Source organism: Wyeomyia smithii, chromosome 2, assembly GCF_029784165.1.
Source record: "Wyeomyia smithii strain HCP4-BCI-WySm-NY-G18 chromosome 2, ASM2978416v1, whole genome shotgun sequence".
Lineage (NCBI taxonomy): Eukaryota > Metazoa > Arthropoda > Insecta > Diptera > Culicidae > Wyeomyia > Wyeomyia smithii.
In genome coordinates, this window is record NC_073695.1 from 234,700,296 (window position 1) to 235,741,513 (window position 1,041,218).

General features: G+C 39.1%; 10 protein-coding genes, 1 long non-coding RNA gene and 1 other non-coding gene across 53 annotated transcripts in view; 7 read left to right on the plus strand and 5 right to left on the minus strand.

Annotated features, from left to right (window-relative positions):
• The window catches only part of LOC129719497 (glycerol-3-phosphate phosphatase-like), a 393,537-nt gene extending 251,337 nt beyond the window's left edge, over positions 1 to 142,200 (minus strand). Inside the window, exon 1 of the mRNA XM_055670875.1 lies at positions 142,190 to 142,200. The gene's annotated coding sequence lies outside the window, so the exon portion shown is untranslated. The remainder of the gene's footprint in view (positions 1 to 142,189) is intronic.
• A 103,683-nt stretch (positions 142,201 to 245,883) lies between these two features.
• On the plus strand, positions 245,884 to 246,390 carry LOC129720475 (uncharacterized). The gene has a single exon (XM_055671963.1). The coding sequence runs from the start codon at positions 245,884 to 245,886 to the stop codon at positions 246,388 to 246,390; it is 507 nt and encodes a 168-aa protein (XP_055527938.1).
• Positions 246,391 to 263,657: 17,267 nt separating this feature from the next.
• LOC129726056 (U1 small nuclear ribonucleoprotein 70 kDa-like) lies at positions 263,658 to 264,767 on the minus strand (the record flags this gene model as incomplete). The annotated part of the gene is made up of 1 exon (XM_055682621.1): positions 263,658 to 264,767. A coding segment is annotated over one exon (1,110 nt), but the record flags the coding sequence as incomplete, so codon positions are not given.
• Positions 264,768 to 336,155: 71,388 nt separating this feature from the next.
• Positions 336,156 to 862,285, plus strand: LOC129720695 (nephrin). 4 transcript variants are annotated; one of them, XM_055672270.1, is made up of 24 exons: positions 336,156 to 337,775; positions 358,734 to 358,792; positions 625,570 to 625,722; positions 625,806 to 625,985; positions 756,761 to 756,913; positions 783,659 to 783,832; positions 786,290 to 786,580; positions 794,882 to 795,049; positions 796,591 to 796,722; positions 806,774 to 806,910; positions 809,970 to 810,123; positions 810,285 to 810,422; positions 816,738 to 816,902; positions 817,073 to 817,216; positions 817,381 to 817,515; positions 827,927 to 828,007; positions 829,437 to 829,637; positions 842,421 to 843,011; positions 843,339 to 843,530; positions 846,429 to 846,572; positions 846,934 to 847,079; positions 847,176 to 847,290; positions 847,399 to 847,574; positions 858,061 to 862,285. In XM_055672270.1, the coding sequence occupies exons 2-24, from the start codon at positions 358,744 to 358,746 to the stop codon at positions 858,598 to 858,600; spliced, it is 4,359 nt and encodes a 1,452-aa protein (XP_055528245.1). In that variant the 5' UTR covers positions 336,156 to 337,775; positions 358,734 to 358,743; the 3' UTR covers positions 858,601 to 862,285. The 4 variants fall into 4 exon arrangements, with proteins under 4 accessions (XP_055528245.1, XP_055528242.1, XP_055528244.1 ...); XM_055672267.1 differs by lacking the exon at positions 846,429 to 846,572; XM_055672269.1 differs by lacking the exon at positions 846,429 to 846,572 and having other exon boundaries at positions 847,009 to 847,079.
• Positions 862,286 to 876,225: 13,940 nt separating this feature from the next.
• Positions 876,226 to 876,297, minus strand: Trnae-uuc (transfer RNA glutamic acid (anticodon UUC)). Its single transcript has one exon. It is a non-coding gene; the product is annotated as a tRNA-Glu (tRNA).
• Positions 876,298 to 877,790: 1,493 nt separating this feature from the next.
• Positions 877,791 to 971,514, plus strand: LOC129721659 (ryanodine receptor). Of its 38 annotated transcripts, none has more exons than XM_055674461.1 (32): positions 878,206 to 878,298; positions 903,141 to 903,191; positions 903,273 to 903,660; positions 911,487 to 911,690; positions 912,880 to 912,894; positions 915,948 to 916,025; positions 928,528 to 928,716; positions 928,779 to 928,978; positions 929,040 to 929,564; positions 929,625 to 931,695; positions 931,754 to 931,834; positions 932,771 to 932,870; positions 933,856 to 933,965; positions 934,025 to 934,122; positions 934,193 to 934,417; positions 945,769 to 946,527; positions 946,590 to 947,321; positions 947,378 to 947,515; positions 947,808 to 948,017; positions 948,080 to 948,373; positions 948,425 to 951,005; positions 951,063 to 951,200; positions 951,386 to 951,678; positions 951,739 to 952,406; positions 952,466 to 953,646; positions 953,705 to 953,941; positions 954,141 to 954,253; positions 966,454 to 966,547; positions 966,607 to 966,858; positions 966,939 to 966,956; positions 967,045 to 970,548; positions 970,608 to 971,514. In XM_055674461.1, exons 3-32 carry the CDS (start codon positions 903,607 to 903,609, stop codon positions 970,821 to 970,823), a joined length of 15,378 nt encoding a protein of 5,125 aa, XP_055530436.1. In that variant the 5' UTR covers positions 878,206 to 878,298; positions 903,141 to 903,191; positions 903,273 to 903,606; the 3' UTR covers positions 970,824 to 971,514. The 38 variants fall into 38 exon arrangements, with proteins under 38 accessions (XP_055530437.1, XP_055530441.1, XP_055530431.1 ...); XM_055674459.1 differs by lacking the exon at positions 878,206 to 878,298 and adding an exon at positions 878,406 to 878,697; XM_055674465.1 differs by lacking the exon at positions 878,206 to 878,298 and adding an exon at positions 878,406 to 878,684.
• Positions 923,343 to 927,828, plus strand: LOC129721665 (glutactin-like). Its single transcript, XM_055674516.1, has 6 exons — positions 923,343 to 923,472; positions 925,588 to 925,977; positions 926,037 to 926,561; positions 926,617 to 926,991; positions 927,057 to 927,387; positions 927,465 to 927,828. Exons 2-6 carry the CDS (start codon positions 925,639 to 925,641, stop codon positions 927,629 to 927,631), a joined length of 1,737 nt encoding a protein of 578 aa, XP_055530491.1. The 5' UTR covers positions 923,343 to 923,472; positions 925,588 to 925,638; the 3' UTR covers positions 927,632 to 927,828.
• A 6,111-nt stretch (positions 971,515 to 977,625) lies between the features above and the next one.
• On the plus strand, positions 977,626 to 982,560 carry LOC129721663 (zinc finger protein 431-like). Of its 2 annotated transcripts, none has more exons than XM_055674499.1 (8): positions 977,626 to 977,750; positions 978,108 to 978,536; positions 978,599 to 979,138; positions 980,747 to 981,154; positions 981,207 to 981,510; positions 981,566 to 981,846; positions 981,909 to 982,196; positions 982,259 to 982,560. In XM_055674499.1, exons 1-8 carry the CDS (start codon positions 977,748 to 977,750, stop codon positions 982,520 to 982,522), a joined length of 2,517 nt encoding a protein of 838 aa, XP_055530474.1. In that variant the 5' UTR covers positions 977,626 to 977,747; the 3' UTR covers positions 982,523 to 982,560. The 2 variants fall into 2 exon arrangements, with proteins under 2 accessions (XP_055530474.1, XP_055530475.1); XM_055674500.1 differs by having other exon boundaries at positions 977,641 to 977,750; positions 977,864 to 978,536.
• Positions 979,520 to 980,482, minus strand: LOC129721668 (transmembrane protein 60). The gene is made up of 2 exons (XM_055674520.1): positions 980,346 to 980,482; positions 979,520 to 980,282 (listed from the first exon to the last, which is right to left on the minus strand). Exon 2 carries the CDS (start codon positions 980,273 to 980,275, stop codon positions 979,850 to 979,852), a length of 426 nt encoding a protein of 141 aa, XP_055530495.1. The 5' UTR covers positions 980,276 to 980,282; positions 980,346 to 980,482; the 3' UTR covers positions 979,520 to 979,849.
• Positions 982,561 to 983,834: 1,274 nt separating the features above from the next.
• On the plus strand, positions 983,835 to 987,606 carry LOC129721662 (uncharacterized). The gene is made up of 6 exons (XM_055674498.1): positions 983,835 to 984,004; positions 984,118 to 984,417; positions 984,475 to 986,481; positions 986,541 to 986,719; positions 986,786 to 986,953; positions 987,018 to 987,606. The coding sequence occupies exons 2-6, from the start codon at positions 984,264 to 984,266 to the stop codon at positions 987,450 to 987,452; spliced, it is 2,943 nt and encodes a 980-aa protein (XP_055530473.1). The 5' UTR covers positions 983,835 to 984,004; positions 984,118 to 984,263; the 3' UTR covers positions 987,453 to 987,606.
• Positions 987,607 to 996,135: 8,529 nt separating this feature from the next.
• LOC129721667 (galectin-4-like) lies at positions 996,136 to 1,025,605 on the minus strand. The gene is made up of 6 exons (XM_055674518.1): positions 1,025,176 to 1,025,605; positions 997,775 to 998,495; positions 997,263 to 997,710; positions 997,006 to 997,188; positions 996,847 to 996,926; positions 996,136 to 996,491 (listed from the first exon to the last, which is right to left on the minus strand). The coding sequence occupies exons 2-6, from the start codon at positions 997,799 to 997,801 to the stop codon at positions 996,393 to 996,395; spliced, it is 837 nt and encodes a 278-aa protein (XP_055530493.1). The 5' UTR covers positions 997,802 to 998,495; positions 1,025,176 to 1,025,605; the 3' UTR covers positions 996,136 to 996,392.
• Positions 1,024,539 to 1,025,605, plus strand: LOC129721669 (uncharacterized). Its single transcript, XR_008727444.1, has 3 exons — positions 1,024,539 to 1,024,697; positions 1,025,187 to 1,025,340; positions 1,025,456 to 1,025,605. It is a non-coding gene; the product is annotated as an uncharacterized LOC129721669 (long non-coding RNA).
• Positions 1,025,606 to 1,041,218: the final 15,613 nt, after the last annotated feature.

Below are 1,041,218 nucleotides of genomic sequence, written 5' to 3' on the forward strand. Positions count from 1 at the left end.
AGGTGTCTGATCAACGTAAAATGTCAGCAAAATGTCGATTTGACCCCAATTCCCCTATAATACTAAAATTGGGTTATCTGCTGACATTTTACGTAAATCAAGCACCTACCAATCGATTTCTAAGACTTTTTTACTCAAAATAAGATATAATTTGATTATCACTTTTAGATATTAGCGAATTACCATTAATGCTCAAAAATAATCGATATTATTTTGCTTTGTGAAAAATATACTAAAACTATGCCAAATGCGGTTTCGTAGAATCACCGTTTTGAGCTCAGTTTTTGTCCGATTTAAGATCTGTTTTTTTTTCAAAAGATGGGTAAAAGGATGCTAATATGTGGACAAACTCTTAGAATTTTGATATTTGGCCTCAAAACAAAATGGCCTCGAAAAAATCACAAAAATTACCGGTTTCTCAAAAATTCGAAATGGCGCCATTGTTGTCCCTTAAGTTGAAATATGTTCAAGCTCGGGGAAATTCAGTTTTGCATAAAAATACACAAAACAATTATATATAGAAGCCAAGGCAGAAAAAAAGTCAATTTTTGTTGCACTGTGTTATAGCTTAATAAAATAAAGGGACCCACTACAGGTTACTTTACCCTATATTGATTTGTCAACAGATAAAATTCTTACCCTGATATCAATTACTAAATTAACAATTAAACCAACGCAGAAAGTTTCTCAAGCAACGCAGTTTTACTTTATAACAACATTATAACAACATCACAAACAACATTAAAAAATCATTGCGGGGTGAATAGAAACATGTAACATTTCTTTCAATGAAAAAGTGAATTATTCATTTATTAAAATGGTATTCACACCCATGATAGACCCATGTTTTAAAGCTTTTATATTCGCTCAAGACATTACAGTGTTTTATGTACACTGCAAGATATAACGGAGACGGTTTCTATTCACCCCGTTTTACGGTAGTAAACATATAAGTAAAAGTTTATTTAAATCAAAACTAATCGGATTACACGGACTTAATAATTGGGCGGGAAATAACGGAATAATAATACCAGTTTGATGCACATACATTTTAAGTATAATTATTGAGCAAAAATCAAATCAAATGAAATATTTTGTTGAAAAAGTAATTAGGAACAGGTTTTTGAAATTTAGCCAATTATTTCCACTGCGATTCCTTCTAACAATGTTTCGTTTAGTTCTAATTACATTCCATTTTTCACGCACCAATGTTTCCAACACCAGCAGTGTGACGCTGTCTGTCATCATAAATTAAAAATAATAATAATCAACCAGACAGAAGTTGTCAGTTTGTGAACTGATCAGTTTAACCCGAGCCGCCCAGTCGTCGATTACGCATTGATTAATGAAGACAGGCAACGTGCGCCACTCACATCAACGAGCGGAGTTTACAGTCTCGTTTTTATTCAAACAATGGCAGAACAAAAAAAAAAAAAACATTCCACGTTTTCAGCCAGTCACGTATACTTTCTACACCATGCCATCATCCATCTGCGACTGGTAGTGGCACATTTTTTTGCTAAGGGGCATAGCAGCAACCAATGCAGACAGCGAATAGAATTTTTCCGGAAAACTTTCCATCAGAGAAGTATGAAAAAGAAAGGATTGAAAACAGATCCATCACCGGTTGGTGCAATGTAAGGCTGAATTTTGAAAAAAAAATATAGATCGAGAAAAAAACAGGATGACACTTTACTCCCGGAATCCATCTTTCTTTCGACTCCAATCGATGGAACATAACTTGAAACCCATCACGGTACCTGAGCTTCATTAGCATGCTTTTATGCAGCAACTTTCTCGCACCCGTGCCCGCACCGCAAGCGTCTCCACAAAAGTATTACGCCGACACCGTCGCCGCCGTCGTTGTCACCAGTCAGGACAAGCAAGCGAGTAAACGGCTATTTAATTAATTACTGGACCAAATTGAAATTGACACACGACCGGAGAGCAGGGAAAATATTTTCCTCCCGGAGTGGGAAGCTGCCGGTTCGTCACTTTGTAACCATCACACGTTACAAAATGGTGACGTGACTAATTGTACTAATTACTGACCAAACAGCACGGCCATTGGTCAGTGTCAATTTGGGCTAATTATGCAAATGTTTCTGTAAATTGATGTTTGGTCGTACTGCAGTAAAATTTGTGCGAAATGAATACAAATAACCGTCAGCTCGAAGTTGGATCACGAACGTGATTCAAAGTTCAATTTTGAAAATAACGCTGGGATGTTTTGAAAGCTTGTTTCGGTGAAGCTTTTCATCGTGTACAGATACAGTGTAGTTGTCACTCCATCCAACACCGCATCATATTCTAACCTCAACTCAGTAACATCTCTTTCCGAACCCTCCCCATGTAATAGGGTAATGTTTCACCGCATCGAGTGAGATAAAAATGCGTGATTTATTAGACCAAATTAGGGCGCTATGTTCGTTCATCAATCACACCTCGGGGCCGGGTGTTAGTGGGAACCTAGCGGAGATCTTCACTCCAACCACAGAGGGGTAAGTGGGTCAGTGTTCTTTCTTCTTCAAGTGCTTAACGGTTCACCGGAGGTAATGAAATATTCTATGGAAGAAACATCCGAAGGGTTTGTGCAAACCATACATTTTATTCTCCCGTCCTGAATGGTCTCTGATTGCGTGATTTCCACTACTGTTCGAGAGGCCCTAATGTGAGGAAGGGTAGCTGTGTATGTGCATGTGTGACTGCACGGAGTGTTCATCAGTGCCTGAGAGTCTGAGGTTTGATAGTATATAATGGAGGAGGCCTCTCCGCTAGACGCTAGACGCTAGGCGGCCCACAGAAGAAAGCGTAGAGGTAACATGAACAAGGGTTAGCCAGAAGATTAATGTGCGGCTGAGATTTCGTTTCCAGCTTTAGCAGGATTTAATACATTAAAGATTCGGGCGAATCAATGAGCTTTAAAATTTCCTATTTATAGAAATGGAAACCTGAATCAATATGGTTCGATATTGTAGTGTTTAGTGCGTAAAATTAATGTCGATAAACGCTCGTTGCAAGACACCAGTAATTAAGTTTCACATAAACTTTCATTCAACTGAGCCATCCGGGAGCGTCTGATCTGGTTCGCACAGTTTGCTGCTTTCGCAACAAATTGCAACAAGATTTCCATACTGTTTCCAGGCTACCATTATGGCGTAATGAAAGCAGCATATCTTTCTCTAGCCCACAGGCAGCGTCTTCTAATTCGGGCGTAATGTAACGATTGTGTTATCATCGAAGCAGCAGAATTGCCCGGCTTCATGCTGTGCAAAAATTCGTTTAACGATAACGGCAGGAGCTTCACTGTCGCCCGACTACATCAAATAACAGTATTTTAAAATTAAATTTTAATAACAACAATTAGTGCCAAGCAATTACTGCTTCCGGCATTCCAACTCCTTATGTTTGTGAGATGTTTAGCGCTAACATATACCATGTCGCCTTGATGTCACAGTAGAACAGCAGAATGTTTTTCATCCCCACGTCTCAGGATATAAACCAATGATGAGGATTCAGTTTCTGGCCGTCTACGGCCCTTCGCTAGCAAAGTAATCTTGAAGATTGATGTGACAATTTTCCAGAGTAAGATCCCGAAATAATTGTACATTATTCTTTATTCGTTGAATAGTGCTGAAGCCTGCTTCTTTTGTCGTAAAAAACAAGCTTCTCAGGTGGAGTGAGTGTGAGTTATGAGAGTTGCACTCATCAGCAGCTGATGAATTCGAGTGACGAATGTCAACATTTTTCAACTTAATGCAAGTCGAAAAGGAAAACGGACTTTTCAAAAGCATTCGGTATTAAACTCTCAGCTCAGCAGAGTTATTTAATCTTTTATGTTGAGTGAAAGTTGATTTCGACCAGAAATGAGGTTTACTATATTAGTAGTAGAAGCCGCCATCTTACATTCGAAAATAATATCTGGAGTCAGTTCCCGACCTCTGAGAATTATTTTGGTTCAGGAAATGCTCCTATTCGGTGGTATTTGGCCATTTTAGACTGACTTCAGGAACTAAAAGTCGTCATCTTAACGACTAAAGCCGACTTTCGGCCTCTAGACATTATTCCTATAGTAGGTGACAGCCACCACGAGATGAAGGTATCGTAGTCCTGGTGAGGCTGTATACCAAACCCTATAACACTACGATTAAAGAACAAGATAGATGCATAGTAAAGATCAATCGGTAAAGATCATAGCAACGAATACGTACACGAGCAAGGATAAACGATTGGAATCTAGGTACTTAGAACGTTCGAACACTCTAATCGCGGCAATCCAGAAGGTTCGGTGGCAAAATTCCGACGAAAGGAACTTCCATGCAGTAGACACTCCGTTCAAGTATCACTCCCACTACATTGGCGGCAGGGAAGCAGAACATCGCGTTGGTTTCGTAGTGTTGGGTAACCAGCAGAAGAGAGTCATCCGGTGGAGGCCCGTGGATGACCGTGTATGCGTGTTGAGGATTAGGTGTGAACTCTTCAACTACGGCCTAATCAACACTTACGATAAACCCGATGACGTTGAAGACGAGTTCTATGATAAGCTCGAGCGGACTTATGATAAATGCCACTACGTAAAATCGTTATCGACGATACAGACTCCTGCTTCTAGATCGATCATGTTTGGTCGACGCTTTTCGGATGTTACGGTTGTTAGGTGTTAATGGAGACCGAACATCGACTCTGATCACTATCTCGTCGTTTGTTAGATCCAACATCTAATGGTTGTAAGCGGATAGCATGTTAGCTGAGTACGCCGGAGAGCTGGATCAACGTATCGCAGGTCAACAAGAGAGGGTAGAAAATATTAATGGACTGTGGGAAAAATTTATAAAGTGCCATCGAAACGGCTGCGAGAGAATTGGTAGATATGATGCGTGGGAAACAGCGTAATGGCTGGTTCTACTCCGACAGTGACGATCGAAATAAATTAGACTAGAAGCCGTATGCTAACAGCGGCTGCACGTCAAAACAGCGAGAGATATAACACCAGAGCTGCCGAAAAAAAAATTCACCGTCGGAAACAATGCGTACGACGAGAAACGACATGCGGAATTTCTATAGAACAGTCAGAATGCCACGGGCAGTAACTTTCCTTTGCTGCTCATGTTTAATGACTAGGACGAAAACCTGCTCACTGATTAACCGATCGTTGCAGCCAGGTGGAGGGAACACTGTCGGGAGAAGTAGTAACAGTATGAGAATAGGTAGCGATGGAGGACCAGTAGAGCCACCAACACGGCGGTTAAAGGCGATTCGAGAGCTGAGAAATGGCAATGCCACTGGGACAGTGGGACGGGAGCTCAAAATCGTGAACTTTTTTCGTTTACTCTGATTTTATTGGCATAGATATATAGTATATAAAAAGTCTCAAAGAATGACAACAAGTTACAAGATGTAACTTTCCAGTCTTACAACTGAGAGAAATAGAGTCTTCAGCAAAGTTGTAGATAATGTTTTAGTAAAAAACACAGTAAAAATTACGCAACTTTGAAGAAGACACAAAAACGATAACTTCTGTTGGACCGAGTAATTGCTAAAAAGTGTTGAGAATACCAATTGTCGTACATCCCCAAATCGCATTCAAGCAAAAACTAGCAGACGAAACCTGTATAAAATGAATTACTATCATAGGTTTTTGTTACTATCTACAACTTTGCATAATTTCTCTAAAGTGTAGGACTTAAAAGTTAGTTTCCGCAGCACTGTGGTGCGACGGAATGTCGAACTAAAATACTTTCTGATAATAGTATGTCAAAAATATCAGCACTTGAAGAGCAAATGAAAAATAATCACGATTGTGAGCCTATTTTTGGCAATATATGCTGAACATACGGGTTCGCCACAGAAGGCAGAATCACGAAAGGCAGAAGCACGAAAGGCAGAATCATGAAAGGCAGAACTCTATGACCGTGCACACAAGAATTTCGAAGGGCACGAAAGGCAGAATCACTGATAGCAGAACCTGACTCACGATAGCCAAGTGCGTGATGGCAAATTGGTGCGAATCCTGGTCACGGTATCAAAGCTGCTACTCTACATTTATTATTTGATATTATTTGGTAACCAGACATAATAACTAGTCACACAGCAATGATCAGTTTTGATAGGGGGTGCAATTCAAGCCTAATTATTAGATCCGAAACGCGCAAACTGGTTTGGCTCAGCTCCTCAAGACTCTCATGGCATCGCGGAGACTAATCTTTCGATGTTAGGTATAACTTACACTAGTCTCAACGGCTTGTTGGTTATAATTAACATAAAACAATTCATGCGGCGAAGACGCATAATCGAGGGCAAGGAATCGAGGCGGCACAAAGCCGCCGTGGTTTCCGCGGTCCGAGCCGGCCGCCGACCCGCCGTCGGAAGCGGCGGCCTCTCGCATACAAACAACTGATCTATTGGTTTTCTAGGATTATTAAAACAGGCTTTCTTTCCCTTAGTTAAGTCCGAACGAGCGGTAGCGAGTAAGGACAGCATACACTTGGACAATAGAGTCGGCCAAAGGCCGCCAGTGTGTGTTGTTTAAAAGAAAATAGACCATTCTTTGATTCTGCCATTCGTGCTCTTTGTGATTCTGCCATTCGTTATTCTGCCTTATGAAATATTCTGCCTTTCGTAATTCTGCTTTTCGTGAGTCTGCCTTTCGTGATTCTGCCTTTCGGTTTTCTGCCTTTCGTAGGAGACCCGAACATACTAGTCTTCCAAATGCTACAGTTTTTAAGGTATTAAAAACAATCGAATTTTAAGGACTGTTATGAAACGGTGTACCTCCAAAACAAGAGAGTTAGAAGAAAGGAGTCTCCAGCAGAGTTTGTGTGACAACATTATCTACCACTTCGCCAAAGATGATCGCTACCGTGGGGATTCAGGATTACCTTCCATGTGCAATTCAACTGTAGCGAACATAACGATTTAATACACGTTTCATATCCCCATTTTTTAAAATTGTCATATCGAAATTTTCGCAAAGATTACACTGGACAACACAGATATGGCCCTAAGGCTCAAACTAGAAAAAAAGGAAACATTATAGGGTTTTAACCTTTCTTGTAAATTTTTGGGCCTCCAGCCATTTACATGTTTTCAGAGACCTAAATGAATTTTTTCGTAAACATAACGTTGAAGCGACGTAAGTTGACGCGTTTTGGTAACGGCTAGGAACACCAAATTTCATCGGCATGGTTAAAACGCTGTAATCTTTCTTGGGAAGCTATTTAGAGCTTTAGGGCAGCACTTTTTCGCTTTTGACGAACAGTTTCATAGATCAAAGTGGAGCGGTTTTCATTAGAGATGTAACTCTAAGCCACGCCATGAGAGCTAAAATCTCCCAAATTAACCGTGGCGAGGGAAGGAGTTCTATACTATCAAAGAGCAGCCTCTCGAGCACATAGCTCGACAGAGCACACCCGGCGAAAGTCACGCGGAAGGAGTCTTATTTGGGCCGGAAATATACAACCCAGTGGCCTGGATATTCTTCCGGGTATAGACTCACCCCATTGGATGAGGTCTTTTGAAGGTGCTTTTCCTACTCGCGGTACCTTGTAAACGCCTGGATCGTACGAGAGAATCAAGTCCAAAAGTAAATATAAAAATTGAAACCGTAGAAAAATAACTACCGCTATTAGCCGTTTTACAAGGATGATGCTTCTGCTGCTGCAATGGCACTCTGCACTGCAGGCAATTATCTACAGCACAACACCGATTCGAATAAAAGTACATGCGCCGTAGCAGATCGAATGTTGATGTGGACTTAAACAATGCGCGTCTGTTTTCTTTTGTATAGTCTGGCAGCTTAACAGCGGAGCGGGGAACACCGACTTTGTCTCCTCTGAGGTCCAGTAAATCATACTCTTGCAACAGTGATAGGATATGCCGCTGCTGCTATTGCAGTTACCTGCTGCCACGTAGTTAGGACCGTCCTAAAGGCCATTCATTAGTAAACTCATTGGTTTGAGCAGAAGCAATGGCAACTGGGGTTGATTTCTCTGGATATCGAGAATGCCTATAAAAGTGATTCTTGGCCATTTTAAATTGTTTTCCAGAAACTGGGAGTCTTGGAATTCAAAAAGGCATAGTAGATTGATTTGCGGGCTGTGAGAATCATCCTGGAGCCTCCCAGCCGGCAAAATTTGAAGAGCAGCAGTAATGGTTAGCAGCTTATATGAAGAATTTTAATACGTATTTCTTTTTTTTTTTTATTCTCGCTTATTTTCCGTCGGTTTATTTCCGCCACTGTTGTTGTGCCAATCACCGACGCCCGGAGAGGCGACTCCACCCAGGACCCTAACACACGACCCGTTGATTAACGGACCGGCGCCAACGGGTTTACTTCCTCATGCGATGGGAGGCGTGATCCCAGAGATTTTTCGCCTCAGAAAATCTCCCGGTGTCGGCTAGGATTGAATCTAGACCAGCTGAGTTGGTTGTGAGTGGATCACGCCACCTCACAACCATCGACACCTATGTCGGCGATGGGATTCGAACCCAGGCGTCGAGCGTGGTTGGCGGAGACGATACCAACCATGCTAGGCCCCCGCCCTGATACGTATTTCTTCATTCAGTAGTTTTTTCTCTTGAACAGACGGCCAATTCTAATTTGAAATAAAATATTGCCTAATATAATGCATGTTCAACCCTTGCCACAGCTATTTAAATTTGACACAACTCCGAACACAAATAGTGCGAAATAATATGTTCTACTTTTCCTGGCGGTATAGAACTTCCAATGTTTAGCTTGAATTTATGCAAATTGAAATCTTCCTTGCTAACCTTTGCGCGCTTCGTACATATGCATAAACCAGAGCGTAGACGTAGAAATTCAGCAAAGCTTAAAATATTGCTTCGTCAAGTGTATCCTGCCAGTTTGCATAATTCCTCGCGATCCGCTCGCTCCCCGTATGTCGGCAACGAAAGTCAGGCATATTTCGGGCCGCTCTGCCAGGCAAGGACAAGACAGAACAGGGCCAGGACACACGGGTGCCGCTGCTGTTTTTCTTTTGGTGCAATCGGGCGAATTTCAACATAGCAAACACACTTCGCTCTCGTTCTTCTAAAATGATAACGCAAAAGCTTTTTGACATGCACGAGAGAAAGCATGTGAAGGCCGTCTTAATGCGAAGACGGCTGCTGAATCTATTCTTCCAATTCGAATGTGGATGTTTTGTGGCCTTCAAATATTCGGACAACGTTAAGTTGATTCCAATGTTACGTGTCATCTTTAGTGTATTGTTTTAGTTTGTTAGAAGGTGTGAGTCAGACGAATTCGAAACAATGCCGGGACGCAAGTATTATCTCTTTATTTGGGTGGCCTCGCAATTTGACAGGCTAAATCAGCTATGAGTGCCAATATTTTGACAACTAATGTTCATTGTTCAGAAAGTCACCAGAACAGGTCGAGGTTAAGTTTGTGTTTGATTGTGGACACAATTGGAAACTGCAATCAGAATAAGTCAATTGTTGAATTCTGAAATTCATTTGCATTTTAATGAGATGAAGAGCTTTCGGCCGGCTTCAACAACATAATTTGAGTTCATTTTCAACAACAAGGTTGTAAAAAAAGTTACTGGTATACTAATGTGTTTTGAAGTTCAAATACAATGCGTCCCCATCACATTTTAAGCGGAGGAAACGTTTGGCGATTTGTGGACGATTCTACATTGTTGTTTGAATGCAACCTATAAAAAATGAGTTCTGACAGCAAGTAATTTTATCATTTTATTCTAGGTTTAGAGCTACAAGTCTACTACTTTAGACTCAGAATATTTCTTCAAAATCCCCTGCAAATAGTAACAGGTCCATAAAGTAAATTTGATGATACTGCTCAAACGATTGCCACTTGTTTCGCTTAGATATAGCTTCATACCCTACATGATCTCCCATTCACTGGTCCACAACGAGAAGCATCATCATCGGGTGAAGCACCTTGCAAACATACCATTATTATTACTCCTACGACAGGGTTCCGCCTGCCATCATGGGTAAATTAGTGTCCTATATTTACTCTCCTGGACCCACCGAACAGCAAACAAACCTTGAACCCGTTACTACGCCTGCCGTACACCAGCAGCTTTGGTTCACGCTTATTTACGAGCCGTAAAGGAGACAGAATACGAATGGCGGCCTGAACGAGAGGTGGTAATTCACTATACCAGCCAGATTCACCACTACAGTAAAGCTGAATAATAACCGTAAACCAAATTTATCATCAGTCGATTGCGAACGATTTTTTCCGCACACATTTTTTATTATCATTCGACCCATAAAGCTGTTCGAAACGTACTCTGAGTAGCTTTCATTGAGTAACAAAAAAGTGCTTTACTAGACAAAACGCTAAAAAAAAAAAACCATCCCATCCACTGCACTTGTAACTTTTCGTCTGGGGTAATATTAATTTTCATTTGTTAATTTTGATTTCTTTGAGTTCTTTTTCCAGTTGGCTGCCAACTCTATTATGACGAACGCATTTCGGTTACACATTTATCATCGAAAAGTTGTTCGGCCTTCATTTGTTTTGTAGCCAAAAAGCAAACAAAAAAGCGATATAAGCCTCTACAAATTAATATCCAACCGGCTTTCACGTGCAATTTCGTGCTCGTAAGTTCACAGTCAATATGGAGTTCATCCCGTTGTTGTTTCGCGTGGTTGGTTTAAAGCGACATAAGCTGTTGTTTTTCGCTAGGCAATATTTTGCGTAGCCGGGCCAGGAGAACTCAAGCTGTAAATTTCGAATAAAATTCATAATTCATAGTACGAGCGAAATGAAATATACGCGGCAACCGCCGTGCACGGAACAATGTATGTAGATTTTCGGGGAGTGTTGGATTTTCACGATGATGATTTTTGTCATTTGGGATTATCGTAAAAGCAAAGAGAAGCAATGTTAAATTGGGTTTCTCTTGGGAAGCTGCGGAATCTAGTTCGTAAAAGGTGGAATGTTGGAATTCGGGGTAATGATGTTTATTGTTCATAACTGACCATGCTTCTCCACCGCGTGTATTTCATTCGATTCTCATGCGAACTGCGTCTTCTCTAAGTAAACCATCTGGTTGCAACTATTGCGACGTTTATAGCACCGCAGGCAAACATGTTTCGTGTACATGTTGAGCCAAGTTTTCCTTTCCAGCCAAATACCTGCCAGCAATTAGTAGTGTTCCGAACAGCCGGCATCCGGTTGCTGCCTTGTATACTGCGTATGCGCAACAACTTTTGATTAGCGAAACTTTGACTTTCCGAATTGGAATTGCTGTGCGAGCTCCCGGAGCAAGTGTGCAAACGTTCAAAAACTTTGTTGCAAGTCACAAACATATTCAGAGTCGACGTTTGCGACCGCAAGTGAAACTTCTAAGGAACAGAGAACTCTTGCGCTGTTGTGCTGGGGCGGGTTTGGCTATGCAGTAGTGGCACCCACACACACACACACAGTCAGGTAGCCGGGCTGAAGTGACGGTCACGCAAGCAGTCAATGCATGCATGTTTGGCACTAGAAGTAACTTCAATCCGGGATGCAAACAAATGCACGCTATTAGAGTGGTTCCCGTGGTGCTACAATCAGTGGTCTTTAATTGGTTATACACTATCCCATGGATTTTGTGATGATTTTTACCGAACCATTGACCACGTTCGTTATTTTCTCCGCACTTCCGGGGACCTTTGTGTAGAAGACCCTGGTAAAGGTCTTAACCAGGTGTTCCCAAATCGAGCTGCGCGGAGCACTTGATGTTCCGCGAAACAGTTGCAAGCAGAGCCTGACAAAGTCATTTTCGATTAATAATTATCAGGTTATAGTGACGTTTTGACCCGTCGCTTTCAATTGAAAAGCTGTTGTATCGTTTTCGAGCACTTTGTGAGTCACAAGAAACCGAATCGAAAGCTCTTGCTTTGATTTTGATAACTAAAGGGCTTGAAATTGATACAAATGCTTTTCAATTGAAAGCGGAGAGCATCACCATCACTCTCTCAGTCATCAGTTTCATTTGAAATGATCCGTTGAACAACAGACGGGAAAGAGAGAAAGAAGTGATTCGATGACAGTAGCCGAAAGGAATCAAGTGAAAATGAAACTGTTCGAATCGAAATGACAGCGCGAGATATTCAGTTTCATTGTTTTGTTTCGAACATGTAGAGCCCTGGTTGCAAGTGCTCCCCGGCTCTGGAGCTCAACTTGTATACGTTTACCAGCCGGGTGAGTCTGAGTCGTCGTTAGAGCCTCGAAAGGACAGCACTCATAGTTGATTCGTTATTATGGTATTGACATTTGTGTTTGTGGATATCTCTCCGTGCAAAATATGTGCTACAGATTAATTTTCTTCTAACTGCGGTGAGATTCCACGCTGAGTCCACGCTGAAAATCTTATTATCATGTTTTGAGCACTTTTCAAATGTTTTATCAATAAGCTCATAGAACTCCTCCTTCACGTAATCGAAATTATTTGTCGGTGCACATGCATTGATCAGGTTATAATTGAAGAATTTGCCCTTGACTCACCACACACAAAATGGCCACTAACGGGCATCCACCTCATAACCCGCTTTATCTGTTTTTTTTTTTTTGTATCAGGAAACCGACACTTCGTTCAACTCTGTCGTAGATGTAGTATTTGAAGGTCGTTAGCGTGACAGGATCTAACGCTCGGAACTCGGAACCTACTGTCTGCGGCGAGCGCACTTCTTGGATGGCTACAACTTCCATCTTCACATTTTGCAATTCTAAGATGCTCACGCGTGATTGTTCGAGTTGAGTTCCGATGCTTCGAGTATCCTATTAGCCTGGGTCGATTCCGATTGTTGCCGCCGTGGATATATGGGTCTCGCGATACACCGCATTCCATAGGTCAGTCGTCCGCTCCGAATAAGATGCAGTTATACGCCGTCCAACATGGAACCATTACGGAAACCCTTCTGAATGAACATACCACCAGAATTTCCATTGGGGTTGAGGCCTGTTCTTCACTAAGGTTACTTGTATTCCAGTCAGCACCTTAAGGAGTTTGAGGACGTTCTTGCTAGATGTGACAGTTCGCAGCGGAGCATTGATTTACGATATAGCTAACCAGCCTGCATTCTTGAATCCATTAACTCAGCGAGTAATTACTTGAACGAAATTCTTGTGTCCTGTTGTTTTTGATTTTGTTCAATGTATGTTTCGTTGCAGAAAACAAGGTTTTGTTTGTAGAACAAACGTTTTCGTGGAATAAACTAAATTATATTTTCAGTGTAAGACATGCTGTCAGAATTACTGGATCTACTCAGAACTACTCACAAATTTAACATTTGTTCTGATTTAGTCTTTGTCGTGCCCCTCAGTTTTCCCTTGTAGAAGGCTGAGCTATAATAGCTATAGCTAATAACAGATATTTTCATGTTTTCTACGCTGATTTTTTTGGGCGGGCTTTCAATATGGTAGTTACAGAAGGTTTTTAATACGGCATGTTTTTATTAAGGTAGCGCTACAGAAATCCGCGTAAAAAATCGATTTCTAAATTGGTTTAGAAGGTACTTGGTTCAATCGCGTAGTCCGTTGCCGCACTCAGATAACAAACAAAATCCATTTGTACAACATTCTTTCACAACTCAAAGTAGCATGTTCTTCAAATAAAAAAAATCACAAGAGATATAACATATTTTATTTATGAAAACGATAATGTTTCAAAAAAATTTTTAGAATTAACCATCGCTAACCCACGATACAACACATTATATGCCACTTTATACCACTGTCACAGTGGAATAAACGTCCACGACGAATATAAATTGCTCAGAGTAAAGAAAATTCATTTGTTATTTTTCAGTCCGTTTTTGTGTACACTTTCTGTTGAATTATATACCTAAAGTTGACCTTTTGTTCTGTGTTGCTACGTAAGTGCATAGTGCTTGTATTTACCCAGAATTACTTTTCTCTTACCTTCTTTATCGATCTTACCATCGCCTCAAGCATGTTACCAAAGCGTGGATAAAGTTTCCAAAGGTTTAGATAAGAGTTTTTTAATCTGTAGAGAAGATTTTTTGTGTGGAGGAGCCTGAGGATAGAACCATGCGTAGGTCCTTTGACATTAAATGACTTGCTTCTAGTAAGTTTCGATCTTTTCTTGTAACAGGAGCAAAAATTGTTTACAAACCTTTTCCAACCGTTTTTGATTTGAAAGTGATATTCTATCAACATGTTGTGAATAACTGCCAGGAAATATAATCCCATTTTTGATATGAACGGAAAAGGAATTACTAATATGTAGCACCCAACTGCCCAAAAGCTCATCCAATTGAAACTTTCGGGGCTTTGACGTAGGCGAAGCTAAGGAAACACATAAAACCAGCAGAAAATGAGCAAATTTTAAGAATTATTGGCCGAAAGAGGTGAAAATGGTCGAAAAAAGCACTGCACAAGAAAGGAGATTTGCAGTGGTGTTGAGAAAAAAAATTAGAGAACTCGCGTATTCTACCAAAAATAATACCAGCGGAATTAAAATTTAAATTAATAGCTTCTATATACAGTCATCCCAGTATTATGGGTCAATACACTTTGTATTGGTTTCTAACGTATGTTAATAACTTGTAATAGTCAAATTGAAGTTTCCTGACAAGTAGGTTAAATCCCTACGAACGATAAGTTCTAATTGCGAAAGCAAACAAATCCTAACAATTAAAATTTCAAATTTCTAACAGTGTTGAGAAGTCACCATTTGTGATTGGACACAAACACTCATCACTTACTAATATTTATCATAAATACTTAAGCTACTAACAAATCCCCCTCTTAAAAAAAAAAGTTTGGTGAACGTTGTTCACGCTCACTAAACGTATATTTGACTATTTAAAGTTATTGAAATATGTTTGAAACCAATACAAAGTGTAGACTGGCCCTTAATACTAGGATGACTGTATTTTGTTTTATTTAAGAATGAAGGTGTATTTATAATTTTCGAAACAGTCTATAGAATGCTAGCCTTGTCGTCTAAAACTTAATACATTCAATTGATGTCAATTTAAATCAATAGGGCTGAGACAATGTTTTATTTTAATCATAGCACTGTGCGCTGAAGTTCCAATAACAGAAACTGAAACTTTCTTTTCTAGAAGTTGTTGTTAAAATTGCCAAAGTCGATTTTCCGACTAATGTCGTACTTTGAAATTGGCTTTTTGAGGGAGAACACTTTGTTGTACTGGAGAAAACTTAACTTTATTGAACAAAAATTTACAAAAGTCATCTTAACACTACAAGTTACACACGCGATCTATAACTATTCGAAAAAATCCTCATCTATAACTATCCCTTAAGATGCCAGAGTTTTCATTAAAATTAGAGAAAATTTATTTATTTTCCTTCTGGCTCTAACGGGTCCTTTTGTTGAACACATTACAAATGTTGTTCATTCTTTTATTAAGTCCTAACGTTAGAAAGAGAAAGTAAACTTCTAATGCGCCTTGGTCCCTTCACATGGGAGTGGCTTATCCTTATCATAACTCCATTCTAGAGGTCTCGCGCGGATCTAGCATGCTCCTAGTCAGCTCGATCGTGTCTTATGGTCTGTTGCTATGCGATCTTATATTTTTGCTCGCTTCTAAGCGACACTAAATTATTCAATTGTAAAAATATCGCTTTCGGAGCGACAGAAACTGTAAATAGGTTGTATAATTGCAAAGTTTTGCGCTTGTTCGCTTGATTTTCAATAGCCCGCCTAAATTGCCCGCTGCACTCAGGCTATTAACAACAATAATAATTTAGAGAATTGTTGCACATAAAAGCTCCACAGCTTTCTGTATTTTATGTAAATAATATCGACGGATTTCGAAACTGATGATTTTAAAATAACTAAAGTCTATAGTTTTGTAATATTTGTTGTTCAATTTATGAAAACATTGTACAATGACAATCGCAATTAAGAATATCCAGCGGCTATAATTCTATACTCCCCAACAAATTTGTTCGAATTTACGACCAACTCGTAATCATACTGGCTCAGGTTGGCTCGATTCTGCCGATCGTCCCCCCTCATTTCATTAGCACAGCATTTACATTCAGCCCCAGTTTAATCACGGATCGCCAATTAAATATCGTGAACAAACACTGCAACCATTTTGTCCATTCGAACGAAACGTACTTTAAATCGCACCAAGCCAAGCGCTGGTACCCTATTAAGCAAGTCAGGTGCAAGAAGAAAATCGCTCCTTCAAAACTGCATTCACCGCTGCATCACTACCTGCACACCGTCCAGAATGACATTCGAATTCGCACGATCAAGCCGACTTTAATTAATGAATCCTGAAGGGATTTATTGATTGCGGGTAATTGATGAATATAAATTGCCCCTGTCTGACGGCCGTGGTATGGGTTGCCGTTAGTCGGGCTGCCACTGCTGGCGGGCAAAAAGAATATGCAAATACGAACGGGTTAAGCCGAGATTGAACACGTACTGATTAATTAGTAATCTCGTTGTACTGGAGATGCAGCATTTCAACTCGGAAGCAATATTTTGCGCCATTTAAATAACACTTATTGGCAGCTAATCCGGTGTTACTAAGTTGTCCTGAAAACCGCATCGAGCGGAAGAAGCATAAATTCTATCGACAAACCGCAATAAATTTCATACCAATTTTTCAGCAACTATTTTTTACCGATTATTCTGCTGCAGTGTGCGTGGCGCCGATATTCGTAGTGGCCCGCAGCAGGTCAGCTCATCTTGTTATTGCACGGATTGGAAATTTCCACCAATCCGTTAGTCGGTTAACATGATACTATGTCTCATCTATGTGCTGATTCGATCGAACACACACACGCACACACGATCAGCGGTTTATTCCGGCCAATTTATTTCGGTTTTTTCTGTGTCCCACACGTGCCAACCGGACGAGCCACCGAACCCGTCGGGCAGCTCTTGGGCAAACCAGAAACGAACCTCGGCCGCTGGCAAATCAACATTTCAACCGGAAAAACTCGCGACACGGGTTAATAAATTATTTTTAATTGGTTGCAAAAAAAAAAAGAATCGCGATGACAACAAACTGCGGCACGGAAAGCACGAGTGACCCGAGATAAATAACAAAAAAAGCCGGCTGCGGGTCCTGATTTTGTTTGTTTGCTTGAGTATGTGCGAATGCTCTTTTTTGCAGTTGATTGGATCTCTTTTGTGCTATGATCCCTCGTTCGGTGCGTACAGCGCCAGACGGTAAACAAATTGACGGCCGGTGGGATGAGTTTTGGCCTCATATTGTCAGTTATCTTTGTTAGCCTCCGAAGCTGGTCTCGAGGTAGGATGCTGGCCTAACAAGCCAGTCGTCGTAGGTTCGAGTCATGACTCGGGAGAGACTGTTAGTGTCAGTAGGATCGTAGCGCTAGCCCCGCAATTGTCCTGTACACTTAACGGTTGGCTGCGAAGTCTGTGTATAGTAAACAGAAGGTCAAGTTCCGAATCGGAATGTAGCACCAAGGCTTTGCTTTGTTGGGCTGATAGTGTGGTTATTTTCATGATATTGAAGCAAGATAATTTTGAAAAGTAATTTACTGAAGTCTAGTCTGAAGATCAATATTATTATCAGAATTTCGGTTCTCAAAACTGCAACCGAGAAGAAAAACTAGAAAGTAGAAAGTCGCAACATTTTGTTGCGCGACAATCGGCGACCTTGCAGGTTCAAAGTGATGACGTCATCTTGAGAAAAGTTTCAGTGGAAGTGAGAATAATTTCTAATTTCCTCATATCCGGAAGTCGCGTGAGTCCTGGTCGCATCCGGAAGCACCAGCCACGTTTCTCTGATATGGCGAATGTATCACAACAAAATCCACGCTCGCCTGAGACAAGCTCATGCGCACTGAAGGCACACACGCTTGGTGACAGGAGGCCCAACTCTAGTGAGTTTGTGTTGTCCTGGGCCAGATCAGCTGTTAACGGAGGCAATCGTTTTTGGGTGCGTTCGCGCTATGTTTATCTTGCCGTCCCGTAATCCCGATGGGAGTGTCACACGAACGGGTTCTAGCCGCGGTGTATTCATGGATGACGTCAAACTTACGCTAAACCGTACACGGTTTGGCAGATAACATTTACTCTGTGTCTTGTTAGTAGTGGTCAAGTACCGAGGATGAATTTTTGGTTACTACTCGGGAACAGTTGGACTTTTGGAAGTGAAAAAGACTATCTCTGCAAGAATTTTGTTACCATATTTTGTCGTTTGAAAACTAGCGTCATGGAAGCTGAAATAATATCGACAGATATGCTGAAATGCTCACAAATGTCACTACGTTTCCGGGAGATGATAATATCTAGTATTCTTTATTATTTAAGACTTAAGGTGAAACCTCATTGAATCCAAAAATGGCCGACTTCGAGTCACCACTTCGAATTTTCGAAAGCACAAGATTCGAAAATAGTGATTGCGTTCCCTGTGAAAATGCTATTTTTGTTTGCTGTGGTGAAGCAGACATAAAATAGAATTTTCATAGGGAACGCAATAAGTATTTCCGAGTCTTGTGCTTTCGAAAATTCGAAGAGGTGACTCGAAGTCGGCCATTTTTGGATTCAATGAGGTTTCACTTTAAGCATAGCATCAGACATCGGCTCAGATTGCGGAAGTCCTTCCAATTTTTAATCTTGTTTAAATTTTACATTTGGGTGTTTTACTTCACGCTTTAGTCAACAATTAGTATTATATCAATATTCAGGTATTGTATCATAATCGGACCATTTTAGACTATTTGCAGGGTCGGTAGATTTCAGTCACATCTTCACCATTAATATCGCATGAAATGATGTAACAATACGTTTATCGGAACAATTTATTTGTCTAGATTACACAAACAATGATACATATCGAATCGTGATGTGAATTTATTCAAATATATCAATTTTTTCTGATCATAAAATTTTTATCATGTTCAAGCCAAAAATGTATCATGTCACCATGGACCAGTCATTTCATTACCGATCAATTGAAATTCGAGCTATTTAGGTAGACAATTTAGTCACCTAAAACTTTTCTGAATATTTTAAAACGGGCACTCTCAAGGAAGTTTTTCTAACAGGTACTATTTCATGAATAGAACATTGAATCCATAATTTTATCAAGCACAGGTACAGTGGAGTGGTGAAGTCTTAGAAGTAATCTGCTCTGATCAAGATACAAAACAGGCATCCGCATCACCAACAAGTTCAACTTCAAAGCAAATATTTCGCACAAGAAGTGTGTCTACATAAATATTAAATGATAAGGAAAAATTCGACTAAAGAACACACTTCAATCTTCTTATGTGTTCTTGCTCCAAATCTGTTATCCAACGCTATAGTTGACCTTGTTTAAATAATGTCAGACCGAAGAATGCCCCGAAAATCAACTTTTTTCGAAATCTTCAATTTTCAAAAAAAATTGTAACCTTTGAGCTGTTTAACCGATTTTAAATCTTTTGGCGCCGACTGCGACATGTCGACTTTTGAGCCACTCTTATTTCAGAACCCGAGAGCCCAAGCACAGTTTAAAAACTTGACACCGATGAGGAAAATTTTCCAACGTGTTACCATCAAAAAGGTGACATCCGTGAGATTAATTATCAATTAGGTGGAGGTCGCGGTGAAACTCTCGGAAATTATATAAATTTGCTGCTAAGAGTATAATCTCAACCAATTTTCCAAAGAAAAGGTAGATATAGTGCAATTGAAAACGAACGTGCTAATTTTCACAATTTCTGATAGCAAAATGATTTCACTGCAACCTGGTGAGGGTGACATCCACAATTTTCCACCCCGGGTGTTACCCCAAGTCGTATAATAATGTTATGGTTCCAATATCCGCACTGATATATATCATACAAACTCGCAATTGATGCGCAAAAACAGCATATCCGTACTATTTTGGAGGCGATATACGTACTGAGGAATAATGGTATGCAATTCATTGATATACGTGTTTATATACGATTAAATGCGATACAACGTGATTTGTTTCACACTGTCTTACAACTCTAAGCCTACAATCGTAAATCGGTAAGACCCCATGATATACAATTAAAGATGAATTTCTGCGCATGATAAAAAGCGTGTTATACGATTTCGACTTCGTTGAGCTACATTTGCGATAGTTTTCATACATTGATGCACGATTTGTGGTTGACTGGGACCCGGTCACGCTAAGCCACTAAACTGCTAAAAAATGTTCTCCAACAACAACCGCAAAAAAAATTAAAAGGTAAATGAATTAATTGAGTTACGAATCGCATAAAAAAAGCTTCTAAAGGAGAAAACATTAGATAATCCGACACTAAACTCAAATTCATAAAAAGAACGTTTGAAAAGGTCAGAGAAGGTTAAAAAATAATCACCTCAATAGCTTCTGCCCTAAAAGACCAAAGGGAAAATGTTTCCAAATTAGGTTTAGAATCACGAAATAATGCTCAAAAGCCCAATTAAGATAAAAAAATAGTCCCAAATTAGGCTCTGAATTGTGAAAAATGTGCTCTTGAAGCTCAGAAGAGGCTCAAAAAAGAAAAAGGACCCGAATTTAGCTCAAAAGAGCGAGAAACTATTTCAAAGGCAAACAAGAAAAAATGATCCTTATATAAGCTAAAACTCACGAAAAGAACGCTTCTAAAGATAGGCAAAGATAATGCAATGAGCCCAAATGAAGCTTGTCAAGATCAGAAAAGATGAAGTGAAAAAACTCCTACATTAAGTTCAGAATTGCAAAAAAAGTTTCCTGAGGCATAAAAGAAAGTTAGCTAAAATTGAACGCTAAACCGCGAAAAACGCATTAAAAGCCGGAAGGGATTAAAACTGGAAATGATCTCAAATTAAGGTCAGAATCACGGGAATAACGCTTTTTAAGACCAGGAGAGAAAAAAAAAAGATCCTAAATCAGGCTGAGAATTCCGAAGAAACGCTTCAAAGGTCAGATAAGATAAAGAGAATATGATACCAAATTAAACTCAGAACTCGGGCAAAATTAGAACAAGCCGCAAAAGAACCCTTAGGCTAAGACAAATCAAGTTATGAGCCATGAATAAACATTACTGAAGGCCCGAAACAGAAAATGGATCCCTTTTTATGTTATTAGGTACATTAACTAATAATTGACCTTTCAGTTGGTATCGAGGTACGATGCTGGCCTAGCAAGCCAGTCATTGTAGGTTCGAGTCTCGACTCTGGAGAGACTGTTAATGTTAGTAGGAACGTGGCGTTAGCCCCGCAATTGTCCTGGGCATTAATCAGTTGGCTGCGAAATCTGTGTATAAATAAGCAGAAGTTCAAGTTCCGAATCGGAACGCAGCACCAATACTTTGCTTTACCTATTAATTATTCGAAGTATTACCCATCGATAGCCCTAACTCAAATACTCGAATTTGCTTGTTTTTGAATCATTCCCAAAGCATGCAATTACTTGGCGGGTATCCTTATCACCGATGCAAGCTGTTTCTGCGTTTGACATGAATACTCATCGATCAATTCCTCCAATTCAACGTCTTCCAAGATTTTAATCCTTCTTAATGCGAACGGTCAACAACATCGAAATTTCCGTCTAAAGCAACGGAACTAACCACTAAGAGCAGTGTTTCCATGAACTTTTTTTAGCTCTCGATGCGCTTCAGCCGTTGTTTTCTTTGAATTCAATAAGAAAAGTAACATTTCACACAAATGACGATTATTTGGCTCAAAATCAAATATTTTCACACAACCAAAAGTAAATGACACCACAAAAAAATCACCATTAGCTTCAAAGTTAGGGACCGATTGTACCACACCTCGCACCATAGTACCCTCCCCTCTTCTAATAATAGTGCGCTTTTCATGAAAAACCCTTAACTGCTTTTAAATATGGCTACAAATACATATTACCTAGAATAATACAATATTTTTGAAGAAAATTAGTCAAAGGAGCAGTGAAAAAAATTCTATTCAACATATCTGGCATTGCCGCTTAATGTTGTCAGATATGTTCTTTTATGTTGTTTTTATATTTGAAAAATTAAAACAATTTTTTTGGCAATGGCGATTTTTTCCAAAATTTAATTCGATGGTGTGCACTTTTGTAAGCGACCAATATTTGCCACCACCAACTTTCTGCTGCTTCAGAAAGAACCGGCCGCTTTGCCAGCCAACGCACGAATCAGAAATTCAATTTGATGGCGTGCGTATGATACCGGTACAGTTTTGGAATGAAAATGATGGGGTGAAATTATTTAAAAGTTATTTGGAAAGAGGGAGGAGTTTAGAAGAATAGGGAATGGCAAGGAAAGAAAAAACAACATCAACAACAAATCGTTTACAAAGTCAGATCGATTGTACCCGTTAGTGTCGGCTGTGCTTGGGTAGTGATTGGTTGCTCGGTATGCTTTAGACAATCGATGTTATATACCAATTTTTCAATAGTGTATCTCAAACAATAGGTTGTTTTTGTTACATAATTTTAACCGTAAAAAATATTCTGATTGGTTGATGCCAAAACCTCAATACTCTTTAAAAAAGATTATGATATATAAGCGCTTAAAACCTGACCTATTTTCCCTGGTTTTCCCTGGTTGAATTACTAGATTTTCAAATTCAGGTGCCTGATTTCGAAATAGACGTTAGACTAACGTCAAAAAACAGAAGGATTGTTTGCAAAGCCACGACCGCAAGGTTGACGTAAAACTACATAGAACTATTCGTTACAACACTTGCATTGTTGCATTCGAGAGTGATCGCTAAATCTTTGAATAATAGACACTAGGATTACGATGGACTTCCAACAGTTTATTCATCATTAATAAAATAATACTAAGTTTATCCAATTCTAATAAAATAACTCACTGGAAAAAATATGATGGTCCTGAGAAAATTCAAAATGGAGGGGTCGATTCACGGCGTATGAATATCATCCTGGTTCCGGAAATCATGCTTGTCTTTTCTCCTCAGAAAACCTCTACAGTGCAGGAGAACATCTTGCACTGCGAAAACAACTGCTCTAACACTAAAGAGCAAATCAACGCTCATGCTAGAAGAGAGTGACAAACGATTTTTATCTGCTGAGCTTCCTGAAAGCACTGCGGTGAAATCTCTCTCTAGCGAGACAATGAACTATGGTTTACCTACTTTCTCACACGTGTGGACATCACGCACAATAATTATAATGCAGAGCTATCTGCGGTGCGTTTCACAGTTAGTTTCTTGAGCATGGCAGAAGAGGAAAAGAGTTTGGGAGAAAAAAAAAAGACTGCGTTGCTCGTGCCGCTCGTGCCGGTCGAATTTACTCTGGTGGAATTCGTTTTCGCAGTGTAGCTACACGAGGACCGCACTTTTGCCCGGTAGGTTTTTTCACCTTCCGGACTACTCGCCAGTGGACACTGTTGTGTACTACTGCGTTTTCTATGTAGAGTGATTCACCCCTCTTGTTTCTATCAGATGTGGGGTGAGCTGGAAGTGTGTTTGTCTCTCTGTAAGCCGGTTGAGACAGTTTTGAGTGGAGAAAAAAGCAGTGTAGTGGAAGTATTTGCTACACGCAGGCACATACTGGAAGGAAAGTGCGTGATGAATTTTTTCTCATCTCCTTTCACATACTAAGGAGAATGACAAGCATGCCAGAAATACTCACTAAAGTTGGTACTTTGCCATTTTAGGCTATTTTCCAGAAGCAGAAATCAATATGTCGGAAACCTGAAAAAACCTGGAAAATCAGGGAATGTCAGAGAAACTAGAAAACAATCCGGGAAAAATTTTTCACCGAGACGCAAATTTTTTAAACGGCTCTCTAGCGCCAAAACGGATTTTTTTTAGCGTAAAAGGCTAACGCGGTATCTTTACTGTTTGGTTTTTGCATCCGATCGAACACTTTTTTCACCGGGATTTCAGAGTTGCATTCATCTACGTTGCACTTTTTTGTGCTGAATACTGAAAAAATCAGGGAAATTTATGTTATACTAGCTGATCCAGCTACCTTCGTCCCGCCCTCTTTTGTGTTTAATTATATTATATTTTTTGCGATTTGTTTATAGTCATCAAATGCACGGCCATAGGATATGATCAAAGGCAAAAGACAATCGTTTGAAATGGTTGGTTTTATCGGAATGACAACATCCTCGCCTTTTGGCTTCTGTACACCACCTCGATTCTGAAAATATGCATATTGGGTAGTAGTCGATTATTTTCAGCAGTTTTTCTAAAATCAATCTGATTCCGGAAATATCCATATTGGGTGGTATTCAGTTATTTTGGTTGTTTCCCAGAAACTGAAAGCGGTCATCTTCGAATCCATCTTTTAAGAAGTACTGGCCAATGCTCCTACGGTTGATGCTGCCACTGCAAAAATGCCACTTTTTACTAAGCGAAATGCCGCTGCACCTGCCGCAGACGCTGCTACCACCACTACCGCTGCTGGTATTCACTGCCGGTATCCGCAAATATGACCTATTCTAATTGAATTTGTCCTTTAATATATGATACTGACCGTATTTCTGTGCTATCCTCGACATTGAGATTAGGGTAATCTTCTGATTGCACAGGGAAAAGCTGTTTTGACGTTGACAATTTGACGGCCGACCGGCTTTGATTGCCTGTATTCATAAAACGTTCGTGTGTTGCCCAAAATACGGCAGAACCTTTCCATGGTGCTAATGCTGCCGATACCGCACAAAGGCAGTTTTTTTTATTAGAGGAAGTAGTGACGCTGTACCTACCGCTGACGTATCTACTGCTACTCAGTTAGGACCGACCTAATGGCCATCCATTAGTAGACTGACTACGTTGAGCAGAAACAGGCCAAAGAGTGCCTTACCGGTTCACTAGGTATTATGTTCTGTAGACCGTGTTTGGGAAAGCAAGCATTAAGCGACCAATCAGAGGTCGAAATCTGCGTTTCAACAAGGTTTAATAAATTTTTAATAGTATAACAGTTTGAATAACCAAATTACTATTTGCTGTATTTGGGCGGATGTATAGATGATTTTTCAATCGATTGCTGAAAGAACCAAGAAAATCCATTGAAAACTACCCGACTTATAAGCATTTGAAATATTTTTTTTTTTCCTTTTCCGTTTTTAGATTTTTACGTAGATTACGTAGATTCACGTCAAAAAACCAAAAAGGCCAAAAAGAAAAAGTAAATGTACTCAGTATTCAATAAACATTTCTAAAGACCAGAAGAGGCCAAAAGCAAAAATTTTAATTAAGTTCAGTGTCACGAAAAACACATTTTTGAAGAAAATTATCTATCATTTAGTTTAGACGCTTCAAAGGTCAGACAAGATTAAAAAATGAACTGATTGCAAATTATGCTCAGAATCGTGAATAAAAGCTTCAAAAGGCTATAAAAGGCCATGTAAATTTATTGAATAAGAAAAAATGGCCAGATATGATCTGAAAAAATATTTCAGAATTTTCAGGATCACAAATTGAGCTAAGAAGTGCGTAAAAAAGCTGCTGAGGCCAGTAAAGATAGATAATGATTCCATATCAAGTAAGTTTAAAACACTTTAAAAGCCTAGAAAAGGCAGCATCACGAAAAACGCTTGTGAAGGTCCGAGAGGGCCCACATTAAAGATCCCACATACAGTTCAAAATCGCGAGAAAATGCTTTAATAGGCCAGAAGAAACCAATAATAATTTGATTCCAAATAAAGCTCTAAATCACGACAAACGCTTCCGAAAAATTAAAATATTAAAACAACATCAATAGTCCAAATATTAAAACGAATTTTCTAGTCAGTCGGATCGAAACACAAGTAAAAGAAAAAGCTGTTTGTTATTTTCTTCCCATTATTTAAAAAATGGGCAACTAGATTCTTGATGTTTTCTTCAATGAAAATACGGCTTCGTTGTGAAAAAATATGCAAATGGCTTGGCGGGTAACTCCTATTACCGAAACAAATCGACCAGCAGCTATTGCTGGCGCCATCTGTTGACAAACATCGAGAACTCAGTTGCGCAATTAAGCAAGAGTGTATGTGTTAAAAATATAAAATTTAAATGGACAAATCTTCTGCTTGAAAAAGAATATTTGTTCAGTAATCGTTCATTCAAAGTTATCAAATAAACTTCCAACAAAAATCTGTTAGCAGCTAGAGCGAATGAATACTTGATTAGATGGAAAATCAAACGTCCATTTCACAGTTTCCTCCATCGCTAGTCGCACCTCCTACCTTCTTCAGGCTGCAAGTGAATTACTAATTCCTCCCTGTGAAATCACGGAAAACCACACCGACCGATGTTATCTAATTTATTATTTACTCTCCCACCAACCTAGGCTCTGAGCTATGAGGGGAAAACGTGTGTTGGTAATTTTTGGTTGAATATTCTCTTCCACGTTCGCACCGAGCAGAATAAACCACAAATTGTTGCTGCCGCTTCATAAGTTGTCGCTGCTTCGATATGGAGGAAGATTTTCCCGAGATTTCAAGAGGGAAACACAGGAAAGGACTTACAAAAGAAGCGAGCTTCCGTGCGTGAGAATGAATTTCAAACCCTTCCTTCCTTCAGTCGGTGTCGTCTGTCTTTTAAAGGGTTGGCGTTGCTATCAACACGTGTGGTGTTCATTGCTGACGCAATTTAGGGCTGCGAGCGAGGAGGCCCAGCTAATGGCGTTGGTGATTAAGATGGGCGGCCGGACGGAGAAGGATATCCAGCGGAAATGTACGACACGAAATCCCTTCCTATCAGAACAGTTGAGTGCGTACGGGTCATAAAGCGGAAGGGGACAAATACCTCTCAGTTTGATGACAGATTGACGTTGATGGGTAGCGTGATTGGTTTTAGGATTATTCGCATTCCGGTGAAGTTAAGCTACAGGGCGTAAATTCGCTCACCTGTGGTACCCACGGTTACGGTTGAACGTCGCAGGTCCTGTCAGTGCATGGATGAGGATAATTTGGAAATGGCGAGCCTCCGTCTGTAAATCTTGCTGCCATCTGCCGTCAATGTGAACGTGTAGAGCTGTCCTGGATTGTCTCTTTGGTGTCCTTAAGGGAGCAAGTAGTAAGAGATAAATGAAAATTGATGTGCGATCTGATGCGTTGGGGCTTTTTTACTACAGATGAGCTTACTAAAAGGGATAGTTGGACCCTGGGGGTAGAATTGCTCGTTTCACTTGATCGCACAGCCATTTGTAGTCTTTATGTGTTCAATAAAGGACAACTACACCGAGGGATATTATTTTTCCAGGATGGTGGGCGGTGAGGATGCGTCAGCTTTCCACGGAAATAGCCCGCCTTGAAAACAAACAGCAACAATTACTACTATTTGATCAGTGAAATTATACCGAAAGTTTGCCTTCGATAACAATATATTGCCGATAATTGAATGGATGCGAATCAATTGGGCGTGATGTTACAATGTGATCCCAATTCGGTGCAAGGATGGGCATAATTAAAATTCCAGTCACGTATCACCGGGTTACGTTTGTACTGGCTTTGTTTCGTTTGAAGGTGTGGTTAGGGTGGAAATCGACTTCAGATTGTGTTGTGTCCTTGTTATTAGGCCTATCATTCAAATTACCATTTTTAACTTATTGTTCGTTATTGTCTCCTGCATTCGAGCTTTTATCACAGGCAAAAAAAGTTTTAGCTATCGTATTCAAAGGAGATAAAATCACAGGATAGAAACTTCAACGATCGAGCTGCTGTGAAACTGGAAACTGAAGCTTTTATCGTTCTTGTTCACATTCTCGCAATCGAGTATCACGAGCAAACCAATCAATCCAAATCAATATTGCAACAGCAATAAAGCAGATTACTTCCGGTTTCCCGGATTCGTCCTGTCCGGCTTCCGAAAATCGAATTGATTCGGTCCCGAGCCCCGATGCGATGATGTTGGCAGCGTACAATGCACACTAATGACCTTGTTTTCCGGGCATCATTGGATCGGATACCGACCGACAAACGATGATTACACCGATGATGGTGATGCAATAAAGACCGTCCACCGATCAGGGAGGGGGGCTAATAAGGAGATAGAATGAGGAAGATGACCCCTTCCAGTGGGTCTGAGATTAAACGCAATATGTGGCACGATGCGAATAATAGAAGAAGAGATGCCTAAATTGATTTTCTACTTCTAACGTGAGCTGCAAGCAGTGACGATGGTTGGACCGATGCAACAGTGGAAAACAGTGCACAAAGTTGACAATTCACTCCTCGTTATATTGTTTGCAATAAAACATAATAGTTGACGGATTGTTGTCGGGAAGTTTCTGTTTGCACAAAATGTTGACATCTTGGTGCTTCTCGTACGTAACTCGGCAAAACGTGCTTTGGTTTGGGAGACCGTGACATTCAAATTATGGCATAAAAATATTTTATGTTGTTTCTATCAACGTCAATTGTATTGCATTCTACGGGAATATGAATAGTCGAGGAATGTGGGGTTTTTCGAGTATATACACCAGAAGTAAGAGATTATGCAATTGGTTATAGAGTATTTTTACGCCAGCTCATCTAAATTTATTCGTACAAAAAATAACATGTTGATTAAACATTAACAGATAATTCTATGGACAGGCAGACAGAAAGGCAAGTGTTGAACCACTGTAACGTGCAAATGTGCCAATATAAATTAGATTTTCAACCATCTGCTCGAACTATGGCAACCGCAATGAATGGACTCTGTGGTTGATGGACTACCCATAATCTCACATTTCATTCCCCGACCTCGTCACCTTCTCTCGCAGTTCATGAGGGATGAGAAGGGGGTTGTTGCGCAGCAGTGGTTGACAGTTGAGCAGTGACGATAAAATGGCTGAAAACTTTTCCGCAATCAGATATTGCCCGCTCAATCAAGCTAATCGTCATGGTAACCATCGGATGGGGTGGGTTTTATTCCTGCGATATGTGATAACAGACTGCAGTTGATGTTGTAGTAGTTTTTTTATGTAGAGCACAGACGATCCTTCCGACCGGTAGGTGGCTTGTTGTTGCGGAGGTTATCATTCTTGGAAACCTTTCAAGAATTCAAAAACGAAAACGGTACCGGTCATATTGTCTTTCTGTTATACCCATAAGAAAAGAAAAACACCTTTTCGCATTGAAGTTTTTTTAATGACAAATTGTTAAGCGTATGGTGCGAAATTAAATAGCGGTGAAAAATGTTGATTTTGGTTTATTTGTCTTTACTGTCGATGTAGTTTTTCCAATATGCAATTTAAAATTTCGTAAGAAAATAATAACACACAAACAAACTGAGCGCCTATGGGGAATCCTCTTTCACAAAGAACAAAGAAAAAATTTCTTTCTGATCGTTGGACAATATTTTTGGCATTTTGAGACAGGGGACTTGTAAAAAGCTAATCAAACTTGCACAGAAGGTTGGTCCCATGAACCGCTACGGATTCCCAATAGTCTCATTTTTTTACATGTTTCCGAGTTAATGGACTGGGGCGTTTCATACATGCTTGCCCTAACAGTCGCGTAACCCTTTCAAACTAAGAATACTTTTCTCTTTAGACTATTAAACATCGCGATCGTAGCTTATTTACTCGAAAAATTGGTCGAGTCTAAAGTGTACGTAAATTGGTAACCATGTATTATTAACAATGATAAAATAATGCTTGGATTTCGTCCCGTTTCACCTTAACCACGTTGTTTTGAGAAAACATCAAAATTCATTCAAAACAGTGCCATATTTTGAGATTTTTGCTTCCGAAATTGTATTTTTTACATTTATTTGAACATTTAAAGTCTGTACCTCGTATACAAGTTTTCCCAGCTTCGAAAAGCAATTTAAAAAAAAGTATTCAAGAAACTCGAAAGCTGAACAACTCTGAGTAGATTAGAGTAGATGAGTAAATGTTTTGTTGTTTTTGAATCAAGAGGAAGACTTTGAATAACCCACCTAATTCCAGAAAACACATATCTAACAAAATAAAATAGTATCTTGCAGTTATTTTTCATATAAATGCAATTAAACATATAGAAAAGTTTTGATCAGTGTATGTTGAGCTTGTTTGCTTTTAATCCTAAACTTCAGCTTGATTTTTTAAATTTTTTTATGTATCATCAACTTATTTTTAGTTATTATTAATTTTTTTCCTAAATTTTTATTTAATTCTATTTTTTTTAACGTTTTGCATTTTTTAATTTATTTCAACTAACCAAGCTTAAGGGTCATTCCGTACGACGTTTATACGCAAGATTACGCATTTTTTGTCAAAACTATTTTATTTCTATTTCCTACAATTTATAAACGTAAGACGTCCGAGAAATAGTGATAAGTGATTTTGGACGAAAATGACCCAAAGAATGGATTCATATGGAAAAAATATAGTTTTTTACCAGTAGTGTTGCCAGATAGATTATTTTTGTATTTCAAAACTAAATTTGCATTATAAGGCAAGTGTAGCCATTTTTATGCTATGTTTGATATTCTCATCTTATTTCTCGGAAAATTTTACGTAAGAAACATTTATCACTCCGAAGTAATATGGGCCGATCTCGAGATATAACCAGCGCACACTGTTTCCAACGGTGCAAAAACTTGATCGAAATTATGTTGACCCAAAAACATTGACTTTAGAGCCGTGACGTCTTCAGCAAAATTGTTCCATTATTATTTCTCCATGTTATAGAACTTGCAATTGCATGATTAATGCACTCAACAGTGAGAAACGAATTTTATTTTCCTCATTTTGGAATATAAAAATCCTTTTTAGCAAATTTTCAAAGAAACAACTTTGTGGAAGACATCATGCTACTATCTATCTATTTAAATGGACTTTTGTGGAGTTTTCTATAGATTACTACTAAAAATCTTATTTTGCTATTTAACTTTTTATAGTGATTTTCTACAATTTTTGAATGTTCTACAAAATTGTTTGCCACAACGAAACAAACGATATCTCCGTAGAAAGTTTATTTTTATCTCGCAAATATTTTTGGTTGTTGACGATTTTTAACTAGAATAATGCGCTAATTTACACTAATTACTCTCAACTCAAAAATAATGATTTTGGAGTCATAGTGTCTTCAGTAAAGTTGTTCTATTAATTATTTTCCATTTTGTAGATGTTAGAATTTTGTGATTAATCTACCTAAAAGTTTTATGAGTTTTTTTTCTCATTTTTGCATATGAAAATCCACTTTGCTGAGTACAGTTTTAGCACATTTTATAAGAAAAAACTATGTCGAAGACACTATACTTGTATCTGCTAATTTAAATTACTTATCGTGAAGTTTTCTCTAGAATGCCCTTTAAAAATAAATATTTTAAATAGGATAAAACACACAAGTTCACCGAAGAAGGTTTATTTTTATCTCTTAAGTCTATTTAGTTACTAAAGATTTTCATTAAAATAATGCACCTATTTATTTACAAATAACTGCACAGGAGACAGCGAGAGACAAATGCCTATATCTGGATTAAATGATGTTTTACTTAGAACTTAAATATAGAAATGGTTTAGTCTGCAGATATTTGAAGATTTTAAAGATATCTGTTGGTAAATTAGTGCATTGTTTCAATAAAAATCAATAACCAATGAAATATGAGAGATAAAAATAAACTTTCTTGAATGAAATTGTTTATTTTGTGAAAGCAAACAACAATGTGGAACATTGAAAAATTGTAGAAAACCTTTGACAAAGTTATTTCTTATAAAATGTGCAACAACTTTGCCGAACAAAGTGCATTTTCATATGAAAATGAAAAAGTAAAATTCGCCTCTCACATTTAATCACAAAATTTCAACTTCTATAAAATGAAGAATATTCAATCGATCAACTTTCCTGAAGGCACTATGGCTCTAAAATCTATTTTTTGGGTCAAAATAATCTCGATCACGTTTTTGAACCTTTGGAGACAGTGTGCAGCGTTGCAAAGCGAGCGAGAAGCAAAGCCTTTCTCCTCTTTTCCGCTAGAGAACGAGACATATGCTACCCTTCTCAAGTCTTTTACACACACGCTTTCGAGATACTCTTTCTTCTTCATGCATTTCCCTGAGTAGCAGCAAGCATACACCGACACGCAAAAACTCTTTTGTATTGCTACTCAGCGACAGTAGAAGAGTAAGCGAGTTACTGCTAACGAGTAGGAGTACTCGACTAAAATTGCTCGACTAGGAGGAGTGCTTGAAAAATTGTGCTTGAAAACAAAAATGCTTTCTTCATCTACCCGGTTTTGCTTCATGCACCGACAGCCGAACGTGTGGGAAGAATCTGTAAAGTATCGCATACTGTAAAATATCGCATACTGGATACTGTGCTCGCAGAAGGGGACTACACGCGAGTAAAAGAGTAGGCGCGCGTGTATGATCTCGGGAGCGAATGCGAGCAAGGAAGACAGCGTGAAAGAACGAGATATAGCTTAATTGAAGAATACTCCAGTGTGTGAGATCGGTAGCTACGAGTACCTCACTTGAGGTGTTGCATGCTTTTTATGAGTGAGACTGACAACACTGGATATAACATTTTTACGAAAATAGTTCTGAATCTCGTATTTAATTTTTCGTAAAAATGTTGTATTTCGATATTGGCTCATATTACCCCGGAGTGATGAGTGTTTCTTAAGTAAAACTTACTGAGAAATACGATGATTAAATTAAAAATAAAAATGGCTACATTTGCCGAAGAATGTAAATTTAGTTTTCAAATACAAAAATAAATCTATCTGGCAACACTTGCGGTCAGACATATTTTGTTTCCGGATTCCTCGGTTTATTCTCTTCGAGAATCATATATCAGTTTTTGTCGGGCGTCTCACGTTTATAAATTGTTAAAAAACATTAATTACGAAATTTACTGTTTTTTAGCTGTTTCTACAAGCATCGTAGCGCCTTACGGTCTTCAGAAGAGTTTTTCCCAGGAAAATTTCCTACAAATATCATGTATTGATATTTTTTTAAGAGCCAACTTGACATCTCTAGAGAATAAGTATTGAAAAAGTGGATTTTCCCATATAAAATCGTATGGAAACTTTAAAAATCAGGCGCAAATCGGGCGTTTCACCGATCGATCTGAAAAGTTACAAAGTTTTTATGGGACCCATAAGGAACACGAAAAGTGCATGGGGGCTAACATTTATTTTTTGTCCCACCCTATTGGCCCATATTACCTCGAGGTAATAAGTGTTTCTTACGTAAAACTTTCCGAGAAATACTTCGAAATTATTAAGTTAAAAAAAAAATAGATTCATTTGTCGAAAAATGAAAATTAAGTTCTTAAATACAAAAATAATATTTGTTTTTGGATTCCTTGCTTTGTTTACTTCAGGAATCACTTAGAAGTATTTTTCGTACGTCTTGCATCTATAAATTGTAGGAAACAGAAAAAAGTGGTTTTGACAAAAATTCTATTATCTTGCAACAAAGAAGGGGTCCCACAGAGCGGGGGGTATATCAATCGACACCAAAATTGAGGTTTTTCCAAAGTGACACAAGATGAATAATTCCCCCAACTTTGGGTAAAATATGTGATGGTCGTATCTAACTGTAATGTACACTTCGTATGGAATGACCCTTATATTATTATTGCCGGAACCGGGAAGATATTCATATGCTGTAAATTGACTCCAGTTGCCATTCTCAATCTTTTTAGGGCCCTGCATCATTTTCAGAGAGTTTAGCTTAGTGTTTATAATTCAAAGAATTCGGTGTCAGTCCCGAATGCAAAAATGCAACAGTTTTGGGTATACGTCAATCTATCGTTATTAATTTTTCCGTTAGATGGCAGTAGATAGACAGATAGATGGCGCACTCTCAGTTACGCTTTCGAGTGTTGCATATTGCAGCTATGCGACTGAAGCACAACAAAATTCTGTTTGTGCTGGGTGCAGATGGAGATCAAATTGATTTTTTGAAGCCGAGTTCACAACTGTGTTTGTTAAGGCGCTCCAATATTTTGAAGCATCGTTTCGCGGGGAATTATTCCACAGCCATTTTGAACGTTGAAATTAATTCACGAATATGGGGAAAGTTTTAAAATCGATTGATTTTTGATCTAATAATAGTATTGTATATATCGAACTTATTTTCCAGTAACAAGACGAACCATTTTTTTTTAAATTGACTCTCTTGGACTTATAAATTTTTGAGCTGCGGGCAATAGAACGTAGGGGAAAAATTGACCTTCGAATTTCGATTAGCGGTAGGGCGCAAAAATTTCTTTTTCTTGAAAAATGTCCTCATACAACTTCAGATCAATCGACTTTCTGGGACTTGTTGAGCTGAGATTTTTCAGCTGGGAAACTTCCACATTTCACTTGTCCTATTCTCATTTTCACTTCACTGTCAATCTTACTTTACAGAGCTAATTTTTGTCACCTCACTTTAGGTGGAATCGGGAATAGGTCCAAAAAAGTGAGTGAGGATGAGAGTGGAATTAATTAAAACGGATTTTAATTTGCACATGTGAATACGACATCACTGAAAAAAAATGGAACAAATATCATACGGCGACATCACTGGATAGGAATGGAACAAGCACTTCAAACACATTTCAGATTTAATTCTAGCGTAGATGAAGAAAATTTTATATATTCGATCAATTGTTTGTTTTGCCCTTAAAAGAATAAAGCCTGTGCCACCCCGATAATGGGAATAAAGCACTCTGACAACACAGTGGAAATCTGTTTTCACACTGTAAATTAGACGACTGGCAAATTTTGATTGCCAAGATTTGTGTTGATGCCAAAACAAGTCAAAGCTTCATCGGCAGAGGTGACCGTCTGTGTCCCACCATCTGCTAAAGACTGGAACGCCCAAAAATTGGTCGACTTCAAATTGGTGTATTTCTGTTAAAAATGCATTAAAAAAAGCATGAAATGTTGCGTTTGGAAGTTGAGTGTATATACAATGGTTGCTAAAATAAGTTTTCACCGGTTGCTGTAATCTGCTTACAAAGTTCGACCGTGGGTGTCGAATCTTATGTGAAGTTTGATTTCAAGCAGCTTCCGGGACAGGAATTTTATACCGTACCAGGAAAAGGAAAGGTGGCCTAAATTTTCAAAACCATCAAACTATCGAAGTTCCCGAAAAAATACCTCGTCTGGCAGGCCATATGTACGTGTGGTCTAAAAAGCGGCATTTTCATCAGTACGAAACCGTCAATCAAGAGATCTACGTCCAGGAGTGCCTGGAAAATCGGCTGCTACCATTCCTAGAGCAACATAAAAGGCCTGTGCTGTTCTGCTCGGACTTGGCAAGCTACCACTATGGGAAAAAGGCGATCGAGTGGTACGATGCAAACAAGATTACAACCCTCTTAACAGCTCAGCTTCCCGCTCTTTCGAACAGAATTGAGACTTGGTCAAACGAAATATCAAAAAAAAACTATTAAATCCATCGAAAACGAGCAGCAGAATAAATCTGGCTGGCGTTTGGCGACGAATAAGGTCGGTAAGACCACTGTACAAAATTCAATGAAAGGGGTTAAGCGGATGGCACGGCAGTTTGGATTTGGCAAACCAAAATAATAAACGAACATTTTTTCCTTTAAACATGTGAGTTTAACTACCAAAATTAAAATAGGAAGATTTTTGTATTACGAATTTTGACTGAAAGAAACGATTTTTTTGTTGACCAATTTTTGCGCGTTCCAGTCTTTATTTAAGGGATTTGTTGGGACCGGAAATAGACTCGACAAGTCTGCTACCTAGTAGCGGTTGCTGCCAGCTACTATTAACTTGGGATCGTCATTCTCTCCATTCACTAGTAAAGTTTTATGGTTTGACCTAAAGCAGGCTCTTATATATCCCAAAGAGCAGCGATGGAAGAAAACCGTTTCTAGCGATTTTTGAATACATATAAATCTCCTTTGTGGTGCATTAACATCGCTGACAGTGTGCGATATACATTTACTCTTCTCACATTTGCAAGCAGATCTATGTGTAAGACGAGTTACGAGGATTGCAAAGGAGCACCATGTATATAGTATCCCTGCTGGCGTACTCTCTTTCTCTTCCTTCGCACTATTCGCCTCTTGTCGTGACTGCTAACAACAACATCTGTATCTAAATGTGCACAGCTGAGTATATGGGGTTAGTCGCAATATGTACATATGATGAACAAAGATCATTCATGATCATTCAGCCATTTGAAAAAAATCGATTTTTTTTTTAAAAACTTCGAAAGATTACCTGAACAACGAAACCGGTCATGGAGGAATCAGAAAAAAAGCTATTTTTTTCACGGGGTACATCTTTTTTGGGAGAAAAAGTTATTATTTACAACTTTGCCAGGTACACTATAACAATCAAATAAACCTTTTTGACTGTAAAAATATTCTTAATTCCTCATACAGTGCTCTATTGGTTATTAAAAATATGTCTACAGTCGAAACGGTTTGTTTGATTGACATAGTGTCTTCGGCAAAGTTGTAGATAATATTTTGTCCTTTCAAAAGAAAAATATTCTTTTTAAAAAAACGATTCAAACAATTTGTTTTTTCAAAAAAAAATTTTTTTTTTAAAAAGATAACTTTTTTTTCCTAACTTCTAAATGGTTTCATGTTTTGGCAATCTTTTTTAGGTTTTATTAAAAAATCAGATTTTTATAAAATGAGCTCAATTGAATACATAATTATTTTTTAATTTTTCTTCTTACTTTATTTTTCAATAAATGATTTTTTTAAATGTATTTGTTTGGAAAGACAGCATTATTATCTACAACTTTGTCGAAGACGTCACACCAATCAAACGAACCGAAGTACTTTTTTATTTTATACTCATTTTTCACTATATTATGAATTATGATGTATTCGATGCTACTTATAGTGTATATCATTATACAGGCTATTTCGAGAGACTAGCAATCAATTTCATTAAATAAATTCTAAATGTTTTAAACTCCGCCTTCCACAATTGTAGAAACGATTAAGTCCCAGAGAGTCGATTTTTGCAATTTTTTTTTCAGATGGCACCAATTCTCGACGTTTCATGCGTTTCTAAGTCATTTGGCATCAAAAACCATCGAAAACCGATTTTTTTGGCTATGAAAATACAGTAATCACCCGGTTTTATCTGCCCCCGTTTCTATCACCTTTTTCACCCAATTTTATCATCATATAATATTGTATGTCCACCATCTCCGAAACTCGCAATTATTTACAAGTGCCAGTTCCACTGTCAATTAAGATACAAACTTTCGTCTTTTAATGTCTGTAGACAGTATCCTCGATTAATTTTTATTTTTAAAATCATTGGTGTTGTTTCAACTATTTCATCGATTTTTTCCCTCTCTAGTTTTGCTCAGGCCTATCGGTCCAAAAAGCCAGGGATTGTGACTGTTAGATACGTTACGTACGTCATGGATTTGTTTCTGCTTCTGGGCGAATGAAGAAAAAGTACAAAAAGTCTCAATTTTCATGTGTTTTGAAATGTATTGAAGAGATATTTTGTGAAAGGGCTATCAGTAAACCACGTAAACACATTTTGGGTCATTTCTGATCCCTCTTCCGTAACCTTAAAAAATAGCTGAAACTAATTTTTTGAGCTGCTTGAGATATGTATGACACTAAGAGAACAACTTCACAGCTTAATGCAAACACTAGTACCTAACCTACGAACTAGTAGTGAAATTTATGTTTTACTTATATGAGAGCCCTCCCTCTTCCAGAGGAGGGAGGGGTGTGAAGTGACCATTGACATATTTCTTACTCCTAATAACCTCACCATGTCAAATTTGGTTCCATTTGCTTGATTAGTTTTTAAGTTACGTAGAAGTTTGTGTTATATTTGTATGGAAGCCCTCCCTTTAAGAAGAGGAAGGGGTCTCGAGCTACTCTAATAACCTTTTCCGGCCTCAAAAACCCCTACATAAAAATTTTCACGCCGATTAGTACAGTAGTTTCCATGTCTATAAGGATCAGAGAAGCAGACAGACGGATAGAACTGCTTTTTCATATGATTCGATTTCTTGTAGTAATCAAAATCGCTAATTTTATGTGTTAAATTATTGGTTTACCATCTTTTATAACAAAATAATAATAAAAAAAAATTCCCAATTTTATCACTTTCCCTATTTTATCACTCCAATCATCATCAAGGGGGTGATATAATCGGGTGATCACTGTATTTGCAATGGTCGACTAAATTGATTGCCCGGTTTTGTAATGGAATTGCTCTGATATGAAACATGATGGTGCAACATCGGCGTGTTATATTACAAATTACGTAACGCTGAAAATCTAGATTTCAGAACCCCCCCTCCTATGTAACCATAGGTAGCGTTCGACATGACTCCCCCCCCCTAAAATTACTTACCACTAATCGTCTGACCCCCCTCTGAAATTTTCAATTTCGAGCAAACATGATAGTTACGTAACTGTCACTACTACCCCCCCCCCCCCAACCTCCCTCCCTCCCTTCTACGTAAAAATAAGTAACGCAGTGATTCTTTGTAAAAAGTCAATCCGAAAGGAAACGATAAAAAAAATAAAATATTACACGTAGGTACCCTGAAACTTATTGTTGCTTGAAAAGAATTATTGTTATGTTTACTAAAAATCTTAGTTCAATACGACTAAAAAGAATTTAGTTTTACGAGATAGGTTCAAGCATTTGAATGTCTACTATCAATCACGCAAATTATGCCAAGCTTGCGTTTTTTTAAATTTATTTTTATCAGGTAGCCACCTCCTCTCTCTCTCCTCTTAGCACTACCTCTGAAATTAGTATGAGGAAAATGTTCCATTCACCAAATCATAACCAAAACAAGAGGTAGATAAATTCTTCGACATAACCGCGAGCTTAACGTAGGATAGTTCGGTTAATTGAATAATAGCAAAGTTTGGTACCTATTAATTTCTGTATTACCTGCTTAAGCAGCCTTTTTTTTAAATGAATGAAACAAAAAAATATTATATAATATCATGTTTCACACTACTCCAGCAGTTTTTCATTAATTGGTGTAGCAAACCTGCTGAAAACAATCGTTGCCCAAGTAGTCCGATGGCCTAAAATAACTCTCCCTCCCGCCGTCACCATACCACATCATTGCTACTGCGTCACTGTGATGCGAAGCGGACAAGTCAAGTTTATAATTCTCTTTTGCTATCGTTTTTCCTCGTGCGACGAGCCACGTACGGAGAAAAAAACACAACGAGTTGCGCGGATCATTCTCTTCTAAGAGCTGTATATAGTCTAGTTATGTATTAATTATTTCCGAGTGAGCAATGCATCAACATTTTGTTACGTACTGAGAGGATTCAAGTTTATTCATTACTTGAACACATCGCAATCTGTACACTTTGAGACAAAACGACAATCGGATCATAATCGTTTCGTTTCCATCGCTGCCAAAGAGTGCATTACCGGTCAACTAGGTATATTATTCTGTCGACTGTGTTATGGAAAGCAAGCACTAAGCGACTAATCAGGGGACGAAATCTGCGTTTTAACAAGGGTAAACAATTTTTAATAGTACAATAATTCGAATAATCAAGTTACTTATTTTACATTTGGACTGATGCATAAATGATTTTCTAATCGATTGCTGCAAGAACGAAAGATGTTTGTCGAAAACTGACTGTATTTTTTTTTTGATTTTCATTGTACACTCTTATGCAGCGAAGCTTGCTGAGAGACGCAGTTCTACGTCAAAAGTAAAATGAAGTAATTTATTGTCATACTTTATTCAATAATTTATTTTATATTTATTTTCGGACATTTTTGGACAAAAGTACATGACTATTAGTCGGTACCATCTCTGCAAACCACGCTGGTGGCCTGGGTTCGAATCTCAACGCATATGAGTCGATAGTTGTGGGGTGGCGTGATCCACTCACAACTTACCCAACTGGTCTAGATTTAATCCTAGCCGACACCGGGAAATTTTCTGTGGCGAAAAATCTCTGGGATCACGGCTTCCATCGCATGAAGAAGTAATGTAGTTGGCGCCGGTCCGTTAGTCAACGGGTCGTAAGTTAGGGTCCTGGGTAGAGTCGCCTCCCCGGGCGTTGGTGATTGGCAACACAATAGTGGCGAAAAAAGGCAAACGACTATTAGGAGTGTGTTCCTTTTATTAGCTAAATTGGTATATTACCAATAGATACGTTGAGTTCTAAAAACCATCAATGTATAGGACGCCCATGAGATGAGGAATAATAGTAGCATTTTTCCCTGATGAAGAACCAACCGGTGTTGAAACGTTGGACAGAAACAAATAATTTGTTCCAAATTAAAAGACCGCTAAGCAAAAATCCCCCGAAATCAACAATACGGTCGATTCCCAAATTATATAGATATTTTGAGCTATGACATTAAAAAAAAAAAAAAAACATCGTATCAAGGGTCTTATTCTTAATGTAAATTTTGGCATGAATCGCGCAGTTGACGAAAGACCTGTGATCTGCCTATAATCGCATACCAGTCCCATCTGGAAAATCGTCAAGTTTAGAAAACAGCGCTTTAAGATATTTCTCTTGTTTTGGATATATCTCCTGCTTGTGGTGAGCTATTCTAATTTTTTCGACATGATGTAATGAAATAGACCTCAATCATAACTTCTTCATTGAAGAATTGCCTTTGTCGCGAAAATTACAATGAAAAACAAGGAAGAGACTAATATGCGATTATTTAGGCCATCGAGTAGCAAAATAATCGTATACCAGTCCCACTTTCAACCACTCGGTGTACTACTCTATATTTTTCTCAAGTATTTTGAAAATGGGCAGACGTTTATGGCCACAGACAGCGTCTAAATAATCTGCATGGAGAATGGCGGAAACATCCACCCATTACTTACCCCGACTTTAAGGTCGTCGTTGAAAAAGCAAAATATAAGGTTGAAGTCTTACATATGCTACTGAATAATATCCTTCCTTATGTCTTCAGTGTTTCGAAAAACTTGCTGAATAAAATTATTCCGCATTAGCCCGTGCATTTAGCATATCGGAAAAGTGGTATTGAGAAAGGGAAGTTTCCAATTTCATTACAACAGTGACTTGACGGAAGACGACGGTGATGAAAAGAGGTACAAGCTGTTTTTAGCTAAGCAACCAAAAACTGCTGATTTCTGACAATTTCAACTTGAAAAATTATTTGAAGTGAACAGATCATCCACAGGAAATTAATCCCTTGCAGAAAGCAGAATTGCTCAAGGTTTATCCCTCTGATTGACGAAACCAATAACCTTTCGGAAACGAACTTTCAGGAAAAGTTGCAGTTTCAGTGTCTACTTAAAATTATCTTTTGTGTTGAATTTATTTGGCATAACCTTGCAATCATTAATTTTAATGATTTGTAGCAGTAAAAAGCTTGAAAAACAGCACCAAGTATTTATTATATGGATTGTAGAAGAAAATATGGCCATACTCAGGAAAAACATTTGGTGGGACTGATATGTGATTATTTTCAAGATGGGACAATTTGACCTCACATTTTTTTCGGACTTTCTTCAAATAAAATCGCTAATAGAGCAAGAAATAGATGGAATCTGATATTTAACTCAAAAACGATGAAAACCCATATGGTACTGGTATGCGATTATAGGCAGTGATGGCTGTTTTCAAAGGCTGTAGGAAGAATAAGCGTTAAGAGTAAAACACAGACTGCTTGGCACCTTACCTTATTTGCCAGATTTCGTCAGCGTCGTCTCGCAAAAAGGTCATTACTGCGAGATGGGCCGTGGCTGGCCTTTACCTACCTACGCCCGGCGACAGGAAAAAAAAAGGTCATCATTTCAAATCTGCCAGGAATTTTATCCAAAAATGTGTGCCAGATTTTAGCCAGACTTTTGATTTTCGTTTTGCCAGATGTTATTTAAAGCTTAGTGGCAACGCTGGTTATAAGCAAAAATCCCTGTGAGTGCTGGGAATGAGAAACCATTGCACTGATTGACTTAAGAAAATCGAATGATGTAATTATCAAAATCAAACTTAATTATACCCTACCAGAAAGAATCGGAGAAAAACAATTTTCTTGTCCAATTCTTCATCCTGTCCTTTGTCTATTCCTATAAATTTTAATTAATTAGCTGTTTACTAGTAGTTTTCTCGCGGACACACGCTCGTTATTTACTTAATCTACGGTGTTACGGTGTTTACTTTGTAGGTTTTTTACCATGTTTTATTCTCAACGGAAATGGAGCGTCGAATTTCAAATCCGAATGCTTAAGCAAGAATACAGTAGCGTTTCCATGAAATATCTAAAAATTGCTGAGTGCATCGGAAGTGCTTATAAATCATAAACGCGCGTGGCTACTATTTCAGAACCTGTCTGTGAGAACAGATTGTCTAAATTTATTCCTAATGCGAGAAAATAAGCTCGTGCATCAAGTGCATAGAAAAGGATATTATTGTCCATGGGAATGGAATGCAAAAAGTTTATGGGTATAAAATGTTTCCTATTCCCTGAAAGGCCTGTTCATCTCCTCCCACTTACGAGCCGTAAGTCATCTAAAAGAGATGACTAACGCCAGTCAGCTGCTGGTTTATAAAAATAATATATAATATATTTCAAATCGTTGTTCGTGATAATTTTCAATGATAAAATAACAAAGTATACTGAACAACTTTAACCTTGAAAAATAACGCTTGGACGCCATCACCAGAGCTTAAAAATAGGACCGTAAATAATCACACTTCACAATCTAAAAGTTAGAGTTCAGTGTCCTAAGTCTTGCATCGAAAATCGAGAATCACGAATGCAATCTCTTCATTCAATATTTACCATCTAAAGTCCAATATTCAGAAACTAGAATGCTGAGTTTAAAATACAGAATTTGAAAACCGGAATCCAAACTGAAAAATCCAAAACCCAAAAAACGTAAAGCATCGCTCAGAAACCCGAATTTCGAATCCATAATGCAAAGCTTAGAATTAAAAATCCGATATAAAGAACCAATTAGATTTGAGGGATGGTATTCTGTTCTGTTGGAAGATTGTCGTTATTAGTCCAGAGTTCAAAATCCGGTCTTTAGAATTAAGACTACCGAATCTAAAATCCACAGTCCAGAATTTTCTGTAAGATCTGCGAAACTCAGCATTAGTCTAATTAGCACAGCACAATTCCACAATTCAGTAAAAAATCTGTTAATTAGCTTGATTTTGTATCCGAAGCCGTTAAGTACTGCAAATTTCGAAAAACAAGTGATAACGCTTCGAGCAAAGACTAGCGAATTTTCCGAGTTACACAAATTGCAGTTGGAAAATTTAAGCCCGTCTTCTATTTACGCACTCGGAATGCAGATGACATCAATTAGACTGCGGTCAGTTTGGCCGAGATGCGTATCCCCGAGAAATGGAACCGCATTCGGATGGAAATGCTCGCTCGCACGCTAGTACCAGTTTATTTATAGCTTCACGGTCGAACTGGCCAGTGACCAGGGATGAACCCCTCCGGGGAGCTTTAGGCTTCGCCTTGACATCCACGGATAGAACAACGTAAAACTATGCAAATTCAACCTTCCCAGCAGAACCGGTATGCGGAGCACATAAATCAAACTGCAAATATTGCAATTTGCTCAGTCGATCATGATGACGGGTAGGAAAAATATCGACATGGTGGCAGCAGTGCACCTGAACTGAAACCGGTGACTGTGTCAATTCGTCGTTTTAATCCCGCTGCGAGAAACAGGCACCAACTATGCTATGATCTAGCGAACAACGCGGCTCACGTCATACCTCTATGAGCACATTGGATTTTGGCGCAATGCCAAGCACCAATTAGCAAGTCAAAGCAGTTGAGATTGATTCAAAGTTCAAAAGGGGTCACGACCTGCTTTCGGACAGTTGGAATGAGATGTAATGTATGAAATGTACCCCGGACAATTACTTCAAACTGCTTTTTTGTTTCGAAAATTTTTTGATGCACTCCAAAGATATCAACGGAAGAATACCATCTTAAGTTTTATAAGAAACATAACCAAAAAGTATCAATACCAAGTTGTCGCACCAGAGCTGTATAAGATGTCGCTTTGTTTCAAACTATAGTAGGTCGCTCAACAAAGAAACAACTTGCAGACTCTTGAAGCTAAGCCATTTTCACAGTCTCAACAAATGGGGAAAAACATTTATTCTCTAACGACGAAAACAGCACAGAGCTTGCCTTTTCCAAACCAAGATTCCAAGATTATTGTTCTAGGGTTTTTAGGGGAAATTCAATCCACTAGCCGAGTATCAGCTGAAGATGACACGAAATAAAGCGATGGAATTTCAAATAGTTTGTGTTGCTCGCTCGCATTTTACACGCTTCATAACTGCCGTTGTTTTTCGCTTTAATATTGTCACTACCGAAGTCCGCTATTATATTCGACCAAACAAGTGAACAGATGGGGAAAAACTTCATCAATGTTCATACATTTTGCTTGTTCAGCCGTTGAACAAACAGACAAAGCTGACCTACGTCATCGACCGGCAGCACCGGGCGCAGGAGCACAGCATTCAGATTGTAATAATTATTGCCCACAACAAATGGTCAAACTTTCCGGCCCCTCCAGGCAAAAAGGTTACTCTAGTTTCGCTTTCGTGAAGCATTCGGAATAAATACTAGCAGCGGGTAACTGCAGACGACTGTGAAATGTTAGTAGTTAGTAGGACGGCCCGTTGAATTAAAGTTCGAAAGATCATTTCTTTAAGTCAAGAAATCGAATGCTGAGAGGGCAAACAGCAAATCAATAATTCTAAGCCAAAAGTTCAAGTATTCAAATTCCCAGAAGTTCAAAAGTTCCTGTCAGGATAGACAGAATGCTACAGCAGTTGTCAGTCTACGAGCAAACAATTAACAACATTCAAATTCTGCATTCCGCATTAGAATGTGTATATCAGAGAAACCGGCTAAATTGTTGCCGAAACCAGAAATAGCCATTCCACCAAATCTCGCACAAAATCAGCACCGTCGGAGGAAATCGGCCAAAGTGTGGCAAAAAGTTGGCAGCTGTCAGAACACCAACCAACCGATCTATTCCTGTCGATTGATTGCGGCACACAACCCGTTCGGTGCATTCCCGGCTAATTAGAGGAATTTGCGTCAAACTTGGTAAATTAGTTAACTTTTTGTGTCCTGCGGGGTCCAGAGCGTAGTTGGCACCTCGAAAGCTATTGTCGGTGACTGGGGGGCAGCGAGAGAAACTTTCGCGGGATGAAGAAACGAAATCAGACGTGTCTCATCCTGGACGAACTTGGAAAGTTTTAGACGTGCCTAATTATTCTCTTTAACAGCGCGAGGGAATAGTTTTTACCATTTTCAGCATCGTTACATTTAATGAGATCATTCTTCGTTATACATTCGGGTGAATGCGGTCCAACACAGCTACGCCGTTGTTCTACATTCGATATGGATGCGGTGTATCCTGCCGGCGGTGCCCTGACCGCTGCTCAACTTACAGTAATTTAGTTGATTCCTTGCGTCGTTCGCCTCAACCCCGCTCCGGTTTACGTGAAATATCTACTAGCAGCGGGCAGCACAGCCAATAGAGAAGCAATAAAAATTCTCTTAATTTATTTTATCGCCTTTCCATCTTCACACCTAGAGCGATTTCTAGCACTTGCTCCTTTGTGCTTCCCCTTCGGGGCAAAGCGTTTTGAAGTATAGTGTGGAATCTGGATCCGATAGCTCCCTCTTTCCTAATTAAGAATCTTTTCAGGTCAGCAGCTCAGACAGTCCGTGAAACCGGGCAGCGCACTGGCTACATGTCGGGAGAGGTCAATAAAAGGAAAATTTGTATATCCGACCCGATGTGTTACGGGTGCAGGAAACCTGGAAGGAAGATCGATTTAAAAAGTTAGTTCGTTAGAGCGACGATGGTGGCAATAACCGTTGCTCGTTAGGACCGGAAAACACGGAAAAACTACTACAGAAGGTGCTTTTTTTCTTGCTGTTGCATTGGGTAAGATTGTATCATATTGGTTCCAAGCTGCTGAAAATTTAAAAAATAAAATCATTTATACCTGACATATAGTGGCGTTGTGTTTCGGCGGCAAAGAGAAATATGTGGGGATTAAATTTTAAAATGTTTCCTATTCACGACATCTGTATTATGTTGTGCTCTTTGATCTGAGGAATTTCTCATGATGATGGAGACGCATGATAATGTACTTATGAGGTGCAAGGTGATTCTATTCTAAATATTCATTAAAAATGTAGATTGCCTAAAATAAACTGTAGCTGTATTATGTTTTTGTTTACAATTCGTAGACCCCGTTTTAAATTCCACAATTCACAGAATTTGGTTAAAAACCATTTTGTTAATTGATAAAACGCTTGAAAAAATATATTTTTTTCGCAGTTCGGATTATTAGGAATTGAAGATATAGTGAATTGTTGTGTATATTGTGAAGAAGGAAAATTAATTATCCAGATTGGTAAAGTTTGCCACCCTCTAGACCCCTCCCAGCTTTCGTGAGACGCAAATATGTCTGTGTTTTTTTCAAATTTTTCAAACAGTTTGAGCAAACACTGGGAATTTTCATATGTATCAATTGATCCATGCATCAAATCATGTCAGGTGGATGAAATATGTTATGTAAGAGTGAATTTTGGAGTTTCCAAATTATTACAGTACAAATTCAGAAAACTACATATTTTTATAAAATATCAAACAACAAAACCGTTCTTCAAATTTTAGGATCTATATTTTTGCGGTAAGATCTCTGAATCCATACGCGATGAAAAATTTATTGTAGCATGCAAACATTTCGAGAAAAACCAATTTAAATTCACCAAAGTACGTATTTTCATGGAAACCTGATTTTCCCAGTCTCCCACGGTAGGTTTCAACTTAGCTCTTCAATTTTCAAGCTCTATATTTTCAGAGTGACGTCTCCTGAATCCAAAGATGGTGAAAGATTTATTCTAGCATGCGCAGATTTGGAGAAAACCAAGTTTTCATAAGAACTCGTACTCTAGTGTATTCAAACTCGTTTTTCTCTAAATCTGTGCATGCTAGAATAAATCTTTCAGCATCTTTGGATTCAGAAGACGTTACTTTAGAAATATAGAACTTGAAAATTGAAGAGCAAAGTTGCAACCTACTGTGGGAGACTGAGAAAATCAGGTTTCCGTAAAAATACGTACTTTAGTGAATATAAACTCGTTTTTCTCAAAATATTTGCATGCTAAAATAATTATTTCATCACATATTGATTCGGGAGACCTTACTTCCAAAATGTAGAGCTCAAAATTTGAAGAACGTTTTTCTTATTTGAATTCTTATGAAAATTCGTAGTTCTGTAATTTTGTACTGAAATAATTTAGAAACTCCAAAATTCACTCTTGCATACCATATTTCATCCACCAGACATGATTTGATACATGGAGCAATTGATACGTATGAAAATTTCCAGTGTTTGCTCAATTTGTTTGAAAAATTAGAAAAAAACACAGACATATTTGCGTCTCACGAAGACGGGGAGGGGTCTAGAGGGGTGGCATCTTTACCAAAACTTAGAACAACTATTCCCCTTGAAGAAAAATCCAAGTTTTCCCAAATCGGCCGTTCCAGTGTTGAGAACGAGCATTTTCAAAAAACAAGTTCCGTCCCGGGTCTTTATGGGTTAAAAGGTACGAAGGCCTCCTACACGGCCTTACGGTTGATACCGATGATATCGATGTCGTCCGCAAAGCCAAGAAGCATGTGAGATTTCGTGAAGATCGTATCGTTTCTTTCTACCTTTGCTCTTCGTACTGCACCCTCAAGAGCGATGTTAAACAGTAAGTTGGAGAGCGCATCCCCCTGCTTCAGTCCATCCAACGTTACGTTACGCGGCTGATGTCTCGCCAGCTATCCGCACGCACGATTTTGATTCCTCCAGTGTCATACGACTCAGCTTAATTAGTTTCGTAGGGAAACCATGTTCCAGCATGATCTGCCACAGCTCGTTTCTTTTCACTGAGTCGTATGCCGCCCTGAAGTCCACAAACAGATGGTGAGTCGGTAAGTTGTACTCCCGGAACTTATCGAGGATCTGTCGCAATCCGTCATGGAACGCCCTTGTCGAAAACCAGCCTGGTATTCGCCAACAAAGGATTCCGTTAGCGGTCTCAATCTGAAGTACAGGATATGCGGAGTTGAGCAACGTTATCCCTTGATAGTTGCCACAATCCAATCGATGGCCCTTCTTATAGATAGGGCATATGAGGCCTTCCAACCAGTCGTTCGGCATTTGTTCATCTGCCCAGATCCTTAGTATTCTCTGGTGGATCGCATTGTACAGCCGCTCGCTTCCCGCTTTTAGAAGTTCTGCCGGGATACCGTCCTTCCCAGCGGCCTTAACATTTTTCAGCACACTAATCGCCTTTTTCACCTCCTCCTGTGTTGGTGGCTCCACAGCTTGTTCGTCACTCATAATCGTCATCCTGTTCCTGCTCTGCTCATCCGGCTCCTCACCGTTTAATAGCGCCTGAAAAAGCTTCTTCCACCTGGCTGCAACCGTCGGTTTATCAGTAAGCAGGTTGCCGTCCTTGTCATTACACATGACCGGCACCGGGAAATTTCTGCTTCTGACTCTGTTGACAGTTCTATAGAATCTCCGCATGTCGTTTCGAGCATAGCTGTCCTCTGCGCTGGCGAGCACCTGCTCCTCGTACTCGCGCTTCTTCCGACGGTGGTTTCTATTTTAGGCAGCTCTTGCCACCCTGTACCTCTCTCTGTTCTGACGCGTTGCCGCAGTGAGCATGCGGCTCCTGGCACGGTTCTTCTCATCTGTCGCTCTCCGGCAATCTGCATCGAACCAGCCATTAGGCTGTCTTCCACGCGTCGTACCTAGCACCTCTCTCCAGTCGTTTCGATGGCGCCGTGAATACTGCTCCACAGCCCATTTATGTCTTCCACTCCTTCCTCCTGCTGTTCCGTTGATCCAGCTCTCGTATCCTGCTGCCACGCCATCGGCTTTCAACCGCTGAATGTTGAAACGCGTCGTCCTCTCTGTGCGAGATTTCAGCACGTTCGACAACCGTGCGCGGATCTTACAAACGACGAGATAATGGTCAGAGTCAATGTTTGGTCCCCAAAAAGACCTAACATCAGTAACATCCGAAAAGTGCCGACCGTCAATCAGTACGTGATCGATCTGGGAGCAGGCTTCTCCATTTGGATGCCTCCAGGTGTGTTTCCGAATATTCAAACGTGGAAAATAGGAGCTACATATGGCCATTCCTCTGGCCGCGGGATAGTTTATCAGCCTCAGGCCGCTTTTAATTGGTTGACGAGTGGAGGCTATGACTTCCAATGACCGGACGGAAGTATTCCTCTCTCCCAACCTGTGCGTTTGCGTCTCCGATGACGACTTTTACGTCGTGTTTTGGGCACTCGTCATAGGTTCGCTCAAGCTTGTCTTTGACTTCATCGGATTTGTCGTTTGTCGGTGCGTAGGTGTTGATTAAACTGTATTTGAAGAATTTGCCCTTCATCCTCAACACGCATATACGGTCATCTACGGGCCTCCACCGGATGACTCTTGTTTTCTGATTTTCCAGCACTACGAAACCGACGCCCCGTTCCACTGCTTTGCCGCCACTGTAGTAGATGTGGTACTTGAAAGAAGTGCGTGCAATAGGGTCTACTGCACGGAATTTCCTTTATCCGGAATTTGGCCACTGATCGCTGCGATTTCGACTCCCTGCCGCTGTAGTTCTCGAGCAAGCAAGCCAGCCCGCGTCGGTTCATTGAGAGATCGGACGTTCCAAGTACCCAATTTTCAATCGTTTACCTTAATCTTTTTCCGTGTTCGTAGCCTAGGTCGTTGCCGATTGATCCGTTCCGTATTTCTAAATTCGTTGTTCGTGGTTGATGAAAGGTTTCGGTATGCTACCTTACCAGGGTCGAGATACCTACATCCTGCTGCTGGGGCTGCCATCTTAGGTGTAGCTGGCGAGGATACAGCATTCCATAATTCAGCCGCCCGCTCCGGGTCAGACGCTGTTGTACGCCGCCCCTATGGGGATACAACCGCGTACGACCCCCTTCCCAGTCAGCATATGACCATAGTTTTCACCGGGGGTTGGTTACCCGATCTCCGCTAAGGTTACTCATATTCCGGTCGGCACCACGTGGAGGTTAGGAGGTTAGGAGTTGCTGGACAGAGGTGAATGGCCACATTAGGGTCTCAAGTTACACGTGTCCAGCCCTTTGCCAACGCGCACCCTACGATTTGGATATTGCTACATGTGATCTTTAATGCGGGATCACTAACGCCTGCATGCCCAGCTGTACCCTGAAGGAGAGGGTTGTGTGTAGCAACGTGGCCTGGTAGAACGAAATGCTCAATAACCTTCACCGTGAGACTAGGCGCTTGTTCAACAGGGCTTAAAGCATATCTAACTGGGATGAATACAGAGCGTCACTCAACAAGTACAACGCTAAGATACGCAAGGCTAAAAGAATTTGTAGGATCAAATTCTGCGAGGGCATTCGAACGATACCCGAACCACACGACTCCAGAAAGCGATGTCCAATGGCAGGAAAACAAAGAGAAGAGTACTCTCACCGTCACGCCTAGAGAATCGCTGCAGGTTCTTATGAACACGCACTTCCCCGGGTTTCAGGTGGACCGAACAACCAACGTCGGAGCAACAGAGTCTGAGAACACGGCGTACAACATTCAACGACTCAATTCCGCTCTTTCGAAGGTTGTTCACGGAAGCTTTAATCAATTGGGCATTGACCTCCATTAAACCTATGAAGTCTCCAGTATCAAAATGCCCGAACTACGATTCTCCCTGGACTATATCACAGATAGCTGTCCAGATAGGAAAGTCAAGGTGATTTTTACACCGAAGGTAGAAAGAAAAGACAAAAGACTACCTAAGACCTCCATATCCATAAATCTCACATCTACACTCTTGAAGTTGATAGAGAAAATCGCAGCAAGCTATATTCGCCATAGGTTCTTCAAGAACTCGCTTGTACATAAAGATCAACACGCTTACCACCCTGGTAAATCGACGAAAACTGCTCTTTAAGATTAATAATGGCATACTGACTCTTATCGAAAACTCGCTGAAGTATGCGCCTCTCTTGATATTGAAGGCGCTTTTGATAATACTTTCTGTGCTTCGATCAATACAGCTTTCCTGGAGAGAAGAGTTGATAACACTACAATGAGCTGGTTTCATAATATGCTATCGAGCAGAGAAATCACACTACATTGGGAGATGCATCAATCACCGTTCCAGCGACGAAGAGCTGTCCATAAGGGAAATCCCTCTTCCCCCTGCATTCGTCACTGGTGGTTAATGTACTATTAAGCAAGCTAACCTAGCTTAGCTATGAGATTGTTGGTTGTGCCGATGATGTAGCCCTCATAATTCGCAGAAATTGTGACGCAATAATGTTGAACCGCCTTTCGACTGCACTAGATTGTAACTCCTCTTTTGCTACTCCCGCTACTCAGTCGCAAGAAACTCTACGAGCCCTCAGGGCCGGCTCGTCCATAAGGAGAGGTCAGTTTTACGAGAGGAGAAGAAAATAACCTGTTTTAGTTTTCTGGTTTATTTGGCACGATAAATTCCCTAACAGTTTCCTAATGTCCCTACTCTATGTGACTTTATAAATTGACTTACGTGTTACGTGTGTGTGTATGGTCGTGTCTGGGCCCGCCGTTTGCCGCTGTCACGCTGCTGCCTGCCGCCTTGAAGTTGCCGTCGTCGCCGAGCCGTGGCTGTCGCCGCTGCTAACTCGGATACACCTGCTCCCGTACTTCCTGGTAATATACCAGATCCACTCGGGTACTGACGGGTTCGGCCTGACGATGACAATAGCCGCTCCACCGGTTGCTACGACACCTGCTCTCGAACCTCCCGAGATCTGTCCCGATTCGCTTGTGTGCTGCCGGGTGCGGTCCGATAGTGAAACTAGCCGCTCTGTCGGTTGGTTAACTCCGCTGCCTGGCTCCTGATCACTCCAATTCGAGGTTAACGGACCCACTAGGCCGGAAGGTATGAACTTCAGATCGTTAACCGCTCGCTACGAAGTTCGTTCCCTACTGCCTCGAGAATATTGTTGACCGCGATGAACCGCTACTAAGTTATCTCGCGAATACGAGCCAGGTTGGTATAATCAGCTCTGTGATGTCCAAAAACGTGTTCAGTGGTCAAAAGCGCGGGTTTAATATGCGCGTCCGACTAACTTGATGGTCCAATACCTTCTCCCTATGTAGCTAATATAAGCTGGATATTCTAACGTATATTTTATTATTAATTTTTATATTTGACTTTTATATTGGTGTTTATGATATTTTTATATATGTGTTAATTTTATCCCCTGGCTAGCTATTTAAGTGATTTTCAACCCATCAGACTTGTTTACTAATTTAGTATTGAGACCGGCTATGAAAATAGCAAAAGGTCACAAGATATTACCCTGAGTTGGTGCACTCAAGAGGGGCTGAACATAAATCCCGCTAAAACAGTTATTGTACCCTTCATCAAATGGAAAAAACAATCTGTCTCTTGGGTGTTTAATGAGCTTATGTAAGAAAGTTAAATACCAGGATATAATACCTGGATATTATATTATTGGATATTTCTGGACAATAAGCTGAATTGGACGAACCAAATCGGCTACGCAATCTGAGAAGCACATTATTTGGCAAAACCTGGGGAATTGGTTCTCTACACAACCATTGCGCGGCCTGGAATTTCCAATGTCGTCCTCGTGAGGTGGCCAAAGGTAAATGAAGTGACAGCCCAAGCAAAGATTATTAAAGTTCAAAGACTGGCTTGTCTCTTCGTTACCAGTACGATGCATACCACACCAACGGCAGGTTTGGTAGCCGTGCTCTGCTTACTCCCTCTACATTTTTATGCGAAGAAAGAGGCAGTGCTTGGTGCGCAAAGGCTTAAAATAAAACAATCTTCGAAGACGATCAGGTTGATCGCATTTTAAGGGAGTTTAAACTCACACCATTAGTGACCAAAGTATCTCGACGTTCCAAATAATGTGATTGAAATCAATTGCCATATGTGGAGCAGAGATGGTCCTGCGGTTCCATCAAGCATCATCTGCTTTTAAACATATGGTTTACGGGCTCGATGCACTATTCCAATGGGTATATGGCCCACAGCTTTTCAGGCAGAAGTGTACGCTATACTCGTCTGCTCCAACAAAACTTAAACGTAACAGACACGCGAAATCTTTTCGAACAGCTAAGCTGCACTGTTGGCATTCATGCTTGTCCTTTCTCCTCAGAAAATCTCTAGAATGCAAGAGACCATCTTGCACTGCGAAAACAACTGCTCTCACACTAAAGAGCAAATCAACGCACATGCTAGAAGAAAACGACGGCTAATTTTTATCTGGTGAGCGAGTATTGTGCCGTCTCAAATAAATGTTGTGTAAAAAAAAATCTGGTGATCTCTCTCTTGCGAGACAATCAACTATGGTGTACTTTCTCACACGTATGGACATTACTCACAATAATTACACAGCAGAGTTATCTGCGGTGTATTTCACAGTTTGTTTCTTGAGCATGGCAGAAGAGGAAAAGAGAATGGGAGAAAAAAATAGACTGCGTTGCTCGTGCCGGTCGGGTTTACTTATGTCGAATTTGTTTTCGCGGTGTAGCTACACGAGGACTACACTTTTGCCCGGTAGGTAGGTAGGTTTTTTTCACTTTCCGGACTACTAGCCAGTGAACACTGTGGTGTACTTCTGCGTATTCTCTGTAGAGTGATTTACCCCTCTTGTTTCTATCAGATGTGGGGTGAGCTGGAAGTGTGTTTGTCTCTCTGTAAGTGATTGGGACACTTTGAAGTGCAGAGAAAAGCAGTGTGGTGAAAGCACAGCTACACGCAGGCACATACTAAAAGGGAAGTGCGTGGTGAATTTTTTCTCCTCTCTTTCCACATACTGAAGAGAATGACAAGCATGTTATGACACTTAAGTCCTCAAAATGGGTGTTCGAATTAGTTTGGAAGTGCAGCGCAGCACTACAGGAATTATCCCAACAGAACCAAGTACTATTGTACTGGGTACGTGGACACTGTGGTATTGAAGGCAGTTAAAATGCTGACTACCTCGCAAAACAAGGATCAGAACAGCAGTTCATTGGCCCTGAGCCACAAACATGGGAAATGCTAGCTAGCCAACACACAGGGCTGCAGACAAGTTAAACACTTCATCTCTCCAAACCTAACTAAGAGGATTCTCGGTCTCAAGCGTGGTGAACTACGTCTTTTGTTACCTTTCAACTCCATATCAGGTAGGTATGGAGTTTAAATTTCAAAAAGGTCGCTTGTCTCTTTGACTACCATATTGGAGCATAGCATTACTACCAACCAACCCTCCTCCATCAATGAGTACGGGTCTGTGTACAGAATTGAGGCCAGATTATCACCAAAACGGTCGCAGTGGCTCTCTAAGTCCCAATGCCCTTCAGGCATACAAAAAAATATCAACATTCCAGCTCTTGTTAGCACCACTTTTACTCAACATTTCTTGGTTTTTCCAAATTCAAATAGTATAAAGTTTGTTAAGTTTTGTGCTTTTAACTTAGAAGATTTGAGTATGCAAGAAAATTTATTTGATCAATTTTTGGATTTGTTATAAAGTTTTTTTCTTATTTGCTAATGTGACTATGATTCATCATTCTGTTTTTCTCCTACACATCAATATAGTTGCCTGAAAAACTCAATTACACTATGTAGAGTTGCTTTGAAGTTTCAATACCGGCTCTGTCTATTTAGGAGTTTTTTTTATCATTTTTCATCAAGTCGTTTCTCGAAGCGGCTCCCTTTTTTGTTGCCAAGCAGGAAACCAACTCCGGGTGGATTTCCCATTGAACCTTTTGAACGACTCGAATCGTCCAGGGAATGCAATTACTTTCGATTCGATTCGATCATCTTTCGCATTGATGCGCTTACAGTAGGAAAAGGTTGGATGAACCTTGATGAATTTCACCAGCTCTGACCGGCTGGTTGGTAGGGAAAAACTTTTTCACTCATCCTCGTTCCCGGCGATGGCGTTGAGACGATTTCTCCCTTTCTAGGCGACATGACCGCTAACATCACCAAATACATGGAAGCCCACCGGTGAGGCGGAAGTTTCGCTAGAAGGAATTTCACTGCAGGCTTTGGTTCAGAGGCAACAATTTGCATTCACTAAGCGAGAATTCGATATGTCACATATTTTCTCCTTCTCCCAATCGCACGCTCCGCTCCCTCAGTCGATGATGATGTGTTGATGACACTACTTTCTGTCCGTGGCCAGGCCGCCGAAGGCAACCTTCCTGCATACTGGAGCAGCCACCGAGATTTATGAATGCTGCTTCAGCGGAGGATCATCACCCAGGATAGGCGAAACATCAAAGTCAGGATGATATTGGAATTTTCCCGCCTTCCTCGTCGGTGGACCGAGCTCGAATAGAGAAAAAAAATTATGCATATGACGCTCGTTCGCATCAAGGTATATCGTCTCTCGTGATAGGCTAAACGACAGAGATAATGACTTTTTAATGCCTTTCCTGCAAAATGAAAGTCAAGCTCAATTGTCCCTTTAATAGGACGTAAACGTTTAATGAATTTAATACCGGATGAAAAATGATCCTGCCATGAAACGAGAAAATTTAATCTCAAAGAACAGGCAGCCGTTTTCCGGGAAGATCAAGAGGCTACCGGCAATTGTGATGGCCTAAACTTCATACTCAATATTGATTTCGAAGTAAAAACATCTCTCATCCGTAACCCAAATCGAAAAAGATGTTGATATTTGAATTTGTGGATTTAAAAAAGACTTTGTCTTCTCAATTTCTCAGCGACGGTCTTCGTTTCGCAATACAAACAAAAAAAAACACGCCTGTAAACAGTGAAGTAAAAAATCCTGGATTACTAGAAGCTAATTTTCAGCATTTTCAATTTTCCGCCGTCGCCGCCGCCGGCAACGCCGACAAAACGGAATGGAAAACTTTTCGAAACATAGATAAAACAACTGGATTAACTGGGTAATCCTGTCGCACCTTGAGGCGAAAGCGCGGTGGAAGCGAATGTCTCCGGCTGAATCACCTGTCGGCTCGGGTCGGTCCACAGAAAACTGACGGGGTGTCTTGGAAGAGAAAATAGAACACGGTGAACGGTTACAGCCGGTGGTGGAAAAGTATCTGAAACTTTTCCACGCATTGCGTTGATTCAATCGGATGACAAAACGCAGGTTGTTTGTCTAGCTTGAAACTGGTTTTTGCTTTCCGAGATTTATTTTGTTCGAGATTCGTTAGGAATTCGATCTTGCAGTTTATTTAAAAAAAAAATGTTTTGGCTCTTAGAAACCAATTGGCAAGTTATACTTGGTAAATCTTGCGAAACGGGCGACTTTGGTGCCAATAGCATCTTGTTCGTTTCGTTGATTGTTGAATGCTTATTGAAAATCGTTTTTGCATGTTTGGAGTGTTGTATTGCCGTCGTCATTGACAATCATTTGTTTTTAAAATTTGGCTGAGTTCATTTCTTTTTTAGTTCAGGTTAAAATTTATTTTCAAGTTAAGACTATAATTTACTTTGTGGATTTTGAGACTATAATTTGTTGTGTGTTTCCACCACAAAAACCACCGGAGTAATATTCGTAACCGTTCAATCTTTCGTTCTGGCCGGAGCCATCTTGGGCTTTAAAAGTACATCTTTCGCACCGCTTTCTGCGAAGCGTTTTGCGCGGCCCCGAAAGAAATGAAACGGAAACTTAAAAGCAACCCACAGGAGGAATGCCGTAAATCTGCAGTGTAAGTTTTTACTGCTGGTTTCGGACAGGAATTCCGTCCCTTTTTGGCAACAATCTGATAAAATTCAAAGATTTCCCTCCCGCAGCCCTGATACGAACGGTTCGACTAGACGGAGGGAAAAACAGCTCGTAATCCTGAGAAGTATGTTCTGCTTGCGCGAGAAAGCACACCACCTAGCAGATTTTGGAGGGCAGTAGAAATACTAGGGAGGTATGGGAGGTAAAAAAAACTATTTCACCAGTTCAGCCAATGCTCAGTACACACATCGTACCGCCGGTAACCGGTGATGGTAGCTTCAAAAGTGCTTCTTCTTTTGATTAGGATCCGGTGTAAGTTGCTCCCTGGTAAACGGGGAACGATGCACTTGCGAGTTTTGGAAGCGGTCCAGCACGCTGTCGACCCTTTTATGTCTAGGTGTGTATGCGAGTGGTAAGCACATGTCCTTCAGGATTTATACACAGCTATGCTTGCACTCAAGGTTCTTCCACAATGCTGGCGTTGATCCAGTTGTAGCTCCAGTAGTTTCTTGTCGCCTACCACTGAGTTGCCTCTCTTTAAAGTAAATCTTGATTGTCTGGCTAGTTTCCGAGTGATGGCGAAGCTGTCTGATAGATAGAGGAGAGTTGGAGTTCGAATAGGTTCAGTTAGCGTCTGAAAACAAATCTGTTCAGAGAGTTATTTTCATACTGATCTTAAATACTTCAGAAGTAGTGTTTACATATCATAACGTTCTCAACTAAGCAAATATGTTTGCGCACAGTTTCACTTCAAACGGATTCAGTGGAATGTATGAACTCATATCACCAGTAAAGTTATGCGTTAGCATTGATTTGAACTCAAGCTTCCGCAACATCACTCACGTTGCGAAAGGTGTAAGTTAATTGATTCCATCCAGAACGTTGGTTTTGTAGTGAAATTTTTCAAAGTAATTTGAGTGTTGATATGTTGATATTAGATGCAACAAGATCAAGAAGTCGCAAACGAGGCCAAGAAACACTTTCATTTGTCAAAAAAGAAAATTTTATTCAACATTAATTATCGTTTAATTTCTTGGTGGCTGGTAGCAAAGCAGAAAATCCCTTCTTGCGTGCAATCATACGGTCGTGCTGCTGGAGGAAAAGTTGAATTGTTGTGATTGTGAAACGAACAACGCAAACTAGGTAGCAACATACCACCAGGAAAGATGAAAGAAACGGAGCGCTGCAGCTGCCGAGAACGCGCAAATTTGTCAAACAATCCTCCAAGGAATGCCACAGTAGGAAAGTTTTTATAGCATGAGCCAATTAGCGAACGGGTGAGCGAATAGTTTCAAAGGTTGCTGAAAAGTGAACTTGTAAATTGCAACCACAACATGTTTTGTTTCGTGTGTAGAGTTCACATTTATTTGTTTTTGCAGTTCTAGAGTTCTGCTCCTGTTTCCTTATCTGAAGGATTATAGTTCACAGTTAGTGGTTGAAAGAGGATGTTTGGTAGTAGCGAGTTCGAAACAGTGTTGACCGCATAATTTGATTTACCTGAGTTCACGAGCAAACAAACAATTTGTCAAAGCAATCACACAAAGTACACACCGATTTCGTAGGGATCACCGGCTAGATTCGAAATCTGTGTTATTTGTAATCACTCAGCCGGTTATTGCAGTGGAAGGAAAACATAGAAACAGCTTCGATTTGTTTGTGCGTAGCGTACTAAAGATGTAATGATGTTTGCGATAGGATGTCTTAAATATCTACTTAAAATTAACAGATTTGTGTGTCATGACTAACTATAGTAGGTACGCTTTATTTAGTTTGAAGAATTATTTTGAATCATTTCTGTTAGTCATGTAATTTAAAAATTTTCGGGAAATTCAATTTTCGATGCTAACAAGTTTCTAAGGTTATTGTAATATATACAATAAAAAATGCAAAGTAGTTGAAGAGGTTGTTTATAAAACACGACCGCAAGATTAACATAAAATTACTACAGGCCTGTATTATGTCAATGTACTTCGTGCGATAGTTTTGGGAATACGACCAATACGTTCTCAGTGATCCAAAACCGTTTTATTGTACAGAAGGTAACATTTTTCTACCACTCGCGCACTGTATTCTAGTTAACCCTAGAAAATCATTTGAAATTTTGAATCCAGTACTGTCCAACATGCAGGTATTTGAAAACAAGAGGCTCAGAAGAAAGCCGAAATGAAAGCCGAAAAGATAGCAAAAACTTAACTGCGAAAAAAACAAACTTGAAACACGAATTCGTCCATCTGGTGGTGTGATCTGGCAGTTCTCATACGAAATCTTTTATTTGTAAAACTAGATGAACCTACGCCCTTGAATTCTCAGACTTTGAAATTACAGCCTAATAATCTTTTACCCTTTTTAGCCCAAAATAACAATTATTAGGCACCCAACAGCTTAACTAGAGTAGGGTGTCAGCTCTATTATCGTCCGGGGGATTACTGAAGTCATAGAGAACTAATCTCTTGCTCTCAAATATAAAGAACCACCGTGCAAAAAATTAACGCTCAACAAAATCATTCACCCCTGACGATAATAGGACAACCCTTCAGATGATATAGTCGATACCCTATATATCTAACTAGCTGACCCGGCAAACTTCGTCCCGCCTATTTTAGTGTTTATTTTAATAGTTTTAAATATTTCAAATTCATTGATTCCTTGCGATTTGTTTATATCGTTTGAAATTATTGGTTTCATCGTAATGACAACATCCTCGACTTTTGGCTTTTGTACATCACCTCAATTGCGGAAATATATTGGGTGCATTTCAGTTATTTTCGTTGTTTTCCAGAAACTGAAAGTGGTCATCTTCGAATTCAAAATGGTGTCCAGGGTCAGTGCTTGGCTTCTATACATCATTTCGATTACGGAAATATCCGTATGTAGTAGTATTCGGTTATTTTCGGCTGTTTCCCAGAAGTTGCCATTTAACAATTCAAACTAGTGCCCGAGGTCAATTATTGGTCACTTCAGGTTATTTTTTAGAAATTGTAAGTCGCCATCTTGAATTTTGAAATGGCATTTGGAGACAATTTCTGGCCCCTGAGCGTCATTCTGGTTGAAGAAACACCCATATTGGGTGGTATTTTGTCATTTTTGGTTGTTTTCCAGACACCGGAAGTCGCCATCTTACATTTAAAAATGTTGTCTGAGGTCGATTTGTGGCTTTAGTGCATCATAACAATCCCGGAGATACTCATATTGGGTGGTATTTGATTATTTTGGGTGGTATCATATTGGGTGGTATTTTGTCATTTTTGGCTGTTTTCCAGACACCGGAAGTCGCCATCTTACATTTAAAAATGTTGTCTGAGGTCGATTTGTGGCTTAAGTGCATCATAAAAATCCCGGAGATACTCATATTGGGTGGTATTTGATCATTTGCCGTTGTTTTTCAGAAACCGGAAGTCGCCATCTTGGATTTCAAAATGGCATTAGGAAACAATTATTGGCCTCTGTGCGACAATCTGGTTGAAGAAACACTTTGGTCATATTCGGGTGTTTTCCAGACACCGGAGATCGCCATCTTACGATTCGAAATGTTGTCTGAGGTCGATTTGTGGCTTCAGTGCATCATAACAATTCCGGAAATATCCATGTTGGGTGGTATTTGGTCATTTGCCGCTGCTTTTCAGAAACCGGAAGTCGCCATCTTAGATTTTGAAATGGTATTTGGAGACATGCCAATAGAAGGAAGGGAACCATTATAAATATATTTGTTATCTCTAAAAACATTCACCTGCCAAAATTGGTTCCATTTAGTTGGTTAGTTCTCGAGATAAGTAGAAATTTGTGTTTCATTTGTATGGAACCTCTCCCTCACAAAAGAGGGAGGGGAGTCGAACCATTATTGACATATTTGTTACCTCTCAAAACATTCACATACCAAATTTGGTTTTCTTTGGTTGAATGGTTCTCGAACTGTGCAAAATTCGTCTTTCATTTGTATGGAACCCATCCCTTGTAGAAGAGGGAGGGGTGTCAAACCATTATGGATATATTTATTACCCCTAAAAACATGCACCTACCAAATTTGATTCAATTTACTTGGTTAGCTCACGAGATGTGCAGAATTTTGTGTTTCATTTGCATGGAACCCCTCCCTTCCTGAAGACGAAGGGGTGTCGAACCAATATGGACATATTTGTTACTCCTAGAACATTCACATGCCAAAATTGGTTTCATTGGCTTGGTAAGTTTTTGATATGTGCAGAAAGTTGGGTTTTATTTGTATGAGACCCCTCCCTTTCAGAAGAGGGAGGGGTCTCAAACCATTATAGGAACTTTTCTCGGCCCCTGAAACCTCTACATAAAAATTTTCACGTCGATCGGTTCGGTAGTTTCCGAGCCTATATGGATCAGACAGATAGACAGACCGCATTGCATTTTTATAGGTATAGATTTAAAGTGAGAATATTCGTAACGTAATTGATATTATGTCTTATTGATATTGTTCGCTTCATTTCTGAGGTTTATTCCACTGTAGGATGACTAATCAAAACAGGAATTTCATCCAGAGACCGAAAATCGTACCCCCAGACGCCATTTTGAATTGGGGGATGGTAACTTCCGGTTTCTGGAGAACAGACTAAAGCGTCCAGATACTATACAATATGTGTAATTCGGGTGAAGGGACGATGCAAATAGCTTTAACCCATTCCCGGCGGGTGATACCATATGGCATCACCCGACATTCAAACTTTGATCTAAGTTAAACAAATCTATTTGAAAATTTGCACAATAAAACTATTCAGTATGGTTAGAGAACAGATTGATCTTTAACATGCAATACAATTTGTGTCAATTGTGAATATGGTTGATGAGTAATCAGAGTTTGAAGTTAAATTTTTTACCTATAAACTGATAAATTCTCATGACACATCCATCGCTACGCGTCTGCATATGATTTGTATGGAAAATGAATGACGATATACCCCGTAGACAATACATTAACTGGTGCTCAGTATACAGGAAAAGAGTCTGGTTAAAATCCGTCAAACGAAATTTACAGAGTTTATATATAAAGATGCCCTAGTGCACCGAAGAGTAAATTTGAGTATCGGTAGCTGGTATCAGTCTCAAATTATTCAAACCTTATCCACGTTATATAAGAATGATTCCCTACTCTGTTTGTCCTTGAACAATTTTATTAAATGCGTTACATTATAGAAAAAGTAGGAGGGTGGTATTCAAGACACGACCGCATGACGTTGGACTACGGTATTCTTATATTCCATTAAAACAAATAATAGAGAGAATTGCAACTCTAGTATTTGCTGCAATTTTATCTAACAGTGCATTTCTGGATGCTGAGACGCTAAAACGTTATAAATAATAATATATACTAAAAGAATGGATATTTTTTATTTAATCGCTGTCATTTCATACATATTCGAATCAACCTTTTGTTTGCTGCACTACCAAGACAATCATTTAATTGAGCGAATTGGTAAAATTTTCCTATCTAAGCAAAAAGCAAACTTTACGAAACTATCTGAAATTGGAGCCCAGAACGATTCAGCCGAAAATTTTAAATTTGAAAATTGTTTGACATTTAATCGATAAAACTCATGCTAGGTTAGTTCCAGCCCAGCATATAACTTCATGTATTTGAAAAAAAAAAAAAAAACGTTTGGTTCAATAACTCAATATACCAAGAGCTCAATCACACGTTTTTCGGTAGTTGTTATCAAGGTTTGGGCGAGTGACAGGAAAATATCTTAACTTGTTCAGTTGTGATTTAGAGCATTTCTAATTGTTTTGTTATTTTTCACGATAGCGACAAGTTTGTTTCTTTCTCTGTGTGCAAGAAACAAAATCAAAACCGCGCACCGAGAAACAAAAACGAAAATTTAATGAATGCTCATTGAGAAAACTTGCAACTCTTTTTACCAATAACTTATGATACACAAAAGAACCCGTTTTGATCTAAATCAAATTTGATCATTCATAGGTAGTAATTTTTCCTCGATGAATAAAGACTGGCTGAAGAAGTTAAAATCGCTGCTGTAAAATCAAATTCACAACTGTGTTCGTTAAGACGTTTTAATACGTTCAATGACAATAATAATCTTCGATAAACACCCGCTATAGTTATTCACACACATGCTATAACTATCTAAACACGCGTTAAAACTATTCATACACACGCTGTAGCTATAGCTATCCATACACACGCTATTCCTTTCCATACATCCGATTCAACTATCTATACACACGCATACGCTATCCAACCATGTGCTATTACTATCCATACATACGCTATAACTAATCATTACACACGCAGCAGCTATCCACACACAAGCTATAACTATCCGTACACACGCTGAAGATATACACGCAATAGCCATAATATGCTACACATGCTAGTGTCTTACACACGCTATAGCTAGCCATACACACGCAACAGCACCATCCCTATCATCGCAAATGTCATAGCAATACAGATGCACATACGCTATATGTGCACACTGCACACACACCCAACGTTTTCACCCAACGATATCTGAATTGGATTACTGCTGGTGGGGTCCAACTCAGATCGAAGGAGCACCGAACTGAATGAAGAAATGCAGCTTCCCACTACCTCCGCCGCTGCTGCCTGATACCACCGCTGCTGATTATACAAGACCGGCCTGGTGGCCTTTCACTTGTTAACTGATGACTGCTATTTTTTTTTTGATTAACAATATTTTATTTCTTATTATTTTAACAATTTCTGTTCTTTGTACATTTTAATTGATACACCTAAGTTTTCATCTTTGTTTAATATTTTTATGTTTTTGTTTCCTTCGTTTGTTATTCCTTCTTTACATTTTAAGTGCTCAGCACATTTAGTTTAATATACACTCTGTCTTAATCTTAATATATGCTAAACTACAATTTACCGAGTTCGATACAGGTTATTAATTGTGTCATATTCAGACGCGAGACAGTTTTCTTTGAACTTTTGTTTTCTTATTGTTAACTGTTCGTTAATTGTTTTCATTTCAGCTATTTGATGTGTTGTTCTGTTGTTTGTGTATTTTGACAAATTGTAAATCATTCTAAGGGATTTGTTTGGTATAATTTGCAATTTTTGTTTGTGTGATGCAGCGCAGCAGTCCCAAATAGGAGAGGCATATAAAAGTATAGGCAAGATAATTTGTTTGTAAATGGCTTCCTTATTTGTGATTGAAAGTTTAGAATTTCTGCCTATTAGAGGGAATAGTTTTTGTGTAACAGATTGACATTTCACTTTAGTTTTTTCCGTGTGACTTCTGAATATAAGTTTTGAATCCAGGGTGAGCCCTAAATACGTTACTTCCTGTGTCCAGTCAGTTTGTTTTCCTTCGATGGTTATTTTGCAGTTGTTTGGCGGTTGGAGTCTTGTAGATTTGTTGTACGGAAACAGAATCACTTGCGTTTTACTATTGTTGATTTTAACTTTCCAGGTTTTCATGTAGTCAGCAATGGTGTTGATGTAATCTTGCAGTCTCCTTGTGGTGGCTTTGGTATTTCTTCCCTTTGCCATAATACACGAATCATCCGCGTAGAGGGAAAGATGGCAATTTTCAGGTGGTTGCGGTATGTCTGCGGTGTATATATTGTATAATACTGGACCGATGATGCTGCCCTGTGGTACTCCTGCAGGGATGATGAAACTTTGGGAGTTGACGTCACCGAGGTTGACTCTGAATTTTCTTTCTTGCAGGTAATTCTGAATGATTTTTATTAGATATATAGGGAAGTTATACCTGTATAACTTATAAATTATGCCTTCGTGCCAGACGTTGTCAAACGCCTTCTCTATGTCCAGAAGTGCCATCACGGTCGATTTAGCAACAGATTTGTTACGCTTAATATAATTCGTAACACGAAGAAGTTGTTGTGACGTCGAGTGCCCTTTCGTGAATCCAAACTGTTCTTTTGGGATAATCCTATTATTGTTTATGTGTTGGAGTAGCCTATTCAGAAGCAATCTCTCAAAAATTTTACTCATGGTAGATAGTAAGCTTATCGGGCGATAGCTTGATGGTACGGTAGGGTCTTCGCCTGGTTTACGTATGGGGATTATTTTGGCACACTTCCAGGACGAGGGAAAATATTGGAGGTCCATGCATTTGTTAAGAATATCGACCAGGTGTGTGATTGCGCGATCACTTAATTTCTTCAGGAGGATATTGAAAATTTGATCAAAGCCTGGGGCTTTCATGTTTTTGCAGTTTTTGATGACTAGTTTTGTCTCTTCAATGGTGATCTTCTTATTGGGAGGAACATAACATTGATTGTTATGTAAGCTGTTTATAGCTTCTTGTACTACCTGCTCCATGGGGCTTGTTATTTCGAACCCCAGTCTATGTGAAGCTATGAAATGCTGACCAATTGCTTCTGTTTTTTCTAGATTGGACAGTAATAATGTATCACCATCTTTCAGAGGAGGAATTTGTTGGGGTTTTGTTTTCAAAATTTTTGCAATTTTCCAAAAAGGTTTGGAGCGGGTGTCTAGCTTGTAGATGTTATCTTGAAATTTTTGATTTTTTAAGTTATTTATTCTCTCACGGATTTTCTTCGGCCGGGTTGTTGAAGTACAGTTGAACTGGAGCGCGACCGGGTAGTGGTCGGAGCTTAGTTCAGCTATCGTTTCCGGGATGCTGATGTGTTGTTCGATGTTTGTCAGGAACATGTCAATCGTGGAGGGGTTTCCAGCAGGTGAAAAGAAGGTTGGTTTCATCGGGGCGTTGATGGTATAGTACCCAAATTGTGAATCGTCGGACAGGAGCTCACCATTTTTATTTCTTCTGTAATTCCCCCACAATTCGTGTCGAGCGTTCAAGTCACCAGCCACTATGAACTTGTTTTTGAATCGCGTGATTTTGGCTAAGTCGTTCTTAAATCTTCCGCTGTCACCATTACTGTTGAAACACTGCCTAGGGCAATAGGCTGCAATTAATATTAATTCACCAATATCTGTTGTTAACACTAGCCCAAGGGCTTCAATTACTATGGTTTTATAATGGGGTTGCACTTTAAACTTAATGTTATTTTTCACTGCAATCGCTACACCACCCCCGCTCGAGTGTGTTCGATCTAGTCTTACGATTGTGTATCCTGCCAGGGAAAAGTTTGTGTCAGGTTTTAGATGCGTTTCTGTTATCACTAGAATGTCGATATTACGGCGATCCAGCAAATCCAGTAGTTCAACTGACTTCCGCTTAATACCACGGGCATTCCAAAGTAGCAATTTAATCGGACTAATAACCATAGTTGAGTACGGATTCACCAAGTATACGCACTTGTTCGAGTCGCGTAGAGCACTGTTGTAATTTGTCACCCATTTCATTCAGGATCTGTAGTAAGTCAGCTGGTGTGTACTTGAGCGGAGGTACACCGGCTGATTGATTTTCATCAGGTATAGACTGAGGTAACTGTTGAAAACCCGGAGGGGAGCGATTTTCTGTTCTCGATCGCCGGTCCGCCCCTTCTGCATGCTGCGGTGGTGGTTGCATCGCCGATGCCGCCTGTGTTATTGGCATTTGTTGGTTTCGGTAATTCGATTGAAGTGTTGGATAGTTGTTCTCGTCGAATACTGGAACTGGTGGTGGAAATCGGTCTCTTCTCCTCCCTGGTTGATTGCTTGTTGATGCTTGCTTCCGGATGTTTTTATATTCTTCTCGTTTTTTACAGATTCGATCAGAGGCTCGATGGGGTCCATTACAGTTGGCACACTTGTAATCTACTGCTCCTTCGATCGGACAGGAATCCGAGGAGTGTCCGAGAGAGCAGAAATTGCACCTTGCTTTAAGCCGGCAGTTTCGGGTGCCATGTCCGAAATTCAGGCACCGCATGCATTGTGTCACTCCGTTGCTCGTTGCCCGGTAGGCCTCCCAGGTGACGATGATATCCTGAATGACTCTTATGGCTTTTAGCGCTCCCAAAGTTATTGTTCCCTTCTTGAAATGGACCAGATAGAGGCAATCTCTATATCTACTGGCAGTATCGTGTCTGGCCATCGGGAATACTGCTAATGGTTGTAGTTTGTAGTGGAGCTCAAGGTCCATTTTAATTTCAGCTGCATCCATGGCAGGCAGCCCTCGAACAACTGCTTTGAACGGTTTTTCTGACGGCAGGTCGTGTGTAAAATATTCTGCGTTGAGTTGATTCAGATATTTTTTAGCTTTTTCATATTCATCTTTGGAACGTATGACCACCTTGATGCCGATTCGACAAAGTTTTAACTCCGCTTTGATCTTCTTGGCTACTAGACCTCTTTTCAGCTCCTCCAATCCGATGGACTTTACCATCAAGGGCGGTAGTTTCATGTTGGTTGTAACGAGAAGATTGTCTTGAAGTTCTCCGAATCCATTCAGTTCACTATTGTTAATAGCGGTGTTTTCTTCAGATAGGGCGCTGTAGCGATTCTGCGATACAGTTGATGATAACTCCTCTTCATTTCGTTGCTTTTTTGGCTGCACCTGGTCAGGGGTACTGGCTGTGATGTTGGCAACCTTTGGGCTGGCTGTACTTCTTCTTCGGCGTTTACCACCCATATGTGGTAGTTATGTAATTGCGCGAAACACGGACGAGCGATATGATACTATACTATACTACACTAATGAACCGATTTTAAAATATACACACCCGAACTGCTCAAGAGCGATGTAATGAATCAATGCCATCAAAGACTGCTATGAGACGACACAGGCTATTATATAGCCCAAAGCAAGAATCCATCCGCGAGCAAACAAGAAGCGAGCTTGTGATTGGTTGAATGTGCACGACTTTTAACACAACTTTTAACTAGTTTAGTATCGAAAACATATTTAAATTATTATATGACAATCCTGCGCAATATTTCCCCTATCAATCAAGCCATTGGTGTTAAGAATCTGTTCAGTGGTAATGATAAAAGAAGCATTTTAAAACGGTGTTGAAACACCTGTTGCAGCTACCGAAAGCGAGCTCGTTATTGGTTGAAAGCTGTGAGACTGTTTACAAAGTCAGATCGGTTGTATCCGTTAGTGTCGACTGTGCTTGTGAAGAGAGGTGGTGATTGGTTGCTCGGTATGATTTAGACAATCGATGTGATTTATCAATTTTTCAATAGTGTATCTCGAACAATAGGTTATTTTTGTTACATAAATTCAACCGTAAAAGAATTTCTGATCGGTTGATGCCTAAACCTCGAAATTCTGAAAAGAAATGACTGATATATAAGCGCTCAAAACCTGACCACTTTTCCCTGGTTTTCCCCGGTTGAATTACTAGATTTTCAAATTCAGGTGCCTAACTTCGATATAGACGTTAGTCCAACGTCAAAATAGTAAAAGGGTGGTATCCAAGGCACCACCGCATGACGTAGGACTACGGAATTTTTTCATATTTCGATGCTTCGGAGAAATCGTCTTCTGCCGATCCTTCGCACGCTTCTGGGAATTGCGCTAATACATCATATACATATGACGAAACATTACGTACAATTCGTACAAATTCTTAAAATATTCGCTTATTCACTAAATGAAACTGCTTTGCAAACTGCTATCGCTGTAAAACTTCAGTTTTCCATAACAGATCTTTGGGTGAAATCGGTACGGTTTTGGAATGAAAATGATGGTAAGATGTTTGAATGGTTACCTCTCATGAATTTCCAGTAAGTGTGTCGTGTGTACTAGAGCAAGTAAAACAACAACAACAATAAATCGTTCTAAAGACAGATCGGTTGTATACTTCAGTGTCGACTGTGCTCGGGAAGTAAGGTAGTGATAGGTGGCTCGGTATGACTTGAACACTCCAAGTTATTTACCATTTTTTCGAAAGTGTTTCAATCAATTGGTTGTTTTTGTTACATCAATTCAATCAATAAACTGATAAAAATCCCTGATCACTGATCACTTTTCACTGCTCACTTTTTGCCATGGTTGAATTTCTTAATTTTGCAATTTAAGCACCTAACATCTAGATAGACGTAGTCCTACGTCAAAATGTAAGATGACCATGACATCAGACCTTTGAATCGTCACCTTCATGAGTGAATCTTCAAGCGACGATGATGCAATATAACTTCGACTTCGGCCCGATTGAATACCTGCTTCGTTTCACACCGATCCTTTTCTCACAGTTAACACAAAAATCGTCTTTCTCTCGTTACGCTACGTTGCATTGCTTCCCTGCGTGTTGTTGGTATTCGTCACTTCGGAATGAACTGTTCGAATTTTGGGTTCAAGAGGGCAGCGACACAAAAAATGTCGAGCACATTGCTCGGCGCTTGATGCTTCCAAATTCACTTTCAACTGCATGACGACGATAAACCGAAGCAAGGTGTTGTAGGTATTGTTGCGCCTAAGACTCTCTTCCTGCCAAAGAAGCTTACCATCCTGGTTGGATCCTAAAGGCGATCGGATATCCAACCAAACTCTCTTGCTTCGAGCCGTATGTACCAATCCGCAGAACGAATCGAACTGTACACCCCCCTCCCCCACCCTTCCTGATACCAAACTCCCTGCCAACCCCTTTATTATACAGAAGTCAGTCGAAAGTGCAATTGGTGAGACAGCGAGAAATGTCGTGTTTGCCACCAAGAAGGCCCGCGGTGCCAGATACGTTTTACGGACAACATCAAAAAGTGCATACGATAAACTGTTGCGAATGAAAAAATTAGTTGATGGAACGGCAGTGGAAATCATTCCACATCCCACGCTTAGCACGTCACAAGGGGTAGTGTACGACGCGGATACTATCGAATTCACTACCGATATACTTTTGGAAAACCTCACTGGTCAAAGAGTTGTTAACGTACGAAGAATAACAAAACGTGAAAGTGAGTCAATTCGAAACACCCCGCTGCTAATCCTAACTTTCAGCACATCAGTTTCGCCATCGTATATTTACTTTGGGTTAGTCAGAGTTGCAGTCAGAAGGTACTACCCCACTCCATTGCTCTGTTATAATTGCGCCGAATACGGTCATACGCGAAAAAATTGCCACAAAGATGCGGTATGCCTTAATTGTTCGACCACGCATAGTTCATCAAGAGAACAGCCTTGCACACAAAGACAATACTGCTTAAACTGTAAGGGAGCGCACGGTCCTACAGACAAAAACTGCCCAATATATGAAGTAAAAGCACATCATAAAAATAAAAGTAGACATGAACTTAACTTACGGAGAAGCAAGAGCAGAATTCAGAAAAACGAAAAACCCGAACACAACGCTAGCCAAACGTGCAAAGGAATATCTCAAACGGAAAATGCTAAAGACAACCAAATCAAAGAATTACTTGATGAACTGGAGAAAAGGGAAAAACAGGATGCCGAAACAAATGCTCTGAAAGAGGAGGTTAAAAAGTTAAAAGAAATTATATCAAACATAAGAAACTCAAGCAGGCAGGAAAAACAAATCGAATTGCTAAAGGAAGAGTTAAAAAAACAACGCGAGGCCTATAAAGCCAACGTAAAAGAATTAGCCACACTAAAATCCAGTATAATTTTGAACAAAAACCAATTATCTGTAACCAAGCCCACACAGCCAAAAGAATTACAACCGCAATCCAAAAAAGCCAAATTCATTAACACCAAAGGAAATGACAGCAACGAAGAGGAAGGCAGACCTACCAATCCACGAAACAACCAACCTTCAATACTGACCAGAAGCCGGAATAAGGACACGGAAACCCACTTTACACCATGTACACAACCAAGAAAAACGGATATCAATGTCGGACCATCTCCCACAAATAGCGTCAATGAAATGGACGTCGAAGACGTCGAGATTTCAGATTAGAAAAATTCAAACCAAAACACACAGAAACAGACCAGTTGAACTCACCAAGACCGACTAGAAATCTTATCTTAAACCAAAATAATTCACAAAACACCCAACCAACTCCAACCCTTCAGGCACTAGAAGTACCACCTAGTGATGATCCTAGCGCTGTTAGGGCACCACCTCACCAACCAATTACCTTTCCATATTATCCTTCACTTACCAGCAATATGCAGATCGATCACTCAACCAATCAATCTGAAGCGACATCTGATATCAAGGATACATCCCAATTTTCGAGCCATAGCGACTTTTCTATTTTAATGGAAAAAAGAGGGTCACCAATTGCCCTCCAATGGAATGCCAATGGTATCAGACAGCAGTGGGATGACTTACAGCTCCTGATTAACGATAATCCACCCATGTGTCTTGCCCTGCAGGAAACCCACCTAAGAAGAAACCACAACCCCAATAATTGGACCGGCAACAAGTATTTTTGAACACAAAACTACGGGAACAATTTATACCAGACAATCGCCCTAGCAGTTAGAAAGGATATAAGATACACGCAAATCAACATCGATTGTCCGCTTCTGAATGTTGCCATCCGATTACACGGTGTGGTGCCGGTAACGGTAGTAAATATCTATCTACCTTCAGGAAAAATACCCGGTCTTCAGAGCCACTTATCTAAACTTATCGAAAGTCTGGAACGACCATTTATAGTTATGGGAGACTTTAATGCACACCACACTACATGGGGCGCAGTTAGAAACGATAACAGAGGCAACATTATAGCAGATGTAATCGAAAACACTGACACTCTGATTCTAAACGACGGAACTTCAACCTTAATTAGGGGAACGCGTAAATCGGCTATCGATTTGACAATAGTATCGGCAGATATAGCTAGGCAACTCAGCTGGAGTATAGAGAAGGACTCGTTTGGAAGTGATCACTTTCCAATTCACATCAACCACAATGATCAACCCCCTACCACAACAAGGAGACGCAGATGGAAATTAGAGGAAGCTAACTGGCAGGAATACAACGACTTAATTTATGAGTCACTTGATACCGAACGAACGTTAAGTATAGACGAAATAACTAGCGTGATAATAACAGCAGCAGAAAACAGTATTCCAAAAACTTCGGGAAAACCCCACAGGAAAGGAGTTCATTGGTGGAACCCCACAGTAGAAACAGCTATTAAAAAAGACGCACAGCTCTGCGTAGAATGAAAAAAACCCCACCGGACCACCAACTAGCAGCTGAGCGTCTACAAGCTTTCCAAGATGCCCGAAATGAGTGCAGAAAAGCCATCAGACAGGCCAAAACTGAAAGTTGGAAAAAGTTTCTCGATGGAATTGACATCAACGCATCAGTACCTGAAATGTGGAGACGAGTGAACGCTTTAACTGGCAAACGACGACAAACAGGGAGAACAATTCAGAGAAACGACGGCACATATACCAATGACCCACTGGAAATTGCTAATTTATTGGGAGACTACTTTGCGGAGCTCTCCGGCAGCAAATCCTATTCAGAGGAGTTTCTAAAAATCAAGAAAAACAAAGAATTGAACCCAATCGTGTTCGAAAAGGAACAGGAAGGACAGACGTCATACTACAACCAAAATTTTTCCATGGATGAATTACTTTACGCCATCTCAAGCTCCAAAGAAAAATCCACCGGACATGATAATGTCGCGTATCCGATGCTTCACAACCTACCAGTACCTGGTAAAGTTGCATTATTGCGATCAATTAACGACACATGGCAACGTGGTATCTACCCGGACAAATGGCGCAAAAGCATCACTATCCCGATACCGAAACAAGGTAAAAATTCAGGCGGCCCCGCTGATTTTCGACCGATTAGCTTAACAAGCTGCCTTGGCAAAGTTGTTGAAAGAATGGTCAATCGAAGACTAGTCTGCCTACTCGAAGAAAAAGAACTACCAAACCACAGGCAGTTCGGATTCCGGAAAGGACGTGGAACGGGCACGTACCTAATGGCCCTCGGTGACATCATCGACCGTGCCCTTACCGAAAATTTGCATATTGACGTAGCCACCCTTGATTTATCGAAAGCATACAACTGTACCTGGCGACATTCAATTCTTAGTCAATTAAAAGACTGGGGTATCAAAGGTAACAAGGGACATTTTATTCAAGGCTTTCTAAGCGAAAGGCGCTTCCAAGTTGCCATTGGAGACTCACTGTCATCATTAAAACAAGAGATTAACGGAGTCCCACAAGGATCAGTCCTAGCTGTCACACTATTTCTAATCCAGATGAATGGAGTTTTCGAAGACCTACCAAGTGGCATTTACATATTAGTGTACGCTGACGACATTATCTTAATCGCAACAGGCCCTAACGCAACCAGAGTACGTATCAAAATAAAGAAAGCAATCAAAAGAGTAGCTAACTGGGCCAAAAAGGTTGGGTTCAGTATGGCAATCGAGAAATGCGCCGTTACCCATATTTGTCACCATCATCACAACCCTTGGGGAAGACAGGTAGTCGTAAATAACGTAGTAGTCCCATTGAAAAAAAACAATTAAAATCATAGGCGTCACGATTGATCGTCATTTAGATTTTAAGGCACATTTCGCGAATGTAAAAAAAGAAGCACAATCACGTAGCAGACTTGTACGCACCATTAGCCGACGACATCAACAGGGAAATAGAAACTCACTGCTATTGGTTGGAAACAGCATACTCACCAGTAAACTGCTATATGGAATCGAAATAACAGCTAAATCCTACACTGCCTGTGATCGCATAATTGTAACATTCGACATTTTATGGATTTTGCGCTTTTTATTGGGAAATGCTCAAAATAGTATGTACTTTTCAAATCTGAAAAAATATGCTTATGTTTGTTTGAAAAAAATTGTAAAAAATAGCAAATTGTTTTGTCACGTAGCGTAAATAACCGCATAATTGTCACACTACTTAACCTTTTCAACTAATTTGTCATAAGAGCTTCCATCCAAATCCACATCTGCATCCTTTGGAACTCGGAAGTGATTCTGGTCCGGAAACCAACCACCGGTGATCCGTTTCTGATGTTTAGCTCATGCTTGTTGAATACAAGAAAAACTTCATTTCCACTGTGATAAATTCCAAAAGTAGCTTGAAAGTAACGGCATAAAAGTATCATTGCAAAAATTTCCACCAATTTGACTTCAAAAGTAGTGTTCAACGTTTACATAGTGTAAAGTAGTGCTTTCTTCGTGATACTAAGTTTAGTTGAACTGTCTATTTGCAAAAATATATTGGGAACAATGCATTTAAGGTCAAAATATAAAAGTGTCATTTGCTCGAACAACCAATTTTGCAAATGTTACAATTATGCGGTTATGGGCAGTACAATGATATGATAAAAATTCTTAGTCCAGAATATAACAAAATGATAAGGAATTGCTCTGGATTACTACCAAGTACACCAGCAATCAGCAGCTGCATTGAAGCAGGGACCTACCCGTTTGAAGCAGTAGTAGCACAATCCATCCTTAATAGAGTAATCGGATATTTAGAGAGGACAACTGGCGACTATGACCCTACAGCAGCCGCTATAAGACCTGTTCTTGATCGATACCCCGCGATAAAAGTTCCCCCGATTCCTCAATTACATCGAGTAGGGGATCGTAGATGGGACAAAAAAAGCCCGAAAATCGATCTTTCCAACCAAAAACACCTCCGTGCAGGAGACCCACCCAGTAAAGCCCAAGCGGTATTTCAAGAATTAATCAGAAATAATTACCCATATCATCAACAAATCTTCACCGACGGGTCAAAAACAAATGATACGGTTGAAATAGGCATATCAAGTAGCACCATTTCCGCATCCCATCAACTACCAAACGCTTGCTCAATTTTTTCAGCGGAAGCGGCGGCCATTCATGCAGCCATAACGGGCCCAGATCGAAACGAAAATGAGCCAACCATCATTCTCTCCGACTCAGCCAGTGTGTTGATGGCTTTAGAAAAAGGATCCTCTCGACATCCTTGGATACAAGCAATCGAAGAAGCATGCACAGCTAATATAACTTTATGCTGGATTCCAGGACACACAGGCATCAGCGGCAACGCTGAGGCAGATAAATTAGCGAATTTAGGCAGACACGCTTCATTGCTAACAACAGAGGTCCCAGGCATGGATATTAAAAATGATTTCCGGAACAAAATCAAATCCGCAACAGCTGAAAATTGGCGAACGGAACAAAATCAATTCCTTAGAAAAATCAAAGGTGATACAGAAAAATGGACTGACCGACCCTCACGCAGAGAACAACAGATTCTTTCCCGGCTTCGAACAGGACATACATTGCTTACACACGGAGGGCTATATGAAAGCGGCCGCAGAAACGAATGCGACACTTGCAAATACCCACTAACAGTCGAACACATCTTGGTGAATTGTCCGGTTTATCAGGAACTACGAGCAACACATCAGATCGAATATTCAATAATAGATGCCCTCTCCAATGACCCAGTTAAAGAACAATAAACATTAAACTTTCTACGGGATGCCGAAATCTACGATCTCATATAAATTTGTTATATGATTAAGAAGTATCCCCATCAAATGTACATATTATTTCTACTATCACAGAGTGTCGAATGACCACAGGGTTAAAAACACTCTTTAATAAAAGCAATATCTATCTATCTAAAATCATTATTTGTGATACTATCATTATTATCATTATTTTTATTATTATTATTATTATTATTATTATTATTATTATTATTATTATTATTATTATTATAATTATTATTATTATAATTATTATAATTATTTTTATTATTATTATTATTATTATTATTTTCATTATTATTATTATTATTATTATTATTATTTTTATTTTTATTATTATTTTTATTATTATCATTATTATTATTATTATTATTATTATTATTATTATTATTATTATTATTATTATTATTATTATTATTATTATTATTATTATTATTATTATTATTGTTATTATTATTATTATTTTTATTTTTACTATTATTATTATTATTATTCTTATTATTATTATTACATATTATTATTGTTATTGTTATTATTATTATTATTATTATAATTATTATTATTATTATTATTATTATTATTATTATTATTATTATTATTATTATTATTATTATTATTGTTATTATTTTTATTATTATTATTATTATTATTATTATTATTATAATTATTATTATTATTACTATTATTATTATTATTATTATTATTTTTATTATTATTATTATTATTAGTATTATAATAATAATAATAATAATAATAATAATAATAATAATTATTATTATTATTATTATTATTATTATTATTATTATTATTATTTATATTATTATTATTATTATTATTATTATTATTATTATTATTATTATTATTATTATTATTATTATTATTATTATTATTATTATTATTATTATTATTATTATTATTATTATTATTATTATTATTATTATTATTATTATTATTATTATTATTATTATTATTATTATTATTATTATTATTATTATTATTATTATTATTATTATTATTATTATTATTATTATATATTATTGTGATAATTTTTATGAATATTAATATCAAATCGATTTTTATCATTATTATCATTATCATCATCATTATTACTATCATTGTTCTCATAATTGTTTTTTTTACCGTAACAATTGTCATTATTAGCATTATAATTATTATTATAATATTGTTATTAATAACATTGGTTTTAGGAGTCCTTTCATTCCTTCCCATTCAAAACATGACAATGGGAGGTGATGATACGTTACTTATTTTATTAGCGATTCGATTAGAAGTTGTCTATCGATGGCCATCGGTCGCTTCGCAATGATCCGGGGTTTTTTTTATTTCACCCGCTTGTTTTCTAACTAGGCCAATTTTATCAGCAAGGGCAGCATATTTGGTGCGAATGTGCCTTATGAAATTGTTTATATCCAATTTATTCTGAACGTAAGAACACCCTCACTCTTTACAAATAGCTTTATCGCCATTCGAGATCACATAGTTCATTGCTATTTCGCTCATCGTCACACAACCGCGCTTTCTGCTACCAGCAACTGCAGCAACAGAGCCTTGTCCGCCAATAGTACTAACTCCGGCACGATCCATATTCAGTGACGATTTCAATGAAACTAAATTCGATCGTTTCAGTTCTAGAATGACACAGCACAGACGATGACGATTAAAAAAACTGACTTCGTTCTGTTAATTCGTCAACTGAAGCAATTCGTGATTTGCAAGCGAAAGAGGGAGGAAAAGGAGAGAGCGAAAGTTTACTTTTGTTATAGTCATGTAGAACCCGAAGAGTGTTCATCCTCACTTCGACAAACTCCAGCCGAGTTGAATGTTCGGAGTATCAATAGCAGGTGGTGAAAGAGAGGGTTTTCATATTCTTTTGTTGAGAACTCATTCGAAATTGTTGAGGCCTGCATGATATATACAAGAATTTTTAAGCTGTCCGAAATATATTTTAGACAGTGTCCAAAACATGTTGTCTATCCAAAATGCATTGAAAATGTTTTATTAGAAACATCTTTTGATAGTGATTTATGGTGTATGCTTATATGATCGATGATATATACTTGTGGTTTTGCTTGCATGTTTTGAGCTACCATTTTTTGTCATTTGATAAAGATACTTACAGTTACATCTGGATGACTACTTAGTCTGTCCAAAATAGTTGAATTACCCTTGTACCTAAATGTGGGAAACTCATTTTCACAACTTCAATTAAAGACGGTTTTAGTTTTAAAAAGGAAATGTCTGTATGACGGTGCTTCCCATACAAACGGGAGGTACAAAAACTTATAATCCTATCTTAAATCTTAAGCTCTCTTCATCTCTCTCTCTCTTTCTCTTATTTCTATCTTTCTCTCTATCTCTCTCTTTTTCTCTTTCCTTTTTCCTTTCTTTTTCTTTTTCTCTTTCCTTTTTTCTTTCTTTTTTTCTCTCTTTTCCTCTCTTTTTGTCTTTCTTTTTCTCTCTCTTTTTCTCTTTCTTTTTTCTCTTTCTTTTTTCTCTCTTCTTCTCTCTCTTATTCTCTTTCTCTTTTTCTCTTTCTTTTTTCTCTCTTTTTTCTCTCTTTTTTCTCTTTTTTTCTCTCTTCTTCTCTCTCTTATTCTTTTTCTCTTTTTCTCTCTCTATCTCTATCTGGAGATACTCTCTCTCTCTATCTAGCTCTCTCTCTCTTTCTCGCTTTCTCTTTCTCTCTCTAGGTCTCACTCTCTAGCTCTCTCTCTGCCAGTATTTTTGTTTTGTTAATGAATGCTAAGTTCTGCTTTCGTATGCGTTTCGTATGAACGCAGAAAAACATCCTTGTTATTAAAATTATCATTCCGGTTTTGGATAGAATAGTGTAGTAACGAAAGGAAAACAATATTTTCTTTCAACATTTGAGAAGCAAAGGCTTAGTATTTCTTATCCCGTGGATTGTTGACTGATTTTATTGTAATGACTGGCGTCAATATAATGGTAATATGATAGTATTCCAATTAGAAAAAGCTTATCTGAAATATTGCGTGTTATGATTATAGTGTGTTTTTTGTTGTAGCGAGAGGGGTTATTTTTCGTGACAAAATACCAGAAACCATACACTCCGCCGCAGTCGTGGAGATGCAAAGATAAACTCGGTCTCGGCGTGACAGTTTAGCCAGAGATTGAAAGATTGTTCGCCCGTTTCTTTTATAAAACCGCACTGCAAATCGGAATAGACTTTCTTAAGTTGATAAATAGTATGATTAATCTAATGACTACGCAATGCATACCTTTGAAGGTACGCAATGCATACCTTTGAACCCGGAGTAAATCATGTGTGATGATAAACAAATATTTCAACACCTGGATGCTTTGGGTAGATGGTCTTTACGCGAGTATCTCGACAAGAAAGATACTCACCGTTCGTCTTCGTAATAAGTCAACTCTACGTGCAACATTGTTCGGTTCTGTCTCTTACCACGGTGATACGAACCTTTTCTTTACATCGCAGTCGTGGAGATGCAGAGGTAAACGTGGTACAAGGTAAACCTTCTTCCCCACCATAACGACTGTAAAGACGTAGTTATGGATCTATGAAAAGCAGGAGCTACGTGGTTCTTTGTGCAACTTCACTGGCTACGATCCATCACAGAGGAGCAACTTCGAAATCTCAAGTTCAACACCTACATAAAATTTATAAATTTCAATGGTGCAAGATCCAATTGCAGTAATTTGGTAGTAGAATCCGAATCCAAACAAAAACAAAAGGAATATTCTAATTACATACAAGTAGAAAATATGTGTCCATGACAAAATAAACAGATAGATATTTCTAGATATCTTAGCTTAAAAACCATAAAAAAATCCCGATATTCAGAAAAGTTCTTGGAAAACTGTTGGAAATCATATAAACTACAAGTTTCTGTGGCATAACATTCTACTGAATGATTGATCAGATTGAACGGTATGCAAAACAGTAGTGAATTAACTACTGGCTCAGACTTGAAAATAAGTTTTAGATAAAGAAACGTGGCACAACTAAAGGTTTAATGCAATTATTATTATTAGCACCAGACGCTTCATTATTAATTTCGAGTTGAAAAATCTGCTTTGTTTAGCAAATGAAAAAATGTCGCCCAACTCAGAGCTTCCTCACCACTAGACGTAAGTTCTCCATTTGTACCGTTTTAAGCGTATTTTTCAATTACTCGCTTCAAGATAGAAAGTGCTAATTACGAAATACGATAATTTAAGCACCCGGGTTTCGGGAACGGGTACACGGGTAGAAATAAAATCTCGAAAACGGGAGAAATGACACATGATTTCATGATTTGGATGTATTTTCATGGTATGAATATACACCATGAGTGAAGACTCATGGTTTCATGAGCCAATTGTTCGTAACGCACCCCGTGCGTTACTGTTTTGCTGACATCATATGAGCGATTTCGCATGGAACCATGATTTATGGGTCATGAAATTTAGCATTTGAATCATGAAATCGGGCGTTCAATTTATGAAATCTTCCTTTGACTCAAGAAACCATAATTCTGTCTTATGAAACCATAAGTTGCGAGCCATGAAATATAGCATTTGACTCATGGAAGCGGGTTTTCGATTTATGAATTCTTGCTTTGGTTTGCTTGCTTGCTATGGCATTAGTCACGAGTCATGCAATTTAGCATTTGACTCATGAAATCAGGCGTTTGATTTATGAAATCTCGCTTTGGCTCCTGGAACCATGATTTTGATTTATGAAATCATGAGTTGCGAGTCAGGACATATAGCATTTGACTCATGAAATCGGGTGTTCGATTTATAAAACGTTGCTTTGATTTAGGAGTTCCGGAAGAGTTGTTAGTTCCGCAACTTTATTTAAATAATGGTCATCGCGTGTTCTACCTGTCCAACTCATCAAAAATACGCGGAAGTCAGGTAATTAAATACAAAAAGTAAGAATTTCTGAAATATTGTTAAGCGTGATTCGCAAATCGTGTAATGTTATGGTGCTTGATTGAACGTTTCCATTTCAGGCTGGAATGTATATGAAGTGCATGAAAAGAGTTCTCTGTTATACTCTACAAATTATCAAGTCAGATACGGGAGATTGTCAAGCTATATCTGGTAGCTCAACAGTATCGTTTAGTAATTCGATATACACGGATGATGGCTAGATTAAAATATGGGTTTACACGTACCATCAGCTTTCAAGTAAGTAGTATGTCTCTTGAGAATTTCCGTTCCATAATTGAAGCCAGCCAACACTCGAAGGTTCAGAATCGTTTTGTTTGCTGTAGAGTGATTCTTTAACCCATTTTGGCCCAGCTGTTCGAATTACCAAACGTTTTGTTCAATATATCGAACACCTGGGCCAAAATGGGTCGTTCGCATGCCGAATGCAGAATATGTTTTCAAAGACAGTGTTTTTTACAGATGTATCTTAATGCTGAATGATAAATGGGAGAAAGTACAACGACAACCAACGATCAGCGGTTTCCAGAAATGGTGAACTTTAATCCCGAAAGTGATATTGTAATTTAGCAGAGAATATAGAGTGGATTCTACCAGATGATCAAAACAGCTTTCCAAGTTGAGATCTCGTACTTCACCGACAAACTCCTACAAGTAGATATGTATGAATTATTTCATACTATTTCATATTATTTCATAATCAAAGTATCTATAAAATTATAAGTAGGTACCTTGAAGTTTTTTCTGTTGCATCTATGATGCATTTAATGGAAGCCATCCTTTCTTCACCGACTAGTTTTACGCATTATGGTTTCAATTTTTCAACTTTATTCTCAAAATTTTGATTTCTCAGAAGAGTAAATCTATGTTTCACACTTCCTTCATTTCACACCACCGAGTGTTGATGCTTGCGAGTTTTATCTGCTCCCTAAATCATGGACACACACTCCTGTTCACGGTCTCATTCGCGTGCACTCGCCTACTCGCGAGAACGACCAGCCAAAAATAACTGTTTCAAGACGCATCGGAATGGAGTGGCGCGATGCAACGGAGTGGCAAAAACCATACTTCGACAAGAAGTTTCAAAGTACGATGCTGGCCTAACAAGCCAGTCGTCGTATGTTCGAATCCCGGTTCAAGAGAGACTGTTGGTGACAGTAGCATCGTAGCGTTAGCCCCACAATTGTCCTGTACACTAACAGTTGGCTGCAAGTTCTGTGTCAAATGAACAGAAGTTCGAGTTGCGATACGGAATGTAGCACCAAGGCTTTGCTTTGCTATTTTGGTAGTCCGATACCTTACACGTTGCAGCATACGGTACTATAAAAAATTTTCATCCCACACATTTAAAATTTTTTGCCGGGTGTCGGTAATTTATTGCCCACTGAGTTTGGTAAACCGAGATTTGCGAAAAAATGTGACAGCTGTCAGTTTTTTAACCGAGCACTCAGTGGTGCCATTCTCAGCAATAAATTACCGAGACCCGGCAATAAATTTTAAGTGTGCACCCTTGGCTGTCGGGGCACGAATAAAATCTGCTTGGCAGCATTTAAGTAATTGACAAATCGCATGCGTGAATCGGTGAAGGAAGCATTTTCAGACACATTTTTTCAAGCCCTCCTAGTCAAGTACTTTTATTCGAGTACTCCTACTCGCATGTCTCTACTCGCGTACGCGTCGTGAGTAGAAAGACAAAACAGAATTTGCGAGCGGTTTTATGTTGACTACTGCTCTGGCGATTGCGTAAATAACAAAGCGTTTCTCGAAAGTGTGTGTGTGCAAACGATTGGAGAAGTCAGAACAGTATAATGTCGTAGACAGTAATTTTGACCTTTCAAAAAATACTCCGTAGGACAAAACATTTTTTTAAAGTAAAAACCCAAAAATATAATTATAAAATATACATTTAAAAAAAAAACACTTTTCAAAAATTCGATTTTTTTTCTTCGAAAACGACACGCAATGTGCAAATTTCTTTATAAAGACAGTTGCACAAATAAGAATGAAAAAATTTCGAAAAATCGATTTTTTAAATTTTTTTAGTGTAAATTTCTACGTAAGGACAAAATTATTATCTACAACTTTGCCGAAAATGTCACACCGATCAAATCTACCACTCTGGCTCTAAACATATTTGTAATTAACAATACCATTTTTATCTAAACCGTAATCACAAATTAGTCGTGATTCAAGAAAAAATAACTAATAGCACAAACAACATCTTTAGTTAATTATAGGAACACCTGTGCAAAGTTTCAAGCAAATCAAAACTGGTCAATAAAAATGGTTGCCTTTTTTGTGCACCATACCGATAATTCTGGTTTTTTTGTTGTTTTATGTTTAGACAAAATAACCATCTGCTGCTATGAGTCAAACAAACCGTTTTGGCTCTAACAATATTTCATAAGATTTTTTTTTACTTCTGAATTATTGGTTTCACAAAGAATTGACATGAGTGGTTTCAAAAAGTTTTTTTTCAATGAAGCAACAATTTCAAATGTTATAGATCGATTATAGTTAGGTAAACTGTGTAAATGTAGTAAAAGCTGTTCCTATCTGATGCTTAAATATTTATAAGTTGTCATCAAAATGTCGCCTCAGCTCCTCTAAGAAAGCAATATGTTGAACATCATGGACATCCTTCATCTAAATCATGGACTGGACATCTTGAATAGTAGAACTAATGTTTGACGTTGATGGTTGCTCTGAACTGGGCTCCTTCGCATTATTGTGGAAAATATCAACAGGGTCTACTTATAATGAAGTTGGTCACTCAGTTATTTGTTCCTTGGTGGTGGAGATGAAATCGAATTTACAATCGTCTATGTCAAGGCGCACCAACATTTTGAATAAGATGTAATGAATGAACAAGAAAATTTTAACTCTTTATTGAGTATTCATCCTAAAAGGACAATTTGTTTTTTAATCCAATTTAGGATATGATGCTGATCCCATCTCTGTGCTATTCCCAACAATTGAAAGCTGTTTTCGCACTAAAAATTTGACGGCAGACAGATTTTGATTGCCAACACCCCCGTTTGTGTGTTGCCAAATTTTTCACTGTAGGAATTGCCGCTACCACACAAAAGCAGCGTTTTTTACCAGAAGATGTAATACCGCTACACTTACCGCTGACGCTACTACTATTGTAATTGTCTGCATTTGGGCTAATGCATGGATAATTTTCAATTGATTGCTAAAAAACGACGTTAGTGCGTTGGAAACTAAACGGCTTATAAGCATAAAAAAAACACAAGTTTGGTCCCCTTTTCCGTTTTTACATTTTCATTTTCACCTCAGTGTGCCTGATCTTCCAGAAAAACGTAGTTCTACGTAAAAAAACAAGTCTTTATTATTCTCAATTCAGTGATGTTCCAGTTCCAAATTTCCGCTAGCGAAATTCGTAAGAAAATCCGGTTGGAGAACACACAGGCATTTCACCAATCTGGCGGGGCAAATAAACATTGCCTTCCCTAGGACGAACAAATCCTTGTGGGCACGACCGTTATTTCCACAATATTGCTAGCCGATGTGACGAAAGGCATCGCAGAAACCGCGGGGCACTGGTTTCAAATCATTAATAGGCAAATGACACTTGCCACACAGCTTATTATCCATCATTTCTAGCAGCAATAACAACAACGAGTTTACATTTCTAGCGATGGGACTTTAAACTGGGCTTGATGGAAAATACAAACTTTACGACTAGCTATTTGTATACGAGCACTACGTAAATAACCATATTATATTATAGACCTGGTATCAGAGGTTGTTTACTTTTTTGTAGCCTTTTCGATCTCCAATCCGATTTTTTTCCGATCGTATGTTCTCTGCCACAGTTGTTTTAACCGCACTTGATATTATTGTGTTAAGTTAATTTACGCAACCGGACACTCGTCATATGTTTTATGAACACTTTCACTCGCGAAAACCTTGTTTTGCACATGAAATACGCTAGTCCACCTACGATATTAATCACGGTTGCTAAACTTGCAATCACTGAATATACCGGCGCGCAGTTTGACAGATATGTGTTACGTTTATAGCAGTCATGAGTCGTATTTATGAAAACGCTCTGAGTAGCTCACGATATTCAGAATCCAACTTATGGTATCATGAGTCATGACTCATGATTCTATGAGTCCATGCGAAAGCGATGTGTTACGCTCTTAATAGCCATGAGTCACATTCATGAAAATGCTCTTCATAGCTCATGATGTTTGGAGTTGAGATCATGATGTCATGAGTCATAGGTCATGATTTTGTCGGGAAATGTCATTCATGATTTCATGACCTAAAAGGTCATGAAAACGGGAAAAGATTTTTACCCGTGTATCAGCCGCATTTCAAGTCACTGCAGTCAGGGCAAAATCACCCAAAGTCGCCGGTTTTAATCACAACTTCTTCAATAGAGAAACCCGGCGTACACTCGAGATGAAGAGCGGAGAAACACAAGTAGTGCACCACTTCCTACTTGTGTAGTCATTCTTCCGTTCAGGAAGATTGTTTTTGCACTGAATCTACCATAGCAATACCCAACATTCGAGTACCATTACAGAAAAATTATAATGTCATCTGCGCTTTCACCGCTGCCACTGCTGCTGCCCTACGCCTCCCACTAGCCGGAAGAAAAAGCAGACAGCGACTGAGAGGACCAACAACCCGACCGAGCTGAGAGCTTTTCTTCTGTTTATGACTTACTTACTCGGGTTGTCAACGGCCTACCATTCGAGCAAATAAAAGTGGCTTTATGACAATAACAGCCCACGGTCGCTGCCTGCCTGCCATTGATGGTCGCGTTGTGGTCTTGTTCTTTCGTTTTAAGTACTCTCATCTGCCTGGAGTCTGTTGGTCCAGCATGCGGAAGTGTGCGAGAAATGTCAGCCAAGAGGCGGAAAATTGTTTGTTTTAGTTAATTGGAACGCACAATGTTAGTATTTGTCCGGGATTAGCCCGGCATTACTGCGCAGAAATGCAGCTTTCTATAAATCCAGTGCTTAAGCATTAGAAAAATCGCTACTCGATGTATTAATAAAATATATCCAATATTTTCCACATAGTAATAATCAGATCCAATCTGTGCGCACATTTTCCACGATTTAGAGGTGATCCGAAGACTCTTACACATCATCAATCTGACGTCGATGGCTCATAAAACCGAACGGGCACATCCATTATCACAAATTTCGTCCATATTGCGAACCGGCAGGGCTCATATGACACAAAGTTTGTCTCTTGCTCTCGAAAACTTCATCAAGAGCTCGTAAAAGCTGACAACCGGGTATTACGAGCCTTTCGCACGGGAAAGTTCCCCATTACTTTGCACTTTTTCGACCAATAAAAATAAAATAAAATAAAATAAAAGAACGCACCACCGACTGACGACGCAGCGAAAAAGTTCGAACTCATAAACGTAACGAATGACAGAAAACTTTTCCGGTCGCTTCCCACTACCAGCGGTGGTGGCCTTGACTTGCTCCTCCCGTGTCATTGTATATTGACCAACTAGCCATTGACAGACCGGAACCATTTTTACGGCAGATAAAAAATCAGTTAACAACGAACAGACTAAATATTGAATATTGAATTTAATTATGGTCTATTGATCCATAGCATCGACTTGGAAAAACATATCGAAAATAAAAAAGAACAAATAAAAAGTGACAAAAGTGATAAAAATGAAAAAAATTTAAAATTATCATCGACCAAAATGTTGTTTGTCATGTGCGAGAGTGATTGGTACTTCGAACACGCAAATTGCGCTCATGAAACAATCCATCATCTTGCCTTTTTCGTAACCTCTCTTCACTGAAGCTGGGGCAAAAAAAGAGACTCTCTGTATTGTTTTTGACGTAGGACTACGTCTAACCGCACTATATTGAGATACATTCTGCGGAAACTATAACCAAGGTGTAACGTTGGAATGAAAGATTTCAAACGGCAATACTGATGTAACCACAGGATGGATCACAATAACCAATATATCGCTGAATAGATAAAATGATGGACAATTTTGTAATTCTTCAGTTATCGTTATCACTTCATTGTTAAACAGTGAAAATCTCATAAAAGTTTCAAGGTCGAATTTTCACAAAAAATGTACCAATCACATGCAAGCACGCCTAGCACAGACTTCATGAGTAGACACCAACTGCCTGCTGAGATATCCTGTATAACAGTGGCAAAAAAATTTTGACAGAATCTCCCCGTCCCAATAGGTCAACCAACGTTTGCTTCTATGAGCCTACACTATTTTGATGTCTTGAAAGTGAAGCTTTTTCGGAAAGTTCGTGACCACCTCCACTATCAGACAGGTTTACGTTCTACTATTAGAATGTTTTAAAAACTGATGTCTTGAAGGAAAACATGCTGGCACAGGCAACAATACTGCCCCGAGCAATGTAGGAATAGAGCGCTGGTCACTCGTCATCTGTTAGTGCAGAAGAACTCGATATTCATTTGTGTGCAGTCAAGCCAAAAGACCACATTGCTGCTGTCGACGCACAGTGAGGCGTGTTGGGTTAACGCGTAGGTGTCGTTTCACAATCTGGAACACAATCGAATTGCCGTTTGAATGGTCTTCTTCTTCTTCTTGTTTCGTATAGTAGCAAATATCAGTATTCATTATAATTATTCGGGTGTCGCAAAATACGCTGCACCACCGGGGACAACAAAATTCTGTACGTTTCGTAGAGGTAGCCGAGGCAAAAGTATATAAATTCGGTGCAATCTGCAGATAAAACACGTTGTTTAGTTTTGAACTCTACACTCTGTTTTTCTCAGATTTATTAAAATAACTGAATATAGAGTATTTAAAAGAAAATGGAGAACCAAAATGCTCCGTAAAGAACCTTCAAAAGGTAATTAAACGAGCTGTACTGATGGTTATATTTTGCAAGCTTAATGAATTTAATGCAATATGATCCTATTTGCATCCTGCGGTGGCGGTATAGAGGAAAACCAAATTCATTTCATCTTGATACTAGAGCTCCCACATTTATATTTATATTTTTCAATGAAACGGTTCTCTCTTCATGACTTTTTTCCATTTTTTAAACGGCCAAAGACAACATTAACCGGAGATATGGCCACCAATAAACTAGTTTTAGTTCTAAGTCGTTTGAAGTGTCGCTTTATGAAATTAGGCAGACGACCTAGATACTGATATTACCATCCGAGTAATTAGAGGCATGATCATGATCATTATATTACCGGAAATGTTCCAGTCAATTCTCAGGAATTGTTTCAACGGTTCCATACGCTTTGGCAATATAAAGAACCAAAATACCTTTCTTTTGGAGGATGTTGAGCCTAAATTGGTTAAAAAAATCAAGAAAACTGGGAAATGTGATTAAACATAATCGCTCGTTTTTGACACATGTGTGCGAAAATTGAACCGTGCCGAAAGTAAAACGAGCTCTAATTAAACAGAGCCTTAAAAGGAAATGTAAAACTATTGTAGTCCTACGTCAACAATGCGGTCGTGTCTTGGATACCACCCTCCTACTATTTTCCATGTGAAAAACTCATTCATTGCTCCATTAAACAGCAACATTTATGGCTTTGCGTTTTTTTGCCTTCTTCCTTTTCTGCCGTTGCCTTGCAAGTGGAGCCTCACTGTCTGCCGTTCTTCTCCCGGAGGAAAATGACAAAGTTTCCGCATCCCCGGCACGTACCTATTGCGTCTCGGTCCCAGTTTGCCGTCGGGTGGATTGAGCCAGTGCGCGCAAAATAAGGAGCATCCGTTCTTCAAAGCAACCCATTCCCGCATAATTTTTCGGAATTTATTCCCTGCAGCAGAGCTACTTTGCCGCATTTAATCGTCGCTATACAGTGAACTGGGGCGCTTCGTACGCACCAATTTATGTCACATAATTGACACATGTACAGCATCTCGCATTTAATAACCTCTTCAAACTTCCGGAAGTAACAGGGCGCAACCGCACTTCAATCTCGCGACAAAACCCGACGTCTGCAAGTTCGTACACGAAGCAAACGCAATTGTTAAACCGTGCTTTGTGATGAAATCTATTCTAGTCCGGAAGGCGCATGGGAAAGTAATTGCAAACATGTCGGTACAATTTTCGACTCTGTTGTTTCGGTGCCAGGGGAGATCAGCCATAAACTCGTGTGCACTGCTACCGAGCAAAGAACGCTTACGTAATTGAATTCTATTCATGCGGTTAGGGCAATTAAACTTGTATTAAATTACCGCTAGATATTAAATTTTATGTTTTGATCAGAAACCCAACCTGCTGCGGCTGCACCGACCGGTGAAAATCCCTTGTGCAACCTCGTCGTGCCGTTGTTACCGGTTAGCAGAATATGGTTCTTGTAATGAGTTTTTCTTGAAGGAGGAAGGCGAATTGAGCTGGGAAATAAAATTGAAATAATTGTTCCATTATCTTGGGTCAAGGTCGTAAGCTCGCAAGTTGAGGAACCAACACATTTATTGTGTCGCTGGTAGACATTTTGGGAGCGAAAAAAAGTTATCTTTCTTGGCTTGAGGAATAAGCGAAAGTGGTTCAAATTTGGGAAAAAAATGTGGAATATGCAAAAAAAAAAAACTGAAGAGGTTGTGTATGAGACCCGTTTTCCAAATTATTTGTAACCCAATAATTTGAGACAATTGAAACAGTCATTTCAAATCGAATAATATTTAGAGTGTCCATCTCGGGACGATCCGGGTTGGAATTTTCCGGGATTCCCGATTCCCGGGAATTTTTTTATTCAAATGCCGGAGTCCCGTAAAACATGTTCTGCAATGAAAATTATTGGTAAATTTCGAAATTGTGTACACTTCTGGGAAATGTTGAGCAAGATTGCGTAACCATTTGCAAACCCGGCCCTTAAACCTTTGTCTATAAATATGCTCCTCAGAGTGCTAATAGAATGTATGAAAAAATTTTGACCTCCGAGTCTATCAGATTTGTGGAAGTGAAGCTTCAAAGCAGTCAAAGATGATAAAATACTACAAGGTACAAGGATAAAATACTACCAAGGTACCTGGACCATGATTATAAAAAAAATGTCCATCAAATCCAAGTGTAGGGGTCTATTCTTGAGGTCATTTTACACCTCTGGTTAAATTTGAAAAAAATCCACCGACTTTATCTCGAGAAATCTCCATGTGATAGTTAATAAATTTCAAAATAATTTTTATTCGATTTATGCAATATCATCGAAATTTATCCAAAAACTTGCCCAAATCATTCTATACCAAAATATACTTGTTGGTGTTGTTACAATTATGATAATTCACCACTGACTTAACTCTCCAAATTGACTTAAGTATGTTATTTGTATGGCTTAGTAGCTCTAGTTTAATTTAAATGTTACTCTCTGTGAAGTGAATGGGGAAAAATGAATCATTGTGTTTTATTACAAATCCACACACGTATACATATAAACACACAAATTTTGAAAATTATGTATTATATTTTCTCTATTAGAAAGACAAGCGCTGCTAAATGTTTGGCTTTTACCACTTTATCAAATTAAATTATGGATAGTGAAAGAACAGTGTATAATAAGTGGTTTTCTTTTTGTCTCGAGCATGGGTACAAAGAGACAATTTCTGATTCTGCCAGAAGCTGAGAAAAGCTACAACCTCCGTTCTTTTTAAAATACCACATCACTAACCCTAGAAAGATAGTCTGCGTCAATTTGACTCCTCGATTTAGTGACATTACTCTCTTCGTTTTCAAATAGTGCGAATATGTTCACGTTTTTCAAAAAACTGAATTCTGGTATTTGTTATGTATCGTTGTGTTACCACCATAATGATCACTCAATATTGAATTTTAACAAAAACTTGCATTTCAAATGATTTGAAATTTATGCATCGATTTCACGTCAAAATAAGATTATCTTTCCAGGGCTAAGTAAGTACCCTGTACCAGGGTTCTGCAGAGACACTGGAAGAGGTCTTGGCCATCACAATGAACAAGCTTCCGAGCCTGTTCATTTCAACGTGATTTGGCAACTGAACAAAACTCCAGATTTACAAAGATCGCTTATTAAGTGCCTTGATTGAGTATAACAGTAATCACATGGGTTAGTCTATACTGCCTTTCTTGCATGGTTGACGTGAAAGCCAATATGTCCAAAATGCACTTTTTTGTTGATTCGACTTTCTTGTTCTAAAATAAATACAATAATACACACTAAAAGAAACTTTTTTGTTCTGAAACAATTGGTTTTACTCCGTGCGAAATGCAACTGTTTAAAAAAATCGTATTATTTGATACACAAACCAGGAGAAGGAGGCTAAATTCTCTTATTGTATATAAATTTTTTTAAATCACTCTTTCTAATTAGGAAAATATAATATATAATTTTCAAAATTTGTGTGTAATATATATGTATACGTGTGTGAATATTTGTATGTGTTTGTGAGTGCGTGTTTGGGTGTGGGTTTGTATGAAACACAAGTTTAAATTATTTTTTTCCCATTCAATTCACAGAACGTAACATTTAAATTAAACTAGAGTTACTAAGCCATACAAATAACATACTTAAGTCAATTTGGAGAGTTAAGTCAGTAGTGAATCATCATAATTGTAGCAACACCAACAAGTATGTTTTGGCATAAAATGATTTGGAATGCGGACAAGTTTTTGGATGAATTTCGATGATATTTCGTGAACCGAATACGGATTATTTTGAAATTTTTCAGCTAATTTTAAAAAAATTTTAACCAGAGGTGTAAAATGACCTCAAGAATTGACCCTTATACTTAGATTTGATGGACAATATTTTTTTATAATAATGGTCCAGCGGGGCACCGTGATATAGGTATGAAATGGTGATGTGGGACTTAACACTGTAATTATTTTAATTCTCAGCGCAGCGTCCCCTTAATTTTTTCAGAACTATATTTAATTACACTCGAAACTTCATTTACACTTGGTGATGTTGTGCCTGTAGTGTTTTTCTGTGTAAACATCATTTAACAATTACAACGAAGTTTAAGTTTAAAAAAATTCATTCTTGTTCTTTGTTTCACAAGTTTGTTTCATTTGCCAACAAATACATTCACTGTACTACGAAGACAGCAAATATAAGTATATTTTTTTGTTAGTAAAATAAAAAATAAAAATATATCTAACAATGTTAAAAAGTACAAAAATTCAGAATAGATCCTAGTAAATGGACAAAAAATTTACAAGCACTCGCAAGCTCTTACACTTCTAGAAATTAGTATTTTTAGGAACTTTCTCGTTCGATATTATGTCGGTCACGATTATTTAGTGAACATCGAAGATAAAAAATAAATAAAAATAATTTATAATCGTTGCAAACATGTTCAATTCTTGTTGAGTAATTTATGGTTTTATGGTAATCATATTCATTAGACAATCTTTCAATAAGTAGCAGCATTGTAGTTTTGATTGCACGCGAGCAGAAGTCGTGCCCGCTGTAATGATAGACAACGAGAAACTAGCGGCACTCTGCTCCACATATACTCTACGGTACTGTTGCTTCGGCCAGCATGTTTTTTTTTTTCAAGACATCAGTTTCTATAACACTCTAACAGCAGGTTTAGAAATTGTTCAAGAAAAGGGGCTGTTTCAAACTTTTCGAAAAACCTTTACATTTAAGACATCAATTTTTGTTTTGTTTTTAAAGAGACTTTGCCTAATTTTACATTCGCCTCTGCATCAAATTAGTCTAGGTTCATGGAAGCAAACATAAATTGACCTATTGGGACGGAGAGACTGCCATTTTTTTTTACATTGATACTGTGCTTGGTTGATGTGCTAGGAATACTCGCATACTCGATTTTTACCGCTTTGCAATGAAAAAATAATGATAACTAGTGTATCACAAAATTGTTCAACATTTTATCTATCCAAAAACATATTGGTTATCCGTCATGTGGTTATGCTGTTCTTATCGTTTGAAATCTGACGCAACATTTGTCAGTTTCAATTCCAATTTTACAGAATGCATACCAGTATATAAAACAAAGACGTAGTCCCACGTCAAAAGGAAGTAGTTAATGAAATTCTCATAAAACGTTAAGATCTGGTATTCTCTTGATTCTTTTTAAATCAATTTTCTAAGACCTGAAAAAATTCTCGAACTGGAGAGGCCCTTGGTCCTAAGTCCCAGATTCTTCTTCAAATAAAAAAAGTTTTTTTGACGGGTCACACAAAATCCAAAACCAGCATAAAAAATCGATTTCAAAAATATCATTAACAATTCTGCGCATTTTTTTTTAAATTTTGCATGGAAACTTTCTCCGAGAACACGAAACTTTTGAGTCCTACCGCTGAAAGAAACTCGAGTAGTAGATTTTCATTGGCACCTTAATGCAGCTATTCATGAATTTCCATCCATCAGCGCTCCCGATTTTTTATATTGAAAACAGTTATCAGTTTCTTTTCTTTGAACTGACTTTTTATTATTTTTATGATTTTTTTATGAATTCACATAAATGAATCATTTTTTAAATTTTTTCTACTTTATCCCTAAAAATCCAAAATAAATAAATGGCCGCTTTTTTACTTTTCTTTGCAATTTTGTTATTACCCGGATCCTGGAATTTCCCGGGAAATCAAATCTTTATTTCCCGAATTCCGGTTATCTGGAATCCATCGGGTAATGGACGTTCTAATAATAATAACCTTCTTGAGTGCATCCGTTTTTAAGTTATTTTGAATTTAATTGGAGAAAATTAGGAAATAAACACTATACTATACATTAAATCAGAAAAGTTAAAGAGGTTGTGTATGAGACGCGACCGCAAGTTAACGTAGAATTACAAAAGTTGGTTTAGTTTCAATATATTTCTTGCAATAGGTTGAGGAACACACTCAGTTGGAATTAATCAATTTGATAGTTTCACTAATAATTCCCCTTCAACTTCCTCTAACGCTAAGATTACGTGCTAATCTATTTTAATTACAGAAAATAGAAAATAGATTTTATGATAAAAGCCAGGTCCTACTGCTTGAGGGAATTAATTCGTTCACTCGCTCATTTGATTGCAGCCTTCCATAGCGGGTCGAACCAGCCGAATAAACCGGTGAACAGCACTAGTAATTTGAGATCATTTTCCACAGCGTTAGATTTTGGCTCTACAGCACAGTGCACAGTGGGGAATCGCTGGCCATCGACCCAAAATTGAAAATGCAAGTTTCAATTAAATTTTATTTTTCCTATAGTTGTATACTATTGAAGTGTTAGAATCCAAATTTTTGGAGCATTACGACAAAATTTGAATTTTCTATGATTTTTCAAAGTATACTGAGTCAGCGTTTTTTAGCGTTCTTGGAAAAAATGCAATTTTGCGAAACTTGCTGGAGCCTCAAGGGTAACTTTAATCTTGATGACGTCTAAGGTAAAGTTGTATATAATATAGTGGAGAATAAATCCTCATCATTGGACAATGTATAATCTCGTTGTAATACTCAAAAAAATTAAGCGGAATAAAAAAATTACGTATTTTTTGCATAAAACAGCGTTTAAAGTTTAGACGGCAGGGTTTGGCACTATTGGCACTAGTTTTAAAAGATAACTTGGAAGAAATGCTTTGAAATTCATCTAGTCCGATCCTGCGCAGAGTTGCGCAGAGTACCCTTCTTTCGAAGAAAAACAACTAGCGTTCGGCACATATCGGACTTTAAAAATGTAAATTTAAATTGCACACTGCAAACCGTCAACAAAATAACAAATAGCTCGTATTAGTTTGATGACAACAACGTTTTCAAACATGTTTCAGTATAATTAATCACACTATTTTCATATTTACAAGTTTAACTCATCTATATTCCGATAATTAACGAAGTATCAAAAACTAATCATTGTTTATGTTTTGGATCACCAGCACTGAGTACCAAAATCATGTTTTAAGTTTATATCATACCAGTCACATGTAAAAACAATCGTGTAAGCATAAACCATGACATAATACATCGCCTGCTAATTTCTACAGAGCAAATAGTGAATTATTATTTTGACGTTAGAAACTGCTTTTTGAAAACCTTTCCTTAAGATATTAAAACTGTATTGAAAATAAACACAAAAATGAAGATGAAGGTAGAAGTGAATGAAAAGAAGAATGCGATAAATAGAAGCAATGTAAAATAGTCAATTTGAAAAAAACAAGTCATAAGTGATTTTGAACACAAAGCATATTTTTTAATTGATGTTTTTTTTATTTTCTTTATAACTGATTAATATTTTATGTTTTTTTTTTATGGCATATGAAAGTCTTTCAAGCATCATGTATTTTATTTTCCAAAAGATTGAAACCGACGTAAAATTTTCCTCATATAATATATATAAATAACATGAAAATTTCCCTGGCGTCAAAAATATGCATTTTCATGCAAAAATAATATCAAATTCGGACTCAGCATCCCAATATTGCATAAAAACCATATATTTTCCATGATTTGAAGACATTTTTTTGCTTGGCCAGCATTTGTATGGAGTCGCCCCACTGTGCAGTGGTCCAATAAGGCAAAAAGTGGAAGTTAATTCCATAGCGCCTTTCACCTTCAACCCAGCTTAAAAGTGTCTTCGGAACAATTGTTTGTATGAATGACTCACATAATCGCAAATTGAAGAAAAATATGAAAAATTTACTATACTAAAAATAAAATAAGTTAACTTTTTCGTGTTAAGAGATAGAAGAATAGTTAATTAAGCAAAGTTGTAGAAGATTCAAAAATATGAAACTTTGTTGAACAAATGAAAATCTTACCTGTTTTCCGAACAAAGTTATAAAGTATCGAACTTACTTAAAAGTTAGTTTTTTGTACTTAACTTTCGTAGTTGCATTTTACACGAAATTGTTGTTCGGAAGAATTGTTAAGGTATAAAAAACACACATTTTTGTCGAAGACTATATATCTCCAGGACTTTTCCTTACAAAGTTATATCATATTTTATATAATTTTTCGATAACTACAAGAACGTATAGGTTGGAAAGGGGCTAGTGGAATCATAATCTCTATACTTTTCCTGGAAGTTAAGCTGAAGTACTACAAATTCCTTTAGGCTCCATTTGTTCCAATCCACCCATATTAGAGAACGGCGAGCATATGTTACAGTAGATTTTCATATATCAAAAACACTAAATTTTATGTGTAAAGATATAGAGGAATGCTTTATTCAGCAAAGTTTTAGAACGTGCAAAACTATGAAACTTTGCTGAACAAACAAAATTGCTATCTTCATTGGGTACAAAGTTCCAGAGTATATTCTATAAAAGTTACTTGAAAGTTTTTTTTTTTTGTACTTAACTGTTGTTATTTACATTTTACAAGAAAACGTTGTTCTAAAGAATTGTTTAGGCATACAAAATACACGTTTTTGTTGAAGGCCACATATCTCCAGGACTTCTCCTTACAAAGTTAAGGCACATTTTAGCATATTTTTTCGATAACTTTAACAACGTATAGAATAAAGATTAGGTGGATTGGGACGGATGGAACTTATAACAGTTTTGAGTTCTCAAGCTGAACTTCGAGAAAAAGATTGACATCATGATTTTATTTGCCCCTTTTCAATTTATACGTTCATAAAATTATTGAAAAAATAAGCTCAAATATTCTATAACTTTGTAAGGAAAAGTCTTGGAGATATTTGACCTTCAAAAAAAAAACGTGTGTTTTGTATGTCCAAATGCTTTTATGGAACAACGTTCTCTTGTAAAATGTAACTAACAAAAGTTAGGTGCAAAAAATAAACTTTTAAGTAACGTTTACAGAAAATACTCTGCAACTCTGTACCGAAAAAAGATATGATTTTCATTTGTTGAGCAAAGTTTCATATTTTTACACTTTCTATAACTTTGCCGAATAAACCATTCCTCTATCTCTTAACACAAAAAAGTTAGTATTTCTGATATATGAAAAACTACTGTAACATATGCTCGCTGTACTCTAATATGGGTGAATTAGGACAAATGAAACCTACAAGAGTTTATAGTACTTCAGCTTAACTTCAAGGAAAAGTATTGATATCATGATTCCACTTGCCCACTTAAAATATGATATAACTTTGTAAGGAAAAGTGTTGGAGATACATAGCCTTTGACAAAAATGTGTGTTTTGTGTGTTCCAATTATTCCTTCGAACAATACTTTCGTGTAAAATGTAACTAACAAAATTTAAGTACAATTAACTAACTTTTAGGTAAGTTTCATGTAATATACTTTATAACTTTGTACCGAAAAAAGATAGGATTTTCATTTGTTCAACAAAGTTTTATATTGTTGGATCTTCTACAGCTTTGCTGAATAAATTATTCTTCTATCTCTTAACACAAAAAAGTTTTTTATAATTTTTAGTATAGTAAACTTTTCATATTTTTTGACAATTTGTGATTATGCGGGTCATTCATACAAACAATTGTTCCGAAGACACTAGTAAGCTAGGATGAAGGTGAAAGTCGCTATGGAATTGAGTTTCACTTTTTGCCTTTTTGGACCACTGGGGTCCTGAATACTACGATCTTTGTTTTAAGGGAAAGCCCTTCACAGGTACGTAGTGTTGTTATTAGATGGTGTAATGTTTTACGAAAAGACGTAGTGAGGATATGGTTATTGTTGAACTCATGTCATTGAAAACATCTCCAAAACCAGCAAAAACGAGCTTGTTTTCGAAATGCGCTTGTAGTACCCTTATATGACTACTTTCATTGTAACTTATTTTCTAACATGTTTCGTGTGTTACTTGGGAAGTCTCTGAAATAGTTGTATTTGCTGGGGGCACCAAAATTCACAGGAATTTTTCCAGCTTGAGCTCTAAGGCAATTTGTGTTCACCAAAATTATATTTCTGGGACAATAAGCGCCACGTTTTTGAACCGCTTGGAACAAATGTGGAACTGCAGTCACACATTTCATAATTCACCGGGTTGACCGCCTCGCCGCTTGTCTTCGGTGCCATCTTACCGATATACTTGTTGACGGTTACACAGTTGACGAAAAACTAGTGTACTTTCGCGCACAACGTTCGTCGGCATACCTGCAAACAGTATGCAACCCAATCCGTCATCTTTTTCAAAATCTTTCATTCTATCATCTACGCCGTACTGCCTGTTTGTTATGTCAGTCCTCTCAGTAGGTAGGGTAGCGAACGGCTTCGGCAGTGGTTTTCTTCGGTAGGTTTTCTGCAGCATTCTTATGCAGAAACCTGCCGAAGAAAACCACTGTCGAAGCCGTTCGCTACCCTATTAAAAGAATCGCTCGTTTTTTTTATTCCTACACGTAGCAGTTTTGTTCTTCGTCACATCGCAATACCGTTCAATCGAATTCGAAAGTTATAATATGTAGTCGTGGCAAAGAAGGCAAAGACAAAGGAAAGACAAAGTTCCGTTCATCTCGTGCCTGGCTTCATTTTCGTAAGTCGAGATCGTCGAAAATTTTGCGCGTTGGTGCTGGAGTGTCAGTCGCTGTGGCGGCTGGAATGAAGCATCTTGCTGCAGATGTGTTGCAACCAGAGATAATAATAAAACTAGAATTTTCCTGCGTCATCTGCTTTAACAAAATCCTGTTGAATACTTCACTTAAATGCCTGGTTAAGAATTGTTTTACGTGAAATTCGATCCAGCAGCCGCTCAAAATCTGTTCAAATCCAATATGGCCAAAGACCAATGAGTAACATTAATATCGGTTTCCGATATCATTTGTTTAAAAAATACCTGAGTAAACTAAAAAAAGGCTCTGCCGATGCGTATTTTGTGCCAATAGATGTGTAACATAAAAAAAAACAGAACAAATAACTTCCCCAGTTCTATTGCAAGCCTCTACTTTATTTGGAATACCAAGCGCTTCCCAAAATACCAAAAGTCTTCCCGCTTTCTGGGGAAACTTTCTCGAATCGATCAGACGGCACTGTCCATTTATTCCCGCCCATTCGTAAGGTTCAGCCGGGCTGAAAATAAAAACTTTGCGCTTGCCGTTTGTGCTAAAGTTGCGCTCCTGTGGGGGCCGACGAGGCCTGTTGAATCGGTTTGGACAATGCGACGGGACTTTGATTGTGGTTGATGGTTTGTGATAAAGTCGGACGTTTATGTCCAGTAACGATAAATGAGTTTGATTGGTTTTTGTTATTTATCCGTGTATTGAAGGACATCAATCGGCTGGATAATTTATTGTACTTTTTTTCCTCGCAAATCAATGATGCAATGTCGCACGATACGGGGAAGAGAGAACTGATCAAAGAAAAATCCTCCAGTCGAGTTCCATTCGCCCGTTTTGGGTTATACTTCCGATTAGCCGTAGTTGATCAACTACCAAATTACCGAATCCGGTCGGAATCGAAGGGTATAGCGGAAATTGGACATTCGTTTGAAGCTGACATCCATTATGCCTAGTTTCCTGGCAGTTTGTATTCTGCCATGCTGGGATAAAATTTTGGATTAAGGGGTCCCGCCTTGACCGGAGACAATCAGTTGAAAACAGGAGGAGAAAAGAAAGAAATCGAGCGTCTGATCGATTCGGTGTCTTGTTTCTGTCCTGTTGTTGGTTGTAACAAAGCTTTATATAACTGTGGACTAATCATTGTTCCAATTATTCAAAAAGTAATTATCGATGAGATCCTGCCGATTGTGGGATGGCGGCATTTGTGCGCAAATAATCGAACAGTTTCATCGGGCGGTGCCCAAGCTACCCAAACCATTAATCACCGTTCTAATTGCTAGTGACGTTTGACGGTGTCGTTTGAACTCGCCTGTAAAACCAAACGACGTATAGCCAAATGCACACATTCCGTGCGCTCGTTCATTGCCATTGTTTTCAGCAGGAGCCCGACAAACAAATCCATCGTCCGCTGGTCAATAATAACCTTAATTACTGCATACAAAAGTATGGATTCGTTCGCGTTCACGTGTTCAACGCGTAATTGGTGATTATGTAAATTTAATTACATCTATTTAGCTCACTAAAAAGGGTAGCCATGCATGGTATTATTTTGAGGCTGTAAGCTTCAACCGAATTTGACGTAACCGACGTCCTGCGGTTGTACAGGGAAAGATCAAAAAGGCACGAAACATGATTGGTAACAGTGCAATTTCGCCATATAAATGTAGACTAGCTTGGATGTAATTTGATAATGAAGAATTATTCTGGGGAGTTGAATATCAATTATGAACCACAAAGACCGAACATCATTACAAACTCATCGTATGAGTAGCTGGTGAGTTAAAAAAATGGTAATTATTATTATTTTCACGTCCTAATATTGTGGTTTTGTTTATTCGACCATTGAATCATTGATAAATTTTGACGAAAAGCTCAAAATGAAAAAAAAAAAAAAAATCCGGACTGTTCCACCTGCACAAACATTCTTCGTAATCTAATTTTATATCATAGTCAGCCTCGTTTGCACCTGCGACAATTCTTTTGTGCAACAGAAGTTTTCCCTTCTTTCAATGGCACCGGAAATTGACAAACAGTAAAGCCTTTAATTTCCTGTATATCAATGCAACACCAGAGCAAAAAACACACACACAGCAACAAGTCTTCCCGTTTTCCCGGCTACCGGCAGGAGAAATGAAAAATTCTGCGCCACCAATTTCAATCCTGCAATACGTCGAATCCGATTAGGACCGTCGAAGCGTGGCCGAAATTCAATCTGGTAGATTTTAGGTGCCAATTTCGGCACGTCAACAATCCGGCCAAGTTGGGTTGAATTTCTGACAGTTCTCTTTCCTTTTCGACAGTGTATCCGAATTCCGCCTAAGCAGCGCTGCCTACCCCTTTGCTTCGATTGCTAACATGGTCGGTTTGCGGGACAAGGTGTCAGAAAGATATCTTCGTTATTTTGCTTGCTTCCTAATGGCATCCCTTTTCTCCCTCCCGCTCCCAAATGCCATTAGTGGCGAAGCAGCGACGCAAGACCGGTAAGCTGGGTTGGAAAAGTTCATGCTGTCAGTCAATACAAATGGAAGTTCGTTATCGTAACGACGAAAGGACACTTGTCTTGATCGGAAGTTGAAGCAGTCGGTTTCTATGGCAGCACGCAAGAAAAGGGAACCCAAATGAAGGCGAGAATGCTTCGTAATCCTATTTACCGCTGGTAAGTTGAAACTGTTGTCTGTATTACCAGATCTTTGAGTAGCTATTGGATGCATATTTAAATGTCAGCGATTCGATGACCACGCGCCTCCTTGGATTGAAAATGCAACGCGTCGACCTTATGATTGATGGCGTAATTATTTAAATCGATTCGCTGGAAGCAAGTTTCATCGAACATTAAAGTTGACTGGCACGAAGGCATTCGAATGAATTATTCGCAAAATCAACCGAAATTGATGCTCAGCGCAGCGGAATACCTTTTCGCCGGCGAAGAACAAAACCATTATCATGTTTAATCTGCTTGCGAACCGTGAAACGGTCCCAGCATCCGAGGCAGCCCTAATGAAGGTTCAATATAGGGCGGGCAAATAAATTATGCAAGCACGATGTAAATAATGAGGAGAGATTAATTCAATATTGGACAGCAGGTTAATTAAATAATAGCGAAAACCTCGATAAAGTGTAAGTGAATAGAATTAACGCCCGAGTAAAGCACGAAAATAAGTGGAGGGTTGAGCATAATTGCACAGATGAATATTTAAGGAATTTAACTACATTTTACCCTCTTAATCATAATTATCTAGCTTTGATGCAAAATTGATTAAGCTTTGTTGTTGTGTATTCTTCCGAAATCAATAAAAAAAATCGATAAATGATGCTTTGAACTTATGGAATGTTTTTAACTACCGATGTGTACAAGCTGCGAAACTGGCAGCATTCATAATTGATAACTTTCACATATGCGAACTGTAATACAGTATCATGCATATCAATGAATTTACCTGGCATTCAATTCAGTGAAAGCTGCTGTAAATATGTACGTTAGGGGTTTGTGTGTTCAACTCTGATTGGCGCCATGCACCAGAATGCCCTGTAGGTGTCGTTTTACACGTACCCGAAACGCTTTGTTCACACATTAGCAGAAGGATAATTCAATATATTATTTACGATTGTTGATAATTCCAGTCCGCAGTCGGCAAGCGGAGCGGCGGGTGATAACCGGAACCGGTGATTGTTTAGGCTCTGAACCGGTGCCACATGGGAATACAAAGCGCATGCTATACACTATTATGCACCACGCTGAGCACTGGGCGACCGGGTCACGTTCCTGCAGCCGTATTGGCACGATACGTGACATTAATTTTATGCCATTTTCAATTGCAACCGAATAAGGCTTCCCTCATTAGCAGAGCTGGGGGAATGAAATGAATAATGATTAAGTAGATTGCCGGAGTCGTGTTGGCCATTTGCTGCAGGGATTGGGCACTGGAAAATGGATGTTCGCATGAAGGCTGGAGCCGATACGATTTTACGATCCGAGTTTTGTTTTACGATTGTCGTCTAGACAGTAGTTTGAATGATAAACTTAAATAACTCATAAAATTCAACCTGGCTTTGCCTGCATCGTTGACAATTAATTGTCTCCTGTCTTCACAGCAGTGAAAGAAGTAATTAAGCTTACGCTACCAAAATAAGGTTGTAAACGGGCATAAAATACAACTTTACAGTAATCCACAAATTTGAATATCTGAAGTTAGTAATTTGAAAAGGCAAACTAGTATCTAAAAGGAATAGAAGAAACACATTTTCACATAGAATTACGTCTTACTTTGGTAGGATGTTATGCAACAAAATCGAGAATGAAGTGAAATGGAAAAATTAAATTTGTTACCACGGCACAGATGTTAGGGATTTATATCTCTTTGGATAGAGAACAAATTTCTCCAATTTATAAAAGAAACATTTTTCCATGGTAAGGTGGTTAAATTTCATAGCCAATTTGGTAATAATTAAACCAATCTCACAGACGACGCAAGACGATAGAATGTCACATAAACGAACTCTCAGTGAGGAAGAAGCCTTGCTGACGACAGATTGGAAAAGAAATTCTCCGTTTTCTATCCGCAATGCTCTGGAAAGTGGTAACATTAACTGTTTCAAATAAATAATTTTGGTGTACCTAAGAGCGCATTGGTGTTGTCAAGATAGTGACAGCCGGCAAGTTTGTTGCGGTTGCGGATTGCCATTTGCTTATGACGCGGGATGATTTACGTTTTTTTTTGTTATTTCTAGCAGTCTATTTCGTTAAACTTAATTATCAAAGTTTATCCTGAGTTGTGAATTTGCATTAATCTGGCGGATTATTCTGTGTTACACTCAATTACTCAATCACAACAACAAACAAACAAACAACAAATCAATTAATTAACAATTCATTCTTCATTTTAGCGTCACTTTTTAATCACTTGGAATAAATACAGAATTGTACATTTCATAAATTGCCAAGTGAGAAAATTCAGTATTGCTTCAAGACCGTGTTTGTGGCCCTGAGAAGGACCGATTATACTGTGATAGTGTTTATTTCCTAATTTTCTCTAAATAAATTCAGAATAACTTGAAAACGGATGCATTCTAGAAGGTAATTTTTATTACGTTCTAACGTTTGCCCTAAAAAATGGACAAAAATATGCCGATTTTTCATGGATTAACCTTCACACGCACCGACGAAACTACGCATGCAGCATCAATCATATCGACCCATGAGTGAGCAGAAAAAAATTGACAACTCTATCTGTCGGTATCTAACCGTGATGGCGAAAAAAGTTAAGCTACTCCGTTTAGAAGTGTGAGCGTTCAAAGAGCGGTACCTCGTCGCGCCGAAAATGGATTTCATGCGGCGGTTCGTGAACACTGGATACGTCCGTTCCGGCATCTACAACATCTTGGCACTTGCGGATAGCCGACCCTGTCCCTGTGCGACAAGAAGCTTCAGAGGATGCTGAAGAGAAAGACCGAGGGAAAACTTGTTAGTAAGTGCAACCGGCCAAACAGTGAAAAAGTACCTGGTGAACATGGACATACATGTCAGGAAGCAGCAGTCCCGTCCACTAGTCTCGGAGCTGCAGGCAGTGACGCAGCGACAGTGCCTGAATGAGATGGTCAAGTCAAGGCGGTGGTGATGGCGATGAAACCTATCGTACCCTGGATGGCAACGACTGGCAGGGCATTTCGTATTTTAAACGAAGGAAGTGAGCACCGAGATGAAGTTTATTTCACACACCAAATTCCCCAAGAAGGTGCTGTTGTGGCTGACAATCAGCGAGGAGGGAATGTCATAGCTGCTCTTCTTCAGCTCCGGACTGGCCGTAAACGAGGAAATTCATAGTACGAAGTGCCTGCCGGAAGTTGCGTCGTTCATCAAGAAACACCGCGAAGACGCGGTGTTCTGGCCAAATCTGATGTCGGCCCACTCCTCGAACCGAGCGGCTGAAAGTCGATGTGGTATCCAAGTTGGCGAACTCGTCCAACGTCCCCAAGTTGCACCCTTGGCAAACCTGAAGCGAAAATCTACTCCAACGATTTTGTCGCGAAAACTGAGGAGGAATTGATAAATAGAACAAAGGAAGAACTCAGAAACATGCCTACACACATGTTTTCGTCCACCATGGCGAATGTACCGGTTAACTACCGGACGGCCGTTCGCAAGTGCGTAGATCTTTTTTGCGAGTAAGCTAACGTTGCGAGTAACCTTCTATGGAAAAATTATCAAATTCAATTATCTATCTTAGTTATTTTTTACCATCATCCAAAAAAGTTTATTTTTTTACCGCATACGTTAGTGGCTACGATTTAAAGAAGTGCCAGCAATACGATCGTCAAACAACAAAGGAGGTTTTTCGTGTTGAAAGCTTATCACATTTGAAAATACTCAACATCATGTAACTGCGTAGGCACCAGTCGTTGAACAAATCGAGTACCGTAAACTGGGGTGACTTTGATCACTTTATTGAATGTATCTTAGATATTTTCAGAATATACCTAATACAATATTGTTTGATATTTTTAAAATAAGTACTGGCATGCATTGAGCAAGATCCAGTCACTACTTCAAAAGTTTAGCAACAATTTTGCTGTTTTTAAACATGCTATAAAATTTTTACACCATTCATTATTCCGGAGTGACTTCGAACACTTCATTATTTTGATGAATTTGAAGTAAAATTTTGTTACTTCAATTAAATTGAACAGCCCAAAACGACTTAAATGGGTTTATAAATATGGGAAGCAATTTGGGGATATCCACATTCTACGTGAACAGTTTATGTTGGCGAATGTCCAAGATTCATAAAAATTTTTTAGAACATATATGATTGATTATCCACGGAGGGGGTGAATCATCAAAAACTAGTCCATTTGGAATACGGCTTTTGCAAATGCTCAAATTTCCATATTGCTTTACGTATTGAGTTGTTGTTAAGGAAAAAATATGTAATACTCTGTGAATATTAGTGAGACTCAACATTGCCTTCGAGAGAAAACTTGCAAAAATAAAAATGAAAAAAAATTGTTATAATATTTGTACATCTTAAGAACTAATATGGGAACAAAAAAAAACTTAACGTATTGCAACTTGTTGTTATGAATCTGCTTGAACCGATTGTTTGTATGCATCAAAATTCACAAAAAAATGCACTGTATTTTCAATTATTATTTTAGCATGAAAAACACTCTTCAGATAGTAGGAAATGCATGAATAGTAGCAATGTAGACATATATCAACACAATCAGTGGAGATTACCACAAATCCCAAGCACTACGAGCGTTTTTTCAACACAATTTTAAAAAAGAGGTAGGGTGATCAAAGTCCCCCCGCTGATCAAAGTCACCCCAGTTTACGGTAACGTTTGAAGTCTACAACAATCATCATGGTCTCAATAATTTGGAATATTTTAGTATCGTCTGCTTATAAAAGTCGTGTGCCAGATGGTAGAACTTCAGTAACATCAAAAAAGTTTAAAGTAAAAAGCAGCGGCCTAAAAATGCTGCCCCGAGGAACACCAAAATTGTTGCTAAACCAGGCGGATAACGACATTCCCAACTCAACAGTAATCTTTCGGTTGGGAAGATGAAACTGAGCCATTTTACAAATCCAGTTGAAGTTTCGAGCCTGTCACATTTGGCACAATGCAATCGAAAGCAGCTTTTAGTTCCGTGTAGACAGCATCAATCTGAAGACCACGATCCATACCGCACAAGTGAAGTGATGTGAATTCAAGACGGATCGACTAGGGTACCGCCCCTGCTGAACAGTAAGTAGAGTAGATGGGACTAAGAAGAAAAAACCCGTCTGATTGCCTTAACTTCCTACGGAGAGGACAAACGCCACAAGCATGTGGTGCAGCGTAGGTGATAGAATGAGGGAATTCAAAAAAGAAGCTGTACTAGAGCAGTACATTCACAAGCATGTGGTGCAGCGTAGGAGATAGAATGAGGGAATTCAAAAAAGAAGCTGTACTAGAGCAGTACATTGTTTGTAGGTATTACAAACGAACGTCTCGCGCGAAAGTACATTAGTTTTCTGTGAACTATGTAACCGTCAACAAGCATGTCGTTAAGATGGGCACCAAAGACTAGCGGCAATGCAGCCAACCTTGCAAATTATGAGGTGCGTGGCAAAAGTTATACATTTGTTCCAAGCGATTAAAAAATTGCGCAGAATGTTCTTGAAAAAAAATTGTTTCTCTTTTATTGATATATGTAAAATAAAATTTGTGATTGGGCTATTTAGTTTAGCTTCGGCATACCGTATGGTTCGTTATATCATAAAATACACGGTTTGTACAGCAAGAAACCTGATTCACCAACCGTTCTAACCGATGCATAAGAGGGCGATCTTTCTGATACCGTTCGTGTCGCTGGCGTCTGGGGATTTCTGCTGACTTCGCATTGTATAAAGAAGCTCGTCAAGTAATTCCTAGATCACAACCAAATGAAGACCAAATTCAAGAACACCACTCCTGGAAAAGATTGGATCTACTCATTCCTGAAAAGGCACAAATTAGTTTCGCGCTTGTCTCAAAACATTACGCGAAGTCGTGCCGAAGTCTTGAGACGATCAAAAATTATTTCGACAATCTTGCGACAACTGTGGATGGGGTCCCTCCGGAAAACATCATAAACTATAACGAAACCAACTTTTGCGCTGATCCGGGATCGAAGCGCGTCGTAGTGCAAAACAAAGGATGCATTCCAAAACACATCTTTCTTCGACTTCTGAAGAAGTCTTTGGTGAAAATCAGGAAGAATAATGGAACCAATATGAAAGCTGGGCTTAGAGCGTCTGGAATTTCCCGTTTAATAAGAAGGCAGTGCTCAAGAACCTCCCCGGCAATGCTGATGAGCCTAAAACAGGAGAAACTGCAGTCACATATTCGTTTTCAGAACAGCTGATTATAATGATGAAGCAAGAGCGTTTCGGACTACGGTTGATTGATGTTCAGCCAGGTTCCAGTGTTAGTGAACAGCAAGCTCAACATTTATTGGCCAAGAAGGTTAAAGTTGAGACAGAAGATGACGATGATGCCCATGCCAATGTCGTTAACCCTTCGAAAGTTAATGGCGAAGCGAAATCCACCAAGAAGGGTTCGATGCTAGCAACTTAAAACCATCGTCCGTTGCAAAATATAACCAACAGGAAGTAGCAAGCAACCATATCTCTATCATCCTTTGCAAGTTTTTTTTTTCAAATCGAGAAAAATAAACATGGTTATACAAAATTCGAATATAATTGAACCCATTTTCATATTGAGAGTTCTTCATGCAATACTGTTGTAAATTAAAAAATCATGAACTAACCTCTGAGGTGAAAGTCTATGCTTCTTATGTACGTTTGTATGGACTAAAGTCTAACGATGCGAAAGGCCTAAACTGAACAAAAGGAGTCTACGTGGTCTATTCATAGCCCTTTGAAAAATTATTACCACGATACATTTCAAGTAACATATGAATTGAGATCTTTCTAACATTTTCCTTAATTATTCCAGCATTATCAAAGTTACCCGAAAACGAAAAACTAGTCATAGGTTACAAAAAATTATCAATAGCGTAACAATACTGAAACAATATTGATGGATTTTGATATTGTACACGCAAAACTTTTCCTTATTACTTTAGAAGAAATAGCGCAAAATTGCCTCTTAGGTAACAAACCTACTACTTAAAAGGCAATAAAATTCTTCCCCAGTCAAGTAACAACACATACTATCATATATTTAGCACGTGTAACGGGAGTTCGACTAATAATAATAGTCGTTTCAACCACATGCAAAATTTTTTTTCGGCATTTGAGGTTGACGGTTGAGATTCTGATTATGTGTGGATGCAGGGGACAAAAATGAACCAGATCGTTGCATCAATACAAATGCAGCGAGTGAAGTCTTGCCAACACATGCATTGCGGTGCTTGGCTGTATGTTCTCCTGCAGAAACACATACAAGCGTGTTGCCGTCATAAGTTACTTTTTAGTTATTACTTTTTGTGTAAAATGCGCAGTCATAAGACACAATAAGAAATAAAAAATTGCCCTAAAGTATTTTGAACATACGAAACCCGGAGTGAATTCTTTAAAGTGGCATATATTTGAGTAATATTTGAAAAAGCTATCAAAGTTTGCCGCTTTTACGGCACGATTTTGTGATAAATTTTGATGCAAAATGACGCCATTTTGAATTTTTGAGAAATCGAAAATTTTCGATGTTTTTTTGACGCCATTTTGTTCAAAACCCAAATATCAAAATTCCAAAAGTTTGTCCCCATAATAGCATGTTTTTTTTCTCATATTTAAAAAAAAAACAAAAAATAAATCCGACAAAAACTTATTTCAAAACAATGATTCTGAGAAAATAGTTTTGGCATGGTTTTAATATATTTTACAAAGCAAATAATATCAAGTATGTACAGCAACCAGTTAACCACGCACTTCTTCACATAGCCAGAAAGTAGTCATTCACACCAGTTAACGAGGATATTGATGATCCGGACCTTCATGCTTGTGGAGGATAACTTCGATTTCAGTGAAACTTCTAGTCGTTTTAGAAATAAGATTTTACGTTCGACAATTTTGTAAATTTTTATTTATTCTACTTAGGACACTACTCATGTCAGATGGAATACAGACAAATACAAATAAAAAACTACAGTCGGCAGTAATCAGGTGTCTTTACCAGCCAGTAAGCTCTGAAGTCATCAGCCTAAACCAACCTGCACCATTAAGGTACAACACGACAAACGTCGTTGAAAAATAAGGAAAATAATAATGGATCCAGGTTACTGCCTTGAGGTACGCCGAAATAATTACTGAACGGATTAGATTCGGTAGCTCCAAGTTTGATGTTTAGTTGTCGAGCTCAGATATTACTCCATCCATCTAACCGCATTTGTTGCCACCATTAGACAGTCCATTTTTACCAAACGAGTCCGGTGATTCACTTTGTCGAATGCAAACTTCAAATCGGTGTAAACTGTATCGATCAGAGCTTTCTGCTCCATGGACTTAAGACATATACAGGTATGGTTTTTTGCTTTCGATTTTCCAGGGAAAAGCCATGTTGGTCTTGCGATTTTGCTGGCCGAAACAGTTCTTTGCTTCCAAGAATCTAAAGCTGTTTAGATCCCGCGCCTCGCGTAGTCAAACCGCGGTAATTTGGTACATTTCGCTTATCCCCCTTTTTTAACCGCCGGAAACATAATTGATTTTTCTTACCTCTCCGGAAATACTGCAAGCGGGAGCGTTTTGTTACAATATATCTCAGCGGACTGCAGAAGGTCGTAGCGCATTTGATCGGAACTACGGCAGGAATTCCATTTGGTCCGAGTCCGATCGATGAATTCATTTTTTTGATGCCATATCAAACTTTCTTGTCCGTGAATTCACCTGTATTTACACTCAAAGCTCGTCCTTCATGACCAAATCAATTGGCTCTTAAGTAACTGCCGTGACATTAAACACATTAGCAAACTGTTTATCAAACAGGCACCATATACCGTCCGTATCGGTCGAAGGCTCATTTTACAATAATATGCTTGACGGTAAGCCAGATTCTTTCTGCCTATCATTTACGAATTCCCAGAACCACTTGGGATCTTTTTTAGAGTATTTTGTAAAGCACCCGATTACAGCTCTTTTATTTCGAGTTGGCGTAGTGAAACCTTTTTTTTTTGATTGAGTTGCGATTACCTGAGAATTTTTAATGAGCACTATCAGAGATAGTTGACACACCCGGGGCGGCTTTGGGCGCGGGCGGCAAACAGAAACAAATTCGGGAAAAAGCAGCGTGAGGAATCTGAACTGCTTCGTTTACGTCATGTGCGTTGTAAAGCGGCGTCCAGTTGGCGCTCATAGGTGCTTCGTGATTGGCCATACAATCTCATTATTCACTAATATTTATTATAAATACCTAAGCTACGCTTCGTTCAGCTGCGCATAGTTCGCTTTCCAAAAATTCAGCTGTCTGTGATCGATATCGTCTTTAAAAATTGTTCGGATCTGGCATTTAAAAAAAACTAGAATTGGAGGGTGCAATGGATCAATTGGTACTAGATGGAGGGGGTTTTGGTGTTGAGATTGTCGGTTTAGGAACAATTATGGGTTTTGGAGTTATTGATTTTTATTTTCCAGGTGTTAGAATATTCGACAAAAACATCAAGGCCCTGCTAAAGTTTGTTGGTAGTCTCACGAGGCATTCTTCCCTTAACGGCGATTACAATGTCGTCTGCAAACAGAAAGACCACGCAGTCATCATCTAGGAAAGAAATGCCGAAGGTGTAGATACTGTACAGCAGAGGGCCCAGCAGACTGCCCTGCGGAACCTCTGCTGGGATGGATGAGGTGAGATATGGTCAAAAGTTGAAGGTATAGAGCTAGTATGGGATCATCCCGGGTTTGCGAAGCAGTGTAATCTTGGATATCTCCCAAATGTTTGGATAATAGCACAATTTGAAGCATCTGTTGAAGATAGAACTCAACAGCAAGTAAAACTTGTCACTGAGCTTTTTGAAACCATCAAACCCGGAGGTCTTTATGAAGAGCAGCAAAACTTGAGCGATGAACAAAAATCGAAAAATTTTTGCTTGTAATATTTTTACATGTACATGTTATATTTCTACATTTTTTTCTCATCATCCCATACGTAGAATTGATATCCACCGCTTAATCGTCATTCGTTCCGGTCCTGCACAAGGCGAACGGCAAATCATTGCGTCAATTCGGCTGGTCATTTCGACTAGAGCCAGCCCGGATGCTGCTGGTCGCTATCGAACTACTCCCGGACTGTGAACGACGATGGCCGATAGGGCGAGAGTAATTTATCATTAATGAGTTATTCTTTCGCAGCGTGCCTCTAATTCCCCGCGCACATTCCTTTAGGATCACTGTTTGGCAATTTGTTCGCGGTCACTCGTTCGATGGGAAATGCTGCAACGGTGCTGGAACTGAAAAAAGGGCGGGGTAGGAACGGGTGGCACGTTGGTGCGGTGGCACGTTCCGCTATGACGCACACGCAAACCGAAAATGCTTGACATTTCAATGGATGATAGATCTTTTTTCAATCCTTTTTGTTGGGGCGAAACGTCTGTATCGCCTGTGAAAAATGGCAAAATGAACGGAAGCCATCGATATTTGCACTTCATTTCGGCACCCCATATTTCACTAGGCGCTTAATGGGGAAAAAATTCCGCGTGAAGAGAACGAGAGAAAGCCGTCCAGCTTTGCGGAGTTCGAGTTCGTGCGCCGGTTCGTGGTGTACGTAGTACGGAAGCTGGCTGATGATGGTGACAGGACAAATGCTTGCTAATCTTTGACGTTTGTCATGACAGATAGATTCCGGCCTTTGTCTTGCCGTTATTTTTTGTTTGAAAGATCTAACAGAGGCTGCTGTTAGTTTTCTAATAATTGGCTTGAAGTTTCGAAATTCGTTACAGATTTTTCGATGATTGGCTCATGGACAACGTGCGTAACAATTCAGTTTTCTTGGGGCTGTCAGAGCAGAAGGCCACTAGATGTGAAGTATTTTTTCTGCAAGCACTTCACATCACGTCCGAGGTTGGTTCTGACATCTGTCGCACGAGAGTACAAGCTGGCACGTAAAACTTTGCTCTTGTCATGTATGCTTGCTTCGAACATGAAAGCCAAAACCAACGGGATTACCAGCGCAGCCATACGTAATTAATCGAATTATCATTTCGAAATTTTTTCTGCCATTTGTGAATGTATTGCCGGTATTGTGGTGAGGTGGAAAAGCACCTCTCCTCCCAGCTGCTGCTTACTTTATAATTTTCCAAGTGGGATGGCATTGATAGGATTTTTTTGTTCATTTATACGGGATGTGAGTGAGCGATAGAAAGACAGGCATGGCGAGAAAGAGAGTAGAGTGAGAGACAAAACCTGACAGCAGCTCTAGGAACGAGCAAGCCAATCATTAATATTCATGATGTTCAATTTTGTGAATTCGTGCCTTTAATGCGTATGCATAGAGTGTCTGCTGGGAATAGTGCCACCGCAGTGTCCGCTAGCCTGACCTCGGGAAGCTTCTCGATGGCGTTTCATTCTAGGAAAGATTTACGAAAAGAGCAGAGCCTTTGCCGGTTCTATAACATATCCAATCGACTAGAGAAGAATATGTGCGAAAATTGTCACTGTCTTTGTGGGATGAAGCTTTGGTAGGAATTTAGTCCAGTTTAGACTAATTTACTCTCGGGACAAAATTAAAGCTGAAGAAGCGACAGTGGATAGAGGGATTCCATGTCACTTCACTCAGCCGTTGGCAGTCTTTTATTCGAGTTTTGTTTAGTTAAATGCTATATTGACAAGAATTAAACTATTTCTCTTATTTTATTCATTGGTCAAACCTTAAATCTTTTCAAGCAGATGTCTGGATTTTTTTTAAAATTCGACTTTGGAGAGTAACTTAAATTACCTATGTCACTCCACAGACGGATTTGCGCGAAATCCCTCCAAACTTTATGTCAGAATAAGACCGAATTGCGGTAGCAGTTGCTCCGTGTTTATACGATAGTTAACCATAATCGGCCAATGACTTTCTCCGTTGGTGTTTGAGGTTGAGGTTGAGGGTAAACCCACAATAAAGAGAATACGACAGAGAAAAACGGATCCTGTGTGGCCTTGAATGGAATCAGATAGAAAAGCGATAAATTAGTAGCAACGCAAAAATATGCTCCGTTTGGGATTTCATATCCTGCCCGCGAATGGTTTCGCAGCAAATCTGTGTCGTTCGACGGAGGAATGAAGGCGTTGGGGATAATCAATTTAGTGATTTAGTTATCGGAGATAAACCGGAGCAAGAAAACCAGTTGTGTGATAACGGCCATTAATTCGGTTCCGTTGTTGTTCTTGCCAGGCTATGAAAATCCCTTCCATACGAAAATAATTTGTTTCAAAAGTTATACTAATCATAAAGTTTCAAACGTATTCTTTTTTGTGCTCACACAGCACCAACTCGGACAAATGAAACTGCAGCTAAAATTACGCAGCCAAACGAATGGACCCATAGAGCCAACCCAGAGGTACCGGCTATCGAACCAGCTTCCAACTGCATGCTCACGTGAAGAAAAAAGTTCTCCGCTCCATTGTTTGATTAGCTATAAACAAGGAAAACTTTATTCCAGGTGGAACGAAAATGTAAAAGTTGTTTGATTCAACACTTTGGTGGATTGCGGTCGCTCTGCTCCAACTGGTTTTCTTCATTTTCCAGCATGGATTTCTTCCACACTATCTACACATCTGGCAAAAAGGGCATGAAAAGAATGAATTATGCATTTTTCACCGAAAGAGTTGCCTCCAGAGAGCCAGGCTAGGAGTGAAAAGTTTCCAACTAACCTCATCACCATGAGAAGAAAAAAACTCAAGCACGAACCTTCCATCAAACGGGGTTAACCACTATAACGCAGGTGAAATAAATTGTTTCTGGGAAAACGTTGCCGGTGCAATGAACAATCACGTGCATGTGTGTTTGTGTGTGTTCAAATCTAAGTGCACAAGATGGAAAAGTTTTCCAACTTTTCTCTTGATAAAACCAGAGGAACACTTTGTAGTATGGTTATGCTGCATTTGGGAATTTAATTGAAATACGGTTTTTCCGAGAATGGTCCTATATTTTATCCTGCAGAGAATGTCAAAATCTCCGTTATTTATTCGTTATTGTAATACCTGCAAAAATAAAATCTCATCAATGTAAACGTTAGCTTGAAAGTGCTCTCTCCAAAACTTAAGCCCGGTGTAGTAGATTGTAATACTCCGTAAACAACGGGTCGTTGTGGTACGAAAGCGTACCAAATGAAGATAAAAGGAACAGTCCGAAAGTAATAGCCCTGGCAAATGCAATTTCACGATGCTAAGCTTCCCATCCTCCCCGTAGTAGGTATACGGACTGACTAGGAGACCCCTTACACGACACACTTTCATTGCGTCCGAAGCCGAGAAGCGGTCGGTTGCAGTCGTAGCGGGAAGGACAATAGCAAGCAGCTAACTGTTAGATCTTACCCTGCGAGCCTAATTTATGAACTCGTAAAGCTTTTCAGACTGTCTTGTGTGCGGTGCGGTCCAGTGGAGAACAATCCGCACTATCAGCCGAACCTCAAAGGCAATATGCACTGCGAGGACTGTCTGTATATAACTACCTATCGCTAGCCGAACGCATGGTTCGATTCCCGAACGGTGTACGGTGTCATTGGAGATACAAAATAAGTTTGTCATATTGTATGACAGATATTTGATGTTTGGCTTAAGCGATTCGATCTGAGAGCACTTATTTATATAGTAAAAGTGCTGAGTCCTGATGTAATATTTATTACAAGAGAACAGACAAAATATAGATTTCCTATCGCATCGGTTTTCTGGAATGCGCTTGGGACAATTTTCATCTCTTCTCTGTTTGTTAGTGGAAGACTGCACAATGTTTGCTATAAAAACTTGCACTATGAAGGTGTGTTTATACTACGAAAATGACTTGTTACAAAGGCAGGACCCAACCGTACGGTTCAGCAAGAAAACGTCAGCTGTCAACATTTGTACAGTACAAAGATGTTCTCTTACAACAGTTTTATGGTGGGTGATCTTAACAAATTAACACATTAGGTGCGTACGATAAAGAATAAAATTTGTTTCTAAGGCCACACATATTGTCACGGTTCGATAAATTGATTGCCTACTAAATATGCTTGTTAGTTCTTCATAGAAGCGCCGGTTTTTATGTCAAAAATCTTGTTGGTTGATGGCGAATTTCGACAAAGTCCAAGTGAGGATTCGGTATACTAATTGCGGATTGACTATTAGTAACACAAAGTTCGATTTGGTTTCTAAGGATTAAAAACACTGACGTATGGAGGGATTTAAAATATTTGGTTGATTCAAACGCAATTAAATTGTACTTGGTATTCGTTTTTTATGCAATATAATTTTTGTTTTCAAGAAGGCTGAATTATAATTGAATAAGCGCGAAATTATGGTTTGTTACATTACAACATTTTAAAAATTCAGTGCAATAACAAGTTGAAGTGCTATCGAATTTCAATATACACATATAAATACATCATTTCAACAGTCATAGTGAATCCTAATTGCAAAATTACATTTTTCTAGCGCAAAACAAGAAAACATTCAACCTTCGTGTCGTTTGTTTGGTTGTTTTAAAAAAGAGCGGCTTTAAAATCGATTATGATTATGTTTGCACCGCTGTGTTCTCGGCGAGAGCGAGAATTATGGTGAATTTGCGTATGACAAAGGCATCGATAGAACTGTTCAATAGAGTGAGAGAGAGTAAAATTATTTAAAATCTTGTCAACATTTGATTCAAACAATATTACCAAATTTTAATGAGGCACTCTGATAACAAAGTGAAAAGCTCTTTTCAAATTGAAAACTAAATACACCCGGCAGATTATGATTACCTGCAACCCAAACATGTTTGTGTGTTGCCAAAATAAGGTATAGCTTTTTAGTAGAGAGATGCTGCTTTTTACAAAAAGAAGAGCCGCTGCCAAGGATGGAAAAAATCGTATTGCATAACAATCATTCAGGTATCATTTCTGAACTTGCTATTCAAATGCTTTTAATCCCAGCAAACCATCGCTATTAAAAGTTACACATTCTCACGCATGCAAGAGACAACTTATAGCAAAGAAATACATGGTAGCTTTCTTTGATGATTTTGTTTCAGTATTGCCTGCTTTAGGGAGAGCGAGCAACATATAGCGAGCGTTTCACGAAAGAATCGTATACGATTGCACTCGAGCGATCGCAGTGATTCTTTCAAATGTTGGTTGCTTGCAGGCGTAATTCGGTTACTCCACGTCGTGCTTTCACCGTGATTTACCGCGATAATTCTTAGTGATTTCAAATATCACATGCTAATGCACCATTCTTCCGTTTCCGTAAGCATTGACGATACCTATTTGCTCCGGTAAGCAAACAGTTAAACGCAATCTAACGTTCATTTGGATTCAAAATTTTGTATCACTGGCGATAATATCTCAAGGATTCTCGCAATACCGTTGAATGCAAGTGAACTTGGATACAATAAATACTATCGTGTTTGAATCATTCAGTCTTCTTCTATAGTATTCGGAACTCTTAGAAGCGAAAAACAATCAGCAGCGTTTCTATGGAAAACTTGTACGCGAGTGGAAACAATTGAACGATACCTGATGAATCAAAGAACACGTTTGTATGAAATATTGCTAGTGAGTGAAAATTTCCATGCTTGGCCGCTGCACCTACCGCTGACACCGCTACCACTACTGCTGCTGGTACCCGCTGCCATTGAAGATTTCCGCTGCTGCCACTGCTGTTACCTGCTGATACTTAGTCCTAGTGGCCATCCATAAGTTAAATGGTCGGTTTGAGCAGATACAGGCTCTTATATAGTCCAAAGAGTGTGATCTTAGTCAAGTAGGTGTATAATTCTGTCGACCGTGCTAGAGAAAGCAAGCATTGAGCGTCCAATCAAAGATCGAATGTGTACTGCGTGTCAACAGGCCTTGACAATTTTCAACTGTACAATAGTTCGAAGTATAAAATTTCCATTCTGCATTTCGGTATATGTATAGATGATTTTCTAATCGATTGCTGAATTCGCTTCATGTTGATTTTTCCCGAAGAAGTTTTCGTTTGAAAATACTACTGGTATGTGGCTGTAAAATTTCTATTTATAAAATAGATCCAAGAATTCTCTATGGTCATATGACATAAATCTGGGTGAAATTGATCATTTCGTTATATTTGAAATGTGCTGCAAATACACTCGGTTGGTGCCTCCGACAGCTTAATTGCATGGCTTATTTTATACCTGTGTAATCGATCACTTCGTGTGAAATCGGAAGCGTGCAACTCAACCCCGTTTATTAATTTGAGCAGTGTATCTCAAGGAAGCAACTTGGCGCCGTTGCTTTTTACAATATTTTTAAATGATGTAAACTCATATACGAATAGGACCTAAAACAATGTCGTGAAGCTTCTATGCACTTCACTTTGTCATCATGCATTCACTTTGTCATCATTTGTAGCAGTTGTTGGATATATTTGTAAAATAATGCCATCGTAACGTTTGCGGTAAAAAATGGAATTTTTTCAGATGGTGATGAAAAGACAGATAATTGAGTTGGATAACTTCCCCATGGCTCATTCGTTGTTTTGCTTTCGTCTTGATTAGACGCAAATTGTTTATCTCCGTTTGATTCGCAAAATAACAATACACGAGTTATCGTACGGGTGTTTTTTTTTTCCGATTAGTTCTTGTGTGTCATAACAATAGCCTGCAATATATCGGCAGAAACATCTTCTGCACACTGGTAAGGGCAGGCTACCCCGCCAGTGATCTGATACGCAGCTGATATATCAGCAAGAATAATTCTCCCGCACCGCTGTTACCCCGCTAGCAGCACGGACCATCATACGATCGAGCGAGTGGAAGTCAACTACAAGTGGCATCTACAAGGTCGAGTGTAAGATACGGCCACTGTGTCACAACACGAGGCTGGATCGTCATTGTTTTTTCTGCGGAGACACTCGATTAATCCAACTATCAGCCGTGAGGTCGTGACTTAGACGTTCGGTGAAGTATTCACTTTAGAATTTTTATCATTATTATTAATATTATTATTATTATTGTTACTATTATAATTATTATTATTATTGTTATTATTATTATTATTGTTATAATTATTATTATTATTATTACTATTATTACTATTGTTATTAGTATTAGTATTACTGTCTTTTTTTTATTTTGATCCATTGTAGTTTGAAAAATTGTTTTAAAAATTTAATATCAACTACTTGATCCCCCCACCCCCCCACATTCGAATATTTATCGTTTGTGTGCGGTAGAGCGTAACGCTCCCGCAAAATGGACGACATGCAGGTGCAACTATTCCTGGATGTGGAAACAAATGGGGAAGAGATTGAGATCTCCCCCATCAATTCCCCTCTACCTTCCCCGCTACCTAGCCCCGTACCAAGGGTACCGGCAACACGGGTGAAAGCATACCCAGATGCTTCGAAAGGTCCGTTCGTAGTTTACTTTAGGCCCATAAAGAAGCCTCCTAACATTATACAAATAGGCAAGGACCTGGCAAAACAGTTATCGGCCGTAACCGAGATTACGAAGGTGAGGCCGAACAAACTGAGAGTTGTCGTGAGTTGCTTGAAGCAAGCAAACGAAATTGCTAGCTACGAGCTCTTTACAGTACCGCGTGTACATCCCTGCCAAGGACGTGAAGATCGACAGTAAGGTTACCGAAGGAAGCCTCACGGTCGATGACATTTTGCGTCACGGGGTTGGCTGCTTCAAGAACCCCCTGATTCAAGATGTAAAGATACTGGATGTCAAGCAATTACATTCAGTATCCATCGAAGAAGGGAAGAAGAAATTCCTCCCTTCGGATTCCTTCCGTGTAACATTCGCCGGATCCGCACTGCCGAACTACATCTCTTTGGACAGGGTTTGTCTGCCTGTACGCCTGTACCGCGGGTCATGCATTGCCAAAACTGCAAGCAGTTAGGTCATACAGCCACCTACTGCTGCAACAAGGCACGCTGCAGCAAGTGCAATCATGCTGAGACCGCTTGCAGTGAGGATACTGCGTTCCCTTAAGGAACGATCAAAGCGCTCTTTTGCAGAAATGCTTAAGAGGGCTGAGCCACCCTCGACAGGAAACATCTTTTCCTTTTTGCCAACCGATGAGGGTACATCTGACGATCCCGTCGAAGGGTGTTCTTATGCCTTGCCAGAGGGATCTAGGAAGAGGAGAATGCTTAACTCTCCTAATCTATTCCTATCCTAGCGGAATGACCAATAAGACAACACAAAAAGGAAGCGGTGAAGAAAAACCGAAGCAAGTACCCCCCGGTTTTAATTTCAAATCAAACCAGGAGTACCCACCGCTTCCTGGGGCACCAAAAACCCCTCTTGCACCCATTTCTCGATCAGAAGACATAAAAGAAACAGGGTTCATAAAATTCTCTGATATTGTGGACTGGATATTTAAAACATTCAACATACCAGATCTTCTTCAAAACATTCTTCTTGCCCTTCTCCCTACAGTGAAAACCTATTTGAAGCAACTCACAGCAACTTGGCCCCTCATTTCAGCTATCGTATCTTTCGATGACTAATACGTCGAAAGAGGTTAGGAATTTTGTCACTGTGTTACAGTGGAACTGCAGAAGTATCATCCCCAAATTCGATTTATTTTCACATCTGATAAACACATACAATTGTGATGCGTTCGCGCTCTGTGAAACTTTTCTCAATTCAAATGACCAACTTAATTTTCACGATTTCAACATCATTCGTCGAGATCGAGACTCACACGGTGGAGGGGTACTTTTAGGGATCAAAAAGTGCTATTCTTTTTTCAGAATCGACCCCCCCTCGATCTCGAATATTGAAGTTGTTGCCATTCAAACGAATATGAAAGGAAAAGACCTTTGCCTTGTTTCGTTATATATTCCCACATCCGCGCGGATTGAACAGAAGCAACTCCTTGATATAGCAGAATTGCTTCCCGCACCTTTTTTGATTTTGGGAGATTTTAACTCTCACTGTTCGCTATGGGGGTCGCTGTACGACGACAACCGATCTTCTTTAATTTGTAAATTGATCGACGACTTCAATATGACACTTTTGAATACTGGGGAAGCGACACGTGTACCTAATCCTCCAGCACGTGAAAGCGTGCTTGACCTATCCCTCTGCTCGACATCACTAGCGTTAGATTGCCAGTGGAAAGTAATCAACGATCCCCACGGTAGTGATCATCTTCCAATCGTTATATCAATTGCTAATGGTTCAACTCCTCCGAACCCAATCAATATTTCCTACGACCTTACACGTAATATTGATTGGAAGCGTTATGAGTCTATTATAGCGGAATCTATCGAGACTCACGAGGAACTTCCTCCGGAGGAAGAATACGCGTTCTTAGCTGGCTTGATAATCGACGCCGCGACTCAAGCTCAGACGAAACCGATACCCGGGGTAACGATTAGACAGCGCCCTCCCAACAAATGGTGGGACAAAGAGTGCTCTGAGCTGTACGTGCGAAGGTCCGCGGCGTATAAGGACTACCGGGAGTACGGCACTGTCAACCTGCTTCGAAAGTACGAGGCACTGGGCAGGCAGATGAAGAGCTTAGTAAAGGCGAAAAAACGCGGGTACTGGCGGCGGTTCGTAAACGCGTTGTCGAGGGAAACAGCGATGAGCACTCTTTGGGATACCGCCAGGCGCATGCGGAACCGTGACGTTTCGAATGAGAGTGTGGAGTATTCAGATCGCTGGATACTCAATTTTGCCAAAAAGGTCTGTCCGGACTCTGTACCGGAACAGAAAACCTTTCGCGACGCGTTATTAGTAACTACGGAAGAGCCTCCATTTTCGATGTTGGAATTTTCAATGGCTCTCCTGTCGTGCAACAATAAGGCTCCAGGGTTAGATAGAATAAAATTGAACCTGTTGAAGAATCTACCCGACTTTGCAAAAAGATGCTTGTTGAATTTGTTCAACAAGTTTCTTGAGCTAAATATTGTTCCGCATGACTGGAGGGAGGTAAAAGTCATTGCTATTCGGAAGCCCGGGAAACCTGCCTCTGATCACAATTCATATAGGCCGATTGCGATGCTCTCTTGCCTCCGGAAATTAATGGAGAAAATGATTTTTACGGTTAGACAAATGGGTCGAAACAAACGGGTTACTTTCAGATACTCAATTTGGCTTTCGCCGGGATAAAGGGCCGAACGATTGCCTAGCGTTGCTTTCTACTGAAATTCAACTAGCCTTTGCTCGAAAAGAGCAAATGGCTTCTGCGTTCATGGATATTAAGGGGGCTTTTGCCTCTGTCTCTGTAGAAGTTTTAAGCGCGAAACTTCATTCGCAGGGACTTTCACCAAATTTTAATAACTTTTTGCTCAATTTGTTGTCAGAAAAGCATATGTATTTCTCACATGGCGATTCGACAACTTCCCGAATTAGTTACATGGGTCTTCCCCAGGGTTCATGTTTAAGTCCTCTCTTATATAATTTTTACGTCAATGACATCGATGAATGTCTTGCAAATTCATGCACGCTAAGGCAACTTGCAGACGATAGCGTTGTATCCATTACTGGTAGCGAGGCTAGCGATCTGCAAGGACCATTGCAAGATACCTTAGACAATTTGTCTGAATGGGCTCTTAAGCTGGGTATCGAATTCTCTCCGGAGAAAACTGAGCTGGTCGTTTTTTCTAGGAAGCATAATCCAGCTCAGCTGCAACTCCTACTAACGGGTAAAACAATCACTCAGGTTTTAGTCGCTAAATATCTCGGGGTCTGGTTCGACTCTAAATGCACCTGGGCTTGCCATATTAGGTATCTGACACGAAAATGCCAACAGAGGATTAATTTTCTTCGTACGATTACCGGAACCTGGTGGGGAGCCCACCCAGGAGACCTTCTAAGGCTTTACCAAACAACGATATTGTCTGTAATTGAGTACGGCTGTTTCTGCTTTCGCTCCGCCGCGAACACGCACATTATAAAATTAGAGAGAATACAATATCGTTGTTTGCGTATTGCCTTGGGTTGCATGCAGTCGACCCATACGATGAGTCTTGAAGTGCTAGCGGGTATTCTTCCTTTGAAACATCGTTTTTGGAATCTCTCTTACCGGTTGCTAATTCGATACACAGTTATGAACCCATTAGTAATAGAAAATTTCGAGAGGTTGGTCGACCTTCAATCTCAATCCAGATTTATGACTTTATATTTTGACTATATGGCGCAAGATATTAATCCTTCTTCATACGATTCCTCCAATGTCGCACTTTTAGATACTTCTAATAATGCTTTATTCTTCGACACCACCATGGAACAAGACATTTCTGGTATCCCGGATCAATTGCGACATCAAGAGATCCTTAAATTTTTTTCCTATAAGTTTAAACATGTTAGTTATGATAAAAGGTTTTACACTGACGGATCTAATCTAGATGAGTCCACTGGCTTCGGTGTTTTCCACGAAAATTTTACCGCCTCCTACAAACTCGATGCTCCTGCTTGCGTGTACGTCGCAGAACTTGCCGCTATTCAGTACTCTCTTGGGATCATCGAAACCCTGCCCATAGACCACTACTTCATCTTCACAGATAGTCTCAGTGCCATTGAGGCTCTGCGATCGATGAAGACTGTGAAGCACACCCCGTATTTCCTGGGGAAAATAGGGCGGTTTTTAAGTGCTTTAACAGATAAAAATTACCGGGTTACCTGAGCGTGGGTCCTTTCTCATTGTTCCATTCCGGGCAATGAAAAGGCTGACGCTTTAGCTAAGGTGGGTTCTATTGATGGCGATATTTATGTAAGACCAATTGCTTATGATGAATTTTATAGCATATTGCGTCAGAGAACACTCAACAGTTGGCAATCATCATGGAACTCAGATGAACTGGGACGGTGGCTACATTCCATTTTTCCTAAGGTATCGACGAAAGCATAGTTCAAGGGGTTGGATGTAGGTCGGGACTTCATTCGCGTGATGTCCAGACTTATGTCCAATCACTATACGTTAAACACGCATCTCTTTCGTATAGGGCTTGTGACAGTAATCACTGCGTTTGTGGCGATGGCTACCATGACATCGAGCATGTTGTTTGGTCGTGTACCGAATACTGTGGTGTTAGGTCTGAGCTTATAGATTCCCTTCGGGCCCGAGGAAAACAACCGAACGTACCCGTTAAAGACATTCTGGGAAGCGGTGATCTCTAGTACATGACACAGCTATACGGGTTTATAAAAAATGCTGGCATTGAAATTTGATTTCTTTTATCTATTTGCTAGAATACAATTTCTGTCACAAACTGAAAGAGAATGATACACACGGCTGGAGACACTAAAACGAAGACTCGGCATCTCTATTATTACGCAGACCCCTCTGACCAAAACTGCTCAAATAGAACATCACTGGTTAGCCACGTACAATTGAATACATCCTGTAATATAAAGTTAAAAACAAAATTGTAACACCCCTCCTCTCACCTTAAATCCCCACTAGCTCGTAGTCGGCCGCGAGAATAAAAAAAGGCCTCCCTCTTTTCCCTGCTAATTTAGAATTTTAAAAAAAATGTACTTGGCTCAGTTAAACATAAATTGTATCGTGCCGTGTCAAAAAAAAAAAAAAAAACTTTCCCATGTAAGATAATCATGTTAGCTTCCTCACAAAAAAATATTACGTCCTTGCGTGCGGCCTTTCGGCAGTTAACGGAACATTCGCCATGGCGGACGAAAACATGCGTGTAGGCATGTTTTTAAGCTCTTTTTTCTTCATTAATTCCTCCTCCGTTCTAGCGACAAAATTGTAGGAATAGATCTTGCGCTTCAAGTTTGCCCAGAAATTCTCGATGAGACGCAGCTGTGGGACGTTGGGCGGATTCGCCGATTTCAGTACCACATCAATATTCAGCCGCTCCATCTCCTTCAACGATCGCTTCGAGTAGGGGGCCGACGCCTAATCTGATCAGAACACCGTGTCTTCGCCCTTATGGTATTTCTTGATGAACGACGGAGCCTCAGGCACTTTGTAATATAAATTTCCCTGTTCACGGCCAGCCCGGATCGAAAGAAGAGCGGCTTTGACATTCTCTTCTCGCTGATTGTCAGCCACAACAGTAACTTCTTGGAGAACTTGGTGTGTGAAATAAACTTCACTTCGGAGCTCACTTGCTTCGTGGGAGAAGTGAAATACGAAGTACCTTGCCAGTCGTTGCCATCCAGGGTGAGATAGATTTCGTCGTCCATCACCACTGCTACGTCGCGATTTGCCGGGAAAATCGACTTGACCTCTTATTCAACCGCTGTCGCTGCGTCATTGCCTACAGCTCCGAGACCAGTCGATGGGATGGGAAACTCGCTATGAACTCGCGTGAACAACAAAACTTGACCCTATACGGTGATCGATGCAAACTTATCAATTTTGCAGGACGACGGACAATTCAGCAGGCAACAATTGTCGCTAAGCTTCTGAACAATGATGCTGAATGCATATACTCGGTAGGTTTTCAACGGATTTTCTTCGTTCTTTCGGCGGTCGATGAAAAAAATTATCTACGCATCTGGTGAAATGCAGACTTTTGTAAATTGGTTATGCAAACTATTGAAACTATACTACTATACTATTGAAATGTATGCGATTCAATAATGATTTTCCCAGCACAGTCGACAGGATACTGAACCTAATTAACCTAGAATGCACTCTAAGGGCTTATAAGTTTCTGTTTATGGCTAAAACGGCTGAGAAAAACACAAATATCAATATGCAACACGTAACCGCGTTGCGAGGCTGAAAATGTGGCATCAGGGAAGAACAAACTGGTGTTTTCAAGAAAGATTTTTTTTGTAAGAAGTCCATGTTTAATGAGAAAATACATAAACATCATCAACCGAATGAATTCTGTGCAACTTCTGAAATAGGTTTTTCAAGGTTAAGGTCTGTGTCACATAATTTTATGAGTATAGATTTTTGAAAAAAAAGTACAGGTTTTCACGCTTCCAGCACAAACGAAAATTTGGTAATACTGGCATAACCTCCTTCTATCTGCTTCCATCCGACACGATCAGAATTTTTTGCCGCAGCCGCACAGCTGTAATATGCTACACGTAAAAAAGCAAAGCTGGAGTACAAACGTTTCGCTGTCGTAACTTGACCTTTCCGTTATTTGGATTTGGATTTTGTAGCCAACTATTTCAGTATGCAGGACAATTGCGGGGCTAGTGCTACGATTCCATTGTTACTACTGTTTTTGTTGGTAATCGGCGGGACACGCGTTACTTGAGACCCTATTGTGGTCATCCACCCCCGGTGGAAATTTTGGTCGTATGCTAACTGGGAAGGCATACGGGGGTGGCGTACAACAGCGTCTGACCCGGACCGGGCGGCTCTAACATAAAATGCGGTGTCTTGCCAACTATGACTAGTGCTGGGACTTTTAACCGGATATATTCGTGAACCGGTTATCCGAAGTTCGGATCACGGATGGGAAAACGAATACTATGCGGATGTCAGGATATCCGGATATGGATAATCGAACCGCAATTTTTTTCTGCCTTTTGAAGCCCGTTCAAATAAAACGTAACGCAAAAAATGGCTTTTTCAGAATCCCCCATCCTCTCGTACGTAATTATTTACATAATTCTCATTTAACTATGTTCGGATACAAAATCCGGATATCCGGATAACCGGCTAACTAACCCAGCACTATGACGGTAGCACCGTCGCGGGGCCATGTATCGCAGCCCTAGTAAGGTAGCATACCGTATCTGAACTACTACGAACAATACAGATGATAATACGGAACGGAATAATTGGCGTGGACCTAGGCGATCGAAAAAGTACAACGATTGCTGGAAACCCGGTATTTGGAATGTAAGGACCCTACTCGAACCGGCACGCGCAGGTATCCTGGGTTATGAGCTGGGGAAGGTGAATTTGGAGGTCGCAGATATCCACAAAGTGCGGGACGTAATCCATGAGGGAGAACGTGAATACCGGGCAGTAGTTCCTATTGCGAACCTTTGAGTACCACATCTACTACAGTGGAGACGCGAAAGCAGAAAGAGAAGTCGATTTCGTACTAATTGGAAGCGTGTTATTAGATAGAGGCCGATCGGCTTCTTCCAAAAGATTAACGGAATCAAAAACCGAAACGTGTCAGCCCCTGTCATGTGCAACGACGGGGAGGGGAACCTGATTACTGATGAATCAGAGGTTGCAAGACGTTGGAAACGAAATTTTAGTGTGCTGTTGAATGACAATGAAGACAGAGGCGCCGAAAGGGGCAGGATGAACATTGAGAAAGATGGACAAGCTGTAGAACCACCAACAATGGACGAGGTGAAGAAAGAGCTGAAGAACTGCGAGGCCGCTGGAAACAGCGGCATTCCCGCCGAGCTTTTCAAAGTCGGGAGCGAACAGCTGTATAGTGTCATTCATAGAATCTTGCTGAACATGTGAGCCGATGAAGAATTTCTCTCGGACTGATAGGGAATCGATAGCGACCGCAAACAGGGTCTTTTACGAATTGTGTAAGCAGCTCCTCGGCATGCCTGCAAACCCGTACAAAATGAGCACTCTATAAAACACTGCTCCTCCCGATGGCCCTTATGGCCATGAAGCATGGACACCACAAAATATACTGATCAGCGTGTTATTGGTGGTTTTGAGCGTAGAATGCTTGGCGGCAAACTGAAAAATAGTGTTTGACGCAGACGCATGAACCATGAACTATACCAGGTATACAAATGGGTGGATATAGTCAAGCTGATAAAGCAGGGCAGGTCACCCAGCCCACTGGGCATGTAGCTAGAATGCTGGAGGAACAAGAGAGGCCGTGCTGTCGACGAGGAAGCCCGCGTGATAGGTATTAGAGGTAACTGGAGGATAGCAGCCTAAGACCGAGTGATATGACGACGTATTCCGGATTCGCCACTGGACCGATAATCGGTTTGTCACCATAAAAGTAGCGTAAGCAAGTCTCTCCTGAGCTGGGATTTGAATATACGGCGTCTGCCTTGATAAGTCAGCATCGTACCTCGAGACCAGCTTCTGCATGATAAATTGTTGCGTGGCTTAGAGTGCTACACCTCCTGCTATCTGCTTCTAGCCGACATTAGAAGAATTTGATTGTCTTCTTACCGAGCTGCAACACGATATAACGTGTTATTTTGCTGTTTGGCTGAGAGTTCCATTGGTACAATTTTCATTCCCTAGTAGCAATATTGGTTTTATCAAAGTTTTATAGTGTTTGATACTGCAAATAAGCGCATTGATATAACCAGCTCTGTTACTTGGGCATTGCAAATATAAAATGAGATTCATGTAGAGTACGTTCTTATTACATACGAAATAAAATCTTTTTAAGTCTTTTAAAACTGGGGAAATGACATAACTCGAAAAAAAAGTCGGAGCCACTTATCAGATAGGTCTAAACCAAACATCGCGAAGTGAGATGGTATTATGGTAACAATCTTTCTGAAACAAAAACCAGACAAGATAAAGAAAGAACGTGGATATCTCTCTGATCCTGACGCATTAACACGATAACTGATGATTAACGTGCTTCGCTAAAATTGATAAATTCGTATCAGAACATGTATTACACAGCATTCAGAATGATGAAACGTCTTAAAGATGACGGTTTATTCGACTTCACTGCAACATTTAGAACTCCATTATCATGTCTGTCACCAAACAACGTCAGCACGAGCAGAATTTTTTTGTCCCCCAGCCGCATAGCTGCAATATGCAACACGCAACAGCGTAATAATCTGTTGCGAGGCAGAGAATACAGTATCTTCAGGTTTCTGTTTCTATCTGACACGAGAAGAATTTGGTTGTTTTCCTTCCAAACTGCATAACGATAAAACGTGTTATTTTATTGCGTGGCTGAGAGCTCCAACAGTACAGTTCATGCTTCGAACATTCTTATTACGTCTTCTTAACATACAGAAACGCATATCTGTCTGTCTGATCCATATAGACTTGGAAACTACTGCACTATTTAATATCCGATTAGACTGCATACTATAAATAAATTGCAATGTCAATCTTTGGATGTACGCGGGATCAATTTGAAGTTTAAATAGTTTTATTATTCAAATAAAGACGAAAATTGGTACGACGAAGTTTGCTGGGTCAGCTAGTATGGAAAAGTCTCTTTGCGTCTGAAAAAACTGGGCAAAAAAAAATTGAACGGAAAACAAGCTGGTTATTGGTTGGTCACTGTAATCGGCGTGCGACCAAACCGAACCAAGCACCATTTCTTTTAAAATTGGGTTTTCACACTAGTGGATGTTGTTTTTTTTCCTGTGTGGACTCATAACTGCGACCAGAGCTTAGATCTATTTTGATATTGCCCAGGTGTTTTCTGTGCTCTGCACTTCATATTATTGGCAGTATCACTATTGAAGTAAGTGATACGCTTCGTATAGTTCTTTTTACGCTAACTTTGTGGTCGTGGCTTTGCACACAACTCTTCTGATTTCTTTTGATGTAAGTTTTTAGAGATTAAGGTGATTCAAACTCAGTTTAAGGTAAACCTAAAACTTGTTCGAATCAATTAGATTGGGTTTCGAGAAAGTAATTCAAGATTTTTTATCATTAATTTTTATCACGATTTTCTTACTCCACTGATCAATTTCACTCCATTCCACGGTACTAAAAATGTGTGGACAAAAGTAATTTAATGTAGTAGAATAATTCGACATTTACAAATAAAAGACGAATTATTAGCTCAGACACAAGTTTTGAACAAAAAAGGTTATCTCGAATGCTGTACAAAAAAAGAAAATATTGTTTTATTTTTTAAGGCTATGGTGGTACAACCGAACTATTTCCTAATAAGCAATCAATTTCATCTGCATATTTAACCCAGTCTACGCTTCCGTTCGGGTTCCAATGGTATGTTTCTTCATTGTATACACTGAACCTCATCTCTATCTCATTGTGTCTCACTTTTCTCCTCTGTCCCCCACCTCTCGCCGTAACAACAAACGCGCGCCCTGGCCTTTTGGTTCTCATTCTGAAAGTTGTGTGCATTCTGCTGGGTACGATATAAATTAGGCGATAAATAGTCCGTGCTTTTAATAATCCCGAATGAAATGTGTAGGTGGCATGCAATTGCAGTATTTGGTGGTTTGCTCACAATCGCCACATTTGCGGTAGTTACGAACATTCGCTCGAATGATTATTCGGGAGTTGGGTGTGTGCTTTGTGCTTACGACGACGCGCCGAACAGTTTGTGAGGGGCAGAACTGCTCCGATTGTTAGGTTCGGTCTTGTTGTTTTTATATGATTAATGAAACAACGGCGGATCACGTCATTTGAAGAAAATAATTGGTACGAGCAAGCGTGGTTACTTCGGAAAATTCTGAAGTGCATCAATCGAATCATGATTTTCAAGCATTGTGAGATGTTTTCTAATAGAAGACATGACATACACACAGCTAGCTTCAATGTTGCTAATGGATTTTTTTTATTTTATGCAAAAACTTTTACTCAATCAGTTGCACTATTTGATCATTTAATGTCTTTGTCAGATCTTCGACCCACATAGAACCAAATCAGAGCTAGTCAAATTTGCATGCCCTGTTCAAACAGAGTGTTCAAAATTTTTATTGTAAAAATCAACAAAACCGTGACATCCGATGGCGGCTGTCCGCGCTAACCGACTCAATTGGAATTCGTTCGGAACCCAAACGCAGGCAGGCTCTCGCACTTCGGGTCGATTTAAATCACGTTCCACGGTGACACTTGGGCCAATTTCGGTCGAAAATTTACCACCATAGAGGTAGCCATAAAATACACAAACAAGCGCATACACATTTTTCCGCTGTGTTTCGCCAGTAAAATTTGTTTACTGTTATTATTTGCAATGAAATATTCAGATTTATTCGATTTTTTACGTTTTCAGCACGTACCCCATTCGGTTGAACTCCTACGAGGTCGGCCTCGATATGTGGCGCCCTGCAACACACGGGACGCTAGCTAGCCGAGGGCACATCGGGAGCAACGAATGTTCGGGACAGCCCCGGCTAATGGAATTATGACGTACGGTCGAAGGTTTGCAGATGTTTTATTCTGGTACCGGGGCTGTGAACGCGTACATAAATAAAACATGCGTAACGATAACGATTTGTTAGTCTGGTTAGCCAATGGGAGCATTAGAAGAAGTGGTTCACGGGGTTCCGGGACGTACTTGACGGGCCCTTAGAGTAACTTCGTATGTTTGGCATGAAATTTGCTTCGATTGACTGTGCGCTGGGAGAGCTTCTAAAACATTCAGACAGAGGTGATTCTGTGTGAATAATTCATCCATGCTCATGGGTGATTTAGTCCTTGCGAAGAAAAAGGATAGAATTATGGTGAGTAAAGCCACATGAAACACTGTACAGTAGATTAACAATAAAAAAATACTTCCTTTATACCCACCGTTCATTACGTTTGGCATCCACAGTTTTGATGGCGACACGCATTTCCTTCATCATTCGAAAACGGTAGACGATATTCACCTAGTTTCTTAAAAGTGTTAAATGTCTTAAAAGTCAAACAAACCGTCCTGGTCTTATTTTTTTCGTTCTTCTAGAAAATTTTAAATTTTTATTTCTTCATTATCGAACAACCTTCTAGATTTAAAACTTTTGATTTTAAAGACTGATGACTTTTAATATTTTTAAGATTTTTACAATTTTTTTCTGGTGAGAATAGTTTTTCAGTGAGAATAAATACAGAACTTTAGCGATGAAACTTTTTTTAACTAGAATATTCTAATTTTCAACTGGAAGAACCCAACCAGTTTTCATTGTTATTTTCCATTTGACAATAATTATCATCCGAACTGTTCAATACTGCCAACCAAATTAAGAAATTCAACAAAGGAAGCATTTACATAAAGTTCAATGCACTGAGAACGATAATGTCTTTCCTCGTGCAAGCACAATAAACCATCTTTAAAATGCAGATAACTTTCATGCTCGGCAGAATCTGCCATAAACAATATCAAAACGGCATCAAAATTACGCAGGCTGCAATGGCCAAACCTTACCCCGTAACGCTATAATTATCTCGATCATAACGGTTCCCGGCAGCCCGGCAAAACCAGTCCAAGCAAGGCATTTGCCACATGGTGACTGATTTGACCATGTTCGCATGCATTACCGCTTGCATGTGCCGTATAAATAATTACCTGTCCGTCCGAACATACTTGCAACCATTTGGTGTTAAGGGCGACGACGACGGCAGGGGAATGCGAAGACAACGGAAGGAATCCTTCTTTCCAAATATTGGTCAACACGAGACCGCACCGTTGTTGCAGTGTGAAGCAACAGCTAGCAACCAGCAGCAGCACCAATAATCAGAAAAGAAAAACACCAAAAGGCATTCCCCGGACCGGTTTTACGGTACGAAGAACAGACTAATTCCTGCTCTACAAGTGGACTTTTCATCCAGCTGCTGCAGATGAGAGATGTGTTGTGTTGTGTTTACGATTTCGCCTGGCTAAGCCATCGGAAGTGTGACTATTTATTATTCCTTTAAATCTATGTAGTTTACAAAGAGAACAGAGAGGTTTACAGAAATCCTGCAGAGATGGGGTGGGATGTTTGCGTACTTTCAAGAATTCAGTCCAGCCTAACGCCACCGGGTAGCACTTGAGAGGACGTTCAGTTGGTGGACGGTGCAATCCGTGTAAAGGAGGGGAGGGTACGCTGTAAGTGAGGTTGTTGTTGTTCCTGTCACTAAGTCCCTGCTAGGCTCTAAAGTTATGAATAATTGCAGCTCTGCTGCGAACTGTTTTAATCTGAGAGCTTCTGCTAATGGGGTGCACGTTCATCAACGCACAGTCAGACGGCTAGTGTTAATGTTTTGCTGTTTCTCTGTCTACCTCTATCTACGAGTTTCAAACCCCACAAGAATTATTTGATTAAAGTGATTTGTATTAATTATATGATGTTTTTAAATAAGTCAAATTTTTTAAGTGAAAAGTATTGTTATAAATATTACTTAAGAATTTAAGATCGAAAGCGCAGCAAATTAGGACAGTACTGTATATTAATGAATCACCTGTCGGGTAAACTCTACACTGCTATTTGTCATCACAGATCTGCATCTGCGGGACGGACAACATTTATTCGTCCATTTAAAACCAGTTTCTGCAGGAAATGGAAGTGACCGAACTATGAGTGGATGGCTATAATTATTGGTGTATACTTTTTTAACATGAGCAGTAGCAGTTCATAGAGTAGGATAAATTTTTTTCGTACGGACTGATCAAATATTAATTTCTAAGTATAAAAAAAAAATTTCACCGCTTTCATCACAGTTTTATAATACATGCATACCCACATTCCGCCCTGGAGCGGTGTCATTGTGATAAGTCAGGATAGGCAGGTGCCACGCGCGCAGCTACGATATGATAGCAGCTGCTTTCGGCGTGTGATTCGGATGCGCAGGGAAGACCAGATTGTCAACATAAAGGAGGTTTTCTTGTCTTTTCTCCATAGCTAGTGTTCGCAACCTGTTTTCACCAAGCTCGTTGCTTTACGATGTACCGTAAACTGGGGTGACTTTGATCACCAGGGTGACTTTGATCACTATACCTCTTCTCTGAAAATGTGGTGAAAAAGCGCTCGTAGTTGCTTGAGATTTGTCGTAATCTTCACTGATTGTGTGGATATATGTTCGCATTGCTACTATTCATGCATTTCCTGCTATTTAAAGAGTGTTTTTCATGCTAAAATATTATTTGAAAATAAAGTGTATTTTTGGCGATTTTTGTTGCATACAAACAATCGGTTCAAGCAGATTCAAAACAACAAGTTGCAATACGTAAAGTGTTTTTATTTTGTTCCCAGATTAGTTCTTAAGATGAACAAATATTATAACAATACATTTTATTGTTATTTTTGCAAGATTTTCCTCGAAGGCAATGTTGAGTCCCAATTTTCTTCACAGCGTATTACATATTTCTTCTTAACAAAAACCCAAGACGTGAAGTAACATGCAAATTTGGACAATTTCATAAGTCATATTCCTCGTGGACTAGTTTTTGACGGTTTTAGACCACCTTCTCTCTCAGTGAATAATCATTCATATATATTCTAAAAATTATATGAATCTTGGACATTCGCCATTATAAACTGTTCACGTAGAATGTGAATGGCCCCCAAATTGCTTTCCATATTTATAAACTCGTTTATGTCGTTTAAGGCTGTTCAATTTAGTAAAAGTAGCAAAGTGTTACTCCAAATTCATTAAAACAATGAAGTGATCAAAGTCACCCCGGAATGATTATTGGTGTAAAATTTTTAGAGCATATTTAAAAACAGCAAAATTGTTGCTAAACTTTTGAAGTAGTGACTGAATCTTTTTCAATGCATGCCAGTACTTATTTTAAAAATATCAAAGAATATTGTTTTCAGTATATTCTGAAAATATTTGAGATACAATCAAAAAAGTGATCAAAGTCACCCCAGTTTACGGTACCCATCAAAGCAATAAGCAAGCTGCGAATTGAACAAACAGTTTTCTACTGATATAATTGCCGAAATTATTGGGAGGCTTTGAAATAATAACTTTTACAGTTGAAGGTCTTGCAAAAAAAAATCATACGAGATGATCGATTTGGGAATCTTTTTATCAGCATGCTTCTGGCGATCGTGCGTTGAACTTTATTCCTGTTATTTTGGTTAAGATAATGGCGTTGAAAAAAAACTTCGAACATATCTCGCACATGTTGTCATCGTGAACAAGAGCAAAAAATAAATAACACCGAGATAAAAAAAGGAATAGCGTTGATAATAATTTATATGCATGTTACGACGATTGCATGTTAATGAATGTTGATAAATAACACATTATTATTTTTGTTATTAATTATTCGAATTAATATTATTTATTAATAATTATTTGACGACATTCTCACTGTCACTGGATTTGTTTTTTGGAAGCTTGATTTTTTCTTCTCCTTTGGTTATGCAACATTTCTAAAACGGTAATTTGTACAATAAGCAGATAAGTTGGGTTCCGTATTATGGGTACAAATGGGGTTGAGTGGTTGCTCAGGAACATTTATTCAATGCTCTTGCGCAATGTTTCTAGTTTTGACGCGACACAGTGCGACCACAGCAGCTGTTCTTATATGTTGATGCAACCTTCTCTTATTATACAAGAAAGTGAGAAACAAAAATCAGCGCGTAAAAAACACTTCTATTAAATGATCGCAATTGGCACATGAAATTCTCTCTTTATTACACAAAAACTAAGTGACGTATAATCGAAACTTGAAATGGATTATAATGATAAAGATTTGTATTATCTGTAACCAGTCGATAAATATAAAGTTATCTACAAATAAACTACTGGAAAAATCAAAATTTTCAATCAAGCCGTTCAGAAAACTACCAAATTCTACTATTCTGACATTATAAAGTATCTTCAACGTTAAATGGCTGATTATTTTGTTCCGCATTACTATTATCATCTAGCTGGACTGTTCGTAGTAATTCAAATTCGGTATGCTACCTTACTAGGGTTGCGATACGTAGTTTCGTGACGTGGCTTCTGTCTTAGATAAAGCCGTGTAGGTTGGGATAGAAGTTGCCTAACATCAGCAAAAACTATATTTATAAAAGATCAACTAATATGGCGACGTATTCTGGATCGTTAATCGGTCAGTCGCCGCAAAATTAATGTAAGTAAGTACATTACAAGGCACAGAAACTAGTTGCATAACATGAAATTTGAACTTTGCTTTTGCTGGCTTGCAAAACCGGCAAATCTTTTAACTCTTTTTGACTCTGTAAGAAAATACAGTAGAATGTGTACGCGATTTACTCTGGTAATTAAATAAATATAAATGTCAAAAATAAATCTTCAGAAAATTTGCTTACTATTTACGTTTAAATTTCAATTAAGTCACTTTTTCAATTCGGTGGCATACTTGAATGGCCTAACATTTTTTGATAAGTTTCGCGCCCTTTCCGTAGCATTTGGTCACAAAATGTCAATCCCCCCTGTAAAAACGTAGCATAACATACTTCCCCCCGCTCGAAAACGCATAAGAATACTTACTGTAACAAATAAAAAATAATAAAAAAAAATCACCGTGTCATTCACTGTATTTAAGTCTTTATCACTCATACATTCAGGACTGTATTTCATATGATGTGACCTTGCTCTGTATTCATGTCTTCTGCTTTGCCTTTTGTTACGAGGAGAGGTTGGACGTATATGTATATGTATATGATCGTTCCATTAAAATGCTATGTCGGTTTTAACCAACCCCTCTCTTCTATTGAAGATATTACGTCATTTAATTATGCTCCCGTATAAAAAAGTAAATAATATATGGATCGTTCCATACAAAGTGGTTAATTTGGACACCACTATCACGTTTTTGGCTCAAACTTTGGGGAATTTTTCATCTAGGTTCACATTGGAAACATTTCAACATTTTGCTCTGTTAGACCCCCTCTTTTTTTTAAAAGGTGGCGGGAAAATCTGCAATCAGACCCCCTCTTAGTTGCAAAATAACGCATTTTTTGTTCAAAGTCTCCTTTTTTTTCCTTACAATTCATACACGTACGATGTTCGAAAAATACTGATAGATGATTTAAATTGATAGTGTTTTTTGGGAAATTTGATAATGTCTATGAAGTTAAATTATGTCAATGAATTTTAAGAAATATAAAATAGAGATTTTGAACAAAAAAAGCGTTTTGTTACAGCAAAGAGAGATGTACTTACGAAATTCAGAACTATTTTCGTGAAAATGCTATATCTCGAGATTGGCTAATATTACCTCGGGATGATAGTTGTTTCTAATGTGAAATTTTCCAAGAAAAATCGTATTCCGTAATTATCAAATTTAAAATCAAAATGGCTGCATTTGCCGAAAAATGTAAATTTAGTTTAAAAAAACAAAAATAATCCATCTGGCAACACTTCCGGTCAAAAATAATATTTTTTCTGGATTCCTTGGTTTATTTTCTTCAAAATTCATCTATTACTATTTTTTAATTACGAAGTTTACAACTTTTTTCGTAAAATTGTTATATCTCGAGATTGGCTCATATTACCTCGGGATGATAGTTGTTTCTTGTGTGAAATTTTCCAAGGAACACGATGAAATTATAAAATTTAAAATCAAAATGGCTGCATTTGCCGAAAAATGTAAATTTAGTTTTCAAATACAAAAATACTTTATCTGGCAACACTTTCGATCAAAAATTATATTTTTTCTGGATTCCTTGGTTTATTTTCTTTAAAAATCATCTATCACTATTTTTCGGGTGACTTACATCTATAAATTGTAAAAAAAAAAATAATTACGAAGTTTACAACTTTTTTCGTAAAATTGTTATATCTCGAGATTGGCTCAAATGACCTCGGGATGATAGTTGTTTCTTTTGTGAAATTTTCCAAGGAACACGATGAAACTATCAAATTTAAAATCAAAATGGCTGCATTTGCCGAAAAATGTAAATTTAATTTTCAAATACAAAAATAATTTATCTGGCAACACTTCCGGTCAAAACTCATATTTTGTCTAGATTCCTTGGTTTATTTTCTTCAAAAATCATCTTTCAGTATTTTCCGGACATCTACGTCTATGCATTGTAAGAAAAAGACAAAAAATGGCTGCATTTGCCGAAAAATGAAAATTTAGTTTTCAAATACAAAAATACTTTATCTGGCAACACTTCCGGTCAAAACTTATATTTTTGCTGGATTCCTTGGTTTATTTTCTTCAAAAATCATCTATCAGTATTTTTCGGACATCTTACGTCTATGAATTGTAAGAAAAAAAAAAAGATTTTTAACGAAAAATGCGTGACTTTGCAATAAACAGGGGGTCCCACAGAGCGGGGGGTATTCCAATCGACACCAAATTTGGGATTTTTCCAAAGTGACTGTAGATGAATAATTCTCCCAACTTTGAGCAAAACTTGTGATGGTCGTGTCCAAGTTTGTGCTTTTTCGTGGTCACTTTATATAGAATGACCCTTATTATTTATCCGTGATTGTGTGCAATATAGTTTTACCCTTCCTTCTACACGCTTACTGTTATACTATGCCGAGCTCTGTTTCTCCTACCAAAAATCACCGCTTTTAATTCTCTAAAGAATTTTCGTTGGGCGTCTTTCTGGCCAGTTTTCTGATAAGAGGTTAGTTTTGCCTCGTTCCCTCTATCACATATCGCCAAATATAATTCCCTGGAAAAGCTCCGGCGATGGGCGTCCTGCCAGTTTTATTATAAGAGGGATTTAGGGGCCATCCGCATACCACGTGGACAGCTTTGGAATGGGGGGGGGGGGGGGTATTGGGTAATGTCCACGGTCCATACAATTTTTTTAGAATTTATATGGGCAGTTGTTCATGGAGGGGGAGGGGGGGGGGTCAAAATCGTTAAAAATCTGTCCACGTGGTATGAGGATGGCCTCTTATTTTTTTGTTTAGAGGTAGTCACACCAAGATCAGGAGGGTAAGTGGGGGTAGCTTGAGAATAAACCCATGCTTAGATGCTTTTTGACATCGAATGGCATGATTCTACTAAAATTCGAACCTGTGGCCATCCGCTTGAAAAAGCGGACTCTGTAATCTTGCGGTTACGCAGCTCCTCTTTTTAATCTTAGTTTAGCACAAACTTTTGGCGTAGACTAGGGCTCTCAAGAAGTTAGGTTGCATAGGAGTGTAAAATGAAAATCTGAAAACGGAAAAAGGGACAATTTTGTCCATTTTTTAAATGTTTGAAACTTAATCAGTTTCCGACCGATTTTCTTCATTCTTACAGCAATCGATTGGAAAATCATCTATGCATTCTCCCAAATGCAGAAAATTGTAATTTGATTTTTCAAACTATTGCACTATTGAAAATGCCAAGCCTTGTTGAAACGCAGATTTCGACCTCTGATTGGTCACTTAATGCTTGCTAACTCTAGCACGCTCCACATAATTAAATAATTAGTAAACTCTTTGGGCTATATAAGAGCCTGTCTCTGCTCAATCATTTTTTCAGTTGATGGCGATTATGACGATTCCAATTAAGCAGCAGAGGGTAGCAGCAGTAACGGCAGCAGGTAGCAGCAGTGGCGGCAGACGGCGTACGCCACTAAAACGCATAATTAGCCTTGAAAATGGAAACGGAAGAGTTTATTTGAAACGTAGATATTGATTGATCTGATTGATCACTCAATGATTGCGTTTTCTAACACGGTCGACAGAATTATATATTCAGTAAACCATGAATGTACTAACGTATGCGTTAAATGAAATAACCTATTTTCGGATGGCGGTAAAAAAATAACTAACACGTCATCGACCTTATGGGATTTCTTGTTGAGCGACGCAACTTCCGGCTGGCACTTCGTACTATAAACTTCTCCGTTCACGGCCAGTTCGGAGCGGAAGAAGAGCAGCTCTGACATTCCATTCTCGCTGATTGTCAGCCACAGTACCACCTTCTTGGGGAACTTGGTGTGTGAATAAAACTTCAGCTTGGTGCTTATTTTCTTCGTGGGGGTAATAAAATACAAAGTGCCCTGCCAGTCGTTGTCATCCAGGGTGAGACAGGTCTCGTCATCCATCAGCACCGACACTTCGTGTTTTGCCGGAAAAATCAATTGGATAATTTTATTCAGGCGCTGCTGCTGCGTCATTGCCTGCAGCTCCAAGATTAGTAACTACTGCTTCCTGACATGTATGTCCATGTTTGCCAGGCACTTTGTCACTGTTTGACCGGTTGCACCGACCTCCCGGCCCAGCGCACGCAGCGATGTAGCCACTTTTCCCTCGGTCTTCCTCTTCGCAACCTTTGAAGCATCTTGCCGCTCAGGATCGTCGGCCGTCCAGAACCGGGCTTTCTCTCAATGCTCTGATTGTTTTTCAATAGTGCCAAGATGTTGTAGATGCCGGAACGGTCGTATCCGGTGTCCACGAACTGCCCGTTCATGGTGCCCGTTTTCGACGCAACGGGGTACCGTTCTTTGAACGCGCACACTTCTGAACGGAGTAGCTTCACTGTTTTCGCTATCACGGTTAGAGTTCGACTGATAGAGCTATCAATTTTTTTCTGTTGACTCATGATGATGAGTATGTGTATGATTGATGCTACATGCGTATTTTGCATTTTTTTTTATTATATCGCCTGGATCAAAAGGTTTTGAGAAAAGAATTTTTGCGATCTCTAGTCACCTCGTACACCAACAGATCTCTGCTGAAAATAGTTTTGGCAGCTCTCCCGTCAGGCATTCTGGCTACATGTTCAGCCCACTGAAGCCTCCCACACTATATTACCTTCACTCTTTTGTGTGAATTTGCAAACTACGGAAATTAAAAATATTTTCTTGAGCGTCTTAGTAGAATGATATACAAAATCAGAAAAAAAGAATTATGTGTACGGACTAGTAATTCAATATTTACTTCTCAAATTTCTAGTAGAGTTAACTTGAAACTTAAAATTCAAACTACAGAGCCTTAGCTGGTTGCGTAGTCTATAGAGGGCCGTGTTCGCAGCGGTAACTCGTCATGTCACATGTCACGAGCGTACCAAGATAAACGAGTTCATCAACTACTTCAAATCGTTCCCCATCAATCTCCACTTCAGCGTCAACGCCGCCGGAGTACCCACGCTCCCTACCGGCTACTATGTACTTAGTTTTAGCAGAGTTATACTGAGTCTCAAGCTCGCCACTACCTCAATGAAAAGCCTGAAGCCTCCTACCGCTGCACTGTGGGGCAGAACCCGAAAAGTCGCGACAAAACTAAAAAAAAAATGAAATTCAATTTTTCATGCCTCATTTTATTTTCTACTTGCGGTAGACATGTTATCGACTGGAAATCATGATAATTCACTTGGAAAAATAATTTAGAAAATGTGCTATAATATTGTAAAAGTGAGGATTTACAAGGCTTGTGAAATGGAAGAAAAATTTTTTTCAGATATTTTCCAGTAGGGCATGCAAACACTTAGAAATTAATTAGCTAACTCATATGATCCTCATAAAAATGAGTATAAACTAATAGGTAATGTGATATTAAGACAGTTTTATTAAAAATAGGTTCGTAGGAGGCATACTGTGTAAAACAAGTTTTTTTCTGTAATTTTTCCTCATTTTCGGCAATATGAAAAACATAAAGTTTTACGTTGTTCTGCTAGGACACTGTTATTGTACTAAAATACAAGGTATTGGCTAGTACTAAACCAAAAATCAGCTGCTACTAGTTGCGACGTACCGAGTAATTCGAGTTTTTGCAACGATTGTTTTCATGTCAATTCATGTCCAGTAGTATTAAGACCCCTCGGAAATAATTATTAGTTCTAGGAAACAGTTTCTTATTGGGTGAACAGTATTTTAAACAAAAGTAAGCGTTTAGTGTTCGTGTTAAATGGTATAAGATTAAACAAGAGGAGCTTTTAGAAAGGGAACAGGACCAACTAATCTTTAATTGAACAATGTTCCTATTTGAAACATTCTATCACGACCAATAACATTAAAACTATATTTTATATTCTTTATCAAATATGATGACACATCATAGGTTGACAAAAAACTATACAAAGGCAACTACAAACCTTCAATAATTCATTTCATGATGACTCGAAAGTTTGAATATACCTGAAATTGAAATGAATGTTCAGGATTCGAAAAGTTGGATTCGATTTACTTTAAACACTGCACAGGGCTCAGATCTCAGTACTGGAAATGACTTTTGGCAAATGATTGGTTGGTTTTGTGTGATGAATGGTTCTTAATATTTTGTTTCCATAAGATATGCATTTTTTCTTCATTAGTGAATTTTCTTACACATTCAGAGCATAGAAGCTGTCGATATACTCTTGAATTTTGTGATAATGTTTGTAACTGTTACACTTCGAACGTTTAGTAAACTTTAAATGCTTTGTACTGGTTTCATAATAATCGTAGCTGAATGAGTTAACTAATATTTCAATGTTGCAGTGTTGATTTTCCTTAGCAAAACTGTGAAACAACTCAACAGTTAACTCTGTGAGATTGTCAAAATTTGTCTCATTCCACCGTATGTAGATTTATGTCCCAACTGTGTGATGCTGATGTCCAAAAAAAGAAAATAATTCACTCAACATATTCACTGTTTTGCCGGAGTGAGAGAGTATATAATTGAAGCGTGAGGGACCGACAGCACCAACCATCCCTGGTGGATGGTTGGTTACAGTTTTCATTAGGGAGCGAATTTCCATGTCCGAGCACACGTGATGCAACGGACGCGGTTTATCCAAACACTAATCGGTTTTTCTCTCGTTCAAGAGAGCGGAAGCGGGAGAAATCCTACCCTCAAATAATGCTACTTGAATTTCCCAACTCATGGCAAAGAATCTTCTTTGCGTGACTGTCAAGCTGTTCAGAAGGGGCCGCAGCCCTACGGCACGACGTAGTTTGTTTGAAGATAAGAAAAAGGCGACATGCATTGCGGCGGTAAATGATAAATGTTCGATAATATTGACAAACAGTTTAAGCACGTTATTCGTGTAAGTTTTGAACATATCTGTCACGTGGTTTGTTGATGCATATAGTATTAGAATAAAAACCTGCATGGAAGCCAGCGGCACAAATACGACTGCGGGTGAGTTAGGCTTGATGTCGCTATACGCAAACACAGTCGTAAACAATAGAGCGAAACAATCTTGCATGAGAGCCAACCAAAGGAACGTTAGTATAGCGTTATTCGTATGTTTTCAGAGCGTGAGTGTTTTCGTCGCTTTGTATCTCTCTGTCTGTCCCTCGTTCGGGAAAAAGTCAGTGTGAGTGTATTTCCACTTGGATGCTGTATAGACGCTCTGCGGTAAAGCTTGTGCTTCTGCTATCATATCGAAGAATGCGAAAATCCATACAATGCTACCAACACTTGCCTTTGGATTGCGAATATTGCTGCAAAGAACGTTTTGCGTATTAGCGAACTTCTTAACTGTGGATTGTTTGGATATGAAACGCTGTGAATGTGCAAATAAAATAAATAAATTATTTCAACGATTATTGGCTTTTCATTATACTGAATCAACTACAACCAAGTACGCGTAACGAATCCACTTGTAAACCGACCCCGTCTGTTTACACATGTATACATCTAGTCTCCTCTCCGTAGCGTAGAATTTCACAACAAACTCAACCCACCCAACTTAATTTATTATTTGCCCTCGAAACCAATCTTCCAGGGAAAGGGAAACGCGTAGAGTTGATTTCCGTTTCCAACCTCGTAGGCGTGCTGATGTCCGAGCACTTTATTATTGAGCTAAGCGCAGTGAAGAAGCTATCGTGCGTGAAGTAACAAATCCAATCCGGCACGTATTGCCACCAAATCGGAACAGAGCGGCTGGGGGGCGGAACGTGAGCTGCGGTTGGCCAGCTGAGCCAACTGTCGCAGATGATACCGACCGACGTCGACGTTGCCGTCTATGCTTGGGTCCGAGCGGATCGGATACACCGGAATCCTTCCGGTGTCGGCGTCAGCGCATTTACTCGCACGTCGATAGCGCTAGGCAGGCAGTCGGAACACAGACGGAAGGAATGGTTTTCAATTTACTGATGAATTGACACTGATGGGGGAACGTGATCGGGCTGGTCGGGGGGTCACTAGGGATATTTATTCGGCGTTTGGGCGTTGAATTGAGGTATTTGCCTCGGATGCTTGATTGTGTCGGAAGCGGATTTTGAGATCAGTGACATCTGTATCTTCTCCGCTCTTAGTGTCTCGCTCTTCATACGTCGTTTGGAATGTCACAGTGGAGTGAAGCTCTTATGTTGATGCTTCCGAAGGTTGAAGTGCCTACAAGAAGCTTTTTGACTTATGAATGGCTCGACATGATCGTTACAATGTAGTTAAATTACAGTTCTGGCAGAAAATATGCGCTGTGCAAGTTGCTGTGTCCAGCTTTTGACATTCCATATGAAACTTGAATAGCTAGACATAACTTTTGAGAGAGGCTGTTTCAGTGCAATGAATTTGGAAATTTCTTGTATCATAAAAACGATTTGTTACATTGATATATAGCAGAATTATTTTCAATATACTTGCTGCTGATAACCATTACGATTTCTTCAATAAATTTACGTAAGCTTTAAATTTGATCATAAAATGTTGCTGTTGAGATTCCAGCGAAAAGAACAGACAGCATTTCGATATATTAACGTGTATTTGAGGTGAAAAAACGTTAAAAAATTCCGACCAAAAACAGGTAGAAATGGTTGAATAGCTATTATCTTTCAATTTTTTCCGGTTTGAGCTTATGGAATGCACTTTTTTTCATTTTGTTGACCAGTATAATAGAGCAAGACTGTCCGACGATTGTTGGTACAACCCATACTTTTTCCACTCGATTCATTTCCCAACACTCCAGTTCGGGTTTCGGTTTATGTTGTTAAAGTCGTTCATTTGTGAGCAGCATTCTAACAGCCCTCGGGGTCTGCTGGGGAAAAAACCTAACCCACCTAGCTTCAGAATAAATCACCTGACATAACGAACAATTATCCGCAAAAGTTAGTTAACAAAATACGATAATGTTCGACTTGAAGTCGTACAAGGCCTGGTGACATTTTCAACCTTCTGCGGCCCCGGTGACAAACGTTAGTGTAAACAATGAACTTGCCACAGGAGATAGATTTGTAGCGATTTGAGCTGAACATTTGCTGGTTCGTGTTCCAGCAGTGATTCCGCCTCCTGCCCGGCTGTGTGTAACATTTGTGTGTAGGAAATGAGATTTCCTGGGCTGATTCTGAATTGGATAATTAACACTTGCGAAAGTACGTGCTGTTGTGTATATATACATAATGGAGAACCAGTAATCGCTCGCACACACCAGCAATTAATGCCCGATCCGGTCCGGCAGAACGTCTTAGAGTAGAAATTATGCTATCGGGAATGAAATCCACTTTTGGGACGTGAACTGCAGTGGGCATCGCACGAGCAGGTGGGGGAACCGTCATGGGAACCTGCACACCCAACTGATGATTCCATTGTGTTTTATTCATTTGGATGCGAACAAACTTCTGCGCACAGACTGTTCTGTCCCCGGTCGCTTATTTTTCGCTCAATCTTTTCCCCCCCTACAGCAGACGTTGCCTTGTTGGTTGGGAAGAATATGTTCTTCTGTTGACGCTAGGGGATGTCGGTGGCCCGGCAGCGGCGAAGGGTTCTTTCTGATCTGCCCGGGTTCAATGACGTTTCGTACACAGATGTTCATCAGCATCAATAGGCTACCCTTCTCGAGAGTCCTAAACTGATTTAAAGTAACAGTTCTACTCGGATTGATTCTTCGTTAAAGTAAGCAAGCAAACCTTTCCCGAAGCTTAGAAGTAAAGTATACCAGGGGGAAAACTTCACCCAAACAACAGCATTCCTACTGATAGCAATGTAAGTCATCAGCACAAAAAAAAGGAAAAGGGACAAAGTTTATCTCCATTCTGGTTACACCGACTGCTTTATATCGCTATCAAGCCGGGAAAAGTGGACCGACGAAAAAATAGCGAAACGAATAAGTGGAGCACATTTAAGTGCGACAGACGCAGACAGTGTCGTCCTGTGTCGTAGGATCGCTGGTGTGGAAAGGGGACAATCATGATTAAAAATGAAACAATATTCTCCCTACCTCCGTTGTTGCCCGGACCGGAGCGGAGTCTTGTCGTTGTCAGTGCGAGTCAATCTCAGAGGAAGAAGACAATCGGTGTACCTTGCGGTTAGCGCTCTGTCGTGTCGTGCACTCGAAAAATGAAACCATTCGCTGTATCGCATCGCAGTATAGCAATTATACTTAGCAGCATCTCCATCGCCGGATAAAATTTGTCGGAAGGGTGAGTAATATATCAACTAAAGGCGAGCAACCAACCAGTGGTGGACCAGCGCGAAACCCGGGGGAGTGTCTAGAGCTGTCAACACTTCTAATATTTGACGTAATTGTGTGTTTCGTTTGCGATGCTAGAATAAGATTATTCTTCGGTAGCAGTGGCGGTAATAACATTGAAATGTGATATTTGATGACTTTGGATCGGGGGAACTTGCTGGTTTTGTTGACTACAATAATTTATCACTTCAGTTTTGCGTGGGAGAGTTATATTACATTACTTTATAATATCATTATTTGAATTGGTTTATGATAATATTTATGACCGTCAGTTCAAATTCTCATTGAAAAATAACACATTTATTATTTTAGTTGAATTGAACGAAAATAATATGACACTAAATCAAAATACGTACTGAAACCTGGGTGGAAACGCAATCAATATGACTATTGAAGTAGCATTCTATATCATGCGGTGTGGTAGCGTGTTAAACTAAATTACGTCTTTCAATGTAAATGTTTCCATCCGTTTAAGGCAGTTTTTACTATGTGTCTTCACACTGTTCATGCTCCGTGAAAACTCTCGTGTAGTTTTTGTAGGTTATATTGGTTTCAAATTGCTATAGTCTTTTCATCTGCAAATTCACATATTAATTTCTACGATGTACAATTTATGAATTATGATTTTTGAAGTAGTTGATGACTGAGCAAGTCGGGCAGATTCGGATCGATAGTTCGGATCGGAAGATAGTAGGACAAACCTGACGACAATAGAGCCGATATCCTTGTGCAAATGAAAATTAATTATTAAATGTAGCATGAAATGTTAGGACATATAAAAAAGATCTCGATTTTCATTTTCTACCAACTGAAGTTTATAAATTTCAATACATAACATGCAAAAGAATAATAAAAAAAAATTCGAGAAACATATGGTGAGTGCCAGTTATGTTGAAATGAAATGCACTAATATAAGGCAGATTTATTGTATGCCATAAGTGATTGTTGTGCTGCTGAATTGAAATAAAATATTAGCGCGTTACAACGAAATTGAACGAATTGTGTTTGAAACATCAAATTTACTCGATGTTTCTGAGAAACAACATTGCGGAGTTTGCTCAGACGTGGCCATTCCTTTCTAAAATTATTCAAAAAATGCAAAAAATAATATGAAAATTATGATTCCACACTGTGTTCGTTATGCTACGTTGAAGCAAAATAAAAACACATGAGAAAATACGTCGAAAGTGGTTGTTGTGCTGCATTTTGCTGCTGAAAACATGAACTGAAACGAAATATTACCCAAGCCCAAATAGAGCCCAAACACGAGTCTCCGCCACTCTATGTCCATTTATTTCTATCCGAGCGAAAGCTCCGGTGACTAGGAGAGCTGAGAGTGGCGATTAATTAATGCTCTCGAATCCGAACTCACCTATGTCACTCGCGCACTGCTGAATACCTCGCGTGATCGAACTGACTTTTTAAAGCTTAGCCTAAACCTAGATAGAAGACTGCTACTTTTCTGGGTTCTAACTATTTCAAACAGTGTAATTGTAAACCTTTTGGATAATGTGGAAGGAACGTTGTTACCGTTACATCCGCCCCCGCTTTAATATGCTGTGAGCCTTCTTAAAAAAAGAATCGCGTCGGCCTGCCATGCTGGTAGGAACGATATTTTTATAACTCTCTAAATGAATTTAAATCGTTTGCTCGTGCAGTTACTCTTTGTTAGTCTTCGTTAAAATCAGTCTGTGTTTTAATGCATACTTACAAACTACTTACAAATCTCCCGGTATGCACTTCTCCCCTTTCAGTCCGTTTTACGTTTTACGTCATTCGATTGCGTTCAATATCTAACGATTTTTTTTAAGGTATTTAGATTATATACATACACACTTGCATAAAATTATATTTATTCCAATTTCTTTTTAGATTTATATACACATTATTGTTTGTCTGTATATTTAATCTGTTTTATTTTAGTTTTTTATCCGGCCGTTTTGGTATATAAATCTCATGTCATGTTTATTATTCGATTTCGAAGCTGGATTCTTCTTCACTTCCTATAGTATTGTAAATCTCTTCCACTTTTTTCTTAAATTCTGCTTTATTTTTCGCTAATTCGTGCCATTCTGTTTCTGATATCTCCATTAGTTTGTTTTTGTCTTCCCTAATCGTGTCATTCCTTGTTTTCGCGGGTCGTCCTCTCTTTTTTCCGTAAATTCCAATCTTTCAGCTGATTTTAATGGGTGTCCTTGTTCTCTTCTTTGTATGTGTGCCCAGTATTTCAGCCTCATTACTCTTACTCTATTCACTGCTGTTTTACCATTTAATAATTTTGAAACCCTTATTCTACCTTTTGGCCTATCCCTAGCTAATTTCAATAATTCCCTAATAATTTGCAATTCGTATCTAGCAACCGATGTTCTATTCTTTTTAACCCATGCCGATGATTTGAGGCCGTAGGTTATTGCCGGTAATATAACAGTCTTGTCTATTAATTTTGCTATATACCAGCTTGGTTTAATTTTTTTCATAAATTCTAAAACTACCTTTGTGGTATTGAGAGCTTGTCTACATCTAATTCTTGTTGAATTTGGTCTATCCAATGTCTCCGTAAAATATGTTCCAAGGTATCTTAATGTTTGTATGACTTCATATTTATCGTTATCTATTTCAATAATGTCAGGAATATTTCTGTCTGAATTAGGCTCCCTTATTAATATTTTACTTTTATCTGTATTTAATTCTAATCCTACTTTACTTAATTCTACTTTTAATAATATAATTATTTTTACAAGTTCATCTACATTTTTAGTTATCAGTAACAAATCATCTGCAAAGGCTAGGATAATTGGGAGACCTTTGTCATGCAACTCTAAGATATTTAATGTTCCTATCTTTTCCTTAATCTGTTTTGGACAGCTGTTTGGACAGCCTTGTTATATTCCTCTAGATTTTATTGTTTGATTGCTTTCTATGCCTTCCCATCAAATACTTGTACGCTCAAAATTTATCGCTTGTCTAACTCTATTGATAATATGCTGTGGTACATTTAATTCTTGTAATATATGTTCTATAGATTCTAATTTGACATTATCGAATGCTTTGCTTATGTCTAATGAGCCTACTATTAATGTTTGACCTCTATTCCAATAAGCTTCTAAATATCTTCTAGCATAGTACATCTGATCGTCCGTAGATCTATTATTAACGAATGCTGCTTGGTGGTATCCAGGGTTTCCTGCGTACTCTCTAAGTCTTCCTGCTAGCCATGTTGCATATATTTTGTAACCAAGGTTACATAGTGTTATTCTCCTGAAGTAAGATGTCAGATATGTTCTTTTTATTCGTTCTCCTATTTCGAAATCGTTCAATCCGTTGAAAAACTTTATGATTTCGGTTTCGTTATGATCGTTTATTCTCTTTTTAAGGTCTTGTTTTTTCTAAAAAAACTTCTATGTTCTAAACAACTGAGTATCTATTCCTTTTTTATTGCTCGTCTTATTTTAGCTTTTGCTTTCATTAGTGCTTCTTTTGCTGCTTTTCTGTGAGGTGTTATTGGGTTCCCTTTTGTTTTTAATACTTTTTTAGCACTATCGTTGATCTTTCTAACTAATTTTTCATATGCTTCAGTTTTTTCAAGATTTTCTACATTTATTTTTGGTTGGTTGTTTAGAATTTCATGGTATTTCTTTTGAGTTTGTTCTTGTTGTAATGTGTTGGGCTGCAATTTCATTCGATTTTTGTTGCTCTTGTTACATTTAGAACTATTTCGAATTTTAATGCTAGCAATTTGCAATTTGTGGTCGGTAACCGTGTTCGAATTAATTTTGACCCAAAAAAAAATTATTTTAGAACAGTAGTGTCTTCAAAAAAGTTGTTCCATCGATTCAGTGCAACAAAAATTGACTTTTTTTCTGCCTTGGCTTCTATATACAATTTTTCCGTGTATTTTGATGCAAAACCATATTCCCCTGAGTTTGGCCATACTTCAAGTTAAGAGGCAACAATAGCGCCATTTTGAATTTTCGAGAAAATGGAGATATTTGGTGTTTTTTCGACGCCATTTTGTTTGAAAGGCAAATATTAAAATTCTAAGAGTTTGTCCACATATTAGCATCTTGTTTCCCTTCTTTTAAAACAAACAGATCTTCAATCGGACAAAAACTGAGCTCATAACGGTGATTCTATGAAACTGGTTTTGGCATGGTTTTAGTTTGTCTTATATTGATTAAAAAAGTCTCAAAAATCGATTGGTATCGCTTACACTCTTGATATTACAATAAATAGATTTTAAATAGGCTAATCTAACGGCGAGATGAACCTATTTTAGTATTGTAGGGGAATTGGGGCGAAATTGATATGTTGCTGACACACCTACCAATCGATTCCTGAGACTTTTTTACTCAATATAAGACATAATTTGACTACCACTTTTAGATATTAGCGCATTACCATTAATGCTTATACATACGCGATATTATTTCGCTTTGTGAAATAGTTACACTAAAACCATGCCAAAACCGGTTTCGTAGAATCAGTTTTCGTCCGATTCAAGATCTGCTTTTTTAAAAGATGGGTTAGAAAATTCTTTTTTTATTACTTTATTAAGGTGGCTTTCAGCCACAGGCTGGTTCAATACCATCTTTTTCACAAAATGCTAATATGTGGACAAACTCTTGGAATTTTGATATTTGGCTTTCAAACAAAATGGCGTCGAAAAAACATCAAAAATTTCCGATTTCTTGAAAATTCAAAATGGCGTCACTGTTGACCCTGAAGGTGAAATGTGTTCAAACTCGGGAGAATTTGTTTCTGAATCAAAATACATGAAAAAATCATACATAGAAGCCAAGGCAAAAAAAAAGTTGCACTTGTTGTTTTGTGATTGAACCAACAGTGAGAAACGATTCCAACTTTTCTCATCTTGGAATTTAAAAATCTGCTTTGTTCGGCAAAAGAAATAACTTTGTTGAAGACATTATACAGCCGTTATGTCTTCAGCAAAGTTTTATTAATTATTCTCCATGTTACAGAAGTTGGAATTTTGTGATTAACCCACCTATAAATGGGAAACGAATCTTATTTTTCTCTTTTCTGCACATAAAAATCCATTTTATTCGGTAAAGTTATAGCAAATTTTGTTAGAAAAAGAAATGAGATAGATAGCAATAAACTTTATTAGATGAATTTGTTCGTTTCGTCATAGCAAACAACATTATATAATATTGCAAAATTCTAGGAAACCACAAGTAAATATTAAATCGGAAATATTGATTTTTAGTGATAATGTACAGAAAACTCCACAAAAGTCCATTTAAATAGGCAGATAGAAGTATGGTGTCTTCGACAAAGTTGTTTCTTACAGAATGTGATACAATTTAGCAAAGCAATGTGATTTTTTATATACCAAATTAAAGAAAGTTATGGTATAGTGTCTTTGGCGGAGTGTAGATAATAATTTTGTCCTTCAAAAAAAAAAATCTGTGAAAAAAAATTCAAACTGTTCTGCAAGATATTATAACTTTTTCTTCTTGATTTCTTCTTGATTTCTTCATGATCGGACCGTCCGCGATGTTTAGGTAATCTCTTGTAGTTTTCATAAAAATAAGATATACGAAATATGGGCTTTTTCCAATAACTCTTTTATACAACTTATTTCCAAAAATGAATTTCTTTCAAAGTGTGTATTTTTTCGGAAAGACGAAATTATTCAAATCTACATTTTTGCCGAAGACGTCACACCGATCAAAGACACCATTTTGGCTCTAAAATTTATTATGGACAGCGACATAACTATGAAAGCTGCTCAAAAATGAGTCGTGTTTCAAAAAATTTCTATATTTTTATGATTTAGGATATTCTATAATATTATGATCTTTTAAAAAATTACGCGATTTAATTGGATTTATATTTTTGCTGAAGATTGTAAAACGCTATATTTGGAAATTACAAAGTTATTTCTTTATCAGAAGTAAGAATTTTCATGCAGAAGATTTTTTTCATTGAAACAATCGAAAAGACTTATATTTTTTTGAAGTAGAATAGACGTACTTTCAGAACATCGAAAAGTTATCGTATTTTTGCGTACTGCTGAGTAATTTGAAGTTAAACTAACCCTTGAAAACCGTTAATGGTTGAATTACTTTTTATTTTGAAACATAGCTAGTTGAAATCAGTTCAGTTCAGCAAAAATGTGTATTTCTATTTGGTTAATAATTTTGTAGAAGGTATAAAATATGTAGAAAATCCAGGGAAAAAGTTATATTTGAAATTATGATTTATGTGAACTTTGCATATAAAACTTTTTATGTCTTTTTTAACATAAGAGATAGAAATCCGACACCTTCGACAAAGTTGATTGTAAAATCATTTCCACAACTTTTTTGAAGTTACTAGCTGTCTATCTCACTGTCCTGAAAAAATAAATTTTCCATATCACTTCAAGGTGAATTAATCACTAAATCGTACATTCTAAAAGAAGCACAGTAAAATACATAGAAACTTTTCTGAATAAAGTATATCACTAAAATCAAACTTGAAGACGCTATTAATTTTGCGCACGAAATCAGCAAAATAAATCACTGTGCAACAGCATAACATAGCATCTTTTGCACCTTGAAACGTTTATGCAAAGTTTCAGCCAAAACAAAAATGATAGATTGAATTGGTTGCAATGTTTTTTGTGGCACTACCGTACAAAAGTGTCCAGTCGTCAGCATAGTGTCGCACCGCAGTACTTTTCCAAAGCCTGCTTCTGTGTGTTTTCTTTAGAGTGATTTTTGTTGCGCTCAGCTGTGGTGGGAGCAGCAAGTGTATAACTTTCTGCTAGCAGCAAAATCAATTCGCAAGGCAGAAAAAAAAATTCTGTGCAAAAAAATCGCTCTACGCAGTGCTCATACTGACTGAGAAGTGAGCGGTGAATATTTATTCTATTCTTTCCACACACTGAGGAGAATAACAAGCCAGCTTTCAATATTTCATTCCTTTCGACTTTTGTCCTTCTTAGGCACTTCATGTTTTCGTCGACTTATCTTGCCTTTTTATTTTTTATTCTTAATTACTTTCTATTATGGTCCCGCGTTTGCTAAGCTAACGGGCGGGTCTGTCATTTTTTTTAATTTTTCCTGTTAAAAGTCAATCTTTATATTCGTTTACTCTAAAACTACTGAACCGATCGGCGTGAAAATTTGTATGTATCACACAAATAAAACACAAATTTCTACACGACTCGAGAACTAATCAAGCAAATGAAACCGAATTGGCATGTGGGGGAGCAAGAAACATCTTTGCCTCCAACTCTGAAAAAAGGGAGGAGGGTCCCATACAAATGCAACAGATATTTTAACCAGTACAGGATGAAAATTATCACTCGCGTTCTTTTTTTCGCAAGCCGATTCCCATTTTAATAGGCCAATTCTGAACAACTTTGTATGACAAACTTGAAATCCTCAAGTAATACTACAGGTATACCTCGATTTTACGCACATTCTCGTTTTTGAAATGTGCGTAAAATCGAATTGTGCATAAAATCGAATCACAATTTTTAATTTTTTATAGCCCAAATTTAACTTCCGTGATTGGAAATGTGCAAGAAAACATGTAGGGGTCATCCAATCAGTATGTAACGTTCGAAAGGGGGGTTGGAAAGCTTGACAACTCATAGAAACAATATAAGGGGCCAAAAAATAGAATGACATAGGACTATAGGAGCGGGGTCAAAGAAGGTTAATATTTGCGTTACGTAATTAATAGACGTTCTCTAATGTGCCTTGGAAAACTCACCCAGAACATATGCAAAATGCTTGAAAATAATCACTTAAAACAATAAAATGGGCGCGTGTGTATGTGAGTATATATGTGTATGTGTGTTTGCGTGTGTATATGTGTGTGGATGTATGTATGTATGTATCCGTATATGTGTGCGTATTTGTTGTGTGTGTGTGTGTGTTGTGTTTGTGTATGTGTGTGTGTGAGTATATGTGTGGCTCACACATTTATTTTTACCCACATGCTAATGCTAAGGAGGCATTAAAAACAGTTCCTCTAGCTTGTAACAGTACACATTTCATATAAAAGTTTCAGTAAATTACTCAAAAAGAGATTGTGTGCGTACGACGTCAAATATTTGTTGAAATTAGGACCTCAGAAGGGCAATAAAATCACGTTTCACGGCAACCTGAATTCAATCATATTTCAATAAGCAGTACTCAATCATATTGTATTTTGATGATTTTGAAGAATTTAGACAACAACAAAAAAAAAACAATTTCGCACGCTTAGCCTTGGGGCTAATAGCGGTCTCAATCAACTAGATTAGTCGAGAGAATTCGTTATCGATATTGTTTTTGGCACATTTTGCATGTGTGCGATAAGTACAACGATACACCGTGCCCCAGTGCTGAGTCGTTTAAATTTTCAGCTCGAAAAGTTCTACGACTCGATCGGGAATCGAACCTGATATCACAACCGTGTGGGAGAGCTAGCCGACCGACATCGCTAACCACAGAGCCACGGGGACCAAGAATTTAGATGCTCATTTCGAATCGAGTTTAATAGCTTAGTAACTGACTTCGTGAATGCATCCGTTTTTAAGTTATTTTGAACTTAAATTAAGAAAATTCCAAAAATGAACACTAAATTATACGTTGATCAATAATTGAATAAATTTTTCCCTCTAATTAATTTTTGTTAAAACAATACATTAATTTCGAATGATAAAGCTCTTGGCGATCAACTTTCTGCAGGCATCCGTTTATGAAATATATCAATGTTAAGTTTGAAAAATTTTACTTTTCTAATAAATATACATTTTTTGTGAGTTCTTTGTGGTGCTCCAGCCTCAAATAGAGATTTGAAATACACGATCAATATATCTCAACGTTTCATCGCTGGTCAAGGTCTAGTTTGAATATTATATATTTGGCGTAAAGTGTGAACAAAATTAATCACAAATATTTCTTGATTTGCTTAAAATTTTTAAGCGCCAATGAATTTCAGTTGCTGCTTTGTATTTGAACATGATAATATTATTGATTTATTATTCCATGAAGCACATCTAAAAAAGTAATTAGACAGTCTCGAGCTTTAAATACTGTTCACGAGGTTTCAATCATAAATCGCAAGTTTAAAAGCCAACCAAACAATGACGTGCCATTATGTTGATGCATCAATCGCATCCTGCTGTAAATCTTTGCTCTGCCCCGTTGCTTTAACTTCAACTGATTGTCCGACACAATTCCGACCCAAAATAGCTATCTCATTCCTTCGATGATTGAGCATCTTGGTTCGGCTGGCACACGGCGTTGCTTGGGGCCTTTTGTCAGGTAGGCAAGATCAAATTTTCTGTGATTAATAGCTGCACACACTCGGTAGCGCACTAAGCGAACCGAAAGGTGACATGATTATCCTCGAAAGGGTGTAGCATCATAAATATTCGATTTGAAATAGCACCCCGGAACCCATGTTGATTAATGGGACGCAAATGATTAATGTACAGCCGAAAGGGGACAGTTTTTGGAGCAGTAAAAACGCAGAAATTCAATCTCCCTTGGTAATTCTAGAAGATGTGACTTTTCTTTTAGAAATTCATTGCACTATAAAAACTGACATCTATCATCACAACAAGCCGTAAAATTTCGTAGGCCCGTTGGATCACATAATTCGAGAAATCTCTTTCGCCAAATTGTCATATAGATCTAATAATCACCAGAATCTTCCATCCAATAAACTTAGTTTATTCAGTTCTTGGCGCGAACACAACACGAAGAAAAACAAATCAACTTGCACAACGCATTGGCCCCAAAATGAGTCTTCTTCCCGAAAGCACGTTGAATGCAGCTGAGAAATACGACTGTCAAAATTTATTGTAAATGGCTTCAACACTAAACTAATCACCATAAATGCATTCCAAATAAATTGTTTCTCCTATTCGCCTGCCAGTCCGTCGTTCCGGCTTGCAGTAAGAAACTTGAAAACCCCCAAATGGGAAGAAAAATAAACCATTAAAATTTTTCAAACGCATGAAACAAATCACACTTCCACAACATTTAGTAGCTCTTAACACCCCCCCGTCTCTTCACACCGCCCGCCTAGATTTTCGGCTGCAGTAAACGTGAATGAATGGATGGCGCTCATAAAGTAGGAGGAAATATAAAATAAATAAACTCGATCTCGGCACGCCACACCATTTGACATGCAGTTACAAAAAAATAGACATGTAGTAACGAGCTGGGAGAACATTTCTATTCAACACGGCACTCGGTGAGTGCAGCCGAGCCGGTCGGCCCCTTTTCCATGCCCTATAGGCCGGCGACGGCTAGCTAGCCAGTAGCAGGTTCCATCATTTTCTTCCAGGGCCTGTAATTTATCGGTATGGAAGGAGGATTCGGTCGGCTGGCTGAAAGTGAAGAAGAAATTTACTTGGATGCTGCATCGTAATGTAGTTTTACTTTCGTAGTTGTAGTTTTCACTGGTATTCGTCTGTAAAAGGAAAGATTTTATGTTATTTGAATTGTAACGATAGTGTTATTAACATGTTCAAATGAATTTCAAATGTTTTTGGGTTGGATAAAACAAAAACACTAAGAATCGCTTCTGTGCGCTGATGTAGGATAATTATTCAGCATCAGCGGTCCTATCGATTTAATTGAAGCGGAAAGCACCTTTCTGCAAGAGAGTATTTGATTCCTTTCGTAGACAAACCATGCAAGTTGGTTAAGGACGACGATGCACATACCGTCGCGCCATTCCAGGTGGCAGAAATCCAGTTCCATCGTGTGAATCATTAGAAGACTAACAGTAAGCTCTAGTTTTCGAACCAAAACGTCAGCCATCGAGGAAGAGGCGAACCACAACCGCAAATTACCATCGGCCAAACGGGAAGGATGCCAGCGCTTTCCACAGGTTAGCTTGGCTACTGATTGCAGCAGCACACCTGCACCGTTCGTTCTAACATACTTCTCTGTCTGCTACCTACCGACAACCATCGACTTTGACCATACTACTCCGAACGAGTTAGGTTTCTGAGTTTCACAATGAAGTCGCGATCTCCCGCTGGGACTGAGTGCATAACTGTGCGTTGAGCCACATGATTAGTAGAATGCGTCTTCATGCAGTCGAAGAGGATGCAAGTTTGGTTGTACAATTTGTTTCGAAAAAAGTATCGTCAGTATTAGAAGTTGATCTATAGGTACTAAAATCGATTGTGCGGCGATTATTACAAACTGTCGTTATGTTTGATACTCTAACAGATGCCGTCCCACCAGGTGCTGCCAACTATCACTTTTCTAAGCGTGCAATTGTATTAGCATTTACCGGAAAAGTTATCAATTTTCTGCAAACGCCACGGCTGCTCTCGGCGCTCTCCAGTAACGCAACCAACGCACGGTTCATTCTAATTTGCTAGCTGTCAATCAGACGCTTCGATGAAATTCATCCGATTTTCGTTGATTGATTTTATTTTAAAAGCGTCATAGATAGAGCGCTGACAAATAGGCTTTAGGGTTCGGCTGCGTTCCGGCTGGTCTGGTCCTACACAGCAAATGGAAAGGCGTAAATTTAAAAAAAATCTGTTATGGCTAGTTCGAGACTGGGCTTCTTTATTATCGTACAAAATGGTGTGAAGGTTCTCAGGATTGAAGAAAAAAAAAATTCAGCATCTATACTAATAGTTGAGAATAGATTTTATTCTATTCCTGAATAATTTCCGGTACACTTTAGAAACAAATACTGGAGGAAAATAATTATAAAACAGGCATCCAACAGCAGTAAACAGTTATCCAACAACCGGTATTATATGCAAGGATGTAAATTATCACTCACGCTCATTTATTTTTTTGCAAGCCGATAGCTCATTTGATAAGCACATATCTGAACAACTTTGTATGACGAACTTGAAGTCCTCAAGAAGTACTACAACGTTGTCGAAGAGAGTATTGCTCGTACTCACGGTACTTTTACTGTAAGCTTGTAAACGATTGTTGTCATTACCATGTTTTAACAACGTTTTTTGTTGTTGAATCTACCACCGACAATAATTTTACCATGAAAAACATTGTCAGTGACTTCTAAATGTATGGGAAAAATGCCTGAAAAAATGCTGTTAAGATACATAACGACCCCCCTTTTCATGGTAAAAATGGCAAAAACGATGTTTTTTATTGTTCTGGACAATGATATTTAATGTAAAATTGATGTATTTACAATGAAAAACATAGTTAAATTATGGTATAGCTATGTACAATTACAACAATTTTTAAGGTTTTATAAATGTTTTTTTAATGTTATTTTTTTGGGGAGATAGAGGAGCTGTTTTCAATGCCTCCTTAGCTTTAGCACACACACATACACACACGCACACACACACACACACACAAACACACACCCACAAACACACACACACACACACACACACACACACACACACACACACACATATACGCATACATATATACACACATCCACACATATATACGCACATACACGCACATACACACACATACACACACATACACACGTACACACGCAAACACACATACACATATATACAAACAAACACACACGCTCCTATGTCATTCTCCTTTTTGGCCCCTTACATTGTTTTTATAAGTTGTCAAGCTTCCCAACCCCCCTTTCGAACGTTACATACTAATTGCATGACCCCTACATGTTTTCTTGCACATTTCCGATCACGGAAGTCAAATTTGGGCACGTTTCTTTCCATTAATTTTGAACCACATGACCAATCTTTATAAAATTTAAAAGTTGGGGCTTTTATGGGTAGCTCGATCATTTAAAATCAATTTTGTTAATATCGGTTGTGTAGTTTCAAAGATAATTAACTTTCGTGATTTTCACACTTTGATAAATAACATACAAACTTTCATTTGAGATTGATTGAAAAGTTGCGCATACCTTTCGACCCTTTGGAGCACTTTTATACCTTCGGTTTTGCCAGTGATTGCTATACCTTTCTAGAAGAAAGGCAAAACATTTCAATTTTGCAACGAATTTCAATAGGGGAACTGCTCCATTATTCATCGCAGCCCATATATACATCACATACAAAATGAAAACACAATTGAAAACAGTAAAAAACGCATATTTTCTAACTAGACAAATCTGCTATTCCATGGAATGGATTCTTCTTAGTTCACTTTAGATTTCTCATAAAGTAGAACCCTCAAAAACTCACTTAAAAGCTTTTAATTTGATATTATAGTCGGGCATCTGCATTCGAAAACTCATTTAATTCAATCACCTACCTCAGGAAACAAAATCCGCGCATTGTTCTGTACGGCTACAACGGGACTCGTTCAGCAGCCAACCAAAGCTTTTTTCATCACTAGCGGACCACTTTTTATTTTAATCACTAAACAAAAACACTCATTACACTAAGAATACTTTAATCTTTGAAATTATTATGAGGTGAACCATATTTCCAAAAACAAGCTTGAATTAGCAGAAATATATGAGATGAATTTCTATAATTCCTAAATTTCAACTGGATGTATTTTCATCTGTTTTCACTTAACACGAAAAAAGAATATTGAAAATGTTAAATTATTCCGACATAGTTGACATAAAGCGAAAGCACTGCAGTGGTTACCTAGGTTACCAATTTTGCACGTAAACAACTACAGCGGATATCTAGGTAACCTACTACGACGGGCTGCGGCTACGTTCATTCATGGTAATGTGATTTATTCATGATTAACAGTGTGATGAATATAGGAGCGTTGTGAGATGAATAATTGAGCAGTGATTCGAGTTTTGAGATGGATATGGAAACGTTGTGAAAAATGGTTTGTTTTACAAAATTCAGGATAAATCTAGCTAAGTTTACTAAATATACAATGCTGAACGATTCCATAAGAGCACGTAAGCGTATTTTGTTTATTTGTTCAATGATTTCGTGAAATTTTGGTGTTTAATCCGTGAATTCTTTGTGAAAATCGGCTTGAAAAGATGAATAATGGAGCAGTTCCCCTAGAAAAACACGCATTGTTTGTTGAAGTTGCTTACGACGTTGTTATATTTTCTACTCCGTTACTGCGATAAATCGTGAGAAACTCAACATAATGTTTGTGTACGAGCCATTTTATTGCACGAGAATTTTCGAGTATATCGCATAGAAACCGTATGAATGAAGAACGTGCTACTTACACTGATTAGGAAAAACACACACATTTTCATAGATTCTCGACTACCATATTATAAGCTCATGAGAAACGCATCAAGCTAAGGATAAAAACGATGTTTATGGTTTTCAAATCTAGCAAATATGGCATATTTTATGGCAAAAATGTGAAATGCTTTCAAAAAGTTTATTTACCTGAGTTAATTAACATGAATCACGAAAGAGATCCGTGATTGAGGGTGATCCATATTTGTGGGGGAAGTGTATCGCCCATTATCTTCTGCACAGTGGAACTGTCAACTCAATCCGCCATTTTCTTCCACCAACTATATAAATCAGTTGTTTTTTATAGTTCAGCTACTTTTCTTCATCTTGCTCTTGATTATCGCCCAATGTTTTTTAATTGGACTAAAAACCTGGACAATTTGATCGGTTGATAGCTTTTTCGATGATATCAATTCCATTCTCTTGTACTAATAAATGACTTCCGGGCTGAAGTGGCAGCTGGCCAAGTCAGGTCAGAACTTCACCGGACCGTCATGTGACTAGATGAGGGATGTTACGGAAATCTGCATCCGATCAGCAAATGCGGAACATCCGCGTAAAAATTGACATCCGCATTCGAATTCGAATCCTCATCATACCATGCGGATATTGGGGAAAAAAAAAATATCGCTTCATGAAATTTTGTAGAAAAATTTTCCTTGCCTATTAACTGCTCGCTCAATAGCTTTTGCACTGGGGAGGGACATGGTCATGTAAAATAAGCAAAATAAAACACAAGGAATGCTACGGATATTCGCATCCGCGAATGCGAAACATCCGCATGAAAACTAACATCCGCATCTACACCTGCATCCGTAATCACATATCCGCATCTGCAGATGTCTGAAAAATTACATCCGTAACAATCCTGGACTGGATGAACGGTAAAATTCGCAGCTGGAGGCACTGTTCCTTGTACACCTGGCCATTCATGGTTGATCTGGTGATGAAAAACTTGATTTTTTTTTGTCACAGCTGCAAATCCCCTGCCACACCATCAGCTTTCGAGTGAACTTGTCAATCTAAACCGCTTGACGACATCTTCCTTGCGCTTGGACATATAGAATTTTTATCCTGAGAGCTGTGGGTAATCCATTTTTACATATGTCTCATCATCTATTAAAATGCAGCCGTCGATTTTGGTCAAGACTTTCTCAATACAACACCCTAGCGCGGCGTTTTGCAACGAGATTCTGCTTGAGGGTTCTGTAGGGGGTTTTTGCTGGAGTGGACCGCCGCAGGCCTTCACGCCGACAGATTCGCTGTACTGTGCCGAGAACTTCTTAGCCAAATTGCGCAGGGTGATCTCAGGGTTCGTCCGAACTGCTCTGTAGATGCTTGTCAATCGTTCTACTTCTGTAGTTGCTGTGAGCATCGGAAATTTGAGGCACTTCGCAATTCGCCTCGCAATTCGCAAGGCGCCACAGTAAATAGAAAGCTACGACCAAATATTAAGTGAAGCTAACTTTAAATCAACTTTAATTCGCATGCGTCTGCAATTACTAACTGCGCTCGGAAAGTACACAACTGCTCTCAAAACCATTAACTCGGCACTAGCTGTCCTCGATGGCCCACAGTCGATCACCGTAGGGGTTTGAAGCGTCCTCGTGTTTTAGAAACAAATGCGCGCGCATTGGAAGCCTGTCGCGTGAGTAGAAAACAGCCGTTTGACAGCGTTATGTCGGTATTTAATTTGCAAAAATGAAACAGACCAAAGATTCTGGTTTTATCTTATACGAATTCGTCAGGAGGGTGCTGTTGAAGCTTGTACCAAAAGGTAAAGACATCGAATCACTATCCTTCGTATCATTTAAAATCGAATTGGGCACTTCGCTTAAGCAGAAAGCTCTTGATTCCGAAACATGACCGAAAGGACTTCTGCTTCGTGAATTCGAAAACTATGGAATACTATCACTATCAACGCACATTATCACTATGAACACTATCAACATTCTGCTGATTTGATGCGACGATAATGGAATGCATGTCAACAGAACAAAATGTAAAACTATATCTTTTACTCGCTCTGCCAATCCAATCCATAACCAGTACATTATAGAAACAAAAGCGCTCTAACGTGTCATGACTATCTGCGATCTCGATGTGACCATTGACGAAAAGCTCAACTTCAAAGACCATATCGGAACTATGACTGCCAAAGCTTTCTCTGTACAGTACTGGGGCTCTAAAATCACTCTATTGCTCGTTGGTGCGCAGCATTCTGGAGTTCGTCCACACACTACCTAGGACAAAACCTCCCAGTTGAACGCGTGCAGAAGAAATGTGTACGGTTTGCGTTACGGTCATTCTCTTGAAACGACCCTGTAAAACTTCCCCCTCACCCTGATGCCATATCTGTTAGCCAGATTTGTTTTTTTGTTTTTGATTTGCTCCCAGGAGTAATCGACTGCTCTGCGTTACTCGAGGAAAAGGGCAATAAATATCCCTTCTTGTCGTTTCCGAAACTATACTCTACTGGATACTCGCTACCTCAAAACCAACTATGGATACGACAATCCCTTAGAAAAATGCATTGATTTCTTCAACGATCTTCATTAGAATTTTAATTTTAACATGGTTAGAAGAGTTTTAAAGAATCGCGCAAGTACCACAAACGTTTTCGTGTCTCACTGTTGAGTGGATTAACCAGAAAAGTGCAGCGTCTGTAAAATGGAGAATATTTAATGCAACAACTTTGTGAAAGATATTGCGGCTCCAAGATCCTTTTTTTCTCGCTTATTTTCCGTCGGTCTAGCTCCGCCACTGTTGTTGTGCCAATCACCGACTCCCGGGGAGGCGACTCCACTCAGGACCCTAACTTACGACTCGTTGATTAAAGGCGTGCCGCGTGATCCTAGAGATTTTTCGCCTCAGAAAATCTTCCGATGTCGGCTAGGGTTAAATCTAGACCAGTTGAGTTGGTTGTGAGTGGATCACCCCACCCCAAAACCATCGACACCTATGTCAGCGTTGGGATTCGATCCCTGGCCACCAGCGTGGTTGGCGAAAACATTATCAACTACGCTAGGCCCCCCGCTCAAGATCATTTGTTTTGTGTCTAAATAATTTCGATCACTTTTTTGTAGCTTAGAGCATAATTTTGATTTCCGGAATCACCAGCTTGGAATTCAACATTGAATTCGGAGTCAATTTCATGCCTCTGAATATCATCCTGGATCCAAAAATACCCATTAAATTATACTTCTTAGCCTTGTTTCCAAATCTACGAACAAAACAATAATACAATAGTGAAATATCATAAAATCACAATTTTTCGCATTCTTGTGGACGCGTATAAAAATTTCAAATCAATTGTTGCAAGAGTGAAGGAATTCCGTTGAAAACCGACTGAGTTATGAGCATTTGAAATTGGACAACTTTCGTGACGCTCCCGTTGTTTAAATTTTTAATATTGCACTCTCTCTTAGAGTGTTACCAAAAGACTTTTTTTATTCCTTTATTAAAGTGGCTTCCGGCCATAGGCTGGTTAACCACCGACCGGTTTTAACAAAAGACGTAAATGTACGTCGAAAGATAAAACTTTTGAAAATAGTAAAAGTTGTAGTAATTTTTATAAGAGATGTAAAAATTGTAAAGTTGTAACTAAAAACAAGAAGAAAATTGTAGAAATCCTAAAAATTGTAAGAACTGTGAAAACTGCATTGATTGATTAAAATGTGAAAATAGCAAAAATAGGTGAAATGCTAGAAATACAGTAAGGAAAAATTAATTGAGGACAGGCTAAACTATCTTGAAAAACATTACACTGCTTGTTCCAGGAATAAATTACCAACCATAAATGGTTGAACTGCTGACCTGACGGGACACGTTAGCAACTCGGCAATCGCTCGTGGCTACCAATTTATTGATTTGTGCGTTAATTTTATCCCAAACTGCTTACTTAGTGGTCACTTTACACCCATTTGGGGGGCAGTCTAGCGTCCGCAATAAAAATGCGAACTAACCACACATTTAAAACTTTCGGTATGGTTCTATCGTTCGCTGTTAATTATGCAAATGTTATTCCGTGCGGTTTTACATCGGGAATTGATTATTATTGCCATCATGAATTTAAACGCTGTGGGCGGTGTGCATTTGTGGAAATATATGCTCCGGTTTGTTGGCATCTGCCGCAGGCTTCGCCAGCTAGATTCATTTGTTTGTTTATTTTTAGAAAAGTTTGTATGCGTGATGCTTTGTATACACAGTCTTCCTAGGCCATGCTGTCGCTGTCAATTGAGCTACATTAAGCAGAAAATCGCTCCGTCGCCGTCTTCATTCGTTCCAAAAGCGCGCCGTGTCTTTGATGTAGTAAAAATGTCGTTCAAATCCCAAGTTGGTGCGAATCTAACAGCTTGAAATAGCGTAGCAAGCATATATCTAGCAAGCAAATTAGAAAACAGTACGCCTCATTAGCATAATCGTCATTTGAAAAAAGTTTTCCCCGAGAAAATTTCCAATAGACACAGAATTATTGCAATTGGTCAAGACCCAGCTGTCGAACTAGCCTTATTACGATGAAATTTGAAAGTAAATTTTTAACTGCAAAACTTGACCCATCCAAGTAAATGTATCAAATCAAAGCGGATTACATCGAATAACCATCCAAAAGTATCCCTCTTCGAAATTTGTCACATTATGGTTCCTCCAAGCCCGCTGGCAGGATAAATGACTGCCATTGGCCGGTGTTAGAATAGACTGTTGGAATTTGGTACTACATCAATATAACGTAGAACTTGTTTTATGGACCGGAAACACACCCCACCAAATAGCAGTCTGTAACTTGTGTCAGACATTGGTTCGGTCGGCCTGACACTGCGAGCGAAAGCCTCGCTTTGCTGATGAGTTCAATCAAGCGTTTTGTCGGTGTGATGAGTGGTGTTGTGGTGAATTATCTGCGAATCTGACGTTAATTTTTGTTTCTTTCATTCGGTCCCAACCCAACGGAGTGGAAATTCAGTGGAATAGTGATTGATATATGTTTTAATGGTGGGTCGAAAAGTTTCCTACCACTTTTTCTTTAAATAATGTTGTTAGTATCCGTATTCGTCACTATAGATTTGAGCTTTTTCTTGATTTTCGAGAGGCCTAAGCTTCCATTAAATTAACTTTTCATCCGTGAAGAGTACCGAGGCTTTACGCGCTGTTCCGCGGAATTTTTGTTATTAGAAGAGTGAGAAAATTTTCATTTCGCATCATCGTCTGTCTGAATCTCGGTATGAGACAAGCCAAGTGCTGTCGTCACGGCACGCGTGTTTACTCAGGACCTACGAAATGTAAATTTCACAGTAAGCCCCAGCCAAGCATCGAGCAATGAGGAAGGGAATAATTTCTCATATTTTTATTTATAACGTACATATTTGCAATTCGAACGCGCCTCACTGGAGCACTTCAATCTAGGCGCCCGTATTCCCAGTCTCTCTTTTTTTCATTCACACTTAGGCTAATGACATACAGAGGCGTTGAGAAGCGTTGAGCGTTTGAGAAGCGGAATAAACAGAAGCGTTGGGTGAAGCTTCCTATGACATACTGGAGCGAGCGTCGCAAATGCGTTGTATTGTCATATTCCTAAATTCCATTATCGGTTTTGTTTGAAGGAAATATGAATTCGTTCAATGGAGATTTTTTTTGCTTCTTCAAGCACGGTAAATTACGTTTTTAGTAAACATAGAAATTTTTTCATGAAATAAAATAATATTGCTGAAGTGTGTTGCGCTACAGACGTAGTAAAAAATATAAGAAATTATTCTAAATTTTAAACCCGTTGACTCCGAACAACGTTCAACTAGTTTATAATATCTATTAGGATTTGAAAAACGCATGAATCACAGCTAGTTACTCAGCGGCTTTCATTTTCGCGACCAAAGAAGTTCAGCATGCTAGATTCCTGGTCATTCGAATTAATACTCGACAATATCAATAAAAAATACCAGTGTTATTTTTCCGACGACCTGAAAATTTTTCCCGATAGTATTTTCTATCCTTCTTTTTCTCTTTTTTAAGATTTAAGACCAAAATAAAGTAAATATAAAGTACCTGGCGATATCAGGTTTAGTCTGAACATGGTATTACTGCACTAACATTTTCTAAACATTTTGACATTTTTTAAATGAAAATGTATTTTATTTGCCTTTTTTCAATTACCAAACCAAAACAAAGCAAATATAAAGCACCTGGCGATGGAAATGTCAACGAAGAAGTAACAAAATTTTATGAAATAATTAATCAAATTATATCAGAAAATGTACCTCTAGAAAAAAAAGACGAACGAACACCAACAAATATCCAGTGTGGTTTAATCCACAATTGAAGAACCTAAAAAATAGAAAACAAAAAGCACATAAAATATACAAAAAAGACAACAATAGCGAAAATCTTCAAAATTACCAAGAAGTTTGCTGTCAACTTGACGCAGCCATTAAAATTGCACATGAAGAACATAATCGTAAAATCGAACATCAAATCAAGTCTTGCCCTAAGAACTTCTTTAATTACGTAAAAATCAAACTAAAAAGTAACAACTTTCCATCACGAATGCATCTTGACAGTAATGTAGGACAAACTAGTAATGAAATATGTAGTCTTTTTGCCACTTTTTTTCAAGAAATTTACACCACATATGAAGAAACAGATCGCGACCGCGAATACTTCTCGTATTTTCCTGAATTTTCGAATTCTTTATCTGTCAATCAAATATCTGAATTCGGAATTCAAAACGCACTTAAAAATTCAGACGCTACGAAAGGTCCTGGACTTGACAGAATAGCTCCAATTTTTCTCAAAAACTTGGCAGAAGAACTATCTACACCCTTACAACACCTTTTTAACATGTCCCTGAAGAATGGAATTTTCCCAGAACTCTGGAAAACTTCATATTTAGTGCCAATTTTCAAATCTGGCGCTAAATCTGACATTCGTAATTATCGTGGAATTGCCATTATGTCATGCATTCCAAAATTATGTGAATCAAAAATTAATGAAAAAATCTTTCAACAAGTAAAACAACAAATTACAACTCAACAGCACGGCTTTTACAAAGGCCGATCAACTACCACAAATCTTTTGGAATTCATAACTTTCACTCTGACTGTAATGGACAACGGTAACCACGTAGAAGCTCTTTATACGGACTTTAGCAAGGCATTTGACAGAATCGACATACCATTATTGCTCTTCAAGTTCGAAAAATACGGAACTGAAACAAAATTTTTGGAATGGCTGCAGTCATACTTAACAAAACGAACACAAATAGTCCGCTTTCAAAATTTCTTTTCAAACCCAATAGAAGTAACTTCTGGGGTTCCTCAAGGTTCCCACCTGGGCCCTCTTCTTTTTATATTATACGTAAATGACATTTCCTTTCTTCTTAAGTCAATACATGTGCTTGTATATGCTGATGACATGAAGCTCTTTATAGAAATAACCAATGCAGAAGACTTCGAAATATTCCAGAATGAAATGTTTTCTACACTTGGTGCATCAAAAGCCTATTACAACTCAACATTAAAAAATGTAATTCATTAGCCTTTAGCAGAAAAACAGTAACACCACCTACAAACATTTTCTAAGGAAACCAACCAGTAGAAAAATGCAAAATCATAAGGGACCTAGGCGTAATCTTAGACTCCAAACTTACATTCATAGAACATTATAATACAATTATCAACAAAGCAAATAGTATGCTGGGCTTTATAAAACGCTTCGGCCACAATTTTCAAGACCCATATACAATCAAACTATTATATATTACATACGTCCGACCAATTCTGGAATACTGTAGCATTGTATGGAATCCCTATATTGCCACACATGAAGAACGCATTGAATCTGTCCAAAAACAATTTCTTTTGTGCGCGCTTCGTAAGCTAAATTGGACATCATTTCCCTTACCATCATATGAAGCACGCTGCATGCTTATAGACATACAAGCACTTAAAGAACGCCACGATCTTTCAATGCTTTATTTTATCAATGACATTATTTCTCAACGCGTGCATTCTACTCAATTATTATCACAACTAAATTTTTATGCACCCAGTCGTCAATTAAGAAATCGTAAAATATTATCGGAAAATTCTCACAGAACAAACTACTCAAAAAATGGCCCAATAAATCGCATGATGCGTCACTATAATCAGCACTGCGAAAATATCGACATCACCATGGGCAGAAATCAAATAAAAAAAAAGGACTAACTACTGCAAATAATGTATAGAATATAAGAAAACATTGTATTATTATAACTGTAGTCTACATTTGCTTGACGAAATGAATAAATAAATAAATAAATAAATGATCAGATACCAAAATAGAAAGATTTAGACTGAATATGGTATTACCGCGCACGTATACGCGCGTCAAAACACTACTCGTTCTGTTTCGCCGCTCCAGTATGACCGGTTTGAGCGTTTCATATAGACGTTCGAAGAAGTAGCTCAGACGCCTTTGCGACGCTTTTTGCTTCGCTTCATTTGACGCCTCAGTATGTCATTAGCCTTATACGTACACATTTCGATGTACAGCTTTCATTTGTAGTCCGGTTTAATTTTCTATACCATGATTAGCCAACTTCAGGGGTATTACGGGTTAAACTGTCGTTTTATTTGCATTGATTGCCTCGGAACAGAAGTCCGCTGAGCTGTAGCTTGTTGACTCGCTGGCTACTAGCACTAAAATTTGTTTGACTGCTGACGATTTGCATTGTGAGGTTATTTTACATACTAATAAATTCAGTTTTAATCAGCGTCAGTCAGCTGAATCTGTAATCATTCATTGCTGAGTGGAATGAGTTGGATTACTGAAATAGGACGAGACTAGCAGCGTACATTTTTTGTTGTGTATTGTTTCGACGTTATGATTTTCGGTTATCGTTGTCAGTACGTTATCCTAGTTATCAGTACGCTAGTCTATGTATTTGGTTATTTTTGGATTATTCAAATATATCAACAACTCAACTAACGATTTCAGAAGGTGTTGTAGTTAATGTAATGTTTTTTAAATTAAACATAGAAATGTAGTTTGTTTTTTCACTTGTGTCGCAATCTTTTTTAAAATCGGTTTACTTGCAAACATTTTTTCTATGCATATCTTCACTCGGTTAGCTCGGTTAGCATTCAAGTTCAATTGTAATCTATTTAAATACCGGACAAAAAATATAACCAGATTACTCAAGATTTAGAACTCATGTATATCAGGATCCACAAATCTCATGTATATCAGAATCCACGTCACTTCAAGACCGAATTGACAGATCAGTGGTCTCTCATAAGCTGTTGAAATGTGGTAGAAAGATTCATAGATCGCCACATGAAAAACGAACGGAATTCCAAAGGAGGTATTGGAAAATTATTTTTCTCAATGACCAAGCTCCATCACTTATTGCAGAATCGGCATGTCTACGTTGTGTTACACTGAAATCAGAGCAAAACAAAGCCTTGGTACTACATTCCGATTCGGAACTCGACCTTCTGTTTGTCATACACAGACTTCACAGCCAACTGTTTTAGTGTACAGGATGATCGCGAGGCTAGCGCTGTGATTCTACTGACACTACCAGTCTTTCCCGAGCCGGGGCTCGAGCCTACGATGAGCATCGTACCTCATGGGTTAACCAGGTGGACACTAAAATCATTACAGTTTAAATTGGGAACCTAAATTTTTATTGGAATTAATTGTTTCTAATAATTCATGACAGGTTTTATAGAATGCGTGAAGTTGTTAGTGTAGCTATCATTAAAACCGAAAACTGTTTTAAGATTCAACCGATGTAAAAGCATTTGATTAATGAAGGGTGTATTGTTTCTATGACAAGCTCTCTACAACTTATGAATTTCACTAATTATAATTACCACTCACCAGAAATAATTTCATAGTTGTTTTAAAACAATAACATTACAGTCAAGTAATTTTACTGCTCTTAATAATATAATAGAGTGTTGAGTTTCAAATATGCATTTTATATAACCGAATTAAATCATTAATTGAAAATACGATGATATTTTTAAGGTTTACCCACTCCCATTAGTTTTTTTTTTGAATGATGAATAATCAAGCATTTTTGTGGTATTAGGATCTCGCTGTCTTTTGAAATAAAAATGCATCATTATTTTGAAAAAAAAAAAAACAAGTTTCCAATAAATCGTTCAAAGTGTTGCCCATCGTTAGCTACAAATTTGTTCCATCTTTCTAGCGGAGCTCGAATAAAAGTGTTCGTCTTTTGAAGCTATTCACGAACCAAGCCATTTTTTATGTCTTCATATGAGTTGAATCAGTCAATCCATAAACCTTCGAATGGAACAAGTAAACCTGGAGAATATGACAAGCAAGGTAGGACATCCCGTTTGAGCGATTCAATGAAAGTTTCAACGACTTTCGCAGTATGCGAAGGAACGTTGTCATACAATAGAACCACTTTTTTGTACCTATGCTTGTGTTGTGGCCGATTTTCATGCAGTGCTTGGCTTGATCGCATTGAGCTGGTTCCTCAAATACACATCACAACCTTCGTAGCGTGTATATTTGGCCTAGCTGATGGCGTTGAATGAACGGGCATTTTTTCTTCTTTAGATTGCTGTAATAAATCCATTTTTCATTACCCGTCACGAAGCGATGAAGAACACCCTTCCTTTTTTGTCACTGGAGCAGTTATTTACATGCGAAAAAACTATGCACAATGTGCCATGACTTTAAATCATAAGAAACTTAAGTTCCTTGTTTTTGTTTATTATTCATTCTCAAAGCATGCAATCACTTGGAAATAGCTTGTCGGGTTACTTTTAATACCGAAGCAAGCTGTTCCTGCATTTGACATGGATCCTAATCAGGCAATTCCTCCGTGGCCTTCTTTCGCGCGGGCAGTCATCAACATCGAAATTACCGTCCTTAAAGCGACATTGTTTTACTTGGAGTAGCATTTTCGTAAACTTTTTTCTAACTCTCAATGCACTTCAGTCGCCGTTTTGTTTGGATGAAATGAAAAAAGTAACACTTTTGATGAGATGAAGAATATTTGGTACAAGCATAGATGTTTTCATGTAACTGGAAGTGATCTTCTTAAAGAGTTCCAAATTTCTTGACCTCCTTGATTTTTCTTGACCTTTTGTCCAAGCTTTGCTATATTACTTTCGTCATTTATCGTGTTAATAATTCAACTATGCTGCGCTATTCCTGAAGAACTCGTAAAACGTTTTTTTACACGAACTCGTTGAAAATTCACCGAAACATGACTTGAGCGAATTTTTGTTGTTAAAAAATATTTCTGCGAGTAGCTCTTAGAGTTAGCAGTTGTTAGCGGAAAGATGAGCAAATGGAATTAAAATAACGGTTTTTGACGTATCACATTATTCATTATAACAGTTAATAATTTTCTAGGTTTTTACGTGTTAAATTTGATTTCATTGACATGAAATTAGCTGATTATTAAAAATGCCACATGCCACATGGCGACCGTGACAGAGCCTTTTTATGGCTAATTGACTACCCAAGTAACACACGTTGGTAGAGAATTGTTGACGTTGCCTATTTGATGACCTCAATATCACCAGAAAAGCGCAAAACATGAAGGTAGTAGAACAAGTACCGATAACTGCATGAAAGCAAGCCAACTTGATATAATTAAGTGGCAAAATACATCTCGGGTACTATTACGGCAATGCGCAAATCTGTTGCTATGACAACTGTTAACCAGCGCATGCGCAAATGTGTTGTGTCTGCGCTGTGCAACTAGATCGACAATTGCTTTTATCAGTGTCAGTCTTAATTGATTATAAAATGATGACAAAAATAATATTCAACCTTTCAAAAAGAGTTTTTAATGAGCATGAGCATGAGCATGATTGACTGCCCGCGGTTGCTACTCCGTTATTGCCAGATCAGCTGTAATTACACAAAGAACCAACAGATGATGTTTGGGACCAACATGCATCCTCAATGTGTAAAAACAGGTGACCTAAATCTTTATATTAGGCAATACCAGCGCCGGCTGCATCCGAATGCAGGTCAAAGAAGGAGTTTGTATAGGAATATGTTGACGTGATACTCGCTTTATTTGAAGCCGAGAACACCTTTGCACTTCCACGAGAAATCACTGGGATTTTGGATAAAGGGGAAGGTATACAGCAGGGTTCGTTTTGGTAAACGATGCGCTAATGTCGGGTTCTTCAGAACAAGTGCCGCGTCTACAAGTTTATTACATCCGCCACGATATTCATAATGTGATTCGAACTTATTTAGTTTGACAATGTAACACTGCAACAATAAAACGTACGCGAGGATACAGGATTTTTGACTAAACCGAGACAACTTAAAATAACCGTATATCTCCTCGTAAGGTGATGCTCTTTATACCTAAAACTATTGCGCGTTGTTGATCCATCTGTAGATAATACGACCTCATGGAAGGTACCGACGCGGGGGTTGAAATGATATTTATCGACTGAACGAAATCTACTTCGATTTCCGATGTAATAATTTAGATGCAACGCGCGAGCAGTCTCCGACTTAACGTTGATGAAGATGAGAAAGATATGATGAAATATCTGGGTTCACTTCGCGAAATCACCACACGCCGGAAGTCCATAAATCAGCAAAACTCGCCCGGGCTGAATACGCGTTTACACCGAAGCGTTACGAACAACCGCTTTAACGAACCCTTAACGAACCCGGCCGACACATACGCGCAGGAACTCGGCGTTTACGTCGATTATCTCTTAACAACGTACGCCTAATACGCCTAATAAATATGAAAATTGGCAATTCTCCATGCATCCAAAGCCTCAACAATTTAATAAAAGCAAATATACATATAAGCCTGAATATATTTTTAAATTTATTGACAAAGTGCCGAACTAGTCATAAATATAACAAATTATGTAAAACAACTGGTCAAAAGCTAGAACAATCAAAAAATCAAAGCATATGATTCCTGAGAAACACATACTCCAAACTCCACAAACCACACTAACAATTTGTGGACAAAAATAAAACTTGTTACTGAAACCCTGCGGAAAAAAAATACCGCGCAGACAATTTCAACGTTGAAATCAAAATCTCTCTGTATCTGTTTTCTCACATAAAGTAAAACTAGAAACAAGCATCAAAATATCACTTTACAATACAGACAAGACAAAACGTATACTTAGCTTTCATCTCTTCATTTTCCAGTTGTTTTCATCGTTTTTGGACTTTTCTTTAAATGGAAGTACAGTGGCAACATGCATGTATGCCTTCACACACTCGTTTAATCCATACAACATTTCATTCGTTGAAAAGAGATAGCACATAAACACTGTAAACGGCGATGCATGGTTTTGATCTTATTGGCAAATTTTCAGTTCAAGTTTAATTAGATACCAGCTAAATATAATTTGCACTATGCCAATGAATAAATCCCTAATGAGCATTCAATCACTATAAAACTATGTGGAGCAGCTGCTCGAAAAACACTCTCTTTATTGTATGTAATAACACCACACACTCCACACTTTCAAACCGTCGCCAAGACAGCGATAGAAAAAAAAAAAAACAAGAAAAAAATAAAAACTTTGGTGAATCTAAAAAGCAACGCAATAATATTCAATTTTCACAATTAAATTCACTTTTTTTTGTGGAACTTCACATTTTTCGCACTCAGCACATTTCAATAGAACACCTGTATATATGTTTAACAATTCTTTAGGTGTAAAATAACCGAAAATCACCAAACAATGTGATGATTTCAAGCAGGAACCAGCTGGCCAATCTTGATCACGGCCTCGCACAACCATCCGCGAACTTTTCCAAGAAAAAACAATTTTAAATTTAGAAAATAAACTCACTCCGCGATAACATCTATAACGAACATGCACAACTAAATTAAACAATTTTTCTTCCGATATAACATGCGAGCGAAAAATTTTTGCGTCCGATTTCGGTCATGGCTTGCTTCGACCACGACCAGAGTTGTTTCTTTTAATAACAAAAAACTGAAGTGATATTGGTTACACTGTAAGCGTTTTGTTTATCTTTTGATGGCGCGTTATGACCCGCTTCGAATAAATGTAGCAATCGTTCATACAATTTAAATATTGATTTGATCAAGTAATTTCCAGTTGGGTGTTGAATGCTACGACTATTGTACTAAGGAAAAGCATTTTACAGGTACGTAGTGTTGTTAATAGATGGTGTAATGTCTTACGAAAAGACCAAGTGATAGTGATTGTCATTCTTGAACTCATGTTATTAAAAACATCTCCAAAACCAGGAAAAACGAGCTTGTTTTCGAAATGCGGTTGTATTATTGATGAAAAACAACTTCAAACACAATATAATAACACATGTTTTCAATTGCGCTTGTAGTACACTTATATGACTTTTTTCGTTGTTACTTATTTTCTAACATGTTTTGTGTGTTACTTGGGTATAGATAACACTGCTTAACACAGGGGCACTCCAAAAGCCCAAACCGAAAAAATAAGATTATAGCTATTCAACCATTCATGTGAATTTAAGTGTCCCTAGCCATTGCTGTTTTTTATAGACTTAAATGAGTTTCCTCGTAAACATAATGGTTAAACGATGAACCAGCCCCACCCCCCCCCCTTGGGTGATTTTTCGGTTTTCAAAAAGGCCCATCTTCAATCGCTTTTCGCCACCCCATTTTTAAGTCCGATTGAGCTGAAATTTTGCACAGGGTGTTTTTTCGAGCAGGTGAACATTTTGTATAGGTTTTTTTTTGAAATTCGAGATGACCATTTTGGCTGGCACCCTACTATATACTCAATCAATTGTTTTTGATTGTTTTTTTGCACTTTTTTGCTTTGATCATCGACGTGTAGAGGTAGATTCATGCAGATATGTTTTGTATGTATTTTCGGTTGAGAGTAGAGGAAAATAAACTAACTTTTTTACTAGAATGTTTGTAAACATACAGAGGATTTCTTGTTCATACGAATGTGTTTCTTAACAAAATTTTTGAGAGGCTCGGGTTTATGTTTCGGAGAACATTGTACTCTGTTCGCATGGGTCTTATTTGACAATATTCGACTATCAGTTTAGATGTAATGGAAATATATGATGTGGTAAAACCCTTGGCTGTCCGAAGATTAATTTGCTTCTTATGACAATTATGTCAAATCGGTGGATAATAATAAGCGTATAACTAAACTATCGATGTATACATTCACCCCTGACCTCAAAACATAAAATAGTAAAATTGCTATATAAATAATCTAAAAATTCAACTGATAAAATACAATTTAAACTCAAAAGTCGGAAAATCACAACAGCCTCAGCTCTTATTAGCTCTAAAAATTCATACCTATAACATAATCAATTATCGACCCACAACATCTAACAGATGTATCCCAGGGTCTCCCTTTCCTACTAAAATTTCCCATCTCCTGTAACATTTATGAGAGCACGTAGAGTTCTCTGCGGTTCTCTTGAGTAATTGTTGGACTAACATTCCTTTTCCGTTCCCCAACAGTTTCAAGGACGTGGCCAGGGCGGTAACAGTTCTCTGGAGACATCGGTAATTTGTTCTCGTAAACAGAGTATAGTTGCTAGCACCAACTACGAAGTTGTGCAGCTGTTTATGCTATGCTATGCTATCTTGAAATTATTTTAAAATTGTTTAATAATTTTAAATTTGTAATAATTCTAGAATAATTTTGCAATCTTTTCAGAATAATTTGTCTTCATCATTTTAAAAACATATTAAAATTATTTACATTTTGACATTTTCTAAATTATTTTCAGAATCACTTAAAACTATTCATAAATCATTTGGAAATCATTTTGAAATCGTTATTGACATATTTTTTTTTTTAAGAATCACTCACCAGCCAATACATTTTGACAGTAAGTAAGTTACCTAGTAATATAATTTTAATAACCTGTGAATCATCAAAAAAATGTAACAACGTTTGATTTCATTTTTTCACTATTAACTGGTTAGGAATTCTAAAACTCTGTTTTAAATTTTGAAAATAAAAGTTTTTTTGTTTTTATTAAAAAGGCTTTCAGTTTGAAGCTGGTTCGCCTCTAACAAATTAATGCTTTTTTTTTATATTACAGAGTTTTCTCATAGCATCCCCGTTCAATACTCCTGCATTTAACCATTACCTAGTAAAATATTGGAAGGGCAGAAGATAATAACTCCCGAAATAAATATAACACTATTGACCTAAACATACTGGAGATAAATCCGCACAACAAAATAGGGGCTTGTTTTCTCTTCCCATAGAAAGCAAAATAAAGATCTGCATTAACTTGTTTACGTCTGGCACGTTTATATTTTTCAGCCTTAAGCAGGTATTACACGATGCAAATATTTGCTATTTTTGGTACGGATTTTATTTTGTGCAAATAAAAATCGTACCAAAAAATAGCAAATATTCGCTTCGTCTAATACCTGCTTTAGAGATAAAGATTATACCTCAGCTGAAGGTTAAATTGTTTTTTTGATTCATTCTGTGTTTCAAATTAAATTCAGTTGCTGTGTATAATTATTTTTATGATTGGATAAAAAAATTCAGTAAGGCGATTTTGCAGTTATTTTTATAGACGTTTGACCGTTCGAAATTCAATTTTCGTTACCGTACGAACCGTAAATATTCACTTTCACCCTCGTTAAGTGGAACCAATTATTTCGCATAAATTCGCAATTCCCCGGTTAATCTATGTCTGCAACCCACATCAGACCTGGCCATCATAGCCACGGCGCACGATAAGCCAAGCAAGCGGCACCCATCACGTAGTATTCGCTTTTCATTCATCAAATTTTCACATCCAATTAGAGACAGTGCAACCGAACGGAAGCCCATCTGTTGATCTATTCGTGTCGGGGATATTCACATTATCGGTGGCATTGGATCGGATGTCTGTTTCAGAGCAGTGACCCTTTTCGGAAACAGGAAAGGGATATTGATTTGACGGAAAAAAAAAATCATTACTTCAACACTGCCCTAAATGTGTACACGCTTGTACTTGAGCTAGTGCAGAATATAATTACCTGGAGAGAAACGAGCAGCGAAGGGCTCCAGGTGAAGCAGCCGTTCTCCCACAGAAATATTCAATTTAATCACTGTAAATATTATAACAGATATTAAAAGCCACAGCCATTGCAATTCTCACTCATTTATTTCAATTAGTAACAGTAATGTCGGGGAGGGGAAATAAAAAAAAATATTGCAAACAAAATTAGTCGTTTTACATGGTTCCGATCGTCACGCCTGCCTGCGGAATCATCAAGCGGTAATTAATATCCTGCGAAATGTAAATACTCGACCTGCATTGATTCGGTGGTGTGGAATTCTCGTTAACATTATTTTTGCACCACCGCCACCGCCTCTTCTGCCGCAACCGCTACTACTCAAAGAGTTGAACACACAAATTGTGATTATACTATTAAAACCGTCTGCCAGGCGGCAATAACGTGTAACGTGTGACATGTGCGACATTCTCTCTACTCTACGTACGTAGGTAGAGGAAAGCCAGCGTGAGTTCAAAGGTGCCATGAAACACACAAATAATCGATTGCAGAGGGTGAAAGAGGCGAGCACTTCAGAGGAACGGTGTCTAACTTCACGCTGTTCTATCGCAATCGAAAGCTATAACTGCGGCAAAGGAATAAAGCAGTAACATCTTTTTGAACTGATTGCAAACTGAGAGCACCTCGGTTGCAGGCTGCAGCCGGGAGCCAGTTTAAGTTACGTAGCATCGGGGAACCTGCTGCGATATGTTTGTGTATGTGCAGGTAGGGAAATCCAATTTCACAAGGATGACACGGAGGTGTGATAATCGTTAACGAAGAAATGCACAGGGAGCGGGAACCGAACAGGGTGATAAGTAATCAACCTCTTTTTAATGGATTTGGCATACGTGTGACATACATCTATGAGGCAGGAACTGGTAGGGGAAACTGGTGCACGCTTTAGTGTAATGGAAAAAGGATAATCCACGGTAGAATTAATGTCACTTACAGACGGAAGCTGCCGATCAAGGGAAGAGAAAGATAAAATTTACTATGTTTTACCACAACTGAAAGATTTTTGGAAAATAAATCGTGTTTCTATCGGGTTTTTTGAAGGATTAATTGAATACTGTTATCCGTTTGAGGTTAAAAATTCGTAGCTTTCCGTTACTTTTATAGATGATTGATGGTTTGAATATCCCTGAGCCATAAACCGAAAAAAAAACTAGGGAATAAAAATCACCATCCTCATTATTGCAAGCTATATTGAAATCGAACAGGAACGAGTGTAGTTGTTTGGTAATTTTGTAGAGAATTTACCAGAATAGAGTAAGTTATAGGATCTATTCATCAATTTTTCATTACGCTGTTACGTAAAGTTAATCAACTTGTTTAACCCATGCTGGCACGCTGCAGAAAAAACTTTCAAAAACTTTTGTCCCCATTGCCTGGCGGTGACAATATGCTTTCGACATAATGAGAAACGAACAATGGAAAGGACGACGTTCGCTCGTTTGAAGGTGGCCAATGTGTAAAATATGTGTATCTGCTTGCTGTACAGCTACATAGTAGAGAAAAATGCCACAATAAATTTATGACAGCGTGAAGTGCCGAAGTGGCATTTGCACTGTACCATATTCCAGCCATCCATTTGTCCAGCAACCTGCCTTTCACCTCTGGGGATTCATCAGGTGGTAAACACAAGGGAACTGTTTTCAATGTCCCATACACTGCTGCTGGTCGCTCTACATGAAGTGGAGCTTCCGGTTACATGAGCAACACAACAACAACCCAGTGGCAACACAAATCAGCGGGAATGAGAATAATTTTTATTACTAGAGAAATCTGTTTCGGATCGTTCCTTTTAGCACTGGCACGAAGCGCTCGCTAGCGGTTGCATTAACACAGTAAAAATGCTCAACTGCAGGTTGGCACGCTTCAGGGAAGCTCCGTGTGGACATGTCAGCTACATTTATATTCTCGTGGCTGAAATTGAAATAAACGCTGTCGGTTTGATTAAATAATTCAGCTTTTAATGGGCAGTACCGATGATAACGAATACGGTTGTTAAAAGTAAGTTCGCTTTTCACTGTTCCTAAGTAAGACTGGGTCAGTCGAAATTAACCGTATCTAAGGGTACAGTAAAAATAATGTTAACTGCAGAACCGAACATATTACAAACGTAATTTGCAACTTGCATTACTTCTACTTCGACTAAAACAGGATTTACGAAGCAACGAACAAATGAAGAAACCATCAACAATAAACCCAATTTTAGTTGAACAGCATCGTACACGTTTTCTATAAAATCATTCGTACCTATATCATAAATCAGGTCTTTAACCTGCGACCGGAAATGACATTTCCACTTGGTCACAATTGCAGATGCAATCATGCGTTTCATAAAACTTCACCGCCCATGCGAGCAGTTCGAAGCACAGCAGGTAGTGTGAATTGTAATCGTTTCTTTAAAAAAAGTGAACATATTAATGAGAACGAAGATGCAACGAGGGGTGAGCGTTTCTACTTTGAGCTTAGGTATATACAACTTAATCATTCGCCGAAGATCTTTGATGCTTCGGCTGAGAAAAGATCACAATCGGGACTCCCATCCGCGGTTTGGATCCCGACGATGGCAACCAACGTTGTGCGTGAGTGCGGCCACATTGATATTAATTCATCCGATTGTTGGCGGCCATGTCATGTTGCGTGACCAGGCGTGAACCGAGCCAATGAATAACAGGTTTTACAGGCCTGCACCAACCTGCTCGTTGTTGTTCTAGTTTTTGCGATGGTTTTAACTTTTATGAATGAAATGTCCGTATGGGATGCGAAGCATAATATGTGGTGGTTGTTAATGAGTGATGCACGTGGAAACTTCGCTCGGTTATTACGTCAAAGGAGAACTGATGTCGAGATTTGATCGTGGGAAAACTAAAAGACAGTCGTTGCCGTTGTTGTGAGATTCCTCTGATTGACATTGTGGTTATATTATTGACCCGTTCGCGAACAAGTTGCTACTGATGTTATCGCCAGCAACATCAACGTAGGGGGAAGCGGCTGTTGTGCAGAAATTACTATTATTGCTGCAAATAACATGTTGAAGGCTATTATGGACTGTCGATATTAACATACGTGGCAAATTCATTTGAAAAAAAAAATCACAAATCGTTTTTAACTGTCTGTACAAAGCAACATTGTTATGGTAGCTTTATTACACAGCAGTATACTTTAAATTTATCGATTAGTTCATTGGTTAGAAGACAATTTTCTGTCTTCTTATTCAAATAATTTTGAACATTGAAGGCATAAGAATTCTAAATTGATTTAAAGTATCATGCCAAAGATTGAGCTTGCTTGAATTTTGGTGCTCCTAGCGAACTCGGAGGTGTATTAAGTCTTCAGAGACTTGAAAAAAATTTCCCGCAGACAAACGTAGCGAGCATTTACTCTGTGGTCTTTTGGCGCACTTCCAGCCTTCTGAGGGGCACCAAAATTCGCAGGAATTTTCAACTCTGTGCAACATCATTCTAATTCTTTCTCGCTCATGAGATTTTTCATGATTTAAAAATCCTTAACGGGTTAGTGTAGACAACATACTTTGTAAACTAATTACTGTTAACTATTGCGTTTCGAAAAAAGTAAAATTTAACATGGAAGAAACGATTTTTTTTTTCAATATTTCACTATTCAAAAATTATTCGAAGTATTTTTTTGAATATTAATGAAAAGAAAGAAAAAATTTATGATGAATTATTTTTGTTAGAATATAGAGAAGTGATTTTTTTCTTTAACTTCTCAAAGAAAAAACACTGCATTTCGAACGACTGCAGTACGTGCCACGATCAAGATAATTATAAAGAATTGTCTCTGTGTGTCTCCATATGCTGAGCAATATGATATTTCGTCGTAACTGGTTATAAACTGGCTATAATAGAAGGTACACGTAATATTTTTTTGTCTCCTGTGTGCCTAGTGCTCTAGTTGCTCTGAAGTACCATGTAAAAATGTATGGAACAAGCAAAAAAGAATATAAATTTCTAATTCTATGGATCGTTACACGCATTAAACAATCGATCTACGTAAAATATATAGCGAAGCAAAGCCTAGGTGCTACATTCCGTATCGGAACTCCAACTTTTGTTTATTATGTTTTAGTGTACAGGACCATTGCGGGGATAGCGCTACGAACCGGGACTCGAACCTACTCGAAATGCACATCGCAATAGGTGAATACATTGATAGAGATTTAAATCAGAATGTGTATTATACACACAAAAATCGTGATGCTTCGGTGTAGTTCGGCTTAGAGCGTTTAGGGTTTTGGGACATATGAACGATGTGCCATCCCTAAAAACGCTGTCTGCAGTCAAAACAGCCATTAGCAATGTTTTTTGCCACAGAATTAACTGACGTGCCAGTAACGTAGAACCAAATACGTATGAATTGTCATTTTTGATTTGGCTGAAACTCTGCATAGATGTTTTTATGGGCAAAATATGCCTTCTTAAGCCATTGGGTGTTTTTTAATCGCGAGTCGTTTATGAGTAGCTATGTAGAAAAAGTATGGAGGATTACAAATATTTTTAGAGCCAAAAAGGGTTTGCTTTATTGGTATGACGGCTTCGGTAAAGTTGTAGATAATAATTTTACCTTTGTAATAATCTAATTTCTTTTTCAAAATATTACAAAAGATTAGCTTAACCCTCTAGTGCCCAGTGCCGCCTTTAGACGGTCTTCAGTTGAAAAAGCTTCAATCAATACTTAAAAAATGTTTATAAAATTTGAAAATGTTTTTTTTTCGAAGTCCGTCTGAAAATTAATTTGGGCACTAGAGGGTTAACGTTGATTGCTGTCCAATCATGGAGAAATGAGAAACAAAATAGTTGGAATTTTCCAGAAATTTTTTTTGAAGAGGTTGTGTATGGGACACGACCGCAAGATAACGTAGAGTTATGACAGCCTGTCTAATGTTAATGAATTTCTTTCAATAGGTTATGGTTGGTGATCTTGAATATCAGAATGGCATATCCACACGAAGTACGTTTTCGTTTCCTTTTTTGATGCTCTGTTGCCAATATGTTCTCAATGTGATTACCTGCCTGCTAGAGTGCGGGTAGCTATCGCAAACACACAGCAACAGAAAACGTATTCTGAGAAAACAGTAAAATAGGCAGTACTTTTAGAACGTCTTACGTCGAACCTACGACGACTGGCTTGTTAGGCCAGCATCGTACCTCGAGACCATCTGGGACACCGTGAATCAAAAAAATTAAAAAGAAAACACAAAATTGTAAAAAAAGAAACATCTGGAAAAAATTCATTTTCTACGAATATGATTTTTTTTCTTCCAAGTTTGCACATTTTAAGCACATTACAATCCCGACATTTGATGCATGTCCACTCAAAGTATCAGACATCAAGTTTGGGGATTATTTCCCACAACGAGTGTCTGTGTATGATAAAGAAACATTTTTTGCATCTAAACTGTTTGTCTTCGGTAAAGTTGTTTAGGTCGTACTTCCGGAAAAAATTCGCGCTCATTAAAAAAATAGAATTTTTTGAAAAAAAAAAAATCCAAAGTGTATTTTTTTAGATTGTCAAAATTATTATCTACAGCTTTACAAAGACACTATGCCAATCAAACGAACTTTTTTGGTTCTCAAAATATTTGTGATCATCAATACCTTTCCAACATAGCATTTTTAAATAGCTTCTCAAAAATGAGCGTGTTTAAAAAAAAAACCAATAGCACAAAATGGCATCTTTTGCACATAGGAACGTTTATGCGAAGTTTCAGCCTTTTTTTGTGGAATTGTACTATTTTTATTGTTTTGTTTTTTTGACGTTGACTAACGTCTATATCGAAGTTAGGCCCCTGAATTTGAAAATCTAGTAATTCAACCAGGGAAAACCAGGGAAAAGTGGTCAGGTTTTGAGCGCTTATTTTGCAGTCATCTATAATCAGGTTTTCGAGGTTTTGGCATCAATCGATCAGAAATTCTTTTACGGTTAAATTTATGTAACAAAAACAAACTATTTTTTGAGATACACTATTGAAAAATTGGTAATCAATATCGATTGTCTAAATCATACCGCGCAGCCAATCACTATCCTCTTCCCAAGCACAGTCGACACTAACGGATACAAACGATCTGACTTTGTTGTTATTGTTGTTGTCACTTTCTGTTTCCGATGTTTATGCTGCTGCTAGCGGAAAAAAACCTTGCAAATATGCATCTTTTTGTTGGTGTTAATTTTACGACAGCGGCCGACGCCCCATCATTTTAATTCCAAAACCGCACCAGTGACATGTGGACGCTAGGTGTTAGCAGCTGAAAGGAGGAAAGACAAAAGTGTACCGGTCATCTCGTGCCGGTTTCACCCGTTATGCTGGTGGCTGTTAGTAATAAATGGCACTGCAAAATACTAAAATGGCTGAAATTCTGGACGGATTACCAGTAAACGAGAATAATCGGCAACTGGTACCTTTTGGTGCCTCGAAATTTTGTTATAGAAGCGGCTAATTGAATTTTCTGTTTTATCAAATGCTGCTGCTAGCGAAAAAAACCTTGCAAAAATGAATGTTTGTGTTGGTGTTTATATTACGACAGCGGCCGGCGCAGCTTTCAAGAAACATTTGTCTCTACCATTTCATCATCTATGTAGCCCCTCCTTCTTTTTAATTATCTGACGATGCCTTGGTATAAAACGTATCGTTCGAACATTTCACCCCATCAGTTTTATTACTAAGCCGTACCGGTTACATACGGACGCTATCTTGGAAGAATTCTGGACGGACTAACCAAAAACAAGGATATATTCGACAACTGACCCCTTTTGGTGCCTCGAAATTGTGTGATAGAAGCGGCTAATTGAATTTTCTGTTTTACAAAATGCTGCTGCTGGCGGATAAAACCTTGCAAATATGCATCTTTTTGTTGGTGTTAATTTTACGACAGCAGCCGGCGCCCCATCATTTAGATTCCAAAACCGCACCAGTAACATGTGGACGCTAGGTGTTAGCAGCTGAAAGGAGGAAAGACAAAATAGTACCGGTCATCTCGTGCCGGTTTCACCCGTTATGCTGGTGGCTGTAAGTAATTCATGGCTACTGCATTATACTAAAATGACTGGAATTCTGGACGGAATAACCAGTAAACGAGAATAATCGGCAACTGGCACCTTTTGGTGCCTCGAAGTTTTATAATAGAAGCGGTTAATTGAATTTTCTGTTTTACAAAATGCTGTTGCTAGCGGAAAAAACCTTGCATAAATGCATGTTTGTGTTGGTGTTAATATTACGACAGCGGCCGGCGCAGCTTTCAAGAAAAATTTTTCCTTACCATTCCATCATCTACTTAGCTCCTCCTTCTTTCTAATTATCTGACGAAGCCTTGGTATAAAACGTACCGTTCGAACATTTCACCCCATCATTTTGATTCCAAAACCGCACCAGTGACATACGGACGATACGGATTTTTGTAATAAAGGTTTACAGCTATAGTAATTTGCAAGCAGTTTCGTCTAGTGCTAAAACGAATATATTGAGAATCTTCGCAATGTCTCGACACATGAACATGATTTATAAGCGCAATTCTCGGAATACATCGAATTTGTTAATTCTAATGTTTGCCTTGTCATTTCATACTACGAACAAATGCTTTTCTAATTCGAATACCTGGGAAGCGGGGATGCCAATATAAATAAGGTTTCATCCATATATGTCATTTATATTATTTATTAATTATTGTTCAAAGCGCTCTAACGTCAGCAAATAAGAAAGCACTGTTAGATGAAAAATATAGAGTCCTACGTCATGCGGTCGGGTCTTTAATACCACCCTCCTACTATTTTAAATACATGAAGTTATGCTGGGCTGGAGCAAACCTAGCTTGAGCTTTATCTATTTAGTGTCAAACAATTTTTAAATTTAAAATTTTTGCTTGAATCGTTCTGGTCTCCAATTTCAGATAGTTTCGTTGAATTTGCTTTTTGCTTAGATAGGAAAATTCTACCCAATTCGCTAAATTAAATGATTGTCTTGGTAGTGCAGTTACGAACGAAGGTTTGATTCGAATATGTATGAAATGACAGCGATTAAATAAGAGAGATCCATTCTTCTAGTACAGCGGTTCTCAACCTTTTTTTGTCCGCGTACCCCTTGGGGATATTTTCCATATCGATTGTACCTCGTGGTTTGGAATGTTCTCGCAGAGTGGGAGAAAATAGTGGTAGATCATGTTGTGGTAGTCTAGTTCAGGTTTCAAATTGAAATAAGGTTTGTTTGATTGCTACAGTCATGTTTTAAGAGCAAGATTGAACAATAAATGAAGTATTATAAAGAAAAATTGCTTTGTCCGCCATTACTGATTTTTATTTCGCGTACCCCCTGAAGGCCTTCGAGTACCCCCAGGTGTATGCGTACCCCAAGTTGAGAACCGCTGTTCTAGTATATATTATAATTTATAACGTTTTAACGTCTCAGCATTCAGAAATGCACTGTTAGATAAAATTGCAACAAATACTGGAGTTGCAATTCCCTCTACTATGTGTTTTAATGGAATATAAAAATACGGTAGTCAACGTCATGCGGTCGTGTCTTGAATACCACCCTCCTACTATTTTTCTCCAAGTTCGGCAAACAATTTTTGGGTAGCTTATAATGTGTAGTTTTTATATAAGAAAATCAGATTCATAAAAACTTAGTTTTCAGTGATATTCAGTTTATAGTTATAGTGTTGTTTTTTTATAATTTTTTTTTTGAAGCACAAAATTACTGTCTACAACCATCTTGAAGATGTTATACCAATCAAACTAACGTTGTGACTTTATTTCTTTTCTTTTTTCTGGAGAATTTTAACTTTTTCGTTTCTCACCTCTCCATGATCGGACAATCATCAATGTTTAGCTAGTTATTGTAGTTTTTGTTAACAAAAAAATAGGTTTTTTAGATGAACCCGATTTGACTCTGAAAATTTTTGTATTCATCAATACTTTTTCTGCATAGCATTTTTACATAGCTTCTCAGAAACGAGTCGTGATTCAAAACCAATAGCACAAAATGACATCAACCAAACTAAAAATGGTCGATAAAAAAGGTGGAAAAATGGTCAATTCATGTTGAGTAGTTTATGGTTTTTATGGTGACCATATTCATGAAATAATCTGTTAATCGTCATTAGCAATAACATTGTAGTTTTTCCTTGATTGCACACCAATGGAAATAGTGTACCGGTGCGATGAAAGACCAACTCCACCTGTACTTACGGTGTTGTTGCCTTCACCAGCATGTTTTCTTTCAAGACTTCAGATTTTATTAGGTTCTAACTGCAGGTTAATTAATTATTAGGAAAATGAATAATTTGAAACTTTACAAAAAATCTTGACCTTCGATATTAGTCTTAAGTTCATGGAAGTAAACATTATTTGAAGTGTTGGGACGGGGAGATTCTGTCATTTTTTTAATACTGGTGCTTATTATGGGAGTCACTTCATAGTGAAAACAGAGTGAAGTGAATAAAGCCCTATTACGGGACTCATGTGAGTGAGAAAAATGTCGCAAAGTGACATCTGGGTTATTATGAGTGTCATATAAGTGTAGTGAAAACGGAAAAAGCGACGTTTCGCGTGGAATTATTTCACGACCATTTTTAACGGTGAAATGATTTCACGAAAATAGGGAAGTTGATACAGACAATAACACAGTTGGTGTCTACCAGGGCTCACACTTTCGAAACAAAACAATGAAACTGATTATTCCGCGCTGTCATTTCGATTCGAACAATTTCATTTTCAGTTGATTCCTTCCGGCTGCTGTCATCGAATCACTTCTTTCTCTTTTTCCCGTTTGTTGTTCATCGGATCGTTTCAAATGAAACTGATGACTTCAATTGACGGAGAGAGAGACTTTTTCATTTCCTTCAGCGTCTCAATTGAAACTAGCACCGCATCACGTCGTTTGATGATAGTTTTCTGATTCCGCAAGCCGCATTTAAAACGGCAATGGCATCCAATGAATACGTCACGCAAATTCTGATCAACATTTCGGAATTTTTTCCGCAGTTGATCACTGGTGCTGCGTAACCACTTCGGATTGGGAAACTGGTTTTAGTGTTCTCCGTTTCATATCGTCACGGTTTTCTTTTCCCCCTCGTCCATATATTTGCGCGAAGTACTGTGTGGAAGCTACCTGTCTTCGTTAGCGCTTGTTTTCATTTTCGATTGAGAATCGTCATGTGAGAGTGACGGTGATAATTTTTTCTTTCAATTGAAACGCATTTGTATCAGTTTCTAGCCCTTCAGTTGTCGAAATCAAAGCAAGAGCTTCCGAGTAGTCAGGCTCTGGTGTCTACTCATGTCGTTTGTGCTGGACATGCTCGCATGTGATTGGTTCATTGTTCGCGGAGATTTGTGCTTATCATTATTTATAAATTTTCACGGTGTAGCGATGAAATAATAATGATAACTAGCATATTACAAATTGTCCTTCATTTCACATCCAACTTCCAACAACATGTTAAGTAATGTTATCCATGATACGGAACATTTGTCAGTTTAATTATCAATATTAAAGAATGTACTACAGTGTAGAAAACAAAGACATAGAAATAGTTATCGGTTTCCGTTATACTCTACTAGAAAATTTTTTGGAAATAAATATTGAAATTCAGTCCGCGCAAATATATATTTCGACTGTGACATCTAGCAGAGTATAACGGAAACCGATAACTATTTCTTTGATTTCTCAATCATTCTGCTAAGACGCTCGGTATAGATTTTCTAAATTTAACAAAGACATAGTCCTACGTCAAAAAACTTGTTAATTGTTCACCTGCCCGACAAAAACACTCTGTGCTAAATTTCAGCTCAATTGTACTTAAAATAAGGTGTCGCAAAGTAAATAAAGTTTGGCATTTAAAAATCCGAAAAATCACCCAAGGAATTGTTTTATTTTTTTTCTGATGATGCAAGATCCCAACGCTTCACGCATTTTTAAGCCATCTGGGATCAAAAAAATTAAAAGAGTGTTCGAAAACCAAAATTTGATGTACCCCACCACCCTTGATTGAATATGGGTCATTCCATACGAAGTGTACATGCCACTTGGACACGACCATCACAGATTTTTTTCAAAGTTGGGGGAATTATTCATCTACTGTCTCTTTGGAAAAATCCCAATTTTGGTGTCGATTGGAATACCTCCCGCTCTCCAGGACCCCCCTCTTCATTGCAAAGTCGCGCAATCTTTGTCAAAAATCTCTTTATTCTTTTTCTTACAATTCATAGACGTAAGATGTCCGAAAAATATTGAGAGATGGTTTTTGAAGAAAATAGACCAAGGAATCCAGAAAAAATATAAGTTTTGACCGGAATTGTTGCCAGATAAATTATTTTTGTATTTAAAAACTAAATTTACATTTTTCGTCAAATGCAGCCATTTTTATTTTAAATTTGATAATTTCATCATTGGATTCATTGGAAAACTTCACATAAAAAACAACTATCATCCCAAGGTTATATAAGCCGATCTCGAGATATAACAATTATACGAAAAAAGTTGTTAATTTCGTAATTATTTTATTTTATAATTTATAGACGTACGACAACCGAAAAATAGTGATAAGTAAATTTTGAGGAAAACAAATCAAGGAATCCAGAGAAAATATTATTTTTTCCCGGAAGTGTTGCCAGATAGATTATTTTTGTATTTTAAAATTAAATTTGCATTTTCCGGCCAATGCAGCTTATTTTATTTTAAATTTGATGGTTTCATCGTGTTTCTCAGAAAATTTTACTTAAGAAGCACTTACCACTTTGTGGTAATATGGACTAAGCTTGAGATATAATATTTAAAAAAAAAATTAATTACGAAACTCAGAATTATTTTCGTAAAAATGCTATAAATCGAGATTGGCTCATATTACCACGGAGTGATAAGTGTTTCTTACGTAAAACTTTCCAAGAAATACGATGAAAACATCAAATTTAAAATAAAATTAGCTGCATTGGCCGAAAAATGCAAATTTAATTCCAAAATACAAAAATAATCTATCTGGCAACACTTCCGGTCAAAAATAATATTTTCTCTGGATTCCTTGGTTTGTTTTCCTCAAAATTCACCTATCACTATTTTTCGGGTGTCTTACGTCTATAAATTGTAAAATAAAATAATTACGAAATTAACAACTTTTTTCGTAAAAATGTTATAATTCGAGATCGGCTTATATTACCTCGGGATGATAGTTGTTTTTTATGTGAAATTTTCCAAGCAAGACGATGAAATTATCAAATTTAAAAAAATAAATTTTTACAGATCTCTCAGGGCCAAACTTCAAACGCTTTGCGCCACCGCATTTTAGATCCGATTGAGTTGAAATTTTGCACAGGGTGTTTTTTCAAACAGGTGAACATTATGTTCACCTACATACCACGTGGACAGATTATCAACGTTTTTGACCCCACCCCCTCCCCCTCCGTGGTCAACTGCCCATATAAATTGGTTTGGCCACTACTGGCCGAGTTCCAGAACTCGGTTCCGGGAATGGTTCCGAGATCTAGCTTGCGGCATATCAAAGAACTCGGACAGAAACGGCCATTAGTCGTCCAAGTGGCCAATTTCTGATCACCAATAGTGTTTTTTTGCAAAAACTTAAAGTTTGATATGTCGCAAGCTAAGTTTCGCTACCGTTTTTAATCTAGCCTGTGTCTCTGGAAGGGTACTTACCCCACGGTTCCCCTCGATAAATCCGGAACAACGGAAAATTTCGGAATGTCCCCTACTGTCCAAAAAACTATGATAAATTTGTGATCTTTTGAAAAAGGTTCGATCAAAATCGGTTCAGAACTTGCGGAATGGCAGGTAAGAGAATTTTTATTTTTTCGGCTCTGGAGGGGTCGGGTACGCAAGTGTTAACTGCCCAACCATTTTTGCAAACAGTTAAAAATTTTAATTCCATTTTTTACAAAACACTATACTGATGAAAGGTACCACAAACTTTCCTGAACAACCACTCAACTCGACACAACCCAACGAATCTACCTCAATGACGTCCAATAGAAGATTTTTTTGGGATTTTAATTTTATTTTCCTAAAAAAAGAAAAAAAAAAACTGGAGATCAATGAACTGAGAACTGCATTCGAAAATTCGACGTGAATGCAGAACAACACTATTGTTCCGGTATCATAAGACAGCTTAGTCGGAAGGCCTGTAACGGACCTTTCGCAAATGTTGAATTTTTTTTTCGCTCATAATGAATGTATCATCAAAAGAAATAAATCAGTTTTCTGCAAGTTCATCCACCTATATTGATAGCAGGAAAAAAATTCCAAATTTTTAGGTATCGCCAGTTATATCCATCTAATTTCAGACAAAACGAAAAACAATTGAAAGATCTCTCTTGGAATATTTTAGCCTTTTTAACAAATTCACTAAGTTTTTTTTTTTGAAAATGATCCTTTTGTTACATTTTCTAGTAGCCATAAGTTTTTAATTGCAACTCCAGCTCATTTATCCAAATAATATGTTAGTCACACACTCGGTCCACACATAACAAAACAAACCGTCAACTCCGTTCCAGCTCGTAATTTTCCCTGGTATGACAATACGTCTGGTGGGGATCGTACAGCCAGCAAGGAACACATTCCTTCGAACCCAAGGCGGCTCTGCACTGCTGCTGATGAAGATTAATTCCAGCATTTTCTTCCAACCGAGGAGAATAGTTAGCCGATGAACGACCGAGGATGTGAATAATGAATTCATTGTCCGGACGTTGTTCTTTCGGTCAACTGTCTGCAATTGCGGCTTATCACACCAGCCAACCAACTCAGAATCGGCTGTGGTTGGACAATTCGATCTTCGGAATAATGCAGCGCCTGTTTACCTTGTCACAGTTAGTTTGTAATCCTAATCCCTGCTGCCAGGAAATTGTCACATTTGCATAATTTACAGCGAATCGAATTAACGTTTGACTCTCGACTGGTGTCTGAGAATGTCCAAAATTTGTCTTGATAAAAATCAACTGTTAGCTCTGTTTTCATCCTAAGGGAAATTTGAATATGATAAAAATAATGCCTAGCAATCGAATGGATAACCAAACCATTTTCGTACGGTGTCTGGCGTTGGCAGGCGCGATGGTTGAAATTGTGCCTACTTGAACTCTTATTTAACCGACAAAGCGCGTAAACATTCGCTCCAGCAAGGTGCCAGACAAAAGAGCGCGTCGAGCGATGATGCTGTTCAAACTTCAAGTTGACATGTGTATGAAGTATGAGGGCAAAATATGAAAATAAAAAAAAAACTGTCGACAAAAAGTCATGTTTGAGTACGAAGAATAATTCCTTTTTTCCTCTATCCGGTGATAGTAGAACTTTGGCTTAGAGTAATGAAAAAGTGAACTCGCACACCGAGTGGGTAGAAAGTACGATGCAGCTCACAGATAAAGGACAAAGCGATGTTGGCTCGAGGAAAACTAGGTTCCCAGCCAGGGTTGAATGAATTTTTAAAAAGGCTCGTAGACGGGAACGTGTGTACAACTGAGTGCTACAAAGCAACCTCGTGGGGACTGACTGACAGGAGCAAGAAGCGAGGCAGGCAAAAGTAGTCCCAGGACCATCCATCCACAAAAACCGTGCGGACAAAGTGGCAAGGAGCTTAATTATAATGATTGCACGTCGGCCGGTGCTCAGTCGTTATTCGCGAGGATGGTCGTTAGGGAAAAATGTGGAAACGAGAGATGTCCTCATCCGTGGATGCCAGAGTTTATGATGAAGCCGTTGGAGGATAGTCAGGTTCGGTAAGGACAGTTTCAACTGGCAGTGGTCCATTGTGTGTCGACTAATTGAAAACGAGTTGAAACCTCCGAGCGAACGGAGCTTTCTGAGTGGCAAACACAACGATGGGGAAACATTTTGGTTTACGATGGAGACGCGTGATGTTTCACAAACAAAGTTAATTCATTTAATGGACTCGCATCCTGCTTCGAACAAAATTTGCCCTTCCAAGCTGATGATGTTAATTTCCATGCGATAGTTTACTCCCTCCAGGAGGGAACTAATCCAGGCTGGAGACGTGTTCTGCTTGCCAAAACAACAACAGAAACATTCTAAGTTGCACCAAAACACTGATTTAATCTGAGGGTACTGAGGGAATCAATACCTTCCGTTTCTCGTACAGGGTAGAGACACAGCGCACACTTGTTATCCACTGCTGGCTTTTGCTAAAGACTCTTCATGCATGCGACCCCAAAGGACTGAACATCCTTGCTGTGCTGCTTTTCCCACCGATAGTAGCTTCGAAGAAAAATAACTCCGAAAGACACTTGCAAATGTTGCTGTTTTTCAACATGGCCCATCAACCAGTAAAGTATGTTATCTTATAACACACTAGCTGGACATAACGTGTGCTCGTGTATGTGTATGAGTACTTTCGTCCTTGTTGTGGTTATTTGCTCGACCGCAGGCACACCAAGTAATGTTTTTACACCCTCGATACAGTTTAAGATTCCAATATCCTTTACCGGATTCGGGACGACGAAGGAAAATTCGATTTTCTAGAAAAACGATGACTTACTGGATGCTAACTTGCTGACCAAACTTTTGCCCGGGGCAAAATTTATCCTTACGCTCTGGTTTTACTGTACATAGCTGCCGAGGTGATGACATTTAAGACGAAAGATTTAAGTTGTCGGTTTCACACCGCAGGCGAAAATCTATTCGCATCATCAATTAACTGGGAATTGTTTTGAAGCCATCGTACCGAAAGTGAGAATGCCAACTTAATACCACCTCAATCAGCACCTCATAGTAGTCACACTCACGCAGTAAGTCATCACACTCGCCCACCCCGCTCTTGATGGGTTTCCACTTTGGATTATTTGCACACAGCTAACATATGTTAAGTACGACCAAAACGTGACTCTATCTACCCACTCGGAGAGTGTGTTTGGTACCTTTCCTCTTGCAGTCGGAACCTCGTCGGGTGATATCGCTGGATTTTTTTTTGGTTATAACAAATTGGAATAAATACAAATTATTTTTTTTTTGAAAATAAAATTTTAATGCCTATCTTTTTAAGATAATTTATTACAACAATGTTTGTGCTATTAAATATCAATTAGATTTGGCACATTCAATTAGAGAAATCACTAGCAGTTTAGCAGGCTCCTACACACTTTTGTCTGTGTACCTTGCTCCAAGAGTAATTGAAACTAATTCAGCTTCCGTTTATTTGCCCGAAGTCGCAAAAGTTTGCCCCCGGAGCCATTCCGTTCGAATCACAAAACCATTTACTCGATTGAGTCAAAAGATGAGCGCAGGACAACCCAGAACTGGTATGCATAAATAAGGATTAAAATTCATAACCATTCGACCGGGTTGGAGAAAAACTTTCCGGAAAGGCGATGGCATACACGAAGGCTACGAGAGCTGAAAGGGATGATCACAAGCCATTGTGAAAGTTGAATAACAGTCTGGAGAGAAACTTTATTATTCATTGAAAAATTGCAGTTCTGTTTCAGTTTGAAGGTCTTCACATATTTATATTGGTATAGGTATGTACATACTGCAGCTGTTGTACGGGAAACGGTTCGGGAGAAAAGTACGGCGAGGGGGTGGGTATTTGTACAGGTGAAAGCAACTTGCAACAGAAACAGAGCGAAATTGTTAAAATTCAATTTGCAAAGTTTCCTGTCGAGTTTCCTTTCCTTTAGCCAGCACAGTGAGATGAGGGGGTGTCTAAAGAGCATTGCACTGTGAAAGATCGCTTGACCGATGGATGTAAGTTGTTTGCATACTTCGGAAATGCTTGAGGACCAGCTTCCCGAATGCTGTGAACGCCAATTGTTTGCTTTATTATTGGACTAATTCTAGATTAGTTAACTAATTTATTTATTGCTAGCGGTGTCGCGTAACTTTTGTCACCAAGCTGTATATGTTGTTGCTGACAAATTTTCCTCGAGGATAATAGAATGACAGAGCCAGCAATAAATTCGTATCGCATGTTATGATAGCTAGGAAAACATCCATCTTGTTTACATTATTAAATTGAATGCATTATTCTGCGCTGGCTGCCACGGTTTGGGGTGTAAAAGGTGCTTCCGTGTGACGGTGGGGAAGTGCCAGGGGCAACAACAACCAAGGTCATCCCTGCTGAGCGTAATTTATTTTTGGTTCAACTAGAGGAAACACGACGAGCACTAACTCGGATAGCTGCCAAAGCAGCTGAGTGATGAAGAAAAACGCTTTTGGGCGCCCTTATCCGAATTTCCTGAAGTTATCGTGTGGCAGAGAAAAAAAAATTGGAGTTCAGTGTCTATTTACAAAGAAAACGCCAAGCTCGCCCGACTGGCAGCATATTGCATTCCACCCGTCGCTTTGTTAGTTTGAAAGCAGAATAAATGTGAGGAATATGAGAAACGAAGCAAAAACATGCAGCGGGTTGCATTTTCGTTTCCCTTAACTGAGAAGCACACGGACATTCATGGATGGTTTACCATTTCTCCGCTTAGTACATATGTAAGGAAATGGTAGGGGAGGTTGGTCTGTCAGGCAGGTCAATAAACGAAAATGATTGCTGTAGTTCCCGGAGAGATAGCTCTAAAAACATTGATATCGAATCTTTTTTTCGAATGCACCATGACATGATAAACTTAGAACTAATAATCGATAAGGGTATGAATCCATACACACTCCAAGCAACATCCCCTACACCGGCAACGTAATCCACCCGGCTGCAGAAGTCAGCATTTCGGAAAAGAACAACACTCCAGGCGCTGAAGCTAATGGTGCACAAAGTGGATGCTGTTCTGCTTCCATCGCAGATGTACCTCAGCCAAAACTTCATCGTGGGACTCCCTGCCATCTGGCTCGACGCGGCGCCATCATCCCGCCTCTTGTCTATTGAAATTACCGAACAACAATGGCAGAAGGTGGCGTTCCCGAAACTCGAAAGCAACCCGTCCGGATCGTCAATCGCGTAGGCCCCAAAAGGCATATGTTCCGCAAAGTACGACACACGCTGGTGGTTGCCGCGTTTCGATTGGCCTTCCAAATAGCGAAATCGTTTGTAGGCCGGCCCATCAATGAACGGCCTTTGCACCTGTCGGACTTCGATTGTTTGCCGCGAAACCGGTTCTTTCATTGTCCTGGGCGTCCGGAAAACTCTCATCTGCTCGGAACGGTGAAACCACAGCCGCGGATCGGACAGAGCAGAAGGCGAAGTTTTTCGTGGAAACTTTTGATCAACAGCTGGTTTGCTATCGATTTAGTCAATGAAAACGGAAGAGACTGTAAAATATCTGGCGTTTGATTTTGCAGTGTACTGAAATGCTGCTATGTCCTGATCGAAAAATAAACTGGACATTATAATTTTATTTTTTTCAGGCTGTTGTTTGACGGTTTAAAAATGTTGATGATAAATAATAAAACAATATTTGGTTGGTACATTCCAGAAATCATAATGAGATAACTTTTCCAAGTCTTACAAGCCGGATCCAGTTGCAATTGTGAATTGTGTCGTCATAACGTCAGAAATCAGGCGTCAAAAACCAAAAATCAGCCTATTTGAATTCTAAAAAACTTAAGATAACACACATTTTATTGCACCACAGACACCCTCTTGAATTTTGAATCGACGCCAAGGAGGTAATAAATGTGGAATAACTTGCATTTTTTTGTTAACTTGGATCCATAACTGGTAACTTTTTTCTTGAGCTTGGGCTTGAATCGACCGCACTTCTGAACTACCAGCTTCTCTGTGATTTATCTTTTTTTAATTCACCATTTTCATTGTAAAACAATTCAAAGATTTCCACTTTGTATAGATCGATAACGACGCCGGCTACGTTCTTACGGTCGGTTAGGGAAGGTAACAAGGAAGTGTTACAATCGTTGCCAGAGACCGATTTAACCTCTGCATATCTAATGACTATAACGGAAAGGTAGGTTACTTTGTTCCCGTGCTCAGTGACAGATGTTTATACTTGTACCCATCCCTCTATCCACTAGCCTTGGTGCTACATTCCGATTCGGAACTCGACCTTGTGTTTATTATACACAGACCCTCTATCCACTAAGTATCGGCTATTTTAACTGTTTAGAGAGATATTTAGCGTGAGGGAAGGGTCAAATAGGGAAATAAAAGGGTGCTTTAGAATAAACCCAAGCGTATAGGTCTCTCTGATATTGAACGGTCTGATTCTACTAAGATTCCAACTCATGACCATTCGCTTGTTAATGATAAATAATAGAACGATTTACCGGTGGTAAAGTATTGCACAGATCTTATTGAGACCTTTTTTTTTCAAACTAGGCTGTTCCAATTGCAACTGTTATTTTTGTACGTCTAAAATCAGAAACCAAGCATCAAAAACCAGCAATCGGCATATATAAAATTTCACTCATTTTATTGTACTGCAGTCATTCTCTTTAATTTAGGGTTGATGGCAATGATGAAATGAAAATGAAATAAATTGGATTTTTTACCCAAGATCCACAATGGTTATTTTGTTTCATATTTTAAGTTGATATTTGCGAAATCGAAATGGCCTTAGAAGTAATTTATTTAAAATTTTGATGATTGCAATTACCTGAGAACGATTGCACACACAAAAAGTGTATACACAGATCAATAAATTTCGATTTGATATGGATCAAGTCTAGATAAACATTGGTAGAAATGAGGAAAGTCAGGATAAAATAGCAGCAGTTTAAGATTTTTAAAATGATCAAGACTAGAGTTTTCGAATGATATACTGCCTCTATTCGCATAACAGTCCTATGTAAAATTAAGGTGTTTGCTTGTTTCTAGCGAAAATGGGTCAATTTTGGCATGCTTTTCATGAAAAGCCATTAAAAGCGTAAGATTTGATTCTCAAAACCTCGATTTTAATTCTATTCTTGAAGAGGGCTATTCTTCAAATGCATGCCAATAAGAACCCATTCCCGCAAAATACAAAATAAAACACACAATTTTTCATAAAACTGTTATGCGAATAGCGGCAGTATACTTTTCAATAATAAATATTTTCGAAACCAACATTATGCGATGAAACCAAAGCCTGATGTTTGACGCCATTTTGAAATCCCATTGGCAACTCCTAGTTACTTCAAAGCTGAGTAAAAGTAAGAAAAATGTTAGAATACTCTCTAATATTTACATTTCTGGAACCCGGAGTATATTCGAAATTTGATATCAGACGCCGCGCCGCACAGTTGAACAAAATCAAAAATAGTAGGACATTGATGTTTGTGACGAAACGCACGGTTTTAGCGTTTCGATGTCTTCTTTTTGCTTAAGGGGATGTAAACCCAAAATAAAATAATTAACCTTTTTATTTCTTGATGAACTTGATAACTTTCTTCCGAAACATTTTAGAACTAGCTATTTTGAGCAAGCTTGGAAAATTTTATCTCTTAACCTGACGCGTTTATAAGGTATAGGAGTAAAGCACCTATTTAAAATGTGTTTTTGCGTGATAACGCCCTTATCTTAATTCTGCCATTGTTCAAGTGTTCTATAAACTTCAAACTAAGATTAATTGTCACATTTTTAAAAGAAAGTGTTGCCGCTCATCTGTTATATCATCAAACGTGTATGGCTTACGATTTAAAAAAAGTTGATTAAAAAATAGTTAAATTCCAAAAAAGATGCAACTTAATTTCCGAATTATTACTATTAATCCACTTCGATTCCAGTATGAAATATATACACAATTGGATGGAAAAAGTATCCGAATAAAATGAAACTGAAGGTAGCTGCCAATATCTGCCTTTCCGCAAGATATGTTCTCTTGAAAATTGTGTCATAAAATTGCAAAAACAGACATAACTCCTCCAAATTAAGAGAAAACGATACACTTTCTTCTAATAAAATGTGACAATTAATCTTAGTTTGAAGTTTGTAGAATACTTGAACAATGGCAAAATCAAGATAAGAGCGTTATCACGCAAAAACACATTTTAAGGGGGTGATTTACTCGTATACCTTATGAATTTGTCAGGTTAAGAGATAGAATTTTCCAATCCTCCAAAAACTTGCTCGACATAGCTAGTTCTACTAGGGTTTGCAATCCCGGGAACGATTTCCCGGGAATAACCTTTTCCCGGGATTCCCGCTTCCTGGGAATACAAATATTGATTCCCGGGATCCTTAAAAAAAATTCCCATACAATCTTGCAATAATACTAAACATCGTATCAAAACGCGAAAAAGTAAAGTATAAAGCAGCTTCAAAGTGTCTATTCTACGAAGCAAAAATTCAGTAAACGAAAAATTGCCTTTTTTGCTTGTTACTACACTATTAAGCGGATAGTTGCTTGATTTTTATCTTTGTTCATTGACAACAATTTTTGAAACCCGTAAACTGATAAAAAATGGAAACCCGTAAATCAATGCGACCAGAAATAAATAAATTTATAAAACTCAGTCAGTGTAATTTGGGTCATGGCCACGATTATAGACATAGACATTCAAATGCTTTAAAACCTGCCTGCCTAACATTCAGCTCTTTTTTACACACTAATGGTATTGGACACTTCAGTTTCTGATAAAATGTAGCAAGCTGGAATCGGCGATTTAAAAGTATTCTAGAGATCTGGCACCAGCAGTGATTCAGCGAACTTAAGTAAAGTTTTACAGAAGAAAATTCCATTATTTGTGCTTGACGAAAAATTGTCAGCGGATCTAAAGCGATAGTTCGGCGATACTAATACTCTGAAACCTACTCTTTTGCTAATATTTGCGACAAAAATCACTCATGAATTTCCGAAGTGATCTTGAATAAGTTTTGTTTTTTAATTAGTTTTCCATGCGAATTGATAAAAAAAAATGTAAACGATTGTTTAAACCTTTTAATAATAAAATTTATTTGAAATCTCATTTTTGCTGAGAATTTTTTTCCATTCCAGGTTCCCGGGAAATGAGATTTTTCATTCTCGTTTCCCGGGAATTCAATTCCCAAAAATATTGCAAACCCTAAGTTCTACTATGTACCGGAAGAAAGTCACCAAGTTCATCAGGAAATAAAAAAGTTAATTCTTTTATTTTGAGTTTACACCCCTTTAAGCAAAAACTGTTAACTAAACAAATAAAGTACTCGTAAAACTTAGAAACTTTTTAAAAGATACCGAAACTCGAAAGCCATCGTCACAAACCTACTAATACTAATCCTACTAATACAAACTCACTAATACTAATCCTACTAATTTTGATTTCATCCCACTGTGCGCTGGTGTGCGGTTTCGGATAAATTGTAAAAAAACTAGAAAAATATTCAAATACTCCTCAATATTAGTATTTCCAGATCTGGAATGACACCCTGAAACTGAAACACGCTGTTTCGAACTCAAATGTGCCAACTTCCAGTTTTTGGAAAGCTTAATAGTTAAAGAGGTTGTTTATAAGACACAACCGCAATCTAACGAACAATTTCAACAGCTTGTCTTATGTCAATGTATTTTTTGCAATTGGTTTGAGAACACACTGGATGAGGGTTAATTAATCCAATAGTGTGAAGCGATAAATTTCAGTTTAAATTTTCTTTCAACTCTCTTTTTTATTAATTGATTGAATGATTAATAATTGTTTAATTAACTTGAATCATTCGAAAATAACGTTGAAGGTTGCTGATACACAGTTGTAGGAAGAATATCACTTAACAAACAACAGCGTAGGTGGAACTGAATTCAGCACAATTATAATGTTTGCATTAAAAACATGAACTTTTTTCGGATGGTGATAGAAAAAAACCATGACAGATAATTGATTCTAATGAATTTTCCATGGAAGGTAATTATATAGGCTCACTTGCAAAGGCAATTCCACGCCCTTTCGAGTGGCTTTCCGGGAGTTTACCGGAACATTCGCCATGGTGGACGAAAACATGCGTGTAGGCATGTTTTTGAATTGATTCTTCGTTTTATTTATCAATTCCTCCTCAATTTTCGCGTCAAAATTGTTGGAGTAAGTCTTACGCTTTCGGTTTGCTTAGAAACTCTGGATGGGATGCAGCTGGGGAACGTTGGGTGGGTTGGCCGACCTGGTTACCGCATCGATTTTCAGCCGCATCACCCCTCCAACGTTTGCATTGATTTGTGGGCCGACTTCAGATCCGGGCAGACACCGCGTATTCGCCCCTATGGTATTGTTTAATGTACGCCCTAACTTCCGGCAGGCACTTCGTACTATAATAGATTGTCAGCAACAGCAGCACCTTCTTTGGGAAATTGGTGTGTGAAATGAATTTGATCTCAGAGCTCCCTTCCTTCGTGGGCGAAGTAAAATACGGAGTGCCCTGCCAGTTGTTGCCATCCAGGGTGAGATAGGTCTTGGCGTCCACCACTACCATGACGTCGCGATTTGCAGAGGAAATCGACTCGACCATCTTAATCAACCGCTGACACTGCCTGCAGCTCCGAGACCAATGGACGGGACTGCCGCTTTCTGATGTTCATGTTCGCCAGGTACTTTTCCACTATTTGGCTGGTTACACCGATCTCCCGATCAAGCGTACGCAGCGATTTAGCCACTTTTCCCTCGGTCTTCCTCTTCAGCATTCTTTGGAGTTTCTTGTCGCTCAGGGTCGTCGGCCGTACGAACCTCGTGCCGTGCCAAGATGTAGTAGATACCGGAACAAGCAAACCGGTGTCCCTTTTCCGTACGATGTCCGTTTTCGACGCGGCGGGTTCTTTGATCACGCACGCTTCTCAACGGAGTAGCTTCACTGTTTTCACCATTACGGTTAGAGTTCGAGTCAATTCTTCTCTGCTGACTCATGGGTTACTATGATTGATACTGCATGGGTAGTTTCGTCAATGCGTGTAAAGGTAAACCCATGAAACATCGGCTTTTTTGGAGCATTTTTAAATGCAAACGTTAGGACTCAACAATTTTGTCTCCGGACTTCTGATGAAGTTTTACTTACAGTCGTGAAAGTCCTACATTTTTTACCAACCTTAAAATGCACAGAGGTAGTTCTTGAAGCTTCCGGAATTGATTTTTTTTTTTAAAGCAAATCTTTTAGAAATGCATTAAATATCGAGATCTGATGTTATTTCATTAAAATTTGTTTGAAATTAAAAAAAAAATTCAGAGACATGAAAACTTTTGCGTTGGGAGATTCGAGCTGCATCAGAACCCACAAGAGATCAAAATACTGTAACTTTGACCGCTTTGAGGCTCTACTTCCCGAAGCCCGATTGAGCACAAATTTGGCATGGGAAATTTTTACGAGAAAACATTGTTAATCTTTAGAACTCTATCGTAAATAAAATTCTCTACCGTAAATGAAACAATTGAAAAAATAATCCTTTTCCCTGAGAAAATTTACAATTGTACCTAAATCTGCAGATTTATAACCTCTCGCTCAACAATATCCATCGAAAAATATGTCGCTGTTTAAAACGCTGATACTACCTCATTTCATCTTTAGAGATGTTGTGCACCTAAGTATGAGCCAGAGTTTGATGTCTAAGATGAAAGTGGCTCTAAATGACTGTGCTCGCTACGTATATATACAATATAAACCGTTACACATCTGTTCGTCATCTCCAGAAGGTTTTACTAGTATGCCCTTTTCGTAGGTTCTATGAATTTAGAACATGCATGTTCCTTCTTAAGCTTGCCCAACGTCAGACACCGGCGTACCTCTACAACAGCGGTTCTCAACCTGGGGTACGCGTACCCCTGGGGGTACTCGAAATCCTTCAGAGGGAACGCGAAAGAAAAATCAGTAATGGCGGACAAAGCAGTTATTCTTTATAGTACTTCATTTGTTGGTCAATCTAACCTCTAAAACATGACTGTAGCAATCAAAAAAGCTACAGTTTAATTAGAAACCTTAACTAGACTACCACAACATGATCTACCATTACTCTCTCCCACTCTGCAAGAACATTCCAAGCCAGGGGGTACAATTGATATGAAAAATATCGCCAAGGGGTACGCGGACAAAAAAAGGTTGAGAACCGCTGCTTTACAACAAACTTTCTGCTCTACAAGGAACTCGCACGCGAAAATATATGGTTCCAACCCATCGATCTTCGCTGTACGGTGAAACATTTTTCGTGAGAGGTGTGGTGTATTGGAACGCGCAACCCAAGCAGCAAAATTTGTTTCGTTTATGAACTTTGTGCAACACAGCAACAAATTCTTATGCGAAATTAAGTTGCAGTTACATCTCAGTTTCTTATACAATGACAAAAAAAGCGCAGGAGGTGGAGCCAATTGCAACATTTTCGTTGTTTCAACACAAGTTTCAAGAATGAAACCGCAATGTGTATAAACTAATGCATGGAATTTGATAACAACATGGTAAATGCTGCATGGTAAAATTTCAGCTACGAAGATGCATTGTAGCAGCAACTAGAGCGCAATAGAAACTCCATGGCGTTGTGGTAAGAATGTAAAATGGCAAATGGTCAGAATGGAAAGAGATTGTCTGTATAGCGATTTATCTATGATTATCTCCAGAAATTTGAGGATTCAACTCCAGTTATCAATTTCCATTCACTTTTCTCGTTTGTACTATTTACGTCATTTGCTGTAGAAACACTTGAAAGTTCATGGCTTAGTTTTAATTATTGCTTTCCTTATCATGCTAATGGTCATTACCAGTTTTTATTTTGTTTCTTCAATTCATCAGTACCTTAGCGTGCTAATGAAATTCAAAGCAATTTATCACATTTCGTTTTAGAGACCCACATTTTTTTGACGACTTCTAGTCCAAGTACCCAAAAGTTACAACGCAGAAAATAACCTCATCTCAAAAACAAATATAAGGCGAACGATCGAGCAAAAGTTGCTGTTACATGGCTTCAGAACATGACAGCAACTTTTAGAAGTATTTTTGTGTGTTTGTTTTTTTTTGTATCTCGCAAGCATCACGTAGGCAACTTATATGCTCCATCCACTAGATCTATTCAGTAAAGGTTAGATTTCCAAATGCCGTTTACACGTTTTAACAACAAATCCAACCTCGCGAATTACGTTGTTGGTGTTAAGATTTTTGAAGCAGCGATGCAACTTTAGTTGTTGCTTGTTTCTTTACAATTTCATCGTAGTAACAAAAAATGTTTCTTAAAACTTCGGAATCTCATTAGTGCAACAAATGATCACAATTTATTTTTTTATTATGTTTCAATTCTTTTGCGCCCTAGTTGCTGCTACGATGCATTTTCGTAGCTGAAATTTCATCATGCAGCATTTACCATGTTGTTATCAAATTCCATGCATTAGTTCATACACACTGCGGTTTCATTCTTGAAACTTGTGTTGAAACAACGAAAATGTTGCAATTGGCTCCACCTCCTGCGCTTTTTTTGTCATTGTATAAGAAACTGAGATGTAACTGCAACCTAATTTCGCATTAGAATTTGTTGCTGTGATGCACAAAGTTCATAATCGAAACAAATTTTGCTGCTGGGGAACCCTACGTCAAAACACACATATATCGGCATTTTTGTGAACAAGGTAGAAGATGAAAAATGATGTCTCAAAACTTGGTATCGCAGATAAATTTTATGTTCTGAATATACAATCAATTGCTGCTATCGATAATTTCACTGGTCGAATAAGCGAGAAAAATGCCCTAGAGCTCAAACTGAAAAATAAAGGATTATAGCTTTTAAACTGTTTCTGTGAATTTGGTGCACAGAATCAATTGAAAGGTTACAATCTTCCATTTTTTGACTGATGTAGAATTACTTTTTGCGGCAACATTCTGGGTTAGAGATGGGAACTGAAACGCCGAGAACATCGATGAGAGAATGCGATGAAAGAATTGCTATTTTCTCAAAAAATGTATTTAGAAAACAATCGACTTTCTTTTTTCTATTAATTTGTACACCATTTCCAAACAATCCAGAATTTATCGTAAGTCGATTGGATTTGTCTCTAATTGATTCGTATGGGACAACCTATTCTGTTATATTTTCCTTTAAAGCTCGTGATGGCACAACCCATGACTTCAAAATGTAAGTTTTTTGAAGCTTAACAGCTTTGCCGAACACTTTAAAGAGCTAGGACGTCCCTAAAAGTATTATTAACTGAGAATCATTTTTCTCTGCCAACTCTATCAGTGTATTGGCGTCAGTCAGATTTTCATCAGAAGTAACTACTGTAACATGTTGCAGATTCTGTCCACGCCTATAATATTTACCTACATTTGTTTGCTCAATTCAGTAGAGTGTACAAACTGAACACGACAGGTTACTTCCGATGAAAATATTACTAATGCCAATACACTGGCCTAGTGTTAGTAGAAAAAAGGTTTGTGAACATTTAATTCGAAATACTCAATTTTAAACTTTTTAAGGAAATCCCAGCTGTTCAGAGTCTTCGTCAAAGTTGTTAAGCATCTAAAACACTGCACTTTTAAGAAGTGTAGTGCATTGAAAAGCTAAGCAGAGACAAAACCAATTGATTCCGGTAAGTTTAGGATTTTTTCAGGCTCTTTTTTAGGTTCTGCTGGACCTTGTTAACGAATCTTTACAAACAGGGCACGTGCCTGAAGTTTGGAAGGAATCTCTTGTGGTTCCTATCCCCAAAATTACTGGGACGGATAAAGCCGAAGAGTTCCGCCCCATTAATATACTGCACACATTAGAGAAAATTTTGGAGCTAATTGTTAAAGGCCAGCTAATGCATTATTTAAACAGTAATGATTTGCTGATCCCAGAACAATCAGGTTATCGAGAGGGACACTCTTGTGAGTCTGCATTGAATTTGGTGTTAGCAAAATGGAAAGAGAAAATCGAGGCTAAAGAAACTATTTTTGCGGTGTTTCTGGATCTAAAACGCGCTTTTGAAACGATTTCTAGGCCCTTATTGTTGCAAACATTGAAGCGCTTTGGTATCGTAGGGGCAGCATATAAATGGTTTGAAAGCTATTTGTGTGCTAGAACTCAGAAGACTCGTTTTTATGATTCTGAATCAGTTTCCATTGCTAATACACTGGGTGTACCGCAAGGAAGTGTTTTAGGGCCCATTTTATTTATAATTTATATTAATGACATGAAGCGAGTTTTACGGTTTTGTGATGTGAATTTATTTGCCGACGACACTGTTCTGTTAATTGCGGCTAAAAACCCAAATGATGTTGAAACACTTTTAAACCAAGACTTACAACTTAAGCTAAACATTAGCAAAACTAAATATTTGATTATTTCTTCGGCCAACTCCAGACCAGACGTAAATATTGCAATTAATGGTGAGACGATTGATCGCGTGAATGAGTTAAAATATCTTGGAGTAATCATTGATGACAAGTTAACTTTAAAGCCTCACATTGACAACGTTATCAGAAAAATGGCTAAAAAATACGGTATTCTGTGCCGTTTAAAAAATGAATTGACTGTTAGTAGTAAAATTTTGTTGTATAAGTCAATCATTTCACCACATATAGACTTTTGCTCATCCATCTTATTCCTTGCAAATAAAACACAAATATTGAGATTACAGCGGATACAAAATAAGGTAATGCGATTAATATTCAGATGTAATAGATACACTTCCTCGAGTTTCATGCTGGACACGTTGCAATGGCATTCTGTGAAGCAACGAGTATATTTTTTGACAATGGTGTTCCTTTATAAAATTTTTAATAATATGCTGCCTCGATATTTGTGTGATCGAATTGATAGGGGAAGTGATTTTCATAGGTACAACACTAGAAACGCGGAAGACGCTAGAACACCACACTTTTTATTTAGTAGATCACAGAACTCTCTGTTGTATAAAGGAATTAACTTTTTCAATTCGATGCCCAGACAAGTGAAACGTGCAGCAACAATGGCGGCTTTGTATCTCACACATAAAATCTGTTTTGTAGACAGATTTCAGTATATTTTTTTTTTTCAAATTTATCTGGTACACTAAGTTATTATGTTCATTGATGATGATGGATTTTTGTTTGAATATAGCTAATAATATTAAATAGTAGAGTTAAAAAAAAAATGAGTTGACTACACATGTTTGAGCCACGCGCGCGTAGACTGACATAGACAATCTGGATACTGAGTACATCAGGGTTAAACCCCTGAAATTGAAACAAAAGGCATACCGGGTTGATAAGTTGCTTTTTTGGTTTGTAATATTATATATATATTTTCATTAAGATTTTTAATATTTATCTGTTTTCACGATTTAGAACAAAGGGTTGGGAGAAAAAACTGAAGAGGCTTGGGTTTGCCTGTGGACTGTATAGCTCGTTATCGAGAACTATAGTATCATAGGATCTCTCTCGTAGTTTTGGATCGTTATCCAGAACCAATTCTGATTAGTTAAAGCTCCTAAATGTTAGGTTCGATTCCTAACCAAATCCAGATAATTTTTGGGTTGGAAACGTTTTGGATAAGCCTTGGATCAATGATGTTATTGGAAAATCGTTTTTTTTTTTTTCAATTTTCAAATTATTGGTATTCTTTTGAAGGGTTACTATGTCTGTATTAATAACCAGTCCGTTATTTGTTTGCCTACTGGTTACATTGTATGTCTCTAAATAATATTTTTCTTAGATAAATCGACCAGCTCAAACCGATGTAGGGGTATGAGGTGGGGCCATCATCATCATCATCCAAATAGAACTAAAAAACCTTGGTTCTAGATAATCGATCACTTAGCCCCGCCCCAAATTAACTGCTTAAAAGACGGCTGCATGATTGAGCTGGAATTTTGTGTGGGATTTTTTTTAAAGATGTCACTTTTGAACCCTACCACTATTCGAAATGCGATAAACAACAATTTGAGTGTTGTTACTGATATTGACTGAACTACGCAACTGTTTACTTAAACAGCCCGTGTGTTGCACGGTGAGCGGTGTCATTAAAATTAGCAGGAAAACACTTCATCTTTCTTTTATAATCTCCCGCTCTCATATCCTCATTACAAGGCAGTACATATAGAACAGAAGGTTGAGTTCCAATACGGAATGTAGCACCAAGGCTTTGCTTTGATACATAAATGTGTAAAATATACTAAAACATAAAAAAGTATAAGGTTGTATCCAAGATACGACCGCATAAATGACGTAGAACTACGTACACTATTAACAAATGCATTGAGTGTTTCGTTACCCTAGTAACACAACTGGTTTTATCAAAGTTTCATAGCGCTTTTTTGGCTGTATTGAGTGCTATAAAACTTTGATAAAACCAATATTTTTACTTGGGTAATGAGTTATAATGTCTACTAATGAAGGGTTGTGAATTTCGTGAACCGGATTCAGCAGTTAGCAGAACGTGCCGAGTTAAAAACCATACACAGCACACACACACAAATCATACCATATCATAGACACACACACATCATACCATATCATACAGACACATACACATCATACCATATCATACAGATACATACACAATATACCATATCATCATACCATACACACATCATACCATATCATACACACCCAGCAAGCAAGCGACCAATCAGAGGACGTTATTTTTATTTCAACAAGGCTTGACAATTTCCAATAGTGCAATAGTTCGTAGATTCAAACAACATTTTTCTGCATTTGGGCAGATGCGTGTATAATTTTCCAATCGATTGCTGCAAGAATGAAGAAAATCGGTTGAAAACCAACCGATTTGAAAAGGGACAAATTTCGTCCCAGTTTTTCAGTTTGCATCCCTGTGTGGTATGCTAAAGTAAAACGTAGTTCTACGTCAAAAAAATATGAACGCTTTAACATTACTAATGCAGGCTCATGACATAGACGAGACTCTAATTAAAGAAGTAATCCCTCATACCTCAGTGGTGTTTTCGTTTATACGTTCGCATCGATAATGCCTGCTCCCACACATTTATCCATAGGATCATTCAGCTAAATGGACGCTGTGTGATTGTTTACGATCCGTGTCCGAGCCCCGGTCGGCGTTAAGTGGTGCTGCTCCGATAAGGTAAACAACCTAAACATTCAGTGCTAAGCTTGTGTACTGTAGGCTACCGACCGCCTAAGTCCTAAGTGCCTGCAACGAAAACAAAGCGGATTTTGCAAACCGAAAGGCCAGTCGAACTCATTTGTTTGGCTAATTGGAAAAAAAGAGATTGTTATGTCGATGACCCACGGTAGAAGATAGCAATCAGCTGTCGCGATATGCGAAAATCATGGCTCTGCTCTGTCAGTAATGATATGAGATATGATTATGTTTTCATTAGATTCGATTTTCTTCGTAAGCATTCTGTTATTCAAATGCATATGGTTGCGGCATTCTGAACTGCCACGGCATAAACTGATGTGTGCACTTTTTGACGGGTTTCCACTTTGTAAGTTGTGAAGATTACATGACTAAGTTCTCTTTCCGGCCAAATTTGTGCCCAATTGTTCGGCCGTCTCCAGCAGTTTGCCACCAGCTGCATTTAATCGGCTATCGTTTAGTTTGGGGCTCTGGTAAAAATGTTTTCACACGTTCCAACGACCGGGCTGTGTAGTATTTCGGACGTTGAATGGTTAAACGTGTTTTAAATCGGCTTTCCCGCACTAGGCCATAGCACTAGATGGGTATAGTGCGTGTTTTTCGGGGTTATAATCGATTGGTCAAGCCTGGCTGCCATGGGGACACCGCCTGGAGCCTCTGCCACGCAATCGATTGGAGCTTGTTGCTCTCCAATCGGTCGGCCAGGAACGGGTCATAAATCTTGCAGTCGTCTGGTAACGCAGTAGTGTCATTCTGAGCCCGAGAGATTTATCAAGCTGATAAGATTGCCCAGGGCTCCAGTCCGGAATTCTCCGGCCAAGTACAAAATTCGTTAGGTCTTTACGAAGGCGATCGGTGTTAAAGGTTGACTAATTGCGGGACTCGTGGGCTGTTCATATTTCGGAAAGTGTGCTAATTTTCGTGGTGCAAATTGGCTGTTTAATATTTCAGTTCAACCTCGTCGGTTGTCTAATTTATAACAACATTTCTTATCTGCATGTGCACTAGTTATCGTTCTGATTATTAGTGAAAAGTTCACTTCTTATAAGAGATAAGAATGACTAATAACACTGTAGTTTTAGTTCCGATGTCGATCACTATATTTACTATTTAGTACGAGCCTTGTTTATCCTTATTCAATAAGACTCAGTGAATCTATAATGTTGAACTCACTAATTACTGTATTTACATGTAGAGAGAAGCTGTTCTTCACTCCAGAAAAGCGCCAGCTCGAACTAGAGGAAACACTAGAGTCACTTTGAATAATACACAAGTAGTTTTGCTACTAGCAACACGGAAATCAAAATCAAAACAGTTCTTCAATATTCGCAAAATTGTTGACTTTGCAGTCAACGATAGCTGCATTAATGAATAGACCTAGGTTTCCAGGTGGCCTGTTTACACGTACTAACATACACACATACATCCGCAAACCGACACTATTTTATCTCAGCTCATACACATTGTAACATAGAGATTTAGAAATCATCTGCCAGTGAAAGTACCACTTGATTACCGATCATTTGATACTGAACAGAAACGTTTATGTTGCTGCATACATGAGGGAAAATCCAATCAAGCCCGATTGTCTTGTCTCTCAATAGACTCTCATTGCAGTAGCAACAGCAGCAGTACACATTTAGGTGTCTGTGCTAAAGTGCTTTGTAAACCGGTCCGGCGACACAGTTTCATCGATATTGCATCGGATTGTCTTTGTGATCGGCACCAGCCTTCTACCTCCTCTCCCCGTGCAAACTTGTTGCAGTCTTCGGAAAAGTCAGCATTCAATATGGGTGTCCTGTCTTACACGCACGCTCCTGTGCAAGACCTCTGGGCTGCTTGCTTTCGTTTCGTCTCCTAGCATTTTCCTCTGGCCAGAGAAGAGATTTTCACAACATTGACCTACAAAAATAAACTCCCTCGACTGGTGTAAGCTCCTGGCAAGCTCAAGCGGTCGATTACTGCCAAGTTCAGCATTCGAAGCGAAAGAAGTCGAACCGAAGACCAAAACCCATCCGCATTTCCGGCTGTTTGGCTTTCCCTGCCATTAGAATGGACCCCTAAGCTGCAAGGGTTACATACATATCCGCAGTGCAATACACCGGCAACGACGACCCGCTGGGAGCTGCAACATCAACATTAGTAGCAGCAGCAGCAGCAGTAGTAGCAGCAGTCAGCTACCAACAGAAGGACGACGGAAATGGGATCCACAGGAGATTTATTTTCGTTTTCGCTTGATTTCTTGCCCTTTCTGGTCTCGGGCTCTGATCGGGAGAAAAAGTGTGAACTTGCACACTTCCGATGCCTGGCTCCTGGTGGATATGTATTGAGCCGTGAAATGGAATCATTTACAGCATCTGACGTTTAGTGGCTAGCCCCGTTTTAAACGGTAATGATGCTTTCGGAGATTTACGCCGGAAAACTATTCGATGATGAATTGGTTCGCATACGCGGTTCGGTGGATTGGATACTAGAAATTTTTGAATCTCTCGTTATGATGATGCTGTTATTGAAATGTTTGAGTAGAGTTATAGCCTTCTTTTCTCCAGACACCCATACCAAACATTTGGGAAAGTATCATCAATACAAATTTTTACTATTTTTGAAATAGCCGATGTTAGTTTGTTTGATCCGCAAATATAATAGTCGTCTTTCAGGAGTAGTTGCAGTATTTAAAATTATGAAAATAAAACCGCATTGTCTTTTACAACCGGTCCTGGTGCAATCAATCCTAACCAAGTGTCAAAAACATTATTTTAAGGTAATGTCATTCAAAGTTTTTTTTTTGAGTGAGTGCGAGCTTTGGTTCGACCGCGAATTCGCGAATAATGTCGTTGCTGGTTGCATACAAGGCTGTGATGCAAGATTACAGTTGTATTCGCAAACTTGCATGAAAATCGCTCGTAAACAAGTTTTATCGTTGTTTCTGTTGTTGTGGCCTTAGGCTTAAGAGACTTCAACAAAATCATTCATTAAACGTCTTCACATTTAATCATAACTTACAAGAATCATAAAATAGCACAAAAGCTTGACAAAAGCTTATTAAAAAAAATAATACAAATATTGTTACCAGTGATGGCATGAACTTGTGCAAAGTTGAGCTCAGTAACACTTTTTCAGATTTGAATCCAACTTGAATCTGCTTCCTCTCGATAGTTTGAGTTTTTTTGCACCGCACACTCTGATCGATTGAGTTTGAATGCGTGCAATGCATGCAGTGCACGATGTATCCAACGATGCAGGCGATGATGTGACGCGTTGAGTTTTGTTTTTAGATTGAATTTATGCTTTCAAAGGACAATGCAACAAACTGTTGCAGCAGACGCGGCGCGAATTTCATCGCAATTCGATTTGTATGCAATTGTTGTTATGCAGGATTCAAACTCAAATCCAACTAAAGTGTAACGCACTGTTAGTAGGGTTTACGTGCGAACCGAAAATAAATGTTCAAGCAAGTTTTAAAACTCACTTGGATACGAGTGCAAAGTTACACTGCCTACTCTGATCGTTACACATTGCAGATAACCAACAGTATTTGAAAAAAAAAATATGTTCAATGAATTTGTATGTTTAGTCCACAATATCAGCATGTTATCAAAAAGTACGCGCAGGATTCATAGCCAACTCTTCCAGAAGCTGCGATTCTGCCGAAAATCTAACGATCCCTGGGTCTCCGATCAAATATAAGCGAATGTTTTGTAACTGAATGACATTCAAGTTTCTCTTTAACTCAGAGTATATATTAGGGTGGGGAATCGTTATATGGAAAAACCGAAACTTGATAGCAGAAAGCCAGAACCAAGTTTTTTCTGTTCTATCTTGGGCCCCAAATAATCCTAAATTTATTAGTAGTCGATTGCTTTTGTCTCCGCTTGGCGCATTGCATTTTAAATCTATATGGAGATTTGTATGGAAAAACCAACTTTTTTGCATTTTCCATTCTTAATAGCTCAAAATGGCTCAAACCATAGGTTTCATCACTTCAAATGGTAGGTTTTTAGATGCCTAACAACTTGGCCGAAGACACTAAAGAGCTAGGGTGTGCCAAAAAAATGCTAGAGCTGTTCAAAGTTGAGTATGTCGAAATTTATGTTGCGAATCATTTTTTCTGCCAACACTGCCAGTGTACCGGCGTCAGTCAGATTTTCATCAGAAGTAACCTCTGAAACACGTTGTAGATTCTATTTACGCCTAGAATATTGACCTGAATTTGTTTGCTTGGTCCAGCTGAGTGTATAAACTCGTTACGACAGGTTACTTCTGATGGGAATCCTACTGACGCCGGTACATTGGTAATGTTGGCAGAAAACAAGTTTTTCTGCATTTAAATCGACATACTCAATTTTGAACAGCTATAACTCTTCTTAGGGACATTCTAGCTCTTCAGTGTCTTCTGCAAAGTTGTTAGGCATCTAAAATACTATACTTTAACATAATTTAGTGCATTATTAGAGCATTATTGAGCTCTCTAGAGAGATAAATGCAAAAAAGTAGGTTTTCCCATATGAATTTTCATACAAATTTGAAATGCAATGCGCCAAGCGGAGATAAAACCAATCGACCTCAGGTAAGTTTAGGCTTGTTTGGAACCCCAAGAGGAACCGAAAAAACTTGGTTTTGGAAAATCGATCACTTTTCTCCACCCTAGTATATATTGTCTAAATACGAGCACCAGGAACAACAGAATGTAGAACACAGACAAGAAGTAATTTTATTATAATAATAATTCATAAGATGATAGGTATTAGGAAAGAAAATTTAAAAATCGGACGTTGTCAGGCAGTAACTTGAAAAAAAAAACGCAAGTAAAGATGTAAACCGCGAGCTGTTACTTTGGACACAGGTCAGACTCGAAACCGCTAGGAGTTTTGAAAAAAATATAATGTTGCAGTATGCAACAGATTACAACGATGTTCATTTGGAGGACGAACAAAACGCTTTTGCAGCCTCTTAATCCTATCGATATAAGTTGTCTGGCGTGGCTGACGACCTGCACGGTCAACAATATTGGCTCGATGCGGCTCAAAGGTCAATTTATCATCAAGTAGTACCCCAAGCTCATTATTTTTTTAACACGAGCCAGAGGTGTACGTCCGATTGTAGAAGTAGCTTCTATGGGATTACTACATCGATGAAATAAAACCACGACACTTTTTTTGGACACTGATAGTCATTAGGTTTTTTTGACACCGATCCTCAAAAATACTCAAACAGTTCTTGTAGCTTTTGAACGTCAGAAAATTTGTCAACGACCATAAAAATCTTCAGATCATCAGCATACATCCTAAGCCTTACATCCGCTTCCAAGACGGGCTGCAACATCATCATAAACAAAACGAAAAGGAGCGGTCAAAAATCACTTCCTTGGGGAACGCCGAAAATGTTTGTAAATCGTCGGGATATGAAGGATTCAAATGCAGCTTTCATGTCATTTCACCTGCTTTTCGTTTTCAATATGAGCGATACAGCCTTAAGTGAAACAAAGCAAGTTAGTTGTCACGGAAAGACCAAAATAAAAACCTAAATTAATCCACCTAGCGGTCAGACCCAGCCTTTCTCATTCAATTTTTTATTTGTAAAAATAGATTTACTTAAACGCTTCAATCCAATAAATGTATATTCACACTTTAGGCTCTAAAATATTGATGTTGTAATCTTTACATATAAAAATGCAGTCAAGTCTGTCTGTCTGATCCATAAAGGCCCGAAAACTACCGTACCGATCGACGTGAAAATTTGTATGTATGGGTTTTTGGTGCCGATAAAGGTTCCTATGACAGTTTGAGAAGGGAGGGGTCCCATACAAATGAAACATAAATTTCTGCACAACTCAAGAACAAACCAAGCAAATAAAACCGAATTTGGCATGTGGATGTTTTAAGGGGTAACTAATATGTCCGTAATAGTTGGATGAAACACAAATTTGTGGACATCTCAAAAACTAATCAACCAAATGGAACAAAATTTGGCAGGTAAATGTTTTTTGTGGTAACAAAGATGTACATAATGGTTTGAAACCCGACTCCCTCTTCTATAAGAGAGGGATCCCATGAAAATGAAACACAAATTTCGCACAGCTCAAGAACCAATCAAGAAAATACAACCAAATTTGGTATGTGAATGTTTTTAGAGGTAACAAATATGTCCATAATGGTTTGACGCCCCTCCCTCTTCTGGAAGTACATGTTTCTTCACAAATTTCTGCACATCTCGCGAACTAATCAACTAAATGGAACCATATTGGCAGGTGATTGTTTTTAGTGGTAACAAATATGTTCCATAATCGACCTCAGACAACATTTTGGATTGTAAGATGGCAACTTCCGGTTTCTGGAAAACAGCCGAAAATGGCCGATTTCCACCCAATATAATAATATCCGGATCTAGAATAATACACAGGAGCTAAAATCGACCACAGATAGCATTTTAAATTCTAAGATGGCAACTTCCGGTTTCTGAAAACAGCAGAAAATCCAGAAATTGTCTCCAAATGCCATTATGAAATCCAAAATGGCGACTTCCAGTGTCGGAAAAACAGCGGCAAATGACCAAATACCACCCAATATGGGTATTTCCGGAACCGTAATGATGCACTGGAGCCACAATTCGACTTCAGACAACATTTTGAATTGTAAGATGGCAACTTCCGGTTTCTGGAAAACAGCCTGAAATGGACGATTCCCAATAAATATTAGTATTTCTGGAACCAGAAAGATGCACAGAAGCTAAAAATTGATCACAGACACAATCTTGAATTTTAAGATGGTGACTTTCGGTGTCTGGCAAACAGCCGGAAATGACCAAATACCATTCAATATGAATGTCTTCGGAACCAGAATTACGCCCAGATGCCAGAAATTGATTTCACAGGAAATTTTAAAGTCCAAAATGACGACTTTCGGCTTCTGAAAAAAATTCCAAAGTGACCAAATATCACCCAATATGAGTTTTTCTTTAACCAGTACCCTAAATACCATTTTGAAATCCAAGATGGCGACTACCGGTTTGTGAAAAAAAGCCTAAAATAAACAAATACTATCCAATATGAGTATCTCTGGAACCAGAATGATGCAAGGAGCTAACCATTGACCTCAGGCACCAAATGGCAACTTATGACAACAGTCGGAAATGACCGAATAATACTCAATATAGATATTTTCGTTAATGTGATGATGCATAGAAACCAAACATTGACCCTGGACACTATTTTGAATTTGAAGACGACCACTTTTAGTTTCTGGAAAACAAGCAAAAATACCTCCCATGTGGGTATTTCCGGTGTCAGATTGATGCCAGAAAGTCTGCTGATAATGACAGAATAACACCCAATATGAATATATTCAGAATTAAGGCGATGTACAGAAGCCAAAAGACGAGGATGTTGTCATTTCGACTAAACCAATCATTTCAAACGATTTGTTATTTGACTTTGATCATATCCTATGGCCGATTCGTCGTGCATTTGCAGACTTCAAACAAACTGCAAGGAATCAATGAACTTGAAACGTTCAAATAGTACGACACCACATTTAAATTATGTTAAGGCCACATATATCAATCAAAGCAGGTATAGTTTTAAATAGCCTTTGAATTTCTCTTCTTTCCATAACTTTTGAGCCACATACCAAATTGTTATGAAGTTTGTTATTTGTAAGTTTGAGAGATGACTCGTTCGTATGACACTAGTTATGTTCAAATAAGTCATGTATTCTTTGAGAAAATAGACTTTCGTTGTTTTATTAACAATTTAATACATAACGGTTGCTTAAGGTCGATTATAATCAAATGAAATGGGAACGTGTAGGGCAGCCAAACTTTGAAACCACGCGTTTAATCATTATCAACCCTTAACTAGCCCGCTCATCTGATCATAATAATCAAATCGGTTGTGTAGTTTCTGAGATAATGAAGTTTCGTGTTTTTCACAAGTCGGCACATTACAAATGAAGTTACTGTTCGGTTACAGTAAAATTCAATAGGGTCTTCTGAGGCAGCTAGACCATTCATTTGACACTAACTTTGTGGAAATCGGGTCAGCCATCTCTGAGAAAAGTGAGTGAGTCCAAGTAGTCTTCGGAATATGTTCCTTTGCATAGCTGGATTTCACATTTTTAAACATAACAGGCAAAGTAATAGTCCGATTGCAAAACAAATCAATAGGGTCTTAGGGGGCAACTAGACCTTCAATTTGACACTGATTTTATGAAAATCGGTACAGCCATCTCTGAGAAACATGAGTGAGATTAAACAGTCTTCAGAACACGTTTCTTTTCATAACTTTCGAACCACAAGCTCAATCTTTATGAAATTCAAAATTTAAGGGTATTTTAGGTAGCCCGTTCTTTTGAGACCAATTTTGTTCAAATCAGTTGTGTAGTTTCTGAGATATTGATGTTTCATGATTTTCACATTTTTAAACATAACCTCTAAACTAAAAATCCGATTACAATAAAATTCAATAGGGTCTTATGGGACAACAAGACCTTTCATTTGCAATTAATTTCATGAAAATCGGTCCAGCCATCTCTGGGAAAAGTGAGTGAGAATAAAAATCTGCACATACACACACACACACATACACACACATACACACACACACACACATACAGAAAATGCTCAGCTCGTCAAGCTGAGTCGAGTGATATATGCCATTCGGCCCTTTGGAGCACTTTTATACTTTCGGTGTTGCAAGTGATTGCTAAACCTTTCTAGGAGAAAGGCAAAAACGTTTTGATCAGTTGAGATGATACTTTTTGTGTGAAACAGCAAGTGATTACTGAGAATCATTTCAAATAATTTCAAGCAGGCGCTTATTGATCTTCTACAATGATAGGAAAGTTTTTAGTGAAGCACTACTTCAGAGGCAGCACCATTAAAATCACACCGACTTCATCCACTTACTACCAATATAAACTCCACAACTCCACTAGTATTTGATCACGCAAGAGAACTTCTTAGTTGGGGTTGCTTAAAGGTTTATGTTTGATCTCGCCCTCAATCTGAGTAAAACTATATCCCAGAACTATTGTAACAAATAGAACTGAAATGACTATTGAAACAAACGACATCTGTTCCTTACACGTGCTTACTGAAGACCCCCCCCCCCCAAGTCGACAAACGGCTCCACAACTACGGCACCGGCTTCAACTGGTCACTTAGCTTACTTACTTCCTGATTGTATATCAACGGCCGACTTAAAATTAGCTACGCCTGTGGCGCTGCATCTCCCCCTTCCTAATGAGACGTAAGCATCTTTAGAACTGCTTGGGACGGTTTTCCTAACTCCTCCTGAGGGATCCCACAGAGTAATTGTATTTGCTGCAAAAATTCGTTTCAGACTTTGTTTTTGCTAGATTGCAGGCTGCCCAATTTCCTATTAACCTGTCAGTCATTGGTATTGACGGTACGATGTTGTGGTTATGGTATGGTTGATAAATGACTGGGCAGTACGTACCATTCTTGTACTCATAGGCATAAAATTAACCCCATTGCGATCCTTGGCATCCTACCCAGCAACTCCTCAAGCTATGTCCATTTGTATCTCGGTAACGGACTGACGTACAAATAAGGTTAATACATCAGACGAAAAAAATTTCAATACAAATTTATTCTATACGTTTCTAATGAAAATTTGCACTTTCTTACTTATTTTTCCACTGCACATCTCGGGAGATAACTTCTTTGGACATATGCTCCACATTTTGGTCATCTGAGCCGTTTAAGCCGTTAATCCGAGCCGTTTTAATGGGCCCCGATGGGCCAGAACTGCAGGCAGTTGGGTGGATATAAGTTTTTTTCGATGAAATTTACGTTATTATCGCGGTACCACTGGATGACTTCCCGACTATAGTGTCAAAACTGACCAAAAATTAACGGGAATCTCATGGTCTTTAATGTAAGGTAGTACGCGGTTTCTAAGGTTTTCTTCCTTGTACAGTTTTTAGTCCATCGTCTTATTCGTCACGAACACTTTGGTCTTTGCTCCGCAGCTGCATATCTCTAGCCAAATCATCAGGTTTTTGGTACTATAGACCGTTCCGATAATTATAAATACACTTACGATCAACCGTCATTTCAAATAACGTGCAGTATTCAACCAAACGTTGGCTGCGTCCTGTTGTTTACATCCAAAATAAACAGATGCTGTCATTTTTTCTAACATTTAGTGCGAAATTTTGAAAATGCGTGGCCTTTCTCTCGAGCAAAGAAAGCGAATTGTGCACAAATGGGGCACCGTGAGTGGTTTTTCTATAAGAAAATTAGCCAGAGAAGAAGGTATTAGTGTCGGAGCAGTTCAAACCGCATTGCGGAGGTATTGTGAAGAGTGCACATTTACTGATGCCCTAAGACGTGGTAGAAAACCCGGGCCTGTTGATCCCACAATGGACAAAAAGGTTAAGGAATACTACAAGCGGCATCCTTCAGTATCAGTACGAGATGTGTCGAGAAAGCTTGGAACCTCGGCGAGTAACGTTGTGCGTGCCAAGGGAAGAATGGGTCTGCAGACCCATCGGAAGAAGAAGCAGCCAAAACGAAATCCAAAATAAGCTGAATCTGTGAAACCGAGAGCTCGGAAGCTTTATGACAAACTTCTGACCAAAAAAATAGAGTGTGTTATCATGGATGACGAAACCTACATAAAACTGGACTATAAGACTCTGCCAGGACCGCAATTTTATACATCACCGAAGGGAAAGGATGTCGCTGGACCAGTGAAAGCCATTTACACCGAAAAATTCGGCAAGAAGGTAATGGTTTAGCAGGCCATTTGTGAATGTGGGAAAATATCTCGTCCACTCATTACGAATGACACAATGAATGGTAAAATTTACGTGAAAGAGTGTTTGCAGAAAAGGTTGTTACCCATGGTTAAGCAGCATAACAATCCTCCAATCTTTTGGCCCGATCTTGCTTCCTGCCATTACTCTAAGGATGCACTAGGGTGGTATAAAACAAATAATGTCACATGTGTCCCAAAGGCGATGAATCCTCCAAACTGCCCTGACATTCGCCCTATTGAAACTTTTTGGGCTTTGACCAAGGCAAAGCTGAGGAAATTGTCAAACCAGCGGACAATGTTGAAAAATTTATAAAAGATTGGCTTAAAGTGGTAAAAATGGTCGGAGAACACACTGTGCAAAAGCTTATGAGTAGTGTTAAGAGAAAAGTTAGAGAACTCGCGTATCCTACGAAAAATAATCACAACTTGAATTTAAACTGGAAAGAAAACACTTATTATCTATATTTCAGAATAAAATGACCCGAAAAATCCTGTATTTTTTGTTTTATTCAAGAAAGAAGATGTATTTATAATTTTCGGAACAGTCTATAGGTCAAAACCTGCTGGTACAATTTCCGAGCTCGTTGAATTGTCAACGTGGGTGTGCAGATTTTTTTCTCTCCTCTTGGCTTCCGGCGAAGATCATGGCAATGAACCCGTTGTGGGACTTCGGTCGTATGCTGACAGGGAAGGGAGAGACCTTCTCGGAGAAAACCCTAACCCTTCTGAGTTTTCCAGGTTAAGGTTAAGGGCTCACAACAGTGCCTGCCCCGAAGCGGACGTTTGAATTTAAACGTGTTGTCTCGAACGTTAGCCATGATAGTAGCCCTAACACGAGACTCGATAACGTGGTTCTAGTGAGGCAATTCACCATAATTACACTACGAACAAACAAAATATAACACGGAACATTCTGGACGGACGTAGGTAATGAAAAACGGACCATGAGTGGAAACGTGGTACCTGTAACTGCAAATTACTTAATTTTGTTGGCATAGACAAGGTGCTGCTTGAACAGTCAGAAGATCGGCATCGTGGCTCTGCAGGAGATCTGTCGCAAAGGTCTGAAGGCGTTGAGAGTCCGTAGTGGCAAAGCCCAGTTCTACCAGAGTGATGGGGCAACCAACAAGCTGGAACCTGTTCGTTTTTGTGTGCTGGGTAGAATGTAGAACTGGAAGGCGATCAACGAGAGGAACAGTTGAGGATAAAAGGTAGTTTCTTCAACTACATCATCATCAATGTGCACTGCCCGCATCAAGGTGGACCTAACGACGAGTAGGAATCGTTTTACGCGCAGTTGGATGCAACATACAACAGCTGCTCGCCACGGGTCATCAAGATCGTTCTTGGAGATACGAAAGCCCTGCTGGATAGGGAAGTGATGTATAGACCGATGATAGGGCCTCACAACCTACACACCGACACGAATGACAACGGACGATAATGCATGAACTTCGTAAGTTCCCTAAGCTCTAAGCTGCTGAAGCAGGATTGCATCCAGTCTTCGACATTGCGTATACGGTACGCTGCCGTCAACTCGACCTCCTCGATCGACTCTAGTGTTATGTAGTAGGCAAAGCCGAAAATCACAACTCCTACAGGGAACCGGGCCGAGGATAGAACCTCGCGGAACTCCTGCGGTGATTGGGATGCACTTCTGACCCTCCTCCGTGTTGACTAGTTTACAACTCGATCCTGGGAGTAGTTTTCCAGAATCCTGTACAGCGACACCGGTACATGGATATGGATATTGCTGAGCGCAAGCGTTATGGATTCCCAACTGGCGCTATTGACGCATGCTTCATTCTTCTAGAGTGACTTTTGCGGAATAGCGAATAGCTCTGCGCAGTAGACGGAAAGACCTAAGGCCTTTACTCGAAAAGAAAAAACGCACCAGACAAAAGTGTATTATGTTTCAGCATAACGGGTGTTAAATAAAAGATGAGAATTTTTTCAATCACATATAAAAAAAATTTTTTTTTCATCGATTTCAGTATTTTTTATTAATAACATAATGTATTTTCTTCAAAAAAATATCAGTGAATGTTTGAGTAAGGGCCGAGGTCTGCTGTTCGACGCAACTTTGTTGCGATTCTCTCACAAGAACGTTGTACGGCACTTCCGTCCATTTTCCGGATACAATTCCGGATTGAAACTTGAACTTGTCGCTGGAGTAGTAATTATCATTTCCTGGAATATGCGTTTTGGACAGCGGAAAATAGCTTTCGTCGTCCAGAACGAAAGACGTACCGCGGTATTTTTTGGTCATCCACCGACGCTGTGTTTTAACCGTCTCAATCTGCTCCTCCGTGTACTCCGGCGACCTCGTCTTATTCCTGCAGACGATTCCTTCCATCTTGAGGGTCCGAGGGATCAATACGTGGGAGCAGCCATATTTCCGACCGGCGTTACGCAGGCTGGTTGCGTCCTTGTTGTCAAACAGCTTCTTTAACGATGTCTTCCTCTGCTTCGACCACTTTCGACCTTCCGCTCTACGTTCAGGGAACCCAGGATACGATATACCGTACTGACAGGTACATTTACTTCCTTAAAATGTGTCACCGTGAACTTTTTTCCTTGCTGGAAATGCGTTCCGTAGAACCGTACAATGCGTTCGCGGAGCACGTGCTGTTTCGACGCCATCGCTTTGACTAAATCCAAACGAGCAAAACTAAACACGCCTACTGTTTCTAGGGAGCCCAAAGAGCAATTTTCTTGGAGAAAGAAAATTTTACGCTCTGTATTTGAGTTACTGAAAGGTATTGAAAAAATTCTCATTTTTTATTTAACACCCGTTATTTACTTTATTCAATTTTCTTTCCGTTGCTGAAAGTCAGTTCGTTTCCCTTAAAACCCCTCAATACATTTTGTGCCATGGTGGAGCCGACCTTTTTTTGGTCACTTTTTTTCTTAAACTCTCAGTCGTTGCACCATGGACGATTTTCGAACTTTGGCCTTCTCTGGTTGGCGGTTCCTGGTACAAAAACAAAGCAATCCACCTGGCATGATGCCAGGTCCGACAAAAATAATGTCTAGCCTCCGTGGGTCCACAGGAAGGGCAACAGACGCTTCTGGAGGCACTCAATGCGGTAAATCTCGCTGTTGATGGTACCCATTGCGATGTACGGTTTGCTCAGTTTACCGTATTGACAAACCTTTGGCCTGACTGAGCAAGTATTCTTTGACGAATTTGTGCACTTTTTTTGCATCTGCCTTGATGCAGGTTTCGTCATCCATAACTACACACATCGGTTTCGTTAACTTTCTAGTGGCCAGTACCGCTTTTAGACACGCTCAGGTGAAAAAAAAAATAAAAAAAAAGTTAATTAAGATTCAAAGTGATTTTACCGAGGTCCTTCTAAAACATAACTTGGGCACTAGAGGGTTAACCACCAATAATCAGCTTCCTTGAGCGGGATTTGGCCTCCGTATTTTGTTGATCACGCCGGTTCATGGTTTGCCTTCCGGATCTTGAATACATGGAGCCCAGCTCGTTTCATGGTTTGCTGAACGAACCAGGAGCACTTTGCATTCAGTGCCGCGTTGGGAATCGAAAGGTTCGGATTACGCTTGAAATAATCCAACATTTTCTGGGCCTTCACAGGGTCAGCTGTCTTCGATTCTAACCCGCCGCTCGGTCGTCTGGGACTTCTTGAACGATTTTACCACCCGATACACAGTTGAAAAAGTGATTCCCAGTTTTCTTCTGATCCGTCTCATGGTCGCAGTTGAATCTTCCATGACGGCGCGCAAAATTCTCTGGCGATTTTCTTTTTGTTTTGACGACATCTCAATAACCACTAAACCTAGAGTGACCGTCCGGTGACGGTATCGTATTTGTTTATGTCAAATGTCCTAAAAATGCATGAAACGTCGGGATCTGGTGTTATCCCGATGAAACGACTTCCTGGGACATAGAAATTTTAGAGCAGGGCCAACAGAAAGTTTTCCAGCCCAAAAAAAATCCTCAAAAAATCCCAGAAAGTCAATTTTTTCGATTTTTCTAGATAACACCAGATCTTGTCGTTTTATGCATTTTCAAAACATTTGTCTTTAAAAAATTCGACACCAACAATCGTTCCAGTTCCAGTTCGATATCGAAATGAACATTTTATGAACTTCATCAATCAAAATAGGAAAACTTGAACCTCTTTGAGGCATAACTTTTCCAAGTCCAATTGAGCTGAACTTTTGTATGAGAATATTGTTCAAGAATACGAAACTTTCGAACCTTTCTGCAAAACGAAAGTCAAACGTCAATTTTTTCCCATACAATTCAAGTCATTGCCACCCTACTATGCACGTGTAATTTTTGATCATTTCGAAGAAAAGTATTGAAACCAAACCACACCCCTCCTTCGTCTAAGAATTGAATTGGTGTTCCGCGCTTGAGCCTATCTGGTCACTTTAACTAAACCGATTGTTATGAAATTTTGCACATGTACATTATTCCGAGGAGTCCCCTGGCGGTTTCCCAGCCTTCGGCAGAAAGACCAATCTATTCCGATAAAGGTAGGCATCCAGGTACCTCTGCATGACTGCCCGGAATCGCCATCCTGATTGACAGGTTAGAGATTCCATCCGATTCTAGTGCCTTGCTCACCTTTAAGAAGTTGGCAATCACGATGAGTTCCGGGTTCGTATTGGCATTCACGCATAGCCTATCGAAGCAGGCACTCTTTGCCCTTATCGTACTCTTTAGCACCAATCTTGAAGATCCGAATACTCTGTTTGTCTGTTCGCACGCACTGCGATTTTTATGGATTTCTATGGATTTCCCCTGTTTCTTCTTCTTTTTTACGGATTTCCCATATATTTGTAAATCCGTAGAACTGAATAAATCCGTAGATCTACGAATAAATACGTAGATCTGGCAAGCCTGCTTCCCAGATTGTCGAGTCCTAGGTATGGTGGTGTCACACGCCCGCGATAGTAAGGCAATGGCCAGCAAACGGGTTGCGCTTTTTTCTCATTGCCTTTCATTGCCTCTTATTGCTGCTTTGAAATGCGATGTCTCCCACCCGCGGACGGTTGGAGTTGGCTCTACCCGTCACTTACTTCACGTTGTTTTCTACACTATAGCAAACCGACTGGTGGTCGCTATTGGCCATCGTCTACTCTCTAGTTCGCAATCAGTTTTGGGCTGGAAAACGTCACGTCGTAATCGACTGCGCACCATTTCTGGTGTAGGTACTTGACGTTGCACACTGTTTCCAAAGCAGCAAAAACGTGATCGAAATTGTTTTGACCCAGAAAATATGATTTTAGTGTCTTCGGAGAAGAGGTTCCATTAATTATTCTCCATGTTATAGAAGTTGCGATTTTGTGATTAATCCACCTAAAAGTGAGAAACGAATTTTACTTTGCTCATTTTTGCATATAAAAATCCACTTTGTTCGGCAAAGTTGTGGCAAATTTTATAAAAAATGACTTTGCTGAAGATACCATACTTCTATCTGCCTATTAAAATTGACTTTTGTGTCAGACACATTGGCATTAGGTTGTTGAGTGCGTGAAGACAACAATGCAAATCAGCGTCATAATTTGAAAAAAAAAAAAAATAGAAATTGAGCGACCGTAACCGTGCTGAGTAGTCGATATTTGAGCGCATGTTCTCGAATGCAGGAGACAGCGAGAGACAAATGCCGATGTCTGGATTGAATACTGTTTGACTTATACTTTAACATAGAAATGGTTTGGTCTGCAGATATTTGCAGATTTGGTAGATATTTGTCAGTGAAATAGTACACTATTTTAATAAAAATCTTCAATAACTAAATAAATATCGGAGATAAAAATAAACGTTCTTAAGAGAAATTGTGTTTTTTGTTATAAAAAACAACATTGTAGAACATTGAAAAATTGTAGAAAATCACTATAAAAAGTAATGTGGTAAAAATAGATTTTAGGGGGCATTCTGTAGAAAACACCACAAAAGTCAATTTTAATAGGCAGATAGAAGTATGGTAACTTCAGCAAAGTCATTTCTTATAAAATTTGCCACAACTTTGCCGAACAAAGTGTATTTTTATATGCAGAAAAGAGCAAAGTAAAATTCGTATCTCACTTTTAGGTGGATTAATCACAAAAACGCAACTTCCATAACATGAAGAATTATTAATAGAACCTCTTCTCCGAAGACACTATATCTCTAAAATCATTTTTTCTGAGTCAAAACAATTTCGATCACGTTTTTGCTGCTTTGGAAACAGTGTGCGTTGGCCAGAACTAGGCTGGGCTTTGTCAAAGCTTCCTCACTCAACAGCCCAAGCGTTGAAGTCGCCCACCACCATAGATATCATCGTCAATCATCTGGGTGAACCTCTCGGTAGATCAACGGAGCGGAGTATAACAACAGCAGTAGAATACTCCGTTCACCTTCGTAACCGCGCACCTTTCTCTTGAGGTTGACACAACCTCCTGAACCGGGAACCTGCTCGTTGTCCATATGGTCGCCATACCGATCCTGAATCTGATCCTGACACGTGTGAAATGTTTGCACAGTTTTTCGCCTCTGTGTTTGCTGATAATACCGCATCCGATCTCGACGCTGAGGCTGCTGCTGAGTCTGTTCCTGTCGATTTGGTTGACCTGGATTTATTCCACATCTCTGCAGACATGATAAAAGCCGCTGCAAAAAAATTGAAACATTCGTACTCTGCAGGACCCGATGGAATCCCGGCAGTTATAATAAGTCGTTGTGTAGACGCTTTAGCCGAACCCTTACGCCATATTCACAACAAATCTTTTGAGCAAGGAGAGTTTCCCACAGTTTGGAAACATTCTTACATGTTGCCGATATTTAAAAGCGGGGATGGTCGAAACGTTAGGTACTACCGTGGCATTACTAATCTTTCTGCTGCATCAAAACTGTTCGAAATAATCGTGAGTACGTTTATGCTCTCACGTACAAGGAGTTATATCTGTATTGACTAATACGGTTTTATGCCTGGCCGCTCAGTAAGTACGAATTTGCTTGACTTCACTTCGACTTGTATATCGCCCATGGAACAAAAAGCTCAAACCGACGTAATCTATACAGATTTGAAAGCAGCGTTTAATCGGATTGACCATAAAATATTATTAAAAAAAATCTCACGGCTTGGTGCATCGCAGAGGTTTGTCGGTTGGCTTAGTTCATACTTATGTGACAGAGTTCTACGAGTGCACATTAATTCCTGCTGTTCGTCACAGTTCTCGAACACCTTCGGCGTTTCACAAGGTAGCAACTTAGGGCCGTTGCTGTTTACGCTGTTCTTCAATGACGTTTCCTTGCTGTTAGATGTTGGTTGTAAACTAGTGTACGCAGACGATCTTAAGCTGTATTTGATAATACGCTCCATCGACGACTGTTGGCGGCTACAAGGGCTTTTGGACAAGTTTGTTTATTGGTGCCGCAAAAACTTGCTAAAGGTCAACATTAGTAAATGTCAAGTAATGACCTTTCACCGCAAAGTGAATCCAATATTATTCAACTATCAAATCGATAATCAAAACCTAACAAGAGACCACGTTAGTGACCCTGGAGTTGTAATGGATACGAAACTTACGTTCAATCTGCATCGTACTAATATAATCGCTAAAGCCACGAGACAACTTGGTTTCGTTTCGAAAATTGCTCGCGACTTCAGGGACCCCATTGCACAAAGGCGTTGTATCGCTCTCGTTCGGCCACTCCTCGAAAATGCTAGCTTGGTTGGTTGTCCTCAACAACTAGTCTGGAATTTGCGACTTGAGCGAGTGCAGAAAAGATTCGTGAGAGTTGCGTTAAGAAATCATCCGTGGCGTGACCCGATTAACCTACCTCCGTATCCTGACCGTTGTCGTCTTCTTGGGATTGACACATTGCAACGGCGCAGAGAAGTTCAACAAGCGGTGTTCGTAGCTAAAGTTCTGAACTCTGAAATCGATTAACCAAATATCCTTTCCAAATTGAATTTCCGGGCTTCACAGCGTCTTCTTCGCTCTACTGGACTGCTCCAACCTAGCTGTCACCGTACTAATTTCGGATTTAACGACCCGTTAGCTTGCTGTATTCGATCATTCTCCAAAGTGGAAGACCTTTTTGATTTTGGCACACCATCACACAATTTCGCAATGAGAGTTCGTCGTAGTTTTTAAGTTGAATTGACAAGTGCACATTCATCAAGACTAATTTTGTCAGATGAATTTTTTACACATAAAGAATAAAGAATAAAGAATACCGGGCTTATCCGCAACCTAGCTGCCATTTCCGAGAGGAATGCGGTAGGGGTCCGGTACGAGGACGATGCTTGGAATAGCAGCTTCTGAGGCGCGTAGCCTGTACCACTACATCTTCTGCAAAGCTTAGACTCTTTGCACGATCGAGATCTACGCCCGCTCTCAAAGCACCTGTCGCAGAAGTCAAGTTGCTGAAGACACCCAGGGGGCATACCGCCCAGCTGACCTTCAGTCTGGCTATCTTCAGGCTTCATCGCACCCTTCAATGTTTTGTACGTAGAACCCTTTGCGGAGTTCCAGGATCATCTCACCGGTATGAGATCGACGAACAACATCCAAGGTCCAAGCACCAAGGTCTTTGAGCTTGACGTTGCCTCTCATGGTCTTCAAGACTTCTGAGTACTTCAGTGTTCGCGACTTGTTTGGGCGTTGAATGCCTGTGTGGCTAAAGCGATTTGGCTAGCCGGTCTTCTGCGTGATCTTGGTGTTGAGATTACGCAATTGGTGACGATCTCTGAGGACAACCGCGATTGCAAAGGTATGGCCTGGAGTGTGAACGAGCGAAACGTATTGCCATCAAATACCATTTCATTCGCGATCATATCGCAGCAGAACGCATTCGAGAGGAATCTCCCAAAGGCGCTGGATGTTGGATGATTCGAAGGTCATAGAACACTTGGGCTCCATAATCAAATAGAGTGGGCATTGTCAAGCTGGTCTTGAGCAGTTGACAAGCGCTCATGGAGATGATTTTCAGTTATTTCCAATCTAGTCGTGCAGTCATTGGGATCGTTAGTCAACTAGAACTGCCGAACATTCAATCATAATAATTTATCATGATTTTCAATAATAATAATTTATTGTGAACCAAGTTCGCATTTCTTTCAATTTTTTCGCCCACTCATTTGGCGCTCTTCTATGATTGACACCTACTTTACCTTTGCGGTAATCCACCCTTGCCTAAGATCACATGAAATACATGAACATAAGACGAGCTGTCGTCTACCTCTTCAGCTTTTTTTTTTATTTTCAGGGAATTATAAGGGCTTCTTTTTTCATTTTTAGCGTTCTATTTAATGAGCAAGAATTGATTGCACTACAAAATCGTCAGTTCGGGCAAGGTTCTTTAAAAAAAAACCTGAAATTGCAAACAAGCATCTTTCAGACAGAACGATTATGTTTTTAACTTGTAACAATGTATGCATGCATGTATGTATGTACATTGTACAACAATCAGCAGGAGGATGAATAAATAATAAATCTTTTTTGATTCTGCTGCAAGCAAACTTCTAAAACCATCCAACCATCATTCTTTACAATAGAAAAACCATTTCTAAACTACTTCACTTTGCAGGTCATAGTCAATCCACCGCCCTACGGATAAAACATATTACTCCAGTCATTCGCTTTGATTTCCAACCATACGCGTAAGCTGATAGTATATGACTAACGCAATTTTAAATATTGATCTTTTCGATTCCGTACGCTTTGTTGACTCTGAGGATGTGGATGGGAAAGACGGAACGTTCGCGAAGCGAAATTCCATACTCCCATTTTCAATGTCAACTGCCAGCCAGAAGCAATCCGATTACATAACTGCTTTGTCAATATAACTCAAACCGTCTCGTTTTCCTTCTGCTGTGAAAGTACTACAAAAATGCATGTCGTTCGAATAGTGTGTCATGTTTGCAGAAGCAAAATCTCGCAAGATTCTGTTTCCATTCCTCGCACTGTGCCCGTGGTATCTTGTAAGGCGCATACATCCTTCTGCTCTATATGTAGCTGTGTATACGCATTTGCCAGTTAGCAGCATCCATAAAGCTTATGCTTCTTTCTGTTTCCCCTCATCCATCATCGAGCACTGATCAGGACTATGCATGCTTTCTTCTTCGGAGATATTCACTCCGGTTTATATCCACTAAGAAGGTAGCTTCAAAGTCCAGCATCTCACCCACATCCCCACTTCAACCCTTTTCGGGACCACTGTTCTTGGCTACTGGTGCACACCTTCCGGGAACGGTCGGAATCGGAATAACAGCAGTAGGTGTGTTCCAGCTCGATGCCTGTCAATATTGGAAAAGATCTCATTATACGATACATCAACTTCAGTTTCGCAGTCTTTGGATTTTGATCCGTGACGAGGAGTAAGTAGCTTCGGTGCAGTTTTCCGTCTGTTTGCCTCGGGCTGCCCCCGATAATGGCAAGCGGTGGAGACGTACGGTGGTATGTTTATTTTAGGCCATTTGCTACCATTTTGTAGATAGGTACACATGTTTGCTGCTCACTGTCAGCTGCACAATGAAATTCATGAACCTGTCGAGAGAATTTCGTTCTAAATTTGGGATTTTGGGTAATTCTGTTCGTTGCGGTACTTTCGAGCAACGCGCTAGATTTTTCAAATGAGGTCATGATCAGAGCCACCGGTGGGAGATAAAATCGATTGCAGTAGAAGTGATAATTTATTTCTTCTAATCATCGCATTTGTTGGTTATGCAGGATCACATTAAATTTGTTTGAAAAAAAAAAAAAAAACAGAAATTTCCTTCGCGATATGTTCTATTTTTTCTGTTAGATGTAAACTAAAAACAGGAAATAGGATGAAACAAAAAAAAACGAGGTTTGTTGAGTTGACGTGTTGCACTAGTATCGGAATCGACTGATAAAAACTATCTCTGTAGTCGTTAGCAAATTCAGTCGCGATGTGCACCAAAAGTTGAATGTAATAATTGGAGGGTGACGGATAATGGCCTTGAAAATATTAAAAAAAATTGTCATATATCCTACTTTTCAAAACATTACAAATTTCACATGCTTCCTTGCTCTCCACCAAACTGGAACCTCCCCTTGTGGCCCACTCCAGCATGGCAACCTATCCAGCAAAAATATCCAACAAAACCGGTTTATTTTCTCTGATTCATGGCAAACAACACTTTTTATGAGTTTTGAAGCGTTCTTTTATTGCAGTTCGCTTATTACATATTAATACAGCGAAGGTTCATTTTTACTTAATCAACTCCACTGTTCCAAAACAGATGAACTCGTTCCAAACTTTTCCACCTACGCAGCAGGCAGCGCCTTTACCTCCGCACCCTTACTTCGAGCATCGTTCGAACATGTGAAAATTATTAATTCCATCTCTCACCCCCAACCCCGTAGACACATACACACACACACACGCTTAGGCTCTTCCCTGTTTGCGCCGTCAAATTCGACAAAACTGCTGTAATTTGAAACATACAAGTTCTGCCTGTTGAAGAGCACTCCGTCGAAACAAATTGCAAATAAAGAATGAGACATTCGACTGGGGGAAGTATTGGGCAGCATTCCAGTTCTTTCCCCCTTCCTACCCCCCGCCCAGCAGCCCTGGTGCTGGTGAAAATGAAAAATTCAAACCCGAGGCTTCTCCTATTGCTTCGGGCGAAAGGAAAATGAACACTTGTGTTTGCAAACATGCGAGAAAAGTTCAATAAAAATAAAAATAAGGATTTATGGGCTGTCGATGCGAGGCGGCACCGGAAACGATGTGAACCCATGTGCTTCTACGGTTGGTCGGTGTAATGGATCGTATACACGGTACAAGGGTGGGTGAGAAGGGTATGGCAGATGCGGTTCTGCGCCCGCTATCTCTCTCTCTCTCTCTCTGCCTGGGTAGGTAGATAAACGCCTATAAAATAAACAGCAGTTGTTGTGAACTTCAGCGCCTAAGTATGTGACGGAAAGCTATCTAGTATTGGCAAATTGAGGCAATAAAAATGCGTGCAGACTAGAATTGAGACCACGGTTTGGGGACCGATCTAAACGGTTGATGCAGCGGGGGTGGGTGTGTGTGTGATGCTACACAAATTCGAATGAATTAGAATTAATGGCATTCGAGCTGATGCCTGGAAGGACGGAAAGGGCATTAGGGAAGCGCGTTCATGAAGTACACTTCCGGCAGTGTTGTGTTTGTTGTTTCCAGTTCAAAATATACATTCCATTTTTGTTTCCTGGATTTAATCGTCCGATTGCTTGTCTGTGGAGTCACAAACACCGAAAAAGATAAATAACACATCACTCCAGCTTATTTGGCGTTTTAAGTCTCTGAATAACTATCGAACGCACCTGACATTTCCCTCACAGTTACAGTTAGCATCGTCATTGACTGTAATGATCGTTTTTCCCCTCCGCACAGTCCCACCGCGTTTTCGCCGTAGGTGTCGAAAACAACTTGCAAATTTTCAACTACTTCTGGATCTATAAATACAATATTGCCAGCAGGAAAAGGCTAGGTTCGAACCATTTTCCTTCTTTTGCCTGTTTTCTGCGTATAGTCTCCCTAGCAATGACTTTCGGGAAATGCGCTTCCAGAGGCGAAATGGCAAACATCACAAGTTGCTGTCTCGACGAACGAATGGCGCTTGGCTGACAAGGTGATTAAATACCACGCGCCCGGGAGGATGCACCCATTCCAGTTCAAGGAGGAGATGCCGTGCGTTCGAGTCTAGTCCCGGCTGTCAAACGGTTTGTCGTCGTCGGATGGTCTTAGTGCAGACGGAAAAGCACAGAGCTTCTGCCAGAGAACACAGTACTACACGTACTCACGTAGTGACTTGCGATTATTAGCATCAAAGATCTTCCGCTTTAGGGGGCTGCCTGAAACGCTACCGATCGGGGGCAAACGGTGCCATTTGCAATTGGTTGTCACAATTTAGATGCGGTGACGGGATTTTGAGAGGTAGTTTATTTGATAAAAATTGCGTTAACTTAAACTATGGTTTTGACGTAGGACTATGGCTTACTACTTGGGCTATGGATGAAACATAGATTAACAGAATATGGCAGAGTAGCTTTTGCCTGGTAAGGGTTGTTCGAGGCACCCAAGAACACAATAATTTGTCGGTAAACTGTTGTCAAGTATTTTTGAGATTCACAAGGCATATTATTTATTCAACAATCAATGAATTTTATAATTGTGTTGCCAATGGCAAGCTGTTCCTGCATTTGGCATGGATTTTCATCGAACAATTCCACCAAATCAGCTTCTCCGGAGGGTTTTAGTCTTCCTTTACGCGGACAGTCATCGCGGAGTTAATCATGACCCGTAGTTTCACTCAGAGCAGCATTTCCGTAAACCTTTTTTTAGCCCTCGATGCGCTTCAGCCGTCGTTTTCTTTGAATGTAATGAGCAACATTTCTCACAAATGACGATAATTTAGCACACAATCAAACTTTTACACACAACTAAAAGTAGATGGTGCCACAATAAAATAACACCTCAGATATGTCAAAATCGACTAACACTTACTACTGGAGTCATCTATTGTCAAACAGTGAGAGCTTTGTTGAGCACCTAATATATTTTTGGATCTATTGGACGTTGAAATCGAGGCGGAATGGCCGCACATGACATAGACAAAAGTGCTATTTTACCAAGACGGAACTTGACCTTCTGTTTATTTATATACAGACTTCGTGGCTGACTGTTTAGTGTACAGTACAATTACGGGGCTAGCGCTACGATCCTACTGACACTAACAGTCTCTCCCGAGACGAGATTCGAACCTATGACGACTGGTTTGTTAGGCCAGCATCGTACCACGACCCATCTGGGAAGATTGGGCCCAGTTATGCTGCTATAAATTGGTGATGGAAAATGGTTTATTCCCACTACCTAGAAGCATTCTGAGTTTCAGCTGGTCTAGTAACATTTTTTTTACAATCGGAAGAATTTCGACGTAAAACACGTCCTACGGCAACATATACAGGGGTCCAATTGAAAAAACCGAAAACATCGAGAGCGTCACGATAATTGCCCGCTTTCAAATGCTCTAAACTCACTCAATTTCTGCAGTAATCGATTTGAAAATCATCATTGTTAACGGATTCAGAGTGCTGCTCAAGCAGTAGAGCCCCGTTAGTTTGGTATCGCGGCTCTGCAGGAGATCTGTGAAAGGCGAGAAGATGTGGAGAGGCGGTAAGGCGGTGGAGCAATCAACAAGCTGGGAACGGGTTTTTGAGTGTTGGCAGAATGCAGGACCGCGTGATCCTCCGAAAGGCATTCAACGAGAGGATGTGTTTGTGGAGTATTAAAGGTCGTATCTTCAACTACAGCATCATTAACGTGCACTGCCCGCACCAAGGTAGGGAAGTGATGTATAGACCCGTGAAAGAGCCCTCACAGCCTACACACCGACATGAACGACAACGGCCAACGTTGCATCAATTCCGCGGCTTTCCGAGGCCTGATGATTAGAAGAACCTCTTTTCGTCGCAAAGATATCCACAAAGCCAGGTGGAGATTACCTGACTACCAAACAACAAATTAAATTGATCACGTTTTCAATGATGGCCGCTTTTTCTAGAACATTATAAACATACACTCCTTTCATGGTGCGGATTTACACCCACTACCTTGTAGTAGTACATGTGTGCTCGAAACTATCTACGGTATTTTACACACAACAAAATTGTCCAGCATATGATACAGTCGATTGAAACCAACTCTGGCAAATAACTGCACGACTACACTGCCGTTCTACGCATATTTGTCCCATGTTCCAAATCATGCAAACGAGAAAAACGATGTTAAAGTTTTACGAAACTTTTACGCATTGTGTCAATGTGACAAATGCAATTATGGGCTTCTAACCAGTTTTACCTTGCAATAGACTGTTTTCAATAAATCTAGTTGAAGGTTTTTCGATTTAACACTCTTTTCCATAAAAATACCCACTGGGAAAATAATGCCGAGAAATTTGCATTTCAATATGTATTTTCTACGCATATCAGTCCCACCACGTGCATTCGATGTTTACCAATACAAACTGGAATACAAGGCTGTTTAACCTTTCACGAAAATGATCACGCTAATCTTGTTGTCTTTATACGTAAGTGATGATAGTCGAGATGAAAGTTTAGTTAATTAAATAAGTATCAGATGACTTACCATTACAAAGAGAAATTGTTTTTTAGATTGCCCATTCCTATCATATTTGAATGTTGTTGGGTTTTCACTATTTTGGCTACACACAAAAGACAGTTCTTACAACTTCCAATTAGTATGAATCTCATGCGTTTATCTTCTTTTATTCTCGAAAAGGAAGAGCATTCATATTACAAACCAGCAAACATGCGACCATTTTGTTGATTATAATCAGAATTATCTTTTGTGGCTGGCCCCGATTGCTGTACACAGATTACGAGGTACCCGTACTCATTGATGGAGCAGTGTTGGTTGGTAGTAATGCTGTGCCCTAAATTGATACCGCATAATCAAAGAGACAAACGACCTTTTTGGAATTGGAATTCCATACCTGATTTGAAGTTAGAAGGTAACGTCCGAAGAAGTAATACCTAGTAAAGGCTTCACACTGCCAAAGCAGGTGAGCTAACATTTCAACTGCAAGGTTGCTGAAGCGGCAATTATCGTATGAAACAATAACGATGTTCTTTAGGTGGTAAAGAGCAGTGCAGTGTCCGGTAATAACTCCCGCGTAGAGACGCAGTTCACCACGCTTTAGATCGAGAAGCCTTTTGGTTATAGCAGGGTTTAAAGAGATAAACTGTTTAGCTTGTCTGCAGCCCTGTGTGTTATTCCACCGGTTAGCTTTTTCTAGCGTTTCCCAAGTTTTGAGTTTCGCTTGCGGGCGGATTTGAAGGTACCCAGAAATAGCTAAGGGTAAATGAATTGCTGTGCTAATCCTTGTCTTGTGGGGTAGTCGGCATTTTCACTGCCCTCGATACCACAGTGTCGAGGTACCCAGTAAAGTAATCAGTAGTAGTTAATTTATAGGCTTTGCGACGGCAATCTACGCCAGACAAAGTTTGTGGTCAGAAGCGGCGGTCTCTTACAAGCTAAGATGCTATTGAAGGTATTTCACTTTGAGTATAAATTTTTTTATTGACACCGAAAACAAACAGAGAAGAATATATTACTTTTTGTGTCTCATAACAACGGACTACTTACTGTGGCTATAGTAAGTAATAAATTTAAAATAACGGTATACTTCAGCTCAGGGGTCTTAAATTTTAGAACCAATTTTTTGATTTTGTCCAACGTTTCGACATCGGTTGGTATCTTCATCAGGGAAAAATACTAATTGTTCTTTGTCCTGTGGCTTTTTTGAGCATACCAACACCAACACTTTTTGGTATAGCTCAGTAGTGCTAACATTATTGCTTGTGGTGTTTAATTTCTGTTGTATTCAAAAGTCTGTTCTAACGGTTGCGTTTACTGCAGTGGTTTTTGCTATTGAGCCACAAAATGAAATCAACTCCTGGAGTAGTTCAATACTGGATGTTAATACCAATGTTGCTCGGTTTTATTGAAAATTGTACTAATTCTACACCATTCTGAGTTTCAGCTGGTCTAGTAACATTTTTTTTTACAATCGGAAAAATTTTGACTTGGAGACGTCTTACGGCAACATATACAGGGGTCCAATTTCAACAACCGAAAACATCGAGAGCGTTACAAAAATTGTCCACTTTCAAACGTTTTAAACTCAGTAAACTTTTGCAGTAATCAATTGGAAATTCATCTAAGCACCCGTCCAAATGCAGAAAATTGTAATCTGATTGTTCGAACTATTGTACTTTTGAAAATTGTCAAGCCTGGTCGGAACGCACTTGCTGCCTTTCCCTTAAAAGGGCGACAAAATAGAATACCTAGTTGGCCGTGAGTGCACTCGTTGGGTTATATAAGAGACTGTTTCTCCTCAAGCAAATCAGTTTACTAGCAGCAGAAAGCAGCAGCGGACAGTAGCAGCGATGGCAGGGGGCGAAGGTGGCGTGGAGTAGCAGCAGGCAACAGCGGCGGCGGTAGTGATAAGCTGCAGTTCCTACCTCTTTCAGTTCGGCTCTTCTTCGATCTGAGTCGGACCCCACCAGCGGTAATCCAATTCAGATATCGGTGGTTGAATACAGCCAGAAAGATAGCGTGTGTGGCTAGCTATATAGCGTGTGTACATGTCTATAGCGTGTGTGCATGTCTATAGCGTGTGTGGCTAGCTATAGCACCCCTTTGCGTGTTTGGTTAGCTAATGCGTGTGTCCAGCGCGTGTGTGTGCATATCTAAAGCGTGCGTGGCTGTAAAGCGATTGAAATTTTCATATATAATTGGAAATAAATCACCTAATGTTGAATTTAAATATCTCAGTAAATCATTCAGAACTAAGTAAAATGTTTTCCATGTTGAATGATCAATGAATGGCATTGACAATCATAATCAACATTTTTGAAGTAGAATACTTCTCTCAGGAAGTTCGACTACATAGGGATGTGAAATGAAAATCTAAAATCGAAAAAAGTGAAAAATATGTCCAATTTCAAATGCTAATAAATCGGTTAGTATTCGATGGATTTCCTTCGTTCTTGCAGCAATAGATTGCAAAATCTTCTAAGATTCTTCCCAAAATAAGATAATTGTAATTTTTTTATTCACACTATTGTACTATTGAAAATAGTCAAGCCTTGTCAAAACGAAAAATTCGACCTCTGATTGGTCGTTATATGCTTGCTTCCCAAGCACGGTCGACAGGATCATATACCTTGCAATTGAAAACATGCTATTTGGCCTATATAAGAGCCTGTTTCAGCCGGAGCTGCTCATAATAGTTCTAGACAGCGACAACAGCAGTCGTCCTTCCTTAGCAGCAACACTAGCCCTGTGGTTGGTCACCACGTCTCAGGAGCAGCGCGGTTTTTCTCAGCGTGTGTCGCCAGACAGCCATTATTCCCCCCGTGTTGGGGCAGCATGATGATTGCCATCAGGAAATCCAATTTCGGAAATCAAAATGCCTTTTTTAAGGCAAATAAACAAGTCATTGAAAGTTAATAATTTTTGTCAACGCAAGCAAGCATTCTGTGTTGCATCCTAGCAATTCAAATTTGTCGCACCCGTCTAATTTACTGAATGTGAAATAGCTTCCACAGTGCATGTTGTCCGTGTATCTTAATTCACCCAATGTTAGGGCAGCTTAAAGGTTGTAATTAGCAACCGATTTTGAACCGCAACATGCTTTTTCAAGGCAAATAAAAAAAAAAATTGAAGGTTAATAATTTTCTGGCATCAACGCAAGCAGACATTCTGTGCGGGATGCAATCAAATTCTGTTGTAGTTGTCTAATTTTTACTTTCACTTTATTTAGTAAACCCCCACCTGTAGGGGCAGCGCAAAGGCTGCGATCAGCATAACCGACATTGAATAATTAACTGCCCTGTTAGTACGCTTAACAAAAGCAGTTAGTTTGACTATGCAGAGCTAATATGAAGTCGTTTCAATCAATCAGCATAAACAGAATTTCGTCGTCTCCCAGCTGCCAAGTTGCAACATGATGCAACACGCAACAGCGAGCAAACGAAATCGCTTGATGTTACAAACCGCAATAAGATACGGGTTAAAACCGTTGCGTGTGTGAGAGCACCATCGGTGTTTATTCGCTAGATACACTATCTACTGTCTACTGAACGCAGTAATCTGCTTACATGCGACACGGGGACGGGAACATTTTCTTCAACCAAGCTGCACAACACGTCACAAAACATGTTATTTTGTTGCTTCAATAAGAGTGCTATCGGTCCGGCTCGACAAGAAATCATTTTTGTGCATCCGTGCTACGAAACTGAGGAAAAACTTTAGGAACTGAAAAAAGAAATGGAGCTTATCAGATGATCGCTCTGAGCCGGAATGAAGTCACACATATTTTTCAAGTTATATCATTCCACCACGTACGTAAAATAATTCATTCCTATTTTCATCCCTATATAAGAGCCTGTTTTAGTCGAAGCCGCTCATAATAGTTCTGAACAGTGACGACAGCAGTCCTCCCTTAGCAGCAGCGGGAGCGAGCAGTGGGTACCATCGATAGCAGATAGCGGCCACAACTGTGGCATGGCTGCGGATAAGCGTAGCAGTTTCAGCGGATCTCACCATCGATAGCAGCAGGGCCAGCAGATGCAGGTACAGCGGATACCAATGGCGGCCACAACTGTGGCATGGCTATGAATAGCGTTGCAGTTGCTCAGCAGTTGGGCCAGCGTATAGCGGCCACAACTGTGGCATGGCTATGCATAGCGTAGCTGTTGCAGCGGGTATATCAGCATCGATAGTAGCAGGGTCAGCTGATGCAGCGACACTCCCTTCACTAAAATGCTGTTTCAGCGTGGTAGCGGGAAGCATCAGCAGCAGGCTTGCATGAAGTGAATACATCAGCCAGTAACTTTCTCTAAGGCCTCTGCCATAGTAGACGCGAAAAGCGGCGCGAACCGATTCGCTCGGCCGTAGGTTTATCCACAGCTCTACTGATGGCTGTACATTAACCTACAGCCGAGCGAAACGGTTCGCGTCGCTTTTCGCGTCTATTATGGCAGAGACCTAATGGGAAAGTTGTATCATTTTGTTCAGAAGAATATTATTGTCGGTAATATTACAGAGATACGATTGCGTAAATCCGATTTTGAATTGAACAATTGTTCTTTTGAGAACAAATAACACACTTATTTGAAGAGTTAATAGCTTTTGGTAAGAATAGCAGTATAGTGACAGCCTCAGCGGTAGATGCAGATGCAGCCGGTACTTCCCTGAGGCCGATGTAAAGGTAAATGGGAGCAGCACGGCGAAACAGTTGGGGTAATGCTTAGACGCGCGTCATTTCTCGTTCTTGATATTCCCCACATGAATTGACGCGCTTTCGTATGATAGCGGTGGTATTAGCGGTAGATGCATTTGCCAACACTTCCTCCAGTAAAGCCGTGTCTAGTTTTCAATGTGAAAACACCTTTCTCATTGTGTTGACCGTGCGCCTTAGTTCTCACTATCGAGGTAACACAGAGATGTAAGATAAACACTACATCCTATGAAAAATTGAACAATTGTCCTTATAAGGACAACAAATGAATTAATGAAGATTTAATTTTGAATTGGAATACTTCTCTCTGGAAGTTCGGCTACATAGGGATGTGAAATGAAAATCTAAAACTGAAAAAAGTGAGAAAAATTTCAAATTCTAATAAATCGGTTAGTTTTCGATGGATTTCCTTCGTTTCTGCAGCAATTGATTAGAAAATCTTTTAAGATTCCTACCAAATGCATGAAATTGCAATTTTATCATTCGAACTATTGTACTATTGAAAACTCTTAAGCCTTGTCAAAACACAAAATTCGACCTCTGATTGGTCGTTATACCGCGCTATCCCAAGCACGGTCGGCAGAGTTATGGACCTAGTAAATTGGGAATGCATCATTTGGCCTATATAAGAGCTTCATCAGATAATGAACAAACATTTCATCGGATATTAAATTGAACAACTGAAATTTGAAGAACACAAATGATTATTTGAAGAGTAAATATTTTCTCGTTTGGCGCTATAATCCAAAGTTAATTATCTTCATCTACATGCATACTCTGATTATTATTACGTGTTTGCGTCGCTTAGTGTTTGGCCACGGTCATGCAGAAAGGAAATAACGGCGCGATGCGATTCGGCAAGACGAAATCTGTTGAAATGTATAGCTCTACTTCGCCTTAAAAAGAGCTGTACATTTCACCACGGTGAGGCAAATCGCATCGCGCCGGCATTCGCGTTCTGCATAACCGTAGCCTTTGTTCCGTTCCCGTTTAATGCTGTCGTATTAAATGTGCATATTACAATTCGGCAGCACCTCAACTTCTCATTTGCACAAAATTTAAAAATATTCAATGAACTTCATTCAAAATATCAGACAAAAATAAATTACAATACTGCCAATGAACGGTCAACGTTTATTCACTAGAAAAAATGACTGACACGCAAGCAGCCGGGTTATCTTTCTTGTAAAAGTATTCTACTTCAACCTTGCGGTCGTGGCTTTGCATACAACCTTCTTGTGATTTTTGACTTCAGGTAAGCCTCAAAGTTAACTGAGTATATTTGAACATTTATATGAAGAATTTTTGAGCCAGTGAGCCTGAATCACAAAATCAAAAAATGTTATTTGAACTCTTGTACTATAGAAAATGCCTTGTTAGAAAAAACTATAGAAAAAACCTTGTTCGTAATAAACATAGTTAACCAGTGCATTCTCGGTTAACTATGTTTAATACGAACAAGGTTCAACAATTTTGCGCTCGTCTATCACCTCTTCGTAGCCGCTGACTAAATTAAGATATCTTTGTGCAACTTGATACAAACGTCAGCCTCAAAGCAATTCAACTTTATTATTGTTTGGGATACGGCAGCAAGCGAAACCGCATAGCTACACATAACTTCTGTTGTCGTTTATTGTGGTTACCGGTGCCGGCTGTACAGGTAAACGTCATCTGGAGCAGAGAGACCCTTAAATTAACCCCAATTGAGTGTATCCCCAAAACTATTGCAAGAAATACATTGATTTAAGGAAGGCTGCCGTATAACTCTGCGGTCGTGTCGTATAAACAACCGCTTAAACTATTTTATTATTGCTTTTTAAGTTACAACTTTCCGCTTACAAAATGTCTGATCAAACAAATTAAAAAACAAATACGATTAAAAAACAAACAAAACAAATTGCAAAAATCAGGTAATTTTTCATTAAATTGTAACAAGGTATCCAGGATACGACCGCATAACCTAGGACTACAGTATTTTTATCACTATCAGCGATGTTTCGGCGAGTGGTAGAAAAAATTTCAACTTCTTCAACTATATAATTTAGGGGCGTTGAAAAGCGCCATTGCACAGTGTTTCATTTTGCTGATTTCGTGCGCAAAATTAATAGCGTTTTCAAATTTGATTTTAGTCATATACTTTAATCGGAAAAGTTTCTATGTATTTTATTATGCTGCTTTTAGAATGTACGATTTAGTGATTAATTCATCTAGAAGTGATATGGAAAATTTATTTTTTCAGAACAATGAGATAGACAGCTAGTGTCTTCGAAAAAGCTGTGGCAAATGGTTTTACTAGCAACTTTGTCGAAGGTGTCGGATTTCTATCTCTTATGTTAAAAAAAATATAAAAAGTTTTATATGCAAAGTTCACTCAAATCATAATTTTAAATATAACTTTTTTCCTGGATTTTCTACATATTTTATACCTCCTACAAAATTATTAGCGAAACAGAATTACATATTTTTGCTCAACATTTGATCTAGCTATGGTTCAAAATAAAAAAGTTATTCAACCATTAACGGTTTTTCAAGTGTTAGTTTAACTTCAAATTACTCAGTCGTACGCAAAAATACGCAGATAACTTTTTGATGTTCTGAAAGCACGTCTATTTTATTTCTGAAATAATATAAAATCATTTTTGTAATCGTCGCCTACGCTGAGACCAGCCGCTGTTCTGCTTGCTACATGTCAAACCAGTTTCCAGTAGGTAAACAATCCTTTTGCTGCAGTGATCAGATAAACAACAAAGGTTAAATTTCTGCATGCAAGCTTTAATACGTGACTACTGTTGCCAGCTTTGTAATCATTGAATTGGTCGCACGACACCACAGTGGAACGAAAGAATAAAGACGGAAAAAAGTTAAGATTCTGACGAGTGTAAGTGTTAACAAAAACGAGCTGCTATAAATGCTTTAAGTCAAACTTACCCTAATACTTTTTACTGCCTGAAATTATGAAAAAAATAAAATATCCTACTTAAAACTAGGTGAATAATTCAACGCATAGGAAACAATGTGAAGCTGAAGTATGCCAAAACTGACGATTTAGATTACTGTTCTAAGTACGGTCTGAAAGCAAGGTAAGTAACATACAATAGCTAGCTGATACGTTGTTGAAACTAAAGTAACGACGTAGTTTTTCGTCAATGTTAAACGTAGGTTTACAAAGATTATTTTTCCTGAATAAACTTCCTCACTGCGACCAGAATTGCTGATCTATTGTGAGATATGCAATATGAAATTATTAGCGTATTAGCGTTTTACACGTTCACTGTTCTCCTATACCGAGCCTCGTTCCTCCTGCCAAATATCACCGATTATAACTCCCTGAAGAAGTTTCGTCCGTTCGGCCAGTTTTATTGATAAGAGGGACTATTTTTTTGTTAAGAGGAAGTCACGCGAAGGTATTGTAGGTATCAGCGTAAAAAGGGGAACTGGTGGGGAGACTGAGAATAAATCCATGCTTAAAGTCTTTTTTGACATCGAGTGGCCTGATTCTACTAAGATTCGAGCCCACGACCATCCAAAGCGGACTCTGAAACCTTGCGGCTTCGCAGCTCCCCAGCAGCAGAGATTCTACTGTTCAATAGTTTTTGGTGGCCCTGAAAAGAACTATTCTTTAAATAAATAAAATCCTAATTGCTGACTGTTTTCGTTTTTTTATATACCTATGCACACGGAAGTAAAGTGCCTATGCACACGGAAGTAAAGTGCCAAATAATTTCAGCTGAACATTTTATTCCATTATTTTATGTTAAATTTTTTTTTCAAATCAAAAACTTTTAAACAGGCAATTGAAAAAGCATTTTCAGTTGAAATGCTGCATATCGATTGATATAAATGCAAACGTTCTTCAAAGCGCAATCGAAATAAAAGCTTTCTGAGCTCGAAGTAAAATTAAATAACTCTCCGCTCTGTTTTTTATTTCAGAACAACCTAGACTCGAACAACGCGAACTTTACTTACAGTACAGCAGCCACTACTGGAAGTAAGTTTTCCATGCAGTAAACGCCGAACCGTTGTTGGGGTTGGGTTGAAAATGAACTCGACAAAAACGAATGTTATCACTTTAATCACCATCGTCAATGTGTTTGGTAAACAGCAGCAGGCAAACGCATTCACATTGACGACAGCATCGAAACGAATGGAGGAGATTGGATGTTGGTAGTATGTGTATACAGTCGCAGTTTCTGTCATGGTTTCGGAGAAACGACGAAATGCAGGCAAATGACACGACGAAGAAAGCTCCGGTTTTCGGCACGTGATGCCGTCTTTCACAGCTTTTCTCCTGCACTGGGCACGGTCAGGGCTGGGGTGATGACGGCGATAATGATGATGGAAAAAGCATAATAGTGCGAAGATTTTTGCAAGTCAACTCTCGTATTGTGCGCTACTGCTAGCTGCTAGTGTATTTGCATTGATGATATAAATGAACGACTTTCCCTAAAATGTATACATCGGTTTATGTACACATGAGTTGGAGTTTTTCTTCGGAGAAACATTCGACCTGGGAGCATGCTTTTTTGTGCTGGTGAACGTGGAAAATGTTTTTTCTTGGAACCGGGTCAAAAGATAACGCTCAAGATTAACATGTTTTCGGGTGTTAATGGGCAGAAGGAGCCAGAGTCGTCAGTATAAAGGTGCACAAAACGATTGGCACAATGTTTGACAAAATGGGATTCGATTTGGAGAATTCGTCGTCCGCATTCCCGCTTTCTCCGTCGAGAGTCGTGTCTAACTTTTTGCATGACACGATGGATTGAATTGAAACTTAAACGAGCGAACATGTAGATGTGTATAATCAGATTGGAAAGCGGTTCGTGGAGAGAGAGAGATAGAGGAAGGGGGCGACGTTTTGCAATCATGACAAACCATCCAGTTCAGCAGTTTTTTATATTCATTGCATAACATCAACACGCACCCGATGACAACCTTTTTTATGTGCGTATGTGAGTGACAGCAAAACGCAGGTACATACGCTAGACAACGGCGGAGTTGATTGAGCGAAGCGAAAAATCGGTTAATGCTCACGCCAGAGTTACTTCGAATGTTCTGAATTATTAAGTTGTGCTTTAATAGGTGGGGTTTACGATATGTTTCACGCATTAGTTTTTACTGAATGCTATAAAAAAACTTATATGGTAAAACCGTAGTACCGTTGAGTCGGGCAAGCTACTGAAACAGAAAACCCAAACTGCTGTTGAATAGAAAAACACATCAATCAACGTCAGTCGGGAAAAAAAACTGTTCACCTCCGAAACATGGTAAAAGCCTGCAGCTGTCGGTGGGATTTTCACTGCATTCGCACTGCCTGCCGGCCAGTCGAGCATTGGGTGTGAAAACATTCAATTTGGTCGGGTATTCAAATTGTTGCTCAATTTGCTGAATCCGCGTGAAAATGAACCTGTTGCCAGGGAAGCCTTGCGATAGTCCGAATGCGGATCGGTATCTGCAACAGTTCCGATGAAGTTAGTGTTGACGGATCTAGGCAACCATCGCCTTGATGGAGTGCAACATCATAAAGCTCTTAGCAATTGGTTGTTATGTAGTTTGTATAGCAACCAAATGAAAAATAAAATTTTCTCATTACTAGTTCAACCTCAAGCAAGAGTAGACGTCTTTCCCTTTTGTTCCCGAAGATTCCCTGCCTAACTGTAACAGGTTGTGGAGCCCAGCCGGAAGCTCCTGATCGGAAAATTGAAGCGTGAAGAGTTTGCTGTTTTATTTTTTCTTGAAGAGATGGAGTGGGCAAAGATCGTCAAGCTGAGTAATTTGAACTACCAATCATGGTCGTTCTCTGTGAAGGCGTTGCTGCGGAGGGAGCAGCTCTGGACCTACGTAGAACCAGGAACTCCTCCGGACCCATTAACGACCGCATGGAAAGAGGGCGACGAAAAAACGTTGGTCACGATCCAATTGATGTTGGATGAGAGCCAACACGCACTGATTCGTGACAAGACGACGGCGAAGGATACGTGGAAGGCGCTGAAGGACCACCACGAAAAGACCTCGCTTGGGCAGCGGGTGACGCTTCTCCGGCAGATCACGAATCAGAACTTTAAGGTAGGTGATAACATGGAGACCTACTTGTCGGAAATCGAGAAAATGTATGCCCGTCTCGAAAATTCCGGATTCGAAATGAAGGAGTGCCTGAAGGTGGCGCTGATTCTGCGAGGACTTCCGGAGTCGTTCAATCCGCTAACGACGGCTTTGGAAGCGCGGAACGAGGACGAGCTCACTCTGGCCCTAGTGAAAGTAAAACTGATGGACGAAGCGGAAAAGCTCCGGAAAGGTTCCGGTTTTGATGAGCAAGCGTTGCGCATGGGTGGAACACGTGCGTCGCAAAAAGGTGCAGAGTGCTACCACTGCGGCAAACTGGGACATCGTATGCGGAATTGCAAGGCATTCCTGGCTGAAAACAGTGCTAAAAACGATAGGAAGAAAGAAAAGGCCAAGGCTAAAACAGTGCGCGAGAGCGGCTCAAAGTCGTTCACGTTTATGGTACGGTCCGGTCAGCGTGAGGACGATAGTGCGTGGGTGATCGATTCGGGTGCCACGTCACATTTGGCGAGAAATCGCAGTTCCTTTGTGCGTATCGATTAGAGTGTTCGTCCGGAAATTTCGACTGCTGATGGTAAAATGCTGCAAACAGCAGGCGTCGGAGACTGTAAAATCAACTGCGTAAATGGACGTAACGAAAAAGTGTCGATAACGTTGACCGGTGTGATTTTTGCCCCGGGACTAGAAGGCAATTTGATTTCCGTGCCAAAACTCGCTGAAAAAGGTGTTCGGGTGGAATTCAATGCAAATCAGTGTAGGTTGGTTCACGACGGGTTGGTAGTTGCGACGGCAGATCGCATGGCTGGCTTATACCGACTAAACGTGGCAGAAAAGATGCTGATGGTTAATGGCAAGCAGCATAATTCTGACTGCCTGCACACGTGGCATCGACGATTGGGGCACCGAGATCCGGATGTAATTGGCGAAGTAGAGCGACTCGGATTGGCCTCTGGGATGAAAATCAAAAGTTGCGGAATTCGGCAGACTCGCGAGTGCTGCGTTGAAGGGAAGATGGCACGGCCACCGTTTCCCAAAGCAGTAGAGAAGAAAACGGAAGCAGTTTTGGATATCGTGCACAGTGATGTTGCTGGTCCTATGACAACATCGCCGGGCGGGTGCCGGTATTACATGACAATGATTGACGACCATAGCCGCTACACGGTCGTTTATTTCTTAAAGCAGAAATCCGAGGTAGCTGACAAGATTCGTGAGTATGTGAGGTTCACTGAGACTCAGTTCGGTCGAAAACCAAAAATCATCCGTTCAGACCGAGGTGGCGAGTACACTAGCAACATTCTGCGAAAATTCTACATCAATGAAGGAATTGAAGCCGAATTTACAGCTGGGTACGCACCTCAGCAAAATGGCGTAGCTGAAAGAAGGAACAGGACATTGAATGAGATGGGACTGTGCATGCTGTTGGACGCTGGCTTACCTCGACGTTTTTGGGCGGAAGCCGTTAACACCGCAACGTAGCTTCAGAACCGATTGCCGTCATCAGCGATTGGTTCGACACCGTACGAGATTTGGTTCGGCCAGAAACCAGATTTACAACACTTGAAGATCTTCGGTTGTGATGCATACGTGTGGGTTCCACCGCAGAAGAGACAGAAATTTGAAGGCAAGTCCACTAAGATGACCTTTGTCGGATACGCGTCGGATTGTAAGGCCTATCGGTTGCTGAATAAGTCAGCTGGGCAAATCGTTACCAGCCGTGACGTACGTTTTTTGGAACTCGACGAGAAGGACAAGAGCATTAACGATGGGACAACCCATGAGTTACCAAATGAATCCACCAACGAAAACAAACATATTGCGGTACCATTGTTTGATCGTAGACCTTACGAGGATGAAAAAGATGAATTTTTCGAATTTGATGAAGAAGACGAGCATGGTTTCGACGAGGAGGAAGTGCAGGAAAAGCAACCTTCAAAAGCTCCCGCCGTTGTGCCGCTGCAGGAGGAGCAACCTGCGGAAACTCTTGGTGCACAAGGTGGCTTGCGACGATCAGAGAGAGCGAATTGCGGTGTCCCACCGGAACGATATACTGGTACGATTGGTTTGGCAGTTAACACGTGCGCAGAGCCAAGAACGTACAACGAAGCGATCACAAGTTCGGCCAGTGCAAAGTGGAAAGTGGCCATGGATGAAGAAATTGCATCCCTACGTGACAAAGGAACGTGGACCCTGGCCAAGTTACCCCAGAATCGCAATGTTGTTGGCTGTAAGTGGGTGTATAAGTGCAAAGAAGATGAGTCCGGGAGAATTGTGCGGTACAAGACCAGATTGGTCGCGCAAGGCTTTTCCCAAAAGTTCGGCACCGACTACGATCAAGTTTTTGCGCCAGTTGTAAAGCAGATCACGTTTCGTACCGTGCTGACGATAGCAAGCAAACGGAAATTGATCGTGAAACACATCGATATTAAAACCGCATATCTGCATGGCATCCTGCAGGAGGAGATTTTTATGAGGCAGCCTCCGGGATATTCGATCGGCGATCCGAGTACCGTGTGCTCCTTGGAGAGAAGCCTGTACGGACTGAAGCAAGCAGCGCGGGTTTGGAACCAGCGGGTTGTGACTGTCGGTATAATTTCTATTTGAGAATGGTGAGAGCATCGTGCGATTAGAATAATATTCCAGTAATGTCAAGAAAACTCAGGTGGGATCTGATTACCAGACGTACCCCTCCCACCCTATCTCTGATGAAGCATGCAGCCGCAACGAAACAGCTTCATCCCACCCACCACCAGGGGGCGGAAAATGGAACTAATCTGCAGATGGGTGGTGATAATAAGGCGAAAAAACTTGAGAGAGTAATATTCTTGGCGCGAAAAACTAAGGCTATTGGTCGTGAGAGCGAGGACAACTAGAAGGGTTGGTCATTCCAATTCCAACCGCCTAAAAGATAGGAAGTTACTTTATAGAAAAGTGGAGAAGTGAAGTTCAAGGAAAAGAGAAGAAGGAAGTTTATTCAATAGAAGCTTGGAGAAGGAGAAATAGGCGGTACGCAAAGCAAACGACAGGACCCCGTATTTTTACCCTGGAATCGATGCCCATCGTGCATCACCACCACGCCGCCACGACGCCATTGCATTGCCGCCATCACCAGCCGCTGTTACCCACCACCAAAATTTACTGCTACGGTTGCACCCGGCAACCTCGCCCAACCGTTACCATCAGGCGACCCACCAGACCGCTGACCGCAGTCCCGGCTTCAAAGAAGGCGCGCCACCGAGTTTCGAGGTAGGAGTAGGGTGATTAAGGAATCCAAAAGTGGAGATATCAAAAATAAAGGGGGAAGTTTTTGTGAAAGAGAAGTCACAAGTGTTTTCTTGGCAATAAGTCGCGAACCTGTGCCGACCCTGAGGCTTGTTTGGGGGTTCTCATAATTGCTAAATAGCAATATATCCCGTTAGTTACAGGATTGATATGGTATTGAAGCAAATGGGGTTCCACCCGTCATCGGCGGATCCGTGCCTCTACTTGCGGATTACGGACGGTGTGTATACGTACATACTGATCTACGTGGACGACATTGTTATTGCAAGCAGCACGATGCAGGAGTATCGGTGATTGGTCGGTGCATTGAGCGAGAGTTTCAAGATCACGGAACTGGGCGACTTGAAGTTTTTCCTGGGAATCCACGTTTGCCAGAAAGCTGACCGGTTCGTGTTGGATCAGAAGTCGTATGTGCTAAAGATCCTGTCGCGGTTCAACATGGAGAACTGCAAGCCTTCTCGTGTCCCGATGATCACAGGTTTCGTACAACAAAAGGAGGAGGATAGCGACTCGTTGGCAGATGGACAACAGTACCAAAGTCTGATCGGTGCTTTGTTGTACATTGCTGTCAATACGCGCCCAGATATAGCCATCTCAACTTCCATTCTCGGGCGGCGTGTCACCAAACCACCATCGGCCGACTGGAACGAGGCGAAGCGGGTGCTTCGTTACTTGAAAGGTACAGCAGACCACGTGCTACACTTGGGTGGCGCAGGTAACCTTCAACTGGAATGCTTCGTCGACGCGGACTGGGCTGGTGAAGTCGACAACAGGAAGTCCAACACGGGCTACATTTTCAAGTACGGTGGCGGACTAGTTGGATGGGGAAGCAGGAAGCAGACGTGCGTATCTCCAGTACCGAGGCAGAGTATATCGCACTGGCAGAATGCTTGCAGGAGCTGCAGTGGCTGCGTCGATTTGTGGACGACCTGGGCGAGCATCTGATGTTACCTATTGTCGTCAATGAGGACAACCAGAGCTGCATTGCGCTTGCAGCATCAGACAAAACCTCAAGAAGATCGAAGCATATCGACACCAAGTACTGCTTCGTGAAGGATTGATCAGAGGCTGGTATCGTATCTATTCGGTACTGCCCCACGGAGCAGATGGACCTTCTCACCAAACCTTTGGGTGCAGTGAAGCTACGACTACTTCGAGAGGCAATCGAAATTCGACCACATGATGTTGAGGAGGAGTGTTGACGGATCTAGGCAACCATCGCCTTGATGGAGTGCAACATCATAAAGCTCTTAGCAATTGGTTGTTATGTAGTTTGTATAGCAACCAAATGAAAAATAAAATTTTCTCATTACTAGTTCAACCTCAAGCAAGAGTAGACGTCTTTCCCTTTTGTTCCCGAAGATTCCCTGCCTAACTGTAACAGTTAGAAATCTACCCGCAAATCGGTGCAACTATCGATGATACGAAGTGATTCGATCTACTCGTAGTTTCGCGTTCCATGGACGCGTTGGAATTGATTGAATGTTTTGCTCGAGCAGAAGTTTAATTGCAATAATATTAATTGCAGATAAATTAATTTTTGACTGCTTAAGAAAAAAAAAACAGTACAATAAAGATCAAATCCACTAGATTGATTTTCATTACATGTGTTATTGAACTCTCTTCTTTCCCCGGGAATCCAGCAGAAATCCCACAACACAAACGAAAGCTTTCCCATTCCACCGAATTATTTGCACCCTGAATTAATTGCTCTTTTCCTCAGGGGGAGAAACGTACTTATTTTGTATCACAGTCATTCGGTTGCTGCTTTGGGTACTTTTCCCCCCACTGGAGCAGTCTGACCACCAGCTAAACTTTTCCGTGGCACAGGAAGCTTCATTAGCTTCTGTTGGGAAGCAACCAAAAAAAAAATGAAGCGGTGGAACAGGTCAGCCAACGGCAAGCAATAGTCTCGGGAAAGGTGGCGAGAACAAATGAAACAGATAATGTTATAAATTGGAATTTATGGATCAATCGGTTGCTCCTTTCCTGATATTATCTTACTCCTAAGGATCTTGAAGTTATATTCGCCACGTGGAGCAAGTCTCTTAGGCATTGATATAAAACTAAATTATCGTTCGAGAACAATAGGAATATGTGTAGAACTTGGAATTTTACTTTTGAATTTACTTTAAGCTGGTGTTAGGAGCTTGAAGCATTTTATTATAAATATATTATATCGAGCTTTTACAAAACTCCACCCACGCTTAGAAATCATGCCAAATGCATTTGTCTGGCTTTGTGTACATCTCAAGAAGTTACGAATTGGATAACCTTGCCCAAAACGTGGAAGGACTAGAGGAAGTTGGTCCAGTGCATCATGCAAATCACGTTCACTCCCAGATGCCCGGTTAGTTGTCAGAATTGGCATTTTTCATGCTGCATTTACTGCAGACGGTTGGACATTGCCTCAGATTCATAGCGCCACCACAAGCAGCCAGTAACGACAATCGTCTCAAGCACGTTCACCAACAAACGGCAGGATCAGCCCGTCTTAGTCAACTGTAAGTCGTGCAATCCTCCCGATAGCTGTCGTCTTCTCTCATCGAATTCACAGTTTGTCTATCGTGCTAATGGTGTGGCATAGTTTTGCTGGCTGGTTGAGGTCGCGATTTTGCTTTCCTTGGACGCTACGCCCCCCAACCCCAGTCACGTACCGACCGAACCAATGCTACTATTTCTGCGGTATCCAGTGATCCAAACGCTGATGCAGCAGTTTCTAGTTTGACACTTTTGAAAGGCGCTCAGAGCCACTCAATATCCCGTCTAAACCGCAGTGGATTTAGCCGCACTTGTGTATCGAGATGGTCACAATATCCGCGATGCCACATTCGATCTGCTGGTTCTTTTTTTTCGGTTCTAACAGATAAGCTAAAATCTCTCTCTTTATTTCTATTGAAGTCGCTCTCATGCTAGTCAATTTCGCCAATTTATTAAAAAAATGTTAAATTTTAAATCACCTTTGAAAGTCAGAATGTGATGACATAAATAATTTATTTGATACAGTAAGCTCCAGCTACTTTTCCAGTCTGTTTGAAAATAAAAGATTAGAAAAGAAAATAAAAGAAAATAAAAGAAAAGATGCATTTTGCGATCAGAATCAAAACACCGCGCAAACCTAACACGACCAAGTCACCTAGAAGTGAATATTTTCGAATACCTCTACCACAACTCTTGCAATAATTACAAAGTAGCAATAAAACAATTGTTTGCTAATTGTGTTCGTACGAAGCAAGAAAAACTAACAACTCTTTTAATCCAGCTAGGAAACTTGAAAACTTCATCGTCCTAACGATTCTAAATCGCTTCTGTTGCTGCCGCCAGACTCGGCCCGGACCGGCATGCACTACTAATAACTGTAATTAAGCAAACGCAGATCATTCCGAGACAAACAGAACTATTTGCCACTTTTCCGGCTAAAGCGCGATGTCATAAACGCAACGAGTGAAGAAAAAAAATCGGCGAGAAGGGGAGGGGACCTGTTTACAGAAATAGCGCAAATTTAAACTTTTCTCTTGCTCAGTCTCCGTTGTTCGTGGCACCCTGTAAACAACGCGTTCGTTGACGACGTTCAAAGGGAAAACTAGCCCGGGTTAGCTGGCCTACAATCCGGTTGGTGTGGTACCTACTACTACTGTCGGAAAAGCTTTGTACTTGAAGGATAAAGTTTTCGCAGCTGCCTCAATGCTCGTAAAGCGTGATTTTTTTCTCCCTCTGTCTGCTCAATTGAAACTTTTCAGTCGGTTTGATTTAATTATAGTTTAAAGTTCTTCGAATGCTTTGCCAAGCGGTCGACCCGTGCGCTGCTCTGGAATTGCCTTGAGTGGGTAAAAAAAAAATTAAAACTCCATCCATTTTATGCCAAATCAATTCTTCAAGCTTTGAATTCTACACAAAATGTTTTAAGATGCAAAGAAAAAAAATGACCTGACTCTCAAGATGTGGGTTTGGATTCGAAAGGAAGGATTTTCAACTGAAGTTAGGGCAAGATCTACAACAGCTGGAAACTCTCTAATTATGGTTGTTTCGCTAGGAGTTTCTGCATCTGCCAGACTGGTAGCGCATCGTTAGGCGGAAGAAAAATTACTACGAAGCCATCCCAACAAAATAAAGTACAGTGCACCAACGATAAGTGTTCAGCTTCTTTGTGTAGTTTAATGCAACGAATTGCGCTCTTATGTTAGTACAGTTTCGAACAATTAAACAGATTATTGTCATTTGTGATTTTTATATCGTGTCGTTCTGCAAACGTATCACTTGTTTATACTAATCAATTATGGTTTGTTGCTTCTAGCTTGTTATTTTATACATTCCACTTATAATTTATAAATGTTGGTGATTCTGACTTGTATGGGAATTTGTATGGGAATTTTTTTGCATTTCCCATTCTTGAGTGCTTAGCAATGCTTCACCTATGCACTACATTGCGTTAAACTAAAGTATTCAGATGCCTCACAACTTAGCCGAAGATACTCAAAAGCTAGGATGTACCTAAAAAAGTTAAAGCTGTTCAAAGTTGAGTGTGTCGAATTAAATGCTAAAAATCATTTTTTCTGCCAACACTGCCAGTGTACCAACCTCAGTCTGAATCATGTTGTAGATCCTACCTACTCCTTGCTTGATCCAGCTGAGTGTATAAATTTGATACGCCAGGATACTTCTGATGGAAATCCTATTGACGCCGGTACACTGCTAGTATTGGCAGAAAATATGATTTTCAGCATTTAATATGGTACATTCAACTTTGAATAGCTTCAATATTTTAAGGGACATCCTAGCTTATCAGTGTCGTTGGCAAAGTTGTTGGTATATGAAATACTATGTTTTAACGCAATGTAGTGCATTAATGAAGCATTACTGAGCCCTCTAGAATGTGAAATGCAAAAAAGTATGTTTTCTCATACAAATTTGAGATGCAATGTGCCAAGCCGATACAAAACCAATCGACTTTCGGTAAGTTTAGGATTGTTTGGGACTCCATACCAAAACCAAAAAAAAACTTGGCTCTGGAAAATCGATCGGTTTTATCCATCCTAATAGCCAAACACCATTGATTATGTCTATTTTCAAAATCGTGATAAAGTTCACAGGTCGAAAATCAACTTCAGACGCCATTTTGAATTCCAAGATGGCAACTTCAGGTTTCTAGAAAACAACCTAAAGTGACCGAATATCATCCAACATGAGTTATTCTAGAATCGGGAGGATGCTCAAAAGTCGGGTATCGACTTTAAATGCCATTTTGGAATTCAAAATGGCGACTTCCGGTTAATGTGAAACAGATAAAATGGCCAAGTAGAATCCAATATGGGTATTTCGAAGCCGTAAATAACCTCCAGGCATCATCTTGGAATCCAAGATGGCGACTTCGATAACTGAAAATCCAAATCCAAGGTTGGGTATTTCCGCAATCGGAATTATGCCCAAAGGCCGGAAATGAACTCTAAACAAAATTTTTGACGAAGATGGGGATTTCCGGTCTTTGAAATATAGCTCAGCATGGCCAAACACTCTCTAATATGAGCATTACCGGAGCTGCTTATAATTCACAGACGTCATTTTGAGTTAAGAGATTGCAGCTTCCAGAAAGCAGGCTATGAATATAATCCAATCGGGCTGTTCCCACGGTCGGGATAGTGCGTAAAAGCCGGAAATCAACTGGTACTAAATCCACTTCCAGTGTTTGTGAAACAGTCTTAATTGATCAAATGCCCAATAAAGATATTTTTAGTACTGGGAAGCCGATTTTCGAATTAAGTTATCTTTATCATCTCTCTCTCAAGTCAAAAAAATTTACTCGAAATGTCCTCCATTTTTCTTAATGACATCCTCCAGACATCGTCGAGAGCAGAGCATGCCTTTCGAACGCAGTCTACCAGTATCGACAACCGCGTGCACGTTATTATAGTTCGTTATGACAATCGAATAATTCAACGGGTTACGGTCATGTCTAGAGACTACAAACTTTTCGACTAAAACTTTATGTTCTCAGTTGTTACCCAGTTCTTTGAAATAACAAAATGTTGGTATCCTAGGCAATTTTCGTGATGGAACGCACAAATCAATTTGCTCACATTTGGCGTACGTGCAAACCGTGCAAACCTTTCCATTCCGCTGCTTGGGACCATCCTGTAGAGAATTCTTAATGTAACAACTTACTTACTTTCCTGGTGAAACAACCCTCAGGATTTCACCTGAGTCATAATGTTACGCCAACGCACTCGGTCCATGGCAGCTTGTCTCCAATTTCTGAGCGTCCCACATTTCCGAGATCTTGGTCCAACCACCTAGCTCGTTGCGCGCCTATACGTCGGATTCGAGACGAACACCATTTTTGCGGGATTGTTGTCCTGCATTCTTCCAATGTTCCGCCCATTGTATCCTTCAAGCTTTAGTGACTTTCTGGATAGCGCGCTCGCCGTAGAGTTGCGCCAGCTCGTGGTTTATTCTTCGCCTCCATACGCCATCCTTATATGCTCCGCTGAAAATGGTTCTAAGCACACGTCGTTCGAAAACGGTTAGTGCTTGCGAGTCTTTCTTGAGCATTGTCCATGTTCCGTAAAAGACAACCGGTCCTATGAGCTTCTTGCATATGGCGCACTTGGTACGGGGGCGAAGTTTGCCAAACCTTGACGTCTTGTGGAGTCCGTTAGAGACCGGCACGACTTTCAGCTACAATAGGGCTGTGGATTTTTCTGCTGCAGTTGTTGTCTGACATCAGAAATGATCCGAGGTGCACAAATTTGTCAGCCATCTCGGACTCATCTCCGTCGATCACTACGCTTTTTTCTATGTGGGCTCATCACTGCGACCAGAGATTAGATCTATTGGGATATTGCCCAGGTGTTTTCTGTACTCCGCACTTCATATTATAGACAGTATCACTATTGAAGTAAGTGATACGCTTATCATTCATATCCGTGCTTGTGTATAAGTTTTACCTTTCCGTTTCAAGCTTACTGCTCTACCATACCGAACTTCTGTTCATCCTTACAATATCGCCTAATTACAATTCCCTGGAGAGAACTTTCATACGTTACTCAACAGGGGAACTGTAGAATTGAAATTGAAGGAAGGATACGTTGTGGGGAACCTGAGAATAAACCCATGCTAAAGCCGCACGTTTCATAACACCTCTAAGCGTAATGTTGAATAGGAAGCCATTTTCTTCCATATCTCCCCATAGCTCGTCGATAGTATCGTAGACGGCCTTAGAAACGATGAAAAGGTGGTGCTAAGTGACTTGGTATTCGCGATACTTTTGAAGGATCTGCCGCAGCGTAAAGATTTGGTACGTTGTCGATCGCCCATTCACAAAACCGGCTTGAAAACTTTCCACAAGTCTTCGTGGTAGCGGCCAGAGATGGCGATAGATGGTCTGGGAGAACACTTTGTAGGCTGCTTTGAGAATTGTGATCGCTCGATTGTTCTCACAGTCCAACTTGTCGCCTGAAATATAAAATGTCTCTCTCATCCGCTGTGCTGACGAAATTGTTCCTCTTACCGTCTTAGTCCTCAGATTTAGGATTGGGCATTTAGGATATTGGATATCTGACTATCTGACTATTTAATATAGCATGTGCATGAGCATGATTGACCGCCCGCGGTTGCTACTCCGTTATTGCCAGATCAGCTGTAGTTACACAGAGAACCAATGGATGATGGGATTAACATTCATTCTCAATGTGTAAAAACTGGTGACCTTAATCTTTATATTATACCTGACTATGGATTTAATATATGGGAATAAGGGTTTGAGATGCAAAATTCAGAATTGTGAATTTAAGATCTACAAAACACTACGATCTGAGTTGCAAAAGAGCCCGCCTCTTCGTGATGCAACTTGGGTACCGGTAAATGGACTCAACAACCGCTTGCATGATACGCTTCCTGATGACACTCCGTTAATCATACATACGCGAGGCATACGGACGCGAGGCATAGTACGCTAGGCATAATAGACGGCAGGCATACGGACACGAGGCATATGGACGCTAGGCCGAGTAGACGCGAGGCCGAATGCACGCGAGGCCGGATGAACGCAAGGCCGAAAGGACACAAGGCCGAGGAGAAGTGAGCCGGAATACGGTATTATCGTCATCATCATCACAGCCAGACATGTATTTCGCTTCAGAGTGTCATTTGAAAAGCAATACACTCGCGGCCTTCGGCCGACTCGCTGTCCGAGCGAATGATTTCCTTGTTCGCTACCGCTCGTTCAGACTTAACTAAGAAAGAAACTCTGTTTGAGTAGACCTAGCAAACCAGTAGATCAGTCGTTTTTGTGCGAGAGGCCGCCGCTTCCGACGGCTGGTCGGCGGCCGGCTCGGACTACGGAAACCTCGACGGCTTAGTGCCGCCTCGTTTCCTTGCCCTCGATTATGCGTCTTCGCCGCATGATTTGAAAAAAAAATATTATGCCCAACCTAAACTCTTTAGAAATATATTTACACTTGAACAACACACATAGAGTAAAACATATCTGAGTTTAATGTACAGTTAATTGAATGACGCTTTTCGTCAATCATCGAAAGTGCAATATGTTTTTCAATGGACAATCTGATGGATATTTTTGTATGGATTTCAAAATTCACTCTACCACCTACGACTTGAGGCTAGTGAACTTTGCTGCGGTTAGGGCAATGGTCATTTGAAATGACTATTTTGCACGTTGGAACATTCGGAAGCGCACCTGGAGACACCACATGCTGGTCGACGGCCGGCACATTTTAGACGTCATCGATGTGCGGTCTTATTGGGGAAAAACATCGATTCGGATCACTATCTCGTGGTAGGCAAGATTCGCGCCCGACTGTCCAACGTATTTGAATCAAGATCGAAGAATTAGATTTCTGATCATCCAGGAGCTATCACCGGAAGAAGTACATTCGGAAAGTTGATAGATGAATCGAAAACCGTTGAAGTGGATCTGAACGAGTAGTGGAAGCACATGCACGACGCGCTCAATGAAACAGCGCGAGAGGTGATAGGCATTCGGGTGGGAGCTGCGAGTAGTGGGTGATTTGATGCTGAGCGTTATAAGTAATGAAAGAAAAGAAATACCGATGTAAAAAATATTACGATCGCTCTCTCGTGGAGATAGAGAGTTAGGTCACCAGGCACGACAAGAGAAGCTTCTATAGAACTATCAACGGAATTCCTGCCATGTGTAATTACAAGGAAAAAATCCAGATTACCGAAAGCTCGCAAGTGGACAGGTGTTGGAAAGAACACTGCGAAATGGTGTGGAACGGTCAGGAAGGTAGGAGAGTCGTCGATAGCAGGTGAAATTTCGGACGCGTTTGTGGCGTTGAATGGTTTGAAGCAAGAGGACGGGCCCCAGAACTTGCTGTTCGGAATAGCCTCAAAGGTGCTGTACGAAGGGCAGATGTGAAGAGAAGCGGCCCCATCACCATGAAGTCTCTCATGCTTCTAGGCTTTACGGACGACATCGATATCCTTGATGTTAGTTATAGACCTGTGGAGGAGGCCTTTACGGCTCTTACAAGAGAAGGGGCGGCGAGAATCGAACTCACCATAAACACTGCTAAAACAATTGGGCTCCGCAGCCTACAGATCCGCACGAAATTTGCGCTGTACAAAACACTGATCGTTCCGGCGCACAGTGGTGGAATAAGGCAAAAAGTGGAATTTAATTCCATTCCAGTATTTTCGAAACAATTGTGTGTAGGTATGAATGATCCGCATAATCGCAAATTACCAAAAGTTATGAAATGTCATGATGTCAATAGTTTTCATGAAATTAAGCTCAGGTACTATAAACTCTTGTATGTTCCATTTGTCTTAATCCACCCATATTAGAATACGGCAAGCATATGTTACAGTAGGTATTTAAAAAATACTAACTTTTTTGTTTTACGAGATGAAGGAATAGTAAAGTTTTAGAACAAACAAACTTCCTATCTTCATTGGGTAAAGAGTTACAAAGTATTTTATATGGAAGTTACTTAAAAGATAGTTTTTTTTTGTACTTAACTTTTGTTAGTTACATTCTACAAGAAAACTCTGTATTGAAAAATCATTTGAGCATACAAATCACACCTATTTGTTGCGAACCACACATATCCGAGACTTTTCCTTACAAATTCATAGCATATTTTTTCGATAACTTCGATAACTTCGATAACAACGTATAGAATAAAGAGTGGGTGGATTGGGACGAAAGCAACTTTTAAGAGTTTTGGGTACTTTGAGAAAAAGTATAACATCATGATTCCATTTGCCTCTTTTTACCTTATACGTTCCTAAAATGGAGATCGGCGAGCACTTGGAGTCCTCGAGCGTAAATCCTTGCGTTTAATATTCGGTGGCAAACAAGAAAATGGAGTGTGACACAGGCGAATAAATCAGGAGCTGCACGGAGTACGCTGATATTGTTAAACTGATGAATCACGACAGGTTACAGTTGGCGTATGGTGGATGAGTAACCGGCAATGATAATATTGTCGCCCCAGTAGAAAGTCGAATTTTTAGACTAGCGACATTCGATTTTTCTCGCATACCGTACATTATACTTAACGTCGGAAATAGTGCGCTGTATAGCAAATCAAATGCGCTATACAGCGCACTACTTCCGATGTTAGGTATAATGTACGGCATGAGAAAAAAATCGATTGTCGCTGGTTGACAACTCCAGTTTTCAACTAAATGCATAATATAATGAGTCGACTACTTCGAGGAGGACCTCGCACTCGTTGGATGTGTGCCGTCGACGAGGATCTCTGAATATTATCGAGAGGGAAGAGAACCTCTTGAATATTATATTTCAAACTTTAGATTTTGGATAGTTAATTTTGGATTTTGAATTGTAGGTTCTAGATTTTATATTTGGTTTTTGGAATCCTGTAGGCTGAATATTTTTTTCTGAAACTCGTTCCTTTTTTGCACCCTGCGGGAATTCGTGGGGCGCCGTTAGTGACGTCGGTGTGGCGAATGCTACCGGAGAATCAGAAACATCATTTGGCAGTGAGCCCATAGCCTAAAGGTTGCATGTCCTCTCTATTTCGTGCTTATTTATCTTCATTTATTCTGGTGTAAGCAGGAAGTGAGAGGTAAGCGCTTCTTGATTTATGAATGCTAAGTCACCACGTTGAATCAGAAGTAGCTATACCTCATTTTTGAGCAATAAATCAGAACCGCGTTAGTTTAAAAAAAATGGCGAAGTTGCAGTTTATTTACGTGCAAAAATTTAAGATAATCAAATAATTTTTTATGCAGTCAATAAATTAGTTAAAAACAAACATTCTGCCTCGGAAGTAAACTGTTAAATTAATCCGAAGAAATGCTTCCCAACATGGGAAGCTACAATACTTAAAAGCAATTTTCTTAACAAACTGGACGTAAACAGGCTCTTCCAAGATATCGACTACTCTCGCATCCATTACAAGGGAAAGGTTCGGCATAAATATTCTAATCAAACCACCATCGCCAGCTACTGCCACGCTGTGTTTTAAATTTATCCAAATCACTCTCGGCGGAGCAATTTACGCAAATATAAAGAACCCTCCCACATTCGATGATCGCAGCCGGAGCCAAAACAATGCCGACTCTTTTCTTCTGGTGCAAACGGAGAAACGCGTAGAGGGGATGGAACAAAACCAACCCGAATTGTACCTCAGTTCGAAAAACCACGCACCGCGGGGCTGCGGAAACATACCGGAGGCAGGAAATATCCCCTTCAAAATGGAGTTATTTACGCGATTTTATCACTGACTCAAATCTGGATTAATCTAACCGGGCCATTTTTCGTAGTTATTGCTTTTATTGACGTGTTTTGTTCGTAATTTTTTTTTCGGCACGTCTTTCACAAACGACTGGTTCAGCAGCACTCGAGACGCCTTTCAAGCGGAGGTTGTTTTCCTTTTATTTTCACGCCAACAGGCCGGGCAGCTGTGTAAGGGTCGGCTCGGTACCACTCGACCCCTGCAGCGCAAGAGGCAAGAAGTGTTGAACTGAAATCTTGATCAACTCTCGAAGGGGATGCAGACTTGCAGAAATTCTCTCGTCGTTCGCAATTCTCGGCTCTCTGTTTCACTTTTTTTTTTCGTATTTTTTGCTATTATCATTCAATAAGAACAATAATTTCTCGCCTTCCACTGCACTCTTTGTCATTTCATTCGTGTACGTGATTTTTTCGTTCACTTCAACTGCTCTGTAGCATTCGGATTCAATAAACATTGATCATTGGTAATCGTCCATAAGCATAATCTTCTATTTGGCTGCAACCACTCGCAGTTCTTCTCGTTTCTGTTATCTACTAACAACAGTAATAATAAAAGAAAATCCTCCCGAAAACCGGACACGGCGCGCGAGTATCTGCTTCGCCATATCGCCACGGCCGTGAATGGTTGCCAAGAAACAAATTTATTCCATTTAGTGGAAAATATAGCGAAGATTGCTTCATTTCCGTTTCTTTGAATAAATCCCTGCTGTGTACACATCTGCATTGCAGAGTTGCGACGATAAAATACCACCGCCGACGGATGCTGGCATTTTTGGTTGATACTTTTGCTGGCAGTCGAGCGATTCCCTCAAATGGGAAATCTATCGCCCGGTGAAGCTTTTGTACCGGCAAACGATGGGAAATCAAACACTCGAGAGCGTCTTCTAGTCTAGAGCTCGCACACCGGCACGTGATGCAGCTGGAACCGAATATATTCTTTACGAGTTCACCTGTCATTAACACGACTCGAACTCATCCTCGAACGATTTTGGAAAACCGAAGTTGTTTGCTTGGAAGAGCGCCGTTATGAATAAATTGCGATGCATGAAAATTCCATAACAAAAGTTTTCCAATTTACTATTATCCCTCTGCCGAAGCAATCGAGCCTAAAAATGTCAAGTTAAACAGTTAGAAGCGAACGGAACGGAGTAGAAGAATTCGAAAACTTATTCAATTAGGGTTCGACGTTGGCACCGGAGAGCAAAGCGGACGAAGCGCGAGGTGATGCTCCAATGTCGCGTTCTGGTCGAGAGTGGAAACTTCAAACTTTCGCCAAAATCGACGCTTGGTTCAAAGGCGTTAGGCGGCTTGGAAACGTTGGACAGCGTCGTCGGAAGCTTTGTTTTTAAGCTTTGAATTTTAACACTGACAGAGTGTTGATACAATTTTCGTTCCGAAACAGATAATATCAATTGTTTCAAGCATTAATTTTTAGTAAATGTATTTAGGAATTTTGGAAAATATCCAACGTGAGACTTTCCATTTGAGTAATATAAAACAAATTTCGAGCACCATTGAAACGAACATAATTTGACATGCAATGTTGATCCGGCAAAAATTAAACTGACGATGGTCTAAAAAATCCTTTGCACTCAAGTTGCACCCAGAGCGCAAACAGGGGAAAGCATTTTTTTCATAACAAGTGTCATTGCCGCTTTCGGTTGGCTGCCTTCAATCTTCATCAATCAGTGCGGTTTCGTTTGGCCAAGCACCTGCACTTGACGCGGGTGGCAAAATCGTTTCTATTTTGCTGATTCCACCCGGCACTTGATACTCGTAACTTGGACTGACGTTAAATCTAGCCCCCCTTTGACTATAGCAACCGTTGCTGCGCTAAGGAAAAGCAATACAAGTGAACTCATGAAGGAACATGACTTTTCCATCGGAAAGGATAACAAATTGATCGAATTTGTTGCACTGACCGCAGCTACACGCTGCAGTTCGCAACTTTTGGCAGTTGATTTTCCAAGGGACTTGAGCACCCTTAGCATTTTGCGATTAAATTTATTTCATGTGCCCAACCAGGACGATTTTCTAGCATTCATATTTTTGCGTTGTTTTATGGCACAGAACAAAAGAACACCGCAGATTAGGGGGCCATAACTCGAGAACATCGTATATCTTCGCAATGAAAAATTCAGCGTCTGTGTATATTACGGGGCCCTTTTCCGTTGACTCCACCAGCTTAGGGAGCGCATTTGTCATGTCATCACCATACACCACATTATCGCTTCTATTCGAGCACAATGCGGATGGAATAAGCTCTGCTGATGGTGCTAGAACAAAAGATTTTTCCTTCGAATTATACGAAGCTTATCGTCGTCGTAGCAGTAATGACCACAGCGACTTCCCCTGGAAGGATCTTCTTTTATTTTTTTGCTCTTTCTCCCAGGAAGAAGTAATTTCGACGAAAGTCTCTTTGCTTTGGGAATGATGTTGCAGATGGACGAAGATGATTGGTCAAATCACGAGATGACGATGCAATATGTCCGTTCGAAATGGAAAGCCGTGGAGCAATTTACATCTTTGTAGGAAATTTTGATGCGTTGTAAATCAGAGTAAGTTTACTCGGGGATTTCTTCTAATGCCAGCAGTATTACAATTTATATTCAATTTGGAAAGTATTTTGTAAATTTTATCGGGTGGAAATCAATGCACAGAAATTGTGAAATTGGTGGAATCAATGCACAGAAATTGTGATATGAACTTTTCGAAATCGATTGAAAACCAAGTGTACTAGCATGAAACTTTGAGATTTGGTATTCTAGAAAAAAAAAAAATTAGAATGGCTATATTAATCCTCAAGACCTTTGCTAGAAACTTGTGATACATAAGTTCTCGTACTTGGGGAGAAAATAACGACCACCCGGAATTTTGTTTCTAGAATAATTTAATTAAACAAATTCTACTTGAACCTAATCTTCTCGAACCCCGGAGAGAAACACTTCTTTTCCGATTCTAAAAATTGGCTTCGTTTCTATCACCCAGACTTGTCGTTTCCCCTTCAGAAAATCACTAGCACGTAGAGGAATTTCTCTCACTGCGAGAACAAAGCGACGCACAGTGCGTTGAATGTAGGGTAAGACGGGACAAAAATCAGAACTACACGATTTTGCCAATAAAACATGTTGATGTAACAAGGAAAGTTGTTCATTACCTTCAAAGCTACTAAGACAAATTACGAAACGCTAGAAGGAAGGGGGGGAGGGAAGTTGAGTCTGCGTTACTTATTGTTACGGAGGGGGTAGGGGGGGGGTTTGCTCGAAATTGAAAATTTCGATGGGGGGTTAGGCTATTCAGCGTTACGTAATTTTAAGGGGGGAGTTATATCGAACGTTACCTATCGCTACATAGTGGGGGGGGGGGAAAGGAGGTATGAAATCAAGATTATTTGCGTTACGTAATTTGTGTACGACGCCTAAATGCATGAACGTCTTATGTGATTCACTGAATCACCAAACTGTCCCAAACGCCAACACGCTCATCCTATAGCAGAAACCGTTAATCTCTTTGTAAAAGATGTAGGGGAAAGTAGGTAAAGACGGACACTGCGGGTAAGATGGACACTTTTAATATTTCTCAAACTAGAATGTATTATGATAGTTGAGTGATGCGAATACCTTCTTTATAGTGTGTTAATGCTTTTGAGTTGCATTATCGGTTTTTAGCAAGCAAACTGTCAAATTTGTAAGTAAAACAAAAAATATTTTCGTGAACGCGCAATTTGATGTAATTTTTATTTCACGGAAAATAGTGAAAAACTCGTGAAACTTACGTGTTTTCTTTTGTTCACAATAGTATAGTGATTAGCTAGTCTTTCCTCGATTTTCTAGTGAAAATCCAGCAGATTTTCGATGTTCCGATGAAGAGCTACGATCGTTTGAAAAATTTACAACCAGGTCGGTCAAGACGGACACACTAAGGTAGGGAAAGATGGACACACGGTTTTTCCAAGAATTTTCACATGTAGCATCTGTTGTGTACTACAGATGTTCACAAAGTACACCCGCGAGAGAAACCAGCAGATATTAATCACTGAGCAGTTAGAACAGGCCATTTAGGCGGAGAATTTTCGCCTTCATCGGAACCCATCCTCTCAAACTGTGCACGTGATGTATAGATGGACTCTAAGAACGTAGAGTAATGTATGGCCATCACTTAACACATAAATCAAAAGAATACTTAACGTACTACATCTTTTTTGTGAGTATCCACCTTTACCTTCGTAGTGTCCATCTTACCCACCCCAAGTGTCCGTCTTTCCCAACCATGTCAAAAAACAGCAATTTGTAGTCTTATTTTTGAAGACCCAAAACACATAAAACTTGGAGGAAGTTTACTAATACCAAAAATGATTATGAAAACAAATGACTTTAAGTTTCAATTTGTATGACTACTGCGATCTAAATAGCAATACCTAAGTAATTATTTAGATTAAACATTAGGGTGTCCGTCTTTACCTACTTTCCCCTACATTGTAACGAAACCTGTAATTTCTATGTCTTAGATACTTTTACATAATTTCAAAAATGACTTAAGCGCCTTTATAACGAAGAAAAATTTTTTTTTAGGTATTCTATTATGTATTATTTTTATTTTTATTTTTTTTAATATTTAATTAACACAGAAACAAACAGTTTTCAAATTCTTCAGTTGAACCTCTAAAAAGCTTCAGTTAAAGTTTCATAGTGATTTTTTCGAAGTCCGTCTGGAAATTAATTTGGGCCCAAGAGGGTTAAGGTTATAGTTTTCTTATCCCTTCCATTTCGATTATTGTTCCTCCTTCACGATTTGTCTTTACTGGGAATCATCTTCGCCGTTTTTCATTTCGGGTTGAGCTTTTGAAAAGTTTCTGAGGACGCCCACGAGAAGGAATGTTGTTTTTTTTTATTCTCGCTTATTTACCGTCGGTCTAGTTCCGCCACTGTTCTTGTGCCAATCACCGACGCCCGGGGAGGCGACTCCACCCGGGACCCTAACTCACGACCCGTTGAATAACGGACCGGCGCCAATGGCTTTACTTCCCCATGCGATGGAAGGCGTGATCCCAGAGATTTTTCGCCTCAGAAAATCTCCCGGTGTTGGCTAGGATTGAATCTAGACCAGTTGGGTTGGTTGTGTGTGGATCACGTCACCTCACAACCATCGACACCTATGTCGGCGGTGGGATTCGAACCCAGGCGTCGAACGTGGTTGGCGGAGACATTACCAACCACGCTAGGCCCCCGCTCAAGGAATGTTGTTGTATTCATCATTAATATTCTCATCGAATCGAGGAAGAGCAAGCGGTGACTTCAACCAAATTTCATGCCTTTTCATGAAATACTTTTTTGTTCTATTGCCCTACTCCCACTTCGAGTTCAATTTCGAACAATATACAGCAGAAAACTTGTGCAAATTTTCATAAACCTACTCAACTGTGTTTTTGGTAGAGACAACTCATATATGCAGTCAAAACCAAGTCTCTCTATCAATGAAATATATTGCAATAATCTTGATTGTTATTTTCCAGTTCATTTTATTGGAATACAAGTTAAGTTTTACCAACGTTTAGAAAACAAACGACAATTTAGCAAGAAATGTGAAACTAATGATTGCTCTGGACGCTGACGCTTGCTATGCTTGTTATAGTATTTGTGATGCTTCCCAAAGCTCACCAATACTTGTTGTGAACCCAGAAGGTATCTGTAAATACATCCAAATAACAAAAAAGGAAAACAATTTTCGTCTATGGCTTAACGCACTGTGCGACGCACATACTTGAATTGTAGCGAATTGTATATATCTGAGGATCTCCTAAAAAAGAGAGATAATACACCGGTGTGAGCTTTCTCACACGAAAGTATATCACACTCAATAAGTACACAACAGAGCTTACTGCAGTACTTTCACTATTTGTCTCCTCGGCATATCTTAAATAAGGGGAGTATCTAGGTAGGAAAGTATATTGCGTTATTTGAACAAAAAAACGATAATCTTTTCTACTCCTTGAAAAAGGTGAAATAAAGTCACCGAAACTGTCGGATAAAGAAACAAAAAATCGTTTTTGCTTCTATACACGGTCTGATGAAGCCGATAAATCTACAAAGTTATTTACTTTGCTTGGAAAAAAAAATCTTGCCAACCGGTACACGTGTTTTTTGAATGTTATTTTATTTACCTCAGTAAAGCACACCGCGTGTACTTCTGCGTATTCTTACTAGGGTGATTCACCACTCTTTATCGGAAACTTTATCGTTACTCTTTTTTTGCGGCCTACACAAATTCAAAAAGTCTATTTCCATTGACAACATTTTTTTTTCTTTTTACAATACTCTCCCGCACAATGCGCCGAATCGCTGTTTCTCTCTCTCTATTCCTCGCTATTTCTCTCTTTATCTATCTCTATCTATCTCTATCTCTCTCTATCTATCTCTCTTTATCTCTCTCTGTCTCTCTATTTATCTCTATCTTTCTCTCTATCTCTATCTCTATCTCTATCTCTATCTCTATCTTCTTTCTCTCTATCTCTATCTCTATCTCTATCTCTATCTCTATCTCTATCTCTATCTCTATCTCTATCTCTATCTCTATCTCTATCTCTATCTCTATCTCTGTCTCTATCTCTATCTCTATCTCTATCTCTATCTCTATCTCTATCTCTATCTCTATCTCTATCTCTATCTCTATCTCTATCTCTATCTCTATCTCTATCTCTATCTCTATCTCTATCTCTATCTCTATCTCTATCTCTATCTCTATCTCTATCTCTATCTCTATCTCTATCTCTATCTCTATCTCTATCTCTATCTCTATCTCTATCTCTATCTCTATCTCTATCTCTATCTCTATCTCTATCTCTATCTCTATCTCTATCTCTATCTCTATCTCTATCTCTATCTCTATCTCTATCTCTATCTTTATCTCTATCTCTATCTCTATCTCTTTCTCTATCTCTATCTCTATCTCTATCTCTATCTCTATCTCTATCTCTATCTCTATCTCTATCTCTATCTCTATCTCTATCTCTATCTCTATCTCTATCTCTATCTCTATCTCTATCTCTATCTCTATCTCTATCTCTATCTCTATCTCTATCTCTATCTCTGTCTCTATCTCTATCTCTATCTCTATCTCTATCTCTATCTCTATCTCTATCTCTATCTCTATCTCTATCTCTATCTCTATCTCTATCTTTATCTCTATCTCTATCTCTATCTCTTTCTCTGTCTCTATCTCTATCTCTATCTCTATCTCTATCTCTATCTCTATCTCTATCTCTATCTCTATCTCTATCTCTATCTCTATCTCTATCTCTATCTCTATCTCTATCTCTATCTCTATCTCTATCTCTATCTCTATCTCTATCTCTATCTCTATCTCTATCTCTATCTCTATCTCTATCTCTATCTCTATCTCTATCTCTATCTCTATCTCTATCTCTATCTCTATCTCTATCTCTATCTCTGTCTCTATCTCTATCTCTATCTCTATCTCTATCTCTATCTCTATCTCTATCTCTATCTCTATCTCTATCTCTATCTCTATCTCTATCTCTATCTCTATCTCTATCTCTATCTCTATCTCTATCTCTATCTCTATCTCTATCTCTATCTCTATCTCTATCTCTATCTCTATCTCTATCTCTATCTCTATCTTTATCTCTATCTCTATCTCTATCTCTTTCTCTGTCTCTATCTCTATCTCTATCTCTATCTCTATCTCTATCTCTATCTCTATCTCTATCTCTATCTCTATCTCTATCTCTATCTCTATCTCTATCTCTATCTCTATCTCTATCTCTATCTCTATCTCTATCTCTATCTCTATCTCTATCTCTATCTCTGTCTCTATCTCTATCTCTATCTCTATCTCTATCTCTATCTCTATCTCTATCTCTATCTCTATCTCTATCTCTATCTCTATCTCTATCTCTATCTCTATCTCTATCTCTATCTCTATCTCTATCTCTATCTCTATCTCTATCTCTATCTCTATCTCTATCTCTATCTCTATCTCTATCTCTATCTCTATCTCTATCTCTATCTTTATCTCTATCTCTATCTCTATCTCTTTCTCTATCTCTATCTCTATCTCTATCTCTATCTTTATCTCTATCTCTATCTTTATCTCTATCTCTATCTCTATCTCTTTCTCTGTCTCTATCTCTATCTCTATCTCTATCTCTATCTCTATCTCTATCTCTATCTCTATCTCTATCTCTATCTCTATCTCTATCTCTATCTCTATCTCTATCTCTATCTCTATCTCTATCTCTATCTCTATCTCTATCTCTATCTCTATCTCTATCTCTATCTCTATCTCTATCTCTATCTCTATCTCTATCTCTATCTCTATCTCTATCTCTATCTCTATCTCTATCTCTGTCTCTATCTCTATCTCTATCTCTATCTCTATCTCTATCTCTATCTCTATCTCTATCTCTATCTCTATCTCTATCTCTATCTCTATCTCTATCTCTATCTCTATCTCTATCTCTATCTCTATCTCTATCTCTATCTCTATCTCTATCTCTATCTCTATCTCTATCTCTATCTCTATCTCTATCTCTATCTCTATCTCTATCTCTATCTCTATCTCTATCTCTGTCTCTATCTCTATCTCTATCTCTATCTCTATCTCTATCTCTTTCTCTGTCTCTATCTCTATCTCTATCTCTATCTCTATCTCTATCTCTATCTCTATCTCTATCTCTATCTCTATCTCTATCTCTATCTCTATCTCTATCTCTATCTCTATCTCTATCTCTATCTCTATCTCTATCTCTATCTCTATCTCTATCTCTATCTCTATCTCTATCTCTATCTCTATCTCTATCTCTATCTCTATCTCTATCTCTATCTCTATCTCTATCTCTATCTCTATCTCTATCTCTATCTCTATCTCTATCTCTATCTCTATCTCTATCTCTATCTCTATCTCTAACTCTATCTCTAACTCTATCTCTATCTCTATCTCTATCTCTATCTCTATCTCTATCTCTATCTCTATCTCTATCTCTATCTCTATCTCTATCTCTATCTCTATCTCTATCTCTATCTCTATCTCTATCTCTATCTCTATCTCTATCTCTATCTCTATCTCTATCTCTATCTCTATCTCTATCTCTATCTCTATCTCTATCTCTATCTCTATCTCTATCTCTATCTCTATCTCTATCTCTATCTCTATCTCTATCTCTATCTCTATCTCTATCTCTATATCTATCTCTATCTCTATCTCTATCTTTATCTCTATCTCTATCTCTATCTCTATCTCTATCTCTATCTTTATCTCTATCTCTATCTCTATCTCTATCTCTATCTCTGTCTCTATCTCTATCTCTGTCTCTATCTCTATCTCTATCTCTATCTCTATCTCTATCTCTATCTCTATCTCTATCTCTATCTCTATCTCTATCTCTATCTCTATCTCTATCTCTATCTCTATCTCTATCTCTATCTCTATCTCTATCTCTATCTCTATCTCTATCTCTATCTCTATCTCTATCTCTATCTCTATCTCTATCTCTATCTCTATCTCTATCTCTATCTCTATCTCTATCTCTATCTCTCTATTTCTCTCTATCTCTGTCTCTATCTCTATCTCTATCTCTCTATCTCTCTATCCCTCTATCTTTCCATCTCTCTATCTCTCTATCTCTCTATCGCTCTATCTCTCTATCTCTCTATCTCTCTATCTCTCTATCTCTCTATCTCTCTATCTCTCTATCTCTCTATCTCTCTATCTCTCTATCTCTCTATCTCTCTATCTCTCTATCTCTCTATCTCTCTATATCTCTATCTCTCTATCTTTCTATCTCTCTATCTCTCTATCTCTCTATCTCTCTATCTCTTCATCTCTCTATCTCTCTATCTCTCTATCTCTCTATCTCTCTTTCTCTCTATCTCTCTATCTCTCTTTATTTCTATCTCTCGCTCTATCTATCTCTCTCTATATATCTTTCTCTTTCACAAACATTCTCAAAATTAGCAAAAAAAACGGTCACATGACAAACTATGTTATTGATGGGTTATGATTATGCTATGCTCTCCTGCCCGGAATACTACACGATGTCGATCCGATTTAAACCAGCACCGTATAGAAAGGCTGTTGGGGCCACGCACAAATGTCAATTGATTTACTCGAAGCAAAAACACAAAAGTAATCACATTTTAAACTGTGGACTGCCTCAGGCGCGAGGAAATCCTGTCTCTAAACAATCTCTCAGCTCCCGGTTCTCTAAACCTGAATATACTTAATATAAACACATACTGTTCATATTGGTTTCCTTGTGAGTTTTTATTTTTACAACCTTCTGATAACAGTGTTCGCCGGTCAGTTACGCATATTAAATTAAAACAGGGCCATGATCGATTATGGTACAAAAACAGTGCGTTGGGTTGGTATCATGCTCCTAGTGATAAATTTTCAACATTGTAATGTGTAACTAGAAAAAAAAATACCCAAATTTTGACAGTTAGTACCGTAAACTGGAGTGACTTTGATCACTGGGGTGACTTTGATCACTGTACCTCTTTTTTGAAAATGTGGTAATAAAGCGCTCGTAGTGCTTGGGATTTGTCGTAATCTTCACTAATTGTGTTTTTGTGTGATTGTGACATACGTCTGCGTTGCTACTATTCATGCATTTCCTGCTATTTGAAGAGTGTTTTTCATGCTAAAATGTTATTTGAAAATTTTTTTTTTTTTGGCGATTTTTGTTGCATACAAACAATCGGTTCAAGCAGATTCGAAACAACAAGTTGCAATACGTAAGGTTCTTTATTTTGTTCCCAGATTAGTTCTTGAGATGAACAAATATTATAACAATGCATTTCATTGTTATTTTTGCAAGTTTTTTCTTGAAGGCTACGTTGAGTCCCAATAATCTCCACAGCGTATTACATATTTCTTTTTAACAAAAACCCAAGACGTGGAGTAACATGCAAATTTGGACAATTTCATAAGTCATGTTCCTCGTGGACTAGTTTTTGATGATTTTAGACCACCTTCCTTCTCAGTGGATAATCATATATCATATATATTCTAAAAATTTTGTATGAATCTTGGACATTCGCCAACATAAAATGTTCACGTAGAATGTGAATGGCCCCCAAATTGCTTTCCATATTTATAAACTCGTTTGAGTCGTATTAGGCTGTTTAATTTAGTGAATGAGTGAAGTGTTACTCCAAATTCATCAAAATAATGGAGTGATCAAAGTCACCCCGGAATGATGATTGGTGTAAAATTTTTAGAGCATATTTAAAAACAGCAAAATTGTTGCTTAACTTTTGAAGTAGTGACTGAATCTTCCTCAATGCATGCCAGTACTTATTTTAAAAATATTAAACAATATTTTTTCGGTAAATTCTGAAAACTACACGTTTCAAAAAAGTGATCAAAGTCACCCCACGGTAGCACATTTTGTCATCTTCATTTTGTGAAAAAATAGATTTTAAATAAATAGATTTTTGGAGATATTCAACCACACAGTGCCCAAGTTATTTTTCAGGAGGACCTAGGTAAAATCACTATGTATCTTTATTAACATTTTTTAAGTATTTATTGAAGCTTTTTAGAAGTTCAATTGAAAAAAAAAATTCTAGTGTGCATATTTTTTCTCAAACCGCAATTTTGTCGCCTACAACTTTGCTGAAAACACAATCAAACAAGCCGTTTTTCTAATAGAAAATTTTTTATCCATTAGGTCCTTTTGGATAGGTGCTTTTGAAACAGCAGTCGCTAGTCAACATGAAGAACTGATATCATAAAATTACCTTTTTATCGAAAAGGAATAACTGTGAAAAGTTTCAGCGAAATCGGAAACGATCGATCAGCATCGATTTGCGAAGTTGCGTGGATTACCTCTGATATAAGTGCTAAGTTCTCACTCAACCAAGGTAGCTCTTTGTGGTGCTTTCTTACTGTTAGCGAAGCGGAACTACCAAGAAACGTTTAGTGAACGGATACTGGCTCTTTATGAAAAACTAGGAAAATTCAAGCTATGACTTTTTATTAAATATCATCGATGTAGCGCTAAACGACGAACGTTGAGGCCCATTGATGAACGACGCACAGAATAAGAGGAGAGGGCCATACCTTGACGACACGCCTTCCGGTCGACGACGACTTGTTCTGAAGAACCACACGGCCTACACGGGATGCCAGAAGCAGCACACGGCTCACACACGGGGTAGAAGGCCTCAGATCCAGGTGGACCGCATGCAAAACGCCCACGTGTTCGAGCGGCCACTCGTGGCCAAATGGTAAAGTCAACGGGGTAGAGAATGACAATCCCGATAGTCGCCCTCTGACGAACGTCGATCCTCGACACTGGGATTGATGACACTCCAACTCGGGGGATCGTTGAATTCTTCAGTAATTTACATAATAAATCTCAACTACCGAATAGCTTTGTCATCTATGGCCAAGTAGTGGGATTTAAAAAAGAGTTTGCGAACCAACAAAACACTTAACTCCATGAAACGAAATCTCGGTTCTGCTGTTCACCTTTGATCGTGCAGTTGAATATGATAGATTGTTTACGCTTACGGAAAGTTGGCACAGAACATTTTGCAACTTTTAATTCGAGTAAGTTTAAAGTACACCAAAATTCACAGCTTCACTTCGTACCCCATGATAGATTTTCAAACCATTACATTGGCATAGATGAGTCACCATTTTGCAGTAGAATTGCTACGTCGTTAAAGCAGAGTGTGAACAACAGCGGACCTAATGTGCCCCCTTGGGGCACACCAGAACAAAGAAAAAAAAACCTGTTTCATTTGAACCAGCTCCAGTAATCTGTAGCTCAGATATGATGAAAGCTGTTACACATCCTATTAAATACTCCTATTCGAGATAATTTAGCAAAAAAAATATGTCATGATTTACTGTATCGAATGCAGCATTAATGTTGGTATACACTGCGTCAATCTGTGCACTGTTATCCATAGCTCCTATACAAGTCGTAGTTAATTCGCATAAATTACTTCCTACTGATCGCTTTGGGAAGAATCCATGCTGGGATGGACTGATATAATTTATGCACGAACTAAACAACACATCTTTAACAATGGCTTCGGAACACTTTGAACCTGCTGACAATGATGTTATTCCACAGAAGTTAGAAACGTCGGTCTTATCGCCTTTCTAAAACTTTTTGCGAGATAACACATAACTAATGGATATTAGAAGCTGGTAATATGGACGAGCCCAATGCCCCAAGCGGCCCAATGACAACGCTGGGTGCATGAAGTATTGAATACACTCCAATCTATTTTTTTAAAGCCACATTCTCCTGTCGGTAGGTAGCCGACCGTGCATACAAGACAATTCGAAGCAACGCAAAAAAAAAATCGCGAAATGTGCATAATAAGGCACTGCCATTTATTCACACTGTAAACCATGAGATCGCAAACAAAAAAAAATACGAAAATAAAACAGAAATAACGTAATGTGGGGAGGAAGGGTAATTAAAATAATTACGTAACGTGATATTTTATCAAAATTGAATATTTATTATAATTTGAGCGTTAGGTTAGGTATTTTCGGCTGAGCAGTCTCAAAAAAGCAGAACGACTTTTGTTTTTTACTTTTCGACGTTTCGGCACATATCAGTGACATCTTCTGGGAAAACTACAGGTGTTTATTAACGAGTAGCTAGTTTGAAATATAAAAGTGATTAACAAATAGGCATTTGTTGCTGCAAAAAAACTTGGATGTAAACCAATTTCATACTTATTATTAAAATATATTGAACCTGCTTTCGGTTTTATAAGCAGTTTTGATTGGTTTTTAAAACTACTGAAAGAATTCAATAAATCTAAAATTGTTTCTAAGTTATTTTTTTCTATCCTCAACTTCATCTTTGTCTTCATTATGATTATCTGCAGCATTATAATCATCACCGAAATTTATTTAAATATTGACTGGGCCGTTATAACGACCTTGGCTACCTCTGACAATAACGTTTTGCAGTTCAAAGCTTCCATTTTCTTCCAACGCATTCAATTCTCTCTTCTGAACGAACCACAGAAAGAATCTTTCCATTACCATCTGGTGAATATTTTAATCGATTGCCCAGCCCCCCAATTGTCGTGGAACCAAGATACCGATTCCTGCTGACCTGGCGCTAGAAACGGGAACTTCTCTGCCCCGTAGCTAACCAACGTCAACCCAGTCGTCCGTGAATCCGCTTCCCGGTTCTATTACGGGCGGGAGATGTTTACTTTGCCATCCAATCGCCCGAAGGTAAAATAGCAATCAATTTGGCGAACGTTTATTTTACACGTGGTGAAACGGCCACGCGCTGTGCAAGATAAACCAAAGGGCTCTGATTCAGCAGGTCTCTCTCTATCTCGCTTCTCTTATTATTTTTTTTTCGTCGAATCTATTCCAGTGCCTTCCGGGGCGGACAATTTCCCTAATCGATACCGCTGTTCGAGGCAACACGCACCAAGTATGCGTTTAAAGCGGACCGGTGAGATTGGAGATCTGTACCCGGGTTATTGCACTAGGTCATGTAATTATGGAGGCGGAATCTCAATGAACCTTTCATGCGGAAAATACGTTGGGTAGATTCGGGGGAAATCACAGAATCATCTTGTTTGAGCAGAACCGTAACCTACTTTGGCAGGAGCGGTTCTTCACCCACCCCGCAAGCGAAGCAATTATGCGGTTTCTTGAGGAGGATAGAAAACCGATTGGCAGGATTTGCCCATCACGTGTTGGGTTTGGGATGATTTCAGTTCCCCTGTAAGGGTTGTATAAATTTTTAAAATTCAATCCTTTTCAATGACAAGCTAAACGTGGACATTAGTCAGTATTCGTGATATTCTCATACCACCGTAAACAGCATGGAATTGTTAAATATCGACCGGATTCAACTCGCTCAATCCGCTAACTCCACAAATCGACAGAAATTTAATTTTATTCCGGATCTCGCCGGGCGGATTTGCAATATTTGCAATTATTTAGAACCGGCTAGTGCACGGACTGGCAAATCCACACACTCTCATACGCACACAGAGACGTTCAACTGTTGCAAATAGGCTATTAACGAAATTGCCTATTAATACAGACTGTGTGTGCTTACCGGGCAATCATAAGACCGGGCAAACGGCCCGGCATTGAGTGGAGGATATCAGCCCGCTCGGCACTCGGAGTTAGCCAAAGAATTTGTTTCGCCATTCACCAGCAGCCTCCCACCGGCCAACGAACGACGACGGGCGGCTGCTGGTGGGTGGGTCATCAGCTGATGGGTTCTCGTAATTGTATGGCTCGATCGGGTTGCGCCATGAAACAGGAACTGGTTGTTTACAAATCTCACTCAGGAAGCATCCCGGGTGGCTTCCGATTAAATTATACACCAGATTCAATTTGAGACCGGCCAAGCTGCTGCTGGTCAGTAGTTGGGACTGTGCAGTAAAGAGCCGAGTTGGCACAAAAGCTCTGCATGGCTAATTTAATTAAGCAAATTTTATGGTGTCCGCTAGTCGATAGCGTAGTACATAGATGATTAAGCTGGAAAATGTGTTTTAAGATGCAAGACCCGCATCAACTGGCCCAACTGCTATCGATGCTGAGATCCACTGCAACTAGTACACCATCCATTGCTATGCCACAGCTGGGGCCGCTATTCGCCCGGTATCCACTGCACTGCTACTGCCGCTGCTAAGGGAAGACTGCTGTTGTCGCTGTCTAGAACTATTATGAGCGGCTTCGACAGAAACAGGCTCTTATATAGGGATGGAAAACCTATCGATAGTAGATGGAAATCATCGATAACTATCGATAGCCATTTCAGTCGATAATTCCCATCCTTACTTTTATACAGACAAATAGCAAATTTAAAATGGCAAGTTCTATGATTCTGTCGACCGTGCTTGGGAAGCAATCATATTAACAACTAATCAGATCAGTCGAATTTCGCGCTTCAACAAGGATTCTCAATAGTATAGTTGCTTGTCCTGATTTGGACTTGATAATTTTTGAATTTTGATTATGCGTAAAATTAATTTTTATGCTGATAATGAAAGCTTTTCGGATGTTGTGCTCATGACTGAAGGAAAAGTTAATTCAGTTCGTTCTGAGACACGGAGATGAAACCAAATATATATCTGTTCCGAATTTCTTGAAAGTGTAAATTGATTCAAGAGAAAATAATAAGGACAATTTGTTGTTTAATTCTATGTCTGATAAGATGCCGATCACATCTTGCGTTATCATGGCAGTGCGAATAAAGAATTCCTTGGGGGAAATAAACACTGAAAAGTTTTCCAGAACGTTCTTTTCATTGGATGCATTTGCTAGTGTGCCTGCTATAGCTTAGAGACAGCATTTCACTAAAATGCCACACTGCATCAGCTGGCCCTGCTTATATAGATGCTGAGAACAACGTCAACCGCTGCGCTATCCCCGTTGCCACAGTAGTGGACGCTTCTGTTGCCATTGGTATCCGCTGCCCTGCATCACCTGGTCCTGCTATCGATGCTGAGACGCGCTCCGCTATCCGTTGCCATACCACAGCTGTGGCCGTTATCCGCTGCACTGCTACTGCTGCTGTATCCACTGCTGCTGCTAAGGGAGGACTGCTCCTGTTGCAGTCTAGAATTATAATGAGCGGCTTCGACTTTTTTTTTTGACTAAATTTCAATATATTTCTTCAGTGTTTTTTTTGATGGAACAATAGTTTAACAGTGTAAGTGTTTTGCTGTCTAAGCATTTCATCTTTAGTTTTGATTTTTTTTTTTTAAATAATTGTTGCTTATTGATTGGATTTTGGTAAATTTTGTGATGTTTTTATGTTTTTGTGTTGTGTTTTTTTAAATTTAAGAATTTTCAAATAACCTACCTACTTATTACTACTTAATCCTACAATGTACAAACTTAAAAACTATAACTAGCGAATAATCGCATGTTCTGAAGTGGAGCACCTCCCTCCATATCTCATACAGTAGCGGTCGAATTGCTCTGCCAAGCTAACCAGGTTTGCAAGCTCATGTACCTCGCTTGTTCGCGTCCAGGGGGGTAGGTTCAATATCATATTTAAAATTTTGTTTTGCACGCGCTGGAGCCTCAGCCTGTGTGTCTGGGCACAGCCCTTCCAAACTGGTACTGCGTACTCCAACGTGGGGTAAATAATCTGTCTGTAGACAGCCATCTTATTCCTCCGGCACAATGTCGATGTCCTACGAATCAGGGGGTATAATGCCCTGATGAGGATGCTGCATTTGTTCACAGTCTTATCGACATGTGCCCGAAAAATCAAATGACTGTCCAGAGACAGACCAAGATAAACAACCACGTTGGACCACTCTATGAGGGAGCCACCGAACCGTATCCTGCAATCGTCAGCAGTAACAAGCCTGGGCGATCTCGAATGTGGAAACAAAATGACTTGGGTCTTAGCCACATTGATCACAATTTTCCAGCTGGTGTAGTACTCATTCAGAGCATCCAGGCCTCCTTGCAGCCTGCGTGTCAGAGCGCGGATGATGCGACCCTTATACATGATCGCGGTATCATCCGCGAATTGGGACAACACTCCACCCCCCGGGAGAGGTGGGATGTCCGAGGTGTAAATGTTATACAGGAGTGGTCCCAAGATACTACCTTGGGGCACTCCTGCATCAATGTTGAGTTGCTCTGAGCACACATTGTGCAAGGAAACCCGAAAAGCTCTGTCCGAGAGATAACTTTTGATGATCTTTATCAAATATATCGGAAAATTGTGTCGATGTAGCTTGTACACCAGGCCATCATGCCACACATTGTCAAAAGCCTTTTCAATGTCCAAGAGCGCCATTGCTGTCGTCTTGGACACCGACTTGTTCCGCTGGATGATGTTCGTAACTCGATTGAGCTGATGGATGGTGGACCTGCCCTTGCGGAAACCAAACTGTTCCTCAGGAAGGACACCATTCTCATCGGTGAATTGAAGCAGGCGGCTCTGGATCGACTTTTCAAACAGCTTGGAGAGGGCAGAGAGTAGGCTGATTGGACGATAGCTCTTAGGAATAGAAGGATCTTTCCCCGGCTACAGTACTGGGATGGCTTTAGCTATCTTGCACATTGAAGGGAAGTAGCCAAGCTCCCAGCACCGGTTGAAAACACGTGCTACAAAAGCAAATGAGCCGTGGCTCAAGTGCTTGAGCTCGAGGTTAAATGTGTTATCAAAGCCGAGGGCCTTTATATTCCTAGATCCCCTCGCTAGACCGATGAGCTCATCCGCCGTCACTCGGGGACCAAACTGTTCGAATTGTCGACCATGGAAACTCCCTCAGAAACAGCCAGCTCGAAAGGGCTGACGATGTTTCGCCCCAGATTGTGTGACGACACGAACTGCTGCCCCAGCGCGTTTGCCTTTTCAACAGGTGTTATGAGTAGTTCGCTCTCCCCGGACGGAACAAGCGGAGGAATGGGTTTTGGTCTCTTTTTCAAAATTTTGGTTAGAGATCAAAAAGGTTTTGAGTTTGGTGGAATCTGGCGGAGCTTTTGGCCAAACTCGCGGTTCCGTAGATCTTGAATGCGTTCCTGGATAACCTTGGTCAGTCGGTTGCTCATGGTCTTCTTGGATCGGTCACCAGTTCGTTGGTACTGGCGTCGATAGATGTTGCGCAACCTTATGATGTGTTCAGTGGTGCTGTCGATATGGAGGGCGGTACTCACCTGAGTTTGCTGTACGGGGACCGCCGAGACACGTGCGACGGCGATCGCACGCTGGAGGGTGTCCAACGCCTGGTCGATCTCCGCTGGAGTGTTCAAGGGGTGATCGGTGATGGTGTTCTCGTCGACGATACGCTGAAACCGGACCCAGTCGGTGCGATGGTAATCTCGCCTAGGCTGATTGGCCACCGTCTCTGCAGTGGCACCCAAGGTAAGCACCACCGGATAGAGAGCTCCTCGAACACCACTGGAACCTCGAAGATTGCCATGTTGGACAGGAATATGTCCAGAACAGAGCGAACCCCGGTCCGGGAGATTCTGGAAGGGCACTCCGGTGCCAAGATGTTGTAGTGCCCGGTCTCAAGGTCTTCCGCCAGGATAATGCCGTTCCGGTTTCGTCTTCGGTTGCCCCACACTTCGTGCCTAGCGTTCAGGTCTCCAGCAATGATGTACTTCGCTCGCCGCCGAGTCAGCTTGGCCAGATCGTTTCGTAGTTTAGCAGCAGTACCGTCTCGGGTGGTGGTTTGCTTGGGACAGTACGCTGCGATGATGATGATTGGGCCGAGCGAGGTTTCAACTTCGACCCCGATGGCTTCGATAGTCTTAAGTTGGAAACTCGGCAGCAGGCGACGCTTGACGTTGCTCCTCACAGCAATAGCAACTCCTCCGCCCCCTGCACTGATCCTGTCTAGTCGTACCAGCTGGAAGCCCGGAAGAAAGATGTTAATTTCCGGTTAGAGATGAGTCTCCGTAATGACGGCAATATCGACCTCCTTCTCGCCAAGGAAATTGAGAAGCTCAACGTGTTTGTTCCTAAGGGAACAAGCATTCCAATTCGCAATAACGAAAGGCTTATGGTCCATTGTTGGAGACTAGGGCGACGATTGCAGCAAGCTGCTGGCTGCGGGTTTTATATTTACGCTGGATTTCGAATGCAGCGGAGATGATTTTGACTAGTTCCTCTGTTGATAGTGGAGGGTCATCTTCAGTAGAACCAGCAAACGTCCCAGAGGTAACGCCAGCGTATGACAATCCGGGAGGCGGGGTGGGTCCTTGGTTCGAGAGAGCAGCAGCGGCGGCGAGACGGGGCTGCGCAGAAAATTTCGCAGCGGGGGTGCTACGATTCGGTTGGCTGTTATTCGGGAGCGGAAGCGGTTCCAACACGGGGACCACATGTCTGGTCCGGATCGGTGGAAACTGATCTGGTGTATGAGCCGGAGGAGGCTTCCGATGACGTCCGTTCTGGTTGGCTGTTGACGCTGCCTTACGAATGCGAATAAATTCCGCACGCTTCGGGCAGCTACGGCTGGTGGCACGATGGTTTTGGTCACAGTTGGCGCATTTAGGCTCGGAGTCATCAGGTTGAAGGCAGGTCGAAGAGCGATGCTCCCCAGCACATTTGTCGCAGCGCGGGATCATTCTGCAGTTTCGTGTACCATGGCCGAACCACAAACAGATGGTACACTGGGTTACGTCACGGTGTTGAGGACGATACGGTTCCCACTGGATGATGGTGTGGAACAGATGTTTGATATTACGCAGTGTACCGATAGACGTGCTTCTCTTAGTGAAGTGTACCAAGAACAGCTCATCTCGGAAGGGGTCGTCCTTGACGGTTTGGGATCGGCGATTCATCGGAAAAACCGCTTCCACTTTAAGGCCAACCTGCTCTAGCTCGGCTTTCACTGTCGATGCGGCCAAAGCAGGCAAACCACGCAGTACCACTTTCAGTGGCTTCGTTGCTGGGTTGTCATGCGTGTAGTAGGGCACCTGGTGCGTGTCTAGAAGATCACTCACTTGTTGTACTCCTCCGTGTTGGAGCACAGGATTTTGGTACCTTTGCTACATTTTTTGTAGAGAGGTTCCAGCGATAAATTGGCAAGCTCCGCTTGTAGCTTCAGCATATCCCGGAGGGGGGTGAATAGCGGGGGGACCCGCTCTTTTTTAGCGATGGGTTCGCTGTTACCATTTTCTACCGGCAGCAGTGCAAACTTGTTATTTTGCAGCAGCCGATTCGTTTCTGGGTCCGACGAACCGAGGGGCACGGCCTGCTTGCGTTTGTGTTTCGAACCGGTGGACGTTTCTGCAGCAGATGAATTTTGGCTGTCCATTGTCTTCTTCTTCTTTTTCACTTGGTGGAAACCATCGGTCGACTGCTCCGCGCAGTCACTGTCGGATATATCCTCTAATGGAACAGGAAAGAGCGGCTTGTTGCCAGCCATGGGAGTACCCTTGGCGAGATCCAGAAGATACTCCAAGGTACTCGACGTAAAATCCAACGCGAAAAGAAACTTGCAAAATGGAATACGGAGAACGAACGTACTAAGCAGCGCAAAATTATATCGACTATACTGCTCAACACTCTAGCAGAGAATGATGAATGATGAGCGGCTTCGAGTGAAACAGGCTCTAATATAGGCCAAATTGCACATTTCAAATGGCAAGGACTATGATTCTGTCGACCGTGCTTGGAAAGCAATCATATAACGACCAATCAGAGGCCGAATTTTTCGTTTTGACAAGGCTTGACTATTTCCAATAGTACAATAGTTTGAATAATAAAATTACAATTATCTGCATTTGGGAAGAATCTTAGAAGATTTTCCAATCTATTGCTGCAAGAACGAAGGAAATCCATCGAATACTAACCGATTTATTGGCATTTGAAATTGGACATATTTTTCACTTTTTTCGGTTTTAGATTTTCATTTTACATCCCTATGTAGCCGAACTTCCTGAGAGAAGTATTCTACTTCAAAACTGAGTCGTCTTTAAAAATCTGTTTATCTTTGGTGATGATATAGACATGTGAAAGAACATTTCCAAATGCAAAAAAAAAAAAAAAAACAAACAAACAAAAAGCTGGAAGCAACAACTTTGATTCTTTTGTTCAAAACTCTATTTTTCTCCAGATATGTCTTAAGAATAATCTTTCAAAGGGGGTTTGCCCCATAATTGTTGAGCAACTCCATACACATGTTAGAGTTTTAGTATTGTTTTTTAATTGTCACTTTTGATTTGGCTGTAGCCAGTAGATTCAGTTTGTTTAACCGGTGAAGAGGTTGTTTATAAGAAACGACGGTAAGTTAGCGTCGAATAATGACAGCCTGTCTTTTATCAATCTATTTCTTGCAATAGGTTTGGGAATATGATCGATATGTTCTTAAGTGGACAATCATTTGATTGTGAAGTAGCTAATATTCTTCTGCCTCTCACGCGTATTGTTATATTCTGTAGTTTGTTCGCTAGTTGATATGGGCAATTAAGCAGCTGATAAAGTTAGAAAAACTGTAAAAAAATTTTGAAAACAGAAATTGAATCATCCCACATGACATGAAAATGGCAGTCTGCAATGAAGAGACAAGAAATTTTCAGCCAGTACAGCTATTGAAAACGGCAAACAAACATTTCGTTTTCTCTTTCACATTCTATCGTCTACGAAGCACCTTTTTCTTAAAGAGCTTCTCTCCAAGGCCTGGTAAAAAGGAAGCAAACGAAATTTTAACTTGATTTCTATTTTTTAGTCAGAATCATACAAATGATAAAGTGGGTAAAGAAGGGAAAGGCGGAATCCCGTCCATCTCATGCCGGGCTTCCCAGCAGACCGAATTGATCGTCTGCATTGCGAAAAATATTTTTCTTTTCAATCACGGGTGCTGTATTTTTCTACTAGGACGCTAACAGTCCTTAGTAGTAAATAGCACCTTGTTTCTTGTTAGTAAACTCACAGGTATTTCAGTTCTGAGACATGGAAAACTCATTTTAAATTATTTCAATTGAAAACATCTGGTCGCCCTCAAAAGGACGGTTGGTTTTGGTTTTCACAAAGCTGAGAACGTGCCAGTATGATGGTGCTTTCCACACAGATGGGATATCTAAAATTTTAGCACAGTGGTAGGCCATCTTTAATCACCAGTACGCGGTCCACCGGTTTTCTCTGTTTGTCCGTCCACTATGGAAGGCTGCGATATATTTGAAATCGCTGTCTGCTGCGCTGCAATTTTTCAATTTCTCAGAAAATCATTTTCTTGTCACAGGAATCAGATGGGCAATTAAAATTGAATTTCCGCATGCTAGCTTTTATACTACTGAGAGTTATACTTCCGGTGAGCGCGTCGAACGAGCAAAAACATCAATCGTAGATAACGAAAATATAGCGTAGTTTTTATCACTGTCAGCAACGTTTTGGCGAGTGGTAGGAAAAAACCTAATTTAATCCACCTAGCAGTGCAGAAACCTTCGTTATACTAACTATTACTACATATAAATTTGATATGCCAGTAAACCATAAGTCGTTTAAAATTAGATTCAAAAGATAGTTTTCCAGGGGGTGAACCGAACAACATCACTGAATCTAACCTCGATGAGGTTCTCACATACATTCTTAACACCTCAACGGCTTCGTTTTCAAAAATCGCGAGACCCAGAGAAAAACATAATGATTATCGAATATATCCTAAGAATTGCAGCAAAGCGTTAAATGTTTTGTTACCAAAGAAAAGTTGCTTGAATCATACGTGTGATTATTTCAGAAATCAACAAAAAATTTGATAAAACCTGTGAGGATCAAGTGCTAAAAGATTTCATTAAAACTCCTATAACTGCTGTTGAAATGTCAATTCCCAGTACACATCAGATGATGTTAAGAGTTGTTAAATTAATTCTATTTCAAATGCATTTTTCTAAAATTAAAGTTTTTCGCAAGACTTAAGAATTTTGACTGTTTAAAGTGTACTCGGGAACGTAACTCTTATTGGAGACCTAGGCTGTATGGTAAAATCTGAAACACTTTCAGAACTTTATAAAACTTGCTGCCAAAAGGAGGATCGGGATAACATGGATACTCTATTTGCACTGACCTTTAAATAAATTTATAATAAATTTAGAAAACAATATTTATATTATACAAAAGCGAAGTGTATCAAGTAAACGAGAACCGGATTAAAAAAAATATTGCAGTTTCCTTTGAAATCTATTGAATATTGTTAGCAATTAGTTTTTTTAAAAAAAAAAAAAGGGTTAATTTATTTACACCAGTTAGAACGAACTACACAGGGTATTAAAATTATACACAGATATCTTTCACTCTTAGTTTCTTCTGAGAAATAAATAGTAGTTGAAAATAGGGAGAGCGAGAGAAAGAGAGATAGTGGTTAAAAAAGGATAGAGAGAGAAATGATCCAAAAAGTAAAATATTCCATGTTTAAAAATTCTTTGGTAAATATTTTAAAAATCAAGCAACCAATAAAAAACTCGCTCAGAATGATTTTCAAAAGGGTTTGGAGCATCCATTTGCTTTTGTAAACACTTAAATCAAATAATGCATTCTGTGAGAGGTGGGATTTATTTTTTTTTATTGGTTTTTGATATACTACACATATAAACAAAATATTTACAAATACTAACGTACATACACACACACACATGTATATAGGCAATGTTCATTTAGACGAACTGAGTCGATTGGTATACGACACTTGGCTCTCAACAGATTCATTTTGTGTTTAAAGTGTTTAAACCCTATGTTAAAAAATACTCTATGATCAATATCTCAAAATCTAAGCCAATAATCAAAAATACACTCGGTAGCATTCTGGGGGAGCACAGCAGCTTTCATTTGCATATAAAATCATCGAAATCGGATATTGCGTCCTATAAGAAAGGTGCGTTAGTATTTTGCGTCACATACATACAGACAACATACATACACACACACATACACACGAACAGACATTGCTCAGTTCGTGGAACTGAGTCGAATGGTATATACCATCCGGCCCTCTGGTCTTCGGATCTATTTTGCGTTTTTCGACCGATTTAATAACCTTTGTTTAGTATAACAAAGGTAAAACAAAGGTAAAATATCAACTTCTTCAATTATATGATTTTGAGATCATTAAAAGTGCCATTGATATTTACAAATAGTGTAACCGGCGAGATTGTTTTGTTTATCGTTATAACCATGTGGCTATAACACGAGATGATTCAGGTCCTCTTGTAATTTTTCCTCACACACTACCAGCAAGTAATCAACACATGTTATAAGTAAACAAACGATCATAGACACACGCTACCAGAACACGCACAACTATAAGCAGTGACCAAACACCTGAGAGCGAATGCACTAGATCCGGATCAAATCACTAACATGCTCGGACATGTTCAGAGCTGCTGTGCAGTGCGGTCTGTTAGTTGCCTTTGTTGCACAGTGTTATTTTGCCGTTTTCGCTCTATTATTTGAATAAGTGATTCAACTGTTGTTCGTCGCCATGACATATGTTCAGATATCAAGATATCAAAAAAGCATCTTTTAATGTAGGATGGTGGGTGATTAATCTACCTAGAAGTGAGATAGAACATTATCTTTTTAATCAGATTAACATAGACGCATGGTGTCTTCGACAAAATTTTAGGTACCGCAAGCCGGGGTGAGTTTGTGCTATGCAAACCCATTGTTCATCAGCCATCTCATGGCGATCACAAGATAAAACTTTCTTGAATAAGTTTCCTCGAATACCTAACTAAGAAAGACTAGGCTTCAGACCCGGAAGAAAAGACTGACAAGTCTCGGGTTGGATAGCACAAACACAACCCGGCTTATGGTACCTAAAATCTTGCCGAAGACACCACTTCTAGGTACATTAATCACCCATCATTCTACATTAAAAGATGCTTTTTTATTTAACTTTATTGTATATAACTTTATCGAAGACGCGATGATTCAGTCTCATAGCTGAAGCGAGATTTTTATGTTTTGACCTGTCCTAACCAACAATATGACTCCCTCCTCGCAAAAGGGGGACGATCGCGTAGACACGAATAGTTATTGTATCTCTGAGTATCGCTTACATAATTGATATTACATTAAACATATTTCATTTACATTCTACGTGGATCAGACACCTACCAATCGATTTCTGAAACTTTTTCACTCAATATAAGACAGATTTTAACTGCCACTTTTAGATATTAGCGCATTACCATTAATTCTCATACATACTCGATATTATTTCGCTTTGTGAAATATACTAAAACCATGCCCAAACCGTTTTCAACTCAGCACTGGGGCACGGTGTATCGTTGTACTTATCCTACACATGCAAAATGTGCCAAAAACAATATCGATAACGAATTCTCTCAACTAATATATATAGTTGATCGAGACCGCTATTAGCCCCCAGACTAAGCGTGCGATATTGTTTTGTTTAACAAAATGCTAATATGTGGACAAACTCTTAAAAGTTTGATGTTTGGCTTTAAAACAAAATGGCGTCAAAAAACATCGACATTTTCGGATTTCTCAAAAATTCAGAATGTCGCCACTGTTGCCCCCTAAGGTGAAATGTGTTCAAACTCGGGGAATTTTTTTTTTGCGTCAAAATACATAAAAAATCATACATAGAAGCCAAGGCAAAAAAGTTGTTGTGTTTTCAACGCAATGAATAATTGTAGCCACGTAGCAGCCCTCTAATAAGGTATTAGACCGAAACGACATATCATTATTACTTTTAAAGCGGAAAAAAATTGGATTGGCATTTCAACTTCTGTGTTGGTTTCAATCATATCTAACAAATCGCAAACAAATAGAACGCTTTTCAAACAAACTCTCAAAAACCCATTGAAGTCCCCCTGGGCTAACATTTAAAGTGTCTCAGGGTTAACATTTGGGTCCACTTCTTTTCATTTTGTATGTAAATGACATTCCCGTCACAATAAAAAAAAAACATATTTATTTACGCAGACGCCATGAACTCTTCATAAAAATCAGTATTTCTAGCGACGCACACGAATTTCAGAAAGAAGTCACTTTTTTTTGTGTGAACCCCACTGCGACCAGTAGTTGTTGTTAGATCTATTGTGGCATTGTCCGGACGTTTTTTTTGTTTGCACATTTCTGTTTTTTTTTATCATTTTGCAGTGCTACTTATTGAGAAGTAACCTGCTCCGTGTTATAGTGCTTTTTGTCTTCTCCTTCAGACTTAGTAACCTACTTCCTTCTTTATCGACCTTATCATATCCTCCTGCAGGCTATCACTCTAAGAACATATACACGCTATAGTCTATGAGATTATCGAAGCTTTAGACCAGTGGTTATTTAAGTCTGGAGGGAAGTTATAGTACTTTTTGTCTTCTCATTCAGATTTAGTAACCCACTTTCTTCCTTATCGATTCTATCATATCCTCCTGCAAGCTATCACTCTAACAGCGTAGACGTGCTATAGTCTATGATATTATCTCGAAGCTTTAGACGAGAGGTTATTAGATCTGGAGAGAAGATTTTGTGTGGAAGAGCCTGAGAACCCATACTTGAAGTCCTTTTTTGCGAACGAATGGTTTGGTTCTACTAAGATTCCAACCTATCAGCATTCGCTTGTCAAAGTGGACTCTGTAACTTTGCGGCTACGAAGCTCGTCAAGAAGTCACTTCATTCTACGCTTGGTGCAATAAAAGCATACTCCAAGTCAATGTAAAAAAAATGTAACGCAATCAGTGCTGATAAAAGTCATTTTCCCCAGCAAAATTCTTCGAAAATTACAGCCAGTCATTTTCAATTTTCACTTCCAATGGTCACAGCACTCTTTCAGATACACTAGATTGTCGTTCTAGTAACGTACTGTTATACTCAGATGAAATAGATCGCGCGCATCGTTCACGGTTACGGAATAACATTTGACGACAAATCCAACCAAATGATCTTCACCTCAAAGCGAAAAGAAAAACAAACAGTCCACTCAACAAAATGAACCTCACCGAAACAGTGCGTCTTGAACTGTCCTACAGATCAGACGTTTTTTCGGTTGCTTGTGGACTGGTCTTTGACTGCCTATAGCTTCAAAGTTTGTGTGTTGTCAGTGTGTCTTTTAAAGACTACCTGAAAATTATTTCCCATCAGTCTTTCTCAAGACTACCTACTTTTGAAATTAACATTTGTTTTAACTTTTTTCGTATCACCTGAAATGGCAGGACGAAAAAAGAAACCACGCATCGCTGCGGGGAGGAAAAGAGAGGCATCTCTTTCTGACACTTCGAGTATCTGTAGTGACAATCCTTTTGATATTTTGCCTGAGCAAGAAGCTGGTGAAATGGAAGTAATTAGTAATGAAACTATACAAAATGTAAAAAATTTAAAAAAGGAGAATGTTCCACCTATTGTGGTAACTATTTCTTCTGAATTTAATATATTCAAAAAGGAACTTTCAACGTTTGTTTCTGACGTTAAAGTTACCTATCAAATTGGCCGTAGAGGTGAATGCCGCTTATTAGCCGACTCAGTAAAGGGTCGTGATCGTCTTGTTCAGTATTTAACTGACAAGATGTACAATTTTTTTACATATGACACCAAGAACGCCAAGCCGTTCAAGGTTGTCTTGAAAGGTCTCACCAACGATCAAACCGTTGATGAGATCAAACTTACTTTGACAGAATTACTTGGCATAGCCCCTACCCAAGTAATTCTAATGAAACAAAAATCACGAGGCGAAAACAGTCAGAGAACTGGAATTTCCCTTGTTAATTATTTAATTCATTTTAACCGCAATGAGGTTAACAACTTAAAATTTTTTGAAAAAGCACATGCTTTGTATAATGTGCGTGTAAAGTGGGAAATTTATAGGAAGTATGGCGGAGGTGAAAAGCATATCACCCAATGCCGTACTTGCCAACGTTATGGCCATGGTTCCAAATTCTGTAACATGGACCAAAAATGTCTTAATTGTGGAGACTCTTCTCACAAAAAGGACACATGTCCTGTGAAAGAGAGTAAAAATTTTCGGTGTGCGAATTGTAACGGCAACCATATGTCAAATTTTTATCAATGCCCAGTCCGTTTAGCAATTGTTGAGGCAAGGCAAGGTAAACAAAATTCAAAACAAACTTCAAAACAAAATTCTCCAAGCGTACCAGTGACGCATAGTTTACCTACTCCTTTGCATACCCGTTTAACATATGCACAGGTTACAGGTAGTTCGAACATTCTACCGCCTAATGTTGGTAGTTCGAAAATGACCGCTAATATGGGTAAGCAAAACACGCTAGAAAATAATTGCACACCTATTACCCCAGCTAATATTGCTACCGAAAATATTTTTTCTTATGTCAACTGCCTGGGGCCTATTACGGCAGGTAAACTTTCTTTTTTGCAACAGGCAATGTTCGATCTTATGAATGCCATGTTGCAGGCAAAATCAATGTTTGAAGCCATTCAAATAGGCACAAATTTTACCAATAAAATTGTTTCTAATTTAAAATTTAGCAATGATTTTAAATAAAACAATTAAAATATTAAATTGGAATGCTCGCTCATTAAAGGCCAATGAGAATGTGCTTTTTAATTTTTAACAGTAAATAATGTGCATATTGCAATTATTACTGAAACATTTTTGAAACCTAACATAAAATTAAAATATGATCCCAATTACGTGGTTCATAGATATGATAAGATTCAGGGTTCCGGCGGTGGAGTTGCAATTGTTATTCATCGCCGAATCAAACATCGTGCTCTTCCCCATCTTGAGACAAAGGTTATTGAAACTTTGGAAATTGAAGTTCAAACTGAACTTAGGATTTTATTCATTGCCGCAGCATATTTACCATTTCAATGCACACGCGAGCTCAAAAATTATTTTAAAGGTGATTTACAAAAACTCACCAGAAATCGTTCGAAATTTTTCATAATCGGCGATTTTAACGCTAAACATCGTTCATGGAATAATTCTCAAAGTAATTCCAATGGCAAAATTCTATTCAATGATTGTTCTTCAGGATACTATTCTATTTTGTCTCCGAATAGTCCTACATGCTTTTCTTCTGTAAGAAACCCTTCAACAATTGATTTGGTGCTTACAGATCAAAGTCATGTATGTAGTGATTTGATCACACATGCTGACTTTGATTCTGACCATCTTCCAATAACTTTTTCTTTATCACATGAATCAGTTTTAAACCCTATGAGCTCTGTTTTTAATTATAACAAGGCTAATTGGGAAACATACAAAACTCATATTGAGAGAAATTTCAATACTGAGCTTGATTTGCAAAACGAAGTGAATATTGATTCCGCTTTGGAAGCATTAAAATGTGCAATTGTTGATGCCAGGAATTATTCTGTTCCAAAGGCTCAAGTGAAATTTGATTCACCAATAATTGACGAAAATCTTCAACTTCTAATTCGTTTGAAAAATGTCCGCAGACGTCAATATCAACGTTCTCGTGACCCTGTTTTTAAAACTATTTATAAAGATTTACAGAAAGAGATTAAACATAGATTTACTCTTCTGAGAAATCAAAATTTTGAGACTAAAGTTGAAAAATTGAAACCATATTCAAAACCATTTTGGAAGCTGTCGAAGATTCTTAAGAAACCTTCAAAGCCTATTCCAGTTTTAAAAGATGGTGAACGTTTTCTTGTATCCAATGAACAAAAGGCTCAAAGACTTGCTCAGCAGTTTGAGAGTGTTCATAACTCAAATTTGAATTTTGTGAGTCCAATTGAAAATGAAGTCACACGTCAATTTGATTTAATTTCTTCCCAGAATTTTTTACCTGCAGAAATAATTGAAACTAACCTGAATGAGATTAAATCAATTATTAAAAATTTCAAAAATATGAAAGCACCTGGTGACGATGGAATCTTTAATATACTAATCAAACATCTCCCTGAGAGCACAATGGAATTTTTAGTGAAAATTTTCAATTGCTGCTTCAAAATTGCATATTTTCCCAAATTATGGAAAAATGCAAAAATTACTCCCATTTTAAAACCGGATAAGAACCCAGCTGAAGTTTCAAGTTATCGACCAATCAGTTTGCTTTCTTCAATAAGTAAACTGTTTGAGAGAATTATTCTTAACAGAATGATGTCACACATCAACGAAAATTCAATTTTTGCAAATGAACAGTTTGGATTTCGCCATGGGCATTCCACAACTCATCAATTGCTCAGAGTTACTAATATGATACGAGCTAACAAATCTGAAGGTTATTCCACTGGAGCTGCTCTTTTAGACATAGAAAAAGCATTCGACAGTGTTTGGCATAAAGGTTTGATTGCGAAATTGCAAACTTTTAATTTTCCGATTTTCCTTATCAAAATTTTAAAAAATTATCTTACTGATCGAACTCTGCAGGTTGTCTATCAGAATTCAAAATCTGATAGATTTCCTGTCAGAGCAGGTGTACCTCAAGGTTCAGTCTTGGGGCCAGTCCTGTACAACATATTCACTTCAGATCTTCCTGATTTGCCTCCAGGATGCACAAAGTCATTGTTCTGCGATGACACAAGCATTTCCGCAAAAGGAAAAAGTCTTCGTGTCATATGCAGTCGATTGCAGAAAAGTTTAGATATTTTTTCTTCCTACTTGCAAAAGTGGAAAATCTCTCCCAATGCTTCTAAAACTCAAATGATAATTTTTCCGCATAAGCCTAGGGCTTCTTTCCTCAAGCCAAACAATAATCACGTTGTCAAGATGAATGGGGTTATTTTAAGTTGGTCCGACAAGGTTAAGTACTTGGGACTAATTTATGATAAAAAACTTATTTTCAAAGAGCACATTGAGAGTATACAAGCCAAGTGCATCAAATATACGAGATGTTTATATCCTCTCATTAACAGGAATTCTAAACTTTGTTTAAAGAACAAACTTTTGATTTACAAACAAATTTTTAGACCAGCAATGCTTTATGCTGTACCGATCTGGTCAAGTTGCTGTTCAACAAGGAAGAAAACGCTCCAAAGGATTCAGAATAAAATTCTGAAAATGATTTTGAAGCGTCCTCCTTGGTTTGGTACACTCGTATTACATAGACTTACTGGTGTTGAACCATTAGAAGCTATGTCAAATAAAATTATTAACAATTTTCGACAAAAATCGTTGCAATCCTAAATTGCTACGATAAGCTCTCTTTATAGCCAATAAGTTAGCAATTAAGTTAGTTGTAAGTTTACTTCCCCTTTCCTGACAAGTAGGTTTAAATCCCTACGAATGATAAGTCCTAATTGCGAAAGCAAACAAATCCTAACAAATAAAATTACAAATTTCTAACAGTGTTGAGAAGTCACCATTTGTGATTGGACACACATACTCATTATTTACTAATATTTATCATAAATACTTAAGCTACTAACAAATCCCCCCTTTAAAAAAAAAAAATAAAAAAAAAAAACCTCACCGAAACACTTTTTCACTGACACTGACCGATGCCTTGACAATCTTCGTTAACTGATAAACTGATTTTGTTGTCTTGCTTCCATCGCATGAAATATAATGAGGTGTTTTGACAGTTAACTTCCATGCAAAAAGCGGGAAAGGAGAACTCTGAAAGGATTGTAAAAAATAACGTTTATGGATGCTTTTTTTCACTTTCACTCAAGAGTGTCAACAAATATCAACCCTGAACGCAATAACATTCAGTCGAAAAATTTAAATACCACATATCGTAACATCTCTAGGAAATGAGCTGCGTAGTCAAGCTAACTTTTGCTGAAAACTATAACTTCATCATAGATAAAGCAAACAGTATGCTGGGCTTCGTTAAGCGGTTCAGCCACAATTTCCTAGACCCTTTTTTCCTGTTGGGGGGGAGGGGGCGATTTGGACCACTGCGTCCATTTATTTGAATTATTGTGGTATGCCCCGGTTTGCTGTATTGCGCTTCAAGCTTGTCTACCACTTATCGAGGAAGTGATAGACGGCGAGCTACAGCGATATAGGCGCCAATCGGGAATAACTTGTTTTATGAAACTAGTCACCATGACTGGCGGCGCAAGCCAGATTTCCTTTGGTTCTAGGGAGCCCTTATTGAGGTACTGAAGTCTGCGTCTGATTAGTGCTCCGCAATTGCAGAGAGAAGGTTACGAGGTCTCGCTTTCTGAGTTGCATAAGCGAGAAATATTATCTTGGGTGAAACCAATTCTCTGAAGATGATGTTTGCTCGGACAGTGAACAGTTATTGGGCCAGTGAATACACTGATCGCTTTTATCGAGACTTAGGAACTTCTGAGAAATGTTTGCGTTTGGTGTTATAAATCTTTTTGATTGATTAGGAGATTTCACTGCCTTCCAATTGGCTGTAATCTCCCGTTGTTTCCATTTCTTCAGCTCAGCCTTCAGGACACAGTCTGAGATACCAAAAAACGGTCCTGGACCGACCGAATCTGGCGAGTTCATCAGCAACTTCATTGCCCTCTATTCCGCTGTGACCAGGAATCCAGTAAAGATTTACAGAATTCAACTGGCTCATCTGTTGTAGAAGGCAAATGCAGTCCCAGACGGGCTTTCAGGACCTTAAGTGCTAGGTCCTCGCGCATCCCATACTGAGCGCGAGAGTTCATACACTGAGTATGGGATATCGTAGTTGGATCTAGATTCCGTCCAATCACTGTTCATGTTCGTTGCTGGTACAGCAGGTAGGAGATTTAAGATGTTCAAGTGATCTATCTTATCCCCGTCTAGTATAATCTTCTGTCTTTTGAGCTTGTGTGCACTTTTCTTGGCCTCTCGTTGAACGTGTTGATTCAAAGGAAGTAGATTGAGGATAGCTTCTAATGCTTTAGAAGGTATACTCCGCATTGCTCCGGTAGTGGCAATACAAGCTAGCCACCTAAGCTTATCGTTGCTGTGGTTTCCTTAGTTTTTGGTCACCATACTAACGAAGCGTAAGAAATTCGGTGCCTTACTATTGCTGTGTACACCCACATTACCATTTTTGGTAATGGGCCTAAGTTCTTCCCACCATCTTGGAGCAAACGCACAACGCTGAGTTTGCCTTGCCTATTATTGAATCTAAGTGTGCATTCTAGGTTAATTTAGCGTCTAGGATTACACCGAGATACTTAACTGAATCGCTGTATTTGATTTCCATCCCACTAAGATGAAGAGACTGCAGGTGCAGTTTTTTTTCTTTTTGTGAAGGAAACAATTGGTGTTTTTGCTGAGTTGATGCTCAGGCCTTCTTTTATACACCAAGAGCGTGTAAGGTTTAAGGGCTGCTGCATCCTATCTGATATCACATTGTCGAATTTACCATGAACCACTATAACTAGGTCGTCAGCAAAGCCCACAACTTCAAACCCTTCTGCCTCAAGGCCCCTTAGAAGGTCGTAACCCACCAATGACCATAGCAAGGGAAAGAGAACCCCCCCTTGCGGGCAATCTTTAGTTGCAGTCACGATGGTTGACGACTCAGCCAGCTCTGAAGTTATTTGTCTGTTTGTGAGCATGCTATGAATCCATTCGACTATACAATTATCGAAATGTCTCTTTTTCATGGCTTGTGTCATCGAAAAATATGAGGCATTATCAAAGGCCCCTTCAATGTCGAGATATGCGCACAGGGCAACTTCTTTCAAAGAGAGGGATTTTTCTACTTTGGTCACAAGCGGGTGTAACGCTGTGATCGATCGTTGATTTTCTGGCTTGATTAGCAAACTGAAACTTAGATAGTGGATTTTTAGTCACGTTTTCAGATTTTAGGTATGTATATATATATATATATATATATATATATATATATATATATATATATATATATATATATATATATATATATATATATATATATATATATATATATATATATATATATATATATATATATATATAACTTTCTCCATCGTTTTCAGCAGAATCGATGATACACTGATGGGTCTGAGTGCTTTTGGGAGTGACTTGTTGCGTTTCCCTGCTTTTGGTATGAATACTACCTTTACTAATCTCCATGCGGAATGTATGTGGTGAAGTATTAGTCTTGCCTTGAAAATCTCCATAAGAGATGGGATTAGTGCTGATCCTCCATTTTGAATCATGGCAGGTAGAATACCATCTGCACCTGCTGGGTTGGTTTCACAGTTTCCAAAAGTGGGACCCGGAAAATGGGTTTCTATAATTAAACCTAAAGCTTCAGCAGGCGTTTTTGTGTACGACATTCTCTTCAAGGTTTCCTAGCCCATTCGAGTGGACTTTTGCGAGCGTCTTATGAAATCTCGCCACAGTTGGGGAGCATTCAATACTTTCGCAAGTGTGAACCCAAGATTTTCGCTTGGATCTCCTCAGTTCATTATTGTATTCGGTTAGAGCTCTCCTATACGGAATCCAATCCGACGAGATTTTTGCTCTGTTAAACAATTTTCGTGCTGTTTTACGAAGCTGCTCGAGTATGTCATTCCACCAGAGAACTTTCCTGGTGGAAGTGACAGTTTTTGTAGAACAGTTGTTGTTAAAGGCGGAGATTATCGCTTCGCATACTGCTTTTTAGGTTCACTCAAGTTGCTAAATCGATCTAATTTTTGTAAAGTTGCTGAATCGAACTAATTCTTGTAAACATGTTTTTCGATGTGAATTCCTGCGCATATTGATCCCAGTTGGTTTTCCTCGGATTTCTATACGCGACCTGGTTCGATGAACCACCCTACCACTCAAAACAAATGTGTATATGGTCAGACTTCTAGACCCGTACACTATCAAACTATTGTATATTATATATGTAAGACTTAATCATCTCCCAGTTGGTATCGAGGTTCGATGCTGGTCTAACAAGCCAGTCGTTCGAGTATATATTGTTCAGGGGAGACTGTTAAGGTGCCGCCACACGGACGCTAATTCCCTTAGTTTCTAAGTCATACTTGATTGTAAAAAGCATGTTTTTCATCACAACACGGGATTGTACTGTCAAAAGCTATAACATAGAGACCCTGAACTACTCCGGCATGTCCTAATAGTTCATAGCCTACTATTCAGTGATGAAAAAAATGCTATTTACAATCAACTAAAGCAGGTATTAGACGACGCAAATATTTGCTATTTTTGGTACGATTTTTATTCGCACAAAACAAAATCTGTATTAAAAATAGCAAATATTTGCTTCGTCTAATACCTGCTTAAGACTTAGAAACTAAGGGAATTATCGTCCGTGTGGCGGCACCTTTAGTGCCAGTAGGATCGTAGCACTAACCCCGCAATTGTCCTGTACAGTACACTTAACAGTCGGCTGCGAAGTCTGTGTATAGTAAAACAGAAGGTCGAGCTCCGAATCGGAATGTAGCACCAAGGCTTTGCTTTTATATGTAAGACCTATAGTGGAATATTTTTATCTCATATGGGATCCTACTGCCGCCGCACACGGAGAACGCGTAGAATCAGTCCAAAAACGATTCCTTTCATACGCGCTTCGCAACTTAAATTGGCCTGCATTTCTTCTGCCGTCGCATGAAGCACGTCGCATGTTAATTAATCAGCAAACACTCAAACAGCGCTGGGAATTCGCAATCCTGTTCTTCGTCGATGAGATTATTACCAATCGTATTGACTCACCTGCATTACTATCACAACTCAACTTTTATACACCCTCACGGCATCTTACACAGTGAAAAAATTCCATTTGTTCAAATGCACATAAATGAAGCATTGGAAACCGTGTAATATTCCGTGTGGCATTATATTCACATGCAATGTAAATGAATATATTGTTAATTTGCATGCATATTTATATTCAAAGCATATACAAATTCACCTGATTTCAAACGGTTCTGTATTGTTTATTATTAACGGTGTGAAATTGTATATGTTTTTCACTTTATGTGCTACAAACCGTTATGTGCTTTCATTTGTATTAGTTGTAAATTTCATTTTTTGGTACTGTGTAGAACAAGAAACCTTTTTTCCGAAAAACAGTGCAGAACAAACTATCCAAAAAATGGTCCATAAATCGCATGATAGGTCAGTATAATGTATACAATATCAAAACGACACATGAAAAAATAGAAATAACGCTTAGCAAGTGAGAAAAACATTATGAACTTTATAAGTAACAAGCGTAATGAAATATTGTATGTAGTCTGCATTTGCTTGACGAAATAAATAAATAAAAAAAAACAATATTATTTGTCATCACGCAATTGTAGAGAAAAATCTTTAGAATAGAAATTAAAAAAAAGTGTTTTTTTTTTTTCAAAAATTCATGATGCACTGTTTGGCACCATTTGTTGCACGTTTTATATTTGTCTTGGAAAACGAAATATGAAAGTGTGCATATGAATTCCAAAATTTTTGATTTCAATTGTTCTTCTTTTTGAGAATTTTTTTTCTAGAAGAATATGCTATTTTTATTTTATTTTCTACAACTTTCTCTGATGACAATCATTTTGATCGGATTTGTAGTTTCGATTTTTAAATAACAAATTAGTCAATTTTTGAATATGACCTTTAACAGAGAAGTCGTGATGCAAGTATGGTAGTTCATCTGGACAAGTCGTTTGAAAAATGCATTTTCTCAGTGTTTTGAGTTGGAATTAAAGTTTTAAAGCAGATTTCAGTAATGATTACCGGCAGGTTGAAAGCGGTAGGTAAGGCATTTAACATAATCAAATTTCTATATAAACATCCTGAAAATATCCCAGTTTCCCCCCAAATATACGTAATTTGCATCTGTTTTTGTTCTGTTATGTGTTTTGTTGGCTAATCAAAAAAAAAAAAAAAACCCAAAACCTTCACACCTTCCTTTATGCGGTTCTTTCACTGAGGTGAGTCGAATATTGTTCCCGTTAAAAACAGCTACGGCAATTGTGAAACTCAGAAGTTGAAAATTTGAAGACCACGTGATTCTCTCTTTAACCACCACTTGTTCTGTTGGCAACATTTTCTACTAGCCCCCCCATGTCAATGGTCACGTGGTTCAAGAACGATCCCTTCACTGCAGAGGACGCTTTCCCCGAATAGTCTAGACAAATTCGTTTAGTGGCTGTTGTTTACTCTGAAGTGCCTGTACATCTACCGAATTTCGTTCGGCACTACGTGATGAATTTCCCTGCCAAGTCCAATAGCGCAGCAGATCAAATTATGGCGTTTGACTACCGTGAATAAATCACCCAGAAGAAATCCCTGCTATGCACAACACGTTTCTGCTCGTCCTGTTTATCTATCGGCATTCGACAGCGCCGCACATGCCGATGTACAAGAGTGGAGAACTTTCCTAACTAGCCGGGAAATCCACGGTACGTGAGGGATGAAAAACAAGCATAAATATATCACGAAATGCACATAATAGAACCTAGGAAACTAATCGAGTTCTGGCTGCAAGATGTCTGGCTTGCCATGCGGAGAAAAATCCACTCAAGAACAGCAGTGCAAGTGGCCATGCTAACATACCGAAAAACCACCGGTAGAAATTAAACTTACTACGAACGCAGTTAAAACTACATGACCGGCAATAGCAAAATACTCACTGCTGTATTTTCCACAAAAGCAAACATACCCCGCGCCGGCTGTGCAAGAACGAACCATTTGCGTTGAGCCCAACAAAGCCGTAAATGTATAAAAATATGCGTAAAGCCAGCCGGCAGAAGCGAACAAATATTCGCATGTTTTTTTTTCTTTTTATTTGCCCGAGTACGCCTGAATAATGCCAACATTTCTAACCTGCACGCAAAACAAAGACTCGAGCATGAAACCGCTTTTTACGGATGCGAAAAGCCACCACAGCACGGCGGGGCCAAGCGACGGCTGATCAAAAACGATTCGCCCCAATGTAAGCCGGAACCATTCATCGGGAACGGATTTAGGTTGTTCTAGGCTCGGTTAGGATAAAACAATATTTGGGTAGTGCACACAACGTTGGCACCACCTTGAGAAGGAGGGGAAACGGATGAAATATTATTTTTTGTCGTGTCTTCCCATTGTGCACCGTTTTGTGACCCCGACCGAACTGTGACCGGAGTTGTAGCCATACGTTATGATTATGCAATGAATTTTACTGTCCATTCGGATCACTCGGAAGGATCAGATTTCTTATCGCCCTTACTCAACACCTTTGTATGATAATCGTTGTTGTTTTTTTTCGATGTCGATTATGGTATAATTTACTCTTTCCTTAAGCAAGAGTCAGCAATTAGTGGGGCCATTACTCAGCCTGGTATGAGCCATGCTTAACATGTAATTTGCTATTCAATTTTTTGTACCACGAGCGGTAATTGACTGTATCTTTTGAGGAGGTTCTAGTATACGAAAACTCCTAACCGTACCTTCTAAACTTACAATGAGCCAAAATACAATGTAGTTTCAGCATGGAAAATTTAATTTCTTTAAATAAATGAAATTGTTTTACATCTAATTCTAACTTCATAATAATCTTTGATATAATTATTTCACCTCTTACAGTGATTTGTCAAGCGTAAGTTAGTGTACTCTCCCAGAACGTCCGACAGAAGAACAACTGTTCAAGTAATTAAGGAACGGAACATCAAGAAAAAAAAAAACAACTACAGCAGAAGACTGCTAAAGAAGTTATGAATAGTAATTAATTTAGAGTGTGAAAAGTCGATGCCGCGAAATAGGGTGGAAACAGTGCAGTTTTTTTCGCATTCGATACGCAACTAATTACCGCCTGCAACTGGAGCTACTGTTCGACTAAAACCGTCGTTCCAGCTCATACAGTTTGATTTATGCGTACCCGGTGGGCTAATTCTGCAAGGGAAGGTGTAAAAAAATGAATTTAATAATAGAAAATGTATCTAGCACAGATTGTGAACGATTACCATAATCACAGTGGAAGGGACTCATACGTAGCTAAGTGTGTAAAATTTACAGCTATAGAGTAAAAGAGCTTTTTCCTATCGAACAACAATATAGTTGAAATAGGGTGGTTTACCGGTAAAACAAAAACCGGTAAAACCGATATTTTTTTCAATACCGAAATACCGGTATTGGAGAGGCGAAAAAACCGGTATTTTCGGTATTTTTCTTAAAATTGAAAAAAAAACTTGTCACAATTTTCATAAATTATTGTAGGGCTAATGAATGCTACCAACTTAGGTAGGTGTTAAAAATCATATGACAGTGTATATAATAAATACATTTACACAAAAGCAACATTGAACATAAATTTATTTACTAAGTAAAACAGCTAATCTCTGTACACACTCATACTTACAGGGGCAACTAGTGAGTTTCGAACCTACTAGTCAACTACAAATTCTGAAAATCATAGTTTGAGGCAGCAATCACAATCATGGTCGCGAAAAAACGCAAGTCATTATTCGTTTTGTGCTATTTCAAGGTAAAACTAAAAAAATTAGATAAAAATATAAATTTGGATTAGGAATTTATTTTTTGTTTGGCATCTCCGTGTGCATTGCACAGGTTGAACCTAGTTATGGACAAGTTGCTCCTGATACAAAGTGTTTAGAGGATGAAATAATCAATCAATGAAGAATTTCATCCTAAAAATAACTGTCACTTGAAAAATTACATTTAAATAGCTATAGCATGGTCAAAGCTTCGTCGCCCATACTGCAGAGGATTTTATTAACCATATTTCTAGCTGAGAAAAATGTTTTCTCAGGTTCAACTGAATTTGGACGAACTGTTCAAACAGACAGATCCGAATAGAGAAGTATTTACCTTCGGTTCCTTTGGATTCTTGTCTGATCATCATTTTATTTTCTTCTTCATTCTCTACTCTTCATAACAGTTTCAGTTTTCCTAAGAATTTTGAAGTTATTCACTAACTTAAAACTATGTTTGGCGATGTGAAAGAAAATTGAACGACAATTGAATTTTTTTTGTTCCTATGAGTTTCGAAATTATGTTCTTCATAATCATATCACACGATTCATTCATTGAAATTTTCCAAACACTGTTAAATGTATCTGGATCGTATACCACAAGAGATCAAAACAATGGTCGCAGTGCACATAGGAGTATTTCAGTCAAAAAGCTGGCCAAAATACGAAAAAAATAATTTAAGTGTTCCTCGTGCTATTGATCCTTTTTGCATTCTCTGATACTTACTACATTGGATGCAGCCCATCTTGAAATTTTCTGAATTGTTTAAAAACGACAGTAACCATCATAACCTTGGTATTAGTTAGAGCCCATGTATAAGTCACAAAATGTTCTACCAGTCGGGAATCTCGCCATGTTTTTTTTAGTTTACGAGATTTTGACAGCAAAAATAAAAACAAAACATTCAAATACAGTACTTCCAGCTGTTGAGTTTTCTTCGTTAGAGTCAAGAGAGCTGGTCTAATGAATTATATTTTTAGAAAATACTAAAATACGTATATTTTAAAACGTTTTTAATAGTGTTGTTTTAAAGCAACATTGCACATTTATGGGTTAATCATGAAATTGTAAAGTTGGTCGGAAGCTTCACATTCATGTCGGCCAAGGAAAGGATTGATTGCAGTGATCGAAGCAAGGGACGCAAAATGCAAATGCTAAGAGAAAATGTACCATTGGATGAGTTGAGTTACGCAGTTAACATGACTCAATAATCTACTGGAAGCACTGTGGTTTCCAAAATATCCATGTCCTTTTGAAGCGAGTGATTTAAAAAACGCTTTAAAAGTAGCAGAATCAACTATTGGCAAAAAAGTATTCACCAGAACAAGCTCTTACTATATGTGTACTTTTTTCGAATTTCAGAGTGATGGTGATCTAACTTGACGAAAACTTGTTAATAATAAGTTTTTATGTCTAAATATAAAGTTCAATAGAGATAAAACCACTTTAAAAAACATTAGGAATGTAAATAATAAACAATGTAAATGATAAACATTTCAAAAGGTACTATCTGCTTTCATCGTTTTTCCGAAACGTCTTTTCATTTTGGAAATGTTTAGCTTAAGTAACTCTCCCAAGCGTGTTTTTTGTTCAGATGCTAGAGTAATCCCTCCGCTATCAACTTGTGCAAATAACGTGTCAAAAAAGATGTTTAATAAGTTGCGGTGATTGAATGAAAGTGACCGATCAAAAAATCGATCAAAGCAGATAGACCTTCTAAAATGTTTCTCTAGATTTGCTATCTGAAAACTCATTAAAAAAATTTTGGCCAAGTTTTTGTTCTACGTACTCCTATGTGCAATGGTCTAAATCTTACAAAAAAATCTGGATCGTAATAAAGCATAGGTACTCATAAATGCAAAACCATAGTTATGCAGTGACACGTCCATAGATGCAACCTGAGACGCTGAGCAAAAAATAAATTCAAAATCAAAATAACAGTCGAATCCCTTTATAGCGACATCGCAAGGGACTGTCGTTATAGCGAAATGTCGCAATAATACGAAGAATGTTTGCATATGTAGAACAGAAGGTATGGTCGTTATAGATTCAGTGATGTCGTTATAGAGAGATTCGACTGTACTATTGTCGCAATAAAGAATGACAAGTATTAGTTTTGGTATGCCGTTATAGAGGAAGGTCGTGATAGCGAAATGTCGCAATAAAACGAAGAATTTTAGTATGAAAGAGAAGGGACTGTAGCGAGATTTGTCACTATAAAAAGTGTCATTATAGAGGGATTCGACTGTAATGTAGATTTTTTAGTTTTATTTTAAATAGTAAGTGAGAATAACTTGCGTTTTTTTGCGGACATAATTGTCATCACTTCCCCAAACTATGATTTTCAGACTTTTGTAGTTGAACAAGTAGGTTAAAAGAACACGAGTCGCCCCTGGTTTGCATAAATCCGAAAAAATGAAAATACCGGTTTTTTACCGGTTTTCATTTTTCGGTAATACCGACCACCCTAAGTTGAAATGAAACATGATAGTTTGTTCATCCTAACACAGATGTTTGACAAAAAAAATAGAATTACTAAAATAATAATGATTGCAGAAAATCTATTTATAATGAAAGAAAGTTCGAGGATCCCTATTATTTTTAAAATTCATTTCAGTTTTTCCTTACAAAAATAAACAAATCTTTTTTTTTATTTTTGCCATAACTGTTGCTGGAAAACAAATTGAGTTATCACGTAACTATTTTTTTAACTCGTTATGCTACACCAAACATACGTTATATCGAATCATGTTTTTATACTAAATTCACCAGAAAAGTGACTTTTATTGCTGTTTTGAGTTTGATTCACTAGTTAAGATTATATTTTATTATTTATTTTTCCTACTAAAACTAAGGATTGATTTGTCACAACAGAAACTATACTATAAAAAGCCATAAAAAACGAACATATTTGAAAAATGTATAACATGTTTTATGTGCTATTTAATGTTTGTTTCCGATTAGCTTGAAAAGATAACTGGTTATCCAAATATTTTTAGATGCTCCGCAGTACATGTAAAGTTAATTCAAATTCAAAAATTTAAAAATTTCGTTATATGGAGGAAAGTACTACTAGTATTAAATTTGAAAGTTAATTGCTAACAGCTTTGAGCTATAAGAAAAAAACCAAAAGCAAAGAGCTAAAATTAAAAAGGCAAAAGAATAAAAATCCTGAAGCTGAAAGTTCAAAGCTAAGAAATAAATGTTTAAAGCTAAAAGCTCAAAACTAAGAGCTAAAAGCCAAAAATCTATAGCTAAAAATTAAAAAATAAAATTTAAAAACAGGTAACCAAAAAGTAAAAGCTAAATGCTTAAAGCTAAAAGCTAGAAGATGAAAGCTGAGAGCTGAGTAATAAAAACTTAATGTAAAAATTTAATAATCAATAGCTTGGAGCTAGAATATAATATCTGAAAACTAGAATCTGAAAACTTAAAACTATAAGCTAAGAACTTAGAGCTAAAATTGAAAAGCTAATCGCTTACCTCTCAGGGCTGAAAAAGAAAATCCCTTAATTAGAAACTCAAAGCAGAACGATAAAAGCAATAAACAAAAAACATAAAGCTAACTTTAAATTTTAAATTTTAGTGCAACGTAAGAACTCGCGAATAAATATTAAACGGGACACAAACACTTATAGTTCTTACAATGTAAAAATTATCCTTTATACCGACCGGTTTCGGGTAAGCTGTTACCCATCTACGGGGCGATGTCCAACTAATTAGTAGGAGAGAGTTACCATTTCAGTTTGGTGAGGTGGAAGAGAGGCGATAGTATGGGAGCATCATCCTCGTTCATAAGCGGCTGTTCCGATGTCATGATATGCATCGACTCCCATGCATTAAGTTGCGACGCTAACAAATTGGAGCTAAAAGTTCAAAAGTAGAAACTAAAAGCCAAAAACTAAGAGCTAAAAGCTGGAAACTAATAACTAAATCCTAAAAGTTGAAAGCTAACATCTTAAAGCTAAAAGCGAAAAGCCAAGAGCTAAAAGCTGAAGGCTAAAAGTTATAAGCAAAATGCTTAATTCTAAAAACTAAAATCTGCAAACTAAACATTAAAAGCTAAGAGCTAAAGGCTAAAATCTATAAGCTAAAAGCTAACAGTTGAAAGCTAAAAGCATAAAGCCAAAGCTATGAGCTAAAAGGCGTCGTACACAAATTACGTAACGCTAAAAATCTAGATTTCAGACCCCCTCCCCCCTATGTAACGATAAGTAACGTTCGATATGACTCCCCCCCGTCAAATTACGTAACGCTGAACAACCTGACCCCCCTCAAAATTTTCAATTTCGAGCCAACATCGTAGTTACGTAACTATCCCTACCACCCCCCCCCCCTATGTAACAATAAGTAACGCAGGCTCAACCCCCCTCCCCCACCTTCATGCGTTACGTAATTTGTGTACAACGCCAAAGCAAAAAACTAGAAGCTAAAAACTTAAAGCTTACAGCTAAGAGCTAAAAGCAGAAAACTAGAAGCTAATAGCTGAAAGCTAAAATCTACAAGCTGAAATCTAAAATCCAATAGCTGAAGGCTAAAAACTCCAAAAGCTAAAAGCAAAAAACTACCAATTAAAAGCAAAAAGTAAGAGCTAAAACCTAAAAACTTAAAGCTGAAAGCTTCAAGCTAAAAGCTGAATGCTCTAAGCTATAAGCTGAATGCTAATTTCTAAGAGCTAAGTGCTAAAATCTACGAGTTAAAGCTAAAAACTGAAAACAAAAATCTCCAAGCTAAAAGCTGAATGCTTGACTAAAGCTAAGAGCTTGACTAAGAGCTAAAAACTAAAAGCGAACAGCTAAAACCTAACAGCTAAAAACTGCAAGCTAAAAGCCAACAGATGAGACCTAAAAATAAAAAGCTTGAAGCTAAAAGCTGAAGGCTGGAAGCTGAGAGCTAAAATCTACAATCTGCAAGCTAAAATCTTCAAGCTAAAAGCTAAAAACTCTTGAAGCCCAAAGCAAAAAGCTAGAAGCTAAATGCTAGAAGCTAAAAGTTTAAAGCTAAAATCTAAAAGCTCAATGCTGAAAGCTGAGAGCTAAAAACTCAAGGCAAAAAGCCAAATCCTGCAAGGTAATAAAATCTATAAACTAAAAGCTAAAAGCTAAGAGCTGAAAGCTAAAATCCACAATCTAGAAGCAAACAGTTGAAAGTTGAAAGCATGAAGCTAAAAGCAAAGAGCTTAAAGCTAAAAATTGGAAGCTAAAAACTTAAAGCTAAAAGTTAAGGGCTATTAGCAAAAAACTAGAAGCTAAAGGCTGAAACCTTAAATCTACAAGCTGAAACCTAAAGCTAAAAACACTAAAAGCTAAAAGCAAAAAACTACCAGCTAAAAGCAAAAAGCTAAGAGCTGAAAGCTATAAGTTATAAGCTATAAGCTATAAGCTATATGCCAAAAGCTGAATGCTTAATCCTAAACGCTGAAAGCTAAAATCTACGAGCTAAAAACTGAACGCAAAAATCTCCAAGCTAGAAGCTGAATGCTTGACTAAAGCTAATAGCTTGACTAAGAGCTAATAACAGAAACGGCTGAAATCTGAGAGCTAAAACCTACAAGCTAAAAGCTAGGCGATGAGAGCCTAAAATAAAAAGCTCGAAGCTAAAAGCTGAAGGCTGGAAGCTGAGAGCTAAAATCTACAATTTAAAAGCTAAAAGCTAAAAACTCTAATAACTAAAAGCAAAAAGCTCCAAGCTAAAAGCTAAAAGCTCAAAGCTAAAACCTAAAACCTAAAACCTAAAAACTAAAAGCTAAAAGCTAAAAGCTAAAAGCTAAAAGCTTGAAGCTTAAAATTAAAAGCTCAATGCTGAAAGCTTAAGGCCTAAAACTCAAAGCAAAAAGCCAAATCCTAAAAGGTAAAAGCTAAAATCTACATGCTAAAAGCTAAAAGCTGAAAGCTAAAATCTACAATCTAGAAGTTAATAGTTAAAAGTTAAAAGCATGGAGCTAAAAGCAAAAAGCTAAAAGCTAAAAATTAGAAGCTAAAAATTAGAAGCTAAAAATTTAAAGCTAAAAGCTAAGGGCTAAAAGCAAAAAACTAGAAGCTAAAAGCTAAAAGCTAGAAGCCGAAAGCTAAAATCCACAAGCTGAAAGCTGAAACCTACAAGCTAAAAGCTCAAAACTTTAAAAGCTAAAAGCAAAAATCTAGCAACTAAAAGCTAAAAGCAAAAAGCTATAAGCTAAAAGCAAAAAGCTAAGAGCTAAGAGCTGAAAGCTGAAAGCTAAAAGCTATAAACTAAGAACTTAATGCTAAATCCTGAAAACTAAAAGCTAAAATCTACTAGCTAAAAACTAAAATCGAAGATCTTCAAGCTAATAGTTGAAAGCTAGAAGCTAAAAACTTAAAGCTAACAGCTAAAAGCTAAGAGTTAAAAACTACAAGCTAAAAGCTTAAAGATGAGAGCTAAAAGCTAAAAGATGAGAGCTAAAAGCAAAAAGCTAGAAGCCTAAAGCTGAAAGCTAGAAACTGAGAGCTGAAATCTACAAGCTAAAAGCTTAAATCTACAAGCTAAAACCTAAAAAACTCTTAAAGCTAAAAGCAAAAAGCTAGGAGCTAAAAGCTAAAAGCTAAAAGCTCTAAGCAAGAAGCTCGATGCTGAAAGCTGATGACTAAAAGCTCAAAGCTAAAAGCTAAAATTTAAAAGTTTAAAGCTTAAAGCTCAGAGCTGAAGCAAAGTGCTCAGAAATAAAACTGAAAGTCAAAAACTTAAAAGCTAAAAGTTTAAAACAAAAAGCTTAATCAAAACTAAAATCTAGCAGTTAATCCCTAAAGGCTAAAATTTAAAAATAAACGCTGACACCTTAGAGTTAACTTAGTTTTAAAAGTTAATCGTCAACAGCTTAGAGTTCAAATATAAAAGTTGAAAAGATTGTTGTTAACATCCCAAAGTAAAAAAAAACATAAATTCAAAGCTAACAGCTAAGAGCTAAGTGCTAAAGATGAACAGCTTAAAGTTAAAATTTAAAAGTTAATAGTTAGCAGCTTAGAACTAAACACTAAAATTAAAAAGTTAAACGCTAGAAGCTTAAAGCCTTAAACTGGAAGCATGAAGCAAAGAGCCAAAAGTAAAAAGCCAAAAACTAAAAGTTAAACGTTAAAAGGTAAGAGCTAAAAGCAAAAAGTCAAAAGGTCAAAGTTAAAAGCTAAAAGCTCAGAGCTAAAAGCAAAAAACTAAATCAAAATGCTAACAGCACAGAGCCAAGAACTGAAAGTTAGAAGCTAACAGCTAAGAGCTAAATACTGAAAGTACGAAGCCCAATGTTAATACCTTAAAGCAAATAACCAAAAGCTAAAAAATGAATACTTATTAAAAAAAGTTAAAAGCTGAGTGCCAAAAACTTAAAGATAAAATTGAGGAGTAAATCGCTGACAGTTTAGGGTTGAGAGATGAAAGCTAACAACAAAAAGTCAAAATCTGAACGCTTAAAGCTAAAAGCTATATACTTAAAGCTAAAAGCAAAAGCTACACGCTGAAGCAAAAAGTCAAAGCTAAAAGCTAAAAACTAAAAGCTAAAAGTTAAAAGCTAAAAGATTAAAGTTAAAAGGTAAAAGCTAAAACCTGAAGCTAAAGCTAAGAGTTAAAAACTTAAAGCATAAAGCTTAAAGATAAAAGCTAATAGATAAAAACTTAAAGATTGAAGTTACAAGCTAAAAGCTCAATGCTAAAAGCTAAATGCCGAAAGCTAAAAGCGAAAATTTAAAAGTCAAAAACTAAAGTTAAAGCTCAATGGCAAAAGCCAAAAGCTAAAAGCTTAGTGCAAACATCTCAAAGCTAAAATTTAGAAGTAATCGTGAACAGCTTAAGGCTAAGAATTTAGCGCAAAAAAACAAAAAGCCAAAAACTGAAAACTCAAAGCTAAACGCTATGAGCTAAAAGCTAAAACGAAAATTTTTAAGTAAAACGCTAACAGCTTAAATCTAGAAGCTGAAAACTAAAAACTAAGAGCTTTTTTTTTTATTCTCGCTTATTTTCCGTCGGTCTAGTTCCGCCACTGTTGTGGCCAATCACCGACGCCCAGGGAGGCGACTCCTCACCCAGGACCCTAACTCACGACCCGTTTTTATTAACGGACCGGCGCCAACGGCTTTACTTCCTCATGCGATGGAAGGCGTGATCCCAGAGATTTTTCGCCTCAGAAAATCTCCCGGTGTCGGCTAGGATTGAATCTAGACCAGTTGGATTGGTTGTGAGTGGATCACGCCACCTCACAACCATCGACACCTATGTCGGCGGTGGGATTCGAACCCAGGCGTCGAGCGTGGTTGGCGGAGACGTTACCAACCACACTAGGCCCCCGCTCTAAAAACTAAGAGCTGTAAGTTCGGAGCTTTAAAGCTGCAAGCTAAAAGTTTAAACCTTAAGCTAAAAAGCAAATGGTAAAAGCGAAAATCTAAGCTAAAATCTGAAAGCTAAAAATAAAAGCTAAAAGCTAAGAGCTAAAGTTGAAAGCTAGAAGCTGAAACTAGAAGCTAGAGCTTGAAACTAAAAACAATAAACTTGGAGCTAAATACAACTAAAAACTAAAAGTAATGAATTAAAAACTAAAAGTTTAAGTTTTAAATCTCAAGCCTAATGCAAAAATTCTAATTCTAAAACAGTTACAAATTTGAACCAGAAAGGTTAAAACTTAAATCTAAGACATTACATTCAAGAGCTAAAAATTGTAAGCTTAGACCTAATAACTAAAATTAAAAAGTTAAAAATAAAAAATGGACACCAAAACCTCTTAGTTTTTCGGCTTAAAGCTAAAAACTTATAGCCAAAAATTAAAAGCTAAAATAAAAAGCTAGAAGCTTAAAGATAAAATCTAAAAACTAGAAGCTTTAAGCAAAAAGCTAAAATCTGAAAGCTGAAAACTAAATGCTTAAAAGCTAATGCAATAATTTAAAAGTAATAGCTTAGAGCTAGAAGAGAAAAGCTGAAAGCTAAAAGCTAATGCTTGAAACTCTAAACTAAAAGCTCAGAGCTAAAAATTAAAAAAGAATCGCTTACAACTTATGACTGCGCAATAAAAACTAAAAACAAATAGCTAAAAGCTAAAACTAAAAACTAAAATTAAAAGCTTAAAAATAAAAACAAAAAACTTAGAGCTAGAAGCTGGAAACTAAAAGGTTTAACCTTAGAGCTAAAAGTTAAAAGCCTAGAGCAAGAAGCTGAAAACTAAAATTAAAAAGCCAAAACTTAAATCTAAGAGTTCATGTTTAGAGCTCAAAAATATAAGACTTAAAAAGATCTAAAAAATAAATTAAAAATTCAATACTGGGCACCGCAACGTCAAAGTTAAGAGTATAGATCTAAAAGGTTACAGCTAAGAGCTTAAAACTAAAAGTTTAAAACTAACAGTAAAAATTTGAAACTAAAAACAAAACCTAAAAATCTTAAATCTTGAAGCTGAAAGCTGAAGGCTGATATCGAAGGCCTTAAGCTGAAAGCTTAGAGCTTAGAACTATAAAGTAATGGTTGAGAGCTGAAAGCTGAATATTTAGAGGTTTAAGCCAAAACCCAGGGGTAAAGAGCTAAAAGTCAAAAGCTTAAAATTTTAAGGTAAAAACTAAAAACCTAAAACTGGAAACAAAAAGCAATAATCCTAGAACTGAAATCTTAGCCCTAATTTCTGTAAAACTAAAAACTAAGATCTAAGAGCTAAAAAATAATAGCTAACATTGAAACGCGGTAACCGAAATTCAAAAGTAAAGCTCAAAGCTAGAAGCTAGATGCCAAGAATCAAAATCTTAAACAGTATAGCTAAGAGCTCAAAACTAAAAGCTAAAACCTTAAAATTAAGATCTAAAAACTGAGAGATTAAAGCTTTGAACTAGAAGCTAAATTTGAAATGTTGAAACTGAATACGGAAGCGGGAAGTCAAATACTAAAATCCAAAGGAAAACATCTCGTAATTTGGTTCAAAAGAAATATTTCAATTTTTTTTCAATTTCATACTACTTACTTACTTTCCTAGTGAAACATCCCTCAGGATTTCATCTACGTCGGTCCATGGCGGCTTGACTCCAGTTTCTTGAGCGTCCTACACTTTCAAGATCTTGCTTCACTTGGTCTAACCATCAAGCTCGTTGCGCGCCTTTACGTCTTGGACCGGTCGGGTTCGAGACGAACGGCATTTAAGCGGGATTGTTGTCCGACATTCTAACAACATGTCCCGCTGGTAGGATTTATTGAAGATCATGCCCCGCATGTTAATGGTCCGAAATTCCAGAACACCTTCAAGCGCAATGTTGAACAGGAGGGAGGAAAGACTGTCGCCTTGTCGAAGCCCCTTGCGTGTTTCAAACGGGCTTGATCATACACCCGATAATTTAACATTGTACTGTACTCCATCCATCGTGGCCTTAATCAGTCTTGGGGGCTATCCACATACCACGTGGACAGCTTTGGGGGGGGGGGGTTGACAAATGTCCACGGTCCATACAATTTTTTTTAGAATTTATATGGGCAGTTGTCGTGGAGGGGGAGGGGGGGGTCAAAATAGTTAAAAATCTGTCCACGTGGTATGTGAATGGCCCCTTGTTAGTTTCGCAGGAAAGCCATTTTCGTCCATAACTTTTCAAATCTCTTTTCAATTTCATAAAATATTTAAAAAATGAGAATCAAAATTTTAGGAAAATCGTATGAATTAAAGAAAAAGCGTATGAATTTTGCAGAAAGAGAGCTTGTCAATGGATAGAAACATTAGATTAGTCATCATCGAAAATCGCTTCAAAGTTGCATTCATTCGGAGAACGATTATCTACCAAAACCTTTTAAAAACAACACGTAAGCCAATAATTAAACACTGCAACCTGAACATTGCAGGGTGCACAGTATAAAGGAAAGGTTAAAACCTGAACTGGCTTCCAATTATCAATTCTTACATGAAAGAAGGAACTAGGGCAAACGGAAATCATGACAGCAATGAATAAGTAGAATAACCAGTAGAAAAAAACACAAACTGTAAAAACAAATTGTCAAAAAGCTGTCATTATGGTAAATTAGCAACAAGACAAGAAAGCTTCCACCAGCAGCTTGTTAGGATGCATAATAGAAATTACAGTTGAACTCTTCGGGATCACTGTGCACAGACGGTCCTGCACAGCCTCGAATGCACACGGAATCTACGAGCCGTAAAAATAATGAAAAATAATTCATGCAAACAAGAGTAGACCTCCGGAAAAAATCATTCCTTGCCAAAACGAAGATAGTTTGCTTTGTAGCACTCTATGTCTAAAATTTATTTGCCGCCAGCCTGGCCGGTTCCCGAGAGTAAATAAAAAGGCCAAAGGGAAGATTTTGCTCGTTGAACCTGCCTCGAACTACCCCGACTGAGTCATAGACCCACAGCCAACCGTTCACTCTTTCTCTCTCTCTAGAAAAGTTGCCTGCGTCCGCAGCGCCATCCTCCGAAACGTCCGAAATAAAGCATTGCTCTCGAAATGAAAGCATTTCTCCCTGCCCGTTGTCTAGCTTCCAGTGTGCACTGCACCGTTCCGCACATAAGAAACTTTACTATTTTCCACCGGTTAGTAGATGTTGTTGAAAGCATAGCCTTTATTTGATTTATACAAAAGACATTTATTGCATTTTTATTGTTGAACGTGCATAGAATGAACCGAACGCAGTTTCCCATTCTTGCTAGCAATTTTCTCCTTCCCCTGAAGTCGACAACTGCATTCGCATCCCGGGGCAAATTACACGTTGCGAAAATGTTGGGTTGTAGTTTTTCACGTCCGACCGTTCGTCCGTCCATCCGTTCGTACATCCTAACGTACATCCTAAGTCCACTGCACAATTGAATGAAGAATGACCTTCTTTTACTATGTAACGTTGGCCTTTGCCATCGTCGCTAATGGACCAAATTGAATTACTGCAGCAAGTGCAGTAGCGATTTCTGGCAGCAAATTATGCGACATGCAAAGAACACGTATAGCAAGCCAGTTGTCCAATCTGTTGAACAACGATCTGACCTCGAAATGTAAATGATTCCTGCAAGGCCGTACCTGGTACAGTAACGCAGCAAGATGCCAACAATTTTTCTCCATTTTCTGCTGCCGCATGCGACTAGAAGAGGCTACTGGGTGAAAGCCCTCAATTATAAATCAGTCCAAAAGTTCAGTCGTATAGCTTCCCGATTCCAGAGAACGGGTTGGCAGGTGATCCAGCGGGCTCTGACGCGCGGCACCTGGCCTGCATGATTGGATGATGATGCTGTTGATCAAAATCGATCGCCGTTTTCGCCGAGCAAAAAGCGGCAACGGCAAAACGTTTACGAGTCACTACCGGTTTTTTTATATTCCGGTCATCCGCCGGTGCTGCGCAGAGGCTGCGAAGTGTGGCTCGCGACGACGACGACGGCGACGGTGTTGCTGGCTAGCAGCTGTCAAAAGCCATAAAATCTTGAACTGAACACGCACCTTGACGCGCGCACGAGTGAAAGAGGGAGATGGCGTTGAATGAGTTACGGTTTCAAATGATTTTTCCGCTAGTCGCGTCGAAGTGCGATCTGCAGTTTGTGTGCGCAGAGGTGATAGCAGGTTATTTGCTACAAATAATTCAAAGTTAAGTGCTGAGACACACTGGGGAGAAATAAACATTTGTTGTTTGTTTCATGTGTGAATCTAATTCACTAGATCTTACTTTTAATAACGGTAATGTTTTTTTTTTTTCGTTGTTCACTTATTTGTTCAGTTTGTTACTTGATTTCCTTTTTCCTATTTAATATAGGAAATAGTAAAAAGCTCATACAAAACGAGGTTATTACTCTAACAACCTAAAAGCGACAAATATTTTTTTTAAGAAGAACTGTGCATTAGTTGCCATGAAAAATATACGACTTAGCTTCTGAAAGTGTTACCATTAGTATAAGCCGATGATGTTTCTTATAGTGAACCATTTTAAAAGGGTATTCAGGTCTGCTGCGCTTAAAAAAAGCTTAAAAATGATAAAAACAGAAACTAACATATATAACAACTAATCACGTATGAAAAAAAAACTTTGCTCAATATGAAAAAAATAATTTTTTTAACTCTACAAGAGCACCCAAAATAATTCTCAGATTCATGATTTAAATGAAATACCTAATTTAAATAAAGTTGATATTTAAATAAAGTCAACAATCTATGTTTTTTTTTACACGTATGACATTATTGACATTTTTAACATATTTAACATATCATCTTAGTAGTTTTTGAGGATTTTGAATAATAAATCGAAAAATGAAAATATTTTTTTGAAAACCATGATTGTTGGACTAATTTGTCACAATTATTGGAAACTTATCCATCTTATTTGCAGTACAGCCGTATTTCACCAACAGCTCCAAGAGAAATCGGAAATCTTCCTCATTCAATAGATAATAATAGATTATCTAAAAGGGTACCTGTTGAATAGAAAAGCAGCAAAGATGTTTTCTAGTGTTCAATGAATAAATTTGTTTTGACATATTTCTGATGAAATCTGAGTGGAATCTAAAGTGAAGTGAAGTTTTCCTAGAATGACCGGAGGTAACAAAAAGCATCCTTGAATCTGCCTCTGTTGCATTTTTCATTTCCGCATAGGATCGGACAAAACTCCTCTGCAAGTGAAAGCTTCGTACTACGCTGATTCTATCTGGAACTCCTTCGCGTTTCAGAGCGCCCCACAGATTTTCGTGGGTAAGTCTGTCAAAAGCTTATTCGTAGTCAGTGAACATCAAATCTAGGAACTCTTGGAATTCATTGACCTGCTTTAGGATGATGCGGAGCGTGAAAATATGGTCCACACCGGATCGTCCAGCACGGAACCCTACCTACTGCCGGCGAAGAGTCGCGCCATACAGTTAAACCCGCCTTCTTGAGGACCTTAACTAAGACGCCCTGCATCCAGTGGGCCCGAAATGTCGCGATGTTCCAGATATTTCAGAATAGTTGATACAGTATTCTCGAGGATAGCATAGGGTCGGAAACTCTGCTGATACGCGATCGACTGCGGAAGCTTTGTTGGATTCCATACAGCTGCTTCGCTTTATCTTGCTTAATATCTTTTATCTCTTGCAGTGAAGAGGCCACAGAGTTGACGCGACTGAAAAGTCACTCCCCTGGCGGATACTGCCGAGATGTTGATGGCTACAGAAACTTGAAGAAGTTTTCGAATGCTTAATTTAGCATTTCAACTGGTCAGTGGAGTCGGTGAGTAGCTGGCCGGCCGCGTCTTTCACAGGCTTCTTTCGTATGAGAACGCGGATATTACCAGCTACGGTTACGGCTCTCTTCCTTTCATGAGCCAGGGGGTCCGCCCATGCTCGTTTGTCACGTCTACAAGAGCGTTCAACTTCCCTCTCCAGAGTCGAATACCATTGACGAGCTTCGTTCTTGGCTCCTCGGAATTATTGCCCGCTCTTTCGCGGCATTTGGTTCTGTCCGCTCCTCTGTCTTTTGTCAGGTTCCATTTGCCCAGATTATTTTTGCTAGTCTCGTTAAAGGCGTTCGTGATTGTCGCCCATTGTTGTTCTACGTTACCACCGTTCAGAATGTCAACTGCTCTGATCTCTAGTTTACCAAAACACAACTTCTTCACAGCTGGATCTTTTAGTCGGCGCGTGTTATAAAGCTTCCCGAGCCTATATCTCCTGCTAAATCCGCGAGATACGAAGGCGAATACAATTCCTATTCTTGTCCTTTGTTTCGTGCTAAAAGTCGTTGCCGTAAAATCACTCCGTAATCTTTCTCTGTCGATTTCTGTGACGACTCGAAGGAGTTTTGGAGACAGAAGGTGATTTACCTGAATTCTCCTATCCCCGTGATGGGACTGCCATCTTGGGTGTGGCTTCTGTAAAAGAACCTTTTTAAATTCAGCTGCTAGATGCCAGTCAAACACTGCTTGAGCCGCACCTCCATGATGAAAACGATCGGGTTGGCAAATCATTTCCTCACTCTTCCATAAGTGACCAAGAATTTGACGCATCTCAATCTGTGCATAATACCGTAATCAAGAAAGCAGAAGTTTCATCTATTGTGGTAAGGAAACCGTTGCAAATTTCAAAGCTTTTTGTTTAGACCATTCGTGCATAACTTTCGGATGAGAAAGTTAATTCACAAATTATCCGCCGAGGCGATGTTTGTATTTGGCTTCATCTTCCTTAACATCTTTTACAGTATTTGATTGAAAAGATGTACCTACAAACTATGAGGCAAAAACAATAAGAGACCGGTTAAGACTGCTTTGAAAGTCTACCAAATGAGCAGACCGTTGATGAAATTAAAGACCGTTTAACAGAATTATATGGTTATCTAGATGAAGAGAAAAAAAAACCTTGGTTTTACCCCCAGTCTAGAAATATTGATGAAACAAAAGGCGAATGCGAAAATGATTGAAACTGGAATACACCAGCAAAATTAATTAAATTTTTATTGTACTGAAGTAAAATTTTTAAAACGTAAAAAAACACATATTTCATTTAACGTGCCTATAAAATAGGAAAATTTTAAGAGACATGAAGGCATCCATAATCTCACATAATGCCGGAATCACCGGGACTATGTTCAGGAAACTCGTAACTTCCGTAAATATGGCAAAAAATTTCTTTATTTGTGGTGACTCTTCTCATAAAGGACATCTGTCCCTTGAAAAAAAAAACTGCTAGAAATTTCGAATGTGCAAATTGTGGCGTTGTAATGAAGGTAGGTGTTCAACGCAACCTCTTTTCAATACTAATCATGTGAGTCACTTTCAACTGACAGGCTTCGTGGGATAAGGGAGAACTGGGGAGGTGGCTACACACCAAACCTTGATTTCGGGGGTTGGATATGGGACGAGATTTCATTCGCATGATGTCTCGGGTGATGTCCAACCACTACGGGTTAGATGCACATCTCCTGCGTATTGGGCTGGCGAGCAGTAATCATTGCGTTTGTGGATCGGGGTATCAAGACACTGAACACGTGGTTTGGGTGTGTGCTGATTTCCGCGGCGCCAGATCTCTACTTTTGGATACCCTCAGGGCCCGGCGGAATACAGCCCTATGTGCCAGTTCATGATATCCTCGCTCAGCGAAACTTGCCATACATGCTATTTGTTTATAGCTATTTGAAGAGCATCAAGGTGCCCATTTAACAGCGAAAGGAATCTCGGATAAAAAAAAGAACCCGGAGCTCGAAAAAAAACTCTGTTAGCCTCCCACCACGGATTCTAATTGACGGTGACAAAATCGAGGTGGTAGATGAGTTTGCGTATTTGGGCTCACTAGTGACCGTTGACCGTTGACCGCCCAGGTTGGTAGGGAAGCGATGTATAGACCGGTGATAGGGCCTCACAGCCTACACACCGACACGAACGACAACGGCCAACGATGCATCAACATCAGCTTCCCGAGGCCTAGTGATTAGAAGCACCTTCTTTCAGCACCAGATATCCACAAAGCCACCTGGAGATCACCTGACCACCGTACAACAAATCAAATGACCCACGTTCTCATTGATGGCCGATTTTTCTCAAACATTACAAACATACGCTCCCTCCGGGGTGCAGATATCGACTCAGACCACCACCTAGTAGCAGTACATGTGCGCTCAAAACTATCCACGGTATTTCACACACGTCAGAACCGTCCTCCCCGGCCAAACATCCGGCAGTTGACAAACCCGCAGGCTGCAGAGAACTACGCGCGCTTACTTGAGGAGACACTACCTTCCACGGAAGTGCTTCGACTCTCGACGATGGATGGGGGAAGTTACGCTCGGCCATTGGAGAGGCCGCATTCGTGGCACTAGGTGTGGTATCGTCGAGCCGACAAAATGCCTGGTTTGACGGGGAATGCCAGCAAGCGATGGAGAGGAAGAAAAGAGCTTGGAAAAATTATCTAAGCATCGCCACAAGAGAGAACGCGGCCGAGTACCGACGAGCACGAAATAAGTTGACCACGATTCTGCGGAGGAAGAAGCGCCAGCAGGAGGACAGAGATCGTGAAGAGCTGGAGCAACTGTTTCGGGCTAACGATACACGCAAGTTTTTTGAAAAAGTGAACCAATCCCGTAAAGGCTACACACCGAGTCCAGATATGTGTAGGGACGTGGAAGGAAACCTGATCACAAGCGAGCGCGAGGTGGTTGATAGGTGGCAGCAGTTCTTCGATGAGCACCTCAATAGCGGAGCAATGGAAGGAGGCGGAAGGGAAGTTATCCTTGGAGTGCCTACATACGACAGTAGTATCCCAGCTCCTGATATCCTGGAGATCGAACGGAAAATCGGGTCACTTAAGAACAACAGAGTCGCCGGAAAGGACAGGCTCCCGGCAGAGCTCTATAAACACGGAAAAGAGGCACTAGCAACGGCACTCCACTGGGTAATCTCTGGGGCCGTCTATCTCCTTTAGCGAATGTATTCGTAGGGCAGTATCAAGCGGGCTTTACACAAGCACGCGCTACTACGGATCAAATTTTCACTCTCCGGCAGATCCTTCAGAAATGCCGAGAGTACAACGTGCCCACACATCATGTTTTCGTGGACTTCAAAGCAGCGTATCATACAGTCGATCGAGACTAGCTATGACAAATAATGCACGACTACGGTTTTCCGGATAAACTTACACGACTGATCAAAGCTACCTTAGACCGAGTGATGTGTTACGTGTGCGTGTCGGGGACACTCTCGAACCCCTTCGAAGCACGCAGAGGGTTGAGACAAGAAGATGGATTATCCTGCACACTGTTCAACTCATACAAACTCAACTCAACTCATAGACGGGAATCCGAAGCACACCTCAAAGCTGGTTTCAAGGAGAAGGGTATGTAGGTGCCAGCACAGGCTCCCAACCTTAATCCAATCGAGCATCTTTGGTCAATTTTAAAAATTATGGTCCAAGAGCAAAAACCAACAAGCATCCAGCAATTGCCTGTTCACCAGTTTCACCTGTTTTTACCTAAGTAATAATAAATTGAACAACAATTAAGGCTGATACAAATTTCGAATTCTTTTTGTGTCCAAGGTTATCAAAGCAAGCAAAGGGGGTGGCAAAAAATAAATAACACCGAGACAAAAAAAAAATATCTTTAATCAAAGTTTGTGTGCAAGTTCTGACGTTTGTAACTTGCACTCAAATAAATGTTGAAAAATAACATTTTTTTATAATTATCATTTATTTCGCTTGTCTTTTGACGACACTCTCGCTGTCACTGGACTTGTTTGGTACTAAATAAAGCAGTTATGCTGTCGGAAAACCAATAAAAATGAACAAAACGGTTAGAGCATTTTTTCTTCCCCTTTCCAATATTCAAGATTTATGAAGGAGGGGGGGGGGGAGGGGGTGACATAAAATGAAAATAGAATTTGTAACGGCCTAACCGTGTTTTAATTTTCTAGAGATTTTTTGGAAGAAATCTAATTTTCCACTGCAGTTGGAGAAACTTTTTTTGCAAACTGTATATCCTCATCAAAATATTTTTCAAAAGTTCTTTAAGCTTCTTGGTGAGAATTTTTAACAGATTATTCGAATTAGCAGTTGTAGAATGATAACATATTTGCAAACGAGCACTTTGGTTTTTTCAACGAGCATTCGTTTACTCATCAGTAACTTAGAGTAATATGATATGAGCTAATAAATCTGAATGCTATTCCACAGGATGTGCTCTTCTAGACAAATAAAAGGCATTCGACAATGTTTGACCTGAAAATTTCATAGCTCAAATGACAAATTTCAGTTTTCCTCTTCACATTACAAAAATGATCTAATAGATTGCCTATCAGAAATGGTGTACCTCAAGAACGTATCTTGGGGCCAATCTTATATAATAATTTTACTTCTGATCTTCGTGATTTACCACCGGGATGAGAGAAATCTCTGTTTTGTAATGGTTCAAGCATTTCTGTAAAACGAAAAAGCTTTTGTGTCATATAAAGTTGACTGCTGAAAAGTCTAGATATTCTCATTATACTTGCAGAAGTGGAAAATTTCACCTAATGCATCAAAAACATAAGGGTCATTCCATACGAAGTTACCATGGAAAAGAATAAACTTGGACACGACCATCACGGATTTGGCTCAAAGCTGGGGAAATTATTCATCTAGGTTCACTATGAAAAAATCCCAATTTTGGTGTCGATTGGAATACCCCCTGCTCTGTGGGACCCCCCTCTTTGTGACAAAGTCAGGCAATTTTTGTTCAAAATTCCGTTTTTCTTTTTCTTACAATTCATAGATGTAGGACGTCCGCAAAAATATTGATAGATGGTTTTTAAAGAAAATAAATCAAGGAATCCAAAAAAAATATAATTTTCGACTGGAGGTGTTGCCAGATAGATTATTTTTGTATTTGAAAACAAAATTTACATTTTTCGGCAAATGCAGCCATTTTTATTTTAAACTTGATAATTTCATCGTGTTCCTTGGAAAATTTCACGTAAGAAACAACTACCATCCCGTGGTAATATGAGCCAATCTCGAGATATAGCATTTTTACAATAACAGACAGTATCGTTGTTTGGTAAAGCCTTATAAGGTCTCCTGGATGGGCTCCCCACCATTGTCCGGTTATTGTACGAAGAAAATTCACTCTTTGTTGACATTTTTTCATCAGATACCTAACGTGACAACCCCCGGTGCCTTTAGAGTCGAACCAGACACCAAGATATTTGTGTACCAAAACCTGAGAAATCGTTTTACCCATTAATTGTGTTTGAAGCTGAGCAGGTTCATGCTTCCTAGAAAAAACTATTATCTCAGTCTTCTCCGGAGAGAATTCGATACCTAGCTGTAAAGCCCAAGCAGACAAATTGTCCAAGGTATCTTGCAACGGTCCTTGCAAATCGGCAGCTTTGGCTCCTGTAACAGAGATTACACTGTCGTCTGCAAGTTGTCTTATCGTGCATGAATTTGCCAGACATTCGTCGATGGCATTTACATAAAAGTTGTAAAGAAGGGGGCTTAGACATGAGCCCTGGGGAAGACCCATGTAGCTAATGCGAAAAGTTGCCAAATCGCCGTGCGTAAAATGCACATAGGTGTCGATAGTTGTGAGGTGGCGTGATCCACTCACAACCAACCCAACTGGTCTAGATTCAATCCTAGCCGACACCGGGAGATTTTCTGAGGCGAAAAATCTCTGGGATCACGCCTTCCATCGCATGAGGAAGTAAAGCCGTTGGCGCCGGTCCGTTAATTAACGGGTCGTGAGTTAGGGTCCTTGGTGTGGAGTCTGCCTCCCTGGGCGTCGGTGATTGGCTACAACAGTGGCGGAACTAGACCGACGGAAAATAAGCGAGAATAAAAAAAAATGCATGTGCTTTTCGGACAACAAATTGTGCAAAAAATTGTTCAAAATTGCATAAAATCCTTGTCGGTGAAGTTTACCCGAAAGAGTGTCAATAGAAACGGAATCAAAAGCCCCCTTAATGTCCAAGAACGCAGACGCCATTTGTTCTTTGCGAGCATACGCCAGCTGAATATCTGTTGAAAGCAACGCAAGACAATCATTCGTCCCTTTGGCACGGCGGAAGCCAAATTGAGTTTCTGATAGTAGACCATTTGATTCGACCCAATGGTCTAAACGACGGAGTATCATTTTTTCCATCAATTTCCGGATACAGGATAGCATTGCAATCGGCCTATAAGAGTTGTGATCAGAAGCTGGATTCCCTGGTTTTTGGATGGCGATCACCTTCACTTGCCTCCAATCCTGCGGTACAATGTTTTGCTCCAGGAACTTATTGAACAAGTTCAACAAGCGCCTCTTGGCATTGCCGGGTAGATTCTTCAACAAGTTGAATTTGATTCTATCTAACCCAGGCGCGTTATTGTTACAGGACAGGAGGGCAACTGAAAATTCTGCCATCGTAAAAGGTGATTCAATCGCGTCGTGGCCCGGAGACGCATCGCGAACAATGTTTTGCTCAGGAACAGAGTCCGGACATACTTTCCTGGCAAAATCAAATATCCAGCGACTTGAAGACTCCTCTCTTTCGTTGACCGTTACGCGATTCCGCATTCTTCGGGCTGTGTTCCAAAGAGTGCCCATCGATGTCTCCCTCGACGTCTCGTTCACGAGTCGACGCCAATATCCGCGTTTCTTTGCTTTAGCCAAACTTTTAAGCTTGGTATCAAGCTCCGAATACCGTAAATAGTCGCCAGGTATACCTCCCTTCTGGAAGGCCAAAAAAGCGTCGGATCTTTGCGTGTAGACATCGGAGCACTCTTGGTCCCACCACGGAGTGGGAGGCCGTTCTTTGATCGTTACGCCGGGATATTTCTTCGTTTGGGCTTGCAAAGCGGCGTCGAGAATCAAGCCCGCGAGGAGGTTGTATTCTTCAAGTGGTGGATGATGTTGAATCGACTCGACCGCTTTTGAAATCATTTCCTCGTATAACTTCCAATCGACATTCCGTGTGAGGTCATATGTTGTCCCGTTTGTAATTGAAATAAGAATAGGCAGATGGTCGCTACCGTGAGGATCGAGGATTACCTTCCATGTGCAATACAACCGTAGCGACGTCGAACATAAGGATAGATCCAAAGCGCTTGAGCGCGCTGGAGGTTTCGGGATACGTGTCATTTCACCGTTGTTCAAAATAGTCATGTCGAAGTCATCGCAAAGGCTATAGATTAAAGAGGAGCGGTTATCATTGTAAGGGGAACCCCAAGCCACACCATGAGAGTTGAAGTCTCCCAAAATCAAACGTGGCGAGGGAAGAAGTTCTATTAAATCAAAGAGCAGCCGTTGCCCAACCTGTGCTCTGGGAGGAATATATATTGAGGCAATACAAAGCTCTTTAACTTGTATTGTCATTTGACATGCGACAACTTCGATGCCTGGAATCGAGGGGAGGTTAATACGATAGAAAGAATAGCACTTTTTAATCCCTAGAAGTACTCCTCCATATGGGGTGTCTCGATCAAGGCGAATAATATTAAAATCATGGAAGTTGAGATCAATATTTGAAGTAAGCCAAGTTTCACAAAGGGAAAATGCATCGCATTTGTTTTTATTTATCAAAACTTTAAACGAATCAATTTTTGGTAAAATACTTCTACAATTCCACTGTAAGACAGAGATAGAATCCTTCGTATACGCAGATGAATTAGGCATCGAAGGATACAATCGCTGCAAGGAGGGGCCATTGGGCAGTCAACTGCTTCAAAAATGATCTAACTGTTGGGAGGAATGCTGTAAGAAAAATTTTAATCGGATCGAGTACATTGAAATTTTCAAAAATCCAGTCCACAATGTCAGAAAATTTCACTAATCCAGAGTTTGTTTCATCAACTGGATGTGCAAAAGGAACAACTGGGGTTTTAGATGTTCCTGGCAGTGCTGGGAACTCCTTCTGGGACCTTCAATTTGCAAGCCCAGGAGGAGTTTGCTTCGGTTTTTCCGCAGCACTGTTTGGTTTGTTTGTAACCTTCATTTCACTTTGAGAAATCTTAGGACCTTTACGGGGAAGTTTAGGAGAAGAAACATTTTTCCTCTTCCTAGACTCCCCAGGATTGGCATAGATGTTCCCGCTAATGAATCGTCAGAATCGGTTTCATCAGAGGACAACAGATCAAAGGGGTTCGATGTTATGGAAGAAGTGGTCACGGTCTTCTTCAGCATCTCAGCATAAGAACGCTTTGAACGCTTCTTAAGTGACCGCTTGATTTTATACACCGGGCATGTGGAGAGCTCATGCTGGTTTTCCCCACAGTGAATACATTTTTCAGCATTACACTGCAAGAATCTTCCGCATGAGTCTCCCCACACTTGCTACATCGTGCCTTATTGCAGCAGTAGGCGGCTGTGTGGCCTAACTGCTTGCAATTGCTGCAATTCATAACACGGGGTACATACAATCGCACAGGCAGACGAACCCGGTCGATCGAGACGTGGCTAGGGAGTGCAGATCCGGCAAACGTAACGCAAACGAGTCTGACGGAGTGTAAACTTTTTTACCGTCGACGAGAGACATGGACCGCAATTGCTTACAATCCAAAATCTTCGCCTGTGTTTCGGTATTTTTGAAGCAACCGGTTGCGCTTTTTAGGATACACTCGACAGACAGACTCGAATCGGTTATAACACCGTCGATCTCCACGTCTCGTGCGGGTATGTAAACGCGATACTCGCGTGTGAAGAGCTCAAAGCAAGCGATAGCATTGGCCTGTGCCAGATCACTGACCACGACACGGAGCTTGTTAGGTCGGACCTTGGAAATTTCGGTCACGGCATTGTACCCCTTCGTCAGGTCTTTAGAAATTTGCAGTATGTTTAATCGCTTTGAATTCACTCCTGCCTTCGGACGAAAATTAACAGTATAGCTGCCCTGTTGAGATCCGTCCGGGTAAAGCCTGGGGCGAGGGGGACTGGAGAATGAACAGGGGAGGGGGTAACAGAAGGGTCAGGGTCAAGGGGGTTCGGGGATGGTGGCACGCGAGGCGAGGGATCTATATCCATCGCGCTAAATGTAGCGCACTAGCGCCGACAAGAACACGTACCTATTTACTTCTTCCTTCCAGCAGTGGTTGTCCGATCGTTCGAAGCTGCACCCAAAGCAGCCAGCAGCACCAATACAGCCACCAGCAGTGAGCCGGGTGTGAGATCACTCAGCACAGCGACACGGACTCGACTGTCAACTGATGGCCTTGAATTAGAAAGATCTATTCAGCTGGTATTTTGCACCAATACAGCCAAAGTTGCGAGCCGGGTACAGAACGTAGCGACACAACTCACAATCTAGTTGGCCTTTAGCGTGAATAATACACTCTTTTGTTTGGCTATTCGTACACACGGACCGGAGTGTAATAGAACGACCACTTTGCACGTCCGTTTCTGTCGAATGTTCGACGCGGAATGAAAGTGCTTTTTTTTTGTTCACCAAAAATTTATTTGACACAGCACAACACAATATTATGTTTAACGGCACCAGTTTATTTTTAATTTTATTATATTTCATCTTTGACATAAACATCGTACAGACAATTTAACTTATGTACTAATTCTTAGTCTAAACACATATTTCGACACACCGAAATCAAACATGTTTATTACATCATTAAAATAATTACAACAGACATCCATTGGATTATTCATTCCATAGAGAGTGCGGTGATTTGTTCGGAGGAAAAACTCAGGTTGACGTGACGTTGACGTCGACGTGTTGAATTGCAATTTTTCAAGAATGTCCGCGCAATCTATTCGATCTGTTAGCACATCAAATATTAGCATACGTTGGAGGAAAACTCGTCTACTCGACAATGTGGGCAAATCGATCAACATACAGCGGCTCTCATACGATGGTAGGTTAATTCTGTCCCTCCAATTTGGAGATCGAAGCGCATATCGGAGAAAGTGTTTCTGAACTTGTCCTAACCGGTTGATGTGTATTGCATGATACGGCGGCCACACTTGCACCGCATATTCCAGGACACTGCGCACGAACGAGCAATACAGTATCTTTAGCGTGTAAATATTGTCGAAGAATTTCGAATTTCGCTTCAAAAAACCCAATAGGGAGTAAGCTTTAGCCGTGATTGCAGAAATGTGCTCCGCAAACCTTAATTTGCTATCGACAAGCATTCCCAAATCTTTCACTTTGGTCGTGCGGGTCAAGCTCGTTGACGCCATTTTGTGCTCGAAGACAATCGGTGCACGCAAGCGGCTGAATGAGATCACGCAACATTTGGTCACATTGACTTCCAATTCGTTTAAGCCACACCATTACAGAAGCATGTCGATATCCATTTGGAGCGCACAACAGTCAGCCTCTGTTGTGACTACACGGTAAACCTTGAGGTCGTCAGCGTACAATAATTTCGGAGATTTCAGCTTCGTGCAAAAATCGTTTATAAACAGTATAAACAACAGAGGGCCCAGAATACTGCCTTGAGGTTCTCCTGAAAGAATCTCAAAAGGTGTAGAATATGTTTCACCTACCTTCACCTAAGAATTACGTCCGGTAAGGTAAGACGAAATCCATTGTGTCAGCCACTCTGGAAGTCCTATCCGCTTGAACTTTGCGACAGCTTAAGTATGTGGCACCTTGTCGAATACTTTGGCGAAGTCAATGTAAATCGCGTCAATTTGCTGCCGTTGCTCCATCCGATTTACAAGGGTCGAAACATAACTCAACACATTTGTCGAAGTAGAACGCCTCTGAACAAATCCGTGCTGATCAGCTGAGATAACGTGTTTAACAGATTGGTAGAGCAGATCGTATATCTGGTATCTTACTCTTAAAGTATTTTGTGAACTAAGAGCAAATCGGTGTCGGCTTCGAGCTAAACTATATCTAAAATTTGAACTAACATATTTCTTTTAATCAATGGTTGGTTGTTATTGAATGAAGGTGCACGAGGATATAAAATCAGCAGGAATAAAAGACTTTGTTTCAAGAATTAACTGTTAATTTGAAACGAATATTTAGACCAGCAATGTTATATGTCCTGATCTGGGCAAATTGTTGGGAATATAGTAAAAAGGGGCTTCAAAAGATTTAGTATAATTTTTCGAAAATGATATTGTGGTGTTCTCCGTGCTTGAGCACGAATGAACTATGACAAGCAGGTTGAAAAAAATTCCTGCAGTTACATTCAACTAACTGCGAAAACAATCCTAATCCATTATTATGATAAAATTTAAAATATATATAATAGTGGTGATATGTCACCATTTGTGGCAGAACACACAATATAAATTTTAAACAAAAGTAATAAATCGCCTCATAAAAAGAACAACTTACCGACACGAACTTGGTTTCCTGGTTCTAATTTTGGCTAATGCTTGTATAAAAAAACCGCGCAGAGTTGTATCCACTGTATGCACTCAACCCTTTACCCTAATTGTGCGCTCTTTTTGTTTTAGTGTTCGCTCTAAACCCGTTTCGCGTGGCAATTTTCGGGTTCTGACTAAACCTGCTGCCGAAACCGGTTTATCAGGCAGCAGGACTCACGGCAGCTCTCGGTTGCAACCTAGAGGCACCTGGCGAAAGCGTTTGCTGACTCCACCGTGACGTGGCGAGTGTGTCGCTGATCGAAAGCACGCTTCCAGACGGGCAGGTGCAGTAAGGCATTCTCTGCCGGGATACGCGTTGATGATAAACATTGTTTCGCGATCAGTTTAGCGTTTTGCACAAAATTGTAGAAAAGTATGGTTATTATTCCTAAACTTTGAATCCGACCTTTGTGTTATCATAACAATAATTGTAACCGAGACCACCCGAGTTATGTTCTGCATTCCGTCGGAATGATGCAATACATAAATACATCTGGCATCTGGCGCCGACTGTGTTGGACCTCACGCACCCGTCCCGTTACTGTTCTGCAGCGCAATTGAAACCGCTTGAAAATTGTTCTTCTGCAAAACAGCCAAACAATGTTTTCTCTCCGGGTGTAAGACCCAAGAAGCCACTTGAACTGACCCTTGACGGGTACCAGTGTTTGTCCCTTCTCGTTGTCACAACACTGGTAAAATCAGTCAAAGCAGATGGTTTCGCTAAATAAACAACTCCCCAGCAACACCGGGTGGGACTGGGATTTGCCTGCTGTCTGCGTGCGTGTGCTTGTGTGCGTGTGCATCGCACCAGAAGCCCTCAAATTAGTACGGTTGACAGAGTTAGAATTAATCGTAAATTACCCACTGAAAGGAAGCAAAGAAAAACGACTGCACAAGAAAGAAAAGCGTTGTCGTTTAGCATCTCCAGCATCTTTCATCATTATAATTGTGATGCTTTGCCCCGGTCATCATCATAGTCGACATCGTCGTCGTCGTCGTTGTCGTTGTCGTAAGAAGAGCATTCAAATGGTCGAGGTTTGTGTCCTCCTACAACAAAGCAGGGAAAACTCAGCATGATATCTTCATCTGCTCGGTTGCTACTGAAAAGATAGTAACAAAGTCTCCGGCAAAGTCGAATTCGTCTACCGGTCGTCGGTCGGTCGTGTGTATGTCCTATGCTGCTTGTTGGCTTCACTACTGTTAGAGTCTACGTTCGATATTGTTCACTGAACTTTTCTACTAGAATTACGAATAACATTGAGACTAGTAGTATTAGGCTTAACTAACGTTCATTTCAGTTGTTTGGGTCCTATCTTTTCGAAACGAAAGCAGGAGCGGTAGCTTTCTCTAACTGAAATGTAGGCATCGAATCCTTCTAAACATTTCAGTTAGAAATAGCGAATAATGCTTCTAAGCCTTTGGTAGTCATTCAAGAGGCACTACACATTCTCTGGCAACCGTAAAAGCACCGAAAAACTTCCAGAAATTCCACACTTGAGCGACCTCGAAATTTTCTTTTACGGACGCGCGCTGGGAGACAGTATTTTCTTATCCTCGCTGCTATGTAGTGCAGTTTAAACTACCCGTCATCATTCAACCTTTCAGTCGGATTTGTATGTTTGTATGAAGCAACAAAACAGTTCACCGCCACATGGCTCGAAGTTTGGCACATTACCCCCATGAAGTATGAAGTCTCAACTCAAGCAAAAACTCATGCGACAGGGTGTGCAAGCGTCTGGAGTGCAAAGAAGACTTACCGATAATTATCTTGCCTCGCATCATCGTCATCGTGTACCGTGTCGAGGGAAACCGACCGAGCAACGGGTCCCTCTCAGCAACTGTCGGCCCTCTGTATTATTTATTATGTATACCATCAAACAGCAATTTTTTTTCTGGTTCCCTGGACATCATCTTAAAGGAATCTTAGCAGTTTTGGCAAAATTTGTTCCCTGAACCACCATAATTAGACACTGGCTCCGATGGCAAGACGGGCAGGAGAGAATAAAGTGCACTGTCCTGTCCTGTTCTGGGCCGAAATGTGGTGTGCACTTGTTTCTTGTGTTGTTTTTTTTTTTATTTCTTTTGTTTGTGGTTTATATGCAAAAGCTACGTGACGTAACAATATAAATTCGGGACAACCGGCAAGCAAAGCTTGGCAGGAGGGATCTTCGTAGAAAACCGACAAAATGCTGCCATTTGATAATGGACGTTGAGTGTTTCTCTTCCCTGTTGTTGTTTGGCCCAGTTTATTGAACTTTCTTGGGCGTGCTCCTGGAGAAGACAAATGGGTTTTATATGACACGTATCCCACCGACATAAGGTTCATTTGGTTTAAGAGTGAATTTTCTTGATCATTTGAACCGTTAGCACGGTTTTCTTCAAGCAATCAGTAGTCCTAGAAAATATATGCCATTAAAGCTGAAAAAAAAGACAGAAAATAGTTCTAAGTTAATCTTGAGACAGTTCAAAAATGAATCTAAAAAGATCGTAAAAAATTCTACATGAACAGTTCATGGAAGATTTTTGACTCTTCTAAGGATTGTTCCAGAATTCTTCTCAGATAATTTCAAATTGTTTATTTCGATTCTATAATGGTTGTAGAAACCATTTTTTTGAATATAAACCATTTACAAACACGCTCGAATCACCCTAAAATTTTATATTCACATTTTACAATTGTTCTAGAATAGTCTTACAAATATTTGAGGATCAATAAAAAATCCTCCAATGACAGCATGATTAAAAATTAAATAGTCTTCAGCTAAATCTTTTTTCACTCGGCCTCTTTTTACCACGTACCAAAAGTAATGTAAAAAACAAAGATTTGGCTGTTCACGGCTGTAGAATGGCCAACATCCCCAATATAGGTATTCGGAACCGCGACCTGCAGCGGTTTTTGGCAAACTTCCAAATATGGTCAAATAGCATCCAATATTGGTATTTTTTTGGTTCAAGGAAGAGGTCTAAAATGGTATTTGGCCAATATCTACAATGTTCCAAAAGTGGAACTGCAGACATAATTTCGAAATCCTAGATAGCGACATCCGGTTTCTTCGAAAGACCCGAAACGGCCAGTTAGCATCCAATACAAGTATTTCCAGAACCAGGATGATTTCCAGAATCGCGATCCGACCCCAGAGACTATCTTGAAATTCAAGATAGCTGATGAGCCAGTAAATAATAAAAAATAAAATATAAATAATTGTAAGTTTTGATAGCCGCCTCACCGACTACGCCTGGTTTGACTTATATATAAATGCAAATATACTGTCTCAAAATGGATTCATAATTTACCACTTCTTTATGACCTTTAGTGTCCTAAAGGTATCACAGGAATGAAGATTCTCATATCCGGCTTGTTCCCCTTTCAGCCACTTCGTGCAATTCAGAATCCGAACACATTCCCATTGTGTCCTGCCCTAACTGAGCAATTAAGAAAAATGTTGCGTTTTCCGCTCTAAAATAATATAACCGTATTTATAATAAAAACCTGAATCTTCGAAAGAATTAGTCCGCTAGGACGCGAATTTACGGGAGTTGTCATCGCAGCATTTTTTTTTGTAAGATTTGGACCACTGCGACCATTATTTTAATCTTTTGTGGTAATCATCGCAGCTATACCTGTTTTTATAATTTTAGTTTCAATACCCGGCGCTCTACTTTCGATATCGCTGCAATTATCAAGGGCTTACAATCTTATCCTCTTCGTTCTGGAAGTTTATTCGGTTGTAGAATGGCCAAACACTCTTTAATATGAGTATTTCAGGCCAAAATCTGACTCCAAAAGTCATTTTGAATTTTAACATGGTGATTTGGAGTTTCTGGAATGGCCAATTACCGTACGGATTGATAAGAAGAAAGGATAACCCTCCTGCCTTAACTCATGAAGAAGTCCATATTCTTCGTGAATTACGGTAATATACTGATTGAATTTCTTGATTTTAGGCCCTCGGTCATGTCTAGAAATCAGAAGTTGAGGTCCAGAGACCGAAATATATGATGCTGACTCTCGTTGGTTGGAGTGCCGCCCTTACCAGCTGCCTTGCAGTTCTTCAGCTCTTTCACTGCTTTCATAACCTCGTCCATGGATGGTGGGTCCACAGCTTTGCCATCATCCTCAATCACCATCCTGCTTCTTTCGACTACGCTGTTTTCTTCACCATTCAACAGCACACTGAAGTGTTCCTTCCAACGCCTGGTCACTTCCGTTCTATCGGTAATCAGGTTCTCCTCCCTATCGTTGCACATGACAGGGGCTGACACGTTCCGGTTCCTGATTCCATTTATCTTCTTGTAGAAGCTTCTCGCATCGTGCCTAGAGAAGCAACCTTCCGCCTCCGCAAGAATCCTCTCCCAATGCTGTCGTCTCTTCCGGCAGTGGAGTCTTTTTTCGGCAGCTCTAGCTTCCCGGTATCTTTCTACGCTCTGACGAGTCACAGCCGTGGCTAACATTTGAACTCTGGCGCGGTTCTTTTCATCCGTCACTCGCTGGCACTCGGCGTCAAACCATTCATTGGACGTGGTTGTCGCAGATGTACCCAACACTTCTCCCGCTGTGGTGCTGATTGCACTGTGGATATGCCTCCACTGTTCATTCAAGCTACCTCCAACTTGATCCTCGATCTGCTCAGCAACCTTCCGCAGGTACTCTGTAGCCACTTCTCCAGTTGATAGTCGCTGGATGTTCAACTGTATCCTCCTTGTCGTCCTGGATTTTAACACGTTGGACAACCGGGCGCGAATGTTGGATACCACGAGATAATGATCCGAGTCAACGTTTGGTCCTCACATCTGTAACGTCTAAAAAGTGTCGACCATCAATCAGAATATGGTCGATCTGGGAGCAGGTCTTTCCTTTTGGGTGTCTCCAGGTGTGCTTACGTATATTCCGGCATGCAAAATGAGTGGCTCTGGCTGCAGCGAAATTGTCAAGCCTCAGGCCGTTGTCGTTCGTAGCAAAGTGGAGGCTTTCTCTACACATCACGGGGCGGAAGAAGTTCTCCTGCTCGACCTGCGCATTTGCATCCCCGATGACGATTTTGATGTCATGTCCTGGGCACTAATTATACGTTTTTTCCAGGAGCTCAAAGAACTCCTCCTTCTCTTTACCGGGTTTATCGTTGGTCGGTGCGTACGCATTTATCAGGCTGTAGTTGAACAATTTGCCCTTAATTCTCAACACGCATATACCGTCACTGATCGGCCTCCATCTAATGAAACGCTTCATCTGTTTCCCTATGAGCACGAAACCGACTCCCCTCTCTGCTTTCACGCCGCCACTGTAGTAGATGTGGTACCTGAATGAAGTGCCCGCAATAGGATCTACTGCCCGGAAATCGCGTTCTTCCGTTTTCGGCCACCTCACCTATGGCAGCAACCTCCACATTCACCTTCCGCAGCGCGCTAGCCAGGATACCTGCCGGCACGTGCAGGTTCGAGTAGAGTCCTTACATTCCAAGTACTGAGTTTTCAATAATCGTTGTCCTTCTTCGTTCGCCTAGGTCCATGCCGATTATTACGTTCCGTATTTATATCTGAATTGTTCGTAGTATTTTCCTTCGGTATGCTGCCTTACTAGGGCTGCGATACCTAGTCTCGCGACGGGGCTACTGTGTTAGATATAGCTGGCGAGGCACCGCGTTTCGTAATTCAGCCGTCCGCTCCGGGGCAGACGCTGTTGTACGCCGCCCCTAACATGGGGATACAGCCGCGTGCGGTCCTCTTTCCCAGTCTGCATACGACCATAGTTTCCACCGGGGGTTGGATACCCGATCTCCGCTAAGGTTACTTGTATCCCGGTCGGCACCTCGTGAAGGTTGGGATAGGAGTTGCTGGACAGAGGTGAATGACCACAATGGGGTCTCAAGTGACACGGGCCCAGCCGTTTACCAACCATACATGCAGCATTGATATGGTAGCCAAAAAGCAAAGAAAAAACGACTCAAGTCAAGTTCGAAAAACTGCAAAGGCTTGTTACTACTGCTAATACAGGGGCAATGAGTATAACTCCTTTCAAAACCTGGGTTCTCTTCTTAACCTTCTGCCCTTATCTCAAACTATCGACTAGATGCGGTAAAAGTGCAATAAGACACTGTCGTACAAATGATTTTTTTGAAGAAGACCTAAATGGTCACCTACGCGTTTTAAAGAAGTTTTTTTTTTTTTCAAAATCCAACAATACTAAAAAATGGAGATCTGATCTAATGAAAAAAAAAAGTATGATTTCAGTAGTAAATGGGAATGTAGTGGGCCCGGTACTGACGGCTCGAAAATGGGAAAGCTGGGAGTGAGAGCTGGCATAAATAATCAGGCCCTGGAGTTAGTCTTTCAGTGGCGATGGAGAAAATGGCCCACGGTTTTATTCGCTGCATAATATCACATTGAGACAAGGCCTTCAATCACGATAGTGACTATTAAAACACAAAGTAGTTGTCTATACAAAAAGGCCTAAGGCAAAAGAGGACATAATGTCTTCAACAAGGAGGTCAGTTGACTCAGGTTGTTGTTTAAGAGTAGTTCAGAATAGTTGTTGTAGGTAAGTATGAGGATATATCTAAATAATCTTAAAAATAGTTCTTCGAGTAACAATTATCTATTATGTCAAGATCCTTTGCACATTATATTTCCTAGCATATAACTTTCCTAAGCTGATTTTTGCTATGCTCTCCGACAGCGCGTGTAGCTCATGGTTCATGCGCCTTCGCTATTCTCTGTCGTCCGTCTGTACTCGATCGTAGATAGCACAAAGTCGTTTCGTCCAAAAACCTCAAAGGCGTTCAAGTTCTGCGCGAAAAATGTTGTTCTGTCCATTTCGTCCTATCAGGGTTACGTGAAGCGTCATCTTGTGCGTTGTTGCCCTCGAGATCGAAGTGTCTTTCGAAGTGAAAAGTAGGTATGATTTCCAGCCTGGATGCGTCTTTGGATCTCTTTGCCGTCTACAGAGAATTGTGCTGAGGGGCTGATATTGTTCTCCTTGGAGCCTCTCGCTCGCACGTATTTCATTTTATTTTATCCGCCTTGTCTGGCTTCGATTTTCAGTCGGGCGTAGGTCTCCTCTGTCGTCGTAAAGTTACGTGTTATGATGCCAAAGTCATCCGCGTAGTCCAGGAGTTAGGTCGAACTTGCTAAAATTGTGCCCCTCGTAACAATGCCCGTGCGCTGGATAACATGATTCAACTCAAGAATATCGCTTGCGCCATCCGGTAATCCGTTGTCGTGCAAAATTTGCCATAGCAGTTCTCAATTGACTGTATCATAGGCCGTGAAGACAATGTAGATGTGATGCGTTGGCACGTTTTATTTGCGGCATTTCTGTAAGATTGGTCCGTGGTGCTGCGGACTCCCATAGAACTCGCTTGGTACTGGCCCACGACCTTCTGATTAAAGATAATAGACGACGGAACATGATCTCCGAGAATATTTGGTCGTCGGCATTGATAAGCAAGATGCCGCGGTAGTTGCGGTACTCGTCCTTGGTCGCCCTTTTTAGGGCAGACGACTCCCTCCATCCTCTTATCTGAGAGCTTTTCTTTTTCCCAAATCCTGAAAATGACCTATCGCAGCGCGCTAGCCAGCGCTTCTCCGTCTTTGCTGGCGGCTTTGTTGTTTTTCAGCTTCTCAATGATACACAACGAACTTTATGAAAATTGGGGTCTGGTACTCAGTCATCTACTGTTCTTAGATTAGTTCCTGTTTCACTTATGCTTGCTGTATAGCCATTTAGGCGTCCATTGAAGTACTCCTTCCATCTGTCGACCACCTTACTGGCATCCGTGGATGTGAACTTTATTCGCATCTAAGTAGTGGTCCGAGTCAATATCCGCACCACGATTGGTGCGTAAGATGCGAGTAGCTACCGTAGAGTTTCTCCAGCTGCGCGTAAAACGCTTCCTTCTCTACATCTGGGTTTTCTTCGTGAGGCTAGTGCACGTTGAGGATGGTGTAGTTGTAGAATCGGCCTTTTATTCACAACGTACACTTGATAGCGCGACTCTGCATCCTGTCCAGCCCTATAAAGCCGGTACCCAGCTCGAAGGTGGTGCCGTCGCTCTAGCAGTACTGTGTCCTGCGGCCAGAAATTCTTTGTACCTTCTCTCCTTCCCGGCAAAGCTCCCGGAGGGCAACGATGTCGAAGTGGCGTGGTTTAGGCTGATCCAGCAGGATCCGGCTGGGAAGTTTGGCTGCCGATTGCTCCGGTTCGGGCTTGCTCCTTGAGTGTTCGTATCCCAATTTTTACGATGTGGACGTAGGGATTGCGCTGTGGACCACAGTGGGCTCTATTCTATGGCAACTAGAACATGATGAACTGCTGATACGCCCTGCCCAGTCGTTTGCCAAACATAATTTTACTAGGAATCTATAATCTTTGACAAATGATATTAAAATATTTTGAAGTCAATTCAAAACCGATTTTTCTATCCAACTGATTCGCTTCCTTAATAATTCAGAAGAGATTTCAAATTACTTGAGATGTAATATTCATTAACCTACTTGAAGGTTTTTGGTATAATTTCATTTTCATATAACTAATAGTGGGACATATCAAACATATCATGAAATGATTTTCGTCGTTGAGTGAAACTAAAAAGTTTTTATTTTTTTAAATTCATAATTCGAATCGATAGACGAATACTTTTTCGGAATTCTTCAAGCTCGTTTTTTTTTAAATTTTAAGCTATGGTCGATACATACAAAAATCACAGAAAATAACAATCGACTATTTTGTGCTCTTACAGTCGTTTAAACCGCATGTAAACCTTCTTCCTTCCTATGACAATCAAACCGTACCCGCTTGACTGACCGCTTTCAGATATCACTTCAAACCAGTGCAAAACTATATTTTCCTCCCTGTGGCAGTAGGTCTCCTCTTTAACTGGGTTCCAGGCCACTGTAAAACTGAAAGTAGCATTAAAAAGCCGATTTACTACGATCACCCAGCAGTTTCATTATTCCGGATCTCTTCCTTTATGGCTTCCCGGTGGCATCGTCAGAACGGGACCGCTGAAGCTAACTGGGAAGTCATAAACAGTATACGACAATCAAGGAATTTATCGAAGCTAAAAGTATGGAAAAAAACTCAGTGCTTTTCAAGTTACACACCAAACCCTGCCAAAGCAAGTGCAAAAATACGTCTCGGGAAAGTAGCTGAGGTTTGTTACTGTTCCAATTTACTAGAAATAACGTGACCCATTTCCGGTTGGTAATTATATAAGGCATCAAATTTGATTACCCTGTAATGATTACACCAGACATTATTAAATAGAGGAACAGAATAAATTCATCTTGAGGTTGGTAATGCTTTCAATTGGTGCGAAATAAGAAGTTAGACACTATTTTAGATTGAAAAAAAAAACATGTTATGTTTGTGTGAAAAAAACATTCTGCTTCCCATTGTACTATTTCTTGTTTAAAACATTCACCTATCAAAGTTAAACCATCGAGATGTTGTTTCGTGATAACAGTTTATCATATAAAATCTCAATTACCTTTCCGCAAGCAGGTATAAATAAAGTGGCTTTTATTGAAATGATATTCTCGATAAAACTGTAAATTCGCTGATCACGAGAAAAAAATACTTGTGGAAACAATTGCCTCAATCAAATATGTTAAACATTATTATATTAGAACTTACCGACATATATAATGAATGTAGCAACTTTTAAAACACTTGTAAAAATTTGGTGGTGATAAAAATGAAAATACAAAAGTAATGAGCAATTGGAAGTGTTATAGTTTTTTAATTTCAAATTTTTTTTTTTTTCAATGATATATCTCTTAGGGGCTATCCACATACCATGTGGACAGATTTTTTATGGATCGTGGACATTGCACATATTCCCCCCCCCCCTCTAAAGCTGTCCACGTTGTATGTAGATGGCCCCTTATAGTATTGAAAAGCATTTGAGATTTGAAGTATCATATCAAGGATAAATAAAAACCTAAATTAATCCACCTTGCGGTCAGACCCAGCATTTCTCATTCAATTTTTTATTTATAAAAATAGATTGACATAAATGCTTCAATCCAATAAATGTATATTCACTCTTCAGGTTTTAAAATATTGATGTTGTACATATATTTACATATAAAAATGCAGTCAAGTTTGTCTGTCTGTCTGATCCATATAGGCCCGAAAACTACCGAACCGATCGACGTGAAAATTTGTATGTAGGGGTTTTTGGTGCCGATAAAGGTTCCTATGATAGTTTGAGACCCCTCCCTCTTCTGGAAGGAAAGGGTCCCATACAAATGAAACATAAATTTCTGCACAACTACATGTTTCTTCACAAATTTTTGCACATCTCGCAAACTAATCAACTAAATGGAACCAAATTTGGCATGTGAATGTTTTTAGTGGTAACAAATATGTTCCATAATCGATCTCAGACAACATTTTGGATTGTAAGATGGCAACTTCCGGTTTCTGGAAAACAGCCGAAAATGGCCGATTTCCACCCAATATGAGTTTTTCTTTAACCAGTATGCCGTTCAAAATCCAGAAATTGTCTCCAAATGCCATTATGAAATCCAAAATGGCGACTTCCAGTGTCGGAAAAACAGCGGCAAATGACCAAATACCACCCAATATGGGTATTTCCGGAACCGTAATGATGCACTGGAGCCACAAATCGACTTCAGACAACATTTTGAATTGTAAGATGGCAACTTCCGGTTTCTGGAAAACAGCCTGAAATGGACGATTCCCATTAAATATTAGTATTTCTGGAACCAGAAAGATGCACAGAAGCTAAAAATTGATCACAGACCCAATCTTGAATTTTAAGATGGTGACTTCCGGTGTCTGGCAAACAGCCGGAAATGACCAATTACCATTCAATATGAATGTTTTCGGAACCAGAATTACGCCCAGATGACAGAAATTGATTTCACAGGCAATTTTAAAGTCCAAAATGACGACTTTCGGCTTCTGAAAAACAGTCCAAAGTGACCAAATATCACCCAATATGAGTTTTTCTTTAACCAGTATCCTAAATACCATTTTGAAATCCAAGATGGCGACTACCGGTTTGTGAAAAACAGCCTAAAATAAACAAATACTATCCAATATGAGTATCTCTGGAACCAGAATGATGCAAGGAGCTAACAATTGACCTCAGGCACCATTTTGAATTGCTAAATGGCAACTTATAGGCAACAGTCGGAAATGACCGAATAATACTCAATATGGATATTTCCGTAAACGTGATGATGCATAGAAACCAAACATTGACCCTGGACACTATTTTGAATTTGAAGACGACCACTTTTAGTTTCTGGAAAACAACCAAAAATACCTCCCAATATGGGTATTTCCGGTGTCAGATTGATGCCAGAAAGTCTGCTGATAATGACAGAATACCACCCAATATGAATATATACAGAATTAAGGCGATGTACAGAAGCCAAAAGACGAGGATGTTGTCATTTCGATAAACCCAATCATTTCAAACGATTTGTTATTTGACTTTGATCATATCCTATGGCCGATTCGTCGTGCATTTGCAGACTTCAAACAAACCGCAAGGAATCAATGAACTTGGAACGTTCAAATAGTACGACACCACATTTAAATTATGTTGCGGCCACATATATCGATCAAAGCAGGTATAGTTTTAAATAGACTTTGAATTTCTCTTCTTTCCATAACTTTTGAGCCACATATCAAATTGTTATGAAGTTTGTTATTTGTCAGTTTGAGAGATGACTCGTTCGTATGACACTAGTTATGTTCAAATAAGTCATGTAATCTTTGAGATAATAGACTTTCGTTGTTTTATTAACAATTTAATACATAACGGTTGCTTAAGTTCGATTATAATCAAATGAAATGGGAACGTGTAGGGCAGCCAAACTTTGAAACCACGTGTTCAATCATAATTTATCAGTTAATCCTCAACTAGCCCGCTCATCTGATAATAATAATCAAATCGGTTGTGTAGTTTCTGAGATAATGAAGTTTCGTGATTTTCACAAGTCGGCACATTACAAACGAAGTTACAGTTCGATTACAGTATAATTCAATAGGGTCTTCTGAGGCAGCTAGACCATTCATTTGACACTAAATTGTGGAAATCGGGTCGGCCATCTCTGAGAAAAGTGAGTGAGTCCAAGTAGTCTTCGGAATATGTTCCTTTGCATAGCTGGATTTCACATTTTTAAACATTACAGGCAAAGTAATAGTCCGACTGCAAAACAAATTAATAGGGTCTTATGGGGCAATTAGACCTTTCATTTGACACTGATTTTATGAAAATCGGTACAGCCATCTCTGAGAAACATGAGTGAGATTGAACAGTCTTCAGAACACGTTTCTGTTCATAACTTTTGAACCACAAGTTAAATTTCTATGAAATTCAAAATTTAAGGGTTTTCTAGGTAGCCCGTTCTTGAAACCAATTTTGTTCGATTCGGTTGTGTAGTTTCTGAGATATTGTTGTTTCGTGATTTTCACATTTTTGAACATAACCTCTAAACTAAAAATCCGATTACAATAAAATTCAATAGGGTCTTATGGGGCAACAAGACCTTTCATTTGCAATTAATGTCATGAAAATCTGTCCAGCCATCTCTGAGAAAAGTGAGTGAGAATAAAAATCTGCACATACACACACACACACACACACACACACACACACACACACAGAAAATGCTCAGCTCGTCGAGCTGAGTCGAGTGATATATGCCATTCGGCCCTTTGGAGCACTTTTATACTTTCGGTTTTGCAAGTGATTGTTATACCTTTCTAGGAGAAAGGCAAAAAGAAACAGTTAAAACTGACTACCATTAAACTTATTTTCAATCCCTGCTTGCAACATGTAGAGCATCAAGATTGCGCTAACACGAGCCAAATTGATTATCAGTGGTTTTCTCTGCTCTTATCTGTGTCGATTACCATACCTACCTGTGCTAAAGGGCCAAACCATCCCGGCGGCGTCGTAGCGCCAATCAACCTACAACAAACAACCTGTCGTGAAGCTACCGCCACCGGTAAAAGCAAACGCTTTGAAGAAGAACTTTTCTATTCCTTCTGGCCTTCCTTCGTAAACGAAAACGCGTGCCTTGTTTCTGTGGAGAATGAGAGCACAAAATGTAAACCTGCTACTGCTGCACCTACGTCAAGTGTTGTTTTGTTGTATTATCCGCCATGTAGCGGAGAGGAAAATGTTATGTTGCACCCGTTAGCACCAGCTTTGGCGCGACAGCAGCATGTTTCAAAACATGTTGTAGAGTTAAGGCGTTACGCGACGCGACACACAGACTTGCGTCACGCGTGTTTCCGTGCTCTCGCACGTAGAAGTTGCAGAGGAGTGTACGAGCGTGGTGAGAGCAAGTGCCTGTATCGTCCTTGTACGTTGACGTCGCGACGGCGGCTGGACCTGACCGCCGTACGCGCGCGGATGATGAGACTACGACGCCGGAGCCGGGACGTTCGTCTCAGCTTCGGGCTTTTGCCGTTTCTGCTCTCGTGCTTCGCGCTGCTGCCTGCCTTGTTGTAGCAAGCGGCAGCGGCTGTGGGGTACGCCTCGGATCACCTCTCGCGACATCCGAACGATTAGTACGAGCTGAATCTTTACGCCGTGACGACGTTCCGCTGGGGGAATGCAGTACGGTAGAACCGCGCGTTAGATGTTGTTTTTTCTCCCTCTCATGTGCTGACATTTCTCGGACAGTCATTTATCATCTGTGTGCTCATCATCCGGGAACATCCGGCGAAACTAACCAAAAGGATTTTACAATTAACAGTGCCAACCACAAATCGGGTTAAGGATTTGGGATCCAGCGGTCGCATCGAACTGGATTTCGGGTTTTGATATCGTGTGAACAAGTGATACCATTCACAGCAGGAGAGAAGGACCTCCTCAAAGCTGGCTGCCAAGTGAAACCGTTTATCCTGCAGTGAAAAGAGAGGCAGACGGACAGGCAGTCAGTCAGTCAGTGGTTCGGAAAAGTCACTGCGAAAACACACAAATACCATCACAGTGGGGGAAAATCTGAAAAACACTGTCGTTTTTCGTGAAAATTGTTTTGAAGTGCACGGCACCGCAGTGATGTTTTGAGGGGCGACAAACGATGGATGGTGGATGCTGTGATAATGATGCACTAAGAATCGCTTAAACGAAACCAATCAAGTGTTATCTGAAGGGAAAATTTCCCTGTTTTTCTCACCCAAAGCGGTGGGTGTGTTTGTGAGAATTCTCCTTGGATGCTGTGTGTAGAGATATGCGGAAAAGTGTGTAGCGGAGAATTCGCGATAATTTTGCTCGAAACACCAACACTCTGTCGGAGTTCCTGCAGGGATGTGGGCATCCGTGGTGTAGCGTGCGGACGGAGGTGAATGCTTTTGACATCTGGAATAGTTCTGTGTTAAGGGCGAGTTGCTCGCGTCCGCAGAATAGTGCACAATCCGTCTTTCCTCCTCCCGGAAGTGTACGGCTAATCGCAATAGTTAAACAAGTGTAAAGCCATTACCCGAATGAGGCTAATAGTGAAACTGTGAAAAATGAGGGTGGATTTAGTGAAAAGCCTCTCAGCTGTCGTCGTTATCGGATGCTGATAGAAGATTTATGATCTTCGCTCGTCAGACGGTGGCGGTGAAATAGGGAAGAAACGAGCAGTCGGGTACTCTGATGGTGACACCTTCAGCTGGAGTCTGTGTCCAGCAAGATGCGCTAGAGTGACGAAGTGAAGGAACGAGCCGAAAAAAGGGGAGGAATTCGTTATCGGTGCAGTGAAACACAGAATACAGTAACAACACGGGCAGAGAATAACGCTGAAGTTCGTGTTCTCGTGGAAAGTGTGTATAGTGGGGTTGTGTATCGAAAAAGAAAAGAAGCAAAAAAAAAATCAACGCGATGGCGATGAAAAAGGATATCTAGAGAAAATCAGCTGGGCGGAAACTGTCTCCGGTGGAAATTGTGGCTTTCGAGATAGTTTCACCTTTTTTGTTTGTTATTTCGTTCGTTATCGGTTCTCATCTGTGTCATCTGATGAGCTTTCATTTTTCGGTGTGAATTTTTCCATTCCGATCGGTGTGAAAAGTTGTGACCCCGGTAGTGTTTAGCTACGTGTCAGTTTTGCTCTCTGTCTCTATGTGTCCCAGTCGATGTTTCGGATTATTGCAAAGTTTTGAAGCTACTACTGCACAGTAATTTCTTCTTGGTTTGTTTTTATATCAACTAGGTGAGTTGTGAAAATAAGTTCGTGTGAGGCATATTTATGGGTAATTGGAGGATTTTTTTTTAAAACCGATAGTACTATTTTTGGATTAAGCCTTAAGATTTATATCTGTGTATCGTACTTCATCGACGTTTTTTTAAGCTCACGTACGACGTAATATCTATTATATTTTTCTCTGAACACGGCTATATTAATGAAAGAATATGGAACTTTTCTGGAAAATATCTTCCATCAAGATTAAATTTGGGTGAGATTAGTTTGTTAGCTAGTCATTGCTGTTCAGTCTATGTTTTATCACTAGCCCGATAAAAGGCTGCCTAATTCGTAGGTCGTAATTCTTAGTCGGATAAAAGCATGCCTAATTTTGGTATTCATGGTCCACTGCAATGCCTCTAAATCGAAGATTAATAGAAAAAAAATGAAAAAATAATATACTCAATGCGATTCGAAATCAACATTGCAACGTACATTATTTCAAAGTGAATCAAATGGACTTTTCTTTTATAGGGTTTTATGAAAATTGTTACAGAAACGAGCGGTGAATCACAATCTGCTTCGTCTTGCTCTACATTTTGATTTTAGAATACAAATGTAGTTGCGAAATTTCAAATTTGATATAGTCACCATTACTTTGACAAATTTTCAGAGATTTCCGAGAAATAAAATCATCTAATTATTTATTTTTATTAAAATTGTGTAAATAATTCAAATAAATTAGTTCATTTTATTAATTCGATTTGAAATAAAAAATGTTATGTTAAATTTGAATATATGTTAGCTCAAGAGATTCTCGACTTTCTCGTCCAAATGGCATTTTGATCTGTAAATCAATATTATTTCCACTGAATAAAATATTTCTCACCTTTTCTTTGTTTGTAGCTTAAAGGTACAATTAAAAATACTTCAATTATTTTGGTTTTCCATTCATTGCAATAAAAAAAATAAGTGAACAAATTTTGCAAAGAAACCAGGGAGTTGAATTTTGACTAAAAGTAACTAGTGTTGGTGTATTTTGTGTAGATTTTCAGTGCTTGGTTTCGATTACTTCAAGCTGTAATATTTTTTTCCCCAATATGATATTATTCCCTAGTAATATTTTTTTGGCTGTCATATTTTCTCGTCTTAATTCTTGGGTTATCTTGGGAACCCAAACTGTAATTTGATTTGTTCAATGCTCTATTTGGTCAAAAAGTGTTTTTATTTCCAAATAAACGATTCATTTTTTAACCAAAAGTCGTAAAATTGTTACAGAACTTCTATCCATCTATGATGTCATCTGTAAGTTTTTGTTGTCTTCAATTTAATGAAAAATAATATTATCTTAGTTTGATGAAAAATAGTTTTATAATATACATGATACAACTAGCTTTTCAATACTTTGATACAGAAATTATCAAAAGTTGTTACATTTATTGGTTGTATTTTTTCCTCTTCTGGATAGAACCATACTTAAACTCAATTGCTGTCAACTTGACTTTCCATCAATTCAACGAAGTATTTCTCAATATTTTGGCTGTATTTTTTACGAGTTTGGTAAATGAATTGTTCGAAAATGGTGGGAATAAATTTCTGGATTTAAAGCATCATGCATGCCCAAAAAATATATTTACGAAAACTAATTTTTTTTTCGGAAATTGTTAGTGAGATTCCACAGTATAAGTAAACTAAGCAAATGGCAAACCTAACGATTAGCTGAGAAATTTCATAACCTAAAACCATAGATGGTGGAAAGGTGGCGTTTAATTAGACAGGTTCGTGTACTACGAAAACTGATCTTTTTTTTTCTTCTTATAAAATATGTAATCAAAAAATGGCAACACAAACGCTAATATATGAATAATTTTTTTTAAAAGTATTAGAAAAAAATCAATTAAAATCTTAAACAGAAAAAAATAGCTTTACTAATAAAATTTCGTGCACCTTCAATATTTAAACAATTTTTCTTGCTCTCTCATTCTCAATGACAATTAACTAGTAGTAACGACTAAACCTGGTCATGGGCTCTCAGCCTCATTCGACAGGTTTTCTTTACGGTGGCGAATCTGCCTGTTGCTGAATGCCGCCTTAATACAGAAATAAAAAAGGAAAGGTTTTTTTCGCAGATTATATATGTTTATTTGTTTCCTTGTATAAAAAATTTATTTGACTGGTAGTCTCCAGTTCAACTAAACAGTGTGAAAAACAGAAGATTAATCGATTTTAAAGCTTCTAACTGCGTGTGAAAAGTTGGATTAAAATAAAAAAATAAATTTATCTGAAATAGAGGACCATAAAAAACTCATAAAATATGAATGTGTTATTATAAATTATTGCTAACTGACTAAATTTAGACAAACATTAGAGTAGTATTCATACGAAAAAAAAAACAACGTACAAAAAATTCGAATCAATTTCAAGTATAGATTATTATCAGAGCTCCTCTCTTCCCAATAACTTACGTTTTTCGTTGATTAATGTTCTCCGATCCATGTTCTTCGTTACTGTAGGTTTGTGGTCATTTTGGTAATTTTATCTGATTGTCTGTGAGGCAACCTATTTGAAAATTTTGGATATTATTTAGAAAAGTGCAGTTTCAAGGCACATATTCGCATTTTCATAAATGCATCTTTGTAAGAAATTTGAGACCAGTATGTCAGTGATTAACAAACTATTATGGAGTATCGCTCTTTGAGTTAGTTAACAAATATGTGATTGTTTGAGTGCCTAAGAAAATGGCTAAAAATTACGAAAAATTTTTTTTAAGTTCCTGAAAAATTGTATGACGCCAACAGCACAAAATTGTAGTGAATGTAGTGAAAAAGCTATTGAAAAAATAACGAGACCAATTTATTGGATGATTTTGTGCAGCTCATTAGGGGCCATCCACATACCACGTGGACAGCTTTGGGGGGGGGGGGGGGGGGTTGGCTAATGTCCATACATTGTTTGTAGAATTTATATGGGTAGTTGTCCACGAAGGGGTATGTGGATGGCCCCTTATGCGCTATCAATATTGCCTATACCATGCTGTAACGGTAGGTCAAAAGCAGATTCGGCCATTAACAGTCACTGAATAAGAAGAAACAAATCGTTTTTTCTTGTATACACGGACTGATTAAGCTGATAAATTCGTTAAACTAACCGTTTCAGTCGTTTTTTAAACATATTTACGCATCGAGAAATATATCATTTAGATGCATTCAAATTGTTAACACGACAAAGTTACAAGATTTGGCCATCAAGATTTGGTGAACACTGAATATTGGGCCTTTTTTTTCTAGTGATTAAGGAAACATAAAAAAACGAAGACAATTTTTTTCCTGTTGCATAGTAATGCTTCGTCTCCAACCTATGAAAGGCAGAAAACGCCACCTCACCCGGCGCCTACTTTTTGATCAAACCGTTACACCATGTTCTACTCATCATGACCCGTACCATCAAAGTTTACCTTACTAATTCGAAAAAAAAATCAATCTAGCAATCAGTGCTTATAAAAACCATTTTTTCTAGCGAAGTTTTTCAAACATAACAATTATTTTTTTTTTCAATTTTCACTTATGATGAACGAAGCGTCCTTTAATAGAAATTAGATTTTTATCCGTGTAACCAGCTGTCATACTCTCATGAAATATTTCACGCGCAGCGTTCACGGTCACGCAATAAAACTCGCAGAAATCAAATCAAATGATCTTAACCGTTCTTTTGGTGGTCCCCGAGGTTCTCTGGTTAGATGTGATGTCGGTCGGCTAGCTCTTCCACACATGGTTGTGATATCGGGTTCGATTCCCGATCACGTCGAGGATCTTTTCGAGCTGGAAATTTTCTCGACTTAGCACTTGGGCACGGTGTATCGTTGTACTTATCCTACAACATGCAAAATGCGCTGAAAACAATATCGATAACGTATTTTCTCAACTAATCTAGTTGATCGAGACCGCTATTAGCCCTTCAGGCTAGCGTGTGATATTCTTTTGTTTGTTTGTTCTTTTGGTAAAGCGAAAATGAAAATCACACAGCAAGCGTCAATAAAATAACACGCTTACATTTATTCCAAGAGCGGACATTTTGGAGATGTTTTCTTTCGGGGAAGTACTTTTTCTTTCATCACTAGTCGCGTAATGCCACAAATCGAATTAACAAAATTACAGTTTACACAATAAAACTCAGAGTAATGAGTTTTCAGAAAATTTTGCATGAAAGTGAAATATTTTCCTTGTCATGGTAACACTAACGTTCATGATTGCTGACAAATATTAGCCATGATTGCGATTGTGGTCGGTTTTAGGTTTCTGAGCATCACCCCGATTTCTGAAGTAATTATTTGGTCATTTTTTGGTCATCTAGAACTTCACAATAGTGTTTGGGTTGATTCCCGGTTTGTAAACATCGTCATAGATCCGAAAATATCCATTTTTGTTAATTATTTACACTAAGGTCGCTTTTTATGCGATTTTTTTACGCGGGTTTTTTTTACGCGGCGCGTAAAAAAGGATTTCGGAATTCGCGCGTTTTTTCACGCGGATCCTGGAGTTTACGCGGTTTTTTTACGCGGCACGTATCCCTCGCGTAAAAAGCGACTTTAGTGTAATTGTCTGAAGTTGATTTCCGACCTTAGGGCATCATTTCAAATCCGGAAACAATCATATCGGGAGATATTTGACCTTTTTAGGTCATTCTCCTGTAATCAAAAAAAGTCACCAAAACTGTGTTTGGAGTTAACTTTGGACATCTCTCTGGTTCCGAAAAAAACTCATATTAGAGGATATTTAGTAATTTTATGCTGATTCCAAAGGACCTCAAGATGCAATCATGGATTTTAAAATGCGTCTAGTGTCGATATCTCGGTACCGGAAGTACTCATATTAGTTGGCATTTTGTCATTTTAGGCTGTTTTACGGAAACCGGGATTTAAGGATGGCGTCTGGGGTCGATTACACTGGTCGACAAAAGCGAAAAACAAGTTGCCCTGAAAAGATTATAACATTTTACTCATTGCTCTGAATTTTGGTGGCCCTAGTAAGTGCAAAAGTGCGTCAAAAGGCCACAGAGTAGTTACTCGCCAGGTTCATCGCTTCTACGTTTGCGTATAGGAAAACTCATTTAAGTCTCTGAAAAAGTAATCTTTGCTAGGGGCACCCGAATTCATAGGAATGGTTGAAAAGCAACAATCTTTCATTTTTTAAGCTTGAGTTCTAGGGAAAACCTGTGTTTAACAGTGTTATCGGTTTCTGAAAATGCTTATATTGGATAGCTACGATTTGTCAAAATCTGGTTTAGAAACAGGACTCTAAATTTGTCAATAGTACAATAATTTGCAGTGTATAAGCCCACATTTCCGCATTTTGGTAGACGCTTAGTTGAATTCTCTTTCAAATTGCTTTCGGTATTTTAATATGCGCCCTCGTCCTAGAATGTTACCGTAAGACGTAATTCTACGTAAAATTAAAAAAAAATAAAAACATAGTACAAACGAATACAAAAAAACGGTTATAGGTACCGTCTGTAACTAGAGCTGTGAAAATGACTGCATTCCAATGTGTAGGTTAAGCACGTGTTTTAACTTTTATTCACTTTTCTGGTATCAGAGTGTTTTGAAATGTTGATAAAAACATTCAAAACATGAATTAGCTGTTCTACCAGTTGTGTAATTGTTCCGCATAGCAAAAATTGCAATGTTTTCAGAATAAAATGGACCGGAAAAAATATTTCGCGAAAAAAACCTGAATGAAAACACTTTTTGCATACACTGCTTTTGTAATGGTATAAAGCAATTGATCATTGCACAATGATGTCACAAAAAGGATGAAAATGAAACATTAACATTTAATTTCAGGGAGCTTTGTTTACATGGACTTGTAAAATTTTCGAATCGGATTTTGGATTTTTTCAGCATGGCGCTCCCTACTCCGCTCTTCTTCGTATACATTTTAATTGATTTTATTTCTAACAGCACAAGCTGACTAAACGATCTATCGAAACAAAAATTCTAACACAAAATAAACAAACCACCCTAAACTGTCGCAAAAGTGAGGTTATCGTGAGTTGCCAGATTACAGGATAGTAAAAACAAATAACTTCCTATATGGCTTAATATAATCGAATATCACAAGAAACCAATCCAATTTTCTAAAATTGAAATATGTTCGAATTTAAAATTACGCAATTGAAAATTCTTTGAAAGACTTCAAAAAATGACATTTCGAAAACAGCTCGCCACGCTGATAGCACTAGTAAAAAAAATACTGTGCCAGTGTTTGCATTTTACGATTTTCGACCAAATTCTCTATGTATTTGCTCAGAAGTGTGGCGTCATTAAATGGAAAATTGAAACTTTGCTACAAAGCCTTAGATGTCCAAAAAATGCTACAGATGTTGAAAGTCTATGTCGAATTAAATGCTGAAATTCATTTTTTCTACCAACACTACCAGTGTACCGGCATTGATAAGATTTCCATTAAATTAACATGTACACTCAGCTAGATCAAACAAACCTATATTCGGTATATCATGTACCGATATATTTTTAGGAGCCAACTGGACATTTCTAGAGAATAAGTTTTGTTAAAGCATGAGCATGAGCATGGTTGACCGCCCGCGGTTGCTACTCCGTTATTGCCAGATCAGCAGTAATTACACAGAGAACCAATAGATGATGCTTGGGACCAACATGCATCCTCAATGTGTAAAATCTGGTGACCTAAATATATTTATCAGGCAATACCAGCGCCGGCCGCATCCGAATGCAGGTCAAAGAAGGAGTTTGTATAGGAAAATGTTGACGTGATACTCGCTGTATGGAAGCCGAGAACACCTCTGCACTTCCACGATAAATTACTGGGATGTTGGAGAAAGGGCAAGGTATACAGCAGGGTTCGTTTTGGTGAACGATGCGCTGATTTCGAGCGTCGGGTTCTTTACAACAAGTGTCGCGCCATTGAGTTCATTACATCCGCCACGATATTCATAATGCGATTCGAACTTATTCAGTTTGAAAATGTAACACCGCAACAATAAATCGTACGCAAGGATACTGGATCTTTGACCGAATCGAGACAACTTCAAATGATCGGATATCTCCTCGTAAGGTGATCCTCTTTATACCGAAAGCTATTGCGCGTTGTTGATCTATCTAAAAATAGGCCACTTGAAATGTATAAACACGGAGTCTCTCTAGGTTCGGTCAACCGGATATTTTCTATATAACAGATCGACTAACGACGTCTCTCGTATTCTCTTCGTCTGCTCTAAAAAAACGATCCCGCGAAAAACACACCTGAAAAACGGAATATAAAAATGATGCGCGCTTATTACGGAAACGAACCATGAGTATCTTTCTTGCCAAACACCTCGATCCTCTGCGTACGACGCGCGTGAAGTAGCCTTTACCACTTGTAGCAACCAGCTATTTGTTAATCTCGAGTACACGTTGGCCGCGATTCTTTGGAAGGTATACATCGCGTTTTCGTTAGTCACGATATTTATCGACCGAACGAAATCTTCGGTGAGACATGAAAAAGCATCTGGGTAAACTCCGCGAAATCACTTAAATTCGAAAACGTTCATATGAGCAAAACTCTCTCGAACCGGAAACGCGGTTTACACCGAAGCATTACGCACGACCGCTATTTTTCCTTCTACCGACGCAGACGCTCGGGGATACGACATTTCGATGTGAATGTTACCTATTTAATAGAAAAATTGGCAAAGTTTTATGCATACAAAGCCTTAATAATTTAAAAACGAAGTTATCCATATTGACCATTCTATATTCTCAAGTTTATTAACAAAAATGCCGAACCAGTCATAATTGGAACGTATTATATAAAACATCTGCCCAAAAGCTATAAAAATCGAAAAAGTGAAGCATAAGATTTTGGCTATCATTACTGCACCATAGTCCTCAAAATCGAACGTATTTTTTTGTTGTTGATAAACTGTACTTTCAGAAAAATACCCCTTTGATGCAATGAAAATGATGCTATGCGCTTAAAAATAGATTCAAATTTCCTCATTTTTCTCGACCAAAAAGGTATATAACCCCTTAAGTCATGAGAATCTGGGTCGCGGCTTAAAGTTATATGCAACACTGGAAAATCGAAAAAAGCAAAGCCTTGGTGCCACATTTCGACTCGGAACCCGACCCTCCTGAACGGGCACATCGCAAGTGAAACGGTGTGAAACTGAATTGTAAAACAGTTCACGTTTGTATACGACTTCCTCAATAGGACTGCCATGGACGACTTTCTCTCACATATGCGCCTGAATTCAAGTTGTCAATCATCGACAAATATCACTCAAAATGTTAACGATTACATTCCCCCTCCGTGCATAACGAATCATATCATTTGACGCTAACTACGAAATTATCTTTGCTTCGAGTACTTCTTATGACTTTCGGAACCTCATTCACCTGACAATTCTAAATAACAATGCTCCTCTATCTGGATGTTGATGGCGCTTCGAGCGCTCTTTAGTAAGCCCAAGACGCAATCCTAAAAACGATCTTTTTCGACCCCTCTTCAATTCCTTCCAAGTGCGATTTCAAAACAAACAAAAAACAAAGCATTTCAAAAACACTATGAATAAAAATGCCACTTATCTGCTTCATGACGATCCGCTGGCTTCTTTTTGCACATTCCCGGGCAGCAGTAGAACCTGAACCGAAAAACTTGACCAATTACACTAATAAGAAAACAACTTTTTCACCAAAATCACACGTAGAACAAAACCGCACACATTATCCAGCTAGCCTTGTTGTCAGTTTCAAACCACACAGTCATGAGAAGTAATACAGAACCCGCTGCAGACTACGGTGGCGTAGTACCTTTCCATATGCCAATTCAGCCAGTTCATCAATGATTCTTCACGGAACTTAAGTGAATATTCCGCATCAAGCACAACACAACAAACATTCCCGAATAAACCCACTTCGCAATAACACCTGTAACTTACACGCACTATCCTATTAAACCCCTGCGAATGCTTGTGATTTTTTTGTTCATTTACTAAGATTCATTCGGAATCTCTTTTTACATTTCAAAATTGTAAGATGATATATTATTATTTTAAGCTTTACCATAATAAACGTATATTACCTGTCTTCGTAATACAGCGAATGTAGTTGAAGGCAAATGAAAAAAATTGTCAAGCAAAAAATAAAAATGTAATTCTCTAGAGAATAAGTTTTGTTAAAGTGGATTTTCCCATAAAAAATTGTATGAAAACTTTAAAAATCGCAAAAATATAGTTCAATCGATCGATCTGAACAGGATCCATAAGGAACACGAAAAGTGCATGAAAGCTAACATTTATTTTTTGTCCCACCCTGCTGCCCAGTTGGTAGAGAACTGAACCGGTGAGTTGTGTGGCTTAAAAGTCGTCCACATCACCATTCAAATTCGTTAATGTTTCTCAGTGTGATGCAGGATACCATGTTTTATTATTTCTACGGAGCGTTTGTCCCAGAGAGCAACACAAAAACAAGAAGTAGTGGCACCGTAACAAGAAATATTTGCGTCCTCCTTTCTGCTGGTGAAGTTAGCTTTATGACTTGACACCGATTCTCGTGGGTTGCAAGCAAAAATTAAACACACGTATCAAATGATTTTACCTTTCTGCTTCGAGGCGAGGAGCGTGAAAACTGAACTGTTCGCTTGCAAAAATTAAAAAAAAAAACTTGCAAGCGTTATGATTATTGCGTTACCTCCCCATACGAAATTTCTTTGTGGTTATTAGGGACGATGTAATTGACTGCATTTGTGTATAACTGCGTTTTCTAAAGTGAACTCCATCATGAAGCGCTTACGCTTCTGTCAAAATGACATTAACCAACAGCAACATAGCTTCTAACTCTCATCAGTGGAGATTATTCCACTGTTGGCTATAAAACTGCTGTAACTAAAACTCATTTCGGTACGTTGTCCAGAAGCCAGCTCAAGCCGATCGTACCGGTTTTTTCATGACTAAATGCAACTACGCACTCGATTCCTTACACAGCAAAGCAGTGCCATTGCGCAACGGCAACCCAAATAGCACTCGAGTTGAGCCAGGTTGAGCAGACACTCGTTCACGAGAACAGGCGGTATCACTTACCACTCGAGCGAGCGTCCGTCGCCGTCATCATACACATATCCGTCGTTGGCCAAGCAACTTCGGCTCTCGGAAATGGTAACTTGAACCCACGTCCGCTTTTTGACGTGCCATTCGTTAGGTAAAGTCAACGTCTCTTTTGTCCCACATCCTCATATATATTTTAATAACCTGTAGTCGACAAGTACCTGAGCTGTGGCCATCTAGCGCACAGACACATGTGTGTTTGTGTGTTCCATATAGTATAAAGGGCATTCACTAACCTAGAGATGCATCAGCAGATCTCGTTACAATTATGAAACAATGAATGAAGAGATCAAACGAAACGGAAAATATCCCCACATCGGGAGCCTTGCTCTCAACAAGAGACGTTTCGAAAAGGCTCACTTCTACCGACCGAAATCAACTAACAATCACACTAGCAACTAGACAACAAGATAAAAAAAGCGCCGTTAGGAAAACGATACTTTGGCTACTAGCTGTAAAGGTTTCTGATTTGAATAGAACCGTTCGTCCGTTTGTTCGTAATGTATGCCAACTTTGGCTTTGACTTCACTCGGAACGGAACGTTAGAATGCCTATGCGGCGACGAACCCCCAGTTTACCGAGATTGATTACCACAGAAACAGCAACACACAGAAAAAAAAACGAAGACCCACGCTCAACATATCGAATATCGCGAGGAAATCGACGACGGAATCGGGGAAATCAGATCCGAATTGATTGGTTGTTGTTTGCCGATAGAGCGATTCCTTTTCTAGTTTTTATTTCACCGAGTGAGAGAACCATTTTGTTTGATTGGTCTTCGGTTGCAGCACCGGCACAAACGGCGTACCGATCCAATCTGGTGGAGTGATTTCCGGCTGAGTTTTGATTGACTTTGAAGGTAGCGAACGATTTAAAAGGTCGTTTCGATGAAACCTAATCTTTTTTTTGTGACACGCGGTGGCGAATGGTGACGAAATAATCCTTTTATCAAAGTTCGTTTGAACGACTTCAAAGCATGATTTCGAACAAATAATGATGATTATTCGAATAATAATTCTTTCTTCGATTATTTTAACTTGGGCTGAGACCCTTTGGTAGCGCAGACACGCTTGCAAGCTGTCGCGAATTTGTGTGCAGTGTGCTTATGGACCTTTGTCCCCTTAGCTAGCTCTACCATTTTCACTTTTCAATCCTTGTCATATCACACCTACAGGCTAAATGTTGGAAAAAAAAACAAAAGAAGCACACAAAAAATGACTCCCACAGAAAATGGGTAACTGGAGCGCACGCAAACCGGCACCCCAGAACTGGCAAGGATGAAAGTTCTTGTTGTCTTCTGCATTCGGGTAAATTCTCTGCCAGCAAAAAAAAGGGGATGCGGGAATGTTGGAAATCCCGCGCAGAGTGCAAAACAAGAATAAAGCCAAAAGCTTAAGGGACTGGAAGGGAAGGCAAAATGTTATTCCGCACTCTTTCGCCATCGCCTGTGGGGTAGGAAAATACACTCCCAGTGAGGTTCCTATCTTGCTGTCATCAGTCATATTTTGAACATATTTTTTTCGGCTCTACATAAATTTACCGTAGTGTCTCGCTTCGCTCTCTCAGCAAGTCTTTCTTCTGCCTCGGACTTATCGTGGGTGGGTGGAAGAAAACTGACCGTGAATATTTTTTCCACCGGTTTTCGCTTCGACCAGGCTGTCATGTAAAATGATTTGGGTTGTCTTTCTCAGCAGGGAAAAGGTTATGAATTCGCGTATTACAATGAACTTAAACACAGTGTTCCGATATTACACCTCAATACAGGGTCTAGTTTTTGCTTAGTTCGATGTGAAATTGTTTAACAAACAAATATTACTTTAAGGTGGATAGGCATTCTTATTTTTTCATTGTGTCGAAAAATATTTTCCACCGCTCCAGCCGGCAATTTGTTTGGCTACTTTTGACAGCTGTCAGGGTGGAATATGTATGAAAGATAATTTACTGAACAGATAGATATTGCTGAGCAGTGTGCTACATTAGACGTTTATTGTTTCTATGACGAAAGTCCCGCACAAATATTGTGGGTAATTCCTAAACAGATAATGATACAGACATTTTCGTAGAAAGTTCCTCCTCGTCGTCGGGACGAAAAATTTCGCTGCATATTTCATACGGCAGGAGCAACGAGAACACGGGATTAGATAGCGCTCCGACCGGGGCACGTTTCCCATTAGCGTCTCAGTTCATCAGCAAATTGGCGGGCTCCCTGCTCCTCAAAAAATGTTCCCGAACGAGAGGCGAAAATTTTGTATGAATCGCACCCCGATCTTATCGCCACCAACGCAGTCATCTTTATCATCATTATCACTGTCAGTCATCATGTTTTCCTATGACTTGACTGACAGCAAGGAGCAGAGCGTCCGTGTCGCTCCCCTTTCTCCCGACTGTGGTTGTGTCTAGGCAAGTCTCATCATTTCTGGATCCAGACATGATTTTCTATGTTTTACAAAGTTCACTAAGTAGGGAAATAAATTCGGGTTGCGTTGAAATTCTTTCAGCGGAGTTTCGTCATAATTTTCTTAAAAGATAGCTGATGGAAGTCAAAATAGCTTTCTTGCTCTAAATGAGTTTTAATTTGAATCAAAGTGAGTCTTTTTCAGGTAAACATATTTCTATAAATTAATGGCATCAAATTGTAGTAACAAATAATAATTGAAAATTTGAATATAACATTGGAAAAATATTGTACAATTGGTTATTTATAAAACCAGGTTCGATCTGGTTCATTCCTTAAATATCTTATTACTCCGACAAATTTCATTATCAGGGTTATCATTAAGTAATTTGATTTCATTCGGTAAACCCCGCTGTATTGAAAGGAATTTTTTCAATGGTCTAAATTTGCTTGTATATTATTCGCTCATATTCTAACGCTATGAGGTATATTTGTAAGGCAGTCATTAGTTATTGGTTCGGTGGTCACATGCTTAGAATATACGATTCAATTGCCCAAAACATGTTGCAAAAGTTTCTCCTCACACAGAAAAATCTCTTGATATGAGCCTAATAATTTATTCAGGATATAAAAAAATGGACAACTGAATTACTTATAAATATGCTCATTATAATTTACATACTTATCAACTGTACAAATTAAAACCCGCTATTTTTTTCCTATTCCGAGGCTTTACTGTGAGAAAATAGTTACATTCTTATTGGTCACTTGAGGTCAACCGTGGAGAGCTTCATAAGCAGTGATTACGGCTTAGCAGTCATGAAACTGTTTTAGAACGACAAGGATTTAATTCGTCATGACGGCGACATTTCAACGCCTGGTTTGCGTCATTTACAAGAAAAAAATAATTTTAGTCCAACTAGGTTAAGCGGTTTGCTCCGGAAGCTAGTGATAGATTTGATTGGTCAGTATCATTCAATAGTATACTAACATTGCAGTAGTACTACAAACTTAACATTCATCAAGATTTAGAGAATTAAAAAAAGACGCAAACCAAGCGTTGAAACATCGGGACGAAATAAAACCGTGTTATTCTTAAACAGTTTTATGATTGCTAAGCTAATCATTGCAAATGTTACAATCTTATTTAAAATCTCATTTAAAAATGTAGTCTGTCGCTAGATAAATCTTTTCACAATTTTTCTGGCAGATCATGAATTCTGTGTCGGATAAACTGCTAATTTTTTGACACTATCTATGAATACAGTCAATTTTCAATCTCTACGAAAGAACGGAAGTATGGGTTAGCAAATCCATGTGTTAATTATCAGAAGAGCGATGTCAGATGAATGCAGCGACTTCCGCGCTAGGAGACGTCCCGTTTCACTGTTTCCAGATACGTTTTGACGATGTTTGCAATATGTGATCAAGCGTTATCGAAAGAATCACTTTGTCATGTCTTTTCCTGTAATGTGGCTTTGGCTTAAATGCATTATTTGTCGTCAGTAGAGAGCTCCTTTTATGGTTTCAGCTCCAATTCTGTGTTCACGAATTTTTCCATAGTTTCATGATCAGTGATGTCGAAATCACAATTTTCGTTAAAACCATTAACGATAAGTTTTTTCCGTCTTCGTCATGAGTTTCAATATTCGATGTGCCTCGAAAATCAAATCTTCAAGCCTTCTTTCTTTATCGAATCATAAAAATGGAACTGAATATTTCGAGCAGTCATTTCGATTTGAACAGTTTCATTTTCGTTTAATTCCGTTCGGCTACTGTCATCGAATCGCAATGAACATGAGCTGTCAAACAGGTTTGATTACGGCTTTTTTTCGTGTAATGTTCATTGGGTCGTTTCAAATGAAACTGATGACTGTCTCGATTAACGGTGAGACTGACACATATTATGAGTCTTTCCTTTTTTTCAGCATGTCATTAGAATTCTTCTAATACCGCAAGCTGCAGTTGGAACGGCAGTGGGATCCAATACGTACGTTACGCAAGTTTCGATCAATATTTTGAAAGATTTTGCTGTTGATCACTGGCGCCCCGTTGTGAAACTGGTATCGGCGTCTTCCGTGTCATATCGTTACGAATCGTAGGGCTCAACATTTTCGAAACAAAACAATGAAACTGATTATTCCGTGCTGTCATTTCGATTCGAACAGTTTCATTTTCACTTGATTCCTTCCGGCTGCTGTCATCGAATCTCTTCTTTCTCTCTTTTTCTCGTCTGTTGTTCATCGGATCGTTTCGAATGAAACTGATGACTATTTCAGTTGACGGAGAGAGTGTTGGAGAGAGAGACTCTTTCATTTCCTTCAGCGTCTCAATTGAAACTAGCACCGCATCGCGTCGTTTGATGATAGTTTTCTAACACCACAAGCCGTTATTAAAACGGCAATGGCATCCAACAAATACGTCACGCAAATTTCGATCAAAATTTCTTATTTTTTTTTCGCTGTTGATCACTGGCGCTGTGTAACCACTTTGGATTGTGAAACTGGTTGGTTTGGTGTTCTCCGTTTCATATCGTCACGGTTTTCTTTTCTGCCTCGTCCATATATTTGCACGAAGCACTGTATGGACGCCCCCTGTCTCCGTTAGCGCTCATTGTCATTTTCGATTGAGAATCCTCATGTAAGAGTGACGGTGATAATGTTTTCTTTCAATTGAAACGCATTTGTATCAGTTTCTAGCCCTTCAGTTGTCAAACTCAAAGCAAGAGCTTCCGGGTATTTTTCATGTGACTCACGAAGAGCTTGAGAATGATACAAAAGCTTTTCAATTGAAAGCGATGGGTCAAAGCGTCACTATAACCTGATAACTGTCAGTTGAAAACGACTTTGTCAGGCTCTGGTTACGATTTTCGTAACTCACTCTTCCCTCTATATGCGTCTCCGTCGGCGCTCATTGTCATTTTCAAATGACAATCGTCAAGATATGATGACGCTTTTAATCTCCACCTTCAATTGAATTAAGTTGTCAAAATCAAAGCAAGAGCATTCGAGTAGTTTTTAAAGTGATGGGTCAAAGTGTCACTATAACCTGATGATTGTCAATTGAAAATTAGTTTGTCAGGCTCTGATTATAGGTGAAAAATACGTAAAATACGATTAGGTAGAAGTTTTTGAGTTTTTCTCCAGTCTCTTATGTGCTAATCACTTATCACCAAAAGCAAACTTGTATGCAAAAATATCAGTTTTTGACGTAGAATTACGTCTTACGACAAAATTCCGAGAGAAAGGTGCAAAATTGAAATCCAAAGATCAAAAGTGTTCCGAATACTTTTTGTTCTCAAATGCTTGAAACTCTGTAAATTTCTGACGGATTTCCTTCATTCGTACAACAATCAATTGTAAAACTAGGTACTCGTCTACCGAAATGCGGAAAATTGTGGTTTGATGATAAAAAATGTAGACCCTTGTTGAACGCATATTTCGACCAATCAGAGCTGAAAACAACGCCAAATACCAGGCAAAAAATACAGTCTCAGTCAAAATCAAACTAAACAACCAATTGCTACTTTTCTTCTCCAGCACAACTGATACTAGAGTATACAAACGATTTGACTACTTGTGAACAATTTTGCGACAGTTATTTTCTATGACATTTCCTAGTCTACGAGGCTTCTCCTTCGCTGAGAGTTTCCCTCGAAAGCCTGGTATGAAAGGTAGCAAACAGAAATTTCACTCTCATTTTCATTGCTAAGACGGTCTTATCACAGTAAAGGGAAGCAAGGCAAAATTCCGTTCATTTTGTGCCGGACTCGTCTGCAGCACGCCCGTGTATCTGCTGGTTGTTATAGATAGTTTAGTAGCTGTCAAAGTACTGAAAAGGCTGCCGTGATAACAGGAAAACTAGAATCATCCCATCCAACAATTGTGACTGGCACTTTTTAGCGCCCCAAAATCATTTAATTGAAATAGTTGTTTTTTTGCTACCACTCGGCAATACTTTGCTAATAGTAGTAAAAATGGTATTTTCGAAGCAATCTCGATGCAAAGTAACATGCAGGATAACAGCTACAGTACTGGACAAAAAAAATGCGCACCTGTGATATGTTCAAACTTTCTTGATTTAGGTAGAATCTAAGGCAGATGGATAATCAAAGTGTTCTAACAAAAGACAGTATTGGAGGTGTACTTTCGAAAAATGTTAGATAAAGCGACATGAGAACGACATTTAAACATAAAAAGAGCTTATATTTGAAAATTGTCATTTTTCTTGTTGACAAAATAAAGTACGCATTATAGTGATTCAACGTTCAAACTGATTTTTTTTTATTTTAGTATTTAGTTTGGCCACCTTTAGCTTCAATCACGGATTGCAGGCGTCGAAGCATACTTTCAACGAGGTTTTTAATATGTTGGGAGTCGATATTTGTCCAAGCTTTTTCCAAAGCTTCAAACAGTTTGTCGGGGTTGGTGACATCTCCCTTGTCGACATTTTGATCCAAAATCGACCACAAATTTTCTATCGGATTTAAGTCCGGGCTTTGTGATGGCCATTCCAATAGCTTGATACGTGAAGCACGGAAATACGCAGTGGTTTTGTGGGCGGTATGCTTAGGATCATTGTCTTGTTCAAAAGTGAACTTCTTCTCTAAGCCAACCTTTCGCGCCGACTCTGTAAGATTTCTCTTTAAAATGCTGAAGTAATAGTCTGCCGTCATTATGCCATAAATTTTCTCAATATTACCAACACCCGACCAAGCAAAGCACCCCCACACCATGATACTGCCACCTCCGTGCTGCCCGTCTTCTGAATATTTTTATCGGCAAGTTTCTCACCAGGTTTCGTCCAAACTCGTGCTCGTTGTTTGTGGCCAAAGAGTTCAAATTTACTTTCATCGCTCCAGATAACCTGTTTCCAGAACTCTATCGGCTTGTCGATGTATTTTTTAACGAATTTGAGGCGTTTGATCCTGCAGAAATAAACCTCAGCCAAAAATGTATGCTGAATACGAAGTAAACAAACCTGTTTACCTTTCGAATCAAAGGTCGTCGTTGGGCAAATCCACTCTTATAACCCATTTCCTGTAGTCTTCTGCGCACAGTTCGTTCAGAGATATTAAAATCAGCATTTTCACGAATCACTCGGCTGGTTGCGAAAGGATTTTTTGCACTTCTCGAGAAATTCGGCGATCATCGCTAGTTGTAGTTTTCCGCTGCCTTCCTCTACCGGTCCGATCGGCTACGCTTCCCATTTCTCCATGCTTTTTGCATATTTTTCCTGCTCCTGCTTCACTTAAATCGTATTTTCGAGCAATTTCTCTATAAGAAAGACCTTCCCGACGGTTGTTAACTAGAAGTTTACGAACATCTACGCAAATTTGCTTTTTCCCCATCTTATCCAATTGTACCGCGCGCTAATAATGATAAACAAATAATCAAACACATTGTTTCGACGTTTCTCTGCAGCAATAGAATCTTATTGGACTTACGAGGAGTGGGACACAATAAAAATAAATTATCTGAGCTGAGAAATAGTTAACTGATGATGATATAAAGAATGCGTACTTTATTTTGACCAAGCGAAAATAGAGCTTAATTACAATTATGCTGAAGTGTGAATTTAATATGCAATTCTTTGACAAAATTATTATACCAATCGGTAGTATATTAGAAATACTACAACTTATCCGAATTCATCGAGTTCATATACCTTATATTAAAAAAGATACAGGAAGTTCAACACTAGGATAATGGGTGCGTACTTTTTTTTGTCCAGTACTGTAATGTATACTACATTTTGAATTTGTTGATTGATAAATAATTTCAGAATCTGCTTATTCCCGCTTGAAACGTAGTTACTGTAGACCCGAATATACTACCCCTTTTATAAACCAACCGCTACCTGTTGTTACCTTCATCCACTCAAAGTGCCACGTATTCGATTTGTGACTTTACTCAACTATATCGGGAACAAGCCTAATAATACCTAATAATTTTACCCATTTATTTTTATGTTTTAATCGGTCGTTTTTTTTTAAACTTTTTCTAACTTATAAAGGCATCACATGTTCTATCATAATTTGTTTACGGATAGTCTTATAGGGTTCCGCAAGGTAGCAACATGGGGCCTTTACTTGTCGCATTTTCGTTAATGATGCTATGCTACTGTTAAAAGTTCGTTGTAAGTTGGTATACGTGGATAATTTGATAAGTTTTATGTGGTAGTCCGTACGATTGACAATTGTCGCCATCTAAACCTGTGCTGAATGTTTCCGTCGACTGGTGTCAGGAACTGGCTAGAAATTAGCGATCATGTTCGAGTACCGCATTGATAGACTTGAGCTGAAAAGAGTTAACTGTGCGTGCGACCCTTGGGTTTTTAATTGATGCCAAGCTTAACTCTTTTCAGCCCAAGTCCATAAATGCGGTACTCGAATATGATCGGGCTTAAAATACGGTGAAATGTTCTAACCTCGTATTTTTAAATGCTAACGACGAAAATATTTAGCGGAGCTTGGACTACCAAATACAAGTTTGAATCAATCGCGTATACCAACAACAAAGGTCCCATATTGCTGCCTTGTGGAACTCTCGATTTATTGTGAACTGTGTCGGAACACAAAAACCAAGTTTCACGCGTAGAATCCTACCATATACGACTCTTTTGACTGCGATTAGCTACATTAGCTTGTGTTAATAATGCAGAATTTGTACGAGAAAAAATCACTAAAATTCATTTGGAAAGAGACAGTTTCTTTTTTAACTCTTAACAGTTATCATAAATGAGAGACTAATTTTTCGCGAGCTACTATTCTCTAGAGCAAAAACTGTGCAAAATAAGGAGACACATTGATTGGTTGATTAAGACTTGAACTTTAGTGTGTTCAGTGCAAGTAATATCTTGTCAAATTCGAGTTAGGATTTTGGTTTTCTCTCAGACATTCGAAAAAGGTCTTTATGAATTGCTCTTTTTTTCTGGAGTATTTCCCACAACTTTAAAAGAACCCAAAAATATACACGAGAGAAAAGAAACCGTTCACTGTCTCGATGCAGACTGCCAAGATAAATAATTTTGCCTCAGACATGCTTTGCATGTTCTAATCATAAAAATCGCTTCTTCGATTAATAATGCCGGCGATAAAATCTGCTGCAACGATTTAATCAACTTCACTGAACCGGAGATACTTCATGATGACAGCTACAACGAGTAACATTTCCTTTTTTTCTGCATGCCGTCCGAATATGAATCGCGTGACTCCTCGAGGGCGCAATTTTCCTACTTGTACTATCGTTGTTGCTGCTTCTACTAGAGCGCAGCAGTGAACGTTTTCATTAGGCGATGTTTATCCGAAAAAGAAACCAGCGCAGAAGGTTCTCAAACTTCACGAACGCTTTGTTTGTGCTGTCAGAACGCAAACAGAACAGAACCGGCAGTGGTGGCTTCATCAATGACATCCACTGCGATGAGAGTTTAATTAAAAAGAAGGCAACTTATTTGTGTTGGAAAATTGAACGTTTTGCAATCGTGGTTTCTTCCCCCGTCCCACAGAATCACTAAGCTGGGACAACTTCTTTCGCGCTATTACATAACCGGTTATAATTTCATCCCCCAAACTATACAGCAGCGCCATAGTATGCAACCACTCAGCGAACTTCGGTAACTAAAAACTAACAACCGAAAAGTGCCAGCGGAAAAAGTCTTCGTTTCCGTTTCAAGATGGCTCCCGCAAAAAAGACGCACACACGTGCTTCAGGTTCTTCCGTCGTTGCTGCTGGTGGTGCACAAAACCTGCTGCCGGTGCTGCCGGTGGGATAAAACATATCTCAAAGAAAACCCACAAAACAGAGATGTCATGGGAACGTGCACAGTGTTCCATTGTATGCGAATGTAGATGTATTCAATGTAATCTGTCGTATTTTATTCTCCCCTACAAGACTTTTTCCCACCACTAAGTGCAAACCACAATCACCTTCGTCCACTACTCTGGTGAGTTGAAAAAAAAGTTGACGATTGTTGTCTAGTTGAAAAAGTGACACACCGAGCGGAACCGAGAGGGCCGATGAAGGAATCATGTGCAGCCCACGCGGAACCGCCACCGGTCGGGTATAGCAATGGATGGACATGGTTCGTTGACACGGCCGGGGTAACGGTGGCGGTGCGGCCAATACAAATTTGTTTTATTAGAAGCCTTCCGAGGTACCCAGAGATTACGGTCATATATTAGCGTTGGCGAAATCCGACTTGCCAAGCAGGAGCAGTTTGGAGAATCAAAGGAGGCTTTAAGACTGAGCTTTGAAATTATACGAGAGTTTTGATTTGATTATAAATACCTAGGTAAATCCCATAATGTATAATCTGTCGATACGGGTTACAGAGCAAAGGTTATTCATTGATAAAATCTTTTTAAACCGAAAACGGTAGCTAATATTGGTGAAAAAAATTAATCATATTCATTAAAAACAGTAACTCTTCCACAAAACTAATTTATTCCCCCTATCTGGTCTCGTTTTTAGGAATACCAAAATGTCTCATCGGAGGTTGCAGATCGGAGCCATTCTCACATTTCTAACAGGTAAGCGAAAGCCATGACTTTCAAGTGACTTTTTAGCATATATGGAGAGTTTACCCAAAACATACAACGAAAAAGGTTCAATCGAACCCAAGACTCATATCTGTAACATGATTTTTTGTTCGGGTTTCTCCCTTTTGGCATCTACCTTCTACCCGCATTCCTTTACATTTCGGGCTTTTGCTGTGTTTTGTTTCGACAACCGTCAGCTACCAAAAAAAAAACAAACTAGCGCACCTCACTCTTGGTCGGTTGGTTGAAGTTGAAAGTTGCTCCTTACTATCGGAGATGGAGCTGTTTCCCTGGCAGCAGCGCGTTCTTTCTAGGTCCCATATCTCCGGTTTCGGACAAATGAGTAGAGCACAGTTTGAATGGAACCTGTGCGATAGGGCGATGTTATTCCTGGTCCACTTGAAAAGCGCCCACGTTGTCATCGCTCCTGTCGTTATCTGCCGCTCCTAATTTGTAAGTACACTTGAGCGCGCGTTAGAGCTCGGAACACAGACAGGTGGAACGGCGAAAGGGACGTCAGAAGAGGGATCACATTAATTACTTCCCCATCCAGCGGTTGGCGACAGGCCGACCCGGAGCAGGATTGTCGCTATGGGATGCGACAACTGGAAAGGAATGTGTCACCGGAATAAGGATTAGGCTCTCTTTTATGGCTGCCGCAATGGCAGTTCGATCTTTGATCCGACCCGATTCTGTTTCGATGAATCATGAACTTGCTTTCGAGGTGTGTGTGTGTGTGTGTGTGTGTGTGTGTTTTGTTTTTATTGGAAACTATAAGCGCTCTCTAATGCTTCGAAGCTGTTAAAAGCACTTTGGCTTAGCTGCCATTTCCGAACGTGAAATTCCGCTGAATTTTGAAGTAGATTATTTGTACGATAGAAATTGTTGTCAAAGTTTATCGGCGGCTTCGCTTTTCATGCTAATTATATTCTGCTGATGGGCGTCTTAGTAGAACTAAATTTAGCTATTAGACTATAACTTATAACTCTTATTCACGCTCATTTGTAGTGTTAAAATTTCTTTTTTTTTTTTGAAGTTCGAAAGGATTAAAATATAATTTGCATTATCAACGAATACTTTAGCTATAAACCGTTTGAGTTAAATCGAATTAGCATTATTAATAATTTGCATCGATTAGTGTTCACTACAATCCACTCGTCCGTTAGCAATCCGTGTTTGATCAAAATTTGCATAGTTTGGTTTATTTTCTATTGCCTTTCTATTGCTCGCAAACATTTAAAGTATAATTACATTTGCGGCAAATAAAGATGGTTTTTGTTTTGATGATTTGAGTCTGCAAGACGATTCTTAATATGTAAATTTCTGTTTATACAAGAGACGTAGGTTCATTATACCTATCATGGAACCGGTCTTTGAATGAATTATTGTTGCGGAGAATTTGAAATATATGACAGATTCTCTTATCCAATTCCCTCCTGCGTGGAATCAAATTATTCTTCTGTTTCGGAGTAATGTAAGCAATTACTGGGTAGATTATTATGAAAGGCTTCACTCAGTTTACGTTTGGAAATTTTACTCTCACATTTTACGTAACTGGAAGTTCGTCTACAGGTCTAAAATTTATTTACGATGGCTGAATAGTCTTTGCAATACCCATACTGGGATGTAATCTTCAGACAAAAAATGAAATAAGTTTGTGGTAGTTTCAGCATAACGGAGTCAAAGTTTAGTAGGACAACACCGGCTTACGATTCGGGTTTTTTGTATTCTATCGTCTGATTAAACATTTCCAACTTTTTAAACCATAATGTTAGTTATTGAGTGAAGTACAAATATTTAAACCTTAATTCACCATGAAAACAGTGCGGAAAAAATAGAACCATCTTGTATAAATTTACTTTGATACACATTTGACAACCCTTTGTTTTGGTTTTAACAACAATAGAACTTGAGTCAAAGAGTGTACGCTTGAGAGTGTGATCGGTTTTAACCTGTGTAATTTTGCCAGTATGGGTCAATCGAATCATATTTCGTTTGAGGAAAGGGTGAAAATCGAAGCCTACCATGATGCAGGTCTCTCAAACACAGAAATTGGTAGGGAAATCCGTCGAGCACATAAGGCTGTTGAAAATTATCTGAAAGTAGCGCAAGTTTTCTACGAAGGATAAACAGATAATTCAAAGAATTGCAGTGAACCAAAAAATCACAAGTGTTGTGTGCAAAACCACGACCGCAAATTGAAGTAGAACCACCTAACAAATTTTAACAGTAGGCGCAATTCCAAAACTAGTAGAGAAAAATGTTCAATTTAAAATTGGGTATGATCGCATCTCTGTACTACCCCGACAGAGGGAATAAGGCACTCTGACAACACAGTGGAGATCTTTTTTTATACTGTAAACCAGAAAACTAGAAACGAGGCAAAATTTCTCCGGAGGAAATGCCGCTCCCGCACTGTGGACCAATTAAAAAAGCTGGTCAAAAGTCATTTTCTCGCGAATGTTACATTTTATGGTAATGGTGTCTTCGGGAATGTTTTAGAGTAAAACAGACCCTGCTTTGGACATTAATAATTTCGTGATAAATCCCCCCTACAAGTGAGTTATAAAAATATTTTCTCGAAAAACTAATAATTTTGACTACCGTTTTGGAAAAGCTTTCCAAAATAACATAACAAAAAAAAAACTTTGCTGAAAAAACTAGGTACCTGTATCTTAGTTTAAAAAAAGGTTAAAAATTTTAGTTTCATTCCACTATACCTTTAATATTCTCTCTGAACTTTAAAAACAACATCGGACCATAATTTTTTATGTGTTACAGCAGACTGTATTTCGTAATAATTAGGTTTCTATCTATTTTTCTCGCAAAAAAAGTTATTATATGAAAACCTACCGTAACATATGCTCGCCGTACTCTAATATCGGTGGATTGTAACAAATGTAACTACCAAGAGTTTATAGTACTTTAGCTTAACTTCAAGCAAAAGTATTGACATATGATTCCAGTTGCTCCTTTAAACCTATAACTTCTTGAAGTTATAAAAAAATAAGTAAAAATATGATAAAACTTTGTAAGAAATGATCCTGGAGATGTATGGCCTTTGGCAAAAATGTGTGTTTTGTATGCCCTAACAATTCCTCCGAACAACACTTTCTTGTAAAATGCAACTAACAAAAGTTAAGCATAAAAAACACTAAATTTTATCAAGTTCCATATAACATACTTTATAACTTTGTACCTAATGAAGATAGGATTTTCATTTGTTCGACAAAGTTTCATATTTTAGAATCTTCTACAACTTTTTTGAATGAGCTATTCCTCAATTTCTTAACACAAAAAAGTTAGTTTATTTTTATTTTTAGTATAATAAACTTTTCATAATTTTTGGCGATTATTCGGATCATCCACACAAACAATTGTTCCAAGACACTATTTAGCTAGGATGAAGGTGAAAGGGATTATAGAATAAGGTTCACTTCATGCCTTATTGGACCACTGTGCGCTGCTGCTACCGCTGTTGCCACTGGCTTCTGTTGAATTATGTTCGACGGACGTACCATCCAAGAATAAAATGATTTATTGGAACAGAAGTAGGCCCTTACATAGCGGTGTTGAAAATTTGAAACCTCTCCCGTTTTGTAACTAACTCCTTTCTTATGTTAAGTTTTGTCTTCTCTCTGTTTCGGCCAACGTAACATGCAATAAATCTCATTTTATATTGGTAACCAGCGTAAAACGGTCAATCGTTGAGCTTTCACCAAGACTGCAAATCTTCTACACTGCAAATGAATATTACAGAAACAGCATTTTCACTGTCTCAAGTTGAAACTACCTTCAGTTTTACCGGAGTCAATTTTCAATGAAAATCCGGTCATCACAAGAAATGAGATGTTTGATATAATATCGAAATTATTTGATTTGAGCCAAATAATTGCATAAAGTCGATGAACTATATAAGCATCTACAATCTCAATCGCATAAACATCGCTAAAGCAACGCAGCGTGTGCGAAATCACAGAAATGCTGCTAGGTAACAATCACTGTCAACCGATTGGAGCTGAAAGTTTCTTTTATTCTCAGCTCGTTCGATGAAACCTGAAATTCAAAGATTTCAATTTCAATCGGAAATCCTTTCATGACAGTGAAAGTTTGCAGCGCTGGCTCTCACACACACAACAATAAAACCCGCATCGTGATGAGACTTGAAGTTCAAGTGCTACCGAAGTTCAATTTGCCCAAATTACGACACCATTGTACAGGAGTGGAAGCAAATAAAATTTTACAGTCAGAGTGCATACAGATTAAACTAACATTTCGCTTTGTGATTCTAATGCAAAACAAGAAAATGCTTCTTAAAAGATTGATGTTTAATTTGAAATCATATACGTTGCTGATCCCATCTCTGTGCTACCCCAACATCAAAAAAAGTTTGTGTTGTTGTCAAAACAAGTCAGAGTGTCTCATCATCTGTTAATATAACGATTTATTTGATCCGAAGCAGCGTTGCCATTGTGCCAGATAAATCTGGATTTTGCCAGATTTCTGTTTGCGCGCCAGACAAACAGATAAACCTCAGAATCTGCCAGATATTTGTAAATGAGCCAGATATTTGCCAGAATTCATCCGCGTCGTCTCGCAAAAAGGTCATTACTGCGAGATAGGCCGTGCCTGGCCTTTACCTACCTACACCCGGCGAGAGCAAAAAAAAGGTCATCACTTTCAATCCTTCCAGGAATTTTATCCAAAAATGAGTGACAGATTTTTGCCAGACTTTTTATTTTATTTTGAAGTAGAATACTTCTCTCAGGAAGTTCGGCTACATAGGGATGTGAAATGAAAATCTAAAACCGAAAAAAGTGAAAAATATGTCCAATTTCAAATGCTAATAAATCGGTTAGTATTCGATGGATTTCCTTCGTTCTTGCAGCAATAGATTGGAAAATCTTCTAAGATTCTTCCCAAAATAAGATAATTGTAATTTTATTATTCACACTGTTGTACTATTGAAAATAGTCCAGCCTTGTCAAAACGAAAAATTCGACCTCTGATTGGTCGTTATATGCTTGCTTCCCAAGCACGGTCGACAGGATCATATACCTTGCAATTGAAAACATGCTATTTGGCCTATATAAGAGCCTGTTTCAGCCGGAGCCGCTCATAATAGTTCTAGACAGCGACAACAGCAGTCGTCCTTCCTTAGCAGCAGCACTAGCCCTGTGGTTGGTCACCACGTCTCAGGAGCAGCGCGGTTTTTCTCAGCGTGTGTCGCCAGACAGCCATTATTCCCCCCGTGTTGGGGCAGCATGAAGATTGCCATCAGGAAATCTTTTTGAAGGCAAATAAACAAGCCATTGAAAGTTAATAATTTTTGTCAACGCAAGCAAGTATTCTGTGTTGCATCCTAGCAATTTAAATTTGTCGCACCCGTCTAATTTACTGAATGTGAAATAGCTTCCACAGTGCATGTTGTCCGTGTATCTTAATTCCCCCAATGTTAGGGCAGCTCAAAGGTTGTAATTAGCAACCGATTTTGAACAGCAAAATGCTTTTTTGAAGGCAAATAAAAAATAATTGAAGTTTAATAATTTTCTGGCATCAACACAAGCAGACATTCTGTGTGGGATGCAATCAAATTCTGTTGTAGTTTTCTAATTTTTACTTTATTTAGTAAACCCCCCACTGTAGGGGCACCGCAAAGGCTGCGATCAGCATAACCGACATTGAATAATAAACTGCCCTGTTAGTACGCATTCACAAAAGCAGTTAGTTCGACTATGCAGAGCTAATATGAAGACGATTCAATCAATCAGCGTAAACAGAATTTCGTCGTCTCCCAGCTGCCAAGTTGCAACATGATGCAACACGCAACAGCGAGCAAACGAAATCGCTTGATGTTACAAACCGCAATAGATACGGGTTAAAACCGTTGCGTGTGTGAGAGCACCATCGGTGTTTATTCGCTGGATACACTATCTACTGTCTACTGAACGCAATAATCTGCTTACATGCGACACGGGGACGGGAGCATTTTCTTCAACGAAGCTGCGCAACACGACACAAAACATGTTATTTTGTTGCTTCAATGAGAGTGCTATCGGTCCGGTTCGACAAGAAATCATTTTTGTGCATCCGTGCTACGAAACTGAGGAAAAACTTTAGAAACTGAAAAAAGAGGTGCAGCTTATCAAATGATCGCTCTGAACCAGAATGAAGTCACACATATTTTTCAAGTTATATCATTCCACCACGTACGTAAAATAATTCATTCCTATTTTCATCCCTATATAAGAGCCTGTTTTAGTCGAAGCCGCTCATAGTAGTTCTGAACAGCGACGACAGCAGTCCTCCCTCAGCAGCAGCGGGAGCGAGCAGTGGGTACCATCGATAGCGGATAGCGGCCACAACTGTGGCATGGCTGCGAATAAGCGTAGCAGTTTCAGCGGATCTCACCATCGATAGCAGCAGGGCCAGCAAATGCAGGTACAGCGGATATCAATGGCGGCCACAACTGGGGCATGGCTACGGATAGCGTTGCAGTTGCTCAGCGGCCACAACTGGGGCATGGCTATGCATAGCGTAGCTGTTGCAGCGGGTATATCAGCATCGATAGTAGCAGGGTCAGCTGATGCAACGACACTCCCTTCACTAAAATGCTGTTTCAGTGTGGTAGCGGGAAGCATCAGCAGCGGGCTTGCATGAAGTGAATACATCAGCCAGCAACTTTCTCTAAGGCCTCTGCCATAGTAGACGCGAAAAGCGGCGCGAACCGATTCGCTCGGCCGTAGGTTGATGTACAGCTCTACTGATGGCTGTACATTAACCTACAGCTGAGCGAATCGGTTCGCGTCACTTTTCGCATCTATTATGGCAGAGGCCTAATGGGAAAGTTATATCAGTTTGTTCAGAAGAATATTATTGTCGGTAATATTACAGAGATGCGATTGCGTAAATCCGATTTTGAATTGAACAATTGTTCTTTTGAGAACAAATAACACACTTATTTGAAGAGTTAATAGCTTTTGGTACCAATAGCAGTATAGTGACAGCCTCAGCGGTAGATGCAGATGCAGCCGGTACTTCCCTGAGGCCGATGTAAAGGTAAATGGGAGCAGCACGGCGAAACTGTTCGGGTTATGCTTAGACGCGCGTCATTTCTCGTTGTTGATTTTCCCCACATGAAACGACGCGCTTTCGTATGATAGCGGTGGTATACGCGGTAGATGCATTTGCCAACACTTCCTCCAGTAAAGCCGTGTCTAGTTTTCAATGTGAAAAAACCTTTCTCATTGTGTTGACCGTGCGCCTTAGTCCTCACTATCAATGATAAATTTAAGAATTGCCTTATAAGGACAACAAATGAATTAATGAAGATTAAATGTTGAATTAGAATACTTCTCTCAGGAAGTTCGGCTACATAGGGATGTAAAATGAAAATCTAAAACTGAATAAAGTGAGAAAAAATTCAAATGCTAATAAATTGGTTAGTATTCGATGGATTTCCTTCGTTTTTGCAGCAATCGATTAGAAAATCTTTTAAGATTCCTACCAAATGCATGAAATTGCAATTTTATCATTCGAACTATTGTACTATTGAAAACTCTTAAGCCTTGTCAAAACACAAAATTCGACCTGTGATTAGTCGTTATACCGCGCTTTCCCAAGCACGGTCGGCAGAGTTATGGACCTAGTAAATTGGGAATGCATCATTTGGCCTATATAAGAGCTTCATCAGATAATAAACAAACATTTCATCGGATATTAGATTGAACAACTGAAATTTGAAGAACACAAATGATTATTTGAAGAGTTAATATTTTCTCGTTTTGCGCTATAATCCAAAGTTAATTATCTTCATCTACATGCATACTCTGACTATTATTACGTGTGTTTGCTTAGTGTTTGGCTACGGTCATGCAGAACGCAAATAACGGCGCGATGCGATTCGGCAAGACGAAATCTGTTGAAATGTATAGCTCTACTTCGCCTTAAAAATAGCTGTACATTTCACAGAGGTAAGGCGAATCGCATCGCGCCGGCATTCGCGTTCTGCATAACCGTAGCCTTTGTTCCGTTCCCGTTTAATGATGTCGTATTAAATGTGCATATTACAATTCGGCAGCACTTCAACTTCTCATTTGCACAAAATTTAAAAATATCCAATGAACTGCATTCAAAACATCAAACAAAAAGAAATTACAATACTGCCAATGAACAGTCAACGTTTATTTACTAGAAAAAATGACTGACACGCAAGCAGCCGGGTTATCTTTCTTGTAAAAGTATTCTACTTCAACCTTGCGGTCGTGGCTTTGCATACAATCTTCTTGTGATTTTTTATTCAAAACTTAGTGGCAACGCTACTCACGACTACGAGAGTACACACGAATAAAAAAAAAGAAAAAAAAAAACGCGAGTAAAAAAGTAGACACGAGTAGGAGAGTAAACGGAAGTGTGTGCGTATTAGGGTGTCCCAAAATAACGTTTTGTCTGATAGTCTGGGGGCTCAACCAGAGGATTATTGGTTGAGGTGTAATGATAAAATTTTGTATGGCGACAACTCAGGAAACTGTTTAGTCCACGTGCTATATTGGGTTTTATGAAAAAAAAAAATCAATTTTCCAATGTTTTTTATTTCAAAATTTGTCATCACTTAGTAACCCTGTGAAACCGAAACCAAGTATATTTTTGCGCATTCCTTGGAGTCTAAACTAAGAGAAAAAAATGCTACGGTTTGCTGTGGCATAGCTTAGCTTAGCTAAAAATTCTTAATTCTGGTGTTTTCTGAAATTGAACCTTTGAAAAATGTGCTAAATTTCACGTTAGCAACCATCCTATAACACAGTAAAATGGGGAATTCAATGGGGAAAAACGTCCTAGAAGACACAAAAATCCTACCTTGAATCGTTGTTGAGCTATTCAAGTTTTATTTTGAAAGAAAATTTGAAAAATCCGATAATCTTCAGTGTATGCAACATCGAGGCAACCATTCTTGACATTAGTTTGTTTGAATCTGTATCAATATACATAGTAGGAGTGAAGGCGAGCAAGAAAGAAAGCGAAAAAGCACGAGAATCTGCTTGGATGGAGAATACTCCAGTGTGTGACAGCGGTAGCAACGAGAACCTCACATGAGATGTTGTGTGCTGTTCATGTGCGAAACCAACAACACTGATTTCAAAACGGCTAAAAAAATTTCAATAGTACAATACACTGGGGTCTTTTTTTACGCGGTTTATAAATATGCTTTTTTATAGAAGACCTTTTCTGCGCGATTTCTCACAATAACGCGAATGATTTTTACGCGATTTTATTAAATAACGCGGATCATTTTTACGCGGTTTGGAAGATTATTTTTACGCGAAATCCAATAAGTTTAGTATAAGTAAATCCAATAAAAAGTAATTGAAGTGAAAAAATGTAGAGAGTAAATCGTATGATAAATGAAAACAGGGTTATCTGTTTTTATTTAATCTAATGAATGTAAATTTTGAATTTTATTGCATGGAGTTTTTTACGCAATTTTTTAAAACTACATGGTTGTTTTTCTTATACGCAGATTTTTTCAACACGGTAAAATAAACCGCGTAAAAAAGACTCCAGTGTAGTTTGAAAAAAATAGAAATAGTCATAAATTACGTAACATTTGAGGGGGAATATTTGCAGTTTTATGACGAAAAGTGACGAGGGAGTGGGGGGGGGAGGGGGCAGGCCAAGCTTACATAGCTAAATAAAAAATAAAAAATTTAGGTTTTCCTGATTGTTCTTTTTTGTTTTATCTGCTTAGGGTCGTTTTTATTATTTTCTTGTCTTTTCTTGTTCATTTACGATAAGGTAATCGCTCCATTGTTCATCTCAACAGCTAGGTGCACCTATGTTCATCTTATTTCTTTCATTCGTCCAATTTACCGTCTAATTTTTAAAAATTTTAAAAATAAATCTATTTGCTTCTCGATTTTGTCAAGTTGTTTTACTTTGCTTCAAGTGCAAGTTTTACTTTGCAAATATGGTAAAATTTGACGATAAATTGATCAAGGAGGCGTGATGAGGTGGATATAGGTACTGAGAATTACCCTACAAGGTATTGTTTTGATAATACAATTTGCAAAAAAAAAATTAATGGGGGGGGGGGGGTGTAATTAGGCTTCGTTAATATTTAGAAGGGGGTCTGACGAAGCGCTACGATGGGGGAGAGGGCGAGGTTCAAAAAACTTTCAAAAAAAAACACGTTATTTATGGATGTTTCCAAATAAGCATTTGGAATTGGGCATATTTTTCTTCTGTTCCGTTTTCAACTTCCCAGAACCCAGAAATCACCATCTTGGATTTAAAAATGACGTCTGGAGTCGATTACTGGCATCTACATTCTACATCCCATATTGAGCGATATTTAGCCATTTTAAGTTGTGTCCCAGAAACCAGAAGTCGCCATCTTGCCATTTGAAAATGACATATTTGGAGTCGAGTTCTGGCTTCTGGACATCACCCCGGTTCCTTAAATACCCATATAAAATGATATTTGGCCTAGCAAGCTATTTTCCATACATCAGAGGTCGCCTCTTGAAATTCAAAATGGCGTCTGGAGTCGAGTGTTTTGCAATTTTATAATCGAATACTTCATAATAGAATATCATGGAATAGAATACTATAGTTATAGTATCGACGTGTACAATTCTAGAAATGTAACAATAAAATATATCAAACGTACCTATCAACGAATTGAGCAATTATTTTCAAAGTTATTACATGAAAAGTTACCTAAATTTTTCATAGAACCAGAGAATCAATTGCGCCTCCAGATATGTAGATATGTATTGATGAATTCGTATGAAAAAACATTTGTTGTGATAAAATCAGTGGCAATATCATGAAATATCGTTTGTCGTATTATTTTTCAAATTATTTATTTTTTCTCCAGTCCACAAATGCACTAAAGAAGATTATTAATATTGATCAAAGGACATAGTTGTGGACGAGTAAATTATTATTTACTCTAAAAGTTGATAGCCGAATTCAATGGAAACCTTGCTATTTTTCAAAATTTAAGAAAATGTAGCATTTTCAATCATCCAAACCTGCCAATAGCAGCAAGCAGAACAATCCGCCCGTCTAATACCAGAATTCGGTTACGGCCGATTAACCACCGGCGTCGTCGTCGTCTCCAGCAGCCCGGACCATAAATCCCTACCGAACCAAAACATCGCGAATCTAGCAAGAAATAGCCAATAAATGCTGCCGAAACCACGCGCACCATTTCTAAACATCCACTGGCTGGCTGACTGCTTCTGGTGGTTCTATAATATTTCGGATTTAAAATCCGAATGCCGGCGGCTCAGCGAAGCGCAAAAGCAGCAGCAGCCAGCAAGTCATTAAACTGTGAACAATCGAAGCGCGTGGGTTTTCGTTTTGCAGCCAGGAAACGAAAACGAAAGGATGAGAACACGGAAACAGCGCAGCCGGCTCGGTTGCGGCGTATGTGTATGTGGAGAGGCAGAAAAAAAAAAAATAAAACGGAAGAATTAAAATCTTGAACGCGCAACGAACCGAAAAGGCGTTTGAGGTTCGACTTGGGTTCGGATCGATCGAGAAGTTGATTTTTTACGCGCTTGAGAGGCTCCCAAAACGTAATCGAAAACGATGCCAATTTAAATTCTTCGCAGCATAGTCGAATGAGAGCTGTACAGCACCAAGTGGATCAACATTTGATTATGCTTGACTGAGTGCAGGTAATTGTTCTAAGTGATTAATATTTTAATACGCTCCAAAACTAGAAAAAAATAAACAATCTCCGTAAGTTCAAATGAAACGCTTATCTGTTGAGCTCTTCAAGCCAACAAACTTATTATCAGATCTAAACCATCACACCAATTGACGTCACCGGAACGGTGGATCTATTCGGAAGCGAACTCCCCACAGGGTGTCGGAATCTGTTTTTGCGCGCAACCTTTCCGAAACCGAACGTAGCAACTTTTTCCAACTTTTCTAATTGAATTCAACTTACGCCGACCCGCCGCCGTCTGAATGTATGTCAAGCCTGTTTAAAGTGTGCGACTGTCCTTTGTTACGTGCTTATCTTCTTCGTCCTGGTCTGGGCTGTCCATCAGAAAGCTGGAAATCATTTCCATGCTCCTCCGGGGGAATTCCCGCTGGGATGAAATCGACTGAAGAAGCCCGAACGAACGCAAGCGAGAGGGTGGATGACTGGAAGATTTATTGTAATAGTTTTTATTTGACTTTTATCAAGAATTATTACACCTCCAGTCCGGCTGACTGGCAATCCAGTTCCGGTCCGGCTGACCCCGGCAGCTGGCCTTCGAGCTTGTATCGAGCGAAGCACGTTCGCAGAGTAGGGCTTGTAATTTGAACCCATAATGAAGCTCGCCCGTTTGTGGAGTCTGAGAGTCAGCCGGTTTTGTCGCGAACCCCGAGCCACGCAAATTCTCATTTTTTGATGAATTTCCATTTTGTTTTCTGGTGTTGAAAATGGAGCTAGATAAAAATTAAATTATTTTCATTCCCCCGGTGGCCTTCAACTGGCAGCTGGATAGAAGCTTTTAACCTAATTGCCGCATTAGCGTGCTTCTTGTGTGTTACGGATTCTTTTTGTGGTACTTTTTTATCAGTTGATTTTTTAATAGGTAGTTTGCAACTTTTAAATTCTGTTAACGCGGTGTACGTGTTTGACGGAGTAAGATGAGGATTTTTTTATAATTGGCTTGAGCATTTTGCTCTTGATTCATAAAAAAGTCTTTTCTTAGGAAATACAGAATTTACAACCAGAACTATTTAGTTGATACACATTGTTATTCAGCGAAATAAATCGAAAGCAAGAGCTTTTTGCTAGCTCCGTTTCACAACGGAACAGTTTTTTATTATAAAGAATTGATAATCAAATTCGTTTGGAATGTCTCAACCAAAGTTGAACATTTCGCGCAGTCATTTCGACTTGGTTAAATCGGAATCAATCGCATTATATTATGCTTGGAGAGAAAAAGAGATCAAAAGAGAGCTTGTGCTTGCTCAATCACTTCAGCTGTCAAAATCACTGCAGGAACATTCGAGTGACTCACATGAAAACTACTCGAATGCTCTCTTGCATTGATTCTGACAGCCAAAGTGGTTAAAAAGGAAACAAATGATTTTCATTTTAAAGCGAAGGTTAACAGCATTCGCTTGATTTCACTCAAAGTTGTTTATTTTAAATCCCCAAAACCAACTAATTGTACAATAGAGAAAAAATCCAAAATTTCATACAACATCGCTCAAAAATTCCACTGAATTAACCTACGCCAATGTCAACACCAGTGGAAACCCCGCAAACTATTGCACTTGAACCGAGGATCAAACGGCCAAACCCTGACCAGGGAGTATGGACATGAAAGCAATTACTGTGTGACATGGGTCGGCCCTGCCTCGGCACGTATATTGTATTTTCTCCGCAGTAAGAAAACCGGTTCTCCATTTTGGGGTCGATTGATAAAACAATCAACTTCAGCCGGCGGGGGCGGACCGCAGCTTGAGAAAAGCTTTTTTCACCTCATCCACAGGCCGGGATAATGACGCTTGAAACGCCTTCGGCTTAGTCTAATCAACCTCAAAATCCGCTCCGTTTCCCAGTTGCTATTTCATACACTCTACGTAATCATAAGCGAAGACCGAGTCCCTCGGTTCGGGTGGCTTAGGGATTGTCACTTTTCCCCACTAGCTTAGCTGCGAAAATTGCACTAGCGAACGTGGCCCGCTAAACGCAATTAATCACCGCCTAAAATTAACTCCCAACATCCTAGGCGAATGTAGACAGCAAATCTGTACCGAACATTCAATCAAGTCACATCAATATTCTAGCACGAAGCAATAAAACAGATTGCCGCGCCAATTCCGGTGCCACCCGGTCCTCCATCCTCGGCTGATTTATTCGCTCCTACTGAGCGCGGGGGCTAGACAGGACATCAGCTAGAGCAGGCACTAATGACATTGTTTTCGGACATCACTACTACTCCCTAGTTCTCATGTCGTTGTCGTCGTCATCACCATTGATCGGAACCGGCAACAAACTCGTCGAGAGTCGTGAAGAAATAAGGGACTAGAAGATGTTCTTTTCCAATAACACAAGCCAGTGACTATGTCCGCTACTGCGATATGTGCGATACCATATATGTCGGTATGTGGGACTGTGTGAAAGTGAGAACACAAGAACCAGAGCTCCGACTTTGACTGTCCCACCACCACCCCACCGCCCACTTTCTGACTGGAAGCAGAAGAAGGCGCAGATTGAAAGCGATATCATGCGGATGTCTAAATTGATTTCTGCAGTTTTCCAGGGCAGCAGCATGCAAGGGACGACTGACCGCGTGGAACTGACGGTGTTGAGGGAGAAGAACAATAGAATAGTGTATGAAGCCGGAGATTTGCGCTATATTGGTGCAATAAAACGTGCTAGATGGGGCTGTACTTCATACACTGCAGCAGCAGCGGCGGAATGCAGGGACGTGGGCTGCATCGCTCCTATGGTTCGATGTTTGACTTTCAGCGTTTCCCAAGCTTGACGATGTTACATTATTGCAATTACATTTCCATCTAGAGTAGAAGTTGCCGCAATTAATGGCAATAGTGTCCCATTTCGGGTGATAGTCGGGAGCATTGTGGGAGATTTTTTTTTTGCTCCTATTCAAACAGTTGGAATGAATCGCTCTGTAAAGGAGCAGCTCTGTCGTCGGAGGCTATCGGCTATTGGCGCAGTTTTTTCCTCAGATGTCCTAGTTTTTCTGTTTGAGTTTTTTCCAATCGAAGAAATAAGCGGAAGGATAGGTTTTGTCCTCACGTTGAAAGTAATTTGACAGATCGTAAATCGTTTGTGAAATTAAATCTAGATTGATTTGTATAGTTTTGCTCTGGGCTGTATTTCTTTTCTCATCGCTCGTGATATTCGGATGGCCAGATGATGCTTATCCTGTGATTAGTTTTACTCGGAATGTTGTTTGTTTGTTTGTTTGATTTTTTTCAGCTATTTTTCCGCAGATTGAGGTCAGCCTGTGACAGCTGCCTGCGAGGAGAAAAACATTCAATTTACTTCGTAAGGCAATAGACTCGAACTAATCGTAATCGGATCAGTTGTCAAGCGGTGGCAGCGAACAGAAGAGTTGCTTCTAGACTAGACAGCGAATAATTAGTGTAGTAGTCTTATGAATGAATTCAATCTGGTTTTGGCTTGTTGCGAACATAATGATATTCATAAATTTTCCTATAAAAGCTTCCATACTAATGAATTGAATGAAGTGTAACTTGTACCAGTCTAGCTTTTCAACTATAAACCAACTAATTGAGTTCAACGTTCTCTCTCCACAGCTTAATTTCAATTCTATCTTCAATTTTTCAAGTACCGGCCAATTTCTAAGAAATCGTGGAAACTGAAATAATGACTTTATTTTCTACACATGCAAATGTGAGAATAGACAGAATATAGAAATGAAACATTTGAATGCAGTTTGAATGAAACATAAACGAAACTGATATAAAAGTGACAATAGACGAGAGAAAGTGGAGCCCAATGTAAAATTTTAATTACTTAACTGCTAAATAAGGCCATCCACTGGAGCTTACTAGGAAGAAAGAAAGACATCGCATTGTTAGCTCCGTACACTGCGTTCTAATTGGTTCATCTGGGCATTAGTGCTAGCTGTAATTTTAGACATTTTATTTCTCAAGACGAGTGGTCATTTGTTGGTTATTTATAGTGAAAAAAAAAACGCAGCTATGCACAGCAGGTGAGAGTTAGAGTAAGAAATTTCTACTTCGGAGATAGAATAGCCAGTGTATCAATAAAACGAAGAGTAGCTTCGAGCGTTACAAAGCACTCTTTCGCTAGATTCATTTCACAACTAATTGATTTCTATTTCTATACAAATTGGATTCGCCTCGTAATACCTGCTGATGGCGTAGAAAAATACGGCTAAGTAGAATTAACGCTTTGACACGCAAACCGTTCCGGGAAAATTGGTTTGTTGGAAACCTCGAAAATAGTAATCAGTTGTGTATTTACGGCGCTTTTTGTTTGTACAGCAAGAAATAATCTCTTCTAGCTTAGAGAATATAATCTGAAAAACATCAAATTACAAAAAAAAATCGAAGCACTTGAAGAGAAGTAATATCTGTTGAGAGTTTTTTAAAGTTGTTTTTTAAGAAAAATGCTAAGATTTTTTAATTAAAAAAAAATAACAATGCCAATAATAACAATTTCTCTCAACATTTTTGTAATAGACAAGCTAATTATGCATAGACATGTGGTTGAGAATTAATCGACGCACAAAATTTTATCATATCGTTTTAGATTTATAAATGACCAGCTTTGGTTCACAATGAAGAAGCTGTTAATATCAATAGAATCGTAGCGCTAGCCCCGCAATTGTCCTGTAGAAACAATTGACTGCGAAGTCTGTGTATAATGACAGAAGGTCAAGTTTATTCACCCGAATATTTGGTTGATACCTTTTATAGCGAAATGGTTTTAGAGTGAATAACAAAAATTTCACAAGGAAATGGCTTGCCTAAATTTTCAATAAAAATAAAAAAACACAATATTTCGCGTCTAAAATTTTCACATATGCCATGCAAAGTTTCCAGAAAAAAAATGTCAAAATTTGAAATCTCGTCTTTCCTTATGCCAAGAAAACTAATAAAGTCAGACCGCAAGATTGACGCAAAACTGCATAAAGTCGTGAGTTATAATATTGTTTATTATTATTAATACATATTTTTCGAGGCATTTTTTGTTCGTCCCGAAAAAGGACACTTTGTTGTTTTCATCAAAAATCGCATACGTTGTTCGGAAATTTCTGCTACGATATGACCGTCCGTCGCACCATTCGTTGGTGAAATGATTCGATTAAGCCGAAAGCAGACTCTCATATAGGTTCCCATGTACTCGCCGATGTCAATTGATTGCAGCAAGAATGAACGTTGAAAAATAACGGAGTGATAATAACACTGCACATTAGACGGTCCCTATAAAAAAAAGTGGCCAAAATTACCAAAATGCGATTTTCATATTCAGGATGTTTTGAGCACATGATTTTGTAGTAAAGCAAAGCCTTGGTGCTACATTTCGATTTGGAGCTTGACCTTCTGTTTTATTATACACAGACTTCGCAGCCGACTGTTTAGTGTACAGGACAATTGCGGGGCCGGGAACCCACGACAACTGGCTTGTTAGGCTAGCGTCGTACCTCGAGACCATCTGGGAGATGATTTTGTAGTATTTTATCTATATTTTTATAATTTTTGAATGAAATCTTGATACAAAAAACGGTTCATGTTGAAAAATGCCTTCAAAGTTACCTATTTCAGAAATGGAGAAAAATAGTTTTTCTGAATATTTTAGAATATATAAAACCCTACTAAAGCTATCATGATATGTTCACATATGATTGGAAGCTTATAAAATTAGTTTCCTACAACAGGATGGGTAATGGATTTCAACCCTACAAAGTCAGTCGCAGGCCACATTGAACATTTGCGTAATTTTCCCAATTTTGACCATCAAAAACATCAAATGTAAGCACGTGTAAGCACAGCACCTGATAGTGTGTCTGAGAGCCCTACTTGTGCCCTTCAAGAACATGTGTTAAAAGTTTGCGGAAAATTGCGTTTTGGTAGAAAAAGATGATTAAAAATTTTCCATTTTTTTTGCAATTTTTCAATTTTTGGGTGATTTATCAACAAAGTTTTCCGCATATTTTAGCAATTTGGTTCAAAACACACTAAAAAACATGAAATTATTAGATTAATAGGTTTATTAGAATATACGTTGTTTAAAACATATGTTAAAAGTTTGATTAAAATTTGCATTTTTGTAGAAAAAGATAATTTAAATTTTTTAATTTTTATGTATTTTTTTGGAGCTTTATGGAGATTTGTCAACGTATTTCATAGCAATTAGGTTTTAAAATTTACTGGAAAAACTTAAAACACTTAAGTAAAAAAATATTTTTTTCATATTGATTTTCGCATGTATCTTTATTATTTTCAATCTTTTTTTTTATCAACCAAAGTTTTTTCTGAAATTTATTTTGTTAACCCATCACTACATCGCTGAGAGACTTAGTGATTATCCATGTGAAATCATACTAAACCAAATAAAAAAGTGAATTATTATCCCAAAAATGATTCCCAAAGTTTGTTTTATGAAAACACGGCCATGAAACACCACATGCAAACTTCTTTCTTACATACTTTACTTACTTTAAAGGCGACAGACCGATTATCGATCCAATGCCGAATCCAGAATACGTCGCCATGTCCCTCGGTCTTTGGCTGCTATCCTCCAATCGCTCCTAACACCTATTTCGCGTGCATCCTCGTCGACAGCACACATCCAACGAGTTCGGGGTCTACCTCGAAGTCGTCGACCTCTATCGGGATTCCTGCTAAATATAACCTTCGCTTGACGCTCATTCGGCATTCTCGCTACATGCCCAGCCCACTGAAGCCTGCCGTGTTTTATCCGCTTGACTATATCCGCCGATTTGTATGCCTGGTACACTTCATGGTTCATGCGTCTGCACCAAACATTATTTTCTAGTTTGCCGCCAAGGATTGTACGCAAAATCCTACGCTCAAAAACACCAAGAGCTCGCCGATCAGCGTCCATGATTCATGGCCGTAGAGGGCCACTGGAAGAAAAAGTGTTTTATAGAGTGCAAGTTTAGTTCGGATTTGCAGACTGCAGGACCTTAGCTGGTTACGTAATCCGTAAAAGGCCTCGTTTACGGCTGCTATTCGCCTCTTTTCCTCACGGCTAACCTCGTTGTCACATGTCACTAATGTGCCCAGATAAATAAATTCGTCGACTACTTCAAATGTTTCCCCATCTAGCACCACCGCAGCACCAACCTCCGACGGGCTACCACGCACTCTGCCAGCCACCATGTATTTCGTTTTGGCAGAGTTTATGACAAGCCCTAATCTCGCAGCTTCTTCCCTGAGAGGTCCGAAGGCCTCTTCCACAGCTCTACGGTTGATACCAATGATGTCGATATCGTCCGCAAAACCGAGAAGCATGTGAGACTTCGTAATGATGCTGCCGCTTCTCTGCACACCAGCCCTCCGTATAGCACCTTCCAATGCGATGTTGAACAATAAGTTCGACAGCCCGTCACCCCGCTTCAAACCATCTAACGTCACGAACGAGTCCGATATCTCACCGGCTATCCTGACGCTTGATGTAGAACCTTCAAGGGTGGCACGTATCAGCCTAATCAGCTTTGTTGGGAAGCCATGTTCCATCATAATCTGCCATAACTCATTCCTCTTGACTGAATCGTACGCTGCCCTGAAGTCTATAAACACTTGGTGCGTCTGCAAGTTGTATTCTCGAAATTTATCGAGGATTTGTCGCAAGGTAAACATTTGGTCCGTCGTGGAGCGTCCCCCTCGAAAACCGCATTGGTACTCGCCAACAAAGGTCTCCTGCAACGGCCTCAGTCTGTGGAACAGGATGCGGGAGAGAATTTTGTTCACGGTATTGAGAAGTGTTATGCCCCGATAATTGCTACAGTCCAGGCGATGGCCTTTTTTGTAGATCGGGCAAATGAGATTCCTAACCAGTCCGAGGGCAATTCTTCATCAGACCACACTCTCAGCATGATCCGATGGATGGCACGCTACAGCTGTTCGCTCCCGACTTTGAAGAGTTCGGCGGGAATGCCGTCCTTCCCAGCTGCCTTGCAGTTTCTCAGCTCTTTCACTGCTTTCTTCACCTCGTCCATGGATGGTGGATCCACAGCTTGCCCATCATTCTCAATAGTCATTCTGCTCCTTTCGACTCCACTGTTTCCCTCACCGTTCAACAGCACACTGAAGTGTTCCTTCCAACGCCTGGCCACCTCTGTTTTATCGGTTATCAGGTTCCCCTCCCTATCGTTGCACGTGACAGGGGCTGACACGTTTCGATTCCTGATCCCGTTGACCTTCTTGTAGAAGCTCCTCGCATCGTGCCTGGAGAAGCAACCTTCCACCTCCGCAAGAATACGCTCCCAATGCTGTCGTTTCTTCCGGCGGTGGAGTCGCTTTTCAGCGGCTCTAGCATCTCGATATCTACCCACGCTCTGACGAGTCACAGCCGTGGCCAACATGTGACCCCTGGCGCAGTTCTTCTCCTCCGTCACTTGCTGGCACTCAGCGTCAAACCACTCATTGGGCGCAGCTGCCGCAGTTGTACCCAACACTTCTCGCGCTGTAGTGCTGATCGAACTGTGGATGTGCCTCCACTGTTCATTCAGGTTCCCTTCAACTCTTTCCTCAATCCGTTAATCAACTTTCTGCGAGTACTCTGCAGCTACTCCTTAAGTTGATAGCCGCTGGATGTTCAACTGCATCCTCCTCGTTGCCTTGGATTTCAGCACGTTGGACAGCCCGGCGCGGATTTTGGCTACTACGAGATAGTGATCCGAGTCAACGTTCGGTCCTCTGAACGACCTCACGTCTGTAACGTCTGAAAAGTGCCGTCCATCAATCAGAACGTGGTCAATTTGAGAGCAAAGCTCTCCATTCGGGTGCATCCAGGTGTGCTTACGTATGTTCCGGCGTGCAAAATAAGTGCTACAGATAGCCATCCCCCTAGCTGCAGCGAAATTAACAAGCCTCAGGCCATTGTCGTTCGTAGTAGAGTGGAAGCTTTCCCTACCAGTTACGGGGCTGAAGAAGTCTTCCTGCCCGACCTGTGCATTTGCATCTCCGATGACAATCTTTATATCGTGTCCTGGGCACTCATTGTATGTCTTTTCCAGGAGCTCATAGAACTCCTCCTTTTCGTCATCGGGTTTCTCGTTGGTCGGTGCGTACAAATTTTTTAGGCTGTAATTGAAGAATTTGCCCTTAATTCTCAACACGCATATACGGTCACTGATCGGCCTCCATCTAATGACACGCTTCATCTGTTTTCCAAAAAGCACGAAACCGACTCCTCTTTCTGCTTCACGCCGCCACTATAGTAGATGTGGTACTTAAATGAAGTGTCCGCAATAGGATCTACTGCTCGGAATTCGCGTTCTCCCGATTTCGGCCACCGCACCTCTTGGATAGCTGCAACCTCCACATTCACCCTCCGCAGCTCTCTAGCCAGGATACTCGCGCGTGCCGGTTCGAGTAGAGTCCTTACATTCCAAGTACCGAGTTTCCAATAATCGTTGTCCTATTTCGTTCGCCTAGGTCCATGCCGATTATTCCGTTCCGTATTTATATCTGGATTGTTCGTAGTATTTAATATTCAGTATGCTGCCTTACTAGGGCTGCGATACCTAGTCTCGCGACGGGGCTGCCGTCTTTGATATAGCTGGCGAGATACCGCGTTTCATGATTCAGCCGCCCGCTCCGGATCAGATGCTGTTGTACGCCGCCCCTAACATGGGGAAACAGCCGCGTACGTTCCCCCTTCCCAGTCAGCATACGACCAAAGTTTCAACCGGGGTTGGATACCCGATCTCCGCTAAGGTTACTCGTATCCCGGTCAGTTACAGCCGAAGTAGAAGCTGTGTACCGGATATGTCGGCATACAGCATAAACAAATGGAGGTTCTCATGGTCGAACTTTCCAACATTGCAGTCTGGTTTTTCATACACAAAATTCCATTGAGTTAACCATCAATCTCAAAACTACTCCCACGCGTAAACCCGCAATCTCACACATTATTGTTATGCTCTTGAATCATGCGGCTCATATTTTATGGCTGACTGATTCTAGTTCATACCTTTGAGTTGGTCTGATTGCTTGTGTATGTGGAGGAAACAAAGTTTTAGGTGTGCTTTACAGATCTGAAGTTTTATTCAAGGGTTTTACGAAGAAGCGAGCAATGTCTTACCAGGAAGTTAATAAGATCGATTTAGTGAGTTTTTTTTTTATACAACCTAGAACAGAAAATGTCATAAATCATTGCATTGAATTGATCAAGCATCGTTTTAAAACAGTTTTTTTACAAACAAGACCATAGAAAACTGTATCAACATTTGGTGGCTCTACAATCAAGATTTGCTAAATCGTTTCGTCTTCAGTAGTTTTGTTTGAATTGAATAGCTTTACAACTTTGCTGAAGAAACCATATCTCTTGGATGTTTCTATCAGAAGTTAGATTCGTGCACCATCTCTGCAGTCAAATCGCGAACTAACTCTCAAAGCCATAAGAAGCGTTTTACTATTATGTGCATCTTTGCTGAAAACAGTAATCGTTCGTCTCGTTCCAGTAACGAGTTATTTACGTTTATTCGAAAACACAAGACATTTGCCAAAGTTTACGTGGTTTATAGACAGCCCCATGTCAGTACAAAACTTTTCTCATATGTCATAATCATCTGCAGTGGAAAACCAACAATTTAGCACAAAAAAATGAATTTAGGCCGGAAATTTCAATTTTCCGACCATTGTGCACTGTCCCGAGTTTAGATTTTCGTTTTACACCCATACCCCACAAACCTTCCTTGTAGTCGTAGTTCTACGTCAGTTTTTTAATGTCAGTCAATTTGAACCTTTACAGCCAAAATTTTCAAAATCAATATAGCGGTTCTAATGCCCTGAACTCACGAAGAGGAAGTGGATACTATCAATAATCTATCCAAAGCATTTTTTTATATACAAATAGAAGTATTCAAACCGGTTTATCTTGTACAATAAACCTTTCAAATGCATCTAGAGGCCCTGTTCAGGTTAGCTAATTAAAAAGTGTTATACCTTCTTCCTCGAAAAATAAGGAAATATTGAATTTTTTAAGTGTATGAGGGTCGTTTTATACCATTAGGCCTCTGCCAGGCTGAACGCCAACGCGAGCGATCGGGCGTGATTTTTGCCGTAGGTTAATGAACAGCTCTACTTACGGCTGTTTATATACATACGGCAAGAATCTCGCCCGATCTCGCGTTGGAATTAAACATGGCAGAGGCCTTATAGTTATCCGCGTAATAAAAAAGTTAGGGGTGTAGTTAGGGATGAGCAATAAAATAAATCGGCAGTGGTATGTGATACGCATATAGATTGTGGAACAGTACCACCGTCCCCCGTAGTTTAATTGGTCAAAACACCATACTGGAGACAGTGAGATTGCGGGTTCAAGTCCCGTCAGGATGCGGTATATTTTTCCAAATCTGTATCATATTTCCAGTTCGCTTATATTTCGCTTTCCTTACTGCACACATTGTCTGCTTAATGAATTTGAATGTTAACGGGTAAAAGCCGTTATTAAAAATAGAAATTTAGTTCTAGAAATTTAGTTCGTATTTTGAAATTGAAAGCAAAGGTTAACAGTGGCACCTGACGATTGTAAATTGAAAATATTTTTGTGCGCTGATTGCGACGCTGAAGCTGACGAAAAGAAAAGAGTATTAATTTGCGTCAATCTCCCTAAAGTTTTACACAGTTCTCTGATTATTATGTATCAGCTGAAAGAGTGTAAATTTTTGAGCGAAACGTGATTTTTTAAAAAAGGTTTATCGTTGTCCTTCGATTTTTTAGTAAGGAATGAAAAACTGCCCGAAAAGTTGTAAAATGACAGTTCGCCCATGTACCATACATGGACGAGCTGTCATTCAAAACATTTGGAGCAGTTTTTTATTCTTCATTTAAAATTGAAGGACAACGATAGACATTTCCCAAAAATCAAGTTTTGCTCACAAAACGCATCTTTTTCAAATGGTATTTAAAAATTGGTGTAGCTTTAAGACCCTATTCGCGTTGACGGTGTTATAGATATTTGTTTGATTTTTGCATATGAAAAAGAAGGGTGAAAATTCTTTTGCTTTCGTCATTTCGCACTTTTTGACAATTACATACGAGAGTTCGCGTAGGTATGAACTTTTAACGCTATCAACGCGAATTGAAACAGTCATCAGTTTCCTTTAAGACTGCATGGCGCTGAGTCCGAGTGGATAGATTACACCGCAATCTCACACCTGTATATCCCGCGATTTGATACAGTTCATTTAATCGATAAAAATTACTTCACGTAGTTAATAACATTTCAATTTATACGAATATCACTTTTTCATCACTCCAAATACGACATTTTTACAGAATTGTGCTACAAAACAGACTCCAACATTTTCTCCCTAATTTGCACTTTATTCTTAAATTATTTATTCCACCTTACTTAGCGTTAATAAATAATAAAAAAAAGTGTTCACGGGGTTTTGACCACTAACTTGATTAACTGCCCTTCAATATGTGAAAAAAATGCGTTTTTATTTCAAATTGTGTAATCAAAATCGGGTACTCACTAACAAATTCGAAAACCAAAGTTGGGATTGCCATTCCACTGTTGATAGCGATAAGTGGTGGAGTGAAGTACAGTAGCAACGAGTAATGTTGTCATGGTAACCGAACAAAACTGGGTGGTAAAATATCATTTTCCAAATTTATCCGTAGAATGGGATGAATTTGACCAGTGGATTGAAATTGACTACTTAAAAATTCGGAATAAAAATTATTGCTCAATAGATACTGATTTTACGATATTTACGAGAATCATGTAAGGTATCGAACGTCTTTGTCAGTGGTTTTCTTTGGAAGTTTTTCTGCTGCAATCTAATGCAGAAGAGGGCCGAAGAAAACCACTGACGAAGACGTTCGATACCCTATATATCAAACTTAACTCTTGAGTCCCCGGGGTTATTTTACATATTTTCGTAAAATTTCTCTAACTTCCTCGAAACTTAATCAAATTTGATTGAATAAGTTTCAAAATGCCATTGATTCTATCTAAAATGAAGTAAATTCATGGTAAATTACTTAAACCTAGAGAATTCAGTAGAGTTTAATGAATGTACCACTTGAATCCCTGATCTCATTTTTGAAATTATGGATTGAAATCGATCGAAGGATGACAAAATGACAGCAAGACTAGTCAATTTCATCTTGTAAGCCCCAATGGATAGTTCGTAACGTTGTTTAAGTTTTCAACGGTCTGTGATGATCAATTCTAAACTGATTTATTTCAACCGGTAACCAAACTCGTTTGATAGTAAAAATCTTAATCGTGTTTCGATAACCACGAGGATGGTAATCCTGTCTGCTACCATACATCTGACGCGTTACCAACATCACTGGCTATGACGCCCGAAATAAGGACAGCTTACCTGTTTCTTGTATTGATTCGGGCAAAACAAACAAATGTTGACTGAAGAAGAGAAATACGGTTTTATTTAGTCTTAACGTGGATCAAATTGCTACTATCTTTTATGTCCGACGTTTCGGTCCTTGAACTTGGCCTTCCTCAAGAAATATGAAGTTGTACCGGTTTTCGTTCAGCGTATCGTAAAGCTATCGTACGATGAGCGAAAAACGGTAAAACTTCATATCTCCTGAGGAAGGCCAAGTTCAAAGGCCGAAACGTCGGACATAAAACATAGTAACGTTTTGATCCACCGTTAAGCCGAAAAAAGCCGTATTTCCCTTGGAGTAATATTCAGCATATTCAGTCTGTCCCAAGATAATGTGAAGTAAGTTGTAACGACGAATATAGTGATTTTTTAGTGAACGTTACAAAAATAGGTATTTTCAGTTTTTTTCAACTTTTTTCTATGAAAACTACACATCTTAACATTAACAAGCAACTTGAAGAAATAGAAAAAAATAATAACAAATAAATGAACATAGTTTTGATTTTTTTTTTAACTCGTCTCACAAACTCATCGGTTTGCTAGCAAAAGGGTGTAAGTAGAGAAGTCTCTAAATAATTTAAAAGTGTCGACGCAAATTTTATCAACTAAGCACCGTCATTAGATGTTACATAATAACATAATAATAACATAATGAAACATCATTTGTTTACATTTTGTGACTAACGTCGGTTTGAAAGATTACGCAGGAAATGATTTTCAATAAAAATACCCAGAGGGAGAGATGAGCGGTGAGCATATTGTGAGACAAAAGAACTATCATAATCTAAGCTTAACGAACAGGAAAAGTAACACAACATTAACGGGTATTGTAATCAGCTACAATGAAAAACGTGTTCATTTTGATACTATTTTTGTTTTCTATTGCTAAATTATGAGTTAATAAAGCTCAAAAATTTCATTATTTCAGTGATATTTGCGCACCTTTTTGTGGTTAAAAAAGAAATATTCAACTGTGATGAAATTACACATAAACATACAATTTGACACCTCCTAGATTTTTGTGATGTCGAGTCGAACGAAAGGATTTCCAAAAGAAAGTCTTTAGTCTTTAGTGTGTCTTTAACAGTAGCTGGAAGTAATGAAATGAAAATGAAACTGATCGAAGTGAAATTCACTACGCATAGTGTTCAGTTTCTTTTTAATGCTTCTAAAATGTGAATTTTATGATATTTTTACCTTTTTACGGGCTAGGTTCTGGATTTTTTTTAAATATTTGTATTGTGGTCTTCAACATTGCATTTAAACCATTCTGGCCTCAACTGGCAGTCTTTTTGTTCTTTTTCCGATAGATAGAAGCGTCACTTCTGACATTCTATGTTTAATCTGTGCTTGTTTTCTTCTTTCAAATTTTTTAACTTTTGAAAGGGGGCTTCGTCGCTATTCTAAAATCGTTTGGAACTATTTTTCAGCTTTTTCTGGCAAACTCAAACTATAGTAAGAATAAAAGGGATTTAGTAACAAAAAATTTATTTTTCGAAAGCCGGAGAAACACTGACAGAAACCAGAATGGATGCTGCCTCACGGGTGACTTAATTGGCCTCACAACATTTGCTTCTGTAGCTTTTTGGCATTCGCCAGAAAAAAAAATTAACATATTCTTTTCTGACCCTGCAGCTAGCAAATGATTGTCTACCACATCAAAAGTTGCCGTCTGTATTTTTCACACCCTTTTGCAGTTGATTGACAGACGCTGGGGCAAGGTTTTTTTTTTTCATTCAATAAAACTGGGGTAAGGTTGACGATGACATCATTATTTTTGACAGGAGTTGTATCATTCGCAGTTGATATTGAGTCAAGTGAGACGCTTTAAATTTGTCTCAGTTTTGTTGCTAATTTTGTTTTGATTTTGATTTCTCAATGACGATTGAAATGTTTATTTTTTATTTTGTTCACATAAATATTTCATTATGTAGAAAAACATCATGATAGTATTTTTGAATTTAATTAAAGTAAAATGAAGAATTTAATGCAAACAAGAGACATTTTTTGACATTCCTAATTTGTTATTTTCCATGCAAAGCGTTCCCTTAGTTGTAAATCTATTAATTGGGTGAGTGTAAATCGACGCTTCACCTAAACTTTCTTTCTAGTGACATCAGCTCTGCACAACGGCATTGAACGCTCATTCTGTGCTGTGAATGTCGATTACCAGCGTGATCCACTTAACAACAGGCCACCCAAACAGACACTTCTCGCAAACCGCAATCCTGAACCGAAGCATGACAAGACCGATACACCTGTCCCGGTCATTCAGCCAGCCAAGAAGCGAGCCTACCAGAGCCACAAAAATGAAACCTAAACCAATCACCTCGGTTTCGTAGCCACAGCAACGACGACGATGACGACGACGAATACGACGTCGACGTCGATGACTGAACATGTCACTGTGGAATAGAGCCCGGTGCGTATCGTAAAGGCTTGAAAACGGCAGATAACATCATTCAACATCAGCGGTCACATCATTTTAATTGAGCAAGATAACACTATTGGCCGTAAGCGGCACCGAAGGCGACGTAAAATATGAGTACGTGCGACTATCAAATAGGACTGCGGTCGACGACGACGACGCCGATGACGAGGATGAGACCGACGGAGAACTCTCCTGGGTCAAATCATGCCTCATCGTGAATGATAATGGCCACCCCCATAGTCCCGGGTGCCAGAGCCAACTCCGAGGGAATCCGATATCTCGGAACCCGACTAGCTGGCAAACCGTGATGCGCCACCAGACCGTGCGAGATGATGTGATGCATCAAGGGGGAAAGCCAAAACCACAAATTACCATCAGCTGGTGCGGGTGCTCAGCTGCACTCAACTTGCAAGGATTACTAGCAAGCACTTTCGGTAGGTTTGTTGCGAACTGGCAGCGAGAGGGCACTCGGTCGGGGTCGCTCGGTTACCATGCCTATCCGTTTATCCATCAGTCAGTTTTGTACTAGTTGCAGTTTGTTTTGTTACCTTTAATGGCGACCCTGTTACGGATGAGGATGCGTGGCCGTTAGCAACCCGAACGCGCGGTGGTTTCGGTATGACTTTGGCAATGGGGGACTTGCGGGAGTAGCCCCGGCTCTAATGCAGTTGGTTTTGCGAGCGCAGGGTTGGTTGCACCTTTCGCATCGGTGCAACTCGTCACTTTCGACCGTCCTTTCCAAATGTGCAAAGAAGAGGATTAATTTGACTTCCACTAGGGGTTTGGAGTTTTTTTTTCTTGTTGGTCGGTATGCTGTTACTGTTGGGGGGATGTTACCAACGAATCCTAACTCGGTTATGTTTGCTGTCATGCACTCGAAGTGGTGATGTTAAATTCCTATTAGGCATCTTGTTCGGTTAAAACTAATAGCAATTTGATGGGTTAGTGAAGTTGTACTGATGTTGGACACAGCAATAAATGAATAATTAAAATTTAAGCCAACTCAATGCTGTTGCAACTCGTTCGTACAGAGGATTACGTTTTTTTTTACCTTTCAGATTTCAGAGATCTCTCGACCGATTAGAAACAAAATTAGTGATAAAAAACAGGCCTCCTCTTGAAGGAGTGCATTTTCGACTAGTTTCAATCATTTTAGTGGTAAATCTATGTTCATCGATAAAAAACGAAACTTTGGGTCTAATCGAATGCAGCCTGTTGAACCCTTTAAAATAACTGTACCCACATTTTCGGCTGCCGAGTTTTAGAATGAATCTAAATTAATCAAGCTTCAGATTCATCAGCGCAACCAACGCTTCGTAAGACCTTACTCAAATTAGTTCAGTCATCCCTCATCTGTTAGCATTTCGATACGCATCCAACAAAATGTCCAAACAAATTATGGATACATCATGACGTTTGACGTAGGAAGGTGTCTTACCGTAAGGGTGCAAGTTCAATTTTCTCTTCGCAACTCATAAAATGGTTTTTTTTAAAGGTTTTAATCAACTATAGCTAAACCGATATCAACCACATTTTTAAAGTTCTTGCATCAATTTAATCGTGCTTCATATAAAAATCGTATTAGTACAACATTACTGAACCTAATAGTTATTAGCTAGTGCAAGTTTAATGTAAACTAAACTAGCTCATTTCGTCTTCTGCTTTTACTTCTCCCATCTAGTGAAAAAGTGAGAGCAAAAGTTGTTCTCAACATTTTTGTCATGCATTTTTTCTATTTTTTGTTCACTGTCGACTCCCGATTTCAGCTCGACTTACTTATAAATAGATGAACAATTTCGTTACATACTGAATGACTTTACGGTTGCAATTTTTAACTTTTAAAATTTCAAATTTACTAGGAGAAATAATATTGATTACTGGAAAGCTTGTATAAATGAAATTAAAATTTGTTGTAATTTCAAGCGAAAATAAAATTCATCAGGCTATGGCAAACAAATAACAAATAACAAAGTTTGTATGAGAAAAACCAGATCACAGCGATTCGTGGAATGTTTCAAGTTTTTTTTTCCTCTCAACTTCTTACCGGTAATGGCATAATAGTCTCCCCCCCCCTCTTCCTGTGATATAAAAAAACTCCTGGATTTTTGTTCCTCCAAATGCTTCGTCCTACTAAAACCAGCTCACACGAGCAGCATCACAGTGGCACCAGCAGTGTCACTTTCATTAGGCCACCAGCGTCATAAATTATTTCCATTTCATTTAAAAATTAGGCCCTGCTAAGCAAGCAGAAGCACTTTATTAAAGTCTCCCCCGGGGGTGGTGGAAACGACACAAGCCATACTTCAGCTGATGGTTTGCAACATATGCCCGGCAGCCGTTGACGGTGGTGGTAGCACCCCAAGAGGACAAACTGCGAGGAATTCTGCTTGTACCCGAACAGAAGTAGGTAGTAGGTAGTAGGTAGTTGGTACACTTGTTTGCTCCAGCACACATGCACATGTAGCGGCGGCTCTGCCACGATAAAGTTTTTCGGTTGTCTTCCCTGTTGACGACGACGACGACAACAAGGATGAGTACGATGTTTCGGATTGCACGCGCGGTGGAAAGCGTAGGTACCTTAAAAAGCGATTATTACATTTTCCCATCCCGCAACGGTTGGCTGAGCAGCTGGAAGTTCCAACCAGCGCCGTCACCACGCGGAACAAGTTATGCTGGTCCCAAAAATATACCGCTGTAATTTATTGTGCTGTAAATGTCTCTATGCGTGTTTGTGTGTGTTCGTATGTGTGAATTTTCCTCTCGTGCAAACCGCAAAACAGTGACAACTTCTTCGGGCGAGTTATGCAATTGTAGATGGCAAGCTATATTTACCTCCTCTTCGCAGTGCGGTTTGCAATGGTGCATCTTTGCAGTTCAGTTCAAAAGCCAGCCAGCAACGGCCAGGATTGATAATCTTTCCATTAAAGAAGACATTTTCATCGCATTTCACTCCGACGGCCACCAACAAAGTGACATCGGTCAACTCACTTCACCACGTTGTCCATAATCCGTTCTACGTCCGTCTGGTGGCGATGAACAATGGCCATGTGTCGTCAATCAACCGCGTCCGGCTCAGGAATCCTGCTCTGCATCCCATCGTGACCAAAGAGCATGTGCTCCAAGCAAAATCAGACTAATTCAAATCAACCGGAAACCTTTGGTCCCGTCACCTTTGACTTCAGCGCCAAGTCATGGGTCACTGGGCTGATGCTTTCTCTTCAGCTGGAGCTTCAACTATAGTCACTCCCGGTGTGCGGTTGGTAGTGGTGCGCAAAATTAATTGATTAACATCTCCGATAACGATACCACCCAATTTGGTCGTGTGTTGGTGATGTTGCTGGGACACCGTATTCCGGGGCCGGGCTAATGTATGCCTCTCATCTATTACTGCGCGATCGCAACCGGAGCGATAATGAAGATGATTAATTTGATAAATTACAACATACAACTGCGGCATTGTATGTCACGGTACGGTTCCTTTTTGCACAGAGCACAAGGCCACAATCCTGATATACCTACACACAGGTGGTACAGGTGGGAATCGCTGTTGGCTGCTTTGTGTTATGTGAGCAGGATGTAATCGAGTTTGTGTGATGGGAAGATGCTTGAGCCCGATCGGTAGGATTGGGATTAATGGCAATTGTTACCGAGAATCGAATACAAGAGTGATTGTGTGAGCTTCGGGAGATTACCACCCGCGGTGCGCACACAACCGGGAGCAGGGGCAATCTGGCGTGACGGTTCGCATTTTTTCGACATCTTACCACGCGAGGTGCTAACCGAAAATCTCTAGAAACTCACAGCGGCGTCACGATAGATTAGGAGGTTTTCAACGCGCTAACAGCCTAGTTGTTTCTGAGTGGGCATTGCTTATTCTTATGATAATTAGTTCAATTTTATAAAGAGAAGAATTTGAAACTGAAAACTCTTGACGTATTTTTCCGATGAGTTTTCTATTTCCGTATCACATTCTATCTCAGTCATATAGACCAAACCTGTTAATAAACTCTATAAAAATTTACAGTTTTATCTAAACGACATATATTCTGATTATGGTCGTCTATAGCAACGGTTGATCAAGTTGCGAAATTATTTCCTACCTGTGATTTGGTGCCACAGCAGTTATTTTTTAATACTTCATTCGTTAGGAATGAATAGAGAATAAGATCAACTGCGTCTCGAAATCAAGGCCGTAGTGTGGCACCATAACCTTTTTTTCATCGAGTACAAATCTCGTTTGTGGAATATCTACAATACATCTACAATAGACAACTTTTATTTGTCCATTTTTTTACCACTTGTCGTTATTTCCCAATTGGTCCCCGTGGCTCTGTGGCTAGCGATGTCGGTCGGCTAGCTCTCCCACACGGTTGTGAATGACAACTTGTGATATCGGGTCCGGTTCCCGAGCGAGTCAAGGATCTTTTCGAAATTTTCTCGACTCAGCACTGGGGCATGGTGTATCGTTGTACTTATTCTACACATGCAAAATGTGTCAAAAACAATATCGATAACGAATTCTCCCAACTTAATATTCTGGTTGATCGAGACCGCTATTAGCCCCCAGGCTAAGCGTGCGATATTGTTGTTTGTTGTCGTTATTTTTTAACTCTCTAGCCTTTGTTTTTAATTACTCTGAAATATATTTTTACGATTTGGTAGACTCAATACACCAGTTTTGGTTTTGATATTGACATGATGTATTTTCATTTTATTCTTTGCTATTAACGAAAACCTACAATTTTTTTGTTGCCCTTTCTTAGTAATACTTTTTTAAGTATTCATTGGATAACACAACTAAAGTTTTTTCTGGGATTTCTGATATTTTTATTGGCCTCTAAGACCATCGCTTCTTTGTAATAAATTCTAAAACTCCAATGCATTTTGTAGATAGTTGCATATTTCTTCGAAATTTTGTGTTCTCTTATTACTTTAATAGAATTTTGAATTTTTTTTCTAAAATTATTGTAACAGAACAATATAGATCATAAAGATCCCTGACAATGCTTTCGTATTCAGGAAAGTTTCGACTCTAGATGTACTGGTAAAATTATTTTTCGGAGAATTTCTGGTGTAAATATTTGATATCTTTTAAATCTGGGGTTCCCAGATCTTTTGCTCGGCGGAGCACTTTTTCAAGCTGAAATATGAACTAAATGGATAAATTGATTCGAAAACGCAGGTTGTGTAGTGTAAATCAAGTCTCTGCTGGAACTTGTCACCTTTAGCTAACTGGTTTACGACTAACCTTAGATCGGGTCCCATCCTCGGTGGGAATCTTGCCCGTGCGCTAACTTAAAAGACAATGTCGGTAATCCTCTGTTTCCCATATTGAGCAGCGCATAACTGCGTCTGATTCAGAGCGGACGGATGAGCTATGGAATGCTGAAAGTACCCTACGACAAACAATTTGGATTTGCACTTTATAATGTCTATTGACTGTGAATGGGATTGGGTTGCTAAATGGTTGGACACGGGTAACTTGAGGTCCTTATAGCAGCAGCTCCTCTCCCATCCTCCAGCGGTGTTGACCGGGGTACGAGTTACCTTAGCGCAGATCAGGTAATCAATCTCCGCTGGAAACTTTGGTCGTATGCTGACCAGACCGATGTCATGGCAACTGTTTCCTGAAGCCGCCGCCGATGATGATGGCGCTAGTGTTGAAAATATGGTCATCATTGTGCCGCATGTGTTACTGTACAGATTTTTTTCGTGCTTCTAACTATATTGAATGTAGGGCTATCCAAAACGAGTTGAAACATGTTTGAAAATGACCATTTATGTCCGGCACAAAATCCATAAAACGTTCAAAACAAAACAGTCGTTCTTCGCTTTTTACATACCTACACATCACTTGCATCAACAGTTGACCTCGCATGGACGAAGCATATTCGGCTGTTTCGCAAGCACTGACAGCCTTTTGACGTATAATCGAGCCAGAGAGCCAGAGAAAAACGGCTTCAAGCAACATGTATGGGAATGACGTTCGTGACAGGGATGTGATGCTGACGGGGAAGCGTGACTGTGTCCCCATGTTAGGAGCGGCGTACAACAGCGTCTGACTCGAAGCGGGCGGCCAAATCATGAAATGCTGTATCCCGCCAGCTACACCTAAGATGGCAGCCCCATTAGCAGGATGTGGTTATCGCAACCCTGGTAAGGTAGCGCACCAAAACCTCTCCTAACCACGAATAACGAATTTAAGAATATGAAACGGAACAATTTTAGAATCACTTCTGCGATTTAGTATGCTAAACATTGCCAGCGAATCAAATATTTGGTGGTTCTTTGATCCAGCAGGACTTAAAAAGAGATGCGCCTTCAAAATTATATAATTGCACCCAACACAAACGGGGAAGATTTAGTTACTTCTGAGCAACATTTTATTACTATTTGTGTCTTATGACAGCGCATTAGACACAAAAAGTAATAACCAACAAGTAGCAAAATATATGACGGCTACACGCTTGTATGTGTTTCTGCAGGAGAACATACAACCAATAACCGCAATGCATGTGTTATCGAGACTTCATTCGCTGCATTTGTATTGATGAAACGATAAAGTTCATTTCTGTTCCCTTTATTCACACATAAGCATAATCTCACCCGTCAACCTCAAATGTATAATTAGATACACCAGTGTTTCGTTCCCCAGTGTTTACTTGTAATGGAAATATGTAATACCGAGTGACCAGAGTTGCCGGAGTTGCGAATGTTATTCTAGATGGGCACGAGTTTTGTATTTTCAAACAGGTCCAAATGAGATTCCATGAAGCGATGAGTGTGTGTTTCAGATAGCTCCCATGAACGCAAATGTGATTGTGATGTGATGTGATGTAATTTCAAGATGCATATGAAGTCTTTGAAATCATCAACGTTTGCATACTGTATGATGGGGAAAAATGCTGCTTGGCAGCTCTTGTCATATTTTTTCTCTACTCCGTATGCGTACAACAAACCAACTAATACACGCACGCCGGATGTATTCGAGATAGAAGGAACTAGTAACTAGTAACATGTGAATTGTTGACTGGAGATGTAAAGGGAGCATTTTTCGACAGGGAAAATTATGCATGCGATTGAAACGATCATTATTAGATTACATATGAGAAAAAAAAATCCGAACAAACTTTCAGTTCCCAAAAAAAAATCTTGCGCAACTTATTTTTCTATGCTTGTTTGTTTATTTAAGTAGTGTAACTCATTAACAAACCTCATAAGAAAAACTAAACTCCACATCGCGCTGATTTCCTGATCCTCTGGGGTACTTGCTTTATAGCTTCCTGAATTCCGGATGTTTCAATTGTTTTGAGCTCCTTCTTGATTTTTCGATCAAACAATCGACGTTTTTTGCTCTGTAACCTTTATGGTAGACCATTCGCTTCAAATTTGCCCAGAAAGTTTCAATAGACTGCAGATGTGGCACATTTTGAGTATTGAATTCTTTCGGAATAAACTCGATATTGCCTTGCCGCAAATCCGCTCAAGTTGTGACACTTTTCTTTTTGTGGAAAAGGATTTCTCGATTTGTGTTTCGATATCATAGACCAAGTTAAAAGTTGTTAATTTTTTTTCCTCACACGTTAGTCGTACTCCCGTGACATGTGCAAAATATGTGAACTTCGTTGTTTTTTAAGTAACAGATTTGTTACCTTGAGGGCCATTTTGCGTTATTGCTTTTAAAGTAATTAGGAATAATTTTGCGTGTCGAGAATATTTTTTCGAATGTTCAAAAATAAATCTTGTTTTAGTCTCCAAAATATAAGCCAATACCATTCCCTAAATTCTGGAAAACAAGTGTAGACATGCACTATTTCTTAAATCATCGGATCCCGGATGTAGAAAAACTGCAATTTTATTAAGCTGAAAAATAGTATTCAAACATGGCTACCGAAATTGCACCTTTATTTCTTAGCAACGTCGAATAAGGGGCCATCCACATACCACGTGGACAGATTTTTAACGATTTCGACCCCCCCTGCCCCTCCGTTGACAACTGTCCATAAAAATTCCAAAAAAATTTTATGGACCGTGGACATTTGCCAACATCACCCCCCCCCCCCTCCCCCCAACAAAGATGTCCACGTGGTATGTTTTTTTCCTTTCTTGGCCTCTGAAAAATAATTTATAGATCAAATGTCTTTATACGAAAACATAAAATTTTGTTCAATACCTTTGAGTTTTTCGACAGTTAAAATAATGGCAACACGGTTTTAAACATTTGACAGTCCGAGCAATGTTTGTGAAATCACTGTTTGGATCTTTAGTTTTTTTTTGTTTTATCGTTGGTTGATCTTAAAAGTTCCATTCATGTGCCGTTTCTGTTGCAAACTCGGAGCGGATTGATTGTGTCAACAAACGGGTCTTCAATGATCGCGATGACTAAGAATCAATTGATGCTGGAAGCGGTGATCGCGCCAATAATGTTTTGGTTACATTATTATTATAACAAACCAGACGTAATATCAGTAGGATCCGCAATTGTCCTGTATATTTAACAGCCAGCTGCGAAGTCTGTGTATAACAAACAGAAGGTCGAGTTTCGAATCGAAATGTAGCATCAAGGCTCTGCGTTGCTTGAACTGTACTTTCCCTTAGAAAGTAACATAGCTTACTTGCGAAAAAAATTACGCCATTGCAAGCGGCTTTCCGGCAGTTAACCGCAACAGCCAACATGGCGAACGAAAACATGCGGGTAGGCATGTTTTTGAGTTCTTTCTACGTTTTATTTATTAATTCCTCCTCAGTTTTCGCGATAAAAATTGTTGGAATAGATCTTACGCTTCAGGCTTTCCCAGAAATTCTTCGTGGGACGCTGCTGGGGAACGTTGGGCGGGTTTCCCTACTGTACTACATCGATATTCAGCCGCTCCATATTCTTCAACGGTAGTTTCGAGTAGTGGGCCGACGCCAGATTCGGCCAGAACACCGCGTCTTCGCCCTTACTGTATTTCTTGATGAACGGACGCAACTTCCGACAGACACTTACCATACATTTTACCGTTCACGACTAATCTGGAGCGAAACAAGAGCGGCTTTGACATCCCCTTCTCACTGATTGTCAGCCACAGCAGCGCCTTTTAGGGAAAATTAGTGTGTGAAATGAACTTCATCTCGGGGCTAACTTCTTTCGTGGGAGAAGAAAACTACGAGGTGCCCTGCCAGTCGTTACCATCCAGGGGAGGTCTCAGCGTCCATCACCCCCGCCACGTCGCGTTTCACCGGGAAAATCGACTTGATCATCTAATACAGCCGCTGCCGCTACGTCATCGCCTGCAGCTCCGAGACCAGTGGACGGGACAGCCGCTTCCTGATATGTATGTCCATATTCGCTAGGTATTTTTTCACTGTTTGGCTGGTTGCACCGACCTCCCGGCATCCTTTGGAGCTTTTTGTCGCTCAAGGTCGTCTGCCGTCCGGAATCGGGTTTCGTTTCGATGTTTTTATTGTTCTCGAATAGTGCCAAGATGTTGTGGATGCCAGAATGGGCGTATACGGTGTCCACAAAGCGCCGCACCATGACCGTTTTCGACGCGGCGGGGTAACGTTCATTGAACACGTTATTTTTGATCGCAGTTGCTCCACTGTTTTCGTTATCACAGTAGGAGTTCAACTGATAGAGCTGTCAATTTTTTTCTGCTGACTCATGGGTTACTATGAATAATACTGCATGGGTAGTTTCGTCAGTGCGTATGAAATATGAACCCATGGAAAATCGTCAATTTTTGACCCTTTTTCCAATACAAACATTGATTATACAATTTTGGCATTTCATCTGAAAAATATTGAAGTAAAAATATTGAAGATCCTAAAACAATTGAATTTAAAAACAAAAAGTGTTCTGAAAAGAAACGGTTATCTAGGATTTTTTTTTCAAATTTGGCTTTTGGGTAGACAATAAGGTTGTCTTAAAAATCTTCTGAGCAAATGAAAATGGTCACTCTCAAGGAAAAAATCTTTTTATAACGAGAACTTTTTCATGTCCAGTATTTTTGACGTTTTTGATTCCAAGTGCTCATGCGTCTAATCGAGGTGTGGTATTTCCATGGGTTGGAGAAAAATTGGCAAGGGATAACTTAAAGAAAATTGTCTGATATTTTTTTTTTAAATACATTGAAAAATTTCATTTTAGATACCACACTGAATTTTTTTTTGTAAGGTAAGCTTTTTTTAAGAGTGGTAATTTTGAATTGTTCAGAACAGTTTTAAGCGTTATTTTAAATTAACTGTTACCTGTTAATTTTTCAGCCATAAGGTTTCTTTTTTTTTTGTTGGATTACACTGCAACCAGTAGTTTTTTAATCTTTTGTGGCATTGTCCAGACGTTTTTGTTGTTCGCATATGTTTGTTTTTCGTTCTTTTACCCTTTTGCAGTGCTACTTATTGAGAAGTAAACTGCTCCGTGTTATAGTGCTTTTTGTCTTCTTCTTCTTAGTAACCTACTTCCTTCCTTATCGAACTTATCATATCCTTTTGCAGGCTATCACTCTTACAGCATATAACGTGCTATAGTCTATGATATTATCGAAGCTTTAGACCTGTGGTTATTAAGTCTGGAGAGAAGATTTTGTGTGGAAGAAACTGAGAATAAACCCATACTTAAAGTCCTTTTTTCCAACGAATAGCTTGGTTCTACCAAAATTTGAACCTGTCACCATTCGCTTGTCAAAGCGGACTCTGTAACTTTGCGGCTACGAAGCCCGACAGCCTTAAGGTTACAGAGTCCGCTTTGACAAGCGAATGGTCGTGAGTTCGAATATGAGTATGTTTGGTTATGATCGCTCGGTGTCAGAGTATTCTAAGGCTCCCTCAGGCTAAAATCCAGAAAAAAGGTCAAACAGTTGTATGAATACCCAGGAAGGTCCGTTGTAGTCGTTAGAGATGTAGAGGTAAACTCGGGCTCTGGCAACAACTGTTGTAACACCTTCTTCTTTCCTTCCCCAATGACCGTAAGGACATGGTCAAAAGCGGAAGCTACTGAATCGTTGTACATTGGAGATGATAAATGTATTCCAAATATCCATCTGTATTTGGTTCTTTGTGCAACTTCACTAACTAAGATCCATCACGGAGAAGCGAATACGACTACTTGCGGTCGTTCAAGCATTCGACATAGAGAAAAACTGCATAACTTTCGAACTAGCGAACTATTCACTGAATGTAAAGCAGCGGTTTGACTTCCCATTTCCACCAAACCAAATGTCAAACAACAAACCTTCACACGCGATTCCAATAACACGTTCGAATGTAAAACCCCTCCAAAGCACATTGAGCATTAAATAATAGGTATGCAACTGTCGTGGATTGCTCTAGTTACAGCAAAAATCTGTTACGAACTCTCATCTATAATTATAAAAAATCGTTGTTTGAAATCGCGTATGACAGCGGGCATCCATCATACCTGTAGCCAATGTATTCTCAACATACTTTGGCCGTTGTCCCACTAGTGAAACCGCTGTTGTGTGCTAATTGGAGTTTGACATCGTGCCAACAACGTGTCGCAAATCTATGCCAGCAACCTGTATGACAGCGGCAGAGCGGCGAAGGTTTCGGCGCCCCCCTCCCCCTCCAACAGAAAGATTAAAACAACAGATTGACATAATTTTCATTGCAACACCAATTGCGATCGGACAAGTTACAAAGTGTAGTTGCAAAGTCACTCGACACCAGAGCCAGGGCTCCCAGCTGCATATTGCTTCCCGACATCCGGGTTCACGAATCACGAGATCAAGGGAACAAATTGCAATATTTGCATTTTGATTAATGTGTACTCCATTGGCGGTAAACATTGCTGCTAGGTTCGGGGTAAAGCCCTGCCCGCTGGTTCGCAAATATCCTTTGAAGCCTATAAACAAACGTGCAGGCAGGTTCGACCCAGTTCGGTTTACTGCCGGACTGTTGGCAGCGCGATATGTATGTATATATATAGAAAGAACAAAATTGATGTCATCCGCATTCGGAACGCGGTATAAATTTCCCTCCGAACGGTTCGATTGAAACAAATGCGAATAATGGGCGCGAGGGGGAAATAGGGGTTGAAAGAAGAGCGCACGTCCCAGTTGCGTACTTTAGTGTTACTTTATTTGCTTAACATTTGTCAACATTTATGGCGGTAAATATATGCAGTTTTGTTTGACTTCTTCTTCGCAGGGCGACAAATGATCGGCCTATCGAGTTGATGTTTGTTCGAAAACGAGTGAATTGGGAAAAAGTTATTTATTGCTTGCTACCCGTACTTTGATCGATTTCGTCGGAAAACAAACCATTCACTTTCGCCACGTAAATTTACTGGCAATTGGGCGGAAAAGAAAATATTAAACTTCCAGTTTTCAAGACTGAAGAGATTCCAGCAGCGAGCTTTATTTTGCTTCACTCAGCCAGAACAAAAACACTTTCACCGATGCCCGCGCCATTATTCAACGAAACTTTTCATGAGTTCGCCTTTTTTACAATCGAACCCTTCGTCTATCGTCTTTCAGGAGAATTTCGGAACTATGAAATCGACACCGAGCGCCAAAACACTGATAATTTTTCAACAAACTTCGACGGTCGTCAGAAAACACAAAATTTAATGAACAGAAAGTTTCGAATGAACACCTACACGCAATGAGTTCCGGTCAATAGAGCTGACACGAAACGGGGGCGGAGAAGACGACTCTTTTTTTTTCGCAGCAACGAACACAAAAAAAGCGAACTAACTTCGGTTGGATCCGAAAGTATCGCCAAACTTTTGTGCAAGTGTTTTTCCACAGATGAAAAGTTGCTAGTTTCTCTATGATTCGCCGCAACCCGATAGAAGCGAATGCTACGGATCGCCGCATGAAGATGTTGGCATTTTGCGATAAGCTGCCCAGTTTTTTTTTCTAAGAGAAGACGATACGTCAAAATAATGATACCTTTCCTTCAGTGTCAGGGTTTTTTGCGAGTGTGACCAAAGTTAAATTGCTTCTGCTCAGCGCGCAATCGACAGCTAGAAAGTAATTTAGGTTCGATCACTGTCTCTCTGTTGGAGTGTTCGATTCGATCAAACGCAAAGTCGAAATTGAATTTTCTACACGTTTAGAGAAGATAGAATTTTATTCTCGGTTTTTTCTTTGAATCTTGATTTGAATTATTTAATACTGTCTATAGGATAAAGAAAATAGGAGCAAAACCTTTCAATTATGAGTCAAATTTTGTGATAATTTAACTATCGCGGACTAAAATATAAATACCTCACCTGTAACAACATTCATAAGCGTAAATGGGGAAATAAAATGCTCAAAACGCCATCCGTCACGTACCCTCGAACGCCATCAAATGGCACACGCAATAACGATTTCCCGTTTTATTACCAAATTTTCTCCTCCCAGCATCCGCTGCGGGTAAAACGATTCCGAAAACATTTCGATAATATTATGAGTTCATCAGATTAATTGACGCTTGTTTCCTGCGGTGGCGATCGCACTCGCATTTCAAACAAAGTGCCACTTCTTGGCCCCTCGTGGCCAAGCATTCAGTGACGATCAGTGAAATTCATCAATTTGGACTTCCTCTCGCGTCCCGGGGGGAAGAAACATGGCCGCTCACACGCGGGGTCGGCTGGCAAACATATTAAATAAACACTATCATTCATTTGGACCTTTTACAACCGCTTTACGCGGGCCGTCTAATTATAGCCAGGAAGAACTGCCACCCGAGAGCGGCAGCACGTGCCACTAATAGCCACTCCCATTGGAACAGTGTCGGATTCTTCTTGGCCATTGGACCAATAAACCACCGCCGCACGCAACAGCAGTCGGTTCGACTGGATTGGACGATGTCGAGCAGCAGGCAGCGGATGAAAAATGCGCCTGTCAAAAGTTACTGCAAACGGCTCTCACATTGAGCTAATCTCCATAAATGCATTTCACATAAAGTGTGTTGGCCCATCGACCCAGCATCCAACCCTCCTTACAGAAGCATCGGAGGTAAACAAAAGATGCGAAGAAAAAAAAAAGTAACAACCTATCCAGCAGTTGTTGGACAAGGAAAATCAACTATCGTAGAAGAAAACGACGAACGTCGTACATCCCGAGTGCTAGTGAAACAAATCACATTTCTATAACTTTCGTCCATTTGTACGTTCGTGTTTTTGTCAGCACGTCAAGCGACGCGCAGTGAAATGCAGCTTGCCATAGTGACTCCTACTGGTGGGTGGCGGGTGGTAGAACGAGGGCTATGGGGATAGACGATACTTGATGGTGCACTCATAAAGCTGCGCGAGATGAAATAAAACAAATAAACTGGCTCGGCTTGCCTTCGATTGTACACTGGTAGAACATTTCTATTAAGCGTGGAAGCATTTGTTCGAAACAATGGCTCAATGGGAGGTGGAGTGTTAAGCTCTCCCGGGACTGCACTATTTCGACGATTTCCACACTGGATTTTTGTTTTCATAGCACCACCACTTGGGTCGGAAAGTTTTACGGCTGTCGGGAATCGTTAGAAAAACACTCTTGATGCCGCTGGTATACAACACCGGGGAGCAATAATTTCGGAGGTAAAACTCAACCGGTTAAGGAGATGGTATCAAGTTTCGCTCCGGTTGTTGGGTGTTGTAGTGCAGTCGTAAAAACGAAACTAGCCAATTTTAACAGATCATATTCGAGGTAATAAAAGACAGTTGACTGTCCTGGACTGGGAGCTGCCAACGCCAATTAATCTCACCGAATGACAAAAGAAAAAAAAACACAGGGAGAGAAATGGCTGATTGTTTCCGAGAATCGGGACTAGATTGCGGTGGTCGGTCCCTCCCCTCGGGCGATGTGAGAACCTTAACGATTAAAGTTTCCTAGAGTAGCTTTATGTGCAAAAGTGGTTTTATTTTTTATTAATTTACCGGGGCTCTAAAACTTCTGCGACGGCTCCGAGACCACATTCACATTCACCGCTCATGTTGTTGAGTTCCGGCGCCGTGGTCTTTTAGTTTTTGTTCTTGTGCTCTTTGGTTGTTTTTAACTTTGATTCAATTTAGTTGTTTTGAATGCGATGACTGACGCAGCCCTCAGCTGTTGATTTGCTATTCTGGTTGAAAATTTACTTGTTCCAGTCACTAGTTTTATCACGAAATTTTGATGAGCTATTTTGGTCCAACTGTCATCAACCAACAGTAAATCGTCCAGCAAGTACAACCGCGAAGCAATTTGCAACGTTGTTAAACCAGCCAGTCTACACCCATTAGAGGCTCACTTGTCGCTTTGTTGACCCATGTTTCTATCTCGCTCGGTCCCCCCTCCCACTTAACCCGGTATGCACGGAAAATATTCGCGCGATAACCGCGTAAACCAAAATCAGTCGAATGGTTCCTAAAACCCCCTTGCCAGCATCGGGGGTTGCGCTGGCCACGCAAATTTGTTTTGCGTCCGAGGGTGTGCAATTAACAACTTTGGTTGCTTTGGCTATGCCGGAAAGGAAAAAAGGCTGCTGCTCGTGATAACGTAATTATTTCTGTCGAATTGGCGGCCGGTCAGCTCGCCATCACTTTCGGCAGCGAAAGCCGAAAACCACGCCAAGTTCGCATGTAGAGTCGCACACTGCGGCGCTACAATAAAATCTGTCCCCAATTAGTTGATTTATCGAATACGCAGTGCACGAGTTTTGGCAGACGGCAGAAGAAATAGTGGGAAGGAGGAGGAGGATGAGGGGGGTATAGTCTATAGAGTATGGGAAAGGTTAAAAGCTGCAGTTTTAACTAGCTGCCAGACGCACGCGCGGGCTGAAGGTGGACACGGCGGTAATGATTTGATGATTTTGGGATTTCGGTTGCTCACAAGCTCAGATGACCGCACATTGAACGGGAACGCTTAACGGTTTATAACTGAACTAGACCGTAATTTAGATTATACTGGAATAGGATGGTTTTTGAGCAGACCTTGGTTTGGACTAATTTGCGTATGTCGAATGTTCGTTGGTTAGTTGTATCAACAGTATGAATCTAGGTTTGTTATAAGTTTGTATTAATCTATTTGAAGAGAAACTCCAAAAACTAGGATTTATCAAATCAAGTCTGCCATTCTACATTAAGTATTTCTTCAACCAATTCGGTTTCCTATTCAATCACACATCTATTGTTGAACGGTTCCATCGATTTGGTCTTCAGTTTGTTTTGTGTTTGGTTTCTTTTGGGCTTGACATCTTTCTTGCCTCCCATGCATTCAGCTTCTTATTCATCCACTCATTCATTCAGGTAGTCTTTCTTCCGATCCATTTTTTCATATTCCATTCCATCCATTTTTTCATATTCCATCTTTATTTGTCTCTCCGGTTATCACATAATTCCTTTTTCCTTCTGATTTCTATTTCTTAGCTTTTGCTCTTATTATAAAATAATTGCGGGTAATTTTCATCGACTATGTCTTATTATCAAATCACTATTTGCTATGCTTCTCATTCATTGGCTTCTTATCTCTTAAATTGCTCATCATTTGAATTTTTAAAATAGGTCTCCCATAAATTCGGCTATTTATATTTATTCAGTTTCCTTCCAATTCGGTTCCAAACAATGGCGTCGAAACAAGAAGCATGGCGCAATTACGTCGGACAGTGCTTACCGAACTGCACTAAAATTGCGGCGAAATGTTCACGGCGTACCATTTTAAAAGCGAAAATATTCTTAATTCGACTGTGTATAACCACTTGCATCTCTTAGCAACAATTCGCAAGAAAAGTAGCAACAATTCGAAAGAAAAGACCGGCAAAAGTAATTTACTAAAAAGGGCTTTCGTCATGGCGGACGAAAACATGCCTTTTTGAATTCTTTTTTCGTTTTATGTATTAATTCCTCTCCAGTTTTCGCGATAAAATTGTATGAGAAGTTTCTCTGGTTTGCCCAGAAATTCTGGAAAGGAAGCAGCTGGGGGACGTTGGGCGAGTTCGCGGACTTGGGTACCACATCGATATTCAGCTGCTCCATCTTCTTCAACGATCGTTTGCCGATCGTGAACTGACGCCAGATCCGACCAGAACATCACGCCTTCGCTCTAATGGTATTTTTTGATGAACGAAGCAACTTCCGGCATGCACTTCGTACTATAAATTTCTCCGTTCACGGCCAATGCGGAGCGAAAAAAGAGTGGCTTTGACATCCCCTTTTCGCTGATTGTCAGCCACAGCAGCATCTTCTTGGAGAACTTGGTGTGTGAAATGAACTTCACCTCGGAGCTCACTTTCTTCGTAGGGGAAGTGAAATGCGAAGTGCACTGCCAGTCGTTACCATCCAGGGAAGGTCTCGTCGTCTATCACCATCGCCACGTCTCGATTCAGTGGGAAAATCAATTTTGGCCGCTGCCGCTGCGTCATCACCTCATTACATAGCTCCGAAACTAGTGGATGGAAGTGCACTAGTGTGGCCATTGTCCTTGTTCGCTAGGTACTTTTCCACTGTTTGACCGGTTGCACCTACCTCCTGGCCAAGCGCACGCAGCGATGTAGCTACTTTTCCCTCGGTCTTCCTCATCAGCATCCTTTGGAGTTTCTTGTTACTCAGGGTCATCGGCCGTCTGGGCTTTCTTTCGATGCTCTGATTGTTGTCCAATAGTGCCAAGATGTTGTAGATGCCGAAACGGGCGTATCCTGTCCGTTTTCGATGCGGCGGGGTACTATCCTTCAAACTTGCACACTTCTGAATGCCATCACGGGTAGTGTTCGACTGATAGAGATTTTTTCTACTGACTCATGGGTTACTATGATTGGGTGTGAAGGTTAGCCCATGAAAAATCGGAAATAATTTAGCTATTATAATTCTTCATAAATGATGATACAAAAGTATGCAAAGCACATTTCCAAGCTTTCGTTTCGTGCTGTCGGAGAATTTTTTTCCGTAATTTAAACTTATTATTTTTTTTCTGTTAAGAATTTTTCTTTTATTTGAATCCCGTTATTTTTTTTATTTGCTTAAGTTGTTAAACATAATCAATTTGGCAATGTCGATGTGGAATGTATTCAAAAAATTTCATTGGAATTGGAGGCCGTTACGAAAAGTAAAACAAGAAGCCTACAGTCGAGTGCTTGTATGGAGATAAGTGACTTTTCTCCTACGCACACTATCAAACTTGTAAACACAGCCAACACAGAAAATTGTGGTTCCGGCTAACTTGTGCGACACCTACTGGACATATTCCGCAACAGAAAAACTTCTAGTCTTTCTGGTGTTTTGGCAGCACGACGCGCAACAACTGTCAACTAGCAATACTCAAAAAGAGCGATATGCGGAGAGAATGTTGTGAGCCAAACGAATGTGTGAAAACCCGAGCCAAACGAACAAGAAAGATGATACATTAACAGGTATTGCATCAGGTACAATAAAGGATATATTTACTTCACACGTTTTTCATGTTCTTTTGATAAACAATGAATTGAGAACGATTCAAAATTGCTTTATCACAGTGATTTTTAACTGGTGGTTTACAAACCTTTTGTATAATCAAGAAAATATTGATCAATTATGGTGACAGTAGATAAAATTAAACAAACATTAAATTTAACACCTTCACGGTTTTTGTGATGCGTTCAACAGTAAAAAGCATACCAGCGCCAGCACTGCTGCGGCTGGAATATTCCGCATAACTCTAACTTATTTGAATTGACTGTTATTTTGATCCACGAAAATAAATTGCGTAGTACCTCTGTTTATCTGTAGTATAAAGTTGCTTTTCTTTTCTCCAAACTATAAATCATCGCATATCATTGTTTCTGCTTTTACCACTTTTTGCTATTTTTTGCGGATTACGTTCAGCAGCCGATTTTTGGTCACGAATAAAAAGTATATTCAAAACCAAGTTTCGAACAACCAATAGGGATTCAATTGAATATTTGTCCCTCTGCTCAAAACGTAGCATTGTAAACAAAACAGCGATAAGATTTTCTCAATGCGTGGCACTAACACATTCGTACGTAAAAAGGTCTAGGTTACTAGAAGGGCGCCATGTCATCCAAGTAACGCTGGTAACACTGAACATCCTTTCGCTTTTACACGAGTTTAACATGTTTTTGCTTGATTGGAATGACACTAATGACACTGTCGCCACTCCATATAGAGATAAATGACTTTTCACCTACGCACACTAGTAAACGTGTAAACCCGTGTAAAGTTGCTTTTGTTTCTTCCAACCTGTAAATCATCGCATCTCGTTGCTTCGACTTTTATCACTTTTTCACCATTTCTGGTCGGTTATATTAAGCGCCTTCTTCCGAATTCTGATCACGAATGAGAGAATTTATTCAGAAACAAGTTTTAAACATATAATGAGTGTTCAACTGAGTTTTTGTCCAGCTGCCATAGCATTGCAAACAAAACAGCTATTTATAAATATTTTCCCCAACTAGTGGCACTAACACATTCGTACATAAAAAGGTCTATACCGGCACTTTAGACCTATCTACGTACGAATGTGTTTGTGTCAACTCGCTGAAGAGAACATAAATGAATCACTATTTTGTTAGCAAAGCTACATTTTTACGACTAGACAAATATTCCAAATATACAAATATAACACTTATTATAACTTGGTTCTGAATAATCTTTTCAATCATGACTAGGAATCGGGAGAAGCTGGTGAATACAATCGACCAAAAATGGCAAAAAGTGATAAAAATTCGAAACAACGGGGTGCGATGACTCACAGTTTGGAGAAAACAAAAGCGACTTTACACGGCTTTACACAGTTACTAGGGGAAAGTTACAGCGTAGGAGAAAAGTCTGTTATCTCTCTAGTTGCGCCTTGTCTTAAGTCAAAATCAATGCAAGATCATTCGAGCAGTTTTCATGTGATTTACAAAATGCTCTAAAATGAAACAAATGTATTTAATTAAAATTGTTATTTATTTTGTCGGGCTTTGGTATGTTTTTCATGGCGAAAATGCGCTTCTGAAGATCAAAATTGGAAATTATCGCACACTAAACTTAGAATAGCGAGAAATACTTGTGAGGCCAGAAAAAGCTCAGAGTAATCTCAATAATAAACGGTGAGGAGCCGGATGAGCAGAGCAGGAACAGGATGACGATTATGAGTGACGAACAAGCTGTGGAGCCACCCACACAGGAGGAGGTGAAAAAGGCGATTAGTGAGCTGAAAAACGGCAAGACCGCTGGGAAAGACGGTATCCCGGCCGAACTTCTAAAAGCGGGAGACGAGCAGCTGTACTATGCGATCCACCAGATAATACTAAGAATCTGGGCGGACGAACAAATGCCGAACGGCCCTATCTATAAGAAGGGTCATCGATTGGATTGTGGCAACTATCGAGGGATAACGTTGCTCAACTCCGCATATAAAGTGTTCTCCCGTATCCTGTTCTTCTGATCGAGACCGTTAACGGAATCCTTTGTTGGCGAATACCAGGCTGGTTTTCGACAAGGGCGTTCCACGACGGATCAAATCTTCACCCTGCGACAGATCCTCGAGAAGTTTCCGGGAGTACAACTTACCGACTCACCATCTGTTTGTGGACTTCAGGGCGGCATACGACTCAGTGAAAAAAAACGAGCTGTGGCAGATCATGCTGGAACACGGTTTCCCTGCAAAACTAATAAAGTTAAGTCGTATGACACTGGAGGGATCAAAATCGTGCGTGCGGATAGCTGGCGAGACATCAGCCGCGTTCGTAACGTTGGATGGACTGAAGCAGGGGGATGCGCTCTCTAACCTACTGTTTAACATCGCTCTTGAGGGTGCAGTACGAAGAGCAAACGTCGGAAGAAACGGTACGATCATCACAAAATCTCACATGCTTCTTGGCTTTGCGTACGACGTCGATATAATCGGTATCAACCGTAAGGCCGTGGAGGAGGCCTTCGTACCTTTTAAGAGAGAAGCAGCGAGATTGGGACTTGTCATTAACTCTGCCAAAACGAAGTACATGGTAGCTGGCAGAGACCGTGGGAGCCCCCGTGGTGTTGGTGCTGGGGTGGAGATAGATGGGGAACGATTTGAAGTGGTTGACGAATTCGGTTGTCTTGGTACGCTTGTGACATGTGACAACGATATGAGCCGTGAAGTGAAACGACGAGTTGCAGCTGCAACAGGGCTTTCTACGGACTGCGTAACCAGCTAAGGTCCCGTAGTTTGCAAACTCGCACAAAACTAGCGCTGTATAGGACGCTGATACTCCTGGTGGCCCTTTACGGACATAAAGCATGGACGCTGAAGGAAGCTGGTCGACGAGTGCTCGGAGTTTTTGAGCGTAAAGTTCTGCGATCGATACTTGGCGTAAACTGGAAGATGGAGTGTGGCGCAGACGCATGAATCACGAGTTGTACCAGGTATACAAACTTGCTGATATAGTGAAGGTAATACAGCGGGGCAGGCTTCAGTGCGCTGGACATGTAGCCAGGATGCCTGACGAGAGAGCCGCCAAAACTATCTTCAGTAGAGAACCAGGAAGAGGCTATCGACTCCGTGGTAGGCCTCTCACGCGGTGGATGTGCGCGGTGGAAGAAGATGCACGATCTGCTGGTGCTGGGAGACTGGAGAACGGCTGCACAACCAGAAGAAGCTGGACATCTCTAATTCGTTCGGCCCTAGACCGGTGAACGGTCCGTTAGCCAGAAAAGTAAAGTAAGTAATCTCATTAATAATTGAGATCAAAAAGCCAAACAAAACACATTTCAAACAAAAACAGAAAAAATAACAGAAAAATGTTTCTAAAGGACACAAAAATCCAAGAAAACATCACAAATTTAGTTCAGAATAGTAACTGGATGGCTTTGAAAGACCAACCAAAAAAAAAAAAATTAAACAAAAACCGAACTCAGAATGGCGGAAGAACAATTCAGACGACTGGAAAATGTAATTCCAAATCGAACTCAGAATAGTTCAAATGCAAGCCAGAGGAAAAATCACAAGGGTTGTTTGCAAAGCCACAACCGCAAGGTTACATTACTCATATTGCGTATGTTTGAAATTTTGTGCAAAAGAGAAGTCGAAGTGCTACTAAATTTCAGTTTGCACATACATCACTGAACAAGAATTTGACGAACACTATGCAACGCAAACAAGTTTCAACAGTCGGAGAGCATGCAGATTAAAATAACTTTCATTTCTAGCGCATAACGAGAAAATATCATATCTTCAATAATTTGTTTATTGTGTTTATTGTGTTCAATTATCGGATATCGGATAATCCTCACGCAATTCTAGCAATCTACAAAGGACTTGTCAGAAGCAAACTCGATTTCGCACGTGTCGTTTGGCGGCCTTACTACGTAACTCACATTCAGCGAATCGAAGCAGTCCAGAAAAAATTTGTTAAGTTTGCTCTTAGGAATCTCGGGTGGAATGGAGAAGAACTACCTCCCTATCCGGACTTGTGCTCTCTGGTGAACTTTGACACGATAAACTCACGACACAAGATAAACGACATCGTCTTTTTTACGAACATTTTATCCGGACGCACTGACAGCAAACTTCTTGCTAAAAGATTAATTTTTAACAACAGTCAAGTCACGCTTCGACAACGTAGAACGTTTGACCCTCCTTTCCGATCCAGGAATTATTCGCAGAACGAACCAACTACACGATTTATGAATACCTTCAACACACTGCAGCAGATCATCAGTATTGAAATGAGTACATCAGTGTTAAAACATAAGCTTAGTTTATACTCTAAAGGACAACTATATTAGTGTTTTTTTTTCATTGTTTGACTAGCATTTTACCAACCTTATATTTATATTTTTGTATGTAACTAACCTGTATAAGTGCAATGTAAAACTTATTTTTAAGAATCGTTACCCATTCTTTCAGCCAATATTCAAATTCAAATACAAATACGAATACAAAGTGTGATGGATATAATGTTGATCGCATCAGTGTGCTTAAAGGAATTGAAGCATTTTGCTGATAACACAGTTGATGGCAGTTTATACACGGAAAGTTTCACGGTCCATATATTTTGAATGCTGCACGCTACTGCACAAAGGCAGGTTTTACTAGAGGAAGTGCCGCTGCACCAGCTAGCCCTGCCACTATCGCTGCTGATACCCGCTGCAACTGCTGCTGCTATCCGTTGCCACAGCTGCGGTCCCTATCCGCTGCCACTGCTATCCGCTGCCACTGCTATCCGCTGCCACTGCTATCCGCTGCACTGTCACTGCTACTGCTGACTGATGTAGTCGCTGTCTAGAATAAATATGAGCAGTTTCGGCAATTAGCAATTATATAACGAACAATCAGAGGTCGAATTTTGCGTTTTGACAAGGCTTGACAATTTCAATAGTGAAATAGTTCGAATAATAAAATTACAATTTTCTGCATTTGAGAGAGTTTTTAGAAGATTTTCCAATCGCTTGTTGCAAGAACGAAGGAAATCCATCGAAAACCGATTTATAAGCATTGGAAATAGGACATATATTTCACTTTTTCCGGTTTTAGATTTTTATTTTACATCCCTATGTAGAAAACTTCAAAAAACAAATGATCTCAATTTTTTAATAGAATAACGGGTGTCAACTAAAAATTTGAAATTTTTTTGAGGTTCTCTTACTCTACAATGAAGACGCTCAGAGAGAAATGAGAGTGTGTATATGTAAGCTCTCTCTCTTCATTTTTTGCCAGTATTTTTTTTTTTCATTTATGCTTGCCCAGTTCTGTTCAAAATGGCGTCGAAACAAGAAGCATTCTGCAAGTGAATTGTACAGTTCGCTATGAACTGCACAATGATTTTGCTCAAAAGTTAATGGTATACCATTTTGAAAGCGAAAATCTTACGGTTTCCTGCAAACTTCAATTCATATGGAAGGGTTTGGATGGTATTGTTATCACCCCTTATTAGCCGAAACCTTCGTTCAAAACAAGGTACTACGTTATTCAATAGTACAATAGTCAGTCTCATAAAATCACAATTTTCCGCATTTCGGTGGACGCTTAACTAGTTCTAATTGATTTCTGCCAAAATAAAGGAAACCCGTTGAAAACTGGCCGAGTTGTTGGCCAGTTTTCAACGGGGGAAATTGGACCATTTTCGTGACGCTCTCGTTGTTTTTGGTATTTCAATTTGCAAATGAAATGATCAAAAATAAGGCTGCGAACCACGAAAAATGCTCCTTTAGATCAGACTGTGGAAAATAGTAATGATCATGAAAAAATTATTATTATTTAATTCAGTCTAAAAAGAATAATAACAAATAATCAAGGCACAAGTAGTATTCGAAAAAAACAGTTAAATACTATCCCAAAAAAATACTGATAGTACTTAACATAAAGAGAATACAAACAAACAATTATAACAAAGTTCGAGTGCGTATAGAACGAAAATGAAACGTCACTAAAAAAACTCAATCTCTGTCGCAATTTAGACCACTTATAATGTTACCTCATACTCGTGTAATATATTATTTGTCTGAATAATATATTATTATTTTATCGTCCGAATACCGCCGTAATTTAGTTATTTTATTTTCGCAGCTTACAGCAGATTACCTAGTGGGTATCTCCATTGAAAGTCGGTGAAACTTAGACTTTATAGTATAATTATGCTATCAAAATCACTGAATCAATCGAATAAAGGACGATACAATAGCAAATACTCCTGGGCAACAAATTACCCGGTGGAGACCAATCAGTCAGTCAGTATGAGAACGATAATTCCCGTCCCTCTGCCACTTCACGGTAATTCATCTGCTCTGTCTCTGTCTATAGAGGACAGATAATGCGAAACGAATCCAATTTATATAATAACAGGAAAATAAAACATGAGCTGAAAAGGGGAATCCAGCGTCACCATAGCGAAAAAGGGTACGCTTTGTTTTATTGATGGATTGGAGTCCAACGGCAGAGCAGTGCCTTGCCAGGGACTTGCAGTGGTATAATCCGACGGGAATTACTGTTGAAGTGTGGGTTAAGCCGACAGGTGCCGATAATTCGCTTAAAGTTTGTAACGCTGGAATTCTATAAAGTGGGGAACTGAATCAGTTGGCTACTAAATTTTATGTTTTTCCTTGTTCTTTTATGGTTTTTACAACTCATTTATATCATACTATTTCTATCGTCAGTTGCGTGAGACATATAAATAGTTTTCCTTCGTCCACGACACACTGTTTTCGATACACGACGTGACTTGTAACACGTCCCTTCCCTGGCGATTAATTATTAATAGCATCAATTTTCATATGCGGCTGATTCGAAATAAATCAAGCAACGACCACGAGGTCCAAATCATAATTTACAGCTCCCGAATCGTTGTGTCGCATCACGTTCTGACCGTCGTCGGTAGGAAAGCTGATTTTAAACGTGCTAAAAGATTCACACGTTCTGGGGTTCGTTGGCCAGGGACACAGGAATCGAATCGATGCAAAAACACTCGCCGGTACATAATTCATCATAATTATTTTCCAAAGCAGCTCACTGCACTACTGCCCCTCCGGGGTGGGACTGACAGCCGAGCAAACACACCGTGCGATGCCCCGGGCTGCTGGACTGTCAACTGAGCAAACGTTTGATTATTATTAGAGACGATGTCTGGGGGAAACTGGGTTTTGAGTACCGACGCAGTTTTATGCTTTAAATAACATGTTACTATAATCGGTGTCGTGTGATAAAAGAAAACTATCATGGAACTAGGCGAATGTTGTTTTTTGTACCCTGTTGACAAACTTGATAAGTGAGGCGAGAATATAGAATAACGAGACACAAAAAAACCTAAAAAAAAAACTCACCACTCAACCGCAGAACTACATTAAATTCATGCTGGTCTTACTGTGTGCATCAGTTAGGTATCTACACATGCGACGGTGGTGATGAAGATGATGATGATGACGATGAGTATGTTGCAGAACCGTCTCTTGCCACTTTCTTCATTTGGCTGACAATTTTTTTCCAGCCCGAATTTAAAACTTCTATCTGGCTGGCCTCTCACTTTTCGGAGTTTTTTTTGGTTTTGGCACCGTTCTACAGTTGTGAGAGAAAAAAAACATTATTTTGGAAAATAAAGTGTGATTTAATTTGTAGTCTCTTCACAGCTAACTATGAAGATAATGATGCCATTGATAAACGTGAATCCGAGCAAAATGCAGTGATGTGAAAACACGAGCTCATCCCAAGCATAACTGTCCAGTGCTCACATTCCACCCGTTAGTTATCCCTGCGTGTTCACATTTTTTTCTCTCGCTCCCTGCTGCACGTAATCCACACGCAGATGTTCTTCTGCCAGCCGAGGCCAAGTTTACTCTCTAGAAGGATACCGATTCGAATAGCGCGGCGGGATGACGATGGAAACGAAAGGCACTTAAGAGGATAGCGTGAGCCGGTGATACATGCATCGTCTCTCTGCTGCTGTTGCCGTGCCGGTTTAGCTTCAGCCACTTCGGGTTGTGCCTGTTGAAAAGCGAGAATAGATGCATGGCACAACATCGCCAAACACTTGCGGACGGTCTCAGTTGGGGGCAGTTTATGTTTGAAAATAAAATAATATACGGGCACTACTGCGCACATGTGGCCCCGGGATGGGTTTGAGAATTTTTTTTCCGTTTCGAGTTTCGTATTGGACGCCGTCGATCGGTTGCTTGGAGAACGCGCGAAGTCGCTTCGCTGTAAAAGAACGTTGCAATTTTTTTTAACAAAAAGGTTTTCCAAGCACACCAATCGATCTCCCGAAGATAATCCCATGTGTGTCTCTATTTGCTTTACCTATGTAAGTGTGTTTTTGTGTTGCCATCGCGTAACCCGGAAGTACGTTAGCAGAATTCACGAATTTGTTAGTGACCCATTTAAAAACGTTTCAACTCCTGGGATGATGTTTTATCATCACAGTACTTTACTTTGTCCAACAAACAGACCGCCGTCCATTGAAAACGTACCAACAGTTATGAACCGCCAATTAGTGAAAAGACTTCTAACCTCTATTTCTTTGTTTCCTTTTCCTTCCAGGTAACGCATTACGATTCCAACCCCCTAGAAGACGCGGACGACCGCTCGTGAGTTAACTCAGCTAGTCCGTTTAAACCCCCGGTTATTACAAAACAAACTGCGCTTGCCCGCCCTTCCCCGGCCGCTAATCAAATTACCCTGGATAGTAATTTTTCGTGTCCAACGATCCGAGAATAAACTTAAATTTATCCGTTTGCCAGTTCTACATCGGAGGAGCATCAGAACGCCCGAAATCATCAAGATGAACGAATTAATTGTCCGCTGCTTTCCAAACCTGGCAGCGGAAAATCAGTTTTTAATGGTCTTTTAGGTTACGCCCTGGCGTCCGTCCCCTTGTCCCCCGCGGAGGGGGGCTCGGTAACCGTTTTCGGGTGGCTCGGATTACATAGCTGGAGAGTTATAAACACGTCACTATTAATGCCGATGCCAACAACTTCCGGCTGATCCGGGCTAACGTCTTTGATTGGAGGGCACGCAGCAACATATGTACGTACGTACTGTTGGGTTCAGCTTCCGTTCCGGGGCCAGACGATGGGGATTATATGATTAACAATTCGTTAACGAAAGAGTCGGGAGCACCTCGTAAACTCGGTGATGGACTTTCCGAACTTGAGTGATTGTTGCTCCAGCAGTTTTTGGAGGGATCGGTGATTTTTAGAGAGAAATTAATCGTTGTCTTTCGATTTTTGAAAGATGAATGAAAAACTGCTCGAAATGTGTTGAATGACACTTCGTCCATGTACGGTTTATAGGCGAACTGTCATTTAACACATTTCGAGCAGTTTAATTACACTCAACACAAAGTTAACCCATACTTAAGTTCTGTTGATCTCGAATGGCTTGCATGTTCTGAGATTTGAACCCAAGACCATCTACTTGACAATGCAGACTCTCTAACCTTGAGGTTACGAAGCTTTCCTAATACGTCATATATTTGATTTTATAAGTTAAGTGTCAGTTCAAACAATCAGTGTCTCACACCATACTATGGAACACAACTGTTCCTATTTGTCTAATTATTTTAGCCATCATAAGTTGATTGCCGGAAGTCACCGGCTTGGAATTCATTTTTAAATTGAAGTTCTGAAGTTGATTTTTGGTTTGAAAGCATCCACAGGGTTCCAGAAATATACATTTTAAATGGTATTTGGCTGTTTCAGGATGTATTACAAGGACCGAAAGTCACTATCTTGAATTTTAAAATGGTGTCTGAAGCGGGATGTTGGTATCTGGGCATCACTCTGTTTTAACCCAGGTCCGAGTAGAATAGAGGAAAATTCTTTATACGGCCCGAGCCACTACGGCTCTAGGCTGCTGAAGTAAGTAAGTACCTAGAGTTGGTTTTCGGCCTTGGTCTTTATTCTGGCTCCGAAAACACTCAAAATAAATGTTATTGGCCATTCTACAGTGCAATACACTTCAGGAACGAAGAAAACAATGCAGATTGCGGCGCTTTCCGATCTCTTACTGATGCAGTAAACCCCACTGCGACGTGAGAGTTACGAAACAAAAGCCAGCCACCAAACAATACTCTCTACTGAGTAAATGATGACGTGCGATAAAGTGTACAAGCGATACAAAATAGCTATTTAGAAAGGCCGACTTATACGTCTTGCGGTGGTGTAATCGGAAACGCATCTGACCGGAGATTAGAAGTTGTGGGTTCGAGTCCCACCTGCTGGACTATATTTTTCGTAAATTTCTAAATAACTATTTCCCCAGTTAGTACATTTTTCAATCATCAGCTCCACATTTACTGCTTGAAATAGAAATAAAAATAGCTTGACTTGCATTATAGTCATTAAAAATAAGAAAGACATCATTAGACCAGCAGATGGTAGGACACTGACGGCCCTTTTCTCGGAAAATTTTTGACTTGCTTTGACAATAACACAAACTCGCCAGCCGTGTCTAGTATGAAAACAGCTTTCCACTGTGTTGTCAAAAAGCTTCAATCCGCGCTGTCAGGGTAGCACGAAGAGGCTATCAGCATTATATCCGATTTCGAAATTGAATAACAATTGTCCTTTTTAGGATAATCAAACAAATGAATTTAAGATTAAACATATTTCTCCATTGGTTTAGCGCTGGCGTTCCGGATTGCACCTAGTGTTGAAATTTGTTAAGTAGTTCTCCGTCAGCCTTTCGATTGTGGCTTTGCACACAACACACACGATTTCTTTTCGGAAAAATAAGATGTTTGTTCTTAGAATAATGCATAACGCGCTCAATGGTGTAATCAGCAAAGTATTACACTGCGTGAAGTAACCACGCAATGTTGCATTACGTGGAGTAGAGGAATATTTAAACTTAACAAATTCTGTTTTACGTAATCTACAAATGTTCCCTAAATCAATTTTATCTGTTATGAATAGGACTTTGCTTTCAATTGAAGCTAATTTGTTTTCTTTTCGAGCGGTTTGTGAGTCACATGAAAACTACTCGATTGCTCTTGTATTGATTTTGACAGTTAAAGTACTCGAAAAGAAAACAAAGGATTGTTTAGAAGTAAGAGACTCATTTGCAGATTGTTTGGTATATAGGCAATAATAGAGGGCCGATTGCAGCAGGCAAAACTAAACGAAAAATGTAAATAAGGTGATAAGGTGAGTTTGAGGCTCATTTAAATGGTTGAACTAGGAGAAACGGAGATTTTGAACATAAATGCGCAGATTTAATACAATATTGTTAAGAAACTTTAAGATAGGTTCATTCTACGTCACTTTTGGTAAAGAAAAACCCAAGGTGCAATGAAGTTGCACAAAATGCCGCTTCGGACACGGCGTGTGTTAATTTATGGTGTTAAAGTCAAATTTTCAAGTGATATTTCTCGCTATGGGGCTTTACTTCGAGCTCGTATACGAATACCGTAATAATAAGACGAGTAATGAAAGATACACAGTTCACTATTTATTTTTTGTGAATATCGCAAGTCACTTTGGATATATCGGCGGTCAATTGCTTTTTTATGACAGCTACTGTTATTGTAGTTTCTTCGTTTTTTCACACATTTCATCAAAACCCAGTTTAGCCTCTTTGCTCTTAATACATTTTTTACAGCCAGTTGAACTCTAAATGTATTTTTTTTTATCTCAATCTAAAGTCGTTCTTTCTATTTTTTCAGTTTTGCATGTCGTAAATTTTGTTGATACGTTTAACGGGGTTATTTTTGGCAAAACTCACTTGTTTCTCAGAAAATAGTTTTCTTGTTCTAAGATGTCGTAAGAGGGGCTTCTTAGCCGCAAGATTACAGAGTCCGCTTCGACAAGCGGGCGGTCAAGGGTTCGAATTAGTAGAAGTAGGAAAAGGTCATTCGATATCAAAGGACTTAATCAGGCTCCTCTACACCGAAAACTGAAAACTTTTGAGGCCTGTACTTTAAAAAAATGCATCATTTTTATCCGTTTGAAAGTTTTTTTGTCCGTGGATAAAAATTGATAAAAAGCTGGGTGTAATAGGGGACCATCCACATACCACGTGGACAGATTTTTAACGATTTTGACCCCCTCCCCCTCCCCCTCCGTGGACAACTATCCATATAAATTCTAAAAAAATTGTATGGACCGTGGACATTAGCCAACCAACCCCCCCCCCCCAAAGCTGTCCACGTGGTTTGTGGATGGCCCCTAGTTTGGCGTGTATTATTTACAAAATTTTATAATAATCGATTCAGTAGCTATCAAGATGTCATCGAAACAAAAAGAAGGGCCTTCACAGGGTCAGCTGTCTTCGATTTTCTTCCACTTCAAGCCCGCCACTCAGTCGTTAAGGACTCCTTAAACGATTTTACCACCGGAGACACAATTGTATGGGTGATTCCCAGTTGTCTTCTGATCCATCTCGTGGTATCTCAATAACCACTGAACCGATTGTTATGAAATTTTTCCCATGTATATAATACACTCAAAACTAGTCAGCTTTTCATAAATTTTTATTCACGGACAAAAAAGTTACAAACGGACAAAAATGGTGCATTTTTTTTAAGTACAGGCCTCATCTAAACCTTCGGAAATTTTATCTAAGCATAGCACGTTATACTTTCCAGTAACAAGGTGCCGAAAGCCGGAAAATCAGGGAATGTCAGGGAATTCATTTTTTGTTCAAGGAAATTAGGTAATACCAGCGAAATTTGAAAAACAATTTGGGGAAAATTTTCCACCGATTCTGTTTTTAAACGCTCTTTAGCTCTAAAACGAATTAATTTAGCGTAAATGGCTAATGCGGTACCTTTACTGTTTGGTTTCATATCCGTTCAAAGACATTTTTCACTGGGATTTCAGAGCTGCGTTCCTTTACGTTGCACTTTTTAGTGCCGAACGCTGAAAAATATCATGGAAACTAATGTTTTATTTCAGGGATTATAAGGGAAAATAAAATTGTGAAAACGTTTTCGCCACCCTAAATGACTTGCTTAAGTGATGATTAGGTCGATGAAGAAGATAAGAGAATAGTAAATCTGAGGAAATACAAGCACTGTAACAAATACAAGGTGAGGCAAGAAAAATGCGAAAATCTAATTGTATTTTTAGTTTTGAAACATCATAATCGATTATTTTAGGCAATAATATCAAAATTTTCGAGTTTAGTTATCTCTATTATGTTCTTTCAAACAAATTTACTCGATATGTCTTGCATTTTAATCAATGACATACTCGATATAACACTGGAAGCAGAGAGAGCCTTTCGAACTAAGTCCTCCGATATCGACAACCACTTGCACATTATACGACTCACTTCAAATTCTTCAAACTAGGATGAGATGTTTTGTGTATCCAAATACGTTGAAAAATGATGCGTGAAATATATTAATCGTTTGTCAAGTTGAAGTTTTTTGGCCATCTGCAAGAACAAAGTGGGATGACCTTTTATCATTTGGCTATTGGTTTAAGTTTGACTAATAACGTGTGTTTCCTGTAAATTTATCTCTCTGTTTGAATTATATTCAAATGGTAAAGGAACAAAAAATTCCATCCGACACATTATTTACCAAACCAAATAAAAACCATAACCTCTTTTGCTAACATCATGATTTTTGTTTGCCACCATCGAAATCGATTAGCCATACAGCCGAATCTCAATGCGCTCGCATCATCGTCGATTTTTGCAGTGAATTTGTTTGCAACTCAGGTTAAAATTATCCTACTTGATTTCGTCTTGTTGCGCACCAATTTATCTGTGAATGCCCGTGCCGGTAGGCAACTCACACACACGCACACGAAAAATATTGGCAGCCAAAGATCGAAACGTGTCGAAATTTAGCCCACAAAAGTGCATCGTTTTTTTTTTTGGCAGTAGGGGTTTTCGATCTAACTTCGAACCTCTCGAAAAGTAATTAATGGCCTCTATGTCGATGAGTCGATCCATCGGTTGGCTTGGTATCATTTGATGAGCTGGTTGTTCTTCTACTGGCCTGCGATTCAAGTTGGCTGGCTGGGATTTGGGTCGAAGGGGTTTTTTTTTGTTTCCGAGCGGTCGGTTTGGATAGGGTGGTTATTGAGCTCTAATGGATACAATATTCTCTGGATAATGGCTGGGGTAATGGCAATTGAAGGGTGAAGACCATGCTTGTGGAAAGAGCCGCAATTATCACTAATATTCGGACTCAACACAGCGTATGTGGTCAAATATTTAATTACATTAAGCATTTTCATGGCAATTGAACTTCAAAGACCTTCAATTTTTTTTATTTTTTCAATTTAAATCAGCCTCTCTCAGTTTAATTTCTTTTGCCCTTAACTGCCTTCCTGAGCTTCCGTTATCCCGTCACTTTTTCTCCACAATCTGTTTAGCAATGCAGAACGCGAACATTCGACCCAAACAAAGTGAGCAATAAAAACTCGTTTAATTTACTTTTCCTTCACAGCCACAGCCGTACCAGGAGAAATAGAACGCCTTTCGATTCCGAACCGGAGCATTTCATCTACTGAGCTCCGCAGGAGAGTAGGTTTAATCCGGGCAACGAAATATTTTCTAATTAACATTTAATTCCATCCGTTTCGTCTTAGCTAGTGACGGCGTAACCGAGGGCAAAAGGTCACCCGGGAGCCAGAATGAAAGCTAGGAAAAGTTTCCGTTGTTGTTTACTTGTTCCCGTCACGGTTCAGTTCACTGGAACGAACTTTTCACTTTCAATTGTTGCGAGCCGCAGCAGACACTCTCCTCAGCGGGGGTCCGAGCCGGTTGCCTTTCTTCACCTGATAGCTCTTGAGCATTGCGTCAATTTTTGCCGGTCAAAAATAACCCACTCTAACCTGTGCTTAGGCGATTCGAACTACAGACTCTGACGGAGGAAAATTACTCACTGTAATTGGCCTATCATTTTCCGGTAGAAAACTCGACCTACAAGACGGTCGGACGGCAGCAAAATAATGGCCACGACCTTCAACCATGGTTCAAAACTGCCTGGTCACTCTGGCGAGCTTGTTTTGTGCGCAGATTTGAAAATCGGTGCGATGCCCTTGGAAGAGCTATTTTTCGAATTGCGAGTTCATTTGCGGGGACTAAGTGAGCGGTTTTTTTTTCACGCCACTGCGACTCAAGGCACGGCCCTTTTCCTCGAGTCATCTTCGACAGCTTACTCGAAGAAGCCGAACTGACCGGCCAAATTTCGATGACGGCCGAGAAGACGAATGAATACGCCGCGAAAGCCATCACCGCAGACCAAAGTTGAGTTTTTCGGCGTTCGCAATAACCTAGCGAAATAATGGCGACTCGTGCTATCTGCCTTTGTCCGCTCCGACCGCTGTCGCTTTTAGTCTTCCTTTATATTAATTAGTACGAATAATAAATGTTCCACCCACCGCAGGGTGCTCGTCCTTGTGCAGTGGAACTTTAGAACCGCTTTTTAGTGTCGAAATTTTACATTGCTAAGTTGAGTTTATCACATTGAGAGAATTTATCAGAATTTTCCTTCAAATGAAGTAAATATCATGGAAAATATATTGCTATCATTTTAAAGAGCACCTTTTTCACTGCGTACCATCAGATTCAACATTCTAACGTCATTTGAGAAAATATTATAATTAACTTGACTTGATGAGTTTTGACACGCAGCCAAGGCCGAGGGATAGGAAGCAACCCCCCGTTGTTGAGCCGACCAGCGGGAGTATTATTTTCATCCACTCAGCAGGTTCAGCCTGCTAGCGAATATTCTAATTTTAACGAATTTCGTTGCAACCTTGGTTCCAGAATCGTTCCGACGAAAGCGAATAAACAACCAAAAACCAAAAACCTTATCTCCCGAGCCGCACGTTCCTTCCGTCACCATCAGTCTGACACGTCACGTTCATCCACCCGCGAGGCACTTCCGCTGTCGCTGTGCCTAGAAGTGATGTGGAGGATCGTAGTTGGGGGTTGGTGTGAGGCAAATATAACGCTGACAATCGCCACCTTCGGGCGGTAACAACGCTGGAAAGAAAGAACGACAGAAACGAAACGAAGACACATCACCCGGGAACCCATCAACAGCAGCAGCGACTCCTGGTAAAGAATTATTAATGTTTCTACCACGGGGTCCACCTTCCGGCTTGTACACTCAACAACAGCCAGCCGTCAGGATCCGGATGATGTTGAACTTTTTCTTCCGTACCTAAAGCCGCCTGCCGTGCCCAACTGTTGAAGCTGCCACTCTGTCTCGCTCTCTTTTTCTCTGTATCGCTCTCTCGCACGGTTCGGGAGGTTTTGAAAGATTCATGCATGCAAATAGCCTGTCCGCACGCAGTGTAAATGGGCTGAGTCATTTTAGCTTTGTATGGGTCTATCCGGTACACCAGCAGCCTCCCCATCCGGAGAACCTTGATTGTTTCCCTAATTGAACGTAAAAGTTTGATGAATCACACTGTAACGAATGTTGACTGACGGACGCTAGAATCAGCAACACCTGCTGCATCTGTCAGCAAATCAGGTTAGGCCCGGGCCGGGCATTCAACTAACGGAAAGTTTTTCCCAACTTCTAGGACACTTCGGAGTGATCCATCTTCCTGGTGTTGTTGCCGAAAAATACCACGTGTGTTGTTGACTAAACGAATTTCAACGCCTGGATGTTTGTGTAGAGTAATCCCATGGCAATCGATTCCTGCGAAAAATCGGACATCGACTTTCACTTCCACCCTACCATAGAATTGTAAATAACATTTCCCAGCAGCAGTAGCAGCAGTACCTACCCATCACCACATCTAGGAGAGATTCTGCTGAATAAATAAAATTATGGAAAAATGAATCAAAATAAGTCACTTCACGTCCGACGACTGGGCGAAAGCTTGAAGATTGAGTGCGAGAAGTTTCGCTTATGCATTGCAAAACAGATCGTTGTTTGCAGTTTACCCGTGACGGGCGGGCGGATCCTGTTGCGGATGCAAACCAGGAAGCTGGCCTGCACGGAGATAATAAACTATGCAAATTGGAAAAATTGTGCCCGTCTCGATGGCGGTTAGCTCGTGGTCTCCTTTCCTTGCGAGAAAGTTAGTTAAGAATTTGAACCATACCGGAAATGAAGTGCGGGAAATGAATTTCTCTCAGGCGACGGAACTGGGTGCGAGCTTGCCGCTGACTGCCGCTAGTTGTGCTCAAGATGGAACGTTTTACAATTACTGTCCGTTTGTTCCATTGGCCGGGGCTGCAAGGCGTTTTAGACTCGTTAAGCTTTATTGTGTAGAGTAAACTTTGATTGGTTTGTTGCTATGGGTTTTTCTCCTTTGGCGAATTGATCAATGTGATGCGCGTGAAATTGATCTAAGCTAAGATGAGGAGTAACGAAACCATGGCAGGTGTTTCTTTGGATAATAAAGATACATTTTACAATAATTACAATAATGTTGGAATTTAATGTGTGCTGGTAGCAGCTGTTTTCACTTTTGAAACCATGCGAAATACGTTTTTCTGGATTTTCACTAATTTCATTTTACGGTGAGCTTGCTACAAATATTTGCTGGGTTCATAGGCGTAGTCCCCCCCCCCCCCTAAATGTTGACATTGGTGCAGAATTTTGTTTTCAATAACTCTAATAGCACAAAACGACATCTTTAGCCCATAGAAACATTTGTGTAAAGTATCAGCCAGATCAAAAATAATTGATTGAAATGCTTGCACTATGCTGCGTGGAATTGCACAGGTTTTTCAGTTGATCCACCAAGGATATTGAAGCGGCAAAAGTACCGGGCAAATCCGCCTGCATCAACTAGCTTGGAGTATTGGAACCGAGCTGTGACAATTCTTTACCTTGATTCTCTTGTAACCTCACTGGAAACACGGTTCGATGAAAATAGTGCACCTGCCTACGCGTTGTCCTTGCTGCATCTCGCTAACGTAATACGCATGTCGTTGGAAGAGTTCAAGCGTAAAACCGAAGGTTTCGTAATTTTTTATGAAGTTGACAATTTTGTTGGAGAGGTGGAAGTTTGGTACACCAAAGCCGCTTTTTACGCGGGAGATACATGCCGCGTAAAAAAAAAAACCGCGTAAATTCCAGAATCCGCGTAATAAAACCAGCGTTAATTCTGCATTCCAAGTGAAGGTCAACCGAAATCCACGCAAAAAAAATACCGCGTAAATTCCGGAATCCGCGTAAAAAGAAACCCGCGAAAAAAACCGCGTAAAAAGCGACCTTAGTGTATTAACATTCCAGCAGCATGAGAGAAGACCGTAAAAACTTGGAAGAGTTGGATCTTATAGACCTGCTAGCTAAAGTCCGTTCTTTTTTCCCTGCGACTGAGAAAGCAGTTAAAATTGCACTTGCTCTACCATGGAAGCATACACGATTGAACGCTCGCTCAGCACATTACGTCGGGTGAAAACCTGACTGAGGTCAACAATATTTGAACAGCGGTTGAGTGCTCTCTGCTTGCTGAGTGTTCATCGGCAGATGGTCACCAACAATCGGGAAAAGACACATGAACCGTTTCCGGAACGTTTGACGTTTGATGCTCGAAGTTTTTTTTTTTTTTGAGAATCTTGACTGTGTCTTCAATCTTCACATCCTTGGGAAGCTTTGACAGGATGTAGTTGAGATAGCGGCTGGGCGAATGGGTGTCCAGCTTCCGGAAAAGTAAACGTACCTTCGCCGCATCATTCAGCTGGCCTGCATCGTTCTCGAAGAGGTCCTGGTAGCGGCTAAACAACAACGTCCGAACGTAACTCCGTTTTCTTCGTCGAAGACAAACTCGATGATGTTCGAAGAGAGGGACTCTAAAATCTGCTCCGGATTTGATACTGACGCTGCTGCTGCTGGACCGCTATCCGCTGTAAAATTTGGGCCATCTTGTGAATCATATCTTGAATTCCCAGTTGCGGCTGCTGATCAACTCAATCTCCTGCCATGTTCGTGGATTCTTGAGATCCTCGTCGCCAAAATAATATGTCCAAAGGTTTAAATGAATTTAAGAGTTTTTAGTAAAGAACATCTATTTATATTCGAGGTTGGACACATCCAGGAAAAGTTGCACCTGCATGTCGTCCATTTTGCGGGAGCGTTACGCTCTACCGCACACAAACGATAAATATTCGAATGTGTGGGGGTGTATCAAATAGTTGGTATTAAATTTTAAAAACAATATTTCAAACTACAATGGATCAAATAAAAAAAAGCTAGTTTTAATAACAATAATAATAACAATAGTAATAATACTAATACTAATAATAATAATAATGATAATAATAATAATAATAACAATTATAATAACAATAATAATAATAATAATAATAATAATAATAATAATAACAACAACAACAATAAAAATAATAATATTGATAGTAATAATATTAATAATGATAATAATTCTAAAGTGAATACTTCACCGAACGTCTAAGTCACGACCTCTCGGCTGCTAGTAGGATCAATCTGGAAGTGTGTCTCCGCAGAACAAACAATGACGATCCAGCTTTGTGTTGTAACACAGTGGCCGTGGTCTTGTAGATGCCACTTGTTGTTGATTTCCACTCGCTCGATCGTATGGTGGTCCGTGCTGCTAGCGGGGTAACAGTGGTGCGGGGGAATTATTCTTGCTGATATATCAGCTGCGTATCGGATCACTGGCGGGGTAGCCTGCCCCTACCAGTGTGCAGAAGATGTTTCTGCCGATATACTGCAGCCTATTGTTATCGCACTGCACAAGAACTAACCGGCAAAAAAAAAACACCCGTACGATAACTCGTGTATTGTTATTTTGCGAATTAAGCAGAGCTGAACAATTTGCGTCTAATCGAGACGAAAGCAAAACAACGAATGTACAAGTAAGGTTATGGAAAGTTATATTTTCTTGCAAATGCTAATTCAAAAAAATATTTTCAATTGAAAAATACAAATACTAATGTCGGAACTCTAATATCAAGATGAAATGAATTTGGTTTTCCTCTATACCGCCACCGCGGGATGCAACTAGTATTGTCATATTGGACTAAATTCAATTAGCTTGTAAAATATAATCATCAGTACAGCTCGTGTAACTACCTATGTTGTCCCCGGCGGCGCAGTGTATTTTGCGGCACCCGAAAAATTATATTGAATTCTGATATTTGCTGCTATACGAAACAAGAAGAAGAAGAAGACAATTCAAACGGCAATTCGACTGTGTTCCACGCCTCAATGTGCGTCAACAGCGGCAATGAAGTTTTCACTTGGATTGACTGCACAAAAATGAATATCCAGTTTTTTTGCACTGATAGACGACGAGTAACCAGCGCTCTGTTCATACATTACTCGGTGCAGTACTGTTGCCTTCATATTCTCCTTAAAACATCAGTTTTATTAACATTAACATATATGTTAACAGCAGAACGTAATACTGTCTGATAGTGGAGGTGGTTACGAACTTTCCGAAAAAGCTTCAAAATTCGACCTTGAAACTTTTATTCAATTTTCACTGTTTAACAATGAAGTGATAACGAAAATTGAAGAATCACAAAATTGTCCATCATTTTATCAATCCAACGACATATTGATTATTGTGAACCATCATGTGGTTACGTCAGAATAACCGTTTGAAATCTTTCATTCCGACGTTACATCTTGGTTTTAGTTTTCGCGGAATGTATCTCGATATAGTGCGGTTAGACGTAGTCCTACGTCAAAAATTGGTAATAAAATTCAACATGGATTTGATTTATCGTTAAAACGTAAGGGTCAAAAGTCATGCATTCATCATTTAACTGAATGAGACTAAGTTTTTAGCTTTCTCTACGAAGCCAACAAAACTATCATAAATTCGAGGATAGACACTCCACAAACCTAATGAATTAACAGAAGCTCTGGTTTCGAATTTAATGCCGCCTACAGTAACAATATATGTGTGTTAATGCTCCTTCGAAAATGTTCCCATCAGTTGGAGACCCGAAAAACGCTTTATTCCAGTGCACGCGAACGCGACTGATGCTGGCTGCTAAACTGCCATCGCGAGAGCACATTCACATCGCGCACTCTCCCCCGTTCCCCGGCATGGAATCCCCATAAAAACGTAATCATTTTATAGCACATTATTTTACAAAATTAATTACAACCATATATGGCGTAATTGCTGTTATCGTTTGTTTGATCCCTTATTTATAGACATATGTATGAACACCGCTTTTGCCACCAGCATCCAGGAAGCCCTGATGGTGTTTCCCCCACCCGCGCTGTTCGATTAACGTAGGCACACCAGGTTTGCCGGTGACAGCCATCATTCACACCCCTGACGAGTGACAAGTGTGTCGTGTCCCTACTAGCGTACTAGCGCCGAACGGAAAATTAGCTTGATTGATTCGAGCCAAACGCCGATCCGTCTTGCCTTCGCTACAGAACATCAGCGTGTCGTTCTTCGAGCTGCGGGTGGGTTGCAGCGTGACTGGAGCTTACTTCACACAATTTTCTATATAATAGATGCACCAACTGGTACGCACGATTTAAAGTGTCATTAGCTGAAGTGAAAAATTGGCACTTTTCCACCGAGCTACCGAGAGGCTTCAGACTGCAGTCGGGTGGAAAATTAGCCGGGAGGGAGAAAGGCAGAACGGGCGCGTGCTCCGAGTATCCGTGTGCCGTTCCACGCTGCTGGATCGGGTGGTTTAAATACTCCGGCGAAGGACTTTGCTCTGATAATTGTTAATTTTAATTTATTTCAATTGCTACTCGAAGTTATGTGTTCTGTTAAACTACATTTGTCGATGGTCCTAGTAGAGAGAAAAGGCGACTCTAGCCAGCAGCCGTGAGGGGGAACCTAAACCACTTGTGCAACTGTTCGATTCGTAACCATTTGTTACAGGTGTTGTACAAATTTAATGTTTATAGGAAGGGCAACGTACAGGTACAGATATTGAGAGCTTATCTATCTCAAGTGTTAATCGAAAACACGTAAAGATTGAGTAGGTTATTGACATAAAATCAAGCAGAAATGACAAGTAACGCGATTGCAACGTTTCATTCCCAGCAAAGAAATATTTCAAGAAATATTTCTATCGACTGAAATGTCAAAACCAATTTTGCGACCGTTTGCATAAATAAGATGTGATTCAGCGAATCAATTTAAATTCAAGATACCTATTTTTAGCTGAACAACATCTTTTTGAGTTCAGGTTTCATGTCATCACGGATCTAACAAAATCTGTCGAAGTGGACGGTAAATGCCAACATTATCTTACTGCCATACAATTAGGGCACCGTACCGCACAGAAACAACGAAGCAAAACTCTTCCATCGAAATGCTCCTCCCCTATCGCAAGCCCTAACAAGTGTCGGTTCCCGAAGAAAGAAATGATATCACACGGAACGCGTCTTCGCGTACAAACTTGACCCCCCTTCCCCAGCAGCAGCAGCAGCAGCCGTGATGAAAGACGCTCTCCGTGACGCCGTATCTCGTTGCTAGACAATTAGCATCAATTAAAATTAACGCCTTCTAGTCTGACTAATGCGAGCATCACTCATGCGGCATCAAGCTCCGAACAAGACGAGACGATGATGGAAGTTCGTCATACCACCGAAGACTGCACCGAGAGCCAGGCTAGTAAGGACATTGACTCCTGCCAGCTGTTCCGTGCCGCACGTCAGTTACCGAAAATTTTCTCAAGTGGAATTATTACAATCATCACTATCACCACCATCACCATTATCATCAACGTCGTCGTCCGCATCACATCTGACCAACCACCGCCAATCAGCTCACAGGCCCGTCATCTGCATCCGAGGGCGGAATTTAATGAGTGACATTACTCAATCTAACCGAAAACGCCATCTCAGAGGCCCTCATTTCCGCCGCCCTCGGTGACCTCCGAATGTCGACACACCGCAGTCCGCATTAATGTTTTTAAATTTTAATGTACTTTAATTGATTTATTGTTTGCCGCCATGTTCTTTATCTCACACTGCGCGAGAAGCTCCTTTACGGTCCCGGTAAAATCGAGAAACACGCGAGGGATAATTTTTATTCATTTACGTCCACCGTTCCCGAACGGGTCCGGAGGTGGAGGGCGGTAGCGATGCAATTCGGGGGCGTGGGGATTAATTAAGGCTACCCATTGTATATGGATTCGATTAATCTTCCGAGGATCAGCAGTTTGGGATCGGTTGGCGTTGCCAGAGTGCGGGTGAGGGGCATGAGTTATTATCCTTCACCGCTGGCAGAGAGCAACTTTTTATTTCGAATAGATCGATCGTTTCCCCCACTTTCCATGTGAATATTTTATTTCGATTTATTGGGTTAATTGGAAATTGTGTTGTTTGTTGCGCGGAACGAGAATTCCCAGGTAACCAATAGGCACTTAAATATGCAGTATTTCTGCTTAATTTTTGCATTTCGTATGCTTTCTGCTTTACATTAGCAGTTTGAATGCGTAGCGGTTGTATAACAGTATACGCAAAGCCATTGTATTGCTCGCTGTTTGATTTCTGCATTTCGAATACCTAAAGGAATTTTGATGTGTTGTATATAAAGTGCTTAATTAAAGCCAATACAAAACAGCTTTATACCAGCATCTCAAGTGCATCATTGAGAAAGTAAGTTAAGTATTTGTAAAGCTGATATCCGACAGTGATCATTATTATTTATTGTTTGGAAACATGAATCCATCAAACAAATGGAAAACAAAATTGTGAATAGTGGTACATTCAAGCGAAACGTGAAAAAATACGTTACTAGTGATCCATCCTGACTAATGACTGATGAATACTCAGCCACGGTTCGAAAATCAGCTGAAGTCACCCAATTTGAACCATCTGTGCACTTTTGATGACAATGCTTACGAATCAGATACCCTTCATTCCCTATACGACGTCTTGTGCAAGCTTGTAGCTATTAAATTCACAAAAAAACGGTTTTTATACCATAACTACACACTCTAGGTTCGGATTGATTCAAAAGAAATGAAAACAGGTTTGACAAATAAGATTGTACTATATTCAATAAAAAAACAAAGGAATTTCAGATGCATTTGAAATTATTCGAATTTAAGTTGAAGAGAAAACAAATCAATCGTTGTGTAATCGTATCACTACTCATACTAGAAGGCCCAGAGTCGACGAGTTCCATCTGCACCATTTTCGAGTTGCTCTGTGTCATGTACATGTAACACTGTTGATTCATAACTTTCCTCCTGCTCGATTTCGACCTCCTCCAAAACTTCTTGCTGTCCGTTGGGTTCACGAAGCTTTCGTTTACGTGCTGCAGGTTTGCGTGATCCACCAAGCTCCTGAAGTCGCTGCTTCGCGTTGCGCAAACAATGGTGCAAGCATGACTTGCACTCATCCATTGAAAACTCCGGGTCCGATTGCAGCACAGTCTGGTAGAATAGCTTAAATTTGCAGAATGGTATCTTCCGTACCAATTGTTCTTGATCTTGAGTCGATTTACGTCCAGTTCCTGTCCAAGAGCATTCCAGAAGAAAACCGCGGTCGAAAAAGGAATCCATTATCTGCAGGCAAACCGATCCTCCTTTTCCCGTGTACCGCTGCCGGCCGTGCAACTGACCAATCAAGGCGAGCAAGGATTTTACGAACTCGTCCTTCTTGCAGTTTTCCTCCAACAAGTCCAATCCGCGTAAATCTTTCACTGGTTCCATCGGCATTTCCTTGACTTCGACAGCTAGCTGCTTGCACTGTGAATGTCCTGCACAACCAAACGCATCCAGTTTGGCATTGGCGTGAGCGAGCAAACTCAAGCTTTTGTTTAGCTTTGTTTTGCATCAGTTGCATCCGATGTATCTGAATAAAATTCGGGTGCAGTCTGTGTTGTTTGCCGGGCCGCATCGCAAAATGTTTTCGCCGCATCATTTTCGGAATTCGCGCGAATTGTTTCGAAAAGCGCAGCTGCTGCTCGCTTTTTTGCGCCACGCTTCGGAATAGCACCCGAAATATATATATATATATATATATATATATATATATATATATATATATATATATATATATATATATATATATATATATATATATATATATATATATATATATATATATATATATATATATATATATATATATATATATATCAATTGAACCAAGAGTTGAGCTACATGTTCACAAAAATTACTAAATTGATGCTTACCGGAATTGCCAAAAAGAATTTTGTGCAGAATAAAAATAAAATAACGTAATCAGCACTTCGAGAGTGAACTTATTACCTTTTACTCAATCAGAGCTGTCACTTTGCGCGTGTACGCTGTGTGTATGTATAGATGATACTCATGGTAGCGTCGAGGGTAGCGCATTTCGATACCTAGCGGAACATTTCAATGGGTCGTATAAGCAATAACTGTTTTTGAGTTGAGTTTTTGTCTTCAATTATAGCATCCATAACATACTTTTTAGTATTTTCAATATCAGAAATAGAAAAACAATAATGTTTTCACAGTATTATGAAGAGTTTGAATCGAAAAACATAGAGATAGACATTCATTGAATAAACTCAAAGCAAGCCGCTTTTCTTTGTTAGGACCTTTTCAAAACGTCCTGCTCCATTGCCGCTAGCTATTATACTGAGAACATTGAAGAATGTGAAGGGCAAAAGCATGAACCGCTTTCATATCTTTCATAGGCTAGTGGATAAGGACGACGACTACAGACACACTGATCACCACCGAAGCTGCGGGTTCGATTCTCTCTGGAGGCATCTGTTACAAAAAAAACGTAACGTAAAATGCATAAAATTAAGACAAGGACATCAAATAGAAAATTACTGTAAGAAATAGAAAAACGTAAAACCAGATGATAGCGACTAGATGACAGCGGTGAAAAATATTTTTTTATTTTGCTTGCAATTTTTGATACTGCATTAAATCAGCTTTTGGAATGCTAAAATCTCAGCAATAGTTCAGCATTCAAAATACCAGAGTCCCAAAAATAGTTCAGCATTTCAACTGCGGTCACCTAGCTGTCATACACAGATGCTACCAACTGAAGCTACCAAAAGTTGGTTTGTGTCTTCGTTTGATGTGGTGTAGCATTTGATGGGCAGCATATTGGGCCAAAACCGGTTTCTAAACAGCACTTAAGTCGACTACAATGCTATTCCGCATTTAATCGATTGCCCTTATGACGAATATAGTGCTATTTACATGCTATTTTAATGGCTTATTGGTTACCTGGGTTGTTGCATGTTGATTCATATTTTCATTGACAGCTTCCAGATTGAGTAAGTGTCGTTGGCTTTTTTTATAGTTGAGAAATTACGGGTGAACAGAAAAATTATGCAAACGAATTTCCCGAAATTCTGTTACTTCATTAGCAAGTAATTCAATTCTGTGCAACTTTTACTCCGGTCATTGACAAAAAAACAATGACATTACGAATGTCGGTTCAATATCGGAACCAATTGCTCAGTTCCTCCCGCGCTTAACGCCCGAAACCGAGAGTAAGTACCACAGTAATCAAATTCAGCGAACGGACCGATCATCAAGCCGGTACTAATGACCCTAATCTGGTGCGATGAATGATTCAATTAAGCACGACCGCGTAGAATTAAATAAAATTGAATAATATTAAAACCGGCTGCGCTGCTGCTGGTTCAAGGATTCAGCCGTAAAATGGACAAACGCGAATCCACGGCCATTCGGTTGGCAGTGGCAGCTTAGCTTACATTCGTCGGGCACACAGGCAGTCTTTTACCGAGCGAGTACCGCGCTAATTATTCCGAGCTGATCCGGAATAGCGACAGTGTGACTGATTGGACCGTTTTATTATTCACGATTCAGAACAGGAGATTGTCTGCTGCGTTTTAAGACATTTTTGACGGTTCAGCTTGTATTTAATAACTCACAGCTTTGTCCATTTTAGTACACTCTAATAGGCTCTCGTTTGTTTAGGGTGGGTGGTCCCTAATCTACTTCCCCGACCCTGTAAATCCTGAACACACCAAGTAGCGTTATTTCTGCCAGTCCGAACAACAAACATACGATAGGCTGAGTTTTTCTTCCATCAAGCCTGCCAGCAAATAAAACACTACCAAGAATTTCAATCCTACGCAACCATTTTAGGAAGCGAGAAAAGCGTTTGTCGTCAGGCTTTCGTCCCAACTTCATCACCCCCCCTAGTACGAAACTGCAAATCTTTAACAGTTAGAAAGCAACACAAACACCGACACTTATACATACATACTTAAACTGAAACATAAAGGCACACCAAACCAAGAGGCGAATAATGAAATTTTGATGCTTCTTTCCGCCATCTTGCACACGCTGATTGCGATTATGCTTCCACTGTGTGCGCGCGCGAGCGAAAATCTCCCGGTAGTAGCAGCAGCAGCAGCAACAGCATCCTTTCTTGCCATGGTAGAATGTCACGCTGACTGTCTTCCAAGCGGAGGCTTCTTCCCTGCTGACTGACGTTCCACGCTAGTACGACTCTGAGAATCCTTATTGCGTAGTAATAAGATACGCTACGCGCACTGGCTGAAGAGAGCGTGATTTATAAATAAGCTACAAATTCATTCGCTGTAATTTGCGCTAGTAGGTTGCCGTAATGCGAAAACGAAATGTGGATGTGTAAATTGAAGATATGAAACCTTGTAGTAAATGGCAAACATTGGAGTGAACTTTGTTTTATGCTGGTGGTAACAATAAACTAGTTTGCTTTGGATGAAGTTTAAATGTAGTTTTGGATCAAATAATGGGGATAATGAAAAACAATTACGGTGTGTGTATCTTTCCATCGTTGCGATGGGGATAGTGAACGTTTATCAGTAGCGTTGGTAACTGTAGATGGATTGTTATGGCTTGGTACTGAATGTAGTTTCTGATGCGTTTTTTTTCTCTGTGTGGACTCGTGATGCGTTATTTTAGACAAATTTCCATAGCCTTACAGGATATGCCTAAATTATCTGTCTTGCATCTAGATTCAATATTGAACGAGCCAATTGTATTGCATTAAACAATTATTTACTCTGAAGACAATCTAAAAATCCCTGTGAATTAAAACAATGAAATATTTCACTTTCATGCAATGTGCATTCTCTCTACCTTCGTTTTCTTATTAACAGTCAGTCGCAGTGAAAACGTAACAATTTGATTTTCACCGTTTCAAATTTTATGGAAATTTATCACTCTGAGTTTCATTACTTGAGCTGTAATTTTGTATATTCGGTTTGTGTACTGTACAGTGGCATTACGTGACTGGCGATATGTGAGTTAGTTTTGATGTGTCATTTTGATAACGATTGTTGTTCAATTTTCATTTTCGCTCTACCTAAAGAACGGTGAAGATCATTTGGTTGGATTTTCAGCAAATTTTATTGCGTGAGTATGACAGCTCTTTACACTTTTTCTGAGAGGGTGCTGCATCCAGAGCCTAACAAAGTCATTTTCAATTGACAATTATCAGGTTATAGTCTTTGTGAGACACATGAAAACTACTCGAAAGCTCTTGCTTTTACTTTAACGGTTGAATGGCGTCACTCTTACATGACGGTTCCTAATTGAAAATGGCGATGAGCGCTGACGGAGACAGAGGGCTTCCATACAGTACTTAACGGATATATGAGGTAGAGGGAGGAAAAAAATAGTGACGATATGAAACGGAGGACGCGATAGTGATCAACAGCAAAAAAAAAATCTCCGAAATATGGATCGAAACTTGCGTGACGTATTTTTTAGATGCCATTGTCGTTCCTACTGCGTTTTGCGGTGTGAGAAACTGATGAAACTTTTTTTCATTGTTTATTGAAAAAATCGAAGAACAACAATGAACATTCTTCAAAAATAACGTTTTGCTCAAAAAAAGCATCTTTTTCAAATGATAAAAAACTGGTATAGCTCTAGGACCCAATTGAGAAAGTCATCAGTTTCACTTGAAATGACGCGATGAACACCAGACGGGAAAGAAAGAAATAAATGATTCGATGACAGTATCCGACAGGAATGAAATGAAAATGAAACTGTTCGAATCGAAACGACAGCGCCATTCAGTTCCATTGTTTTCTTTCGAAAATGTAGAGTCCTGGCTGCATTACTCACTTTAGCTTAGTGTTTTCTACAGCTTCCCAAGAGACATTCTTTGGCTAAATAAACGTTTTTATAACTAATCTTTATCAGCTGACGGCTGAACATAGGTCGAATAATATTTTTCTAAGTGTTTAATCAGCTTTTAGTTATTCGGTTTTGGAGAACTGAAGCCGAACAAGGGCTTAATAAGAAATAGCTTATCCATTTGAAAAACTGTTTTAGATGCTGATCGATTATGTAGAAGCGATTATTCATTCTTTGTACAGCTTGTAGAAAAACTCTTTTACAGCCAACAGTAGCTGTCTTATAGTCTAAATAAGCGCTCATTTGACAATTCCATGGCTATAATTGTACCCTGAAAGAGTGCTTTTTCAGCTTTATTACAGCTACGATAAATATTTTTATATATATTCGTCTTAATAAGACATTTCTTTTATTGTTTTAGCGATTTGAACACATCTAAATCTTTTGATTTTTTGCATATTGGTGTGTATTTTTTATCGTTTATTTTTATATTATTGTTAGTGAAAATTACTTTTTTATTACCTAATTACTTTACTGCCAGTCTCGAATCTCGAACTCGTGCTCATGAGGTTGTTGGTAGAACACGTTGCCGATTAGTCTATTTTGACATACATGCATATGTATCGATTTAACCCGTACATCTATTTCGAGTTTATTTCATAAACAATTTTAAATTGGCTGTATATAAACTGAATTGTAGCTGAACAAGGCTTCAGCGTGTTGTACAAATGTAGCTGAGCAAGCGCTTCAGCATTTTGTACAAATGCAGCTGAAAAAGCGCTTTAGCATTTTTACAAAATGCTGACGCGCTTGTTCAGCTACAATTCAGTTTATATACATCCAATGTAACATTGTTTATGTAATAAACTGGAAATAGATATACGGGTTAAATCGATACGTTTGCATGTATGTCAAGATAGACGAATCGGCAACGCGTTCTACCAGCAACCTCATGAACATGAGCTCAAGATTCGAGACTGGCAGTTAAGTTATTGAATACTAAAAAGATATTTTTTTCACGAACATAATTTGTTTAATTAAGACGAATGTATACTTTGAATTATATTTATCGTAGCTGTAATAAAGCTGAAAAAGTACTTTTCAGAAAGACAGAATGTGCAATTTTAGCCATGGAATTGTTATATAGGAGTTTATTTAAAATATAAGCTAGCTACTGTAGGCTTTAAAAGAGTTTTTCTACAAGCTTTACAAAGAATGATTAATCGCTTATACAGAATCGTTCAGCATGTATAACAGTTGTTCAAATGGATGAGCTATTTCTTATTAAGCCCTTGTTCGGCTATTTAGGAAGCCGACTGTAACAAGTAGCTGATTTAGATTAGATTAGATTTTATCTATTCTAATTCCATTAGATTTTATCTATTCTAATTCATCCCACTAACCACTAATTTTCATATTTACAACTTGGGAAGTGCTACAGAGCACTGAAGACTTCTCCTAACAACATTTGACTACATTACGGGTTTCAGAAATTCGGTAACGAAAATCACTTTGCTTGATTATTTAAATGCGGTGCGTTCATATGTTTGTTAAGGATACCTAAACCTTGTTTGCTGGTTCGTAACCTGAATGATTTTCCTTTTCGAGCATATAAGAAGATAAACGTATGAGATTCATACTAATTGGAAGTTGTAAGAACTGTCTTTTGTGTGTAGCCAAAATGGGGAAAACCCAACAACGTTCAAACATTGTATGATAGGAATGATCAATCTAGAAAACAATATTTCCCCTTTGTAATGGCAAGTCATCTGATACTTATTTAAATAACCTATCTTTCATCTCGACTATCATCACTTGTGTATAAAGACAACAAGATTAGCGTGATCATTTTCGTGAAAGATTAAAGAGCCTTCTTTCCCTAGTACGAACTTTGTATTGGGAAACATCGAATGCACGTGGTGGGACTGATATGCGTTGAAATTACCTATTGGAAGGCAAATTTCTCGGCATTATTGTCCCAGTGGGTATTTTTCATGGAAAAGAGTGTTGAATCTAAAAACCTTCAACTAGACTTATTGAAAACAGTCTATTGCAAGGTAAATCTGGTTAGAAACCCATAATCACATTTGTCACATTAACGCAATACGTAAAAGTATTGTAAAACTTTAAAATCATTTTTCTCGTTTGCATGATTTAGAACATGGGACAAATATGCGTAGAACGGCAGAATAGCGGTTTTCAAATTGAAATAGCTCTTAACCAGCCAACAATCAAATAATGGCGTGTAGTATTTCACAAGTTTTTAAAACCTTAATTTTGTGCTTGTTCAGCTGATAAATCAACCAGAGCGTTGTAGCAATCCGTTTCACCTGTATGCAGACTTTATTCAGCTATTTTAAAATTATTAGCTGTTTTAGTCAGCCCAATTGTTTGTTGGGTTCAGCTTTGTACGGCGGCGCACTCGATTGGATGTCAGTGTCTTACGAAGTGCATAGTAGGTACGATTTCCCGCTTGAATGCGTCTCCCGATCTTTTTGCTGGTGTTGTTGTCAGTGGTCACGAGCGTTTCTAAGTACACGAAGTCGTCTACCACCTCGAGCACATCGCCGTCTTCGATGATCCGGGGTAAAATGCTAACATTGTTCTTCTTGAAGCTTTTTCCCTTCATACGCTTTGTTTTTGACGCATTGATCAGCAGTCTAATACGCTTAGCTTGCGCTATTAGTCTGGTGTAGGTTTCTGGTCCCTGGTTGCGCGAGCTCCCATGAAACCCGCCTGGTACTGCCCCACGAACCTTCTGGTTGAAGAATTCGAATAGAACTTGGGAGAGTATTTTATAAGCAGCCTTGAGAGGCGTTATGCCACGATAGTTGCAGCACTCCAGCTTGTCGCCCTTTTTATAGATGGGTCAAACGGCCACCTCCATCCACTCTTCCGGTAGTTTTTCCCTTTCCGAGATTTCGGAAATGACCCAGCGCAGTGCTCTAGCAAGTGTTCCTTTACCATGTTTATAGAGCTCACCCGGCAGACCGTCTTTGCCGGTGGCAGTGTTGTTAGTCTCGCTCGTCAGCAGCATGTAACACCTTATGTGAGGTTCTCGTTGCTACCGCTCTCACACACTGGAGAAGTCTCCATTAAAGCTATTTCTCGTTTTTTTTCGTTTTCTTTCTTGCTCGCATTCGCTCTCGAGATCATATTCACATACTCCCGTCTACTCTCCTCGTGTGTATTTGTGTGTACTCGTGTGTACCTACACCCCTACTCGCGAAAACGACCCGCCGAAGACAATTTTTTCAAGATGCTTTGCACTGATTGCAGAGGGACAAAAAAATAGGGTATCGGACTACTTCGGCAGCGGTTTGTTTCGGCAGGTTTAGCATAAGACTGCTGCCCTACACGTGTCAGTATGCGACATTTTACATATTCTTCGCCCCATTGTCGGCTGTCGGTGCATGAAGCAAAACCGGGTAGATGAAGAAAGCATTTTCGTTTTCGAGCACAGTTTTTCAAGCACTCCTCCTAGTCGATCAAGCAGGAACTCGCGTACTCTTTTACAGTCGCTGAGTAGCAATACAAAAGAGTTTTTGCGTGTCGATGCACGCTCGCTGCTACGCAGGGGAATGCATGAAGAATAAAGAGTATCTGGGAAGCGTGTGTGCAAAAGACTTGAGAAGCGTAGCGTATGTCTCGTTCTCAAGCATAAAGTAGAAGAAAGGTTTTGCTTCTCGCTCGCATTGCAACGCTGTCCGGTGGCTCTGTTGTCCTTCAGGTTTCCAGTCTTCTACCTTACGACCACCTCGTTATCATTCGTGATGAGATTACCTTCCACATCCTTGCAAAAGTCGGCTCGCGGCCACCGTCCTCTGTATATTTTCTCCTTTCCGGCATAGCTCCTGCAGCGCTACGATGCCGAAGTGATGGGGTTCCAGCTGATCCAATAGGATCCTTTCGCCATCTTTGATGTTTAGCTATCTACAGTTCAATTTTCCGAGCTTCCGAACGGTGACCTTTGTTGGTCGCCTAGGTCGTTACCGATTGTTCCGACCCGTTTTTTTCTTCTTGAATATTCGTTGTAAAGTGGTTTTTGTCTTGTCACCTTACTAGAGTTGCGTTGGCTAGTCTCGCGACGGGGCTGCCATCTTGTGTAGCTGACGAGACATCGCATTTCTTACTTCAGTCGCTCCTCTGGAGTATAGACGCTGTTTGAGCCGCTCCTCCTAGAGAACAGGCCTACCAAGTATTTGGTTGGGGGGTGATTGTGTAGAGCTCACTACGCATCTCCTGGCGCTAACTAACTTCTGTTGCTTGTTCGGGGGTAGTTATTCATTATATTCGCACCTAACCTCCATATCTAGAGGCCGCTTCGCTATCCACAACCTGCGACCCATTCGATTTCTTGCAGCTAGGCTGTGCCTATTGGAACTCACATTGAAGATGTGAGAAGCGTGTTGAGCCCTGTGAGAATCTCTACGACACACGGAAGGGTGCTGCATTAACTTTCCACTTTCAAATTAAAAGAGAGTGGTTATAATTTTCTAAACATCCGGGGGTAAAGGACTGCTGTCCCATCTCTCATTCTTCCTGGAGAGGAAATCTATAAATAATCACGCAAAACTCACACTGCGACAGATTGTTTGATTAATGAAATGTATCGCTTGCTGGTGGTACTGCTAGATGAAGAACTCTTGCAGTAATATATCTCCCACCCGATCCCATATAACCAACACTGTCGGTACTTACATTCGCACGCACCTGTGGGAAAAGCGAAATATTTTAATTAATTACCTCCAAGCCAACTGACAAGAAGACTACTGCTTTCAGGCTTGGGGAGAGGGAGGAAGTGAAGAGACTAATAAAATCCTTAGGGCTGCCGTCCAAAGATTCACATTTAACCTCGCCTGCCCGCCCGACCAGTCGTTCCGGGTGGCGGTAAGGGCTGTGCGAATGCTAAATGAACCATAAATCTACTTCAGTGGACGTGAAAGTGCCATCTTACCCGTCGACGGTGGTTGCGGTATCGTGAACTAAATTGAATCCAATTTAATAAATGTTTGACCGCCCGCCCGCCTAGATGGATCCACATTTCGACCGCAAAGCATTGCGCTGGATGCTATTGCGCGAGAATGCTGTTATTGGATAGAAGCTTGAAGTTTACAGTGATGTTGTTTGCATTAGAAGCCGCATGATATTAATTACACATGTGTAGGGTGTATGTTAGCTTCGAAAAAAATTCAACCAACCCTTCGGGATGTGTAAAAGTGGTTTCTCCCCCCTAGAGTTGTTTGAAATTTAAACGAAAAGTTTAAAGTAGTCCCCAGGCTTGTACCGCTCGACAGCCAAACCCAGGTCTAGGGGTTGTCTTTTTGCGATTCGTCGTCGTAACCTTCATAAAACCCCCACTCTGTTCGGTGAGATCAAATGTGGTTGGAGGTTGGAAGTAATTTCGGAGTGCGGTGACGACGAATCGTCTGCAGCCCGAACGGTGGGGAGGGCTTGCAGACCAATTTAGTCCCAAATAAACATAAACGGTCGTCGTGCTCTCACTCATATTTCGTACGACCCACTCGCAATAGTTCTTACCGGAGATTGTGTGTGTCAGCACCGAAGGCTCGACTAAATAATTGAGTAGGCCTGAAGCGTAAACGAGCAAATATGATTTCGGGTTTTTCGGGGGGAGGTTTGGCTATGATTGCGTTTTAGATCGAGGCTGGAAATCCAAACTAGGTGCGGTTTGCTCGCTTTGCGTGGGCGCTGCCGTACATGAAAGTCCAACGCTCCATAATTTGTTGATGGGTTTCAACCGCTTCCTGATAAGTATGGTTAAACGCACATTAGCAGATAATTTTCGCTAGAATCCAAAAAGTTACTCCATGCGAGATAAAAAAGAATGTCTACGGTCTCGATATTCTGCCTAACGGCTTTGTCCTTACAAGCAGTTTATTTTTAACTAGAAGCGAACCAGGGTTTCTAACTGAAAACTTCTAAACTGGAAAAGTATTACACAGCTACAAGCAGCAGCGTCTGCGGTTGGAGCCGAAAATGTGTCCCATTTGTGGCACTGCAAACAAGCCGCCATGGGAAACAAAGTTTTCCTGTATCACCAGGATGTGTTGATGTGTCAGCTGAAATTTTCGAATCTTAAAACTGTGTGTGCTAGAAGCATCCTAGGGGTGAGGGAATCTGATCTGATTATTTCATCATGAAAAAAAAATCGACCCATATTCTGCGAATCAGTGTCGCGTCGTTTGAGTTTATGTCAAATTATAACTTAAGAAAGCGCTGAGAAAGTAAAACGTAGGATTTTATTCTAAAATTTATTACTTGTCAACCCTGCTGCTGCTGTTAGATTTATTTCTCTGCGAAATATTTAATATACTGTCACGTGTTCATGACACGGCCCAGACACGAACCAACTTCATTTTTACAACCCGTTATAGCACCGTTTATCCTACACACTGACATGGATTTGTCAGCTCCGGGGGTTTATTTCTGCTGTGCACGCAACTAGCGAAGACATGGTAGATTTCATGCTTCGACATCGACTTGCGAAATTTAAACTAAACCTATGAAAGACTAAATTTAAAAACACTCCTTTTACTCTCGTTTCAGGTGAGTGTTGCTGATTGTCATCCTCCAACTTTCAACGTTATCTGTACCTGTGTAAGTTTCCTCGAACCTGATTAAATAATTCTGATACAATTTTGGGAAAGAGGAATTCTGAATAGTGGAACCCCATAATCGTTATCATGATTATTCTAACCGAGAAGAATATTGTTGTCTTCAAAATTCTAGGTTTGATGATTTTTTTTTGTATTTTATTGTGCTGAAAATAGGTTCATCAAGTCTTCGAAATTATTATTTGACTTGAATGCGATTATTTAGCTTCAAATCGAATGTTTCATTTAACATCCACAAAAAAACATTTTTACACAAAAGAAACATGTTTGCTTACATTTCATTGCAAACTGTGAACTTGTTATAAAATAATCGAACAACTGCATCCACTATGTAACCTACATAAAGCTGAAATGACACAAAGCCGTGTATAAATAAGCATAAAGCTTAATACAATCACCAGATAGGGTATTAACAGCACATTTTATGCCGAGTGCCATAAAATATTAATGACCATATTTATGTTTGTTCAACTCGATTACGTATCGATTTATTGACAATATGAAACCTTGGCGCAATCAAGTTTTAGAATTTGTTTGCTAGTTTTTTTGACGTAGGACTACGTCTAACCGCACTATATCGAGATACATTCCGCGAAAACTAAAACCAAGATGTAACGCCGGAATGAAAGATTTCAAACGGTTATACTGATGTAACCACATGATGGATCACAATAATCAATATGTCGTTGGATTGATAAAATGATGGACAATTTTGTGATTCTTCAATTTTCATTATCACTTCATTGTTAAACAGTGAAAATTGAATAAAAGTTTCAAGGTCAAATTTTCACCAACAATGTACCAATCATATGCGAGCACGCCTAGCACAGACTTCATGAATAGACACCAACTGCATGCTGTGATATCCTGTATAGCAGTGCCAAAAAAAATTTTGACAGAATCTCCCCGTCCCAATAGGTCAACTAATGTTAGTTTCCATGAGCCTAGACTATTTTGATGTCTTGAAGGTGAAGCTTTCTCGGAAAGTTCGTAACCGCCTCCACTATTAGACAGTATGACGTTCTGCTGTTAATAAATATGTTAATGTTAATAAAACTGATGTCTTGAAGGAGAATATGATGGCACAGGCAACAGTACTGCACCGAGCATTGTATGAATAGAGCGCTGGTCATTCGTCGTCTATCAGTGCAGAAAAACTCGATATTCATTTGTGTGCAGTCAAGCCAAGTGAAAACTACATTGTCGCTGTTGACGCACGGTGGGGCGTGGAACACAATCGAATTGCCGTTTGAATTGTCTTCTTCTTCTTCTTCTTGTTTCGTATAGCAGCAAATATCAGAATTCAATTTGATTTTTCGGGTACTGCAGAATATGCTGCGCCGCCGGGGACAACAAAATGCGTTGTTTATTTTTTAACTCTACATTCTGCTTTTTTTCAGAATTATTTAAATAACTGAATATGGTATTTGAAAGACAATAGAAAACAAAAATGCTCCGTACATATCTTTGAATAGTTAGTTAAACGAGCTATACTGATGATTATATTTTACTAGCTAAATGAATTTAGTCCAATATGACAATATTAGTTGCATCCTGCGGTGGCGGTATAGAGGAAAACCAATTTCATTTCATCTTGATATTAGAGTTCCGGCATTAGTATTTGTGTTTTTCAATTAAATTTTTTTTTTGAATATGCCTTTACAAGAAAATATTACTTTCCATAACCTTACTTGTAATTGAACAACGCTATGCAAACATAAATTGCCGTGGCTAATGTTGTGCATCACTCTTGCCCAGTTTATTTTCGAAAATAACAGACATATAACCTTCAAATATGATATCTTCGTTGTTCTTTGGTATCTTGAAACTAATCAAATTTTTTCTGATTGATTCTGTATACTGATAAAATGTTTAAATTGACCTGAATTGAATGTTAACATGTTCATAAAATTCTATGTCAATTTCAAATTTTCTGTGAATATACATTTTCTACTAAAACTGTCATTCATTATCTATATTTTTTCCACGAGCTTGTAACTGCAGGAAAAAAATTGATGTGACATCTTTGCCGCTTTGTGATCGGTGAGTGAGCCAACTTTAACAAGACAAATAGATATAGAAAGAAGAAGTTTAATTTCTACTAAATCGTACTCAATTAAATATTTTATAGAAGGTTGCCTTTTCGCGTATTAAAGAAAATTCGCTGTATTAGAATGAAAGGTATTCATCAATAGTCTGGGAACCAAATTTAGGGGGAAATTTGGGTCTAGAGCTCTATAGCAATATTTTAGAGAAAAACTTTCTTCAACAAAGTTGTTACATATGATAAAGCGCTTATTGAAAAAGTATCAAAAATTGGGGTGACCAAAATTTTCAATGCTATCAAGTAATGCGGTCGTGTCTTGGATACCACCCTCCTACTATTTTACGTAGAACTACTTCTTGCAGAAACTTTCAAAGGGATTTCAACCAATCAGAGCTGAAAACAAGGTCAATTACCATGCAGCATGAGTATTTCCGGAACCAATACGATACAAAGACTCCAGAAATTGACTTCAGACGTCATTTTGAAATTTACCATGGCGATTTCCGGTTTCTAGCAAACAGCCGAAAATGACGAAATACCATCCAATACGGCGATTTTCTTCATCGTAATGATGCACAAAGACAAGAAATCGACTCCAGATGCTATTTTGGAGTCCAAGATAGTACTTTCCGGTTGCTGGAAAACAGCCAAAAATGGCCAAAGACCATCCAGTATAATTATTTTCTGAACCAACAAAATGTCCAGAGTTCGGAAATCGACTCCAGTCACCATTTTCCAAGGTGGCAACTTGCGGTGTTTAAACATTAGCCAGAAATGACCAAATAACACCTTATATTAGTATTTCTGGAGCCATGATGATATTCAGAGGCCGGGAATCGACCTTAGATGCCATTTTGTATCTTTTCAGGACTATAACATTTCCAGAGAGTTATTTTATTTCTATTGGACAAAAGGTTTTGATATAAACATATTATTACATGATAGTCTTTGATAACCTTAGCATGTGTCATTTAAAATTTTTGAATTATTCAAATAATTCACGAGAGTAAGGCCGATGCTATAATGAAAGCAAAGCAAAGCAAAAAATGTTTTTTCTCAGGTGAGGAATAATATCAACAATGGGAAAATATGTGTAACGGTGTGCTTCGTATTTATTATGGCATCGGGCTTAGAAAAACAAGAAACGAAGGACGTTGCCTATGTATGTTCTAGCTGTATATGAACTTTCATAAATGGTTTATTCATGAGACAGTTTCAGTAAAAAAGAGCTCAGCAGTCAGTAAAGTATCGTATTGCAGTACATTTCCAAAGCCTGACCTAGACTATTTTGATGTCTCGTAGGTAAAGCATCTCTGGAAAGTTTGTAACAACCCTCATTAATAGACAATTTGAGGAACTGCTGCGAAAATGTAATAAGAAACGAACCGAATATAAATATTGAAGGGAAACATGCTGATACAGGCAAAAGCGAACTTGGTAAAACACGTTCTTGATGCTCGTCTTTGGCTCGGCACGCAACGGATAAAAAACGAAACCACACAGAGAATATCTCTTTTTGAATCTTTTCAACGGTTGCATGCACACTAGGCTGTCCCAAAAAAATCGATGTTGAAAAAGTCAAGGTGCTCAGCCCTTAATTGAAAGATAATGTCATTGATAGCATTTTTGTAGAACATTTCGACTTTCTAAAAAATCGTTTTCAGGTTGCCCAAACGTGATTTATGAAAAAATGACTTTTTCAAGCTACAAAACCACTCTTCCGCACTATTTTCAGATCTGTTCGATTCCTAAATTTTTCCATATATTTTTTTATTTTTGTGGGATTGATTTTGAATATTTTACATGGTTTGGTTCAGCATCACATTCAATTGTTTGACTCCCAGAGCCCTTTGAACATCACAAAAAATGAATTTTTCTCAAAATTTCCAGATAAAGCCATCAAAACACATATAAAAATTTTTTTTATCAAGAACTGAAATTTTTACTGCAAAGCGGGATTCAAGTCAAAAATTCACATGAGAAAAGATCCTTGATATCATATCGGGGGGCTGGGATATTGGCGTTTTTACATGTAATGGAAAACCATGCATTTTATCAAAAATGCCACTAACGCTTAATATCTCCATTGCTCAGTGCTTTATTTTGCCGTGTGTGCGTACAATTTCCTAAATAGTGATTCAAATGTTGATTATAGCCATAAGGTATGTTCGGAAAAGTTTCAGGATACTGAAAATTGCATCTTTTAATGTAGAAAGATGGGTGATCAATCCACCAATGAGTGAGATAAAAAATTTACTTTTTAATAAGAATAAAATAGACGCAAGGTGTCTTCGACAAAGTTTTAGGTTATCTTAAAACAAGAAACTTTAACGAAGACATCATGTTTCTATCTCTTACATATTACGAGCAACATTGAGTTTTCTATTAGAAGGTGTAACAACCAAGCCCTCGTTGCGGCGGCGCCGTCAACGAACGTCGACGGGATGCTATTTGAATCAGATCGATCAGTCGACGGAAAGAAGAAACGTCAAAAACGAATACCCAATAGTCATTGTTCGCCGTTCGTGAAAAGTGAAGGCACATTATATTTCCCTTATCTGCAAAATTAGACGTTAAATAACTATCGAATTGCAAATCAAATTATATAAACCGCTAAAATTTAAACCATCCATAAGGCATTGCAAGTAAGCATGAATTTATCTCTAGTACTTTATAAAATGCAAACTTAAAACTAATGTGAAAATTGTGGGTTATAGTCGAACAAAATAACGCGGCTAGCGATAAGACTTCTACCGTTTGTCAAAGGTTCTTACACTAAAATTGTAAGTACAATTAGTATTAGCTTTGAACGTAAAAATAAAATATTTTCTTGAATTTAGCTTGAAGCTAACGCTACGATAAAAAAGTGTTTGCTCTCGGAACTGTGTACATAACCTCCCACCCCCACAGAAGGCACTAAAAATCACAATTTTCGTTCTAACTTTTTCCGTAGATTTTTCCGAATTTTTAAACCTTCTACTAAGTTATCAGCCATCTAAAATTTCATTTGTTTTCTGAACATTGTTATTTTTTATCCCTCAAAATAAAACAGTTATTTAACATATTTGTTAAAATGCATAGTTTTCCATTACATAGAAAAATGCCAATATCTCAATTCCCCGATAAGATATCAAGTTTCTTTTTTCATGTAAATTTTAGTCGTGAATCCCGCTTTGCAATGAAAATTCCAGTTTTTGATCAAAATTTTTTTTTATTTATGTTTTGAAGGGTTTTATCTAAAAATTATTAGAAAAAATATATTTTTTTTTGATGTTTAATGGGCTCTGGGAGTCAACAGTGTGAATGCAATGCTGAACCGAACCATGCAAAATATTCAAAAACAACCGCACAAAAATAAAAAAAATTATGTAAAAATTTAGGAATGGAACAGAATTCAAAAAAGTGCAAAAGAGTGAGTTTGTAGCTTAAAAAAGTCATTTTTTCATAAGTCACGTTTGGACAACCAGAAAACAATTTTTAAGAAAGTCGAAATGTTCTACAAAAATGCTTTTATTAACATGATCTTTCAATTTAGGGCTGAGCACCTTGACTTTTTCAACATCGATTTTTTGGGACACCCTAATGCACACCTGGTTGGAATATATTTTCACATACCTTACGCAAAATTCAGTGCAACCAAAAAATTTAAGTTTTTTTTGAAACGTGTATTTATCAAAATTTCGAGCAGGGGTCTGCTGTCATGTTTTTTTTTTGTTTCTCTAGTGTCTCGAGACTTCGAATCGAAACAAATGTTTTAATGAAAAAAATTTTGAAAAAAAAACAACGTAAAATACTCGACAGAACCGTAACCTCTATACTGCAACCAAAATAAATTTGTGTCTATAACAAATCTCGTTTGAAATAAAAACCTTGGAGCAAATCGAGGGGATACCTTGGCCACTCTTCTTTCATGTTGCATGGAGCGTGAAGCTGTTCTGAGACATTGCTATAATTTTCGAACGGGTCATCGTGGGATGGAATTTAACAGTATTTGAGCCCTACTTTCAAGCGAAATTCAAAGGTTAAATTTTTCCCATATGTTCTATGGGCTCGAAGCCCAAAATTTTCAAAGTAACAGAAAGTCGAATTTTTTTTCGAGATAACATCAGATGTCGGTGTTTCATGCATCTGGCACATACAAAAATTTTCGATATGAACGATTTCATGAACTACATTGTTTTTTCGTCGATCAAAAAAGTAAAACTATGACCGCTTTAAGACATATGTTCCCGAAGTCCGATTTAAGTGAAATTTTGCATGGAGATTTTTTTCAAGAAGACAAAACTTTTGAGCACAACTTTTAAACGAAAGCCGAAAAGATGATTTTTATTGTCACCCTAATGCTGATACAGGCAATAGCAAAGTTGTTTTAGCACACACAGGCTTTGTTTTGCTCATCTTCATCTTAAAAAGAAAGAGTTTTCTTCCCTCTCAACAACTGCGAGCTTACATTCAATGTGCATCACACCATCTGCTGTAGAGAGAGCGCAGAGTAATAGTTTCTCTGACGAAAAAAACGCGCCTAATTTGACAGAGCAAAAATCCAGTGAAACTCTTGTAAATTGCTCATCCGCGCACGCAAGAAAAATGAAATAACGGTGACCAACTGAGCATTGCGTTACCGTTCTCTTTGCTCTGGAGTGCGGCAAAAACAGTATAAAATCGAACTTTCTGCAAAATACGCACCCATGGTGAGTAGTGCATCTTCCTATAGTATTAAATTCGAAAACGGTTAGGATGTGGCTTCAATGTGAACCTAAATGTTTTGATATTTGGCCAACTTCTCTTCTAGTAAAGGAGAAGCTAACGAAAACTACTCCCTCTTAAACTGAGAGAGTAAATAAATGTTTATCCCTAACACGTGATGATAAAGAGTGATAAGGAACTCTGCGACGGAAATACTCTACGCCTAAATGTGGATAATAACTCACTTTGTGTGAGAGAAAGTCTAGTTCTCCAAGGGGTTTGGCAGGTAGAAAAGGAAATTTGGGCAAAAATCAAGAGAACGGAAGAAGCCTGAGCACACACAGCACTGTGAGCGGAGCCACAATGTAGCTCTTGATTTTTAGAGCTTTTCTACAATTGCATGGAGCGTGGAGCGGCTCTAAGACATTGTTCGTTTACCTTTCTTCACTTCGTGCCGTCTTCTTGTATTCTGATTTTCGTTTGCTATTTTACACGTTGTTACTAAAAATCCATACGATACACTAAGGTCGTTTTTTTACGCGGGGGATGCGTTCCAAATTTGTATGGGCCCGCGTAAAAAACGACTTTTTTGAGTTGCAAATATAACCAAGAAAATGTTAAAACCTCGATTGAATATGATAGTGGCCAATCGAGAGACCAAAATTCAATATTTTAAATATTGAGTAGGATAATCGCTCCATTATTCATCTCAACAGCTTGGTGCACCTATATTCATCTTATTTCTCTCATTTGTCCATTTTACCATAAATTTCTACAAATTTTTGAAAGTAAATCTATTTGCTTCTCGATTTTCTCAAATGGCTCAAAGTTTTACGTTGAAAATATGGTAAAATTGACGATAAACTGATCAAAAAGGCGTGGTGAGATGGATATAGGTACTGAGATAAATATAGGAGCGGTTACCCTATTTACACCAAAAATTGTAATTTATTTTGAAAACTGATATATGATCACTCGTGGGCTAAAACGGAAAACGTGATTGGAATGAGGTCGATATCTTGTACCGTTTTTGAGTGATGAAGGAAAGCAACCCGCGTAAAAAGCGACCTTACTGTACTTATAAACCTTGAAATTCGAACCCACGACCACCCGCTCATCAAAGCGGACTCTGTAACCTTGAGGCTACAAAGCTCTCTTAAAGTTTTAAGGTGGAAGCCGCAAACCTCTCTGTGCTTCGCAGAGGAGGCCGCGGAGCTCTTTGTAGTTAACAAAAGAAACCGCGGAGCCAAAAAGGTTGATAACCACCGCTCTAGACCTGTATGCCTTGTAGTTTCTATTTTTTATTTGAGCATGATGAACGTCGCATAATGTGTACATTTTGTTTGATTCGAATTGCTTGAAAAAATAAAATAGTTGTGATTTTACTATTAATTTTCACTCGACTTTGTGAATAGATTTTAAGAGTCTCCTGCGAAAAGTGAAAAATTAAAAGGCGGAGTCACGATAGATGGAATTCTTGATGCTATAAACATTAAAGGCATGAGTGTTTGATGAGGCAAAATCTCGTAAAGCGCGGAAAGCAATCATTATTTATGTTAGTTTTTTAATATTTTCAAGATCTATTTCATGCGATTTAGAACTGTTAGTCATGTCCACATGTCCATATTACAAAACTTTCGAAGTAAATTTTGAAAAATGCATATCTCTGAGCGTAAATAATTAATTTTTGCCCATTTTTGAGCTATTCAAAATAAATACTCCAAGGTATACAGCCCTAGAGGTTGTATGAAATGGTGACGTTGGACTAAGTGTATACATTATATTCTGCGATAAACTGTTCATAGGCAACACTACCGTTTTTATTTGATGGTCGTTATTGTAAAACTAACGATGCATGAATACATGAAAATTTTACCCTAGTAGTAGTTGTGAAAATTCTCATAACTCTTATCTTCAAGCATCTATAGTTCTGAAAAGAACCGATTTCATAATCTTCAGTATGAAATTCGTGCTACAGAACGCTGATGATCGCACCACCACCGGTAGTATTGAATACAGTAAGGTCGCTTTTTACGCGGTTTTTTTACGCGAGTTGCTTTCCTCCTCAATTACTCAAAAACGGTACAAAATATCGATCTCATTTCAATCACGTTTTACGTTTCAGGCCACGAGTGATCATATGTCAGTTTTCAAAAAATATCACAATGCAAAAAATATCGTATGCAGCTCTCGTTTCTCAATGTCGCGTACTTCTAACAGCTATACTCCACCCGCTATTGTGTGAAAAACTAGACTGAAGCTGAATTTTCTACACGCGGTCTTTTGTATCGAGTTCAGCGTAGATTTTTGCCATTAGGGCGTGGCCACACAGCGTGGAGAAAGAGGAACAAACCAAAACACTTTGTTGAGTCAAAATATGTAGGCAGTGGAAATTATTTCGTCCATGTTATTGTTATCTGTGCCCGGGAAGCAAGCCAATAACGAGGGAAATATATGGGAAAGGGAAATATATGGGAAAGCTACACATTTTATCTATCCACCGACATATAAATAACAAAGATAACAACTCTTTTGGTTGCAAGAGGCTGCCGCTTTCAACGGAAAGTCGGCAGCCGACGCAAACTGCAAAGATTTAGCAGGTTTTTTTGTCACGCTGGTTTTCACTGTGGATAATGCGCCTTTGGAAAAAAAATGAAATGGAGGTTCTTAGTGTAGGATTTTGAAAACATAAATTAGTTCAAAATAGTTGAAGAGGTAGTTTATAAGACACGACCCCAAGTTGATGTTACAATAAGTTTTGGAATACGATCGATATGTTCTTGACTCTATGGATGAAAAAACTAAAAGAAATTGTGTGATACACTTTGGAGTTATTTTATAGTAAAGTAGCTAAACTTTTTTTGCCTCTCGCGCATACTGTTATATTAGTTTTTCTATCTGCTAGCTGTTATGGACAACTTAGTAGCTGATACCGTTCTGAAAATGGTAGAAAATTCTGCTAAGATAATAACAGAACGAGAATCATCCAATACGTCATGCAAATGGCAATCTGCAATGACGAGAAATAGAACTAAATTGCCCGGCGCAATCCAAAATCATTTAATTGTGAAGTAGTTAAGAGTTTTCTGCCATTCAAGCAAATTTTAATATTCTGTTGTCCCTCTGCTAGCTGTTATGGATAACCTAGTAGTAGATTCTTCTGGAAATGACAAAAATGCTGCCGAGATTTTTATTTATTGCATATTTCTTGGTCCTGTCTCCAACGATGATTTGCCAATTTTGTAAAGTAAAGTTATTGCGTACCAATCATGAGTGCTGTATTATCTTACTATGACTAACAGTTCCTAGTAGTGAATAGCACTCTGTTTCTTAATAGTGAACTTACGATTACTATAAATCTCAGATGAGGAGAGCTCATTTTTACTACTTTAGTTGAAGATATGTGGTCGTCCTTAGGAGAACGGTTGGTTTTGGTTTTCACAAAGGACATGCCTGTATGACGGTGCTTCCCATATAGACGGGAGATTCAAAATCTAGCGCTGTGGAAGGCTATCTACAATCAGTAGTGCGCGGTCCGCTGGTTTCCTCTGTTGGTCGTCCACTACGGAAGGTTACGAGATATTTCAAGTCGCTGGTCCATCCAGTTCTCAGTAAATCATCCTTTTGCTGGAGTGATCTGTTATATAATGATTATATTTATATATGAGAGTTATCAAGCGAGCAAAAACGACAACAATAAATCGTTTACAAAGTCGAATCGTTTTTAAACTTTAGTGTCGGCTGTGCTGAGGAAGGAAGGTAGTGATCAGTTATTGAGTTAGATTAAGATTGACACTGACAGCTTTGCCTTCTTGTGAAAACTAAGTGAGCTCTAAGCAGTCGAAAGTGGATAATTTCGTGATAATTATGATGTTGCCGTAAGATGTAATTCGACGTCAAAAATCGACCATTTCAGCTCTATTACTCATGTTTCAGGATGTGGATTAGAAAATTTCGAAATTGGCACTATTAGAAAAAATATTTTTTTAACAAAAACTGGATGTTTAAATCAAAACTATTTCACGTAGAACATGTTCAACGACATCTTACGAAACCAAGATCATTTCAAAAAAAAATAAGTCGGTTACCAACCGTCAGTTTCAGTTCCATGATCTGAACCATCGCTGTAATTTCTTTTAATGCAAGTAACCACAAGATGTCACCATAAACTATAAATAATTTCGAAACTATGACCCAAATTTGTTTAGGTCCCACCAAGTATCCCGTTTTCTATCAATTCAACTTGCAAACCCGCGTTGTAAATATCTAGTGCCACCACTGCTTCCAAAACCACGTCGCCGCGACGCTAGCAGAACACAACAACATGGAGTTTGTGTGTTTCTGCGGATTGCATGATTTTCCCTTGTTCTACACTCCCCCTGAACGGGAGAACGCAATCCGGTGACGATTCGTTTTATTTAATGTAGAGTGCTGCTGGGTTTTTACTCCTGCTGACTTTTTTTTTTTCTCCAACGAGACTTTTCACACATCCTTTCCAACCCTCTCGGGTTGTGCGAATTTTGCAAGGCAAAACAGGGATGACAAATGCTGCTATGGTCCCGGTTGTTACTTGGAGTGGAGCGTTTTTTTCTGACACCCCGAACAAGCGAGCGAACGAGCAGCACCAGGACACGAAGAAATGACCGTGAACGATTAGAATAAATTTAAATTTTAATAAAGATATTTTCCCACCGGTTGTCGTCCCGTCGACGCGCTTTTACTCGAAATGAATTCAGTTTAGTGTGGGCACGTGAGGGGCGATACGAGACTGTGCGATTTACAGTGCCAAAGGTCATATCACTTTTCTGGCTAATTATAATACAGTAAATAGCGGCAAGATGCGGTTTCAAGCTCGCTGAGCTTTATTCGCATTTTTTGAGTGGCAATTATCGCATTTTGATCACAATTTTGACTAACGATGCGGAACCGGGTAATTATGTTTCCACAATTAAACAGACCCGGGTGACCGAAAACCGACACCGCACACAAGTGGAAAGCAATCATGCGTGCTGTGCAAGAAAAAAAAAGGTCTCCTAGGCGGTGATGCACACAAATTTATAGAAACCTTAAAGGGCGAACCGAGAGAGACAGTGTTTGTTTCACCACAGTCAGCGTTTTGAATGGGGGAAAGCAACAATGTTTTTGTTCCCTCCGATTCAGGTATTTAAGACAGTTTCCCACCGGGTCGGGAAAACAATGGTAAATTGTTGTGGAACAACGGAACAACCGTTTCAAGTATGCCCTGCTCACCCACATCTACCGCAGCACTCTGGAGGAGCATAGCTTTTTCTTGCTGTCGGTAGCCGGCGTTCTTGCACACCTACGCACCGCTCATCCGTGAAATGTCGGTCCACGCTTCACCGAACCCCGATCCGACTAGCGCACTGGATGGATTCTCGAGTATCTCCTCGATTGTTGTAATTAACTGTGGGTACTGCTAACTTTTTTGCAGTATGTCACCCGGGTACAGTTTCCTTATCAATTCAAAACCGGACGGAGATTTTTGAACCATTGTGTTGGAGGACCATATCGAAATGTGTAATTAGGTGTAACTGTTCCTTTTTGTTTCCCACTCAGATTGCAATTTGCAAAGCACTTTGATCTATTCTTAGAAAATTGTTTTTTTTATAAGTTTTATTGGAATGAAAAAAAAAAATAAAACTCGTTTCAGTCATCACTTTTGTGGGTCATCATCGGGAGGTGTTTTCTGAACAATAACACAAAACCAGTCGAATTGCCAACGACAATTAACACGCCATTCTCTTCAAGCACAGCATCATCGTCGCTCGAACTTGCAATGGCACAGTTTGTTTTTTATTACACTTTCCCATTCCCGTTTTTACCATCTCATATTTATGTCACGCCGAATGAACAATTAATGCGAGGTGTATGTAAGGTATCGAATCTCCTGAGGTTCGAGGTGCCCGAGTCCCGTCGGCGGTCGGACGCCACTTTGCTGAAACGGTACCAGCCGTCTGTCGCCACTGCAAGATTGCGGAAAAAGCTCAACACGTGTGCAATCCGGCGAAGGGTCGTAACGGTACCCCGAGCTGGCTTAAAGTAGCTCGCGCCACGGTCATCGCGCAATTAATGTGCATTCACGAGCTCCGCTTACACACTCTCACATGAGTGACGCCCCAAGAAGACCATCAGAGATCACTCTTAACCAGTCGGTGAATATTAATCGCACAACTGTTCCCGTTCTGGTGCCTCTTCGGGTCGCTGACGGGCGCCAATTGATTCCCTACCGGCGGCCATCCAGTGAACCCTTTGATATAATAAATGATCCCCGAGTTGTTTTGTTGGGGCTAAGGGCGAGGACGACGGCTCAATCAAATGGAAAACTGATAGCGGTCTGTCAAGCTTCGGATCCAGTCAGAGATCACTAATGACTATGATGCTGATGCTGGCCCATTCCCCACGGACTCGCCAGAGGCCGTCGGTCAATGCGTAGCGGGGGGTAGACACTTTTTGCCTTTTCGTATCCATTCCAGCCCAATGGACACGGATTGGAATCAATAATTTCGCATGAAAGTACACGCATCGTGTTAGGGCACAGGGAGAGGCAGCGGATGGGGTCCGTTCGCACATCTGCAATGCATATCGGACGGTCCCCAGCTGAGTCTTGATAGCAACGATGGAATGACGGCCGTTTTTAAGTGTTTGTTGATGCTGTGCGTTCGTTTAGATAAAATTAGACGGAATCTAGTTGGATGCTGGCTTGTGCATGTGGTTACCTCATGTGGCGGAATGTGCTATCCGGAGCACAATTATTGGAATTTTTCACCACGCGTAACGTTTCCAGATTAGTATTATTAGAGCGAATAACGATCGCAGTGGACTACTAACCGGTCGGTAGCCGGGAAGCGTTCCGGGACCTAGATTCCCATACGAGCGAAGCTTATGCGTCATTAGTCGTGAACAACGACGGGCGCAACATTTAGATGCTCATTATGTTATCGTTGATGGCTCTCGCTGGTTGGCGCACTGTCAGTTCAACTAAAAGGCGCGCTTCTATACGATGGCGTTTTGTTTACTTAATAGTTTCTGCATGATCATTATTTAAATTCCAATTACATATGATCAATGAATAATTTGTACTATCGGAGCAAAGTCTAAAGCATATCGATTATCAGGAAATTAGACCTAGATTCAAGGAACTTTACTAATAACCATTGAGTATGTTAGAATTGGTTTTCTCCTAGGACGTTATTTAAAGCTAATCAAAATGTTGTTCAGGTTTCTATTCCTAATTTTTCAACCGCAGTTAGTTCTGTTACTCTTATATTCTTAGTTTGCCATTCTCAGCAAACATGTTCTTCCTGAACTGCATTTATAAGTTTTTTTCTTTTTTGACATTTTTAAAATTAATAAAATTTGCAATGTTACCCTTAACTAAGCTTGCGATTTGGCAGCAGAAATTGCACTGTGATACTCACTTTTTTTCTTACAAACTAAAGCTTTGCTGTCGACAAAGTAATGTCGATATGCATTAGTACAGAACATTAGTACTCACTCTGTTAGAATTACCTACCGGTAAATTGTTAGAATTACGACCGCACCAAGGTACATAATACAGCAAGAAAGTACAGAGACAAATAAGAAAAATAAGAAAATTCAAATAAACGAAAGAGATTTTTTGAGTAACACATAAAATAAAGGTTATATCATTCTTCCGGAATGGGGAAAGTTGTATACCTAAAAAAATATGCCTAATCTTATAACCCGACTACGGTGCCGTCGCTCGATCCTTTAAAACTTGCGCATGCGAAATAAAGTTTACATTTACAGTAATTGGAGCCTTTTGAAGAAATAATTAGCGGTTAAACGAATGCCTCAGAATTTTCTCCAATGTACAACACAATGACTGTGACGAATGGACATTTTTTTTAATTTACTTACAATAATACAACTCATACCGATACCGAAACTAAAGTCCTTATTACAGAAGTCTATAGTCAGGTGATATTTCATCAAATCAATAATAAAAAGAACTAACGGAAATAATCAGAAATATTCCACAAGGAGACCTTGTTTACATAACCAGTTAAAATCAACACAGGTTCAAGTTGAAAATACAAATTGTACAATCCAAAACAAGCAAAAAACAAACAAAAATTCATAAATGTCGTATAATCGAAATGTAAGCCAAATTGTAATAGATTTTTGGTGTAACATATTAGAAAAGGTTACAGAGCGAAGCGTTTCCATGTCAAATGATTTGGAAATTCGCCAAAAAATATATCGATCATCTTAGATTTGGCTGAAATTTTGCTACGTATTTGGTTGAGCAAACTGAATATTTTTCATTTCTAATAGAGCATTACAAAAAACATACACCATGAAAAAATATCATTTCGACAAAAAATATAATCTTAACATTGAATGTTTATTTACAAAAAAAGTTAAATATTCTTAATTGTTTTTTCCTAACGAAACTTAAAATAACGAAACTTTCAATTTTCAATACCAAAAATTTTAAAAGTATTTATATTCCGATGATTGTAAACAATTAAAATAGTTATTTTAAATTGCATTTGTCTCTAAGTTATTTTGGTTTTATTTTGAGAAAATTAGAAAATCAACACTAAACTATACATTAAATCATATAAGGATATGATTATCCTTTCAAGTTAATTGTTTATTGAAACTTGCCATTATTTCAAAATTTCCAATAAAAAGTCATGAAATGTAAGACAAATTTACTCCTAAAAATCAATTTTCAAAGAATTTTTCTTTGTTAAACTGAGCTTTTCGATTCAAAATAACTAATTCAATTGCTTGAAATCATTGGAATACAAATATTTAATGAAATTTTAAAATTTACCTTATTTTCAAAATTTAATTTATTTCAATAAAAATGGTTATTTATTTCCTAATTCTATACTTTGTATCAAGAGTTTTGTTATAACTTCCAGTTTGTTTAAAAAACAAGAATTAAGAAAAATCAGCACTAGTTTTTGTAAATTAATATCAAGTGTTAACAATGAATTTTTTGGTAAAAAAATTTCATTGCATGTATTATTTTGAAATCAGAAAAAAGGAATTATATTTTTTCATTAAACTCTACTAGAAATTTGAGAAGTAAATATTGAAAATATTAGTAGTCCGTACAGATACGTATTTCGATTGCTACATACAATCATCATCAGTGCGTATGTCAGCTGGTAAAGAACAAAACGTTAATTCTGTTTTTTTTTATTTGTAGTAGGTAAAAATTGGAAGTCTTAATCGAAGTTAGGGAGTGAATTATGCGGTCGGTTGTTTACCGTACCATGTCTAGGGTTTTTGGGAGCATTATTGAATAGCTGAAGGGTAGATGAAGAGTGGTTTAGCAAAATATTTTCAGATTTGTGTTATTTTGTCTACACCATTCTTCCGAAAAGGGGCAAAGTTGTAATATACTTTTGAGAATATTGAAATTCCAAGGATGTAATATGATTTTAATGGTAATTCCAAATAACAAAGCAACCAACTTTCTAAATGCATCCGTTTTTTTTAGATGTTTCGTGAGTTATTCGTAGCTCTCCAGAAACAAACAAAGATTTATTGAAATATACGATGGATGTAACAAAACTCATTTTTCAACATTAAAAAGATCGGATGAATAATTTAGGAGTTATTTTCATCCTTCGAAATAATCACCGACATGGAAATAAATCTCCAAGAATGTGAAAAAATTCTTAACTTCTAAACTATTGATTTAATCTCTTTGATGTCAAAGAATGAGTTGTATTATATCGATAGCATATTTTAGTAAAACTACATCTGTCATTGAAAACAACAAATAACTCACAAAATAGCGTATTATCATAAGAAAACTGATTTTTTCAAAACTTAATGATGAGTTATTTAAAAAACGAATGCATTTAGAAAGTTATTTGTCAAAACCTTTATGATTTAAAATTACTATTAAAATTATATTACGCCATTGGGTTTGGGTTGCACTCAAAAATGTTGAAATTGAAAAAATTCTTTGGAACTTAAATTTTAAGTACAGGTCGGACTCGATTATCCGGAACATAAAAAAAAATCATTCCGGATAATCGAGTTTTCCGGATAATCGAATCACAGAAAAAATAATAAAAATATTTCCGATTAGCGAACACAAAATATATATTAACTTTTTTTGTTTTACTTGTGATGATGCAGTGGCGTGACCAGATATTATTTCTGAGGCGAAAAGAGGTGATTTCTTGAGAAGGATAAAAAAATAAATTGGACATTGATTATTTTCACTTATTTCGAATTTGTCCCAAACTTTCCAGAAGTGACATGAACGGTTCAAATATGCCAGAAGGGATGGTAAAAGTAAAATTTCGGATAGAAAATTGAAAACGAACACCAAAAAAAAAAATGAAATTCCGGATAATCGAGCTTCTCAATAAATTAATGAATTTAAATAATTATTTTAATCGTTAAAAATCATTGGACCACAATTATTTTGAAAAATTTTGAAATTTAACTTCTCAATGAAAAAAATCATTTTTCATTTCTTTTTTCTGGACTTTTTATCAAAAGTGTTGTTGTTACTTAAAGTTTCTTCAAGAAAAACAGAATAAAACTTATTTTGTAATTTGAAATATGGGGGTTTATAAATAATTGTTTTGGTATTTTTTTTCATTGCCTGTATATTTTTTGTGAACAGTTTTTCTGTACATGCAATGGTTTACATGGAGCTTAAAAGCTTTAAACCGAGCTTGTGCTACAAATGCATTCGTCCTTTCTGAAAATTAGTTTTCAGTCTGAAAAATTCCTTCACCCGCGGAAAATAACCAGTTTGCGAAATCAAATTCGTGTGCAAAGTGTCAAAATAGTCATTATTCGACCATAGCTCATTTGACTTGAAAACGCTCTACACCATTCTTCCAAAAAAGGGAAAAGTTGTAGTACACTGATCAAATGACGTGCATATTCGTATTAACAGTCGTACCTATTCGTATAACCCGTATACGGCGCCGTCGCTAAAACCTTTGAAGTTCACGCACACAATGTAAAATTTAGGTTTACGCGTGCCAATTTGTCAAAGATTTTTCAAGTAACACATAGAATTAAGGTTACAACATTCTTCCATAAGGGGAAAAGTTGTAGTATCCTTACAGAGCACGTGTCTATTGATATAACTCGAATGCGGCACCGTCGTCAGTAGGCTGTCCCAAAAAAAATCGATGTTCAAAAAGTCAAGGTGCTCTGCCCTAAATTGAAAGATAATGTTATTTATAGCATTTTTGTAGAACATTTCGACTTTCTAAAAAAATGTTTTCAGGTTGTCCAAACGTGATTTATGAAAAAGTGACTTTTTCGAGCTACAAAACCACTCTTCTGCTCTTTTTTGAAATCTGTTCGATTCCTAAATTTTTCCATATATTTATTTTTTTTTATTTTTGTGGAGTTGTTTCTGAATATTTACATGCTTTGGTTCAGCATCGCATTCAGTTATTTGACTCACAGAGCCCATTGAACATCACAAAAAAGTAAATTTTTCTTATAATTTGCAGATAAAACCTTTCAAAACACATAAAAAAATTTTTTGACCAAGAACTGAAATGCGGGATTCAAGACGAAAATTTACATGAAAAAAGATCCTTGATATCTTATCGAGGGGCTGAGATATTGGCGTTTATGCATGTGATGGAAAACTATGCATTTTGCCAAAAATGCCACTAAAGCTTAATATCTCCATGGCACAGTGTTTTATTTTGCCGTTTGTGCGTATAATTTCCTAAATAGTGATTCAAATATTGATTATAGCCATAAGGTATGTTCGGAGGAAGTTTAGGATAATCAAAAATGCATCTTTTAATGTAGAAAGATAGGTGATCAATCCACCTATGAGTGAAATAAAAAATTTACTTTTTAGTCAGAACAAGATAGACGCAAGGTGTCTTCGACAAAGTTTTAGGTTATATTAAAACAAGAAAGTTTACCGAAGACATCATGTTTCTATCTCTTATATATTACGAGCAACATTGAGTTTTCTAATAGTAGGCACTAAAAATCACAATTTCTATTTTACCTTTTTTGCAAATTTTTTCGGAATTTTTAAACCTTCTACTAAGTTATTTTTTATCTTCCAAAATAAGACAGTTATTTACCATATTTGTCAAAATGCATAGTTTTCTATCACATAGAAAAATGCCAATATCTCAGCTCCCCGTTAAGATATCAAGTATCCTTTCGCATGTAAACTTTCGTTGTAAACCCCGCTTTGCAATGAAATTTTCAGTTCTTGATCAAAAAATTTTTTATTTGTGTTTTGTAGGGTTTTATCTAAAAATAATTAGAAAAAAAAATTTTTTTGGTGATGTTTAATGGGCTCTGGGAGTCAAAATCTGAATGCAATGCTGAACTGGACCATGCAAAATATTTAAAAACAACCCCACAAAAATATATGGAAAAATTTTGGAATCGAACAGAATTGAAAAAAGTGCAAAAGTGTGGGTTTGTATCTTAGAAAAGTCAATTTTTTCATAAATCACGTTTGGGCAACCTGAAAACAATTTTTCAACAAAAATACTATAGATCACACTATCTTTCAATTTAGGGCTGAGCACCTTGACTTTTTGAACATCGATTTTTTTGGGACACCCTAGTCGTCAGACTCTTTGAAGCTTTCGTACGCAATATACAATTCACGTTTACGCGTGCTGGCGTAGCGTGGCGTAATGAAGATCCAGTAAATTACTCCAGGAGTATTCAAAGAATGAAATGTTGCATGAATGTATTACTGGGTATAACACCTAGGCACAACGGCTACCAGAATCTTTGATCTTTTTTTTTTTTTTACTAATTATTAGAGTGCCAATGGAATGTATGAAAAACATTTAATCTTTGAACTTCGTTTAGAAGTAGGCCTCAAAACATCTTTAAGTCATTTGGCACAAAGATAAATTGTCGATAATGAAATATGATTTTTTTTTTTTGGAGAAATTTGACTGCTTGGAGGTACAATTTCCCGAGCTTAAGCTGTGGTTCCAAAATAAAGTGGCAAAAAACGGTTAGGTTAACATGAAACTAAACGCTTTTTCATATGTAACAAGTTTGCAGAAGTAAAATTTTCTATAAAATATTCCTTATGGATTCAAGATCCAAATTTCTCCTTACATTCGCTCTCTGAACCATTGTGCATTCTTCCGAAAGGGAAAAGTTGTAGTATACTCATCAAGCGACGTGCCTATTCGTATAAACCAAATATGTTGCCTTCTTAATTTTAGGGTCCTGTATTATTAATTGGAGTGCCATTTGAATATATAGGAAAAATTCGACCTTCAAATTTTGTTTCGTGGTAAGATTAAGTTTCATCTTCTCGACAAATGTCTCGAAAAGATTGTTCGAAAAAATTTCGATATGAAACATTTGTTTTTGAGCCAAATTACTTACGAATGCAAACGTCGATATTTGGTGCTGTTTCGAAAACATTTTTTTTTTGGACAAAGTAGATCCAAGAAGTGACATTTGATCGCTTTGAGGCACGCATCGCATCGTCCGATCGCAAAGGCTGATTTAATGTTTTAAACCGTAGCGTCGGGTTTATAATATATAAGTCCCCGTACGTACGTAGTCTGTTAATAGGTTGAATTTAATAAACACATTCTATTTAATCCTCATTTGCTGACAAACTGGAGGGAAACAATTCCCTTTTCTAATTTGTTCTTTTGTAGCCTTTTACTATTTGCGTTTGTCATTATCATTGTCACCAAGAACGGAAAACCTTATCACTAATATTTTCTTTGTTGCCAACTCACTTTGCCACCACGCGGCCATCGTTGTTCTCCATGGGAAACAAAGTGTCTAGTATCAGCACTTTTTCCAGTGGAGGAATGAAGGGAACGTCTGTGGGGATGGAACTTTTGAGGCTATACCAGGTTCTGGAAAAAGAAGCTGCTTCACGATTGCGTTGAAATCTTGTATTGAAACATTTTTTAAAAAGACCAAATTTTTGGAATTTTTTTTACTAAAAGAGATTTAAAAACCCGATTTCTGTTGGCACCCCACTCTATGTTATGCGATATACAACATTGCGAATTTCGAATGTTGTTCTGGAATCGACAGTTGACTGACCTATGTAACAGTTTATTTAAACAACACGTTTGTTGCACAGTAAACGGAATCGCTGATGGCAGTAGGAAAACGTTTCAGCTTTTACAGTGTTTTCTTCCATTTTCTTTCTACAATATTCTCACACACTCATTTCCACTACAACGCAACCCGTAGTGGGAATGAGTGACTTGAGTGCGCCGAACCAATGTTTTTTTTTTTTTCAATCTTGTTTTGTATGACAGCTATTGGTTTAGGCTACGTTTTCTCAACCTGCCTCGTTCGTTATTATTCTCAAAATACACCTTTTTTGATTAAAAAAATAACTTGTTAGCTTTAGTGGTATCCGTTTTGATGTCTATTTGTTGACGTCCTGTCAACCCTGAAAGCAGATATTTTCAATTTCTGGCTATTGAGTTTAAACAAAAACTGAACTCGTGAGTATAAACATTGTATGAACGAAAAGTGTGTGTTGATGTTTGGCGATTCAGTCAAAGTCTTAAAGGTTATACCCACTGAAGGTCAATTAAATTTTTTATCTTTTGCCAATTAAACAGTTGTGAGCTTTACCACTTACACTATATTGTCATTGCTTCAACTATCTTTTACTGTCTTTTTTCACCTAAGATTTTGGAAACTTCCATTAGATTTATTTCCATATAAAAGTGCGCCTGCGGTGATAAAATTCTAGTTTGATTTTTTTAACTAAAGACGTTTTGACTACTAAGTTATTTCAAATGTTGGCCGAACAAAACGATCAGATCTCAATTAAGAGGATCTCACACTGTCACATTGATAGCAGGGAAGAATTTTCCAAAGATGGAACTTCTAAACATGTTTCCATGTACTACACACAAAGAGGTTGAAACACCCAAACAATAATTATCCTATATCATTCACACCTGCTCACACTCCAACATAATAATCGTGTCTAAGTAACGACCAAAGTGATACCTCTCCTTTTTATCATTTGATAACTTGGTGACAACTTATCGATACTCAATAGCCCTCTCATGAATTCCTAAATCCAGCCTTTGTTTACTCTATAATTATTAATCATACAATCTCCACACATACAAACACACACATCAACTCATACGATCATATCGGAGCCTTCTTTCTACTGAACCAAACGATAAATTTCCGCCTGCTTTACACCCTCAGGGATGAGAGTCTTTCTCCAACCCCAAGCCGGCCGAACATTCAAGTGCCCTCCAATCCATTTATCCGTCCCGCCATTCATTCACTCATGCATTCATCATGATAGATAACCCAATAATACCTCTAATAAATCATCAACCGAATCGCTCTCATCGTCGACAGCTTTATTTAAGATAACCGGCAGCAGCAGCTATGAATCAATAGCAACGAATTGGGTTCCGCATTTCCTTTGGGGGCGCAGCTAGCCGATACCTGTTGGCGGCTGGCTACTAACGGTGGCTCCCTTATCGATTAAGGATTTCCTTGCCGGGGAGAAAGTGTTTTTCCATTCTGATTTATTTGCCCCAGAAAACTCGGTCCACGGTCGCGTTGGACGGTGGAAACGCGTTACCTGACCCGGCGACTGCTGAGCTATGTTTAATTAATGAACTAGCGAGTTATAAGAGCGAATTCTCGGAAATGTATAGGTCCATCGGTAAATCTCCTCATCCGGAGACACATCCACAGAGCTTCGGAAGTGCTCAAGAGGGTATAAATTATTCAAACAAAGCATCTTTATTTTGCAGAGATTTGAGCTCACCTGAATTGAGTTACGCCATCCGGAATCCAAGCTGAGTCGCCTCCGAGTGGGCGGTCAGTCAGGGTCCACACGCACTCGGGTTTCTTGCGAAGGCAGGGTTCTCCAGGGCCCCGAGAGGTGGTTGGACGTTTGTTTGCCTATTTTCGAACCTTTCCAGGCCAAAGTATTTGAATAGGCAAGCTAGCACGAAGGTGAGATTGTTGTTTTCGCAGCTTGTGGATAATGCATTGTGGCTGTATCAGAAGCAGGAGGAGGTACTAAGGAGATCAGGGATGGATGAAGATGGTGCGAATGGGAGAACACCCACGCACTCCGTGGTCTACAGGGGCTTTAACTGTTTCTTATTTCGAAGCCCTGCTTGAAATCAATGCCGCAGTGAGCCTCGTCTATTTCGACACTTTATAGTTCGGATGGAAGTGAAATAGATGAAGTGGTACGATAGCACGGTTTCACTGTAGGTTCGTGTCTTGTGTACGTACATCGCACCGTATCTGATTTATGCGGATTGCGGATATAAGTATGGCGTGCGGCTCCCCTAGAGACTGGGTCAAGATGAATAGCAGCAACGCTTTTGCGGACGAGTCAATCGGATTAGCACTACTAGTGATTCCCGGTGTGTGTTAGCTGATATGAAAGGATGGGTGTGGTTTTCTCTGTATCAGGAAAGGTATTGAAGCAGGAGGAAATAAATCAACCAAGAAATCACAGATGTTGTTTTCGTGTCCATGGCGTTAGAGCATCGCTCCATAGCAACGCAATCAATCATTTCGAGCTCGGTGTGTTTGTGGGCTGTGACAGAAATTGGCGAGGGAAATCGATTCTACATCAAAAAACGGAGGATGTGCTGATTGGACAATAAAAGATCAATTCATCGCTCGAATGGTCAGCAGGGAGCGACCAGTTTATTGAAGCAGCACACGACCAGCAGATTCAATTAGCTGAAAAAGTAATCCTAACTACCGACTGTGACTTTTCTGTTTATCTGTCAATTCCGAATCGAACAAAATAAACGCAAGAGCATTAATTTCGCAGACTTCCCGGCTGAAATCACGGACATAAAATCGGTGTCCCGTTCATCGCTGCCGGAATCCGGTTTTGATTGCCCTCGCTGACAATCTAATCTCCGGGATAAGTCCTGCGGATGTAACAAACAACTTTATGATGACTCGAGCCTCTAATGACAACCGGGACTCGTCCTGTTTTTCTGCTATCAACAAACAAACACATCCTAGATGTGTGATAACATCGTAGGAGATCTCTCACATCGCTCAAAGTAAGAGACACCTTCGAAATCACTGCGAGGATTATTTGATTTTTTTTTAATCCGAGCTACCCACACGCAAAAAAAAACTGACAAGTCTAGGACAGTGCGTTAGGGCCTAATCAAGTGTCATTTCTTTATTGCGTTATTTACTCTAATGGTTGCGATTTATTAAACCTGAGTGTGACCTGCACATGGGCAGCTCATTACTTAAACCGCTGATGCGCAGTTCGTGAAATTCCGATCGACAGTGCGTGGGTTAGTTTCTCCCTTGGAGGAGGTGCTGAAAAATCGTCGCTAATGAATGGTCTAGCTCAAATGACTCGTTCAATGGCATTTGGATGCTGTTTAAATAATAGATTTATTATTTAAATTATCTTTGAGTAATATTTCAAAACAGCGATGGGCCATATGTTCGATGACTGTAAGTTTTGCTTGTGAAACTGAACAAGGTTTCCCTCGCGTTTTTAACGTGTGATTTTATATTGTTATTCTGAAGGTGCTTGAATTGTTTTAATATTATTTGTTCAGCTCTGAATAAACAAAATTTTATTATAGGTATGTGTTTTGCATTATTCCTTCAATTCTGTTTGGACAACAGTTTGAAATAGTTTTGCCTAACTATAATAATCACTGTTTTAGCGTATCAAATACACCAATTATTCTACGAAATGAAATAAACACTCTAAGAACTGGAAAAAGTGGGTTGCAAGTTTGGCGGTACTATTCAGCCTAGTTGAACACATATTTTGACTAATCGAATATCAGTCAAAACTCTCAGTGAAGGCGGGCTGCAGGCGGTTTACTCGACCCTCCGGGAATTGGAGCCCGGCACAAGATTGTCCTACTGACCGTGATCGAAATATGGACACTGAGAAGAAAAACGAGTATACAGGAATACGCTTGTCGCGTAGTTTTTACCACCATCGGCAAATGTTTTTTTTTTATTCTCGCTTATTTTCCGTCGGTCTATTTCCGCCACTGTTGTGGCCAATTACCGACGCCCAGGGAGGCGACTCCACACCCAGGACCCTAACTCACGACCCGTTTATTAACGGACCGGCGCCAACGGCTTTACTTCCTCATGCGATGGAAGGCGTGATCCCAGAGATTTTTCGCCTCAGAAAATCTCCCGGTGTCGGCTAGGATTGAATCTAGACCAGTTGGGTTGGTTGTGAGTGGATCACGCCACCTCACAGCCATCGACACCTATGTCGGCGGTGGGATTCGAACCCAGGCGTCGAGCGTGGTTGGCGGAGACGTAACCAACCACACTAGGCCCCCGCTCTATCGGCAAATGTTAACTACTGCAATCAAATGATTTTGGAGCGCTCAAAAGTTCCTTTGGTGTTGTTACAATAGTGATCAGAAATTGTTCAATTTCTGACGCGGAATAATCCTCGTTTTCTTGTTATCTCTGACAGCATTTGCTGCTATTACCAGCACGGTGAAGAAGTGTTCTACCAACATCTAAAACAGCACTCTGCTTTAGAGTTATCAATCATTTAAAAAAAGAGAGTTGAGAGAGAATTATAATCTATAATTTAACGCCAGTGGAGTTAATATTTTAACCTATTACATAAAGAACATTGACTCAAGACAAGCTATCGTAGTTTTAAGTTAACCTGACAGTCGTGTCTCATTCACAAGCTCTTTAACTATTTTGGCTTTTTCTGCTGTTTTATTTATTTTTACTATCTCAACTTTTTCTATTGATCTTTTGCGTCATTGAATGGCCTGAATCTCATAAGCTTCGAACCCTTGACCAACTTGCTTTTCAAAGCGGTCTCTGTAACCTTGCAGCTACGAAGCTCCTCCCTTCTGGATAAGTTGGAGTGTAATCATTTTTTAAAAAAATATTAAAATTGTATTTTCACAAGAAATTCTAATAATGGTAATGATTGATGATGAATGTTTATGATGATCGTTACACCCTCACAAACATAGACTCGGATAAAGGCTACAAAAACTTTGATAAAATTGCAAATTAGCAAAAAATCTGTCAATAAAAACGTTGTTCGGGTCACGCACAGACAGGGCTCCACATTTTGGAAACATAGAAATGAAACTGAATATTTCGCACAGTCATTTCGATTCGAACAGTTTTATTTTCATTTGATTCCTTTTGAGTGCTGTCATCGAATAATGATGAACATATCATATGATGAACGCTGTAAACCGGGTTTGATTACGAGTAGAAATACTCAGAGAGAATGAATGAATGGTGGGCCAAGAACTGACAAAACCTGAGCCAAACGAATAAGAACGTGTTTACTTCTATACGATTTTCTTTTTCTATCGCTAAACAATGACTTAAAAGTGCTTTGAAATGGCAAATGGTGATTCTTGATCGGGAGTTTATGTACGTTTTTATGGTTAGTAGAATAATGATCAATTGTAGTAAAAGTGTAGAAAATCAAACGTAAACATAAAATTTAACACCTCCAAAGTTTTTGTGATGCGCCTTTTTCTTCCTTTGGACTTTCAACGTTATTACCGAATGAAAAACATTGTGTCAACATTACACTTTGAGAATAGATCTTGCACCTCTGACGTATGAAACCTTGTTGCCAAATTCATGGTTTTCAACTGATGATTGTTTCAATTGACGAGAGACAGACGCAAATTATAACTCTTTCCTTTCACACCTCTTTTTAAAACTGCATCACTTCATTTGGTGATAGTTTTCTCATGCAAAAGCAGTGTTTAACCGGAATCAATCACATTATATTATGCTTTGGCTGTTCATCGATCCACCACAAGCCGCAGTTTGAATGGAGATGGGATCCATCAAGTAACTACCTAATTTTGGAAGATATTTTTACTGTTGTTGCTGATGATTATTGGCGCCTCGTAGCCACTCAAGGTTTTAAAACTGATATTGGTGATTTCAAAAATCTTTTATACAGGAAAATCTATGCTTATAAAAATGGTGTTCAATCAATGTCTGTCTGTCTGTCTGATCCATATAGACTTGTAAATGACTGAACCCATCGGCGTGAAAATTTGTATGTAGAGTTTTTCTGGCTTGGGAAAGGTCTTATGTTAGTTTGAGATCCCCCCCCCTCCTCTGGAAGAGAGGGCTTCCATACAAATGCAACACAAATTTCTGCATAATTTGAGAACTTATCAAGCAAATACAGTCAAATTTGGCATGTGGATGTTTTAGGAATCAAGAAATGTTTCTATGTTAGTTTGATATCCCTTCCTGCTCTGGAAAGAAGAGCTCTAATACAAAGGAAACACAAATATCTGCATAGCTCGAGATTGAATCAAGTAAACGGAACCTAATTAATCATGTGGTGGTTTAAAAGAGCAAGAAATATTTTTGAGGCAACGCGACACCCCTCCCTTCTTTAGAAGGGTGGGCTGCCATACAAATTATACAAACATATCTGCTTAAGTCGGGAACTAATCAAGCAAGTGGAACCAAATTTGACATGAGGAGGATTGTGGTGGCAAGGAATGTTTCGATGATGAAATTACACTTGTCCTACTCTGCAGGGGGAATAACAAGTTTTTACATAACTCGAGAACTAATCAATCAAATGGTACCAAATTTTGCATTTAGAGGTTTTGGGAGCAAGAAACATTTCTATTGTGGTTCTACACCCCTTTCTCCTTTGGAAAGGAGGGTTCCCATGCCAATGAAACGCAAGTTTCTACATAACTTGAAAACCAATCAGGCAAATGGAACCAAATTTGGAATATGGGGATTTTGGAGTACAAGAAATGTTTCTGTGATGATTTGACACCCCTCACTCTCTTCCTTAGAAGGCAGGGGTCCCACACAAATAAAACACATATTTTACCCATTTTTTCCGGAATTAGTTTAAAATGATCTAGATGATCCACAGAAGCCAAACATCGACTCCAGAGACCATTTTTAATTCTATGATGACGATAGTTTGCTTCTGAGAAACAGACCAAAATGGGCTAATACAGGTCGGACTCGATTATTCGGAATATCGAAAAAAAATCATCCCGGATAATCGAATCACAGAAAAAATATTCAAATTTGCGATTAACGATTTCTATTTTACTTATATGATGCAGTGGCGTAATCAGAAATTATTTCTAATGCGAAACTTCCCAAGATTCTCGAATACCACTCAATATGGATATTTTCGTAATTAGGATGATGCTCAGAAGCCTACAACCGACCACTTTAAATTCTACGATGACGGCTTCCGGCTTCTGGAAAACTGCCCAAAATGGCCGTATATCATAAGAATATAATAAGAGTTTTTTCGAAATAATTTCCAATGGTCAGATGATAACTCCACATTTCAATTTAAATCTAAGATGACGACTTCCGGTTTCTGAAAAACAGCCCAAAATGACTGAACACCACTCGCTATTGGTATTTCCATAATCAGCACAAAAGCCAAAAATTAACCCCAGACGCCTTTCAAAATCTTTTCAGCATTTCCAGAGAGTTTTTTCATCAGGGTGTCGAAAACCTGGAAAAATCAGGGAATGTTAGAGAATTCATTTTTCGATCAGAGAAATCAGGAAATATTAGGGAAAACTGGAAAATATTCAAGAAAAACTTTTAAACCGAGACGCGATTCTTTTTAACGTGGGACAACGTCTTTGTTTACTATACTGGGATGCATTCTGTAAAATTGGAAAAGAAACTGGCAAATGTTGCGTCAGATTTCAACGTTAATAACAGCATAACCACATGATGGATAACAATAACCAATATGTTGTTGGATAGATAAAATGTATAACAATTTTGCAATATGCTAGTTATCACTCTAATTTCATTGCTAAGCGGTAAAATTGATAAAAAGTTTCAATAACAAATTTACGTGAATGAACCAATTACATGCGAGCATTCCTAGCACAGACGACGTGAATGGACACCATCCGTTCCCTGTGATATTCTCTGTATCAAAATCGAAATAAAAATTGACAAAGTCTCCCCGTCCCAATAGGTCAATTTGTTTTGGTTCCATGAGCTTAGACTTATATGATGTCTCGAAGGAAAAAAGTTTTCCAAAAAGTTCGAAGCAATTCCCATTCTTGAACAATTTCTAAACCTGCTTTCAGAACCTAATAACAACTGATGTCTTGAAAGACAACATGCCGGTAAAAACAACAGTACCAGTGGAGTAAGGATCTGCAGGTCTCTCGTCGTCTATGATTGTAGCGGTACTATTCTATTCGTACTGCAGCGGTAGTATTCGTATTCGTAGTGGTACACTTTTGTTCGTACATTTCTATACATGTGCAATCGAGGAAAAACTGCAAGGCTGCTGTTGATGGTGATTGGAAGTTTCTCTCATAAATATGATTACCATAAATTACTCAACAAGAATTGTACATTTTTGCAACGGATATTTATTTAATTTTTTCTTCGATATTCACTTAATAATCGTGACCGGATAGTAGTAAAGAGTAAATTCCTAAATATATACATTTATAAAAGAGTAAGAGCTTGTGAATGCTTGTGAATTTTTTTGTTTATTTACTAAGATTCATTCAGAATCTCTTTTTACATTTTAAAATTGTTAGATGATATATTATTATTATCCTAAGCTTTACCATTACAAACGTATATTAGTAGTGTAGCGAATGTAGTTGTAGGCAAATGAAAAAAATCGACAAGTAAAAAACAAAAATGTCATTGTGGACTGCAATGGTTTTTTGCTGGAGCTTGTTAATAATTTTGTTTAAAATATCTACTTATGTTTGCCAACTAATGAACCTTTGTAAGGGCTTCCAATTATTCTGAAAGTTAGATCCATATTATAGATTTGATTTAATCAGAGTTAAATAAGACAACAACATTCATTATGATAACGTAAGTATTATTGGATTTGGTTTTTGAGGATATAGAGTTGATTCTGACTTTACGCATTACGAGAAATTCTTGGTGCTTCTTCAACAAGCACGATATGCTTGTGCCTTCTCAAATAAATATTTGCACAAAAAATACTACAGGCATAATATCGTCAGATGTAAACGATATTCTTTCGAAAGTTGTGAGTGTAAAAACTGATTTATTATTGATTATTGAAGAGGAGAAGTTTGTTTCGAACTTATCATGCAGACTATGAACAAATCGCAAGGTCAATACATATTTAAAAAAATGTGGAATCAATAAAAAATTTAATTTATCAAATAAAGAGAAAAAATGGACGGGATGAAATTTTCCGAGTCAGCTAGTATTAAATAAAAAGGTTACGAAGAAAAATAAAATAGACAATTTTTACAATATTTCTTTTATGTCCAAACATATTTCATGTGATGTCACACAATTTTCCTTCCTACCTTTTACGTTAATATCGTTCTTAATTCCCTATTCGCCGTGCACGCGTGAAGTATTTATGAAAGCACCTGTCTTCGTTAGCGTTCGTTGTCGTTTTCAGTTGACAATCATCAGGAGGTAGTGGTTAAACTTCGCTTTCAATAAACAGCGATCAGCTAATTGCAGTTTGTTTACAATTTTTGACAGCCACTGGTATGTTCGGACGGTCACAACTTGAACACAATCCGGATAGGGAATGCGTGAAAAACAAAAGTCATCCGATTGGTTGTTCTGGTATAGCGAGTGCCTATCCTTCGTACAACAATAAGATAACACTTTTAATATTTTTGCCTACATTAAAAGATTTTGTGCCTGATTGTGTTTTTATTCTGCTACTTGAAAAACAACAACAATAATAAACGTTCAAACCGTGACACGTCACCCGTGGATTGCCTCATTGGAAATCTTTTTTTTCCCTTAGCTGTCAAACTCATTGCAAAAGCATTCGAGCAGTTTTCATGTGACTCAAAGTGCTCGAAAATAATACAATTGTTTTTCAATTAAAAGCGACATTTGATAGAGTCATTACCATAGTTACTGTATATTTTACTAGTCTGGCGGAGTGGATTCCAGATAACCAGTTCAAGCTGTTATGACGATAAGTCGTATAGAATCTAAATTGACTGGTTCCCGTTATAACAGTTGAAATTGGTTCCCGAATCCACTACGCCAGATTAGTAAAATGTATGGTAAAGTCATTACCACCTGACGATTGTCAATTGCTATCACGAGTGACAACAATTAGGTTGTTAGGAAAATGCTCCTCAAAAGCGACAAACGTACGCGTCGTTTGTTTTTATTATTTTTTCGAACTGTTGGGAGCACTGCATTGGGCACAACGACCATGGAGCCTGCTTCCAAGCAATCGACATCAACGTCAGAAAATATGCTGCATGATAACTACACTACATAGGCGAACATAAATGGTTTAGGAGGAGATCAATGCAAGAGTTAGAAATAATAGAGGGAAAATTAAAGATTGAAAAGAGTTCGGTATTTATCAGAAAATCGCACCGAAACGTGCTTGATTAAGACCGTTAAAGAGGATATAATTGACGGTGTACTTGCGTTGATTGAAATGAAGTGAATTTGATAATTTAATTCCGTAGAATAGGGTTAAAATAATATTACTATTATACGCGTAACAAGGACTTGAAACTTACAGCTAGAGAAAATTAAAAATGACAAAGAATTCAACCACAGCTAAAGAAGATAAAATTAACGTAACAACACAGAAGACGTGAGTGACTGTAACATGTAGATTATTTGCGATTTCTGAAACTAAACTTAAAATATGAATAACATTTTCTGTTGCTGAACTGATACTGAGCTATGAAAGACTCAATTAACGAAGTGGGAATAAAGAAACTAGAATTGTAAATGATTAATACTTAAATTGTAGCTAATCTTTGCTTAGCTTGACTGACTGTACATATCAATGGTTACACTCCCTGATTGATCCGAATCAGTAAAATTGCACAATGATTCAACTGGTGTAAGTTATTGAAACTTGAATTGTAAAAATAAAAAGTGAAAGCTAAATGTACATTTATCTAAATAAAATTTTAGCTTTGATCTGCCATAATAAGGACGATTCAGAAAAAGTTTCACATATTCAACGGAGTCTGAGCACGAATCCTGAGTCTTATCTCGTGTGCAAATCAAATTAACTAACTGAAAAATAAATTGTAAGAGTTTTTGCGGTGCTCACAGTTCACTACTCACCACCTTTTTTTTTTTGTTAAATTTTGGGACAATTCCAAATTATGATGTTAGCAAGAAAAGTTGCTACAAGTAAACAATTGTTCTGTCACACTCGGTGGAGCATCATCCCACAACTCAACCGCCGCAAGAGTCAAAGCAACTCACCGAACGAGTGGCCCCTAATGCGATTATTATCCCTGCTCCGGAGCCGTACAGCTGACGAGACACAAAATTCCTAATAAAGCGATTTCCCCCACCGTATCGAATCTGGAATCGACGCAATTTCGATTCTGCCTCGAGCGCTTCGGCGAATCAAATCCCCGCAAATTCCGCATCAAACGGTCCCGGGCAAAGCTAGAACAATAATGTTCCATCCACAATGGCAACCGGCGACTCCACATCCGGTTCTTTCGTAGAAGTGATAGAAGAAAAAAAAAGTCGTCCGCTAGATTGCTAGCGTTAAGCCGATTAAACAGACCGAGCACAGTTCCCTGCATAAGGATCCAACCAATCAAATCATACAAATCGCATCCGCCGTCAACTTCTAATCGGCCAAATAATGGTCATGTTCATGTGATTATTTTCGGGTAGCTGAAAAAGTCCGCCTCTCGGCTCGACAACCCACAACCGAAACTTCATACGAAACAACAAACTCCGAAGTCGAAGATTGCGATAAACTTCGAAAAGGAAGACCGAGGGAAAAAGAGACACATAAAACACCCAGTCGATTGTGTCTTTCATGCAGGGACAGGGACCAGGTGGAGCTTCGTCGGTTCGGCTGCGAACCGGCTTCACCGGGCCTCTCAATCATTAATTCTAATATTTTATTTTATTTTATTTGCCTTATTAATGGCTTCTTTTTTATGGTGGAGGTGCTGGCTTTGGGCTCAGCAGAAATTAGAAAAAAGCGACGCACGACGACGGAGACGATGGCAGCAGCGATATTTCCCGAAGGCGCGTGGGTGAAACCAGTCGAGTTTTTGATTGTAAACTGATTATGATTCATACATGGGGAGTTAATTAGCTTGAGCAGCTTTGATGACCAACAGGTCGCCTTGCTCGGTGAAGTTTCAGCGAAACTATAGCTATGGGAAACGAATAGTAATAATTTGAGCTGTTTGAGCTTCTTTTCCCTATGAGAAAAAAAAACTGCCATGTTCGTAACTTGATAGTCAACTGATTGTATATTAAAATCCGCGATTCAATGCCAGCTATGAGCGCAAGATTTACCCACTATATATAAAATTCACAACTTGTGTGAGAAACCCAACGCGGTGCAATATGCGCAGGATTAGTTTAAGATCCGCTGAAATATCTCAACTAGCTTATTGTTGTCTACTTAAGTTCACGGGCAGGTAGAACTTGAAATCTGATTTGGTTAAACCTCAACTTCAAGCTCGAAAAAAAAACACACAAAATAGGACAAACACCAAACCGGTTTTACGACCACGCTTCATTGAGCCGAAAGTTATGAATGAAAATGTGGCTTTAAGGTGCTCGCTCACCCCGACCATCATAGACTCGGATGAATAAAGAAATCAGCACAAGACATTCGCAGCTCTAAAGCTCTCTTCTTGAAGTGGATTCTGGTGTTAGTGTGCGTGCGTTTCAGCTAGATATCCGCTTAGCTTGTTGTAGCGTGTGGGCGGACGGCTTTGCAACTCCCACCCACAGTACAGGCTTTTTGTTCGGACAAAATCTGTGACTGCGCTGAGGCCCTCATCGGTCAACACTTAATTGAACTTATCAAGTGACCTCGCAAACATTCGTCGTCTCTTCTCGCCAGAAGTAATAGCCCATTGAGGAAGCTCTGAAAGACATAATGAAGTATCTCACACACCACCGAAAAAAGCTCCTTGACATTCTACTGATCAATCTTCATGCCGAAGAATGGTACCCTTTTTTCCCCAGTACGGCGACGGTAGCAAATCGCCGTCCGACGATGTCCAGCATCGGATGGTGACCAGCCGCTCAAGTGGACCCTAACGTGATTATTTCCGTCTGCAATTGAATTCAGTCAGCTTCGCACCTTTTGTGTGGTGCGCGACACAAGTCGCGTGGGTCTCGCACCGCAACGCCATTAGCGACCTAATGCCAGCGATTTTCTCCACTTCTGAAGTACCTGTCTACCCACCGTGGCAGTAATTTAGCACAGGTATGGCACAAGCCAAGCCGGGGCCAAGCTGGGCCTGGCAATTTTACCCACTGCTAAGCACTTGCTGCTGAATGAATGAAGCAATCGGCTGTTGGCTGTGTTGTTTGCAGTTGTGCGCGGTAGTCACCAGCCGTGGTTAAACGGTCAGACCCGGCCAACACGGGTAGGGTGAAGTGATTTGAAAAATTACCTTCTGTCAATCAGCACATCGGAACCGGGCCGGGCATCCCAGCCACTTTTGAGACGCAGAAAGTGCGAGAGAAAAGAGGGAAAACAAAGCACGACCGTTCGAGGGTGAATGATTCAATTAGTGGCAGCAGGGCAAAACGCAGCACCTCCTAGGTGGCGCCTGCTGGCAAGACGGTCAAATTTGCAGCCCGCGCTGGGGAGCCATTCAAGTAAACGGTGGATTGCTTGCAGTAAAGTTGTCATGATTCGGAGGTTTCGAACGACGTATCAACTGGACTCCCCGATGGGCTCGTAATCGCACCTTAATTCGATTTATTCTGGTCTTTTATGGACACAAATTTTCCTTATGCTCTAGTTTTCACTAAAAAGTAAAAGCTCTTTTGCTTGTTCAAAAGTCTATGTCTAAGGCTGATTTAACATGCTGAAGTCTATATTTTGTACTGTTCTGATAAAGAAACAAACAGTTTATCGTCGATTTCGTGATCGTTTTTCTTTGAATATTTGGACACAAATCGAATAGAATAAAATCAAAGAAAGTTGAACCGAATTATTGAAAATCAGTCATTTCCAATTGACAATCGCTAGGTGATAGTGCCACTGTTAACCTTCGCTTTCAATTGAAAAGCATTTCTTTCCTTTTCAAGCGTTTCAGCTGTCAAAGTCAACACAAGAGCATTCGAGCAGTTTTCTTGTGACTCGAACTATGAAACAAATGATTTGTAGTTGAAAGCGATGCTTAACAGCATCACTATTCGCCCTGGAGAAGTGGATAATTTTCTTCTCTCTCGCTGATTGAACGTATGTGAATTTTGGGAAAAAATACCAAAATGATTACTATCGCATTCACTATTGAAGAAATTCCTCTGCACACACAGAATAAACAAATTATAAGTAACAGCACCATAACTCCGTCAGAGCGAATTGCCTGATAATTGTCAAATGAAAATAACTTTGTGGCAGCACAACTTGTATTGATGTACCATAGAAGTATGAAGAAAAATACAGAGGTCAACAATGTCACGAAAGAGGCCTTTAAAAGACAGAACTTAGACACAAAAGAGAATGAACACAGAAAAACCCCAACATGAACACAATATGAAGAACAAAAAGCACAAAAAAGACATACAAGTAATACTATTCGGGCATAAAAGCTAACTTCAAGTTAGCAAAGTGGTTCGAAAGTGGCTCAAAAGGCCCAAAAGCAATAAAAAAAGAAATTGGAATGAATTTAAAATTAACACCAAAATTCTTGAAAAAACAAAAACAATAAAAAGATACAAAACTCAACATTTTCAGTTCACTGATGTTGAAGTTTAAACTGAAAATCAACCGCCCGAATGTCACTTTCAAATGAGTTCATGCAAATTCAACGTGTTGCCACACTCTTCTCGCTCACGGTTGGAGCGAACTACGATAGATCTTTGCACGATGCACGTTGACGTCACAAAGGAAACAAGGCATAGAGATTCGAGAGTTTTTTACATGCACTTTTTCTATCGGATTGCTTTACTGTCCGGTGGTTAAAAAAAAATTATATATTCATAATTTCATTTCATTTTTCATATTCATAAAAGTTGTTTTCACTTCCAGTAGCACAAACTAACTAAACGACAAATCGAATAAAAATTTTAACACCTTGTAAACTAACCTTCCTGAACTGTCAAAAAGTGAGGTTATTTATTGTGTGCAATGATCTAGAGAAATATGTGACTTTTCACCTATGCACACTATAGTAAACGTGTAAAGTTACTTTCGTTTCCTCCAAACAGTAAATCATCGCATTTCGTCATTTCGATTTTCCATTACATTTTGCCATTTTTGGTCGATTATGTTCAGCAGCTTCTCCCGATTCGTGGCCACGAACGAAAAACTTATCCAGAATCGAGTTCGAAACATATAATAAGTGTTCTACCACATACATAAGACATACGTAACACTCAGGAAGAAATCTTTTAAAAAAGTTGGTACAAAATGAACTACTCGAATGGTACCATACTCTGAATAAAATCACTGTTTGAGTAGTTTATGAAGGCGATGTACCTGCGCAGCCCTGCATTTGTCTCGTTCCCACTCGAAAAATGCTTATGAATTTTGTGAAGAACTTTTTGCCAGTTCCTTATGGGCTTTTCTTCGGGACTCGATAAAACCCCAAGGAATTTTGTTCATTATTTGTCGAGCAGTTGGACAGGATGAGGTACGGAGTACTATGTGACAACGTGTACCAGAAAAAAAAACGCCAGTGTTACGTATGTCTTATGTATGTGGTTCTACTTAATGTTTGTCTAGCTACCAAAAATATAGTATTACAAACAAAACAGTGATTTGTTTATGTTTTTCTCATAGAGAGGTACTAACACATTCGTGCGCAAAGTAATCTATTCGTTCATGCTTCAGGCTTTTTTGTTGTTTAATTTCCGCCTTTTTCGTGAATCATACAGACGCGAAGCTGCAAAACGTCATCGGTCGGAGTGGAAACGAAAGGTTGCCTGTTCGAACAGTTTATTATCATACAAAAACCTCACACAATAATGTAGATTTTTATTGATTAACAGAAATTTATCGTTCATTCAGTGTTTCTACAGTTTTTAGTCAGAAACTTCCTATCGGTGCACAAACTTACTCAAAATAGATATTTGCAGACTTTTGCCCGCAAGAGCAAAATTTTTCTAAATCAACGATAGATCTTTTGCAGACTTCAAGCAGATTCTTCCGGTTTTTCGAGCAGTTGCAGAGCTTCCGAACTTTTGGCATCTCGAGCCTCATGAAAGGCAGTCAAAACAAAATCAATGGAAGGCGAACACAGCAGAAGTTTGTTCAATGAGGATATTTTCTATGGCTAGAAGTTTCAGTTTTTTCCAAATACAATTCCACATACCCAGGCTTTGAGAAACTAACTAAGGAAATAACAGATTGACTCATTAAAAAAGTTGAAGAGGTTGTTTATAAGACACGACCGCGGAGTTGATGTAGAACACGACAGCCTGTCTTATGTCAATGTATTTCCTGGAAAAAGGTTCGGGAACACACTTAATTGGGGTTAATCAATTAAATGGTCTCTCTGCTCCAGATGACGTTTACCTCTATAGCCGGCACCGGTAACTACAATAAACAACAGCAGAAGCTATGTGCAGCTATGCGGTTCACTTGCTGCCGTATCCAAAACAAGAATGAAATTGAATTGTTTTGAGGCTGTCTTTTGTATCAAGTTGCACTAAGATATCTTTTTATCAAGCTATAGACATGGACAGACACGCTAGACATGCACACGCTATACAGCAAGCCACTAACGCTATAAACATACACACACGCTACGCTACCCGAAAAAAAATTTACGATGTATTTTGCGGTGAGAACAGTGAACGGACAATGTTTTGTATTGTAACCATAAAAAATATGGTATTTTTACTGTAAGTTTGCAAACGATTTTCTTTGTTACATATTCCACCGACAATATTTTTACCCTTTTAAAAACGTTTCTCGTTGTTACATATACCACCGACAATATTTTTACCATGAAAATCATTGTCAGTGACTTCTAAATGTATGGGGAAAATGCCTGAAAAAATGCTGTTAAGATACATAACAACACCCCTTTTTCGTGGTAAAAATGACAAAAACAATATTTTTTATTGTTCTGGACAATGATATTTAATGTAAAATTGATTTATTTACAATGAAAACGTAGTTAAATTATGGTATGACTATGTACAACTACAACAACTTTTAAGGTTTTTTTAATGTTTTTTTCGGGTATACAGTTAGCCTCGCACGCTATATAGCAAGCCACGCACGTTAGCCACACACGCTATATAGCAAGCCACACACGCTATGAACGCTATAAAAGTCGACATTTGTGTTTCGACAATGTTCAACAATTTTCAATAGAACAATAGTTCGAACAATCAGATTACAATTTTCTGCAATTGGCCGAGTGCCTAAATGATTTGCCAATCGATTGCTGCAAAAATGACAGAAATTGGTAGGAAACTGACTGAGTTTAAAACGTTTGAAATTGGACAATTTTCGTGACGCTCTCAATGTTTTCGGTTTTGAAATTGGATCCCTGTAATTGTTGCCGTAAGACGTATTCTACGTCAAAACAAGATGCTCTGTTATCCTAATGTAGCTGAATTACCCTCACGGCTCGCACTTTCTTTGCGGGCCGAAAAAAGATCCATTTGCTTTTCCAAAAAAAAAAAACATTCTTTGCTGCGTCACGTTACGAACAGTGTTTCCATTCATATTTCATTAGAAACGAAAACATCGGACAGGTGCAATGACTGCCATTAAAAGCCTGTCAGTAGTCAAGCTTACTGAAGGTGTTCATGTGGTGAATGCGAAATTGGTAAACAATCAAAGCAAGCTCAAAAACAAACACAGTCGGTTTTCGTTTCGGCTTGGTGAACACAAATTAAGTTGTTGACTATGACATTACACGCAGTCACAGGGAGAGGCTTGTTCAATCGTGTCATTGTGATTGGGTCGAAAATGTGTAGCCATGTTGCACATAACAATCTCTCTCCCGAGCCGGGACTCGAACATACGACGCCTGGTATGTTAGGCTAGCATCATCGTACCTCAAGACCAGCCGGAAATACAACACAAATGACATAAATAATGAAGAGACTCCAATTGAATGCCGAACAATAAAAGGGGAAACAAATGAAACAGAAAACAAACACAAAGGGGCATAATGAAAGCATACAATGGCACGTATAACAGATTCCGTCCAAAATAGTCACAAATGAATTATCAAAGAATGATACTTCGGAGAGACAGAAAAAAGCACAAAATGGACACACAGGTAGTGTTAAAGAAACCACAAAAGAGATACAATAAAAACATAAAGATCACACACAAAAGAGAAACTTAGGGGGATTAAAAAAACATTGCAGTGCTATACAAAAGCACCAGAGATACATGAAAATGAAAGAGGAAATTCAGAATGATGGCAAAAAAGTACAAACAATATTGAGAATTAGAAAATAGACACAAAACTGAACGAGATTTGTACGGACGCATAGACGATTTTGAAGTAGGATAAATAGAGCACCAAATATACAACTACAGTATATGAAAAATCATTGTGGTCCCCGTGGCTCTGTGGTTAGCGTTGTCGGTCGGCTAGCTCTCCCACACGGTTGTGATATCGGGTTCGATTCCCGATCAGGTCGAGGAGCTTTTCGAGCTGGAAATTTTCTCGGCTCAGCACTGGGGCACGATGTATCGTTGTACTTATCCTACAACATGCAAAATGTGCCGAAAACAATATCGATGACGAATTCTCTCAACTAATCTAGTTGATCGAGACCGCATTAGCCTCCAGGCTAGCGTGCGATATTGTTGTTGTTATATGAAAAAGGTACAAAAAAACAAAACCATACAAAAGACACAAACTGAAAGAGAATTAAAACGCACAAAGAGACAAAAGGTTCAAAAGAAACGCAACAGTAACACAATAGGGATGTTAATAAGACAAAATTGGAGCACACCCTAAACAGAAATGAAACGCGAATGAATTCAAAAAAGGTACAAAAAATCAATAAGAAAAATATCCAAAAGATACACTTCTATAATAAGCCATCAAATCTAAATAAAATTCATCGTTGCACATAAGACGGTCTCCATATAAAGGAGTGGCCAAAATGACCAAAATACGAATTTCATATTTAGGAAGTTTCGAACACATGATTTTGTAGTTTTTGATCTATATTTTCATAATTTATCAATGAAATTTTGATACATAAAACGGATCATGTTGAAAATCGCCTCCAAAGTTACCTCTTTCAAAAATGAACAGAAACAGTTTTTCTGAACATTTTGGAACAAATAAAATCCTACTAAAACTGTTATGGTATGTTTGCATACAATAAAGAGCTGATTTTATTAGCTTCCTAAAATCGGAAGAGTATTTGATTTTAATCCTGCAGAGTCTGCCGCAGGCCACTAGAGAATATCGAGAGTTTTTCCTAATTTTGACCTTCAAAAACATCAAATGTAAGCACAGCTGCTGATAGTGTGCCTGAGAGCTCTATTTGTGCTCCTCGAGAACCGATGTTAAAAGTTTGCGGAAAATTTGCGTTTTTTGTAGAAAAAGATGTTTGAAAGTTTTTTTATATTTTTTTCTTATATTTTGAATTTTTGGGTGATTTATCATCGAAATTCTTCATATATCACTCCTATTAGGTCCAGACACATACAATGAAAATGCGTAAAATTAGTATGATTATTCGTTTTTATACACTGATAATGTTTTTTTTTGTTTCGAAAAAACTGAGTTATGCCTCAATTCACATGGTTTATGGACAGCCCCTTGTCACTACCATGCTTTCTCATATGACAAAATCATCTCACTGGTTCGAATCCTACTAGCGGGGACGAACTCTGGAGTAAAAATCGGCGACGAAATAACGGAATCATTTGTTGCTACTTCCGGGGTTGCCCAAGGTAGTCATCTTGGCCCGCTGGTGTTTTTGTAATATTTCAATGATGTACTTCACTCGCTAAAATGTCCCCGCTTTGCCTTCGCTGATGACTTGAAACTGTTGAATGAAATTAAAAACGTCGAAGACGCTACTCATCTCCAACAACAGCTCAACTTATTTGCCCGCTGGTGTAAGTTGAATTGCATGATACTAAACCCCAACACATGCATTGTGATAACGTTTACCAGAAAGCACCGCCTACTGTATTTCGATTACACGTTTGATGGGTCTCCAATACAGAGAGTCGAACACGTCAAGGATCTTGGAGTCCTCCTTGATTCCAAACTCACCTTCAAGCAACATATATCGTTCATTGTTGCTAAAGCCTCTAGGCAACTGGGTGTGATTTGTCGCTTGACGTGAGACTTCAGAAATATACAATGTTTAACGACACTCTACTGCTCGCTTGTTCGGTCCTCGCTAGAATTTTGCTCTACTGTCTGGATTCCTCACTACAACAACACAATTCATCGCATCGAAAGCATCGAAAGCGCCGATTTGTGCGTTACGCACTTAAAATGCTCTCCTGGCGATAGCACATGCGCAATACCCGATATGAGGACCGCTGCCAACTTCTCCAACTCAGAACTCTCCAGCTTCGCGAAAAACAGCACGCGCCATGGTAGTGTCGGGAGTTTTGACATCCCGGATCGATTGCCCAGCCATTCTCCACTTGATCAACCTTAACGCGCCATCTAGAAACCTGCGGAGGCCATCTGCGCTGCAACTAGCTTTCCGTAGCACTAACTACTACTGCCTTTGATTTTCATCTATCGCATCGAGTTTTACGCTCCAAATTTATTTCTCTGTTTCGTAGTGTTTTATATTATTAACCGTTAGAACTAGTTATTTAGTTTATGTCTGTTGGTAGTTGCAAATAAATAAGTACAGTAGAAAACTAACAATTTGACAAAAAAAAATATTTTGGCCGTAAATCTTAATTTTCCGACCATTGTGCGTTGGTTAGAAAGTTTTAATTTCACATTCAAAACACAAAATCATGTTAAATCAACGGTTGATAGGTAGGATAAAATCAAATAAAATTATCGCAAATTATTTCTTGTATAGATTATTGTGAGATAAATACGAAATTAGATTAAAAAAAGCAATATCGTAAGACTACAAAAAAGAAAGTTAACCTCAACCGAATTTTGTTGTTTGTTATTTATTTGTAAAGTCATCTGACACAGATATGGTCTTAAGGATATATTAAATTTAAGTTACATACACAATTACACTAAACATCTTAAAATGGATATCGTCTACAAGAGAGTCGTTGTTTGAAAGCGTCAATAGAAATTCAAAACTTGAGGAGCTCGTAGACAAAATTTGCTCGAGACGGTCCTACACTACCGGACAAGACCCACTGACCCACCATTACCCAATGGTAGTAAAGTGGAGACTTTATTGATGAAAAGTGTGAAAAGTAAGGGACTTTAACTGCTCCCTTGTGGAACGCCGGAGTGATTGGTAACATATTCCAACTCTTCCGAATCAATTTCCACCCAGAAATCTTGGTTTGTCAGGTATGATGTAATCCATTTTGTGAGATCCTGTTCAGCAGTATCCCATGATTGACTCAATCGAAAGCAGATTCCTGGTCTCTGTGAACATTGTCTATTTTTTCCCAGTCTAGGAGGCTCAAACAAAATAAGATGAATTAAGTCAAAGTAGTTACTACAGGTCTTCTGGAAAAGAAGCTATGCTGATCCACTGATGTGTGTTTGGAGCTACAAGCAAACAACGCTTCATGGACGATGATTTCGATCAAGCACAAAGTGACGGTATTCCGCTTTAGTTTTCAATGTTCCGATTTGTTTACTTTTTGTGTACTGGAAGCATTACCGGATAAAGTACTATGAAAATGCGAAAAAATCCAGAAACACAATAATATGAAAAGGTTCGAAGTAGAATTGAACCATAAATTGCAATTTACTTTAGTATACAGAACCACAGCGAATCAAAAGATTATCAATATTACAATAAAGTAAAGAGAAATTCAAGTGAACTATGACCAAAATTTTTTGTTCAATTGTCATGTTACACGAAGACAAGTTTGAATAGAAATAAAAAATCAAACAAAACTTCAGAAACCTACAGAAGCCTGTAGAAAATTGACAAAATCGTAACATGATTTGTAATACAAGTAAGTTAAAAATAATTCTACTGCTTAGGTGCAACTCTATTCTGTTGTTTTCCGGGTGTAAGTATTTTTCAGAAGTGAAAAACTACCAAAAGTTGATGATTGTGGAAAGGGAATCTTTCAAGAAATTACAGAATATTGTTTGAGGCTTACAGTTTAGCCTACATAACGATACTCGAACGACCAACATAACAATACTCGATGAACATGGCGCAAAAATGTCAAGGCTGTTCCTTTAAAGTTAGATTTTTTCATAAGCTGAAAAAAAGGTTATTCAGATTTTGTTGCGGATCATAAGAGAAACCTTAACCTTTTTAAACGAATATCTAATGCAAAAAAGCGATGCATCTTCCCGCGCTTCTTTCATTCTTTTATCAGATTCTGCATTATTAATTGCAAACCCGTTCTGGCAACATTCGGCATCTAATAAATCTATTTGTTTATATTCTGACAACGTGAGTTCGTCCGTCCCCATTCCTTCTTGTCGTTATCACTCTCTTTGTATCTCTCTCAGCCTGCGATAAACAAGTTGCTTTCCTGGACGTGTTCCAACGGCATCAAAGAGTGTGAATGTGCACTTTCTACCTTTCCTTACCAAGGATATCGTATCCAGCGCATGGTGACGAGACTGGCTGGCAGTGCTCCAACTGCCAAACTCCACTCGACGATTCGTTCAGTTACCGAAAAGCCGCCGTCCACCGGAGCGCGCGCGTTCGCGCTTGTTCATGACCGGAAATTCAATTTCGCCCGGCCGACGGAGCATAACATTGGAGGTCCCACGGCCAATTTCCCACGCGGGTGGCACACATCGTCGTTTCAATGCCACGGTGTGCAGCACTAGGCTTAACCACCAAAAGATGCCACCGCCGCCGGGGCCGCCGGTTGGTGTAAGAAAAAATTCCCTCCTGGCTTCCGAGGCGGCGCCGCCGCAACGGAACGTCACGCTCATATTCAGCGAAATCACAATTGTACCATAATTAATAGATGAGATTACGGCCCAAGCTAGATTTACGACTCCTTCGGCGGCCATATTTTGGAGTTAGAAGACACAAACTTTTCCTGTACAGTGTTCCGCCTTGGGCGGGTTCCACTTTTTCCTGCACATGCGGGGCCTCAGTGTCAGTGTGCGATGAATTTATGGCTGCTGAAAATCTCGAATCGGTGCGCACTGTTTTTCCCCTGGTGCGGTTCGCAATGCGGAAGGGACTATAAAAGTTGCCGAATGTTTCTTCCCGAGCATCCTTTGCTTTCCCCGAGCGCACCAAACTGATCTCGACAGTCGGCAGACGGAGAACAAAAAAGAAGAAGACCTCTTTCCCAAACTTGAACAGCAATATTTTGGACACCGTCTCAAAAACCCGAAGACGTTTTACAACTACGAAAAGTTTTCTTCGTTGGCGATATGGTGTAGAGGAAGCAATTTTTACGATGCCATTTTCCCCGCACTGGCGCACGGCGGCGACGACCGGTTTGACGAAGCCATTGTTAAACTAATTTCCAATGGTTCTTTTTCACTTCACTACTAGAAGAAGGGTGTAGTTTTCGGCATGCAGACGCTCAAGCTAATTGGCGATAAGCATCGCCAGATCGAGATATTTCAATTTTTAATTCAGTGCGATGGTATGCTTGCTCGACACACAGTATTAACGGCAGCTCGGTGTCATTGTTGTCGTTGGTGGGAAAATTTATTTGTTTAATAGAGCAGTTTTATGATTTACACTAGGTGATAGAGAGGAACCGCACGCGAAACAATATTAGTTTTTGAATTTTTTTTTAGTGGTACCTTGAATCAGCGGCTTATTATTATTTTTTCGAATAGTCTGCCGCTTACAGAGGAACTTTCCAGTGTAGGGTTCTGCAGCTCGCCATGGTACTCATCTAAATGAAAAATGCTTTTATGTGTTTTCTGTCGGTATGTGCGGACGCGTTTGAACGCGTCTGTTTTCTCCAGTCTGAAAGGAAAATTGTGTGGTTCTATTATGAGAAAAACTGAATGCCAGCGATGCTGGGTGCCAATCATTAAAATTGCTCCATTTGTGCATTCCATCAGCAGTTTGCTCGGTGGGGAGCTTCCCCGTGCACTGGGCTATGAATATGGAATATTATGCCAATACCCGGTATTCGCGGGTTTGATAAAGAGTTTGCAGCTCAATTGAAATGGATTGTTGGTTGTGTTTGAGCGGAATTTAAACGACCATTAAATTGTAACAGAGGTGGTGTTACTGGATCCATTATATATAAAAAATGTGTCAAAAATACCTCATGAAATCATTTTTAGTCCCTCGAAGAAACACTCAACTGGAGCAACCTTCTGGATAATCAATTTATTATTAATCTATTAAAATGCTTGCATTTCCATACAACAAATCAAATTGAACGATCACTTTGGAATTGCTTTTTCTAGACGCACGATTAATTATGGCTTCCAATCACAGCTATTCGTCCGCAGGGAAGGTTATTGAATCCGAAGATGAATTATGTTAGAGCTCTGCATACCCTCAATCCCATCGGAAGACCCTAACAATTGCCGAAGATTTATTCTAGCAAACCCAATTCTCCTGTACACGGCAAGCTGCCTTCCGGTTGCCGAAGGGGCATAAATATTGCCACCCTGCTCTTGGTTCCCCGAACCAATTTGCGGGGCAATGGGTAAACAATAATATTTTTCCACTTTGGGGACTTCCGCGTTCGACTGTACCGCGACAAATGGCAGCGAAGAACAGAACCGTTCCTCTTTGGCTGCCGAACGTGTGTATGCACGAGACTGTTCGCAGTTTCTATCCCGTTCCGGAAGCGAATGCATTAACCTTCGGAAATCACGATCCATTGTAAACCGTCTCCGCGTACATAATTTATGTAAATTTTGTGTAGCCAGCAAAAAACCGGCAACGTACACAAATATGTAGCAATTGATTTACTGGTCTGCTGCCGCAGGACTGACAAATTTATTTCGGTGAGATTTATGCCTTGTTATCTCGGTATATGTGCCATGCGTTGGCAACTGACTGATAGTGTTAAAGGCAAGTTTTTTTCCCACAGACGCACACATACACAAACACAGTATCACATCGCAGATTGTGAAACAGAATCAATTTTGATGATTTATTTCTTCGCCGGTCCATTCCATTGCCTTTCGACCGGAAATAATTCGTCTTTTTCTTGGGTCACCGTGGACGAAAAAAGCATCCCTTTCTCAATAATGATTCTCTTCAGCGACGATGCTGCTAATCCCGTTTCGTCGAGCGGCTGAGCCGTTCAGCAAACAAAATCAGGGAAGCCGGAAAGAAATAGGATAAAAATCCACTCCTTCACTTACATGAACAACAAGAAAACACACACGCGGTCAGTCGTCTCGTACTGGCAATAGCAACAGCAAACATACAACAGTAAGGGGATCAGAAATCGAACAATCATCCTGCTAAATTGAGATTTTAATCCCCAGGAAAACTCCGAGCTACTGATCAATCATCGCTGGATTTATCGCCCAGTCTCCGGCCGGGGGTCTGCCGCTGGCTGGTGAAGAGCCTCGATTTATTAACCGTATTAGCTGCGCTCCTCAGGACGCATCGCGGTTGCGGCGAACCGAATGTGAGTAGAAAAGCCCGGTGAAAAGAAAGAGATGAGCTATTGGATAACCGGCACCAATCGGCGATCGCGCGGCAATTCGGTTTCGGCTCCGAAAGCTGATCGAAGAAGTATCTTTTCACTTTTTAATCAAAATGTTTATTTTTTCCCCGACGTCTCCCTGCATGCATGCAGCCGAGAAGGCGTCTAATGGGTGAAGCAGTGATTCAAAACCCGTCCGAGCTTTGCTCCTTAGGAGGGTCGATCTCCGGGGAATTGAGTTGTAGAGTTGAGTGGCCCGCACACGTGACTGTGGCGCGGCACACATACGAACACATCATACAGATGGTGGCCACGAGAGGGCCGTATGATGAAATTATGATATTTCGGTACGGAGCGCTGATGGAAATCGAGTTGGGCTCGGGTAATTAGTTGCGATGGTTTCGGCAAGTCATGGTTGCCGGTGCGGCGTGGAGGTTTTTCCGAGAATTGTGGGAAGATTTCGACGCTTGATTGAATGGCGATGGGCTCTCGACCGCAGCCGGAAGGTTGAACGGAGAGAGGTTAGGTGCCCTTCGATTGGATTTATTATTGGTATAATTCTGAGTTCAAGTAGCAGATGTTGTGCAGGATTGTTCTATCGCTAAATCGAGTTTCAATGTTTTGCTGTTTTTCGGTTGAAAGAAGGTTGAAAGTTGCGTTGAAAGGTTTTCACAGTTTTCGAAGTTTTCAACAGAGAACTGGTGAATTATTCGGTTCGAATAAATAAATAAATTATTGATTTTAGCTTATACGCACAAGATCCAAGTTCATGGCGGCTTTGCTACTCAATAATTCAGTTGCGTGTCTCGTGTTAGTATTTACTCTAACCCTAGTTGTTATTCTAATATTTTTATTGATTATTTTGTGACGTATACTTGTATAAAGTCTCCTTTTTGGGGATAAATGGAGTAGATTGAAGATTCATGCACCCCTTTTTGCAACCCATGGTTTTTGAACTTAAGTAAAACAACACGAAGCAGCGTAGTTTTTTCATGATACCACATAGCGGAGATGTTTTACTTGAGACATACGTAAATGAGTGTCCCAAGCAGATAGAACCTTATAAAGTCAAACCTTATAAATTGAAAACCATCAGGAAATAATGGCTTTTAATTGAAATAACAGAAGTGTTATGTGCAAAGCCACGACCGTAATGTTGACGTAGAACTACATAAAACTGTCCGTAACAATACTTGCATTATTGCATTCGAGAACGACCACAAAGCAAATTTTCTGGCTTTTCTCGAGTAACCTGCAGTCATCATCTTGAATTTTGCAATAGCCATAGATTGACTTTCGGTGCCTTTTTGAATCTATTCTTTATCAACATATTATTTCCAGAGTTATTTTATAAGAATTGGATAGAAGTTGTTGTTGGCGAATGACCTTAAGGATTAAAACCATTATTAAGAAAAGTTATTGTCATTGGTCAAAGGCAACAATACAAGTAATGGAATAAACAGCCTCATGTAGATTTTCGTCAACTTGCGGCTGCAGTACACAACCATTCTGCTGGTATCTGTTGCTACTTAGTTAGGGCCGTCCTAGTTGCCATCTACTAGTAAACTGATTGGTTTAAGCAGAAGCAGGCTCTTATACAGCCCAAATAGTGCATTCCCGGTTAACTAAGTACAGTCGAATCACTTTATAGCGACATCTCAAGGAACCGTCGTTACAGAGAAATGTCACAATAAAACGAATATTTTTATGGATGTGAAGCAGAAGGGACTATTGATAATGTCACTATATAAATTGTTTTAATAGAGGGATTCGACTGTACAATATTCCATAGACCAGCGAGAATAAACGACCAATCAGATCGATCGAAATCTACGTTTCAACAAAACTTGACCATTTCCAATAGTACAGTTATTTGCATAATAAAGGCTTGAAAATTTTAAAAAGTGTGATTATGTGTTTTAGAAAATGCCGCACTCAGTTACGCAACATTTTATCACGGTGCTGTTTGGTGTTGCATAATGCTGATCAAATATACAAACGTTGCAACATTTCAATAAAGTCTAATGACAGGACGAGAGAATATTAACTCTTTCAATTAAGTATTTTAATTGTCCTCATTAAGACAGTTTGTTGTTTAATTTAATATCGCATATGATGAGCCGAGCTTTCCGAGAAACGTAGTTCTACCTCAAAACATTTGTTTCATTTTTAAGCACTTTGCGAGTCACTTGCAAACTGATCGAATGCTGCATTGAGTTTGACAGCCGATGGTCTCGGAAACGAAAGAAATGTTTTTCAATTGATAACGAAGGTAAACAGCGTTCCAAGTATACAGGGTGGCAACATAGAAGTGATACACGTATACGAGTGCCCCTCGTTGTATTTTCTGTCACAGCATGACAAATATCTGAGCATATTTTGAAAGAGTGACGTGTTGACTGTTAATTCGAAATAAATACAGATAGTTCTTGGTTCCGCTCTCAAGAAAAATGCAATGGATTTAAATAGAGAACAAATAAGAGTCTTGCACCTGCAAGGATTGACTAACATCGAGATCAAAAGGAGGCTGTCACATCTGAATTTAAGCAGATCATTTGTCTATAGGACCATCAAGCGTTACAAGGATACGGGCACGGTTGTTTCCGAGAAGAAACCTGATAAAAACGAAGTGTTTAGACTCCAGCGGTAATCAAAGCAACTCCTGTTGCCCTACCAGGAATTTGTGATATTCTTCCGTAAAAATCACAAGTGTTTCTGTACACGCGATCCAATGATCGCGCGGAATCTCTTTTACTTAACGATTAAATTTTGTGTTACATTGGAGCTCACTGCTAGCTCTAGAATGTATCACGTGAGAGACAATTTCCCCTCGCGGAACCGCTCCCTTCTTTTACTCTAATGGCCTTTCCTCGGCCTGTCTCACATTACTTAGCCTAATCTCCCAGAGCGGTGAGCCGTGCACTCAGCCACTCTGTCTTGTTTACAAACAATCACCAGTAACTCACCCTCGCGATGCGGCGACGAGTTACCGGCCCATCAAGTACCGAACCGCGGGCTCTTGTTTTAATTAATTGTGCTTACGGGTGGCGGTTTTCGTCATCTAAGCCAAGCGGAAGACTTGGCTTCAACTGTAAGCAAGATCTGATCTACTTTCATGCACAGCTGAAGGCTGTGTCAACATACGAAGAATCCGGTAGAGAAGCGGCTTCTTTCCGGGTTCTAAATACGCCACCTAATGTGACGGAACCCTGTAGCAAGCTGTGAAGGGATGCGGGGTGCCGTTACACAGTGAAGGAACGTTTCCGGCGAAATCCAGCCCGTTCGGCAAGAAAAATTGCGTGTGAACTGAGCCTGAGCCACACTTCCATGCAAAATGTTATCACAAAGGATATTCCGTTTTCTAAGAAGCAGAAAATTCACGGAATAACTCATAAAAATATTGCCGACAGGGTTGCTAGATCTCGGTTGCTGCTGAAGACGCACGCAGGTCACAACATTATTGTTTCGGACGAAAAGTTGTTTACTCTGAAGGCAACTTTGAACAAAAAAAAGACCTTGTTTATGGAGCATGTCTTCGTGATATACCAGCCGATAAAAGAGCAGACGAGCGATATTAAAATGCGTCAGCTGTGAGGGTTTGGTGAGGTATATCGACCTAAGGGAAATTACCATCACTATTCATTGACAGTGGCGTGAAAATAAATAAGGAGTACTACTTGTAACACGTTAACAAAGGCCATTTGTAACCTTGCGCTAAAATACTTTTTGGGAAAAACAGTTTTTGCTTTCAACAGGATTCAGTATCACCGCATAAGGCATTGATCGTTCAGAAATGGTGTGAGCAGTATTTGCCTTGTTTCATCAGTTCATCTGAATGGCCTGCATCGTAACCAGATTTGAACCCACTAGACTTAAGTATCTGGGGATACTATGCTAAGAAAGTTGGACGACGTTAGGCATTTGAGTTTGGATACATTCGAAAAACGTTTGGTAAAGATTTAGGGCGAAATGCCGAACGAAGTTGTGCGTGCGGCTTGCAATGACTTCTGAAAGCGTCTACGGGCCGTTATCAAACACAAAGGTAAAAGATTTGAACTCAACTAAGAACATTGTAATTTTACTACTTATAGGGTAACCCCTTCTATTTTCATCTTAGTACCTATATTCATCTCATCACGCTTTTTTGATCAATTTATCGTCAAATTTTACCATATTTTCAACGGAAAACTTTCAACCACTCAACAAAATCGAGGAGCAAATAGATTTACTTTCAACATTTGCGAAATTGAACAAACGAGAGAAATAGGATGAATATAGGTGCACCTAGCTGTTAAGATAAATAATGGAGCGAATACCCTTGATGTTATTCAAATCGATTTCGAAGAGAAATAGAAACATTGTTTGAGTTTTATGACATAAATAAAGTGTATCACTTTCACGTTACCACCCTGTAACTGTCAATCCTAGAAGGTATGCTCCTGACGATTGTCAACTAATAATGACTTCAAGCGCTGAGGTAGACACACTACACTACTAAGCGTATACACTACTTAGCGTGTATATTGAGAAAAGAGGAACTTAAGAAAATCGGAACGAAATGTGACGAAGGAATGTGGCGTGGAGGGTAGGAGTTGTATGAAATCTCATCAATAACACCTAGAAATAACTTGTTAGACCAGCGCAGCGTCGTACCTCGAGACCGTCTGGGAGTCTAAGTGGCTACGGTACCAGTGATAAAATGTAACAGTCGTTTCGTTGCTAAACAAACACTGCATTTTCTCAACAGTAATAAGATTCGTACATTCGGGTTCCGATGATCAACCAGAGAAAACAGGTTGGGCAAGCCAAGTGCCAAGAATCGAATGATTCTGGACTAGTTTATTGATCTATTTATGCCGGCTATTTTTAAATGACTCCAATAATTAACTCTACACATTGATTCACATTCGTTGCTATGGATAAGACGGAGACAGAGAGCCGAAACAATTGGAGCGACGAGCGCGGAAATGAGCATCTTCTGCACTTTACATAATCGAACGCCTTGCCGTTAGCTATGGGTAATTTTAAGCCTCTTTTTCAGTCACGCTTGAGCTTGGATCTCACATCATTGGTTAGACTGAGAGCGAGAGTGCAAAAGGAACTGGCTATATTGCAAACAGCTGTCGGGTTTTTACGCAAGGTTTAGGTCGCTCAAATTAATATTCGCCTAACCTTCCCCCTTCAAAACTAATAATGAGTTTAACTAAAATAAATATTAAAATATTAACTTGATATGAACTCTTACATGGTCTTGGACAAAAACTCTAGCATGAAGGCTCAGATCAACTCTAAGGTTAGATCACATTTTAGATCAAATTCACAGCAAAATTTTCATTTTTTCCTCTTTTATTTTCCGAATGTCTTCGCAGCGATGTAATTACCAGCACTTCCATAGCAAACTACTACCTCTAATAGATGGAGTGCGCTGTTTGATTTGACGCTTGTCATTCGTATGGGATCAATCCACGGATGTCAGTCTTTTTGGTATGATGTTTTCGCTAACAGTCTTTCCCGAGCCATGACTCGAACCTACGTCGACTTGATTGTTAGGCCAGCATCGTACCTTGAAACGAACTGGAAGGAAGGGAGCATCAAGAGCAAATGTTTCAAATAACCACTTCCTCAGTTAGCTCCAGTTGTCGCAGACGGCACGAACAGGTTCAATGAGTATTTCCTTCCAGATTTTCTAAATAACCGCTTTAAACTGTTCCAAGTTGGAGATCTTGTAATCAGCAAGCTTCCACTTCATGTAGAACCAGACAAATTAGTCCATTGGGCTCAGATTTATCAGGAGAAAAAAAAAGTATCATTTTCGCTCTATCGAGCCTGTTTTCCTGGGATGTCTCGAAAACGCCATGAGTTTCACGCTTCTTGTTGTAGGCCTTAAATCCAAGATCAGTTGCCAAAATATTGTGGACAGATCCGATAGATATACTCATATCGGCGGCACAACTAACAGACAACCAACACCATCCGTATTGGTGAGTGCATACATAAAGTATGAACTCTCACTAATATCATATAGTATATGAAAAGAACGGGAAAGACAAACACTCGAAAACGGAGGTATATACAGTCATACCTAGATATAGGGCAACTTTATGTTCGTTTTCGTTACGTTATATCGAGTTACGTTATAAAGGGATTTATAATTTTTCTTTAATTTATGCAAGAATGTTATGGTTACTCAAAGATACGCGAAAACCTCTTTTCCATAGCCTTTCAGTATTTTAAAACCTTTCTTATGCCCATTTAGAAATATTTTGAGAAGCAAAAAAAAATTTGTTTATCAATTGATACAAGAGGTTACTCTGAGATGGGTGCAAACCTATTCCCCCTCCCCTATCAGTATTTTTAAACCATTCTTATGCTAATTTGGGACAATTTTCAACAAGCAAAAAAAAAATTTTAAATTGATGCCAGACTGTTGATGGTTACTCAAAGATGCGCGAAAACTTATTTCCCATCACCTATCAGTATTCTTAAACCTTTCTTATGCCCATTTAGAGAAAATTTTAACAAGCAAAAAAAACATTTTTTTTTTAAATTAATGCAAGACTGTGAATTATTACTGAAGGCTGCGTGAAAACTATTTCCCATCACCTATTAGTATTTTTAAACCTTTTTATGCCCATTTAGGACAATTTTCGCATTGGATTCAAAACTTACTATAAAAGTATTTTTAAGCAATTTATACCCCAAAAACAGTTGCTGTATCATTTATTTTCAATTTCAATACATTTTTAAAAGTTACGTTATATCGAGGTTGCCTTATATCGAGGGAGTGTATTGAACACTGCGTAAAATGGTTGCCCTATTTTCATGGAATTTTACATATCGCGGAGCTCTTTTTTCGAAGAAATTTCTTGGACGTAAGTCATCGTTTTTGAAGATTTGGATGTTGTGACAGTTTAAGTCCTCTAAAGAATAAGTTTTGCCATATTTTTTATGGTTTTAAACACCGCATACTTCGGACACTTTGGAAATTCCGTCAATTCGTGCAATAGTAGGTATCGAACTTCGGCAGTGGTTTTCTGCAGCATTCGTATTCAGAAACCTGACGAAGAAAACTCTGCCGAAGACGTTCGATACTCTAGTTGTTGTGTAGTATTATTTTACTAGAATATTTCAATAATTCGTGTACACATTGAAATAGCATTCGAAACTTTCCGTCAAGTGTCAATCTTGATCTGTTGAGAAACACGTGTCCACTTTATAAAATGAACATCCTCCATTATTATGAAATAATTGGCTTAATTTGGTACTGTAATTTGGGCTTATACTGTTATGTGTATTTTTTTATTAGTTGTTCTGTCTTTTGGCTTCCTCAATCTTACTGAAAGACATATACGACAATCTAGTCTAATTGCCCGACGTTTCGGCCGTTTTGGTGGCCTTTTTTGAGGGACTGAGAAAGCCGAAAGACAGAACAACCATTACAGGATCATTACCTACCGTTAATATAAACATAAATGTATATTTTTTGTTTTGTTTGACTTGCATTGAAACCTGAGACTTCAACGTATTTGGAATTTACACGTCTACAATCTCTTAAATATTGAAATAGGGTATTTGTTCCATTATTCATCTCATTAAGCCGATAATCACGAAGAATACACGGACTGAACACCAAATTTTCATAAAATTATTGAACAACTAAACAAAATACGCTAACATGCTCTTATCGAATCGCCCAGCAAAGGAAATTTAGTAAACTCAGCTAGATTTATTCTGAATTATGTAAAACAAACCATTTCTCACAACGTTCCCATACTCATCTCAAAACCTAAATCACTGCTTAATTATTCATCTCACGACGCCCTCATGTTCATCACACGATTAATCACTTTGGTGAATGACCGTAACCGCAAACCGTCGTAGTAGGTTACCTAGGTATCCGCTGTAGTTGTTTACGCACCAAATTGGTTACCTAGGTAACAACTGCAGTGCTCTCGATTTATGTCAATTATGTCGGAATAATTCAACAGTATGATTTTTTATTATAACCAGAAACTGATTTGTTAACTTCTGATTGATGTTCATCGCATCAAAAACAGATGATAATACATACAAGTGAAATTTAGGATTTGTAAAATTCATCTCATATACCTACTGCTGTTAATTAAAGCTTGTTTTTGGAAATTTGAGGTGAGCATTTTATGGTTTAATGATAAAAAAAACTTTGGTTGACTGCTGAATGAGTCTTCTTGTAGTCGTAGCAATGAGCAATGCGTGGATTTTGTTGTCTAGAGTAGGTGTTTGAAAGAAATCAAATTTCGAGTGCAGATGCCCGACTATAATATCAAATTTAGAGCTTTTGAGTATATTTTGAGAATTTTATTTAAAGAGAAATCTAAAGTGAATTAAGAAATATCCATTCCATGGAGTAGTAGATTGGTTTAGTTGAAAAATATGCGTTTCTTTCTAGTTTCAATTGTGTTTTCATGTTGTAAAGCAAAGCAGAGCAAAGCAAAGCCTTGGTTCTACATTCCGATTCGGAACTCGACCTTCTGTTTGCTATGCACAGACTTCACATGGTTTTCATATTGTATGAGATAAATAGTGGAACAGTTCCTCTAGCTACTTGATAATTTAGTTAGAGCTCTCTTAGTTATCTAGAAGCGATTTTGTTCCCAGAGTACATACCCTGTACACTAAGGTCTTTTTTACGCAGGCTGCTTTGCTCCATTACTCAAAAACAATACATCTAGTACCTCATTTCAATCAAAAACAAATATTCATTAATACTAAATTTTATTTATCTTGAAATTTTTTCACAAAAAGTTTTTAGACAGTTATCTTGTTGGAACTTCAAGCTATGAGGTCAAATTTAATAACCGATATTAGTGAAATCACCAATACTTTGTGCACTTTCTACAATTTTTAATGTGAGCCAAGGTCAAAACTCATTCAAATTCCTGCAGGCCCCCGTTTCGTACAGGGAACAGGTACTTCGTACCAAAACGAATCGTCTAGCGAAAACATGAAAAACGGAAAATGAAAAACACTACGCCAACTTCCCGCCGGAACTTTCACAATGGAACTACCGCTCAACTTCGGGAAGCGAAAAATTCCACACATGTTACTTATTTCCCACTCGTTCAGAAAATCTCGGGGCCCCCCAATTACAACTCAGTCCTAGCGAGTGCACCGCACAAAAGCAATCCGTCCTCGCGCTTACCTTTCTCCCGTATGCATATTTATTCCCAGTGAACCCATAAAAGAGTCAAGGATTAATTCGATGCTTTTCGTTTTCCCCCTTTTTCTACACAGGTAAGAAGGATCATCCGGCCGTTCGAAACAGTACAACAGGAGGACAAACACACACACACATAGACGCGCGGGTGCGCCTCGCAAAACCGGATCAAGCCAGCCGATCCTGCCCCATGTTAATGCGCACTTTGTGTAACGAACTGCCACCGACCCTGGCGAAGTTGTGCATAAGTGCATCGGCTGCAGCTGCAGGAAAAAGGGTCACCACCGCAGCACCCGCCCGTTGTTTCGCAAAAAAAACTTGCACGTACGGTACATATTCATAGAGCAGCAACAGCAGCATCACAAAACCACTTTCTGTTCAAAAGAAAGCTCCACTCACCTGGGCTGGCAAATTGGAGGTTTGGGTGGGTGGTGCGCGGAGCGCATGTAATGCGCGCGAGGCACTTCTCGATTGCAACCCAGGCTTTTAACCGCGTAGAGTTTTTTTGTGCGCCTGGCGTGGGTTCCTAGTGAAAACAACAGCCAATATTTCTTCATGGGCAACTCTGGAACTCGGGATAGTGTCGGGTCGAACAAAAGGTGTGCGGTGTTACGAGAAGTTAATTGCTGCTCCTAAATTATTAACATCTTTGTTCTCTCTGACAGGGACGCTCTGGTGTAGCAGCAGCGACGGTTATGAGAATGTGTGAACTTATGCCCAGGCGAGTGTAATGTTGGGATGAAAGATTGAATGAGATTTTTTGTTTCGTGCTGATTGTTGTTTTCGAGTGGTCCGCTCTTTTTTGTGTGCTGTTTAAAAACGGTGGCTTTAATGTACATAGATTGACAGCTCAGTTGCCACCTAGAAACATTAGATTTTTTGGCCCTTCTATTAAAAAAATCGTTTTTTTGTTAATCGAGATTGCGGGTAATGAAAATTTATAAATAAGTCAGGAGAAAGGGAACTGCACTTGACTCGGTTGCTACCTGATCAAAACGAATCGAATCGACGATTTGCGTTGTCCTCCTTTACCCGAGTATCCTGCGTGCTGTGCGCACTTTAGCTGCCCCCGGTGATGGTGTGGTGGCAGAGAGCAAACGGCTCGAAAGTAGTTCATTATTTTGTTACTCAAGTCTTCTTTCGTCTTCGACGGTCGACAGAACCTAAAGGTAGCAAGATCCAGTCCAACCGTTGCAAGGGGTCTCTTTTGACTTTTAATTTTATACATCTTTTCTTCTTTGACACGCACACAAACACATACACGGAGCCGTAGGAACGAAACAGATATCGACAGGTGGCACGATGACTTCTAACCGTTGGCGTCGCTTCCTCCGGTTGGTCCCCGTAAGAAATGACTCTAATGAGCAGAAACGAGACAGGCTATAATTTCTGGCATATGCTCGGAATCGGCTTGGTACGCGTTTTAAGCCCCGGAGCGATCGAACGCAGCGCAACGAACTTCGGTTATGATTGCTGCGGATCGTGGCTTGATGTGATCGCTCTACTGCTGCCTTGTATAGAAACGATCGTTTGCTTTCTGTCCACGCAAACCGGGTGGATGACGAAGAAGAAGAAGAAAATGAAAATTACGTTGCAGGGGATCGGTTTGGGAAAATAAACGTTAGATCATTGTGTTCAGTCGGGCCGGGTTTGGCAGTTCCAGGGCGGAGACCAGGGATCTGAAACTGGTTTAGCGGAGCAATAAAATCATGATGATCTCTCATTTATCTTTCGCTCTTCGTATGTGCCTGGTGGCGGACCCGAGGACCGGTCGCTGGGAGACTTTCGTTGCGTTTCGCCTGTTTCCCTTGGTGAGGCAAAGTCACGCAATTTTCTGAGTATTTTTCTAAAAATACAAAAACTATATAGCTACGTTCTTTAAAAATACTGATTGTCTTCTTTTTTTTGGTATTTAATATTTGACTGTCAAAAAAAGTTAAGTTTTATGGAAAAATCCTTCTCACACCGTTAGGTGACTTGCCATGGGATTCAACTTCTTACGATCTCTTTCCGAGGATGACTAGGGCAAATGTATTATAGATGAAGAGAGGATGCTGTGAATAGAGCTATACAGTTGTTTATAGCGATTGCGTGGTCCCAGTTAGGACGGCCGACGCGGTGGCAGTGCGAGAGAAATTAAGTGCAGATGCAAGGTGAAATTAACGCCGAGAAGTGTACGATTTATGGGATCTGGGTCGAATCTCAGCCCGAAGAGCCGCACTTCTACGGCTTCTGCCCCCGGGGTTGGACGAATTTCTGTCATGCAGTCGGCGTTGGATGGCACGGAATAGTTAAATCCCTGGGAGAAATATCGACTGGCCGTCCGCTGACAGCCCGTCATTTACCACGAGAACATGGCAGACTGCGGATCGGGTCGATTAATTTAAATTCAACAGTGCTTGTAACTGGACCCAAAAATATGATACGACAGTGTGGTATTTTACTGTAAATTGAAATGTTTGGTCATAAATTGATTCGCTGGTGGGAAAAGACCAAATTTATCTGGCATTTAAAAATAGCTGTGGTCGAAACTTACACTCTGTTGGAAGCGGAACCCGATTGATGATAATTAATTTCGTGCCCATGTGTTTGGTCTAGTAAAGCATGGGCAAAACAATTTTGAAGTTTTTCTTGTGATTTGCTTCCCAGAATGCCTTGTTATGAAATTCCGTTACCGCTGTAAAATATCACCTATTGATTGACATGGGTTAATCCGAAGCATACTCAAGAAAGAGATTTTTACGCGGTTCATTAACCAGAACGTACCTAGCAAAAATTTCACTCGGATTTTATCAAAAAAGGTCTCACACAAATATGAATGAATTGTAGTTGTCACAATTATTCCGGTTATCATCTTTTTACCTTTTTAGTTATACATCAGGCTTAAGCTTAAATGCAGAAATGATCTTAATTTCCGATAGTATGAACAAATAAATTGTAGGTATGCTCACAAAATCAAAACAAAATTCTAGAAGGTTTTCTGTTTTAAAAGTTAATATAGGAAATAAAATGAGGTCTCCGTGCCATGATTAGTTCTTGTAATTCCGATGTTAACAAATGTCCACGTGAAAAAAAGCCAAAAATTTTCGCAGGCTCTGAGTTGGAGGAATTGCTCGATGAGGATTCATGCCAAACGCAGGAACAGCTCGCTTCGGTATTAAGAGTTATCTGCCTAACCATTTCCGAGCGAATATACACTACCCGTCCCGAAATTATCTTATGAATCTGACCCAGCCTTCTGAAAAGTGCTGACTTTCCGTGACAGCAAATTTTAAACTAATTCAGCTCTCATTATATTGCACAGCTCTCTGCTCTCATGCGTTCGGTACACAGCCCGACAGCCACTGACGCGAGCGCACACATGTTTTGCCAAACGAGCTATTATTTTAACTTATGTCTGTTGATTCTTCTAAGCTGTCACTAATGACTGCCTTCACCGTGCGACATCCTTCGGCACAAATCCCAGTGCGCTGTAAGGTGATTATGATTCTCGAGGGTAAGGCCGATGCTATACGGTTTGCTTCGTATTAATTATGACATTCGCCTAAGAAAAAGGAGGAACGGAGGAGAGCGATTCCAATATCATCGATGACAGCCGCAGCCGATCGGCAACAGGCCTAACCAAGACGCAAGAATGAGCGATTATGGTCAACATAAGACATCCGTTGCCTGTGTAAGCTTTAGCTGTATGTAAGCTCTCAAGAATAGCTTATTCATGAGGATATTAGAGTAAAAAGTGAGCATAGTCGTCAGTATAGTGTCCCTCCGCAGTACTTTTTCGAAGCCCGAACCGACCACTCATATAATTGCCGTCTTCAGCATAGTTGTTTAGAAGTTCAAAGGCTTATTTGGTGCACAGTCTGTTCCGAAATTTAGCAGCTAAAAGACCCTAATGTGTATGTAATTGGATTTTTTCAAACTAAATTTATCTTGTCATTTCAACCACTGATCCGATCTTTTGGAGAATGTCAAGGGCTTTTGGTTGGCCAATAACTTGGTTTGGTACTCTGCAACATCGTGGCATGAAGTTCTCAGTTTTCTACTCACTTCATTTCGTGAAATAAACCGCTTAGAATATAGCGGTCTTCAGCAAAGTTGTGCGGGAGATCAATGGCTTTTGGTTTACGCATCGTTTGGTTGGGAATAAGACCTTTAGTTTCGCGTATTATGAACTTAATTTATCTCATGAATCCAACAACCTCGAAAGTTTCAGTATTCAGCAACAAAGTGAATAAAATTTCTCAGAAAAAATACAGCCTTTTTCCGCTAAATCGCCAACCACAAAACAAAAATTCAGTTTGGACAAAACTTTGGAAAATTTAATTTTTTTGGTATGAAGGTAGTTGCGATTGACATGCGATACGCGCTCTTTACGAAAATATTAGGACCAGGGATCGCAATTTTCAAGGAAGTAAGAGCCACGGTATAAGTGAGGGTCAAAAACAAGGAACTGCGTTCTCTTTAGCACCACGTAGCGATAGTAATCCACACTAAACTATTAACTTTCTAGGAACTCGGAATCATGAGGTAAGTTATGGTCAAAGTATGTAAGTATGTAGTGGAACAAGCTTTAAAATCGAGTAATTTTACATAATACATAATTTTTACATATTTCCGCAATTCAATTACACTTTCAAGGTCAGGAAAGCCATGCGAAATTAAATAAATTCTTTCTGGTTATTTAATTGGAAATATATAAGCAACTGAGTTGCCATCAGTGTTCCTTTTCGTTTTCTTTCTTGCTCGCATTAGCTCCCGAAATCATACGCATGTCTAATCATATCGTGTGTACTCGTGCGTACCTACTCACCTACTCACGAGAACGACCAGCCGAAGACAATTGTTCCAAGACGCTTTGCGATGGTTGCAGGGGGGCAAAAAATAATAGAGTATCGAACCACTTCGGCAGCGGTTTGCTTAGTATGGTTTTACAATAGGCTACTGTAAAAAACTTACCACACATTGCGATGCTTTACATATACTTTACCTCACTGTCGGCTGTCGGTGCAATAAGCAAAAACGGGAAAAAAGCATTTTCGTTTTCAAGCACAGTTTTTCAAGCACTCCTCCAAGTCGAGCAATTTTAGTCAAGTATTCCTACTCGCAAGCAGGAGCTCGCGTACTCTTTTACAGTCGCTGAGTAGCAATACAAAAGAGTTTTTGCGTGTCGGTGCGCGCTTGCTGTTACTTATAGCGAATTTTTTTATTCCACTGTGTGCGGGCAAAACTGGCGAGGAATAATGAAACGTCATCGCCATTCAAGGCGCAAATAAAAAAAAAATGCCAGATATTTGCCAGATAATCACTTGCGGTGATGGGATGAAGCTGACAAATTTTACAGTGCGCTTCGGGCAGCACGGCAGGTCAAAACTGGGTCAAAATCGAGCGAATAAAAAAGGGTTTTGACAGCAGTTAGTGCGCTTCCAGGTCAAAACGAGGTGAGCTGGTGGAATAAAGAAATTCGCCATTAGTGAAATGCATGAAGAATAAAGAGTACCTTAAAAGCGTGTGTGCGAAAGACTTGAGAAGCGTAGCATATGACTTGTTCTCAACCAGAAAGGTGGATAAAGGTTTTGATTCTCGCTCGCTTTGCAACGCTGGTTGCCATATTTATTACTTTTCTCGTTGCGCGTTTTCAATTGGGTCCCGTTGCATTAGATTACGGATGAGGATTTAGAAAGAAATCGATCGGCTACCGGATTCATTCCATATAGAAGAAAAATAATCAGTAACTAAATAGCGCATAACTTTAGGCAAGGAATCCACTCACATCAGAAGTCAAAGCCCTGGTGAAGATATCCCGAGTGGACCTCCTTCCAGGACTCTGTGATAAACGTGAAAACCGAAACAGAAAGTCCTGTACACGTGGTCATATGACCACGCGGAATTACTTCTAGATGAAGATTACCTTTATTGAGTAGAATCAAAAAATCGCTAGCCCTAGAGTGGATCCACCAGAGACAATTTTTCCTCGCGAAACCACTGCCTATCACACTTACTCTACTGACCTTCCTCAGCCCATCTTTCCAGAACAATAAAAACTCAACCGTTTACAGGACTTTCTGTTTCGTTTTTTACGTCTATCACAAAGTTCTGGAAGTAGGTCCGATCGGGACTCCTTCATCGTGGTGACACCCTTGCTTCATAACTGTACACTCAAACTATTTTTCACGTTATAATTACCGGAAAAGGCGTCGTATACAAATTACGTAACGCATGAAGGGGGGAGAGGGGGTTAAGTCTGTGTGATTTATCGTTACTTAGGGGGGAGGGGGGGTAGTAGAGACAGTTACGTAACTGTGATGTTTGCTCGAAATTGAAATATTCGGAGGGGGTCAGGCTGTTCAGTGCTACGTAATTTCAGGGGGGGAGTCATATCGAACGTCACCTATCGTTACATAGGGGGAAGGGGGTCTGAAATCTAGATTTTTAGCGTTACGTAATTTGTGTACGACGCCAAAGTTACGTGAATATTTTCCACGTGAATATTACGTGATTCTTATTTGAGTTAATCATGGTTAGATAAATTATCCGGTAATTTTTATTCAGTAGGCGTATGCATTTTATGTGAGTTTCACGTAGAATTTACCTACCGGTAAAGTGTAAAGCATTTGAGTATCTGATAATTGTTATGTTTTATATGTATAACGTATAATTTTTCTAATTTTTAAGATACAGGAGATGTTTTTCAGAAATTATCAAAATATGTTGCATAATAAATCGGCCGGATATGCAAATTTGTCCATTCGTAAATAAATTGAACGCCTTAAAAACTGGTAAAAAGAATGACATTCGCCGGCTATGATTACTATTAGCTGTATGTTCAGGTAACTTCTCATCCTCTGAACTAAATCTCTGTTAAAGATGTAAGCTAAGAACTCGATATCAAATTATTGTGGTTTTCCAAAAACTCACTCATTGACATATCATCGATAACTTCTGTTTTATGTTCTAAAACTGAATCAGACTTCGCCATTTTGATTTCTGGATATTTTAGCACAGAGAATTCACGCGATACTTCTTCTAGAACATTTTGTTTGACGTTGTCAAATTCACGTAGATGGTACGTGATATTACATACCTAGTATGTTTGTGATTTTCACGTAGATGTTATATTTGTCACAATCTCTGGAGAGGAATAATGTTCTTCTAGTCAGGTTAACTATAAGAAGGACTTTTTATTGTTATTTTATTTTGTTAAGAGGAAGGAGTCTAATCGAAACCTTGTTTATCCTCCAGCCAGTATCGCGCCATTATTACAATTTCCTGAAGAGACTTTTTTTTGTAAGATTTGGACCACTGCGACCATTATTTTGATCTTTGTGGTGAAGAGACGTTACACAAATTAGTTTTATTTTGAGAGGGACTTATTTTTGTTAAGAGGAAAGTCAACAGGGGTACTGTAGAGTCACCTTGGTGGAAGGGTATGTAGTGGGGAGTCTTAGAATAAATCCACGTTAAGATCCTTTCAAAATCATAATGGCCTGATTCTACTAAAATTCTCGGAGCTTTTTTCGGATTTTCGTTTAGTTTATCTCAGTTTTATTCTCACCTTCTTTTGTATGCGATGATGGCTTCATATGATTTCTGAAATCTCATCACGTTCTGTAAAATATATGCGTTAGATAAAAACACAAACGGATGGCAAGCCATGTTGAAAACACAGACTGATCGCTTTATGGAAACCAAACCGGTTTGAAGTGTTCCGCACATATCACATTTTTTCTAGATGAGCAATATAATTATATTTGTTTTATTGTCATTTTTAATTTAACTGAAACTTTGCACAAATTTTCCTATGAGCTAGTGATGCCAATTTGGTAGTATTATTATTATTATTATTTTTTGAATCGAGACTCAGACTTACAATTTCACCTACAACTTTGACCTAAATTATACCAATCAAAAAAACCGTTTGGGCGCTAAAAATATTTTTATCACTAACAGACACTCGGCGCTGAAAATTATCACAAGGTTTTATAAATGTTAGCACAAAATCCGGGACGTCAAGTTCACGGATTACCTTCTGCGCTGAATGTCTGATAATGATAAAAAATATTTCTGGATCTGAACCGCTTGTCTGATCGGAATAATGTCTTAGGCAAAGTTTTAGGTAATAGTTTCATCCTCAAAAAAAAAAGAAACAATGCCATGAAAAAATTGGTAATTATTTTCTAACTCTTTCAACCTAATTCTAATCACGTTTTCCGTTTTAAGCTAACAGTAATCATATTTCTGTTTAAAAAAAACACATTTTCTGAATATTTTATCACTGAATATTTAAAACATTGCATTTTGACCTTTAGATTAACCGCCATCATAGTCAAACAAGATTCAAACTATTTGTTGTGGCTGTCTCCATGATATTTTCAACTCAAAAAAGTCTCTTTTTACGCGGTCCCATACAAATTTGGAACGTATCCCCCGGGAAAAAAGACCGTAGTGTATTTTTGAAAATTGTAACTTTTTTTCTCATTTCTCCCTGATTAAACAACTGGTAATGTTTAACTAACCTTTTGTAGTTTACATAGAAAACAAAAAAAATAAATCAAATTAATTATGCCCGCACTTTTTCGATTAGCATTGCCGTCATTGAGAAGTGGCATGCTTATTGTTTATCCGTGCTTGTGAGTAATGATTTTCACCTTTCCTTGTACACGCGCACTACGCACTACGAACTAAGAAATTCGCATTCGCTTTTATAGATTTCGGAATCATTTATCTTTATCTTTAAATTTTCAAACCGTAACTAATGAACAGAAAACAAAACAATAGGATTTCACATTATTATCGTTATGAGACTATATTTGTTTTATTTTGAAGTCCTCATAATTTTAAAAATTCAAGTTATACTTTCAAGCTCTCCGAAATCGAAACTAACTTATGTTTTTATTTTTCTTCCACCTATTACGGATACCACCAGTACCAGATAAGCAACACAGTAACAAGTTCCTGCTCTCGAACTAACCGAACGTTTAGTATAAGCAGCCTTATTGCAATAACAATCATAACACTGGTGGTTACGGAAACAAGGCCCGAATTAATAGGGGTAATAGAATACAGTAGCTCCAGCGATGTGTCACCTAAATGCGGTGCATTTTAAAATATAAAGGGACTTCGGTCTTCAACAAGGTGGGATGTAATTGAATAAAATTCAAACATTTATTAGCCACTGTTCAAGTACTAGGTACAAAGTGAATTGAGACAAAGATCTCTTTCAATCCCATGGCAACAAACTGGTTGATGCATTTCCGCAAGCAGCGCTGCTTCAAGTATCGATCCACCATGATCTCACCGTGACGCGGGTCAGGTCAAACCGGTAAACTGTGCTGACGACGGTGGCATGAATGAATCAGTAATTAAGGAAATGACACCACGCTGAAAGTTGACTGGCTGAGGGCCTCATTATGAATTTTATGAATGAACGTACGATACGCTGCCACAAAACACAGACAACAACGGAGTGTGTACTGGTCGTGCGTAATCGTTCGTTGCGTAGAGGGATTTTTGGTTTTGCAAACTAGTTGTCCTTCGACGGGATGGTGCGGTCCGGCATCCGGCCACGACGAGAATTGATTACATGATACGAAATTGTAAGTTTCGGGCTTGGGAAGGTAAAAGGGGCAGATAGCATAATTAATTCGATGTGCTTATTTTGGATCATTATCGAAGTTTCATTGAAAAACAAAAATGAAAGGTTACGTACAAACCGGTTCGCTGAATTTTATTATCGGAAGAAGGTATTTTTTCGGTTCCTCTGTTCTATTTCAATCCGGCCAGTTTGGCTGCTTTAAATAACTCAGATTCCTTCAGCGAACCACAATCATTCCGTTTATTCGAATGAAACAATTTCAAACAAATCCAAACAAATGCCTCCCAAGTCCCACGATTCCGTGGTAAGACGCACGTCAAACGCCGAGTTGCAACTTAACCCGTAAAGACCCGGGACGGAACTTTTTTTTAGAAAATGGTCGTTCTCAGCGATGCTGCGGCCGATTTCAGTAAACTCGGAATATTATTCAAGGGGAATAGTTGCTCTAAGTTTTAGTAAGGGTGCCACCCCTCTGAACCCCTCCCAGTTTATGTGAGACCCAAATATGTCTGTGCCTTTTTTTATTTTTTCCTACTGATTGAACAAACGCATGGATTTATCATACGTATCAAATGTCCTTTGCATCAAATCATGTCGAGTAGATGAAATACGATTAACAAAAGTAAATTTTGAAGTTACCAAATTATTTCAGTGCAAAATCACATAACTACGTATTTTCATAGAAAGTCAAAAAAGATGTTCTACTGAGGGAGATTGTAGCTGTGTCCTTCAAGTTTTCTACTCTACATTTTTAGAATTAGGTCTTCTAAGTCCAAATATGTTAAAAGATTCATTCTAGCATATACAGATTTTGAGAAAAACAAGTTTGAATTCACTAAAGTACGAATTTTCATGGAAATTCGATTTTCTCAGTCTCTCACAGTAGGTTTCTATTTTCACTCAAAATCTGTTCATGCTAGAATAAATCTTTCGCCATATTTGAATTCAGGAGACCTTTTTCTAAAAATGCAAAGTTGAAAAATGGAAAAACAAAATAGAAACCTACTGTAAGAGACTGAGAAAATCGAATTTCCATGAAAATTCGTACTTTGGTGAATTCAAACTTGTTTTTCTCAAAATCTGTATATGCTAGAATGAATCTTTTAACATATTTGGACTTAGAAGACCTAATTCTAAAAATGTAGAGTAGAAAACTTGAAGGACACAGCTACAATCTCCCTCAGTAGAACATCTTTTTTGACTTTCTATGAAAATACGTAGTTATGTGATTTTGCACTGAAATAATTTGGTAACTTCAAAATTTACTTTTGTTAATCGTATTTCATCTACTCGACATGATTTGATGCAAAGGACATTTGATACGTATGATAAATCCATGCGTTTGTTCAATCAGTAGGAAAAAATAAAAAAAGGCACAGACATATTTGGGTCTCACATAAACTGGGAGGGGTTCAGAGGGGTGGCACCCTTACTAAAACTTAGAGCAACTATTCCCCTTGAATAATATTCCGAGTTTAATCAAATCGGCCGCAGCATCGCTGAGAACGACCATTTTCTAAAAAAAAGTTCCGTCCCGGGTCTTTACGGGTTAATCTACCCCGGCCGAAATTCGAACGCTCGAAAAACCAGAACTCAATTTACGAAATCACCCATATCTATGGCACACCGCCGAAAAATCAGAAAAATCCATTAAAGAAATAATAACTTTCTTGTCGCCCATCCAATGTCGACAGCGCGGTTCACTTACTTCCCGCTGTCCGCGTCGCCGTCTGGTCGTCCTATCAACTTTTGGTGGTTGAAGTGCTTCTTCCAGTTCTCGGAATGTTCTCTAATGACTTGACAGCAGCGTCCTGCTCGCGTTGCCGTTGCCGTCAACGGTTTCAATGCACCGTTTAACCGATGACTTTGCAGTTGCAACTACAGTGGCGTCACCGGGGGAACTCATGCTGGGTCGAGTGTTGCCAATGCATCTCAAATTTGACTCGTTGCCTTACGGAAGAGGGGGCACAATCAAATTAGAACAGGTATAAAAAAGTAAACCTGACAGGTTCTTTCTTCGCGGCCGGCTCCAGCAGAGCAGGCAGAGGGCGATGCTGTAAAACCTCTAATTAAGTTCGCGCAGGCTTGGATTCCGTTGTTCAAAGCAGGTTTTTTTTGTTCCCTCAGCCTGGCACCCGGGATGCTTTCTTCCACTGGCTGGCGCGGCAGGAGGGCAATTCAGCTCAGGCTTGTGGGGCTTTTTGCCCTGCTCTGCAGCTTTGTTCAGTTCTGATAAATATACATAATCGCGCGGCTAGAAGCGACACAGCGAAGCGCAGGGAAAAAACTCCTTGAGTTCAGTTGATACCGTTGTGTCCCGTTGCGATTACAGCTATACACAAAGAGACGACGCGCGCCCGTCGGTTAGGTTTTTTCTCCCTGGTGCAGCATAAATCTGATTGAAGAAATGCATTGGAATGGCCGCGGATGAGTGCTTTCGGAAGGCCGAATGAGCTCTGATTTTGATAGCAAATCAACTGGCGCCAGTTCAATTATTAAAATTGGATTAGAAATATTCTGATGATAATGACATCGCGACACAAGAATCTCTCCCGAAAGTGTTTCGTTTCATTCTACCCCAGCGAACCACGGCGCATCAAAAACAAAAGATAACACGGTTCTTGACCAAGAGGAGAGCGAAACAGAGAAAAAAACGCAAAATAATTTCCCACACGATTAATTTTCCCCCTTCCGTTCACACTGGTGCACGGGAGCCATTTGCGCTTGAAGCTCAAACCTCAGGGCTTCCGACTTGGCGGCGACGGCGGCCCAATATACTGAATTATTAAAAATCAGCAATTAATTTATATCCCCCCGATGTGGTTCAACGCTCAGGTAAGTGTATCCACCGCTACCTTCTGCCTGCCTGCAGGCCTAAACCCGGCCTCCCCCACCTTCGTTCTGTACCAAAGTTTATAGTAGCGATGAGTTCGGTCTGGAGGGCCACAAAATTTCCCACAATAAAATTAAGCAACCGGTCACACCGTACTAGGCAGCGAGTTGGACGGTGGTCCGTGGGTTGCAGTCAACCGAGCGCGTTTGAAGTTTTTGTTTAATGTGCTCCTGCTGCTTCGCACTTTTGACGTTTGGTAGTGGTGGGGAAAAAAAATAAAGCTAAACGAATTTTTTTTTCTTTGGTCCGGGGTCACCTCGAGTGACACCGTCAGAACCCGGGCAAGCCGTTTCGCTGATGAAATTTGTTTGGCAAAAATATAACCCTTCCGGTGTAAATCATCGTCGTCGTCGTCGTCGTACGGAACGAAGATTCCGCCTCCGGTTGAGGTGGAAATTTATTGGGTCCGTTTGTGTGTACACTTGGGAGTAATTCCGCTTCGGGGTGGCCGGAGAGGGCTTGCCAACGAGGGGTGTAGTAAATTTTATTGTTCTATTGTGCCCAACATTTAATGGGTTCAAGAAAAAGGGGTTGGCTGAGCTACTCGGCTGCTGCTGGTTTTGCTAACGATTAACCAACCACAAGCCACTCGGTTTAATGGTGGATATTCATGTGCCATTTGCTCAACAATTCACCTGATTCAATTTCACGGGAAAGTTAGTTCTGGCTTTAAGTGTGCACTCGGTTTTTATGCGATTCTCATGGAAGCAAAACAGAATGAAGGATTTTGGCTACAAGTTGAACGGAGAAAAAATCATTCGGACCGTTCAATTCTTTATTTTTCTATTTGAAGGAATCAGAATCGAGGACCAACTTTAATGTTTCCAACCAGTAAATCGATGAAAAGATTTTAAATTGAGTAAATTGATGAACTAAGGGTTGCAATTCATCAATATTATAAGACTGCTTATTTTCTGGAGCGGCACCAAATTAAATTCATATCTGAACATTACTCTCAGTCTAGCTCTAGTCCAAATTAATATTGTAGCTCATCTGGAAATGACGGTTAGGCTCTATGGACAATCTGAATCCCAGTATAAATTTCGGCTAAAATCCAAGTTCACTAGAAATTCCAGAACACAGATTCGGATCTAAAAACAAATCATGGTTCAAGCTCAAGTCCCCAATATTAAATCCCAATTATATGTAATAATATGTAGTTAAAATCGAAACTTAAATTTGAAGACAAAATAAAGTCCCTAATTATTCCCAAATCCTGGTCCCAGATTAAATTTCAATCCAAAATTAAATCCACAGTTAAAGACAAACTGTGATATAGATCTTCTTCTTAATACAAATGTACCAGGATTGATGAAGGTTCAGGTTCAGGTTAATTTTAACGGAGTACTACGTTCACTTGAAAGAGTGGCTTGCTGTGAAAAGTGTAACGAAAACGTGCCCTCTTCAAAATGCATACGCTTTTTTAGGAAATTATTCTTGAGTCTGAAAAATTCTTTAAACCGCGGAAGTTTGCGGAGTCAAACACGTGTGCAAACTTTCATTTAAATCAAAAATGGTCGACCATCGGTGATTTTGCATGGAAACGTTCAAATACGGATGTATAAAACATGAATCTCATTTCGTGGCCGATGGAGCTCTCAGCCAAACAACAAAATAACGCGTTGTATCGTGTTGCGGTTTGGAGAAAAGACATTCAAATTCTCCTCGTGTTGGATGAAAGCAAGTAACCAGAGTGCAGCACTCTCAACCACGCAACAGTTTATTACGCTGTTGCGTGTTACATATTGAACCTGTGCGACTGGGAACCAACTCTGGTGACAGGCGTGGGAGTGAGGTTCGAGATGCTGCTGTGAAGAGAAATTAACACCGGTTCAACATGCCGAATAAAGTGTAAAGAGTTTTATGAAGCGAATTTAGCATTTTCAGCAGAACTCGCTGATTTTTAGATGAAATTGGACTAGTTTTGTATATACCTTTTATTTATGGACAGTATTACCGAGTTGTAGTGAACATCAAACTACTGCATATTTGTAGCGGTTTTCGATCACAGCTGCAATTTGATTAAAAATCATTCAATAACGTCCAAATATGTGTAATAACAATTGCAAATTCCATTCAGTTGTCGCATAAATGCGTCATGACACTGACATTGTTTTTGCTACATCCCTCTAGTTCATGTTTATGTTGTTTATTTTAGACTCATATTGTAAGTGGCTCCGCCTTTTTCCCAAAGTAAGCTTTCTTCAAAGACGTGGAATATCATAAAAAGAAGAGTTGGTTTTGTGCCTTTGGAAGAAGAGGCGGCATTTCACTTCCATCGAATTTTTTCTTACCTCAAATAAAATAAAACTGGACGGTATACCATTTCGCCAATTTCGCATCACGCGGAGTTTTTTTTTTTTGTACGCTTTACAAATAAACGAAAAATGAATCTCATTTCGTGTTAGCATCGAGCTCTCAGGGCTTGGAAAAAGGACTGTCAAATTCTTCTCGAGTCTGAAGAAAGCTAATAGCAAGAGTGCAGTGCTCTCAGCCGCGCAACAGTATATCATGCTGGGCCTGCACAGTGGTCCAATAAGGCAAAAAGTGGAACTTTGTTCTATAGCGCCTTTTACCTTCATCCTACCTTAAAATCGTCTTCGGAACAATTGTTTGTATGAATGAACCGCATAATGGCAAATTGTCAAAAAGCATGAAAAGTTCACTATACTAAAAATAAAAAAAAAACTTTTTTGTGTTAAGAGATAGAAGAATAGTTTATTCAGCAAAGTTGTAGAAGATTCAAAAATATGAAACTTTGTTGAACAAATAACAATCCTATCTTCTTTCGGTACAAAGTTATAAAGTATACTATATGGAACTTACTTGAAAGTGAGTTTTTTGTACTTAACTTTTGTTAGTAGCGTTTTACACGAAAGTATTGTTCGGAGAAATTGTTGGGCACTCAAAACACACATTTCAGCTAAAGGTCATATATCTCCAGGACTTTTCCTTACAAAGTTATAACATATTTTAGCTTATTTTTTCGATAATTTCAAGAACGTATAGGTTAAAAAGGGGCAAGTGGAATCATGATGCCAATACTTTTCCTTGAAGTTAAGCTAAAGTACTATAAACTTCTTTAGGTTCCATTTGTCCCAATCCACCCAAATTAGAGTACGGCGAGCATATGTTACAGTAGGTTTTCATATATCCAAAATACTTTTGGTGTTAAGAGATAGAGGAATGGTTAGTTCGGCAAAGTTTTGGAACGCGCAGAAATAAAAATCTTTGCTGAACAAACAAAATTCCTATCTTCATTGGGTACAGAGTTACAGAGTAATTTCTGTAAAAGTTATTTCAAAGTTAATTTTTTGCACTTAACTTTTGTTAGCTTCATTTTACAAGAAAACGTTGTTCTAAAGGAGCATTTGGACATACAAAACACACGTTTTTGTTGAAGATCACACATCTCCAGGACTTTTCCTTACAAATTTATAGCACATTTCAGTATAGTTTTTCGATAACTTTAACAACGTATAGAATAAAGATTAGGTGGATTGGGACAGATGGAACTTATAACAGTTCTGAGCACTCGAGATAAACTCCGAGAAAAAATATTAACATCATGATTCTACTTGCCCCTTTTTACTTTATACGTTCTTAAAGTTATCGAAAAAATAAGCTAAAACATGCTATAAATTTGTAAGGAAAAGTCCTGGAGATGTGTGGTCTTCAAGAAAAACGTGTGTTTTGTATGCCCAAATGCTTTTTTAGAACAACGTTTTCTTGTAAAATGTAGCTAACAAAAGTTAAGTGTAAAAAATTAACTTTTATGTAACTTTTACAGAAATTACTCTGTAACTTTGCACCCAATGAAGATAGGAATTTTGTTTGTTCAGCAAAGATTCATATTTTTGTACGTTCCAAAACTTTGCCAAACTAACCATTCCTCTATCTCTTAACACAAAAAAGATAGTATTTTGGATATATGAAAACCTACTGTAACATATGCTCGCCGTACTCTAATATGGGTGGATTGGGACAAATGGAACCTAAAGGAGTTCATAGTACTTCAGCATAACTCCAAGGAAAATTATTGACATCATGATTCCACTTGCCCCTTTTTAACCTATACGTTCTGGAAGTTATCGAAAAACAAGCTAAAATACGATATAATTTTTTAAGGAAAAGTCCTGGAGATATATGACCTTTGGCAAAAAATGTGTGTTTTGTGTGCCCTAACAATTCCTCCGAACGATACTTTCGTGCAAAATGCAACTAACAAAAGTTAAGTACAAAAAACTAACTTTTAAGTAAGTTCCATGTAATATAGTTTATAACTTTGTAGCGAAAGAAGATAGGATTTTTATTTATTCAACAAAGTTTCATATTTTTGAATCTACTACAACTTTGCTAAACAAACTATTCTTCTATCTCTTAACACAAAAAAGTTATTTTCTTATTTTTTGTATAGTAAATTTTTCATACTTTTTGATAATTTGCATGAAAACAATTGTTCCGAAGACACTTTTAAGCTAGGATGAAGGTAAAAGGCGCTACGGAATTAAGTTTCACTTTTCGCCTTATTGGACTACTGTGGGCTGGGGGATGACGAAATTCTGTTCTGAGTTAGAAATGTTTCTGTGAAGTCGATCTGAGTATAACCATATTTCTCAAAATATATCAATATTTTGTATGGTTTTACCTTACCAATCAGCTCCAGGCCGAAGCTTCCCTTGCTGTTCGAAGAAATTGTCTCCATTCAGTGTGGTCCATGGTTGCAGCTCGCCAGCCATGTTATGAGTATTTCGATAACCAACTTCATCGGGCTGTTGTCCGACATCCTTACGACATGCCCAACCTACTGTAGTCTCCCGATTTTCGCCGTTTGAATGATTAGTGGTTCTCCCAGCAGCTGATGCAACTCGTGGTTCATCCGCCTCCACCATGATCTATCTTCCATCTGCACTCCACAACAGATGGTACGCAGCACCTTCTGTTCAAAAACGCCAAGGGCGCGTTGGTTCTCCACGAGCATGGTTCAAGGTTTCGTGGCCGTAGAGGACTACAGATTTTTCCATGTAGAGTACTCCACGGGAAGGATGAACTTGTTATCCAACAGCAGCCGGTTCCAGCATCTAGGACTCTGTTTGAGTCCGTACAGCGACTTTTCTACCTTGTATACTACGTTAGTCGGAGCTTTTATTGCTTTTAGAATTGCCATATATAGTTCACCAGAGTCCACACCAGTCTTCTGTTGGAATCCCTAAGCGATTAGACGAGCCTTGTAGCGTATGCAATCTGACTCGAAACTCCCGTTTTGATTGTAACAGTTTATTTTCTTCTAGGCGCTTCACCAGTCATCAATCTTTTTGAATTGGTCGTCCTTAACAACAAAGATGATGACGAGTTTATCCATTTTTTCGACAGCCACAAAATATTTCTTCTGATTAAAGAATCTAGCTCGAAGGTTATCTTTCGTCCGCCTATACTTTCAGATGCACCCACAGTTTTCCCGTCGCTTACCACAGCTCTTTCGCTACTTGCGACATTCGCTTCAGCGTTGATCTTGCTTCGAAAGTTTATGGCCATGTGTCCTTTCTTGTAACGCCGTTTGCATTTACCTGAAAACCACCGGGCTTTTTGTTTGGCTCCAACAAACGCCGAAAGTTTTTTTATGTACGTTGGTCATCCGGTCAGATTTCTTCATATCTTCTGCCAGTAATCTTTCTCGAACGGTATTAAAGGTCAACTTGTCCTCTTCATGGTTTACTAACACGGTGATTAACGGATCGTAGGATTCCGGGAGCATTACGAACTTCGCCCCGGTTGACTTCAGTTTCCGGGTAAGCTCGTCGAATTAAATTATTATTACAAAAGTTCACATCAATGGACAACGTAATTCTAATTCCCTAACAAAAAAAAAAGCTCGTCGAAAATCTTTAAATGGTTCTCGATTGATTCATTCTCCGCTATTTTGAGTTTTGCGAGCTGCTTGCGCAATGGAAACATACTGGGCCCATAACCTCTTGGTATGTGGTAGAATTAAAACAGTTGTTCGAATTAAGAAAGAACTTTGCGAGAGTTACAGAAAATAAACAGAGTTCTCTCGTGTTGATAGAATCCAACAAACTTAATAATTCAACTGTGATTAAAACTTCCATCTTCAACATTAGTAGGATTCCGTCCCAAGTCGATTTCAAAATCTATTTCAAATCAAAACCCATTTTCAATTTCAAGTCCTAATCTAAGTTCAAATTATATGTATTACGATTTCAATATCAATTCCAAAATACCGATTTCGATCCAAGCACAAATCGTTGTTCAAATCCAAATTCAAGTTTTGCCTTTGATTCAATTTCCAGTCCCAAATATTAAATTTCAATTAAATTTTTAGTCGAAATTAAAATTTGAATCTGAGGCTTAGTTTGTTCCAGTCAAAACAGAAAATTCCGCTTGAAATCCAAATACTCTATAAAAACTTTTTTTTAAATCAAAACTAAGTACAAAACCTAATCAATTAGAAGAGTTCAAAATATAGATCCATATTAGTATATATCCCAGTCACAATTTAAAGAGAAGCTTATAATAGAATTACTGCCCAGAGCTGACTTCCGGTCCTACTCCAAAACACCAAAATAAACGGTACAAGCCCATGATTTTCAAAGCATTGACAGTGCAATCACATCTCGTATTCAGCCCCAAAAGCACCAATCAAGGTTTCTAATTTATCTTGTTCTGTGGCACAATAACTTTTGTAATTCGACAATTAGTCGATTCAAACCAAATCAGCGCGGTGTGATCTGATTTAAAAAGCGACACAGGAGAGAAATCTCAGCCCCGTGTAACTGGTTTTTTCGATACATATTTTCTTCTTCTCTCTTCTTAATAGTCGCAGGCTCAATAGAACTTGATTTTTTTACAGCGCTATAAAGTGAAAAACGAAACCTCCTCCGCCGAAGCGCCCTCGGCAGCAGAAGGAAGCGACAGCAGAATGCCGCGAAGCGGAATCGAAAGAATCGTAAAAAAATAAGCCCCAGCATAATAACAACTAACTGACCAACTGGTTAGTGATGGATGGGAGGAAAAGGGGTGTGCAACGGAGACGATCAGTAAATAATTTCGCTTCTGATCTGCGCGCGGCTTGTGCTTCGGTCACCATGACATGGGGGGATCGCGAGCCGTTCGCGCGACTCTCGCACGACCCGAACACGAACGAAAGTTGCCGAATGCGTGCGTCGCGTCGATCCGAACTGAACCGAACCCGCACCAGGTAGAGAGCAAAACTCGCGAGCTTAATTGCGACCGGTTTTCCGCTCTTTTGTAGCTGCAGCACTGACGACACCTGGCCGAGGAGAAGGGGAGTTGGGGAGGCTAGTTGATTGATTATTAAAAAGAAGCGAAAGAAGAAACGACGATGTATCAATAAAAAGTGCGGGTCAACAAGTTGGCGGTTGATGGTCATGAATGGCAACACCACGGAGTCGGGCTGCGGGGGAAAGGGAAAGGGAAACCGTTTTTCCTGTGGGCTGCTTCGATGACGGCGTACGATGATGAAGATAACACCGAAGAAGGAACGACGAAAAACAAGTAAACCAAAAAGCAAGCATCAGAGCGAGAGAGCTTTAGCTCGAGAAACCTGTTTCGATCTGCGTTGGTAGCGCAAGAAGTATAAACTGAATATGTGTATTTTAATGTTTTTTACTCTGAAAAGTGTATTAACTTTCGTGTCTTCCGTTGGTTGGGTTGTTGTGGCTTTCGGTTGAGTTTTTTTTTTTTTTTTTTTTTAACGAAGCAGAAAACTTAAAACACACCGTTGAAATGATGGCTTGTAAGGTTTCTCAAAATTCGTTCTAATTGATCGCTGGGCTGGTTTCCAGGGAGGAAAAGATGAAAACTACTCCGGGAAGTGTCAGGCAAATCTATGCCTTAATTTCATGCCAGTTGGGCTGCTCATCATAATCACAATCCCATCACTTGTTTATTTGCCGAAGCGAGAAGGCCCCAAAGAGGTTTTTGGTGAAATTATACCCATCGTCTTGGTTCATCATTTGCATATTATCTAGTCTGACTCGGGTTTCCTCTCTCCGCCCGGACACGACTGAGTCTGGCTGTTTAATTTTAATTTAGCGCCCGATTGTGATCTGCAGGTCGTTAATAAAAAGCAGATAATTCAGAAAAGTTTTTAATGGTACTCGCCACCAACCCAAGCCAACCCAGACCTCGAGTTTCTTTCGGTTCGCCTAAAGTACACTCGTAAAAAACCCACTCCCAGTACCTGCGGGCTGACTGGCGAATGCCCGAAAATACCGAGTCGTCGAAAAAGCGAGCTTGATTGCACAAAAAGTTTGACCTCGAAGTGCGGACCATTTTTAGCGGACTAACGAGTCCGCCGAGGTGTTGACTTGCCCAGTTAGAAGGGAAATCCACGGTTATGATTTTGTTTCTTGTGTGCTGAAAAAGTTACAATTCTGAAACGCAGGTCGCCATTGCGTAGGAAGAATAACCTGAATTTCAAGCTTCCCAAAGCGGTTGTTGTCGTCGTCGATGACGATTTGTGGTCGCTCTCGGTTACCTCTCGAGTCGCGTTGCAGTAGTGGCAACGTACGGGGTGGCAACAGATAATACAAATGACTCTATAATTTCGTGTGCTTTCCGGTGGTCATTCGAGCCTATAGTTATAGCGTTTGAGTTAGAGGTAGACATCTAGCGGATAGTTTTTAATTTGTGTACACCTTAGAGATGAATCGGAGGAAATGATCTATATTTCTAGATAGTGCGATTATTATCGCGGTGTAATTCGGACCGTTGCGTACAACCAGTAGCTCTGGTTTATTGTTCGAAAAAGTTCACTTCGATTCAGCACAGCAGCAGGGGATAAAATGGTGGTCTTCTCTTTCAATAGCCTTTGTTATTTTTTCTGCAGTGCCGTTGGTGCCAGGTTTTGTACTCAAAAGATGGCACAAAAAGTAACAAAAATTGAGATTTGGAGCACTTTCATAAACTAGTGCAACAGATTTGAGGCAGAGAACCTACGTACTTTTGTTATGTTTGTGAATTCGACACGATAGCGAAAGCTTTTTAAATTCTTCAGTTACAAACTAAAGCAATATTATACATATATTTTGGAACAAGGTTTGAAGATGTGTAAAAATTATATTTTTTATCATGGTGAGAAAAAATATCTTATTCTGGTGCAGGTTTCCTATAAGACAGTTTTTTATGCATTTTACTCTTCACTAAACATAATGAGTATTTTTTGCTTCGGCTCTTATTTCCAAATGAAAATATGAACTGGCATTTTATAAAACTGATGTTGACATGTGGTGCCAAAACCTCATCAAGCAATCAATTGATTTAACTATTATTATTTAATTATTATATAATATTATATTATAATAAAAAAGCTGCTCGAAATGTGTTAAATGACAGTTCGCACATTTACGGTATATGAGCAAACTGTCATTTGACACGTTTCGAGCAGTTTTTTATTCTTTGTTTTAAAATCGAAGAACAACAATAAACATTTTTTATAAATCACGTTTTGTTGAGAAAATTACACTCAATCGACTGATCCATAAAAATCAGAAAACTGTGTAAAACTTTAGGACCCAATTATGTAAACGGCAATCTTCGTCTTCGATTTATATAAACGACAAACTTTGTGTGCATGTTTGTATAATTCTAAATTGTAACTTCATCATATTTCTTGAACGCCCGAACTGATTTCTACCAAACTTGGCATACGTCTGATTTGAAAAGGGGATCAAAAGTCAAGAATTTTCATGTATTATTGCAACTTTTCGAATGAATTCGATGATTTTTGGGCTCACGGTCACGTCTGGAAGCCGAAAGTTGATGTCTAGAGTAGGCTTAGGAGAAAAACTGGAGAGCGACACTATACCGACAACTTTTCTCTCTTTTCACTCTAACAGCCTCATGAATAAGCTAGTCATGAGAACTCACATACAGCTAGAGCTCACACAAGGCAACGAAATTGTCTTGTGTTGCACACGACAGCTCAGTCATGCGCATGTATTTTGTTCGTTCGGACATGACAGCCTAATTTGCTTATTTTGAGGATGTGCGATGCAATGACAGCCGGATTTGTTCAAAACTTGCTGTCATGGATATGCAGTCTATTTCAGAAGCTTGGCCTAGAGACCTGAATATGATGTTTGACGCCATTTATAAATCTAAGATGGCGATTTCCGGTTCCCGGAAAGCTGTGAATGCTGTAGATGACGGGCAAAAACCGGATATCGGTGTCCAACGACAGTTAGAAACATGATATGCCTACTTTCGGTCTCTGGAAATCTGCAATGTGGGTATTTTTAGAGAGAGAGAGAGAGTAAGAGAGATAGAGAGTAAGATAGAGAGAGAGTAAGAGAGGGAAGAGAAGGAGGAGGGAAGAGAGGGAGAAAGAAGAGAGTGTGAAAGAGAGAAAGAGAGAAAAACAAAGATAAAGAGATAAAGAAAAAAGATGAAGATAGAGAAAGACAAAGAGATAGAGATAGAGAAGAGAGAGAGGAAGATATAAAAAGACAAAGAGATGGAGATAAAGAAGATAGAGAAAGAGTGAGAGAGGGGAAAGAAGAGAGAAAGAGAGAGAGAGAAGAGAGAAAGAGGAAAATGGAGAGAGGGAGAGGGAGAGAAAGAGAGAAAAAGAGAGAAAGAGTGAGAGGGATAGAGAGGGAGAAAAAGAGGGGAGAGATAGAGGGGGGGGCTAAAGAGAGAGAGAGAGAGAGAAAGAGAAGGATAGAGAGAGAAAATAGAGAGAGATAGAGAGAGAGAGAAAGTGAGAAAAAGGGAGAAAGAGAGCGAGAAAGAGGGAGAGAGAGAAAGAGAGAGAGAGAGGGAGAGAAAGAGCGAGAGAGGGAGAGAGAAAAGGAAAGAGGGAGAGAGAGAAAGAGAGAGAAAGGAAGAGAAAGGAAGAGAAAGGAAGAGAGAGTATAAATAAGAAAACTGAAAAAGAAGTTTTCTAAGTAAATGAATATTATAAGTAAAATTCCTTGACATTCATCATTCTGCAAATAAAAATGTATTACGATACGATTCGTGAGAACGGAGCATTTTACTTCACAGAAAAATGACCAATTAGATTGTTCTACTAAAAATCATTACACTTCATTAAATTGTTTTAAGGAAATTTTAGCATTCTTAAATCTTCTATTTATACGTGAGCTTGAAGAACTCAACGGTCGCAGTAGCCTCCTAGAAAAATGGTGTCAGCACTTAGCGTGGGCAAGAATATAAAATTACCAGAGTGCGACGTCGTTTTATGGAAAAAATTAAACTTAATAGCACAAAGCCAGAACCGAGTTTTTTTTTCGGGACCCTAAACAATCCTGAGTTTTTAGGAAGTCGATGGGTGTTTTTCTCCGCTTGACGCATTGCATTCAAATTTGTGAAGATTTGTATGGGGAGATCTACTTGGTTCTGGAAAATCGATTACTTTGCCCCATCTCAACAATGGGGCAAAGTAATCGATTTTCCAGAACCAAAATTTGTCTTTAATGAAAAAAATCAATGTATTTTTCATTAAAGACAAATTTTCGCTTTTATTCTTGTTTTATATTAGGCGAAACGTCTCATACGGGAAACTGATCTTTTCTCAACCCGGTTCAAAATTATAGGTTCAGTAAAAATTTAGAATATCAATTTTCAGTTCAACTCATCAACTCTCAGTAACTTAACAACTGATATTGGTTCTCGAGTAAGAACAGGTACTCAGCTAGTCTTCTATAATTCCGACGTTTCGGTCGTTGGCTGTGGACATTTTCAACAGATTTCTAAAATGAATTAGTTTATTGGAAAAAAAATTTTAACTTTTTAGAGAATGGTAGGAATCCCTAATACCAAAGAAGTTATCATGTTATCATATTAGTATTAAACTGTTACGAAACGCAAACAAACAATGAATAATACGATTTTTTCCTCTTATAATGGTTAGCACAATCAACGCAGTGCCCGCTGCATTGAATTCGATCTTTTCGCATCAAAAGTAAGGTTTTTGAAATTTCCTCATTTGAAGGATATTCAATGTAAAGTGCATAATTTTCCTAATAAGATTATGCCTTTCAACCATTCCTATTGTAAAGCGACAAATTATAATCGTTGTATAACCACAAAAAATAGACATTCATGTTCATAAAAAATTAAAAATCGTTTGTAAAAATTTTGAATCAAAATATAAGTGCAAATTAACTGAATGAAGCCCTACCTGACAGATCGATCATTATTGCTGAAATTTGGAAATGCTGAGTTATACAGTTTTGTAAATTCATCTGGTGTGCCCCAAGGAATTAATCGTGGTCCATTGCTTTTCTTGTAATTTTTAAACGATATCTGTCCTTTTATGCTGCTAGGATTCAGGTTTATTCATGACAATGATTAAATACGGTCTATTGCCAACTGCCGTGAGCTGCAAAAGCAAGTAAACCTTTTCTGCGACTAGTGTTGCAAAAATCTGCTTCACTCGAAAGAAAAATTCAACATTTTGGGGGTTCTGAACTGTAGTCACTCAAGTTTCATCCAAATTCTAGATTTCCATTGGTCTAAATTTAAACCGTGCCTTAATTGACCTTAAATTGTTGAAAAACTTGCCAACGTTGTGCTTGTTGAAGCATGGCCTTCGCTTTTTTTTGGGTCATCACCGGTAAACCGAACTGCCTGGCAATCGTTTTGATTTGTTGACCATCAAGCACAGCGGTTACAGTTTTTAAGCAAGTTGGGTGGAACACGCACACGTTTGGTGGAATCTTCTTTTGGTTTGTAAGTACGCATCCTAGGACGAAAGAATGTTTTTCACGATGCAAAGATGACCAATTTATTATATTTTAACTGTTTTACCTGATTTTCCAATGCAATTTCTGGATTTTCGACTGAAAATATTTACCAGTCGACAAACAGCAGCGAGTTTTTTTTTTTTTTTTTTTTTGATAGAGATATGTATATAACTGTTAAGTTTGCGATGCAGAGTTGCCAGTGGTGCTGCCTTCAATAATAATTTTTGTTTTACTGTATGCTGAAGCGATGATTTTCGGCAATGCTCTCCTGGCAACATTCACTACGGGAATTCTTCGAAATTTACAACAAATCTTTTTCAATTTGCGCTATCAATGAACGCAGAATCCTTTCAGATACACTAGGTTATCATTCTTGTAACGGGCTATCATACTCCGATGAAATATTTCACGAGCATCGTTCCCTTGGTAAAGCAATAATAAAAATCAAACAACAAGTGTTATCAGAATGAAACGCCAAAATTGATTCGAAGGCTGACTTTCCAGAGCTTGTTTCTTTCGGGGAAGTATTTATCCTATCCATCACTAGCCTTGTAATGCCACTGTACAATATACTAATAGAGTTTACGAAATCACAGCTCACAAACAAAACTCATAGCAATCAATTTTCAGCAAATTTGAAGCAATGAAAATCAAACGAACACCTTTTTGTAGCGACTGACGGATTACTTGACTTTTTTTATGAATAATGAAAAAAAACAAAGGAAAAAAAATAAAATTGCATGGAAGTGAAATATCAGCTTTGGTAAATAAATATCGATAATACAATACAATTACTGAACGATATATAGAACTAGAAAAGAACTGGGAGATAAATAGAATAACTGACCAAAGTGACATGTGTACTAACTTGAACGTTTCTACTAACGAAGAATCCAGCAGCCACCATATCTGTAAATGGTTCATCATCAACTCGGTATTAATATCATTTCTCTATATAGAGTATACAAAGTTTCACATTTGTTAACTACACAATTTACTCTTTTGCTTTGCTTTGTAACATTGAAGTTCCGGTCAATTGCAGAACCATCATTAACAAAGTTATCATACAAGATTTTTCTATCGTAATTTTTTTTTTACTTTAACTTTTTACGCCCTTTCAAGTGAACATATGTACCAGCATAAGCAGTAAAACTTATGCAATCGTGCGACGCACCAAGCAGCACAAAAAACTCAATTGAATTTTTTACCATTCTAACCAGAGTTGGACCGAAGAGAGGGGATCTGGACTCATTGCTGAAGCCGTGGGTAAAACTGATCTATACAACAACGCTGTCGTCGTCGACGACGAGACGGCAGCCGCCACAATATCAGCAGAGAAAAAAATGGGTCTTTTCTTGTTGGTAAAACGAAAAGTGCATTAATAAGCGACGAGAAGCACTTGCTTATCATAATTATACAGGCCTCTGATGGGTGATGCACCAGCAAGAGAGGGGGAGTCGGGTGATGCCATCGTAGCGTAGCATAGTAACTATACACCGACCGACGACCGTTTATGAGCGAGGTGACCTGTGGGAGTCTCGAGTAGTGCTTCCCATTCATAAAATTCAGACCTCAAGATGGCTCGAGAACCAGTCCGTCGTAGAGCTGTGGGAAATCGCTTTTGTTTCGTGCTGCAACTTACACACATCTCGACATGCAATTGAACATGTTCCAATTTCTTGGATTTCACCGAGCCGTTTGCGGTGATTCTAATCTACTACAAACTGTAGCATATATATTTCAGACGGCAGAAAAAAAACAGACTTCACTACGAATTTATCGGAGCCGTAATGGGGCCGAAGCAGAACAAGTATCTGCGTGGGAATTTTTTGTCCTAACCATCCAGTGGTTTATAATGCACTTTACAGGGTTTCCTTTTCCCCGATAGTCTGAGTGGAAAAAGTGCATCAACCTCTGCAACGACGGCAGTTGCAATCAACCGTACACACACCGAAACTGGTGGCGGTAGCTGTGGAGGAGGAGACAGGATAAGATATTAAAATCAAGTTTTTCGTACGCTTTTTAACCGTCTTATTTCACCTCAATTCATTCATCGCTTCCTCGCGCACTCGAACGCTGATGATGTTGCTGCACTCTTATCAACGAGCACGGAACGGCAGGAAAAGGACTTGTTCCTTTCCTGCACAATTACGCCAAATTGCTGCTCTTTCATAACAATCGAGTGACGAGCCTGGTTTGGGAACTGAAACAGGATTTCAGGAGATCGAAGCCCGAGTACGCGCCCTGAAATCGGAACTGCCCCAGGGCTGTTCGCCAAGTGGAGAAATGGGAACGTCGTCGCGAAAGTTTTCTCACGCGCGCGCATGGGTGTTATTTTGCTTTTAGCTGAAAAGTGTCCCTGCTGTTTATAATTAACTTACGGAAGTCTCGATTGGCGTGGGAATTTTTTCCTTGAAATAGAATATGTTCTCGTGATAAAATACTCATATATCTTTTTTATATCTCTCTCGTTTCAGGTACGAATTCTATTCCAGTTTTTTGATTGGTACGTATTGTATTAGCACTTAAATGCTCCCAAATGTTATCGGTTAGGATAATCTAACCTTCACATCCAATATGAAGCGCTGCTTCACCTTCAACCAGTAGCTCAAATCGCTTTCCTCAATCACGTTCAGCTTTTATCGCAATTACGATCATCAACTCACTTAACAGTTTCACTCCTTCGCCACCCACCCACACTCCCACAGTGTGCAACGAAAGTCGTTAAGCTATCTGCTCTCGGGCGGCTGGCCCCTTCATGAAAAAACAAACCGTTTATCATGTACTCTCCCTTCGGTTTTATCCTCGACAGACGACAGGTACACGCGTTCCTGTTTCACGGTGAACAACCGAGAAACGGTCCACCCCATCACCGGGAATCTGTTCATCGTCGTCACATACTTACTCTCTAAACAGATAATAAATCAGCTGATAAAAGATCCTAGGTCAGGATTTGCTGCACGGCTAATATTCGCATATTTTCAATTTTCGCCCCCCGTACAACCCGGTCGCAAGTCAAGTCGACTTTTTCTCATTTCACACGGCGGGTGGAGAGAAACAATTTTTCTTCCAGAGGAGTGGCTGCCACTCTTCGCACAGAGACACGCGCAGCAAAGTGGAAAGTTTTTATTCCCCAACTGTCATGGCTTGATTGGTTGCGAGCGCCTGGCGCCAAAAGCGAAGCGTGCAAAACGTGACTTTGGCGCTTGGATGATAAATTTTCCTCTCACAAAGTGTGTTATTAATTTTGAAGTAACCTGCGTGATTTATGCGGGAAAACCGGCGGTTTCACCTGTACACCGAAACATGCTGATCTGCAACACTGCGAAATGGTCCGATATTGCATAATTGGGTTGAGGGCGTTTCCAGTTCGTCGTTCTTCGTCGCCAAATGAAACAACAAGCGTGCAAGTGACATTCGGGAATGGAATGGAAGTCGCAACAATTAATTTATGGAAAATAAAATAACACGAAATGAGCAGCTGGCGGTGCAATTTTTCCATGTTTTTTTTGTGCAATCAACAATGTCTGACTGTTTTCGTATGTTCGATATCGAACAACGAATTGAAAATTTAACTCCAAAAAAACTTTCGTCTCGATCCACCTAATGCCTAGAAAGTCAAAAATGTTCAGCTAGTACCGTAGGATTTTACTTGATACAAAATAGCAAGAACGATAACAGTTCCAATAATAAATTGGCCACACGTCGAACACATGGATTGGGCTGGCGACGCATTCACACCCAAAAACCCAGCCCCAACCAGCAGCGATTCCATTCCAGTGCACACTTCCGAATAAATGAATATTATTTTCGCAACTTGAATCTGTCACGCTCGGTCGGATCCTTACCGAGTCTGGTCTGGTGGCCGGTCAGGTTCGTCGAATCGAAGTGACGATCGCTCACCGGGAAGTGGAATTTGACCGGTCGAATGAGCTGATAATTACCCTCGCCATGTATCGGCGTAAAAATCTGAATTGTGTCGATTGGTGCTTGGAAACACGTCGAGTTGATGCGAAACCAAATGAGCAGCAGCGTGTTTTTTTTTTCTCCCACGCTGCTGCACCACTTGAAAATACGCTTCTGCACAGTTTTAACACGCTGGTGACGAAACGGAGGGAAAGTAAAGAATATGGGTTTTGGTAGTAATTTATTGCTGCGGATTCGGTGATTAGTTAAGTGCAGTTTAGTTTCGTATCCAAGTTCGGCGCTGATTTGCTCGCAAATAACGGAAACAATAGTGCAAGTGTAATAATAATAAATTTTGAAAGGGTAGTTTCGTCAAAGTAATTTTTCTATTACAATACTCGTGTTAAATTTTTTATTATCTCAAGATTTGAAGCTTATAATTTACACACTCAAAAATTATTCTTGTACTCAGTACAAATTTCCGATACATCACGGTTTAACCACCATTTAATGAAAATTTAGCAAAAATCTATAAAAATAATGATACAGCAACGTTACCGAAATTTTGGATGTTTGTGTCAAAATTTCAATTGGGTTGAACCTAGATTTACGAAACAATGTGGCAGATCAGTGCGTCTTGAACTGTCCTACAGGTCAGACGTTTTTTCGGTTGCTTGTGGACTGGTCTTTGACTGCCTATAGCTTCAAAGTTTGTGTTTTGTCAGTGTGTCTTTTAAAGACTACCTGAAAGTTATTTCCCATCAGTCTTTCTCAAGACTACCTACTTTTGAATTTAACATTTGTTTTAACTTTTTTCGTATCACCTGAAATGGCTGGACGGAAAAAGAAACCTCGCATCGCTGCGGGGAGGAAAAGAGAGGCATCTCTTTCTGACACATCGAGTGTTTGTAGTGACAATCCTTTTGATATTTTGCCTGAGCAAGAAGCTGGTGAAATGGAAGTTACCAATAATGAAACTATACAAAATATAAAATCTTTAAAAAAGGAGAAAGTTCCACCTATTGTGGTAACTATTTCTTCTGAATTTAATATATTCAAAAAGGAACTTTCAACGTTTGTTTCTGACGTTAAAGTTACCTATCAAATTGGCCGTAGAGGTGAATGCCGCTTATTAGCCGACTCAGTAAAGGGTCGTGATCGTCTTGTTCAGTATTTAACTGACAAGATGTACAAATTTTTTACATATGACACCAAGAACGCCAAGCCGTTCAAGGTTGTCTTGAAAGGTCTCACCAACGATCAAACCGTTGATGAGATCAAACTTACTTTAACAGAATTACTTGGCATAGCCCCTACCCAAGTAATTCTAATGAAACAAAAATCACGAGGCGAAAACAGTCAGAGAACTGGAATTTCCCTTGTTAATTATCTAATTCATTTTAACCGCAATGAGGTTAACAACTTAAAATTTTTTGAAAAAGCACATGCTTTGTATAATGTGCGTGTAAAGTGGGAAATTTATAGGAAGTATGGCGGAGGTGAAAAGCATATCACCCAATGCCGTACTTGCCAACGTTATGGCCATGGTTCCAAATTCTGTAACATGGACCAAAAATGTCTTAATTGTGGAGACTCTTCTCACAAAAAGGACACATGTCCTGTGAAAGAGAGTAAAAATTTTCGCTGTGCGAATTGTAACGGCAACCATATGTCAAATTTTTATCAATGCCCAGTCCGTTTAGCAATTGTTAAGGCAAGGCAAGGTAAACAAAATTCAATTTCTCAATTAAAACCAACTTCAAAACAAAATTCTCCAAGCGTACCAGTGACGCATAGTTTACCTACTCCTTTGCATACCCGTTTAACTTATGCACAGGTTACAGGTAGTTCGAACATTATACCGCCTAGTGTTGGTAGTTCGAAAATGACCGTTAATATGGGTAAGCAAAACAGGCTAGAAAATAATTGTACACCTATCACTCCAGCTAATATTGCTGCCGAAAATATTTTTTCTAATGTCAACTGCCTGGGGCCTATTACGGCAGGTAAACTTTCTTTTTTGCAACAGGCAATGTTCGATCTTATGAACGCCATGTTGCAGGCAAAATCAATGTTTGAAGCCATTCAAATAGGCACAAATTTTACTATTAAAATTGTTTCTAATTTAAAATTTAGCAATGATTTTAAATAAAACAATTAAAATATTAAATTGGAATGCTCGCTCATTGAAGGCCAATGAGAATGAGCTTTTTAACTTTTTAACAGTAAATAATGTGCATATTGCAATTATTACTGAAACATTTTTGAAACCTAACATAAAATTAAAATATGATCCCAATTACGTGGTTCATAGATATGATAGGATTCAGGGTTCCGGCGGTGGAGTTGCAATTGTTATTCATCGCCGAATCAAACATCGTGCTCTTCCCCATCTTGAGACGAAAGTTATTGAAACTTTGGGAATTGAAGTTCAAACTGAACTTGGGATTTTATTTATTGCCGCAGCATATTTACCATTTCAATGCACACGCGAGCTCAAAAATTATTTTAAAGGTGATTTACAAAAACTCACCAGAAATCGTTCGAAATTTTTCATAATCGGCGATTTTAACGCTAAACATCGTTCATGGAATAATTCTCAAAGTAATTCCAATGGCAAAATTTTATTCAACGATTGTTCTTCAGGATACTATTCTATTTTGTCTCCGAATAGTCCTACATGCTTTTCTTCTGTAAGAAACCCTTCAACAATTGATTTGGTGCTTACAGATCAAAGTCATGTGTGTAGTGATTTGATCACACATGCTGACTTTGATTCTGACCATCTTCCAATAACTTTTTCTTTATCACATGAATCAGTTTTAAACCCTATGAGCTCTGTTTTTAATTATAACAAGGCTAATTGGGAAAGATACAAAACTCATATTGAGAGAAATTTCAATAATGAGCTTGATTTGCAAAACGAAGTGAATATTGATTCCGCTTTGGACGCATTAAAATGTGCAATTGTTGATGCCAGGAATTATTCTGTTCCAAAGACTCAAGTGAAATTTGATTCACCAATAATTGACGAAAATCTTCAACTTCTAATTCGTTTGAAAAATGTCCGCAGACGTCAATATCAACGTTCTCGTGACCCTGTTTTTAAAACTATTTATAAAGATTTACAGAAAGAGGTTAAACATAGATTTACTCTTCTGAGAAATCAAAATTTTGAGACTAAAGTTGAAAAATTGAAACCATATTCAAAACCATTTTGGAAGCTGTCGAAGATTCTTAAGAAACCTTCAAAGCCTATTCCAGTTTTAAAAGATGGTGAACGTTTTCTTGTATCCAATGAACAAAAGGCTCAAAGACTTGCTCAGCAGTTTGAGAGTGTTCATAACTCAAATTTGAATTTTGTGAGTCCAATTGAAAATGAAGTCACACGTCAATTTGATTTAATTTCTTCCCAGAATTTTTTACCTGCAGAAATAATTGAAACTAACTTGAATGAGATTAAATCAATTATTAAAAATTTCAAAAATATGAAAGCACCTGGTGACGATGGAATCTTTAATATACTAATCAAACATCTCCCTGAGAGCACAATGGAATTTTTAGTGAAAATTTTCAATTGCTGCTTCAAAATTGCATATTTTCCCAAATTATGGAAAAATGCAAAAATTACTCCCATTTTAAAACCGGATAAGAACCCAGCTGAAGTTTCAAGTTATCGACCAATCAGTTTGCTTTCTTCAATAAGTAAACTATTTGAGAGAGTTATTCTTAACAGAATGATGTCACACATCAACGAAAATTCAATTTTTGCAAATGAACAGTTTGGATTTCGCCATGGGCATTCCACAACTCATCAATTGCTCAGAGTTACTAATATGATACGAGCTAACAAATCTGAAGGTTATTCCACTGGAGCTGCTCTTTTAGACATAGAAAAAGCATTCGACAGTGTTTGGCATAAAGGTTTGATTGCGAAATTGCAAACTTTTAATTTTCCAATTTTCCTAATCAAAATTTTAAAAAATTATCTTACTGATCGAACTCTGCAGGTTGTCTATCAGAATTCAAAATCTGATAGATTTCCTGTCAGAGCAGGTGTGCCTCAAGGTTCAGTCTTGGGTCCAGTCCTGTACAACATATTCACTTCAGATCTTCCTGATTTGCCTCCAGGATGCACAAAGTCATTATTCTGCGATGACACAAGCATTTCCGTAAAAGGAAAAAGTCTTCGTGTCATATGCAGTCGATTGCAGAAAAGTTTAGATATTTTTTCTTCCTACTTGCAAAAGTGGAAAATCTCTCCCAATGCTTCTAAAACTCAAATGATAATTTTTCCGCATAAGCCTAGGGCTTCTTTCCTCAAGCCAAACAATAATCACGTTGTCAAAATGAATGGGGTTATTTTAAGTTGGTCCGACAAGGTTAAGTACTTGGGACTAATTTATGATAAAAAACTTATTTTCAAAGAGCACATTGAGAGTATACAAGCCAAGTGCATCAAATATACGAGATGTTTATATCCTCTCATTAACAGGAATTCTAAACTTTGTTTAAAGAACAAACTTTTGATTTACAAACAAATTTTTAGACCAGCAATGCTTTATGCTGTACCGATCTGGTCAAGTTGCTGTTCAACAAGGAAGAAAACGCTTCAAAGGATTCAATAAAATTCTGAAAATGATTTTGAAGCGTCCTCCTTGGTTTGGTACACTCGAATTACATAGACTTACTGGTGTTGAACCACTAGAAGCTATGTCAAATAAAATTATTAACAATTTTCGACAAAAATCGTTGCAATCCTCAATTGCTACGATAAGCTCTCTTTATAGCCAATAAGTTAGCAATTAAGTTAGTTGTAAGTTTACTTCCCCTTTTCTGACAAGTAGGTTTAAATCCCTACGAATGATAAGTCCTAATTGCGAAAGCAAACAAATCCTAACAATTAAAATTACAAATTTCTAACAGTGTTGAGAAGTCACCATTTGTGATTGGACACACATACTCATTATTTACTAATATTTATCATAAATACTTAAGCTACTAACAAATCCCCCCTTAAAAAAAAAATAAAAAAAAAAAAAAAAAAAAAAATGTGGCAGATGTCATTTTCTAAACCACTCAGCACTTAATGGTGTCGTTTATGGCACTAAATTAACGACACACGCACTAACGAAACTACCCCTTCAGCATCAATCATAGTAAGTCATGAGTCAGCAGAGAAAAATTGATAGCTCTATCATTCGAACTTTAAATTTAACTTTAACTTAATGGTGAAAACAGGGAAGCTACTCCGTTCATAAGTGTACGCGTTCCAAGAACGGTACCTCGCCGCGTCAAAAACGGACATCGTGTGGCAGTCAGTGGACACCGGATACGCCCGTTCCGGCATCTACAACATCTTGGCACTATTGAACAACAATCGGAGCATCGAATAAAAGCCCAGTTCCGAACGGCCAACGACCCTGAGCGAAAAGAAACTCCAAAGGCTGCTAAAGAGGAAGACCGAGGCTACATTGCTGCGCGTGCTTGACCGGGAGGTCGGTACAACCGGTCAAACAGTGAAAAAGTACGTCACGAACATGGACATACATGTCAAGAAGCGGCAGTCCCGTCCACTGGTCTCGGAGCTGCAGGCGATGCTGTACTGGCAGGCCCGGATTTGAAGGGGGCAAAGGAGGCAAATGCCCCGGGCCTCCCGATTCAAGCGCCCCCCCTAGTCCTGGGGCGACCTTTTTTTTTGCTCGTTGCCTTCCAGGACGTTACCTCTAAATGTTTTTAAAAAGTAGAAAAGAGGGCCTCACAAACAAATTCGCCTCGGGCCCCCCACCGTCTAAATCCGGCCCTGTGTACTGGCAACATCTGAATAAGATGGTCAAGTCGATTTTCCCGGCAAATCGCGACATGGCGGTGGTGATGGACGACGACCCCTGTCTAACCCTGGATGACAACGACTGGTAGGGCGCTTCGTATTTTACTTGCCCCACGAAAACACCGAGGTGAACCTCATTTCACATACAAAGTTCCCCAAGAAGGTTATGCTGTGACTGACAATCAGCGAGAAGGGGATGTCAAAGCTGCTCTCCTTCCGCTTTGGACTGGCCGTATACGGGGAAATTTTTTAGTGCGCAAAGCCTGATGGAGGTTGCGTCGTTCTTCAAGAAATTCCATAAAGCCGATGAAGGTATTTTCGCCGAATTTGGCGTCGGCCATTACTCGAAGCGATCGTTGGAAGCGATGGAGCTGCTGAATAATGATGTGGTTCCCAAGTTGGCGAGCCTAAAGCGTACAATCTACTCCAACAATTTTGTCGCGAAAATGGAGTAGGAATCGATAAATGAAACGAAAAGAGAACCCTAAAAACATGCCTTCACGCATGTTTTCGTCCCCTATGGCAATCGTTCCGGTTAACTGCCGGAAGGCCGCACGCAAGGACGTAGAATTTCTTTTGCAAGTACGCTAACATAATTCCCTCTTATGGTAAATTTTTCAAACTCAATTATCTGTCTTAGTTATTTTTTACCACCATCCGAAAAAAGTTCGCAAACGTTACGACACAACTGTAAGTCAGTCTATTCACTCTAGAATGGGGTTCCAGCTATCGGTTAAGCCACAGGAGCATTCTGGAGAACAGACTTAAGGTGATTTAGATTACATTTTTGAAATCACGGCAACTTTGGTTCTACTTTTTCGATTCAGATAATATTTGATTTTTTAGAAACATTTCCGAAAGCATTCATTTTCCATAAAAGCAGAATTTTATTAGTAATGAACATAACCATATAGCAATCCACGTATTAATGAGTTAGCGATTATCGAAAGTTCCGCTAATATGGGTTTAGCGTTTACCGATTAGCGATTATCGAGCTAAATTTTCCAGTTAGCGGTGCCCACCTCTGCTTGAAACCTTTAACCAATGATAAAATAAAATTTGAGTATTTGAATTGATAATATAATAAAATTTGAGTATTCCAACGTTTAACATTTTTGAAATAAAAATCCTACAAATTTGATTTTCCTGAATCCTATATTACTACACACCTTAAATTCTAAGAATTAAAGGTCAAAAAATCTTCAAATCTCAACACTCGAAGCAAAAAAAAAATATGATTCTTAAGATTCTAAGATTGAATTCTAGAACCAACCACCATCATTGCCTCTCTTTTTCTTTCCAATCAATCGTATGTAAGATTTTGTCCCGGAAAAAATTTAAAATTGATTCAAAATTTGTTAATTTTTGAGAAATTAACATATTATGTGTAACGAAAGTATTACAAATTCAGTCATATCATGTCAAAGATGATAAAAGGGAAAATTACGTAAACAAAATAATCAATCAACAAAGAAGCGTTAACTGGCCACCAAAGGCTCTACTACTCTTCTAGTTTTGTGATATTATTTTTTCATTTTGTAGAACTTACGTAACTTTTTTTGTCGAATCTCCCCTGTCCTCTTTAGCAAGCACACGTAACAATCTTTACTTCCTTCCCCTCTCCATTTCTTCTTACGTATTATATCAAAAAAAAAAAATATCAAAATACTGAAAATCCCATAATACCAAAAATCATAGACTACATTATTTGAAAAAAAAAAAAAATAAAACGCCTGAATCTTAAAGTTTCAAAACATCTATAACCTCTAATACACACAAGTCAAGAAACTCCTTTCGTTCCAAAATCCTTGAATCCTAATCATAAGACCCTAATTTCATGAGATTCGTAAAAACCAAAAACTCAAACATTCCTAGAGCCCCAAAAGACTAAAATCATGAGATCTCAAAAATCCTATAATCACGAAATCCCAAAATCCTTTAATTTTTAGACTCTACAATCTGGAAATCTTAATATCTTATAATCTTATAATCATAAGCTCATTGAATTTAGAAATATTCAAATCTTAAAATTCTTAAGCTTAGAGCTTTTCAAAATTAGAATTCCAAAATTTGAAAATCCGAGAGTCAAAAAATTTAAGGGTCCATCAATCCCGGAGCCCTCGTGTCCTCGTGTGTAAATTTTTAAATCTCATCCTTAGTATTTTAAATCTTTTAATCCAAAACTCCTAGAAATTCGAAATCTTCAAATCCGGATTCTGAAACTCCAGGATTCCGAATTTTGAAATTCCAGGATTTAATTTTTCCGAGTTTCTTGGAGTCGACAAAATGAGAAAAAGGGAATATCAAAAAATCAAACCGGAAAAAAATGAAAGATTATTATTCAATCATTTCTATGAATTTGGAGCTCCTAGAGTTCGCATAGTAATCGTTCGCCAGGTTCGTCGCTTCAACGTTATGCTTACGAGAAAACCCATTCAAGTCTCTGAAAAAAAGTTATTGGCCAGGAACATAAAAAGCACCGAAATGGTTGAATAGCTGTAATCCTTTATTTTTTTTTCCGGTTTGAGCCTTCGGAGTGCACCTGTATTGACCAGTGTTATCGATCCAGTGCTGAATCTAAAATAAGTCGTCATGTCACTCGGCATCTATTACGCTGGCCTCTTCGTGGACAGCAAAGTTTTTCATGAGGTAAATGGCTTTTGGATGGTGCGAATTTAAATACAAAATTTAAAATACAAAGCACTAGACTAGGGATGCTACGGATATCCGCATCCGCATCCGTGAATGCGGAAGATTCGCATGAAAATTGACATCCACATTCGCATTCGCATCCCCATCGTGTATCACGAGATATCATGCGGATGTTGGAAAATGTCATTAAAACATGTGCGGTAGACAAGCGATACGTATTCTTAAATAAAATTTTCCGCTTGAACAGGCCGTAGATCTCAATTTTCTAGACAGCAAAACCGGAGCATATGTAGCATTCCACACTAGTTCAACCAGAAGCCCTTAACCTTCTGAAAAAGTTTGCTGAAGACCGCAACGTGCTAAGGAGCCGGAATCGCAAGAAAAGTTAAGGCCAAAATACAACGAATATCGTGCTTGCTAGCGCCCCGGAAGAGTTCTGCTCTAAACTGTTCATCAACCAAACGGCCTTGACCTTCTATCAACTTTGCTGAAGAACGCAACTTTCTTGAAACTCGGAACCGTGAGATAAATTACCAGAATTCTGGTAAAGATTGCCAAAGACCGTAGCTTCCTAGGAAATCCGAATGGCGAGATAAGTTAAGATCCAAATCATCATCGAAAACACGAGATATCTACCGGTTTCAGGTAATGCAAAACTTTTCGGGGATTACTGCCATATTCGACCTGGCTGTTGCGATACTCAATGAAGCAATTCCAAACTTATGGCGAGTAGTGTAGTCGTTCCTCCGGCATTCTAGCTACATTGCATTATCCAAAACGGTGAAAATGCTCTTCGATCTTGTTACGACGTTTACCCGAAATCAAATAGGAGCTAGATTGAATTTGAAGCGTAATCCGAAGTCCTTCTGAAATCTTGTCAATTCAAAAACGGAAAAAAATAGTTACATTTCTGGACACAAATAATCGTATTCGGATGCTGGTACATGTGAACAGTTTACTAAATTCCTTACTTCTGAGTTTGCACTGAAGTTCGCTTCTGGTCATGAGGTGGTACAAGGTACTGTGGTTGTTTCTGCCGATATTGTTAATCTAAACACGTTCGGGATCACGCATCCGTTGATTACTGCTGTGGCCAATAGTTCTTTTTGGGATGGGACCTTACCGTTGTGTTCCATTGATGTACTGCTGCATTTGTTTCCTCACTCTGCTCAATTTCATAAGTTCATTTGAACAGCCTAATTCCCGAAAATCTGAAATCTGGTTCCGGTGTTCAAAAGTGGTATTAAAAGAAATATCCGTAACTACCGTGGAATCACTAATCTTTCGGTTACATCTAAATTGTTCTGAATTATGGTTCAAAGCCTTTTCGCTGAAATGAAGTGTTAAAATTCTATAGACCAACATTGTTTTATGCCTAGACGTTCGGTTACCACGAATTTGTGGTTGATACGGATTTGAAGGCCATATTCGACTGAATCGATCACCGTTGACTATTGAGCAAAATAAACCTAAATGGTGCTTCTGGCAGCTTAGTTGCATAGCTTAGTTGATATTAGTATAACCCATCAACAACGTTTATTAACTTGAGCGGTGTACCACAAGGAAGCAAGTTGAGGCCGTTACTTATGTTTTTGGTTAGAGGAAGTCACGCAAAGGTGTTATAGATTTCAATGTGAAGGAAGGGTAAGTGGTTTGGAGCCTGAGAATGAACCCATACTTAAAGTCCAGCTTTGACATCGAATTCTACTAAGATTCGAACCCACGACCATTTGCCTGACAAAGTGGACTCTGTATCCTTGCGGCTACGCAGCTCCCCGCAAGAGGGTAAATTGCTCCTGTAGTTCTCTTAACTAGTTCGGACTCCGTGTTCAGTTGTTAATGCGTTTAGCGGTCAAAGCTTGCTGTGATTTCTCTAGACTCTAAATTTTAAGTGTGCAAAAAAGCCAAGAAAATCGGACAACCTGAAAGCTTACAGTCATTTTTTTTTGTTCATACAATATGTTTGTGAAACTTCAGGATACCCAGTTTATACAATTTTAGATTAACTAGATTGAATTCAAAAATACAAGGAATCTATACGCATACGTTTTACCCGAAGCTAAGTACTTTGATACTCGCAATCGGAATTCTGAGAAACAAAAAACTCAGCTATAACATAAGCTCAAGTTTTCCAGCCCTAGTTGTTCCACTTATTGTTTGGCAAACAATTTTCCAGATTCTAGGAAACAGTTGAGTTTTTCGAAAGATGTTGCTACACTTTTACGACACAAACGTTCGTTATGTTATGTTCTTTGGTATCAAAAACACGAACAATTCCACTTAAAAATTTACCGTACTGCACGCCAGACTCTTGCTTCCATCAGTGCTTTTACACGTTTACGTGTTTTGCTCGCGGCAAACGTCGGACTACTGCTACTGATACTGTAATTTTGAAACATTTTTGCTGTGCTAGAATTATAAACGAAACGAGTCCAGCAGAAAAAAAAATCTTGGAACACAATCGTTGAAAAAATATAAAACAAATGTTAAAACCATAAATTGAACGGAAAAGAATGATTGGGTTGTAAAAGCTTGGCTGAGTCACGAAGCAGCCATAAAACTGCACTGTATCACCTGTGCAATTACACTGAGTGCACACGAATGTGGTTAATTTATGTTACAGCGTAAATCAGATTGATTCGAGATACTAGAGCACATTGAATCTTCAAACTCATTTCTTTTATTTTGACCGTACATCTGCATGTATCATTCAACACTTTCCTTCGATTCGCACTACTTGTATACAAGTTACTTGAGAGTTTGAATCAAAATGGCGTTTTCCTGTTATTTGAGTAAATTTTGTTGTTGAAATTACTACGAAGCTCATAAAGTTTACACGAATCCCAGAAATTTCATCTTGATTGCTGACATTTTAATCTTTCACTTTTCTGTGACAAAAACAATGAGGGAATTCAGCATCATATAATGAGCGTGTAGTAAAAACAACTTGTATGTTTTTTCTCCGACTACATTACTGTACCCGCATCGTTGAAACAAATTTTTAAGGAATGCTTTTTTTCTCTCTTCCAATCCCCTGTATTTGTGGACCATTAAAATTTTCATGCAATTATGGCGATACCAGTCAGCAAAAACAAGACTCCCTCTGACTCATCCTGAAGCCGAACAACAAAGCTGCTGTCCCTCGTAAAAAAAGAGAGGCACATCATGACGAAACGATGAGACCCCAAATGCAAAAGATACCGTCATCCCGTGTCGGACGTTCCCATGGGTGACAGGCGGCACCGTGTGCATCTGTGACCGAGAAAATAAAAATGTAGAAAAATACGTACAAATAAAATGAACTGCCGTCCCGAGTCGGTCGCCTTGCTGTCTCTGCCTTTGTGGGAGGTGAGAAGATTTTATTTCGCTTCAAACCGTAACCACACTACCGCGACCGACGACCGGGGCAGCTCCCATATAGGCGTTCAGGGTTTCTGGGTTTGGAAGTTGGGTGTTTGACGAAAGTGCAATAAAGGAGACAGGTTCCCAGTCTGGTTTGCCAACCGTGACACACACACAGTCGGGTCGACCGGTAAGTTCGAGGGACCTTCCTCCGGTGTTTCTTTAATAAAAAGTGAGATTTTTTGAAAGATTAGAATGAATGATTCACTGCTATACATCTTCACCCGTCTTTTACGGTTTCCTCCCTTAATAATATATTGAGTTATAAAATAATTGATTATGTTTAAACACATTTTCTTCACCAACTACTTTATTTTTCTAGAATAATGAAGCAAATTATTGTTGTCTATTGTGGAAACATTTTAGAACGTCTGATTCGAGAATTATTGATCTACTGATTACTCATTCTCGCATCACATCATTCACAATCATTCTCGCATCATTCACAAGGGTTCTTATTTGCTTTCTATTTTCTTCTTGCATGAAGGTTAGCCTGAGTAATGGAAGCATGATATGAGTTTAAAATAATATATGTAAAGTTAGATGAGAAAATCTGAACCGGAACAATAAAAACTGTAACGATTTACAGGCATTCTGTACATACATAACAAGGTTCTACATAACATTTTTAAACCAAATCTCGAAAAGATTAAATGATAGGCCAATATAAATATAATTAATCTCAAGAAAAATTGAACCTACCAACCGAATTAAAACATACATGCTTCAATTTCAATTGGGATCTGTAAAGCTATTCAAAAACTTTATTGGCAACCCTACATGCAGTCCATAGACCAGTAGTTTAAATCGTCTTCTACCAGCGAAAATCACTTCCACGGAAAATTTATCTCCCAAATCAACCGAGTGCCCGTGTGCATGAAATAGAACGAGCGCGCCATCATGCACTGTGGAAAACGGCTCCATCGTCAGAGTCGTGAACTGTATTACATCAAAAATACAATCACCGAAACAGCACCGAGTTTAACGAGGAACTGTGATAGAGAGTGAGAGAGACAGAACCGATTACATGAAGTGGCACCGAAGCGCGACGAAATTCCCACGACTCTTTAGTGAATAAATTTAAATAAAAATTGATATATTAGGACGCGCTTCGGAAGCCTTTTCGGTTGGTTTTCACTTCCCTCGTCGGAGTTGGTTCTACTAAGACAATTTTTTTTTTCTTCGTTGTCTCTTTCGGGTCGTTGGTTAGTGCCGGCATTGGAACGTGTGAAAAGATTTCGGTGGGCTCCAGTCGCTGTGCCTCCTTTTAAATGCAAGTGTGCAAGACAGCATGTCATCTCGTGTTCGGTGCTCATTCAGTGCCGGGACGAAGAAACCGATTTGCATTTTAGATGCGTGAAAAGTGGTCCGAATAGGAGGACGGAATTGCACCCGGCAGCCGTTGTGCAAATGTTCGCAGGATTGCGTCCTGGAGATGCACTTTCAGAACGGTTGTTCAGATTCCGTTTTTTCCAATCTGATAATTTTGGTATTTTCCATTACAGCCGGTTCCATGTAGCAAGGAATAAATTATGCTAAAATACATCTTTCGGATGAACGGCTCAGACTTTGATAAAAGTTCTAATTTGAAACTGTATTATGAAGTTACTAATTAACTCAAAATAAATTTATACTTTTTGTCATCCAAATCAAATCTACGTAAGACAAGAGAACAGAAAATTCACTGTGGACAAACAATAAACGACGCACTGGCAAACTGGCAGGCAGGCAGGCAGACAGACAGGCAGTCAGATCGATACACAAATGAGTTTCCGGAGTGGATATGAGCACCATATTGGCACAGGATTCGTCCAACCATCGCAACCACACTGCCTCCGTTCCATCTACGGATCGACTCCATTGGCGCCGCCATCATTACCGGTGAACGAGAAGCGAAACCGATTCTCCGAATGGAATTGTTAACGCTGCAATTGCAACCGGGTGGGACGGAGAAAAAAAAAGTGGTACATCAGCGGCAGATAACGAACCAAATGCCGGAGCTTCGCAGGGGATCGGAAATCGATTGCTCTTTGCCGTGTTGCATCTTGTGCCACCAGCAAGAGCAGCGGAAACAGCATCCCAACCCAACCACCTTCGGCTATGCTGTTTCATCTCGACTGATGCACATTTTGTGTCGTCGTTGTCCCCGTCATTCTCATCCGTTGCGGTGAAACTGCAGGGTTGAAAGCTTCCTTTTTTCTATAAGCAGAGCTGCGTACTCAACAGGAAGGATGTACATCGACAGTTAAGATAACCTATCGGTAGCGTGTTTTGCTAAGTGTTATTACTGCAGAAAAGTGTCAACTCATAACACCAGAAGCGCTGCAGCTTGCTCTTCACTTCATCATATCTATTGCTATTAAATTAAACCCTGGCCCCCGCAGATCGCTTGCAGCACCCTGTCGATGGCAACTCTGCTACCATTTCCGTCCGGTCGTTTAACGAAAATGACATCTCCGAATCGACGCGGGGCTACTAGTACACTGCTCCTTCATTGGTTCCTCAGCTTTCCGGTGATGCGATATGATAAATCTGATTTTGAGTAACTCGACAGTCGATGCGGTGTAGGCAAAAAGCAAAGCGGTACATTTAGCACGCGGTGTTGTCATCTCATGATGATGCACAGTTTCGGTTGGTCTTTTGCGGGGCACCCGTAATGGCGATCGTTTGATAAATCGTGTCGCTTTGAGTCGTGTCTGTTGTGAGTGGGCCAAAATTAAATACAGCACTTAGCCTGTGACATGCAGTGATCTCCGTGATTGTGCTAGATTTTTTTTTCTTTTTGAAGCGATTCGATTGTTTAATCAAGACCCTCATTTCAAAAGGTTGTGTTTCACACGACAGCAAAAAGACGCAGTATTAACATTTCTTGCGTCATACCCATTGCCACCAAGCACCCATGTGCGGAACCCATCGATTCATTCAGATCTTCGAACCTTCCCCGGACCTGTGGCAGGGGAGGTTGTTTACCAGCCGGGGCAAAGTGGTTTGTTTCATTCACAAACACTGCAGAGACCGGTTTCTGCCAAGTGCAGCCTGGCAAAAAAAACGGCGGACCTTAACATATACGATCAGGTCGAAGACCACACTTTTTTCCTTGCTTCTTTCTCTCTCTCTCTCTCTCTTTTAGTAGCCCTGGGGCTTCATTTCGAAAACAGAAACCCGTTCTCTGTGGCAGGGCAAAGCAAGGTTGGTAGCCGAACGCGCGATAGTACAAGCGACGAACGGGAGAAGAACAAGGGTACGGATGATAAATTAATATATGTGGGACCTGTGCGTTCTCCTGGATCTGTTAGTTGCTAGTTCACCCCAAGAAAATCACTTTCCGGTGCACCGTTAAAAAAGTTAGTGAAAAAACTAGAGCGGATAATTATTTTACAGCCATAAGAATCTGATTTTTACAAAGCTGAAACTGCAAGTTGATGTTATTTCTTTTATTAGGTTAAATAAGTTTGGTGTTATGAATTTACAGCATAAATATGCTTTTGATCCGATAAATCCGAGAGCTAGCCAGAGGACTGGAACTTACGCTCACCACAATATAAAAATTAAGAGTTTTTACAAAGCTCCCTTGCTTGCCTTCAACAGAGTTGGTACAGGGTCCTCCTAGCGAACAATTTTGTTATATCAGTTCAGCTGAAATCCACCGAATAGCAGCTTAACAAGCTATAATTCAACAAAATTGCTTGTTGAGCTGAGCACTTTTCCAGCTTCTTTGGTTCAGATAATTTGAGGGTATTTGGCATTTTTCAACCTTTCTATTGTTTTCGCTTCTTGCTTCATCCTTCTCGATCTCAATTCTATCAACGTTGATTGATAGAGCCTCTAGTTGCTGGGCCCCAAAATATTATGTTTTTGTTCTGCTAGTTATTCTTGTTATTTAATCATGACTCTTGATTATCGCCTCATTGCATTCAAATTCTTTCATCATTCGCGGATTGCATCGAAGCATAACAACAAGGTTTGCATGCAAGATTGCGGATACAAGTGTAGCATTTCACTTCGCTGGCTTGTACGCAATCAGCTACAATGTGTTTCCATCAAGAATCAACTCTCGAGGCTTCGTGAACGAAATGATAGACGGAGAAACTGAAATACCAAACGAAACTCACACACAACCTTAGTTCTGTGTAATGATAGAATACTAAAGGATTTGAGAAGAATTGTTATCACCACTGAATCTTACAGTTCCGAACCGTTCTCTAAAAAATAGCTATTGATGAGTTTCAAGCATGATAATCTTCAGTTTCTTTCCTTCCTTTTTTTTTCAATTACTCGCCTTATTTGCAATGAGATAATCATATAGCGAGAGAAGATTTAATGTCGGAATCAGGAGCCTCGAGTTTGACCCCATTTCCTTGCTAGTGGGTGGAACAAAACATACCATTTTGACTCAAACATTTCAGAATTAAAATCACATCATTATAGCTAGAGTAATCAAAAGTATGATTACTATACACCATTTCGTTCCACGAAACTTTAGGACCACTTTCGGGGAACCAGCAGGCGTTGAAAAAAGTGACAGTCAGTGTTGAGACGGTTTGCCTATCTATCTCTTATGTCGTTTTCGTTTTTGCGGTGTAGCTACCCCGCGGACTACACTTTGTCCTATCACTGTTTTTTTTACATTTTCCGGACTATCCCGGATACCCCTTTTCTGTCCCGGACAGTCCGCGTAAGAAACAGAGTGCAGTTTTGAAGACACCAACACATTCTCACGTATGTGTCAAAATCAAAAAAAAAAAATGTGTCAAAATCGGTTTGCTTTGATTATTGTTCTTCGCGTGTCAAACATCAGGTTGAATTTTATTTATTTTATTTCGTCAATTTTCAGTAAATTGGCAAATTTTTCGTACAGTAGCACAAATGCGATAAAAGACAATGGCGATAATGACCAAAACAAAAGTAACAGTTACCTCTGGTATTACCGGTATTACGCACACCATTGCAACTGCTCGGAAAGTGTTTTTTTTTCAGCTGCAAAGCGTAGTCCGGGACGGGATAGTCCTGCCGTAAAAACGAATTCGACATTAGTGATTAGAGTGAAGTGTTCGGAAATTGAATCAAAGCCGAGTTCTGGATTCTCGTTAATTTCATAAACAAAACATGTTTGAATCTATATAAATAGCACTTAATTGCAACAAAAATAAAATAACCAACATGTTAAACCTTTAAGATCGGCGAGAAAATTAATTTTTCGTTGATTTTTTAGTGCAAGAAGTAACATCATAGCTTAAGTGTTCGAAAGTTGATGCAGTATTTGTGCTGCCGTGTTTCTGGAACCGGAATGATATCCAGAGGCCGGAAGTCGGACCCAGACTTTAATTTGAAACTCAAGATGGTGAGTTCCGGTTTCTGGAAAACAGTCCAGAATAATTTCGATGCCCAGAAACATACTCAAGATGCTGTTTTACCTATTACAAAAAATATATTGAAATAGGACAGGCTGTCGTAATTCTACGTTAACCTTGCAGTCGTGTCTTATTCATAACCTCTTTAACTTTTTTCGTGAGCACTATACTACCAGTCATATGTTTGGAATCGCTTCACTGAATAATACAACATCCAGTTTGAATAATGCAGCAACTCCCGAAAAGTTTAGCATCACTTGGAATAGGCAAATATGTCGTGTTCACGGCGACTCAGAATACTGTGGTCTTCAGCAAACTAGTACAGAAGGTCAATGGCTTTTGGATGGTAGACAGTTAATTACGGAATTCTACCGATACGTAGTTTGCATGCCATTCTTCATATTTTGACCTTAACATATCTCACGATTCCGACCTTCTTGAAATGAGCGGTCTTCAGTAAACTTGTTCAGAAAATCAAGGACTTCTGAATGGTGAACAGTTCAGGACGGAATTCTACCGCTACGTGGCGCTTACTTACATACAATTCTTCGTATTTTAAACTTAACTCATCCCGCAATTCATAAGTCTTGAATATTTGCGGTTTTTTAAGAGGTATTTGGCCAAACCGGAAGTTACCACCTTGGTTTTCAACATGACGTTGAAATCGATTTTTGACTTATGTGCATAGTCTCGATTACGGTAATATTAATATTGGGAGGTATTTGATCATTTTTGGCAGCATTCCGGAAACCGGGAGCCGCCATCTTGAATTTAAAAATGGTGGTTGGACTCTGGGTAATATTTGCGGCAAAAAAAATGGACCATCAACTAAGACAGATAATTGAGTTTGATAAATTTGCCATTGAAGGTATTTGTGTTCGCTTACTTGCAAAAAAAATCTACGCCGTTGCGAATGGGTTTCCGGCAGTTAACCAGAACATTCGCTATGGTGGACGAAAATATTTGTATAGGCATGTTTTTGAGTACTTTCTTCGATTTATGAATCAAAAACGTTGGAGTAGATTTTACGCTTCAGGTTTGCCCAGAAGTCCTCGATGGGATACAAATTAAGGACGTTAGACGGGTTCGCCAACTTAGGTACTACTTCATCGATATTAAGCCGGTCCATCTCCCCCAAAGATCCGGCCAAAACATCGCGTCTTTGGCCTCACGGTATTTCTTGATGAACGACGCGCCGACATACACTTCGTACCATAAATTTTCCTGTTCACGACCAGTCCGGAGCAAAAAAAGAGCCGCACTTTCCCTTCTCGCTGATTGCCAACCACAGCAAAACTTTTTTGGGAAACTTGGTGTGTTTCCACTTCCTTCGTGGTGGGAGTAAAATACGAAGTGCTCTGCCAGTCGTGTACATCCAGGGTGAGATAGGTCTCGTTGTCTATCTTCACCGCCACGACGCGATTTGCCGGGAAAATCGACTTGACTCTCTTATCCAAGCGCAGCCACTGCATCATTACTTGCAGCTCCGAGACCAGTGGACGATATTGGCGCTTCTTGACATGTATGTCCATGTGCGCCAGGTACTTTTTCACTGTTTGACGGTTGCACCGACCTCCCGGCCAAGCGCACGCAGCGATGTAGCCACTTTTCCTTCGGTCTTCCTCTCCAGCATCCTTTTGGAGTTTCTTGTCGTTAAGGATTGTTGGCCGTCCGGAACCAGGCTTTCTTTCGATGCTCTGATTGTTGTCCAATTGTGCTAAGATGTTGTACATGCCAGAATGGGCGTATCTGGTGTCCACGAACTGCCGCACGCTGTCCGTTTTCGACGTGACGGGAAACCGTTCTTTAAACGCGTACACTACCGAAAAGAGTAGCTTCACTGTTTACGCTATCACGGTTAGAGTACTTCTGATAGAGCTGTCAATTTTTTACTGACTCATGACTTCCTATGATTCATGCTGCATGGATAGTTTCGTCAATGCGTGTGAAAGTAAACCCATGAAAAATCGGAAATTTTTTGTCCATTTTTTACCGCAAACGTTAGGGTACCACGTGGACAGCTTTGGGGGGGTCTGTGTTATGTCTACGGTCCATACAAATTTTTTAGATTTTATATGAGCAGTTGTCCACGGGAGGAGGGGTTCACGATAGTTAAAAATCTGTCCACGTGGAATGTGGATGGCCCCTTATCGTTTTGATTCCGAAAATATCTTGATATTTGATCATTTTTAGCTCTTTTCCAAAAAGTGAAAGTCACCATATTAAATTTGCAAATTATGTCTGGAATAGAAAGTACCGTACATTTTATACAGCTAGCACCAAGTTGAAGAAGCGCGGAACGTGGAATCTATTGGCCAACCAGAAACCTTAACCTTCTATTTCCTTCTATTTTTTTTTTTTTTTTTTTTTTTGAAAACGGCAACTTTCAAAGTGAGAGGATTTATGAGTCAAATTGAGTTTAAAGTATTTGAATTTTCGTTGTGGCTGAATTTTGACCCATACTGTCCGCCAACAACAATCCCTTGGCCTGGCCTCCTGAACAACTTTATTGAAGACCACCACTTTCTAGTTTGTTAGAATGACGAGTAAGAGTTTCATAGATCTGCCCATTTTAGGTGATACTGAACTTTTTGGGATGCTGCAATATTCAAACTACAGTGTGTTCAATAAGTTCCAATACATTTTAAAAATGTGTTAAAAATGAAAAAAAAAAACACTATATTCTTTCCTAAGTGAATTTTTATTGAAGCAATTTTTATTGAGAACCTTTACGACATATTACCTTGGAGCACAACACTTTTGTGCTCTATGACGAGCTTGAAACGTTTGTCAAAAAAATCGTACGTGGCACGCACCTGGTCAATCGGCATCTCGTTCAGATCTCGGAAATAAGCTTCTTTATTTAGTCCATAGTGCTCACTTTATATTCGCTCTGTTTTTCAAGCGTGTGCGACCATACATTAAAGTCCAGGGATTAGGGTCCGGGAAACTAAGAAGCCACAAAGTCAAAGAGTTTCTCCTTAGAAAAATACGAGCTCCTGGCCTGCGTGCCGCAAAAGTATCAGTTTGGTTCTGTCCAGCCGCTTTTTCGTTGTAGCCTCCGATATCCCGTGAGTCTTGCGTTTTTTATACGGATTGTATCCAATGTATCCATTCATTGAAGAAATAATGAATAGTTAATAATTCCACAAATTATGGATTTCTTCACACATTTCCCAATGTCTTCACAAATTTTACAATGTCTTCAGAAACAAGGATGTCTCCCCCGCTGGTTAAATGTGTTCCATTTGAGGACATTTCTCCAATCTGGCATCTCTGCCTTCATCGCGCGAAAGACAAACAACAGGTGACAGCAACAGATGCTCGAAAGAAATATTTCACTCGCGGCTCAAATTTTTCGGACTATCATCGTTCGTTAATAATAACCTCAGGCTCTGAACAAATTCGAAACACTTTCTAACCTCTAGGTAAATTTTTAAAGTTTGACAGTTAATTTTCTACCGACTGAAATTAAATCTGCTTTTTTTTCATTTTGAGAGACAAGAACTGTCAAATTTTTACTACAAGTGTAACCATATGTTTCTCAAATTTAAATTTTTGAAGTCAATAAAAAGGTTACTAGAGTCTTTCGAACGTTTTAGTATATTCGTTGTGTTTTATGCTTCAGTAAACTGCCTATAATCGCATACCAGTCCCATATGGATTTTCATCGTTTTTGAGTTGAATATCAGATTCCATCTATTTCTTGCTCTAATATAGGTTAAGGAAATAAAAGAGTTTTATTTCGAAAAAGTCAGAAAAAAATGTGAAGTCAAATTGTCCGATCTTGAACATAATCGCATATCAGTCCCACTAAATATTTTTCCTGAGTATGGCCATATTTTTCTCTATAATCCATATAATGAATACTTGGTATTGTTTTTCAAGCTTTTTACTTATAAAAAATCATCGAATAGTTAATAATTGCAAGGTTATTTCAAACAAATTCCACACAAAAGAAAACACTGAAACTGCAACTTTTTCTGAAAGTTCGTTCCCGAAAGGTTATTGGTTTCGTCAATCAGTGGGATAATAGCCTTGAGCAATGCTGCTTTCTGCAAGGGATTAATTTCCTGTGGCTCACTTCAAATAATTATTCAAGTTGAAATTGTCAGAACTCAGAAGTTTTTAATTGCTTAGCTAAAAACAGCTTGTACCTCTTTTCATCGCCGTCGTCTTCCGTCAAGTCACTGTTGTTATGAAATTGGAAACTTCTCTTTCCCAATACCACTTTTCCAGTATGCTAAATGCACGAGCTTATGCGGAATAATTTTGTTCAGCAAGTATTGCGAAACACTGAAGATACAAGAAAGGATATTATCCAGTAGCATATCCAAGACTTCAACCTTATATTTTGCTTTTTCAACGACGACCTTAAAGTTGGGGTAAGCAATGGGTGGATGTTTCCGCCATTTTCCATGCAGAATATTTAGACGCTGCCTGCGGCCATAAACGTCTGCCCATATTCAAAATACTTGAGAAAAATATGGAGTAGTACACCGAGTGGTTGAAAGTGAGATTGGTATAGATTATTTAGCTACTCTATGGCCCAAATAATCGCATATTAGTCTCTTCCTTATTTTTCATTGTAATTTTCACTACAAAGGCAATTCTTCAATGAAGAAGTTATGATTGAGGTCTGTTGCATTACATCATGATGAAAAAATTAGAATAACCCACCCCAAACAGGAGAAATATCCAGAACAAGAAATATACCTTCAAGCGCTGTTTTCTCAACTTGATGATTTTCCAGATGGGATTGATATGCGATTATAGGCAGTAAAGTGCCTTTAAAAGATGTTTATACACTATTTTGAGCTTTCAGCTTTTGAGCTTTCAGTTACTAAACTGTACTTCAGTTAACTAATTGTCTTACGAATGTACTAAATACAGATCAACGCAGAGAATTCTTTGAATAGTGTTGGGTACAAATATGGCAAATACCAATAATTAAGTGACATAAATCAGCTTCAAACACATTTTACATGAAATTTACAGACTTGATGAATTGAAATAAAAATAGTGAAGTAATTATCTAGTAGGTATATACAAACTCTTCTGAACTTCTGCAGGCACTCGAATTAATTCTCCCATTCAATTATCTTATACTCACACACGTAACCTTTTCAGACAGATGGCTCAGTTTCGAGAATCTTTCCATTAAATAATCCACATTTCTTGTACGAAAATCGCTTTTCTTCATTCAGGTTCTATATTCAAACCCTGGTAAAGAATAATGGTTGAACTCATGCTCAATACGCAATCTCTCATCAATCGACGACTAATTTTCTTGCCTTTCTAGATGGAGCTACACAAGTTTTGATTTTTTTCTTTAGAATGTGTGGAATTGGGTTCAAACTTGTCATTGTTCAATGATGTCTCCCCCGCTGGTTAAATGTGGCTAGATTCTCAAATTCCATCTTCCCAACTGTTCGGCATTGATTATACCGTGTACCGGACCGATCGTTGCTCGACTAATAGCACCAAGGCAAGGGGTGGAGGAGTAATCGTTGCTGTGCGACGATCGTTGGCGTCGGCATTATTGATTGAAGCTATGGATGACTCGCTTGAGCAGCTGTGGGTAACAATTAATAACGGTGAATTGAACATTGTGATCGGCGCTATTTACATTCCTCCTAACTTGCGAAATGAAGTTGAGATAATTGATCGGCATATTTCATCAGTCGAAAAAGCTGTCAACTCGACTAGTATTAACGACGATCTTCTTATCTTCGGAGATTTTAACCGTGCTGGTCTTTCCTGGTCGATGCAGACGGAGGCTAATCATCTCGTTGTTGACGCTTCGCGCTCTTCTGTTAATGCCGGTAGCACCCATTTATTAGACGGTATGGCATTTCACTGCCTGCAACAAATTAATTCTGTTTGCAACCAGAATGGCCGATTTCTCGATCTAGTTTTCGCAAACTCGCATGCTTTGCCAGCATGCTCAGTCACTATTGCACCTGATCACTTATGTAACATTGACGTTCATCATCCTCCTTTGATGGTTACTTTCAACAGAGCTATCAAAACTCAGTTCATAGACGAGTTTGATCCTTCCAGTTTTGATTTTCGGCGTGGGAATTTTGATGCAATCAATTCTGCTTTGAGTGATATTGATTGGTCATTTCTCAATCAATGTCAAAACTTGGATGATGCCGTGTCAGAATTCACTCAAATAGTTCAGGAACTTATAAATCAGCATATTCCAAAAGTTCGTCCTCGTTGTAAGCCTGTTTGGGGAAACAGGCATCTTACTAAGCTTAACCGCACTCGAAAGTCAGCTTTGCGCGCATATCAAAAGAATAGAAACCCTATCAATCGGATCCGGTTTATTTCTGCCAGTCGTTCCTATAAAGCATTGAATAGAATTCTGTACACAAGGTTCGTGCGCAAAACGGAACACAACTTACGTTTAAATCCAAAAAGCTTCTGGAAGTTCATTAACTCGAAGCGTAAGGAGGAAGGATTACCATCCAGTATGTTTTTGCTGGACAGTGAAGCTTCATCGAACAACAGAAAATGTGATTTGTTCGCCGAACACTTCGCCAGCGTTTTTAACACGGAGTGTGCTTCATCTAACGACATTGCCGCAGCTTTGGCTCATGTTCCGAGCGATGTGTTCGATGCTGAAATCTTCACGGTTACAATCGGAGAAGTAGCTCAAGCCGTCTGTAACTTAAAACAATCTTACTCTCCTGGTCCCGATGGAATTCCTGCCGTTCTTCTGAAAAAATGTACTGATAGTCTGGTATCACCGCTTACCGCTATTTTCAATCTTTCTTTGCAACGACATCAATTTCCCTGCAGCTGGAAAGAATCGCTCATGTTTCCAGTATTCAAGAAAGGTGATAAACGTAATGTGGAAAATTATCGTGGAATTTCATGTTTGTGTGCCTGCTCCAAAGTGTTTGAAGCCATTATTCATCATCATCTTATGTTTAGCGTGAAAAACTACATTTCTACTGCGCAGCACGGATTTTTTCCTGGTAGATCTGTTTCAACAAATTTATTAGAGTTCACATCATTTTGCCTTCGCGGCATGGATCGGGGCCTTCAGATCGACGCTGTCTATACGGACCTCAAAGCTGCCTTCGATCGTGTTGATCACGGCCTACTTTGTGCCAAGTGCGACAAACTCGGAACTGCAACTGAAATGGTGGCATGGCTAGACTCGTACTTGCGGAATCGTAAGATTGCCGTTAAGTTGGGCACGTCGCGATCTACCTGGTTTAGTAACAGTTCCGGGGTTCCACAGGGTAGCATCCTGGGACCGCTACTTTTTTCGCTGTTCATTAATGACGTTACAAAAGTTTTACCACCTGGCACACGTTTATTGTACGCAGATGATACGAAAATTTTTAAACTTATCGAGACTGCTGAAGATTGCTGTAGGCTTCAATCGCTGATTGAACTTTTTAATGACTGGTGCCATCGCAACTATATGATGCTAAGCATTCCGAAGTGTACCGTGATCAGTTTCCAGCGCAAGAAACAGCCTCTCTTGTTCAATTACCACATTGCCGGTACATGTATACAACGTACCAATGTCGTCACCGATTTGGGTGTTTTGTTAGACACTCAACTAACATTCAGGCAGCATTTGTCGATGATTATCTCCAAAGCTAATCGTCAACTTGGTTTGATATTCAGAATTGGAAATGAGTTTGTTGATTATGGCACCATGCGAGCTCTCTATTGTTCATTAGTACGCTCTATTCTGGAAACTGCTTGCGTTGTTTGGGACCCGCATTATGAATTTTGGAGTCAGCGAATTGAGCGCATACAAAAACATTTTGTTAGAAGGATCTGCCGTACTTTGCCATGGAGAGATCCAGATCATTTGCCACCTTACGAAAGCCTCTGCTTGTTGATTGGAATATCCCCTCTCGAGCAGCGCCGCAAGGAGATAATTGCCAGAATGACTCACAATATTTTGACTAGCCGGTATGATTGTCCAGCCATCTTGACGTTGCTGCAGTTGTATTGTCCCATTCGTCCTCGTCGAAGCCAGAGCCTATTGCAAACGAATTCGCACCGCACGAACTACGGCCAGAATGAACCTGTTCGCCGAATGGCCGTGCTCTTCAATCGATACTACGCAAATTTGAATTTTTAGTCATGTCTTGTATGTTATGAATTGTATATAATGTATGTTATTTTATACTTGTACTGATGCCATGTATTATTTGCAAAAGATGTTGGGTTTTTATGCCAGCTTGAATGGTTGCATTCACGGCCTTTCAAGGTGGCTTTTCCCAGCCATATAGTTTAATATTTATTCATGAAGACTACTGTCGGATGAATTATTCAATAAATAATAATAATAATAATAATCGAAAGGAAAAATCTTTTTTCAGTTAAAAATTCCCATATAACTGGCTCCGTAAAATATTAACTTGTATTGAGCGGTGTCAAATGAAAGTTCGAACAACAAAATGTATCCGAGAGTGGCAAACAAATTTTAAACAAGCGTGACGAGCTCCCTAAACTAACGTAATTGGGACCTCAAGTTTCACACGGTTTTCTGATTTTTATAAATCAACTGAAAGAGTGCAATTTTCTGAGCAAAACGTGAGTGTTTATCGTTGTCCTTCGATTTTTAAATGAAGAATAAAAAACTGGTCGAAATGCTTCAAAAGACAGTACTCCCATATACCGTACATGGGTGAACAATGTTTTATTCTCTTTAATCTTAGAACCCTTTAGGACCCAATCGTCTAGATGTATTAGATGAAACCACCGACTCTAACATATGAAATATTTCATCGCAGTGACAAATGCGCAAGCTTCTTAGTATGTACATGTTTATCTTAGGCCGGTGTAGAGCTTCCTACGCCAGGCCTCACCAATACAGTCTTGGTCGTATAACCTTATAAAATCGATATGTTTTCAACCAAAAAATCAGCTGATACTCGGTTTCGAAAAATATTTCACTTATGTATCCTAGTTTATTAGTGATACCTGTATTAACAAATTTTGTTTCAGAGGAAAAACAGACGAAATAGAACTAAAATTTGGCTTACAATTTGAAGAGAGTGTTGTTTATTTGCAACCAGAAAAAAACATGTATTAGTGCAATCGACCACTAATACTAGCGCAGATAGAAAGGTCTCTTCCTGAAATGAAGATTTGTCTGCAAAATGCAGATTTTTAGAGTCCGCGTGCAAATTTCTATTAATTCGCAGTTATGCGCAATTGTTCCATAGTTATTGCAGATTTTTGTCGGAGTTTCCTTATGTTTACGCAGACTTTCTCAAAATGTATGCAGACTTTTGCATGCGCGGCCGATTGATTTTCGCATCATTTTCGAGCAGTTGCAGACATTTTTCAATAACATCTGGCTTTGGTTTACCTATATGAAAAACAAACTCTCCAATGTCATGTACTCAAGCATATTCATTTTGGTGGCTGCAGATTACTCATCTATTGTATATTATTTTTCTCATCCTTTTAAGTGAAAATAAAAATGTCTGTCTGTTCGAATTCACTGTGCGATCAAATTTATCTGAAACAACACTCCTAGACTTTTGATATTCAAAATTGAAAAAAAAATGTATGCTTTTGCTTACTGTGTCACCAGCCGGTGCATTGAGTGGACTGCACTGCTTTGCCGAAGCGAACGTTTTCAGTCGCAGCCACAAACACTATCATTATTATTATAACATTTTTTTTTCTTCGCTACTACTCGAGCCAACCCGGAGAACCGAGCGATCTGTTTTTTTTTTCTGTTGCTGTTCTTCCTTTTGCCACATCATTTCGAAGCCGGGCAATTCTGCCGTCCGTCATTTCCTGTTGGGTTACATTTTCTTGCGTTGTTTTGCTGTGTTTCAGTATTTTCATTCGCAGTTTTTTTTCTTTGCTTTCTTCTTTGCATCTAGATTATAGAAGCCTTCTCCTGCAACCAGCGCGGAAGCGTCGAGCGAGAGTAATTGAAAGGAGTGCCACGCTTCCTTGTACATGTTTACATTCACCTGATCTTGTTGGGGTCGGGTAATCGGAGGTTCCAGATTTCGTGTGCACTGACTGGGGCAGATGACCACAAGATCAGTTAAGGTGTTCATGGGAAGCACAGCGGAAGCGAAGCGGAACGCTGTGGTGTAGTTTTTTTGGTGGGCTTCATCTTGCGGTGCTGCTTTCTTCCACTGCTGGTTGTCCGGTTCTGGCTGAAGCGGGCCCTTTTAAGGAACTTTATGTAAACTGGAGCATTCGGTTGGGTGAACTCGTAATCGAATTGTACTGCGTGATTTTTGATGGTTGGATTAATCCACTGGATTACAGCATCTGTTAAAACATTAATCAAATGAGAAAATAATTTTTCATATTTGATCAGTCGGGACCGAAACATTATGTTGTGCTCAAACTAACAATTCAAGCAGTAGAATAGTTTAAAAATGTGTTCTATTCATGGTTCAATTTACCATAAGTTATTCCGATTTTCCTCCACCTCACACCGCCGGTTTTGTTTTTAATCCAACTTCGGAGGTCAAATTTTCGTCATCATCAACGTCACTATTTTTACACTAAATTGATCACTTCAAAGAGAGTGTGTGAGTGAGAGAAATAAATAAAAAACAGTTCGCATATACCCCATCTGATCGGAGCTGACAAAAAGCTTTTAAGCTTCCATTAGCTGAGCGCAGCAAGCAGCTCCATTTGCTTGATTCTATCCCGGCTATCGACTGGTAAATCCATCGATCCATCATCCATCAACACGCTGCGATCCGCCGCCGTACGGATTCACCTATGCTCTGTTCCGGTATAATCACCACTATGAACTCCTCTATAATGAACAGGCATACTGGGAGGGGCAAAAAATGAACTCTGACAATGAATTCACCAATCAGTGCGTTGTTGTTGACGTTTTCATACGACGAAATTTAGCAAAACCTTATCAAGTGATTAAAAAAAATATGGTTTGAAGTAAGTTATGCCATTTTCTACTCACAATGAGATCAAGGGAAGGTTTCGATTTTTACGATTGTGTAACCATTCTCGAACACTCGGGACTAGAGCGAATCGAAAGTGGTCATCCATTTTCCGGTGGAACAACCCGGTCCCGATCGGTGTCCAGTGCGCATAAAAAAATAACACACACGCACACATCCACGGATGACGCGAAAACCTGTGAGCGCAGAAATTTTATTTAAATTTCAATTTATTTCATGTCAATTCGAGCGTGACCGGTAAATTTTATTATCAGTGCCAGTGGAGTGCACTTGTTCCGGCCAAAGTTCGATGGTCCGATGGGTGGACGCGCGCGGTGATCGGTTGAAGCAGTGTGTAGTGATACAGCCCCGGCAAGTGGAGGACACACGCGTTGATTAATTTAAGGACCTGTTCGGGCTGAGTGTAACCTACAATAAAGTTCGAATTACGTTTTTTTGTTGTCAAAGTTGTCGGCAAGCTGGGAAAATTTATGTCTGTTTTTCTTTTCAGTTATTACCGACTCCGACCTGACAGGGGGAAGGTGTACCATAAGTTATTTCCTTGCAGTTTCAAACGAATCCTGAATGCGGAACAAACTAAAATCAAATGGGACGACAGAAAACCGAGCAAAAATAGCCTAGTTTAAAGCCGACACTCGTCTATAAATACTCTTATCAATTCCGCTCGAATCAATATCCCGCAAGCAGTCGAGTATGCTTCAAAAGTTCTTAATCCCATTACAGCTCATTGCTTTCTTGTTTTGCGCAAAGCGGCTTTTCCGGTATCTTTACGTTCCTCTCGAAACATCATCTCCTCTCGGTACGTGTGTGTAAAGTGTTACTTTCATTTCCAACTGCAGTGAAAGCCTTCCGGCGCTGTCGTCGTCGTCGTCTTTGTCGGATGCGAGAGTGTATTATTATTATTCTCGATTATGCTGCTGGTGGAAAGCAACTCATCTTCAGGTTCTTGACTCTACCGACGCTTGTTGAAACATCAGCAGAGCGGCCGGAAGTGGGCGTCGAACGTCGAACAAATGAAACAGGCTTAATCCGCAGGCAATCGACAGTTTGTAGAGCCCCAGCGAAAAGGTGCTAATCCGCTATCACCGACAGGATTCGGAGCGGGAAGAACCGGTTTCACGATCTAGGGTCTACTTGGCTATGAATTTATGAGCCCAAAGCCAATGGTGGTGGCTCTTTTAATTATAAGAGGAAATCATAACTCGGCTTCGAAGCCATGCGCCGGCGGAAACAACGATGTCGCAGCAGAGATAAACGACACGAGGAGTAGCGAGCAGCAAAAAAAAACACGAGTTGATGGCCGTTGCACCTGACCAGAATCTCACGCGAATAGACCTTCCACGCTGTCGATTAGTGGTAGGTACAACATTAACGCAGTGCTTCATCAGGCTACCGATGCCACCGTAAGAAGTGGAGTGGAGACCGTCATCATCATCGTCACCATCGTCAACCGGATTAAATCCTCTTCCATAATATTTTCAATTAACTCATTTCCACCCGGTTGTTCGCCGTCATTTCAGAGAAACCGACAAACTGGCCGAGGCAAAATATACTAATTCATTCAATGTTCTGGTCTTATTTGCATCCTTCCAGAGCGTGTGTATGTGGCACGATATGTCCAGAGCCAGAGGTGCGAAGGAGCCTGCGACGGGCGAGTTGGTGCAGGTTTATACAATGATTCCGGAAAACTTTCACTGTAAGCTTTTCCTCCCTGCACAGGCGCCACCAGTCAGTGGCGTGATGCTTTTAATTTAAAATTAAAATTTTTGATTCCACCTCACTGCAACAGTCGCCAAGAAGACGGCGAAGTGTGCTGCAGGATTCTCTGTGTATAGAACACACAGCTAGAAAAAAAAACTCAGCACTGCGCAACAAACTAAGTTTGCCAACGTGACGCACCACGATAAGCCAAACCGGGTGGCAAATGAGCGCGGGAAGGGACAAAAACTTTCGCTGGTGCTGAGCTTCTAATTGGTAGTCAACCAACAAAAGTGGGTGTCCGTCAGCCGGTATCTACCCCAACGGCGACGACGACGGCGGGCGGCGAGCTGATGCACAAGTATAATGAATTAATCAGCGAACTTTATGGCAAAACTGCTAAATAAAGACAGCTGCTGCCTCCCCGGTGCGAATGCTGCCAGTTGAAATACTTTGGCGATCGAATTGTGTGGCAGATTAGAGAGAGAGAGAGCCCGGATTGGCGGATGTCAAATAAAGCAATCATAAGCTGATAGTGTGGTAAAAAAAAGTTTTCCGACAAATTTTGTTCTTCAGATGTTCGGCACTTGCGGTGCTGAAACGGTAGTAGATTTGTTTTTAATCACTTCTGATCAATTGTGATGAAATTTCTCCTGAATAAAATTTGGATCGACAGCAGAAGCAACATTAATTTGATTTCTTAAAACTTGCTACTGATTCTACAGTATACTTATTACAGGTCGTGACCTGCAGTCTTTGTAAAATGAGAAAAGTCATGAAACGAAACCTAGTTGGTTAAGTTAAACAGAAAACGATTGGAACCTTTCCATTCAGAACCATTTAGAATAACGGAAGTGGAAGATACAAAATTGTACAATCCAAAATATGACAAGCCGAAAATACACAAAAATTCATCAAAATTTTACAAATAAAGTGTTAGCCAACTTGTAAGAGATTCTTGAAGTAACACAAAAAAGAACACCATACACCATTCTTTCAAAAGGGGGAAAAATGTAGTACACTCTTCAGAGACGTGTCTATTCGTATAACCAGAATGCGGTGTTATTGCTAGAGTTTGCTTTTGGCTTTAGCACACAATTAAGTTTGCGTAATGTGAGGTATGCATGCAACTAGTTGGAATATGATGGATAGGTAATTAGGGTAGAATTTTCGTTTCATTTTTGTACCATTTCAGTGACATTTCTGTTTTATTTTCAAACCATTTCAATACCATTCTCAAGTAATGCTTTGGTCTATTTTGTGCAAGATTTTTGTAATTGATTTTAGTTCCTTTTCCATGTTGTGAGTGCGTTCGGAGTATTTTTCGTAAATCATTCTCGTACTATTTTTGAGACAAAATTCACCTCATCATTATGAGATGTTAAAGGCTTAAAAGAGACACAATAATCGTGCCATTTTCTGCTTTCTGATGCGTTTGTTGCCTCATTATTACTATATTTTTGTTCCCTCAGCAAGTTTTTGTGTGCCTTTTCCTAATTTTTTTTTGGTGACAATGTTGTGGCTCTTTTGAGTCGTTTTTATGTTATTTTCAGGCCATTTTCGCCTCATAATATTTTTATGTTTTTTAATCAATAATGGCTCAGTTCTTGTGCTATTTTTATGTCTTTTCGAAGAGATTTCCGAGTAATTTAGAACTCATTTTCGAACATCTTCTCAACAGTTTATTTCAGTACTTTAGTCATGTGTGTGTCTTTTCTGTATCTTATTAGTTCCATTTCTGATAACTTTTGTGATTTTTTTGTCATTTCTGTATCATTTTTATACAATTTGTATCCTAAATATACTAAAGTATATTTTAACGGAGGGGTGTACGGGAGGTACGCAGTGCCTAAAAAAACCCGTAAAACGTGTTAATTCCAGAATCCGCGTAAAAAACGCGTGAATTCTGGAATCCGCGTAAAAAACCGCATAAATTACGAAATACGCGTGAAAAAAAATTTATTTGCTAAAAGTTCAAGAAAAAATCAAAATCAAGAAAAATTTTAAAAGGTTGGGCCAAATCAGGGAGTTTTCAGTAATTGGATTAAGTATGCTCTTCTGACACCATTTGATAATGAAAAACCAGTAAAAATATAGCGCGTAAAAAACAACTTTTCAAGGAAATCTGCGTATAAAAAACACGTAAAAAAGACCTCAGCGTACTCTGGTGTACAAATTTTTGTGCATTTTTCTGTCATTTTTGTGATATTTTATGCCATTTTCTGAGTTATATTTATGCAATTCTTATGTCTTTATTGAGTTTTCCATTTGTTTTATGTATCAATTTTGAGCTGTTTTTGTTATTATGTAACTCTCTGAAGTCATTTTTATCTCATTGTTATTTTATAGCAGTTGAACGTTTCCGGCATTGCACACTGTTCCAAAACTGCAAAAAATCTGATCGAAGTTATTTTGACACGAAAAAATTATATTAAACCTGTAATGTCTTCAGCAAACTTATTCTCCGTATCACAGAAGCTGCAATTCTGTGAAAATTACACTTAGAAATGAAACGATTTTTATTTTTCTAATTCCTGTATTAAAAAATTCTCTTTGTTCGGCAAAAAAGTAGTACATATTATGAGAAACAAATTTGACGAAGACACCATACTTTCTTTTTTTACTCGAATTTCAGCATCTTGTTAGTATCACAAACTGATCAAGGTACCATCCATAGTCTATCAAAGCAATAAAATTGAATTGTACGATACAAAATATTACAAGCAGAAAACAAATAAAATTAATCAAAATTGTACAGTTGAAATGTATGCCAAGATATAGAAGATTCTAGGATTAAAATATTATAGAAAGGTTACACCATTCTTCCGAAAGGGGGAAAGTGGTAGTATGCTTATCAAAAAAAAGCGCCTATTTATGAAACCCGAATAGAGTATTGTTACTAGAGCTTGATTTTAGCTTACGTAGGTAATAGAGTTAGCGTGGCGTGGTGTAGTGTAGCGCCAGAAACTTACTCCAGGAGTCTTCACAGAGCTATACGTTGCCTAGTGTATCAATTATTAGGTAAATCCGTTGAATAAATCAGTTATTATTTACAATCAATCTAGTCTCATTAACCGAATTCACATACAACGGACATGAAAAGTATTTAGGATTCTAGTGGTGGTTAGCTTTTATTTTTAAAATTTCTTAAACAAAGTCTACATTTTAGTAGCAATGCATACACTTTGATAAACTAGTTTCAATAATATGGGGAAGGGGGGGTGTTAGGGTACAACATTCGTGCCATTTCAGTAACATTCCTGTTTTAATTTCAATTGCGGTGCCATCCTCGAGTAATTCTCTTGCTATTTTATTCCATTTTTGAGCCAAATTTTTGTATTTGATTAAAATGTGTTCTACGTGTTTTTGGATGAATTTTGTAGACTTTTTTGTGAATTTTTTTCGTACTATTTTTGAGCCAAAATCGACTTAATCATCATGAGATTTTAAGAGCCAGTTCGCGAAAGACACAACCACCTTCCGGAGGGACGTTGTTTTGATGATCTCCGATTGGGCTGAAATTTTCAGCGTTTGTTTGTCTATTCAACGTAGGAAGTTTTGCAAAATTTTAATTAATTTCATTGAGGTTAAGTGGGGTAGATTTTGCTGAAAATTTGGATAACCACTCTACCTTGCCAGAACTACCTATATTACCAGAAAATACACCATTTGGGGTAAAACATTCCTTGAAGAATTTTTTTCTCAAACTGCCATAACAATCACCTAAAATGTATGTGGGTTAAACTTAATAGATTTGCTGAAAATTCAGTTTATACTCTTGTTAAACAAGAACTTTAAGGGTAAGGTTGCAAAAGTGACAAAAAAATTTACATGACGAAAACAAGACGAAAAAAATATTATCAATCTAAAGAGTTTTTATTTGATATCAAATTTAGGTGCACCATCTGGAAACTAAAACAAAAAAGGTCTAGAGATTTTTTTAACTCTTTCACTAAGTCTCAAGAAAAGCATCAAACAAGGTAAATGACATTATCTCTATGACGGTTGCTGAAAGACTACAATATTTTGAGTTTTGTTGAAGCAATTGAACGAAGTAAGTTATTCTTTTAGTTTCATGTTGATCATGTTAACTTAAACTTACTTTCAAATCTTGTTGTCCTCCTTGGACCATTCATCTTATTCTTTCGCTTATTTTTTCCAGAGTGTTGGTCATAAAATCAACAATCATTGAAAAAAATCACGACTTCGAACACTAATGTTTACCAATTTATACTCATGGTGTTACGCTATGGAATTCTAGATTATTTTGCCGATGTAGTGTAGAAAATAAGCTAGAAAGTATTCTTACCGTGAATTTGACTTACACCCAAATTGTTTGTTAGTTTCAAATTGTACGACAAATTGTAAACTATTGCGAATATTTTCTTTTGCATTTTAACAGTCATTTGAATCGTTAAAATAGGGAAAAAACGCTCATACAGTTTTAAAGACAATCTCTCTTCTAACGTCAAAAGATCGCATATAGAGGATATAGAGATGAACGATTTTTTTTAGAAAAGAAGTCCGGTTCGACGCTGGAGCTAAGAAAATAATAGCAATCAGGTTTGTTTAAATCGCATCACGTCACACTTCAGAACCGTTTAAACTAGAAAACTACAACGCTAATGATCAGATCATATCAGCGTGTACATGGTACACTCCAACACAGGTTAGGATGTAGAAGAAACTGTAGGAAAAAGATGAATTCTAGCACTCTAACCGACAGAATAAAGCAATGAAAAACCTTAGAACCCGAAAGGAAATAGATGGCACGCGATCCAATTACGATCGTTCGGCATCCCGTACTGTGGCAGAACTGAGGCGAAGTTCGCTGTGAGTAATTACCGAGCAAGACATCTCAACCGACACCGTGTTCGTCTTCGTTCAACAATGACCCTTTGCTACCCAACCCGCTAGACCATTAACTAAGAGTTAATGATGGCTGAAAGTTCCCTTCTATCCTGCTCTTCCGGCTGCGTCTTGGAACAGCAGCTGATTAACGCGCGAACCCTCGCATAACGTTTATCTCTTCTGCGCAAACAAGCAACTTTTGGGGAGGCTTCATAAAAATATGCAAATTTTTAACCAAAAAACGGCTACGTACGCGGTAATTTGAATTCGGAGCGAACATCCGCAGCAATTACTCTTATCGTGGGAGATTATATCTCTTTCGCAACAGTAGCAGCAGCAGTATAGCATCAGCAGAATGCCATAATCATTTGTTTTTGCAGCCAGTGAAATTGAAAAGCTCTGGTACATATTTTGTCCCGTAGCGATGAGACAAGTAAAAAGAGTGGAAAACCAAAAATTGGCAGAGCCAATTATGTGGATAAAATTTATTGGGAACAGATTTATTAAAATTTAAGAAAAAAATCCTGTTCAACTGGTAATATATTATTACGTTGGATAAATGTACTTGAAATGTTGCATATTGCCTTCGGCTAAACCTTACGCTGCGCAAAACTAGGGCGTGTCAAACCACAAGAACTGCCCATTCCCTCAATTAGTCACTTAGTGACCAAAATTCGCACCGCAACGTTCCGTGCCGCCGAGGGCAAATCTTATCATTCCGATAAATCATTATTCTAGGTATCCGTCCGAACAAGATTTACGAGCTCTACTGCGGTTTTCCGCAGCTCGGTGCAGCTGTGTGACGCTGACGAGTCTATTAAACACCGAAATCAACAGAAACAAAGCGCACCGTGGTTGGGTTGACCTCGGTGGATGATTCGCTTTGGTTGGACCGAATGCTTGCGGCAATACTTGGAATGCAATATATTGCAGCTGTGTGGAACTTTTTACCGACGACAAAACACCCACATTTTAATATTAGCCACGCCGCCACCACACTACCCTTTATAAAACATATCCGATAGGCAGTTCCCGAAAATAGTCCAAATGAGCTACCTGGGATCAATCGAATAATTCCATCCAAATGATGCAGTGTCCCATCGCTGCATGCACTCTTCTCCGAAATAATCACATTCTGACCCCATCGAAATAATGTCGAAATGAAAATCAACTATTTTGCGTTGATTGACGGAATTCCATCGAAGAGCATTCACACCGATATCCGATTGATGACGGAATCCCTGCCGGCGAAATTAACTCCCCGGTTCCGATCTGATCCGTCGATAATTGCGCGTTGTGGTTTGTGTTGTAATTGATATTGGCATCCGCCATATGAAATTCATTGCCGGCCGGTCCTCCGGTGAGTTCGGTTTACTCTGTAGCTTGACACTGACAACAGGCAAAAGGCGTCACATGGTTAAAATGCGATCTATTGAGTTCGTGGTTAGAGAATACTGAAATGGAAAAGTGACACCCATGCCGAAGCAATGGCGTGTGTGTGCGGGTGTGATAAACCATAAACAATCATTTTGTTAGATGAACGCTAGGTGGCCGCCGTCTCGTTCTCGGCAGCGAAATGCGAATACTGCACGAAAATGTTTGTTTGGGCCTGGTATTTGTAAAAGCGAGGAATTTTCCCCTTTCAAGCTCTGCTTGAGCAAGGTTTGATAGGTGGCAGTCGCTGCCAAAATAGTTTGCTGCGGTTTGTGAAGGGAGTAATCCACACAAACCGTCTTCCAACATTCGGACATCATTTCCGAGAGCAACTTTTCCGTTCACAGGTTAGATTTTGTTAGCACCTTTGGCAGTCAGCGGGGGAGATCAAACGAACCGAATAGTGCTGACTTCACACTAATCGTTTACTTATCTTTTGATTCGATGGAGGGAACGTGTTTTGTGCTTTTGATTGCGACTAGTAATTTGCAGAGTTGCCAATTCTATAGTTTTTATGTGATAATTTCTAATAGTTATGTTGTTCTAAAATTTTCAGTAGTAAAGTAATAAGATGGCTACGTTGAGTAACAACTTGAAATTCCGAAAGTTCCTTTGTTGATTATAAAAATTATTAACTGCGAATAGTACAAAAATGCTTCAATAACAACATGAAGCGAAAAAAAAGCACATTGTAACATAAGATACCACAGAAAAAACACCTAGCAATCCTCTAAGGAAATGCAAAATGGCGAAAATAACAAGAGTAAAAATTATTGAGTTTCAAATGAAACATAAATCTCGGAACAATGAGGTGGATATTATATGAGAACAGTATAAGAATGGCACAAAAATTGACACAAAAATTCTTGGACCAAGGTTTCAGCGGAACGAAAAGTCATATTCAATTATTGCACAAGAATAAACAGCGCTTACACAACGAGTTCTCTCTTACGAATGATGAAATAAGAAAAATGATGGTCGTGCCACTCACACACAGCAGTAAGCTGAATGAGCTAACTACACTCACCGCATGAGGTAGCTTAACGCAAGGTGTGTATACTATGTGCAAACACATGTGGTTCCAGAAAAGGCGAAAATTATAAAAAAATTAATCAAATATGAATTTGAAAATTCACAAAAAAAGAACAAGAGTCATCACTTTTCTGTGACTCAAAAATGCAAAAATACAAAAAAACGACATAAAAAATGTACAAATATGACTCAGAAAACGACATAAAATGTCTCAAAAACGATAAAAATGATTTTGGTCATGACAATTTTCAGGGATTTTTTTTTACCGGGACACGATTCCTTCTTTAAACGACTCTTTAGTGCAAAAACTGATTTCTGTGGTATAAAAGGCTAATTCGGTTTGGTTTCATATCCGATTGAATACTTTTTTCACTGGGATTTCAGAGTTTCGTTCATCGACGTTTCACTTTTTTATACCGAGTGCTGAGAAATTTCAGGGAAATTTATTTTATATTTCAGGAAATATCAGGAAAAACTCATGGAAGCTTTTCGCCACCCTACAAAGAGTTTAAAATAGAACTACAGTAACACAACGCAAACATTTCACAGAAATTGTATCGATAGTGAGTGTGGTATAGTGCCACTATTGTGTTAAAAATATAACATAATTATGAAATAAACGTTGCACGAAAATATGTATATCAGAATATTTAGGTTAAGAATTGTATAAATAATGTTTGTGAGTTTTCGACTGTTGAAATGTTATGTTTGTTGGTTGTACATCCGGCTGAGCAGTCACAAAATAGAATGAACGACTTATTTTATACTATCCGACGTTTCGTCACTGATCAGTGTCATCTTCAGGGGAAACTGTGGGGATTTATTACTGATTAGAGGCTTTTTACACTATAAACTGGTTAACGAATGAATATTGTCTAGCTAATTATCTGTAGCTGTTGTGTCTGTGATTTTTTTTTATTTTTTAACGCTTATCGTCAACACTGACAAAATCTGTGAACTTATTTTTAACAAACCATATTTCAAACTAACTTACAAATCTATTCGCTGTGGACCTATTGCGATGGCGTGTGGTAACGTTATGGAGAGTAGTTTGCATTTGAGAGGTATAAGTCACTGGTGTTACTGGTGGTGAGATTGGATGACAGAGAAGGAACTAATTGGTTGATGTGTTGGTGTTGGGAATAAGACTTAATAGAACTGCTGCGTAAGCTGTGTTGAGTCCATTCAAAATTATACAAAAATTAGAAGAAAAAAACACAAACATTAAACGTAATGACTTTAACAAAACATGAAAAGACACATAAATATATGACTGAAAAAAGACATCAACTGTCAAACAGAAAAATAATTCAATAATGTCTTTGAAAAAACAATAAAAATGGCACAATTGAGTCAATAACACATAATAATACAGCAATTCCATGCGAAAAAGACCTATCCGAACATTTTCTCGCTCCAATCATTCTCAAAATCGCTACAGTTGTTGGTAATCGAAAAACTTTGGGCCCGTTTATTTTTTTGTTTGACCCTTTAGGGTGACACTTTTTGTCCGAAAAATTGACTTTTTTTCAAAAGATCCAATTTTCAAAACGATTCAACTTTTGAACAGTAGACAGTTTAGAATATAATTGTCCTTCAAGGAAAAATATCGAACTGTAAATATCAAATGTTACTTGAACTGCAATATTTTCATGGAGGTAATTTTTTTTTTAATTTTGAAGATAGAATTCTTTCAATGTCTAAGGTCAACCAGAGTCACCAAGCGTCTCCATTGGAAAAGGCTACTGCAAAGCAAAACGGTAAAATATCAGTTTGTATCATGATACTGCATTGCAGTAACGTTTTTCAATGGAAATGCATGTTGGTTATAATAAACTTTGAAGCCTAAAACAATTCTAACATCAAAATAAACATTATACCTCCATGAATATGAGCAATTCTTGCTGAAACCGTCTCACTGGTGACATGAGGTCTTTAAAAAAGGGATATTTTTGTGTCTAAATGATTGAAAGTAGTGGAAAAACGAGAAAACCACTTTGGTTAGTTCATATTGATGGACCCCTTGGAAAAAAAATCGATGAAACGGTTTAAAAAAAAAATAGATTTTTGAACAATTCTTGATTATTGATTTATTTCTCTTGAATTTATCATTGAACCTCTGGCAACCAACACATCGTTTTAAAGAGAAATGATAATTTTTTGAATGTATCTTAAAGCATTTTTTCTCAGCTTTCCAACGAAGATGTCAAATTTAAAATCGGTGTTTGCGAACTTGCTCAAAAACATGTTTTTCTGATGAAATCCAAAATGTCGGCAAGATCTAAAATGGCGGCCGATTTTTTTCTACTTCGAATTAAAGCTCTATCTTTCCTCTTTGAAACGATATGTTGGTTACAGGGAGTTCAATGACAAATTCAAGAGAAATAGAGCAATAAATAGATCAAGAATTGCGCAATAATCAAATTTTCAAAAAACCGTTTAACCGATTTGTGCCCGAGGGGTCTAATAATATGAACTAACCAAAGTGGTTTTCTCATTTTTTCACTACTTTCAATCATTTAGACCCAAAAATATCCTTTTTTAAAGACCTTATGTCACCAGAAACGCGGTTTCAGCGAGAATTGCTCATATTTGACAATTTGTGAGAATTCTTCTGCGAAGTCTAAAAAAAATATGTGGATTTTCAAAGCATTTAAAACGAAAAAAAACAGTCAAACATAAAAATTTTCAAAACTTACAACATTTCAAATATTGAAAAGTTTGAAAAACGCCAATTGAGAGGCAACTCTTTGACAGAAATTGTCATAACAAAAACATACTGGTCTGGAATTTTCGATAAAAACAAGTATAACGATTTTGAATATGATTGGAGCAAAACAAAAAATCGGAGAGGACTTTTGCATGGAATTGCTGAATAATGAGTATAAGATAGCACAATGGTATAAAATTCTGTTTTTCGATTTAGTGCTTACTCTCAACAATTGACAACTACAATTCTATCACATGCTAGCCTGCAGGTCTAATAGCGGTTTCGATCAACTAGATTAGTTGAGAGAATTCGTTATCGATATTGCTTTTGCTAAAGGAACCGTATTCGGCTTTTAAAAATAGGTGCGCCTTTTGATAAGCATACTACAACTTTCCCCCCTTTTGGAAGAATGGTGTAACCTTTCTTTCATGTGTTACTCCAAACATCTTTTACCATTTGGCTCAAATTTTATCAGTTTTCAGCTTTCAATATTTTGAATTGTACAATTCAACTCGAGTGCTTCAAGTGACTGCGAGTGGTATACTGTTGACTATGTTTGCCATGTTCGTATTTCTAACATTTTACAATAAGTAAGAAACTCAAATAGGCAGATAGAAGTATGGCGTCTTCGACAAAGTTGTTACTCATAAAATCTACAACAACATTGCTAAACAAAGTAGATTTCTTAATACAAAAATGAGAAATGTAAAAATCGTTTCTCGCTTCTAGCAAGAATTAACACAAAATTGCAACTTCTATGAAATACAAAATAAATAATCGAATAACTTTACTGAAGACACTACATTTGCTGGTCCAAAATTACGTTTTCGGGTCAAAATAATGTCAAGATCACGTTTTTGCAGTTTTGGGCAGTGTGCTGGTATCAAACAACCATGAGATAATAATGACTCCAGGGAGATACAATAATGTCAAAAGTTATCCATGAAAATTTTTTAGGAGAGGAAGTTATATGCCTTTTTGCTCGAGAAAGAAAAGCAATGTTTTTTTAGCTCGTAGCACCTTTTCTATTGCATCAAAGTAGTTAACACTAAAAATGTATATAACTCCTTAATAAAGACATAGTATTAGCACGAATATGAGTCACTAAATGGCATAAAATGTCACAAAAACGACAAAAGAATGACTCCAGATTGGCACAAAAATTATACAAACATGTAGCAAAGTTGCAAAAAAAAGTAGGAGGGTGGTATTCAAGACACGACCGCATGACGTTGGACTACGGTATTCTTATATTCCATTAAAACAAATGATAGAGAGAATTGCAACTCTAGTATTTGCTGCAATTTTATCTAACAGTGCATTTCTGAATGCTGAGACGTTAGAACGTTATAAATAATAATATATACTAAAAGAATGGATATCTTTTATTTAATCACTGTCATTTCATACATATTCGAATCAACCCTTTGTTTGCTGCACTACCAAGACAATCATTTAATTGAGCGAATTGGTAAAATTTTCCTATCTAAGCAAAAAGCAAACTTTACGAAACTATCTGAAATTAGAGCCCGAACGATTCAACCGAAAATTTTAAATTTGAAAATTGTTTGACATTTAATCGATAAAACTCATGCTAGGTTAGTTCCAGCCCAGCATATAACTTCATGTATTTGAAAAAAAAAAAACGTTTGGTTCAATAACTCAATATGGCAAGAGCTCAATCACACGTTTTTCGGTAGTTGTTATCAAGGTTTGGGCGAGTGACAGGAAAATATCTTAACTTCTTCAGTTGTGATTTAGAGCATTTCTAATTGTTTTGTTATTTTTCACGATAGCGACAAGTTTGTTTCTTTCTCTGTGTGCGAGAAACAAAATCAAAACCGCGCACCGAGAAACAAAAACGAAAATTTAATGAATGCTCATTGAGAAAACTTGCAACTCTTTTTACCAATAAATTATGATACTCAAAAGAACCCGTTTTGATCTAAATCAAATTTCTAGTAAATAAGTGTTGATCATTCATGGGTAGTAATTTTTCCTCGAAGAATAAAGACTGGCTGAAGAAGTTAAAATTGCTGCTGTAAAATCAAATTCACAACTGTGTTCGTTAAGACGTTTTAATATTTTCAATGACAATAATAATCTTCGATAAACACCCGCTATAGTTATTCACACACATGCTATAACTATCTAAACACGCGTTAAAACTATTCATACACACGCTGTAGCTATAGCTATCCATACACACGCTAATCCTTTCCATACATCCGATACAACTATCTATACACACGCATAAGCTATGCAACCATGTGCTATTACTATCCATACATACGCTATAACTAATCATTACACACGCAGCAGCTATCCACACACAAGCTATAACTATCCGTACACACGCTTAAGATATACACGCAATAGCCATAATATGCTACACATGCTAGTGTCTTACACACGCTATAGCTAGCCATACACACGCAACAGCGCCATCCCTATCATCGCAAATGGCATAGCAATACAGATGCACATACGCTATATGTGCACACTGCACACACACTAAATGGCGGTAGCTTTCCTTGTGGCGGTGCTGGCTCGTGCAGTTTCTGGCTGTTTTCATCCAACGATATCTGAATTGGATTACCGCTGGTGGGGTCCAACTCAGATCGAAGGAGAACCGAACTGAATGAAGAAATGCAGCTTCCCACTACCTCCGCCGCTGCGGCCTGATACCACCGCTCTGGTTCTGCTGCAGCTCAGTTTGGCCGCTGGAATCAGCCACCGCTGCTGATTATACAAGACCGGCCTGGTGGCCTTTCACTTGTTAACTGATGACTGCTATGAGACGACACAGGCTATTATATAGCCCAAAGCAAAAATCCATCCGCGAGCAAACAAGAAGCGAGCTTGTGATTGGTTGAATGTGCACGTCTTTTAACACAACTTTTAACTAGTTTAGTATCGAAAACATATTTAAATTACTATATGACAATCTTGCGCAATATTTCCCCCATCAATCAAGCCATTGGTGTTTAGAATCTGTTCAGTGGTAATGATAAAAGAAGCATTTTAAAACGGTGTTGAAACACCTGTTGCATCTACCGAAAGCGAGCTCGTTATTGGTTGAAAGCTGTGAGACTGTTTACAAAGTCAGATCGGTTGTATCCGTTAGTGTCGACTGTGCTTGTGAAGAGAGGTGGTGATTGGTTGCTCGGTATGATTTAGACAATCGATGTGATTTATCAATTTTTCAATAGTGTATCTCGAACAATAGGTTATTTTTGTTACATAAATTCAACCGTAAAAGAATTTCTGATCGGTTGATACCAAAACCTCGAAATTCTGAAAAGAAATGACTGATATATAAGCGCTCAAAACCTAACCACTTTTCCCTGGTTTTCCCCGGTTGAATTACTAGATTTTCAAATTCAGGTGCCTAACTTCGATATAGACGTTAGTCCAACGTCAAAAAACAAAAAACGCAAGTGTAATAATATGAAAAGTGAAAATAAGTTTAAAATAAAACTCAAAGAGCAAAACAATTAGGCAAAAATGCATAAAAAATAGTTAGTTAGATTATAGTGTCACTTTCGTATCAATACCATATCATAACAATGAGACGAAACTTGTAGAAAAATATTTATATCATTCCTTGTTAAAATCTTGTTGGCAATGCTTTTGTTGTGGAATATTTATTGTTGAGATAAATGAGATAATAATGACTCCAGGGAGATACAATAATGTCAAAAGTTATCCATGAAAATTTTTTAGGAGAGGAAGTTATATGCCTTTTTGCTCGAGAAAGAAAAGCAATGTTTTTTTAGCTCGTAGCACCTTTTCTATTGCATCAAAGTAGTTAACACTAAAAATGTATATAACTCCTTAATAAAGACATAGTATTAGCACGAATATGAGTCACTAAATGGCATAAAATGTCACAAAAACGACAAAAGAATGACTCCAGATTGGCACAAAAATTATACAAACATGTAGCAAAGTTGCAAAAAAAAGTAGGAGGGTGGTATTCAAGACACGACCGCATGACGTTGGACTACGGTATTCTTATATTCCATTAAAACAAATGATAGAGAGAATTGCAACTCTAGTATTTGCTGCAATTTTATCTAACAGTGCATTTCTGAATGCTGAGACGTTAGAACGTTATAAATAATAATATATACTAAAAGAATGGATATCTTTTATTTAATCACTGTCATTTCATACATATTCGAATCAACCCTTTGTTTGCTGCACTACCAAGACAATCATTTAATTGAGCGAATTGGTAAAATTTTCCTATCTAAGCAAAAAGCAAACTTTACGAAACTATCTGAAATTAGAGCCCGAACGATTCAACCGAAAATTTTAAATTTGAAAATTGTTTGACATTTAATCGATAAAACTCATGCTAGGTTAGTTCCAGCCCAGCATATAACTTCATGTATTTGAAAAAAAAAAAACGTTTGGTTCAATAACTCAATATGGCAAGAGCTCAATCACACGTTTTTCGGTAGTTGTTATCAAGGTTTGGGCGAGTGACAGGAAAATATCTTAACTTCTTCAGTTGTGATTTAGAGCATTTCTAATTGTTTTGTTATTTTTCACGATAGCGACAAGTTTGTTTCTTTCTCTGTGTGCGAGAAACAAAATCAAAACCGCGCACCGAGAAACAAAAACGAAAATTTAATGAATGCTCATTGAGAAAACTTGCAACTCTTTTTACCAATAAATTATGATACTCAAAAGAACCCGTTTTGATCTAAATCAAATTTCTAGTAAATAAGTGTTGATCATTCATGGGTAGTAATTTTTCCTCGAAGAATAAAGACTGGCTGAAGAAGTTAAAATTGCTGCTGTAAAATCAAATTCACAACTGTGTTCGTTAAGACGTTTTAATATTTTCAATGACAATAATAATCTTCGATAAACACCCGCTATAGTTATTCACACACATGCTATAACTATCTAAACACGCGTTAAAACTATTCATACACACGCTGTAGCTATAGCTATCCATACACACGCTAATCCTTTCCATACATCCGATACAACTATCTATACACACGCATAAGCTATGCAACCATGTGCTATTACTATCCATACATACGCTATAACTAATCATTACACACGCAGCAGCTATCCACACACAAGCTATAACTATCCGTACACACGCTTAAGATATACACGCAATAGCCATAATATGCTACACATGCTAGTGTCTTACACACGCTATAGCTAGCCATACACACGCAACAGCGCCATCCCTATCATCGCAAATGGCATAGCAATACAGATGCACATACGCTATATGTGCACACTGCACACACACTAAATGGCGGTAGCTTTCCTTGTGGCGGTGCTGGCTCGTGCAGTTTCTGGCTGTTTTCATCCAACGATATCTGAATTGGATTACCGCTGGTGGGGTCCAACTCAGATCGAAGGAGAACCGAACTGAATGAAGAAATGCAGCTTCCCACTACCTCCGCCGCTGCGGCCTGATACCACCGCTCTGGTTCTGCTGCAGCTCAGTTTGGCCGCTGGAATCAGCCACCGCTGCTGATTATACAAGACCGGCCTGGTGGCCTTTCACTTGTTAACTGATGACTGCTATGAGACGACACAGGCTATTATATAGCCCAAAGCAAAAATCCATCCGCGAGCAAACAAGAAGCGAGCTTGTGATTGGTTGAATGTGCACGTCTTTTAACACAACTTTTAACTAGTTTAGTATCGAAAACATATTTAAATTACTATATGACAATCTTGCGCAATATTTCCCCCATCAATCAAGCCATTGGTGTTTAGAATCTGTTCAGTGGTAATGATAAAAGAAGCATTTTAAAACGGTGTTGAAACACCTGTTGCATCTACCGAAAGCGAGCTCGTTATTGGTTGAAAGCTGTGAGACTGTTTACAAAGTCAGATCGGTTGTATCCGTTAGTGTCGACTGTGCTTGTGAAGAGAGGTGGTGATTGGTTGCTCGGTATGATTTAGACAATCGATGTGATTTATCAATTTTTCAATAGTGTATCTCGAACAATAGGTTATTTTTGTTACATAAATTCAACCGTAAAAGAATTTCTGATCGGTTGATACCAAAACCTCGAAATTCTGAAAAGAAATGACTGATATATAAGCGCTCAAAACCTAACCACTTTTCCCTGGTTTTCCCCGGTTGAATTACTAGATTTTCAAATTCAGGTGCCTAACTTCGATATAGACGTTAGTCCAACGTCAAAAAACAAAAAACGCAAGTGTAATAATATGAAAAGTGAAAATAAGTTTAAAATAAAACTCAAAGAGCAAAACAATTAGGCAAAAATGCATAAAAAATAGTTAGTTAGATTATAGTGTCACTTTCGTATCAATACCATATCATAACAATGAGACGAAACTTGTAGAAAAATATTTATATCATTCCTTGTTAAAATCTTGTTGGCAATGCTTTTGTTGTGGAATATTTATTGTTGAGTGATTATTCAAGCTTCTAACTATTCCAGTGATTTTTACACTAACTGAATATCAAAGTATCATAATAGCAGAAATTTGAAATTTTCTATCGATTGCGAAAACTATACATAATAATAAATTACAATTTAATAAGTGTATTGTCAAACGTGTAGTTTTGAACAACCTTTGAGACGTTCAGTACTCGTAGATAGTGATCAGCCAGTCGCTGTGAAAAAGTTTCTAGTTGGCTGTAACTAGAAATCACTGTGTAGAAAAACTTCAAAATGTTATTTGAAATTTTTTTAGTATCGAGAAACTTGAAACATTGTTGATTATTTTATGAAATACTTTTATTGATTTGCTAAAAAAACAAAATGACGTCTTTAATCTTTTAATAATTTAAACAGAAAATTGCTTTAAAAAAACATAAGAAAATCCAGAGCTTCTGGGTCACTCTGAAACGACACTCTCACCAAGCTCGAAGCATTCCGCCTAATTGAAAGTAAAAAGCTCGCCCGAATTATTCATTGCCAGGTGAATAACTATCCCAGCCCCAGTTACCACCCAGCCAGCGATGCAAACTGTAAACGACAAATGACGTTCGAAAATTCCACCAGCGCTGATCTGGCACCATTCCGTGAAAAACATTCGATAAATCACAATAAGCCCGAGCAGGTGATAAATAATACAATTCCCCGAAAAGTAACTGGCAGTGCCGCTGCGACAGGCCAATACGGTATGCACTCCGTTCCGTTGCCACAGGAGACCGTTCCGGGTGGAAAGACACCAACAGCAACAGCAGCTCTGCCAGCCATTATCCACGGCAGCAAATAAATTGCTACATTTGTCTTAGGCTCTCGGACTTGCACACCGGCGTTCCGTCGTCGTACCGAATTCGGATCGGGCAGCTTCTGCTCAAATATTTGATATTATTCTTTCTATCCTCGTACCGCCGGGATCATGAACGTCCGACGACCGGACGGCAGCAGCAGCAAACATTAGCCGAACGAAATTATTCTCTTCTCTCTGTCAAATTCATGAAAATAGAAAAAAAGAATGCTGCCCTAAGCGAAAACGAAACACTTGGGAAAATTTAATTCCGAAACACCTACCGAGAGAGATCAGGTGAGCCGAATTAAAATTGTACGACAAAGTTTATTCTATGTCCAGGCTGGCCTGAAAATTCTGTGCCCTCTGTTGCATTTCCGGTGCACCTAACATACCTAATGGCTGGCTTTCGGTGGAAAACCACGGGAGACGGGTAAATGAAAATGTTTTTCCCACCTGTGTGTATGTATGTATACGCTGGCGTTTTCGGTGCTACAGAAATCATATACATTCGCTGGCTGTCCGGCTCAGGATAACAACCCATAACAACACACAACCTGGGAGAACGTGAGTTGCAAGTGGATTCATCACTCTTGTATGACCTGCAAACAACCGACCAAGCAAAGCAGTGCAAGCCAAGCCAGGATCAGCAGCCTTGCAGCGCAGGTTGTTTTGTGGAGAAAAAAAACGTTATTGTTGGCGAGAGAAACCACGGCTCTTTGATGCGATGATATGGATACATGTATAAATGAAAATAAATGGTGGAACTATCATAAAAAATTGAATAACAAACGCAAATAGATATTAGTAAGCGAAAAAAATTCCGCTGCTTTCGTACCGCATACCATTCTGATTTATTATAATTCTATTCATTACGCGAGTGTATTAATATTCTCGATGATGATAAGCACCGCTTGGGGATACTGCTGGAGTCCTTAACCGATTGTAACCCGAGGGAGGCAAAGTCGCGCTTGTATTCGCAAAAGGACAACATACTGCGAGCCGGATTCCCCGAACGAAAGCACCATAACTCAAAACTTTATTACGCCTTCAAGTGTACTGCCGTGCCGCCGCCGTGGCTGTGGTGGCTGTGGCGCAGGGCAGGAGACAAGATTTACGTTGCATTTTGTTTGCCACTTCATGATACGCGCATCCTGCCGAAGCTAATGCTGATGCTGTTGATGATGACGATAACGGCGATGATGGCAAAGTGGTTTCTCGCTCCCCCTGGGGAGGGAGAGAGGGTAGAATGCGCGAGAAAATGCGCCCGAACGCGGCAAACCGAGCGTGCGAAGCGTAAATTTATATCGAACACAACTGTGATTGATTATCGATGATGAGTTTTTCCACCACTCCTCTCCGGTGGTGAAGCGGAGCCTGCAGACTGGATTCGCCGGATGCGATGGAAAGCGACTGAGAATCTTCGATTCTCGAAATGGGTGGTGGAATGTTATTTTTTTTTCTTTAAATATATATTTTTGGCTGGTTAGCTTGGCAACGGGGCAAATTTTAATATGATTATTATCCAGAAACTGACTATCAAGCGTGTCAGTAGAGAAGATTTAATACTGCCGAGATGGAAGAGATAAATGGCGGTTGGCATGCAGGATGAAAACAGCTAAAAAAGAAAAACAGGGCCGGAAAGAGGATCTTGGGTGGGAGGGTTGATGTTTTACTGTTATAAGCTTGTTTTGTGGTTGAGTGATGCCTTTCGTACGAGTCGTAATATTAATAATGATGAAGGCTGGGTTTTCGGTCGGAACTTGCTGCGTATGTGTGTGACGCATGATGATTATTGTGAAACGCGGGGGGTCGGGTTCCGTTGGTGACGGCTTATTTTTACTGTCACAAATATCACGGAAATGGTGTGATATTCTGCTAAAATGTTTATCACATTCAACCGAAACGTCGATTTCAAATAAAACGAATGCTGAACGTTTTTAAGTTTTGATTCCGTAAATTGCAATGCCAGCATAAAACATGATACCAATTATAAGAAGACATTAGCTTATACCAAGAAGCTTAGTTTTAATTAAAGTTTTAAAAGGCACAATTTGTTCTTTCTGCCTACAACGGCACCAATCAATCAGAATCACCTGTCTATGTCCTCAAAACAGCCCATTAATTTCACGTTTCTTTCTCTTTCTGCTCGTTTCAGGTAATTAATCACCTCCGTACTGTGGACTGTATGACAGCAACAGCAGCAGCAGCTCCCAACCAACAGTAAACCGGATTGAACAAATCGTTTGATCTCCGCCAAGCATTTAATTCTGTGCTGCTGTTCAAATTAGAACACCCCGCTTAGGCCTAATCCAGTGTAACAATCTCCGGGCCCAGGGTTTTTGGACGATTCCCCCCATAAATCTGCTAATCCGCAGCCAATTGTTTCCGAAGTGTGAAATGATATACAAATAAGTCTACCCATCCGAAGCAGGAAGAAACTCGAACCCGTGAAACATTTAACGAGTTCATCTTTTAACGATCTACAACTTTATTTCAATTTACTCGGAAAGAGATGATTTGATCTCCCTGCCCTCTCGCGCAGTGTCCTTCAATCATCATCATCATTCCCGTGCACCATCATTCTCAACTTCCCCGGGCTGGGTGAACCTAATCCAACCTAAGAAAAGGGAAGACGATACGTTTATCGAAGTCATCGGAAAAGCTATCGCAAATAAAAATCGCTCCGGCTCTGCCCAGCCCACCGCCCCGGGAAGGAAATCGTCGAACGAAGCGTTTTTCGGCTCGAGCTCGGAGTGCCATGAAAATAGAAATTTATTGGGCTGTACTTTTTCCGGGTCAGTGGAGCTACCGGCGCGCGGCCAGGCCAGGGTTGGGGCAGCTGCAATGCAGAGCGAGAGATAATAAATTGACGAAATAATGAGCGAATAATCGTACCTTCGAGTAGGTAAACGAAGCTTTTCGGATGGGAGGATTTTGAGTTGTGCCAAGGAATTAACCTACTAGCGGGTTAATGTTGTCGCTGCTAGGCGGCGTTTCGTTGGTTGATCCCTGCCGTTTTAAGGATTACGTGTTGGGAAGCGCGTGAACGTTTCATGAAGATTATACGCAACGAACACCAGCAATCAGAAGGCGCTGAAGGTGTTTCCGTTAAGTAACCATAAATTTGTGCGTTTATGGACGGTTTGTTGCCTGCTGCGGAATATCAGAAAAAAAACTCTTGTCTTGTTTTTGACCTTGAAGCGGGGAGTTCAACTCTAATCGAGTGATTTTTATTTATGGATTTCTTTATTTGAAAGTTTTTTAGAATAATGGGTGCCTAAACCTAAGCCTTTTAAAATTAGACAAACTTGTAACGTTTTCCCAATAAAACATCGTGAACTTCTTTTTCCTGTTAGATCTATGAACAATAATAAGTATCGATATTTACTATCGAGGATGTTTATATTCTCTATGTTACATAAGAAGATAAACCGTTGGACTCCATTCAATGACCGTCTGTTTTCTGGTTCGTACCAGTCACTGAGACACGTCTTTCTTCTTGGGATTAGAATACTTTTGCTTCAACATGGCATTTTCTGCGAAACATTTAGCTTTGTAGAAAGAAACTGGATCGCGCCGAATTGATTTTGAATCGGAAAAAACTGCCGAAAATCACTGTCTTATAGTATTCTAAAATTTTTCTACTGCTTGGTGTACTTTTTTTTTCAACTCGAAGAGAAGGCGAAACAATGCTGCCACATATTCGTTGGTATTAGAAATGTTGAAAATCTTTTTCATCTGTACAATTCCCAAAAAAGAGGTACACTAAAGTCGCTTTTCACGCGGGGGATACGTGCCGCGTAAAAGAAACCGCGAAATTCCGGAATTCGCGTAAAAAAAACAGCGTCAATTCTGCATTCCGAGTGAAGGAAAACCGAAATCCGCACAAAAAAAATACCGCGTAAATTCCGGAATCCGCGTAAAAACCGCGTAAAAAAAAAACCGCGTAAAAAGCGACCTTAGTGTACTATGCTGAATTCTGTACCATTGAGAAATAAATATTTGTCATGGCAGCCTATGACTGTGTTGGTGGTTGACTGTTATAATATTGATATTGTCCGGCACGGTGCTGATGGTAGTAGTAAGACTCGTAATCTTATCATTTTTCAGAATAATGCAAGGAAAGTATTGTAATTATCTCATGGTGGTTTTGCTGTTTGATTGTTTACAGCAAAATATATGATTTATCAATTTTTTTAAGGAACAAACTGATTTATGTTTTTCTTAAATGGATCGGACAAGCAATAACAATGAAGAATAAAAAACAAGTTTGGAATATGTTATCAATTTTCAGTATGTACTGCTATTTTTTTTCGATTACTGTTCGTAATGTCAACGGCAAGGATGGAAAAAATCGTATCGCCTAACAATCATTCGGGTATCATTTTTGAACGTGTTATTCATGAGCTATCAATCCCAGTAAACCATCGCCATTGAAAATTATACATTCTCCCGCATGCAAGAGACAACTTAGAGCGAAGAAATATATGATGGCTTTCTTCGATGATTTGATTTCAGTATTGCCTGCTTTATACGAAGCAAGCAACAAATAGCGAGTGTTCCACGAAAGAGTCGTAAACGATTACACTCCAGCGATCGCAACGATTCTTTCAAATGTTGTTTTCTTGTGCTTGCACCGTGGTATACCTCGATGATTCTTGGTGATTTCAAATATCACATGCTAATGCACCATTCTGCATTTTCCATAAGCATTGATGATACCTGCTTGCTCTGGTAAGCAACCACTTAAACGCAATCTAACGTTCAATTGGATTCATGCTTTTGTATCACTTGTATCTCTCAAATATTGAACTTGCATACAATAAATATTATCGTGTTTGAATCATTCAGTCTCCTTCTATGGTATTCGGAGCTCTTAGAAGCGAAGAACAATCAGTAACGTTTCTATGGAAAACTTGTACGCAAGTGAAAATAATTGAACGATTCCTGATCAATCAAGGAACACATTTGCATGATACATTGATAGTGAGTGAAACTTTCCATACTTGGTCATCGGGTTTATCCTCGACAAAACTTCGTGCAAAATAAATTTGTATATGATCTGTTAACAGAAAAGAAGTGCTAATTGCAGTTTATGTTTCGCACTAGTTCTGAAGCACAGCTTACTGGGATTCTCCCGCAGACACTTCATCACCTGAAACAAATTCAAGAAGGTCATTCTTATGACAGACGAAGGTCTTGAAGATCTGTAAACTGGAAATCAATTGTAATATTGATGTCGGGATATTTCGGCTCAGCGGTCTTCAATTTCATAACCAATTTGAAACTCAATCAATGTACTCAACAATTTCAAATTGGTTCTAAAATTGAAGACCGCTGAGCCGAAATATCCGACGTCTTGAAGATCTGTTAAGGTTTCTTGGTCGAAAATGTGAAATGTGATCATATCGTCAATCGATGTAGTTAAAGTCAAGGTGCTCAACCCTAAATTTAGAGATAATGTTATTTACAGTATTTTTGTAAAACGTTTCAACTTTCTTAAAAATGGTTTACAGGTTGCCCAAACGTGATTTATACAAAAATGACTTTTTCGAGCTACAAAACCACTCTTTAGCACTTTTTGTAATTCTATTCGATTCCCAAATTTTTCCGTACATTTTTTTATTTTTGTAGAGTAATTTTCCAATATTTTGCATGGTTTGGTTCAGCATTTAAGTTTTTTGACTAAAAGGGCCCGTTAAATATCGCAAAAAGGAAATTTCTAGATATACGATTCACAATTTCTAGATATACGATTTCAAACACGTATGAAAAAAATCATTTATCACACGCTTGTACGATCAAAAAGTTACTATTAATTTCATTTTTGTTTCTACTCAAAACCTATCCAAATCCAGACTAATCCGAAACTGCACCGGATGAACTAGAGACACATTTTCTGCTTGTTGTTTCTCCAGCAGTAGAGCTTTTAAAATTCTGTTAGTTTCTTCCCACTTCAAAGCAGCCATATGAGTTTTCGGTGGAATTTGGATATGTTCACTGTCACAAACTACTTCAATCGAAGAGCCATGCACAGAACTTGTTTTCAGTTTTTCTTGAGCTATTACTGCCGCGCATAGCAAGTCAGTCCCATTTGCATTTTCAGTAAAATTGGGTTATTATGCGTAAATGGTAGCTAACAATGCATAGTTTCGTAACAATGGATGAGCTCAACAACGTTGTTCTGAAAAACTGCTGGAAAACATCCAAACATATTGTCCCATCTCGTAAGAAGCAATGTTATCAAATCATACAAAAACGCGTTTTTCTCGGCTTGATGAAAATGCAGGTGGGACTGACATGCTATGCGCGGCAGTATAGTAACGTATAAAAGCAACGAAGAGAGGGGAGTAACCATTCTTCCTTAGTGTTACCAATAAGTGGAGGCTAAAATATGCGGTGTTGTTACCATGAATATTTTGACATAGTAAACAGTACTAAATTAAAACTAATTTTACTTCTACTATGTGTTATTTTGAAAATATTTGTCGAAATGAAAAATATCTAGATTATTTTTGTTGAATACTTCTAAAATTCATAATATTTTGAGTAGAATAACGCCCTTCAATAGTTCAATAGTTTTTATTATAAGTTTAAGAAACATTATATAAAAAAATAATAGTTCATAATATTTTTCTACATAGCATTTTCACGAATTTTCCTCAATTCCTCAATGCAATTATATATTCAATGTCAATTTGATTCTGTTCTGCCCATTTTACTGCATAGTTAAGTGTAATTAATGCTTGTTAATGTGAAACTGTGGAATCGCAAGATTCACCAGCATAATTGGCATCATTTTCACTAATTTCAATTGGCGACTCACTGACAGCAGCATCGTCAACATCATCTGAAGATTCGTCGTTTGATTCTTCTTCTCCCAAAAACTATTCTCACGATTTCGATATTCGTCGATCGCCTTTTCTCTTCGCAATCTACAGGATCAATGACCCCAAGTTTTTTCAAAGATCCTTCGATACATTTATCAACCACAGCCAAAATATAACATCCTTTAGGTTCACTTTGTTCATAACTACGGCAACATCTGAACCTAAATATCGAGAGAAATTCCATGAAATATTAAAAAAAAAGTTCACGATTAATTAACCTTGGGTCGAGGTGTGTAGTTCCTATTTTCCTCTGTATAATAATTTGATGTTTTGTATGACACCTTGATTCATAGGCTGAGCAATAGACGTCACGTTGGCAGGAAAGAAAAGAGTTTCAATCAACCCATCGTCTGTCACCAACTTATCGCGACAATGATGGGCACTACAGTTATCCAGCAATAACAAAGCCTTCGGAGGTATATCCATTCTCACCGAAAATTGTCTAACTGCAGGTATGAAGCAATCGTAAAACCATTCACGAAATAATGAACGATACATCCGTGCACTACGGGATCCTCGATAATAAATATCTGGAAGTTGAACATTCTTGAAACATCTTGGTTTATGTGATTTTCAAATAATCATCAGTGGAAGCTTGTTAGTGCCCGATATGTTGACACATGACATAAATGTTATTCGATCTTTCATAATTTTCCCACTTGGTTCACCTAAAATCAAATGTGCTGATGTTTTTTTTTTTTCAATTGAACGTCTCATAATAATTTACCAGAATGAACGAGGGTATCACGTGGCAACATCCTGAAGAATAATTCAGATTCATCACAGTTTTAAACTTGATGAATTGTGAGCTGATTTTCTTCTATTTTTGAAAAAAATCTTCTTTAAATTTGTCCATTAAACTTACGTCTGCTGAAAGCACCCATTTTCAACCTTTTAATTCCAAACCTTCCTCTAAATTTGAAGCACCATGTGTCGCTGAATTTAAAGGTTGGTTGGAGGTTGAAATCAATTGCAAATTTTTTGGCTGGCATGATAAGCATTTTCGATAAAAATCTGTTACCGAGTTCACGTTGCTTAAAAAGCCACAAAAATAAAGCCATTTCCATGTTGTCGTGCTTGCCTGCGGGATTAAAAACAGTATTAATACCTAGAATTGCCCAAGCTTCATTGAAAAGTATTATCTGATGCTACATATTTCAAAGTTTTCCGCAACTTCGCAAATCTCCACGTCGACGCTTTCTGGATAGTATCTTTTTGTTTTATTATTTTTGAAACAGTTGTTCTATGAATACCACGTTTTTTTGAAATCCTTTCCTTGTGCCTATACCTTGAAATTAGAATAGGTAAATGATTGCTACCGTGGAGATCGAGGATTACCCTCCTTATGCAATCCAACCTTAGCGATGTTGAACAAAAATATAGATCTAAAGCGCTTAAATGCGCTGAAGGTTTCGGGATACACCGAATTCTCTTTTTGCACAGTCTTTTTTACACGGATTGCTTTCTTCCATTACTCGAGAACGGTACAAGATATCGACCTCATTTCAATCACATTTTTCGTTTTGGGTTTTGGGTGTAAACACTCAACATTTAAAATATTGCATTTTGGTCTCTAGACTAACCAGTATCATAATCAAACGAGGTTTAAACATTTTAGGACGATTTTCTTCGTTATATTTTCAACTCAAAAAAGTCTGTTTTTACACGGGTCCATACAAAATTGGAACGCATCCCCCGCACAAGAAAAAGGATCGGGTGTACGTGTTATTTCCCCGTAATTCAAAATTGTCATGTCGAAGTCAGCGCAAAGGTTATAACGGGTGATAACTAAAAATCTGGATTTTTTTTGGGCTCTCCTGTTCCACAACAAACAAGCTCAGAGAGGAATGAGAATGTGTATATAAAAGCTCTATCTTTTCTTTTTATGCCAGTATTTTTTTTGTTTATACATGCTCAGTTCGGTTCGTAATGGTGTTCAAACAGCGAGCATTCCGCAAGTGCATTGAACAGTTCGCTATGAACTGCACAACAATTTTGGCAAAAGGTTTTGGTAAACTATTATGAAAGCGAAAATCTTCCAGTTTCTATTCTGTATGGCTTCCTGCATGTCTTTCGGTTACCAGCGCTATGCAAACAACTCCAACTGCAGCCATGGAAGCTATGTTCTGCCTACTGCAGAGGGCTCTAAGGTTGCAAAGGAGGGAAACTATACTCGAAGGGTATCAAATCGGCCACCTTCGCATAGTTCAAACTAACTCCGCTATTAACTACAGTCTCCGGACGTTAGGATCAACATGGATATTCCGTATAGAGTGATTGAAACAAATCCCTCTATGTGGAACAATAGAGAGCCTAACCTTCCACATGGCATAGTCAGTACTTATAAGGATGGCTCGAAAATGGGATCCCTAACGAGATCTGGTATATACGGACCCGGTATCAGGAAAACGTTTTCCCTGGGCAAATAACCCACCCTTTTTCAAGCAGAGGTATATGCCCCATATATCTGCACAAAAATATGTCTGACATGCAAAAATCGGTATATTCTCGGACAGTCAAGCAGCACTACTAGCACTTAAGTCCGTCAAATGAGCTTCCAAACTTGTTTGGGAATGCATTGAAACTCTACGGGAACTTTACCGACATTTCATTTAAAGAAAATCGGTGTAGTGTTGAACGACACCTGCCGATTCTGCAAATCTAAACCAGAGAGTTCAGAGCATTTGCTTTGCTCTTGCGAAGCTCTTGCTTCCTCTAGGTACAACTTCTTAGGAAGCTAACTTTTAACACCATACCAAGTATGGAGCTCTAATCCCAAGCAGGTCATTAGTTACATCAACTATGTTGTTCCTAATTGGGGTACAGGCTTACAACAAAACAGTTCTACTCCATCAATGAGTACGAGCAATTCGTAACCTGTGCACAGCAATCGGGGCCCGCCACAAAAGACAATCAGCAAGAATGTCGCAGTGGCATTTCAGTACCCAGTGTCCTTCAGGCATACAGGATGGTTTCCTGCAAACCTCAACTATAATCCGCCAGGAAGGTAGTGGAAGACCGGCCAGAGTTGTGGACAGAAAACGGCTTTTTCCTTTTTATCAAATCATGGTTCAAGTCTAGTACTTTGGGTATCAATCAAAATATTTACCAGAACGAATGTTTGAACAACATTATGATTCCTTTTTCCAAAACACCATACAGAAGAAAAGTACCTATGTGTTTTGGCAAGAGAAAATATCATCACAGCACGTCAAAAAAACACAAACGTTTTTGAACAACCACTCGACTCTATTTGTACCCCAAATACACAACTCAACAAATTATTGTTTTGGCATCATAGGAAAACTTCGTCGGGAGGTAACGGACCTTCCTCAATTGTTCAATATTTTTTGTTAGTTCACAATGAATGTATGTTCAACAGAATTAAATTAGTTTTTCCTTTTAGTTCTTCCATCTTTTTTTGACTTCTGTAGAAAAAAGTTCCAAATTTTTAGTTGTTACCCGTTAGATCAGAGGTTATCATTTATACTTATTAATCAAAACTTTGAATGAATCAATTTTAGGGATTATACTTCTACAATTCCCATGTAAAACAGAGATAGAATCCTTCATGTAAGCCGATGAATCAGTAATTGAAGGATACGATCCCTGCTAGAAGGGGGAGGGGGGGGCATATTAAGGTTTTAAATGTTTGGAAGAATGCCAGCAGAAGGTTTTCAAGGGGATTAATTAAGTTGAATTTTTTAAAAATCCAGTCCACAATATTTGAAAATTTCAACAGTCCAGATTCTGGCTTGATCTTGGATGAAGAAGAAAAAAACGGTTGAGTTTTTCAATGTTCCTGCGAGTGCCAGAAGCTCCTTCCTAGAATTCAATTTAACCAATCGTGGAGGTGTTTGCTCCGGATTTTCTACAGCACTTTGTGTTTGTTAGTATCAGTCATTTCAGATTGAGACTTCCTCTGTCCCTGTCTGTACGTGAACAGCTTATGCGGAATCTGCCCATAATAGAAGCACCATTTTTCAGAACCTTTCTCACAAGTGTCATCGCATGTTGCTCTCCGCAGTGCTTTATTGCCGCAGTGGGTGACCGTATGATCCAATTGCATTCACTTGAGGCAATTCGTTACCCATGGCCCAAACAACCGCACGGGTAGACGCATCTTACCCACGAGCACATAGATCAGCAGAGCAGACTCGGCAAAAGTCACGCGAAAAAAGTCTGTGTTTACACCCTTGTCGAGCGACACTGAATGCAGTCGCTTGCAATCCAGTATCTTTATCGGTTGAAGGCTGGAATCGTTGAAAAGCCCTTTTCCGCAGGTCATCAGGTCCTCGACGGTCAGACTCGATTCGCTGACCACGCCGCCAATCTCAACTACACGAGCTGGAATGGACACGTGGTACTCCCGCGTAAAGAGCTCACAAGCAGCAATCTGTGAGTGAGTTAATGTAAATTTCAAATAGTTTCAAACCGTTGCTATCAAACGTTTAGTTACGTTGAAGGTCTCGGTACCAGTGATGCGAAATTTCGAAACAGAAAAATGAAAATGATACAACAGAAGTTTCACTCTCACTCTTTTCAAACTGGTATTGAGTGTTCCCGAGTCAATTATCAGTCAATTATCATGTCAGTGATATGAATGATATATCTCAATTAATATCGAAATTATTTGATCTGAGCCAATGCATTGCATGAAGTCATTGAAGCAGGTAGACATCTTCATCCTACACCGCATAAACATCGCTAGAGCAACAAAGCGTGTGCGAAATGACAGTAATACTGCCAGTCAGCAACCACTGTCAACTGATTGGAGCTGAAAGCAATTATCACTTTCAGCTCGTTCGTGTTGATACTGATATTCAAAGTGTTCAGTTTCAACTGAGAATCTATCACTCACAGTGAAAATTTGCAACCCTGCTCGGTACTGAAACGATTTGTTGTTGTATTGGGGAAAAATTGTACCTTATCTTTAGGTTTTTCATGAGAAAACTGGAATATATACCGTAAGCCGGGGAGAGATTTTGCCCTACAAACCTAATGTTTATCAGCCATCTCATGGCGATTACAAGACCAATTTTTTTGAAATAAGTTTCCTCGAATACTTTAAGGGAAGAGATGGCCGACAAGTCACGGGTTGGCTGCCAAATCTGACCCCGGCTGACAACAAAATCTATAGAGGAAAATACCGAAAAAAAAATTGCTTATGATGCGACACTGCTTGTCTAAATATATTGTCTCTAAGCCGGAATATTTGAAATATTTTACAGTTTTTTTCCGCAATATCTTTCTGCTGCTATGAAAGCAAGTAATTTAAATTCACCGCGACCCACAGTGGTCGGAGGCAGGAAAAAACCTCAATTTTTCATTTCATGTGTCAATAGTTTTGATGTTTTGCATTTTTCTGAAGATTCTCAAAGTGTAAATGATCTTTTCCCAAAGATTCATGAAAATCGGTTGAGATATCAATTTTTAATCGCACTTTGAATGTTGCTATTTCAGGCAATTTCGATGATTTTCATGTTGGAAATCACAATTTTCAGCTCAACTTCAAACACCTATAACTCCCTCAGTTTTGATCCGATTTTGATTCAACAAGTTTCATTTTGAAGGGAAATTTATGTTTATTTTGGCTGATTTTCAAGCCGTTCCAAAAATATAACCAATTTCTCAATCAAGGTAAAACATGTTACAGGGAAGCCAAAAAAAACATCTAATTTCATTTCTACCGTACAATCTTGTCAAACAGTTTGGAAAGGTCGGATAACCAACAATCAATGGAAATTTTTTTTGTACTTCTCAGATTTTTTGGGTCCAGTAATCTCAAGCATTTTTATATAAACTTGTAAACCGCTTTCAGTACTGCAAGGTGTATAGAGAGAGAACAAATTGAATTCATGAGAAAAAAATATATTGTCTTTATATTTCCAATGACGTTAAAATAAACTACCATACGATTTCATAATTTTCTATAAAAGACCTCTAACTTGTCGCAGAAGGAACTTGAATTGGTCAAACGGCTTAAAAGCTAAAAAATTTTCAGAATAAAATAAATTGAATTATGACGATTCTTGCACCACCCTAATTCAAAAAGGAGTACCCTAAGAACCAAACAAAAAATATAATTTTCAAATTTTTCGTTGAAACACAAGTGTGGGAACCACCCCAATATTCATCTTAGCTCCTATATTCTTCCCGTCGCTTTTATTTCGCTCTTCTCATCGCTCTTAACTTTCGACTACTCGACTGAATCAAGTGGTAAAATAAAACTACTTTTACTTTAAAAAAAGTAAAATTTTCACAGTAAATTGAACAAATAAGAGCAATGAGATGAATATAGGTGTTGAGATGAATATAAAAGCGGTTCTCCTATCAAAATTTTAAGCAAGATAGAAGCAAAAATAAAATTTGATCATGAGAAAGGTCTAACGGCACTTTGGGTGCGTAAATTTTAAATCAACAACGTTTTCTGACATCAGAAATATGTTCACCGCCCCAAAATTGTAAATGTATGTAATTTTCAATCATATAAAAAAGACTTCAAGGTTTTTTCCGACTTTTATATAGAGACGGGAAGTACAAATTTGTGCTTCTGTTTCTTTATTTTGATGATTAGTTCTAACCCTTTTTTAACAAGAACGTACATTGATGAAAGTGACGCAAGAATAGTTTATATGATTGTTGTTTTAATTACAGTGTCACATTTTCTAATACCCAAATAATTCCAGATCGCGTGTGTTATTAAACAATTCAGCATTCTCAGTCAAAAGGTCATCACTTTGAATAAAAATCATCTATAAGGACGTTACAACGTGAACTTACAACTAATAACAACTTACATTTTTTTCAACTTTTTTGCCATCCATCGATAGTATTCTAAAAATTATGTTCAAGTACAAAAAAGTATAAAACATCACGATAATCACTCTCCCACCATAACTGGCTTACTTGTATTTCGTTAAAACTGCGGTCAATTTGGTCACAACAACTTAGTTTAATAGACTATTGTAAGCAAAATTTAAGCAGAACATAAAATTGAGATATTGGTGGATATAAATTTTGCTTAAACTGCTCTTAACAAACTAAAGTAGTCTAGAATTTCAATAGAACAAATACTCCTGAGAAGATTGGTAACTGCGCTGGTCGAAAAACTAAATATTGTATGAAAATCAGTTGTTTGAAAAATGATGTGTTTAGTTTCCACCAGTTAAAAGTTATTCAATCAAGCAGTGCCTCGAATCTGAAGCCAATGGATGTCCTGTTGTAGTTAAATTCAGTATCTATCCGTTGAACAACGACTAATTTAATGCATAAAAAACTAACAAATGAATAAAAATGAGTAAAATTATGCATTCACTAATAAAATTTAGGGATAAAAACTGAAAAATAAAACCCGTTTCCCTAGCAATAACCAGTAAAACAATAATTAGCCTAAAGACCCCGTCGCACGTTCCGCGGAACTTCACCTCTGCAAGTAGGTCGATAAAATAATTGAAAAATTTCTACGGGCTCAGCTTCAGCAAACTTTCGGCCGGCTATTATTTTTACTGCTAGAAACCGCCTCGGATCGTCGCAAAACAGCCCGAGAGTTTCCAACTTCACTCATCTGTCTTCCGCAGCAGAGCAGCGGCGTAAACGACTGAAACTGCAATCGTACGTGACAACTCCCGCTTGTTTCGGACTGCCCCCAAAGCAGTTTAAAACTTCCTCTATTTTTTCGCTCTCTCTCTCTATTGATTGAGCTTTGTCTCGCTGAGTTGGGTTCCTAGTTTGGAAATGAACAAATAATGTCAGCTCTGTTGTTGTACTCGTTTTTTTCAGGCTAATAATTGTTTTTTTAGGACCACAACACTACAAATTGCCTTGGTTTAAATTGTTTCCCCGAATCCCCTGTCAAAAAAGAGGCTGTATTTTGGCACTCGAATAGTAGCGGGTGGAGTTCATTGAAATTTATAGCGATATAAATTCGGCTCGACCTTCAATCTAAGCTGTGGCCGGAGTTTGCCTAATCTGTCTGTTCCGACGCATGATTCCAGGGGTGAGAAAATGAAAACTAAACAACCATAAGCATTTAGATTGATTTTCAGAGCAGGCGATAATCTAATAGTGCGAACAACCGAACATCTTCCGTGGCCCTTGCTGATGGGAATCTTTCCTGTTTGAACCTTTGGGTTCTTGTGGCTGTTGTCCCAGTTGTCGTAGTCTTTGTTGCGAAGGAGGCGGCAGAGGAGTGAAGGACAGACAACCCAAAGGGGAAATTGACGTGATTTCGATGGTGCAAACTTGGTTGGTGCTTCCTATTTCGGACGAAGCCGCCTGCGTTGGTTATACGTGGGAGGGTTTGTTTAAGAAATTTTCTCTTATCATCCAATTTTCTCACTTTTGTTGAAGAGTTTTGCCGAACGGAAGCGCTCCTAAATACTATTCTAGCTTTCGCGCACGACGTTGACGACTGTTGAGGTGAACAAAGTGCTTCTTTAAGAGGATACGAGCATCGGAAAGACGCTCAAATGCGAGATGAACTTGGGAATTTTAAATTCGATTTAAGAAAATACAATTATTTCGTCTCATGTTTCGCCAGATTCGGTGAAGTTCGTAGCTGAAATTGGATTCGAGAAATCATCTACCAATATTGGCAAGCCGTCTGTTACGTCCGAAACATACTTACAACCTATAAAATAAATTGCGGTTTAATTCGGGAGGAAGTGTAATCCGACAGGAATGCTAGGCAAGAGCTTTACCACTAACTATAGAAATCACACTGCGATGCGCTCATTATAACTAACCGTAGAAAATCACAACCAGATGGCAAAACTTCATGGTTTGCTCGCATGCCATTTGCACATTTTTAATTAACCGTACCACGCACGGGATCTGCAGGGACCGGAATGAGCAAGCCACATTTTAATAGGTTCTTCCAACTGTGTCACGAACTGCAACTGTAACTGCAAATGAAGCCAGGCTACCACAATTTATGAGTTTTCAATTTAACTATTCCGACTGAATGCCGTTGCCGAATTACTTCTGACCTCCCCTAGCGGGTTTCCCCGCCTCGACACAACCCGATTGAGCACTCCGGTGCAGCCGGAAAAACTATCGGGATAGTCCGGGCAGCTGAAATGGAAAACTTTTTTCATTCCGGACAACCTTTTTTCACCGGTGGTAATCCTCTCCTGCCTGTCTGCCGCGCGTCTCGCGCAATTGAGTTTTTAATAATAATTTTTCCTCCGCAGCGTCCCCCCAGCTAAATGGAGAATAATTTCGCAAAAATTGTTCGCCTGATGTAATTTCGGTCCGGCTTCTCTAATTATTAGTTCGAAACTTTATGGTTCCGTCCGCCGGCGTCCGGCTTTCCCAAAATCGACGGTGGCTCGCTGCCAAAAAAAAGTAGTTCGATATTGAAATTTATGCGCTTTCACCGCAGGCATTTTTTCCTGCGCGGATCGTTCGCAGCCCGGAAGCCCCGAAAATTTCCTGCGCTTATCAGCAGAACTGACAGCACGAGCGGCGACGAACGACGTGCAATCGATAGCGAAGATGGTGCACACGACACGGTTCAAAGGCGGCAGAACGAAATGATCAAAGAAGTGTTTGGTGAAATTCTCTGCGATTGATGAAATTTGAGGCTTTGAAGCGTTTGCTAACGACTTCACTGTGGCAAGAGACGACATTCAACATGAAAAGTGACAAGCATTTGGAAAGGATGGGAACTTTAAAAAATAACATAAATAATACAAAACGACTAAAATGGGAAAAACGAAAGAAAAAAAAGTCTGCTAAAACTGTCTTAAAAATGTACCAAATTCAAATAGGCTTCAGTACAAAATCTCATAGAATGTGTCACAAAATAATACAAGAAATAGAAACTTCAGACAGTAACGCTTTTTACGAGTTGATCAGATGTTGTGAATACCATCAGAATGGTAAATACCAAGTTAACAATTGAACACAATCAGATTTGTTTGTGCAATCAGTGATGTTAATTCTAACTTTTCCAATCGATCCAACAGCATCGATAATTTTCCAGAGCGTTAAACTTTTACCAGTCTCAACACGTGTGAGCAGTATTCTAACAAAATCTAACAAACGATTCAAATTATGACCTTGAGCTCGAAGCAAATGCTATTATTACTTGCGCCAAGTCTTTCCAACAAATCGAGCACAGCAAACTCAACCGGAGGTCACAGTTTAATTAGAAAAGCCAAACTTTGCCCTTCCACTTCTGACGATGTCGAGTTTCATCTTCCGCCCAGACGAATAACTAAAGGTCACGTTCAACCGACGTTCAGTCTTCCGGCAGCCTGCTGCCTGTCGTTTCCAGTAGCAAACATCCCCGGGGAACGATTCCAAGGACAAATCCTGCACTCGACCGGGCAACTGAAACGTAATTTCTACCTCTTGTTTATTGATTTTCCTACCAAGTCCGGCCGGTTCGGGCGGCGTCTGCTCGAGGCACACCCACACACACGCACGTACCAAACTGGCCTTTCCGGCTTTACACGGTAAGCGTGATCCAACTGGAAGTGGTTGCTGTCTGCCCACCTTAAGCTCTGTTTGTTCTCCCGCAATCGGTCGATTTAAAGCAAACTTAAAACTTTCAATTCACCACTGCTAAAGACCACTTCGATAGTTTTTTTAAGCTGCAGTTGTGAAAAGTTTTATCCACTTTCAGGTATTACTGCAAACCGAACTTGTAGCGGTATCGGAAGGGAGTTTTATTACGAAACAGATAATTTGTACCTAACTTCATTGTTCGCTAAAATTCAATCTAGAAGTGAGCTTCAAAGCAAAAGCGAAATTGCCTCTTTGACTCCCATCTCATACATCCGCCAATTGCTCACCCTGCCGAGGAGAATTTCCTGTCGCAGTTTCTCTACCTGTTTGCTTAATCCCAAACGCTTCCCCCCGGCAACGGTTTCCCCGGCCCGAAACGTTTGCGTTTGGCAGGCTAGCTGGCAGCGAAAAGAACCATAAACAAGCATTTCGACTGCTGCTCCCACCGTCGTCGTCGTCGTCGTCGTCCTGTGGGTTGTATTTCGAAACTAGGTGCGCACACAAACACACCCACACACTTACATTGGCGTATGCCTACACCAACAGGCAGTAGTTGTACTGGGCTGTGATTTGCTTCCACAAACAATCGGACCGATCACATGCTGTTCCGGTGGACGGTAACAAAAAAATGTAGTGGAAACAGGGGGTGGGAAATGCTATTTGTTTGCTTTTTCGTTTGTCCGTTGCTCGCTGTGCTTTTGCACAGGGTACACGGTTTTCCTCGTTTGTCGATGATGGAAAATTGAATATTAGCGTGATCGGGAGGAATTCAAGCTGGGTTTGCGAATGTGGAAAATCCAGTAACTCCTCAGAAGAAGAATGGTGAATAAATGAGCAATCATTGCTGGTAATGTATACCGACGGAAGCAGTTCCCTAATAGGACGGGGGATTGATCGGCTCAAGGAAAGAACAACTTTTCGCTTCTTTTTCCCTAGTTAAGCAGCGACCACTTGTGGATTGGATTGTTTCTTCTGCTGCCTAGAAGTCTGTTTACCCAGTACCTGCACGCGACGAACAGTAAATTATACGTTACACACATACACACACCGTATTTTCCACTGCGTTCAAAACTGGCAAATGAGGTTGGAACATGAAATACCTGCGGCTGGCAAAAGAAGAAGCTAAGTTTCAGACGTTGCCGTGTTTGGTGGTTGAAAGGAAAACTGAAACTTGATAATTAATTCGCGCTCAAAGGAGAGTCAAAATATTCTGTTCGAGCCCGACAGAAAAGACTTCAGCTTGGGGAATAATTTCGTTTCCCTTTGTTGCCGAATAGACTCCTCCACTTGTTGTTGAGAGAGACGGAAAGCTCAAAAGATATTCTAGCTGGATGGCAGGCGGATTTCGAGTCGAAAAGCAATTGTTCCGATGTGAGGAATATGTAAAGCGAAAAACCAGCAATCACCGCCGCTACACAGGCAGCGTTTTCCCCGAGGGGAATTCGGTTCTTGAGAAAATTGTGTCCCACTCTCAGAACTCAAGTGCAAAAGCTTTTAGTGCGCTTTTGTGCTGCTGCTGCTGCTGCTGCATGATTTGTCTCGCACGATCTGCTCGAGATGCGTTTTAAATTCGCTCGTTTTTGACTTCTGTGGATTTCCCGAGGCATTGTTAAGCTCGATTAGTTTGGAATGACTGCGTTCTTCGGAATTGGTTTACGTAAATGTTCGATAAGCAATTAACAGTAAACAGTAAACAGTGAACAGTAAACAGTAAACAGTGAACAGTAAACAGTAAACAGTAAAAAGTAAACAGTGAACAATAAACAGTAGATTTTCTGAACGCAAATATTCTTCAATTTGCATCATCTAGAATATCACTAATCAAAAAAATGCTGGAGAGAACTTAACAAAACAGGAATAGAAAATTGCAAGCAAATCAGAGAAAATTTTACGCTTTTTGTTACAAATACCGTAACTCGAAGTTTGCTCTAAGTACCTTCGCTTCATAGATGTTTTTCATACAAAATTTTCTCTGAAACACGATGAAATTGTTTCATTTGAAGTCAGAGTACACTTATTTGCCGAAGAACGCGATATAATTTTTCAAAGCCAAAAATAAAATTTCTGGCAACCCTTCAATATATTTTTATTCTTTGACGAATTGAAATTGAGTCTTGAAAAGATTGTAACACGAGTTTTGATCATAATGCCTCGGGGTGAACAGTGTTTTTGGTCTTAAACTTTTTCAGAACACGATAAATTTATCAAATTAAAAATCCATATATACATACGTGTCATTCCATACGAAATGTACATACCACTTGGTAACGACCCTCACGGATTTGGCAGAATTTTCATCAAGTGTCTTTGGAAAAACCCTGATTAAATATTGAATATTATTTTTGACCATTAGTGTTGCCAGATAGATTATTTTTGTATCTTGAAACTAAATTTGCATTTCTTCGACAGATATAAATTTCACATAAGAAACACCTATCAACGTAAAGTAATATTTGTCAATCTCGAGATATACAGGTCGGACTCGATTATCCGGAGTTTTGAAAAACATTGCGCTCCGGACAATCCAGCCTTTCGGTTAATCGAGCCATTTTTTTTTTTTAATTTTTAATATTTCTCATCTAGAACAGTGAGTTTTCTATTATAATAAATTGTACACAATGCATGTGCCGACGAAAAAAAAATTGTCTTTAGACTGTTTGTCGGCGCTTGTTATACATATGTACGCCTAATAACAAATTTTGTTATAATAATTATCTCGAAGATGGAAAAACCAAATAAAACAACACTCATGTATTTTTTCTATTTCTTGAGTGACCTATAACGACCTAGACGCTCGATATGGACTACTTTGCGGAATTCAAGTCGTTATTAATTTCGCTTGATGAGTTTTGGTTCAATAATCCGAGAGTATCCAAAACGGACCGGTACAGGCCTGCTTGTGTTTCTAAGTACTGCAATGATCATGGCCATTATATTACAGGAATATGTTCTTGCCATAGATCCAAATTCGGTTTACCAATAGCGGTTGTCCTTATTGTCAACAAAAAACCATAATACCTTGCTTTAGAAAATTATTGAGTAAGTATTGGTTGAAGGAACGACGAGAAAGCTGCCAAAAACGAATTGCCTAAGCGGAACGGGGCTTGTATCGCTACAATTATGAACAACCCCGAACTTCCCAATGACCCGGAAGACAAAAGTACGTTAAGGAATACAATAAAAAAATACTCCGGATAATCGAACCATTTTCTTCGGATAATCGGGTCTCCGGAAAATCGAGTCCGACCTGTACAGGGTGACAAAAAAGTCCGGTCACACAGGAAAATCTCAATATTTCAAAGAATAAGAAGAAAATCTGAATCTGGCTTTCATAGCTTTATTCAGTAACTCATAAATATACTTCACAGACGATATCTCGGAATTACACCACCTTTCTCTGATCGAACAAGCTTCAGACGTCTCGGAAAGTCGTCGCAAGCGGCGCGCAAGTGCTCCATCGGCATCTCGTCCCAGATTTTCGTGATAACTCGCTTGAATTGCTCCAAATTTGTTATTTTATAGTCTTTTAGCTTCGACATCATGTATCCCCACACGAAATAATCCAGTGGATTCAGATCCGGAGACGACGGAGGTCATTCATTCTTCGAAACGAAATCGATCAAGTTTTCCTCACACCACGCCTGAGAACCTTTGCGGTGTGGGACGGGGCGCCATCTTGCTGGAAGCAGTAGTAATCGTCTTCAAACAATAGTTCAGCTTGAGGCAGAACATTTTTATTTAAAACCGTGTCCAGGTAGTACTCTGCGTTGATTTTGACCCCTTTATCGATAAAAATAAGAGGCAGTTTACCTCTCTTGCAAATGGCTCCCCAAACCATCACTGACGTCTTATTTTGGAACCGGGAAACGTTCAGCTTGTCCGCAGGAGCTTGCTGGAGGCTCACACTCCAAACTCGATCATTTTGGCGATTGACTGTTTGCTCCAAAACGAACAGCTTCTCGTCCGAAAAAATAATCTCGTCATCTGCGCGCCAACCGAGCAACTCCCGCGACCGTTGGCACCTCTTGTCCTTTGTAGCTTTGGTAACCCCATGAACCACCTGTTTTTTTGTACGGTGTAAGTTTTAAATCCTTGCGCAGAAGCAGGCGAATTGATTCTCGGTTTATTTTAATGTTCCTGGCCAGCTTCCGTGCAGATTGGGCGGGATTCCGGCGAATCCGGTCTCGTATAATCTTTTTCAGCCTTGGAGTTCTCACAGACCATGGTCGTCCAGATCGTGCCTTGTCCTCGGTGCCTCCGGTCTCTAGGTACCGATTTATGGTCCGGTACACGAATTTCCGGTTGATTCCGAGCGGTTTTAGGTGTTCGAATATGTGTCCGGGTTTGTACCCTTTCACATATTCAGCGATAACAGCTGCTCTTAACTCTGCCATGGCTCACAACTCAATGTAAACAAACTGCACAGAAACGAAACTCTACCACTTTGGGCAGCAAAGATATCCCTTTCATTCGACATATAGATGGCACCAGAGAGATGCAACGTGTAGGCTACAGGCGACCCCAAAAAAGTGTGACCGGACTTTTTTGTCACCATGTAATTTCACCAGAACAATTATGATTTTCTCATTTTTCATCAAACAATAATATTCATTGGGAAATGTTTGTTAACTTTCTAAGCCCAGTTGGAAGTAAACCTCAGAGGAGGCAGGATCGTTTTTGCCTGCTCCGCTGTTAAATTGTTCGACCCTATGTAAGCAAACATACGCGCGTGTTTGAGTCCGCTTCTTCATTCGATCTATTTAGATCTCTTGTTGGCTACACGGTTTGTGTAGTTTTTTCTGTTTTTCTCAACGACGTCGGTTGTATTTTGGGAGCTGCGGTTATGAATCTCTCGTCCTAAATGGACGAAGAAGTTACCGACTCAAACGATTCTGGACACAAAATCTCTATCGATTCGTCGTTCGATACAGGCGGGTGCCGCGGGTCTGATCCATCCAACGGGCAAAACTAAACCCGGCTGGATATCCGGGTCCCTGGGTTGTGTTCCTTCGGCCCAAAGCAAAGATATTGAATGCAATGCAGATTTGTAGGGATCTGGCACGATTTTCAGCCATTACCGAGAACACTAACTGGCTCCAGAATAAACAGCGTGTTTTAGTGAAAAACCGAAAGCAAGCAGGTTCCCCACGTGTAGAGGTTCCCGAGGTAAAACGCACCAGTTAACGAGAGCAGAGTATATTCTTGTTAAAGCTGAGAGATAAAACCAATGTTATATTCTGATCAAAATAAAAAAAAACCCTATTTATTCGTTCAAACTCGTATCTGGTGCTAAAACATTATAGAAAATGCATAACACACATTTTTTAAAGTGAGTCTAATAATTTGTAACAGTCGTCAATCGAGGCAAAATGCACCCTTGCTGGGGTAAAATGCACCGCAACAAAGGGGCAAGAAGCACCATGCAAATGCGGTAAAATGCACCCTGTTCTCGAGGCAGAACGCACCACAATATTGGGGCAGTACGGTTCATTTTGTCATCTGATGAATTATGGCAAAATGGTTGTCTTTTAAATTCCACACACTCGAACGGCATGGTTTCTGCAAACACCGTTTTTGATTGTCTCTAGCACCGATCCTAGCTGTTCAACGATTCATGACCGCCGATTGGACTTCCGTACAATGCTGGATACGAGATGAAATGCAAGCAAAAAATTTGTTTACAAACAGTCCTTTTGCCCCGTGCTACGAGAAGCGTTATGCCCCGAACGTAACAAGAGAATGTTTCTGGTTATATAGCGGTAATTCGCTTCGATATAACACAATAACACTTTTCGCTGGTGGAAAACAACAATTGAAGAGCTAAATACACTTAATTCAGCTGAGAAAAAAATTAGACCGTATGCAGCTAAAACTTATTTTGTATTTATTTACATTTTTTGACATTGTAGTGCTGCCAAATTGACAGGGTGACAATAGAAAACAAAGATTCAAATAATCGATTTTTTATTTTGTTCATAAAATGTTTCCCCATTGTAAATCGGAGAGGGTGCATCTTGCCTCAACGGTGCTTATTACCCCAGGTACCCCTATATTCCAGGCTCGAGCAATATTTCAAATACTCACAAACACGCCACCTTGGCTGTAATCATAAACAAAGTGTAAACCTATATCATACGTCGTCGCATCGAATTCGCCCTAAATTCCAATTCTCAAAAAGGACAACGCAAAAGACGTTAGGCGTTAGTACAATCTGCAATACTGGCGACACTTAATTGTGAGTAATAATTAGTCGAGCTTTCTGCGCCTCAAACGATAAGGCGCGTTTCTACCGGACGACTCGTAACATCATTCTGTTTTAATACTGTTTACTTCCTGGAGAACCGCTTCCTTGATAGCAGCTGATGATGATATCCCCTAGGATGACAACATTATAATGATAGTAAGTACGGTACGTGCAGCGTTCGCGACGCACCAGCCTCTCTTCTGGAGTGAACGAGTTAAATCGAATTACATATGGTGACTGGTGAATCCGTCCAGGGACGGGATTTCGGATTGTATCAATAAACAAGCTGTTCCAAAAAAAAGTCGAACTGTTTTCCGAAAGAAAAGCTAACGGCTCCATTGACAAATATGTAATTTTTTTTTTTTATCATTTGCATAAAACTAAAACCACTCGAAGTACGCCCCTGCAGCGCTCGATGTAGTCAACCATTCGGTCGGCCTGCTTTTGCCTGTGGATAGTGGGAGGAACTTGTGAAATTGATAGGTTTTGATTCAATTATTTCGTTCTCTATTCACGCTGGAAGCATCCCTTCTTCTGTTGACTTTGCCGGTCCTTCTATAACCCTGAAAAACGGTTTGATCTCATTCAGTGAAATGCCTACAACATCACTGCCACGTTAGCCCTACAAAGACGACGTCTGAACCAGACAGACAGAAGCTTCGGGGAAGCTGAAAACCACTGAAATCCTATTCCCTTCTAATTCCCTTGTGGTAACCTGCGCAGTACTTACTTAGAACGGCTATAGCAGCGGCTTGAATAATCAATTTGTGCGAAAACGGCAGACTTCAGTACGGCACAAACGAAGTCAAGACATTTCGGCATCCTATCGGGGAGCTCTCACATAAAGCAAACATGTATTCGTTTACTTGTGCTGTTGCTCGCCAAAGCCGGGCTCTTCTTGACTGGGCAAGGGCTGACGGCACGGGTTTTTATGTAACCCTCGAGAGCCACCGTGGACCGAGTTTGCTTGCAGTCTCGGTGATGGAAATAAAACTCAATATCCTGTAACAAAACGAGTATCTATATTGCATACTAAAGCGAGCTGCTATAGGCTGAGCATTTAAGGATGCCGGAGATTCTGCCGGAGGCAAGCAAAGCAATATATGACCACATTAGGGACGAATGAATTGCTCCTGTTTGCCGGCAGACAAACGGTCGGCATGCTGCAAAGCTGTGAAGTGAAGAAGACTTACGTGACCATCCGAACTTACGGTGCGTACAGTGCCGGCCGGTCAGCTTAAACAGTGGAAGTGGAAATGCTGTCCGTAATGGAACGAGAAACTTTTCCTCATAATCGTCTTGTCTTTTAATGCAGCAACTCAACCGGACATTCCGGTAAACGCATTACGCAATTCGGTACCAGCACTCAGTGCGAGCCATCGCTTACGATCAAACTTCCGCCGGAGCATTGAAAGGTGCAAAACTTTCCACCCTGGCAGGAGGGAAAACTTGGCTGATTAATATTTGTGCAATGGCTTACCCGAACAGACAACTTACTACTCTCCGCTGAGCACTGGTAATATTCTCGCAGTCAAAGTGTCACAAAAATCACATCCTCGCAGAGTGAAACTTTTCCATTCGTTTCAACTTAGTCGATAATAATAATTAAAAGCGAAAGGCGGAATCGACGACGACGCTGGTGGTAACAAGGAAATATGACGTAAATTGAAACCGTACAAAGTGACCGACTGACTGACTGACTGACTGACTGACTGACTGACTGGTTGAGTGCCGCCTCCGAATGCCCTTCAGCAGTGACTTTGATGATGGGGGGGGGATAAAAGTTTCCCGAAAACTTTTCAGCGTCCATTACTTCGCGCGTTTGCGTTGTTTGAACGAAAGGGCAAAGTATAAGGGCCCGCAGGTATTCGTGGCTGTACCGGCGTCGTCTGGTAAGCTGCTTGTTGAATGCTCAAACTTCTTTATGAATTTTTTTTTAGATTGAGTAAACTGTTTGTCCAGAAAAAAAATATTGCAAACGTAATTTTGACCTTCAAGTACGGTTACATAAGGAGGTAAAAATGTAAATTTAAATAGGAATATTTTAACATGAAAATGTGCTTCACTAAGTGAAAATTTTAAATATGATGAACATCCAAATATGTTTCGACACACGACTACAAAATTGTTCTGTCGTTCGCTACACCTACTTATAAAGACTGTTTTGATGTAGAATTACGTCTCTGAGGAAGTTCTGCTAGAGGGGGGTTGAGTGAAAATCTTAAAACGGAAAAGGACACGAGGTTTGTCCCTTTTCAAATACTTCTAAGTCGGTCAGTTTTCAATAGATTTTCTTTCTTCCTTCTTGCAGCAATTGTTTCCAATAATTGTAATTTAAATTTTTGCAAATTAATATGCTATTGAAAATTATCAAGTTAAAATACAGATTCTGACCTCTGGTTGATTGCCTAATGTTTGCTTTCCCTAACTCGACAAAATTTTAAACCAAATATGCATTCCCAATTTAAATTGAACTACAAACTGTGGTGCTATTTTAATGTAATGCTATTTTAATCTTCATGCACTTTGACTGTTAAAACATGTTTGCACTGCAGATTGTATGACTCGTTATTGTTCAGTGATGGTGTATTTTTATTTATTTAACTCTTCGTTAGCACTAAATTTTTGAGATATTCATTCAAACGCCTTAACTAAGACGGTTGATTCGATTTTACAGCAGCAATTCTTACTCCATGCTCATGTCTGTCACTAACAGTAGAATTGTGTTATCCTCCAGCCGCACAACTGCAATATGCAACACGCGATAGTAATTTTATCCGAAAAAATGACCTTTCGCTCCACGATTTTTTTTTGCTTTTACCAGATGTTTGGAAGAATGATCGGGCAACGCTGTATATGACATTTCTAACATTTTCGATCTTTTTATCATTTCTGATACTTCTAATATTGACAAAATGAATTCAGAATAGAATAGAATCACCTCATCAAGCGCCTTCAAACAAAAAAATATTCAATCGCATTTGGAACATTTACCACTCATCCAAATTTCCTTCATCATAAGCAGCAACGTGTTCTGAACAAGCACTTTGATAACATCTTAATTATAATTTGTGTGTGATGTTTCCAATGACTCCCCCGGCACTACTCCGAATTTGCTGTCTCTCAGCAGAAACGAACATAGTTTCTTATCGGTGGCATCGCGACATCTCCCTCTTCTAATTATAATTATCAAAGGAAAAGCTCTCCGTTGCAAAGGTTGTCCGCGGCAAGCTCGCATGTAAAAACCATAGTGACTATAATGAGGCGCCTAATTGACTAATGCACTATCAATTAAGGGGAACTTCCTGCAGCATTTATCCATTTAAAGGCAGGTGATCGATCAACACAGTTGATTGAGAAAAAAAACGATAAAATCGAGCAAAGTTTCGAGTGGGAATCTGGAACAAATAGGTAGCAAATTCGAATGATAATAAAATCGGTAATCGAACACCCCCTCCATCTTACGGCATTCAAAGCAAGCGAAAAGTTTGATCATGAATATCACCCGTGCCATATTATTCCGAGAATTACTGCTTGACGGCAACTTTGAAAAATTCATCGCATCGCACTTTTACCGATTGAGCTCAGCTTTCGGAGTTTGTACGATGCGCGACAAGGATAAGGCACAAAGTTTGGTTGAGCTGTATTCTTCGCAGCTACCCTCCAGAAGGTTATAAGAGTCACTTTTTCCACCGGCTAATTTGCTGGGAACGAAAGTTACCTCAATTGTACTCAAAAACTCCCCAGGCTGACGTGCCGAAAGAGAAGCAAACTCTAATCCAATTTCTTATCTCTCTTTTTCAGGTACGTTGGGAAACTTTTGCACACGCCTATGACCGGTGTGGTACTGGTAAGACAGCAAATGAATTAAAGATAATAACACAACTCGGCAGACAAATTGCAACCGGAGTTGAGGGGAAAGTTTTCGCTTCAGCTACCCTGAAAGAAAATGGGAAACCAATGGCAAACATTCTTCCGCCAATTGAACGCCAACTAGCACAACAAATTGGCTGCAGTTAGATTCTCCCATCCCATCCCAACCTTTTTCGATGGTTCAGTTGGCGCGGCGGCGGTGGTTCGAATCGGTCCAGAAAGTTGAATAGAAACTTCCCTTCCAATTATTGTTCACAGCAGCTCACAGCGGAACACGTAACGCGTTAAAAGCAAGGAAAAGCGAAGAATTGAGAGCAATCGGGCCAAAAGTTCATTCTCTGATTTCTCCCAGCTCCTCTCCGCAAATCGCACATTCAATTTAGCGACTCTTCAGATTTTCCAACGCCCCGTTCACATTGTTAAGTTTTCCGACTTCATTCTGCACCTTCTCATTCTCTCGCAATTCCACTTTACTGTCAACTGCGCTATTCTATTATCCGCTAGTGGATGCAGAAGTAGGAATGAAAAATAATCTTGAGTCGACAGGCTGGGAAAATAAACCCGTCGGTCGTCTGGATTGGAAAATAAACGAGACAACGAACGACGTCACCGCCACCGGGGAGTGCAAAATTCGCACACTTACACTCAGTGTGACTCGAACGCAGTGCAAATCCGGAAGCCTGCAAATCGTCAAACTAGAAAAGAAAAAACTTTTCCACCAAAATTGAATATGACTTCCGTAGAGCTAGCAGTTAGCCAAGTGGAGGCCATCCCAAGCTGAACTGTCACGAAATTTCGGTTGAGTAATCTACTAGTGACTGTTTGTATTTGCCTTTCTGGTTCTTCGCCAGCTTCGCGGTGCGTTGTTCCGAGGCGGTGTGTACAGTCTCCGAAGCAGAAGTTTTTATTTGACTAATAAATTCGAATTAAAGTTCCGGAAATACAGTGCGGCATCGAATGTCCCAAACAGACGACAGAGAGAAAGGGAGAAAGAAAGTTCTTTTGTTTTGTTTACGTAAGCGTTTCGTTGTTTCGGCGAAAGATTAAATTGCGTTAATTTCTTTGGGAAGTATCATTGGACGCGATTAAATTTTCAACACTTCGAAGTGGTTTTACATCTTTTTCTAAGAAGAACCAATTCGCGGGGACTTATTTGAATAGCAATCGGATCAGCTCGACAATTACAGCCTGTTAAGCCGATCAAACCGATTGAGTCCCACCGGTAGACGCAACAAAATGTTCTGATTCTCCCATTATTCACTACCAATTCTGCACTTAACCCCAGCTTCACGCCTCCATCTCCAACTCTACTTTGTGGCTACCTTATGAGCGGTAGTACTTCGCAAACCATGGAAGCGTTCATGCGTTAAAACAGCTTATTGAATGCAGCAATTGCGAATAAGCTCCCACCGGAAAGCGGCATTATCAAAGCCGCCCCCCACGGAATGCGCATTTCCGGAATCCCCAGAAATAATCCTCCCACTGCATCATCTCTGGCGGATCCAGAAGGATCCGCCGGTGAACTTCTTCCCCCACCCTGCTGGGGCACACTTTTAATTACACTCGTAACCCTAATTGAGCGGAACCGGTGGCCCAAAAAATAATTGGAGTGTTATTCGCGGGTGCACAGCACAAAAAGAGCGGTCCAACCACCGAAACGAAACCCCAGCATAAAAAAAATGTCATCAGTTTTTTTCGTCGACGATCGCTTTCAGCCACGCTCGGTAAGAGAGGAAAAAATATCGTTAAAATAACTACATCCTGCCCCGGCACGGGAGGAAAAAAATAAAATCCGGAATCAAGCTGACTTTGATCAACTGGCACCAACCCGGACCCGGATAAACGCAAACCGAATATATTTAATCGCTTCGTGATCGTTCGACCGAGGAGAGCGCGCGGGATCCGGCAAACCGAAAGTCAATCAACAAATCATTATTCCTGTGCCTTAATCGCTGCTGGTTCTGAATCGGTGGCGCACGGTACCGTGTCTTAGTCCGCCTAGTAAATGCACCGCCAGCACTCAGTTGCAGCAGCCGGTCTATTTTCTTATCTTTGTTAGCATTCGTCCGCCCGAGCACTGATTCCGAAGGCTTGCCAGTGCTTGGTGTGGAAAATGGAATAACTTCCAGCGAGTGCTGATGCTCGTTCGTGCAGGTACAATACCTACAGGGATAAAGCACCCGCTGTGGAGTGCAGTGGAAGCACTTCGGAGTCCACTTTTGCGCAACAAATAATGTTGCTTGCATGGTGAGGGGAGGGGATGGTATTTCGATGGGGTGGTTCGAGGAAATCTGCTACTAAGAAAGTAACAGGTATTGCGAGAACAGTTTGACTAACTGTGCAGTGACGCGAGTAAGCTGATTGTTTTTACGAAGGAAACAAAATAGAGGAATTGTGTCGGAGATGCGACCACATTTCTGACGGAACATTTATAGTATAATTTAATCTATAAAATTTTCCCATTGTTAATTTTGAAACCAACCTAAATTAGGAGCTTCCTGAGAACATAATTTTCAATGGTTCTAAAAAATCGATTAAACTCAAGTCTTGAAAATGAAACATAAAATTAACCGTTAAAAATTCAAACTATAACATTTCTCTGGATATCACTAATTAGTGACGAAACGTCGGATAGTATTAATCTGGAATCAGAAATTTTAAATCAATATTCGAAAATAAAGTATTCGAAATCCAAATAAACAAGACTTCTATGTCACCCCCCCCCCCCCCCTCAAAAGTTTGGAAAAAACCTCAAGTCCTTTTGAAAATATCATTGGTTGTATGACAGCGTATATGCTTGATTTAGCAACAAACAAGTGTAGTGGCAGCGAAACCATCGTCGAAAGACAAGCTAGATGATTAATATTACCAATAATACTAATGATGTGTCATTTTTCTACATTAATTTGCATGCAAGATACAAGCGTCGTAACTTGCATACAAATTTTTATGTAAGTTTTTTTCTTCTCGATGTTAAAATTTTTTTTCATGGATATACTCTAAAATTTACTGCATTTCGACCGCTCGAATGCTGATCATAGTTAAAAAAAACTAACATCGAGATTACAAAAGTTTACATCAATGAACAACGTAATTCTAATTCTCTAACAAAAAAAACATCGAGAAGAAATAGAAGACTATTTACGTTTGCATTCATAAAAATGGCATATTTCCGAATGGTTATAAAAAAACTAAGACAGATAGGTAATTGAGTTTGATAAATTTCCCATGGAAGGAGATTATATTAGTTTACTTGAAAATTTACTACCTTGCGAGCGGCTTTCCGGCAGTTAACCGGAGCATTCGCTGATGTAGACGAAAACATGCGTGTGGGCATGTTTTTAAGTTCTTTCCTCGTTTCATTTAACAATTCCTTCTCAGTTTTCGCGACAAAATTGATGGAGTAGATTTTACGCTTCAGGTTTGTCCAGAAATTCTTGATAGGGTGCAGCTGGGGGATATCACTACATCTCCTTAAACGAGCGCTTCGAGTAGTGGGCCGACGCCAGATCCAGCAAAAACACCGCGTCTTCACCTTTATTGTATTTATTCATGAACGACGTAACTTCCGGTAGGCACTTCGTACTATAGATTTCCCTGTTCACGCCCAGTACGGAGCGAAAGAAGAGCGGCTTTGACAATCTCTTCTTGCTGATTGTCAGCCACAGCAGCACCTTCTTGGGAAACTTGGTATGTGAAATGCACTTCACCTCGGAGCTCACTTACTTCGTGGGGGAAGTAAAATACGAAGTGCCCTGCCAGTCGTTGCCATCCCAGGTTTTGTCGTCTATCACCACCACCACGATGCGATTTGCCGGGAAAATCGATGACTATCTTATTCCGTCGCTGCCACTTTGTCATTGCCTGCGGCTCCGGAACCAGTGGACGGGACTCCCGTTTCCTGACATGTATGTCCATATTCACCAGGTACTCTTTCGCTGTTTGGCCGTTTGCACCGACCTCCCAGCCAAGCGCCCGCAGCGATGTAGCTACTTTTCTCTCGGTCTTCCTCATTATTTTGTCGCTCAGGGCCATCAGCCGTCTGGAACCGGACTTTCTTCCAATGCTCTGTTTTTAACCCAACAGCTCCAGAATATTGTAGATACTGAAACGGGTGTACGCAGTGTCCACAAAGTGCCGCACGATGTCCGTTTTTGACGCGGCGAGGTATCGTTCTTAGAACGCGCACACTGCTAAACGGAGTAGCTTCACTGTTTTTCCCATCCCGGCTAGAGTTCGACTGATAGAGCTGTCACTTTTTTTCTGCTAAATCATGGATTACTATGATTGATGCTGCATGGGTAGTTTCGTCAGTGAGTGTGAAGGTAAACCCATATAAAATCAGCAAGTTTTATCCAATGCAAACATTACAACCAATCTTTCCAATTTTCACTTCCAATAAACGCAACACCCTCCAATACACTAGATTTTCATCCTTATGACGAACCGGCATACTCCGATGAAATAATTCACGCGCATCGTAAATAAAACTTTCTGCAAATCCAGCCAAATGACCTTCACCCTTTCTTTTGGTGTAATCAAGGGGATGATAGCCCTATCTAAACTATAAACGTTTGACAGTCGTCCACATATCGGGGCTTCATTTACCCCTCTAGTGTCCAAGTTAAGTTTAGAGGGGCTTCGGTAAAATCATTATGAATCATCATAAACTTTTTTTAAGTATTTATTGAAGCTTTTTCAGATTTAGCTGAAGCCCGCCATAAGGCGGCATTGAGTTTAAAATGAATCTATAATAAAAAATAAATTTGTCCAGCAAAAATCCTATACACCTACCTCTTTAGACAGCAAGACTCTTCACTCCTTTAAAATAGAGAAAGATAGCATGCTGTCATCCCCCTGGGTAAAATGAATATGACGTTATTGTAATGAAACGTCAAAACTTCTTTCGAGGGAGTAATTTTCGGATCCATCACTAATCGCGTATTGCCACTGTACGTTACACACACCGAATTTACAACAATTTAGTTCACATGATAAAACTTAGAGCAACAAATCTTCAGAAAATTTCAAACAGTGAAATTCAAACGAACACGTTTTCAGTCGCAGAATGACCGTTGACTTGACTTTCTTTTTTTATGAATAATATAAAAACGAAGGAGGAAAGAATGAACATTGCATAAAAGCGAAATATTTCCTAGTGATGGAGTAATTAAAAAACCCACATATGCGAATTTTTAACGTGAATCAGTCCTTCTGTGCGTGAAGGAACTTTTAGGTAAAATTGAATACCTTGAATCAACAACATAAATATAAAAAACTACATACAAAATTTTACCTAGAATTGAGTATTCGCATTTTATTAAGCTGTCGTGTTGTTTTCTCCAACTTTCACGGATTATTACTCTAAACCAGTAAAAACACGTGTTCGCTTGGTAATATTTTTTTGAGGATAGTAAGAAATACTCACGCTTATGGTGGTTGTTTTTTACTTTTATGCAAAAGCGTTGAACAATATATATCCTCAGTAAAAAAATTGTATGCGATCTAAGACTTGTGTCACTTGCATGCAAGTAGATATTGAAGAATAACACACCGTTATCATTATGAATCATTTCACGTGTCTTTTGACAACACGCTCACTCTCACTATCACTGTATTTGTTTGCTGCTATATTGAGCAAATATGCTATCATGTTTATCCTTGTTGTCTAGCGATAACAGTTCAAGAGGTTGTGTATGAGACACAACCTCAAGGTTAACGTTGAATTAGCACAGCTTGTCCTATGTTAATGTATTTCTGGCAAAAGGTTATAATCTGATGTTATGATTGACAGTCTTGAATTCGAAATGGCGCCTGGATTTTATTTCCGAACTCTGAGTGTCTTTCTGATTCCGTCTGGGGTCTATTTCGGGTTGCTGGGCATCATCCCGGTTTCGGAAGTACTCATATTAAGCGGTATTTAGCTCATTTCTGACTATTTTACAGAAACTAGAAGTCGCCATCATGATAAAAGTGGCGTCTGGAGTTGATTTGATATTTCTAGGCTTCATTCTGCTTCCGAAAATATACATATTGGGCGTCGTACACAAATTACGTAACTCTAAAAATCCGGATTTCAGACCAACTACCTCTCCCCCCCATATGTAACGATAAGTAACATTTAATATGACTCCCTCCTGAAATTACATAACACTTAATCCCCAAAAATTTTCGATTTTGAAGAAAAATTACAGTTACGTAACTGTTTCAACTACCCTCCTCCCCCATATGTCACAATAAGTAACGCAAACTCAACCCCCCCTTCATGCGTTACGTAATTTGTGTACGACGCCTTGGGTGGTTTTTTATCTCAAGCCGTTTTCCAGAAACCGAAATTAACTTTTATGAAATTCTAAATGGCTTATGGGAACGATCCCCCTTTTGAAAATACCCATATGGGATGGTATTCAGCATTGTTATCGGTCCTGATTAGTCAAAATCTGGATTTAAAACCAGGCTTTACATTTTTTTAACAGTAAAATAGTTGACATCATAAAATCACTACTTTCTGCATTTTAGTGGATGCTTAGCTAATTTTACAATCGATTGCTGCAAGAGTGAAGAGAATCCATGGGAAACTAATTGAGTTATAAGCATTCGCAATTGGACAATTTTCGTGACGCTCTCTATGTTTTCGGTGTTTCACCTCGCACCCTTATCCTAATGTTGCCGTGAGACGTAATTCTACGTCAAAAAATAGTAGAAGGGTGGTATCAAAGACATGACTGCATGACGTAGGACTACGGTATTTTTCTATATTTTTTATCTAACAGTGCATTTTTATTTGCTGAGACATTAACTAGAGCGCTTTGAACAGTAATTAATATAAATAAAATATATGAATGAAACTTTATATGAAGGTTTCGTCAGTAAGTTGGAAATAGGGAGGAGTTAAGAAGAATATGGAATGGTAACGGAAGAAAAACATATTTGGAAGCTGCACCAGCCGCTGTCGAAAAATGAACACCAAGAAAAATATGCTTATTTACAAGGCTTTCCCCGCTATTAGCAACGTTTTGTAAAAGAGAAAATTCAACTAGCCACTTCAATTACAACACTTTGAGGCACCAAAAGGTGCCAGATGCCGATGATTTTTGTTCTCTGGTTATTCCGGGTAGAATTCCAACCATTTCAGTACTTTTGCAGTAAACATGTACAGCCACAAGCATTTCGGGTGAAACCTGACACGAGAAGACCGGTACTATTTTGTCTTTCCTCCTTTTAACGGCTAGCACCTAGCTTCCGTATGTCATTGGTACGGTTTCAGAATGAAAATGATGGGGTTGAATGTTCGAATGGTACCTTTTATATCAAGGTTTCGTCAGTTAGTTGGAAAGAGGGAGGAGTTAAAAAGAATAGGGAATGGTAAGAGAAGTAAAAAAGCATCGGAAACAGAAAGTGATCTCGAGTAAAACAACAACAACAACAAATCGTTTACAATGTTAGATCGGTTGTATCCTTTAGTGTCGGCTGTGCTTGGGAACAGAGGTAGTGTTTGGCTGCTCGGTATGGTTTAGACAATCGATGTTATTTACCAATTTTTCAATAGTGTCTCTCATACAACAGGTTGTTTATGTTACATAAATTTAACCGTAGAAGAATTTCCGATCGGTTGATGCCAAATCCTTGATAACCTGAATATAAATGACTGAAATATAAGCGCACAAAACCTGACCTCTTTTCGCTGGTTTTCCCTGCTTGAATTACTAGATTTTCAAATTCAGGTACCGTAAACTGGGGTGACTTTGATCACTTTTTTGATTGTATCCTTATTATTTTCAGAATATACTAAAAACAACATTGTTTGATATTTTTAAAACAAGTACTGGCATGCATTGAGAAAGATTCAGTCACTACTTCAAAAGTTACAATTTTGCTGTTTTTAAATATGCTCTAAAAATGTTACACCAATCATCATTCCGGGGTGACTTTGATCACTTCATTGTTTTGATGGATTTGGAGTAACACTTTGCTACTTTCACTAAATTGAACAGCCTAAAACGACTTAAACGAGTTTATAAATATGGAAAGCAACTTGGAGGCCATTCACATTCTACGTGAACAGTTTATGTTGGCGAATGTCTAGAATTCATACAAAATTTTTAGAATATATATGAATGATTATCCACTTAGAGGGAAGGTGGTCTAAAATCATCAAAAACTAGTCCACGAGGAACATGACTTATGAAATTGTCCAAATTTGCATGTTACTCCACGTCTTGGGTTTTTGTTAAAAAGAAATATGTAATACGCTGTGGAGGATATTGGGACTCAACAATCTGGGAACAAAATTAAAAAATTTTACATACTGCAAATTGTTGTTTTGAATCTGCTTGAACCGATTGTTTGTATGCAACAAAAATCGCCAAAAATACACTTTATTTTCAAATAATATTTTTTAGCATGTAAAACACTCTTTAAATAGCAGGAAATGCATAAATAATAGCAATGCAGACATATATCCACACAATCAGTGAAGATTACGACAAATCTCAAGCACTACGAGTCCTTTTTTACCACATTTTCGAAAAAGAGGTACAGTGATCAAAGTCACCCCGGTGATCAAAGTCACCCCAGTTTACGGTATCTAACTTACAGATAGACGTAGTCCTACGTCGAAAAAATAATCACCGAAAGCAAATACGAGGCCGATTGTTCCCGATTGTCGTACTGGCGGATGTGAAGGAAATCTGAAGGGCTATAATTCAAAAAAAGGTCCCCTATCACTGAGCTCGAAATTGTCGACAGCGCTTACAAGACCAAACAAGGTTAAAGAGATTCTTGTAGCAGGTTGAATGGTTGATGTGATGACCCTAGGGACGATTTATGGATTCTGGATATCATCCCGAGATCAGGAATACTCGTAAGTGATTCGGACATTATAGACTACAGGTCGGACTCGATTATCCGGAGTTTTGAAAAACATTTCGCTCCGAATAATCGAACCTTCTGGATAATCGAGCCATTTTTTTATTTAAATTTTAAATATCTGTCATCTAGAACAGTGAGTTTTCTATTATAATAAGTTGTATACAATGCATGTGCCGACGAAAAAAATAAAAAATTCTCTTTAGACTGTTTGTCGGCATTTGTTATACATATATTCGTAATAATAAATTATGTTATATTGATTATCTCGAAGATGTAAAAACAAACACTCATGTTTTTTTTTCATTTCTTGAGTGATCTATAACGACCTAGACACTCGATATGGACTACTTTGAGGATTTCAAGTCGTTATTAATTTCGCTTGATGAGTTTTGATTCAATAATCCGAGAGTATCCGGAACAGAACCGGGACAGGCCTGCTTGCGGTTCTAAGTACTGCAATGATCATGGCCATTATATTACAGGAATATGTTCCTACCATAATTCCGAAACCGGTTTACCAATAGCGATTGTCCTCATTGGTAACAAAAAACCATAATATCTTGATTTTGGAGGTTATTGAGTAAGAATGGGTCGAAGGAAAGCTGCCTAAAACGAACTGCCTAAGCAGAACGGGGCTTGTACCGCTACAATTATGAACAACTCCGAACCTCCCAATGACCGGAAGACAAAAGTACGTTATAGAAATACAGAAACAAAAAATACTCCGGATAATCGAACTATTTTCTCCGGATAATCGAGTCTGCGGATAATCCAGTTTCCGGATAATCGAGTCTGACCTGTATTTGCCAGTCACCATCTTGGATTCCAAAATGATGTCTTAAACCGGTTTCTGGCATCTGGGTATCATACTGATGTTACATTCTCTACTGTTTCCCAGCAACCGTAAATTGCCACTATGAAACGTTCGTTGCTATCCAGGGAAGTTGAAAATATATTACCTCCAATCTAGAATTTAGAATTCAGGACACGAAACAGAGTGTTTACAACCAAAACTACAATCCAAAACCGAAAACCCAGACTACAGAGCCTACATTCGAGGATTCAGTATCCAAAATCCGAATAATATAGAGCACTGAATTCTTACCTAAGTCATCACAACGCATCATCCAGAATCTAAAACATTACAATCATACACCGAATTGGTGTTTTCAGAGGCCACAGCAAGTGTCAAATTCGTCATAAAGCAATCCGGCTTCCAAAATCAAGAACCCCGGGCCAGAGTATTTGAATTCTTAAGTTCTGAATCTGCAATTCAGCTTAGGATTCTCCATTGTAAAGATTAAGTTACAGATGCAGTGTCTGTAATTCTGAAAATTCCAATTATTAGGTACTCAGTTTCAACTTCAAATTTTGGATTTCAACATCCACAATCCATTATTTAGTTTTATGTGAAGCAAAAAAAAATCCATTATTTAGAGTTGAGTTGGCAAAATTCAGTTCTTTAGTTGAAAGTAACTATATTAAATGTATAATGCAAAACAAATGATACAATATCTACTTTGAAGCAGGGCTTTGGCATAAGGCTAAAACGCCACCTCGACCTTGTGTTACCATGACAAGGAAATATTTCACTATTATAAAATATTTCACTATCAAGCAATGTTTGTTCTGTTTTCTTCCGTTTTTTCCTTGTTCGCTGAAAAAAGAAATTCAAGTTTTCCGCCAAGCGCAGTAAAAACGTGTTCGTTTGATTTTCACCGTTTCAAATTTTCTAAAAACTAACTACTCTGAATTCTGTTAAGCGATCTGTAATTTTGTAAATTCGGTTTGTGTACTGTACAGCGGCTGATGAATAGGATACTAACCTTTATGAAACCAGCTCCAAAAAGTCCACTCTTTAATCAATGTTGGCGTTTCATTTTGATACACTTTTTGGTCGAATCGCTTTTCACTTTACCAAAAGAACGGTAAATTCCATTTAGTTATCTTTTTAGCGATTTTTATCACGTGACCGTGAACGGTGCGAGTGAATTATTTCACCAAAGCATGACAACTGGTTACGAGAATGAAAATCTAGTATATCTGAAAAAATGCTGGGTTCATTGTTAGTGAAAATTTAAACAGATTAGTTGTTGTTTCATGGAAAATAATTCATTATCCACAACCTAAAATTCCGAATCAAAAACTAATTACAAAAGCTCTAAAGAACTGCAATATTTCAGTTTTAGCGAGGTTTGTTTTGTGAGTTACACACAACTTTTAGAAACACCCCACCAACACAAACACAAACACAACCCCCTCATCGTACACCGTCTTTTGCGGGAAACAGTTGAACCCAAATATCAGCAAAATAAACAATTCAGTTATAGTGTTAGAGTAGATTTAAAAAAGTGAGAATAGAGCTAGAATTGATGTTTCAGACGCAGTGCAATTCCCCCCTTTTCGAACCTGACTTCCACACGTAGGATATTTTCTGTTACTGTACAAGCTGATTAGTGTCGAGTGAGTTTTTTCTGTTTTGTTGTGAGCTAAATGTAATTTATGTCCCATTTTCTATGTTTATATGTAATGGAATAAATTTTAAAATAGGCCCTGATGAAGATCCCAACCAACCGGATCGAAACGTTGGCGATGACCCCATGGAGATCAGCGCTGTTTTTATTGAGACTGCGAAGCCGAAACAATATCAAAGTATATCTCAAATACTTCAACTAAATCTAGAAATACTGTTGCCAGCCGGCTACGGAATTGACTAATAATACATTCCTTACAATTTTGTTCTTTATGGTTTTCTTTTGAAACCTCAGTAACAATCCACGCTCCATAGAAGATCAAAAGCGAGCAATCCAACGCACCCATTCGGATTACTCGGGACTTTGAGTCATTAACCATCCACTTGAGCCACCCTACATCACGTCTAATGCCTTATCTTGAACACAACACAGCGAAAGGCCGAGCAAAGAAGGATCTGGTTGCTTTTGAACCACGTAAGCAAGAACGTTCCGACGGTGAAATTGTCCCCCTCTCCTTCCACCTTGTCCACATCAAACCCAAGTCTCCACTCCGGAAACGACGATAGTGTAAATGGATTCGGTAGGCGGACAGCCCAGGCACCACACCGAAAGTACTCCTACCATGTGCAGGACTGGCATAATACACTCACGACGCGCACCATTAGCTCTAGCGCCTGGAGTGCTGTTGTTTCGCGAAAAAGCTGACTCCTTCAGCTGATGCTTGTACCTTGCTACAATGCTGCAACAAAGCCCAGATTCGTACACACACACACACACATCCTGCTGCTGTCCGGGTATTTGTGCTGAAACAGTGCAAACATTCACCGAGTGAACATGGCACTAAGAAATATTCTCACTGCGAGGCACAACTGGAAAATGCATTTCACTCGGTATGTTTTCGTGTCTGCCTGCCACCTGGCCACAGCACCGCGTCTCCCGTCCGACTAAGGAGCCTGCAATGTAATATTTAGCCACTCGCTAGCTGTAAATTTCAGGATAAATAAACACTGCACTCGGGGCTCCGGCGGCTTTATCTAGCGTTCCGTTTCGAAAGCATTCGCATTCGCATCGTCGAAGGATCTGTTTTCCCGATTGCGAAGAGGAATAATTTCGAGCATCTTCCACCGGCGGGCGAAAGCTTTCCACCCACGCTGTTCGCAACCCACCGCCGTGTCGTTAGGGGCTCCAAAGAGGTTGTGGAGAAACACAATTGCTTTTTCATATAAATATATATTCCGCGATTCCAGCCTCGCTTCGCACGTGGTTGCTTTGCTTGGTTTGGCCCGAGATGAAAGTGATCTTCTCATTTCCTGCAGCTTCCGCCGTTCGGACAGACGGAAAATAGGCCAGAGTAATGTATTCAATTTAATAATGTAAATAAAATTGATGTTTCTTTAGCCCACGAAGGGGATTGATTACACAAACTTATGCGTCTTGGGGTGTGTTTTTCTTCTATTCTACAATGTTTATTTTGGACCTGCGAGATAGAATGGCTTACAGGTTATTGAAGCATGTTATCTCGGCACCAATTATACTATATTATCTTGTAATTCAATGCATGTTCCACCAATTACCGCCAATTGGCCGTGTCGACACGAACGCGCGGCCATTAGAATCACATTCTAATTTCCAACACAATCACGGGTGTCGATCTCACCCTAGGGATGCTTCTACCTTCAATCATATCCAATTGCGTGATAATGACAACCATTGATATGCTCGACTATAATCATATTACAAAGTATAATTAGTGCGAGTGTGGGTGGATCGCGTTGAAACTAGTGGAAACGAAACTCCATAGACACACTCGGACTCTACAGAGACAGTGTTGTGTGCTTTCCAGGATGGGTGCGGCGGCTGGCTATCGCTCTATTCGATATGATGACTGCGCGCGCTAGTGCTCACACGTTAGTGAACTGCTCGTGTCTGCCAGCGGAAGATAGACGAGTGAAAAAAAAAACCACAAACGTTAATCGGTGAACGCCCCCTCCCGAAACAACCTACTGCAACCGAGCGCTACGGGATATCATTTTTGCACTATCGGCTGGGCTCCGCATTTAATGGGTCGGCAGCCCATTTACTGATAAGGCTCAGATATGCTGCTGCTGCAGTAATTACACAGTCTGTGTCGGTGCATAAAAAATAACAACCGTAGAGAACGTTTCTGCTGTTTTATTTTTGAATTGCAAAAATTTCCGATTCTTTGCCCTGCACCTGCCCCCCCAACCTGTGTGGTAATGAAAGGTATTTTTTGTTCGCTGTATTTTTTCTAGTTTTTTTTTTTTGTTCTTCATTTCATGCTGCAACAAACTACCTCAAAGGTTTGGCATGTGTACTCCAGGAAAACCCGACCGGTGCAGCGGAGGCAGCGATGCATTTATGCAACAATTAAGTCGGTCTTGCAGCTCGACAGAGCGTGAATAGTCATAATTTTGAGAGTTGCTTTCGGTTGTGAAATAATGACGAGTTCTTGTTCTAAGACGCCCTCGCCGCCCAGGGCATCTAGTCGAGCTGAAGTCTAGCTAGCGCAAATTTGTCGGAACTATGCAATGGGAATTTGCAACTTGTGTAAGTTATTCAGTTTCAATGAGCGGGACGCATAATGGCTATAAATTTCGAAATCATTGTTCGAGGAAAATTTATGCTGAAACACAAGGTGGGGGCACTATCTTACTTATAGCAGCAGTAAAGGTAACAAAAGGTCTAATGAACTGGGATGAAACGACCTGGTGGTGATTTCAAACAAGTTATTGTTCTTTTCGATAAAATTTGGGCTTATCTTTCTAGAATCAGTTCGGTTTATGGGGGTCCTTCTTTGAATTTGTGCAAGATAAGTTTTATGCAAAATGTGATTTATTATTCCATAACTTATACTAGCTGCTGAAACTATCGGTGAAGCTGAACAGTGGTTTTAGAGCTAAGTATGCAATTAAAAAAGGAACTAAAAATGGAACAGAAATTCAAACTTAAATCCTGTTTCCATGGAATAAATCGGTAGTTTTTTATGAGTGATTGTGGTTCTAATATTGAAACTGAAAACCGAAAATGGATTTAAAGCAGGAAATGTTATAACTTGACTAAGAAAAAAAGCACAATCGTGATTAATTGCTGAAGTCAATTTTGCGGAATATTAATCTGAATGATTCTAACTGTTCTATTTCAATGATTGGGAATTTATGAAAGTTGTCAGAATCTTAGGTATGTACAAACAAAAAATAAAAAGCAAAACAGCAAAAAATGTTTAAAGAGCACCACAAAAGATTTAGAAATGTTCGCAATTTTTTAGTCTTCTAGTTCTTCTTCTCAAAGTGAATCTAAAAAAAGAAAATAAATCGATAAAGAATAAAAGTGGAGAAATACTAAACGAGATGTGAACTGCCACACAAACAAAAAATTATGTTTGTTGCTAGGCATTGGTATTGCAGCTAAAATTAAAACTAAGAATATAGCTAAAACTAAAAGTGAAACAAAAATTCGCATGGCAAATCATGTCTTGTGCCGTTGCTTCTGAACTATCGAATGAAACAATTTGCTGTGCAACACTTTCGTTTGAAATAATTCTGCCATCAATTTATTTGTACTTAGGATGCAACCTGTGACATAATATACCTTACCGTGTATCCTACTGCACCGTAATTCCCTCATCAGAGAGCCTTTTTCCTCCCCCTGTTCCTTTCTTTTCTCTACCCGGTACACGAGCCTCCACCAGTAGCAAAGCAAAGCCTTGGTGCTACATTCCGATTCGGAACTCGACCTTCTGTTTATTATACACAGACTTCGCAGCCAACTGTTAACTGTACAGGACAATTGCGGGGCCAGCGCTACGATCCTACTAACACGAACAGTCTCTCCCGAGTCAAGACTCGAACCTACGACAACTGGCTTGTTAGGCCAGCATCGTACCTCGAGACCAGCTGGGAGGGTCAGGGCCTCCACCAGTTAGTTGTCCTAATTTATGAGGTTTTAATTTAAAGCAAATATTACGCTGCCTCACACAAACACCAGCATTCGTGTTTGTATGCGTGTGCGTATGTATGTGTATTGTTCAATCCCCTTATCCTCGCCGCCGTCACCAATGCAATGTCGTTTCTTCCGCTAGGAATCTGTTCTACCTGGAAGATCTTTGTTTACCTATACACAGCGCAACTACAGGTACGCACTTCACCAGCATCTAACTTCATGGTTCCGGTCGTTCCCCCCGACCCCGAGCCGGATGCCTGCGTGTTCTGTGCACATTATGTACCTACATTAGTATAAGCAGAGGTCTCCGTTTGTGATTCAGTCTGGAAAAGTCCTTGGGGAGGCTTCTCCGTAAGCGCCTGCCGGGTTTGTAATTAAAGTGCTGTTTAATCAGCTTGCTCTGGGCTTCATCTTCTTCGTATTCTTAGATACCGCACATACACACACACCCACACACACACGTACACTCTTCAGTGCCAGTTCTAAGTATGTTTCTCAAGTTGCTGGCATGGCCCGCAGGGAAAGCACTGGGTGCACGACTATGTGGACTCACATTTCCGACCGTGTGTTACTTAAATTAAACAACAACCAGGAGAAACTGTTTATCTTTGATTAAGTACAACTATAAACTGTAAAGTTTAGTCTGGCCACTAGATACATATTTTGAAACGATGTGAGGCCGGGGGGATGTGAATGCTCGTGTCAACAAGAGATTACGAACGGCTTCAAAGTTCATCACCACCGATTACGGTGGAAACTGAAGTCGAAACTAACTTGTTTCAACTCTTTGGTCATAAATGGTTTCGTAACTAAATAAATTTAAATCTTTCGAATTGCTGGACACACACAGCGCTGGGAACAGAATTGTGCACGAATCAGATGCAAAAAAGCATCGGATTTCCTAAAACAGTTTGAATTTAAAGTTCCTCAGCTCGCCATGATTCTCGCATCGTCAGACGATCGGTAAAGATGGCGGTGGTAGCAATTGTACGACAGTTTCCTTCCCAACGAAGCTGGTTGCGAAACCATTCGCGTCCGCTGCGACCGGATACCAACTCATCAACAGTCGTGTTTTGTTTTTTTTTTGCTTCTGTTTCTCTTTCTCAATGAAGTTGTAGCAGGTTTTCAAAATTCGTGTCAAGTAGCGAATGTTTCCTTCCCGTCGCGATGAATAGTAAAGCACACGCGAGAGCGCAAGTTTCATTCATAAAAGCCCCAATCCACTGCACAGCCGGCTGCTGGTGCGAATGTCAAAAGGTGTACCAAAAAGTTGACAAACCAGTTTTAAAGTTAAGGTTGTCGCCAGTGTATTGTTCACAAGGATAAGTACCGTTATTTTGTTCGGTTTGGTGCGGAATCGAAAAAATGCATAAATGCAGCAGACTGTCTACTATTCCACTGTTGAAACTTCTGTCTTCAGTTTTCTGAAGATTTTGCAATCTTTAGGTTTTGGCAACTAAAAATAAGGAGAGGGTTAGGGTTTTAAAACTAGCACACAGTTTTGATCCAAACCCTACTCTAATAATCCAACGCCAAGTCAAAATTTTGTTTCGTTCTCAAATTGAACTGAAATTTAGGTATGTTTCAGTTCTATCTTGAAATAGAATTATATCGTGAATTTGTTTATTTTTTAATTCTCTCTGTTTTTTATTTATACCGATGATACTTCTTTAAGCGACAAAATATTATGCGACACAGACTTAATATCGTTTTTGAAAAACCACAACAGTGATATTTTTTCTACTGTCAAAAAGACAAAAAAAAACTCAAATTGAGCTTTGAATGGTAAAAAAATAAGTCAATACGTGACTAATCAAATGATGACAAATCAAGCTAAAAACAGCGATACGCTCGTGAAAGCACAGAAAGCGCCATAAAATGATTACAAATCAAACCCGAAATAGTAAAAATATGCTTCTAAAATCCAAAAAAACCAATAGTTAAACTGAGAATAACATAATCGCTGTGATGGCTTGAAAAGGCAAACACAAAAAAAGAATTTAAAGTTGAGCTCTAGACCGCGAAAAACTAGTTCGTGATGACCAAAAAACTCAGAATGGCGAAAATACTTTTCTAAGAACCAACAAAAAATGTTCAAATCTCGGCTCAGAAACGCAGAAACACTCTTTCAAAAATATAAAAAAGCTACAAAGGATAGATGCACATTAAGCTCAGGATAGCAAAATAACGCAAGTAAAAACAAAAATAATTGAACAGACTTGACACAATAGTGAAAAAAGGGTAGAAAATACCTAAAAAGCAAATGTTCTCAAATTGAGTTTAGAATGTCAAAAACATTCTGAAAAGGTAACAATAGAATAGCGGAAAAATGCTTTTGTAGGACTGAAAAGGGCATAAAATAGTTGAAGGGACACAACACAACTAAGACACAACTTCAGGGTTAACGTAGAGTTACGACCGAAACAGGCATTCCTCGCAAAAGGTTTGGAAACACACTCGATTGAGATTGATCAATTTGATCACATTACAAATTACAGTAATAATTCTCGTTTAACTCTCTTTTTTTTATTAAATGATTGGTAATCTTGACGAGAAGTGACGTTCAATTGACTTGAAGTTGAAAGTCGAAAAGTTGTTGGTAGAGTATAGGGATGTAACGGATATCCGCATCCGCATCCGCAAATGCGGAACATCCGCATGAAAATTGACATCCGTATAAACATCTGCATCCGTAATCACATATCCGCTTCCGCATCCGCATCCGCAGATGGCTGAAAAATCACATCCGTAACATCCCTGGTATGGTACCACTTCACCGTCAAATCGAAACAACGCAGGTGGAACTGAATCCTGCTTCATGACAATATTATGTAAATTAAGAACTTCAATAAGAGATAAAAATTGCTTCTAAATGCTTCAAATGAAAACATGTGGTCGTCTGCAAAAGGACGATTAGTTTTAATTTTTACAATGTTGGTAAATTTTCGAGGTAAGCTTTCTTTCCCCTTTTTCACATCCTCAGGCAATAAAATTTCATTAAATTCCTCGTCAGTACTGATTGTAAACTGCAGAACACGTGGGATAATTACACTGGTCAACACAAATTCACAGGAACTTTTTTCCAGTTTGAGCTTCTGGAGTGCACCAGTTTCGACCAGTGTTATCGTTCTATTATCTCTAGCAGCGTTCCGCCAGATCGACAGGTGCTCCAGCACCAACGCGCATAGTTTCCATTACGTAGCAGACGATGAAACCTACCTACCGCGAATCTTTCCCTTGATTCTGTCTCCTTTACCACGAGTAGACAATGTACTTGCCAATTCGATTGAACGGAATAGCGATGCGACGATGAACAACTCGCAGGGTGGCTGAGTCCTGGTAAATCTTGTCATCTTAGGAATCAGGGAATAAAACTTTCGATCAGGGAGATCAGGGAACATCGGGGAAAACTCAAAAACGAACAGTGATTTTTTTTACCGAGATGCGCTTCTTTTTCAAACTGCTTTTCAGCGCACAAACGAATTTTTCCAGCACAAAAGTCTAATACGAGACTTCACTGTTTGGTTCCGTATCCAATCGAATACATTTTTTATTGGAATACCGATGTTCCGTTCATCTACGTTGCATTTTTTTTGTTCTGAATGCTGAAAAATATCAAGGAAATTATTTTTGAAATTTTTTCGTCACACTGAATTGTATGAAGAAAAAAGCAGAGGTGGTGCGGGGTAGATAATAGAATGAGGGAATTTGAAAAAGAGGACAGACTTCGCTACAAACTGTTTGTAAATATACAGACGCATGTTATGCAAGAGGTACATTCGTTTTTCGTCAACTGTGTAACCGTCAACAAACCTATCGTTGAGATGGCACTAAAGACAAGCGGTAAAGCAGCCAAGTTCAGACTAAGACTTGTACTCGAAAAAATGTACCGTTTTTATCCGTGTGTATCTTGTTTGTCCATGGGTAAAAATTGATGAAAAGCTGGATATAACTAGTTTGGAGTGTATTATTTACATGTGCAAATTTGAACGGCGGTTGCGAAATTCATTAGTCCAAAGTAAACTGTTTTATTCCTCCTACCGAGTACAAATTACAATCGGCCTTTCAAGCACATTCTTGGAGCAAAAATAAATTTTCTTACCTTATGTATAAATACATTATGAAATGTGTGATCGCAGTTCTACTGCTATTTGAAGCTATAAAAAACTGGAAACAGATTTTTTCTCACTGAATAAGATCATGATTTAATTATCGAGCTAGTTTGAGTTACGTAAATCAGAAATCTATGATTGAGCCTATAAGCACAAATTTGTAACACAGATTGAATCATCACTTTCATGCAACAACACAACTCGGATTATTCTTTTAATGATTAAGTTAAAAAGAAATCCTGCCAGAAATCATACCGCGTCATATGCAAATGTCAACACTTTTTAGCGACCTGAAGTCATTAACTTAAAGTTGTAAAACAACGAAAATGGATCTAAATTCTGCCTTCAAAAAGGAAATTGTTTCCAGACTGATTCTTTTTATTACTATTAACAATGTTTAAGCGAATGACATAAAAATAATAACTACTTCTATTGAATAATTTCGAGGCGCTAAAAAATGCCATTGCACAGTGTTTTATTTGGCTGATTTCGTGCTCTAAATTGAATGCGTCCTCACATTCAATTTTATTATTATACTTTATTTGGGAAAGCTCCTATGTAATGGGTTGCGCTTCTATTGGAATAGAAGATTCAATAATTTATCCACCAAGAAGTGATATGAAGATTTTTTTCTTCAGGACAGCCTGATAGACAGCCAGTGTCTTCGAGAAAGTTATATCAAATACTGTTTCTAGGAGCTTTTACGGAGATGTCAAAATTAAAATCTCTTGTATTTATAAAGTTATACATAGTTTTATATGGGAAGTTCACTCTTATTATGATTTTCAACGTAACGTTTTTCCAAGACTTTCTACATATTTTATATCTCCTGCAAAGATATTATTCATACAGAAATTCATATTGTACCCAACGTTTACCTCGCTTTATCTCAAAATGAATATTCAATCAAAATCGGTCAAGGGTCAATTGAACTTAAAACTACTCATTAGTACGCAAAAATACGCAGGTCACTAATAATATTTTTAAAGAACATCTGTTATACTTCAAAAATAACATAAAATCATTTGTCTTTTGTAATTGTTTGTATGTAAGTTCGTACTTTCCCAAATTACTTTGTTGTTTTTGAAGAAAGCGTGTGATAGTCTTTAGCAAAGGTGTACAATTTGACAGAAGGATTGAAAAATGTAATAAATCAATAAAACACTGTGCGTTGGTGTGCCACAATAGCAATTTTGCTAACTTCATCGTCATTGCGGATTGCCATTAGCTGATGACATGAGATGAATCTAGTTTGCTTCTTATTCTTCCGCACACTGCAAGCAAACAAGCAACACATACTACGAATAAACACACGCCACCAGTACACGCGCAACAAACCGTTAGCAGTGCCAAAACGGCCGGAAGCGAACGATATGCCTCTATGGCGGTGCTTCCCACACAGACGGGAGATCCAAAATATAGCACTGTGAAAGGTGATCTCCAAACGCGATCCACCGGTTTTCTCTGAAGGTACGTGCGCTATGAAACGCTGCAATCAGATGAGCGGGTGTTGCAGCAAAAATCATACGAACATATCGCCAGTTGAATTAATTACTGGCTCAACTCATAATCGACATCCATCATTGGCAGCTTAATGAACTTGAATGTTAACGGGTAAAAGCCGTTGTTGAAAACAGAAATTAGTTCGAAAAAAAATCATAATCGATAGTTTTAAGATAAACATGTTTGAAAACTAGCGTAAAGAAATCTTTTTTTATTTCCGTATGGAACAACAAATTTCAAGGCTTCGCATTCATTGAACCTCATTTTCCATCTTTTTTGGAATATTTTAGGCTTGAACTATAAAAGGCACATCTCCTTATAGCTCTGGATTTTTTATCTGAATTTTGCAACGGGTCTTAGTGAGACGAAATTTTTTTCTGGGAAGCTGCCTAGTCGCATAGTTACAGAGTCCGCTTTGTCAAGCATTCGCTCGTAGGCTCGAATCTTAGTAGAATCAGACCATTCGATGCCAAAACAGGACTTTAAGTATGGGTTCATTTTCAGGCTGAAATCTATAGCACCTTTGCGTGACTTCCCCTTAACAAAATACATAAGTCCCTCTTATTATTGAAACTGGCCAGAAGGACGCACGGCGAAACTTCTCCAGAGAATTTTAATTGGTGATATTTGGCAAAAGAAACGAGCATCGGTATAGTAGAACAGTAAGCGTAGAAAGGAAGAGTATCTCATTACACACAAGCACTGTTAAACAATAATAATAAGCATGCCACTTCTCAATAGCAGTATTGCTAATATTAGAAGTGCGGGATACAGCAAACACCCAGGCATATCTCACAATAGATCTACGGTTCTGGTCGCAGTGAGGAAGTCCATACAGGAAAAAAAGAGACGAAATTTTGCAGTCATTAGCATCGTTTGCAGTCTCCCAGCTGGTCTCGAGGTACGATGCTGGCCTAACAAGCCAGTTGTCGTAGGTTCGAGTCTCGGCTCGGGAGAGACTGTTAGTGTTAGTAGGATCGTAGCGCTGGCTCCGCAATTGTCCTGTACACTTAACAGTTAGCTGCGAAGTCTGTGTATAATAAACAGAAGGTCGAGTTCCGAATCGGAATGTAGCACCAAGGCTTTGCTTTGCTTTGCTTTTAGCATCGTTTGCCATTAAAAACACAAACCTGCCAAAATTTGAACTGTGCCAGTATTGAACACTTAAGATGTTATATTTGAAATCGCCGCCTGCTGCGCTACGACTTGCCGCACCTTGCTGCGCTCGCAAAAGAACAAAAAAAAATATCGCTAGTTGAGCTCACCATAATTAAGCAAATAAGGCAAAACATAAGCTTAAAATATCAAATTAAGCTGAGTGAAGACACGTTCGTGAAGGCAAAAAAAAACAGTATGATCCTATATTCAGTCCAGAATGGTGCAGGAAGCATTCAATGCTCGAGAAAGTTCAAAACCAGTGCGGTGAAAATTTGCTTTGGATTGTGTGTGTGTGTGTGTGTGTGTGTGTGTGTGTGTGTGTGTGTGTGTGTGTGTGTGTGTATGTGTGTGTGTGTATGTGTGTGTGTGTGTCTGTCTGTGTGTGTCTGTGTGTGTCTGTGTCTGTGTCTGTGTCTGTGTCTATGTGTGTGTGTGTGTGTGTGTGTTTGTGTGTGCTTGTGTGTGTGTGTGTTTGCTAGCTCTACTGACTTTTCAAAGACCCTTTAGAACACCCAATAGCTGAGAACTTGCAGTACGTTCCAGAGTAATTTTCCATTCGGTAGACTTTCAATTCATTTGATACATTTAAGTCAAGAAAACTGACCCATATTCAACCATATTATGTTTTATGCATTGAATAAAGGAGTGACAAGACGAGAAGAATGCAATGAAAGTTAATTCAATTATTAAATATAGTTAAAGGTTGTTGACAAGGTTCCAAACTTGAAATAAAAAGTAATGTGTTGATCGATCGCATCCGCATATAAAACACGAAGAAAACTAAATTGAAAACAATAGTCATAATAAATTACAAAACAAAAGCAAAAAAGTCGATATTTATTAGCATCACATATGCACTATTTAAGCATAGTTTCAAGCAAAGTGAAAAATTGGACAAGTAAAAAAGTGTAAATTTTCGCTAGCGAAATCTGTCGTGAAAACCCGGTTGTGGAACACACAGGTATTTCACCAGCCTACAGTTTACAGTTCATGCGAAGTGGAATTCACGATTTACGTTTCGAGCAAAGTAAAAATGGTCCGGTCCTGACAGAATATACACACGCTGAAATCAAGTTTTCCCTAGCTTCTTCTTTTTTCACGAGTGTGCAAAGCAAAGCAAAGCAAAGCCTTGGTGCTACATTCCGATTTGGAACATGACCTTCTGTTTATTCATACACAGACTTCGCAGCAGACTGTGATCCTACTGACACTAACAGTCTCTCCCGAGCCGAGACTCGAACTTACGACGACTGGCTTGTCAGGCCAGCATCGTACCTCGAGACCATCTGGGAGATACGAGTGTGTGCATGCGTGAAAAAATAAGCCCAAGTGAAAAAGATGCGATCCACAACTTTTGTTTTCACTGAATCGAATTTGTTTACAGTTCTAAACGGAGTGAAATTTCGACAATTTGCGATTTCACGCACGTGAAAAAAACAAACATTTTGTATGACATTTTCACTTCACCTGGAACTCTAAACAGGGCTTTGCATTGAAAACAGCAGCACTGTTTGTCCACTCAGACATGCATACAAGCTTTCATGCAAGCCTCGGAAGCTGAATGTCGCTACTTTTGATTGTCACTTACAATGTATGAAGTACTATTTCGAAAGTACACTTTGCAACCGAAAACAATAAAACGGACGCGAATTGGCGCTGATTAATGGTCCAGTCCGAGCAAGCTTTGAATATAGTGTGCAATTCACACAGAATATTAGGAGTTGTTCTTTGTATAGTTTAAAATGCTGAATACTGCATGTGTAGCTTTAATCAAGAATCAATAATGTATGAAACAATAAATTGATTTTCGAAACATGTTTTTGTAGTTGGCTTTTCCTAACCCTCAGAAATGTTTCTCCATATTTCTTCTTTACTGTAAGCGCTCTCGATATTCACCGTTCCAAATTGAATGTACCGGGAAAGCATAATGATACGAACCACAATCGCATTATAAGTGTACCACAGGAAAGGCAAAACAATTGCGCCATCCTAACGGACATCAATATTTCACTCGCTCTTTGTTAGTTCCCGGTTCCCGGTTTTCCCAACTTTTGGTTCTTTTTGTGCATCATTTCGTATTCCGATGACGGCAATCCCGTTTTTTCGTAAAACAGTTTAATTATAAAAGTTTAAACATTAAAGAGTGGCCACCACACTTTAGAATTGAACCGAAATAACGCTTCGAAATGTGAAATGCCGTAAATTATTTTTTATCAAAAAAAAAATTAGGGAATATTATGGTAGAGATATAAATTCTGAGTGGTTATGAGTACATAATAGCAAACAAAGTTGGCTTGAAGAATACATCGTAACCACTATTTCGATTCTTATCAATTTGCTACAGAAAATCGAGTTCACAAATTGGTTGTCAATTCGACCCACTCACGAACTGTATTTCCTCCCTCTCCTGTATATCGCAATCGAACCAGAACGAACTCCAATTAGTGTGACGTTTGATTGATATTTGGCTTTTGGGATGAATTCTCCAATGTGACCAGTCTAGACTTGTCGCAGGATATTGAATTAACTTTTACGCCTCGTCCCATCACCGTGGGGATTGCATTTTGCATTCCGACCGCGACGGCAAATTAGCGCTAAGGATTCGCATGTTTTAAAAGCAAATGGCCGCTTTGTGAGCATCGTTCAGAACGATGCGCACAAAGGGCCTATTACGTATTAATAGCGCTGTTAAAACCGGAATTAAAATTCTAATTTCCGGCAAGTTTGAACGCAGTCACAGTCTCCGATTGTCAACAACTGTCGTAACGTCGCTCATGTATGTGAGAAGAGGAAGACTTGAGTTACCCAAGCTTAACTAAGATGCGACCCAATTTGGGATAAATAAAATTACAAAAAAAAAACAAAGATGTTGGCGAGCATTTGTATGCCACATAAAATTCACTACAACCAAGAGGGCGGTAACGGAATTTTGCCAGCATGACCAAATAAGAAAGCTGTACAGATAAGCTACATAACCATGTTTATGGCATGTTAAATCTAAATAATTAAAACGATAAGTTTGTGTTGAAAGGGGAGCGAAGTATTATATTTTCCATTTGCAGCGCAATGAAAAGCAATGTTTTCTGTTCGAGCAAATTGAAACCGTCGCCAGTGTATGCGTTTTGTTCTAACGTTATCAAATTCGGTACAAGATCGTCACGAGTCGTAGTATAGTATCAAGTTTCCGTAGAGTTTCCAGCACTCTAGCTCCTTTCAGCAACGAGAACCTGTACGGGGCAACTAGAAAAACGTTTCTACGCAAGGGTCCATTAGCAATTTTTTTTTTTTTTTTGCTTTCATATGTTTTTACTTGTTTGCAATAAAGCTAAAGCAATTCACGGAAGTACAACTTGACCCATTAAAATTTAAAACTTTCCTCTAGCCAGGTCGTAGTAGTCAGTAGTTGGAACAGAAAAAAAGTCAAGCGTGCAAATTGAATTTTAACTTTCTCAGTGTTTTTGCATATGAAAACGTTCGCAGGTGTGTGTGTCCTGTGGGTTAGGTTACTAACTCACCTGCACTGGACACACATCAGTGGCTGCCCATCATCAGCTGGAAAAAAATCCATGTCGTCCTGTTTCGAAGCTAGAAAAAAACTCATAACTCACAGAACAACCCGTGTGAGTTTCTATGCAAAGCAAAGTTATTTTTACAGCTTGGCATCGCCACCGCTACTTGATCTCGTTTAAATCAACAAACTATTAGTTGGCGCTTTTGCGTCAAATCAAGCCGCAATAACCGAAACCTCCAGGGTTTTGATTCCATGGAGCAGCATGGTTGTTGATCTCATCCTGCACCCGACGTTTTTCTATTTCGTTGCAAGCTTAAATTATTATTAATTTATTTTTTTCCTCCTTTTACAATTGCAGCCTTTCCCGCTTTACTGGTCGGCGCTCAGCAGCAAAAGTTTCGTGTGATGCCACGAGACCTCCAGGTGCTGGAAGGCTCAGAGGCACTGCTGCGATGCGAAATCTACAACCTGGCCGGGGCGGTCCAGTGGACCAAGGATGGTTTTGCTCTAGGTGAGTGGGCTTGCCGTCAGACCGTGGCGTCGGAGCGGGTCCGTTTTTGGTTAGTGAACAACGGAATTATTCTCTGTTCGCAGGGTTTTCCCAGACGATTCCGGGCTACCCGCGCTACTCAGTGCTCGGTGACCGGGCTCAGGGTGTCTACAACCTGCGCATATCGAACGCTTCCCTGGAGGACGACGCCGAGTACCAGTGCCAAGTGGGGCCGGCAAAGTTTAACTCGGCGATTCGGGCCAACGCCAAGCTGATAGTAATATGTAAGTATTACCGCTCTGTTATGCTGATTACATATGTTTCTATATGGCGACCCTGAAGGAACGTTAGAACTTTTTTCACCAGGAAAAAAAATATGTGTCTTATTTCCCCAATCTGTAATGCAAAAGAAGCTCTCTCGTCCCTTCTACATACTTCACTGAGATGAATCAAGCAAGGGGCGAGAAAATTGAAAAGCGCTTTCATGTGCGGAAAATTTATGACGTTCGTACTCGGTCAAACTTGTTCCGGAATCGGTGGGATTTGGCTGGCTCAGGCTCAGGGAACGGATCCAGAAAACCATACCGATTGCACTTTCGCCCAGCCCAGATGTCACGGGTAGTGGTGGTATTCTGCTTCTCAGCTCGTCGCTTGGGCCTTTTCTCCCCTTCCTTCCTTTCATACGGCGACCTTACAGCCAGCAACAAGAGTATAAGCGTTTCAGTTCAACGTTTTCGGTAGAAGCGGTAGTGGAGAAGCGCAAAAAAGTTTCCTTCGCTGCCAAAATTTATCATCGTTCGGGGGCAAATGGTTCGAGAGAAAGTTCACGTTTGTCGGACTGCGACGGCTTCGGTCCGGCTTTGGCTCTGAACCTTACTAAATTAATCAACTTCAGTTGACGCCGTTCCGCCCGTCTCCGTCGTTTGCCCAAGTGAAGAGAGAAAATAAAACTGGGGCAGTCTAACTGAATCCGAAACACCCGGAGAAAATCTGAATAATTACAGTTAGATTTGTTAATAGACTTACCGAACTAGCATGAGCACGTGCTTTGATATGTTTCGTCGTTCGTGATGTGTTGAAGCTTGCTCCCGATGGGAGAGGGACCGCAGATGATAAAGACGATGTGAACATGAAAGACCAAACTATCACATGTGACCGATATGGAAACTAATGTAATATGCTTATCCACGGGGCTCAATCTCCAACCGCAGACCGGAGCCAAGCGGCGACGTTGAATAGTCGGTGTAGTTCTTGGTCCGATGACAGCAATGCGATTATCCCTGGCAGCCTCGAATGCAAATCATCTTCGCGCAAAGCTTGAGCTTGGGACGAGCGGTTAACACCGACAGATTTCCAGTGTCATATCAGTGAAACAAAGAAAATTATGCCAGCGTAGTTTGTGAGCAAAAAACAACTCCCAAATCAGTACATGTTGAACACGAGATGTGATAAAGTTGCATACTTCTGTCCTGCGGCTCTTCTATTGTTTCGGTTCGTTCAGGATGAGTAAGTTTCGAGTCAGAGCAAATAAATTGGATTAGATTAGATACTGCCTTTGTTTCAAACATTTTATGAACGGCTAATTCTGTCAGCGCTATCTATGAGGCATTTTGAGAGATGACTGGACCTTTAAAGCTCTGCTGAAAACATCCAATCAGGCAAGCCGAAAGCTTTTCAGCAATTTCAACGATCGAAAAAATGAAGACAAACCAGCGAAACAAATCTGGCGTCGGTTCCGGGCTTGTATCGGGCCGGAACGGCATACCGGGAAAGTCACATTCAGCTCGTAAATCATCACGTTTTTCATTGGCTTCAACAGCCGCAGCAAGACTGGTGCGGAGAAGCCAACGAGAACAAGCACTCTCTCAGGCCGTTCTGTTCGTACGCACATGGCGTACCAAGTCAGGCATATGCGCATTCCTGGCCATTTAATAAGCGCTTGGAACGTGCCATTGACTTACTTTACAGCCCTGCTGGCTGGTGCGAACGACGGCTGCCCGGCGTGCATGCAACGGAACCATGGGTGAGGTCTTGTCGTCACGAAGCCTAGCAGAATCGGTGCCACACAACTTCCAGCAGCCCTCTCTACCCCCTCCCACTGGACGTATAAAAACAAAATCGCTTCGGTGCAGGCAGCAATTGTTTTAAGTGTTCTGCGAGAAAGGATAATTTTAGCAACTTGTCCCCCTGAAACAGAATCCGCACAAAACCCTCCGGCATAAACTACTTCGAAAGCCAAAAAGACCAGACTCCGGCCTCCCCGATTCCCCGGGCGATGTTCATTTATTGCACCATTAAACAGCAACATTTACGGCGTGAAACCGGCTCTACGTTGCTACCAGAAGGAGCCTTCCAGTCTGCTGTGGTTATTTGTTCGGACGCTTGGCAATAAGACGAGAACAAGAGATAGGGTGAGCCACGCGTGTCTGCGTAAGTTTCTGCTTCCCCCCTCCCCTCCCCTCATCACTAGCACTAAAGTTGTCCGGTTTGACGTCGATCCTGGCGGTGCAGATTGTTGCCCAACACTTACCAGGGAAAATCCTCTCCTCAAGTGGCAGCGATTCGATAATGTCCAGATATTTATTCCCTTGCTGCAGTGTAACGTTATCACATTTAATCGCTTGCTCGAGAAGCGATCCAGTTCCGTGCCCAAGCTGTTGAAACGGGTTAACTGATCGGAGGCGGGATCGAAAATTGCTTCAATGGTGCTTTCAGTTCAAGGGTTGATTGTTGGCAAATATTATGTATTAGCAATATAGCTCACTCCCCAGTTTCTCGTATATTTCCGAAAAGACCTAAATGTAAATTATTGTTAATAAGCTTTGAGTGTGTAATCGATTTTTTCACACAGAGAACTGAAACTATTTAGTTTTAAATGACTTCTACTTTCGTGTAAAACCCGAGTGTTAATTTCCACAGATTCGTGCAGGATTATAACAGTGCTTCGAAGGATTCTGTTCAACATTTAATAATAATATTGAAGTGATGAAATTTGTTGATGATACGAGAAGAAATATTCAAAAAAAAAACGGATCAGATTTGCACAGCTTCCTGGTACCTGTTTTTTAACGTCCTCGTGAAAAAGATGAAAAATAAACCACACTATTGATAACCAGTAATGCGACCAAATGTGTCACAACAAGATAATTTTTAATATTTGATGAGAATGGAAACATAGATTTAATAAAGAAAATTCTTATTTACAAAAACACCGAGTTTTCACTTTTCGTTTAATACTACAGAATAGTAGGACTGAGCAGTCTTAGTCCTGAGAAAATCCACTTCGGATATGCTAACGAAATCTGTAATACTTTACATATTCACATGGGTACTGTGAGACAGAGTGGAATTATTCTTCAATGTCCACAAGACTTATTCTAATGAAGTAACATGCTTCAAGTGGTTATTTATTTTGTCTTATGACTGCGCATTATTTCAGTCCCTTTTTCTCATACTTATACTCAAATATCTAATTAGAAACGCCACTGTTTTGTTCATTAGCTCACCTCACTATTTCTTCTTTTTCTATTTCGCTTTGATTCCTTTTTCTTCTTTGCTATGATTCTCTTTGATTTAAGCGACATTGATAGTGTATGAAGAAGCTTATTCTAAAATACTAGATTTCAATGTTAGTTTTGATAAAAATTACCATTGCTTCCAAATAAGCTGATGACCAATACGCCCCACAACGAAGGCCAATATACTTCAAAGCGGAAGGTTAATTTGTCCCTAGTAGAAATCAGCACACGAAGTGACAAGCGCTTGACGTCTCAGAAGTAAAATAAAAAGCAATGGCACATACCCTAAGTTTTCTAGCAATCTTCTGCAGCGTGCAGTGCATTAAACCTTGAACAGTGCATCCCCTATATAACATTCGGTATGCGATACACCTATCCTTCAGTACACAGCCGCTCTATTGTCGAGCAGCATGCTTGATATTCATCTCAATATGTGAGAAGAAGTCCAGCATGAGAGTTGAGCGTAGTAATTTTTTCTTTCTATTTTGTCCTGTGTCTATGTTCCTCGCAGAACAACTAGCACACTTGCTACCTAAACCACAGCTGAGCCAAACAAGAGTAATGAATAACTCTGAAGAGACTACAGAGAAGTACGCCGATAGAATCCGATGAGCAGACATGCGTGACGGGCGGCTGGATTTATTTTTTTGAGTTTTGAAATGAAAAGCAAACAACGCAATACTCTTTCCTACCTATATTTTCTACGCGTCCGATATTTAATTAAGAGACACACTTCACAGTAAAAGCACTGCAGTGAGCACTGAGTGGAAGTAGAAGGACTTCTTGTGAAAAAAGTCACACCAGTTTGGTATCTATCTGGAGAAACATTTTAGATTCGCTGCTCTCTACCAGAAAGTGCGTCGCTGTGTTCACCAGTGGTCGAGTAGTTGTTTGCGCTTTGAAGGATCATCTCCTACACGGTAGTGTTTCTCCGAGGAGAAAAGACAAACCTGCTGAGCAGTCTGTATTATACTCCTTACGCTTATTCTTCCTACAGTCTTTTATAACAGCTGTCAGACGCCATTCGTCATTGGCAAATAAATAAAAAGAAGGAAAATTTTCTCCGGTGAATTTGGGCTATTATCGTAACGCGCTGTTTGTGTAGTTCTGACACGAACGTCTATACCAGTGGTTCTTAACCTTTTTGGCTCCGCGGCGCCTTTTGCTAAACACAAGAGCTCCACGGCCCCCTATGCGAGGCTAAGAGAGCTAGAAAAAAAATGATTACCTGTCAAAAAAAACTTAATTTTGCCAAGAGTTTCGCGGCTCCCTAAGTAAGTCTCGCGGACCCCTAGCCGGCCGTGGACCTCCGGTTAGGTACCACTGATCTATACAAGAAACAGCTTCTTTTTCTAAATTCGCAATTCCGAAGACATCTTCCAAAAAAGGCCTAATCGATACACGAAATACATTTTTCGTTCCCTTTTGTGATGCTCTGTTACCAGAATGTTCTCAATGTGATTACCCGTCTGTTGTCGCAAACACACAACGACAGAAAAAGTATTCTGAAAAGATAGTACAAGAAGGCTATACTTTTGGATTGCCTGATCCTAATCTTGTATTTTTTCTCTACTTCATATATGTACGACAAACAAGTTAATACACGTACACCGGATGAATTGGACATGCAAGAAACTAGTAACATAGGCAGAATATACAACAGTTTGTGTTGTTTTTTTTTTTTTTTCTTCATAACAGTTTGTGTTGTTACTTGAGTGGAGATGAATTTTATTGCTTTTTAAGTAACAAATTTGTTACATAAATGAGAACTTTTAGCTGTTGCTTTTAAAGTAACAAATAATGTTTCGCATGTTCTTTTTCCATTTTTTGGTTTACTTGAACGTTAAAAAACAATTTATATTATTCAATACGTTAAACGTTAATATGCCCTAAATAAACTATTTGGAGAAATATCCTCGCCATACTTTCATATGAATGGATAAGGACAAATGAATTCTACAACAGTTTGTAGTACTTGAGCAAAATTTCAAGGAAAAGCATTGACAAAATAATTCCACTTGCCCTTTTCAACCCTATACGTTCTTCAATTTTTTGAAAAAAAAAGCTAAAATATGCTACAACTTTGTAAGAAAAAGTCCTAAAGATGTGTGGTCTATGGCAAAAATATGTATCTTGTGTGTAATAACAATTTCTTTGAATCATGTTTTTTTGTAAAGGGCAACCAACAAAAGGTAAGTATAAAAAACTAAATTTTGAGTAATTCCACATAATATACTTTTTGACTTTGTAAGGGCGTTTTGTAAATAAAATTAGAACTTTGTTTTGTTTGATATGCACATTTGATTTTTTTAAAGTTTTTTGCCTATGGATGCATGGAAATGTGTCAGTTTTTGTACTCAGTAGATGTTTTAGTTTATTTGAACAAGGCTAACTGATAATACGTGCCCCGAAAGCTATCCGTTAAAGTCATTGATTTATAAGTGATTTTAGGGGTCAAACTTGTTAAAAAGTGTAAAGTTGTGATCTGTGATGCTTCATCTAAGTGAAAAAAGTGAAGGTTTAGTGAAAAACACAGTGTTTCTTGAGTGGAAGTTATAATTTATCCACGAAATCAAATTGAAAATGTAAGGCAAGTTAGGTTGCGTGAGTGTGAGTGCCAACTTCGTGCGTCGCGCTGACTAGCGGTTCATTATTAACGTGCGAAAATGGAGTGCATGGTGGTGTGATCGAAGAGAATTGCACTACCTGAAGAGCGGAGAGAGTAGCGTTGCGCTGTGCTAGTCGGCGTTTGTTTCGCTGGCATAGGCATAACCAAAATAAAACAGATGAGTATATGTTTTTTTTTTGTTTTTTTTTTTTGTATCAAGAATGCATAGGCTCTGTGTGTAGTGGTTTTTAGCGGGCTTTGGACTTTGGCAGAAGTGTGAATGTGTGATCTGTTGGGTGCACGAGGTGTGGTAGCTTTTCGGCTGCGAGTAGTTTTTTTTTTTTTGTTTGCAAACCAGATTGTGCGATGATGTTTCACTGTTTTACTTTTTTCTCCCACAAGTAAAAGCACTAAGAATTGTCAGGTGAGTTAACGTATCAATGGGCTCGATACGACATACACGATTTGCGTTTGGTATTATATTTATTTTCCTAAATGGTCCGCGTTCGAATATGGTTCACATCATGTGATGATCCACCGAATACCACGTAGTTGCCAGTTTGCGGAACGACGTAGCACGCCGTTTTGATTGTGCTCGTCATGAATGTTTAACTGTTACAGTTTTGAATGTCCAAATTGAAAACAGAGTGCAATTAAGGTGTTTTTCTGGAGCCTTTTTCACGTGTAGTTTTGTGTAATAGTATTGTTTATTAGAATTTATGGTGGAATAGATTAATTGATATGTATTCACTGATATGTCGTGTGCAATGAATTTTTGAACGCACTGACTCTCGCATGACAGGTAATAGAAAATTCAATAAAGTTGAGTTTGACATCTGATGACTATTTAGTCAGCCTGAAATAATCATGATTGGTTTGGTCTTATCAATAATTTTAAGACTTTGGATTAGTATGTACATCTACACCTGATGTTTGCACTTAATGTTTTAGATACACCAAGCTTTGCCATTTTTCTATCTTTCCAACAGGATCACACCCAAGGTAATGAGTAGCTCAACTTAGTAATGAGCCAACATGACGCATAGTATGCCTCGAATCCGTCATCTACCACGTTTTTGCACGGTCAGGCTTCAAGTAGGGTTCTATCAGCCAAACATGTGTTCACCTCGAAAGCAATGGTTGTGGATAATACATGAAATCTTATGCTTCACTTTTTCGATTTTTCTAGCTTTTGGGCTGCTTATGTTTTGTATACTATGTTCCAATAATGACTAGGTCGGCATTTTGTTAACAAACTTAAGACTATAATATCGATGGATGGTCAATATGGAAATTTTCATTTTTAAACTATTAAGGCTTTGTATGCATGAAACTTTGCCAATTTTTCTATTTGATAGGCAACATTCGCATCGACAACTAAGAGAGAATCGGCGTGAAATGTCGTAGTGTTTCGATGTAAACCGCGTTTCCGGCTCGGGAGAATTTTACTTATATTAACGTTTTCGGAATATAATGATTTCGAGGGGTATACCCAGATACTTGTTCATGTCTCACTGTGACTGTTTAACCGAAGATTTCGTCCGGTCGATAAATATCGCGATTAACGAAAACGCGATGTATACCTTCCCAAGAATCGCAACGGCCGACGTGCGTTCGTTTCTTCTCGGGATTGGGATTGACTCGGGATCGACAAATAGCTGATTGCTACGAGTAGCATGGGCTACATCGCGTGCGTCGTACGCAGAGGATCGCGACGTTTGGCTAGAAATTTGCTCATGGTTAGTTTTCGTAATAAGCATTTTTCGCGGTATCTTATCGTTATTTTGGAGCAGACAAAGTGTATACGAGAAACGTCGTTGGTCGATCTGTTAGGTAGAAAATGTCCGGTTGACCGAACCCCTAGAGACTCCGCGTCGGTACCTCCATGAGGTCGAATTATCTACATATAGATCAACAACGCGCAACTGATTTCGGTGTAAAGAGGATAACCTCACGAGGAGATATCATATCATTTGAAGTTGTCCCAATTTGATCAAAGGTCCAGTATCCTTGCGTACGATTTATTGTTGCGGTGTTACATTGTCAAACTGAATGACTTCGAATCGCATTATGAATATCGTGACGGATATAATAAACCTGAACTAGAACCCGACACTTGAAATCAGCGCATCGTTTACCAAAACGAACCCTGCTGTGTACCTTGCCCTTTCTCCAACACCCCAGTGATTTCTCGTGGAAGTGCAGAGGTGTTCTCGGCTTCCAATAAGCGAGTATCACGTCAACATTTTCCTATACAAATTCCTTCTTTGACCTGCATTCGGATGCGGCCGGCGCTGGTATTGCCTAATATAAAGATTAAGGTCACCAGTTTTTACACATTAGGGATGCATGTTGGTCCCAAGCATCATCTGTTGGTTCTCTGTGTAATTACAGCTGATCTGGCAATAACGGAGTAGCAACCGCGGGCGGTCAATCATGCTCATGCTCATGCTCATGCTCATGCTCATAATATACTTTTTGACTTTGTAACCAATGAAGATAGGAATTTTGTTTGTTCAGCAATGTTTCATATTTTCAACAGCTTTACCTAAAAACACAGACACATGACCGGCCAGTTCCCAAGACTTTCATTTATATGCGATAAAGAAATTCCTTTTTTTTGTCGCTAGAACAGTTGTTCTAACGAGAGTCGTACCAACTTAAAGCTGAAAGCCTCTCTAATAAAAACAAAAAAAATTGTTCTTAGGTGAAAAAACAATGTTCAACGTCTCCTGGCTTCAAATCACAAAAACTCCAAGTTCCTTGTCATTTCCCAAGCATTCCAAAGCAGATGCTCAGAAATAGCTTGATAGGTAACTCCTAATACCAAGGCAATCTGTTCCTGCGTATGGCATGGATCATCATCGAGTAATTCCTCCAATTCAGCGTCTTCGTTTGGCCTACCTTCTCGCAGACAATTGTCAACATCGAAATAGCAGCATATACGTGAAATTTTCAAGACTCTCGATGCGCCTCAGCCGCCTTTTTTTGAATGAAATAAGAAAGTAACACTTCCCAACAACAACGTCTGTTTGGCACAAAAACATTTTTATACAACTGAAACTGTATGATGCCACAATAAAACCACTAACGTGTCAAAGCGGTTTGTTTTGTGTTTGGTCTGGCATTCACCTATGTGCGTCGCAAACAAAAAGTTGTTTTGAAAAACGATGCACTATCTCGTCTGATACGGTATAACTTCTATGATAAATTAAAATTTCAAATTCAAAAACGATTGTGACGTGATATTCCAGGGAAATTACGGTTTTTTCAGTCTTAACGCTGGAGCAAAACGCTACTATGTCTGACGTTCGAAGTTTCGGCCTTTGGGCTCCGCCTTCCTCAAGGATCTAGTTCGAGACCTCTACGGTTCGGTTTCATATTCTAATAAATACTTTTTTCTCTGGGATTTAAGAGTTGAGTTTATCTACGTTGCACTTTTTCGTGCCGGATGCTAAAAATATCAAGGAAATCAATGTTATATTTCAGGGAATATCAGGAAAAATTAGGGAATTTCATTTTGAAAACTTTTCGTCACCCTGTACAGATTTCTAAACATTTTATACCAATAGTTCATTTTCTTCCAAAACTCTTACAATTTTTTTTGCTTCAAAACACTCACATAAAATTGTACCGTTCTTCGTTCGGCGTACAAAGCTTTATGATAGGTTGTCATAGCTATCGATAGGTTCTTCTTCAAGGTACCTATATTGAAACGTTAGAGTTAGAGTAAGCTATAGAACTAGTCACAAACTTTAGCCACATCAAAAACACGATGCGTTGGTGGATGTAATTTGTTTTCTCGGACTTTTTATCACACCTGTGATGACACCTTACAAATTATAGTTTTCTTATGCATACATGGAACAATAATACTGTGATTGGTAACTATAGAGTGAAAAAGATACTCTATGCCGCTTACTAAACGAAAAACGTACTATTTAAATAGAATATTTTGATAAATTTGTAGATACCTTGAGAAAGACAGGATTCAAATGCCGAAACGTCGGACAAAAAAAAATAGTAGCGTTCAACCCCGGTTAAGATTAAAAAAAGCTGTATTCCCTCTGAAATAAATTAGAGATATATCCTTTTGACTAATGATGAAAAACCACAAAAGCAAATTTTTCTCTACTTATAGTCAAAAAAAAAACCTTTCCTTAATTTTAGCTATGCCCCTGTTAAAAATCCAATGTTTGCGCTCTAATACTTTATAATGCTTTCATGAGAACATGATGATGCGATTGTTGTAGCAGGTGATGTCTCCTCTCGCTATTCTGATGAAGATGATTGTTGTAGATTGATGAGATTGTGTGGATGCTCCTCAATATTAAACTCAATTTGGAGTGGTCGCTCTGTTACAATGTTATCGACACGAACCACAAATTTATGAAAAAAAATGGATGAAAGAGATCCAAATACTGGATCCAAAATGGTGAAGGAAAACCAAATACTGAGATGACCGTCATTCAAAATCACTTTTTGTTTTTGAAATATTTGTTTGCAGTGCAGAATTTCGAATTTTTTTTCTAATATTTTTAAATGAAATGCAGACAATTTCCCTTAAAATTCGTCTCTTGACAACGTGTCACTGTCTCTTGTGATCATTTAAATATATCGATTTTTACAATAAACTTCATCCCTTTTCAAATGTTAGTCTAGATTAGCGGTTCCTAGATCTAGATATTTTCTATAAAAACAAAAATCGAAATGATCAAAAACAGTTTTTTTTTGTCAGCTTTCAAACCTTTTGCTCGGCGAAATACTGTTTCAAAACAAAATAAGGTATGGGAGGGTATTTTCGGGAGTGATTATAATAGAATCTCAGGGGTTAGGAAAAACCCACGAAGCTAATATTTTGCAGGACGCTTCTTTTCATCTCAATATACAATACTGCAGAAAATTATATTCCAAGGTTGTTCTTAACCGGTACGATTCTATTTTAATCACTTCCGAAAATACTATCCCTTACCCTGTTTGGTGAAGTACCTGCATTTTTTAAATCAATGGGAAAAACTTCCTCAATTTAGTTTTTAATTCAAAATGCAAGTGTTCCGCCAAATATTTTGACTAGAAAAAGTGCTCCACCGACCAAAAGTCCTGGGAACTCCAGGTACATACTGGGTTAAGAACTAAATCTGACAGAACGATAGCATTAGCGCTCTCAGGATTCAACCTATCAGTCTCAGAGCTTCTACAAAGTTTCTTGGTATATTTATTACAAGAGATTTTGGTATTTCGGCTTGCAGTCTTATGAAATACGTTCATTCCTATTCGATCGTCACCAACGTTTCGGTCCTTTTATGCGAGCATCCTCAGAGCCTTAAAATGACCACGAGTTGCTTCATTGTTGGAAGTATTTCGGGGTCTTATAGACAGCCACATTTGATAAAAAAAAACTTTTCTACGCATAGTGCCTAAAGTCACTTTACTCGGAGTTATTCAACTTTGAAGTTTCTCGGATACTTTTTTATAAAGTGGCTTTAACTTAACGTGTATACAACTTAGAGCAATCCTAATCAACCATTCAATTCTAATCCTCAAAAACTAAAGCAGATACAGAGTAAATGTCAAAAAATAAGCTGTAGAGCGGTTCAAAACGTTCAATTTTAGCTAAACAAACAATAATGTGAACCAAGTTTTTTTTTAAGAAAACATCAAAAACGGTAACGCTTTTAAACATTTTTGCTTCCAAAATGTTATTTTTTACATTTATTCAAACTTGTTGAAAATGCATCAGGTAGAAATTTTTCAGCTTTCAAATGAAATTTATAGAATTGCTCTAGGTAGTATACACTTAAAGTTAGAACCACTCTATGGAAGAGCATCCAAAAACTTCAAATTTGTTAACTCCGACTATGGATGATTGAGTTACTTTACGATTTGGCTGCAAGGATGGTGCTACCTTTCCCTTGCACGCTAGAGCTTTGCAGCTTGGAACAAAGTTATAGATCATTAAATTTTATGATACCTTGTGAAGGACACAAAATTTTAAAAAAATTTGTTTAAAATTCACATTTTCTTGTTCATCTTATTAATTGATAAATTAAAACATGCAAATTATGTGTTTTTATTTTTTCTCAATAGATATTGAATAATTCCTCTCTTTCCTGTTAAGCATGGAAGTTGAAAGTATTCAAGTAAAACTACGACACAAGAGTTTAATATTGTAAATTAGTTATCTTATGGAATAGTAATTGCTATTCATGATTTCGTGATATTGTAATTTGAAATCGTAGGTTTCATGTAAAAATAAGTTCCTATGAATTTATTCCATGGCCAGTGCTCTGGTGCTCTGTCCAATCTATTCTCAGTTTTCAGCATAATTTTTCGGGATAATAAGGGTTTCCATTTGATGCTTCGTTTGTCTCGCGATTTGGCCGCTGCATTACAAGCTTTTTTCTTACATTCTAAGTCTTTGTGTTAATCGAGAATCATAAAATTTTATGAAATTATGAGCTATGTTGAAATTCAGACTATCACAAGAAAACGTTAACCCAAGACAATTTTTTTGAAATCTTGTAGATCTCTGAAACTTCGCGAGATAGAAATTTTGTCTTCTACAAACTTTCATAAAACTCAATTATTTACAACTTTACAAACTGCACAGCTCTAGAGAGTGAGAAAAAAAAGTTAGCATCGCAACGCCATTTTTGCAACCAAATAGAAAACTAATTCAACTTCGAAATTGAAGCCCCAAATTTACCAAGAAACTTTGTACAATATCCGATTGGTTAAACCCTAAGAGCGCTAAAAGTGTCTTCCTGCCTAGGTTGCTGGGGTGCATTGGATTCTGAGAGGGTACTACCAGCCCCTGTGTCGAGTTGGTGCAAAATCCTTCATGGCTAGATTTCCATACCTGCAAGACAACTCCTTGGGCTAAATAAGAGCCGATCTCTGCTCAAACCAATCATTTTACTGGTGGATGTCGACTAGAATGGTCCTAAGCAGCAGCGGATTCCAGCACCTTCCTACACCAAAAAACTACCTTTGTGCGGTAGCGGCGGCATCTGCAGTAGGTATATCACCCGGCACTTTATTCAATGCAATAAAAAGCTGCCGTATTTTGGCAATACACAAATGTTTTGTGACGCTGACAATTCAAAGCAGTGGACCGTTAAATTTTTAGAGTGATTTTTCAGGGCGGCCGGTTCAAAAACAAAAATTAACATTTTTTGTGAATAATGTTATTTCATACAAAATTTATTCGACTCCCCATCTCATGTTAGCAAGATAATGTTACAATAGTATAAGTTTTTCAGAGCAAAAAAATCTGCATGACTTGTTGTGTAAAATAAATTTGTTTTGGGCGTTCATAATTGCAATAATACGAGTCTTAATTGTATAAAATCTTTCTGAACCCTGATAACCGTACCCGAGCGTGTAAAATTTCCCCCTTTTTCTACATGATAAAACTAACTCGAATAGCTTTTGTTTCAAGAAAACATGTTGAACTTGAAAAATTTCTCTATTATGTCAATTCTCAAGCATCCAACAAGGCAAACTAGGTCAACGCGAGGTGAACAATTTTTTTGAACATTACGATTAAGCCATCCATGTGAATGCTTATTTCAAGATTCAGTTCCTATTATAAAAAATTTACAGCTTGAAAAACGTGGCTATAATTCTGCCAAATGCGATCAGCAGAGCACGGTGATACCTGCGCTGACTTTTTTTATACACTTCGCTTACTGTCAATATGCCAAAGTATATAATAATAATAGCGACAGAAAAAAACCTCTAACCGAATTGGCTGTGCTGTGAGCCCCCACCGTGAACGTCATGAATTTAAAAGTGCATCAAATACTGTACAGCTTCCCGCATTCTGTCGCCATCCCGTTCCGGTTTTGCATGATGAAGATGCAATAGACGAGCTGGCAAAAAGAAAGCGAAAGAAAAAACTTCAGCAGAATAAAAAATGAAGGTTTGTCTTCCTTAATGCATCTCATCTCACGCCTGTGCAACTGTTGCAACAGTCCGGGCTCGGCTGTGGGAAATGGACATTGCAGAAAAAAGCTAGATAGGGGAGTAATGCAAACCTAACCTAAACGAGATCCTGATAAAAGCTTCGATGCGGTCACCGAAAAAAAAGGAAAAAAAAAAATACTGCCATCATCTCACTGGCCGATGGGGACCGAGGCCGAACGGGCTTTCCATAAATATTTAAGCAGGTCAAAGCCACTTTCCATGTACCTCTCCCTCGGAGGGTTGGCCTCGTGGTCCGGCGGTGGCGCTTCAAGAGAAAATTCATCAGTTTTCCAGCAGTCAGTGGTGTGATACGGGTGAAAATATGCATTTTATTTCTTGGTTTGGAAAGCTTTGAATTTTCAAGTGTTTTCCTTTCGACTGCTGTGTATTTCTTTCTTGAGTGAGATGGATCCGCTTGTTTCAATACGGGTGTTTGTTTTTTGTTTTACGAGGCAAAAGCGACTGGCACAAAGTAATTGCGCTGAATTTAAGTTGCTCTATCAGATTGTCAACTTGGGCAGATGTGTTTCACGTTAATCAGAGATAGTCTTGGCGCACGAAAAGAGAGACGAACTGGGTGGGAAGATGTTATGTATCTTTCCCGGGAAAGACAACACAATATTGGCGTAGACCATGGCGAGGCATGCATTATTCATTCTCGTAACAGAAATCTGCCAATGTTCGCACAGCAACAAACAATGAAAAGCATTACACAGAACGGAAACACTGATCCGATCTGAATATTCAGTAGTATCAATAAAGCTTGGCTGAGGAAAATTCTTAAGACTTTCCTGCTTTTCTTTGTTGCGCAGCAACTTCGCAATTTTGTGATACGAAACAATCACATTTAAATGTTTTCGCTTGGGCCGTTTGAGTTCACCAGAACTCAATCAAGTACACTGCATCAATTTCACGCGTTGGCCACACTGTCATTCACGTCAGTGGAATAATCTGTAAGTTATAACAGATAACAAGCCCTAACGAGTGTGGGTTAATTCGAAATCACTATCAAACACAGCCGTAATATGTTCTATAACCTCATAATTTCTGTGGCAATCACTGCGATGCGGTCAGTTTGAATTAGATGGCGCACCGGATCTAACTGGGATCAGTTACAATCATTCGCGAAAATTTAGTCACTGCTGATAATTATTGCATTCGATGAAATAACCATTCTTGTTGAAGTACATTTGTTAGCTCCGATAATAGTTAGTTACTGTTCGCGTGCTAGAACATCAGGGTGAAATTTATTCATTTTATACACCCTGTTTAGAGCTGTAGTGCGGCCATCAAATTGCAAATCACTCAATTAGATTTGATGGCATTATTGCGTAAATATTATAACGATAAACTGAATCCTGACCGATGGTAGTATCAAAAACTGTAATTTAACCTCCCTTACTGTTGTTGTTCGATAAACAGTACCACGTTATGTAGCTCTCTGGAAATTCACCGAACCAGCCAATTCTGCAAAATTCAATGAAGCGGCTGCGGTTTCGCTAGAATCGGCAGTCTAGGCTTAGAAAAACGAAATTGCCGACTCATCACGGTTAGACGCATTGTGCAATTAAATTATAAAATTTTATATTCTGTGGTAATTCAGCACATTTTATCGAGCAAATTGTGTAGATGGAATTCAATTACGCCGGAATCCGAAGCGATTGTGAACGCTAGCGCACAATCAAAAGGTCCCTGGGAAATGAGACGTTCTCCCTCACCCCCCAATTCCTTCTTCGGTGGTTGCTACTGTGCTGCCGCTTCTGACATGAAAACAATTGCGGCAGAGATTTAATTTTAAGCCCTTCCATCACTCTTATTAATACTTTTGCCGCACTATCGCGGTTTCGGCTCCGTACCATAGAATAACTTAAGGATACATTCCGTTCAGTTTTCAGCTTACTATTAAATATATATGTTGTGATACAACTTTAATACTGTTCAACGTTTCGTCACTGTTCGGTGACATCTGCAGGGGAAACATTAATTCTTTTAATTTCAAAAATATGTCTCAAAGTTTTCCACGAATCTCCTGTTCATCACTCGCTATCTGCAAAGACCCGCTGCTATAACACTTCAAACAAGATACAGTGAAATGCGATCAACAAAACAGCAAAAGCAATTCAATTTGGAAAATGAGTGCAGTAATCCGCCCTACTGTAGCCACGAGTTCTTTTCTTCAAACTAAAGACGAGCTAAAAGAAATTTAAAAACGGAAAACAAAATGTCCCCTGCACTATCAACAGCATGGAAATGAATCGGTCTTATCTATCCAGCCAGCAGTGCCATTCACTCGCCGCGGATGCTTTGTTTATAATCGCGTAATCCGGCTAATCCTTTTGTTTAGCCTTTATTTCGTTCCACCGCACAAAGCAAAAATAGTAAAACAAAAACTCCCTTTTCGGTTTCATCCCCCCTCGAATCGAGCGCAAAAACTGTGAGAAACTATTCCACTCGCCCAATTCTCGTCATCTCCATTTTTCAATTTTTCATAACGTGCGCTCCGTGGCAGAGAAAAAAACAAAGTTGGAACAAAAAGCGAAGACTCAGAACAATAAGTGGAAATCTAAACGCAAATGGACAGCCGGAAATATATAGATTCATGGAAACTAATTTTCCCGATCGACTTTGCTATCCATTCCTAGCCGAGAGATTCTGATAGCAGAACATGAAAAAAATGAACTCCATCTTCTCGACCTGCAACTTTACATCCCCTCCCAGTTCCGTACTCCCAACGTCGACGACGACGACGACGACTACGGAACGATGTTTTCGTAACGAATCCTTGCCCCCTCCCCCGGCACACGCGGGGTTTGCTTTTGAAGCTGTCCGAAAAGCTCCGAGTTGAAAAGGATTTATGGATTATGGTTTTACGATTGTTTTCCAGCGGTGGCAACAGTGGTGGTATCTTCACCGACGAAGAACTGGCCGCTGCTGCTGCTGTTGCAGAGAAAAAAAAACGCAAACTTTCGCTGGTCTACGAATACTCTCATGACTGTGGCCAAGCTTCGGTGAAGCTTCAGCGAACTGACGGGCACGTGTGTGGAGAAGTGAATCTAACTTTTTTTTTGAATAGTTGGAGCGTGAATGATAGTCCGCAATTTATAGTTGACTGCTGGATTGGTTGGAGGGAGAAACATTGAGATATGAAATACGGAAGAGACTACTAACCAGAGCAAAGTTGGTTGGTATAAATACTGACATCTGGATAGTCAGATAACCAGCAAAGTTTAACGTTCCACAGTTATCACTGTAAACGCTAGAAATCAGAAAAGGCTTGGCGTCTCCACTGATTCACCGCGGTAGAGTACTGTACGACTCCTTTTTATCCTGTTCAACATTCCTACTTCAGCAAATCTTCACTGAAACAAGGAAACTAATGGAAGCTGCCAGTCTTCTGACAGACAGACGTGTAATTATTATAATTAACCCTCTTCTATCGTTTCCGCACGCTTGTTTCACTGAACGCGGCGGCGGAAAACTCCTCCGGGCCCGGTTTCGGGGTTTCTTCACTATCCACTTGATAGCTTCATACATATGCACGTCTCCGTGCGCCTATTCAGAAATTCATTCAACTCACTCTTTTGACTCGGCAAAGTCAACAGTTCCCACTTCTGTCGTCGTCTCCCTCTGCCCTGGCACCTGCACCAGAGTGCAGTTTTCCCGTGCTTTTTATTACAGCATTCCGGTACAGCCCTGCGCCCAGCATTCGTTTCATCACCTCAGGCTCCACCAATGAGTAGAAAATGATGACTCTTTATGCTCCAACATGACTTCTTTCCCGGTGTTTTTTCATACTTTCCGTTTCTTTTTACTTCCATCTTCTCTCTCTCTCTCTCTCACCATCGCCTGCACAACTTCTCGTTAGCCGCTCTTGTTGTCGTATGTGTCTATCGCAATTGAAAAGCATTGCTGCGACAAATAACGTCCTTTTGTCTGGCACCTTCTGTGAATGTTTACGCGCTCCGGCAGGTTGAACAAGCTGGCTTCAAGTCCTTTCAGCTTGGGACAATCATCTTTGTTTTGTACAATTTTTCCGCCACTAGTCATTTGTTCGAAACGGCAGTCGCGATGAGGGCGAGGACTTCTCCTCTTCAAGGTGCTGCCACCGAACGGGGCTCGGGTGACACAGCAAGGTATCATATTTATCTCGCTCGGCGGTGGCTGTTCGTTACAGATGAGTTTTAGTGTCCGACCGCGACACCCAATCCGAACTAAACGGGGGGAGCTGAAAGGAGTGAAACGCATTCCCACACCACATCTTCCTGTCAACCCCCGGAGGCAGCCAGGACACTTGAGACGTATGGTAAACACTTCACTAAATCATAAAAATATGTGTATCCACCACCAGTAGCGGCTTGGTGGAATCTGAGAGCTTGATTTCCCAGACCCACCGCAGCAAGCACACACATGTCTCGGCTTGTGTTTTTTTTTTTTGCTTGCATGAGGGGTCAACCTCGCGGGAGGACGATGATTAGGGAGAAGAGATACTGTTTGCTGCCAGTCAGCTCATTTTCCATCTTTACACACCCTCAGACGACACTCTATAGCAGCACTTCCCGATTGGTTGGCGGCATTTCCGCACGCCGCCGCCACGGATGGGTTCAGGACTTTATTAGTAGCCAGGAGCATCCACCCACTCACACGGCCCCGGTGGAGCAGAGCAGGGGTGGACTGATGGGATTTTGGTAACTTTCCGCGCATTAATGTTGCGAAAAGATAGATTTTTTGTTCATTTATCTAACTTTTCAGTCTTACACTTTAATGAATGGTTGTCTCCAGTAAAGTTGCAGGTAATGTTCTCAAAAAATACTTTACCGAAGACACTTCTCCTTTCATTCTTATACAGTCGAATCCCTTTATAGCGACATCGCAAGGGACTGTCGTTATAGCGAAATGTCGCAATAATACGAAGAATTCTTGTATATGTAGAACAAAAGGTACCGTTGAGAATGTCGTTATAGATTCAGCAATGTCGTTATAGAGAGATTCGACTGTACTATTGTCGCAATAAAGAACGACTAGTTTGTGTTTTGGTATGCCTTTATAGAGGAAGGTCGTAATAGCGAAATGTTGCAATGAAACGAAGAATTTCAGTATAAAACTGAGGGACCTTTTAGAATGTCACTATAGCGAGATTTGTCGTTATAAAAAGTGTCGTTTTAGAGGGATTTAACAGTAATATCTTTTTTTCATATCAGACTAGTCCTTAATATTTGCATTATTTGATATATAAAAAAGAGTATCATTCCAAAGGAAATAATGTTTAGCCATTTAGTTCGTTTTGTATATATATTTTTAAATCATCAAAACACACAACTTTGTAGAAGATACAAAATAGTTTGATTCTACAAAAATTTTCAAAAAATCTTTCATTGTTCAGAGGAATTTACAACATAAAAACCTCAGAGAATTACAATAAATTTTAGTTTGGTACTCCATCGCTAGTGGCTCTGCAAAATTTGACTTTTCAGTATTACACTTTAGAGAAACGGTGTCTTCAGCAAAGTTGTAGATAATGTTGTCACAAAAAAACTTCGTCAAAGACACTTCTCTCCTTGTTCCTCTTGTTTTGGAGACGTTACGTTTTTATTAGACTACTCCCTAAAATTCTTTTTTTAATTGCTATAAAGTTTCTGTACTTAGAAGGCAACAGTATAAAACACAAAGAAAATAGCTTCTACACGGACCGAGTTTCCAAAAACATAAGCTCAAAATTGTGAACTGTTTTTATCTATTCTACAAATACTGGTTTTATTGACATGCTATCTTCAGAAGAAATTCAGTATACAGTCTCAGAGAATGGCAGAAAGTGTTAGTTTCGAGCTCCGCGCTAGCAGCGCTGCAATGTCAAACTTTGCAGTTTTTGCAGAAATAGTGTCTACAGCAATGTTGTAGATAATGTTGTTACAAACACCTTATTTGAGGAAACTTTCCTTCTAACTCATCTTGTTTTGGAGATATAACGTTTTATTTAGACTACTCCTTTAAATTCAATTCTTGTAATATCTTGAAAACTTTAGCATTTAGAACTCAACAATGTTCAGCATATTATTGTATAACATCCAAGCGCACAACTTTGTAGAAGACACAAAAAGGATAGCTTCTGCACAGATCGAGTTATTGCCCGAAATGTAAAAAAAATGTTTTCTTCAATTGTATATCATGTAATAAAAATGCTGGAACAGACAAACGTTTCAGTCAATTTCGTAGAGTCATTTCATTTTTCATGTGCCTTCAACAAAGTTATGTTTTTCGGTGATGTACAATTAAATGCTGAATATTGTCGCCTCCTAAATGCTGTTTTTCAGATATTTGAAAAAAAAAATGAATATTAAAGAGTGGTCAAACATGAATCGTCTTCTAAAAAGATTTAATGACAACATTATCTGCAACTTTGCCGAAGACACTTTTTCAAAAAAGTGCACGGTTTTTGCTCGGCGCGCCAGTGCAATGTCATTTTTTCCACAACAAGTTCTAACCAACAATTTACAGTTTTAACTCAAAGCCAAGTCCTATTACACGTTTAAGTTTCATTAGGAATTCAAGTTGTACTGTGAGTTTGGGCGTTAGCTCGAGTTAAAGTCTGATATCAAATTCGTTTGTTTACCTGTTCTAAATCAAATTCACTTTAAAAACTGAAGTCATAATTTATGTTCAAATATTAGTGCAAGTTTAATTCTGAGCTGAATTCAGGTTTCAATTCTTAATCATATTTTGTTCAAACTCAAAAAATTTGGGTTCAAACCAAGTCCGAATCTAAGTAAAAATTGAGTCGAAGTCCAATTTCAAGTTCAAATTTTAGTTCGATTTCCTCTCCAAACCTAAATTGAAGTCCGCGTCCAGGTCCGAGTTCAGGTCGAAATGCGAATCCAAGTTCAATTTCAAGTCAAAGTGCATGTCTTGATAGAAGTTCAAGCATAAGTCCAACATGAGTTCAAACTCAAGTGTGAATCCAACTACATGTTTAACTCCAAGTTCAAGTCCTAGTCCAAATCCAAGACAAGTTCAACTCTGAGTACAACTCAAGTCCAAGTCGAAGTCGAAATCCAAGTTCATGTTCAAGTCCATGTTCAAACCCAAGTTCAAGTTCAAGTCCGAGACCACATTCAAGTTCAAGGATAACTTTGACTTCAAGTTCAAATCCGATTCACGATCCAATCGCAAATCATGTTAAACATCAAGTCCAAGTCCAAGCCCATGTCCAAGTCGAGGTCAAAGTCGAAGTCAAAGTCTAAGTCAAAGTTAAATCAAAGTCAAAGTCAAAGTTAAAGTCAAAGTCAAAGTTAAAGTTAGTAAAAGTCAAATTCAAATTCAAAGTCAAAGTTAAAGTTAAATTTAAAGTTAAAGTCAAAGTCAAAGTCAAAGTCAAAGTCAAAGTCAAAGTCAAAGTCAAAGTCAAAGTCAAAGTCAAAGTCCAAGTCCAAGTCCTAGTCCAAGTCCAAGTCCAAGTCCAAGACCAAGTCCAAGTCCAAGTCCAAGTCCAAGTCCAAGTCCAAGTAGAAGTCCAAGTTCAAGTCCAAGTCCAAGTCCAAGTCCAAGTCCAAGTCCAAGTCCAAGTCCAAGTCCAAGTCCAAGTCCAAGTCCAATTCAAAGTCAAAATCAAAGTCCAAGTCCAAGTCCAAGTTCAAGTGCATATCCAAGTTCAAGTTCATATGCAAATTCAAGTTCATATGCAAGTTCAGGTCTAAGTCCATGTCCTAGATCAAGTTCAAATCCAAGTCCAAGTTCAAGTCCAAATAAAACTCCAACGACATTCGAGTTTAAATCCAAGATCAAAAACGAGTTCAAGTCCAAATCCAAGTCAAAGTTCTAGTTCAAATTCAAAGTTTTGGTTCAAAATCAAATTTGAGTTCAGGCTCAAGTTCAAGTTCATTCCAAATCCTAGTTAAGGTTCAAATTAAAGCCCAAGTTTATGTCTGGTTCCAAGCTCAAGTTCGTGTCAAAGTTTTGGTTCAAGTTTATGTCCAATTTATGTCTATTTATATCCAGGTTTATGTCCAAGTTCAAGTCCATGCTCATATCCAAGTTTGGGTTCAAGTGCATGTTCAAGTTCAAGCCCAAGTCCAAATCTAAGTTCCAAGTTTAAGTCCAAGTCAAACTTTAACAGAATCCAAGCTCAAGAGAAAGTTCCAGTCCAAATCCGAATCTAAGTCCAAGTTCAAGTCCAAGTCCGGTTTTGAATCTAAGTCCAGGTCCAGGCCCAATTCTAAGTCAAAGTTGAGGTTCATTGTCAAGTTGCATATCCAAGTTCAGGTCCAATTCAATGCCCAAGTTCAAGTTCAAGTCCAAATACAAGTTTGAGTTCAAGTCCAAGTCAAACTCTAACAAAATTCGAGTTTAGATCCCAGCTAAAGAGAAAGTTCAAGTCCAAATCCAAATCCAAGTCCCAGTCAAGTTCAAGTTAAAGCTCAAGTTCAATTAAAAGTTTAAGTCCAAGTCCAATTCCGTGCCAAATCCAGATCTAATTGAGGGTCCATGTTCAAGCCCAACTTCAAGTACAAGTCCAAATCCTAGTTAAGGTCCAAGTTCAAGTCCAAATCCAGGTCTGGTACTAAGCCAAAGTTCAAGTCCAAATTTATATCCAAGTTTAGGTCTAAGTTTATGTCCACGCCCAGGTTCATGTCCTAGTTCAAGTCCAAGTTCATATCCAAATTCAAGTCCAAGTGCATGTCCAAATTCAAGTCCAAGTGCATGTCCAAATTCAAGCCCAAGTCCACATCCAAGTTCAAGTTTAAGTTCAAGTCGAATTCCAACAAAATTCGAGTTTTAGTCTAAGCTCCAGAGAAAGTTCAAGTCCATATCCAAATCTAAGTCGACGTTTAGGTTAAATTCCAAGTTCCAGATCAAGTTCAAGTCCAGGTCTGAGTCCAATTTGGAGTCCAAATCCAGGCTTAGGTCCAAGTCGAAGGTCGATGTTCGAGCCCCATGTAAAGTCCAAATCAAGTCCATGTCCAAGTTCAGGTACAGGTTCGAGTCCAAATCCAAGTTTAGGTCAAAGTTGAAGTTCAAGAACAAGTTCATGGCCAAAATTAGGTCCTGAGACCAAGTTCAAGTTCAAGTTTAAGTAAAAGTCCAACAAAATTCCAAGTTCAAGTTCAAGTTTAAGAGAAAGTTCAAGTTCAAGTCAAAATTTTAATGATAGTTCAAGTTCAAGTTCAGTTTCAAGTCCAAGTCCAAGTTAATGTCCAAAATCAAGTCCAAGTTCTTATCAAAGTTCAAATTCAAGTTTAGTTTCTAGTCCAAGTTCAAGTTCAGGTTCAAATCTAACTCCAAGTTCAAGTCAAAGTCCAACGTAGTAGGTTCAAGTTCACTGTTCAAGCCAAAGTACAACAAAATTCAAGTTTATGTTCAAGTTCAAGAGAAATTTCATGTCCAACTTCAAGTTCAAGTCAATGTTCAAATCCTAGTTTAAGTCAAAATTCAGGTTCAAGTCCATGTCCAAGTTTAGGTCCAACTTAAAATCCAAGTCTAAGTTAATGTTCAAAATCAAGTTCCAATTCAAGTTTCAATTCAAGTCCTAGTCAAAGTCCAGGTTTAAGACTAAGACCAAATCCAGGTCAAGGTTAAGATCTGAGTTCATCTTCAAGTCCAAATCTAGTTCTCGAAAATTATGTTCAATTTCAAGTTGAAGTAAAAATTTAAGTTCAAGTTGCCTAATGTAAATATTAACCGTCGGATTCAAATTCATCCTAATAATCATGTGCGGGTGCAAGTTCAAAGTTTATAATGAATCATTCCTCTTCGAAGCTTGTCTAGCACCTAAACAATCGCTCTTCTAGCACCTAAACAATCGCTTGCAATTCCAACGCGTGCTTTTTAGAAGTAAAAATAACAAGATACTCGTATAATTTTAAAGCCAGTAAGTGCAGCGATTTAATTTGTTTTGCGAATTCGTGAATGTTTTCTGTGTTTTCTACTAGCATGAACCGTACGGAGCTGTGTAAAAAAAAATCTCGTACCAAAGGAAAAATTCTGCATAGCAGAAGATATAGCGCAGTCAATATCATATGGAATGCTGCCGAAAATGTATGAGTGATAAATAAATTGAATTTGACAGGATATTATTTTTGAATATTTTTTTTATAAATATAAAATTTTTTTCTACGTTTTTCATAGAACGAAAAGGGTGGGGGTTTGGCGGTTGCGGTTTTTTGACCAAATGTTGCGAGAGGAGGGGGGATGTGAAAGTCATGAAAAATGTTGCATCATTTGCATCATTTGCATGTTGCATCATTTGTGTATCGTATTTCATTTGAAAATTTTCTTCCAAAACAACCGTTCATGAAATGACTCTAGGACATATTTTAAATCTTTTATTCTTCAACATCTAAATCCACCGTTCAATTTTCACCACCTTCACGTCCTGCTCCGGCCCATTACTGTCGGCACGAAAACTAATTCCCGGGTTCATCACACCGCATCGCACCACGTAGGTACTCTTCTTGAGCACCGTGAACGGACAAAGCTCCTTCGCTGGGCATCCTGCCTACATCCTGTCGCACAGTTAAAAGAAATAAGAGCCACCTCCCCCAAACCGCTCACTCTTACTGTTTCCATTCACCCGTTTATTTGTTCTCTGCGCTGCTCTGCTGTGTGCCTATCGGGGAAGGAAAGCAACGATTTGTTCCAGAAGACAGACACATTCAACACACGCGTCGCTCTCGGAGTCAATGATGGGATCGTGTTTCCTTTTTAATGAGCAAACTGATCACCCAACAACGTCGTCGTCGGTTTGGCTACTGCTTAGCTTCATTCGTTGGTTGGCTGACAGGAGCCACATCTACTTATGCGTGTACTGTTTGTTGCTGAAGGAATAAACGAGCCACTAATGTGTGAGTGATTGGTAGGATAGGAGAAAAAGGTACTTGGAGGGTTCGCACCCTTCTTCCTGGCACAGTGGATAGCTTCCGATATGTTTTATAACTGTTGTAAAAAAGTGTTCCACTTCCTGGCCAATTAAAATTACAATTTGATTAGAATTACCACCAAACTGTTCAAAACATTATTTTACTGTGTATTTTTCGAACTTTTGCTTCCTAGAACCACGGGCATTTATCGCAGACACCGGGAGGAGCTTCTCAGTGCAACTCACTATCTACTACCTGTTTCATAATTCAAACTCCAACATTGGTTGCTGCTACCACTCTCTACCTCCTTCGGTTCTTTGATGTTGATGAAAATATGCATAATTTATGAGCCTTTTGATTGATCTTATTTCTCTTCGAAAGTGCTTTCCACGATATCACATGAAGCTCAGTGTTTCCGGCGCTCGAGAATGCACTCGACCAAATGAGAGAGCCCGCAAAAAAGACGCCTGCCACACTTAAACCTTTGCTTCCACACGTTCCGACCAAAGCATTCTCTGCAACCGGGGAGACTTCCGAAATCCAATTTCGGGAATAAATCACGGTGTTAACGTTTGCGTTTATTGTGTGAGAATGAATATTACAGTCAGAGACGGGCGGCAGCTGGTTCGCGCTCTTCGCGTCCTGATCCTGTCTGCCGCGTTCCCGCGTCCGAAGAAGGTGGTTAACTTTTTCTCCTCGCTAGCCATTAAAGGATTCCGGTAGGTACTTCTCAATGTTGGAAACGTTCCTCGATGGCCTCTGGGTGGATGCTGAAAACAATTTCAAACTACACCACATCGTTACAGAACAATGCAAACAACAACCAACCGGCATAAGCCTCAGATATAAATTGAATTCGACATTATTGCTCTGGAACATTCTTCCACCCCAGATGGGTGAAGCACAGCTTCTGCTGTCTGCCAGTGTTCATCCCCGATGTGGAATGCGCTCTGTTTCCGGTAGTCTATGCGTTTGCTTCTAGATTGCTGCAAAACATTCAGAATATTTGCTCGAGTGCTTCACAAGATCAATTTTCGAGTTGTGCTGCAAAGATAAATAAAATGCTTCGGAGAAGCTTGGACCTAACACCGGCAGTCTCATTCCAGTTTTCAGTAACGACTAAGACGAGGTACTGCACCACTCGATCGACAAGGGAATTAATTTAATAAAACGCACACACACACACATAAACATAAACACGCACGCACAAAAGCACAAACACATTGGCTCATACGGTTACTTTCTCTCTCTGTCTTTTTCTAACAAAGTGACTAACCATGCCAATATTTCTATTGCCAAGGTGGGAGCTGGTTTTTTTTCTCGAGATAACGGTCGTTATCTGTCAATACAATTAAGCTGACCAATTAGTTAGGTTTCCTGTGAGATGATTCAAAACAAATCATCCTGCAGTTGGGTTAACAATAACAACGGGTTTGAAGTAAGTTTTTTTTTTGCACTGCTGAATGCTTCATGGAATTTATGTCTAATTGATACTACAACGTACCTATGAAAACCTCTCACGTAATCGACGGTCGGAATTATATGGATTGCATTGATCATTTCAACATGTTCTGATGATTGTCTACCGTTTAATAGAGAGATTTTCATATGTATACACTGTGCTATAAACCGAAGTATACAAACAGCTACTGACCTCATCATTGCAATCGAGTACGGAAATTCAAGTGCTCCCAGTTCAGCTGCTGCATGCTCCGAACCGTATCTATGCTGAAGTATTGGTTTTACTTGTTGTTACTCGGAACGCTATTGGACTGTTTGGTTCTGGTCTTTTTATTTGACTATCTTTTTATTTGACTATCTTTACAAAGAAGTTTGTTCTCTGAATCACTTGAATGATTGTCAAAATGGACCTTTTTTTTGTGTTTTGGAGATCGAATGTTTTAATTCTTCAATGTTCACCATAACTACCATGCGTCTCCATTAAAAAAGAAAAACTGCTAAAACTTATGCAAAAATATCAAACGATAGGGTTTTCAGGGTCTTGAACCTCACAAACGGCAAAGTACGATTTTTATCTTGATACTGCATTGCAATAGCTTTTTAAAATGTAGACACTTGATGTTTATGGTCGACATTAAAGATTTAAGAAGATCTTTCTATAAATAGAACAAATATTTGACAATTTATGTAAATTTTCTGATGAATTCAAACGATAGGATCTCTTGGGTCTCAAACCCTCCAAAACGGCAAAAAACGGTTTGTATAATAATGTTGCATAGTTATCGTTGTTTAAGGTACAGTTGGACATTATTCCTCGAAAGGCCCATTGAGTACTTTCAATTTGATGCCAAAAGATTCAAAATCTGACAAACGGTTGAAAAGTTGCAAATTTTAAAATATTAAAAAATTTTGAATTTTTTTTTCTGGGCCACTCTATGACAGAAAGTGTTACCTTAAAGACCAAACAACGAAATACGGTTTTTTTTAAATGAAAAACAAAACTAGCGATTTTGAGTTTGATCTGAGCAAATAAAATTTCGTATTGGACTTTTTACATGGAATAGGAACTGTATGTTAGGGTAACAAACACTTCTTTTGGGAAAAAGTGACCATAAAATTAAAAAAAAAACTTTACAAAAAATTCATCTGCCCGAGAAAACACCCCGTGTAAAATTTCAACTCAATCAAAACCTAAAATGGAGCGGCGCAAAGCGATTGAAGTTTGTTTGTTTGTTAATCCAATAAATTACCCACTGGATTTTTTTTTCAGATTATGCCAGATCTCGACGTTTCATGCATTAAAAGTTCCATGTACACCTCTATTGGGTGATTTTAGGGTTCTAAAAAGGCCAAACTTTAATCGCTTTGCGCCTTCGATTTTAGGTCCGGCGGAGCCCAAATTTAGCACAAAGTGTTTTTTTTTTTTTGGACAGGTGAACATTATGTATAGGATTTCATTTAGAAGTTCAAGACGACCATTTTGAATGGCACATCACTGTATATAAATCTGAAATTCCATGACAGCTGACTTTATTGATATTGTTCCCTTCTATTTTGAGACGTATTCGAATGCAGATTGGCCAAATACCATTCAACATGATTATTTTGGAGACCGAGAGGATGCCTAAAGGGGGAAATTAATTTCAAATGCCATTTTTAACTTCAAGATGCCTACTTCCGGTTTTCGTGAAACGACCTAAAGTGGCCAAATGCCGCCTGATAGGAATACACTGAATTCTTTTTTTACGCGATTGTTTTTTACGTTCTTTTATTTTATACGATTTTTTTTTTACACATGGCGGATAATTTTATCAAAACGACGTGATCTTTTTACACGATTTATTCAAAATTACACGACTTTTTTACACGATTCTTTTTTTGCGCGGACGCATCAATCGCGTAAAAAAAGAATCCAGTGTATTTCCGGAATCAGGATAAAACTAAAGGCCGAAGAGCAATCCGAGGTGACGACTTGCCAGTATGGGTATTTTTAGAGCCGAACGACCTTTTTTTGTAATTCAAAATGGCGATTTCTGCTTTTTGAAAAACAGCCTAGAATGGTCAAACACAACATTCAATAAAATATTTCCTGAATTAAAATGATGCCCAGATACTTGAATTCGATTCCAGACACCATTTTGAAATCCAAGATGGCGATTCCGATTTCTGGAATGTTGCCTACAATGGCCAAATACTATCCAATACAAGCAATTCCAGAGTCGAGAGTCAACGATAGATATAAAATGGCCAGAAATGATCAAATACCATGTAATCTGGGTATTTTCGGAATCGGAATGTAACCCAGAAGCCGATGCCTGTAAAACAGCACTTAATGTTCAAATACTATACAAGATGAACATTTCTAAAAGCGAGATGAGGTCTAGAGGGCGGAGATTTGCACCAAATACCATTTGGAAATCCAAAATGACGACTTCCGCTTTATGGAAAACATACCAAAATAGCCATATAGGATTAATTACCCTATAGTGGACTTATAGCGGACCTCCAGTAAAATTAACTTAATTTCTACTAACATAAATCGAAACTTATGAATGTTTTTGATACAAACTGGCTGGAAAAGATGTTGACCAATGAAAATTTTTTGAAAATCCCTCAAGTTTTCGCATAAATTACGGGTGGTCCACTATAGGAACTCTATAGGTCCACTATAGGTTTTTTACCCTACCATAAACTTTGGACATTTCTGGAATCGAAGACGCTGGGAATCAACACCAGACGTCATCTTGAAATCTGAATTGGCAACCTCCAAAAAATGCCAAATACAAAAATATATGGATTGTGACGGATAAGGTTAAATTAACCTGTAATAGACCACTTGCAAGATTTACTCATTTTATGCAAAAACTCGATAGATTTTTGAAAACTTCCATCCAAAAATATCTCTCCAGCCAATCTGCATCATAACTACGAGAAACATTTATCGGGTAGAATAACCTATTGTGGACCCCTTTGCTTCCTAACCTACAGTGGACCACCCGTCGGAATTGCTCAATCTCTCTTAGCATAAATCGGAATTCATAAATCATTGTGTTACAAATTGGCTGGCTAAGATGTTTCTCGAAGAAAGTTGTCTAAAACTCTCTCAAATTTTTGCATGGCACCATACGAAGTAGTTCACTAAACCTACCTTATGCTATAAAGTAACTCGTGATTCTGATGCTGCCGGTACCCGGATAACTGTCCCATAATGAAAAACAACATGTTGAGAAAACGGCGGATAATATATCCGTGAATTTTCGGATTTCCAACAATTACATCCAGAACCAACGACCATAACAGTTTCATGGCACCACAAGTTTATCGTTGAGAACATAAAACCATGGATGGAATTGGTTATACGTTATATAACTTGAAAAAAAGACAAAATGGGACAAAATATGTGGGTACATTTCAAAAGTACTCGCATATTTTGTCCCATAACATATAAATTCAACCAGCAGCCGGCAGTATCATTGGCAACGTAGATTGTACTACAGAAAAACAACATTAGTCTAGTTAATTAAATGACATACTTCTATATGCCTAAAATAATCCGACATACACTAATCTGGAGCAAAATTATACGTTTGCAGTTTGCACCACTATGCAGTGGGACTGTAATGCGGGTACTTTCAATATGGGACAAAAACAACTTGGTATTTTTTCCATGATTTTCCATACAAAAGTATCAATTTTAATTTTTTTTCAGAAAATATGATAACAATTAAGTCGATTCCCGATGATAACTCAAAAGTGACCAAAATCAGTATGGGACAGTTATGCGGGTACCGGCAGGATGCAGATTGGCTGGAAAAAAAGTTTCCCGAAGAAAGCTTTCTGCAACTACCTCGCCTTTTAATATAAATTTGGTTAATCTGCCGGATGGTCCACAATAGGTTAATTCACCGTACGTGTGAAGTGAGTTGTGCTAAAGAGGCAAGGCAATATAAAAAATGAATTTGAAATTTGAATCTCTTGTTCCTGTACAAAGCACAGAGTTTAATTTTGCTGATTTCGTGTTCAAAATACTAACTGGCTCACCTACCTTAATCTAGTTCTCACATTTGAATTTAAAAATAAACTAACTGGACTTGTTCATTAAGGCAGACTATGTGTGCGAAAAATAAGCGAACTAGAAATATGGTACAGATTTGGAAAAATAATTCGCATCCAGACGGGGCTTGAACCCGCAATCTCCCTGTCTCCGGCATGGTGATTTGACCAACTAAACTACTGTAACCGTGGTACTTAGTGGACCTCTTTTCTATAGTGGACCACCTTCCAGATCAACTTAATCAAAGCGAAAATTTGTGGAATTTTCAAAAAACTTCAATCGGGAAACGTCTCAGAGTAAACTAACCAGTAGTGGACCCCTTTATTTTATTACCCTATAGTGGACCACCCGTTAGATTAGCTCAATTTTTTGTAACATAAATCGGAATCAATCAATGTTTGTGATGCAGACTGACTGGGCAAGATGTTTCCCGGTGAAAGTTTTCTGAAAATTCATCGAGTTTTCGCATAAATTGAGTGAATCTGACGGGTGGTCCACTAAAGAAAGTGGTCCATCCAAGGCAGTTCTATCCTAGCCAGTATCTAGCCAATCAGTGTCAGAATTACAAGAGACATTCATTATATCCCATTTGGGATGGACCACGTCCCTCGATGAAACACGGGTCAGATTAATTCAATTTGTGCGAAAACTTGACGAATTTTCAAATAACTCGGGACGCATCTTATCCAGCTAATCTCCATCAAAATAATAAGAAATATTGGTTAATTTTAGTTTAGACTAAATTGACATATAGTGTAACCCCTTTCTCATAGTGGACCACCCGCCCGATTAACTCAATTTATTCGAAAATTCGAGAGATTTTCAAAAAAAACTTTCATCGGAAAACATCTGATCTAGCCAATCTGTATCACAAATACTTATAAATTCCGAATTAGGGTAACTAAACCCATAGTAGACCTTTTTCCTATAGTGGAGCACTCGCCAGAGTAACTCAATTTATGCGAAAACACGAGGAATTTTCAAAAAATTTACATCGGGAAATATCTTATCACGCCAGTCTGCATCACAAACAATTTCTTTTAACATAAATTCCGATTCATGTTAAAAGAAATTGAGGTAATCCGATGAGTGGTCCACTATACGGCCGTGAAATGCATATCAATCCCATCTGCGAAAACATCGAACAGAGAAAACTGCGATACAAGATCTTGAATGTTTAATTCAATAAAATACGATGCGCTTGGAATATTTATGTTTTTTCTTCTCAGATTGTTGGATTTTAATGTTTTTGTTACTTTGGTTTTATAAAAAGTCAATTTATAACAATTACAATGGAATAAATTATAGTGGGACTGATATGCGATTATTTTGCATTACATCGTGTAACTATCCCAGTCTTTATGACCACTGAGAACGAATCAGTTTGTTGCTGTTTCAAGTTATCAAACTTGTTAATTTTGCTGGATGAGAATTATTTTGAAAGTGTGAAATTTTCTTGTCAGATCTGATCCGTGCTTGTTACGCATATGAAGATAGCTTGTCTCAGTTTTGTTCTGGTTCTTTTTGATGACTTTTATGATTAATGATTTATTTTTTCGTGTGGTTTTACTCAACACTAGTAAGGAAGAATAGAATGTTGTGCAAAAAACCATTTGAACTATGAATATAAGCGTTAATTTTTATAATATTCATTGTAGGACTGGTATGCGATTACTTTCAAGATGGAACAAACTGACCTGATTTTTTTTGAAATTTTTTCAGAACAAACTATATTATTTTCCACATTTATTTTGTAAAACATTGCCAAATCTAACCTCTGGAGATCATAACTCAAAATCGACGAAAATTCAAATGGGACTATGCGTTTCACGGCAGTATAGATTAATGAAGCAAAGAGGTCCACTATAGAATAATTTACCCTATGTTAAAAAAGTTGAGTTAATCTGACGGGTGGTCCACTATAGGATGATACAGCAACGGGGTCCAACTATAAGTTAATTTACCCTATATGAAAAGAATAAACAGTTTTTCGTCAGGATGGTCCACTGAAGTAAGTGGTCCATCCATGGTATTTCTACCCTATTTTAAGAAAAATTGAGTTAATCTGACGAGTAGTGGTCCACTGTAGGAATTGCGCTTCTTGAAGAATGGACGATATAGTAATTAATTCCACTAAAAGTGATCTTAAGATTTTATTTTTTTAGGATAGTGAGATTGACAGGCAGTGTTTTCAGGAAAGTTGTAGTAGACGCTTTTGTCAGCAACTTAATCGAAGATATCAGACTTCTTTCTCTGATATTGAAAAAGATATAAATAGTTTTATATGGAACATTCACGCAAATCATAGTTTTTAATACAACTTTTTTCATGTTTTTTTATATATTTTATATCTTCTACAAAGTTATCAATTACATGGAAGTACATATTTTTGCTGAACATTTTTAATCGTTATTGTTCAAAATAAAAAAGGTATTTAACCCATTATCTGTTTTACAAGGGTTTACTGAAGTTTCAATTACCTATTGGTGTGCAAAAACGCGCAGATGACTATTTGATATTCAAAAAGCACGTCTATTAGAGCATCCCAGAATCGCATCAAATCTGGAATCTTCGGAGTGTGATCCTTAGTTACTTTATCAGATAGTATTTACCTGGGAGGGAGAAACGGATACGAAGCTGTGTGAGTGTCAAAATGAACCAGAACGAGCTGTCATTGACTGTCAATTTGAACCAAGGAGGAAAAAAGCATTTTTTTTTGCGATGAGTATTGTTATAACTGAAAGGTATCGCGTTGCTCGAAAAAATATTCATCGCAAACAGTTCTTGTATTCATTGTCGTTTTACAAAATAGTTTGGTTTGTTTTTACGTAAAATAATAAATTTCATAAGCTTCAAGTAGTAATCATGCTAGCGTACTTCGATTATTAAACTTGCGCTTCTCGTTATTTAAGGCTCTTCATAATGGTCGAACTCGAAACTCAGAAAAAAATTATACAACGGCCAATTGAAAAAAAAACACAGACTCGAAAAATTAGTCTGTGAAATTTGCACATTCAGTATTCCTGATGTTTCTAAAAACTTCGTTTGAGTCATGCAGGCGTTACAGCAAGAAAATAGTTACACGCTATCAGAAAACGACGCATGTGCGTGTTTTCTGTTTTGAGTGTAGTATTCGTTTCTCCCTCCTAGGTATTTACTGTCTGCTAAGGTAAAGGAACATCCAATTGTAGGAAGACAATAAAATGCAACTTTTTATTCCATAGTAAATCACGAATAACTTGAAGTCATATTTCTTTAATGCCGTTCTGTAGCAAAGTTTTGCATCATAAAATTCATTTTTTATCAACAGTGGTGATGATAATTGTTGGGCTGGAATCACCAACTCTATGGTAGCAAACACGTGTGTTATATTGTGTTAGCTTTAAGCTACAGAAAAAGTTTTATTTAGGCTAGTTTTACAAACTGATTAGCTTAGGATTACTTACAAATTTGGTGTGATTATTCTGGAAGTGGTATTGGCTTTCCTGTCCCACTATGCCTTACTTGTAACTGTAGATATATAATTCTATTTAAGCAATAGGTTAATAATTTCTAACCCTCAAATGATCCGTACTTACATGTGCAGAAAATATATTTTAGAAACTATCACTCCCGAAAATTGTATATAGGAAATTTAGTTTTAAGAGCTGTGGTACTTTAGGTTTAGTATTTAATATAGTATTTTATAGATTTTAACTAGAATAATAAATTGAATTGCGTAGAGAAATGAATTGCACGTTGTCACTGCATGAAGAATTATTCTGTTTTGATTTCTCCTATTCCCTTATGTCTTGACGTTCCGACGGGCTATGACAGTTGGTCTTCACGTCACTTTGTCAGCGGCAAATGCCGCGCTGCAATATGAAGCGTTGCGTTGCGACCAGGGACCCGTCCTGACAATAATAGTATTAGGTTTGATACCTACTTTTAATGATTAAATAAGTCTTATTTCCTCTGAGACTTGGTTCAAATCGAAGTTATCACAATTGTGTATGTGTTTTACTTCTATTTTTATTGCAACAACTACATATCTGAATTCCTGATCGGCGACACTGCTTTTATAAGTGTAGAGTCAATCCTCCATCGACTCGTAAACAAAACTAATTTTATTTGTGTAATTAGGACTACGGAATCACGTGTGATAGTGGAAATAAACACTAAAACGATGCTACTTAAGATAAGTATAGTGCACAAGCAGGAGCCAGTTTGAAAGTGATCTTTTTGTTACTTCCAAAATTATATCTCACACATTGAAAGTGACAATCAAAAGTAACATCATTTGCTTCCCACATGATGGCTTCCATGAAAGCTTGCATGCATGTCCAAGGGAACAGACAGTGTTTTCACTGTAAATAGAGCAAATGCAATGATGAATTGATGTGCTGTTAACGGAGAAACTTTGAAATGATTTAAATTATAGGCGATTACAAGCTACAAGCTAAAAAAACGATTTTAACTTAGACTAGTATAAATAGTCACTATAGTGTCAAAACAGTACTGCCAAATAAAAAATAATAATTTTTTATTATTACTTTTGGTTAAATTTTCTTATTTGCGAAAGCGACCGAATAACACATTATTTATTTATTGAAGTTTGGCACATTATCAACAAATTTTAAGCTGTATTTAGGTGCATATGTGTATGGTAAGATTATTCATTTATTTATGGGTCATTCCATACGAAGTGTACATGCCACTTGGACACGACCATCACAGATTTAGCTCAAAGTTGGGGGAATCATTCATTTACTGTCTCTTTGGAAAAATCCCAATTTTGGTGTCGATTGGAAGAAACCCCCCCCCCCCCCCCTTCTGTAAGACGCACCTCTTTATTGCAAAGTGACGCAATTTTTGTGAAAATATTTTTTTTCTTCGCCTTACAATTCATAAATTATTTTCGTATATGAAAACTAAATTTACATTTTTCGGCAAGTGCAGCCATTTTAATTTTAAATTTGATAATTTCATCGTGTTCCTTGGAAAAATTCAAATAAAATACAACTATCATCCCAAGGTAATATGAGCCAATCTCGAGATATTACATTTTTTCGCAAATAGTTGTAAATTTCGTAATTAATTTATTTTTTAATTTATAGACGTAAAAGACCCCAAAAATAGTGATAAGTGAATTTTGAAGAAAATCAACCAAGTAATCCAGAAAAAATAATGGTTTTGGTGTTGCCAAATAGTTTTTTTTTTATTTTTCAAAACTAAATTTGAATTTTTCGGAAAATGCAGGTAATTTTATTTTAAATTTGATGATTTCATCGTATTTCTCGAAAAATTTCACGTAAGAAACACTTATCACCCCGTGATAATATAAGCCAATCTCGAGATATAACATTTTAACGAAAAATAATTACGAAATTTATAACTATTTTCGTAAAAATGCTATATCTCGGGATTGGCTCATATTACCACGGGGTGATGAGTGTTTCTTACGTAAAATTTTTCCGAGAAATACGATGAAACCATAAAATTTAGGGTATAACTGCCTTTAGTGGACCACTAGTACCGTAGTACTAGTACCGTAGCTGCATATTTTGCAAGAAAAAGTGTAATTATCTTAACTGAATGAAGTACTCTATTATGTATGAACATAAAGTAACATGTTTTCCATCTTTTCTGCATGGAAAATAACAAGATAATACCTCTATTTTATTATAATTAAATAAATAAATCATCGCTTCAGTTTCCTTCAATGGGCCACCGTTTCCTAATTCGGACCACAACAATTTCCTAAACTGGACTAGGTCTTCTTTAATAATTTTCTGATCCACTGTGTAACAGGTGTTTCAGTTATGAACAATTGTGCCATGCCGCAAAATGCTTCGAATTATAAAGGATCATCCATAGACCATGTGGCCATTTTTTACCGGCTTCGTAAGTCAATCCCTTTAAATTAATTCTAAATATTTTGCATGGACCATGGTCATTTGCCAACCTTATATACGACCACGTGGTTAATGCAACATGCGTTTTTTCCTGATCGCTTCCTGCTTGCACGAAATATTACGGTAGATCGTGGAATATTGTAGCGCCTGCAAGCTTCTCCATGCCACTTTGTATAGCTTGAAGACACAACAGCAGTAACAGCAGCTTCACTATATTTTCCAGCAGTTCTCGGCGTTTTTACCGTTTTAGCAGCAAATTTTTTCAACAACACGATCAAAACATCATCTATGGTAACTATGATTAGCTGCGTCGTTTTGATGTTCGAAATGAAGCATGTCGAAATAAGGAAAACATACTTTTTTCACCCTTAATTGGACTACTAATTTTTTCAATATTTTAAGTGTTTTTCTAGTTAAATTTCTTGCCTATCTTTTAAAGACACTATTATTCTACTCATTCTGGTAATTTTCGCTCGGAAAGTGTGATGTCAGTACAGTTGCCATTCGAAAAATATAACATAATATTAGTCATTTTTTGATATAAATGTATTATATTCATATTATTCATTTAATACTAAATGAATTGAAAATCTGAAAACAATGATAGAATCTAGAAGTTTCAAATATTTTTGGAGACGAGGCTTACCGAATGGAAAATGACTCCAGAATGTACAGCAAGTACTCTGTCAAGGGTCGGTAGAAGGTCGGTAGCACTAACCTCTCTTGGTCTCTAGATCCCGAAACCATAAAGAATCATCGCTAAAGATTTGATCATTGGCCTACGATCGCCTAGAACCAAATTTTGAATCAATGTATGTAAGACCTTCCACCAAACAAAAGTAAATTAAAAATTAAGTTTGCTCTTGAACTGTGTTTATACCATTTATTTAAAATCGAAACACCCTATAAGATAGTTGCAGAGATAAATTTGCAAGGTTTGATTTAAGACTGACTGTGAGTTTTCGTTCAATATAGTTTGGTCATTAGTATAATCTTGGTAACATCAATTAAGCATCGTAATGTCATTACCATTTAGTCATTTTTCCACTAATAATTGCTATTAACATATCATTATCATATACTTGCCATCGAAATCATGATCCGTTGTCATCATCTACATCTCATCATATAGTAACTTCATCATCTTCACTATTTCACTCTCATCGTGATTTCATCGTTCGCATCACCGATAATATTTCATGAGCTGAAAAATCGTCACCAGTCCATATCAGAAGGAAATAAAGTTGGCGGTGCCAATCTGCTAACCAACGAATCGTTAGTTGAGCTTATAGTTTTATTTATCATCAAATCATTTTATCACTATCGTTATCACCAGTTCTCATCACATTCTCCTTAATAAATATATGAACTGAAATTCTTGTGAAAAAAAACAATATTCGAAATCGCTACTCGTAAAATTTAATCCTTCTATGTCATCATAAAATTCATCCTTGTCTATGGGATGCTATTGGAGGAGTGTTATTTGATTTTTATTTCTATATTAAACTCACTTATCACCTTCACCTAGCGACAAATAAACTCAATTAGCGGGAAAATTTAATGATCTAAAACTAACACCCATCAACTTTGTAACAATAGCCAACGAAATCGTAAACTAACTCACGGTCGCAAATATTTCATTCATTAGGCAAGAGTATCCTCCGCAAAGTTACTGCTAAAAATGCAAAATTCGTAGGTACTCCCGGGACTACGAAGCAAGCAAACTGACTTCGGCTCCAGGCAGCTGACAACAAAACAACAACTAACACAAAACACAACACGCGCCCGGTGGGGCAGCTGACAGTCACCATTTGTTTGCTAATTTTCCCCCAGCAACTGCGAAACGAAAAGAAAACTTCCTCCGAATTTCCATTCTCTTCACTAGCCAGCAAGCCAGCGGGTGTGATCCGAAGTTGGCCGCAGCAGTAATGTTCACAATTTCCCACATGCTACAGCGCAAACAAGAACAACTTTGCAAACCCGCTTCCCGCTTCCCGCTGTCCCGCGCGTATACGTGGTCGCACCACGGCAGGCAGTGTGATCGGTGGATTCGGAAAATCCCAAGTTATCTCACCCACGCGCCACGTTCCATCGATGGTCGCACACTGGTCAGACTGTTACTCTTCCTCAACACACGCGCTGCCCTTGGCTGCTGCAGTAATTCTAACTTTCTCGCTGGGAAATTGTCTAATACCGGTAGTGCATCAAACGCAGCTTTTCCGCTGCTAGCGGATAATAGTAACAATGCAATTTTGTGTATTGTATGAGCAAAGAAACCCGGAACCTGGAGGGATTTCTATGCGGTGCTATTCCAAAGGGATGTTTTCCTTCGTATATTGTTTGTTCTTAGTTTACTGTTCGTCAGTTCCTAGCTAATAAAATCTCCCAGCAATTTGCCAATTTCTTCCTGCGGTCGACTTGGCAATATTTTACCTGCAAATTTATTAATTGAAGCTGCTCACATGTCCGAATAAATCCTAATCGAGCACGATGCCGTTTCCGATTCCACCCCATCGGGCAGCCAACCCATCCATCACGGTATAATCCTTCTGGTTTGGACATAAATTCGAACACCGACCAACGTTTCGCAAAGGCTCAATCCATTCGGTAATAATTCTCGGATTTGGTCGCCTGCATTCGACCTCTCCTCTGCTGCAGTCGACAAGCATGTATTACAGCTTCCTATCAGACAGCACTCGAAACAGTTGCATGTGCCGAAAACCGATTGCCGAACGATGCCTGCAAGTCGTTCGAACTGGTCTTTAGTGCGAACACACATACACACACCCCTCACGGCAAGGAGAGACTATCATTCCTAAATCCACATTTTGTTCGCAAATCAAATTGGGAAAATTTAAGTCATGAATATAGCATGTCAAGCACTCTTCTGTTTCTGAATCGCTCCGATGCTGATAGATGCTGGAATATGCATGCTACCGCAACACTGCTGAACCCACCGTCATTTTCCGATGTGCTAGTAACCATGAAAACCCTTTATTTTCCCACAGTAACAGCAACAGCACCACCTGATGCGAGCTCTGAAATGCTCCCAACAGGGCGTATGCCGACCCCCAAAATATGGTCAGCACGGCCCGGATGCAGCAGTGGACAACGCAAATCAACAGGGCGCACGATGGGAACGGAGATTACTGTAATCCGAATACCAGGCCGGTTCTCAGCAAAAAAAAATTCCAACATCTTTTTCGTGCAAACAACCGTACATTACCTTACCGTTCGGTTTCGGAGCTTTCGCGCAAATTACGTATTTTATTGGGGAACTTTACGGAGCATGTAATACATTGCTCCACCTCGACGGGGCTGTCGACTTTCCAGAACGGCTTTACCAACACAACAAAGCTCGCAGCGCAGCAACAGCGCACGGACGTAAAAAATAATGTCCGTTGTCGGGAGTATATTCGGATATCCCTCCGCGGGGCGAAAAGACGGCACATATCAGGATGTTAATTTAGTGTACGATGCACGGATTTGCAACCGTCCCCGGTTCGATAGCGTACCACAGCAAGGCTCGTGAAAATTTGTGATACAAGCCCAGAGCGGCTCAATCTATGCAAAATATGTAAGTGCGGACTAGCGCTTTCGGGAGTAGAAACTATACGTACCGGTCGCAGTCGGTAGGGTTGTCAAGTTTTTGCGAGAATGGTGTTTGCGAATTTAGGAAAAAGTTTACTTTAAAGAACAGATATAATGTTTTCAATATTACAACTCTTTGGGTTTTAATTACTTCTCCCTCTCAACAAAACCTGATACCCGTTAGATCTTAAAACAATTGCACCGCCGCCGTCTGGAAACGCGTAACTTAAATCTACTACACAACCGCCATCTCCGGCCACCACAAAGAACTATTGTTTCATTTGCTTTTTGGCGAACCACCGCCACCGCCCGGTTGCTGCATTCTCAGCACTCCCACGAGTACCCGCTGCAACCCATTCTCTTTTTCTGCCCGTTCCCCCATCCATCCCATCATCACAGAAAAGCTTTCCACCTCATTCTTGCGGTTCCCAACCAACAGCCAACCGCCAGCCTTACCGAACTTGTCGACGAAGAATGAAAAATGAGCTGCATCTGAAAGAAATTAAAATACCCAACCCCACCCGCGTTCACATTCGCAGCTCTGTCCTACCATCCCTTCGACCATTTTCCACAATCCGGAAAACCACAAACCAACGCTGCTCCAGTATGTTGCAATGCCCATGCAGCCCCGGAACGAGAACGGGGAATGCTCGTGCTGGCAAAGCAAATCTGGTGCGCCTACACTTGCACCGGATGTGTAGCTTTTCAATTCCACAAGTGTGTGTGTGTGTAGGTGTAGGTTGGGTTCGGTCGGTAAGGCACATTCTTTACGACAAAAAGCCTCCATCGCACGCTGCGTTTCGGGGGGTGCAATTGACGTGGAATGTCGTTCATTACAAAAGAGGCTCGCCGTGCACACTCACACTTACGTAGGAACCTATTGGCGTCCGCACTTTCTATTACACCTAGCGCTCCACAGCCTTACATTAGGTCTAGCATGGAATAGCTCATTAAAGTTGAGTAAAAACGGTTTCGTGCAGCTTTCCGAAAAAAAAAAATGAAACAGACTAAGAGTCAAGTGCAATGACTTTGGAGGGGGAAAGAACTCGATGAAAGAACCGAAGGCAGAGACGGTTCACAAAGGCCCATTCAAGGGCTTGGAAGACCGTACCCACGTAGTAGCTGTATGAGAAGAGGCACGTTGCAAATGTTTGAATGATTTCTGACTTGTGAATGAGATGGACTGACGAAGATTAACGTGCACACCGAATGGTCGCACTCCGAGAGCTTCGATGCCCCTCCCGGTGAAAAGGGCTTCCGGGGCGGAATGGCAAATGTTGTTGACTCTTTGTGAGGCAAAATGTTGGTAAATTTTTGTGCTCGAAAGCCGGAAAGACTGAATTTCGGAACTGAGTGTGCCTGCCTAGCACACTCACCACCACTCGGCGTAAGGAATGAAAACGTTACGAATTGACTCGGCTAGCTCGTAGGTCTAGCAGATGTTCGCTGATATCGAGCGCAGGTCGACTTCATTTGGGAAGTTGATTTATAGATTGCTTTAGTTTGGTTTCAGATTACCGCTGCTTGGAACGGGCTGATTGAATCAACGCTCTTATTTGTGGCCTTTGATCTTTTCATGTCGATGCTCGAGCTTTGACTAACGGGAAAAGTTTCATTTATTTAACATACATGAGATGTTTAAGAAAATCCACTGAACTGAATGATGTACCGGAAGTAAAAAAAAAAACAGCTAAATAAACCCAAATAAAATGATAAAAAGGGCAAGGAATAGTTAAAGAGGTTATTCATAAGACACGATCGCAAGTTTAACGTAAAATTATGACAGCCAATGTAATACACTCGATTTAAATTAATTAATTTGATGGTGTGAGACGATAAACTTCAGTAATAGTTCTCTTTCAACTCTCTTTTTATTAAATGAATGGTAACCTTGAAGAGAAGCGTTGTTTAATTAACTTGAAGTCATTCGAAAATAATATTGAAGGTGGCTGGAAGACAGTTGTAGGTTGAGTACCACTTCACCGTCGAAATAAAACAGTGGAACTGAATCCTGCTTGATGAAAATGTTATGTGAAATTTTAAATTTTTATTGGAGGCAAAAACTCGTTTCAATTGCTTCAATTGAAAATATGTGACTTTTCTTAAAAGGACAGCGGATTCAGGTTTTTTAAAGCTAGGAAGTAATCAAATAGGGTAAGGACCCCATAATTCGACCACCCACTAATCAACAAATTGTGTACAGGGTTTGTTATTGAATTATGCCAAAAAATTATTTTGTTTTCAATCTGAGCTATTTCTTTTTTATGTTTGAACACGGTTCCAAGAGTTGACACTATATTGCGAACAATAAAAAAAATAGGTGGGCGAATTTTGGGTACTCGGATAAAGTAGGCGAATTACCTTCTCTTCCGTTTTTTTTTTTCGAGAACAGAACAGCTTGGATATTCTGGGGAATAGTGATGCCTGCAAACGTCGCGGTATGATTCTCGTTTTATCATCTCTAGCAGCGTTCCCCGTCAATTCCAACATTTCTGCAACAAGGTACTCTTTTATTGCCGTCGGATACTCCAGCACCAACGCACATATTTTTTTATTACGCAGCACATATTTTTTATTACGCAAGCAGAAATTTGCCTAGACCAGAAATTGTACCTTACAATTTTGATAGAACGACCGACCGCACATTTCAAAGTTGCTCCTCTGTAATGGATCTGAGCTAGTGAAGTTTATCATCTTCAATGTACCACAGTTCAGTAGCTTCCACATTGTATAGATCGATAACGGCGCCGGCTACGTTCTTACGGCCGTTAGGGTAAGGAAGGAGATTGTTAAAAAGAAGGTGTAATAATCGTTGTTGTCGAAGACCAAGTTTAACTCTGCATTTCTACGACTGCGACGGAAAGAAAGGGTTGTGTCACCGTGGTTAGTGACGGACATGTACTGGGGCATCGTTGTTCAAACAGGCGGTACACGTTTGTTCATATGTTACCGCATGTAAATTAGGGTAAGGGGCCATCCACATACCACGTGGACAGGTTTTTAACGATTTTGACCCTCCCCCACTCCCTCCGTGGACAACTGTCTATATAAATTCTAAAAAAATTGTATTTGCCAACCCCCCCCCCCCCCAAAGCTGTCCACGTGGTATGTGGATGGCCCCTAAGGAACGGCATGCGGCAGTGACGCATATTTTAATCAGTCGAAATAAACGGGCCTCAAGCTCCTGAATTTTGATCAATATCGACAATTTCAATGATGAGAACGAAAACTCTGATTAAGTAGCTGTCTCACGAATACATAAAGTTCAGCTAAACACAGGAGAATCTTTGAAAAAACATCAAACGAGAATAGTTGCTATTGCTATTCAGCATAGCACCATTTTCATTGCATCAAAGTGGTATTTTTCTGAAAGTACAATTTACCGGCGAATTTAATAACGAAAATTGAAAAAAAAGATGAAGGAAATCGGTTCAGTAGTTTTCCCGCAATCAGGATCACGGCAAAGTCATTTTTCGGAAAACACTATTCCGAGATAATCACGTGTAAAGTTTCAGGTTTAGCTTATGCAGCCGTGGCGAGGCGCGCTGCAAATCGCTATAACTTTCTTCCTATAGCTCAGATCTTTATCTTTATGAATCTTTATGAAAATTTGTGAAAATGTTCTCAAGATGTTGTAATTGAAGATAATGCAATAATTTTTTTTCGATTTTTTGAAAACTTAAAAGGTATCTGACCCCTTAAGTTTGCTAAGTCGGTTTTAGAATATGAAAACAATTGCTGACAGAGAAAAAGTCAGACAAAATGACCACACCAATTTTCGTTTATCTCGTTGTAACTTTTAAATCTTTCAGTTCGAGCAAACCACACATAATCACTCTTACACTTCATCTTGATTAGCCACAACTCCGTTGCCTGTAGGACTAGCTAAAATCATATCTGAGCATTTTCCTCACTTATGAATTTCCTAATCGAGGGCTAACGTTGGCGGCTTCCGGTAGAAAAACTAACCACAAACTAAACAGTCCACCAATGCAGATGGCATTGAACACCATTTTTTGGTATTTTGGTTTTTATTTTTTGGTTTTGGTTAAAAAATATTCGAAAACAAAACTGACACAAAAAACGCATCCTTTTGCGTTAATAGTTCACTTCGATTTGTTTATCAAAACTGCTTCCTCTATGATGAAAAACTCCTGTGTAAATGTCATAAATATCTACAGAGAGGACTAATTCCACAACCAGGTGGCACCGCGTAGGGGATAGAATGAAGAAATGTGAAAAAGGGGGTCGTTTTCGTCGTTTTTTGACAGTCAATAAGCATATCGCTAAGATGGCACTAAAGACAAGCGACAGAGCAGCCTTCTCCAAACTTCCGTTTCAGACCTTAACTGTAGCTATGAGAGCTTGTCAAGCACGCTGGATCCGGAGCAAAAGCTAAACTTAAGCTGTTACGAAAAACGCTGGCTCGAAGTGAATGGTTTACGATCTGCTCTTCTCAGCTGAAAATCCTTGAAATAGTATAGGTTCCTACTACATGCGATCATATTTTAAATAAATAGGTCGAAAAAAGCGAGACAAAATTTTACCCTCAAGCTCAAACTGAAAAAAATAGGAGGGTGGTATCAGAGACACGACCGCATGACGTAGTACTACGGTATTTTTCTATATTTTTTATCTAACAGTGCATTTTTATTTGCTGAGACATTAGAGCGCTTTGAACAACAATTAATATAAATAAAATATATGAATGAAACCTTATTTATATTGGCATCTCCACTTCGCAGACATTCGAATTAGAAAAGCATTTATTCGTAGCTTGTAATGACAAAATAAACATTTGAATAAGCGAATTCGGTAGATTCTCCCTTTCTCAGTAAACAGCAAATACGACCCTATTCGGTATTTGAGACCAGAACGTTTCACTGCACCGGCCGCTGTCGAAAAATGAACACCAAGAACAATATGCTTATTAGCAAAGCTTGGGATGCTCCTTTTGTAAAAGAGAAAATTCAACTAGCCACTTCAATTACAACTTCAACGGCTAGCACCTAGCGTCCGTACGTCACTGGTACGGTTTTAAAATGAAAATGATGGGGTGAAGTGTTCGAATGTACCTTTCATATCAAGGTCTCGTCAGTTAGTTGGAAATAGGGAGGAGTTAAGAAGAGAAGAGAATGGCAAAGGAAGTAAAGAAGCATCGGAAACAGAAAGTGACCTCGAGTAAAACAACAACAACAAATCGTTCACAAAGTCAGATCGGTTGTATCCGTTAAGCAGGTATTAGACGAAGCAAATATTTGCTATTTTTCAATACAGATTTTATTTTGTGCAAATAAAAATCGTACCAAAAATAGCAAATATTTGCTTCGTCCAATACCTGCTTTAGTGTCGGCTGTGCTTGAGAACAGAGGTATTAATTGGCTGCTCGGTATGATTTAGACAATCAATGTTATTTACCAATTTTTCAATAGTGTATCTCCAACAATAGGTTGTTTTTGTTACATAAATTTTACCGCTAAAGAATTTCTGATCAATTGATGCCACAACCTCGATAACCTGATTATAATTATAAATGACTGAAATATAAGCGCTCGAAAATTGACCACTTTTTTCTGGTTTTCCCTGGTTGAATTACTAGATTTTCAAATTCAGGTACCTAATTTCCAGATAAACGTAATCCTACGTCAAAAGGAAAAATTGTGGCTGTTCAACCGAAAACTTCATTAATGTCTCTTAACACTTTACGCACTTCCGAGCTGGGAGCGCCAACATTTACAGGAACGGTTGAAAAGCTATGAACTCCTATTTAATATCTGTTTGAATGCTTGGACAAACTAGAAAATTTACAGACTTGCCTGGTGCTACTATTGTGATAACAATAATGGCACTTCTCAACGCTCCGAGTTTATTTTAAATTGTGAAACAACGGGGGTGGAATTAATCAGCAACGTTTTGACTAGTGAAAAATAATAACTACTTAAACAGAATAAATATGAGACGCCAAAAAGTGCCATTACACAATGGTCCGGGAACCGAATTTAGGGTAAAATTTGAATCTAGAGCTCGACAGCAATACTCTAGAGAAAAACTTTGTTCTAGAAAGTTGTGCACCTATTATAAAATTATTAAAAAATAGGGGGTACCCAAATTTTCGATGAGATCAAGAATTCTAACCTCTTTATCTTTATGGTTAGAAAAACAAAAGTTCTAGAATGTAGTATCCATGATAGTTTGAATAAACTTTGTAAAACATGGTTTTTCTCTATCCTTGAAAATAACCTAACTACATTGAAAAAACACCTTTTTTGCTCTAATATTTTTATTTCGATTTTTGCTTCACTCCATAAATGAAGAAATTTTAAAAAATATTTTGTGTATGTATATGTTGTTTATGTTTAAGTAAATTCATGTTTGAATAAATTTATTTTGAAAACACAACAACAATTATAATAATTTTGATTTAACTTCCAGAAATTTTTTCCTAAAACTAGAAATATCTACCTCTAATTTTATCCAAGAAGATCATAAATCGATCGCCTGGTTCAAAAGTTAAGAATTTTCGAGAATAAAATACAGCGCTTTTTCGATTTTATCACGGTCAAAAAAAATTTACCGTGAAATTGGCGAAACCGTGAATTTAGCAAAATGATAAAAATTTATTTTTTTTGTGTTGGATTCAATTGAAATTTATGATATTTTGATGATGCACTTTCATGGTTGAAGGGGATATAAGTTCAAGATAAAAATGTATAAACAAGAAAAGGTTAGTTTATGATACTTTTCTCTATTGCATTTTCGCGGACTTTCTCCCGGCTATTATACATGCAATATCAATATGATTTGTACTACCCATTCTTTAGTATAGCTAGCAGAGTCTTATGCTTGTTTATGTTTATGTAAAGTTGTGGAACCGCTAGATTTTATAGTTTTTAAATCCACGCTCTATGAGGACCAAACTTTAGGGCTATTTGTGTTGTTAACAGATCTTTTTTCTCAACTGCTCTAATAATACGTAATTTTTGCTTCAAAGTCAATGAAATACGTATTTCACGGTTCATTTTTCTCAAAATTATGCCACAAATTATTTGTAACAGATATGACACTTGGTTGCCTTAGAAAATTGATCAAATAAATTGAGTTTATAAAACTATACACATGCAAGGACACAAGGCACAAGTGAAAATGATGTATCGAATGCATTTTCTACAACTGAAAGTACCTCATTCTTGATTTGAAGTTTTTTTTTAAAGCGTGATAAAAATGAAAAAAAAAAACCGTGAGAAAATCGAGCGTTAATATGGCGAGTAGTGATTAAAACGACTGTTGATGAAAGCGAAAAAGCACTGTATGTATATCGAATAAAAACCTTTTTTATGGTTGCCTTAACCCGGAGCTGATTGCCTCCAATGACCTAACAGAAAATACGGGCTTGATTATTTTCAACGAATATCAATCCTGGCAATTCCTGTGACCAGTTCCGAAATAGGGTGCCCATAGAAAACGATTTCATACGATATATTCTATTTTCAAAATTTCATAACTTTTGACCCAATTGATCGATTTTTGATCTTGTTGGATCAAAAAACCAAGAAATCGAATCTGTGTGCTTCTAAATGCAAAACAAAAAATAAAATTATTACAATTTTCGTCACGTTTTTAAATTGCATCTGCCTCAACATTATTTGTATTAAAAAGCCCTAAAAGTTGTTAAAACACAGTTTTGATGTCAAAATTGAAATACGAATTTCTAAGCAAAGAGTGCTCGATAATTTTAAAAGCTAGAGAAAAACCTTGTTTTGAAAAGTTGCTTTAAATTAACATGGCTACAATTTTTTACAACAGATACAAAGATAAAAAAGTTAGAAACTTGATTTCATCGAAAATTGGAGTGACCCTAGTTTCTAATAATTTTTAAATAAGCGCTTTGGCATCTAAAGCAACTTTGTAAAAAAAATTTTTTTCTATATAATATTGCAATTGTGCATTGGTTTGCTCAAATACTAACTATTTGCAGTGACCAAACGTCTGGAAGTGAACGCGCCAGACAGAATCATCAGCATGTCCAGATATGTTCAGCAATGCTTCAGACATACCTGTGTAACGGTGCTTTCCACACAGACAGGAGATCCAAAATGTGGCGTTGTGGAAAGTGATCTCCAATCACCAGCGCGGTCCGCCGGTTTCTTCTGCTATGGAAGGTTTCATTTGCTATTGTCGATTTCATTCGAAACTGTGCAGCTCAAAATTCGTAGTTTCGAGAAAAAAGGGTCTGAAAATTAGCGTCAAAAATTGACTCATTCATTTTCGCAAAATATACCCTTTAAAACTTACCATTTACATTGAACTAATAAAAGTCTATTATGATCATATTACGAGCAATTTCCACATATTAAAACTCTATTTTTACTACCTTTATCGGTATTTGAGATTTGAGCAAAAAAGGCACTCCTACTTATAACTTTAAGATTTTTAAGAATTTTGAAACGGGTATTTGTGGGACGCAACTTAACAGTAATTGGCATTGTAAGTATCAAACTGCTGTCAACTCAAAGCTGCGAAACTTTGAGTTGTGCCAGTTTTGAACGAAACCGACGATATTTGAAATCGCCGCCTGCTGCGATGTGACTTGTCGATCCTGTTTCAAGTGAATCATTCTCTTGTCATAGTGATCAGATCTGCAGTATCGGACGAAACATTAAAACCACCACTCAAGCGAACAAAAGAAAACGACGAAAATTTGAGAAAAAAATGTGTAATGTAAATAAGTGCTTCAATCCATTTACAATATTATATTTGCATTGTTCAAAGAAAAAATGCATTTTGAGCATACTTAAGAACTAAATGACCCGTAAAAAATTAGGATTGAAATCAATTCTTGGTAAAAATAATACGAACAAGAAAATTCATACCGTGAAAAACTTACAAAGTTGGACGTGTAACCTTTGTTACGCATCACTTCACGCACTCAATTCGGCATGAGTTCCACCAGCTCCTGGTACGTGGAATCTATCCCACAGTTGCTGTTTATTGTTCTACTTCTCCGTGTTTCTATAGGTTTGAGTTCCGGTGTTCGCACTGGGCACTCCATGACGTCCACTTTGTTATCCTAGAAACACCTTTTCGGAGATCTGTGTGGCGATGTGCTTCGAATCGTTATTTTGCATGAACTGCCATTTTAGGGCATCTCCCACCCGGCATAACATCTCTTAAGATTTCCATGATCTTATCCACCCAGTACAGGGTGCCAATCCTATACCAGCAGAAGCATCCCCACCCCACATCATACTCCATGCTAGAATATCTTCGTGGTATGGTATGTGGAAGGTATTATTGGGCGATGGACCCATGTTTTTCCTTCCGAGCCGGGAAGGTTTACCTTCGTCTCATCCGACCACAGTATAGTTCGCCACTACTTTTCCTTCTCCGGACTGATTCAATCGAAGTGGCTTCGGATGCTTCAGCGTCGGCATCGGAACGTTTTGGAGGCCTTTACCGCCTATCCCTTGCCCCACTAGCCGCCGCTGAACTATTCGGGAACTCACGGACAAGTTCAAATCGTTCGGAATCTTTTTCGAGACCTGGATGGGATTTATCTTGGAAGCTCGCTTTATAGCAGCGTCATTCTTTGCGGTCGTTTCCTTTGGGTTTCCAGTCGTTTCGGATGTTTGCATGATAGATTTTCACCAGGAACCGAAACACACAGAATACCACCGAGAAACAATCAACTTTCTTCGAAAATCGGTAGAAACAACACTTGAACACCGGTTTTCAACTTTAGACGGCTATTAGTGCGTTTTGCTAAAACGGGTTGCTTTGATTGAGTTGAGTTAAACTTGCGGTTTTTAAGGTTGTCATACTAGTATGAGTGCTCGCCGCTAGGTTTCGTAAAAAATATATTTGAATTGGCAGTTAAAAGCTAATTTGATATTTTTTTTACTAGAATGCTTCTAATGTTTTGTCCGGCACTTTATATTGGGGATTAAATTTGTGCATTCTAGCTTTTAAACTGAGAATTATATTTCCCGTAATTGATCATCGTGCACTTGAGCGAGCAAAACAAGAACAATAAAATCATTTAGAAAGTCATATCGTTTGTATTCTTCAGTGTTGGCTGTGCTGGGGAAGGAAGGTAATGATTGGTTCCCAATCGATTGCTGTAAAAATGGACGAAATTCTTTGAAAACTGTCTAAGTTTAAAGTGAATAATTTTCTCGATGATTTCCGTTTTTCAGTTCGCACCGCTGTGTTACCATAAGACGTACATCAAAAAAGTGGTCAAAGGAGATTATTATGATTCAGAGATTGTGGAAATGATGCTCTGGAGTTAAATAATAAAGTCATCTCTTAATCAAAAAGAACCGAAATATGTGTACGCTGGACGTCATAAAGTCGAAACTTTGAACCGTTTTTCCATGCCCGCTTCAATCATGCAGTATAAACCCCATCGTTGAAATGTTTGAGCAAAAAAATCCCCAATTTTCAGCCCACATCATGCACGTGGCATCTTCCGGCACAAGCCTTTTGTACACGACACACGGCATAAGCTTTTTGTCTCGCAAACATGCAAAACCCAGGCCCCGTCAGCTTAAGCCCCCGAACAGGAGAACGCGGCTCTCGCTACCTACTTACTCGTACACCACAGCTAGGGAGAAACGCCGGTAATGAAATGCAGTTGCCACCCCCACCGCAGCCGCAGCTTGTCGCGAAGGGACCTTCGATGTCGGGGGAAGACGTCGGTAGCATTATTTTACATTAATAAAGGTGGGATTTGGGACAGCAAAATAAGCTCCGTCGTTCGCTCGCTTCGAATCGGCTACCGAAGAGCGAACTGTCAGATGGGATCATTCAATGTAAGTTAGGTGAAGACACCACGGGAGATCAGTGCGGAGTACATTTTACTTCTTCCCCTTCCGGCTACCAGCTGCCGTGTTGCTGCAATGATAGATAATTTAAAAGACAACTCAACACAGGGTGAACAAACGGAAAAGAAACTCCAAAAAGCTGCTGAATATTAAAACCGAACATCGAATATTACAAGTTCCCACTCGGTGGGAAAACAAACACAAATTCATACATCTCAATTTTCCGGCTGTTCTAGCGGATGAAATACACACCATGCCGCGGTCGGACCGACCAACGCCCCGGCATCTCCAATGTTGCAAGAAAGGTAAACACAAATGCTTCTGGAGAAGAAAAGCGAGGCTATACGTGATTATCATAATATTCAAATTCGGATGAGTGTTTTTATGTTTTTTTTTTCGTTCGTCCGTCCGTCTTCCGTCTCCCATTGGTGGATGAAATTTTGCTGACTTTCGACGGCAGTCGCTACCGGTAAATGTGAAAATTCGGAGAAGTAACGCAAACATATCGGATAACTTTTCCGAAGCCGCTTGTTCGGTTGTTTGTTTCTTTTTCCTTCTTTTACGGTACGTTGAGTTGCCTCGCGACACTAGGGAGTACACGATACTTAGGTGTTTTGATGAATTATAAACTGTGCGGGTTTCGTGCCTCAATGTACTTTCGAAACTTCTTGGCGTCGTTTGCTCGAACAAAGTTATTAATGCGGCATTATGTTCTTATTATCAGGTACTTTACACAACAAGCATCAAATCTTGTTAATTCTCCGACGTTTTCTTGCTTTACTTCGACTGATTTCTCGCGCCAACCTCTGTCCCACCTTCTCACTAGCCTGGCTACTCGTGCTTGAAATGGATTGGAAATTTAACAAATCCAAATTTGATTGAAATACCCAGCGTGATTCGATTTCAAGCATCCTTAACGAGCCTGTTATTGTGCTGCGGAATAGCAATTCGATTGTAGAAAATTAAAAACAATTCTCCGACTGTTCGTCTGCTCGTTTCCGGCAGAAGCAATCTCTATAAAACCACCCCGCCAGCTTCCGGACCGGACGCGAGCAGCTCTTCCGTACTCTAATCAGATTTAGTTTCACCTCAGCAGACAACGAGCTTCGCCGGAGCCATTAGGTCACATCGGGTTGCGGGTTCTCTAGAGTGCAATAAAGAAATTGTATAACGCCTCTCAGATCTTGGGGTTCCACAGCTGGCCTCGACTCGGAACTGCAACGTTGTGTGTGTGTGCCGATTGCGGAAATGGTCCCCACTAAGCTTCGTCTCATTTGATCAAATCTTATTGCAAACTTTTTGATTTCATCCTGATTGCCGCTCGTCTCCCGAACTGATGCGAACTCTCGATGGCAACAGTGATTTCGAACCGATCCCGATAGTTTATCGTTCCGTCCGGCTGAGATTTTCCCGACTGGCTTCGACTGCAAAGCAAGGGCTATACCATAAGCAAAATAATAAAAAAGATAAACAGTATCGGGAAACGAACGACGACGACGACCGGCAGGTCGGACGCTGCTGGTCCTGGCAGAGCACTCCTCCCGGTGTTCGACTGAAACTGAACAGCACGAAGGCTTTTATGAGTCAATCCGGATTCTTTTTTTTTTCTTGCTTCTGCCCGGTGTGCTGCTGCTGATGGTTATTCGATCTCACAACTAACGACTTTTTGCTACCTTTTATGTGTGCACAGCGGAAGCATTACTATAAGATATTTAATCTCATTTGTACTGTTCGATTCTGCTTGCTTGTTTGCTTGCCGTGTGCCATTTTAGGCGAGCGAAAGAAGAAACTGTTTGATCATTTTGATTCATTTTAGTTAAAAGGTGGAAAAGAACAAAAGAGATCTTATTCAGGAGTTTTTTTTGCTTCGGTTTGTAATCGATTATGTATAATGATACTCAAAATTAGGCTTTGCTCTAGAGTTTAAATAGGAAAAAAAGTAAGATTATTGCTTTATACTCGTTCCTGTGAGTTTTAGTTCAGGAAAACATTATACATTATTATTATTTGATATTTATACAATATTTACCTTTCTCTAATTGATTGGTAAAATATTTGAACGTTGTTGACTACTCTTATGATGTTTCTAATTTCCATAAATAAACCCTATATGACAAAAATCGAACACGAAACGTCTCAGATAAATATAACGTATCTCGTTTCACTGTAAAACAATCTTCTCTCGATGGGTCTTCACAAAAATCTTAAATAGTACAACCGCACATTCAGGCGAGATCCTTATTATCTCGAGCCCGAACCCCGGCTGCGGTTCGATCCGACTGCAAATAGATTAACGGAATGGTTTCTCGAGTTGTTGTCTCGCGCAGTCTTGCCGAACGGGGCCAATATCCGCAAAAATGGGGCCCAGTCCTGGCAGAAATGAACAGTGAAAAGTCTATTCCAAGACAACAAATCTGCCTTGCTTCTTCCCACTGCTAGTACCTAACAACAGCAGCAGCAGCGGTTTCCTTATTTTAGAACCAATCCGTGGCTGGCATGTGCTTTTCTGTCGGAACGAAGTTTTAGGGAAAAGTTTTTTTTACGATAGATATATGCAGAATAGCGGGTATAGCATTAAATTTCGAAGCTCTTGTCTGAGTTCTCGTTTTGTGGTATTAAGCCGTCCCTGTTCCTGTCTTCCAGTCGTGCTTTCCTCGCTGCTAGCGAGGACCAAGAGTTGAACAGAAGATACCCCGATCGGGGTCCCGGTAGTCGTCGCAAAGTCGCTTCACTTCTGCCGCTGTAGATAGAGGTTATGGAGAATGCTATAACATTAGCATACAACTGGAGCTTTTATGCTTTTGGTCCTAATACCCTTCTGACGTTTAAACTCTAGCGTTTTACAAGCTTCCCAGTGTTCGGTGCCATGAACGCGCTGGCGCAGATCTGCTTTGCCAACTTTCACTCTATATAAACCGAGAGCACCGACTGTTATCATAAATTGTGTGTTTGGGTTCCATTAAATGCTCTGCATAGCTAATATGATTTGATGGCATAACATGAAGAAATAGGAGCAAAGGGTGCTGGGACACAACAAGACACTCTACGATACAAGCACGATAAACCCGGTTCGGTTCGGTTCGGTTTGGTCCGCAAGGGTCAGCTCACATGCTGAATGTCCTTGGAAGATGGCTGCACGCTTGACTCGCAAATTGTTCAGTCAAATCAAATGCAAATTTTTCATCCTCATGTTTAGGCTATAATTTTCATTCCTCTTGTAGCGCCCGATAAAGTATCATTAATAAATGCTCTATTATGTCAAACTGTAATTACTACAATCATCAGTGATTCATATCATAGACAGTGACTACATATTTCACTTTTTTTACATCTGCAACGCAGGCAAACAGAATAAAAAACTCAAAACAGCCAGACCAAATTATGCCACACGAGCAGTTTATGTTTATTTAATCGCAATCCGAATCGAATTAATTTCTCCCGACATTAATCTAACCGATACTGGCTGTCATACGCACAAACACACATTTTCCGGGCCATCCACACATCAGAGCTCACCACCCGTCCACGGGGATGGCTAATTGGTACCGTTTAATGCTAACTTCATTTGAATTTCAAACCAAAAACCGGTACGATTATTCCATTCCGATCCGACACGCACAGAAGGCAAATCGAGTTGCGGCGAGTTGCGTAAGTGAACGTGTGTATGTGTTGGTGTGGGTGTATATCTATGTTTGTGTGGGGGGGGGGGGGTAGAAGGATGGCTAGTGGAAAAAAATTAAAAAAGAGAACATTACCTCCCACCGCTCAATCAACAATTTTCCCGCCCCAACAATGTTATTCGCTTTCGCTATCTTCCCGTTTCCCGTATGACCAGCACTGAAAATGAACCTCCCCATCCCTGGCTGGGATGTTGTTGCTTATGCATGTATGCTCATGTCAGTGTGTTTGTGTGCGTGTGTCTGTGCGCGGAGCTTTGCGCGGACTCTCGATAAAGGGAATGAAATGATGATTTTAATTTTAATTTCGTCCCCAGCCTCTGCCCTGGCTGGTTGGCGCAATTGCTGTCAGCCAAAGCTGTCGCACGATAGAACCAAAACAACCACCAGCAGGGTAGCAATTTCGAAGTGGAGAGCACCCAGCACCCTGTATTGGGGGCGCGCGGAAGCGTAATGAAATTAACAAACTTCAAACAAGCTATTTTTTTCCTCCGCGAATCGATCGAACGGATGGAAGGCAATATGCGTGTGCGTGAGTAGGGGTCAAATGGGCAAAATGGTTACATGTGCCTTTTGAACATCAGCAATGCTCCCTTCGGGTATAATTAACAAAGAGAGATGAAAAATTCATCCATATCGTGCCCCTCTTGATTCATGGGTAGAAGTCCATTAAACAGAATCTCATCCATCGATGAGACAATGCGAACAACATAAATTACTTTGTTGTTTGTATCTGATTTTTCATCTGAGTCGTAAATTTCTAATGTCCCTTCATATAGATTTCAGCTGATGTTGTTTCTGTTTCTAATTTAATGTATTTAATAAAACTTGAACACGCCTTCATCGAAAAGGTTAAATAACTTTTAAACATGAAAAATCAAAAATGTTTTGAAAAAATGCAATCGCTGAGAAATAGCCTTGCAGGTAACTTCTAATACCGAAGCAAGCTGTGCTGCGTTTGGCATGGATCATTATCCAGCAATCCGTTCAATACCCGCGTACCTTTTTAGGTCTCATTAGACGAAATTTCATAGTTCACTGCAATCAAAAGTAGTTCTAAATAGTAACAAGAAAGAGTTGAATTTTTTTTACCCCTTTTGTCCGGCGGGGTACCCTGGTACCCACACAAATTATTGTTCATGTAACTTTCCAAAATAGCGACTTTCGATATCTGAAAGAGAACCGAAATTGGCCAAATACCGAATGTGGGTATTTTTGAAATCGGAATAATGCCCAGAGATCGGAAATCATCTGCAACCGCCATTTTGAAATCTGATATGGTGACTTCTAGTTTCCGGAAAACAGCTGAAATTGACTACCTCATATATATACTTTCGGAATCAGGACGATGTCCAGAAACCTAAAAACGACTCTAACAGCCATGTTAAATGTCAAAATTGCAACTGCCGGTTTCTGGAAAAGATTGAAAAATGGCCGAAGACCATCCAAGATGGGTATTTGCGGAATCGGGATGCTACCAAGAGACCTCAGAACAATACTAGACGAACCGGAAGTCAACACCTTGAACTTCCAAATGGTGTGTGAAATTAATTCTCGGTCTCTAGGTATCATCCTGATTCCGAAAATACCCATCTTGGGTAGTGTTCGGCCATTTTTTATTTTTTTTCCCAAAACCGGAAGTCGCCATTTTGATATTTAAAAAAGCCGCTAGGGTCGTTTTCAGGTCTATGGACATCATCTCGATTTCAGAAATATTCATATGTGGTGGTATTTAGTCAGTTTTGGCTGTTTTCCAGAAACCGGAAGTCAGCTTTTCGAAGTTCAAAATGGCACCTTCAGTTAATTTTCGGTCTCTAGGTATCATTTCGATTCTGAAAATATTCTTATTAGGTGCTAATTGGTCAATTTTGGTTCATTTCTTAAAACCGGAAGTTGCCATTTTTTAATTCAAAATGGTTTCTGGGGTCGTTTTCAGGTCTCTGGATATCATTTTGATTCTAAAACTACTCATATAAGGTGGCATTTGGTCAATTTTAGTTGTTTTCCTTAAACCGAAAATCACCATCTTGAATTTCAGAATGGCGCCTGGAGTTTATTTTGGGTCTCTGGATCTAAACCCTATGCCGGAAATACACATACTCTATGGCGTTCGATCAATTTTGATTCATTTCCAGCAACCGAAAGTCGCCATTTTGGTATCCAAAACGGCCAATAAGGTCGTTTTTAAGTCTCTGAACATCATCCCGATTCCGGCATATGAGGGATCAACTGTAATTATACCAATATTGCTATCAAATATTCATAAAAATCCTCAGTTTCGGAACATAACTCCGAAAAAAAAACTGGATTTCCGGGAATGAAAACATTCTTTCGGGGCACCGCTGGCACTGATTTCAAAGATAATTTGCTGAATCTTTTAATACTGAACCTATGAAAATCGGATTAAAATTATCGAAGTTACAAGAGTTTCAGCTTGTGGGTACCCGGGTACCCCGTCGGGCATGTAAGGGTGTTTTTTTTCTGTCGAACACATAACGGTTAAAATTAGCATCTTGAAAGCGACGAAACCAATCACGGGTCGTTGTTTCACTTAAAGCAGCGTTTCCGTAAACTTTTGTTTTGACTCTCGATGCGCTTCAGCCGCCGTTTTCTTTGAATGAATGGAATGAGAAAGTAACATTTGCCGCAAATACTTTGGCACAAAAACAGATATTTTCACTTAACTAAAACTAAAAGAAGCCGCAATAAAATTCGTTAGTCGAAGCGGTTTGTTCACCATATGTCTATAGTTACTGCTGGCGCCACCTGTTGACAAATAGTGAATGACCTCATAGCTCATGATTGTGATGATGGTCTAAATAATGAAAGGTTGTATCCAAGCCATGATCGCACAACTGACCTAGAATACGCACACTTTCCGATAAACATTTTTGTAATATATAACTTATAAATCTGCTATTAAATGGGTTTCGGCTGAAATGCAGCTTAATAAGCTGTTATAGAACACAATTGTTCGTTGGGTTGGTATTAACAAATGCTTTGTTGAGTGTGTTTCATTATGAGCCATAAAGTATACTATTATTTGTTCAAATCGAGTAACTCTTCGTTGAATTAGTAGGCGGGGTCACGCACACGGTATTATGAAACAAAGTAAAAAAGGGTGGGCTGGGTTACGCGTCAAGTACGCTGGGTCCGAAGCTAAAGCTATTACGAAGCTAGCTCTGCTCCATAGCCGCAGGGTTACAGAGTCTGCTTTGACAAGCGGGTATTCGTGGATTCGAATCTCAATAGAATTAGGCAATTTGGTTATCAAAGGAGGGTAACATGGGTTTATTCTCAGGCCCCCCACTATAAACCCTTTCTTCAAGCTGAATTATAAATTACTTATTGACTCTCTTTATAACAAAAATTAGTCCCTCTTATAATAAAACTTGTGTGAGTCACATATGAAAGTTCTCTCCAGGGAATTGTGATTGGGCGATATTGTTGGGATGGACTGGGGCTTGGTATTGTAGAATAGTAAGCTTGAAACGGAAAGGTAAAACTTACACACAAGCACGGATATGAATGATAGGCGTATCACTTCAATAGTGATACTGCCAATAATATGAAGTGCAGTGTACAGATAACACCTGAGCAATATCACAATAGATCAAATGTCTCTGGTCTCAGTGATGATTCCACACAGGAAAAAAGCTAGCTCAAAGAGAATTGTTCCGTTTTGTCCTGCCAAGTACAAATTACAGATGGCGTTTCTCGAGGTAATGAACACGTTCTTGAAGCAATGCTGAATTTTCTTACCTTGCAAATTATGAAATATGCAGTTCTACATTTATCTCAAGCGATTAAGAAGTGACGCTAAAATTGTTGTTCACAACATACGATCGATTCTTTTGAGATGCCAGAAAAAATATGAATAATGCTATGATCGCTGCGGCTCTAGCAGCAGTCATATATAATTCATTACAATTCAGTAAAAAAAGGAGCGGGGGCCTAGTGTGGTTGGTAACGTCTCCGCCAACCACGCTCGACGCCTGGGTTCGAATCCCACCGCCGACATAGGTGTCGATGGTTGTGAGGTGGCGTGATCCACTCACAACCAACCCAACTGGTCTAGATTCAATCCTAGCCGACACCGGGAGATTTCCTGAGGCGAAAAATCTCTGGGATCACGCCTTCCATCGCATGAGGAAGTAAAGCCGTTGGCGCCGGTCCGTTAATAAACGGGTCGTGAGTTAGGGTTCTGGGTGTGGAGTCTGCCTCCCTGGGCGTCGGTGATTGGCCACAACAGTGGCGGAACTAGACCGACGGAAAATAAGCGAGAATAAAAAAAAAAACAAACGATCGTATTTTAACTAATAAGCTAGTTTGAATTATGTTTGTAATTTGTTTGTTGTTGTTGTTATTCAGTCTTTTAGTATGTGTAATACAAATTAAACCGCAAGGTTAGAGCAATTACACAACTCGGAAAAATCGATTGATAAATAGGTTAAAACAATCCTATTGATGTGTCACAATATGAAGACAATATAAACACAGTATAAAGTTAAAGACTAGGAAATAGAAGAGAAAATGAACCATTCTCAACCGTTGCTTTTGTCGTCGGCGGTCAAAACATGAACACTAAAAAGAAAGCTAGATTTTAAAGTTTTTATCACTATTAGCAACGTTCTGGCGAGTGGCAGAAAAATAGTTTTCACTCCAATTGAAAAATTTTGATGCAATCAAATGAGCGTGTGTTGCAGCAAAACCCATAAAAACATGAAAGCATCTCCTGCTGCGCTGCGGCAAGTCTGCTTGCTGCTATATTGTATATCCATGACAGCATGTTTTCAACTAATTCGGCTCTCATTGTATTGCACAGCTCTTCCTGCTCCCCGTACGCTTGGTACGGGGTTGCTAATGATAGCCTATAACGAAATGAGCTGCTATAATGAATTTGAGATGATGCGTAACACGTTTTTTTCTTACATGGGAAATAATATCAACAATGGAAACACATATGAAACGGTTTGCTTCGTATTCATTATGGTACCGACCTAAGAAAAAGGAGAAACGAAAAAGTGCGAGTCAATGACAGCCGCATCCGATCAGCAGGCTGTCAACAGCGCAAGCCAAGCCAACAGAAAATCCTCAAAATGAACAAACTAGGCTGTCATGTCCGAACGAACAAAATACATGTGGAAGAATGAGCTGTCGTGTGCAACACAAGACAGTTTTGGTGCCTTGTGTGAGCTTGAGCTGTATGTGAGCTCTCAAGAATAGCTTATACATGAGACTGTTAGAGTAAACAGAGAGAGCGGTCGTCAGTATAGTGTCGAACCACAGTCTTTTTCCGAAACCTGCACTTAACTGTTTTTCCGCGGGACGTACGTAGCGCGTAAAAAAGTGTAAATTCCAAAATCCTCGTAAAAACCCGTAAATTCTGTAATCCGCGTAAAAAATACTTTATTTATTTGCCAAAGGTTTAACATCATTTCTGCCAAATACTTTGGAAAAAGAATCGATAGCAGTGTTATTTACATCTGCATCAATCTGAAAATCAAGAAAAGTATATAAAGATTGGATTAAATCATTTAATTTTCAGTAGCTGGATTAAGTAAACTCATTGGACCCTTTAAGCAAAGGATTTGAAAATGAAAACACATTAAAATATGCCGCGTACGAAACGACTTTTCTAGAAATCCGCGTTAAAAAAAAATAAAGTTAATAAAACCTCATTAATTTGGAAGTCCGTGTCAAAAAGGCTTCTTGAAAAACGCGTAATAAGAGACTTTAGTGTATAGTGTATAGTATCTAATCTGAAATGCCGTAAGAGAAAATCCCTTAAATACGTAACGTTTCTGGAGGGTAATAGGGGGGACGGGGTTATCGGATAAATCGTTGCAATCCATGCGGAAAGGTTTGCAAATGTTAAACAAAAGGAAAAATAGTTATTTTTGCGTTGCGTAAATGATGAACGTTCGCTTATTTATTCAGAAAATAAAAAAAAGTATGAATGAATAAAAAATTTTAAAAAAATAATCAAAGCATGAAAAAAATTTAGAAAACCTTGAACAAAATTTAAAAAAAAAAACAAATAGGAAAACAAAAAAAACAGAAGAAATTACAAGAAGTAAAAAAAATTATATATAAAAAAATCATAAATTAGTTTTGAAAAAAGTTAAGATACGTTCAGGGCTAAAAGTGAACAAGCCAATGTAAACTGCTCAATTTTTTTCTTGACGTTTTACTGCATTTACATATAAAAAAAACTACAAGATATCATTTTTTTGTCAGTAATGTATTTTTTGACTTCAAGTGGATTAGGGCTGCCCTAATGCTCGAAATAGCAGTTTTAAAACAGGTTTTAATCTTTAACCATTCCTGTGTATTTTGGTGCCCCTAGCCATTATTAAAACGCGTCAAATTACCTGAGAGTTCGCACAGTAATTGCTCACTGGGTTCGTCGCTTCAACATTATGTTTACGAGAAAACTCATTTGAGTCTCTGAAAAAATGTTGGTGGCTGGGGGCACCAAAATTCATAGGAATGGCTGAAAACCAATAATCTTTCATTTTATTCTAGTAGCTTTAGGATTACACGTGTGTTGACCAGTGTAATCGAGTAAGATTTGCATTTCATTTTCAAATATTCATAACTTTTGAGCCAGTTGATCAATTTCAATCTTTTTGGATCAAATTAAAGATAATTATTCTTAGTTTTAAGAGCAAATAGTGAGAAATCTGTGTGCTTTTATATGCAGAAATTATAAAATTATCTTTATTTCTATCATTTTTCAACTTGACATTACAGAAATATTAAAAAAAAAACATATTTTTGAAAAATTTTCACATATACAATGTAATGTGTAAAGTGTAAATATAATGTGCTTTTCAAATTGAGACCAAGGGACATTGTTTGTGTTGACCTCAAAAATAACTACAAAAAATTCATTTTTTTATACATTTACGAAGTTAGCATTGCAAGTAATTTGTCTTAAAAATCTCCAAAAATCGCTCAAAGGCAGTATTGATGAAAATTGAAATATAAAAATTAAAGTCAAAAAGGTGTTTTCAATCTAACCCAGTTTACGGAGATAGAGAAAAACTTTCTTCCACAAAGTTGCTTAAAATTACGGGGGTTATAACATTTATTCTTTTTACAAAGATAAAAAAGTTGGACTTCTGATTTCATCGAAAGTTCAAGTCACCTTAATTTTTGATTTATTATTTTTTTAATTCTCGAAACTAGTACGAGACTCAGTTTTGTTAGGATATTTAAACTTACTCAGCTTCTACCATAGAACATTTCGTAAGACTGAATCGTACGCTACCTTCAAATCCATGTTCAGAATGTTAGACTGCATGAAGAATGTGCATGTGCGAAACTCTTCGTTTTGTTTTCTGAATCATTGTGAAACTTTATTTTCTGTGGAAGTGGCATTCCATTTCAAATGTGGGCAAGGATTTTATCTTAAGGCACAGCTATTTTGTGTTATGATTGTTGTTTGAAACCCCACAACAAATATTAGCATTTCAAATGCTGTTTGGCTTGAAAGATGTTGGTTTTTTTTTTTAAACTCAGTTCTCGAATCATACGAGGCTTATGCATATTTGCAGGAAATTTAATTTGCTCTGCTGGGAAGGCAAACCTACTCAGCAACTGCTATAGCAGATTCTGTATAACTGGGTTGGACGCTATTTTTGAATTCATTTCCAAAATGAATTTAAGACTGTACGTTTCCTACACACAACGGGAAGCAGTACATTCACAGGAATACAATTATATTTTCAGATTGTACTTACCCTTCTCAATCTGAACCGATTGGTACATATAAACTGCTCTATCTAAAGTCTTACTTTGAAGCGAAATGATAACATAAGAGAAAATTCTCCCCAAATAAACCATTCAACGCACAAATCTTCAATTACTTGCAGCAGTAATATTTTTCAATCGAGACCGGCCCAATTACCAACAGCACTCCACCCTAGACTCTAACCGGTGTAAGCTTACCCCCAATCACGAGCTAAAAACCGAAACTTTTTTACTACCACCGCTCAACTCCATACATGAACAAAACGAACGACAGCTAGAAAACTGCAAAAATAAAACGAAAAAAAAACTCGCCCATCCAATCCAACGACTGCATTTGACGTCGAAAGCAGTAATTTTTCGTTGTTAAATTTTTATTTAATTTCACTATCCACGCAGGCCTGTCTGCCTGCCCGCTCGCCCGCCTCTCGCTAAATGTGAACTAGCCAAAACTTAATTTACCGAAGTCCGGCTTATCCTTGTCCAGCTGCTAGATCCCAGCTAGTTGAAACAATAATAAAAATTTACATACTATAATTGATTGTGTTGCCTCCCTCCGCTTTTTTTTGGTTGTTTGAGCCTGTTCCTATATATTTTTATCGCTCCCGGTCGCATCCCATTCGTGGCCTCTGGCCGTGACCGGAGCACCGAGTGAGGCTGCGGGTTTTGTTCCGTTCGCTCGCTGGATGGCTAACGAATTTTTCCAATCGCGAATACCCTTCCCCTTTGCAGTTTAAAGCGCGTTTTAACAAAAGGCTAGTTCTTTTTTTCGCTCTCTCTCTCTCTGGCTCATTCACCAGCAAGTTCTATGTTAAACCGGATGTACAAACAATATGAAAAAATGGGCTAGGAAAAAATGACATTTCTGCCTGTACTACCGAACAGTTGTGGCGTTTGTTTTCACGGAATATTAACTGATGCAATTAATAACTAGCTGGTCCAATGACGATCAAATAGAGAAACGAACAAAAAAAAATGAACAAACAACGTCCTTTGCAAACATAATCCTTTTCGGTTGGGTAACTTCAGCGCATTTCAAACAGAGATTTTATTCAATTGAACGGGAAATTTTAATTGATTTGCAATGAGCTGAAAGCATTGATAATACTATTTCATTATTACTGTTGTGAGCGCATTGATAAATTTCTTTAGAAATTTTCAACCATCAATGCATCAAACCAGCCGCAGGCTGCCCCTGTCTCTCAGCTTTATCTTGTATTCCGTAGCTTTCCGAATCAACGAAAAATTTCCATTTCCTCGCCCCCACCGCATTCTAAAAATTCCATCCGTGTCATTATTCCGGTCAGGCAGGCATATCCACTCGGAAAATGTATTTATTCCCGAGCAATTACTTCCGGCGAATGCTGATGCTGATTTCGCTCCGTTATTCGGATGACCCCGTCGGATGACATCTGATCCTTATCCACACTGCGGACGTTTACTTCCTGCCACACTGTTCGTTTTCCGTCCCCACCTTCCTCCAGTTGCTCGTACGCATACTTCGGTCGGCCACAGAACAAGCGCCTCGAGGGCGCTGAGAGCTAAATTGATTTCCACTGTAAATTATGCAAATGTGATGTTCTGCCGCTGTCAGATTCTGTCCATCGCATCATCAAATGAGTCGGGATCACGAATCTGTATCCGGGTGGTACCGACCGAACCGAAAGTTCATAATCGTATCTCCGCCGCGTCGTTCTGCCTCCTTAATATAGAGGGAATATTGTCGAGCCGCGTGTATGCTAGCAGTGCGCGCTATTTCAGCCAGCCGCCGGCGGCGGCAGGTTCCCCCTGGAGGACATTGATGTATTATTCATATCCGCCACCACCGCCACATTCTGGCTGTTTCTGGACACTGGTGCTTCTTCAGGTCGTGCACTGACTTAAGAGGCTATTAAAATTCATCCTCATCAACAGCAGGCAAACAAGCGGCCGATTTGAGCAGGCCTTCGGTTCAGCCTCGCGCCAGGATAGTTGGCATTCCGAGCAGCTTGCTCGAGCTTGCTTGGAAGGAACATCATACGGCAGCGACGATGACGATGGTACGTACATATTAGCCATTTGAATGTCGGAAAGCGCATGCACGCGTCGCCCAACAGTCGCGCTCGGGTTTCTGTGTGTGTAAGCGTTTGTATCGGAAGGATAATGATCACTGGTATGCCCTGGTCTGGTCTGCTTTGGGCTTCGGCTGGTTATCATAATGTATGAATTGTGTCATGCCGGAGTGCTCGGCTCATCGGATCTAATGGATTCGAACAATGCTGCGAATTACGCGCTATTCATTCTGCGGAACCCAGATTGATCCATCTCAGCGCTTGATTTTGCTGTGCTTGGAGGACACTCGGGATCCGAGAAATTCTACACATTGTATCCTGCCTGCTACTGCTGCTGCTGTTACTGTCGGCGCTTGCTTCGTAAAAAAAAAAAAAAAAAGAAAAATGCTTTTGGAAATATTGCAGCGTTGAAGAGCTGAATTAATTTCGTTAATTACTTGACGCTATGAATTGTAGTAAACTTTTGAACAAATAAAGTTTATTTCAGGAGGTTATTTTGAGTTGCTCAACAATTGTTTTTTTTTCTTTCATTACTAAACAAAAACATCAATCTAATCCTAATTTCTTTTGTATTTCATTTCAGGTGAGTCTTTCGAAGTTCATAACTTTCACTACTGCTGATATAATACTTCGTAAGTTATGTGTGGTGCGTGTGCATACTATTTTATTACACTAAAATGTTAAAATGTTATTCACATTACCATTATCATTATTATTAGTTAGCTGAGTACCCGATATTACTAAGAATTCTTGCATTTTTGTTTGTTGATGACTTTGTAGATCTCAAAAATTGATATTTTGTTTCTTATGAATCTTTTAATTTCGAACTGGATTGTGAGAACATTTCATCGCATAGAACATTCTCTCTAAAATGAATCAGTCATGATCAGATAATGGAAATAATTCGAGCAAAAAAAAGGTCCACTCTGTCTCTTCGCATCTGACCCTGAACTAGGGAGCCCCTCGTGTCGAAGCCCCCCCCCCCTCTCTCTCTCTAAAATCCGGGCCTCGTTATCAATGTCAACTGATTTAAGCTGGAAGTAATTTCATTTTCAGCTCGTTTGTGTTGAAATTGATATTCACAGCTTTTAATTTCAACTGATATTTTATTGGTGACAGTGAAAATTTGCAGCCCTGGGCGCCGGATACCAATTTCCAGTTTCTACACGTCATTCTGGTTCAGAGAATACCACTATTGGTTGGTTTGTGAATGTTTCCCACAGTTTTAAACAGCTTCCCGGAAAATCAAAAGCCGCCATCTTGGATTTATAAATGGCGTCGAATACGTTCCGAAATCAACTTCCGGTCTGCAGACATCACGGTGGGCTCGGTATTCCTCGAAATAATTTAAAAAATTTTAAACCTTACCTAGTTGAAACTATTCTGATCATCTTAAAATATGGTGCCGAAGAAAAAAAGTTTTCAATAAAAATGGTCGAAAAATGCTAATGATAAATAATGTCTACGTGAACACGTTATTTTTTTCCAAAAAAAATCGAAACCTGCCAAATAAAATATATTGGCTTTTAACAAAAGCTTAGCTATGTTTAATACCAATTTGGAATCAGTTTTTTGTGGCCTCTTGGTGTTTTTGGAAAGGTTCTTAAGAAATGTTGCGCATGTTGAGAACCTTTCTGATAAAATTAGGTCTATCCCTTTTTTCCCTGTTTTCTCTCGTTAGCATAGGTACATTTAATTTTTGAGCTAATACTTCCAAAGTGTTTTTAGATGCCTAAGGCAACATTTAGAAGATTTTTTGTGCATTTCAAATTAAGTTTGATACAGTATTTTCTGGAGTTTGGTGTTGTTTCAGGTTTATAGTTTTTTTTAAGTTATTAGATACTAATTTAAGATCAATTTTTAGTTGTTTTTCTGATTTTAGAGGCGTTTTTTGCTCCTTCGAACAGTTTTCTTTTATAATTCGGAATAAATTTCTGATAAAGCATTTTTAATAAAGCATAAAGCAGTATTTTTTTTGGTCGTTTTGTCTTGTCGAGGAGTTTTGTCTAAGGGGTCATTCACAAATTACGTAAGGGTAAGGGGGGAAATTCGTACGAATGCTTACGAAGGGGGAGATGGGGACTCAAGAGAATCTTACGTAAGATTGAAAAATTTAAAAAAACTAAAAAAATTACCAAAACTAAAAAAATTAAAAATAGGAAATCATTTCTCGCTGTGATTCTAACAGCTAAACCTTGACAAAGCAGTGAATTCACCGTCGCTGAATAATTTTGTACTTTACTTCATTTCTACTTGATTTCAGATTTTATTTACTTTAACATGATATTAACTGAATTAACTAGTTTTGTTTTTATTCTCTACGAATACGCTTTATGTAAAACAAATGTTTCATCTTCTAAAATATTTTTTTCCTTGAAGAAAAAATCTTACGTAAGATTCATGGGGGGAGGGGGGTAATGCAAAATCTTACTAAGCCTTATTATTATTATTATTATTATTATTATTATTTATTTACATTCATCGGACATATTTGTCTACAACACTTACACATATTTGTCTGAACACTTACGTACTAAAAATGGTTAGAAGGTAAAATTTGTTACACGATCATGAAACACTCTAACACTAACATTGAAGTCAAACAAATGATAACATGAATTAAACAGAAAACACATATGTCTTATTGGTTCGTGCTGTGCATAGTCAGTCCGATGTTGTTGGAGTCGCAGGAAGCTTCGCTGTCTCAGTGGTCGAGGAATAATGTTCAAATTAATCTGAGCAAGAATCCATGGTGCACTTACGTCTCCTGAGAGGACCTTGGCCAAAAAGATGGTTCCCTGGATTTTTCGCCTCTTTTGCAGCGTATCCATACCCAGCAAGCGGCAACGGCTTTCGTAAGATGGAAGATCGCTAGTGTTTTGCCAGGGTAAAAATCGCAGGGCGTACCTTACGAACTTCGCTTGAATTCTCTCGATTCTGCTGATCCAGACGTTGTGAAAAGGTGTCCAGACTATAGCTGCTGTTTCAAGTATGGATCGCACTAAACTAAAGTACAGTGAGCGTAAACAATAGGGATCACGGAATTCAGAGGCTAATCGGAAAATAAATCCCAAATTTCTGCTGGCTTTACTGATAATGTAGGCGTAGTGTTCACGAAAGCTCATCTCGGAATCCAACAAGACACCAAGATCCTTCACGACCTTAGCTCTTTCCAGCCCCTCAGTTCCAATGCGATAGTCCCAGTGGACAGGTATTCTTTTCCTAGTGAACGATATAACCATACACTTCTTCACGCTTATTGTTAAAAAGTTTCGCTCACACCAGTCTGCGAAGATATCGATGATTTGCTGCAGCTTTCGGCAATCGTCTAGCGTCTTCACCAGCCAATAAATTTTGAAGTCATCGGCGTAGACTAACCTGCAACCTTGAGGAACAGCATGACAGACGTCGTTGAAGAATAATGAGAATAGCAATGGCCCCAGGTTGCTTCCTTGGGGGACACCGGAGTTGTTGCTGAACGGAGCTGACTCGGAAGTTCCTATTTTGACTCTCAGTTGTCGATTAGTCAAATACGACTCTATCCATTTAGTGACATTCGTTACCACGCCTAGACGGTCCAGTTTTGCTAACAGAATTCGATGGTTAACTTTGTCGAATGCTGACTTTAGGTCGGTGTAGACTGTATCGATCTGAAATCCCTGTTCCATTGACTTTAGACACAGAGAAGTAAACTGCACCAAATTTGTCGCTGTCGATCTCCCCGGAAAAAAACCCATGTTGGTCTTGGGAAATATATGATTTTGCTGACCGAAACAATTCATCGCCAACAAGGATCTCAAACAGTTTGGATCCTGCACTTAGCGAAGTCACACCACGGTAGTTTGCTACATCACGCTTATCCCCCTTTTTGAACGCCGGAAACATAATGGATTTTTTCCACCTCTCCGGAAATACCGCCTGTGCAAGCGACTTATTGAAAATGGAGCGCAGCGGACCGCAGATGGCCCGGGCGCATTTGATAAGAACTATCGCAGGAATTCCATCCGGTCCGGGTCTGGTAGATGATTTCAGTTTTCTGACACCATTCATGACATCCTCGTCCGAGAACTCACTGATGTTCATACTTAGAGCTCCTCTTGGTACGTCCCTAATGGCCAAATCAGTCTGATCCTGACTAACTGTCGTTTCATCAAATGCTCTGGAGTATTGTTTAGCGAATAGGTTGCATATGCCGTCTGCGTCTGTCGAATTTTCATCTCCCAAAAACATGCTTGACGGTAAACCTGCTTCTTTCCGCTTTTCGCTTACAAAAGTCCAAAAGCGCTTGGGAAACTTTTTCAGTGCACTCTGCTTTCGTGTTACATAACGAGCATATAGCCCGCGGTTATAACTTTTGTACTTAGAACTGGCGTAGTGAAACCTTCTTTTGGTGACCAGGTTACGATTGTTGGAAAACTTTTTAAAAGCGTTGGCGCGTTTACGTTTCAGGTATCTAAGATAGTTATTAGACCAGGGCGGGCTTGGGCGAGGGCGACAGACGGGAACATGCTCTGTAAAAGTTGCGTGAGAGTGGTAGTGAAGCACTGAACTGCTTCATCGATGTCATGCATGTTGTACAACGTTGCCCAGTCAACAGTTAAAGGTGCTTCGTTCAGCTGCGCGTAGTTCGCTCTCGAAAAATCCAGCCGTCTGTGATCGTTGAGTTCTGTGAAAACCATACGGGGCAGGCATTTCAAAGTCGCTAGAATTGGAGGATGCAATGGATCAACTGGTACTAGAGCTTCATGCGTTTCAACGAGAGTACACATTGGTAACAAATCTTCGCTCACGAACAGTAAATCAAGCGTACGGTTTAAACAGTTTCTCGCTACGTTCAGCTGTTTAAGATTTAGCACAGATATGCTGTCAATAAAGGTAATGCTAGGAGAAGTCGATTCAGAGGGTTCGGAGTAAGCGTAACCTGTGCCTGTTGTACGCCAGCATAGATCAGGCAGATTGAAATCGCCAAACAAAAGATGATCGGTACGGAGATCGTTCGTCGTGACAACATTAGATATGGAGGCAGTAACATTCTCCATGATCGGAGTATTCCTGGATTGGTCCGGGGGTATGTATATAACACCCAAACAGATTAATCTGTCATTACATTCGATGTTTACCCACAACTGTTCGAGGTCGAAGTCGGCCAAATTTGCGCACAAAGTAAAACTAAGCGTATTTTTCAGTGCTATAAGTACACCGCCTCCCCGGGATTTCCCTGTTGCGCCTGGGTCTCGGTCTTTGCGATACACGGTATATTCTTGTCCAAATAGTTGAGAAGAGTTGATGGTGTCGTTAAGCCACGTTTCTGTAAATATTACGACGTCATATTCCTGGTCCGATGCAGCGACAAACAGGTCATCTATCTTCGTTCTTAAGCCTCTCACGTTCTGGTAAAAAATACTGAGCGGCTCGCCTGGTGCAGGACGGGTTGCAGCTTGAGTTATCTCCTCCGGTAGCGAATCGTTGGGTTGAACGTCGCCCAAGAAGAGCTGGAAAAGTTGAGTTCCACTGAGAACGGGTGCAGTATCTTTTTTTGCTTCGGGTGGACATATACTGGTCAATAATTTACCTGGACCAGCCGGGTTATCGAGCTGGGTATTAACATCCCTCGTTGATGACGAGCTATAACTGTGAATTGATTGCTAACTCGAGAAATCGATCCTTTGCTTCGCTCTCGCCAGACGCTTCCGATAAATTGGACAGTCGTTGCTCCATGCAGCATGCGCAACGTCGCGCAGTTCATCACTAATACAGACACGTTTTGCATTTTCTAATTGGCAGTTGACACACTTTTCAAATTCTGCATCACAGTCCACCGCCTTATGATTACCAGCACACTTCGGACAGCAAGCTGGTTTCGTACAAACCGCTGCCTTGTGTCGAAACTCCGAGCAGTTGAAGCAACGGAGGGCATCAGTTGCATCAACTATTCTACATCGTTCCCAGCCAAGGTTGACACGCTGAAGCTTCATGAGTATCTTAAACCCACAGGCATCTGTTTCGATAACAGCCGACATCTAATTAAATGTACGCTTTTCGTTTTTTATAACTCGAATCACTTTTAGATCAAGTGTAACGATCAAATTATTTTGTTTTTTCAGCCTCGAGCATTTTTATCCAGCAAATTCTTCTACAGCGTTACGTAATTTTTATGCGGTATAGGGGTTGGCGTTACGTTTAGTTACACATGGAGGAGTGGGGGTCCGAGAATTTTTGTTTTTTGTTTTTTTTTGCGTTACGTAATTTATGGAGGTCGCCTCACTTTCGGCTAGAAGCAATTTTTTGCAACACACTTCTTTCTTCTGATTTGTGCTGTGCTCCTGTTGCTCGCAGAAAAAAATTAACTTATTGACTGCTTACACCACAGTCGAGCGAAACGAGAGTGGTGAATTTCTCTCTCTCTCTCCCTCTCTCTCTCTACTATCTCTCTCTACTATCTCTCTCTATCTCTCTCTATCTCTATCTCTTTCTATCTCTCTCTATCTTTATCTCTCTCTATCTCTATCTCTCTTTTTCTTTATATCTCTCTATCTCTCTATCCCTCTCTATCTCTCTATCTCTCTGTATCTCTCTCTCTCTCACTCAATCTCTCTCTTTGACTCCGATCGGTTGCTTCGAGCTTGCTTTACTTAACACGGTCTACAGAACAATATATATAAGAACCTGCTTCTGCTCTAACTAATCATTTTACTATCGGATGGTTCCACCATCGAACATAATAATTTAACAGTAGCGGCCAGTGGTAATAGCTTCGCCTTTCCAAGTCGGTTTTCGGCTCAAACCCGGTTAAACTCTGCCTGTCGTTTAATTTTTAATATGAAAACAGCTTTCCATCGTATTGTCAGAGTATTTAAAACTTTTCACACGTTTTTGAACAATTGAACACACATTGTCCTTTTCAGGACAAAACAAATAAATGTTTGAACATTTTATTATTTGTTCGAATGGTTTAGTGTTAGAATGAAAAAAGATATTTTTTTCTGCATACACTATCACTGTTAAACTAGCTCACACCGCAAGTGTTTGTTCCATTGCTGTTGAGTAATGTCGTGTTTTCATATGCAAATTGAAATTCGGTAGAACTTAGATTGCTCGAGAGGAAACTACGTCTCTCAGGAAGTTTCGCAACAAGAAGTGGAAAATAAATAACAAAAAGGTAATGTGCGAAGCCACGACCGCAAGAGTGACGTGGGACTACATAGAGCTGTTCGTTGCACCACTCGCATGGTTGCATTCGGGAGTGATCCCGAATTCTTTGAATCATAGATGCCAACATCACGATAGACTATCTTATCACAATGATAATAATTTTAATCCAACACTTTTCATTAGTTTAATTCTCTGGAAATAGCGTAGTGGTCGTGAAAAGACTCAAAGTGGCAACTGCTGTCGATTTGAGACCTATTTATATCGTTCCGGTTCCAGCAATACTAATACATTTTTAGTTATTTTGTTTGAAATAGATTTAAACCGGCTCGAGGAAAATTGATAATTGTTTTCATCTTACCTTTAGCTTAGGATATTTTTTGTTTACCTTTGACTGGGGATAAATGTTTCGGTGAAATCAAAATTTGAAATCATTTTTGTTTTTAGCCTCTTCCAACTTCATTCCAACATTTACAGCAAAATTTGGAATAAATTCCTCCTTTGTCCCTTTTTTTCTATTTAAATATTACCACAAGATTTCCAATAATTCTTCCCTGACCCATTTCCGCAGACTTCGACTCCGCCGCCTGAATAAGTCTACACTCGTAATTAAAGCACTGGCTGTCTCTCCTGTGCGCCACAGTAATAAGCGCCTAAGCCCAGAAGGAGCATCAAACCTTCCAATTATTTTCAATTACTATTTTTTGTTTGCTTACATGCAACGCATGAACAGTTCCCAGCGGCGACGACGTTGTGTTCCAGCCCGGTTTGTCCCATATATGGTTGTTACTGCACCGTTCCGAACAGGGACAGGATGATAACAAGGAAAGCAATCATAAACATTGTGAAGTGGGTCGCCATGACCTGTCCTTTCTCTTGCTGTGCCAAGAAAGCAAAAAAAAAGCCGTACTTCCATTCCGCCGCAATATCTTCGCAGTTGACATTCTCTAAGAAAACCAAAAGCACTGCTGCACACCACACATTGCAAATGAGAATTTCCCATCCTCGCAGCGTAGTACTCTTGGCTCGACTCTGACGATAACGCAGCGTTATTTTTTGTCCGTCACTAGCCGAGATTAGCATACCACGCGCTGTGCCATGCAATTGAGATGGTATCATATTCCTGCCTGAGTGAGACAGAAGAAAAGCGTAGAAAAAAAAAACGAGACTCACATGTGGTGAATGGTAATGAGGCACTAGGCTAGGCTTTCAATAGCCTACCACCCCACCGGCAGCCTCAATGACAGCAGAGTGTAAGTGCGCTGTACGCGCGTGTGTGTGAGGGAAAAGTTCCCAACTAGACTACAGGGAGGCATATAATTAATTCGGTCCTCTTCGGAAGTAAATCGTACCCCGGCTCTGATGGAGCCTAATTTTATGAGCGACAGGCCACGTGACTTGTGCTGTAATGCCGCTGCTGGCGTCGTATTAGGCATAAAAAATATAAAATCCTACAAATAGCAATGGATTTCCCGTTGCCACCGGAAAAACGACCGTTCTGTGTTTTGTCTTCACTTTTATTTTGCGAAAGTCGACAGTAATTAGCTTTACATCACTTTCGGCCGGTCCTGCTAAACACTGGGCACACGACCCGGGGAGGAGTTTCGAAATGCAAATCAAGATTTTTATTATCAATCTAAATATTTGTACAAGGAAATTTTTCCCCCGCCAGCTACGGATAAATTTGGGTACGCGTAATATCAACAACGTGAAACACGTTCTCGGCCAGCAGCAGCAGCAGCATGTTAAAAGTAAGCGATATCAAGATAATTTACAACCTTAGCCCGCCTCCGCCACCACCCGTGGTTGGCATTGCAGGGTCAAGGGCCACAACTGTTAGCGTCCTGCCGAGACGAGGAGAAGCTCTACGACGTTGTTACTGCCGGGGAAGTGAAGCACAGCTGGAGGCTGACGGCTAGGGAGGCGAGTTATTTGATGGATGATAATTTATGGCTTTTGGAGAGGCGAAACGAGGTAGCAGCTAAAACGGCATTTTTAGGACTCCCCGATTGATGATGTGATTTTGATGCCCCGGGAGAGAAAATAGGTGGACGTAGTTTTTTTGCTGTAATATGCACTTGTCTTTTCAATGATGTGAATTTTTGATGGAGAACTTTTGAACGAATCTTTACCCGACTTGCTTTTCATTCAAGCATCGTGACAACGCGATCAAAAGTTTGCTAACCACAGAAGAGCTTTGCCACTTAGAGCAAATAGGCCAAATACCACTCAAACCTGAAGGCCCGAAATCACACGTTAAAAAGTGCGCAAAACTCTAGAGCGATACGGTTGGAATGTAGATGTCATGTGAGGCTAGTTTTGGGACGATCCAACCGCAAACCGGTCAACCACGACCACGTCACAACAAGCGTGACAACGACGACGACGACGACGATGAGGCGCGTGTTCTGCAGCGGACAGAGATTCGTTACGCTGCTGCCGCTGCTGGTGTGTGCAGAAACATCCGCCTGGATTTTCTTGCGGGAATCCCGATCCCCGTCGCTGGTCACGATCCAGATGTCACTTATTTTTTCATCGTTCGTGTGCGGCCGGCGAGTTCACCTACACAGCCCGCATCCCGACGACGGAACGATGCGTGCGGAAAAGCCAACCACCGTTGCTTCATTGTCGCGTAATTCTGTCAACTGATGTGACAAAAAAGTGACATCCTTCATGTTGGTCTTCCGGGAATGATGGAGAATCCCCGACTTTTCCGGCAAGCGTAATGCAATCAGACCGAAGAATGAATGATTGAATGCCGAAAAAGCAGGCCAGTATTGCTTCCAGAAAATTTGTAGAAGCGACTTTCCTTGTTTCACAGCTCACACTATCGCACAATTCTGTTGAAGTTAACATGTTTACGAGTGACACTCCTATTTAGGGATCTACGGTGTTTCATAAATTTGCTGCCTGCGCCACTAGAAGCCAGGGATCCAATCACTTCCGAAACAGTACACTTATTGCATTGGACCGTTCGCACATTTCCACCGCGCCAAAGCTGAGCGCCGATTTTCAATTTCGCTATCCATCCGGCAGATTTGCGGAGTCTATTCTGCGACACTGGCAATCTTCAATTGTCTCACTTGACAGCCTCTGGCAGTAATTCACTTTTTTATTTCCTTTTATTTTGTTGTTGGTTACATATCTGCCAAAAGATCCGCAGACGATTCGATCACCACATGAGACCCCAAGTATAGGGAACATTGTAACCTATCAATCATCGAGTAAAACCGCCTCGGTTCGATACGTGCTTCGCGGGAACCCCAACAGAAGTGGAATGGTAATTGGCAATCGAAAAAAGCTAGAAAAATTCCAATCCCTCCATATTTTGCGAAATGTGCAGATTTAATTTAAATTTTTCATCATCCGACACGCACCATCGGTGTTCTGTTTTTATTGCCACTCTCAAGCTCTCTCAAGCGCGGGAGGCCAAATTTCAGGGGAAGCTAGCATTTCATTATGGGTTGTTTGGATATGCCGATTCCGGCAGTAGCAGTAAAAGTACTGAAATCGATGGTCGCTGTTGTCTTTAATTTTGTTTTGTTCTAATGGATACTTACCAGATTTTTTTTTAAATAGAGATGAAGATGTTAAGAATGGTTCATTTATTTACTAATATTTCTTCATAATTTATATTGAGATAGAGTCTAGAATTTCTATTGAGGATATAAACATTATACAAACTTATTGTACTTTGATTGGATGTTCTAAATGTGCTCCTCGGAAGTAAGATTCTTATCAGAAATTAGCCCTAAGTAGTTAACTTGAGCAGATCAATTTAAGGCCACATTGTTCATCTTAATAACGTGATTATTGGTGGGTTTGAGAAACGGAACTCTTGGCTTATGAGGAAAAATAATCAATTGTGTTTTTGATGCACTAGAAAAAATCTACCATTTTTGAAAGTATAAAGAAAACATATCTGAACTTTTCTGCAATCGACTGCATGTCACACGGAGGGTTTTTTATTGAGATGCTTTTATTGTCACAAAACAAAGATTTCTCACATCCTGGTAATAAATCAGGAAGATCAGAGGTGAAAATATTATGTATATTGGACTCAAATACTTCCTTGAAGGACATCAGATCTAACAGCCAATCAATCAGATTTACCATTTAAATAGTTAACCAAAAGAGTGCATTCAATCAAGTGACTTCATATCATGACATCATGTGATGTAAAGAAAAAAACTGAAATTTGACATTTTATCTATAAACCTTTATGTGGAATGCCTTGTCTATATCTAGAAAAGCGGTTCCAGTGGAATAGCCTTCAGATTTATGAGTTCGAATCATATTAGTTACTCTAATTAGCTGATGAGTAGTCGAATGCTCATGGCAAAACCCAAACTGTTCGTTCGTAAAAATTGAATTCTCAAGAATATGTGTTATCATTCTATTGAAAATTATTCTCTCAATAAGTTGTCCTATAAAAGACAGTAAACGAATTAGCCGATAACTTGATGCTTTAGCTGGATTTTTTCAGGTTCTAAAATTGAAATGGCGTAGTTATTTTTTCATTTTTTGGGAAAATATGCTAACTCAAAGCATCTGTTCAAAATTTGCAATCTCAAATTTTTAAAAAGGGCTTTCAGGAAGAATTTTGAGAAGAATATAGAAAATCCCAAATCTCGAGTGGTAACCTGATCATACTTTTGTGATACTCTATTCTCAATGAAACTTGATACGTTCAAATAGAATAATGCACACTCTCAAACTGAACTTTTTGTTTTCCAAACTTTCAAAAACTTTCGTTCCGAGATGGGGCGAATTTGTTGTAGGTAGACCATCTTTTCAGGAGTAAAGCAGGTATTAGACGAAGCAAATATCTGTTTTTTTTTTTTGGTACGAATTTTATTTGTACAAAATAAAATCCGTACACAAGAAGAGCAAATATTTGCTTTGTCTAACACCTGCTCAAGACAACCCAAATTACAACTGGCTGTCTTTTGAAACCAAGTTGTCGATTCGCCTTGGCAGTTATCGAGGTGTAGTGGTTATCGAATGATTGTATTGGATCCAGTGCGACTTCCAACTCATTCATTTTATCAACCCTTGGGAATGAAGTCCGTTAATTCAATAATCAAGCCATGGCAGTCTCCAATTGAACAAATCACCAACAACATTTTCAAGTCATCGGCGTAAATTTCGAAGCGACGTCGTTAAAAAATAACGTCAACAACAGTGAACCTAAATTGCTGCCTTGGGGCACTCCGGTTGAACTGCAGAAACTCAAGGATAGGCAGAAGTCAACTTCAACAATTGCAATTGCAGGAATAACCACAAACGTCATCTGGTTGATGCAGTCCACAAGAACGTCTAATGCAGCAGACTCAGCGCCGAGCTCAGAAGCAAGAGTTTCGTCGAGCACCGATGCGAAAAATTGAGCGAAGAGCTCGTAACATTTAGTAGAAGATGTTGCTTCAACATCATTTAAGACCACGTTGCACGGTTGACAAATTTCGAAACTAGAAATCCGATTACAATAAAATTCAATAAGGTCACTCTTATGGGGCAACTAGACCTTTTATTTGCAATTAATTTCATTGAAATCGGTCCAGCTATCTCTGAGAAAATCGAGTGAGGTTGGGAGAGCGTTACATACATACACACATACACACACACACACACACACACACACACACACACACATACACACACACACACATACAGAAAATGCTCAGCTCGTCGAATTGAGTCGAGTGATATACGACATCTGGCCCTTTTGAGCACTTTTATACCTTTAGTTTTTTCAGTGATTGCTATACCTTTCTAGAAGACAGGCAAAAATGACTGACACGCAAGCAGCCGGGTTATCTTTCTTGTAAAAGTATTCTACTTCAACCTTGCGGTCGTGGCTTTGCATACAACTTTCCTGTGATTTTTTTCAAAACATTTAGAGGTAACGTTCTGGCAGTGACGAGCAAAAAAAAGGGTCGCTCCAGGACTAGGGGGGGGGGGGGCTTAAATTGGGATGCCCGGGGCATATGCCACCTTTGCCAGCGAATTCAGAATTCTGCCTTTCATGCTTCTATCTTTTGTGATTCTGCCTTCTGTGGCGAACCCGTTTTAGCACAGAGATGCGATCAACATCATATCCGATATTAACTTAAACTACAAGTTGTCCTTTTGAGGACCAATAAAAGACTTAATTAAAGAGTTAAAAGAGCAGAATCGCGCCGAATGATCTGAAAATTCGCAGAAATTTAATCGACCATTTTTGATTTGAATGAAACTTTGCACACATATTTGGCTTAGCAAACAGAGCATTTTTCACAGATGGAGAGATTTTTTACACCCATGAGTTATATTCTAAAAGGGCGTATGCCTTTTGGCATAGGTTTTATTCGAAGCATTGTAGCCCAGAAACCGTTGGTTGTATAGAAAAACTGTCTGAGAATGAGTTGTAGGGAATAACAAATGCACCATAAAAGATATACACTGTACAAACTTTTTTTTGACAAAAAAAAAATTAAAAATAAACTTTAAATTTCAGATTAAAAAAAAAATAGTTGAATTTTTTTTTATTTTTTCCAAAGAAACTTGACGTTAATACGCAACTTTTAAAAAAAAGTCCAGGATGGAGAAATGAAAAATAATTTTTTTATGGTAGATTATTTTTTTTAATAAAAATTCTAATTCAAACATTTTTCAAAATATGTGTATTCTGAAGATTTTAAAAGATGCAGAGAGTCATTTTAAATCAAAAAGCTCTTGGTAGTTAACATTCTAAAAGCATCGGTTTTCGAGTTATTTCTAATTTAAGCTCGAAAAATCAATAATACTTAAGAAAATACACGTTTTTCTTAATTTGTCCGTGGTTCTCCAGCAAAAACCATGCGTTCATTGGAATGCTTGATCAAAAATATACAGTTCATTCTTTGACAACAAACGATTTGGAACGGCTTGACAAAGACGGTTGTAAATTCGACGTCATCTCCATCTCTCAGCACAAATTTTCTTCTCTTTCAGCCATATGCAACATCCAACAGTAGCGTAATAAAATGTTGCGTAACTGAGACAAATTTACGTCGAAGGTTCCTCTGCATTCTCATGACATGAGCCCTGTATAAAACTGAGTTCAGCTTTTGGCACGCATTGCTGGCGCGTAGGAAACTAATTTTGCTAATGAACTAGCTACAAGAAATGCTGGTGATGCCAGAACAGTATTGAAAGTCTTTTGATTACCCATATGAATAGTATTGACAACAGGTTGTTTTGAATACTTATTTGCACAGTGGTGAAAGAGCTCAAAATCGTGAACGTTTTTAATTACTCTCCAAATACTGGTTTTATTGACATACTATCTTCAGAAGATATTTAGTATATAAAAACTTTAAAGAATGTCAACAAGTATTATTTAAATCTAACTCCTTAGTCTTGCAAAAGCAAAGCCTTGGTGCTACATTCCGATTCGGAACTCGACCTTTTGTTTCTTATACACAGACGTCGCAACCAACTGTTTTAGTGTACAGGACAATTGCGGGGCTGTCGCTACGATCCTACTGACACTAACAGTCTCTCCGGAGCCGAGACTCGAACCTACGACGACTGGGTTGTTGGGCCAGCATTGTATCTCGAGACCAGCTGGGAGGGCTTTTCAGTCTTGCAATTTTGGGAATTAGCGTTTCCACCAAAGCTATAGATCATGTTGTAACAAAAAAGTTTGCCGAAGACACTGTCCTTCTAACTCTTCTTGTCTTGGAGATATTGCGTTTTTTATTAGACAAGTCCCTGAAATTCGATTTTTTTAAATATCTGAAAATCTGTAGCATTCAGAAGACAACAGTGTTCAGGACATATTTATATATTATTGAAACGAGTTTAATATATATTTGTATATAATCCAAACCCACAACTTTGTGGAAGATACAAAAAAGATAGCTTCTACAAAGACCGAGTTATAGATGAGAAAGTTGTTTACTTTCTAGTACCTTTATTACTTGAGGTGCAAATCAAAAAGAAATTTTTCGATAATATCTCGGTCTTCGTAGAAGCTATCCTTTTCGTATTTTCTACAAAGTTGAGCGTTCGAATGATATACAAATATATGTTAAACATTATTGCCACCGAAATACGACAGACCGATTATCGATCCAGTGCCGAATCCAGAATACGTCGCCATGTCCCTCGGTCTTGGGCTGCTATCCTCCAATCACCCCTAACACCTATTTCGCGTGCATCCTCGTCGACAGCACACATCCAACAAGTACGGGGTCTACCCTGAAGTCGACGACCTCTATCGGGATTCCTGCTAAATATAACCTTCGCTTGACGCTCATTCGCCATTCTCGCTACATGCCCAGCCCACTGAAGCCTGCCGTGTTTTATCCGCTTGACTATATCTGCCGATTTGTATGCCTGGTACACTTCATGGTTCATGCGTCTGCGCCAAACACCATTTTCTAGTTTGCCGCCAAGGATTGAACGCAAAATCCTACGCTCAAAAACACCAAGAGCTCGCCGATCAGCCTCTTTCAGCGTCCATGATTCATGGCCGTAGAGAGCCATAGGAAGAATCAGTGTTTTATAGAGTGCAAGTTTAGTTCGGATTTGCAGACTGCGGGACCTTAGCTGGTTACGTAGTCCGTAAAAGGCCCTGTTTGCGGCTGCTATCCGCCTCTTTATCTCACGGCTAACCTCGTTGTCACATGTCACTAATAATCCTAGGTAAATAAATACGTCGACTACTTCAAATGTTTCCCCATCTAGCATCACCGCAGCACCAACATCCGACGGACTACCACGCACTCTGCCAGCCAGCCAGTATTTCGTTTTGGCAGAGTTTATGACAAGCCCTAATCTCGCAGCTTCCCTCCTGAGAGGTCCGAAGGCCTCTTCCACAGCTCTACGGTTGATACCAATGATGTCGATATCGTCCGCAAATCCGAGAAGCATGTGCGACATCGTAATGATGGTGCCGCACACCAGCCCTCCGTATAGCACCTTCTCATTTTCATTTCTCTTGACTGAATCGTACGCTGCTCTGAAGTCTATGAACAGATGGTGCGTCTGCAAGTTGTATTCTCGAAATTTATCGAGGATTTGTCGCAAGGTAAACATTTGGTCCGTCGTGGAGCGTCCCCCTCGAAAACCGCATTGGTACTCGCCAACAAAGGTCTCCTGCAACGGCCTCAGTCTGTGGAAATGCTATAGTTATTTTTAATATTCGAAAACAATCTAATTTTAAGAACAACTCTAATATTGAAAGTTGTACAAAGGTAGTTTAAAGAAAAGTTCATTTAACAATTTTTTTTGTGAAAACATTATCTACAACTTTGCTGAAAACGCAATTTCTTTCAAGACTTTTTATGTACTAATTTTCTTCTAATGATAGCACGAACATAGATTTAGTATTTGGAGAGTAAGTAAGTAAAAAAGTTAACGATTTTGAGTTCATTTTTTAGCGATAATTTGGTCTGTGTAGAAGCTAATTGTTTTGTGTCTTCTTCAAAGTTGTGTTTCGGTAATCTACAGAAATATGCTGAGTATTGTTATCTTCTTATTGCTAGTTTTTTAGTTATTGAAAAAAATTCTAATTTTAAGCCTGAGCGAGAATTCTCAGAATACTTATAACTTAGTAACGATATCGCGAATGGAATTGTCAGCATCAGTTCGAATTGCTTATGGGAAACCTTCTCATGGATTCCTCAAGAATCCAAATGTATAGGAATCTTTAGGTTTCATTTTGAAAAAAACCTTTCGGATTCGGAAGTTACAGAGTGTTATAATACATGTGAAAACTTTATATAGGCGATGAAGGTGTCTGTATTCTTCGGCCCCCTTTTGCATAAAATTGCTGCAGAAAAACTGACGAAAAAAACCACTGACGAAGACGTTCGATACCCTAATTATTGTTAATTTTTCTTTTTTCTTTTGACTTTTTTTCAAAAAATTACAAATTTTTTTAAGAGTGTAAACTGTTTTCGGAAAGACAAAATTATTAATTTCGGAAACACAAAAATAGTCGATTAAATTAGTTGCCTGTTTTTTATGGAAGTGCTCTAAATTTAGACTAATTTGATGTCTCGTAGGTAAAGGTTTTTCGAAAAAGTTGTAACAACCTGCTGTAAGAGCTTAATAAAAACTGATGTCTTGAAAGAAAATAAGCTGGTAAAGGTTATAGCTCCGTACAGTACAGGTGAAGCAGAGCTTGGTCTTCTAATGTCTCCCGATTAATCCCTATTCAGAGTAAGATTCATATAAAAAATTTGATTTATTCAAAGTTGAATAAGACAAAATCATTCAATATGATAACGTAAGCATTGTTAGATTGGAGAGATTTCGTTGAGTGAATAGAATTAATTATGATTCATACGCTTTAGGGGAAATTCTAGGTTCTTATTCAACAACAACGATAAGCTTGTGCCGTGTCAAATAAATGTTTTTTTACACAAGAAAAACACTACAGGTACAATATTACCAAGGGTAAACGAAATTCATTTGAATATTGTAAAAAATATTTCTACAAAAAGGATTGAGACTGAGAATTTTTCAGAAAACGTTTTTTTTTCTGTCTGAGGACTGTGTAACCTTTGTAACTAAAAATATAATTACAGTGTTTAGTCCCACGTCACTATATTATGCAACTCCTAGGGCTGTACACCTTGTAGTATTTCTTCGCATGACGATTAAACGCAAAGATTTTATTCCCTTTAATCTTATCCAAAAAGCAACCAATAGAATCGCAATAGAATTTCACCCAATTCCCATAAGCGTTATATTCACGACCAAAAAAAAAACAATCGCAAAAATATTTTGATCAGTACAGATACCTTCAACTATTCAATCCACCCGCGTTTTTGTTTTTTTTTTTTTTCGAACCGCGAAGAGCAAATTTCACGGCAGATAAGCAAATGGCACAGCATTCGCCGAACATTATTGCCTATTTTTCTTGAGCATCAGACAAAAAATAATACGAAACAACGTTCAACTGTTCGTTGCTGTATTGCCTAGTTCCTCGCGCCAGACATCGCGCTAAACCCACCCAGGAGGAACAATAAAAGGGATAACGAGAGAGAACCCGGTGAACAACCTCCAACAAACTTTTGCAGTGAAAAAAAACTACAAGACACATGAACGGAAAATAACAGCGGAGCCTCTTTTCCGACTGGCTGCTTCTATAAAATGAACAAGAACGCTAACGATAACAATAGCAGTGCAATGAAAAAAGAAAAGCGCCTCAACAATGGATGCCGCAGCTAGGCTCATTGGCCGCCTTGTCGTCTAACCAAGCAAGACGACATAATGTTGCATATTTCCTTCCCGAAACTGTGGCGGTACGATTGGCGAAAATCGAAAATCGAAAATCGGCGATCAAGACGCACATACACACACAAACATTTCATCGCCCATTTCTTGGTACTCGATTAGGAGAAACTGATTTATAGCGTTACGAAAGGTAATAAAATATCGAGTGAAGTTTTGACAATAGATAACGGATCTGCCATTGTCTCTCCCGAAGGGAAATTGGATTGTGCTAGACCGGGGAAGCGTCCTCGTGGATCAGTTTTATTTGCCTCTTTTATTATTTATGGTACGTGTGCTGGGTAGAATGGTAGCTGTGAGAAAAAGTAGCCTCGGTGATAGAGGATCAATAAAGAACACTGACAGAAATTGATTTGCGATCTCTCAGAAGCGAAGACAGTTCGGAGGGGCAATAAAAAGAGATACTTTGTTATTGTGGAAACTTACACTCGCGTTTAGGCTTTGTGAAATCGGTTACGACTGGAAGAATATGGTGACAACTTATGTAGAAGCCTTTGGGTGGAGGTGGCATTGTCTTCTAATGAAGACGCATGGTAGAAAGTTCCAAACTGTTCCATATGAACGAGTTCTTTCCCACCAGACGGTTTTATAACGTTCGTATGGTGTGGAATCTGTGCGCAGAACAAACGCTGACTGCGAGATAAAATCGATGTTATCCAGGCTTTTCTGCTGCTCTACTGTTGTCGTTTTGCCAGCGGATATTTGAATTTAAAATTTCACGACACGCCATTGACATCCATCCACGACATTCAACTTGCAAATGTGAATCTTGCCTCCGGGAAGCACACGTGAATAAAGTGTGAAGTCACAAAACGTCCCTCCACAGGAGAAACCCTTTGGAACTATTCTGCTTGACAGGTGCATTTTAAGCCAATTTCCTCTACGCATCTTTGACTCAAAGAAGAGAAAAAGAAAATCTACCCGCGAAAGAATCTCCGCTAAATCCTCTCGAAACGTCACGGTGTGTACTTTGGCATAATGTGTATGATAATGAGGCTCGCTTCACGCTTCCCTTCTCGAATTTAACGAAGCATAAATAACACAGACTGCGTCTCCTGCCGAAGAAGTTATGCTCGCTCAATACCACCACCGTTGCGTCTCCGGGGTGACAAAAAACATATTTTTCGAGCCTTCCATGCAATAACAACCCTCGCAACACACACACGCGTGGGCCTCCGATAAAACTCACATGAATTCTGAACAAGAAATCCCTAATCCCGGTGCTTTGATAAGCACCAACTACAACAAGCGTCTGGGTTTTTGAGTCACAGAAAAAAAAAATTCGACAGCCCGTAGGCGCCCGTGTTCTAGCCTTTCTTTTCGAAAAAGCATTTCCCTCGTCACCCAAATTTATGACCACCCCCGTGTGTGTGCCATGGCTTTTCCTCTGTCAGCTTACCACCCGATAGCGAGGTGTCAAAAATGGCATGTGGAAAGGCACCATAACTTAGCATGCTCGCATGCATGCAAAAGTCTGGTTTGTGTGTTTTATCTGGCTCGCGAGACGGAAAGGCTAAAGCCACCCGTCGTGACTAAGCTAATAGAGGTGAAATGAAAAGATGCTGCAACGTTTTTTTTTTTGGCTCGTTCCCCCGGCGTTGGCACAAATCAATCATAACACAATAAATACGTTTTGGGTAGAAATTTGCCTGAAACAAATTTGCGTCCGAGTCGGAACGGGATGATTACGTTCCTCTCGGTTGGTTATTGCCATGGGGTGAGATGGTAAATCCTACAAGTTATCTGAATTATGAATCGAGACTTACACTTCCAACACTGAGCACAAATTCCTCGCTTTAAAACAAGTCTTCATTGCAATTTTAATCATCTTGTGACATCTCAAAGCATTTTATTGTCAAATTCTCAGCTACACTTTGGTTTAACTGGTTTCATAGTTTGTGTGTATGTGGACATCTCTCCATCCAGCTGACCCGAGCTCGGCCGGCCAGTTGATTCCGCAATGCGGATATGAAAGACTTTCCATACGCTACTATTATTATGTTTGGCTTCACTCGCATCCGGGTTGCAACTTTTGCTACTGGAGCCTAGATTCAGAAAAATGCCACAACGGGCAGCGCTCTTTTCGTTGTTTTTTTTTTCTTTCATTTGTTATCCTCTATTATACAGTCAATGAAAATAAATGCCTTTTGGCTGTCGTCGTCCGTTGTCGTTGCCATTATTTGCCGTGCCATACCATGCGCCGCTCCGGACACGGGTCAGAAAAGTAGGAATATCCTAGGTTGCAACATTGTTGTTAGCCATCAGCTCTCGGGACGAGATTTATGTAAGAAACAATCAATTAGTCGCTCGACTGCTTTCGTTTCCCGGAAGAGAATCGGTTCCATAACTCAGGGCCCGGTAACCAACGAGATAATTGAATAGATATTACATCACCGACAAAAGCTACGGCACTCCACTCGTTTTGTCTGATAAATATCGGCAGTAGAATGCAACCCTTTCCTTAATAAGTGAAAGGAATCCCGTTACGTTCGATTGAATCGAGGAGGATTTTTTTCTGCTGTGGAACACAGAATCCGGATGTGCAGGATAAAGAACCCATCCTCTCGTACCAGCACATTCATCTTTTGCTTTCAATTCTCAATCGGATATGACTACTGCAGCAATCCGTGCAATGACCGCGCTGGAACGAAGTACCCGGCACCAGCTGCTGGCTATTGATCCCATTGCTCCAGTAGATTGTTGTCATAGTCACCGACCTCTTCCCTGGTAGCTGCTACTCCAGTAACTCCACACCCGGTATTTGAAAGTTGAAATGTATGTGCACTTGTGTGTGTTTGTGCTACGAGAATCACAGAATAACTTCCGCCAGGATTGGCAGCCAGCATTCCATTATCACATCCATTAGGAACGGAAGCATCCCATAAATCGGACCGGGAGGAGACTTTGGTAGGAATTCAATCATGCCCGGTCGCCGGCTAGCACAGACGCAAAAGGTGAACGGAATTGTCAGGGGATTATTACCCTATAGCTCATTCGGCCGGCCACACACAAAGCATACTTGTCCTGTTTGATGAGGAATTATCGTCCGAGGGGAGCTTCCTTCGAGATGCTACTTTACTTACTAATTCAAAGTGTCGTGTGTCTCCTGTGCGCAAATATTATTGGACACCGGGTGATCAAAAATCTGGAACGAAAGCTCAGCCGCTTTAAGCTCGCTTGTGGGTCTGTTTTATTATATTTTTTTTTTTATTCTTTCCGATTTTTTGTCTTTCTCCTCTGCTGATAGATGAACAGCAGCAGTTTGGCCTTTTTTTGCTAGAATCTGAGGGTAAATCTAACAGAAACCGAAATCGTTGAATTTCATTACCATATATATTGGCTTTGCCCTAGAGACGCATGGGTGTGCTGTAAAAATTGACTTTGGTTATTCGACGATTTTTTTTTTCGTCCTCGTAGGAAGTTTTGCTGCTGCTGCTGTAGCTGCGCCAGGAGGATATGTTTGTGATAGGTTCGATATGGTGTGAATAATTTTCTTGCCACTCATACATTTATTTTTTCAACAATGTCGCACGAACAATGATCTCCGGAAGAGAAAATAAATTTTATGTCCCGAATTTTGATTGTTCCTCGAAATTAATACCCGCAATGTTGTCACATGGCCTAACATGTTGGAAGTTTTATACACGCTACTTCTATGGTATGATGAAAATTTTGCCAGTCATGCCTAAAATTGACGCAGAACCGAGCTCAGCCTGGAAAAGCTAATTTAGCAGACGATCATAATTATTAGCTCCGCAATATGGTGCTCTTTGAGGAATGAGGAATGTGGAATGAGGTTTAATGAATAAATAGCATAATAATTTCGAGAACGATAATGCCGCTTTGCATTGATTTGCAGAAGAAGCATGTGAATCTCTGCTCTAGTGAGCACGGTCTGTTGTACATCTTTGCGTTCGTTAAACATTTAGAGCCCTGGTTGGATTAAGATTTCAATTGTAAAAATGAAAATTTTAATAAACCAAACGTCTTCTTGTTCTTGAAAACATTTATAATTTTTATTATATAGGTGTCATTCTATCTCATGTCAATGACCTTCTTAGATTTGGTTCAAACTTTATGGATTTGTTCATATAAGGTCACTATGTAAAAATACCAACTGTGGTGATTATTGTACCACTCCACGCTCTACGGAGCCATGTTTTTTTCTTCAAATTTGATAATTTCATCGTGTTCTGAGAAAATTTTACACTTATCACCCCGAAATATGAGCAAAATTTAACTTACTGCATTTTTACAAATAAAAACAAATTTTCTTAGGTTTTGAGCAATCTTCATTTCTAATTTTTTTTGACGTGGGACTACGTCTTTGTTTACTATACTGGGATGCATTCTGTAAAATTGAAAATGAAACTGGTAAATGTTGCGTCAGATTTCAAACGTTAATAACAGCATAACCACATGATGGATAACAATAACCAATATGTTGTAGGATAGATAAAATGTATAACAATTTTGTAATATTATAGTTATCACTCTAATTCCATTGCCAAGCGGTAAAATTGATAAAACGTTTTAATGACAAATTTACGCGAATAATGAACCAATTACATGCGAGCATTCCTAGCACAGACGACGTGAATGGACACCATCCGTTCCCTGTGATATTCTCTGTATCAATATCGAAATAAAAATTGACAGTCTCCCCGTCCCAATAGGTCAATTTACTTTTGCTTCCATGAGCATAGACTAATATGATGTCTCGAAGGTAAAAGTTTTCCGAAAAGTTTGAAACAATCCCCATTCTTGAACGATTTCTGAACCTGCTTTCAGAACCTATTAAAAACTGATGTCTTGAAAGAAAAATTAATCTTAAATGAAATACATTTATCAGTCAGGGATATTATTGGTAAAACTCGAGCTATCGCATTTTTAGGAAATAAAATCAAATTTTTTTGTGGTTCGCTTGTAATTTTTATTCTTCTTTTGTAAATATCTCTGTTTCTATTATTAACCTTCTGGTTAAGACAATTTGAAGCAAAATCACAAATTATACTGGTCACCGCGTGTATTGCCCTAGAGTTAAAACTAACTATTGAATTTACTAACTATTGAATAACTATTGAATTTCATAAGAACCCCTTATGATTTCGCGCCACAAGGATCCCCTATGGAAGTCATAAGTATGTCTTATGAATTGGAGGGGAAATTGATTTTCGACCACTAACGATTGTCATAAGTCATAATTGTGAAATTTATTTGTCGCATGTATGCATGTTATAAAAACAGACATATCGAAATCATAGCTTTCAATATGAATTTTATGGAGATATTGATATGAATATAATCAGTATCATGTTATAAAGCTCATAATTGTTGCCATGAAATTTATAACTGTTAGGTTATAAAACGCATGCCTGTTCTTTTACTTCATACAATTAGATTTTTATTTTCGGAAGGTACTCAAAACAGTTTCGTTTATAAATATGCATTTTCAATATATAACAAATAAAACTCAAAATATTTAAAGTACCTTATGTTAACATGTTTGCCTTTGATTCCTCTTGCTGAATGTCTTCAGCGTCAGCGTTGGCCTCTTCAACGAATACAATACTTCGGGATAGCTAAAATAATAAAAATGATATTTCGTAGTTGCTAGAGTAATAAATGATTTGTAGATAGGTACTTACAATTTTTTCCCCCAATTTTCAACCCAGTTCTAAAATAATTTTGTATCCCCTATTTCCAAATAACGTGCCGCGAAACCAATAAAAGCTTCTCCATTCAATGAAACTAGTTCGATAAACTTAAAACACTTATTTGACGGTGCACTAGTAATGAAATCGGCGGTTAAACTCGGCTCATTAGGAATTATGCAATCCTGGTCCACCATTTTGCAGGTTTTATAAGATATAATTATGGAATTTTCACAATGTTGACGTTTATAAAAATCATAAGTTACGCGTATGAAATACATAAAACGTTTACATGAAAATTTTAAGGTAGACTTATATGTCTTATATGTGCGTTTATATGTAATGCATGAGTGTCTAATGAAATCACAATTATGCATGTTCATAAGTTTGAACTTATAAAATTCTTAAGTGATTTTCTCTCAGCGTAGACCAATATGAAAGATTATATGTAGCTTTTTAACCATTCCTGTGAATTTTTGGTGCCCCTAGCAAAGATAGAAGTGCGTCAAAAGGTCGCAGAGTAATTGATCGCCGGGCTCATCGCCTCTGCGTTTGGTTACGGAAAAACTTTGTTTAAGTCTATAACGAATTAACGCACTTCCGAGGTGGTTGAGGGCACCACAATTCAAAGTAACGGCTGAATAGTTACAATCTTCCATTCTTTTGACGTAGAATTACCTCTTTATGGCAAAATGGATACAGATTGAAAAACCTTAAACATCGAAAGCTTCACGAAAATTATCCACTTTCAAGTGCTTAAAACTCAACCAGTTTCTTACGGATTCTTCACTCTTACAGCAAATGGTAGAAAAAATTAGCTATGCATCCACCGAATTGCGGAAAATTGTGATTTTGTGGCACTAACTAGATTGTACTATTAAAAGTGTAGAGGCTTGTTGCAAGCATGTTTCGACCAATCAGAGCTGAAACAAGGCCATTTTACCAGCACAGCCGACGATAAAATATACAAACGATTTGTCTTTATAACTGTTTGTCTTTATATTTGTTGTTGTTGTGGACTAGAGTGCTACAAAGACACGCTTAGCAAAAAATTAACTCTCAGTTGTCATGTATAAAAGTATGCTTTTGCCGGAAAATTAGTCTCCCACTAAAGGATGGTTGACTTACTGGAAACTGACACGACCCGCACCGGCAGAGCAGCAGCTGATTTTAGTGCACCAAGGCTGAACGTTCCATAGCAGACGAACCAACCGGTGAACCGCATAGCATTGCTGAACATGTCCGGGCATGTAAGTTATTTGGACCGCCAGACTTGTCGATAGCGACCGATAGCGTGTCGATGTGTGTATGATCCTTATGTCTTGTTCACGGTTTGTAAAGAGCAGAGGCTAACAAAAGAACTAGAATCATCCCGAGTCGTCGGTAAATGGCAATTCAAAATCAACACTTCTCTTCTAGGTTACCAAATTAATTAAAATAGAGAGTTGAAAGAGGATTATCACTGAAATTTATAGTTTCACGCAATTAAATTGATTACTCCTAATTCAGTGTATTTCCAAACCTATTTCAAAAAATACATTGACATAAGACAGGCTGTCATAATTCTACAATACTGTCTTATAAACAACCTCCTTAATTATTTCCAGTTTAAGCTTTCATGCAATTTTTTTTCGCTTTTGTCGATCATTGTTGTTCAACAAACATGAAACTACAATTGACAATATGTACAACCTCTGAAAAAAAAAGGAGGACCTTATGCCTGCCACACAACCGCATTATTGATGTAGGACAACGGGGAGCTATTATTCATTAACAAACAACACAGTGAGCAAGAGGGTAGAAAACAAAAATTACCACGTTCTCAATTGATACTTGCTAACGTCATGGGTAAATTAGTTTGAATTAAAATCTAAATTCAAATTTCAGTCGAGAATTGTCGTATTTTGCAGAAAATAAAGGTTTGAAAAAATTTAACGATTTCGTAGAAATGAAATTGAGAAAGGAAATTTACAGCAGTTATTTTCTAATATTTTTTCAACTTTTATATGTATTTATACAGAGAAGAACCATTAACTATTCAATTGTAGATTTGTTTGTCCTGATAAGGACAGTGTTTGCATTGAAGCAATTACCTTCAATCATTGAATAAAAACCAAATTCCGTTCCGGTTAGTAGTAAATGAGCACTTTTCCTGCTGCCTCCACAGCAGCCACCGATTACTCTATATATTCTTCAGTCGGAAACTGTCTTCTGCCGCACAAGAAACGAACCGAAAAACAAATCAAACACAATCCGAAACGTTGGCCTTTCGCTTCTCCCTCCATCTGCTTCCACCATCTGCACCTTGGTTCGTATGCTACCTGTGTTGTACCGCCCGCTTCCCCTTCCGCCTGCTTCCAACGTCCGCATCTGTTGCTGCTTTTTACTCCTTTCCATTCTCTGCAGAAATCTGACGCTCACTTTTTTCTTACTTGCAATGTTGGTGTGGAAACAATATTCTTTTCATGCTTAAAAACAGTACAGACATGCAGCGCACGTTGTTATTTAATCTGGCTTCGGAAGCAGAAGCACCAGCAGCAGTTCCCAAATATCTTCCGAGAGGTCATCCATATGAAGCACACACAAGTATACAATTTTTTCAAGTTTCGTCATTCTCACTACTGCGTTTACGATGCTGCATATTGAGAGCCAGTTCGCGAGAGCCGCAACCGCCTTTCTGAGGGACGTTGTTTTAATGTTCTCAGATTGGGCTGAAATTTTCAGCGTTTGTTTGTCTATTCAAGGTAGGAAGTTTTGCAAAAGTTCAATTTTTTTTATTGAGGTTAAGTGGGGTAAAAAATGAATTGAAAATGACATGTTCAAAAAAGTCCAAATACTAAAAAGTGCAATAACTCCTGCTAGACTTGATGGATTTTTCTAAAAATTTGTGGTATTATTCTACACTAAGAGTATTTCAAAACGCATGGTCACAATATATTGCAAATAGGTAACATGACGAAAAACGTGTTTTTCTTTTAAAAATTGTCAATTTTCAGGATCATCTTACTCTTTTCAACATCGCTAGAAAAAATATCTGAAAATGGCGTTTTGTAGAGTAGCTCAAGAGTTTAATGTCATGTATAAGCCAAGTGTGCCAAATGGGATAAAACAGCATTAGAAGGTTTTTTTTCTTTTCAAAAAACCGTTAAAGTCACTAAAATCATTATATTTCCTGCTAGACTTAATAGACTGAAGAAATGGATGAATAACCACTTTATCTTACCAGAACTACCTACTTTACCAGAAGATATGCAATTTGGGATAAAACGTTCCTTGAAGATTTTTTGGTTCGTAAAAATGCCGTCAAAATCACCAATACTGCAAGAACTTGGGTTAGATTTGATAGATTTACTGAAAATTTAGATAATTACTCTAAGTTAATACGAACTTAAGGGCAAAAATGACAAAAATGACAAATAGATTTACAAAACGAAAAAAAATATTTTTCTTGAAAAATACTTGGAGATTTTCGGGGTGCTATTTTCTCTCCCGAAAAGGTCCAGAAACCGAAGTTAGCATTTTATAAACAACTACAAAGCTTTTATTTGGCATAATATCCAGATGCATCTTCAGAGTAACATGGTTTTTAGGCCAACACTCTGGAAAAAAGCGAAGAATGAGACCGATGACAATAAATTTAAAAATAATCAAATTAAAAAGATGAACACGAAACTCAAACCATAACTAACTTCATTTGCTTTAACAAAACTCGAAATATTGCAGTCTTTCAGCAACCGTCTCATCGATATTGTCTTTTACAAGGTTTGATGCTTTTCTTGAAACCTAGTGAAAAATTCAAGAAAACGTTTAGTCAGTTTCCAAATGATGCACCTGGATTTGATATCAAATAAAAGCTCTTCAGTTGTTTCATAAAATGCTAACTTCGGGTTTTGGACTGTTTTCTTTTGAGAAAACAGCACCCTGAAATTCGCCAAGTATTTTCCAAGAAAAATATTTTTTTTTCGTCATGTAAATCTATTTGTCACTTTTGTCATCTTGCTTCTACAATCATATCTAACTAGAGTGATAATATAAATTACCAGTAATTCTATCAAGTCTAACCCGAGTTCTTGCAGTTTTGGTGATTTTGACGGCATTTTTCGAAAAAAAAAATCTTCAAGGAACGTTTTACACCAAATTTCGTATCTTCTGGTAAAATATGTAGTTCTGGTGAGGTACAGTGATAATCCAAATTTTTAGTAAAAACTTTTAAGTCTAACAGGAACTATAGTGATTTTAGTGATTTTGACGGTTTTTTGAAAAAATCCTTCTAGGGCCGTTTTACCCCATTTGGCACACTTGACTTATACATGACATTAAAACTCTTGAGTGGCTCTACGAAACGCCATATTCAGATATTTTTTCTAGCGATGTTGAAAAGAGTAGGATGACCCTGAAAATTATCAATTTTTAAAAGAAAAATGCATTTTTCTCGACAATTTACCTCTTTACCCTATATTGTGACCATGCGTTTTAAAGAACTCTTAGTGTAGAATAATACCACAAATTTGTACAAAAATCCATCAAGTCTAGCAGGAGTTATTGCACTTTTCAATATTTAGATGTTTTGGACATATCATTTTCAAGGGCCGTTTTACCCCCCAAACTTGAAATTTTGCAAAACTTCCTACCTTGAATAGATAAACAAACGCTAAAAATTTCAGCCCAATAGGAGAACATCAAAGCAATATGCGGTTGCGCCTCTCGCGAACTGCCTCTTAAGCATATACAATTCTACAACTTTTTCAAGTTCCGTCATTCTCGTTTCTGAGCTTACGAAGCTGTTCGTTGCCTTAGGGAACATCCACAAATGATGTAGCTTTTTTATGGGTTTTTGACCAAACCCCTCCGCCCTCCCGCATTGTAGCATTTCGTCAAACGACCAGCTTTTTAAACGTAGAAGCGAAAATGACAGAACTTGAAAATAGTGTATACACGCAAAAGTTGAGGTCTTGTACAATCATTGTGTCTTCCCGATTCGCACAAATGTTGCACAGAAATCGCACAATAAATGTGTGAAACGCATAACGCAACAGTTGTACTGCGAATACATTGACAAAGAATGAAATCAGAATATGTATCATATACCGACACTTTATTTCTCACGTCGAGTGTATTAGTGACTGCTACTCATGGAGCAGTGCAAGCAGCAAACAACTACTTGTGAACTCACTAGATTTAAATAGCTATAATACTCGAACGATTTATCTCGATGGATTTGGTCATTAAAAGGTACCATTGAATGATTTGCAAAAAAATAAAATTAAACAAAATTCTGTTCACAACATTTTGTAATCAACGCTAGCTTCACCGCAAAACTAGCAAAACCCTCTATTCCACAAAGCCACAAAAGCGTTGCCGATTTTTTATGGCAACACTTGTAATTTGTAAATAATTATTATTTGTCATCCTTCGCACACGCTTTTTTCTCAAGCGACGAGAGAAATTTCTCTCTCGCTCGTATAATTTCCATTTACGTGCCACAAGACTAGACACGTAACATACAATTTGCTGGTTGCTCTTTCGCTTCTCTTTCGGTTCGTGTTGCGACGCGCAAGGTCTCGTCGCTTTGCAAAATGAGCAAGATACCCGTGCTGTACATACTTGATACCAGTGTTGTTAGTGTAACTCATACTGGCGGTGCGTGCTTGCTGCGGAGAATGCATGAAGAAGAGAGAGTATCTCGAAAGCGTGTGTGCAAAAGACTTGAGAAGCGTAGCATATGTCTCGTTCTCAAGCAGAAATGAGGAGAAAGGTTTTGCTTCTCGCTCGCTTTGCAATGCTGCTTGATACCAGTTGAAACTGTTTAAGTGTAGTAGTTAGGAGCTGCCAAATACTTTGAAAAAACGCTAGAGCAGTAATTGCGTTATGCCCAACACGCAATCATTGTACTGGTTCCAAATTACATCAACTTTTGCGCTGAAAACGCACAATTCTGTACTGGTTTTACACCATCCAACTTTTGCGTGTACTTTTATGTGCTTCATGAGCCGCATCGTAAACGCAGAAGCGAGAATGACGAAACTTGAAGCAGCTAGCAGCACTGCCGTCAAAATTTATATATTTTCTGAGTGCCTTGGCGATGTTCTTTATACTGCATCACTAAAAATGTCCATAATCACTTTCAGAGATGTTTGAAAAATAAGAAAAGGAATTATAAGCAAATCAGAGAATTATTTCTTGAAGCTGCTGTAACTCAAATTTGGTTCATAATACCTTTGAATAATAAATAATAACGTATGATGCTGGCCTAACAAGCCGGTCGTCGTAGGTTCAAGTCCCGGCTCGGGAGAAACTGTTAGTGTCAATAGGATCGTAGCGCTAGCCCCGCAAATGTCCTGTACACTTAACAGTAGGCTGCGAGTCTGTGTAAAATAAACAGAAGGTCGAGTTCCGAATCGGAATGTAGCAACAAGGTTTTGCTTTGCTTTTTACTTCGAATAATGAGTGTTTTCCATGCGAAATTTTCTAAAAACATGATAAAATTGTCTAATTAGATATTGAATTAAACTCATTCACCGAAAAACGCAATTTATTATTTCAGTCGAAAAACTGATGGCAACACTGTCGCTCAAAAAAAAATTTTTTTTTTCATTCAATTCCATGACTATTTTTTGTTCAAAATGCAATTTATTCAAAAACTCAAACTGTCTCGGAAAATTAAACTAGAATTTAAATGGCATTTTGACACTCAAAAGGCTGACGAACACGTTTTTTTCTCGTTTTAAACCTCTGTGGAGTGGTCCAATCGGCACCAAAGCGAACCACATGATGAAATCCCTAAACTTTGAGCCTAATTCGAGAGTGTCATTGACACGGTTTAATGACCCATGTGAATGACGCATTCCACGGCATTATTTCCCGTTTGAGCTCTAGAACAAAACCTGTGTTGGCGAGTGTACTATATGTAGACTAAAATTTTAAAAAAACCTTAAGTATTTTTCAATAGTACGATGCATTTAAATAATGACAAGAGAGAGAGTAAGTTGTCGATAGATAACTTCTGAAAAATTATCTTAACTTGCATTCAAAAATATTGAAAACATGAATTCAAGATCCTTCACAGACATAAACTGGTTTTAAAATAAAAATGGATTTTGTAAAAAACAAACCGACGTGGACACTCTGAAGAAATAACAAAAACTTTCTATGTCCAACATATTTCGCATTTTTGCTTTCAAATGCCCATGCGTCCTATGGACGTACGCTAAAGACAAGAATTTGAGAAAAGTGGTTGAATAACTTTAAGGGAATCATCTGAACTTTCATACCAAAATATCGAAAACAAAATTAGTTTGATTACCTTCACTGAAGAAAAAGTTTCCTAAAACGAAAAGGTGATTTTTAAAAAATACTCATCTCGGATTTCTTTCAAATAAGGTTTGTTTATAAAGAAAATTTAGCTGTCTAAAAAGTTTTTGTAACAAAATGTCTATGAAACATTTGCAACGTGAAACACACGCCCTTTTCAAATTTTACTCTAAATATATTATAGAAAAAAATGTATGCTTGGTTTAGTAAGACCAACAACTCGACACTGTTTCAATAAACAGGTACAAGTCCAACTAAGTTGGGAAAATATAAATAATAAAGAAGCATATTAAGCCGAAATTCCAGTAAAATAACATTAATCAGAATCATCTAAAAGTCATGTATTGTAATATAAATCCAACCTAAGTTGAACCATGCCTCAAACAACGTATCAAAATGTTCCCACAAACTAAATTCATAATTCCTTCCAATTGTGCTGTGGCCTCGTCAAGTCACATCTCAAATTGCGAAAGCTTTTGTCTGTCGATCTCAGCATATAAAACCACCCAAAATATAATCCATCCCCGCGATTGCTTTTATCCGAAGTAGTTTTTTTTCTCTTCATTTCAGCAAAAAGCAAAATTTTAACAAATTGTCAGAGGAATAACAATGAAGCTAAAAACCAAGCCATCGAGCACAACTTCCACATCCTCCATGCAAAAAAAAAACGACGGAGGATGATTGAAAAAACTCACATTCTTCCCGGAAATTTTCATGTGATAAAACATGATGAAATTGCAATCTTCGTGCAAATGATGAATGGTCTTCTGCTGCTGCTTGATATTCCGACAGTTCCACGCGTTCGCCGCGTGATGCAATATATCGCTTGAAATGCTTGGAAAATGACTGTTCAGAAAGAGTGCGCCCCGTCCCAATCCAGTTGGTCGCGGCCTCGAAACTAGGGGACAAGAAACCAGAACGGCAATATGCGAGTGTGGTGTATACATACTCTATATATACAACTTTTCCAATCTAAATTTGATCCGCGTGGGTTCACTGTTTAATGTAATCATTTCTGTCAACGCTTCTCACAAGGATCACACATCCACATCCTCGCAGTAGTATTACTCTTGTTGACAGAGCTCAGAAATAGAACTGAACATGGAAGTTCATGACGTGATTTCTGATGGCGACGCAAATTTGCATGCTCTTTGATTAGATCACCATGCGTCTCCACTGTTCCACTGATTCGATATTAGGCCTCAAAAAAAAAAAACCATCGGTAAGTGAACAGTTGATCTAATTTCTGCGCCGTAGTCTGTCCTCGAAGGATGTGCGAATCCCAGCGAACAAATCAATAACGCGGTACCGATAATCGAAAACGTGACAGGAATACAGCAAGGCTTATCAATGGGAAAAATATTATCCGCTTGTTACAAACTCTATTGGGGCGAATAAATCCGAAGATAGGCTAGAGGCACGAAAGCACAACAAGAAATTATTTACCGCTCCCGCTGCTCCGCTGGTGCGGTACGTGTGGTAATAAGCTTTCGGTTCAAAACTGCTGCATATGCGATGTTACCCTTTCCCACTTAAAGGAAATTTTTTTTTCTTGTGTAAAATTTCTATCAGCAATTCGACAAAGTATTCTTTTAGTGACAGAAGATGATATTTAAACATCGAACACGAGTTTGTGTGCGATGGAAATTTCCCACCTCAAAATCCTTAAGTACTGTGTTCCTGACACAACTCAATCTTCGTTTCGCCCACCCAATAAAAAAACACCATCCAAATAGTGTCCCAAAACTCAACTCAAACCGAGAAAAAAAAGATCCGAATAATCTTCTCGTTTCACAGCAGAAGGATATTCCAATCATTCTTCATTTCATGTGCTATTCATTGGAAGCGTCGTTTTTCGTTTGCCTTTCAGCATCTTGTACTAAATATTCATACCGCTGGCCGTAGCGCACAGGTTTCCTGCCGACGCAGTGGTGGGCAGCGAAAGACGGAAACGTTTTAATCTCTATAGCTGAGTGAAAGACCCGGCTTTTGCATCGATAGAAGGAACAGAAAAAAAAGCAAATGCCAGAACGACCGGGCGGAGCGGAGCGATTTCCCGATAATTGTGCGGCATTATTTCTTTTCTGTTCTCCGAAATGGAATTTTCCGTCGACCTCGGGTCCAATCCGGACAACGGGTGGTGGACCATCCTTTCTGACAGAATTTTCCCAATCGATTTTAAATTGCTAGTTAACAGGAACGCATTCAAATGAGAATAAACCTGTTGCGGGTTAGGCGAGCAGGGTTGACAATCGGTTGCCGGGAGGGTTATCCAAGCTAATAATATTTTTTGGGTCCCATCTCAAGTGTCTCAATTTGCACCGAACGAAGTGGTTAGTGTTCGAAACCGTATACGCAGCAGCACCGCAACTGGGGTTCGGTTGAGTAACTTGGCCAGCTTCGACCCGCTTTTCGACGGGGTTGGGAAAGGGACAAATTTCGGCACCGATGGGGCCACGAAATGAACGAGGAATTATGTTAATGTTCCATTTATGAAGAAATGTGAAATCTTTGCCACCGGCGAGGATTACTGTTGGCGCGTGGGTATTTCATTTCGACTGTCACCAGCTGCGGATTGCACACGGGCGGCGGACTGATTGGGGAAAAAGGTTCGTTTATTTTTTTGTCTTTCGGGCTTTTTGTGCTTCCAGTTAAAATTGGATTGTTCCACAGAAGTTATTTTGTTCTTGGCGGGCGCTCGAATAATGGCGAAAGATGTTTTGGTTGGCCATTTCTCCAAACGATATCAATTATTTATTTCGCAAAAGATTTTCCGATAGCCACCGCTGCGAACGGAACGGGATGAAAATCAAACCGCTTTTTGATGTATTGCTGGGGATAATTTTCTGGCAGAATACAGCGATTTGCACTCAGACTAGCTATCAGGGGCAACCCCCAATCCAGTTTCATTCCTATCTGCAGTCATTATCAGTGTCAGATGGTTGAGGGCGGTTTTACGTTTCATTTCGAGTAATTTGAGAAATAATTTATGAGCGGTTACGGTTTTAGTGAGAAACTTGAAAGTAGCTTTGTCGCTTTGAATACAACACACTGAGGGCACGGGGAATTCTCTAGACAATGCCGAAGTGTCCTGTTGATTTCGATATCGTTGGTTCGCCATGTAATTTGAGCATAAGAAAATTCAAAAATATAAAACGTCCTGTCTTGCTACCTTGTGGATCTCCCCTAGTGAAAAAAATATGAAAGAAACATAACATCAAACTGGAGTAAATGGATGATTATTACTTTTTAACCATTCCTGTGAATTTTAGTGCCTCGCGAGCACAGTACTTGAAATGTTTTTTAAGTTTTCTCTGTATGACGAAATTGCTAATATGTTTGAATAGGTTATACAGATATAGGAACTGTGTATAAAATACCCAGTCGGGGCAAAACACGCCACAATCTATATCACTCAAATTTTTGTTATCATTTAACTAACAGATTTTTTTGTTTTGTCAGATTTTATATCCAGACAACGTTGAAACCATACCGAAACATTTGTTCAAACGAATGAAACAAGTCATTTTGAAAGGTGGAATATTGTTTCTTATTATTCTTATTATTGGTAACATATCCACCAACCACACTGTACAGTGGTCCAAAGAGGCAAAAAGTGGAACTTAATTCCATAGCGCCTTTTACTTTCATCCTAGCCTAATTGTGTCTTCGAAACAATTGTTTGTATGAATGGCCAGCATAATCTCAAATTTTCAAAAAATATGAAAAGTGTACTGTGTTATAAATAAAACACTACAAGGTATACAGCCCTAGGGGTTGTATGAAAGGGTGACGTAGGACTAAATGTATATATTATATGCTGCGATAAACTGTTCATAGGCAACACTACCCTTTATATTTGATGGTCGTTATTGTAAAACTAACGATGCATGAATACATGAAAATTTTACCCTAGTAGTAGTTGTGAAAATTCTCATAACTTTTATCTTCAAGCATCTATAGTTCTGAAAAGAACCGATTCCATAATCTTCAGTATGAAATTCGTGCTACAGAACACTGACGATCGCACTACCACCGGTAGTATTGAATATTTTGTTGGCCGCGCATTAAATTTGCTCTCCGCTGTGCCCTCCAGTGGCTGTGCCAGCAAAATATCCTGCAGCGTACGATGGTAACTGTTGCTGCCGTATGCAAAATAAAGGCAACATGCTCCGAACTGCCTGGAAGTTGGCTCGTATGCAGCTCTCGTTTCTCAATGTCGCGTACGTTTAACAGCTGCACTGCACTCGCTGTTGTGTTACAAACTAAACTGAAGCTGAATTTTCTACACGCAGTCTTTTGTATCGAGTTCAGAGTAGATTTTTGCCATTAGGGCGTGGCCACACAGCTTAGAGAAAAACAAACAAACCAAAACACTTTGTTGAGTCAAAATATGTAGACAGTGGAATTTATTTCGTCCATGTTATTGTTATTTGTGCTCGGGAAGCAAGCCAATTACGAGGGAAATGTATGGAAAAGCTTGATCTTGGAACTTTTCACCTTTTTCCACCATTAAGCAGTAAAGCAACAATGTTGAACATTATATCGAAAAATTGTTACACATTTTATCTATCCATCGCATTAAGTCGTTCACTTGCTATAATCGTTTGAAATCTGACGCAACATTTGCCAGTTTCCTTTTCAATTTCACAAAGTGTAATCTAGTATAGAGAACAAAGACGTAGTCCTACATCAAAAAACTTTTTTGTTAATCAAATATATGTAATAGAATAGTTAATAGTTAAAACAAACGAAAGTCTAATCTTCATTGGGTACGAAGTTATAAAGTAATTTATATTGGAGTTTTTTAAATACAAATAATTTTTTGTTGGTTTCATTTGACAAGAAAACGTTTTTCAAAAGAATCGTTCGGACACATCAAAACACATATTTTTACCGAAGACTACACATCTCCAGGTCTTTTTCTTACAAACTTTTAGTACATTTTAGCATATTTGTTCTATAGCTTTAAGAACGTATTGGATAAAAAAGGGCAAGTGAAATCAGGCTGTCAATACTTTTCCGGTACTGCAAACTGTTAGAAGTACCATTTGTCCTAATCTACCAACTTTTTACCCCATACGTTCTTAAAGTTATCGAAAAAATAAACTAAAATATGCTATAACTATACAAGGAAAAGACATGAAGATATATCATGCATATGCAACACATTTGCGAATTTTAGTTTCAGTTTCAGTTTAAATTCAGTTCCAGTTCGGATTCAGTTCAGTTCATTTTAATTTCATTTCAGTTTCAGCTCAGCTTCAGTTCAGTTTTGATTCATTTTCAGATCAGTTTCAATTAAGTTTCAGTTCAGTTTTAACTCAGTTTCTGCTCAAATTCAGTTCAGTTTCAGTCAATTCTCAGTTCAGTTTCAATTTAGTTTAAGTGTATTCCGAGCTTCAGCTTTAGTTCAGCTCAAGTTAAGATTCAGATCATCCTCAAATTAGTTTCTGTTCAGTTTTAGTCTAATTTCATACCAGTTTCAGTTAAGTTTCTGTTTAGTTTCGATTCGGTTTCAATCCAGTTCCAGTTCAATTTGAGTTCAGTTTCGGATCAGTTCAAGTTCAGTTTTAATTGAGTTTCACTTTAGTTTTTGTTCAGTTTAACCCTCTAGTGCCCAAGTTAATTTATACACATTTTTAAGTATTTATTGAATCTTTTAAGAGGTTTGACCAGGCTTCAGAATACTCCTCTTCGATGAAATGTGTGGATGTGAAATATTGCTCTTGATACCAGTAGGCAGCAAACACGTACTGCATATGCATTTATAAACTTTTATAAACGCAATCCAAGCAAGAGCACTGTGATTTATGGTGCAAATGAAAACCATTAATTTACACATCTCCCATTGAGTGACCACTGATTTCAGCTGCTCAGTTCTCGACGGAGTAAAATATTAAAATCCAATAGTGGTTTCAAACGAATCCTTTACAGAATTAAATTGCTCCCGGGTTTTGTAGGATTTCCTTTGCTTCGCCCAAATGCAGTCGACATAGCTTGGCTAATAATAAACATTGATATAATTGTGTTTCGCGTTGACGGTGTTAAGAGATTTTAAAGTTTGATCTCATCTACGTGAACTTTCATACGTAATTATCAAAATGTGCGTGATGATAGAAGCAAAAATATTTCCTTCTTTGTTTTTCGCCTGCAAACATTAAGTAAATAGGTACCTGCAACGCCGTCAACGCGAACAATAAAAAACAGATTACATTGCCTCATGTATAGCACAGTAGCTGGCAGAGCAAGAAATGACACTACACACTTGTGAGCAGAGTAAATCTCCCAATCCGCACGAGAGTCACAAATAAAATAGGACTTTTTTCTTACAGTTGTCCCCCGAACGTTTTAAAAACAATATGGAAATAGTTCGAGTAACCATTATCTTTTATAGAAAAACTTGTGTTTATTCTCCTACAAAAGACACTAAAGCTATGATCAAAAAACAAATATTTCTTTTATTTTGTTTCCGTGATCATTGAACTACAGTTTATTTATTTTTCTCTTAAAAGTTACAGACGAAATCATTTCACTTGTGAAACGAAAGTATTTTTTCCATTATGTAGTCACGGTAATAATTTGAAGTACAAATGGCTTTTTGTCTTCGAATAGTCACCAAGAAATTGAGAGGTACATTTAAATTTTTCTGACAAATGCACAGTGACTTTTTATAGAAATAGTTTCCCCAGTTAGTCACTGTGACTTTTGTAAGAAAATATTTGACGAAAGTTTTGTTTAATAGAGTTTGTGACCTTTTGAAAAAACTTATAAGTCAATAACATTGTCACAGTGATTTTGGTAATCATCTCTTTTGGTTTAAATAAAAATCAGAAAAAGTCAATACGGGCTTTGACCAACAAATGTTACTATTTAGTCACCGTGACTTTTGTAAGGAAACATATGCCAAATGTTGTCATTGAAGAATATGTGATCTTTCTGAAAGTTCCGCGGGATTTCAGTAACTATCCTTTTTTAACCATATAACAAAAAAAAAGTTCAATTTAATAAGGTTACATATTCCCTGAAACTAACGTTCGATTGGTATTGTCTCAAATGAGTCCCCGTATCAGTTGATCTTTATTAAAGAATCAAGAAATGATCTATAACTAGAGGAATAAAGTAGTCGATTAAAAAATTAAACCATAATATGACTTAGACGTTTTCCTTGAAAATTTTCATGTATTTTGTAGCAAGATTACAACAGTAGTCACTTATAAACAGACATTTGCCTTAAGAGATCAACAAAATTATTTTTTCGTATTTCTAAAATATTAAAAATTTTATGAATACTATCTAAAACCTAATCTTTTTGAAGACGCGTGAAAGTTTTAAGGGGTAGGCGATATACTTTCTCCATGAAAATGGGATTGCATTTGTAAATAGCCCTTGGCATTCATCGAAATTTCCACTTCTTCTATGTTATTACTTATATACACACACTCAATCATTTCTAAATTTCATCGACGAAATAAAAAAACACTAAAACAGCAATGTTCGTGAGTTGGTCACGAATAGTATGTTTTATATTAGAACTTTGTCACGAAAAATATTCATGAATGTGTTGATAGAAATATGTCTCGCGGTGACAATTTAAAAAAAAAATAGTAATATTTCTGGTTTTTTCCTATAAATATCACCAAGTTAAAAATATGTAAAGGTTGAAAATTTCTAACAAACCATTTGGTGACAATTACTAAAAGTTTGTATCAGGCTCTAAGCCACGCCTTTTCGACGCTTTTTCAGCATTCCTGACCATTTACAGAACATATTCTTCATACGAATATGAATCTTCTCTTTAAGGTCACCCACATGTCATTTGTGCGGACTGGGCTACCCGGTCGGCACGAATTGTAGATCAGATGTTACTCTGATCGGTTCTCTCCACCTCCGTTTAAAAAGAGCATATATATATAATAGCAAACAAAGGAATAGTGCAGCAAAACAGCGCAGTAGGACATGGAGCACAAAATAGGATTCCCCAACGAACGATTGCGATATTTTCACCAGCTAACTTGATCGCTCTAGCATAATATTTGATCTGGGGAAAATGTTAGAAGAGTCGGTGTATTCGAAAGCCTGGGTTTCACTGAAGCCCGTCTTAAAAAGGCACTGGGCACTCGAGGGTTAAGTTATTTCCATTTCAGTTTCAGTTTGGTTGCGATTCAGTTTCAGGTCAGTTTCTGTCCAATTCGGTTTCAGTTTAGTTTCAGTTTAATTTTAGTTCAATTTTAATTGAGTTTCAGTTTAGTTTTTTTTTTCAGTATTAGTTCAGCTTAAGTTCAGTTCCAGTTTATCCTCAAATTAGTTTCCCTTCTGCTTGAGTCTAGTTTCTTATAAGTTTCAGTTAATTTTAATTCAGTTTTAGTTAAGTTACTGTTCAGTTTTGATTCAGTTCCCCACCGATATCAGTTAAATTTAAGTTCAGTTGCAGATAAGTTTCCCTTCAGTTTTTGTTTAGTTCCATTTCAGTTTCTGTTCAAAGCCAGTAGTTTTTTAGTTCAGTTTCAGTTCAGCTTTATTTTCGGTTTCAGTTCAGTTTCAGTTAATTTTCATTTCAGTTTCAATCTAGTTGCAATTCAGACTCAGTTAAGTTTCTGTCCAGTTTCTATCCGGTTTCAGTTTAGTTTAGGTTCAATTTTAGTTCAGTTTCAGATAAGATTTAGTTCAGTTTTAATTGTGTTTCAGTTAAGTTTTTGTTCAATATTAGTTCAGCTTAAGTTCAATTTCAGTTTATCCAAGTTCAATTAATTAAAGTTCAATTTTAGTCTAGTTTCATTGCAGTTTCAGTTATTTTAAAATCAGTTTTTGTTCAATATCAGTTCAGCTTTAGTTCAGTTTCAGTTTTTTCAGGTTCAGTTAATTCAAGTTAAATTTTAGTCTAGTTTCATATCAGTTTCAGTTAATTAAAATTCAGTTTCAGTTAAATTTCTCTTTAGTTTTAATTCGGTTTCAGTCATGTTTTAGTTCAATTTTAGTTAATTCACAGATTAGTTCAGTTTTTTTAGTTTCATTCCAGTTTCAGTTCAGATCCAGTAGTCTTTTAATTTAGTTTCAGTTCAGTTTCAGTTAATTTTCATTTTAGTTTCAATTTAGTTGCAATTCAGTTTCAGTAAAGTTTCTGTCCAGTTTCAATTCGGTTTCAGTTTAGTTTAAGTTCAATTTTAGTTCAGTTTCAGATAAGATTTAGTTCAGTTTTAATTGTGTTTCAGTTAAATTTTTGTTCAATATTAGTTCAGCTTAAGTTCAGTTTCAGTGTATTCAAGTTCAGTTAATTCAAGTTCAGTTTTAGTCTAGTTTCATATCAGTTTCAGTTAATTTAAATTCAGTTTCAGTTAAGTTTCTCTCCAGTTTTAATTCGGTTTCACTTCGGTTTCAGTTAGGTTTTAGTTCAATTTTAGTTCATTCACAAATTAGTTTCAATTCAGTTTTTGTTTAGTTTCATTTCAGTTTCAGTTCAATTTTACTTTAATTTTAGTTCAGTTTTAGTTTAGTTTCAGTTCAGCTTTAGTTTCGGTTTCAGTTCAGTTTCAGATAATTTTCATTTCAGTTTCAGTTTAGTTGCAGTTCAGCTTCAGATAAGTTTCTGTTCAGTTTCAATTTAGTTTCAATTCGGTGTTAGTTTGGTTTTAGTTCAATTTCAAATCAGATTTAGTTCAGTTTTAATTGTGTTTCAGGTTTTGTTCATTATTAGTTCAGTTTAAGCTCAGTTTCAGTTTATCCTCAGTTTAGTTTCCTTTCAGTTTTAGTCTAGTCTCATATCAGTTTCAGTCGATTTTAATTCAGTTTTAGTTAAGTTTCTGTTCAGTTTTAATTCGGTTCAGTTTAGTTTCAGTTCAATTTTAATTCATTTACATATCAGTTTCAGTTCGGTTTTTGTTTAGTTTCAGTTCAGTTCAAGTTTATTTTTGATTCAGTTTCAGTTCAACTTCAGTTTCAGTTGCAGTTCTGTTTCAGTTAATTTTCATTTCGATATCAGTTTATTTGCAATACAGTTTCAGTTCAGTTTCAATTTAGTTTAAATTCAGTTTAAGTCCAGTTTCAATTCATTTTCAGTCCAGTTTCAGTTCAGTTTCAGTTCAGTTTCATTTCGGTTTCAGTTAAGTTTCTGTTTAGTTTCAGGACAGTTCCAACTCAGTTTCAGTTAGTTTCAGTTCAGTTTCAGTTCAGTTTCCGTTGAGTTTTTGTTTAGTTTCATATCAGTTTCAGCTCAATTCCAATTCAGTTTCAGTTCAGGTTCATTTCAACTCTAATTTAGTTTCAATTCAGTTACAATTTAGTTTCAGTTCATTTTCAGTACTGTTTCAGTTCCGTTTTTAGTACAGTTTTAGTTCCTTTTCTTTTATTTTTTGTTTGTTAGGCACCTTTTTACTACTTGGTCATTCAGGTGCTTCGAGTATTCGATATCTTAATGTAGAAGGGCCATCCACATACCACGTGGGCAGCTTGGGGGGGGGGGGGGCAGAGTTGTGTAATGTCCACGGTCCTTACAAAAAAAAGGAATTTATATGGGCATTTGTCCACGTGGGGAGGGGGTAAAAATCGTCAAAAATATGTCCACTTGGTGTGAGATGGCCCCTAATATTAATAAAAATTTTCAACTTAATTAAATTTTTGTGTACAAATGGATGTTTTTCATAAATTTCAAATCTGTTTCTGCCCTCTCTTTATCGTCCGCCAGTGAGTTCCTTTTCTTTTAAGTTTTGAGTTTAGTTTCATTACAGTTTCGAATCATCTTCAGTCAAGTTTCAGTTTAGTTAAATCCAGTTTTAGTTCAGTTTCCGTTCAGTTTCAATTTAATTTCATATCAGTTTCAGTTCAGTTACAATTCAGTTTCATTTCAACTTTAATTCAGTTTCTGTTCAGTTTCAATTTGATTTCATATCAGTTTCAGTTCAGTTCCAATTCAGTTTCAGTTAAGTTTTAATTCCGTTTCAGTTCAACTTTAATTCAGTTTCTGTTCAGTTTCAATTAGGTTTCATTGCAGTTTCAGGTCAGTTTAGATCAGTTTCAGTTCAGTTTCAATTCAGTTTTAGTTCAGTTTCATATCTGTTTCAATTAAGTTTGAGCTAAGTTTATGCTCAATATCAGTTTAGTTTCATATTAGTTAATGTTCAGTTTCAATTCAGTTTCAGTTAAACTTCAACTTCGCTTTCAGTTGAATTTTCGTTTAGTTCATCCTCAGATCAGTTTTAGTTTAGTTTCATATCAGCTTCAATCTTCCTAACTTAAATTTAAAATAAACATGATACTCGTAATAAGTTCACTATTATGAACTTTCCGATTGGAATTATCAGTCCAAAACTTTGAAAATCTTCAAAAAACAAATATTTAGAAAAATGTTGTTTCAATTCAGTTTTTGTTTAGTTTCAGTTCAGTTCCAGTTTATTTTTAATTCAGTTTCAGTTCAACTTTAGTTTCAGTTGCAGTTTTGTTTCAGTTAATTTTCATTTCGATATCAGTTTATTTGCAATACAGTTTCAGTTCAGTTTCAATTCAGTTTAAATTCAGTTTAAGTCCAGTTTCAATTCATTTTCAGTTCAGTTTCATTTCAGTTTCAGTTAAGTTTCTGTTTAGTTTCAGGACAGTTCCAACTCAGTTTCAGTTAATTTTCATTTCAATTTCAATTTAGTAGCAATTAGGTTTAAATCAAATTTTTGTTCAGTTTGATTTTGATTTTATTTCGGTTTCAGTTTGATTTCAGTTCAATTTTAGTTCAGTTTTAATTAAGTTTCAATTTAGTTTGTGTTTGGTTCTAGTACAGTTTCATTTCAGTTTTAGTTCAATTTCAGTTCAGTTTAAGTATTTTTTCAGTTTAATTTAGGTTCAGTTTTTGTTTAGTTTCAGTTCAGTTACAGTACAGTTTCAGATCAGCATCAGTTAAGTTTAAAGTTAGTTTCAGTTCAGTTCAAGTTCAGTTTCCGTTGAGTTTTTGTTTAGTTTCATATCAGTTTCAGCTCAGTTCCAATTCAGTTTCAATTCAGGTTCATTTCAACTCTAATTTAGTTTCAATTCAGTTACAATTTAGTTTCAGTTCATTTTCAGTACTGTTTAATTTCCGTTTTTAGTACAGTTTTAGTTGCTTTTCTTTTATTTTTCGTTTATTAGGCACCTTTTTACTACTTGGTCATTCAGGTGTTTCGAGTATTCGAAACTCAATGTAGAAGGGGCCAATTCTCAATGTAGAAGGGGCCATCCACATACCACGTGGACAGCTTGGGGGGGGGAGATGTGAAATGTCCACGGTCCCTACAAAAATAGAATTTATATGGGCATTTGTCCACGTGGGGAGGGGGTAAAAATCGTCAAAATTATGTCCACTTGGTATGTGGATAGCTCCTAATATTCATAAAAATTTTCAACTAAATTTCAACTAAAAATTTATTGTATACAAATGGATGTTTTTCATAAATTTTAAAGCTGTTTCTGCCTTCTCTTCATCGTCCGCCAGTGAGTTCCTTTTCTGTTAGGTTTCAGCTCAGTTTCAGTACAGTTTCGGATCATCTTCAATCAAGTTTCAGTTTAGTTCGTATTAAAAGTTATGTTACAACTTTAGGTTTATTTGAAAAAAAAAAGAAAAAATTAGCTCCACAATTTGTTAATTGAAATTCAATGTTTTTTTTTTATTCTCGCTAATTTACCGTCGGTCTTGTTCCGCCACTGTTATTTGTGCCAATCACCGACGCCTGGGGAGGCGACTCCACCCAGGACCCTAACTCACGACCCGTTGATTAACGGACCGGCGCCAACGGCTTTACTTTCTCATGCGATGGAAAGCGTGATCCCAGGGATTTTTCGCCTCAGAAAATCTCTCGGTGTCGGCTAGGATTGAATCTAGACCAGTTAGGTAGGTTGTGAGTGTATCACGCCACCTCACAACCATCGACACCTATGTCGGCGGTGGGATTCGAACCCAGGCGTCGAGCGTGGTTGGCGAGGACGTTACCAACCACGCTAGGCCCCCGCCCTTTAAATTCAATGTTTATTGGAATTCATTTTAGTAAAAAAAATTGTTTTTCGCAGTGTAATTTTTTTTGTAAAGTATAATCAGTTTCCTCCTATTTAATTTTGGACATTTTCTCTGTACAACCAAAAAGTTCTGAGCTGAAGCTTAAATAAACCTATGCAAAAATGCTTACGCCCTTCGAGAGCATGAAAAGTTTGACCACCCTCGGAAAATTCTCAGCTTGCACAGTCGAATACGTGTGCAAATTTCCATTCGATTTAAAAATGATCGATGAAATGTTTGCGTATTTTTAGATTATACGGAATGTAAATGCTCAGTAGTTTTTTTTAATGGCGACGCATTGTGGTTATGGTCGACATATAGATAAAAAAAAAACAATATTAATCGATAGAGTCTTCTGGGTATCAAACCATCTTATTTTTGCATGGTTTTAATTAAATTTAAAAGTACAGTTTAATATTTCCCATGAAAAATCCAATAATTATCGTCACTTTGAAGCTTGAAGATTCTGAATCGGTTAAACGGCTCAAAAGATACAAACCAACAAGACCAATCAAAACATAAGAGCCTTAAATTTTTCGTCATAGAACAATTATAGCACAAAAAATCAGATAGGTCTTTTTTACATGACATTGCTGTCAAAATTATTCAACATGTAAAAATCGAAAAACTAGAGTTGCAACTGTTATGAGGTGTGTTCAGGGTATCGTGGAAAACTGAAAATTGATTCATTTGAAACCATGATAATGCTTGCTCTTCTAAGGATTTGAAAAACGCGTGCGGAAAACATGGTTTATGTTTTGTTGTCCTAAATATGAATTGATGCCGCCTTAGAAATGAATCAGTAAGTCAGTGCAGCTATTTTCGCATGTCATAAACATTCGCTGACTGTTTTCTCTATAAAACAAATCGCTATTTGATCGATTTCAAAGTAACAACACTTCAACGGAAAACGATTCTATTATTCAAAGCCCCGTATGCTCTCACTAAAATGCTCATCCTCAGTACTCCATGTTAAATCCAGAAGCGAATAAACTCGTCGGCGAGGCCTGGGGCGGGAAAGGCTTAGCCGACCCAAAAAACATGCCTCCTTGGCCCCATCAGCATCTGTGAATTCAACAGTCAAAATTGAATTTCTTGCGCAAAGCGTCCCTTCCTGTTGCTGTCTCGGACGACGGTCCTCTCTTTGATCCCTCACAATTCAATACTAGTCGAAAATTGATTTTATCCAATATCCATCCGCTGTGCCCTTATTCGGAAGTATAAAGCAGTAAAGTTTCTGCTAAGACGTGGTGTTTGTGCGAGTGTGTATGTGTGTGTAAATTCCGGATGGCTTTGAACTGATCCGCATTTCCGGGTTCCGCTCGAGAAACTAGAGGAGATTTATTTTCTCCCGCCGGCGGCGCCGGCTAGAAAAGTTTGGAATTGCTTGCGAAACGTTGCAAACTTCGACTGAACTTGGCGCCTGATGTGACATTTTCGATTGCATCGCATTGAGCTTGAATTGATTGCCGTCAGAAATTTGCGACAAACTTTAATTTTCTTCTTCTTCAATAGTTCTGCACTTGTTGGTATAAATTGATTACATCCACTTGGGAGTGAGTGTTGATTGCGATAGAGTCCGCGCGCCCGGAGAGCAGCTATTTATTTTCGTATTAATCACGTCACCGAAAACCAGCAAGCAGCAGTGTTTGTTCATTTTGTCACCAAAATTGTAATCGAAACCCAATAATATGTTTGCACTGTCGATTTCCGTCGACCCACCTCAAAAAAGGCTGTAAGAACCATTAATCATCGCTTCTCGGCACTACCTCTTCAGCTGCAGCCGACGCGTGTCAGTTGAAGGTTCGTAGGCAGCAGAGGCAGGAAATCGACGATTCCAGCACCACCGACATCGATACATGTTGAATTGGTAGAAGAGAAACTCGTGGTCGCGCTGGGAAACGAGATGAGTGAACATCAATTTCTCCGTCCAATTGGCAATGAACGTTTTCGAAACAAGCTGGCTTTTTTATCATGTTGGTTGTTGCTACGCGACTGCGGTTTTGTTCTCGCTGGGACCCACTCGAGTAAGGTGATGTCGGTTTGCAAAACCGCAGGCCAATCGTCATTCGTTGCTGTTGGACAGAGGCGTGAATAGGATTTGTTGTGGTGATTATTTGGTGGGTTCCGGATTTGATTTGTTTTTCGTTTGCTACAGTGTTGTGTAGTGTGAAAAAAGTTTACACCTGAGTGGGCTCCTCTTTTACGGAAACCTGTGTGTCTTCCGCGTAAAGGCCGCTCCCGGATCATCCATCATGAGATTGGATAATAAAATAAACCCTCGCAACGGGATACATGGATTTGCGACCATGGCAGTGAGCGGAAAAAGGCCCTAGCAGCGAAAACAGATAAGACACATTGTCTTTGTTGTCTAGCAAAAAAAAGGTAAAATTTACGATTGTTGAATTGAATTACCGCACCAGGCGCAACGATGGCCACCCGAAAAAGTACCTGTTTCGAACCATATAGCGACTGAGAATTTCATAACCATTTGTAACCGAGAAGCCGGAGTACAACCGAGTGCGGAAATATGCTTACCGCTTTCGGACTGTATCGTACCACAATTGGAATTCGCTGCAGCTAAGGTGAAATACAAACCAAAAACCTGCGCGCCAAGGCTTTCCGAAAAATTCGCGAGTTTCGCTATTTTTCATCGCCCACAAACGTCTGCTCTTTTTTTTTTGTTTCTATCCGTCTAGATAGGAAGCGGGCGCGGAAAAAGTGTGCTACCACGGTGATAACAGGTTTACTCTTTTACTGGCAAACAGAACCAGAAAGCGGGGGGCCTCTTCACTAGGAACTGGAGCACGTCCGCCTTTTCCATCACTATCAATTCCAGTAAATCTGAGTAATATTACAATAGAACATGTGTTACTGAAAAGAACTTTTGAATGACTAAACCGATTAAAACAAAAGAAAAACAATGGACACCCTTTTTTTGTGGGGGAATTCCTATCGGAGTTAGCATTCCGTATGTACAGTACGGAAGAAGTCTCTGAAATTCAATAAGCTGGAAGCAAACAAACTTTTGCATTCTAAAAAACAAACCGTGTCCTTTGTAGCCCACGTGCGGTTATGTTAAACTACCAGGGAAAAAAGGGTTTCACCCGCTTTCGTCGATTAACAGGAGTTTTTCGTCACTCCTGAACCTATGAAACCGTCTATTTTGAGAGGGCCAACTCATTTCACGCATCGAATGACGTAATTACGATCATGGATGGCAGTAGGTAAACCCGGAAGAATTTCCTAATTTCCATTTGTTGACAGGCAAATGGCAGAATCGATAGCTATCTGACTCATCTGGGTCAGTTGAAAATATTGCAGTTGAGAGCGATCAAAAAAGAACGACGGCACGCATCGCAGAACCAATTTCGCGAAACCCGTTTGCCATCTAGCGAACATTCTTCTAAGTTGCACACGTACGATACGTGACAGTGCACTATGAGTGGACAAAACTGAAGACCATTTTTTAAAATCGACTGATATAATTTCCTATGTTTCCCAAACTCTTCGAGAAAATGTCACTGCATTGAATTGTAGATGAAAATACCATCAAAATGTAATTAAAATTCAACTAACTTAATGCACATTTTGAGTACCGCCAGCCGTCACTGTGCAGTGTGAAACCAAAAATGTGCTCTAGTTTACACTGCAACACATACCCAAACATACCCAGAGACAGGCACCAAGTTGACTGGGTCCGACTCCGGTACCAACTAACTAACTAACTGACTAACTGACTGTCTTGCTGCATGCCAACCAGCCAGCAGAAGAGCTAGCAAAATGCACTGCATCAACGGGCGAAAAAAGGATCAGTCAGCGAATGGAAAGTCGCGGAGAAAGAACCTACCCCATGTTGTAAAAGCAGTAGCGAACGGTTCTGCCGCTTTCCGAGGGGGATATTAAATAACTTCCATTTATTTGCGTGCCTTCTTGCTGCCCGGAATGAAACCGGATCTGTTAGCACTCACGTTGTTTACTTTTGTTTTTCTCGTGTAGGTGATAAACGTGGGTTGATTTTCCTCTGGAGGATGCACAAATTGTACAAATAAAAGTGGGCGCTCCCTTCAGGTGCCGCAGAAATAAAGTGATTTTCGTTAAGCTTAAGTTTTTATATCATCTAAAAAAATCTAAACGCATCAAAGAAAATCCTTTAAACTCTGCCAATTGTTTATACTCTACCTTTCATTAGGGTGCTCAATAAATAATCTCGTTTACATTTCATTGTTCTCTGCGCCGCACAGTGCGTTGACCCATAGACAAAAGTCGAAAATTTGATGATTTTTTTTGTCATTTTAAACTATGTTTTTATGTTAGTGCAACCTTCTACCATCGTATGAGTGTATTTGTGCAAGTTTCTGACGTCTCTGACACGCGTAGTAAGTGGAAACAGAAACAAAGGTTAGCGAGTGAAAAAGCACGTGTTTCAAAAGACTGAAATTGGCGCATGACGCTTTCTCTCTGATACACAAAAACTAAGTGACTTCTGATCGAAACTTGGCATGGATTATATGAAAAATGGTTTGTATAATCCATTTAAATACAATTTAGAGTGATTGTTATTGAGAAACATCGTCAATCAGTTGATAAACATAAAGTTATTCACAAAAAAAAACTGGTAAACATCAAAATTTTCAAACAAGTTTTCCAAATTTCACCAATCTGAGATTTATGTTAAAAGTTACTATGAAAGGCAAAGAAACAATAGACATTAACTTCAACTGCTAATTTGTGCGAATTTTAGACTTTTTTGCATTTTTGTTGGTCAACTTGCGCGCCAGACATACAAAACCTTATTTAAGAAGTGGCATCAGCAATCAATTGGTAGTAAAAATGATGCAGTTTTCTTGACAACGGTGGAAGTATTTGGATTGGAAGATGCTTCTAAAGCCAGTGAGCCAGTTGTGAATCTACAGTGTGCTGTGTAGCCGCAAGGTTACAGAGTCCGCTTTGTCAAGCGGATGGTCGTGGGTTCGAATCTTAGTAGAATCAGGCCATTTGATGTCAAAAAGGGCTTTAAGTATGGGTTTATTCTCTGGCTCCCCACTAGTTACCCTTCCTTTACGCTGAAATCTACAATACCTTTGCGTGACTTCCTCTTAAAAAAAAATTGGTGCCTTTTATCGATAAAACTGGCCAGAAGGGTGCACGACAAAACTTCTCCAGGGAATTATCATTGGTGATATTTGGCAGGAGGAACGAGGCTCGGTATAGGAGAAACAGTAAGCGTGTAGAAGAAAGAGTATCACATTACACACAAGCACTGATAAAAAATAATAATAAGCATGCCACTTCTCAATAGCGGTATTGCTAAAAATAGAAGTGCAGATCTCACAATAGATCAACGATTCTGGTCGCAGTGAGGAAGTCCATACAGAAAAAAAATCGATCGAATCAACACAATGATAGCAGTTTGGTAATACTAATACTGTAATATTGTTCAAACTCTCTAGTCCATAACATTGTCAAACTATATCACACATTTAAATTTTTCACTAGTACCATAATTGGTTCACTTACCCTAGGAGATAATTCAAGTTTTGGTCTTTTGTATAGTATTTTTCATAAAAAAGTCGTTTAAATAGAATATGTGCTGAAATAAAGCCTTATACGAAGGATTTTGACTTTTGTCCAAGCTTTCCATATGTTCAACGCACTGTGCGCCGTGATTCCGTTTTCCCTAAATTGGTTGGAATATTCCACCGTAAATATATGCAGTCGTTTTGGCTTTCATGATTCCGTTCGAAAAAAAAAACCGCACAAAACCCCTTTTCTGTGCTCATAAGAATTCGCCGACACTAATCGGCTTTATTCCTTGGCATATCGCTACTCGTCGTCGGTAGCAGCGCCGCCGCCGCCGCCGCTATCTGGCTGCTTATCGTAAATGGATGCCTCTTAACTGTTGCGACAAGATTTTACGGCGTGTGTGTTAAACGTATAAGTTATAGCGAATAAGCACATGTGACGCTCGTTTCATCGAACGGTGATGATTTTTTCTACCTACTTTCCTATGATCGCGGCACCAAAACAAGGCTTACGGCGATACGAGCCGTGCGGATGTTCTATCATCGTTTTGGGTCCAACATCAGCCAGCGCTTGTGAGCGCTAAGTTGTAACAGGAAACCGAGCCGGCACCGCTAGAACTACTCGCCGAATGAAGAGCCACTTTACGCCGTGAAAGGTTTCCCATATCTTATCCCCGTACTCCGTAGCGCTTCTTCACACCCTGCAGCCTGCTTCGCGCGGATAACGGCGAACCACGAAACCGGTGGTGTGCGCGCGGTGATGGATGAAAGCATATGAGAAAGATTATGAGCTTTATAGATTTGAGTAGATGCGCCGGTATTTTCCACCTCTTTTCGCGGATACAGGATAGGATAGGAACTCAGGCGATCGGCGGAAAATCCGATACGGTACTGCGTCGTGGTTTGACAATCTAAGCTTATTGATGGATGAATACTGTAATTGTTTGAGCCACAGGAAAGATGATCAAGTGCTCGAAAAAAAATTAAAAATAACACCGTCAACACGAGTGTAGCCCCAAATCTCAAAACGGAAAAAAATAAAGCTTTTCAACCATTCCTGTGAATCTTGGTGTCCCTAGTCACCAACATTTTTTTCCGAGACTTAAATGAGTTAACATAACGTTGGAGCAATAAACCCGGCGAGCAATTACTATGCGATACTTTGACGCAAGTGCACGCATTTCTACACTGGCTAAAAACACCACATTTCACTGGAATGGTCCGAAAGCAATAATTTTTCTAGGGCAACTATTTTGAACTTCAGGGCAGCATTTTTCCCCTTTTGTCGACCAGTGTGAATTTCTTCTTTTTGTAATTTTGCTATTTTATCGCAATACATTTAATCAAATTAGTCTCATTCGATTATTCAAAGGTTTCTACAAAATGATGTGTGAAACATTAGAAAAAAAAAACAAAAACAAAATTTTGACCATAACATGTTGCAAATGAGTTAGAGTTTGTAATTTTCCTTTATTTAGCTAATAACGTTGTCTTCATTCTATAAATATGAAAAGTTTTGTTTGAGGAAGAGCCAAATTTGCTTTTTTTTCTCTAAATTTTATTCCATATTTTTGTCAACCTAATCTTGATTTTTAATTTTTATAAACAAACAGAAGGGTTGTATGCAAAACCACGACCGCAAGGTTGACGTAGAACTATGTAAGATTGCTTATTACATTACTCGCATTGAATATGTTTAAAATTTTGTGCTAAAGAAGAGTTGAAGCGCTACCGAATTTCAATTTTCGCAACTAAATACGACATCACAGAGAAAGGATGTAACAAACACTATGCATCACAAACAAGTTTCAACAGTCAGAGTACACGCACGGTAAAATAACATTTCACTTTAAATGCTGGCGCAAAATGAAAAGTTATTAATTTTTGAATTCATTCGTTTGGTTGTCCTAAAGAGGACAGTTTTTTGTTCAATTTAAAATCCGATATGATGCTGATTACACCTCTTTGCTACTCCAACAGCAGGAATTCTGGTGAATTTTGCGTATGGCAGGAGCATAGAACTACTTGTTTAATATGATGCGAAAGGAGAAAATATTTAAAAATCCTGTCAACGTTTGATTCAAACAATATTATCAAATTTCAATCAGGCACTCTGATAAAAAAGTGGAAGGCTGTTTTCACACTGAAAATAAGACACAGCCGGCAGATTATGATTGTCAGCAGCTACCAGCTGCTAATTAGTTAGGACCATCATACGGGCCATCCACTAGCAAAATGATTGGTTTGAGCAGAAGCGGGTTCTTATATTGCCCAAATAGCGCATAACCGGGTAACTAGGTATATGAATATGTCAACTGTGTTAAGGAAATCAATCATGAAACGACCAATACGAGGTTTTTGGTCGCAGTTATGAAAATACCCAACACAGAAAAACTACGTTCCAGTGCCGTATGGAAGCAGATAACAGAAGAAGCCGCACTCAGTTACACAACATTTCATTACTCTGCTGTTGGGTGGTGTTACATATTGCTGAAGGAAAAACAATTTCAGTTTGTGATGGAACATGAAGATGAAGAGTTACGACGTTACGTAGTACATTGCGAAGTGTAATGAATGAGCGAAAAAGTATTAACTCTTCAACTAAGTTTAATATTGTCCTCAAAAGGACAATTAATTGTTTCATTTGATATCGGATATGATGCTGATCGCATTCTGTTCTACCCCCAACATATTCATTGGTTTGTGCCTATGTAAAAACCACTCCGATAACATTCGCGGAACGTGATGCGAGACAGGACACAAATTTTATTGTTCATACACTTATAGAACCAAAAATAGGGATTTCAAATTACCTTTTTAGCCGACCGGCTTCTGGCTAAAATCTTGCTCATTGCTCGGCCGGCAGATTATGAGTGCCAGCAGCTATCAGCTGCTACTTAGTAAGGACTGTACTAGTGGCCATCCACTAAGGAAAAGATTGATTTGGGCAGAATCGGGCTCTTATATTGCATTCCCGGTTAACTAGGTATATGAATCTGTCAACCGTGTTAAGGAAAGCAATCATTAAACAACCAATACGAGGTTTTATATTACAAAATATCAAAAAAAAAAAAATATCGCAGTGACGAAAATAAAAAATGCGCTTTAGTGTCGTATGGAAGCAGATAACAAAAGCGCACTTAGTTACGTTACGCAGATCGCATCTCTGTTATATCCCCATTCTTCTAATAACACAGTGGAAAGCTGTTTTCACACTGTAAACTTGACGGTCCACATATTCCGATTGCCAGCATCCCAAAAACATTTGTGTTTTGCCAAAATACAACAGAGCTTTTCACTGGAGGCCGATGCACTGGTGGTACTGCTACCACACAAAGGAAGTGCCACTGCACCTGTCACTGACGCTGCTACCACTACAGCTGTTGGTACCTACTACAGCTGCTGCTATCCGCTACTACTTAGTAAGCACCGTTCTAGTCGCCATCCGCTAGCTAAATGATTGGTTTGAGCAGAAGTAGGTTCTTATATAGCCCGAATAGTGCATTCCCGGTTAATTAGGTGTGTAAATCTGTTGTCTCTGTTAAGAAAACCAATCATTAAATGAGCAATCAGATCAATAAAATTTTATATATTCTATTAAATTCTATATTTCAATAGTACAGTTTGTATAATTAAAAGGCTGCCCAACTTCCATGGCTTGATTATGCGTTTTAGTGTCGTATGGACGCAAAGAGGCCGCACTCAGTTACGCAACATTTTATTACGCTACTGTTGAGTGGTGTTACATAGAGCCATAGAGATGAAGTCGAATTTACAACCGTATTCGTAAAGGTGTTCCAACATTTCGAATGAAGTACAAAGAATGAACGAAAAAATATTAACTCTTCAATTAAGTATGCGTTTGTTCTCGAAAGGACAATTTGTTTTATACTTTTAAGCCAGATTAGATGCTGATCGCATCTGTACTATCCCTGACAGTGGAAATAAGACAATCTTTTGATAGAACAGTGGAATTCTGTTTTTACACTGAAAATTGGAAGTCCCAAAAATTTTGATTACCAGCATCACAAAGCGTTCGTGTGTTGTCAATATATAAAAGCTTTTCATTGAAGGAAATGTCAGCCGATGTACTTACTGCTGATGTTGCCACTTCCGCACAAAGGCAGCTTTTTATTAGAGGAAGAACTAGTGCCGCTGCAACTAACGCTGACGCTGCTATCACCGCCGATGTTGGACCCGCTGCCGTTCTTGCTATCCGTAGCTGCTGCTGCACGCTGCTACCTAGTTAAAACTGTCTTAGCAGCCATCCACTAGTAAACTGATTGGTTTGAGCAGAAGCGCGCTCTTATATAGACCGAAGTTACATAATTCTGTCGAGCGTGCTAGAGAAATCAAACATTAAGCGACCAATAAGAGGTCGAAATCTGCATTTCAACATAGCTTGACAATTTTCAATAGTACAATACAGGCAGGTTTTTTTAAGCGGGGGATACGTTCCAAATTTGTGTGGAACCCCTGAAAAAAGACTAGATTTAATTGAAAAAATAACGTAGAAAATCGTCCCAAACGTTTGACTGAATATGATAGTGGTCAGTCTAAAGGTCAAAATTCAGTATCATAATATTTTGTATTTACACCAAAAATTGTGATTTTTTTAAATTAGTTTATTAAGACTTGTATCCTAACACGGAAAACTGTCATTGGAATGAGGTCGATATCTTGTACCGTGTTTGAGTAATTGCGAAAAGCAACCCGCGTGGAATGAAACTAGCGTTGCAAAGCGAGCGAGAAGCAAAACCTTTCTCCTCCTTTCTGCTTGAGAACAAAACATATGCTACGCTTCTCAAGTCTTTTGTACACACGCTTTCGAGATACTGTTTATTTTTCATGTACTCCCCTGAGTAGCAGCTAGTACGCAAAAACTCTTTTATATTGCTACTCAGCAGCTGTAAAAAAGTACGCGAGTTCCTGCTTGCGAGTAGGAGTACTCGACTAAAATTGCTCGAATAGGAGTGCTTGAAAAATTGTGCTCTAAAACGAAAATGCCTTCTTCATCTACCCGGCTTTGCTTCATGCACCGACAGCCGACAGTGGAGCGAAGAATATGTAAAGAATCACACACTGGCGGGCGTGTAGGGCATCGGACAGCTTTGGTAAGTTTTTCAAAGCAGTCTAATGCTTAACCGGCCGAAGCAAACCGCTGTCGAAGAGGTCCGATACCCTATTATTTTTTTCTCTTCTGCAACCATCGCAGATGCTTTATCTTGAAACAATTGTCTTCGGCTGGTCGTTCTCGGGAGTATGAGAGTAGACGGGAGTATGTGCATATGATCTCGGAGGCAAATGAGAGCAAGAATGAAAGCAATAAAAAACGAGAAATAGCTTGAATAAGGAATACTCCAGTGTGTGATAGCGGTAGCAACGAGAACCTTCTTGTGAGCTGTTGCATGCTGATTACGAGTGAGACTAACAACACTGATTAAAACTGACTATAGTTTCAATAATCAAATTGCATTATTTGAGCAGGATGTACCACAATTTGATTTTCCAAAGAATTTAAAAATTATTTTGCTCCGTTTTGTGGCAAGTTTTAGAAATTTCTAAACGACATTAATTTCACATGGGTGAATTTAAAAAATAAATCAAAAATATGATATTTTTGGAAATTCAGCTTAAAATTTTTATTTGCTTTTGATCAAACACAAGTAATATTTTCCAATGCTTTTGTTTTGACGATGAGAAATCAACTATTTGATATTTTTAATTTTTAATACATTCGATTTTTCTTGCTGATAACATTTTCGTTCTCAGAGTATGCTTCCTACTCAGTTTACTTAGTCATACACGAACAAAATTTGACTCAAAGTAATTATTGTTTGGCTTGAGGAAAGAAGCCCTAGGCTTATGAGGAAAAATTATCGTTTGAGTTTTAGAAGCATTGGGAGAGATTTTCCACTTTTGCAAGTAGGAAGAAAAAATATCTAAACTTTTCTGCAATCGACTGCATATGACACGACGGCTTTTTCCTTTTACGGAAATGCTTGTGTCATCGCAGAACAATGACTTTGTGCATCCTGGAGGCAAATCAGGAAGATCTGAAGTGAATATGTTATACAGGACTGGGCCCAAGATAGAACCTTGAGGCACACCTGCTCTGACAGGAAATCTATCAGATTTTGAATTCTGATAGACAACCTGCAGAGTTCGATCAGTAAGATAATTTTTTAAAAATTTGATTAGAAAAATTGGGAAATTAAAAGTTTGCAATTTCGCAATCAAACCTTTATGCCAAACACTGTCGAATGCTTTTTCTATGTCTAAAAGAGCAGCTCCAATGGAATAACCTTCAGATTTGTTAGCTCGTATCATATTAGTAACTCTGAGCAATTGATGAGTTGTGGAATGCCCATGGCGAAATCCAAACTGTTCATTTGCAACAATTGAATTTTCGTTGATGTGTGACATCATTCGGTTAAGAATAATTCTCTCAAACAGTTTACTTATTGAATTGAAGAAAGCAAACTGATTGGTCGGTAACTTGAACCTTCAGCTGGATTCTTATCCGGCTTTAAAATTGGAGTAATTTTTGCATTTTTCCATAATTTGGGAAAATATGCAATTTTGAAGCAGCAATTGAAAATTTTCACTAAAAATTCCATTGTGCTCTCAGGGAGATGTTTGATTAGTATATTGAAGATTCCATCGACACCAGGTGCTTTCATATTTTTGTAATTTTTAATAATTGATTTAATCTCATTCAGGTTAGTTTCAATTATTTCTGCAGGTAAAAAATTCTGGGAAGTAATTAAATCAAATTGACGTGTGACTTCATTTTCAATTGGACTCACAAAATTCAAATTTGAGTTATGAACACTCTCAAACTGCTGAGCAAGTCTTTGAGCCTTTTGTTCATTGGATACAAGAAAACGTTCACCATCTTTTAAAACTGGAATAGGCTTTGAAGGTTTCTTAAGAATCTTCGACAGCTTCCAAAAGGGTTTTGAATATGGTTTCAATTTTTCAACTTTAGTCTCAAAATTTTGATTTCTCAGAAGAGTAAATCTATGTTAAATCTCTTTCTGTAAATCTTTATAAATAGTTTTACAAAAAGGGTCACGAGAACGTTGATATTGACGTCTGCGGACATTTTTCAAACGAATTAGAAGTTGAAGATTTTCGTCAATTATTGGTGAATCAAATTTCACTTGAGCCTTTGGAACAGAATAATTCCTTGCGTCAACAATTGCACATTTTAACGCTTCCAAAGCGGAATCAATATTCACTTCGTTTTTGCAAATCAAGCTCATTATTGAAATTTCCCTCAATATGAGTTTTGTATCTTTCCCAATTAGCCTTGTTATAATAAAAAACACAGCTCATAGGGTTTAAAACTGATTCATGTGATAAAAAAAAAGTTATTGGAAGATGGTCAGAATCAAAGTCAGCATGTGTGATCAAATCACTACATACGTGACTTTGATCTGTTAGCACCAAATCAATTGTTGAAGGGTTTCTTACAGAAGAAAAGCATGTAGGACTATTCGGAGACAAAATAGAATAGTATCCTGAAAAACAATCATTGAATAAAATTTTACCATTGGAATTAGTTTGAGAATTATTACATGAACGATGTTTAGCGTTAAAATCGCCGATTATAAAAAATTTCGAACGATTTCTGGTGAGTTTTTGTAAATCACCTTTAAAATAATTTTTATGCTCGCGTGTGCATTGAAATGGTAGTGTCGATGAGTTATTTTTTTGTTTCAGCTCGTGTTTTCAGCAGCAGAAAGCAGCACAACACTCATAACTAGGGCAACTATTTCGAGTCTTAGGGCAGCATCTTTTTTCCCCTATCTCTGATCAGTGTTATTTTTGTTGAAAAAGTTGAAGTTTGTTCACGATGTAGAGTTTGTTTTTGGAGAGACAAAATTAATATCTTCAACTTTGTAGAAGACATCACTCCGATCAAACAAACCGTACTTATTCACACTAAAATCATTTTTTACGCGGCTATTTTTGCGCAGATTCTGGAATTTACGCTTTTTTACGTGGAGTCCGGAATTTACGCATTTTTTCACGCGGATTTCGGAACTTACGCAGTATTTTTTTCTTACGCAGATTTCGGAATTTCTTTACTCGGATTCCGGAATTTACGCGGTTTTTTACGGGTATTCCTTTTACGCGGTACGTATCCCCCGAATAAATAGTAGGAGGGTGGTATCCAAGACACGACCGCATAGTTGACGTAGGACTACAATAATTTTATATTTTTATTTTGAAGCTATGTTTGATTCGAGCTTGTTTTACTTTTAGTAGTTTGCTTGATTTATTTTAACCATTTTAAGCTCAACATCTTCCAAAAGGAAGGTATTTTGGTTTGGGTGGTAATATCAAGTATCTAGGTCGTCAGCCCAAATTCATCAAGCGGCACCTCAAACGACTTGGAACTAAAACTAGTTTATTGGTGGCCATTAATACTGTTAAGGTCGTCTTTGACCATTAAAAAGTCAAAAAAGTCATGAAAAAAGAACCGTTCATTATTGGTATGGTTCGATTTTGGCAACAGAAAAAATTCTGGCGTTTGCCAAAATCGAACGGGGTCTGTATTCTAATTATTTCTTTGCAGCACTCTATCTTAGAAGAAAAAATATTCTCTTTAAGATTCACAATGGTCCAGAAACCAAATTTAGGGGGAAATTTAGGTCTAGAGCTCTGTAACAATGTTTTAGAAAAATTTTTTTTTCAACAGAGTTACTTAAATTATTAGACCTATAAAATTGTAGAACAAGGTTTTCTATCTACAAAAATAAAAAAGTTAGATACTTGATAGCATCGAAAATTTTGGTCACCCTAATTTTTGATACTTTTTCAATAACCGCTTTATCATATGTAACAACTTTGTAGAAGAAAGTTTTTCTCCAAAACATTGCCGTAATATATTTCCCCCTAAATTTGGTTTCTAAACCATTGATGAATACCTTTCATTCTAATACAGTGAATTTTCTTTGATACGCGAAAAGGCAACCTTCTATAAAATATTTAATTGAGTACGATGTAGTAGAAATTAAACTTCCTTCTATATCTATTTGTCGTGTTGAAGTTGGCTCACTCACCGATCACAAAACGGCAAAGATGTCACATAAATTTTTTTCCTGCAGTTACAAGCTCGTGGAAAAAATATCGATAACGAATTAAAGTTTTAGTAGAAAATGTACATTCACAGAAAATTTGAAATTGAAATAGAAGTTTATGGACATGTTAACATTCAATTCAGGTCAATTTAAATATTTTATCAGTATACAGAATCAATCAGAAAAAATTTGATCAGTTTCAAGATACCGAAGAACAACGAAGATACCATATTTGAAGATTATATGTCTGTTATCTTCGAAAATAGACTGGGTTAGAGTGATGCACAACATTAGCCTCAGCAATTAATGTTTGCATAGCGTTGTTCAATTAGAAGTAAGGTTATATAATGTAATATTTTCTTGCTAATGCTAATTCAAAAAAAAAATTCAACCGAAAAATACAAATTCTAATGTCGGAACTCTAATATCAAGATGAAATGAATTTGGTTTACCTCTATACCGTCACCGCGGGATGCAGCTAGTATTGTCATATAGGACTAAATTCATGTAGCTAGTAAAATTTAATCATCAGTACAGCTCGTTTAACAACCGTTTCAAAGATCTGTACGTAGCATTTTGGTTTTCTATTGTCTTTTAAATACCCTATATTCAGTTATTTAAATAAATTTGAAAAAAAGCAGAGTGTAGAGTTCAAAAATAAACAACGCATTTTATTGTCCCCGGCGGCGCAGCGTATTTTCTGGCACCCGAAAAATCATATTGCATTCTGATATTTGCTGCTATACGAAACAAGAAGAAGAAGACAATTCAAACGGCAATTCGATTGTGTTCCACGCCCCACTGTGCGTCAACAGCGGCAATGTAGTAAATTGTCCATCATTTTATCAATCCAACGACATATTGATTATTGTGATCCATCATGTGGTTACATCAGTATAACCGTTTGCAATCTTTCATTTCGACGTTACATCTTGGTTTCAGTTTTCGCGGAATGTATCTCGATATAGTACGGTTAGACGTAGTTCTACGTCAAAAGCGATTTAAGTGTACTGGGCAACTAGCCTCCAATCACCTAGAACGCCTGTTAAGTGGGCATCCTCGACGGTAGCACACGTCGAGAGTACGAGGTCTACCTTGAGAAAATACCTGCCAAACATAGTTTTTGCTAGTCGTTTTTCCGGCATGCTATTCACATGCCCAGCCTACTGAGGCCTGCCTTGTTTTATCCGCTGATTTGTAAGTATGGTGTACTTCATAGTTCATGCATCTGCACCAGACACCATTTTCCAGTTTGCCGCCAAGGATTGAACGCCAGAAAAACACCCAGAGCTCACCGATCACCCTCTTTCAGTGTCCATGCTACATGGCCATAGAGGGCCACCGGAAGGATCAGTGTTTTATGGAATGCTAGTTTTGCACGAGTTTCATCTTTACGGAGCTGTCAGTGAATAATTCTTATGTGTTGGTACTCTGTTTTTCTCTTCTACTTCTACTATATTTTTCCGGGAACGTTATTTTTTCTGTTACACAAAAAGTTGAATGATAGAAAAATATGTTTAAAAAGACTTCCTAATAAAACTAAATGATGTTTAATTTAATAAATTAAAACAATTTTCTAACTGTTAAAAATAAGTTTAACCAATAGAGGGTTGAATATTGATCAAGTATTGTGTTATTGCTAATTTTGTGATGTTAGTAACAGGAAGATGAGATAAATTAATCAGCAAGTAGAAATAACAACAAAAAACAAGCAGACACAAAATATAATTAGATTCGCAGTGAAATTATATTAAATGAAAATTAAGGTCAAGGCACTACTTAAATTTAATTTTTAATAAGGTTTGTTAAATTATTGACAACAAATAAAATAGAACATAATTGGTTGTCTGTCTTCTCTTTCCTGTCCCCAGGACTGTCTATTCTGTTAGTGTCTTTGTCCTCTCTGTATGTCTGTCTTGTCTGCATGCCTTGTCTGTTGGTTTTGTCTATCTCTGACGAAACATATCAAGCTAATTTTTGATATTGTGGTACCCCACGATTTCTAATCTTTCCATTAATGCCGATATGCTTAGTGCAAATTTAGATTTTACAAACGAAGAACTCTGATTTGTATACAAAACAATATTATGTAAAATGTGAAATGTGAAACCAACCCTGCTAAGTATAGCGAACAGTTCAAAAAAGGAGAGGATACCTCTAAAATTTACATATCCTATTACTGGAAAAACTTCACCGCTATAAGTTTCACTTGTGCCAATCCAATCTCGAAACCCCCACCACTGTCGGTATTTTTGTGCAGTGGGACCCCATCGATGCACATCGTCATCATCATCATCATCATTATCATCATCATCCGCCGCGTCATTTAAAAGTGGTACACAGATAAACATGCGATATGCAAACGGAGCCAATGATGTGAGTGATTTGACCCACTCTTATGCGGGGTGCATCCGCTAGTGGCGACCGACTTCGCGGGGTCTGTAACGAACGATATCGTTTTTTTTTTTTGCTTCATCTTATATCTGCACACAAATATTTGAAAGCATGTCATCCGGAGGCGAAACGCTGTGTGTACATTGTTGAACGACGACGACGACGACGACGATAGCGAGGAATTGGTGTGTGCATCCGCCACGGAATGGTTTGAATAGTCCTATTTTTCACTACTTTGCCCCTGCTGGCGCTGCCAGTTTTTGTGCTCACAGCAGCGGGCTGTGATATCCTGCGCGTATCCCGAGGAGTTCATTCGCACAAAACTATGCACATAGCCTATTATTATTTAAACGACTTCGGGCTGGGAAACATAAAGGGCATAATGTTCCTAGCACACGAATGGCGACCAAATGCACAGGGTAAACATGTGCGAACAAAACTTTCTACGGGAGAGAGTGACACGATAAAAACTTTAACTGTCCGATCCGAGACACAGGTGAGAAAGCGTTGCCATTGGTGCGAGAACAATTTCAGTCGTTATCGTAATTTCCAATTATCGCACAAAACTTTACTCGGGTTTCCAATAAATTCGACGCGCGCGCTTGTCTTCTGCAGAGCGTCGGGCGGCGTTCCACTCCATTTAATGAGTTTTTCCCTTCGGTCATCGAGGAATGCTAATTTTCCGATCGGTCTGATTTCGCCGTCCGCCGTGTCCATTATTGGAGCGGCGCTGGCACTGTCAAAGTCAATGTTGAATGTCAACTTGCCAATATCCTGCCGAATTGCTGGAAGCCCGACGGCACCGAATTGCAATTTGCAGTATGGTAAATAAAAAGTTTGTGCGGTCGGACGTGCGGTCGCTGCTGGAGGGTGGCCACAGGGACATTCCAAGCGCAAACGAACCGGCTTGTTCGTGCACACAGCGCACTGCCGAAGGGCGGTGGAGGAGGATGATTACTTTTAGCATTTGTACGGGATCGTCTTAGGTTCGGTCGAGAAAAGGTGAAGGATTTCCGCAATCATGCTGGAGGAACCGCACAACTTTGGACCTTGTAGCAGGGAAAAAGTTTGCCTTACAACAGAAAGGACAGGAATATTGATCGATATATCATTCGAAACGATTGTTGGAAAGCACAGTTTCGTTCCCTCTATCCGCCGGGAAGTTTTCCATGTAGTTTTCCATTGGAGTTGAAATATTTGTTTATTGTGTGGTCGGAAAAAAGCAATCCGTTGCTTAGATAAAGTGTTCTTATTTAATTCCGTACGGTCACAAGCAGTGACCGACAAGCAGTCTGCTTGCTAACCTGGAAATAAAAAGGCAAAATCCCTCCCAACTATCTATTACCAACGCTCTTCGTTAATCTGCTTCAGAGCTCGTGAGCACCCGGACAGCACCCAAATCTCTCGCAGCGCTACCGGAAGCATCCCTTTTCTGCTGCAGACTCTCGACGCTTCTAATTAATCCTCTTGTGAAGCAATTTGCTGCGCCCGAGAAAGCGGCTTGCCTCGATCCGCATTCTCCCGAAGTTCCGCTCGCCGAACTCCTGCGGTGTTTGTCCATCGAAATGAACACAACATTCCGCCGGCTAAACCGTCCGAATGAGGCTGAAAGCGGAAACTTCACACCCAAACACTTGAACGGTGAAACAAAAGCGCCACCGCGTAGCTTCCTGTTAATCCCAGATCCAATTATACTGTGCTGATGCGGAGGCGGCAGTCGACAAAAGGAAGAAAAAACCTTCTCATTACGACATATCCACCATCCTGTGATGGCGATTGACGTGACTCTGGTAGCGCAGCAACTTCCTAGAAGTAGGTTAACAAGTTTGACTTAATGTAGGAAGATTGTTTTCATTTTAACCTATTGTTGGTGTAATTTTTTCCCGTGAAAGCGAAAAAATATCCCCTCGTTCCGCAAGCGGCAAACATTCTTTAGCGGAAAAAAAGTTTGGCGAACTTGGAGAAATCAAAAGTTGCTCGTTCAGCCGGTAACTTTTTTTTCGGGTGGGGCTTGGGGAAACAATTTCCCTGTAACAAGTTTGTTTGCTGTCTGTTTGTTTAGAGATGTTTTATTCAGCGCCTAAATGCTTCCGCTCCGTGGCCGACAAGCACGAAATACGCATTAGTCGTTTATTTCTTTGCACCGCAATTCCATCCCGCTTCTTGGTCCTCCACCGTTTTTTTGGAATGATTCAATCGAACTAAGAGCGAAGTTAATTGCTGTCGCATTTGATTCGATGAGGATTTCATATTCGGGAAAAAGGAGAAACTGATTTCATGAGTTGAGCCTTCTGGTTGTGCGTGTCTAATAGAATTTGTTTAATTGTTTGAAATCGGGGTAAAGTTTCGGCGAGAATATTTGCAGTTCGCTGTTCACAGTAATCACTTCATAAATCAGAAGATTTTCGATAATTAAAAATTTCATTTGAGAGTATTCCCTAAAAAACACCTTGAACTTTTATATATTTAAGGTTTTGCCCCAGGACTCAAAAAATATGAAAGAATATAACGATTTAACCATTTTTGTAGATTTTGGTGCCCCTAACCGACTCGGAAGTGCGTCGAAAGGCCGCAGAGTAATTGCTCACCGGATTCGTCTCTTTCACGTTTGTTTACGAAAAAACTTAAGTCTCCAAAAAGTTAGAGCACTTCCGAGGCAGCTTCCCAGGCTTCACAGAAAAGGTTAAAAAGCTACACCCTTCCATTTTTCTACAGTTCAAAAAAAAATTGTGCAAAATTGTTTTTGCTTTGGTCGACCAGTCGAATATTGTCAGTATCGAGGACCGCCTCGCTGTAGTATCGATTTCCACCCTTAAGAATAACGACCACATGCTGATTGTCATCTGCAACCGTGAATAATTGCTGTTTACTCGGTTTTAACCACATAATACACCTGATCGCATCTCGAGCTCCACGCACGCCCACACACTCCAGTTCACACGTGCATAAAGCCGGCACTAATTGGACGATTTCATCATGAAAAGAAACCACTTTACTCTCAGACCGAGCCTCCAGGTGTAGCCCCATTTAACGAGTGATCTGCTATCGGAAGGTAGTTGTATCTGTGTTGTGGAGCGCAACCCTTTGATATAGTCACTTATACAATCGGATCGGGTGGCAATAACGCCACCAAACGCCTTACATACTCCCACAGTCAGTCAATCGTTCTCCGAATATAGACGTACACCCTTTACCATCGGTATACTTGAACTATAACAATAGTCTACAACATATTCCATCTATCATTGTTACGTTACGAAATCCCAATTCAAAGGTACCTTGATCCCAGCTGAATGACGCACCGGAGGATTACCGTCCCACCTCCTGGCGGAACATGTCAGAGGAAAGGGCTTAGGCTTTGTGCGCCATCATCTCCACTTCCCTATTTGTTGCGAACCCTGTCAAAGGGAAGCAACACTCACTTGAGAAATTTTCAACTCGAGTAAAATCCCCATCTCCAACCGGTTCCACAGAATGTCAGCACCCTGCTTCCGAATCACAGACAGCACGGACGAACAACATCGAACAGAGTCTGCCTCCGAGTAACCACTTTTCATCCATCCACAACCGGGCCGAGGTATGGAACGCACCGAGAATAGCACGACGCCTCGTTCCCAAAAGGATTATGATGGTCGTGTCATTTCTAGCAACTTGACAAATATGGATGAGTTATGCATTATCTTTTTCGCCATTCCCCGAACCCCTTCCGGCTATCTGCGGCTGGTAAAAAGCAATAAGTGAAGAAGATACCGAAGAAACCACCACTCCTGGGCCCGATCCTTTCTCCAAACATCGAAGAAAGGCACCGAGCGCCCAAGCGCAGCATAAATATGGACGCATTTTGCTAAACAAACAAAGCGTCAGTAGCATGGCGGGAAAAAAGCCGGCCCCAACCAGCGGAGTGATTCCAAAACGGGATACGGACCGGTCAAGTGAGAGAAATAATCCTTTTCGGTCGGGTTTGGCGAGTGAAAGCGAACTCAGACGGATCGTTGGTGGGTGGTTAGGCTTGCGCGTGGTAAAGGATTAAGCGTGAAAGCCCACCCGAAAATACTCCAAGGTCTTTTACATATTCATCGAAATGTATATTATCTAGATGTTTTCTTCTTCTACTTCTTTCGTCGGAAGTTGTTGTCGCCAGAAACATTCTGCGGAAGAGTAGGAATTTTTTGGTCGGCTTAAAATTATTTGTCGAAAATTAAACTCTACTAACCGATCGTCTTTTTTTCTCGTGGGTTGATCTCAGCCCTGGAAAAAAATAACTCTAAGCCTGTGTATTGGTGAAATTTATCATTATCCAATGGCTGAATATTTTGATAACTAATTTAAAACTCACAAATTACCTGCAAGCATGTCCCGATGATTACTAATGCCATGAAAACTCAATTATAGACACAGTCTGCTGTTTATGGCGTGTGATGAGTAAGTCTACTTCTACCCCCACTCGCCGTCTGACGAAGCAACCGTTGTTGTTGTTTCCCATTCTAGACGAATAAATTATACCAGCCATCAATCCTGCTTGGGCTTTAGCCCGCAGGCCTATCGAACCCAAAAGCCCGTGTTTATAATTTCTTCATGCTCTCAATTTACTTTGATTCCATTTCATCAATTCGGCCAACCCTCTTGCCGCCTGGTTCCGCTCGCAAACTCGATGGAATTTATAGGCATTCTTTTGAATAATGCTATCTCATAATTTTAATTTCTGATTTCACGCCCCAGCTCCTGTTGATAGCGCGATTGGAATAAAGGTAGCTAATATTCGCACTGCTTACTGGCTCTCTGGCATGGTCTGTAACAAATGGAAAGAAATATAAAACATTCAGCGTAAATAGAAAATGATCACCTTAAACGGCTCACTGATTGAATTGATTTTTTTATATTCAATTGACTTCTGTTTTTCTTCACCGCTACACCGTTCGAACAAATACATTCGTCGATTATAATACAATTTGCTGCGATGCTGTTATACTATTTGAATTTTTATTACGGTTTTCGAAAATAGGGAACGAATTTATAGTTTTTTAAATCTAAATAATTCCGCAAAATAGCATTATTTTGCCTCCATCAACGATACTTACTCCGCTAAATCCAATTCTATTCGGAGGCAATAGACCTTTCCTCCATTTTCCCGAATTATAGTGCATCCCATGTTTGGTGAACCATCGGAAACCAGCAACCACACGCCCGTTTTCAACGCGTATAAAAGTCAATTTCCAAGCAAACTCCATTTAACGCAACATTTCCCCCTTGCTGCGGTAAAATAATGTGCAAAAAGCTTTTTGACTTTCCACCGCCAGTTTCAGAAGAAATATTATATCAGCAGCATCCGCACCAGCAAACGAATTCTCCTCAGCTCCTTCCGTTTTGTGGGTTTCTATTCTAATCTTCTTCTCTTTTTATTACTCAACAGCACCCCCATCATCGATCGAAATTCAAGGCTACAGCCACAACAGCAAGGTGGAGGTGCGTGAAGGTCAGGACCTGACGCTGACCTGCGTCGTTGCCAACTCGAAACCGGTAGCGCAGATCATCTGGTACCGGGGGAACTCCGAGTTCAAATCGGGTAAGTTTGATGGTTTTTGTTTAATTTTTGTTTGGTTTTTATTCGGAACAAGTGAGGTTTCATATTATAGAACTATCGTGCGTCTCCTTCAAAAAAGGCTATAATACATGCAGTTCGAAAATGAAGATTACTCAACGTTTTTCACTTACTGACATTACTTTTTGTTATGCAATAATTTCATTTATGTTATTTGAAATATTTGGCTATATAAAACTGTGGATTTTGAAACATTTATTGTTAAGATATCTCAAATATCAACTCTTGAAGATAACATCGAACATTATCAATTTATGTGTATAATTTTTACTAACGAGAAGCGGTATTATCGTACTATCGTACTGAGTATTTTCCACCGGTGGTGGACAACCTTTCTGTTTTTTTTTTCCCTGTCGGATAGAAACAGATAACGCAGAAGAAGCAGTGTATTCTCAGTTTGTTTACGCGTGTTGCATATTGCAACTATGCGGCTGGAGGATAACGAAATTCTCCTCTTGCTGACAAGTCAAATTTACAACCGTTTTGTTTAAGAATTCTCACATTTTGAATAAATTTAAAAAAAATACTTTGAATATTTTTAAAATTTATGCAAATGGGAAGTTGAAGTGCTATTGAGTTTTAATTTGCTCATATAAATACGACATCATTAAACAGGAATTAATCACTTTACGGCGCAAATAAGTTTTAATAGGCAGAGTGCGTGCAGATAGAATAACTCTTCTAATATTAGCGCAAAACGAGAAAAATTGAATCACTAATCATTTATTTTTTCAGTAGCATGGAACGGGGTGAAACTGATCAATTTTTATAATATTTCCCAACTGAAAAGCTTCATGTACATTTTTTCCAAAATGGTATAGATATAAAACAAGTACTGCTATGTGCTCTAGAAAACCTCTATGGTGAAATTTCTATCGTCTACTTCATGAAATAAGTTCGAGAATTCTAAAAGATAATATGAGATAAATCGGGGTGAAATTGATCATCCTTGAAATCTATGCATTCTATTGAAAATGTGCTTTAATCGATATGTTCATGATAAATAATGATTTCCGGACTGAAAACGGAAATAACGATTGCTGAATTTGCTCTCGTTTGATCATTGTTAGATCGATTTCATTTCGGTTTGTTGCAAAAGTTTAAAAACTAGCTTTGAAATTGAAATCTTCGAGGTTTCCTGTGAATTCATCAGCATTACTTTAATGATATGAAATTATCATTGTTCAAAATTATATTTTTTGAGCTTTTATCAAATTCACTCACTTCTTAAAATTTAACGTAGTTAACCCCTAATTAAGATTACTTTAAGTCAATCTAGCTTAGTTAACTTAAGTCGTAAATATGTTAAATTGCACCGAGCATGCAAAGGTTAACTTTAACAGGTATGAGAATCTTTCAAAAGCTGCATTTTAAAACACGTAAACATTGCCTAGTGTTGTATGATCAGTATCTCTTGATTAGTATTTTTATCACGAATTTTCAGGTGATCAATTTCACCCCATTCCACGGTACTTCAAAGAATAATAGTTGTTCAATTTAAAATCGGATTTGATTATGACCGCTTTTCTGACAACACAATGGAAAGCTGTTTCCATACTGAAAATTAGACGCTCGGCCGATTTTGATTGTCAGAATCTAAAAAGCTTGTTTTGTTTTAAAAACCCACCATTTACTAGTATAATGATAAGTTTGAGCCGAAAGTAGACTCGGCGAGTCTGCTGATACCGCTACGCTGCTGGTATTTGCTACCACTGCCGTTACCACTACCCGCTGTTGCTACTAAATTACTACCAAAACCGTCCCTACTACCACCCAGTAGTAAAATTATTGATTTGAGTAGAATCGGCTCTTATATAGCCAGAAGATCATTCATTCATTCATTTATCACTTTTAACGAGGCTTTAACCATGTTATAGCCAGAAAAGTGCATTCCTGGTTAACTAGGCATAATATTCTATCGACCGTGTTAGGGAAAGCAAGCACTAAGCAACCAATCAGAGGTCGTAATTTGGGTTTTAACAAAGCTTGACAATAGTACAATAGAACAAACATTCAAATTACATTTTAGGGTAGGGAATCGTTATATGAAAATAGCAAAACTTGATAGCAGAACGCCAGACCCAAGTTTTTTGTTCTATTAGGGGCCCCAAACAATCCTAAATATAATGGAAGTCGATTGGTTTTGCCTCCGCATGGCGCATTGCATTTCAAATTAATATGAAGATTTGTATAGGAGAACAAATTTTTTGAATTTTACATTCTGAAGAGCTCAAAATGGCTCAAACCATACGATTCATGACTTCAAATGGTATGGTATGGTACCTTTTGATGCCTAACAACAAGGCCAAAGACACTGAAGAGCTAGGGTGTCCCTAAAAAATACTAGAGCTGTTCAACTTTGATTATGTCGAAATTTATGTTGCAAGTCATGTTTTCTGCCAACACTGCCAGTGTACCGGCGTCAGTCAGATTTCCATCAGAAGTAACCTCTGAAACACGTTGTAGATTCTGCCCATGCCTAGAATATTGACCTAAATTTATTTACTCGATCCAGCTGAGTGTATAAACTCGTTACGACAGGTTACTTCTGACGGGAATCTTACTGACGCCGGTACATTGAAAATGCTGGCAGAAAACAAGATTTTCTGCATTTAAATCGCCATACACAACTTTGCAACTGCTACTTGTAACTTTGGGGCCTGGAAAATTTATCACTTTGCCCCACCCTATTACATATTCTACATTTAGGCGGATGCATAGATCCTTGCCCAATCAATTGCTACAAAAATCAAGCAAATCCGTTAAAAACTAACAGACTTATAAGCATTTGGAATTAATCATCATTTCCCTTGTTCCGTTTTTAGACTTTCATTTTACACCGCGAAACTTTCTAAGAGACGTAGTTCTACGTCAAAACAAGGATGTGTGTCTAGAAGAGATGTTGCTCTACAACGAGACTTTGCTGTGCGTCTAAAATGTCGTCACTACCAGTAATATAAAACGCTTTTAACCGTTTGTTTTAATATTTAGAAAATGCAAATGGTTATTTTACACTTTTATGTTTTTTCTACAGCTGAAATTTCTTTTTTTTTAAACCGCTTCGAACAAAATGCATCATGTCAAAAGACTATTCCGAGCCATGCCTCTGTTCAAAAATCGAATATTACGATAATATATAGTTGGAGTTCAGGAGATGGTGAGCAGATAGATAGAGCTTTGAGCCTAAGCTTGAACTTGATGTAATGGCTACAAGGGATTAGTTTGTTATCTACAGTGTAGTTACCACTTTATCGAGAACGGCGCCGGGCACGTTCTTACGACCGTTAGGGTGACGAAAAATATTGTAAGGAGGGAGGTGTAACAGTCGTTGTTGTTGGAGACTGAGTTTACCTCTGCATCTCCATGACTGCGACAGAAAGGAGGGGTTATATCACCGTAGTAAGTGACTGAGTCGGACAGAGCTGCGCCCGAGGTTAACTCATTGCAAAGACACGCTTCATTTGTCAGACCCCACGGGCCTATACGGGTGGCGTGTGCGAATACCATTCACCACCAAAAGTACCCAAGTGTTTAAATATTTGTCCTTTACCTTTCCCGACTACCCTCGAGAAAGCAAATGTACTCCGGCAGGTACGAGTTTTGAAAGACATAAAAGCACAGCCTTGGTGATACATTCCGATTCGGAACTCGTCCTTCTGTTTATCTTTACACAGACTTCGCAGCCGACCATTCAGGGTACAGGATAATTGCGGGGCTAGCACTACGACTCTACTGACACTAACAGTCTCTCCCGAACCGAGACCTGAACCTACGACGACTGGTTTGTTAGGCCAGTATCGTACCTCGAGACCATCTGGGAGATTTGGAAAGTAAACGTGCTTCAGCTAAATGGTCAGACCGAATTTAGGATGTTGAGCAGATAAATAGAGCATAAAAAGTCTATGAAAGAATAACGGTTATATTTTAACTATTTTGAAGTCTTTGGCCCACGAATGAAAAAGTTATCGTAACTTTTATCTACAAACCTTTTTATTTCTTGACATAGTCTCCATCTAGACTCCTCTAAGAGTGACGAATGACACATAATCAGGTCACTATAATTAAATAAATGAATAAATAAATTAATAAAATCATCTGACATTTTGAGGCCAGTTTTGTAATACTGCGCGTAAATTCTTGAAAATAGTCGTTGTTACCAACTCCACCTCTTCATCCGAGTGGAATTGCTAATACGAAGTTGGGGGAACCAGCTCGTAGCGTAAGTCCTTCAAATTATCAGTCACATCACGAGCAGAATGAGCAGGAGCATTGTCTTAGTGAATGAGCACTTTTCCTAAGCGACCGTTTCACTGCAATTTTACTGTCCAATCCAATAAAGTATTTCCGATCCATGATATTTTTCCGATTACATGGGCTGAAAAGCATACTAACGAAAAAATGACAATTTTTATCTAAAATCTGTTTTTTGTTTATTTGACACAGTCTTGATCTAGAGTCCTATAAGAGTGACGAATGACACAGATTAAGGTCATTATAATACAATATATAAAGAAATAAATGAATAAATAAAATTCGTTAACATCTCGAGGCCAGTTTTGTAAAGCTACATTTCAAATACTTCAAAAAATCATTGTTGTCAACTTCAGCTCTTCACCCGAGTGGTATCACTTGCAGCCGAAGAGCCACGTTTTTAAACAGGTGAAAATAGATAGTAAAGAACCAGCTCGTAGCGTAATTCCTTCAAACTATCAGTCGCATCGCAAGCAGAATGATCGGGATTATTGTCTTGGTGAAAAAGCACTCTTTTCCTTGTCATATGCGGCCGATTCACGTTAATTTTTGACGTCCAATCAATCCAATAAAGTATTTCCGGTCCATGATTTTTTTTCGGATTACATGGACTCAAAAGTTCTGGGCTTACTAATGCAAAAACGATAATTTTTATTTAAAAACTGTTTTATCTTTCGATACCGTCTCCATCTAGAGCCCTATAGGAGTGACGAACGACACATGTTAGGGTGACTATAGTTAAATAAATAAATGAACAAATGAATAGATCCTCTAACATTTCAATTCCAGTTTTGTCAAACCATACATAATAATCATTATAGCCAACTCCATGTGTTCACTCGAGTGGATTCACTTACTGGAAAACCACATTTTCAAACGCGCAAATACAAAAAATAAGGAACCAGCTCGTACCACAATTCCTTCAAATCATCAGTCATATAACGAGCAGCATGAGCGGGAGCATTGTCTCGGTGAAAGAGCCCTTTTTCCTCCACCATAAGCTGCCGTCTCGCCTGAGTTTTTAACGTCCAATTAATCCAATAAAAAATGTTCGTTCTATGATTTTTTTTCGATCACATGAGCAAAAAAAAACTAGACGACACATTACCGGCTTCTTGTTACGTCGTTTTAGGGTGCTTCGGACTACTTTCACCAGACACTCTGCTGATTGCCAACTGGACTCAGGAGTGTAGTGGTTATTCCTTGATTCATCCATTGTCACGAATAGCCACAAAAATGTTTTTTATTGCGAGGTTTTAGAGTTTGCTTTGCGAGCGGGTGGTCGAATCTTAGTAGATTCCAGGCCATTGGGTTTATTCTCAGGTTCCTCACTCATCATTCCGTCACGTTGAATTCTACAAAACTTGACAAGTCCCTCTTACAAACAAAAATTGCCAGAGGAACATTCATTTGGAGCTTCTCCACGAAATTGTAATTAACGACAATATTGGCCGGAGGTAGCGAGAACGGAATAGCCAGCGTAGAAAAGGGGTTAAAAAGTATACATAAAATCACGACCCAAGCAGCAAAATTTGTTTCGATTATGAAGTTTGTGCATCACAGCAACACATTCTTATGCGCAATTAAGTTGCAGTTACATCTCAGTTTTTTAGACAAAATAAGCACAGGAGGTGGAGCCAATTGCAACATTTTCGTTGTTTCAACACAAGTTTCAAGAATGAAACCGCAATGTGTATGAACTAATGCATGGAATTTAATAACAACATGGTAAACGCTGCATGGTAAAATTTCAGCTACGAAGGTGCATCGTAACAGCAACTAGGGCGCAATAGAAACTTCATGGCGTTGTGGTAAGATTGTAAAACGGCAAATGGTCAGAATGGAAAGAGATTGTCTGTATAGCGATTTATCTTTGATTATTTCCAGGAATTTGAGGATTCAACTCCCGTTATCAATTTCTATTCACGTTTCTCGTTTGTACTATTTACGTCATTTGCTGTAGAAACACTTGCAAGTTCAAGGCTCAGTTTTAAATATTGCTTCTCTTATCATGCTAATGGTCATTACCAGTTTTAATTTTGCTTCTTCAATTCATCAGTACCTCAGCGTGATATTGAAATTCAAAGCAATTTATCACATTTCGTTTTAGAGACCCACACTTTTCGGACGACTTCTAGTCCAAGTACCCAAAAGTTACAACGCAGTAAATAACCTCATCTCAAAAACAAGTATAAGGCGAACGATCGAGCAATAGTTGCTGTTACATAGCTTCAGAACATGACAGCAACTTTTAGAAGTATTTTTGTGTGTTTGTTTTTTGTATCTCGCAGGCATCACGTTGGCAACCTATATGCTCCACCCACTAGATCTATTCAGTGAAGGTTAGGTTTTCAAATGCCGTTTACACGTTCCAACAACAAACCCAACCACGCGAATTACGTTGTTGGTGTGAAGATTTTTGAAGCAGCGATGCAACTTTAGTTGTTGCTTGTTTCTTTACAAGTCTACGATAAACTTGTAAAGAAACAAGCAACAACTAAAGTTGCACACCAAAAAATGTTTTTTAAAACCTCGGAATTTCGTTAGTGCAACAAATGATCACAATTTATTTTTTTATTATGTTTCAATTGTTGCTTGGGGAGTTATAATAATCATGTCATTTACTCTCAGTAGTGACATTACTTATAATAGAAGTGCAGAATACACGAACATCCGGGTGATATCACAGAAGATCAATGTTTCTGGTCGCAGAGATGTTTTTGGTCGCAATGATACAGGAAAAAAAAGATCAAATGTTGAGAAACGCGGCATTCATCGCGCGCACACCGTCTTAATATGTTAATATCATTAATGATAGGACGAGGCGTTCCTTTGAAATGCCTGCGATCTTAACTAGCTTTCTCTATTTCACTTTGAGGCCTTTTTGTAAGATTTTATATTGACCGATCTGACTGTCTTTCTGAGCGTCGATTGTAGAGATACTGTCACGGCGATTGCGAACCAACCTTTGACGGTAGGACAAATAAAAAAACGGACGACGAAATTATTTTTTCAAGTCCATATCTTTTAAAAATTTGCTTCGTTTACACCTGTTTTCCGAAAATCTAAATCCCTCATCTTGAATCTCATCTGGAGTTGTTTTTTTTTTCCTCAGGGCATCATCTTGAATCCGAAATAATTCACATTGGATGGTATTCGACGATTCGGCCGTTTTCCATAAGCCGAAAGTCAGGGAGCTGCGTAGCCGCAAGGTCCGCTTTGTCAAGAGAATGGTCGTAGGTTCGAATATTTGCAGAATCAGGCCATTCGATGTCAAAACTGGACTTTAAGTGTGAGTTCATTCTCAGGCTCCCCGCCACTTACTCTTCTTTTACGCTGAAATGTATAACACCTTTGCGTGAAATCCTCTTTACAAACTCATATTATTATTATTAATAAAACTGGCCAGAAGGACGCATTTGGCAAGAGGAACGAGCATCGGTATAGTAGAACAGTAAGCGTGTAAAAGGAAGAGTATCACATTACACACAAGCGCTGATGAACAATAATAATAAACATGCCACTTCTCGATAGCGGTATTGCTAATAATAGATGTGCTGGATACAGCAGACATATCTCACAATAGATCTACGATTTCTGGTCGCAGTGAGGAAGTCCATACAGGAAAAAAAGCCGAAAGTCACCTCCTTGAACTTCAAAATGGTATATGGAGTCGATTTCCGGCCTTTTGATATCATCTGAGTCCCGAATAGATAAAATTTTGCTTTGTTGGCATCTCTGATTGATCGAAATCTGTGTTCGAAACTAGACTTTACATTTTTCAATAGAAGAATAGTTAGCATCATAAAATCACGATATTACGCATTCTGGTGGACGCGCAGCTGATTTTTCAAACGTTTGCAGTAAGAATGAACCAGATCCGTTGAATACTGACTGAGTTATTAGCATTTGAAATTGGACAATTTTCGTGACGCTCTCGATGTTTTTGGTATTCAAGGGTACAAACCCTAGCTCAGAACATAAGACGTAATTCGAAAATAGGGTAAACTGGTGTCTAACGTCCTCCCTGGGAGCTGCTTCAGATCTAATTTTTTGTAACAAGGTTTCGACTAGTTTATGAAGTTTACTAATCATTACTTGTGCTTATATATCTCAAGTGAACCGATAAACAGGTGTACCAAGCTAAAAACGGTAAAAACTGCTTGAATTTTCAGTGTTTTCGGCTACACTACAACTCCAGGCAAATAATATGTTCCATTGCCTTTTGCTTTACTTCTGAGACTTCAAGCGCTGCTAGGAGCATATTGGCCTTCAGCGTTGGGGCGTTTTTTCCCAGTAAATTGTAGTGTTTTTGTACAACAGTTTTTACAAAATAGAAGTGCATGGCTAACTAAACAGTCCATCAAAATTCATAAAATATTTGTTATTTGTAACAACCATAACTAATATATTGACGTTATTTCTTAGGGGAAAGGGTGCATTTACTACTTGTTTCACCTGAAAGAAAATAAAAAGTAAAACTAAAACTTGGAGCAAGTTTGAAACTTGGATTGCTGTGTGCAACTTCAAAGCAGATTTAAATTTGCTTCATGCTGCAATGAAACTGAACATCAAAGTTTGAAAATACTTTTACTTTGCTATCGCAATAAAGTGAGTGGTGACTGTGCATGAATTTGCGCAACGTAATCGCAAGTTATCTTCATACTTTCAAAAATTTGTATTCTGAATAAGTCGATAACAGATTCAAACATTTATTACAAGTTTGGTTAGCATTACCGTCCGGCTATTACATACTGGTAACCATGCGTCCCCATCACAAGCAGCAGTGAATAAGAATTACGTTTTTATCGTCTCATTATCTCGGCCACTGCATTCGCACCAATTAGTAAAGTATTTCCAAAAGCATTTCAGTAGCGGTTACCGTCGTTACTCCAATTAACTCTTTTATTAGGTACAAAATAAATTCTGCGCTGTGTAATTAAAATAATTAGTTATCACCGGGAGTTTTCAGCGTTCTACGTTTTGTGTCACCCCACCAACTTAGGGGTCTACAACTTTGAAATTTTACTAGTTTACAAGTAGAATATAATTTCTCTCGTTAAATTACCGATATATGCTTAGAATAATCAAGTTATGAGTGCGATATGGAAATGCATTTACTATCGATGTTAAAAGTGTTGCAACGCACCAAAAAATGGTGCACAACTACTCTGCAATACAGCAAAAATTACTTTCCACAATTTTCACAAACTATCAGAATGCTAACACAGCCTTCATATTTTCATTATTTTTTGTTTCACTTCCACCCAAACGCGTCCCGGGCCAAAAATTTCGGTCAAACCCGGAAAAACCCCACCCAACATTGGCTAATAGAGTTAGCGGAAATTGAAATCATGGGAAAGCTATGCGTGCGGAGGACTGGTGTCGAAAAATAGCCGAAAAATGCTCCGCTGGGTGGCGAAATCATCAACAAAATAGCACCCCGACATAATAGCGATTTGAGCTCAGTACATAGTTTTCTACATCGCAATAGAAGGTGCGTAAAACGCTCCATTTTTTCTGCCAGTCCCCCTCACTGAATCCACTGTCAATCTCTACTGAAAGCGGGGGGAACGGTGAAGTGTGATTGCGGCGTGTATGTACTCGTAGTTGTGCATTTCTTTATTGTTAGTACTCTGGTCGGAATTTATGTATTGCAGCAGGTGGTGGTAACATGTTAATATAAAAAAATTGACCCGGCTGGATGAGTAGTAAATTCTATTCACACAATATAGTCGAGTTTATACATCAACGTGCAGCAAATCGTCTAGTTAGCGGTTTTGCTTGTTTGCGGAGGTTCATTAGCTTGAATAATTAATATGAATATCCGATAGGTAGCAAGTTGTAAACTATGATTAACATAAAACTAACCAACCGAAAACCTATCGCACATACTAAAATAAATTATCGTATTTGATATAACCCAAAACATTCAATTGCAATGGTGTCCTTCCATTCTGAATGCATCATCACTCTTACGTTAGAGAGCACTTGGCTGAGAGCTCGGTATATCCTTTCACCATTCTTGGCACCGACCGACCGACCAAGTGCCGTGCCTTTTTACCCACATTATTCAATTCGAATGAAATCAACACAACCCAAGCCTCTGGCATTTCTAGCTTTCAGCAGCCTTCAACGATATTTCCGGGCAGAATTGTTGATAGCGTCTTCATTTCCAAAATGTTGACATTCCCGTCACCGACCTCTGCCGCAGTCCTGCAGGAAGTACACTCTCCTTCTGTCTCTCTCGTATACGAAAAGCCGGTTTCAGAAGAATAAAACGAACAAAATTGTCCGTAAGCCAACAAAAGGGAAATACGACCAGATAAAAGGCACATTTTTCATTCCGGTCGGGCTCATCCTTCTTTGTTCAATAGCTAGGAATCATTCGAACAACTTCAGCAGGAACCTTGACCATATATCCGCTTTTGCATGGCTCGGACGTGTATGTATGCGTATCGTATGCCAACGTCGTTTGTTGTCGAAAGTGGAAATAAGGACGTGCTCTAAAATTCGAGGGATCAAAGATTTATGCCGCATGTGCCAATTTGTCATGGTTCGATGATTGGTAAAGGTCCACACCAGGAGTGGAAGGAGGGCACAATTGCCGGTCGTAAAATATGCCAGATCTCATCACATCGACAAATTGCTTCCAATCCGAATCAGATTGTTTGCTTTTCCTTCGAGAGCCTCCCGCAATTTATTCCATCCTACTTCATAAATAGTCGGCTGTACCTCTGTACTCCGTTTTTTTCTCTCTCTCTCTCTATGCGATTATGTGCGTAATTCCACTGAGCGGACACTACCGCTGGTTTTCCCGGAAGCGAATTAAATCGACGAACAGCTGAACATCTCAGACCAAACCACCTCCAGAACTCAGGTGGGCATATCGCAAGAAAAAATGAAGCTATATCAACACAAAGCACATTAAACCGTACTGGCAAGACATGGAAGCGAAGGTGCCCCCTCATCTGAGAGGTCTTTCAAAATTCTTCCCACTGACACAACGGTAACGTACGATAAATTAGATATTCTGCTACCGGGCCGGAATCTATGGCAGAAGGAATGCGACTGGCACACACACCTGTCTGCCTCGTGTGGCATTCTGTTCGTTTGACTAGAAGGAAATTGACTCATATTGGATGGCTGTCGTTTTCTCCGATAAAATATGTAAACCGAGTTCAACCAGTGCTGATGGCTCGACAATGCCGTATACCATCTGTCGACGCGCATGACATGCGACGGTGTGACGGGAGAAGAAAAAAAACCCGATCCCAGAAAGATAGGACAGACAGACGACACCCCGGAAAGGATTCAATTGAACGGTACTAATAGGTCACAGGAAGCGGTACAGGTAGCAATATCGAGATCTGTTGGCAAAAGATGTGGCCAAAAGTTCCGATAGCAGTGGAACGGCGCAGAGCCGGAGCCGTTCTATCGGATTATATTACTTTCAATCGAGCAGCATTGGGATCTAATCGGAGGGAAGGGATCATTTAATCAAGTGTGGGAGTTTCAAGATAAAGAGCATTGTCATTCGATCGAATTGAGTAAAACATATATTTGCCGAAAACAATTACAGAGCGAATTCATTAGGTAGGAATCTTGTTGGGTGTTATTATGAGGTCAATTTTCATTTCAATTTTGACGTAGAACTCTGGTCTCTCAAGAAGTTCGGCTACATACGGGTTAAAATAAAAAACCATAAACAGAAAAATGGAAAAATATATCCAATTTAAAATGATAATAAGTCGGTTAATTTGCAAAGAATTTCTTTCTTCCTTGTAACAATCGATTGGAAGATACTTTTGAAAATTGTCATCCCTTGTTGAAACGCAGATTTCGACCATTGATTTGTCGTCTGATGCATGCTTTCCCAAGCACGGTCGACAGAATTATATACTTACGCTCTTCGGGTTATGTAGGAGCTTGCTTCTGCTCAAGCTAATCAGTTTCCTAATGGATGGCCACTAGGACGGTCCTAACTAAGTTGCAGCAGGTACCATCAGCAGTAGCTGTTGCGGATATCAGTAGCTGCAGTGGTTATCAGTAACGGCAGTCAAAGCAGTGTCAGCGGTAGGTGCAACGACACTACTTCCTCTAGTAAAAATCTGCCCTTGTGCGGTAGCGGTAGCATCAGCGGTAGGTGCATTTGCCGGTAGCGGTAGCGGTAGCGGTAGCATCAGCGGTAGGTGCATTTGCCAGCACTTCCGCCAGTCAAAAGCTTTGCCGTTTTTGATACAAAATGGGATGTTGGCAATCAAAATCTGTCGCCGGAAATATTTTGAACATTTTTTTCAACTTTTATCATTTTATATTTTAATTAAAATTAACATTTTCGACATTTTTATAACTACAGGTCGGACTCGATTATCCGGAGACTCGATTATCCGGGGGCCCGATTATCCGGGGCTCGATTATCCGGAGAAAATGGCTCGATTATCCGGAGTATTTTTTTTTCTTCTGTATTTCTATAACGTACTTTTGTGTTCCGGCTCATTGGGAGTACCGGGGTTGTTCAAAATTGTAACAACAATGCCCCGTTTTCTTGAGGTAGTTCGTTTGTAGCAGTTTTCTCGTCGTTCCTTCAACCAATTCTTACTGAACAACCTCCAAAAGCGAAGTATTATGGTCTTTCGTTGCCGATGAGGACAACCACTATTGGTCAACCGGCTTCGAACTTATGGCCGGAAATGGCCATGATCAATGCAAGCTGGCCTGTTTCGGTGGTGTTCCGGATACTCCTGGAATTTTGAACCAAAACTCATCAAGCGAAATCAATAACGGTTTGAAATTCGCAAAGTAGCCCATTGGTGGTCATATCAAGCGTCTAAGTCGTTATAGGTCACTTAGAAAATAAAAAAAAATCATGAGTGTTGTCAAAATCGAACAGGGTCTGTATATGTAACACCTCAATTCTTCTCAATATTTAAGATATAAGACAGATAAATACCTAAATAAAATCAAATTCCATTATATTTTCTGGAAAATATTTCCTTCAATCTCTCGAAGCAAAAGCTGTCTTTCAAAAGGTAGTTTTGATTTATTTTATTTGGTTTTTACATCTTTGAGATAATCAACATAACATAATTTATTATTCACATAACAAACACCGACAAACAGTCTGAAGGCGATTTTTAATTTATTTCGTTGACACATGTATTGTGTACAACATATTATAATAGAAACCTCACTGTTCTAAATGAGATATATTGAAAATAAAAAAAAAATGGCTCGATTATCCGGAGGATTCGATTATCCGGAGCGAAATATTTTTCAAAACTCCGATTAATCGAGTCCGACCTGTATTGACATCATTGACATTTTTGACATTTTTTACTTTTTTCGTCATTTTTGAAATTAATGACATTTTTAATATTGTTGAATTTTGACACATTTTCCATTTTTGCCTTCCTGAAAATTTTTACGATATCCGACATTTTTTGATATTTTTGACATAATTGACATTTTAGACATTTCTAAAATTTCTAACATTTTTTAAAAAAATTACATTTTTAGCATCTCTAACATATCTGACATTTTTTACATTTTTGACATATTTGACATATTTAACATTTTTCATATTTTTGATATTTTTTACAGTGTTCACATATTTTTCATTCTCGACATTTTTAACCTTTTTTGACATTTTTGACTTTTTTGATATTTTTGATAGTTTTGACATTTTAGACATTCTAGATTTTTTAGAAATTTACACATTTTTGACATTTTAGACTTTTTGGACATTTTAGACATTTTAGTCATTTTAGACATTTTAGACGATTTAGACATTTTAGACATATCAGACATTTTAAAATTTTAGACATTTCAGACATTTGACACATTTTAGAAATTTCAGACATTTTAGACATTTTAGACATTTTAGACATTTTAGACATTTTAGACATTTTAGACATTTTAGACATTTTAGACATTTTAGACGTTTTAGACATATTAGATATTTTAGACATTTTAGACATTTTAAACATTTTAGACATTCTTGACATTTTTGACATTTTTGACATTTTTGTCATTTTTGGAATTTTTGATATTTTTGACATTTTTGACATTTTTGACATTTTAAATATTGTTGATATTTTTGACATATTCGACATTGTTGGTGCTTGTTGGAAATTTTCGATATTGCTGAAAAATTTTAATTCTTTTACATTTATGCCATATTCGACTTTATTGACTATTTTCATTTTTGACCTATTTGACATTTGTGACGTTTGTAATATATTTGATATTTTGGACATTTCTGATATTTTTAACATTAAAAACAATCAGAGCATTTTCAGCGATTTTATGATTTTTAAAATGTTATAATTGATAGAAATGTCCTAAAATCTTAAAAAGCTTTAAAGTCTTATAAATATTGAAAATCTTAAAAATCTTTAAAATCTTAAAAATCTTAAAAATCCTTAAAATCATGAAAATCTTCAAATTCTTAAAAACTTCAAAATCTTAATAACCTAAAAATCTCAAAAATCTTAAAAGTCTTAGAAATCTCAAAAACTTAAAAATCCTTAAAATCATGAAAATCTTCAAATTCTTAAAAATCTTAAAAATCTTGAAAATTTCAAAAATTTTAAAAATCTTAAAAATCCTAAAAATCTTAAAAATTTAAAAATTCTTAAAAATCTTTCAAATCTTAAAAATCTTAAAAAATCTTTAAAGTCTTTAAAAATTTTATAATCTTTAAAATCTTAAAAATCTTACAAATCTCAAAAATCTTAAAAATCTCAAGAATCTTAAAAATCTTGAAAATCTTAAAAATCTTAAATATCTCAAAAATCTCAAAAATCTTAAAAATCTCAAAAATCTTAAATATCTTAATGATCTGAAAAATCTTAAAATGCTTAAAATTCTTAAAATCCTTGAAATTCTTAAAAATTTTAAAATCTTTAAAATCTTCAAAATCCTTATAATCTTAAATCTTAAATCTTTAAAATCTTTAAAATATTCAAAATATTCAAAATTTTTGAAACCTTCAAAATCTTTGAAATCTTCAAAATCTTTTAAAACTTTAAAATCTTTAAAACCTTTAAAATCTTAAAAAATCTTTAAAATCTCTCAAATCTTTAAAATTTTTAAAATCTTTAAAATCTTTAAAATCTTTAAAATCTTTAAAATCTTTAAAATCTTTAAAATCTTTAAAATCTTTAAAATCTTTAAAATCTTTAAAATCTTTAAAATCTTTAAAATCTTTAAAATCTTTAATATCTCTAAAATCTTTGAAATCTTTAAAATCTTTAAAATCTTTAAAATCTTTAAAATCTTTAAAATCTTTAAAATCTTTAAAATCTTTAAAATCTTTAAAATCTTTAAAATCTTTAAAATCTTTAAAAATCTTTAAAAATCTTTAAATTCATTAAAATCTTTAAAATCTTTAAAATCTTTAAAATCTTTAAAATCTTTAAAATCTTTAAAATCTTTAAAATCTTTAAAATCTTTAAAATCTTTAAAATCTTTAAAATCTTTAAAATCTTTAAAATCTTTAAAATCTTTAAAATCTTTAAAATCTTTAAAATCTTTAAAATCTTTAAAATCTTTAAAATCTTTAAAATCTTTAAAATCTTTAAAATCTTTAAAATCTTTAAAATCTTTAAAATCTTTAAAATCTTTAAAATCCTTAAAATCTTTAAAATCTTTAAAATCTTTAAAATCTTTAAAATCTTTAAAATCTTTAAAATCTTTAAAATCTTTAAAATCTTTAAAATCTTTAAAATCTTTAAAATCTTTAAAATCTTCAAAATCTTTAAAATCTTTAAAATCTTTAAAATCTTTAAAATCTTTAAAATCTTTAAAATCTTTAAAATCTTTAAAATCTTTAAAATCTTTAAAATCTTTAAAATCTTTAAAATCTTTAAAATCTTTAAAATCTTTAAAATCTTTAAAATCTTTAAAATCTTTAAAATCTTTAAAATCTTTAAAATCTTTAAAATCTTTAAAATCTTTAAAATCTTTAAAATCTTTAAAAATCTTTAAAATCTTTAAAATCTTTAAAATCTTTAAAATCTTTAAAATCTTTAAAATCTTTAAAATCTTTAAAATCTTTAAAATCTTTAAAATCTTTAAAATCCTAAAAATCTTGAAAATTTTAAAAATCTTTCAAATCTTAAAAATTTTAAAAAATCTTCAAAATCTTTAAAATCTTTAAAATCTTTAAAATCTTTAAAATCTTTAAAATCTTTAAAATCTTTAAAATCTTTAAAGTCTTTAAAATCTTTAAAATCTTTAAAATCTTTAAAATCTTTAAAATCTTTAAAATCTTTAAAATCTTTAAAATCTTTAAAATCTTTAAAATCTTTAAAATCTTTAAAATCTTTAAAATCTTTAAAATCTTTAAAATCTTTAAAATCTTTAAAATCTTTAAAATCTTTAAAATCTTTAAAATCTTTAAAATCTTTAAAATCTTTAAAATCTTTAAAATCTTTAAAATCTTTAAAATCTTTAAAATCTTTAAAATCTTTAAAATCTTAAAAACTTTGAAATATTAAAAATCTTTCAAATCTTTCAAATCTTAAAAATTTTAAAAAATCTTAAAAATCTTTAAAATCTTTAAAATCTTTAAAATCTTTAAAATCTTCAAAATCTTTAAAATCTTTAAAATCTTTAAAATCTTTAAAATATTTAAAATCTTTAAAATCTTTAAAATCTTTAAAATCTTTAAAATCTTTAAAATCTTTAAAATCTTTAAAATCTTTAAAATCTTTAAAATCTTTAAAATCTTTAAAATCTTTAAAATCTTCAAAATCTTTAAAATCTTTAAAATCTTTAAAATCTTTAAAATCTTTAAAATCTCTAAAATCTTTAAAATCTTTAAAATCTTAAAAATCTTTAAAATCTTTAAAATCTTTAAAAACTTGAAAATCTTTATAATCTTCAAAATGTTCAAAATTTTAAAAATCTTTAAAAGCTAAAAAATCTTAAAAATTTTAAAAATCTTGAAAATTTAAAAATCTTCAAAATCTTACAAACCTTTAAAATATTAAAAATCTTTAAAATCCTTAAAATCTGAAATCTTAAATCTTAAAAATCTTTAAAATCCTTAACATCTTTGAATTCTTTGAAATCTTTAAAATCTTTAAAACCTTTAAATTCTCTTAATAATCTTCAAAATTTTAAAAATCTTAAAAATCTTAAAAATCTTAAAAATCTTAAAAGTCTCAAAAATCTTAAAAATCTTAAATATCTTAAAAATAATTTGGGCTGTTTTTAGAAACCGCAAGCCACCATCTTGGATTTGAAAATGGTGTCGGAAGTCAGGTTCTGCAGCTGCGCTTCATCTCGATTATGGAAATACCCATATTGAATGCAATTTGATCATTCTAGGTTGTTTTCCTGTAACCAGAAGCCGCCATCTTGGATTTCAAAATGGTGTTAGGGTCGTATTCTAGCCTATGAAAAACTTTGCACAGTGGTCGGAAAAGGCAATTTGACGAACTTAATTCTTTTGTGCTTAAACGGTTGATGTTAGCCAAAGACAATGTTCAAAAGAATTGTTCACAAAAATTTAACGGAAATGTTGATAAGAAATTTTTTTGATCATGGCCTACTATCATAAAAATAAAAAATCTAACTTTTGATACAGCGAAGATACTTGAATAGTTTTTCCAGCAAAGTTGTAGAACTTTTCAAAATATGAAACTTTGCAGAAGATATTGAATTTCTATAACGTCTATTTATTGAAATACAAAGCATTTTCGCTGCCCCTCAAATTTAGTTTTTCTGGCATAACTTTTTAAACATTGTTTTTTCAAGAACATATTGTTCTAGACAAATATGACCAACATAAAAACACAGGTTTCTTTCGAAAACAGCATGTTGCTACAATCGTTCTATACTGAGTTAAAGCGTTTTTTCATTGAACTATTTCCCAGATTTAAATGCATATAGGGGAGAAAGAGGCAAACCGGTACACATCATCAAATACTTTTTTTAATGCTTAGACTTTGTACTATAAGCTAGTTGAACTTAGATACTTGACAATTCATAAATGAATGAGTAGAGTGATGTTTAAGGTATGAATGTTTCTGAGGTTTTCTATACAAAAATGCATCAGCTACCTGATAAATGAACGATGATTTGTGACTTTATGAAACAGATAACTTGCAATACTATTAAAATTAGTGAGAACAGTTCCCAGGTATATTTAGTTGTTGATAGGTGCATCCATCAGTCATTCGACGCGAGTAAAATGAACACATAACAAACACAACTGTAGCTGGCAAGTAAAACCAAAGATATATGGTCGGACCCCCCAAAAATCGTTTCTGATTGTTTCACGAATTAGCGTGAAAAACCACCAGTGTTCAAACTGACCGCAAACTTGTTTCCGTTATTACCAATAGATCAAACGGATGAAATCAATGCCATTGTATCCATGGAGATTAGCCATTTGTAATATCAGTATTTAATGGCTACATTAATTGTCGCCGATAAACTTTTAATTGTGGATATTGCATCAATCTGGCGGCAGCCTTTGTAATGCGCTAATGATGCAAGATAATGAATCAGAATTACATTTTGTTATGGATTAAACTTATCCAGATGAAAACAATATTTTTCAACCGGTCATAATTGCACTTCGGATAAACCCACCACGATGTGAAACTAATTGGGAACAATTTCATGACTCGTTTTTTTCGTTGTTTTAACTGGAGAGCCAGAAACTACGAGAACGCGAAATAGTGCTCTACATCAAATGTTCCTCCACCTACGATAAAGTTATGGAAACGCATGGTTCATGGTTTCCTTTTTCGGAGCGCGAGTGAAATATTCATAATGCTATGGAAACGCATGGTATATTATGTAGTACGCGTGTTAGTGTTTAGCGTAAGTGAAATTCTCATCGGTTAAATCTATCTCTTAACATGCCACCGTTTTCAGTTCACTGCTGATGTATACTAATTGAATTATCTTTAGTGTGGTTTGCGCTGTAATATGTTCGCAAACAATGTCGTTGTAAACCGGGTACTGACAGGGTTGTAAAATAAAGTATCTATGTCAGTTAAAACTCGGTGTGCTGAAAAAAAAAATCAACTAATATTAGTTGAAATACACAATTTCGATAGAAATAACACTCATTAGGCAAAATTAATCGCCAATTTGCATTCTAGAGCTAATCGGAACCATACCGCTGCCGGATTGTTTGTCATATCTATCCTGTTCCGAACATATCTTGCGGTGAAACTGGGTACAGGCTGTGGCACACGCACAAAGGAACCAAATTGAATTTACTATCTTCATCACTCGTGTCACGACCATCGTGTGGCCACCGATGCCACGAGCTATTCCTTACAGGCATCTTTGCCATATTAATTGGAACGGATCAAAGACCCTCGGCTTCCCGGGAAAAGCCGAACCGCAAGCAATTGGCAGCTTAACCACAGCTTGCCTCCGAAGGACGCAAATCTTGTTGATTCAGCCGCTTTATAGTCTAATCTGTTTTAGTGGCCTCGCCACCGACTAACTAACCAGCGGGATAACAGCGGGAGCACATTTATGACCGTAGAGGGCCATGTTCGGGTAACACCTGGACAGTGGAGTGCATAAATCACATACACACACGCGCGCGCGCTCGATGTCGCAATACGCCACCGCGCGCCGTGTCCGCGGGCGTCTGCAGCCTAGGCGCTGATTATGTTCAAACAAATGCCGTCCTATTCGTGCTGGGGCCGGTTTGTACGGCGGTGTTCGCGTTGAGTGGGCCTGTTGTTATTGTCATTAGGCTGAGCCGAAGCGTCGTGGGTAAATGCAATCAAAATTCAATTAGAGTCACGACGCCACTCGCGTCCTAGCATCACAGGAAGGTGGCGTGCGGCTTGCTCTGTGCTCATGTGGGGCCTCGTTCTCGTGATGGGAAAAGTAGGGTGCCTGGGATTTTTAATATATTCAACCGTTGCCTAATTGAGATCCTCGCAGGGAGTACTTGTTCTCGCAACGGGATTCGAAGCTTAGAGTTTGACGAATTTATCGTGAATTACAAAAACTAAAATCTTTGTTAATCCAAAACAAATGAATAGTGATGCTTGATTTTCATTATTCAACCGCATTTGCTGCATTCACATCCACTTTGCTCGTCAGGTTGTCTGGTTTGAACCACTAAACTTTGAGACAGAGCTTTGGAGTTTATGTTCCAACGAAGCTCCGCGGGATGTGTGTGTGTGCATGTGAGGTCGAATTAACAATTAGCGCTGGATAGTATCATCGTCAGATCATTGGTAGAATGCAGTTCATCTGCTGCAGCAATTGGTGAATGGTGCACTGGGGTGTGTGAAACTCCTGCTAAAACCAGAGGAAAGCAATCTATTAACTCATGCTCCACTGTACCTTCCTCCTGGTTCGCAGACAGACATGGCCAGATCATAAAATATGTACGGAAACTCACGTCAAGTGCAGAATTAGTTTTCTACAATCGACACTGATGAGTGCTCGCAAATCACGCGGATCGGTAATGAACGTATATCAGAGCACTTCCCCAACCGATGCGCTGCGAGATAACACGTGAACAAATTATTAATTCATGTGTAAAAACATATTCGAGATATCGCGATGAAGCTTTCAACTAAAGTGCAATATTCATCGGCAGAATGGTGTCTGCTTGAGACTGCTAACTGTATGGTCAGTTATCATGTTTACACTCCTGTGAGCCGCATTAGCTGGTAATGTGTTGTGTTGTTACACACGCATCCGAGGAGTAGGGCACTTTGACATCGACCCGCGCCAAAGGTCACAACACCAAACATTCAAATTTTTCACTTTCCACAAAAGTTTACCCCTTTCGCTTCGCACGATATTGTTTTACTTTAGTGGGTAACAATTAGAGTTTAAACGACCGGAAAAAAGGATCCTTTGTTACGGAACACACAGGTCATGCATACCTTCCGCCGACTTTCTTCGCCCGTTCGACAGATTAATCGTTCCAATTGCGGCGATGGTTACTTGCTCGCCCCCTCCCCCCATCAGGAAAAAAAGGTCATAAAAGAAGCCGACCACTAAGGACAAAACGGAAATTGAGAAGGCGCCAATGATGGCTATTTTGTTCGTCACCACACTGGAGGAAAGGCAAACCGAACGTCCTCCGACGATAATGATGGTAACAAAATGATAATAAAAAGATAGCTGTCAAAGTTCCTCGAAGTAATGCCAGTGTCGGTTGAGCTGACGGTCAAAAGTAACCGTTTTTTTCTCGTTTCGGGTTGATTGCCACTGTGACCCGGGTTCACGACCGGGGAGGGGAAGTGCCATCAAAGCCGTTCTGAATAGTCCTCCGAAACATCTTAGGCCAGCGAGAAAAAGTCATAAACTGCGAAAATTTAATTGAACCTTACGGACCATTGTTTCGGCAGAGGAAACGGAGCCCATAATATCAATGCGGTAAATATGTTTTGCGTGAAATCGCTCGTGTCGATAACCGCGCGCAAAACTGCGGCGTCGGTTCGTAAAGGGATTCAGTGCCACTCAATTGGCCCCCGGAGCGACACGGAGAGGAGAGCACACCATGCAAATTACTGTCTATCGCATGGGGATCGACTTCTCGACTAGGCTTACATTGGGCCGGAAAGGAATCGCAAATTGATCGCTTCGCTGACAGCGGCATTCCCCGAGTGAAAAACCCACCCGACCGTTCGCTGATGGATTGTAAAGTTTGATTAATTGCACCCGTCTATTCTGGCCGAAGGATTCGGCGGAGCGCAAGTAATGCCTTTAATGGGCGGGCCATCAACCGGCACGCGGCGGTTTTCCGCTGGGTTTGCTCTAATGGACAATTTAAAACATCTTAAACGGCCCCGGGATTTGTGCCGCGGATGGTCCTGCAAAGAACTGCGGTTAGGACGCTCTATGCGGAAGCAATTTACCACCTCCGCTGGAAGGCTTTGGCAAATGTGAAAAGTTGCCGATTGTTTATATTAGAAGAGCTTGGTCGAGGGGGTGGAAATTATACCTTTGCTGTAGCTATTATATTATGTATTGTCTTTTTTATTTTCAACGTTAATGATTGGTTCTTCCAAAATTGGTAAAATATTTATGGGGGTTATGCTTGAAAAATGCAGCTAGATGCAATAAAATAATTTTAGGTAACTTTTATGTAAAATAATCTATAACTTTGTAGCTGATGAAGATAGTAAGTTTAGCTAATGAAGATAGTAGTTTTAGTCATTACCAAAACGTGTCAACTTACGTGAGAGTACCCATAGTAATTGTTTGCCAGGTTCGTCGCCACAACGTTATGTTTACGAGAAAACTCAAGTCTTTGAAAAAATATTGGTGGCGGGGGGCACAAGAATTCACAGAAATAGCTAAAACCTATAATCTTTCATTTATTCCTAGTTTGATCTTTAGGGCCACTCCTGTGTTGACCAGTGTTATTAATGAAATTTCACTTTTTGCCGAGAGTGCACTGTCGGGCAATTAAGGCTTTTATTAGATTTTTTACCCAACTATTTCAATAATACGTAATTTCTGATCCATTCTATCAATAAAATACGATTTATTATTATTATGATTTTAACACAAACAAATTGAAATATATATAACACTATTTGCCCTATCTAGAAAAATGAGCAGTAAAAATTTAAAAAAAAATTATACTACAGAGCCTAGTTGAAATTTTAGTCCGAAACAGAATAACCACGCTGTTAACATGTTACATGTTAACAATCATTCTCAAATCGAGAAGTTAAACAACTTTGTGTTTTATTAAAAAAAAACGCACACGCTTGTGCGCGGGCCCAACTGCATTTTACTGTGTCTAATCAGCCGGCTGAACAGGGAATAAACGGAAATAGCTAAAAAAAAGGCGAATATACAATAAACGTATGATCGCATTACTTATCAATGTGAATCCTGATCCAACGAACCCTTTCTTACTAACAACAATCTCATTCCTGTGATCTTTGTGGAGATGGAGAGGTTACCAAGGTATGCAAACAGCATAGGTCACACTAACATCCCTTCCCACTTCCAACCTGATTGAAAGGACGTGGATGCTTCGTTTAAAAATTTATATTTTTATATTTTTTTTTGGATACCTAGGTTTTTTAACACGAAGGATACGTTCTAAGTTGTATAGAATCGGGCGAAAAAAAATTAAATTGAGTTGAAAAAATTTCGTAGAAAACCGTCCCAAAACGATTGACTTTGACTGAATATGATAGTGGTCATTCTAAAGGCCAAAACACAATGTTCTAAATTTTCAGTATTTACACTAAAACTGTGATTTTTTTAAAAACTGATACATAATTACCTGAGTCCAAAAACGGAAAACGTGATTGAAATTAGGTCGATATTTTGTACCGTTTTTGAGTTAAAAAAAATCACAGGAAGGTTGTATGCAAAGCCACGATCGCAAGGTTGAAGTAGAATACTTTTACAAGAAAGATAACCCGGTTGCTTGCGTGTCAGTCATTTTTTCTAGTAAATAAACGTTGACCGTTCATTGGCAGTATTGTAATTTCACCTTGTTTGATATTTTGAATCTATTTTATTGAATATTTTTAAAATTTTGCGCAAATGAAAAGTTGAAGTGCTGCCGAATTGTAATATGCACATGCGATGCGATTCGCCTTACCGTGGTGAAATGTACACTGCCTATAATCGCATACCAGTCCCATATGGATTTTCATCGTTTTTGAGTTAAATATCAGATTCCATCTATTTTTTGGTTTACTCTCGATTAAGGAAACAAAAAAGTATGTTTTATTTGAAAAAAGTCAGAAAAAAATGTGAGGTCAAATTGTCCCATCTTAAAAATAATCGCATATCAGTCCCACCAAATGTTTTTTTCTGAGTATGGCCATATTCTTTCTTCAATCCATATAACATATACTTGGTGCTGTTTTTTGAGCTTTTAACTGTTTGAAACATCATAAAATAATAAATGAATCCAAGGTTGTTTCAATTCAATTCCACACAAAAGTTAATTTTAAATAGACACTGAAACTGCAACATTTTCTGAAGTTCGTCCCCAAAAGGTTATTGGGTTCGTCAATCAGAGGGATAATAGCCACGAGCAATGCTTCTTTCTGTGGAGTGTTAATTTTCTGTGGATGATCTGCTCATTTCAAATGATCATACAAGCTGAAATTGGCAGAGCTCAGAAAAAAATCGTTTTTCGTTGCTTAGCCAAAAACAGCTTGTACCGATTTTTATCGCCGTCGTCTACCGTCGAGTCACTGTTGTACTAAAATTGGATAATGCAAATGCACGGGCCAATGCGGAATAATTTCTTTCAGCACGTATTGCGAAACACTGAAGACGTGAGAAAGGAAATTATCCAGCAGCATATCCAAGACTACAACCTTATATTGTACTATTTCAACGACGACCTTAAAGTCGGGGTAAGTGATGGGTGGACGTCTCCGTCATTTTTCATGCAGCATAGAAGCTGTCTGCGGTCATAAACGTGTGCCCATATTCAAAATAATTGAGAAAAATATGACTACACAGAGCGGTTGAAAGTGAGACTGGTATGCGATTATTTTGCTACTCGATGGCCTGAATAATCGCATATCATTGTAATTTTCACGAAAAAGGCAATTGTTTAATGAAGAAGTTATGATAAAGGTCTATGTCATTACATTATGCCGAAAAAATAAGAATAACCCACCCCAAACGGGTGAAATACCCAAAATAAGAAAAATATCTTCAAGCGCTGTTTTCTCAACTAGTTGATTTTCAAGGTGGGACTGATATGCGATTATAGGCAGTACAGCTCTTCTTAAGGCGAAGTAGAGCTATACATTTCAACACATTTCGTCTTGCCGAATCGCATCGCGCCGTCATTTGCGTTCTGCTTAACCATAGCCAAACACTTAGCGACGCAAACACGTAATAATAGCCAGAGCATGCATGTAGATGACGATAATCAACTTTGGATTATAGCGCAAAACGAGAAAATATTAACTCTTCAAATATTCATTTGTGTTCTTCAAATTTCAGTTGTTCTCTGATATCTGATGTCTGTTTATTATCTGATGAAGGCACTTATATAGGCCAAATAATGCATTCCCAATTTACTAGGTCCATAACTCTGTCGACCGTGCTTGGGAAAGCAATCATATAACGACCAATCAGAGGTCGAATTTTTCGTTTTGACAAGGCTTGACTATTTTCAATAGTACAATAGTGTGAATAATAAAATTACAATTATCTTCTTTTGGGAAGAATCTTAGAAGATTTTCCAATCTATTGCTGCAAAAACGAAGGAAATCCATCGAAAACTAACCGATTTATTAGCATTTGAAATTAAACATATTTTTCACTTTTTTCGGTTTTAGATTTTCATTTCACATCCCTATGTAGCCGAACTTCCTGAGAGAAGTATTCTACTTCAAAAAGTAACCCGCGTAAAAAGACCTGATTGTATAAGTATTAGTATTGCAAGAGCGATAGAAAAAAGAGTTTAAAGACCATTCGTATTTAACTTGTGTGCATCCGCTACTATACTAGCAACTGAATTTAGGAACAATATATAGGACGTTCTTAGATCATTACAAAGTACATTCTATACTGCTTTTCAAATCGATTATCGTAACAATAAAAGTTCAGTTCTTTCGATTTAATTCAAGCTATGGTATTAAAAACCTGCAAGAAATCCCATAAACCAATGATGAAACAATTCCCACCATCGAAGGGTCAGGATCAGGAATCACATTTCCTAATCGAATGATCAAAACGAATGCTGACGGGGGAAACAAAAATTCACTCTTCAAAACTGTCCGCCTAATTCGGTGCGAGTTGTCCCTTTCCTTTGTTTGCCTGTGCTTCACACCAGCCAGTAATCAAATAAACGAAAATAAAAACGAACTTCCCAAAAACCGACACCAGGGAAGCATTTCATTCCAATTCACTGTGTCCTGGTCCTATACGTGCCCCGGATGGTGGGAATTTTGCTAGCAAATAAAACGTCTTGAATGACGACGAGTGATATCGTCTTTCGATTTTATTACCTCCAGAAGCCTACGGGCAAAGAACAACAACAACAACAACGTGTTCAGCCGAAAGAAAAACCGAAGTGGAAGTCCATCGTTTTGACATTCGTTTGCTTCCCACCCCCTCACGCCAAGCGCCGCGTTGATTCCGACACTGATCACTGTAATTGTGTGACTACTACTACTACCAGAACGAAAACGACAAGACAAACAGTCTACTCGTCTGCATTATATTAAATTATTTTGTCATAATGAAACTGAGATGGCCGCTCTGTAACTTCGCATCTGAGTCCAGCACGTGTGGACTGCTACAGATTACTTTGAGGTGGTCCAAAACCTTTGTAAGAAGTAGACACTCATGGTTAAGAAAATAATCTCTAGAGCTCAATTTTTGGATTGATAAATTGACACAGATTTAAAAAAAAAATAACGAATCCTGTTTCATTTGTGGAATCGCATCTGATATCATTTTAAACACGATTTTATCTTTCTTCTTTTTTCTCCCTCTCCACAATAGATTCCATCGAGAACAAGGTGCTGGAAACGGAGGGCAAACGGTACACGGTGACGTCCCAGCTGCGGATAAAGCCCGGTTCGGACGATGACTACATGGAGTATACCTGCCAGGCCAAGCACAAGGCCCTCAGCCCGGACAAACCGATGCAGGCAACGGTGCAGCTCTCCGTGCTGTGTAAGTAGATTTCTATCGTAGTTCGCTTATCATGCATACATCCACAGTCCCGGCGACAGTGTTTCCGATTCGGGTGGGCACAAAACATGGATTGTAAGAAAAGGACGGCGAGGGAAGCCGCCAGGTTGCTTCCTATAATAAGTCGTTATTGGCTTCAGGTTCCACGGTTCCACGACTAATAGTGCCGAGTCACGGACTTTTTCCGCATTCTTTGAAACTTTTACACAGTAATTAAAATTAAAGGATGTAATTGTAAGCAGGACGACAGCCGGTGGGAAAATGGCACAGAGTTTTTCTGTTTTATTTTCTCTCGTTTGTATAAGGTTTGCAGGTGATTCAGAAGGTGGGGACAAACAGGAACTGTAATTCTGTTGGACTGACATTGCATTACTATCCGGAACCGGATTGAGCAACGCTGCTGGTTACAAGGGCGGAGATAATCATTATCGTAATTTGATTACAATTAGGGATGTTCTTCATGGAATGACTTTTTTCGAGTTCCGATTTAATATTTGCTTCCACAATAGAAATAGAAAAATGGAATCACGAATACAATAACCTCTATACGATTCAAAATCAATATGTCTGTTTCTGACAACCGGCCACAAATGGCAGTAATAAAAAGTTCTCGGAGTTTACTCAGCCTCCCAGTTACACACATCAACCGCAACCTCGACCTCGCGCTCGGAAAACCAGAACCCTTTTCCACTTCGCATTAACCTATCCTCACGATCTTCCCACTAATGCAACCCGTCACGAGCAGTTTGCTGTTTGCTTGCACTTTCGACGCTAGCCCAAGGACGACGAGTAGAAGCGCCCAAGAGAAAAAACCGACAAATGCAACGCATAACTCCACACAGCCGATCCGAGAAAACCTACATCTACGTACACAATCAACGAAATCCGTCAAGATTTCCACCCCGCACGGTGTAGATGACAGCCAACTAAACGAGGGGGTGAGGAGGAAATCCTGCACAAATAAGAAAACCGATTGAGTAGCTCTTAGTGGTTTTCAATAGTGTCAAGTTGTGTCGACTTTGACCGTCCCGGGGAAGAACGTGACCGAAGCCATTGGGAAGGAAAATCGCAACCGAACGGTGGGGCTTACAAGCCGAACAAATCCAGCAACCCGGATCGGTAACCCGATGGCGAGCCGTACTATTAGCGCGATAGACAAGCGCGATTTAATGGCTATTTGAGGGTTGCAAAACAGTACCGTAAATGAGATAAGTTTGTACGTGAAAGTTCGACGGGGGTAGATTCGTGATCGGGAGTACTGGCTTCGTCTCCGTCCCGCCACCACTCTCACCATCGCCGGTCGATGTTTGATGTGGTTGGTGAACGTAAAATCCTGTGCAAGAGGAACGTTTTCCTTTGACGTCGATTTCTTCACGTTGGAAGCCAGTCGTGGTCGTTGTGGTGGCAATAAATGTTCCATGATCCAAAATCCATGGCCAACAAGCACTAAACAGGCTATTGGGAGCAAACGTGATTTGCATCCTGGGGTTTTTCCCCGCTCCCGGATGTCCGAGGCACGATAATCCAATTTATGGCTTTCTGCAGATAATCTGGAGTCCGTTTTGGGTTAAATGTTTCGTTTTTCAATTCGAGAGCGCTGGGTCGTGATTTGAATCCCGACAAGGAGGCAACAAAGTGCTGAAATGGCAATTTAATGCTTTGAAACATAAGGCAACGAATGACCGCAGCTCTTATCAAATCATAACAGCCAATCGAATCACTAAGAGATGCGCCTTTGTTTGCAGCCTTTCCGAATACGCAGAATAAACACTGCAGTTAAATCGTTTTATACCCTTCGCTAGGCCATTGGAGCTCAGGCAGTGCATAACTTCAATAAACAGCAAACATCTGGAAGCTTGCCAAAGAGTTTAGGAAAATTATACCATCCGAAAGTGCGCCATGATCTCGTTCCATTCGTTGCTTGTTCTGTAGTCTATGGGCCGTAAGGCAGCGAAACCAATGTGACAGTACACTTATCATCAGACATGGCGTCGTAAAAAGGCTCTCCGAGAGCAGCGGCAACGCTGGAACAAAAACCATGACAAGGTTGGTTTTTGTGCGAAAAGTTGAGAGCATAAATTTTATAACAATGCGATAAGAAATTAATTTCAAAATCACACTCCCTTGCGCCGAATAGAAGCAGCGCAATTGGGCGGGAACACGAATAGGTTCGCCGTACGGATGGCGGCGGCAGTCTCTATTTTATTAACTTCCAGGCACGCCGCAGGGCGCAAAGGAATTTTCCCCTCCCTCCACTCTGTCCGACCAATCACCCCACCATCGCTTTTCGGAATTTCACAACAAAAGAGCTCCAATTTGACACCTTCAAACAATTTCGCCTGCGAACGCCGAGCCATCATCTCCACTGTCACCGCATTCTCCGTCATAATTCTCTTTTGACAAATTTTAATTAAAATTGATTTATCGATTCCATTGTAGACCCACCGGGAGCGCCGTACATCGAAGGTTACACCCAGGGCGAGACGCTCAGGCGGGGCCAGAGCGTGGAGCTGATCTGCCGCAGCCGCGGGGGCAATCCGCCGGCGCAGTTAATCTGGTACAAGAACGGCGTCCAGGTTCGGATGGCGTACCGCACCTCGGAGCGCCTCTCGGAGAACATCTACTCCTTCATAGCGGAAGCCGGCGACAACAAGGCCCGGCTGCGGTGCGAAGCGAACAACATCATGGCCAACGCCCCGCTCAAGACGGAGGTGACGCTCAGCGTGCTGTGTAAGTATATTTTATTGGTGTTTTCGACAATCGAAGGCTTGATGATAGATGACGGTCCAAGGATTAGCGAGTGTTGTTGGTGGTCTAAAGTTTTCAGTAGCGCTGAAAACTGGGAGCTTTAACGTTTCATCAGTGATTTTGCTGGTAAACTAAATTGATAATTTATATACTTTTTTGGTTAACAAAGTCAAAATAAATGTCAAATGTCAAAATAAAAATTTGGGAAAAAAATTAGAGTTCAGGGCAAGATGTTTATGAAAGCTTCTATTTTCTCGCTCTACTGCAAAATAAAAAAAAAATACGATGCTAGCAAAATTAAATTTTCTTATCCAGTTACTTCAGACACACCCAGTTATTCATTTAACAAAGCACGTAAGTAGCGCTGTATTTACTTTTACTGCAATCGGTGTATTGCGAATAAAAATTTAAAACACCATAGCCGTGATATAAAATTAACATGGAAATGGTTCACGACTAATTAATACACATTTAATTTGTTAGCATTTGTAAATCATGGCTGGGATACAGCATTTAAAATACTTAAAATCAAATGAAACAATAAAATGAATCTGCATTCTCTGTTTGGTATAATGTAAAGAAAATTATCAACAATACTGGTGTACAAAGATTCGGACATAGAGCTCAATCTGGAGAAAATTTAAAGATTATAGCTTTTTACAATTTTTGTTAATTTTGGTGCCCCTAGTCAGCTCGAAAGTGTGTCAAAAAGCTGCGGGAACTTGCTCGCTGAGTTCGTCATTTCTCCATTCGCTTACAGGCAAATATTATTTAAGTCTCTGGAGACTTTACGCACTTCCGAGCTGGCTGAGAGCACCAACATTAACTGGAACGGTTAAAAGCTATAATTTCTCATTTATTTTCAGTTTGAGCTCTAGGGCAAACTTGTGTTAACAAAAGTGTAAAAACTGCCCTGGAGCTCAAACTGAAAAAAAAGAAATATTATAGCTCTTTAGCCGTTCCTGTGATTTTTGATGCTTTAGCCGCCTCGGAAGTGCGTTTGGTCTTCAGAGACTTAATTGAAGTTTTCCCGTAAATAAACGTAGATGCAACGAACTCGGCGAATAATTACTCTGCGGCCTTTTGACAAACTTCCGAGCTTGCTATGGGCATAAAAAGAAATATAATCATTTATAATTCCCCAGTTTGAACTCTAGACCAATTTTTCGCATTTGTCGACCAGTGCAATGCTTATTGATTATCTGAGTGTATCAAAATAACTGGAAAACTTCTCCACTCCAACCAATCAAAAATCTATAACTGAACTCAGCAGGAGAACGACTGTGACATAGAGTTCCTAATATATCGTTATAAGTTATCGATGATATTGCAAGTTATATTCACTATCTTGACATTTTTATCTTTCATTGCAACCTATAGGAGCAATCCACAAAAATTTCGTATTTCCAAAAAAAAAGTTATACTCAAAAAAATTTTTATAAGAAAAATGTTAAGAAATGGTAAAAATAACTACAGGTCGGACTCGATTACCCGGAGTGTCGAAAAATTTTTCACTCCGGATAATCTAATCATAATTTTTTTCTACAAATTTGCCTTTAACGAACGTAAAATGATGATTTTCATTCGTTATGTTACTTGTATGATGCAGTGGCGTAACCAGAAACCTTTTCTGTGGTAAAGGGTATATTTCCGATAAGCAAAAAAAAAATTAGACTTTGATTGATTGAGTAAAGTGATAACTCGAACATGTTCAAAACATGCCAGCAATGACAGAAATGGTAACAAGTGTGCTGAAAGGGATAGTAACGGTAAAATTTCAAAATAAATATAGAAAAAACAGCACAATAAATTCTTCCGAACAATCAAGCCTAATATTCCGGATAAGCGAGTCTCCGGATGTATCTGAAAAGCCATGTTTTTAAATCAATTTTTCTATGAAAACTACAAAAAATTAGCTTCATAACTGTGCGATCGTATAAATAAAATAAACAAACAAAAAAGGTAAATTTTTGAATTTTAATTTGATTTTTTTTTTCTACAAAATTGACTTAACCTGAAGAAATAAAAGATAATAAAAAAAAACCAAACCGTTGACATTCGGCGCTGAAGATAATGTATGTATTTCAAACTGAAGTCTCGCAAGTAAAAATAAATAAGAAACTTAAAAAAAATCGCCGTAGAATGAAAATATTTTTCATTCGTTGTTTTTTTCAAACGGCAAATTCAAATATGTTTGTAATTTATGCCCGCGAGATCAAATTGAAAATCTTTATTATACAATATTCAATTATTTTAATTATTTTTATATGAATTTTTGACTACTTTAGGATTACTACTGGTTTAGCTTTCTTTTCCTAAAGCCTTTTTTTCAATTATAATTCAGCTGGGTTGAGCTCAAAGCGAGGAATTATATCCATTCATTTTTTACATTTCCTAAATAAAGTGTACACAAAAAGAGTCATGTCAAATTTCAAAAACCGACCATGTACATTTTGTTTGTTGGCCCAAAAAATGACCTATGCTAAATTTCAACTCAATCGGACATGATTTAGGGGTACCTCAAAGCACTCAAAGCTGTGATTTTTCAACCCTCGAAAGTCTACATGAAATTGGGAAAACCTTGAGATCTGGTGTCATCTTAAAAAAAAAAAATTTTTTCGGCCGACAATCGTCTTTCTGGGACTTTGCGTTTTTTGGGCCACAAAGATCCTAATATGGGATATTTTAAAATTGACTTTTAAAACGACTCACTCATTTTTTTACCAGGGGTGTTCAAAAACAATTGAAATGAACATTTTTTCAAATTTTCCGGCAGCCAATGCAATCTTTAACATCAATTGCACAACAAATGTCCTAGTTTCAATATTTTTTTTTAGATGTTGAAGACAGTAGTATTCAAGCATTCAAATTCGGTTTTCCGTATTTTTCTTAAAATTTTAACAAAAACGACCACCCTAATCGAAAATGACTGAACCACCATAACAAAATATCGCATATAATATGCTAGCAGTGTCGTACCATAATATAGGATATGTTATAACATTATTGTGATGAACATTTCATCGATTGCATTCCGGTCCTTATTCTGATATTCACTTCACTCTCCCAGTTTCAAAATTTCTAAGTCCCAGAAATTCGATTTTTACGTAAAAAAATGTTTTGAGGTAACACCAGATCTCGACGTTTCATGCATTTTAACACATTTAGCATCGAAAATAAATTTCGAAATCGACAATTTCATGAACTGTGCATTATTTTCATCGATCAAAAAGTAGAAATTTTGACCGCCTTGAGGCACGTGTTCCCGATGTCCGATCGTGCTAAAATTTTGCGTGGGGACTTTTTTTGCGAAGACGAAAACTTTAAGCCCTACCGCTAAACGACATTTGAAAAATTGATTTTCATTGACATTCTAATGGACACTTGGCGCGGGTGATAATGTATGTAATTCAAACTGAAGTCTTGCAAGTAAAAATAAATAAAAATCTTACAGAACATTAACCAAAGATGAAAAAATTGTAAACAATTTTTTTTAAATTTAATCACGTTTGTTTATAATTTGGGATTATTTGAAAATCGTTGATATCCAATATTCGAAGATTTTAATTATTTTCATATGAATTTTTGACAACTTTATGATTTTTACTGATTTTTACGGATTCTTTATCAATGACATTTTTTTTTTTTTTTTTTTAATTGTAACTCAGCCAGATTACTTAAAAAACCTAATACATACCCTCAACGGACTCTTACTGATTTTGAAATTATTTTTGCCTTTTCTTGTTTTTTTTCTTTTTTGAATGAACCCACTGCGACCTGTAATTTAGACTTTTTGTGGCATTGTTCGAACGTTTCTTGCTGTACGCATTTTTTGTTTTCTTTTCCTTTGTGCAGTATTACCTGCTACGTGTTATAGTGCTTGTATCCACTTGAACTTACTATTCTCTTATCTTCTGTACTTATTTTCTTTATCGCTCCAAGCATGTTACTAAACTGGGGTGGATGAAATTACCGAAGGTTTATATAAAAGTTTTTTAGTCTGGACTGGAGTGAAGTTGTTTGGGGGAGTCTGAGAATAAACCTATTTTTTTTTGCTGAGGACAAGTCCCTTGGATATCGCATAACCTTATTCTACTAAAATTCGAATCTATGACCACCCACTTGTCGAAGCAGACTTTGCAACCTTGCGGCTCCCCAAACTTCCTGATTACATTTTAAACGACTTTTTACTGAATTTACTACTGATTTATTATTGCAAAAGTCATTGGTTAATTCATAGATTATATTTTAAACAGTACGATTTTTTTATATTCAATAATCGTCTTCTTATTCGTGATACGTAGACTGAAATAGGCAATATTTCCGGACTTCGACCTATTTTATTGCAATTCTTCAGGGATTCCAGCGGATTTTAAAATGACAATAAAAGATAACATTTGATAATTTAAAATTCAACGAAAACACTTGCTACAGATCTCTAGTTATACTACTCTACATTATGGTAGTCAAATTATACCTAAATTAAGTACGTTCTGCGTTCTTGGAAATGGAAAAAGACTGATGGCGTTTTGGGAGTAATCATTAAGCCAGAACTGAACAACCTTCAGCTGAGTAGAGCTCAAAGCGAGTAATCATACCTACCGATTGTACACCGAGTATGGTTCTTCCTATGAGACCGCTGAGGCAATGTAAGTAACAACAATTTTTAGATATTGGGTTTTTCGATAAGTAAAAATTAAGCGCAGCGGCCAGTACTGGTTCCGCTGTGTGAAGTAAAAGTGGTTACAGGTAGAGATACCCAAAATAGAGACACAGAAAGTGTGCTTCCTTACGCGTGATTATAATTTGCTGCCTGTACATTACTTCACTGTGGGTTGTTCTCATACTACACCACCCCCTTACAGGGAATGATGTAACGCTGAGGAATTATTCTAAAGAGAAGAATCATCTCAAATGACCTGAAATAACGCAAAAATTTTATTGACCATTTTGTGTCTAAATGAAACTTTGCACCCGTACCTGGTTTAGCAAACTGAGAATTTTTCACAGATGGAGTGACATTTTAGATCCATGATTCATTTTTTAAAAGGGCGTGTGCATTTTTGTATAGGTTTTATTTAAAGCATTGTAGCTCACAAAACCTTTGGTTGTATAAAAAAATTGTTTGAGATTCAAATCGAATAATTTTGTCTGTCCAAAAAAATATACCCCCTTGAAAAAACTTCTTTTTAACAAAAATATGGAAAGTTATCTTTAAAAAAGCTCATTTTGTAAATTTTTTTTTTAATGAAAAAACTATCAAAAGTTACCAAAACAATGCAAGCTGTCTCATCGTGAAAATCAAGGACAAAACTGTTATGAACTTGTAAAAAATAAGGTAATTTTTTTGAGGGACCAAATTACTATCAATAACTTAGCCAAAGAATGTCGCACCGATCAAATAAACCGTTTTGACTATAAAAATATGTGTAATCATTAATACCTTCCGAATATAGCATTTTTGAACAGCGTTTCAAAAATAGGTCGTGTTTCAAAAAATTAAACCAATAGCACAACATGACGTCTATTGCCCATAGAAACATCTATGCAAAATTTCAGCCAAAACAAATTTGGGATTATCTTGGTTGCCAGTTTTTTTTTTTTTTTGTGGAATTGACAGTAGCGATTGTTATTAGTGGCTCTCGATAGTGTTCCTTACGTATCTATTGATATGATTTCGAATGCTCTCGATGGTGTGGTTGTAATGACCTTCGGTTGTTTCATGTGCTCGATAATTTTGTTTCTTTTGCATAAATCGCAGGCCGTAAAGGATAATACGTAAAAAAATGAAATTTGACTACCATATGTACATTAGTTTATGGCGACCGTGACAGAACTGGTGAACCTCCTGCCGAGACGAGCTCAAATCCTGTAATAATACCCAATTTTTTGGCATTTCCTATTTATAGTTCCATTTTGTAGAAGAATTTAATGAATAATGAGTGAGAAACTTATTTTACGTTTCTCATTTTTGCATGTAAACAAACACTTCGTTCGACAAAGTTAAATTGACTTTTCTAGAGTTTTCCATAGAATACCCCTTTTTTCTATGAAAACCATTTTTTAATATAACTTTTTATGGTTGTTTTCTACAATTTTCAATGTTCTACAATGTTGTATTCTATAGCAAAACACACAATTTCACCGAAGAAAGTTTGTTTCTATCACTTATATTTATTGAGTTATCGAAGATTTTTATTAAAATATTCCTTTAACTGACAAATGTCTATATCTGAATTGAATAATGGTTGAATCATATTTTAATACAAGAACGGATTTGTCTGTGGATACTTGTAGTTTCTGTAGATATCCGATAAGTTGATTTCACATTATTTCAATGAAAATCTTCAATAACTGAAGAAATATAAGAGATAAAAATAAACTTTTTTTGATTAAATTGCGTGTTTTATTACAGTTAACAACATTGTAGAACATATAAAAATTATAGAAAACCACTATAAAAAGTTGGATTGACAAAAAAGATGGTTTAGTGGGGTACTCTATAGAAAACTCTAGAAAAGTTCATTTAAAGAGGCAGCTAGAAGTATAGTGTCTTTAATAAAGTTGTTTCTTATAAAATATACCACAACTTTGACGAACAAGATTTTTATGAACCAAAATTAGTAAAATAAAATTTGTTCCTCGCTTGCAGATAAAATAATCACAAAATTATAACTTCTATAAAATGGAGATTAATGATCAATGGAACAACTTTGCTTTTACACATACGCCTCTAAAATCATTTTTTTTGGGTAAAAATAATTTCGATCACGTTTTTGTGGCCTTGGAAACAGAGTTATTTAAAAAAAGTGTTCTATTCTTCACAATCTTAGGATGAAGATTTCATTTAATGCTATTAGTATTTTATTTTGCTGGATCATGTTTAATTTCTGAAAAAGTTAGAAATGTAGAAATGATATTGAATACCTGCAATGTGAAAAATATTTGATCAATTTGATCAGTTTTACTCCGCTAAAACAAACTTGCGAAAATTCAAGATAAAGATATTTCTAGAGCCAAAATGGTATGTTTGATCGGTAAAGCGTCTTCGAAAAAGTTGTAGACAGTAATTGTGTTCTCTGAAAAAAACAACCACCGCAAAACAAGAGAAAATTCTTAAGAAAAAAAAAACACAAAAATATTATTTTAAGTTAAATATATTCAAAAACCCGCTTTTTTAGACTGTATATTTTTCTACGAAAGCTACCATGTTAGCTAAACATTGGTACTCGTTCAAACTTGGTAAAATAAATAAAAAGTTAAAGTATAACGTAAAAAAATTGGCTCTAGAAATAATTTTATTTTTAATTTTTGCAGGTTTGTTTTAGCGGAGCCACCTTCAACATTCAATTTGTACCGTAATGCATCAAATTTCGATCACTTAAGCTTTTTTTTGTTGCAATTAAGTGCTATTTATATAGATTCAAACCTGTTTTGTTTATTAAATTAACGAAAATTCAGAACTCGGCTTTGATTCAAATTCCAAACACTTCAATGTAATCACTAAGAGATAGATAGGCAAACCGTCTCCACACTGACTGTCACTTTTTTCAACACCTGCTGGTTCCCTGGAAGTGTTATTAAAGTGGAGAGCTATACATCACTGGGTAAAGAACATTCCAAGGAACGAAATGGTATATAATAGTCATACTTCTGATTACTCTAGCTATGATAATGTGTTTTTTTTTTTTTTTCAAAAGTGTTCAAAGTTTGAGTCAAAACGATAATTCTGTACAACCCTTTCGAAGTTCTTAAATATTTGCTCATAAACCCACAAATTTCTTGTTTAACTTGAGGACTGATAAACAATTTTTTTCTAATTGTGCCAGGATTTTAATAAGCAGTTCATATTCTATAGTTAGGAGCTTTTGTTTTAAAAATTGCTGGGAGAATCGTAAAGACCGGTTTCTACGATTTTCCCAAAAACATTTAGACGTTTGTGCTCGAATTGTTATGAAATTTACCGTATTCTGTTCTCTAAACAATATTCCCTCGACAGTGAAGAAGCAATTCAAAAATGGATTTTGTTCAAAACGGTCCCAGGAACTATGAATACACAAAAACATTATAAAACGTCGTGGATTCCAACTTAACATAATTCTATTTTGACTGAAACTTCAGAGCGTAAAAGCACCTGCTAGCACAATTTCCCCGAAACTGACAATATAACGAACGCGTTTCCCATCAAAATCCGGACCACATCAATCTCGACAGCCCAATACGAAATTAATCTTCGCACGAACCTGCCCCCCGCTAATAGAGAGCTCGTTTTTCTTTCCACAGTTGCCCCCACGCACGTCACCATTTCCGGCCCGTCGGAAGCCCGCGTCGGCGATCGGGTTCCACTGCAGTGCCAAACCGCACCGTCCAATCCGCCGGCTGAGATCAAGTGGAGCGTCGGTGGTCATCAGGTGAAAAATGCCACATCGCGAACAACCGAAAGCCCGGAAGGTAAGTTTCGACCGGCTGATGCTACTGCTGCCTACCTCATAAGCCGTCGTGAGTAATTAGCTTGGATGCCAATTTTTCCATACAAGTTCGCTGAACAGAAGCTGGGTTGAGGTCCACCGAACCCGTGCGCCACGGACAAACAAAATCAACTCTTGTGGTATTCATTTTCGAAACTGAACGGTCCTGGTACAACCTTTTGCCGTCGTGCGCAGAAAACACGGCCGCAGGGTGACTGCAATCAGTTGGCTAGGATTCGGGTTCCGTAGTTGCCACCGTCCTAAATCGAACGTGAATGGAAGCCTGCCGGTTTTTGGCCGGTGGCTAGCGTAATTTATTTGATTGGATAGCTGTTTCTCATTACTCGTGTATTTCAATTTATGCCGAACGATGATGGATTATTCTGAAAATGCAAGCCGCTCTGCAGAAGGTTCGGTCGAGATTTGAACCACGGTTGCATGCTTCAAATAACCGATTTTTCATCAGTCATGCGCGAGAGGGGTAGTAGATTGGCTAAACCCAAGGCACATGGCGTCAATTTATGAGATTTATGAGATTACGTCCGTTATATTAGCTCTTTGAAGCCATCGCGAATGCTCCTGCTCCTCCCACAATGTGGTTGCGACAACCGCGATCGGTGATGCGATGCCACATCGGACGATTTGACTGAATGCCAGGAATTTCAAATTTGTGTCGGTTAATGTTTAATCAAATAAGCCACAATAAATAAAACCCATCGTGACCGCTCTGGCAGCTTTTCCGTTCCAGCCTCGAAATACATCAGATTAGCTCCCAAGATATGTGCTCGTTTCGCCGTATTTGGCAAACTGTCATCGTAGTGATGGATTCCTGTCAAGCGGCAGCAGTTGAAGTTATGTTGAAGCACTGCGTCACAATTACAAAAGCAAACAGCAGATCGCTCGCTGCCATGAGAAAATACGTCACAGAGCAGCGCGTTACTTGTTTATAGAAGCAAACGCGAACACTACGAGAGGACAGGTCTCCTCCAAACCATATGAGTCCCATTTGCAACAATAGAGTCTGTCAACGTGAAATTTTATCGCACTGCCAGGCTACCAGCCGTATGTGTACGTAGTCTCTCTTGTTCTCTTCGGTTGATTGCAGTATGCGAAACAACAAGCGGATTCAGATTATAATAAAATATTTACTCAAATACATCACCCGGACCGGTATGACAATGAAACGGAACATTTCAGATTCCACGCTAGTGGCGTTTCCACGCACAGCTGCGTGCCACACGAATTGTAACATAGATGGCAGCAGCAGCAATATTATCAAATTACTCGCGATAGCCAACCGCTTCAAATTCGATGATCTAATTTTCTATTTTTAATATTGTGTTTTCGGCCTGAGTATTAGCTTTGTTCGAATTTTCACAAACTTTCGCGCATACTTGGGACCACGGTTGGTGAGCGTATGCTTGTCCAAAATATTGATCTAACCGATTTGAGTTGTTTCATCCATATTTTAAACAAATACAACAACAACTAACATGCTCTGCTTTCACTGTTTACCCTACCTAGGCGGCTGGATCACGACGTCCAACATTACGACCCCGGTGGACACCAGCAAGCGCTCGCTGGTGGTCATCTGCCACGGACTGAACATGCAACTGACGGAGAATGTCGTATCGACCCACACAGTGAACATATTGCGTAAGTTTTGTCCTCTTGTTTCACCTATATTATACAGATGCAACTGCTATATTTCGATCATATTTACGTTCCTATCGAGTCCGTGCACCCACCCAATTCACCCTGCGTCCTTTCCCGAGGTTTTTCCTCCCATACCGTGCAGTACATAGTGAACAAGCCCCCCTGGGTCGCCAATTCGTTACTGACCGACGTCATTCTACGGAACAACGCTCAGATTGGCTGGTCGGTTGTCGCATTCGCATTCGTGATGGTGGTGCACTCTTGTTTCGTCTCGTTTCAACGCAGCAGGATACAGACAAATATGTCGCGATAGGCAGCCCTCGCATTTTCATTGCGATTTGACAATTCGAACGTTAGAATTTCATTCCATTCCCCTTATCGAATATTTTTTTTATTTTAGTTTTAATTAATACAGTTTTGATTACCCAAAACGTTGAAGAATCCATCCTTGCAACTCACGTGAGTTTTTGTTAAAGAGATTTTTTACTTTGATGAAGACATTATCATCATTTTTCCATTCGAAGATTTAACAGAAAACGTAGAACGTGTAGAAATATAATATTCCTAATTGAATTTTTTTTTTGCTCTAACTTTTAAGATAATGTGTTGATAACAAAAGTTTTAAAGCAACACCCTTGAATCAGAATATCAAATTCTGATCTCGTTTTTCAGCACTTATGGATGCTGAAAAACGAGATCAGATTTGACTATAAGACACAACAACTCTTTAAAGGCAACTCCCATAAAACTTCACCACCGTAAAGCCAACATCGTTTCGAGAAAAAACGTCAAACCACTCTTGCTGGTGTTAACTCACTTCGACAGTCGATCGTTTTTGTAAGCTGCACAAATCCTTGTTGGCGTTATTGGTGCCCATTTAAAGCTCCCATTGAATCACCTTTAGCGGATAACTTCCAGCAAACTTTGCCATTATGCTAGCGTCACCGTCACCGAGCAGCAGACTTATAAGCTGATTAAAATTTCTGATTATTATTCGTACTACACCCGACACCGCGCCGTCACAGAGAACGCCTCCATCCTGGTTCGAAAAACCGGATGGAAAACTATCGTAAAAACAGTTACACACACATGCGAACGAGCGGTCGGGCGTTCGCTCCCTGCAGTCGGTCGTTAGTGGCGGCTTCTGTTGTAATTAAATAATTCAATTTTGAGGCACGTTCCACAATGTAATTAAAATCCTTGTCGTTTGCGATTAAAAGCTCCTACTGTTCGAGCAAAGCCGAAATATTAAAATCCCATTCCTGCGGCCCGATTTCCATTTCAGCGGAGCTAATTCCTACCATGAAAGTGCTGGAAAATTGCCTGCAGCAATTGCCGTGCTTGCTGAAAACTACTTCTACCAATGATGAATATGCTAGCTTTCCGCGAAGAGAGAAAATAAGAAACCGCAATGTTTACCGGAGACGTGGTTATTTGAAACAATTGGAACGTTGAATTTCTGTTACGGTTGCAATATTATTTACCTAAGCACTGCCAGCCAAAATTTCTTTCGCCACAAGAAAAATTTCGCACTCCAGGAAGCTTATCAAATGCACACCTTCCGTAGCGTTTGAATCAGAACCGTCACTCCTAATTACCCAATAGACAGTATCGCGTGCGGCAGCATAATTCGAGCTACTAAGTGAAGGTTTTGCGCCTCTTAGATCAATTCCCGATAACCAGTCTTCTGGTAATTCTACTACCCTTAAAAGGCCATAATGACCCATGAGCAGATAAACCTGCCCAGGGCCCAGGGAGGCGGTGCGGGAAATCGACAGTGACGAGATTTAAATTTTTGTCACCTTTCGAAAAATGATTTCCTGATGGTGGCGATAATTTGCGCCAGAATGTTGTAAACCCGTAAACCCATTTCGGAGCAGGGGGGGGGGGGGTTGTGCGGTGAAATGCGGCAATAAAATTTTCACTGCGTCGAAGCGGAACGGAACTGCCACGCCAGAAAGCTTCCTGCCGACGACTACGACGACAATGACAATGACGCCGAGGACGATGACAACGACAAGCTGCAAGGTTCGTGCCGGATAAGCATTTTCGGTGCTGGCTGTGTGAGTGGAAAGCATATTTGAAAATTCACTTCCAAAGTCACAAAAATTGATAGTGCTGATGCAGGGGAAAGTTTTCCCCGTCTGTCACTGACTGGTTGGCTGTATGGAAAGCAAGCACAAATGTTCACCAGAAAGTGGCATAAAATCTAGCCAAGCACCCCTCCCGAAAAAGGCACGCGGGTGTGGGCGGGAAGACAAACTGGAATAAATCCTCTTGGAGTGTTTATTTAGGAGAAATTTTATAGAGTGTTTGAGTAGCACCGGAGGGTGGTGAAGAGTGGTGGATGATACACGATTGTGGTGGGTCATAAGATCTGCTTGTTTGACTTGCAGATTCGAGATATGTATCGTTTTTGCCGTATGATGCAGGTAGCTTGCTTTATTCTAATTTGTTCACATTGTATCTGGTGGCAGTTGCTGGCAATTTTCCACACTGATTCACCTCGACAATGAATCGAACTTGTGCTGAACGAAAATTCTTTTGCATTTTTTTTTTCAAGGGAAGCTCTGAAGAAATGCTGTTCGCCTGAAACGATATCAAATTTTTAATCCTTCCTCTACCGACATGGATCGGAGCAAATTTCAAAGTTAATTGCTTGTGCCAGCAATACCTTCAGCCTTCAAAGACGCACGTAAACAAATCCTGTTTGCGAATTTAGCGCTCGAGTCAGAAGAAAAGCTGCTCCCAACAAGTTGATTTGCATGCTAATTAGGAAATTATTTTCCCGGACGCCGCAGTACCTCATCATTGGTTGTCAGTCAACGGGAGCGCTCACATGAATGGTACATCGAACCCGAGCTTCTAATTACTACCCGGGTCCCGGGGAGGATTATTCCGGGACGAAATTAATACCGCTCCGGGTGGCTTGTGGTGGGAATAATACCGTAACAAATCGAGGCAAGCGATTAGGGGGAAAAAGACCTCGAGGCTGTTTATGTTTTACATGGGAGGTACAGCTAGCACTTTAAGAGTATGAAGCCTGCCACCGAGGTGCACAAGGAGAAGAAAATTGAGACCGGTGAACTGCTTTGGTTTAAATATGTAGGTTGAGTTTTCATTTCTTCTTTACCTAAATTAAACGCCAACGCTTTAATATTATTTTCAGCTAAGCTCAACCTATTTGTGAAATTTGTAAAGACCTTTCTTTGTCTGTCCTTCAATAGTAATCTTGATGAAATCTGCTAATTTTTAAAAACTAAACTAATTTTATGAAACTAAACTCACTTGGTATAACTCAATTCACAAATCCCCACAAAAAATATGGTATGGTTTAAATCTCACTTCAAACACAATGTCAACATTTTTAGAACAGAGCGAAAATACTTTTATTAGATTGTATTTGGCATTTTGAGGGTGTTTTATTTATTTTGAATTTCAAAATGACATCTGAAGTTAATTCTTAGTTTCTAAGTTACATCTTGATAATAATAATATAGATAATATAGATGATCATTTTGGCTTATATACACTCAAAAAAAATTTGTTTTTTGAAAAAGTTAAAAGAAAAATTAAAAATCAATTATCTGAAATAGCTTACTTTTAAAAATCTAATTTTTTCTATATAATTTGTAGTTTTACCTTTTAATTACCATAACAATGCAACCGGTCCGATCATGCAGAAATCAAAAAAAGGTAATGTTATTTCGAAAAAAAACAATTTTTTTAAATTTTTTTTTGTGAGGCATATTTTTTTGGAAGAACAAAATTGTTATTTACAACTTGACCGAAGACACTATGCCAATCAATCAAACCATTTTGGCTGTAGAAATACCTTTAATTTCCCATTGAGCACTCTATGGAGAATTAAACATATTTTTGCAGTCAAAACGGTTTGTTTGATTGGCATAGTCTGTTTGGCAAAGTTGTAGATAGTAACTTTGTCCTTCCATGAAAGATACACCCTAAGAAAAAAAAAATTTTTTTTAAATATCATAACTTTTTTTCTTGATTTATCCATGATCAGACTGGTTGCATTGTTTAGGTAATCTTATGCACTTTTCATATGAAAAATTAGATTGTCAAAATATGAGCCTTTTTAGATAATTGACTTAATTTTTCTTTTAATTCTTTTTAGAAAAAAAAATTTTTTTCGGGTGTATATTTTTTCCGGAAGGACAAAATTATTACCTACAATTTTGTCGAAGGCGTCACACCGATCAAACAAACCGTTTTGGCCCTGAAAATATTTGTAAGCATTAGTATCCTCCCAAAATAGCATTTTACAATAGCTTCTCAAAAATAAGACATGTTCCAAAAAATTAAACCAATAGCACAAAATGGCGTCTTTTACCTATAGAAACGTCTATGCAAAGTTTCAGGTAAATCAAAAATGACAATGTGAAAAATATATTAAAACTGGGACATTTGTTTTGTGGAACTGCTCTATCTATATTTCTATTATTGAACCCATTAGTTATTTCAAAAATTCGATATATCTGAATTATGACAAGAGAAAAGAGCTTGTCGAAGAATGACTTCTAGAGATTTGTCTAAACTTTGAGTTCCTAAACTGAAAAAAATCATTTCAAAACGAAAATTATATTTTTGAACTCAAATCCAATTTTATCAATATTTTTCTATGAAAGTTCATACACTTTTCCAAAAGTTATCTCTTGACAACTTTTCACTATCTCTCATTATTCACATATATCGATTCATTAAAAATAGCTCTTTCCAAATGTTATTAGAGGAAATTTTTCAAAAATATGCAAAGTTGCTTAGGGTAGTGAGACCCATACACCCACAAAGTTTCATCAAACTCTGAGAGGATGCTGTCAACATCTGGTCGAGTTGGTGCGAAACCCTACATGTGTTTCATTTTTATGGGATCTCCCTCTCCTTCTAGTGTACGGAGGAGTGTCAAACTATCACAGAATCATTTCTTGTACCCTAAGATTCTCATTTTCCAAAGTTGGCTCCATTCGATATATATTTCCAGTTCACTTATTTTTCGCTCTCTCTACTTCACATACTGTCTGTTTAACGAACTTGCGTGTTAACGGGAAAAAGCCGTTGTTGAAAATAGAAATTTAGTTCGAAAAATATAGCCGTACCGTATAGGAGCACCTTCCGTTGTTGTGTCGCACTTGCAAGCACGACGCAGACTGACTTTGGTCTCGATCACACAGGTCTATAAGAGTTATCAGCATCAGCTGACTCTTCTGTGTGTGATGAGACATTCCTTTCAGTCTATAAATAAAGCTTGCACAGCAGTGTGTGTAGTTAGGGATGAGCAATAGAATAAATCGACAGTGGAATGTGATACGATATAGATTGTGGAACAGTACCACCGTCCCCCGTAGTTAAATTGGTCAAAAAACCATGCCGGAGACAGGGAGATTGCGGGTTCAAGTCCCGTCGGGATGCGGTATATTTTTCCAAATCTGTATCATATTTCCAGTTCGCTTATTTTTCGCACTCTCTACTTCACACACTGTCTGCTCAATGAACTTGCGTGTTAACGGGAGAAGCCGTTGTTAAAAATAGATATTTAGTTCGAAAAATGGCTCCATTTGCTTCATTTATTCTTAAGTTATGCAAGAATTTGTTTTTGTTTTGTTTGGAGGTACTTCAAAGCATCACAGAAACATTTCTTGTACCCAGAAACACTTACATACTAGATTTGGTTCCATTTGCTTTCTTAGTTCACGAGTTATGCGGAAATTTGTGTTTTATTTATATGAGGACCCTCCCTTCCAGAGAGAAGAGGGGTCATAAGAACCTGCAGCGGTCCTCTACAAATAAATTTTCACACCTATCGGCTTAGTGATTTCCAAGCCTTTGAGGATCAGAAAGACTTCATTTTTGTAAGCTTAGATAAGCGAAATTTAATATTCCCCCCTGCCTGTCTATGCCACTGTGATACAGGAAAATCAATGTCATTGTAACAAACATGAGAGCCCACGTATACAAATCGGTACAGTGGTCAAATTGGGAGTGGTATTTGGGAATTCGTAAACAAACTTACCTCCCCTCACCTTGCCACGCAAATTAAATCGATAAAATTCAAAGTGGTTGAAACTCATCAGTTAGTGAAGCTCCTAAACTCAATGATGATCGTCAGCGGCTTAAAAATCATCAAATCAAAGGTGACGTCGGAAAAATCTAAAATTTCAATTTAGGTTCCATTTGCTCTATCAAATCTCGAGCTATGAAGAAATTTGTGTTTTATTCATATAGGGCCACCTGGAAGAAAGGAATACCCACCCGAACCATCAGAAATTTGTTTCTTGTACTCCAAAATCCGCTGATCCCAGCTTAAGTTCCATTTGTTCTATTAATCGTTGAGCTATGCAAAAATGTGTGTTTTGCTCGTATGCACAGTGGTTCGAATCGTATGGCAAGGGCGGTCATAATTCATTTATGTACAATGTTGTTCTTAAAAACTTCTGAAATCGATAGAATCAGGTGTGTTTTGACTATAACAAACTTTTTTGGGACTGTCATCATCCAATTTGTTTAAATTTTCTGATATTCCCATTGCATGCACAATAGGGTACCAATGGAATATAGAGAAAAGTTTGACCATTCAATTTTAGAATACGGCAGTTTTCAAAAGTTTTGCCTTACAGAAAAAAGTCCCTAGGCAAAATTTGAGTTTAATCGGGTTTCGTTAAGTGAACCCTCTAAGCGATCAAAGTTTGACTTTTCTTTCATTGGAAAACACCTCAAACAAATTTGATATTGTTTCAGAACCTTCACGCATTTCAACACCAAATATCAAAATTCGAATATAGACAAATGTTTGAGAACAAATTTGTAAATTTAAGCCGAATATACCACAACCCTTCTTTAAAAAAACTATGCAGAAAACATAAAATTCAAGCGAAAAAGTAACCATCTTTAGCCGCTTGTCATCGACTTGGATGCAAATATATGCAAATTGAACCTTCAACAAATCTTTCCTGAGTCCTGAATCTTTCTTTTGGTGGCAATTTGGTGATAGTATCTCGCGCGGAAAATATTTAAAAGCTTACATGAACTTTTGTATGAGTGGTGCTCTTTGCTTTTATTACTACGTTCCCTCTTCCGACTAATTTTGATAACAGTTTAGCACATACCTATCCAAACAACACCGCAATAGCAAAACATACCCATTTTCTGAAGGTTCATGATGGAAATAAACAAATGAAGCGATTGAATTTGTTCAAAAGCGGATATATAGGGTAATCGCTCCTATATTCATCTCAGTACCTATATTCATCTCATCACGCCTTTTTGATAAATTTATCGTCAAATTTTACCATATTTTCAACGTAAAACTTTCAACAACTTGACAAAATCGAGAAGCAAATAAATTTACTTCCAAAATTTGTAGAAATTTGGTAAATTGGACAAATGAGAGAAATAAGATGAATATAGGTGCACCTAGCTGTTGAGATGAATAATGGAGCTAGTACCCTACACAGTGTAAGAAACACGTACTGCTTAAGCTGATTTTGCAAGTGTCAAACACCTTCTCTTATCTCGTGCTCAAAAGTAAACTGTTCATAAAATAGGCCAACAAAAACAGTTTTTCTGCATTTTTAGGTTCATAACCGATCCATTAAATCGATAACTTGCTTTCTATTTTCGGCCTATGGGCGTACCACTATGGTATTGAGCCCCTTCTTCCAGAGAAGGGAGAGATTTCAAGCCATCATGAAAACCTACCTCGGCCTCAAAAACCCCTACATACAACTTTTAACGCCAATCGGATCAGACAGACAGACAGATAGACGTACAGACAGAACTCGATTTTATATGCATAGATAGATTAGTAAGTCTGATACAAATTTCAAACTCCTTTATGTCCAAGGTTATCAAAGTGAGCCAAGGGTAGGGCGAAAAATTAATAACACCGAGACAAAAAAAGGAATATCTTTGATAAAAGTTTGTATACAAGTTAAGACGCTTGCCTTTTTCGCTGTCACGGGACTTATTTGTCGCATAAACAGCCAGAGAGACACCTAGTTGAAGCCTCATCAGGGAATTATAATTAGCAGGAGAAACGACGCTCTGTTTAGTTGAACAGTAAGCGTAAAAAGGCAGAGTAAAAAGCATACACACAAGCACGGATAGGTAATAAGCATGTCACTTACTATTAATAATGGTTTTGCTACTAATAGAAGTATGTAATGCAGCAGCTGCGTAGCTGCGTAGTCGCAAGGTTACAAAGTTCGCTTTGTCAAGCGGATGGTCGTGGGTTCGAATCTTAGTAGAATCAGGCCATTCGATGTCAGAAAGGGACTTTAAGCATGGGTTTATTCTCAGGCTCCCCACCATTTACTCTTCCTATACGCTGAAATCTATAATACCTTTGCGTGACTTCCTCTCAACAAAAATAAGTCCCACTTATCAATAAAACTGGCCAGAAGGACTCACGATGAAACTTCTCCAGGGAATTATAATTGGTGATATTTGGCAGGAGGGAACGAGGCTTGGCATAGGAGAACAGCAGACGTGTAGAAGGAAAGGTAGCACATTACACACAAGCACAGATGAAAAATAATAATAAGCATGCCACTTCTCAATAGCGGTATTGCTAATAATAGAAGTGCGGGATACAGCAGACACCCGGGCATATCTCACAATAGATCAACGCTTCTGGTCGCAGTGAGGAAGTCCATACAGGAGAAAAAATGTAATGCAGCAGAAACCCGGGCAATATCGCAATAGATCAATGTTTCTGGTCGAAGTGACTTCCGTTACGAAATTTATACACAACATTTCAAAGTTTTCATATTTGATGAATATTTTAAATCGGTTTTAAAAGTTTGGTAAACAATTTTTGAATAAGGAATTCATAACTTTCATTCAATATATTCAGTAGTTTCTAGAAGGTCATTTATTGACTTTTTTGATAACTTTTTCTTGCCTTCTAATATTTTTTATTTTATTGTGCCGTGTCAGATAAATGTTGTGTGAACATATTCAAATTCCAAAAACGACTGTAACGTGAAATTGATAGAGAAATATAGTTTTTTTTTTAGTCCTAACGGTGAATCAAAAGACTACTACTACCACAACACTTCATATCCCTTGAGTAAGGCCAAGTTCAAAGGCCGAAACGTCGACTAAATATAAAGGAGATTTAGTATCCACCGTTAAGTCTGCTGTGTGAAAAAAAAATATTCTTGCATTGTTTAATTGGATTTTTAATGATTTGGCTATCCACTATCTTCAAAGTTTAGAAAAAGAACACATAAAGGCCTGATTTTGTTCATTTTTCAACAAAAATAAGTCTGTGATGATATTTGGAAAAAAATGATGCCTTATACATCAGAAAGAAATTCTCCTTGTTTTTATTATTATCTTAGATTTGATTTATTTATACAGACAATTTTTACAATCATTTATTATTAGCTAAGTTAACCTAATTGTTTTTCGATTCCTTACCAAAGATATTACTTTTCGTTCGTTCAATTAACCTAAAACATACTTTTGAATATTACATAAGTGACTCCCTGCCAATCAACAGTTTCCATTGAACTTTCCGAGGAAATGTTAATAATCAATAGTAGCGATAGCGGTTGGCAAACTCGCACTCAATTTACCTTTCGACAACAGCCGAAGGCAACACCCAAACCAACCAGAATCCCCGGCCAAACAGTGGAATTCAACGCAAAGTATCTATTTCAGCTCTCAAACAATTTCTGCAAAATTTATTTGCACTACCACTTTGCCTCCATCATCCTGTGTTCTGCTGCCCCCGCAGAAGGAGTCGACCGAATCTCCGCCGAATTCCATTAGCGCGAATTTTGCTCCTCCGCGGCCGAGTCTTTGCACCTCAAATCCGTGCCTTCCATTATCATTAATAATTCATTCCGCGTCATTATGGGAGACGGAACTTTCCCAAGTTTCTCGGCTGGCCAGAGCTTGGAACTGCTACCGCCAGACAGCATCCAATCCGCCTCTAATTTGCCCCATTCGGGATCCTCTCCGCGAACGATGCACTGTAGAATACTGATTTTGGTCTGATTTTCTTTTTCTTCTTTTCCCGATTCAGTCCCGCCGAGTCCGCCGATGATATCCGGCTACGTTGAGGGTCAAATCATTCCGGCTGGTTCCGTGCAGAAGCTGCTGTGTGTTTCCTCCGGCGGTAATCCGCTGGCAACGCTCAACTGGTACAAGAACGACAAAAAGGTAAGTGAAAACTTGTCTTCGATATCCCCCTAGTCTAGCTGGCTTGATTGATTCAACTACGCAGCAACATGACCGATGGTTTCCCGGTACTCCAATCTTTGATTGACAGTTTGTTTTGACTTTTATTATTTTCTTTCGTTCCTACCGAACCCGCTGCCCACAAGACGTAACATACGATACAGCACACCTGCTCTTCCCTGTGCGTCACAATCAAATTATAGGAACCTTTCTGGCAAAATTACCTCTATCTACTGGCTCAATTTCGAAACTTTCCCAATCTCTGACAGCGGCCCTCTGTCCGCACACGTGAGACATGACACAAATATGATATGTAGGCCAAAGAAAACAAAAAAACCTGCCAATGGACGACCCACACACGGACGTTTTCTCATCTGTCGGTTGACTGACAAAATATTTGTCCAGTCCGCCCACAAACACCGGTTTGCCGAGCGAAGATGGATGAGTTGGGCCTATCTGCTGCACGTGGATTGAGGGGGTTTGGGGAATGAGAAATCACATCGCAGTCACACAGAATTCCATTTTGCAACAATCCATTCGAAGGCCGAGCACTAAATGGCTAATAAAGCGTTCGAAAGAATGGTCAAATTGTGAACGGGCTTCGAACAATAGCAGAATATCACTGTTCACAAGTTTCCGGACTCACGACCCAAACAGACACTCACTTCGGTTACGTGCCTTCACCGGGGTACCGAGAATCACAAACAGTGTAGAATGTCAAATATCATATATTTGGCCCCAACAGTCGGTGTCAATTCATTCGAGAGAGGACTAACAGATCACAGCTGGTTGTCGTGGATTTCAATCCAATTTCAAATGTGAACATCGGAGGCAAGCAGACGGATGGTCAAAAGATACAATGAGGCACAGATTCAATTATTTTTCTGCAAACTAACAACTGTAGGTGTAGATATTGCGAGAGAGAGACGGAAAGGTCCATGATTTTGACCCGGCTAAGATTGAGCTTTTGCCTAAGCATTGAGGTAAAAAGCAATGAAAGGATTCGTTCGATTGGCTGTTAGGCAGTGCGGGGCGAAGGAACGCAAATGAATTGGTTGATTGGGTGGGTAAAATGTTTTCCTTCTTTTTTATTGTCCTAATTAAATCACCTCTAAACGAGATACCGCCTTCACGCAGGTCTCGGATTCGGGCGAGCATTCTGTGAATCGCAAACAGAGGTGTTTTTCTGGTGCTCCGTACTTCTTCGAGCCTGTGTTGCGGAAGTTGTGTTTGTCATTTTCTGGTGAGTTGCGAAGAATAAGTTAAATTTTAACCAAAAAGTTGTTTTGATTGAATTAAAAACTCACTCGGTGCGATTACACACGAAATGTTTGGAGATGGGAATTCTTCCAGTGAATTCCAAGGAACAGTCGAATATCAAGGCCGTTCTTTGAAAAAATGAATAATTGATTTGCATAACACTTACCGTTTTACTCGTGTAACAGAAACAATGTAAACCAGGGTAACACTCCATTAGCTTAGCAAATCGAATTAGAGTTTATTTGTAACGAGCAAAAAAACAACAACAAAGGTGTTATCTTGATTTTTATTTTCGTTTTACCTTCACAAACTTTCTTCAGACTACGACTGCTTCGCTTGATTTTTATTCACATTTTCTCCTGTACCTGTCAAATGCCTGAGAGAACTAGACTTTCTCTCACATAGAGTGAGTAACTGCACACATTTGGTCGAAGAGCATTCCAGTCGCATAGTTTAATTTCACACACAAATAAATGAAAGTGCTGCAAATTTTATAATTTGCCTGCTACTCCACTGTACGGGGTTACTGCTTTTACACAATTATTCTTTCTATCTGTTTGTTCTTTATATATACCTACACTGTTAAAAATATGACGTCAAGAAAATCCTAGCAATGATGAATAAACATGACATGCATTTGGCAGCTTGCAATTCATCTTCATCTCTCTTTCTGATGCAGCTTTCTATTTGACACCAATGCTGCAGTTTTTCCCCCGACTCGAGTAACTAATGGTATTTTTTATCAGTCATAAATTTATCTTGGCCACTTTTCCCTCGGCTTCTTACACACACACACATTTCTGTGCAAATTTTATTAGCACAAAGCATGAAAATCTCTGCTTCAAATCACCATACCATTGAGTCCATATGGATTCCTGGTCTGTATTGATTCCTCCCGATAAAACCTCCCAAATTAGGTCAGTTTCTATCCTGACGTTACTGTGAAAGCACACCGAAAAGGTGGCTTATTCCATTCGAGTCGGTTCCCAACCGATGGCCGCTTCAAGTGTCAGCCGATCGTTTTTTCGTTTTTTTTTTTGTCGCCTGCACCGGTACCAAATGCAGTGCAAAATCATTTGCCATCCAGCAGCGCAAATGTACCACTTTTTTATTGAATTTTATTCCGCTCCGAAGCCAAGCGAGATTTCACCATCCGGAAACGACAGCATATAAAATCGACAGCGTAATAAACCGGGCAACCGTCTCCTCGTAAGTCCTGTCTTACTGCCTTACACTGTGTACGGGCTGGCGAACGTACATTTGGGTGAAGCGAGAAAGAGAGATACCGAAAACTTGATCCTTGCCTGGAAGGGGGGTACCGTTTCCGTCGTCATCCCATCATCGGCCATGTGGGACTTGAAGTATTGATTTCGCCATTATAACGAAAACGAGATATTGTTTATTTTATTGCTGTAAATTTTTATGGGTGCAAAGAGATAAATTAACAATAAATGTCCTTTCGGTTCGGAATTGCCCCACCCGACCAAGCTCAGCAGCGCTATAAATACCCTTTCGGCTTTCGTTTTTCTTCGGAAAATGCCTTTGCTTTTGCCTTTGGGAATCCCGTACAAGAAACGCGTGGGTGGACAGCGGGCTTCATATTTTAACGGATTATGGGGGATATTTGTCTCCGTTTTCGGTTGCTAGTGCTTACGATGTGTGTTGGCATCGATTCAGTTTGCAAGATTATACTGACATTTTTTTTGTGTGAGCTTTGAATCAATCAATACTGTTTTCAGTTAGTATGCAGGTGTTAATTCTAATTTTTTCTCCCGTTTCAGATAAATTCCGTCACCAAAACCGTCGACAAGTCCGTGTCAGCTGAGCTCACCATCCTGGCGAACGTCACTGACAATCAGGCCCGGTATCGTTGCGAAGCGCAGAACTCGGCAACCGAAATTCCGCTATTCGAAACGAAAACCCTTAGCGTACACTGTAAGTATCCGCAGCGCATGATGGCTCAGTAGAGAGATTTTCCTTCTTTTTTTTATGCGCTTCGTCGATCAAATCCGAACTTAATCCTGCAATTTGAATTTCCTTAATGTTTGACGCTCAATTCCTACCACGAAAACTCACGCTGTGTCGCATACTTGCAGTCGCTCCGGAAACGGTGAAGATAACGATCGATCCCCCAGAGCTGAAGCCAGGTATCGAAGCAACGCTAATCTGCGACTCAAGCTCCAGTAATCCTCCGGCGAAAATTTCCTGGTGGCGCGACGGCATTGCAGTGCAAGGTAAGTTACATTCATGTTGATATGCACATACTCCGTTCAGCCTTGGTGCGGCGGCTAGGATCGATCTCAGTGTTCGATGTGTCTGTATAGAGTCATGGGAATATGCCTGACCGCAAGCGAAATTGGATGCTTGATGCAACATGAAAAGGCTATAGTAAAACCATAGGCAATACACCCATGTTGTTCCTGGAAACCATGCACCGGATTGCTTACGGTTTGCATCACCGTGTAGACCCTCGCCACTAAATGTGACACGTTTCGACTGCCACCCGGAATGCGCGATAACTTCATTTGCCAGAACAGCAACAGTTAACTCGAGCCTACACTGCGTCATTCCGTTTCCTCATCCAAGCTTCTCGGCAGCTCTCAAACCAGACGGTTCCAGAGCTGGAACTTACTGCTCGTCGGACCGGAAATTGTTTCGCATAAGGCCGTCTCTGTCGGGAAGCGTTATAAGCATAGCAAGCTGGCAGGATAAGCTCAGAGCCGGCCATGCTTTGGAAGTTTTTTGAGAACTAATGTGTTTGTTTTAAACTTGAGTACTAGATGAAAAATTGGTGGTTTTGCGATAATGAAATAATTACTTGTTTTTTAACCGGAAAAAACAGACGGTCAGACAAAATTACTAAAATTATAAATTTTACAAAAAATACAAAACAAACTTATAAAAATTATAAAAATAACAAGATTACAAAAGTTACAAAAATTTATGAAAATTTTCATAAAATTTTGGACATGCGTATATGTCGACAGTGCTTCCCACACAGAAGGGAGATCCAAGATCTAGTGCTGTTGGCTTTGTTGTTCCGCTATTTGAGGCAGCGAGATATTCGCTACTACGCTACCCGCGGCTTCTTAATTAGGACAATGCTAGTGGCCATCCACTACTAAACTGATTGGTTTGAGCAGAAGCAGGCTTTTATGTAGCCCAAATAGTGCATTCCTGGTTAACTAGGTACAGTATTTTTATCAAAACGTTTATTTGACACGGCTTTATACATATAATGTTTAACGGAGCCAACTGGAGAGGTAAAGTATTCTGTCGACCGTGTTAGGGAAAGCAAACATTAAGCAACCAATCAGATCAAAGGTCGAAATTGTCGTTTCCACAAGGCTTGACAATATTCAATAGTACAATAGTTCGAATAAACAAACAATAATTTTCTACATTTAAGCGGATGCGAATACGATTGTCTAATCGATTGCTGTAAGAATGAAGGAAATCGTTTCGAACTGACTTAGTTTTGAACAATCGAAAGTAAACAATTTTCGTAACACTCTCGATGTTTTCGATTTTTCAATTCAGACGTAATTCTACGTCAAAATGACTAAAAATACAAAAATGACAAAAATAATAAAGAAATGCAAAAATTACAAGAATTACAAAAAAAAGCAAAAAATGCAAACATTAAAAATATGTATTACCAAAATTACAAACAAAAACGACAAAAATAACAGGAATGACTAATATACCAAAAAAGGCACAATTAACAAAAATGACAAATTAAAAAAATGACAGCATATGACGAAAATTAAAAAATTACAAAATAAAAATTACGAAAATTACAAAAATAACAAAGAAAAAACAAATAAAAATGACGATAACTACAAAAATTATGAAAATTACAAAAAATGCAAAAATTATAAATACAGTGCCTCCACAGTTATGGGTCAGCTACAATTATGGGTCACTTTTACGTAAATACGTGTCTTCACACGAAACTCAACAATTTTCAATAGCAGTGGTATTTTTGTAACTCACTTGTAACCTCATTTATACGATAAAAAAATATAAAGTTAAAAATGTCACTAAAAACCATAATTCTGCTCGGTGCAAGAAGTGAAGTGACCCATAATTGTAGTAATGTTACATTTTGCGGTGCACAATTGTGGGTCAGTCCATATTTTGGCTATTTTTGTTACTTTTGCATGATAATGCATCAAGACTGAATAAAATAACTTATTATCAAGCTTACGAAAAAGACACAAATTAGAAAAATGACAAAACATGACGAAAATTAAAAAATTACAGAAATGACATAAAAACAAAACTAATGATAAAAATGACCTAAAAAACAACAATATTAAAAAAATGACTACAATTAAATGACTACAATAAAAAAAATGGCATAATTAACAAAAATGACATAAATGCCATGAATGACAAAACTGACGAAAATGAAATAAATGCATAACTGACATAAATGACCAAAATTACAATGATAAAAAAATGACAAAAAATTGACATAGATGACATAACAACAAAATTGACAAAAATGACATAAATGGCATGAAAGACAAAACTGACAAAAATTACAAAAATGACATAAATGCAAAAATGACATAAATGACATAAATGACATAAACGACATAAATGTCATTCATTAAATTCATGACATTCATGATATTCATGACATAAATGACATAAATGACATAAATAACATAAATGATATAAATGATTTAACTGATATAAATGACATAAATGACATAAATGACATTCGTGACAAAAATGACATAAATAACATCAATGACATCAGTGATATCAATGATATCAATGACTTAAGAGACGTAAATGGCATGAATGACATGAATGACATAAATGACAAATGTTACGAAAATGACAAAATAACAAAAATGACATCAGTGGAAAAAGGACAAAAGTAACAAAAATGACATCATAACAAAAATAACAAAACTTGAAAAAAAGATAAAAAAAAAAACAAAAATGACAAAAATCACATGAGTGACAAAAATGATATAAATGATAAAAAATACCTAATTAACGAAAATTGCAAAATGTGAAAAAAATGACAAAAGTGATATAAATGACAAACATGACATAATAACAAAAATGACAATAATATCATAAAAATGATAAGAATGTCTAAAATGTTAAAAAAAAAGAAAAAATGACGACAATGACAACGACATTAATGGTTTAAATTACATAGAAGACATAAGTGATATGAGAACATAAATGACATAAATTACCTAAATGACTTAAATGACATAAATGGAATAAATGACATAATCATAATAATTGACATAAATGACATATACGACATACATGACATAAATGACATAAAAGGCATGAATGACATAAATGACATAAATGACGTGAATTACCGAAATTAAATAAATGATATTAATGACATAAATTACATATATGACAAAGATGACTCAAATGACTTCAATGACTTAAATGACTAAAATGACTCAAATGTCTTAAATGAGTCAAATGACTTAAATGACTTAAATGACTCAAATGACTCAAATGACTCAAATGACTTAAATGACTTAAACGACTTAAATGACTTAAATGACTTAAATGATTTAAATGACTTAAATAACTTAAATGACGTAAATGACTTAAATGACCAAAATAACAAACATGACATGAATGACATAAATGACATAAATGACTTAATGACAAAAATGACATAAATGACATAAAGTCACAGGCAATTGATGATACAAATGACAAAAATGACAAAAAATAGTCGAAGATTACGAAAATGTCAAAAAATACAAAATTTGCAAAAATGACAGAATGTCTAAAATGACAAAAGTGATAAAAATGGCAAAATATACAAATATGACATTATAACAAAAATGACAAAAATAATGATAGGAATAACACAAATGACAGAAGATACCACAAATACGACAGAGACGATACGACAGATAAGACAAAAACTTACAGAAATGGTAATAAAATACTAAAATTACAGAAATGATAAAAATGCCATAAATGGCATAATAGCAAAAATGGCATAAGCAATAGGAATGGCAGAAATTACAAAAATGACATAAAAACAAACAAATGACAAAAAGTGATCAAAAAGTGATCAAAATACCAAAAATGACAGAAATGACATGAGTGAAAAAAACGACCTGAATGGCAAATTTTGCAAAATTTAAAAAAAAATGACAAAAATGATAAAAATAACAAAATATGCGATATGAGAAAAATTTTAAACGAGTACAAAAATGTTAAACACTTGATGACAAAATTAAATGAAAAAAATACGATAGGAAAAAAAATTACAAAAATGGCAAAAATACAAAAATTACAAAAATATTTATCACTCATGACAGAAAAGACATACATAATAACCAAAATAACATAAGTGACTTGAATGACAAAAATTATAAAAATGACAAAAAAGATTGAATAACTAAAATGACAGTAATAACTTAGGTGCCAAAATTGCAAAGCATAAAAATTGACGAAAATTTCAGAAGTGATAAAAATGACAAAATGGACAAAAGAGATAAAAATAACAAAAATAACATGAAAAAATTACAGACAAAAACGAGCTGAATGCCAAAAATTGCAATATATAAATAAATTACAAAAATGACATTCATATCACAATGACAAAAATTACAATCATGACAAAATAACAAAAATGACACGAAGTAACAAAAAGAGATACAAAATGACAAAAGATAAAAATGATAATCATAAAAATAAGAAAAATGACAAAAAAAATACGATAAAAGGAAAGTTTACAAAAATTACAAAAATGTTAATCATTTGATGACAAAATTAAATGACAAAAAATACGATAGAAAAAAATACAAAAATGGCAGAAGCACGAAAATTACGAAAATGTTTTTCATTTGATGACAAGTAAGACATTCATAATAACAAATGACATAAGTGACTTGAATGACAATAATTACAAAAATGACATAAAACAAAAATTACAAAAGAGATTAAAATAACAAAAATGATAGTAATTTCATAAGTGCCAAGTTTCCAAAACATAAAAAGTGACGAAAATTGCTTAAGTGATAAAAACTGACAAAAAACGACAAAAATGAATCATGAACGACAAGAAACGAAAATATGACAGAAATGACATGAAAAACAAAAATGGCAACTATAGCGAAAACGATAAAAATAACGAAAATGACAAAAAATACAATTAGACAAAAATTTACGCAAAATTCAAAAATTGCAAAAATCACAAGAATGATAAGAACGGATAAAAATTCGAAAAATGACAGAGATTACAAGTTTTGTGTACGATTACAAAAAAAAGTAACTTCATATACATATTACAAAAAGTGACAGAAAAAAGTGATAAATAATTCCAAAATAGTACAAATGACAGAAATCACTAGACTGACATAAGTTACAATAATGACGAAGGAAAAAAATACAAAAGTTACAACAATGACAAAAAATACTAAAACAAATTACAAAAATTACAGAAAATAAAAAAAGTTACAAAGTTTACAAAAATGTTGAAGATCAAACACAAAACCAAAATGACGAAATTTTATATTGGAAATCTTACCAAAAACATAAAAATTACAAATTTTGCAAAATTACTAAAAACAATAAAAAAGTTACAAAAACTCCATATATCACAATCATGACAAAAATAATAAAAAAAATCTCAAACTATTTCGAGCAAGATTTTGGACATGTCGGTGCTCCTAGCCAAGTCAGAATACTTTAAGTCTTCAAAGACTTAAATGAAGTTTACCCGTAATCAAACGTAGAAGCGACGAGCAATTACTCCACGGCCTTTTGTTTCGCAGGTACGGTTGAAAGGCTCTAACCTTTAAAATTTTTCAGTTTGAGCTCTTGTGCAATTTGTTCGCTTTTGATGATTTTGAGCCGCATAAATTTGACAATTATTGTTATTTTTCTTTACAAAGTTTACAAAATTACGCATTTCACACATTATTTACGAGGAGTTTTTTATTTCGGGTTTTTAAGCTTATTGTGATACTCACGGGGCGAAATTATGGTGCAATTTTTGTTAGATTTTTTCAAACTGTTTTTGGAGTTTTGCGCACTTCTGCCATTGTCAAATAAAATATATATTTTTTTATTTTTTTATTTTTTTATCCGACATTTTTGTACATTTTTAAAAAGTTATTCATATGAATTTACGTCTGCATTTTTCTGGCAGCTTTGAACTTAACTGATTTTTTTGCTAAAAAAAAATAAAAACCGATCAATTTGCTATTTTTTTAACATACATATTTTAAATTTTTTGTGGAAATATACAACATTCAACCAATTTCCGCCTTGGAAATAGTAAAAATTCGTAAGCCCACTTCAAACTGTAATGTATCTACATCTTTTTCTATAAACCAAAACACAATTAGAATCCAACCTTTATTTTTCGCGAAATAAACAAAACCGCTCCAGCCTAAACAACAGCATCCTTAAGCCGCTCCTGGCGGCACCAAGGGATAAAATAGCTATCATCGGCGAAAAAAAAGAAGTACACACCAACATCCCATCTAACCATTTCATTTTCTCTCTTTCCCATGTGCCACGCATTCCAGGTATAAATAATGCTTCCAAGCCGGGCTTATGGGGAGGCACCGTATCATCGCTGGAGCTGAAGGTGAACATCACCCAGGACATGAACGGGAACGTCTATACCTGTCAGAGCACGAACGAAGCATTACAGCGCAGCGTGCACGAGGCAGTCAATTTGCAAGTACTATGTACGTGAATTTTCTTCTCGGTCGGAAATTACTCCGCACCCGCTCCCTCCCAACGCCTCAAGCGGCCCAGCCTAGTTGCGGGGGAGAGTTTTCGATACGAAAACTTTCGCAGCTGGTCTGCCGCTTCCGGTGCGCTTCGCGAAATTACTCTACCGCCTTTTTCTTCGCAGATCCGCCAAAATTCACGCCACCACCATCATCGACCGCCGTCGGCGTAGAAGGTGAAGCCCTAACGGTCGCCATGGTGGCCACCGGTAATCCTATGTCCATTGCGTACACATGGACCAAAGACGGGCTGCCGATCCTATCGTCCGGTAAGTATTGTTCGCATTCCCAACGCAGGTTGCACTGCGGGGTCGCCATTAGCACTAATGACAGGCGATTAATCCGGTTCAAAATCCTTTCTGTCTTTACCCGAACCCGGCTTGCGACTTGCTTGCGGTTGTGCTACTGTATCAACCACGGGAACGAAAAACAGGTGTCCAACGGATCGTCTCCGAGGGACCGATCCTGAACGTTACCAAACTGACGCGGAACGACGCAGGAATCTACACGTGCGAAGCCGTCAACTCCCAGGGCTCAGCGATGATTAATATCACAGTCGTAGTCGAATGTAAGTAAATGGCAACGTATGCCCTTCTCGCAAATCCCTTTCCATCCCAACCCCACCCGTGAAAGCAATCTTGTACGTGTATGTGTGTGCGTGTGTGTATGTGTAATGCGTACCGCATGTATGTGTGCAGAATTCGAAGCACGATGCCTCCGAAAGACCGCGTCTCGTCTGTGCTCTAAACGGATGTGGTGCCGCCGCCGTGGTGACTCATCTTTGTGCCATAAGAATGTGCATCTGCGGTGTAGCTCACGAACCGCAATCTCAGCTGTACATCACGAGATTTGATGGAATTGGATTTTTCGCTGGGGCTGAATCCTTCACAGTAATTTAGTTGTAATTAATTTGGGTTCCAGGCGGAAACAAATTTTAATGTAATGTTAAATATATTGCTTAGTTACATAACAGCGCAGCCCTCCCACAGAGGGCGAGACTTTCACTTCACAACAGTAGGCGGTAAACATCAATTGCCGAAAGTCAAGTTTCTTTCACTCAGTATTCTAACTCGAACCCACCAACAGAGCAATCATACTCAATGAAGTGCGCTGCCACATGAACACTCGAGGTGTCACCCAAACGAAGAACTTCGAAGTGACATCCTTGAAGAACTGCTCAAGACGCTCCACCTTATGTTTTCTACTTGACCCGATTTCCGCCATTCATTGCTTCCAAAAGCAAGAGCCCGACAAATTTACGTTGTTTCTTGTTGCGTACAGTGAATGTGCTCCTAATTCGAGCTTCCCGGGCTCGCCATTAAAAGACACTCGGAGAGAAAGTTTGCCCATAATATCCGTAATAGTGCTTCTTGGTAAAATGATGCCTCCCATTGAAAGTGTGCTTGTACACAAATCCGACTCTAGGAAACCGGAAGCCCGGACCTGTGTCGGACAAGTGGGCTGTTATTGTTGTCCTGTCCTGCTCTTTGTATATAGTGTCTTGTGAAATTTCTTCTCCATTGTTGGTTTGCATCACTGCGGAAATGATCCTCTTATTAGAGGGGAGAGATAGTTCACGTATCCGCTCCACTCCAGCGCAACGACCATCCTTCGTCGCTGTTCCCGCTGTTATGTAAATTGAACTAGTTCCAACAACAGCGGAACAGGGTCAACCGTTGCGATGCAGGCTTATCCCCCTATGACTAGGTCGTATCCGGTTGCTGTTTGAGTGAAATCTTCCGGAAGCACTGTGCTTTCCCGATTCCCAAGCAGTGCTCCGGCAAGAGGCATGTTGTACGATGCCATTACTGCCATTGTTTACGGGTTCGCCACACCGCCAGCAGCAGCGGGTGGCATCCCACCAGGTGAGGTATCGAAATATGACACTTGCCTGCCCACCGAAAGGATAGGGCGTCGTGCTATGACGACCAGGATCACGGCAGGCCAAAACAAACGATGAGCAACATTGATTTCTCCTCATTCGACGCCTGCTGCTGCTGTTGATGCTGTTGTTGTTGTTGTTGCTTTTTCTCTGCCGGTTCGGTAGATGATATGCCATAATGGGATCACGTCTTCTCGCATTCTTCGGCAAAAGGGATGGAACAGGCCTGGGATTGCTTTGTCCCAAAGCTAACCGACCCCCAGTGGGTTAGAGGTATACGTGTGTACGTTTTGGTATGGACAGACCGTTAGCAGTTGGTATGAAGTAAGCAGCCCATATTTGTTCGTCCCTGTGGTTTCTGCTTTATTTTATTGGTCTCGGGTAGTTTTAACGCGATTACTATTCTAATGTCGTTTATATAAATATTTTTTTCCTCTGATGGCTTCTTTCCGGGCCACCTACGGGGCGCCGGAACGATCTAGCTCTAGCGTGAACGGTCCTATAATAAACAAAAAATTTATTGGAATTGGTTTGTTCGTTTGTGCAAATACCCAACACGACGACATTGGGTGCCAATTGCACCCTGAGGACCCTTTTTTCCTGTTTGGCAAGGATGATTTCGGCGGCAAGCGGGCTGGTATTATTCGGTTGGGGAAGTAGTAATTCGAAGTTAAGTTGATTATGAGCCGGCGAATTGGTACGAAAGCTGTTACGCTTCGAAGATGGGTGCAAATGGTAGGTTTTGTTTTGCGTTCTTGCTGGATGAAGAGCATTGGTAATGAAGTAATCCAATCCGATTGTGTATTTTTCGTCTATTTTGGTGGCAAACTAGCAAACAACACAAAAGGTATTCCGGAAGATACTTTCCATAGTTCAAAATAACACAAAGCCAATCTTGGACACATCTTTTCAATCGAAATAAGTTTCAATAAAATTTCTCCTATTTGTTTCTTTATTGAGGGTCTGGCAATTTGCGTTTACAATGAAGTAATTTTGGCCATTTTTTTTAAACCATGCTAGAGTGAAGATTTAGTATGATAACAATTGGCTATCAGACGGAAGAATTTCACTATTCTTGTGATTCATGTATGTAGTATGATTTAATTAATTTAGCAGTTCTCCTCCACCATGTATTCCCGAATAGTTTTCTTTTTTCAACTTTGATTTTACGATGCATAGTTTATAAGCCATGAATCAGATCGAGAAAAAATATAGTTTAAACTTTCCGTAGAAATTGTCGACCCTAACTTTTTCTAGATTTTCCTGGTTCATGTCAAAGGCCAAGCTCTGCTTGTTTAATAATTATAACAAAAGTTTGAGTTCAAATTAGTACGGTAAAAAAAATCACAAATACCTCAAGGATCCTTATTAGAAATAATAAAATCCAAATTTACCCAGACTATCACATCTATGTTTTCCACAAACTCATTTTAGGAACAAATTACCTTTGCTCTGATTTTTTGTAAAGAAGAAGTTTCGACATATTGTGAACCAAGTTTAAGCATAAGTGATACAAGCATTTCTTTAGAATCACTACTAGTTTTTATAGAGGGCCAATTAAAAAAATGTATTGGATCAATTGATAATTACAAATATTTTTAGAGCCGCAATAAAGGCAATGATCGCCGATAAAATCGGCGATGAACATTTTATTCTTCTCAGCATTTTAGTCAACATCGTCTATCGGTCGATTGTGACAATTATGATACGACTCCTATCCATGTGTTCGGAGATTCACTGAGATAATTTATTTCCTCTCCGATATGAAAGGAACCATAGGTCTTTAAAATGAAACGGCATTGAAGCCATAAACAGCCGATTTTGAGCTACCAGTTCGAATTTTCAGAAGCACAATACTCGGGAATAGATAATACCCTCCCTGTGAAAACGCTATTTTATAATTGCTTCACCACAGCAAACATAAAATAGCGTTTTCACAGAGTCTTGTGCCTTTGAAAATTCTAAGTGGTGGCTCGAAGTCGGCCATATATAATTTTCCCTTATTTTACAGAATGTCCCTTGCTGTTGCCATATAGTAATAGAAATTTTTTTTTTTTTGGAAATAAAATTTCAGAAATTATCTCAAAAAATATTATAAAAATCAACCATGAGTAAACATTATTGGTTGTCTCATCATGGGAAAATGAGAAAAATTACAAGGGTTGTATTCAAAGCCACGACCGCAAAATTGACGTAGTACATAAGGTTGTTTGTTACATCACTTGTATTAAATATGTTTACAATTTTGTGCAAATGAGGAGTTCCCAGCCAACATTTTCATACGTATAATGATGTTTCGAATAAAATAACCGTACAGCATATGCGTACTACTTTGGAGGCGATATACGTACTGAGGAATGATGGTATGCATTTTTTTTTTGATAAACGTACTTATATACGATAATTTCTGATTGAAAATGATTTGTTTCACAATTCTAAGCCTAAAATCGTAAATCGGTTGGACTCCACCATGATATACAATTAAAACTGAATTTCTGCGCATGATAATAAGCGGGTTATACGATTTCGACTTCGTTAAGATATATTTGCGATTATTTTCACACATTGACATACGATTTGTGGTTGACTAAGTTTTTATTATTTATTATTTATTTATTTGGCATTCGGTCATGACACAGCCTGATAAACAAAGTTTCACCAATTCACTCGGTTATTGGCTGCTGCTCTCCAATCCCAGGGACATCTTGTACTCTCCGCCAGATATCGCTTCACCTGGTCTACCCATCTTGCCCGCTGCGCCTTTGGTCGTCTTCTTCCTGCCGGTTTCGAGGCAAACACCATCTTCGCAGGGTAGTTGTCCGGCATTCTTGCAACGTGCCCAGCTTCGTGCGTATCCGTCCAGCTTTGGCCACCTTTTGAATACTGGGCCGTAGAGTTGCGCCAGCTCATGGTTCATCCTTCGCCTCCATATTCCGTTCTCCTGCACGCCGCCAAAGATCGTCCTTAGTACCCGTCGTTCGAAAACTCCGAGCACTTGCAGGTCCTCCTCGAGCATTGTCCACGTTTCATGCCCGTAGAGAACAACCGGTCTTATGAGCGTTTTGTATAGGTAACACTTCGTACGGGGACTTAGTCTGTTCGACCGCAATTGCTTGTGGAGCCCATAGTAGGCACGACTTCCGCTGATAATACGCCTCCGGATCTTACGGCTGGTATCATTGTCCTCGGTTACCAGTGAGCCAAGATAGACAAATTCGTCGACTACCTCGAACTCATCGCTGTCGATCGTAATGCTACTGCCTAAACGATGTCGGTCGGCTTCGGTCCCGCCGGCTAGCATTAACTTCGTTTTAGACTCATTTATCTGCAACTCAATCCTCAGCTGCTTCGCGTTTCGGTCTGGTGTACTGTTTTGCCACCGTCGCGGTTGTTTTGCCGACAATGTCCATGTCATCAGCAAAGCAAACGAATTGACTGGATTTGTTGAAAATCGTTCCCCGCGTGTTGAGGTCCGCTCGATTCATTACACCCTGTAGCGCAATATTGAATAGCAGGCAAGAGAGACCATCAGCCTGTCGAAGCCCCCTGCGGGATTCAAACGGACCCGACAATCTACCCGAAATCCGCACACAGCACTGCGTCCCATCCACCGTAGCCTTTATTAGTCTAATCAGCTTCCCCGGAAAGCCGTTTTCGTCCATGACCTTCCATAGCTCTTTCTGGTCGATAGTTTCAAACGCGGCTTTAAAGTCAATGAATAGGTGGTGCGTGAGGGTTCAGTATTCACGGCATTTCTGGAGGATTTGCCGTATGGTGAAGATTTGGTCCTCCGTCGTGACCGTCCTTCCACGAAGCCAGATAACTTCCCACAAATCTGTTGGCTAGGGTTGAGAGGCAGCGGAAATGATTTAGGAAAGCACGTTGTAGGTGGCATTCAGGACGGTGATCGCACGATAGTTCCCTCAGTCCAGTTTGTCGCCTTTCTTATAGATGGGACAAATAACCCCATCCTTCCACTCCTCCGGTAGCTATTCTGTATGCATGATTGGGTTGTAGGGCTACCGAATTTGCACATAAAACTATGACATCACTGAACAGGAATGAAACAAATACTATACAGCTCAAACAAGTTTCAACAGTCAGAGCGCATGCAGGTTAAAATAAATTTTTGCTTTTAATTTTAGCGCAAAACGAGAAAATATTAAATCTTGAATTCATTTAGTTGGTTTTCCTGAAAAGGACAGTTTGTTGATCGATTTGAAATCACTTGTGATGCTGATTGCACCTCTGTTCTACCCCGACAGTGGGAATTATGGTGAATTTGTACGACGAAGGCATCGAATCATCTATTTTATTGGATGGGAGAAAGCAAAATATTTTGATTTGAATAATAGTACCAATCTCAACGATGCACTCTGTTTAAAATTTGGAAGGCCCAAATATTTTGAACGCTAGGTTTCCAGAACGTTAGTGTGTTGTCAAAATACGGCATCTTTTTATTAAAGAAAGTACCGGTTCATGTACCTACAAATGATGCTGCCCGCTACCGCCCAAAGGCAGCTTTTTATTAGAGGAAGTGTCGCAGTATCGACCGGAGTGAGCGCTGCCACTATCTCTACTGATAATCGATGCTGCTATTCGCTGCCTCTGCTACTGCTATCCGCTGCTGCTATCTGCTGCTGCTACCGCTAAGTTGGGACTGCAAAATGCAAAAACTTTTCATTGTAGACAGTACCACTGATGCCACCCGCTATCGCACAAAGTCAACTTTTTAATAGAGTAAGTGCTACTAACGCCGCCACTATTACTGCTGTTACTATCCGCTGCCACTGCTGCTGCCACTAAGTCAGGACTGTCCTAGTCGCTAACCAATCATAAAAAGGATTGGTTTAGGCAGAACCAAGCGCTTAGATAGCCCAAAGAGTGGTTTCCCGGTTTACTAGATACCTAATTCTGTCGACTGTACTAGGGAAAGCAAGGATTAGGCAACCAATCAGAGGTCGAATTCTGTGTTTTGATAAAGCTTGACAGTTTTCGATAGTACAGTTGTTCAAATAATCAAAATCTATTTCTCTGCATTTGGACGAATGCATAGATAATTTTCCAATGAATGCTGCAAGAGTGAAGGAAATCCATTGTAAACTAACCGACTCATTAGCATTTAAATTGGGCAAATTTTTGCCTTTTTTCGTTTCTAGTTTTTCATTTAACATTCCTATGCAGCCGAACTTCCTGAGAGACGTAGTTTTACTCCAGAAATTTTACCAGAATGATTTGCTAATTTGTGTTAATAACATTAAATATTAAAAAAACGCTTTTTGAAAATCTGATGCTTTACGAAAACTATACAATCCTAGCTACAAATTAACAGTTAATTGAATTTTGAGAAATAGAAAAAATATAAAGCTTTCTCAAGTATCACTAGAATATACAACTCTACAATGGCTTTTCGCCGAGTTTTGTATTTTTAAAATAAGTACTGGGTATACTTGAATGCATCTACAATAACAAAACAGTGTTGTTTCTACTATGCTATTGACTTTTTTATTTAACTATTTATTTATGTAACTTTAATAATTAAGGAAAGTTTCAAGGTGAGGAAAGTTTCAAAGTTTAACAAATTTCGAGCATAGATTCACATTGTTTCCTTTGTAATTCTAAAGGGGGCTTTCCATATTTTTCTTTAATGTAGGTTTTTGGTAATTTTGGTGAGTTTTTTGTTCGTCTTTTGTATGGAAGTCCTCGCTTCAAGAAGAAGAAGGGGCATCTAACTATCCTAAGCATCTTTCACGGCCCCCACATACAAATTTTCACGCCGATCGGTTCGGTAGGTCAATTTATTTTGTAATATTTTTTCGGCTCGATTATTTTTTTTCTATTTTTTTTTCGTTTTGTTCTCCTTTTTTATTTTTTTCTTCAAATTCAAATAACCAGTAACACACTTTTATATTTTTTTTTTTTTTATGTTTTTAGTTTTTTTATATTTTTTTCAATTTATTTTTAATTAATTTTTTTATTTATTTTTTATTTATTTTTTTTTCATTTTATTTGTTTTTAATTTTTTTTATTTTATTTTTGTTTCTTCAAATTCAAATAACTAGTAATATTGTACAGTTTCCCCAAAAAAACAAACAATTTTTTTAGTTGACAAAAAACTTTCTAGGTCAAAATGCAAAATTATCATTCCCATACCTCCACTAACGTTCTGGTAAGGAGTCTTTTTCTCATAGTTAATTTTCCAAATGTGCCGTATAAAGTTCACATAGAAGAGGTGGAAAAGGACTCCCCATTGGTGCCCCATTTGTTTGTTTGTTAAATTTTCCACGAATGTTAATGATAGCATGTTCGACGCTTGGTTTAGAAGTAACAGCAAAATTAAGGTTTTTGTTCAAAAGTTTGCTGTTGTGAAAATTCGCACGAATATCTTAATCTTTTTTGCACCCAATTTTCGTTTTCTTTCCCCCTCATACTGTTTTGCAACTTTAACTTTGGTTAGAAATTCTGGAACCCAGTTTTAAATGCAGGAAGTAGCACTCTAAAGTGACTGAATTTAGTTTACTATAGAGAAGTTATATATAATTTTTTATCCATTTCTGTTCCATCTTCTTAATGAGAAAAGGAGAAGCTCATGTTCTAATTTTAGCCTCATAACTTTTAGGAGTCAATCGGTATTTGACACATTACTTTACAAAACACTATGCCTTTATGAATTATCGTTATTTTCTTCCTCAACTGCGAAAAATTGTACGGCTCGGATATCATGTGTTTTTTTTATCGTTTGAGCTTTTGATAGAATCATTAGAAACTTTACTTACAATTCTAATTTATTTTAATAGCCGACCAATCCACAATTGCGAACATATTTCTCATGAAAATCATGCTATGACTACCGACGATATTAGTCTAGTTCGATTCGTAAGATCCCCTAGAAACTAGATGTCGCACAAAGTTTAGAAATTTTCAAACAGAACCCTGCTACCCGTCTTAACAGAGATCAGGGTAATCACTTCTCTTGGCTTTTTAAACGTCTTCCTAAAATTTCCCGATAGGGCATGGATCACCAACTTTGCCGAAGACACCGATCAAATAAATCGTTCTGAGTCTTAAACTGTTTGTACTCATTAATTCCATTCTTTCTTAGCCCCTTTTGAATAATGAATCGTTACTCAAAAAAAAAACTAATAACACAAAATGACATTTTCAACCCAAAAGAACATCTGTGCAAAGTTTCAATTATATGAAAAAAATCCACATTTTCTGTAAAATCGCTCCATTTTCTTAAGGGAATGGAATCACAAAAAATGGACTAATCCGTTAATTGTGTTCCCATCTCTTTCTAATCTAAGTTGAGGTTATATTCGACTGATCTTCGATTTTAAGATTTAGTCATGAGCTCGTGCAAGATTTCGGTTGAGTCGGAAGATCATTAGGATTTTATTTTATAGATGGTTTTGAGAACGGCATCTTTATTTCTATATAACCTATATCCATGAAGGTCTACGTGAGATAGAGTACAGTCAGGATGTTGTGCAATGCCTTTTTTAATCTTCAGAAGATTAACCCTCTAGTGCTCAGAGTCGCCATTAGACGGGCTTCAGTCAAACATCTAAAAAGCTTCAATAAAAACTTAAAAATGTTTATGAAGTTTCATAGTGATTTTACCGAAATTAACATGGGCACTAGAGGGTTGATACCTGAACTTCAAAATTGCTTAGAAAACTACGACTACAAATCAAACTTGATGCGATGAGATCACTAGGAAGTCCTAGTGGAGAAGTCGTGAAAAAAAAACTTTATTGTCAAGTCTATTTATAGTGCATCAAGATCTGAGATTCATACCGCCATATAATTATCTAATATGATCTAAAAAAATTTTTTTTCCTACATACCTTTTTATTTTTATGCTATCATTCCTAACTTGTTATAGTAAGAAGTATTCAAAAAAACTTTCAGTGTCGCGCAGACTAGTTGAAAATGGATATATAATACCTTTTAAAACTAAAATGCATGCTGCATCAGAATACAATATCGAAATCAACTTCACACGTGTGGTGAATGCAATATTTTCTATAAATATTTAACCTTTGATCTGCATCCCATATTATTTTCTGAAGGTTTATGCACTCAACTCAAAACTTCCCTACTTTTATCGTTCATGTTCCTAAGAGATACTCACTTAAATTTCCCAGCTTTCACCACTTGAGATCAGCATCAGTATGAAAGTTCCTAAGCTGATTAATTTGCGCACAACGTCATTAAAACGCAACAATCACAAACAGCCATCCCAGCGCTAACGGCATACAACCTCATAAACTAACACCGGAACTCTATTTTCACACAATTGAGTTTAATAAAAATTAAATTCCATCCATTACTGTACTGTATATAGTCTACTGCTGATGTTTCCTCTGCCAGTTTTTATTTTTTATCGTCCTAGCACTGGAGAGAATCACCAGGGAGGTACCAAAGTGCACCGAAAAGCGAACGCCGTCTTTTTATTACAGCCGGAAACGCAATCTGCAGCAAATGATGCCCCCTCCCCCGGCTGTCGGCTGAACTTTTTTTTATCAACCGATGCACTCTTGTCCTTTCGAGAAAAAAAAAACACATGCATACATACAAAGTTTTCGAGAGGACCCTTCCGTCTCTCGGCAAAAAGAGCATCCCGTCCGGTCGGTCCTGGTGCCCTACCATTGTAAAACGGGAACATTCTCAACTTCCCCCGTCCGCAAGCCATCGGCCATCATCGTGCTTCAAAAACAAAATTTAATAACAAAACTCTCGTATGAGCCGTACTTTTCTCGCAACATGTACCAACTCCCGTATTCGAAGATGCCGGAGGACAAAACTAAACACAGACATACAAACACACACACACAAACGCTCACCCACAAACATACTCTGGCAACTCGATAAACGGAAGCGAAAAATGCGGAAAAGTGAAGCTCGACAACGCCAACAGCTTCAAACAATGGAACCGAGAGTGAGGAAAATCCCGGTTTTGATGACAAACGAAGAGCTTGAAATCAGCCCCCCCTTCTTTGCCTTCGTCCTTCACCAACCCACAACCCGATCTCGTACATTGCAAAGTTAACCGGCAGAAGCATAACTTTTATTTCTCTAAATAAAATTCCAGATGGCGCATCGATAAAATCCATCTCCGAGAACGTGGTAGTAAATCCCGGCGAGGATGCAATGCTTTCATGCACCGTTGACGGTAAGTGTTAGTTTCCTGTGTATCATTTTTCAATCCTCCATTCTCTGGCTTCACCAAGGACAAACGACAGCGCAAAGTTTTCCCATTATTTTACGCCGGCAGGAGAAATGAAAACAAACAGCTCAGCGCATGGGTTAGGTTCAGACTGAAAAAACAGAGCCCGAGGGAGAAAATGATGGGCTCATTTATCCAGAGGCAGCGAAACAAATTTACTCGATGCTTCCGGGTTGACGGAAGAATGAAAAATAAAACACATTGAACCACTTTTCCACACCCTCAGCATCCGAGAGCGACGTTACAATTTGATGAAAAGTTTGCGATGGAGGCGCGCTGCCCGATAGCTTGGAAAACTTGGTCCACTTGGAAAAGAGATGCAATCTTCAACTACTCTGGGCTCTGGCGCCACTCGCTCTAATTTGCAGTCTAGAATGATATCGTCCTGTGAATTTCCGCAGTTGGAAAGCATTTCCTTTATTCCGGTGCATTCATCAATTTCGTTTGGATCATTCGTCGTTGAACGAGATTTGAGTTAACATTGGCCCCTACTTCGTTGGCCTTGTTGCACTTTGAAGTTTTCAGCCAAGACCGATCCACAGCCAGCTGCTATTGCAACTACTTTCAATTTTCCCCCTGAAAACTGCAATCCAATCTTCAATCTCGGATCTGCAGTTTTTTCGCCTGCAGCCGGCACTTTCCCGTCGATCTCTTTGAAGTCGGAATCGTATCTCCCGCAGAGTATGGATGCTTTCCGACATCGGAGCATAACGAAGAGAAGGGAAGGAAAAAGGGGAAAACACATTAAGCCGCTGAGGCCCCAACAAAAGATGCACATTTTTTCGAAAAAGCACCAACCGTCCAGCTGATTATCGCCGACCTCGTGGAAAACAGATCCTGACACTATCATCATTCTTCCCAGGAGCAAGTTGGTCCAGTGACTGGCCGAAATAGTGCCCGTTTCCGTTCGGCGTTGCCGCTTCTGGCTGGATCTCTCTAGATGACATGTGAAAATCGGGGTCGAGTCAGGATAAAAAGCAGATTGCTTTTTTTCTGGAGCATTCTGGAAAAAAATGGCTACCGTATTCTACAGTCGGCGCGCCGGCACTTCATTTTCGTTTCATTCGATACTGTGCTACACTCGTTCCGATATGGGAGTGAGCCAAAAAATCCCCGGACCACAACAAAAACAACCGAAGGTCTTCTCATTCGGCCCATAAATACACGCCTGTGCCCTACAACCAGGAAAGTTACAGTAAACGAAGGACCAATATTCAGTTATAGGCTGACGCGACAACAACACCGTAGAACAACAAGAAGAAGAAGCCAATAGAGAAGCGAACCTAGAACCTTTGCTAGATGCTAGTTGCAAATGTGTTCCGCAACGAGTTTAACCCGTTATTTTTTTTTTTTCTCGCTGTATTTCCATCCACAGGCAAACCACTGAGCGAGGAGCACATTCGCTGGGAACGAATTGGTTACGACATGACGATAAAAACGTCGACGACGTACGCCAACGGAACCAGCTATCTGCACATCAAGGATGCACGGCGCGAGGATGTTGGCAATTTCCGCTGTATCGCTGATAATCGTGTTGCGAATCCAACCAGCCGTGATGTTTTATTGATTGTGAAATGTAAGTGCACAGGGTACTTGTATATGTATACGATTCTACTCTACCCCAAACAGCCCAGCCCAACCGAAAACTGCCGAACTTGCTGTGAGTGCTCTACCGCTTTCGGTTGGGTTTGGGGCTGTGGTGCCACGGTAATGAAACATTTTGGCTCCAGGACAGGGGATCCGCGTTCGACTTTTGCCTAGGACCCCGGCCGTCCCGAAATGTTTTTGCGGCCCATTTGAGCCCGCTGCGATGATGAATAGCAGTAATGTCGGAAAATGTGACCGAACTATGTACGAGAGCCTGTACTATTTTGCAGGCGCTCTGTTTTAATGTGTAGCTTTTGAGCCGGTTGCGAGACGACCAAGGGGAAAAGTGGTTTGGGATGGTTTTTTCATGCTTGGAGTTGTTTTACTAGAATGTGGCGGAAAATTGTTGCCTTAGAAGAAAGCTCAAAAATAGCGAAAGGTTTTGAAATGAAAATATGGAAAGATATTCAAAAGCCAGGTAGTTAGTTCTACAATTGTTCGTATACAGTTGAATAATTATTTTTGGTTGTTTGGTTTGGTTTAGTTTTGATCTTCCTTTGAATTTTCAATTCAATTTGGAGGCTCATAAAAAAAGATGATATATGTATAAAACTAAATTGAACTTCGACTTACAAATTACAAAGTGACGTTTATCGAAACGATCTTTTTGTCTAGTTTACATAAACGTAAATTTATTTAAATATATCGGTTTATCTGATCATAAAATTTGTATCATGATCGGAACCAAAAATGTATCATAATCGGACCAGCAATTTTATTTCATATTTTCAGATCCATTTGAAGTCAAGTGTTTTTAGGTGGGCTCTGTCAAAGAACAATAAATTTTTTATAAACACTTATTATTATTATTATTATTATTATTTATTGAATTTCGTCATCCGACTACACGTCTTAATGATATTTGATATTTGGACTGGGAAAAGCCACCTTGAGCAAACTTGTGTCTTCACTCAAAGCGGCATAAAAACCCAGTATCTTTTAGTACAACACAAACACAAGATAAAACTATTACATTATAACAATACAGAATACTTAACAAGTGAACAAATACAGTTAAAAGACTAAACTAATATCACGTCGGTTATATTCTAAAGCCATCTGCCGAATTGGCTCATGCAGTCCGTAGTTGGTGCGATGTGACCTAACCCGTAGTAGCTGATTGTTCCGTTGCGGTCGGAGTGGGCAATGTAACTGAAGCAGCGACAGAACGGTAGGGCAGTAATAAACGCCCAATAGTATTCTATGGGCGGTGTTTGCTAAAATATCCTTGCGACGTTGTTCGAGCGGCGCTAAGCCAATCAGTAGACACAGTTGTTCATAGGGCGGTCGAGCGTCAGGGTTTCTCCATGGTAGCATACAGCAAATTTTCCGAATAAAACATTTTTGTATTCGCTCCAAACGGTTAGTCCAGAGCTCATAGTGTGGATTCCAAACTACACAGCTAGCTTCGAGGATAGAGCGTACTAAAGAGCAATAGAGAGCACGCAGAGTTCCGGGATCAATGAATTCTCGTCCAATTCTGAAAATAAGTCCCAGCTGTCGATTCGCCTTGTTTATAATCGTCATATAGTGTTGTCTAAACGTCAAATGAGAATCCAACACCACGCCAAGGTCAGTTACAATATCGCTGCGTCTTAAATACGTATCTCCAATGCAGTTATCATAAACCAAAGGCTGTTTTTTGCGACTGAAGCTGATAACAGAGCATTTTGAGATGCTGATTGTCATACGGTTAGATTCACACCATTGTGCAAACAAATCTACGTAGCTTTGAAGTCTTGCGCAGTCGTCGATAGATTCTATCAGCAAATAGATTTTAACATCATCAGCATAACATAATCTGGTTCCACGTGGCAGCAACCGAGTGACATCATTAATGTACAGAGAGAAAAGTAGCGGGCCTAAAATGCTACCTTGTGGTACTCCTGAGCGGGTAAGAAACCAACAAGATTGAGATGATCCCAACTTGACGTTAAATTTGCGAGGGCGTAGATAGGAGCTAAGCCACGAGAGCAAGCAAGGTGATACGCCTAGTTTGTTAAGCTTAGCGAGTAATATTTCATGGTCTACCCGATCGAATGCCGCTTTGAGATCAGTGTAGATGGCATCAATTTGATGGCCTTGCTCCATGGTGCGCAAACACAACGATGTAAATTCCAATAAGTTGGTTGTAACTGAACGGCCTGGATAAAAACCATGTTGAGAAGTGGATATGTAATTTTTCACACGAAACATCAGATGATTATAAACGATGTTCTCAAATATTTTAGAACATGCGCACAGTAAAGTGATTCCACGATAATGCTCCACATTCTGCTTATCACCTTTTTTAAATATGGGAAACATATGCGATGACTTCCAACTCACAGGAAACTTATGGCTTCGTAAAGAGAGATTCAGCAAAACAGTGATAGGAAATTTAAACGCCTCGCAACATGCCTTCAAAAGAGCGGCAGGAATACCGTCAGGTCCAGGGCAATACGATTGTTTTAGCTTGTGAATGGCTAATTCCACGTCATCGGCAGCAACAGTAAATGATCCGGCTGTGAATACATCGCTGGGGACAGACGATAGGGCGTCTGCTACGAAACCGGGCGAGACAGAATCAGTGCCGAACACACTCAAAAAATGCTTAGCGAATAAACCACATTTACTATTATTGTTCAATGCGACTTCGTCCTTTAAGAACATCGTAGAAGGCAGACCGTCCTCTTTGCGCTTAGAGTTAACAAATTTCCAAAAGCTTTTTGGATTAGATTGTAAGTTTCGTTCAGTGTTGCGAGCATAGTTCAAGTAGAGTCTCTTATTCAGAATCTTATATTTGCAACTAGCTAGTTTAAAATGATACCGATTAGATGCATTTCTCATCCTGTGATAGGCACGAAGGCAGGCATTTTTCTGCCGTTTAAGTCGGCTTAATTCCCTGTTACCCCACGCTGGTCTTCGGCGCGGGCGCACACGGGGAACATAAAGTGAAATTGATTCTAGTATTTTAGTGGTAAAACAGGCAACAGCTTCATCGACGTCATTACAGGTAGTTAGAAACGTCCAGTCAATACCAATAAGTGCTGTATTAATAGCGTCGAAATTACTTCGCCGAAAATCATAAGCATTCGAGTCAAATTCCTCAACAAACATAGCATTAACTGGCCTATCAAATCTTACCATCACGGGAGGGTGATGAGGGTCAATATTACTGAGTACATCGAGTGCAGTGGTAACAGAGCAAGCTGGCAAAGCATGTTGATTAGCGAAAATTAAATCCAAGAGCCTTCCATTCGGATTGAGCACCGAATTAATCTGGTAAAGACCATTCAAAGCTACACCATCTAAAAGACGGGCACTGCCAATATTAACAGCTGAATGTTGCGCATCAACAACCATATATCTACCGTTCGGGTGCAATGACCAAGCTAAACCAGCGCGATTGTAATCTCCAAATAACAATAAATCATCATTGGGGCCGAGCGATTCATTAACAATTTCAATTGACGAAAGATGGTGATCGATAACTTCTATTTCATTGCGTAGATTTGGCGGTATATAGATAGCACCAATCACTAGCTTTGCATTCATGGTAGCAATGGTAACCCAAAGCTGCTCAAGTGAATCATCCATTGCATTGCTTAGTAGCGAAGACGGTATTGAACTACGAACTGCAATAATCACTCCGCCACCACAGGCTTTATTACTATTTTTAGAGCAGCGATCAGAACGAAAAACGGTATAATCTGTACCAAACAACTGGCACGAGTTGATTTGCGAATCAAGCCAAGTTTCCGTTAGCACGATGCAATCGTACGGGGAAACTGACACTGCGAGACTAAAATCAGTGATTTTGCTGCGTAGGCCGCGAACAATTTGATAGCAGATTAACAGCGGTGCAGAAACTGGCAGACTGGTTTTTATCAGCTGTTCATTGTTGTCCGTGTCACCAAACGACGAGCTATGGCAGAAGAAAGAAGGGTGATTTTTTTGAAAATTCATAAAAGGCATTAACTTAACTGGACTGGGGGCCCGGTGGCCCCCATGTTCCAACGGCGGTTGATCAATTAAATTTACCCAGTCAGGCGGGACGCAGGTGTTGACAAATCGATTCGCGGGATTTTGCTCGTGTTGGGCATCCAAAAATCCTGAGACCTATTCCTTTGATCCTCGAAGGCACGATAATATATTCCTTTTGGCCAAGTAGATGGATCAAGCGCATTATCTTTCATATGTAAATCGACGCCGACTTTAAATGAAACAAAAGCGAACGATTTCAAATCAGCATCTCTCTTTATTAATTTCTTGACGAACGGTTTAGCGCCAGGCATACATTTCTGCACAAGTGCAGCAACGTCCTCTTCAGAGACGTGCGGGGCAATGCGTGAGAGGTACAACCAAAATTTTTCTGGTGGCTTGGGCACAGTCTCAACGATTTCGTTTATATTCTCAGCCGATCGCGTTCCACTGAGTAATTTTTTTGCGCTTTTGGGCAGTTTTGGAGTTTCATCTGGAGAAATTATTCTCGGGCGCTTAATTTAGCGACTGCTGCATTGAACGGACGTAGTCGACACAGAATGTATCTTTTCCGAGACAGACTTAATTAAAGCATTGGTTTGACCAAGCTCATCTTTAATGCCATTCATACAACAGTTGATCAAATCAGAAACAGATGAGATCACAGTATTGTTAATATCAGGTGCCGCTTGCTCTTTCAGCTGATCAACAGCTTTCAGACAATCAGCACAGAACCACAACAAGTTTGTTTGCCCGTTGACAAAGTCGAGATTCGAGCGAATCCACCCGAAGCATTTTATATGGGCAACACGATCACATAAATGGCATTTAATCAGATTTAGGTTTTTGATTGGCTCGGAGCATTCATAGCAGCATTTATCCATATCGAGCAAAACAGTCGACACAACCAAAAAAAAAAAAAAATGCTCAAAGGCGATAGCGCAATGCACAAGTTGTCGAGGTGGAAAGCTCTTAGATGCTGATTGGAGTGAGTGCTCACAGATGGCGCGTTACAAGAAGAGCGCGCACAGAGTATGAATCAATTAACAAAGGGAAGAGAAGTCACTTTAACTTGCAGCTAAATCACAATAATAACGTCTCAAATCACTGAGTTAATGCAGGTTCCACACTGGTTGATGATACTTTGAATTATAATAACAAACTTCAAATAGATCAAATCAGTAAAACAGCTTAAAAACGAATTTAAATACAGAGCTCAAAAACAGTCACTGGAGCGTCACAGACGTGTTGCCAGAACTTGTTAATTAATTGTACCTAGGCGAAATCCATCATTATATCAAGCGAAGCGATGAAGTCTCAGAAGTAAGCTATTCCGATAATGACCGATAATGATACAAAACAGGCCTTCGCATTCCATTGTTAATTACAATTGTAAAGAAAATATTTCCCACGAAAATTGTTCTTGCATGACATTGAGATGTTACAGAAACAGTTTACCGAAAAATATATCTTATTTTTAGAATATTCGATTCCATTATGACTGCTTGAAAACAAGGCATGATAGCAATCGTAAGGGCGAATGGTGCTCAAAAATGGATCACACATTCAAACATTTTTACCAAAACATTTTTACCAATAGTATTACTTAAATAATCTCAATGATTCTGTCTAAACATCATCGGGAGATGATGTTTGATGATACTGGTGAAGATTTGTAATAACTTTTCGTTAAATAGTGGAGCAATCTCGCACATGAAAATCTGTTTTTTTTTTTTCATGCTTTTTACTCTCAGCAGAAATTCACCATAAATAGCGCAGGATAAATTAACCCTATTTGGTTAATTATTATTTTATTAGCCTAAATTATTTTTTTAGCCTATAGTGGACCACCCGGCAAATTAATTCAATTTCTCTTAACATACATTGGAATTTCTAAATGTTTGTGATGCAGATTGGCTGGTTTAAGATGTTTCCCATAAGCAGTTTTCTGCAAATCAATCGAGTGCTCGCATAAACTGGCTTAATTTGGAAGGTGGTCCACTATATAAAAGTGGTCGACTATAGATTAATTTACCCTAACTAAACAGCTTTTCTAATCAACGGTTAAAAAAACTACCATCGTAAATACTTTTCTGTTTGTCCAACAATCATTTTCATAAAAAAAAACCAACCGACATCGCAACAACGCTACACCACTATCAATTTGTCGTCTACCGCTTCAATATTTCAATTCAATATTTCTGCAAATATAAAAAAAGTTAGCTTTTTGCACGACTTTTCAATTTCTTTTATTGATTTTCATTACTCTTGTAGCATACAAACCTATATCTAGAACTACCTTGGATAGACCACTTCCTTTAGTAAACCACCTTGACGAAAAACTGTTTGTTCTCTTGATATAGGGTAAAACTACCTTGGATGGACCACGTGTTTCAATGGACCACCAATCAAATTAATTCAATTCAAGCAAAACCTCGAGGGAGCTTCCAGAAAACTTCCACCGGGAAACATTTTATACAGCTAATCAGCATTAGAATCACGAGGAACATGTGTAAATTCTGATTTGTATCAAAAAAATTAACATTTTTCATCAGGGTGGCCCAATGAATGAAGTGGTCCATCCAAAGTACTCCTATCCAAAATTCGAATTTATATCTTTATATCTGGTCTACTGAAGGAAGTGATTCTCTCATCCAGCTAATCAGCATGAGAATCACGAGCAACATTCGTAGGTAAATTCCAATTTAGAGAATAACTACTTTGGATGGACCACTTCTTTCAGTGGACCACCCTGACGAAAAACTTTTAATTGCCTTGATAAAAATTGGAATTTAGGGTAAATTAATCTATAGGGGACCACCCGACAGATTACCTCAATTTATTGGAAAACTCGAGTAATTTTCAGAAAACTCTTACCGGGAAACATCTCATCCAGCTAATCTGCATCAAAATTACGAGAAACATATAAACATATAAATTTCCATTTAGGGTAATTTAACCTATAGTGGACCCCTTTCCTATAGTGGACCCGTCAGACAAACTCAATTTCTCTTAACATAAATCGAAATTTATAAATGTTTATGATGCAGACTGGTTGGACAAGAAGTTTCCCGATGGAAGTTTTCTCAACATCCGTCATGTTTTCGCATATAAAGAAAGGGGTCTACTATTGGGAAATTTACCCTGTATCAAGAAAAAATCGAGATAATGTGACGTTTGGTCCACTACAGGCAAAAAAGGTCACTATAGGTTAATTCACCCTGCAAATGTTTTTCGTGATTATGATACAAATTAGCTGGATAAGATGCTTTCCAATGGAAGTTTGCTGGAAACCCCTCGAGTTTTCGCATAAATTGCGTTAAACTGATCGGTTTAGTAGACCACCGGCTTACTAAAGGACGTGGTCCATTCAAGGTAGTTGAAGTCTAAATTCAATTTACAGCAAGAAAATAAATATTTTTTTGTCGGGGTGGTCCACTAAAGGTAGTGGTCCATCCAAGGTAGTTCTACTCTAACGCCAATTTGCATCAGAATCACGAGAAATATTTGCAGATAAATTCCAGTTTAGGATTCATCGATGTACCACTTCCTTCAGTGAACCACCCTTTCAAAAAACTGTTTGTTCTCATGATATAAATTGGAATTTAGCTACACATTTTTCTCGTGATTCTGATGCAGATTAACTGGATAAGATGCTTCCCAATGGAAGTTTCTGTAAATCAATCGCGTCATATAAATTTAGTTAATCTTACCGTTGGCCCACTAAAGAACGTGGTCCATCCAAGATAGTTTTACCCCAAATTCCAATTTATATCGAGAGAATGAACAATTTTTCTTCAGGGTGGTCCACTGAAGGAATTGGTCCATCCAAGGTGATTCCACCCTCCTATCCATCTAATCTCCATCAGAATAACGAGAAATATTTGAAAATAAATTCCAATAAAGGTCAGAACTGCTTTGAATGAACCACTTCCTTCAGTGGACCACTCTGTCGATAAACTGTTTATTCTCTTGATATAAATTGAAATTTTTGGTGAAACGACCTCGAATGGACCACTTCTTTATTTTCATGATATAAATTGCAACTTACAAATGATTCTCGTGATTCTGATGCCGATAAGCTCGATAATTTGCTTCCTGATGGAAGCTGGGGGGAACCACTAGAGTTTTCGCATAAGGGACGCTGGTCCATCCATGATAATTATACCCTCTTATCTAGCAAATCTGCAAACGAATCACATGAAGCATTTGTAGATAACTTCCAATTTAGAGTAAAACTACTTTGTAGGGACCACTTTCATCCACTGTACCATTCTAGTCTAGTCTAGTCTACACTAACACAGCCAGTACTTGAAAGGATCCTGGAAAATGATATCCACCATTTAAAAAAATGATTTCCATACATTTTCTTGTCAACGGCCAGGCCTACTGTGTAGCGCAATATAATACAATATAATCTAAGATCGGGGACAATCCGTACCAACCGATCCGTGTGTAAGAAGTAATATACCTAATTCGTTAGGAGTGATAAAGCTAAGAAAGTACACTCCTTTGTTGACCAATCTCCTGGGATGGAACATAGGTATTTCCTCCTTATGTTCGGGTTTTGAAACCAAGGATATAGCGCCTTTACTCGCTTCCACTGTTACGGTTGGAACTTGAGTATTAACTCTAGTCCTAGCATTTCTAGCTTATGGTTATAGCGCCATTACTCGCTCTCTGAAATGAATATGGTATTGTTTATTGCTATTGAAAAAGGAAAAATAATAATATTCCTATTAAGTTAAAAATCTGGCACCATTCATGCATCCAAAGCCCGAAAATTCGATAAAAAACTTATAAGTATAAGTAACAATACAACATTTTTAGTCTGTTTCAAAAATGCCGGAATAAACATTATTGTTTGAAAGTGAGCTTTGGAAATTCAGAATAATTATTTAAAATTTGTTTAGGAGCTAAAAATTTATTCAAAAGCTAGAGAAGTCATAAAATTAAATATCTCAAAAAGTTCCTTTTTTAAAAACTAATTTCCTTACACATTGAAGATGAAAACTCGTTATGTTTTGGTTAAGTACGGTTTCGAGCGGACGATCAGTTTTGAGGCGCTTAAAAAACTGTTGGTCATTTTCGTTAGCTGGTTCAAATGAACGAAAGACCCATCCCACTTTATTCAATTTTTCTCAATTACGATTTTAACACAAACAAAAAACAAAACATTTCGAAAATCAAACTTGGAGCAAAAGCACGCACATCATCCAGCTGGCCTTGTTACCGGTCCAACCCTTTTCGTAACAGATTTGTGCGAAAACATAATCATTTGAAAAGAAACATACGAATTGTTCATCAAAAAGTTGATAATTACTAAAACCAAAATACCCGCCTTTCCTCCTCTTACGGTTCATCACAAAATTAAATTTGTGACCCGCATTTGGGCTCACTTTAGTCATAAGTTATACTTAGCTGTTCAAGGGTTGAATGAAGATTCTTCACCGCCATCACCAGTCGATAGCTAGTGCAAACGCACACGCACACACACAGTAAAGAGAACCAAAACAAAACCGAACAAACGGCGGTGGCGTAGTACCACTCTATTTGCTATTTCAGCCATTTTGTCGATTGATATTCTTCGCATTACTACACGCACTTACACAACGCAACACTCGTAAATTGCGAAAATAAATTCACTTCGCGGTAACATTTGTAACGGATACGCACTATCATATAATACATTTTTTCCGGAATAACACGCGAGCGAAAATTTTTACGTCCGATTCCGTTCCTGGCTTGCTTCGACCACCAGTGAATGAATCCTTTCATCCGCTGTACCATTCTGACGAAAAACTGTTTATTCACTTGATATAAAGGAGAATTTACAAATCTATCTTGTGATTCTGATGCAGATCAGCTGCATAAAATATTTCCCGATTAAAGTTCCCATGATCGAAGGACGTGGTCCATCCAAGACAGTTCTAGCTCAAATTCCATCATATCGACAGGATAAACAATTTTGTGTCTGGGTGGTCCATTGAAGAAGTGGTCCTTCCAAGATAAGTACTCTCTAATCCAGCTAGCCTGCATCAAAATCACGAAAAACATGAAAGCAAACTCAAATTTAGAGTATAACTACCTTGAATGGACCACTTCCTTCAGTGAACCACTTCCTTCAGTGGACCACCCTGACCAAAAACTTTCTATTATCTTGGTATAAGTTGAAATTTGGGGTAGCAGTACCTTCAATGGGCAATGTCCTTTATGTATGGAAAAAAACTGACCCTCGAATTTCGGTAGAAGTCGAAAATTTCGTCTTCTCGAAAAAAGTCCCCATAAAAAATTTAGCTCTGTTGAACTTGATTCATGCATTTAAGACATAAGTAGGCTGACCATACGTACCGTTTTGAACGGGACAGTATCGTTTTTTCGGTCATTTTTAACCGTCCCATCGTTTTGCCATTTTGTACCGTTTTTTGGATACTCTATGAAATTTTTTCGATTGCCGCTTCAATAAACACAGAGTCGTTGCAATGTTTCAGGAAATGGAAAATATTATAAATAAGTTGCCAGAAATTTGTTAAAGTTATTGCATACCCTTTGTGCTTTCTTGGTAGTATCACGCCTATTCTCTATCGCGAACGGTATGTGGACTGATGAAAAGTTACGATTGCGAGTTGAGACCATAATTGTTAGGTAAAACTTCGATCTTTTTTGTGTCAAATTACGACCATTTCCAGACATTTTTTCCAAAAATTACACTTTACTGTGCGTCAGCTAAGTATTTCTTTGAACCGAATGAGACAGATACAGCAAAACAATCAATGCTTTGGTTAACCCAAATTTTCAAAAATCTATCTTCCCAAGTGTCCCGTGTTTGAACCCATTTGTTCCGTTTTCTTTCCGGTTTCTGGTCAGCCTAGACATTAGTCATAAAAAAAACTTTGGAGTCATAAAAAAACTTTGGATCCGCTTTTAAGCATGGCTTCCTGAAGCTCGATGGCAAGGGCTAAATTAATATGTAGACCTCTGTCAGACACTTGAGATATATAAGTTCTTGTATGTGCGAAGAGAAAAACAACCACCCGGAATAAGTCCGTTACTAAATTGATTTTATTGTCGAAATTTATTTATCGAAACCCTGAAAAAAGACAATTTTCTTTTATGATTTTACTCCCTGTCCTTTTCCAGTTTTTTAGTTCTTGGTTTTGTCCCTGTAAACGAAAGTTACCAAGAAAAAAATATGAAACCGTCGTTGTTTCTTTCTTGTTTCCACGGGAAACAAGGTGTCTAGTACCAACACTTAATTTTGGCGAAGAAAGATCGAGAAAATATACTGTCTCAGACTATACAACGGATACAACGGAATTTTGTTGCAATCCCTGGTTCTGGGAAAGAGGCTGCCGCACGATTGAGCTAGAATTTTTGGCATTTCAATTGATTCACATTGGTACTCTAATAGGTACTAATAACATAAGTTAAAAAAAATTTGAATGTTGTTACGAATTGACCATTGAATAAACTACGCAACGTTTTATATGAACAGCACGTGCATTACTTAGTAAGCGGTATTGCTACTGATAGCAGGAAAACACTCCTTTTGTCATTATGTTATCTACTCTTCTCTTTCTTCAATGTTCTTCCACACTCATATCCCTTCTAAAACGCAACCCTTTTTAAAGAGTGAGTGCCGTAAGCGCACCAAACCATTGGTTTCTATTTTCATTTTGTCTTCGATTAAGATTCGTCTTTCTCTAAACCTGCCTCTCTTTTCAATATTGTTGAAATTCACATTCTCGCATCAAGACTCCACTCAGAAGGAAATTATGACTATTCCACTGCACAATGGTCCAGAACACGTATTCAGGGGAAAATTTGGATCTAGAGCTCGACAGACCCGTTCTGGTTTTAAATTTTTTCTTGTTTGTAGAAAATTTAACCTTATTATTCATTTCTCCATGATCAGAGAACCGTCAATACCAACCCTTTTGCAGGTTTCATTTAATAAATTAGATTCCTAAATATGAGCTTTTTCGGGGTAATATTTTTTATTATTTTGTTCAAAATAAATCGTCTTTTACTCCAGTAAAGAAAACCGTTTTACAATAGATTATCTATTATACATTATGTAGAGTTATTTTCTATCAGAAATAGTTTGCAAATGACTTAAAATTGTGTGGCGAAATGGGAAAAGTATAATTAGTATACTCAATCGCTAAAGATTCTTAAAAATATATCCAAAAATGTTACAAATGCAAGAAAAATCAGAAAATGAGTAAATCACGTGCTTCTTCTGTAGATAATTATTACCATTTAGTTACAAGTTTTATCAAAACATTGCCTTCATGGTTGAATCATTCATCGCCGACGTTTCGGTCCATCTGTGAAACCATCCTCAGGGTCAACAATTCATTGGAAATTCTACGTTACATTTTGGTTGTACACTACGACAAAACTACACCATAGGGCATTGAAAAACTATTCACTCGAAATGATTATGAACAAGCTAAAACATTTGGGCAAACATAAAACAGTCGGGTCGTGAAGAGTCGAACCACATCATAGGTCGTGAAGAGTCGAACCACATCATAGAATTTTATAAAATGTCAATTTAATTTGGAGTACCTCCATTGATTTTCAGATTGGGTAATCAAAAAGATGTGTAGATCATGTTTTATATTATTAATCAACTAAGTACCTTTGCACCTTTTCCAATTTTTTCTAAACCTAGCAGCAAATATATTTCCCAAAAGCTCGACACTTTTTAATTCCATTTATCTTCACCTTCTTCCTCTCGCAGTCATCCCGGAGATTGATAAATCCCCGCCAATGCTCCGTGCTGCCGCCAGTGGCGGTGAACGGGGCCGGTTGCCGTGCCGAGCACAGTCGGCACCTCGACCTAAGTTTTACTGGTCCCGAGCGGGCCAGAACCTGAACGTTAACCAAACCGCCAAGTACTACGTCGAGAACAAACAGATCGACTCGCTGACGTACGAATCGATTCTGCTCATCGAACGGGTCAGCTCCAGTGACTACGGTCAGTACGAATGCACCGCCCGGAACGAACTCGGAAGCGTCAAGGAGAACGTCCGGCTGGATGTGACCTCACCGCCGGACCCGCCCCTTAGTCTGAACATTCTGAACGTGACCCATGACACAGTGACGGTTGCCTGGACTCCCGGATTCGACGGTGGCATGAAAGCCAACTATCGGGTGCGCTACCGGGAGGCCAACAACGATCACTACCGCTACGAGGACAGTCTTCCAAACTCTCACAAACTGACCATCGCCGGACTGCGAATGAACACACTGTACCTGTTCTCGGTGATGGCTTCCAATGCACTCGGGTCCAGCAAGTACCTGCCCGATACGACGCGAGCTCAGACGAAAGGTAAGGTATCCTTTGAATATACATCATCCAATCCTTCATGTGGTCACAGTTTCAATGAAGATGGTTTCACGCGAACCCACTTTCATCGAGAAGTAAAGTGACGCAAAAAAAATAATTTAAAAGTAAAATTAAATTCACATTTTTTCTATATTGCACCCTGGAATCTATACCTTTCACCCGTTTCCGCATTCATTATCCTAATCTACGATTAACCGTATGGACCTACCGCGGGTGAACATAAAAAAAATCAACCGAACGACCAAAAACCCTTTCCCTTTTTTTTGCGCAAACCGTTAAATAAATCCATCGCATCAAACCCCTTGGCAGACACGCCACCGTCGCAGCCGGCGTCATCCCTCGGCAGTAAGCCCCCGGTTGGGCCACCACCTTCATCCATCGGTGCCTCGGGGCTGCTGTTGCTGATAGGTGTCGCGGCCGGCATCTGTCTGGTCCTGCTCAACATTCTGCTCATCGGATGCTGCATCCACCGGCGCACCAGCCACAAGCGAGTGAAAAGGGGTAAAAGCTGTCGTGTCAGCTTTTTTGTTTTGTTTCATACGTTGGCCTCGCCCGGTTGTTCGTTTGTTTGTTCCGGGCTGCGAGCACGTCGTCAGTCGTGGCTTTTCCGGTGCCTAGCTAATGCATCGAGGGGTGTTTGGCTTCCATTATGGTGCGTGTTTTTGGACAATATTGCAAACCAACTCGAACGCAATGTAAACATCAACAGCATTGTTTAGAGTTGTATTTTTGTGAAGGACAGGTGTATTATAAAGTAACACATCGACACCCCTCGACGCAGTAGCCCGAACCATGATTTGCTCCTGTTGTTGGTACCGATTGTGAAACAAAAAAAAACACACACAACATGAATCGTGTACTCCGAATCCAACCGGGACCGGGTTCATATAACATGTTTCTAAAAAACGTCATCATTCTACCGTGAAATGAAACTTTCGCGGCCTTTCCGGAACAGAGCTATCGCTGAGTTTCGACCGGAACTCGGAACGGTTGCTGCCGCTGCCATCCAACTAATTACCTTTTAATGGTCCATTGTGCCGCACACCACCACTTAAGCGAACCGGGGATGGAGACTGTGCGCTGCATTGACACTGTGTTCCGCTTGTTGCCAGATAATCACACCAGCCCGGAGACCCACGCCCCACGAGACACAGGAACGGGGCCCGGGTTGGAACCCTGACGAAGGCGATGTTCTACTCGACTGGAAAGCCGCGACTACAAACGGTCGGGCTTTTAATTGCTCGAGAACCAGGCTTTGTAACCCCGAGCCCGAGTGCCGTGTAGAAGCGATTTTCCAACTATTTTTCATAGCTTTCTCCCACCCCGCCGCTGCAGCGAATTTGAAGAATACACTCTGTGTCTGTGTGAATGTGTGCGTGTGCCTGAAATAAAATGCAAATTTTGCAGCCAAACTCGGAATAGATCGCTTAGCGTTGCCAGTTGAGCCAGAATAAGGCGGCAAAAAACGTTCCTGCTGCTGAACTGTTGAATAGATGATGCGTTTCGGTTCACTATAATAAAGAGTAGATAAAATGACGTTTTTTTTAATGCTCGTCTGCAGGGTAGTTTGCCTGCCCGATAGGGTTTTATGTTGAAACTATTACTGAGACTGTCGATTGTTTTTTTTTTTTTACTTTTTTATTGCTGGAAGGTTGTTAATTTGGAAATTTGCAGTGCTGGGATTTTTTTTCCTTTGTTTCGTGTTGTATCCGGATGGAACTGCAGAAAAAAGCTCTCGTTGTCTACCGTAATTAGCAACTGAAGTGAATGAAGGTAACATGACCCAGAAAAAAAGGATTCTTTTATCCAAGAAAATCGGTAGAAACGTTTGTTATTTGCAGTTTTGAATCGGCTTATAGTTTTTTTCTTTACTATGTACAACGCATAAAATATGATCGATAACGCAAATACTAATCCAAGGTCCGACGGCAAAAGAATACAAGCGCTTCTCCATTTCATATTCGAAGAACGATGAACAGTATTTGAATATTATTTACATTTAATTCATTAGACAGCAAATTATAGATCATTATAATTTCACCGCTAACTTTTGAAAGTTTACATAACCTCAATAACAGTTCAACTCCCATCACCATCACCGCTATGAGTGTGTCGAATATTTCGGTCGCAGCCACGCACACACTTACCACGTATACACAGTCAAGCCCACTTTATTCATTATTTACTTCTTAATTTATTTAAACCACCGTATTGTCCTCTGTAAATTCGACTTCGTAAAGTTCAGCGAAGAATGCAAACGAACAAAGCCACTCGGATTGTTTCCACCGGCCACGAATAGTGTTTGCTCCCACTCAGTATCGATATTATTGACATTCCACCCCTTTTTGTGTCAGATCCCCTCCCTTCCCCACCCGCTGTGGTCGGGTAACCGTAAATGACTACGATGTAGTCACCGTCGTCGTCGTCGCCATCGCCATCGTCGTCGTCGTCGTTATCATTATATTCCATTTACACACTGACAACATCCACCCCACTGAGTAACAAAACCCGAAGCACTCTTTAGACACAGGACACTTTGACATTCCAGGAAAATTTAATTGGAAACTATTTGCCAACGCTACCGCGAATGCTTGGTAGAAGGGAAGGAAAAGTTTTTTTTTCAATATCACTTAATGCAAGGACTGACCAGTCGTCCAGTTGGTCTTTCACACAAACCGCCCCATCGAACAGTTATTATTTTTTTTTTCTGTTTAACTTTCTTCCATCATTGAGATCCGAAACGATTGTAGAAATTACACATCCGCTTGCAATTCCGTCCAGTTGCCAAAGGAAACAATTGAGTCCTTCGGTTTTATTGTACCGAACCGTCCCGTAGAAGGAATTTAATTTTGAAACACTAAACAATTAATGAGCGATGATTTGGAAAAGTCACTCCCTTCAACGGTTCCGCAATTCGCAGCCGAAAAGTTTGCGGTAATTTCATTTGCACTCAGACAGAAAATATGCTGTAATTTGCTAAGTTTGTGTTGGGAACTTGGCAGTTTCACGACAAAAAATAGTTGTACACATTAATTTAAGCAAGAAGCCCTCACGAGAGCAAATTTTCTAAATTACTTCTCGCCGTTTGCGGTCCCTTTCTTTCCATCGCTCAACCTCCAACACTCATCAAGATATTGCGAATGCGACCGCCATTTCGTTCCGTTTATCACTTCCGCCCGTCTTCAACCCATCCATCACCACGGGTACTCAATCCTCCGCTTACCTCCTCACCTCGCGGCACACGCTCGCTCCAGCGCACACTGCTGCCCAGAGCAACTTTTTCTGTATTAATTGAATTTTTCATTTTACATTTCGTTCTCTTATTTATTTTCATGGTTTTTATTTCGGTTGGATTCGTACGTTATCTGTTTCTTACACTGTGGCCCGTCGTCCCGTCAGGACCGGAACCGATGCCCTCGGAGCTGGCGGAAAAGGCGGAACTTCCGAGTTTCGTTATTTTCTGCATCGCCCTGGCCGGCCTCTGTCTGTTGGTAGTCAATGCCGGCCTGGTCGCGTGGTTTATCATTAAGAAACGAGCCAAAGGTAAACTTTATGTTATCATTTGATTGCCAGTTTTTTTTTTGTTTTTCCTTTCTTCCCGCTTAGTACCCAGTCTGGAGATGCCGTTCGCTTGGTTTAATGTTTTGCTTCTGTTTTTTTTTTTTTCGTTGAATTCAATTTTTAGATTTTACAAACAATTTGTTGTGTTTTGCAATACCTCCACTATGAAAAAATCCTAACAGATTGAGGTTACGTCTAATAACAGTGGTAATTCAACGAAACAGGAGCAAATCATGATCGAATCGAACAAACAAACAGCGAACGATATGTTGCAGAAAAAAAATCATAACCAGCAAAAAATTCTCATATCATTTCCTATTTTCTATTTGCTCGATCAAATCAGATTCATCCAATCAAAATAGCAAATCCGCCACCATTGAAATGTATGCCCCAAGTTCATACAATGACACCGTTACAGGCGAAACACTGTCCAGCGTGTCGGAGAAGAGTGACTCCTACTCGAATGACGGCAGTCAGCCGGACTACATGGTGAGCATTAGCACTGAGCTTAACCCAAACCACCTCCAAACCTAGCCCACAGTTCGTGCTTTCTAACGCCATCTTTCATATTTTCCACCCGAACAGGATGAAACTCGGAAGAAAGCTGCCTCCACTTATCTGGTGGAAAATAGCGATATGCCGCCGCCACGCTACCAAAAGGACGGCACTCTGCCGCACTATCCGAACAACATCAACGCAGGTGGGTGTCTAGACTAACGGAAAAAAAATATTTTCGACGCACGCATGCGTGTTGAATCACCACTGTTGATACACTAATAAAAAAAACTTTTTCGCTTTCTATACTCAGCTCACACTCGAACTTTGCCCCATCCACGGCACAACAACGTTCCGTACGAGCAGCGCAGCCGTGACGATCAGCTGCTCGGCAAGAGCAACTACGTTACCGCACCGTCCCCAGGACCCCCGATGGACGGGTCCTACTACAACATGAACAGCGACCGATACTTATCCTATCCGCCTATGGTGAGTGGTTTCGATGTTTTGTAATCTATGAAATCTATAAACTAAAACCAATAACCAATAAAATTTATAGAACTTACTGAATCTATGAAAACTATTGAGTCCTTAGGAAACTTCGTAATCGATGATATCTAGAAAATCTATGGAATCTTTGAAATACAGGAAATCTATCAAATGATATCTATTAAACCTGTCGAATCTATGAAATCTCATAGTCTATGAAAACTTTGAAATCTTTGGAATTTAAAAAAAATTATAAAGTCTATGAAATCTTTTAAATTTATAAAAGCTATGAAATTTATGAAAACTATTGAATTCTAGATCAATCATTAAATAAAAATTCGTGCAGATTCAAAAGCCAATTTATTAATTGGCAGAACATAATTCCAACAAGACGGCTGAATTCAACCGCGCGTTATTACTTGAACCGATGAAATGAACCAATGAACTACACGTTTTAACACACTGCGGACAACATTGACGAAACCGTTGACATTTTCTCACAATTTGTGAACAATGCATCGGTTATACATGTTCCTGCTTGCAGGACACTTTCTAAACCACCACGGGGAAGCGTATAAGATCTAAGGCCCTTCTAAGTTTTAGTAGAACTCGTTGCCCGTTCCATAAGCAGCAATTTTTGCGTGTCAGCAATAACCTAAACGGTATTGGGCTTTCATCAACTCTAAACGGAAAGATAATGGTTTTCCCGTTGAGATATTTCTAGATCACGACTCATCCGCATTTGTAATTTAGCAAATAAGCAAAATAAAACACCAGGGATGCTACGGATATCGAATACGTAAACACGAAACATCCGCAATCACATATCCGTATCCGCATCTGCAAATGTCTAAAAAAAACACATCCGTAGCATCCCGACGAAGTAGCCTGATCCCCCTCTGAAAAAGGCGAACTTTTCGTCACCCATTTTACAGTGCAGCTCAAAATTTTAAAGTTTAGTTCCACTGCTTCCGCTCAGTAAGCTACTGATGCATGTAGAGATACCCCTACCAGTGCATGTGAACTGAGGAATTATTATTGTAAACCACCAACAGGTAGAATCAGCTAGCTCCAGGATGACATTTTCTACCTTTCTTTGCCCTGAAACGACGCACAAACTCTTTAATTTGGCCTTTGGTGTAACTTTTCAACAAATCTCTCCGTGAAGGCAACTTCCCCTTCAAGTGGAAACTGTCTGTCATGTTACCTGTGTAGAAAAGCAATACATTGCAAACTATCGTGACATAACATCATTATGTGCACGCTCCAAAGTATTGGGGATTAAGCTTAAAAAACTACATATCAGCTGATCAACACGGCATTTACCCCAAACGAACCATTTCACGATTCTGGTTCAGTTTACTCAATACTGCCTAATGCTGGTTCCCAGGTTGACGCAATAAATACTGATTGAGAGCTGCTTTCGATAGAGTTGATCATAGCGTATTGCTTCTAAAATCAAATAAACTGGGTAGCACCGATGATCTTATCAGTTGGTTCAGGTTCTATCTCACGGACAGACGGTTTAATGTCAAAATCGGATGCGTAGCACCTTAAAGCTTCTCCAACATCTCAGGCGTTCCGCAAGGAAGCAACGTCGGTCCACTTCTGTTTTCAATATTTATTGATGAGATGTCAATTCTACTGCCGCCGGGATGTCGGCTCTTTTACGCGGATGATGTTAAATTATCCAAATTATACATAACTGGGATATGCATCGATGATCGTTATGTGCTCCAACAATGGAGTGACCTTTTCGAAAAATGGTTCTCGAGAAATCTATTGACAATAACGAATGCAACGAATTTTGCTTTACTCATTGTATGCGGTCATTGTACTGTGCCTTAGTGAGCTCAATTTAAGAGTCCAATGCAGTTGTGGTGGGGCGCTCATTTCAGCACACTTGGAAAAACAGTTTCGAATCCGTACAAAACAAATTCGTAAAATACACTTTTCGACACAGTGAAATTGCCATCATACGAACACCGGTGCAACCTACTGGATCTAAGCACACTAGAACATAGGGAACAATACTGAGAGGAGACGCTGCTTCCGAGCCTTAATTTTTACGCACCTGAAAGGACTCTATGGCAGCGGGATTTTTCATCTTTTGATGTCCGTTGTACGGATTATGGTCGCCACGAGCCGATCTGTTTTATGGCTACCAACTTTAATGAGGTCTACCACCTCTACGAGCTAGACTCCTCTGATGCAGCATTCTAACGAAACTTTCTGAACTTCAATTATGAGAATCTAACAAAATGAGCAAACCAGAATTATGGACATTACCTCTTGTATTAGTAACAGTTTTATACTGACTGACCAATGTACATGTTATAGGAGTCTAATAGGAGGGGATATTTTGTAATGAGTTGATAATTTATTTATATTTATTCATAATTTATATTGAGTGCTCTGCCACAAAGGGTGACACATCAACACTATTACAAATATTTTAAATTTTCATATATTAATTGATTATTAATTACTATCGCAGTTAAGTGACTTCAATTGTAGGAAAATCGTAAAATTTTCTACTTCTAGCAAAAGATACTTAAAGACAAACTGATTTAATTTTCATGAAGATAGGGAAATCGCTTCTGTATTCATCTCAACCCCTACATTCATCACGTCGCTCTCATATGTCTAATTTACCATCAAATTTAACTATTTTATTTTTTTCAAGTAAAACTTTCGACCACTCGACTAAATCGAGAGGTAAATTGAAATTACTTTTACTTTAAAAAAATAGTAAAATTTGACGTTAAATTGAATCAGAGCGCTGAGATGAATATAGGTGTTGAGATGAATGGAGGTGCGATTACCCTGCATTCGTTATCAGTGAAAAACGAAATTAAAGAACATTTAATATTATTTCCATAGTCGGCTTTCCGATGAAGCTTTTTCATTATGTCGGAGCACGAGCGCAGTACGGTATGCAGACAAAAAGAACGAAGTTCTTTTTTGGCTACTACCTTGGCTAGTCTTCCACTACCTTCCTTGCGAACTCTTGTTGAGCTGTGCATGATATCGTACAAAGTTGAAACCGGAAGGGTTTCGCTTTTGAAATAATTTACCGTGAACTTTTTGCCTAGATTGTTGTGCAGTTCAACGAATTGTACAATGAGCTTGCGCAATGCTTCTTGTTTCGACACCAATTACAACAGAACAAAAACTACTGGCATGATGAGGAGAGATAGAGCTTACATAAACGTACACTCATTCCTCTCTGAGCTAGTTAGTTGTTGAGTTGAAAAACCCCAAAAAAATCCAAAATTCTAGTTATCACCCGATATTCTTCGGCATAGTCTCCATCTAGAATAATGCACTCCGATTCCAGTTTTGTAGCGCTGTGCGTCAACTTAGAAGGACATTGTTTTCAACTTTTCTTCATCAGAGTTGAATAACTGCAAATTCAACCAGAGAAATAAGTAATAGTCGCTCGGTGCTAAATCTGGCGAATACAGAGAATGGGGAATCAGTTTGTAGCGCAATTCTCCAATTTATCGGTCATATCACAAGCATAATGCGAGGAGGCATTGTCTTGGTAAAAAAGTACTTCTCGGTCAACATTTTAATACGCGTATTTGTTTTAGATTACATGTATCACTCCAACTCACACTATTGGTGAGCGAAACAGCATATCACAGAACAGTTTTGGAAACGATATACGTATTGAGAAATTATAGTATGCAATTTATTGATATAAGTATGCGAAAAAGGCCTATTCGATTTTTTTATCTCATATCATACCTAAAATCGCTTTAGTTGTCCTGTATCTGTGAAATTTTTTTTGGCCCTTAAAGTGACTCTGTGATAGGGTTGCCTAAAAAACAAAGTTATTCAAAATTTTCAATTTTCAAAACTTTGTAACATTTAAGCCGTTCAACCGGTTTTTAAACTTTGGGCATCAAATTGTAGGTAATAAATGGATCTTTCAAGAAAAAATATAGAACTGTATTCCAAATAACTATGCAAACGTTATGATACAAACCTTTTTGCTCTGTTTGGAAGGGTTCAAGGTCCAGGGGACCCTATTGGTTGATATTTTTTATGGCTTTCTCAGGAAACATTACATAAAAAAATCTTATTTTCCCAGTGGTGTATTTGCTTATTCCGGAGGTAAATTGATGCCGGATGACCATCACCACCATGCGTCCCTATTGAAAAAAGCTCCCTAAGTGCGAAAATCAAACGAGAGTGCCTCTTGGGTCTTGAACCTTCCAAACCGGTAAAACACGATTTGTATGATGCTGCATTGCACAATGGTAAAGGTGAAAAGTGGAAATCGATCGGTATTCATTGTGATAGGTATCAATATTCTAGAGAAATACTATCTTCTACATAGTTGTTACATATGATGAAGCGCTTATTTTGATGCTATCAAAAATTAGTGTAACCAAAATTTTTCAATGAAAGTAAAAACATTTTACAACGCTCAACTCGAGAATATCTCAATTCTGTTCAGAGTCTTTGATATTTTTCATGAAAAAATAAATCCTTTTCATTTGTTTTTTTTTTTATTCTGGGAAAGTATAAACAGTATCTCTTGGTTTCATTTTAAGGTCTCAGTTGACACTATATATGGAAAAAAATAAAAAATATTTCAAGTCGGACTCGACTATCCGGATTTTTTTTGCTGTTTGTTTTTATTATTTGTTTCGGAATTTTGCCATTGCTATCCCTTCTGGCACATTTGTAATCATTTCTGTCCCTTCCGGCATGTTTGGAACATGTCCGGGTTGAGTGAAACCAACCAGTGTCAAGAAATTTCAACACTCCGGATAATCGAATCTGAACTGTATTTTATGTCACATAACATTTTTTTATTTTTCTATGAAAAAAATAATATTGAGATATGAGCCGTTGAGAACAAAAGTGGTACATGTGCCATTAAGTAAATTTTTCAGGAGACGCGATAAACGAAAACACACAAATAGTAAATTATTTTCAACAATTTTTCCCAACATAACTGCACTAAATCATTGCCGGAAAGGTGTCAAAAGACGGTACATGAAAGGATGACGAGTTTTGGTTAAGAAACATACACAAACTTCAATGGAAAAACATATACCACTTTTGTTCTATGGGAAAAATATTGACAACCAGAAAACGTTGAGAGCAAAAGTGATAGGGGAAAGTAGGTAAAGACGGACACTGCGGGTAAGATGGACACTTTTAATATTTCACAAACTAGAATGTATTATGATAGTTGAGTGATGCGAATACCTTCTTTATAGTGTGTTAATGCTTTTGAGTTGCATTATCGGTTTTCAGCAAGCAAACTGTCAAATTTGTAAGTAAAACAAAGAATATTTTCGTGAAAGCGCAATTTGATGTAATTTTTATTCCACGGAAAATAGTGAAAAACTCGTGAAACTTACGTGTTTACATTTGTTCACAATAGTAAAGTGATTAATTAGTCTTTCCTCGGTTTTCTAGTGAAAATCCAGCAGATTTTCGATGTTCCGATGAAGAACTACGATCGATTGAAAAATTTACTACCAGGTCGGGCAAGACGGACACACTAAGGTAGGGAAAGATGGACAAACGGATTTTCCAAGAATTTTCACATGTAGCATCTGTTGTGTACTACAGATGTTCACAAAGTACACCTGCGAGAGAAACCAGCAGATATTAATCACTTAGCAGTTAGAACAGGCCATATAGGCGGAGAATTTTCGCCTTCATCGAAACCCATCCTCTCAAACTGTTCACGTGATGTATAGATGGACTCTAATAACGTAGAGTAATGTATGGCCATCACTTAACACATAAATCAAAAGAATACTTAACGTACTACATCTTTTTTGTGAGTGTCCACCTTTACCTTCGTAGTGTCATCTTACCCACCCCAAGTGTCCGTCTTTCCCAACCATGTCAAAAAACAGCAATTTGTAGTCTTATTTTTGGAGACCCAAAACACATAAAACTTGGAGGAAGTTTACTAATACCAAAAATGATTATGAAAACAAATGACTTTAAGTTTCAATTTGTATGACTACTGCGATCTAAATAGCAATACCTAAGTAATTATTTAGATTAAACCTTAGGGTGTCCGTCTTTACCTACTTTCCCCTACATGTCCAGTCTAAGCATGAAGGATGCATTTGCTCACTAATCCTAAAACAAAGAACATTCATGTCTTCAGCAGAGTTGTTCAAGGGATTGAGTACTATAGAATGATGATCTGTTTGTTAAGGAATTCTGTCACTTTGTGGCGCTAGTGTATATGTAACAGAAGACATTTTAAATAATCTAGATCGACTGTGGCAAATTCAAAGGAAAATACCCTGGTATCTTTAGAATTGTTATTTGGTCGATAATAACTACACGATGGACCCAGGCTCAACTTTCGGTAGACTATCGGTTGCCCTCCGGATCCAGAAATACCGTAGAAGAGGAAAACTGAAAATTATTTCGGCTATAACTCCGGTATAAGTTATCAGATCTCGGCTTTTCTTTAATATTATGGTATATTTTTTATGTGATAGTTTCGAAAAAAAAACACGGAAAATACTAGGACCTGTTCATTAAAGCAGACAGTGTATGTAGTTATAAGAGCGACAAACGAGTGAACTGGAAATATGATACAGCCTTGGAAAAATATGCACCGTATCCAGATGGGACTAGGACCTGTTTTTCAAAATTAATCTCGTTTACGGTAGTTCCGGATCTTTCGGAGGGCTATCTGATGGTAAATTTGAGTAACATTCTACCATGAGATCATTTATTTTCGTCTGGGAGTGGTTTAGAAAAAAAGTGGGACTGTTCTTAAAAATTAATCTCTTCTATGGTAGTACCGGTGGTTCACGTGGTGGCCATCTTGGAGCATATTTCGTTAAAACATCATTTTCCTTCTAAAATTGGTCTCGAAAAAAACAGGAAGCTTTAGGAACACTGTTGAAAATTGACATTTGACGCTAGTTCCGGATCTTTCGGTGAGGCCATTTCGTTTCTAGTCAATCCCGCAAAAGCAGTTTCGAAAAAATTAGGAAGCTCTAGAATCACTTTAGAACATTGACCTCAATTACGGTATTTCTGTAACTTCCGGAAGACTATCGGCGGCCTGTCTAAAGCCAAACCTGGGTCCAGTGTGTAAATATATATCTATATCACAGACCTCAGAGAGTTATCTTCTGAATTGGCCACAGCATACGAGTTGTTACTGAAATAGATAAAACTCTTTCTGTTACAAAATAGTCACGGGTACACTAGCGCCACGTAGTGAGAAAATTCCAAAACAGATAGATCTTCATCTGAAAGTACTCAATCACTTGACCAACTTCGCTGAAGACATGATTGTTCTATATCCTAAGATCTTCGACTTACAATTCATCTCATATGCACAGACTGGACATGTAACACTTTTGCTCTCAACGAAATGGTTATAATGTTGATTACTAAAAATTGTTCTGGCTATAACTTTGGTTTAGATTATCAGATCTCGGTTTTTCTTGGATGTTCTAGTACGTTATTGCTTTCTGCATCAATTTATGCATAAAACCCAAAAAGTGTAAAAATGGCACATGTACCACTTTTGCTCTCAACGGCTCATATACAGATTTCATCATTGCAAAATGTTTGTCTTAGAAAACTTTTGAAGTCGTCCGAAGACAGTTTTGATGTAAAAAATGAAATAAAAAATAGAAAGGATATTTTTTCATCATTAATTTCAGAGAAAGAAAAAACCTTTTTTCAGAAGAGTTTTTTCTATAGAATATTGCTAACGGACTCTAAATTGCGGTTTCTAAGCCATTCTGCATTGCAATAGCTTTTTTCAATGGAGACGCATGGTGGTAATGGTGGACATTAAAAATTGAAATAAATCTATCTCCAGAATGAAAAAAATATAGCTCCCTGACACAGCAATATTTTCTGTGAAATTTCGTGAGGAATCCTAAATATACTAAACGATAGAGTCTCCACGGTCTCAAACCCTCCAAACCGACAGAAAACGGTTTAGATCATAATTTCCGCATGTACAGTGTAAGTTATTGTACAGTTTGGAATTTTTTTTCGTAAGGCCCATAAAAAAGCAAAGTCTTGGTGCTACATTACGATTCGGAACTTGACCTTCTGTTTATTAATACACAGACTTCGCAGCCGACTGTTTAGTGTACAGGACAATTGCGAGGCTAGACGATCCTACTTACACTAACAGTCTCTCTCGAGCCGAGACTCGAACCTGCGACAACTGGCTTGATAGGCCGGCATCGTGTCTCGAGACCATCTGGGAGGATGTGAAGCCCATTGATTACCTTAAATTTGATATGGATAGATTCAAACTCGGTTAAACGGCTCAAAAGTTACATTTTTTTTTAGATTGAAAATTTCAAAGTGTCGACTTCTGGGCAACCCTATAACGAAAAGTCTCACCCTGAAGAGCCAAACAAACCAACACTGCTCCAGAATTTTTCAAAAAACAACAACTTATGCGAAAATTCTTCCTATTACTCGTAACCGATTCCAGATTCTGCATCGATAGATAGACGCTTTTTTCTTTCTGATCGATTGTTAAGAAACGCGGCACCCATCGCACACACCCTTCATCATGTGTACGAGATTGATATAACCAACACATTCGAACGATATGCCTACGGTCTTAACCAGCGCGTCCAATTCCACTTTGCTGTCATTTAGCATGATTACTCGTTGTTTTGATAGATAGAGGACGAGTAAATAACATGTCATGAAATTTTGACAATATTCTTTTTAAGGTTAGTATGATTAGCAACCCTATAGATCTTTTATTTGCAATGGCACCTCTGTGGCAGGCCAAAGACTTATCAGCTCATGTAACGGGCTCACGGTGCTCTCACAGACCGTTATTATAAAAAAATGCACCAAAGAATCTGAGTGTACCATTCGATTCATTATGATGTCCAGAATCTCTGGTCAAAATTTCAAAATCATCGTACGATACATTTTGAGTAATGCCCTTTTAAAGGTCGTCCAGTACAAAAAAGTGATATAAAAACGACGAAATACTTGTTGTAAAGCACGTTTTTCAACCACCATTTTATGAAATAACTTCCAAAATAGTTTCTACACATTCCAAGTATTATATTTCAAGACATTAACATATGGTGAAAAGACTTATTTGAAAATCCCACAGTGCACAGTAATCTAAATTCGAGAAAAATCGTGATCGCTTTAAATTTGACTGTAAAAAATTGATTTTATGTACTTGATGTCTTCAGCAAAATTGTTGCATAGAACAAGGCCATACTTTTGGCGTTTTCGGTTTGTTGATCGATCCACCTAACAATTAGGTGAAAATTATATTTATTCTTATTTTCAATATACCAGATTGCTTTAGCAAATTTGTAGAAAAATTTAAACGAAAAACAATTGCTAAATACTGCGATGTCCTATCCGTACATTGTACACGACCAAATAGATTTTTTTTTGTGCAACACCCCTCCTTAAAATTAGTTTTTTGTCTATAACTTTTCCTGTGATTGTCCAAACAATAAATTTTATACAGTCGTGAGGAAAGCTTAGTTGAAAAAATAAAATCTTAGAACATTTTGAAGGCCGGTTACGGACCTTTCTCAAATGTTCATAATTTTTTGTTGGTAACACTATTCGACAAAAGGCAACATGTTATCGCCTTAAAGTTTAAAATAGTTGCCCCAAAAAGTTCATAGCTTTCCAACCATTCCTGTGATTTTTGGAGCCGCTAGTGTATACAAAAGTGTGTCAAAATCGCTTCTACGTTGACTTACAGGAAAACTCACTTAAGTCTTTGAAAAAGTTATGTTTACTAGAGGCACCAAAATTCACAGGAATTGGTAAAAAGCTATAATTTTTTATTATTTTTCCAGTTTGAGCTCTAGGGCGAAACCTTGTATAATGAATGTGTTATTATGAGAAATAAATCAGTTTTTCTTAAGGTATATTTACCTTTTTTTGACAGCAATAGAAAAAAATTCCAACATTTTAGTTGTCACCTGTTAGTAGTGCATCCCAGAGTTTTTTCGACGAGAATATCCCAAAAAAAAACAATTTCCCATAACATAACCATTTCCGGATAAATCTATTTATTCGACATGAAAATGGCAATAAAGTTTTGTACTGTACGGTTTACAGAATATCCAATTAAATATTCTGAAGTAATGCGGTCGTGTCTCAGACGCAACCCCTATTTTTCAGTTCAACTCCAATCCAAAAAGTATCGTGATAAATACATCATTTCACTGCACTTCAAGGTGCAAACGATCCAAAAGTTTCCCCACACACAAAGTCTGAAGTCCCGAAAGTTACTACCAGGACTTCAGACTTCAATCTGTAAGTTACCTTTCACTTCGAACACGACTACCTCACAACCAGCCGAAACAAGCTTGCTAACAATACGTCAAAAATATCCTGAAACAATTGAACTTTAGAAAACTAAAATCACAACACTAAATATTGATTTAAACTAGCGTTAATGTAAAGAATGAGGAATATGCCAATATATCATTTTTTCTTTCCCTTCCAGGACTACCCCCCGATGGAATTCTCCACCCCACCACTGCCGGTGATACCAGCCCTGCCAGCCAACACCAACGGTACCCTGCGGAGGGGCACCCGAGCGATGGTCCCGCCTCCGGACGTAACCCATCACACTCAGCACACGGTCAAATCACTGCACGATAGTTCCGCCTCATCCGGAGGGCTGATGAACATCTCCCAAGTGTCACAGTCCACACCCAAACAGCCTCAAGGTATTCTGAAGGATCCAAACAAACGCAACCAACAGCAGCAACAACAACAGCAGCAGCAACAACAGCAGCAGCAAACCGGTCTGAACCATCTGAACAGCATCGGCGGTGGGCTGCAGATGTTGGGCGTTCAGAACCCTTCACCGGTGCCGATGGGCCCCGGTCTGGTGGCAGTTAGCGCCAGCGGCTCCCTGGTGCCCGGGGGCAGTAGTTTAGGTAACAATTTGCTCATCGGAACGTACGATCCGAGCAGTACGAATCTAAGCTCCTTCAACGCGTCGCTCGGCTACACGGACGCCGACGGACACCTAGTGTAGGCAATTCTTAAGATAATAATAATTACTAGTTCAGTAGCCTAGGCGCGAATGTGCAACGCGGCTGTAGGAAGAGCCAGAGGAAGAAGAAAGCTAGGAAACAGCTATCAGACGGAATGAGCAAAGTTTAATGGATTACGATTCGATAAGAACAAGCAACAGACTAATGGTGAGAGTAGAGAAGGGAAGAAACTTTCCTCCCGTCCCGGGAGGACGGTCGTGAACAGAAACACAAAGAGAATTAAGACAAAGATAATTCTATTAAAACAATCTTTTTAACCTTAAAGTAATTATATTATTAACAATTAAATTGTTGAGTTTTAAACATGATGTGTGCATGCTTGTGCGTGTGTTTGGTGATCTTTTACGCTAAGAGGTGTAGAAACAGTGGAGTATTTTTTGCGTGGCGGATCTAGTCCACAGCGCTCAGGCGTCCGATCTTGATTGGAGAGTCTCCAGCTAAGGTGTGTGAATGAACGGGTGATTGAAACTGAAGTCTGCTCAGTTGCAAGTGATTCGTTTTTAAGTTTACCCAAGGCAGTTAGATCTTCATATACGTAAGCCATTTCTGTTGAACATATGACGAGTTCTTCGAGGTTGATCAGGCAGAAAGTTGATACGACATGCTGTGGAATTAACCTCGGAACCCGGATTAAATGTGATTGAAGCAACCTTTTCTGTCCCACTTTGGGACTCACTTGCCCCAGACAGTTGATTTTAACGTAAGAAACTTCACGAAAGTGGCGAGAACGAGAACGATGGTCAAACGCAAGGAGCCGAAATGTAGTTAAAGCAAATCTAGTTATCGATCAAAAAATATCTAAATTAAAGCAGAGAGAATACGAAGTTCGCAATTTAATTCAGAAATATAAAAAGAGAGTAAGAGATTGAAATTTATCAAATTTGAATTATAAAAAAAGGTAAAAACAAAAATCAAATTAGAACTAATCAGCAAAAAAAAAATCATAACTAAGAGAAAGTAAACAAAACGGTTCGAAATAAACAGACGTCTAAGCTCAATTTTCGGTGTTACAAAAGCCAACAAGAAACAGGTGGCAAACCCTGCAGAACCCAGTACATGTCATGTCTCTGTCACCAGTCAGCCAACAAAGCCCGAAACAACAAAGAGTGAAACGTAAAACGATTTTAAGTGTCTAAACGTCGCTGTCTGTTTGTTGGAGAGAATGCAGAGAAAAACTTTATAAAACATAGCAAGAAAATACACACAAACAAAGTATATATCGTTGTGATTTAAGTCCACGAGAGGTTGCTGCAGAGGGAGCTAAAAAAAGAGTAAGCAGCGAACAGAGCGACGGCAAAACAAAACTCACATTATGCCAATTATTAAGTTTAAAACAGGAGTTTAAATCAAGCATTTAAGTAAAATTCTGGGTAAAATATGACGAAAAACAAAATTGATAAAAAAAAATTACATTAAAAACGAAGCTTGTGAATAAACTCCGCCAAGCAAGATGGATTATGAAAAAAAAATTAGGAGAAAGCAAAACAGGTGAAAGAAGAGCACCGGCCGGAGGCCGAATAGCCGAGAGTAAAGTCTTTTATTTATAGATAAAGTTATTGAAGGTATGATAATTGATTTTTTAAATCTTAAAAACAAACGTTAGACAGTAACAGCAAACACTGGAATGTTGAGTCAACTCGCTCATATGAGAGGATAAGAACTGTAAATATCTCTTGTATTATATTATTGACTCTATAAATATAATAAAAATTACTTTCAAAAAGTTTTTTAAGCTGAAACGGAGAGCAAAATTTATATACATGTAATGTACTGGAAGGTGGCAGTGCAGGTTTAATTTAAACTTTCAACCTAATCCAAACTCAAACGAAGCTGGGTGAAAGCAGAAGGCGGAAAATTAAAATGCTAAAATCAGGGATAAATTCATGGAATAATACACTAAAACCTAGCAGTTCGTCATCAGTATGAATTCGCAAGCTTGCAACCATAAACTGTTCCCCTTTCGATGAAAAACGCAAAAAAAAATATCTAAAAACTTCAGTTGAGTCTCATATATAAGAACTCTCTTTCCCATAAAAGCAGTGCACTATGATTAGCAAATTTATTAACTTCTTAGACAATAATCAACTAACGAGGGCAGAACTGTGTGGAAAGATACGAGCAAATTCCGAGTTCGATTCCAGTATTAACGGGGCAACACCACTGAATACCTGACAGGTTCTGTGCTGGATTTTCGAGCGAAATCATCACGATTCAATCTTGAGTTTGGACAATGCGAAACTGAATATACACTCGAAAGAAGATACCTCAAATTTGCAGTCGCGCGAAACAGGTCTGATCCGGAATCAAAATGTTTGCAACAGTCAGGCAATAATCGTACAATTATCAGCATTTTTTTTTAGTTTTCAGTTTCTTTTTTTTTTTTTTTGTTTTGCCAATAAGGACGTTATTGTTTGTAAATATACAGCCTACACCAAGTTGCTTTAAGGAAAACTGTACGCAAATGCAAAAGCCGCTCCATCAAATTGTTTGCCAAAGAGAAAACATTACATAATGTTGTCAATTTTATGATTTGTGTGTGGAAGAAAAAACAAGCAGCCGAATCAAACTCTCTTAGATAAGTTTATTTAGAAATTTACATTTAGTCAATACACGATAAGCGATACCAACGTAATTCTTCTGTTTATTTAAGTTGCTGACACAAACCGAGAGCTTAACCGTACTAAAATACTCGTAAAGATAAGTGACCAGTTCGCTAATTTTAATTTAAGCAACCCCATTTAACTTTGCGACACAAAGGGAAAGAAAACGAAACGAATAATTTATTTTTCCTTGATATTCTCCAGTTAAATTTTGTTCAAAATGATCTCATAATCCACACAATTACGAGTCCATAGCTCCTGAGAACACGCCCTACATACCTTCTCTTTGTTGTTACATGGAATAAAATCCTCAAGTAGCCCCCGAGTGAAAAAAAAACAACTCAAAAACCCTTGTATTATAGTAACGGAAACGAAATACGAACAAAATCATCCAATCCTCTTAGATAGTCAAAGAAAACAAAAAAAAATCCAATAATCCGCTCAGAGTGAAAACAAAACAATTTACAATCAAACAACGGAAACGCTGAGCCAAATTAGACAAGACGAACAGAGCACTCCCATCACATTCAGCTTTAAATTGTTACGACAACAACAAAAAAAAACGAACGATAAAAAATTACTGCAACTGAACCAGTAGCCTCCTAGTTTAGGACATCTTTGCCGTTTCGTGTGCCGCCGGCTTCGGAAAAGAAAAAAAAACAAAATCAACCCAGTCGATTAACGTTTATTTCATCCAACGGGCTCACGCATACTGATGAAAACAAAAAAAAACGTAAAGAATTATCCGCAAAAGAAGGCAACTGAAACCATTGTACAGAACAGAACCGAGAGAAAAAACAAACGAAATCAATTTCTAAACAAAGTAAACACAAAAAAAAACTTGTAAAATAAAGCAGTTAGGAAGGCTCCGACGAACAGCCGAGAGATTGAAGAAACATGGTAACAAAAAAGAAAATCTGATAAAAAAAAGAACGAAAATGCAACTGCTAGCGAAGCAAAGAATGTCGAAGACGAGGAAGACGATAAAAAAAAAAACAAATTTTCTGTCAAATATATACACATTAAATAATTTTTAATAAATTTAATTATTTTTCATTACAAATTATATCGAAAGAGTTTAACCTTTCACGCAAACAAGATATCACGATCAAACACCCATGCTGCACTACCGACGACGAATGCACTGCAGCGCATGTCCGTAGGAAACCTGTTGCGTGTTGCATTTACGGCGGGTGCAGCTTCTGACCTTCTCAACAAATGGGGTGGATGGGGTTAATCTTGAAGAGCTATTTATAGGTTACCATCTGCTTTCCACTGGAGTAGTAAAATATTGAATTAACATCCAAATGTTAAGAAACACCTTTCTTCAATTGTTTTACATTGACTTGGTGTATTAACTGCAGTGCACATTGGAATAAGAATGAAATCTAGTAGGAGATAACTATTAGCGCTTATGTCCAACCACTACGGGTTAGACGCACATCTACTGCGTGTTGGGCTCACGGACAGTAATCATTGCGTTTGTGGATCGGGGTATCATGACATCGAACACGTAGTTTGGGTGTGTGCTAAATTCCGTGACAGTGCTGATAAAAGTCATTTTCCCCAGCAAATTACAGCCATTCATTTTCAATTTTCACTTCCAATGACCGCAACACTCTTTCAGATATACTGATTTTCGTCCTAGTAACGTGCTGTCATACTCGGCTGAAATAGTTCGCGCGCATCGTTCACGGTTACGGAATAAACCTTGACGACAAATCTTACCAAATGATCTTCACTTCAAAGCGAAAAAGAAAAACAAACAGTCCACTCAACCGAAATGAACCTCACCGAAACACTTTTTCGCTCACACTGACCGATGCCTTGACAATCTTCGTTAACTGATAAACTGATTTTGTTGTCTTGCTTTCATCGCATGAAATATAATGAGGTGTTTTGACAGTTCACTTCCATACAAAAAGCGGAAAGGGAGAACTCTGAAAGGATTGTAAAAAAATAACGTTTATGGATGCTTCTTTTCACTTTCACTCAAGAGTGTCAACAAATATCAACCCTGTTCCGTGACGCCAGATCCTTACTTTTGAATACTCCCAGGGCCCGAATAATACAACCTTACGTCCCGGTTCGTGATATCTTGGCCCAACGGAACACTTCATACTTGATGCTGATCTATGGCTATTTGAAAAGCATAAGGGTACTCATATAACAATGCCAACAAACTGAACCATCGATAAAAAAAACATGCTAGTTTTAGTTCTAGACTTAGTTTGAGCTTGTCGTCGGAAGCGAGGACAAAATGTATAGTGTCGTGTCAAATAAACGTTTTGATAAAAAAAAAACTATTAGCGCTCTTAGAACTCATCCAATCGATTTCAGGACTTCCACAACGATTCTTGGTGTAGTTAGAGCTTCAACTTGGATGCTTAACTTAATTTTTTTTTTGCAGCAAATATGGCGCTACAGCATCTAAGCTAAATACTAACTATACAAAGAAGCATTGTAGAAAATCAGAAACCGATAGGTTGAGACCCAAGAGCGCCAATATTTTTTTGCTGCTGGATTGCGTTCGTGGCAGTGCATTTGCAGTCAGCAAGTACTGTAACATTCTGGCAGGAGGGTGCAAATTTAAATACCGAAAACATTGAGAGTGTCTCAAAGATTGTCCAATTACAAACGCAAATATATCAGTCGGTTTTCAATGAATTTTCTTCACTTTTGAGGCAATCGATTGTAATATTAGATAAGTCTTCACCAAGTTGTGGAGAATTCTGATTTTATGAAGCTGACTGTACTTTTGAAAAATGTAGAGCTTGTTTTGAACAAATACCCTAACACCACCTAATATGATTGGTTCCGGAAGAAACCGAACTCCAATTTTGAAATCCATGACTGCAACTTCCGGTTTCTGAAAAATAGTATGAAATTACCAGAAATTAATCTCCGCGATGGTGACTTCAATCTTAAGAAAACTGCCCTAAATGGCCGAAAAACAATCTAAAATGAGTATTTCCGAAACCGAGATGAAATCGAGAGGCCGTAAACACCAGTTAGCATTTTAAATCTTTCTCATTATTTTCAGAGACTTTGATTGGATGAAAGTTACTAACATTAAGGTATTAATACAAAATAGTCCATCGTAATCTTAGCGTTTACGAGATTTACCGTCCAATACCATTGAAGATTGATTGATCCCAATCGAGTGTATTGCCTATTCTATTTTTAATATACATTGACATCAGGCATGCTGACGTAATTCTACGTCAAATTTTAGTCGCGTCTCATATACAACAGGACGATTGTTTTGTCGAAACACAGCTCAGTTGGGTTTAGGGTTTGCAATCCCGGGAACGATTTCCCGGGAATTGCCTTTTCCCGGGATTCCCGAGCTCCTCGGAAAATTTTCCTTACAATAATGCAATAAAACTAAATATCGTAACAAAACACGAAACTTACGTCGTAGAAGTGTAGAGCAGCTTCATTGTGTGCATTATACGAAGCAAATATTTGCTTGAAACGACGATCAATATTTGCTTGCCGTGTAGTATCAAATTATTTGCTTAATCTATTTGTCAAAAATATATGCTGTCTTATTCAGTAAACGATAAATTAAGAAATATTTTTTGCTAATGAGTTTACTACTAAGCGGATAGTTGCTTGATTTTTTCTTTGATTATTGACAGAAAATTTTGAAACCTGTAAATTGATAAAAAAAAAATTGAAACCCGTAAATCAATGCGACCAGAAATAAATAAATTAATAAAACTCAGTTAGTGTAACTTGGGTCGTGGCCGCGATTTCACATTAATTACAAAGGCATTCAAATGCTCTAAAATTGTCAGCTTTATCTTCAACAAACTAAAAGTATTGGACTCTTCAGTTTCTAATTAAATGTAGCAAGAGCTGGAATCGGTGATTTAGAAGTATTTTAGGAATCAGACACCAGAGGTGATTCAGCGATCTTAAGCAAAGTTTTACAGAAGGGAACTACATTATTTGGGCCTAACGAAAAATTGTCAGTGGAACTGAGACGATTGAAAAACGATTGTTCAGGAATTTCTGGAGTGAACTTGAATAAATTTTGTTCTTCAATTGATAATTAAATTGTAAACGATTGTTTGAAACTTTTTATTAATAAACATTATTTGAAACCTCATTTTTGCTAAGGATTTTTTCCTTTCCCGGTTTCCGAGAATTCCCGGGAAATGAGATTTTTCATTCCCGTTTCCCGGGAAATCTATTCTCGGGAATATTGCAAACCCTAGCTGGGTTCAGGGGTAATGCTAATTTATTCTAGTATCCGGAGCCATTCTGTGGGGTATCTTTATCCTGTTTGAAATCTGAGCTCAGAGGCTGGGAATCAATGATGATTGATGCCAACTGGAAAGCTTACTCCAAAGCAAGGCAATCTGAACTATTCATTACACCATGTAATAGAGTCACACGGTACCTACTCAGTATGAATAAAGCTGATCTGAGTACGTTAACTGACCTACTGACTAGACACTGTCCGAGTAAGTAAAGTATCTCCTTATAAAATAAGGTAAACTGACAGATGACTTATGTCGTTTTCGTAATTCTGAAGTAGAAACCTCGGAACATTTACTGTACCAATGCAGCGCATTAATTCAGCAAAGACTGCGTATTCTTGGAAAAGGTATCCTTACGCTTAACGAGATATGGTCTGCTGAACTAATGAAGGTAAGGAACTTCATCAAAGAAGTCATACCTTCTTGGGGTGAAATGCAAAGTCTGGGTGCGACTATCACTGATACCCATAGTGATGGAACGAACTGACAGTGCATATAAATTAACGCGGAGTACACCACTATATATGTAACTAATGATAGCAGTGGTCATAGGCTCCTATATGAAAAAAAAATCTGAAAGCCTTTGCTCAAAAGTTATCGAAAAGTTATGCAACGCTATAGGGGAACTGCTCCATTATTCATCTCAGCCCTTATATTCATCTCATTCAACATGTAAACAAAATTGGAAACAGGAAAAAACGCATATTTTCTTCCTAAACCAATCTGATAATCCATGGAATGAATTCTGCTTAGTTCATTTTAGATTCCTCAATAAGTATAATCCCCAAAAACACAACTAAAAGCACTAAATTTGATATTATAGTCAGGCATCTGCACTCGAAAACTCATTTAATTCAATCACCTACCTCAGAAAACAAAATCCGCGCATCGTTCTATACGACTACAACCGGACTGGTTCAGCAGCCAACCAAAGTTTTTTTCATCAATAGCGGACCACTTTTTATTTCAATCACTAAACAAAATCACTCACTACACCAAAAATACTCAATCTTTGAAATGTTCACCTCAAATTTCCTAAAACAAGCTTGAATTAGCAGAAATATATGAAAATGGTTTAAAAATTTTACTAAATATACAATGCTAAACGATTCCATAAGAGTACGTAAGCATATTTAGTTTGTTTGTGCAATGATTCCGTGAACATTTGGTGTTTAATCCGTGCATTCTTCGTGAATATCGGCTTAATGAGTTAAATAATGGAGCAGTTCCCCTATATGTGTTCATTCCTAAAAAGGTTGAAAATTTTTACATCACGTTTACATAAACAATAAAATTTGAATTATTTTTGCTGTGGCACTTGTGCAATTGGGTATTTTAGGGGTATGTATATTACTATTCTATTTGATAGGAAATTTCAAACGAAAAACATTCCGATGACTTTTTTTACTCTTAAAAGCAGAACAATTGAAAACATCGATTTTCAAATTTAACAACCGTAAGTGATTAAAAGGCACCCCTGTTTTGAGAAAATCATGACACAGGGATACCTAGGCATTTTTCAAATATCCTAACACTCCACGAAAGAATGTCTTCATATGTCTTCACACATGAGAAATCTGTAAACACGTCCCCATTGAAATTTTGACAGCAGGCGGAAATCTTAGCAAACACGTTACATTCACAGATTCTAATCAGTGTTATTTGTCTCGCTCATGAACAGCTTGCAGCACCTCGTTCTCGTTGCCACCGATATCACACACTGGAGTATTTTCCATTCAAGCTATTTGTCGTTCTTTTTCGCTGTTTTTCTTGCTAGCACTCGTTCCCGAGATCACCCACTCGCGCCTACTCTACTACTTGCGTGTACTCCCCTACTCGCGAGCACAACCAGCCGAAGACAATTGTTTCAAGATGCATTGCGATGGTTGCGGAGGGACAACTACTTCGGTAGCGGTTTGCTTCGGCTGGTTTTGCATTAGACTGCTGAAAACTTACCAAAGCAGTCCGATACCCTATACGTCCCAGTATGCGATACTTTACAGATTCTTCGCCCACTTTCGGCTGTCGGTGCACGAAGCAAAACCGGGTAAATGAAGAAAGCATTTTCGTTTTCAAGCACTCCTCCTAGTCAAGTACTCCTTAAAGTCGCTGAGTAGCAAGACAACGAAATTAGCCGCTCTACAAAGTTGATCATCTACAAAACACTTATTAGACCGCGGTAGTTCTCTACGGCCACAAAACATGGACATTAGGGTGGAAATGCGTGTTTCAAAAAAATTTTCATCGAATTTCAAAAACCGACCATGTACATTGTTTATTTGCCCAAAAAAGTCATCTGTGCAAAATTTCAGCTCAATGAGACATGATTTAGGGGTGCGCTCAAAGTTGTGATTTTTCGACCCTCGAAAATCTACCATGACTCACTGTGCACGTGCTTTTTTCTCAAGCGACGAGAGAAATCTTTCGCTCGCTCGTAGAATTTCCATGTACGTGCGACGAGACGTGCGATGCGCAAGCAATGTTTCGTCGCACTACGAATTGAGCGAGACGCCTGTGCTGTACATACATGATACAGCTCGTGCGCCAGAGCTCGTGAGACTTTCTCGTGTACCAGGCTCAAAGTAATACTTATTTTGTGCTGTTCTGAGCTTGAGCTTGAGCTTGAGCTTGATTGATCCACCGGTTGCCACTTCGTTACTGATCAGGATCGATTGGAGTTGTAAATCGAATTTAGTGATTCCTGCTTGGGATTTAGCTTTTCGATGTGCATCTCCAATAACCCCTGCATGCTGATCAGTACCGACGCCTGCCGGTCCAGAACGTAGATCAAAGGAAGGAAGGAAAGGGGTGTTAGTTCGATACTTGTTGTTACTAGAGGCCGGATATACTCCTGCACACTCCACAAGCACCACGGGTATAGGAATTTTGTGTTAGTTGTTTGTCGCGTTTCTTCTCTACATACGATAAAACTCTTGGCGGTATTTATGGGCCCTCGTCCACTAAGATATTTTTCGCGAACCTATCTTCTATGTATCTAAGACGTTTTGTTTCATTGATTTTAGGAGAACGACGGGAATAACGAGCTTTGTACTAAAAGAGGAACTGACCGACCCTTCCAATTTTGAACCCGACGTGCACGCACTCTGCCGAGGTTAGTGGTGCGATCTTCGATATATGAACTCACGAAAGCGCGCCAGGTGCCAACATGTTTGAAACCTCATCATATTTGCAGTGACGGGATACAAGCGAATCGTGGAGGTTAAGTAATTTCGGTTACCTTACGTATCGTACGACTCTACGCGTTTCTGCTCATGAACACCTTAATTTACCCATTCACGAATCAATGAGTAGCTTTATTTCGTAAGACGTTAAACTTTATTCGGAAACTGTAAGCCGACCGCAATTTTAGAGGGTATAAGATCTACAACGCGTTTTTCTCTTGTAATATAATTTGGAATGAACTAAGTATCCCAATGAATTCAAAAACTGGCAAATTTACATGCATCCAAAGTCCTTAAAATTCAAAAACAAAAAATTGCATCCAACAAGATTTAAACATTATTGAATAAAAAAAAAATTCAAGTGTATCAACATTTGTCCAAAAGCTAGGAAAATCATAAAAATAATAGGGTTAAATATGGTTAAATGACCGTAACCGATCAGAACTCTTCATGACAGACGAAGCACTTAGATATTTGTCGCGTGTGAATGATAGATGATCAAACTCTATTGTAAAACTATCAATTCGATCTTGTGAAAGTTAGCGTGTTCAAAGATTTATAGTAGCATATAAATATAGTAAAACCTACGACACGCTGAACCGCATCCGAGCCAATCTCCGCTTTTCAACCACATCAAGAAGTTCAATTTACTACCCCATGAAAACCAAAAAAAATCTGTATTATTTCCAGAAAATCTGCAATCTGCATGCAGATATCTGTATGAAAAATACGCAAGAAATCTGTATAAAAGCAGACAAATCTATATATGTGGCATCACTGGTCACAACTGAAATGATCTGCTATAATTTAGAACCAAACTGCATCGCCCGTAGGCAAACAAAGCAACCAAACGTCAAACGCTAGTGCGCGACGTCACCGTGCGATGGTCTATTTGCTGAACACACATTCTCATGTCAGCCTACTGCAACTTGCAAGTTGATGCAACGTAAAAAAAAATCATGAACACATGAACGCGCTACCAAACACACACAGCAAGTGATCGAGAGAGAAAGAATCAGAAAATCGGCATCTTCGAAGGTGCCTCTGTCCCGTTCCCCTCCGTCTACACCCAACAAAACGACAAGAACACGTTTGAACCTTAAGCACAAAACCAGCAACCAGACCCCGCACAACAGAACCAGGACCCAAGGACTACGAGCCTCTGTCCCAACTCACGACATCGTGGCTCAGCAGAACGAATCCATACATGCCATTCGACGATTATCAGACGACCATTGAACAACAAAACACTGATTGGAAATCCCATGCTAGTTTTAAGTTAGACTTAATTTCAGCTCGTAGTCGGCAGCGAGGATAAAAAATTTGCTTTAGTTTTTAAGTCATCAGATATAATTGGCGCCGTTAAACATTAAATTGTATTTGTGCCGTGTCAAATAAATGTTATGTGAAGAAAAAAAAAAAAAAAAAAGGTGCCTCTGCGGTCGTAAGCAGCAGAAAAGGCAGAAAAAAAAACAAATTCTCTCTCGCTCACATGCCGTTCAAATCGAATGGAAGAAAAGCTGTGTGCGTTAACATAGGTAGTCACAATTTCACTCTGATCCCGTTTCAAACACGACGTGAAATATCACCAAAACCAATACTTAGCTTCTGTTTCCTGTGTCTCCAGTTGCATTTTGCGAGCCAGCAGCAGGAACCACAAATGCAAGAAAGCTTTGCACTTCGCTGCGCGCAAAGCTCAGCGGAAGATAAAAAAAAAAACACACAAACCCAATCGATGTCAGTGGAGAGGACGTGTTGAACCTCATTCCTTCTTTACGGCTTCCACTCTCTTTTCAAAACGTACACGAATGGCGAACTATATCTTCTGTGCCAATTTACACTGCATAATCACTTCCATTTTTGATCTTCTAATTTTCACTCCACTCTAACTAATTTGTATCTTACACACGCGACACCCGATATACTTGAAAATTTACAACCTTTCATGACCTCTAGTGCGAAAATACACGTGAATTTTATTAGAAATTTACGGACCGATTCAATGTACGTTTGTTTTATTGGCCATGTTGCCAGTCCTCTCAATGCTTATTTTGAGGGAAAGTCAATTTTATTCGATTTAAATGGAACTTTGCACTCGTGTTTGACTTGGCAAACTGTGTATTTTTTTGAACTTTTTGGGCCAGAGTGAATTGTTAATGAACACTAGATCTTGGTTAGCAAAAAATAAAGTTAAATAGTAAATTTTTTTCAAAGCAACCCACAGTGGTCTAAACTCGAAAAACCGTGATAGTTTTAGATTCGACTGTGAAATATTGATTGTATGTACCCAGTGTTTTCAGCAAGTTTATTCCATATAACAAGGCCTTTCTTTTGGCATTTTCGGTTTTCTTATCAATCCCCCTAGTAGCTAGATATAAAAACTATTTTTTCTAATTTTCAAAATACCAGATTACTTTCTCCAGCAAAGAATTGCTGAACACTGTAATCTTCTAACTGTACGTCTGATATGACAAAGCAGAGTTTTACGAGGAACACTCCTCAAAATAATTTTTCAGCCATAACTTTTTCTGTAATCGTCGAAACAATTCAAAATGTTCTAAGATTTTGTTCATTCTGCTAAACCTTGCATTTCTGTAGAATATATTGGTTTGCTATTTTTATTTGTTGTAAAGATATTTCTAGTTTTTTTGCTAAAAATAACCATACTTTGAGTTCATATTTCTGCGAAGGTTGCAGATAGTAGCAAACCAGACTGTATGCATTTGAAAGTTTGTCGAAAGAAATGTATTACTCATAAGAGTTCAACTGTTTCTAGTTGTATCCAACCGAGTACTGAATAAAAGGAAAATACCCCTCAAAATTAGTTTATTGTCCATAACTTTTTCTGTAATGTTCCGACGGTTCTAAGATGTTCTAAGATTTTGTTCATTCTGCTAAACCTTATAGACAAATGCTTTGACAACAAAAGCTGGTCGAACTTTTTGATTGAAAATGTTTACTAAAACCTCTTAAAATCATGAATATTATTTTTTTCTTGGAAAATTACATCTGGTTTTCTTCCGTTTTTAAATCCTTTTTAATAAATACTTCAAATAGTTAAATATTAGCGATAAAATTTTGAGTCATGAATAAAAAAGTCCCTGCTGTGCTTAAAGATGCCCTGAAGCACCATTTCAAATTTAACTTTTTTCTTCAAAATGCAATATTTTACACTCACTTTAATTGGTCTACAAAGCATTTTGCATAATTTAACCCGAAAGTATTTTTAAATCATGTGAACGGGAAAGGGTTACAAAATCGGATTTCTCAGTTCTTTTTTTCTCAAAATAAGTTATTTAGATAGACATTTTAGTCCAAAAAGTGCGATGCCCGCCTCCACCTAAAATCATGAGAGCATGAATGGTTTGCAAAATGTTTAATTTGATTTTTTTATAAAACTTTACCTTCAATGAAAATATTTACATTTCATTCCACCATCCTGAAATTTAAACCAGAAATTTTGTTATAACTTCGGATTTCTTCGAAAAGAAAATGAGAAAAAAATTAACTCTTAATTTTTGTTTGTCAATTAAGATAAGGTCTTTGTTTATAATTTATTTTGACCAAAAAAGGTTTTTTTGCAGTGTATTTTTTTTTGTAAGCATTATTAGTTCCCTGCAATCCATTCTCAGACAGTTTATTTTGTACAACTGAAGGATTCTGAGCTACAATGCTTTGAATCAAACATATACCAAAATACTTATGTTCTTTTAAAAAAATTCTCTTGAGTCTGAAAAAATTGCCCGTCCGCGAAAAATATTCAGTTTGTTAAGTCAGGTACGTGTGCTGAGATTCAGCCAAATCAAAAATGGTAGATATTCGATGATGATAGGACATTTGGCATGATAACACTCAGGACTCAAATTGATGCAGACTATCTTTCTAGGATTAACACTCCGCATTTGACGAATCGAACGTTGAAATGGTTGAAATTCATTCATAAATTCCATGTTGCACATTATAAAACATATATTTACTAGATAATATAACACCGTAGCATTGAATTGCATTTTACTAAGATTATTACAAAAGTTCACATCGTTGCACAAGGTAATATTCCCCTAACAGCAAAAAAAGATCAGATTACTATAAATACGAGTATATATAGTCGCACTAGAGTTAATGTGGCTTTAGAATCATATATCTGATTTGCAATATCTATACCTTATTTGAAAATTCTATCCAACACCTTTACCCCCAACATGTATTGAAAAATATAAAATTGATTATATTGGTTTAGTGGTTCTGTTATTTTTAACTCCCGAAAGGCTTGTACTCGAATTAAAAATCACATCTAATCTTATAAGTACAAAACTGAATATGATTTTCTTTGGAATGGTTTCTATTATATAATAGTCAATGACACGTTAACCAACATAACACTCTGCATCTAATATATTTGTTTCAGTTAAAAATACCATGCATTTTATACCGTTCGCAAAGAAAATAATAATATATAAATATGGTAACAAAACGTTCTTCATTATTGTTAACAAAATTCGGATTAATCAACATATGAATTGATAAACAAATGAATTAGTTTACACACCATTCATTATTCAAACGGTGCTCTGACGCAAGTTTCTATAACACCGTAAATAATGAATCACATAAAATGTCCTGCCTTCATCCCTCTGGGCAAAATCAATTTCTTCCTTGCGCCATCAGCGCAAAGCAATATGTGAAACTAGCTCGCGAGACGAGCTCACGAGAATTTGCGCGCAAGCTGTCTCGTGTGCGCAACGCCCATGCCCCGCGCTCGTTACGTTGAGAGACGAGATATCTTCGTGTACGTCGCAAAAGAAATTCCATGCGACGAGACATGGCTCGTGCGTATTGCAAGTTCTCTCGCTCGCATGTGGCGCACAGCACAAAACGACTGAATGAGAAACGAGACTTGTAGCGCAAAGCGCATTGTCTCTTTTTTGTACGAGCGAGATTTCAGGAAGTCTGCATGAGGGAGTACAGGAAATTGGGAAAATCGAAATTTTTTTTCGATGCCAAGTGTCTTGCAAATGCACCATTTGGACAATATATGTCTGTTGGTTGAGAGCAAATAAAGAAATAAATAAATAAAAAAACGTCAAGATCTGTTGTTATCTCGGAAAAAAAATTTGACCGAAAATCGACCTTCTGGGAATTTTTGGGCAACTGAAGGCTCAATATGGAATATTTTAGATTTTGCTTCTAGAATGACTCACAATTCGTTCCAAACCAGATGTAAATTATTTTAATGCTCATAAGGTGTCTCATACTTCCCGCACTCCAGATTATTGGCAATATCATTAATGAAGTAAATGATACGCTTTTCACTGCTTTACTATACCGAGCCCCTTTCTATCCCACCAATATCGCCAAATAACAAATCCCTGGAGTAAGACTACACCTTACGTTGCTCTCTGGCCAGGTAAATTCTAAGAGGGACTAATTATGTCAAGAGAAAGGAGTCTTATCGAAACCTCGTTCCTCCTACCAACATCGCGTCACAATCACAATTCCCTATAGAGGCACTTAATGCTTCACCTCTGGTCAATTTTATTATAAGTAGGGTAGTCGCTCCTTTATTCATCTCAGTACCTATATTCATCTCATCACGCCTTTTTGATCAATTTATCGTCAAATTTTATCATATTTTCAACGTAAAACTTTCAGCCACTTGAGAAAAACAAACAGATTTACTTTCAAAAATTTGTAGAAATTTTACGGTACATTGGACAAATGAGAGAAATAAGATGAATATAGGTGCACCAAGCTGTTGAGATGAATAATAGAGCGATTACCCTAGGACTTTTATTTTGTCAAGCTGAAGGAGTCTTATCGAATTCTCGTTCTTCCAGCCAAGACCGCGTCATAATTACAATACCCTGAATAGAATTATTATACGTTAGTCAGACCAGTTTTATTATAAGACTGACTTATTTTTGTTAAGATAAAAGTCAGTAGGGGTGCTATAGAATTCAGCTTGAAGAAAGGGTATGTAGTGGAGAGCCTGAGAATAAACCCATGTTAAAGTCCTTTGACAACCAAATGACCTGATTCTACTAAGATTCAACCCACGACCACCTACTTACCAAAGTGGACTCTGTAACCTTGCGGCCACTAAGCTCCTTTCCCCTCGATTTTCATTAGAGTGGTTCATTTATTTTCTACTAGAAGGGTTTCAAAAGCAATTAAAATTTGAAGAGAATTTGATTTGAAGTGGTTTAGTAGAAAAAATGCTCATATTTATTTGCCTATTTGACATCTTATACTTGATGTACCACAAAGATGGAACAACCCAGTTTCCGTAAGGGTGGTGCAATGGAGGTATAAAAGCTTAGGTTTCTTTTTCCTTTGACTTTCATAAAATTTAATAGTTCTCGTAGTTGCCAAAAGGTCCATTTCCGGTAAATTTTTTTTTTTTCTAAATAACACCAGATCTCGACGTTTTATGCATTTTTAAGAAATTTGGCATCGAAAAAAAAATTTCGATTTTCCCATCTTCATGTACTCCATCCTTGGTAGATTTCGGTCGAAAAATCACAACTTTGAGCGCTTTGAGACACCCCTAAATGTTTTGGCGCTCAACGTGCAAGTGGATCGACCAAGTGGAAGGAGATCTCCACAGTCTACGCAGTCTGCAAGAGTGGCGACGAGCAGCCATGGATCGGAATGTAGCTGGTCGGCTTTTCGCATTTGATGATGAGATTTTTTCCCTACAATCATTGTCAGTACATATTTAATTCATACTAATATTTTTGCATTTTTTCTCCTAAAGTTTATTGTTTCCTTTTTACGGTGTATAACTTTTTCTGAAAGGGCAATTAATTTTAAATTTTATTTTTTCATATTTATTATATTTTCTTGAACAAAATGAAATTTACGGTGTTTTCTCGAAAAAACAAAATTATTACCTACAACTTTGCACAAAATGAAATGTTTAGCCAATAAGGAAATCAGTGCATAGCTTCAAACAAATCAAAAATGAAAATAGAAAGGAAATATGAACCAACAACATTTTTCTTGGAATTGCTCACTTGTAATGAACATTTTGAAACTCTCGCAATCGGATTTTGGAGACTTTTTTATGAAAAACATTTATTGAACTTTTATGAAAATTTATATTGAATTGGGTCTTATTTAGAAATATAGGAGAATTCATTTCAGTTGTATCATGTAGATTTTGCAGTTATTGTTTCATATGTCAAATAGACAAACAAAAGAATCAGGAAAAACCCTTATACAGTGATTCGAAAAAACGGAAGGTAATTTCTTCATGGTGGAAATTCGTAAACCAAAAAAACCGTGTTTTCTACAAACAGCTGCAAGTTTTAGAGTTCCTAAGTAGAACACACACAAGTGTACTGAGCATGAGATATAAAAAACTGGAGTGAGGTTTTTGTTTTTATCGCAAAATTGATAAAAAGTATGAGTTTTTGATTAGGTACTGGAAGTTACACAGAATTTTTATTATTTTTATAGAATTTCATTTATTTTTTCAGACAGTGTTTCTTGTGTGGCGAGTTATCTGACATAGATTTCCACCAATACCATGTATGTACCATAAAAAACTATTCCCACACCGGGAATCGAACCCGGGCCTTCTGGGTGAAAGCCAGATATCCTAGCCACTAGACCATGTGGGATTATACAGAAACGTTTTATATTTCCTTAGAAAAGATCTAAAACCTTTTAATAATTTTATATTTTACAATGTAATTGTCCCATTTCAAGTTTGCAAAAACCAATTGACTCACTGTCTATTGAAGTACCCCAATTAAAGTTGAATAAATAAATAAAACAACAACAATCCTGACAATCCGACGATCCTAACCAATAATACGCTAAGAATAGTCACCGGCCTCAGCAATGCACCCGGTGACATTGAAGCACTAACAAAGGCCAACAATTTCAAACTCTAGAGCCAATAATACTTTTGTCTAACCGATTAAACAGGGGTTCAGGTCGCGAGAATAGCCGCGCTAAACAAAGAACGCTAAATCACATGTTGATTAAGAAAATTCGTGAAATCCGAAATGATTATTCGGATCTTTAGAGCAAAAAAAAACAGTCTGAGAGTGAGAGATGAGACTACACCATGCTCGAGATTCCGTCGGTGGGAAAATTAAGCAACTCATACTAAACGAATCTCGGCAGTATCAACAGATAGTATGTATTACCAACAAGTTAAACCCTGCGCTGGTGGTTGTTAAGGATGCCTGCATGAAAACATGAGAACCGTGCCAAACACGGGTTGCCCAAGCCACCTGTTGCCGGTGTCAGCCGGTTGTTTTTAGTTTACTAAAACTCTTCATGGTACCAGTAGATACGCAAATAGCAAACTAGAGTAAACAACACTTCACTTTCAGTAAACATTCACTGCCAAACAACTAATGTTTTGATTATACACTATCGGTAAAATATTGAGGATCACGAAACTCACACCAAAAGATACTCTCACCAAGAAAAGTTACAGCGAATTTTCCGCATGCGTCGTTCGGCATAGAAATATGGTGGAAAACACCAAAACATATTCAATCGCTCAACAACAAACTCACACAAACGGAAACAGTTTGAAAACATTGCGATTCTTCGGCAAAACCGAATGTAGCACGAAGATTTTCGCTATTATCGTTCGAGCACGCGGAAAATGTGAGCGAAACGAGCAGTCACTTTTTCGAAATGTTGTCATCGTTTGACAAAAAACAAGGCTGCGAATGACAATCGTAACTAATGTTAGCCAAATGATAAGTGTTGTCATTTGAGAATGTCAACTTTTTAATTCTCTGTTGAGACTTTTCTCAATCACCTTCGTACTCGCATAAAACTAATAAAATACTTTCGCTTGTACTTATTTCGAATTCAATGTTAATCATCACTTGGTAAGAAAAAAATCAGGGAATGTTGCGTGTTTATTATCTATTAGAACGTAATTTGCAATATATAACATTGAAGAAGTAAAATTGACTATTGAATGATGATGTTAACACAGACTTTTAAGCATAAAACTAACATAAACTAAGTAAAATTGGATATTCGAAAAACCTTTCGCAGCCCTGAAACAACGCTGCCAAGCATCAAGTACAGAACCTAGCCGATCCGCACCGTGTGCCGCATTCGCAGTCTCGGTTCAACCTTCATAGTGAAGTGAGCTAATTTTCACCGACTCGCCTCCGCTGGAGGTGGGAAAAGCGCGTGCAATTTTCCGTCTGCATTCTCCCTTCAGCTTCACGAACACCATCAAAGGTGTAGCGGGATTTTGTTCTGCAGCTCAACAGTTTTTCGGTAGCAGCATCGTGCCTCTAGGTGTGTATTTGTGTGTGTGTGTGTGTGTGTGTGTGTGTGTGTGTGTGAGTGTCTTTCAGCCGTAGATCATCAGCTTCTCAGGGGTCGTCAACAAATTATTCCCTCTTTCCTTCGCTAAATACAAAAGAAGTAAGTAAGTAAAGAAAAATCGTCACTCGTGAGCGATCCCTTTTTGCCTGCGGCCGTATAAATTTAGCTGCAGGGAGCAGAACCGACGAAACCGCCACTCCGAAACGAACGATTTTCTCGTGCTGCAGTCCTTTCCTCGTGTGGTTTCTCCTTTTAGGTGCTAGAAAAAAATCCATTCAAACCAGTGATTCAGCTTTCTGCTATCCAAAAGTGTAAGTTCTCCATTTCATCAAGTGCATACAAGTGAATTAAAGTTAGTAAAGTAAGCAGCTCCGATGGGAATAAAGGAAAATTGAATGGGCAAACGTGTACCTTCAGTGAAAAGATTTCATTTTTTCCCGGGTCGGCTAAGTGATATTTTAGTGCGCTGTTGCTCGGATCTTAAAATATCGCCTCGACTGTGCGAGCGCTCACCAGTTGATCGCCGTCCGTAGACCAGTCGTAGTTGAACATCGTGAAACTAGCAAAGTTCCTGCAAAAACCGGGCCGTGGATTACGGTTTTTGCAGCTATCCAGTCGAAAAGCTTTGCCTGGAGGGCAACCGCTCCGAAACACTCGCGAATCGTAAATCGTGATTGCGAAACGACGGATATCAGTGGTGGGTGGATCTAGTAAGTTTCAGAGGTGTAGTGCTAGAAAGTTCTAGAATCGATAATCTGGAATTGATTGGCTAGAAAACGCAACCAAAGCAGATTCAAGGAGAAAATCAAGAATAGAAAAAGTTTTTTCAAATCAGTTCCATGAATCATCGAAATGAGTGAATATTACCATAAAGAGAATAAATGACCCCAGGAAGAAAATTTTTCGCCTGGCAGTGAAAAAATACTTCGACTGTGAGTGTGCGATCGAGAAGGCAACAGAACTGCGGCGCGCGCACCTTTCGATCGCTGCGTGCGAACGCGTGATGCCCTGTGCTGTACATGTTTGTGTGAACAGCAGAAAGAAGGAATATGAGTTCACAAGAGTAATCGAATGATTACTAAATTAATGAATATCTACGTATATCAGCCACTTGTGAAAGATGGGAGCAAAAGTTGACAAAAGAAAATGTAAAAATATGTATCGTGAATCGTCAGGATTTGTTCAATTGTGAGGCGATGAGAGGTTATTCGCAGGAAATGTGACACGCTCAGCTGCATATCGCAGCAAACTGTGAGCACCGGTTTAAGCTAGTTAGAGTGCGTACAATGAATCTGTGTGTTGTGGAAGGAATTGCTGGCTGTTAAAAAAATACTAAAATGCTGTTACTCAATCAGTTATAATCAAATGTGAGATTTGTCTTGTGTTTGAGCGCTGTAAAAATGGGTAGTAGTGATGTGACGGTTTCGCGAATAACCTGGTAAGTTTCGATATGTTTGGTTCGGTGATATTCGTCATATGTTCTGCATAAAAAAAAACTGAAATATGCACTTAGTTTTATGTTTTATTTTAAAATTGAGCTCCACGTTCTTGTTTTTCCGATTACTTTTCGAGTGGTTCGATTCATTTCAGACTGGCAGCTATTCTGACGAAATAAATGTCTAACTCCACTCCGTAGCCACTAGATTCCTGTACAGCACAAAACGATTTCACTATTTTTTTTATTGATCTGCTTCTAGCGGTCATTTCAATTTTAATTATTGAATTATTTCTACACAAAAACAAGGATGTTTTAAACTGATCTCACTTATCGACTTGTGAAAATCGAATGTTTTATCCTCGAATAATTCTCGTACCGAATCATTTTATTGACGTTTCCTTAAAAACTTTCAATTTTCTGCATTACCTGCATGTTTTTGAACTATCTGGCTTATTTGCAAACAGCTTCATACTGCAATACAGTATCATGATACAAATCATATTTTGCTGTTTTGGAAGGTTCAACTAGTCCTGTCGTTTAATACTATTGCACAGCTTTTCTCTATTGGAGACGCATGGTAACATTGGAGACGCATGGTAACATGAAATTCTATATTTCATGTTAAATTTCTCGAAGAATCTAAAAAATGGTGAAAAGATTGTGTATGAGACATGATCACAAAGGTAATGTAGAAATACTACAGCAATTTTTTGAAACGGTAAATTTCATGAATAACACTGGTCACGCAGGTCTTTATGCTTAAAATGATATTAATAAGTTAAATAGATATTAATAAGTTGACATTGTATGTGATCCCGCGCGACATCAAAGGTAGCAATTTTAAAAAGAGTTCCTATACACCACTGGCAATAAACAAACAAACAAACAAAATGGGATCCTACTCTGGAAGTTCGAAAAATAATTAATGTTTTTAATTTTTTTCGGATATTTAGAGTAAAGTGAAGTATTCAGTGGTACGTTCCTCTCAGCATCTATCGAACCGCAAAATCAGCAAAATATTTTTTGGCTTGTAGAAATGGATTATCTAACTTGTTACATAGCCATTTTCTCAAATACCAAAAATTGCCATAATGGCTGTCAATTTAGTAAAAAAAATACTTTTTACGTGAAAAATCACTATTTGAAAATTCATAAAACATTGAAAAATTCAGATATCGAAAAACGGAACTAAAACTGGGAAAAAAAGAAAGATTGTAGCTATTTAACCATTCCTGTGAATTTTGGTGCCCCTAGTTATTTTGAAAACGCGTCAAAAGCACATCCACTCCAACACAAAGATAGCCGTGCGTCTCCTTTAACTGATAAATCGGTGGAGACGCTTGGTGAATCTTTCGACAGTATTCTAACGGGGGACAACTGAAAATTTGGATTTTTTTTCTACTGCAGTCAAAAAAAAGGTGGGTGGACTTAAAGAAAAACAGATTTTTTTCTCGTAAAGATACATTCATTATGAACTAAAAAAAAAACATTTGAGAAAGGTCCATTACCGGCCTTCCGAAGAAGTTTTTTCATGATACCGCAATATGAGCGTTTTACGGTCTTTACATCGACTTTTCGAATGCATCTCTTGATTCTACCGATGTCATTAAAGTAGATTCGTTGGAGTCGAGTGGTTGTTCAGGTACGTTTCCATTTTTCGACGTAATGTGATAATATTCTATCTGTTTAAAAAAAAAAACGCATATAAATTACAAATCTGTATGAAATCTTTATTTGAGCCGATAAACTGGTTTATGTCATTTATTTTTGCCTTTCTCCTGGAGAGGTATAGCAATCACTTGCAAAACCGAAAGTATAAAGTGCTCCAAAGGGCCGAATAGCATATCTCACTCGACTCAGCTCGACGAGCTGAGTATTTTCTGTATGTATATGTGTGTGTGTGTGTATGTGCAGATTTTTATTCTCACTCACTTTTCTCAGAGATGGCTAGACCGATTTCCATGAAATTAATTGAAAATAAAAGGTCTTGGTGCCCCATAAGACCCTATTAAATTTCATTGTGATCGGATTTTTAGTTTAGAGGTTATGTATCAAAATGTAAAAATCATGAAACATCATTATCTCAAAAGCTACCCTACCGATTTGAACAAAATTAGTATCAAAGGAACGGACTACCTTAAATACCCTTAAATTTTGAATTTTATGAAGATTGAACTTGTGGTTCAAAAGTTATGAAAAGAAACGTGTTTTGAAGACTGTTTAATCTCACTCATATTTCTTAGAGATGGCTGGACCGATTCTCATAAAATCACTGTCAAATGGAAGGTCTGATTGCCCCATAAGACCCTATTGATTTGTTTTGCAATCGGACTATTACTTTGCCTGTTATGTTTAAAAATGTGAAATCCAGCTATGAAAAGGAACATATTCCGAAGACTACTTGGACTCACTCACTTTTCTCAGAGATGGCTGACCCGATTTCCACAAAATTAGTGTAAAATTAAAAGTCTAGCTGCCTCATAACACCCTATTGAATTTTACTGTAATCGGATTGTAACTTCGTCTGTAATGTACCGAAATGTGAAAATCACCAAACTTCATTATCTCAGAAACTACACAACCGATTTGATCAATATTATTATCAGATGAGCGGGCTAGCTGCATCATCTCGATTACTGAAATATCCATATTGAGTATTATTCGGTCATTTTCGGCTGTTTCCTAGAAGTTGCCATTTAGCAATTTTAAATGGTGCCTGACGTCAATTGTTAGCTCTTTGCATCATTATGGTTCCAGAGATACTCATATTGGATAGCATTTGTTTATTTTAACGTTCACCGTGCGCCTCCTTTCATTGTCGAAGCAGTGGAGACGCTAAGATAACCATTTGACAGTGTTCTAAAGAACGAGTTTATTGGGAATTTTGAATCTAGAGCTCGATAGTAATATTCTAGAGCAGCGGTTCTCAACCTGAAATACGCGAAAACCTTCAGGGGGTACGCGAAAAAAAATCAGCAATGGCGGACAAATCAATTTTTCTTTATGCAGTCATACATCGATATAAGGCAACCTTGATATAACGAATCTTTTACCTCGATATAACGTAACTTTTAAAGATGTATGGAAACTGAAAATAAATGATACAGCAACTGTTTTTGGGGTATAAATTGCTGTCGGGATATTTCGGCTCAGCGGTCTTTAATTTTAGAACCAATTATTTAGTTTTGTTCATCGTTTCGACACCGGTTGGTATCTTCATCAGGGAAAACTATATTGTTTCAATAATTTACAGTTTTCAAAACAGGTTTCACATTTTTATAACATAGTCTTAAAATCTGTAAATTATTGAAACCATATAGTTTTCCCTGATGAAGATACCAACCGGTGTCGAAACGTTGGACAAAATTAAATAATTGGTTCTGAAATTAAAGACCGCTGAGCCGAAATATCCCGACATCAATATTACGGTCGATTTCCAGTTTACGGTATAAATTGCTTTAGAAAAATGTTTGTAGTAAGTTTTGAAACCAATAAAACCAATGCGAAAATTGTCCTAAATGGACAAAAGAAAGGTTTAAAAATACTAATAGGTAATGGGAAATAGGTTTTCACGCATCCTTCAGCAACAATTCACAGTCTTGCATCAATTGAAAAAAAAAAATTTTTTGCTTGGTAAAATTTTCTCTAAATCGGAATAAGAAAGGAGGTTTAAAAAACAGATAGGTGATGAGAAATAGATTTCTGCGCATCTTTGAGTAACCATCAACAGTCTTGCATCAATTAAATTTTTTTTTGCTTGTTGAAAATTGTCCTAAATGAGCATAAGAATGGTTTGAAAATACTGATAGGTGATGGGAAATAGGTTTTCACGCATCTTTGAGTAACCTCTTGTATCAATTGAAAAAAAAATTTTTTTGCTTCTGAAAATATTTCTAAATGGGCCTAAGAAAGGTTTAAAATTACTGATAGGTGATGTGAAATAGCTTTTCGCGCATCTTTGAGTAACCATTAACATTCTTGAATAAATTAAAAAAAAAATTTTTTTGCTTCGATATAACGTAACAAAAATAAAAATAAAGTTGCCTTATATCGAGGTATGACTGTAATACTTCATTTGTTGTTCAAATTTGCTTTTCAAACATGACTGTAGCAATCAAACAAACCATAGTTCAATTTGAAACCTGAACTAGACTACCACAACATGATTTACCACTACTCTCTGTCAATCTGCGAAAACATTCGAAACCCAATTGATTTGGAAAATATCGCCAAGGGGTACGCAGACAAAGAAATGAGAACCGCTGTTCTAGAGAAAAACTTTCTTCTTTGTTACATATGATGAGGTGGTTTGTGTTGTCACTAGCCAGGGTAACGAAAATTTTACTTTCGTATCATTGTATATAGAAATAAGGATTGTTCCACAATGATGCTGTTCCTATAATTTAAGACAATTTTGTAATAAAATTCTATCTTTCAAAACAACCGACTTGAAGTTAAAGCTTGCGAGTTTGGATGAAAGATATGCTCATTAAGCGCAGCCCATCATACTCATATATTGCGTCCCATGTCACTTTTCCGATAAAAGATAGACTGACTATTTTCCTTCAGAAGCTGTGTGCCACCATCGCCCAAAAATATTCGTGCAGTCAACTCAAGGTATGCAGAATTCACAATGTTTGCAGGATCGTAGCATTAGCCGTTCATCTCAAAATCAAAGATTCAAAATCTTTTATCAGTAAATGCATAATTTTTTCACACAGTCACTTATCAAACAATATCAATCTTTGCCTATTATATCATGTTAAAAGAAGAAAAGATCATTTGCATTTCTAGGGGTATTCGAATAATTTTGAAACAATTGTATACACAATTGAAGCATACCCTTAGATTGCTCGTGCGTAATTTTTTTCGTCTCGAATAAATTAAGGTAAATTACCTTCGACGGATGAGAAGACCAGCTTCAAGCAAGCGCTATACTATTCATATTAAATCCGTTTTTTCTACAAAATTGCGCAAATTTGACGAGACTACAACATTGTAGAACATCGTTTGACTCTATCGGCAAAGATATCAAAGTTAGAAGCTGGATTTCATCGACAATTTGTGCCACCCAAATTCGTGATTACAGAAAAGTATGTGCTCCATCATATTGCACAATTTTGGAGAACAAGGTTTTTCGCTAAAATATTACTTTCAAGCTCTAGATCCAAATTTCCCCCTAAACTCGTTCCCTAGAGCGCTGTCGAATGATTAACTCAGCGTCTCCATCGATTTAGCAAAAGGAGATGCATGGCTAACGTTCGAATTGGCATGGGTGGGAGCTTTTGGCGCGTTTTCGAAATGGCTAATCGGAGCAAAAAAATTCTTTTCGCATGGAATTACTGTTATCATTTCCGTCGCAGATTTATCCTAAAAATGTCTTCATAACTCTCAGTAATTTCTTAATTTATAGAAAAGTGCAAGTTGCGAGAAAAATTTGGCTTAGGTTTTCATCAATATTATTTTTTGACATGTTTTAAACATGATCTGATTTTGCAAATACAAAAAAGTCAATTTTGGTGTCATCAAAGGTGTGATAAAAAGCCCGAGGAAACTAATTAAATCCACCAACGCATCGTGCCTTGTGATGTGCTACCTTGAAGCAAAACCTTTCGATGACTATGACAATCTAACGTAAAGCTTTGTACGCTCAACGAAAAACGGTACAACTTTATATCCCCTGAGGAAGGCCAAGTCCATAGACCGAAACGTCAGACATAAAACATAGTAGCATTTTGTTCCACCGTTTAGACTGAAAATGCCTAATTTCCTTTTGGAGGCAGAAAGAGATATTTTTCCACCAATTACAAGAGCGAATATTACATTATGATATTAACAAGCTTTGTATTTGTGAAGCTTTGCTATATGCTTTTTTTTCTTCACATAACATTTATTTGACACGACACAAATACAATTTAATGTTTAACGGCGCCAATTATATCTGATGACTTAAAAACTAAAGCAAATTTTGTACCTCGCTGCCGACTACGAGCTGAAATTAAGTCTAACTTAAAACTAGCATGGAATTTCCAATCTGTGTTTTGTTGTTCAATGGTCGTCTGATAATCGTCGAATGGCATGTATGGATTCGTTCTGCTAAGCCACGATGTCGTGAGTTGGGACAGAGGCTCGTAGTCCTTGGGTCCTGGTTCTATTGTGCGGGGTCTGGTTGCTGGTTTTGTGCTTAAGGTTCAAACGTGTTCTTGTCGTTTTGTTGGGTGTAGACGGAGGGGAACGGGACTAGACTGGGGCATGGATAGATTTAAGGAAAACGTATATAAGGGTCATGTAGGGTAGGTCACGGCTCGCCAAGACATCACGAACAGGAACAGCTGGCCGTCTACCTCCGGCCTGAAGGGAAGCTACAAGTTTAGACCTGGCGTCACGGTGAACAGGGCATGACCAAACAACGTGCTCTATGTCGTGATAACCTTCGCCACAGGCACAGATACCGCTTTCTTCGAGCTCAATACGACGGAGATGCGCGTCAAATCTATAGTGGTTGGACATAAGCCGAGACATCACGCAAATGAAATCTCGACCTACATCCAACCCCTTGAACCACGGGTTCGTCGATACCTTGGGAATTATGGAATGTAACCACCTTCCCAGTTCCCCTTTTTGCTATATGCTTAAGTCATTCCAACTTCCACTGAGGGTGTTGAAACAATAGCCAGCTATAAATAATAGTCTCTACTGAGTAAATGTACGAAGTGCGTGAATTGGATAAGCGATACAAAACTCGATTCTAGAACTACGTCTTTAACGTTCTGCGGTGGTGTAACGGGAACACATCTGACCGGAGATTGGAAGTTGTGGGTTCGAGTCCCACCTGCTGAACTATATTTTTCGTAGTTTCTACAATCATATTTTCAGTTAGTTTAGTTTTCTATCTTCATTACTACATTTACTCCTTAAATTAAAATTATATGCTTAACTACATTAAAATTCTTAATTAAAAAATTTAAATTCCTTAGCTTAATTAAATTCCACTTTAACTATGAACTTCATACTAGAGTTTCTTTACCTTTACTAGCATCACTGATTTTATCAATCTGTTATTTAGAAAAACTTATGTTTAAAGAGAGTCCCTTTTTACTTTTGTGTGTTGCAACTACATGCAGAGCTAAGCCGAGTGAATAACGATCAAACAAAATATGCTAATTCATCGTTCATGTTTCAAACCAATACAAGAAGAAGAGCCAAAAGCATATAGAATGAATTTTTTTATAACGAAAAGAATATTCGGCAGAAACAGATCATTATTCATAACTATTATTAGATCAACACTTGAAGACATTCCCAAAAAAATTATCACTGCTATGAATGAACTCACAAATTGTGCGCAGTGTTTGGAAACATATTACAAACGTAGGCATTCAAATATTTGTTATACTAGGTAATGGAAAATAAAGGAAACAATTTTGTGACCTTTCATATATGAAGTAAATTTTATTTTGGCTTGAAAAAAGATTTTTTTTGTGTGTAGTCAGCCGGTATTCAATTTCTGAATTCTTCAATTGCTAAATCGACTCAAAAATTACCTATGCGCTCACCAGAACGCGGTAAATTGTGATTTTGTGATGCTAACTACTGTACTATTGAAAAATGTAGACCCTTGTTGAACGCCTGTTTTGACCTATCAAAGCTAAAACAAGGCCTCATTACTGCGGACTCTGAAGTATGCAAACGATTTGACATTGTAACTGATTTTCTGTTGTTGTTTTACTCGTTGTGGTTCATGAAAACACGCCTACCTAAAGTTTTACTCTCAGTCGTCACGTATAAAAGCTAGCATGCATAAATTTAGCCTTCAAGAGGTGCTAAAGCAAATGATTACTAAAACTGTTATTGAATCAGAGTTGAAAAAATACAAATAAGATCTCTCGCATTGTTGAAAAAATCTCATGTATAAAAAACAATACAACAAGTAAATTAAAAATATTTAATGCAAAGAAAAACTTTGCTTCATTGTAAAACCGATTACTGCAGCAAGAAATCGTTTAACTCCTACTGGGTATTAGTGCGAGCCAGCAGAGCAACAGCTAATTTTATAGCAACAGGGCTAAGCAGGTGACTCAATCGAACTCAGTCGAACTAACCGGCGGACCGCAGCACTGCAGGGCATTGTTAAACATGTCCCGGCATGTTGGTAATATTGTTCGGGTCAGTCACATCGTGTCTGCTTTAAGTCATTTGGCCACTGATAATAGCTCTCAGTGTGCCGGTACCGTGTGTGTATGATCGTTATGTCTTGTTTGCTTGCTTGCAATGTGCGCGGCGTGGAGAATAACAAGAGAACTAAAATCATTTCGGGTTGTCGGTAAATGGCAATCCAATATGATGCTAAACCAAACAAACTTGTCACTATTGTGAGAGCCAAACCATTTTTAAATATCCTAAATCATAATAGAAGAAGCTAATATATTTTTCTGTCATTCGCTAAAACCTTAATGACAACGATAAAAAATGCGCAAAAAGTGTATGATTGAGCTCTTGCTTTTCTTTGAGTTCATTTCTCGATCACCACCGGTTCAGTTATCGAAAATATTTTATTTCTCTTGCAACTCCCTAGTTTACGCTTTTGACGTAGAGTTACGTCTTGCGGCAGCATAGAAATACTTTTCAAGGTTACCAATCAGTTATTTTAAAATGGAGTGGAAAGAGAATTGTCACTGGAATGCACCGTTTCACACCATTAAATTGATTAAAACTTATCGAGTGTATTCACCTATTGCAAAAAATACATTGACATATAACAGATTGTCGTAGTTTTACGTTAACCTTGTGGTCATGCCTTATAAACAACATCTTCACCAATTTTTATAGTAGAGTTACATAGAAAGTTTTTTTATGCATTAAAAATACTCAAGTAACGTTTGTCAATTATTCTGTGCCAAAACACATTCATGTTTTCGAAAGACCATTCTTGAAAACAATGTTTCGATGCTTGCAAATAATATTTCAATAATATCACAAATGGTCGAGTCTAATTTTAACAAATAACACGAAGCAGAGACGCTTGTAACTTCGCTTTCTAATGAATATGAAATTTAACAGCCACTTAAACTGTATCCAATGATCATTTCGTTCAAAATGTCAATTTTGTGGTAAACAATTCTAGCCTCTGCCAATGGCCCCTCCTTGCAGCGATTGTATCCTTCGATGCCTAATTCAACTGCGTATATGAAGGATTCTATCTCTGTCTTACAGTGGAATTGTAGAAGTATTTTACCAAAAATTGATTCGTTTAAAGTTTTGATAAATAAAAACAAATGCGATGCATTTTCCCTTTGTGAAACTTGGCTTACTTCAAATATTGATCTCAACTTCCATGATTTTAATATTATTCGCCTTGATCGAGACACCCCATATGGAGGAGTACTTTTAGGGATTAAAAAGTGCTATTCTTTCTATCGTATTAACCTCCCCTCGATTCCAGGCATCGAAGTTGTCGCATGTCAAATGACAATACAAGGTAAAGAGTTTTGTATTGCCTCAATATATATTCCTCCCAGAGCACAGGTTGGGCAACGGTTGCTCTTTGATTTAATAGAACTTCTTACCTCGCCACGTTTGATTTTGGGAGACTTCAACTCTCATGGCGTGGCTTGGGGTTCCCCATACAATGAAAACCGCTCCTCTTTAATCTATAACCTTTGCGATGACTTCGACATGACTATTTTAAACAACGGTGAAATGACACGTATCCCGAAACCTCCAGCGCGCCCAAGCGCTTTGGATCTATCCTTATGTTCGACGTCGCTACGGTTGGATTGCACATGGAAGGTAATCCTCGATCCTCACGGTAGCGACCATTTGCCTATTCTTATTTCAATTAATAACGGGTCAACTCGCATGCGACCAATTGACATTCCGTATGACCTCACTCGGAATGTCGATTGGAAGTTATACGAGGAAATGATTTCAAAAGCGGTCGAGTCGATTCAACATCATCCACCGCTTGAAGAATACAATCTTCTCGCGGGCTTGATTCTCGACGCCGCGTTGCAAGCCCAAACGAAGAAATATCCCGGCGTAACGATCAAAGAACGGCCTCCCACTCCGTGGTGGGACCAAGAGTGCTCCGATGTCTACACGCAAAGATCCGACGCGTTTTTGGCCTATCAGAAGAAAGGTATACCTGGCGACTATATACGGTATTCGGAGCTTAATACCAAGCTTAAAAGCTTGGCTAAAGCAAAGAAACGCGGATATTGGCGTCTGCTCGTGAACGAGACGTCGAGGGAGACATCGATGAGCACTCTTTGGAACACAGCCCGAAGAATGCGGAATCGCGTAACGGTCAACGAAAGCGAGGAGTCTTCAAGTCGGTGGATATTTGATTTTGCCAGGAAAGTATGTCCGGACTCTGTTCCTGCGCGAAACTTTGTTCGCGATACGTCTCCGGGTCACGACGCGATAGAATCACCTTTTACGATGGCAGAATTTTCAGTTGCCCTCCTGTCCTGTAACAATAACGCGCCTGGGTTAGAGAGAATCAAATTCAACTTGTTGAAGAATCTACCCGGCAATGCCAAGAGGCGCTTGTTGAACTTGTTCAATAAGTTCCTGGAGCAAAATATTGTACCGCAGGATTGGAGGCAAGTGAAGGTGATCGCCATCCAAAAACCAGGGAAACCAGCTTCTGATCACAACTCTTATAGGCCGATTGCAATGCTATCCTGTATCCGGAAATTGATGGAGAAAATGATACTCCGTCGTTTAGACCATTGGGTCGAATCAAATGGTCTACTATCAGATACTCAATTTGGCTTCCGCCGTGCCAAAGGAACGAATGATTGTCTTGCGTTGCTTTCAACAGATATTCAGCTGGCGTACACTCGCAAAGAACAAATGGCGTCTGCGTTCTTGGACATTAAGGGGGCTTTTGATTCCGTTTCTATTGACATTCTTTCGGGTAAACTTCACCGACAAGGATTTTCTCCAATTTTGAACAATTTTTTGCACAATTTGCTGTCCGAAAAGCACATGAATTTTACGCACGGCGATTTGGCAACTTTTCGCATTAGCTACATGGGTCTTACCCAGGACTCATGTTTAAGCCCCCTTCTTTACAACTTTTATGTAAATGACATCGACGAATGTCTGGCAAACTAATGCACGATAAGACAACTTGCAGACGACAGTGTAATCTCTGTTACAGGAGCCAAAGCTGCCGATTTGCAAGGACCATTGCAAGATACCTTGGACAATTTGTCTGCTTGGGCTTTACAGCTAGGTATCGAATTCTCTCCGGAGAAGACTGAGATAGTAGTTTTTTCTAGGAAGCATGAACCTGCTCAGCTTCAAACACAGCTAATGGGTAAAACGATTTCTCAGGTTTTGGTACACAAATATCTTGGTGTCTGGTTCGACTCTAAAGGCACCTGGGGTAGTCACGTGAGGTATCTGATGAAAAAATGTCAACAAAGAGTGAATTTTCTTCGTACAATAACCGGACAATGGTGGGGAGCCCACCCAGGAGACCTTATAAGGCTTTACCAAACAACAATACTGTCTGTTATTGAGTACGGGTGTTTCTGCTTCCGCTCCGCAGCAAACACACATTTAATCAAACTGGAGCGAATACAATATCGTTGTTTGCGTATCGCCTTGGGTTGCATGCGATCGACCCATACGATGAGTTTGGAGATCTTAGCTGGAGTACTACCATTGAAAAACCGCTTCTGGAGCCTGTCTTCTCGTATTCTTATCAAATGTGAGGTCTTGAACCGTCCCGTGATTGAAAATTTTGAAAGGTTAATCGAACTTAATTCTCAAACCCGTTTTATGACATTGTATTTCCATCACATGTCCCAAAATATTAGCCCTTCTTCGAATATTCCAAATCGTGTCGACTTATCAAATACTTCTGATTCTACTGTGTTTTTCGATACAGCCATGATAGTAGAAACTCGTGGAATCCCGGATCATTTACGCGTGCAGCAGATCCCTAAAATTTTTTCCAATAAATATCGAAACATCAACTGCGACAATATGTACTACACTGACGGATCACTTCTTGATGGGTCCACTGGCTTCGGTATCTTCAATAACAATTTAACCGTCTCCCATAAGCTCGATAATCCTGCTTCTGTTTACGTCGCAGAATTAGCTGCAATTCAGTACACCCTAGGGATTATCGAAAAAATGCCCACGAACCATTATTTCATCTTTACGGACAGTCTCAGTTCCATTGAGGCTCTCCGATCGATGAAAGATGTTAAGCACTCTCCGTATTTCCTGGGGAAAATACGGGAACATCTGAGTGCTTTATCCGAAAAATCTACTCAGATTACCTTAGCGTGGGTCCCTTCTCACTGCTCGATACCGGGTAATGAGAAAGCGGACTTTTTGGCTAAGGTGGGCGCAACAAACGGTGATATTTATGAAAGACCAATTGCTTTTAATGAATTTTTCGCACTTGTACGTCAGAATACGATCATCAGTTGGCAAAATGCTTGGACCAGAAGGGAATTGGGAAGGTGGTTACATTCCATAATCCCCAAAGTATCGACGAACCCGTTGTTCAAGGGGTTGGATGTAAGTCGGGATTTCATTTGCGTGATGTCCCGGCTTATGTCCAATCACAATAGATTTGACGCGCATCTCCGTCGTGTTGGGCTCGGGGAGAGTGGTATCTGTGCCTGTGGTGAAGGTTATCACGACATAGAGCACGTTGTTTGGTCATGCCCTATACACCGTGACGCCAGGTCTAGATTAATAGCTTCCCTGCAGGCCGAAGGTAGGCAGCCGGCTGTTCCTGTTCGTGATGTCTTGGCGAGCCGTGACCTATCCTACATGTCCCTTATATACGTTTTCCTGAAATCCATCCACGCCCCAGTTTAGTCCTATCCCCTTCCGCCTACATCCAACCAAACGACAAGAACACGTTAAGACCCCGGATCCGGAAACAGCAATCAGACCCGCACGATACTCTCAAGGCCCGATGGAAACAACCCAATATCCGTAATATTTTGGCCCAGCAGCGGAACAAATTTAATATGCTGCTTACCCATGGCAATGAAAACCATCAAACAGCAAACCTGTGCTTTTAATGCAAAATATTCTAGCTTTAAGTTAGATTTAGTTTCAGCTCGTAGTCGGCAGCGAGGATAAAAAATTTGCTTTTAGTTATTAAGATACTTTAGAAAGTAAGCTACCAGATATAATTGGCGCCGTTAAACATTGAATTGTATTTGTGCCGTGTCAAATAAACTATAGATGAAGAAAAAAAAAATTCTAGCCTCAAAGCATTTCACTTACTAAACTTAGGGCGCAACTTTCCATCGTGAGAAGATCTCATTATCTGACATGATATTCATATCGAACCACATATAAAATATCATTAAAATAAATAATTACAAAATAAGAATGGTTGAGCAACCATCTAACAGGTGCGTTACTCTTCGCACGATTGTCCCCCTAAAGCTTTCCTGTAGCCGCGAGTGACGCTGAAGCTCATTTGTGTTTGTGAGAGGGCAGGACCTTCGGTCCAGCACTAGCTTAGCTGCCACAGCCCAATGCGGTTCACCGTTCCATTATGACTCCATATGCTGCGGCATTTCCTTCGCTAGAGCGGGTTAGATTCGCTCGGCACGGAATTTCCACCTTGCCCGGGATATTCCGTGATACGCCGCCGTTCTGTTCGCGGCTGTGAGCCTGCGTCGCGGGAGGGCAGAACAAGGGGATCGGTTAACTAGTGAGTGGCAGAGTCTTGGTGGTTAATATGTGGCTTGAAGTAAATTATTACACTCGAATAGACACAGCACGAAGCATATTTAAACAAGCTCATATCCACCAAGGATATCAATAAAAAGACACACACACACATGTTACAATTGAATGAAAAGGAAATAATGAATAAACAGGTCATAGTTGGGTTTTCAAAAATGGTATCAATTCACCATTTCTTTTCATCACAAATAAACACACATTTAAATTTAAATATTTAAAATGAAATGCAAAGCGTGCTGAAAATCTAATAAATGTGTTTATGGTGAGGATTTTCTTACCTTTACAGGTTACGGTGATCAAAATTCGTACCTTTTCTCAACCATAGAACCTTTCTTTCCCGTAATGGTTGAGGGATTTTCTCCGGTCATGAATCGCCTTTGCGTACGCACCGCGAAAACAGAATTCACCAACATTTGCCCTCGCTTACGCCAAATGAATTTTTAATGGCAATCTCCTGCCGTTCGACGTAGCTGCGGGTGCAAACATCTTCTTACCTGTAGCGTTTTCGCCTCAGCAGAGGACGAACCTGTACGGAGGCTTTTCATGCCGCCTCTAGCACCTTGGTAATCTTCCCGGGTAACGAAATAGTATGACCGGCAAAATATGCGCACAATAACAGCCTATAGCTACGCACCTTGGTCGAGCCTCTGTTCCTTCGTTTCGCTAATAGCAGTGTTCGGTGGTGGAGGTCATTTTCATCCTTCGAATAAATATGCTAGAAAACTGGTTTTCCTTTCGAGGGCCTTATCCATATGCAACAATTATGCTTGTTTATTCGAACCTCATCGATTAGTGTAGGTAGTAAGGAAAGATACTGTTCCCTTGCTTTAAGCTGAATGTGAATTTGTGTCAAGATTATATTTTAAATATAAAGTTAAAACAATATCATTTAATCATTTCATTTATATATAAAGTGTACTTTTTAGAACTTCAAACTTCCAAAACAGAGAACGAAATTAAAATAAAATTTTTGATACTTTACTTGGAAAAATTGACAGTGACAATCTTAACCCTCTAGTGCCCAAGTTAATTTTCAGACCAACTTCGAAAAAATCACTGTGAATCTTTATAAACATTTTTAAGTATTAATTGAAGCTTTTTAAAGGTGTAAATTTTTCAAGGCAGAAATTTTCACTTCGACAAGAATATTTTTTTTAACTTTTGGCGCTCCAAAATATTAGAATTTTGATTAAAACTTGATTGATCAATTGATTGTAGAAACTTAATTATTTTTTTCCGTGTACAATATGGACCACTCCATACGAAGTGACCTCGAAAAAGCACAAACTCAACATCGACCATCATGGATTTGGCTCAAAGTTGGGGGAATTACTCATCTAGGTTCACTTTGAAAAAAGTCCCTATTTTAGTGTCGACTGGAGTACCTGCACTCTGTGGATCATCCTCTTTGTTGCAAATAACACATTTCAAAAAATGACATAAAAAACAAGCACTAAAAAAACATATATTTTTACCGGAAATGTTGCCAGATAGTTTGCATTTATACTTTAAAAAATAATCGCAGTTTTCGGCAAATGCAGCCATTTGAAGTTTTCAAGTTTTATAATACCATCGTGTTTCTTGGAAAAGTTTACGTAAGAAACAACTATCACCCCGAGGTAAAATGAGTCCAACAAATTATTTTCAAGACTTTTCTGCCTATCAAGGAATATTTTTCCTTTTTTGCTGCAGTGCTGCCATTTTTTCTCAATTATTTTCCAGCAAGTAAATTTTACAACTAAAAGTTATGGGTTTATTTTTCTTCCTTTTTTTTATTTTTCTCTCTTCATTACACTTTCTTCGCTCTGTTGTTTTATATTGTTTTATTATACGGTAATATCAAAGAGATACAAATACACCAATTCGCTTACTTTTTTTCATTTAGTTTTGGGTGTTTTTATTATTTTCGCAAGGTTTTAATCATTAATTCAACTAACTAAACGAGGGCAAATCTGGCACCATTGCTTCCAGTTTTTTTTTCTTTGTAACTGAAATGAAATAACTTTACTATTTTACTTACTTTTTTTAATCCAGTCATAATGGAATGAACTAATAAAAACGGAAAAAAATTAAAAGAAAATACGCAACAACAATTAGCTTACTCTTTTATTCAGTTTTACGAGTTTTTAATATTTCCGTAGGGCTTTACTTTAAACAACTGAACGGGGAAAAAACCCGGCAACGATACTACAAAAAAGGAAAGATGTTTTTGGACTCCTGAATAACTAGAAAAATCTCAAAAATCATTTGTTTTGTTGCTTAAAACTAGCTTCGTATAAATGGTGTATATCGAGATTGACACATTTTACCTCGGGGTGATAGTTATTTCTTACGTGAAATTTTTCAAAGAACACGATGCAATCATCAAATTTCCAATAAAAATGGCTGCACTAGCCGAAACATGCGAAGTTAGTATTTAAAATTAAAAATAACTTATCTGGCAACACTTCTGGGCACCTCGGATTTTGGTTGAATTTGGATTGCATTTGGATTGGATTTGGATTGGATTTGGATTGGATTTGGATTGGATTTGGATTGGATTTGGATTGGATTTGGATTGGATTTGGATTGGATTTGGATTGGATTTGGATTGGATTTGGATTGGATTTGGATTGGATTTGGATTGAATTGGATTTGGATTGGATTTGGATTGGATTTGGATTGGATTTGGATTGGATTTGGTTTGGATTCGGATTGGATTTGGATTGGATTTGGATTGGATTTGGATTGGATTTGGATTGGATTTGGATTGGATTTGGATTGGATTTGGATTGGATTTGGATTGGATTTGGATTGGATTTGGATTGGATTTGGATTGGATTGGAATTGGATTCGGATTGGATTTGGATTGGATTTGGATTGGATTTGGATTGGATTTGGATTGGATTTGGATTGAATTGGATTTGGATTGGATTTGGATTGGATTTGGATTGGATTTGGATTGGATTTGGATTGGATTCGGATTGGATTTGTATTGGATTTGGATTGGATTTGGATTGGATTTGGATTGGATTTGGATTGGATTCGGATTGGATTCGAATTGGATTTGGATTGGATTTGGATTGGATTTGGATTGGATTTGGATTGGATTTGGATTGGATTTGGATTGGATTTGGATTGGATTTGGATTGGATTTGGATTGGATTTGGATTTGATTTGGATTGGATTCGGATTGGATTTGGATTGGATTTGGATTGGATTTGGATTGGATTCGGATTGGATTTAGATTGGATTTGGATTGGATTTGGATTGGATTTGGATTGGATTTGGATTGAATTGGATTTGGATTGGATTTGGATTGGATTTGGATTGGATTTGGATTGGGTTTGGATTGGATTCGGATTGGATTTGGATTGGATTTGGATTGGATTTTGATTGGATTTGGATTGGATTTGGATTGGATTCGGATTGGATTTGGATTGGATTTGGATTGGATTTGGATTGGATTCGGATTGGATTTGGATTGGATTTGGATTGGATTTGGATTGGATTCGGATTGGATTTGGATTGGATTTGGATTGGATTTGGATTGGATTTGGATTGGATTTGGATTGGATTTGGATTGAATTGGATTTGGATTGGATTTGGATTGGATTTGGATTGGATTTGGATTGGATTCGGATTGGATTTGGATTGGATTTGGATTGGATTTGGATTGGATTTGGATTGGATTTGGATTGGATTTGGATTGGATTTGGATTGGATTTGGATTGGATTTGGATTGGATTTGGATTGGATTTGGATTGGATTTGGATTGGATTTGGATTGGATTTGGATTTGAATTGGATTTGGATTGGATTTGGATTGGATTTGGATTGGATTTGGATTGGATTTGGATTGGATTTGGATTGGATTTGGATTGGATTTGGATTTGATTTGGATTGGATTCGGATTGGATTTGGATTGGATTTGGATTGGTTTTGGATTGGATTTGGATTGGATTTGGATTGGATTTGGATTGGATTTGGATTGGATTTGGATTAAATTGGATTTGGATTGGATTTGGATTGGATTTGGATTGGATTTGGATTGGATTCGGATTGGATTCGGATTGGATTTGGATTGGTTTTGGATTGGATTTGGATCGGATTCGGATTGGATTTGGATTGGATTTGGATTGGATTTGGATTGGATTTGGATTGGATTTGGATTGGATTTGGATTGGATTTGGATTGGATTTGGATTGGATTTGGATTGGATTTGGATTGGATTTGGATTGGATTTGGATTGGATTTGGATTGGATTTGGATTGGATTTGGATTTGGATTGGATTTGGATTGGATTTGGATTGAACTTGGATTGGATTTGGATTGGATTTGGATTGGATTTGGAGTGGATTTGGATTGGATTAGGATTTGGATTTGGATTGGATTTGGATTGGATTTGGATTGGATTTGGATTGGATTTGGATTGGATTTGGATTGGATTTGGATTGGATTTGGATTTGAATTGGATTTGGATTGGATTTGGATTGGATTTGGATTGGATTTGAATTGGACTTGGATTGGATTTGGATTGGATTTGGATTGGATTTGGATTGGATTTGGATTGGATTTGGATTAGATTTGGATTGGATTTGGATTGAATTTGGATTGGATTTGGATTGGATTTGGATTGGATTTGGATTGGATTTGGATTGGATTTGGATTGGATTTGGATTGGATTTGGATTGGATTTGGATTGGATTTGGATTGGATTTGGATTGGATTTGGATTGGATTTGGATTGGATTTGGATTGGATTTGGATTGGATTCGGATTGGATTTGGATTGGATTTGGATTGGATTTGGATTGGATTTGGATTGGATTTGGATTGGATTTGGATTGGATTTGGATTGGATTTGGATTGGATTTGGATTGGATTTGGATTGGATTTGGATTGGATTTGGATTGGATTTGGATTGGATTTGGATTGGATTTGGATTGGATTTGGACTGGATTTGGATTGGATTTGGATTGAATTGGATTGGATTTGGATTGGATTTGGATTGGATTTGGATTGGATTTGGATTGGATTTGGATTGGATTTGGATTGGATTTGGATTGGATTTGGATTGGATTTGGATTGGATTTGGATTGGATTTGGATTGGATTTGGATTGGATTTGGATTGGATTTGGATTGGATTTGGATTGGATTTGGATTGGATTTGGATTGAATTTGGATTGGATTTGGATTGGATTTGGATTGGATTTGGATTGGATTTGGATTGGATTTGAATTGGATTTGGATTGGATTTGGATTGGATTTGGAATGGATTTGGATTGGATTTGGATTGAATTTGGATTGGATTTGGATTGGATTTGGATTGGATTTTGATTGGATTTGGATTAGATTTGGATTGGATTTGGATTGGATTTGGATTGGATTTGGATTGGATTTGGATTGGATTTGGATTGGATTTGGCCTGGATTTGGATTGGATTTGGATTGAATTTCACCGAAGGACTGAGTATTTGCAGTACATTTCGGCGCCATTTTCCATTTGGTAAGCCCCGCCTCAAAACAATATTATTAACAAAATATGATCTGGGCAAAACTTCAGCTCAATCGGACATAATTTAGGGGTGCCTCAAAGCACTTTAGCTGTGATTTTTCAACCCCCAAAATACTACCAAGGAGAAAGTACATGAAAATCGACGTTTTATGCATTTTTAAGTCATTTAGCATCGTAAAAAAATTGGTAGATTTTGCACAAATGATTTTCTGGGCCAATGAACAAAATGTACATGGTCGGTTTTCGATATTTATCATGACTCTTTTCATTTAACATGACTGGGTGGCACTAGTGCCCATTTTAACATTAAGAAAAAAATTAGTATTTACTTCCATTGCATTTACATTTTTTCCGATGAAACCAGCAGCACTGTTTGTCCATTCAACCATGCATACAAGCTTTTATACAAGCCCTTGCTTAAATTTTGTTTTTACCACATGGCGATTTTTTTGTTTATTACTTCCAATGTATTAAGTAAAATGTTGGCACTATACTTAGCTTTACCAGAAGCGGTTTAATGTTCACTCCGTTATCACACGTAATTCTGTAGTCGTTTTACACAAAAATAAGTTTTATTTACGGGCTGAGAAAGGATGCGCCTCGAAAAGCAGTGTTGTCGGGATTTTGTTTCTAAAATAAATTCTCCCAAAACCAATTCAATATGCCTTCTTTAAATTGAACTATCGAAAGCTGCCATACAAAACTGCTTATTTCGCGTTGAATAAACATTCTTGTCCTAGACCTCTTAATTCTTGTAGCTCATTGAAATCTATTTCAGTTTGTATCGCTTCCATTACAATATCTCACAACCTTTGTACTGACGAAGACTTCTGTTGTTCGTGCAAGTCATCACGCAACATAAACATTAATCAAACCTGTCAGCATAAAATATCCCTTCTGTTGTTTCCTTAAGTTGAAACATGTTCTTGCAATAAAATAAAACAAGCCTTTACGCTGTTAAAATGACTGTAAAGAATTGCTTAAAATAAATAGTTTGAAACTGCTGTTTGCCATATCTGCTATTTGCACGCTGAACGTCAGTGCGACGGCTCTAAAGTCGGTAGCTGTAATTAACGGAAATTGGAGACTGCCCTGCTTTTCCACTTCCCACGTACGTCCGAAAAGGCGTTGCCATTGCGAGGAAACACGAGCTGTCCAATTGACGTTATAAATGGATGATTTCTGTTTGGAAGATGAAATCTTCCCTTCTGAAAAATTGCCAATTAACTATAATGATTATCATGAAAAAAGGTAAATAAGATTGAAGTTGGCACCGAGATCTGACTTGATTTAACTTTCCCGAGAGTTGATTGACATATTATTATGTTTCACCGACACTTAAAGTCGATGGATGCATTATGGTTAACCACTCTCTTTCTATATAGCGTTGTTTTTTACTGTTTCTGTTCCCATCACATCACAACCCAACATTCTAAAAATAGTTTACCTGAGAGGGGAAATGAATTTCAATCCGTTCGATGATCAACCAAAACGCATCAGTAACCACTTTTTTGCCGTCCAAAGAGGATTGAAAAAGAGGTCGAATAGTTCACTACTAACAAGTTTTCTACTTCATCATCACCACTAGCTACTTGATGGAAAGTGCAAAAAAATTCAACCAAAACGTTGTCACGATTCTATTTTCCGTCAAAAAGCATAAGCTTTCCTTCCTGGTTGATCTCTGCTCTCTGTTCTGTGGCATTTTTGTTTTTTTTTTTGTTTTTTTTTTTTCATTCTACCTAGGGGGATTGGCCGGTTCCGCCCGCAGTTCAGCGGAACTTTCATTGTACTAAAAATAGTTCTTTCTGAGCACCGATTCACTGAATGATGCTGTATGTGTGCGTCGGTGAATAAGAACCGCTGTGGACTTCAAATATCAGTTATCCCGAAATACGAATGGGTTCACGTAATTGTGAATGAAAATATTCATTTCGTAATGCTACCGTAATCATCGCCTGTTGTGCAATTCGGCTGGGTCTAAATATTGTTGGCACGACACTTAAGTGTCTCCGGTTGAACTGTTTTGCTGTCGCCACGTAGTAATATAGCACCCACCCATTGAAGGTGGGTAATGAAATTAAGTGGGATTGCTTGACAGGGAGTACTTGGAATTATTTTCGGGTAATCTGCATATTAAAATATTAATTTGAATACTGAAGAAATTGAAGGTAATTGAATATAATTACTATGATTCAAAAATCACTACTTACAAACACAACCTGAGAAAAAGTTAAGAGTCGAAACCATGATTTTAACAATATCTGAAAGCATTAAAAACATTTTGTTCGGCTAGAAAAAAATAAAGAATGTAAAATGTTTTGCATTTTAAGTGTGGTGCCAGATTAAAACTATGCATTTTAGATGAGTTCATTTTCTATTTGGGCCAGGCGACAATAATAAACTTCAGATCTCTAAAACGCCTGTCTCACTCAGGAAAACTTTCCTCCGCAAAGAGTTTTGCTTATTGTCTACGACAGCATCAGTTCTACTTCTATCGTATTTGTCATATCAAGTTATATTATTCTTAGCATAAAGTACAAACATGAAATTAAGCTAACTTTACGTTCATAACAAAAAAAGATTACCCACACACAACAATAATTTTATAAATTTTTGTTTCACTGCAATTTATCGATTTTTTTTTTTGTTTTGCTCAAAAATAATCGTCTTGACTTTGGACAGTGGCCAAGCCTTCAGTCAAATTAGTAAGAAACAAAAAAAATGTTGTGCAGCTAAAAATATGACATCGTCTCATCAGTACCGGTCCGCTGCGGCTGTATGACACTACGTGCAATCATCGCATTCCATTAGTCAATTGACGGGTGCTAGGAATAATTTCTGTACAACCACGACTGAGTAATCGAAGCACGAACCGAAATAATCACAAATATGCGTGATTATTTCTTTTTGACGTTATTCGCCGAAGTGCGTACGTATTTTCCCTAACCGTCGGCAAACTTTTCCACCCTGAAAGTGTGTCCTTCATGTTTTGCGCGTGGTAATGATGTTTGTCAACTATCAAAAGATATCCTAAACTAGTTGGGCCCAATTCATGTATTTCGAGTCTATCGAATAAATAGAAGTTATAAATAGTTCAATAACAAAACAGGATTGACATCTTCATAATAATTTTGTTTTGATACGAAACTGTTGTGGCTAATAAATTTCAAACACCAAGCGCCCGCATCGTATTTGATCAAATGGAGACGCATGGTTATCTATGAAATATCAAAATTCATAGCAAAATCGGAGTTATGTATTTAAATCTTTTTTAACCCACGAGTGTCACCAGATGTAAAATCTGTTTGCGAATTTATTCTGACGTTTTTCCATTTGCTATTTATTCGCAAAAAATACCACATTTTAATCTTGAGCTTAACCAATGCACCATATTTCCACGTGTACTTGGCAGCAAAAAAACAGCTTGCTAGAGGCAACCATTCGCGTGAGAAATTGAAAACTTGGGAAGGATTAACATTACATATGCCAAGAGTGTACGATGTACGTTCTGTACATTTTCCAATACTGGTAATATTAAATGCACTCGTTCTCTAGACAGACAGTAACATGAACGGAAGTAATTCACACACAACTAGTGCCTGGTTTTGAACCGTTTATTACCGTGACCTCTGCGGTAGGAAAATGTAAATGATGAATGGAAGCAACATCCGCTGTGAGTGATTATATTAAAATAGATACATTCAATTCTGTGGAGTATTCATTCTCGTCAGGTGTGAACAATCCATTGCATTTGAAATTATTCCTAAAGTACGTGTACAATTTAAACTAACTAAGCGAATAAAGCTTTCGAAAGTCCTCCAGACCATTCGGAAGCACTGCACCGATACTAGTAGCAAAAACTACTCACTATGAAACTCACGTACCGAGGCGATGTACATCATTCAACGGAACGTGCTAATCCGGTTATCAAACATGAAAATCCCCGTGGCAACTTTTCCAACATGGTTTAAACTCATTTTATCGCTCTGAAGGCAAATTTGTATATTCGTATTTTTTACTGTTTGCTTTGTAATTTACGGTTGGCGAATACTCAGGGGAAATACATTTGGCTAGGAATGAACTAGAACACGTATGTTGTACCAGACAAGAGTCAAATGAACAAAATTTACCACATCCTTCAAACGTTGTAAGAACAGCGGATCAACACGAACAAATGAACTTCGCAAATTTATTGGCCATTTTCGTTGAGAGCCGTGTATCCGGTCATCCGAAACAAATGGCAGCCTAAAAGCTTTCCACTGTCCATAACGGGCGATGGTAATAAATAGGCTCCCCCAACTGGCGGAGGAACGTTGAACCTGTGAAAACTGTTGCGCTTGTTTACGACCTAGCGTGCTTTCCATTTACAAGCCGTGCAAACGGAAAACGAAGGCGTTTTTCTTTTACTAACCAGTTGATTTATGACTGTTTTTCAAATTATATGTGACATTCATACTTTTTTCTCTCTTTTCTGCTTTCAGATCTCATCATCATATTCCAGCGTCATTTATTTCCATTTTTTGTTAATAAAAGTATATAGTTTCAAGTTTATAATTTTTATATTTGCATATAAAAATTATGAACTAAAAACTAGATGCCATTTTTATATATAGGAAACCATCCTTGATAAAGCAAACAGTGAAGTGTAAAAAAAAAGTCAGTTACGATAGTTCTCAGCAAACGGCAACAATCGACTCGTGGGAAAAAAAGTGAACTACGAAAACCAAGAGAGAAAAAAAACTAAATTGTGTGCATACTCGAACCCACCCAACACGGGCCTGGATAGCAGCATCGCTGGGCACATGAAGTGACGCAAAGCTTTGTGAGCGGATTCCATTTTTATTAGTTTTTATGTTTTTGGTTTTGGAGACCAAATTGAAATAAAGAACAGTGCACCAAATCGGATCACTCGAACAAGGGCGTACACACCGCAAGTAGTCAGCGACCATGGCGGAAGCGGAAGGAGGGTCCGAGCAGGATGATGTTTCATTCCTGCGGACGGTGAGTAATTGCTTTGTTGTGTAATGCAACTTTGGGGGAAAGTACTCACGCATGAGTTTATATTTATGGAATTATAACCATATATATAACATAAATCAGTAGTCGTTCATTTATGAATTATGAAGTACTAAATATGTCACGAGAGCCATTTATTTTCACAACTACCAAATAGCGATTTATGAATGACAACTATATTGCATCTGTGGAAAAAAAATTAAATTTTCATCTGAATTATGTCGTGGATTCAACATGCCATGTTTTTTAATAATTTAATAAATTGAAGTAAATAAATAAATAAAATAATCAACATCCCACATCGACAGATTTTTAACGATTTCAAACCCCCCCACCTCTCCCCTCCGTTTGTATGGGTGAAGAAAAATACAGTACGGTCTTTTTTACACGGTTTTTTACGCGGGTTGCTTCTTAATTACTCAAAAACGGTACAAGATACTTACCTTACCAGTCAACTCCAGGCCGAAGTTCGCTGTTCGAAAAAGTCGTCTCCATTCAACTCGGTCCATGGCTGCAGCTCGCCAGCCATGTCGTCTGCCCCGCAGGTCGTCTTTCACTTGATCGAGCCACCCTGCTTGCTGCGCGCTCCGTCGCCTTGTTCCAGTCGGGTTGTTATCAAGAACCATTTTCACCGGGTTGTCGTCCGACATCCTAACGACATGCCCAGCCAACCGTAGTCTCCCGATTTTCGCCGTTTGAACGATGAGTGGTTCTCCCAGCAACTCGTGGTTCATCCGCCTCCGCCATGATCCATCTTCCATCTGCACTCCACCACAGATGGTCCGCAACACCTTTCGTTCGAAAACCCCAAGGACGCGTTGGTCCTCCACGAGCATAGTCCAGGTTTCGTGGCCGTAGAAGACTACCGGTCTGAACAGTGTTTTGTAGATGGTTAATTTCGTGCGGCGGCGGATTTTATTCGAGCGGAGCGGAGTCCAAAGTAGGCACGATTTCCTGCCATAAGGCGTCGACGAATTTCTCTGCTGGTGTCGTTGTCAGCAGTCACCAGTGAGCCCAGGTACACGAACTCGTCAACCACCTCGATTTCATCACCGCTGATATGAATTCGTGGCGGGAGGTACAAGATATCGACCTCATTTCATTCACCTTTCCCGTTTTAGGCCAAAGGTCATATACCCGTTCAGAGCAAAAATTACAATTTTTGGTGTAAAGACTGAAAATTCAAAATGTTTAATTTTAGTCTCCAGATTAACCACTATGATATTCAAGCGAGGTTCAAACTTTTTAACACGGTTTGCTTCGTTATATTCGCAACTCAAAAAAGCCTTTTTTTACGCGGTCCCATGCAAATTTGAAACGCATCCCCCGTGTAAAAAAGACCTTAGTATACCCTGACGCCAACTTGGGAAGGGGGATGCAGATGCCTTCGTAGAATGTGGAAGGCTTCTTATGACCCTTGGGGGAGCTCGACATGTTTGATATTTTTTATATTTTGCCATTTTTTACCGTTTTTGACATTTTTACCCATTTTTACCATTTCTGACCATTTTTGATATATTTGACCGACGTTTTCAAGCTTTGACATTTTTGACGTTGTTTACCATTTTCAACCGTTTTTGATATTTTCTAACGTTTATGTCATTTCTTCGCCGTTTTTCGACCGTTTTTGACTTTTTGGACATTTTTTACCGTTATTTTGGCCATTTTTGACTCTTAGTTTCGACCGTTTTTAACATTTTTACCGTTTTTGACAGTTTTTTATCGTTTTTGACATTTTTGACCATTTTTTATCGTTTCTGGCCGTTTTTGACATTTTAAACCATTTTTTACATTTTTGGAATTTTTGACCGTTTTTGACACTCCTAAGATTTTTTACCGATTTTGCCATTTTTGATTTTTGACATTTTTAAGAAATTTTCACAGGGTTTTTCACCGTTCTTGGTATTTTTAACCGTTCTTGACATTTTGCACATTTTTACCTGTTTGCCATTTTTCGGGTGTGTCTTTTTTAACCTTTTTTACCGTTGTTGATATTTTTGAATATTTTTTAAATTTTTGACCATTTTTGACGTTTTCGACCGCATTTGATGTTTTTATCGTTTTTGACATTTTTGATCATTTTTTATCGTTTTTGACATTTTAGACTATTTTTTACATTTTTGGAATTTTTGACACTGAATATTTTCTAACATTTTTGATTTTTGACATTTTTAACAAATTTTCACGGTTTTTCTACCGTTCTTGGTATTTTTAACCATTCTTTACATTTTGTACATTTTCACCTGTTTGCTATTTTTGACCGAATGTGTCATTTTAACCTTTTTTCCATTTTTGACCGTTTTTGATATTTTTGAACATTCTTGACATTTCTGACATTTTTTACCTTTTTTTATCATTTTTGACCGTTTTAACATTTTTTTATCGTTTTTTACATTTTTGACCTTTTTTTATCGTTTTTGATAATTTATACCATTTTTTCCATTTTTGGAATTTTTGACCGTTTTTGACACTGAATATTTTTTACCGTTTTAGCCATTTTTGATTTTTGACATTTTTAACAAATTTCCACTGTTATTAGCGTTCTTGATATTTTTGAACGTTCTTGACATTTTGTACATTTTTCATCTGTTTGCCATTTTTGACCGGCATTTTTAACCATTTTCGACCGTTATTGCCGTTTTTAGCCGTTCTTCATTCTTTTGACGTTTCTGTGTTTTTTACCGTTTTTGCCATTTTTGGTTTTTTGCATTTTTAACAAATTTTGTCATTTTTAACGATTTGCAATCATTTTTGGTATTTTTGACCGTTCTTTACATTTAGGACATTTTTATTTCTTTGACATTTATTACCGATTTTGTCATTGTCAACCATCCATTCTGACCGTTCTTCATATTTCTTATCATTTTCGCCATTTTTCACCTTGTTTTCATATTTTTAACGTTTCAGACATTTTTTAAATAATTGACTACTTGACCATTCTGCCATTTTTTACCGTTTCTACCGTTTTTGTCATTTTTTGACCGTTTTTGATCGTTTTTGACATTTTTTTACAGTTTTTGACTCTTATGGCCATTTTTGACATTTTTCACCGTTTTTGACATTTTTATCTGTTTTGATGTTTATGACCGTTTTTCTCATTTATGACCATTTATGACATTTTCAGCTTTTTTTACATTTTCGACTATTTTTGCTATTTTTGACCGTTTTTGATATTTTTGGCATTTCTGACATTTTCGACCGTTTCTGCCATTGTTGACCGTGTTTCCATTTTTGACATTTTCTACCGTTTATGCCTTTTTGACTATTTCTTACGTTTTTTATCGTTTTTGACCAGTTTTGACATTTTGGACAATTTTTGACATTTTCTATTGTTTTTGACATGTTTGGCCATTTGAAAATTTAATACAAATTTTAACTTTTTTGGCATTTTTGACCGTTTTTTATATTTCTGACATTTTGGACATTCTGATTTTGACCGTTTCCGCCAATTTTAATTTTTGATTTTTTTTTTGACATTTTGGACATTTGCCATTTTTGACCAATTTTGCCATTTTTCACCGTTTTTGCCCTTTTTGACATTCTGAACCATTTTTTTCCATTTTTAATTCTTGGCATTATTAACAAATTTTGACATTTTTTACGTTTTTCTACCGATTTTGGTATTGAACCATTTCTGAAATTTTGGACATTTTTTACCGTTTTTCAGGACTGATATTTTTAACCATTTTTCGTGATTTTTGACCGTTTTTGACATTTTCAACGTTTTCGACATTTTTAATTGTTTATGATATCTTTGACCATATTCGATATTTTTGAAATTTTTGAGCGTTTTCGACATTTTTTATCGTTTTTAAAATACTTGACCGTTTTTGACTTTTTCAACATTTGTTACAACTTTTGTCATTTTTGACCGTTCTGATATTTTTAACAAAATTTGATATTTTTGACCCTTTTTTATATTTTTGATCGTTCATGGCATTTCGGACATTCTCTGCTGTTTGCCATTTTTGATCTTTTTCGCCATTTTTGACCGTTTCTACCAGTTTTGACCGTTATTGTTATTTCTAACATTTCTGACGGTCCTGGCCGTTTTGACACTTTTAACCGTTTTTGAACGTTTTTGCCATTGTTGACCGTTTTTTGATATTTTTGGCCGTTTTTGTAATTTTTACATTTGTAACGTTTTTCACAGTTTTGACCGTTTTTGATGTTTTTGACATTTCCAAACGTTTTCGACCGCTTTTACGATTTTTAACCGTTTCTGAAATATTTGACCGTTTTTACCGTTTTTTGATATTTATGAGTTTTCAATATTTTTGAAATTCGTAATATTTTCAACCGTTCTTGATATTTTTGGCTTTTTTGATATTTTTTAACGTTTATGACATTTTTTACCGTTTTTATCAGTTTTGATCGTATTTGCCTTTTTTTGCCGTAAAAACTTTTTTACCGATATTGGTAATTTTTTACATTTGTAGGGTTTTTAACAGTTAGACCGTTTTTGTTATTATTTTTCTGACCGTTTTTGACCGTTCTTGACCGTTTTTGACCGTTTTTTGATGTTTCTTTCGTTTTTGACCGTTTTCAATATTTTTGACATTTTTAACATTTTTACCCGTTCTTGATATGTTTGGCCATTTTTGATATTTTTATCGTTTATTTTTGACCGTTTTTATCATTTTTGACCATGATATTTATAACAAATTTTGACATTTAACAACAAGCGGTCGTCATTTTTGACTTTTTCTGCCATTTTAGACCGTTTCTAATATTTTTGAGCGATTTCAACATTTTTAACCCATAAAGACCCGGGACGGAACTTTTTTTTGGAAATGCTCGTTCTCAGCACTGGAACGGCCGATTTGGGAAAAGTTGGACTTTTATTTAAGGGAAATAGTTGCTCTAAGTTTTGCTAAAGATGGCACCCCTCTGGTCCCCTCCACGTTTTCGTGAGACGCAATATGTCTGTGTTTTTTTCTAATATTTCAAACAAATTGAACAAACACTGGGAATTTTCATACGTATTAATTGCTCCATGTATCAAATCATGTCAGATGGATGAAATATGATATATAAGAGCGACTTTTGGAGTTTCTAAATTATTTCAGTACAGAATCACAAAACTACGTATCTTCATAAAAGTTCAAATAAGAAAATCGTTTTTAAAATTTTAAGCTCTACATTTTTGAAGTAAGGTTTCCTGAATCAATATGCGATGAAATATTTATTTTAGGATGCAAATATTTTGAGAAAAACGAGTTTAAATTCACTAAAGTACGTATTTTCACGGAAACCTGATTTCCTCAGTCTCCCACAGTAGGTTTAAACTTGGCTTTTCAATTTTCAAGTTCTATATTTCTAGAGTAACGTCTTCTGAATCCAAAGATGCTGAAAGATTTATTCTAGCATGCACAGATTTAGAGAAAAACGAATTTAAATTCACTAAAGTACGAGTTCTTATGAAAACTTGATTTTCTCCAAATCTGTGCATGCTAGAATAAATCTTTCAGCATCTTTGGATTCAGAAGACGTTACTCTAGAAATATAGAACTTGAAAATTGAAGAGCTAAGTTGAAACCGTGGGAGGCTGGGAAAATCAGGTTTCCATGAAAATACGTACACTGGTGAATTTAAACTGGTTTTTCTCAAAATGTTTGCATGCCAAAATAAATTTTTCACCACGTATGGATTCAGGAGATCTTACCGCAAAAATGTAGAGCTTAAAATTTGAACAACGGTTTTGTTTTTTGATTTTTTATAAAAATACGTAGTTTTGTGAATTCGTACTGAAATAATTTAGAAACTCCAAAATTCACTCTTACATAATATATTTCATCCACCTGACATAATTTGATGGAGCAATGAAAATTCCCAGTGTTTCTGTTTGAAAAATTTGAAAAAAAAAACACAGACATATTTGCGTCTCACAGAAACGGAGAATGGTCCAGAGGGGTGGCACCTTTACCAAAACTTAGAGCAACTATTCCCCTTGAATAAAATTCCAAGTTTTCCCAAATCGGCCGTTCCAGTGCTGAGAACGAGCATTTTCAAAAAACAAGTTTCGTCCCGGGTCTTACGGGTTAACCTTTATTGACATTTTCGACCATTTTTTGCCATTTTTAAACGTTTATGATATTTTTAGCCGTCTCTGCCATTTTTGACCGTTTTTGTTATTTTTGGTATACACCAAAGTCGCTTTTTACGCGGGGGATACATGCCGCGTAAAAAAACCGCGTAAGTTCCGGAATCCGCGTAAAAAAAACGAGTAAATTCCGAAATCCGCGTAAAAAAAACCGCGTAAATTCCGGAATCCGCGTAAAAAACCTGCGTTTATTCTGCAATCCGAGTGAGGAGGAACCGAAATCCGCGCAAAAAAAAAAATCCGCGTAAATTCCGGAATCCGCGTAAAAAACGCGTAAATTCCGGTATCCGCGTAAAAAAAGCCGCGTAAAAAGAAACCCGCGTAAAAAGAAACCCGCGTAAAAGCTACCTTAGTGTAATTGACTCTTGCAATTTTTATGCCATTTTTCAACTGTCTTTGCCATTTGTTACCGTTTTTGAAATTATCAAACGTTTTCAGTATTTTTGGAATTATTGGCTCTTGACATTTTTGAAATTTTTTACAAATTTTGGCATTTTACCCGTTTTTTGATACTTTTGACCGTTTTTGACGTTTTGGACATTTTTGACCGTTTTGCCATCTGTTCACTAGGCATTTTTGAAATTTTTAACAAATTTTGACACTATTGATATATTGCGAAATATTCCCAATATTCAATATAACAAAGTATTTATCGTTGCATTCTTGGACACCCCTCTCTTTATATCTTAGCTCATTGACGTTAACTTATCGTTGGAGGGTTGTCAATAGACAGGTAAACGATAAATATAACAACCAATATCGAAAAATCATTATCATTGAAATATTTTTCGTGAAAATAAAAGTGTCTAGCCTCTAGAATTTTGACATTTTTTACCGTTTTTGACATTTTTGACAATTTTTGTTATTTTTGACCGTTTCTGATATTTTTGAAATTTTTCACCTTTGACCGTTTTGACATTTTTGGCATTATTGACTATTGACATTTTTTACATATTACACAAATTTTAACATTTTGACAGTTTTTCATATTGTTTACCTTTTTTAACAAAATATTCGACCGGTCTTTGCTATTTTTGACATTTTTAACAAATTTTGCCTCTTTTGACATTCATTACCGTTTTTGCCATTTTTGACCGTTTTTAACATATTCGACATTTTGACTTTTTGGGCAATTTTGCCATTATATACATTTTTAACAAATTTTGCCTCTTTTGACATTTATTACCGTTTTTGCCATTTTTGACCGTTTTTAACATATTCGTCATTTTGACTTTTTGGGCAATTTTGCCATTTTCGACCTTTTTTGACATTGTTGAATTTTCGACATTTTTGACCTTATTGACATTATTGACATTATTGACATTATTGACATTATTGACATTATTGACATTATTGACATTATTGACATTATTGACATTATTGACATTATTGACATTATTGACATTATTGACATTATTGCCATTATTGACATTATTGACATTATTGACATTATTGACATTATTGACATTATTGACATTATTGACATTATTGACATTTTTGACCTTATTGACATTATTGACCTTATTGACCTTATTGACATTATTGATATTATTGACGTTATTGACATCATTGATATTATTGACATTGTTAACATGACATGACACTTTTGACATTCAAATATGATAAATTTAGTTCCATAGCCAGCAGAATCGATTTGTAAACCTCTTGTTTTTTCTCATTCTAAACTTTCCTCGTTCCCACCAATCAGGAAGACATGGTCTGTCTGTCCTGCACGGCAACCGGCGAACGAGTCTGCCTGGCGGCCGAAGGGTTCGGCAATCGGCACTGCTTTCTCGAGAACATAGCGGACAAGAACATCCCACCGGACCTGTCGCAATGTGTGTTCGTCATCGAGCAGGCGCTCTCGGTTCGTGCTCTGCAGGAGCTGGTCACGGCTGCCGGCTCAGAAACCGTAAGTAATTCTCCATTGGGTAATTAGTATAACATAAGATAGCCCTGAAGACATGCCATGATGTGTTCAGCGATGGCCGTAGGGAAAACAAAATACCAGGATTGTGTAATACTTAACCCTCTAGTGCTCAAGTTAATTTCTAGATGGGCTTCGGTAAAATCACTATGGATCATTATAAACACTTTTTAAGTATTTATTGAAGCTTTTTAGAGGTTCGACTGAAGTCTGCCAAATGGCGGCATTGGGCACTAGAGGGTTAAACGAAACACGCTGCAATGCACACATTGAGTAATGAAAAATTCAACACCTGCACAAAAAAATTTGGTAATAATGCTCTTAGCAGACAATTAAATGATGTTTCACATAAAAAAGTTTTCTTTGCCCAAATCTGATATCAAACTAAAACAATACTTTCACTCAATAAAAAATAATAACGAGCTTCAAAAGTAAAATTCACATTAAACCACGGATATCCGTACACATCACGATAATGTTGCGCACGCCATACTGCAGACATAAACAAAGCAAAAACGAGCCCTTGAATGTACAAGATACAGTTTCGAAGACATACAAACTTTACTGAGGCGTTGTATTTTGAATTTTTGTTATGATTAACAAAATCCCTTGTCCTCGTTCTGTTACCTGTTCCAGTGTTCCCATAATTTTTCCAAGTTTTATGTCTGTGTTTTGCGTTTTGACAGCTCTTTTTATATCGTTATCGATTATCAACTGTGTGTGGAATCAATCAGTCATACAAATGTCGATGCATTTTGTAAAGCGGCCTAGGCAGGACGGGTTTTTCTAGCGGATAAATACAAAATTTCTGTAGAACGGTTAACATGGTGATAGTTTTTTTTTTTGTTTAGGTTAAAGAACAACACGACGGAAATGTTTGTTACTGTCTATTCATATTCTTAGATTAGCAATGTGGCGTAACTGTAAATGTAAACAATCCCAGCAAAAGTTGCCTGTTACTCTCTTCATTTGACATGTTAACATTCTTTGTTTCATAAATTTTAGGTTCAGAATAAAGTCTGATTCCTTCTTCTGGCATTTGCAGTTACACCGTATTCTTTTTGCAAATGCAAAACTGTAGTAGATACCATCAAAACAGTTGAACATCATCTGCCAAACATTTCATCCAGCACAACACTTTCTGGCTTCTTCTCTCTCTTTCTGTCAATTTCAGGGAAATGATTCGGTAGTAAGTAAAACTTCGCACTGACGGTGCAGATTTCATCCCGCAAAGAATTGAGCAAGCGAACCCGAATGGTTTTCAGTGTCGTTTAACTTTTGGCAATTGGCTGGCATTAACGTATGGTTTTATTTATTATTTAATTTCTGTCTTCCTTCTCTGCTCGTTCTGTCATTATGAGTTAGTTTTCCTCCCTATTCCTTTTGATGTATGATTTATTGTTCGATTTTTCTTTCTAAATTTCACTTCTTTTCTATTTACTGTTATAATTTATCTTATTTTTGTGCTCGAGTTTCTTCTTTATCTTCGGCGGAATGAAAAAAAAAAATGTTGAACACTACCACGAAACCACTTGTAAACCAAACAACAATACCTGCTTTGGATGACTTCTAACATTGAATGCATACAAGTTTTCTCTCTCGAACAAGAATGCAAAAAAGTGTGCCACTAAACTGCCCCTGCTTACATAGTTGACGTAAGAGCCAAAATGTCCAAATTGCACTTTTTCGTTGATTCAGCTTCCTGTCCCTAAGATACATACACTACAAACAAAAAGAAAACCATTTCGTTCTGAAACTTTTGAGAAATATTGGAAAAACGTTTTGGCGTAACTGCCAATTGGTTGCAAAAACTGGCGTCACTCCATACAAGTTGCAATTGTTTATGTTAAGTCGTTTTATTCAACTGTCTAACTACTGTCTGTTTGTCTAAGTTAAGTCGTTTAATTCGACAAATATTCCATGGAAAGGGGTAAAGGGGAAAGTGGGATTGAATAATTGTATTGTATATTAATATTTTTCACAAAACACTCAGCCTCAGGAAGGTGTAAAGTCACCGTGTCCTTTCCCCCTACCAGTGGATATTTGCATCAGATGAAATAATTAAATCGTGTGTATATATTACGGTGGGTAAACTTAATCGATTTGCCAGAACGTTTTTAAGGTTCTATTTGGGGCCCCAAACAATCCTGACACTACCGGAAGTGGATTGATCGATAGCTCTCTAGAAAGAAACATGCGCAAAAGTTTTCCTATACTAATTTCCATACAAATTTATGTACATGCATATGTAATGCACCAATCAGAGGCACAAGTAATCCATAGCCGGCAGGTTTAGCATTGTCTGAGGGCCTAAATTGAACCAAAGAAAAACTTTGTCCTGGCTCTGTGCTGTCAAGTTTGCATTTTTCCATGTAACGATTACTCCCCTTAGCGTAAATGTAAGTCTTTATGCATGTGTTTGTATGTGTGTTTGTATGTGTGTTTGTATGTGTGTTTGTATGTGTGTTTGTGCGTGTTTATCTAATTGAAACTGCCGATGGACAATAGCTGACGTTTGACCGAAACACGATTGATAAAACTGAATCAACTGCGAGGCAGAGTAGAAAGTAGTCAAGTTTTTACGCCAAGCTATGCGAACAATCTGCGAGAAAAACATGTTTATTCGCATAAACTGGCGTAGCGGTTTTTCTGGATCAATTACCACGGGCCGACTCGTATAATCCATGGGGCCTCTTTTCAAACATCAATCTTCATAAAATTGACAGACTATTTTGTTGAAATTGTATCTCAATATAATGATTTGGGTTAAAATAACAAAAACGCGTTTTTCTCGCGATAATGGTGTTGGTTGTTACGTCAACTATGTAAACAGGGGCAGTAAAGCACTGCAGGATGACCGTGGCAGTGATGTCCTTGACTTCCTGTACAGGCTAATTCCAAGCAGTGAAGGACAATGTAGCTCACAGTTACCACTTGCTATCATCCAATCTATACAATGAATTGACACGCTGCTCCATACGGCAAAATAACGACCGACGTAGTCTCGCGGGCATCATAAATCGCACTCACGCGAAGCACGAAGCATCTGTTCAATACCTACATTTTATCTACAGGAGCCTTATCCGACCGTTTCACTATATATGGAAATCGCACTCGCATTGATTGCAAGCTTATTTATTTATCCTATTTTACTTACGCTTATTGTCGACATTGGCTAATAAAATTTTAATCGTGCTAATAGGCTGTTCCTAAACCTAATGAATAAACCATAGTTCTCAAAAAAAACTAGAAATGTGGCATATGTTGAAAACACACATTTTTAATGAAGTTTTGGTTGATTTTTTAAGAATCGTGATAGTTCGATATAAAGGAACATTTAAAACTCAAATACCAAGAGCTCGCGCACAAAGAATCATAAATATCTGTGAACAGTTAGTATCCAATTTACAAATTCCATTCATGAACTATGTGCGAAAAAGCTATCCACAGAACAGAAAAAAACATGCTTTAGAAGCCAAGCTTTCTATGTCATCCTGTATCCTACCTAATACTGCTGTTAGCCGCGAATCACTGCTCACAACTTTTCTTTTAAATATAAAAAAGAATAAAAATTGTAGCTCACCCAAGCTTCTATCGGCATCCACAGCTCTAACTCGTTCTGCCAATAAAACCCTAGCCATTCTGGTCCACAGTAACTATACCACAATCAGCAAGCAAATCAATGACAGATAGGAGAAAAAAACATCACGCAAAGTCCCACTGTCCCACTAGGCAGTAAAGCAAGCATATACCGTGACAGTCTGGTTTTGTTTCAATATCCGCCTCAACGTATGAATGGAAAGTGGTCGGAAGCATGCAACCACTAACTGCCAAGTTTGTTCTTCTGTTTCTTTTTCTTTTTTTCCTCCTTCTCTACCCGTGCGCTTTCAGCGAAGGAAAACACGAATCCTTGCACACCGCCGCCGTACGCGGTAACATTTTCAGACACGATCTGCCCCTAAACAGCAATGCAACGTGACACTAATTCGAATGAATGCAACTTGAAATGCGCGCCAAGCCAACGGAAAATATTCGCAATTTAGCATGGGTGTCTTGTACCGTGTAGAATAGAAGCCAACTTAATCGGAATGTTTTAACCCAGATTTGACCAAATATCAATAATAATAATACGTAATAATCAATACGATGGAGTTTGTAACCGCTTAATGGATGTAGCTTCTACTATCTACTAATTCACAACTATTTGTTGACTTGTTTTTATCCCTAACGCGCGTCACCTAGGGTAAAGGAACTGGTTCCGGCCATCGAACTCTGCTGTACGGTAATGCAATCCTACTGCGCCACAACAACAGCGATATGGTGAGTATGTTTTGATAGTTAGAAACCACGCTGCACAAGTCGTAAATTGTAAATTATAAACTTATTTCAGGATTAAATTTTAACTAGAAGCTGCAATCCTCTTTAGTTACAGTTTTCATTATCATTCAGCGCTAAGCATTTAGAAAGCATTTAGTGGTAACCGAATGAATTTCGAAATGGAGTCACGGTTCAGCAAGATTTATCGAGATTATCTTATAAGATAATGGCTAAAACAAGCAGAAGAAAATTTATAGTAGTTAGACAACGCGTCGCCTCACTTATCGTCATGTGCAGAGTTCTCTTCTGCTTCTGCAACGTGCTACATTCTAAGGTAGTGGTCGTTTTATATGCCGGCAATAACATTAGCTATAAAATGCAACTGCTGCAATTATGTATAATATCAAATCCAAACTGCTATTTCGGCAGCTCAATTATGTTTCAATTGATTCGAATTGATTTATAGCGATAATTTTCGATTAAATTTCAGTATCATTTCTGATATCTGTTAGCTTTTTTCAGCACTTTATAGACAAAGCAAATCCATGGTGCTACATACTGATTCGGAACATGACCTTCTGTTTATTTATACACAGACTTTGCATTCGACTGTTTAGTGTACAGGACAATTGCGGGGCTAACGCTATACGATCCTTGACCATTATGTCAGATGGTCAAATATTTGACCATTAGACAAAGAGTGTACTACAGGCTTAAAAATACTCAGCGAAAGAGAGAGACAAAAAGAACATAAATTTGGCAACTGGTTTTTATAAGTCAGAATTGCCAGATTGCCACTCCAAGCATAGTTGTCTCATGTACTACACAAACCTTATGTACGCTGGAACAATTATGCCTGGAACGGCAGTAGATCTCTTCTTGAAAAGCAATATTGACTAACTTTTACATTCGACTCTTAAGACGTCCACCACAAAAAACATGGAGGTTGTTTATGTTTAATTTTACACACTTTCACCACAATTGATCAGGAATCACTGGAATAATAAAATTCTGAGCATTTTTAATTTATTTTTTAGCAATAGAGAAAAATGATCGAATCAAAACAATTACTTTCTTGATTGTACCTGATTGCAGTACCCGCTAATGATTGTTGTTAGGATCGGAGGAAAACACGTGTGTTATTTGCTTAGTTCATATTTATTCTTATTCACATCAAATTTGGAAAAGTAAAAGCCCAGACACAATGGATACGTTTGCTTTGCGTTGACGTTAATTTGACAGGAAATGTATGGGCTAACTGTCAAATTGCCGCAAACGTATCCGTTGTACTGTTTGCAATGCAGTGTTGCCAATAAAGCAAAACGACATGACATATCTCGCTAAACATGTGAAAAGGGCCCATGTGCCATATGTAAACAAGCCACAATTTCACGTTTTTCAATGAATACAAGCTTACTCTACTCGTACAAATAAGATTTTTTGATAAAGAGTGAATTCTTTTATCAATAAATCTTATTGGTTGGGTTGGATTTCGCTTGTATTGATCAAAAAACGAGAAAATTTGGCTTGTTTACATCAGACCCATGTCACGGCGACTGTTTCCTGGAGCCGCCGCCGATGATGATGGCGCTACTGTTAATGATATGTTCTTAAGCTCCGTTCATTGTGCCGCATAGGCTGTTGCACGTTTTTTTTTGCGTGAAAAGTTCTAATGAATACATATCAATATGAATATTGAATTTATGGTCCAGAACGTGTTGAAACATGTCTGGACATATTCATTTATGTCCTGCACAACATCTAGAGAACTAACGAAACAAAAAAAAACGTTCTTCGCTTTTTACATTTCTACACACCACTTGCAGCAAAAGCTGATCTCGCATGAACGAAGCTTAATCGGCTGTTTCGAAAGCACTGACAGCCTTTTGACGTAAAATCGAGCCAGAGAGCCAGAGAAAATTGGCTTCAAGTAAAATGTATGGGAATGACGTTCGTGACATGGATGTGGTTTACATATGGCACATGGGCCCTTTTCACATGTTTGGCGAGATCTCGCCAAACATGTAAAAAGGGCCCATGTGCCATATGTAAACAAGCCAAATTTTCTCGTTTTTTGATTAATACAAGCGAAATCTGCCCTTATAAATAAGCTTTATTGATAAAAGAATTTACTCTTAATCAAACAATCTCATTTGTACGGGTAGATTAAGCTTGTATTTATTGAAAAACGTGAAATTGTGGCTTGTTTACATATGGCACATGGGCCCTTTTCACATGTTTGGCGAGAGATATCTCTTTTGTTTTACTGAAAGATCATTGATCTCTCCTCGTAAGACCTACAGCAAATTGTCGTCGAAACACTAAACGCGCGTTCTCTACCATTCTGGTCGTCTCTCTGGTTCCGACGCAGATGCTGGATGGGTCAACGTACCGTTGCACACTGGGAAAAAACGGACCCAAATTCCCACTCAATTAATGCCGCTGAGCTGGCAACCTGAAATATAGCATTTCTTATGTAAAATTGGTCAATAAATCGATTGGTGATAGTTTCATACTGTGCAGGGCACGGGAAAAGGCCTATATTCTCAAAAATACGCAGAAATAGGGTGAAAGGGGCAAAATAGACCATTTTCCGTGCCCTGCACGATATGAAACCATTACCAATCGATTTATTGACCAATTTCACATAATAAATGCTATATTTCAGGTTGTTAATCCTACGGCGATTATTTAGTGGGAATGTGGGTTCCGGTTTTTCCACTGAAAAATCGCCGCTAGACTGTCAACCTGAAATGTAGCTTTTTTATGTAAAATTGGTCATTTTTTGACCAATTTCACTAAAGGAATGCTATATTTCAGGTTGCCAGCTCAGCGGCAATAATTTAGTGGGAATATGGGTCCGTTTTTTTCCCAGTGTGCGTTGGGTGTGGGCTCAGCTGCCGGTTTACTTCGAGTTTGAACTTCATTTGCTGACCTTAAAATCAACGGCTTGACGTAGGGCGTGTTGCGTTTGTACACATGTTCATCCAATCCGATGTCAACCGACGATTCCTTGGCACCAACTCTCTTATCCTTGTTATCCATTACTTGGCACTTGAGGATCCAGTCCTTCTAACGAAATTTTCTGTCGTCCACCAAATCCGGCTGAATATGTGGTATTAGATCATGGAATCGAAGATTAGCTCGGCCGGTGGCTGTCGTCGAGTGAGGTGTGATAGAGTACATGTAGACTATGCTGCCAGCCAAAATGGTCATCTCGAATTTCAAAAAAAAAAAACCCTATACAAAATGTAATAAAACTTACGAGTCCCAGAGAGTCGATTTTTGCAAATAAAATTTTTTTCCAGATGACACCAATTTTCGACGTTTCATGCGTTTTTAAGTCATTTGACATCAAAAAAAAATTTCAAAAACCGAGATTTCCGTCTCGTGCCGGAGATCTCATACTCTTGAGAGCAAACCAAAGCGTTCCAAAACTTGCTTACTTTATGTCTACAGTAGGGCAGTAGTGTTTTGACACTTTTTCCAAGTTTTTCAACCTAATGTAGGAACTCATATAACTCAATAATTTTTACGTATTTTACGTGAATATGTATGCAACCTTCATGAATTTTTTGAATTCATTTGGAAACAAGAAAAAGTTTTATATAAAAAAAGTCAAAAAGTTGTTTGTTGGGTCCGGCTGGGAGCTACTTCTGTTTTATTAAATGAAAATAGTCAATGCTTGAGAAATTTAAAAAATCGATAGAAATCTGTACAAAAAAGCATTTTTACTAAATGACTAAACTAAATTATTTTTTCCCCAAAAGATGACCCTTTGTAGTATTATTTAGCTGACGTTACGTTAGGTGGGCTGTGAATAAACCCGGTTTCGAATCATTATTCTATTTTGCTGGCGACACTGGCTTAGAAGCCACCGATCTGTATATCACTGAAAGAAATCGACACGACATTATAAAGTGTTTCGCACTTGAATTCGCCCTACTGGTCCAAACATATGGAATTCACATGCGAAACACTTTAGAACTATTTACCGTGCAACACCTCATTTTCAAAAAGAAAACACTCTCAATTCATGTGTTATGATATATAGATACAATGTGTTTGGATATCGAATCCTCAATGAATGTTGACAGAACTTCTAATGATTTTCTTCCTATATTAAAATGAAAATAGTTCAAAATGCAAATATAACATTTCTTCTATTAAGATGAAGTGACAAATTATAATAATATATAATTATATTATACAATGTAATTAATTCATACCCAATGCCTCCGCTGACCTGTTTCCCTTGAGCATTTGATATAAAAATTACCGGCATTTACGCAGTCGCTGTTGCATCTTTAGGGGAAAATAGTGTCCCGTGTGTGTGACCGCAGCTCCTCAACAGGCTATAAACACATACATAAGACATACGTAACACTGGCGTTTTTTCTGGTACACGTTGCCCCATAGTACTCTGTACCTCGCCCTGTCAAACTGCTCGATAAATAATGAACAAAATGAATTTTCTTTTTCTCGGCCTTATCGAGCCCCAAAGAAAATCCCATAAGGAACTGTCGAAAAGTTATTTACAAAATCAATGCAGCATTTTTCGAGTAGGAACGAGACAAATGCAGGGCTGCGCAGGAACACTGCCTTCAAAAACAACTCAAACAGAGGTTTTTTTTTACAGAGGTTGGTACTCTCGAGTAGTTCATTTTGTACCAACTTTTTTGGAAGATTTCTTCCTGAGTGTTACGTATGTCTTATGTATGTGCTATAAATCAAGACGTTAATGTAGCCAAATATTTGTTAGCAGAAAGCATTTACCTTGATAACAAAAACAGTTTTTCCTTCCTGCCGCATAAGTGTTATGGAATCGTATTTTTCCAGCAACTGCAAAATAGCTGTACTATCGCTTGGATCATCTTGGGAATCTACAATAAACAAAAATAAGACTAGAGTTCGATTATTTTACGGAATATAAACCACTTACCTTGCACAAATTTACGGATGTAGTCTGGAAAATCTTCGAACTCTAAAGCCGTATGGCCAGAGCCGGATTTACGATTGTGGGGGCCCGGGGCCCAGTTTACAGCGGGGGCCCCAGAATAAAACAAACCCGTTTTTTTATCGTACGAGTTAAAAACACGTATTTGTCATTGGAAAGTTACCAAAAATTTGCTAGAATTTTTTCTTACGAGTTTTTTTTTTGCAGAGAACTTATTGATTGAATAATCAACATTCAGCTCCTTCAGAATATTGTACTCTCAACTTAACAATGCTAAGTTTGACAGCCTTTCACTCTTCATAGTCGTACGCAACCTATTTTCAATCAGTTTCATCTTCGATAAAGACCTTTCTCCAGTTGCGTTCGAGATCATTAGGCTCAAATAAATAAATGTATGCAACTGCTCGAAATCCGGAATTTTTTTCTTGATATCTGAAAAATAAAAACCTACCGCAATTCGAAAAAAATGCGATCCGCAAGCAAAAATTTGCACACAATTTGAAAAAGACTGCGCAAATATAAGGCTACACTGGCAATAATCTACAGAAACTAGGAAAAACTACACACTTCTGCAGGTCAATAAAATCTGCACACGGACTCTGAAAATCTGCATTTTGCAACGCAAATCTAGTATCCCTGATTCGGACAGGTAAACTTATTTTCGGAATCAACAGCAATGTATTAAAAAAACTTGTGGATTATTTTCTTTCCTGCTTGATCTCCCATGCGCGCTGGTTCGATTCAAATGGTGTGTTAATGTGTGTCATTCCAAGAGAATCGAAGGTGAAATCTTATGGATGTAATTGTGATATTGGCGCTCGCGAAAAAATAACACTGAAGGAAAGTTTCAGATTGAAATGGTCTGTTCAAATTTTCTTACTGTAAATTAAACTTTTGATTGAATCTCATTTTTGATAGAGAAAAGAACTTTTTTCTCGTTTTGTGGGGGCCCCAAAAATGCGGGGGCCCGGGGCCCCTGGGCCCCCCCTTAAATCCGGCTCTGCGTATGGCACTCGCTGATAACCGTTGCCATCACTCAAAATATTTTTCACGTTATGATTACCGGAAAAGTTATGTGAATATTTTCCACTGTCATTTTCACGTAGATTTTACGTGATTGTCATTTGAGTTCATCATGATCTGGTGAGATGATTTATCCTGTGAATATTATTCAGTAGACATATGCGTTTCATGTGATTTGCACGTTGAATTTAACTACCGGCAAAGTGAAAAGCATTTGATTAACGGATAGCTACTACGTTTTATAAAACGTATTAATTTCGATTGTGGTTTCCCAAATTCTTGAGCGAGGAATTAGATTTCAGAATTTTTTGAAATATGTTGCTAGATAAATCGCACGGGCAACCAAATTTCCAATTCGAAAATGGATTGAACGACATAAAAACTGACAAATATTAAGACATTCACCGTCGATTACTACTGTTAGCTGCTACTGTTTATGTTCAGGTAACTCCTGGATCTTTTAACTGAATCTGTACAAAATCTGTAAGCTAAAGATTCCATGTCGAATTATCGTTTTTCTAAATCTCACTCATTGGCAAGCCATCGATGAAATCAATTTTATGTTCAGAGACCGAATTACACAACAGCTTCGCCATTTTGATTCTTGTATATTTTCGCACGGAGAGTTCATTCTGTTTGACGTTGCCAAGTTCACGTAGATACTACGTGATTAAACATCGTATGCATGTGATTTTCACGTAGACGTTATGTTTGTCACATAAATCATGAAAACTGACAGAAAATGAATAAGTACAGAAAATTTCACGTAACAATAACGTGAAAAATATTTTGAGTGATTTTTTCTACTTTCCAGCACAAACGGCACGTCATTTGACACACAAGAACACAACAAATCAATTTAAAGTGTTTCACACATGAAAATCACTGTGATGAAACAGTGGGGCAGATTCAAATGCAATTCACTTGAAAGGGATGTTCGAAAAATACGTTAAAAAGTGCGATTCAAAGATGTAAGTTAATGTGCGCGACAACTTAAAGCAAAAGTGAAATTTGATTGAATTTGATAAAAAAAATCTTTTAAATAACAATGCAGAGTCATTTACATGTCCATTTGACTAAACACTTGGATGGAGCGTGCGCAGTTTTTTTAGTGTAGAGTTCTCCAGGCGCGTTTGTCTTAGTGCGATGTATTCGATTTTTCTTTGTTAGCTGTAAGAATTTTTGTGACCTGTGGGAACTGTCATCTAAAAGAGAGAATAAAAAACTACCGAGTTTGATTCACACTCTCACAAATTTTAACATACAATGTAAAGCGGGCCGTGTCGTAGTGTTCGTGTGTTTTCGCTTGGAGAACTCTATAGATGTATGTGTGTAAAGTGTGTGGAAGAAAAACTTAAAACTTGGGCTATTCGACAGTCAAGGCGGAAGCACGTACAAATAAAAAGTTTGAAAACCTCGTGTTCGTGTTTCGTCATTTTCTATCTGCTACACCTTGAATATATATTTCTGGTAAGTCCCATTCTTCATTAACATAACCATAACCTTGCAATAGACCTTCCTATCTGCGCTAGTATTAGTGGTCGATTTCACTAATACAAGTTTTATTTTTGGTTGCTGGTGGTAACATAAAATTTCCTCCTGCCCCGAACTCTTATTCGAGTTGCAAGCCGATTTTTTATTTTATTTCATCTATTTTTCCACTTAAACAAAGTTTGATAAAACAGGCAACACTAATGAACTAGGATTCATAAGTGAAATATTTTTCGAAATTGAATATCAGCTGATTTTTTGGTTGAAAACAAATCGATTTCATAAGGATACATGCCCGCATAATCAATAACCATAAACAAATGATAATCCATATGGTTTAACGATACCCTGTACAGTCGGGACTATATCCCGAACTAGTTGTTAGGCACGTTTTATGGTTATTAATTATGCGGGTGACTAAGCCTGTATTGGTGAGATCTGACGTAGAAAGCTCTATATGGCAGGCAAAAAATTGATCGCCGCTTTTTAACATAAATTTAATCAAACTGATTGCCAAATATGAGAAAAGAATAGTTATTTGAAAAAAGTTAACAATTAACCAAAATTGATGACAAGCGAAAACAACGATTTTGGAACCAAAGTTGAACCAAAGCTTGATCGTGTTCTGACGGTCCTGACACCAAAGCAATAAAAATGCTCCAATAGGGTATTATAGGGGCATGTTTATTATTGTTTTATTTTATACGACATGTCAAAAGTAATACATATTTCACTAACTTTTTTTGATTCAAACAGCAACAAATAGGAGGGTTTTAGACAGTGGCGTAGCGTGATCGTGTTTTTGGGTGTCACCCCCACCAATTTGCAGTGAAATCATCTTGTTATCAAAAATTGCGATAGTTAGCACGTTCGTTTTCAATTGCACTAAATCTACCCAATTTTTGAAAAATTGGTTGAAGTTATACGTTTAGAAGCAGATTTATAAAATATTCAAGAGTTTCACCTTGACCTTCATCTAATTGATAATTAATCTCACGGATGTCACTCTTTTGAAGGTGACACCTATTAAAATTTTCCTCATTTCAACCCTCTAGGGGGTGACACCCGGGTCGGACCGCCCATCAGCATAGATCACCAGAATACAAATTTTCTGATTTTTTTCCGAAATTCTTGAATAAAAATATTATCTTTCATTTCTCTATTTCGGACTTTTTACTAAAAAAATTGTCATAATCGTTGGTTTCGCCGAAAAAAACATTTAAACAACAACTCTTTTATTTTAATTTGAAGTTTAGCATTTTTTTATAACTTATTTTGATCAAAACATTCTTTACATGATGTATTTTTTGTTACGATTTCCTAGGTTTCCTATAATTTATTCTAAGCCAGTTTTTCTGTACAACCAAAGGTTTCTGAATAAGACTTTGAATAAAACCTATGTCGAAGTGCGTACGTACGTACGTTACCTTTTAGGAAATTACTTTTGAGTCTGAAAATTTTGTACACTCGCGAAAAATACTCAGTTTGCTAAGTCAACGTCTTTTGTTCCCTAAAAAACATTTTTACGATTTTGTAGGACAAAACATCTATTTTCAACATTGCACCATTCAAACACTCCGTTCTGGCTTTAAATATATTTTTAGTCGTAAATTCCTTTTTGTACACAACTCCTTTCCAAAAAATAAGTCGTGATTCGAAAATATATTACAAAATAATAAAATTGCCGCCTTTTTCATGGAATTGCTCTCATTGCTCCATACTGAAATATTGAGAACACGAGTAATCTAGCAACACTTACCGTACACACGTTCGTGTTGTCAAATTCAACCAATCAGCTTCAAGACAAACAGCTGTGCAGTTCACTCTTTTGTTATAAGTTTCAAGTGTTTGCGCGCTTTACTTAAGGCCCTTAAGGCAAATTGTTCGAAGCCTAGAAGCGCTAGTTTTGACTAAAATGTGATAAAAGAGTGACCAGGACGATACGGAAGTGCTAATCTTAGAAACAGTTAACTATCACATTTAAGCGACTTTCGAAACTCAATGTGCAATTCATAACAATCCAGACGACAATCAAGCTCAGCCTCAAACAACGCATTCGGTCTAATATGTTATCACTGCTCACTTTATCAACAGCTGTTTCACCTCACTCACCGTCAACAAAAAAATGCAAACACTCGGACCAAAATGTTACCGTCTGTAGCACAAATTGTGTTTCTTGTAATAGTATTGTGTCACCTGGCTCAAAGCCAAAAAGAACCAAACACTTTAGTCGATATTCATGATCTGGGAGTAGTTCGAGGTTCAACGAGTTACACGGCGCGCACGAACCAGTGTTTTGCCAGCTTCTACAATATTCCCTATGCCGAACCTACAACCGGAGCAAAAAGATTCAAACCGCCGACTAGGATTGCTCCATGGACCGCCGTTCGTGACGTAACTCAGCCCGGTCTAGAGTGCCCTCAACCCGATGGACACAATCAAAACGTTGAAGATTGTCTCTCCTTATCGGTGTTCACGAAAAACGTAAGCATCGTGTGGTTAAATTTGAACAATGTTGCGAAATAGAACAAATACAATTTCAGACTAACGGAAGTTTCCCGGTAATGGTGTATGTTCATGGAGGCGGGTTTTATCGTGGATCAGCAGCGGAATATCCCCCGCATTACCTGCTAGAGCGCGAAATAGTGCTGGTTGTTTTACAATACCGTTTAGGCCCGTTCGGATTCTTGTCCACGTTAAGCGAAACAATCCCCGGCAATGCTGGCATATTGGACATCATAATGGCTGTCGAATGGGTGCGCAACTATATCGCCGATTTTGGCGGGGATCCCCAAATGATAACACTTTTTGGTCAATCTGCCGGAGCAGCTGCCATTTCCGCACTACTTTACAGCCCATTGGTGTCGCATTATTTATTCCAGCAAGTTATTCTGCAGTCCGGAGGATCAATGAGCAATTGGGCGATCGATTCCAATCCGGTGGCGAATGCGAAAAATATTGCAAATCTTGTGGGATGCATTGTTGATGACACCACCCTAACAGCTATCGAACAGTGTCTCATGGAGGCGAGCACACAGTCACTTGTGAATGCAACATTGCCGCATCTGGTGGGTTCAAACGATTACTGTCTCCATTTATCACTGATTGATTTAAAATTTATAGCATAACATATTTATCGATGGAATGCAAGACATCAGTGGCATGGGAATGGTCGTTGGAGGACCGTCAGGGTTCTTGCTGCGTACACCACTTCGAAGTGCTCGTCAAGGGCTGATGCGTCACGATGTTCGAATGATGGGTGGAGTTACCAAGCAGGATGGTTCATTTCTTCTCAATAGTTTTTACGACCATTTGGTGACTGACGGCCGTTTCAACCATTCAATGTACATTCAATTTGAACTGGTGGATACCATGAACCGTATCATGCAATTGGACGATAATTCAGGAGCATTACTGGCCTTTGAGATACAAACCTTGTTTAGTGAAAGCGATCTGTCTAGCGGAAACATTACACAAATGGTTAGAGGTCTGATTGATGTAAGATTAAGGAATCAGATTCAGATATTTGCTCGCATAGTGGATTACGTCCATTTTTTTCGTAGATTGCTGGAGCGATTGCGCTGAAGGGTCCTGTTCTGAGAGACATACAGGCAAATGTTAGGATCAGCGAGAAAGAAACTTACTTATACACCTTCGACTATGCAGGAGAACACACACGTTTTGGTTATGGAAAGGATACTTCGCATTACCCGTTCAGTGGAGGCGTCCATCACTCAGACGAAAATATTTACTTGTTCCCCTACCCGGACAAGGTGGCGAACTTAAACCAAGCGGATACTGAAATATCGGAAATGATGCTGGATCTGTGGACATCTTTCGCAATCGACGGGGTTCCCGCTTCGAATCATACTCCGCCATGGCAACCGGTTCATGGTATGTGTCTCTGAAAAATTCGACCAAATCTGTTTCATCTATGCGATAGGTTGTCTAATTATGTGGTTGTATTTTAGGTTTCACGGGACCCTACATGCACATCGATAAACCTGCTAGCATCGAACAGAATTTCTATCGTGAATTCTCTGCTACTGTCAGGGAATCATCGAATGCGTTGAGGTATCTGGGTCAATTTGTACTGATTGTTTGCGCATGTTTGACAGTGATCTTCTGGCGGTTTTAAAACATGACACGACTGTGCAGCATACTCGTCAAGTGTTAATAGACTGAGCATAAAATATGGGAACAAGTTTAATTTGAATGGTTGACGTAATATATTATGACGTGTTTGAGGTTTTTGATATTGCTAACCATTTGTAACATTTTCGTTACTATACGATTAGTCCTACAATTTTATGTGTTATCCAACAAAAATAAAATTTAGAAAAAAAATTTATCGGCAATTTTTCATGACTGAATTTTCCCGATTAACTCGGACAACACGTCCTTCACCAATTCGTGACCCATTAAAAGAAAAATCATGCAAATAATTTTCTCGATTAATTGTCTTTTTTCGTACGCCTTTTTTCAAATACAAAATTAAAGGAAGTCAAAAATAATTTTTGTACTAAAGGGTAAAAGTAAACTATACATATTCAGATAGTCACTAGTTCAAAACAGCTCACGACGTACGATTATTACATCAAACTCATACAAACAACTGACAAAATTGTACGATTTAAACAGTACACTCAAGAAAACTGTGTTGATACAGTTTCGTCTTTCATTTCTTACTTCACCCCGTGCCGGACGGTTGAACGAGACAAAATCGCGTGACCGGCAGCTGTGTCGAGCGCTCCATAACAAGATTAGATCAATCGAAACTGTTTCTCCTTCTGCTTTTTGACTGAGTTTTTCAATTCGCTTCTGGCAGGCTTAGCAAGATGATAACGAGCGCCACATTTATTAGGTCAACATGTTATTTATTCGTTTGATTCAGGTGTAGACTAAAAGGAACATGGAGAAAACATTGTAGAATTTTACTCACGACAGTCAACATATCGTCTTGTGAAGCGTGGTTTTCTTTAACTTTTATTCCTTCATCAGTTAACGCTAGTGGATTTGATTTCCTTTACATAGTATCTAGCTTGCCTGTCAACTTCGTCATCCAACGACAAACTGTCGTTCGATGTAGGTTTACAGGAGCACAGCCAGGGTGAGGCCTGCTGGTGGACAGTACATCCGGCGAGCAAACAGCGTTCCGAGGGTGAGAAGGTTCGTGTTGGTGACGACTTGATCTTGGTGTCTGTTGCCACCGAGCGTTATCTGGTAAGTAGTACACACGCACGGTCGCCATATATTAAATTTTCTAATTCCCATTTGCTCAACAGCACACGACAAAAGAAAATGATCAATCGGTCGTGAACGCGAGCTTCCACGTAACGCACTGGAGCGTTCAGCCTTACGGTACTGGTATCTCGCGTATGAAGTATGTCGGTTACGTCTTCGGAGGTGATGTTCTTCGCTTTTTTCATGGTGGTGACGAGTGTCTGACAATACCCAGTACATGGGGTGAGGACCCTGGGCAGAAGTAAGTTCATTTAGTTCTGTAACCTAATTCATTACTAGTATCATTTCATTTTTCACTCCAGTATCGTCGTCTATGAAGGTGGATCGGTCATGTCCCAAGCAAGATCTCTTTGGCGACTGGAACTGGCACGAACCAAATGGGCTGGAGGTTTCATCAACTGGTCCCATCCGATGAGAATTCGACATTTAACCACCGGTCGCTACCTGGGTGTCAACGATAACAACGAGCTGATTTTGACACCTCGAGATCAAGCCACAACCTCGCAGACAGCATTCGTGCTACGCTCCGAGAAGGACGACCAGAAGGTAGTTCTAGAGGACAAAGATCTCGAGGTGATCGGAGCTCCAATCATCAAATATGGCGATTCAACGGTTATTATGCAACACTATGAAACCAGCCTGTGGGTCAGCTACAAGAGCTACGAAACGAAAAAGAAGGGCGTCGGTAAGGTGGAGGAAAAGCAAGCCATCCTACACGAGGAAGGAAAAATGGACGACGGCTTGGACTTCTCCCGCTCGCAGGAGGAAGAATCCAGGACCGCTCGTGTAATTCGCAAATGTAGCAGTTTGTTCACCAAGTTTATCAAGTAAACATGCAAAAAACGAATACACGTTGAACAATATTAACCACAAAAAAATCTTTTCAGAGGCCTTGAAACCCTGCAGGAAAATCGCCGTCATTCGATCTTTCTGCAGACCGTCAACCTAGGTGAGATGGTCATGTGTCTGGAAGATCTAATCAACTACTTCGCTCAACCGGGAGAAGATATGGAGCATGAGGAACGTCAAAACAAGTTGCGAGCTCTGCGTAACCGGCAGGATCTGTTCCAAGAGGAGGGAGTGCTGAACTTAATCTTGGAAGCTATCGACAAAATCAACGTTATTTCATCGCAGGGATTCCTAGCTTCCTTCCTGGCTAGTGACGAATCTGGCCAGAGCTGGGATATGATTTCCGGTTATTTGTATCAACTACTGGCAGCCATTATCCAGGGTAACCATACCAACTGCGCACAGTTCGCCAACTCGAACCGGCTGAACTGGTTGTTCTCCCGACTTGGCTCGCAAGCTTCCAGCGAAGGCTCCGGTATGTTAGATGTTTTGCATTGCGTTCTCATTGACTCACCTGAAGCGCTGAATATGATGAGAGATGAACATATCAAAGTGATTATTTCACTACTGGAAAAGCACGGGCGTGATCCGAAAGTTCTGGATGTTTTGTGTTCACTCTGCGTGGGTAATGGAGTAGCCGTACGTTCTTCACAGAACAACATCTGTGACTTCTTGCTACCGGGGAAGAACCTTCTGCTACAGACAGGTTTGGTTGATCATGTTGCCAGCATTCGTCCGAACATTTTTGTTGGACGAGTTGAGGGCTCCGCTGTCTATCAGAAGTGGTATTTTGAAGTTACCATGGATCATATCGAACAAACGACCCACATGACACCGCACTTACGAATTGGATGGGCTAATATGACGGGTTACGTACCGTACCCCGGTGGCGGCGAGAAATGGGGCGGTAATGGTGTCGGTGATGATTTGTATTCCTACGGATTTGATGGAGTCTATTTCTGGTCGGCCGGACGTCGAACACGTATTGTTCCTATAGATGTTACCGAACCGTTCATCAAGAAGGGAGACGTTATCGGATGTACTTTGGATCTGAGCGTTCCGGTTATTCGTTTCACCTTCAACGGTGAACCAGTGCATGGATGCTTTACGGATTTCAACCTAAATGGAATGTTTTTTCCCGTGATGAGCTGCTCGTCTAAACTAAGTTGCCGATTCCTCTTCGGTGGCGATCACGGTCGCCTTAAATTTGCTCCACCGATTGGGTTTTCACCTCTAGTGCAGTGCCTTATGCCCACCCAAAATCTTAGCTTGGATCCATGTTTCTACTTTGGAAATTTGAACAAAAACGTACTAGCCGGTCCGTGGATGGTAGAAGACGATACGGCTTTCGTTCCAAAGCCTGTTGACACTACGACCGTAACTCTGCCGGCGTCCGTAGAAACGATCAAGGATAAACTGGCGGAGAATATCCACGAGATGTGGGCTTTGAATAAGATCGAAGCTGGTTGGACTTGGGGTGAACGTCGCGACGACCTTTATCGAGTTCATCCATGTTTGACATCTTTCGAAAAACTACCGGCTCCTGAGAAACGGTACGATTGTCAACTGGCCGTTCAGACGCTGAAAACTATCCTTTCCCTAGGATACTACATCTCGATGGACAAGCCACCGGCACGAATTCGTCCAATCCGTCTACCGAATGATCCATACATGCAAGGTAATGGCTACAAGCCAGCACCACTTGATCTAAGCGCAGCCGTGCTAACTCCAAAGATGGAGGAGCTAATCGATCTCCTCGCAGAAAACACGCACAATCTGTGGGCGAAGGAACGTATTCAGCAAGGCTGGACGTACGGTCTGAATGAGGATGGCGAAAACCGTCGTAGTCCACATTTGGTTCCATACAGTAAGGTCGATGAGGCCATAAAGAAGGCCAACCGTGACACGGCCTCGGAAACAGTTCGCACTCTACTGATCTATGGATACAACTTGGATCCACCGACTGGTGAAGCAAACGAGGCTTTGGCAGCCGAAGCACTGCGTCAGAAGTTTTCTGCTTTCAGGACCTACCGCGCGGAGAAGACGTACGCTGTTACATCTGGCAAGTGGTATTTTGAGTTTGAAGTGCTAACTGCCGGACCCATGAGGGTATGTTCGATCGAATTAGTGGAGAGGAATGTCCTCCTTAACATATACTATCTTGCAGGTGGGTTGGGCTCGCGCAGATTGCAATCCCGGTACGATGCTTGGCAGTGATGATTCTTCTTGGGCTTTCGATGGATATAATGTAAGTATTTTAGCGAACGCTTTGTCACACCCCAATTCCACAACAAGAACCCATCATTATACTCGCTCGCACAGCCCCCCATACAGTCAGTTTGGCCAGCAAAGTACCTACAGTATGAAATTACAGTCTTGACACCATTTCATCCTTACCGTTAGAACCCTTGAACTAGATTAAATGACCGTTTGTATCTGAAACCTTTTTCCCTGCACCTTAACCGCTGATCACACCCCTGGCACGTTGGGTGTCCCGGGCCACTCCTTGCTCGAAACGCGCGCGCGTAGGCCCGTAAACTGCACCTGCACACTGTTGAAGATTTCGGTAGACGCTACCTGATTGGAGATGTTATCGGTTGCTTCATTAACGTCCACGAGCGGACAATGAGTAAGCAAACCTCGTGGAGGACGACAGCTTCGTGTTTAACCTGTTTTGTTTTTTGTTACTTTTTTGCGTCGCACAAGTGTTCATAAACTTTTTTCCGTGCTCAGTCACCTGTGGCCGTCTTCTCGAACCATGTAACTGTCGGTCGACCTGCTTCGACCCAATAAGCTTCGAACCGACAACGACGACACCTTTTTGATGGTTCAGCTTTTCAAAGAAAATTTTTCACAATATCTATGTCGACATTCCATCGCCCTCTGTGATTAGCTACTTGGTGTTTAGCAAATCGAGTCTTCGTTTCGCTCGACTTAACATTGTTCTTTTTTCTCTCTTCTCTTTTTCTCTCTCTCCCTTTCGTCCGTTCTATAAAACGCCGTATCTTGATCACGCCTTCTGCAATCGTCATTTCACGCACAATCGCACTACTACGAAACAATCCTTCACCACACTCGCTCCACTTCCACACTCACACACACTCACACACGCTCATGCTCAAACACACACCATGATTGGTTAATTCGTATTTCGAAATCTTCTGAAAACTACAAAAATTTATAGGAAGAAAAAGTGTCTGGAGGTGCAACGGAATCATTCGGCAAACAGTGGGTACCTGGCGATATAGTTGGTGTATTTCTTGACTTAGTGGATCATACGATCAGTAAGAACTGCAAATTTTAGCCCAGCAGCAAGTGCTCGATTGCAACAATATTAACTCTCGATATGCAACAAACAATACCTTACTTGGCAAAGCAAGCAGCAACCTAGACGCCTACTTTGCATACTATTTTTGTCACTAGTTTAATTTTTATACATAATCGCAATATCAACGCTTACAGTATTTAGTGTACTAGCCTAGTCTCTTCGGAGAACAGTCGAAACTATATAACCGAACTGGTAGATATTACTGCCGTAGTTCTGCCAAAAGTGCAGTCCAGTAGTGCCGATTACTCATCTCTATACAGTTCGTTCTGATTGGCCAGCGCTTTTTCTTATGCGAAATTATCTTGTTTGGGTTTATTTCCTGTCTGATTTGCTGCAATTGGTTGTTCCATTTTAATTTCGTTTGTCAATCTGCTCCGCACCCCGACTACTACTACTACTACTGCTACTACTACTACTATCACTACACACGAGCACCTACTCAGGTCGCAACACTATCTGTCAAGCTGAGAAAAGTAGAAGAGAATGTGACAAAAAAAATATTTTTCCCGATTTGTTAGCATGCATGAGAATTGGATGACTTTTGATTGAAATTTTACGCGCAATATCATCATTATCATTGCATCCTAGGTATTTACCTCATCCACCGAGTGTCGCATATCATAACGACAGCACTAAATAATATGTGAAGCGTTAAAAGATCATGGATCGATTTGTTGTGTAATCTGTACGCTCACACTATTATCAATTGAAAAGAATGTAACTAAAACGGTTTTTGTTAAGTATATATACTAACATTGCTTCCGTTGATTTTTACAACACCTCATCGCTTTTTGTAAGCAAAAATTTCTTTACAAGACTGAAAGCATGACTTTGCCCTTACGGTTGCTGCAATAGCTGACGTTTTTTAACAATACAGCTTGTTTTTCTCTCTTTTTTAATATTCTGTTGAGGAAGTGAGTGACTTTTCACTATATCTGCAGGTTTCTCATTGAACGGTGAACTGTTGATGGATGCTCTTGGAGGCGAAACCACGTTTGCTGATGTCAATGCTCCAGAAGGAGTAGGATTCGTTCCAGCTTGCACCATTGGGGTGAGTTGGAACGTTTTAAAATTAGGTTCGAGTCAAATTTTAACTTCTTTCATACACAGATTGGACAGAAAGCCCGCGTCGTCTACGGTCAGGATGTAGACTCGCTCAAGTGGTTCACGACTTGCGGTCTACAGGAAGGTTATGAGCCCTTCTGTGTGTAAGTATTTAACCCTCAACCACCTCATTATTCGTAAATCTAATCGACTGTGGCGTACCCTTTCCCACAGCAACATGAAACGTGCCGTCACGCACTGGTACACGAAGGATCAGCCGATCTTTGAGAACACCGAGGACATCCCCGATTGTAAAATCGACGTCACCCGCATTCCGGGAGGTGCCGATACGCCACCATGCCTGAAGATCTCGCACAACACCTTCGAAACGATGGAAAAAGCCAACTGGGAGTTTCTGCGGCTATCGCTACCCGTGACCTGCGCTACGAACTTTATCGAGTAAGTAGCAAAATTTGTCTAACTTATGACTTTCAGTGCAAATTAGTAGGATTAGCACACATTAGCTTTCCTTTAATATACAGTTTACGTGCTTTTTTAAGGACTGAGCAAATTCGAAAAATTTATTTGGATTGTTAAGGGATATCCACGAGTTTACACTCCGTTCCATTCGGCAGACACCTCCACGGTGTCAGTTTGTTGGAAAAAGTGAAACACGAGTTTCGATATCTTTCTTAAGGTAAATAATGTGATAAATCCAGCTTGTAAGCAAGCGTACCTGCTGCATTATTCTGGCAGTGACGTGCAAGGCATTTTCTGCAATCTACGAGGATAGGATGAGGTACAGATTCCGAAGGCTTCTAACATCTACAAGCAGCCAGTCATGCTGCTCGACGACTGTTACCTTCCGCTCAAATGCCTGTCGAGAGAATTTTTGAGAAAGGCTGTTCGGACGAGTTACGAACGAACGACCTGCAAGCTAAGTGGAGTGATTAGTTCAGGCGCTGGAGCTAATGTGATTGGCGCTGATGTGTGGAGGTTTCTAAAAGGACAGCAGGTGAAAGTGGATTTCAGAACGAAAACGGTTGCTAAAAAGTTACTCGTGATAAAAGTAATATTCATCGCAGATATTTCGGCCAAAAAGTCTTCCATCAGCGACAAGGTGTATATCGTAAATGAGACAGGTGCCAACCTTCTTGGGAATAGAGCTGTGCTGTGCTGTGAAGTCTGGTGCGGAGTAGATTGATAAAGTGAAAAGAGTATTGTCGCTGTTGAAGTAGATCCCAGGGTTGAACCGATTCAGCACACTCAGAGCCGTGTCCCAATTCCGTCGCAATCGAAAGTCGAGTAGAAAAACATAATTGAATTAGCTCCTTGCGGTTCAGCTTGGATATCACGCTTGGATGTTAGACCGAAGGCTGCTGATGGGATAGGTTTCTGTGTTGACATGCGTGATGCCAACAAAGCATCGTGCCCCAACACCACACTTTGCCGACTTTTGACTACATCATCTCGCACCTACACAATTACAACTATTTTTCGAAAATTGACATCAACAAGGCATTTCATCAGATTGAACTCGCTGAGAAATCTAGGCCGATTACGACGTTTGCATCGCACCTTACTTTTGGAATGTCGTATGATTCGGTAGTCTCCCAAAACATTATCGAAAGAGTACTGATTGGAATCAAAGGTGTAATAGTCTTCATCGATGACATCCTAGTTTTCGGACGCAACAAGGATGGACATGTTCGTTTAAAGGAGTGCGAAATAACGATCTATGAGAACAGCGTGATTTGGATGTAGACAGGTTAGCAGCAAAGAGATCAGTCCAGAAGGTGGATTCCACTCGACATTGACGTAATCCTGAAACGGTAAAGCAACTGAGAAGTTTACTCGGTAAGTTAATACCAAATCTTTCTACTCTAACTGCGTTGTTGCACAAAAAGCCCGGTTCAACTGAGAGCGACAGCATATGCAGGCCATCGAATCTGTGAATAAGAAACTAGCGGACTTTAAGAATCTGTGTTAGAACTCTCTTTGTGGCGATACAATCCCGATTGCCGACGTCTGTCCAGTTGGCATCGAAACTATTTTCCATGTGAGCAAGGGCCTGTCGTAAGCCAAACGAGCATATACGCAAAACGAAAGAGAGGCTCTGGCACTCGTGTGGGCTACGGTGCAATTAGAGTCCTGTTCACGTGGTTTGGAATTTAAGTTGGTGACCGACAATAAACCTCTGAAGTGAAGTTTGGTTCTGAACGAAAGCAGTGTCCAAGGATTGAACGTTGGGAATTGCGGCTTAATCATTCAGGTACAAAATTGTCTATGTACCTGAGAAAGCAAATATAGCCATCCATTTTCAAGATTGCCAAAATTCGAAGAGTGGTCCAGATACGATCTAAATGTAAAATCGATAATGCTCACTGTTCTGGAATCTGCTGAACCTATCGCTTTGACTTTCGGAAAACTGATCGAAACAACTGTCAAGGATGGCAAGCTTGCTGCAGTCAAAAAAAGCCTTGAACACTGGCAGATGGGAAGACCAACTAAAGCTGTACTTTCCTTTCCGAGAAGAAATATCAGTTGTGAATGAGATTTCCATGAGAGCTGATCGAACTGCAGTGTCGATGAGTACGCGTAAACGCATACTGATGCTTGCCTACATTGGTCATCCTGGAATTGAGCGTGCCAAGCAACAAATTCGCAACAAGATTTAGTGGCCGAACGTTGATAAAGAGGTAGAAAAAGCGTCCACCGTCCAGCGTCATGCATGGAATACCAGCTATTGAACAATTCGACGTCTCCAGAGTCAATATCTGTGATAGAGCTTCCTAAAGAACTGTAGACGTGCTGGCAATGGATATGTTGGTTCCTTCTTGATGGTAATCGACCTCTATAGTCATCACCACATAACAGGGGTTCTCTAATCAACTTCTACCGAAGATTTATTGATAGACAGGACAATCTTGATATTGCAGTCGGATGCATGGAACTTCTCAAGTAAAAACGTGGAAGCATTCTGTGTCAAGTATGGAGTTGAGTTGCGGCACACTACTGGCCGCTCCGTACTGGCCTCAAAGCAACGGAGAAGTCGAGCGTCAAAACCGCTCCATTTTGCAGACACTGAAGATTGCAGAGCTTAATGGAACCGATTGAGAGAAGGACTTGCAGGAGGCCAGCTACGTGTAGGTACTCCCTTGTGCGTCATCCAGCAACCGGGCGCTCTCCAAGTGAATTGGTTTTCGGCAGAAAGTTCAGAGATTGGATTCCCCACCTAATTCGAAATTTGCTGCCGCAGAACAAGTTGTCATCAAAGTACTTCCAGAGCCTGCGGTTTTTTTTTTTTTTTTTTTAGGGAATTAGAATTACGTTGTTTATTGATGTGAACTTTTGTAATATATCCCAGTCAATTGCTATACGTGTCCCCTTGCAAAATACAATGACCACTATTGTTGAGTGATCAGGTACCTGCACCGACACGCTCCCAGTCAGGTGAAATATGGTTTATGAAGCCAATCACCTTCCCTAGATTCAAATACCAATTCTCTTTGGGCTGTAAACAGCCACTGCCAAGAAACCTTGATCTGCGTTTAAATAATGCACCACAACTGCACAGCAGATGTTCCGATGTCTCGCTTTCCATATTACAAAAGCGACAGATATCATCCTGAACCCGGCCAATGTTCTTTAAATCATATCTACTCGGACAGTGCCCCGTTACTAGGCCGAGCTCCAGGAGCTTTTTCGAATGATTCTCGTTTGGTGTGATAAAGCTTTTAGATTGGGAACACTTTTTGACATCCAACCAATTGGTTATCACCTTTTGTTCCTCCCAGCGTTTAAGCTCCATTTTCACTGCACAGTTTGATATACCGCAGAAAGGTTCTGGGCCGATAAACTGTGAGTTAGATCCTTGTTTTGCAAGTTCGTCTGCCTTTTCATTTCCACCAATGCCACAATGTCCTGGAACCCAATACAAATTTACTGAGTTTGTTTGACATAGCTGTCGCAATGTGAGAATACATTCCCAGACAATCTTGGATGTACATTTATAAGCATCAAGTGCTTTCAGTGCTGCTTGACTGTCAGAGAAAATACAATTATTTGCATGTTTGTATTTCCTAGTCAGACGCACATTCGCACATTCAAGGATTGCAAAAATCTCTGCTTGAAACACTGTTGGCCAGTGTCCCATTGCCACTGAAATATTAATTCCAGGGCCGCAGATTCCTGCACCAGTTTTGGTCCCTTTTTTTGAACCATCTGTGAAAAATATCGTTGAACCGAGACGGACATCAGGAACTCCGACTTCCCAGTCTGTACGCAACGTTTCGCATACCTTGTAGGGAATATCATGGTTATCCTGAAGTGCCATCCAGTCTCCATTCATACTCATCACTGGCCCTCTTTTGAAAAAGTCCAGTATAGTCAGGTGACCCACAAGATCACCTGACAAGATAGTTTTTGTTCTTTTTAGCCTCAAGGCACTCTTTTCTGTTTCTAGTTGCACGTATTCGTACAACGGCAGCAGATGAAGAATTGCATCAAGAGCTTTTGACGGGGTGCTTTTCATTGCTCCTGTTATAGCAATGCACGCAAGTCGTTGAACTTTATCTAGCTTTGTTCTAGCGGTGGACTCCTCGGTTTTTGGCCACCACACTAACGCAGCGTAGGTCAGTTTTGGACGTATAATAGATGTGAATATACACATCACCATTTTCGGTCTCAAGCCCCACTTTCTCCCAACGGTTTTGGAGCACAACCATAATGCACTGACCGCCTTGTTGATTGCATAGTCAAGATGTGCATTCCAGTTTAGCTTGGCATCAAGGATAACTCCTAAGTATTAAACCTGTTCACTGAATGGAATTTCTACTCCTCCAAGCTTGAGAGTTTTCAGATTGAATTTTTTCTTTCTAGTGAAAGGTACGATTACAGCTTTTGTCGGATTAATGCTGAGACCCTCCTTTATTCACCAAGACTGGGTATACTCCAAAGCCTCCTGCATTCTTTCCGAAACTATGTTGTCGAACTTTCCTCTTACCAAGATGACTATGTCATCTGCAAAGCCCACAACTTCGAAACCTTTTGCTTCTCTAAGCTTTTGAGAAGATCGTCCACCACCAATCCATTTCTTGTTCCACCACCACCATTTCTTGTCGTACTCAATTTTCATGCCAAGGAAGTATCGTAGCTCGCCGCAACTCGTCATGTTGAACAACTAGGACAGCTTTTCCTTCACTTCTTCTACCGTCTCAAGGACATCATCGTTGTCTCTGTTGTCGATCTGGGTGCATAAGCAATTCGACAGATTCAGCTTCACGTTCTAACATTTGGGAACCTGCTTGAGACCATATAAAGACTTCTGTAACTGGCAAACTGTATCGGGATCCCCTTCAAAACCACCAGGTACAGCCATGGAAATTGTCTCTTCGAGTTCACCATGCAAAAAGGCCGTATTTATATCCATCTGGTGTAAGACTAGTGCTCTTCTCATCGCGACTGCTAGAACGGTTCGAATCGTCGTCAGCTTGGCCACTAGTGTATACGTTTTGTGATAATCGATACCAGGTTTCTGGAGGAACCCTTTCACGGGGTGTTGATTAATCTGTAGAATCAAATATTCCGGCAGCAGAGGTTGCTCTAAATTCGGTTAGGGAATCAAGCAGCTTACCTGCGAGTCTGCGTTCCCATTTACTGCGCCTTGCGTTGACTGCGGGAAATCTTCACTTATTGGTTGCGAAGGGAGCGCACGAGGGTTTGTTTCTTTCAAGGTTCTTCCTCCGGTCTTCGTGAGAAACTTTATCATCGGATTCTTCAATAAGGACTTTAGGTGGCAGCTCATCATCAGAGTTGTTCGATACGTTTTCCTCTGGATACTGAAAGATGGGGATCACCTAAGGAACTTGGTATGCCTCTTCAATTTACTCTGCGAAAGAGAAACATTCATATTCTTGGCCACATGAATGATAAAAGGATCATCCAGCTTCCGCATGGACCGCAGACGATTTGAATCGTGATAATCACTGCATCCTGAGTCTAGGCAAAACTAGATCTTCCCGGTTTCAGATTTTATCTGGTCACCTTTTACAGCGAGTGCGACTGTCTTCTCATCGACTACCGCGTTATCATTTCCTTCGGGTTTTTTCGAACGACAGTTTTTCTGTATGTGCCCGACCTTGCCACAGCGATGGCACCTTACCGGTTTCTTCTGCTGCTTTTCCTACCTCCGACGAACGCCTTTTTCTCTCTTCAGACAACAAACTTGCAGCTTGACCATCCTTCCCAGATTCCTTTCATCTCCCGTAACAGTGCCATCTGCTTCCTTAGCAATCACATTTCAGCTGCCGTTTGCGTCTGCCAAAAAAGTTGTTGGTAAATTTCCAGTATCGGTGCGCTGATGAACTTTTCGCCCATCTATAACCACATACCTTTACTAGTGAACAAAGAAGGTCCCGTGTCGACCTGTCATATTTTTTCTCTTTTTTTTGTACAACAATACGAATAAAACACGTTTTCACAGCAAAGTTTATATTTTTCACGTTTTCTAACGCGAGTTACAATTCCCTGCGATTATATTTCTCTGCATTGGCCAGGGATTGGCCGACAGGTTTTGGTCCCAGTATCAGACCGTGAGAATTGTAGCGTTTTTGTCGCGAAATTCGGAAAAGTTTTTTCGGTCGACGGCGTTAGGTGTTTTGTTCGGTTCGTGCGTGTTGTGTGGTGGCAAAATGGCGGACCTAGGAAAGTTTTCGTTAGTTAAACTTAACAACACGAACTACGCTACATGGAAATTTCAAATGGAAATGTTTCTTGTGCGAGACCGAGGACCTTTGGCATGTCGTTGCACAACCAAAACCGGAACCGGAGACATCGGTATGGCAAAAAGCTGATAGAAAAGCTCGCGCTACGATCGGCTTGTGTCTTGAGCAGACTCAGTACACCATAATAAAAGATTGTGCTAGTGCTGTTGCGGTATGGAATGCTTTGAAAGCATACCATGAGAAGTCGTCGACAACTTCACAGTTGTCACTATTGAACCGGCTGTGTGACACCAAGCTTCCGGAGGGCGGTGACGTCGAAAAACACTTGCTTGAGATGGATTCAATGTTTGAGCGGCTTCAGAATTGCGGACTGAATCTGGATGAAAAATTAAAAATTGCGATGATGTTGCGCAGTACGCCCGATTCGTACCATAGTTTTGCATCGGCGTTAGAGGCACGACCCGATGAAGAAATAAAGTTGGAATTTGTCCGGTCAAAGCTGGTGGATCAGTATCAGAAGCGATTGCAAAGAGAAGGGAAACAAGTTGTTGGCGAACAGGTACTGAAAACGCAAAAGGTAAACAGAGACATTGTTTGCTTCTTTTGCAAAAAGCCCGGTCATTTCAAGAAGAATTGTCGGAAGTGGCAAGCGGCAAAAGATAAGCAACCGGTACCAGGGCCTTCTGGAAACAACGCAGGCGGCTCGGGTCGGAGCAATAATCAGCCAGTGAAAGCGAAACAGGCTAACTCGAACACGGAAGCCGTGAGTTTTTTCGCGCAGGAGGAGACTCATGTTATTCGTTCGGCAGTGAAGCAAAATCATTTCTGGACGGTGGATAGTGGTGCTTCGTGCCACATGACTAGCTGCGACGATTCGCACTGGACGATTCGTCGAGTGTGCAGGTTATGTTGGCGAACGGGAAGTGTACTAAATCCGGTGGGCATGGCGCTGGTACCGTGTCAGGTTTCAATGGTTCGGGAAAGCAGGTGAATATCCGTCTCGATAATGTCCTGTACGTACCGGAACTCGATAGTGGACTCCTGTCGGTGAGTAAAATTGCCGATAAAGGCTTTAATGTTATATTTAAGCAAAATTGCGTTGAGATCCATGATGAGTCCGACAAAATTGTCGCTGTAGGTGAACGTAATGGTGGATTATATGTGTTGAAAAATTCGGAGCATGTTGCAGTAGCTGCAGGTGGTAGTCACACTATGCATTGCCAGCATACGTGGCATAGACGATTCGGTCATCGGGATCCAACGATTATAGACCGAATACAGAAGGAAAACTCAGCTACAGGTATGAAATTAGTGAACTGCGATATGAAAGTCGTGTGTGAACATTGCTTGGAAGGGAAGATGGCGCGCTTGCCGTTCCCACAGCAAGCAGAACATAGAGCTAGTCAACCACTAGAGCTCATTCATACAGACCTCTGCGGGCCAATGAGTAACGTTACACCTGGGGGAAACAAGTATTTTATGGTGCTCATAGATGATTTCAGTCGCTATCTTGTTTTGTATTTGTTGAAAGATAAGGCGGAAGCAAAGGAATGTATTAAAAGCTTTGTCAGGTTTGTTGAAAATAAATTCCAGCAGAAACCACGAATAATTCGTTCTGATCGTGGTGCAGAATTTGTTAACAAGGAGCTAAAACAATTTTATCGCGAAGAGGGTATTCAAATGCAGCTGACTGCTGGCTATTCCCCGCAGCAGAATGGCGTCGCTGAACGTCGGAATAGATACTTGCAGGAAATGGCAGTATGTATGCTGCTGGATGCAGGACTGGGAAAGCAGTACTGGGGTGAAGCAATTGCGGCGGCAGCTTACATTCAAAATCGCTTGCCTTCGCGGGTTGTACAGAAAACGCCAATGGAGTTATGGTGTGGAGAGAAGCCTAACTTGAGTGAGCTAAAGGTTTTCGGGTGTGAGGCGTACGTTTATGTGCCTGATGTTAAACGTAGCAAGTTGCAGAGCAGAGCCGAAAAGTTGACCTTCGTAGGGTATGCTTGTGGATCGAAAGCGTACAGATTTCTCAACAAGCGTACGGGAAAAATTACCATAAGTCGTGATGCGAGGTTTCTCGAGCTCGGCGTGAAGGTGCAGGAGGAGCCAAGCAATAGATCAAGGCAGAAAGCTGAAGTGAGTGATGGAGATTCAATGAAGAATCGGGAAATTGGTGATGTGCAATGTGGAGAAAATGGCGATAATCATGATTTAGTGAGTGACTCTTCCTCGGACATGAATTCGTCAGATGAAGAATACCATGATATTGATGACACATATAACGAGGCTGGTAGTGCTAGTGATGAATTGCAAGGGAGAAGATCACAACGGGCGAATGCCGGAGCTATACCGAAACGGTTTGATGATTACGTGGTAGGTGTTGTGAAGATTCAGGAGTGTGAACCAAAGAATTTTAAGGATGCAATGAAAAGCGTGAATAAAGAAGAGTGGGTAAAGGCAATGAACGAAGAATACCAGTCGTTAATATCGAATGGCACGTGGACTCTCGTTCCATTACCACCCGGTCGTCACGTGATTGGATCGAAGTGGGTATATAAAGAAAAGAAGGATCCAACGGGGCAAACAATTCGTTTTAAGGCATGCATGGTTGCTCAAGGTTATGCGCAACGATTTGGTGAAGACTTCAGTGAAGTGCATGCACCGGTAGCACTGCAACAGACATTCAGGGTATTGTTAACTGTTGCAGGACACCAAGGCCTTAAAGTGCGGCATGTTGACGTTAAAAACGCGTACTTAAACGGAGTGTTGCAAGAAGAAATTTTCATGCGTCAACCTCCGGGTTATTCGGTAACGGGCAAAGAAGAACTAGTGTGCAAATTGAACAGAAGCCTCTACGGACTCAAGCAAGCCGCAAGAGTCTGGAACTCAACCGTTAAGGAAGTGTTGATCGGCCTCGGTTTTCGTCAATCGGAGTCAGACGCTTGTTTGTTTACCAAGCAACTAGCTGATGGCGTGTGGATCTATCTATTAATTTACGTGGACGACATGATTGTTGTTTGTAAGGATGAAGACCAAATTAAGCGACTGGAGAGGCAACTACAACAGAGTTTTGACATTTCATCTCTCGGTGAGGTGAGCCATTTTCTTCGCATCGAAGTGACAAAAGATTCGGATGGGTTCTACGCAATCAATCAACAGTTTTATACGAGAGATTGCGGATCGGTTTGGGCTTATCGGTGCGAAAACATCTAGATATCCGCTAGACCCCGGATATTTCAGACAGCAAGAAGGAGAAGCACTGGCAGATAACGTTCAGTATCATAGTCTGGTTGGTGCGCTGTTGTACGTAGCGACTAACTCAAGACCAGACATAGCAGCATCCGTGTCAATCCTCAGCAGAAAAACTAAACAACCAATGCAGCGAGACTGGGTGGAACTAAAGCGAGTAGTACGTTATTTGATGGCTACGCAGGATTGCCAGCTGAAATTTAACAGTGATGCAACGAAGAACTTGGAACTGATCGGGTACAGTGATGCGGACTGGGCTGGGGACACAACCGATAGGAAGTCCACCAGCGGCTTTGTGTATCAGATTGGTAAAGCAAGCGTAAGTTGGGCAAGCCGCAAACAGGGATGTGTAACAACATCTACCATGGAAGCTGAGTATGTAGCTCTCTCGGAAGCTGCACAGGAAGCGGTTTGGATGCGAAGACTATTATTGGAGTTGGGACACAAACAACAATCTCCTACAGTGGTCAATGAAGACAATCGTAGCTGTATCGATTTTGTGTCGCTTGAGAGGCAGAATAAAAGAAGTAAGCATATCGATACGAAATACCATCATGCCAAGAGCCTAGTTTCTAGTAAGACGATTCAACTGTGCTATTGCTCGACGGAAAATATGGTGGCTGATATTTTTACCAAGCCACTAGGATCAGTGAAGATGCAGCATTTCAGGCAAATGCTTGGGCTACGTCAGAAGAGAGAAGAAGAGTAATCAGCGAGGAGGAGTGTGGGTAAATTTCCAGTATCGGTGCGCTGATTAACTTTTCGCCCATCTATAACCACATACTCTTTACTAGTGAACAAAGAAGGTCCCGTGTCGACCTGTCATATTTTTTCTCTTTCTTTTGTACAACAATTGGCGTTGACGGTGTTGCTGATATTTGTTTGGTTTCTGCGTGCGAAAAAGAAAGAAGGAAATATTTTTGCTTTTGTCATCACGCACATTTTGACAATTACATACGAGAGTTCCCGTAGGTGCGAACAGCCTTCGAAACCTTTTTCAACGCGAATAAACCGAATACGAATAAAACACGTTTTCACAGCAAAGTATATTTTTCACGTTTTCTAACGCGGATTACAATTCCCTGCGATTATATTTCTCTGCATTGGCCAGGGATTGGCCGACAAAAGTTCATAGATTTCATCCGCTACGAATCCAATGAAAATTGACTTGGCCTTTCATTCGGTTTGATTTCGCTTGGTGAGCGCAACGCATGCCACCAAAGCTGGTTCTGCTAGCACAGAAGAAACTTCAACCACATTCACATTCGACCCGGAAACGCTAATTTTCTAAATTTGGTTCCGTCAGTTGCGGGTTGCGTTCCTTTGGATAGCCCAAAACCTCTTCTGACTTCGACTTGGATGTACAAATACGAATCAACCCTCTAGTGCTCAAGTTTATTTCTAGACGGACTTCGTTATTTATTGTAGCTTTTTAGAGGTTTGACTGTAGCCCGCCAAATGGCGGCATTGAGCACTAGAGGGTTAAGACAAACGTTAACATGGAACAGTTTATTGAAAAAATAATCCTAGTAGTTTCACGTCTTCTCCACGAGCTCTTATCAACCTCTCAAGGCCTGCTTGGCAGTGCCTTCTTCTTCAAAAAGCTCGAAATATAAACTTAAAAATTGGGTGACGGCCATATCAGTTTTCGCCTGCAACTCAAATCACGCGGAACTTAATATAAAAAATCGTCACCTGAATTGTCTTCCTAAACATTCCATACTACTCATGAGAGTAAAATTAAAATTATAACAGCTCATTTGATTTTCTGAACAGACAACTAAGCAAACTTCAGTATAATTCTAACCCATAAAACTTCAATCCCATTTTCAGCGAACAAGAGAAGATGCGCCGCTGGGAAGAGATCCGCATTCGTCAGCACCGCCTGCTAGCGGAAGCCGAGCACCAGACATCGGCTCACTTCGATCACATCATGAAGAGTGGCTTCACCATGAACGACATCAAAGGTTTGCACCGCAACTACTCGGATGATGCAGCGGAGGCGGACGAGGGTATGCGAAACGGGCCCCAACGTCCGTCACGTGTCACCAGACGGCCGGACGCTCTCAGCCCTCCAGGAATCGAAATCAACGGTGAAATGCACATGTCCGATGGTGAGAACGCCTACTCGGATAACGAGCTGGAAGGCGACGACAGGAAGAAACGAGCTCGCAGTCCGTTCCGATTGTTTGGAAAGAAGCGTGACCAAAGCAAGGATAAACTTAAGGATCAACGTACTCCAGAACCCGAGCCTCGTCGAGGAACGATGCAACAGCGAACGATTGCGCGTAGTCCAACCACAAGAGCGTCGAATGTCGATATTCGTGGACAACCGCCAATGACTCCGGACCGCAAATCACTGGGTGGTGCACCGGTAGAGTCATTCGGCAACGAGGTCTACGATGCCGATTGTCTTAAGCTGATCAACGAATACTTCTACGGAGTTCGCATCTTTCCCGGACAGGATCCTACGCATGTCTATGTGGGCTGGGTTACCACCCAGTACCACGTTCACAGCAAGGATTTCAACCAGGATAAAGTACGTCACGCTGCTATCTACGTCGAAGATGAACACGAAAAAACAATCGAAGTGTAAGATCGTGTTTGCTAATCATACTGAACTTATTCAATAACGCACTTTTTGCATATTTCAGCGTCAACCGGCAGTCCTGTTACATGGTCCGTGCTGACGAATTGTTCAACGAAGTTACCCAAGATGCCTCTGGAAAGGGTGCATCGCAAGGAATGTTCGTTGGATGCTTTGTAGATACGGCCACCGGAACCATTCGGTTCACCTGTGAGGGAAAAGAAACGTCACATGTGTTCCTGATGGAACCGGACACCAAACTGTTCCCCGCCATCTTTGTTGAGGCAACAAGCAAGGAGATTCTGCAAATCGAGCTGGGTCGTACGCCAACAACTTTGCCGCTGTCTGCGGCAGTTCTTCCAACCAGTGACAAACATATCAATCCACAATTCCCACCTAGGTTGAAGATCCAATGTCTGAAACCGCACCAATGGGCTCGTGTACCGAACACTGCATTGCAAGTGCACGCCTTGAAACTGTCCGACATTCGTGGTTGGTCAATGCTTTGTGAAGATCCAGTATCGATGCTTGCTCTCCATATCCCGGAAGAGGATCGATGCATGGACATTCTCGAGCTAATCGAAATGGATAGGCTTCTGTCCTTCCACTCGCACACCCTCACTCTCTACTCGGCACTTTGCTATCAGTCCAACTATCGAGCAGCGCACGCGCTTTGCTCCCACGTCGATCAGAAACAACTGCTGTACGCTATCCAGTCCGAATACATGAGTGGACCGCTGCGTCTAGGATTCTACGATCTGTTGATTTCTCTACATCTGGAGTCTCATGCCACCACAATGTAATGTGAACACGAAATTTGCTTTAACTTCTCCATTAACTCCAGCATTTTCACAGGGAGGTGTGCAAAAATGAGTTCATCATACCGCTGGGAGCGGAGCTCAAGGAACTCTACGAGGATGCCGAAATGTGTCACTCCCTTCGCTCCCTCCAAACGCTATCGGTAAAACCTGAAATGAATATGACGGAAATCGCGTAAGTACTTTAACCCCAGAATAACGACCGTGTTCGATCCTAACCCATCTTAGCTAACTCTTAAGTTATGAAACGTGTGAGTAGGAGGTGTTTTTCTTTGGCACCGCTTTCCATCGTATAGTGCACCGCAGAGCTAATCAGAGAGCAGCCACTAATCGCCACCGTAGCTGGCACTTCGCTTCTTCTCTAGTGTGCGGCAAGATACGAGCAACTCGCTTACGTTATGTTTGGTCAAATTTTATGTTTACCCTCCTCCTGTCTACATTTTGGCATGCCATTTTCTCCCCTCCAGATCATCCACACCCCCACAATCAAATATGCAGGCAATAGTAGCACCAGATTCTTCCAGTGAACCAATACCGGCCATTGATACGCTTTACTCGCCAAGATTTCCACTCGAAGTGGTGCGACAGTTCGTTATGGCTGCCCTGCAAGAGGCAGTCGAAATCAATCAAGTTCACAACCGGGATCCGATTGGAGGTTCTAACGAGAATCTCTTTCTGTAAGTTTCCACGGACGTTAAGCGCTCGTATGTTGGTTTGTTAATGTCTCACATCTCGACAGGCCATTGATCAAGCTAATCGACCGGTTGCTGTTGGTTGGCGTAATAACTAATGAAGATGTCGGAAAACTGTTGATTATGATCGATCCGGAAACTTGGGATCCCACGTTCCAGAAAGAAGGTAAGGATGAACACCGTAAGGGTTTACTGACCATGAAAATGGCAGAAGGAGCGAAGCTGCAAATGTGCTACCTACTGCATCATCTGTACGATGTTCAACTGAGGCATAGAGTGGAAAGCATCATAGCGTTTGCTCACGACTACGTGTGCGATCTTCAACAGGATCAGCTTAGAAGGTAGGTATTTTGAAAAATTAGAGACGAAATAGTTAGAGTGTTTATTTGTAGATACATCGAGATCAAGCAATCGGATCTACCGAGTGCAGTAGCTGCTAAGAAGACGCGCGAGTTCCGTTGTCCGCCACGAGAGCAAATGAACGCCATACTGTGCTTCAAGAATCTAGAAGGCGAGGATCTGGAGAACTGTTCTTGTGGACCCGATCTGCGGGATCGGTTGTCTGAGTTCCATGATGGGTTGATGAGTAAGGTCTCTCTGAATGCCCTCCAAGAACCGGAAGAAGAATCGGCCGAAGCAGGCGATAATGTGAAGCCAGGTGTCTTCAAGAAGATGTCCAATTTCTTCAATGCGGTTAAAGAGTTGGAGATGGACCCCAAGGAACCGGAAGAAGTGGAAAAGAAGACGCCCGAGGAAGTGTTCAGAAAGGTGCTGATCAAGCAGCTTGTTTCCTGGTCCGAAGAGTCCCAGATTGAGAACCCCAAGCTAGTACGTGAAATGTTTGGTTTGCTGGTCAGACAGTACGACACAATCGGTGAGCTGATCAAAGCGCTTAACAAAACATATGTCATCAACTCAAAAACGACAAAAGATGTGGCAAATATGTGGATAGGATTGAGTCAAATTCGTGCTCTGCTGCCAGTACAGATGAGCCAAGAAGAGGAAGAACTGATGCGCAAACGTCTGTGGAAACTGGTCAACAATCACACCTTCTTCCAGCATCCGGATCTGATTCGAATTCTACGAGTGCACGAAAACGTCATGGCCGTCATGATGAACACGCTGGGTCGTCGTGCGCAGGCTCAAAGTGACGCTCCTTCGCAACCCGCCGAAGGTGAAGAAGCTGCACCGAAAGAAAAGGACACCTCCCATCAGATGGTGGTCGCTTGTTGTCGGTTTCTCTGTTACTTCTGCCGTACTGGACGCCAAAATCAACGTGCGATGTTTGATCATTTCGATTTCCTGCTTGAAAACTCTAATATTCTACTCTCCCGTCCAAGTCTTCGCGGTTCTACTCCGCTCGATGTCGCTTATTCCAGTTTGATGGAGAATACCGAACTGGCTCTGGCCCTTCGTGAGCATTACTTGGAAAAAATTGCCGTTTACTTGTCGCGTTGTGGTCTGCAAAGCAATTCGGAGCTGATCGAACGTGGATACCCGGATTTGGGTTGGGACCCGGTGGAGGGTGAACGGTATCTGGATTTCCTCCGGTTCTGTGTATGGGTTAACGGTGAAAGCGTCGAGGAGAATGCAAATTTGGTGATTCGTCTGCTTATCCGTCGACCGGAGTGTTTGGGTCCTGCTCTTCGTGGAGAGGGTGAAGGTTTGCTTAAAGCTATCATCGATGCCAACAAGATGTCCGAACGAATTGCCGAACGTAGTAAGCTGGGAGAGGATGCTGAAGGTATTATTAGTGGATTGAACTTTTCACATCCCTTACCCGAAGGAGATGATGACGAGGATTACATCGATACCGGAGCAGCAATCCTGAGCTTCTATTGTACCTTGGTGGATTTGCTGGGTCGTTGTGCACCGGATGCTGCCGTCATTGAGCAGGGTAAAAATGAGTCACTGAGAGCTCGCGCTATTCTACGATCGTTAGTGCCACTTGAGGATCTTCAGGGTGTATTGAGCCTGAAATTTACTCTCACAAATCCAGCAGCTGGTGAAGAGCGTCCTAAGTCCGATATGCCTTCCGGTTTAGTTCCAGGCCATAAGCAGAGTGTTGTTCTGTTTTTGGAGCGAGTCTACGGAATTGAGACGCAGGAGCTATTCTTCCGACTGCTAGAGGACTCTTTCCTACCGGACTTGCGTGCGGCAACTATGTTGGATCGCAGCGATGGATCGGAAAGTGACATGGCCCTGTCCATGAACCGTTACATAGGAAACTCTATACTGCCACTGCTGATTAAGCACTCTAAATTCTATAATGAAGCAGAAAACTATGCAAGCTTGCTGGACGCAACCCTTCACACCGTGTACCGAATGTCTAAGAATCGCATGCTTACCAAAGGTCAACGTGAAGCGGTTTCTGATTTCTTGGTCGCATTGACCTCTGCAATGCACCCCGCTATGTTGTTGAAGCTATTGAGAAAACTAACTGTCGACGTCTCCAAGCTGTCGGAGTATACTACAGTAGCGCTGCGTCTCCTAACCTTACACTACGACCGATGTGCCAAATACTACGGAACAACTGGAAGTGGACAAGCTTCACAATTTGGTGCGTCCTCGGATGAGGAGAAACGCCTCACTATGCTGCTGTTTTCAAACATCTTCGACTCTCTCAGCAATATGGATTACGATCCGGAGCTTTTTGGTAAGGCACTTCCCTGTCTAATCGCTATTGGATGCGCACTTCCACCCGACTACAGTCTATCGAAAAATTCGGACGATGACCTGTACGGAAAACCAACCAGCAGTCCCGATCAACCGCATTACAACCCTCAACCGATCGACACCAATGTGGTACAGCTCACGAACGACCTTAATCAAATAATCCAAAAGTTCAGTGAACACTATCATGACGCATGGGCCAGTAAGAAGCTCGAAAACGGTTGGACCTACGGCGATCAGTGGTCTGATACCAACAAAACACACCCAAGGCTGAAGCCATACAATACTTTAAGTGAATACGTGAGTGTCTCAGAAAAATACTTTCACCGATTTACTGGACAACACTTAATTTTTCAGGAAAAAGAACGCTACAAGGATCCGGTCCGAGAGAGTTTGAAGGCCCTGATCGCTCTCAACTGGAACATAGAACATTCGGAAGGAGACGTTCCACTATCAAACCGGGGCTCTATGCGTAGACAGTCGAAAGCAAATCTCGTAAGTATTCCCATTGATTCCAAAAATTCCAAAAAAACGTTTTAAAACTAACGCATCAAAATTCCACCGAAAATTTATTAACCACCCATAAACAATTCGCCACCACACACATCGTGACTCCGGAAATCCGCTCCCGTTTGTATACTTGTTTGTGTTCGTTGAATGTCGGAACCTAACACCCAAAGGAATCATATACGCAGGCCGACTCAGGTTCACCATTTAACTACAACCCGCATCCGGTTGATATGACCAACTTGACACTGAGCAGAGAGATGCAGAATATGGCCGAACGCCTGGCAGAGAACTCCCACGACATTTGGGCGAAGAAGAAGTTCGAAGAGTTGCATCAATGCGGTGGCGGAGTCCACTCCCAGCTGGTGCCTTACGATTTACTCACGGACAAGGAGAAACGTAAGGATCGCGAACGATCGCAGGAGTTCCTGAAGTACCTCCAATACCAAGGATTGAAATTGCACAAGTAAGTGACGCATTTTTGAAGTTTAGCAACAACGATAGTTCGACAACTTTCTGCTTTCAGACCATCCAGAGGACAAACAGACGAACCCGGAATTACTGCAGCCGCCATCGAAGCTCGCTTCGCATACTCACTTCTGGAGAAATTGATTTCCTATATTGATCGTGCCACCATCAATATGAAACTATTGAAACCCTCGACCACATTTAGCCGTCGGTCGTCGTTCAAGACCTGTTCACGCGACATTAAGTTCTTCTCCAAGGTGGTTCTACCGCTGATCGAAAAGTACTACTCTACGAATCGCAACTACTTCATAGCGATTGCAACGGCCACCAACAACATCGGTGCGGCATCGCTCAAGGAGAAGGAAATGGTAGCCGCCCTGTTCTGCAAGCTAGCGAGTCTCCTGCGCTACCGAATGGCAGCATTTGGTGCTGATGTGAGAATAACCGTGCGTTGTCTACAAGTACTTGTGAAAAGTATCGACGCAAAGTCACTCGTCAGAGTCTGCCCGGAGTTCATCCGGACATCGATGCTGACATTTTTCAACAATACGTGCGATGATTTAGCCCAAACCATCATTAATCTGCAGGAAGGCAAATACGACAGACTACGTGGTACTCATCTGAAAACATCCACTTCACTGGCTTACGTCAATCAAGTTATTCTACCGGTGCTGACCTCGCTCTTCGATCATTTGGCGGCCTGTGATTACGGAAGCGATTTGTTACGTAAGTATTTCAATTTTTGCTAAAGCGCTTCTCTATACCAATGACTTCGGATCTTACAGTTGATGAAATACAGGTCGCTTCCTACAAGATTCTCTCATCGTTATACACCCTCGGTACTGATGCCACTCTAACACGCGATCGTAAATATCTCAAGACCGAAATTGAACGCCATAAGCCGGCCCTAGGCTCCTGTTTGGGTGCGTTCAGCTCCTGCTTCCCGGTAGCTTTCCTCGAGCCGTACGCCAACAAGCACAATCCATTCTCGCTACTTAATCGCATTGCGGACACTTCCCTCGAAGCGCAAGATATTATGACCAAAATGGAAAGCTCGATGCCAACGCTGGAAACGATTCTAGCCGAGGTCGATCACTTTGTAGAATCGGAGAAAACCTATCAGGAAGCACAACACATTATCGATGTGATCCTTCCGCTCCTCTGCTCCTATCTACCCTTCTGGTGGAATCAAGGTCCCGATAACGTAAGCCCTCAGTCCGGTAATCACGTAACCATGGTCACTGCCGATCATATGAACCTTCTGCTCAAGAATGTGTTGAAGATGATCAGAAAGAACATTGCCAACGAAAACGCTCCGTGGATGACCAGAATCGCGAGCTTCACCCAACAGATCATTATCAACAGCTCTGAAGAGCTGCTCAAGGAAGTGTTCTTACCGCTAACGGAACGAGCCAAGAAACGCGTGGATAGCATGTTCCACAAGGAAGAAAGCTTACGAGGTTTCCTGAAGTCGTCCACCGATGACACCTCCCAGATAGAAGCCCAAATTCAGGAGGACTGGCAGCTGCTTGTTCGTGACATCTACTCCTTCTATCCGCTACTGATCAAGTACGTTGATCTACAGAGGAATCACTGGCTGAAGGACAACATCTCCGAAGCCGAAGAGCTCTACAACTACGTAGCGGAAATTTTCAATGTATGGTCCAAGAGCCAGTACTTCCTGAAGGAAGAGCAGAACTTCATCTCGGCTAACGAGATCGATAACATGACCCTGATTATGCCTACGACCACGCGTCGTACAGCTGCCGTATCCGGAGAAATGCCGGCTGCTGGTGGAAAAGTGAAAAAGAAGAAGCGATCGCGGGACAAGAAACGCGACAAGGACAAGGAAATTCAGTCCAGTTTGATGGTTGCATGTTTGAAACGTCTGCTTCCGGTTGGTTTGAATCTGTTCGCTGGCAAGGAGCAGGAATTGGTGCAACACTGCAAGGATCGTTATCTCAAGGTAAGATAGATTTTTTACCGGCCATGAGAAACAACTAAAACTGTGTCTTTCGATTCAGAAAATGCCCGAATATGAGGTGGTTGAGTTCGCACACACTCAGCTGACACTTCCCGACAAACTGGATCCTGCCGATGAAATGTCCTGGCAGCACTACCTGTACTCCAAACTGGGCAAGAAGGAAGACGTTGTCGTACAGGACGCGCTGGATAAAACCGATAAAAAACCTGGAAACAAGATCGAAGACACCGTCGAACGAATCGTCGCGATGGCCAAAGTTTTGTACGGATTACACATGGTAAGCAATCTGAATGGTCCAATTTGTCTCGTTCACATACTCTTTCGCTAACGAGTCATCCACGACGTCATAACGGAGTCTGATATTATCAAATCCATAGACATCACCATTCCACGAATAAAAGATTCCTTTTTTGAATTGAAAAATCCCCGCAAATCACAATTTTCTAAAATACACATTATTTTCGATGTACATCTAGATTGACCACCCACAACAACAAAGTAAAAATGTTTATAGAAGTTGTGTCTCGATACAGAGAAAACGAGCGGTTATTGCTTGTTTCAGACAAGTCTCCTTACACTCACTGCCAAGGTTTATAGTTTATAATTTGTTGTTCGAACGATTCTTTAATTCTCTTTGTTTTTATTTTTATGTGAGTTCTGTTTTTTTTCATTCACTGATGCCGTAATAATTGTTGCAATGCCAAACGAGAATTGTTTGCAAACTTTAATCTTTTCGGATTTCCATTAATGCATAAAAATCGATTAGTTTTGTTTCTCTCACACTTCGTTTCCAAAACTAACACTGACTGAAACCAAAGCAAATGCAAGAATCTGCAGATTGAGCTCAAAACATCCCCGTTTCTCTAGTTGTTGAAACTTTGTTCCCAAACACAAAAAAATCATTCATCCTATTTCCTGATAAAAATCTACCTACTAACAATAACAAAATAATCCGCACAGTACCTTTCCAAAATTTATCTTCCCCATGTATTCATTCTTCTCGGCACTTAACATTCTAGAAATATATTTCCCAAAAACTGAAAGAATTGTAGAGTAGAGTTTCCAAATTATTACTTTAACTATAACTATCGTCAAAATATCACTTCTAATAGCACTCTTGTTCTTCTTGTTCTATTGCGAATGGTTATACCTAGTACTAGCATTACCGAGAAAATAGGAAAAACAAATTTCTCTAGAATGGCATACTCTCTGACTGCACGCTACATTGAAAGTCTGTCGAATACTCCTCTCTAACAGATTATTGTATGGTTTCTAACTACGCACTTTACCCGAAAAAACTGTAGTTTCTTCGTAAATTCCGGTAGTTTTTGCGCCGTCCCCAAAACGTGTAACAGTCGGGCTTCGCCCTTCACAACGTTGGTGACAAACAGCTGCTCATTCTATGGTACGCAACATGCCTGAAACTAAACGGACTGAATTGCTAAAATTTTTGTTACACATAAAATTGACGGCACTTGGCATTAATAACAGCAACAAAAAAAAACAGCAACCCATAACCACCACGCACTTACTACGTAACAATACTACTTCAAGCAAAATTGCATGACACACACTGAACTATGGTCGCCACAGATAATCAAGTGGAATTCTTGTGCAAACTAATGACCCTAACTGGGAACTTTGAGAACAGTAGGTACTACAATTAGCAAACAGAGACAAAAAATCACAGGAAGGTTGTGTGCAAAGCCACGACCGCAAGGTTGAAGTAGAATACTTTTACAAGAAAGATAACCCGGCTGCTTGCGTGTCAGTCATTTTTCCTAGTAAATAAATGTTGACCGCTCATTGGCAGTATTGAAAATTCTGTGCAAACGAAGTTGAAGTACTACTCAATTTCAGTTTGCACATATAAATACGACCTCACTGAACAGGAAAAGTACAAACTCTTTGCGGCGCAAACAAGTTTTAACAGTCAGAGTATATGTACATGTGAATTCAAATTAAGATAATTAACTTTTGGTTAAAGCTCAGAACAAGAAAATATTAAATCTTCAATTCATTTGTTTGGTTGTCCTAAAAATGGTTCGATTTCTCCTACCTCTAGTAGAAGGCCCTTCTCCAGCGTCCCAACCAGAGGTTGGACACGTGTTACCTCTGGCTACTTTTAAATTGACCTCCGTACTGGTACTTGGTTTCTTCGATGCACTTCCCCCATGCTGGTCCTTCGCGCGTTTCCGAGCATCACGCTTGTATTTGGCGTTCATATATTTAGACATAGCACTGAATACACTTCCGATGGATTTCTCAATAAATGCAATAAAGTCTCTTACCCGAGAATAATAAAACACTTCCAAGAAATGTTGCACTACTGCCTATAATTCAAAAATTGGCTAATATGCCGTAGGCAACAAATCGAGAAAAACGCCTTTGAAAGTTTTTTATCGGTACAACATATTTTGACTGCTCATGACAACTTTTTTATTGAGTATGTCACCCTTCATATATGCTGGACCCTTGCCGTTGAGTTGAAACAGAGAAATCTGTAGAAAAATTCCATCCGCCACGTATTTTTAACACAGTAGCCGTTTTTTTTTTTTCAATTATAAACGAAAGGTCAGTTGACAAAACGGTGTGCAATTCGGCAAATATCCATACGATGTGAATTATATCGTACTCGTTGGTGATGCAAATGGTTTTAAATTCAATAAAACAACACGGAAGCACAAGTGAGGATGAAAAGGACGACGAGACAATTGTTACGTGCGGCAATATAATAATATAACGAAAACATTATTATTCATGGTAATCTCACAATCCACTTTCCTATTTTTTCTCATCAAATCCAAAATGAAATCTGAATCTTATCTTAATTAATAATACTCCTAATCAAAGAGCTAAATATCATTTTTTAAATGTAAAGGTTTATGACAGAAGGAAACAGTCACACGTTTTGATCATTGGGTTTCGCAGTACCACAAATAAATTCTTGTAGCATTAAATATTCTTCGTGAAAAAGTCAAATTTGATGCAATGGCCTTACGATCGCTCACCTGTCGCCAATAACCACCAAGCTACAACACACTTTCGAAAGTTAGAAGAAACACAGTTCAGTAATAATAAACTGGTTCGTGAACATGCCACAGGTTCAAATTGGATATTGGATATTAGCCAAATTCTCAATTATTCTGGATATTAGCCAAAATTGTTTCACGTTTGCTGCCTTCCCAAATGCATTTTTTGACAATCGGCTTCCGTAGGGACCTTGTTTAGGGTGTGTACCATCACGAGAAACTGTTTTCTCGATTTTGGTAAAAATGGCATATTAGCCAATTTTTGAATTATGGGCAGGACTAGTTAAAAGACAATTTCCACGTGTTGTAACGTGCTGGAGCACGAAATCTATGTCTGTGATAGGGAACCTTCACGTTCACGAGGCATGACTGGAGAAACGCGTCTAATAATGCGGTAAAATTGTTAATGTCTTTTTGTGCAAATTATTGTACTCAGACAAAAACCTGTTTTGCATTGGATGAATTTTTAGTGAATAAACGTTAACCGTTTGTTATTCAAAGTTGGTCATGCTGATCGCAACCCCTTTGCGCTGCCCCTACAGTGGGGGGATTACTAAATAAAGTAAAAATTGGGCAACTACAACAGAATTTGATTGCATCCCGCACAGAATGTCTGCTTGTGTTGATGCCAGAAAATTATTAACCTTCAATTATTTTTTTATTTGCCTTGAAAAAAGCGCGTTCAAAATCGGTTGCTAATTACAACCTTTGAGCTGCCCTAACATTGGAGGAATTTAGATACACGGACAACATGCACTGTGGAAGCTATTTCACATTCAGTAAATTAGACGGGTGCGACAAATTTAAATTGCTAGGATGCAACACAAAATACTTGCTTGCGTTGACAAAAATTATTAACTTTCAATGACTTGTTTATTTGCCTTCAAAAAGGCATTTTGATTTCCAAAATTGGATTTCCTGATGGCAATCTTCATGCTGCCCCAACACGGGGGAATAATGGCTGTCTGGCGACACACGCTGAGAAAAACCGCGCTGCTCCTGAGACGTGGTGACCAACCACAGGGCTAGTGCTGCTGCTAAGGAAGGACGACTGCTGTTGTCGCTGTCTAGAACTATTATGAGCGGCTCCGGCTGAAACAGGCTCTTATATAGGCCAAATAGCATGTTTTCAATTGCAAGGTATATAATCCTGTCGACCGTGCTTGGGAAGCAAGCATATAACGACCAATCAGAGGTCGAATTTTTCGTTTTGACAAGGCTTGACTATTTTCAATAGTACAATAGTGTGAATAATAAAATTACAATTATCTTATTTTGAGAAGAATCTTAGAAGATTTTCCAATCTATTGCTGCAAGAACGAGGGAAATCCATCGAATACCAACCGATTTATTAGCATTTGAAATTGGACATATTTTTCACGTTTTTCGGTTTTAGATTTTCATTTCACATCCCTATGTAGCCGAACTTCCTGAGAGAAGTATTCTACTTCAAAAACCAAATAAAGTTTAAAACGTTTTATGATTGATAATAATTGAAAACATTGAACAACCTTTTATTCAATATTTCAATGTTTTTGCAACCAAAGTCTTCAAGTCTAATCACTACGGATATCATTGCATGAACTTTTCAACTATACCAGAAAAAACAAGTTTCTCACACATAGTTTTCCATATACGAAATCTGTTAAGAACTTGATTACCAGTTAGCTTGCAGTACAAAAATTAATTCCGTTGAATTGCAAATATTTATGCAATTTTTTTTTATAGTGAATACTTAACTTTTGTATTCAAGCAACTGATATATATCTTCCAAAATTAGATAAACAGTTTCTATATTTATGTGTAAAGCATAGAAAATATTTCAGTTTAAACGTGTCTAAAGCTCTCGGTTTTTTGATATGTATTCATCATTATCTGTCGAGATTTTTGTTGTATATAATCTTCGCTGATTATTCATTCGCTAGATTTTTAACTGAGTTCATGATCTCAGCTAACTAAATAAAGTTGTTCTGAAGATTTCTCAAACCACACAGTGATTTTATCGTCCAACTGTTTGGCAGATTACGTTGTATGGGATCCGTCCCTGATATGGGCATTTTAGCTGTTTACCTTTTCGTTAATGTGATTCCATTTCAATAAAACAAAGAAAAATGAACCTGGAAAACCTCTAAGAAGCCCAACCCTTCTTTATTCACAGATTAGGTTTACGATCCCATGCAAACTAATTTGCTAATTTCGGAATTGGTTAGCGAACTGTTAGATTCGGTAAAATTTACGCTATTAAAACGCTAAATTGTTTTTTTTACAACATAAGGGTAAAAACTCTACAGTTGTTATTGTAACGTGGTGTTGGCAGATGGAACGAGGTTTCGATAACACTCCCTTCTCTTGACAAAACGACCCTCTGCAAGTACTCTCCAGAGAAATATAATTAGCGATATAGAGATAAGTAACTTTTCACCTACGCACACTAGTGAATGTGTAAACCCGTGTAGAGTGGCTTTTGTTTCCTCCAAACGGTAAATCATCGCAGCTCGTTGCTTCGGCTTTTTATCATTTTTTAACATTTTTGGTCGATTATGTTTAGCAGCTTCTCTCGATTCATGATCACGAATGAAAAATTTATCCAGAAACAAGTTTAGAACTTATAATAAGTGTTCAATTGATTATTTGTCCAGCTGCTAAATACATAACAAAACAGCAAACAAAACAGCGAATTGTAAATATTTTCCTCCATGAGTGGCACTAACACATCCGTACGTAAATAGGTCTATTGGCACAGGGAAAGAAGTTTCGATAGATCCACTCCTTCCTTTTGACATAATAAGTCTCTCTTAGAATAGATCTACTGTGGTCCCCGTGGTTCTGTGGTTAGCGATGTCGGTCGGCTAGCTTATTGAATAAACTTATTTTTGCTCTGCGCTACACCCAATCTTCCAATTTACCGCCAAGTACCCATCGCAGAACTTGAAGCTCAAATACTCCGAGCACTCGTCGATCAGCTTTAGCGTCCATGTTTCATGTCCTTGAAGAGCAACTGGAAGAATCAGCGTCCTATACAGCGCTATTTTTGTGCGAGTTTGTAAACTACTAGCAAACAAACTGGTTAGGGGCCATCCACATGCCACGTGGACAGATTTTTAACGACTTTGACCCCCCCACCTCCCCCTCCGTGGACAGACACCCCACCACCCCCTCCCAAAGCTGTCACGTGGTATGTGGATGGCCCCTTACGTAGTCCGTTAAAGGCCCTGTCCTGCAACTTCACTTCACTTCTCATATCGTTATCACATGTCACAAGTGTACCAATTATCATGTGCCTTGTTTAGGCAGAGTTAATGCTGAGTCCCAGCTTCCCCGTTTTCTTCTAAAAAGGCCCGAAGGCCTTCTCCGCGGTCCCACAGTCGATACCGATGATAAAAATGTCATCTGCAGAACTATGGAGCCTAGGGATGGACGAACAGCCGTTCATATGAACCGGTTCTTAGCAAAGAGCGAAAGAACGAACGATTCACGAAAATGAACCACGGTTGTTTGAACGCACCAATACTGATGGTTCGCGCGAACTCTAAGTTTACCGAGACAACACGAACTGTCAACGCCCGTGAATTCAGTGAGCGGTCCAGAGCCGCTCCTGCAAAAGAGCCGTTTCGCCCATCCGTGTACCACATGTCTCCCCACCAGCTTGGTTCCAGAAAGTCCGTTTCTTTCGGATTTTTTTTTAGATAAGACCAAATCTCGATGCATATCTAATACATTTGGCATAAAAAAAATCCATATCGTCAATTTCATTAACTACTACCTGTGTTTTTTATCGATATTTTTCGTGAAACTTTGACCGCTTTGAGGCACGTGTTTCAAAGTCCGATTGAGCTTAAATTTTGCCTTCGTGGCTTTTCTCGAGAAGATGAAACTTTTGAGCACTACTTCCAAGCGAATTTCGAAAGATCGATTTTCATTGTCACTCTAGTAAGCCGGTTGCCGTTCTTGTCATCACACATCACCGGCACAGGAAAATTCCTACTTCTGACTCTATTCTATAGAAACTCCGAACATCGTTTCTAGTTCCCTGTATCTCTCTCTGCGGCTCCTGGCACGATTCTGCTCGTCCGTTGCTTTCCGGCACTCACCATCAAACCAGCCGTGACGCTATTTTCAACGCGTCATACCTACCACCTCTCTTGCCATGTTGCTCGGTTTGGGGCTGTGTTTCGCCAGTTTCCCAGGCGTCTCATCACCCACAAGTCTCCTTCGATCTGGTCGAGCCATCGTGACGCTGCGCCCCTCTATTTCTGGTGCCGATAGGGTTGCTGAAGAGAAGTGGTTGCACAGGGTTGTCGTCCGGCATCCTTACGACGTGACCGGCCCACCGCAACCTATTGACATTCGCCAGGTGTGCAATGGGGTTCTCTCCAAGTAGCGCGTGCAGCTCGGGGTTCATGCGCCGTCGCCATTCTCCGTCGTCCGTCTGTACTCCACCGTAGATAGCCCGCAGCACCTTCCGCTTGAAAACTCCAAGAGCGTTAAGGTCCTCCGTGCGTTGTCGCCCAGCATCGGCTTTCAGCTGGGCGTAAGTTTCCTCCGCCGTCGCAAAGTTACGTGATATGATGTCGAAGTCATCCGCGAATCCCAGAAGCTGAACAAACCTTGTGAAAGTCGTGCCCCTCGTGTCGATGCCCGTCCTCCGGATCACACCCTCAAGAGCGATGTTGAACAGCAAACAGGAAAGTCCATCACCTTGTCTCAACCCTCTGCGCGATTCAAAGGGACTCGAGAGTATCCCCGAAACACGCACGTAGCACATTACTTGCGCCATGGTGGCTCTGATCAATCGAGTCAGTTTATCCGTTGTCGTGCATGATCTGTCATAGCTGTTCTCGATCGACTGTATCATAGGCCGCCGTGAAGTCAATGAAGATGTGATGTGTGGGCACGTTGTACTCGCGACATTTCTTTAAGATCTGTCGGATTGAGAAGATCTGGTCCGTGGTGGCACGGGCTCCCATGAAACCCGCTTGGTATTGACCCACGAACCTCCTGGTTAAGGGTGATAGACGACGGAACAGGATCTGTGAGAGTATTTTGTAGGCGGCATTGATAAGCGAGATACCGCGGTAATTGCGGCACTCCAGCTTGTCGCCCTTCTTGTAGATGGGATAGACGACTCCCTCCATCCACTCGTCTGGCAGTTTTTCCTCCTTCCAAATCCTGGAAATGATCCAGTGCAGCGCTCTAGCCAGCGCCTCTCTTCCATGTTTTAAGAGCTCGCTCGGCAGTCCGTCTTTGCCTGCGGCTTTGTTATTTTTCAGCTTCCCGATCTCACAAAGAACTTCATGAATATCGGGGGCTGGTACTCGGTCATCCGCTGCTGGTGTTCCTAGGCTAGTTTCTGCTCCGCTTCTGTTTACTGTTCCGCCATTCAGGTGTCCATCGAAGTACTCCTTCCACCTGTCGACCACCTCGCTGGCATCCGTGAGAAGGTTCCCATCCGCGTCGTTTCACATGTCGGCTTGCAGCACATAGCCTCTGCGGGACTGGTTTACTTTCTCATAGAGCTTCCGCGTTTCACTGGCACGTTACAGCTGCTCCAGCACCTCATGTTCACGATCCTCGTGCTAGCGCTTCTTCAGTCTGAGAATCGTGGTCATGTCGTTCCGTGCGCGTTTGTGATTGGCCTTGTTCTCTCTCGTTGACCTGCCCAGGTATATCGCCCAGGTCCGGTTCTTCTCATTCACCGCTGCCTCGCACTCCCCGTCTAGAGTCGTTTCTGCCACTCGGTGCTTCCACTCCTAGTGTCGCCGTTGCGGTCTTCCCGATAGCTGGGCGAATGCTGCACCAGCCGTCTTCGAGAGGCAGCCCCTCCGCCGTGGGGAGCACCGCCTCAAGCTGTTGCGCGTATTCGTCCAATCATTCAATCACGTGATCGTGATCGATCTGGAAGCAGACTTTTCATTTTGGATGTCTCCAGGTGTGTATCCGAATATTCAAACGTGGCTATTCCTCTGGTCGCGGATTTTTATAGAACTCGTTATCGACATCATCGGATGTGTCGTATTTCAGCGCGTAGGTGTTAATTGATCTGTAGTTGAAGAATTTGCCCTTAATCCGCCTTCAATGGATGACTCTTGTTTTCTGATTTCCCAGCTCTACAAAACCGACGCCCCGTTCCGCTGCTTTGCTGCCACTATAGCGGTACTCGAAAGAAGTGTGGAATTCCATTTTGCCGGAATGTGTGAGGGTAGAAATATGAGCTGCTGGACAGAGATGAATGACTACATTAGGATCTCGAATTACACGTATCCAGTCATTTAAAGTCCAGTGCCTAATTTGACATTTAGTAACAGCAGCACTGTTTGTCCATTCAGTCATGCATAGTCATAGTCAAGATTTCATGAGCAGAAAAACGCCTCCAAAACCAGAGGGGGCTGAAGAATGCTTCTTGAGTACAAAAGAAACAGAAGAAAATAAAAATGCTTCCAAAAGCAATGGCAATGGCAAATTCTTTCTTATAAACTTCTATTCAATCAGCTTGGGAACGCTCCTGGGGTACAGAAAAAAATCAAGAAAATGAAAAAGCGAAATGATTTCAAATTTTATTGAGGTAATCCTAACGAAAGAAAAAGATTAAAAAGAAAATGATTTAAATTCAACCTAAGGTAAAAGAAAGCTTCCGAAAAGGTCAATGTAGAAATTATTCTAAATTAGGTTAAAAGTTGTTTCATAGACAGATGAAACTAAAGACGACGCTGGCGCTGATATCAAATTTAGTTTACAGTTCAGCTGAAAAGAAAAATATCTAATTTTTCTGAAAATCCTGAAAGATTTTCAGCATGTACTCAACATATCTGAAGATCCTTTCCAAAAAACACAAAAGAAATGGTTCTACCGTGAAACCAGAATATCTGTAGAATTTGTGTTATCGACCAATATATTTTGTTTTTGCAGATTTCCATGTGTTTGGAAAAAAATATCGTGTCCAAGCGGCCATCATCATTACCTTCTCCGTAAACAATTCTGATCCTGTGGACAATGAACTGTATGAAGAAAAATTTAACATCGAATTTCAAAAACCGCTAATGTAGATTTTGTTTATTGGCCCAAAAAATGACCTGAGCAAAATTTTAGCTCAATCGGACATGATTTGGGGGTGCCTCAAAACGCTAAAATTTGTGATTTTTTGATCCTCGAAAGTCTACCAAGGAAAAAAAAATTTTTTTTGTATGCCAAATGACTTGAAAAGGCGTAAAACGTCTATATTTGGTGTAACCCCGAAAATTGATTTTTTGGCCGAAAATCGTCTCTCTGAGACCTAGCCGATTTCTGGGCAATGTGCTTTTCTAGAATTGTCTTTTAAAATGGCTCGCAACTCGCTCCAAACTACATGTAACATATTCTGATGTAGTTATAATCTAATTTTGTACATGGTATTTTTCGGGCCAATAAACAAAATCTACATAGTTGGTTTTCGAAAATTAATTAACCCTTTTTCGCTACCACCCTACTAGGGCGACTTAGCGTACAACGGTCAGGGAAAATGACCCTCAGTATGTTTATTTCTTTGAAAAAATGTCTTAACACTGATCAGTAGACTTCTGTTCATTAGACGAGTTTATGCTTGCTTCTGAACCATCCGATTAAAATTCCAGCGAATTTCTGCGATTCTAGACAATTATTCAGTTGTGAAGTTTAGCGAAGCGCCTCAAATGCTGTCCCTGCCAGAAAACATTCCACTCTACAAATCAGTATTGAACGGTCAGTTCGACAAGTCGGCGCTTTCCTTTGAATCGTCTAGCATCACCAATAAGTCAGCGATTTTCTTACGCCTGAGGTGAAGCCGTCAAGGCTGATCAGCCGAATAGGTTTGGTTTGACAACCATGTTTAAGCCTAACTGGATCGTACGCTACCGTATAGTCTATTTAGGAAGCTTGTGGCATGTTATCATGATATATATATATATATATATATATATATATATATATATATATATATATATATATATATATATATATATATATATATATATATATATTGTTTAATCACGCTAGTAAAGATAAACATTGATGCAATAACGTTACTCTTTGTAGCATGATACGAAAGAGAAAGCTGAAAGCAGAGTTATAGAGTATGATATACAATTACTGGAAGCAAAACGGCAATCATTTTATGAATAGGTCATGAGAGTCCTCCTGCACTGCACGATACGATCCCTTCCAGCTGTGTTACCATGTTTCAGGTCTTTGGCTGCTTTTTTCACCTTATAGGGAGGGCCCATCGTTTATCCACAAGCTTCAATGTGTTTTACCACAGGTTACTATCATGTTGACTGGCACAATTTATTTCTTCCGCAAAACGCTGCAAAAATTTACCGAGGTGCAAAGTTCACGCTTTACGATAGCACTAGAGCAGTAATCAGCTAAAACCAGCATTCTCCGAGCCACACGCTGTTGTGAGCTGCTCCAAACAAATTTTTTGGGTCATAATTGTACTGGAACCTTTTTGCAATAGCTCTATTAAAATTAAGTAATACAATTTCTGCTAGAATCGTTCCCGTTATCATCAGGCACTAAGAGTTTAGTGAAGTTGACAAACAAGCATTATACTTACAAACCGTGCCATATTTAGTGAAATCAGCGTATATAACCATTCGCATAGACCATTGCTAACGCAGGTTCGAACATTGTTGGTTTTGGAAAGAAGTTTTCTTTAGCAATAGTATCCGTACAAACATCGCGTGCTATCGGTTTTAGTTGAATATAATTACCATTATCGATTAAAGGCAACATAACGGGAAAAAATTAATTGTTTTTGTTTACAACAACAGAGGCGCAGTCTGAAACAAAACTTTCTCGTCGTAAAGTTTTGCATAACCAGCACTAGATTTTTTTATGTGGAAGCGAACCATGTTTTGTTACTGTTTTAAGTTTTGATCAGCAACATTATTGAATGTTTTGAGAGAGGCTATATTTGCACTGAATGACACGTTTTTGAGAAATAAAATTCCCACGCAAACCACTTCCGACTAGCATTTTCTGTTCCGGTCTAAGACACATTCCAATCTCTCTAGGTCTGTTTTTTCGAAAAAAAAACCCGCACACTTTCATATATATCTTCTCACTGCTACATACACACACGTGACTGCACGCGCTGCCCGATAGCATACTGAACAATAAACCCACGCACATGCACAAGCCATACATGCCCAACAAGTGATGCCATACTGACTACAGCACAACCACCCTCCCAACCCTCTCATAGTTCATCATCACGAGTCTCAGCTCCTTTTATATCCCTTCTTCTCTAGCTAGTAAGAAACCGTAAAACACTACCGATTGGCTCAATACTATACTAACCGCATTATAATCTACTAACTTGGATACCACCGACTATATATAGGCATGCCGACCAAAAACCGCCTCTAATTGGAAGCAAAGTTTGTCACAAGCACGACGTAAAATGGCTGTTGCATGTATAAGAGCAAAACCAATGTATAGATTGAGCAGGTGACTTGTCCACTATATTTTTGTTTTTCTTCTATTGTTCTAGCGACCATTTGTGCCATTGTGTTTCAGCGATTATTTGTTACTTGTTTGAATTTTTCTTCTGTTCCCTTCCGTTTGCATTTCGTTTACGTTTTTCTCCGCAAAGAACGTTGCGATTTTAGCCGGTACTGTTTTTGTTGCTTTTGCATACAAATTTAAGTTGACTAATGCTTGCTTTCTTCTTTGTAACATTCTCGTGGCTATGCGAGACGAATACTAATCGTTCTTTTTGTCTGGGGGTGGTTCATTTCCATAGGCATCGTGCTTGCAACATTTTCGGTAGAACCTACTCGGAGCTGTGGCTGGAGGACGAAAATGTCGGTCAGGAAGTTATGATTGAAGATCTCACGGTAAAGTCGCTCTGGTTGTAACAAGTAACGAAATGGTGGTAATCCAAGCCTAATTGTAGCAAACCTTCGAAGATGCGGAAAAGAAAAAGGAAGAGGAAGAGGAAGAAGGTAAACCGGATCCGTTGACTCAATTGGTCACTACCTTCTGTCGGGGTGCGATGACCGAGCGAAGTGGCGCCCTCCAGGAGGATGCTTTATACATGTCCTACGCGAGTATCATCGCGCGTTCTTGCGGAGAAGAAGAGGAAGAAGGCGGCGATGAAGAGGAAGGTGGCGGTGGAGGTGAAGACGAAGGTGGTGCCAGCATTCATGTAAGTACTACGCATTCCAACTCAGCATTAGTTGAAACAATCTCACACTACTAACCTGTATTACACGCTACAAAACAAAGAAAATGGAGAAACTTGTGGTAAGAAAACTAACCTCAATACTTAGTAGAGAACGTTTTTAAAACAATTATAAAATACTAAAATTAACGTTTCTTATTACTTCCACAGGAGCAAGAAATGGAGAAACAAAAGCTACTGTTCCACCAGGCCCGTCTAGCGAACCGTGGCGTTGCGGAAATGGTCCTGCTGCACATATCAGCCTCGAAAGGAGTTCCGTCCGACATGGTGATGGGGACACTACAGCTGGGCATTGCCATTCTACGTGGCGGTAACATCGACATCCAGCTGGGTATGCTGAACCATCTCAAGGAGAAGAAGGATGTAGGATTCTTCACTTCAATCGCCGGTTTGATGAACTCTTGCAGCGTTCTCGATCTGGACGCCTTCGAGCGTAACACCAAAGCCGAAGGTCTGGGAGTTGGTGCCGAAGGAGCTGCCGGCGAGAAGAATATGCATGACGCTGAATTCACCTGTGCGTTGTTCCGATTCATTCAACTGACCTGCGAGGGTCACAATCTGGACTGGCAGAACTATTTGCGAACCCAAGCCGGCAACACTACTACAGTGAACGTGGTTATCTGCACGGTCGATTATCTGCTGCGGCTTCAGGAATCCATCATGGACTTTTACTGGCACTACTCCAGCAAGGAATTGATTGATCCAGCAGGAAAAGCGAACTTCTTCAAAGCCATCGGAGTTGCTAGTCAGGTATTCAACACCCTCACTGAAGTCATCCAGGGTCCGTGTACTCAGAATCAGCAAGCGCTGGCTCACTCGCGTCTGTGGGATGCTGTCGGAGGTTTCCTGTTCCTGTTCTCCCACATGCAGGACAAGCTGTCGAAGCACTCCAGTCAAGTCGATCTGCTGAAGGAGTTGCTAAATCTACAGAAAGACATGATCACCATGATGCTCTCCATGCTTGAAGGAAACGTTGTCAACGGAACTATCGGTAAACAGATGGTGGACACTCTGGTCGAGTCAGCATCCAACGTAGAGCTTATTCTCAAATACTTCGACATGTTCCTGAAACTAAAAGATCTAACTTCGTCGCCTAGCTTTATGGAGATAGACGCCAACGGCGATGGATGGATTCTACCGAAGGACTTCCGCGAAAAGATGGAACAACAAAAGAGCTACACTCCGGAGGAAATCGATTTCCTGCTAGCCTGCTGTGAAACGAATCACGACGGAAAAATTGACTACATCGGCTTCGTTGATCGCTTCCACGAACCTGCCAAAGAGATCGGCTTCAATCTAGCGGTACTACTGACCAATCTATCCGAGCATATGCCCAACGAGCCACGTCTAGCACGCTTCCTGGAAACCGCCGGATCTGTTCTGAACTACTTCGAATCCTTCCTGGGTCGCATCGAAATCATGGGTTCATCCAAGCGAATCGAAAGAGTGTACTTCGAAATCAAGGAAGCCAACATCGAACAGTGGGAGAAACCGCAGATCAAAGAATCCAAACGTGCCTTCTTCTACTCGATCGTTACTGAGGGTGGCGACAAGGAAAAACTGGAGGCTTTCGTGAACTTCTGCGAGGATGCAATCTTTGAAATGACGCACGCTTCAGGATTAATGGCCAGCGATGACGATGGAGGAAACGTACGACGTGAAGCCGCTTTTACATATATCAGCGAAGAGGAGGAAGAACGGGCGGCAAAAGATCCAATCAAGCGTACTATTCAAGCCGTCAAGGATGGACTCTCTTACTCGGTATACATGATCTCCCCGTCGAATCTTAAGCACCAAATCGCCGTTCTGCAGTCGAAATCATTCCCGGAAATCATCGTCGGCTTTTTCAAGATGATTTTCTACGCATTCTACTACTCGGGTTACGGAGTGTCGATTATCATCAAGTATTTGGTAAACATTCTGATGTCACTCATGCGTGGATCGGCGCAAGAAGAGGAAGAAGTGATTCAGGAAGTGGAACCGACATTAGCAGCGTTACCGCCATTACCAACGGAAGAACCACCGGGAACAGTGCAAGCTTTCGGACTGGATATCAGCAAAGAGGAAAACGGACAGTATCGCGTACAGCCTCACGAGTCTCCTGCCATTAGTCCATCTTCGTCGGTTGAGGAGACCGGCGAAAGCAGTCCTGAAGATGGTGGCGCCGAACCGTCGGCTGAAGCAGCCAGTACTGAACCGCCTATGACTCTGGTTGACCTGCTAGGTGGCGAAGCAGCTAAACGTGCCGCACAGGAGAGATCGGAGGCACAGAAAGCACAGGAAGCTACCTTAGCTAGCATAGAAGCTGAATCGAAGAAAGCTTCTGCGGAAACGAAGGATCCTGCTGCAGTAAACCAGATCGACTTCTCCAAGTATACGAAGAAGGCTGTCAGCTATCTGGCTAGAAACTTCTATAATCTCAAATACGTTGCGTTGGTTTTGGCCTTCTGTATCAATTTCATGCTGCTGTTCTATAAGGTAACGACATTTGGCGATGATGAACCATCGGAAGGATCCGATGAAGATTTAATGGGATTGGCTTCGGGACTAGGCTCCGGATTGGTTGACGCAGCAATAGAAGCGGGAAGTGGTGAAGGTGGTAGTGGAGAAGGAGGAGAAGATGGCGAGGATCCGCATGAAAAGGTGGAAGTCGATGAAGATTTCTTCTACATGGAACACGTGATGCGGGTGGCCGCTGTCTTACACAGCTTGGTCTCGTTGGCCATGTTGATAGCTTACTACCACTTGAAGGTTCCACTAGCCATTTTCAAGCGTGAGAAAGAAATTGCTCGTCGACTAGAATTCGATGGTTTATTCATTGCTGAGCAACCGGAAGATGATGACTTTAAATCGCACTGGGATAAACTGGTAATTTCCGCGAAAACCTTCCCCGTCAATTACTGGGACAAATTTGTGAAGAAGAAGGTCCGACAGAAGTACAGTGAAACGTATGATTTCGACTCGATCTCGAACTTGCTGGGAATGGAAAAGAACGCTTTCGCTGCTCAAGAAGACCAAGGAGGTGGTGGCTTTTTCCACTTCGTCGCTAACATCGATTGGAGATATCAAATCTGGAAAGCTGGCGTCACGTTTACCGATAACGCTTTCCTCTACTCGTTGTGGTACTTCTCGTTCTCGGTGATGGGTAACTTCAACAACTTTTTCTTCGCAGCCCACTTGCTCGATGTTGCGGTTGGTTTCAAAACGCTACGTACGATCTTGCAATCCGTTACTCACAACGGTAAACAGTTAGTTTTGACTGTGATATTGCTGACGATCATTGTGTACATCTACACGGTAATTGCATTCAACTTCTTCCGCAAGTTTTACATCCAAGAGGATGACGACGGTGAGGAAGGGGATCGCAAGTGTCACGACATGGGAACCTGCTTTGTCTTTCATCTTTACAAGGGCGTCCGAGCTGGCGGTGGTATTGGTGATGAAATCGGTGACCCAGACGGTGATGAGTATGAAGTGTACCGCATCCTGTTCGACATTTCGTTCTTCTTCTTCGTCATTATTATCCTGCTTGCCATCATCCAGGGTTTGATCATTGACGCATTCGGAGAGCTTCGTGATCAGCTGGAGTCGGTCAAGGAGGACATGGAGTCCAACTGCTTCATTTGTGGAATAGGCAAGGACTACTTTGATAAGGTAAGTTGAAGCTTCTGTTTATGATATGATGTTCTTCAATGACGACTCGTACTTCTTAGGTGCCACACGGGTTCGACACGCACGTTGCTCAAGAGCATAATCTAGCGAACTATATGTTCTTCCTTATGCATTTAATCAATAAACCGGACACCGAGTACACTGGCCAGGAAACGTACGTGTGGAACATGTACCAACAGAGGTGCTGGGACTTCTTCCCGGTTGGTGACTGCTTCAGAAAGCAGTACGAGGACGAATTGAGCGGAGGCGGAAGTTAATTTTTTGTAAAAAACTTAGATGCAGCAACAAACGAACAAAACCAAAACAAACTAACCTAACAATCAAAGTGTAGAAGATGGTTTTTAAAGACATATTTTGAAATCCGTTTAAGCGTAAATCAAGAAATATTCCAAGTAACCTTACGATCAAAAGCACATTTTTCGTAGCTAAAGAAAATTTTAGGAGAAGATAACTTTGTGAAAATCAATCAACCTAACTAGGGAAAATGTAATTTTTGAAGTCAACATCCAAACTCGTGATCAATTTAACACTCTATCGAAATCTTGAAATGTTCCATAACAACAACCACAACACGACTACGTGACTGCACGCTACACACTGAGTACGCCCAGAAATATTGAGCGAAACGACCAAGTAGAAAATGCTACAAGCACATGTACAGAATGTTTTACGAACGAAGTCTATATTTAATTTCGGAAAATAACATGCGATAAAAAATATTATTTGTTTGTCTACATTGGAGAAAAAAACTGAGATGTTTTATTTCTAATCGTTGTTCTGATAATTCTTACCTACTATATGCAACCATTATTAGAACAAGAAGAACAATTTGATGGCGACTAGACGGACAAGAGAGCTATTGAAACTGTAGTTATTATTACATTTTTATCTTGTTAAAAGATTTTAAACAAATTTAACAATAAAACAGATCGATTACTTATGAATGGATGCTAGACGGTGTTTTGATCTACTTTCCTTGCTTTAACTGACATCTTAAAACCGAAACTTCCTCCCCTATCTCTGTTTTAAAATTCGAATTGTTTAGCTCCACTTACTTTGCTTTTATGGTGATAGATCAAAGAGATCCTATGCCGAATCCAGAATACGCCTCCATAAAACTCGGGCTTGGGCTGCATCTCTCCAGTCGCCCCTAGGCAACTGCACGTATACAACGCGTACGGGGTCTGCCTCGAAGTCGTCGACCTCTATCCAAGGCTCTGCTGAATATTATCTTTGACGGTCGCTCATTCGTCATACGAGCTACGTGGCCAACCCACTGTAATCTGCCGTGCTTGCCGTGAATAAAAGAAGTTACTCTGCTTCTCCCGTAAGATTTGCACGGGATGAGTACAGCAAACGCATTTATTCATGCGGCCTAATATCAGCGTGTAAAACGAGTTTGAGAGCGTTTCATGACGAACATCCGTCTAAAAAAATAGTAGTGGAAAGTAGGTCACCTGTGGTCAGGCAACCCACGGTACAGGGCTCGAATTAGCATACTAAAAGTATGAGTAGGGAGTTATGGGCGAAACTATTATCGATGAGGTCATATAGGGGGAGTGGGTGATTGAAGAAAATTGATGATAGGAAGATTATTATCAAGAAATCGGAACCTAGAGTTAGAAATTTTAGAACTAAGAATAACAGTAATATAAAAAGGAAGGAAAAGAAGAATTCTAGGCTTGGACAGCCTAAGAGGAGAAAGCGTTGTTCTTTCCCTTTTAGACCGCCGAGTTAGAAAGATCATATTTAAAAACCGAATCGAAGTTCATTTGTAGCAAACAAACCGGAATTAACAATCGTGATAATTAAGTAAAAATTGAGTCGAAGTAGAAAATTTCGGATTGTAATTTTTAATTTTATTTTTCCAGAGTTTGTTATCAGGTGAAAATAGTTAATTTATTAAAGTCGTGAGTCGAGTGACAATAGTAAAATTTTAACGAGTGAGTTTGTCCGTTTTGCTGTCGAGAATTTATATTTAAATTGATTCATTTGTAGCTAGGGAATAGAAAAGGATAGGAAGTGAGTCGTAAAATAAGAACAAAGATATCGGCCAAAGCAGGTAGTGCAGTTTTTTTTTTATTTGAAATACTTGGTGTGTTAATGGGGTATTTTCGGTTCGGTAGGAGCCACGTGGTGGCTTCCCGCTGTTGGGAATCCAGTTCTGGATCGCATCCATTCTTATTGCAGCCACAGACATCCCGGCATTGAAAATTGGCTCGGCCGCACTACCGCTGGCAAGCTATTGAATCGGTGGACCTGGGTGATCCCCCCAGGGGTACCTATCGCCTCGAGGTTGCGTACCTCTATAGGTGCATTTGGAGAGCGTTGGTCATCGTGCAGCATCTCGGCATCGCGAGCACCACTTGCCATTACAGTGGGTGCCACACACCGCGAGCGTGTCTATCTGGGGAAAGAATTCCCAACGCCAGTGAGATCCCCCCCGACTCACGCCAAACTGAAGGAAGCCTTCCGAAGGTCCCGATCCTCGAACGGACGACGCCGTTTGTCTCCGCCTATCGTCGGTCCGTCAGCAGAGTCAGCCATCGCCCTCATAGCCGCGTCGCTCGAAACGGCATCGGCGCCAACGCCGAGCAACTATTCGACCGCCAGCACTGCCAGTTTCTGCCTACCTGGCCGCACCAGCATCACTCGACGGCCGTCGCAAACCACCGCTGGGGTGGTTAGAATGCCACTCTGAAGAGAGAACCCGTGGGTACAATACCCCACCCACAAACACACACCGGAGAACCTGTAAAAACGTAGTAGGGAACGAGATTGTCAAGTAGGGGGAAAACTGAGTAGTTAGGAAAAAACGACTCACGCAGTAGATGAAACAGTGACGTCACACATAGGGCACTAAGAAACAACCAGACCGATCGTTCCTGTTGGCTAGCGAATACGCTCCGGGAGATCAGCTGATTGTTCCTTAGAGGGACCAGGAAGATAGTAGAAAAAGGGGATTAGGAGAGTGAGAAAAAAACCAAAATCACATAAATTCCCAAACTTTGGAAAAACTTACAAAAACATTTTTTGTTGTTTTCAACGTTCGAACTTGGTTGCTACCAGTTAACTTCACGCATATAAAAGGGAAATAAAAGATAGAATTTGGGAAGGAATTTAATTAGGAGTGTTTATACGTTTAGGAAGTTGCAAGAAATCTGGTTTTGGGAAGAACTTGGGAAATTGGAGTTGGAGGAAAACACCTGAGGGTGGATTCTGCGGTAAGACTGGGGAATAAAAGCTAGCCAGGGCAAACCGATCTGAAATTCCTGACAGACAACTTGTCGTCTGGCGCATAAGTCGGGTATTTAGAGGTCTTACCAGGATCCTCCTTACACGTGTTTGTATACTTCGTACAGCTCGTGATTCATCCGCCATTTTCTTGTTAACCACCGAGTATTGATCACGAAGTTCAACTCGAAAACTCCAAGCGCTCGTTGGTCGGCTTCCTTCCACTTCCACGTTACATTTCCGTAGAGAACCACCAGAAGAATCACTGTTCTGCAGAGCTCAAATTTTGTGCGAATCTGTAAGCTGCGGAACCTTGCTACTCAATACGTAATACCTAATTCCTGTCCGCTACTGTTCACCTCATATCAATATCTCCATCCATCACCTCCACAGCACCGACGCCTGTAGGGCTACCACACTCTTTGCCAGCAACCATGTACTTCGTTTTGGCAGTGTTGATGGCTCTTTTTAGAGCCGTAAAGGCTTCCTCCTCAGTTCTATGATTAACACCGGTGATATCGATGTCATCCGCAAAGCCGTGAAGTGAGACTTCACGATGATGGTGCCACACCTCTGCACACCTGCACCTTCTAAAGCTATGTTGAACAGCAAATTCGAGAGCCCGTCATCTTGCTTTAGACCATCACAAACGTGTCCGAAAATTCGCTCCCTGTCCTGATGCTTGATGTGAAACCGTCAAGCGCGCGCGTAACAGTTTAATTAGGTTTGTTGGAAAACCATGCTCAAGCATAAAACCTGTCGAGGATCTGTCTGAAGGTGAATACTGAGCCGTGTAGATGTTCTCGCCCGTAAACCACATTGGTATTCCTCAACAAAGGCTTCCTGCAACGGCCTCAGTCGCTAGAATAGGCGGAAAATCAAAAGACGGAATCACGAAAAGCAGAAGTACGAAAGGCAGAATATTTCATAAGCCAGAATCACAAAGAGTAATGGCAGATTCGATTTTAATTATGTACTTCACCAATATTGTGTCATATATTTTCCTTTGGCCGACTCTATTGTCTAAGTGTATGTTGTCCTTACTCACTACCGCTCCTTCGGACTTAACTAAAGAAAATAAAACCTGTTTCAATAATCCTAGAAATCCAGTAGATCAGTCGTTTGTATGCGAGAGGCCGCCGCTTCCGATGGCGGATCAGCGACCGACTCGGACTGCGGAAACCACGGCGGCTTTGTGCCGTCTCGGTTCCTTGCCCTCGATTACGCGTCTTCGCCGCATGAATTGTTTTATGTTAATTATACCCAATAAGACGTTGAGACTAGTGTAAATTATACCCGTTAGCCCGTAGCCAAACCAGTTTGCGCGTTTCGGATCTAATAATTAGGCTTGATTTGCACCTCGAAACTAGTCATTACTTGCGACAGTTATTAAGTCTGGTTACCAAATAATAATAAACAATGAATGTATAGCAGCAGCTTCGGTACCGTGACCAGGATTCGCACCAATTTGCCATCACGCACTTGGCTATCGTGAGTCAGGCTTTGCTTCCAGTGATTCTGCCTTTCGTACCTTCTGCCTTTTATATTTCCGCCTTTTGAAATATTCTGGCTTGTGTGTACGGTTATAGAATTCTGCCTTTCGGTCTTCTGCCTTTTGTGATTCTGCCTTCTATGGCGAACCCTTGGAACAGGATACGGGAGAGAATTTTATAAGTGGAATTGAGTAGGGTTATGCCTCGGTAAATACTACAGTCGAGTCTATCTCCCTTCTTGTAGAAAGGTAGAAGTTCCGAATAACGACATGCCACCGTACACAGATGGTGCACTGTTCCAGGATTATCGCTGAGGAAGTTGGCGAAACTGGAGAACGTTGGTGTGAAAGCGGTGCGTATTGCGGTCCGGAAGTTCAGAGAGAAAAACTGCCTCGCGGACCTGCTTCGGGGTGGACGAAAAACAGGAACGATGAACCCCAAGTTGGACAACAAAATCGAACAAACTTTCTCTAAAGCAAAAGATGTTTCAGTTCGCGATGTTCCAAAAAGCTGAACATCTCAAAATCCGAAGTTCAACGAGCCAAAGGAAGATCTGAGTTAAAAATGTACAAGAAAAACAAGCTGCAAAAAGAATCCCTACACCAGCGTGAAAACAACGGCACGAACGCTATACCACACGATTTTTATCAAGAACATCAAACGTTTTCGAAGTTGGAAGCATTGCCGGGACCGCAATATTTCACATTTCGTAAAAATGATGATATTGACAAGGCGGACGGGTGTCAGTTCTCACTGGAAATTCGGAAGGAAGATGATGATGTGGAAGACAATTTGCTCTTGCGGTAAACTTCAAAACCTTTCATCGTAAATGGATCCATGAATGCGGATATTTATGTCTATCAATGCTTGAAAAAATATTTGTTGCCACGGATTCGTCAAGATGATACTCCTATAATATTCTGCAAACTTGGTTCTCACCTCGAATCCGATTGATACGAGACGAATAGGAGCGCAAAGAGCAAATTGGTTAGACCAGGTGGAGCATGATTTGGCAAGTACGGGTTGCCCGCAGGATTGGGGACGGGCAGCCATGGACTGATCAAAATGGCAGAATTATGTTATGCAGGCCATGTCTGAGGATGTACGGCCATTTAAGTAAGTAAGTTAGCTGTTTGCACCGGCTGATTGCAAGAATTTTGGAACAGCTACCGGAGGAGTGGAATGAGAAAGGCGACAAATATGACTGTGGGAACTATCGTACGAAAACTGTTCTGAATGCCGCCTACAAAGTGTTTTCCAAATCATTTTTCGCCAACTCTCACCGCTAGCCAATATTTGTGGGAAGCTATCAGGCCGGCTTCGAGGAAGGACGGTCAACGACGGACCAAACCTTTACCATACGGCAGATCCTCGGAAGGACAAAAACGGCTCTTCGGGGAAGCTGATTAGACTGACAATAGCTACGGTGGATGGGACGCAGTGCTATGTGCGGATTTCGGGTGGATTATTGGGTACATTTGAATCCCGCAGGGTGAAGGTCTCTCCCGCCTGCTCTTCAACATTGCACTACAGAATGTTTTGAATCGAGCGGACATCAGCACGCGGGGTATGATATTCAACAAATACAGTCAATTCGTTTGCTTTGCTGTAACATGGCCAGCATCATAACATGTCGGCAAAACAACTGCGGCGGTGGCAGAACAGTACAGCAGACTAAAACGGCCCCTTACAAAGTGTAACCTGTACAAAACGCTCATAATACCGGTTGTTCTCTACGGGCATGAAACGTGGACAATACTCGAGGAAGACCTGCGAGTGTTCGGAGTTTTCGAAGGACGGGTACTGATGACGATCTCTAATGGCATGCATAGAACAGAATATGGAGGCGGAAGATGAACCATGAGCTCGCGCAACTCTGTCGTAGTTCGAAATACGTATCTGCGGACAAGTAAATTTAATATTTACTTCCGTAGTAAAGCGGTTTTTGACCAGTGACTGCCATTACATAATATTCAAACGTCTGAAATCGTGTGGGGTTGAACGAGATTTTGTCTGTAAAACCATCGAAATGTTCAAGGAGATACGCTGTTTGAACGACCGTAGAAGATCCGGTTCTACATCAAAAATCAATAATCAATCAAAAATATAAATTAGGACTAGGGATATAAACTACTAAAAACGTAAACAAATAAACAACAAACGACTATTGAACTTATCTGAAGTTTTTTAGGTTTTTTTTAAATCTCTGTTTTCTTTTTTTGAGAAAATATTCAACGTTCCGTCTCCGTGATCGAAATATTTCATCTTCAGTCTGTATAACTCAGTCGGCACGATGGGTAAATCCATGCTTCGCCCCGTCACTTTGTCGTTTCGTGACACCCACAAGCAGCTGCTACTCCCCTTAACGAGCAATGCTGACAACGTTCGACAACAAAAATTATTCCAAATTGTTATTTACATCAACAAAAAGTTCAAAATAAGTGCTTCTAAACGATGGTAAGTAACCAAATTTCAGTATCACAGTGCGGAACAAACTTCGTTTCACCAAACGGCACGGTAAAAGTAATTTTTTCTTTTGTTAAAAACGTGGAATGGCGTCTCACAAGCAGCAGCCAGAAGGGTACCCAGCCAGGCGCAGACATGTACCGGTATTAGTGCACGAATACGAAGCAAGTGAACGAAATGTCAAACGAGTGACTCGATTCTTGTTGGATACTGGCGTACAGGGAATGTTCGATTTGACAAACGCGGTTTTCCGTTTAACTTATTTTTGAATTTTTAAATGAATCCACAAGCACGCTTGTTTAGTTCAACTAGTTACTCAACGGTTTCTTTCAATTCTTAAATTCACAGATGCTTGGAACGACCGTCCTGCTGGACGGCGGGAAAGAGCCACACGAGGAAACCATTCACTCATGTTACGTCTGTAACACGGCAGTATCGAACACAATCAATAATCTCCAGCAGCTGTTTGCGCAAATAAGCGAAGACGATGAATCGCTCAGCCCTGCCACAGTTCTTGGCAACATTTTGCAGTTCGATATAACACCGGAGTTGTCCCACTCGCAGGTACTTTGTACCGACTGTAACGCACTGTGCGACGAGTATCAGCAGTTGATAGATCGGCTGGATGCGATTAAACTTCAGTTAACGGTGAGTTACAACAGCACGGTAACCAAGTTGGCGGCTAGTTTAACAGCCCGGGAGTTGATTGAGGCAGAAGCGGAAGCGCTGGAAGATTCCAATGTGTCTCAAGGACTACAGGATGTAGATCCCAAAATGGTAAGTTATTATTAAACAAACCAAAAATTTAATCACACTATTATTCGCACATCTATTTAAAGAATGATATTCCACTTGGAGATTTAACCGCTGTAGCCATATCGGTAGGTGACATAGACTCCGATGGGGAAACGCTTCACGAAGCGCAAATAATCAGTCACCTGCCAGAACAAAGCCAATTTTGTCACGTTGGAGATTCGATGGTAAAAAATTCGCGCTCTATCGTCAAAGTTCCCCAGCAGTCGACGACCGACGTCAACAGTACGGTGACATCCGTCACGGATAAGCCGTACGTTGACATTTGCGAGGCCCCGTCGTCGGCCATAAAGATGGAACACTTCTTCGACAGTGGCGACGGCAATATGGTGGAAATCATTGCAGACAGTAACTCGACAGACTACATTTACGACAGCGTTATCGAAACTATCGGTATCGTCTCCGAGGAAGAGGATCCCAGCGGAAGCGATGATGAAAGCACGGCTCAACGGCAATTATCGCTGAAAGAACGGGCATTCGGCTCGGAGAGTGAGCCAGACAGTGCCCAGATATTGATTGCAGCAGCCAACGATAGCCTCAATCGAATGAAAGCCCGGCTTAAATCGGTAAGTGTTAAACGATTAAAGTGAATATCGATTCTGTTAGACCAAAAACTGCTATTCAAATAATTTTCAACCGCAATTTTATCTACTGAACTTTTAGAAAATTTTCATGGCAATTATTTTGGTACGTTACCTTTTTTGGATCGGTAGAATTTATATCAACTGACTAGATTTGATGTTGTGGAGTCAAATTTTACGCATTCCAATGTGATATTTCAGCGCTTCAATTATCCGTTTTTCAATCAAAATTAGTTTAAGTTATTGTGTGAAATTTAAATTAGTTTTGTTGTTCAAAATAAGTTTTATTAATTTTATTAACTACCGGAATACTGAAGACTGCAAACCCTTTTTGGGGTATGTTTATAACCAGACACCAGTAACTAATTTCATCATAAATAATACTATTCCTTTATTTAATTAAATCCTTGTCACGGATTTGCCACCGCGAAGATATTTCGACAGCAGCGTATAATTTACCAAGATTAGTTAAGATTATAGTTAAACCCATTCAAAATGCAATCGAGCATACTTTAGCTGAGACTACCTAATCGATCAGATTGTTCGTCGGATTTTGTCCAACATGAGGCCAAATTTTCCTAATATAAACGAAACAACCTACCAGCTTTGTGGTTCCGTCCGAGTGGAGCGCACTACAGCCGATGGAGACATTCACGGCGAACGGGGCGAAACGCAAAGTTTCACCCGAACGTACCCCTAGGAGGAGGCAGTCGCCGTCTGGCGACTGGTCTTGTTTGAAGCGATAGAGCGGGGCTTCGGTTGCAGATTGGTGGCCATGTACACAATCAGCATTGCCAGGAGGCACCAGATGGGAATCATCATAGCGTACAGCGGGATGGAGTTGTACTCCAGCTTCAGGCAGATGGCAATCTGCGAAACCATTTTCAACAGGATTCCAGCCACGTAGTATTCGTAGTGGCGAAAGGAAATTATTCGGTTTGCGTGTTGTCGCTGGATGATTTCGATCACCACCCAGGTGATCAGGATGGCATCGTATAGCCACAGCGGAATGAACACGATAAACCAGTTCCAGGTGATTCGGCTTTCCAATCGGAGGCAGAGCAATATTAAAAACACCAGCAATATGAACCATGTGAAAAGCGCTCGCTGTACGAATCCCATCGTGAAGCTAATCGAGAAAAAACGCTATTAATGGAATGCGTTCGATCCTTGAGTTATAAAACTAGCTTACCAAAGATTTGTTTTGAAACACTGACGAAATTTATCGGTTGATCATTTTCCTTAACAAAAATGCTCTGTTGTTTATTAATTTACTCTTTTCTTTTTGAGTTTTTCGTATACTGTCAATCGTAATAGTGCATTCGTTGATTGGCAGCACTGAATTGTTAGCGAGAACGTCACGTTTTGTCGATATATTGAGAAATATTTCACGTGTTTATTACGATCAAAATGGCTGTTCGACTGAAAGCTGGCGCTGCAGTGAAGATGATGATGATTTTCAGGCAGCATTGATTTCACAGAGCATACCAATTGTTTTAGTTCACCCAACGACCATAGTTTTGCTTTGTGATTACATTTTCGAATCGATATGAAAATGATAGTAATCATGTTATATTGTTCCCTTTCCTCCAGCTTTTCTTCAAAACCAACAACAACTACTATTGCGCCCTATGCAAAGCTGCCGATGGTCCATCGACGGCACACAATGTGAAAACCGTTGCATTGCATCTGAAAACCGACCACAAGGAGAAGATCCTAATTTGCGAGCACTGCGATGCCGTGTTTCAGCGTCGTACCGAGTACAACGAACATCTGGACCAGCATGCCGCTGCGGAGCACGTGGGTTTTCGCTGTGACCTCTGCTCGACCACATTCAACAACATTCGCGCCCTGCGGATGCATCGGAAAAATCACTTGGGTCCTCCAAAGGTATGGGGCTGTGAGGTGTGCCAGAAAAAATACAGTTCGAAAAATTTACTCGATGAACACATGAACATGCATTCCGGAAAGCGACCATTCAAATGTTCACATTGTCCAAAGGTAACTTTGGTTGTTATATTTTTTTAACTCTACAAAAACCTTTAAATTTTAGGATTTTGCATCCAAGTACACTCTGGCCGCACATACGAAGATTCATCAGGATCGCGAGAGGGTCTTCAACTGCAGGGAATGTGGTAAAGGTTTCTATAGTCAGAGCAATCTGCTGCAACACGAAAAGATTCACACTGGAGTGCGGGATTACGCCTGCTCGGATTGCGAAAAAACATTTATGTCTCAGCATAACCTCGACATTCATCGAATCGTGCACATGAATTATAAACCTTTTGTCTGTCGTACCTGCGGTAAAGGCTTCGCCAGGAAAGCCGAGATCAAAGATCACGAAAGAACACATACAGGTAAGCTATACATTAGCAGATCTTGTATGAATACTGAATTTCCAATTTTTAACAGGAGAGCGTCCGTTTGTATGTGACATTTGTGACGCCAGCTTTTCACAACGATCGAACCTGCAGTCACACAAGCGGGCAACACATTTCAACGACCTCCGGTACAGTTGTGACATGTGCGGCCGACGATTTAAACGTCGACGACTGCTCGACTACCACATAAAAGCTTGCCATACCGGAGAACGGCCATACAAATGTGAAATATGCTCGGCAACATTTGTCTATCCGGAGCACTTTAAAAAACATCAGAAAATTCACACCGGCACGAAACCTTTTGCATGCGAGGTTTGTTGTGTTTTCTTTAAATCTCCAGTAAATCGTAACTAATCTTATAATCTTTCTCACAGGTTTGCAATAAAACGTTCAACAGTCGGGACAACCGTAACGCCCACCGATTCGTTCACAGCGATAAAAAGCCGTACGAGTGCGTGACCTGTGGAGCTGGTTTCATGCGCAAACCACAACTGTATGCGCACATGCAACAGCGAAGCCATCTGAATGACACTATCGTAGTCAATCAACCCAGAATTACAAGCGAAGACTTGCTGGAGTTTGATACTACCACGGACTCCATTGGAGATCCGGTGGAATTAGATCTCAAAAATGGAATTATTCTGGAAGAGGACGCGGATGAAGTTCGTTTTTTATGACAATTATGGAACAACGAAGATGCACTGATTTGGTTTTATTCTTTTAGTACTTTATAGAAGAAGAGGACATCGACACAATTGATGAACACGGTGAAGTAGTGCTAGCGACCAGCTCAAGCCAGACACAATTGGAGCTAGAAAATGCAGTTGAACTAACGAACTCGACCGCTTTACTCGCAACCACCGAGGAATTCATCGACGAATCGGGCATCATTAGCCATGACGGTGAAGAGTTGCAGTTGGTTAAGCTGCAACTTACTAGCTCTAACGGAAAGGATGGCATTACCTGGGTGAACCTGGTACCTCAATAGCTATTGCCGTGTTGATAATATAGTTATACGAAAATTGCGTTCGTTCACTATTATCTACTTCAACTTGTTTGAAGCCCGTTGTGCATTGTCTTTTAACACAACACGTTATCCCAAAATGAATGTTCCTAAATTATTTCTTGTCTATACGATACATGTCATCTGAGTTGAAAGTTACTTGCCTTTGTTATAGATCAGTTTTTCAATCTTCCGCTGAGTCTTCTAACTGAAATTACATTCATTAAAATAGTGTAGGTATTTCCACTCGAAGAATTCATTAATGCAAAATGGATATAGAGGCAAAAAAAGGTGAGGCTCTTAGCACTATCCTTGATGGATATTTCAAAAATACCCGAGTGTCCGAATAAGATCCTTAGTACATATTACCAAAAACATCATATGATATGATGTTTTTGGTTTTACGAAGTTCGCTGTAATTCTAACTTGTTTGCGTGTAAAGCTGCGCCACCTGCACGTGAAATTTTATTGGAACCATTCCCTTGTAATATGTGTACCAATCAAAAAGCCTGCAAAAAATTATTGTTGGGATAATCTCATATATTTTGCAGATTTGCTTAGTTTTTCGACGATTTGCCGTGCTTACTTACCAATCACGGGAATGGCAGCGCTGTCAGCTACCATACATTTGACGCGTTACCAACATCACTGGCACTGGCACCCGAAAAATGGGCAGTTTACCCTTATCTTATGTTGATTCGGGCAAACTGGCCAAATGTTAACTGCAATTATTAATAGCATATCAGACAGTTTTGAGCAATTTCTTAAGGTTTTCACATGGTATGTGATATTCTAAGTGATATTTAGTACATTAATTGTGTCCCAAAGCAAAGTGAAGCAAACTGTGACAGCAGAAAAAGTAGTTTTGGGACAAACGGTACAGATATAGATGTTCGTAACGCTTGAAAGCTACCATACCATTCCCTTGTTACCAATAATCGTGCTTATTTTCAGGTTTTCATATTTTTGAGTGCTTAGAACTACAAGTGAAAACTTCTGACATCACTGGTCATACGTCAAGCACAAGACGGCGGTCTTCGGTCAGCCAAATCTAGCAAGAATGCCAAATGTGCAGATTTTTTTTGGTTTACCGAGTTTACTTGCAAAGCTTATTTAATTAAACAACATAAATTTGTTTTATCTCATTTTTATTAGATCGAATATTAAAAAAAAAATCAACAAAGAAATCAAAACGATGAAATTTGTTGCAATTTTATGCAAACTGTGAAACATTAACCTGTCCCTTAGGCGGATTCGATTTTTAAAAACAATTGTATGCTTTCCAAACTTCTGGCATCCCTGCAGATGAAAAAGAAGCAAAGAGGAAAAAGGAAATGCTCAAATAGCCGCCGTCGCACAAGGTAGACAACAGAAAAGCATTTTTGCACCGTTTCGGAAAATTTCGCAGCAAAGTTGTAGCTGTTTTATTTTTGTATTTTTTAGTAAACCACTTAGCCGTGATTATTGGTAAGTACAAAAGTCGGTTTTCAGTCGATTGCAGGTCTTGAACATTCTTACACTAGAGGACCTTTTTTTTTCTTTTCTGATACGGTTGTGTGCTACGGCGTTGTAAACAAAAGGTGTTATACACAAGCGAACGAGCGAAAACAGTCGAAAAATCACCGCTTTATTTAGCGTTCCGCCCTAGAGTTGTTTCGGAGGCGTGATATATTAGATCTATGCTAGGACAAGGGCATTTCTTCCGGTAGGTTTTTGCGCAACAATAATGAAAGAGTTGTCCGATCTACTGCGCGAGATTAGACAGTGTACCGAGAACGAGGACAAGATGGAGTTCTGCGAGGACTTTGCCAAACTACAAACGATCTTCAACCATACGAACCAGTTCGTTCGAACCTTCGACCGGATCGTGTACCACGGCGGTAAGTTTCCTTTTCATATTAATTTTAGAGCACCATTGTATTCCGTTGATTTGATAGGAAATGAACCGTACATCATCGAAATTGTGGCCCGGTTGGTAAAGTACCTGCGTATCCGTCGGTATCTGAACGAGGATAACAAACCAATCCGAGAATGTGACAATCAACTGCGTAAAATTACATTATTCATGGTGCTTAACACGGATGTTAACTACAAGTTCGATTTATCCAAGGACACCCAGATTTGCCATGTGTTGAACACGATCCCGCAGCTAACGAAGTGCCTGCTGGTGAACTGCATCTGGGGTGCCAGTCTAGATGCGTATTTCTACGAGGTGCTCCGGTACAGCCCTCAGTGGTTTATGATGCAGTTCATAGACCAAGCGGTGACCAGTCTTAAGTTCTCCAAACCCTTCGAAATCCTAGAGCGAGTAGAAGCGATGGTTAAAGCAATTTATTACAGTATCTGCAGGACGGATTGCGACTGGAAGCTGGTAGATCGAAATCGATTCGTCGAGCAACAGCGAATCCTTGGAAAACTGTTCGAGTTCCTGATGGAGCTGTTGAGATTTTTCAATACACCGGATATGAGCAAGTTTGAGCGGTGGTCTAGACTGCGCATGCATCGGTACTACGGGTTCGCGTTGAAGCACATGTTCAACATTGTGCTGTACTGTTTTGATCTATACCTAAACCGTAGTCTATTCGAAGTGGACGAAAATATGAGCATTTATCAAATAATGGGTGAAAAGCACGTTTCAAAGAAGGAAATTCCGGAAGCGTACTCACCCGGGACGGACTCGCACCTGATGAAGATCAACAATTGTCTGTTGAACACATTGCAAACCTGCGTGATGGAGGTTACGATCGATAGTTTCATGTATTGGGTAGAAATCGAGATCGTCATCGAAACGGAGGAAAAGTGTAGTTTGCAGCAAGTGATTGGAGAATCGGCTTTCAAGTTAATGGAGACGCTTAAGGATAATAAATTGTTCCAGCACAACGTTCTGAAGCAGCTTCCTTCGATTTCCCTACGACCCAAATCACAGGCGGAGAAAGCAATGGATCTGTCGATGCGTGTTCTAATGGAGAAAGTCGAAACAACAAAGGATATTTTCGAAAGGAAACTATTCTTTAATGAATTCATTCGACGAGGAGAGCCGGTATTCGGCAACATCGAATGTCTGAATTTGATAGAGCAAAACTTGGATTTAGTATCAGGAGATAACGTTAGAAAGATGGTTGAATATGACAACCGGCCGGCAGACGGAAATGAAATGGAAGAAGACGAACCATCGGATGAGGCATTAAAACTGAAGCACCTTATACTACAATCCGTAGACAATTTACTACCGGAGGAAGCGACTACCCTCATAAAGTTCATGATTGCCACTTACGGCTTGGAATACGATCATTATCGAACTTCGGATTTGATCGAACATATCGTCGAGTTTACGAATCGATTCAGCTCGATCTCCCATCAGATAGGCGAAGACGATTCACTCATCCCAATGCGGTTGATTTTCCAGTGCCCTTCATTGTTCTACGATCGTCTTACCCGTTCGCTGTATGATTCTAGCTTCAACAACGCCAATTACATTTACGCCATCACACGAGTAATCACCAGCACAAAGCCGCTATCGGTGCCCTACCTAAGCGCTCAAGTGCGTTCACTGTTATCCGGTGAGTTTGATGTGACCCAGTCCAGTTCACTCACGGTGTTCATTTTGAAACTTTACGAACGGGACCTATTCGAGCGAAATCACTTCCTACAAGGCTATCTGCTACAAGGTGCTGACGAGGCATTCTACAAATCTAACTATAAGGCACTGGTGGAAATTCTCAGCATTATGCAACTCGTCGTGGAGAAGAATCTCAACGGGTTCAAGTTAGACACGCTAAAGCAAGTGGTCCTCAAGCTGGCCGAACTTACAGAGAAACTTCGCTTTGACGTTACCCAGTTGCAGTCAGAGCATCCGCAAGGCGTGGAACGAATCGCTTTGCTAGATAAAATGCTGAAGATTATCATGGGACCAGTGCGGATGCTCCGAGCGCTAAAGGAAGAATGTGAGTAAAACATGTTTCAGCTTATCACAAAGTGCTCACACAATTGTTCAACTTTGCAGCGAAGCAACGTTTCAGAGAACAGACCGTGAACTTCGCTCCAATCACGAAGTTTTACTTTCAACGTACCTTTGTGGACGTTTCTGCCGGGAAAACCATACAGGATTTCGCCAAGTTCCTCTACCAGAACGAAATAGACGAGAGCACGCCAAAAGTACACGTTCGACTATTTCTTTCTAAGGTAAGACCAACCTTTAATATACATTTGAGAATACAATTTTTATGGGTTTTGTCTGCTTTTTGACAGACTCTGGTTCAGTGCACAAGCACCGAGGCGGAACGGTTAGCGCGGGATCCACTGTTGCTTCCACATTTCGGCGATGCAGTGCTTATTATACTTGTGCTATTAACGGAACAGGAGCGACACTACGAGTGTCTCAAAAGTTGCCTTTCCAACTATCTCCACGTAGTCCAGGTAGTTTTGCCTGATATTTTCAACCTTAAACAATGTTTTTAAAAACCAATTTTATTATTCGTAGAAACACCTACTGCCACCCTTGCTTACGCCGGAAGTAACAAGTGTGGCTCCGATCGCTGCGTCTGAAACTATGATCGAACAGACTCCAGTCAATCTAGCCGAGCAACGTGCTGCTTTGGTTCAATCGCTGGTGAAACTTATCGTGAAGTTACCGGACATGTCACGCGAGCGATTGCTGGTTGCCCTTTCATTCGGTCTGTCGGCGATTGTACGACAGCTCCGTCTGGTCGACCCCAGCTTGGACGTCAGCGAGATTGAGAAGGTACTAAAGCTGGACCAGGCAAAGCAGCCAAGTTTCCCTACTGCAATGCTCGCTACTTCCGAGGCAGTCATCGCTGAAACGGACATCATCAGCCACGACGGAGAAGAGTTACCGCTGGTTAAACTGCAGCTTACCAACTCGAGCGGGAAGGACAGCATTAGGGTGAATCACTAGGAGGTGGCGCGGCTAATCAATGCAATATCATGCATTTCTAATTTACGCATTTTTTCTTTTGTTTTGCTGAATAACATAACTTAAACAATAAACAACCGCATAACATAAGAACAGCAGACTAGAGTAATAAAACCGAATCTTCGCGAAAAGCCAATTTAGTTTTTGCTTGCCTATTTTACAATTGTACCTACCTTGGTTTATCTATCGTTGGACGGTATTGGTTGGATTCACATGGCGATTCATTCAAAGTGCACGTTCATGGGGATTGTTGAGTAGCGGACGACAAGCGAATAGGTTAAGCTGTAATTCACACCTCTAACTTGCGCTTAGCCTGTATCACAAGCCTTGCCTGGTAGGGGTCGATTGTCCATTCGGCGTTCGTCTTGAGCCTTCCGCGCCTTTGGCAGGCTGACAAGAGTTCACGTCTTTAAGGACGTTCTTGTCCTTCTCCGTCTGCTCAACTTTGTCCTCATTTAGTTGACCGTCGAGTGCTAGCATTGATTCATCTGACACTGGTGCATGTCCTTGTTGGAGATCCAAATGATTGATGATTGACCAACGTTTCCTTCGTTGTCGGTCTCTCATCCAAAATGATGGTGGTGCTTATTACGGGAGTCACTTCACGGTGAAACATATTTCACTCTCACGCTCACTTCACTTTTTTAGACCTATTCCCGATTCCACCTCAAGTGAGGTGACAAAAAGCACCTCCGTGAAGTGAGATTGACAGTGAAGTGAAATTGAGAATAGGACAAGTGAAATGAGATTGTTTCCCAGCTCAAAAATGTCTAAGTCCCAGAAAGTCGTTTTTTCCCGTTTTATTAGATAACACCAGATCTTGACGTGTTCTGCATTTCTAAGACATTCGGCATAAAAAAAAATGTTGACCGCTTTAAGGCATGGATCAAACTCTGATTCGCTTCGTTACTGAAGAATAAATCCAATATTTACCATTAGATCACAAATCAATCAACTTTAAGACTTATGGCAGCCTCGTGGAATCATTTCACCGTTCAAAATGGTCGTGAAATAATTCCACGCGAAACGTCGCTTTTTCCGTTCTCACTTCACTGATTTGACACTCTGTGCTTATTACGGGAGTCACTTCACGGTGAAACATATTTCACTCTCACGCTCACTTCACTTTTTTAGACCTATTCCCGATTCCACCTCGAGTGAGGTGACAAAAATCACCTCCGTGAAGTGAGATTGCCAGTGAAGTGAAATTTAGAATAGGACAAGTGAAATCTGGGAGTTTTCCAGCTCAAACATTTCTAAGTCCCGGGAAGTCGATTGAGCTGAAATTTTGTATGAGGACAGTTTTCTACAAGAGGAAACTTTTTGAGCCCTACCGCTAAACGAAATTCGAAGGTCAATTTTTCCCTTACGTTCCATTGGCCGCAGCTCAAAAATTTGTAAGTTCCAGAGAGCCGATTTTTTTCAAGAAAAAAAAAAAGATTCGCCTTGTCACTGGAAAAAAAAAATCCCATATATATTACCGCTAGATCACAAATCAATCGACTTTTAAACTTTCCTATCTTCGTGTAATCATTTCACCGTTCAAACTGGTCGTGAAATAATTCCATGCGAAACGTCGCTTTTTCCGTTTCCACTTCACTCATATGACATTCATAATAACCCAGATTTCACCTCGCGACGTTTTTCTCACTTACGTGAGTCCCGTAATAGGACTTCATTCACTTCACTCTGATTTCACCGTGAAGTGACTCCCATAATAAGCACCTCATAATAACCCAGATTCCACGGCAGATGTCACTTCGCGACGTTTTTCTCACTTACGTGAGTCCCGTAATAGGATTTTGTTCACTTCACTCTGATTTCACCGTGAAGTGACTCCCGTAATAAGCACCGATGTCTGTATACTCTGAATAGCCGACCAAGACATTCGGTATCAACATAGCGTCCCACTTTTTGCGCTTCACTTTGGAGCATAGGCCAACGCTTTTGATCCAAAAGCACGCAGGTTCGATAGATCGGGTTTCGTGCCCGTGAATTTCTTTTAGGGAGTAAGAGCGACTCCTTTCGTCAGAGATCGGTGTATGAGATACACCGCCGTTGTAAACTCTTCTGCTCAGACATTTTTACCCAATTGGCCTTCGAACATTGGACACCTGGCACGTTCTTGAATAGTGTGGTTGATGCACTCCACCAAACCGTGTTGCTCCGAGTTATAGGTTACTATTGGTAACTCCGGAAGCCTTGGTCCCTAGGAAATAGGCGAACACCGTTTGGCTAACATCGTTGAAGGTGATAAAATACTTGCTGCCACTCCATCGGCCCGCACACATCCGATTGTACCAGTTCCAGAAATTCGGTTGCACTCGTACCACTGGATTTGAACAGTGGCCTTCGATGTTTGCCTTCTATGCAGGGAACACATGGTGACATTGTGCCTGCCAGGACGTCCATTCCCATCATCGTGTTGTCGACTCCTCTTTTTCCTACAAGGGTGCCCCTTGTGTAGCAGTCGTAGAACTCGATCACGAGATTTCGCTGGAATCACTATTCGCTCTCCGTAGATGAGACAATCGGCAACAACTAATAGACTCCTCCGTCGTTGATAGAACTGCTGCAGCTGTGAATCGTTGATTTTGAACTGACTTGACGGCGAAGCTATTTGGACGATCTGCTTCACCTGCTTCAGTCTGACTGCTTGACGATGTACTCCATGGTGTCTTAAAGCTCTAAAAACGTAATCTTCGTTTACGGGAAAAACTTTACAGGCTGTGTCTTCAATTTGGTCCCGTTAGGTGTTAAAATAACAGAAATTATAACAGAAATGATTCTACTAGTATCAAACGCATATCAAAATTTGTTACTAATGTATCTGCTTTCTAACAAAATAAGATAGTATATAGAACAATATAATAACAAACATTGTTAGTAGGGATACCATCCGTCCTGATTTAGCAGGACATGTCCTGATTTTGAGACCCTTTTTTGACGTCCTGATTTATTTTTCACTTTCTGGCATTTGTCCTGATTCTCATAAGATTTTCAAATTTGTAGTGTGATAAAAATATGCAGAATTTTTCTAAATCAATTACTTTTTTGATTCCAGAACACAACGGTCACTACGAACGGTTTTGTTTTTGGTTGAATCTTAGTGAAGTGACGAGAGAAATCTTTTAACATTTGGCTTTACTCTGGAAGGTCGAAAAAAAAAATTTTTTTTCAATGTTTAAAGTAAAGTAAGGTGTTCGGCTATTGATAAAAGCTTTATTTTGAAGATTAATTTTGCATGTTGTGGTTGCACATATAGTGTATTACATTGTTGGCAGCTGGGAACGTGAATGCCCTCACTAAATCGGTGGTAAGTTTTTCTCAGCATGTACTGAACCGATTTGGCTGTTTTTTTTAGCATGTAAGAATGGATTATCAAACTTGTTACATAGCCGTTTTTGAAATTTTAAAAAATTGACAAAATGGCGGCCATTTCAGTAAACAATTTGTTTTTTTCATAGAAAATTACTTTGAAAAATCATAAATCATTGAAAAAATAGATATTGAAAAACGGCTATGTGGCAAGTAAGATAATCCATTTTTACATGCTGGAAAAAAATTCAGCCTGATCGGCTCAGTAGATGCTAAGAAAAACTTACCACAAGTTAAAAAACCATGGTTTCGCGAAAAACGCTGCCAATAGCGTAGTACTCACTATCAGAGCCGGATTTACGATTGTGGGGGCCCGGGGCCCAGTTTACAGTGGGGGCCCCAGAATAAAACAAACCCGTTTTTTTATCGAACGAGTTAAAAACACTTATTTCTCATTGAAAAGTTACCAAAAATTTGCTAGAATTTTTTCTTACGAGTTTTTTTTTTTGCAGAGAACTTATTGACTGAATAATCAACATTCAGCTCCTTCAGAATATTGTACTCTCAACTTAACAATGCTAAGTTTGACAGCCTTTCACTCTTCATAGTCGTACGCAACCTATTTTCAATCAGTTTCATCTTCGATAAAGACCTTTCTCCAGTTGCGTTCGAGATCATTAGGCTCAAATAAATAAATGTATGCAACTGCTCGAAATCCGGAATTTTTTTCTTGATATCTGAAAAATAAAAACCTACCGCAATTCGAAAAAAATGCGATCCGCAAGCAAAAATTTGCACACAATTTGAGAAAGACTGCGCAAATATAAGGCTACGCGGGCAATAATCTACAAAACTAGGAAAAACTACACACTTCTGCAGGTCAATAAAATCTGCACACGGACTCTGAAAATCTGCATTTTGCAACGCAAATCTAGTATCCCTGATTCGGACAGGTAAACTTATTTTCGGAATCAACAGCAATGTATTAAAAAAACTTGTGGATTATCTTCTTTCCTGCTTGATTTCCCATGCGCGCTGGTTCGATTCAAATGGTGTGTTAATGTGTGTCATTCCAAGAGAATCGAAGGTGAAATATTATGGATGTGGTTGTGATATTGGCGCTCGCGAAAAAATAACACTGAAGGAAAGTTTCAGATTGAAATGGTCTGTTCAAATTTTCTCACTGTAAATTGAACTTTTGATTGAATCTCATTTTTGATAGAGAAAAGAACTTTTTCTCGTTTTGTGGGGGCCCCAAAAATGTGGGGGCCCGGGGCCCGGCCCCCCCTTAAATCCGGCTCTGCTCACTATATTTGCACCCATGATACACAAAATATATCTTAAAACATTCCTTAGTCAATAGCCAAAATACCCGAACACTTCACTTTACCCTAAACATCCAGGAAAAATAATTTTTTTTTAGACTTTAGTCCCCTCTAAACTAATTTTTTTTAGACTTTAGTCCCCTCTAAACGGTTAGTTTAATTCGAAACAGTTTACATGTGCTGAACATCTGCCTATAAATTCAAAGCTGCGTAATAATATTTGGTCGTTTGAGACGTATGTTGAACAAGTAAAGAAGTATTTTGGTGTTTTTGAGGTGCAAATCACATTTAACGTGGTAAATTAATTTAAACTTCGAAAAACAGCTTAGCTCAAATTTGTACCGAAAAGGGTGTCCTGATTTTTAACTTCGACCAGATGGTATCCCTAATTGTAAGAAACAACAGGTTTTGATAAAAATGAAAAATTAGTTAACTTGTTTCAGAACTACTTCATTGCAGGTTTTGTTATTATAACTCATTCAGATTCAATTTTGTTATCAAAATTATATGGAAAAATACAAAATTGTATCAAAATATGTTATTTGTATCCCACTAGGACAGGACGTAACAAGAGAAACCAAAATCACCCAAAGTTCTGTCAAAGCAAAAGCCCTCTATGATTGGTCGATTTTACTAAGCGCACTGTTGAATTTTATTATTAGTCGGTACGGTTGGCCGTGCTGCGAAAACTATCGGTATTTTTTGTTCACACTGTTTTTGCTTACCAAGTGAATGAACAGCCTTTGGTTCAACAATTTTTTGAAACTTTTTCATACACTATACTGAGAAATGTCTGTAAAACTCAACATTCGAAATGTTATTCATGTTTTTGAAACTACGTATGATAAACAATAGCAGATTCATTTCATGAAAAGCAAGAGGAACCCGAAATGTGTTGAAATTATGGTTCAAATAAATTTAACATATATCTTTAAATCAATTGAACTAGCATTATCAATTGAATTAATTAAAATTGAAATCCAGAACTTGGAAAATCCTCGATATTTATATTTTGCTAATTAAACATTTTTAGAAACACTGGCAAGCGTCGTGCCGAAAAATCACAATGTTTCATGAGAGCAATTTTGAACGAAAAAAGAATAACTAGAAGCCACTTGTCACGTCCTAGGGATGGGCGATACTGTCTGAAGTATCGATACCTGAGTACTCGAATACTTTTGCACAAAACGATACCAAGTATCGTGGTATCGGTAAAGAAAGTATCGATGCCAAAATACTCAATGCTTTTGGCTGAAGTATCAATACCGTTGGTATCGATACTGGTATCGCCTATCCCCAATAGAAGGCATCGGTGGTATCGGCATCGTTTCAAAGTATCGTTGGCAAAGTATCGATACCGCTACTCATCGCTAGCAGCGAGTATCGATGCCAAAATATTCGATACTTCGGCTCCATGTCTTCTGATCGGGAAGTAAAAGAGATTTTTAAGGCTGTTCGCCCCTACGCGAATTCTCATATGCAATTGTCAATTTATGTGTGAAAACAAAAGCAAAAATATTTTCCTACTTCACTTTCGAAAGTAAAACCCAAACCAATATCAACAGAGTCGTCAGGGCCAATAGCCGATGCTCAAGAGTCGTGTTGGTTAGTAGGGTGGTCCTTCCAACACTAAGTAACATTGAGAGACTCTCACACTTATTCTCGTTTTAATTTTTCAGTAATTTTTTTACGGTCATGTTCAGTAAATTTGAAAAAATAGGGGTACGGGGGGTAAGCCCGGCACTGAGGGTAAGACCGGCACCCCCAGGGTTTTACTAGAAAACACTAATTAACTATGTTTTGGAATATGTGAAGTGTTGATATTTAATGTATTAGACATTTTAAGACACATCAAAGCCACCGTGAAACGTTAAACGTCAAAATAATAGACAAAACACACGCTACTGGAGCTGATGCGTAAATGGATGTAACTCTTCGTAAGTTGAACTTAAGCTTTTATGCATTTGAAAAGACTAAAATATATTTTTCGTTGCTCTACAATTTATTGCCTGTATTGTTAGCAATCACAGGAATTCGATCTGAGGTAAATTGAAGCGATAAATTAGTAGCAATACTCTTTTTAAAAAAATGTGTGCTGTCGGGGTAAGACCGTCACCCAGTGAAAGGGGTAAGTCCGACATGGTTTGAGGTTAGTTGAATGTTACTGACACATATTTCTCATCTTTTACCGATGTCTCGCTTCTGAATAAAATGAAAAAATGACTTGCACTCAAGCTCTTCTGTGATTTATGAATGATTTCAAGGGTTATTAGAGGTGTTGAATGTACTGAATCAAGTCACAAGTGTTCACCGGAACTTGTTCCAGCAATCTCCCCAAAATCAGCTAACCGACAACAGCCAAATTCAACAGTAACGTACAGAAATGTAAGATCTCTCATTTTTCGTTTCCGAGTTCAAATTTGTTCAGTTATTTCGAGTTAATTCATGGACAAACTCAGGTGCCGGTGTTACCCCCAAGGGGTGCCGGTTTCACCCGCACTGATTGCGAAACGTCGTTTTTATCGTAGTTTCAAACTTCATTATTTCTTGTCAAATAACAGTTTGACAGTACTGACAGTCTTCATATCTTGTTGAAAACAATCTGGGCAATGATTTGGTGAAAGAAATATAACAATATTTGCCATCAAGTCCTACTAAAGGATCATTTTCCTTAGGGGGCCGGGCTTACCCCCAGTACCCCTACTGATCATTTTGTAATTTCCTCAAAATTAACTGATGTCGGTTAAAGTTTTTACCGAATTACCGTTATACAAAAGGCACTTGACGAGCTCAGCAAAAAACATTGCTGACCTTTTCTGGAAACTAAAGTATGTTCTGCACTTTCATAAAGTTCAGTAAATATTTGACGATCTGTCGGCACCTATCTAGGTGTTGCTGAAAACCCTTCAATTGATTTACTGAACTCTTGATGTTTGTTACTATACTGTTCGGCAATTTTTCTGCATCTGTCAAAACGAAACATCAAAAGTCCGTCATTTTGCAAATATTCAAAGAGTTTCGAAGTTAAGTTTTTAAAGAGTTTCGCGTGTGATTTTCAAAAAAAAAATTAAAATGGATATCGTACTTTCAAATCTACAAGAAAACGACGTGGAAGTACACGATCTATTCAGTAAGTTGTTATTTATCAAATATGTACGTATTTGTGTATTTAAGTTGAATGTTTCATATCATGGCACATCCGCAACAATGATTTCACCCAAGATTCTATCTATTACGATTGAGATAATGCCAATCATTTCAGTCAGCATATGGAAATTTTTCTACCACAGGAGAGCAGTTTACTAGAAGCCTGCAATAAAAAGCCTATATTCATCATAACATTAAACGTATCAAGTTTTTACTTGAATGTGCTGGGAACACCAGTATAATCGATCCAAACAATCCGAAATACCTTTATAAAATTATTCAACGGTTATAATAGCAGCTTTCACAATGGTCGTATTAATTTTTCTTTTTTCGCTGTACGTTTACAGAACGCTCGGTAATTTTTGACGAATCGTCAGCTTTGTAAATTTACAAAACGCTCGGTAATTCGTGCCGAATACACAGCATTGTAAATACCGACTTATGTAACAATTTTTGATGAACACTTTGTAAATTTTTACTGAGCTATCTTCTATGTTTAACGTTTCAGCGAGAATAAAAAATTGCCGAACACTCGTCAAGCAAATGAATTACTGAACATATTGCTGATGGCTCAGCTGTTGAGAACTCGTTAAAAAGATTGCTGAGTTCGGTAAAAGAAACTAAGTGTGCTCTTTGTTCACTTTTCCATTAAAAACTCTTTATGAAATGTTGCGCGACAGTTGGTCTTTAAAATAATCAATTCTGCAGCTTTTCCAATTGTTTTATTATTTTTGAAAGATTTTTGACAGACATTATTGGGATTTCGTCGTTTTTCTCTACAAAATTTTCTTTTTAGTTACTAGAGAGTCATGATAGCCATGAGATGTTTATATCATTTAATTTTTATTAGACGTAGAAAAGTCAGTTATGGCTAACGCTCTTTGTAAGTGAAAAAAAAATAAGTTCAAAATTATTTTAACAAAAGTTAACTGAGTTTCTTCAATGATGTTAAATGAACTGATATTTCGCAAGGGCATCATTTTCTGTCATGAACGTCATGGTTTTGATCATGATGTATAGTATGTTCTAGCATTAGAAGTTATCCCTTAGCCTTAGTGTTATTTTGTACCCTGTAAATAATATAACAATACTAAAAAAAATTAACAACTCATCTACGGGATACTCTAGACTATCACAACCGAAGTCTTTTCGATAAAATGTAAAAACCGAGTCCGCCAACAAGCACGAAAATGATGAATTTGAGTGCCTTGAAAAAAATGCAGCAAATTTTCTGAAAAAAAAAATTGAATTGAAAAATTCAATTGTGGTTTGAAATGTCGTTAGAACGTTGTCACAAAGGTCGGAGGTGCAAGACCTAGATAACCAATGTGTTTAGCTATAGCGCACCTTTTGTCAAACGTTCTATTATGTTTTTTTCCGGAAAAGGTTTTGTCACGTGTATAATTATAATTACATGTAAATTATTTTCGAAAAATTTTGAGGAACACAATTCACTGGATAATAACCATAAATTCATACTTTTTGCTTATTTTTGTGCAACTTCATATCAAAACTAGTACGAAAGAGAAAGAACTTTTGCATGTACTGTTTTACAAACAATTTCGTTGTTTTACTCTCTCACTCACCCAAAGAACTTTCACAAGCAGCTGGTACTGCAACGCAGATCCACTGTCGGTGCCCTTCTGCTCACCGCCAGGAATATTCACTGCAAACAGAAATCACTGCTAGTTTTAAACCAAAGCAAACATTCGAATGCACCAGCCTGCGGGCGTCTGAAAGCATACCTAGGAATGGCTGCTGGAAAAAAGCCGGATTGAACGCTGGCTGGTTGGATTGCAGCGGGTAAAGGGACAACGATGGGGCGAAGTATGGTGCTGCTCCATGAGGCCAGGCTGGCAAATTAAATGAAAGTGGCAGCACCGGAGGATGCACCGCCGGCGCCGTCGGCGGATGATAAACTGGAGCACCTTGAAAGCACAAAAGAAATGCACTGTTACGTTCTCCGTCATTTTATTTAAGGCTTGTAACACTTGGAACTCACATGGAAGAACACTGATCACTTTTGGCACTGAGTTCCAATTTTCAAACTTCACCGCACTGATCACACATCCACCGGTGATACCAATATATCGAACCGTTTGTACCGGGCACCGGTAGCTGAAGTTGGCCAATTCGCATCCGTCTATTTCTACACAAAAATCAGCCTTATTTGCAGCAATGGTCAGCTCGAACTCTTCATCGAAGTTGATCGGACTGTTTCCGATTCGCTCTTCTTGGCCCCACTTTCCCGCGCAGTAACTGTTGCGAAGCACTTCTCTGGTTGCCGGTAGTAAACTCAAATGTAGCACAACATCATCCATCGGACTGAGTGATTTGCCAGTTTGCAGGTGAATTCGACAGTCTCCATTGGGTCGGTTCACGACACCTCTGATCCGAATTTTATTACCAGGTTGCATTTCACTGGGTAAATCTCCCACAAAGGGGAGTGTCTTGAAGAAGGTAAAGTAAAAAAAAGTTACAATTAAGTAGATAAATGTTTATCAATTAACTTACTGGGGACAGCACTTGTCTGGAGCCCATTCTAGTAATCCACCACACACTGGTCAGTAGAATTGATGTTCACTAGTACGAACCACATTAAGCAATGACACTAGATTGGTACAGTTCTGTGTGGCCAAGTCGGCTAAAATGGGCGAGCAAAACTGGATATTCGAAAGTATGGCATTGGAAGCATGTTGTGAGTGGATTGCGCAATATACTGACAGCACGCGTTCGCTTGGTTAGTATGCTGCATGCAGGTCTGCCGAACCACGCTACTAGCTTAAGTAGTCGACACACAAATGAGGCAAGGTGGTGATCAAGTGTATGATTAGTAGTATAACATACAATGACAGCATAACGGCAGGGGCGTGTGCCGCCAAAGTTTATGTCTCCCAGCAGGTTGTTTTCATGACTACTGTAAGTATAGTAAAATATGTTCATTTGCGAGAGAAGGGATCGGACTTTCATTGACTCTCCACACCGGGGAAGCCTTGATGACGCGTTTTTTCAATGTCAACCATTTTTTTTGTATCATTATTGTTCCGAAAAGAAGAGATTAACTTTTACCGAAAAGGAAACAGTCTGGTTTTTGCAGTGTTAAATTACGGTGCGAGTGGGTGACATCCATTGCCGCGTGCGGATTGGCTCGAAGTCGCCTTCTGATTGATTTACCTTCTACGCAAAGATGGTTATTGCTGGTAATTTCGCTCCCGACGTTTTATGTTGACTATAGCTGCAAAGTTGGGATATTTTAGTTTAATACTAACATAAATATATCATCGTCATATGACTACAAAACACATTTTCATTTTGAATATATTTTTCAAGGTTACTGTGAAATGGGGTGACATTTATCACCTGAACATTCGTGGTAAAAGCTTATTAAAATGCAACAACCCAAATTGAAAACAATCAAACGGTGACCACATGAGAGTAAAATTAGTAAATTTCATTTTTGGAGAGGCGAATACTAAATTGAATATTTGATTATTATATGAATATACCACACATTTTAAACCCATTTCGAGAAATAAAAATATCAAATTTTATCATTAGGCGAACGGTTCTCAAGTTCGCCTAATGATAAAATTTGATATTTTTATTTCTCGATCCTGGACTTTTTTTCAAAAGTTGCGTAATATTATAATATTGAAGTTTAGTGTTTATTATAAACTTTTTAGTCAAAAAAAAATTTCAACGATGTTTGTTTTTTATGAAGCATTATTAGTTCCCTAAAACTCATTCTCAGATAGTTTTTCTATACAACCAACGGTCTCTGAGCTACAATGCTTTAAATAAAACTTATGCCAAAATCCCTCTTTTGGCGTCTTCCTAAAAAATAACTCATGGGTCTAAAAAATCTCTCTATCTGAGAAAAATACTCAGTTTACTAAGCTAAATACATGTGCAAAGTTTCATCCAAATCACAAATGGTCGTTGAAATTTTTGCGTATTTCCAGGACATTTAGCGTGATCTTGCTCTGAACTAAAACGACTTTTGGCACATTTTAGATAAAGACTAAATCATTTTACTGGTGACTTAGATTAAATTCGGCCATGCGGTCAATGGGATCCTCTCCAATCGATCCAACCCGAACTAACCCAATAATACCATATTGCCTCACTTGTTATCTCTCTACGGTCGGAAGGACCAGCTCAAATCACTCCAGTCCCTGGTCGTACCTCTGGGGACTAACCGGGGCTGGGCTCCAGAGGCCTCTTTTGATGGCTAGCACGAGCGTGAGTTTCGGAAGCTCAAGGTCGGCTTTGGGACATGTGACACCAATCGGAAGCCAAATACGGTCGTCTATAGTTATGATTTTATTCTGACTTACGTTTGTGTGAGTGTATGGTGTGTATAAAATGCGCTGTGCCGGCCGGCTGATGCTGGATCTGGTTGGGTTGAGGAAACTACGTTGTGGTGTCTCTGGGTCGTTCCTCGCTGGGTCTCGGAGCTGCTTCGTCGTACGGGAGTGAATTCTAATGGGCACAACACCCCGGGAACTGAGTTGGCTCAGTCTCTAGATGGCTTTTGGTTTCCTAGCCACGCGGATAGATATGGCAAAAATCCACCAATAATGGGTCCTAATGGTTGGGGGAGGAGGAGAAGCTAGTATCTTGGCGGATTTTACGCTGCGTTATTTGTTCCTACCTGATTCACCCACCAGTTAAGCTAATGTGGCTATTTTAGTTTTTTTCTCCACTTTGATTCGTACAAATAACTTCTTTTCCTCGATTGGATCTTTCTCTTCAAACGGTCTATCAACGAATGACTTTCCAGTGTAGCTTCTATACTCTCTATTCCTTCGTTTTTCTCTTCTCCCTCTTCCAACTCCCTTTCCACCCGTATCTTTCCTCCTCTTTTTATATATCCACCAGCGTTTCCGGTTTCCCAATCCAGCAATGTTTCAAGAGTGTTTTGTGTCTAGTGTTTTAGTTTTTAAATAGTTTATTTGACACGGCACGATACAATTTATGTTTAACTGAGCCAAGTACATTTTTTTTTAAATTCTAAATTAGCAGGGAAATGAGGGAGGCCTTTTTTTATTCTCGCGGCCGACTACGAGCTAGTGGGGATTTAAGGTGAGAGGAGGGGTGTTACAGTTTTGTTTTTAACTATTTTATATTACAGAATGTATTCATTCGTACGTGGCTAACCAGTGATGTTCTGTTTGAGCAGTTTTGGTCTGAGGTGTCTGCGTAAACATAGAGATGCCGAGTCTTCGTTTTAGTGTCTCCAGCCGGGTGTATCATTCTCTTTCAGTTTGTGACAGAAATTGTATTCTAGCAAATAGATAAAAGAAATCAAATTTTAATGCCAGCATTTTTTATAAACCCGTATAGCTGTGTCATGTACTGGAGATCACCGCTTCCCAGAATGTCTCTAACGGGTACGTTCGGTTGTTTTCCTCGGGCCCGTAAGGAATCTATAAGCTCAGACCTAACACCACAGTATTCGGTACACGACCAAACAACATGCTCGATGTCATGGTAGCCATCGCCACAAACGCAGTGATTACTCTCTACAAGCCCTATACGAAAGAGATGCGTGTTTAACGTATAGTGATTGGACATAAGTCTGGACATCACGCGAATGAAGTCCCGACCTACATCCAACCCCTTGAACCATGCTTTCGTCGATACCTTAGGAAAAATGGAATGTAGCCACCGTCCCAGTTCATCTGAGTTCCATGATGATTGCCAACTGTTGAGTGTTCTCTGACGCAAAATGCTATAAAATTCATCATAAGCAATTGGTCTTTCATAAATATCGCCATCAATAGCACCCACCTTAGCTAAAGAGTCAGCCTTTTCATTACCCGGAATCGAGCAATGAGAAGGGACCCACGCTAAGGTAACCCGGTAATTTTTAACTGTTAAAGCACTTAAAAACCGCCGTATTTTCCCCAGGAAATACGGGGTGTGCTTCACAGTCTTCATCGATCGCAGAGCCTCAATGGCACTGAGACTGTCTGTGAAGATGAAGTAGTGGTCTATGGGCAGGGTTTCGATGATCCCAAGAGAGTACTGAATGGCAGCAAGTTCTGCGACGTACACGGAAGGAGGCGGTGAAATTTTCGTGGAAAACACCGAAGCCAGTGGACTCATCTAGATTAGATCCGTCAGTGTAAAACCTTTTATCATAACTAACATGTTTAAACTTATTGGAAAAAAATTTTGGGATCTCTTGGGGTCGCAATTGATCCGGGATACCAGAAATGTCTTGTTTCATGGTGGTGTCGAAGAATAAAGCATTATTAGAAGTATCTAAAAGTGCGACATTGGAGGAATCGTATGAAGAAGGATTAATATCTTGCGCCATATAGTCAAAATATAAAGTCATAAATCTGGATTGAGATTGAAGGTCGACCAACCTCTCGAAATTTTCTATTACTAATGGGTTCATAACTGTGCATCGAATTAGCAACCGGTAAGAGAGATTCCAAAAACGATGTTTCAAAGGAAGAATACCCGCTAGCACTTCAAGACTCATCGTATGGGTCGACTGCATGCAACCCAAGGCAATACGCAAACAACGATATTGTATTCTCTCTAATTTTATAATGTGCGTGTTCGCGGCGGAGCGAAAGCAGAAACACCCGCACTCAATTACAGACAATATCGTTGTTTGGTAAAGCCTTAGAAGGTCTCCTGGGTGGGCTCCCCGCCAGGTTCCGGTAATCGTACGAAGAAAATTAATCCTCAGTTGGCATTTTCGTGTCAAATACCTAATATGGCAAGCCCAGGTGCATTTAAAGTCGAACCAGACCCCGAGATATTTAGCGACTAAAACCTGAGTGATTGTTTTACCCGTTAGTAGGAGCTGCAGCTGAGCTGGGTTATGCTTCCTAGAAAAAACGACCAGCTCAGTTTTCTCCGGAGAGAATTCGATACCCAGCTTAAGAGCCCATTCAGACAAATTGTCTAAGGTATCTTGCAATGGTCCTTGCAGATCGTTAGCCTCGCTTCCAGTAATGGATACAACGCTATCGTCTGCAAGTTGCCGTAGCGTGCATGAATTTGCAAGACATTCATCGATGTCATTGACGTAAAAATTATATAAGAGAGGGCTTAAATATGAGCCCTGGGGAAGACCCATGTAACTAATTCGGGAAGTTGTCGAATCGCCATGTGAGAAATACATATGCTTTTCTGACAACAAATTGAGCAAAAAGTTATTCAAATTTGGTGAAAGTCCCTGCGATGAAGTTTCGCGCTTAAAACTTCTACAGAGACAGAGTCAAAAGCCCCCTTAATATCCAAGAACGCAGAAGCCATTTGCTCTTTTCGAGCAAATGCGAGTTGAATTTCAGTAGAAAGCAACGTTAGGCAATCGTTCGGCCCTTTGCCCCGGCGAAAGCCAAAATGAGTATCTGAAAGTAAACCGTTTGTTTCGACCCATTTGTCTAACCGTAAGAGGATCATTTTCTCCATTAATTTCCGGAGGCAAGAGAGCATCGCAATCGGCCTATATGAATTGTGATCAGAGGCAGGTTTCCCGGGTTTCCGAATAGCGATGACTTTTACCTCCCTCCAGTCATGCGGAACAATATTTAGCTCAAGAAACTTGTTGAACAAATTCAGCAAGCGTCTTTTTGCAGAGTCAGGTAGATTCTTCAACAGGTTGAATTTTATTCTATCTAACCCTGGAGCCTTATTGTTGCACGACAGGAAAGCCATTGAAAATTCCTTTTTCTGTTCAGGTACAGAGTCCGGACAGACCTTTTTGGCAAAATCGAGTATCCAGCGATCTGAATACTCCTCACTCTCATTCGAAACGTCACGGTTCCGCATGCGCCTGGCGGTATCCCAAAGAGTGCTCATCGCTGTTTCCCTCGACAACGCGTTTACGAACCGCCGCCAGTATCCGCGTTTTTTCGCCTTTACTAAGCTCTTCATCTGCCTGCCCAGTGCCTCGTACTTTCGAAGTAGGTTGACAGTGCCGGACTCGCGGTAGTCCTCATACGCCGCGGACCTTCGCGCGTACAGCTCAGAGCACTCTTTGTCCCACCATTTGTTGGGAGGGCGCTGTCTAATCGTTACCCCGGGTATCGGTTTCGTCTGAGCTTGAGTCGCGGCGTCAATTATCAAGCCAGCTAAGAACGCGTATTCTTCCTCCGGAGGAAGTTCCTCGTGAGTCTCGATAGATTCCGCTATAATAGACTCATAACGCTTCCAATCAATATTACGTGTAAGATCGTAGGAAATATTGATTGGGTTCGGAGGAGTTGAACCATTAGCAATTGATATAACGATTGGAAGATGATCACTACCGTGGGGATCGTTGATTACTTTCCACTGGCAATCTAACGCTAGTGATGTCGAGCAGAGGGATAGGTCAAGCACGCTTTCACGTGCTGGAGGATTGGGTACACGTGTCGCTTCCCCAGTATTCAAAAGTGTCATATTGAAGTCGTCGATCTAGTTACAGATTGAAGAAGATCGGTTGTCGTCGTACAGCGACCCCCATAGCGAACAGTGAGAGTTAAAATCTCCCAAAATCAAAAAAGGTGCGGGAAGCAATTCTGCTATATCAAGGAGTTGCTTCTGTTCAATCCGCGCGGATGGGGGAATATATAACGAAACAAGGCAAAGGTCTTTTCCTTTCATATTCGTTTGAATGGCAACAACTTCAATATTCGAGATCGAGGGGAGGTCGATTCTGAAAAAAGAATAGCACTTTTTGATCCCTAAAAGTACCCCTCCACCGTGTGAGTCTCGATCTCGACGAGTGATGTTGAAATCGTGGAAATTAAGTTGGTCATTTGAATTGAGAAAAGTTTCACAGAGCGCGAACGCATCACAATTGTATGTGTTTATCAAATGTGAAAATAAATCGAATTTTAGGATGATACTTCTGCAGTTCCACTGTAACACAGTGACAAAATTCCTAACCTCTTTCGACGTATTAGTCATCGAAAGATATAATAGCTGAAATGAGGGGCCAAGTAGCTGCTAGTTGCTTCAAAAAGGTTTTCACTGTAGGGAGAAGGGCAAGAAGAATGTTTTGAAGGGGATCTGGCATGTTGAAAGTTTTAAATATCCAGTCCACAATATCAGAGAATTTTATGAACCCTGTTTCTTTTATGTCTTCTGATCGAGAAATGGGTGCACGAGGGGTTTTTGGTGCCCCAGGAAGCGGTGGGTACTCCTGGTTTGATTTGAAATTAAAACCGGGAGGTACTTGCTTCGGTTTTTCTTCACCGCTTCCTTTTTGTGTTGGCTTATTGGTCATTCCGCTAGGGGTTATCTTACGACCTTTGCGAGAAAAATTAGGAGAGTTGAGCATTCTCCTCTTCCTAGGTCCCTCTGGCAAGGCATAAGAACACCCTTCGACGGGATCGTCAGATGTACCCTCATCGGTTGGCAAAAAGGAAAAGATGATTCCTGTCGAGGGTGGCTCAGCCCTCTCAAGCATTTCTGCAAAAGAGCGCTTTGATCGTTCCTTAAGGGAACGCTTAATTTTTTCCTCGCGCTGTTTGTACGCGGGACACGCCGAAAGGTCATGCCGAGTTCCCTCGCAGTAAAGACACTTTTCAGTATCCTCACTGCAAGCGGTCTCAGCATGATTGCCTCCGCACTTGCTGCAGCGTGCCTTGTTGCAGCAGTAGGTGGCTGTATGACCTAACTGCTTGCAGTTTTGGCAATGCATGACCCGCGGTACGAACAGGCGGACAGGCAGACGAACCCTGTCCAAAGAGATGTAGTTCGGCAGTGCGGATCCGGCGAATGTTACACGGAAGGAGTCCGAAGGGAGGAATTTCTTCTTCCCTTCTTCGATGGATACTGAATGCAATTGCTTGACATCCAGTATCTTTACATCTTGAATCAGGGGGTTCTTGAAGCAGCCAACCCCGTGACGCAAAATGTCATCGAGTGTGAGGCTTCCTTCGGTAACGACACCGTCGATCTCCACGTCCTTGGCAGGGATGTACACGCAGTACTCCCTTGTAAAGAGCTCGTAGCTAGCAATTTCGTTTGCTTGCTTCAAGCTACTCACGACAACTCGCAGTTTGTTCGGCCTCACCTTCGTAATCTCGGTTACGGCCGAAAACTGTTTTGCCAGGTCTTTGCCTATTTGAATTATATTCAAAGGTTTTTTTATGGGCCGGAATTAAACAACGTAGGGACCGCTAGTGGCATGTGGGTAAGCTTTTACTCGTATTTCCGGTACCCTTGGTACGGGGCTAGGTAGCGGGGGTGGTACAGGGGAAGGTAAGGGAGAACTGCTGGGGGAAATTTCAATTTCTTCCCCATTTGTTTCCACATCCAGGAAAAGTTGCACCTGCATGTCGTCCATTTTGCGGTAGCGTTACGCTCTACCGCACACAAACGAAAAATATTCGAATGTGGGGAGGGGGGAACAAGTAGTTGATATTAAATTTTTAAAAACAATTTTTCAAACTACAATGGATCAAAATAAAAAAAAGACAGTAATACTAATACTAATAACAATAGTAATAATATTAATAATAATAATAATAATAATAATAATGATAATAACAATAATAATAATATTAATTATAATAATATTGATAGTAATATATTAATAATAATGATAAAAAATCTAAAGTGAATACTTCACCGAACGTCTAAGTCACGACCTCACGAATGATAGTAGGATCAATCGAGTGTCTCCGCAGAACAAACAATGACGATCCAGCTTCGTGTTGTGACACAGTGGCCGTATGTTACACGCGACCTTGTAGATGCCACTTGTAGTTGACTTCCACTCGCTCGATCGTATGGTGGTCCGTGCTGCTAGCGGGGTAACAGCGGTGCGGTAGAATTGTTCTTGCTGATATATCAGCTGCGTATCAGATCACTGGCGGGGTAGCCTGCCCCTACCAGTGTGCAGAAGATGTTTCTGCCGATATATTGCAGACTATTGTTATCGCACAGCACAAGAAATGATCGAAAAAAAAACACCCGTACGATAACTCGTGTATTGTTATTTTGCGAATCACACGGAGATAAACAATTTGCGTCTAATCGAGACGAAAGCAAAACAACGAATGGTGTGTCTAGTGTGTTAACAAAGATTTCATTTTTCTTTAAACTAATTTTAGACCGTACATAAATAATTATCATGTCTTTTTTTAATACTACCTCCTAACATACCTTATCTTATGCTCATTAAACATCTATGACGGGAATTCAGACATTGATGACGACATTAAATTTTAGTACTAACAAGCCTATCATACCGAACAGCAGTATGCCTTGTTTCTCGCTGGTTGCTCGTATGTGGTATATGGGGTAAAATGTGTAAACGGTAACACACTTGACACATCAAACGTTTCTCGACTCAAATCGAAATGACATTTCTAAAATTTATTATTTTTTTTAAATTTAGCAAAGTTGGATGAGAATAAAAAGTGAAAGGAGTGCTAAGCCCGTGTCGCTAAGAATCCTTTTTTCTCTGTTTTTCCCAAATTGTCAACATGTTTGGCATACCGTAAAAAGCTATAAATTGCAGCAATAATCAAGGGAAAATTAAACTTTAAAAACGAATCTGCAACGGAGTGGTATTTGATGGCTTAATTGGAGGTGCAAAAGCCTAAACACAATGGATACGTTGCAAACGGTATGCTTGAGGCAATTTGACAGTTAGCCCAGACATTTTCTGTCAAATTAATGTCAACGCAACGCAAACGTATCCATTGTGATTGGGCCTTTAGACCGGTAAACGGTCCGTCGACCAACAAAGTAAGTGAGAACCCTCATATGCGAATAAAAATGGGTCTAATTTTTTAACTGATGACCAATCTCGCAATTTAGAGCAAAATTGTAGCATTCTAAAATAACTTTTTTTGTCCTATAACACTAGTAAAACCTTGCCCTAGAGCTCAAACCGAAAAAATGGAAGATTATAGCTTTTTAACAATTTATATACTTATATATTTTGGTGCCCCTGGCAATCATAATTTTTTCAAAGACTTGAAAAAGTTTTCCCGTAAACGAACGAAGAAGCGACGAGCCCTGCGAGCCCTTATTGTAAGCTATAGAGGACCACCGGTCTAACAAGTGATTTGTAGATGGTCAACTTTAAAGAGTGCCGAATTTTATTCGATTGAAGCGTTTTCCGAAGTCCAAGGTAACCGCGATTTCTGACCATAATGCGTCTTTGAATCTCTCTGCTAGTGTCATTGTCGGCGGTCACTAGTGAGCCCAAATACACAAACTCATCTACCACCACGATTTCGTCACCGTCAATTAGAATCCGCGATGGGAGGCCAACAAAGTTTTCCCTTGGGCCCCTACTTCTCATGTATTTTGTCTTCGACGTGTTTGTGACTAGTCCGACCCGATTGGCCTCTGTCTTAGGTCTGCTGTACGTTCCCATTCACGTCTACAAAGTTGCGTGCCATAATGTCTATGTCGTCGGCGAAGCCAAGTAACTGGCCGGACTTCCTGATGATCGTACCACTCGAGTCTATCCCCGCATTTCTGATAACACCTTCCATGGCAATGTTAAAAAAAAAGTCTTGAAAGCCCATCACCCTGCCGCAACCCTCTTCGAGATTCGAAAGGACTCGAGAGTTTGTCCGTATACCCGTGTTCGTGCATAATTTGCCATAGCGGATCTCGTTCGACTGTGTCACATGCCGCTCTGAAGTCGACGCAGGTTCTGTAGTACTTGCCGCAGTGCAAAGATCTGGTCCGTGGCGGCGCAGGTGATAGACAGGGGTATAGAATCTGGGTGAGTACCTTGTACGCAACCTTCTGTAATGTTGGGGCCGGGAACCTGTCCTTCCGTAATCTCGCAGACTGACGTAAGCGCCAAAGTGGTCGATTTGTATTTTTTGTGATTAAACTATAGAACACACCAAATCGGACCTAAAGGCATCGGAATTTTATCAGAAGTGTAAATAATAATCATTAATTCACGAAAACGAAATGACGTAACCGCCATTTCTACTCAACGTGACTTAAATCCAACCCAACCATTCAACGACTCGAGAACCAATCAAGCAAATTAAACCAAATTCAGTATGTAGAGGTTTTATGGAGCAGGAAATATATCTATGGTGGTACGATACCTCTCTCTTCCGTACAAGTAAAACACATATTAGAAACAGCTCAAAATGATTGAAATGATACCCAGGAGGCAAGAATTGCTCCCAGAGACTATTTTGAATTCTAGGATGGCAACTTCTGTTTCATAATAACGAACCAAAATGGCCTAATACCACCCAATATGAGAATTTCTGATCAGAATGATACCCAGAGGCCAGAAATTAGGCCTTTTTTTTAAATTCAAGATAACGACTTCTGCTTTCTAGAAAACATTCCAAAATTATCGAATACCACTCAATATAATACCACTTAATATCGATGGTTAAAAAGATTGAGGGCCAAGGCTCTAAGAATTTATTCTAAAGCGCGGTGTGCATTGTCCAAAAATAAATTCGCAGTTGCAAGCAACAATTATCGCATCTACAATCAATTCCTGTACAACCGTTACGTTCATCGGCTCCAGCAAATTATTAGAAAGAACCCCAAACAGTTCTGGGCGTTTGTTAATACGAAGCGGAAAGAGACCGGGCTTCCATCATCGGTATTCTTGAATGAAATGTCTGCGAAAGCGCCTTCCGAAAAGTGCAATTTATTTGCGAAACATTTTTCTACCGTTTATAGTCATATTGCACCCACTGCAACACAAATTCAGCAAGCTTTGAGCGATGTACCGGCCGATACGCTATGCATGGATATTTTTAGAGTAAATGTGCAATCCGTCTCGTCAGCAATTAACAAAGTAAAGTCGTCGTTTTCGCCCGGACCTGGCATAATTCCGACAGCTATTCTTAAGCAATGCTCTGACTACCTAGTGGTTCCATTAACATGCTTATTCAACTTATCACTGCAGCAGCAACGCTTTCCGGTGGCATGGAAAGTTTCGTGCATGTTTTCAGTTTTTAAGAAAGGTGATAAATGCAACGTAACGAATTATAGAGGTATAACCTCCTTGTGTGCCGAGTCTAAAGTGTTCGAGACAATTATCAAGGATACATTATTTGCGGCCTGCCAACAGTATATCAGTACAGTACAGCACGGTTTTTTTTTTTTTCAAAGCGGTCCCTAGAAACTAACCAGGTAAATTTTGTATCTTTTTGCACGAAAAACATGAGTGAAAAAGCTCAAGTCGACACAATATATACAGATCTGAGAGCAGCTTTTGATACTGTTAGTCATACAATTCTTTTGAACAAGTTAAACAAGTTGGGTTGTTCTACGCGATTCTGTAAATGGTTGGAGACATACCTCGTGTACAGGCAACTATTCGTACAGCTTGGTAACTGCCGTTCCAGCCCATTCATAAATAGCTCTGGTGTACCTCAGGGTACCAATCTTGGGCCATTGCTATTCAGTTTGTATATAAACGACACAGCAATACTACTCAACCGAGGTGAAAGACTGTTTTTTGCGGATGATCTGAAAATCTACTTGGTGATTAGGCGTATTGAGGATTGCAGAGAATTGCAACGACTTCTAAATTTGTTTGGTATGAGAAATTGCTTGTTTCTGAGTGTGGAGTAATGTTGTGTCATCAGCTACTATCGAACCAGGGATGCTATCCGCTTCGACTACGAAATCTCTGGAGTGAAACTGGATAGAGTAGTCCAGGTAAAAGATCTCGGAGTTATACTTGACGAGAAGCTAACTATGAAGTCTCACATTTCGGCTACGATCGATAAGGCAAATCGAAGTCTTGGCTTCATTTTCAAGATAGCAAGCGAATTTGACGATCCACTTTGTTTTAAAGCGCTGTATTGTTCCATCGTTCGTTCGACACTAGAATTCGCAAATGTTGTTTGGTGTCCTCACGAGACAAGATGGTCAAACAGAATTGAAAGTGTTCAACGTAAATTCGTCCATTATGCGCTAAGGCAGCTTCCTTGGAGAGAGCAACAATTTTTAACACCGCATGAAGATCGCTGTTGGTTACTGGGCATAGATACGCTAGACAAACGGTTAGGGGTGTGCGAAACTGGCTTTTTTGGTGTCGAAACGAAACGAAACGAAATTAACCCTTAATTTCGGTTTCGCCAAATTAGTCGAAACGAAATCAAGGTGGATTTCGAGTTCTCGAGACGAAACGAAATTGGTCTCTAAATTTCGCGAAATTTCGAAAAATAAAATAAATGTTTCTGAAACATAGCATTACAATGATTTGAAACGTTGGAGCGTACGCTAACGAAGTACCCTTCAGTAGCTGATCGCAAGGTGCTTACCTGGTCGACGAAGAGTAACGTAGGTATTCAGATATCGATAAACCGACAATGAAGAGAAAATCAAAAATGTTAAAAACTAAAATCTTGATGCATTCATTTATACAGATTATATTGCAGGTAATAGTAACGCGATAGATACAAATGATATAAAGATCAAACTCGAAATGTCTTTGTAAATAATAATTTAATAAACTTCTGAACTGATTCTTTTGGTTTGAATGCAACTATGTTTAAAATAGTAATCCTTCTTTCATAACACTTTTATCATTCAAAATCCAAGTTTTGTCCTAGAGCTCGCACTGGAAAACATGAGAGATGGTAGGTAGGTTTTCAACCATTCCTGTGAGTTTTGGTGTCCCTAGCAAAGATAACTTTTCCAAAGAGTTTTTCCCTATGCAGGGGCGGACGAAGGCTGATTTGAGTAGCAGGCGAAGACTGATTTTGCCGCCCCCCCCTCAAGTTTTTATTTTATATGAAACGCATTTTCTATAGACTCGAAAATTTGATTAGACAGCATGTGTTGTGTTAACAATTCAAAAATTACCTTTTCATGCTTTCAATGATGCAAATTTTTTTATCGTTTCTGACATATCAATTTCTTGAAGCACCTGTCTTTCTATCGATATTATCGCCAAGCCACACAAACGTTCTTGCGACATGGTCGATCGTAGTTACGTCTTTATAAGTTTTAATTTTGAGAAACTTCTCTCGCCACTTGTTACTTACTTACTTTACTTTACTTTACTTTTAAGGCGACAGACCGACTATCAATCCAGTGCCGAATCCAGAATACGTTGCCATGTCACTCGGTCTTGGGCTGCTATCCTCCAATCACCCCTAACACCTATTTCGCGTGCATCCTCGTCGACAGCACACATCCAACGAGTGCGGGGTCTACCCCGAAGTCGACGACCTCTATCGGGATTCCTGCTAAGTATAGCCTTCGCTTGACGCTCATCCTGCATTCTCGCTACATGCCCAGCCCACTGAAGCCTACCGTGTTTTATCCGCTTGACTATATCCGCCGATTCGTATGACTGGTACACTTCATGGTTCATGCGTCTGCGCCAAACACCATTTTCTAGTTTGCCGCCAAGGTTTGAAAAAAAAACCCTACGCTCAAAAACACCAAGGGCTCGCCGATCAGCCTCTTTCAGCGTCCATGATTCATGGCCGTAGAGAGCCACCGGAAGAATCAGTGTCTTATAGAGTGCAAGTTTTGTACGGATTTGCAGACTGCGGGACCTTAGCTGGTTACGTAATCCGTAAAAGGCCCTGTTTGCGGCTGCTATCCGCCTCTTTATCCCACGGCTAACCTCGTTGTCACATGTCACTAATGTTCCCAGGTAAGTAAATTCGTCGACTACTTCAAATGTTTCCCCATCTAGCATCACCGCAGCACCAACCTCCAACGGACTACCACGCACTCTGCCAGCCACCATGTATTTCGTTTAGGCAGAGTTTATGACAAGCCCTAATCTCGCAGCTTCTCGCCTGAGAGGTCCGAAGGCCTCTTCCACTGCTCTACGATTAATACCAATAATGTCGATATCATCCGCAAAACCTAGAACAAACAACAATATCACACGCTAGCCTGGGGGCCAATGCGGTCTCGATTAACTAGATTAGTTGAGAGAATTCGTTATCGATACTGTTTTTCGGCACATTTTGCATGTTGTAGGATAAGTACAACGACACACCGTGCCCCAGTGCTGAGTCGAGAAAATTTTTCGCTCGAAAAGTTTCTCGACCTGATCGGGAATCGAACCGAATATCACAACCGTGTGGGAGAGCTAGCCGACCGACATCGTTAACCACAGAACCACGGAGACCACCTAGAAGCGTGTGCGATTTCGTAATGATGGTGCCGCTTCTCTGCATACCAGCTCTCCGTATAGCACCTTCCAATGCGATGTTGAACAATGAGTTCGACAGCCCATCACCCTGCTTCAAATCATCTAACGTCACGAAAGGGTCCGATATCTCACCGGCTATCCTGACGCTTGATGTAGAACCTTCAAGGGTGGCACGTATGAACCTAATCAGCTTTGTTGGGAAGCCATGTTCGAGCATGATCCGCCATAACTCATTTCTCTTAACTGAATCGTACGCTGCCCTGAAGTCTATTAACAGATGGTGCGTCTGTAAGTTGAATTCTCGAAATTTATCCAGGATTTGTCGCAAGGTAAACATTTGGTCCGTCGTGGAGCGTCCCCCTCGAAAACCGCATTGGTACTCGGCAACAAAGGTCTCCTGCAATGGCCTCAGTCTGTGGAACAGGATGCGGGAGAGAATTTTGTACACGGTATTGAGAAGAGTTATGCCCCGATAATTGCTACAGTCCAGGCGATGACCTTTTTTGTAGATCGGGCATATGAGACCCTCCAACCAGTCCGAGGGCAATTCTTCATCAGACCACACTCTCAGCATGATCCGATGGATGGCACGATACAGCTGTTCGCTCCCGACTTTGAAGAGTTCGGCGGGAATGCCGGCCTTCCCAGCTGCCTTGCAGTTTCTCAGCTCTTTCTCTGCTTTCTTCACCTCGTCCATGGATGGTGGATCCACAGCTTGACCATCATCCTCAATAGTCATCCTGCTCCTTTCGACTCCACTGTTTCCCTCACCGTTCAACAGCACACTGAAGTGTTCCTTCCAACGCCTGGCCACCTCTGTTTTATCGGTTATCAGGTTCCCCTCCCTATCGTTGCACATGACAGGAGCTGACACGTTTCGATTCCTAATTCCGTTGACCTTCTTGTAGAAGCTCCTCGCATCGTGCCTAGAGAAGCAACTTTCCGCCTCCGCAAGAAGACGCTCCCAATGCTGTCGTTTCTTCCGGCGATGGAGTCTCTTTTCAGCGGCTCTAGCATCTCGATATCTACCCACGCTCTGACGAGTCACAGCCGTGGCCAACATGTGACCCCTGGCGCGGTTCTTCTCCTCCGTCACTTGCTGGCACCCAGCGTCAAACCACTCATTGGACGCAGCTGCCGCAGTTGTACCCAACACTTCTCGCGCTGTAGTGCTCATCGAACTGTGGATGTGTCTCCTGCGCTTTCATTGTATGTCTTTTCCAGGAGCTCAAAGAACACCACTTGTTACACTAATGGGTAAAGTGAGTAAAATTCTCAAAGATACAAAAACATTCGAAAAAGTATCAATCAGTTGATTTTTTGTGATGTAGTTTAACGCATTCATTGGAGTCGTCTCAGCTGGCAACATGATTATAAAATAATAAGTTCTTGGTGCATTTCATGTCCATCGATGTCACACTCTTTATTGTGTGTGAGGATTTTCTGTAAATGTAGACAACTTTTCTCTAACTGATCTGTACTACAACCCATTAAACTGTGAATATCATACAAGAAGCTGAAATTGTCACTGTGATTTTTCATTAACTGGAATCGATCATCGAACGATGCAATAGCTACATCCAATACAGAATAGAAGAAATTCACTTTGAAAGAGAGTTTTTTCGATGTAATTGGTTCATCTGACTGTTCGTATGCAAACTGTTTCTTTATCATTCTCGGCCGAATTCGTGTTTCTGTTTGAAACTCCGGATTTACTTCTGAAATGTCGGCACGTTCTTTAGCATCAGAAATGACGCTATTCAAACCTTCATTTCTCATATTTTTCAAAAAGTTTTAAACGCTGCCTATCAAGTCTATAGTGTTTTCGAGACTGCTATTTATTTTTTGAAGGTACTTACTCACTAAATTGATTTTGAACAAAATTGAATGCCAAGCTACTAAACTGCATAAGAATTTGATTTTTTTAATTTTTTTTTTTGCTAGGCTTTTTGCAGTATTTCTTGCAAACGCATCTTGCTTCAGATCCTCGATTGCTTCATATAGGGCATAATAAATTTCTTCTATATCAAGCCTCAAGGGAGTGACAGCATCAATTCGACTTTCCAACGCGTTCCACTCAGAGGCTCTACCGTAAGAGAAGTAATGTGTTTTTTGAACGATGAGTTGAAGCAGAAAAGAAGTTGAATATTTCTTGCACGACACTGAAAAAGTCTACTGCATCAAAACATGACTTGGCACCATCGCTAACAACAAGATTGAGAGGATGGTTGCTGCATGGAACGGATTGATTTTTACAAACATTGATTTTTACAAAAAAAGTTTAAGATAATTAGTTTAAGTGATTATGACAGATCTCGACGTTTCATGCATTTCTAAGACCATTTTTTTCAATATCGAACATTTTACGAACTACCTGTGCATTTTTTATCGGCCGAAAAAGTGAAACTTTGACCGCTTCGAGGCACCACTTTTCGAAGTCCGACTGAGCTAAAATTTTGCAAGAAGACTGTGGCATGTGGAGTGTTAGTACAACGTTAGTACATGAAAATGTGGAAGGTCGCGCCGCACGTGAATGGAAATCCTGCTAGAGAGAGAAAAAATTTCCTCGTCGCTTAAAAAATAAACACACGCATTAGCCGTCTGTTTGCCGCCCCTCGATGATTGACGAGCAGGCGACCGCCTGCTTCGCCTACGCGTTAATCCGCCCCTGTCCCTATGCAAACGTAAAAGCGACGAATCCGATAAGCAATTCCTCGGCGGCCTTCTGATGCTTTTCTGCATTCTCTAAAAGCAGTAAAATTCACAGGAATGGTTATAAAGCTGTAAAACCTTTGGGGGGGCAACCATTTGGAGCTTTAGGGCAACTTTTTTTTCGCTTTTGTCGACCAGTGTTATTGAATTTTTTTAACACCGTTTAGTCAGACTAGACTAAGTGACATCTTTATCAATTCGAGGAAACAAAATTTAAGTTAACTATTCTGTAAACTTTGAAGTTTTCAATATGTTTGCACATTTTTTAATATAACTTAAAATTACTTTTTAACTGAGCAGTTCCACAAAAAATGTCCAAGTTTCAATATCTTTTGTCATTTTAGATTTGGCTTAAACTTTGCATAAACGTTTCTATAGGCTGAGAAGCTATTTAAAGTGCTATTTTGGGAGGATTATTGTGATTATAAATATTTTCAGAACCAAAAGCTATTTGATCAGTGTGACGTCTCTAGAAATGTTTTAGATAGTAATTTTATCTTTCCGATAAAAAAAAATTAAAAATTTCATTTTTTTATTGTAAAAGAAACATTAAAATTAATATAAAAAAGCTTATTTTCAAAAATCTTATGTTTTTTGTAAAAAATTACAAAAAAAAATACCGAAGCGATGTCTTCAATAAAAAAAAGTTAAATTTTTTCAAAAAAAAAAATTTTACAACATGTTTATTTTTGGAGGGACAATATTTTTTATCTACAACCTTGCCAAAGGCACTATGCCAATCAAACCAACTGTTTCGATTATAAAAATATTTTAATTACCCACAGAGTGCCCAATTAGAGATTAAATTATTTTTTCAGCTAAATCGGTTTGTTTGACTGGCGTAACTAGTGTCTCTGGTAAGGTTGTAGAAAATAATTTTGTCCTAAAAAAATATGCCCTGTGAGTTTCGGCGACACCAAAAAAAAATCCATCTGGGACCATTCCTAAACTACGTGGTCATATTCTGATCCCTTTTACACCCTCCTACTCCCCCGTGTTCTTTCGTGGTCTTTTGTTTTGTGATCTTATTCTGCAAATATATGTGGGTCATTCCATGTCAAGTGATCAGGCAAATGCAACGACCCTCTCCGATTCGCTTCAAAATGACTAAAATGACTAATTCTAGGTCGAAACTGAAAAATCCAGAGTTTTGGGTTAATCGGACAACCCTCCTCCAATTGCGGGGCCCTCCAGTTTTGTATTTTTTGATAAAAAGTCATTTTCCATGTTTTGGAAAAACATCATATCTCAGAGGCCGTAAGAGCTACAGACAATATTAGATACTCTTTTTAAAGGTTATTAAATTTACAATCATGGCATCATCAGATTTTGCAAACAGTGTTGCCAATATTGATATTTTCACGTTTAAAAACTAAAACTTCGTTTATCTCAAAACACCCCCAATTTTTTTTTAAATCTGATGTCACCAATGTGTTCAGCGGAAAAATTTACATAAGAATCACCTATCCACAAAATGCAATATGCGCCGTTGCGGAGATATTCAACTTTTAAGATAACGAGTTCGTTAAATTCACACAACAAATGTAACCAAATGTTGAAACGCACTCAAGTGTGGGTTTCTCATGGCCTTTTTGATGGTTTATTCCTGTTTTTTCATAACGTGGTTGCTGTCAAAACATACGCAAGTTGATTTGAGTTTTCACGACAGTGAAAAAAATGGAGTGTTCAATAGGTTGGAGTTTAAAAAGTAAGTGTACAGCTGAAAATCACAATCGAAATCAGTTTCGACCTTAAACTAGTCATTTTATTCATTTTGCGAATCGGAGAGGGTCGTTGCATTTGCCGATCACTTGACATGGAATGACCCATGTACAATAAAGTATGAAAAATTTATAAAAAAATGAAGGTTAAAGAAAACGGATTATTAGTTATTGCGCAAATTGTAAATAGAATTTTCAGTAATATCATTTTATCAAAACCAAAATAACAAATAGATAATGGTTGTTTAATTTTTAATAATATTCCATTGTCTTTAACAAATATAACAATTTCCTTACCTGAAAGTAATTTAAAATACGTTATTCTGTTGAGTATATTCAAAATGATTTTTAATTTGTTGTTGAGTATCAAAATAAATGAAATTTGTTTAAGCAGTTTGATCTTAACTTAGTTTTTTATTTAATAAATTACAAAGTTTTGGAATGTCGAACAATAAAAAAAAATTCTTCGTTCGGATAAATTTGAAACATGTTTCAAAAATTTGATTACAGTTAATTGCTGACAACTCTCAAACTTTCCGTGACACTTATTAATTATTAAGTCGTGTCAAATAAATTTATAAATTAAAAAATTGCGAAAGCTTCGTCTTATGTGGTCCCCGTGGTTCTGTGGTTAGCGATGTCGGTCGGCTAGCTCTCCCACACGGTTGTGATATCGGGTTCGATTCCCGATCAGGTCGAGGAACTTTTCGAGCTGGAAATATTCTCGACTCAGCACTGGGGCACGGTGTATCGTTGTACTTATCCTACAACATGCAAAATGTGCCGAAAACAATATCGATAACGAATTCTCTCAACTAATCTAGTTGATCGAGACCGCATTAGCCCCCAGGCTAGCGTGCGATATTGTTTATTGTTGTTCGTCTTGACTGAGTGGCAATAATAAATTATATGTCAGAAAAAAGACTACGTGGTCTATTCGTTAACCCCCACACCCCCCGCGTGATTTTTCGTGGTCTTTTGATACCCCCCCCCCTCCCCCGGTCTCCCTATATTTGGCTACGTGGTTTTGGAACGGCCCCTTTGAAACAAACCAAAAAATATTTTTCTTTCAACCAATCAACAGTTAGAATGGAATGTTGTAATGCAACAAACACATAGTTTTCTCTTTACTCAACTAAGTTGTTCGTAATCATCCTCGTTCTCTTATTTCTCGTTCTTTCTAACCTTTCTTTTCTTCTACGTTGTATATTCGTCAAGTGCAAAGTCAGAATCACTTTTGTGCTATAATCTGAACTTGTTTTTGACATTGTACATTTTTGTGTCCCCTAAAACGAGAGTAACATTTCTCAGTTATGTGTTCAACGAGAGCGAACCATGTACTTTTTATTCATTCATTAATAAAGTATACTTTTTTGGTTACACGTTTGAAACATTTTTGATAAGGTACCTGGCAATTTTGAAACCTATGCTGACTTAGAAGTCAGAGTGTTTTGAAACAATACTAAAAACTCAGGCAATTACAACTTTTTCTGCTTGACACATCGATCACTCTGTCTGCACACTATAAGGCATGATATCTGGTCAGCCTAGTGATAGCAATGAACTATTTGAAAAAACACATTTAAATACACTACGGTGTGCGAAGAGGAGTCCTCTAACACAGAGAAATCCGAAAAAAAGCTTAAAAAATTTTACAAGTCGAGTAGCATAGAACATTTGGCTTGTAAGATAGAGCTTCAGAGTTTTAGTTTTGACAGAAATTGCTATGCCCTCCTAAACGAAAGACAAAAAGTGACCTCTTTAATCTTGTGCGCTGCAAATATAACCACAATTTGATGTGCGTAAAAGATGCGTAAAATTTATTCCTACAAACAAATTACTAGATACCTTGCAGCGCATTTGGACGGCTTCATATTCCTCGAATATGACTTCAGTGATGACATGAATTTTATGCTCTGCGTGAATAAAAAATACCTCCCGCATGATGTTACGGTTTTGTCTTTAGAAACAAAAATTACCGGCTGAGAGTTTATTCTTCTATGTCTGACTTAGTATACCAGATATCTGTTGAGATATATTCAATTTAATTCATAGTCGCAATGAGCACAAACCAAAATAATGTAATAATCTGCATCGGAAATTTGGTCCGAAACTTCGCAAAATTTCGTAATCGTCGAAATTGGAAGATTAATTTCGCGAAATTTTAGGCGGAATTTAGCGAAATTCAACGAAATTTTTCGGCAATTTCGCGAAACCGAAATTTCGCGAAATTTCGGGAAATTTCGAGTTTTGCGAAATTATACGAAATCATTCGAAATCTCGCACAGCCTTAAAACGGAGGCATGTGTCCCAGGCCATTTTTATCTCCAAATTACTGACTGGCGAGTGCGATGCACCAGATCTACTGTCTCAGATTGGGGTTTATGCTCCCACGCGAGCTTTGCGACCGAAAATGATGCTGCAGGAAGGAAATTATTCGACACAATATGCTGCCAACTCGCCTTTAGCTTCGATGGTTCGCCAGTTTAACCGACATGCAAATTTATTTAGTTTTAACGAGCCGTCCTATTTGTTCCGACAACGTGTAACTGCATCTGCCAACCAAATTATATTTAGTTAATTAATTTTAAGCATTCATTTAGACACATTCAGTCCGATGAATAAATAAACAATAATAATAAATATTTCCGTAATCGGGATGATGCACAAAAGCGTTCAATCGACCTCAGAGATGACCGTGTTAATTTCCGTCCACGGACTCAGCTTAGCGATGATGAAATCGAGGTAATTGACACCTAAATGAGGTGCGTGCACCTAGGCTAACTGGTGACTACCAAGAACGAGATTAGCAGAGAAATTCGCCGTGGTCCTATGGCAGGAAATCGTACCTTTTTTGGACTCCGGAGGACGCATTCCTCGAATAAAATTCGCCGCGGCACGAAGTTGACTATCATCTTTTATCATACTGTAGCTCTCTAAGGCCACGAAGCTTGGTCCATGTTCGTGGACTACTAGGGCGCACTTGCTTTTTGTACGGAAGAAGTGCAGATGGAAGATGGCAGAGGCCACGAATGCTATTATATTCCAAACCAAATACACTTCCGAAAAGCATTCTCGAATCGCGACTATTTGCCTGATTATAAAAAAAATGGTAAAGCGACTTGTCGATGGATGTACGTCAATCGGTTGTAGAAACAGTGAAATTTTTTTCGCTGTTTCTACAACAAAATGACGTTGGTAACATAACTTCAGTTAAAAAACCTTTTTGTACAAATCAAACGTTCGGCAATGTTTTGTGATTATACTAATGCATTATGTACAGATCAGATTGTTGAAATTCGTCCTAATAGTTATTATACAAACGTTTTTGGAAAAAGCTTCGTACTGAAAATTTTACTCGCTGTCGCATACGTCAGTCTGCGAGATTACGGCAGGGCAGTGTCGTCTTCTGCACGTACTCCTAGATTGATTACCGTACCACCTTCGTCTGCTGTAATATCGCCGTTAAGATGCTCGTCGTAGTACTGTTTCCACTTCTCGATCACCTCACACTCGCTCGTCAGGAAATTTCCTCCTAGGTCGCGGCACATATCGTTGCCTTTGCGCGAGCTGTTCAGTTTTTCGTAGAACCTACGGGTGGCGCCAACGCAGTTCAGATGGTCCATCGCCTCGCGATATTGTTCCTCCTGTTGGTGCATTTTTGTTTCAAGGACCGAGTTCTTTCTGTTCCTCGCACGTTTTAAGCGTTCCGCATTCGCTCTAGTGCGGTGCTGTAGCATTCTCGCCCGTGTTGCGTTATTCTCCTTTACTGAGTGTTTGCATTCGCCGTTAAACCAGTTGTTTTTTTTTTTGGATCTGGGCGGCTGTACCTAGTGCCGCTATAGCCGTGCTAATTATGGCGGATCGTACGTCTTTCCAGCCATCTTCATGAGAGCCTGCACCAAGCTGCTGTTTCGTTGGTAACACCGCTTGTCGGGTCGCGGCGTTCGACTTTGACGCGTGCTATACGCCGTTGAGAGTTTCAAGCGCATGCATACTGCAACTAGATAGTGGTTCGAATCTATGTTCGCACTGCGATATGTGCGAATGTTGATAATATCGGAGAAGAATCTCCCGTCGATTAAGACGTGATCGATTTTGTTTGCTGTACGTTGGTCGGGTGATCTCCAGCTGGCTTTGTGGAAATCTTCATGGGGGAAGAAAGTGCTTTGGAATTCCATACCACGTGAGGCTGCAAATTTTATACACCGTTGACCGTTTAATACGTTGTAAAGGCTGTTCGACCCAACCACTAGTCAGTACATTGCCTCTAATCCTACCCGAGCATTCATGTCGCTGATGACAATTTTCACGTCCCTTCTAGAACAGCCATCATACACTTGTTCCAGTTGCGCGTAGAACGCTTCCTTCTCGTCGTCGAGTCTCGCCTCGTGTGGGCAGTGCACGTTGATGATGCTGTAGTTGAAGAAACGGCCTAACTTTTTATTTTTATGAGGCACCTTGTCGGGCCTTCCCCAACGTTTTGCCTCGCTGGAGGACCATCGTGTCGCTACACTGATACCAGGAGACTGATCAGCCGCTCCTAATATGGAGCTCAGACGTTGTTTTGTGCCGCACCCAAGGATGCAAATCATCACTCACGTTAATTTTTTTCGCAAACCGATGAAAGCTCATTTGGTAAGTACATTTATTAACAACTTCGTATGACGAACTTGAAGTCCTCAAGTAGTACTACAACTTTGTCGAAGAGAGTATTACTCGTACTCAAATATCGGAGCACTGAGAGCACGTTTAAGAAAATAATCGCGATTATCAACGCGATCGTGATAATTATCGCGATAATTTACAAAAAGGTGCTCTTACAATTATGGCGTTTGAGCATGGCAATTTCTTCTATTCCCGAAAAATGGTTTAAGCACCAATGATCGCGTCACACTTTCTTACTTAGCTATTGTCGGATGACAATATTACCAGGGCTATACCAACCAGTTGTGCCCATCTTTCAGATGGCAGTCTAATGTCGCAGTCATATGACTCGTGGAGGTGTGAGATAGGAACTTTTGAGGGCCGGAGCTTAATTTGACCTTCTTTCCAGGTCGCCAGCTCACCGTTTGCCTAACTTTGTCGACCAGTGCAATCGCTATTTATTTTCTTTAATAATCACCTATCATTATTTTTCGTACATCTTACGTTTATGAACTGTAAGAAAAAGAATAAAGGGATTCAAAACAAAAAAAAAAACAACAAAGAGTGGGGTCCCATAGAGCAGAAGATATTCCAATCGACGTCAAAATTAAGATGTTTCCAAAATGAACCTAGATGAATAATTCCCAAACTTTTGCTCCAATTTCGCACAACAAATGTGTAAAATGCTGAACGCAACATCGTGAGCCGTTCGTATACCCCAAATAACACCGTCTGCAACCGAAACAGCCGTTAGCAATCTTTGTTGCCACAAATTTAGTGATGCTGGTGCCAATGACGTGTAACCTAATGAATCAAACCAGAGTCATAGTTAAATGCAAAATGTTTTGAGCAAACCTAATGTCTTTTTAATTGTTATTGATTCTATATTATTTTTAAATGACTAGATTTATGAAAGTGAGACAATCGGTTCTTCTATTCCTTAAAGTCTGTCAAAGTTGCGCTGATTCTGCACAACATCAATGTGATTTCGCACCTTCAGACATTTACCTGTACGTATAACTTAGCTACTGAATCCGTTTACAGGTCAAGATAATAAATTTAGTCAACTTCCTAGGACCTAAGAATCGCGGGATGAGTAAAATTCGAAAAATTGCATGCAAACTAGCTCCTTGTAGCGATGGAATTCCGTACTGAACTATCCACCATGCAGAAGCCTTTGACCATCTGAACAAGTTTGCTGAAAGTCATTATTATCTAGGTTTTCGGAATCACGAGGTATATTATAACAATATGTAATATGTTCACCTACAAACTGATATTTTTCCTTCTGAAAGTTTTCTTGGATATTAGTGATATGATGGGGCTGTAATTATTTTGAACTAATTATTTGCTTTTACAGTATTCTGATAATTTTCCAGATTACTAATTGTGACCACACTACTGAATCCAAAGTTAAAGATCTCAAGAACTTAATATTTCATATCATCACTCTGATTGCTCAATTATTTCTAGACCATAAAAACATTTGGTTCACAAAGCCACTGCGAGATAGTTTAATAGACAGGATTATTTATCATGTGTTACATTTTACTCTTTAATGTTAAGAATGGTGACCTTCATAATAATAACTTGTTTTTAAATTACATAAGTATAACATGAAATCAGAGAATTGGTCGAAAAAGAATGCGCTTCTTAAATAACTTCACGTGCTATTTACCAATCAATATGCTTTACCATTGAAGTTATCTAGGCAATTACCACCTCTACTAGCTGCCGTCATTTGACTCCTTGCCTATCATTTGTAACCCAAGACCCAATTCGGTCGAGAAAGAGTGAACAATTGTGTCACCACTAATTGGACTATTTTGGTAAGTTCGTCTGCTGCTGAATAGGTAACTTGAGTATTGAGCGTAATGACGTGTTTCTATGACGTCTCGTAAGAGCACTACTGCGTGGGTTGCAGCAGGATATTGTATCGATTTTATCTACGCTTTCCACTCCCGGGTCACATTCGCTACATATTCTTTTTAACGGAAAACTCAAAAAGCGGAAACGCAATTTAAGCTTTTTGTTATTTTTTTGTACCAAAGAATACAATGATTCACACCTTCTAAATGCATTCATTTTTTAAACATTTCAAGAATAAGTTTAAAAAATGCGATTGTTTCATGTAAATACGCTTTTTCTAAACTATTAGTGATTCTAGCAACCATAGATTCATAAAGAGATATATGTTTATTATTACACAATTTACTTATTGACAGCAAAAAGATTAAATGAATAATTCAATTTTGTAGGTACAGGATCAGTGCTATTTAGTATTTACACAACAGCTTTCCCCGGTACCGAGAAAGTAAAAGATGCAAAATTGCTTTAAAATTTTCTGTTTCATTAACAAAATTAAAAAATATCATATACCCTGTTGTGAAAGTGCTTTAAGCAAAAGTCACAAATAATTGAATTCACAATAATTCCAAATAATTGTAATGTTAAAATGAGAAAAGTTACCGCTAGCAATCGATGATCCCATCGAACCAATTCCCACACTTCCTTGATACGAAGATGACGTCATTCCATTGTCACGTGCTCATGCTAGGATTATGGTGAAGCCAAAATTTGTTGGAGGCTGTGAGCAAAACAAAATAGGAATGAGTTGGACTGTTCCGATACCTGGTACTTACGTGATTGTTTACGACTAGCGTAACTGTGCGCCATGTGTTTAATTGGACTCAGATGACTCCATCCGATATAACGACAGTTGATTGAAACAAACAACAACTATTCAATGAAAACCGCGGCTCATTTCTCCTGGAATTGGTTCACGTTTATTCAAATCATTGCACTTCAAACCGAGTGACACTGACTGCTACCAAGCCGGGAGCAGTGCAGGAAATTCCATGCATATCTATGCATCAACATCAGATTTGGCCGGTGTTTCATTGCTTTTAGTCTGCCACACGCGTTGGCTCGGCCATGATGTGTCCAATTTCACAGCGATTTATTGTGCTTTACCTTGCGTCTCCATTGACGTAGGTTGAATGTATCGAAGCTTTTCTCCCCTGGAAGCAATATAGTTTATCACATTGTAATGCTGCCTTCTGTGGTTGGTATGTTGGCTTTAACGAGCTGGAAACGCAAAAACATATTACGTCGTGGATATTTCCTACGGCGTCAAACGTTTTGCCCAGTCTGTTTTTTTTTTCTTCTAGCGAGCTGAAAGAAAGCTGAAAGAATGTAGGACGTTGAAACCTATATTGATTCAGAACTTTTCACCCGTAACCAAGCCCCACTCATTCACTTAGTAAGTTGAAAATAAATTGTGCTTCAATGGTTTTGTGTAAGTATTCCGCCTCTCCAAAAACAAACCAGAAATTCTATATTGTTTTATTACTGATCTTTAAAAGCAGTCTTTAATATGTTGGTCAAAACGTTTCTGTTGTTCAATTCATCAGAGATAAAATAAGCACTTAATAGCTCCCTTGAAAAAAATACAGCATACCCAAAGATCGTGAACTTTCCGATTTGATTGCTATCAACAGCATTACGTAAGTTCCCGATCTTTGTAACCAGGCCGAAAGTTTTGTTAATCTCTACTCTCGGTAACTGACAGCCGCTCCATTCATAATTTATCCGCCGGGCAAATATTTGCGGGCTGCGGTTGTACTGAAACCCAATACTATACAGAACCATTGGAGACGTTTATGAGCCACCATTTCCCCAGCAGATTTTCCCACCATATATTACTTATTATTATGTTACGCTTTCTCCCATTCCAATACCTCCCATTCAGGCGTTCGCATAACAACACTCGGATTCGTCCTTTGCGTCACTCATGGATGTCGGCCGAACTCGTGCTTCCGTCGGTAGCTGGCGCTTTGTCTATTTTTGGAACAACACCAATACAGCCCAAAGTACACACCTCTTTTCACCAAACCAGCCTGCGGGTAAGCTTATATTTGCTGGTTGCGATATCCTGAACATTTTCTTTTCCTTTTTTTTTCTATAAACACGGGAAACCGCGTTGGTTTCGCGACGTGACGAAATTGCTCTTCTCCGCAGTGTGCATGCATGCTCAAAAGCGAAAAAGATCGTCGATAGTCGGGTCGTAGATGAATGGAATAGGTGGAAGTTCAATGGCAAAGAACGGATGGTTTGAAGGCCACCACGGGTGAAGTGGCGGCCGGGAATGGTGGGTCATGGACGACTACGAACGCTTAGCGAGGAGGACATCTGCACTTACGATAGCGCAATTTCGCGGAAATCGCAATTCCAGCACGCTGTACTGAATCAATTATGTAGATTGCAGTTTTCATACAGATTCAATTGCCTTGCCATTAGTTTAATTTGTTCCAGGAAAACAGATTCTTCCAGGATAATTAAATATCGGTTGGAATTGAAATAGAATCTGAACTTATTTTTCAGTTCAAATATAATCATAGAAGCATTCCGATTTTGAGGATTACAGTGGGTCACCCTAACCAAGCAGGGCAGACGTTTGAGACTACCGGAGAAACACAGCTAGATTGCACAAAGGATTGCACGCTTTCTTCATGAATGCCACCGTTTGGGGGTAGCGGAAAGCGGTGAGGGAAAGCTGAGGACGGCGGACACAGTATCCACCATTCACAACCATCTATCTATACGTATGTAGGTACTATATATAATATGAGCATAATGATTAGCCTTCCCAACCTGGAGAGAACGTTACGATGGGTCTTAGCGGAGCGTGCGCGCCTTACCCAGAAGGAGACCGCGTGGCTGGGAATGTATGAAAAGCATTCGGGTTACACCAATACAACCGTGTCGAGGATGAACACACGAAGCATAGCGAAAACCCTGAATTTGGAGAAAGAGAGCGAGAGCATAATCAGGATCGATGCATGATTTTCTGCTTTTTCACCTAGCAAGAGGGGCGTTCGCAAAAACCGGGTGAAACCGGGTCCAAGTGGAGCGGGGCATACGGACAAGGATGATTCTGCAAAATAATTGAAAGGGCACTTGTGAAATGTTCAGAAGAAAGCCGAACTAGCAATAATGGATTCTACGCAAGCATTCGCCGTAATTTCGTCATACACAGTAAAACACTTTTACCATTCCGTGTACTTTTCAGTAATTAGATTTTCCACTAACGTCGAATAACAGAAAAGCTACTATGAAGAGGTACATACTAAACGATCAGCCGTGAATTTCTACAGCACAGTTTTTTATGGATGTATTCGTAATTTGTAAATGTGCCAACATCTAACATTGCGCGCGTTCTACATTCAACTGCCGAAATGAGCGATATTGCGTACTTTATGATTATTAGTATAGGGATGTCATCCATGCTATTGACGATAATGGTGCAATAAATTATAATAAAGAAATTCATTGCAGAAATGATGATAATTTATATATAAAGTTAAACGTTATAGTATGCTTCACGTAACATAGGTATGCCAGTTAGATCTAAAGTATTTCATGCCAAAAATCGACCAGACAGCGAGAAATAGTTCAGAATAACAGCACCAAAATAATGTAATAACGGCTGGCAGCTTCGTAATGCAAGTAATGATAGAAGAGAACTGTACAAAACGCATCAATTAAGCATTTACGTAATTTACAAAGCTTCTAATCAGTTTTAGGCGATATTGAACGTGTAGGATGGTTGTAAGATCTATACCAGCGGTTCTCAACCTGGGGTACGCGAACCAACGCAATTTTTCTACATTATACTTCATTTGTTGTTGAAACTTGCCCTCAAAATCAATCAAAGGAATCAGCATGTGAAGTGAGAAGCGCATTAAGTCTCAGAAGTGAGATCACAGCAATGGAGCATGCCTAAGTTGTCAAATTCGAATTCTGAATTCTCGTTAATTTCATAAACAAAACCTGTTTGAATCTATACAAATAGCACTAAATTGCAACAACAATAAAATAACCAACATGTTAAACCTTTAACATTGTCGAGAAAATTTATTTTTCTTTATTTGATGCAGTACGGTACTATCCTCAGTCATACAGGTATACCATGGAACGGGGTGAAATTGATCAATTTTTATAACAATTTCCAATTAACTAGCTTCATGTACATTTTTCCCGAAATAGTATAATTTTCAAACAAGTACTGGTATGTGCTCCAGTAAACCTCTATGGCTATTGGTGAAATTTCTATCGTCTACTTCATGAAATAAATTTGATAATTCTATAAGGTACTATGAGGTAAATTGGGGTGAAATTGATCACCATTGAAATCCATACATTCTTTTGGCAATGTGCTTTTTTCGATATACTAAAGATAAGTGACGATTTCTGTACTGATAAATATCATTTACAGCTAGTTTGGAAACGAAAATAACGATATTTCAGGTTAAAATTTGTTTATTTTGGTTCACGAGCTGCTTGTTGCTAAATTTGCTCTTATTTGATCGTCGTCAGGCCGATTTCAATTCGGTTTGTTGCAAAAGCTCAAAAACTAGCTCTGAAATTTAAATCCTCGTGGTTTCCTGCGAATTCATCAGTATTTCTTTAATGGTATGGAATGATCATTGTTGAAAATTACATTTTTTGAGCTTTTATCAAAATTTAATCACTTCTCCAAATTTAACGTAATTAACCCTCAACTAAGATTACTTTAAGTAAATTCAATACTTTTTTTTGTTAGTTGAAAACCTGTTTGATCAAATTTGATTGAGTTTTGACTGAGTTAGAATAATTTTTCGAAAATATGAAAATTTGCACCGGCCATGCAAGGGTTAACTTTGACAGGTATGTGAATCATGCAAAAGTTGCGTTTAAGGACACGTTAACATTGCCTAGTGTTGCAAGAGCAATATCTTTTGATTAGTATTTTTATCACGAATTTTCAGGTGATCAATTTCAACCCACTGATCAATTTCACCCCATTCCATGGTACTGTAGAAAATTTTTTCAGCACTATTATGCCAATCGTATACGGAAAGACGACACTAATACTCTAGAAACTAACGACCCGTAAAAAACTTATCAGCCCAACAAACAATTTTTTTTTATTCCGATTCAACTAGAGCCGTTAAAAAACAATATTTTTTGCTGAGAGTATTCCATTTTAGTTCTTATTTATTTTTAAATATAATGGATATCAATCCCCCTTGCTGCCTGAGAATCACAACAGGTTTGGGTTTCGACTCTTGTCGATGTAAAAAATTCAATATTCTCAATCGAATTAAATACCTGAGGTCTGCATTGCACCTTAAAATATCCCTGAGATTAAAAATTAGTAAAGTAACTCCTAGTAACCTAGTAGTAAAGTAACTCTCACGCTCACTTCACTTTTTGAGACCTATTCCCGATTCCACCTCAAGTGAGGTGACAAAAATCACCTCCGTGAAGTGAGATTGCCAGTGAAGTGAGATTGAGAATAGGACAAGTGAAACGTGGGAGTTTTCCACCTCAAAAACTTCTAAGTCCCGGGAAGTCTATTGAGCTGAAATTTTGTATGAGGACATTTTTCGACAAGAGGAAACGAAATTCGAAGGTCAATTTTTCCCTTAAGTTCCATTGGCTGCAGCTCAAAAATTTGAAAGTTTCAGAGAGCCGATTTTTTTCAAGAAAAAAAAAGATTCGCCTTGTTACTAATAAATCCCATATATATTACCGCTAGATCACAAATCAGACGATTTTTAAACTTCCCTATCTTCGTGAAATCATTTCACCGTTCAAACTGGTCGTGAAATAGTTCCACGCGAAACGTCGCTTTTTCCGTTTCCACTTCACTCATATGACACTCATAATAACCCAGATTTCACGGCAGATATCACATTGGTGCTTATTACGGGAGTCACTTCACGGTGAAATATATTTCACTCTCACGCTCACTTCACTTTTTTAGACCTATTCCCGATTCAACCTCAAGTGAGGTGACAAAAATCACCTCCGTGTTGTGCGATTGACAGTGAAGTGAAATTGAGAATAGGACAAGTGAAATGAGATTGTTTCCCAGCTCAAAAATGTCTAAGTCCCAGAAAGTCGATTTATTCCGTTTTTAGATAACACCAGATCTCGACGTTTTCTGCATTTTTAAAACATTAGGCATAAAAAAAATGTTTTTTTTTCGGTATCGAAAATTTCCTGAAAGTTTGCATTTTTTTTTCAACGGGCAAAAAATGAAAATTTGACCGCTTTAAGGCACGCATCAAATTCTGATTCGCCTTGTTACTGAAGAATAAATCCAATATTTAGCATTAGATCACAAATATGCCATCTTCGTGGAATCATTTCACCGTTCAAAATGGTCATGAAATAATTCCACGCGAAACGTCGCTTTTTCCGTTTTTACTTCACTGGTTTAACACTCATAATAACCCAGATTTCACGGCAGATGTCACTTTGCGACGTTTTTCTCACTTACGTGAGTCCCGTAATAGGATTTTGTTCACTTCACTCTGATTTCACCGTTAAGTGACTCCCGTAATAAACACCTATACCTTTTTAACCATTCCTGTGAATTTTGGTACGCCTAAAAATAATAACTTTTTCAGAGACTTCTATGAGTTTTCCCGTGAGCCAACATAAAAAAAAGAACCTGGTGAGCACTTACTCTGCGGCCTTTTGACGCACTTCTAACCAAAATAGAGGCCCCAAAATTCACAGCAATGATAAAAAGATATAGTCTTTTCAGGGAAACTGTTTTGAGTTTTTGTCGACTAGTTTAGTGTATCAAACATCGCAAACCGAAGATCCATTAATTTTCTAATCGGTTTCTCTAAAGCATTTGAACGTGTTTTCAATGTTCTTTGTAGTTAGGAATTCGGACACATCATAGTACTGAAAGAGCATTATTGAAGACCAATAAAGACTTTGCCCAGATATTAAATAGGAAAAGATCTTTTGAACTAAAGCTAGTCTTGTTTCATAAAGTTTGATTTATTTAAAATTCAAAGGATGATGGAGCAGCGCCCTTTGTATTCAGATTTGGAATGTTTCGATAGCTCTTCGTTTGGAAATGTTATGTGCTCGATATGTGAAATTTTGACGAACGAGGAAACTGAAAAATGAACAAAATAAAAATTTATTAAAAAAAAAAACAAAACGAACTGTCAAATCTTTTAAACATTCTAGCTTCTAATCGTTTAAGTCTTTTTTCTGGAAAATTCAAATGTTTTAATTTTGAGTGTGTCGTGATTCAAAAAACCACTAGCACAAAATTTAATCTTTTGGCAATAAAAACAGCTATACAAAGTTTCTACCAAATCAAAATTGGTTCAATAAAATGGTTGCCCGAAAACAAAAGTGGACTATGGACGGATTCCTGAGAGGTGCCAGATAAAATTGGCTGAAAATCAGATTCTTTAAATTCTTTTCTTTTTTTTTATAAATTTTTGTTTTGTTCATTTTTCAAATTTTCAAATTCAAAAACGACTGTAACATGAAATTCATAGGGAAATACGGCTTCTTTCAGTTCTAACGGTGGATCAAAACGATACCATGTGTTATTTCCGACGTTTCGGCCTTTGTACTTGACCTTTCACAGGGGATATAATATGAGCGTACAAAGCTTTACGATCGGTTGTCATAGGGGTCATAGGAGAGAGAGGGAAATCCAAATTTCTTACGAATGCTTACGAAGGGAGAGAGGGGGATTCGTGAAAATCTTACGTAAGACTGGAAAATTCAAAATACAAACAAAAACTTACAAAGCAGAAACAAGACTAAAATAAAATAAAATTAGTTAAATTATTAGCTTGCATAGCTGAATGATTAAGTACTTCACTTACTGAATAACTTATTTTGTTTTTATTCTCCAAGAATACGCTATTAGTTGAAGACAGGTTCCTTCTTCAAAAACAATTTCTTCCTCAACAATGAAATCTTACGTAAGATTTGTAGGAAGAGGGGAGTAATGAAAAATCTTACTAAACCTCATTGTGGAGGAAGGGGGGTAAATGGATGTGGATGACGCCATAGCTATCAACAGGTTCTCCTTCAAGATAGCACATCAGAAAGCACGATGCGTTGATGAATTTCATTCGTATTCTAGGTCTTTTTATCACAACTCTTACGACACCAAAATGGACTCTAATTTATTGGTTTTTACCGATCGTAAAACTTTGTACAAAACAAAACACGGTACAACATTATATCTCCTGCGGAAGGCTCAGTCCAGAGGCTGAAACGTCGGACGTGAAGACTGATAAAAGCTTCATTTTTCATTTCTCCAAGTGCAATTAACTATTATTGGTTAGCGTGTTGTTTTGTAAAAAAAAATCAAATTCCTAAAAAAGAATTTGTTATGATTCTCATTTTATAAATTTTTGTGTTTTTTTTCGATTTTTTCTCACTATGTATATTTTTTCCGGAAGGAAAAAAAAATTACCTAATACCAATCAAACTAAACGTTCTGCCTTCAATTTTTCCTTTTCTTTTTCTGCAAATTTTTTTTTTTTCGTTTCTCATGTCCCTATGACAGCCATCTTTTGAGCAATTTTCATGAGAAAATTGTTTTTTTTTAAGTTTTTTCAGAGTTTATATTTATTTCGTAAAGACAAAATCTACAACTTTGCCAAAGACGTCACACCAGTCAAACAAACCGTCTTGGCTCTAAAAACATTTGTAATCATCAATACATTTTACTGGCATTTACATAGCTTCTCAAAAATAAAAAAATAAAATATAAAAACATAATCAAAAGCCGCACATTTTTTTCTAAATTGCTCTTGTCTAACTGCCTGGAGGAATATTCATTCAACTCTGTTAGAGGTATTTTTTCTTGCATTTAGGAAAGGTCAAGTAAGAGGATGGGAGGGAACCTGAGTATGAACCATGCGTAAAATGCGTCTCTCTGACGCCGAAAGGTCTGATTCTACTGAGATTCGAATTCATGACCATTGTCAAAGCTTGTCAAAACGGACTCTGTAATATTTAACCCCTATTGAATGACTCGATTTTTTAAGACCAATAACGGCGTCGGCCACGTCCTTATAGTCAGGTGGGGATATTGTCGGTTTCGAGCAACATCAGCACAACTTAAAAAATTTTCATCTTTTGCTTGTTAATTGGAGACTTAGTAGTATCAGACCGTTGAATGTCAAATGAATAAAGCATAGGTTTACTCTTAGGCTCCCCACTTAGCTTTCTATCTCGTTAAATTCTCACGGGTGACAACTTAAAATTTGGATTTTTTTTCTACAGCTGTCCAAAAGAAGTGGAAGAACTTAGAGAAAAACTGATTTAATTCTCATGAAGATACATTCATTGTGAACTAACAAAAAATATTTAATATTTGAGAAAGATCCGTTACAGGCCACCCGACGAAGTTTTCTGATGACGCCGAAACAAGATCGTGTTACGCCGTTTAAGTCTGCATTTCCGAATGCATCTCTTGATTATATCGATCAACTGTTCGCAGTACGTTGATCTCCAGTTATTTTTGCACCAAAGAAACTCAAAATCTTAGAGGAATCTTTGATTGGACGACACTGAGGTGGGTTCGTTGGGTTGCGTATTTGGGGTACAAATGGAGTCGAGTGGTTGTTCAAAAACGTTGGTGTTTTTTTGATGATATTTTCTCTGGCCAAAACACACACTTTTCATCTGTATGGTGTTTTGGAAGAAATAGAATCATATTGTTGTTCAAACATTCGTTCTGGTATATATTTTGATTGATATTCAAACCACTAGGCTTGGACCATAATTTGACAAAAAGGAAAAAGTCCATTTTTGCCCACTACTCTGACCGGTCTTCCACTACCTTCCTGGTGTATTATAGATGAGGTTTGCAGGAAACCATACATAATAAAAACCGGAAGATTTTCGCTTCCAAAATGGTTTACCATGAACTTTTTGCCAAAATTGTTGTGCAGTTCATAGCGAACTGTACAATGCATTTGCGGAATGCTCCTTGTTTGGATGCCATTTTGAACCGAACTGAGCATGCACAAACAAAACAAAAAATACTAGCAGAAGAGTATAGAGCTTTCATATACATGTTTCCATTTTTTCTCTAAGCGTGATTGTTGTGGAGTGAAAAAGCTCAAGTGAGAGCCCCAAAAATTTCAAATTTTTAAAAAATCAAAGAAATAGTTATCGGTTTCCGTTATACTCTACTAGAAACTTTTCTAGTAGAGTATAACGGAAACCGTTAACTATTTCTTTGATTTCTCAACCACTCTGCTAAGACGCTCGGTATAGATTTTCTAAATTCAAATTTTTAGTTGTCATCCTTTACAATACTAACATCCTCTTGACAAAATGAGTTGCTCTTATAATAAAAATGGCCAACCTCCCCAGAGAATTACAATTGGCCCGGTATAGTAGTGAGAACAGTAAAAGCGTAAAAGGAAGTGTAAAAAACACACAAGCACCGATAAATCATAAGCATGTCACTTACTCTCAATAATGGTACTGCTAAAAATAGAAATGCGGAATACAGCAGACACCCGGGCAATATCACAAAAGATCAACGTTTCTGGTCGCAGTGATAAGCCTATACAAACAAAAAACTTAAATCTTATAATTTATGAGTTAGTGCACGCAAAAGTTGGATGGTGCGAAACCAGTACAAAATTGTGCGTTTTTAGCGCAATTGTTGATGTAATTCGGAACCAGTACAATGATTGCGTGTTGGGCATAACGCAAATAATGCTCTAGCGTTTCATCAATGTATTTGGCAGCTCCAAACTACTACACCTGAACAGTTTAAACTGGTATCAAGCAGCATTGCAAAGCGAGCGAGAAGCAAAACCTTTCTCCTCCTTTCTGCTTGAGGACGAGACATATGCTACGCTTTTCAAGTCTTTTGCACACACGCTTTCGGGATACTTATTCTTCTTCATGCATTCCTCTGAATAGCAGCAAGCACGCATCGACAGTATGAGTGAGACTAACAACACTGGCATCTAGTATGTACAGCACGGGTGTCTCGCTCATTTCGTGAAGCGACGAGACATCGTCTTGCGCGTCGCAATCCGAACCGAAAAAGAAGCGAAGGCGCAACCTGCAAATTACATGTGACGTATCTAGTCTCGTCGCACGTACATGGAAAATCTACGAGCAAGAGAGAAAGATCAGTCACTAATACACTCGATGTGAGAAATAAAGTGTCGGTATATGATACATATTCTGATTTAAATCTATGTCAATGTATTCGCAGTACAACTGTTGCGTTATGCGATACACACATTTATTGTGCGATTTCTGTGCAACATTTGTGCGAATCGGGAAGACATAATGGTTGTACAAGACTTCAACTTTTGCGTGTGCACTCAGACACTGACCATTCTAATAGTTATAATTTTTGTTCGATGACATATATGATGATTGTCTTCACAATCACGTTGTAGGCGATTTGTAAGCCTCCCGATTTATTATTTTTAATTTACGACTGTTTGAATCCTACATAACCGATTGAGAAAAGTTCACTGTGTATCTATAAAATATATAACAGTAAATCTAAATAAAAACCAAACAAAAATATCTTAATATATCAGAAATGTTTATAGTAATAAAAAAATCTTTTAAGCCAAACATCCAGTATGTATTAGGTCAATTGATAGTTATGCTGTTATTCTCCGCTATGCCTAACACCCTTCCCGATCAAACGATTATAACAAACGGGTAACACAAATATACCTGCAATATTCTTGATATGTCAGAATGATAAAAAGTATAGATTTATATCATGTTTTGTTATCATACGCTTGAACGTCCAAAATGTGTTTTTAAAGCATATTTAAAACAAAATTTGTTATACAATTAACAAAATATATTGTACATTCTAATTCCAATCTTTTCCTGCCGAAAACCTTACAAAACGTGCTATAATCAGTAAGTAATTTTAATAGGAATTTTGATATTTTAACTTTTAACGAGACCTAGTTTAGAACATAAGTTTATACATCATTCTGTGCCGAACACGCATCAGTACTGGACGTGTTTGGTGATCGGTCCGATAGAGTATAAAACAAAAGACGTGTGAACAAGTGTTGGCATTGTTTGCCTGGTCGAGTGAAATAAATCCGGGTTCAAGGTCGTTCTTTTGTGCAACTGTTTCGCATCGTGACTGCCAGCTGGTGCGTAAGCCGATTTGGCTGCTGGCTGGATTGTGCTACAGCAGTGGACGAGACACAAACGAGGAAAAAGAAGAAGCCATCAGTGTCAGCGAGTCGTATCGCTGTGTGGAGTGATCTCACACCTGGCTCGCTGCTGGTGGCTGTTTGGTGCTGCTGTATTGGTGCTGCTGGCTGTAACGGCTGCTACTTCGAACGATCGGACAACCAACCTTACTGGAAGGGAGAAATAAAAAGGTACGTGTTCTTGTCAGCGCTAGTGCGCTAAACATAGCGCGATGGATGTAGATCCCTCGCCTCCCGCGCCACTATCCCCGAACCCCTCTGACCCTGACCCTTCTGTTACCCCCTCCCCTGTTCATTCTTCAGTCCCCCCTCGCCCCAGGCTTTACCCAGACGGAGCCCAGGGCAGCTATACTGTCTATTTTCGGCCAAAGGCGGGACCGAAATCGAAACAGTTGAACCTCTTGCAGATTTCTAAAGACCTGACGAAGGAGTACAAGGGCGTGACCGAAATTTCCAAGGTCCGGCCTAACAAGCTCCGTGTCGTGGTCGGTAACCTGAAAGAGGCCAACGATATAGCTTGCTCTGAGCTCTTCACACGCGAGTATCGCGTTTACATACCCGCACGAGACGTGGAGATCGACGGTGTCATAACCGATTCGAGTCTGTCCGTCGAGTGTATACTGCAAAGTGCCAAAGGGTGCTTTAAGAACAAAACGTGTCCCGAAGTAAAGGTGCTCGACTGCAAGCAATTGCGGTCAGCATCGATCATCGGTGGCAAAACAGTATACACTCCGTCAGACTCGTTTCGAGTTACGTTCGCCGGGTCTGCACTACCAAGCCACGTCTCGATCCACCGGGTTCGTCTCCCTGTGAGGCTCTACGTGCCCCGCGTCATGAACTGCCTGAATTGCAAGCAGTTAGGCCATACAGCCGCCTACTGCTGCAATAAGGCACGTTGTGGCAAGTGTGGGGAGTCTCATGCGGAAGATTCTTGCAGTGTTAACGCTGAAAAGTGTATTCACTGCGGAGAAAATCTGCATGAGCTCTCGACATGTGCGGTGTACATGCAGCGCAGGGATAAAATAAAACGGTCTCTCAAAGAGCGTTCAAAGCGTTCCTACGCTGACATGCTGAAGAAGACCGTTACCACTTCTCCCGTTACTTCGAACCCCTTCGATCTGTTGCCCTCTGAGGAAACCGATTCTGACGATTCACCAGCGGGAGCATCTTACGCCAATCCTGGGGAGTCTAGAAAGAGGAAAAATATTTCCTCTCCTAAACTTCCCAGAAAAGGTCCTAAGATTTCTCAAAGTGAAATGAAAGATACAAACAAACCAAACAGTGCTGCGGAAAAACCGAAGCAAACTCCTCCTGGGCTGGCAAATTTAAAGTCCCAGAAGGAGTTCCCAGCACTGCCAGGAACATCTAAAACCCCAGTTGCTCCTTTTACACTCCCAGTTGATGAAACAAACTCTGGATTAGTGAAATTTTCTGACATTGTGGACTGGATTTTTGAAACTTTCAATGTACCCGATCCAATTAAAATTTTTCTTACAGCATTCCTCCCAACAGTTAGATCATTTTTGAAGCAGTTGACTGCCCAATGGCCTCTCCTTGCAGCGATTGTATCCTTCGATGCCTAATTCAACTGCGTATATGAAGGATTCTATCTCTGTCTTACAGTGGAATTGTAGAAGTATTTTACCAAAAATTGATTCGTTTAAAGTTTTGATAAATAAAAACAAATGCGATGCATTTTCCCTTTGTGAAACTTGGCTTACTTCAAATATTGATCTCAACTTCCATGATTTTAATATTATTCGCCTTGATCGAGACACCCCATATGGAGGAGTACTTTTAGGGATTAAAAAGTGCTATTCTTTCTATCGTATTAACCTCCCCTCGATTCCAGGCATCGAAGTTGTCGCATGTCAAATGACAATACAAGGTAAAGAGCTTTGTATTGCCTCAATATATATTCCTCCCAGAGCACAGGTTGGGCAACGGCTGCTCTTTGATTTAATAGAACTTCTTCCCTCGCCACGTTTGATTTTGGGAGACTTCAACTCTCATGGCGTGGCTTGGGGTTCCCCATACAATGATAACCGCTCCTCTTTAATCTATAACCTTTGCGATGACTTCGACATGACTATTTTAAACAACGGTGAAATGACACGTATCCCGAAACCTCCAGCGCGCCCAAGCGCTTTGGATCTATCCTTATGTTCGACGTTGCTACGGTTGGATTGCACATGGAAGGTAATCCTCGATCCTCACGGTAGCGACCATCTGCCTATTCTTATTTCAATTACTAACGGGTCAACTCGCATGCGACCAATTGACATTCCGTATGACCTCACACGAAATGTCGATTGGAAGTTATACGAGGAAATGATTTCAAAAGCGGTCGAGTCGATTCAACATCATTCACCACTTGAAGAATACAACCTCCTCGCGGGCTTGATTCTCGACGCCGCGTTGCAAGCCCAAACGAAGAAATATCCCGGCGTAACGATCAAAGAACGGCCTCCCACTCCGTGGTGGGACCAAGAGTGCTCCGATGTCTACACGCAAAGATCCGACGCGTTTAAGGCCTACCAGACGGGAGGTATACCTGGCGACTATTTACGGTATTCGGAGCTTGATACCAAGCTTAAAAGCTTGGCTAAAGCAAAGAAACGTGGATATTGGCGTCGGTTCGTGAACGAGACGTCGAGGGAGACATCGATGAGCACTCTTTGGAACACAGCCCGAAGAATGCGGAATCGCATAACGGTCAACGAAAGCGAGGAGTCTTCAAGTAGGTGGATATTTGATTTTGCCAGGAAAGTATGTCCGGACTCTGTTCCTGAGCAAAATATTGTTCGCGATGCGTCTCCGGGTCACGACGCGATAGAATCACCTTTTACGATGGCAGAACTTTCAGTTGCCCTCCTGTCCTGTAACAATAACGCGCCTGGATTAGATAGAATCAAATTCAACTTGTTGAAGAATCTACCCGGCAATGCCAAGAGGCGCTTGTTGAACTTGTTCAATAAGTTCCTGGAGCAAAACATTGTACCGCAGGATTGGAGGCAAGTGAAGGTGATCGCCATCCAAAAACCAGGGAAACCAGCTTCTAATCACAACTCTTATAGGCCGATTGCAATGCTATCCTGTATCCGGAAATTGATGGAAAAAATGATACTCCGTCGTTTAGACCACTGGGTCGAATCAAATGGTCTACTATCAGAAACTCAATTTGGCTTCCGCCGTGCCAAAGGGACGAATGATTGTCTTGCGTTGCTTTCAACAGATATTCAGCTGGCGTATGCTCGTAAAGAACAAATGGCGTCTGCGTTCTTGGACATTAAGGGGGCTTTTGATTCCGTTTCTATTGACATTCTTTCGGGTAAACTTCACCGACAAGGATTTTCTCCAATTTTGAACAATTTTTTGCACAATTTGTTGTCCGAAAAGCACATGCATTTTACGCATGGCGATTTGGCAACTTTTCGCATTAGCTACATGGGTCTTCCCCAGGGCTCATGTTTAAGCCCCCTTCTTTACAACTTTTATGTAAATGACATCGACGAATGTCTGGCAAATTCATGCACGATAAGACAACTTGCAGACGACAGTGTAATCTCTGTTACAGGAGCCAAAGCTGCCGATTTGCAAGGACCATTGCAAGATACCTTGGACAATTTGTCTGCTTGGGCTTTACAGCTAGGTATCGAATTCTCTCCGGAGAAGACTGAGATAGTAGTTTTTTCTAGGAAGCATGAACCTGCTCAGCTTCAAACACAATTAATGGGTAAAACGATTTCTCAGGTTTTGGTACACAAATATCTTGGTGTCTGGTTCGACTCTAAAGGCACCTGGGGTTGTCACGTGAGGTATCTGATGAAAAAATGTCAACAAAGAGTGAATTTTCTTCGTACAATAACCGGACAATGGTGGGGAGCCCATCCAGGAGACCTTATAAGGCTTTACCAAACAACGATATTGTCTGTTATTGAATACGGGTGTTTCTGCTTCCGCTCCGCAGCAAACACACATTTGATCAAACTGGAGCGAATACAATATCGTTGTTTGCGTATCGCCTTAGGTTGCATGCAGTCGACCCATACGATGAGTTTGGAGGTTTTAGCTGGAGTACTACCATTGAAAAACCGCTTCTGGAGCCTGTCTTCTCGTATTCTAATCAAATGTGAGGTCTTGAACCGTCCCGTGATTGAAAATTTTGAAAGGTTAATCGAACTTAATTCTCAAACCCGTTTTATGACATTGTATTTCAATCACATGTCCCAAAATATTAACCCTTCTTCGAATATTCCAAATCGTGTCGACTTATCAAATACTTCTGATTCTACTGTGTTTTTCGATACATCCATGATAGAAGAAACTCGTGGAATCCCGGATCATTTACGCGTGCAGCAGATCCCTAAAATTTTTTCCAATAAATATCGAAACATCAACTGCGACAATATGTACTACACTGACGGATCACTTCTTGATGGGTCCACTGGCTTCGGTATCTTCAATAACAATTTAACCGTCTCCCATAAGCTCGATAATCCTGCTTCTGTTTACGTCGCAGAATTAGCTGCAATTCAGTACACCCTAGGGATTATCGGAAAAATGCCCACGGACCATTATTTCATCTTTACGGACAGTCTCAGTTCCATTGAGGCTCTCCGATCGATGAAAGATGTTAAGCACTCTCCGTATTTCCTGGGGAAAATACGGGAACATCTGAGTGCTTTATCCGAAAAATCTACTCAGATTACCTTAGCGTGGGTCCCTTCTCACTGCTCGATACCGGGTAATGAGAAAGCGGACTCTTTGGCTAAGGTGGGCGCAACAAACGGTGATATTTATGAAAGACCAATTGCCTTTAATGAATTTTTCGCACTTGTACGTCAGAATACGATCATCAGTTGGCAAAATGCTTGGACCAGAGGGGAATTGGGAAGGTGGTTACATTCCATAATCCCCAAAGTATCGACGAACCCGTGGTTCAAGGGGTTGGATGTAGGTCGGGATTTCATTTGCGTGATGTCCCGGCTTATGTCCAATCACTATAGATTTGACGCGCTCCTCCGTCGTGTTGGGCTCGGGGAAAGTGGTATCTGTGCCTGTGGTGAAGGTTATCACGACATAGAGCATGTGGTTTGGTCATGCCCTGTACACCGTGACGCCAGGTCTAAATTAATAGCTTCCCTGCAGGCCGAGGGTAGACAGCCGGCTGTTCCTGTTCGTGATGTCTTGGCGAGCCGTGACCTATCCTACATGTCCCTTATATACGTTTTCCTGAAATCCATCCACGCCCCAGTCTAGTCCCGTTCCCCTCCGTCTACACCCAACAAAACGACAAGAACACGTTTGAACCTTAAGCACAAAACCAGCAACCAGACCCCGCACAACAGAACCAGGACCCAAGGACTACGAGCCTCTGTCCCAACTCACGACATCGTGGCTCAGCAGAGGAATCCATACATGCCATTCGACGATTATCAGACGACCATTGAACAACAAAACACTGATTGAAAATCCCATGCTAGTTTTAAGTTAGACTTAATTTCAGCTCGTAGTCGGCAGCGAGGATAAAAAATTTGCTTTAGTTTTTAAGTCATCAGATATAATTGGCGCCGTTAAACATTAAATTGTATTTGTGCCGTGTCAAATAAATGTTATGTGAAGAAAAAAAAAAAAAAAAAATAAGTTTATACAAAAATTTCGTAGCAAAATATCTAGATTTTTTATAATCCAGATCGGGTTTATTCTTATCGTCCATGAGTGCTATCAAG

What these genes read in the sequence shown, in the direction of transcription:
- LOC129720475 (XM_055671963.1), top strand. Translation starts at nt 245,884, where the DNA reads ATGGAGAACTGCAAGCCTTCTCGTGTCCCGATGATCACAGGTTTCGTA.
- LOC129720695 (XM_055672270.1), top strand. Translation starts at nt 358,744, where the DNA reads ATGTCTCATCGGAGGTTGCAGATCGGAGCCATTCTCACATTTCTAACA. An exon ending in GCTGCCGATCCTATCGTCCG is followed by an intron (nt 817,217 to 817,380) that starts GTAAGTATTGTT and finishes AACGAAAAACAG; the next exon opens with GTGTCCAACGGATCGTCTCC. An exon ending in TGTTTTATTGATTGTGAAAT is followed by an intron (nt 829,638 to 842,420) that starts GTAAGTGCACAG and finishes TTCCTCTCGCAG; the next exon opens with TCATCCCGGAGATTGATAAA.
- LOC129721659 (XM_055674462.1), top strand. Translation starts at nt 903,607, where the DNA reads ATGGCGGAAGCGGAAGGAGGGTCCGAGCAGGATGATGTTTCATTCCTG. An exon ending in ATGAATATGACGGAAATCGC is followed by an intron (nt 947,516 to 947,807) that starts GTAAGTACTTTA and finishes TCTCCCCTCCAG; the next exon opens with ATCATCCACACCCCCACAAT. An exon ending in CAACAGGATCAGCTTAGAAG is followed by an intron (nt 948,374 to 948,424) that starts GTAGGTATTTTG and finishes GTTTATTTGTAG; the next exon opens with ATACATCGAGATCAAGCAAT.
- LOC129721665 (XM_055674516.1), top strand. Translation starts at nt 925,639, where the DNA reads ATGTTACCGTCTGTAGCACAAATTGTGTTTCTTGTAATAGTATTGTGT. An exon ending in TATCGGTGTTCACGAAAAAC is followed by an intron (nt 925,978 to 926,036) that starts GTAAGCATCGTG and finishes ATACAATTTCAG; the next exon opens with ACTAACGGAAGTTTCCCGGT. An exon ending in ATGCAACATTGCCGCATCTG is followed by an intron (nt 926,562 to 926,616) that starts GTGGGTTCAAAC and finishes TAAAATTTATAG; the next exon opens with CATAACATATTTATCGATGG.
- LOC129721663 (XM_055674499.1), top strand. An exon ending in TGAAAGCCCGGCTTAAATCG is followed by an intron (nt 979,139 to 980,746) that starts GTAAGTGTTAAA and finishes CCTTTCCTCCAG; the next exon opens with CTTTTCTTCAAAACCAACAA. An exon ending in CGAAACCTTTTGCATGCGAG is followed by an intron (nt 981,847 to 981,908) that starts GTTTGTTGTGTT and finishes TCTTTCTCACAG; the next exon opens with GTTTGCAATAAAACGTTCAA.
- LOC129721668 (XM_055674520.1), bottom strand. Translation starts at nt 980,275, where the DNA reads ATGGGATTCGTACAGCGAGCGCTTTTCACATGGTTCATATTGCTGGTG.
- LOC129721662 (XM_055674498.1), top strand. Translation starts at nt 984,264, where the DNA reads ATGAAAGAGTTGTCCGATCTACTGCGCGAGATTAGACAGTGTACCGAG. An exon ending in TTCGACTATTTCTTTCTAAG is followed by an intron (nt 986,720 to 986,785) that starts GTAAGACCAACC and finishes GCTTTTTGACAG; the next exon opens with ACTCTGGTTCAGTGCACAAG. An exon ending in ACTATCTCCACGTAGTCCAG is followed by an intron (nt 986,954 to 987,017) that starts GTAGTTTTGCCT and finishes TATTATTCGTAG; the next exon opens with AAACACCTACTGCCACCCTT.
- LOC129721667 (XM_055674518.1), bottom strand. Translation starts at nt 997,801, where the DNA reads ATGGGCTCCAGACAAGTGCTGTCCCCA. An exon ending in CCAGACAAGTGCTGTCCCCA is followed by an intron (nt 997,711 to 997,774) that starts GTAAGTTAATTG and finishes ACCTTCTTCAAG; the next exon opens with ACACTCCCCTTTGTGGGAGA. An exon ending in AGTGATCAGTGTTCTTCCAT is followed by an intron (nt 997,189 to 997,262) that starts GTGAGTTCCAAG and finishes TGTGCTTTCAAG; the next exon opens with GTGCTCCAGTTTATCATCCG.